Source organism: Somniosus microcephalus, chromosome 26 (assembly GCF_052327205.1).
Source record: "Somniosus microcephalus isolate GS21.2 chromosome 26, FLI_Smic_1.0, whole genome shotgun sequence".
NCBI lineage: Eukaryota > Metazoa > Chordata > Chondrichthyes > Squaliformes > Somniosidae > Somniosus > Somniosus microcephalus.
Window position 1 is genome coordinate 39,511,815 of NC_141012.1, and position 1,153,433 is coordinate 40,665,247.

Genomic DNA, 1,153,433 nt, shown 5'->3' on the forward strand with positions numbered 1-1,153,433 from the left:
AGCAACAGGGTTTGTTGCTTCACACGGAGCTTCTGAGCTCCGTATGTTTTAACATTAGCGCTGGTTTGTCCGGCAGTTTTGATGGGACGGCAACAGCTCGGTCCCGTCAGTGCCGGATACCAGAAAGTTTCCTGTATGCAGTTGGTGTGCGACCATAGGCAGCGCATCACGCAGGTCAATGCCTGGTATCCTGGCAGCCATCTTGTTTCCTTTATTCTGCGGCCGTCCTCTGTGCCAGTTGCACTTGACCCACCGTGTCAAGTCAAAGGCTGGCTACTGGGTGACAAGGGTTATCCGCTCATGACATGACTCATGACTCCGGTGTAGAACCCACGCACACATACACAGTAGGCATACAATGAGAACCCTGCTGCCACAAGGAACATTATAGAGCATACCATCGGTGACCTCAAGCAATGCTTCCGCTGCCTGGACCCCTCTGGAGGGGCCTTGCCATACTCAGCTGTGTGCATATCAAGATTTGTGGTAGTATGCTACACAAAAATAAAAAACACAAGAAAATGCACTTTCCAATCCAAATTTATGAATTCAATCATGACATAATGCAGACAAAAATAAATGAATCACCTTTGTGCATTCCCTTAGTGCCTGTCTTCCATATGCTTTTGCCTCTCGAAGTGCTCCTACAAGGAGCTTCCCCAGTGGCTGCAGCGTGGGTGGTAGAAGGCAGCTGACCTTCAATTGAGGAGACTGCAGATGGCCTCAGAGGATGACCTCGAGCAGCTCTGGCATCAGACTGCACATCTCGGCCTGGGCTGCAGCAGTCTGGGCTGGCTGATAAGCAACAGCAAGTGCGCTGGTGGAGTGGTAGGGGTGGAAACAGGAACGCTGTCATCCTGAGAGAGGACAGCAGGTTCGTGCTCCATGGAGCCAGTGCCGCTCTCTCAGGGCAACGCCTCAGCAATTGCACTGATCTGTTGGAGAACAGATTGATGGAGTGCTGTGAGGGTCTGGAAGCCCCATTGAACAGTGGTATCTAGAGCAATGATGGCAACAATCTGAGCTTCTACTGCAGTACTCAGACCTTTGATGGAAGCTGTTTGTGCTGCAATGGACATTGTGACATCGGTCATCAGACGCTGCATCATGGAGGGTTCCACAGTTGTGCTGATGGAGGTGCCTACCCGTTCCATGTTGGAAAGGATGGACTCCAAACTCTGCACAAAGCCCTGTACTAAGCTGATGCTGGACTCCTCCATGCTCCTTGACATTGAGCGCAGGGTTTCTGGCAGGCTTACCAGTGCGCCAAGCATTTGGGTATGGACACTCAATAGCCTTCTTCTGTAGCTTGGCCCATCGAAGTCCTCATCTGAGTCCTCTGCAGCAGAACTGGTGTGTGGCCTCACCCTCCGGCGAGCTGGCACCTGCGCTATCCTTCCGCCCCCACCCTGACTCCTGCAGACTTGTGTTCGATGTCTTACCACATGCAGATCCCTCCTCTATCCTAGCCTCTAAAATACGTGCAGTGTCAGTATCTGAGCTGGTGGCTGCAACTGTAAGATTGAGTGACGGTGAGGGAAGGCTCCAGTTTTTGGGTATCTGAAATGAAAAAGGGGTGAGGGGAGAGGAGAAAGTAAGAAATACGTGCACACACCATCTGCAGCTTCTAATTCTCAAGAGATTGAGGGAGAAATGAGATGAGAGACGGAGGATTAGGTATGCAGATACCGTCATCATCAATCGCTTCAGCCCCACCAGTGACCAAAGTCTCAGTGATGCCCCTTCCCATGATGGCCAGCACTGTCTCCTCCATGGGAGTTAAAAGATGCAGACGCGCTTGTTCTCCTCCCGTTCTTTTATGCTGCCTGCTGTTATATGCCACCTTCTCCTGCAAGAAAGAGGGAAGTGTGTCAGTGAGTGTCCTGCAATATGTTTGGGTGATGTGGCTGTCATGGTTGAATAGCTGCCAGTGTGTGCGAGCTGGGAGTTGCGAGTGTGAGGCTTGCAACAGTGTGTGAGGGTGAGGCAAAGCACATGAATTTTAGGATTGAGTACCAATTGATAGAGATTGTTGGTAGATGGGTGATGGGGGTATCGTGAACTGAGCAGTGGACCAGGCTAATGGTGCAGTTAGTAGGATATGCCATTTGAAAATGAACTCACTCACCTTGACAACTCGTGTGAGATCGTTAAACTTCTCCCTGCACTGCATCCAAGTTCTTGGAGCAACACTCCTGGCATTGACCTCCGCTGCTAATTGTTCCCAATGCCTCCTGAGCATCTGTTTGGAGGGCCTCCTGCCCCCCTGTGGATACAGGACATCTCTCCACCACTTCCACCAAGACCTCCAGTGCAGTGTCTGAAAACCTTGGTGCATGCTCGCTCGCATGTTCAGCCATTGCTCAAAATATCAGAGCACAGATTTAGTTTTGAAAAAAGTCCCACTACTTCTTGCAGCCACAATGCACCTCCCCTTTAAGAGGTGCAGGCTGCCTTTAAGTAGCGCGAACCACTCGCGACATCGGGCCCCTGTGATGCGTGCAGCTGATGAAGAGTGCGGGTAGTGCTGGCTGCACGCAGCAATCATTTAAAAGAGCAGACAACACCAATTTAACATGCTGCCTGTAACACAATGGACGGGCACAGGTTAATCATGTACGTCTTCGGGGGTTGGGATTTCCAGACAGTTAGCGTGTAACACTTGGGCCTATAGACAGGCAAGCTGTAATACTGGGATTTATAGACAGTCAGGGGTAACACTAGGAGTTATAGACAGTTTGGGGGTAATTTTAACCCCCAAAAACGGGTGGGTTGAGGTCGATTGAGACGTAAACATTTTCAAAATCTCAAACCCGACCCCAACCTGCCCACTTCTGGGTTTAATGGAGGTGGAACAGGGGGCAGGCAGCCAACCCAAGCTTACCTTCTTCCCTGCCATCGGAACCCCGCCCCCTGCCACCCAAAGACCCACACGCCCCCACTGGAATCGGACTCCCCCCCCACACCCCCCTCCCCACCTGGGATCAGGGATCAGACACACCCCCCCCTCACCCACGCTCCCACTTCCTACCTGCAGCCTCCTCCGGAGCATTCCCCGCCCGACAGGGAGCTAAGCCTGTCAATCAGGCTGACTTCCGGGCGGGGATCCTTGAAAGACGCACGCTGTGGAGTTAAAACTCTTCCCCCGCTTGCGAAACCGGCCCCAGTCAATATCGGTGCCTTAGGGTGTACCACTGGGATTTACGGACAGTGAGGGTGTAATGTGTTTTTCAGATGCTGGAGGACAAACATGAGCAATATGGCACCAAAGTTACTCGAGATAAATTTTGTAGTGCAGTAATAAAAATATTTTAGAATAGATTCATCTTTGATTGTATGATGACATATAAATAGTCTAGAATCTTTATCCTTGAACAGAGTGCTTGAATATGCTCTGGAAAATGGGGAGATTCTCGTCTATGGGTATTCAAATCGTACCCACTTTTTGCTTCACCTTTCTCCTATTTTATTCCCATTGCACAGTAGAGCGGTGAAACAGGAGGAGAACACTGGGTGGCAGTATTGGTGCTGAGTTGGCCCAGTCTAGCCTGCAGTAAGACAGCTTCAGGCTAAGCTCTGATAATTCCAACTTCTGATTTCCAAGCTTTCTTTTCCTCCTGGATTCTGTCCAAATATTTGAGTGAAATCAGCTCCGAGCAAACCCGTGCTTTTACAGGCCGAGAACGAAATCGAATGTCCCTTTAGGGGTTTAATCAGCAGAAGAATTTTGGAAGGAAAAATTAGAATACTTTAAGAGTGATAAACACAACTGTAGAAATAAAAATATTTAATAATAGATTTATCTTTAATTGTAAGGGAATTTCCCCAATTACCAGCTCATATTCAAGTACTCTGTTCAATGAAACAGATTCTAGACTATTTAAATGTTGTCTTACAATTAAAGTTAAATCTAATATTAAAGATTGAGATTGACAGGTCTTTATCAGGTAAGAATATCAAGGGATTGGGATCAAAGGCAGGTAAATGGAGTTGAGGTATCCACCGTCCAATTGAATGCTGGGATAGGCTTGAGGGGCTGAGTGGCCTCCTCCTGTTTCTACGTTCACAAAGCTGTGAAGGATTTGATCTGTGTCATTAGCTTTATCCTCAGTGCCTCTTTGCCCTCGGAACTTTGGCCAGCTGTCTATGTGATACAGGTGACTGAAGGCTGCCCTTTGCTTCGATATTCCGAGGCATACAGTAAAAAAATAAATGTCCCTTGTTCCAAGCAGAAAGAGTGCCTGTGTGCATCACACCAGAATTGCAGATGCCAATACTGACATGCATGGATTTTATTTGGTCAGACCCATTGCAGAGTTTGTCTTTCAGTGTAACTATTCAGAGTCAGCATTACTTATTGAGCGATAAAAACTGAAAATGCTGGAGACACTCAGCAGGTCAGGCAGCATCTGTGGAGAGAGAAACAGAGTTTCTATAAGCACATCAGAAAGCCATCATAAGTTGAGGATCAGTTTGACTTAATATAACAAGCTCCTCTTTTAAGCTGCAAAGCTAGACCAGCACAGAAAATAAAAACGTGCATTTCTATAGCGCCGTGCACGACCACCGGACTTCCAAAGGCACTTTACTGCGAATATAGTACTTTTTGAAGTGTAGTCACTGTTGTAATGTAGGAAATGTGGCAGCCAATTTGCGCACAGCAAGCTCCCACAAACAGCAATGTGATAATAACCAGAGAATCTGTTTTAGTGGTGTTGGTTGAGGAATAAATATTGGCCAGAACACCGGGGAGACCTCCCCTGCTCTTCAGTGCCATGGGATCTTTTACTTCTATCTGAGAGGGCAGACAGGGCCTCGGTTTAATGTCTCATCCAAAAGATGGTGTAATGATATCAGCAAATAGAGATGGTATTTGCCTGTTCGATTATGATGCCTTAACAGCATGTTTGCAGGTCACAGAAGTCACAGAAACCCCACAGTGCAGATAGAGGCCATTTCGGCCCATCGAGCCTGCACCGACACATATCCCACCCAATCCCCGTAACCCCTACATCAACACATATCCCACCCTATCCCTGTAACCCCATGTATTTAATCCCCCTAACACGAAGGGTCAATTTATCATAGCCAATCAACCTAACCCGCACATCTTTGGACTGTGGGAGGAAACCGGAGCACCCGGAGGAAACCCACGCAAACACAGGGAGAATGTGCAAACTCCACACAGACAGTCGCCCAAGGCCGGATTTGAACCCGGGTCCCTGGCGCTGTGAGGCAACAGTGCTAACCACTATGCCACCGTGCTGTATTGATTGCTTGTGCCTGACCAGCAGAGGGCATGTGACCGAGACAAGCAAGGCAGTTCAGTTTGGTTTCAGTTTCGTTCTAGATGCATCACTAGCATCGTGTCTCCTGTAAAGCTGTATAAAGAGTTGAACTGACTTTAGATTAAAAGTCATTCTCTTTCATAAATGTCTCGTCATTGAACCCACAAAGAAATCAATACAGATGGCACCTCCGACAGTGCAGCACTCCCTCACTACTGCATCAGCCTAGATTTTTGTGCTCAAATATCTGGAGAGGGACTTGAACCCACAACCTCCTAATTCTAGAGGTGAAGGTATTACCCACTGAACCACAGGACTGGAATACAGAACTGGTCAACAATCCACGCAGCCTGGTGATGCAGATAGTACTGCAGTGTGGTGTGACAAGCTTCAGCTGTGCTTTTCTAGCGTGCCATTGTGCTGTCAGTGGGTGTGTACAGGGCTGAATAGAACAGAGCTTCTTTCTAATGACACACTGGCCATTGTTTCACGAAAGAAAAACAACCAGAACTGGGTAAGCCAGGACCCGTATCCTGTGCCACAACAACTTCAACTTATTCTTTTGTCTTTCCCTGTCTTGTTTATCACTTTGTTTCTCAGGACATTGTTCTTTTGGAAAAGATAAAAAAGAAATTCTTGCATTTACATAGCGCCTTTCACAAACGTCTCGAAGTGCTTTACAGCCAGTGAAGTACTTTTGAAGCATAGTCACTGTTGTAATGTGGGAAATACGGCAGCTAATTTATGCACAGCAAGCTCCCACCAACAGCAATGTGTTAAATGACCAGATAATCTGTTTTTTTAGGTGTTGATTGAGGGATAAATATTGGCCAGGACACCTGGGAGAACTCCCCTGCTCTTCTTCGAATAGTGCCACGGGATCTTTTACATCCGCCTGAGAGGGCAGACGAGGCCTCTGTTCAACGTCTCATCTGACAGGCAGCACCTCCGACAGTGCAGCACTCCCTCAGTACAGCACTGGAGTGTCAGCCTGGATTTTGTGCTCAGGTTTCTGAACCCACAATTTTCTGAGTGAGGGGCAAGAGTGCTACCGACTGAGCCATGGCTGACACACAAGCTGCCTTATTGCTATGGCACTGTGTGTTGGTGCTCTTCCACCTTGGATTTTTTTTCTCTGCTCCTTGCTTGAAGGTGCTGTCTCTTACTGTGGCACAGTTTCATGGGTACCAATGTTTATCTGCTACCTGGCCCAAGCGACCATTTTTCACCTGTGAGTATCGGCAGGCTTTTCAACTGCAGAGGGGATCACATCCACATCTCGTGTGCAAACCCTTCAGTTCGTTTATCTTGTCAAATGCTAACAAGCTGACACGTCAAGTGGAGACAAGGTAGTTCCTAGCCCAGAGGCAAGAGAAAAGGAAATGAGTCCAAAGCAAAGTCATCTGTCTGCACTGAACACCAGCATCAAACACTTTTCTACCTACTCTTTCACCTCAGAGATCCACAGGTCTTAGCCTGGGTTCCTTCATCGTCGCGGGGTAAAAATCCTGGAACTCCCTCCCTAACAGCACTGTGGGAGTACCTTCACCACACGGACTGCAGCGGTTCAAGAAGGTGGCTCACCACCACCTTCTCAAGGGCAACTAGGGATGGGCAATAAATGCTGGCCTTGCCAACAACGCCCACATCCTGTGAATGAATTAAAAAAAAGTCAGGCAGGTAACTTGCGACCAAGCTCAGCCAACGATGCTGAGTCACTAGACACCAAGAGATGAGTGAGAATGGAATGGGTTGGTCTTCGGAGATCTTCTCCTTCAGAGAGGAACCTAGGCTCTGCTTTACCTAGGTGGAAGCAGATTCAATAATAACTTTTAAAAGGGAACTGGAACATGAAAAGGAACATTCTGCAGGGCTATGGGGAAAGAGCAGGGGAGTGCGACAAATCTTTCAAAGAGCTGGTACAGGCATGATGGGCCAAATGGCCTCCTTCTGTGCTATAAGATTTGCAGAATTGCAGGCAAATTGCAGAAAGATGGAAGAGCTTTAGAGAAATGATAAAAGAGGACTTAATTATCCTAATATAGACTTGGAAAATAACAGTGTAAAGGGCAAAGAGGGGGAGGAATTCCTGAAATGTGTACACGAGAGCTTTCCTGATCAGTATGTTCCCAGGTCAGTGAGGAAGGAAGCAGCGCTGGATCTAATTCTGGGAATAAAGTGGGGGAAGTAAAGCATGTTTCAGTGGGGGAGCATTTAGGAAACTGATCACAATATTAGGTTTAGAATAGTTATGGGAAAGGACAAGGAACAGTCAATCGTGAAATTACTCAACTGGATGAGAGTTAATTTTTACAGGAGGATCACTCAGATGATAGAGGTGTTCAAAATTTTGAAGGGTTTTGATAGATTAAATAAGGAAAAACTGTTTCCAGTGCCAGAAGGGACGGTAACGAGGACACAAATCTGATTAGACAGTGAGTTGTTATGATTTGGAACGCGCTGCCTGAAAGGCTGGTGGAAGCAGATTCAATAATAACTTTCAAAAGGGAATTGGATAAATACTTGAAGGGGAAAAATTTGCAGGGCTCTGGGGAAAGAGCAGGGGAGTGGGAATAATTGGATATCTCTTTCAAAGAGCTGGCACAGGCATGATGGGCCGAATGGCCTCCTTCTGTGCTGTATCATTCTATTATTCTGTTGCATCTCTTTTGGCTATGATTTTTTTTCTTAATAATGGATAAGTTGGTTAATAGCATGTGAAAATATTGTTATATTAAAAAAGATTTGTTGTTTCAAAGGATCTTTCATCAAAGTTTACTGTCAATTAGGAACACCTTTTAAAAATATATCTCCCCTTATCTCCTGAAGACACTGACATAATCCAGGGTTCCTAACCCAATTGGGCATTCACTGGAGATCCTTAAGCCGTCGCTCCTGCCATTCTGCAGCTAAATTCTCTGAGCTTAAGGGCTGTGTCACACCAGGGAGAACGTATCTCCTCCACATCATTCAAATGGTGATCAGGTGTCAGCCGTGGCTCAGTGGTAGCACTCTTGCCTCTGAGTCAGAAGGTTGTGGGTTCAAGTCCCACTCTTGAGATTTGAGCACAAATCCAGACTGACACTCCAATGCAGTTCTGAGGGAGTGCTACACTGTCAAAGGTGCTGTCTTTCAGAAGAGGCGTTAAACTGAGGCTGTCTACTCTCTCAGGTGGATGCAAAGATCTCCACAGTGTCATGGTCAATATTTATCCCTCAACCAACATCATTAAAAAAAAGATAATTTGGTCATTAGTACATAAATAGGCGCTGGAGTAGGCCATTTGGCCCTTTGAGCCTGCTCTGCCATTCAACAAGGCTCATGACTGATCTTCCACCTCCCACACTATCCCCATATCCCTTGGTTCCCAAAATTTATCAACCTCTGTCTTGAATAAACTCAACGACTGAGTATCCGCAGCTCTCTGGGGTAGAGAATTCCAAATATTCATAACCCTTTGAGTGAAGAAATTTCTCCTCATCTCAATCCTAAATGGTCGACCCTTTATTCTGAGACTGTGACCCCGTGTTCTAAACTCCCCAGCCATGGGAAATATTTTCTCAGCATTAACCCTGTCAAACCCCTTAAGAATTTTATATGTTTCAATTAGATCATTCTTCTAAACTCTAGGGAATATAGGCCTAGTCTACTCAATCTCTCCTCCTAGGGCAATCCCCTCATCCCAGGAACCAGTCTAGTGAACCTTCGTTGCACTCCCTCTAAGGCACATATGTCTTTCAGTAGGTAAGGAGACCAGAACTGTACACAGTACTCCAGGTGTGGCCTCACCAATGGCCTGTATAATTGTCGTAAGACTTCTTTACTCTTATACTCTAATCCCTTTGTAACAAAAGCTAACATACCATTTGCTTTCCTAATTGCTTGCTGTACCTACATGTTAACTTTCTGTGATTCATGTACAAGGACACCCAGGTCCCTCTGAATGTTAACATTTCCCAGTTTCTCATCATTCAAAAATGTTCTGCTTTTTTGTTTTTCCTACCAAAGTGGATAACTTCACACTTCCCCACATTGTATTCCATTTGCCACGTTCTTGCCCACTCAGTCAACCTGTCTATATCTCTCTGCAGCCTCTTTGTGTCCTCCTCACAGCTTACTTTTCCACCTAACTTTGTATCATCAGCAAACTTGGATACATTACATCAGTCCCTTCATCTAAGTCATTAATATAGATTGAAAATAGCTGAGGCCCGAGCACTGATCCTTGCGGTACCACACTAGTTACAGTCTGCCAACCCATAAAAGTTCTGTTTATTCCTACTCTCTTTTTTTTGTCTATTAACCAATGCTCAATCCATGCTAATATATCACCCCCAATCTCATGAGTCCTAATTTTGTGTAATAACCTCTTGTGTAGCACCTTATCGAATGATTTTTGAAAATCCAAATACACCACATCCACTGGTTCCCCCTATATAAAGGCGCTATATAAATGCAATCTTTCCTTTCCTTTCCTCCCTTTTCTTCCTTCCTTTCCTTCCTTCCTTTCTTTCCTTCCTTCCGTTCCTTCCCTATGTGCATTTCTCAGTAGTTTTTTTGGAGACTCTTAAGCATAGTGTTCATGGTCTATTCTCCCATGGTGGGGAAGGAATCACAGCAGAGTCTGACCCTGCCCTCACCTGGCATTCACCCCTGTGCACTTTCCAGCAACACTCACTAGATAGTGACCAGGAACTGAAATCCTAATTGATTTTATTCATCGTTAGCCCAGGGTCACTGAGGCCAAATGTGGCACTCCAACCAACAGGCCATCTCCGGTTTGAGAGATTGTGATTCGTGTACAATTCCTGCCTCTGATTAAAAAGATGTTAAGGCATTTTGCAGAGAGCAGCGGTAATATGAAGAGAAGGAAGATAAGGAATCAGATCAGGCAAGTTATCTGACTTCGAAAAGAAAATGGAGCTTGGCAGGTAAGCGTTAGATTAGATTAATTCCACAAATAAAATTACCACTGCAAACTTTCTACCTCCCTGACAGGTAATGGATCACTTATTAAAACTGTCAGTATCAAAAGTTTAAAATCCAGAATATATATTGTCATGTTTAATTCACAGCCTCCTGCACTAATGTGGTTGCTATGTCACATATGGTCCTTGCATTATCTGATATTCTGTGGAATAGTTCATATGGAAAGGGAGGTGGTTCATTTTATTATTAAAATTGAAAGAACAGATACAGGTTTTTAAGTTTTTATGCATAAATAGATGAGCAGAATATTAAAAGTTTTCCTCACCCACTCCCTCATTCCAATTTTCTTCCTTCCTGTACTAAAGGCACTGGATACAGTTCCATGGGTGCTATTCACCTTCCTGTATTTCAGCCATAGGGTTCTTCTGTGTCAGCGTAGACAGTGGGCTCGATTTTCATTGAGCCATGGAGTCGGACTTGGAGGCGTGTGGGGGGGGTTAAAATCGCAAAAACTGGTGGGCGGGCCCCCCCCCCCCCCGCCCCGCCTGATTCCTGACTCCGAGCAATTTTAACTCAGTCGTGTCTGATGGTCCCGACTCCGTCCCCCATCCAACAGGCGGGACTGGTCGTTAAGGCCCTTAACAACCACTAAATGGCCTCTATAATCCTATTTTGAAAGGCCCATGCGAATTTAACCCTTTTCCCACGTGAAACACGCCTGGTGGGAAACACGAATGTGAAACCTGGCGGGAGCACTATTGGATTGCTGACTATCAACTGCAGGTCAACCATTAAAGAGGAGATTTGATCAGCCATGATTTGCAGGTGGCAGGACTTAGTGGTCTCAGGTCTGGGGCAACTTTTAGAAGGCTTAACCACACCTGTGGAAGGTTGGAGCCTCACACCCATCTCCAGTGTGACCTCCTGGGAAACCCCTCTCGCCACCTTCACTCAGCACTTCCTCAATGGAGGCATATACCAGAAGCATGGGAACCACTTATTTCCTTCCCATCTGGGCATTAGAGGAGCTCGAGCACCAGCCGCGGCAGCAGCAGAACCAGGAACAACAGCAGCACCAACAACAGCAGCAGCAGCAGGAGCGCCAGGCTGCTGCTCACCCACCTGAAGCTGCACAGGCCAGATGGGGCCAGCGCCTGGAAGTGGCTGGAGAGCACCTTGCTGCACATCAGGGGGGCAATGGGGATCCGTATCTGCAATGTAGTCCTACACAGAAGGACTTCCATGAAGGTCTGGTTTCTCTGTGAAGAGATGTCATTCTATTCTGAACAATGACCATGTTTTCCATACCCTGGCGACTAAGCTCCTCCATGGCCGTAGCCATCCTCTCCTCTACGGTAGCAATCCTTTCCACGGATGTAGCCATCCTTTCCGTGGTGATGCGTTCATGCGCCAATGACTCCACAAAGGCTCTGTTCATGTTCGCTATGGACTCCTCCATTCGCTCCACACTCGCAGTGACCCTAGAGACAAAACCTGCCAGTGACTCCTGCATCTATGCCTGGAGTTCCATCACCTCTGATCTTATGGATGGACCCAGAGGCAGAGGGTCAACATGCTGCTGAGCCGAGCTAGCAGAGTCCTGCGCCCTCCGACTAGGACTCTCCACTGCTGTCCCTGTCTCTACAATCTGCTGATGCTCACTTGTGAGCTGTAATACACCAGGTGACAACACTACTCTATGTCCTGAAAGTCCCACCGAGGTGTGAGTGTCTGCGCTGGGTGCGCTGAATTCTGTTGACGCTGCGCCCTCAGAGGTTACAGCTTCCTCTGAGGAGTCTGGCTGCTCAGCCTCTTCTTCCTGGCTAGGGGGGACGGATGCTTGTGATGGTCCTGTGGGGGAGTAAAGGAAAGAGTCAGAGATGTGATGCAAAGGCTACATGCACAAAGCTTTTTGCAGATGCTCATAAGTCCATCTGTTACAGCTTCACAATCATTATCAGCGACTCATGCAATGTCAAAGAGAGAGATGGGAAACTTTTCTGTCACCAGCTTGCTGTGTTACACCCGTCTGTCCGTCCCCCACGTGCGAATCATCCTATATTCCCATAATTTCCAGGATGGCCTCCTCCCAGGGGTCAGGTGGGCTATTGAGGCTGTCCCTCCTCCTGTCCTGGCTCGCTTTCTTTTGTTGTGAGCTCCCTTTTCCTGCAATGAGGGAGACAAGTGGAGGTTGAGTGAAAATGAAGGAGTGAGTGTAGAGATTGCATAGCATAGATACTTAGAAGGAGACAAAGATGGAGTGAGGTTGCAGGACCAAGGGCCCTCCCTGTGCGTTGTCGCGAAATTGAGCGGACATTTAGCAGCGGCGCAAAACCGCAACGCCCGCTCAGCTGCGCGCGCAGATCCTGACGTCATTTCATGGTGCAACGCCCTTGGGGCTCCCTGAACCGGAACTTCAGTGGTGCCCCCCTCCTTGCCGCCTGGCGCTCCCAGCAACTGGTTGACTGGAACGGTTCCCAGTCGCTGTGGGGGCTCTATTTAAAGGGGGCTCTTCCTGGCTTCTTTGTGGTAGCATTTTTGGACCACTCCTTCTGTGAGAGTGGGAGAGATTTGCAGAGAGACAAAGGGAGAGAGCTTTCTGCATTGAGTCAGCACTCGCAGAGGTACTTCTGGCTTTGGCCCAGAATTTTGTAGTTGGTTTGATTTTTCACTGGCATAACCTTGAGTGGCCACATACTATGGGGGCTGCAATGGGTGGAAACGTTGGGTTTCTCCATTGCATTGTGAGGGCTCAGTGACGCCGAGAGAGAGTGCCAATCATGGCCAGACAGAGGAGGGCCAACAGGCGTCGGCACAGGAGGCCTTACCCTCCCAGGGTATTCCGCCAACAGTTCTCATACCTCAACATGTCTGAGGAGCAGTGTTTGCGGAGGCTTCAATTCAGCAGGGAGGTGGCCACTGAGCTCTGCCACCTGCTTCAGCCAGATCTGCAACCTCAACTGAGGAGCAGGATGTCTCTGTCGGTGGCAGTGAAGGTGACAGTGGCTCTCAACTTCTATGCCACCGGCTCCTTCCAATCCACTACTGGGGACATTGCCAATGTCTCCCAGTTCGTGGTGCATTGCTGCATCCGCCAAGTCACGAATGCCCTCTTTAAAAGGCGACGTCAGTACATTTCCTTCCCCATGACCCTGGACAAGCAGCAAGAGCGCGCAATGGGATTTGAAAAAATAGCGGGCTTCCCCATGGCGCAGGGCGCCATTGACTGCATGCATGTGGCTTTGCGGGCGCCGCAAGAGAATGCCGAGGATTACCGCAACCGGAAGGGGTTCCATTCGTTGAACGTCCAGTTGGTGTATGACCACAGACAGCTGATACTAGCTGTCAATGCCCGCTTTCCAGGCAGCAGCCACGACGCCTTCATCCTGCGCCAGACTTCTGTGGCAGACCTTTTCGAAGCCCCGGCTCACCCAGGAGGCTGGCTTCTCAGGGACAAGGGCTATCCTCTATGCACCTGGCTGATGACCCCGCTCCGTGCGCCCAGCACCCCTGCTGAAGAACGATACAATGAGAGCAATCAAGCGACCAGGAACATCATTGAGCACACAATCGGCGTGCTAAAGCAACGGTTCCGCTGTCTGGACCATTCTGGGGGAGCCCTTCAGTACTCACCTGAGCGAGTCTCCCATTTCGTTGTAGTGTGCTGCATGCTGCATAACCTGGCAATCCTCAGGACTCAGCCACTGCCAGCAGACATTGGAGCACCAGCAGAGGAGGAGGAGGAGGAGGAGCACCAAGACGGAAGGGAGGCACAAAGTGCAAGAGCCGTCTGTCAGTGGCTTATTGCAAGTCGGTTCTAGGCCCCCTCTGAGGGAATGGCTTGTGCCATTGAAAGAACATGAATGGAACTGTTCCGCAACCCCTGAGCCGGTCAAGACAACAAATAGTTCAAAGAGCAAACATGCACAATCTGAATAAAGACACTTCTTTATTTAATAAACTGTGTGCCCTTCCCGCATGACAAAGTAATAGAGAGAAACCCCCAAAAAAGCAGTCAGACACATAACTGGCTCTCACAACCTGGAGACAATGAACAAAAGAGTAAACACAAAATGACCACGATCCTCGGCCTTCACTAAAAAAATTAACAGCATTTTGCCACACCTCCTACTTTTTGCCCTTCGAGGGTGATCTGCTTCGCTTGCGAGATTGGCCCCTTCCCACCCTGCAGCTCCTCCGCAATGGGACCCCAGTGGCTGCAGCAAGGCTGGGGGAAGGCTGCTGAGTGTCAGAAACTGAGTCGGCAGATGCCCTTGAGGTACCGCCTGGACCAGCTCTGGGCCTGGAGGGCCCGGCTGCTGACTGCTCCAACTCTGCATGGGCGGCAGCAGTCTGTCCTACAGGTGGTGGCAGCTGCAGTGGAGAAGTGACAGTGTTGGCAGCAGGAATGCTGCCATCCTGACAGAGGACAGCCACTCCCTGGTCGGACGACACACTGGCACTCCCACGGGGCAGCACTGTAGCATGCGGAGCAATCTGCTGAAGCACAGACTGCTGGCCTGCTGCGGCGCGGCGAGAGTCCCGGCGATTCATGCCCGATCCAGCGAGGGTGGCGGCAATGAGTGCTCGTGTGGCCTCAATCTGCGTCTGTATCAGACCAGCCACTGACTGCATTGCACCACTAAGCACTTGCATGGAAGCCGACTGTGCTGCACCGAAGTCCTGCAGACTCCTTGCCTGTGCTGCACCGAAGTCCTGCAGACTTCTTGCCAGTGCTGCGCCGAAGTCCTGGACACTCCTTGCCAGTGACTCAGTGGATTCGGCCATCCTTGCCACTGCAGCCATGAGCTCAGTGTGCCTCTGCTTCGCCTGGGCGCCCATTTCAGCGAGGAGCCGCACTTCTTCTGTGCTCACTGTAGCAGGACTGGAGGCCAAACTCTCCCTCCGGGGAGAAGGCCGCCGAGCTTCCCTACGCCCCCCCCCCCCCCGTGCGTTGCTGCAGCCCGCTGGCCAGCCCCGGAGCTTCACCCTCCTCAGACCCTTCCCCCCTGCTCCCCTCCAGGGAAGACGTGTCCCCATTATGGCCATGGGCTGCCTCGGCTAAGGGTGGCAATGATGGTCCGGCTTCCTCTTCCTCCTCGCCTTCAGAATCACTCACAGTGGCAGCTTGAGGGCCCATCTCCTCACCTGGCGAATCAGCATCTGAAAGCAGGGAGGTACAAGAGTTGCTTTAGCGTGAGGACAGGGCGGCAGCGAGGGAGGCATTCGATAGTGGCAAAGGATGCTGGTGTGAGGCACAAGTGGAAGGAGAGAGGTCAAAAAGGTGATGACCTTACCATTGCTGTCCAGAATGGGGTCAGCATCTCCAGTGGCAATGGGGCCAATCATCCGGCCTGCCATAATCCGCTGGACTCGCTGCTCCAGATCGCTGAGGTCTTGAAGGTGAGGCCGGCCTCCCCCGGTCCGTTGCTGCTGCCTCCTGTTATGGGCCAGCTTGCCCTGCAAGAGAAAGGACGGGCTCTGAGTACAGTGTGAAGCCCTGATCTTGGCTGCAGTGCCTCCCATGGTCGAATAGCCATTACAGTGTGAAGCCTGATCTTGGCTGCACTGCCTCCCATGGTCGAATAGCCCTTACAGTGTGTAAAGTGCTGAATGTGCATGTGAGTTTCATGAAAGGCCCATAGGTGTTGGATGAGGGCTGGGCATTGGGGCTTTCAGGACCCTTTGGTCATAAAGTGAGGTGCACATGCAGGGATGAAGAGGATACTGAAAAGGGTACTCACCCTGACGACCCGAGTGAGGTCATTGAACTTCTTCCTGCATTGCACAGGGGTCCTAGGCACCATGCTGCTGGAGGTCACTCTGTGAGCCACCTCCCTCCAAGCTTTGCGATAGTCGTTGGGCAGCGGCCTCCTGCCACTGTCCGGAAACAGGATAGATCGCCTGCGCTCCACTGCGCCAACCAGAACCTGCAGGGCCCCCTCACTGAACCGCTGTGCTCACTCCCTGGCCCTCTCCATGGTCCTAGGCGTTAGAATGTGGCAGCAGGTCTGTCCAGGCCGAGAATCAGGGCTCCGATGCGCAGGGTGTGGCTGCAATCCAAGATCGACCCTCCCCTTTAAGAGCTGACCGGCGCCCGCCCTCGGTGGTAGCGCCTCGCTTCTCCGACTTAGCACCTTAGGACAGTCGTGCAGCGCCTGCTTTAGCGCTCCAATCATCTCCTGGGGCGAAGCAGGTCAATTTAGCGGTAGGTGGCGATAATTTGCGCCAGGCGCTAAATTTCGCGCCCGCTCGAGTATAACGCCCCAAACGTGGCGATACTGAATTTCTCCCCCAAAGTGTTTATTTTCATGCAAAATTTATAGGAGAAACAATGGGGAGTCTGCAAGGTGATGATGGAATACTCGATTTTAAAATTCTCACCCTTGTGTTCAAATCCGTCCATAGTCTCGCCACTCATTATCTCTATAACCTCTCCCAGCCCTACAATCCTCCGAGATTGCTGCGCTCCTCCAATTCTGGCCTCTTGCGCATCTACCATTGGCGGCTGTGCCTTCAGCTGCCTAGACCCTAAGCTCTGGTATTCCCTCCCTAAACCACTCCGCTTCTCCACCTCTCTCCTGCTTTAAGATGCTCCTTAAAATCTAACTTTAACAAAGCTTTTGGTCACCTGTCCAAATAGCTCCTTATATGGCTGTGTCATATTTTGTTTAATAATGCTCCTGTGAAGCACCTTGGGACATTTTACTATGTTAAAGGCACTATATAAATGCAAGTTGTTGTTGGTCATATACAGTAGCTTGCTTTTCATTGGATCTGATGTGTGTAACACTCCACCTGTGTTGCTTTGCAGCTCTCTTGATATCAGAGAGAGAGGTATGCAAAAACAGATAGCTTCTTTCATGCACCCATGTCGTAAGGAATTTTCTCCCTCAGTCTCTTCTGTCCCAGTTGTTGAGATGATCAAGTGCTCCATGATTCTATGTACAGGAATTCCAGTGTGAAGAAGCAAGCTGAGACTGTCCTTGTAAGCCATTACCACTGGCAGGAGGTGATTGTGCATGTAGGAACATAGGAACAGCAGTAGGCCATTCAACGCCTCGAGCCTGCTTCGCCATTCAATGAGATCATGGCTGATCTGCGACCTAACTCCATATTTTGCCTTTGCCCCATATCCCTGAATACCTTTCATTAACAGAAAGCTATCAATCTCCGATTTATAATTAACAATTTATCTAGTATCAATTACCGTTTGCGGAAGAGAGTTCCAAACTTCTACCACCCTTTGTGTGTAGAAGTGTTTCCTAATTTCACTCCTGAAAGGTCTGGCCCTAATTTTTAGACGATGCCCCCTAGTCCTAGAATCCCCAACCAGCGGAAATAGTTTCTCTCTATCTACCCTATCTGTTCCCCTTAATAACTTGAAAACTTAACCTTCTAAATTCCACGGAATACAACCCTAATTTGTGTAATCTCTCCTCGTAACTTAACCCTTGAAGTCTGGGTATCATTCTGGTAAATCTACGCTGCACTCCCTCCAAGGCCAATACATCCTTCCTAAGGTGTGGTGCCCAGAACTGCTCACAGTGCTCCAGGTGTGGTCTAACCAGGGTTTTGTACAGCTGCAGCATAACTTCTACCCTCTTGTATTCTAATCCTCTGGATATAAAGGCCAGCAACCCATTAGCTTTTTTGATTATTTTCTGTACATGTTCATGACATTTTAATGATCTGTGTACCTGAAACCCCCAAGTCTCTTTGGACCTCCGCTGTTTTTAGCTTTTCACCATTTAGAAAGTACCCTGTTCTATCCTTTTTAGGTCCAAAGTGGGTGACCTCACATTTGCCTACATTGAAATCCATTTGCCACAGTTTTGCCCATTCACTTAATCTGTCGATGTCCCTTTGTAATTTTATGCTTCCATCTACACTGCCCACAATTCCACCTATCTTTGTGTCCTCGGCAAATTTGGATATCTGACTTTCTATGCCATCATCCAAGTCATTAATACCGTGAATAGTTGAGCCCCCAACACAGATCCCTGCGGGACACCACGAGTCACCTCCTGCCAATTTGAGTACCTACCCATTAACCCTACTACCTGTCTCCTGCCGCTCAGCCAATTTTCTAACCAAGCCAATAATTTGCCCTCAATTCCGTGGGCTTCTACCTTAGTTAACAGTGTTATGTGGGACTTTATCAAATGCCTTCTGGAAGTCCATATAAATAACATCCATAGACATTCCCCTGTCCACTACTTTAGTCACCGCTTCAAAAAATTCAGTCAAGTTTGTCAGACATGACCTAGCTTTCAGAAATCCATGCTGGCTCTCTCTGATCAACTGAAAATTTTCAAGGTGTTCAGTAACCCTGTCCTTAATTATAGACTCCAGCAATTTCCCCACAACAGATGTTAGGCTAACTGGTCTATAATTCCCTGGTTTCCCTCTCTCACCATTTTTAAATAGCGGAGTGACGTGCAATTTTCCAATCTAAAGGAACGGTTCCTGAATCAAGAGAACTTTGGAATGTTATAGTTAGGGCATCTGCAATGTGCTCACCTACTTCCTTTAAAACCCTGGGATGGAAACCATCTGGTCCTGGGGATTTGTCACTCTTTAGTGTCATTATTTTTTTCATTACTGTTATTTTACTTACATTAATTTTATTGAGTCTCTGTCCCTAATTTAGTTCCCTTGGGATTTCTGGCATGCTATCTTTTTCCTCTACTGTAAATACTGATGCAAAGTGATTATTCAACATGTCTGCCATTTCCTTATCATTGATAATATCACCGCTTTTAGTTTTTAAGGGGCCAACATTGCTCCTGACTACCCTCTTTTTCCCAATATAATTGTAAGAAAATGTTGTGTTGATTTTGATATCCCTTGTAAGTTTCCTTTCATACTCCCTTTTTGTAGCTCTTGCTATCTGTTTTGTGACCATTGCTGTTTGTATCTTTTCCATTTGCCAGGATCTGTGCTTTTTTTGTATTTTTGTATGCTTTTTCTTTTAGATTTATGCTGTCCCTTAGACATCCATGGCTTTTTTTTGGCAAGTACAGCTCTTGCCCCTCAGATATAAACTTGTCCTGTATCACTTTAAATTCTTTTTTGAACATCTCCCACTGATCTTCTGTTGTTTTACCCATTAACAGATTTGCCCAGTTTACTGTGGACTGTCTCTGTCTCATCCCTTTGAATCATAGAATCATAGAATGGTTACAGCAGAACAGGAGGCCATTCAGCCCGTCGAGCCCGTGCTGGATCTCTGCAAGAGCACTTCAGCTAGTCCCACTCCCCCGCCCTTTCCCCGTAGCCCTGCAATTTTTTTCCTTTAGGTACTTATCCAACTCCCTTTTAAAAGCCGTGATTGAATCTGCCTCCACCATGCTTTCAGGCAGTGCATCCCAGGCCCTATCCACTCGCTACGTTAAAAAGGTTTTCCTCAAGTCGCCTTTAGTTCTTCTGTCAATCACCTGGAATCTTTGTCCGCTGGTTGTCGACACTTCCGCCAATGGGAACAGTTTCTCTCTATCTACTCTGTCTAGACCCCTCATGCTTTTGAATACCTCTATCAAATCTCCTCTCAACCTTCTCTGATCTAAGGAGAACAACCCCAGCTTCTCTAGTCTATCCACGTAACTGAAGTCCCTCATCCCTGGAATCATTCTCGTAAATCTTTTCTACACCCTCTCTAAGGCATTCACATCTTTCCTAAAGTGCGGTGCCCAGAATTGGGCAAACTACTCCAGTTGAGGCCGAACCAGTGTTTTTTAAAGGTTCATCATAATTTCCTTGCTTTTGTACTCTATGGGGGTGATTTTCATTCAGAAGTCGGGAAGGAGGCGGGACTACAACTTTCGGGGTTGTAGTCCTGCCTCCATCGCGATGCGGCCAATCCACGCGATTTTAACTTGATTGACCTTGTTGAGCCCGCCCAGCGGGCTTAGCAGGCTAATTAAGGGCCACCCGGCAACAGGTGATGTCACAGACTGAAATTTCATCTGTCAAAACGTTTTGACAGATGAAATATCAGTGTTTCATAGCTGTTTGAAGCTGTCAAACACTGACAGTCTTACTTCTAACCTGAGTCCTTCTACACAGACTCAGTTCAAAATCTCACCGGCACAGAAAGCTGCAGGCTGTCACTTTTGACAGATCGCAGCCATTCTGCTTTTGATGGACTCCCGAAACCTAAAGGAAGGAAGACTGTAAAGGTAAGTACAGGTAATTTAAACTTCTTTACACACTTTAGACACACCAAACACACTTATCTTTGCACTCATGCACACATTACTCACCTGAACACCGACATCTTGACCCCTCCAAGCCCTTCAACCCGACGGCCCGACTCCTCTAACTTGGCGTGGTTTGGAGCCGTCAGGAATCCCATACTTCAAGCTTTAAAATAGGGATTAGGCTAAAAACTGCCTGTTAACTACCTGTTAACAGGCAGTTAATTGGCACTAATCCCTTCCCGCCTCGGGTAGGCGGGTCCCAGTGCGGGGCGGGTACCCGCCTCCTTTGAAACTTACATGGAGGCGGGTTGGGGGCGGGATGGTGTCGGGACCCCCGAATTCGGGACTTTAACCCCCCGCACGCCTCCAATCCCGACTCCACGGGTCAATGAAAATCAACCCCCTTGCCTCTCTTTATGAAGCCCAGTATCCTGTAAGCTTTTTTTAACCACTTTTTCAACCTGCCCTGCCACTTTCAACAATTTGTGGACAAATACCTCCAGGTCTCTCTGTTCATGGACATCCTTTACGATTGTACCCTTTAGTTTATATTGCCTCTCCTCATTCTTCCTACCAAAATGTATCACTTCGCACTTTTCTGCGTTAAATTTCATCTGCCACGTGTCCGCCCATTTCACCAGCCTGTCTATGTCTTCTTAAAGTATATCACTATCCTCCTCACTGTTCACCATACTTCCAAGTTTGAAATTGTGCCCTGTGCACCCACATCATTAATATATACAGTATCAAGAAAAGCAGTGGTCCTTAACTAACCCCTGGGGAATACCACTGTATACCTTCCTCCATTCGAAAAACAACCGTTCACCACTACTCTGTTTCCTGTCACTCAGTCAATCTCGTGTCCATGCTGCTGTCCCTTTTATTCCATGGGCTTCAACTTTGCTGGCAAGCCTTGTTATGTGGTACTTTATCAAATGCCTTTTGGAAATCCACATACACCACATCAACCGCATTGCCCTCATCGACCCTCTCTGTTACCTCATCAAAAAATGTGATCAAGTTAGTTAAACACGATTTGCCTTTAACAAATCCATGCTGGCTTTCCTTAATTAATCCACACTTGTCCAAGTGACTGTTAACTCTGTCTCTGATTATCATTTCTAAAAGCTTCCACACAACCGAGGTTAACCTGACTGGTCTGTAGTTGCTGGGTTTATTCTTACACCCTTTTTTGAACAAGGGTGTAACATTTGTAAATTTCTCTGACATCACCCCTGTATCTAAGGAGGATTGGAAGATTATGACCAGTACCTCTGCGATTTCCTCCTTAACCTCCCTCAGCATCCTAGGATGCATCCCATCCGGTCCTGGTGACTAATTAAATTTAAGTACAGACGACCTTTCCAGTACCTCCTCTTTATCAATTTTTATCTCATCCAGTATCTCCACTACCTCCTCTTTCACTATGACTTTGGCAGCATCTTCTTCCTTAGTGAAGACAGATGCAAAGTACTCATTTAGTACCTCAGCTATGCCCTCTGCCTCCATGCGTAGGTCTCCTTTTTGGTCCCTAATCGGCCCCACCCCTCCTCTTACTACCCATTTATTATTTATGTGCCTATAGAAGACTTTTGAATTCCCTCTTAAGTCAGCTGCCAATCTATTCTCATACTCTCTCTTTGCCCCTCTTATTTTCTTTTTCACTTCCCCTCTGAGCTTTCTATATTCAGCCTGATTCTCACTTGTATTCTCAACCTGACATCTGTCATACGTGCTCTTTTTCTGCTTCCTCTTACTCTCTATCTCTTTCATCATCCAGAGAGCTCTAGCTTTAGTTGCCCTACCTTTTCCCCTTGTGGGAATGTACCTCGACTGTACCCGAACCCTCTCCTCTTTGAAGGAAGCTAATTTTTCAAATACAGTTTTGCCTGCCAATCTTTCATTCCAATTTACCTGAGCCAGATCCGTTCTCAACCCACTGAAATTTGCCTTCCTCCAATTAAGTAGTTTTTACTCTAGATTGCTCCTGTCCTTTTCCATAGCTAATCTAAATCTTATGATAATATGATCACTATTCCCTAAATGTTCCCCTACTGGCACTTGCTCCACTTAAAACCTAATCCTGCCCTTTTTTGAGCCAGGTCTCCGTTATTGTCACTTCACAGCTGCTACTAGGGGGCCTATACACAACTCCTACTACAGTCTTAAATCCTTTCCTGTTTCTCAATTCTACCCATATAGTCTCCACTGCCTGCTTACCATTCTCGCTATATCCTCTCTTATCAATTCTGCACAAGGGCAGATTTGGAACATAGGAACAGGAGAAGGCCATTCAGCCTCTCGAGCCTGTTCCGCCATTCAATGAGGTCATGGCTGATCTGCATCTTAACTCCATCCACCTGCCTCGGCTCCATATCCCTTTATACCCTTGTCTCGCAAAAATCTATCCCTCTTATATTTAAAATGAATCATTAAGCTGGCATCTACTGCTTTTTGTGGAAGAGAGTTCCACACTTCTACCACCCATTGCGTGAATAAATGTTTCCTAACTTCTCTCCTGAATGGCCTGGCTCTGATTTTAAGGTTATGTCCCCTTGTTCTAGACTCCGCCATCAGCGGGAAAAAAATCTCTATCTACCGTATCAATGGGCTTGGTTGTGATGCCCTTCACGGGTGAAGAACCCATTGAGAGTCACTGGCCTGGATATTAACGGGGCAGGTTACATACGCGGAGAGGCGGTGTTTCAGACGGGAAACCCGGAAGTCCAGGTTTCCCCGCATGCTGTGGAGTTTTAACTGTGTCTTTTGTCCTTGATAGGTTCCCCGCCTGGAAGTCAGCCTGATTGACAGGCTTGGCTTCCAGTTGAACGGGGAGCACTCTGGAGCAGGCTAGGTCCGATCCACAACCCCGGGAAGGGGTCCAATCCCCGATGCTGGCAGGGGTCCAAGCTCAGTGTGGTCCAATCTCCGACACTGGGGATCTTTGTATGGTGGAGGATTATGATGGGGGAGCTTGGGGGGTCGGGGTGAAGCACTCAGTGCCTCCTGGCCCACAAGCAGGCTGTTCCTCCTGGACAGTGGGGAGGGGGGCTGTCGATGGTCCTGTGGGGGAGTAAAGGAGAGTTAGACATGTGAGATAAACGTTGCATGCACATAGAATTGTGCAGATCATCATAAGTCAATCTGTTAGAGCATCAGAATCAATATCAGTCACTTTTTTTTAAATTCATGGATGGGATGTGGGTGTCGCTGGCTGGCTAGGCCTGCATATAGTACCCATCCCTAATTGCCCTTGAGAAGATGGTGGTGAGCTGCCTTCTTGAACTGCTGCAGTCCGTGTGGTGTAGGTACACCCACAATGCTGTTAGGAAGGGAGTTCCAGGATTTTGGCCCAGCAACAGTGAAGGAACGGCGATACAGGTCCAAGTCAGGATGGTGTGTCCTTCTAAGTGGTGGAGGTCGCGGGTTTGGAAGGTGCTGTTGAAGGAGCTTTGGCGAGTTGCTGCAGTGCATCTTGTAGATGGTACACACTGCAGCCACAGTGCACCGGTGGTGGAGGGAGTGAATGTTGAAGGTGGTGGATGGAGTGCCAATCAAGCGGGCTGCTTTATCCTGAATGGTGTCGAGCTTCTTGAGTGTTGTTGGAGCTGCACTCATCCAGGCAAGTGGAGAGTATTCCATCACACTCCTGACTTGTGCCTTGTAGATGGTGGAAAGGCTTTGGGGAGTCAGGAGGTGAGACACTCGCCGCAGAATTCCCAGCCTCTGGCCTGCTCTTGTAGCCACAGTATTTATATGGCTGATCCAGTTCAGTTTCTGATCAATAGTAACCCCCAGGATGTTGATAGTGGGGGATTCAGCGATGGTAATGCCATTGAATGTCAAGGGGAGATGGTTAGAGTCTCGCTTGTTGGAGATGGTCACTGCCTGGCACTTGTGTGGTGCGAATGTTACTTGCCACTTGTCAGCCCAAGCCTGAATGTTGTCCAGGTCTTGCTGCATATGGACACGGACTGCGCCAGTATCTGACGAGTCTCGAATGTTGCTGAACAGTGTGCAATCATCAGCGAACATCCCCACTTCTGACCTTATGATGGAGGGAAGGTCATTGATGAAACAGCTGAAGATGGTTGGGCCTAGGACACTGCCCTGAGGAACTCCTGCAGTGATGTCATGTGATTGAGATGAATGACCTCCAACAACCACAGCCAACTTCCTTTGTGCTAGGTATGATTCCAACCAATGGAGAGTTTTCCCCTTGATTCCCATTGACCTCAGTTTTGCTAGGGCTCCTTGATGCCACACTCGATCAAATGCTGCCTTGATGTCAAGGGCAGTCACTCTCACTCATGCAATGTAAATGAGAGAGATGCAAACTATTCTGTCACCAGCTTGCTCTGATGCACCCGTCTGTCCGTCCCCCATTTGCACATCCTCCTCAGCTCCCACAATCTCTAGGGCCCCCTCCTCTGCGCTGGTGAGCTGGGCTATTGAGGGTGGCCCTCCTCCTGTCTTCGCCCTTTCCCTCTTATTGTGGGCTCTCTTTTCCTGCAATGAGGGACACAAGTGGAGTTTGAGTGAGAATGATGGAGTGAGTACAGATAATCCATAGCATAGATGCTTAGAAGGACAGAAAGATGGAGTGAGATCCCAAGACCAAGGGCCCTCCCTGTGTGTTGTAAGTTGTTGTCATAGCATAACAGTGATAGGGAGAGAGAGGGAGGGGGGAGAGAGAGAGAGGGAGGGGGGGAGAGAGAGAGAGGGAGGGGGGGAGAGAGAGAGAGGGAGAGGGGGGAGAGAGAGAGAGGGGGGGGAAGAGAGAGAGAGAGGGGGGGGAGAGAGAGAGAGAGAGAGGGACAACCAGTAAACTAAGACAAGAGTATATATAAACAAGGCGAATGTATATTTATAAACTCAGGGATATACCTGTTTATACACGGTATGAATGGAACCGCGTTTATGTGTTCAACCATAAATGTATTTTGATGCTTTGGCAACATAAGATGTACCTTATCATGCCAATAAAGCGATTTGTATTGTATTGTATTGTATTGAGTGTGAGGGCAGCATAGTCGAATAGTTAAGTGAATGTGTACATAGAGAGAGGGAATGGTTAAGGGTGCAAGGGATGTAAGGGTCAAGTGGGATGTGGAGGAGGAGGTTGACAATGCAGAGTGCTGGTGATGAGAGGCGATGGGGAGCAGATTGAGGGTTATGGTGATATCCTCACTTTTCCTGTGTGGAGAAGGTCATTAAACCTCTTTCTGCGCTGCAGCCAGGTTCTGCTGCACATTGATCTTGCACTGACCTCCTGAGCCACTTGCAGCCACACAGCTTTGGTCTGCTGGGGAGGTTTTTTTCCTCCCAGAGGAAGGAAACAACACCTCCTTCTGAGCTCTGGCTCCCTCCACCAGAGCTTGGAGGGAGTTCTCATCAAAGCGGGGTGCGGCCTTGGACCTTGAGGTTGACACCTCTGCACCACAAATCCCTCAGAACAATCCACATAAAAGTTGTAAGGCAGAAAATGAACCAAGGCTGCTTGCAGGCCTTAAATGCAGCTGCATAAATGACGTCATCAGAGGCGAGTTTCAGGACCAAAGGCGGGAGCGGGAACCGCCGACCACCTGACCCGCCCCCAATGACAAAATCCAGCCCTTTGAGCGAGAAGGGCTGATTCCACAATGCTGGAAAAAACTGCCCTGGAATCACGACACACTCGAGTGCACTGGTACAATGTGAGTGGAGAGCTGACCTTGCCAGACTCAGTGAGGTCAGTGAACTTTGATCATTTACATCTGCTCCCTGCGCAGGTGGAAGATTTGGGCCCAAGTATTTGCTCCTTTAAAAATAAAAGTTCACCATTTTTTTCCCTTCGTTTGTATGTTCCGGGATATGGAGGCGTTAGGAATTGAGGTTATTAGAATTTCTGAGGAGTTTATCATCATCAGTAAAACAAACCTCTCAGAACTAAAGCCGTGATCTCTCCCTTTCCCTGTCCTTATGCAACTCCTGTTTAACGTTTCCGACTTGGTGAAAGGTGTTGAGCTGATTTCAAGTACTTGTGCTGTTGCAATCAAGTAACTAGAGCTCTCTGTCCCTAATATGCCAATCTCATAATTCTCAGGCCAGCCACTAGGTGCCACTCAGTAGAAAGTGACACTGCCAGTCTCACGCAGCGAGTAACATTGACAGCAGCGTTTATGGAAAAATCCACAGCCCCATCTGCCCTGCCCAGGGAGCCAAGAAGCCTTTGGAGAGAAATAAAAAGGACTGTAGCCCAGCAGTGCGGTGTCAGAAGCAGAGAGGAGCAGGCTTCCCCACCAGATGGTTACTAGTTCGGGTCTCAGTGCTGTCTCTCAAACCCAGCAGCCACAACTGGGATGAGTTCCATCAACTCTCAGCTGGTTAAACTGCCTTCTGGAACAGAAACATTCCATCTTGAGTTAGGAAGACATGAACATTTCTTGCTTAATTAGCTCAGCTTCCTATAGCCAGATGGCCCCAACAACCTGACCTAACCTGGGCCTTTCAGCTAGTTTAAAGTTGTGGGCGATTATACCCATTGCAGAGAGTGAATACAATGGTATGGATCTTTTCTTTTTAAAGGGATGTAAAATTGGTTACAGCACAGGTCTAGGACTAACTCGTACTTTGGGGCAAGAGTCTCTTTTTGTTTGTTTTTGATGTCTGTTATTATTTTGAATCATACAACTAAAAGCAGAGTGTGTCATGCGTGTTCCTGCTTTGTGCATGTATATACTTTGTGCGTTTGCATGCGGCATACGGGTGTATGCTTTGTGTCTGTGTATTCAACGTGCATGTGCATGCGACGTGCGTGTGCATGCAGCTGTGCATGTGCATGCTCAGTGTATGTTCATGCTTTGTGTGTGCATGCGGTGTGTGTGCATGCAGCACGCATGTGCACGTTTCATGCGTGTGCATGTGCCATGTGTGTGCTTGCTTCCTGTGTGTGCATGCTTCGTGCGTGTGCATGCTTCCTGTGTGTGCATGCTTCGTGCGTGTGCATGTTTCCTGTGTGTGCATGCTTCGTGCATGTATGCTTACTCGGAAACACATTTGGAGGATCTGAAAGCTGTAAATGTTCTGGTGCAGAGGCTGTGGGACCAGACAGCTGCAGGTTTTGCACTCACATAAGTTAGGAATGGCTGATTCCAGCAGATCTTCGGCCTAATTATAAATTCACGGAGAGCTGCCAGCCTGGACGAAGCCGGCTGCGGGGAATTTACTGAATGGGGGCCGCAGGAGATGTGGCGCAGCCGCAGCGCTTAAAGGGGCTGCTCTACCATCACAAGGGAAGCTCATTTTCCAGGCAGCAGGAGAGTCAAAGGCAGCAAGTGGGTCTCGGGCAGCAAGTGTGTGCATCATTGCAGAGCAATGGCACAGCGCCCACGAGGAGCGCAAGCATTCAACGATGCAACTGTGGAGCTGTGCCTTCGAGACCTGGGCCAAAGGAGGGTCGAACTGTTTGCCACTGAAAGCCACCTTTCCTACAGGAGAGCTAACTTGCCCTTCATGCAACCTGGCAGACGAGGAAGAGGAAGAGACCGCGCGCCAATAGATGGACAATGAAAGTGTGCCTCAGCATCCTCACAACCTGTTACACTTTGAAGCCGCCAGTAAAGCACTAAGGCAGCCTTACTGCTCTTCTCTAGTCTAGCATAAATGCTCATAGAAAGATATAACTTGCGCCTTTCACAACCTCAGGTCATCCCAAATCACTTCCTCGGAGCTGCTCCCACTCCACCGGCATTACTTCGGCAGGTGTGGCGGACACCGCGTTTACGCTGCACTTCCACCGTTGTAATGCCAGCGGAGCGGTAGCAGCTTCGAGGAATTTCCCGGCCAAAAACTTTAAGGTTGTTTGCTGTATGTTGCCTTTGGTGGAAAATTTCCCAAATCTATATTTCAGTAGATCCATCCTGGTCATTGATTAATGAAGGACTGTGTAAAGTCTGCTAAGCAGAAAGTGTGTGTGTATATATATATAATATATATAAATATGCATATACCCGTGTGTGATAGGAGGTGATAAAGAATTATTTCGGTGTCTGCTGCCTTTCTAGCACCTGATCATAGCACCTCTGGGGAGGCCAACTCAAGGTGAAGCACAGCCTCCTGAGATAGGCCTCAGCTGGGCCTAAACTAAATAAGAACCACAAAACCCAGATGTGGCATGACAGACACCAAACCAGACATCTGCACTTCACAGTGGTATTGAACCTGGAGAAATCAGTGGTCAATAATTCTGAGATACGCTGCCCCAAACCCAGAAAAGAGATGAAAAGCTGCTTTTCATTGCAGTCAGGAGCCCTGGGAGACTGCTGCAAAATCCTGGAGCCTCCAGGATTAAATGACAAGCTGAAGATCAGCACATACTTGTGAGCAGTGGCCGTTTATACTTCATTGAAAAAAATTCCTCTGAAGCACTGAGGATTCTCAAAGGCAGTCCTGACGCAGCAGCGAAGTAGGTGTCGTGAGGTAGCATCAAAATCCGAAGAATCCATCCACTTGCATGGGAGCTAAAAGACTAACCAGATGCCAAGACATAAAAATAGAAAGTGCTCAAAGCACACTGCAGAAAAGGTGGGTTAATGTTTCAGACGATCATCTTTATCAGACCCTTCTTCAGAGAGGGCCTACAGTGCCTCCTTTTCTCCTCGCAGGTTTGGCAGTTTGCTGCGTACCTCCAACAATTTGTGCTTAAGAACATAAGAAGTAGGAGCAGGAGAAGGCCATACGGCCCCTCGGGCCTGCTCCGCCATTCAATAGGATCATGGCTGATCCGAACCTAGACTCACGTCCACTTCCCTGCCCGCTCCCCGTAAAATTCCCTTATCAGCTAGGAAACTGTCTATCTCCGTTTTAAATGTATTTAATGTAGTTTTATTTAATCTTTTAGTTCAGATTTTCAGCGTTTGTGATTTTTTTCCCCCTTTATATTTGTAAGAGGATGTGGTCTGCTTGGGATCAGGTTTTGTGTTTATCCAGAATCTGCGGTACCCAGGAGAAACCTGCTGACAAGGGTGGTGCTGTTGTTGTTTGGCGCACCGACCTCTACCTAGTGGAGGCTGAACGTCAACTCTCTGACACCTCCTCCTATCTCCCCCTGGACCATGACCCCATGACCGAACATCAAGCCACCATTTCCAAGACTGTCACTGACCTCATCTCCTCTGGAGACCTTCCCTCCACGGCCATCAACCTCATAGTTCCCCAACCCCGCACAGCCCGCTTCTACCTCCTTCCCAAGATCCACAAACAGGATTACCCTGGTAGACCCATCGTTTCAGCCTGTTCTTGCCCCATGGAACTTATCCCTTCCTATCTCGACTCTATTATTTCTCCCCTTGTCCAGTCCCTGCCCACCTACATCCGCGACTCTTCCGACGCCCTCCGCTACTTTAGCAGTTTCCAGTTTCCTGGCCCCAACCGTCTCCTTTTCACTATGGATGTCCAATCCCTCTACACCTCCATCCCCCACATGGATGGCCTGAGGGCGCTCCACTTCTTCCTTGAACAGAGACCCAACCAGTCTCCTTCCACCACCACTCTCCTCTGCCTGGCTGAACTTGTTCTCAAATTGAACAACTTCTCCTTTGACTCCACTGACTTCCTCCAAATTAAAGGTGTTGCTATGGGAACCCACATGGGTCCTAGCTATGCCTGCCTTTTTGTGGGATATGTGGAACATTCTTTGTTCCAGTCCTACTCAGGTCCCCTCCCTCACCTCTTTTCCCGGTACATTGATGACTGTATCAGTGCCATCTCGCCCTGAACTAGAAAATTTCATTCACTTTGCTTCCAATTTCCACCCTTCCCTCACCTTCACATGGTCCATCTCCGACTCTTCCCTTCCCTTCCTCAACTTCTCTGTCTCCATCTCTGGGGATAGGCTATTGATAAACATTCACTACAAGCCCACCGACTCCCACAGCTACCTGGACTACACTTCCTCCCACCTCGCTTCCTGTAAGGACTCTATTCCATTCTCCCAGTTTCTTTGCCTCCGCCGCGTCTGTTCTGATGATACCACCTTCCATACCAGTGCTTCCGATATGTCTTCATTTTTCCCCAACCGAGGATTCTCCTCGACTGTGGTTGCCACGGCCCTTGACCGTGTCCGTTCAATTTCCTGCACTTCTGCTCTCACCCCTTCCCCTCCCTCCTGGAACCATGACGGTGTTCCCCTTGTCCTCACCTTTCACCCCACCAGTCTCCACATTCAACGGATCACCCTCCGCTATTTCTGCCACCTCCAGCGTGAGCCAACCACCAAACATATCTTCCCCTCACCTCCCCTTTCAGCATTACGAGGGGACCGCTCCCTCCCCTACACCCTGGTCCACTCCTCTATCATCCCCAACACCCCTTCCCCTTCACCCAGCACCTTCATGTGCAAGCGCAGGAGATGCAACACCTGCCCTTTTACCTCCTCCCTTCCCACTGTCCAGGGCCCCAAACACTCCTTCCAGGTGAAACAGCGATTTACTTGTACTTCATACAATCTAGTATATTGTATTCGCTGCTCACGATGTGGTCTCCTCTACATTGGGGAGACCAAACGCAGATTGGGTGACCGCTTTGCGGAACACCTCCATTCAGTCCGTAAAGGTGACCCCGAGCTTCCAGTCGCCTGTAACTTTAATTCTCCGCTCCACTCCCACTCTGACCTCTCCATCCTCGGCCTCTTACACTGTTCCAATGAAGCTCAACGTAAGCTCGAGGAACAGCACCTCATTTTTCGATTAGGCACTCTACAGCCTTCTGGACTCAACATCGAGTTCAACAATTTCAGACCATAACCTCGGCCCCTATCTTTTTTTTTCTCTCACGTGGCAGCTGTCGATCATTCTGCCATTGCCATTTACATTTCATCGAGAGTCATCTTTTATTTCTTAACTTGTCCCATTACCATCTCCTTTTACCTTGCACCATCATCCCTTTTGTCTCTTAGGGGGAAATATTCAGTTGCTTTGCGCCTCCCGTTAGCGCCCTCTTAGGCAACTAGCGCCCGGGCGCGGCACCGCCAACACCTCCTGCGAAATTCAGCGGGAGGTTAGCGGCGGCGGTAACCAGTAGCACCCCACAGCGCTGCACCACCGGCGATGACATCAACGCCGTGCGCAGCGTCCCGCTTGCGCCCCGGTCGCGATCTTTGGGAGCGACCCCTGACTTACCGCCAGACGCTATGTCCGACAGGGTGAGGGGGGCCTACCTGCGGCCAGGGAGACGCTATTTAAAGGCAAGGTGCGGGGCGGCCATTTTTATTGCTGGCCGCCTGCCAGCACCTACCTTCGTTCCCATCCCCGGCCTCCTTATCCGCCCCCGCCCACGCCCGCCCCCCCCGCCCCGCGGAGTGCTGGCTGCGCTCCATGAGCCCGGCACTTCTCTTGAGTGTCGAGCTCTTTTGCTGGCAATCCCCGGATCGTGCTGCGTGGGGCTACTCCCCTTTAAGGGGAAGAAGGCCTACAATATCGCGTGGCGCTGCGGCATGTAGTGCCACTATATTCCCTTGCAGCGCCCCAAGAGGGGTGCGGGGTTCTTCCAATAGTGCCCCGCTTCCCTCTTAGGGCGCTACTACTCCATTTCTGTCGTGGCGGCACTAATTTTTCCGGGGCACTAAATTAGAGCGCTACTACTCAATTTTTAGCCCTTAATCTCTCCTGCCTTCCATCCTATCACAGACCTTCCCTTTCCTCCCCACCCCCCTTTCCCTGCCCCTACACTTGCTTAAAAACCTGTTCCATCTCCAACTTTTTCCAGTTCTGACGAAGGGTCATCGACCTGAAATGCTAACCCTATTTCTCTCTCCACAGATGCTGCCTGACCTGCTGAGTATTTCCAGCATTTTCTGTTTTTATATCAAAGGAAAAAAAGGTTTGCCGGAGGCATATCTCACAATAGTTATCAAAAATCATAACTCAGGGTTTTAGGCTTGAAACTGATTCTGGTGCAGCATGGAGACTGGTACGGTTATCAACAGGTTGGAGACTGAATGCATTCAGACACCAATAAATGAGGTCTGTCATCTGGTGTGTGTGGAAGCAATGGCGATTAGGGCGAGCAGAAGCATCCGTTTGTTGTGCTGTTTTGTTAGAACAGCTGTCATTTTTCACACTTGGTGTGTGTGTCTATTTGTTTGTAGAGTGTTGGCAGTTGTCCTGATTTACTGTGGCTGTGTTTCTTCTCCCTTGTTTATGCTGCTTCAGTTAGCGATGATGAGTAATCAGAGATAAGTATGAGCTGCTGGCAAGGAACCTAGTCCACCTTCACCACTGTAACATTTGCATATACTGAATTATCATTGGCCCGCAGGCATCTGTAAGGAATACCTATTATATTCACGTGATCACATGCTGAGTTGTCATTGGCCTGCAGGCATCTGTAAGGGGTCCTAACTCCATCTTGTCCACACTGTGCTGTATGATTGAGATCACAGACCTGATGCTTCATAAAAGAGTTTAAACTGTAATACTCCGTTGTCCTGCAATTTATTATTTTTGTACAAAGTTTGCAAAACAAGACATGGTGTCAGAACAGGGATTTGAAATGGACATCAGTGGAGCTCCCTTACCTCGAATGAATTGGGAATCTTTGAACTTACATAGAGAATGGCGCAAGTTCAAGCAACACGTGGAGTTAATGTTCTCGGGTCCGTTGAAAAACAAAGGGGAGGAAGAAAGATGCAGCTACCTACTCCTGTGGATCGGAGAAAAAGGGAGAGACATTTTTAACACATGGTCTCTCACCGCGGATGAAGCAAAGGTACTGAAAAGTTATTTTGACCGTTTTGAAGCATATGTGATGCCCAAGACAAATACGATATTCACTAGGTACAAGTTTCAGAAGAAAGTACAAGGAGCTGGTTGAGTCGTTTGAACAGTTTGTGACTGAGTTAAAACTACTGGTAAAAGACTGAATATGCAGAAGATAAAGATGAAATGGTCAGAGACCACATCGTGTTTGGAATACATTCAGCTAAAGTGAGAGAGAAACTTTTGAATGTTGGGTCCGGGCTAACGCTGGACAAAGCTATGGACATAGCTAGATCGCACGAGATAGCCCAAGCACAGTTGAAAACCATAACCGGCGCCACGAGCAGCTCCGAGTGAACTGACAGTGCACGCAGTTAATAGACACACACCAAAGAACACCGCCCAGAGAGCGTGTTTCAGAGTTCTAAAAATGGGCGACACAGACATAAAATGCTTCAAAAACTGTGGATATTGTGGAAACAAGATGCATGGAGAAAAGGTGCAATGCCCCGCCAAAGGAAGGCAATGTGCTACATGTAGTAAACGGAACCACTTTGCTAAAGTTTGCAAGACTGTTTTTGGAAAAACAGTACACACAGTGAGTGACAGCCAAATGCCAGATAGAGAGCCAAATGCAGAGGAACTGTTTATTGATTCTGTGTCACAGAAAAAACAGATTTCAGAAACTGAGCAAGCCTTTGCCGATATTGAGATAGGAAAACAGGGCACAGAGCTTAGGTTTAAACTAGACACTGGAGCTCAGGTTAATGTAATTCCTCTGAGTGATTATCACAGCTTGAAGGATGAGTGTGAGCTACAGCCCACCTCATGCAGACTGACCAGCTATGGGGGTGAGCAGCTCATTGTAAAAGGCACATGCATGATGAAATGTAAGTACAAAGAAAGCGACATGCTGTTGGACTTTTACATTGTTGACACTCGAGCACCTGCAGTGCTAGGTCTAAAGGCATGTTTAGACATGGACCTCGTCAAGCTACTGCTATCATTGACAGCACCAGTTGAGAAGCAGACAGTCATGGAGGAGTTTGCTGATGTTTTCAAAGGAATCAGACTATTCCCAGGTGAATGCACTATTGACCTTGACCCAGCAGCAACCCCTGTGGTTTGCCCACCGAGAAGGAAACCCCTTGCTCTATGTAGTTGCCTGAAGGAGGAGCTGCAGAGCATGGAGAATACAGAAATCATCGTCCGGGAAACAGAACCGACAGAGTGGGTCAACGCATTAGTAGTGGTTGAGAAACCACGTACAGGCAAGCTCAGAGTCTGTCTCGACCCCAGAGAGTTGAACAAGGCTATCAAACGCCCTCACTACCCTCTACCAACGCTAGATGACATCACACCCAAGCTAGTAGGAGCACGTTATTTCAGTGTAATGGACGCACGATCAGGATACTGGACTATCAAGCTCACGGAAGAGTCATCTAAGCTAACAACGTTCAACACACCATTTGGACGCTACCGATTTCTGCATTTACCATTTGGTCTTATCTCAGCTCAGGATGAATTCCAGCGGAAGATTGACGAAACCTATGAAGGCCTCGACGGAGTAGTCGCAATCGTAGACGACATCCTCATCTATGGCAGGAATAGAGAGGAACATGACAGCAACCTCCGTGCGATGCTACAAAGATCACAGGAGAATGGTATCCGGCTCAACCCCGAGAAAAGCACAATCGGATCCACCGAGATCAGTTATTTCGGGCATCGCCTCTCAACTGATGGCATTAAGCCGGATCCAGAGAAAATCTCCGCCATCAAGAAGATGGAGCTGCCGAAGAACCGCGCAGAGCTAGAGACAGTACTAGGCATGGTTAACTACTTAGTCAAGTTTGCCCCGAGCCTCTCCGAAATCAACGCACCCATGCGTCAGTTGCTCAAACAATCGAATGAGTTCCTGTGGGACAAACAACATGACACAGCATTTCAGAAAATGAAAGACCTAATCACCAGAGAACCAGGACCAGTTCTTGCCTACTTCGACCCCAACAAAGAGCTCAGACTACAAGTGGACGCGTCAAAGTACGGACTAGGCGCAGTATTACTGCAAGAAGGAAAGCCCATCGGCTACGCTTCCAGATCTCTCTCAGACAGTGAAATCAACTATGCTCAAATCGAGAAAGAGCTATATGCAATTCTGTTTGGATGTAAGCGTTTCCACCAGTACGTCTATGGCCGACAAGTCATTGTGGAATCCGACCACAAGCCCCTCGAGTCAATCATGAGGAAACCACTAGCCGCAGCCCCACCAAGGCTACAGAGAATGATCCTTCAGCTACAGAAGTACGACTTCACAATCATTCACCGTCCAGGCAAAGACATTCCTGTTGCAGACACGCTCTCCAGAAAGTCTCTTAGCTACCAGGACAGCAGCCTCAGTGAAGGCATGGGTGTGCAGGTGCACATGGTGTACAACAGCTTACCTGTGAGTGACTCAAAACTGAAGGAGATCCGAGCAGGAACAGAGAAAGATGCACAACTCACACTGCTGAGCAAAGTCATACATGAAGGGTGGCCTGAGGAAAGGAGGAAATGCTCTCAGAGCATATCTGAATTCTGGAACCACAGAAACGAACTGTCACAAATCAACAGAATTGTCTTCAAAGGGGAGAAAATCATCATTCCTACCAGTCTCAGAGAAGAGATGTTGACAAAAATTCATGCTGGACATATGGGCATGGAAAAATGCAAACAAAGAGCACGTGACATTATGTTTTGGCCCGGAATGTGCAAACACATTGAGGACATTGTCGGAAAATGTTCCATTTGTCTAGAACGCCACCCATTAAATGTCAAAGAGCCCATGATACCTCACCGTATCCTAGACAGGCCCTGGCAGGTCGCAGCAACGGATGTGTTCACATGGAACAACGAGGACAACTTCAAGTCACCAGCACAGCTGTTGATGAGCTGCAGACTTCGCTGCAAGCAAGTGCATGCAAAACGTGTACAGAGACAGCAACACCAAAAGAGATACTATGACAGGTCAGCTAGACTACTGCCGCCGCTGCACAATGGAGAATCCGTCAGAATCCAGGAGCATGACTACTGGAAGTCAGCAGTCGTCATCCAGCCAGCTGACACTGAGCGATCGTATCACGTCCGCACCCCAGAAGGACAGGTGTACCGCCACAATCGCAGGCACCTCCTGAACACCAAGGAACAACACCGTCATTCCGACGAGAGGATCAGTTCAACAGAGTATGATGAACAGAGCAATACACAAAGCATATCATACTTACCTGAACCTAAACCTGAACCTAATTTGTTGACCAATTCAGGAGCATGCTCAGTTCCATACCACACAAGGTCAGGCCGAGAGGTCAAGCCTAGAGTTATCCTTGACTTGTGAACAGTCAAAGGGTGTAGGCGGATCGCTGCCCTAAAAAAAAATACTGTACATCGTTATTGAAACGTTGAGATGTTTTCAGCGCTAGTTAAATGCTGAGTTTACTTATATGTTTATGCTACCGAGAACATTATGTAGAAGAAAAGTTTAAAAGTAATGCATAACATTTTTCTTTTAAAAGAAAGGGGATGTAACATTTGCATACTGAATTATCATTGGCCCGCAGGCATCTGTAAGGAATACCTATTATATTCACATGTGATCACATGCTGAGTTGTCATTGGCCTGCAGGCATCTGTAAGGGGTCCTAACTCCATCTTGTCCACACTGTGCTGTATGATTGAGATCACAGACCTGATGCTTCATAAAAGAGTTTAAACTGTAATACTCTGTTGTCCTGCAATTTATTATTTTTGTACAAAGTGTGCAAAACAAGACAACCACATAGCGGAGAATTGTGGGCAATGTGCCCACCTTCACCTTCACACTCTCCAAACTCACTTCTTCCGTGAGACCCACTTCGTGCTCCCTTCCTCACTAAATTCACTCAACTACCACTCTTGGTACCCATGCGAGCTGATATTGTAAATGGTACTTTCTTCAGGCACTTTCCCTCGCCCCTTCCCAAACCTTAATCATCAACCCTCTCTCCTATGGTCCTCAAGCATGTTGTCACCTTCCCGCTCCGAAACATCCCTGTTCAAATTCCTCGGGCTCGATTTTGCCAGTGTGGGCGGGCTGGGGCATGTCAGGTGGCATTCGTGTCAGGACCCCGACTCCGAAGTGAAGTGGGAAGAAAGTGCGATTTTCCCCTAATTGGGCAATTCACTTCCAGCATGTGGGAGCCCCTGGCCCAATGAGTCTTTTCATACAGAAAGTTGCCTCCGGTGACGTCAACAATGCTGCTGGATTTAAGGCCTGCAAGCAGCCTTGCTTCTTCTGGAGACTGCAAACTTTATCGTGATTGTAGTAAGGAATTCATTGATCGACTATGTCCACCAGCAGGCAAAAGTGTGCTCCACGCTTCGATGAGCCCTCCCTCCAAGCTTTGGTGGAGAGAGCAAGATCCAATAAGGAGGTGCTCTTCCATTCCTCAGAGAGAAAAAAGCCACCCCAGCAGACTAAAGCTGTGTGGCTGCAAGTGGCCCAGGAGGTCAACTCCATATCGATGAGCCGCAGAACCTGGCTGCAATGCAGGAAGAGATTTCATGACCACCTCCGCACAGGAAAAGTGAGTATGACTTTCCCATCTCCCTCAATCTGATCCCCATCGCCTCTCCTCACCAGCACTCTGCTTTGCTAATCTCTTCCTCCACATCCCACTTGATACTTACATCCCTGCACCCTTACCTATTGCCTCTCTCTCTATGGTCACATTCACTTAACTATTCGACCATGTAGCTCTCACACTCCCTATCACTGTGATGCAACAACAACAACAACAACAACTCACAACACACGGAGGGCCCTTTGTCTTCCTTTAAGCATCTATGCTATGCACCCTCTACACTCACTCCTTCATTCTCACTCAAACTCCACTTGTGTCCCTCATTGCAGGAAAAGGGAGCCCACAATAAGCGAGAAAGAGCCATGACAGGACGAGGGCTACCCTCAGTAGCCCAGCTCACCGCCTGGGAGGAGGCAGCCCTGGAAATCGCTGGGATTGAGGAGGATTCCTAAGTGGGGGACGGACAGACGGGCGCATCACAGCAAACTGGTGACACAATAGTTTGGCATCTCTCTCATTGACATTGCATGAGCCACTGATAATGAATCTGATGCCCTAACAGATTGACTTATGATCATCTGCACTATTCAATGTGCCTGTAACCTTGACCTCACATCTCTAACTCTTTCCTTTACTCTCCCACAGGACCATCGAAAGCCCCCGTCCCCACTGTCCAGGAGGAAGAGCCTGAGCTTCCAGACTCTTCAGAGGAAGCTGCAACCTCTGAGGGTGCAGTGACAGCAGAATTCAGTGCACCCAGCACCAGCACAGACACTCACACCTCGGTGGGACCTTCGCGAGATAGAGTAATGTTGTCACCTGGTGTATCACAGCTTACTAGTGAGCATCAGCAGATGGTGGAGACAGGGACAGCAGTGGAGGGTCCTCATCGGAGGGCGCAGGACTCTACCAGCTCAGCTCCGCTGCATGTCGACCCTGTGCCTCCGGGTCCATCCAAAAGGAGAGCGGTGCTGGAACTCCAGGAACAGGTGCAGGAGTCTCTGGCAGGTTTTGTCTCCAGGGTCGCTGCGAGTGTGGAGTGGATGGAGGAGTCCATTGCAAACATGAGCAGAGCCTTTGTGGAGGCATTGGCGCATGAACGCATCACCGCGGAAAGGATGGCTAACTCCGTGGTAAGGCTGGCTACCGTAGAGGAGAGGATGGCTACGGTAGAGGAGAGGATGGCTATGGCCATGGAGGAGCTTAGTCACCAGGGTCTTGAAAACATGGCCATTGTTCAGAATAGAATGACATCTCTTGAGGAACGATGGTCAGCTACTGAGCCTAGAAACCAGACCTTCATGGAAGTCCTCTGGAGTAGGACTTCCAGTGCAGAAACGGGTCCTCATGGCCCCCCTGAAGCGCAGCAAAGTGCTGTCAAGCCACTTGCTCGCTCTGAAGTGGGGCTGATCCATGAGAGGGATGTTGGTAGCAGACAACAAGGAAGTGGGGGCTCCTCTCCAAGCGCTCACACGACCATGCCACTACAAAGCCCTCGGTCAGAGCCCCACCAGAGTCCTCAACCAACTGAGATGGGCCGCAGAGCCGCAGGAGCAGCAGACTGTTGCCGAGCCCTCACAGGTTCGCAACCCCAGAGGACACCCGCCAAAGGCGTCGAGACAGGAAAGTGAGCAAGGGGCCTTCACATCTGCTGAAGCCACAGGGGAAGCACGCGTAAGAGGAAGATAATGCACAAGTAGTCACAAGGGTAGTCACTTGGGTGCTGGGATGTATTGTAGTTGGACCAGCCATCCTTGTCATGGTATCATAAACAGATTTGATGACAAACTGTTGAAGTTGTGGCCTGTGTCATTTCGCAAATGGGATTTTCACATTGAGGCCTTAGAGCGACTTGCAAATGTCAGTATGGTGGTCACAGTGATAGGAATCCGCAGATTCTTGTCCATTGTCGATGCTCTGGTAAGAAGGTGCGAGACAAAGGTATTTGAATGTGCATGCTAAGAAAACCTGGCCAACATGAGTGCGTCCCTTGCACCCTGGGCAGCAATGTGGTCACACTCTGGTGCCTTCTGGCCTGTGCAGTTTCAGGTGGGTGAGCAGCAGCTTGGCGCTCCTGTTGTTGCTCCTGCTGTTGGTGCTGCTGTTGCTCAGGGTTCTGCTGCTGCTGCGGCTGGTCTTCGTCCGAATCTGATGTCCAGGAGCAAAGGAAATAAATGGTTTCCATGCTTCTGCTATATACCTCAGTTGAGAAAGCGCTCAATCAAGGTGGGGAGAGGGATTTCCCAGGAGGTCACACTGGAGATGGGTGTCAGGCTCCAAACTTCCACAACAATGAGTAGGCCTGCTAAAAGTTCTCCCAGACCAGCCCAGAGGAGGCGTGTAGGATGGGAGAAATGTCTAAAAATCAGAAAGGCCTCTCAAAATTGGATTATAGAGGCAATTAAGTGGTTGTTAAGGGCCTTAAGGGCCTATCCCACCTCTTGGAGGCAGGATGGAAACAGGGTCTGAAACCCCGATTCTGGGAAAATTGCTCGAAGGCGGGATCGGGCCCACATGCCAATTTTTGCGATTTTAACACCTCACATGCCTCCAATCCCACCTCCTCGGGCCTGGCAAAATCGAGCCCCTCCAGTCTGTCTCCTGCCCATGTCACAACACTGAGACTGCCATAGTCAAAATCACAAATGGCATCTCTGTGACTGTAAGTACGGTGCTTTATCCTGCCTTGCTCCACTTAACCTTTCTGCAGCACTTAACACAGTTGAGCATGCTGGTGTCCTCCACTGGTCTTCTCCTCCTCTGTTGTCCAGATCCCTGGGGCCACCCTTACTTAGTTCCATTCCCACATAACCGGACATAGCCCATGCATCTCCAGCTTCTTTTCACTTCCCTTCACTTTCACCTCCACCTCCACCTCCAGTGTTCCTCAAGGATCTATCCTTGTCCCTCTTTCCTCATCCAGATGCTGCCCCTCGGTGCCATCATCTAAGGACTTGGGAGGACTTTCACAAGCATGTTAATGACATCCAGGTCTACCTCCCCACCACTTCTCTCGACTCCAGGATCCCCTCTGTGCCATCGGACTGCCTGATTGACATCAAGCCTCGGATGGGTTTGATCCTCAGAGCAGCTGCAGGCAGGTAGGAGCAGGAGTGTCAATGAGGGGTGAATTGGGATCGACTGGTTCTGTGAACTGGGGAGAGGGAAGGAGGAAAGGAGGAGGCTGAAGAGTACCAGCATAAACTGGGGAGAGGAAGATGAGTGTCGGCTGTAACTGGGCAGGAAAGGGAGAGAAGAATGCTGGGAGAGAGGAGGGAGGCAGAAGAATGAAAAGTCCCCCAAACTTTTGCCACAACCTGGAATACACTGCCTGAAAGGTTGGTGGAAACAGATTAAATAGGAATTGGATACTTTAAAGGAAAAATTTGTAGGGCTATGGGGAAAGAACAGGGGAGTGGAACTAATTGGATAGTTCTTTCAAAGAGCCGGCACAGGCACAATGGGCCAAATGGCCTCCTTCTGTGCTGTAAGACTCTATGAACCTTATGTTATTTTCTAGTGGCCTTGATAACGAGCGAGGTGGCTAGTTTTTATTTTTTGCAGAAAAGGCAGGTGGAATCACAGAATGTGATCTTGAAAACACCCTGTAAAATTCCTGTAACCCCATGCAATAAAAGCCGAATTTGACTTATTCAATCACCATAAACCAGCGACCCCGATAATGACCTCTCACATTTCACAGCGAGAGAGATGATCAAACTAATAATAAAGATAAAGTAAAAGATTTTACGATGGTGGTGAAGACTGCGGGACAATTTATCCCTCACTTATTCACACAGAGGCCTGATTCATAAAAAGTGTGAATTGAAGCATAACCATCAGCCTGTGGCAAGGACCCTTTGCCCAACGCCACACGCAGTGGGTGCGCCGACTGCAATATTCCATATATTCCATATTTCCTGCTTGTGGCAGGTGAGCCTCCTCACATGAATGTAATCGGAAAAATTACTGCTAACTTGTATTGGTACATTTGTGCTGGATTAGGGCTCTGTGTGGTTTTTAGTGCTTAGCAATTCCTCCCCATTCATTGTTGCTGGTTGTGTCAGGTACTAAAGCCTGACTAACAGCAGTTGCTTTGCACGGTCCAGTTGGACACTGCGGGGGAGGAGGGAAGATTCGCTCTGGTTCACTGTGTCGTGGTATTCCCAACATAACAGGAAGATTCCCTGGATTCACTCGGGTAGATTGTGATTTTGTGCGATAGTGTAAAATGGCTGATAGCGAATTGACAGCCATCTTACGTCTCTCCCCATTCTTAATTCCATGGGCGTCAATCGACTGCCGGTTTGCTATCGCCCGTTGTACGTTATTGCACAAAGTTGAGATCTACCCCGCTGTCTCTAGAGAAGCTGCGAAGGTGGATAGAAGGCATTCCTTTGCGGGCGGATTTTCAGAGTTCACATTGCTGCTGGTGGAGCCTCGCCCACAAGTGGCACATGTTGGGAAACCAGCCATATGCTGCTAACAGTTGTCCGTCCAGTGCAGCACAGCGAATTCCGAAAATCGGCCCCTCAATAATTCACTGGACTTACTGAAAGAGAAAGAACTTGTATTTATACAGGTCCTTTCACCACCTCAGGACGTCCCAAAGCTCTTTACAGCCAATGAAGCACTTTTGAAGTGTAGTCACTGTTGTAATGTGGGAAACGCGTAGCCAATTTGCACACAGCAAGATCCCACAAAACAGCAATGTGATAATGACCAGATAATCTGTTTTAGTGATGTTGATTGAGGGATAAATATTGTCCGGACACAAGGAATAACTCCCCTGCTCTTCTTCGAAATAGTGCTATAGTGTAGGAATGTCTAGCTCCTATCCAAAGACTGAGGTCCACTCAGGCGATCAAACAAAACGAAGTTTAATGGAAACTAACAGGTTTAAACAAGTAACTACAGGAGAACATCGAGTGAAGGTCTGCTCAGTTCAGAGGCTCCACGAGGACTACCTAGGGCGGTCCCGTGGTTGACGTCATCACGTCATCACGTTCTTCCCGCCAGTGGGGGATCACGTGATGAACGGCGTGACGTCATCGCGTTTACCCGCGCTGTTAAAGTAATCACACTCTGTACAAGTAAACAGTATAAATAAAGATACAGACTCAGGCTGTAGCTAACATGTTGTTAAAGGGAATTATATACAAACGATCTGAGTCCTTTAGTGACTCCGCCACAATAGGATCTTTTACATCCACCTAAGAGAGAAGATGAGGCTTGGTTTAATGTCTCATCTGAAAGTCAGCGCCTCCAACACTGCAGCACTCCCTCAGTACTGCGCTGTAGTTTCAGCCTAGATTTTTGTGCTCAAGACTCTGGCGTGGGACTTGAACCCACAACCTTCTGAACCCGCTACCAACTGAGCTACAGTTGATACAGAGAGAGCTGGACCTGCTTCTGGCTAGGGTGGAGATCACCTCGTACAAGAGCCAGGTAACCAGTAATATAAATTAGGGTCGATGTGGTCTCCAAGATTAGTTTTAAAAACCTAAAGGGGTCAGAGAGGAATTTTCCAGATTTCTTTCCCCCCTAATTGGCCTGGGTTTTTAATCTGCTCTTTCGCCTCTCCCAGGAGATCACATGGCTTTCAGGTAGGTGGGGGAGTGTCTGTATCGCGAAGCTCAAGGTATCACCACTGTATGGGACAGGCTAGATGGACCAGTGGGTCTTTGCCTACCCGTCATTTTCTGTACGTATGTACGGCTGAATGCACTTTGCTGATGGTCCACACAGAGCGTGAACGCTCCAGGTGCGATCCTGGTCTGCTCTGAATTGGCTGACCTCAGCTGGGGGGAGCGATGGGGCAGGTACAACTGGAGCAAAGGAGAGGGAAGATCAGCTGAAGGACTAATCCTGGTCTCCGCTGTGATCTCCGCAGGAAACGTGCATCTGTGGGCAGGATCTGGCCCGGCTGTGATTTCACTCGGCTGTGGGAACACCACTACCTCCAAGTTCCACTTGGAAGTATATCGCCTTCCTTCATCGTCGCTGGGTCAAAACCCTGGGTCTCCCTCCCTAACAGCACTGTGGGAATACCTTCACCACACGGACTGCAGCGGTTCAAGAAGGCGGCTCACCACCACCTTTGCAAGGGCAATTAGGGATGGGCAATAAATGCTGGCCTTGCCAATGACGCCCACACCCTATGAATTATTTTTTTAAAACTCTTCCTCCACCCCCGAACCGTACACTCCCCATCAAGTTAGCCTGGTTATATTCCACCATGGCTGCAGCATAATCCTCTATCAGAGAGGAAGAGAGAATCAAGGGGGGGTGGAACCACCTTTTCAACCCTCCAGCTGTGTGAGAATTAAATCATTTAGTGTTAAAAATCCTAATCTAATGTTTATTTAGTTACATTTCTGTCATTGTCACACTTCTAATCTGCAAGAACTAACTTAATGTGTTGTTATTTTCCTGTGTCCTAATTCATTGCCTCTGATGAGAGCATTTTTAAACAGGTAACTTCAGTCATTGTTTTGCAGTAATGGGGGGTGAAATTGGATGCCTTTGCGCCTCCTGTTGGCGCCCCCGGGGGGCGCTAATGGGGCACAAATGGCTTTGCGACCTGGTGCGGCGCTGACATCGACTCCCGCCATATTCGCCAGGAGTTTTGCGGCAGCGCTACAGCATTGCACCCGATCTCCTTCACCCGGAGATTGTGACATCATTGCCGTGCGCATCGCCCCAGTAGCGCCCCAGTCCTGAAATTGACTTCCGCCCCCCTGCAGCAGCACCAGGCGAAAACACCGACAGCTGCAGGAGGCGTGCGTCGGGCGGCCGACCGCTTCGGGGGCGATGGTTAAAGGCGTTGTGGCCGAGGTAAGTGGAAAAAAAACTTACCTTTCCCGCTCTAGTTTTTTTTCGCGGGTTCCTGCCCGCGGTCGATCAGCCCGGCACTCTGCTTGTGTGCCGGGCTGATCGCGCAGGATCGCGGCTGCGTTGGTGGTCCAGGTAGGTACTTTTTAAATTGCAGAGCCTGCAGCGATGGCCCTTCCCTTTAAGGGCGGGAAGGAGCCTTTGAACGCGGCGGCGTTGTACGGTCCAGTGCGCAGCGCTGCTGGAGTCTCCGCCCGCTCTCCGTCGTTAGAGCCCTTAGAAACAAGTGGAGCGCTTGATTTAGTACTCCACTTCCCTCTTGGGGTGCTAAAACTCAATTTCATGGTCGCCGGCGCTAAAGCCTGCGCCCAGGCGATGATAGTGCCCCAAAATGGTCGATACCGAATTTTTCCCCTTATTGAAACTTGGATCTGCAATAACTTTTAACTGATAAGTATAAGTTTGTCTTTTGTTCTGTTGAAACCAGATTTTATGGCCCTGATATTTATGGGGAGGCGGGGAGGGTGCGGGTAAGGCTGAAAACAACTGAAGAACCCGGGCAAGAACGGCAGGACCTCATTAACATTTATTAGCTCTGTTTGCCACCGGCCCACCCACAATCAGGGCTGAGGGGAAGCACTCCTGCTACTCCTGGCCCACAAGGAGTGCTGAAACAGCCACTTGCCTTGCGGAGCCGACAACTCCCAGCTCCATTTCACTGCCGGGTTTCCCGACCCCTGGGAAATCCGTGCAGCAGCAGTAAATTTCCAATCGGGCTCCCAGTTGCACTGTGGAGTGCGATTTAAATATGTTAAGTGTCCTCCCCTCACCACGGCAGGACACTCAGTCGCCCTGATATCCACTGTTGTAAAAAAAAAGGCGGACACGTTCCCTGTATTTCTCTTTAATCCCGATCCCTGACCCTCTCCCTCCCACCGTGTGTGTGTGTATGTGTGTGTGTGTGTGAGGGGGGGGTTAATATCAAGGTCCATGTTTCAATTATTTTATTAGTTGTGCCTCCTAAAAACAAAGGGACACGTGCAAATTAGTTTCCCTGTTGATGACACTGGGGCAACCCGGTGTCACCCTTATGGATCAATTAAAAAGAGGAAACTAATTGAGTCTTCTCCTCTTAATTCAAAGTCATTCTTGCTCAATGAATTCAGTCATCTGAATTCAGCAATTTTAGTAAAAACAGCACGGGAAACATTTTATTTCTCAAAAACAATTGAGTTAACAGATACTTCGAATTATGCAACTTTGAATTACAGGGAGTAGACTGTACGCAGCGTTTCAATAATAGTGCTTCAGCACTGCGGCATTCATTTTCTCCTCATCTTATTTCCTTTGGTTAACTTAATCTTTGATTGAAATGCAAAATAATGTATTCTTGAGGCCAGCAGCGAGGTATCAACCCATCGGAAATATTTCATGATGTGCACGGAATAAATTTGACAGGCGACTATTGTATAGGTCTTCCCGGTGGTAGAAGTGGTTTGAGAATCACGCCGGGTCATTTTCACCCTCTCCGACTGGGTGGTCACCTGGTGGAGTGGATTGCCTGCCCGCTGTGGAACCCGCCGGATCTTCACCCCGTTGGTTTCAGTCAGGCGGCTTCTGCAATGGGCAGGCGATCTGGAGTGGGGCTTGATCTACTTCCAGGGAGCGGGGTGTTCAACCACCCCTGAAATTTCTATGATTTTTAAAAATTTATCGGGCCACTCCCTCGTTTGAAACAACGTGCCTCAGATCACTTGACACAACAAGGAAAACAACGAATGTTCTTCCAGAGCTGGTCAGTTCCACTATTCGACCAGTGAAAACCCTTTAGTTGTACTTGCTCTTCGAAGTGTTCACCGGTGTATTGCCGTGTATAGTGGTGAAGCAATACATACCCGACACTTTGGACTCCACGCTTTAGAGTTTTTGTTGTTTAGACTGCTTTTTAAAATTTGCCTTATTTGAATTAATGGAAATAATGTTTCTATTTAAAGCTTATTGTGAAATTCCTATTTGAAAAATAGACTTTTTGAAGTAGTTTTGTTTGGTCTGGCAAACTCATATTCAAAGACCCCTCTACCCCCAAAAAATCCTCCTGCCATCACTGTCCATTTCCCTTTTAAAAGCTATTCTGGATTCTGCTTCCACCACAGTTCTAGCAACCCTCTGAGTTAAAAATTAATCTAATCTTCCCGCGATTCTTTTGGTGACCTTAAATTTATGCTCCCTTGTTACCAAATCACTGACTGTTAGAAATAGTTTTTTTTCTTTATGAAAATCTCTGAGTTAGCCACTGGACCAAGAGGAAGTGTCAGAAAAGCCCTGTGTATTCGAGGCAAGCACTGTTTCCAGGGGCATTTAGTGTTAACACCACTGATCAGTGGGGATTGTCCCAGTGCTTAGAATGAAGCAAATAATCTGAGCTTGGTAAAAACGATTTGAATTGGAAGTTGTTTGGAACTCATTTAAGAGACAGTTTGATGCTATATTAGAGGAGACTGGGATGGGTCATATTCATATTTACCTTGTGACTTTATTTTTAATACAATTTGCTGAGAAAATATCACCTTACAACAGTTTTTTTTATCAACGTGTTTTTGGTTATTATTTTTTTTCTTCGAGCGAGACAGATGTCCAAAGTCGCCACAGTTCTAATTGATATTTGTAATGTCAAAACACTTTTGTTTTACAATCATGCTGAACTTCAATGGACCAATAAAGTAAAACAAACTTCAAACGTAGCTTTGCAGCAGCTGGCATTGTGTGGTACAGACAAGCTGTTTAGTGAAGGGTTAAAAATCATCTGCTGGACTGTTCATCTTGAAAGAAGGAATGTTGAGATCCCAGCTAGGATCTCTGTTCTTTGCTTTTCCTTGTCCATAGAAATTCATGGAGTGTCTCTCATTCCTCCTGTCAGTGACAGCAGAGAGAATTTACACACACTTTCATCTTCATTGGCCTCAGTCCAAAACCATTACCCTCTCAGGAGCAGTTAGAAGCACTTCGATTGGGTAAACAGTGTCTCATTTACTCCCTAGAGGCAGACAATTCCCAGCCTGGAAACTCGAGCAATGACCACAGCGATTGGCTTTTTACAGCGATCCATCTATCAGGGAGATGTCTGCTGCCAGGCTCTCTCCGTGGGCCTCCTTACCAAGTTCAGGCCCAGCTGAGGCCCATCCCAGAAGGCTGTGCTGGACCTTGAGTCGGCTTCCCCAGAGTCGCCGATGATCAGGTGCTGGAAAGGCAGGAGACACTGGAGTAATTCTCTATCACCTCGTATCACACACACACACGTACACATAGACTGCTTAACAGACTTTACATTACACAGTCCCTCATTAGTGTGATGTGTAATGGGTGCATCTTAATGAGAGAATGTGTAATACCAAAACAGCTGATCTTTTACTAACGACTAACAGAATGGCTGTCAGTTCAAGGGTGAGAAAAAGATGTCACTATATCTGACCAACTTTCAACCCTCAAGTAGACTCGGAGACCTTAGTAATTTTTCTAGCTTGTCACCAAGTGTTGTGAGGTCATCATTTAAGCATATTTGTGAGGCCAACACAATACATTTAAAAAGAGAATGGATAAATGATTGACATTTCTTTTTAAATGTATTTTATGTTTTATATATGTATATATATATATATATATTATATATATATATATATAAATTTTTATTGTGGTAATATTTTGTAACAACAAACATAATAGATAAAGCACCAGTTTTTTTATTTACTAATTCCTCCCACTGCGCTGAAGGCACTGACCCGTGCTGAAGTGCCCACAGCTTGGTACATAACTCATGCGGCTAGTCTTCATGTTGGAATCTAGACAATGAATGTCAGCGTCGAGTGTTAGCAGGCTACTTAACCATGGCAGGCATCATGGCCAGCCCCAGTCCTGTCCACACCCAACATCCACACACACACCTTTTCCAGCAGAATCAGGTGTGGGAATCCTTTGTCACTTTTATCAGTAAAGCTGCTATCTCCCCGGTGTCCTGGTCAATAGTTAGCTCTCAACCAACATCACTAAACCAGATGATCTGGTCATTATCACATTGCTGTTTGTGGGAGCTTGCTGTGTCATGTTTCCCACATTACAACGGTGACTCCACTTCAAAAGCACGTCATTGCCTGCAAAGCGCTTTGGGGCATCCTGAGGTCACTGTTTGAATACAATTTCTTTCTTTCACAATTTCAAAATTTGCAGATGACACTAAACTTGGAAGTATAGTGAACAGTGAGGAGGAAAGTGATAGACTTCAAGAAGACATCGACAGGCAGATGAAATTCAACGCAAAAAAGTGCGAAGTGATACATTTTGGTGGGAAGAACGAGGAGAGGCAATATAAACTAAAGGGTACAATTCTAAAGGGGGTGCATGAACAGAGACACCTGGGGTATATGTGCACAAATCGGTAAAAGTGGCAGGGCAGGTTGAGAAAGTAGTTAAAAAAATATAGATGATCCTGGGCTTCATGAATAGAGGCATAGGGCTCGAATTTCCAAACCCCGTGGAGGCAGGAGTGGTGGGAAAATTGCAGAATCGGGGGGCAGGAACCCAACCCGCCTCCGTGCCAATGTCCCAGGAGGCGGGTATCCGACCTGTGCTGGGAGCCGCCTCCCCAAGGCGGGAAGGGGATTACTGCCAATGAACTGCCTGTTAACAGGTAGTTAACAGGCAGTTTTTTGCTTAATCCCTATTTTTAGCCCTGAAGTGTGGGCTTCCCGACGGCTCCGAACCATGCCAAGTTAGCGAGGTGGACCGTCGGTCTGAAGGGGTTGAAGGGGTCGAGATGTCCGTTGTGCAGGTGAGTGATGGGTGCATGTGTGCAGAGGTAAGTGTGTGAGGTAAGTGTAAAGTGTTTTAATAAGTTTTACTTACCTTTACTTTCTCCTGCAGGCTTCCTTCCTTCAGTTCTCGGGAGTCCCTCAGTTCACCGGCACAGAAAGCAGAATGGCCGCTGAACTGTCAAAAGCTGCAGCCTCTGCTTTCTGGTCTGGAGAGATCTCTAACTGAGTCTGAGTAGAAGGACTCAAGTTAGAAGACAGATTGTCAGTGTTTGACAGCTTCACAGAGCTGTCAAATGCTGATTTTTCATCTGTCAAAAGCTCTTGACAGATGAAATGTCAATCACTGATGTCACCAGTAACCAGGTGTCCCTTAATTGGCCTGCTGAGCCCGCTAGGCAGGTTTAACAAGGTCAATCAAGGGAAAATAGCGTGGGTTGGCCACAAGTCGATGGAGGTGGGACTACAACCCAAAAAGTGGGAGTCCGGCCTCCATCATGTCACCATTGACAAAATCCAGCCCATCGAGTACAAAAGCGAGGAAGTTATAATGAACCTTATAAAACACTGGTTCGGCCTCAACTGGAGTATTGTGTCCAATTCTGGGCACTGCACTTTAGGAAGGATGTGAAGTCCTTGGAGAGGGTGCAGAAAAGATTTACGAGAATGGTTCCAGGGATGTGGGACTTTTACGTGGATAGACTAGAGAAGCTGGGGTTGTTCTCCTTAGAGCAGGGAAGGTTGAGAGGAGATTTAATAGAGGTATTCAAAATCATGATGGGTCCAGACAGAGTAGATAGAAACTGTTCCCATTGGCGGAAGGATCGAGAACCAGAGGACACAGATTTAAGGTGATTGGCAAAAGAACCAAAGGCGACACGAGAAAAAAACTTTTTACGCAGCGAGTGGTTAGGATCTGGAAGGCACTGCCTGAAAGGGTGGTGGAGGCAGACTCAATTGTGGCTTTCAAAAGGGAATTGGATAAGTACCTGAAGGAAAAGAAAATGCAAGACTACGGGGAAAGGGCGGGGGAGTGGGACTAGCTGAAGTGCTCTTGGGCTCGACAGGCCGAATGGCTTCCTTCTGTGCTGTAACCATTCTATCATTCTATGATTCCTTCCTTCCTTCCTCCCTCCCTCCTCAGGAGAGGAGGGTAAGAAAATTGAGGGGGGAAAAAAATCATGAAGAAAAGGAACGATCTGGATATGAAGTCAGCGAAGACAGGCAGAGCATTTCATACTGGGTTTGGCTGATAAATGTCCAGAAAATTACTGCAAATTATTTAATAGTTGCAGAAATGGATATGCAATATCCAGCGACATATTAATCCACCAAACCCAGTTCTCAACAGCTCTTGGCTAGTGCCCACTAAGAGGTTTGATTAGTTCTACATCAATCTTGTGGACAACGACCGCTGATTATGAACGAAACCTTTAATTAGGATGAATGGCTTGATTGCTCTGACCTTGCGCAATTCTTTGTCATTTACGTCTTTGAGAGGCTATTCGCTGCCTTGTGGGCACTGCATTAAAAAGTTGTTTGTTCTAATACACTTGACATGGGCTGCTTTGTGAACAGGGGCTGACCCCTCGCCAGGCAGCGTGAAACCCTCTGTACAAACCAGCCTCAGAGATTCATTTGAAGCGAAAGCATTCCCAATGTTGGACTGTTTCGGTTGCACGTCAAAATAGTCACTCAAGCTTCCTAGATGACTCCGCGTGTGGATTCACCAAGTGCTACTGAACCGTACAGACCAGAATATCCTGGGCTCAATTCTCAATCGGTGCAGAGGTAGTTGCGCAGCACTTGGGGAGCCTCTACATTCCCGGCTTAGGGACAGGGATCTTCGGCCAAGTGTTCTTGCTATTGAGGTGTCAAGTGAGGGCACAACTCGACTCGTCTGCGACGCCGTCCAGATTTGAATAGCTGAATGACTGGGAAAGTTGGCAGAGCAAAAGAAAAAAACTATTTTGCAAAGCAGATCGAGGTGTTTAAAATGTTAAATGGATTCGATAGGGTAGATACAGAGAAACAATTTCCTGTGGTGAGGGAATCAAGAAAGAGGGGATATCATCTTTAAGTTTGAGCTAAGCCATTTAGGATGGAAATCAGGAAGCAATTTTCCACACAAAGGGAAGTAGAAATCCCGCATACTCTCCCTCAAAAGGCGGTGGATGCTGGTGGATAATTGGAGTTTTCAAGACTGAGATAAATTTTTCTTGGGTAATTTTTGTTTTGATGGAAAGACTTGCATTTATATAGCACCTTTCATGACGACCATACATCCCAAAGCACTTTACAGCCAATGAAGTACTTTTTTTTTTGAAGTGCAGTCACTGTTGTAATGTAGAAAATGCAGCAGCCAATTTGCACACAGCAAGCTCCCACAAACAGCAATGTGATAATGACCAGTTCATCTGTTTTCATTATGTTGATTGAGGGTTAACTATTGGCCAGGACACCAAGGATAACCCCCCCCCCTGCTCTTCTTCGAAATAGTGCCATGGGATCTTTTACATCCACTTGAGAGAGCAGACAGGGCCCTCAGTTTAATGTCTCATCTGAAAAACAGCACCTCCAACAATGCAGCACTCCCTCAGCACTGCACTGGAGTGTCAGCCTAGATTTTTGTGCTCAAGTCCCTGGAGTGGGATTTAGAACCCACAACTTTCTGACTCAGTGGTGAGGTTGCTACCCACTGAGCCATGGCTGACACTGATATGGAGCTACGGTGGGTAAATGGAGTTGAGTTGCAGATCAGCCATGATCTAATTGAATGGCAGAGCAGGCTTAAGGGGCTGAATGGCCTACTACTAATGTTCCTACATCTGCACCTCTGTGAGCCTCTTATGTTGTTGTGTTACCCTTTCTGCCCTGGTAGATGTTAAGACTACTTTATACGCTAAGAGTGTGATTTTAATAGAGAAAGCTGGAGTGGGCCACTGGCATTCAAAGAAAGAAAAGCTTTCTGAAACAGTTCTTTACTATAGGGTGGCGATAGAAATATAACTGCACCGTATCTCAGTTTTATTCTGTACCTCGTCTCTCAATAGGTTGGCTCATACTGATAACATCAGAGGTTGAACCTGGGTCATGCATTTTTTTTGGTAGCTAATTTTCTCCCTGAATGGATTGACTCCTTGCTGGGTTAGAGTTTCATGGTTGGCAAGGAGTCTGTCTATACCTCATCCATGTGCCCACTCTTCATATTTGAGTTTTGACAGTGGGTGTTGCGAGGCAATTCAACGTTAAGGAATAAACTTGGGCCTCACCCTGACTATCCATATATAGTGTGTCAGCCATGGCCCAGTGGTAGCACTTTCACCTCTGAGTCAGAAAGTTGTAGGTTCAAGCCCCACTCCAGAGACTTGAGCACATAATCCAGGCTGACACTCCCAGTGCAGTGCTGAGGGAGGGCTGCACTGTCAGAGGTGCTGTTTTTCGGATGAAACATTAAACCGAGGCTCTGTCTGCCCTTTCAGGTGGCTGTAAAAGATCCTAGGGTACTATTTTGAAGAAGAGCAGTGAAGTTCTCCCTGGTGTCGTGGCCAATATTTATCCCTCAACCAACATCACTAAAAAAATGGATGATCTGGTCATTTATCTCATTACTGTTTGTGGGACCTTGCTGTGCGCAAATTGGCTGCCAGGTTTCCTACATTGCAACAGTGACTACACTTCAAAAGTACTTAATTGGCTGTAAAGTGCTTTGAGGCGTCCTGACGCTGTGAAAGGCGCTATATAAATGCAAGTCTTTCTTTTATCCAGCAGTGTTTACTAAATAGCAATCAAGGCACTAATATCCCTATCACTTATCAGACTGAGGTCAGCTAACTGAGCACAGAGAAGGGAATGAACCCAGAACATTCCTGATCCGTGTGGTTTAGTTCCTCACTGTCTAAATCCAAGCTGTCACTCATACTTGCCAGTTCTCTGCATGACAGAACTGCTCATTATTGTTACAGTTTTGTGCATGGAACGGTTTCTTTTTCAATAGTTTCACCGTAATTCCTGTAAGTGGACCTTGTTTCCGATGATCCAGAAGCTGTATTTTTTCAGGTGATCTGTTCTTGTAGAACTGAGTGACTCACGGGATTAACAATCGCCTGACCTGCAGTAATCTGCATATTGGACTAGCCATAATCTTGCACTATGGTACTTCTTTTACTTTGAACCTACTCTCTTTAATTTAGTGGAATGTTAAACTCATATTAGAATTTGTACAGGCTAAAGTAACTAAAGTACTTATATAGTTAATAAAAGATTATATTTTTAAATTACATTAAAAAAAATTAAACCTGCATAAATTTGGCAAAACTAAACAGTACAAAATAAAAATATGTAAACAGTGAGAAAGAGTCCAAAGTGGATTAGTTAACCCTTTCTAAGAAATGCCTTTGGAAAGTAATAGGAGGTCATTTTGACTTTGTACGATAGTGTAAAGCAGGCAATATCGGATCAGCCGCCCATTATACATCAATGCCCATTTCCACTTCCATTGACTTCAGATCAGGGAGATGTGAAACAGGCTGAATCGATATTGCCTGTTTTACACTTATTGCCCCAAATCAAAATGACCCCCGTTGAGTCTTTGGGCTGCCACATTCCAAGAGTCTTTGAATTCTTGTCCGCTTACAGTATTGCTATCGATTGCATGCTACAAAATTACAGGTCTGCTGATTCTGTCCAAATCTCAGAACCTCTGAAATCAAGGGAAGAAATGCAGTAAGCAATTCTTATTCTTATTCACATTCACACAATTTCCTTTCGTGCCACATTTCCAACCAAACTTAAAATTCATTTACAAAAAGCTTCATTTGACAATTGACATAATTGGTATAAAGTTGTTAGCTCGATAGCACTCCTCATGATTCAATCAGCAGGAACACATGCTGTTCTTTGTGAAAAATTGTTCCCAGACAGCACCAATTGTTCGCTAGAGGGGGAATGAATTTCATGATAGAAAACGGAATCATTTTTGATAGAGTACAGGAAATCAAAGCAATTTATATTCAGGCAGCCATTAGCACTTTACAATCAGTGATCCCACCTGGTCTGTGAACAAAGGAAAGACCTCTTTGGTAACTGGACCTGCAGGCACCGATTGCTTCTTTGCCATGAAATACTTAAGAATTTGGGATACATACTTGAAGAGAAAATCAAAGCAATTTTGACAATAACATGTGATGCGTAGATTCAAAATATTGATTCTTGGAGCACTCAGATATAGCAAGTGTCAGAAATGTAAAAGGATTGTGCATTCTTAGAACTGAGCTACACTGCACTACGGTTGGAAATATGCAACTTTCAGAATTGATTGCTTTTTGCATTTACTGGGTGGCTCAGTAGCGTTCTCATCTCTGAGTCAGAAGGTCGTGAGTTCCAGTTCCACTCTGGAGCACATAATCCAGGCTGACACTTCAGTGCAGTGCTGAGTGAGTGCTGCACCGTTGGAGGTGCCGTCTTTCGGATGAGACGTTAAACCGTGACCCTATTTGCCCTCTCAGGTGGACATAAAAAAATCCCATGCTACTATTCGAAGAAGAGCAGGGAAGTGCTTCTGGTTTCCTGGCCAAAATTTATCTCTCAACAAATGTCACTAAAGCAGAGTCATCTCATTATTGTTCGTGGTTTCTTGATGTGTGTAAAATTGGCTACCGCATTTCTTATATTATAATATAGTGACAACATTTGAAAAATATTTAGATTGCTGAGGCACTTTGGGATGTCCTGAGTTCGTGAAAGGCGCTATATGAATGCAAGTCTTTCCTTTTTATCTGTTCCTTGTCCCTATTCAGTTATCAGTAGTGCCATCAAGCAACACCTACTCACCTGTAACCTGCTGAACAATGCTTTGTTTGGGTTACGCCAGAACCACTTGACTTCAGACCTCATCACAACTTTGATCTGGAAGCTTATCTGAACCAGTCATATGATCACCATAGCTACAAGAGCAGGACAGATACTGGTACTCTGCGATGAGTGGCTCACCTGCAGATACCACCATCTACAAGGCTCAAGTCAGGTGTGTGATGGAATATTTACCATCCACACGGATGGGTGCAGCCGCAACAACTCTCAAGAAGCTCAACACTATCCAGGACAGAGCAGTTTTCTTGGCTGCCGACCCTACCACTGGACTCAACCTGATGCACGATACGATCTACAGGATGCATTGAAGCACCTCGCCAAGGTTACTTTGACAGCACTTCCCTCCCCTGTGACCTTTCCCATCAAGAAGAACAAGAGCAGCAACATTGTGGGAATATATTACCTACAAGTTCCCTTCCCAAGTCACACAGCACCCTGACTTGGACATATGTCGCTGTTCCTTCATCGTTGTTGGGTAAAAATCATGGAACTCCCTACCTCACATCTTTATAGGAGCAGCATCACCACAAGGGCTACAGGAGTTGACCTTCTCAAAGCAGCTAGGGATGGGCAATAAATACGGCCTTGCCAGTGTTGGTCACATCTAAGGAACAAATTTGAAAAATACAGTATGCCCTGCTGTAAAATTTACACAGTTAAGGACAAGGTTAAGCTCCATGTGTTGGATCCCATGAAAGATTAACAGTCATTGCCTTGGCTCCCACATGGAGAATGGTCACTTGGACAAGGTACCAGAGTATAGTCAGTGATCATAAAACTACGCCAGCATCAGACGGTGCCTTCAGGAGAGGAGTGAAGAAAATTGGGCAGTGGTGGGGGACTGGAAATAGGAAAAAAGGATGGCATTTGGCATTCCATATTTATTACTGAGCGGAATCACAATATTAAATAATTGAAGAATATGACTGGTAGAGAAATAGTTAAATACTTCCAACTGATCAAAAGGCACAAGAGGTGTAGTACAAGTGTGCAGTCTCACCTTGCAGTTCTTAATGAAGCCAGTGACATTTACCTTAGGCAGAATTTGCATGATGTCTATTGGAAATGGGTACTGACAAGAGCTGATCTAGTCTTTCCAGGCTGAAAGGGCAATGCACGAGGTCACGAGGCTCACGGATCACCAGAGGAGGTCCAGTACCGGATCGAACATAATCGTCTGCTTTATTAACCCTGTGTATTAAGCTGCTCTTATGTTAAATGCCGTGTTAGTGCTGTCGCCTTAGCTTTGTCCAGAGTATTGAACTTGAGTGTTGTGCCTGCACCATCCAGGTGAGTAGTGAGTATTCCATCACACTCCTGACGGGAGCCTTGTAAAGAAAGAAAGGAAGAACTTGCATTTATATAGCACCTTTCACCTTTGAACATCCCAAAGCACTTCACAGCCAATAAAGTACTTATGAATTGTTATCACTGTTGCAATGTAGGAAACGCGACTGCCAATTTGTGCACAGAAAGCAGTTGTGATAAATGACCAGATCATTTGTTTTAGTGACGTTGGGCAATGGATAAATGTTGGTCAGGATACCAAGAGAACGACCCTGCTCTTCTTCAAATAGTGCCATGGAATCTTTTAAGTCCAGCTGAGAGGGCAGACGGGAGCTCGGTTTAACGTTTCATCCAAAAGATGGCTCCTTTGACAGTGCAGCAATCCCTCAGTACCTCACTGATGTTGTCAGACTAGGTTATGTGTTCAAGTCTATGAAGTAGGGGATTGAACCCATGACCCATGAGTCTAGAATGCTACCACTGAGCTAAGGTTGACACCTTGTTGATGGTGAAAAGACTTTGAATGATCAGGAGGTGAGACATTCACACAGAGTACCCAGTCTCTGCCCTGCTCTTGTAGCCATAGTGCTGATATGACTGGTCCAGATAAGCTTCTGATCAATGGTAACCGCCGAGATTCTGATGGTGGGGGGATTCAGTGATGCTGGCTCTGTTGAACATTGGGGGAGGTGGTTAGGCTTCTTCTTGGTTGAGATGGTCATCACCCACTACTTGTGTAGCATAAATGTTACCTGCCACTTGTCAGCCCATGCTTGGATGTTGTCCGGGAACCTGTAGGCTGGCATGGGCTGCATCATTTGAGGAGCTGTGAGTGGAGCTGAACATTAAGGAATCAATAGGGAATAAGTTTCACTTCTGACCTTATCACAGAAGGAAGATTACTGAGGAAGCATTTGAGCATAGTTGGGCCGAGGACGCTTCCCAGGAGCGATAACCTAGGGCCGCAAAACTGGCCCCCGACAACCACAACCATCTTCCTTTGCGTCTGTTGAATGTTGCCTTGATGTCGAGAGCATCGACTCTCACTTCTCCTCATGTCGCAAAGTGTTTCTCTCAACCTGCTGAAATTTGACTGAGGCCAAGTACAAAGCACCCAGGCAACTTTTCAGCTCTTTCACATGTGCATGCATTACTGAAAGGCCAACTTTGTAGCTGGTACTGAAATATGCTACTATCATTGCACTTAAATCTTTACAGTTGTGCCCCCAAAGCAAGCTTCCAACTGACAGTAGGCACATGATGCATGTTGATTGATTCACACTCAATTAGGTGTGCAAGCTGGCCACTTGGGAGTCAATGGGCTGGATTTTCATTCAAGTGCGGGTTGGTGTCATGTAATCCACATTTCGTGTTATCCACACGAATCTAAATGGATGTGGGAGATTGATGCAATTTTAACTTAATTGTCCAATTGATTTCCAATGTGCGGGAACCCTTGGCAAATGAGTTTCTCCTGACTGAAAGTTGCCTCCGATGACGTCATCATTGCTGCTGCATTTAAGGTCTACAGCAAGCCTTGCTTCTTCTGCAGACTGCCAAGCTTTTTGACTGTGGAGTGAGAGGGAGCTGGAGGCACCATGAGCAGCGGGAGACCCAGATCAGCTCCTCGTTTTGATGAGGTGGCCTTGCAGGCTTTAGTAGATGGGGCTGCAGCCAACAGGGAGGTGCTCTTCCCTTCTACGGGGAGGAAGAGGCCTCCCAAGCAGACCAAGGCAGTGTGGATGCAGGTGGCTGAGGAGGTCAACTCCTTGGGAGCCACCTGCAGAACCTGGATTCAGTGCCGCAAGAGATTTCATGACCTTCTCCGCACTGGAAAAGTGAGTATGATTTTCCCATCACCCTCAATCTGATCCCCATTGCCTTTCCTCACCAGCACTCAGCTTCAGCAATCTCTTCCTCCATATCCCACTTGACACTGACATCCATGCGCCCTTACCCATTCACTTTCTCTCTATGGTCACATTCACATAACTATTCGACTATGCAACCCTCACACTCCCTATCACTCTGATGCTTTGCAAACAACTGACAACACACAGGGAGGGCCCTTGGTCTTGCCACCTCACTCCATCTTTGTCTCCTTCTAAGTATCGATGCTATGGAATCTCTAAACTCCTTCATTCTCACTTTGTTGCTGCACTGCGCAGATGTCACTCACTACCTCTCGCGAAAGTCGGAGTCGCCTTTGGCACAGCTGCTCAGATATGTTGAGGTAGCTGACCCTGTGTCTGTAGACCCTGTTTGGGGGGTATCTCCTGCGCTGACGGGCTTCCATGCGCTGGCCTCTTCTGGCCTGTGCAGCTTCAGGTGGCTGAGCAGCAGCCTCGCGCTCCTGTTGGTGCTGCTGTTGTTCCTGGTTCTGCTGGTGCCATGGCTGGTGCTCAAGCTCATCTAATGCCCAGAAGGGAAGGAAATAAATGGCTCCCATGCTTCTGGTATATGCCTCAGTTGAGGAAACATTCAGTGAGGGTGGCGAGAGGGGTTTCCCAGGAGGTCACACTGGAGATGGGTGTCAGGCTCCAAACTTCCACAGCTATGGTTAAGCCTTCTAAAAGTTCCCCCAGACCAGAGACAACAAAGTCCTGCCACCTGCAAATGATGGCTGATCAAATCTCCTCTTTAATGGTTGACCTGCAGCTGATAGTCAGCAATCCAATAGTGCTCCCGCCAGGTTTCCCTATCGTGTTTCCCAACAGGTGTGTTTCATGTGGGAAAAGGGTTAAATTCGCAAGGACCTTTCAAAGTAGGATTATAGAGGCTATTTAGTGCTTGTTAAGGGCCTTAATGACCTATCCCACCTGTTGGAGGCGGGTCAGAGTCAGGACCATTAGACACGACTGAGTTATAAAGTTGCTCGGAGTCAGGAACCAGGCGGGAGGGGGGTCCCGACCGCCAGTTTTCGCAATTTTAACCCCCCACACACCTCCAATCACGCCTCCACGGCCCAATGAAAATCCTGGCCAATGTCTGTGCTCTTTCACGCTTTCAATATCTCAACACTTTGTATCTGCTCGCAGCAAAAGACTACCCATAACTAGTGAGCACCATAAATGTACTGGAGGAGCCGCAGGCCCTTAAAAAGATACAAAACTTCACTCCAAGTCCTGGTCTAGGACACCATAGAGGGAGTGCGACGGGAGAGTTTGGAGCTTTTACCTAACAACAACTTGCATTTATGTAGCACCTTTAATGTAGTAAAACGTCCTAATACGCTTCACAAAATTTGACACCAAGCCACATAAGGAGATAGTAGGACAGGTGACCAAACGATTGGTCAAAGAGGTAGATTTTAAGGAGCAGCTTAAAGGAGGAGAGAGAGATGGAGAGATTTAGGGAGGGAATTCCAGAGCTTAGTGCTTAAGACGGCTGAAGGCATGGCTGCCAATGGTGGAGCAATGAATATCGGGGATGCACAAGAGGCCAGAATTAGAGGAACACAGAGATCTTGGAGGGTTGTAGTGCTGAAGGAGGTTACAGAGATAGGGAGGGGCGAGACCATGGAGGGATTTGAAAGCAAGGGTGATAATTTTAAAATCAAGGCGCTGCTGGACCATGAGTCCTAAACTGAGATGAGGAGAAACTTCTTCACTCAGAGGGTGGTAGGTTTGTGGCATTTGCTGCCCCAGAAAGCTGTGGAAGCTACATCATTAAATAAATTTAAAACAGAAATAGATAGTTTCCTAGAAGTAAAGGGAATTAAGGGTTACGGGGAGCGGGCAGGAAATTGGACATGAGTCTAGGTTCGGAATGGTCATGGCCCTGTGGGTAGTGGAGCGGGCCCAGGGGCCGTGTAGCCTAGTTCTGCTCCTACTTCTTGTGTTCTAATTCTGTGTTAGATTTCAGGAGATGGTTTTATTCCTGTTCCTGGCTGGGGTGGAGATCGCCTTTACAGAAGGTAAGTACTGTAGAAAATATAGGGACAGAGTGATCTCCTGGAAGAGTTTCGATCGCCTAGATGGGTCGGAGAGGAATTTCCCAGATTTTTTCTCCCAAATTGGCCATTGGGTTTTTTATCTGGTTTTTCGCCTCTCCTGGGAGATCACATGGGTTCGGGTGGGTTGGAGAACGATAGAAGATTTGAGGTTAGGATCAGATCAGCCATGATCTTATTGAATGGTGGAGCAGGCTCGAGGGGCCGATTGGCCTACTCCTGCTCCTATTCCTTATGTTCTTATGTTCTTATGTACTCCCGGGAGACTGGGAAAGCTAGTCTAGTGCCATTCTTTGTTTAATCTTCCGCCCACTCACTCATTGAGCAACATTCAGTAATATTAACGTGCTGGACGCACTTACCTCTGTCCCCGAATTCTCCATATTTGACACCATCACAGGATACTCTGGGCAGGAGCATAAATGTGTAAAATTTAATCCAATACTACATGTTGTCATGATAAACTAAAGGAGTTTCTTGCTGTCATCATTTCCAGTGTCCCAGCCAACATTCCTCTCTCAACCAACACCACCAAAAACAGATTGTATGCGCAAGATGGAGCTCTGCATTGGCCCACTGAGAGCCAGGGTGCAATTTTAACCTAACCCACCCAGCAGGAAACTGGCGGGATCGGTTTGCATGCCGTTTTGACAGCCCCCACCTCATTGTACTCTCCACTGAAGTCAATAAGGAGTAAAATGGGCGGACTATCAAACCGGCGTTCAACCTCGTCTCGTCAGTTTCCCGCCAGACGGGTTAGGTTAAAATGACCCCCCTTCCCCCTCCAGTTTTTTAAGTGTACAACTTGAACACTGTGCCCAGATTACAGCGCTGAGTTTCAGTGTAAACAAGATAATAACTACGAATGGTCCATTATAGAGCCATTTGGAATGACTAGTGCCGTAAATGAGGAATTCCCCGTGCCAAGAACCTTAGCGTGTGCCAAAACTGGTCGTTCATCGGATTGCCGTTTGTGGGGCATTGCTGGCACACAATGGCTGCTGTATTTACCCACACAACAGTCAAGGCAATTCACTGTGTGACGTGCTTTAAGACATTTGACAGTGTGATATATTTTCAGTTCATATATTTCTATTTCTGCTTATTGTGTCATGAGAAAATGGAATTGGGATTCTCACTTTCTGTTCATTTAGATGCCATGCACATTCCAAAGATCAGTCTTCATTTTTGAAGTTTCTTTTGATTTAAAAAAAGGTAATTTATACCCAATGCGACTCTATTGAAAAGCAGAAATAATGTTTTAGTATTAAAGGCAATATAGTGCAGTCTGGCTAGTTCTAAATCATAGTACGTGCATATTAGCCATGGCAAAACCACATGGACTTGTCAACTGGGCTCTTAAAAAGGGCAGAAGATATCTCTATCACTTTGACCAGGTTATGACCTCAGGCCACTGAGGTCACATGATGAGTTGAAGACAATGAGCTGGCTGTGTGTGTGTTTGCTTTGGCTTCCCACTGAGAGTATAATTAAAACAGACGGGAAACAGAGGTGATAATGTGCTTTCTCTGAGGCTGGTTGCTGTAGTAGTTTGATTAATGATGCTGAGTAATACAGAGACACAGATGTACTTGCAGGGTAGACACCACAATGGCCCACAGAGACCAAACTAAGGGTTACAGCCTTGATCGATGGGCCTACCCCAGGGGATTGTGGGATCAGCTGGGCAGCCGTCCACTCTAAGCATTCGGCTGGCTCCTGCCACACTTCAGGCATTCTTTTCCGTTTGACTTTAACCTTATGAATGCCACTGTGCCTTTGCCATCTCATGCACAATGCCAAGGCTCTTGACAGGGGCAATGTCTCATTTACAATAGTGAAGCCATTCCAAATGGCTCTATAATGCATCATTTATAGTTATTACCCTCTTTATACCAAAACTGTGCCATAATGTGGGCACACGGTCCAAATCAGTGCGGGTGGCACAAGTGAAGTCGTCACAATTAGCAACACTGACTCTCAATGGGCCAGTGTATGCATTTAGAACTCTTGCAAGCTTATACTTTATAAATGCTCCCATCAGATATTGTGGTAATAGTGTGGAAAAACAATACTGTAAAAGTATTTTTCATAAAATCACATAAGTGCCAACTCCTGGCTCAGTGATAGCACTCTTGCCTCTTAGTCAGAAGTCATTGGTTCAAGCCCTGTACCAAAACTTGAGCACAAAATCCAGGCTGACACTTCAGTGCAGCACTGAGGGTGAGCTACATCTTCCAAGGTGCCGTCTTTTGGATGAGACATAAAACCGAGGCCCCGTCTGCCCTCTCAGGTGGGCATAAAAGATCCCACAGCACTATTAGAAGAAGCGCAGTGGGTTCTCTCAGTGTCCTGACTGACATTTATTCCTCAGCCAACACCAGAAACAGATGATGTGGTTATTTATTCCATTGTTGTTTGTGGGATCTTGCTGTGTGCAATTGGCTGCCACATTTCCCTACATTACAACAGTCATTATTCATGAAATTTACTTCATTGGCTATAAAGTGCTTTGGGACATCCTGAGGCTGTGAAAGGCGCTATATCAATGCAAGTTTTTTTCTTTCAAAAAAGAATGGCTAGAGAAAAAAATAAGTTGAGTGAGAAAAGGCCATTCAGCCTGTCAAAGTTGACCCCTTTAATACATTATCACTGATGTTGTGTCCGTGTATAATAAGACACAGACTGCAGGAGAAACGGTACAACAGGTGTTTACTAAACGTGGCTCACACTGGAACTGATCTGTACAGATTACTACTCAGTGTTATATACAGGTGTGGTCACTGCCGGTACTGCAGTATACATGAGCTGTAAAAGATAGTTCCCCCCTTAAAGGTATATACATTACAATTCCTCCCCTTTTAGATTAACAGTACCATAACACTCATTTAACAATTAAATATCAAACTAATTACAATTAACACTTTTAACATGCAACATTAGCTGAAAATAGTCTATTTATATATTCAGTCTTTGGGGAGGCTTCCTGATCCTTTCTGGATAGCGCCTTTCCCGAGTGTCTTGCTCTTGGTGCGGAGGCGATTCTGGCCCCCTGTCGTCGGTTGGTTCATCAGCTTCCGATGCTACTGTTTCTGGGGTAAATGCGACCTGTACGTTGGGTTCATCACCAGGTACGTATGGGCGAGGCATGGGGTTGACTTGTTCCTGTGACTCTAGGATCTGGTCAGCATGGCGTCTCACGATGCTCTCCCCAACGTCCACTGTGTACATTAGTGGGCCCTGCCGTGTGCATATCGTTCCTGGCTGCCATTTTTCTGTTCGGTAGTCGCGGGCCAAGACTGGTTGCCCTACATTGAAGCTCCTTGTTGGCTTCTCATGGATGTGCTGGAATTGCTGACTCTCAACATCTCTTCGTACGTTTGGTCTGAGCAAATCCAGGCGAGATCTTAACCTTCGGTTAAAGAACATCATGGCTGGGGCCTGGTTGGTGACTGCATGTGTCGCATTCCGGTAGGCGAACAGGAAATTGTCCACCTTGTGCTGCAGCGGAATGTTGTCATTGTACATAGCCTTTATTGCCTTCTTAAAGGTTTGTACGAACCTCTCAGCCAATCCATTTGTGGCTGGATGATGCGGGGCGGATGTGTAATGCCTTACCCCATTCTTTTTCAAGAACCTCCGGAACTCTTCGGACACAAACTGTGGTCCGTTGTCGGAGCAAATCTGTTCTGGCAAGCCATTCCTGGCAAAAATGGTCTGTAGGACTGCAATAGTTTTCTCTGTGGTGGTGGAGGACATTTTGATGACCTCAGGCCATTTCGAGTGCGCATCCACGGCTATTAAAAACATTGAGTCCATGAATGGACCAGCAAAATCAATATGCACCCGTTGCCATGGAGATGAGGGCCACTCCCATGGGTGTAGAGGGGCCTGTGGTGGTGCATTTTGGACTTTCTGGCATCCTGAGCAGCTCTTGGTCAGGTCCTCGATTTGTTTATCGATTCCCAGCCACCACACATAAGCCCTAGCTAGGCTTTTCATTTTTACCCCTCCCAGATGACCCTCATGAAGCTCATTGAGCACTCTATCCCTTAACTTGGGTGGAATTACCACTCGGGATCCACACATCAAGGTCCCCCGGCACACTGACAGCTGTTCTCTCCTTGTCGAGAATGCTGGCAACAGTGAGTCGCCATGTGCTGGCCATCCCTTCACCATCAAATCATATACCCGAGACAGTGTCGGGTCATTTCGGGTTTCCTTTTCGATACAAGCGTTAGTTACCGGTAGGTATTCAACTATAGTCGAATGGAATATTTCGACAGGATCCACTGCTGGTGCTTCCTCCGTAGTAGGCAGTGGCAGGCGTGATAGCCCATCAGCATTTCCATGCTGTTTCGTGCCCTTATATTCAATCTCATAGTGGTGCACCCCTAGAAAAAGTGACCATCTTTGTAGTCGTTGCGCAGTCATCACCGGAACGCCCTTCTTCGGATTAAAAATGGAGACAAGAGGCTGGTGATCAGTCAGCAAGGTGAATTTCTGCCCGTGCAGATAGTGATTGAACTTTTTCACTCCCCACACTAGGCTGAGGGCCTCCCTGTCAATCTGGGCGTAGTTACGCTCGGCTGAGGTTAGTGATCGTGATGCAAAGGCTATTGGCCTCCCTGAGCCGTCTGAGAATTTGTGCGGCAGCACCGCTCCAATGCCGTAGGGTGACGCATCACATGCCAACCGAATTGGTAATGCCGGGTTGTAATGGGCCAATACCTCTTTCGATGTGATTAGTGTTTTGCTCTTCTGGAAAGCTTGTCTACATTCGTCACTCCACTTCCATGGCACCCCAGTTTGCAGTAGGGTGTTCAGTGGGTGTAGTATTGTAGACAAATTTGGCAAGAACTTATGGTAGTAGTTTACCAGCCCGAGGAACGACCTCAGTTGTGACACATTTTCCGGTGCTGGAGCCTTGACTACTGCCTCAATCTTCTCTGGGGACTTATGTAACCCCTCTTTATCGATAATGTGGCCACAATGCGAGATCTGTTTTCTAAAACACTCGCATTTGGGGCGGTTAGCTCGGAGCCCATATTCCTGCAATCTAGTGAGCACCTGCTCCAGGTTGGCAAGGTGATCACTGTCATTTTCGCCCGTGACCAGGATGTCGTCCAAATAACACTGGGTCCCTGGGATCCCTTGCAGGACTTGTTCCATTGCCCTCTGCCAAATAGCTGGAGCTGATGCTACCCCGAATACCAGCCGGTTGTATTGGTAGAGACCTTTATGGGTGTTGATTGTGAGGTATCTTTTTGATGCTTCTTCTACCTCCATTTGCAGATACACCTGGGCCAGATCAATCTTAGTGAAGCGTTTCCCTCCAGATAGTGAGGCGAAAATATCTTCAATCCGCGGAAGTGGATATTGTACGGTGTGAAGGACCGGGTTCACTGTTACCTTAAAGTCCCCACAGATGCGAACCTTCCTTGGTTCCCCAGGTGTGCTGCTCAACGACTTTTTCATCACAGGGACGATGGGTGTAGCCCACTCGCTCCAGTCTATCTTGGACAGTACACCTGAACGTTCCAGACTCTCCAGCTCTGCTTCGACGGCTGGGCGGATCGCATAAGGTACCGGTCTGGCCTTAAAAAATTTTGGGCTTGCGTTTTCTTCAATTTTAATCGTCGCTGTCATGCCTTTTAGTGTTCCAAGTCCTTGCTGGAACACTTCTTTCGCGTCAGTTAGGATCTTTGACAGTCGCCAAGGTGTGACGTCGTCATCCTTTTTGTCAGCCACAGTCAGTGCCTGTATGGAATGCCAATCCAGTTGTATTTTTTGGATCCATTCACGTCCCAGTAATGGTGATCCTCCATCTTGCAATACATACAGGTCTAGTTTTGGTGTTTCCTTACCATTATATATAACGGTCACCCTTATTTTTCCTTTGGGGTAGACTTTTTGCTCCGTGTACGCCTTCAAAGTAATTTTTGTGTCTCTCAAGGGTATGTGTGAGAATAGCCGCTCGTAGTCCCGCGGTTTATGACTGTTAGGGCTGATCCTGTGTCCAATTCCATCTTTACCTGGACTCCTGCTATCTTGAGAGTGACCCAAATGGTTCGGTGATCCTCCGTTGTGATCACATTATGCAGTTTCAGACAACTCAGTTCCCTGCTTTCGGAGTCGTTATCACTCTTTTGTTCGTCTGAACTATTCTCCGTCATCTTATGTACCTTCTTGTACTTTCCTTTGGTAGGTTTCTTATTGCTGGTTTTCTTTCCCGACCTGCAGACTCGTGCTGTGTGTCCTACTTTTCCACACTGTCTGCACACTTTGTCTTTGAACCAGCAATCATTCTGGTCGTGTGTTGTTCTGCCGCAGCGATAGCACTTCTCTGTTCCATATGACATTTCGTTTGTGCCATATTCTTGCGGTCTCTGTTGTATCTCTGCAGCGCCCCGTGCTGCTGCTTCATATGATACCGCAATGCTGAAAGCCTTTTCCAGCGTAAGGTACTTTTCAGATAAAAGCCGTTTCTGGGTTCCTTCACTTTGAAGCCCACACACAAACTTGTCCCTTAAGGTATCTTCCAGTCCCGCTCCAAACTGGCAGTGTTTCGATAGTTTGCGCAGTTCTGTTAAATAATCAGCATTGCTTTCATCCTTATGCTGGTTCCGTTTGTGAAACTTGAATCTTTCTGCTATCAGCAGCGGTGTGGGGTTTAAATGTTCCTGTAGTATCGTTACTATGTCTTCAAAACTCTTTTCCATTGGCTTCGTTGGGGTTACTAGATTTTGTAGTAAACCATACGTCTTTGCACCCATTAAATTTAACAATACTGACGCTTTCTTGTCATCTGACACCTCATTTGCCTTGCAGTACACCTCTATTCGTTCGACATATGTAGTCCAATCTTTGACTTCATTGTCAAATGCGGTGATACTGCCACTCTTCGGCATTTTGGGTGTGGTTTAAAATGGCGTCTCCCAATGACTTAAAATGGCGTCTCCCGTGCTTTCCTTCCTCCCCCGCTGCTGCCAACGGCGCTCCCGGCGGTTCTCGTGGCAATGGCGGCGCCCTGTAGGTTTCGCGTGCTTCTCCTGTGCTGCTGCCAACGCCGCTCTCGGCGGTCCTCGTGGCAATGGCGGCACCTCGCGGGTTTCTGCGCGTCTCTCTCTCCCTCTCTCCGACGCTGCTCGGCCCCTGAACACTGGCTGCACCCTGTGCACTCTGCCCTCTCTCTCTCTCTCTCTCTCTCCCCTGTCGACGCTGCTCGGCCTTTTGCTGTACCGCTCGGTCGGGCTCTAGCCCGCCGCTGTCCGGGAAGGGTCTGCGCACTACCTGTTGCCAGCCCGTTTCGCTGGACCACCTCGACTGGAATGCCAAGCCTGGCTCTCGACAGTCTCCCCCGCAATTCTCGAGTCTCTGCTGGATGACTGGGCGGTTGCCCGTAGTCGACGCCCGAGTCTCTGGCCTTGACCTCCAATCCACTGATCTCCAGGAACGAATCCCCGGGAGGTGATGCAGAGTTGCAGGTAGGTTCGAACTTGCCTTGTCGCCAATGTTGTGTCCGTGTATAATAAGACACAGACTGCAGGAGAACGGTACAACAGGTGTTTACTAAACATGGCTCACACTGGAACTGATCTGTACAGATTACTACTCAGTGTTATATACAGGTGTGGTCACTGCCGGTACTGCAGTATACATGAGCTGTAAAAGATAGTCCCCCCCCTTAAAGGTATATACATTACAACTGACATGTTCAATAACATTTATATTGTAACAATCGAGTAAAAAGTTTAGAAATTAGAGGACAGAATCTTGAGTCCACTGTTGGTTAGTATTGTACTGGCATGTGTCTACTCCTTGAGGGGTATGTGATTTAAGGCGATAGGCAGATGTAGATTAAATTGTTCAGTGGGGAAAGGGACTAGGGGAGCGCTATTTAAAGGCGACCGCTTCCTGCCTTTTTTTGTCGGTGACATTTTTGCACCACGCATTCTGAGAGAGAGAGAGAGACTCCTGGAGAGATTCAACGCTGTGTGAAGGAGTTTTGAGTACTGAGCAGCACTTTGCAGGTTTATTTGGATTTGCCCTTCCTTGCTTCGCCAGCGCTCTGAGGTAGCGCCTCGCTCCTTGGCCTTTGCGCCTTAAGACAGGTGTGAAGCGCCTGATTTAGTGCTCCAATCACCTCCAGGGGCGATAAAAGCCAAGTTTGCTGTCAGAGGCGATAATTAGCGCCAGACGCTAAACTTTGCGCACCGCCAATAATGGCGCCCCAAATGGGGCGATACCGAATTTTTCCCCCAATGTGTTTTAAGTAGTGAGAAGACCAAGTCAGTGTTTCTACTGGTAATATTTGAGTTTGCCACCTGCTAGCATTCTTGTCCCTGCATGGATAGCATCAAGGTTGAAAAATCTAGGAGAGTGGCAATCAGGGGCGTACTGGCCGCCTGGGAAATCAGGAGATATCCCAAGTGACCCCCCAGGAATGGTTCCAAAACGCTGTGTTATAGGCGCCATATTTTACCGTGAGCATCCCAAAGAATCCCGTGCCCTTTCGGGGCAGCCAGTCTGCCTCTGGAAGTAGTGACTATATGATGCCAAGCCTTGGTTTTAAAGACTAGTGATGGCAATTAACAGGTGCATGCATGTGTCTATTAGGCTGGGGAAAATCGGCAAGGGAAAAGGGTGGAATGCAGGAATCCGCTGAGTGTGAGCGAAATCAGCAGCTGCACGTAACTGAAAAGGGCAAGTGTGAATAAAGGGTCCAGAAAAGATAGATTTTTAAAAAAAAGTTTAGCAGCTTAAAATTGAACATACAAGTGGGAAGAGGGTTATCCCAAACCCGGAACTAGGATTATCAAACAGTGTATACACTGATACAAGTGTAAGGATATCTGTGAGTGTAAACTATACGGTAGTATGATGAGAGCTTTGTCTGTAAGTGATGATCCAGACCCATTTGAGGACCACCTGCTGATAACATTATTGATTAGCACTGCGTAAGTCTTGACCAGTAAGTATTTGAGAATATTCACCCTACAGGGAGCAGAAATGGCCCTGGTTATATAAGCCTTTCATCACATTTAAAAAGTACTTGGATATGCACTTGAAGTGCCGTAACCTACAGGGCTACAGACCAAGAGCTGGAAAGTGGGATTAGGCTGGATAGCTCTTTTTCAGCCAGCACACGCGATGGGCCGAACGGACTTCTGTGCCATAAATTTCTATGATTCTAAGATATCTTCAAAATGAGTATGTAGCCCAATTAGGGCGTAAAGAAAACCCATCTCTAGATCTTAGGGAAAATAAAGAAAACCTTGCATTTCTATAGTGCCTTTCAGGACCTCATGACTTCCTAAAGTCCTTTACAGCCAATGAAGTAGATTTTGAAGTATAGTCAATGTTGTAATGTAGGAATCATGGCAGTCAATTCGCGCACAGCAAATTCCCACAAACAACAATGAGATAAATTACCAGTTCAACTGTTGTAGGTGTTGGTTAAGGGATAAAGGTTGACCAAGACACTGGGAGAACTCCCCTGCTCTTCTTCAAATAATACCTTGGGAATTTTTGCATCCACCTGAGAGGGCAGATGGGGCCTCGATTTAACACCTCATCCGAAAGACGGCACCCCCAACAGTGCAGCACTCCCTCAGTACTGCAATGAAGTGTCAGCCTGGACTATGTGCTCAAGTGGTACTTGAATCCATAACCTTCTGACTCAAAGGTAAGAGTGCGATCACTATGCTACGGCTGACACCTTAGTCTCAGAATGACCCGAAGCCATGTAGTCTGGCAAAGGATGGTGTGCTGCTATAATCCCAGAGCACATCCTCTCCAACATTAGACAGATGTGGCAGGGCTGTCAATGCTTTACAAGAAGGAGGCCATTTGGCCCATCGAGTCTGCGCCGGCTCTTTCGAGGAGCAATCCAGTTAGTCCCACTCCCCCGCTCTTTCCCCATATCCTGCAATTCTTTTCTCCTTCAAGTATTTATCCAATTCCCCTTTTGAAGGCTACTACTGAATCTGCCTTCATCACCCAGGCAGGAACCCTCACGACATTCAAGAAGCATTTAGATGAGCACTTGAAATGCCATAACATACAAGGCTACGGACCAAGTGCTGGAAAATGGGATTAGAATAGACAGGGCTTGATAGCCGGCGCGGACACGATGGGCCGAAGGGCCTCTTTCTGTGCTGTATAACTCTATGACTCTATGACTGTATAACTGGAGCAGCACCACAGTCTCTGACTTCACGCCAGGGATACAAGAGCCGCTTACAGCTGCACCGTCATGCTTCCTATCAATCTGAGACACCAGCACAGAGTACCAGCAGCGCAGCTTCATGCATGGATTCTCCCTCAGACAGCACAGCCACCTGGAACTCGAGTCCTTGGTCACAGGAGCTGCAATGTGGAATTAACTTGTCACTCGAACCAGAGTTTCTGGAGCTCTGCATTAACCCTGAGACCACTGCAGCTGAAGGGCATTCCAGAGTTACTGAGGCAACCAGTTTGTTGGCATTTTCAGCCTGTGCACTGAATTTAACCCTAACATTACATTAATGGAGATACTCAGATGCCAGGAGCAGATTCCTCATTATAGGTATTTATTTTAACAATACATACTGTTGTAGGAATGTCTAGTTCCTATCAAAAGACTGAGGTCCACTCAGGTGATCAAATAAACGAGTTTTAATGAAAACTAACAGAGTTTAATGGATAATTACAGGAGAACATTGAATATAGGTCTAGTCAGTTCGGAGGCTCCACGAGGACTGCTTGGGCGGTCCCGTGGCTGACGTCATGACACCATCACGTTTTTCCCGCCGGTGGGGGATCACGTGATGAACGGCATGACGTCATCGCGTTTACCCGCGCTATTAAAGTGATCACGCTCTGTACATGTAAACAGTGAAAACAAAGATACAGACTCAGGCTGTAGCTAACATATTATTAAAGGGAATTATATACAATTGATCGGAGTCCCTTAGTGGCTCTGCCACACTGTCAATATTACAAAGAGTTTGAAATAAATCGAAGATGTCGTGAGCACTTAAATTCTACCTTAATTGTCTTTCTTTTCTCATTCCTTCTTTATTCTGTCTCTTCCTATTTTAACTTCATGTTTACACCATTTCTGAATAATCAAATCTGTTGGTCAAAGAGAATTCATCACCTTTTTCTTCATTTTTGAGTTGAAAAGATTTAAATTGATTCTTTTTTTCCAGGCCCACTTCAGTCCGACAGTTCATTCTAGAGGCAGGAACCATAATTCTCTCAAAATTGGCTTCTGATTGTCTGAGGACCAGCTCTAACAGACCCATTTCCCAGGCAATCAAGGCTGAAAGCATTAAAAATTGTCCAGGTCATGTCACTGGTTATTACCAGGTTGAGCTTTTGACATCTTTTTGAGCCTGGAATTGACCACTTCAGCTTCTCAGTGAGCTAGCTTGTCTGGAGTCTGGATGACTAGTCCCCACAGCAGCATCCTCGAGGTAATCCCACAGATAATCTGTCTGTTCGTACCCTTGTACAATGTACAATGTGTCCAAGTTCACCTGTGCCCACAGCAACACCAGGGTTAACTTTTGTTATCGCTAGCTACGCCACGAAGTCAACTGCCCACAGTATTTTAAAAGTCTTACGTATGTGTACTCTTCTTTTGTCATACTTACTTCCTGTTTCACGGTTTTGTCATACCTGTGTTGTTCCTTTGCCACGCATGGCCTCACAACAGAAATGCTTTTAAACTTTGTTTATGACTTCAAGAAGGAGCTGGAACAGTTCTTGACTGGGGCAGAGGTCACATCGTATAGAAAGTAAGTGGTTTCACAGATGGTCAATGTGATCTCCTCGACTGGATTTGATCACCTAAGGGGGCGCGAAGATCAATTTTGTACAATATTTTTTCCCTTATTCGCCCTGGTTTTTCTCTGTTTTTTGCCACTCCCAGGAGATTACTGTAATAGAGCCACCTGGTGGACTACTGATGTATATAATAATAAAGCCATGTGCAGTACAGGAATCCTGCCCCAACCGCGGTTTTGCCATACGCGGATTTCAAGTATACACGGTTTCCTCTCTACGACAAATTTTGCCAACCGCGGTAGTGAATTTTGCCTATATGCAGTTTTTAATTTTCAAGTTTCATGGGTTGCGCTTCCAAACACGAGACTCCATTCATCCACGCCGCTCTTTTGAGCATATTTACTACCACACGTGGTCTCGCTCCACTCGTGGATATACTGTGAATTACACCATCGCTGGCTGCATCACCAACATAAAAGAATCGATGGATGAACTGAAGACGACGACAATCAACGCCTGCTGGGGTAAACTTTGGAAGGAAGCAGTGAATGACTTCCGAGGCTTCCCTACAGTTGACGCTGAAGTTCAGCGCATTGTGAAGGTTGCGCGACGTTTGGGAGGCGAGGGGCTGGCCGACATACAGCCTGATGACGTCGAGGAGCTCCTTGAGTCGCACGGCGAGGAGTTGACGGAGGAGGACCTTGACGAGCTGATGCAGCATTCTAGTGAGGCAGAGGACAAGGACGAAGACGAGGATATGGTGGAGAAGTCGAAGATGAGAAGTGCCAACCTTAGCAAGGCAATGCTCCTTGCCACTAATCTCTCGGACCTCCTTTATGGAGATTGACCCATTCTCGGAGCGTAGTTTAAAATTCAAGTGAGGTTTGGAGGTTTTAATGAGACCATACAAGCAGGTCCAGAAAGATATTCAGAAAAAAAAGTCAACCATCCATCGCAAAATTCTTTAAGAAACCGCCCAGTTGATGACCCAGTTGCATCAACCAGCCACAGTGTCGCTTCTCCGCATTCACCCCCCTCGATTGATGATCTTTTTATTGTGTTATTTAAAATAAAGCCACTTACTTAGGCTCTGACGAGTGTAAATGCGGCCGCGTTCCCCCTAACCCCATTTTTCCCATAAGGTCTTATATTTGCCAACCGCGGTTTTACCAACCACGGGGGGTTTTCAGGGACGTTGGGGAGGGATTACTGTACAGTTCTTACTGGAAGCCATGTTGTGTATATATATGCTGTGTCCCAAGATATCGCAGAATTGGCAATGAGGATGCGATTGCGGATTCCCTAGCTGAAATTTTTGTTGGAGGATAATCCTGCCAACCGACAGAGGGACTGTTAGAGGTTCTTCGTTTTGCAGAAAAACTTAAAAGTCTGAGGTAAATTTTGAGCCCACGTGGCTGAACTGTTGATGTTGCCAGAGTCCAGATGGCTGTGCCTATGGGAATAATAGGGCGCTTGGGTGAGTTCCATCGAGACCGAGAGGCTTTTGGAGCGTATGTGGAGCGTCTAGAAATATTTTTCACCACGAATAGTATTGTCGAAGTCTCCGATGATGTAAACTGTAACCAGGCGGTTTTAGAAATGGAATGGGCAATTTCTTTTGACTGAAGCAGGCCCCGAGGTGTATGAAAACCTGAAAAATTTGCTTGTTCCCACCAAGCCAAAGGACACACCACTGAAGGAGATCCAAACAAAAGGGCAGCACGGTGGCATAGTGGTTAGCACTGTTGCCTCACAGCGCCAGGGACCCGGGTTCGAATCCGGCCTCGGGCGACTGTCTGTGTGGAGTTTGCACATTCTCCCCGTGTTTGCGTGGGTTTCCTCCGGGTGCTCCGGTTTCCTCCCACAGTCCAAAGATGTGCGGGTTAGGTTGATTGGCTATGATAAAAATTGACCCTTAGTGTTAGGGGGATTAAATACGTGGGGTTACGGGGATATGGTGGGATATGTGTCGGTGCAGGCTCGATGGGCCAAAATGGCCTCTATCTGCACTGAGGGGTTTCTGTGATTCTGTGATTCTGTGAAACCAAGTTAAAACAGCACGACAGTCCTGAGCCCCTGGAAATTGCTGAAAGTTATCGTTTTGGAACACGTGATCAATTAAATGACGAGGGCATCAGTGAGTACAATGTAGCCTTAAAATAAGCTATCCATTCATTTAGCTTGTCAGACAGCTAGGTCGACGGATATGGCTGACCAATACTCCCAAGAGCTCTGCGCCATTTCCAGTCGTCAGACAACTGAGGTGAATTGGCTATAAGGAAAAGGTAGTTGGGCCCCAAGGCCTCAGCAACTGGCCAAGGTAACAGTGCATTGAAGTCGTGCTGTCGGTGCCTGGTACAACACATCGCTCAAAGCTGTCCATATGTGAAGGCAGAGTGTTTCTACTGCAAGAAAACTGGGCATCTTGTGAAGGTGTGCCGACAGAAGAGTAAACCCACTGGCAATGCTAGAAGTAGAAATCGCCAGACACTACATACTGTTGAAGAGAAGCAGCAGGACGAGGAGTTTCTGGAGATTCTCGTCATCAGGAGCACAAAGGTATCTAACAGCAATTCGCGAGGTATCGTCATCCAAGTAGATGTCGCAGGAACCAGGATACCCATGGAAATCGACACTGGTGCATCTGTGAGCGTTGTACTGGAATCACTATATCGCGACAAGTTGTGTAATTATCGACTAGCGAAATCGAAGGTAGAGCTGCGAGGCTACTCAGGAGAGCAAATCCCTGTAGTAGGAAGTGTCACCCGACCAGTGAAATACAAGGATCAGTGTCAGAGCTTGCCTCTCATAGTAGTGGCAGGAGACAAGCCTGCCTTGATAGGTAGAAATTGGTTGGGATCACTGAAGCTGGATTGGAATGAGATTTTTCATGTGGAAGCGAAATTTGCATCAAAACATGATGTCATCAAGCAGTATCCAAAGATGTTCAGCGAAATGGGCAGTCCGATCCAAGAATTCAAGGCGAGTGTCAGAGTGCAGAAGGACGCAAGACCAGCTTACTGCAAGCCACGTCCCCTATCATATGCGCAAGTGTGAGTTGTTTCAAAACTCAGTGGGGTACTTAGGGCACAGAGTAGACAAAGATGGTTTACATCCAACCAAGGGAAAGCTGGATGCAATCAGAAATGCACCCACTCCCAAGAGTGTCTTTGAACTTCAATCATTTTTGAGTCTTTTGAATTATTATGGAAAGTTCCCCCCAAACTTGGCTACATTGCTACATCCACTGAATGAGCTGTTGAGAAAACAAGTCCCTTGGAAGTGGTCAAAAGAATGCGACACAGCATTCAAAGAGTGTAAAGCCAGTTAGTAGAGAGTACCATGTTAGTTCACTATGATGTATCTAAGGAGATCAAGCTAGCGTGTGATGCCTCTCCGTACGGAGCTGGGGCAATGAGCTCTCATGTACTAGATAGTGGGGAGGAGAGACCAATTGCTTTTGCTTCACGCACTCTCAGTGCCAGTGAGCAGAATTATGCGCAGATTGAAAGGGAAGTTTTGTCATTGATTTTTGGGGTCAAGAAGTTTCACAAATACTTGTTTGGTCGTAAGTTTACCATAGTTACTGACCATAAGCCCCTAACAGCAATTCCCCATCTAAAGTCCCCAGTTCCAACCTTAGCTGCAGCCCGAATGCAGAGATGAGCTTTGATTTTGTCAGCGTATATGTATGACATTGAGTACAGACGATCAGCTGATCACAGTAACGCTGATGCTATTGTCCAGGTTGCCACCCCCATCACAAGTTACACCCAATAAGGAAGAAGTGTTCTATTTCTCATACATTGATGAGCTGCCAGTCACAACTGAAGAGATTGGTAGGGCTACCAAAAGTGACCCAATTATGTCAAAGGTGTATGATTACATAGCAAATGGATGGCCAAATCAGTGGAAGATATCTATCCATACTTCATTCATAGGAATGAATTGTCAGTGGATAAAGATTGTATCATGTGGAGAGCAAGAGTGGTTATCCCAAATAGGTTCAGGTCTAAGGAGATCTTCATGACCAGCACCTGGGAATGTGCTTGACCAAGAGCTTTGCACACAGTTACTTATGGTAGCCAGGTTTAGATAAAGAGATAGCGTACATAGTGTACAACATGTCAATCGGTGAGCAAGAAACCACCATCAGTACTATTACAGCCATGGAAATGGCTTCACAGAGTGTGGCCAAGGGTACATGTAGATTTTGCTGAGCTAGAAGGAGAGCAATTGTTCATAGTGATAGATAGTCACTCGAAGTGGGTAAAGGGGTTTCCGATGCGGATAATAACAACAAGTAAAACACTGGACAATTTGCAAAGATTGTTTTCTTCATACGGTCTCCCAGAAGAAATTGTGTCTGATAATGGGCCGCTATTTTGTTCAGAAGAGTTCACACAGCAGAAACAGTGTGAAACATACCAAAGTTCCACCGTACTACCCTACTTCAAATAGTGCAGCAAAGCGCACACTACAAATTGTCATTAAGCAAATGCTGGATCCAAATCCAAAGAAATGTCAGTTGTCGTTGGACCACAAACTGGCAAATTTTCTGATAACCTATCGGAATACTCCGCATACCACTACTGGTAGAAAACCAGCAGAGTTGTTTCTCAAACGACAGCCACGAACCAGGTTCTCGTTGTTAAAGCCAAACTTGGCACAGTCCGTAGAAGAGAAACAATCAAGGCAGAAAGAGAGTCATGATAAAGGTAGAGTTAGAGAGAGAGGTGTGAAGTTGAACCAGAAGGTTAGAGTGAAGAACCATCACCATAAATGGTTAACGTGGTTACCAGGAAGAGTAGTGAAGATATGTGGCCCTCGCACATATTTGTTCAAGATATTTGATCATGGAAAGGTTAGGTTTGTTCACAATGATCATATCTTACCTACGATGTGGAAAGAATTGAAAGCTGGGATGATTCAATTTATTCTGATGAGTCTGATAGTCTTGTTACAAGTAGAGCACGAGTAGCAAATCCTACATCAGGCGTACCAGAAACAAGCCCAAGACAAAGTCAGAATTTAAGTCTGAGCCCGAGTCAGGCAGACAAACAGTCTGAAAGTGTAGAGTTCAATGTAGATCAAGGTCAGCCCTTGGAGAAAAATTCTCCGCAGGCTCAGCCTAGAATGAGTCAAAGTCCTACAACAAGATCTGAAAGTTCTGTTCAAGAAAGAAGGTACAGGAAACTCTTTTTTATCCGGCACCGACGGGACCGGCGTGGTGCCGGTTGCTCAAAAAGTCCGGATTACAGAGAGGTATACTTACCAAGGTACGAGAGCCCTGTACACGGCCACAGATCCAGGTGTCCCTGTTGCATGGCAACAGGTGCAGGAACCCCGGTTACACGGCCACAGATCCAGGAACCCCGGTTACACGGCCACTAATATGAAGTAAAACTTACCTGAACCTACTCCTGAATTTTGCCAGTTAAGAGCGATTTCCGGTTATTTAGGTGCCGGTAAAAAGAGAGTTTCCTGTATCCTCTTCGAAACAGAAAACCAGTGGCTAAGTTTAAGCTGTAAATATGGAAAATAAGTTCATATCTTTTGTTTGTGCTACAGAATTCTGTAGTAGAATTTGGAAACATAAAATGGGTCCATTTGAGAAATGTATACCAAGAGTTGTGTATACCATGCAAGTCATGTACAATGATTATTTACTATGATTAATTTCTTCAATAAGGAGGGAGAAGTGTAATAGAGCCACCTGGTGGACGACTGATGTATATAATAAATAGTGTATTAATAAGCTCGAGGAACAGCACCTCATCTTCCGATTAGGAACTTTACAGCCTTCCGGACTCGATATAGAGTTCAACAATTTCAGATCATAACCTCGGCCCGTATCATATTTTTATATATTTTTTATCCACACCTTTGGTTTGTACCTTTTCCTTTTTCTCTCTCCCACATGGCAGCTGTCTCTCACTCTGCCAGCGCATTTCACACTTCATCTCGAGCCATCCTTTGTCTCTTTACCTGTCCTATTACCATCCCGTCTCGCCTTGAATATCTCTTAATGTCTCTTCACCTCTCAGACCTTCCCTTTTGTTCTTTCATCCCCTCCCCCATTTCCCAGCCCCCAAACTGGCCTTTTAATCTGTTTCATTTCCTGCTTTTTTCTCAGTTCTGAAGAAGGGTTTCGACCTGAAAACTCTGTTTCTCTCTCCACGGATGTTGCCTGGCCTGCTGAGTTTTTCCAGCGTTTTCTGTTGCTATTTTGGATTTCCAGCATCTGCGGTATTTTGCTATCGTATATAATAATAGTCATGTGCAGTACAGTTCTTACCGGAAGCCATGTTGTGCTGTTGTGTATATATATGCTGTGCCCCAAGATATCACAATTACATTGAGGCTGGGGGTGGGGGGCGTGGGTAGGGAGTGTCTGGTCATGATTGATACTCCAGCCATCATGACTGGGGCAGGCTTGATGGACCAGCCGGGCTTTCCTGCCTGTCATTTTCGGATGCCCAGATGTTTTCTATACTTAGAGGCTTCCGAATGCTAGGTGATGCTACTGTTCCTTCTAGCTTCATCTCCCAGCTCCATTTCTGCAGATGATGCTGCAGGTAAATTTAACTTTCTTTAATTGTTATTTTCCTTAAATTTAAGTCGTTGGTCTAGTTTTTAGTTGCTTTAACTTTCACTTACAATTTATTTACTTTAAGGCCACAGCTTCTGCACTTCTCCCATTGCTTGCCCCCTCTGCACTGGCACCAGCGTCGAATCTGGTCCTGCTCATCCTCCTACCAATCCCATTCCGCATGGCCCTGCTTGGGCATCGGGTATCCGTCCCACCAGCAATGCCTCACTTGGGACTCCTGCTATTCCATTGTGCCCCAACCAGCCTTGCATATTACATCACCTGCTGCCTCTCGCTGGTGCTCAAAGTGCCTGGGCATCAGGTGAGGGCAAAATCGTGCTCAGCTGTGGCGCTCCTCGCTGCAAGAGACATACAGAGAGAGTGCGAGAGATACAGAAGAGAGAAGTAAGACCGAGAAGAGGAGACTGACAGAAAGAGTCAGAGAAGATGTGTGAGAACAAAAGAGACAGACCTAGAAATATAGAGGTGACAACATTAGAACATGTGTGAGAGGCATACAGACAGTGGAAGACCTGGGTCAGAGAGATATACAATTAGAGAGTGGAATACAAGCAGACAGACAAGGAAGAGAGAGCGATACAATTTTTGAAATTTTGTTTGTGAGCAGTTCCATGGCATTGATGAACAACTCATGGTTGAGCACAGCTCACATCTTCCTTTGCTGCTCCTTGACATGTTACTCACTGCCTCCACACAGCAGCATAGCAGAGTGTGTCATGTCAGTGTGTTGTGCCGGTGCCACCATACTAAACCCCAGTTAAAGGCATCATGCAATTCAGAGCTTCGTTTTTTTTTAAACCCCGTTAAAATCTATGATGTTGGACTCGAATGGGAACAGACTGTGTCAGCCGTGGCTCAGTTGGTTGCACCGTCGCCTCTGAGTCAGAAGGTTGCAGGTTCAAGTCCCACTCCAGAGACTTGAGCACAAAAATCCAGCCTGACGCTCCAGTGCAGTACTGAGGGAGTGCTGCACTATCAGAGGTGCCGTCTTTCAGATGATACATTAAACCGAGGCACTGCCTGCTCTCTCAGGTGGACGTAAAAGACCCGGTGGTCACTATTTCGAAGAAGAGCAGGGGAGTTATCCCCGGTGTCCCAGACAATCCATTACGAAGTTGGTACAGCTAGACTGCATATGTCGACTCAACCAAGACAAGACCAGAGATGAACCAATGTCCTGAAAATTGGCAGTCTCACTCGGAAAGGCTGCAGGAATCTTGGTGTGGGAAATGGAAAAACATAATGCTGGTGCAGGAGGCTTTAAAGTGGATAAATCCCCAGGCCCAGATGAGATGTATCCCAGGCTGCTCAGTGAGGCAATGGAGGAGATTGCAGGGGCTCTGACACAAATTTTCAGAACCTCTCTGGCCACAGGAGAGGTGCCAGAGGACTGGAGGACAGCTAATGTAGTACCATTATTCAAGAAGAGTAGTAGGGATAAACCAGGAAATTACAGGCCAGTGAGCCTAACATCAGTGGTAGGGAAATTATTGGAAAAAATTCTGAGGGACAGAATTAGTCTCCACTTGGAGAGGCAAGGATTAATCAAGGATAGTCAGCATGGCTTTGTCAGGGGGAGATCATGTTTAACCAATTTGATTGAATTTTTCGAGGGAGTGACTAGGTGTGTGGATGAGGGTAGTGCAGTTGATGTAGTCTACATGGACTTCAGTAAGGCTTTTGACAAAGTCCCGCATGGGAGACTGGTAAAGAAGGTAAGAGCCCATGGGATCCAAGGCAATTTGGCACATTGGATCCAAAATTGGCTTAGTGGCAGGAGGCAGAGGGTGATGGTCGAAGGTTGTTTTTGTGACTGGAAGCCTGTGTCCAGTGGTGTACCGCAGGGATCAGTGCTGGGTCCTTTGCTGTTTGTAGTGTACATTAATGATTTAGGTATGAATGTAGGAGGTATGATCAGTAAGTTCACAGGTGACACGAAAATTAGTGGAGTGGTAAATAGCGAGGAGGGAAGACTTAGGCTACAGGACAATATAGATGGGTTGGTTAGATGCTTGCGTCTGCGCTCACTTGGAGGTCGAACTCCAAACCATCGTAAACACCTTCACCGAAGCATACGAGAGCATGGGCCTTACACTAAACATCCGTAAGACAAAGGTCCTCTACCAACCTGCCCCCGCCACACAGTGCTGCCCCCCGATTATCAAAATCCATGACAAGGCCTTGGACAACGTGGATCACTTTCCATACCTCGGGAGCCTACTGTCAACAAGGGCAGACGTCCACGACGAAGTCCAACACCGCCTTCAGTGTGCCAGTGCAGCCTTCGGTCGCCTGAGGAAGAGAGTGTTTGAAGACCAGGACCTCAAACTCGGCACTAAGCTCATGGTCTACAGAGCAGCAGTGATACCTGCCCTGCTGTATGCCTCAGAGACATGGGCCATATACAACAGGCACCTCAAAGCACTGGCGAGGTACCACCAACGCTGCCTCCGCAAGATCCTGCAAATCCATTGGCAGGATAGACGCACCAACATCAGTGTTCTTGCTCAGGCCAACATCCCCAGCATCGAAGCTCTGACCACGCTCAAACAGCTCCGATGGACGGGTCACATTGTCCGCACGCCCGATACGAGACTCCCAAAACAAGCGCTCTACTCGGAGCTCCGGCACGGCAAGAGAGCCTGTAGGGTTTTTTTTCCTGCTCTCTTGCCCGTTCTGGCCCCCTGCCAGGCTTCGTGCAAGAATTACCCTTGAGTGGTTCGACCCACCCCCCCCTACGGTTCTAGACCTTGGACTTAGATGCAGAGAACAGTAGTGCAGAGAAGAGGACTCAATAGACCAGGCTGAATAGCACAAAATGGATGCTTTTATTTTTGAACAGTTTGAAGCATTACAAAATACATGTCATAGGCACAGATTAAAGTAACTACAATCATGCACAAATTTATGAACTTGACTCTATGGAAATGGGGAACACATGGCACATCGTAAAAGGGGAAACACATTATGATTTCCCTTAACTCCCTCCCCTATACCTAAACTAAGTTTCGACCTGGGGAACTTGGGATCATGCTCACCACTCTCGAAATCGCGAAAAGGGGTTCGCAGACCTTTTGACACCGCTTCCCGTCGTCACGTGGATTGGAAGCTTCTGGCGCAGTCGATATTCTCTCCTCCCTCGAGGCGGTGGGGTAGACCCAGCCTCGATGAGCGCTCGTCAAGGTTGAGATCCACAATCGTGGATTTGGGTTCATGGAGTAGACCTAGATGCAGGTTATGCACATGGGAGAATCTTGTGGCATCGATCGCCGGTTCTCCAGAGGGTTTCTTCTCCGTCGGCCTGGGTCGTCGATGATCTCTCGACCCCAGTACCCGGGCCACCCTTGTCGTCTTCTCGTCGTGGCCGAGCCTTGTTTGGCTGAACACCGGCCACGTTGTCCTTTTTCCGAAACCGTCCGTCTTTAAAAAGACGAAAACGTTTTCATCGATCTGCCAAAGTGGAAGAGGCGCCGATCCGGGCACCGTCCGCCCTTCGTTCGTTCCTCGTAGAAGAAAGTTCTTGAAGAAATGGAAGCCTGAAGTCGCCCAACAAGAAGCCGTAGCAGTGAAGAAGATCCCTTAGATGGACTTTCAATCCATAGTTATACTCTTTTGGGACAGTCTTATCTCCCGCCAAATCATAGTCCTGTCTTTGTATTAATTTTGGCGGGCAGAAATCTCTGCAGGGGCGCTTTGTCTTGTAACGGAGCCGGTGATAACTTAAACTGGCCTTCCTGGCCGATAATGTCTGTTAATGTCCTTTGCATTGTCACCGCGGCTCGGTTCGCATATTGATCGGTCCGGACATTTTCCTTGATGGCTGCTAAACGGTTTTTCCTTTGTACGATAAATGGGTATAAGTGTTTTTACATTGTCCGCCCATATCTTGATGGGCCCCATCCTGTACTTATAATCCATTGAATATGTATGCTGTTGCTCTGAGTTTCGGTTCCCAGATACTGGCTTTCGCGGGTTTACTGTCTTCAATCCACAAGCCTGTCTGGCTTGCAGTAACAGAAATAAAATGGTTCATAAACTGATCACGGGGCCTGGCGGCCATTTTGTATGCCCTTTTATCAAAGGTTTTTCTGTGCAAGCTTACTTTGGTCAATAAACAGTCTTATTTTATCCAGTTTTCTTGCGTGATTTTTGCTGAAAATTGCGAATCTTACAGGCCCCCCTGTGATACTGATAGCTTGCTTAAAGTATCAATAATCCTTGATGAGCAAATTTTCCCTGATTCCCCACATCCAAACATTCCTGGCACTTAGCTATCTATGACCCTCGCGACACATGCAGTTCCCATTTCCGCAGAAAACGAAAATTACCTTTTGTACATTTGGACAATCATAGACAGCGTATCTTAAACTATAACACCTTCACTTGTCAGATGGGCAGGGGTTGATACCCTTTTGCGCCATCTGCATACACCTTTTATTAATCAAAACTTAATAACGACTAATAACATAACAATACTTATTTCCTTATAACCCAAAACAATCACAAAAATTTTTTTTTTAAATGGAGGGACGCTTAATCTTATACTAGCAGCTTAGAGTGGGGTATCTGCTTCCCCCATTCGCACATAGCGTTCTCTCCATTCTCCTGTGTTCTCGTGCCTCTGGAGGCGTTTGCCTCTTTTGCAATGCACGAAGAGCAAAAATATCACAATCAAAACCTGAAATACTACTAGGATATGGGATGCTATTCTAATCCAGGCGGGGACCTCTATGTTGGTGAACAAGTCCCACCATGGTGGGATGGTTATGTCCAATATGTCTTTTCCTATCTCTAAAGTCTTCTGCTCCAGTGTGTAGAAATGTTTCTGCGAAATTATAACGGCTTTTAAAATCTTGGTGAGGTGTTCGGGAAGAGGGGGAATGACATAACCAAAATGCGCGACAAATCGTTGTAAGTCTGTGAAATTCTCTTTGATAGTGATGTGAACGGTGGAGGGCGCAGGAATGGGGACAATTCGTTGTTGTGCCACTTGAACCTCGGCCCTGGGTTTGAAACAGAAACTGCTATCACCGACCGAACACCACTCGTGTTGTCCATATCGGTACTGAGGCGCTGCAGTGGTGACGCAGTATGTCCCACCCCCGATATATGCTACCTGTGGGGGCACATGGTCCTCTGCCATTGCCTCCATGGTGCAATTCACCGGCTTTGCGCTAGCAGTCCTGAACCCGCACTGCGGTTTCAGAAAGGCGTTCAAGTGCTGGGGACACAGGATGATGTGTGCTCCCCGGCTCCGACATCCCGAGAGGTCAGTGCCTGTCATCGTACGCTCCCATCTGATGACGTAAGGCGGGACCACTGCGTAACGAATGTGTACGCCCCCCTGAATGACTCCAATGTTCTCTACTCTGTATACCGGGGCGGGCTTTGCTGCGGGACCCAACACCGGCATTCTTACTACTATTCCCATAATAGTGTGATTCGAATGTCCGCAGTCCACTGGAACTGGGTATGCTTCTGCGGCTAGCCTGAGCTGGCACGGGCTTAATGCATTCTCAAAAGGGTGGAGCGCTTGCAAGTGCTTGTTGCTGATCCAGGACGGGACCAAACCCTGTTTTAAATCCTCAAGATTACTGCGGCCCTCGCCCAATAACCACGCCCCGTACAGCACACAGGCCTCGTTTTGCGCAGCTTGATCGGACGCATTCCGATCCTCCTTAATGAGTGCATTTACCGTTCTCGCGTGTTTCTCCAGCTCAGCAATTATGTCCTTAAAGTGTAGTGTCATGGCCTGGTCCTCATGCAACTCAGAACCCACTACCTTGTTTTCGTCTGTCAATATGTTCCTCAACTGGGCTTTTAAACCGTTGATCTGTGTCTGCAGCTCCACGTTATCTAGAGCGTTGACAACAGATGTCCCGGTATTAAAAGCAGTGAATATGTCATTTACAGTACCCCTTCTTTGCCTCCCGACTCGATCCAAAACTTCTGGCGGTGTGGTGTATAATTTGTCTCTGTCGATGTCGGCAAAGTCAAATTCGTAAAATTGTCTAAACATACGGGTTAACAGGACCTGGTATAATTGTTCCGTTTCTTTGGGACACCACTCCGGCAATCTTACCTCAGTGAGATTTAAAATCACTGAGGCCACCGCGTAGTGTACCCCTTGGTACAGCACCTGACCGGTGGGTACCAATACTAAACCGTTCCCGGGTCACTTGGTGGTGGTTGGGCACCCTCCTTTCTGGGCTAGTGCTACCGGAAGCGTGGGCAGGGGCTTGCGTGGGCGGGTGATGAGTTCAGTGGCGTTCACCGGAATAGGGGAGTATGGGGCTCCGCACGCTCGAGTGCTAACATCCCATCTCATCCCCTTCCCTTCATCCTGCCACTGCCTCTGGAAGAAGATGGACACGCCCTTGGGGCAGACGTGTCTCGAACCCCACATACAGACATATATTCCCTCATCTGGTTCCCACCATTTGTCCCAACACACACGTAATTGTCCGTGAGTTCCCGTAATAGTCCGATGGGTATTATTACCCAGTCGCTCCCACTCGACCGTAGAGTTTCTCATGTCCTTTCCCAGCTTTCGTAGCCACCACCATCGCCTTGGTGGTACGTTCCCATTGCACACCAGACAAATCCTCTTTCCCACGGTAACGCTGACTCTGGGCGCTAGGATCCTCACTCGAGGGCACGTTAATGAAGTCTCTTGGTAGGCAAAACCGAAATTGCTGGAATATTCCGTAGAATTCGTTCCCAGCCAACCTGGCCATCTCCCTTGGTGGAAGTAGGTGGCGGTTTCCTCTACCTCTCGCTCCCCCGTCCCATCCGTTGCGATGGGGGCCGTGTCCCCGGAGCACCCGAAAATGATGACGTCCTTGGTGCGGCCTCGGTAGGCCCACCCGCACCCGATCGCCATGAACGCGACGACAATCCTTTCCATCGTATCCCAGGTTTCTGTAACCAACAAAATGATGTAGCCGGGCTCCCGATAGGTGCTGGCCTAAATTAATTGGACGCGCGGGTTCCTGGACCCCGCTCCCTAACAAACACACATACCGGGCAGACCTCAAAATTGTACTCTTAACACCATATACTTTACACTCCTTAAACTATGACCATAATTACCTAACTTAACTTATGTACAGCGCCGCCCTCCGTGGGGCGGCTTTCCGAATCCCTGTGAGGTCTGTCGTGTGCCACACCCTGCGGTGGGGCTGCATTGATCTTTGGCTTTGATCCCCCGCAGCCTGTCGCTGCTGAACGGGGATCATGTCTTCCTGGGGCTGCTTTAAACCGTGGTTGGGAAGGATGGGGAGAATCTGGCCAAAATTTTCTGGGCTGGGGCGCTCGAGCCGACCTACGAGGGGCTGCTTTGGGTTGGGCTCCCGGGGCCGATGGACCGGGGGTTGTGACTGTTACCGTTACAGCCTGTGGTTCCTCCACAGCTGCCGGCTCCAGCTCCCCTCCCTCAGGCTCCGCCCCCCCGGGGTCGGGATCTGTGGCTTCTGACTCCACCTCACCTGTCCCTACAGGTAACGAGTCTCCACCCCCACTCCCTACCTCCCCCAAGCTTGAGTCGAGGGCGGGACTGCCGTCCTCTGACTCTTCCTCCTCCGTGATTGGGTCTAAAGCGAGGTTGAGCTGTTCGGGCTCTCCCCTGCCTAAATCCCATTCAAAAGATGAGACCTCCCACTCCAATGGGATGGCCTCTCCCTTCACGCAGGTTACTGCTCCAGCCTGTGTGGTCTGTGACTCTGTTACAGGCTGAGGATCTTTGTTCTCAGACCTGGTCCCCTTTGGTGGCCCTTGTGTACCCGGTTTAAACAGTTTACACTGGTTGATGTGAAACCATTTGGTACGTCGGGGCGTCTTCACTGCATAAACCATGGGGCTGGCCTTGTCTACAATGCTGTATGGCCCCATGTACAGTGGTTCAAAACTCCCTACCCTGGCGTAGTTTCGGACCATGACCTGGTCTCCGACTACCCACTCTTGTTGTTTCCGAGGTTCCAACAACAGTTTATTTCCCTGGTGCTGTCTTCCCATGTTCCCAGCCGCCTGCCCATAAATCTGTCTCAGGCGCTCCAAGAGGGTTTGGGCGAATTTGTCCCGTTTCACCTCTCGGAGCTGGCCCTCAGTGAGCACCGGGGCTAGCACATGGGTGGGTGTTCGCATGATCCTTCCAGTCATTAACTCGTGCGGGGAATACCCCGTGCTTTTGGACTGGCTGGCTCGGATCCCCATGAGGACTAAAGGCAGGACCTCCGCCCATTTCTGGGGCGAGCCCATTGTCTCTTTCCTCAGCTTTTCCTTGAGGGTCCGATTCATACGCTCAACAATCCCGGATGACTGGGGATTGTATGCTACGTGCCACTTTCCCTCAATGCCCAAGAGCATGAGGGCGTTCTGCATTACTTGACCGGTGAACTGACTCCCTTGGTCGGACTCTACAAAACGGGGGAGTCCCCACCGTGAGAACACTTCCCGAATCAAGATCTTAGCAGTACCCAGTGCCGTAGCTGTTCTGCACGGGAAGGCTTCTACCCATTTGGTGAACACATCTACCAGGACAAGGCAGTACTTATAGCCTCCCTGGGCGGCGGGCAGGGGCCCTATGTAGTCGACCTGAATCGACTGCCATGGTCCCTCTACCCTCCTGATGTGCCCCATGGGCACCTTCCTTTTGTGGGGGTCTGGGTTGTTAGCAGCACACACAAGACAGCTTGCGCAGAACTCGCAGACATCGTCCCGAAGTCCCGGCCACCATCCCGCCTGCTCCACCCGTTGCCAGGTGACCTCAGGTCCGGGGTGTCCCGCTCCTGGACCCTCGTGGGCCAATTGCAGGAATTCCCTTCGGTGCTGCTGCGGCACAACCCACTGCTCCTCTCGGAACAGCATACCTTCTTTGACTGTGAGGGCTGCCGTACTGTACGGGCCTTCTACCTGTTTGCCCTCTGTGATGGCTTTTAGGACTGCTTTTAGGGCGGGATCCAGGGTTTGGACGGTCTTTAGGTCTGGGGGCGGTGTCACCACTGTGTTCCCGGGAATTCCCTCCCTGCCTTGGATCGCCGCCACGGGTCCGGGTTCGTATGGGTCCCAGAGAATGCCGTTGCGGGCACCCTCCCTGGCTAGCGCATCCGCCTGCTGGTTGCCCTGACTGCGGGGTTCTGTAGTGGAGTGAGCCTTCACCTTATGGATGAACACCTCTCCTTTCTCCCCCACAGCTGCTAGGATCTTCTCCAGCAAGGGCTTAACTGTTAAAGGCCGCCCGTCCGCGGAGGTGTACCCGCGTCGGGACCAGATGGCGAGGTACTCTGTACACGAATTGCACGTGAACATGCTGTCTGAGCAAATCGTGTATGGGGTTGGGAAAATCTCGGGGTGGGTAACCACGTACGCCACCGCGGACAGTTCAGCCTGCTGCGCGCTCATAGTGCTGGGGAGCTTAATTGCCAGGGCAATGTTTGCCGCAGGGTCATAAACTCCACACCCTGTGAGTCGCTTGCCGTCAGCTACAGTGCTAGAACCGTCTACGTAGATCTCGCGGCCTGTGGGATGTATCCCGGCCCGTAAACCTATGTTAACTTCCCATACCCCTTCTACGGAACATTGATGGGCTGTCCCGGGATATGCCATATTGGCTGCGAGCCTTGGCGCGCAGAGGCCTTTAACTTTGAGATCCATCTGGGAAAGGAGGAGGGTCCAGCGCGCAATCCGAGCGCTGCTTACGGTCCCATCCTAATCCTCCCGTCCAGAAGCATCTTCGTGGGGGTGTGATGGGTGAGGAGCGTAATGGGAGAGGTCCCTGTGAAGATCACTGATCTGTTCACAGCCCAATGCGTGGCCAGGAGATGCCGTTCGCAATTGGAGAAACTCCTCTCCACATCCGTGAGCACCCTGGAGGAATAAACTACTGGTCTTAGCTTGCCGTGCCGCTCTTGGAGCAGCACTGCGCTCAGGCTGTCCCCACTAGCGGCTACCTCCAGAAAGAACTCCTCTCCCCCATCTATGGCCCCTAGGGCTGGCGCGGTCTGCAGATCTCTTTTCAACTTCTCGAATGCTGCCTGGCGCCCCTCGTCCCAAGACCACTCGACTCCCTTGTGTAAGAGTCGAAGTAGCGGGGCCGCTGTGGCAGCATAGTCCTCGATGAAATCTCTGCAGTACCCGGTCAATCCCAAAAAGGACCTTACACCCGTTACTGTGTTGGGAATCGGCAGATCTTGTATAGATTCCCGTCTGGCCTTATCTATGGCTCTTTCCCCAGCGTGGATGGCCAGACCCAGGAATTTAACTTCCTGCTGGCCGATCTGGGCTTTCTTTGGGTTTACTTTGAAACCCTTCCTTTCTAACAGTTCCAACAATTCGGCTAACAGTGGGCCGTGCTGCTCCCTTGTATCTGTGAACAGGAGTAAGTCGTCCACATACTGCACTATCTGGTTGGGCTGGCTGAACTCTTTCAAACTCCCCGCCATGCACTGATGGAAAATGCTGGGGCTGTTGTGAAAACCCTGTGGTAAGCAGTTCCAAGTGTACTGTTGCCCTTTGAAAGTAAAGGCAAACTTGTACTGGTCCTCCCGCCGCAGCGGAATGGACCAAAAACCGTTCGAGATGTCCAGCACCGTGAATGTGGTCGCCGATGCTGGAATACTCCCTATTAAGTCTGCAACTGCTGCTACCGTGGGCGCGCAGGCTGGGATATTACTATTGAGGACTCTGTAGTCCACCGTGGCTCTCCACGAATTGTCCGGTTTCTTTACCGGCCATAATGGGGAGTTCACGTGGGTGGCTATCGTCCTCAACACGCCCTGCTGTACCAATGAAGATATTGCTGTCTCCATGTCGGGTTCTGCCTCCTTGGGGAAATTATACTGCTTTTGGGGTCGGATCATGGGGTCCCCGTCTACGCTGACTTCGAACCCAGTGACTCTCCCGCAGTCGTGCTTGTGGGTGGCGAACGCGGTCAGATTTTCTGACACACGTGCCTGCAAGTCCGTTGGGACGTTTGTTACCATGAGCTCGAGATCGTAACCTCCTGACGGCTTCATAGTGCACAGGGCCCCCTTTTCTTCCTTCCCCAGGATTACGACTACCTTACCTAAACCGTCCTCGGCTCCCCAGAGACAGTGATTTCTCAGGTCCACGAGGATCCCGTGTTCCACCAAGAAATCAGCCCCGAGGATGCCTTTCCCCCCCCCCTCATTCCACTTCAATAGGATGCACGTCCATGTGGTGTGGAGCACTCCCAACTGAATGGAGAGCGGGAGGGAGTACGCGCCAGCCTGTTCTCTACCTGTGAAACCCGCTACTAAATATGGAGCCTGGGCGGACAGAGGTGAGGCAAAAGGTTTGTCCGTGTGGATCACGGTACACGAAGCTCCCGTATCCAACAGGTAACTACCCCTTTGTTTCTCCACCTCCATCTCCACCACAGGTCTTCTCCAAGCGTCATAGCGGAGCGGACACAAGTAGATAGGCTGCGCGGGCGTCAGTCATTTAGGTGTTTCGGCTGGGGTCTCGGGGGCGATAGGGCTGTTAGCAACCGCTACCTTCCCCTGCCAGGTCATCAGAGACCGCATAGTCTCCAAGACTGACTCGATCGCAGCGGGGTCCACAACCGCACCACCCCCTTTATTCGGGGCAGAGGCTACGGTTGGGTTCTGGACTGGTGTTGGGGCAGCGGCCTGCACTTGTGGTTGTGCTGGTGTTGGGTAAACTCTCGGGCCGTTGGCGACTCGGGCTTGGGCTTGATCTTGGGCTGCGGCGAACGCTCTCTCCCTCTTATCCTTCCAAGGATTCCTACAGTCCTTGCGCCAATGACCCTCCTTCCCACACCCGTAACAACTGCTATTGGCTTGGGGATGGCGATTTCCCTCCTGACGCCATTCCTTTTTAGCAGAGGCTGCGGGTCTCACCTCATGCACCTTTCCTTTCACAACAGGCGTTTTCTTGCCCTTGTTGTTTCTATAACTGATCGTGAGCTGATCTAGTACTACTTCCTCCGTGGAGCGGGCGTTAGTGGGGTCAAACCATGCTTTGGCCTGTTCCTTCACTACTGGCAGGCAACCTGCTACCAGGCACCGAAGCCAGTGAGCCCTTTGTTCGCCATCCAGCCCGGCCCGGGCCGGCCCGCCCGGGCAGCTGCGCCGATACACTGGCCACAACCTGTCGGCGAAAACCCGTGGGGGTTCTCCCTCTAGCTGCACTGTCTTTTCTAAACGGAGGAACGGAGTTCCGTCCCCCTCTCCCATGATCTCCAGAATCTCATCCCGTAGCAACTCATAGTCCCTGTGCCCTCTCTTGCTCTCGTCAGGGAGACACTGGAGGAGCGAACTGTCCAGGGAGAACAGCAGCATTTTAGACTGTTCAACCCCGTCGCAGTCATTGACTGCTGCAGTCTGCTCCACGTCCCTGAAATGCACGGAGGGATCTCCTGACTCGGAGAGTTTTGGGATGTGACTTATCATCTCTCTTAGCTGTCGTGCGCTATGAGGCATTATGATCTGACTCTCAAGGGGTCCGTCATCGCCACTTTCTTCATTTGGACCGATCCTCCGGTGTCTCGTTGGACACATTGGCGCCGGCCCCGACTCTACTGTCTGGGGTTGCTCTACCTCAGGGCTCTCTTCCTCTACCGTCTCCGTCTCCTGTCCCGGAGTCCAAGACTCCTCATAGGCAGGAGGCGCAGAAGGTTTGGGGGTTGGTACCCCAACTGCCTCTTGTGGAATCGGTCTTTTGGATTCCTTGGCTAGCAACAGCTGACTCGCTGGTGGATTTATGAGACATACCAACCCGTTTGCCTTCGCTAGGGTCTTTCTCAGGTCCTCTAGCTCCCGGCGGCAAGCGCTGTGGTCGGTGTTCTCAGATCTATCCTCCATGGCCATCTTATATGCTGCCCTGGCTCCCAGGAGCTTTTCCTCTTGGGCATCTACTTGCTTGGCTAGACGGAAACACCTCTCTCTCATTCTACCTTCACTGGCCTTGGCCTCAATGACCTGACATTTTAAATATTCTACCCGGGTTTCGTGGCAGCGAATTACAGAGCGGCGTTCCTGATTCAGCGCGTCAAGCGATTCAATCAGTTTTTGACCTCCCGCAACCTTTTCCTCTACGTCTTTGAGCAAGCCGTTGATCTGGACTGTCTGTGCTGCAACTACCTGGTCCAAAAGCTGGACTTGCTTCTTGTAGCACATCAGCCAGACCGCCTTTTCTACAGATTTCTTATGCTCTCTACCCGCTGTCCACTTGATGGCTGCGTCTAGCGGGCGCCTATCCCTTAATAGATCAGATATCCATTGTTTTGTGAGGTTGACTTTTCCGAAAACATAATCTGCTATTCTTTCATCCATCACATTTCGTTTATTCAGATCTTGATCTAACACACTACTTTCCTGCTGCCAAGGTCCTGCTGCGGTCGCCATTTCTGTAGGGGTTTTTTTCCTGCTCTCTTGCCCGTTCTGGCCCCCTGCCAGGCTTCGTGCAAGAATTACCCTTGAGTGGTTCGACCCACCCCCCCCTACGGTTCTAGACCTTGGACTTAGATGCAGAGAACAGTAGTGCAGAGAAGAGGACTCAATAGACCAGGCTGAATAGCACGAAATGGATGCTTTTATTTTTGAACAGTTTGAAGCATTACAAAATACATGTCATAGGCACAGATTAAAGTAACTACAATCATGCACAAATTTATGAACTTGACTCTATGGAAATGGGGAACACATGGCACATCGTAAAAGGGGAAACACATTATGATTTCCCTTAACTCCCTCCCCTATACCTAAACTAAGTTTCGACCTGGGGAACTTGGGATCATGCTCACCACTCTCGAAATCGCGAAAAGGGGTTCGCAGACCTTTTGACACCGCTTCCCGTCGTCACGTGGATTGGAAGCTTCTGGCGTAGTCGATATTCTCTCCTCCCTCGAGGCGGTGGGGTAGACCCAGCCTCGATGAGCGCTCGTCAAGGTTGAGATCCACAATCGTGGATTTGGGTTCATGGAGTAGACCTAGATGCAGGTTATGCACATGGGAGAATCTTGTGGCATCGATCGCCGGTTCTCCAGAGGGTTTCTTCTCCGTCGGCCTGGGTCGTCGATGATCTCTCGACCCCAGTACCCGGGCCACCCTTGTCGTCTTCTCGTCGTGGCCGAGCCTTGTTTGGCTGAACACCGGCCACGTTGTCCTTTTTCCGAAACCGTCCGTCTTTAAAAAGACGAAAACGTTTTCATCGATCTGCCAAAGTGGAAGAGGCGCCGATCCGGGCACCGTCCGCCCTTCGTTCGTTCCTCGTAGAAGAAAGTTCTTGAAGAAATGGAAGCCTGAAGTCGCCCAACAAGAAGCCGTAGCAGTGAAGAAGATCCCTTAGATGGACTTTCAATCCATAGTTATACTCTTTTGGGACAGTCTTATCTCCCGCCAAATCATAGTCCTGTCTTTGTATTAATTTTGGCGGGCAGAAATCTCTGCAGGGGCGCTTTGTCTTGTAACGGAGCCGGTGATAACTTAAACTGGCCTTCCTGGCCGATAATGTCTGTTAATGTCCTTTGCATTGTCACCGCGGCTCGGTTCGCATATTGATCGGTCCGGACATTTTCCTTGATGGCTGCTAAACGGTTTTTCCTTTGTACGATAAATGGGTATAAGTGTTTTTACATTGTCCGCCCATATCTTGATGGGCCCCATCCTGTACTTATAATCCATTGAATATGTATGCTGTTGCTCTGAGTTTCGGTTCCCAGATACTGGCTTTCGCGGGTTTACTGTCTTCAATCCACAAGCCTGTCTGGCTTGCAGTAACAGAAATAAAATGGTTCATAAACTGATCACGGGGCCTGGCGGCCATTTTGTATGCCCTTTTATCAAAGGTTTTTCTGTGCAAGCTTACTTTGGTCAATAAACAGTCTTATTTTATCCAGTTTTCTTGCGTGATTTTTGCTGAAAATTGCGAATCTTACAAGCCCAAGGTGGGCAGAGGAAACGCTTCAAGGACACCCTCAAAGCCTCCTTGAAAAAGTGTAACATCCCCACCGGCACTTGGGAATCCCTGGCCCAAGACCGCACAAAGTGGAGGAGAAGCATTCGGGAAGGCGTCAAACACCTCGAGTCTCTTCGGCGGGAGCAAGCGGAAGCCAAGTGCAGGCAGCGCAAGGAGCGCACTTCAACCCAAGCACCCCACCCACCCGCCCCTTCAACCACCGTCTGTCCCACCTGTGACAGAGACTGTAGGTCCCGCATTGGACTCATCAGTCACCTCAGAACTCATTTTTAATGTGGAAGCAAGTCATCCTCGGTTCCGAGGAACTGCCTAAGAAGAGGAGATGGGCAGAACAGTGGCAAATGGAATTTAACCCTGAAAAGTGTGAGGTGATGCATTTTGGGAGGACTAACAAGGCAAGGGAATACACAATGGATGGTAGGACCCTAGGAAGGACAGAGGAACCTTGGTGTGCATGTACATAGATCCCTGAAGGCAGCAGGACAGGTAGATAAGGTGGTTAAAAAGGCATATGGGATACTTGCCTTCATTAGCCGAGGCATAGAATATAAGAGCAGGGAGGTTATGATGGAGCTGTACAAAATGCTAGTTAGGCCACAGCTGGAATACTGTGTGCAGTTCTGGTCGCTACACTATAGGAAGGATGTGATTGCATTGGAGAGGGTGCAGAGGAGATTCACCAAGATGTTACCTGGGCTGGAGCGCTTCAGCTATGAAGAGAGACTGGACAGGCTGGGGTTGTTTTCCTTAGAGCAGAGAAGGCTGAGTGGGGGGGGAACCTGATTGAGGTGTGCAAAATTATGAGGGGCATAGATAGGATAGATAGAAAGGAACTTTTCCCCTTAGTAGAGGGGTCAATAACCAGGGGCATAGTTTCAAGATAAGGGGCAGGACGTTTAAAGGGGATTTGAGAAGACAGTTGAGGCCAATTCATTAAATATATTCAAGAAGGAGTTAGATATATTTCTTAAGGCTAAGGGGATCAAGGGATATGGGGAGAAGGCAGGGACCGGGTACTGAATTTGGATGATCAGCCATGATCGCATTGAATGGCAGAGCAGGCTCGAGGGGCCGAATGGCCTACTCCTGCTCCTATCTTCTATCTTTCTATGTTGAGGAAAAACTTTTTCACCTAGAGGGTGGTTGGAATCTGGAACTCACTGCCTGAAAGGGTGGTAGAGGCAGGAACCCTCACAACATTCAAGAAGCATTTAGATGAGCACTTGAAATGCCTTAGCATACAAGGCTACGGACCAAATGCTGGAAAATGGGATTAGAATAGATAGGGCTTGATGGCCGGCGCGGACACAATGGGCCGAAGGGCTTCTTTCTGTGTTGTATAACTCTATGACGCTATGGGGGAAAAATTCAGTATCGCCCCGTTTGGGGCGCCATTATCGGCCGTGCGCAAAGTTTAGCGCCTGGCACTAATTATCACCTCAGACAGCAAACTTGGCTTTTATCGCCCCTGGAGGTGATTGGAGCGCTAAATCAGGCGCTTCATGCCTGTCTTAAGGCACAAAGGCCGAGGAGCGAGGCGCTACCTCAGAGCGCTGGCAAAGCAAGGAAGGGCAAATCAAAATAAACCTGCAAAGTGCTGCTCAGTACTCAAAACTCCTTCATGCAGTCTCTCTCTCTCTCTCTCTCTCTCAGAATGCGTGGTGCAAAAATGTCACGACAAAAAACAGCAGGAAGCGGTCGCCTTTAAATAGCGCTCCCCCAGTCCCTTTCTGACAGCAAAACACTCCCCTCAACCTGTCGTTGCTAGCGGCAGGCGGTAAGGCAGGGGGTGCCACTCAGTACCCGGTCCGGGGCGCTACCGGGGCGTTGCGCACTCGACTGACATCACAATCTGCCGGCGCAGGAGATCGTGGCAGTAGTGTTTAGCGCCGCCGCAAAATGTCTAGTTAATTTCGCGAGCAGCGCAAACATCGCCGCACCCGGGTGCTAGTTGCTTTGCACCCCATTAGCGCCCTCTTAAGGCGCTAACGGGAGGTGCAAACAACTGAATTTTCCCTATGACTCTAGGGGGTAGTCTTTGGAGGTTGGGCCCTGACCTGGTGGTGGAGACAAGTACAGGGAGCTGCACTCTCAGTCTAATTGAGCTGCACCCAGCCAAGGAGCACTTAATTCACGTGAAATGGTTCATTCCCCAACACTTGCACCACGATAAACACAAAATTGATTAAATAAATAAAAACTTGACGCAATATTAGCACAAAATGCAGGTCTGAACTAAGCGTATCTCCCTAATGTGGTCCATTTTCTTCAGGATGATTGCAGGATGAGGTGAAGTGAAAAGTGTTTAAAATAAAATATTAAACTGTTTCAAAAAAAGAGACTCCCTTTTGCAGGGAATGCTCCAGAAACTTATTTGCGAAATCCCAGTCGATATAAAATGAATCAGAAATCTACTTGAACTGCGCCGTGACTAATTGCCACGTCCTCTTTCTAATCAGTATTCATTTTCATACAGAATAAAATCTTTGGACCCTTACCTCCTCCTTTAGTATCTCACAGAAGTGACATTGATGCAGCCAGCTACATTTGGAACCCTGTCTTAACTCTACATCAACGCTAATCTATTCGGTTGCCTGCAGCACACTCAATTTGTAATGCCATGATCATGGTAATCCTTGTAATTAGAATTGTACAATTAGATATCTGATTGCTCTCTTTTTCATTCCTGTGATATGAAGAATTGTCAATGACATCTGGCCTTCTGCGCACTAAAGCTGCATTTCATTTTGTACCGTTACCCTTCAGGCTATAAGTAATTAAACTTTCATTGTACCAATAGTCAGCACAGTGTTGTCTCATGATCTGCCTGGTGTGTAAAGTAAAACGACTTCCCCTCTTTTCATCGTTTACCTGAATGTGTTTCTGCTTTTAAAAGAAAAGTATTTGAGCTCGGTCAGAATTTTGCTAACGGAATTATCTCATTTAAATTCCACCAGCGCCTTTTATTTTGGCGGTGGACACATCTATAAGGCTTTTTTTTTTGCACACTTGTCTTACTCTGGAGCGCAGTGGGAAAACAAAATGTACTTTTGGCACAGAGTAACATTGGCCCGTAATTTCCGATAGGAGGCTTCCTGCGTGCGAAGGCCTCCTATCGGGAAAAAAATCTATGCACTTACCTGAGGGTTCCCGAGGTCTGGACACTTCCGCTCCTGGGTCTCTCCACAGTCAAAATGCACAGGGCCCACGTACCCCAGGGGCGCAGGCGGTTCGCAAGCGTCCCTGGGCTCACGTGGGCCAGGCCCGCCAATAGCAAGAAGTGAATCTCCCTTCATACTTTTGAGAGATAGAACTGTCAAAAGTCTGAATGGGGATCACTGATAAAAGACACTAAAACATTAAATACATTTTTTAAAAACCGTCATGTTTTTAAAATGAGTTAAAATTACATTAAATTAAATATTTTAAACAAAAAGTTAATTTTTTGAAAAAAATAATTAAAGTTTTTTACGGGGCTAAAATTAAACTTACCTTTTTTTAAAGTATTTTTAAATTATAAATGAGTGAAATTTTTTTTAAAACTTTTTTAAACTCTTATGCCTTACGCTTTTACCAGGCATAAGGGCCTAGAAATTCACTATGGCCCCGCCAGCTGGCTAGCGCCCAAAAGTTAGCGCTGGGCGCGGAGCCAGTTGCGACTGTCAGATATTCAGTTTTTGCGCCCCAAGTCGGAACCGGGCGCTATTCCAGGGTGTGCCCGCCCCCGCTTGGGGTGCTGAAACTGAATTTCAGCGCTCTAGGTGCCGCTGCGACACCCGATGCGGTGCGGCAGGCTGCGGTACTGCAGGCCTCCTCCTTCTCTTAAGGTGGAGGTGCCTGCAACGGGGAGATCGCCGCTGGATTGTGCCGGCAAATGAGCCCGGCACCACGGAGAAGTGCCGGGCTCGCGGAAAGCAGCCGGCAATGCTGCAGGGGGGGTGGTGGAGGAGGCCGGGGAAGGAGGTGCGGGCATGCGGCCGCCGAAAAAGCGGCCGGCTGCACCTCCACCTTTATGCGCCCCACTAAGGCTGCAGTAAGGCCCTGGTCTCTGGATGTTAGTAGCGGCCGCCACGGAGGAGGCGGCGGCAACTGAATATGGGCGTCGGGCCGGCATCGGGGCGGAAACGGGGCACTGCGCACACCGATGACGTCATCGGTGCCGGCGCAGCGCTACCGGCTACTGCCGCCATTACCGCCGAGCTCAATATCAGTGCAACCTCCTCTATTGGCGCAGAAGCCCTCTTTGGGCGGTAACTGGCCGCAAAGCTGGCAGCGCCTTACTGAATTTCTAGGCCAAGATTTCTAAGGGTTTTCAGCGGGCGGAGGTTGTGCAGAAAGCGGAACTCTCCCCCCGCAGAGGCCCTTCTCCAGGGCAGGCGGAGGATCTGTCAAGAGGATTCTTGACAGATCGGAAATGCCGGTTTTCAGCACATGCGCTTCGCATGCCTGAAACCGGCATTTCCGATGTCCCTACGGGTGTGTACACAGCTCATACCCACCCGTAGGCATCGGAAAATACGGGCCATTGTCTCTGCACGCATGGCGACCCAGAACACTTAAAAAAACGATTCAACTAACAACCCAACGCCAAAAGTGCCTCGCTTGTCGGCGTTTGACCAGGGACACGACTTTAAAAAGTTTGAATTCTGTTTTATTATGTGAGATTGCAGGATTTTCATCAGTTTCTTGGGATTATGTTTCACAATTTGGAATTTCTCTTTAAAAAGGAACCTAAAGGCTGTCTCTATCCCATGTAACATCAAATATTGAGGCTGTGAATGCAGGAGTTGAGTTTGTTGTAACCTAATTTGCCGTTATACCGAAAAATGCAAACACACGGAAAATGACGGACAGACAAAGGCCCACTGGTCCATCCAGCCTGTCCCATAGAGTTGTGAATACATACACTCCCCACCCCACCCGGAAGACATGTAATCTCCTGGGAGAGGTGAAAAACCTCCAGGGATACAAACCCACGCCAATTAGGGGGAAAAAATCTGGAAAAATCCCCTCCAACCCCATTAGGCGACCAGAAGCTGGTCCAGGAGATCACCTCTGGCCCTGATTAACATTACCTTTAGTAGGAGGTGATCTCCGCCCCCCAGCCCTCGCTTGAAGGAATTCAGCGGATCAGCGTTTACAACAGGAGCCTGTTCCACAGGTCCACTATTCTCCGGGAAAAGAATAACCTTCTAACATCCAACCTGGTCACTGAAGTATGCAGAAATGCATTTTTCACAATGACGGATGTAGAAATTTGAGAACGGGGATGTGAAAAGTGTAGGTCTGTACCCCTGCTCTTAGAAAGTCCAAAATCTGCATGTCTTTTCTGTGCTTACAAGAGAAGGCTGAGCGTAACCTCCAGGAGAGAATCCGCACCGGGTATAGACAAACTGTTCATGGGTCATCTTCTTCGAGGAGACTTCCTGCCAAAGCTTTGGGCCAGAGGCCATAGAAGGAATGTGAGGGGAGATGAACTTGGTGGCTTGTGTGACAAAAATTAAGCATTTGTATCTGGGAATGAACATTTATTGGATTCTTTCTTGCTGGTTACAGCAGACACGTGCCCAGAAATTCCACGGGGGTTATCACAATCTCCCACCGTAACTCCAGAACAGCAGAGACTTGGGCCACAGCTAAAATTGCTTACTGTTAGCTATTTATAAGGCTGCAGAAAATACACATCCCAAACTGGCTGTGCCACGCACCTCAGAACAAGACCCTGATTTGCTTAGGTTGATTGCTGCCATTGTCCATGGATTGGGTCCTGTCTCACAGATCATTCATAGTGTTTGAAACTGAGCAAGGGATCAAGCCATTCCATTCAATTCCAGTATCCTATGTGATTGGCACCTTGGGATATTTATAACCAAATAGGTTTGATTCACAGCTGTATCTGTGTTGGACTCTTGAGTCAGGTGTGTGTGAGAATCTTTGTAGATCCTCTGACAGGCAGGAGCTGCAGGTTGTAGGATTATATTTGGCTGCCTGCGCTCAGTTCATTTGTTAATGTGAGTCTTTCAGGGGTACAATGCTAATCAGTGGGCTCCTTGATAGTGTATGGCCACATAAGAAGCAGTGACTACGTTTCAAGGGTGAATTGTATGTTGCTATTTAGTGCAGGAGAAACATATTTATTGTTTGGATTTGTTGAAAAGATTAGTAAAGTTTATAATTGCTGTACTGTTCGTTTACCTGTTTAATGTTACACAAATTTGCCTGTTTGTTTCTAACCTGAGCCAGGCTCTGACAGGGTGCATATTCCTCCATCTTCCCAAATTAAGGAGATCATTTGGCAGAATGCGATATCTTCCAGTAAGACGAATGCGATGATAAGACTTCTCTGTATGGTCTTTGGGTCTCGTTCAATTAACCTATGTATTGGACAGGTTAAAGGCACACTCTGGTTTGTAAGGGACATGAGGTCCACTTATGGGAGCAGTTAGTGACACTGAAACCAAAGAAGTAACCCGTGTAAAGACCCAAACATGTTACCACTGTTGGAAGTCACTCTTTGCTGGCCCCATTGTAACGTGCTCTTTTCCCCTTTCATGTCTGCCATGGGGTTGTATGAGGGACCCGGATGGCCACAAGGGTGTGTCTACAATGCCTTGTCACCCAATTAAAATGATATGCTCTATGCAGCTGTGCTGCCATTCTACAGGGAAAGTGATGAACACAGTTGGCCCTTGTATAAGAAAGACTTGCTTGATCCATTTGTAGACTGACTGATTTGACATGTTGCCAATAGTGGTTTGGTAACTAAATAGTGGTGTAAAATTTTAATGGAGTGGTGCCTTCATGGCCACAGGGAGAGCCATCCATACGGTAGAAGTTGTCTTCAGTTCAATCTTGAGGAGATGGCATAACTCTGTGACAGCCTCTCTTGTGAACCGGATGTACCAAAGACTGGTCTCCTTTGACATGCCCAGGTTGGACTGTCTGGATCTGTAAATGTGCATCTCGGGGTAAGGCTTGAGGTGTAATCATACCTGACTCACTTTCCTCCTCAGGAACCAACCTTTCTCCTCCAAATCTTGGAGCACTATTTGAACCCCCAAAGGGATTCCCATCACGCCCGTTTTGCAAGCTGAAAATGAAATAGGAGCTAGAAGGAAGGCTCCTATAAGAATCTTTTGCAGGTGTATATAACAACAGGAAGTAACGTACAAATAAAAATGCAGATAAAGCTCTTAATATAGTAAAGGAGGCAAACTCTCCAATTAACACTGAACAGTTCAACACAACAACAACAACAACTTGTATTTACATAGCACCTTTAACGTAGTAAAATGTCCCAAGGCGCTTCACAGGAGTATTATACGACAAAATATTTGACACTGAGCCACATAAGGAGAAATTGAGGCAGGTGACCAAAAACTTGGTCAAAGAGGTAGGTTTTAAGGAGCGCCTTAAAGGAGGAAAGAGAGGTAGAGAGGTGGCAAGGTTTAGGCAGGGAATTCCAGAACTTAGGGTCTAGGCAACAGAAGGCACGGCCTCCGATGGTTAAGTGATTATAATCAGGGATGCTCAAGAGGGCAGAATTAGAGGAGCGCAGGTATCTCGGGGGGGTTGTGGGGCTGAAGGAGATTAGAGAGATCGGGAGGGGCGAGGCCATGGAGGGATTTGAAAACAAGGCTGAGAATTTTTTAATTGAGGCATTGCTTAACAGGGAGCCAATGTCAGTCAGTGAGCACAGGGGTGATGGGTGAACGGGACTTGGTGCGAGTTAGGATACGGGCAGCCGAGTTTTGGATCACCTCAAGTTTATGTAGGGTAGGATGTGGGAGACCAGCCAGGAGTGCATTGGAATAGTCAAGTCTAGAGGTAACAAAGGCATGGATGAGGGTTTCAGCAGCGGATGAGCTGAGGCAAGGGCGGAGACGGGCAATGTTATGGAGGTGGAAATAGGCGGTCTTAGTTATGCTGTGGATATGTGGTCGGAAGCTCATTTCAGGGTCAAATATGACACCAAGGTTGCGAACAGTGTGGTTCAGCCTCAGGCAGATATTAAGGAGAGGAATGGAGTCAGTGGCTAGGGAACGGAGTTTGTGGCGGGGACTGAAAACAATGGCTTCGGTCTTTCCAATATTTAATTGGAGAAAATTTCTGCTCATCCAGAACTGGATGTCGGACAAGCAGTCTGACAATTTAGAGTCCGTGGAGGGGTCGAGAGAAGTGGTAGTGAGGTAGAGCTGGGTGTGGTCGGCATACATGTGGAAACTGACGCTGTGTTTTCGGATGATGTTGCCAAGGGGCAACATGTAGATGAGAAATAGGAGGCGGCCAAGGATAAATCCTTGGGGGAGATCGGAGAGAAACTGGAGAAAGATGTGAGTTCAGGGCTAGGGCAGGGGGGAACCTTAGAGGAAGTTTGGCCTCTGCGCCAGGAACCAGAGCCTCACAAAAATAAACCCTTAAAACATTTAACGAGGCTGTGGATGGTTTACAAGATTAAATTCCAATTGTTCTTTGGACATCGCTTTTGAAAGTGGCACTGATCTATTGACAACTTTTACACTGGCAACGTGCCATTATCAAGCACATAGCAATGCCGCATCTCTTTGTTTTACAGATTCCGATAGCTGTTGTCGAAAGATGATGTCCACCATATTGGATCTGCGATGGACCCAATAGGGATCAGTGCCACACTGCAAGCAACATCAGGGAGAGTGGTGCTCCTAGGTTGTGGGTCTCGGTTTCAGAGTACTAATCTCTTTATAAATTAATAACACCACTGTGGCTTGTTAGATTGGCAAAAGTGGCAGCCATTCTGTGCTAGACATGAGATGAAGCGCCACCAGTAAATTCTTTTATATGGTGCTGGGTGGAGGAGGGATGTTGGCCAGGACACCAGGAGAACTCTCTTGCTCTTCTTTGAAATGTCAGCCTGAACCACCGGAGCAGGAGACAGGATGCTCAGTTTAACATTTCATTCGCAAGGACAGAGATCCATCCAACTGTGAATAGAAGCCGCCCTTCATCATGTTTATTGTTGGGTAATTCAGCACCAATTTAAGGAACAGCTCCAACTTAGAGGTCAGTTAGCATACTGTGCAATCTTAATAAAAACAGAAAATGTATTTTGCTTTTGTATTAGTGCAATCTTAATAGTTTTAAGTGGATTTACTCAGTGTCGACTTGGCACCTTCAATAATGTAACAGGATGCAATAATTTAATATGGTTCCCTTGGCTTAGGAGCACAGAAAGGCTGCATATTACCGTCACTAATCCTCAGTATTTACTGGAAAGCCCTGAGTGCCCTGCGCTGGCTGCTGTGAGAAATTCTTTGAAGTTCGCTTGAATTTGCCGCAGGATGGATTTGATAAATAATTCTGTTCATAGCTTTGTGGGAATTCTTCTGACACCAAGTCTTCTTTGTATATAAACTGCCACTGAAGAGCTATTGTATTGATTGGACAAACAGCTGAACCTTGCCCATTCATAGTGTGCTTTCTTCTGGCCCGGCCAAGGACTATGCTGCACGTATCACAGTGAATTCATTCAGTCACGACGTTACTGACCCCTTTTTTTTTGGTAGTACCCACCTGTGTTCTGATAATGGTGAAGGAACATTGGAATAGGTTGAGTTGCTTTAGTTAATTAAACCTGCTACCTAGTATATGGTGTTAAATGGAAAAAATACTTGAACTGTATAGCACCCTTCACGGCCTCAGGGTGTCCCAAAGCACTTCACAGCCAATGAAATACTTTTGAAGTACAGATACTATTATTTTGTAGGTAACTGCAGCAGCCAAGTTGTGCACAGCAAGATCCCACAAACAGTAAATTAGACACATGACCAGTTAATCCATTTTTTGTCGTGTTGTTTGAGGGATACATTTTTGACCAGGGCACGGGGAAGAATTTTTGCCCTTCTTTGAATAGTATCACAGGATCTTTTCAGAACATAGGAAGAGGAGGAGGCCATTCAGCCCCTCCAGCCTGTTCCACCATTCAATTAGATCATGGCAGATCTGTATCTTCACTCCATTGATTCGCCTTGGTTCCATATCCCTTAATACCCTTGCCTAGCAAAAATCTACCAATCTCAGTTTTGAAATTTTCAATTGACCCCCAGCCACTACCCTTTGTGTGAAGAGGTGCTTCCTGACATCACCCCTGAATGGCCCAGCTCTAATTTTAAGGTTATGCCCCCTTGTACTGGAATCCCCCTTCCTTTAGTTTCATCGGTAAGATATGCCATGTCAATGTTTACCTCTGTACAACAGTATCGCTTCTCAAAGAGATCAGCGTTCCTGGGCTAAGGAGAGGAAACAGGTTCCTGCTCCTGAATGGAGTCCAGTGCCTGCGTGCAGACAGGATTTGAGTTTTGCTGTGATGCTGCATATGGTCAAATAGCCTTTCAACACTGTGTCCGGCCACACAGTTGGCTGAGGTACCAGCAGGCTCCTGGTGCCTTTGGAACCATAACCCAGCAAGAGTGGGCACTTCTAGGGGAGGAAATAGGGGAAAAGTATGGGATAACAGTGAGGACAGTAAAATTACTGCCACCAAATATCAGTCAATGGAGCAGTTGAAAACTACAACAGTTTCGGGAGGAACAGATTTGTCGAAATCCACTGTAAACTGGTTGGGGGTAATTATGACTTTGTGCGATAGTGTAAAACGGGGGATAGCAAATCGGCAGCCTGTTTTATATCTCATCCCATTGAAGTCCACAGAAATAAAAATGGGGAGAGGCGTAACAAGGACTGCAGAGTCGGTATCGCCTGCTTCACATGATTTCACAAAGTCAAAAATGACCCCCCGTTGAGTCTGTGTTTTTATGTAACAAATAATATTTTTTAAAAGGACAAAAATCACTCAAATAGAGCCGTGGTTTCATCTCCAGACAAAGTGCTGGGAGAGGATTAAACGTTAACTAAGCAGAAGACATCACGAACAGCTGGACTTACTTAAGGGATGAGCTTCATTAATGACAAAATACTCATTGGCAGATGTCCTGCATAATATTAAGTGATGGTAATGGAATAATTTTGAACTGGACTGGAATTCTGATCCAATTAATCAAACTGCAAACAAGCTATGTGCATATTCTCAGACAGTTGCCCCCCCCCCCCCCATATGCACTGTGGGTCTACTGACTACATTGTACAGGGCAACGTATGCTGTGCGTACATCTAGAGGTCGATATTACAAATGCGCATTACTGGATGGGAGTCTTGCCCACCAGCTTCCCATTTGTAAAAATCAGCCCTGCACTGTCCTCTGACTGCATCGGGTCTTCTGTGCCTATGCTGCAGAGCTGGCACGGGGCAGGCCTCTAGCCCTCTTTTTATTACTGAGTGTTGAATGGAGGTGGATACAAGCGTAAGAGGTTTTAGGGTGAGGAGAAGCTCTTTCGGCCTGCCGAGCGGTTTCCAGCTTGTCCGTCGGTGGGTTTAGCCAGTAGCTGAATCGCACAGGCCAGCAATGTCCCCAATACGGTCTCTAATCTGCGCTAAATCGACTGATTTCAGCACTAGGGGGTGATGCAATTTGCCTGGGTATCCCTGGGTCAGAAAGGGGAAAAATTAGCCAGGGTTCCTGCTCCCGATTGCTATCCAGCGATCCCCTTGCCGAAAGTGTGCAAGTATAGACATCGGGTGTGACAGGATTGTGCTTGGTTGTGATGCTTTCTACAGTTGAATAACCTGTCAAGACTCACACAATGAATAAACAGTGGATGATCAATGCCCTGGAAACTGTACCCCAGCAAAGAGTCAATGGGGTAGAATTTCAACTTGCCCCCAGGGCGTAAAACTGGCAATAAAAATCGGGCGGTTTCTATAATAGGTTCTATAGCGGGCAATGCCAGTTTTACATGCCGGGGGCAATTTGAAAATCTACCCCAACATCTTCAGGAAAGGAGGGCGGGGAGAAAATTAGAGCAAGCAGGTAAGGAAAGAGCACAAGCCCTTCGATTTGTTTACCCATCCCATCTGCCTTTTCATCAAATCGCTCAGTACTTCCTGAAAAAAGGCATCCATTTGCCCCTTTATATGGTCTCCTTCAGTGCACTTCCTAAACGTGGAGTCTGTGTTAACCTTTTGACTCCTAACTTCCTAGTTCTGAACTGATATCCCCAGTGTTTGAACAGAGCTGCCACACTGGACAAATCCATGGTGTGCGATATTCTGTGGAAAGCCTCACACACGGGGTGCCACCTCCTGATGGAAGCACAGATGCGCCCTTGTCACAGGGGCGGCCTGTTCCTGCTTTAACTGTTACTAGTGCCACTGCCGCTCCAAGTCACTGATTCCCTTCAGATACCCCTACAGGAAGTAACGCTTTCATCCAAACGCCAATGAGAAATGGTCAGGAGGAGGTGGTCCTCCAAGTTTGCAGACGAAACAAAGCTGGGTGGGCGTGTGTGCTGTGAGGAGAATGCCGAGAAACTCCAGTATGATTTGGACAGGTTGGGTGATTGGGCAGAAGCATGGCAGATGCAGTATAATGTGGATAAATGCGAGGTTATCCACTTTGGTGGCAAAAACAGGAAGGCAGATTATTATCTGAACGGCAATAGATTGGGAGATGGGAGAAGGGGAAGTGCAACGAGACCTAGGTGTCGTTGTGCACCAGTCGCTGAAGGTAAGCATGCAGGTGCAGCAGGCGGTTAAGAAGGCAACTGGTATGTTGGCCTTCGTAGCGAGAGGGTTTGAGTACAGGAACAAGGATGTCTTGCTGCAGTTGTACAGGGCCTTGGTGAGACCACACCTTGAGTATTGTGTGCAGTTTTGGCCACCTTATCTGAGGAAGGATGTTCTTGCCATGGAGGGAGTGCAACGAAGATTCACCAGACTGATACCTGGGATGGCAGGAATGACGTATGAGGAGAGATTGGGTCGATTGGGCTTATACTCGCTGGAGTTTAGAAGAATGAGAGGAGATCTCATTGAAACTTATAAAATTCTAACAGGACTAGACAGACTAGATGCAGGAAGGATGTTCCCGATAGCCGGGGAGTCCAGAACCAGGGGTCACAGTCTAAGGATAAGGGGTAAGCCATTTAGGACAGAGATGACGAGGAATTTCTTCACCCAGAGAGTGGTGAACCTGTGGAATTCTGTACCACAGAAGGCAGTGGAGGCCAATTCATTAAATATATTCAAGAAGGAGTTAGATATATTTCTTAAGGCTAAAGGGATCAAGGGATATGGGGAGAAGGCAGGGACAAGGTACTGAATTTGGATGATCAGCCATGATCTCATTGAATGGCGGAGCAGACTCGAGGGGCCCAATGGCCTACTCCTATCTTCTATGTTTCTATGTCCTGTGCCAGCAGAGAATGGGCATGGATTGCACTGTGGTGATTGTACTACTGTGATGAACCTTTCTAAAACACTGGTTAGGCCTCAACTGGAGTATTGTGTCCAATTCTGCGCACCGCACTTTAGGAAGGATGTGAAGGCCTTAGAGAGGGTGCAGAAAAGATTTACAAGAATGGTTCCAGGGATGTGGGACTTCAGTTACGTGGATAATCTGGAGAAGCTGGGATTGTTCTCCTTAGAGCAGAAGGTTGAGAGGAGATTTGATAGAGGTGTTCAAAATCATGAGTGGTCGAGACAGAATAGATAGAGAGAAACTGTTCCCATTGGTGGGAGGGTTGAGAACCAGAGGGCACAGATTTAAGGAGATTGGCAGAAGAACCAAAGGCGACATGATTAAAACTTTTTTACGCAGCGAGTGGTTATGATCTGGAATGCACTGCCTGAAAGGGTGGTGGAGGCAGATTCCAATCGTGGCTTTCAAAAGGGAATTTGATAAGTATCTGAAGGAAAAAGAATTGCAGGGCTACGGAGAAAGGGCGGGGGAGTGGGACTAGCTGAAGTGCTCTTGCAGAGAGCTGGCACGGGCTCGACGGGCCGAATGACCTCCTTCTGTGCTGTAACCATTCTATGATTCTATGATCCAATGAAATAAGCTGGTGTAGAGCCAGACCAAACTGGTCCTCTTTTTGAAGCTAAAACCACACTCTGCAGGTCTGATGTACCACCCGTTCCCACTTTAAATTAAGGGACCTAACTATCCATTGGACGGCCTCTATGGATAGATGTGCATTTCTATCTATATGTATGGAGCTTTACCTGCTGCAAGTTCATACTCACCAGTGAAAATATGACTGTGAAGATAGAGCTCTCAGTGCGTTGTTAAAGTTGAATCAACATGGGAACGAGAGTAGGCCATTCAGCCCCTCGAGACTATTCCGCCATTCAATTAGATCAGGGCTGAACTGTACCTCAACTTTATTTACTCCATTTTTAAATCATCTCCCCTTCTCTCTCATCTAAGTTACAGCAGGACAGTGCTGGTAATCCTGTGGAATTTCAGGGCCATGGTGGTCCGTCTTAGCTCAGTTGGTAGCACTCTCGCTTCTGAATCAGAAGGTTGTGGGTGCCAAGCCCCACTCTAGGGACTTGAGCACAAAATCTAGGCTGACACTTCACTGAGGGAGTGCTGAGTATTCGAAGAAGAGCAGGGGAGCTCTGCCCAGTGTCCCGGCCAACATATATCCCTCAACCAACAATCTAGTCATTTACCTCATTGTTGTTTATGGGTCCTTGATGCATGAAAATTGGTTGTGGTGTTACCCTACATTACAACACTTCAAAAGTATTTCATTTGCTTTAAAGTGCTTTGGGACGTTCTGCAGCTGTGAGAGGCACAGTAGAAATGAAAGAACTCTCTTTTATGCGGAGTGTTTTCTGAAACACTGTGCAGAAATGTTGGCCTGTGTGAGCAGCTGAGAGCTCGGCCCATCCCAGCCCTTCAACACAATGGCAGCCAGCAGTGTCTGCCGCCACCAGAGGCACCCAGCTATCTGTGCCTCTGCCCGAGCTTCCCGGGGCGAGGCCGCCGCCATGACCTCATCACTTCTGGTCCAACATGGTTGTCTTCCTCAAGTCTGGAGATAGAGAACGGGAGAGTTTCAAATCAGCGCGCTCCTGTTTTTAAACACAGATTCCAGAATGTGTTTGTGACATTCCCTATATGCTTAGATTCCTGTGTTAAGCCTCATGATGTATCACACTGTTTAACCCCGCTCACTCCAATCTGCATATAGATTAGAATTTGCATGTTGTATCCCCATTCCGGCGAGCTGGAATATCTGTGCTGTGTGCCTGGCTAAGTATAGCAGATGTCACCGGACACAATCTCATTAATCTTGTTGACATGCTCCCTTGTTTTGATAGACAAATCACTTTTCCACATCTGAAAGGGAAGAGACCGCGCCCTCCCTTCCCATTCGAAGGCTCTCAATTATAAGTTGATCCGCTAGACCCTGGCTCCCAATATTGACCAGGTTGTGTTTGATGCCAGTTCATGGGACTGGCAGCCCTGTCCACACCTGGCTCTTACATAGGCACCGAGGGTGTCATCCGACAACTAACTTTAGGAGGTGTCACTGCAGTCGAGGTCAGGGGGCATAATTGTACTTTGGTGAGCTTCAATATGTCTCTGTTCACGTCGGGTTTGAAATCAATACTGAGTCCCTGTTGGTTCCACATATTGGAGTGTTGGTGCTTCCACCGAAGTGGACTAAGGTGAAACTAAATAAAAGGAGAAAAATGAATATGTCTGAAAAGGGTTAACGTTTCGAGAGAGACCTTTCCTCAGATCCCCTCAAACTATTTTTATCTCCAACACTATTAGCTTACAAACATTAATATTTATTGTAAATGGGTTAACACATCACATAAAACAGGAATTTTACTCAAACACATTAAAGTACAAACGGGATGACTGGCAGATCCTTGCTGAGCTCCTCTGCTCTGGAACTGTCTCTCCTAATCTTTGCCTTGCCTATGTAACCTCAGCTTCACTGTGTGTCCATTCACGTGTGCATTTTGGCTACTGCCCCAGACCTGAGCCTATTACAGTACATCTATCTCCCTTTTTCTTTCCCTTCTCTGTACCCCTTCTTGGGTCCTCCCCTCCTGTCCCCTCACCTTCCACTTCTTAAAGCCCACCTCTTTGATGAAACTTTTAGTCGCGTGTCCTAATGTCTCCCTCTTACGTTAAAGATGCTATATGAATGCAAGTTATTGTTGTTGTTGGCCAAGAATTTCATGGGAACCTCCGTTAATATGGCGCAGCTACGGTGTATGCCTTTAAGCTAGTTTAGAATTTCCTGGAAATTATGGCTTACGTGGGTTACACCATTCATTATTGAAGCTCTCCAATACCCCTCGCCCAAACCCCGAAATGTCTTTAGCATGTCATTGCTCCGCCCACCAGTCAAGTTAATGGCGATCGTGAATTTCCTCGATTAACGCCAATTTTCTCTGGAGCCACGTAGAATTTTACATAATGGCACAGGATATTTCCAGCTCTGTTTCACAAAAGAAAATAAACAGCTGATCCAGACTGTTGTCAAGAATTATTTGCAGTTATTAATGATTTCAATTGCCGAGATTTCCAAATGAATTTACTTGCAATGGGCGGGGGTTACTGTAGCAATATTTTATATACTAATCTTAAATAGACACACCAAACAACGTTAGAAGGAAAAAATGAATGCAATCCCCTTCATTAGGGTTAAGAGAGACTCTGGGTCCTAGCAGTTCAGTTCTGTATTTGACACTACAGTTGCCTGGACCCTAAACTCTGGAATTCCCTCCCTAAACCTCTTCGCATCTCCACCTCTTTTTTTTCTCCTTTAAGACGCTCCTTAAAAAGACGCTCCTTAAAACTTATCTCTTTGACCAAGCGTTTGGTCACCTGTCCTAATGTCTCCTTCTTTGACTCGGTGCTACCCACCTGTGAAGCGCCTTGGGACGGTTTACTCCATTAAAGGCGCAGTATAAATGCAAGATGTTGTTGTTGCTTCTACCTCCGCACACAGTGATAGACGCGCCGTCGCTTATAATGGAAACTAAAGGCGACAAGTTAAATACACTTGCTGACTGACGAGCTCCAGTTTAATCCAAACGAGCCTTGGTCGGAGAACGGGATTGAGCTTTCTCAACATTTGTAACAACTTTGGTGTACGTTCTAAGTTTTGCCAGTGCTTAACATACTCCCTCAACTTTTTAAGATGTCTGATGCCACCGCCTCAATTAATAAATACAAAGTTATTCCCTGCAAATATGTTATAGGGAGATCCCTTGGAAGAGAAAATGCATAAAATGAAAAAGAAATCTAAATAAATGCACCAATCGTATCGTATGTCTGTCTGTATGTCTGTCTGTATGTCTGTCTTTCCGCTATACACTCAAAAGTTATAGAGCGCACCTACACATATGTTATATCAAAAGAAAGCTGATGATCAGGGGAGTGTCATAGGCATATTTACTTTTTGGTCAGACAAAAATTGTTCGGACAGTATACAAAAAACGTTCAAAAATCCGCTCATTAGCGGTTGACCAATCCTACCGCTCATTAGCGTTGAGTGACGTGATGGTTGACCAATCCTACAGTTCAGTGACCTGATGGTTGACCAATCGGTGCATCACAGGCAGAACCTAATCCTGCAGCCTCCCGAAACTTCGCCGCCATTTTTTCCCCTGCTTTTCCTCAACAGCGAGTGGGGCAGCTGCGTCGGCCCGCCGGAGCGGGAGGTGAGTTCGGGTCACTCGGGCCGGGCCTCACAACTGCTCGGCCCAAGACACAGAGTGGGGGAGTGGCAGCGGCCGGCCGTCAACCGCGCGGCCCTCTAAACTGCCCTGGTAATGCCGAGCCCCCCCAGCTAGTTTAAGATAAAGCAGCAGGGTGCATTGAAGACAGATTTAACTTGCAAGTACTGAAGGCCAATAAACATTGGCGATCGTCTGTGCTGCTCCCGATCTGTCGCTGTGCTCACTGCAGCGTATTCTAATCCGCTTTCCAGCAAATTTGGCATAAATTCACCATTGGATGCACAACGGTCTAACTCATCGCCAATATCACCATTGCAGGAAATTCCAGGCCACCGAGGGTCCGTACAACAATATTCCCACAGCGTCATTTCAAAGCCTCTATTGTTTTATTGAAGATGAAAATGAACAGTGGAAGATCGAGCCTAGAAATGTTTTACACACGCGGGTTGTGTCAGTGATGCCACATCTCAATTCCCGCAGTTCCTGTGCAGCGTATTCAAATAGAAAGAAGAAAGTACGAACTCACATCTATAAAGCCCCTTTCATGCTCTCAGGAAGTCCTGAAGGGCTTCACAGCCAATGAGGTACTTTTTTTTTGGAAGTGTAGATGCTGTGGTAATGTTGCCACAATGGGGTTAATTTCTGTGGATAGCATTAATCAGGCATTGGGGCGCCCAGTCCTCCCGCCTAAAGGATTCGGCGTGGGGTCTGTCTTGTTTTTGTGGCCAGGCCCAATTTAAATTGAATTGGTGAGCTGTCACTGTAAAACACGCTCCTTGTAGGCAACTCGCTGATTGAGAAGCTGGGAAATCCTATGGAGCGGCCACTAGTTAAAGGGAAGGTGCATTTTTCGATTGTGGATAATTCACAGCGATATTGTACAGGATGACCCTGACCAGGGCCCCCAGATACTTGGATGTGGCAGTGGAGGTGCTCATAGATGAAGTGAGCAGCAGGAAGGAGGTTCTTTCCCCCTCCAATGGTTGACACGTGTCAAGATGAATTAGTCAGCAGGCAAAGGGAGAAGTGGCAGAACATATAAATGCTACAAGCATTGTCCCTAGGACCTGGCTGCAGTGCAGGAAATAAATTAATGACCTGACCAGAACTGCCAAGGTAAGACTCATCTCAACATTTCTCATACTTACTGCTCAGCCCTGCAGGGCCCTACTTTAGCCCCAGAACCATTAATCCTTCCCACCCGCCGGCTTCCTATTGCTCTCCTACAGTTCACATGGAACACTTCACTGCATCTCTTTTCTGCTTCCACTCACACCCTCAAGATCTGCTACTGCCCTCACAACTGCTTCCCCCTCTTGGCTGCAGTTTCTGCTTCTTCCATTCATCATGTACACTATGTGAAGCTGCCTCGGGCCGATACCGGTACCCCCCTTGTGGAAGAAGTCAGAGTCCCAAGTAGTTCAGGACTGGATTATCCCTCACTGAAACAGGCAATGCAGTGCCAGCTGCGACGATTGGTTGCAACTCGTGTTGCTATTTGCTCTCCCTGTAGCTGCTCCCCCTGGTTGCTCCTTCCTCCTCCTGCTGCTGCTTCTCTTCCGTTTGCCAGAGTGGAATTACCAGAAGGACCTCATGACGAAAAAGCATCCAGAAACTCAAGACACATTCCCTCTTTGACCTTCTTATCACAAGAGAAATAAGGAGCTTCAACATGGTGCCTAACCCCTAAACTCTGGAATTCCCTCCTTAAACCTCTTCGCCTCGCTACCTCCAATAAAACGCTCCTTAAAACCTACCTGTCCTAACAGCTCCTTACATGGCTCGGTGTCAAAAGTTGCCCGATAACGCTCCTGTGAAGCACTTTGGGATGTTTTATTACGTTAAAGGTGCTGTATAAATGCAAGTTGTTTTTGTTGCCTCATTCCTGTTGGGATCGGGAGAGGGATGGAGTTAGTCAGATGGTCAAGTGGAGATTGGAGTACCAGCACACCGCACTCTGGAACGGCAGGAGACACGGCTGGTTTCCGATTTCTACAAAGTCTGGCTTAGGGTCAGGTGGTGAACATAGGGGAGGGACTTCCCCCAAGGGACAAAGACACACAGGAATCTTCAACTGATAATAAAAACCTAATAAAGTGATAGTAGAGAAGGAAACCACAAAAAAAACCTGGAAAGGAAGTTCCGTAGTTCCTGTGCGTTCTTTAGTAATATTTCACAGTAATCTCCCAGGCTGGAGTCAGTGGAGAGAAGGAGGGACGGTGGCGATTGAGGTGAGTGTGCAGACCCTCTCCCTCTTGACACTGCCCAAATCCATCCAGGGGTCACCTAAGGCTGTGTTTTGTCCCTGGCTCAGACTTCGGGATAACCGGAGACAGCAGTATCTGCTGCAATCTACAGCTAATCAGATTTGCGCACACAATGGATCTCTAATGAAGACCGTATATAATGGATATTGAATTACTAACAATCACTTCATCAATTTGGACACTTACTAGTTAGTGTCATTAATATTTAATTAGAGTAATGAATACCTACTTAATTCTCTCTAAATTACCAAAGAGTTATTAGATTTTAAACTTTAAGCAAGTTAAGTGCCCCCCCCCACTCTTGTGTGACAAAGCTTTGTTAGTCATCCCGCCTCCAGGGAGAGAACTACACAATGGGCCTGTTCTGTACAGCCTGGAATTTAACCTTCATCCTCAATGAGTTGCTTCAGCACTAAGTAAGTAACCTGCTTGTCATAAAATGGCATTCAGCTGAATTCTACATTTCAGCCTCTTGTTTCTGTGCCCATCCTAGATACTGGCAGCCATTAGATAGTTTCATTTTAGGATTTTAGGCCAGAGGTGAATAATTCATTTTCTTAATTTATTCCCCCTCCCTCCCTCCTCTCCTGACTATTATGGACATACTGTCCCAGGGATGCCAGCAGCCCTGCTCAACTTTGCCAACATGCACCATCTTAATGTGTGCATCTTGAAAATGGGGTAACATCACAGCCCAAGCTGATCCCATCTTCCCCAGACATCACGGGCTCACGAGAGATCCGGATCATCGGTTGATTCTTTGCCCCGCCCTAACCCGGGGCTCTGAGGCCAATTTTAGTGCCCAATTGCTTTGCTCAGCTAACTCAACACAGTCAATAGAGCATTTATACCCACATCTTCTGAGTTACATGCCCTAAGTCAATGGATTTTTCTAGCCTCTGTCAAGTTTAAAAAAAATTTTTTTTCGCCCCTTAATTAAGGGGGGGTTTTCTTTTACGCCGCCCCATAGCTGGGGGGGACCATCACCACCCCATTACTGGGGTGTGATACTACACTTCATCTTCGCCAAAAGGTTGTCAAGTTTTAAATATCCACTAGACTGTCTTTCTTGAAAGGACTGGAATGACTGCCTTCATCCACCTCTTATTCATCCATTTAATGCCTGGATAGTCTGTAACCAGAGACGATTCCTTTCTCCACCTCCTCCAATTACACAGACAGTCATACACACCACAAGTGTGTCAGTGTTTGCTGATCAAAGTGAGTGTCTTAGAAAGAACTTCCATTTATATTGTACCTTTCACAACCTCAGGAGATCCCAAAGCACTTCACAGCCAATGAAAGACTTTTTTGAAGTGTAGTAACTGTTGTAATGTAGGAAATCTCAGCAGTCAATTGGTGCACAGCAAGATCCCACAAACAGCAAGGAGATAAATGACCAGACACTTTTTTTTGGTTATGTTGTTTGAGGGATAAATATTGGCCAGGACACCAAGATAACTCCCAGCTCTTCTTCAAATCTTACTCAGGGATCTAAGGATCTTTTACATCGACCTGAGAGGGCAGACTGTGCCTTGGTTTAACATCTCATTCGAAAGACGGCACCTCCGACATGCAGTGCAGCACTCCCTCAGTACTGCGCTGGAGTGTCGGCCTAAGTTATTGTGCTCGAGTTTCTCGAGCGGGCCTTGACCCAAAACATTCAGAGGCAAGAGTGCTACCACTAAGCCATGGCTGACGCCTTTACAGCTTGTGGCATTTCACCTCAAAATACCCAGAATGTTTCTTGGGTGCGTGTGCAGAGTCTGGCAAGTTTGTGAAACTGCGGAGTTCCGCGAGTGAAATTTGTGCTTTACCAGGTAACTAGTTTTCGTAAAGTAGATGAATTATTATCCAATCTTTCCCAAATCACACGAGCTGTTCCAAGATAATTGACATTACAAAATTATGAAGTGTTTTGATAGAGTAAATAAGGAGAAACTGTTTCCAGTGGCAGGAGGGTCGGTAACCAGAGGGCTCAGATTTAAGATAATTGGCAAAAGAACCAGAGGGGAACCAAGGAGAATTTTTTAAAACAGCAAGTTGTTAGAACCTGCAATGCGCTGCCTGAAAGGGCGGTGGAAGCAGGTTCAATAGTAACTTTCAAAAGGGAATTGGATAAATATATGAGAAAGAAAATTTGCAGGGCAATGGGAAAGAGTAGGGAACTGGGGCTAATTGGATCTCTCTTACAAAGAGCCGACTTGGCATGATGGGCTGAATGGCCTCTTTCTGTGCTCTGTGATTCTATAATTCTATGACAAAGAAGGGACTAACATTTTCTTCAGTTTTGCATTTCCACGTTACGGCTAACCCTTAGGTCGCTGGGTCTCGGCAGAATAATGGCCCAGATTTTGGTGGAGCAGGGCATCTAATGGCGTCTGCCGTTCGTTAGACTTGTTCGTGCACATTTAGGTTTTTTTTAATGTTTGTGTTGCAAGTTGCTGAAAGTGCAAGCTGATAATGGCGCAGCGAGAGAAACCAGGTATCTGGGACCTGAGTGAACAGGGCAAGCAACTGTGTATCTCCTTAACCAATCAGATTGAAGGATTGGGAAATAAACAGCAGAAGGAATAAGAAGGAAGTGTAAGTTAGAGAGGGTGAATTCAATGCCAAATCAGGTACAGAAAGAGAAATAAGGAGGGAAAGAAAGATTGGATTAAGAGAGAGAAAAAAAGAAACAGAAAAGTAAAAATATTAAAAATTTTAAATTTGACACTTTTTAAATCTCCAACAACAATTAATACCTGAAGGCGTGAGACTCCACACTTGTACTAGTTAATTTTCAGTGCCAGAGAGGTTGATTGGCAGTAATTAATATCATATCATTAAAAAGGTGCTTATGTTTGAAATGACAAGACTGTGGTGAGTTTAGCTGGTATCTACCGCACAAATATAGCAACTACACAAGTTGCTATGTCGATGGTGATGGTGAGGCAGACAGCGAGATGCCGTTTTCATGAAGCTAACAGCAAAGTGGCACAACTCAGAAAGCAACTTTTGGATATTGGCATTTAACCGCGCATCTGCTCCTCGCCTGAAGTTGCTGTCCCATTAACGTCTAAATAACGGCGAGCACCATTCGCCTCACCGTTATTTTGACAGAAAAATCTGGCCCATGAACTCTTTCACACAACTTCCTCCCAGTTACAACCAACAGCAACCTAGCAGACCACCCTGTGCCCAGCAGCAGTGCGCACCTTCCGCCCGGCCCGGTTATAGCGAGCAGCTGTATACTGGTTGTGCTGCAGGCTAACTACTAAACAGCTTGTTCGCAGCATTTGGGATAACTGAATAGGGTTCATGCAAAGGTGAAGCCCTGCTTACAAGACAGAAACAACAGAGTGACTCTGACTCAGCCGGGACACCTTTTGTTCTCCCCTGTTCACATGATAAAGGGTTGGTTTGAGAGATGGCTTGATGGGTGGCACCGGGGTTTGATTTATCAAAGCATCGCAGGGGGACAGGAGCTAGGCTCAGGCCTGTGATTGCCCATGTGGTGAGCTCTGAATCCCAGTCAGGCCATTATGGGAAGGTATTGAACAGAGGTGAGCTGCCTTTGCACAGTGACAAGAGTGGTAAATGAGTTGTCCCAGACACTTAAGTGCACCGTTCACAGTCAGCGTTGGCAGAGGCCGAGGTGTACTTTGCCTGCCAGTAACTAGGTTCAGGCGGCCACAATTAATTTCATGTAGGGCCGTTACATCCAGCAGAGAGAGGATACTTTCATCCGATCACTGAGGGCTGGAATCCAGCCTACATCATAGAGATGGAAGTCGAGACTGTTAACCCCTTGTACCAGCCAGTCTACTTCCGAGGAACAGGAGTAAGCCATTCAGACAGACTCCCCACAAAGGCATAAACAAGTTGCCAAACACTTATTCCATCTGTAGAAATTTTGCAAGCCAGAGCCTGAGCTGGTTTAAAAGATGACGTCCGTAGATAGGTTCCGGCGCTTTGCTTGTGTCACTTTGATGCGCTTTAAACAAGAGCTTCGTCCACAAAAGCTGGATGCAATGCTGTAACATTTAATTGGTGAGCGGGTGGCGGGTAAATTGTTTGTAACAAATAAGGCAACTGTTCCGTACATGGCCTACAGGCTCATTTGTTTCTTCCTTGTTCTCCTTAAATGCAAGCGGGACACAGGCGCGACTTTCAGCCTCCTGCTGAGTTTTGCGCCAGAAAGAGCACGTTACACCACAAATTCTCCGCACCGCTGATGTAAGTTAGCAAAATATCGGTGCTGCCTGCGCTCTCTCTGCGGGTGGCTGTTAGCCTTGGCCGATGCTGTTACCCGCAGGTTTCCAGCCGACTCGAACTTCTAGGCTAATAGTCCAAAAGGCACGTGATATTCATTATTTGATTTCAAAACAAAGGATTAACTGGTCATTAATCTGATTATATACGAGATGTTATAGATGCAGAATGGCTGCTAGGTTTGCCTAAATAACAACACTCACTGCACTTCAAAGTAACTAAGTGTGAAATGTGATGAGATGTTTTAATGATGTGATAAGGTGCTATATAAATGTGCGTATTTCTACTTATTGGGTGATTTGATGGTTTTAAGGATAATGCAATCCTGCCCTCTGTTAATGCAACATCTGAGCTACAATGGTAAAAATCCTCATCGCCACCAGTGGAAACACCAGCAGTAGTGAAAGCACCACTGGCACCAGCTACATTAATGTAAAGATTAATATCACTGGTGCATCACTACCAGCACTAGTGCAAACATCATCAGCAGTGCCCAGCCAAACTGGTGCAGAACTGGGCACAGAGATTGATCCTTACGCCGGAACAGGTAGGCCTGAGGCCTGAGGCCCACCTGATATTGGGCCTCGGGCCTCATTCACATGAGAAGGGGAGGTGCAGACGCCTGCTGGGCGCCCCTGGGCAGTTCACCGGCCAAGACCATCTGAATTCCGGGGCCGCTGTGTTGCTGGCAGCAGCCCTCAGGTAGGTCTTGGGAGAGAGGTGAGCGACCGGGAGTGGGAGGGAGAGCGACCGGGAGTGGGAGAGGGAGCGACCGGGAGTGGGAGGGGGAGCGACCGGGAGTGGGAGGGGGAGTGACCGGGAGTGGGAGGGGGAGTGACCGGGAGTGGGAGGGGGAGTGACCGGGAGTGGGAGGGGGAGTGACCGGGAGTGGGAGGGGGAGTGACCGGGAGTGGGAGGGGGAGCGACCGGGAGTGGGAGGGGGAGCGACCGGGAGTGGGAGGGGAAGTGATCGGGAGAGGGAGTGGGAGCGACTGGGAGAGGGAGATAATGGGGAGGAGGTTCGAGACCGCGATCGGGATGCGGGGGTTGGGGGTGGCGAAAGCAATGGTCAGCAGTGGCCTGCGGTTTTAATGTGGAGCCAACATCACCAACACATAAATAATACAGCTTAATCTAACATGTAAGTTTGTGTAACCAGGGAAACAGATTAAATTGGCTAGGCCCATTTTGAGTGAGAGATGTCACAAATAAGCCTTGATGGTGCAGCAGTAAGTCTGTGTTAGCGACTTACAACATTCTGTAAATCTCCGATTGGAGAATATTAACCTATAGATGGCTGCCCAACTTACACTTCTTTCTCCCTGGGCTGACCTTGTTTGTTTTCAACTCACATATTATGGCACTGAAAATAATGCTAATATTATAATAAACCTATTGAAACACCAGGAATAGATTCATTGCCGTAATAAAAATGGAAAATACCAGAGACAGCCAGCAGATCAAGCAGCATCTGTGGAGAAGTTGATGTTTCAGGCATAAACCCTTGCTCAGAACTGAAATGCCAGCGATATGCTGATAGGGTGAGATGAAGTAGGGTGGGAGGAGGCTCATGTGGAGCATAAACACCAGCATGGACCAGTCAGGCCGAATGCCCTGTTTCTGTGCTGTAGGTTCGATGTAATTCTCTGTAAATGAAACACCTGGAACATAATCTGCACAAAAGTTAAAAAAGTAATTGGGCTAGATTTTCGGGGAGCCATCAGGTGGGGTTTCAGGCGTGTGGGGGGGGGCGGGGGGAAATCCCGACTTTGGGGGTCCCGACACCATCCCGCCCAAAATCCCGCCCCACGTAAGTTTCAGGGGCGGCGGGTACCCGCCCCGCACTGGGACCCGCCGAAACCAGGCAGGAAGGGATTAGTGCCAATTAACTGCCTGTTAACAGGTAGTTAACAGGCAGTTTTTAGCCTAATCCCCATTTTGAGGGGTTTCGTGTGGGATTCCCGACGGCACCAAACCACGCTAGGTTGGAGCGGCGGGCCGTCGGGTTGAAGGAGTTGGAGGGGTCGCAATGTCGGTGTTCAGGTGAGTGATGGGTGCATGAGTGCATGTGTTTGGTGTGTCTAAAGTGTGTAAAGAACTTTTAGTTACCTGTACTTACCTTCACAGCCTTTCTTCCTCTAGGCGTCGGGAGCGCATCACTCAGCCGGAACTTAAAGCTGAGCGGCTGCGATCTGTGAAAAGTGACAGCCTTCAGCTTTGAGTGCTGCTGAGAGTTCTAACTGAGTCTGTGTAGAAGGACTCAGCTTAGAAATTAGAGTGTCAGAGTTTGACAGCTTCAAACAGCTGTGAGACACTGATATTCCATCTGTCATAAATCTTGACAGATGAAATTTCAGTCTGTGACGTCACCTGTTGCCGGGTGGCCCTTAATTGGCCTGCTGAGCTCGCTGGGTGGGTTCAACAAGGTCAATCAAGGGAAAATCACGCGGATTGGCCGGACGTCGAAGTAGGCGGGTCAGAAACCCGAAAGTTGAAGTCCCGCCTTCTTCCTGACAGGTTCCACAAAACCGACCCCATTATATCACTTATATTCTCTTCCATATATTATTTTTGCTCTATCTCTAACTGATATACTCTATTCAACCTATTTTCTTCTCTGCAATTTTATCCCTTTTTGTCTCCTCCTCTCCAGATGGCACTGATTCTTGCTGAGGTGCTGGTCCACGGCCATTGCCATCTCTCCACAACAAGTTTTGTCCCACTCCAGAGATCTTTAAAAAAAAATCATTTATGGGATGTGGGCGTCGCTGGCAAGGCCAGTATTTATTGCCCATCCCTAATTGCCCCTGAGAAGGTGGTGGTGAGCCGCTGCCTTGAACCGCTGCAGTCCGTGTGCTGAAGGTACTCCCACAGTGCTGTTAGGGAGGGAGTTCCAGGATTTTGACCCAGCGACGATGAAGGATCGGCCGATATACTTCTAAGTTAGGATGGTGTGTGACTTGGAGGGGAACTTGGAGGCGGTAGTGTTCCCATGTGTCTGCTGGCCTTGTCCTTCTAGGTGGTAGATGCTGCCGAAGAACGTAACCCAGGCCGACACTTCAATGCAGTATTGAAGGAATGCTAAAATATCGGAAATGCCGTCTTTTGGATGAGACGTTAAACTGAGGCCCCATCTCCTGCTCAGGTGGACATAAAAGATTCGATGACACTATTCAAAAGAAGAGCAAGTGGGTTCTCCCTGGTGTCCTGGCCAATATTTATCCATTAACCAACATCACTAAAACAGATTATCTGGTCATTATCACATTGCTGTCTACGCACAAATTGGCTGTTGCATTTCCTACCTTACAACAGTGACTACACTTCAAAAGTAATTAATTGGCTGTGAAGCGCTTTGAGATGTCCTGAGATCGTGAAAGGCGCTATAAAAATGCAAGTTCCTTTTCTTTCAAGTGACCATCCCTCAAGTGTGGGGCCCAGACAGTGAGCAGCAGCACACTATTTAATCATGGAGAGAATGGTTGCAACCTTCCTTTGCCCACATCCACAGACAGTCAGGGGTCTTTGACTAGCAAGAATCTGGGCTGAAATTTCCTCTCCTAACCCAAGAAGTGCTGAGGCCGATTGTAGCACCTCCACCACAGCCCGAACTTGGCAGAGAACAGGGTTTGAAATAACAACAGGAAACGCTGGAAAAACTCAGCAGGCCAGGCAGTATCGGTGGAGAGAGAAACAGTGTCAACGTTTCAGGTCGATGACCTTTCGTCAGAACTGGGAACAAAGCAGGAAATGGAAAGCAAGTTTGGGGGCTGGGAAAAGGGGGAGGGGATGAAAGAACAAAAGGGAAGGTCAGTGATAGGATAGAAAGCAGGAGAGATTAAGAGACATTGAGAGACAATGGACCAGAAATTAGGATCAGGTGCTTGCCGCGCTTGCAAGCCCCCGATGTGCACTCACCCGGCGCGCCGACATCTGAAACCTGGGCCTGCTTGGAATTCCTGTCACTGGCCCGGTTCAGATGTCGGCGCGATGTGCTTGCCTGATCCAGTGGTGTAGTTAGTGCGATGTGCCGGCTGGGATCAGGTGAGCACTCTGCAGCCAATCAGGGGAGGGAAAACTTCATTCATGAGTTTGATAGTAAGAACTGTCAAACTCATGAAAAGTACGGGCACCAAAAAGACTAGTTTAACTTTAAATAAAATTTTAAAAAACATCCCAATAATTAAATAAACTATAAATAACTTTAAAAACTATTTTAAACAATTAATCAAATTTTTGAAAAAAATATTTTTTTAAGAAATCGGCTCTAAAAATAAACTTACCTTACTGTAAAGTCCTTAAAAACAATAAAGCTGTTCAAAAAATGTTATAATTTTAAATAATACACCACTTACCTTCAAGAATCACGTCCTTGCGCCTCCTTTTTATATGTCTAAAAAGTTCAGGCCCTTGCACACGGGCAAACCTGTCAAAAAGAAGGAAGTTCAACGCGTGCGCACAGAGTCCTGCACGCTCGCGTTGGACCTCTGAACCCCTTGGAGGAAATGCCGGTTTCCCGCGCATGCGCTGTGCATGCTGAAATCCGGCACTTCCAACCGGCCCACGCGCGAGTACACCGTCCGTACTCACGCGTTGGGACCAGAATTACTGGCCCATTAAGATCAAACACGAGAAGGGAAACTGAAAGCAATGAAGATGAACAAGGTTGAAGAAACAAACTGAAATCCCGTCGAAGAGAAGAGCAGAACTTCTTCAAGGTGGGTATTCCTAGAAGAGAGGTGGCAATGAACCAAACACTAATACGATGGCAAAATACTGCGGATGCTGGAAATCCGAAATAACAACAGGGAGCGCTGGAAAAACTCAGCAGGCCAGGCAACATCGGTGGAGAGAGAAACAGAGTTAATGTTTCAGGTCGATGACCTTTCGTCAGAACTGGGAAAAAAGCAGGAAATGGAAAGCAAGTTTGGGGGCTGGGAAAAGGGGGAGGGGATGAAAGAACAAAAGGTAACTTAGAATCTTCCTGGCCTGTATGCAGCCACCTTTTATTCACAGGTAGATTGTCTATTGAGCAGATAATGTTAAACAGCAAAGGTGCCAGACTGCAAACTGATCTGACTGAGGCTTAGCTGGCCTCCTTCTGTGCTGCAAGATTCTACGAGATTGTTTCAGAGTTGGGGTTAACTTTCAAGGCACTTTTGAGGGCAAGGCTGGCGAATGCTGGAAAATATGTCCTTTCAATATATTCTGCATACTGAAAGGAGCAGTATTAATGCCTGGAAAGGTAATTAAAATCACTCAATATTGAAAACAGCTTGCGTTTACATAGCATCCTTAGCATAGAAGGCGCTTTAAAAAATGGTGAGAAAAATAACAATAAGAATAGACAAGGGAAGGGAAACTGAGCCATGACTGAAGAGTTTAGGAGGGGGGTCACTGAAAGTTTGGATGAAAGGATGGGTTTTGAGATGGTTTTCAAAGGTAGAGAGGGAAGAGGAAAAGCAGAGGAGTTTAGGTGAGGAGTTCCAGAAAGTAACAGGAGGTGACTGAAGGCCCTGCTCTCATCAATGGTGGGAGGGAGGGTGCACAGACACTAGAGTCAGAGTACTGAGGGGTACGGGAGGGGATATAAGGCCAGAGGAGGCTGCAGAGATAGAGTAGGGTGAGATAAGGAGAAGGATTTTAAATTTAATGTGCTGTGAGAATGAGAGCCCATATAGGTCAGTGAGGACAGGGATGATGGGCAAGCGAAACTTAGGGGGGAAGTTTTTACTTTTAGACCCGCCAGAAGGTGGGACGGGGGCGAAGGGGCAGCGCTGTAGCACGCCGGCCTGCACGCTGTAGAGTCCTAACTCCACAGCATGTGTGTGACGTCACTGACAGGGTCCCCGTCCGGAAGTCAGCCTGATTGACGGGCTTGGCTTCCAGTCGGGCAGGGAACACTGGAGAAGAGGCCGCAGCCCCAAGTAGGTCCGAGCCCCAAACCCGGGGGGAGGGGTACAATCCCGAGCATGTCTGATCCCTGACCCCGGGGGGAGGGGCGTCCGATCACTAACCCTGGGAGGGAGTCCGATCCCCGCCCCGGTGGGGTACGATCCCAGTGGCGGGGGGGTTTGTATGGGGGGTTCCGATGGTGAGGGAGCTTGGGGTCCGGAGGGGGGGCAGAAGCACTCCTGCTCCTCCCCACCCACAAGGATTGCTCGCCGACATCTGAAACCTGGCCCGCAGTGGATTTCCTGTCAGTGGCCCGGTTCTGATGTCGGCGCGCTGTGCTAACCTGACCCAGCGGCGTAGTTAGTGCGATGTGCCGGCTGGGATCAGGCGAGCACTGTTCAGCCAATCAGGGGAGGGGAAACTTCATTCATAAGTTTGAGAGTAAGAACTGTCAAACTCATGAGAAGTACTGCACCCCAAAACACTACTTAAACTTTAAATAAAATTTTTAAAAACATCCCAATCATTAAATTAAGTATAAATAAGTTTTAAAAAATAATTTAAACAATAATTTTTTTTTGTTGAAAAAAATAAATTTTTAGTAAAAAGGGTCTAAAACTAAACTTACCTTATTGTAGATTCTTTAAAATAATAAACCTGTGGAAAAAGATTTTCTAAATTGCACTAAAACACCACTTACCTGTAAAAATAAATACTTACGTGTACTTTTTACAAGCGTAAAGACCAGAGGCCTTTACACATGCGCAAATCCCCCAAAACAGAGGAAGTCCAAGATGCACGCGCTGCCCCCTACAGCGCACGCGCTAGCCTCTTCAACTCTTGGGTTAGAGGAGAGGAAATGCCGGTTTTCAGCGCATGCGCTGTGCATGCTGAAAACCGGCATTTCCTCCGGCCAGACGCGTGAGTACCCCTTCCGTACTCACGCGTTTGGGGAGGAATTACTGCCCCAATATTAAATTAGCACTCGTGTTTTATTAAGCCCCCTCAAAGCTCGCCTTACATTTCTGCACTGGATAAGGAATAGTAGTGACACAGAATGGAACACTTTTTCCTACCCTGTGATGTGTGCAAATTGATTGCCAAGTTTCCTCACATTACATAGAAACATAGAAGATAGGAGCAGGAGTAGGCCATTCGGCCCTTCGAGCCTGCTCCGCCATTCAATGAGATCATGGCTGATCATCCAAATTCAGTACCCGGTCCCTGCCTTCTCCCCATATCCCTTGATCCCTTTAGCCTTAAGAAATACATCCAACTCTTTTTTGAAAATATTTAATGAACTGGCCTCCACCGCCCTCTGTGGCAGAGAATTCCACAGGTTCACCACTCTCTGGGTGAAGAAATTCCTCCTCATTTCAGTCCTAAATGGCTTACCCCTTATCCTTAGACTATGACCCCTGGTTCTGGACTCCCTGGCCATCATAAACATCCTTCCTGCATCTAGTCTGTCCAGGCCTGACAGAATTTTATAGGTTTCGATGAGATCCCCTCTCAATCTTCTAAACTCCAGTGAGTATAATCCCAATTGACACAATCTCTCCTCATACGTCATTCCTGCCATCCCAGGTATCAGCCTGGTGAATCTTCGCTGAACTCCTTCCATGGCAAGAACGTCCTTCCTCAGGTAAGGCGACCAAAACTGCACACAATACTCAAGGTGCGGTCTCACCAAGGCCCTGTACAACTGTAGCAAGACATCCTTGTTCCTGTACTCGAACCCTCTTGCTACGAAGGCCAACATACCATTTGCCTTCTTAACCGCCTGCTGCACCTGCATGCTTACTTTAAGCGACTGGTGCACAAGAACACCCAGGTCTCTTTGCACGTCCCCTTCTCCCAATCTATTGCCATTCAAATAATAATCTGCCTTCCTGTTTTTGCCACCAAAGTGGATAACCTCACATTTATCCACATTATAGTGCATTTGCCATGTTTCTGCCCAATCACCCAATCTGTCCAAATCGTACTGGAGTTTCACGACATCCTCCTCACAGCTTACCCTCCCACCCAGCTTTGTGTCGTCTGCAAATTTGGAGATATTACATCCAATTCCCTCGTCCAGATCATTAATATATATTGTGAACAGCTGGGGTCCTAGGACCGATCCTTGCGGTACCCCACTAGTCACTGCCTGCCACTCGGAAAACGACCCGTTTATTCCAACTCTTTGCTTTCTGTCCACCAACCAGTTCTCTATCCAAGTCAATACCTTGCCCCCAACCCCATGTGCCTTGATTTTGCACGCTAATCTCTTATGTGGGACCTTATCGAAAGCCTTTTGAAAGTCCAAATACACCACATCCACTGGTTCTCCCTTATCTATTTTACCAGTTACATCCTCAAAAAATTCCAGTAGATTAGTCAAGCATGATTTACCTTTCGTAAATCCATGTTGACTTTGTCCGATCCTGTCACTGCTTACCAAGTGCTCTGTTATTACATCTTTTATAATAGATTCTAGCATTTTCCCCACTACCGATGTCAGGCTTACCGGTCTTATAATTCCCCGCTTTTTCTCTACCACCTTTTTTGAATAGTGGGGTAACATTAGCTACCCTCCAATCCATGGGTACTGTTCCAGAGTCTATCGAGTTCTGGAAGATGACCAGCAATGCATCTACTATTTCTAGGGCCACTTCCTTAAGTACCCTGGGATATAGATTATCAGGCCCTGGGGATTTATCGGCCTTCAGTCCCATCAATTTTCCTAACACCATTTCCCTACAAATACTGATTTCTTTCAGTTCCACCCTTTCATCAGACCCTATGTTCCCCGGCATCTCTGGGAGGTTATTTGTGTCCTCCTTTGTGAAGACAGAACCAAAGTATGAATTTAGTTGGTCTGCCATTTCTTTGTTTCCCATTATAAATTCCCCTGATTCTGACTGTAAGGGACCTATGCTTGACTTCACCAATCTTTTTCTCTTCACATATCTATAAAAGCTTTTACAGTCAGTTTTTATGTTTCCTGATAGCTTACTCTCATATTCTATTTTCCCTTTCTTAATTAATCCCTTTGTCCTCCTTTGTTGAATCCTAAACTGCTCCCAATCCTCAGGATTATTGCTTTTTCTGGCCAATTTATATGTCGTCTCCTTGGATCTTATGCTATCCCTAATTTCCCTTGTTAGCCACGGTTGAGTCACCTTTTTTGTTTTATTTTTATGCCAAACTGGGATGAACAAATTCTGTAGCTCATCCATTCGGTCTTTGAATGTTTGCCATTGCCTATCCACCGTCAACCCTTTGAGTGCCATTCCCCAATCAACCCTACCCAACTCGCTCCTCAGGCCATCGTAGTTTCCTTTATTTAAATTACAACAGTGACTACACTTCAAAAAGTACTTCATTGGCCGTCAAGCGCTTTGGGACATCCTGAGATCGTAAAAGGCGCTATATAAATGCAAGTTCTTTCTTTCTTTGATTGCACCCGAACCTTTGCGTAGCGTTTGGAAGCCTTTTTGTTTTTATCAAAACTGTGACGTCAACGCTTTGCCACTCGCCTCAGTGCACTGATCTCCGCCTAGTAATGCAGTAAAGTGCAGTGCTCACCTGCAGAAATCTGCTGTCGGTGCTGCTACAGAGCCCAGAAATCAGCCTGGTCGTCATTTAATTACCAGAGCTCACCGTAATGGGAATGTGGAGAGCCCATGTGTAGATAAGTATACATTCATAAAACTGCCCTGTTAGCTTTGCTGTCGGGATGTTCAGCCACCCTTAGATTACAAAAGAAAGCCTTCACTCTCTCGCCATTACTCTCAGTGGCTGGCACTGGTATTTGTCCTTGTTTGTTGAATTGTTCATTGTTAATATTTTACCAGCAGGGTCTAGTTTGAAGTAGTTCGGTTCCCATGGGGTGACAGCAGCTGATGCTTCCTCTCCCTGCCCCAACATACCCTGTGGTATGGTCCCAGGTGCAGGACAGTGATCGATAGGCTACATGACAAACACTCTCTAATAAACTTGTCAGGGCTGGCCACACTCCTGTACTTTGTGCTTTTCTGTCCCTGTTTGCTATAAATCTTCACTAGTACCTGACCTACTTCTGACATCTCAAATAAATTCATACATCGTCCAAACAAAACAGAGTCCGAATTCATTAAAACTTTTTTGCTAATGCAATATGCGGCCTTTCCTTTTATGTCTGAAGAATTGCATCAGTGAGCACCATTTTAAAATGAGTTCCAATCCCAGATTTTCCTCTTTGTTCTGCTTTCCCGGAGCCATTGACCCCTTGCTTCCAAGAATAGACTGGATTGCTCCAATTCAGTCCCTGAGTACAGGATACACCCGGGCATGCAGGGATAGTACGGCAGATTCAGAATGAGAACTGTTTCTCTACTTGATGGGTTTCTGCTGTAGTTCAGAGGTAAAGCTGCCTTGTGATGCAGGCTTTATTTTCTGTGCCAGGTTTATTCCCTTCTATTCCCCCTTTTCCCCTTAAGGTGCTGACGCATGTTGGTGTACAGTTCCACAGATGCCGACAGTATCTGGATTAACAGGTAACACTTGGTCCATATGATCTCCAGGACTGGTTTTGATCGCCTGAGGGAGTCAGAGAGGAATTCTCCAGAGTAATTTTCCCTCTATTTGCCCTTGGTTTTTCTGGTTTTTTTTTGCCTCTCCCAGAAGATTACATGACTGTGGGGAAGAGGGTGGGAAGTGTCTGGTCATGATGCTCCAGCCATCATTGGTGTGTGGGTCAGGCTTGATGGGGCAGCTGGTCTTTTCCTGCTCGTCATTTTTTTTTGTGTTCGTAATGTCTTCCATTAGCAAATTCAGGTGGCTATTCTTGGTGTGTGAGTGCCAGCTGGCGAGTCAAACCTGGTGCGATCTAAGTCTAATGCAGCAGGCATCTTGGTTGATTTTACCTTCTCTTCGACCAAAGGCACTAGCGACAACTGGACTGCTCCAACAGTCCCGAGTGAGATCAGTGAATTTAGCTCAAATCAGGATGTTCTGGTCTGTATGGAGGAGCAATTGGCTAACCCCCAAAAAGGAACATGGGGATTGCGTTGCCGGCAGCATGTTAAATTTGGTGCTGCTTTAAATGATTGCTGCTGTTCATTGGCTGCACAAATCAGCAGGGGGCCCGATATCGCGAGTGGGTAGCGCTACTTAAAGGCAGCCTGCATCTCTTAAGAGGAGGAGGAGGAGGAGGAAGAGGATGTTCTGGTCCATATGAACTTAGCACAAATTAGGGTGTTCTAGTGTGTATGAGCACGGAAATCTAGGCTAATACTCCAGTGCAGTACTGAGGAAATGCTGCACTGTCAGCGGTGCTATCTTCCGGATGAGATGTTAAGCCGAGGCCCCGAGGTGGGTGTCAAAGATTTCACGGCACTATTTCGAAGAAGAACAGGGGAGTTCTCCCCAGTGTCCTGGCCAATATTTATCCCTCAATCAATAATACTAAAAAAAATTATCTGGTCATTATCACATTGCGGTTTATGGGAGCTTGCTGTGCACAAATTGGCTGCCGCATTTCCTACATTACAACAGTGATCACACTTCAAAAGTACTTCATTGGTTGTAAAGCGCTTTGGGATGTGCTGAGGTCGTAAAAGGCGCTAAATAAATGCAAGTCCTTTTTTTTCTTTCTAAATGTTATAGTTAAGGTGCCTCCTGAATATTACTTGAAGGTTATTCAATAAGTATCTCAAACTCTATTAACTACCTTGCACTTCATGTGTATAGTGCACTTAGAAGACATATTTAAAGTTGGCCCTGCAGCGATGACTGCGGTCAGCTTTATTTCATTGGCAACAGTGGACAACTGAATGACTGTGGAAGCAGCATGTTTTGGTGCAGGATACACTGGGTTATTAACCTACCATTTGGCTAAAGGGGGACCAGAAGCAACAGTAAAAGGGCCGCACATGAATTAAAATCTACCTCCAGGCCCCTCCAGTATTACATTCAGTAGGTGAACTACTATCTCATAGAAACATAGAAGATAGGAGCAGGAGTAGGCCATTCGGCCGCTCGAGCCTGCTCCGCCATTTAATGAGATCATGGCTGATCGCCGGAACTTAAAGGAGTGATGCCTCAGGAGGGAGTGACAAAGCAGGGCGGTAGGTTCCACCTGTTGCAGGACAATCTGCAGACACACTCCATTATCTGCACCGTACAATCAGTGGCGGTGATAATCACAATTATCTTGAACTTCTAAGCTACAAAGGTCTTTCCAATCAAAGGTATCGGCCAGTTTGCTGCCACTGATATATCACTGCCGTTGAGGCTGAACCAATAGCATCAGTGGGATAGGGCAATCATTTTTACATCACGTTGCCTTCCCAAGCACAGCTGCACAGTACAACTATAACAACACTCGTATAAGCACAAGGACTGTCAATATGCACCTGACCGGCAGCCTGAAGCACTGAGATGGCATTACAGTACAAGCTCCACAGAGTAATTGGTGTACGCGCCACAACTTTAAAGAGGCTTCACCCCAGAATATAATGGAAAATGTAGGTGAGCTGCATCTCCTACCTGTTGGCTGCCAAAACGATAAGGCTCATTTTCACTCACACAGCTCTCTCATGTTTTGTCACTAACTCGTTATATGGCTCCTAAAATTAATCTTTCGCCCGTGGTAGAATAAGCTGCTCTTGCTTTATCTCCTAAAGGTGCTCTTTGGTCTCTGTTCAAAGGAGACAACTGTGTGTAAACATCAGCACAGAACTCACTCTGGTGGGAGACCAGACAACCTGTGCTGCCCCATCCACCTTGAGGAGCAGGCTCTTCACCAAAGGACGAGGCAAGGCAGAACTCGGTGTTTTTTTGCCAGCCCAGCAAGGTAACCGTTCTCTTATACTTCACCTTCTTGCTGCTGTTTAAAAGTCACTGGCTAACAGGCAGCACATCTGCCCCTCTGCTGCAAGGCACTATAGTGGCCTTCCTACTCTCTGCACAGCCATTGGCTGTATACCCTACGTTAACACGTCATCTTTCTCCTTGAATCAGATAGGAGAATTCAGGAGGGAGCACCAGGTGAAGCACGAGGGGGGAGCAAGTGGAGGTGACTCTGAACTGCCTCCAATGCAAGTATATTCTTTCTTAAATAAGGAGACCAAAACTGTACGCAGTACTTGACAGTAGACGAGCCTCACACAGAGGATGGGAAGTCTAGGGTCAGATAGCCGGCTCCTGTGGGACCCCCATATTTGTATCTTACAGGGGCTGCATTCATTGATCAGAAAGCAATGTCCTGGCCAATATTTATCCCTCAACTCAATATCACTAATAAAACAGATTATCTGGTCATTTTCTCATTGCTGTTTGTGGGAGCTTGCTGTGCGCTCACTAGCTGCCGTGCTTCCTACATTACAACAGTGACTACACTTCAGAAGTACTTAATTGGCTGTAAAGCGCTTTGGAACGTCCTGAGGTAGTGAAAAGCACTATATAAATGCAAGTCTTCTTTAATGCGGTCCTTTGGGAATCTTCAGAGCTCACTGCATGGAACGGTGCAGAATATACAGCAGTGCTGCTCCAGTATCTGTGTGGGCATGTAAGAGGGTTACAGAGACCTATGGAGCACCATGGAGTGAATGGCAACTCCAAGGCTTCCTGTGGAGGAGCCCCCAAGGACAGAAGGACCAACCACTGATGCCATTTTTGTTACTGACACTGTATCAGCTCCTATTGAGATCCTGGGCTCCGACTCACAAGTAGCTCTCACTTCTGCTCCACAGAGGCTAGGGACTTGGTTTGAGAGCACCCAGATTCCTGGCCATCCAGAAGAATGGGGAATAGCAGGAAGAGACAGATGACCACCTGATTGGTCAGAATGATGGAGTACTGCATATAGTTTTTGTTAAGTCTGTGTGTTCCAGTTATGGTTAATATGAATCACTGCACACAGACCACAAGAATAACTTTAACAGGTCTTTACTAGTCGAAGGTCAGGGCTGAGCTACTCAGCAAATTACTACACAGCACTTATATACCGGTGTGGTCACCACCGGTATTACCGTGTACAGCAGCCAGAGAAAGTAGTACATCTCTTAAGGTGGAACAGGTTTAAGTTCTCTTAAGGTGGAACAAGTTACATACACCACAATCCTCCCTTATTAGCTTAACAGTTATATCCCCATTTAACATAACATAATAACATATATACATATACAACTTCATGTAGAAACAGTTCAAAGGTTCAGTCTCTCAGGAGGCCTCCTGATTCGAGTTGGATAACGCCTTTCAGGGGTCTCTGATTCTTGTTGCTGAGGTGACTCCTCTAGTTGGTCTCTTATGTCTTGGACATCATCATCAGGTACATTCACTGCCGAGGTAGATGCTTCAGGTTCATTAACTTCTTCCACGGTTGTCTCTGTCGTAACCATGGGTTCGACCCTTGTTCTCGATTCCACCAGTTGGTCAGCATGACGCCGTATTACATTTTTACCAACATCTACCGTGTACATCAGGGGTCCTTGTCTGGCCTGAATTGTTCCGGATTGCCATTTCTCGTTTCCATAGTCCCTGGCCAACACTGGTTGTCCTACCTCGAAACTCCGAGTGGTCTTGTTATTTATATGCTGGAACTGTTTGTTTTCAACTTCCCTCCGCACATTTGGTTTTAACAAGTCCAACCTGGACCGCAACCTCCTGTTATAAAACATCATGGCAGGACTTTGGTTTGTCACTGCATGAGCGGCGTTTCGATATGCCAGTAGAAACTTGTCCACCTTATGTTGTAGTGGAATCTGATCTTCGCTCATGGCCTTTATTGCCTTTTTGAATGTTTGTACAAATCTCTCGGCCAACCCATTTGTAGCCGGATGATATGGGGCAGAGGTATAATGTTTCACCCCATTCTTCTTTAAGAATTTTTGGAATTCTTCTGACACGAACTGTGGTCCGTTGTCGGAACATATTTGTTCTGGCAATCCGTTCCTTGCGAATATCGTTCTTAACACCGCAATTGTCTTTTCTGAAGTAGTGGTAGTCATCTTGATCACTTCTGGCCATTTAGAATGTGTGTCCACCGCAATTAGAAACATGGAGTCCATGAATGGACCAGCAAAGTCAATATGTACGCGTTGCCATGGGGCTGAAGGCCATTCCCATGGATGCAGCGGTGCAATCGGAGGTGCATTTTGCACTTTTTGGCACCTTGAGCAGCTTTTCGTCAGCTCCTCTATCTGTTGGTCGATACCCGGCCACCACACATAAGCCCTAGCAAGGCTTTTCATCTTGACTCCCCCCAGATGACCTTCATGCAGTTCCTTTAGAACTCTTTCCCTTAACTTAGGAGGAATAATCACTCTCGTTCCATACATCAATGTTCCTTGACAGACGGACAGCTGGTCTCGTCTTGCCGAGAATGCCGGTAACAGAGAATCACCATGTGCTGGCCATCCCTTCACTGTCACCTCGTAGACTCAGGACAGTGTCGGGTCATTCCTGGTTTCTCTTTCAATACTTGCATTGGTGACTGGTAAACACTCGATGATGGTCGAGTGAAATAACTCAACAGGGTCAACCTTCGTTGTCTCCTCTTCTTCAGGTAGTGGCAGGCGCGACAGCCCATCAGCATTACCATGCTGCTTTGTACCTTTGAATTCTATCTGATATTGATGTGCCCCTAAGAAAAGGGACCATCTCTGGAGCCTCTGTGCTGTCATCACCGACACACCCTTCTTAGGGTTAAAAATGGATACCAACGGCTGATGGTCTGTCAGAAGCGTAAACTTTTGGCCCTGCAGGTAATGATTAAACTTCTTTACTCCCCACACAAGGCTGAGAGCCTCCCTATCTATCTGAGCATAGTTGCGCTCAGCGGAGGTCAATGATCTGGATGCGAACGCGACTGGCCTTTCCGTGCCGTTTGGCAACTTGTGTGAGAGTACTGCCCCAATACCATATGGAGAAGCATCACAAGCCAAACGAATAGGCAGTGTTGGGTTGAAGTGAGCCAACACTTCCTCTGAGGTTATCAATTCCTTGCTTTTGCGAAAGGCCTTCTTACAGTCCTCGCTCCACTCCCATGGTACTCCCTTCTGCAAAAGAGCGTTCAGCGGGTGCAGTACCGTGGATAAATTTGGCAGAAACTTATGGTAATAGTTAATCAATCCTAGGAACGACCTCAACTGAGATACATTAACCGGCGCGGGAGCCTTCACAACCGCTTCGATCTTGTCAGGAGACTTATGAAGTCCCTCCTGGTCAATGACATGGCCACAGTACGAGATCCGCTTCTGAAAGAACTCACATTTCTGCCGATTAACTCGAAGTCCATATTCTTTCAATCTGATGAGCACCAGTTTCAAATTTGCGAGGTGTTCCTCGTCACCCTCTCCTGTAATCAGAATATCGTCCAGGTAACATTGTGTGCCTGGAATTCCCTGTAATACCTGCTCCATGGCCCTCTGCCACATTGCTGGAGCCGATGCCACTCCAAAAACCAGTCTATTATACCGGTACAAGCCTCTATGCGTGTTGATCGTGAGGTACTGGCGTGACTCTTCCTCAACTTCCATCTGTATGTACGCCTGCGCCAGGTCTATCTTGGTGAAGTGTTTCCCGCCCGACAATGAAGCGAAGATATCCTCAATCCGCGGAAGCGGATACTGCACCGTGTGAAGCACCGGATTAACAGTGATCTTGAAATCTCTACAGATGCGAACATTCCCTGGTTCTCCCGGCTTGTTGCTCGAAGGACGTTTCATCACGGGAACAATGGGCGTAGCCCACTCACTCCAGTCTACCTTAAAAAAGTTCTAGCGCTTCCAGCTCCGCTTCCACAGCAGGCCGTATCGCATAGGGTACCGGTCTGGCTTTGAAAAATTTTGGTTGTGCATGTTCTTCAATCTTGATGTTTGCCGTAATTCCTCTCAGTGTTCCCAGTCCCTGCTGGAACACCTCTTTAGCATCATCCAATATTCTGGACAATCGTTTAGGTTTGACATCTGTTTCCCTGGCATCTACCGTTAGTGCTTTTAAGGAATACCAGTCCATATTCATTTTTCTAATCCACTCCCATCTCAGTAGTGGTGGACCTCCTTCAGGTAGCACATATAAGTCCATTCCTCGGCTTTCTTTGCCCTTGTGGGCCACCTTTACCTCTATCTTTCCGATGGGGTATACTCTTTGCCCCGTGTATGTTTTTAATACAATCTCCATATCCCGTAGGGGTTGGAATAACCTTTTGTAATCTTTCTTATTCATGACCGTCAATGCCGATCCAGTGTCCAATTCCATCTTCACTTGGACTCCTGCTATCTGAAGTGTGACCCAAATTGTCTGGAGGTCTGCTTCCTTACCAACGTTGTATACTCTTAAGCTACCCAGTTCATTACTGCTGGCGTCTGAATCTGACTTCTGTTCATTCGAACTGTTCTCTGTCACCTTGTGTACCTTTCCGTACTTTCCCTGCGGTGACTTTTTGTTGCTGGTCTTCTCTCCTGACCGGCATACTTTAGCTATGTGACCAAGCCTGCCACATTTTCTGCATTCCTTATTTTTGAACCAGCACTGGTTCTGATCGTGCGTTGTCTTTCCACAACGATAACATTTTACTGTACCCAAGACCATTTGATTTGTGCTGAGTTCCGGTGACCGTAGCTGCATTACCGCCATGCCTCTCGCTGCGGCTTCGTGCGATGCTGCCATAGCGACAGCTTTATCAAGCGTCAGCTCATTCTCCTCAAGCAGTCGCTTTTGTGTCTCTTCTTTTAACAATCCACACACAAATTTATCTCTTAGCACATCTGTTAGTCCTGTTCCAAACTGACAGTACTTTGCTAGTTTACGCAATTCAATTAAAAATTCAGCATTGCTTTCATCTTTCAGCTGCTTTCTGCTGTAAAATTTAAATCGTTCCGCTAGCATCAGCGGCGTGGGGCTTAAATGATTTTTCAGGACGGTAACAATATCCGCGAAAGTCTTATCCGCCGGTTTCACTGGTGATAGAAGGTGTTTCAATTGCCCGTATGTCTTCGCACCCATTAAGTTTAATAAGGTTAGTGCTTTATCCTCATCTGATATCTTATTTGCTTTACAATAAACTTCTATGCGTTCTACATACGTGGCCCAATCTTCAACATCGGCATCGAAATCGTTGATGTTACCACGCTTAGGCATCCTTGCAATCTTCTTGAGAAACAAAAAAAAAAATTTCTTTTATTTTTTTTTCTCTTTTATTTTAAAATGGCGGTTTCCCGCACTTGTCTTCTCCCCCCCGCCTATGAAAATGGCGGCTTCCCGCGTTTGCCTTTCTCCCCTGCTGGCTGTAATGGCGATTGCCGTATTGCTGCCGTTCGCGCCTCCCCAGCGGTTCTCAATTCGTGCCTCCCAGCCCCTCTTGCAGTCTGGTCCTTTCCACCGGCTGCGGCTGAGTTCTCCGCGGTTTTTTTATTTTCTCCCGCGCCTTACGCTGTCCCGGTCGCTGCGCCTCGCGGCCTCGGTAGCTGCCCGGCCTTTTTCACCGGTCGCGGTCGAGCTCTCTCTCGACGCTGTTGCGTCTCCCAGCCCGCTTGCAGCCCGGTCTTTTACACCGGCTGCGTTTGCATTCACTGCAGCTCCCGTGCCTTACGCTGCCCCAGTCTCAGCACCTCTGGCCCCGACTTCTGTCCGGCTCTTTTCCCCGGCCGTGGTTGAGTTCTCCGCCCTTATATCCTCTGTTTTCCCTCCCCTACTCCACAGCCAACGTGGCCGACTTGCTGCTCGTCGCTGATCAGCTTACCCACCACCGTGGTAGAAGGGATGATCACTGCCTGTCGCTGATGGAAGGCTTCGTGTCAGGATTCTTCCTTTGCTCTTCAAACCCGAGTCTTTTCTCAGCAGGATGATGAGGGCGGATGCCTCTTCTCAACGCCCGTTAAACTGCCTTGGATGTATCTCTGCCGCAGGGTAAGATCGTACTCGTCGCCACTGTTAAGTCTGTGTGTTCCAGTTATGGTTAATATGAATCACTGCACACAGACCACAAGAATAACTTTAACAGATCTTTACTAGTCGAAGGTCAGGGCTGAACTACTCAGCAAATTACTACACAGCACTTATATACCGGTGTGGTCACCACCGGTATTACCGTATACAGCAGCCAGAGAAAGTAGTACATCTCTTAAGGTGGAACAGGTTTAAGTTCTCTTAAGGTGGAACAAGTTACATACACCACAGTTTTGGTCTCCTTATTTAAGGAAGGATATACTTGCATTGGAGGCAGTTCAGAGAAGCTTCACAAGGTTGATTCTGGAGATGAAGGGGGGTTGTCTTATGAAGAAAGGTTGAGCAGGTTGGGCCTATACTCACTGGAGTTTAGAAGAATGAGAGGGGATCTTATTGAAACATATAAGATTCTGAAGGGGCTTGACAGAGGATGTTTCCCCTCGTCGGGGAATCTAGAACTGGGGGCAAAATTTCAGAATAAGGGGGCACCCTTTTTAAATTGGAAATGAGGAGGAATTTCTTCTCAGAGGGTGGTGAATCTTTGGAATTCTCTTCCCCAGAGAGCTGTGGAGGCGGAGTCATTGAATATATTTAAGGTGGAGATAGACAGATTATTGAATGATAAGGGAGTCTAGGGTTATGGGAAACGGGCAGGGAAGTGGAGTTGAGGCCAAGATCAGATCAGCCATGATCTTATTGAATGGTGGAGCAGGCTCGAGGGGCCAAATGGCCTATTCCTGCTCCTACGTCTTATGTTCTTATGTTCTTATGAAGCATCTGCCGTTGTCAGCCAGCATGTTCTGAGGACGACTGAAGTGGCAGGTAAGAGAAATGAATGGCCAGCCAATGCAGACACCGTGGTCCTAGCAGAAATAGAGCATTTGCTGTAGTCATGAAGTCCCCATTGAGGAGCAGCTGCGTGTCACCACACTTGCTTCTTCCACTGCAGTGACACTGAGCAGGAGCAGGAGATTAGGAATCAAACAACACACACCCTATGCTATGACTGAGAACAAGCAAATATTGACGCAGGGACACACATGGAAAAGTAAAATAAACTTGTTGCGTGTTCGTTGGTAGGTCTGGTTATGATTTGTTGAGCAGAAAAGGACATATGGATGTCAGTGTTGAGAGCGAACGTGTAGGAAATGCAGTGTAGGAGGGGGTTTGGGATCTGGCCCAGCATGTTGGTATTGGGTGAGGGGAGTACAGAGAGGACCATAGAACTGTTCAAGGGCAGCTTTTAGTGAAAGGTTTTGCCAATCACAGCTTGGAACATCTGTCTGCCTGGCTGTGCATCAGTCTCTGCCTCTTCTCCGTCCTCCTCGTCCTTGCTCTTCTTCTTTCCCCTCTGTAATCCAAGCTGCAGGTTCGCATTCCAGATCTTCTGGCTGCATGGGTTCCCCTCTAAGAATGGTGAATTGTGCCTGGCTCGTGTTGTGTAATTCCTAGGCCCGCCTGCGGTGGGTGCCACCTGCCTGATCTGTCAGCACAACGGCCCTTCTTCCCCTCTCTGCCTCCTCCAAGTCCAGGGCTGCCATTGGCCGGACCGGTGGAAGGTGCATGCTGAGCGCTGTGCTAGCAGCCTCCAGGGGCAACTGGTGGCAGCAAGAAAGGTGTGCAGCGAAGGAGTGCTGAACCACACAAACAACAGCAGCAAACAATTGGGAAAAAAATACACCAACTCTAATGCATGAAGTTCTGCTTCTCAAGTCAAAATGCAATGCCCACAAATATACCAATCCGGATTTAAGTGATGCAGTTTCTGAGTGAACAGCTTGCAGGTCATTTTATATTGGCGCTTAGCAAATCAGGAGCTGTGCTGCAGTAAAGCGCTGGAAATATATCATAGGCAAGGTGGGCCAAATGGCCTCCTTTTCTGCTGTATGCCTCTATGAAATCTATGACAAACTTTGATATATTTTTGCAGGCACTAATGAGGCTTCTAAAAGTGAATGACATTGCCCCCTGAAAAATCAATAGTAGTGCACTGAGGCCTAACTGCCTCATTCGTCATGCACTGCCTGTGAGGGGCGGCTCCTGAATTGCAACACTGGGAGAGAAAGATAGACAGAGAGCAACATAGGAACAGGAGGAGGCCATTTAGCCCCTCGAGCCTATTCTGCCATTCAATTAGATCATGGTGTGGAGATGCCGGTGTTGGACTGGGGTGGACAAATGTAAGAAGTCACACAACACCAGGTTATAGTCCAACAGTTTTATTTGAAATCACAAGCTTTCGGAGCACTGCTCCTTCATCAGGTGAAGTGGAGAGATGCATAAAGACACAGCTTATATAGTCAGAGAATAATGCCAGATGATTACAGGTAATCTTTCTAACTGCCATTTATCACACCTCGGCAGAGAGATAATCACAGCAATCAAAGGTGTGAATGGTGTCCAAACAGGTCAGTCAGGAAAACATTACATCAAAGAACAATGAGGTGGGGTCACAAGGGGTCAAATGTTGCAGATGCTGGGGTCTGTATGAAAAACAAAAAACAGACAAAAAACTTTTTTTTTGCTGGAAATCACAGCAGGTCCGGCTGCATCTGTGTAGAGAGAACAAGCCAATGACGACTTGAGTCTGGGTGGCCCTACGTCAGGTGGGGTTACATGTAGCGTGACATGAACCCAAGATCCCGGTTGAGGCCGTCCTCATGAGTGCAGAACTTGGATATCAGTTTCTGCTCTACGATTTTGCGTTGTCGTGTGTCTCAAAGGCCGCCTTGGAGAATGCTTACCCGAAGATCGGAGGCTGAATGTCCTTGACTGCTGAAGTGTTCCCTGACTGGGAGGGAACACTCCTGCCTGGCGATTGTTGCGCGGTGTCCGTTCATCCGTTGTCGCAGTGTCTGCATGGTCTCGCCGATGTACCATGCTCCGGGGCATCCTTTCCTGCAACGTATGAGGTAGACAACGTTGGCCGAGTCACATGAGTATGTACCATGTACCTGGTGGGTGGTGTCCTCACGTGTGATGATGGTATCTGTGTTGATGATCTGGCATGTCTTGCAGAGGTTGCCGTGGCAGGGTTGTGTGGTGTCGTGGTCGCTGTTCTCCTGTTCACCCGAGCACAACGCAACGCCATCAACGGTCTCAAGACCAACCGCAACATCGTCATCAAACCAGCAGACAAAGGAGGAGCCATCGTCATACAGAACAGAACGGACTATTGCAAATAAGCATACCAACAACTGGACAACCAGGAACACTACAGACAGTTACCCGCAGATCCGACCAAAGAACACACCCGCCAACTCAACAGACTGATCAAGACCTTCGATCCAGACCTTCAAAGCATCCTACGCGCTCTCATCCCACGTACTCCCCGCGTGGGAGACATCTACTGCCTCCCAAAGATACACAAAGCCAACACACCCGGACATCCTATCGTATCAGGCAACAGAACCCTGTGTGAGAATCTCTCTGGATACGTCGAGGGCATCCTGAAATCCATCGTACAGGGAACCCCCAGCTTCTGTCGCAACACTACAGACTTCTTACAGAAACTCAGCACCCACGGACCAGTTGAACCAGGAACACTCCTCGCCACGATGGACATCTCGGCACTCTACACCAGTATCCCCCACGATGACGGCATCGCTGTGACAGCCTCAGTACTCAACACCGACAACAGCCAATCTCCAGATGCCATCCTACAACTCATCCGCTTCATCCTTGACCACAATGTCTTCACCTTCGACAACCAGTTCTTTTCCCAAACGCAAGGAACAGCCATGGGGACCAAATTTGCACCCCAATATGCCAACATCTTCATGCACAAGTTTGAGCAAGACTTCTTCGCTGCACAGGACCTCCAACCAACGCTATACACCAGATACATCGACGACATTTTCTTCCTATGGACCCATGGCGAAGAATCGCTGAAAAGACTACACGATAACATCAACAAGTTCCATCCCACCATCAAACTCACCATGGGCTACTCCTCAGAATCGGTGTCATTCTTAGACACACGAATCTCCATCAAAGACGGACACCTCAGCACTTCACTCTACCGCAAGCCCACGGACAACCTCAGGGTGCTCCACTTCTCCAGCTTCCACCCTAACCACGTTAAAGAAGCCATCCCCTATGGACAAGCCCTGCGAATACACAGGATCTGCTCAGACGAGGAGGAACGCGATGGACACCTACAGACGCTGAAAGACGCCCTCGTAAGAACGGGATATGATGCTCGACTCGTCGATTGACAGTTCTAACGGGCCACAGCAAAACATCGCATAGACCTCCTCAGAAGACAAACACGGGACACAACCAACAGAGTACCCTTCGTCGTCCAGTACTTCCCTGGAGCGGAGAAACTACGCCATGTTCTTCGCAGCCTTCAACATGTCATCGATGACAACGAACACCTCGCTAAGGCCATCCCCACGCCTCCACTACTCACCTTCAAACAGCCACCTAACCTCAAACAGACCATCGTTCACAGCAAATTACCCAGCTTTCAGGAGAACAGCGACCACGACACCACACAACCCTGCCACAGCAACCTCTGCAAGACATGCCAGATCATCAACACAGATACCATCATCACACGTGAGGACACCACCCACCAGGTACATGGTACATACTCATGTGACTCGGCCAACGTTGTCTACCTCATACGTTGCAGGAAAGGATGCCCTGGAGCACGGTATATCGGCGAGACCATGCAGACACTGCGACAATGGATGAACGGATACCGCGCAACAATCACCAGGCAGGAGTGTTCCCTCCCAGTTGGGGAACACTTCAGCAGTCAAGGACATTCAGCATCCGATCTTCAGGTAAGCATTCTCCAAGGCGGCCTTTGAGACACACGACAACGCAAAATCGTAGAGCAGAAACTGATAGCCAAGTTCCGCACTCATGAGGACGGCCTCATCCGGGATCTTGGGTTCATGTCACGCTACATGTAACCCCACCTGACGTAGGGTCACCCAGACTCAAGTCGTCGTTGGCTTGTTCTCTCTACACAGATGCGGCCGGACTTGCTGTGATTTCCAGCAAAAAAAATGTTTTTTTGTTTGTTTTTTGTTTTTCATACAGACCCCAGCATCTGCAACATTTGACCCCTTGTGACCCCACCTCATTGTTCTTTGATGTAATGTTTTCCTGACTGACCTATTTGGACACCATTTACACCTTTGATTGCTGTGATTATCTCTCTGCCGAGGTGTGATAAATGGCAGTTAGAAAGATTACCTGTAATCATCTGGCATTATTCTCTGACTATATAAGCTGTGTCTTTATGCATCTCTCCACTTCACCCGGCGAAGGAGCAGCGCTCCGAAAGCTTGTGATTTCAAATAAAACTGTTGGACTATAACCTGGTGTTGTGTGACTTCTTACAATTAGATCATGGCTGATCTGTACCTTAACTCCATCTACCTGCCTGGATGAGTGCAGCTCCAACAACACTCAAGAGGCTCAACACCATCCAGGACAAAGCAGCCCGCTTGATCGGCACCCCATCCACCACCTTAAACATTCACTCCCTCCACCACCGGCGCACCGTGGCTGCAGTGTGCATCAGCTACAAGATGCACTGCAGCAACTCGCCATGGCTTCTTCGGCAAAACCTCCCAAACTCGCAACCACCTAGAAGGACATGGGCAGCAGGCGCATGGGAACACCACCACCTCTAAGTTCCCCTGCAAGTCACACACACTTGGAAGTATATCACTGTTCCTTCACCATCACTGGGTCAAAATGCTAGAACTCCCTCCCGGGAACGGTAGCGTAGTGGTAGTGTCACTGGGCTAGTAATCCAGAGGCCTGGACTAATGATCCAGAGACGCGAGTTCAAATCCCACCACGCCAACTGGGGAATTTAAATTCAGTTAATTAAAATAAATCTGGAATAAAAAGCTAGTATCAGTAATGGTAACCATGAAACTATTGGATTGTCATAAAAACCCATCTGGTTCACTAATGTCCTTTAGGGAAGGAAATCTGCTGTCCTTTCCCAATCTGGACTCCAGACCCACAACAATGTGGTTGACTCTTAACTGCCCTCTGAAATGGCCTAACAAGACACTCAGTTGTAACTAACTGCTACGAAACAAAATAATAAGAATGAAGCCGGACGGACCACCCACCTCGGCACCGGCTACGGACACGGCAACAGCACAACCAGCCCAGTCAACCCAGCAAAGTCCTCCTCATCAACATCTGGGGACTTGTGCCAAAATTGGGAGAGCTGTCCCACAGATTAGTCAAGCAACAGCCTGATATAGTCATACTCACAGAATCATACCTTTCAGCCAATGTCCCAGAATCTTCCATCTTCCATCACCATCCCTGGGTATGCCCTGTCCCACTGGCAGGACAGACCCACCAGGGGTGGTGGCACAGTGGTATACAGTCAGGAAGGAGTGGCCCTGGGAGTCCTCAACATTAACTCCAGACCCCATGAAGTCTCATGGCTTCAGGTCAAGCACGGGCAAGGAAACCTCCTGCTGATTACCACCTACTGCCCTCCTTCAGCTGATGAATCAGTGCTCCTCCATGTTGAACACCACTTGGAAGAAGCACTGAGAGTAGCAAGGGCAATGTACTCTGGGTGGGGGACTTCAATGTCCATCACCAAGAGTGGCGCGGTAGCACCACTACTGGCCGAGTCCTGAAGGACACAACTGCCAGTCTGGGCCTGCGACAGGTGGTGAGTGAACCAACACAAGGGGAAAACCTACTTGACCTCGTCCGCACCAATCTACCTGTCGCAGATGCATCTGTCCATAACAGCATTGGCAACAGTGACCACCGCACAGTCATTGTGGAGACGAAGTCCCATCTTCTCACTGAGGACACCCTCCATCGTGTTGTGTGGCTCTACCACTGTGCTAAATGGGATAGATTCAGAACAGATCTAGCAGCTCAAAACTGGGCATCCAGGAGGCGCTGTGGGCCATCAGCAGCAGAATTGTATTCCACCACAATCTGTAACCTCATGGCCTGGCATATCCCTCACTCTACAATTACCACAAACCCTGGTTCAACGACGAGTGTAGAAGAGCATGCCAGGAGCAGCACCAGGCGTACCTAAAAATGAGGTGCCAACCTGGGGAAGCTGCACCACAGGACTACAGGCATGCTAAAAAGCAGAAGCAGCATGCTATAGACAGGGCTAAGCGATCCCACAATCAACGGGTCAGATCAAAGCTCTACAGTCCTGCCACATCCAGTCGTGAATGGTGGTGGACCATTAAACAACTAATGAGAGGAGGAGGCTCCAAGAATATCCCCATCCTCAATGATGGTAGAGCCCAGCACGTGAGTGCAAAAGACAAGGCTGAAGCGTTTGCAACCATCTTCAGCCAGAAGTGCCTACTCCCGAAGTCACCACCATCACAGAAGCCAGTCTTCAGCTAATTCGATTCACTCCACGTGATATCAAGAAACGGCTGAGCGCATTGGATACAGCAAAGGCTATGGGCCCCGACAACATCCCGGCTATTGTGCTGAAGACTTGTGCTCCAAAACTAGCCGCGCCTCTAGCTAAGCTGTTCCAGTACAGCTACAACACTGGCATCTATCCGACAATGTGGAAAACTGCCCAGGTATGTCCTGTCCACAAAAAGCAGGACAAATCCAACCCGGCCAATTACCGCCCCATCAGCCTACTCTCAATCATCAACAAAGTGATAGAAGGTGTCTTCGACAGTGCTATTAAGCGGCACTTTCTCACCAATAACCTGCTCACTGATGCCCAGTTTGTGTTCCGCCAAGACCACTCGGCTCCCGACCTCATTACAACCTTGGTCCAAACATGGACAAAGGAGCTGAATTCCAGAGGTGAGGTGACAGTGACTGCCCTTGACATCAAGGCAGCATTTGACCGAGTCTAGCACGAAGGAGCCCTAGTAAAACTAAAATCAATGGGAGTCAGGGAGAAAACGCTCCACTGGCTGGAGTCTTACCTAGCACAAAGGAAGATGATTGTGGTGGTTGAAGGTCAATCATCACAGCCCCAGGACATCGCTGCAGGAGTTCCTCAGGGCAGTGTCCTAGGCCCAACCCTCTTCAGCTGCTTCATCAATGACCTTCCCTCCAACATAAGGTCAGAAATGGGGATGTTTTCTGATGACTGCACAGTGTTCAGTGCCATTCACAACTTCTCAGATAATGAAGCAGTCCATGCCCGCATGCAACAAGACCTGGACAACATTCAGGTTTGGGCTGATAAGTGGCAGGTAACATTCGCGCCACAGAAGTGCCAGGCAATGACTATCTCCAACAAGCGAAAGTCTAACCACCTCCCCTTGACATTCAATGGCATTACCATCGCCGAATCCCCCACTATCAACATCCTGGGGGTCATCATTAAACATAAACTTAACTGGACCAACCACATAAATACTGTGGCAACAAGAGCAGGTCAGAGGCTAGGTATTCTGCGGCGAGTGTCTCACCTCCTGACTCCCCAAAGCCTTTCCACCATCTGCAAGGCACAAGTAAGGAGTGTGATGGAATACTCTCCACTTGCCTGGATGAGTGCAGCTCCAACAACACTCAAGAAGCTCGACACCATCCAGGACAAAGCAGCCCGCTTGATTGGCACCCCATCCACCATCTTAAACATTCACTCCCTCCACCACCGGCGTACTGTGGCTGCAGTGTGTACCATCTACAAGATGCACTGCAGCAACTCACCAAGGCTTCTTCGGCAGCACCTCCCAAACCCGCGACCTCTTCCACCTAGAAGGACAAGGGCAGCAGGCGCATGGGAGCACCATCACCTCCAAGTTCCCCTCCAAGTCACACACCATCCTGACTTAGAAGTATATCGCCGATCCTTCATCATCGCTGGGTCAAAATCCTGGAACTCCCTCCCTAACAGCACTGTGGGAGCACCTTCACCACACGGACTGCAGCAGTTCAAGAAGGCGGCTCACCACCACCTTCTCAAGGGCAACCAGGGATGGGCAATAAATGCTGGCCTTGCCAGTGGCACCCACATCCTGTGAATGAATTTTTAAAAAAACCTGAATACTCTTGTCTAATCACAATCTATCTATCTCAGTTCTGAAATTTTCAATTGACCACCAGCCTCAACAACTTTTGGGGGGAGACAGTTCCAGATTTTTACTACCCTTTGTGTGAAGAAGTGCTTCTCAACATCACCCTGAATGGCCTAGTTCTAATTTTAAGGTTATGCCCCCTTGTTCTGCACTTTCCCACCAAAGAGAGAAAGAGAACATGATAGAGGTAGAATGGGGAGAGAGGGAAAGAATATACAGTTAAAAAGAACAGATATAATAGACAGAGAGTGAATTAGCTAGCAAGGGATTGAGAAAGAAAATAAGTAAATCAACAGAAAATAACAACTGGAGTGTGGAGTGAGACTTAAGTATCAAATACTGAAGAAAGATGGACATCAAAATAGGTTAGCAACAATCAATGCTTGATATTTCACCCCTGTCTCTCATGAACAGGTGAAGGGGTTAAAGGACATGCATGTACTTTTTCACATGCATATTAATGGAGCCAGGTACACTGCCTCGCGCATACCGAGCAAACACAAAGGCCGACTTGGCATTATTCTCAGGTTTCACAGCTTCAAATTGCCTGCCTATGAGGAAATATAGACATGGAGTAAAATGCTAAAAGGAAATCAATTTCAGTTAGAATGGCATTGTTCAGGGCTGTGCAAAAATTTCAAGAGGACATCAAAAAAAAAATCTTTCTGATTAGCCCTGACACAAAGATGCCTGGTCCCCAGCACTGCCAGCCCCTCACCTTGATGAACAGACAAAAAAGAGAATGAGAGAGTAATTTCAATACATGATGAGACCCCCAAGAACTATGTAAATGGAAAAAAATCTCTTTTTTTTCCTAAATCAGTTTAGCAATTGGAGCTGTCAGTGAGTTATGTGTGGGGAATTCTAGATGGGGTCTGCAGAAGCTGACAGGGAATTAATAGACTGCATGATTATTAGGATTCACAGTTCTCTCTGCAAACATTATCGTTCTGCGGACCTGAACACCATCTGCTATTTCACATTGTAATTCTGGGACAATTTCAATCCATTTTATGAGTGAGCTACTTTCCTCCCGCCCTCTCCTGCAGTTTGCCGACGCCGCCCTCCTCCGCCAATCAGCTTCCGCTCCTACATCTCCACCAATGGCGCCCTACAATTAGCTCGGAGGCCAGCTTTGGGTTGAACAGGCTCACCTGTTTTCCCCTCCCTGTGGGGAAATGCCTGCCTCTCCCCCACTCCCCTCCCACAGGACAGCAATGCTGGAAATGGTATAGCTGCTGGCGCAGGCTCATCCCACCAATCTGAGACACAACCTATTGGAGCTCCAATATCTTGTGCCACCTCGCTCGGTGCCAGTTTCAGTCTCACTATTCTGGCGAGGCACGCATTGCAGCCTTTCTGCTTCTAACACAAAACGCAACTATTTACTTACAATGCATGCAGAGATTGGTATACTCTGTGAAATAAAAATGCCACAACCAAGCAATTGCTGGCATTAAGGCATTTCAGACAGCTACACCACAGTAAGTGCCTGCACTTACCATCTGCGTGCAAAGACTGCAAATTCCAAACAAGATCTTAGCGTTTTGCTGATGGTTACTGTGAACTCCAGTGAGAAATTTCAGGTGCTGATGACTGGCAGTAAAATTATTACTATATACTAATGAGTCTAATGCCCCATTATTTACCTCAGTAATGGGCTGTGTCTCAGCAATTAGTTGGAAAAATACACTGCTGACATCTCTTGTTCCTTCTTTGTTTGCCCCCATTTCTCTCCTCATCTCCTGAACGCAAAGGTTCTGTCAACATCCCTTCCACACTTTACCCAAATGATCCTTCGTCAGTGATGATTGACCATGAGGGGCATTGCCGATGAGCCTGATATTGTCCAAACACAAAATCCACACACATGTACTTTTCAACCCGAGGCCCCTGGATAGTGATCAGGACTGGGAAGCCCTTGTTGGCTTTTCCCCTCCTCAGCTCAGCAATTCTTGGGCTCCCTGTAGCAGCTCCCACTGCTACCCTGGCTGAGATTACCTAACATCGTAGACAAGTTTTCTAATGACTCCCCTAGTCTGTATGGCCCAGTTCTAAACCATCCAGTACATTTATGTAATGAACTATCCGTTGGAAGGGAAGAACAAGGGTGACCTTACAGTTGTTATTAGCTTCATTCCCATTCAACTATTGGGTGCACCTACCATAACATGTCTTACAAGAGTCATTTTAAGTTGGGCTTACATACTAAAGAGGCTGTTGTTCTAAGTTACACAGTGAATGGATTTTATGCTCCAGTCTGTGTGGCAGTTCTGCCCATGGAATTAAGGTACCCCGCAGAACTGATCAACGTTCAGTGCATTACTGGTTGTGAATGAAATCAGTATTTGTAGGGAAATGGTGTTAGGGAAATTGATAGGATTGAAGGCCGATAAATCCCCAGGGCCTGATAATCTACATCCTAGGGTACTTAAGGAAGTGGCCCTAGAAATAGTAGATGCATTGCCGGTCATCTTCCAAAATTCTATAGACTCTGGAACAGTTCCCATGGATTGGAGGGTAGCTAATGTAACCCCACTATTCAAAAAAGGTGGTAGAGAGAAAACGGGCAATTATAGACCGGTAAGCCTGACATCGATAGTGGGGAAAATGCTAGAGTCCATTATAAAAGATGTAATAGCACTTGGAAAACAGTGACAGGATCGGACAAAGTCAACATGGATTTACAAAAGGTAAATCATGCTTGACTAATCTACTGGAATTTTTTGAAGATGTAACTGGTAGAATAGATAAGGGAGAACCAGTGAGTGTGGTGTATTTGGACTTTCAGAAGGCTTTCGATAAGGTCCCGCATAAGAGATTAGCGTGCAAAGTTAAAGCACATGGGATTGGGGGTAAGGTACTGACTTAGATAGAGAACTGGTTAGCAGACAGGAAGCAAAGAGTTGGAACAAACGAGTCTTTTTCAGAGTGGCAGGCAGTGACTAGTGCGATACCGCAGGGATCGGTGCTAGGACCCCAGTTATTCACAATATATATTAATGATCTAGACGAGGGAACTAGATGTAATATCTCCAAGTCTGCAGACGACACAAAGCTGGGTGGGCGTGTGTGCTGTAAGGAGGATGCAGTGAAACTCCAGTATGATTTGGACAGGTTGGGTGATTATACTGCATCTGCCATGCACCTGCCCAATGTAAATAAATGCAAGGTTATCCACTTTGGTGGCAAAAACAGGAAGGCAGGTTATTATCTGAACGGCAATAGATTGGGAAAAGGGGAAGTGCAATGAGACCTGGGTGTCCTTGTGCACCAGTCGCTGAAGGTAAGCATGCAGGTGCAGCAGGCGGTTAAGAAGGCAAATGGTATGTTGGCCTTCATAACGAGAGGATTCGAGTACAGGAGCAAGGATGTCTTGCTGCAGTTGTACAGGGCCTTGGTGAGACCATACCTTGAGTATTGTGTGCAGTTTTGGTCGCCTTATCTGAGGAAGGATGTTCTTGCCATGGAGGGAGTGCAGCGAAGATTCACCAGACTCATACCTGGGATGGCAGGAATGATGTATGAAGAGAGATTGGGTCGATTGGGCTTGTATTTGCTAGAGTTTAGAAGAATGAGAGGGGATCTCATTGAAACTTATAAAATTCTAACAGGACTAGACAGACTAGATGCAGGAAGGATGTTCCCGATGGCGGGGGAGTCCATAACCAGGGGTCACAGTCTAAGGATAAGGGGTAAGCCATTTGGGACTGAGATGAGGAGGAATTTCTTCACCCAGAGAGTGGTGAACCTGTGGAATTCTCTACCACAGAAGGCAGTTGAGGCCAATTCATTAAATATATTCAAGAAGGAGTTAGATATTTCTTAAGGCTAAAGGGATCAAGGGATATGGGGAGAAAGCAGGGACAGGGTACTGAATTTAGATGATCAGCCATGATCTCATTAAATGGCGGAACAGGCTCAAGGGGCTGAATGGCCTACTCCTGCTCCTACCTTCTATGTTTCTATGTTTATGGATTACACCGGTGCTCTTGCTGGTGTTGCTCCACCAGCAATTTGAAGAGAAATGACCTGCTATAGCGAATATTAAAACAACTACAAGACCCTTTCCATCCTCCTTTCAGTCACATACCCATTATCAGGTACTTTGATGAACCATAGTTTTGTAATAACAGTTCCAGCGAATGATACACCATTCAATATTGAGGTGCGATATGTGAACTGGACTAATAGAAGCATTTGTTGCTTCTCTGCACTGGAAATCCAACTGGCTGCTGCCTAGACAAGTTCTACCAGGGAACCAATGACACGCAAAGATAGTGGTCATTAAAACTGTAGACCACCTAGTCAAATGGGGATTTGAGAAAAATGATTGTTATTGAAGTGGTGAACCGCAGATTTTGAAGCACTCTCTGCAGGAATGTAACTGTTGTTTCTTGCAGTGTCAAGGACTGGGTATCACTAGCCTCACTGCAGAAAATGGCTAGATTAAGTTGGCGACATGTGAGGAATGAAATCTGAAGAAGGCTACTGAGCAAAAAAGTCATTCAATCAGCACCAAGAATAGAACAAATTCAAAATGAGCTGGCAAGTGAACTTGAAATGGTCTTTTGGTTTCATATAAGTGTCAGTCAGTGACATTTGATCAATATGTTGTAGCAAAGAAGATTTCTCAATACAAGGTGCGTAGAAATATATAGATAGATGGAGCCCTGATATATCCAATAGTTTAAGGCACAGATTGTTGATAACTAGACTATCATGAATAAAACAGCTGTTGACTAAGAAAGGAGTAAAATTAGGAGTTAATACACTGTCTATACATCAGGGAATTGCTGCTAAATTGATTATGTTGGGTTTGTGCATTGGTGGAGTTATCTGCGCACACATATTTTGTACTAGCAGATCTCCCGTGGAATTGCTCACCTGAATCAGAGGCTATGTTAAAGAGTGATGACTTAAATGTGGCATTTGAAGTATGATAAAGTATGACAGGAAAGAAGTATGATGCTTACATGAAATGTGTGCTATACGCAAGAACTTTAATATATCGCGAGTCGATCTTCTGTGGCATTGCACACAGGGAATGAAGATGGAGTGTACTTTAACAGGTGAAATGGGATAATTGAACCAGCACCTGTCGATGTAATTCAGTCTCCATTATAAAGTTATAAATTCTGCGTGAGTTTTATATAATATTTTGATTTAGTATTATTATTTTGGATACAGAGAAATAGAGTTGGTTGGAGCATAGGAGTTACTCTATACTATAGGCCAAGGAGTTGGGAGGCACATAAATGAGGCACTACAGTACCACCACTGGTGGGAGGGTGCAACTACCGTACAACAATTTTACAAAGGCAGCTTTAATTTTGAATGTGGACATAGGAATTTATAGTGGCAAAAAGTTGACTCAAAAACGTGACAACCAGAAGTATAGTTTTGCAGATGGATTGCAGTGCATGCAGAGGTAAGTTTTTAAGAGCATAAGAAATAGGAGCAGGAGTAGGCCACTTGGCCCCTCGAGCCTGCTCCGCCATTCAATAAGATCATGGCTGATCTTCTACCTCAACTCCACCTTCCCGCACTATCCCCATATCCCTTAATTTCCTTCGTTCCTAAAGATTTACCGACCTCTGTCTTGAATATACTCCATGACTGAGCATCTACAGCTCTCTGGGGTAGAATATTCCAAAGATTCACCACCCTTTGAGTGAAGAAATTTCTCCTCATCTCAGTCCTAAATGGCCGACCCCTTATCCTGTGACTGTGACCCCGTGTTCTAGATTCCCCAGCCAGGGGAAACATTTTCCCAGCATTAACCCTGTCAAGCCCCTTAAGAATTTTATATGTTTCAATTAGATCACTTCTCATTCTTCTAAACTCTAGGGAATATAGGCCTAGTCTACTCAATCTCTCCTCATAGGGCAATCCCCTCATCCCAGGAATATATTTTTATATATTATAGATAAATAGATTTGCATAGTTTTTCCTTTTTCTCATGCATTGCTGCCTCACGTTATTTTGCCTTTCACTTCATCAACCAGAAGAGGCTGGAGATTCTTGACAAAGGGTTCACCTGAAACGTTGACTCTATTTTCTCTCCACGGATGTTGCCTGGCCTGCTGAGTTTTTCCAACATTTTCTGTTGTTATTTTGGAGATTCTTGATGTTCTTCTCACTTGCTATTAACTCCAATCCATGGGTTCTGACAGGAGGATATTTCCACAGTCCCCTCCATTCTGTACAGTGTTCTGTAGAATTGCACAATAGCCCATTTCAAGCCAATCGATTATTAATTGACAGATAATTTAAAGTTCCTTTTGTTTTAGTTTTATAACATACTTTGATTTAATATTATTATTTTGGATACAGAGAAATCGATATGCACTTGTCTGATATGTACTTAATCCTCGGCTTTCCTCTAGAGGAAAAAGATTTCCACGCATTGTCCAAAAAAGACATAAATAATATTCCAAAGCCAATCTTCAAAATTTATCAGCCAAGAGCCATTGGTTCTTAAAACTTACATTTCAGAGAGAATTTTTAAAAAGGTGATGAGTGCAGTGTGGAAAGCAGAAACAGTTTCACACTGGGTTGGAATGTGCACCTGCTATCTCCATAATGTAGTTTCAGTGTTTGGTTGAAATTTTTCTGATCATCATTTTAACCAGGTCATTTGCCTGTATTTTAAATGGATTAAAATAGTGTCTGAATGATTTTACCCAGGTGTATTAACCAATCAATTACAAATAGCCCATAAGGGGATTTCTACTGCAATCTCACCCAATGTTTCATTGGAACGGTGGGGTCTCCCAGTAGTTTTCCTGTCGGATTCATATTTCTCCTGTGATTTATTGCTGTATCATCACAAGAAATGTAGGGAAACTATCACATGACTCTGATATTTAGTAATTAGTAAAATAAATATAGCAGGTAGTGTCTGGCCTTGACTGTCCTACCTTGTTAACCCAGTGCCCAGTTCTGTACAATTATGTGGAATTATTCACTGAGAGGGCAGAGGCTATTCCTTGATGAGGTGATTAGGTACAGGCATGAAGAGTTAGACTAATTAGGCACTGGGTTCAGTCGGCATGTGGCCCCCATAACAATTTATTGGTGGGATCCGGCCATTCATCAGTTGGGCCTCAATTATCTTCAGCTGGGAGGGGGAGCTGTTCCAAGGGTAGGGCAGAAAAATTTGCCCACAGCAAGGGGTCCCACACATGCTGGTACTTTCTCAACTTCAGGCACAGCCTATGCAACAATTTTTCCAATTGAAAAATGTCCCAGGAATGTTTTGTTGAAATATTTGTTATGGGAGGTGTTGAATTGGCTGCACCACAAATGGGAGGCATACCTTCTTTAAAGAAAGAAAGACTTGCATTTATATAGCCTTTCACAACCTCAGGATGTCCCAAAGCACTTTGCAGCTAATTAAATACTTTTGAAGCATAGTCACTATTGTAATGTCAGAAGCGCAGTAGCCAATTTGTGCACAGCAAGCTCCCACAAATGGCAATGAAATAATGACATCATTTATTATCGTGATGTTGGTTGAGGGATAAAAATTGGCCAAGTACCAGAGAGAACTGCTCTTCTTCAAAATAGTGCCATGGGATCTTTTACAATGAGGCGTTGGTTTAGCGTCTCATCCGAAGGACAGCACCTCCAACAGTGCGGCACTCCCTTAGTACTGCACTGGAGTGTCAGCCTGGATTTTGTGCTCCTGTCGCTGGAGTGGGATTTCAGCCCATGACCTTCTGACGAAGAGAGCTACCCACTGCGCCATGGCTGACACTTTCTGCTTAGAGCAAGAACTGTGCAAGCCTGCGACTGACAGAGAGCCCTGTGCTGACTCAGCTAATGTGAACCAGAGTAGCAATAATGACACTACAATTGGGAGGGGAAAATCAGCCAAGATTGCTGTTCCTGATTGCTTGCTAGTCATTCCAGCTGGAAAGCACGCATGTACGGACATTGGGTAAGGACAGAACCTGGTTCAACTTTAATCCTGCTCCCCCACCATTGAACATCTGCCATCTAGACCTGCACATGAAGAATGGCCATTTTGGCAAGTTACAGAGATGATTGGCACTGGTGAAACTGAGCTCTGCATGAGTCAGTGCCTTCTGTATAAGAAGGGAGAAAATCAGAGAGGTTCAAAAGAAATGAATGAGAGGTTTAATATAAGGTAAGTTAAAAACATTTTCAAATGCCGAGTCACTTTAACAGTATTTTTCTCAGCTAAAAGCTAAATCTGTGTAAGCTGCATCTCGGAGAATGTGCATACTACGTGTGAAGTAATGGCAGAGAGAGAGCTGAAAGAGCCTGTCAGATCCTAAGGGTTTCTACTTCTTTTAATAAAAAGGAATGTCATCCCAAACTTTGATATGTGCACAAAAGAGAATAGCAAAGTAAATTTCAATATTTGAAAAGTTGGCGCATACCATGTTAATGTCAATTGTTCAAACAGAATAGTGAGTAGATGATTTAGTTTTATCAATACTGCACAAGAGAGAATAAAACTAACATTATGTATTCATTATTAACATATCAAAGATTTGGCAGCAATGCTTAATTTATTTGCAACGCACCTGAGAGCTGTGAGCTCTGATGTGCCGCGTGTGTGAAGGTTTAAAGCTATCCTCACTGAGGGAAAGGTATTTTTCACTTTGTACTAGGCGTCAACATCAAGCCCCATTGGTTTGAGAATGTCACAGGTCAATTGCAACCTCCGATGAGCACTTGCCTTAGGGCATCAGTGTTGTGAAGCTACTAACAGCTACATTTAATCTCCATGTTGTGCTCCACCCTGAGCTGAGCTTCAAGCTCCACATCCAATATGTTGTCCAGACCACCTACTTCTACTTCTGAAATATTGCTCATTTCTGTCATTACCCCCACTGCTACTGAACTCTCACTTGTGCCGTTGCCACCTCCAGATTGGACTGTTCCGTCACCCTCCTTCCCACAACTCATTCTACATCAGCTCCAAGTCATCCAGAGCGCTGCCACCGACATCCTCGCTTATCCACTCACCTATCATCCTTGTCCTTGCCGGCCTCCATTACTGCCCCATCCCTCAGTTGTAATTTAGTGTATGTGAGCGTTTGTATGACATTCCTCCATCTCTATTTAACAGTGGCATTACCACGTAAAATAAAGGGGTTAACACTTCCGTTAGCATCACAGACAGAGGAATGCCATACCAACACATTACCGGAAACAATAGTTTCTAGGCTTAGGATCTAGTTCCTGCAAATTGACATCCACAGTTCAATTATTGAGCATGATGCATAGCAGAAGTAAGCTTAGCTTAGATGATCAGGAATATGGGCACCTTGCCACCCACAGACCAACTAGGAAGTGGATGTGTTTCCTTACCACTATATCAGCAGGGAATTGGAGACATGCTGCCAGTGGTTAGCCAGGAGCTAGGCTATAGGGTACACTGAACAATTGAGGCTTGAATACAGACAAATTCTTCTCTCCCTTCCCATCAGGGACTCAGATTCATACCCCTACTAGATCCAAGCGACTCTGATTCATATAACAAACTAGATCACCAGGAATCCAACACATATGTACCACTGGATCACCAAGGATTAGGATGCATACTCACCCTGGTCGGTGCTGGACAGGAGCAGTGCATTCGAACTGCACAGTGTCTGTCCAGGACGGTAAGCGCCCAAACCTCCTGTCGCGGCTCATTAACATGGCTTGGGGGCTCCGTTGGCCCAGCCCTGCCCTCCAGCTGCGTCTTGCATGAGAAAGCAGTGCAGAAAAACAGGAGTGTAGTCGAGTGACCTAGAGCTGCACACCTGGCCAGCAGCACCGTGACAATGGGAGAGCGGCAGCCAGAAGGACCCAAGGCCAGAAGATTATTGCAATTCTGGAATGGGGTCAGCAAGAACTTACCATGGCATCTTCATTTCTCATTGGGTTGAATCATAGAATCATAGAATAACACAGCACAGAAGGAGGCCCTTCGGCCCATCATGCCTGTGCCGGCCCTTTGGTAGAGCTATCTAATTTGTCCCACTCCCCCATCCTTTCCCCATAGTCCTGTAAATTGTTTGCCTTCAAGTAGTTATCTAATTCTCTTTAGAAAGTTATTATTGAATCTGTTTCCACCGCCCTTTCAGTCATTGCATTTCAGAGCATAACTCGCGGTGTAACAAATTGTTTCCGTGTGTCACTTTCGGCTCTTCTGCCAATCACCTTAAATCTGTGTCCTCTGGCACCGACATTTCTACCTCTGGAAACAGTTTCTCCTTATTTACTCTGTCAAATCCTGGTGGTCTAGTTTGTATATGAATCAGAGTGGTTTGTGATCTAATAGCTGTCCATGGAGATCCCAGCACCAGCCCTACCACTTAGTTTCTTTGGGTGTCCCTAACAATTGGCGCCCAACTGGCAGAGGAACACAAAATAGAGGCGGATAGCTGGGAATGCTCCCTCCTGCCTCATTAACATCAGATCCTCGGACCTTGCCTCCTGCAGGCACAAGCTCAACAACACCCCTCAGGGAAGTCCCAGGGTGACGTAAAAGACCGGCAAAATGGATTTCACCCCTTTTCTGTGACCTTTGCTCCTGGGTAAATAGGTGTTCCCTGGTGGCAAGGGCCAGGAAAATCTGGGTAGCACCAGTACAAAGCTGTTAAGCTTCATACCAATGCTGCAGTCATAGTATGAACGCAGCCTGATTCTGGAGGCAGGGCCCAACTTGACACTGGAGTGAGAGAAGTGAGACTATCGTTTTAATCACCTGAATGAAAGTCCTGACTTTCCAAAAGTAGCCAAGCTAAAGTGTAGAACAATCCATCTGCTCATTATTTACCGATGGACGATGTTTGATTTTTATCCCTGGCGAGGACCGCAGGAAGCGTTGCTGCTGCCGTGTGTCTCTCCCACGATTCTCTCTTTGCTGGCAGACTGGCCCTTCTCTAGGTCAGTACAGGAACTGAGCGGAAGCTGCATCCCATGTCAATTAGTGACCAGTGGAGCCCCCAGAGATCACAGCAGGTGGAGACTGGCTTTACTGTCCTCCGCTTATAGATCACGTTAACACCAACGTGCCCGCTATAAGCGATGGGGACTGTGCCAGGAGGTCCTTCTTCGTACAAAGAGTGATCGACACATGGACTGGACTTAGAGTCAGAGTCATGGAGACAAAAACCCTGGAATCATTTAAGAAATGATTGAATGCTGCAAACGGAGGACTTTAGGATCTCGCTGGATGGATGAACTAAGGTAGACCAGATAGCCTTCTTTATCTGGAATTACCTTATGATGCTGTGATGGAGTTGACAGCAGAGGTGAGACAACCTGTGGCCTATCGTATCACTAGCAAGGTAAGTGAGATATATCCTGATAGAGCCCAATACCCTGAACATTTAAGGGCTTTCAAAAATACACAGTTTTTGCTTCAACCTTGTTCTTATATCAAATAAAATAGCATTAGGAATTTATTGTAAAAGGTTTCCTAATAACTTTACCTCAGGGGCACATGGCCTCCTTCGGAAGAGATAGAGGCAAATAAACTGACCCTGAACTTGACCCTAACGCCGACACTGCAAATAGACTAAGTACGATACTAATCCCAACCCCGGCCCTAACCTTTAGCACTGCTTAATACTGTTTACAAGGCAGTCAAGCCCAGCAGGCACCCCTGAGAGATGTGTACATGGGAGTAATGTGACGTTCAAGGGCACTAAAGAGACAAAGTACATCAGCAAACAGGGGCGAGGTGATTACATGGCACTAGATCATCATATCTCTATAACACACATCGGATCACTTGTACATGAACAAATAGCCATCTTTCTGGGCACTGAACACTACAATTTACCAGGATGCTGGGCCTGAGTTGACTTTTGACCTCCACGTATGGAAGTAGGCAAAAGCCTGGTACCTAGTTTTTCTTAATTATTCTTTTCCCGTATCTGTCTCAATGTAACATCCCACAAAATTCAGGTACAGTAGGGTGTGGTTCTGTTGCAAGGCTCAGATGGTCTCTGTAACTGGGTGACTTTTATAGGGTGCGTTACTGATGTTAAGGTGGTAGAAACATATTTTAAAATATTCATACAGTATTATTCTCAATCAGTTCGGAAGTCTGAATTATTATTGTCTTTGTATTGTGTATTGAACAATGTCGTGTGAGCTCCGCATGGTAAATAATTGGTTGAATTAGTCTTGAATCCGGACATTGTGCCAATTATGGACAATGTCATTAAGATCCGTTAGGAAGTTCAAGTCAAAAAGGAATTGCACTCAAAAGCCAACAATGGGCCATAGATCCTCAGTTTATCCCGAATTGTTTGCAGGCAGAGTAGCTCTGTAAAATAACCTGGCAGCGTTTAAACAATGACTGACGACCCCAGGAACTTGAAAGATATTGCCAGAGGAGTGTTTGTTGGGCAGTTTCCAAGTATTGCCTGGTAGAATTTGAAAAGTTTGCTGTCAGTGAATTAGACTGGGATGTATTTCAATGCTGTGCTTTGAGGCTAAAGAAAGAACTTGCATTTATATAGCGCCTCTCACGACCTCAGGACATCCCATAGCGTTTTACAGCTAGTGAAGTGCTTTTGAAGTGTAGTCACTGTTGTACTGAAGGAAACGCGGCAGCCAATTTGTGCACAGCAAGGTCCCACAAACCGTGATGAGATAATGACCAGATAATCTGTTTTAGGGATGTTGGTTGAGGGATAAAAATTGCCAGGACACCAGCAAGTGCAGGCAGCTTGCTGAAGTACCACATGCAGTAGGTTCCTCCATAGTGCACACTTTGATATCACAAAGAAACTCACCCAGTAGCTCTCAGGTTCACATTGATGCATCAATACACTGGTTGACAGCACAAAGAATGTTGAACCAGTGGTCTGCAATTTTGGGAGATGTTAGGGATCTCTTTGGGACAGACTTGTTTCTTTTTATTCTCCAGCAGAATCTACTGAATGTTACCTCTGTGGGGGAAAAAATACACAATTGTTATTTCTAATGAAATTTTAGTGAACTTTAAGGGAAGTGATAGGATAGGTGTTTGCAGCTGCAATTCCCCATTGCAGCGAGTTCCTGAATTGGCCAGGCCTTCAGGGGCCAGCTTTAGTGGAGCTTAGGGACTTCCCAACAGGAAGAAGTTAGCAAGATATTTGCCAGGACTACAGTTATGTTTACAATTACAGAATGACAATGGCAGAAGTCTGGGACCAGGTCTGTTCATTCCCTCAGTTGAGGAATGCGCAAGGCTCAGGAAGGAAGCAAGGAGAGGAAAATATCAAGCGCAGAGTAATGGAGTTTGAGTTTCAGCCTTGGTTACCTTGTATACTTGGTCATCATCAAAAAGTTTTAATGAAAAAATGGATACATTTTTTGTGATGATCAAGATAAAAGATATCATGGCAAGGAAGTGGAACCTTTCCCATTTCAAGTAACAACAGAAAATGCTGGAAAAACTCAGCAGGTCAGGCAACATCCGTGGAGAGAAATTTGAGTTGATGTTTCGGGTCGAAACCCTTCTTCAAAACTGGAAAGAAAAGAAAATAGATCGAAGGCAAGACTGCGATCAAACAAAAGAAGAAAAAGAGACAATAAAAGGTATTCGAAGCCAGACGAGATGGTAATTGGCCCGTGGAGACAAAAGGCAGCTGAGATTAGGTGTGAAGTGTACTGGCAGGTAAGAGACAGCTGCCAGGTGAGAGAGAGAAACAAAAGGAAAGGGGGGGGGGGAGGGAAAGGAGGACCTAAAACAAAGGGGTGGAAAAAATTATAAGTAAAAAAGTAATAGGGGCCGAGGTTATAATCTGAAATTGTTGAACTCGATATTGAGTCCGGAAGGCTGCAAAGTGCCTAATTGGAAGACGAGTTGCTGTTCCCATTTCAAGTACTCAGCATCAAGCAAATCTCAAGTGGGATGCAGCATTGGTAAATGGTCCCTCCACTTTGTCCCAGCACTGTACCCTAACGCCAATCTCAGAAGCATGTGTTACAGATCAGGCTTTCCCTCGATGCTTTTTCTTATGAACACGGCTGGACAGATGTCCATAAGCTGAGCGAGTTTCCTTGAATCGAAGGCTGTGCCCTTACCCAGCATCTTGTACAATTAACCCCTACTTCCAGTATATGGCCTTCTGGAGAGAGCACAGGATGCCCACCACATTCCCCCGGTACTCTGAAGGTGGAAAATAATGTTCACCAGACTGATGCATGCAGGTTAAAACTACTTGGTTAGTTATATTTGCAGCATAAATAGTACACAGAAGGAAAAAGAGACAGCAGAGTACAAAAATAAATACATACTGTAAAACATGAGATCGATACTCCCTAATCAGTGGTATCAGCCATGGTTCAGAAGTAGCACGCTCGCCTCGGAGTCAGAAGGTTGTGGGTTCAAGTCCCACTCCAGAGACACGAGCACAAAACCTAGGCCGACACTCCAGTGCAGTGCTGAGGGAGTGCTGCACTGTCGGAGGTGCCATCTTTCGGCTGAGACATTAAACTGAAGATCCGTCTGCTCTCTCAGGAGGAAGTAAAAGATCCCATGGCACTAATTTGAAGAAGAGCGGGGGAGTTCGCCCCAGTTGTCCTGGCCAATATTTATCCCTCAACCAACATCACTAAAAACAGATTATCTGGTCATTATCACACTGATGTTTGTGGGAGCTTGCTGTGTGCAAATTGGCTGCTGTGTTTCCTACATTACAAGAGTGACTGCACTTCAAAAGTACTTCATTGGTTGTAAAGTGCTTTGGGATTTCCTGAGGTTGTGAAAGGTGCTATATAAATGCAAGTCTTTCTTTTTTAATCACAGTTCATTTGAAGACTGGGCCCCTGAGATCTCAACCTTTAAGCTCCTCAGCAAGGGTGGTTGTTTCTCCACCCTTTGTGGAGGAATGGTAGTCTTCCTCTCTTCCACTGCTACGTCCTCATGCTCACTAGTGCTCGGTGCTTCACACAGTGAGAACTGTTCTGACTCATTAATTACTTCTTCCTGAGTGGATGTCTCTGGGCTGCTGCTGGAGTTGGTGAGGATGTGGCAGGAAATGTAGACCTGGAAGTGGCAGCGATTGTGGATCTAGAAGTGCCCAGGTAGTCATTGGAGTGGCCAGCCTCTTGCTCCAAGGCAACTTCCATGGTGTGAAATACAGAAGAGCTTGTTTAGTTGTGCACACAGAGACGTTTGGCCTTGGAGATATAGTGGCTGAGTTAAGGGCAATGCAGTACTTTGAGAAAGCACATGAAGCGGGCACTACATATGATGAGCCAAGCCCTGCCATTACCAACCATCTCACGCCACCTCACCTCCAACATATCGGTCTCCCACAGCTTCTCCTGCCTGTCTCCCTATTCTCCGCAAAGCTTCCCCTTCATTTGGACTCGGATTCTCAGTATTGCTGTTCCTCCCACGGTTGCAGTTCTCATATGGTAGTTGTGCAGGACCTATTGCTTTGCAAGAACAGATCACATAAAAACATAGAAACATAGAAGATAGGAGCAGGAGTAGGCCATTTTGCCCCTCGAGCCTGTTCCACCATTTAATGAGATCATGGCTGATCATCCAAATTCAGTACCCTGTCCCTGCTTTCTCCCCATATCCCTTGATCCCTTTAGCCTTAAGAAATATATCTAATTCCTTCTTGAATATATTTAATGAATTGGCCTCAACTGCCTTGTGTGGTAGAGAATTCTACAGGTTCACCACTCTCTGGGTGAAGAAATTTCTCCTCATCTCAGTCCTAAATGGCTTGCCCCTTATCCTTAGGCTGTGACCCCTGGTTCTGGACTCCCCAGCCATCAGGAACATCCTTCCTGCACCTAGTCTGTCTAGTCCTGTTAGAAATTTATAAGTTTCAATGAGATCCCCTCTCATTCTTCTAAACTCCAGCGAATATAAGCCTAATCGACCCAATCTCTCCTCATACGTCATTCCTGCCATCCCAGGTATCAGTCTGGTGAATCTTCGCTGCACTCTCTCCATGGCATGAACATCCTTCCTCAGATAACACAATATTCACAGAAATCACAGAAACCCCACAGTGCAGATAGAGGCCATTTCGGCCCATCGAGCCTGCACCGAAACATATCCCACCCGATCCCCGTAACACCTACACCAACACATATCCCACCCTATCCCCGTAACCCCACGTATTTAATCCCCCCTAACACTAAGGGTCAATTTATCATAGCCAAACAACCTAACCCGCACATCTTTGGACTGTGGGAGGAAACCGGAGCACCCGGAGGAAACCCACGCAAACACGGGGAGAATGTGCAAACTCCACACAGGCAGTCACCCGAGACCGATTCAAACCCGGGTCCCTGGCGCTGTGAGGCAACAGTGCTAACCACGACGCCACCGTGCGACTCATATTAAAGGATGTGAGTCGCATGTCCTCTTGTTTCCTGCCATATGAACGCATGCGTCCCATGATGATGAGAGGTGCCAGTGCGTTGTCCCTTTAAATCAACTGTCCTTCAACACAAGCCAAGCCCCTTGTGCCAGGCTATGTGAGTTCAGACAGCAACTGTGAGTTCAGATGGTGCGTGAGTATTTGCAGAGGTTTCCCTTTGCATAAGTGATTTTTTCAGACACCTAGGTGATGACAAAGAGTATGAGGTAAAAAGGTAATGAAGGCTCTACCACTGGTACGGAATGGAGATTGGCAACAGTGCCCTGACTTACCTTGGCCACCCTTGTGAGGTCATTGCAGCTCTTCCTGCACTTTGTAACAATTTTTAGGGTGGTGGGGGTTGCACTGACTGCTTCAGTAACCCCCCTCCTTATGGCTTGAACCATCAGATCCCCCTTTAACACTGAGTCTCACCATCAGCATCCCTTTTTACTCTCAGTGCCCAACTCACAATCTGTTCTTGCCCTTACTTCACCCAGCATCACCTCCATGGATGTATTAGAGAATCTGTGATGCACCCACTTCAGTAGCTTCAGCTTTTTAATGACTACTCCAGCGCTCTAATTCCCTCCCTCTCAGCGGTGGTAACCCAATGAGGAGCAATATTATCACTCCAAACACATACTGCATGAACAAGGAGAGCCTGGGAGGAAAATTCAGTGGGTCAGCAAGAGAGTTGCATGGGTAGGCGGAAGACTTACCCTGCTGCTATCCGCCAATGGGAGGAGAATCCAACTCTTAATGCTAAAGTTGGCCCTAATGGTTAAAGGGAGTCCTGAGGATGAGAATCTGTATTAAAAGGAGTTCTAATGGTGAGATTCAGTGTTAAACACTCTAATGGTGAGATTCAGTGTTAAACACTCTAATGGTGAGATTCAGTGTTAAACACTCTAATGGTGAGATTCAGTGTTAAACACTCTAATGGTGAGATTCAGTGTTAAACGTTCTAATGGTGAGATTCAGTGTTAAACATTCTAATGGTGAGATTCAGTGTTAAATGTTCTAATGGTGAGATTCAGTGTTAAATGTTCTAATGGTGAGATTCAGTGTTAAACATTCTAATGGTGAGATTCAATGTTAAACATTCTAATGGTGAGATTCAGTGTTAAACATTCTAATGGTGAGATTCAGTGTTAAACGTTCTAATGGTGAGATTCAGTATTAAACATTCTAATGGTGAGATTCAGTGTTAAATGTTCTAATGGTGAGATTCTGTGTTAAATGTTCTAATGGTGAGATTCAGTGTTAAAAGGAGTTCCGATGATGAAACGATTGTTAAAGAGGCACATCAAATCCGACTCTCCTTTTATTTTATATAATTGAGCCAAGATGTTCAAATAATTGTCAGGCAAACAGCAAGAGAACAAATAAAAACAACATTCAAAGAATTTCGTAACAATGGGGAGAAGCAGGAGTCCCTAATGATAACTGGCAGGTCAGCCAGGGTTACAATAACTCAAACATATGCTCTGATACAGCTGCCTGCTAACACAAACAGAGTGATTGCAACTTAAAGCCTGGTCAAAAGTGAAACCAAAAACATAAAAATGGCTTAAACAATGGAGAGGACACACATGCAAAAACAGATTAGCAGTTGGGGTATATTAAGATCCCATTGCACATCTTTAAAAGACTGTTTCCAAACAGCCTATATCACTTTGGCTCCCTCCGGGGCCTGCACTCAATGGCAGCTGGGTCCCCAGTGGGAGGCGAATGAGGAGCGAGGGGAGGACGGGTAACAGGTAGAAGCCCATGTGCGTGTGGCAGGTTTGGGGACAGAACCTCATTGAGAAGGAGACCATCAAAGCTGAGCTTAATTAAGTAGAAGGAGTGTTTGTGCCGCAGCTAATAGGGGATCAGAGCGACAGGGTGGCCGTGACCGGCTGAGATACAATGGAAACCAATTATAAGCCCCCAGCCCTCTCTTACATTATGTATTAAGCCATCTGGGTCCATGATATTGGAGGTAAAGGGAGACAATCAGTGGGAGTGTCACTGATCACACGCCAAATTACCGCGTCTGTCTCTTGCCATTGTTCGTAGGATGATACATTCACAAAGGAGGCGAAGGATCATACACAGAGGAAGAGAGGTCTTAAGGGACTTCCAGCTGAGGCCAGTCTGCAAAGCTGCCTGCTTTAAGATATGGCTGCCAAAGTACAGTGCAGTTTGTGACATCTGCAACTGTACACTACATAACTCCACTAAAGGAAAAGTGCCCCGCAAATGGGTGAATGCCTTTAAGGTTACTTCAGTCAGTAATATACATCAACATTACATTTTTTCTGAGGCCAAAACCCAACATGAGGCAGGATAGGGGTAAGATCATAATGGGATTGTTACTTTGCTGATAATGAAAATTAATTTTAAAATCTTAATAACAGATGCCTGTGCAATATGAGAGAGAGAGGTAGGTGGAGAAAAGTGGACTTTTAGTTTAGAAGAGGAGTTTTGAGGATACGTGTTCCGAGTACTTGCCCGTGATGAGGTGTTTGGCTCACTGTGATTATAGATCAGAAAATTGCTGCGATTTCCCGATCCCCATTTGTGACGGGCAGCAGCACGGGAAATCTACCTTTTGGTGTCTGCTTTATATTTTAACATTTCCAGACAGCCTAGTCCATAAGATACCAGCAGCCCCAGTAATATCTGGGTAGTACCATAGCAACAACAACTTATACTTATATAGTGCCTTTAACGTAGCAAAATATTCCAGGTGCTTCACAGGAGCAATTATCAAACAAAACTTGATGCCGAGCCGCATAAGGAGATATTAGGGCAGGTGACCAAAAGCTTGGTCAAAGAAGTAGGTTTTAAGGAGCGTCTTAAAGGAGTAGAGAAAGGTAGGGAGATGGAGAGATTTAGTGAGGGAATTCCAGAGCTTAGGGCCTAGGCAGCTGAAGGCACGGTCGTCAATAGTGGAGCGATTAAAATCGAGGATGCGCAAGAGGCCACAATTGGAGGAGTGCTGAGATCTTGGAGGGTTGGAGGGGGTTACAGACATAGGGAGATGCTTTCTGCTTTTGAACTGTAATGCAGTTATTACACCTGCCTAGGAATCAGGAGTTGGCCCAATACCGCTCTGATTGCTTCCCAATAGTTGAGGCGAATAACATAGATGTATTTCAGGGGAAGCTAGATAAGTACATGATGGGGAAAGGAATAGAAGGATATGCAGATAGGGTTAGAGAAAGTAGGGTGTGAGGAGACTCGTGTGCAGGCACAATCTGTAACCTCATGGCCTGGCATATCCCTCACTCGGTCATTACCATCAAGCCAGGGGACCAACCCTGGTTCAATAAGGAATGTAGAAGAGCATGCCAGGAGCAACACCAGGCGTACCTAAAAATGAGGTGCCAACCTGGGGAAGCTGCAACACAGGACTACATGCATGCTAAAAAGTGTGCTATAGTCAGGGTTATAGACAGGGCTAAGCGATCCCACAATCAACAGATCAGATCAAAGCTTTGCAGTCCTGCCACATCCAGTTGTGAATGATGGTGGACCATTAAACAACTAATGGGAGGAGGAGGCTCCATGAATATCCCCTCCTCAATGATGGTGAAACTCAGCACGTGAGTGCAAAAGACAAGGCTGAAGCGTTTGCAACCATCTTCAGCCGGCAGTGCCGAGTGGGTGATCCATATCAGCCTCCTCCTGAGGCCCCCACCTTCACAGAAGCCAGTCTTCAGCCAATTCGATTCACTCCACGTGATATCAAGAAAGAGCTGAGCACACTGGATACAGCAAAGGCTATGGGCCCCGACAACATCCTGGCTATCGTGCTGAAGGCTTGTGCTTCAGAACTAGATGTGCCTCTAGCCAAGCTGTTCCAGTACAGCTACAACACTGGCACCTATCCGACAATGTGGAAAACTGCCCAGGTATGTCCTGTCCACAAAAAGCAGGACAAATCTAATCCGACCAATTACCGCCCCATCAGTCTACTCGCAATCACCAGCAAAGTGATGGAAGATGTCATCGACAGTGCTATCAAGCGACCCTTACTCACCAATAACCTGCTCACTGATGCCCAATTACAGCCTGGTCCAAACATGGACAAAGGAGATGAATTCCAGAGGTAAGGTGAGAGTGACTGCCCTTGACATCAAGGCAGCATTTGACTGAGTGTGGCATCAAGGAACCCTAGTAAAACTGAAGTTAATGGGAATCAGGTGCATGGGAACACCACCACCTCCAAATTTCCCTCCAAGTCACACACCATCCTGACTTAGAGGTATATCGCCGATCCTTCATCGTTGCTGGATCAAAATCCTGGAACTCCATACCTAACAGCACTGTGGGAGTACCTTCACCACACGGACTGCAGCGTTTCAAGAAGGCGGCTCACTACCACCTTCTCAAGGGCAATTAGGGATGGGCAATAAATGCTTGCCTTGCCAGCAATGCCCACATCCCATAAACAAATTTTTTAAAGCATAAACACCGGCATGGACCAGTTGGGCTGAATGGCCTGTTTCTGTGCTGTGAATACAAACCAGGGTCGCAATCGAGGTTCTATAATTGGCTGCATGTGGGCCTCATAGGCTAAGGAAGGGCAAAAACCCATCTCCTCATCACTATGCAGTGATCCTTGCTGGGAACTGTGGATGGGTGGATGTCAGGTGAGAACTGTGATGCCTCTCATGGTTTGCTGTCTTGGCTCGCCCATGATGAGTAGCCACTTGGATGAGGTAGCAAAGGGTTGCTGGTGCCAGTGGAACTGCAACGAAAGAAAGAACTTGCATTTATATAGCGCCTTTCGCAACCTCAGGACGTCCCACAGCCAATGAAGTGCTTTTGAAGTGCTGTAATCTCGGAAACACGGCAGCTAATTTGCGCACAGCAAGCTCCCACAAATGGCAATGTGATAATGAACAGATAATCTGTTTTAGTGATGTTGGTTGAGGGATAAATCTATGGCCAGGACACCTGGGAGAACGCTCCTGTTTTTCTTCAAAATCATGCCGAGGGATCTTTTACATCCACCGGAGAGGGCAGACGGGGCCTCGGTTTAACATCTCATCCGAGGAGGAATCGGCACCTACAGGACAGAAGAGGAAAGTATAGAGGAGCGCACTGGCTTCGTCTCCCCTTACTATCTGCAGATCTCTCCAATTCGCTTTTTTAAAAATGAATCAACATTTCCTAGCTGATTGAAATGAAACCTCTCCTGAATAGTTCTCTTTAGAACTGGCCATGCCTATAACCAATGTGTCAGTCACCTGACCGACTCACAAAGGCCACCAATCTCAGGAGGCTCTGCGGAAATAAATGAACCTGTCCTGACTAATGCAATCAAACTCAGACCTTCGATATTAAACCAGAGTGAGAAAACGCCATCATGTGTGTTCAAAAGGGTATTATCATGTCGAAAACTTATGAGATAACCAGATATTTCTGCATGTAAATGGAGGTTGGGGGGATGGGGGGAGGAAATGGGGGGAGAGATTGGCAGTTCACGTTTATCAAAAATGATTGCGGCCACGTGAGACCACAGTAACAATGTTTCCAGAAATCTAAAAGGATTGATTTGGATCTCGCAAAAAGATTGTCAAAAAATAAGCTGCCAGCAGATTCGCACAGCGCTCTGTATTTCTGAACTGGCCTTGGCTTGCAAGCTGGAGTGTAATTTTTTATTTATTTTTTATTCATTAGATTCCTGCATGCTGTGCTCCAATCTTGCTCGCAGGCTACTCGCGTTACAGTTCTTGAAGCAGCCACTGGGCAGGGGCACAAGAGCTCATTGACTTCCCATCTGCGGAGCGTTCAGCTTCTGTTCACCATGCCTCTTCCCACAACCTACACCACTCCACACACCCCGTAACTCAGCCAAGAACAAGCACTTGCTGACTATGATAAAAATAGAAAACACTGGAAACACTCAGCAGGCCAGGCAGCATCTGTGGAGAGAGAAACAGAGTTAACGTTTCAGGTCGATGACCTTTTGTCAGAACTGGAAAAAGTTAGAGATGTAACATATTTTAAGCAAGTACAGAAGCAGGGAAAGGGGGGAAGTGAGGAAAGAACAAAAGGGAAGTTCTGTGATAGGGCAGAAGGCCGGAGAGATTAAATGACAAAAGCAAAAAGATTAAATGACAAAAGGAATGATGGTGCAAGGTGAAAGGAGATGGTAATGTGTGATATCCAAGTGGTAAGGTCTGACACTGAGAGAAGCGAGATATTAGGAACAAAACCCAACTGTTTATTTACACGGTGTAGCAGAGAGACATAGCTCTTACGAGCTGGAAACCAGGCACATAATTCTTACTGCACGAGCCAAGGTGGAGGCTGAACCTCTGAGTCATACCCATAATGCAATGCCACATTACCATATAAACTGGTGTACCAGGACATTGAATACATGACCCATTACCTTAAATACTGGTGAATGTGAACCCTTAATATTTGGCTCCATCTGGTGGATAACTTAAACATTACATCCCAGATTACTATATAATGAGACAAGTAAAGAAATAAAAGATGGGTCTAGAGGAGGTGTAAATGGGAATAGCAAAATCATCATCATCAACAGAGTCATCAACAGCTGCTCTTGTTTGACTAGTGCCTTGGGATCACCTGCTTTCTATCCTATCACTGGCCTTCCCTTTTGTTCTTTCGCCCCCTCCCCCTTTTTCCAGCCCCTAAACCTGCTTTCCATTTCCTGCTTTTTTCCAGTTCTGACGAAAGGTCATCGACCTGAAACGTTGACTCTGTTTCTCTCTCCATGGATGCTGCCCTGGCCTGCTGAGTTTTTCCAGTGTTTTCTGTTGTTATTGCCAGTATCTCTGGCTCTGTGTCAGTGTCTCAATAATAATTTCAACCTCACTTATTAACTTAAAAAAAATGAATTGAAAATAGCCCAAAATAGAAAATGGGAATCCCTCACTGTGAACTGGAGCTTGCGTAGTTTGTGTGTAGAGAAAGATAAAGTAAATAAGATTCCCCCAAACATGTCTCACTATTGGGCTGCTTTCTTAGAGAGAGTGTCAAAGGTAGTAAATGAGACACATAGAGATGCGTTTTGCTACAGTGTTAGTTTATTAGAGAGGCAGAATAAATGGGGCCTACAGAAATAGGCCTCACTATGGGATTATATTAGTTTCAGTATTCCCAATGGATTCCCATATTTGATGGCAATTCAATCCCTACAGGTTTGAGAGTAGTGAACTTCAACGCTCTACCAAGCTTTATGTTGCTGTTTTCTCTATCTGATTTGCCAAATAGCTACTGACAACATGCTTAAATCGACTAGGCTAGATGATCGGAAAATGGCGGTCGAGATATGCAAACAATCTCAGAATTTCAGAAGCTATTTTATTCATTTTTGGCCTGATTGAATCATCTATTTTCCCTCCGAGTCTGCAGAACTTTATTCAATCATCCTGTTAACACCTGTATAGATTTTGACTGAAGGGCAGCAGCATGGAGAAGTCAAAACAACAACAAAAACAGAGGCGAAAAGTAAGGACCCAAAGAGGGGATGCAGCTAAGGAAATGCCAAGATTCTTTTAGTAATCTGAGAGAAATGGGGCTTTGCATTTTGCAGTGAAGCCAGACATTAGTTAAAGAGATTTTGATTCAGATTGGCCAAAGTTGCATTCTATCAGGAAAAACAAAGACGTTAAAGAAAGAGATTTGTTCATTGAGTGAATGTCTTGTAGATCCAGGCTAACTGTTGGTTTATTCCTTGATTAATGCCTGTTTGTTTAGCTTTTCGCGGCACGGAGGCTATGTTTCCTGTCAGAAGATTTAGTCTCCCTATTGTCTCCTTTCCCCTCACTATACAGGAGGATCGGACTCAGTTGATGCAAAAACAATTGCCTCTCCCCACAGTTCACACTGCACCGCCTCATGTCAAACATTACATTGTCACGGGGAGAACTCTGGAAATCTGCAATAAAAAAACAAAAATAGGCAGGGTGAAGTTCTGATAAAAGGGTGCACCAAAAATACCTTTCCCTTTCAGATGCTGATTGACCTGCTATGCATTTGCAGCACTTTCTGCTTTTACGCCAGCGTCCAATTAGGTTGCGCTGTAATAAGATGTGCAAGTGGCTTTGAACAAGAGGCAGTTGGTTATCTAACGTGGTGGATTGGAGTGAAACCACATGTGGCGTTCTTATCAAACTGTTTATGGGATTAAAGTGAGATAGTCAGCTCCCCCACTAGTTTAGTGGGTAAATGCATCAACTGACGTGGAACTGAGCCATGATCAGGAAGGTCCCGGGTTCTAGCCCTAGTCCGTGCTGTGTTAGCTGATCTCAGTTGGGGTGGCAATAGGGTTGCTGCATAATTGGGCTCAGTACCCTGGGGATGGGAGTGGTGGGGTAGAGCGCTTGGAAATCAGCTAGGCCTTCTGCTGTTGATCGCCATCCAGTGACCAGTGCTGGAAAATGAGCGTGCATCATCGGGTGGGGACAGCATCGGGCTCAACTGTGTTGCTCTCATGATTAACTAGCCCGCCCACGATCATTGCCAAGAAGAATGTCCACTTGAATGGGGTACTGGATGGCTGCTTCCAATATCGGAACCATTCCTAAGCGTCAACCAGTGTCATGAGGATGGAATTAATCATTCTTTAAGAGGGCTTGTATTAAATCCGTGCATCTTGATGTTGTGTGTCCTTCAATAACTAGACAGAGACTGCAGGGGAACAATCAACAGGTGTTTACTGGATGAGGGTTACTCTAAAACTAACAGTACAGATCCCTACTCAGGGTTTATATACAGGTGTGGTCACTGCCGGTACTACAGTATACAGGAGCTGTAAAAAGTAGTTCTCCCCTTAAAGGTACATACACTACAGCTTGTATTCTTACAGAATTAAATTCCTTAAAAGCAGATACTAGTTGTAATTTTACAAATTTGTGCTCCTGGTCTAGAGTTTTACCCGCTGGAAGGGCTTGAAGGTCAGGCGATCTCACAGGATTTTTCACCCATAAAGGGCTTCCACACACAAATTTACAATCTGAGGCCCCGACTTATAAAATTCTAACAGGACTGGACAGACTAGATGCAGGAAGGATGTTCCCGATGGTCGGGGAGTCCAGAACCAGGGGTCACAGTCTAAGGATAAAGGGGTAAGCCATTTAGGACAGAGATGAGGAGGAATTTCTTCACCCAGAGAGTGGTGAACCTGTGGAATTCTCTACCACAGAAGGCAGTAGAGGCCAATTCATTAAATATATTCAAGAAGGAGTTAGATATATTTCTTAAGGCTAAAGGAATCAAGGGATATGGGGAGAAAGCAGGGACAGGGTAGTGAATTTGGATGATCAGCCATGATCTCATTGAATGGCGGAGCAGGCTCGAGGGGCCGAATGGCCTGCTCCTGCTCCTATCTTCTATGTTTCTATGAAGCAAAGCTCCGCACCAGGAGCATGAATTGTTACAGATTACCCCCTGTTCTCTTGCAGGAGAAGCACACGTTCCGCAGGAGGAGAAGGTACATTAGCCCGGGTGGGAAAGGTTTCCCACAAAACACTCAATACCAAGTATAAAAGGCCTATGAGTCAACTAGAGGAGAAAGAAACAATGATTATCTAAGAAGCTCCGGTTTAGAGGGAGGAGGGAATTTTGTTCATGAACGGATCACTCTGGAGTGAAATTGGAATAGTGTTTGCAATCAGTTGACTCACCATCCTCATTGTTGCTCACTCTCAGATGGAAGCACAACTTTGTGCCTTGTCCGTTCTGTACAATGATGTGGAGCTGGTTGACTTCACGAGGTTACTTTGCCCTTGTGATGTTGCGTGTTATTTCCCCTTGTACATTAGTGAGATTAGTGGTTATGATACTTGACTAGCAACCCAGTGGTCGTGAGTTTAAATTCTAAGTTGGTAAGTTGTGAAATTGAGTTCAATAATCTGGTAGTTTGTGGGCTGGCACCAGTAAAATGACAAGGAAAGCTTGTTGCAAAAACCCAACTGGTTCACTAATGTCCTTCACTGAGGAACCTGTCACATGTACTCCAGTCCATCACTATGTGGTTGACTATTAATGCCACTAGGCAACTAGGGATGGGCAATAAATACTGCGCTGTCACATCCCAATAACAAAATAAAACTCAGACTAGTTTAGTGGATTTGGTGTTTGCTCTGATGAAATCCTTACAACAACAATAACAACTTTCAGTTATATAGCGCTTTTAAGATAGAAAAACGTCCAAGGTGCTTCACAGGAGCGATTATCAAACAAAATTTGACACTGAGCCACATGAGGAGGTATTAGGACAGATGACCAAAAGCTTAGTCAAAGAGGTAGGTTTTAAGGAACGTCTTAAAGGAGGAGAGAGCGGTAAAGAGGCGGAGAGGTTTAGGGAGGGAATTCCAGAGCTTAGGCCCAAGGCAGCTGTAGGGTCAAATACAGAATTGAACCATTAGGAACTAAGAAATAACAACAGAAAATGCTGGAAATACTCAGCAGGCCAGGCAGCATCCGTGGAGAGAGAAACAGAGTTAACGTTTCAGGTCTGGGACCCTTCATCAGAACTGGAAAAAGCTGGAGATGTAACAGATATTAAGCAGGTGCAGAGACGCGGGGGGGGGGGGCGGCGGGGTGGGGGGGGGCGTTAGGAGGGGAGGAAGGAATAGAAAGAATAGAAAGAATACCCTGTACTTTTGTAAGAGGCAGGAAAGATAAAATGTTGCAAATGGGAATGGCAGAAATCATGCTGCATGAAAAATGGGGGCAGGGATAATTATCTGAAATTGTTGAACTCAATGTTGAGTCCGGCAGGCTGCAAAGTGCCCAATCGAAAGATGAGGTGCTGTTCCTTTTAACCCTAATGAAGGGGATTGCATTCATTTTTTCTTCTAATGTTATTTGGGGTATCTATTTAAGATTACTAGAGTGCAGAGATCTCGGACAATTGCTGGAGATACTCAGCAGGTCAGGCAGCATCTGTGAAGAGAGAAACAGAGTTAATGTTTCAGGTCGATGACCCTTCGTCAGAACTGGAAAAAAGAGACATTCTGCCAGCGCAATTTACACTTCATCTAGAGCCATCCTTTGTTTCTTAACCTGTCCCATTACCATCTCCTTTTGCCTTGAATATCTCTTAATGTCTCTTAACCTCTCCTGCCTTCTATCCTATCACAGACCTTCCCTTTGTTCTTTCACCCCCTCCCCCCTTTCCCAGCCCCTACACTTGCTTAAAAATCTGTTCCCTTTCCTGCTTTTTTCCGGTTCACAGCACATTCTGGAGCCAACCAGAGAGCAGGCTATACTAGACTTGGTATTGTGCAACAAGATAGGATTAATTAATGACCTCATAGTGAAGGCGCCCCTAGGTAGCAGCGATCATAATATGATTGAATTTTACATTCAGTTTGAGAGAGATAAGAGTGGATCCAAGACTAGTATTTTAAACTTAAATAAGGGCAATTATGAGGGCATGAAAGCAGAGCTAGCTAAAGTGAACTGGCAAATTAGGTTAAGGGATAGGTCAATAGAGTTGCAGTGGCAGACATTTAAGGGGATATTTCAAAATACACAATATATACATTCCAATAAGAAAGAAAAATTCCAAGGGGAGGACCCACCATCCGTGGTTAACTAAAAAAGTTAAAGTTAGTATTAAACTTAAAGAAAAAGCATACAATTGCGCAAAGATGGGTGGCAGGTCAGAGGATTGGACAGAATATAAAAAACAGCAAAGAATGACTAAAAGATTAATAAGGAGAGAAAAATTCGTGTACGAGAGAAAGCTAGCTAGAAATATAAAAACAGATAGAGTTTCTATAGATATTTTTTAAAGAGTTAACAAAGTGAGCGTTGTTCCTATAGAAAGTGAATCTGGGGGATTAATAATGGAAAATAAGGAGATGGCAGTTGAATTGAACAGGTATTTTGCATCGGTCTTCACTATAGAGGATACAAGTAACATCCCAGAAATAGCTGTAAATCAGGAAATGGAAGGGAGGGAGGAACTCAAGAAAATTATAATCACCAGGGAAGTGGTACTGAGCAAATTGTTGGAGCTGCGGGTTGACAAGTCCCCAGGTCCTGATGGACTTCATCCTAGGGTCTTAAAAGAAGTGGCTAGTGAGATAGTTGATGCGTTGGTTTTAATTTTCCAAATTTCCCTAGATTCGGGGAAGGTTCCATTAGATTGGAAAATGCGAATGTAACTCCTTTATTCAAAAGGGAGGGAGACAGAAAGCAGGAAACTACAGGCCAGTTAGCTTTACATCTGTCATAGGGAAGATGTTAGAAGCTATTATTAAAGACGTTATAGCAGGGCATTCTGAAAAGTTCAAAGTAATCAGGCAGAGTGAACATGGTTTTCTGCAAGGGAAATCATGTTTAACCAATTTATTGGAGTTCTTTGAGGAAGTAACATGTGCTGTGGATAAAGGAGAACCGGTGGATGTACTGTACTTAGATTTCCAGAAGGCATTTGATAAGGTGGCACATCAAAGGTTATTGCGGAAAATAAAAGCTCATGGTGTAGGGGGTAACATATTGGCATGGATAGAAGATTGGCTAGCTAACAGGAAACAGAGAGTAGGCATAAATGGGTCATTTTCTGATTGGCAAGATGTAACGAGTGGTGCGCCACAGGGATCAGTGCTGGGGCCTCAACTTTTTACAATTTATATAAATGACTTGGATGAAGGGACTGAAGGTATGGTTGCTAAATTTGCTGATGACACAAAGATAGGTAGGAAAGTAAATTGTGAAGAGGACATAAGGGGGCTACAAAGGGATATAGATAAGTTAAGTGAGTGGGCAAAGATCTGGAAAATGGAGTAAAATGTAGGAAAATGTGAAGTCCATTTTGGCAGGAAGAATAATAAAGAAGCATATTATCTAAATGGTGAGAGATTGCAGAGCTCTGAGATGCAGAGGGATCTGGGTGTCTTAGTGCATGAATCGCAAAAGGTTAGTATGCAGGTACAGCAAGTAATTAGGAAAGCTAATAGAATGTTATCATTTATTGCGAGGGGAATTGAATACAAAAGTAGGGAGGTTATGCTTCAATTATATAGGGCATTGGTGAGACCACATCTGGAGTACCGTGTACAGTATTGGTCTCCTTATTTCAGGAAGGATGTAAATGCATTGGAAGTAGTTTAGAGAAGGTTTACTAGACTAATACCTGGAATGGGTGGGTTGACTTACAAGGAAAGGTTGGACAGGCTAGGCTTGTATCCGCTGGAATTTAGAAGAATAAGAGGTGACTTGATTGAAACATATAGGCCTAGAAATTCAGTATAGCCACGTTTGGGGCGCTACAGCCGGGCGTTCGCTAAATTTAGCGCCCGGCGCAACTTAGCGCCACCTTCGCCGATATTCAGTTGCATTGCCCCAAGAGGTTGCTGCTGCGCTAAAGCAGGCGATGCACGACTATCATAAGGTGCTAAGCCGGCGAGCCGAGGCACTAACACCGAGGGCGGGTGCAGCACAGGTGCGGCGAGTTTCTGAATGAAGGCATACACGCTGGCGCCGGTCAGCTCTTAAAGGGGGAGGGTCGACTTGTTTGGCTGCCATGCCCTGCACACTGCAGCCCTGAAGCAAGGCCTGACCATTGCTGGTTCATCAGTTCTATGCCCTGGACCATGGGGAAGCCCGCTATTCTTCCAAATCCCATTGCACGCTCTTGCTGATTGTCCAGGGTCATGGGGAAGGAGATGTACTGACGTCTCCTTCTGAAAAGGGCATTGGTCACCTGGCGGATGCAGCAATGTACCGCGAACTGGGAGATGTTGACAATGTCCCCAGTAGCAGATTGGAAAGAGCCGGTGGCATAGAAGTTGAGAGCCACCGTCACCTTCACTGCCACCGACAGAGACGTCCTGCTCCTCAGCTGTGGTTGCAGATCTCTGCGAAGCAGGTGGCAGATCTCAGTGACCACCTCCCTTCTGAATCGCAGCCTCCGAACACACTGCTCCTCAGACATGTTCAGATATGAGAACTGCTGGCGGTATACCCTGGGTGGGTAAGGCCTCCTGTGCCAACGCCTGTTGGCCCTTCTCCGTCTGGCCATGACTGGCACTCTCTCACGGCATCTCTGAGCCCTTTGAATGCAATGCAGAAAGCCAACGTTTCCACCCATTGCAGCCCCCATTATATGTGGCGACTCAAGGCTATGGCACTGAAAGTTAAATCCAAGTGCAAAGCTCTGGCCTGAAGCCAGAAGTACCTGTGCGAGCGTTGAGTCAAAGCAGAAAACTCTCTACCTTTGTCTCCCTCCAAATATCCGTCTCTCACACAGAAGGATTGGCACAAAATGGCTGCCACTTATAATGCAGGAGGAGTCCCCTATAAATAGCGCCCCCCCGCACCCCGCAGCGACTGGGAACCATTCCCCTCTACCAGTCGCTGGGGGCGCCAGGCGCAAAGAAGGGCGGCGCCACTGAAGTTCCGGTTCGGGGCGCACCAAGGGCGTTGCACCATGAAATGACGTCAGGATCTGCGCGCGCAGCTGAGCGGGCGCTGCGGTTTAGCGCCGCCGCTAAATCTTGAGTGAAGTTCGCGAGAGGCGCAGATCGCGCCGCGCCCGGGCGCTAGCCGCTTAGTGCCCCACTTCTCCTCTTCCTAAGGCGCTAGCGGCTGGCGCTAACAACTGAATTTCTAGGCCATAAGATCCTGAGGGGTCTGGACAGGGTGGATGTGGAGAGGATCTTTCCTCTTGTGGGAGAATCTAGAACTAGGGGTCACTGTTTAAAAATAAGGGGTCACTCGTTTAAGACAGAGATGAGGAGAAATTTTTTCTCAGAGGGTCGTGAGTCTTTGGAACTCTCTTCCTCAGAGGGCGGTGGAAGCAGAGTCTTTGAATATTTTTAAGGCAGAGGTAGATAGATTCTTGGTAAGCAAGGGGGTGAAAAGTTATCGGGGGTAGGTGGGAATGTGGAGTAATCGAATCAGCCATGATCTTATTGAATGGCGGAGCAGGCTCGAAGGGCCGAGTGGCCTACTCCTGCTCCTAATGCGTATGTTCGTATTTGTTCTTCTGCCTATTTTTTTTGCTCTCCTTTCCCCAACTTGGTACCCTTTGATGTCTTACTACCATCATCTTCACCCAGAAGAGTAAAACAGTCTCAACTAAACACCTTTCCTCTCTCAGCTGCCTTCCAATCCATTCCACCATGCACAAAGAGTGAGGATGAGCCAGTCATTGTTTGCCTTCCCCTTGGGATGGAGCACTCTGTTTTGTCCATTTGCTCAGTCAGCCAAGCATTGACCAAACTTCCATGCCAATGAAATTAGGTGAGTTAAAAAGAAATCTTCAATGAAGAGTCTCAACCTGAAATGTTAACGTCTCTTTTCTGATGCTGATGGACCTGGTGTTTATTTCCCTCCATTTTTTAATTTTAATTTTTAGATTAGGTGAGCTAGCCTAATCTGTCCTTTCAGGTGGATGTTAAAGACTCCATGGCACTATTTGAAGAAGACCAGGACATCTCCCTGTTGTCCTAGCCAACATTTATTCCTCAACCAACACCTAAAACAGATGATCTGGCCATTTATTTCATTGCTGATTGTGGGACCTTGCTGTGTACAAATTGGCTGCCGTTTTTCCTACATTACGACAGTGACTACATTTCAAAAGTACTTCACTGGTTTTAAAGCGCTTTGGAATGTCCTGACATTGTGAAAGGTGCTGTATAAATACAAGTATTTCTTTAGCCGGGGGAAGGCTAAATTACAGAATCATTCAAGGCTAAGGTTTCAATTGGTTAAGATCCTCCAAGAAGGAATTGAGTGTTGTGCAATTGAACTTGCCTGGCTGTCTCTGAGTTTCTAATTCACTTTTATCATCTCCCTCTTCTTTTGTTCTCTCTCATTTAGTGTATGACAGTGTGTATTGGTGCTACAGTAGTGCTATCCATAGAACACTGGTAAATCTGTCCTAAACCCAATATCCAGCACAATCAGGGCATAATCAGGCAAACAGGGTGTAAAAGAGAGGTGTGTTGGTTTGTTTATTGAGTTAATGTCCTTCACAGAAAAGCTAATTGTTAGTTTATTCTCCAGTTAGTGCCTATTTGTTCAGGAGTTAGGGAGATGAGGATGTGTTTGATGTTGGCTGATTTACTCAGCTTCATGTTCAAATAGCGTTTGTGAAATCTATTGTTTGTGTTTGGTGTTTAATCTCCTTCATCCCTTGAGTTTTTGTCTGTTTTAACCAGCTAAGATCACACTTCACAACTGCTAATTCCACTTCATTAAAATTTGAAAGACAAACTGTTGACTTTAATCATATTATGTCTCTGTATGTGTAAGATTTACCTTACGATTACTACAGCCCTAGTCAGACAAGAGATGTATATGATAATTAGGATCAGGATTAATTTGCCCGTGCCTCGATTATAACATTCTCATCCTTGCTTTCAAATCCCTCTCTATAATCTCTTTTTAGCCCCACAACCCTCTGAGATCTTTGCGCTCCTCTAATTCTGGCCTCTTGAGCATCACCAATTTTAATCGCTCCATCATTGGTGGCCGTGCCTTCAGCTGACAAGACCCTCAGCTCTGGAATTCCCTCCCTAAACCTCTCCGCCTCTCCACCTCACTTTCCTCCTTTAAGACACTCCTTAAAGCCTACCTCTTTGACCAAGTCTGCCCTAATATCTCCTTATGTGGCTCGGTGTCAAATTCCGTTTTCTAATGCTCCTGTAAAGCACCTTGGACATTTTACTATGTTAAAGGCGCTATATAAACACAAGTTGGTGTTGTTGTGCTTGCAGTATGAATATCCTCATAACTTACGTGGGTCTAGCAAAAGAGACCCAAGCACATGTTGGAATAATCAGCGACCCCATTGTTGATATGGCTTGTTGTGTTTTAGGCGCCATTCTCTTTCCTAGACCCTGTGCCACTTGCTACTGCTGTTGCTGGGAATTCCTTTAATATAAAGTTAGGTCACAGGATTTGAAGAACGTTATCTGCTGGTCTTGTGCAATCAGTGTTTATTTTTCAATTTTTTTCCCCTCTTCTGAAGGCGCCGATCCGCCTGGGGTACAAATGCCACAAAGACCGGTTGGCTTCCGGCTCCTCATGAATTCTTCTTGTGTGAACAGGCTAGTTGAGGGCGTCATTGCTGAACCTAATACAAAAGCAAAATACTGCGGATGCTGGAAATCTGAAATAAAGACAGAAAATGCTGGAAATACTCAGCAGGTCAGGCAGCATCTGTGGAGAGAGAAACAGAGTTAACGTTTCAGGTCTGGGACCCTTCAAGGGTCATCGACCTGAAACGTTGTGGTAAACCACTGTTATTGTATCCTACTGTTATCGTTATTGCATATTGTTACCTCTGGTTGGCGCTGTGTACCAATGCATGCCTCAGCTGGCTCCGCCCACATGACCAGGTATAAAGGTGGGTGTTTCGGCAACCCACTTCCTTCTTGGAACCAGTTGGCCATGAGAGGCATGCTCTGTTCTTTAGTTAATAAAAACCTCTTCATTACTTTCCTAATTCATCGCCTTTTATGGAGTAATTGATAAGCGTATCAATTTTATTAACTAAAAGTAAAATGTCGACACCTGAACAGCAACAACAGCAGGCGTTGCTGCGAGCCCTCAGACCAGCATGCCTGGACCTCGACCCTCAAGCAGCGGGTTCATCGACCAATTTCGAACACTGGCTGAGCTGCTTTGCATCCTTCCTAGAAGCCTCCGCCGTGACATGGGAGGAGAACAAACTAAAAGTTTTGACCACCCAGGTGAGCCCTCAAGTATATACACTCATCCGGGACGCTACTACGTAGACGGCGGCCCTCGAACTACTAAAAGGGCAATACACGCGCCCAGTGAACACGATTTACGCCAGACACCTCTTGGGATCCCGCAGACAGCAACCGGGGGAATCGGTAGAGGCATTTTTACGGGCGTTACAGACACTCTGCAGGGACTGCGACTGTAAGGAGGTAACGGCTGCGGGGCACGCGGAGGGACTTACCTGTGATGCCTTCGTTAGGGGCCTCCAGTCCGACTACTCCCGGCAGAGACTGCTCGAAAGCAAGGAGCTCGACCTGAAGTCGGCCGTAGCCCTTGCACTCTCGTTAGATGCGGCCCACCGAAACCTCGAAGCATACTCGTGTAATGGCGCCGCACCATGGCCATCGCGACCTTGGGACATGGGACCGCCGCCCCCGGTACCAACTGCTGCAGCGATGTCCCGAAATCAACCGGGACCGCCGCCCCCGGTACCAACTGCAGTGATGCCCCGTAACCAGGCCCAAAAATGCTATTTCTGTGGCCAGTTAAAACACCCTAGAGCGCGCTGCCCGGCTAAGACCGCTACCTGCTCGGGCTGCGGGAAGAAAGGCCATTACGCCAATGCCTGCAGGGGGAAACCCGCGAACGCCAGCAGCGCCGCGTGCGAACCGTGGGGGCAGCCATCTTATCCGCCATTTTGTGCACCTCCGGCCGCGTGGGGACCTGAATCATGGCCGCCGCCATTTTGTCCGCCGCACTCAACCGCCATTTTGTCTCCAGACTCGACCACCGTCTCGTCGGACGACCATATCGACTCACTAAGCCATACACTGGCCTCCGTTACGCTGGATCAAGCCCTGCCTCATCATCTGTCCAGGTCCATGATGGACATCATGGTAAACGGCCGCGCCACCACTTGCCTATTTGACAGCGGGAGCACAGAGAGTTTTATTCACCCCGACACGGTACGTAGCCACTCCCTCACGGTCCTGCCAACGCGCCATCGGATTTCTATGGCGCCTAAGTCCCATTCAATGGACGTCGGCGGCTACTGTGTGGTGACCCTTTCGGTTAGGGGCACAGAATATAAAAATTTTAAACTTCTTGTCCTGCCCCGTCTTTGCGCTGCCGTGCTGCTAGGGTTGGATTTTCAGTGCCACCTTAAAAGTGTCACATTAGCATACGGTGGACCCCTCCCCCCCACTCACAGTCTGCAACCAACACCTTTTAAATCGCCCGCCGCACACCACTTGCAGCCTTTCCACACTCAAAGTCCCCCCCCTCCCTTGTTCGCTAACCTCACCCGCGACTGTAAACCCATCGCTACCAAGAGCAGGCGGTACAGCGCCGGGGACAGAGCTTTTATTAGCTCTGAGGTGGAGCGGCTCCTGAAGGAGGGCATTATCGAAGGGAGCACCAGCCCCTGGCGAGCCCAGGTTGTAGTCGTTAAAACCACCGATAAACGCCGCCTGGTCATTGACTACAGCCAAACCATAAACCGGTACACTCAGCTGGACGCATACCCCCTTCCTCGCATATCTGATATGGTCAATCAGATTGCGCAATACAGAGTATTCTCCACCATTGACCTTAAGTCAGCATACCACCAACTCCCCATCCGCCATGAAGACCGCCAGTATACTGTCTTCGAGGCGAACGGCCGCCTCTACCACTTCCTTAGGGTTCCCTTCGGCGTCACCAACGGGGTTTCGGTCTTCCAAAGGGAGATGGACCGGATGGTTGACCAGAACGCGCTGCAGGCCACCTTTCCCTACCTGGATAACGTCACCATCTGCGGCCACGACCAGCAGGACCATGACGTTAATCTAGAAAAATTCCTCCGTACGGCCCAGCGGCTGAACCTAACGTACAATAAGGAGAAATGTATGTTTCGCACCAAACGCCTTGCCATTCTCGGCTGCGTAGTGGAGAACGGAGTCATCGGGCCCAACCCCGACAGAATGCGCCCCCTTATGGAGCTCCCCCTCCCCCACTGCCAAAAAGCACTGAAGAGATGCCTGGGGTTTTTCTCTTACTATGCTCAGTGGGTGCCCCACTATGCGGACAAAGCCAGACCCCTCATCAAATCCACCTCCTTCCCCCTGAAACCAGAGGCGTGTGCAGCCTTCACTCTTATCAAGAGCAATATTGCGAAGGCCACAATGCATGCAGTGGATGAGTCCATCCCCTTCCAAGTGGAGAGCGATGCATCCGACTTCACCCTAGCTGCGACCCTTAACCAGGCGGGGAGACCCGTGGCCTTTTTCTCAAGGACCCTCCAGGGCCCCAAGATTCGACACTCCTCTGTCGAAAAGGAGGCCCAGGCTATTGTGGAAGCGGTGCGTCACTGGAGGCATTACCTGGCCGGAAAACGGTTTACCCTTCTCACTGACCAGCGTTCAGTTGCTTTTATGTTCAATAATAAGCAGAGGGGCAAAATCAAGAACGACAAGATCTTGAGGTGGAGAATTGTACCGGCCCGGGAAACTCAATGAGCCCCCAGATGCCCTATCACGTGGTACATGCGCCAACACGCTCGTTAATAGACTGCAGTCCCTCCACAATGACCTCTGCCACCCGGGGGTCACCAGGTTCTTCCATTTCATCAAATCCCGTAACCTGCCCTACTCCATCGAGGAGGTCAGGACCATGACCAGGAACTGCCAAATCTGTGCCGAGTGCAAACCGCATTTTTATAGGCCAGACAGAGCAAGCCTGGTCAAGGCCACTCGCCCCTTCGAGCGCCTGAGCGTCGATTTTAAAGGGCCCCTCCCCTCCTCTGACCGCAACGTGTACTTCCTCAACATAATTGATGAGTACTCCCGTTTCCCGTTCGCCATCCCTTGCCCAGACATGACCAGTACCACGGTCATCAAATGTCTGAATGACCTCTTCGCCCTGTTTGGGTTCCCTAGCTATATACATAGCGACAGGGGCTCATCTTTCATGAGCGATGAACTTCGTCAGTACCTGCTCGCGAGAGGTATTGCTACGAGCAGGACCACCAGCTACAACCCCCGGGGGAACGGCCAGGTGGAAAGAGAGAACGCGACGGTTTGGAAGGCCGTCCTCTTAGCCTTAAAATCTAAGGGCCTTCCGACCTCTCGCTGGGAGGAGGTCCTCCCTGCGGCGCGCCACTCCATCTGGTCACTGCTTTGTACTGCCACTAATGCCACCCCTCATGAGCAAATGTTCGTTTTCCCCAGGAAGTCCACATCGGGAACCTCGCTACCGACATGGCTGACTTCTCCTGGGCCTGTCCTACTGCGGAGGCACGTGAGGACCCATAAAATGGACCCCCTGGTCGAGAGGGTGAACCTCCTCCACGCCAACCCCCAGTATGCCTACGTGGCGTACCCAGACGGGCGGGAGGACACGGTCTCCATACGAGACCTCGCACCCTCGGGTGCCCCTGAATTACCACCATTATCCCCCACCACTTCTCCCAACCCAACCCCTGTAGACGGCATGCCGGAGCCCCAGGACCCTTCGTTGACCACCCAGACACCAGATTCGACGTTGGATACTGCACCACCGCCGCCGCCACCACGACGATCAGGACGTCATACAAGGCCTCCTGATAGACTTACCTACACAAACTTGTAGTACACTTCACCCCGCCGGACTAAATTTTAAACAAGGGGTGAATGTGGTAAACCACTGTTATTGTATCCTACTGTTATCATTATTGCATATTGTTACCTCTGGTTGGCGCTGTGTACCAATGCATGCCTCAGCTGGCTCCGCCCACATGACCAGGTATAAAGGTGGATGTTTCGGCAACCCACTTCCTTCTTGGAACCAGTTGGCCACGAGAGGCATGCTCTGTTCTTTAGTTAATAAAAACCTCTTCATTACTTTCCTAATTCATCGCCTTTTATGGAGTAATTGATAAGCGTATCAAACGTTAACTCTGTTTCTCTCTCCACAGATGCTGCCTGGCCCGCTGAGTATTTCCAGCATTTTCTGTTCTTACTGCTGAACCTAACCCTGCTTTCATCCCCGTGTCTGCAATTAGGCACGTTCTGGCAGGGGGGTTGTTTGGAGAGCAGTCAGGAGGAAGAAGCCTGCGCAGCAAGGCAGTGCTGCCGCCCAAATATCCGCAATACAGGTGGAGCCTCACTACACCACTGACTGGAATCTCGCCCTCGGTGTCCACGCTCCCAGGTGAAGAATGACCCCCCCAACAATGTGAAAACCTGGAGGGGGGGTGAGGGGTCTACTGGCATTGGTGGAACCGTACCCCAGAACGTGTCAGCGGGGTCACGTGAGGAGGTGGTTAAAGGAAAATGGAGTGAGCAGCACGTAATGCAATGAGAAGAGTTTCCTCTCTTGGCTTTAGCTCTGTGCACCTGCGTTCAATTATTTATGTCTTTTCAACCTTCTTATTGGAAACAATAGCAATGAAGTGTCTGTTCCTGCCTGTCATAAACCAATGCAAATTACATCAAGTCAATCAATATAATGTTTGCATTCTTCATCTCCGCGAAAGACTGCTGATTGGGAGAGAATCTTCATTCCTCAGTCAGCTGTCGTCAGGTAAATCACATCTGACAGATTGTGTTTAAAGCCTCTCTTTCAGTGAATAAACTGCAAATTAGATTGCGACTCAAGGTTCCAGTGCATGGGGCTCAGACTAGAGTGGTTGCACCATCACCACAAGGACCGCAGCGGTTCAAGAAGGTCCACCACCACCTTCTCAGGGCAACAAGGGTATGGGCAATAAATGTGACCCTGGCAGTGACACCCAGGTCCTGAGAAATATTTTAAAAAAGAAAGTGAGTCTCTAAAAGGGCGGTGGAAGCAGATTCAATAGTAACTTTCAAAAGGGAATTGGGTATAACTTGTAAAGGGAACATTTACAGGGCTATGAGGAAAGAGCAGGGGGAGTGGGACTAATTGGAGAGCTCATTCAAAGAGCCGGCACAGGCACGATGGGCCAAATGACCTCCTTCTGTGCCATTCTATGAAATTCAGGCAGAAACAGTTCTAATTCTCTGGACATGTACCGTTATAAATCTCATCATCATCAAGAAACTACTCATGAAATAACGCTGGACGGCCAGCTGGTGGCGCCGTCCAAGGAGTATAAATACTCGGGCGTGGGCCCAGCTCTCCAGGGACATTTTGTAAGACAGGAACTAGTGAAATACAACTAGACCGGCATGTTCTGAAACAAGTTGATTAAAGCCTTGCTTTATACTCAAACCAAGTGCGTAGTGAGTTTTATTACGTCATGTAGTTAGTTCATTCGCAACAGAATGCTCTTTGAAGCTTTGGGAATTCTTTCATATGATGCCCGTCAAAACAGGGTCAGTCCAAACTTAGGGCTGAATATTATACGATAAAGTAGAATTAGAGGATGTTTTCCCTGTGTCAGCTGTGGCTCAGCACACTCACCTCTGAGTCAGAAGGTTGTGGGTTCAAATCCCACTCCATGGGACTTGAGCACATAAAGCTAGGCTGACTTCCAGTACAGTGCTGAGGGAGTGCTATACGGTCGGAGGTGCCATCTTTCAGATGAGATGTTAAACCGAGGCCCCATCTGCTCTTTCAAGTGAACGTAAAAGATTCCATGGCACTATTTTGAAGAAGAGCAGGGGAATTATCCCCGGTATCCTGGCCAATATTTATCCCTAAACCAACATAACAAAAACAGATTATCTGGTTATTATCACATTGCTGTTTGTGGGAGCTTGCTGTGCGCAAATTGGCTGCTGCATTTCCCACATTACAACAGTGACTCCACTTCAAAAGTACTTCATTGGCTGTAAAGTGCTTTGAGATGATTGGTGGTCATGAAAGGCGCTATATAAATGCAAGTCTTTCTATTTTCCATTGCCTCTTGCCATTAGATGTCAGTGGCACTCTCAGTGCAACAGGCTTTAGTTTTAATCTGTGTGACTGTCCCCTCGTAAACTGCCTCTTCAGACACTGACGTGCTGAGCGCTGACATGAAAATGGCAGTATAGCTCTGGATGCTGGGCAGTAGGTGCGAGACCCTTTTCCCTTAACGAGACACCACTTGGGCCTAACACTGCATGCAGTGTAGCTCCTGTGTGGTTTAGGTTTAAAGCTGATTGGGCTTAATGGTACCACTGGCTTCTGATGCACAGCTGGTGGCAACCCCAGGGTACAACAGCCAAATTTTCTGAGGCCCGGTTAAAAATAGGCCTTCCCAGTAGCTGGCCTCCAATTAGGCAAGTTTAGCCCCCGGTTCTGTGGGACGCACCACTCACAAGCCAGTGCCCCACCAAAACTTGAGAAGCACTCAGATAATCTTTTGGACATCCTGGACACTTTTTTATAAAACTTTTAGCGTCATTTCTTAGTCTTTGGAGAAAGTAGCTACTCCAAGCTAATCGTGTACATGCAGGGCTCTGCACCTAGTGGGCAGAGTGTGAATTGCAGCCGGTCTTATGCTGTGTCAATTGCATTTTGTTAGACCAGTCTCAGACTGAAAGTGCAGTTTAACCACAGCCTTAAAGCCTTTAAATCGGTAACCACATTCTGCTTCTTTGCTGGTAATATGAGAATCTCGAGGGTGATGATGAGTTGAAATAGCCTGGACAGCTGAAGTGCTTCGCCTTTCCATATAAATTACTGGGCCAGTTCTTTCTTTGTGAAACCTGTTATTTATTCCAGCAATTCTGAGCTTGAATTTGCACTTGGTGACATCGGTGACAAATACATGATCGCATTCAGCCTTTGTCTGCTATTTTATAAACACCTTAACCCGTTTATTTTAAATGAATTAGCCCCTACTTTAAAAAAGCGGATGGTGCAATTTTACACAAATGGGTGCGCACACTCGTTACCACTATCACACGGCTCAATTTCAAAATCTGGCGAGGAGCCTCTGATGTCACGGCGAGGTCAGGGAGCGTGCCCGTAGTTTCACGATATGCGCACCTGACAAGCATAGGTCCCTGTGTGAAGCTCACATTTGTAAAAATTGTCTCCATACTGCATGTTGGGAATATCCTTCTCTACATAAAGTTAAGGAAACGTGGGTCAAAACATCAGTGCATTCCCAATTTCCTGCCATAACTTCACAGTGCTGTTAGGGAGGGAGTTCCAGGATTTTGACCCAGTGACGATGAAGGAACAGCGATATACTTCTAAGTCAGGATGGTGTGTGATTTGGAGGGGAACTTGGAGGTGGTGGTGTTCCCATGCGCCTGCTGCCCTTGTCCTTCTAGGTGGAAGAGGTTGCGAGTTTGGGAGGTGCTGCCGAAGAAGCCTTGGCGAGTTGCTGCAGTGCATCTTGTAGATGGTACACACTGTGGCCACGGTGCGCCGGTGGTGGAGGGAGTGAATGTTTAAGGTGGTGGATGGGGTGCCAATCAAGCGGACTGCTTTGTCCTGGATGGTGTCGAGCTTCTTGTGTGTTGGTAGTATATTAACTGGGCACCAATATGTACTATTATCATATTTATAGATTGGCAGTACTATTAGTTCAAGTAATGACAAAAGTTCTGAAATAAGTTGCCGGGTGTAATCCCTCCCTTTCTTTTGAAACACTTCTCCTGTAAACAATTCCAGTTCAGAATCTCCATTCTAGGACATCCTGAGTCATTGCTGGGTTGTGTTCTCGGGTCCAACACGTGAGTCTGGCCATTACTTATGCCACTTGAGTCATTTGCGCTCAATATTTAGCTATATCCTCTTTAAAATGCCCAATGAATTGAGCCAAGCCACATAGGTAATGCTGCGGTTTCCCTCAAGCCAGGTGATAAAATATGAAATACACATTGCCATACAGAAGTGTGCGCCATTCACTGGCACATCGAACAATAACAGGATTTAGCCCAGGTTTGTTACAGTCCCCGAAAACCATAGCAATTCATAGCACAGAAAGAGACCATTCAGCCCATCACATCTGTGCTGTCTCTTTGCTAGGGCAATCCATAACCAGTCCCACTGCTCTGCACTCTTCCTATAGCCCTGCATCTCCATCTGCTTCAAATATTTATCTCCTTTCTCTTAAAAGATGCACTGGTTTCAGCCTTAGCCACTTCCCGCTGTGAAGCATTCCACAACTCTGCGTTTCAATTCAATTCAATTCAATTTTATTTGTCATATATGCAGCAAACGTGTGTACTGCACAATGAAATGTTGATTTTTACGAGTCCTCCCAACATTGGAATAAATATGGCATAGCAATGATAAAAATACTAATAGAAATACAGTAATAATAAATAAAACAACAGTAATAAATAATAATAAATTATTCGTTCATGAGTCTTATGGCCTGGGGGTAGAAGCTGTTTTGAAACCTGCTGGTACGAGACCGTATGCTTCGATATCTCTTACCGGACGGGAGCAGGCCGAAGAGGTTGTGGCTGGGGTGGCTCGCGTCTTTGATGATTCTCAGGGCTTTCCCCCGGCACCTCTCGGGGTAGATATCCTGCACAGCAGGTAGTTTAATTCCTATAGTATGTTGTGCAGCTTTCACCACCATCTGTAGAGCCTTGCGGTCTATGGCGGTGCAGTTGCCATACCAGGTAGTGATGCAGCCGGACAGGATACTCTCGATGGTGCACCGGTAGAAGTTGGTGAGAATCTGGGGGGCCATTCCAAATTTCTTCAGTCTCCTGAGGAAGAACAGGCGTTGGCATGCCTTCTTGGTTACGACGTCAATGTGATTGGACCACGTTATGTCTTCCGTAATGAATACACCCAGGAATTTGAAGCTGCTGACTCTCTCCACCTCAGCCCCTGTACCCCCCTCAAGGCTGTATCATATATGACCTCTGTTGCGTTGGCCTAGGCGACTGCTCTTGATTTGGATATTGAATGTCAGCAGGCTATTCGACAGTGAGTCCGATTGTGTCCCCAACTGTTATCTACACACAGGACACTATGTGGCTCTCAGATATCTGGCTGACTTCTCCCTTTGCTAACCCAGGGCTGCGGAGGCCTTTTGCAGACTGTTTTAATGTAATGAAGTTTAGTAGCTGAAATTTCTAATATGTCTCTCCAAAATGGGAAAAAAAAGGCAAGATGTGGCGAATGTTCACAACTCATTCCAGGCACGTCTCCACAGCACACGGAGCGGGACCTAATCACAATTCTCCAAGAGCCAGATCCCGCCACCTTTCTCCAGGTGTAGCACAGGGCAAAGCGTAATGAGTCTCATATCTCATTCCAGATACAGTACACGACGTTCAGTGGGCAGCGTGTTAATTGAAATATTCATTCAGTAGGATCACCGGCTCAGCTGCAGGCCAGTTCCCCACATGCTGTGCAAAGTGTACAATCATACAGCACAGAAGGAGGACATTCGGCCCATCGTGCCTGCGCCAGCTGTCTGAATAAGCCATCCAATTAGTCCCACTCCTGCCTGCTCTTTCCCCACAGGCCTGCAAATTTTTCCTTTTCAAGTATATATCTCCCAATTCCCTTTTGAAAGTTACTATTGATTCTGCTTCCATCGCCCTTTCAGGCAGCGCATTCCAGTTCACAACAACTTTGTTTAACAGGGATGATCTGATTAATGAGCTGTGCCCTTGTCACACATCAACAAATTGCCTGATTCTCTGGTTTTCTGATTTTTTTCTTAAACACGACTGTAAACAAACTGCAGTAAAATATCTTTCCATCTGTAGAACAGAATGGAACTTGTCTCATTGTGCATTAGCTGACTGTATTTTTCCCAGTTTGCTTCCTTCATCTCTTGCCCCCTGGGGTATGCCTCTGCCAGCGCGAGCGGCCCTCCACACCTTGTCTAAATGTTCGATCCTCATGTGTGAGATTCGACAGTGAGAATCGGCACGCTGATCCACTGTGGAGGGCGTCACAGCTAAACCAAATCCCAGTCACACAGGCGCATTTTACAGCTCGGCGTCACTGGACAATGCCCAGGAATGGGGACCCGGCCTGATTTTCCCTCTCCCTCGCCAGATGGTGCCGAGGTTAACTGTAATGGTCCCTCCACCAACCCCTGCCCTTTTGGAACAGAGGACGTATTGGAGGCAGTTCAGAAAAGAGCCATGAGGCTGGTCCCCAGCGCCTGAGGTGTGAGGAAAGCCCGAAGAAAGGGACATTTCAGCCTGAAAAAGGAGTGGTTGCGAGGGAACCGCACAGAGGTATATAATCGTAAATAGTACGAGAAAGAGGAACCCGGAAAATGACTTCCAATTCTATTGTAAGGGTAGGACAAAAGGAAATAACAACAGAAAATGCTGGAAAAACTCAGCAGGCCAGGCAACATCCGTGGAGAGAAAATAGAGTCAACGTTTCGGGTCAAACCCTTTGTCAAGACTGAAGAAGCACAGGAAATGAAATAGATTAAGAGGCCAGGCTGGGAGAGAACAAAAGAGAAGTGAAGAGACATTACGAGGTATTCAAAACGAGACGAGATGGTGATAGGACTTTTGCTATCATAGGACAAAGGGACGCAGGTTCAAAGTAGTAAAAGGCAAAGTTAGGTCTAAAGTCAGGAAATCCTTTGCACAGGGAGTCATTAATACACGGAGTAGCATAGCAGAGAAGAAAACCCTGGAATTATTTAAGGAACAAATGGAAGTCATGATAGAGGGGCCTCTGGATGGATGAACTAAAATGGATCAAAGGAATTCCCTCTTGCAACCTTGTGATTCACCACAGATCTGAGACCGAGCTGGGGACCTTCATACAGCTCAGTGCTATACCATGCAGTGCATTTGTCTTCTGACCTACCTGTGACCCCAGCTCGCTTTGTGTAAAAAATAAGTGGGGCTGTGATTGTCCAATGGGCTAGGCAGTGTGGTGAAGTGGTGCATTGTGTGCCAACATGCTGATCCAGGAAGGTAGAAGCACGTGGGCCGATGCCTGTGATTTCCATGGGAACTTCCGATCTCAGCCACTTCCCTACAGAAATAATGGAGAATTGAAGGGGAGCTCATGGTAGGTGACGGTTTTCCATCCCACGGGGGCAGTTGAGGAGCATGTGGAGTAACCCCTGTGCCTCCCTTTGAATTGGGGGGGGGAATGACAATTGCTGGAGGTAAAACTACAGAGAGATCGCATCATACAGAAGGTAAGTGTCGGGACAGGAAAGAAGTGTTTAGTTATGATGGTCCAGCCATCACAGCGTGGGATGGGCTTGATGGACCGGCCCTATTCCTGCCCATCAATTTTATGTGTTTGTATGAGAGAGAGAGAAAGAGAGAGAGAGAGAGAGAGAGGAAAGGATATCTAGTGTGGAAAAAATAAGAAAAACTCAGACAAAAACACAGTCAACAACAACAACAATGTGTATTTATATAGCACTTTTAATGTAGTAAAACATCCCAAGGTGCTTCGCAGGAGCGTTATAAATCAAAATTTGACCCTGAGCCACATAAGGAGATATTAGGGCAGCTGACCAAAAGCTTGGTCAAAGAGGTAGATTTTAGGGAGCATCTTAAAGAAGGAAAGTGAGGTAGAGAGGTGGAGAGGTTTAGGGAGGGAATTCCAGAGGTTAATGTCTAGGCAGCTGAAGGCACGGCCGCCAATGATGGAGTGATTAAAATCAGGAATGCTCAAGGCCAGAATTAGAGGACCACAGATATCTCGGAGGGTTGTGGGGCTGGAGGAGGTTAGAGAGATAGGGAGGGGCGAGGCCGTGGAGGGATTTGAAAACAAGGATGAGAATTTTAAAAGTCAGAAAAAGTTTGATATTGATAAGAACCATCGGCACAAAGTACTTTTTCCAGCAATGAAAGGGTTAAGATCGATTAACCAGGTTTTACAGACTCGGGAGGTCCCAGTCTGTGCTGAGCTGGTGGATCTGAGCCAGGCCAGCAAAGGGAGCAATGCAGAGCCCCCCTGTGGTCGGGAGAGGAAATGCCAGGGCTCAGCTGGGATGCTCACCTTGGTGGAATAGCCTCCTGACACTCTCTGTTCTCAGGTGAAGGGTGGCCATGTGGCCGATGAAACAGGTGAGGTCTGGGACCTGTGGAAGTGTAATGCTGCAAGAGCCGCCCTCATCAGGAGGGACGGGAGGAGAAACCGGAGGAATGTTTAAAAAAATCCAGCAGCAGACAATTCATGATGCCCAAAGCCAACACCAACATTTTTGTGCAGCTGTTTAATGTTTTGCACTGAATATTTCCACAAATTTGGAATATCCAAACCAGGTGTTGGCATTATTTATTTGGGGTGGTCCAACGTGTTGAATGAAATGGACCAGATTTCAGGTGCTTTCAGTAAAATAATTCGATGGAAGGATTAATTCCAGATGGAACGACAGATTAGTTACTTCTGACACATTCATCTAAATCAGGCCATTGTCTAAATCTGTTTGAATCGTGACCCCTGGTGGACAAGCATCAGAACAGCAGTGGTAACAGCTTGAGGGCCGATGAACAGCAGTGAGCAAGGGGACAAGCTAAGGCAAAATGCAGAGAGGCAAAGAAGAACAAAAGTAAGTGAGACGAATTGAATGGGAAATGAATGAACGAAGCAGGAAATACGGGGTTGAATATTGACACACTCCAATGCAGTGCAGCAAAAGAGAAAGCTGTGCCCATCACTTCACCCCCGCCCTCAACACAAAATGAGTTACCGATCTCGGCCCTGCCACCAAAAGGAGGAGGGTATCAATGGAGGCATGGCATGTGCTTATGAAAGGAAGGCAGTAATCCGAGGCAAAGCTGCCCAGAGGCAAGGTATGAGGCGAGGGTGACAGCAGGTGCCAGGAAGCAACTACCTACCCATCAGAATGGTGCATAACATGGGGAGGGGCAGGTTAGAGGGGGGAATCTGAAAGGGAGGGGGATAAACACAAAAAATGTTTTAGCAAAAGATATATAAATATTGATAACGTAATCTTGTACCTGTTTTATTTCAACACAAAACAATATTAATGGGGTTCTGGAAAGGGTTAAGGTGGCAGCCCAGTAAATGGAGTGCTGGGTATGGAATGTAATTATGGAGATGTTCCGAGAGATGGGAATGGTGCATTGAAAAATATGCAAATATCAGGGGGAAAATACGCAATTACCGAGTATGAGAGGAGGCACGATTCGCTCTGCGCCTGTTGTGTTTTTTGTTTAATAAAAAGGCAAATATCCTTTAAGAATAAAGCAGAGTGTCGAATTGGGAAAAGGCACTGCAACAGCGCCAGGGCCGTCACTGTCTTAAAGAGAACAGTCAGACAATTGGATCTTTTTGCATGCCAATGGAGTGAAGACGAATTAAAGTTTTCAAGCGAAAAAAAAAACCCTCTCCAGTCTGCTCCCTTCCTCCCCGTCCTCTCATTAAACTGGAATTTGCGCCGAGATGGAGTGGATGGGAGTTTTCTTTACCCCCCCTCTCGGCTCAGCAGCCTGGGTTTCAGTGCAGTGTGCGTGACTCACTGCGCTCCCCTCTCTCCCCCAGGGAGCCTTATTAATCTCATAATTAAACATTTATTGGTGCAGGCACCTGGTTTCTGCTCCCCCCTCCCTCCCACCTCCCCAGGGACCCTCATCATACACTCACAGGAAGAGAGAGACACGGAGAAAGAGAGAGAGAGAGAGAGAGAGAAAGCAGAGAGAGAGCGAGAAGGGTGGAAAAAGCCCATCAGCCGAGCGCTAACCTCAGTGAGCTGAACGCCTGCCTATAGACAGCACAGACTGAAGTTATTTCAACAGCCACTGAAGATATTTCAGATCATCGCCTCTCCTGAGCGGCACCAGTTTAATCTCTCTTCTGACTTTATATACATATTTTTAAAAAAAACGAATGTATAATCATGATGTTGCGATACCTGCTGAAGACCCTGCTTCAGATGAATCTTTTTGCAGATTCAATCTCTGCTGATTCTGCTAACTCCACCGATCCGCTCTTCAGTTTCAACACCAGCCTGTCGAGCTTCGGTGAAAACATCACGGACAGTGGAAATCTGACTTATGTCAACGGTGAGTCGCCCCTGTAAGAGTTTGTGATTAAAACATTCCTGCAGAAACAGGCAGTTTCGTGGGGCGGGTGGGGGGGGGTGGGGGGGGGCGGGGGGAGAATATATTGTTTTAAATCAAAAATTTTGCATTGAGCACTCTGAAGTTAGAGCGAGGAGCCCCTGGCTTAGCAAACTTCAGATGACGGTGACACTTTAACAAGGACAGAATCTGGGCACTTGCAGTTTGGTCTCAGAGCTTGGGCATTTGTGAGTTCAAAACTTTAATCTATATCTTACAGTTCACCTGATTTCAATAGATTTGGTTGAAAGTCTGACTGAATTCAGAGACAGTCTATCTTTGCTGTGATTTTTTTGATTTTAGTGAAGAACTGATTTGACAAAAAATGCATTTCTCTTATATTTTATATTAAAAACGTGACCTGACGTTTGAATCCCTGTCACCTAGCTATTATTACTGCATTTATTGAAACATTTTATTGCCGTGAAATATTTATTAATGACATTTTTATTGAACTGTTTAATTTATCAGAATAAAAATTATCCCAGCTTCTCAGGATCCAACGCAGTAATAAAAATATAATTAAAAATCAATTTCCAGCCTTTATTTCACGAATAATTCTTAAAATAATGTTTTCATTTGGAAGATGTGATATTTAAAAATGCTACAATGGGGACTGTGTTTTAGTTATGGTTCATGAGCCTGCACTTGAGGAGTTAACTATATGATGTTAGACCACTGACTGGGTGGCTGTGACCTTTTTAGCACAAACACTCTGTCTTCAACCTGGTACCTTAACCAGAAGCCCCACTGCAAATCAGACTCTGTAGAGTCATACTAATCGACATGAGTGTATCTCACTTTAAACCCATATACCCTCGTATCGCAGTTGGGAGGTGAGGGGTGGGGGGTGGTGCTGTATGTTTTTACTGGACCCATAAGCTAAATCTTTCTTGTGAAAACAGATTTGTTCTGCCCGTCTTAAAGGGGCCACTGTGCTGGCAACGCGGCTTGCAAAAGCGTTCCCAGGTCAGGGCACAGCGCAGAGGTGTGGTGATCGAGGCACTAAATGTACGAGACGTTTATTTTCAGACTGCTGCAGTGAAAGATGATCAGGGAGACGTAACTGAGAAAAAAGTGTAAAAAAATATCTGGAACAAACGTAACATCTCCTGCAACACCAGCTTGGAATAGTGCTGACATTTTAAGGAACTCTACAAAACTTGACAAAACACCCTCCAAACATTTGAAGAGCATTCCTGAATTCTAGAAAAATATGTCTGTTGTAAAAAGGGCGGAACAACCCACCTGATTGTTGGGGTTTGTGAAATAGCTCCAGCTGGGGGGGGGGGGGGGGGAGGGGGATCGGGGTGGGGGGGAGTGGGGTTACAGTTTTTGCACATTGCATCATTTGCATCCGACGCTTGGTCCATTGACAATCTGATGGGAGCTGGAGACGAGGATGGAATCCTTCAGCTTCCTTCCTCCTCCCCCCCCCCCACCTGCTGTCAATCAAAACAGAGGAATCTTCATCTCAGTTCCAGCCAGCATTCCTCCCTCAGCCAGCATCACCAGAACATAATAGATTTAACTGGTCACCCTGCTCACGGCTGTAAGGCATTGCAGGTGCAGACCAGCTGCATTAGTTGCCTACATAACAAAGTCGCGCACTCCAAAAAGTGTATGAAGCACTAAGAAAGAAATGTGGAACTCGCTGGCACGTGGCATAGTTGAGGTGAATGAATAGCATAGAAGCTGGCTAAGTACATGAGGGAGAAAGGAATAGAAGGGTATGATGATAGGTGAGATGAAGTAAGGAGGGAGGAGGCTCGTGTGTATAAACACCGGCACAGACCTGTTTCTGTGCTGTAAAATCTGTGTTATTTTATGTAAAATGTGTTGAAAACACGATATAAATGCAACGATTACACTGTCAGAGGCTGTACTTCCATGGAGTGATCTGATGACCACGCTTACGCCCCCCCAAAAATGTCAAAATTCACCCCAATTTCCTTCAATAAACAAAATGTTGAACCCTCTGTCGGAATGAAAACAAACAAAAAAGCCAAGGAAGCATAAATTCCCTGAACATTAGAAATGCAAAGAGCAAATCTTTGCTAATTGTATTCTTTGAATAAATTGAGCGTCTAATCTCGTGATAATCATTATGATGAAGAGCTGCTTGCAGCTCTCAAAGGGTGAGTCCTCTTTTTGCCTCAGTGAGTGATCTTTAGGTGCGACCCACCAGGAGCCTCCGTTGCAGTATGTGTCATTAAAATTATACTTTTTAAAAAGATGTGATTAATATTTAATTTTTCCTAACTGTAGCCTGCTTTTGGTGTATTGGTGAGTTGTCTGTAATTCAATTAGCGACCTCTACACAATGTTTGCAGGAATGTAAAAAATCTGCAAGACTGGAGAAAAAAGCTTTCTCTCAAGGGCCTAGAAATTCGGTTGGTTGCGCCAGGGATTAGCGCCTAAAGAGGGCAATAACTGGGGCGATAGCCAAATTCCGGTGGGGCGCAAGGCGTTTAGCGCCTCGCCCCATATTGAGTATGCATTTAGCGCCGGCGCTAACGCTTAGCGCCCGCTCATGGGCGCAGGCTAATTATGATGTCATCTGAGTGTGCAACGCCTTTTCGGCGCCCCAGACGGGAAATTCAGTGGCGCCCCCCTCTGTAGCGCCTGGCGCTATTAGTGACAGTTTTCTCGGGCCTTACCAAGTCACTTTCGGGCTGGAGGAGCGTTATTTAAAGGGGACTGGTGTGGTTTAAAAACGGCACACATTTCTGGTGCACAACTTCCTCGAGAGCTACAAAGAGTTGCTGACCTGCACACTGAGAGCCATTTGACCACTGGGCCCACGCTGGCAGAGGAACAGCAGCCTTCTGACCATCGCCTTGCTGTTGGTGAGCCTTGACAATGGGGAACCTTCCTGTGGGCACTTATTATGGGGCCTGCATTGGAGGGGAACGTCCTGCTGCTGAATCATCTGGAAAGGGCACTGAGACGCTGGGAGAGGGGGGCGGGCATGGCCAGGCGGAGGAGGGCCAACAGACGTCGCCACAGCAGACCTTACGCTGGCAGGGCTTTCCGACAGCAGTTTCCTGACATGAACATGCCGGAGGAGCAGTGTGTCAGAAGGCTGCGATTTAGAAAGGAGGTGGTGACTGAGCTGTACCAGCTGCTTCAGCCAGATCTGCAGCCGGTCTGATACCCCCAAGCCTGTGAAGGGCAAGATGCATGTAAATAGCAGGCATGGCCATTGTAAATGAAGAAAGTGTTTCATTACACAAAATGTGGTTCCTTCAAACATGAGAAAGCTATGGCAACAGAAAGCAAAACTAATACATTGGCACATAACTGCCTCTCACACCCGGGAGACTGTCCAAAACATAAATCACATTCCGACCATCTTCCTTGGCCTTGATTCCACTGCGCCAACCAAAGCATCCAATGCCCCATCAGTGAGGCGTTCCACCCTCTGCCTCACCCTTTCCATTTCTTGCTAGGCTGGTGCGCCACAGGTAGGCTCCCACCGCTTTGAAGGCCTACAAGGCAGTGAGTGTGTCTGGTGATGCCAATTGACCTGCCCCTTTAAGAGCTGGCCGGCGCCAGTGTGTCTCAGGGAAAGTGATTATTGAAAGCACCTGCGCTGCGCCCCGCCGCAGCGATATTGGGTAGCGCCTCCGCGTTAGCGCCTTAAGAGTCGCGTGCAGCGCCTGATTTACCGCCGCAAACACCATCAGGGGCGCAACGACCCAATATCGTGCCAGGTGGCGCTAAGTCGCAGCTGGCGGTACTCTTAGCGCTTCACCAGATCTAACGCCCCAAACGGGGCTATACCGAATTTCTAGGCATTGGAGTGTTATCAATCTCTTAGAAAAGCGAGATTCATAGGAACATAGGAACAGGAGGAGGCCATTCATCCCCTTGAGCCTGTTCCGCCATTCAATGAGATCGTGGCTGATCTGTGACCTAACTCCACATACCCGCCTTTGCCCCATATCCCTTACTACCTTTGGTTAACAAAACTCAATCAATCTCTGATTTAAAATTAACAATTGACCTAGCATCAAAGTATCAATCGTTATTTGCGGAAGAGAGTTCCAAACTTCTCCCGCCCTTTGTGTGTAGGAGTGTTTCCTAATTTCACTCCTGTAAGGTCTGGCTCTAATTTTTAAACTATGCCCCCTAGTCCTAGAATCCCCAACCAACGGAAATAGTTTCTCTCTATCTACCCTATCTGTTCCCCTTAATATTTTGAAAACTTTGATTAAATCACCTTCTAAATTCCAGGGAATACAACCCCGGTTTGTGTAATCTCTCCTTGTAAATTAACCATTGGAGTCCGGGCATCATTCTGGTAAACCTAGGCTGCACTCCCTCCAAGGCCAATCTATCCTCCCTAAGGTGTGGTGCCCAGAACTGCTCACAGTGCTCCAGGATGTGGTCTAACCAGGGCTTTGCATAGCTGCAACATGACTTCTACCCCTTGTATTCTAATCCTCTAGATATAAAAGCCAGCATTCCATTAGCCTTTTTGATTATTTTCTGAAGGTCAGTAGACTAATGGATAGTGTGGTACTGAGCCTCACGGACCAGGGAGCTTCTATATTCAATCCCTGGTCTGTGCTAAATTGGTCGATCTGAGCCAAGAAGGGTGGTAGAGGTGCTACAACTCGCTAGACAACACCTGGACTAGTTGACCAGGGTTCCTGCTTCTGATTGCTAGCCAGTGACTCCTGCTGAACAGTCTGTGAGCAGCAGGTCAGGAAAGCATTCCACTCGGCATCCCCACAGTTGAATAGCCTAACTCGCAGTCTAGATTTGCACATGAAGGACGGTCATTCAGGTAAGGTACTGGAGGGGTTTCTGTCACCTGTGGAACTGTCAGTGACTTCAGGAGAGGAGGGGATAAAACTGGGGATAAAACAGAAGCCAGCAGAGCTGCCCTGGGATAATTCCTGCGCTGAGATTCTGACCTCAGCTCCCCACACCGATTACAGGGCAGCAATTGGCACAAATCTGGGGTGTTCGGCACCAGCCTGTGCCCTCTCATTTTGGCCATGGCACGGGAATGCCCTAAAATAAGCACACCTAATTAAAACAGAAAATTCTGGAAGTGCTGGTTCGAAATCCGTCGGATCTGCTGGAGGATTTCACCATAAACTACTTTTCTCTTCCAGAGGCTGATGGACCTACTGTGCACTTCCAGCATTTTCTCCCTGATTTAATTTCAGATGTCCCGCAGCATTTCCAACCGTTAATACATTGGATAGAACAGAAGGATGGGCTGTATAAAATAGTACGTTGGAGGCAGGCAACAAACTTGGCCCCTTTTCCATCTCTTTCCCAGTGTATTTTTTGTCCTCTCTGCCCTTTGATCGTTGTTGGCGACTTGCGACTAAATCGCATCAACGCAAAGACTCATGGGTCAGAGGTCAGCGCTTGTGTAACTGGAGAAAAAGCTGAGGAACATGGACATAGATTGTGGGCAAAAACGCAATTTCAAAAAGGCAGAAGTAAAGTTAAAAAAAGAGGGGGCTTAAAAAATGAGGAAATTTCTTTGGCGAAACAGAATTATGGACTTAGAATTTCTACATTGGGATCGCTTTGAGGGAATTTGCTCTCTGCACTGCATGAAGTGAAATCATGAACCTACTTATAATGAACACATTTGCAATTTCTTACACAGAGAAAATCTCCTTTAGTTTTAGAGAATAGAATCATAGAATGATTCAGTTCATAAGGAGGCCATTCGGCCCATCATGCCTGTGCCGTTTCTTTGAAAGATTTCTCCAATTTCATCCCACTCCTCCGCCCTTTCCCCACAGACCTGCAAATTTCTCCCCTTCAAGTATTTATCCAATTCCCTTTTGAAAATTATTATTGAATCTGCTTCCACCGCCCTTTCAGGCAGTACATTCCAGATCACAACAACTCACTGCGTTTTACAACATTAAAGGCACTATATAAATGCAAGTTGTTGTTGTTGCATAATTTTTTTTCTCATGTCCCCTCTGGTTCTTTTGCCAATTACCTCAAATCTGTGCCCTCTAGTTACCGACCCTTCTGCCACTGCAAACAGTTTCTCCTTATTTACTCTATCAAAACCATTCATGATTTTGACCACCTCTATTAAATCTCCCCTTAACCTTCTCTGCTCTAAGGAGAACAGCCCCAGCTTCTCCAGTCTCTCCACATAACTGAAGTTCCTTATCCCTGGTATCATTCTAGTAAATCTCCTCCGCACCCTCTCTAAAGCCTTGACCTCCTTCCTAAAGTGTGGTGCCCAGAATTGGCCACAATACTCCAGCTGGGGCCCGACCAGTATTCTGTAAAGGTTCGGTATAACTTCCTTGCTTTTGTACCCTCGGCCTCTCTTTATAAAGGATCCTTATTCATGTCAAAAGTGTAGCTTCAGCCCCGAACTGGAGAGGCTCCTTTTAGTTCTGAAAGAATAAAACCTGCAGGCTGGTAGAGATTATCAGTCTTTCAATGACCCCTTTAAATAAAGTTCATTCGGCTTTCCTAATGTCTGTGCATTGACACTGTGCTGGACTAGAGATTTGTGTATTGGTAAAAACGATTGCACATGGGGAAATAAATCAGTATCAGACAAAGTACATTGTTGTGTCAGCTTGCCTCAGTTGGGTAGTACTTGTCACTCTGGGTCAGAATGTTAGATTTATAACAGGAGTCTGATATCACGATCTAGGCTGATGCCCCGGTGTGGTACTGAGGTGGTGCTGCACTGTCTGTTCTTTGGCTCAGATCATCACTGAGACCCTGTCTACTTGAACCAGTGGTTCAGGCAAGTGTTAAAGATCCTGTGGCATTATTGTGAAGAGGTGCAGGGAATTATCCCACTGTCTTGGCCAACATTCTTCCCTCACCCAACACCACCAAAAAGCAGATTAACTACTCCCGAATTCATTTGCTGCTTTTTAGGACCTGCATTCAAATTGGCCTAAGCTTCAAAGTAATCCGTTGGGGTGTAAGGTGCTTTGAGATGTACTGAGGAGGTGAAAGGAACAGTATAAATACCAATTCTTTCCTACTGAGCCACCTTGGTTGATCCCAGTTGGCTGATCTCAGATGTGGTAGTGGGGGAAGGTGGGTGGTGGCCCTACAATTGGTTCAGTCTTTTTTGGGGTCAAGATAGGGAACAATGAGCCAGGGCTCTTGCTTCTGACTGCTAACTATTGCCCCCTGCTGGAAAGAATGCATATGTGCCTGCCAGGTAAGGACAGATTCAGTGTTGGCCACGATGCCCTCTCATGGTCAAATAACATGTCAACTTACGCCGTCTGGGCTCACAAATAAAGAAGTCATTTCAGATGAAGTGTGGGAGAGTGCTTGGCACCTGAACGGCTGAAGTCCTTGTTGAGCCTGTACCCTCAGGGAAGGAGGACAGAAAGAAAACGATGAAATGTTTCAAAATTAATCTGAAATAGAATTTGAAACAAGTGACTTTGGTGTCTTTTTTTGGAGGTGTGGGGGGAGGTATGAGCTGGATCTGAAGTTTTTGCTGCGAATTGCACATTCTGAAAGATTCCACTTGATCTAGTAATCCACTCCTCAGTTTGTGCCGGAGTTGTTTGATGGATCAGTAGATCTTGTATACATAGAACTTACAGCACAGAAACAGGCCATTCGGCCTATGCTGCACACAAACCTGCTCCCACCCCTCTTCATAGAAACATAGAAGATAGGAGTAGGAGTAGGCCATTCGGCCCTTTGAGCCTGCTCCGCCATTTAACAAGATCATGGCTGATCATCCAAACCCTAGCACCCGGTCCCTACACCGACAGCCATCCCACACAAGCCCTATCCCCGTAACCCCGTAACCCCACATATTTAATCCCCCCTAACACTAAGGGCCAATTTTTTTTTTATCATGGCCAATCAACCTAACCCACACATCTTTGGACTGTGGGAGGAAACCGGAGCACCCGGAGAAAACCCACGCAAACACGGAGAGAATGTGCAAACTCCACACAGACAGTCACCCGAGGCCGGATTTGAACCTGGGTTTCTGGCGCTGTGAGGTAACAGTGCTAACCACTATGCCACCGTGCTGCCTCATCTCACCCTATCAGCAGGTCCTTCTATTCCTTTCTCCCTCATGTAGATATCTAGCTTCCCCTTAAAAGCAGCTACATTATTCACCTCAACTACTCCATGTGGTAGCAAGTCCACATTCTAACCACTCTCTGGGTAAAGAAGTTTCTCCTGTATTCCTTATTGGATTTATTAGAGACTATCTTACATTTATGGCCCCTAGTTTTGGACTCCCTCACAAGTGGAAACATTTCCTCTAAGTCTGCTCTATCGAACCCCCTCATAATTTTAAAGACCTCTATTAGGCCTTCTCTTTTCTAGAGAAAAGAGCCCCAGCCTGTCCAGTCTTTCATATTATTTTTCTCCTGTACATGTCGGTCATCGGAGATCATTCTGTGTTTTGGAAGTTTGAGGCTGAGTTGTGAGTTTTTTTTGCCAACTATAATTCTCCCAGAAGCTGTGGTCATTGCCCAGTAATAGCTCAGCGAGTGCGCCTCTGCACTGACCGTTTCAAAGGTCAAGTTCTGAGCAGCAGAGGCCGATTCCTACTGTATCCTGCAGGCAGGCACCTCACTGCCACTGAAGTGCCACAGACAAGAGTTCAAAGCTGCCGGAGGAACCAGCAAGACAATCGGGTCCTTTACCGGACACAGCACCCGACTCCGTCCGTGGCACGGTTATCTGTCCTGGTCTCCCATTTGCATGTGCCGTCGATATTTTACAATCTGCTAATGGACGGGCTCTTTTTTGACAGACACGTCAGTGGCACACACATCGATGTCTGTCTGTGTCATGCAAATCGGCTGATTGTAATCTGAAAGCCTGTTACTATTCCGAAGGTTAGAAGTCAAGGCTGCTGGTTTGCCAGGATGAGTTCGCATTGTCATCCAAATGTCTGTCACTATGGAGACACCGGAGGTCGTACTCCAGACTGCTGGGGTACCAGAGTCAGCTTACACTGGCGTGTCAGCATCGGTCACAGCTCTCTAGGTGCCAGAGGTGGTACTTAAGTGCAAATGCCCTCTAATTCTCTAAAAATGGCTCTTCCCAATTTGAAGATTCCTACACTTTGCTTTTTAAACTAAAATGTTTTCAAAATTATTTCATGTTTCATCGTTAATAATAAGCAAAGCCTACAAAACCTCAAGCCTATTATTATTCTAAAAATTGAAATGTTTCGGTGGCTAGTGAAGAGTTAAATAAAAGTCCTGTTCTGTTCCTTGTGATCTGGATGCTGCTCGCCCCCTGAGAGAGGTGCCTGTTATTGTGGTTTGGACCAAACACGCTGCGGCTTTTTTTTTTGAGAGGGTTGTCTGAAAATTTCCAAACAGCAAAGCAGCTGCCTGAAGTCTACCTTTTAACATTTCTTTTCTCCACTTACTACGGTGCCCGATAACATACAGGTGGTAATTATTGAAGTTATTATGGTTTTGAATGAATTTTCAGCAGCAGCAAAATAAAGCCCTCAGCACACAAGCCCTGATCTCACCCCTCTGCCCCGGTCTTATCCTGCTCCCTGCCCAGTTTTGGACTTGCCAATGAATGGCAGCCTTATTTATAATCCCCCTCCCCCGCCCAAAAAAAGTCTGACAATTTGGATCAATTTGCTTTTCCATCTATGTTAAGGACAGTATTTACCTCACAGTCACTTTGAGTTGATTATTGACTGCACAAGAGTTTTGTCAGGCCATCATTGTACCGAGCTCCCAGTCCTGTCACACATCTTGGGAGGCACTTCGATGCTTGTCACTCAAGGAAGGTGCAGTAACACATCTGGTGCCATGGTAACACCATTGCATCAGTGATTGTACCTGGTACTCTGAATCCAGGTTTTAAATCGCAGTTTAACAAGGACGGGGGTAGAGAAGCAGAGGGAAAGGCAGCTGGCTGGTAACGTCTTTAATAAGGAACGGCAACTTATCGGGCAGATGGGTTTCAGTGAGGCTTTGGAAGGAAGGGAGGTAGACAGCAAATGAGGGAGTGTCAAAGAGCAGGATCATAATGACTGGAAGATTAACCTTCAGTGACGGAGCAGAGGGAATGAGGGACAAGCAGTGATCCGCAAGAAATGCGCAAACCTCTTTGTGCCAAAAAAAAATCAAACACGCATAAATTTTACATTTTTTTTAACACTGTGAGTTGTTGTGATCGGGAATGCACTGCCTAAAAGGGTGGTGGAAGCCGATTCAATAGTAACTTTTGAAAGAGAATTGGATAAATAATTGAAGGTGGGAAACGTTTACAGGGTTATGGGGAAAGAGCAGGGAGTGGGATTAATTGGATCACTCTACCAAAGAACCGATACAGGCACAATGGGCCAAATGGCCTCCTTCTGTGCTGTCTCATTCTATGATTCTATCAAATCAGTTTCTTTCCCTCCATTTGCTCTTGTTCCGCTCCCCCACCCCACAGGTGGCAACTCATGCTGAGGTATGGGTCCACAGTGCCAGGCACCCATCAATCTCTCACCCAAGTGCCCATTCTTCAAGGTGGTTAGTGTTGGCAAACTCTTTGGATGTGCGGAGGAGGGTGACATCTCAGCCCAGCCCAATCCTGTCCTTACCTCACATCCACTGTGCAGCACAGGCTATAGGCCACTAGCCCAGTGGGACCAAAACAGATTGCTGCATGCCTATCACAACCCCATTTGACACCTGCTATCTCAGTACGGACAAGGGATTGAAGCTGGGTCCTTCTTGGGACTGTATGGCTCCTCACTAAACCATACAGGGCATTTACCCATTAAGGCCCAGGGGGAACCTTAGCTTAAGCTGCAGTGTTCGTGTTACTTTACCAATGAATAGATTAGCTAAGCTTTAGCTTTTTGCCGTCTTGCGGGTGAGACATTAAACCAAGGCCTCGTCTGCCCTCTCAGGTGGATGTAAAAGATGCCCTGTCACTATTCGAAGAAGAGCAGGGGAATTCTCCCCAGTGTCCTGGCTAATATTTATCCCTCAACCTCCAACAATGCAGCTCAGTACTGCACTGGAGTGTCAGCTAGATTTTTGTGATCAAGTCTCTGGAGTGGGACGAACCCAGAACCTTCTGACTCTAGTAGATAAGAGGGCTACCCACTGAGCCACCGCTACCAGTCATGTCAAACAGAGTAGAAATAGGAGAATGGATAGGTAGCTGTAAAAGTTCCCACAAAATGAACAAAAGTGGCAGAAAATAAAATCTTTACAATACGACGCTAGCTATGGAATGGGAATCCCTGTCATTTTCCAGGGTACGATCTAGTAATACAAGTATAAAGCATTCACCTGCTTCCCTCTCCCCATGTCACCTTGGTTCCGTTGGTAGTTTTCTCCCTTCTGAGCAGACTAGCCATACAGGAGATTCCCAAGTGCTCCACGAATGTTTCCAGAGCGCTGTGTTATCAGTGCACCCCCCCCTTTTTCCAGGAGAATCCCGAAGAATCCCGTGCCCTTTTGGGGAGGCTCTCCACCCCTTCTTCTGAGTCGGAAAGTTGTGGGTCTTTTGGATGAGATGCCCCGCCCACCTGCTTAGCAATCCAAGGGCACTACTCTGCCCAACGTTGTTCCTTCAAGCAACACCTCCGACACAGATGAATCGGCCATTCATCTCACTGAGTCTGCTGGTCCGAGGCAATGTGTTTACCTACGGTCACTGCGCTTCAAAGTAGCTCACCTTATTCGAGGTGTTTTGGATGTTTGAGATATAATAAGGTGCAATATGAATCCAAATCTGCCCCCACCACCCCCGCTGACCAGTAGGTGGCAGATTCTATTCCTCAGACTGTCATAGAATCATAGAATGATATGACACTGAAGGAGGCCATTCAGCCCATCGTGCCTGTGCCAGCTCTTTGCAAGAGCTCTCCAATTAGTCCCACTCCCCCCTGCTCTTTCCCCATAGCCCTGTAAATTTTTCCCTTTCAAGTATTGATCCAATTCTCTTTTGAAAGTTATTTTTGAATCTGCTTCCACCACCTTTTCAGGCAGTGCATTCCGGATCACAGCAACTCGCTGCGTAAAACTTTTCCCTCATGTTGCCTCTGATTCCTTTGCCAATTACCTTAAACTTGTGTCCCCTGATTACCGACTCTTCTGATATCGGAAATAGTTTCTCCTTATTTACTCCCATCAAAACTCTTCAAGGTTTTGAATACCTCTATCATTTGAGTGATCTTCCTGTAAAAGAGACTCAATGTCACTCGAACTCATCGACCTTATCAGAAAGGCTTTGTATGTATTAGGGCCGGCTTGGTCATTAGATAACCTCACAAATCAGTGAGACGTTTCTCCCGAAAAAAGGGTAGGAGTGGCAGATGGAGGAGGGGATAGATGAACAGCAGCAGGACTCCATCTGGCTCCATAATGGAACGTCACTGAAAGCATTCATACCGGCCACACTGACCCACCCTCCTGTTGAGAGAGTGAGAGCCAAGCAGCATGGAAGAGGAAAACATAAGAATAAAATTCAAGGTATAAGTGGTTCTGCTGAACGAAAGAGGAAATTGTACAGTCCCACTTGCGGGGGGAGGGCAGGGGGAAGCGGCGGAAATGGATTCAAGAAACACACACAGCTCTATGGAATGTTTTCCATTCATCTCTTTTAATACTGAACTAGAAACAGAAAATGTTTCTTGACTTCTCATTTATTGAGCCGTCCAAAATTGTACAAGACAGGTATGTTAGAGGTTTCATGGTGTAAGATTTGGATCACAGGTCACACACAGATTACCCAAAGGGCCTTAGGAGTTGCAAGGCTCTTTATTAAAGAGTGGCAGTTTAAAGCATAATCAGATATTACATGTGGTTAAGATAAGTATAATAGACATACAACCCACAACAGTAGAGAGCGATCTATGACCCCGAAGCGGAATGTCACGACTGGACGGATGAACAGTTAGATGCCCGATGAGACAGCGTGGAGGTCTTGGGTCAGCGGATCTCTGCAGCCGGTAGCAGCAGTTACTTCTGTTAGTTCATCCCTCGAGCTGTTGGAGGTGTTAGGCCGTCAGCCAGCATTGATTTCCACCTCGGAAGCTAAACTTGATCAAGGTGTTAGGCATAAACCAGCATTGATTTCCACCTCGAGGAAGCCTTCGCCGCCCCTAGCTGTCTGTTTTCCTCTCTCGGTCGTCTGTTTTTACGTTATTTCGATGGGCTGGTGGATGCCTGGTGTCAATCATGGCTGACAAGGCCTTCCTCTGATCTTTCTGAGGAATGTCGTGTTATGTTTCTTTAAGGACATTTTATGACTTTCTGGCTCCATATTATCTAACAATCATTCTATCATCCTGTGTTGGTTTGCATTTTACGACTCCCTTATCACCTTCATGCCCTGGCCTCGGCCATTTGTCTTTTTGTGCTCGTCATTTGACCTTGTTGACATTTCTGCTATCCATTCCCGGCTGCATTTCAGTTTGTTGTTAGTCTCTGTTCTAAGAATTAAAACCCCATCTTTGAATCTAACAGCTATTCCTTACAATGATACTTGCAGATACGTGCACTTGTCTAAGCCAGAGAATCACCTGCAACGGCTTCTCTTCTCGCTCCCGCATCGTTACCTCTGATGTCCCCCAAGGATCTATCCTTGGCCCCCTCCTATTTCTCATCTACATGCTGCCCTTTGACGACATCATCCGAAAACACAGCGTCAGGTCCCACATGTTTGCTGACAACACCCAGCTCTCCCTCACCACCACCTCTCTCGACCCCTCCACAGTCTGTAAATTGTCAAACTGCTTGTCCAACATCCAGTACTTGATGAGCAGAAATATTGGGAAGACTGAAGCCATTGGGGTCGATTTTCAGTGTGCCGTGGAGTCGGGATTGGAGGCATGCGGGGGGTTAAATTCCCGAATTCGGGGGTCCCAACACCATCCCGCCCAAAACCCGCCTCCATGTAAGTTTCAAAGGAGGCGGGTACCCGCCCCGCACTGGGACCCGCCGACCCGAGGCGGGAAGGGATTAGTGCCAATTAACTGCCTGTTAACAGGTAGTTAACAGGCAGTTTTTAGCCTAATCCCTATTTTGAAGCTTGTGGTGTGGGATTCCCGACGGCTCCAAACCACGCCAAGTTAGAGGAGTCGGGCCGTCGGGTTGAAGGACTTGGAGGGGTCGAGATGTCGGTGTTCAGGTGAGTGATGGGTGCATGAGTGCAAAGGTAAGTGTGTTTGGTGTGTCTAAAGTGTGTAAAGAAGTTTAAATTACCTGTACTTACCTTTTCAGCCTTCCTTCCTCTAGGTTTCAGGAGTCCATCATTCAGCCGGCACAGAAAGCAGAATGGCTGCAATCTGTCAAAAGTGACAGCCTGCAGCTTTCAGTGCCGGTGAGATTTCTAACTGAGTCTGCGTAGAAGGACTCAGGCTAGAAGTAAGACTGTCAGTGTTTGACAGCTTCAAACAGCTGTGAATCACTGATATTTCATCTGTCAACACGTCTTGACAGATGAAATTTCAGTCTGTGACATCACCTGTTGCTGGGTGGCCCTTAATTGGCCTGCTGAGCCCGCTGGGCGGGCTCAACAAGGTCAATCAAGTTAAAATCGCATGAATTGGCTGCATCTCGATGGAGGCGAGACTACAACCCCGAAAGTTGTAGTCCCGCCTCCTTCCCGACTTCTGAATGAAAATCACCCCCATTGTCTTCGATCCCCACCACAAACTCCATTCCCTAGCCACCGACTCCATCTCTCTCCCTGGCATCTGTCTGAGGCTGAACCAGACTGTTCGTAACCTTGGTGTCATATTTGACCCCAAGATGAGCTGCCGACCACATATCCACGCCATCACTAAGACTGCCTATATCCATCTTCGTACCATCTGCTGCTGAAATCCTCATCCATGCCTTTGTTACCTCTAGACTTGACTATTCTAATGCAGCCCTGGCCGGCCTCCCACATTCTACCTTCTGTAAACTTGAGGTCATCCATAACTCGGCTGCCCATGTCCTAACTCCCGTTCACCCATCACCCCTGTGCTCGCTGAGTACACTGGCTCCTGGTTAAGCAATGCCTCGATTTTAAAATTCTCATCCGTGTTTTCAAACCCCTCCATGGCCTCCTCGTCCCTCTCTGTCTCCGTAATCGCCTTCAGCCCTATAACCCTCTGAGATTTCTGGGCTCCTCTAATTCTGGCCTCTTGTGCATCCCCAATTTTAATTGCTCCACCATTGGCAGCCGTGCCTTCGGCTGTCATGACCCTCTGCCTCTCCACCTCTTTTTCCTGCTTTAAGACGCTCCTTAAAACCCACCTCTTTGACCATCCACCCATATATCTCCTTATGTGGCTCGGTGTCAAATTTTGTTTGATAACGCTCCTGTGTAGTGCCTTGGGCCATTTTTCAACGTTAAAGGCGCTATATAAATGCAAGTTGTTGTTGTTGTAACAGAGTTTGTGTGGTCTTAGTCACAGGCAGTACAGAGTGCATTGATAAGCAAGAAAGTTCTCCCCGGTGTCCTGGCCAATATTTATCCGTCGAACCAACATCACTAAAACAGATTATCTGGTCATTATCTCATTGCCGTTTGTGGGAGCTTGCTGTGCGCAAATTGGCTGGCACATTTCCTACATTACAACAGGGACTACACTTCATTGGCTGTGAAGCGCTTTGGGACGTCCTGAGGTTGTGAAGGGCGCTATAGAAATGCAAGTTCTTTTAGCTAAAATGGGGCAGTAGGTTTATTGGGATTGAAGACCCTCTATGGGAGCTTACGAGGGCAGTGGGGTGCCTAGAACCAGCTGTATATCAGTGATGCAGACTCTGTTTGCTTGTGCAGTCTTGGGGAGGGGCTATTGTAGGGGGTGCTGGGGATTGCAGCAGGGAGTGCCTACAGAAAGCCACCCCCCATGTACAGCATCGGTCTTCTTATTTAAAGAAGGATGTAAATGCATTGGAAGCAGTTCAGAGAAGGTTTACTAGACTAATACCTGGATTGGGCGGGTTGTCTTATGAGGAAAGGTTGGACAGGCTAGGCTTGTATCCGCTGGAGTTTAGAAGAGTAAGAGGTGACTTGATTGAAACATATAAGATCCTGAGGGGTCTTGACAGGGTGGATGTGGAGAGGATGTTTCCTCTTGTGGGAGAATCTAGAACTAGGGGTCACTGTTTAAAAATAAGGGGTCGCCCATTTAAGACAGAGATGAGGAGAAATTTTTTCTCACAGAGGGTCGTGAGTCTTTGGAATTCTCTTCCTCAGAGGGCGGTAGCAGCAGAGTCTTTGAATATTTTTAAGGCAGAGGTAGATAGATTCTTGGTAAGCAAAGGGGTGAAAAGTTATCGGGGGTAGGCGGGAATGTGGAGTAATCAGATCAACCATGATTTTATTGAATGACGGAGCAGGCTCGAGGGGCCGAGTGGCCGACTCCTACTACTAGTTTGTATGTTTGTATGTGTCTCCCATCTCCCACATATCACATGCTCAGATTAAAAGTGTGTTAAAATAGCACAGAAGCAACTAAATTGAGTCTCACACCCACTGTATGAAACTTTGCAGCTCTGTTGACCAAAAATCATATATAACCAAAGTTATTTATACATCGTCCTGTGTGGTCTTTGAACATTAAGAATGCATTAACCTTTTGCCCAGTGGTTGTAGCCCTTTGCTTTAATAGCCTGCGTTATTTGCCAATAGTCATCTGAAGCTGTTTTGCGGTAATACCATATAATGAGAACCGAAAGAGTTAAGTTTCTAATGTACCAAACAAACCAACTATTCATTTAAAGGAAAGCTCAATAATGGGCCTGTCACCACTTAATTGTGGCAGACAATGAGATCCCCTGGGGAGGCAGGGATAAAATAGACAATGTGTTCGACAAGGAAAGTTGCACATGTCTAAGTAATGTGCTGGTTTATAATGAGATCTTATTTACACTAAAAAATATAAATAAAACTGAGTAGTTTATTGACAATTCTGAATTGACCATTTCTCTCAAGATTTCTGCCATTGACCAATAGGTTCTTGCTCAAAGCATAAGCTCTTGGAGAAGCAAATGGGTAAAAATAAAATCAGACTACACAGAGGAGAATTGTTCAAGTCAAACGTTTACCCCTTTTTTTCACCGGAGCTTTGTTCCATTCCCCATCCCTCAGTGTGAGGTAGCAGCTCGCTTCTGGAGTTTCCCACATTACAACAGCGACTACCATTCAAAAGTACTTCATTGGCTGTAAAGTGCTTTGGGACGTCCTGAGGTTGTGAACGGCGTTAAATAAATGCAAACTCTTTCTTTTTCTTTTGAGCCTCTCACTTTGGTGCTGCTGATTTTTTTTCTCCGCTTCTCTTTTAAAGGTTGTGACTCCGGCTGGGGGATGGATCCACGGGTACCGTTAGTCCTCTGGTACCTTACTCAAGTGGCATCACAGTGAGCCCAGGAAAGGACCTGAATTCATATAGCACCTTTCACAATCTCAGGACGTCGCAAAGCACCAATGAAGTACTTTTGAAGTGTAATCATTGTTGTAATGCAAAGAAACGTGGCAGCAAAACCCCGCAAACAGCAATGAGATACATGACCAGATAAACTGTTTTAGTGACGTTGCTTGAGGGATAAATATTGGGCAGAACACCGGGAGAACTCCCCTGCTCTTCTTCCAATAGGGTCATGGGATCTTTTACTTCCACCTCACAGGGCCTTGGTTTAATGTCTCAACCAAAAGACGGCACCTCCGACAATGCAGCATTCACATAGTACTGCAGTGAAGTGCTGGCCTGGATTATGTGCTCAAGTCTCTGGAGAGGGGCTTGAACCAACAACTCTTTGACTAATAACTGCACCTCCAGAAGGTCACTGGTTAGCAATTAAGAGCTAATCTACCCATGCCTAGCAAGGGGAATATGAGGCCAATTACAATATCCTCACTCCCACCCTGGCTGGGTCATGGGACCTTCCTGCTCTGAATGGTACAGTACCAATCCACTTGTCGGGAAGCCTTTGCTACTTTCGATATGGCTAACAAGAGCACACTGAGACGACTCACCCTTTCCCCCACTTAATACTTCCCTAGAGATCAGGAGGGAGCCAATGATGCTTCCTGTGTGCTCTGTCAGTTCTCCTTCTCCCTACATTTGCACTATACTGAAATTATGGCTCGCCGCTCCTTTTTTAAAATTTGTTCTTGGGATGTGGGCATTTATTGCCCATGTTTAGTTGCCCTGCGAAGGTGGTGGTGGGCCGCCTTCTTGAACTACTGGTAGCAGTCTGATACAACGGAGGGGCTTGCTCGGTCACTTCAGAGGGCAGTTAAGAGTCAACCACGTTGGTGTGGGACTGGAGTCACATATAGACGAAAGCAGGTGTGGATCGCAGGTATCTTTCCCCATTAGTGAACCAGTTGGGTTTTTATGACAATCTGACAGATTCATGGTCACTTCTACACCAGCTTTTTATCTCCAGATTTGTTAAACTGAATTCAAATTCTCAAACTGCCATGGTGGGGTATGAACTCACATTCTGCTGGATTATTAATACAGGTCTCAGGTTATCAGTCCAGTAACATAACCACTACACTACCATACCCTGGAAAACCTATCTTTCTCCAGGATCGCAAACCTCCTTACCTCTCTTGGCCCTTTCTTTCCTTTTACAATCTGCAGGCTTTAAACAGCCTAACTTGGCATCACTTGATCACTCCGAATTATCTCATCTTCTCTCCTTCGCTTTTCAACCTTGCTGGATTCCTGCACTATGCGCTTGGCTCCTTCTCGAGGTTCTATGCCACTTCATATTATAAACTTAGCAGCAGCTACAGCATATTTTTCCTCAGCGGCAGTTCATCATCTTGCGGTTACAGTTCCTCTGTGACTAGCGGAGCTGTGGGCTTTGTTCAGGACCCGGCATCATGTTAGCTGTATTGAGATGTTTTTTTGATGTGTTTCCTGTAATGAGCTTCCACTGCTATTTAGGTGCCCCAGAGCAGGCACAACCAAATATAAAGCTGTCTAGGGAATTCTTTTATTGGCTCAACAATGACATTTTAAAGGGTGTGTGTTCTGCATTTATGGCTTACAAACCAGAAGGTTTTTTCTTTAATTATCCCATGAAATGCCACCTTTAATGAGCGTTGCTGTAATCCCTCATTTTGTACGTGTAAAGTTGGTTGAGTTTGTGGAGGGGAGCTGGGCATGGAGCCGTTAGTGAGATCATAAGGACACTGGTGCCATAGAACAAGTCTCATCTGCTTCAGCCTGGTCCGCATATCACCCCATGGCTAATCGGGCGATCAATTATCACATTTGCTTTCATCCACAACACTCAGCTTCCACCCTGGAAATGGCCCAAGGCAAATCTAGTCATGTTCCTCACGAGTGAAACTTTTAGAGCGCGAGGGGTGGAGGGAGCCTTCTGCTCATCAAGCCGAGAGATGTCGGAAGCGTTACAGCCTTGCTATTTTTGGTCCCAGTGTCAGCATGAAGCACTCCCAGGCCACCATCTCCTCTTGCCTTGAATGTCTCTTAATGCCTCTTTACTTCTCCTGCCTTCCATCCTATCACAGGCCTTTCCTTTTGTTCTTTCATCCCCTCCCCCATTTCCCAGCCCCTAAACTTGCTTTAAAATCTGTTCCTTTTCCTGCTTGTTTCCAGTTCTGACGAAAGGTCTTCGACCTGAAACGTTAACTGTTTCTCTCTCCACGGATGCTGCCTGACCTGCTGAGTTTTTCCAGCGTTTTCTGTTGTTATTTCAGATTTCCAGCATCCACAGTATTTTGCTATTGTGCAGCTATAGCACTGATTGGGTTCAGATTAAAGAGCTCTCCACACTATCCCAGGTGAGTTAGATGCAAACCAAAGCTCCCTACACATTGCATTTCCAGTCCAGGCATAGCAGAGGTTAGATGCACTGTATTATAATGTTTGCTTTGCACTGCCCTTTCAAGCACTTCTATATAAGGATAGCAGAGTTAACTACAGGCTGAAGCTTCTTGTACTGGAGCATAACAATGCACCTTAACCCCAGCCCCAGAAGAGTTCTTCTGTACTAGTGCAGCATTTTCATTACAGCAACTATCGTTGTGGCCTTTTGAATTTATACTATTTGATCTCCCAGCATCAAAAAAATGTATGTGTCTTTCTTTTAATTAATTCTCGGGATGTGGGCATCGCTGGAAAGGCTGGGATTTGTTGCTCAGCCCTAGCTTCCCTTGAGAGAGTGGAGATGGAACTGAGTGGTTTGCTCGGCCACTTCACGGGGCAGTTAAGAGTCAACCACGTTGGTGTGAGACTGGAGTCACATATGGACCCAGACTGGGTAAGGACGGCAGGTTTCATTCCCTAAAGGACATTAGTGAATCAGTTGGGTTTTTACACCAATCTGACAGCTTTATGGTCACTTTTACTGATACCAGCTTTTTAATTTCCAGATTTTTATAAGAACTGAATTCAAATTCTCAAACTGCTATGGTGAGATTTAATCTCACATTCTACTGGATTATTGATCTGGGGCTCTGGATAACTAGTCCAGTTACATAACCACTGTATCCATCTCTGTTCTACTTTGCTTCCCTTTTTAATTCTTTCTTTCCCTCCTTTTGTCAGTAACTCTGACAAGATGGGCACATGGAGCAGGCAAGAAGAGGTGAGAAGCTCGGGAGAGTGAGGCAGGCAGGTTAGGAGTACAGAAGGTTGGGCCCTGAGTTGGTCCAGGAAGATAGGGCCTGTGTGTTATGCGGTGTCTAACACATTCTAGCCTGTGCACTTATCCCATGTGTTATCTTATTGGCCCAGAAATTCGGGTCTCCACTGGTGAGTACGCACGGGGTGCTCACCCGTAGGCCCAATGGAAGTGCCGGTTTCCTGCATGCACTGCGCATGCGCGGGAAACCGGCACTTCCGTTCCCCTGAATGCGTGTGCAGGAGAGGCTGCGCGTGCGCATCAAACTTACCTTTTTTTTGCAGGTTTTCCCGGGAGGGTAAGTCTCCAGCAGTTACACTTTTAAAAAGCAGTCGCTAGGCCTGCTTTTTACAAGGTAAGTGGTGAATTAATTAAAATTAAAACATTTTTTTCCACAGGTTTATTATTTTTAAATACTTTAAAGAACGGTAAGTTTATTTTTAGCCCCGTTAGAAAATAAAATAATTTTTTTCAAAAATTTAAATTATTGTTTAAAATAGTTATTTCATGTAATTTATAGTTTATTTAAAAATGTGATTTAAAAAAAAAATTATTTGAAGATTTAGTTATGTTTTGGGGTTTATAGTATTTATAAGTTTGACAGCCCTTCCTGTCAAACTTATGAATGAAGCATTCCCTGCTCCGATTGGCTCTCCATGGCCCACCTGATCCCAGGGGACGCATCAAACTAACTGCGCCCCTGGGATACGCAAGCACTGCGCGCCGGCAGTTGGAGGAGGCCCAGGATCGCAAATCCACGGGGGCCCACAGCACAACGGCCGGCGCACGAGGTATGTGCAGGTCGGGGACTTTCACCCGCGGGAAGCCCCCGACCCGAATTTCTGGGCCATTGTCTTCTGTGCCATACCCCTTTTGTTCCCCACCTCATTTGATTCCACTCCCCGTTAACCTCTTCTCCTGCAATTGCTCCAAGTTTGTATCCTTCCTGCCCACAGCTTCTCCCTGATTCTCCCGAGACACCCTCCACCACACCCACTGGGGCATCTGTCTCTATTTCTACCAGAGCGCCAACCCCAATTGCCTCAGCCCTGTTATCTGGTGAACATTCTACACAGTTGGTTCACCAGAGGTTAATCACTCTGACCTCCTCTCCATTGCCCATTCTACCCCCTCTCACTCCCCTCGGATCTTTCGATTATGCTGGGCTTTGCCCCCTCTGATGTTGCGATCATTGACAAGGCCGTTACCGATTACTACTGCACCTCCCTCTCCATCCACACCATCCTGCCAACCTCCCCTCCCACTAGCCTATGGGTATGGTAGCATAGTGGTTCGGTTACTAGGCTAATGATCCTTCGACTAATAATCCACAAAAGATGTGAGTTCAAATCCCACGGTGGCAGTTTGTAAATTTGAATTCAGTTAATTCAATAAACAAAAAAATCTGGAATAATAAAATGGTGAGGATGAAGCTTATTGGATTGTTGTAAAAACCCATCTGTTTCACTAATGTCCTTTAGGGAAGGAAACCTGCTGCCCTACATGTGACGCCGGTCCCGCACTAACATAGTTAACTCTTAACTGCTGTCTGAAATATAGCAAACCTGCTATAAAAAAGTCACCACACAGACTGCAGTGCTTCAAGAAGGCAGCTCACCACCACCTTCTCGAGGGTAATTAGGGATGGGCAATAAATGCTGGCCTTTCCAGTGGTGGCTGCATCCAATGAATGAAATAAATCTCACCCATTGCCCCATGAAAAATCTTCCATCCAGCTTTCTCACTAGTAGTCTCCCAAAACCATCTCCTCTGGCACTCCACCAATCATTTCAACCTACTCAATACCTCCCCTAGCTCTACCTTTGATGCCCTCATTCCTTCCAAGTCACTCACGGTCTGTTGTTTCTTTTAAAGTTGCCACCTTAAGTCTGTAGGCAGGAGACTTGTGATCACTCTGGCTGTCAACTACCAGATCCAACACGACCATCTCAACAACTTGCATTTATATAGCGTCTTTAATGTCGTAAAAAAGTTCCGAGGAGTTTCACAGGAGCGTCATCAGACAAAATTTGACACCGAGCCACATAAAGAGACATTAGGACAGGTGACCTGGTCAAAGAGGTAAGTTTTAAGGAGCAACTTAAAGGATGAGGTAGAGAGGCGGCGAGGTTTAAGGAGGGAAGGAATACCGCATCTCACTCTCCACAGCTAATTCCTCTTACTGCTTCAAAATAACCCTTGAGAGTAAGGACAATCCTGGACTATTCTCAATAACCAACTGCCTGTTCTGACACTCTATCCCTGAACCCTCCATCCTCGCTTCCAATGCCAGTGCGAGGAGCTAATAGACTTCTTTGTCGTAAAGATCAAGATCATACATGTGGCCACCTCAGTTGCCATCTCCTCCTACTCTCCCTCCTACACCTAATGTCTCCTTCGTCCGCCCTGTCACATCCTGCACTTTCTTCACCATCTCCCTACAGCCTTTGACCAGGCTCATCTCCTCATGGCAATGCATCTCCTGCTCTGTCAAGTCTCTCCCCACCTAACTCTTGAACATTCAACTAACTCTCCTTACTTCATTGCACACAAGAATCATGTCACTTCCTTTACTCCTGCCCGACTCCCCTCCGACTCAAAACTAGCGTCATCACCCTTAGCCCCTCTACCTTTTCCAATTACCGTCATATTTGTAATCTCTTGAGGTCATTCAAAACTCTGCTGCCCACGTCTTAACTCACACAAAATCCTGTTCGCCCAACACCCCTATACTCACTGACCTACATTGGCTCCCAGTTTAGCAACGCCTCGATTTTAAAATTCTCATCCTTATTTTCAAATCCCTCCATGGCCTCGCCCCTCCCTATCTCTGTAACCTCCTCCAGCTCCACAATCCCCCGAGATATCTGCACTCCTCTAATTCTGCCCTCTTGAGCATCCCTGATTTCAGTCACTCAACCATTGGTGGCCGTGCCTTCAGCTGCCAAGGCATAATGGTCTGACATTCCCTCTCTAAAACTCTCCGCCTCGCTACCTCTCTTTCCTCCTTTAAGACGCTCCTTAAAACCTACCTCTTTGACCAAGCATCTTTGACCTAATTTCTCCTTATGTGGCTCGGTGGCAAATTTTGTTTTATAACACTCCTTGGGTCGTTGTGCTACGTTAAAGACACCATATAAATACAAACTGTTGCTGTTGTTGTTCTTCCTCTTCTTCTTTCTCTCCACGATCCTCGAATGTGTTGCTTCCGTCCAGCTCTGTGTTCATCACTTTCAAATTTCCATCTTTTAATTCCTACAATTTGGTTTTGGTCCTTTCCACAGCATCGGGACCACTTTAGTCAAATCAGTAATGACATCTTCTGTGACTGCAACCACGGCATATTATCCTTCCTTGTCCTCCTTGACCTCCCCGAGGCATTTGATACAGTCGACTATTCCATCCTCCTTCACCATTCCCATTCTCATGTCCACCTCTCAGGGACCACACATGCTTGGCTCTACTGCTACTCGTTCCAACAGAGCCAGCATAACTCCAACAATGGTTTCTCCTCTCGCCCCTGCACAGGCACCTCCTCAGTACCCAATGTTCCATTTCTTTGCCCACTCCTCTTTGTTTACACGCTGCCTCTTGGAGACAAAAATCATAAGCATGGAGTCCGTTTCTAGGTGTATGGTGACGACATTCAGCTCCACTTTTCACCCACCACTTTTAATGCCACAACCACTTCTGTGTTGTCAAACCACCCTTCCAGCATCAAGTCGTGGATATGCCACATTGTAGCCTGTACGTAATCCTGTATGTACCACACTCCAGCCTGTGTGTTTTTCTATATATTTGCTGAGTTGGTATTAGTGATCTCTTAATTGAATTGCAGAACAAGCCTGACTGAAGGCCATAATTCAATCACATACTCATTGAACGATTTGAGAATTTAATGACAGAATGGAGCCAAACCATCAGAAACATTTACTCAGTTCAGTATCTCAGTGACATGAGCAGTTTAGATATCTGCCGTTCCTGTTCGATTTACTCCCACTGTGAATATTATTCCTTTTAAAAGGAAAATTGGACCTTGTTACAGGTTTATTTGTAGTAATTTCCCAACTTTGCTTCAGCAGAAAACCTCATCCACTGGCAGTGCACATTGGAAATTCAGGCACATGCGCTGCGTGTCACCACCATGATCAACGGCACACCAGCATCAACCATCTAAATATATTGGCTGATGTGTGATATCGACAGGATAATGTATGGGCTGCGGTGTGGTATATATAGGATAATATATAGGCTGCAATGTGGTGTATATATAGAATAATGCATATTCTGCAACACGGTATATATAGGATAATGTGTAGGCTGGAGTGCGGAATATACAGGATAATGTACAGGCTGGAGAGTGATATATAATGGATAATAGACAAGTTGCAGTATGATATCTAAAGGATAATGGTTGGAAAATCATGCAGGCAAGGTGCCTTGCCAGAAGTGCAAAATTGGAAAAATTATCCCTATAATATTTATTTAAATTATTTATTGTGTATCAGCCAACAGTTCTTTCATGCCATACTGTGCAGAATATCCTGATATATTCCAGGTCATTACCTAGTACTGAGGGGGTGATATTAGTCTTGGGTAGTAGCCTAAAACAGCGATATCGAATCGGCCGACCCTTGTTCGCCTGCCTGATTTTCTTTTCCATTGAAGTTAGTAGAAAAGAACATCCGGCGGCTGTAAAATGGGCGGCCAGTTTGTTATCGTTCATTTGGTGCAACAGCCCAAGATCAATTTCACCCCCAAAGTGTTTTCCATTCATGGTGAGCTGTCACCTGCACCCCCCTCTGCTGATGGCACAAAGGCAGCGAACTCCACACCTTCAACTGTATCCAGGACCCAATTTTCCCTCGGTATCAGAGTCAGTGGAACATGCAGGAGCCACGGCTGAGTGGTGCCAATCTCGCCTCTGGGTCCGACGGTTGTGATCTCGAGTCCTGCTCCAGAGGCTTGAGCATATAATCCAGGCTGGCACACCAATGCAGTGCTGAGGGAGTGCTGCACTCTCGGAGGCGCCATCTATCGGATGAGACGCTAAACCGAGGGCCTGTCTGCCCTCTCAGGTGGACGTAAGAGATCCCGTGGCACTATTTCGAAGAAGAGCAGGGGAGTTATCCCCGGTGTCCTGGTCAACATTTATCCCCCAACCAACATCACCAAAAAAAGAGTATATAGTCATTTATTTCATTGCTGGTGGTGGGATCTCGCTGTGCACAAATTGGCCGCGTTTCCCACATTACAACAGTGACTACACTTCAAAAAAAGTATTTCATTGGCTGTAAAGTGCTTTGGGACATCCTGAGGTCCTGAACAGCGCTATATAAATGCAAGTCTTTCATTTGTTTTACTTTAATTTTCCTTCAGGCCCTCCAGCAGGTCCATTAGGTACAGACGGCACACTGGTATACAACAAGGCAGAGTGCGGTGCTGGGAAGCCATGCCTCTGTGCTTCAGCTCTGCTCTCTCATTCCCAGCACCAGTGTAAAAGCGCCAGTCCGGATAACTCTACATAAACCTCCAGCTGTACACAGCTAGCCATTTGTACTTAATGGGTTAAAGTGCTGCCCTACCACCCGCACCAGTTTGTTTCAATTAATCATTCATAGCGCATTTAATTACTGCACAGATAGGGCGGACAATGCTAATTAATAGGCTTCTGGCTGTGTTGCAGCCATGGGAGGAATGCACACATGTAACTGTATATAAATAACAGAATGTGTGTGGGTACAGTCTATTTCCCTGAAGTGCATGTCTTAATTGCTGTGAATTTGATATTCTTCAACTGCAGTCTCCGTACCAGTTAAGCTGCATTTAAAGGCTCACTGTCTTCCTGAATAAAAGCATTAGGGAATGTGTTTCTTTTTGTCCCGGAGTGAGAGAAGGCGCAAAAGGGCATGTGCCATTTTTGTCATAGTTACCTCCCCTGCGGGTGGTGCGGGGATGAGTGTGATTGCGTTGTGTGTTTGTGGGGGGGGGGGAGGGGGGAAGGGGGGTGGTGCAGGAGAAAGTTTATTGATTCTGTTTTCACAGAGGCGCTGCCCCTTTAAAAATAATAGCTCTAATCCCTGCACAGATGCCTTATCTGAAGCTTGGTATCTGCCGTTTTAAATATTAATAAATACAAAATTCAATAACGCTTACCATAAATTAATACACTAGGGGGAAAGGGAAAAAAGGGATTTTTCTCTGCATAGCCATTAATATCTAAAGTCTGCTAAAGTGAAATTTCCCTCATTGTTGGAGGAATCTCTCCTGCCAATCATCTGTGATATCACAGATTCTCAAATTTTAGGTGGTCGATTGTCCGCTTCCTCTGGTTGGATGTGGAGGCTCACCTGGGAAGAGCACATGAAGGAATATCAGGTGGGGAAGGTCGCACAACTATTAGAACAGAAGAAACAGGAGCAGGAATAGTTCATACGGCCCCTCGAGCCTGTTCCGCCATTCAATAAGATTATGGCTGATCTTCGGCCTCAACTCCACTTTCCCGCCCGATCCCCATACATATCCCTTGATTCCCATAGAATCCAAAAATCTATCAATCTCTGTCTTGAATATACTCAATGACTGAACATCCACAGCCCTCTGGGGTAGAGAATTCCAAGGATTCACAACCCTCTGAGTGAAGAAATTTCTCCTCATCTCAATCCTAAATGGCCGAGCCCTTATGCTGAGACTATGCCCCCTAGATCTAGACTCTCCAGCCAGGGGAAGCAGCCTCTCAGCATCTACCCCATCAAGCCCTCAAGTATATCCTTCCTTAGGTACGGAGGCCAAAATTGTACACAGTGTAGGGGGTTTTGCTCTGCCCAATTACAGGGGTCTTTAGTGCCTGTTAATGTATTGGGCCTCTGTCTCCTTTATACCCTTGCAGCTTATGTTAGCCTGCAGGTCGGGTGTCACTAAACACCCTCTAAGGAGATAGAGAACAACAGCTTATAGAGGAGGACCAGAATACGGTGACGACCCGCACAGTTTATACCTAATCTGCGGGGTACTCCTGAGCCCAAGGGCTCCTATAGTCCTCTCTCTTTTTCCCTAGCCTGCTGTTCCCTTGTTTGGCGGGTTCGAAGCGCCCTAATGCCCCTATCTGGTTCTAACTCCAGAATTTGGATGGAGAACGATGCACTTTAAATAGACACTCGGAGACAAGTAGTCCTTGGAAAAAACAGGTGACAATCAATTTTATTTGGTTCTACCACAAACGTAATAAACACACACACTCTATAACTATAAATAAAATATGGGAGAGAACGGACATAACGAAAATGTTTTACACTGTTTTAACTTTACCAAGTCCAATCCCACCAACCCACTTTCCTACCTAGACTAGACTGACAGTTGCAGGCCCTTGGATTATACTCACAGCCTACTTTGAGTGCGGTTGTTGGGTAGTTGCTGTTGTTGGTTGGTTTGTGCTTGATGGAAAAGGCTCCCGAAATAGCAGGAGTGAATGCCGTCTTCCACAGCCACTTCGGTCGTTGGTGTCTTCTTGTTGATGTCCTCGGGACGGGAGTCGGTATACGGTGCGGTGATGTTGCGCCGTCTGGTAGCGGAGTAAACTTTCAGTATGCCGATTGAGTCTGGGGCCTGATGGTGGATCTTCTCATCAGCGTGGTTGGAGTTCTTTAGATGGTAGTTCGCCCCAGCTCGTCTCTCCCTCAGCTTCTTAACTCGCTCTCCTGCTCTTTCTTCTGGTCTTTTAATAATCTCTTGGTTCTGTATTTTATACCCAATTCCATTTCGGCCTCTTCGTGCCCAATTAAATTGGTGTTTACAAGTTCGAGGGCAGGGGTATTGTTTTGAGTGCACAGCGGCTCCTCCAAGTCTGCTGTCCCATTGTGTCAGTCCTGGGACTTGATTATTTTGGGCCGCCTCTTAACTGTAGTGATCCCAAAACTATTGTCCCTAGTCCGAGTTGATTAAGGTGATGATGGCCTGTAATCATAGCTCGATTAGGGGTGAGTCACATATTCAAACCTGGGCTGGGTAGTCCCCATTGGCCGGGGATTTCTTTGCTTCAGGCCCGACTCAGTCCCCTGATTGGCCTTTGAGAATGCACTTTGTTTCGATTGGCCGACATCTATGGCTCGCTTCTGAGCCACAGTCCCCTGTATTCAGATATCCCAGCCTGCTTTTCGGGACCACTGCATTGGCCGAAAATGTTGGTTTTAAACTGTATAGGGCAATCCAATTTTGGTCACCTTGCCCTTAGAGGGCTCCAATAAAACGTGGTTGTGGATTTTCAAACCCTACAACAGTATAACAGAGCCCTCCCAGTTTATGTTAATGGGTGGGCTCATTCACCTTGTGCTCTGTCCAGACAAACCTCTACAACCAAGTGCAAGAAGAGGAAAATTTGCTTCTAGAGCTCCAGGCCTTTACACTTTGTCCCGAGCCTATTACTTCTGTCTCCCTTTTCCTCTTGGGCCCTTCTCTCTTGTAAGACACTGCTTAAAACCTACTCCTTTGACCAAGCGTTTGATCACCTGTCCTAATATCTCCTTCTTTGACTCGGTGTGAATTGTTGTCTGAAAACTCTCCTGTGAAGTGCCTTGGGACGTTTTACTATGTTAAAGGCGCTATATAAATGCAAATTGTTGTTGCCATTGGTCATTTCCAACAACACTGTAAATTGCAGCATTCATCTCACTTCAGGCTATCTGAAGGAAAATGCAATACAGAGAAACTCTCGGCTCCTCATGTAGTTCAGGGTATGGAGTACCATAGAGAGAAAATCCCAATTCATGTCTCCATATAAACGTACGTGTGTGTGCGCAATTTTTACACAACATATAATAGATTAAGAAGAAGCCAGAAGTGCTTTAAAAATTACCTCCCATTTATTTTTCTGCGCTGCATTGATTATATCTTTGTCCTCAGAGGTTCAGGCAAGTGTTCTTCAGCTCTTTGTGAGAATCACAACATTGGGGAATGAGGTGAGTTAATAAGTTAGATATTAACTGGAGGGGCAACTTGAGAATAGTACTTGAGATCCCACTTCGAAATGCTCTTAGAAGTTCCAACACCTACACCAAACCCCTAGTATTTCATTTAGGGCTGGACTTCCCTACACGTCTCCTCAGCCAAAGGAAAACTTGCATTTATATAGCGCCTTTCATGTCCTTAGAGATGTTCTAATGTGCTTCACAGTAAATGAATTACATGTTGAAGTGTAACTATGGTTGTTATGAATCCAAAAGAGCTTGCAAGAGTCAGACAGGATAAGTGAGAAGATAAAGACAGTGAGGAAAAAGGAAGAAAAAGGATGATACATTTGGAAAGAGTATTACAGGAGACTTTGGTTTATCCGGAGGTTGTATGTCCGGAAACCTAGATCTACCGGCAGAAATCAGGAGCCGTTTTGTTAGGTTTTTTTTCTTCTCGTGGCTTTTTTTTCCAACAGTCAGGCTCTGCAAAGTCTCTCTGAAGCTGTTGCTAAGCTACAGAGATGCTTCTAAGGTACGGCCGACTATTTAGAAGCTGTTGCTAAGCAACAGTGTTTGTTGCCAGATACTGAGCTGCAAATCTCCGTATGCTTCAACATTAACGCTGGTATGTCCGGCAGTTTTGATAGATCGGCAACAGCTCGGTCCCGTCGGTGCCGGATATAACAAAGTTTCCTGTATAAGAAATGAGAGATAAGACTCTGTATGGAAGCTGTTAGGAGCTAGGAGAATTCTAGTGAGTTGTTTAGATAACTTATTGTGCTTGTCGGGGTGAGGGTTGTCACTGCTGGGGAATAAGATAACCAGTGTTAGCAACAAGCCCTCCTAGGGTCCCTAGTTAGATTTAACAGGCAATATGTTCAGGACGAAGCTCAAATGGCCCCTCTACTCTGCTTCAGTATAATGGGTGAAATTCTTCTGTGAGTTATTCTTAATGTTCAATAGCAAATTCCTGTCTGTACTATTTTAACAGAGTCATCAACCCAATTAGAGTCATCAATTAGCTAACGATTCCAATAAAATCGCCCACAGGGATATGAGGTGAGCTCATCAACCAGCGCACCTTAAATAGGACATTGACATCTGAATGTTCCTTAGCCCCAGCCTCAGAAGAACGCTCCCTTTTTCACCAGTGAAGGCTTTCCGTTTCCCACAGCAACCAAGTTTGTGATGTTAACAGAGATCTTGCCTGCCTGTCACTCATACCGGGAATTGTGGATATGATTTTCTGTCCATTGATTTCGATGGGTGGAAAACTGCAAGTAATGCACCCGAGATTTCCTGATACGCGCAGTTGGCCAGATGAATTTACCTGCCATAGTGTGTCATAGAATCATAGAATGATATAGCACAGAAGGAGGCCATTCGGCCTATTATGCCTGTGCCAGCTCTTTGAAAGAACTATCCAATTAGTCCCACTCCCCTGCCCTGTCCCATAGCCCTGTGCCTTCAGATTAATATGCTCATTAACAGGGGATGCAATTCCCTTTTAAAGCCCCAATGGTATATTGTTTGCAAGTAAGAAATTTACAGCAATGCCAAACACTCGGAATATCAGGGGAAATTCCCCAATCCCGGAAGGAAGCTGCATTCACAGAAGAGCGCAGGTTGAAGAATGAGAGCCCCAGTGTGGTAGTCTGATCTCTGACCCATGCTCCCTATGAGTGCGCCTCACCATTGGAAGCGTGCGATTGCTGAATTAAGATTTTAGGGTCCTGTTCTGTAATGGTGTTGAAATCTCACTGTTTTTCTGAGGTTGTGGCAAAGTGGGGGGAGCTTTACTATGCATCCAACTCATGCAATACCACCCGAATGTGCTCGATGGGACAGTGCTGACGCAGCTTCCCTCTGCAATTAAGCTGTGCTGTATCTTACTGGAGAGGACTTGCTGGGCCCAGGGTAGAGAGAGTTTCACTCTGCATTCAAAACCACTGTTCCTGACCTTAGAGTGCTGATGTAGCAATACAAGTTGACATGAACCTTGTCATTCATGTGGAAATGACTTATGAAATGATACTGGGCGGCCTGCTGGTGGCGCTGTCCAGGGAGAGTATAAATACTCAGGCATGGGCCCAGCTTGCTCAGGACATTCTTTAACAGGAACTAGTGAAGGACACAACTAGATCTCCATGTTGAAAAACAGTTGATTAAAGCCTTGTTTAATACTCAGGCCAAGTGCCTAGTAGTTTTCTTACAACACAAGTGAAGTTCTGTTTGCATTTACCCATGCCTTGGCAGTACATGTTGGAGTAAATATTCATCTTTAAGCCTCAGTGCTTTGTGTGCTGGGAATGCATATCGAGCATGTGCACACAGCACGGTGAACAGTTCTGGTCTCCATATTACAAAATGGTTATAAAGGCACTGGAAAAGGTGCAACAAACATTTACAAGAATGATACCAGAGGTTATAATTATCAGGAAAGCTGGGGATCTTTACTCCTATGGGTGGCCCAATAGAGGTCCTTAAAATTATGCAGGGGTTTGATAGAGTCAATGTAGAGAAAATGTTTATGCTTGTGAAGGAATCCAAAACTATGGGTCATAAATGTAAAATAATCACTAATTTAGGAGAAACTTCTTTGCCTGAGAGTAGTGAGAATGTGAAACTTGCTACCACAGGGAGCGGTTGAGGTGAATAGCATCGATGCATTTAAGGGAAGCTAGATAAGTACATGAGGGAGAAAGGAATAGAAGGTTATGCTGATAAGGTTAGATGAAGCAGGGTAGGAGGAGGCTCGTGTGGAGCATAAACACTGCATATGTCAGTTGGTTCAAATGGCCTGTTTTTGTGCTGTAAAATTCTATATAGTTCTCAGTAATGTGGGCACCTGCCCAATTAGTGATCCCAAAATTTTCCATCATTTACTCTTAACGGTTTGAAAAATCACACTTCCTAAATTGGGTGAGTGCCTTAATTCTGAATATGTGCTCCCTAGCCAATGACACTCTGCGTTGGGAAGAGTAAAGACAATAATTTATCTAATTATGGTAAATTTCTTACTTACGCTGATGCTATTTGGGATCGGGGGAGAAGGCCGGAGGCATCAGCTGGAGGCCAGACGCTTCCCCACCAAACCCTGAAGAACAAGACACCTCACTCTGCTGTCCCGCAACGTGCAGGAGCTGGTTACTGGAGTGGCCTTAGCAGAGGACTTGAAGCTCATCCTCTAGACACTTGGTTCTCGTGTGTGTGGGTCAGTGTGATTAAAAAGGGGAAAAAAACATAAAATAACTCCCCAAAAAATTGGAAATCTCAGCAAAGCCCCCTGCCCCCCGTATTATTCCAAGGTGAATTTTTTCCTTATCGTTATTGAACAGGACCTTGTATTTCAAATGTCTGGCATTGCTACACATTTTTCGCTTGCAAGCAAGATATTCCTGACATCATTAAGCCTTTCAAAGGTAAAAATAAGACGGTGCGCCACATTAATGAGTACATTATGCCCATAGGTCTGTCTGTTTAGGCAGAGCAAATGCATCCAGAGTGAAGTGAGTCTTCGCATAGGGCTAGTGGGGTGCTGGGGGGACATCAGTGATTGTACTGAGAGAGAAGAACAAATGGATAAAATGAAGAGAAACCTCAGAAAAGATTAAATTAATAACTGTCAGAAGATCAATGTTTTATAGTCCATAACCCTTTGTGAATGTGTTCTGTGCTCTACTGAAGGGTACATAATGAGTACATTAAGATTGACAAGCTGCTTGTAGTCTGACAGAAGCATTAACATAAACTGTTTCTGGGTGATTATGCACCAAACAATCCGAAGATAAATATTAAAATCGTATGCATATGTTTCTACAAAGCGCCTCCTGCACCAGAGATGTGTAGTTCTGTCAGTCATCTGAAGATTAAAATATTCCTGCCATGTCATCAGAAGCAAACAGGAAAAGGCAGCGTGTTTGGGAGCGCTGCAGTCTTTTTGTGCGTGTTGGCAAATTCATTCATTACTGAAGATTCTCCATTCACGCGGCATTGGGCTGATGCCGGGCGAGGGGCAGAGTTCATCGTTCTGGTAGTCTGTGCTGAGCAGATACAAGCTGTGGGGCATGGGGCGGTGCCACATTTGAACACTCAAACTTATTTTATTGTCCGCATATTTTTATTCAATTCACTTGGTTATTCGTGCCGTGTTCTAAGGGGTGAAGGGGGAAGGAGCTGTGCGAGATCTTTCAATATGTTCTCATATTGTCAAAAAAAACAGTGTAGGAGTGGATTCATCCTGAATTTCTGCCCTGTCCCCCCTCATCCCATTCCCCCACCCCCCTCCCCTTTCCTAAAGGCATGGGGGGAAAAATTCAGTATCGCCCCGTTTGGGGCGCCATTATCGGCCGTGCGCAAAGTTTAGCGCCTGGCGCTAATTATCGCCTCCGACAGCAAACTTGGCTTTTATCGCCCCTGGAGGTGATTGGAGCGCTAAATCAGGCGCTTCACACCTGTCTTAAGGCGCAAAGGCCCGAGGAGCGAGGCGTTACCTCAGAGCACTGGCGAAGCAAGGAAGGGCAAATCAAAATAAACCTGCAAAGTGCTGCTCAGTACCCAAAACTCCTTCACACAGCGTTGAATCTCTCCAGAAGTCTCTCTGTCTCTCTCTCAGAATGCGTGGTGCAAAAATGTCACCAACAAAAAAAGCAGGAAGCGGTCGCCTTTAAATAGCGCTCCCCCAGTCCCTTCCTGACAGCAAAACGCTCCCCTCAACCTGTCGTTGCTAGCGGCAGGCGGTAAGGCAGGGGGCGCCACTCAATATCCGGTCTGGGGCGCTAACGGGGTGTTGCGCACTCGACTGACGTCACAATATGCCGGCACAGGAGATCGTGGCGGTAGTGTTTAGCACCGCCACAAAATGTCTAGTTAATTTCGCGAGCGGCGCAAACATCGCCGCGCCTGGGCGCTAGTTGCTTTGCGCCCCATTAGTGCCCTCTTAAGGTGCTAACGGGAGGTGCAAACAACTGAATTTTTCCCCCATGGACTCTTCCTGGGATACAGTTTCACGTGTCGCACAGTTTCACTCTCAAGTAGCTTGCCAGGTTCATGTGAGTGTCAACGTAAGAGACGTGGTACTTACAGGTCAGCTGCACACTGGGTAGTGAATGTACAGATGAGCCATTGCAAGACCACGCTATATTCTTCAGTAACGCATTGATGCGAAGGAAGCTGTGAATGGTTTCCCTGTGTCACGGATTAGTGGGGAGGTGCACCGTGCTGTGTCAATTCTGAGCCATACAGATCAGGAGGTCTTGGGTTCGATCCCTGGTCTGTGCTGAGTCAGCCAGCACAGCAATTGGGTTGCTACAATTGCCCTCAGCGCCCTGGGATAGGGAGGCCAAGGTTCCTGCTTCTGAACACTATCCAGTCGCCCATGCTGGAAGGCGCACGTATGTGAATGTTGGATAAAGACAGGGCTTGGCTCATTTGTGATGCTCTCCATGGTCAAGTAGCCTACTGTTTAGGCCACTGCTCCTGTTGTTATTCAGTATGTTGCCTGATCACTTGATCAGCTGTGATGCCATGGTTGAGCTGTGATGTTCTCTGTGACGGTCACTTGCTGGCTAGGCTCCAATAACAATGGTCAATTGAGCAAGATTTGAGAAGCCTACTGGCAACCACAGAACTGTACCACAGCTGGAGGCAGCATCAAGCTTTGCATTCCCTTAAGTATAGAAGATTAAGAAGTGATCTAATTGAGGAGTTTAGCATGATTAAAGGAGTTGATAGAGAGAAACTATTTCCTCTGGTGAGGGAGTCCAGAACAAGAGCATATAACCTTAAAATTGGAGCCAGGCCATTCAGGGGTGATGTCAGGAAGCACTTCTTCACACAAAGGGTAGTGGAAAGCTGGAATTCTATTCCCCCAAAAAGCTGTTGAGGCTGGGTCAAACGAAAGTTTAAAAACTGAGATTGATAGATTTTTGTTAGGTAAGGGTTACAGAACAAAGGTGAGTTAATGAGTGAGAAAGTACACAAAGATACCCAAATATAAAAAGCAAATTACAGGAAACTTTCTGGTATCCGGCACAGACGGGACCGACGTGGTGCCGGTTCATCAACAACTCCGGATAACCGAACGCTATAGTAAAAGATACGGAGCTCAGAGCGCCGTATAAAGCAACAAACCCAACAGCTTCAAAACAATCGGCACAAGTTGCAAGCATCTCTGTAGCTTAGCAACAGCCGAAGCTACACCCTTGCACAGCAACAAATGGAGTAAAAAAAGTAATAAAAGTTATAAAAGTTACCTGAACCGACTCCTGAATTTTGCCGGTGGATAGAGCGTTCCGGTTATTTAGGGGCCGGTTAATCGAAAGTTTCCTGTACTCCCCTCTCACCATCTGAATAATGTGTCAGTCTTGGCTGTGGTAGCACTTGCACCTCTGAGTTAGGAGATTGTCGTGTCAAGTCACATTCCAGAGGCATGAGCACAGAATGGTGCTGTCTTTTGAATAAGACGTTAAACCGAGTCCCCGTCTGCCCTCTTAGGTTGATGTAAAAGATCTCATGGAACACTTTGATGAAGAGCAGGGAAGTTCTAACGCTCTGGCCAACTTTTATTCCTCAGATTATCTGGTTATTTATCGTATTGCTGTTTCTGGGACCTTGCTGTGTACAAATTAACTGCCACATTTGCCTGCATTACAACAGTGACACACTTCAAAAGTACTACATTGGCTGTGAATTGCTTTGAGAGGTCCTGAGAACATGAAAGGTGCTATATAAACTCAAGTTCATTCTTTATTTCAGTCTTCTGGATATGACAAATGTTGCTAATGGACTCAAGAGACTCTACAAGCAGCCCATGAAGAAGCTTAAGTGATGGGCGAAGGGCCACGTGTAGAATATCACCAAAGGTGAAAAGGGTCAGAGGGAAACTGAGGCAGATCTCAAAGTAGTGATCAGGTGATATGAAGCTTGAGTTTTGGAGTAGGAGACAGAGAAATGAGTCATGACTTCAACATAGTGAGAATGCAGTACGAAGGAAGAGCTTGTAGAATGGAGTATTTTGAGCTCAAGAAGTTCAACAATGATAACTAGGAATAAGGGGTGCAACAGAAAACACTTAACCAATATTTCACTCTGAGTTTGAAGCAGGTTTGGTGCCTGCACAGGTTACCCACTCTGTACAGTCTGAGAGATAGACTCCATATAGAAAAATCACCTGGTGGGGAGTCTTGGCCACCAAGAATGCATATCAGGAAATTATGAGCATACGAAACACGACGAACAGGAAAAGACCCATTGGTCCATCCAGCCTGTGTATCACAATACGTACACGCCAACCCCACCCGGAAGACATGTAATCAATTGGGAGATAAAAACCCAGCAATTAGGAAAGAAAATCTGGAAAATCCCTCTCCGACCCCTTCAGGCAATTGAAGCTAGTTCAGGAGATCACTCTGGCCTGGAAATAATGTTATATGGTCTTGCATGAGGAGATCTCCGCCCCGGCCAGAAACAGGTCCAGATCTTGCTTGAAGGAATTCAGCAAGTCAGCATCCACCGCATGAACCGGCGCCTGTTCTCTGGGAAAATTGCAGGCAGATTCAACAACAGCAACAACTTACATTCATATCGCGCCTTTAATGTAGTAGATCGTCCCAAGGTGCTTCACAGGAGTCAAACAAAGTTTGACACCGAGCCACATAAGGAGATATTAGGGCAGATGACTAAAAGCTCAGTCAAAGAGGTAGGTTTTAAGGGGCGTCTTAAAGGAGGAGAGAGAGAGGCGGAGAGGTTTAGGGAGGGAATTCCAGAGCTTATGGAGTAGCCAGCTGAAGGCACAGCCGCCAATGGTGTAGCGATGAAAATCGGGGATGCGCATTTCCCAGTATTTATTGTCCAGTGGTGGAGGTGCTGAGTGGAGTACTGAAGGGATCATCAGTGCTTGAGCTTATTAGGGTAAATTTTATGAATTCAGGCTCCCGCTGTGGAGCTTTGCCCACTAGGATTGCATACCGGGAACGCAGGTCAGAAGATCAGCTGGCCTTGCAGGATCTTCTGTCTGTTATTAATGATGGAACATCCTGCAGGGATCACTAACCTCTGGGCCCAAAGTTCCGATGTATATTCCCAGCAGGAAAAGCTCCACAGGAGGCGTACAAATTCATAAGGTTTCATTGATAGCTTATGCATCCAGATCATTTATTTAGATAAGAAACAATGTGTAGCTTATTAAATTTTCAGGTGACAGCGAAAGAGGGAGTGCAGCAAAGGAAGTCGTTGAACCTTTTACAGAAATATTTAGATCTCTTGCAGAACTGGGCAGACAAATAACAAATAATATTTAATACTGACATGCCAAGCTTTGGAAAAGGGAACAGCAATGAAGTGTACAATGCAGGGGGCAGAATTAATGCAGCGTGATTTGAAAGGGACTCAGGAATGAAGCTGGAATCACACTGTTAGTGTGAACAAGTAAATACAAAATGGAATAGAATTTTGGGATACCGAGCAAGAACAGTGGAGTCGTCAGAGGTTGTGCAGAGGTTTTATAATGCACTGGTCAGACCTCACTCTTGTGCAGTTCTGGTTGCAGCAGTTCAAAATGAGCATATGCACATTGGGAAGGCTAGAGGCAAGCAACAAGAGCAATACAAAGTGTAAAGGGGATGAGCTGTGAGGAAAAAATATACAAGTTTAAGCTCCACAATCTCGAGGGAAGGTAACAGGGCATCCTCTTTGAGATATATAACGGCTGGTTCCACACTCCAAGCGGGAACTGCACTCACAGGGATTGCATTATGGAGGATTATGGACTGCAAGCCCACAATTTCCCCTCATGTGCTCCCTGTAAGTGCAACTCTCTGCTGGAAGAATGGATTCTGCCATATAAAGTATTACATGGTATAGATAGGATGAAGTCACTATTTCTGTCCCATCACATTATAGCTTTAAACACCTCTATAAAATCAGCCCATAATCTACTCCCTTACAAAAAAAAGTCCCAATTTTTCAAGTCTTTGTGTTTGTATTTCCTAGTGATTCTGCACTGTACCCTCTCTATTGTCTCAACATCCTTCCTATAGTGTAGAGCCCAAAACTGCACAGGAACAGGAGTAGCCCATTCATCTCCTCGAACCTGTTCTGCCATTCAATGAGCTCATGGCTGATCTGCACCTCAACTCCACTTACCCGCCTTTGCCCCATATCCCATAATAGCCTCACCTAACAAAAATCGATCTATCTTCATTATTAATGTTTCAATTGCGCACAGTACAGCAGCTGTGGTCTTGCTAAGGTTTTCTATAGATTCACCATTACAACTCAAATATGACAGGGAAAAGCTCAACGGTCCCTTTCTCATTCTATTCTCTTCCTTATCTTCTAATTGGTAAATTGTGTAACTGAGCAATACAGAGCAAAAGGTCCCAGGTTTGATCCCTTTGTCAGTGCTGGACAGGCTGATGTCAGCTGGCATGGGGGGTGCGGTAATTGACTTCAGTGCCCCTGGGCTTAGGAAGAGGGAAAAAAGTCAGCCAGGGTTCCCAATCCTGATCAGACTCCTGATAGAAAGTGGACATCAGCTAACCACAGGATTGGGAGTGGCCACAATGTTGGATATCATATCAACAGTCTAAGCTCACACATAGAGAAGATGGACTGTAGCCAGTGTCTGTGGAACTGTACTCCAGCATGAGTCAGCACCCTCATGGGAGTCCTGTAGGGTAATTCACACCCATAAGTTCTCGCGCATGGTGACTCCACAATCTCATTCAGTTGGCCTGAGAGAAACATCTCACAGGGAAGGAAAGCGATGAGAAATTCAACCTTGAAAAGGAAAATTTTGCAGGGCTGTGGGGAAAGAGCAGGGGGGGAGTGTGGGACTAATTGGAGAGCTCTTTCAAAGAGCCGGCACAGGCACAATGGGCTGAATAGCCTCCTTCTGTGCTGTGTGCTTCTCTATGATTATATGATTGTGTGGCGCTCATGCACAGCTCTTAAGACCCACTTGCATGGCGCCAATGGCAACAGCCTGGGACAAGCTCTGTTAGAGGGTCAGTAGCCCTTGTGGAGGTAGGTGGGTCAAAAGTGATTTTTAAAAACCCACAGTCGGGAGAAGAAGTGGGAGAAAGGCAAGTAGATGTACTTTATTGAGCATAGATCTTCTTAGTCGTGAAAGGGTTACCAGAGAATAAAGAGGAAAGGGGAGGGGAAAATAACTGACTAAACAGTGGCATGGAAAGCTTCAATACCTGAGTGCGCTAAATAAATATTCCTGATAATTGGGTAACGTTTCAGGGGAAACATATCATTTTCCTAATGAGATCTGACAGCACCATTAACTGCTGTCCATAGAGGGACATTCACTGCAGTTGTCCATATGCAGCCCACATGAGCTCCAGCCAATGTTGACAGTGACAGTGCTGGCTTGAACCTTACAAGAAGGAGCATTAACTGTCGGCATTGTTAAGGAGCTAATTACACGGTGTAAAGAGCGGATATTATTTATTCTGTGTTATCCCACCAGCAAGCATTCGGGGTCACTTCTGTCGCCGTGGAAACAATTAGCTTCCCACTGGCCGACACTCTGCAGGAGCCAGCCAATCGCGGTAAACCCTGCTGTGAGGTCATGGCATCATCCCCTTTCTCTCCTCCTGCCTCTACCCCCACCCCCTGCCCCCCATAATACTATACACACACTCAATCCGCTAAGGAGAGTGAGGGGGGAGGGGGGGGTGGGTGGTAGGGGTGTCGCTGTGCTTCATGCTTCCACAGGCAAGGGTCAATCAGGCAGTTTGAGACAGAGCGAGAGCAAAAAAAAGCAAAGCCAATCAGGATGAAAGGGCAAAGATTAAACTGTGATTTTATTTGCATGCCAAGTCCTTCATCTGTGTGCATTTGAGTATTAATTTAACAGCGGGGAGCTTTGGGCCTGTGAACTGCAATCCACAGGAAGGAAGACATTTTGCTCTCTGTTTGTAATTATAAGAGCAATTGGAACTGACAGTCACTCCCACGGTGAATACGAAAGATAGAGGAGAAAAATCCAGAAAACGCAGAGGCAGAGAGATACAGATGGGAACAGATCTGAATGGCAGGTGGACAGAGTGACAGAAACAGAGGGGATGGGAGGTAGACCGAAAGAGAGGGAGACATAAGGGTAGATTCACTGATCCTGTGCTACCAGCAGGCAGCCACACTTGAATGGGGCACGGGTCAGAGATAAGGCTACAATACTGTAGTGCCGATTCACTGACCCGTGCTCTCTTTCGGCTGTCCACTGGGAGCAGAGGATCGGTCTATTTACTCTATAGAGAGATCAGGATAGACAGATACAAAGAAAGACAGACATAGAAACAGTTAAAGATACAGAAAGAGACAGAGAGAGAGGAACAGAGACACAAACAAAGATGGGAATAGAGAAGGGCAGGTACAGACAGGTATCAAAACAGACAGAGAGAATCAGGAACAGAGGCAAGCAGACAATAATGGAGAAAGGCTAGATCAGCTGAAAATGTTAAAACTGAGATTGATAGATTTTTGTTAGGTAAGGGTATTGAGGGATATGGAACCAATGCGGGTAAATGGAGTTGAGATACAGATTAGCCCTAATCTAATCAAATGGCAGAACAGGCTCGAGGGGCTGAATGGCCTACTTCTGCTCCGGAGACTGATAAGTAGGGTCATAGCAGTAGGTTTGGCACAGGATCACTAACACATTCCTGTACCAACATACTGTGCCACGGTGTCTTGGAGCGAGGGTTTTGTGCCTGCCGATCTCATCATAGTGAGTTGTCGTTCTGCGGACTGTGCCATCAGTGGATAAGTAACTGTGAGTCACTCTTGGGTACTTCTCATTGGGTTTGGTTCCATAATGGCTTTGGCAGAGGCCTAGTTGCCTCTATGCAACCAGTAAGCTGGTGAGTGGTGCCTGGCAAAGGGGCACCTGAAGTGAGGTGACAAGCAACGTTTAAAAAAAAAAGGCTCCTACAACAGTTTTCTTGCAGTATGTAAAACACTCTAAATAGCAGCAGGCTTGGCCTGACAGGAATAGCTAACTAGGTCTTTTTTTAAGGAGAAGGTTCCATAGAGCAGTGCTAGGTCTAGAATGAGACTTGTGGTGGAAGAATTGTTGATGGAAAGCTTCGAAAGTACATACATCCCATGGGCCGTGTTTAATCTCACTCCTACCTCCACGAGACTGCACTGCTGAGGAGGTCATCAGGTGCCAGGTGGCAGGATACCAATGCAGTGTGACTCCCTCAGAGTTAGTCAGTAGGGTATGGGCTACTCAAAATGGGAGTGGGATATGTTTCTTTGAAATGATTCACCCCACCTTCACTGCCTGAATCATATATCTGCCATTTGACTCCCCATTTCATGTTGGCCGAGTGTGCTCAGCTAAGCTCTGGAAACATCCCTTTGTGGCAGTGTGAAGGAGATACTGGGAGAGTGAACCCAACAATACAGTGGCCCGTCCGATATTCTTTTCTCCACCCCCCACCCGACCCGTCCGATATTCTTTTCTCCCCCCTCCCACCCGACCCGACCCCCCCCCCCGACCCGAACCGCGGCCCGTCCGATATTATTTTCTCACACCCCGACCCCCCGCCAACCCCCACCCCGACCCCCCGCCGACCCCCCTGCCGATGCCCCCGCCGACCCCCACCCCCGAACTTTATCCGAACTTCCGAAAGCCGAAAACCTCTAAAAACCGAAAGTTTTTTCGTTCAGCGTAAGTCGTGCGCACGACATGACCAGAGTGGCGCACGACTTACGCTGAGCAGGGCAGAGGGTCACAGAGTTCCCTCCTGGGTAGGAGATTGCAGGCCGAGCCAGGCAGTGTGAAGGAGATACTGGGAGAGTGAACCCAACAATACAGCGGCCCGTCTGATATTCTTTTCTCCACCCCCCACCCGACCCGACACGTCCGATATTCTTTTCTCCCCCCTCCCACCCGACCCGACCCCCCCCCCGACCCGAACTGCGGCCCGTCCGATATTCTTTTCTCCCCCCCGACCCCCCGCCGACCCCCACCCCTGACCCCCCACCGACCCCCCCGCCGACCCCCACCCCCGACAAATTTCCCAGTCTTATAAAATACCTTCTGAAATCCGAAAAATTCCGAAAACCGAAACTCAGCTGGTCCCAAGGCTTTCGGATAAGGGATAGTGTACCTGTATTTATATCTCCAAGGCAACATTGCCAGCTTTATTGCATCTGCCAGGCAGAAACATGGCACGGGTTTCAAAATACACCTGGACGCTCGGCTGGGAGTGTTGAGCTTCCATGGGCCACATTGCCTTTTCCTGCCCTTGACTGTTCCTCTTATCGCTACACCACAGAGGTCCTCTGACATAAAGGTATAGGATAAATCCATGAATTTTGCCCGGTGACGTTTCCATTAGATTTACCCTCCCCCCCCCCCACACCCACCAATGTCCAATTCTGTGTGTGAGAACTGCCCTTTATCCCACATTTTGACCAGAACATCATTCCGTTGCCATAGACTGGTTTGTAGGGTTAGTTCTGGGAGTGCTGGCATGCGCTGGTAGTCAGCTCAATCAGCCCCAGGTCCTCCTGGTCTCGAGTCAGCCATGGATCCTCCTATTCTGCTCCAGCCCTTTTCGTTATTGTTGAGGATGCTTAGCCCTCTCTAGTGTTTGACTTCCCAATCAACTTTTCTTCAGCTCGGCTAAGCAACCTCAATAATACCGAGGAGGACTGGAGCAGAATAGAAGGATCCATGGCTGACTCGAGACCAGGAGGACCTGGGACTGACTGGGCTGACTACCAGCGCATGCCAGCACTCCCAGAACTAGCCCTACAAACCAGCTTCCAATAGGAAATAGGAACAGGAGGAGGCCATTCAGCCCCTCAAGCCTGTTCCGCCATTCGAGGAGATCATGGCTGATCTGTGATCTAACTCCATATAACCGACTTTGGCCCATATGCCTTAATACCTTTGGTTAACAAAAAGCTATCAATCTCCGATTTAAGATTAACAATTGATCTAGCGTCAATTGCCATTTGCGGAAGAGAGTTCCAAACTTCTACCACCCTCTGTGTGTAGAAGTGTTTCCTAATTTCACTCCTGAAAGGTCTGGCTCTAATTTTTAGACTATGCCCCCTAGTCCTAGAATCCCTAGCCAGCGGAAATGGTTTCTCTCTACCTACCCTACCTGTTCCCCTTAATATCCTGAAAACTTCATCAGATCACTCCTTAACCATCTAAATTCTAGGGAATACAACCCTAATTTGTGTAATCGCTCCTCGTAACTTAACCCTTGAAGTCCGGGTATCATTCTAGTAAATCTACGCTGCACTCCCTCCAAGGCCAATATACCCTACCTAAGGTGTGGTGCCCAGAACTGCTCACAGTGCTCAGGTGTGGTCTAACCAGGGTTTTGTACAGCTGCAGAATAACTTCTACCCCCTTGTATTCTAGTCCTCTAGATATAAAGGCCAGCAGCCCATTAGCCTTTTTGATTATTTTCTGTACCTGTTCCTGACATTTTAATGATCTATGTACCTGAAACCCCAAGTCTCTTTGGACATCCACTGTTTTTAGCTTTTTACTATTTAGAAAGTACCCTGTTCTATCCTTTTTAGATCCAAAGTGGATAACCTCACATTTGCTTACATTGAAATCCATTTGCCACAGTTTTGCCCATTCACTTAATCTATCACTATCTCTTTGTAATTTTATGCTTTCATCTACAATACCGCCTATCTTTGTGTCATCGTTAAATTTGGATATATGACTTTCTATGCCATCATCTAAGTCGTTAATAAATATTACATTATAAGTACGTTAAGTGTCAGGCCGTAAATTAACTTCCAGGTTGTTTATTTAATTCTCCTCCTCCGTATCGACCATGGTTGCCTGACACAGTAAAGGTTTGGCCTTAGATTCCCAATCCCTGGCTTCAAGCAGCTCTCATTGCGATCAATATGCAAAACTTGTTTACATCAGAAAGTAATTATTTTCATACAGCTACATCATAATCAGTGCCGAAGCACTTTCCTGGAACCTGTGAGCTTGTCAAAATTATAATTGAAAAGTAAGCAAACTGGAAGTGTCGATTCTAGCTGCTAAAATTAATTTGCGCTGTTTGTGGAAAGCAGTGAAAATGACAGATGCTACTGTACGCAAAACCTGTACTGCTGCCTGTTTTATATTTGGTGCAGGTGATGGCAGCAGTCACTGTCATCATGAGGTCAGTGTCATTCTGAAAAGGAGGAGGCCATTCAGCCCCTCGAGCCTGTTCCGCCATTCAGTTAGATCACGGCTGATCTGTATCTTAACTTCATCTTGGTTCCGCAACCCTTTTCTGAACAGGGCTGAGTATAAATCCATAGATACCTTCTTCTCCTTCAGGCTCTATCTGTTTATCCATTTCAAGGAACCCCACGCACCGTGGCCTCAAACTGGGCGGCTTTGAAGTCGCCATGAGGAAGTGCACGAGATGAGCCCAGGAATGGTCTCTTTCTGGCTTTCTATCCCTGTGGTAGTGTGCCTGGCCTCGGCTTTGTGTTGAGTTTTAAGAATCCACTTTTCAGTAGGAGTTATGGTTGCCATTGCCAACCCTCCAGGAATGACTGATTAACCTCCAGGACACTGCTACAGGCAACCCAGGAGGAAGGTCATAGGAACATTAAAAAAATTGTGTGATTTTGTTTTTTTCATTTTCTTTTGTTTATTACTTATAAAAATATTAGAGCTGGGGTAAAAAGGTTATTTAACTGACAAGTCAAGCATTATCCAATTAGGTAATTAAGAGTCTGTTTGCTTTCCAATCTGTGTGGGAGGATGGTGCGCTGCGAGGATGGGCGTGTCGGGCGACCAATGGCGCGAGCGTGGGGGCGGGGCGGTTGGTGGCGGGAGGTCATGTGATGGAACATCCAAGAATGCGTCCAACCAGAGTTGGCAACCCTGGTCGGAGTCACTGGATAGCAATCAAGAGCCGATCTTTCCCTGCTCCAACGCAAGGGCACAGAAGCTAAATGTAATACTCCTAACAGCTGACTCAGCACAGACAGGGAATGGAACCTGGAGCTTGCTGGACCTGTGTGGGTCCATTCCCCTCCGGGCAGTGTCATTATCAGGGGCGATGGTGCTAGGACATTTATGGCGGACACAAAAAAACTCATGTGCAATTAAACGTCCGTTTTCAAAATAGTAAAGAGAGCTTTTGAAAATGGATATTTAATTGCTCGTTACTATGTTTAATCGTTCATTAATTAGTAATTGCTACAACAACAACTTACATTTATATAGCTCATTTCTGACACCGAGCCACAGAAGATGCCAGGACAGATGACCAAAAGCCTGATCAAAGAGGTAGGTTTTAAGGAGCATCTTAAAAGAGGAGAGAGAGGTAGAGAGGCGGGGAGGTTTAAGGAGGGAATTTCAGAGCTCAGCACCAAGGCAGCTGAAGGCACGGCCGCCAATGGTAGAGCGATTAAAATCGGGGATGGGCAAGAGGCCAGAATTGCAAGAGCACAGAGATCTCGAAGGCTTGTAGGGCTGTAGGAGTGGACAGATATAGGGAGGTGCGAGGCCATGGATTACTATTACTAATTAATAATGCCGATTAATGGTCTGATGCACAAGAAAGTGGATGAATCTTTAAAGGGATTTGAGTTGTTACCTCTTTACAGTGTTGGGACGGAATGGATTGAAGGTTGATGGGAAAGTCAATGGGGTAGAAATTGGACCTCGTTGCACTGAGGTCCAATTTTGGGTCATCCCTTTTACAGGCGTGCCCGGCGCCAGAAGGATTCATCAGCGACTGCTGCGGCCTAAGCAGTTTTTAGAGCAATTTAAAAAGAAAGACTGTACTGTGGCACCAGGAAGTGCAGGAATGCTCCTCGCGTCGCCACAGCATTCCGGACAGCTGTTGCCAGCCACGATCGGCTCTCTCCCCCTCCCCTGACGCACTTACCTGAGGAGGCCACTAGTGAGGCAGGTGGCCTAAAATTCATTTATATTGGGACGCTTTACTACGTTAAAGGCACTATAAAAAAGCGAGTGGTTGTTGTTACAAAAAGGGTGACCTTCCTTTAAACACTGCATGCTGACGCATTTCCACCCTACGTCTCAGTCACCCAGGGTGAATATGGAAATACTATTGATCACTTCCTGGGACACACTAGGACCGATTGACCTCATTTGCACTTCAGAGTTAAATAGTCAACTGGGCAGAGCACATAGAGGAAAATCAGGCAGGGAGGCTCGCAATCCTGTAACAGAATCGCCTGATCTTCCATACATTTAAATTAATGGATCGGATTCAGGTAGGCTCCTACAGGTGTGCGTTCCTCCCCATCTGATGGTCCTCTACTTGCTCTGCCCATGAAATTATTTAACACCCAAATATCAAAGCAGAAAATCTGCCCACAGCATCCTGTTTCCAGAGACCTTTTGAAAATGGATGTTTAATGGCTCATTGAGAGGGAGGAAGAGGTGATTCACCAAGAGAGAAGGACGCTAAAAGAAAGGTGGAACATTGTGGTAAACCACTGTTAACCCTGTACAAGTCCAGGCATGTCTCCACCCCTGGCTCCACCCCTAAGCCCGGGTATAAAGGTGACTCACCACCCTTCCCCCGGGAGCTCTTAGGATGGATTCACTAGCAGAGGCATGCTCCAGTTCTTAGTCAATAAAAGCCTACTTCATATAAGTCCATCTCGTAGTCTTTGGTGTTGTTGATAGCGCATCAAACATGTTAGCGGGGGACATAGTAGAGAAATAATTTTGGGACAGTTCCCTGGATGGTTCAGTGGCTAAATGCAGGCAGCACCCAGAATCATACTGAACCCTACAAGCTAGAAGGTCGCAGGTTAGGAACATAGGAACAGGAGTAGGCCATTCAGCCTCTCGAGCCTGTTCCGCCATTCAATTAGATCACGGCTTATCTGTATCTCAACTGCAAACTCAACCAGGTGGTGTTAGGCGCGCTACAATCGGCTTCAGTGCCCACAGTAAAATGGCCCAAGGAGTGTTTTGAGACAAAATGTGACACTGAGCCACATAAGGAGTTATTAGGACAGGTGACCAAAAGCTTGCTCAAAGAGGTATGTTTTAAGGAGCCTCTTAAAGGAGGAGCAAAGTAGAGAGGTTTAGGTAGGTAATTCCAGAGCTTAGGACCTAGGCAGCTGAAGGCACGGCCGCCAATAGTGGGGCGATGAAAATCGGGGATGCGCAAGGGGCCAGAATTGGAGGAGCGCAGAGATCTCGGAGGGTTGTAGGGCTGGAGGAGGTTACAGAGATGGGGAGGGGCGAGGCCATGGAGGGATTTGAATAGAAAGATGAGAAATTTAAATTTGAGGCGTTGCTGGATGGGGAGCCAATATAGGTCAGCAAACACAGGGGTGTCAGATGCCCTGATGGTCGACCGGGTTGTCAATACTCAGTGTTCAATAGTCAGAAATGATATTGGGTCAAAGGATCAGGATAGTGAAACAGTTTGGGTGGAGATAAGGAATAATAAGGGGGAAAAGTCACTAGTGGGCGTAGTCTATAGGCCTCCTAACAGTTGCAACTCTATTGGTCAGAGTATAAATCAAGAAATAGTTGGGGCTTGTAATAAGGGAACAGCTATAATCATGGGGGATTTTAACTTTCATACTGACTGGACTAATCAAATTGGGCATGGCAGCCTTGAGGAAGAGTTCATAGAGTGTATTAGGGATGAGTTCCTTGAGCAGTATGTAACTGAACTAACCAGGGGGCAGGCAATCTTAGATCTGGTCCTGTGTAATGAGACAGGATTAATAAAAAATGTCCTAGTAAAGGATCCCCTTGGAATGAGTGACCATAATATGGCTGAATTCCAAATTCAGTTTGAGGGTGAGAGAGTTGGATCTCAAACCAGCGTACTGAGCTTAAATAAAGGAGACTATGAAGGTATGAGAGTAGAACTGACTAAAGTGGACTGGGAAAACAGATTAAAGTGTAAGACGGTACAAGAGCAGTGGTCTACATTCAAGGAGATATTTCACATCTTTCAAGAAAAATATATTCCACTGAGGAAAAAGGGTAGTAAAAGAAAAGGCAGCCATCCGTGGCTTAGTAAAGTAATAAACGATAGTATCCGACTGAAAACAAGAGCATATAAAGTAGCCAAATCGAGTGGGAGGATAGAAGATTGGGAAGCATTTAAAAGCCAGCAAAGAATAACTAAAAGATTAATTAAGAAAGGGAAGATAGATTATGAAAGTAAACTAGCAAAAAATATAAAAACAGATAGCAAGAGTTTCTACAGCTATATAAAAAGAAAAAGGGTGGCTAAAGTGAACGTTGGTCCCTTAGAGGATGAGACCAGGAAACTAGTGGTGGGGAACATGGAGATGGCAAAGACGCTGAACAAATATTTTGTATCAGTCTTTACAGTAGAGGACACTAAAAATATCCCAACACTGGACAAACAGGGGGCAATGGGGGGGGGGGAGGAGCTAATCACAATTAAAATTGTCGGTGCAGGCTCGATGGGCCGAAATGGCCTCTATCTGCACTGTGGGGTTTCTGTGATTGTTCTGTGATCTGTGAAAATCACTAAGGAGGTGGTGCTCGGTAAAATAATGGGACTTAAGGTGGATAAATCCCCCGGACCTGATGGCCTATATCCTAGGGTCTTGAGAGAAGTAGCGGTAGGGATTATGGATGCATTGGTGATTATTTTCCAAAACTCCCTGGACTCAGGAAAGGTCCTGGCAGATTGGAAAACTGCTAATGTAACACCCTTATTTAAGAAGGGAAGTAGACAAAAAGCTGGAAACTATAGACCAGTTAACCTAACGTCTGTGGTTGGTAAAATGTTGGAGTCCATTATTAAGGAGACAGTAACAGAGTATTTGGATAAACATAATTTAATAGGACAGAGTCAGCATGGTTTTACGAAGGGGAAGTCATGTTTGACAAATTTGCTCGAATTCTTTGAGGACGTAACATACAGGGTGGATAAAGGGGAACCAGTGGATGTAGTGTATTTGGACTTCGAAAAGGCATTTGACAAGGTGCCACACAAAAGATTACTGATCAAGATAAAAAATCACGGGATTGGGGGTAATATACTGGTATGGGTGGAAGATTGGCTATCGAACAGAAAACAAAGAGTTGGGATAAATGGTTCGTTCTCGGGCTGGCAATCAGTAACTAGTGGTGTTCCGCAGGGGTCAGTGCTGGGACCCCAACTCTTTACAATCTATATTAATGATTTGGAGGAAGGGACCGAGTGCAACATATCCAAGTTTGCCAATGATACAAAGATGGGAGGGAAAGCAGTGAGTAAGGAGGACATAAAAAACCTGCAAAAGGACATAGACAGGCTAAGTGAGTGGGCAGAGATTTGGCAGATGCAATATAATGTTGGAAAGTGTGAGGTTATGCACTTTGGCAGAAAAAATCAAAGAGCAAGTTATTATCTAAATGGAGAGAAACTGCAAAGTGCTACAGTACAAAGGGATCTGGGGGTCCTGGTGCATGAAACACAAAAAGTTAGTATGCAGGTGCAGCAGGTGATCAGGAAGGCCAATGGAATCTTGGCTTTTATTGCAAGGGGGATGGAGTATAAAAACAGGGAAGTCTTGCTGCAGTTATACAGGGTATTGGTGAGGCCACACCTGGAATACTGCGTGCAGTTTTGGTTTCCATATTTAAGAAAAGATATACTTGCTCGAGGCGGTTCAGAGAAGGTTCACTCGGTTGATTCCGGAGATGAGGGGGTTGACGAATGAGGAAAGGTTGAGTAGGTTGGGCCTCTACTCATTGGAGTTCAGAAGAATGAGGGGCGATCTTATCGAAACATATAAGATTGTGAGGGGGATTGATCGGGTGGATGCGGTGAGGATGTTTCCACTGATGGGTGAGACTGGAACTAGGGGGCATAATCTTAGAATAAGGGGCTGCCCTTTCAAAACTGAGATGAGGAGAAACTTCGTCACTCAGAGGGTAGTAAATCTATGGAATTTGCTACCCCAGAGAGCTGTAGAAGCTGCAACATTAAATAGATTTAAAACGGAGATAGACAGTTTCCTAGCAGATAAGGGAATTAGGGGTTACGGGGTGAGGGCAGGGAAGTGGATGTGAGTCTAGGTTCGGATCAGCCATGATCCTATTGAATGGCGGAGCAGGCCCGAGCGGTCGTATGGCCTACTCCTGCTCCTACTTCTTATGTTCTTATGTTCTTATGTTCAGCCTTACTCATGGTGGATGCCCACTTGAGCGAGGTGTCAGAGTCCAGTCACTGCCCCCGGATCCACACCACAACCAAAGCCAGCACCTTTTGTGGGAGGTGAAAATTGGGGGAGAAGAAAGAAAATATTTTGTGAGTAAACAGAGCGGGAGATTCTGTGAGTAAACAGAGTGGGAGATTCTGTGAGTATAAAGAGCGGGAGATTCTGTGAGTATAAAGAGTGGGAGATTCTGTGAGTATAAAGAGTGGGAGATTCTGTGAGTAAACAGAGCGGGAGATTCTGTGAGTAAACAGAATGGGAGATTCTGTGAGTAAACAGGGCGGGAGATTCTGTGAGTATAAAGAGCGGGAGATTCTGTGAGTAAACAGAGCGGGAGATTCTGTGAGTAAACAGAGCGGGAGATTCTGTGAGTAAACAGAGCGGGAGATTCTGTGAGTATAAAGAGCGGGAGATTCTGTGAGTAAACAGAATGGGAGATTCTGTGAGTAAACAGGGCGGGAGATTCTGTGAGTAAACAGGGCGGGAGATTCTGTGAGTAAACAGAATGGGAGATTCTGTGAGTAAACAGGGCGGGAGATTCTGTGAGTAAACAGGGCGGGAGATTCTGTGAGTATAAAGAGCGGGAGATTCTGTGAGTATAAAGAGCGGGAGATTCTGTGAGTAAACAGAGCGGGAGATTCTGTGAGTAAACAGGGCGGGAGATTCTGTGAGTAAACAGAGCGGGAGATTCTGTGAGTAAACAGGGCGGGAGATTCTGTGAGTAAACAGGGCGGGAGATTCTGTGAGTAAACAGAGCGGGAGATTCTGTGAGTAAACAGAGCGGGAGATTCTGTGAGTATAAAGAGCGGGAGATTCTGTGAGTATAAAGAGTGGGAGATTCTGTGAGTAAACAGGGCGGGAGATTCTGTGAGTATAAAGAGCGGGAGATTCTGTGAGTAAACAGAGCGGGAGATTCTGTGAGTAAACAGAGCGGGAGATTCTGTGAGTAAACAGGGCGGGAGATTCTGTGAGTAAACAGAGCGGGAGATTCTGTGAGTAAACAGGGCGGGAGATTCTGTGAGTAAACAGGGCGGGAGATTCTGTGAGTAAACAGAGCGGGAGATTCTGTGAGTAAACAGAGCGGGAGATTCTGTGAGTATAAAGAGCAGGAGATTCTGTGAGTATAAAGAGCGGGAGATTCTGTGAGTAAACAGGGCGGGAGATTCTGTGAGTAAACAGGGCGGGAGATTCTGTGAGTATAAAGAGCGGGAGATTCTGTGAGTAAACAGGGCGGGAGATTCTGTGAGTATAAAGAGCGGGAGATTCTGAGAGTAAACAGAGCGGGAGATTCTGTGAGTATAAAGAGCGGGAGATTCGGAGAGTAAACAGGGCGGGAGATTCTGTGAGTAAACAGGGCGGGAGATTCTGTGAGTAAACAGAGTGGTGGCAGCAGTGGCAGAATTTGAGAGTGACGTCACAGTACAGAAAGTGATGCTGGCGCAGGGAAAGAAGCTGATTGGTGAGTAGTGGGTGAGTGTTTTTTTTTTCTTCAATTTTAAGTTTATTTATTTTAAGGTAGTTCATAGTTAAGGTAGTTCGGGAGAATGAGTATTCGAGAGTCTAAATTTGAGGTAAGAGTTTTTAAATTAAAAGTATGGCAGGGGACCTCAGTCCCGTGCGTTGCACAGCCTGCAGCATGTGGGAATTCCTAGACGCTTCTTGCAGTCAGGATGACCACATGTGCAGTAAGTGCCAACGGTTTGGCCTACTTGAGATCCGGTTTTTGGAGCTCGAGCATCAGCTGGAGGCACTGCGGTGTATCCGTGAGGATGAGAGTTATGTGGATAGCACGTTTTGAGACATGGTCACCCTGCAGCTTAAGAAAGTGCAGTCAGAGAGGGAATGGGAGACCACCAGTCTCAGGCAGGTAGTCAGGAAATCCCCGGAGTGCATCTCACTCAACAACCGTTTTTCTGTGTTGGAAAACGGCGAAAGTGACGGTTCCTCTGGGGAGTGCAGCCAGAGCCAAGTTCATGGCACTGTGGGTGGCTCAGCTGCACAAGGGGGGAGGAGTAAGAGTGGAAGGGCAATAGTGGTAGGAGACTCAATATTGAGGGGTGCAGACAGGCGTTTCTGTAGCCGCAGACATGACTCCAGGATGGTATGTTGTCTCCCTGGTGCCAGGGTCAAGGATGTCACTGAACGGCTGCAGGACATTCTGAAGGGGGAGGGCGAACAGTCAGAGGTCGTGGTTCACATTGGTACCAACGACATAGGTAGAAAGAGGGATGAGGTCCTGCAACAAGAATTTAGGGAGCTAGGTAGCAGATTAAAAAGCAGGACCTCAAAGGTTGTAATCTCTGGATTACTCCTGGTACCACGTGCTAGTGAGTATAGGAATAGGAGGATAGAGCAGATGAATGCGTGGCTAAAGAGTTGGTGCAGGAGGGAGGACTTTAGTTTCCTGGATCACTGGGTCTGTTTCTGGGGGAGGTGGGGCCTGTACAAGTCGGACGGGTTGCACCGGAACTGGAATGGGACCAACATCCTTGCGGGGAGGCTTGCTCGTACTGTTGGGGGGGGGGGGGGGTTTAAACTAACTTGGCAGGGGGATGGGATACGGAGTAGAGCTGTTGTAGGGGATGATGCACAGCCAAATATAGAGGAAAAAACAAGTCAGTCTGGAAGGCAGAGCAAATATGTAACGGCACAAGGGAGTATGGCAAGGCTGGATGGCATTTATTTTAATGCAAGGAGTCTTGTGAGTAAGGCAGATGAATTAAAGGTGTTGATGAACACATGGGAGTATGATATTGTTGCTATCACAGAGACATGGTTGAGGGAGGGGCAGGACTGGCAGCTCAATATTCCGGGGTATAGAATCTTCAAGCGAGACAGAGGGGGGTGTAAAAGAGGAGGGGGTGTCGCAATATTAATTAAGGAGTCAATTACTGCAGTAAGGAGGGATGATATCTTAGCAGGTTCCTCTAATGAGGCCATATGGGTAGAACTTAAAAACAAAAAGGGGGCAAGCACTTTGCTGGGAGTGTACTATAGGCTCCCAAACAGTCAGGGGGAGGTAGAGGAATAGATATGTAGACAAATCTCAGAGAAGTGTAGAAATAATAGGGTAATAATATTAGGGGATTTCAACTTCCCCAATATTAACAGGGATAGTCAGAGTGTGAAAGACTTAGAGGGTGCGGAATTCTTAAAGTGCATCTAGGAGAGCTTTTTGAGCCAACATGTAGAAAGTCCTACAAGAGAGGGGGTGGTACTGGACCTAATTCTAGGGAATGTAGCCGGGCAAGTGGTAGAAGTGTCAGTAGGAGAGCATTTTGGTGACAGTGACCATAATTCGGTGAGATTTAAGGTAGTCATGGAAAAGGACAAAGATGGACCGGAAATAAAGGTTCTAAACTGGGGGAAGGCTGATTTTAATATGATAAGGCAGGATCTGGCCAAAGTGGACTGGGATCAGCTACTTGTAGGAAAATCCACACCAGAGCAGTGGGAGTCTTTCAGAAAGGAAATAGAGGGAGTACAGTGCCAACATGTTCCCGTAAAGGTCAAGGGTGGGACCAACAAGTCCAGGGAACCCTGGATGTCAAGGAATATACAAGAATGGATTAGGAGAAAAAGGGAGGCTTTTGGCAGATACAAAGGACTAAAAACAGTGGAAGCCCTAGAGGAGTATAGAAAGTGCAGGGGGGTACTTAAAAAAGAAATTAGGAGAGTGAAAAGGGGGCATGAAAAAACACTGATGGGCAAAATAAAGGAAAATCCCAAGGTGTTTTATAAGTATATTAAGGGCAAAAGGATAACCAAGGAAAGAGTAGGGCCCATGAGGGACCAAAGTGGCAATCTGTGTGTAGAGCCAGAAGATGTAGGTGAGGTTTTAAATGAATATTTTGCATCTGTGTTTACTATGGAGAAGGATGATGTAGGCATAGAAATCAGGCAGGGGGATTGTGATATACTTGAACAAATTAGCATTGAGAGGGAGGAGGTACTAGCAGTTTTAGCGGGCTTAAAAGTAGATAAATCCCCAGGCCCAGATGAGATGTATCCCAGGCTGCTGTGTGAGGCAAGGGAGGAGATTGCAGGGGCTCTGACACAAATTTTCAGAACCTCTCTGGCCACAGGGGAGGTACCAGAGGACTGGAGAACAGCTAACGTAGCACCATTATTCAAGAAGGGTAGTAGGGATAAATCAGGGAATTACAGGCCAGTGAGCCTAACATCAGTGGTAGGGAAATTATTGGAAAAAGTTCTGAGGGACAGAATTAGTCTCCACTTGGAGAGGCAAGGATTAATCAAGGATAGTCAGCATGACTTTGTCAGGGGGAGATCATGTCTAACCAATTTGATTGAATTTTGAGAGGGGGTGACTAGGTGTGTGGATGAGGGTAGTGCAGTTGATGTAGTCTACATGGACTTCAGTAAGGCTTTTGACAAAGTCCCGCATGGGAGACTGGTCAAGAAGGTAAGAGCCCATGGGGTCCAGGGCAATTTGGCACATTGGATCCAAAATTGGCTTAGTGGCAGGAGGCAGAGGGTGATGGTCGAAGGTTGTTTTTGCGACTGGAAGCTTGTGTCCAGTGATGTACCGCAGGGATCGGTGCTGGGTCCCTTGCTGTTTGTAGTGTACATTAATGATTTAGATATGAATATAGGAGGTATGATCAATAAGTTCGCAGATGACACGAAAATTGGTGGAGTGGTAAATAGTGAGGAGGGAAGCCTCAGGCTACAGGACGATATAGATGGGTTGGTCAGATGGGCAGAACAGTGGCAAATGGAATTTAACCCTGAAAAGTGTGAGGTGATGCATTTTGGGAGGACTAACAAGACAAGGGAATACACAATGAATGGTAGGACCCTAGGAAGGACAGAGGATCAGAGGAACCTTGGTGTGCATGTACATAGATCCCTGAAGGCAGCAGGACAGGTAGATAAGGTGGTTAAGAAGGCATATGGGATACTTGCCTTCATTAGCCGAGGCATAGAATATAAGAGCAGGGAGGCTATGATGGAGCTGTACAAAATGCTAGTTAGGCCACAGCTGGAATACTGTGTGCAGTTCTGGTCACCACACTATAGGAAGGATGTGATTGCATTGGAGAGGGTGCAGAGGAGATTCACCAGGATGTTACCTGGGCTGGAGCGTTTCAGCTATGAGGAGAGACTGGACAGGCTGGGGTTGTTTTCCTTAGAGCAGAGAAGGCTGAGGGGGGACCTGATTGAGGTGTACAAAATGATGAGGGGCATAGATAGGGTAGATAGAAAGGAACTGTTCCCCTTAGTAGAGGGGTCAATAACCAGGGGGCATAGTTTCAAGGTAAGGGGCAGGATGTTTAGAGGGGATTTGAGGAAAAACTTTTTCACCCAGAGGGTGGTTGGAATCTGGAATTCACTGCCTGAAAGGGTGGTAGAGGCAGGAACCCTTACAACATTCAAGAAGCATTTAGATGAGCACTTGAAACGTCATAGCATACAAGGCTACGGACCAAGTGCTGGAAAATGGGATCACAATAGATAGGGCTTGATGGCCGGCACAGACACGATGGGCCGAAGGGCCTCTTTCTGTGCTGTATGACTCTAAATTTTAAAGAAAAGGAGGAAAAAGAGGTGGAGCACGTACACTGAAAAAATGTTGTTAAAGGGCAAGGGGGGGAAGGAGTAAAGGGGGAAATGAATAAAGACACACAGGAATTGAAAAGACTGAATGAGTATGGGTTTAGATAAGAGGAGATAGTAAATTTGTAAGTAAACGGTTTACACCTGAACCAGGGGGGAACCAATATCCTTGCGGGGAGGTTTGCTAGCACTGCTGGGGAGGGTTTAAACTAACTTGGCAGGGGGTTGGGGTACAGAGTGGAGCTATAGTAGGGGGTGATTTACGGCCAAATACAGAGGGAAAAACAAGTCAGCTGGGAAGGCAGAGCAAATATGTGAAGGCAAAAGAGAATATGGCAGGGCTGGAAGGCATTTATTTTAATGCAAGGAGTTTTGCAAATAAGGTGGATGAACTGAAGTTGTTGTTGAACACATGGGAGTACGATATTGTTGCTATCACGGAGACATGGTTGAGGGAGGGTCAGGACTGGCAGCTCAATATTCCGGGGTATAGAATCTTCAGGCGAGACAGAGGGGGGTGTAAAAGGGGAGGGGGTGTTGCAATATTAATTAAGGAGTCAATTACTGCTGTAAGGAGGGATGATATATTAGCGGGTTCCTCTAATGAGGCCATATGGGTAGAACTTAAAAACAAAAAGGGGGCAAGCACTTTGCTGGGAGTGTACTATAGGCCCCCAAACAGTCAGGGGGAGATAGAGGAACAGATATGTAGGCAAATCTCCGAGAAGTGCGAAAATAATAGGGTAATAATAGTGGGGGATTTCAACTTCCCCAATATAAATTGGGACAGTCAGAGTGTGAAAGGCTTAGAGGGTGCAGAATTCTTAAAGTGCATCCAGGAGAGCTTTTTGAGCCAACATGTAGAAAGTCCTACAAGAGAGGGGGCGGTACTGGACCTAATTCTGGGGAATGTAGCCGGGCAAGTGGTGGAAGTGTCAGTAGGAGAGCATTTTGGCGACAGTGACCATAATTCGGTGAGATTTAAGGTGGTCATGGAAAAAGACAAAGACGGCCCGGAAATAAGGGTTCTAAATTGGGGGAAGGCCGATTTTAATATGATAAGGCAGGATCTGGCCAAAGTGGACTGGGAGCAGCTGCTTATAGGAAAATCCACATCAAAACAGTAGGAGACTTTCAGAAGGGAAATAGAGAGAGTACAACACCAACATGTTCCTGTAAAGGTCAAGGGTGGGACCAACAAGCAAAGGGAACCTTGGATGACAAGGGATATACAAAAATGCATTAGAAATAAGAGGGGGGCTTTTGGCAGTTACAAAAGACTAAAGACAGAAGAAGCCCTAGAGGAGTATAAAAAGTGCAGGGGCATACTTAAAAAAGAAATTAGGAGGGCGAGGAGGGGCCATGAAATAACACTGGCGAGCAAAATAAAGGAAAATCCTAAGATGTTTTATAAGTATATTAAGGGCAAGAGGATAACCAGGGAAAGGGTAGGGCCCATTAGGGACCAAAGTGGCAATCTGTGTGTAGAGCCAGAGGATGTAGGCGGGGTTTTAAATGAATTTTTTGCATCTGTGTTCACTATGGAAAAAGACGATGCAGACATAGAAATCGGGCAAGGGGACTGTGACATACTTGAACATATTAGCATCGAGAGGGAGGAGGTGCTAGCGGTTTTAGCGGGCCAAAAAGTGGATAAATCCCCAGGCCCGGACGAGATGTATCCCAGGCTGCTGTGTGAGGCAAGGGAGGAGATTGCAGGGGCTCTGACACTAATTTTCAGAACCTCTCTGGCCACAGGGGATGTACCAGAGGACTGGAGAACAGCTAACATAGTACCATTATTCAAGAAGGGTAGCAGGGATAAACCAGGGAATTACAGGCCAGTGAGTCTAACATCTGTGGTGGGGAAATTATTGGAAAAAATTCTGAGGGAAAAAATTAATCTCCACTTGGAGAGGCAAGGATTAATCGGGGATAGTCAGCATGGCTTTGTCAAGGGTAAATCATGTCTAACAAATCTGATCGAATTTTTCGAGGGGGTGACTAGTGGGGTGGATGAGGGAAATGCTGTGGATGTGGTGTACATGGACTTCAGTAAAGCTTTTGACAAAGTCCCGCATAGGAGACTGGTCAAGAAGGTAAGAGCCCATGGGATCCAGGGTGCCTTGGCGCGTTGGATCCTAAACTGGCTGAGTGGCAGGAGGCAGAGGGTGATGGTCGAAGGTTGCTTTTGTGACTGGAAGCCTGTGTCCAGTGGGGTACCTCAGGGATCGGTGCTGGGTCCCTTATTGTTTGTGATCTACATAAATGATTTGGATGAAAATGTAAAAGGTATGATCAGTAAGTTCGCAGATGACACGAAAATTGGTGGGGTGGTAAATTGCGAGGAGGAAAGCCTCCGGCTACAGGACGATATAAACGGGTTGGTCAGATGGGCGGAAAAGTGGCAAATGGAATTTAACCCTGAAAAGTGCGAGGTGATGCATTTTGGACGGACAAATAAGGCAAGGGAATACACAATGAGTGGTAGGACCCTAGGAAGTACAGAGGGTCAGAGGGACCTTGGTGTACATGTACATAGATCCCTGAAGGCAGCGGAGCAGGTAGATAAGGTGGTTAAAAAGGCATATGGGATACTTGCCTTCATTAGCCGAGGCATAGAATATAAGAGCAGGGAGGTTATGATGGAGCTGTACAAAACGCTGGTGAGGCCACAGCTGGAGTACTGTGTGCAGTTCTGGTCGCCTCACTATAGGAAGGATGTGATTGCTTTGGAGAGGGTGCAGAGAAGATTCACCAGGATGTTACCTGGGATGGAGCGCCTCAGCTATGAAGAGAGGCTGGACAGGCTGGAGTTGTTTTCCTTGGAGCAGAGAAGGCTGAGGGGGGACCTGATTGAGGTGTACAAAATAATGAGGGGCATAGATAGGGTAGATAAAGAGGAACTTTTCCCCTTAGTGGGGGGGTCAATAACAAGGGGGCATAGATTCAGGGTAAGGGGCAGGAGATTTAGAGGGGATTTGAGGAGGAACTTTTTCACCCAGAGGGTGGTTGGAATGTGGAACTCAATGCCTGAAAGGGTGGTGGAGGCAGGAACCCTCAACATTCAAGAAGCATTTGGATGAGCACTTGAAATGCCATTGCATACAAGGCTATGGACCAAATGCTGGAAAATGGGATTAGACTGGACAGGGATGGATGGGCGGCGCAGACACGATGGGCCGAAGGGCCTCTTTCTGTGCTGTAAAACTCTATGACTCTATGACTATGATCTAGTACATAAATTAGCTTGCCTCAGCAACAAGGAATAGGCATATAGGATATAGAAAACCAAAAAGACAGACAGTTTGAGTTAGGTGGACAAATATAATGAAACAGAAATGATATAGATAAATGGGTTGCGAGATAAACAGGTAGGTATTACTGGACATAAAAGAAACAAATCGGTGGGTAGCTGCCTCCTGCGGTATCCCTCGCTTCGAGCTTTGGTTTCCATGGTTCTGGCATTAAGTGGATTACTAACCCTTGGCCGCCTGCTTGCAAGGCCCATCACGCCTGCTTATTCCGGCTCAGGCTGCCGAATGAGCTGAATTAATGCTCGATTCCGGCTGTGAGCAGCCCAAGAGCTTATTAATTAGCAGCCTCATCTCCAGCAGATCGAGATGCAAGGAGGTGCCACTCACTCACGGTGCGCTGCTGCGCGCATCGTCACACCGCGACCCACCGCTGCATCTGCCCTAATAGAGTCAACAGCTCTTCAGCTCCTAAACCTATTTCTTCTGGAATCCGAGGCACTTCACAAGAATAGCCACTTAGGAAAGCGGTTTCTTTTTTATACATTGGCCGGCGCCACGCACTATCATTTCAAAAATTAGTACGCAAGGTGTTATCAGGATCCGTCAGAATGCGATGCTCTTAAACTCAGCAGGCTCTCCCCGGGCTGCGATAAATCAATCCCTGTTAAGTGGATCTCCAAGACAGCAGCCGCTGAGTGTGATTTGCAAAAAAAAAAATTATTTACGTGTCTCAAAACTTTGAAAAAAATGACTGGGGAGTGTGCCCTCAACCTGCCCTGTGCTTCTGGCCTTCATTCTACCTCCAGGGTGACCACAGTGACCGGGCAACGCATCACCCTGCAAACGGGATGTGGATACATGGGGTGAAAGAAAGAAAGAAAGACTTGCATTTATATAGCGCCTTTCACAACCACCAGATGTCTCAAAGTGCTTTACAGTCAATGAAGTGCCTTTTGAAGCAGAGTCACTGTTGTAATGTAGGAAACACGGCAGCCAATTTGCGCACAGCAAGGTCCCACAAACAGCAATGTGAAAATGACCAGATAATCTGTTTTTGTTATGTTGGTTGAGGGAGAAATATTGGCCCCAGGACACCGGGGATAACTCCCCCGCTCTTCTTTGACATAGTGCCACGGGATCTTTTACGTCCACCTGAGAGAGCAGACGGGGCCTCGGTTTAACGTCGCATCCAAAAGACGGCACCTCTGACAGTGCAGTGCTCCCTCAGCACTGCACTGGGGTGTCAGCCTAGCTTTATGTGCACATAAATATGGCAGCGTCCTCAGTTCAAGTTGCTGCCTCAGACCGTGCTCCAAGAGCAGCTATAACAATGTACTTCATTTTGTTGTAATCCACAGTGGGTTTTTTTTGCAGATTTTTAGATTTAAAGTGGGATTTCTTTTTCTGTTTGCAGTAAATTAGCTTTTTGCCTTAGGTGCAACAACCTGTACATTACTGCCAGTGATATTCATAGAATCGTATTAGTGTAGGAATTCTTAACACATTCTCACAACATTTTGTGGTGTGTTTTAACAGAGATGTTTAAAAATAAATGAGTTAGGCTTCGTTAGAGCAGCAATTAACAAAGTCAATCCAATGCTAAACTACCAGAGCCAACAGGGTAAGTCAAGAGAAAGTCACGATTGGACTAGACAGTGCTCTGGTCAGCCCACACACGCCTTGAGCACTGCCAGCTCCGGTCACCGAGACACAAGAGAGATGTTCAAGCACTGGACGCAGTGCAGAAAAGAGCCACGAGGCCGATCCGTAGTGTTTAGAGGTCCAAGTTATGAGGAAAGACAGGAGCTATTCAACCTGGAAAGGAGGCATCTAAGCGACGACCGTATGGAGGCTTATAAGAGTAGGACAACTAGGTTCAAACTAGTAAAAGGTAAGCTTAGGACTGATATTGGGAAATACTTCACACAGAGAGCGATCAACAGATGGGATGAGTTTCCAGTTAGAGTAGTGGAGGCAAAAGCCCAGGAATCATTTAAGAAGCAATTGGATGCTGCAATGGGAGGACTTTAAAATCTTCTGGATGGATGAATTAAGATGGGCCAAATGGCCATCCTCAACCATAACTATCTTGTGATCTTAAGAGTAACAAACACATTTGTGTTCATCTGCTAATATTGTAAGTTGTAATTTATATGTCAGTATTGTGACATACCCCTGTGTTACAAGGACTATTGGCTGTGTAAAAACTGCAATGGTTTGCTTTACAGAAATCCATTCTTCCCTATCTCAGAGCTGAGGGATGGAATATATCCCCATTTCAGGCACCTTAGCGCCTCCCATTAGCGCCAGCAGATGGTGCTATGTATCATTGGTTGAAGCATTACTCACCCTGACCGTTAACTTTCTTCCTGCACTGTGTGTGGGTCCTGGGGACAGGGCGGGAGATTCTGTGAGTATAAAGAGCGGGAGATTCTGTGAGTATAAAGAGCGGGAGATTCTGTGAGTAAACAGAGCGGGAGATTCTGTGAGTAAACAGGGCGGGAGATTCTGTGAGTAAACAGAGCGGGAGATTCTGTGAGTAAACAGGGCGGGAGATTCTGTGAGTAAACAGAGCGGGAGATTCTGTGAGTATAAAGAGCGGGAGATTCTGTGAGTATAAAGAGCGGGAGATTCTGTGAGTAAACAGGGCGGGAGATTCTGTGAGTAAACAGGGCGGGAGATTCTGTGAGTATAAAGAGCGGGAGATTCTGTGAGTAAACAGGGCGGGAGATTCTGTGAGTATAAAGAGCGGGAGATTCTGAGAGTAAACAGAGCGGGAGATTCTGTGAGTAAACAGAGCGGGAGATTCTGAGAGTAAACAGGGCGGGAGATTCTGTGAGTATAAAGAGCGGGAGATTCTGTGAGTATAAAGAGTGGGAGATTCTGAGAGTATAAAGAGCGGGAGATCCTGTGAGTAAACAGAGCGGGAGATTCTGAGAGTATAAAGAGCGGGAGATTCTGTGAGTAAACAGGGCGGGAGATTCTGTGAGTAAACAGAGTGGTGGCAGCAGTGGCAGAATTTGAGAGTGACGTCACAGTACAGAAAGTGATGCTGGCGCAGGGAAAGAAGCTGATTGGTGAGTAGTGGGTGAGTGTTTTTTTTTTCTTCAATTTTAAGTTTATTTATTTTAAGGTAGTTCATAGTTAAGGTAGTTTGGGAGAATGAGTATTCGAGAGTCTAAATTTGAGGTAAGAGTTTTTAAATTAAAAGTATGGCAGGGGACCTCAGTCCCGTGCGTTGCACAGCCTGCAGCATGTGGGAATTCCTAGACGCTTCTTGCAGTCAGGATGACCACATGTGCAGTAAGTGCCAACGGTTTGGCCAACTTGAGATCCGGTTTTTGGAGCTCGAGCATCAGCTGGAGGCACTGCGGTGTATCCGTGAGGATGAGAGTTATGTGGATAGCACGTTTTGAGACGTGGTCACCCTGCAGCTTAAGAAAGTGCAGTCAGAGAGGGAATGGGAGACCACCAGTCTCAGGCAGGTAGTCAGGAAATCCCCGGAGTGCATCTCACTCAACAACCGTTTTTCTGTGTTGGAAAACGGCGAAAGTGACGGTTCCTCTGGGGAGTGCAGCCAGAGCCAAGTTCATGGCACTGTGGGTGGCTCAGCTGCACAAGGGGGGAGGAGTAAGAGTGGAAGGGCAATAGTGGTAGGAGACTCAATATTGAGGGGTGCAGACAGGCGTTTCTGTAGCCGCAGACATGACTCCAGGATGGTATGTTGTCTCCCTGGTGCCAGGGTCAAGGATGTCACTGAACGGCTGCAGGACATTCTGAAGGGAGAGGGCGAACAGTCAGAGGTCGTGGTTCACATTGGTACCAACGACATAGGTAGAAAGAGGGATGAGGTCCTGCAACAAGAATTTAGGGAGCTAGGTAGCAGATTAAAAAGCAGGACCTCAAAGGTTGTAATCTCTGGATTACTCCTGGTACCACGTGCTAGTGAGTATAGGAATAGGAGGATAGAGCAGATGAATGCGTGGCTAAAGAGTTGGTGCAGGAGGGAGGACTTTAGTTTCCTGGATCACTGGGTCTGTTTCTGGGGGAGGTGGGGCCTGTACAAGTCGGCCGGGTTGCACCGGAACTGGAATGGGACCAACATCCTTGCGGGGAGGCTTGCTAGTACTGTTGGGGGGGGGGGGGTTTAAACTAACTTGGCAGGGGGATGGGATACGGAGTAGAGCTGTTGTAGGGGATGATGCACAGCCAAATATAGAGGAAAAAACAAGTCAGTCTGGAAGGCAGAGCAAATATGTAACGGCACAAGGGAGTATGGCAAGGCTGGATGGCATTTATTTTAATGCAAGGAGTCTTGTGAGTAAGGCAGATGAATTAAAGGTGTTGATGAACACATGGGAGTATGATATTGTTGCTATCACAGAGACATGGTTGAGGGAGGGGCAGGACTGGCAGCTCAATATTCCGGGGTATAGAATCTTCAAGCGAGACAGAGGGGGGTGTAAAAGAGGAGGGGGTGTCGCAATATTAATTAAGGAGTCAATTACTGCAGTAAGGAGGGATGATATCTTAGCAGGTTCCTCTAATGAGGCCATATGGGTAGAACTTAAAAACAAAAAGGGGGCAAGCACTTTGCTGGGAGTGTACTATAGGCTCCCAAACAGTCAGGGGGAGGTAGAGGAATAGATATGTAGACAAATCTCAGAGAAGTGTAGAAATAATAGGGTAATAATATTAGGGGATTTCAACTTCCCCAATATTAACAGGGATAGTCAGAGTGTGAAAGACTTAGAGGGTGCGGAATTCTTAAAGTGCATCTAGGAGAGCTTTTTGAGCCAACATGTAGAAAGTCCTACAAGAGAGAGGGGGTGGTACTGGACCTAATTCTAGGGAATGTAGCCGGGCAAGTGGTAGAAGTGTCAGTAGGAGAGCATTTTGGTGACAGTGACCATAATTTGGTGAGATTTAAGGTAGTCATGGAAAAGGACAAAGATGGACCGGAAATAAAGGTTCTAAACTGGGGGAAGGCTGATTTTAATATGATAAGGCAGGATCTGGCCAAAGTGGACTGGGATCAGCTACTTGTAGGAAAATCCACACCAGAGCAGTGGGAGTCTTTCAGAAAGGAAATAGAGGGAGTACAGTGCCAACATGTTCCCGTAAAGGTCAAGGGTGGGACCAACAAGTCCAGGGAACCCTGGATGTCAAGGAATATACAAGAATGGATTAGGAGAAAAAGGGAGGCTTTTGGCAGATACAAAGGACTAAAAACAGTGGAAGCCCTAGAGGAGTATAGAAAGTGCAGGGGGGTACTTAAAAAAGAAATTAGGAGAGTGAAAAGGGGGCATGAAAAAACACTGATGGGCAAAATAAAGGAAAATCCCAAGGTGTTTTATAAGTATATTAAGGGCAAAAGGATAACCAAGGAAAGAGTAGGGCCCATGAGGGACCAAAGTGGCAATCTGTGTGTAGAGCCAGAAGATGTAGGTGAGGTTTTAAATTAATATTTTGCATCTGTGTTTACTATGGAGAAGGATGATGTAGGCATAGAAATCAGGCAGGGGGATTGTGATATACTTGAACAAATTAGCATTGAGAGGGAGGAGGTACTAGCAGTTTTAGCAGGCTTAAAAGTAGATAAATCCCCAGGCCCAGATGAGATGTATCCCAGGCTGCTGTGTGAGGCAAGGGAGGAGATTGCAGGGGCTCTGACACAAATTTTCAGAACCTCTCTGGCCACAGGGGAGGTACCAGAGGACTGGAGAACAGCTAACGTAGCACCATTATTCAAGAAGGGTAGTAGGGATAAATCAGGGAATTACAGGCCAGTGAGCCTAACATCAGTGGTAGGGAAATTATTGGAAAAAGTTCTGAGGGACAGAATTAGTCTCCACTTGGAGAGGCAAGGATTAATCAAGGATAGTCAGCATGACTTTGTCAGGGGGAGATCATGTCTAACCAATTTGATTGAATTTTGAGAGGGGGTGACTAGGTGTGTGGATGAGGGTAGTGCAGTTGATGTAGTCTACATGGACTTCAGTAAGGCTTTTGACAAAGTCCCGCATGGGAGACTGGTCAAGAAGGTAAGAGCCCATGGGGTCCAGGGCAATTTGGCACATTGGATCCAAAATTGGCTTAGTGGCAGGAGGCAGAGGGTGATGGTCGAAGGTTGTTTTTGTGACTGGAAGCTTGTGTCCAGTGATGTACTGCAGGGATCGGTGCTGGGTCCCTTGCTGTTTGTAGTGTACATTAATGATTTAGATATGAATATGAGGTATGATCAATAAGTTCGCAGATGACACGAAAATTGGTGGAGTGGTAAATAGTGAGGAGGGAAGCCTCAGGCTACAGGACGATATAGATGGGTTGGTCAGATGGGCAGAACAGTGGCAAATGGAATTTAACCCTGAAAAGTGTGAGGTGATGCATTTTGGGAGGACTAACAAGACAAGGGAATACACAATGAATGGTAGGACCCTAGGAAGGACAGAGGATCAGAGGAACCTTGGTGTGCATGTACATAGATCCCTGAAGGCAGCAGGACAGGTAGATAAGGTGGTTAAGAAGGCATATGGGATACTTGCCTTCATTAGCCGAGGCATAGAATATAAGAGCAGGGAGGCTATGATGGAGCTGTACAAAATGCTAGTTAGGCCACAGCTGGAATACTGTGTGCAGTTCTGGTCACCACACTATAGGAAGGATGTGATTGCATTGGAGAGGGCGCAGAGGAGATTCACCAGGATGTTACCTGGGCTGGAGCGTTTCAGCTATGAGGAGAGACTGGACAGGCTGGGGTTGTTTTCCTTAGAGCAGAGAAGGCTGAGGGGGGACCTGATTGAGGTGTACAAAATGATGAGGGGCATAGATAGGGTAGATAGAAAGGAACTGTTCCCCTTAGTAGAGGGGTCAATAACCAGGGGGCATAGTTTCAAGGTAAGGGGCAGGATGTTTAGAGGGGATTTGAGGAAAAACTTTTTCACCCAGAGGGTGGTTGGAATCTGGAATTCACTGCCTGAAAGGGTGGTAGAGGCAGGAACCCTCACAACATTCAAGAAGCATTTAGATGAGCACTTGAAACGCCATAGCATACAAGGCTACGGACCAAGTGCTGGAAAATGGGATCACAATAGATAGGGCTTGATGGCCGGCACAGACACGATGAGCCGAAGGGCCTCTTTCTGTGCTGTATGACTCTAAATTTTAAAGAAAAGGAGGAAAAAGAGGTGGAGCACGTACACTGAAAAAATGTTGTTAAAGGGCAAGGGGGGGGGGAAGGAGTAAAGGGGGAAATGAATAAAGACACACAGGAATTGAAAAGACTGAATGAGTATGGGTTTAGATAAGAGGAGATAGTAAATTTGTAAGTAAATGGTGCATCTAGTACATAAATTAGCTTGCCTCAGCAACAAGGAATAGGCATATAGGATATAGAAAACCAAAAAGACAGACAGTTTGAGTTAGGTGGACAAATATAATGAAACAGAAATGATATAGATAAATGGGTTGCGAGATAAACAGGTAGGTATTACTTGACATAAAAGAAACAAATCGGTGGGTAGCTGCCTCCTGCGGTATCCCTCGCTTCGAGCTTTGGTTTCCATGGTTCTGGCATTAAGTGGATTACTAACCCTTGGCCGCCTGCTTGCAAGGCCCATCACGCCTGCTTATTCCGGCTCAGGCTGCCGAATGAGCTGAATTAATGCTCGATTCTGGCTGTGAGCAGCCCAAGAGCTTATTAATTAGCAGCCTCATCTCCAGCAGATCGAGATGCAAGGAGGTGCCACTCACTCACGGTGCGCTGCTGCGCGCATCGCCACACCGCAACCCACCGCTGCATCGGCCCTAATAGAGTCAACAGCTCTTCAGCTCCTAAACCTATTTCTTCTGGAATCCGAGGCACTTCACAAGAATAGCCACTTAGGAAAGCGGTTTCTTTTTTATACATTGGCCGGCGCCACGCACTATCATTTCAAAAATTAGTACGCAAGGTGTTATCAGGATCCGTCAGAATGCGATGCTCTTAAACTCAGCAGGGTCTCCCCGGGCTGCGATAAATCAATCCCTGTTAAGTGGATCTCCAAGACAGCAGCCGCTGAGTGTGATTTGCAAAAAAAAAAATTATTTACGTGTCTCAAAACTTTGAAAAAAATGACTGGGGAGTGTGCCCTCAACCTGCCCTGTGCTTCTGGCCTTCATTCTACCTCCAGGGTGACCACAGTGACCGGGCAACGCATCACCCTGCAAACGGGATGTGGATACATGGGGTGAAAGAAAGAAAGAAAGACTTGCATTTATATAGCGCCTTTCACAACCACCAGATGTCTCAAAGTGCTTTACAGTCAATGAAGTGCCTTTTGAAGCAGAGTCACTGTTGTAATGTAGGAAACACGGCAGCCAATTTGCGCACAGCAAGGTCCCACAAACAGCAATGTGAAAATGACCAGATAATCTGTTTTTGTTATGTTGGTTGAGGGAGAAATATTGGCCCCAGGACACCGGGGATAACTCCCCTGCTCTTCTTTGACATAGTGCCACGGGATCTTTTACGTCCACCTGAGAGAGCAGACGGGGCCTCGGTTTAACGTCGCATCCGAAAGACGGCACCTCTGACAGTGCAGTGCTTCCTCAGCACTGCACTGGGGTGTCAGCCTAGCTTTATGTGCACATAAATATGGCAGCGTCCTCAGTTCAAGTTGCTGCCTCAGACCATGCTCCAAGAGCAGCTATAACAATGTACTTCATTTTGTTGTAATCCACAGTGGGTTTTTTTTGTAGATTTTTAGATTTAAAGTGGGATTTCTTTTTCTGTTTGCAGTAAATTAGCTTTTTGCCTTAGGTGCAACAACCTGTACATTACTGCCAGTGATATTCATAGAATCGTATTAGTGTAGGAATTCTTAACACATTCTCACAACATTTTGTGGTGTGTTTTAACAGAGATGTTTAAAAATAAATGAGTTAGGCTTCGTTAGAGCAGCAATTAACAAAGTCAATCCAATGCTAAACTACCAGAGCCAACAGGGTAAGTCAAGAGAAAGTCATGATTGGACTAGACAGTGCTCTGGTCAGCCCACACACGCCTTGAGCACTGCCAGTTCCGGTCACCGAGACACAAGAGAGATGTTCAAGCACTGGACGCAGTGCAGAAAAGAGCCACGAGGCCGATCCATAGTGTTTAGAGGTCCAAGTTATGAGGAAAGACAGGAGCTATTCAACCTGGAAAGGAGGCATCTAAGCGACGACCGTATGGAGGCTTATAAGAGTAGGACAACTAGGTTCAAACTAGTAAAAGGTAAGCTTAGGACTGATATTGGGAAATACTTCACACAGAGAGCGATCAACAGATGGGATGAGTTTCCAGTTAGAGTAGTGGAGGCAAAAGCCCAGGAATCATTTAAGAAGCAATTGGATGCTGCAATGGGAGGACTTTAAAATCTTCTGGATGGATGAATTAAGATGGGCCAAATGGCCATCCTCAACCATAACTATCTTGTGATCTTAAGAGTAACAAACACATTTGTGTTCATCTGCTAATATTGTAAGTTGTAATTTATATGTCAGTATTGTGACATACCCCTGTGTTACAAGGACTATTGGCTGTATAAAAACTGCAATGGTTTGCTTTACAGAAATCCATTCTTCCCTATCTCAGAGCTGAGGGATGGAATATATCCCCATTTCAGGCACCTTAGCGCCTCCCATTAGCGCCAGCAGATGGTGCTATGTATCATTGGTTGAAGCATTACTCACCCTGACCGTTAACTTTCTTCCTGCACTGTGTGTGGGTCCTGGGGACCACAGTGCTGCCCGAGATGTGCTGCGCTACCTCCCTCCACATGGTGCAGAAGACTTGCGGCGAGGGCCTCCTGCCACTTGCCGGGTAGAGCACCACCCTCCGTCTCTCCTCAGCGAAAACCAGCGCCTCCAATGCTTCATCGCAGAATCTGCGGGCTCTTTCCCTGGGGCGTGGGCCTGCTATGAGCACCCCTGGTTCAGTCCTCTGGCTCCTTCTCCTTGTCCTGCTTCTGTTTGCTGAGGCAGCTGCACAGCCAGCAATGCTGAGAATGAGGTTCTCCAGCATCAATGAACCTCCCCTTTAAGTACTGAAAAAAGCCTGTGGCAATCATGACTTGCGATTAGACTGCACCTGATATTGGTCCACCCTTTGAGTGTACCGCCAATGAGCTTGGGCTTTAAGACTTGAATTAGGACTCCAATCGTTTTTTTGAGCAGTGAGCATGAATTTTGTGTGCCGTTTAAAGCACTGGCGCCTGGTGCTAATTCTCCAACTTTTCTACTGACACCACCCATTCCTTGGCTATAATGAATTTCTAGTCCCTAGTCTCACCATCAAGCACTCTCGGCTCAGGTAAAGCACAGCCAGTTTCAGAATAAAGGGATCGCAGGGAGTCCTGGTCAAGAAGTTGTCGGTCCACACATCTTGATTTCCTGTCCTATTTAAGTTAATGAACGGAAAATCAGAGGTTATTGGGCCTGTGATCCGGCTGATCGTGGTGCGATTCTGAGGACCAAGGTGAGATAGTTTCAAGGGCACCGATGCTGAGGGAATAGATGGCAGGTGAAGTCGAGATGACAGAAGCGATCTGTCAGTGGTGAGAGAGGTTGTTCCAATGAAGTGACACTGGATAGAGAGTTTGTTCCAAACACTTGTAGGCTGTCTTCCAAATGCAGTAAGCAACTGATTTTAACCTTGGAAAGTGAAGACATATGAAATGGGAGCTTTTATAGACCATTTGCAGCTGTCAAGTTAAGAAATCATCCTATGCTGACGCAACTCCCGACCTCCTTACCTGATGTGATCCCCGAGCAGCGGGAAAGCCATTGGCGAACTCTTAAAAATTATTTTAAGCTCACCTTTAGATTTTAAGTGCCTGTTAACAAGCTCATAATAATCTAAATTGCCTCCCTCGCCGCTTGGTGTTGGGTCTGTTCAGCGCTGACAGACCCGACATCTGGGAGACTAGCATGGAGGTGGGTTAACAATGGGTTCCCTACCCGCTGTCAAAAAAAATTTTTCCCAGCCAACCCGCCACCAAACACGCCCCCTGACCCCCTGGAAAATTCCCCCCATAGCGTGGGCTCATGATTTCCCTGAAAGTGTCACTTCTCACGGAGAATGCTGGTCACGTGATCACTTCTACTATCACATGTTACAATGTTAGATCACCAGCGATCATTCTTCACTAATTTAGAACAATATACATATATGCCTTTCCTGACTCTTTTCTTAATAAAAATTGATAAAGAGGAGGTACGAGAAAGGCTGGCTCTACCTAAAGTAGATAAGTCACCAGGACTAGATAGGATGCATCCTAGGATGCTGAGGGAGGTAAATGTGGAAATTGTGGGGCTACTGGCCATAATCTTCCAATCCTCCTTAGAAACGGGGGTGGTGCCAGAGGACTGGAGAGTTGCAAATGTTACACCCTTGTTCAAAAAAGGGTGTAAGAATAAGCCCAGCAACTACAGACCAGTCAGTTTAACCTCGGCAGTGGAGAAGCTTTTAGAAATGATAATCTGGGACAAAATTAACAGTTACTTGGACAAGTGTGGACTAATTAAGGAAAGCCAGCATGGATTTGTTAAAGGCAAATCGTGTTTAACTAACTTGATCGAGTTTTTTGGTGAGGTAACAGCGAGGGTTGATGAGGGCAATATGGTTGAGGTGGTGTACATGGACTTCCAAAAGGCGTTTGATAAATTGCCACATAATAGACTTGCCAGCAAAGTTGAAGCCCATGGAATAAAAGGTACAGTGGCAGCGCAGATACAAAATTGGCTAAGCGACAGGAAACAGAGAGTAGTGGTGAATGGTTGTTTTTCAGACTGGAGGAAAGTATACATTGGTGTTCCCCAGGGGTCGGTACTAGGACTGCTACTTTTCTTGATATATATTAATGACTTGGGCTTGGGTGTACAGGGCACAATTTCAAAATTTGTGGATGAAACAAAACTTAGAAGTATAGTGAACAGTGAGGAGGACATAGACAGGCTGATGGGATGGGTGGACATGTGGCAGATGAAATTTAATGCAGAAAAATGCGAAGTGATACATTTTGGTAGGAAGAATGAGGAGAGGCAATGTAAACTAAAGGGCACAATTCTAAAGTGGGTGCATGAACAGAGAGACCTGGGGGTATATGTGCACAAATCGTTGAAGGTGGCAGGGCAGGTTGAGAAAGCGGTTAAAAAAGCATACGGGATCCTGGGCTTTATAAATAGAGGCATAGAGTACAAAAGCAAGGAAGTTATGATGAACCTTTATAAAACACTGGTTCAGCCTCAACTGGAGTATTGTGTCCAATTTGGGCACCACACTTTAGGAAGGATATGAAGGCCTTGGAGAGGGTGTAGAAATGATTTACGAGAATGATTCCAGGGATGAGGGACTTCAGTTACGTGGATAGACTGGAGAAGCTGGGATTGTTCTCCTTAGAGCAGAGGCGGTTGAGAGGAGATTTGATAGAGGTGTTCAAAACCATGAGGGGTCTAGACAGAGTAGATAAAGAGAAACTGTTCCCATTGGCAGAAGGGTCGAGAACCATGATTGACAAAAGAACCAAAGGCAACATGAGGAAAAACTTTTTTATGATCTGGAATGCACTGCCTGGAAGGGTGGTGGAGGCAGATTCAATCGTGGCTTTCAAAAGGGAATTGGATAAGTACCTGAAGGAAAAATATTTGCAGGGCTACGGGGAAAGTGTAGGGTGAGTGGGACTAGCTGAGGTGCTCTTGCAGAAAGCCAGCATGGGCTCGACAGGCCGAATGGCCTCCTTCTGTGCTGTAACCATTCTATGATTCTATGATTAATAATCATTTTAAAAGTTGCGAGCACAGCACCGGATCTAACAATCCCAGCACTGTAACCGGACGACACGAGCTTTGACATCAGTTGAATGTTTTGTTAAATTATTAAGACTTGTTATTGGTGCTGGAAACAAATCACTACATGGCCTCGCCACACCCGACTTCAACAACCTCCTCTAGTTGCAAGTTCCTGGCTGCACTCTCTTTTCTCAGCCTCTCATCATCTTCACATCAGCCGATGATTCTCCAGCCACAATGACTCCGCCCCCTGAAACCCTCGCTTAATGCCTCCACCTGGTCACCTCCCTCCCTTTTCCCTTGAAGACCCTCTGACTGTCTTCCCTTCCCTCCCCACCTTTTCTTGTTCAGTGTTAACTCACTTTGTGCGTCACTGTGTAAAGCATGCCCTGAGACAATGGCTTTGTGCATGAGGAGTGCTTTAGAAATACAAGTTGCTGTTCTGGGAGAAGATTTCCTCTGGTCATTACGGGTCAGTGACATCGTAAACCTAGCAGGAAGATTGTCAAATACTTCTTTGATGTCGATAATAAGGGATGATTTTGCAATCGAGTTCTCCCAGTGAGGAGCGTGCTTGAAGGAAACATAGGTCAGAATATTGATATTGAGGTGATATTGATGCTTTGGAAAGGGTGTAAGATTAATACCCAATTTAAAGCATCTTGGTTACCAAGATAGGCTCAAAGAAACTTTAGAGATGTGTTAACTTAAGGGTGATTTGATCGAGATGATGAAGGGAATAGATTGTGTTTGTGTAGACAGTTTGTTTCAACTGAATAGGTAAAGGGGTACCAGGGGTCACAATCTCTAGTTATGTAAGGCCAGAATTAGGTTAGATATTAAGAGGTGGTTCTTTTCCCCGAGAATAGTGGACCTGTGGAACAGGCTGCCGGCTCATGCAGTAAACGCTGATTTGCTGAATTCCTTCAAGTGAGAGCTAGACCGGTTTCTGGCTGGGGAGGAGATTACCGTCTACAAATGGTATAAAATGTATAAGATTAATCAGAGCCAGAGTGTTCTCCTGGAATAGTTTTAAATCACCTTTAGGGGATCGGAGAGGTAGTTCCAGGTTGTTTTCCCCTAATTGACCTGAGTTTTTCCTACATTACAACAGTGACTACACTTCAAAAGTGCTTCATTGGTTGTAACCAATGACATCCTGAGGTCATGAAAGGCTTTATATAAATGCAAGTCTTACTTTTTATCTGTTTTTTTGCCTCATGATTACATGGCTTTCGGGTGGGATGAGGTGTATAGATATTGTGACACTCAAGGCATCATAGTTGTGTGGGACAGCATGGATGGACCAGAGGGTCTTTTCCTATCTGTCAGTCATTGTCGTACATTCGTATCACGAGTTTCAGGCCTACAACTTCCTGACCAGCATCCTTGCAAACCCCAACCCTCGCTAGCGGTGCCCTGTTTCCAGAGGAAATCTTCCCCCATAATGGTTAACACTTCCGATATCTTTACTTGGGAACAAATTTCAGAATGTGGCTGCTTCACCACATTTACCTGTGGGTGAGATTCCAGTCGGCGAGCGATGCTGCCTTGACTGCAATCTCGATGTGCTGAGTCACAGAGGGGGAGGGAGGAGCTTTCAATTCCCCACATGGAAAGATCAGGAGATCCGAGGCAGGCAGGACAGGGGCAGATTGGAAGCCAACTTGTTTCCCTGAAGGGAGGAAGATAAATCTGAGAACAAAGTTACCCTAGGGCGACTTTCACTGAAATCCCTGACGGGCAACTATAGAGTAGGATTAGGCGGGGTCTGGGAGCAGCCTAGGATCATGTCTGAAGCCGAGAACCTCAAGAAAGTAGGTAAGAATGAAAAAACTAACCCCTTACCTTCCCACCAATGAAAGCTTATTTTGAACCAGATTACACAGCACTTTCACAATAAACAATTTTGCTTTGGTAGCTGAGGTGATTTAATCATTACTAATGAATGATAATGCAGCTCTCCAGAACCACTCTCTAATCAACTATCTTATTGATTACTGGAAGTGTTTCAGAATTAAATCATCCAATCATTCTAATAACAAGGAGTTATTTTCTGAGTCTCACCTTAGCTTAACCACAGCCAATCCAACAGACCCAGTTAATGCTAATGATGTCTTGGTGCTGCAGTCAGATTGAGACAATGCTATCCTTACACTGTAACATGCACTGGGCTCCAAGAAAGAAAGAAGAAAGAAAAAGTTTTGCATTTATATAGTGCCTTTTACATCCTCGAGATGTCCCAAAGCGCTTCACAGCCAATGAATTGCTTTTGAAGTGCAGTCACTGTTATATGGGCAAATGTGGCAGTCAATTTGATCATAGCAAGGTCCCACAAAGAGCAAATGAGATAAATGACCAGTCACTGTGTTTTGGTGGTGTTGGTTGAGAAATGAATGAATGCAGAGACACCAGGAGAGCTCCATGCTCTTCTTTGAGTGGTCCCATGGGATCTTTTAAGGCCAAATAAACAGGCTGATGGGGTTTTGGTTTAACATCTCATCTGAATGACGGCACCTCCGACAGTGTAGAACTCCCTCAATATTGCACTGAGGTGTCAGCTTATGTGCTCAACTAATACCACATGATGGGCAAACATTGTTTCCTGGGACTTTACCCACACAAAGGATGTTGGAGTGTTGTTTCCAAATGTTACGTTCACAGGACAGCTTCAAGTTAATTTTTGTGCTCATCAAGGTTAATTCTGGCAATGATACAATCTTCTACTTTTGACCCCCGTATCAGCATCAGCTCCCAGGTCAGGTACTGCATGTTTTAGATAGAGAGTAAAGTTCCCTCTACACTGCACCATCAAACACTCCCAGGGCAGGTATGGTATTTGTTAGAAACAGAGTAAAGCTCCCGCTACACTGCTCCATCAAACACTCCCAGGTCAGGTACTGCATGTTTTAGGTAGAGAGTAAAACTCCCTCTACACTGCTCCATCAAGCACTCCCAGGGCAGGTGCAGCATGGGTTAGATAGATAGTAAAGCTCCATCTGCACTGTTCTATCAAGTACTCCCACGTCAGGTATGGTATGAGTTAGATACAGAGTAAAACTCCCTCATGGGCGACAAATTAACAACAATTTTAGGTCGGGACTGGCATGGGCTTGATGTAGGGTGAAGTCCACTACAGTGTAACATTAGGCACTCCCAGGTCACGTATAATATGGTTTAGATGACATTCTCCACAAGGAGGTGAGGATAACAGGTGTGTTTCCAGGCCATTCTTGTGGTGTGTACCAGAAGGTAGAAAATCAAACGGCTACTACCTTTCGCATCATAGATACATCAGTATATTCAGCACAGCGATACGTGCTGGGAACTGGAATTGGAATGCTCTCCCTAACCCCATTTCCCTGCTCTTTCCCCAAACCTTCATAATTTTTCATCTTAATTGCAGTGATTGACTCGGTTTCAAAAGCTACCTGAGGTAATGTTTGCCATATTCAAATAACTTGTGGTGAAAAATGTCATCATTTTGCCTTCAGCCGTCTAGGCCCCCCGTTTTGGAAATCCCTCCCTGAACCTCTCCGCCACTCTTCCTCTCTCTCCTCCTGTAAGACCCTCCTTAAGACCTACCTCCTTGACCAAGCTTTTGGTCCTCCCTCCTAATATCTCCTTCTTTGGCTCAGCATCCATTATTTTCTGATTACGCCTCTGTGACGTGCCTCGGGATGTTTTTCTACATTGTAGGAGCTTTATAAATGCACGTTTTTGCGGTTTTTACTTTAAGTACCAATCCTAAATTTCTGCCACCACAGTTGAAACTCAACAACTATCGAAGGGATGAACCTGCTTGTGGTGATAATTTTACCGAAAAAGTCAATGTAAGTACAAAACAGATAACCTCATTTTGAACTCGTACCAATGTTTTTGCTAAAGTTATGGACAGGGGTCATTCCCTCCCTGCCCCCACCCCGCCTTCACCACAGCATCCCACCGCTGGTGTGTTTCCAGGATTTATTTATACCATAGAATCGATGCCAATCCAGAAGGGCACACAAAAATACAGATAAATAGACACACACATAGAAAGACACACAGAAATATAGGCAAATACTCTTTTTCTTCTTAGGCAATCCCTCGGAACCGAGGATGGCTTGCTTCCACATTAAAAATGAGTTCTCAGGTGACTGATGAGTCCAATGCGGGACCTACAGTCTCTGTCACAGGTGGGGCAGACGGTGGTTGAAGGGGCGGGAGGGTGGGGTGCTTGGGTTGACGTGTGCTCCTTGCGCTACTTGTGCTTGGCTTCCGTTTGCTCCCGGCGAAGAGACTCGAGGTATTTGGCACCTTCCCGGATGCTTCTCCTCCACTTTGTGCAGTCTTGGGCCAGGGATTCCCAGGAGCTCCGACACGGCAAGAGAACCCCAGGTGGGCAGAGGAAACGCTTCAAGGACACCCTCAAAGCCTTCTTGAAAAAGTGCAACATCCCAATACAATATTTCGACAATAGGCAAATACACACACACACACACACAAATACAAGCAAATAGACACACACACAGAAACACACCAAATACACAAACAAACACAAAAAGACACACAGAAATAAAGGCAAATACATACACACAAATACAAGCAAATAGACACACACACACACACACACACAGAAAGATAAGCAAATACACACGGAAAGACACAGAAATACAGACAAATGCAAACACACACACACACAGAAAGACACACAGAAATACAAGCAAATAGATGCAGGCACACAGATAGACTCAGAATATACAGTTAGGCGTACAGAAAAACGAATAAATAGAGGCACTCGTGGGCAGCTTGTGTTGTGGAAATGGTTCCAGCAGACGCTAAGGCATGTACAGTTATTTAAGAGGCGTGTAGGATTGTGTTTTAAATTTTCTGGCTATTCCCTGTGTAATGGTTGATATGGGCCAGCAAGGTAAAAAAAAATGAACGGAAACAAACACCCAGGAAAAATGGCAGCCTGTGGCTCGCACCGCTGATTGTTCGCTGCAGCTCGCACTGTGTGTCTTCATCGCTTCATTTATATTACAGCGCCGGCAGTGGAGTCAGGGCTGCCACGGGCAACGGTGCCGTGATATAAATACAGCAATAAATGAACAGGCACACACACACACGGGCGCACGTACGAGCAGAGCCACTGCAATAGCCAATTCTCTCAATCCTCATTTAAACAGGAGAGGTGAAAAGGAGAGGTGTATCTGATGAGATTTGAGCCAAAAGGCATTATCAGAAATCAAAAGTGCAATCAAAGGCCTGTTCTGCCCACCCAGCGAGAATAATTAAAGGCATAATACAAGAGAAAAAAATGGTTTTTTTTTAAAAAGCAGGAGATTGTCACCTTGCTCTCTGATTTCTATAAAAGATTCCAACCCAGGCCCTCGACTGAGCTGGAACGTGCCTCTCCTTCTAATTAGTTCTGCTGCAGTGGGGGGAGAAATAAACAATGTCACTGGGCCTTTCGGTTCAAAGAAGCCTGTGAGTATTTTGCATTTGAAAGTCGATGGCTGTGCTGAGGCGCATAAAAGGAAATGTCAGGGTAAAAGTTCACTCCTGAAAGAGTTTCATCAAAGGGTGGCTTGACATTTCAGCTTTCTGGATTTGGGATTTGTCTGCTCCTGTCGGAAGCATCAACCTGTTGGTTGGGGGCAGTGGGGTAACCCCCATCTCCTCCTCCACACCTTCCGCCCTGCCACCTGCGAAGCAAGTAATCGGATGAGACATCCTCGGACTCCTGTTGAGTGCATATTATGCTGGTGAGCCGTCAATTCCTCATTCACATTCAGCAGAGTCCCCGAGAGAAGAACCGCCCGTTAAACACCCACTCTCGGTCCAGGCACAGTGCTCGCCGTCATTTTAGTTTCCCCAGTCTTCTTGGCACGCAGTTTCCGCAGGCACCAGACACACCCTTGTCCAATCGGCTTTTCTTCGTTCATCAGCCTAGTCGAAGGGCTGTTCAGCCCTGGAGATCATCACAGCTGAGCCCCAATCGTGGTTCTCCCCCCCCCCCCCCATGTGCACATGTCCCAGCAAGAGCTCCTGGACACTGGTCAGCATGATTTCTCCCCGCCCGCCCCCTCCTGTTACCTAGGGCTTTCTGTCTTCATGGGCCACATTGATGGAACCTCAATGTTCACAAAGTTTAACTCACATAGAAGTTTCAACAAAGCAACAGGCCATTCGGCCCAACTAGTCCATGTCGGTGTTTACCCTCTATGCGAGCAAATAGTTCTAATCACATTTACCCGCCCTGTTTCCTTATCCCATCAACCTATTTACCTTCATCCACCTGCCCAATCTAATCCTGAATGTTGATATAGTTTCTGCCTCAACTACTAACCCCGCAGGTGAATTCCACCGCCTCACAACTGTGTGAAGAAGCCTCTCCCGCTCTCTGTTCTAAATCTCTTACATTTAATCTCATATCTATAACCTCTTACATACAGCTCAAACTGCTGAGGCTAGCAGATCTTGGTGTTATGATTTAGAATTTATTCACTAATAAGGCCACGTTACTAACAGCCCATTCCACACCTCCTAGCCCGCACGAGTTAAGCAGGATGAACCGGCAAAAAAGAAATGTAAGTGCCAATAGGAGCGGGTTGTCCGAGCTGCCAGGCTCGTATTGTTGGGGTTCTGAGGCTGTAGGGAACCTCGGTCCACAAGTGGGACAGCAACAACAACAACTTACATTTATATAGCACCTTTAAAACAGTAAAACATCCCAAGGCGCTTCACAGGGAACATTATCAGACAAAAATTGACACCAAGCCACATAAGGAGCTATTAGGACAGGTGAAAGTTGGATCAAAGAGGTAGGGTTTAAAAAAAGAAAGAAAGACTTGCATTTATATAGCGCCTTTCACGACCATCGGCCATCTCAAAGCGCCTTACAGCTAATGAAGTACTTTTGAAGTGTAGTCACTGTTGTAATGTGGGAAACGCAGCAGCAAGCAAGCTCCCACAAACAGCAATGTGAAAATGACCAGATAATGTTTTTTTGGTTGAGGGAGAAATATTGACCAGGACACTTGGGATAACTCCCCTACACTTCTTCGAAATAATGCCATGGGATCTTTTATGTCCACCTGAGAAAGCAGACGGGGCCTCGGTTTAACGTCTCATCCAAAAGACGGCACCACACTCCCTCAGTACTGTTCTGGAGTGTCAGCCTAGCTTTATGTGCGCAAGTCCCTGGAGTGGGACTTGAACCCACAACCTACTGACTCAGAGGCAAGGGTGCTACCCACTTAGCCACAGCCGAGGAGCGACTTAAAGGAGGAGAGAGAGGTAGAGAGACAGAGAGGTTTAGGAAGGGAATTCCAGAGCTTAAGGCCTGGACAGCTGAAGGCGGGAGGGGCAAAGGAAATCAGGAACACACAAGAGGCCCGAATTAGAGGAGGGTTGTAGGGCTGTAGGAGGTTACAGGGATAAGGAGGGGTGAGGCCATGGAGTGATTTGAACATCAGGATAAGAATTTTTAAATCGCGGAGTTGCTGGACTGGGAGCCAATATAGGTCAGCGAGCACAGGGACATGGAGACCACCCCTGGCTAAGGTCAGCCAACTCAACACATGGGTATAAAACCAGGACTGTCAGCTTGGCTCAGTTGGTAGCGCTCTCACTCTACTGAGTGAATCTTTGGTCAGTTTGACCACCAGTTAGGGGAACTATCCACTAGGTGTACTCATCAGTCAGCAGAACACATCAGTTATAGCGGTCATTAGTTAGTGTGGTCACAAGTTAGCAGAATTATCCTTTAGTGACTGTGGCTATTTGTTTGCAGTGCCCTGAGGTTAGCGCAGTCACTAGTTAGAAGAATCATTAAACAGCGATAATGAGTTTAATGACTGTGACTTGTCAACATTGTGCAAAATGAAAACCGCAATTTTGTGTCAGCAAATCTGATTAGCTACTCGTTCAAAGTCTTTCAAGGTTTGTTGACGTCTGATCTTGCGCACCAAACATCGCATAAATCACCCTGTGCCATTGTGTGTCATCCAGTGAGCTGGTTTCTGTTTGTAGTGTGGGATTGGCAGACAGCTAGGTGCAGGAAGCTCCCTTATCCTTTCTGCTAAACCTCCGGGCTGTGGCACACGGAAACCTGGAAGAGAAGGGGAGAAAATAGGAATAACGTGCAAAAAATTATAAGAAGCAATTTCTAGCTTGGCTGCTAGTGCATTTCCACCCAGAATACGAAATCGCTAACTCCCAAGGAAGTGCGAATTTGTGCTCCCAGCCTCGGGTTTTCGGTATGAGTGCAGTTTACACCCGGAAGGTTAGAAACAGGTTCTGCACTGACATGAGTGGAAGTGCGAGGGGAGATTTTCCTCTTCTTTGCGTTTGGGGAATGTTCAGTTCCCAGGTGCAGCGAAATGTAAATAGGGTTGGAGATCCTTTAGGTCATGTATCTGCCCCACAATACTGCCCTGGGATTCCATGACTTTCTCTAAATTCTTGTCACTGCAGCTGCGCCAGCATAAAAAAACCCAAAGAACTTTCATTTCTACAGCGCCTTTCGCAACCCCAGGACGTCCCAAAGTGCTTTACAGTCAATGAAGTACTTTTGAAGTGGAGTCACTGTTGTAATGTAGGAAATGCAGCAACAAAATTGCACTCAGCAAGCTGCCACATACAGCAATGTGATAATGACCAGATAATCTGTTTTAGTGATGTTGGCTGAGGGTTAAATATTGGCCAGGACACCGGGGAGAACTCCCCTGCTCTTCTTCGAAATAGCCCTGCGGGATCTTTTATGTCCACCTGAGCAGACGGGACCTTGGTTTAACATCTCACCTGAAAGACAGCACCTCCAACAGTGCAGCCCTCCCTCAGTGAAGTACCAGCCGAGATTATGTGCTCAGGTCTCCGGAGGGGGACGTGAACCCACAACCTTCCGACTCGGAAGCGAGGATGCTGCCACTGAGCCAAGGCTGACACCTAAAAGCAGGTAGGTGAGGCCTCCTGCCTCACTTTGCTACTCATTTGCCTTTTGGATGCCCAAGCAGAGGGGCGTTCAAAGAAACCTGGTGGTAGGGGCTTGCTTCAGGATGCTGTGCATACAATAGGGTCTGCAGGGGTCCCTGGGGGGCCTCTGCCTGCCGACGCGGGTCCGCATGCACTGGTGGGCGGACACAGAGCACTTCTCATGCAACCTGACCTACATGGAATTCTTTCACTCAACCTCCTCCAAACCCCCTTAAAATGGGAGAATTCTCATTGGAAAGCCCATTGGCGCATTAGTACTGGTACTTGGGGGGGGGGGGGGGGGGGGCAAAAAGAATTTGAACAATTGACACGAAGGCTGATGAGAACCTAAATTCCAGCAGAAAATCATACTGAAAATGGTTAAGAAATGCTGAACTACATTTACGGTAAGGGTGTCCTTTCCTTGACCTTCCATGTGCTCAGCATTGCTTAGCAACCCTGGATGCCCACTTCACATGGGTGTGATTGCAACTGGAGGTTCCTGTTTCCCAAACATCAAGAACTGGCGTGTAGGAAATCCACACCTCCTAACTAACATGTAAATGAAGATCTGCCTGTTTCAGAGGGCACTTTGTACATGCCCAACCCAAGCGAAGCTGCTGGTGACACAACCTGGGCAAGGATCTTGCAAAATGGCAAGTACAAATTGGTCATCCTGATCGGAAAATCCCAGTCTTATTACATTTAATGGCACTTCTGCGGGAGACTCCTAAAAAGAAGTGTTTGTTCCTCCAGTGCCCCCTAGTGTGCCATCAGCTCCGTTCGAATGGTAACACTCTCACCTCAAAGTTGGAAGATCATGGGTTAAAATCCCACTCCATGGCTTGAGCATTTATCCTAGCTGAGCCTCCATTTCTGTACTGAGGGGCTGCTGTATTTTTGAAGGTGCGGTTATACATGGTTCCGGTTCTGATGGACAGTAAAGATCTCTTGGAGCTATTTGAAGGGGACCATGGTGTTCTCCCGATCTCCTCATTCCTCCCTCAAGCAACACCACCAATAAAAAGATTAACTGGTCATTCATCCAATAGCTGCTTGAGGAATCTGGCTGGTGTGCACGAATTGGCTGCTGCGTTTTGTACTAATTCAAACTAACCTCAGCTGGCCTCAGCGTTTCTCGGCTAAAATGAACCGGGCTTCTGGCTCCTGGTTGTTATCCAATGACCCCTGGGGGATATGTACCTGTGTAGAAGTCCCAGGTCAGGGCAGGATTGAACTTTGATAGGCCCTATGATAGAATAGGCTCATTGTCTAGGTCACACAAGAAGATCTCCCAAAAGCTGATGGTACCCATGATAGTGTATCCCAAAATGAGTCAGCACCTTCAGGAAAGGAGGGGTAATGGGAGAAAATCAGGATAAAGGTAACAAATAAGAGCATTGAAGTTAATGAGGGAAAAGGTAACTGATAACTGTGGGTTATAGAGCAGAAAATGGCATTAATTCTAAAGTATTGTGTCTCTGGGGAGCTACCTATAGCTGGATTCCTTACTGGTTATGAAGACAATTCTGGCATCTAATGTGCTCCAGGATAGCAATGAGTGGGCATGGACTGTCTTTTGACAGTTCCAGAAAATATCTAGAAACTACAAAAAGAAAAATAAGTAAATAATGAATGAAGTATCTTAAAAATATTAAAACTAGCACAGCTCCCATGGTGGTACTCAGAGTTAGTAGGAGGATATCTGAAGTGTGATGTGTGAACAGGCATCCCAGGTGGGATGGGGGGATGGGAGGTGGTCAGCTTCTATGGTGACGGGGTGGGGATGAAGAATTCAAGGCTTTGGCTGTCTCTCAACTGGAATATCATTTCACAAAATAATTATAATTGGCTATTGGAAAGTCAATTGGACAGTTTACATGTTTCTCGGGGGGAGAGATTAGATGTAACGAAAATGATAACAATCGCCAAATTAAAATGCTTGAGTGGAATTTGTTCCCTCCAGTTGGGTTATTTGCAAATATAAAAAAAACATTGTCATCCAGGTTAACAAGAAATCTATGATATGCATTTCTCAAGAAATGAAGGATTTGTTTGTTTGGGTCTCCCACACCTAGATCGGTACTATAATTAGTTTATTAAAAAAAGGATTTACATTTTAAATAGTACCTTTCACGTACTCGAGGCGTCACAAAACATTTCACAGTGCTTTTGAAGTTTAGTCACTGTAGTAATACAGCAGTCAGTTTGTAGACAGCAAAATCTCACAAACAGCAATGAGATATTATGCGTGGCGGTGGAATGGGTGTGGGAGAACAATAAGCTGCCCTTATGGAGCTCCTGAGTGACTGAGCCCGAGATCAATTCAGAGTATTTAATAAGCAAACAAGCTTGCATTTATACAGCACCTTCCATGTCCTCAGGAAGTCCCAAAGCACATCACGGCCAACTTCTTCCTGAAGTGCGATAGCAAAACACTGCGGATGCTGGAAATCCGAAACAACAACAGAGAATGCTGGAAAAACTCAGCAGGCCAAGCAACATCCGTGGAGAGAGAAATAGAGTCAACGTTTCGAGTCAAACTCTTTGTCAAGACTGGAAAGGGACAGGAAATGAAATAGATTGAAAGGCCAGGCTGGGAGAGAACAAAAGAGAAATGAAGAGACATTAAGAGGTATTCAAAACGAGACGAGATGGTGATAGGACAAGTGGAGACAAAAGACACGGACGCTCAACGTAAACTCGAGGAACAGCACCTCATCTTCCGATTAGGCACTTTACAGCCTTCCGGACTCAATATCGAGCTCAACAATTTCAGATCATAACCTCGGCCCCCATTACATTTTTACTTATATTTTTTATCTACACCTTTGTTTTGGTTTTCCCCCAGCACCCCCACCCCCCCCCCCACTTTTCTCTTTTTTCTCTCTCTCTCCCACACGGCAGCTGTCTCCCATTCTGCCAGCACATTTCACACCTAATCTAGAGCCGTCTTTTGTCTCCACTTGTCCTATCACCATCTCCTCTCGTTTTGAATACCTCTTAATGTCTCTTCACTTCTCTTTTGTTCTCCCCCAGCCTGGCCTTTCAATCTATTTCATTTCCTGTGCCTTTCCAGTCTTGACAAAGAGTTTGACTCGAAACATTGACTCGATTTCTCTCTCCACGGATGTTGCTTTGTCTCCCTGAAGTGCAGTTGCTGTTGTGCAGGGGAAACACGGCAGCCAATTAGAGCAAAGCTCTCACAAACAACGAACCAGATAAATGACCTGTCGATCTGATTTGATGGTGTCGGTTTAGGGATAAACGTTGGCACTGGAAGAACTCCCAGTACTTCTTTGAATAGTTCCATGGGATCCATGGACTAACCCCTTGAACAAACAGCAAGGCCTCGCTTTAGCATCTCATCAGTTAGGGTTGCCAACTCTCCTGGAGTATCCAGGAATTAAAGATTAATCTCCTGGACACTTCTGCGAGCAAACCAGGAGAACAACTCACAGGGGCATTAAAAAAATTGAGTTCAAAAAAAATTTGCTTTGAACACTTTTGTTTATTGGTTATGAAAATATAGGGGATGTGAAAAAAGGCTGTTTTACTGGGCATGCAAGTAGGAGGCAAGAGGTCATGTGATAAAACCTCCAGGACACAACCAGAGTTGGTAACCCTGCTCTGAACAGGCAGCGAAGCCTCAATTTAGCATGTCATCAGTAGACAACACCACCAACACTGCAGCACCATCAGTACTTCACCAGAGAGTGTGTCTGGATTATTTGCTCAGGTCCCAAAGTGGAGCTTGAACCCACAACCTTCTGATTCAGAGATAAAAGCACAGCCAACTGAGCCAAGCTGACACAATTAAAACATGTGAGGTTGAGAAGGTAACCTGAGCTTATCACATGATGCATTGGGGAACCGCAGCATGTAACAGCCCGACTAGACCAGCAGGAAACTGTTCAACCTCCGTCGCCTCCAGTCCAGATCCAAGGTCGTCCCATCCTCTGTCATCGAATTACAGTATGCAGACGATGCTTGCGTCTGCGCTCACTCGGAGGTCGAACTCCAAACCATCGTAAACACCTTCACCGAAGCATACGAGAGCATGGGCCTTACACTAGACATCCGTAAGACAAAGGTCCTCTACCAACCTGTCCCCGCCACACAGTGCTGCCCCCCGATTATCAAAATCCACGACAAGGCCTTGGACAACGTGGACCACTTTCCATACCTCGGGCGCCTACTGTCAACAAGGGCAGACGTCGACGATGAAGTCCAACACCGCCTTCAGTGTGCCAGTGCAGCCTTCGGTTGCCTGAGGAAGACAGTGTTTGAAGACCAGGACCTCAAACCCAGCACTAAGCTCATGGTCTGCAGAGCAGTAGTGATACCCGCCCTCCTGTATGCCTCAGAGACATGGACCATGTACAGCAGGCACCTCAAAGCACTGGAGAGGTACCACCAACGCTGCCTCCACAAGATCCTGCAAATCCATTGGCAGGATAGGTGCACCAACGTCAGTGTTCTTGCTCAGGCCAACATCCCCAGCATCGAAGCTCTGACCACGCTCAATCAGCTCTGATGGATGGGTCACATTGTCCGCATGCCTGATACGAGACTCCCAAAACAAGCGCTCTACTCGGAGCTCCGGCATGGCAAGGGAGCCCCAGGTGGGCAGAGGAAACGCTTCAAGGACACCCTCAAAGCCTCCTTGAAAAAGTGTAACATCCCCACTGACACCTGGGAATCCCTGGCCCAAGCCCGCACAAAGTGGAGGAGAAGCATCCGGGAAGGCGCCGAACACCTCGAGTCTGTTCGCCGGGAGCAAGCGCAGGCAGCGCAAGGAGCGGAAGGAGCGCACATCAACCCAAGCACCCCACCCACCCACCCCTTCAACCACCGTCTGCCCCACCTGTGACAGAGACTGTAGGTCCCGCATTGGACTCATCGGTCACCTGAGAACTCATTTTTAATGTGGAAGCAAGTCATCCTCGGTTCCGAGGGACTGCCTAAGAAGAGAAGAGGTTGAAGCCTTTGTCTGTAGAGTTACCTTGTCTCAGCCAGGATAGCACCAGGAACACCACAATTGGCATCAGCACTCCTGGATTAGGGAAAAAGAAAAATTGACCAGGATTTCTGCTCCTGATCACTATCCAGTGACCCTTAATAGAACATTGTACATGTGTGGAGATGTCAGCTGAGGACAGAATTGGGCTTGGTTAAGATCATCCCATGTTCAGTTAGCTCCAGAGACTTGAGCACAGAAATCTAGGCTGACACACCAATGCAGTGCTGAGGGAGTGCTGCACTGTCGGAAGTGCCGTCTTTTGGATGAGACATTAAACCGAGGCCCCGACTGCCCTCTCAGGTGGACGTAAAAGATCCCACAGCACTATTTCGAAGAAGAGCAGGGGGAGTTCTCCCCAGGTGTCCTGGGGCCAATATTTATCCCTCAATCAGCATCACTAAAACAGATTATCTGGTCATTATCACGTTGCTGTTTGTGGGAGCTTGCTGTGCGCAAATTGGCTGCCACGTTAACTACATTACAACAGTGACTACACTTCAAAAGTACTTCATTGGCTGTAAAGCGCTTTGGGATGGCATGAGGTACTGAAAGGCGCTATAGAAATGCAAGTCTTTTTTGCTGATACTGCAGGGGCAATTTTAACTTTTAGTGACAGTGTAAAACAGGCAATATTGAATCATAGGTTTTAGACCACTCCCGATTATCCCTTCCATTGACTTGAATAAGAAGGGAAATCGGGAGACGTGTATAACGGGCGGCGAATCCGATATCATCACCACTTTGCACAATCACCAAAAGCTAAGATGACCCGCTCACTGTCTAAGCTCACTTGGCTGAGGCAGAGGAAGGCGGCGGCCACCTGTCGAATTGACCCTGAACATGAGCCAGAAAAGAGGGGAGAAAATTAAGGGAAGAAAGAGGCGATGGGTGAATCGGGGTGGTGGGAGGAACAGGAGGCTTACGTTGATGTTGACTTTTGTAAATGTTCTACAAATTCTGTACTTTAATACAGATCCCATTGTAATGAGATTTTGTGTGTTGTTTTGAAAATAAATGCTCTACATTTAAAAGAAAGGATCTTGCACCCTTCAGGCAGTAAAGAGTGAGGTTTATGTGTGGGCCCCAGTTTCCTTAGCGTTCAGGATAAAATAATTGGTGTTGCGAGAGATGGCGCTCCCTGGTGGACTCTCAATGTATCTGCAGCGATACTGATGTGAAGTGATGAAGTGACCACGCAAAACCTCCTGAGTGGTTATATTTCCTCTGATGGTGCACTAATGAACACATTTGTGTAAAATTCCTTTGGGTGCTCTTATCATGTTTAAAATTAATGTGTTAAAATAGCACATGGAGGATTTTTTTACACAAACAGGTTAATTTACTGCACAGATGAGGACGTTAAACCCAAAGCCTTGAGACGATGCATAACTACAGAAACAGCCAGCGTGAGGCTAAGGGATCCCAATTAACTTGGTGCACGTATATTCCGGTACTAGAATTTTTTTTCCGGAATACATGCATGATTAAACCCCGTAGGAGTTACAAAACCTGTTCTGCATCAGGGGTTCAGATCCTGAGATAAGGCACAGGAGTGAATTGAACCTCAAGATGTAGAACAGCTTGAAACATGAATGGATGTCCCCAAGGCTCCGCTCACAGCGGGGAGCCTTGCCCGACGGGAGCACGCCTCAGAGAATCGGGTGTCGAGGTCAGCAGGCTTGATTCGCTGTGCTTCCGACTCATTTTAGTGATCAGGACAAACAGCGACGTCCTGAGTCTGGTGTGGTGGCCTCCATGAGCTGTGTCTCTGAGCTGTGCTGGGAGCTTCACCCCCCTCCTCACAAAAATGACCTTGGATTTAATTATTCTTTAAGATGTGGCGTTCGATGGGGCAGGTTTATTCCATTTTTAGATAGTTTGAGCACAGCAAGCAATTCGAGGCAACAGGCTCCCCCAAACCAATCCTGAGATGTGACCTCAAATAGCAAGGGGTTTTATCTCACTTCATGTAAAGAAAGACTTGCATTTACATAGCACCTTTCACAACCACCAACGTCTCAAAGCACTTTACAGCCAATGAAGTACTTTTGAAGTTTGGTCACTGTTGGAATGTAGGAAACGCAGCAGCCAATTTGCGCACAGCAAGCTCCCACAAACAGCAATGTGATAATGACCGGATAATCTGTTTTTCAGTGATGTTGGTTGAGGGATAAATATTGGCCAGGAAACCGGGGATAACTCCCCTGCCCTTCTTCAAAATAGCACTGTGGGATCTTTTACATCCACTTGAGAGGGCAGATGGAGCCTCGGTTTAACTTCTCATCCAAAAGACGGCACCTCTGACAGTGCAGCACTCCCTCAGAAACATAGTAAAATAGGAGCAGGAGTAGGCCATTCAGCCCTTCGAGCCTGCTCCGCCATTCAATATGATCATGGCTGATCCTCTATCTCAATCCCATATTCCCACTCTCTCCCCATACCCCTTGATGCCTTTTGTGTCTAGAAATCTATTTCCTTCTTAAATATATTCAGTGACTTGGCCTCCACAGCCTTCTGTGGTAGAGAATTCCACAGGTTCACCACCCTCTGAGTGAAGAAATTTCTCCTCATCTCAGTCCTAAATGGCCTACCCTATATCCTGAGACTGTGACCCCTCGTTCTAGACCCCCCCAGCCAGGGGAAACATCCTCCCTGCATCCAGTCTGTCTAGCACTGTCAGAATTTTATACGTTTCAATGAGATCCCCTCTCATTCTTCTAAACTCTAGTGAATACAGGCCTAGTCGACCCAATCTCTCCTCATACGACAGTCCTGCCATCCCAGAAATTAGTCTGGTGAACCTTTGCTGCACTCCCTCTATGGCAGGTATATCCTTTCTTAGGTAAGGAGACCAAAACTGCACACAGTACTCCAGGTGTGGTCTCACCAAGACCCTGTATAACAACATCCTTGCTCCTGTACTCAAATCCTCTTGCAATGAAGGCCAACATTCCATTTGCCTTCCTAACTGCTTGCTGCACCTACATGTTTGCTTTCAGTGACTGGTGTACAAGGACACCCAGGTCCCTCTGTACATCAATATTTCCCAATCTATCACCATTTAAATAATACTCTGCCTTTCCTACCAAAGTGGATAACTTCACATTTATCCACATTATACTGCATCTGCCATGTATTTGCCCACTCACTCAACTTGTCTAAATCACCTTGCAGCCTCTTTGCATCCCCCTCACAACTCACAATCCCACCTAGTTTCGTGTCATCAGCAAACTTGGAAATATTACATCTGGTTCCCTCATCCAAATCATTGATATATATTGTGAATAGTACTGGCATTGGAGTGTCAGCCTAGATTTTTGTGCTCGGGTCTTTGGAGTGGGACTTCTGACTCTGAGGCGAGGGTGCTGCCCACTGAGCCACAGCGGACACACACCTCCTCTCTCTATTGTACATCAAGAGCGCAGACAATAGAGATAGGGAGAAACTGTTTCCACTGGCAGGAGGGTCAAAAAGCAGAGGACACAAATTTAAGATAAATAGTATAAGAACCCGAGGGGAGATGAGGAGAATTTTGTTACGATATAGAAACATAGAAGATAGGAGCAGGAGTAGGCCATTCGGCCCCTCGAGCCTGCTCCGCCATTCAATGAGATCATGGCTGATCATCCAAACTCAGTACCCTGTCCCTGCCTTCTCCCCATATCTCTTGATCCCTTTAGTCGAAAGAAATATATCCAACTCCTTCTTGAATATATTTAATGAATTAGCCTCCACTGCCTTCTGTGGTAGAGAATTCCACAGGTTCACCACTCTCTGGGTGAAGAAATTCCTCCTCATCTCTGTCCTAAATGGCCTACCCCTTATCCTTAGACTGTGACCCCTGGTTCTGGATTCCCCCGCCATCGGGAACATCCTTCCTGCATCTAGTCTGTCTAGTCCTGTTAGAATTTTATAAGTTTCAATGAGCTCCCCTCTCATTCTTCTAAACTCCAGCGAGTATAAGCCCAATCAACCCAATCTCTCCTCATACGTCATTCCTGTCATCCCAGGTATCAGTCTGGTGAATCTTCGCTGCACTCCCTCCATGGCAAGAACATCCTTCCTCAGATAAGGTGACCAAAACTGCACAAAATACTCAAGGTGTGGTCTCACCAAGGCCCTGTACAACTGCAGCAAGACATCTTTGTTCCTGTACTTGAACCCTCTCGCTACGAAGGGCAACACACCATTTGCTTTCTTAACCGCCTGCTGCACCTGCATGCTTACCTTCAGCGACTGGTGCACAAGGACACCCAGGTCTCGTTGCACTTCCCCTTCTCCCAATCTATTGCCATTCAGATAATAATCTGCCTTCCTGTTTTTGCCACCAAAGTGGATAACCTCGCATTTATCCACATTATACTGCATCTGCCATACATCTGCCCAATCACCCAACCTGTCCAAATCATACTGGAGTTTCTCGGCATCCTCCTCACAGCACACATGCCCACCCAGCTTTGTATCGTCTGCAAACTTGGAGATATTCCATCTAGTTCCCTTGTCTAGATCATTAATATATATTGTGAATAGCTGGAGTCCTAGGACCGATCCCTGCGGTACCCCACTAGTCACTGCCTGCCACTCGGAAAAAGACCCGTTTATTCCAACTCTTTGCTTCCTGTCTGCCAACCAATTCTCTATCCAAATCAGTACCTTGCCCCCAATCCCATGTGTCTTAACTTTATACACTAATTTCTTATGCGGGACCTTATAGAAAGCCTTCTGAAAGTGCAAATACACCACATCCACTGGTTCTCCCTTATCTATTCTACCAGTTACATCCTCAAAAGATTCCAGTAGATTAGTCAAGCACGATTTACCTTTTATAAATCCATGTTGACTTTGTCCGATCCTGTCACTGTTTTCCAAGTGCTCTGTTATTACATTTTATAATGGACTCTAGCATTTTCCCCACTACCGATGTCAGGCTATAATTCCCCGTTTTCTCTCTACCACCTTTTTTGAATACTGGGGTAACATTAGCTACCCTCCTCATGGAATGCATTGCCTGAAAGGATGGTGGAAGCAGATTCAATAGTAACTTTCAAAAGGGAATTGGAGATATATACTTGAAAGGGAACACTTTGCAGGGCTCTGGGGACAGAGCAGGGGAGTGGGACTAATTGGAGAGCTCTTTCAAAGAGCCGGCACAGGCATGATGGGCCGAATGGCCTCCTTCAGTGCTGTATGATTCTTGATTCTACGATTCTAACATTGTAAAGCTTAGGAACAAAAGTCAAGCTGTTTCCTGGCCACTGAGAGGTGTGACTGCCTTGGAACATGCTCCAGTGTGTCACTGCAGTGAGATACAACAGATTGGATTCAATCAGAGTGAGGGGGTTCAGGGAGTGCACTCAGTTTCAGGTTTAATTGCAGTGTGCGGTTTTCTGGCTGCACCGAGTTAGAGACAGATGTCAGAGCAAGGCTTGGTGAGTGAATTACATCAGGTATTGGGAAGTCTAGGCATGGAGTGGTGATTGGAGGTAATTGTGTGGAATAAGCAGGAAAGGTAATAGCCTCGGAGGAGGAAAAGAAACACAAAGAAGGAGAATCGAAGGACTGAGAAGAGAGAACCTACTCGTGAGTAAACATCAAGTTAGAACAATTCTAACATTTAAAAATGTCCTGTACAGGCACCCAAATGAAAGCAACTTTACTGACAGATAATTTTCTTTTGATGTAGTTGTGCAAATGTAGGAAGAATACAGGGAGGAAAGGTTTCCTATCAAAGGCTCCAGGAATGTGAAGGGTTACTGCTCTATGTCTGTGCTGGGCATCAATAAATTCATTGTGTTTGTGGGTCATGAGATGGAGAGCAGCTGATAGCAGACTGTGGTGCTTAAGAAGCTGGAACAACTTCTTATATGGTGTCCATATGACCTTTGATGTCATTGCCAATAAGGACACTGGCCTTCAGTTAATGGGGTCTGACTGTGATCTCTTCTCGTAGATCAGCAAGTCTGCCACTTTCCATTTAGATGGAAGAACATTAGTTGACTGGAATATTTAGAATGGATGGAGGGTGGCAGGGAGGGGGCAGCTAATAGGACTTTGAGAACTTGAACCCCTGTGAAAAGAAAAGAAAGACTTGCATTTATATAGCGCATTTCTAAGGATATCCCAAAGCTCTTTAAAGCCAATGAAGTACTTTTGAAGTGGAGTCACTGTTGTAATGTAGGAAACGCAGCAGCCAATTGAGCACAGCAAGCTCCCACAAACAGCAATAATGGCCAAATAATCTGTTTTAGTGATGTTGATTGAGGGATAAATATCGGCCAGGACACCGGGGATAACTCCCCTGCTCTTCTTCGAAATAGTGCCATGGAATCTTTTACATCCACCTGAGAGCAAACAGGGCCTCGGTTTAACATTTCATCCGAAAGACGGAATTTCTAACAGTGCGGCGTTCCCTCAGCACTGCACTGGAGCATCAGCCTAGATTGTTGTGCTCAAGTCTCTGGAGTGGGACTTGGAAACCACAACCTTCTGACTCAGAGACAAGAGTGCTGCCCACTGAGCCACGGCTGACACTGAAATTGGGTCAGTCGTTGTTCAAGTATCGAAGGGCCGAATGGCCTACTCCTGCTCCTATCTTCTATGTTTCTATAAGTATTGAGGTACTGCATCTGATCTTGATTTGGTTGATTTGAGATACAACTGTTTGCTGGGACTTTCAAACCCTGATATGGATGTCAGATGGTTTTTCAGCAAATATGCGTCTTACTTACAGAGGTGTTGGACATAAATCTGCTCTTCTGAGGAGGCGGGAGTAGAAGGAACCAAGAGGTGGGAGAGGGTGGAGCCGAAAGGTTGGGGGTGGGGGACGTCTATGCTAGTGTTGGAAGGCCAAAGTGTTCCTTAGCACTAATGGGTCAGTTTTGCTTCTTGTGCAATAGGAACACAAATTGGAGAATTGGTGTGGGAATCAACGCCCCCAATTCACAATACTCGAGCAGTGGAGCCTTGCAACATTTATCTTTAAGCGTGGTCAGAACCCAGATACAATCTAGATTTTTGGACTGGTGAATAGGATGCCAATCTGAGGGAGGCCAGGCCTCCTGCTTAACACCATCCAATTTCCTTGTCATACAACAACCAGAATTGCTTTAGTTATTGGGGTTATGGTTCTTCTATTTGGATGGCACAATATTGCCATGGACCTTGACCAAAAGGTGAGCCAGAGGAAGCCTAGAATAAAGGGCAGCGCCACCACCATCGGCATCATATTCCTACTGAGCTCCTAGAGGGATCGCAAGGAGATTCTAAGGGTTTCCTGAGATCATCACAGTTCTGTATTTGTTGAATATGTGGGAGCGTTGCTCAGGCTGCCTGCCTCTCTTCCGCGGTCTCGTCTGTGCCTGGGTGGCCCTGGAGAGGGACCGCGCGGTGCCCGCCGCTATGCTGGGGGCCATCTGCTACCGGTGGACACTCCAGGGGATAGAGGGGAGGGAATCTGAAGCTCCAAAAACGGGCGGGTTTGGGTTGGGTGGGATGTTTAAAATGTTAAAAATCTGAATCCCGACCCCAACCCGCCCACTTCTGGTTTTAAGGGAGACGGGACGGGGGGGGGGGTGGGCGGTGGGGCGAGCAACCAACCCACTCACAGGAGGCGGGTTGGCAATTTAAATGTTATAATAAGGCCGCCTGCCACCATTTAAAATTTAACCCTGGCTGGCCAAGTTTTCTGGGCCTTGGCAAACCCGGCAGCTAAAGGTAGGCGAGGACAACTGGATCCAGGAGGAAAGTGCCTTTCCACTTACCTGCTGGATCCAGTTTACCTGCTTCACCCACTCCTCACGATCGGACACCGCCCCCCCCCCTCGGCCTCCAATCTTCCCTATGACCTCCGATTTCCTCCGATCCCCCCCTCCCCCCCCGTTCTGGACCCTGATCTTTCCTCTGGTCTCCAATCTTCCCTCCCCGCCCCCCCTGGGCTTTCCGATCCCTCTCTCCTTCCTCTCCGCTCCCCAGCTATGGCCTGGTGCCAAAGGCCTACCCAACCGACAGCCAGCCAGACTCCCAATCCGGCTGGCTGTGGCCGGGAAACGAAGACAAAAAGTGCTAATCAGGTCCTGCATTAAATTTCTTCCGGGTTTCCCGACCTCAAAGCAGTGCGTCAATATTTGCAGGGGATGCCTGGGAATGTTTGCAGGGGTTCCATGGGAGAGTATCAATATTTACAGGGGGTGCCTGAGAATATGTCAGAGGTTATAGGGTTCCCTGGGAATGTGTCAGTGTTTTCATGGGTTGTCCGGGAGTGTGTCAATATTTGCAGGGGATTCTCAGAATTGTTTGATATTTGCAGGTGGTTCACTATACAAAAACTTATGAAGACCATTCCTCTAGCTTGGGCTGGATACAACTTTGTTAACTCCCTGCTCCATTACAAATGATTAACAAATGCCTAATATTTTCATATTATCAAATAAGATGAAAGTGTCATGACAAAAGTGCGATAAACAGGAACACAAGACTTTAATAAATTACGAGTAAATTGCCCGTGGCATTGCCCACAAACAGTTGATAAATGTAAGTTGTTTATGTATTTACATGCTGGTGATAAAGTTGGAAGACAAACTTCAGAAACTCACTTCATAGAGCCACCCAGAGGCCAGAGCTTGGAACTGTATTGTGACAGTTGACATAGCAAAATTGAATGGGAAATGTTGACACATAAGTGTGACCAAAAATCACGGCAACAGGAAATAAGGTTTGTGAACAGGAAGTGCATACCCTATCCAAAACTTTTAATATGTAGAGAGACAGATATATGTCTTTAAAGCCCACATCGGTGTATGGCATGAATATCGGGTGAGGCACTTCCCTCTCACTCCACACCACCTCATGAATGGAGCAAGAACGTGGGCTACGACCAATTTTCACCAAAGTCACAGCCCTGCCAGTTGCTGTGAAAGTCACTTCAGCCCTTATGCCTCGAGCTCCTTTCAGGCACTGTTGCCCTTCGGAGAGGGCACCGCGGACTATCAAACAGGGCAACCCACCTCGCACCCACCACAGGCATCATCATGCCCATTTTGCCTTCCCCAAAATGGGAAATGGGTTGCTGATCTGCTCCGATACTTGCGTGTAGAGTCTGTTTGGTGCCTCCACTTCAGGTCATTTTTGCCGAGCACTTCTGTCTGCCACCCCTCCCCCCGCCCACTTCAGTCTTTGTAAAAGCTGCCGTCAGTTTAAAGACCTTTTGATCTTATTCAAAGACGCAAAGAACTTTTGTCCTTCTACCCAGTCACTTACCTTTAAGTGGCCAATCCTTTTAAATATGTCCGACTTTTGGTTCCCTCCCCTCTCCCCATTAACCGAACTCCTCGCACAATGGACAAAACTGTGAGGGAGCTCGGAATAAGTTTGCAGATGAGCTGACCATGGACGATTGAATGCAGCCAGCTCACTTTTGGTCAACTGTGCACCTCCAGCCTGCTATTCTGGATTGACATTCACAGGGAGATGAAAATCTATGAGGTGCATTTCATGGTGTCGTGTGACAGCTGCGTGTGTCGGGAATTTTCAGGATGCGACATTGCCCAGACATTTGCTCCCTAAGTTTTACACTGAAGAGGAGAGTCGGCTACAGCTGCTGAGACAGAGGAAGGTGTGGCTATCGGATTCCGACAGGTCCCTGCGCGCCATCGCCTCAAGAGGCATCGCGTTCGTGCCTAGCAATGTATCTTAAACCTCAGCGGTTCATGACCATCAGAAGAGTCATGAGATTGAGTCAGCTGTGGCTCAGTGGGTAACCCCTCACCTCTGAGTCAGAAGGTTGTGGGTTCAAGTCCCACTCCAGCACAAAAATCTAGGCTGACACTCCAGTGCAGGGCTGAGGGAGAGCTGCACTGTCAGAGGTGCCGTCTTTTGGATGAGACGTTAAACCCGAGGCCCCGTCTGCACTATTTCGAAGAAGAACAGGGGAGTTATCCCCGGTGTCCTGGCCAAGATTTATCCCTCAATGAACATCACTAAAACAGATTATCTGGTCATTATCACATTGCTGTTTGTGGGAGCTTGCTGTGCGCAAATTGGCTGCTGAGTTTCCCACATTACAACAGTGACTGTACTTCAGAAGTATTTCATTGGCTGTAAAGTGCTTTGGGACATCCTGAGGTCATGAAAGGCGCTATATAAATGCAAGTCTTTCTTTCTTTTCACACTCATTGCCAGAAATTTGTTCATCTTTATATTGTTAACAAATGTCATTAATTTTCTTGAGATAATGTGGATTTTCAATCTTTTTAATCCATTGATTGGCAGAGTTGTTGAACATAGGAGAGGTGTTGGGGGCTGAGGTAAACGGCGATAATAATGGTGCTGACAGAGGACCCGAGGACATGCGGTAACACGGTGCTGGTACTAAAGTATAACAGATTACTTTCTGCTCCTTCATTAGCCCTTGGCTGCAGTTCTCTTTACATTCCCAGCTAAGGGCATGCTGGTTGATGCTGTCAGTTTGAACTTTGAACTGTTACTTAAGCAGTGCCAGAAGTCACACAGTGCCGAACCAATGTCCCCCGCAGTCCTCTGCAATGTCATGACGTCGCCGCAAAACCTATATTTGAAAGAAAGAAAAGAACGTATTGCATGTCCCAAAGTGCTTCACGACCCATTAATTACCGTTGAAGTGCTGTTTGTGGGATCTTGCTGTGTGCAAAATTGGCTGCTGTGTTTCCCACATTACAGCAGTGACAACACTCCAAAAGTACTTCAATGGCTGTAAAGCACTTTGAGACGTCTGGTGGTCGTGAAAGGCGCTATAGAAATGCAAGTCTTTCTTTTAGTCACTGTTGTATTGTGGCCAAATAAGGCAGCCAGTTTGCTCACAACAAGATTCCACAAACAGCAATGAGTTAAATGACCTGATAATCAATGTTCCCTCTAATTTTGTTTGGCCCTGTGTGGCCCCTTTAAGGGGCTGCTTGGGCCACTCAAAAGCATTTTTTGTATTGAAAAGCCGGCTTCGCGGGTTAGGGAACATTGCTGATAATCTGTTTTAGGTGATCATTGAGCGATAAATATTGGCCAAGACACTGGGGAACACTCCCCTGCTCTTCTTCGAAATAGTGTCATGGGATCTTTTATGTCTACCTGATAGGGCAGATGGGGCCTCGGTTTAATGTCTCATCTGAAAGACGGCACCTCTGACAGTGCGGCACTTTCATTTCATAAGAACATAAGATCATAAGAAATAGGAACAGGAGTCGGCCATACAGCCCCTCGAGCCTGCTTCGCCATTCAATAAGATCATGGCTGATCTTCTAACTCAACTCCACTTTCCCGCCCAATCTCCATATCCCTTGATTCCCCTAGAGTCCAAAAATCTATCGATCTCAGCCTTGAATATACTCAATGACTGAGCTTCCACAGCCCTCTGGGGTAGAGAATTCCAAAGCTTCACCACCCTCTGAGTGAAGAAATTTCTCCTCATCTCAGTCTGAAATGGCCGGCCCCTTATTCTGAGACTGTGACCCCTAGTTTTAGGCTCCCCAGCCAGGGGAACCAGCCTCTCAGTATCTACTCTGTCAAGCCTTCTAAGAATTCTGTATGTTTCAATGAGATCACCTCTCATTCTTCTAAACTCCAGAGAATATAGGCCTAGTCTACTCAATCTCTCCTCATAGGACAATCCCCCCATCCCAGGAATCAATCTAGTGAACCTTTGTTACACCGCCTCCAAGGCAAGTACAAGGAGACCAAAACTGTACACAGTACTCCAGGTGTGGTCTCACCAAAGCCCTATATAATTGCAGCAAGACTTCCTTACTCGTATACTCCAACCCCCTTGCAATAAAGGCTAACATACCATTTGCCTTCCTAATTGCTTGCTGGAGCTGCATTTCCATTTCTATAGCACATTTCACATCCTCAGGATGTCCCAAAGTACTTCACAGCCAATGAAGTTCTTTTGAAGTTAGTCACTGTTATAATGTGGGAAACATGGCAGCCAATTTGCGCACAGCAAGCTCCAACAAACAGCAATATGATAATGTCTGGGTAATCAGTTTTGATGTTCGTTGGTCAGGGCACCGAGAGAACTGCCCTGCTCTTCTTTGACTAGTGCCTTGGGATCACCTGAGTGGGCAGACAGGTCCTCGGTTTTACGTCTCATCAGAAAGACAGCGCAGTGCTCCCGCAGTACTGCACTGAAATTTGACAGTAAGTCAATTAATGATCCCACTGTCCACTTTCTATTATAAAAACAGAAAGTGCTGGAAATACTCAGCAGGTCAGGCAGCATCTGTAGAGAGAGAAACAGAGTTAACGTTTCAGGTTGGTGACCTTTTGTCAGAACTGGAACAAGTTAGAGATGTAACAGGTTTTAAATAAGTGCAGGGGCAGGGAAATGGGGGAGGGGAGGAAAGAACAAAAGGGAAGGTTTGTGATAGGATGGAAGGCAGGAGCGATTAAATGACAAAGGAAAAGGAGATGGTAATGGGACAAGTAAAGAAACAAAAGGTGAGTCTAGAAGAGGTGTAAATGGGAATGGCAGAAACATCAACAGCTGCCATGTGAAAAAATAGGGGCAGAGGTTATGGTCTGAAATTGTTGAACTCGATGTTAAGTCCAGAAGGCTGTAAAGTGCCTAATTGAAAGATGATGTAATGTTCCTCGAGCTTACGTTGAGCTTTGTTGGAACAGTGCAAGAGGACAGAGAGGGCAGAGTGGGAGTGGAGCGGAGAATTAAAGTGGAGACCACATCGTGAGCAGCGAATACGGTACACTAAATTGCAAGATGTACAAGTAAATCGCTGTTTCATCTGGAAGGAGTGTTTGGGGCCCTGGACAGTGGGAAGGGAGGAGGTAAAAGGGCAGGTGTTGCATCTCCTGCGCTTGCACAGGAAGGTGCCGTGGGGAGGGGAGAGGGTGTTGGGGGTGATTGAGGAGTAGACCAGGGTGTCTCTGAGGGAGCGGTCCCTTCGGAATGCTGAAAGGGGAGGTGAGGGGAAGATGTGTTTGGTGATGGGACCATGCTGGAGGTGGCGGAAATGGCGGAGGATGATCCGTTGAATGTGGAGGCTGGTGGGGTGAAAGGTGAGGACAAGGGGAGCCCAATCGTGGTTCTGGGAGGGAGGGGAAGGGGTGAGAGCAGAAGTGTGGGAAATGGAACAGACACAGTCGAGGGTCATGCCAACCACGGTAGAGGGGAATCCTCGGTTGAGGAGTAAGGCAGACGTATTTGAAGCACTTGTACGGAAGGTGGCATCGTCAGAACAGATGCGACGGAGATAGAGAAACTGGGAGAATGGAATAGAGTCCTTACAGGAAGCGGGGTGGGAGGAAGTGTAGTCCAGGTAGCTGTGGGAGTCAGTGGGCTTATAGTGGATATTTGTCAATAGCCTATCCCCAGAGATGGAGACAGAGAAGTTGAGGAAGGGAAGGGAAGAGTCAGATATGGACCATGCGAAGGTGAGGGAAGGGTAGAAATTGGAAGCAAAGTGAATTAATTTTTCTAGTTCATGGCAAAAGCAGGAAACGGCACCGATACAGTCATCAATGTAGCGAAAAAAGAGGTGAGGGAGGGGACCCGAGTAGGACTGGAACAAAGAGTGTTCCACATATCCCACAAAAAGGCAGGCATAGCTAGGACCCATGCGAGTTCCCATAGCAACACCTTTAATTTGGAGGAAGTGAGTGGAGTCAAAGGAGAAGTTGTTCAATGTGAGAACAAGTTCAGCCAGGCAGAGGAGGGTGGTGGTGGATGGGGACTGGTCGGGCCTCTGTTCAAGGAAGAAGCGGAGCGCCCTCAAGCCATCCTGGTGGGGGATGGAGGTGTAGAGGGATTGGACGTCCATGGTGAAAAGGAGGCGGTTGGGGCCAGGAAACTGGAAACTGTTAAAGTGGCGGAGGGCGTTAGAAGGGTCGCGGATATAGGTGGGAAGAGACTGGACAAGGGGAGAAAAAATAGAGTCGAGATAGGAAGAAATCAGTTCCATGGGGCAAGAACAGGCTGAAACAATGGGTCTACCAGGGCGGTCCTGTTTGTGGATCTTGGGAAGGAGGTAGAAGTGGGCTGTGCGAGGTTGGGTACTATGAGGTTGGCGGCCATGGAGGGAAGATCTCTAGAGGAGATGAGGTCAGTGACAGTCTTGGAAACGATGGCTTGATGTTTGGTAGGGGGGCCATGTTCCAGGGAGAGGTAGGAGGAGGTGTCAGAGAGTTGGTGTTCAGCCTCCGCAAGGTAGAGGTCGGTTCGCCAAACAACAACAGTACCACCCTTGTCAACAGGTTTAATGACAATGTTGGGGTTGGATCTGAGAGAACAGAATGCTGCAAGTTCAGAGGGAGGTAGGAGTGAGTGAGTGAAGCAGAGAAATTGAGACGACCAATGTCACGCCGGCAGATCGCAATTAAAAGATCTAGAGGCCAGAGGGAGGGGTCCAGGTGGAACGAGAATTTTGAAAAGAGGAGAAAGGGTCAGCCATGCGGGGGGAAGACTCCTGGCCAAAGAAGCGGGAACGGAGACGAAGGCGACGGAAAAAGAGCTCAGTGTCGTGCCGAGCTCAAAATTCATTGAGGTGGGGCCGTAAGGGGATGAAGCTCAGGCCTTTGCTGAGGACTGATTGTTGGGAGTCAGAGAGGGGAAGGTCAGAGGGGATAGTGGGCCCAAGGAGTCTCATGGGTCCAGGGGGTCTCATGGTGTGACACGGAGCCACGCAGACTTGGAAGGTCCCCAGGCTCAGTCCTCGATCTGGCCGGTTGGCTGACCTCAGCCGGCAGCAGTGAGGAAGCAACAACTGGACCACCCACCCAGCTGAGATGGGGAGAAATCAGCCAGAGTTATTAAACCCAACCTCATCCAGTGACTTCACCTGGAAGTTACTTGTTTGAGCTTCGGGTGACCTGACTCAGCAGTCACACCTTAGAATCATAGAGTCATACAGCACAGAAGGAGGCCATTTGGTCCATTGTGTCTGTGCCGGCTCTTTGAAAGAGCTCTCCAATTAGTCCCACTCCCCCGCTCTTTCCCCATAGTCCTGCAAATATTTCCTTTTGAAGTATTTATCCAATTCCCTTTGAAAAGTCACTGATGTAAGGAAACTACTAGGCACTTAGTCTGTGTATTAAACAAAGCTTTAATCAACTGTTTTTCAACACTGAGATCTAGTTGTGTCCTTCACTAGTTCCTGTTAAAGAATGTCCTGAGCAAGCTGGGCCCATGCCCGAGTATTTATACTCTCCCTGGACAGCGCCACCAGCAGGCCGCCCAGTATTATTTCATAAGTCATTTCCACATGAATGACAAGATTCATGTCAGTCATGATTGGATCGGCTTCCACTGCCCTTTCAGGCAGTGCGTTCCAGATCACAACAACTTCCTGGGTAACAAACATTCTCCTCATCTGCCTCTGTTTGCCAATGTCTGAGTCAAACGCTTAAAGACTGTCCCTCTCTGTCCAGGTTCACACAGGAAGAATGCTATTTAGATGAGGTGCGGAGGGCATCTTGAAACCATTGAAGGGCACCACATCAGGAAATTCCCTTGAGTTTCGAAGGTTGAGGGACAATCTGACCGAGGTGTTTCAAATGTGTAAAGGTTAGATACGGAGAAACCATTTCCTCTGGTGGGGGAATCAGGAACGAGGGAACATCATCTTAAAATTAGAGCTGGGCCATTCAGGAGGGGACTCAGGAAGCACTTTTTCACACAAAGGGTGGTAGAAATCTCCCCAAAATGCAGTGGATTCTAGAGGAAAATTGGAGCTTTAAGACTGAGGTTGCTAGAATTTTGTTGGGGAAGCGTATCGAGGGATATGGAACAAAGGCGGGTAAATGGAGCTGAGATACAGAGCAGCCATGATCCAACTGACTGACTGAGCTGGCCCGAGGGGCTGAAAGGCCTCCTCCTGTTCCTATGAAAGGCGATAAGAAAAAGAGGGGAAAGAATAGAACCTAGTGGAAATCAAGTGGAAGAAATACTGCAGTTCGATGCAGAAAAAGTTCGTTCGGATCACTGGCTGGGGGTTTTCCCTCTCCTGCACTGGCCAGCTCACCATTTTTCCACTCGCTTTAAGGAGCGGGAAATTGCGGGCTAGGGAGCAGAGGAGTGGAAAGCCCTGGCCACTGGCGATGCCGGAGTGTTAATGCAGTAATGTTCCAGCAGAGGGCACTGTGAGCGCCAGTGTGACATTTACACTCCTGTGGGGAAAGGTCGCTCACTCTCTCTCACTCTCATTCTCTCTCACATTCTCTCTCTCTCTGTACTGTCAGCCGGGGCTCAGTTGGTAGCACTCTCGCCTCTGAGCCAGAAGGTTGTGGGTTCATAATCCCACTACTAGAGGCTTGAGTGCAAAAATCTAGGCCGACACTCCAGTGTAGTGCTGAGGGAGTGCTGCACTGTTGGAGGTGCCGTCTTTCAGATGAGACATTAAACCGAGGCCCCGTCTGCTCTCTCAGGTGGATGTAAAAGATCCCATGGCCACTATTTCGAAGAAGAGCAGGGGAGTTATCCCCGGTGTCCTGGGGCCAATATTTATCCCTCAACCAACATCACAAAAACAGATTATCTGGTCATTATCACATTGCCGTTTGTGGGAGCTTGCTGTGCGCAATTTGGCTGCCGCGTTTCCTACATTACAACAGTGACTCCACTTCAAAAAGTACTTCATTGGCTGCAAAGCGCTTTGAAACATCCGGTGGTCGTGAAAGGCGCTATAGAAATGCAAGTCTTTCTTCCTCTGTCATTCTCTCTCTCTCTCTCTCTCTGTTGCTTCCAGTGCACGTGTTTCTGTTAAATTCCTGTCTGTAATATTTTAATGTAGTCATTAATAAGGTTAACAATAGACTTGCATTTATATAGCGCCTTTCGCGATCGCTGGACGTCCCAAAGCACTTTACAGCCAATGAAATGCTTTTGTGTGTAGTCACTGTGGTGATGTAGAAATATCTGTGCTAAAATAACTGCAGCCGCCAATGTAACATGAACCTGTTCATCACCGTGTTAGAAAGGAAATTATCCTACACTGGCAGAGGACATCCAAAATATTCCTGAAAAGTTCCACCTGCCCGTGGCCCGGTTACTGCTCTCCTGCAAAACCCTTCAATGTTTCTCTACCTCTCCAGCTTGCTGCATCTGGTCCTTTGTGTCCTTCTGGTCCCTTAGCTCCCCCACCACCCCCCCGACCCTCCCTCTCGCCAACCCCCACCGCCCCAATCTCTCTACCCTCCCCGCGCTGTTGGGAGTAGGCTCCTTTTTCAGTTTGATTTCCCGTGAAGAGTTGGGTGCCTTCAAACAGAAGGAGTTTGCGTGGGTTTCCTCCGGGTGCTCCGGTTTCCTCCCACAGTCCAAAGATGTGCGGGTTAGGTTGATTGGCTATGATAAAAAATTGACCCTTAGTGTTAGGGGGATTAAATACGTGGGGTTACAGGGATAGGGTGGGATATGTGTTGGTGTAGGGGTTACGGGGATCGGGTGGGATATGTGTCGGTGCAGGCTCGATGGGCCAAAATGGCCTCTATCTGCACTGTGGGGTTTCTGTGATTCTGTGATTTCTGTGTGAGTGAAGTGAGCTGGAAATGGTGAGAAAGGATTATGGCACTGGCCGGTAGTTATACAGCAGTAATCCAGCAGGTGGCGCTCAGACACAGGCAATCCGCCTCAGTCCAAACAATGGCGGAAGTTTCAATCGCTCTGAAAACCAAAAACTGTTCTTTTACAAATGTGCTTTACAATTTTGCGATACATTGTGCACAAGGGGAAATCTTCCTCCCAGTGTCGCAGATCAATACGTTTTCTTGGGTTTCTGAAGTTGAATCGGAAGATTCAAGGATTGGCCCAGGAATCTCGAGGCCGCGCCAGGCCCTTCGCTGGGGCCATCGGTAACACTGCAGTAAAACACGGCAAACCAGCATCGTCAGCAACTGTGGCCAAGGCAAAATACAATCGTTGATCGAAAGGTGGTTTCAAAAGACTGTTGAGTGTTGAATATAAGCAGAGTACTGTGCCCTAGTGGGTGAGTGCCCTGTGTGGAGTGGCACCGGTCTGGTCTGTGTAGATTTGGCTGGTCTTAGGAGTAACGCAACAGGCCTCAGAACCCACGGGCCAGGGAGCGGAAAACATTCAGAATATCTGCTCCTGCTCGGTAGCCAGTGACCCCCCTGCTCGAAGACATCGGTTACTAAAGGGAGTGAATTTAAAATTCTCATCCTTGTGTTCAAATCCCTCCATGGCCTCGCTATCTGTGTAACCTCCTCCAGCCCTACAACCCTCTGAGATCTCGGCGCTCCTCTAATTCTGGCCTCTTGAGCATCCCTGATTTTAATCGCTCCATCATTGGTGGCCGTGCCTTCAGCTGCCTAGGCCTTAAATTCTGGAATTCCCTCCCTAAACCTCTCCGCCTCTCTCACTCCTCCTTTAAGACGCTCCTTAAAACCTACCACCAACTGTCCTATTTATGTAGCTCAGTGTCAAATGTTGTTTGATAATCGCTCCTGTGAGCGCTTTGGGATGTTTTACTATGTTAAAGGCACAATATAAATTTGTTGTTGAATTTCCTTGAGGCTTCTCCCACTCCACTGCCATAACTGGGTTTGTGCCAATCTACTGTCAAAATTACGGCAGTGAAGTGGGAGAATCCCAGAGGCAGTTCACCCCAGAAGGGTTTCCAAGCCTCAAATTATAATCACCGACAGCGTTGGTGTATTGTCAGATTCTGGACACAGGGTGGCGCTGCAGTGCTGATCTCCTGCTGAGGCTACTCGATTCTTTCATTCCTGTTTCTTCAGCGCCAGGTGCAGAAAAAAAGTACAATGGCCCAGAAATTCGGGTCGGAGGCTTCCCGCGGGTGCAAGCCTCCGACCTGCACTTACCTACCACGCCGGCCGTTGAGCTGTGGGCCCGCGTGGGATTCCGATCCTGGGCCTCCTCCAGCTGCCGGCGCGCAGTGCTTGTGTATCCCAGGGGCGTAGTTAGTTCGAAGTGTCCCCTGGGATCACGTGGGCCATGGGGAGCCAGTCATAGCAGGGAATCTGTATTCATAGATTTGACAGGAAGAGCTGTCAAATCTATGAAATAGAGATCAGCCCCAAAACATCACTAAAACTTCAAATAAATTTTTTTTAATCACATTTTAAAAATAACTATAAATTACATAAAATAACTATTTTAAACAATAATTTAAATTTTTCAAAAAATTAATTACAGTTTCTAACAGGGCTAAAAATAAACATACCTTTCTTTAAAGTATTTAAAAATAATAAACCTGTGGAAAAAATGTTTTAATTTAACTTAATTCACCACTTACCTTGTTAGAAGCAGGCCTTGCGACTGGAGACTTACCCTCCCGGAGAAACCTGCAAAAAAAAACGGAAGTTCCAGGCGTACACGCTGCCTCTCCAGCGCACGCGTTCGACCTGTGAACCCCTTCCTTTAAGGGAACGAAAGTTTCGGTTTCCCGCACATGCGCAATGCATGCACGAAACCGGCACTTCCGTTGGGCCTACGCGTGAGTACCCCGTGCGTACTCACCCGTGGAGACCCGAAGTTCTGGCCCATTAATGGTTCTTTAGGCAGATGCTCCCACTTACCAGCACCGATTACCCGGGCAGGCATGTAGCTGGCGATTAGCTGGACCGGGTGCTCAAAGCTCGGGTGAAATGCTGTGATTCCAAGGGATTTTGGAAGGGGGTGCCTTGACTGAGCGATGAAGAATCTGTACACGCTGTAGTTAACATGGGCTTGTCCAGGTTTCCCAGGATGTTGTGCAAACCCAAACAGATTTACAGTTAACTTTTCCAAAACCCTGTGTGCATTGCCACTGGTGCAGACTTGCTGCCACTCTGGTACTTGTTTCTATTTGCAGTTTTTAGTGTTAGATATTCGCCTTGGAGGGCTGCACTGTCAGAGGTGCCACCATTTGAATGAGATGTTAAACTGCGATCCCCACCTGCTTGCTCAAGGTGGATGTAAACAACCCACGGCACTGTCGAAACAAGGGCAGGGGAGTCCTCCTGGTCTCCTGGCCAACATTTATCCCTCAACCAACTCCACTAAAAGAGATTAACTGGTCATTTATCTAATTGCTATTTATAGGACTTTACTGTGTGCACATTGGTTCCTGCATTTGCCTAAATTACAACAGCGACTGCACTCCAAAAAGAATTAATTGGCTTTGGACCTCCTGAGGATGTGAAAGGTGCTATATAAGTGCAAGTTCTTTCGTTCTTTAACCAGGCTGTCTATCAACACCTCAGCACCAAGGTCTCTCCTCTGCCAGCCCCCACAACCCATGGTCCCTCTTCCATTACGGTCTCACCATTTTAATTAAATAGAGGAAATAGGATCCAATATAATTTCAACAGTGAGTCACCCTTTGTTTTCCAGCTCCCGTCGACATTACAAGAGTAGTCTGAAATACAGAAGTTAAAAGACCCTCAAAATGTAATATCAGTAAACAAAGTGATTAGCATGCTGGGTTATAATGCAGAATTGGTTGAGTTCGAATCTGCAGAGGTCATGCTGAAGCTGAACAGTGTTCGCTGTACCTGGAGATGGTGCAGAGGAGAGTTACGTGGGATAGTTATCCTTAGAGCAGAGAATGTTAAGGGAAATTTAATAGAGGTGTTCAAAATTATATGAGGTTTTGATGAGAAATTGTTTCCACTGGCAGGAGGGTCGGTAACCAAAGGACACAGATTTAAGAGCCAGAGAGGAGATGAGGAGAATTACTTCTTACGCAGCAAGTTGTTGTGATCTGGAATGTGCTGCCTGAAAAGGTGGTGGAAGCAGATTCAATAGTAACTTCCCAAAGTGAATTGGATAAATACTTGAAAAGGAAATAATTACAGGGCTGTGGGGAAAGAGCAGGGGAGTGGGATTAATTGGAGAGCTCTATCAAAGAGCTGGCACATGCACGATGGGCCGAATGGCCTCCATCTTTGCTGTAAGAGTCGATGATTCTATGCACTTGGAGCAAAGCCTACAGTTCTAGTCATCGTGACATGGTGATTGGGGCGGGGGGGGGCACCACGCCTTAGAGACAACAACAGGAGAGTAACATGGCTGAATCCCTCCATGTCAGAGGAAAGAGCTTGATAACAGGACAGAGAAGGTAAACTCGAAACAATGGCTGGGAATGTCACAGGAGCTGCCCCCCTCTCCGCCACCATAACATCATCAGATGTGCGGCGGAAACCCTGTCTACAACAACTTGGATTGTACAACACCTTCAAATTAGTAAAGCATCCGAAGGCGCTTTACAAGAGTGTCATCAAAAAAATAATTGACACCGAGCCACAACAGGAGATATTAGCACAGAGGTAGGTTTTAAGGAGTGTTTTGAAGGAGGAGAGAGCGGTAGCGAGGCAGAGAGGTTAAGGGAGGGAATTCCAGAGCTTAGGGCCTGGCGCGGCCGCCAGTGGTGGGGTGAAGGAAGTGGGGGACGCACAAGAGGCCAGAGTTTGAGGAAGGCTGAGTTCTCAAAGGGTTGTAGGGCTGGAGCAGGCTACAGAGATAAGGTGTGGAAAGGCCATGGAGGAATTTGAACATGAGGATGAGAATTTTAAAATCAAGGTGCTGGTGGACCAGGATCCAATGTACGTCAGCGAGCACAGGGGTGACGGATGCAAGGACGTGGTGCGAGTTACGATAGGCGTAGCGTAGTTTTGGATGAGCTCAAGTTACTGGAGGGTAGAAGATGCTTATGTACATAAACAGGGCTTCCGCCGTACTTACGGTGAGGTTACGGTGGTGGAGCAGGAGGAGCTCTGAGGAAATTTGTCCCAAATACTTTGAGATATGTCAGGCCCACAGGACAAGATGGGGCAGGCTCAGGGTTGTAAAGGGAAAGTTTAGGAGAGGAGCCAGGAATTAATTCTGTACACGAAGGTTGAACAGCAGCTGGAACGCTTGTGATGCATAGAGAACTGGAGGCTGGAGCTGAGGTAGATAAAGAGAAGTCGGGGGGAGAGGTAATGACCTTCTAATCCAGCATGTGATCTGTCCAGCCAGCCCACAAAAGAAGATCAGATCAGGTATTCTTGCCCATGTATTAAGGGGGACAGTGGAAGGGGTATGACTCTAGATTGTATGTATTAAGCCATGGCCAATATCCAGCTCTGCTTTATCAGCAAGCAGGAAAAGATGCTTATCTCAGCTTAGCTTAAGCATATTGATTGCCATTGAGTCAAACCCCCTTGACTTAACCAGAACTGAGCACTTCCTGAACTGTCAGCACTTGAGAGCAACATTAAAGCAGTCATTAACCTCAGCAGAAGTACAAAGTGACTGTTCTGGTAGAGGGAGCAGGGATACATGCTCCGTGTAGAGTGATATTCACAAGTCAGGCTGTGCCCAGATCATTCTAAATCTGAGAACTAACTATGGCCAGTGAGCAAGTGAGGTCAGACCCCCCCCCACCCCATACAGGAGCAAGTGAGGTCAGACCCCCCCCCCCACACCAAACAGGAGGAAGTGAGGTCAGACCCCCCCCCAATACAGGAGGAAGTGAGGTCAGAACCCCCTCATACAGGAGGAAGTGAGGTCAGACCCCCCCATACAGGAGGAAGTGAGGTCAGACCCACCCCCCCATACAGGAGGAAGTGAGGTCAGACCCCCCCATACAGGAGGAAGTGAGGTCAGACCCAGTGGGGGAGAAATTGGGTGAGTAGTGCCACCTGTTAGTGCCTAAAGAGGCAGACAGTGGCTGTAGCGCCACTGGCTGCGCCTCCCGCGATATTCAGGAGGGGCGCTAATGGTGGCGTTAGCCTGTTGCGCTGCACCGCCACCGATGACGTCATCAGTGTGCGCAGCACCCCATTCGTGCCCCATTCGCGATATTTGGTAGCGAACGCCGCAGTTGCACCGTTCGCTACCCGCGCCCGGTTCATGGGGCCTTACTGTGCCAGCAGCGGCGCAAGTTAAGGTGGAGGTACGGGGCGGCTGCTTTTTCGGCGGCCGCCTGCCAGCACCTCCGTCCTCGGCCTCCTAACACCCCCCCCCCCCCCGCGGCATTGCCGGCTGTTTCCCGAGAGCCCGGCACTTCTCCTTGGTGCCGGGCTCACTTGCCGGCACTCGCGAGCGGGGATCGCGCTGTTGCAGGCACCTCCCCCTTAACAGTGGGAGGAAGGCCTGCAGTACCGCAGCGTGCCATGCCGCAGCGTGTGGCGCTGCGGCACGTTGCGCTGTGATAATCAGTTTCAGCGCCCTAAGAGGGACGCGGAGCGCCTCGAGCCTCGCCCCGTGTCCCTCGAGGGGCACTGAAACTGAATTTCTGGCGATCGGTATCACTCCGATCGCTGCGCTAAATCCTGCGCTCAGGCGACTTTTGCGCCACTTTGGCACCCCAACCCAATTTCTAGGCCAATGTTCCTTGTAAGTTGTGCTTTGTTCTGCGCGGCCTGTTTCTTTTAAAGCGTGGTCCCTTTAAATTTCTGCGGTATTTCCAATGTAGAAGCCGGTGAGCGGCCAGCACGGGGCCTTTTCCAGCACTGCGCGGCCACGCAGCTTAGAGTGAACATTGGTCAGTTCCCCAGTGCAGGAGGGAGTGAGATCAAACCCCCAATACAGATGGAAGTGAGCTCCAGACCTCCTGTACAAGTGAGGAAATGTCGATTCCAGGCCCTCCTCAGCATGGGAAGAATTAAGATCCAGGCCCTACTACACGGAAGTGAGCTCAGAACTCCAGAGAAGGGGATGTGAGGTTCTGCTCTTTGTGCAGAGGGGCAGAGTTGCCCATTACAAGGGGAAGTCAGGTGCCAGCCCCTCACACAGTCGGAGGGACAATTCGAGGTCCAGGCTGCTTTATTATGTGGGCAATGATTCGCTTCCCTCACTACAGCAGGGGGGGTTGCTGGGCAAAGTTATTGGGGGAGAAATTTATTACAACCCCGCTTGGGGCGGCAACTTTTAAAAGTTGAAAAACTTAGCACCCTAATGTCTTTCAACTTTTAAAAAATTTGGGGTTTGCGCCCCAGGAAGGAAGTGGAGCACTAAATCAAGCTTCACTTCCTCCCTGGAGCGCAGCAGGCAGCAGGCGGGGCGGTAGGTGAGCAGCATTGCCGTGTTGAAAGGCTCCTTCACTCCCTTAAAGGGCAGGGCCATCGCTGCAGGCTCTGCAAGAGGAAAAAACTTACCTGGTCCCCGACGGCAGCCGCGACCTGGCCCGATCAGCCCAATACACTGCAGCAAGAGTGCCGGGCTGATCGAGCGCTGGGGAAGAAAACTGAGAAAAAACCAGAAGCAGCATTTCAGATATTTTTTCACTTACCTCGGCCACCTCGCCTTTAAGTATCGCCCCCGAAGCGCCCGGCCTCCTGATCAACGCCTCCTGCAGCTGTCGGTGTTTTCGCCCGGTAATGCTGCAGGGGACAGAACCGAAGTTCGGGTCCAGGGCGCTACCGGGGCGATGCGCACAGCGATGACGTCACGATCTCCGGGCGAAGGCAATCGGGGTGCAACGCCATACCGCCGCCGCAAACCTCCCGCCGAATATCGCGGGAGTCGATCGTCTCGCCGCGCCCGGTCGGTAAGTGATTACCGCCCCGTTATCGTCCCCTGGAGGTGATAACGGGAGGCGCAAAGGTACCCAATTTCTCCCCCATTCTCGCTCAGGGCAGAAGGCAAAAGGAGGCTTTCACCCCGATGTGCCAAGAGCAACTGTACTGCCTCATTGTTGCCCTGGCAGAGATCAGTTCCTGGACTATCTTGGTGATATTGGTAAAGACAGAGAAGGAAACATTCTGAACAGCAATGAGGATTTGTTGTTCCACTTGCTTCTGGTCTCCCAGCTCCCACGATCCCCTTACACTTCCCAGGTTACTCTTCAGCCACTGGATGGCAGTATAAGCACATCAGCGGGGGTTGGGGGGGGAGGGTTCCAAGTGGTTCTGTAATTCATAACAACAACAACAACGTATATTTATATAGTGCCATTAATGTAATAAAACGTCCCAAGGCGCTTCACAGGAGTGTTATCAAAAACATTTTTTTGACACCGAACCATATAAGGAGATGTTAAGGCAGATGACCAAAAGCTTGGTTGAAGAGGACGGTTTTAAGGAGCGTCTTAAAGGAGGAAAGAGAGGCGGAGAGATTTAGGGAGTTGAATTCCAGAGCTTAGGATCTAGGCAGCTGAAGGCACAACCGCCAATGGTGGAGCGATTAAAATCGGGGATGTTCAAAAGGCCAGAATAGGTCGAGGGGGACTACAGGACTGGATTATATATAACCATGGAAATCGCCACCCAATGTCTTCCCGCCAGTTTATTCTGGGGGTGGGGAATCCCACGCTGTGGGTGCTGTGACTCACTTGCTAATTGTAGTTGCACTTTCGATGCTCCATCCATTTGCTGACCGTACTATCCCCACCACAGGTAGCACCAGCAGCAACAACCTGCATTTATATATCTCCTCCAACTTGCAAGACATCACAAGGTGCTTGACAAAGAGAAAATAATGGCAACAAACACCAAGCCACAGGAGGGAGGTTTAGCAGAGGTGACAGCTAGGTTGAAATAGGTCGGTTTAGAGGAGGTTTTTCTCGGAGGATGCTGAAGTAAAGACGCCGAGGGATTTAGGGAGGGGTTCTGCTTAGTTAGACCACAACGACTGAAAGCCCTGGCACCAATGGTCGGGCAAAGGGGAGGGGGTGCACAGGAGGCTCTCGTCTGACGGTCAAAAGGTGTGGGAGGCAAGGTACAGCTTGCGGAGGTCGGGGGTTGCAAGCTCGTGAAGAGATTTGAACATCAGGGCAACCGTTTTAAATTGGATGCAGACATCGAGGCCGGGGGGGGTGACAGGCAACCAGGGCTTAGTTTGGGACAGGGTGCAGGTGGCATTAGAGTGATCGAGTCTGGAAGGAACAAGAGAACAGAGAAGGGTTTCAGTGGCAGGAGGCTGGCAGCGTTATGGAGGTTGAAGCAAGTGGACTTGGTGATGGAGAGGATATGGTGCATTACGCTCAGCTCAAAGATTATGCTGTGGTTGTGATGGTTTTAGCGTAAGAGGGTTCCCAAGGAGGGAGGGAGGTGGGGGCAATGGAATCAGTAGCAAGGGTATTATACACTTGGCATTGTGGGTACATTTTGCGCGCGCACCGAGCAGGAACCGAGTACAGAGCAAGTCCCAGCCACAGCCCCTAATGAACTGACTAGCATCCACCCCCGTGGGCTGAACATCATGGAGATCACCTCCTGGTGAGGAATCCTCTTACAAGAGTGGGATTCAGCACCTGTGGCTGCAAGGTGTTGGGTTACAAGATGACTTTTGTGCTCCCTGCACCAGTCCCGGGCACCTAGGCTCAGTGTGGACCATCTCTGCATTGAGTATGGCGAGCGGTCACCACACTGACATCCAGACAACCAGGAACCCTCACGGTGCTGCCGCAGGTTCTACAGGTCTCGAAGTGCCGCTGAAGCCTCGAGGGGCTCTCCATATTAGTGCATTATGGTTTCCCCAGAGGGTAGGTGAAGGCTCCACTCGGTGTAATACTGAACCAGCCAGACCAGAAGATCCCAAGTTTGATCCCCAGTCTGTGCTAACAGGAGCCTTCCATCCCGTCAGCGTTGACCGAATTCAGGCCCAGTCCCCGGGGTGAGTCTACTCACGTGTTATTCACACTTCTACCTCTCCCTGTCTTTACAATCGCTCTTTCACAGCAGATCAGCTCATTTGCCAAGTGCAGATTTCCAGCTGCAGCATTAATGGAGGTTTCAGGTGACGCCGTAGTGAGGTGTTTTTAACTGAAAGTTCCTTCAGTTGCACTGTTTTCTTTGCGCTGGGGATTTCTAACCATTACAACGGAGCACTAAAGACGCGGTATCCGTCCGTCTCTGTTTCCACATGTTATACAATCTGTTCCTGTTAAATCATTAAAATGCCCGCTGCCAAAATGCCGTTTCTCTTGAGTTAACATCCCCGTGTGCTCTTAGACGCTGCAGCCCAATGGAGAACTGACAAAGCACTGAGAAAAGACAGGGCCAATCACAGACCGTGCCGCCTCACAAGCCTCGGTTAACCCCTTGGAACCCAGAAGTGCGTGTGACATAGCTTTCCGCTGTCAAAATCTAATCGCAGGTGTAACGGCAGTACGTGGTATCGTCGCTGTGCTGTCGGAAGTCACAGCCTTGCAGACAGTGCGCCGCGATTTTTCCGATGGGGCAGAGCTGGTGGGCGAGGCATCCCACTGACAGTGCAGCCTCAGAAAATCGACCCTTGCTTTCAACCAGCCTACTTAGAACACGCCCAGAATTGTGACATCATTTTGTTTAATTGAATCTTGCATATTCTTTTGACAGGAACTATTTTTTCCCCCCCATTTGCTCCCCTTCTCTCCCGGGGGTGCTGTGTTTTGCTGGACTGTGGCTCTTTGGGTGCCCGGGTGACTATCCTTCATGCGTGTACCTAGACTGTGAGCGTCATCAGGTCATTCAGTTGTGGTGGGGGGGCGTCACCGCTGAGCCTGAGTATTGTGTGCAGTTTTGGTCGCCTTATCTGAGGAAGGATGTTCTTGCCATGGAGAGAGTGCAGCGAAGACTCACCAGACTGATACCTGGGATGGCAGGAATGACGTATGAGGAGAGATTGGGTTGATTAGGCTTATACTCGCTGAAGTTTAGAAGAATGAGAGGGGATCTCATTGAAACTTATAAAATTCTAACAGGACTGGACAGACTAGATGCAGGAAGGATGTTCCTGATAATAATAATAATAATAATTCAACTTTATTGTCATTGCACAAGTACATGAACAACAAAATGTGATCTTGCAAGCTCCCATGACTGGGAGAAGCAAAGCCGCTGCGTCAATGCGCGCCGCCATTCCATTTCCACCATTCCTCCTGTCCGACAATCTTCAGCCCACCGCCCGGGCCTGCTCACCAGCCACTCCTCCCGTGGCTCCTTCCGTGACCTTCTCACCAACCGCCCCTCCTCAGGGCTCCTTCCATGACCTTCTGCACCTGGTCTTCCCTGATGGTCACCCCTCCAGGTACTAACCAGGCCTGGCTCTAGCTTAGCTTCACAAGCCTTGCCAGTGACCCTGTCCCTAGTCCCCAGGGGGAGTCCAGAACCAGGGGTCACAGGCTAAGGATAAGGGGTAAGCCATTTAGGACAGAGATGAGAAGGAATTTCTTCACCCAGAGAGTGATGAACCTGTGGAATTCTCTACCACAGAAGGCAGTTGAGGCCAATTCATTAAATATATTCAAGAAGGAGTTAGATATATTTCTTAAGGCTAAAGGGATCAAGGGATATGGGGAGAAGGCAGGGACAGGGTACTGAGTTTGGATGATCAGCCATGATCTCATTAAATGGCAGAACAGGCTCGAGGGGCCGAATGGCCTACTCCTGCTCCTATCTTCTATGTTTCTATGTGTCTGATCCTGACGGTCTCCGCGCCTGATATCCATACATTTTCTGGGGTTACCTTGTAGGATCGGGCTCAGTAATCCTGGCTGTTATTCCCCCTCCTTAAACCCAGGGGGCACTGAGAACAATGGTCGTCTCTCACTGCTGCCTCGATTGAGTCCAGCGAACGGCGCAGATCAGGACAGTGTCTCGTCTGTGTGACTCAGTACTATAGTGGGCAGAGCCCTCACCAAGTGAGCCACATAGAGGAATTAGTTGGAATTTCTTCATTTTTATTTTGCATGAACTTTTATTTTGGGTTCTGGGGGAACTTTTACACGGCGATGACAGGAGTGGAAGGCTGCATGTTGACATCACGTTAACATCAGGACGCCTTTACCATCCCCCATCTTGAGAACGCTTTAAAAAGAGAAACCAGCAGGAGTTTTTTTTTTAATTTCAATAAATGGTGCAAAATATTAGGAAAGAAAGAACTTGCATTTATATAGCGCCTTTCTCAAACCTCAAGTTTGAAATGTACTTTGAAGTGTAATCACTGTAACATAGGGAATTTGCGGCGGATTGGTGGCAAATCCCAATGGCGGCCGAGTGTTTAAAAATCTATTTTGTAATTTTATATATACCCAGCAGAGGGAGTATCTCAAGCAAGGCTGGAAAATCCCACTTCCATTCTAGCTTTGATGAGGCTGACGAACAAACATGAGCTCGCATATAGACACTAGTCTGTTCCTCCCAAGGCCACTGACTTGTGGTTTTCATGAAAAAATGAATGGAATGGTGTAACATGAGCCCCAGTTAAAAATCCAGGAAAATCCCATGTTAAAAAAAACACAGAATTTGACTTCCTCAGCCACCAGAACCTAATTATAAATCACAATACCCATAAAATAGCAAGCAATTCTGCAGTCCCTTGTAATATAAAGGAAACCGGGCCTATTCAGTCACTGTAAAAGAGTATCCCTGTCTGTCTTAAATCCTTCTGCATTTCTCCCTCGATCCCCAGTTTTTCCATGTATTCCTCTCCTCGTTCCGTGCTCCTTCATAGTTTCTTTCCCTGATAGCTGGTGTGCCTTATCCCAGCCCTTCTGACCAGCCTCTCGTTTAATTCAAAGTCCGGCTTTATTCTTTTTTAGGATTTATTTCTTCTTGTTAAAGTTCAAGTCGGCGAGTGAATAATTAATTTAGTCAAAAGTTCAGCAAGAGCCATTCTACACTGCAAGCTTCTGAAATGTTGCCAGCACCGACCTCGACACAGTGGAGACCTGCTTTCTGTCAGTGTTATCAATGGAGGTTGCAGGGAGCTCGGTGCCCAAGCCCTTCATGTCCTTCTGGCTGACACTGGATCGATGATACCTACTACCTTCCTACAAGGAGTTTAGGATGAAGTATGGTGGATTCATCAGAAGCCCTGCCACCAAGATCTGGTGCTCAGATCCATTTCTCTGCCCTTAAACCAGGAGTGTGGTTAACACGTTTTCACAGCGTTGCACCTAGTATTTGCTGACATGAATCAGTCATTCATGAAAGACTTATGAAATAATACCGAGCAGCCTACGGGTGGCGCTGTCCAGGGAGAGTATAAATACTCGGGCACGGGCCCACCTTGTGCAGGACATTCTTAACAGGAACTAGTGAAGGACACAACTAGACCTCCATGTTGTAAAACAGTTGATTAAAGCTTTGTTTAACGCTTAGACCAAGTGTCTAGTAGTTTTCTTACGTCATTTGCCATGTTGGTGGTGCCCATTACCTAACCCGCTGGGCTTTATTTTGCCTCGATTAGCTCCTCAGTCTCATTTCATGGTGAGATTGCTCACCCAGGTTCTGTCCCTTAGCTCAATAATGGGTTTTGGAAAATTAAACAATGCTGGAAAATGCATGTGAGAATGAGATGCTAAACAAGACGACGAGATTGGTTGGCCCACAATCGATGTTTCTGTGTGCACAGATCATCAAGCAATGGTGGAAAACAAACCTCAGAGTTAAGGATTGTGATTGGTGGCCATGTTAGATATCAGACTCTGGTGCTGGTCATTTTATACCTTGTTTCCTTTGAAGTCCTTACTTACCACAAAGAATAATCTCTATGATGTTTACAAGTGTTATATAAAAACAGGGCTCCAAGGGTTAGATTATGAGGAGAGATTATATAAACTAGGCTTGTATTCCCTGGAATAGAGAACGTTAAGGGATAATTTGATTGAGGCTTTTTAGGCTTTTTAGGAATTGATCGGGTAGATGGAGAGAAACCTTTTCCACTGGCGGGGGAGTCGAGGACAAGGGGACATAACCTGGAACTCAGAGCCAGGCCATTGAGAGAAGCCAGGAAACACTTCTTCACACAGAGTGATAGAAGTGTGGAACTCTCTTCCACAAAGAGCAGTAGATGCTAGCTCAGTTAATAAGTTTAAATTTGAGAGCGATAGATTTTTGCTAGCCAAGAGTATTAATGGATAGGGAGCCAAGACGGATAAATGGAGATAGGATGCAGATCAGCCATGATCTCATTGAATGGCGGAACAGGCTCGAGGGGCTGAACGGTCTTCTCCTGTTCTTATGTTCCTAACAAGGGCAGACCAGAGTACGTCACTCTTCATATTCCTCTCCTTCCCTGTGAGGAAACACCTGATTTCAATTCTGTGCCCATCCTTGATGCTATGGCTGTGCCATTCTACCATTCATTGACCTGTATCAATATTGGCTGTACCATCTTCATTTTGTGTTTAAACCATATGATTTCACAACCAAATGATAAGGATTCAACTTAATAAGAATGTTTAATGGAGCTGTTGAATGGAATCATTTAAGTATTGGGCATACATTGCATACAGAATCATATGGTGTGGCCTGGGGGCATAGGGTTTAGGACTGGAGCTCTCGGGAGTAAACAATAGGCGCCCCGAAAAAGTTAGCGCCCCGCGGCTGATTTTACCAGGTAGCGCCCCAAGAGGGAGGAGGGGCGCTACTGGAAGTACCCCGCGTCCCACTACGTGTCGCAGTACCACGATACTGTAGGCCTTCCTCCCCTTATTACAGGGGTGGGGCCTGGCGCAGTGCGTCCTGGCGCCCAGCTGGGCCACCAGGGATCGGGAGTGCCGGCAAACGAGCCCAGCACTCAAGAGGAGTGCCGGGCTCACGGAGAGCAGCCGGCACCCCGCGGGGGGACTTCATGAAGGCCAGGGACAGCAACGGGGGCAGGTGCTGGCAGGCGGCCAGCAACAAAAATGGCCGCTCGCCACTTCCCCTTTAACTAGCGCTGCCCCGGCCACAGGTAGGCCCCCCTGACCCTGGCGGACATAGTGTCCGGCGGTAAGTCGGGGGGGCGAGCGGGGCGCTGCGCATGGCGATTACGTCATCGGCGGCGGCGCAGCACCGCACAGCGCTAACTGTTAGTATTGCCACTAACCTCCCGCTGAATTTCATGGGAGGCGTTAGCGGCACCGCGCCCAGGCGCTAGTTGATTTGCGCCCCTCTTAGGGCGCTAACGGGGGGCGCAAATAAACTGAATTTAGCCCCCTTAGGATTTTGTGTTATTTTGGATTTAGGTACAGGTGCAATTATTAGCATATTAGCTGGGAACCTCGGCAACGCACGTAAAATAGACAGTTTAGTTAAAATCAGTTCAATAATTGGAAAGAGGCCCTCTAATCTTTTATTGAACAAATAAAGCCAAAGGCCTCAAGAGCAGGACAGGAACAAGGCTGGGAAGAACAGGAGATGCAGTGAGAGGAATCAAACAGCAATGCTTATGGGACTTAAAGCTTCAATTAGCTGAATGTGGCAGGAAGGGTAGGCTGAGAGAAAGAAGAAGTTGCACAGTTCAGAGGCCCTGAGCAAGAAGGAGTTTGAATAGTTGTCTCCAGGCGAGGCATTGTCAACTCCTTCATGTAATTGCCGCTATTACGTGTCCCGGTATATAACAATAATATAAGACTGAATGGCTAAAAATAACACGTCACTGGGGATTCTGCTCCTGCGATGACACCGTCCTGTAAGCAATGACTCACAACCCTGTTTTGTAACATTCTATATCAGGAAACCGAAAGGTACAGTTTCAGCTGGGTCTCATCTGACATTCAAGGTTTCTAACATCGGTGGGTGAAGCATCAGGGACATAAGCCTGACTGCCTCTTCCTGTGGCTTTCACACAGCAGCTAGGAGAAGGAAGGCAGAGAGCAGGAAACAGCAGCAGGCTTTGTAATTACCTCGAGCAAATAAATACAGTTATTTGGGCTTAAGTGCGTCTCCCTAATACATGTGCATTTTACATTAACTCCATAAAATGCTGAAACCCAAGTTACTTGTCATCGGCAGTCCCTGCATCCGGTCTTTGTAATTACTGAACTCTTAAAAGGGTATGTGGCTGGATTCTGATTAACCCTTTCAAGAGCCAATTCTGCTTCATGCCACACTCTCCAAACAGCAGCAGGCTATAACAGTGCTGACATGCTGAAGACTCCCGCTGAGTTGAATCCCCTTTCATTTGGCTGTGAAAATCACCTGGTTTAAACACAAAGTGAAGTTGTCAGTGCCAACGCTCATATACAGGTCACTGAACAGCGGGTTAGCCCCTCATGTTACCAGGGGTACTTGCTGAGTGGAACCTGGGTGCATCTCTAGCAGGGGGGAGGCTGAGGTACCCATGTCTGCTCTTACGCCTCCACTGGTGGCGTAGCACAATGGATGGCCACCTTCTGACCACCTCTTCAACTTGAGAACTGTGCAGGGACCTGAAATAAGGAACGCGGAGCAACTATCAAGTAGCTTAATTCCTTCCTCCCCCCCTCCACCATACAAAACAAACTTCTTCAGTCCTAAGTGCAGTCTGACCAACTCGCCCATGTTTGGCAGGAATCTCATGCATCAGATCAAGCTCTCCTTTTTCCACCTCAACATTGTGTTCTACTATGTCTTCTTCTGGTTTCTCTCACTTGGATAGTGAGAATACATGGGCGGCGACAGCACAGCCAGCAGGTGAATGGATCTTCCAGGGTTCCCTTGTATTGTTATGTCCTTGAGTAAGGCATTCATCCACACACACATTGTTGCTAATGGCCTTCCACTATCACCTGAGCTTCTTCCTGTAGTTACTAGGAGGTTCAACCAAGTTGCTTTAACGGTTGAAGGATACCAGAGGCTTAGAGAGGCTGCATCAGGGCTAATAGGGGACCAAAGTCATCTTAAAATAAGGACGGTCTGACCGCCACGCCCGTGTGATGGATGCAGCTCGTCTCATTTAACCATCTTTATGTTTTGGGTGTAAGAAGCTGCCTCAGAAATGTATTGGTCTTACATGAAATGAATATGGCAAAATGAATCCAGTTCCACAAGATCTCAGCACAAATATAAGTCATTAGTGGAGAAAAGTCAGACTTTCAAACTCACCAATTATTGCAGGAGCTGAACACAGCATTGATTGGTGACCACTGTTGAACATTAAGAGACCTCCAACGCTGCATTCAAGTGGGGGAGAAAAACCACACCAATAATGTTACAGCGACGGCTTAGACAAACACAGCCTTCAGCTTGATCTCTCCTTAATCAATTCTTGATTAAACAAGTTGCGTTGTAAACGTGTTCAAATGTTATAAACGAATGAGTTTCTCACAGGCTGATTTTGTAGGTCCCGCTCTAAGACCATAAGCCATTTTAATAATAGGAAACGGCCATTCGCATTAAGAAGCTCCTCCCTTTTACATGAATCAATCCCACCTACCCATCTTCTCATCATGTCCCTCAATCCCTCCAGAAACACATCCAATTTTCTCCTCAGCCCATTTCCCTGGTAACTTACTCAATAATTCGACCAACCTTTAGGTGAAAAAGTTTTGCCTGACTAGCCTTCTTATTCCTGACTTCCTAACTTTTGTCCTCTGGTGTCTGAATTCTTCACTATAGTGAACGGCTTGTCAATTGCCCATGTAATCTTCAGTTAGGTCTCCCCAAGGTATCCTCTTTTTTTCCAAAGAAAACAAACTGATATTCCTTACCTTTCCTCCCAACATAAATGCAGTTAGAATTTGACAAAGGAGTTCATCAGCAGCCAGCCACACCAAGGAGAACATGTGGGTAAACCATCAGCAACAGCAGCCACGTTCGACTGTGGTTGACAGAGTTCTGCAGTGGAAACAATGACAGCTTTGTCCATGTAACAATCACTACAGAGCGGGGCCCGGCCACCATTACCATAGAGTGAGGCAGATTGCAAAGCTATTTAAATGCGCGGGGCTCTGTTTATTTTCAGTCAGAGGCAGTTGCTGTTTTCTTGATATTGTTGCTGAAATGGGAGAGACTCGCGTTTGACCTATCCGTCGCAACGTGCGTAGCATGACGGCTGTTCGGTGCTCACTGTCCTCTGATTCTCACACCTGATGCCAAAGCACAAGTGTTTTTAAATGCCACTTGTGAATTGGGATTATGTACACACTCACCCATACACACACGCAAAAACATAGTCAATTTGTCAGCATAACCGATGACCCCACCCTTCTTAAAACAAAGGTGTGCAAAACATTAATTGGTAACTTTAATTTAAACAACCTTTACTTGAGGCAGCTGACCTTTGATCTTTGGGCCTTCTCTGTCAGGGCTGTGCTGCTTCAGTTAGTGGAGTGATAATCACAAGACAAATGACTAGAAGAATTACATCTGTATTAATGGATGCAGGGCAGAGGAATGCAGCAAGGATGGAATCCTCACTAATCCCCTCAATCAGACCCTACAAGCAGTGAGGAGGATTAAAGATCAGTGTGTGAATTCTGTTATATCCGTGTATCTTAATGTTGTGTCCTTCAATAATCAGACAACAGACTGCAGGGAATGATCAACAGGTGTTTACTGAATGAGGGTTACTCTAGAACTAACTGTACAGATCACTACTCAGGGTTTATATACAGGTGTGGTCACTGCCGGTACTACAGTATACAGGAGCTGTAAAAAGTAGTTCTCTCCCTTAAGGTATATATACATTACCTACATTACAATTCCTCCCCTTTTAGATTAACAGTTCCATAATACTCATTTAACAATTAACATTTTTAATATACAATGTTATATGAAAATAGTCCATTCATATATTCAGTCTCTGGGGAGGCTTCCTGATTCTTTCTGGATAACGCCTTTCCCGAGAGTCTCACTCTTGGTGCGGAGGCGATTCTAGCACCCTGTCGTCAGTTGATTCATCAGCTTCCAATGCTATTGTTTTTGAGGTAGATGCGACCTGTACGTCGGGTTCCTCACCAGGTACGTATGGCCGAGACATGGGGTTGACTCGTTCCTGTGACTCTAGGATCTGGTCAGCATGGCGCCTCACAATGTTCTCCCCAACATCCACTGTGTACATGAGTGGCCCCTGCCGTGTGCATATCGTTCCTGGTTGCCATTTCTCTGTTCGGTAGTCGCGGGCCAAGACTGGTTGCCCTACATTGAAGCTCCTTGTCGGCTTCTCATTGATGTGCTGGAATTGCTTACTCTCAACATCTCTTCGTACATTTGGTCTGAGCAAATCCAGACGAGATCTCAACCTTCGGTTAAAGAACATCATGGCCGGGGCCTGGTTGGTGACTGCATGTGTCGCATTTCTGTAGCCTAACAGGAAATTGTCCACCTTATGCTGCAGTGGAGTGTCGTCATCGCACATGGCCTTTACTGCTTTTTTAAAGGTTTGTACGAACCTCTCAGCCAACCCATTTGTGGCTGGATGATACGGGGTGGATGTGTAATGCCTTACCCCATTCCTTTTCATAAATCTTCGAAACTCTTCGGACACAAACTGTGGTCCGTTATCAGAGCAAATCTGCTCTGGCAAGCCGTTCCTGGCAAAAATGGTCCGTAGGACTGCAATAGTTTTCTCCGTGGTGGTGGAGGACATTTTGATCACCTCAGGCCATTTTGAGTGCACATCCACGGCTATTAAAAACATTGAGTCCATGAATGGACCAGCAAAATCAATATGCACCCGTTGCCATGGAGATGAGGGCCACTCCCATGGGTGTAGAGGGGCATGTGGTGGTGCATTTCGGACCTTCTGGCATCCTGAGCAGCTCTTTGTCAGGTCCTCGATTTGCTGATCGATACCCGGCCACCACACATAAGCCCTAGCAAGGCTTTTCATTTTCACCCCTCCCAGATGACCTTCGTGAAGCTCGTTGAGCACTCTCTCCCTTAACTTGGGTGGAATTACCACTCGGGATCCACACATCAAGGTCCCCTGGCATACTGACAGCTGTTCTCTTCTGGATGAGAATGCTGGCAACAGTGAGTCGCCATGTGCTGGCCATCCCTTCACCGTCAAATCATATACCCGAGACAGTGTCGGGTCATTTCGGGTCTCTTTCTCTATACCAGCGTTAGTTACTGGCAAGCATTCAATTATAGTCGAATGAAATATTTCGACAGGATCCACTGCTGGTGCTTCCTCCGCAGTAGGCAGTGGCAGGCGTGATAGCCCATCAGCGTTTCCATGCTGTTTCGTGCCCTTATACTCGATTTCATATTGGTGCGCCCCTAGAAAAAGGGACCATCTTTGTAGCCATTGCGCAGTCATCACCGGAACGCCCTTCTTTGGATTAAAGATGGAGACAAGTGGTTGGTGGTCAGTCAGCAAGGTGAACTTCTGCCCGTGCAGATAGTGATTGAACTTTTTCACTCCCCACACTAGGCTGAGGGCCTCCCTGTCAATCTGGGCGTAGTTACGCTCGGCTGAGGTTAGTGACCGAGACGCAAAGGCTACTGGCCTCTCCGAGCCGTCCGGGAATTTGTGCGACAGCACCGCTCCAATGCCATAGGGTGATGCATCACACGCCAACCGAATTGGTAGTGCTGGGTTGAAATGAGCCAACACCTCTTTTGATGTGATCAATGCTTTGCTCTTCTGGAAAGCTCGTTTACATTCGTCACTCCACTTCCATGGTACCCCCGTTTGCAGTAGGGTGTTCAGTGGGTGTAGTACAGTCGACAAATTCGGCAAGAACTGATGGTAGTCGTTCACCAGCCCGAGGAACGACCTCAGTTGTGACACATTTTCTGGTGCTGGAGCTTTGACTACTGCCTCAATCTTTCCAGGGGACTTATGTAACCCCTCTTTATCAATAATGTGGCCACAATACGAGATCTGCTTCTGGAAAAACTCACATTTGTGGCGATTAGCTCGGAGCCCATATTCCTTCAATCTAGTGAGCACCTGCTCCAGGTTGGCGAGGTGATCACTGTCATTTTCACCCGTGACCAGGATGTCGTCCAAATAACACTGGGTCCCTAGAATCCCTTGCAGGACTTGTTCCATTGCCCTTTGCCAAATAGCCGGAGCTGATGCTACCCCGAACACCAGCCGGTTGTATTGGTAGAGACCTTTATGAGTGTTGATCGTGAGGTACTGTTTCGAGGTTTCCTCTACCTCCATTTGCAGGTACGCCTGGGCCAGATCAATCTTAGTGAAGCGTTTCCCTCCAGATAGCGAGGCGAAAATATCTTCAATCCGCGGAAGCGGATATTGTACAGTGTGAAGGACTGGGTTCACTGTCACCTTAAAGTCCCCACAGATGCAAACCTTCTTTGGTTCCCCAGGCGTATTACTCAACGACCTCTTCATTACAGGAACGATGGGTGTAGCCCACTCGCTCCAGTCCACTTTGGACAGTACTCCTGAACGTTCCAAACCTTCCAGCTCTGCTTCGACGGCTGGGCAGATCGCATAAGGTACCGATCTGGCCTTAAAAACCTTTGGGCTTGCATTTTCCTCTATTTTGATCGTCGCTGTTATGCCTTTCAGTGTTCCGAGTCCCTGCTGGAACACTTCTTGTGCATCAGTTAGCATTTTTGACAGTCGTCCAGGTGTGACGTCATCATCCTTTTTGGCATCTACAGTCAGTGCTTGTATGGAATGCCAATCTAGCTGTATCTTCTGGATCCATTCACGTCCTAGTAGTGGTGGTCCTCCATCTGGCAATACATATAGGTCCATTTTTGGTGTTTCCTTGCCGTTATATATAACGTTCACCCTTATTTTTCCTTTGGGGTAGACTTTTTGCCCCGTGTACGTCTTCAAGACAATCTTTGTATCTCTCAAGGGTATATGTGAGAATAGCCGCTTGTAGTCCCTTCGGTTTATGACTGTTAGGGCTGATCCTGTGTCCAATTCCATTTTCACTTGGACTCCTGCTATCTTGAGCGTGACCCAGATAGTTTGGTGATCCTCTGTTTTGATCACATTATGTAGTTTCAGACAACCCAGCTCCTTGCTTCCGGAGTCTGTATCACTCTTCTGTTCGCCTGAACTACTCTCCGTCACCTTATGTACCTTCTTGTACTTCTCCTGTGGAGATTTCTTGCTGCTGGTTTTCTTTCCCGACCTGCAGACTCTTGCTATGTGTCCTACTTTTCCACACTGCCTGCACACTTTGTCCTTGAACCAGCAATCATTATGGTCGTGTGTTGTTCTGCCGCAGCGATAGCACTTCACTGTTCCGTATGACATTTCATTTGTGCCATATTCTTGCGGTCTCCGTTGTATCTCTGCAGTGCCCCGTGCTGCTGCTTCGTGTGATACTGCAATGCTGAAAGCCTTGTCCAGCGTAAGATCCTTTTCTGATAGAAGCTGTTTCTGGGTTCCTTCACTTTGAAGCCCACACACAAACTTGTCCCTTAAAGTATCTGCTAGTCCCGTTCCAAACTGGCAGTGTTTCGATAGCTTGCGCAGTTCCGTTAAATACTCAGCATTACTTTCATCTTTATGCTGGTTCCTTTTGTGAAACTTAAATCTTTCTGCTATCAGCAGTGGTGTGGGGTTTAAGTGGTCCTGTAGGATTGACACTATGTTTTCAAAATCCTTTTCTAGCCATACGTTTTTGCACCCATTGAATTCAACAATACCAGCGCTTTCTTGTCATCTGGCACTTCATTCGCCTTGCAGTATACTTCTATGCGTTCGACATATGTCATCCAATCTTCGACTTCATTGTCGAACGGTGTGATACTGCCACTCTTCGGCATTTTTGGGTGTGGTTAGACTGGCTTAAAATGGCGTCTCCCGCGCTTTCCTTTCTTCCCCGCTGTGGCTTAAAATGGCGTCTCCCGCGCTTTCCTTTCTTCCCCGCTGCGGCTTAAAATGGCGTCTCCCGTGCTGCTGCCAACGCCACTCTCGGCGGTCCTCGTGGCAAATGGCGATGCCCTGTGCGTTTCGTGTGCTGCTCCTGCGCTGCTGCCAATGCCGCTCTCTGCGGTCCTCGTGGCAATGGCAGCACCTCGCGTTTTCCTGCGCGCCTCTCTCCCCCGTTGACGCTGCTTGGCCCTTGAACACCGGCTGCGCTCTGCTCTCTCTCGTCTCTCTCCCCGTTGACGCCGCTCGGTCCTGTACACCGGCTGCGCCCTGTGCGCTCTGCCCTCTCTCTCTCCCCCGTCGACGCTGCTCGGCCTTTTTCTGTGCCGCTCGGTCGGCTCTAGCCGCCGCTGTCCAGGAAGGGCCTGCGCAGTACCTGTTGCCAGCCCGTTTCGCTGGACCACCATGACTGGAAAGCCAAGCCTGGCTCTCGACAGCCTCCCCTGCGATGCTCAAATCTCCGCTGGATGACTGGGCGGTTGCCCGTGGTCGACGCCCGTGCTTCTGGACTCGCCCTCCTTCCACTGTTCTCCAGGAGAGAATCCCTGGGAGGTGATGCAGAGTTGCAGGTAGGTTCGAATCTGCGTCATCGCCAATGTTATATCCGTGTATCTTAATGTTGTGTCCTTCAATAATCAGACAACAGACTGCAGGGAACGATCAACAGGTGTTTACTGAATGAGGGTTACTCTAGAACTAATTATACAGATCACTATTCAGGGTTTATATACAGGTGTGGTCACTGCCGGTACTACAGTATACAGGAGCTGTAAAAAGTAGTTCTCTCCCTTAAAGGTATATATACATTACATACATTACAAATTCCACTTTGAAACATTGCACATCAGCTTACAGGTGGTACCTGTTTCTCTCTCTTCCCGGCCACCCAAAAAAAAATTGCAGGTTATTTCAGACAAAAATAATTACAAAGAAAGTCTCCCCCAACGCCACTTTCTGTTCTAAAAACATTTCCGTAAAGGTCACTGTTACTTGGACTATCTGCAGGACACTAGTTTACAGTGATTGAATAAAATCACATTCTGTTTTTTTTACATGAGATTCCAGGGTTTTTACTGCTGTTTTGAGGATCACTTTCTGTGATTCCATCCATTCCCCCCTGAAAATCAAATGCCAGTGACCACTGTCAGAGTACAGAGGTGGGCAGCCATCACAGGTACCAGAAATTTATTTTAGGAAGAAAAGGTTCTTCTGGTTTTCTTTCGTAAAGTGGGGGCTTTTAGTTGACCTATTTGAAGATTTCAAGATTACTAGTAAGTTACCCATGATATTGCCAATGGTCAGTTGACGAATATCTACTAAATGGCGACAGAGTTGGGGGAGAGCCTTCAGAACCTTGATCGATAGAGCCATCTACTGGCCAGAGCCTTCCTGTAACAATGGTGTTACAGGCAACTGTTTACATACAAGATTTCCATTCTAAATATTAACAGACCCAGTTTCAATATGTTAAATATTAACATAAAAATGCGACCAATATTGTAACAACAGAAAATAGGATAGGAAAAAGCATGCATAAACAAGGCTTTTAATAATATATATAGACAGATGAAGATATTTTGGCCACATTGATCCAGGGGCATTGTTCACTGCGGTGAGGAGGGTGGGGGTGCGGTCAAATTCAAAGGGGACACAAGTCGAATGTTAAGGATGGAGGCCAGGTGGAACTTGTTCACTCAAAGGTAATAGATTTGTGCAATGGGTTAACAGGGAAAGCCATTGGGGTGAATGGTGGGAGAGAGTTCAAGAGGCAATTGGATGTGTTTCAGGAGAGAGAAGGGATTAAGGCATTTGGCGAGAAGTTGGGTAGATGGGATTGAGATCAAAATGGGACGGGCTGGTTGAACTTTATGACCTTTTTTACTGCTTCTAAAAATGATGTTCCGTTTTTAAAAATTACCCAGCTGAACATAGATAAATGTTTACAATAACCTGTGGGAGCTACAGGCCATTCTTTATCGGTGCTTATACTATTCCTTCGAAACTTAATTGTAGAAAGTGGACAGACTCTGGGAACCTTGATCATAGTTACAGAAGATTCTTATGCAGTGATCTTGTGTCATACTTATGTATTTTATTGGATGAAGCTCCTGGAGCTGTGGAGTCTGTCCCTGTGTGCACTAGGATGGGTTCCACAGCACCATGACAACAGAAAAGCAATACCTACGTGCGGTGATTTGAAAACAGAGATTTGCGACCATTTCTTAGGTGGGTCTTGACCTTGGGAGTCTATGCCATCCTGTTTAGCTCAGAGGGCTGCAGCTGAGACTGGGGCTGCCATTTCCAGCTGAGTCCCTGATATTTGAATGTATATAAGTGCCTTATCACATCAGTGAAATATCTCAATGCACTTCACACAATGCGTCAGTCTTTGGAGTACAGTGAGTGTTATTTTCTCGGCAAGCCTTTCGGCACCAGCCATGTCCCACAAAGAGCACGGAGATTAATTAATTTGCTTCTGGGTGTTTGGTTGAGCGGGAATGTCTCCCAGACTTAGGAACAGGAGTAGGCCATTCTGCCACTCGAGCCTGCTCCGCCATTCAGTTAGATCATGGCTGATCTGTACTTTAACTTCATTTACCCTCCTTTGACATAACAAAAATATATCGGTCTCAGTCTTGAAAATGTTAATTGACTCAGCATCGTTTTGGGGAAGAGAATTCCAGATTTCCACGACTAGGAGAAGCCCCTGCTTTTCTCGGATTAGTACCTTGAAATTTTCAACACTTACCTGAACCAATGGAACAGGCTCAGCTTACCATCTCATCCGAAGGATGGCTCCCTCAGTACTGCATTGATGTGTCAGCCTACATAATGAGCTCAAGCGCTATCAGGTACAATTCCTAATTTTGAATGTCCTCTCCTTAGCCCACAGGGGCTCAGGCCAGCATGCATGCCATAGTCCTGTCTGAGATCACCAGACTGTCCAGGTCTGTATAGCTCAGCACAACACCAGGTGGTGCAGTTACCAATTGAACCATTGGAGAGCCTAAAAACAATGGCCCAGAAATTCGGGTCGGGGGCTTCCCGCGGGTGCAAGCCCCCGACCTGCACTTACCTACCGCGCCGGCCGTTGAGCTGTGGGCCCACGTGGGATTCCGATCCTGGGCCTCTTCAACTGCCGGCGCGCAGTGCTTGCGTATCCCAGGGGCGCAGTTAGTTCGAGGCATCCCCTGGGATCACGTGGGCCATAGAGAGCCAATGGTAGCAGGGAATGCTTCATTCATAAGTTTGACAGGAAGAGCTGTCAAACCTATAAATACTATAAGCCCCAAAACATCACTAAATCTTCAAATAATTTTTTTTTTTAAATCACGTTTTTAAAATAACTATAAGTTACATGAAATAACTATTTTAAACAATAATTTAAATTTTTGAAAAAATTAATTACATTTTCTAACGGGGCTAAAAATAAACTTACCTTTCTTTAAAGTATTTAAAAATAATAAACCTGTGGAAAAAATGTTTTAATTTTAATTAATTCACCACTTACCTTGTAAAAAGCAGGCCTTGCGCCTGCTTTTTAAAAGTGTAACTCCTGGAGACTTACCCTCCCGGAAAAACCTGCAAAAAAAACGTAAGTTCGATGCGCACGTGCTGCCTCTCCGGCGCACGCGTTCAACCTCTCAACCCCTTCTTTCAGGGGAACGGAAGTTCCGGTTTCCCGCGCATGCGCAGTGCATGCACGAAACCGGCACTTCCATTGGGCCTACGGTTGAGTACCCCATGCGTACTCACCCGTGGAGACCCGAATTTCTGGGCCAAATTGACAGCAACACCCCAATGTATCTGTATGTAAAGTTCACCATATACCAAGCTCATTGTTAATATTAATTAAGCAGCCAATATAGTGCTGCTTAGAGGAGCCTGCTGTAGAACTGAGTCTGCTCCACCCCTTTGTGTTAGCCTTGGGTCAGTCGGTAGTACTCTCGCCTCTAAATCAGAAGGTCGTGGTTTGAAGCCCCAACTCCAGGACTTGAGTACATAATCTGGGTTGACACTCCAGTACAGTACGGAGAGCATCTTGCACTGTCGCAGGTGCCGTTTGTCGGATGAGATGTTAACCTGAGGCCCCACCTGTCCTCTCAGGTGGGTGTAAAAGATCCCACGGCACTATTCGAAGAGGAACAGAGCAGTTCTCCCGGTGTCCTGGCCAACATTTATCCTTCATTCAACACCATCAAAGCAGATTATCTGGCCATGTCTCTCATTACTGTTTCTGGGAGCTTGCTCTGGGCAAATTGGCTGCCACATTACAATAGTGACTACACTTCAAAAGTACTTCATTGGCTATGAAGTGCTTTGGGATGTCCTGAGGTTATGAAAGGTACTATATAAATGCAAGTTCTCTCTCTCTTCCTCTCTGTAATTAAGGTAACAACAAAACGTACACTTTTATGGTGCATTTAACATAATAACATGTACCAAGGTACTTCACAAAGTTGGAAGGTAACCAGAGACCGGCAAATGGAGGAAAAGTGATTAAGGGAGGTGGCTTAAGAGAGGATCGAACAGGTAGGTTTAGAAGGAAGGGAGAGAAGTAACAAGGCAGAGGGGCACAGGTAGAATGTTCCAAACTGTGGAGCCAGAATACACTTTTCCCCTCCAGAGAAACAGAAGTGTAATGGATTTTATCCTGCATCAGCATGTCTAGTACATGAAGAGGAAGGAGGCTTCACATTTGGGGGAGGGAAAGAGAAGGTACAAGAAGTAACTCAAGAGGAAGCCAGATGTGGGAGTGACACTGGGCACATTGTTTGAGAGCAGGAAGCCTGCAAGCTTTCTTGGTTAGAAAGACAGGAAAAGACTGGGGAGATGGGGATGCTGCACAGGAGGGGAGGGGAGTCTCTCGGTGAGTTACCATGTGCTACACTGGGGTCTTGCAGTGACCAGTGACCACCACCTCCTGCCCTGTCACTCACTGTGTTGAGATCAGAAAAAGAAAGTTTGTTTGCTCAGTATCTCGGGCAGCTTCTGGCTGTTTGAGAATTTCAATCTAATTTGAACCGTGGAAACCTCAGATAAATGGTGGCCGGAAAAGAAATAATTCCTTTGGATTGGACATTGATTGGATCTGAGGTTATTTCAAAATTCAACCTTTCTAGATTCTTGAAATTTCTGTCCGTCTCCCCCAACTCATTTATATCTGTCACTTTTTCGCTTCTTTCCAAGTTTTCCGCTTCTTTCTTGAAGGTGCTTGAAGGTAACTCGACCAAGTCTTCATCAGTCATCCTCGGCATTGAGTGTCGGCAGGCCATTCCGCCATGAAGGGTAATACAACTGCACCTGATCCCATCCTCACAGATGCTGTTTCCAGCGGGGAGGTCACTCGATCTTAGTCAGGAATGGGAATGCTGGTTGCCCTTTCCCCACAACCGACAGACACGGAGGCAGGCCAACATTTATCCTTCAACTAACACCATTAAAACCGATTATCTGGACATTATCACCTTGCTGTTTGTGGGAGCTCACAAATTGGCTACCGCGTTTCGCACATTACAATTGACTACACGTCAGAAAGTACCTCATTAGCCGTAAAGCGCTTAGGGACGTCCTGAGGTTGTGAAAGACGCGATATAAATACAAGTCTTTCTTCTTTTCAGTGTTTGTTGATATCACCTGCTGTCATTCCGAGGCTGTAATCTTTAATTAAATATTTTGAATTTGGCAACGTTATAGGGATTGAGATATGACATCTACTTTCTTTTGGTTTTTTTTTGTTTGCCCTCCAGTTTCTCCAGGCATTTCCTGACTGCCCTCGAACGCCCCCCCCCCCCCGCCCACACTGGCAGCCTTCCAGCACCTCATCCAAATCTGCGCCTCATTCACTGACCATGCACTGGCCCCGCATTTACAACTGGCTAAAGAATGTTTTTCATTCCCCTTTTCAAAGGTGTTGAAGCAAAAATAAAATCATTCTTTGGACAAACTACTGACTGGGGAGCACTGACAGTCATTTCCTAGCTGATATTTTTCTGAATCAGCTTGTTAGTTCCTGTGTGGGCAGCAGTTAAAGACCAGTCATTAAAATCTATTTCTGTTTCCTATTTCACTCTTAACTGCTGTTAAGCACAGACCCAAAGGGGAAAGGTAAAATAATGTCTGAGAGTAATTCAGAAGACATTTGGTACACTGATTGTGAACTATGATAAGCTCATACAATAGTAAAATACTGCGGATGCTGGAAATCTGAAATAATGACAGAAGATGCTGGAAACACTCAGCAGGCCAGGCAGCATCCGTGGAGCGAGAAACAGAGTTAACGTTTCAGGTCTGGGGCCCTTCATCAGAATTGGAGAAGGCTAGAGATGTAACAGACATTAAGCAGGTGCAGAGACAGGGGGGGAGAGGAGGAAGAAACTGAAGATACATTCTGTGCTAAGGGAGGAGGCAGGAGCGATTAACTGTTGCAAATGGGGATGGCAAAAACATAAATAAGCCCATGTTGCTCCCAACTTAAGTGGCACAGCCTGACCGCCACCCACCACCCCCCCCCCGCCCCGTCCCAAAAGCATCAGGAACCCAACTTTTTGTAGATCCAGAGAATAGAGTTCAAAGCATCGGAAAAACAATCATCTTCCATTGCCTGTCCAATGGGGGATGAGAGCATGTGGGTGCAAAGGGAGGGTGGGGAGAAAGGCTGCGGATATTTCCCAGCGCTCCGGGAGGCAATGGAAGAAAGGCGAAAGATTTATTACGAACATACGAATTAGGAGCAGGAGTAGGTCACTCGGCCCTTCGAGCCTGCTCCACCATTCAATAAGATCATGGTTGATCTGATTACTCCACATTCCCGCCTACCCCCGATAACCTTTCACCCCCTTGCTTATCAAGAATCTATCTACCTCTGCCTTAAAAATATTCAAAGACTCTACTTCCACCGCCCTCTGAGGAAGAGAGTTCCAAAGACTCACGACCCTCTGTGAGAAAAAATTTCTCCTCATCTCTGTCTTAAATGGGCGATCCCTTATTTTTAAACAGTGACCCCTAGTTCTAGATTCTCCCACAAGAGGAAACATCCTCTCCACATCCACCCTGTCCAGATCCCTCAGGATCTTATATGTTTCAATCAAGTCACCTCTTACTCTTTTAAACTCCAGCGGATACAAGCCTAGCCTGTCCAACCTTTCCTCATAAGACAACCCGCCCATTCCAGGTATTAGTCTAGTAAACCTTATTGCTTTCTATAAGTTGCTCCAGTTTGGGTAAAAGAAAACCACGGCAACTTGATGGGTGTTTTGGAAGGGTATGGAAAGGACTTGCATTTATATAGCGCCTTTCGTGTCCTCAGGACATCTGAAAGTGCGTCACAGCAAATTAAGTACTTTTGAAGTATTGTCACTGTTGTAATTTAGGGAAATGGGCAGCCAATTTACACCTGGAAAGGTCCCACCAACAGTAATGAGATAAATGACCGGATAATCTTTTTTAGTAATGTTGGTTGAGAGTGAAGTGTTGGCCAGGAGACCAGGATAACTCCCTGCTCTTGTTCGAAATACTGCCATGGGATTACGTCCACCTGAGAGAGCAGACGGGGCCTCAGTTTAACATTTCATCTGAGACAGCGGGCTAGATTTTCGGGGAGCCGTCAGGCAGGGTTTCAGGCGTGTGGGGGGGGAAATCCTGAATTTGGGGGTCCCGACACCATCCTGCCCAAAACCCCGCCCCACGTAAGTTTCAGGGGAGGCGGGTACCCGCCCCGCACTGGGACCCGTCGAAACCAGGCGGGAAGGGATTAGTGCCAATTAACTGCCTGTTAACAGGTAGTTAACAGGCAGTTTTTAGCCTAATCCCTATTTTGAGGGGTTTTGTGTGGGTTTCCCGATGGCTCCAAACCACGCCAGGTAGAGCAGGTGGGCCGTCGGGTTGAATGAGTTGGAGGGGTCGCGATGTCGGCGCTCAGGTGAGTGATGGGTGCATGAGTGTAAAGGTAAGTGTGTTTGGTGTGTCTAAAGTGTGTAAAGAACTTTTACTTACCTGTACTTACCTTAACAGCCTTTCTTCCTGTAGCCGTCAGGAGCGCATCACTCACCCGGAACTTAAAGCTGAACGGCTGCGATCTGTCAAAAGTGACAGCCTTCAGCTTTGAGTACCGGTGAGAGTTCTAACTGAGTCTGTGCAGAATGACTCAGCTTAGAACTCAGACTGTCAGTGTTTCACAGCTTCAAACAGCTGTGAAACACTGATATTTCATCTGTCAGGAAATCTTGACAGATGAAATTTCAGTCTGTGACATCACCTGTTGCCGGGTGGCCCTTAGTTGGCCTGCTGAGCCCACTGGGCGGGCTTAACAAGGTCAATCAAGGGAAAATCGCGCGGAATGGCCGGACGTCGAAGTAGGCGGGTCAAAAACCCGAAAAGGGAAGTCCCGCCTTCTTCCCGACAGGGTCGACAAAATCGACCCCAGTGTCTCTGACAGTGCAGCACTCCATCAGCACTAGACTGAAGCGTTAGCCTACATTATGTGCTTAAGTCTCAGGATTTGGGCTTGATCCTCGACCTTCTGTCGCAGAGACGAGAGTGCTACCACTGACCCAAGTCTGACACCAGGGTAGATGGTCTTCTCTTGCCCAAAACATTAATGATATTTACAGTGGGTTGGTGCCACCAGAAGGACTATAGTCTTGGCAACGATGACCTGATATTGCACAGAGACTGGCAGATATTCAATTGATAAATGTCATCATATTTCACCAGCTTCCACTCACTGGATATGATCTATCAGGGCTGTTCCAACGCCACTTAACTGTCATCACATATAATATTCAGTGTGAAAATGACACCGCATCATATTTGTCAGCTCTGTGATTGCAATGTGTGTGGAAAGCACTGGCGATAATTAAATGGTTGCTTACAGGCTGTATGGATTTTGCTAAATGACAAGGAATCTCCAGCAACCACAAAAACAATCACCTTCAGAAGAGACTGTTTCTCTTAATATTTGCCCATCAGTGAAATTGGATTTTACATCATCGTTTGCGGTCCCCTGAGAGAATTCATGAGCAAATATTTGAAAAGATCTCTGCATCCAATGATAGATTAAAGCTTCATCCCAATCAATGCCCTCTCTGCAATCAGAGACTATCCATCAATTCCATCCCTCACTGTGTTGAAATAAAAAATCCTCGTATTATCCCTCTGGAACCCTGGCAGATACAGAGCACCTGAGATATGCTGCCCTATATTGGGAGAGGTGTCCATGATTCTCCTGGTCCAGGCCATTTGCAGGTCCGTATCCTGGCAGGGTCTTGCCCTGAGATAAACATGAACGTAACTGCAGGCCTGAGAGGCTGCAGCAATGCTCCTGGCCACTGCCATTAGGGCCTTCTGGCTGCTGCTGGAAAGCCTGAGCCCAAACATCAACTGGGGGGTTGGGGTGAAGAATACACTAAAAGTGCACCACAAACCAGTTGCACCTTTATGACTCCTTGGTCATTGGGCTGCCCCTTTGCAATCCCCTCCCATTGGAGGGTCCTGGCGCAAGCCCCAGTGCCAAGTTTCTTTGGCCGCTTCTCTGCTTGGGCATGCAATGAGCTGATGAGGAAGAAAGTGAGGTGGGAGAGCTGGCAACACCCGTTGCTGCCTTACTACCATTCATTTGCTGGACCTGTGTCTACTGCAGGCATAGTTCCAGTACCACCCATGGAGGAACCCCCTGGTAATCCCAAGGCAAAATAGTGAGGCAGAGATCTGATGTAATATGTCTCCGCCCCCAGTTTCCTCTTTGCTGTCTGGGAACTGTACGTACCCCAGGAGCTACAAAGAGGAAAACCTCCCCTATGCTCTCCTAGGACTTTAGAACTGTAGATCTCCTTACCTCCCTTCTTCCAAGGTGTTTAAACCTAAGCTCGGTGTCCCTTAATCTCTTCATTTATCTCTTGTAAATTCAGGGGGCTGCAACTTCTGGCATGGAGCATACAGACGTACAAGTCTGTGGCACCTTGACATCTTACAACCTTGGGCTCCCCCACCCCCCACTTCCCCAATAGTCATGCAATCTCCTGTGAGAAGCCAAAGAAAAAGATCTTAGGCCAGTTTGAGGGGAAAAAATCTAGGAAATTATTGTTCCAAAATTCAGAGTTTCCTCATCCACTGTATGATGGGCATCTGCCTTCAGCATGGTGAAAGGTCCTCCCCAGGGCTGCTTGTGTCATGTCAGGCACTTTGATATTCTAGCCACCCAAGGTCAGCGCCATTTACCAGGCTTGCTCATCACCAACAGTTTAATACAGGTTTGCATGTGAAGGGGCTTTGGCAAAGATGTGGTCCTGCTGTGAGGCCAACTCCTCCCTCCCCCCGGGGTGCACAATGATTGGTCACCGTAAGCCAAAGCTCTCCCTCCCTTCATTCAGTTACTCTTTGTGCTAAAAATTCACCCCACAGCTTGGCCCTGGATCTCACATGTGGGCCAGAGGAAGTCCTTCAATTAGATGCGTAGGAGTTCTGAAACATGAAGGAGAACTATTTGGACATCTGTCTCACATAACATGTCCTGGGGAATGGTTCGTGACAGAGCTCACAGGCTGTGTAACTGAGCTGTGTACTGCAGATGTGACTGGTGTTTCCACGTGCTCAATGGCATACTGCAGTACAGGCAGTCATTGTTCTATGAGATGACTTATTGAGAGATGACAGTGTATATCTGGGTGTCCGACTCCTCCACATTAGACTATGTGGAAGGAGCATCTAACGTGATGCTACCTCTGTTTGGAAGCAAAGTTACTGAAGCTGTGACATCATACGCTATATAAATGGAAATTCTTTCTATTTCTTTACAACTTAGAGGCACTCAGGATTCTGCTCTGTACCAGCTGGTCCTGCATTGAGAACCGTCATTCGTAGCCCTTCCTCACCAGAGCTTGATGCATTCTCATTAACACTGACTATTTCCCAAAGCCTGTGTGTGTGCTGATCCCAGCTTCAGGTGGGGGTGGTGGTGGTTGTTGCTCAAGTACGCGGTGTACTTTGGCTGCAGCTGGTGCTCCCTGGATTCTCCTTGCTCTGTGAAGACAGCAGATGGGATGTTATGGGTACATCTCTAGTGTCAGACGACTGAGTGATGAGGAAAGGTTAGAATAGCTTCAGTTATGAGGAGAGGTTGGAAAAGTTAGGACAGATCTCCTTGGAACAGAGAAGGTTAAGAGGTGACCTAATAGAGGTTTTTAAGATGATGAGAACTTGTGATAGAGTAAATAGGGGAAAAATATTCCCTCTGGCACGTGGATTAATAACTAGAGGTCATCGATTCAAAATCATTGTAAAAAGATCGAGAGGGGAGACGAGGAGAAATGATTTCACTCAGAGAGTTGTCGGGACCTGGAACGCTCTACCTGAAAAGATGGTGGAAGCTGATTCCATAAATAATTTTAAAAGGGAGTTGGACAGGTACTTGAGGATGAGCAACTTACAGGGTTACGGACAAAAAGTGGGGCTGTGGGACTAAGCGTGACTGCTCTTTCAAAGAGCCAGCACAGGGGCCGAATGGCCTCCTTCTGTGCTGTAAGTTTATATGAATCTATGAATCTATGGCCTAGAAATTCGGTGACGCCCCGTTTGGGGCACCAGTCTTGCCAGGGCGCAGGAAGTACCGCCCCGGAAGGAGTCGCGAGCGCCCGCCGGAAATTCAGTTTGAGCGCCCCAAACGGAAGCGCGGCGCTACTCGAGGCGCCCCGCATCCGTCTTGGGGCGCTGCAACTGAAGTTCTCAGCGCAACGTGCCGCAGTGCCACACGCTGCGGCACGGCGCGCTGTGGTACTGCAGGCCTTCCTCCCCTTCTTAAAGGGGAGGGGCCTGCTGCAGCACGATCGGCGATCGCGAGTGCTGGCAAAAGAGCCCAGCACCGAGGAGAAGTGCCGGGCTCTTGGGAGACAGCCGGCACAATGTGGGGGGGTGGGGGCTCAGGAGGCCAGGGACGGCGGCGCGAGGAGGTGCTGGCAGGCGGCCAGCAAAAAAAATGGCCGCCCCGCACCTCAGCGCCTCTACCGCCGCAGGTAGGCCCCCCTGAACCGGTCGCAAATTGCGACCGGCGTTACAGCGGGGGGCGCTACCAAATTTCGCGATCGGGGCGGTAGCGGGGCGCTGCGCACACCGATGACGTCATCGGTGGCGGCGCAGCGCTACCGGCTAACGCCGCCATTAGCGCCCCGCTAAATTTCGCGGGAGGCGTGGCCAGTGGCACTAAACCCACTAAGTGCCCTCTTTGGGCGCTAACTGGTGGCGCAGCCCACCGAATTTCTAGGCCTATGACTTTTTAGCCTTGAAAGGAGACTAATCAGAAAGGTCTATCGGATATAAATAGAGCTGAAAAGGTTCATCTGAAGCAATGTTTCAAGTGAAACCTCAACTGCAGGACAAGAGGCATCACCACAAGCTGGTGAAAAGGACTGACATCAGGAAGCACTTCTTCACACAAAACTTGAGTAAGACTTGAAGAGGTCTTCTGGGTCGGGTAGTGGAGGTTGGAGTCATTGGAGAGATAGTCAGATGCTGGATTCATAGACTTCTATTGAAGGGTGAGCTAGATTGGCCAACTGAGCTCATTCACCTGTGCCGATCTTTGTGATGAGCACCTTATTGTTACAGGCATTATTATGTGCTAGTACATGATTTGTGTGTGGATATGTCGAATGAATCAAAGAATAGATCCTGGAACTTACACCTATTGTATGAATGCTTAGTAGGGGTTAAATCGTCATCACTAAAAACAGATTACCTGGTCTTTATCTCATTGCTGTTTGCGGGAGCTTGCTGTGTGCAAATTGGCTGCCACATTTCTTACATTACAACAGTGAATACACTTCAAAAGTACTTAATTGGCAGTAACGCACTTAGGGACGTCCTGAGCTCATGGAAGGTGCCATATAAATGCAAGTCATTTTGGGCTTCTAGAGGGGGTCGGAGATAGGGCTACAATGTTATAGCATCGAATCCCCAACCTCCACTCCCTGAGAGTCTGGATTCCTGCTGGGAGCAGGAATTCCCCTAACATTTGTTCATATTGAATTCCTTTGTTCACTATTTTAATGGAGTTATTAACCCATTTAAAAGGACTCTACTTTAAGTTACACAATTGCACCAAGCCCTCCATCCTAGTCCTCCTGTCAGTGAGACAGCAAGGCTGATTCCCCGGTCTGGCGAAGAGGGGACCACTGGTTGGGAAATCACGAGCGGATTTAATGGACAGAAAATCAGCCACATCGAGCTGCGATTTACTGACCAGCACTGCCTGGAAGTGTCCCTGCCTCGCTTGTCACCCGATTGGGGAGACAGCCCTTGTGTTCACACTATTGGCCAGAATTTTTCCAGGGGTCAGCGGGGGCGTTTGGTGGCAGGTTGGCTGGGAAAATGTTTTTTCTGACAGCGGGTAGGAAACCCGCTGTCAACCCACCTCCACGCTAGTCTCCCAGATATTGGGTCTGTCACCGCAGAACAGACCCAACACCAAGTGGCAGGGGAGGCAATTTACATCATTAGAGAGATTGTTAAGAGGCAATTAACTAGTATTTTAAACTTACCTTTAGATTTTTAGGGTTCGCCAATGGCTTCCCCGCTGCTCAGGGATCACGTCAGGTAAGGAGGTCGGGAGTTGTGTCAGCATGGGATGATTTCTTTACTTGACAGCTGCAAATGTGCTCTAAAAGCTCCCATCTGTTCACTTTCCAAGGTTAGAAGCTGTTGCTTACTGCAGTTGGAAGACAGATTGAGCTTTATGCAGTTTGTAAGTGTTTGGAGCAAACTCTCTATCCAGTGTCACCTCATTGGAACAACCTCACTCACCATTGACAGATCACTCTGTCATCTCAATCTCACCTGCCATCTATTCCATCAGCATCAGTGCCCTTGAAACTATCTCACCTTGGTCCTCAGAATCCCACCACAATCAGCCCCAACACCAGCAGCACCAGGCACACCAGCAGCACCAACAACAACACCAACCTTCTCCGCAATCACCTGATGCTGCACAGGACACAGGGCATCAGCACCCGAGCACATTGCTACCCAGGATGCCAGGGATGGCCTCACCATGGCCAGATTTACTTCACTTGACGCTGTACACCCTGGCTGCCACATGATGCGCCAGGTTGGCACCACTCCACACCAACACCATAAAGCATCCCTACAATGCCCAAGTCATTCCTTTAACACTCATCACCATTGCGGGGTGTACTGTTATGTCTCACCATTCACTGCAACTCACTAAGCCACTTCCAAAGGTGCACACAAATCTGTCCAAGAAAGCAAAGTGTTGAAAATAAAGGTTTCAATGTTTGACAGCACACTAACAGAAACTTCACATGAACATTGGCTAAAACACCCAAGTGCTCACCCTTGTGTGCCGTTAGCTGGTATGATTGGACCAGGATGAGGGTGAGGGTGAGGGGTGACTAGTGAGATGGGGAAGTGATAATGTAGATAGAGAGAGGGATGGGTGAAGGTGCAAGCTAAGTTGGTGTGAGTAAGGATGTGCAGGAGTAGGGTAGGGAAGGCAGAATGATGGGTATGTGATGAGTGGCACAGCAGGATGAGGTTGAGTGTGGCTTTGCAGTAACGTTTCGTGATCTACTGAGATCATTGAAAGGTTTGCATCACTGCACCTCCTCCTGACAACATCCCTGCGTGTGTCCTCCTGTGCAATGTGCAACCAGGCTGGGTTGGTCTCCTGGGGAAGTCTCTTCCACCCATGGGAAGGGAAGAGGACCTTCCTACATGCTGTGACTCCCTCCATAAGCATATGGAGGGTGTCATGGGAGAGCCTGGGTGCAGCTGTGAATCTCTATGCAGTGCTTGTCAGTGTTTGCAGCACCTCAATGCTGTAGAACACTGACAGCAGAACTGTCAAAAACAATTTGCGCATGGTCCCTTTAAGGAAACCAGTTGATGATGCGTCATCAAGTGACGTCATCAGACCCGCTTCCTTCAATTAGCCAGCAAACGCGTTGGGCGGGCTTAACAAGCCCAATCAGTGTAAAATTCTTCTCACAGAGCGGGATGGAGCCAGCAGCGGGGTCGCACCCTGCCATGGACCCTGGCAGCAACGGACCTGCCTCGGAAGGCGAAATTGCGGCCATTGTCACACTTGTAGCTCAGTAGCTCACTGCAACTCACTAAGCCACTTCCAAAGGTGCACACAAATCTGTCCAAGAAAGCAAAGTGTTGAAAATAAAGGTTTCAATGTTTGACAGCACATTAACAGAAACTTCACATGAACATTGGCTAAAACACCCAAGTGCTCACCCTTGTGTGCCATTAGCTGGTATGATTGGACCAGGATGAGGGTGAGGGTGAGGGGTGACTAGTGAGATGGGGAAGTGATAATGTAGATAGAGAGAGGGATGGGAAGTAGCTCATGGAAAAAAATCCAAATATTTTTACAATAATAAAAACAGAATGTGATAGGGGGGGTTGGTAGTGTAGTGGTTATGTTACTGGACTAGTAATCCAGAGAACAGGGAATTCAAATCCTACCATGGCATTTTGAGAATTTGAATTCTGGAAATAAAAAGCTGGTATCAGTAAAAGTGGCCTTTAGGTGTCCTAACCCGGTCTGGCCTATCCCTATGTGACTCCAATCCCACACCAGTGATCTGTGGTCTGAAGTGGCCTAGGAAGCCACTCAGTTGTATCAAAGCTCAGGGTAACTAGGGATGGGCAATAAATGCTGGCCCTGCCAGTGACACCCATATCCCGAGAATGAATTTATAAAAAACTTGGTGCCCTCCTTATGTTTGTGGGAGTTGCTGTATGTCACCAAAAGAGATATTTGTGTTGCTCCATCGCTAAACTTGCAGAATCGTGTCCTTAAAATCGACTCCTTCTCAGTTGCTCTTCAGCCATTTTCACCAAAAATTGAACACTCTCCATTGGGATTCGCAAACCTCTCGACATTTACACCCGTCAAAAGGCAGGTTAGCTGCTTGAGAAGCATTAAAAGGCTCATTATTACAGGCGGGCCTTCACAGAAATCACAAGAAATCACAGAAACCCCACAGTGCAGATAGAGGCCATTTCGGCCCATCGAGCCTGCACCGACACATATCCCACCCTATCCCCGTAACCCCACGTATTTAATCCCCCTAACACTAAGGGTCAATTTATCATAGCCAATTAACCTAACCCGCACATCTTTGGACTGTGGGAGGAAACCGGAGCACCCAGAGGAAACCCACGCAAACACGGGGAGAATGTGCAAACTCCACACAGACAGTCGCCCGAGGCCGGATTCGAACCCGGGTCCCTGGCGCTGTGAGGCAACAGTGCTAACCACTATGCCTCCACACCTATCATCTGGTTGCCACTAATGAAATAGCATTCCCGGAAATTGCACGGTTCCAAACCGCCCATTCCTTGCGATGCCGTTAGCAACCTGTCCGTGTGGGAGTGAAGCATTTCTCCCCTTTTTTTGTGAAGAGAGGAATGCGAAGGCAGGATCAGCTGAAGTGATGCCTTCTGCAGTCAAATATCATGTAATATTCACTGTCTAGGCTCATGGATGAGGATTAGCATTTTGGGTCAGATACCAGAGCACAGCTGGTGAATATCAGCAGGAGAGAAAAAAATGGAGAGGATTGGGGTGGGGGAGAGACAAAGTAATTGGACATCATTGTGATTCCCTCCATTCACTCTCAATATTATTGACAATTCTGAATATGTTAAATATAATTATCCCTCACTGCATACTATTTTACAGATGAATATTTAGATTTCATGCTTGACAGCAGCAAACATTTCCATAATTTTTCCCAATCGTAATATGGGGCAAACTCCCACACTCACAGTTCCATCTTTGTAATTCCTCCACACACATTTATTAAACAGTAATCACACTAATTCATCTCATTCCACACAGGACAGGGAGTCAGACAGCAAGATTTTAAATTACCAACACAAAGCACTTATCAATAAAAATGGCCTTTTTAGACAGTTTTTCTTCAAACAAGCTTACTATAATCCTGGGTGGATGTACTTAGTGATTTGTGATGCGTGAGTGTATGTATATAATCTGTGTTTGTGCCTATTTGTGTCTGTGAGTGTTTCTGTTTGTGTTTGTGTCTGCGTGTATGTGTGTGTGTGTCTCTGTGAGCATGTGTGTGTGTCTGTCTGTGTGTCTCTGTGAGTGTATGTGTATCTCTAAGTATGTCTCTGTGCGTGTGTGAGTGTGTGTGTGTGTGACTCTGTGTGAGTGTGTGTATGTGTCTGTGAGTGTGTTTGAGTGTTTGTGCCTGTGTGTATGTCTGTGTGTCGCTGTGTCTGTGTGCCTCTGTGTGTGTCTGTGTGTGTGTCTGTGTGTCTCTGAGTGTGTGTGTCTGTGTGAGCGTGTGTGTCTCTGTGAGTGTCTGTGTGTTTGTGTGTCTGTATGTGTGTGTCTATGTGAGCGTGTGTCTCTGTGAGTATGTGCCTTTGTGAATGTGTCTGAGTGTGTCTGTGTGTCTCTGTGTATCTGTGAATATGTGTCTGTGTGAGTCCCTGTGTATGTGTCTGTGTGTGTTTGAGTATTTATGTCTATGTGTATGCCTCTGTGTCTGTGCATCTCTGTGTGTGTCTGAGTGTCTCTGTGAATGTGTGTCTGTGTGAGTCCCTGTGAGTGTGTCTGTGTGTATGAGCTTGAATTTGGTAGGGTGTAAACCTTACAGATCTAACAAGAGAATTTTGGAATTTAAGACTTAGAAACAATTGGGGGGAATTTTAACCCCCAAACATGGGTGGATTTGGGATGGGTGGGAAGTAAAATTATTTAAAAATCGCAAACCCGAACCCAACCCGCCTCGAACCCGTCCACTTTTGGTTTTAACGGCACTGCTCCCAGGAGGTGGGTTCCTCATTTATATATTTTAATAATGAGGCTGCGGGCCTCAGTTTTTTCTCTGTTGCTGCTTTAATGCTGGCCGGCCGGGTTTCCCGGGCCTTGGGAAACCCGGCAGCTAAAAGGAGGTGAGAACTGCTGCATGGAACAGATAAGTGCTTTTCCAGCACTGCTTGTGGGCCGGGAGGAGCAGGTGTGCTTTCCCCTGGCCCACCAAACAAACCTGGTAACCTCCCCAGCGATCAGACCCCCACCCCGACCCCACGATCGGATGTCCCCCCACTGTCCTCCATGGCATGCGATCTTCTCCCGCCCCCGCCCATGTCGTCCATGGGCCCTCAGTGATCTTCTCACCTCCTTCCCGTTATCCCTCAGGCCCCCCCCATCTCTCCGGGCCCCCCCCAATTGATTCCCCACCAACTCCCGATCTTTCTCTCCCTCCTCTACACTCCCCGGCTGCGGCCTGGTGCCACAGGCCTACCCACCCGACAGTCAGCCAGCCTTTGAATCTGCCTGGCTGTGGCTGGGAAACGGATTTCAAAAATGGTAATCAGCTCCTGCCGTTAAATTTGGCAGGGCCTGAGGGAAACCCGTTCTTCCGGGTTTCCCGACTGCAAAGCTGTTCCTCCCCCCCTCCCCTTAAATATTGGAGCTGATCTGTCGGTTTTACATCGCCGTTACATTCCGCCCTGAATTCCGCGGGAAGTGAGGGAGGGTGAAAGATTAGCCCACCCTAGGAACGTTGCAGCCATTCAAATGATGGGTTCAGACCAAGATGACATTATCAGTCCGAAATCCCGTCATTTCCGCCCTCGGATCCATCCATTTGACTAATACTACTTTATAACATGGGTAACAGAACAACAGGTGAGAAAAGCTGGTAAAGGAGAATTCCTGTTTTCATTGTGATGATAGAGACCACTCTAGACTGGCCCTTTGTCAAAAATGTTTTTTCTCTTAGTTTCATTTGGAAATCTCCCTTGAGATTGTTTCTTATTTTGGGTATTCCCCTAAAATGAAGGTGAAAGCTGCAAAATGGCTTTTCCTAATGGGGATTCTCATCTTTAAGAACATAAGAAATAGGAGCAGGAGTAGGCCATTCGGCCCCTCGAGCCTGCTCCACCATTCAATGCGATCATGGCTGATCTGAGCTTGGCCTCAACTCCACTTTTCTGCCTGTTCCCCATAACCCTATAGTTCAAAAATCTGTCTTGAATATATTCAATGACTCAGCCTTCACATTTCTCTGGGGCAGAGAATTCCAAAGATTCACGTCCCTCTGAGAGAAGAAATTCCTCCTCATCTCCGTCTTAAATGGGCGACCCTTATTCTTTGTCATTTATTTGTTGGAGGAAGAGAAGGTGGGACTGCAGACAACTTGAGAGCTCAGGCTTACACGGTAGCACTGCAGGATATCCAGACCCTTCCGCGGATAGCCCAACCAGCCCCAGAAGATCAATCCTCAATATATCCATGAAGTTGTGTGTCAGCAGGCCTCTGTGCTGTGTGGGACCGTGTGCAAAAGTTCCTGGAGCTGCCACTTACTCCACGATGCCCTGTATTGTAGAGAAACCCTCTCTGGTAACCCCGCCAAGGATGGCATTGGACTTCACCGCCAACCATGCCATCTGCCGCACGTGTATACTGGTGAGTGTCTGAGTTCATCACAGGGAGGAACGCTTTCCATTTTGGATCCCCGGGGTCAGTATTAAGCTGCAGAGTAATGCTCCCTCTACACTAACACATCAGTATGCCTCATCCCCAAAACTACATCACTGTAACATTCCCATTTCCCGTATCGGCCATCCTTGTGACTCTGCTGGCAGTTCATTAATGCAGTGTCGACCAGTGCTGAATCACAGACAAAAACTCGGAATGTTGCTACCAGCCTTTGTACAGACCAGACGTTCAGACCTGGGCGATAAACTGGCAGAACAGATCACCGGCTTATTATAGAACCCGCCCGATTCAACGGGTTCTATAACGGGTGGGCAATCATCTCCCCCAGCTTACTGCCCAAGCTGTGAAGCTGATACATGCCCCTGTTATCTTTTTAATAAGTTAAAATATTTTGAATGTTTCTCCAACTTTCTACCCAACACCAAATATTTGACATTCCCAATTAAATCATTCCAACAGCTGCTTATTTGGTTCAGGTAAGTTTGTTACTTTCTCTGGCTAAACAGGTGTCCATAAATTACCCCACTCCGATGCTTAGTGCCTTTCTATGAAATATCTATTTTACCAGAAGAGTCCACTCATTTAAAATAAACTGGTTAATAGCTCCATTAAGGACATGCGCTTGAAGAGGACTCATTTCCAGAGTTATGGGAAAAAAGTGGGAGTGCAAGTCTAAATTGGAGAGCTCTTTCACAGGCACAGCAGGCCGAATGGCCTCCTTCTGCAAAGGTCTTGTGTGCTAATATTCACTTGGTATAATTTCAAGGCCAATCCAATCAACAGTAATATGATTGATAAAGGGTAAATACTTTATATTAAATGAGATGTTAAACCGAGGCCCTGACTGCCATCTCAGGTGAACGTAAAAAATCTGGTGGCCTGTTTAAAGAAGAGTGGGCGAGTTCTCCCTGGTGTCCTGGCCAACATTTATCGCTCGAACAAAATCACCGAAACAGATTATCTGGCCATTTATCTCTTTGCTGTCTGTGCACAAATTGGCTGCCATATTTCCCTACAATACAACAGTCACTACACTTAAAAAGTATTGCATTGATGGCTAATCACTTTGGGATGCCCTGAGGTCATGAAAGGCGCTGCATTAATGCAAGTTCATTTTTACAATCGTTCTTTACTCTGGCTAGTGTTGGCACCGAATCAGTTTTGAACCAGTCTGTTTTTTTTCAGTGGGGTGCCCGGAGATGTATAAAATGCAAACCAGATTCCTGACATTTTTGCACGGGTTCGATGGGCCGAATGGCCTCCTTCTGTGCTGTAACCATTCTATGATGCTATTTAAAATGGACGTTCATTCTTCTCGCTGACTTCTATGTCCCCTGATTTGGAGGTGTGCGTTACCATGGTAACTCAATGAATTTTCATGAGTTCAAATTCCCTCGGAACTTTCAAAAGGCAATTGGACATGTATTTGAAGAGGATTAATTTGCAGGCTTATGGGAAAAATGGTGGGGTATTGGACTAAATTGGAGAGCTCTTTCAAAGAGCCGGCACAGGCACGATGGGCCGAATGGCTTCTTTCTGTGCTGTAAGATTCTATTATTCTATGTTTCTAAATCACACCTTGGCAGTTTGAGGTATTAAATTCAGTTAAAAAATATCTGGAACCAGAAGAGCTCATACCAGTAAAAGTGACCATGGATTGTCACTGCTGCTCCAGAAGTCAGACCTGTAGTAGCTCTATAAAGGTAGCTGAGATATTACTAAAAGTTTTATGGATAGATGGTGCAGCAAAAGTGGGGTGAATTGTGTGCCCATAAGGGAGCCCACTCGATTTTCTGCCCCTTCATTTAAGCAGGCAGAAAATTGGGTGGGCTCCCTCTGGGGTGATACGATGCTCTCCACCCAAGCTTCTTCTGTTCACTGTACCCATGAGGCCCAGCATGCCCAGGTACAGCAACAGGAAAATCTACCCCTTAAGCTTTCCATTGAAATGTAGGTAAATGAAAGAAAGACTTGCATTTATATAGCACCTTTCACGACCTCAGGACGTCCCAAAGCGTTTTACAGCCAATTAAGTACTTTTTGAAGTGTAGTCACCATTGTAATGTAGACAACACAGCAGCCAATTTGTGCACAGCAAGCTCCCATAATGTGATAATGATCAGATAATCTATTTATTCGTGATAAAAACAGAAAATGCTGGAAACGCTCAGCAGGTCAGGTGCAGAGAGAAACAGAGTTAACGTTTCAGGTCGATGACCTTTCACCAGAACTGGATAAAGTTAAAGATGGAACAGGTTTTAAGCAAGTCTAGGGGCTGGGAAAAGAGGGAGGGGAGGAAAGAACAAAAGGGAAAGGTCTGTGATAGGGTGGAAGGCAGGAGAGATTAAATGACAAAAGGGAGGATGGTGCAAAGCAAAAGGAGATGGTAATGGGACAAGTAAAGAAACAAAAGATGGGGCTAGAGGGGGTGTAAATGTCAACAACAGAACTATTATCAGCAGCTGCTGTCCGAAAAAATGGGAGCAGTGGTTATGATTTGAAATTGTTGAACTCAATGTTGAGTCCGTATGTCTGTAAAGTGCGGAATCGAAAGATGAGGTGCTTTTGATCGAGCTTCCATTGAGCTTCATTAGAACAATCTAGGAGGCCGAGGGCAGAGAGTTCAGAGTGGGAATGGGGCGGAAAATTTAAATGACAAGCGACCGGAAGCTCAGGGTCACGTTTGCGGACTGAACTGAGGTGTTCCGCCAAGTGAGCATCGGGGAGAACTCCCCTGCTCTTCTTCGAAATAGTGCCATGGGATCTTTTACGTCCACCTGAGAGAGCAGACGGGGGCCTCGGTTTAATATCTCATCCGAAAGACGGCACCTCCGACAATGCATCACTCCCTCAGTACTGCACGGGAGTGTCAGCCTGGATTTTGTGCTCAAGTCCCTGCAGTGGGACATTAAACCCACGACTTGTGTATGGAAGCACTCAGTGCTGCTAGCAAGATACAGGAGGCAGTATTTCCCATGTTGTAGCCGCAGAGATCTCCTATTCAGTGATGACAATGGCAAAGTCACCCAAAACCCACACTGGCACCTGTGCTCATTCTCTCCGCAGGAAGGGGCACCACATAACCTCTTCGATATCACAGTCGCACTGCGTAACACATCAAACTACCCCCATAGAGAGTGTGAAATGCTATCTCAACTGAAGGGAGCCATAATTAACTTGGAATACAACGCCAGCCTTTGTGGGTCACACAGTGCCTGAGTTTATCATTTTCTAAACGCTGTTATAATTTTTCTTTTCTCCTTGAGCTCTTTTCAAATGCAAAACATGAAACAGATTACAGGCAGCGCTATAAATTTTAAAAAATTAATTTTCTGCAACGTTTTGGGAGCTTTAACAGCGAGCTCGCCTTTGATGTGAAGCGACTCTCCATTTCGAATTCTTACCATCTGCTTGGTCCAAAGACACACTGCTCGGGCAGTAAATTAGGTGTACTTCCTGCACTTAATAGGATTGGTGCAGATGTTGCAGAAACCATCACCTGTGGGGAACCTCATTAATAATTAATAACTCTGATTTTTTTTTAATGTTTAAAACCCTATCTTTCAACAGCGGTATCATTACAATAATTCTCGCAGACACTGGATTTGCAAATTCTACTTTTTTAATTAGTGTAAATGTTCTTTTGGCCGAGTGCCACCTAGGCTGGCCTTGCCCTTGTGTTCCTTCTGCGTTGCTACGGTAATAGTCATACTAAGGCGCACGCTGTTGCCAAGAGAGTGACGTCATAGAGGCTTCCTCTTTGAGTCCACAATGGTTGTTTAACTTGTGATGCCATATTGGACAGGGCAGGCTGGCGGTTTGGAGCCAGTGAACTCGAATTTAAACATTGCCATCCTCCACTACTTCTTGAGAGGGTTGTCCAGACTCGAGGATCTTTTAAGTTCTGATAAAAGATCAAAGAAGTTGGGAGTATTCTTGTTGGTAAAGAGGAGTCTGTGAGGTGATCTAATAGAAGTTTTCAAAGTTATGAAAGATATTGATTAATACTCACCAAGGCTTCTTCGATAGCACCTCCCAAACCCGCGATCTCTACCACCTAAAAAAAGGACAAGGGCAGCAGGCGCATGGGAACACCACCACCTCCAAGTCACACACCATCCTAACTTGGAAATATATCGTCATTCCTTCATCGTCACTGGGTCAAAATCCTGGAACTCCCTCCCTAACAGCACTGTGGGAGTACCTTCACCACATGGACTGCAGCGGTTCAAGAAGGCAGCTCAACATCACCTTCTCTAGGGCACTCAGGAATGGGCAATAAATGCTGGCCTTGCAAGTGATGCCCACATTCCGTGAATGAATGTAAAAAAAAATATAGAAGTTAGAAAAAGATTTTTCACATGTGACTGGTTAGAAGGTGGAATTGTTAATTTAGGGTTCATAAATTATTTTAAAAGGGGCATTAGTTGCTTGAGAAAAGATAATTATTAAATGGTATGGAGAATGAGCAGGGGCGTGGGATTAAACTTAATCACCGAGAAATTGGTTGATGCAACGCAATTTTTTGGGTGCTGCTCGGACGATTAAAGCCCCAGTATGGCCATATTGGTAACAGACGGTTCACCTTCCGCTTCGGCATCCCACGTCCCTAATTCAGGCCCCAGGTTTAACTTAGCCCATTCATGTTTCTTCCAATAGGAAACCTCTGCACCCAGCTGATGAGCCTCGGTATGAGCCATAGTCCAGAGCCAGACCTCTCCAGCCGGCGTGTGGAGTTTGCGGTCCAAAGAAGGCGCCATTTTGCGGCATCATCATCGCATACATTTGTGTTCACAAACAAGGCTTTTTGGGGGAAAAATTTGGTTGCTTTGCACCTCCCGTTAGCGCCCTCTTAGGGCGCTAATGGGGCACAAAGCAACTAGCACCCAGGCATGGCGCCGCCAACTCCTCCTGCGAAATTCAGCGGGAGGTTAGCGGCGGCGGTAACCATGAGCGCCCCGTGGTGCTGTGTCGCCGGCGATGAGGTCATCGCCGTGCGCAGCACCCCGCTCATGCCCCCACCCTGACTTACCACCAGACATCATGTCCGCCAGGGTCAGGGGGGGCTACCTGCAGCCGGGGCGACGCTAGTTAAAGGGGAGGTGGCGGGCGGCCATTTTTGTTGCTGGCCACCTGCCAGCACCTGCTCCTGTTGCTGTCCCCGGCCCCCGTGAAGTCCCCCTGCGGGCTGCCAGATGCTCTCCATGAGCCTGGCACTCCTCTTGAGTGCCGGGCTCGTTTGCTAACACTTCCAATCCCTGGTGGCCCAGCTGGGCGCCGGGTCGCGCTGCGCCAGGCACTTCCCCTTTAATAAGGGGAGGAAGGCCTGCAGTACCGCGGCACGTAGCGCCGCAATATTGGCTCGCAGCGCCCCAAGAGGGACATGGGGCGCTTCCAGTAGCACCCCTCCTCCCTCTCGGGAAGGTACCTGGGAAAATCGGCCATGGGGGCGCTAATTTTTTCAGGTTAGCGCCCCGGCGAAGTTAGCGTCCCAAAGGGGGCGCGACTCAATTTTTCCCCCTTTGTCTTGCCAAATATTTTTGGAAGATATCGAAGAGCTAGAATTGTGAACTTTTACTTCTGGCATGGAGTCTTATTAGGTATGAGCACCCATCAGGGATTGGGGTGGAACACCGTAGCTCCGACTCTCCAACCTGGTTTCGCATCTAGCCACGCTCTACACTGGCACGGAACTTAGCACAGCGGAGGTGCACATCGCAAATTCGGATACTGAGGCCGAATGGCCCTGCAGAACTTTCCATCACAATATATATTAATGATCTAGACAAGGGAACTAGATGTAATATCTCCAAGTTTGCAGACGACACAAAGCTGGGTGGGTGTGTGTGCTGTGAGGAGGATGCCGAGAAACTCCAGTATGATTTGGACAGGTTGGGTGATTGGGCAGAAGCATGGCAGATGCAGTATAATGTGGATAAATGCGAGGTTATCCACTTTGGTGGCAAAAACAGGAAGGCAGATTATTATCTGAACGGCAATAGATTGGGAGAAGGGGAAGTGCAACAAGACCTGGGTGTCCTTGTGCATCAGTCGCTGAAGGTAAGCATGCAGGTGCAGCAGGCGGTTAAGAAGGCAAATGGTATGTTGGCCTTCGTAGCGAGAGGGTTTGAGTACAGGAACAAGGATGTCTTGCTGCAGTTGTACAGGGCCTTGGTGAGACCACACCTTGAGTATTGTGTGCAGTTTTGGTCACCTTATCTGAGGAAGGATGTTCTTGCCATGGAGGGTGTGCAGCAAAGATTCACCAGGCTGATACCTGGGATGGCAGGAATGACGTATGAGGAGAGATTGGGTCGATTGGGCTTATACTCGCTGGAGTTTAGAAGAATGAGAGGGGATCTCAATGAAACTTATAAAATTCTAACAGGACTAGACAGACTAGATGCAGGAAGGATGTTCCCGATGGCGGGGGCGTCCAGAACCAGGGGTCACAGTCTAAGGATAAAGGGTAAGCCATTTAGGACTGAGATGAGGAGGAATTTCTTCACCCAGAGAGTGGTGAACCTGTGGAATTCTCTACCACAGAAGGCAGTTGAGGCCAATTCATTAAATATATTCAAGAAGGAGTTAGGTATATTTCTTAAGGCTAAAGGGATCAAGGGATATGGGGAGAAGGCTGGGACCGGGTACTGAATTTGGATGATCAGCCATGATCTCATTGAATGGTGGAGCAGGCTCGAAGGGCCGAATGGCCTACTCCTGCTCCTATCTTCTATGTTTCTATGTTTCTAACCTTTGCTTCTCCTTCTCCTGTGCCTCAAACTTGCATTGGCGCTCCGTTTCATCGGCCTCCAGTTTGCCCCATTCCTTTGCAGCCTTTGAGTTTCAAGTACTTGTAACATTCGAGGTGAAACTCTGTGCTGGGAGCACTAACTCATCGTATTTACCCTTACGAGCCATTGGCTTATAAAACAGACTGTCACCTAGAGTAGAAAATACCGACTAAAACTTTCAGCAGGGAATCGATCAATTCCGTATTCAGCAATGATGATGGAAATAACTTGCACTTTTATAGTTTTTCATGTCCTCAGGATGTCCCAAACTGCTTAACAGCCAATGGATCACGTTTTAAATTGTAGTAACTGTTGTTATGTAGACAAATCTGACAGCCAAGTTACACACAGCAAGATCCCACAAACGGCAGAGAGATAAATAACCAGTTAATCTGTTTTGGCGGTGTTGAAAGGTAACACCAGGAGCAAATGCTCTTCTTCAGATAGTGCCATGGGATCTTTAACATCCACCTAAATAAACAAGCAGAAGTTACCTCAGTCGAACACCTCATTCGAAAGACAGCAGCTCCGACAATGCAGCACTACCTCAGTAAAGTAAAATCAGGCAGCGTGTAAAACAGGAGGCTGATCTGAGCGCATCAGCTTCCCACTGGGTGGGTTAAGTTAAAATTACCGCCTCGTGTGTCGCTTTGGTTCACTGGTCACACTCTTGCCCGCGGCTTCGGAGATTGTGGGCTCAAGCCCGATTCGACGATTTACATATTGGCCCAGAAATTCGGGTCGGGGGCTTCCCGCGGGTGTAAGCCCCCGACCTGCACTTGCCTTGCGCACCGGCAGTTGAGCTGTAGGGCCCCCGTGGAATTCCGCTCCGGGGCCTGGGCCAGCTGCCGGCGCGCTGTGCTTGCGTGTCCCAGGGGCGCAGTTAGTGCGGTGCGTCCCCTGGGATCACGTGGGCTATGGGCAGCCAATTGGCGCAGGGAAAAGCCCATTCATAAGATTGACAGGTAGACCTGTCAAAACTTATAAATACTACGGCCCCAAAATAGTAGTAAACCTTCAAATAAATTTTTAAAAATCTTCACACTTTTTAAATAAACTATAAATTACATTAAATAACTATTTTAAAACAATAATTTAAATTTTTGAAAAAAATGTTTTTATATTCTAACGGGGCTAAAAATAAACTTACCTTGCTTTAAAGTATTTAAAAATAATAAACCTGTGGAAAAAATGTTTTAATTTTAATTAATTGACCACTTACCTTTTAAAATGCAGGCCTTACGCCTGTTTTTTACATTTCTAAAATCTAAAGACTTACCCTCACGGAAAAACCTGTAAAAAAAACGTAAGTTCAAAGCGCACGCGCAGACTCCCGCGCGCACGCGTTCGACCTCTGAACCCCTTCGTTCAGAGGAACGGAAGTGCCGGTTTCCCGCGCATGCACAGTGCATGCAAGAAACCGGCACTTCCATTGGGCCCATGCGTGAGTACCTCATGCGTACTCACCCGTGGAGACCCGAATTTCTGGGCCAATTAATTACTTCAAACTGACACTCCAGTGCAGGACTGAGGGAGTGCTGTATTGTTGGGAGATAGCCCCAATTTTAACTCCAGGTGGCTCCCCCGCTCAGGCCCAAGTTAAAATTACAGTCGGGTCTCAATGATGTCATCGGGCCACAACATGCACATGTAAAGAAGGACCCCGTTGGCTCCGGGCGGGTGTGTGTCCTTGCTGCCTGCTCAGGAGAGCAGGTTAAAATTGCAGATGTTGCGATCATGCCAGGGCGATTTTAACTACCCACCCGCCAGGTTTCGCCTCAGCGAGTTGTTCTTCGGATGAGGTATTAAACTGCCTGCCTGATCAGGTGGATGTAAAGGATCCCACGGCACTATTGGATAAAATAGGGAGTTCTCCTGGTGTAACTATCAATGGTACTCTCTCAAATAACACCCCGAGAATAATAAAAACATAAAATGCTGGAAATACTTAACAGGTCAGGCAGCATCTGTGGCGAGAGAGAGACAGAGTTAACGTTTCAGGTCGATGACCCTTCGTCAGAACTGGAAAAAGCTGGAGATGGAACAGGTTTTTAAGCAAGTGTAGGGGCAGGGAGAGGGGGGAGGGGAGGAAAGAACAAAAGGGAAGGTCTGTGATAGGATGGAAGGCAGGAGAGATTAAGAGACAAAAGGGATGATGGTGCGAGGCAAAAGGAGATGATAATGGGACAAGTTAAGAAACAAAAGATGGCTCTAGATGAAATGTAAATGGCAATGGCAGAAAGAAAGACAGCTGCCATGTGAGAGAGAGGGAAAAAAATGGAAAAAAGATAGGGGCCGAGGTTATGATCTGAAATTGTTGAACTCGATGTTGAGTCCAGAAGGCTGTAAAGTACCTAATCGAAAGACGAGGTGCTGTCCCTCGAGCTTACGTTGAGCTTCATTGGAACACGAGAGTAATAACAGATTAACGAGTCACGGGCGTCATTTGCTGTTTTGAGGATTTGCTGTGCGCTGTTGGCCACACTGCCGACATAGCAGCAGTGGCTGCCCTTCATACATAATTCATTGCTTGCGAAGGGCTTTGGGGGCAGGCCGGGGCCGAGATAAGGCTCTGTGCCGACAGTCTTTCTTCCATTTCAGTCTTGAGAGATTCTAACCAGTTGGCAGAGTCCCAGGAGTTGAATGAGTATGAGTATGTGCTGTGCGATTATGCAAGTTTGAAGAAAAGCCACGGGCCGTTAATGAGAGAATAACGGAGCATGGTGACAGCTGCTTCACAAATCATCAAGGCTTTGAAATTTTACATTCATCAGAAGCGCGGTTCCATTTGGAGAGGTGCCACCCCTGCGGGTCCCAGGAGACTAAGCCCTCTCCTGCAGTGAGAGGCTGGCACAGTCATTACTGTTGGAATATCCCCTTAGCGTGGGCTTTCTACAAGTGCACACACCAGTGAAATCTATTAGAGACTGTAACTATGTTATCCACCAAAACCCAGCCAACTCTGAAATGAAACTTCAGCTTGATTATGCCTGGCCTGCAGCGAGAGCTGGTCTGATTTGACTGACTGACTGGGGGCGGGGGGTGGGGGGGGGGCTGCTGTATTCACGATCGATTGACCAGTGATGCACGGTAAGTGGAGCAATCGATTGAGCGCTTAGTCCCAGAGTTTTAATCAGACTAAGGCGTTGCCACTGCAATACTTTTTCTGATGCACAAGTGGGACTCACTTTGGAGAGCTCAAAAATGATTCCACTAGTTTGACAACATGCCGATGACCTCACAAGTTCAGCCCCCCCTGATTCTTTTAGCCTACAATCACTTCAAAAATTGCACATATCTTTGACTGAAAATCCAAAACACAGTAAGACAGGTAAATAACAATAAAAGTTTGCATTTATATAGCGCCTTTAATATAGTAAAACATCCCAAGGCGCTTCACAGGAGTGTTATCAAACAAAATTTGACACTGAGCAACATAAGGAGGTTTAGGGCAGATGATCAAAAGCTTGGTCAGAGTGATAGGTTTTAAGGAGCCTCTTAAACGAGGAAAGAGAGGTAGAGAGGCGGAGAGGTTTAGGGAGGGAATTCCAGAGCTTGGAGCCTTGTCAGCTGAAGGCACGGCCACCAATGGTTGAGCAATTAAAAGTTTTAATCAGACTAAGGCGTTGTCACTGCAATATTTTTCTGATGCACACGTGGGACTCACATTGGAGAGCTCAAAAATAATCCCACTAGTTTGACAACATGCCGATGACCTCACAAGTTCAGGCCCCCTGATTCATCGTGGATGCTCAAGAGGTCAGAATTAGAGGAGCGCAGATTTCTCGGAGGGTTGTGGGGCTGGAGGAGGTTATAGAGCTAGGGAGACCATGAAGGGATTTGAAAACAAGGATGAGAATTTTAAAATAGAGGCACTGCTTAACTGGGAGCCAATGTAGGTCAGCGAGCACAGGGGTGATGGGTGAACGGGACTTGGTGCGCATTAGGACACGGGCAGCCGAGTTTTGAATGACCTCAAGTTTATGGAGGTTAGAACTGTTGTGTCCGTGTGTTGATAGAGACACTGAAGACAGGAGTTGGTTTCACAGGTGTTTACTAAACAAAGTCTGGAGGGGAACTAACTGATACAACACAATATACAGGCTTATATAGCCCGAGTGGCCATTACCGGCATTACAGTACACCTGGGGCTCTTAAAGGCACATACACTACAATTCCTCCCTTTTTAGCCAACCAGTACATAATATTTTAAGTAATCATTAATTACATGTTACAAGAAAAATAATTTACACATTGCTGCAGTTAATTAATTATAAGTCAGTCTCTCTGGAGGCTTCCTGACTCAGCCCGGATAACGCCTCGGTGGTGTAATAGTTTCTGGTGGTGTAGTAGGTTCTTTTGGCAAGGCTGATTCGGCTTGAATGCCAGTGTTGGGTTCATCGGGTTCCAGTATCACCGGATCGGAGGTAGATATGGGTATCTCTACTTCATCATTAGGCGTATAGAGTTGTGGTGTAGGTTGTCCCTTTTCGGATGACTCTATGATTTGGTCAGCATGGCGCCTTATTATGCTTTCTCCGATGTCCACGGTATACATCAGCGGTCCTAGTCGTGTGCAGATAGTTCCAGGCTGCCATTTCTCGGTACGGTAGTCCCGGGCCAAAACTTGTTGACCTATCTGGAAGGTTCTAGTTGGCCTTTCATTCATGCCTTGAAATTGCCGGTTCTCCACGTCCCTTCTGATGTTTGGCTTGATCAAATCCAGCCGGCATCTTAGGCTTCTATTGAAGAACATTATGGCGGGAGTTTGGTTTGTAACCATATGTGTTGCATTCCTGTATGCGAACAAGAAGTTATCCACCTTGTGCTGAAGTTTTATGTCTTCATTACCCATGGCCTTTATGGCCTTCCTGAAGGTCTGGACAAACCTTTCAGCCAATCCATTGGTGGCGGGATGGTATGGGGCGGACGTGTAGTGCTTAACCCCATTGGTTTTTTAAGAACTTCCTGAATTCTTCGGACACAAATTGCGGTCCATTATCAGAACAGATCTGTTCCGGCAGCCCATTCCTGGCAAATATGGTCCTTAATACTGTGATGGTTTTTTCCGTGGTGGTGGAGGACATCTTTATTACCTCCGGCCACTTGGAGTGTGCATCAACCGCGATTAAGAACATTGAGTCCATAAATGGACCAGCAAAGTCGATGTGTACCCTTTGTCAGGGAGATGAGGGCCACTCCCATGGATGTAGAGGGGCTTGTGGTGGAGCGTTTTGGACCTTCTGGCACCCTAGGCAGCTCTTGGTCATTTCTTCGATGTCTCCATCGATACCTGGCCACCATACAAACGCCCTGGCTAGGTTCTTCATTTTCACTCCACCCAGATGCCCCTCGTGAAGCTCCTTTAGAACTTTATCCTGGAGTTTGGGTGGAATCACCACTCTGGATCCACACATCAAGGTTCCTCGGCACACTGACAGCTGTTCTCTTCTTTGCGAGAATGCTGGCAACAGTGGTTCGCCATGTGCTGGCCATCCCTTCACTGTTAAATCGTAGACTCGTGAGAGAGTCGGGTCATTTCTAGTTTCCCTTTCAATGGCAGAATTTGTTACTGGTAGACATTCGACTATGGTGGAGTGGAAAATCTCCACTGGGTCTACGGTAGGTGCTTCTTCTACCGTTGGCAACGGTAGGCACGATAACCCGTCAGCATTCCCATGCTGTTTTGATCCTTTGTATTCTATGTTGTATTGGTGTGCCCCTAGAAAAAGGGACCACCTCTGTAGCCTTTGCGCTGTCATAATGGGAACACCCTTTTTAGGGTTGAATATGGAGATGAGGGGTTGATGGTCAGTCAACAAGGTAAATTTTTGTCCGTGTAGGTAATGGTTGAATTTCTTCACTCCCCATACCAGGCTGAGTACTTCCCTGTCGATTTGGGCATAGTTACGCTCAGCTGAGTTCAATGAGCGTGACGCAAAAGCTATCGGCCGTTCCGAGCCATCAGGGAATTTATGCGATAATACTGCTCCTACGCCGTAAGGAGATGCATCGCACGCCAGTCTGATTGGCAGTGATGGGTTGTAATGAGCCAAAACTTCTTTGGACGTGATTAAGTCTTTGCATTTATGGAAGGCACGTTTACAGTCTTTGCTCCATTTCCAAATTACTCCTGTTTGTAGCAGTTCATTAAGAGGGTGTAGAAGAGTTGATAAGTTCGGTAAAAATTTATGATAGTAATTTATCAATCCCAGGAACGATCTTAATTGTGAAACATTTTCAGGTGCTGGGGCTTTTATGACCGCTTCAATTTTTTCAGGTGACTTATGCAACCCTTCCTTATTAATTATGTGGCCACAATATGGTATTTGATTTTGGAAAAATTCGCACTTGGGGCGGTTTGCTCGTAGGCCCCGTTCTCTTAGCCTAGTGAGCACCTGCTCCAAATTGGCAAGGTGCTCGTTGTCGTTTTCTCCTGTTACAAGGATGTCGTCTAGGTAGCATTGAGTCCCCGGAATCCCTTGGAGGACTTGCTCCATAGCTCTTTGCCAGATAGCTGGAGCGGATGCTACTCCGAAAACCAGTCGATTGTACTGGTACAGACCTTTGTGTGTATTTATCGTGAGATATTTTTTTAGAGGCCTCTTCAACCTCCATCTGTAGATATGCCTGTGCCAAGTCAATTTTGGTGAAACGTTTCCCTCCGGATAGTGAGGCGAAAATATCTTCTATCCTCGGAAGAGGATACTGTACCGTGTGAAGGACCGGGTTTACAGTCACCTTGAAGTCTCCACAGATGCAAATTTTTCTCTGTTCTTCAGATTTATCATTATTCAATGCTTTCTTCATGACTGGGATGATGGGTGTTGCCCACTCGCTCCAATCTATTTTGGATAATGCGCCTGCTTTTTCCAAATTCTCCAGCTCTGCCTCGACTGCTGGACGAATTGCGTATGGCACCGGTCTTGCCTTAAAAAACTTGGGAATTGCTGCATCTTCCACTTTTATTGAGGCGGTGATGCCTTTCAAGGTTCCTAGTTTCTCTTGAAACACTTCTTTGGCGTTGGCCAAGATGTCTTTTAATCGTTCAGGTATGACGTCATCATCGTTTTTTTTCTTACTGGTTACCATCAGTGCCTGAATGGAGTGCCAGTCTAAACGTATTTTCCTGATCCATTCACGTCCCAACAGCGGTGGACCACCATCTTGTAGGATGTATAAATACAACTTTTGTATTTCCTTGCCGTTGTATACAACAGGCACCTTTATTTTTCCTTTGGGGTATACTTTCTGCCCCGTATATGTTTTCAAGATAATGGATGTGTCTTTTAAAGGTATATGCGGAAATAGCCGCTCGTAATCCCGTCGATTTATGACGGTCAGAGCTGATCCTGTATATAGCGCCATTTTAACTGGGGACCCTGCTATCGTGAGGGTAACCCAAATGGTCTGGTAATCATCTTTGGCAATTACATTATGTAATTTGAGACAGCTTAGTCTCTTGTTTTCGGAGTCGCTATCGCTCTTCTGGTCTTCGGAGCTACTGTCCGTCACCATTTGTACCTTTCTGTACTTTTCTTTATTGATTTTTTTTTCCTGTCCATGGATTTTTTTTGTCCAGATCGGCATACCCGTGCAATGTGTCCAATCTTTCCGCATTGCCTGCATGCTTTGTCCTTGAACCAGCAGTCCCTCTGGTCATGGGTGGATCTGCCGCAGCGATAACATCTCTCAAAACCCTGTGTCATTTCATGGGTGCCGAAGTCCTGTGTCTTTTGTTGTATCTCTGCAGCTCCTCTTGCGGACGCTTCGTATGGTACAGCCATACTGAAAGCCTTGTCCAGTGTTAAATCTTTTTCAGAAAGCAGCCTTTTCTGTGTTCCTTCACTTAGGAGACCGCAGATGAATTTGTCTCAAAGATAATCTGCTAGTCCTGCCCCGAATTGGCAGTGTTTTGATAGCTTTCTTAATTCAGTGAGGTAATCAGCGTTACTTTCATTCTTGTGTTGATTTCTCTTGAAGAATTTGAATCGTTCCGCTATCAGCAGCGGTGTTGGGTTTAAGTGCTCCTGTAGGGTATCAACAATTTCTTTAAAATTCTTGTCCTTTTGTTTGGCTGGAGTGATTAAATTTCGTAACAGCCCGTATGTCTTTGCGCCCATTAGATTTAGCAGTACTGAAGCTTTTTTTTCATCTTCTATTCCATTTGCGGTGCAATATACCTCCACTCTTTCCACACATGTGGTCCAATCCTCTATCTCGTTATCAAAAGCATCAATATTGCCAGACTTAGGCATTCTAGAAAAAAAATGGCGCTTCCCGCGCTTCTCTTTCTTTTCTGCAGAAAAGATATGGCGCTTCCCGCGCTTCCCCGCCGCTGCTGCCGATGACAACGCTGTTTCCCGCGGTTTCCGTTCTTTTTATTTATTTATTTACAGTTGGAGACTCGTTCCCGCCGGACTCTCTCTCTAGGTCTGAACGCCGACCTGCTTGCAGCGCCGGCCGTCTCCCGAGTGCTCCCTCCCCATCTATTACTGCTTGCCTCTGCTTTCGCTGCTTGGCCTAGCTGCAGAGCCAGCCACTGGAGCCCCAGCCCGACGCCCAGGAAGGATTATTGCAGTACCTGCCACCAGCTTGGCTAGCTGGTGAAACCACAGCTTTGTCTTTTTCTTGATTTTTCTTCACTTTGGACGCCAGAGGAATCGATGTCCTTGCGGTGCTGCCGAATTGCAGGTAAGTCCGTTTCCAATTCGTCGCCACTGTTGTGTCCGTGTGTTGATAGAGACACTGAAGACAGGAGTTGGTTTCACAGGTGTTTACTAAACAAAGTCTGGAGGGGAACTAACTGATACAACACAATATACAGGCTTATATAGCCCGAGTGGCCATTACCGGCATTACAGTGCACCTGGGGCTCTTAAAGGCACATACACTACAAGAACGTGGGAGGCCGGCCAGGGGTGCATTAGAATAGTCAAGTTTAGAGATAACAAAAGCATGGATGAGGGTTTCAGCAGCAGATGAGCTGAGGCAGGGCGGAGTCAGGCAATGTTTTGTAGGTGGAAATAGGCAGTCTTAGTAATGGTGCGGATATGTGGTTGGAAGCTCATCTCGGGGTCAGATATGACACCAAGGTTGTGAACAGTCTGGTTCAGCCTCAGACAGTTGCCAGGGGCAGGGATGAAGTCGGTGGCTAGTTTGTGGCGGGGACTGAGGACAATGGCTTCAGTCTTCCCAGTATTTAGTTGGAGGAAATTTATGCTCATCCAGTACTGGATGTCGGACAAGCAGTCTAACAATTTAGAGACAGTGAAGAGCACAACATATGTAGCAGTCTATGTTGGAACTATTGCCAAGATATGATAAATGGTTTCTTGTGAGTCAGATGCATGAATTCCCCCTGTGACTTGGTCACTTATGAGTTATTTGCAGATTCGTTGCTGCTCACAGTGTACTTGTTATGGTTCAGTCTTCTCCAGTTATCCTTTTCTCCTACTCAACAAAAACAGTCAGCTCCCACAGGGAAGCCTGTACTTCCTATCAACTGAAGCAAGACCTTGTGTGCAAAGTAATCGGCATAGTGTGCCTGGCTGAACATTGGGCCTGTTTATTGTCTCTGGACTATATGTAGGATTTTTACTCCACACCCATGTCACTTTGGAAGATGATTAATATCGGTCACGTCAGGTACTTTTGCAGCAGACTAACCTATCAAACAGGTCAACCCTGTTAATGACTAATTCACTCGAGCCAACATTGATAAGTACATGAGAGACAAAGTAATATAAGGATATAAGAACATAAGATAATAAGAAATAGGAGCAGGAGTAGGCCATTTGGCCCTTCGAGCCTGCTCTGTCATTATGATGATAGGCTGAGGTGAAGGAGGAGGCTCGTGCAGCACATAAATACCGGCATAGGCCTGTTGGGCTGAATGGCCTGTTTCTGTGCTGTAAATTCTATATAACAAACAGGAACAGTGAGTTGTTGAAGTCAGTCCACATAACACAGCTGTTTTGAACCAGTTTGTGAAATGGATGAAATAGTCACTTGAGTTACTTTGATTGGCTCTCTTAACAGATCTAACAATTGACAAGCACTTCTCATAAAGGAGCTGGTCGCCTCTTTCCTACCAGTCGCACTCTTTCTTGGAACAGTAAATCTAACTTACTATTATATCAAAGGTGGCTCAACCCAATACTGATAAAACCCTTTGAACTACAGTCTTGCTTTTGAGCAGTCAATCTGCAAAGCAGAGGCACGCCACTCCATAACGCTTACACAACTGCATGCAGAGGTGTTGTACATAAATCAGCGGATGGACAGAGAACAGAATAGATACAGTGGCTCTCTTCCAAAAACTTAGTGATTAACCCTGCTCTTCTGTAGCCCTCATGTAAACAGAGATCATTCGCCAAATAAAAATCGCTATTCCCTCAGTGCCAAGGTTCCAATAAAATACTGGCATCACAACATAGATTATTTCCCATTAAAGCCTTTTCCAGCTCTTTTTATTAAAAAGCACAAATACTGAAAATAGACTATTTTGTAAAGATCTATGACCTCACTCATAGAAAGAAAGAAAGACTTGCATTTATATAGCGCCTTTCATGACCACCGGACGTCTCAAAGCGCTTTACAGCCAATGAAGTACGTTTGAAGTTTAGTCACTGTTGTAATGTGGGAAACACGGCAGCTTACTTGTGCACAGCAAGCTCCCACAAACAGCAATGTGATAATGACCAGATAATCTGTTTTTTGTTATGTTGTGAAAATCATACCTCTCTCCCCTGTACCTTAGTCACGTGGTGTCTCACTCTGGTGATCCCTGTTCATGCAGTTGACATGCACAGAAGTTTGGGGTAAGAAGTCCTCTTGTTCCTATTTCTAAACAATCCTCTCCAGGAGTGCAGCCTTGCTGAATTTTCTCTTTGCAAATGTTGTTGCACATAGCGACCAATGTAATTCTTACCCCAATGGGAGCCATCTATCTATGTGTAATAACTCTCCTGTTTCTCATTAGGTAATAACAACTCTGAGTAATAACTGAATTGTTTCCACTGGGTAATAAATATGTGGTTTTCACTGAGCTGTATCTGTGCTGTTGTACTCTGGCTTTTAACTGTTTTTATTTGTTTTTCTGAGTGACATGGGTTAGGTTATATTTATTGCCCAGCCCTAGTTGCCTGGAGAAGGTGCTGGCGGGCTTTCTCCTTGAACCGCTGCAGTTCTGGTGCTATTGTATCGTGGCTGTTCTTGTATTCTGGGTTGTAATGGAGTTGTACTCTGGACTGTATGGTCCTGTTGTGTCACACATTCTAAGGCCACCTATTTCCACCTCCAGAACATCACTCGACTCCGCCCCTGCCTCAGCTCATCTGCTGTTGAAAACTGCATCCATGCCTTTGTTACCTCTAGACTTGACTATTCCAATGCACTCCTGGCTGGCCTCCCACATTCTACCCTCTATAAATTTGAGGTCAGTCAAAACTCTGCTGCCCGTGTCCTAATTTGGACCAACAATGCGGGAGCGGGAAGAGAAACCATTGCAGGTGATTCTCTAGCTCCAGCCCTACAACACTCTGAAATCTCTGCGCTCCTCCAATTCTGGCCTCTTGTGCATCCCTGATTCTAATCACTCCACCATTGGTGGCCGTGCCTTCAGCTGCCAAGGTTCTAAGCTCTGGAATTCCCTCCCTAAACCTCTCTGCCTCTCTACCTCTCTTTCCTCCTTTAAGATGCTCCTTAAAACCTACCTGTCATCTGTCCTAATATCTTATGTGGCTTGGTGTCAAAGTTTGTTTGATAACGCTCCTGTGAAGCACCCTGGCAAGTTTAACTAGGTTAAAGGCACTATATAAGTGCAAGTTGTTGTTGTTGTTGTACTCTGGGCTGTAATGGTGCTGTACTCTAGATTTAACAGTGTTGCAGTCAGGGCAGTAATGTTGCTGTCCTGTGGGATGTCACTGTGTTGTACTCTGGGCTGTCACTGTGGAGTTGCTGCTTGTTTTGTAAGGGAACAACTTTCACTATTCCTCTCTTTTCCACCTTGTCCCTCTGAAATATTCGCCTCCAGTATATAACATTTTTCTGATGTCACTAAATGTAGAATAGACAAATAAATTGTTTTTTTTACACTGGTCACCATGCTCAATTTACAAATATAAATTTCTAACATACATAGACTGCCAGATGCTGGGGGATAGAAAGCAAATGGCCTGTATCAGAGGGCGGGTAGGTTATTGAGGCGAATGCCACTTGGCATATGTTCTGTATCATGTTACCTCCCAATGTGTATCCTCTACATGTCTCCATGGCAATAAGATGCCAGAGCATTTACCCTGTGAGCACACTGGGCAGGGGAGTGGGTTAGGTGTTCATCCAGATGTTGTTCGGTTTCAATAGCAACAGACGACCTGTCAGTGTAAACATATTGTTCAGACTGATCCGAGTCATTCATCACGGCTGATGCTTGGCTTCTCCTCCTATTGGCTAAGCTTGAACTTCTGGTATAATTTACAATCAGCACCTCTCCTCTCAGTTTTGAGAACGGGCCAGACAGTATGTGGCTAACGTTGGCTTCATCACTCAGTCGCAGACCCAACAATCTCACCAGTCTGTGCACTCAGCATCCAGAATGATGAGGTTACTTTCTTACTATTCCCCTAACGCTCACAGTAGCAACCTGCCATCCTAAAGATAGCTTATTCCAATTCTCAAAAGAACCCTTCACACTTACCTTCTGCATATTTCCTCCTAACCCAAAGGATAGGAACCCCAAACCCAAGGACATCTCCTTCCATTCTAAAGATTCTCTTCCATCAATGGGATAGTTACCCTATGATCAGGATAGATGACGTCAAAGTATACCTTCAATCCTCAGCAAACGTCATTCCCACCTCCCCCCACCCCACTTCCCACTTATAGAACCTCAGCATAGATCTCCACCACTTCTCAAGATATCTGCTCTCCATCTCGCATGAAAGAGCCTCTGAACTCTCATGGCAAATTCCTCTAAACCTAAGAACAGAGGACCCTCCCCCCACCCACCCCCGCAACCCCCCCCCCCCCCCAACCACCCTCTACTGTCCCCAGCCTTCAGCGCAGACTTCCTGAACCTCAGCAAAGGTGAAAAATCCTGGGCGGTGTTTCAGCGATTTCTGGGTATGTGCAACTGTGGGCAAGAATCCCCGCTGGTAGCATGAATTCTAATTATACCCTATGTAGAAGCGCAGGCAGCGGATATTCTAGGAATGCCATTGGTCATAACATGCTTGGTATATATATATCTATTATACAGCAAATCAATCAGTCTAAATTATGTAATAACATGTTCATGCATATATTACAGAGTAACACAGTCATTGCATATTATAGAATGACACGCTCAGTATCCAATCTAATGCAGTTGGTGTGCATTATATAACATGTTCATTATATAAATTACAATGTATATATATATTATATAGGAACAGGTGCATTTTTAGATTATAGAATAACATGTTCAGTATATATATTATATAGTAACACAATTGGAGTATCTTATATTTTAACATAATCAATATGTTTATATTATATAATAATATATTATATTATATGGTTTACATTTGTCCGTATTTTCCGATCAGAGGCTTCCCGCGTGCGGAGGCCTCCGATCTGGAAAAAATCTACGCACTTACCCGAGGGCTCCCGAGGTGCGTATAGTTCCGATGCTGGGCCTCTCCAACTGCAAGTGCGCAGGGCCCACGTATCCCAGGGGCGCAGGCGGTTCGCAAGCCATGGGCCATGGGGAGCCAATCAAAGAAGGGAATCTCCCTTCATACACTTGACAGATAGACCTGTCAAATATATGAATGAAGATCAATGTAAAAACAGTAAAACTTTAAATAAATTTAATAAAAACCATCACCTTTTTAAAATTAGTTGAAATTACAATAAATTAAATATTTTAAACAAAAATTTAATTTTTTGAAAAAAATAATTAAAGTTTTTTACAGGGCTAAAAATAAACTTATCTTTTTAAAAGTATTTTTAAATGATAAATGACTGAAATTTTTTTAAAAACTTTTTTTCAACTCTTATCCTGGTAAAAGCATGCCTTACGCCTGCTTTTACCAGGTGTAAGAATTCTAAGGGTTTTCTGCGGGCGGAGGGTCTCCAGAAAACGGAACTCTCCGCCCGCAGAGGCCCTTCTCCAGGGCAGATCGGAAATGCCGGTTTTCAGCGCATGCACTTCGCATGCCTGAAACCGGCGTTTCCGATGTCCCTACGGGTGTGTACACAGCGCGTACCCACCCGTAGGGATCGGAATATCCGGGCCAATATATGGTAATATACACAGTGTACATATTATATAGTAACACAGTCGGTATATATTATAAAATAATATGCTCTGTGTGTACTGAAACAAGAAGTAGTTTTGAAATGAAGCAGCAGAATAGTTTGACCAAAGCAGCAATAACCTTGAGATTAAATGTACAGGACTGTAAATCTCCCCCAAAGATTATTTCTTACCTTATTGTCCTCCTGCCCTGGGACCTGTATGGTGACACTCACACTGTCTACATCTTTAATTTTTAAACCTTTATCCGTGTCAGTTTTGTCAATGTGGCTTTATTCTGCTGAATGTAGCAAAGGCGACGGTGCACCAGGGAAAGTTGAGGAGGGCAGCGCAGGGTTTGCTGGTCTGTGTGCATTCTCTTCACTCTCAGTTTGAGGCAAGGTAGTCAGAGAACTCCAAGGAATTGTATAAAAAGAGCTTTTAGCAAGAAACTGATCATTGCTGACAGCTAGCTGCCACAGAGAGGCCCATTCCCAAAACACTCGGGGTTATTTTGGCCAAAGGGTGAAAACTGGCACTAAATGGGTGCTGTGCTAATAAGACACGCCTGTTTGGAGGTCGGATTTAGCAAACAGTTTTGGTCCTAATTGCTGATTACCATAACTTGAATTTGCCTGGAGGTACTACACAAACACCGGCCAGTTTAGCACTCAAGTGCTGATTAGACGCAATTTTCGTGGAGCAGAATATGTGGGCTCCTCGCACCCGCTTCCACTGAAGGTGGGGAGCGCAATGGCTGACTCACAGTGGCACATTGCAGGATGGCTCAGGGACCGAGGGAGAGGGAACACAGGTTCTCGGATGTGGCACCGGAGGTCCTGGAGGAGGAGGTCCAGAGGAGGAGGGATGTCCTGTACCTGCAGGTGGGAAAGGGCACCACCTCGCCCTCCTCGCTCTCATGTCCCGCTCTCCTTCAGCAGCTGGTGCTGCTCTGCCTGGCCTCATGTCCTCCTCCCATTCCTCATCCAGACCAAGGGGGACCCCTAGCATGATGCTCATGACCAAGCGCTCCCTTTCTTCTGGTGACACCTATAAGGTGCCCAATAAGGTGGAGTAGCACAGCACACACTCTTTTTAAGTGAAGTCCTCAGAGAATTTGCAGAATAAATGTTGCACGAGTGTTGGTGAAGTCTTGACAAAGGGCTGGATTTTCCTCACTGAGACGAGTTGGGGCGGGACTGCTGCCTTCCGGGTTCTAGTCCCGCCCCCAGCGACGTCCGATGCACAGACGCTATTTCCCCGATTGGCCTTGTTAAGCCCGCCCTGCGGGCTTGCTGACCAATTAAGGGAAAGTCGTTGTCAGATGACGTCAGTTGATGAGGCTTCATCTGCCGGTTTTCTTAAAGGGACATGAACCATAAATATTTGACAGATGATTTGACAGTGCTTCACAGCATTGAGGTGCTGTCAAACACTGACAATCACTGTACACAGGTGAGCCCTTGCACCCAGGCTCTCCAGTGACACTCTCCTGAGGATGAAACAGATGGCAGCTGCAGGTGAGGTTCCAGAAGCGATCTGTCACTTCTCCCATTGAGGTGAGGCCACACAAACACTTCAAAGCTTTTCACCTACAGAAAAATCTAAACACATAAAAATGACTTTCCCAACATTTCCTTACCTCTGATACTCATCAGTGTCCCATTGCATCCTTCACACCACTTCTGCAGCTGTCATCTATACACCAACATTACAACAGACCCACAGCACGCCTCACTTACCCTGGCGGGGTTTCCCAACATTGGGAAGCCCGCAGCAGAAGTTGAAAAATTGGAAAAAGCCTCTTAACTGCCTGCAGTTAAGTGGCTATAATCCTCTTCCCACCGCTAGTGTCAGGGCAAGGCTGGTTCTGGACCCAAGTGCAGACAGACGAGGCGAGAAGCAGGTATGCAGTCTTAAATAAAAGTACTTTACTAGAATCACACAGGTAAACAGTTACAAACATAGGAGCTCAAGACAAGCTACCACTAGGCAAACGGCTTGTCAAGACTGAGCACAGAGGGAAGAAACCACAGAACTTAAATACAAGCAAAAACAGGTGAAACCAATAAACCTGATAAAAGGCAGTTAAGTAATAAACACAGGAGAAACTAGTAACAATTAGCAAAGGGAAAAAAATAAGTGAAGGTGCCATCTAGGGGTTACTGAGGGAACTAACCGGCACCCTCACAGCTAGGAGTTGGGTCCCTGCACAAATTGGGGACCCGACTCCCGGGAAGATTGGTTGGCGGCAGGTTGGGAGCGGGATCGGGACCCGCTCCCATTCTTTTTGACTTTCCCAGCAGTCCCGCCTCAAACCCGCCTCCTCAGGGCTGGTAAAATCCAGCCCATAGCATCCCAGAAAGTCTCCCAATGTCTTTCAGAGGTTCTCTTCACAGCTCCAGCAGCAATGAACATGAAATGGTGAGCATCCCTTTAAATAGCACTTGAAATTGATATTAACACCTTGTATACTCCCAAACAGATGGTTGCTGTTAGGAGAGGGCGTTAGGAAAAGCGCCAGCCATCAAAACGGCATGCAGTCTCCTTAATGAGTACTATGTGGCATTTTAAGTGGCAATTAGTCCCCAGGCAGCTTCAACACCTTTACCAAGATGGTGTCTTGCGCTAAACACAGGCTAAACCAGCTCAAGACCCCATCTTAGCTATCTCGGAGGATCTTTAGCACCTGAACACATTGCCAAAAATCGCCCGCAGAATCTTTGAAAGGTTCACTGGACATTGTGTGGGCATCACAGAATTTGCTTAATGTTAGTTAATTAGTTCCCCAATAGCCCAAGCCTTACAAGCCAGCGAGTGGCAGGTTCGATTCCAGATTTGTGCTGAGTTAGATGATCTCACTCGGGTAGCAGTTGAGGAACTAGGTTTTCCACTTAGTACTTCTGAGCTTGTGAGTGTAAAAAAACAGCCAGAGTTCCTCTTTATAATCACTATCCAATTAACCCTGCTGGACTCCTATGCTCAAATAGTTTGTGTGCACTCACTGCCTTGATTCCCATATGAAGAATACACATTTGGACAAAATACTGGATGGCTGCAGGTGTTCATGCAATTATATATCATCAAAAATGTTGGTGTAGTAATTGGGCAGCATTGCGGCCATCTTTTATTAGGCACTACATGGCCTACTAAAATGGCAGGCACGAAGTGCACACGCACTTCTGGCCAGAAATGTGTTGCCGCCATATTGGGTAAGGACAAGCAAGAGGCGTCCTTTACCCAGGCCTGAAGCAGGCGTTAGGCCCTTTACATACAAAAGAAAGACATTAAAAGAAGGACTTGCATTTATATAGCCCCTTTTACAAGCTCAGGACATCCTGAAGTAATTTTCAGCCAATGAAGTACTTTTTTTGAATAAAAATAAGAGGCTTAGCGGCTACTTGAGGTCTACGCACCAAAACATTGGTTTGCCCTGAGATAACCAGCACCATCGCGGGCTGCGCTCAGAAACCAGACCTAGGGATCGCCTGCAACAATGAAGGTAAGTAATTTACCTGAATGTGGAGCCGGGAGGAATAGGCATGCCTTCCAGACTCCACATTAAAGGACCCACCCGATCGCCACTGCTTCTCCTGCCCACCACCCCCGGTCCTTGAGCTCCCTCCCACGTTACTCCAGGCCCCCTAATGTGACACACAGGCCCGCATTCTCTCGCTGCCCCACCCCCACTTTCCTGAGGCCTGACTTTTCTTCAGTCCTCTCGTCTCTTCACCTGCGAGCTGTAGCACCATGCCGGATCTATGACGATCCCCACTCTGGACAAGATAAACGAGAGTAACATTTAACAGGGTAAATTTTCAACTTGCTGTCCGACTGTAAAACTGGCAGTGCAGATTGACTGCCTGTTATTGAACTTGCCCGACTTCCATCTCCATTGATTTTAAGAGGGGACAATTATTAAGAATCTTGTATATTTTATAGGCAGATACAATACACTCAATCCAATCTTGTATGAGAAACATAGAAACATAGAAACATAGAAGATAGGAGCAGGAGTAGGCCATTCGGCCCTTCGAGCCTGCTCCGCCATTCAACGAGATCATGGCTGATCATCCAAACCCTAGCACCCGGTCCCTACACCGACAGCCATCCCACCCAAGCCCTATCCCCGTAACCCCGTAACCCCACGTATTTAATCCCCCCTAACACTAAGGGCCAATTTTTATCATGGCCAATCAACCTAACCCGCATTCAAGGAAGGCCTGGGGATCATCATTTCCATCATGGCATGTGAGTGGCATTGGATAGGCTGAAAACTGAAAGGGTTTCTAGGCTTTGGTGCAGTTAGCAAGATACATCTGCATTGAGTGGTGTTCAGTATTTACAACCGTGAACTGCGAAGTTTCTAGGCTTTGGTGTGGTTGTCAATTCTCCACCTTGGATGGGTCAGGCTGACTCCAGGCAAGGGAATTGAGGAATGCAGGGAGAGGAGTCACTGGGCTGATGATGTTCAAGGCGCTGTGCTGCAGGCTCATTTTCTCCAGTGTCAGCTGTGGCTCAGTGGGTGGCACACTCGCCTCTGAGTCAGAAGGTTGTGGGTTCAAGTCCCACTCCAGAGACTTGAGCACAAAAAGCTAGCCTGACACTCCAGTGCAGTGCTGAGGGAGTGCTGCACTGTCGGAGGTGCCGTCTTTCGGATGAGATGTTAAACCGAGGCCCCATCTGCTCTCTCAGGTGGACGTAAAAGATCCCATGGCACTATTTCGAAGAAGAGCAGGGGGGTTATGCCCGGTGTCCTGGCCAATATTTATCCCTCAACCAACATAACAAAAACAGATTATCTGGTCATTACCACATTGGCTGTCGCATTTCCCACATTACAACAGTGACTACGCTGCAAAAATACTTCATTGGCTGTAAAGCCCTTTGAGACGTCCGGTGGTCGTGAAAGGCGCTATATAAATGCAAGTCTTTCTTTCTATCTAGCTATTCAGAAAAGTTTGATCCAAATAACCAGTTTCTTGTTGACCTCACTTTCTACATGGGTTGTCTCACTGTGACCCGCTCACCCCTCGCTCCGCAACAAACATAGGGGCAAAGTACCCGTGGCACATTTGATTGGGTATTGGCAGCACCTGGAGCTGGAGAAATGCCAGGGCGCTTGGACCTCTTTCCTTGCAGAGCCTTCCCTTTTACCCTGAGAGTCCCCTCACCCCCTTCTCTAGAGCCTGCCTGACCAACCCAAAGAGGAGATTGACAACCACACCAAACCCTGGAAAACCCCCTCCCCCTGAGCTTTCACACTTATAGAATGCAACTAACATGCCATGATACCAATGGTCCCCAAGGACCTGCTCGAATGACAACCTCTACAACCACAGCCCCACTGGCTGGTTGAGGTACCCTCACTAATGTGCAGTAGTGAAATATCCTTTATATAAGACGTAGGAGCAGGAGTAGGACAATTAGCCCCTCGAGCCTGCTCTGCCATTCAATAAGACCATGGCTGATCTGATCTTGACCTCAACTCCACTTCCCTGCCCGCTCCCCATAACCCTCGACTCCCTTACCAATCAAAAATCTGTCTATCTCCACCTTAAATATATTCAATGACCCAGCCTCCACAGCTCTCTAGGGAAGAGAATTCCAAAGATTCACGACCGTCTGAGAGAAAAAATTCCTCCTCATTTCCGTTTTAAATGGGTGCCCCCTTATTCTGAAATTATGCCCCCTAGTTCTAGATTCCCCACATGCAAGCAATGGTGTAAGTAAGAGAACTATGCCTCTACAAACCACTGTTAAAATCAGAACAAACCAAAAATGAATTGTCACAGCCTGCCTTTAAAGAAAGACTTGCATTTATATAGCACCTTTCACAACCTCAGGACGTTCCAAAGCTTCACAGCCAATGAAGTACCTTTTGAAGTGTCGTCACTGTTGTAATGTAGGAAACGCAGCAGCCGATTTGCGCACAGCAAGATCCCACAAACAGCAAGGAGATAGTGACCAGATTATTTTTTTTTAATGATGCTGGCTCAGGGATAAATATTGGCCAGAAAACCAAGGAGAACTCCTCTGCTCTTCTTTGAAACAGCGCCATGGGATCTTTTACGTCCACCTGAGCAGGCAGACAATGCTTCAGTTTAACGTCTCATCCAAAAGAGGACACCTCCGTCAGTGCAGCACTCCCTCAGTACTGCGCTGGAGTGGCAGCCTGGATTTTGTGCTCAAGTCTGTGGAGTAGGGACTTGAACCCACAGCCTTTTTTTAATTTTAAGAATAAACAGAGCTGTTTTGCTTTCAGTGCAGTTGAAAGGTGAGATAAATACGGAGAAAGTAATAAAGCTATAAAATCCTTCCCTCCCCCTGCACTGGCCAACATATGTGAGGAAGGTTGCTTTCTCAGCCATCATCGGAATTCAAACATGCGCCACAGAGGTTGCTCTGCAGCCTTTACCACTAGACTACCAGCTGCTTTTGTTTCACTTCAAACTAACTAAAACCTGATGCCAGCCCCAAGAGCCAAAAAAAAACAAGTGACCTATGACATTACCTCGCAGACATCATTAAACACATTCACTGCTGGGTTTTTTTTCCTCTCCTGACAGGCAAACTCTCTTTCACTAATTATGACCAAAGAAAACCTCACGCTCCTGAATCGATATGATCTAGAGAGTGTTCAGAAGCAGATAAATCCCCCACATAAAGCGTTGTGAATAAAATATTAATTCAGCATCCTTCAGAAGCCCCTCTCAAGGTCACAGAGCCTGAAGTTGCTACTGAAGCATTGAGTTTACAATACCGATGAGAACCATGTTACAGTTACATATTTTAAGCTTGCGGGCATTAGCTCATGTTTAGTTCTGGATGTTTTTTTTTTGCTTTCCTCATCTTTTTTATTTTTCCAATCGCCTGCGGGCTATCCAATAATTCGAAGCTGAAATCATACCTTTTACTTTGCTCTAGTAATGTTGTCAAAACATTGACTTTTTCTCTTGTGTAGGCTCCCAGCAAAAATAGGACGAGAATCAATATACTGATGAATATTACATGAGCTGTTGGACCGCAGTGCACTGTACGTTCAGTGGCTCAGACCTGCTGACACCGCACTTCAGGAGGAAAGCAGGATCTTTTTCGTTTTGTTCAGCTGGGCTTTCTAAGCAGATGCATGTTGGGGTGAGGAGGAAGGTGTGTGTGTGTGTGCGTGTGTGTATGTGTGTATGTGTGTTTGTGTGTGGGGAGGAGGCAAGGGTTTGAAGGCATTCGCAATAGCTGCATCTCAATGCATGTTGGAATGTGCATAAATTATAATATATGATGCTTTCTGGGTTCAGCCTTTTCAAAGGAAACTACCTGCACAGTAAGGGAGTTAAATTGGACACGGATGGGGAGCCACAACAAGCGAAATCGCATTTGCCACCCGTTATACAACGCGCTGATATCTATACCTAATGGCCTGTATTTTCCGATGCCTACGGGTGTGTACGAACCGTGTACACACCCGTAGGGACATCGGAAATGCCGGTTTCAGGCATGTGAAGCGCATGCGCTGAAAACCGGCATTTCCGATCTGTCAAGCATGCTCTTGACAGATCAGTCACCTGCCTTGGAGAAGGGCCTCTGCGGAGGGGGAGAGTTCCACTTTCTGCAGAACCTCCGCCCGCTGAAATCACTTAGAAATCTTACGCCTGGTAAAAGCAGCGTAAGGCCTGCTTTTACTAGCATAAGAGTTGAAATAAGTAAAAATTATATATATTTTTCACTCATTTATAATTTTAAAAATACTTTTAAAAAAGTAAGTTTATTTTTAGCCCCGTAAAAAACTTTAATTATTTTTTTCAAAAAATTAAATTTTTGTTTAAAATATTTAATTTAATGTAATTTTAACTCATTTTAAAAACATGATGGTTTAAAAAAAAATTATTTAATGTTTTAGTGTCTTTTTGGGGTGATCTCCATTCATATATTTGACAGGTCTATCTGTCAAGTGCATGAAGGGAGATTCCCTTCTTTGATTGGCTCCCCATGGCCCACGAGATCCCAGGGATGCTTGCGAACGGCCTGCGCCCCTGGGATACGTGGGCCCTGCGCAATTCGACTGTGGAGAGGCCCAGCATCGGAAGTGTCCGGACCTCGGGAGCCCTCAGGTAAGTGCATAGATTTTTTTCCGATAGGAGGCCTCCGCACGCAGGAAGCCTCCTATTGTAAATTTCAGGCCATTGAAATCAACAGAACTGAATATTGGGCAAGAGTATAACTGGTGACTGATGTGATTCTGCCTGTTTTGCCTTTCTGTCCGTGTCCAATTTCACCCCGTTAGTGTTCAGAATTGGACTACTGACTTGGAAAGTAAATAATCACCCAAATTGAATGAAATAAAGAATTGCCGAGCTCCATCGCACTTCTCACTTATTTCTTCCATTATATTCATTATGTACTTTATTTTCTTGAACTTCTCCCCCCCCCCTCCCCCTTTTCTCATCCTCTATCCTCAAAACAGTGGTCCGTGCAGGGTACAGTTCCATAGGAACTTCCCCCTGCTCTGCACACGCCGCTCTTCCCTCTGCATCACCATTGGCCGTACATCCTTCAAACAAGGGCAAGGAATTTGAAGTTAATGCAATGGGGGGTGCGGGGGCAGTAAGCCAATGTGAGACAAGTGTGGTAGGTGAACGGGCAGCAAAGATCTGGATGAGTTGGATTTAGTATATGGAGGAGCGTGGGAGGGCGTTGGAAAACCTAAGCCTGGGACCCTAGTTGCAATTTTTTCCCATCCTACTCCAGCAGGGCCGGGACCAGTTATTGCACCACCTACTGTAATTGGCCTCAGTGCCTCTAATCATGTGACTGAAACCAGACCAGGGATCGAACATTGGCATTAGGCATTTACCCACTGAGCCATGGAGGAAGTATTCTCTCCCCCTTAAATAGAAATTCTTCCCATCCACTTTCCTCGTCAGTTCCAGAAACACATGGTTTGCCCACATGGTCAACATGAGGTAAATACATGACAGATTCAGGTGGAATCCTGATGCAAAGCATGACTCAGTGCCCAGCACCAACCCTTGAGTGAGCACGGGTCATGGTATCTCCCGATATAGCAAATAAAAAAACCCTGTAAACTGAGAGAATGAGATAGAATCTGGAGACTAAAAGTACTTTGGCTCCCAAGCCAGTGTCTCAGTGGAGTGTTTTGCATTGATACAATTGAGATTCGGTTGCAGAGTAACTGATTCAACATGCTGAGCTATAGATGTTGCAGATGGTCAATTTGTTTCTCCGAGACTGTAGAAATTCAAATCCAACTATAACGAGAGTCAGGCAAAATACTTCTTGACAATGTAATGGAACATTTATCAAGATTCAGCTTGCGTGTAACTTGATCCAGTAAAGATTACCATGTTTGGCATGGTATGCCGTAATGATGTCATGAAAACCACAATGTAAAACAAAACCCTCAGTGTTGAATAATAGCTTGTGTTGAGTACGTGACAAGCCTGTCACATTCCCACTGACTTACAGCATGTCCCAATGCAATGATACTCTCATTACCTTAATGGGACTATTCCAGGGAATGCTTACCAAGATCATACCTGTGGGCTTCCCCCAGGGCCTCAATGGTACAATGCATTACCTGGTGTGGTACTGATCCTACAGACTAAGAAGCTCCCAGGACTGAGCTGTGGTCTGCGTTAAGTAATCTCAGCTGGAACAGTGGTGGGGGTGCTGCAATGTTCTGAAAGCATGAGCCAGCATCTCGAGGGGAGCAGGAGAAGTAGGGGAGAAACTTAAGGACCAAAAAGATACCTCCAATATTTTTCCATTTTTACAGCAGTTTATTTGTGTTCTCTAACATTTTTACAGTCATGCAACATGAGGTTAAAATAAAATCAAACTGGCTCCTCCTGCCATCTAACCCCACACGCATATATGTATACAGTGACAGTAACAGCAGAAGCAACAATGATAGCATCAACAACAGCAGCAATTTCCATTTATATAGCTTCTCCTCATATGGAAGGAAGTCTCAGAGCCCTTTACCAGAGGGAGGATAGACAGCAGCAGGAGATAGGATAGATAGTGTGAGAATAATCAAAGACATGGTTGATGCGACAGGTTTTGGGGAAATTTCTGAAAGAAGGGAAAGAGGAAGCAGGGAGAAGTGGCAAGAATCCGAAGAACATGGACACAGTTATCCACACACTCGATCGCTCCGGCTCACATTCACATGCATGCACATTTATTCACACCCTCACTCTCACATACTCGCATCCGTTCATACACTTGCACATTCACACACACTGATGCACATATTTTATGCTGTTATATATCGCACAGAACCTATACTATTGCCCTTGGCTTCCAATGTGTGGGTGTCCTACTACAAGTTGTGGCAACTATAAACTTGCATGATTCACTAAAGCTGCTTACTGCGAAGACCCAGTTAAAAACAATTCGTCAGCCTTAGCAAATCTGTCAAGTTTACTTCGCGGTTAGAAAGAAAGAACTTGCATTTATACGGTGCCTTTATGACCTCAGGACCTCCCAAAGCTCTTTGCAGCCAATTAAGTACTTTTGAAGTGTAGTCACAGTGGTAATGCAGGAAACGCGGCAGCCAATTTGCCCACAGCAAGGTCCCACAAACAGAAATGTGATAACGACCAGATAATCTGTTTTAATTATGTTGATTGAAGGGTAAATATTGGCCAGGTAGAACTCCCCTGCTCTTCTCCAAAATAATGCCATGGCACCTTTTACGTCCACCTGAGAGAGCAAAGGGGGCCCCGGTTTAACGTCCCACCCGAAAGACGGCACCTCAAAGTGCAGCACTCCCTCGGTACTCCACTGGATTATCAGCCTAGATATTGTGCTCACATCTCTGGACTTGAATCCACAACTATTTTTATGTAGAAAAAAACAGAACTGTTTTGCTTTCAGTGCCGTTGAAAGGTGAGAAATATGGAGAAAGTAAAATTACAATAACCTTCCTTCCCCCGCCGCACTGACCAACATATGTGAGGAAGGTTGCTTTCTCAGCCAACGTCGGAACTCAAACATGCGCCCACTTGAACCCACAACTTTCTGACTCGGAGGCAAGAGGGCTACCAGTGAGCCACGGGCTGCACCAGACCTGCGTCTCAGGAGCTGATGAAAGGGGCACGGCATTTAACCCAATATAAAAGCAGCATTACGATCACACAGACACACACAACAGCAACTTGCATTTATATAGCGCCTTTAACGTAGTAAAACGACCCAAGGTGCTTCACAGGAGCGTTATCAGTCAGAATGTGACACCGAGCCACATATGGAGATATTGGGACAGGTGACCAAAAGCTAGGTCGGTTTTAAGGAACTTCTTACAGGAGGAGAGTAAGGTAGAGAGTAGGAGAGGTTTAGGGAGGGAATTCCACAGCTTAAATGAAAAAAAAGGAAGACTTACATTTATATAGCACCTTTCACGACCACCGGATGTTTCAAAGCGCTTTACAGCCAATGAAGTACTTTTGAAGTGGAGTCACTGTTGGAATGCAGGGAAATGTGGCAGCCAATTTGCGCACAGCAAGCTCCCACAAACAGCAATGACCAGATAATCTGTTTTTTTTTTGTTATGTTGGTTGAGGGATAAATATTGGCCAGGACACCAGGGATAACTCCCCTGCTCTTCTTCGAAATAGTGGCGTGGGATCTTTTACATCCACCTGAGAGAGCACACAGGGCCTCAGTTTAACGTCTCAACCGAAAGACGGCACCTCCGACAATGCAGCGCTCCCTCAGCACTGCACTGGGAGTGTCAGCCTAAATTTTTGTGCTCAGGTCCCTGGAGTGGGACTATGAATCCACAACCTTCTGACTCAGAGGCGAGTGCATTATCAACTGAGCCACAGCTGACACTTAGGGCTTTGGCAGCTGAAGGCACGGCCACCAATGGTGGGGTGAAGGAAATCAGGGATTCGCAAGAGACCAGAATTGTAGGAGATCTCAGAGGGTTGTAGGACTGGAGGAGGTTACAAAAATGGGAGGGGTAAGGTCAAGGAGGGATTCGAAAACAACGATGAGAATTTTAAAATCAAGGTGTTGCCGGATCAGGAGCCAATATGGGCCAGCGAGCACAGGGGCGATGGGTGAACGGGACTTATTTACAATCACACACTTTCACTTATGTACACACAGAATAATTGCAAGCTGAATGTTCAGGTGATGGTTGCTGTGTGTGTGTAATGAATTTAATTGCATACGTGCACTTTACAAACCGTCCATTTGATTAAGTGTTCCTCACATCACAGAGTTTCAGAGGCTCTTGTGTACATTGCAGTACATCAATCTATAAAAAGTGCTGCCTTTAGACTGCAGAACAAGCAAATGATACCCGTCTGGCCCCAAGCCAGGAATATCTGCCCATTTTATCAAATAAATAGTTTCCATTTATTTCTGATGGGGTTTTTTTTTGTTCTGTGTTATAAAAAGATGCATCTGTCAGTGTCAGTGCCGCCTTCTGTACTGACTGATCTGCTATTCTGTGAGAAGACGGCTAATTCCTGTGGGTTTTTACACTAAATAAAGCTGCAGCCAGCGCCACAGACAGGCTCATTAAACTCAAAGGGTGTCTTTTCTTGTTTTATATACGCAGATTAAAGTAATACAGGAAAGACTCACGGTGTGAAGAAAGAGGTCAATCCCTGGGGATTAGTTTCCTGATTTTGAAAGAATTTTTTTTTGTAATTTTGAAAGAAAAGAAACAACCTGCATTTATTTAACACGTTATCACAGCTCTTAGCCATGTCCCAAAGTGCTTCACGTAGAACAAATTATATTGTGCAGCTACCGTTATCAACATGGGTAAAACAGCAGCCATGTTGTGCACAGCAAGGTCCCACAAGCAGCAATGAAAGAAAGAACTTCAATTTATATAGTGCCTTCCACACCCGTAGGGCATCCAGAGTGCTCCACAGCCAATGGATTACTTTGGAAGTGTAGTCACTGTTGTTATGAAGGCAAACAGGGTAACCAATTTGCGCACAGCAAGGTCCCATAAACAGCAAATTGGAAGAATGACCAATTAATCTGTTTTTGGTGGCTACACATTGGCCGGGATCCCTCCGTCTTCTTCGAACAGGACAATGGGATCTTTAAGATCCACCTGAATGTGTAGCTGGGGCCTCAGTTTAACGTCTCATTGCCCGGAGGAAGCCAACCTGCTGTCCATTGCTGCAGACGACTGAAGGACTTAGCAATCATTTTCTACCTTCTCACCCCCAAGCAGGCTCCTTGGTGCAACTAATATTTCCACTGGAAGTCTCCCAGGCTGACGCTGGAAGATTGAGATTGCAGACACACAGAATCGACCCTACTGACTCCTGGCCAGGTTTCGGCTGAGACGCAAAACCTTGGTTTAATGTCTTCAGCATCAGAGGGGAGAAAACAGAAAGAGCTGAATGAGTATTTGGTTGGGAATGAGATTAAGGTTTATAGGTCTGAGTGCAAACATACTGTGCTAAACATGGTGATCGACAACCTGCTGGGAGCATTAATGTACCAAGGATGAATCATGTAGTACATAAGAACATAAGAAATAAGAGCAGGAATTGGCCATACGGCTCCTCAAGCCTGCTCCGCCATTCAATAAGATCATGGCTGGTCATCGACCTCAACTCCACTTTCCTGCCTGATCTCCATATCCCTTGATTCCCCTAGAGTCCAAAAATCTATCTATCTCAGCCTTGAATATACTCAAAGACTCAGCATCCACAGCCCTCTGGGGCAGAGAATTCCAAAGATTCACAACCCTCTGAGTGAAGAAATTCCTCCTCATCTCAGTCTTAAATGGCCTACCCCTTATCCTGAGACTATGCCCCCTAGTTCTAGACATTCCAGCCAGAGGAAACAACCTCTCAGCATCTACCCAGTCAATCCCCTTCAGAATCTTGTATGTTTCAATGAGATCATCATTCTTCTAAACTCCAGAGAGTATAGGCCCATTCTACACAACCTCTCATCATAGGACAGTCCTCTCACCCCAGGAATCAATCTAGTGAACCTTCATTGCACCGCCTCCAAGGCAAGTATATCCTTCCTTAGATAAGGAGACCAAAACTGTGCACAGTACTCCAGGTGTGGTCTCACCAAGGCCCTGTACAATTGTAGCAAGACTTCCTTACTCTTATACTCCAACCCCCTTGCAATAAAGGCCAACATGTCATTTGCCTTCCTTATTGCTTGCTGTACCTGCATGCTAGCTTTTTGTGTTTCTTGCACGAGGACACCCAAATCTCTCTGAACACCAACATTTGAAAGTTTCTCACCATTTAAAAAATATTCTGTTTTTCTATTCTTCCTACCAAAGTGAATAACCTCACATTTCCCCACATTATACTCCGTCTGCCACCTTACTGCCCACTCACTCAGTCTATCTACATCCCTTTGCAGACTCTGTGTTCTCCTCACAGCTTACTGTCCCACCTAGCTTTGTATCATCAGCAAACTTGGATACATTACACTCGGTCCCTTCATTTAGGTCATTAATATAGATTGTAAGTAACTGAGGCCCCAACACTGATCCTTGTGGCACCCCACTAGTTACAGCCTGCCAACCTGAAAAAATCCATTTATCCCTACTCTCTGTTTTCTGTCTGCTAACCAATCCTCTATCCATGCTACTATATTACCCCCAACCCCATGAGCCCTAATCTTGTGTAATAACCTTTTATGTGGCACCTTATTGAATGCCTTTTGGAAATCCAAATATACTACATCCACTGGTTCCCCTTTATCTATGGAAGATTATATAGGCATGCTGTTTGTTTTGTTTGATTTCTGCTTGGGTCAGGAGGTATTTTTGTGGAACCTTCCCTCAGGAGATTGCAAGGGTTAAGTACAAAATCCACAGTGGCGTGGATTGCACAAGGTCTGCAGCTGGAATGGGTTTGATGGGCCGAATGGCCTTTTCTCATTCAATTCTTTCTTATGTCCTCATAGGTAATGTGTAGCCAAATGTGCAGCCATTGTGATCAGTCACAGCAGCAGAAATGTTGACTATTCCTGAACAGAAAACTCTGTGCATTTGCTGCCTGAGGAATGCAGTCTGACCCCATCAATGTATTCAAGTGAGATGCTTCCATTGTTGAGTGTAGTATAAGGAACGTTCAATATCTCTACCTTTACTTACTTATGGAGATAAAGATACATTACTGAGACACAGCACATTGAATTAAATTGGGCAGAAGCAAGCTCAGTGCAACGGAGGAACTGATCAGAATACACTAGGTATTGGACAAGTGCGTGGTCAATTATATGCACACTGCAAAGCCCTCATTGTTCAAACCCAGATCAGTGCCACTTACTCCAAGGATGACAGCTGATGGGATTAACTCTAAAGGCCGTTTAGGAGTGCACCGACTGCAGATATATTCTCTGATAGTTGGCTGAGCTCCTAAGTATAAACAGCTGAACCTACAACCCAATAACTGTGGTGTAGACCCATGGGCCTATGTGTCTACATCTGGGGTAAGGCTTTCTATTATGCAAAGTAAATGTGGGGAGCAGGTTCCACGTGCTTGCACTCTGTTTTACTCAGCAGAACCCAGCAGACCGACAAGAGATCAGTGATGTATGGAGGCTTTGCTCCCAAGACATCAACAAAAAACCCAGTAAAGTAAGAAGTGCCCTGGAGCAGAAACCTCCAAGTGTTTTGTTGTTAATGGGTGCCTCTGAGCCGCAGATAAAATTTACAATCCTGTTCTCCTTCCTTTGCATATAACTCAAGTTGCTGCTAACAGATCTTGGTGTTAGGATTTCTCCTCAATGAGACACAAAGCCCTAAAAGTCACCCTTTCCAAACCTCCAGGCTTGTGAAATTCAAACAGATCAAACGAGAAAAATCGGTATCAGTAGGACCAACTTAACTCGGATTCGGAGAGGTGGCATTCCCGCCTCCGAGTCAAAAGGTTCAGGGTTCGAACCCCGCTCCAGACAGTCCCAGCGCTCGGGGAGCAGGGCTCCGGTTTTGAAATCTGCGATGGCATCCAGCGGGATACTTGCGCTCAGTGGGTGACCCCCTCCCCCTCCCCCTCCACCCCCACCACCCCATCCTAGGGGTTGTGAGAGCCCATATAGGAGTAAGCACTGTATCAGCTGGTAGAAAGGTGGTTGGTCAGAGTATCAGCTGTGGCTCAGTGGGTAGCACATGAGCTTCTGAGTCAGAAGGTTGTGGGTTCACGTCCCACTCCAGGGACTTGAGCACATAAAGCTAGGCTGACACTCCAGTGCAGTACTGAGGGAGTGCTGCACTGTCGGAGGTGCTGTCTTTCAGATGAGACGTTAAACTGAGGCCCTGTCTGCTCTCTCAGGTGGATATAAAAGATCCCAAAGCGCTATTTTGAAGAAGAGCAAGGGAGTTATCCCTGGGGCCGATATTTATTCCTCAACCAACATAACAAAAATAGATGATCTGGTCATTATCACATTGCTGTTTGTGGGAGCTTGCTGAGCGCCAATTGGCTGCTGCGTTTCCTACATTACAACAGTGACTACACTTCAAAAATACATCATTGGCTGTAAAGCGCTTTGAGATGTCTGGTGGTCGTGAAAGGCGCTATATAAATGTAAGTCTTTCTTTCTTTACGGCCATGGAAGGAACATTCACATTGCGGCCTGTCGGACTGTTAATCAGCCTGCAAATCCTTCCACTATTTCACACTGTTCTCCGAGGGAGGAGTGTGAAGATCCAAAAACAACAACAAGCTCAGCTTCAGGGGCCGGATGTGGTTCACAATCTGCTGGTTGGCCCCCAATGCCTTAAAGTGAGTTGTGGGAGCTCAGTTGCATCTATTGTCATTGTGCCAAGCGCTATTGATATCTCTGGGTCTATATGGTGACTGCAAATCAGTGTGTGAAACACAGGGGCAGCCATTGCCAGTTGCCCAGCATCGTTCTGCAATGTTGGCAGACAATCCTTGTTCAGCAAGCAGCTTCTTTCATATGCAGATTAGCAGTCAGGGCTGCACACGTTATTTGATGTTAATAAGGACAGAAAATGCTGGAAACTCACCGCAAGTCAATCAGTGTCTGAAAGTGAAAGACAGGCTAACATTTCGGGCGAGACCCTTTGGCATAACTGGCGAGTTCTGATAAAGGGTCACAGCTGCAACATTGACCTGTATTTAGCTGTTATTATATTGCTGAGGGGCTCCTGCTGTCAAATTGTGCCGTCAGCAGCCACTCCGAACCAAACTTGCCAGGTTTGTGCCCAGGCAAACCCCATAAAAGATGTTCCTGGCCACCGGCATTAGCGAATCTCCTCTCCCCTGCCCCCTCCACCTTCAGCTCCAACAACAAGTGCGATGATCACATGGATCGAGACCATCTGTTCAGCTGTCTCTGCTGCATCCCTCCCTTCCCCTACCCACCAAGCCAAGCTTCTCCCAAGGTTCCCCTTTGCCCTAGCCCTAAACCCACATCTTCCTCCAGTTTCTCTCCTATCTCCCCTCATGCCCTCTCCGAGCTCATCATGTCCATGAGACCCACCTGCTGCTCTCTCAGCCTTATTTCCACTAAACTACTGACCACCCAACTTCCCTTCCTGGCCGCCCCCCCCATACTGTGAATGGTTTCCTCTTCTCAGACACTGTCCCCCTCCTTTTCAAATCTGCTATCATCACCCGCCTCCTCAAAAGATGCACTATTGGCCCCTCTGTCCTTGTAAACTGCTGCCCCATCTTTAACCTTCCTTTCCGCTCCGAAGTCCTTGAATGTTTTGTCATCTCCCAAATCCATGCCCATTGTTGTGTATTTCCAGCACTTTCTGTTTCTATTTCAGCAATTGAAGTTTTCTTTTAATCTTAGGCTCTTAATGCTAATCATGGATCATATGTTATGACTGCATCTGACAATGCCTATCGTGGATTGTTAGCTATCTGACTGTTGACTGCAATCAATTGCACTCCTTAAAGGGGCCCTTTTAAAATTTCAATCCTCTCCTGCACACCACAGGAACACTGGACACCAGTAACATGCTGCCGTTCCTTGCAACCAGCAGTGTGACGTCTGGTGTTACTCCATCCATCTTCACCACACTAACCAAATGCGCCTGCCCGTATCTGGGGAGACACATTCAATGGCCCCCACCATTCTAGCAGTCGGCAGGGAGCTAGTGGAATTGTTCTCTGGCCCATTTTCCACTCCGGTGTGTCCCAGATCCATACAAAACCAGGGGAGCAATCCCAGCGGAAAATCAGAACTTGTCTGTCCTACCTGAGACTCCAGTGCCCATTTCATCTATTAGTAAGCCTTTCCATTCAACTTGTATCAGTAAACTTTAAACAACAATCTGTTCAAATGGACTGGGAAACACTCGGGCTCTTGAAAAGAGAAATGAGTAAGAAGGAATCTCACAGAGGTACACAAGATAGTAAACGGCAGAGAAAAGGGACATTCAGAGCACTATTTGAAGTTGAGCCATATCTGTATGTCAGTTAAAAAGAAAAGAAAGACTTGCATTTATATAGTGCCTTTCATGACCTCAGGATGTCCCAAAATGCTTTACAGCCAATGAAGTAATTTTGAAGGGTAGTCACTGTTGTAATGTAGGAAACGTGGCAGTCAATTTGCGCACAGCAAGCTCCCACAAACAGCAATGTGATAATGACTAGGTAATCTGCTTTAGTGATGTTAGTTGAGGAATAAATATTGGCCAGGACACATAATCTATTCAAAGAAAATCACTTCCATTTATATCGCATTCTTTCACATCTCTCGGCAGCATCTCAAAACACTCCTCGTGAAATGAATTACATTGAAGTGCAGTGACTGTTGATATGTAGACACGAATTCAGTTATTATCTCTCAGCAGATCGGATTTCTCTTCCAGAAATTGACACCCCGAGACCTCTGGTAAATATTTGCGAAGCAGTATTTGCATTCTGCTAACAAAATCTAATTGCGCAATTATACTGTAGTGCTTTCTGCGTCTGAGGTGAGTCTCACTAATCCCTCTGTCTGCAAATGGCTATAGAATTACAAGCAGTTGCCTTTGTGATTTTCCTAATTTCCCTGAGGATTGTACCATGTTGTGGGGGGATGAAAACCAACCCTCAGTAACGACTGACTGAATTAAAAGCAATCAAATCTACGGCACCAATAGAATAGTTGATGAAGGTTGGTGATGAGTCTCATGTGCCATCCTTCTCTACCCATCCCTTAACATAGAAACATAGTAATTGCTAGACAAAAAAAAACACGGTCCATCTAATATGCCTTCTACCATCCTGGTAGTCGCATGATAGACAATAATGGAATTGTTGCCTAATCAAAGCAATCAATCTCGTGTTTTGGAGTCGTTTGCTGAACGGTTACATTTTCGATATCAGCTGTTTAGACCTGTGAGGTGATGATCAGATTCATGAAATCACAGCCCATGTGGAATATTCAGATGAAAGAGTCCTCAAGCAAAGAAATACAAAAAGGATCAGGATCCTCCAAATCAGTCTGATTTTATTCATTGTTACTAGCCAAGCTGGGCTAATTCTTGTATCTAAGTACTGTGTCAGAGTGGGTAGGATGTGAATTCCCAATCTCGGACATGCCATCTGGATGAGGAAACCCTGCCTTTCCTCATCATAAGTCAGGTAGCTTTTGCACAGATCAGGAGAAATCACTGTCTACTTGTGATACTCAGAGAGCTCGGTTTGTTTGTCTGATAGTTGATAGTCAAATAACCTGTATTTGACGAGGCCACAATTTAGATATAGATGAGAAGGACATCCAGCTCACCCCAATTCACCCATCCAGAAAAAACCTACAGTCAGCCCATCACAATATCCATCTGTTTCTTAAATGATTCCAGGGTCCCGGCCACCACCATTCTAATTGGAAATCAATTGATGTGTTGATCGCCCTTTGTATGAGGAAGAACGTCCGGGCATCAACCTGGAATTTGCTTATTGCCAGTTTGTATCAGTCTATTGCCACAGTTTAACTTGGAGTACTGCTTTGATTTGCCTTTTCTATATCACTTATTGGGGGTAATTTTAAGTTTGGGCGATGGTCTAAAATCGGCGATGTTGAATTAACCGCACATTGTACACCTTACCCGATTTTCCCTTCCATTGACTTCAATGGTACACTTCAAAAGTTACTTAATTGGCTGTGAAGCATTGGGGCATCCTGAAATGGTAAAAAACATTATATAATTGCAAGGTCTTTCTTTCCTAATGGTAACGCAGCACCCAAATGGTGCTTATGTACTTTATAATGCAACATTTGATCTCATCAGAGAAAGGAGAACCCAGTGACCACTAGTCACACCCGTAGAACGTCACCAACCTGAGCACCCAGATGCAGTACAGGAGAAGATCCTAGTGATATTACTGAGCACAGGGTGAGGCACTGAGCATTGGTGAGAGAGGAGTAGCAGTTGTGGTGGTTGATGATCGGCTGGTACAGGGCAGAGGCCAAGCATGTTGAGGGTCCTAAGCTGTATTGAGATATAGACTTTAATGAACTTGTGTATCCATCAGCGGCTGTTACTGCAACAGCAACACCAATGGCAGCTGTGGTGGTGATTACAACCACGTAGGCAATAGGCAAGCTAGGAGCATCGTTTATGTATATTCCCACCACTGCTCTGGAGGTTACGGACTTCAAACTCCAAGACGCAGTCATGCCTGGCTTCAACTTGGACAGAAATGACAGGAAACTATGACGGAGGGATTCTGAAGCCTCGTAGATGCCTACTGTTCTATCCTTACACAGAGCAGTTGGCATCGTGAGTGGTATGTGTGGAGCAGCACAGGTTGGCACTCCTGTCAGTGGGAGTTCTGTGCCATCTCATAGTTCCGCACAGGACAGTAGGCATTGTCTCTGAAAGCACCTTCACAGCCACTGGTGGTGCATTGCAGATGGTTAATGATCCCTGCAAAGTTTTGTTGACTAGGTGGCATCCTCCCTAGAGACACAGCCTCCTCATGCACTGCCCCTTCATTGTGTCTAGGCATCTGACTCATTTCCAGTAAACCCGCTGCCTGGGGTAGCACCTGCTGTGAGACATATGCCTCTGTGCTATCTGTGCTCTTGGATCACCCTCTCCTCCTCTTCCTGCTCCATTTCACTTCTGTCGCTGCTGTGGAAATGCTGTTCTCATCAATCTCACTAATGCCAGGTCTGACCTGGGGCAAGATACTGTATTCTCTTTTCGATGTGATTCTGCAGCTGTGGAATGCTGCACAGAGTGACTTTATACAAGGCCTTTAACACAAGTTAACTTGGCTATTATTCTCATTTTTTTGCTCGTCTTTTTAACTCCTTTTTTGGAGAGGGATGCAATTGCTCAGACTGGCACAAGTCGCAAATCCTCTGTTGGAGCTTTCCCCAAACACGTTTTACTCACCCCTACTTCTTTTGGCTGAACTCACTGAAGAGAGGAATGTCGGGTTCAATGTCAAAGTCGCAGCAGTTCCGCTCACGCCCGAACATCCATGCTGGCTATTGGACGGCAGAAGAGAAACAGTTTGTTTCTGGCGCAGGGCATGACAATGGGAAGGGGAATGATTGAGATAGCCCGTGCAAGAATGTGACAGGGTTCAACTGTAGTCATATGGGACCACAGAGGGAAAGAGACACACAGAATGAGAGACTGTGGGAGAGAAGGAAAACAACAGAGAGTGTAAATGGAACCTACTGCAGGAGGTCCAGTTCAATGGATCTGAGGCCAGAACTTTTATTATTGAAGTAGAATCTCCTTGCTGTCAGAAATGGCTAGAAATTTCCATTAAATACTGTAATTATCGATTAATGTTATTTAATGATGATTGCAGCCTGACTTTCTCTCTTCGCTCACTTTATTTCTCACTTTAGCCTCCTCGACTTTTCCCTCCCCATCTCTGTAACCTCCTTCAGCTCTGCAGCCCTTTGGGAAAATTGCGTTCCTCCAATTCTGACCTCTTGTGCATCCCCGATTTCCTTCGCTCCACCATTGGCAGCCGTGCGTTGAGCAGTCTAGGCCCTAAGCTCTGGAATTCCCTCCCAAAACCTCTCCACCTCTCTCCCCTCCTTTAAAACGCTCCTTAAAACCTTCCTCTTTAGCCAAATTTTTTGTCACCTGCCCTAATATCTCCTTATATGGCTTAGTGTCAAGTTTTGTATGGTAACGCTCGAGTGAAGTGCCTTGGGATGTTTTTTATGTGTCAGCGTGGCTCAGTGCATAACATTCTTACCTCTGAGTCAGAAGGTTGTGGGTTCAAGTCCCACTCCAGTGACTCGAGCACTGAAATCTAAGCCGACACTCCAGTGCAGTACTGAGGGAATGCTGCACTGTTGGAGGTGCCATCATTCGGATGAGACATTAAACCGAGGCTCAGACTGCTCTCTCAGGTGGATGTAAAAGATCCCACGGGCACTATTTCAAAGAAGAGCAGGGGAGTTATCCCTGGTGCCTTGGCCAATATTTATCCCTCAATCAACATCACAAAAACAGATTATCTGGTCATTATCACAATGCTGTTTGTGGGAGCTTGCTGTGTGCAAATTGGCTGCCGTGCTTCCTACATCACAACAGTGACCACATTTCAAAAGTACTTCATTGGCTGTAAAGCTCTTTGGGACGTCCTGAGGTTGGGAAAGGCGCTATATAAATGCAAGTCTTTCTTGCTACATTAAAGGTGCTATATAAATTCAAGTTGTTGTTGGCGATACCCATTTGATAGAGATTGGCAAGTTACTTGTGCCACCCTGTCGCTGCCAACTAGAAGCTGTTTAGGAGTGGCCCATTATGGCTCAATGTCTGGTTTTCTTCCATTCCCTATAGAGTAGCACATTATGTTCACTTGGATCTCTCCCCCTCCCCTCGCCAGGTGCCTTGGCAGGTAACAGGGACCTAATGCTATGGGTAATTGGAGTACAAACAAGTTTTCACTGCTACTGCTTTCAGCCACTCCCATATACAAAACGTTGGCCTATAAACAGGACACCACAAAAAACATTTCCACGATGAGGTGTACACTTGTTTCACGTAAAACGTCAGTGTCCCGTAGTCCTCAGAATGTTGGAGACGATATTCCTTAAGGGGCAGTATTCAGCCACTGTGTGCTTCCAGTTCAGTGCTAAAACTGGACTTCACTTTGGTATGAATTTAATAATGAGCTTCCTCCTGATATGAATTACTATCCTAATGCATGCAAGGGCTCCAGAAGGCAAATAGGATATCGGAAATAAGATAGTGTCTGTTACCCATCATTTCTTCCCCTCACCTGAATTTGTCACTTCTCTATCCTTTTTCAACACGAACAACTTGCATTCATATAGCGCCTCTAACATAGTAAATCGTCCCAAGACGCTTCACAAAACTTGACACCAACCCACATAAGGAGATAGTAGGACAAGTGATCGAAAGCTTGGTCAAAGAGGTAGGTTTTAAGGAGTTTTCAAATTTCAAATTTCCAGCCTCCACCTTATTTTGCTTCCATCCCATTATCGCCCTGTTCCAGGGAGCTAGACCAATCCCATCCTTCCCATTCCCTAACACTTCCAAATCTGTCTGCTGGGGAAAAAAAACCATGGGATTGTAAACTGGAATTTCTGGCTTGCAAGGCACATAGCCATGATGCCTGTTAGCTTTTACTACCACTTGACTAAGCAAGCAGAGGAAAATAGGGGACATGTCATTCTCCTGGTGTGGCGCGAATCCCAACTCGAGCAGTGTTAATGAAGAAGTTATTTTCTACTTGAGGTAACAATGGCACCGTGCGCTAATTACACGTGTATGTTTGTGTATGTGGGAGGGGAGGAGGGGGTTAGGCACTGATATTAATGGAATTGTGAACTCAAATGCCCTTGAGAAATCAATCAGCTTTGACCTGATTTGGAACTGGCAGACTGTTGTTTTTTTTCAGTTAGCCTCTGTAAACATTTTAACTCTTCCTGCTGTTTGGCTGTGTTCCTAATCCTTTACTACTGCATCAGGTAAAGATCAGCAATATGGAGAAACATCACTCGGGAAATGGAGTTTGTCCCCAAATTTCTCTTCCCTCTTTTCCATTCCCGGAACGCAGAACAGTTTTGAGGAGGTGTTGGACCGTATGGCTCTCACCGCCTTACCCACCCCCCCAGCCCCAGCCTCACCTCCAGCCCCACCCCACTCCCCAAACCAGCGACAGCTCTACGTGCTATCTGAGTTTGGAAAGGAAGGAACTGACTCGGCATACTCATGAGACATCAGAGATTAGTATGACAATGCGGATTGAAGTATGGAAATAGGTCTGGCATGGGCACAATCAATCGGTATGGTGTTTAAAATGATAAAAGGATTTGACAGGGCAGACACAGAGAAGGTACTTCCTCTGGCGGGGGAATCCAGAACAAGGGCACACAAACTTAAAAGTAAAGCTTCAGGAGTGGTCATTCAGGAGTGAATTCAGCATTTTTTCACACAAAGGTGGAATTCTCTCCCCCAAAAGACTGGGCCAAATGACATTTTCAAGACTGAGATTGATAGATTTTTGTTAGGTGAAGGTATTATTGGATATGGATCTAAGGCGGGTCAGTGGAGTTGAGGTACAGATCAGTCATGATCGAATTTAATGGCGGAAGAGGCTCGATGGGGCTGAATGGACTTCTCCTGTTCCTATGTTCCTGCTCAGCTTTGCCACAGTGCAAAGTAGTTTGACCTAGAGGCAGATCCAATTAAACCAAATTGCAAAAACAAGAAGCAAAACATTCAATGCACCAATATTGCAAGAGTCACTCTCTGCACAAGCGACTCCTCATGGGGTGAGGCCACTGGAGGATTCAGTTAAATTGCTGGGCGGCTACCAATGGCAACACCACAGCAACTGCAGGTACACAAGGTCACGCAAGTTGAAAAGGTCAACGTTGCAACCTCGTGCTTTTGGACCATTGCCTTTTACTGACACTGCAAGAAGGCCTGTGCTTGCAAAAACGATATTGCTGGCCTGTGGCCTGAAAACATGGTGGCTAGTGGCCCACAGTGTAATGCTTGCCCCCCAGAGGCCGAGAGGAGGAACTAGCATTTGGGATGTGATTCAACGCTTCCGAAAAAAAAAGCACCAGAAATGCACTGTGGGATTTCTGTGATTCTGTGATATGACGGTGTTCCTGGCAGAGCCGGGGCTACCTGCAGTGCGAAGTGCGTTGGGCTGTTGAAGGCGCTGTATCAACACAAACAGTTGTTTTTGTTGCTGTGGTGTTGGTGAAGTGTAAAAAAAGGAAACAGCTTTTGGTTTCCTCATCTTTTAAGTCAACACAGCACACTGTAGAGTCGAATTAAACCGATCATACTTTTTTAACAGATTTGTAAGACTCCTGCGTGTCAGCCTCTGCAGCACTCTATGCTTATCTGCTCTCAAAGGACGTGGGGCAGTTCAATGGGTCCCATGTTTTAACGAGTGCTCAATGGTTCGGGCGTTCATCTGTTGTTGCTCATGTGGCTCAAACATTGACATTTACCTCACCTCCAGCACTAAAATGATGGCGTTTAGAAAGTGGTGGCGTAGTGGTTATGTTACTGGGCTAGTAATCCAAAGGACATGAGTTCAAATCCCACCATGGTAATCTGAGAATTTGAATTCCATTTTAAAAATCTGGAAATAAGAAGCCGGTATCACTAAAAGTCACCTTGAAGCTGTCAGGATTGTCTTTAAAAACCCAACTGGTTCACAAATGTCCTTTAGGGAAGGAAATCTGCTGTCCTTACCCGGTCTGGCCTATATGTGGCTCCAGTCCCACACCAATGTGGTTGACTCTTAACTGCCCTCTGAAGTGGCCAAGCAAGTCACTCCGTTGCATCAAATGGCTACAAAAAATACGGACTACAGCAGTTCAAGAAGAAGGCCCACCTGCACCTTCTCAGGGCAACTAGGGATGGGCAATAAATGCCGGCCTTGCTTGGAAGGACCAAGCCAGGCGCCCCGTGACTGAAGCATCGGCTGCTTACTGTGCCTCACTGCAGTTCTGCACCGGTCTATCTAGATGAATTTAGCGTTCTCTGAATTAGTCTCACAATATGTGGCACATAAGTAATGCTACCTGAAAGCTAAATTAAGAGTTTGCTCCTGGAAACGCTAAGTGATTTCATTTAGCTTTTCAATGCAGATCAATACGCAATCTGTATCTCTGATGGTCTGACAGAGGCTCATTGAGTCCAAAATCAATAGCTTACCCAAGCTGATGCCACAATATTTTTTGAGAACAGGTTAAATCGTGATTTCAGCGTGACCATCGAGTACCTTGTAATGAAACTCAAATGGTCTTACTGTTGTGCACAATGGAATCCACATCTATGCAGTCTCAATCTGATCAGATCTCTAGCCCGGTCCTGGTACAGGAACTGCTCATTGTTACCTGGTTCCAGATTTGCTCCGTAGGTCACTGTTGAACTATTGAGATTTACCCCAATACAGGATCCTGAAAGTGATATTAATGTTTGGTTAAACAACAAAAATACATCTGAAGCTGTCAAGCTCCCTGCTTTCTGGAATAATGCATTGTGTGGGGTGTGTGTGTGTGGGTGGGTGGGCGAGAGAAAAAGAGAGCATGCGTGTGTGTTAGAGAGAGAGAGCATGCGTGTGTGTATGTGTGTGAAAATGTGTGTGTGTGTGTGTGTGTGTATCGGTGTGTGAGAGTGTGTGTACATTTACCCAATGAATATTTTCCCGTTGACCCATCACCCCTATACTTGCTGTCCTACATTGGCTCCAGGTCCAGCATCTCCTCGATTTTAAAATTCTCATCTACATGTTCAAAGTCCTCCATGCTCTTGCTCCTCGCCATCTCTGTCAGCTCCTCCAGCCCTACAGCCCTCCGAGAATTCTGTGTCCTTTTAATTCTGGCCTCTTGTGGATCCCCCACTTCCTTCACCCCACCATTGGCGGCCGTACCTTTGGCCGTCTAAGCACTAAGCTCTGGAATTCCCTCCCTAAACCCATCTACCTCCTTCTCCTCTCTTAAGACCCCCTTGAAAGCCTACATCTTTGATCAAGCTTTTATTCACCCCATCTAATATCTCTGTTGATTTTTGTCTCATTATGCTTCTGTGAAGACCCATGGGACATTTTTCTACATTAAAGGCGCTGTATAAATGCAAAGTGCTGTTGTTGTAATGGGAGACCTAGTGGCCACCAAGATGGGAGCTGAAGGAATGGGGGAGAAGGCGGTTTTTAGAAGCGGAGATGGGGTATCGAGATGTTATGGGTTTGGGCTTTGAATTCTGAGCTCTCTTTTGCTGAGGATGAAAATGCATGAAAGACCATAATAACCTTATTAATTAACATTATTACCTGGTGTGATACCGAGCCCCTCCACCTCCCCTTGCCTAACTCTCACACTAAGGCTCCGTGTCCCTTCCTTTCTTCCTCTTTGGGTCATTGATCTGCATTAACAGGACTGACAAATGCAAGCTGTTGTCATTCCTCCTCCTCCACACAGATCAGGAAATACCACCTTCGGTCCCCAATTCACGCTGACTGAGGGGATACTACAATTGGTCTGAATGCCCAAGCTACATGTGATTTTTTTCATCTTACCTGTGCTAATCCACCATGGAGGGCATCGTTGCTGATCGTGATCCTTTCCTCGCCCTCACACACACTTGGCCAGTAGCGTCATTGGACGGCGATCAGGAGTGGGATCTCTGGCTGCTTTTTTCCCCCCTCCCCAATACAGAGGTGCTGAGGCAAATTGCCCTGTCCTGAGATCAGCTAACTCAGATAAAGACTGGTGATCAAACCTGGCACCTTCCAGATGAAAGAATTTTTTTTGTAATTAAGATGCACCATTATGTTATTGCGCCCACTGTACACATATATTTAAATAATCAACTTTAATGCTAGTTAATCTATCTGGTGGGATCCTGTGGTTTTAATCCATGTATGTAGAGTAACATTTGAAGTGGTAACAAAGAAAGCCTCTGGTTTACTGTGAGCATTCCAGCCTCTGAGTCAGGTGCAGGGTTCGAGCCCCCTTCCAGACAGTCGCGGAGAGTGGAGACCGGAGATCCGGCTCGGAATTATGGGTTGACATCCAACTGGATACTCACGTCTGGTGAGTGTGGGTGCCCCTCCCCCTCGTTGAATGGATTGTGTATGCTCATAAAACCCTCCCGCCATAGAGGACTAGCCAACCTATCAGCCGGTATAAAGATGGTTATGGCCATGGAAGGTGTGGCCTGATTGGCACCCCATCCACCACCTTAAACATTCACTCCCTCCACCACCGGCGTACCGTGGCTGCAGTGTGTATCATCTACAAGATGCACTGCATCAACTCGCCAAGGCTTCTTCGGCAGCACCTCCCAAACCCGCAACCTCTTCCACCTAGAAGGACAAGGGCAGCAGACACATGGGAACACCACCACCTCCAAGTTCCCCTCCAAGTTACTCACCATTCTGACTCAGAGGTATTTCGCCGATCCTTCATCGTCACTGGGTCAAAATCCTGGAACTCCCTCCCTAACAGCACTATGGGAGTACCTTCACCACACGGACTGCAGTGGTTCAAGAAGGTGGCTCACCACCACCTTCTCAAGGGCAATTAGGGATGGGCAATAAATGTTGGCCTTGCCAGCAACACCCACATCCCATAAACGAATTAAAAAAAAGGACTGTTAATCCTTCCACTACTTCACGCTGTTCTCTGAGGGAAGCACGTGAAGATACAACTGTTACCAATGCCACCCAAACCTTGAAATGAGATTATTTGCAGCGTGTTCATATCTCCACTCGTTATACTACATACAGCAAATGGGCATCAAAGTCAAAGGATTCAATTTGTAATATAATTACTGCAAGATTACTGGGATTTAATCTGTGTATTACATAGAGAATTACTTAGACGAGAAAGAGTATCGGGAGGTAATCACGTTTAGGTTTGAATAGTTTGTAATTGGAATCTAAATTCAATATCATTTTTTAAATGTTTTAAAATTTTTACGCGACTTGAGGATATTGATTCTTGTTGCTAACCAACTCCATAGCAACCGACAGCCCTCCAGTACCTTGGTGAGATTAAAGCTTTTCAACATGTTGGCCGTGTTAGTGAACGGCGACTGGGTATTCAACCATGTAAGGCATCATCGCAGAGCCTGATCCTGCCCTCCTATTGTAGCAGGAATCATGGGATAGTAATCAGCAGCTTGGCTGGCTCTTCCTTCCCCTAGCCCACACACATCGAGACTAATTATAGTACCTCAAGCTGAACCATGGCTGACATCAGCTACCTTAGCGCAGACCAGGGATTGAACCTGGGACTTTCTGGTCTGTACGGCTCAGTGCCACCTGTTAAGGTGGAGGTGGGCAGTCGTACTCCATCTTGAACTTCAGTGCCAATGGCAGGTGCCATGACGGACATTAAAAACTAGTGCACTCCTCGGAGTTTGTGACAGCGGATAGATAACCTGACCGGCACTAGGACCCAGGGAACATGCTCGAGAACAATCACAGGACATCTGCCTCCTCTTATAGAACAAAACCCACCCCAACCCCCAACACTGCAGCTTCCTCTTCTGGGAGCCCTTGTGTGATCAATGTTAATCTAACAGCATTATAATAAGCACCCAGAAACTATAGGTTTCCTTTCGAATCAAGCCACTCCAATTTGGTAGCAGGCCCCCGCAGTTTGAATTTCTTAATTTATCCACTAAATTTCGGAATAAGATGGCAGTATCAGATTTCATTGTAAGGGAAAAAGTTAATTGCCAACAAAAATACAACGCTTCTTCGGTACAGCTGGGCTATTAGTGGCGATCCTGTTGACGTTTAATAATAAAGGCACTTATATTTCAGTTTTCTCCCCTCACCTCATGAAGGTGCTGGAATTACATTTTTTTATTAATTCTCGGGATGCGGGCATTGCTGGCAAGGCCGGCATTTATTGCCCATTCCCAGTTGCCCTGAGGTTTTATGCAACTGAGTGGCCACTTCAGAGGGCAGGTAAGAGTCAATCACCTTGGTGTGGGACTGGAGTCACATATAGGCCCAGCTCGGGTAACGACATAAATGAACCAGTTGGGATTTTAAGACAACAGAAAATGCTGGAAATACTCAGCAGGCCAGGCAGCATCTGTGGAGAGAGAAACAGAGTTAACGTTTCAGGTTTGGGACCCTTCATCAGAACTGGAAAAAGCTGGAGATGTAACAGATATTAAGCAGGTGCAGAGACAGGGGGGGAGTTTAGGAGGGGAGGAAGGAATTGAAAGAATATCCTGTACTTTTGTAAGAGGCAGCAAAGATAACATTTTGCAAATGGGAGTGGCAAAAATCATACAGCATGAAAAATGGGGGCAGGGATAATTATCTGAAATTATTGAAAAGTACAGGACGTTCACAGAAGTCACAGAAACCCCACAGTGCAGATAGAGGCCATTTCGGCCCATCAAGCCTGCACCGACACATATCCCACCCGATCCCTGTAACCCCTACACCAACACATATCCCACCCTAACCCCACGTATTTAATCCCCCTAACATTAAGGGTCAATTTATCATAGCCAATCATCCTAACCTGCACATCTTTGGACTGTGGGAGGAAACCGGAGCACCCGGAGGAAACCCACGCAAACACGGGGAGAATGTGCAAACTCCACACAGACAGTCACCCGAGGCTGGATTCGAACCTGGGTCCCTGGCGCTGTGCGGCAACAGTGCTAACCACTATGCCACCGTGCTTTCAATTCCTTCCTCCCCTCCTAAACGCCCCCCCCAGCCCCCCCGCCGTCTTTGCACCTGCTTAATATCTGTTACATTTCCAGCTTTTTCCAGTTCTGATGAAGGGTCCCAGACCGGAAACATTAACCCTGTTTCTCTCTCCACGGACGCTGCCTGGCCTGCTGAGTATTTCCAGCATTTTCTGTTGTTATTTCAGATTTCCAGCATCTGCAGTATTTTGCTATGGGATTTTAAGACAACCTGACAGCTTTATTTTCACTTTACTGATACTTGCTTCTTATTTCCAGATTTTAAAAAAAAACCTGAATTCAAATTCTCAATGGTGGGATGTGAACTCACGTTTTTTGGATTACCAGTCCAGTAACATAACTACCACACTACTATACCCCGGGCTAATAGGTTGGGTTCAGTTTCAAGTGTTCATTCTGGAACTTCACCCGATGGCCATTCTTCACGTGTGAGCCTAGAAGGTGTCACCAAGTTATTTGACATAAGAACATAAGAATTAGGAGCAGGAGATACGGCCCCTCGAGCCTGCTCCGTCATTCAATAAGATTATGGCTGATCTTCGACCTCAACTCCACTTTCCTGCACTATTCCCATATCCCTTGATTCCCCTCGAGTCCAAAAATCTATCTATCTCTGTCTTGAATACAGGAAACTTTCGATTTACCGGCACCTAAATAACCGGAAATCTCGGTTAACCGGCAAAATTCAGGAGTAGGTTCAGGTAACTTTTATTACTTGCCTTCCTCCATTTGTTGCTGTGCAAGGGTGTGGCTGCAGCTGTTGCTAAGCTACAGAGACGCTTGCAACTTGTGGCCATTGTTCTGAAGCAGCAACAGGGTTTGTTGCTTTATACGGAGCTCTCAGCTCCGTATCTTTTACTATAGCGTTCGGTTATCTGGAATTTTTGATGAACCGGCACCACGTCGGTCCCGTCCATGCCGGATAAAAAAAAGTTTCCTGTATACTCAATGACTGAGCATCCACAGCCCTTTGGGGTAGAGAATTCCAAAGATTCACAACCCTCTGGAGTGAAGAAATTCCTCCTCATCTCAGTCTTAAATGGCCGACCATGGGGGCTACTACAGCCCCACCCAATCCAATCCCCAGCCAACATCCCCACCCATGGACCATTCAGCAGGGGTGACTGGACTGTGATCTGCAGCAGGAACCCTGGGCTGATAGTTGCTCCTTTCTAGTCGAGCGGCACTAAAGCCAACTGTGAAGCCCCAGTGCCCTCCAGTTGACATTAGTTAACTCAAAGCAGACCATTGGTCCTGGGACCTTTTGAACCATGTACTCAGTACTCAGCCGTGGCTCAGTAGTAGCACTGAGACAGAAGGCCGTGGGTTCAAGTCCCACTCCAGAGGCCTGAGCACATAATCTAGGCTGACACTCCAGTGTAGTATTGAGGGAGTGTTGCAATGTCAGAGGTGCCTGTTATGTATTGTGTGTTCTCCTCCCACCTGTGGTGGTGCTGTCACAGGAGATAAATGGTTGGGTGTTCTCTGTTAAGTTTTAGCTCTCTTTGTTTGGAACTTTCCAGAACTTCCTTTCCTTCCAATAAAGCACTTCATGTTTGAATCTCTGAGTTCTGAGTCCTAAATTGTATCTAGGTAGAAAGGTACCGACACAACAGTGCCGTCTTTCGGATGGGACATTAAACCAAGGCTCTGTCTGCCCTCTCAGGTATATGTAAAAGATCCCGTGACACTATTTGAAGAAGAGCAGAGGAGTTCTCCCCGGTTTCTGGGCCAATATTTATCCCTCAACCAATATCACTAAAATGGATTATCTGGCTATTATCACGTTGCTGTTTATGGAAGCTTGCTGTGCACAAATTGGCTGTCGCATTTCCTACATTGCAACAATGACTACAATTCATTGGCTGTAAAGTGCTTTGGGACATCCTGAAGTTATGAAAGGCACTATATAAGTGCAAAGTCTCGGCTATCAGGAGAGCTCTTTCATTTTTTGCATTTTGAATCATTTTATTCCCTAATCATTGCTGGACAAGTCAGAGGCTTAACATTACTTGTTTAAACCAATGCCTAGTTAATGCAGCTTGTACGTATAATTTGGTTTTCCACACAATTTGCTCATTCGAGCACACTTTGTTCAACAGCGTAAATGCGTTTACACCAACACCGATACCAATACAGATACTCTTCAACTTGTAAAATGTTCTCCCCTGATATCTCTATCATGCTGAGGTACAGCTCTGTGGGGGCTGGTAGCAATCAGAACAGTGCCCCACCCTCCCTCTTTCTGTGTGACATTCTCCACTTGTCAAGCAGAGTACAAGGTCCCATCGCCATGTCGGCATATCACAGCTGAGCCCAGTCCTGCCCTTACCCAATATATTGTTATATAAACTCACCTGGCCGGGGGAGATGACCTTCTACTGGAATCTTCCTAATTGACCAGAAGGGGGAAATCAGATTTTACCCTGAAGTTGGGATGAGGGAGTAATATGGCTGCTGTCCACTTTTGAACTGGACATTCTGTTTGTTGAATACAATCCCCAAAAATTTTAAAAAGGTAAACTGACACCAAATCTGGCTGTTTTTCTCTGTGTTTCATCGTTTGGGCAAAATTTATTCCCTTTTTGTTTGTACAAATTATTTTATTTTATTAATGATTTATACAAGACATTTACATATGCTCAGGTCACGGTGGGCTATGGAATAACAGATGCATAGATTGAGGGCCCTGTGCACTTCTTCACACTTAGGTGGGGTTACTGATTATCAGGTTCAGGGCCTTTCCTTGTCTGAAGACTCAGGTCACGAAGCGGGAGAGGGAGTGAGAGGAGAGAGCGCATGGAATTGGAGGCAACCTTTTGACATGGGTAGGGAATTGGCTAGGAGGCAGGAGACAGCAAGTAGGGATAATGGGTATGTACTCCAATTGGCAGGATGTGACTAGTGGTGTCCTCCAGGGATCTGCACTGGTTCCTCAGCTTTTCACCATATATATTAATGACTTGAAGGAATAGAGAGCTGCATATCCAAGTTTACTGATGACACTAAGTTAGGTGGCACAGATAGATCTGTCCATTCAGTGGAAGGCCTAGGGATCCGCTCAGCTGTGGTCTGTGTAGAGGGGACATGTGTTAGAAGGGGCTCATACATCCTGATGTTTTCCTGGCCACCGGCTGCACCCCTTGCTCTGATTCAAGGATGTTCTATAGGTTCTTTGTCCATATTATTAAGGTTTTCAGCGCATTCCCATCAAGAATCTGTTCACTTTCCAATTGGAGTGGGAAGGCAGAGCAACATGAGGATGGATGTGTCGGGTGACCAATGACAGAAGCGTTGGGGCAGTTGGAGGTCATGTGATGAAACCTCTTGAACTATGGCCTACCAGAGTTAGTAAGCCCAGCAGGATCCCTGGCTGCTTCCCCCCCGCCCCACCCCTCCATAGCCCGCAAAGATTCAACCAAGCCCTGGTCCCACCTCTTCACCTAACCCCATGCCACCCTATGACCTGGTACAGACACGGCAGTAGGCTCTAGCCCTGTGCTCCAGCACTAGTTCCCTAGAGGTCTCACAACAGCAAGCAGAGGAGCCTGGTAGTTGCCCGTTATTAGCACAGCAGTCAGGCTGAAATCAGATCATTACTGGAGATAATACAATCTTCTGTCACTGTCAGCAGGTGAATCTCACCCTTTATTCCTCAGTCCGCTTGCTTGTCAAGGCACCCATTGTAAAGTTTCATTTTGTATTCGGACAAGGGATGTGCAGTCACGTACACATCAAGGTCAGATCAGTGAAAAAGGTGACGTTTTATGAAGAAAATGAATTCATTACAACAAACAGAGCGGTTCATTTTATGTGATGCGCACAATAAAATCAGTGAGATGCTGCGATCAATGGAACTTTGCGGGGTTATAGGCTGCGAGGGATGGGCTTTCAATTTGTGGACCCCCCCACCATCATGGAATCGTGACCAAGAAAATTCATTATCAGAAAGGTCTCCCACCTGAGGGGGGATTTTGGTTTGGTTTTACGTTTTATATTGTACTGCTTCTTATATTGTCCTTCAGTCGCAGTTTCTCGTCACCCGGCTCTTACACAGCCGGTGACCAGATGAAGGTAAAATTGCAGCCACAAGTTCCCTTATCTTTGCTGGGTCTTAGTGCCTGCTGCCAGCCTAACTGTGCCCAATAAAAGCTCTGCACTGGCAGCAGCACAGCAACAACTTGCATTTATGTAGCGCCTTTAACGTAGTAAAAAAATCCCCATGCGCGTCACACGAGCGTTATCAGACAAAAATTTGACACCGAGCCAAATAAGGAGATATTAAGACAGATGACCAAATGCTTGGTCAAACAGGTAGGTTTTAAGGAGCATCTTAATCGACGAGAGAGAGGTAGAGGGGCGGACAGGTTTACGGAGGGAATTCCAGAACTTAGGTTCTAGGCAGCTGAAGGCACGGCCACCAATGGTGGGGCGAAAGAAATCGAGGATGCTCAAGAAGCCAGAATTGGAGGAGCACAGAGTTCTCAGAGGGTTGAAAGGCTGGAGGAGGTTACAGAGATAGGGAGAGGTGAGGCATCTGAGCACAAGGCTGAGAATTTTAAATTTGAGACGTTGCTGCATCAGGAGCCAATGTAGGTCAGCGAACACAAGGACGAACGGGACTTGGTGCAAGTTAGGATACGGACAGCAGCGTTTTGGATGAGCTCAAGTTAATGGAAGGTGGAAGATGGTAGGCTAGCCACGAGATCATTGGAATAGTCAAGCCTGGAGGTAACAAATGCATCGATCCTGTCTGTGTGTAGATGTGCTCCTGCCAGGATGCCATCATAGATACACCACCATATGTAATAATGTTACAGATCAATGACGTTATGAAAGAAAGATTTTCCATTTAAATAGCACCTTTCACGTGCTCAGGAGATCCAAAAGTGCTTCACGGCAAGTCAAGTACTTTTGAAGCATTACTGTTGTTATATAGGCAAACAAGGCAGAAAAGTTTGCGCACAGCAAGTTCCCACAAACACCAGCGAGATGAATAACCAGGTAATATTTATTGGTGCAGGGATAAATGCTGGCCAGAAGAACATCCCTACTATTCTTCACATAGAGCATTGTTGCCCTCAGAGGGCTTCTGTTTAACGTCTTATCCTGTCTGTGCTGAGTTGGCTGATCTCAGTCCAGGGCGGCAGTAGTAATGCTGCAGTTGGCCTCAGTGTCCGTGTGCTACAGAGGGGGGAAAAGCAGCCAGGGATCCCGCTAGGGTTGCCAACTCAGGTTGGCCGCAGTCCAGGAGGTTTCAACACTGGACCTCCAACCACCCCGACGCTCCCGCCATTGGTCACCTGACGCATCCATCCTCACGGCGCTCCGCCTTCCCGTGCCAATTGGAAAGTCAACAGGTTCAGTGTTGCCTGCTGGAATGATCGCTGGCTGGCAGAAAAACAACCTTTTTTCCCATCTCCGATTTTTTTTTTAATGCCCCTCAGATTTTTTCTCGCGGATTGCTCTCAGCACGGCCTGGGATGATCCATCTTTAATTCCTGGAGACTCCAGGACAATCCAGGAAGGTTGGCAAACTGGATTCCTGCTCCTGCTCACTATCCAGTGAATTGGCGCTAGAACATACGCGCCTGTGACTGTCGGGTGAGGACATGTTCGGGCTCGACGGTGACGCCTGAGACGGATGAATAGCACACCGATACTCGCTGTCTAGACTCAAACATGAAGAATGGCCATTCGGGCGAAATTCTGGAAAGCTGCAGACGCCCATGGAGCCTTCCCCCAGCCTGAGACAGGAGAACGAATAAAATTAAATAATGGGGCATTCACTTCTATTAGAAAAAAAGTCACCGACTACTTGCCAAGTATTTTAAGCTTGTTTTCAAAGTAATTTCCAAAATGAAATATGAAGATCGCATGGTCACGCAGCTTTAAGCAACGTGCTTCGAAGTGAAATAACTTGTATGTTGAAACAAAATTAGGGCAAAGCTTCCGCTAGCCAGTCTCGGGGTAGGGGAGGCTGTGGGTCAGTGCTAGGTCCTGCTGCCTTGACAGTGATCTTTCATGACCAGATGCAAGACGGGGCAGTTGCTGTGGGATTGTTGGGCGGCTCAGGAACAGGTCAACATGAAGACAGCTGAACATATTTAAAATGTCTGTCTTCAAATGATAATATCCGCTCTGCTGTTTCCCTCTAGGCCGTCTGCTTGAACTATTAAAATGACAAATCCTTACATTATCCGCTTAGGAAATCTGATACTGATGGCTCAGTCACCAAGTGCAGTTCCAAATGTGGGACTGAGCCATAAGGAACAGCAAGGTTCCAGGTCCAAACCCTGCCTTGCACTGAGTTAGTTCATCTCAGCCCAGGTATCATTTGGGGAACCACTGTTAAAGAAAGATTTGCATTTCTATAGCACCTTTCATGACCTCAGGACGTCCCAAAGCGCTTTACAGCCAATGAAGTACTTTAAAGTGTAGTTACTGTCGCACTCAGGGTGGTGAATCATTGGAATTCTCTACCCAGAGGGTGTTGAAGGCTCAGTCTTTGAGTATATTCAAGACAGAGGTCGATAGATTTTTGAATATTAAGGGTATCAAGGGATATGGGGATAGTGCAGGAAAGTGGAGATAAGGTAGAAGATCAGCCATGATCTCATTGAATGGTTCAAGGGGCCAAATGGCCTACTCCTGCTCCTATTTCTTATGTTCTTATGTAATGTAGGAAACATGGCAGCCAATTTGTGCACAGCAAGCTCCCACAAATGGCAATGTGATAATGTCCAGATAATCTGTTAGCGATAAATATTGGTCAGGACACCATGGAAACCACCCCCCCCCTTCAAAATAGTGCCATGGGATCTTTTACATCCACCTGAGAGGCTAGACGGGGCCTCGGTTTAACAACTCATCTGAAAGACAGCACCTCCGACAGTGCAGCACTCCCTCAGTACCGCACTGGAGTGTCAGCCTGGAATGTGTGCTCAAGTCTCATGGAGTGGGACTTGAACCCACAGCCTTCAGACCCAGAGGCGAGTGTGCTACCACCAAGCCGCAGCTAACACTGTTGGACCTTGATGTTCCTGGGCTAGGTTTGCAGGGGAAGGGAAACATGGAAACAACGGTCATCATCCTGTACCTTTTGCTGGAAAGTGTGTATAGGAGGATGTCGGGTGGGGATGGGATTGGGCTCAGCGCCAATGGCCTCCATAGTCAAGCTGTCTGCCGACCGCCACTGTCCGAACTCACGCTCAGAGAATGGCCGCTTTGGGGGGGGGAGGGGGGGCGGAGGGTGAGCTATGAGAACACTTCTGGCATCTGTGGAGCTATGTCCCATCAAGATTCTACGCCCTCAGCAGAGGAGGGGAGTAAAAACTAGCAAAGAAAGTTAGAATTTAAGAGAAAATGCTATGTCTGATTAATTATAAACCAAATACCTGAAGAACCTGAAGAAGTGTGGGAAGAGGAGAGACTGAGTCTCCACGGTTTGTTTGTATCTCTGGTATAAGGGGGGGCTGATATATAACAGGTAACAAGCGACCACCACTGCCCACACTTCAGCCGCCATTCTCTTATCGCAAATCATCGAAACAAGAGCCAGAAAAATAGCAGAGGAAAGCTTACAATTCAACTCATTGGGATGTGGAGAGAACGAGACAGAATGATTCAGTATGGGAAACAACAGAGGGAACATAAGAGCAGGAGTTGGCCATTCAGCTCCTCGAGCCTGTTCCACCATTCAATCAGGACATGGCTGATCTGTATCTTAAGTCCATTTACCTGCCTTGGTTCCATATCCCTTACCTAACAAAAGCCCATCAATCTCCGTTTTGCCATTTTCAATTGTCCTAGTCTCAACATCACTTTGGAGGAGAAAGTTCCAGATTTCCACTATCCTTTGAAGAAGTACTTCCTGACATCACCGCTCAACAGCATAGCTCTAATTTTAATGTTATGCCCCCTTGTTCGGGAACAGAAGGAGGTACATGCATCCCTTAGCTTAAAGAGAATCTCACCGTCAAGACCCCTTTTGAAGAGGGTTTAATGCCCTCAGGTTGTCACCCTTCCTTTCCTAATGGTGATCATTTACGCTGGAACCAGCTACCTTCTACAGTAATACCTTGCCCCGAGTGTCATTCTTTAGTGTATCAGCAGGCAATTCAACCACTGCAGGCAACACAGTCACGCCTGATCCTGCCGCCATCCATGCGATTTCAGTAGGAGTTCCTGGATAACAATAAAACAGTGGGAACCCTGGCTGGATTTTTAGCCCAGGAGTGCTCAGGCCAATTGCAGCCCACCTGAGGTCAGTTAGCTCAGCACAAACCGGGGATCCGACCGAGGACCTCTTTGGCCTGTAATGTCCAGGATGGTGGCTCCACCCACTCCGAGGAGCAGGGCCCACCTTAAAGCAGTTTTTAAAAGCCTGCAGTTACAAAGAATAATGGCTAATTTTATAATTTTTCCTTTCTTCTTCAGAATATCACAGTTAAAAGATGAGGGCTGGTGATTCTCCTGAGAGAGCTAGTTTTGAGCAATTACCAAATGCCACTGTGTGAAGGGACTGAATTAACTTGTACTACAGGAGCTGAAGCAAGCCTGGGTTTAAGATTACATTTCTAATTGGAGAAAATTCCACCATGGGTCTTGATTGATGTTATTCCAGTTGTCCCTCACTGCCGGCTCAGTAACTCCTCCCAGCTAGCACATTGTGTTACTAACTTTATCTCTACTGATGCTAATTCATTTCCCTCATACTATTGGGCGCAGTAACTCATCCCAGCCAGCACCCCGTGTTAATGACTGCAAGGTATAAAATCTGCTTGATGCAAACAGTTGTCAATCATAACCAGAGAATCACCTGCAACAGCTTCTCTTCCCGCTCCCGCATCGTTACCTCTGGTGTTCCCCAAGGATCTATCCTTGGCCCCCCTCCTATTTCTTATCTACATGTTGCGCCTTGGTGACATCATCCGAAAACACAGTGTCAGTTTCCACGTGTACGCTGACTACACCCAGCTCTACCTCACCACCACCTCTCTCGACCCCTCCACGGTGTCCAAATTGTTCCGACTGTCTGACATACAGTTCTGGCTGAGCAAAAATTTTCTCCAATTAAATATTGAGAAGACTGAAGCCATTGTTTTCGGTCCCCGCCACAAACTCCGTTCCCGAGCCACTGACTCCATCCCTCTGCCGATCATCTGTCTGAGGCTGAACAACACTGTTCGCAACCTTGGTGTTTTGACCCTGAAATGAGCTTCCGACCACATATCCGCAGCATAACAAAGACTGCCTATTTCCACCTCTGTAACATCACTTGCCCTTGCCTCAGCTCATCCACTGCTGAAACCCTCATCCATGCCTTTGTTACCTCTAGACTTGACTATTCCAACACACTCCTGGCTGGCCTCCCACATTCCACCCTACGTAAACTTGAGGTCATCCAAATCTCGGCTGCCTGCGTCCTAACTCGCATCATGTCCTGTTCGCCCATTACCCCTGTGCTTGCTGACCTACATTGACTCCCGGTTAAGCAGCGCCTCGATTTCAAAATTCTCATCCTTGTTTTCAAATCCCTCCATGGCCTCGCCCCCTCCCTATCTCTGTAATCGCCTCCAGCCCCACAACCCACCGAGATATCTGCGCTCCTCTAATTCTGCCCTCTTGCGCATCCCTGATTATAATCGCTCAACCTTTGGTGGCCGTGCCTTCTGTTGCCTGGGCCCTAAGCTCCAGAATTCCCTGCTTAAACCTCTCCACCTCGCTACCTCTCTTTCCTCCTTTAAGACACTCCTAAAACCTACCTCTTTGACCAAGCTTTTGGTCACCTGCCCTAATTTCTCCTTATGTGGATCGGTGTCAAATTTTTTGTCTTAAAATACTCCTGAGCAGTGCCTTGGGACGTTTTACTACGTTAAAGGCGCTATATAAATACAAGTTGTTGTTTTCAATGGGTCAGTAAGCAGGACCAGAAAATTGGAACTTACTGACTGTACGGGGTCCCTACTCTTAATGAGCACTGTTTTATCTTCTGCTCCATGTTTCCCTTGGCCAGAATGAGGAAATTGAGACGCAACCTTGATTTTCTATGCTTCGGGTGGAAGTCCAACCCAGTGTTCGATTTGCCCATTGAAAGTGGACGTTAAAGTCAGCGACACCATTGCCTGTCAGTGAGGGAATTCTTAAATGCACACTGCCCTTATTTGAAACACTGTAAAGATTGGGTTCATTTTCTAAGTGCCCCTAGAACAGGTTTTCATGCTTGAGGACAAAGGAGATGTGCCAGAAAGATGTCTTGGCACCAGAGGCAGGGTGCCCACACCTGTCATTGTACCACAACTATATCTTCAGGACCTGGCAGACCTACCTGATAATGACCAAAGGGAATTGCCTCTGCTGGTTCTGGGTCAACAGAGAGGCAACTACAGAGCTATGCCATCTGCTTCAGTTAGATTTATAGCCAACTTCCACCATGGGGACAAAATGCCAAGGTCACCCCCTCCCTCAACTTACTGCCTCTGATTCCTTCCAGGCAAGCGCAGGCACCACCTGCAAAATCAGCCAGTTTTGTTCCCTCAGACATATCAAAACAATTGACTGGTGCATTGTTAAGCAGGGTCAATATGTTCATCTCTTTTCTGACTGAATAAATCAAATCAAATCAAATCAAATCAACTTTTATTGTCATTGTTAGTGCACAAGTGCAGTCCAACGAAATGTAGGCTTGCGGCTCCTGAGAGTGTACATTTAGATTAAGACATTTAAACATTCAACATACATTTGGCTTGTAATACATTAACATAACCATAATAAAGTGCATTGGCAGATGTGCAGGCTTTAGAGTTTATTTGTGGAGTTCAGTAGGATGACAGCCCTGGGAAAGAAGCTGTTTCTAAATCTGGTCCTACGGGTGCGAATGCATCTGTAGCGTCTCCCAGATGGCAGGAGGGCGAACAGACTGTGGCTGGGGTGGGTAGGGTCTTTGATGATGGACCGTGACCTCCGTAAACAGCGTTTCTGGTATATATGCTCTATGGTCGGTAGCCGGGTGCCGGTAATGCGTTGGGCAGTTTTGACTACCCGCTGCAGGGCTTTCCGGTCATAGTAGCTACAGCTGCCATGACAATGACAAGGCAGAAACATGACAAGGCTGCCCAATCTCACCACATTGTCCAATTTCACAAAGTGCAGGGGGTTACTGATAACATCCATGTGGCCATCCTGCAGCACATCCCACGTGTCAGTAACTGAACAGCAATTGTGGAGAAGTTACTGGACTCTATCATCTGAGACAGAGTGACAGAGCACTTGGACAATTATCAATTGATCAAAGAGAGTCAGCGTGTATTTTTTTTTATTCGCTTATGGGATCTGGGCGTCGCTGGTAAGGCCAGCATTTATTGCCCATCCCTAGTTGCCCATGAGAAGGTGGTGGTGAGCCGCCACCTTGAACCGCTGCAGTCCGTGTGGTGAAGGTGCTCCCACAGTGCTGTTAGGGAGGGAGTTCCAGGATTTTGACCCAGCAACGATGAAGGATCGGCGATATACTTCTAAGTCAGGATGGTGTGTGACTTGGAGGGGAACTTGGAGGTGGTGGTGTTCCCATGCACCTGCTGCCCTTGTCCTTCTAGGTGGAAGAGGTTGCCTTGGCGAGTTGCTGCAGTGCATCTTGTAGATGGTACACACTGCAGCCACGGTGTGCCGGTGGTGGAGGGAGTGAATGTTTAAGGTGGTGGATGGGGTGCCAATCAAACGGGCTGCTTTGTCCTGGATGGTGTTGAGCTTCTTAAGTGTTGTTGCAGCTGCACTCATCCAGGCAAGTGGAGAGTATTCCATCACACTCCTTACTTGTGTCTTGTAGATGGTGGAAGGGCTTTGGGGAGTCAGGAGGTGAGACACTCACTGCAGAATACCCAGCCTCTGACCTGCTCTTGTTGCCACAGTATTTATGTAGCTGGTCCAGTTAAGTTTCTGGTCAATGGTGAAGGGTAAGTGATGTCTGGCTAATCTAGCTGAATTTTGTGAGGAGGTCACTAGCATGGTGGACAGGAGCGAGTCTATGGATGTTGTCTATATGGACTTACAGGGTTCCACACAAGAGATTATTGGTGAAAATGAGAGCATATGGAGTTGGAGGTAACCTTGTGATATGGGTTGGTAATTGGTTGAGTGGTAGGAGTCAGAAAGTATGGATAAAGGGTTTGTTTTCTGATTGTGGGACGTGACAAGTGGTGTTCCTCAGGGATCTGCACTGGAGCCTCAGCTTTTCACCATATATATTAATGACTTGGATGAAGGAATAGAGAGCCATATATCCAAGTTTGCAGATGACAGTAAGTTAGGAGACACATTGGCCCAGAAATTCGGGTCGGGGGCTTCCCGCGGGTGCAAGCCCCCGACCTGCACTTATCTTGCGCGCCGGCAGTTGAGCTGTAGGGCCTGCGTGGAATTCCGATCCGGGGCCTTGCCCAACTGCCGGCGCGCTGTGCTTGCGTATCCCAGGGGCGTAGTTCGTGCGATGCGTCCCCTGGGATCACGTGGGCCATGGGCAGCCAATCGGCGCAGGGAAAAGCCCATTCATAAGTAGTGACAGGAAGGCCTGTCAAAACTTATAAATACTACGGCCCCAAAATAGTAGTAAGCCTTCAAATAAATTTTAAAAAATCATCACACTTTTTAAATAAACTATAAATTACATTAAATAACTATTTTAAACAATAATTTAAATTTTTGAAAAAAATAATTTTATATTCAAACGGGGCTAAAAATAAACTTACCTTGCTTTAAAGTATTTAAAAATAATAAACCTGTGGAAAAAGTTTTAATTTTAATTAATTGACCACTTGTAGGAATGTCTAGTTCCTATCAAGAGACTGAGGTCGACTCAGGCGATCAAACAAACTATGTTTAATGTGAAACTAATTGAGTTTAACAAACAGACGCAAGAAAACTACGAATACAGGTCTAGTCAGTTCGGAAGCTCCACGAGGACTGCTAGAACGGTCCCGTGGCTGGCGTCATGATGTCATCGCGTTTTTCCCGCCGATGGGGATCACGTGATGAACGGCGTGACGTCATCGCGTTTGCCCGTGCTGTTAAAGGGACCGCGCTCTGTACATGCAAACAGTATATACAAAGATACAGACTCAGGCTGTAGTTAACATATTGTTAAAGGGAATTATATACATTTGATCGGAGTCCCTTAGTGGCTCCGCCACACACTTACCTTTTAAAATGCAGGCCTTACACCTGGTTTTTACATTTCTAAAATCTAAAGACTTACCCTCACGGAAAAACCTGTAAAAAAAAACGTAAGTTCAAAGCGCACGTGCAGACTCCTGCGCGCACGCGTTCGACCTCTGAACCTCTTCGTTCAGAGGAACGGAAGTGCCGGTTTCCCACGCATGCGTAGTGCATGCAAGAAACCGGCACTTCCATCGGGCCCACGCGTGAGTACCCCGTGCGTACTCACCCGTGGAGACCCGAATTTCCGGGCCATTAAGTTGTGTGGATGGGAAAAGGAAGTTACAAAGGGACGTAGACCGACTATGTGAGTGGGCAGCTGGAATTCAGTGTGGGGAAGTGTGAGGTCATCCGCTTTGGATCGGAGAAAGACAAATTGGATTATTTTGTTAATGGGAAGAGGGTAGGAGCTGTGATGGAGCATAGGGATTTGGATGTCCATGTACACAATTCACTAAAAGCTACTGCACAGGTACTAGAAGTAATCAAAAAGGCTAATAGAATGTTGGCCTTTATTTTAAGGGGATTGGAATTCAAAGTGAGAAAGTGAGGCTTCAGTTGTAGAGTCTGGAGAACTGCGTTCAGTTTTGTGCACCGAACCTCAAGAAAGATACAGCGGAAGAGGTACAGCGCAGATTCACCAAAATAATACTAGGACTTAAAGGGTTAAATTATGAGGATAGGTTTATATGCTTGGCTTGTATTCCTTTGTGATTAGAAGGTTTAAAATCATTAAGGGATTCAATAGGTAGATATTATTTCTTCTGGTGGGGGAATCCAGACTAAGAGGGCACAATCTTAAAATTAGAGCTAGGCTATTTAGGGAGTGAAATTAGGAAACACTGCTTTGCACAAAGGGTAATGGAAATCTGTAACTCACTCCCATAAATGGCTGTGGATGAATCATAGAATCATAGAAATTTACGGCACAGAAGGAGGCCATTCGGTCCATCTTGTCCGTGCCAGCCGACAAAGAGCTATCCACCCTAATCCCACTTTAGGTTACGGCGCTTCAAGTGCATATCCAAGTATTTTTTTAATGTGATGAGGGTTTCTGCCTCTACCACCCTTTCAGGCAGTGAGTTCCAGGTCTCCACCACCATCTGGGTGAAAATATTTCTTCTCAAATCCCCTCTAAACCTCCGACCAATTACTTTAAATCTATGCCCCCTGGTTATTGACCCTTGTGCTAAGGGAAATAGGTCCTTCCTATCCACTCTATCTAGGCACCATATAACTTTATACACCTCAATTAGGTTCCCCCCGTAGCCTCCTCTGTTCCAAAGAAAACAATCCCAGCCTATCCAATCTTTTCTCATAGCTAAAATTCCCCAGCCCAGGCAACATCCTCGTAAATCTCCTCTGCACCCACTCTAGTGCAATCACATCCTTCCTGTAATGTGGTGACCAGAACTGCACGCAGTATTCTAGCTGTGGCCTAACTAGTGTTTTATACAATTCAAGCATAACCTCCCTGCTCTTATATTTTATTCCTCGGCTAATAAAGGCAAGTATCCCGTATGCCGCCTTAACTACCTTATCTACCTGTCCAGCTACCTTCAGAGATCTGTGGGCATGCACTTCAAGGTCCCTCTGATCTTCTGCACTTCTCAGTGTCCTACCATTTATTGTGTATTCCCTTACCCTGTTCGCCCTCCCCAAATGCATTACCTCACACTTATCCACATTGAATTCCATTTGCCACTGCCCACCTGACCAGTCCATTGATATCATCCTGCAGTCTACAGCTTTCTTCTTTATTATCAACCACACGGCCAATTTTTGTATCATCTGCAAACTTCTTAATCATACTTCCTACATTCAAGTCCAAATCATTGATATATGCCACAAACAGCAAAGGACCCAGTACTGAGCCCTGCGGAACCCCACTGGAAACAGCCTTCCAGTCACAAAAGCACCCGTCGACCATTACCCTTTGTTTCCTGTCTCTGAGCCAATTTTGGATCCAACCTGTCACTTTGCCTTGGATCCCACGGGCTTTTACTTTTGTGACCAGTCTGCCATGTGCGACCTTATCAAAAGCCTTGCTAAAATCCATATAGACTACATCAAATGCACTACCCTCATCGACCCTCCTTGTTACCTCCTCAAACCCTCATCGACCCTCCTTGTTACCTCCTCAAACCCTCATCAACGCTCCTTGTTACCTCCTCAAAAAATTCAATCAAGTTAGTCAGACACGACCTTCCCTTAACAAATCCATGCTGACTGTCCCTGATTAATCCGTGTCTTTCTAAATGAAGATTAATCCTGTCCCTCAGAATTTTTTCCAATAATTTTCCCACCACCGAGGTTAGGTAGACTGGCTTGTAATTACTCGGTCTATTGCTGTCTCCCTTTTTAAACAACGGTACCACGTTAACAGTCCTCCAGTCCTCTGGCACCACACCTGTAGCCAGAGAGGATTGGAAAATGATGGTCAGAGCCTCTGCTATTTCCTCTCTTACTTCTCTTAACAGTCTGGGATACATTTCATCCAGGCCTGGGGATTTATCCACTTTCAAAGATGCTAAACCCCTTAATACTTCCTCTCTCACTATGTTTATTTCATCTAATATTTCACACTCCTCCTCCGATTGCAATGTCTGCATCGTCCCTCTCTTTTGTGAAAACAGGCGCAAAGTTTTCATTAAGAACCATAGCCATGCCTTCCACTTCCACACGCAGGTTACCTTTATGGCCCCTAATCGCCCCTACTCTTACTTTAGTTATCCTCTTGCTCTTAATGTATTTATAAAACATCTTTGGGTTTTCCTTGATGCTGGGCCAATTGAAATTTTCAAGACTGAGATTGACAGATTTTTGATGGGCGAGGGTGTCAAGGGATATGGGTCAAAGGCAGGGAAATTAAGTTGGGGCACAGATTGTAAAGTCCGCGCCTCAATAATACACGGACTTCGGGAGAACAGTTTAACAGGTACTTTACTGAACAAGAGGCAGCTTGAAACTGAAACTACAGAAGCCTGCTAGGTCCTTTTATACAGGGGTGGTCACTGCCGGTACTGCAGTCTAAGACCAGTTATTCCCTTAAAGGTACATACACAACACAGATCAGTCATGATCTAATTGAATGGTGGAACAGGATCGAGGCATTGAATGCCCTACTGTTTCTGTGTTTCTATGTAACGTGCAACTAGGGTGTGTTGTAGGGATTGGCTGTGTGAAGCCACATTAACATTTCAGTGAGATAGTTTTTCTTTTATTCGTTTATGGGATGTGGGCATCACTGGCAAGGCCAGCATTTATTGCCCATCCCTAATTGCCCTCGAGAAAGTGGTGGTGAGTCACCTTCTTGAACCGCTGCAGTCCATGTGGTGAAGGTGCTCCCACAGTGCTGTTAGGGAGGGAGTTCCAGGACTCTGACCCAGCGACGATGAAGGAATGGCGATATACTTCTAAGTCAGGATGGTGTGTGCCTTGGAGGGGAACTTGGAGGTGGTTTAAGACAATCCGGTAGTGACACGGTCATCATTACTGAAACTAGCTTTAAATTCCAGGTTTATTTAATTAACTGAATTTAAATTCCCCAGCTGCTGTGGTAGGATTCAAACACACGTCTCTGGATCATTAGACCAGACCAATATTAGATCACTATTACCAATAACTTAACCACTAGCCTGCCATTCTCTTTAAATAATAAGTGTCGGTGACACTACTCAAGGAGCAGCCAGGGAGGGGCAACTGAACCAGATAGGCTGCAACTTACATCCAAAACAACTATGGCAACTGTGGCAACAAGAGCAGGTCAGAGGCTAGGTATTCTGTGGCGAATGACTCACCTCCTGTCTCCACAAAGCCTTTCCACCATCTAAAAGTCAGGAGTTTGATGGAATACTCCCCACTTGCCTGGATGAGTGCTGCTCCAACAACACTCAGGAAGCTAGACACCATCCAGGACAAAGCAGCCCGCTTGATTGGCACCCCATAGAAACATAGAAGATAGGAGCAGGAGTAGGCCATTCGGCCCCTCGAGCCTGCTCCGCCATTTAATGAGATCATGGCTGATCATCCAAATTCAGTACCCTGTCCCTGCCTTCTCCCCATATCCCTTGATCCCTTTAGCCTCAAGAAATATATCTAACTCCTTCTTGAATATATTTAATGAATTAGCCTCAACTGTCCTGTGTGGCAGAGAATTCCACAGGTTCACCACTCTCTGGTGGAAGAAATTCCTCCTCATCTCTGTCCTAAATGGCTTACCCCTTATCCTTAGACTGTGACCCCTGGTTATGGACTCCCCTGCCATCGGGAACATCCTTCTTGCATCTAGTCTGTCTAGTCCTGTTAGAATTTTATAAGTTTCACTGAGATCCCCTCTCATTCTTCTAAACTCCAACGAATATAAGCCTTATCGACCCAATCTCTACTCATACATCATTCCTGCCATCCCAGGTATCAGTCTGATGAATCTTCGCTGCACTCTCTCCATGGCAAGAACATCCCTCCTCAGATAAGGCGACCAAAACAGCACACAATACTCAAGGTGTGGTCTCACCAAGGCCCTGTACAACTGCAGCAAGACACTCTTGCTCTTGTACTCGAATCCTCTCGCTATGAAGGCCAACATACCATTTGCCTTCTTAACCGCCTGCTGCACCTGCATGCTTACCTTCAGCGATGGGTGCACAAGGACACCCAGGTCTCATTGCACTTCCCCTTTTCCCAATCTATTGCCGTTCAGATAATAATCTGTCTTCCTGTTTTTGCCACCAAAGTGGATAACCTCGCATTTATCCACATTATACTGCATCTGCCATGTTTCTGCCCAATCACCCAAACTGTCCAAATCGTACTGGAGTTTCTCTGCATCCTCCTCACAGCACACACGCCCACCCAGCTTTGTGTCATCTGCAAACTTGGAGATATTACATCTAGTTCCCATTTATATATATTGTGAATAGCTGGGGTCCTAGCAAGAGCCCTGCGGTACCCCACTAGTCACTGCCTGCCACTCGGAAAAAGTCCCGTTTATTCCAACTCTTTGCTTCCTGTCTGCCAACCAGTTCTCTATCCAAGACAACACCTTACCCCCAATCCCATGTGCTTTAACTTTACACGCTAACCTCTTATACGGGACCTTATCGAAAGCCTTCTGAAAGTCTAAATACACCACATCCACTGGTTCTCCCTTATCTATTCTACCAGTTACATCCTCAAAAAATTCCAGTAGACTAGTCAAGCATGATTTACCTTTTGTAAATCCATGTTGACTTTGTCCGATCCTGTCACTGTTTTCCAGGTGCTCTGCTATTACATCTTTTATAATGGACTCTAGCATTTTCCCCACTACCGATGTCAGGCTTACCGGTCTATCATTCCCCGTTTTTTCTCTACCACCTTTTTAAATAGTGGGGTTACATTAGCTATCCTCCAATCCATGGGAACTATTCCAGAGTCTATAGAATTTTGGAAGATGACCAGCAATGCATCTACTATTTCTAGGGCCACTTCCTTAAGTACCCTAGGATGTAGATTATCAGGCCCTGGGGATTTATTGGCCTTCAATCCCGTCAATTTCCCTAACACCATTTCCCTACAAATACTGATTTCATTCAATTCCTCCCTCTCATTAGACCCTATGTTCTCTGACATCTCTGGGAGGTTATTTGTGTCCTCCTTTGTGAAGACAGAACCAAAGTATGTATTTAATTGGTCTACCATTTCTTTGTTCCCCATTATAAATTCCACTGATTCTGACTGCAAGGGACCTACGCTTGACTTCACCAATCTTTTTCTCTTCACATATCTATAGAAGCTTTTACAGTCAGTTTTTATGTTCCCTGCAAGCTTACTCTCATAATCCACCACCTTAAACATTCACTCCCTCCACCACCAGCGTACCGTGGCTGCAGTGTGTACCAATCTACAAGATGCACTACAGCAACTCACCAAGGCTTCTTCGGCAGCACCTCCCAAACCCGCGACCTCTTCCACCTAGAAGGAAAAGGACAGCAGGCGCATGGGAACACCACCACCTCCAAGTTCCCCTCCAAGTCACACGCCATCCTGACTTGTAAATATATCAGCGTTCCTTCATAGTCGCTGGGTCAAAATCCTGGAACTCCCTACCTAACAGCACTATGGGATTACCTTCACCACGCGGACTGCAGCGGTTCAAGAAGGCAGCTCACCACCACCTTCTCGAGCGCAATTAGGGATGGGCAATAAATACTGGCCTTGCCAGCGACGCCCACATCCCAGGAATCTGACGGAAACAAAATGTTGTTAAAGATAATGAGAACTCTATAACTAATCTGTAAAGGTGATCCTGTTGGCAAGCCTTGATTTTTAAAGGGATATGTCATTTTCATTCCTGCAGTTTTATCTTAGAGGAAATACATTACTGTAAAATAATATTAATCCAATCCTCAGAACTATGTGGATACTGGTCTGAGACCCGTTGGTTTCTGGTGTGTTGTAGGAAATCTCAAGGACAGCAAAAAGGAACAATTAAGTTTGAAGAGTCAATATCGCTCCTGGTGGCTTGTTTGGTAACTGCACTGGCAGCTGCGATACTGAGCCGTACAGAGCAAAATGGTGCCAAATTTTACCTGGTCTTAGTCGGAGTGGTGCTAGGGGCACTACAATTGGCTTGATAGTCATTGGGGTTAGGGAGAGGGATGATAATCCAAGTTTTGTTCTCTTGGTTGGTATCTAGTGTTCCTGCTGGAATGTGTGAATGTCTGCACAGAACCAAGCTCGGCCTTAACCTCTCCCCATGGTCAAATAGCCTCCTCACACTTATTGACGCTGGAGCGAGCCATTGGCTTAGCAGTAGCATTCCTGCCTCTGAGCTAGATGGTTCAGGGTTCCCCGCTCGGGACAGTCCCGGTGAGCAGAGCACCGGCTCTGCATTGTGAGTTGACCTCCAGCGGGATACTCGCATCTGGTGGGTGTTGGTGGCCCCTCCTCTCATCCTATGGGTTGTGGGAGCCCATAAGCCCCTCTTGCCATGTAGGACTAACCACCCTATTGACTGGTATAAAGATGGTTACAGCCATGGAAGGAGTGTCCACGTTGCGGCCTGTCAGACTGTTAATCAGCTTGCGAATGCTTCACTACTTCACACTGTTATCCAAGCGAACAAGTGTGAACATACGAAAACAACAGCTCATAGACTCAGGCCTTGCTTAATAAATGAGCATTTAAGGCAAAGTGGGTGGGAAATAACAACAGAAAACGCTGGAAAAACTCAGCAGGTCAGACAACATCCGTGGAGAGAAACAAAGTCAACGTTTCAGGTCAAAGACCCTTCGTCAGAACTGAGAAAAAAGCAGGAAAGGAAACAGATTGAAAAGGCCAGTTTGGGGGCTGGGAAATGGGGGAGGGGATGAAAGAACAAAAGGGAAGGTCTGGGAGAGGTGAAGAGACATTAAGAGATATTCAAGGCGAGACGAGATGGTAATAGGACAGGTAAAGAGATAAAGGATGGCTCCAGATGAAGTGTGAAATGCGCTGGCAGAGTGAGAGACAGCTGCCATGTGGGAGAGAGAAAAGGGAAAAGGCACAAACCAAAGGTGTGGATAAAAAATATATAAAAATATAATAGGGGCCGAGGTTATGATCTGAAATTGTTGAACTCTATGTTGAGTCCAGAAGGCTGTAAAGTGCCTAATCGGAAGATGAGGTGCTGTTCCTTGAGCTTACGCTGAGCTTCCATGGAACAATGCAAGAGGCCGAGGATGGTGAGGTCTGAGTGGGAATGGGGCGGTGAATTAAAATGACAGGCGACCGGAAGCTCGGGGTCACCCTTACGGACTGAACGGAGGTGTTGCGCAAAGCGGTCACCCAATCTGCGTTTGGTCTCCCCAATGTAGAGGAGACCACATCGTGAGCAGCGAATACAGTATACTAATTTGCAAGAAGTACAAGTAAATCGCTGTTTCACCTGGAAGGGGTGTTTGGGGCCCTGGACAGTGGGAAGGGGGGAGGTATAAGGGCAGGTGTTGCATCTCCTGCGCTTGCACGGGAAGGTGCCAGGGGAAGGGGTGCTGGGGGTGATAGAGGAGTAGACTAGGGTGTCTCGGAGGGAGCGGTCCCTATGGGATGCTGAAAGGGGAGGGGAGAGGAACTTTGAACCCTACAGGAAAAGATGGGAGAAAATTGCAGGGGAAAATTTCACAAGGGGCAAATATCCTGCTCGTTATTGCAATATTCAACCCCTTTGGGGATGTTGTTGCTGAGTGTTCCGTGTTTAGCAGAGAGAGGGCGGTGTGGAGCTAGCTTTCTCGCCAGTCAATGTCAGTGGATATTCTGCAGGTATTAGTGAGTGCAGCTTGGTGTTTGTGTGTGTGTGTGACTGAAGGTGTTCTCATTGCAGTTCAGTGCTAGTTCACTTTGAGGGCATTTGATTTAGTTGAATCAAACAGCGCAGTAGAGAGAATACTTTATCTATCATCTTGTCAGCAAGGTTAAGGAAATTTTTGACATCTACTGACAGATTTCCTGGCTTATCTATTTAAGGATTTGGCCTGTTTACGCGGTGTCAACAAATCCTGGAACCTTGTCGCCAGACAATTTGAGGAATTTTTGTGGCAGACGCTAGTCACTAAGGGGTAGTTCCATGCACACTTTTGATGTGAGAAAAAATCATTTATCAGCTTCAAAAAAAAAAGCGGGTCGGATTGGCCAGCTGCCAGCCTTGGCTCAGTGGGAAGCGTTCTCGCCGACTGAGTCAGAAGATTGTGGATTCAAGTCTCACTCCAGGGACTTGAGCACATAATCCTAGCTGGCACTCCAGTGCAGTGCTGAGGGAGTGCTGCACTGTCGGAGGTGCCGCCTTTCGGATGAGACTTCAAACCGAGGCTCCATCTGCTCTCTCGGGCGGACGTTAAAGATCCCATGGCACTATCTCGAAGAAGAGCCTGTGGAAAGTTCTCCCCGGAGTCCTGGCCAATGTTTATCCCTCAACCAACATCGCTAAAACAGATGATCTGGTCATTATTTCATTGCTGTTTGTGGGACCTTGCTGTGCACAAATTGGCTGCCTGGATTTTGTGCTATAGCTCACCGGAGGGAGATTTGAACCCACAACCTTCTGACTCGGATGCAAAAGTGCTACCAACTGATCCACTGGGGAATTTTCCATATACGTGGAGCAAAAAAGCTGGATTGCTAGCCTGCACAGCTCGTCTGAGGACTCGGCACATCTGCAGCCAGAGAAAAGTGTAGCTTGCAGCAATGTGGCATCTCTGGTTTGTGTTCGGAAATAGCAGCCCCCGTGAGCAGCCCACTTGAAGTATCTCTCCATGCAGCCAGAAGCACCACGACTGGATCCTTTTACAGTACAGCTGAAGCCGGGGCTGGAAAGTAAACGCAGCATTAAAAAAAAAGCTCTCATTATGGACCCCATGTAAACAAGTCACTTGTAATCGGAATGCCTGCCACTGTGATGATAGCATTAGAGCTGACGTTCAGGGTTTGTGCTTCCTCGGGCTAGCTTCCACTGTGAATGAAATGTCGCTTAATATGCTAAAGATACTAGAGATGAAAGCCAAGCCTGCTGGCTTATCAAGTTTATATCCTATTAGGAAGATTATTTTTTTCCAGAAGGGAGGTGCAAGTTACGCGGCTCAGGGAGATGTCAGTGCCAGAGAAAGGAACTTGTCAGTTGTAGCAGTGGGTTTGATATTCCTACAGTTCGGTGCTTTAACGAGGGCAGCACTGAGACTCTCGTGCCCACCCATTCCCCCTGCCCACTGTCTGAGACGTCTCCCTCCTCACTTTTAAAGGCATCACCGCCACTATTTTTCTTGATGGCACATTACGCATAGCTACACAATGACATTGCAAACGACGCACTCCGCGCTGATTGAGATTGGTGTTTTATCAGGAGATAGGCGCATGCAGCCAGGCCTCTATGTCTCGTTGACAGGTAAAGGACAGGGCTCAGTTGGTAGCATCTTGCCTCTGAGTCAGAAGGTTGTGTGGTTCATAGTCTCACTCCAGGAACTTGAGTGCCTACTCCAGGCTGACAGTCCAGTGCAGCAGGTGCCTCGGAGCAGTGGAGAGGTACCACCAACGCTGCCTCCACAAGATCCTGCAAATCCATTGGCGGGATAGGCGCACCAACGTCGGTGTTCTTGCTCAGGCCAGCATCCCCAGCGTCAGGGCTTTGACCACGCTCAATCAGCTCCGATGGACGGGTCACATTGTCCGCATGCCCGATACGAGACTCCCAAAGCAAGCGCTCTACTCGGAGCTCCGGCGCGGCAGGAGAGCCCCAGGTGGGCAGAGGAAACGCTTCAAGGACACCCTCAAAGCCTCCTTGAAAAAGTGTAACATCCCCACCGACACCTGGGAATCCCTGGCCCAAGACCGCGCAAAGTGGAGGAGAAGCATCCGGGAAGGCGCCGAACACCTTGAGTCTCTTCGCCGGGAGCAAGCGGAAGCCAAGCGCAAACAGCGGAAGGAGCGCACGTCAACCCAAGCACCCCACCCACCCACCCCTTCAACCACCGTCTGCCCCACCTGTGACAGAGACTGTAGGTCCCGCATTGGACTAATCAGTCACCTGCGAATTCATTTTTAATGTGGAAGCAAGTCATCCTCGCTTCCGAGGGACTGCCTAAGAAGAAGAGGAAGAATGCTACACTGTTGGAGGTGCCATCTATCGGATGAGGTGTTAACCCAAGTTTGCCCTGTCAGCTGGATGTAAACGATCCCACAGTGCTATTTTGAATATGGGTAGAGAAGTTCTCCCTGGTGTTCTGGCCAATATTTATCCCTCAACCAACACCACCAAAACAAATTATCCACTCATTATCACATTGCTTTTTGTGGGAGCATGCTGTGTGCAAATCGACGGCCGCGTTTCCTGCGTTATAGCAGTGACTACACCTCAAAAAGTTCTTTATTGGCTGTAAAGCACTTTGGGACATCCTGAGGTTGTGAAAGGCACTGTATGAATGGAAGTCTTTCTTTTCCTTTAATGGCACTATACAGGTCAGTATAACACAGGTGCCTCGTGAGTAAAAATGGATTGGGCTAAATGGTCACAGCCAGGGCCGAAGTGCCTGAAATGGCCCCCATAGTTTTTCGCACCAAGATATTTTTAGTAAAAAGAAAAGCCTCTTCATTCATCGCAGAAACATTTTACAATAAATGACAAACAAAACTTTGAAGTAATATTACAATGCCATGCAGTTGCAGTATTGTCTCATTAGTTCAGGTCCATATGTCACAGATTACAACTGCTGGTCGAATGAAACACGACACTGAGGCTTTCCGTTCGTAACCTCATTTCCTGTATATTCTCACGCTCAGCAAAAGTGGCTGTTCTGTTTACCGCGCAAGGCATGCACCTTGATTCGCCATTGAAACAGATTATCGCTGGAGGAAATCACAGCCTAAAAAGAAGTGATCCTCAGAGAGGGTATTTGGTCAAACGGTCGAGATCGGAAAATAATAATATACATGCTCTGTATAAGTGCCTTATCGTGTCGAAATGCCTGAAAATACTTCACACAATAAATTATTCCTGTCACTCTGTCGGGGGAAGAAACTGCCATGCACATTTGTTTCTGATGAAATGATAGTGGTGGTCGCAAGGGGGCCAGATTAACAGGGGTCAAGGGCAAAGCAGAACAACTGCGCTTGACGTATTGAGGGTGCCTTAGATCAGAAGTATCTGCGTAGGATTTGATTTTTGGGTAAACACTCGGGGGTTATTTTGGCCAAATGGTGAAAACTGGCACTAAATGGGTGCAGTGCTAATAAGACACGCCTGTTTGAAAGTCAGAGTTAGCAGACAGTTTTGGTCCTAATTGCTGATGACCATAACTTGAACTTGCCTGGAGGCACTAAACAGAGACACCGGCAGGTTTAGCACTCAAGTGCTGATTAGATGTAGTTTTCATGGAGCAGAGTATGTGGGCTCCTCGCACCCACTTCCACTGAAGGTGGGGAGTGCACTGGCTGGCCCACAGCGACACATTGCAGGATGGCTCAGGGACTGAGGGAGAGGGAGCACAGGTTCTCGGATGCGGCACTGGAGGTCCTGGAGGAGGAGGTCCGGAGGAGGATGGATGTCTACCCGCAGGGGGGGAAGGAGTCCACCTCGCTCTCCTGTCCCGCTCTCCTGCAGCAGCTGGTGCGGCTCTGCCTGGCCTCATGTCCTCCTCCCTTTCCTCATCCAGACCGAGGGGGACCCCCTAGCAAGATGCTGATGACCAATCACTCCCTTTCTCCTGGTGACTCCTAGAAGGTGGAGTAGCACAGCACTCATTCTCTTTAGGTGAAGTCCTCAGAGAATTTGCGGAATAAATGTTGCTCGAGTGTTAGTGAAGTCTTGACAGAGTGTCCCAGAAAGTCTCCCGATGTCTTTCAGGGTTCCCCTTCACAGCTCCAGCAGCAATGAACATGAAATGGTAAGTATCGCTTTAAGTAGCGCTTGTAATCGACATCAATGCCATGTTTACTCCCAAACAGCTGGTCGCTGTTAGGAGAGGGCGTTAGTTGAAGCACCAGTCACCAAAATGATGTGCAGCCTCTTTAATAAGCACTAACAGGCAATTTAAGTGGCAATCAGCCCCTTAACAATCCTCCAGGCGGCCATTCCTAGCGCACGCTTCAACTCCTTTACCAAGATGACGTGTGCTAAACGCAGGCTAAACCAGCGTCGCACCTTAAGACCCAATCTTAGCTCCCTCTTTACCTCTTTAGCGCCTAAAGTATTCGGCCAAAATTGTCCCCTCAGTGTTAATTAGCTGGGGTCAGCATTCAGCCTCTGTAATTCAACTATATTACAAGGGAGGGCCGAGGAAGGTGGAGGCCTCTGTTGTTGTGACTGTTACTGGATTCTTTGTAGACCTCAGACTGGAATGACTTCTCAAACTGAGCAAGAGATAGGAAATGAGGAATTCTGGCCCTGGTATTCTGCAAACTACTTCCGCAACCATTTAACTCACTAACAAATGGGCCAGCCAAACAAAAGGAGGCACATGTGAGCATGGGGAAAATGTTAGGAGTGAAATTTATAATCCAAAAGAGTGAGACTGGTTGTCAACCCATTTAAAGAAAGAACTTGTGTTTATATACATGTAGGGAACGCTAGCATAGTAGTAATGTTAATGGACTAGTAATCCCGAGGCCTGGGCTAATAATCCCAGCAACAAGAGTTCAAATCCCACCATGACAGCTGGGGAATTTAAATTCAGTTAATTAATTAAATCTGGAATAAAAAGCTAGCATCAGTAATGGTGACTATGAAACTACTGGATTGTCATAAAAACCCATCTGGTTCACTAATGTCCTTTAGGGAAGGAAATCTGCTGTCCTTACCCGGTCTGGCCTATATGTGACTCCAGACCCAGCAATGTGGTTGACTCTTAACTGCCCTCTGAAGCCACTCAAGGGCAAATAGGGATGATGCCCACATGAATGAATTAAAAAAATCTAACACCTTAACCTCAGGACTGAAGTACTTTTTGTAAAGTAGTCACTGCTGTAATGTAGGAAACGCGGCACCAGGACCTCCAGTGCCGCGTCCGAGAACCTTTGCGCCCTCACCCTCGGTCCCTGAGCCATCCTGCAACAGAACTCCCCTCAGTACTGCACTGGAGTCTCGGCCTGGATTATGTGCTCAAGTCTCTGGAGTCCCCGGTTCACAGAACTCATCCCTGAATACCTAAACTTTTAATTTCTTGTGTTGGAATATGATGTACAACACTCTGTACCATTCACCCTAACTTGATTTCACGTTTCCTTCCCAGGCGCCCCCTGTCAATCACGCCAATTTGCTCACAGCAAGCTCCCACAAACAGCAATGAGATAATAACCAGATAATCTTTTTAGTGATGTTGGTTGAGAGATACATATTGGCCAGGACTCCCCTGCTCCTCTGCATAGTGCCATGGGATCTTTTATGTCCACCTGAGAGAGCAGACGGGGCCTCGGTTTAACATTTCCTCTGAAAGACGGCACCTCCGACAGTGCAGCACTCCCCTCAGTACCGCACTGGAGTGTCAGCCTGGATTATGTGCTCATGTCTCTGGAGTGAAGCCTGAACCCACAACTTTCTGAATCAGAGGTGAGAGTGCTACCAGCTGAGCCACAGCTGACGTGGTGATTTAAAGGTCATGGCTTTGTTTATTTTTAGGAGTTACATTAAAATCGGTTACATTTATAAATTAAAACGAGTGGGTCTCACTTCAAATGAGTGACGTCTGACTGGACTGGTAATTCCATTCTGCCTTAGTGATGTAGTTTGGCTCTTTAAGCCCATGTAGACTGTGGGACTGTAGAATGCAGCCCCTCAGTACTACCAGTGGTACTCGTGAGACAGCTTGAGCCCTGGTGAATTCTCTTCCCCTTCCTAGCCTATGGATGCTGATATCCATTGAATCTTACTGGAAGTTGTCCACACAGGAGCGTTGGATAAGGACAACTTTGGACTTGACTGTGAGTCCCTCATCCCCACACCCACTGTCAGAGGTCACACATGAAGCATGGCAGATTCTGACCCCTGGCGCCATGGTGCAGTGAGAGATGGTGCCTGCACGAGCGAAGCGAAGTGGAGCGGAGAAAACGAGCAAAACTTCCCCCCAAAAAATAATGAGGAGTCAGTTGTAATCCTGGGAGAGGAGGCGAGACAGACTGAAGAGTTGTTCCCAATCGCAATGCTCTCTTGTGGCAATCTTCAACAAACAGTGGTGTGCCAGACAGATGCTACCTTTCAGGTGGAGCTGCACATGCCCAGTCTGCACCGAGAAGCCATTGTGTGATTGTAACAGTGCTTCCCCAATAGCTCTGTCAGTAACTTCGGGTGACCATACGTCCCATTTTCCGGGGACAGTCCCCGGATGAGGTACGATGTCCCTGGGCAAATAATATCCCCAGAAGAGTCATCGGTTCACAGAACTCGTCCCTGAATACCCTAACTTTTAATTTCTCGTGTTGGAACATGACGTACAACACACATACACTGTACCGTTCGCCCTAACTTGATTGCACGTTTCCTTCCCTGTCAGTCAGGCCCACTGTGAGCGCTGATTGGTCGGGCGGCTAGTCCTGAGGCAGGCTCGGCAGTGTAAGGGGTTGGTTTATTGGTTAGCGCCCACGTCAATCGAGCGCTGAGGGGTGAGCATGCGGCGCCAACAGGTTCAGCTGCATTCCCAACCCAGCTCAACAACCAAAACCCCCACTTCCCTCCCCCGCCCCCACCCCCGCCTCACTTCCTTCGCTACGGGATGTACCGGTTTGAACCGCTTGCCGCCGCGAGCCGATTGGTTGGCGGGCTTCTGATTTCGCCATCTGCTCCCCCCCCCCACACCACCCCGCAATTCAAAATGGTCGCAATTTGGAAGCCGATTGACGGTTACGCCCAATGATTCTGTTAATATGACGGGTTTTTTTTTAAACGGTCAGCGATGCTCGAGCACAGCAGAAACAAAAGGACTGGCGTGCAGCAGTGTACAAAAAACTAATGTTCCTGAACAGTGTTATTGTATTATTTATAAACTGTCTGAATGCGCTTCAATAGTGTGACGTCACATCCGCGGTAATTATATGCACATTTGATTTTGTGTAGTGTATATGTGCAAATATAGGCTGCTAAAAATGTTTCCATTGCTACACTGCACAACCTACATTTTTCCTCCTGGCTACTTTGCTGTGCTCCCACCCTGTGTGTCTCCGGATTCGGTTTAGAAAATCTGGTCACCCTACTGTAACTGTACTAGCCATAGTGGACCTGGGCCACAGGTTCTGTTCCTACTCTGTGCAGAACTATCTGCTCTCAGGCAATAGGGGTGCTCCAATTGGGCTGAGCACTCTTGGGCTGAGGAGTGATAAACATTGCCTGGGATTCTCACTCCCTGTTGAAAAGTGTGTGGTGAGGGCACAATTGGATTCAACCGCTTAGGCGCCGCTCTCTAGAATTCCCTTCCAGCCCTCTTTTGTTAAGACCCACCTTCATGACCAAGCAACAGAAAATGCTGGAAAAACTCAGCAAGTCAGGCAACATCCGTGGAGAGAAATTTGAGTTGACGTTTCGGGCTTGACCCTTCTTGAAGAAGGGTCAAACCCGAAACGTCAACTCAAATTTCTCTCCACGGATGTTGCCTGACTTGCTGAGTTTTTCCAGCATTTTCTGTTGTTATTTCGGATTTCCAACATCTGCAGTATTTTGCTATCGTACTAGTTCATGACCAAGCATTTGGTTACCCTTCCCAGTAGTATCCTGGCCAATAGTTATCCCTCAACCAACATAACAAAAACAGATTATCTGGTCATTAGCACATTGCTGTTTGTGGGAGCTTGCTGTGCGCAAATTGGCTGCCGTGTTTTCCTAGATTACAACAGCGACTCCACTTCAAAAAAATGTAGAGCTGTAAAGCGCTTTGAGACGTCCAGTGGGTCGTGAAAGGTGCTATATAAAAGCAATTCTTTTTTTTCTTTCTTTTTCACACTCTCTCCTTCTTTGGATGACCATATGTTTTACCGCAAGCCTCTGTGATATGCTTTCGGATGTTTTTTCTGTATTAAAGGCGCTATATAAATGCAGGTTGATGTTAGTGCCTGCGCCGTGGTTGAACTGCCTGCCCATGTTCAGTGTCTGAGCCCACACCTAGGATGAGGTCTCGGAGGATGGCCCACGTGCAGGGACTGTATCCCAGCATGTGCCCAGCACAGTTAAGAGAGGTGCGGTGAAAACTGTATAAGCAAACCCAAAGTGCCACAGGCTGCCTACCCACCTCCCCTCCTCCATCCCTTCCCTACCCCCCTTCCCCGCTTCTGAATTAAAAATTATAGAAGAGAAATATAAAATATCTCTTCAAACAAGGGTCACAGGAGGCTTCAAATCCACTGCCATCTTGGATATGGCCAGGTGAGTGGTTTACTTATCATAGGAACCTGTAAATTATCCTATATACATCAAAAAGAAAGACTTGCATTTATATAGCACCTTTCACAGCCTCAGGACATTCCAAAGCACATTACAGCCAATGATGTGCTTTTGAAGTGGAGTCACTGTTGTGATGTAGGAAACACGGCAGCCAATTCGTGCACAGCAAGCTCCCACAAACAGCAGTTAAATAAACGACCAGGCAATCTGTTTTAGAGATGTTGGTTGAGGGATAAATATTGGCCGCCTGGTATACAGAACTCCCCTGCTCTACTTTGAATAATGCCATGGGATCTTTAACACCCACCTGAAAGGGCAAACAGGGCCTCGGTTTAACGCCTCATCCAAAAGCCAGCACCTCCAACGGCACAGCACTCCCTCAGTACTGCACTCAAGTGCCAGTATAAATTATTTGCTCAGGTCTCATGGAGCGAGACTTGAACCCACAACTTTCTGACTCAGAGGTGAAAGAGCTACCGACTGAGCCAAGACTGACACCTCTAAGTTCTTATTTCATGAGTCCTTCATTATTGGCTAAAGCTGCTAAACCTGGAAAGCAGTTTGAAAGCATCTTGATGTGGTGATGTAATTACCAATGATTAATATCCCAATACCTTCCTCCATGTGTGCAGAGGGCCCTGGGTTAGGATGTTCAATGTATATATTTAATATATATCCCCTTCAGCCTCCCCTGGACGGCAAATACTGCAGTATGGAAATTAAATCGAATGGTTTGTCTGTAAGGGTCTTGAACAAGCTTGTGTACCATGAACTTGGTTACGAGTGGGCTGGAATCCATGACATAAAACTGCCCATAATTCAACATTAATTGTCATTAACTTCACAATCTTAATCAAATATAGAGTTATACAGCACAGAAAGAGGCCCTTCGGTCCATCGCGTCCGCGCCGGCCATCAAGCCCTGTCTAATCTAATCCCATTTTCCAGCATTTGGTCTGTAGCCTTGTATGCTATGGCGTTTCAAGTGCTCATCTAAATGCTTCTTGAATGTTGTGAGGGTTCCTGCCTCTACCACCCTTTCAGGCAATGAGTTCCAGATTCCAACCACCCTCTGGGTGAAAAAGTTTTTCCTCAAATCCCCTCTAAACCTCCTGCCCCTTACCTTGAATCTATGCCCCCTGGTTATTGACCCCTCTGCGAAGGGGAAAAGTTCCTTTCTATCCACCCTATCTATGCCCCTCATAATTTTGTACACCTCAATCAGGTCCCCCCTCAGCCTTCTCTGCTCCAAGGAAAACAATCCCAGCCTGTCCAGTCTTTCTTCATAGCTGAAGCGCTCCAGCCCAGGTAACATCCTGGTAAATCTCCTCTGCACCCTCTCCAAAGCAATCACATCCTGATACAAAAGCAAAATACTGTGGATGCTGGAAATCTGAAATAAAAACAGAAAATGCTGGAAACACTCAGCAGGTCAGGCAGCATCCGTGGAGAGAGAAACAGAGTTAACGTTTCAGGTTGATGACCTTTCGTCAGAACTGGAAAAAGTTAGAGATGTAATGGGTTTTAAGTAAATACAGAGACAGGGAAAGTGGAGAGGAAAGAACAAAAGGGAATGTCTGTGATAGGGTGGAAGGCAGGAGAGATTAAATGACAAAAGGGTGATGGTGCAAAGCAAAAGGAGATGATAATGGGACAAGTAAAGAAACAAAAGATGGGTCTAAATGGGAATAGCAGAATCATCAGCAACAGCTGCCGTCCAAAAAAATGGGAGCAGTGGTTATGATCTGAAATTGTTGAACTCAAGGTTGAGTCGGAAGGTTGTAAAATGCCTCATCGAAAGATGAGGTGCTGTTCATCGAGCTTACATTGAGCTTCATTGGAAACGTGTAAGAGGTCGAGGGCAGAGATGTCAGAGTGGGAGAGGAGTGGAGAATTAAAATGACAGGCGACCATAAGCTCGGGATCATAATGATGTTAGACTAATTCCTCAACTATTTCAAAATAAATTTTAGAGGACAAATATCATGCAATATTTTATTACATCGTGTAGCATTTTGTTCAACCAGCTATTTCATATCAAACCTTTCCAGTTTTTTATTCTATTAAGAAAAACATTATTCAATCCTACTGATCCTCTTAGCACTAGTGGGCACTAGTGCAGAGTAAAAGGCACTTTCAAAGAACTAGCTGAATATCATAGTCAGTAGTTATGTTATAATTCATATACTGTCGGAATATTCTGCATCTTTTATTGTGCAATATATGACCACTGTGTGGGGGAGGGGCAGGAGCTAATGAAGTCCCGACAATAAATCGCCAGTGAGTTGTGTAGGCTCCTTTCACTCACAGAACAATTTTTTACATTCAGCAACTTGACACAGAGTGTATGACAGTGGGACTTCCAGGCCATGCCCCCATCTGCATGGATGGTGGAGGGTGAGGGGACAGAGAGGGCAATCTGCCCCTCTTTCACCAAGCTTTTGGTCAGCTCTCCTAATATCCTCTTAATGTGGCCTGGTGTCATATTTTGTCTGATATTGCTCCTGTGATATGCCTTGGGACGTTTTTACTACGCTAAAGGCGCTGTATAATTGCAAGTTATTGTTAGTGTTGTTGTAGACCTCCATGAATTCTGCTCCGACTGGGCATGTGACAGCAGTCTGGGAATTTTTCCTCCTCTGAATCTCCCTCTGACCATGTAAGGAACTGACTGTCTCCTGCTAATTGCCTCAGCAATGCAACATGCCCGAGGTGAGCAATTCAGCACCTGGCAGATCATGGGTTCAGATCTGCTGTCCCACCAGCCCACTGTTCAGCAGGCTATTGCTATTCCACAGCTACAGAATCATAGAATCATACAGCACAGAAGGAGGCCATTCCACCCATCATGCCTGTGCCGGCTCTTTGAAAGAGCTCTCCAATCAGTCCCACTCACCTGCTCCTTCCCATAGCCCTAAAAATGTCTCCTTTTCAGGTATTTATCCAATTCCCTTTTGACAGTTGCTAGTGAATCTGTTTCACCTCCCTTTCAGGCAGTGCATTCCAGATCACAGTAACTGTAAAAAAAACTCTCCTAATTTCCAGCAATTTATTGCCAATTATTTTTTAATTATTCGTTCCTGGGATGTGGGCATCGCTGGCAAGGCCGGCATTTATTGCCCATCTCTAATTGCCCTTGAGAAGGTGGTGGTGAGCCGCCTTCTTGAACCGCTGTAGTCCGTGTGGTGAAGGTGCTCCCACAGTGCTGTTAGGTTGGGAGTTCCAGGATTTTGACCCAGCGACGATGAAGGAATGGCCGATATATTTCCAGGTCCTGACGAAGGAGCAGCGCTCCGAAAGCTTGTGATTTCAAATAAAGCTGTTGGACTATAACCTGGTGTTGTGTGACTTCCCACACAAGTCAGGATGGTGTGTGATTTGGAGGTGGTGGTGTTCTCATGCGCCTGCTGCCCTTGTCCTTCTAGGTGGAAGAGGTCTCAGGTTTGGGAGGTGCTGCCGAAGAAGCCTTGGCAAGTTGCTGCAGTGCATCTTGTAGATGGTACACACTGCAGCCACGGTGCGCCGATGGTGGAAGGAGTGAATGTTTATGGTGGTGGATGGGGTGCCAATCAAGCGGGCTGCTTTGTCCTGGATGGTGTCGAGCTTCTTGAGTGTTGTTGGAGCTGCACTCATCCAGGCAAGAGGAGAGTATTCCATCACACTCCTGACTTGTGCCTTATAGATGGTGGAAAGGCTTTGGGGAGTCAGGAGGTGAGACACTCACTGAAGAATACCTAGCCTCTGACCTGCTCTTGTTGCCACAGTATTTATGTGGCTGGTCCAGTTAAGTTTCTGGTCAATGGTGACCCCCCAGGATGTTGATGGTGGGGGATTCAGCGATGGTAATGCTGATTATCTTTAATCTGTGTCCTCTAGTTACCGACCCTCCTGCCAGGAGGAGTATAAAATGTATAAAGGTGCATTTCCTTTTAACACATCTGGATTGATAGGATTTTTTTCACCTAAATGAAATGACATTCTCTCTGACATCATTATATCACTGAGCGCTGTATCACATTCTGCGAAATTGTTATATCATATTCTGTGGACTTAGTTTCCTTTTGTCAGAGAGTTTCGATATTTTAAATGCATAAATGATATATTAGTTCATAGCAGTATTATAATTAGGGAGCACATTCCAATCTCCCATTAGATCTGATAGTGGCTGAAAACAGGCCGCTGGTATGAGCTCCTTCTCAGGCTGTCCTTTAGCTGCTCCTTGGGGCTCTCTGATGCTGGGGGACATTTCTCTGCTCACCAGTTGTCCCCTGGTATCTGATCAAGTGCGATGGGTCAGGTGTGAACCGACCGAGGTCGTGAGCGTCAGGGTGCTATTCAACTCTGGAGGGAGGGAGCTTTGCTCAGGGGACAGACACATGCACACACTTTCCGGCAGGGGTCGTTGGATGGTGGCCAGGAGCAGGAATATTGACGGATTCTCTTTCCCAAGTATCTGCCTTAAATCAGCTCCCTCAGTGTGGAACTTGTGAACTTTCTGCCCTGCAGAGCCCAGCATCGCATTGGGCGGTGTGTGTAGCCGTGTCTTCACTGTGCCCCAGTGACTTTGTACTGACACTTGTGAAATAAATGTTAGTTTTACTGGGACGCTCCCGAATATCACCTCTTGTGTTCACACTGACTCGCAGCGGCGACCCGAGGCAAAGGTTTTTTTTTTCTCTCTCTCTTTTAATCCGAAGGGATCGTTCGCCAGATTAATTGATCAACCTGATCCCAGAGGACTTGTAATGGGGGGGTGGGGGGGGGGGGGGGGGGGGGGGGAGAGTGAGCGACTCCCGAGAGTGACAGGCAGAAGGTGCCGAGTGCTGGGCGGTGGAGGGAGGCGGGCTGGAGTGCGTGACGGAATCAGCTGCGAAGTTGGGACAAGTTAACAAGAGACACCTCTTCGCGGCCAAGAGAGGTGGAAGAGAGAGAGAGAGAGAGAGAGCAGTGAATGAATGAAAGCGGCCCTGGATACACTGAGAATGGAGGCAGGGAGAATCGAGAACCTCTCCTTGTGACTCTCCGGGATACATGTGGGGGCGACACCGGGGGAAAAGGCTGCCCAACGCCTGTTGTCAGTTTCAGCCGGAGTTTGAGTGAATTTCCCCCGAAGTAGCCGCGGGTTCCGAGCACTGAATGCGCCGCTTCTTTCCTCGCTCCTCCTGTGGGATCGGATCCAGAGAGGGGATTTTTTTCCTGAGGGAAGAACATTTTATTGCATTTTATTTCTTTTGCTGTTCTGTCACGGTTTGGGACGGGCGGTTACAGGAGATCCGCGATGCCGAGCGTCCCCGGGACACTTCACTTTCTCCTGCCTCTCCTCACCATCGGCTGGACTGCGGGTAAGGAGCAAATCCGAAATCACCGATTAGTATTATTTTTAAACGTGGATTAAAAATAGAGAGAAAAACGGGGAAATCAGTTAAAAACCAACCTTTCTGTGGATGTGTCACTTTCAGATTCTCCTTTGAACCGTGTCTGGTTTTATAAATGCAGCCGATCTGTGGACAGAGGCTCCTTTCCAAATATAAATTCCATCAGGACTGAACTAGGCAAATAATAATAATAATGATGCTGGGGAATTCGTTGCAAGAAAGAAAGCTTTTTTTTAAATTACTTTTCTGTGCGGGATTCCGTTTAGATTTCAGAGGGTGGGACGAGAAAAGGGGGGAATATTTCGATTTAATAGGAGGCAAGATCAAAAAAGTTGGTCAATGTGTATTACAGATGTGTTTGGTTTAGTGCTTTAAAGGCAGCTGCGGGGCTTTGAGATAAACTTTGCTTCAACAACCACACTGTGTGTGTGTGTGTGTGGGGGGGGGGGGTGGAGAGGTTCTGGCTGATTTAACCTCCACCCCCTCACACACACATACAAAGGGGATCACACACTTCATATTTTACACTGAAGATTGGTTGCGTAAAAATCCGTGCAAAGGAAATAACCCCCCACCCCACCGCCCCGTGTGAATCCGCCCAGTGTCCCCGACCCTCTCGCCGCGCCCTTTCAAACTCGGTGCCAACCCCCAAGCTGAGGCTGATCACGGGAGAGGGGGGAGTGATACTGTACACAGACCGCACTGTGCAAAGGGGGCTTGGAACGGACCCTGTAGAATATACAACACACTGCCAGAGGTCAGGGTGACAGAGGGAAATCGATTAGTGACTCCTGGACAAAGCCAAATATATTGTATAATAATTAAAAGTCCGCCAGCTCGAATGGCCTGGAGATGCCGAAAGGTTTTTTAAAAAAAACATGCGTTGCCAAAGAACAGCTAGCAACCACAGGAAGGACTTCAAGAAAGACTTGCTATTTCTATAGCGCCTTTCACGACCACCACCGGACGTCTCAGAGTGCTTTATCGCCAATGAAGTACTTTTTGGAGAGTAGTCACTGTTGTAATGTAGGAAATGTAGCAGCCAATGTGCGCACAGCAAGATCCCACAAACAGCAACGTAATAAATGACCAGATAATCTGTTTTTTGAGGGATAAATATTGGCCAGGACGCAGGGATAGCTCCCCTGCTCTTACTTCGAAATAGTGCCATGGGATCTTTTACGTCCACCTGAGAGAGCAGACGGGGCCTCGGTTTAACATCTCATCCGAAAGACGGCACCTCGGACAGTGCAGCACTCCTTCAGCACTGCAGTGTTAGCCTAGATTTGATGGGCTCCAAGTCCCTGGAGTGGGTTTATGAACCCACAATCTTCTGACTCAGAGACGAGTGTGCTACCCACTGAGCCGCTGCTGACACTTAACTGAAACGGATTCTGACGAAGGGTCATCGACCTGAAACGTTAACTCTGTTTCTCTCTCCACAGATGCTGCCTGGCCTGCTGAGTGCTTCCAGCATTGTCTGTTTTTATTTAGGACTTAACAGTGTTGCAGCGACTGGGGACTCGCCGTTGAACGTGTACTGTAATGTTCCTCAGTGCCGCTGCATTGTCCATTTCTTAAAGAGAGAGCGAGCTCTGGGATCCCAGCAGTGTGTGCAATGCGCGGTGCCTTTTATAACCTCTTTGATATGGAGCTGCCGGGGGTGTAATGTAGAGGATTGTGAATGAGGCAGACTGTGAGCGCACGCACGTGGTGTGGCTGGGCAAACACTAAAATCAAACTGAGAAGTGTGTGTGTAAAAAAAAGAGAGGCTCCTTTCCAAACAGGAATCACAAAGGACGTGGTGCTATCATGAATCGCCAGGGAATGAAGCAAGTCATTTCATTTGCAAGAGTAAATTTGAGACAAAACACACACACACACAGCCTGCAGTGCACGCAGAGAGCCTGCGGAACGTATTTCCGTGTGTTTTGGGTAAAATTTCTAAATGTGAGTGCTTCCATCACTTGCTGGCCAAGTTAATTGTGTTTATTTAAGTTATTTTTTGTCGAGAGTCCTTGCGAGAGTCACACTCCTGCTCGGTATTTCTCTCCTCAGTTGGGTTCCTCTGTGTCAACACAGGAGGAGGTGGGTACAATCCAAGTCTCCATCCATGCTGATCTATAACCATTAATGTGAGATGCTGCAGTCCCCGGGCTGACTCTGGATCTGATCCCCCCCCACCCCCACCCCCACCCCTCCATATTGGCTGACCACCCGTTCAGTCTTACGGTCTGCTTTTGGAGGTGTCTGCTCAGTAACTTTGAGACATGTAAATATTGGATTTTTCTATAAAGGAAAAGGTCCACTCATGTGTATGGGAGCGAAAATGCGGTGACCACACCTGTACAGACACGGATCGGAGCCGCTTTCGGTCTATGTGTCAGCAGTCTCGGGGTTTGTGTTTGGGTCCACCACATGTCTGCATTTAGCCTTTTTTTTAAAAAAATGCCCCGTCCCTATCCGGAGTTTGAATTGGTCTGCTCGCCCTCTTGCTACAGGAACTCTTTTGTGACAAGTCGCACTATCACAGCTGAGATCGAGATTCTGCTCAGTTCAAGCTCGGGCAGAAAATCCACAAACTCACCCAGTGTTGGTGCAGGGTTAATCCTCCGAACTGTCTGCACCGCCTCGATCTTTCAGTAAAACCTTTAGGAGCGTTGTGTTTCGGAGTGCCACGGTTGGTTCATTAGCGGCTGCATCATTTTTGTGCCGTTGGTCCTGTTTCCTTGTTTACATGTTCTTGTGTTTTTGTTTATTTGTTCAGGGGCTTAGTGAGCAGAATTGGAAAGACGCGCGATAATAGCGCTGAGCATTACTGGCTGTGAATTAAACACACAGCGATTAACATTTACATTCACATATTCAACACAGGAACGGGCATTAACGTTTTAGCAAACCAATTATTTCACCAAAAATAGGATTATAAATTTAACCCTTTCAGAACTAGAGTTGATTGAGCACCGCCCTCATTGTCAGTCTCTCAGATCCAACACTCTTACACACCCACCATCATTATCAGCCCCTTGGTAATAACACTCTCTATTACACCCCACCATCATTATAAGACTCTCAATTATAACGTTTCCTCTCTTACACACCCCTCACTCATTAACAGACCTTGGTAATAACACTCTCTCTGTTACAGGCCAGACCCTCATTACAAAGCTCCCTGTTACAACACTCTGCGACACACGCTCATTCTGTTACAACCAGGATCCCCAGTGCTAAACCCTCAGCCACACACACACACAAAAAAATGCTGGAATTTGCCCATTGCCTTGGAGTCGGGAGCAGGGAGAGAGGAGACCAGAGAATCGCCAGCCGGGGAATCAAGAGGGACACAATCGACTTTACAGTAACCCCTTTAGTTAATACGACAGTCCTGGGCTCTGGACCCGACTGTTGTACTAACTCGGAGATTTACTGTCAAAGCTGACTGTGTATCCGGCGTTTCTCCCATTCCCGGTGCTTGCTTGGGAGTGTCTGGCTTCAGGGCCAGGCGACCCGTTCTGTTGCTGCTCTCTCACAATCCCTCCTCCTCAGGCACTAAACGTTTCTGCTTCCAAAGCCAGTCTCTAAATGTGTGCCTTTTTAACCTAATTTTTTTTTAGCTGCTGTTACTTTTTATTAAACAAAGAAGAAGGAAAGATTTGCATTTATATAGCGCCTTTCGCCACCTCGGGACGTCCGGAAACGCGTTGTAGCCAATGAAGTACTTTATGAAGCTGTTGTAAACAGGGCAGCCGATTTGCGCACAGCAAGCTCCCACAAACAGCAGTGTGATAATGACCAGGTAATCTGTTTTAGTGATGTTGATTGAGGAATAAATATTGGCCCAGGACACCAGGGAGAACTCCCCTGCATTAGGACAAATATATTTGTGGGACACTTAGGCCTAGAAATTCACTATGGCCCCGCCAGCTGGCTAGCGCCCAAAAGTTAGCGCTGGGCGCAGAGCCAGTTGCGACTGTCAGATATTCAGTTTTTGCGCCCCAAGTCGGAACCGGGCGCTATTCCAGGGTGTGCCCGCCCCCGCTTGGGGCGCTGAAACTGAATTTCAGCACTCTAGGTGCCGCTGCGACACCCGATGCGGTGCGGCAGACTGCGGTACTGCAGGCCTCCTCCTTCTCTTAAGGTGGAGGTGCCTGCAACGGGGAGATCGCCGCTGGATTGTGCCAGTGGCACCACGGAGAAGTGCCGGGCTCGCGGAAAGCAGCCGGCAATGCCGCGGGGGGGGTGGTGGTGGAGGAGGCCGGGGAAGGAGGTGTGGGCATGCGGCTGCCGAAAAAGCGGCCAGCCGCACCTCCACCTTTATGCGCCCCACTAAGGCTGCAGTAAGGCCCTGGTCTCCGGATGTTAGTAGCGGCTGCCACGGAGGAGGCGGCGGCAACTGAATATGGGCGTCGGGCCGGCATCGGGGCGGAAACGGGGCACTGCGCACACCGATGACATCATCGGTGCCGGCGCAGCGCTACCGGCTACCGCCGCCATTACCGCCGAGCTCAATATCAGCGCAACCTCCTCTATTGGCGCAGAAGCCCTCTTTGGGCGGTAACTGGCCGCAAAGCTGGCAGCGCCTTACTGAATTTCTAGGCCTTAATGTATTACAGAAATCACATTCTCTTGCCACAGAGTTTTGTTGGGCTTGGTGTAAAAATACCTTTGAAGTGCAGCAGAATTCTAGGACTGCTGGTTGGAGCACTCTGTTAGATACCCACCTTCGCTCTCTCCATTATAGTACTTTGTCTGATACAAGCTCTACTATCATTATAAGGTTTTCAGTTAGAACCTGGCTCTCTAACACATCACTCAATCATCCTAAATTTAAGTTCGAACACGTAGGCCATGGATCAGTTGGTAGCACTCTTGCCTCGAAGTGAGAAGGTTGTGGGCTCAAGTCCCCCCCCCTCCCGTCCCCCCCCCCCCAAAGACTAAGCACAAAATCTAGGCTGATACTCCAGGGCAGTACTGAGGGAATGCTGCACTGTCAGCGATGCTGTCTTTTGGCCATGGCCCTGTCTGCTCTCTCAGGTAGACATAAAAGATCCCGTGGCATAAATACAAAGAAGAGCAGGGGAGTTCTCCCTGGTGCCCTGGGGCCAATATTTATCCCTCAATCAACATCACTAAAAACAGAATATCTGGTCATTAGCACATTGCTGTTTGTGGGAGCTTGCTATGCGCAAATCAGCTGCTGTGTCTCCCTGCATTACTACAGTGACTACACTTCAAAAGTACTTCATTGGCTGTAAAACGCTTTGGGATGTCCTGAGGTCATGAAGGGCGCTATATGAATGCAAATCTTGCTTTTTCTTTCTGTTTTCTATACACACAGACTTCCATTGTAATGTTCCCAGTCTGTCATAATACAACTGGACGCAGCTCCCGTACTTTTGATCCTGCATTGTGTGCTATAACATGGGATGTTGATAGTAGCGTTCATCTTCATTTACTTGGTTCCAATAGACAATATCCCAATGATGACCGGCTGCAGATTGGCTCGGCAAGATCCAAGCGATTACCCTTTCCCACCTGAACTGCACTTGGCGGAACAGGCTCGAAGGGCCGAGTGGCCTACTCCTGGTCCTATTTTTCTATGTTTCTATAAACCCCTGCAAATAACTGGAAATCAAACAGCTGAGTCTGGTTGTTAAGGTGCGGTGTCTTTTTGCAGATCTCTCCATCACCTCCCCCCACCCCCCCCCCCCCGTCCTCCACCCACTGACTGCTGGCTGATGCCCAGAGCTTGACCGTTCATGCCCCACCAGGCTTTCTGTGTCCTCCCTGACCGTCTAGTGTGTCCTTATACAATAGCAAAATACTGCGGATGCTGGAAATCCGAAATAACAACAGAAAACGCTGGAAAAACACAGCAGGCCAGGCAACATCCGTGGAGAGAAAACAGAGTTAACGTTTCAGGTCGAAGACCCTTCGTCAGAACTGGGAAAAAGCAGTTGCTTTTTGCCAGTTCTGACGAAAGGTCTTCGACCTGAAACATTAACTCTGTTTCTCTTTCCACGGATGCTGCCTGGCCTAGTGTGTCCTTCTGTTTTGTTGAGCTGGCTGCCTGTCAGCAGAATACTGGCGATCAATAGCCAAAATGCCAAAAACCATCAGTCACTGCTGGGGAGCGGTTGATGTTTTCTGACACCTATACAGAGGAAACAGTGACCCAGCAGAACTCGGTAATGTGTTAGGTAATATTTTAAGGCAAAGTGGTTGTCACAGAAAGTAACAATGTCAATTATTGAAATGTTTGGGTAGGAAAGCTGAAGTGGAGTGCGGGGGGAGGAGAAAAATTTTAATTCTTTCCACGAACCAGGCAGACTGATTCTTGGCATTTGCTCCTGGCAGCTGCTGTGTGCCTTGTCAGGGTCGGTACAACCTGAATTTGCTTTTTTTAATCGGATGTCAGCTCAAAGCTGGAGACGGCCCCTTTCCTGATGTTGGTTTGACACGGCTCTCAATCTGGAGAGTGCTGAAAGGGCGGCGGGAGTGCGGCTTTCTCTGCAAGCACGAGGTCAGCTGGTTTAGTTGGTTTGGGAGCCTGGCTTGCTTGCTCCTGCTTTGTTTTCCCAGCAGGACTGCGCACCGCCTCCGAGATCCCGAGTGAAACGGGGCAGCCGAGAGGCAAAGTGAACCTGATTCGATTGCATTGCAATCAGGCTGGACTAACGCAGCTTCCTGCTCACTGCCTTGACATGGAATCATAAAAAAAGAAACACTTGCATTTATATAGCGCCTTTCACGACCACCAGACATCTCAAAACACTTTACAGCCAATGAAGTACTTTTGAAGTGTAGTCACTGTTGTAAGGTGGGAAACGCGGCAGCCAATTTGCGCACAGCAAGCTTCCACAACCAGCAATGTGATAATGACCAGATAATCTGTTTTTGTTATGTGGATTGAAGGATAAATATTGACCAGAACACCGGGGATAACTCCCCTGCTCGTCTTCGAAATAGTGCCATGGGATCTTTTACGTCCACCCGAGAGAGCAGATAGGGCCTCGGTTTAACATCTCATCTGGAAGACGACACCTCCGACAGTGCAGCACTCCCTCAGCACTGCACTGGAGTGTCAGCCTAGCTTTATGAGCTCAAGCCCTTGGAGTGGGACTTGAACCCACAATCTTCTGACTCAGAGGCGAGTGTGCTACCCACTGAGCCACAGCTGACACCAACTGATACAGCACAGAAGGAGGCCACTCAGCCCGTCGTGCCTGTGCCGGCTCTTTGACAGAGCGATCCAATTAGTCCCACTCCTCTTCTCTTTCCCCATAGCCCTGCAAATTTCTATTTTTCAAGTATTTATCCAATTCGCTTTTGAAAGTTACTGACCAGGCCTGGCTAGCTGCATGGAGTGTCAGCCTGGCTGCCACTTAAAGGGGCTTTTACAGTCCGATAAAGTGACTTTCAGTCTGGATGTGATGATGGCATCAAGTCCCTCACCTGCAAGGTTAAATAAGTGAAAGTAAATGAAATGTCTCCACAGTAGTGACATGGTTGGTCAGACTGCTGGACCTTCACCACTGGGACCTGGGTTCAAATACAGACCTGATTGATTAGATGAAAGTTTCCTCTCTGTCACTTGCAAGGATTCTAAGCAAATGACTATGGACAGTCTCAACCCAGTCTCTGTCTACAATTGAATACAAATCAGGCCACTTGGATGCCGAGTGTGGGGAAGGGAAATACCACACAGGAGCAGTAGGAGCTCTCCTCTGGGGCTGGGATTAAGGCAGTTTGCTGGGCGTAGTATAGAGGGAACTTTACTTGTGCTTCTCGCTTGTACCAGACCTGACCTGGAAGTGCTTGATAGGAGATTGTCGAGGGAGCTTCACTCTGCACCTAATCCATACTGTACTTGATGAAACCATTGGCCCATGAAATCAATCCAGTAGGTGGTTATTATGGTCTGGCTAAGCTGTAAACTAATAAATCCAATAAGGAGAAACTTATTTACTCCGAGAGTGGTGAGAATGTGGAACACGCTCCCACCTGCAGTGGTTGAAGCAATTAGCATAGAAGCATTTAAGGGGAAGCTAGATAAGCACATGAGGGAGAAAGGAATAGAAGGATATGTTGATAGGGTGAGATGAAGTAAGGTAGGTGGAGGCTCGTGTGGAGCATAAACACTGACATCGACCAGTTGGGCTGAATGGCCTGTTTCTGTGCTGTGAATTCTATGTAATTCTATATAAGACCTGTTGTTATATGGTCCCAAAAATCTTGTCTAAAGAGTTGGTCCAAGAACGATTGTGGGGTATAGATACCAGGGATTGAATATACCTGCTGCAGTCAGCCTTTTCATGATTTGTTTTCTTTATATTGAAGCCGTACATTTACATGCAACCCTCTGCACCATTCCTAACTTGTTGAGTGGCTGTGATTTACAGCATTGAAAGCCATTGTGATTGCTAATGAATATTATTGGGATTGCCCTGTTCCGCCTTTTGCACAGTCTCTGCACAGGCTCAACATCCTTTGTCCATTCCAAAATATCGAATTTGTTACTAATGAACGACGGGACTCACTTCTCACAAGCTCCAGCTGAGGCGTGGTTCCACATGTGAAGAAAGTTCCAATGTTAGGGCGCAGAGCATAAGTTCAGGGTTATGAAGAACGTGTTTAAGACTGACGTTAGGGAGTATCTCTTTACATAGAGCTGGAGCAGATTACCAAAGAGGGTGGTGAGAGCAGGGCACTGTACTTATTTAAGAAGAATGTTCTCATAGGAGGGCAGTAGAGCCTTCTTCGTGCAAACCTACCGTGTAAACTTCGCTGTATAGAATGAAACTCCTCTTATGGTGAAACTACTGCCCACTTATAGTGAAAATAATATATGTACATTCAATGTCATGGGGTACTTAATTTAAAAAGCTAAGAGGCAATGATTTGCTTTAAAATTGCCATCAGATTTAGCAAAAGACGCAATAAACCTTGATGAAGCACTCCCTTGTGACTTAGTTGATAAATGTCATGGCTGTGTATGGAATCCGTGTGCTTCTTTGACACAGCAGACAAAAAGAAAGATCTGCTCCATATTAAAGGAAAATTGAAGCCTCCGTGAATTGACCTAATTCTACCTAACACAACGAGTTTCCCTGGTCCAAACCTTGGTCTGTGCTTCGTTAGCTGATCTCCCCTTCAGAGCAACTCGGGCACTACAATGCCCCCAGCACCCCTGGCCTAGGGAGTGGGACAAACTGGTCCAGGAAGCCTCTTTCTAATCACTATCTAGTGCTAGAAAGTGTGCACGGCGAATGAGAACAGGATTGGCTTGGCTTTGATGCCTCCATTGTTGAATAGTTCTTGGAAGATTATTCGACCATGGACGGATCAAAGCCAAGCCTGATCCTGCTCATTGTATCGGCTCAGACACAAATGGAGCAATTGTAATCTAACCTGCTGGTGGGGAAACTGACGGGATCGGGTGCAACACTCTTTTTAAACGCCGCCCGATAATACTCTTCTTTGAAGTCTGTGAAGGGTAATATTGGGCGGGGTGTAAAACCGGCGTTCCAACCGCTCCCGTGAGTTTCCCGTCCGACGAGTACGGTTAAAATTACACCTCAAAGTCTCTCTTGGGGCTTGGTGCTTGGTAGATAGATCTCCGCTTCCTTTTAAAACGCTGGTCCCCTTGTCTCTACAGAGGAACCTCTCCTCTAGGGGGGGTCAATCCACAACTTACGAGGCTCATTTAAACTGAAAGCTTCTCGGATACTTTTCACGTTGGCAGAGCTGACCCCCCACCCCTATTGGGTCGCTCTGCCGCCAGTAGAATTGAGTGTGCTTCTGCTCAGTCACTGTAAGAAGCTGAGGCAGAGAAGTCATACTTGTGACAATTGCCCAGGGTCTAGTAAAGAGACAATGGAGAGGGGGCGATGCTTTCTCAGCCATGCATAAACTCCTTATGGACGCTGCTTCTTTTTTGTGTGTTTTTGTCAGGGATTCACACTCGTTGCCTGTATTGTAAAGCTGTCCTCCCCAGCCTCCAGTGAGGGATATTTGCAATTGAATTCCCATGCCGTGCTGTAAAGGGGTAGTCGAGGGGGAAGGGAGGAAGAATGCCCATATAAACCAAAGGTATTATTCAAGCGCTCCTCCATTAGAAAAGGAATTGGGATCAAGACTGATTAGCGTCTTAGGTGTTCTTTGACACAAGAACTATAGCAACAGACACGGGCAGGAACAGAATGCGAAAGGTCCATGGGCAGGGTGAAAATAACTGTGCCAAACAAATTGAAATTTACATGGGGCTGTGCCTGGGTCGAGTAATGAGTAAACCGGGCTTTTTGTTGGGGGCCTGTGGAGTTTTATTGAAGTTCTTTTTAAAGATTGTCCCAGGACTCTCCTTTTTACTGATCTCTGCTCCATGTCACAACCTTCAGCTGGTGTAGCGGGGACTGTTGGTAAACTATTTAACTGTAGTGTAATTAGTGGGATTGATTGATTTAATTTAAACTCAATTAATTAAAGGGTAAGTCATGGCAGGACAGCCCGGCCCTGTGATCTGCTCCTCCTGCGATATGTGGGAAATCAGGGACACTTCCTGTGTCCCTGACAACTACGTGTGCAGGAAGTGCACCCAGCTGCAGCTACTGACAGACCGCATTGCAGCGCTGGAGCTGCGATTGGGTGCATACTGGAGCATTCACGATGCTCGGGACATCGTGAATAGCACGTTTAGGGAGTTGGACACACCACAGGTAGAGGTTGGACAGGAAGAAAGGGAACGGGTGACCAACAGGCAGAGTACTAGGCGCAGGCAGGTAGTGCAGGGGTCCCCTGTGGCCATCCCCCTCTCCAACAGATATACCACTTTGAGTACTGTTGGGGGGGATGGCTTATCAGAGGAAGGCAGCAGCAGCCAACTTCCTGGCACCAGGGGTGGCTCTACTGCACAGAATGGGAGGAAAAAGAGTGGTAGAGCTATAGTAATAGGGGATTCAATTGTAAGGGGAATAGATAGGCATTTTTGTGGCCGCAAATGAGACTCCAGGATGGCGTGTTGCCTCCCTGGTGCAAGGGTCAAGGATGTCTCCGAGCAGCTGCAGAACATCTTGGAAGGGGAGGGTGAACAGCCAGTTGTCGTGGTGCATATAGGCACCAACGATATAGGTAAAAAGCAGGATGAGGTCCTAAAAGCAGAATATAGGGAGTTAGGAGGTAAATTAAAAAACAGGACCTCAAAGGTAGTAATCTCAGGATTGCTACCAGTGCCACGTGCTAGTCAGAGTAGAAATAGAAGGATACTTCAGATGAATACGTGGCTAGAGGAATGGTGCCAGGGGGAGGGATTCAAGCTCCTGGGACATTGGAACCGGTTCTGGGGGAGGTGGGACCAGTTCAAACCGGACGGTCTGCACCTGGGCAGGACTGGAACCGATGTCCTAGGGGGAGTGTTTGCTAGTGCTGTGGGGGAGGGTTTAAACTAAAATGGCAGGGGGTTGGGAACCTGAGCAGGGAGACAAAGGAAAGGGAAACCAGGATAAAAGCAAAAGATAGGAAGGAGAAAAACAAAAGTGGCAGTCAGAGAAATCAACGGTTTAAATCAAACGTGGCCACAGTAAATAATAATTCTAATAGGTCTAAGAGCATTAAAAAAACAAGCCTGAAGGCTTTGTGTCTTAATGCGAGGTATATTTGTAATAAGGTGGATGAATTAGCTGCGCAAATAGAGGTAAACGAATATGATTTTGTTGGGATTACGGAAACGTGGCTCAAGGATGTCCAAGACTGGGAACTCAACATCCAGGGGTATTCGATATTCAGGAAAGATAGGCAAAAAGGAAAGGGAGGAGGGGTAATAAAGGAAACTACGATGGTCTGAGGAGTGAGTTGGGTAGGATTGATTGGGGAATGGCACTCAAAGGGTTGACGGTGGATAGGCAATGGCAAACATTCAAAGACCGAATGGATGAACTACAGAAGTTGTTCATCCCAGTTTGGCATAAAAATAAAACAAAAAAGGTGACTCAACCGTGGGTAACAAGGGAAATTAGGGATAGCATAAGATCCAAGGAGAGGACATACAAATTGGCCAGAAAAAGCAATAATCCTGAGGATTGGTAGCAGTTTAGGATTCAACAAAGGAGGACAAAGGGATTAATTAAGAAAGGGAAAATAGAATATGAGAGTAAGCTTGCAGGGAACATAAAAACTGACTGTAAAAGCTTTTATAGATATGTGAAGAGAAAAAGATTGGTGAAGTCAAGCGTAGGTCCCTTGCAGTCAGAATCGGGGGAATTTATAATGGGGAACAAAGAAATGGCAGACCAAATAAATACATATTTTGGTTCTGTCTTCACAAAGGAGGACACTAATAACCTCCCAGAAATACCGGGGAACATAGGGTCTGATGAAAGGGTGGAACTGAAAGAAATCAGTATTTGTAGGGAAATGGTGTTAGGAAAATTGATGGGACTGAAGGCCGATAAATCCCCAGGGCCTGATAATCTACATCCCAGGGTACTTAAGGAAGTGGCCCTAGAAATAGTAGATGCATTGCTGGTCATCTTCCAGAACTCAATAGACTCTGGAACAGTACCCATGGATTGGAGGGTAGCTAATGTTACCCCACTATTCAAAAAAGGTGGCAGAGAAAAAGCGGGGAATTATAGACCGGTAAGCCTGACATCGGTAGTGGGGAAAATGCTAGAGTCCATTATAAAAGATGTAATAGCAGAGCACTTGGAAAGCAGTGTCTTCCTCGTACAGAGTCTTTGTGCAGGCTTGGGGGCGGGCGGGGGGTGGGGCGAGTTCCAGGGAGTACAGCCAAACTTTCACCATTTGGTTTTGCATAAATTGTACAAGAGAGATTGACAGACACTCGGCCAGTTATTGAGCTTTTCCCTGTATCAGTGCATTGACTGGACAGTTGGCAGCAGTGATTTACCTGTTATTACAGTGGCTTATTTATTGACTGAGTTTAAATTAGCCTAAGCACGCTGCTTGGTTACATTTCAGTTTTGTGAAATTGACTTGCAATTAGCAAACTGATTGTTGAGAAAGGGAGTTCAGGGGATTCTCTTTTATGTGACATGCTTGCTTTATTTTTTCCATCATTGATGGTATCTCAGACCCTGCACCCTGCAACTACAACAGCAAAATTTTGCATAATACAGGAAACTCTTTGGTATCCGGCACCGACGGGACCAGCGTGTTGCCGGTTGATCAAATATTCCGAATGATGGAGAGGGTTATCTACCGAGGTTATTTTTAACAAAGAAAAATTTAAAAAATCAAGAAATGTGCAGTATACAGTAATTGGGTACTCACCTACAGAATGTTGTGTTAAATGGATGGTGGAAGATGCTTGATTAAGTACAGTACTGCCAGTTGAGGGTAATGCAATGCAATGACTACCAGCAGCGTGGGAAACACACAGTACCCCTGTAAAATGGCGGATCAGAAGAGACTACCGTCAGCGCGGGAGAGTCAGACTCCTGTTACAGGGGTATTGAGGTGTTCCGACTTCCGACAGCGCCAAGAAGCCGAGTAGTGGCAGTTTGGAGAACTTCCCCCACTGACTAAATCGGCCACTGCGGGAGACTCGGACTCGGCAACATTGCCGGTTATTGAGGTGTTGTTTTTCGGAGTGGGAATTTTGCTGGTTAATAGAGAATCCCGGATATTTAGGTGCCATTTAAATGAGTTTCCTGTATATAGCGCCTTTAACATAGTAAAATGTCCCAAGGCGCTTTGCAGGAACGCTATCAAATAAAATTTGACACTGAGCCAAATACGGAAATAGAAGGGCAGATGAGGTAGGTTTTAAGGAGTGTCTTAAAGGAAGATAGAGAGGCAGAGAAATGGCGAGGTTTAGGGAGGGAATTCCAGAGATTAGAGCCTTGGCAACTGAAGGCACGGCCGCCAATGGTGGAGCAATTAAAATCGAGGATGCTCAGGAGGCCCGAATTGGAAGAGCGCAGATATCTCAGAGATTTGTAGGGCTGTAGGGAGGTTACAGAAATAGGGAGGGGCGAGGCCATGAGAGGTTTCTTCAAGAGGATGATGAGTGACCGTAGATGTCGCTGCAGCCTTTGTCTGGCGTTGCCATCTTCTCTCCCCTTGACACAGAGAAGATGTTTCCAATTGTTGGGGAAACCAAAACTAGGGGCCATAAATATAAGATTGTTACCAATAAACCCAATAGGGAATTCAGGAGAAACTTCTTTACCCAAAGAGTGGCTAGAATGTGGAACTCGCTACCACAAGGAGTGGTTGAGGCGAATAGTATAGATGCCTTTAAGGGGAAGCTAGATAAGCACATGAGGGATAAAGGAATCAAAGCGTACGCTGTCGGGTTAGATGAAGAGGGGTATGGGAGAAGGCGCGTGTACAACATAAATGCCGGTATAGACCATTTGGCCTGTTTCTGTGCTGTAAATCCTATATACAGGAAACTTTCGTTTAACCGGATGTCCGGAAAGCTCTATCCACCGGCAAAATTCAGGAATCGGTGCAGATAAGTTTTTTTACTTTTCGTCGCTTTTTTTCTCCAGTCAGGCTCTGCAAGCGTCTAGCTAAAGCTGTTGCTTAGCTACAGAGACGCTTGCAAGCTGCACCGACTGTTTTGAAGCTGTTGCTAAGCAACAGGGTTTGTTGCTTCAGACGGAGCTCAGAAGCTCCGTATGTTTTAACATTGGCGCTGGTTTCTACGGCAGTTTTGATGGGACGGCACCAGCTCGGTCCCGTCAGTGCCGGATACCAGAAAGTTTCCTGTATTTCTATGTCTCCTGATGGTGCTGATTCATGCCCAGCCTACAGTTGATGTCATTCTCACGTGCGCACTATCTGACAGGGGGTCACGGATTGTCTAAACCCTAGCTGCCTTTTTCCCTCTCCCCTAGCTCAGGGATATTTGAAGCCATTTCTAATGCTCCAGCTATTACCACATTGAGACTAGCTAACTCTGGCCAGACCGGGATTGAACCTGTGACCTTCCTCGATTAAATAGCTCAACATTGCACTGGGTGGCGCATTTACTAAGAAAGAAGAAAGAGTGAACTTGCATTTATATAGCACCTTATAACATCCCCAGGAGTCTCAAAGTGCTTCACAGCCAATTAATTACTTTTCAAGTGCAGTCACTCGTGTTATGTAGAAACACGTTGCAGCCAATTTGCGCACAGCAACATCCCACAAACAACGAATGAGATGAACGATCAGTTCATCTGCTTCTGATGGTGTCTGAGGGGCAAATGTTGGCCAGGTCACCGGGAGAACTCCCTGCTCTTCTTCAAATAGCGGCATAAGATCTGAACAGGCAGACGGGGCCTCGGTTTAATGCCTTATGCTAACGGAGGCACTTCCAGCAATGCAGCGCTCCCTCAGTACTGTACTGGAGTGTCAGCCTAGATCATTTGTTCAAGTCCTGGAGTGGGGCTTGATCCCATAACCTTCTGACTTAGAGAATAAAATGCAACCCCTGAGCCAAGCTAACGCATAGCCACTGGTGGAACTGTGACCACTTGGAGTCTCTTTTCAACAATCGTTGGAAGTTGATACAAGACTTGAAGAAGAGCCCCCTCAATCATGTTCATTTGTACCACCTCCTCCACCGCCACTCCCCCTTGCTTCGTCTTGGCATTGTGCAAGGGAACAACCAAAATTGGCATCAATGTGTGTGTGTGGCGGGGGGGGGGGTGGCGGGTGATGTGTGGAGCAGGAAAGCAGTAAATGGGAAAGAGCTTTTAAGTGCACTTTCCATTAACATTCCCAGCTGTCCCTGTTGGATTCCCACTCGTTTCATTACGGGCGTAATGCAACTTCTTATTGTCAGCTCTCACCTATTGTCCTTTTTCAAACAGCCTCTTCCACATCTACTTTATCATCATTGCCCTGTCAGAGCCATCAGGTACAACTGCTCTCAGCTGCTCCTTGTCAAGGGTCAGTGCAATCCGAATCGCCATAAAACTGGGGCAAGGAGTGACAGGACTCATTTCACACAGATACTATTTCAAAAAGTTTAATCTACCTTCCCACAGAGAAATGCATCAGTCTGCTTGAGTGAAAACCTGGTTTTGTCCCTTCCTTATCTCATAAGGTTTTTTCATCTGTAATTTTCCTTAATCTCCTCTTCTCCATGTTGGCCCATATCTTTTTACCAGCGGTGTGATTTTCTTGCTTGTCTACAGTTGGTCTCAGTTCAGTCTTACGGTATAACTCCATCCCCAATAAACTAAGGAAGCTTAAGAACCACAAGAACGGGGCCTTAATTTAACTTTATTATTTACTGTTTTCTGTTCCACTATCCTGAAGAAAGAAAGAACTTGCATTTCTATAGCACCTTTCACAACCTCAGTATGTCCCAAAGTGCTTTGCAGCCAATGAAGCACTTTTGAAGTATAGTTACTGTTGTAATGTAGGAAACGCGGCAGCCAATTTGCACACAGCAAGATCCCACAAACAGCAATGTGACAATGACCAGATAATCTGTCTTAGTGATGTTGGTTGAGGGATAATTATTGGCCAGGACACCGGGGAGAACTCCCCTGCTCTCCTTCGAAATTGTGCCATGGGATCTTTTACATCCACCTGAGAGGGCAGACAGATCCTCGGTTTAACGTCTCATCTCCGGCAGTGCAGCACTCCCTCAGTACTGCACTGAAGTGTCAGCCCAGATTTTGTGCTCAAGTCTCTGGAGGGGGTCTTTAACCCTCAGCCTTCAGACTAGGGGGGCGGTGGCGTAGGCGAGTGTGCTACTACAGAGCCACATCTAACACTGTAGGCAAGGATTTTGTGGTGGGATGTGTTTCTGCAGGCGATCTCAGAGCAATGGCACCTCACCTAAGTGGCTATTTGACTAGCCGGTGAGTATCACTGAATGTGGCAGTCAATCCTAATATCCCATATATTCACTTTCCAGTAAAGGTTGCTGGATCGTATTCCGGAGTGGGAACAATGACAATTTTTTTTCTCCTCCTCTATTCGGGACAGTAAAGTTCATTGAAGTGCTTCTGCCCCTTCCCCTTCTTGAGATCAGCCAACTGGAGAATGGGGTCCTACCTGGTCTGTACAATTTTGTACTACCCATGAAAGGAAGAACTTGCATTTATATAGCACCTTTCACGACCACCGGACGTCCCAAAGCGCTTTACAGCCAATAAAGTACTTTTTGAAGTGTAGTCACTGATGTAATGTGGGAAACGCGGCAGCCAATGAGGAACGTCCTCACTCATTGCGCAATCAGCCGACAGCGTTCTTAGCTTCCCTTATACCATTTGTATGAAACCAGCAGTCTGCTCCCTCCCCGATGTCAGTCGAGACTGGGGCGAGAGCTCAGTATGGCAGTATTGACCACTTATTGAATGACCTGCTGTCACTTCACCCTTAGGCTCACTGCTGCGGCCAACAGATTGAGAACAGCAAGGACTGTAATACACAGTGAAGCTATTTTGAAAGAGCTTTGAATATTTTCTAACAGCCTCCCCCCCCATTGATATCATGCTCCAATTATGCAGAAGAGTCCTCATATACAGTACGTAGTGCAGATGCACTGTATACTTGAGCAGTTTTATCCATCTTTTACATTGCAAATTTTAGCTTGTGCCAGACTCTTAGCATAAGATACAACTGCGACTTGAAGCAGGAACTAGCAAACACAGTGGCAGGCTGGTGGTGCAAATATCGGGTGCCATTTTTCATGAGCTTCCCAATGTGGAGAAGGTCGGCATTGTCAAGCAATGTTTTGCTTAATGCAGTACAATCGATAACACAATGCGCACATTTAGTCATTTATTCAAAGTGCGCAGTGGGACAGAACATGTGCCTTCACCCCTGAGGCCTGGGTTCAACTTAAACCAGACAGATGGGGTGAAAGCTGTTACTTTTTTGCATTTAAATACTTTATTTATTCAGTCTCAGTCTAGTTTGTGTTGATACAAATCTACGGTACAAATTGCATTCCCCTCCCCCTCCTCCCCCCACCACCCATTGGCTATTTACAATAGAGAAGAGAAACAACTGAACAATTCAGATTGCAACAAAGAGTTTTAAGCATTAAAGTGTCAACCGTGGCCCTGTGGTCACACTCTTGCCTCTGAGTCAGAAGGTTGCGGGATTAAGCCCCCACTCCAGAGACTTGAGCACAAAATCTAGAGTAGATTTGACACTTCGGAGGTGCCATCTTTCGGGTGAGACGTTAAACCAAGGCTCTGTCTGCCCTCTGGGGTGGAAGCAAAAGATCCCACGCCACTATTTTGAAGAAGAGCAGGGGAGTTCTCCCTGGTGTTCTGGTCAGTATTTATCCCTCAACCAGCATATAAAAAAACAGATGATCTGGTCATTTATCACATTGATGTTTGTGGGAGTTTGCTGTGCGCAAATTGGCTGTTTCCATACCTTACAACAATGACTACACTTCAAAAGTACTTCATTGGCTGTAAAGTGCTTTGGAACATCCTGGAGTTGTGAAAGGCGCTATATAAATGCAAGTCTTTCTTTTCTTTGAAATGAATATTGGAGGATGAGGCCTCACAAAGGATGTACCCTCAAGTATTTGGTGCAACTCTACAAGGGTCATTTTTTGACCTTGTACCGCCAGCGGGAAGACCTGCCCGCTAGGAGCTTGTATCCGAATTTCGAGCACGCAATTTTCCAACCAGCTGGTTGAAGCGTCATTCACAGCCTCTCCTTACGAAATACACTCCCAGTGCCCGAGGCGACTTGCCACCAGCACAAAGTCAGAAAGTTAGCTCTGCAATGTTGATGCTCTTGACAATAGACGGCACCACAGTGGGCGGCAGCCATTCTTCATTCTTCTTCGGTGGACTATTTAGGCATGAGGGCCATTAGTACCAAGCCTGATCTTGGCACGTACATACACACCAGATAGTAATCAGGAGCAGTAGTCTTGGCTGAGTGTCTCACAGACACTGAGGCCAGTTATAGCAAACTCATCACCACCTCCACTGAAATCAGCTAATACAGCAGAAATCAGAGCTGCTACTTTGCTGGTCGTTATGACTGCGTACCAGAGTCAGGAGAGTGGGGAGGGGGCACGCTGTCCACAATTTTCTGACTTCAGATGTCTACGCCCTAAGCTCTGGAATTCCCGCCCTAAACCTCGCTGTAATGACATCAGCAAATAGAGATGGTATTTGCCTGTTTGATTATGATGCCTTACCAGCATGTTTGCATGTATTGATTGCTTGTGCCTGACCAGCAGAGGGCATGTGACAGAGACAAGCAAGGCAGTTTAGTTTGGTTTCAGTTTCGCTTTAGATGCATCACCAGCATGATGTCTCCTGTAAATGCTGTATAAAGAGTTGAACAGACTTTAGATTAAAAGACATTGGCCTAGAAATTGGGTTTTGGCGCAGCCAGGGCTTTAGCGCCGGAAGATAGTGCCGACGCTAAGTCCCCCTGTGCGCGCCAAAAATTCAGTAGCGCCGCGCCCAAACGGCTGCCGGCGCTACTGGAGGGTTTCAGCGCCTCCCAATGGGCGCTACCTGCCCCATTGCGGCGCTGTTCCGGCGCTGCGGCGCCCGATGCGGTGCGGCAGGCTGGGGAAGTGCAGGCCTCCTCCTTCCGTTAAGGAGGAGCTGCCTGCACCCGACCGCTGGCCGTTGACGGCTGAATAAAAATGAGCCCGGCACCTTGGAGAAGTGCCGGGCTCGCGGCCCACACGCATCTGTGCCGTGGGGGGGTCTTGGAGGAGTCCGGGGAGGGAGGTGCGGGCAGGCGGCCGCCGGGGAAGCGGCCGGCCGCCGCGCGACCTTAATGCGCCGGCGCTAACTTCAGCAAGGCACCTTTTACAGAACGTTGCTTGCGGCTGCCACGGGCGAGGCGGCCGCAACTCAATTTCGGAGTTCGGGCGGGTTACCACGGCAACCGGGACGCTGCGCACACCGATGACGTCATCGGTGCCGGCGCAGCGCTACCGGTGCAACGCCGCTTTAGGGCCCCACTCAATTTTTCAAATGGCCATAACTCTGGCGCTAGTCCCTCTAGCGCCTCAAAAGCGGCGCTAAGGCTAGTGAATTTCTAGGCCATTCTCTTTCATAAATGTCTCGTCATTGAACCCACAAAGAAATCAATACACTCGCTACCTCTCTCTCCTCCTTTAAGACGCTCCTTAAAACCTACCTCGTTTTTCTAAACGAAGCTTTTGGTCACCTGTCCTAATGTCTCCTTCTTCGGCTCTGTGTCAGTTATTTTGTCTGATTGCTCTCCTGTGAAGCGCCTTGGGACGATTTATGATGTTGAAAAGAAAGAAAGACTTGCATTTCTACAGCGCCTTCCACGACCACCGGACGTCTCAAAAAGCGCTTTACAGCCAATGAAGTACTTTTTTGGAGTGTAGTCACTGTTGTAATGTGGGAAACGCGGCAGCCAATTTGCGCACAGCAAGCTCCCACAAACAGTGATGATGTGATAATGACCAGATAATCTGTTTTTGTTATGTTGGTTGAGGGATAAATATTGGCCAGCACACCAGGGATAACTCCCCTGCTCTTCTTCAAAATAGTGCCATGGGATCTTTTATGTCCACCTGAGAGAGCAGACGGGGCCTCGGTTTAACATTTCATCCGATAGACGGCACCTCCAACAGTGCAGCACTCCACTGGAGTGTCAGCCTAGATTGTTGTGCTCAAGTCCCTGGAGTGGGACTCGAACCCACAATCTTCTGACTCAGAGGTGAGTACGCTACCAAGTGAGCCACAGCTGACACCTAAGGTGCTACATAAATGCAAGTTGTTGTTGCTGCTGTATTTTTTTGGAAAATGGTGGGCGCTTTGCACCTGAGTTTCTGAAATACGCCCATGCTGCCAAGGGTCCCCACTGGCAGCACAAGATCACGGCATCGCCTCGAAGGCCGCCCGCCCCTCATACTAGCTTACAGTATCTAAAGAGGCCTGGGAGACCAAGCGCAAGACATGTAATATCCTTGTTGGCATGAGGCTGGCTGAGCCGCATTGCCTTGCTCCCCCGCGTGCTGGCGTTTCTCACTTTAAAAATAAATGCCTACGCGAGTTGAGACACGAGTCCTGGGATGGCAGGACTGTCGTATGAGGAGAGATTGGGTCGACTAGGCCTGTATTCACTAGAGTTTAGGAGAATGAGAGGGGATCTCATTGAAACGTATAAAATTCTGACAGGGCTAGACAGACTGGATGCAGGGAGGATGTTTCCCCTGGCTGGGGGGGTCGAGAATGAGAGGTCACAGTCTCAGGATACGGGGTAGGACATTTAGGACTGAAATGAGGAGAAATTTCTTCACTCAGAGGGTGGCGAACCTGTGGAATTCTCTACCACAGAAGGCTGCGGAGGCCAAGTCACTGAATATATTTAAGAAGGAGATAGATAGATTTCTAGACACAAAAGGCATCAAGGGGTATGGGGCGAGAGCGGGATTATGGTATTGCGATCGAGGATCAGCCATGATCATGTTGAATGGCGGAGCAGGCTCGAAGGGCCAAATGGCCTACTCCTGCTCCTATTTTTTCTATGTTTCTATGTTTCTATGAGAAGACTATCAATCTGCAGAACCCGCACTCCGAGTGCTAGCGACCAGCCAACTCCAACCAGACCATTCTTTGCTGGCGCCAGTGCGAGGCCTATGGTCAGCTGATCGATGGATTTAACAGCAGAGCGGAGACATTTTTAATAAGCTAGTCATCCAAAATATGAAGGGCAAACCACGTATGCACCGCAGCATGGAGCATCACACATTCTAACACTGCAGTCAAATTACTGAGCAAGGCAGGATCCCTTACAGCAGGGAGACTGACAGCACTCAAGGAGATGAACAGCAACGAGCGCCAATAATTGGGAGCATTTTATGTTCGGATCAGGAATGCCTGTAATTGGGAATGCTGAGACACGTGCGCCTTTCAGTCAGGGGTTGTGCTGGGACGTGGCACACACTGATCTGGATCAATAGCAGCTGAAACATGGGCCGTTCGCTCGTAGCTGTTTGCGATTTGCCTTTAAAACAAAACCCCAAATCATTACAGTTGTGAGGGGCAATTGCCAAGCAGCCACTGTATAAGACAAGGAGTCCATAAATATTCTCCGAGTGTAGCTCCTTGTGCTGTGTGTGGTTTTTCTTGGGGAGGTATTATTCAATGCATATGTATTGTACTACACAGCTGGTGTTCCTTGGGGAGTGGTTGTAGTGTTGAGGTCAGCTGCAAGCCTACGATTTCCATTGAGATAATGAAGAGACTACAATGCTCCAAAATTTAATTTAGAGACAGAAAATCCGCTGAATCTGGAATATGTGTGTGGATCTTTTATGTGGATGGGATTTAACCCCTTCACTTGTCATTTTTACAGCTCTGAGTCTGATTAACAGCAACAACTTGCATTTATATAGCGCCTTTAAAACATCCCAAGGTGCTTCACAGGAGTGTCAGCAGACAAAATTAGATACCGAGCTACAGGAAACTTTCTGGTATCCGGCACCGACGGGACCGACGTGGTGCCGGTTCATCAACAATTCCGGATAACCGAACGTTATAGTAAAAGATACGGAGCTCAGAGCTCCGTATAAAGCAACAAACCCTGTTGCTTAGCTTCAAAACAATGGGCACAAGTTGCAAGCGCCTCTGTAGCTTAGCAACAGCTTCAGCTACACCCTTGCACAGCAACAAATGGAGTAAAAAAAGTAATAAAAGTATAAAAAGTTACCTGAACCGACTCCTGAATTTTGCCGGTGGATAGAGCGTTCTGGTTATTTAGGGGCCGGTTAATCGAAAGTTTCCTGTACATAAGGAGATATTAGGCCAGGTGACCAAAAGCCTGGCCAAAGAGGTAGGTTTTAAGGAGCGTCTTTAAAGGAGGAGAGAGAGGTGGAGAGGCAACTCCAGGGAGGGAATTCCAGAGCTTAGGGCCTAGGCAGCTGAAGGCATGGCGCCAATGCTGGGGCGAAGGGAATCGAGGATGCATAAGAGGCCAGAATTGGAGGAATGCAGAGCTTTCAGAGGGTTGTAGGGCTGGAGGAGATTACACAGATAGAGAGGGGCAAGGCCGTGGTAGGATTTGAACAACAGGATGAGAGTTTTAAATTTGAGGCATTGCTGGACGGGAAGCCAATGCAGATGGGAGGACGAGACTCGGTGCGAGTTAGGATATGGGCAGCAGTTTTGGATAAATTGAAGTTTACAGAGGATGGAAAATGGGAGGCCAGGCAGCAGAGCATTGGAATAGTTGTCTGGAGGTAACAAAAGCATGGATGAGGGTTTCAACGGCAGATGGGCTGAGGCTATTCTTCATGCCTCTGTGAAGTGCCTCTGTGAAGTTGGGATATTTTTCTGTGTTAAAGGTGCTGTATCAATGCGAGTTGTTACAATATTCCTACAGGCATGTCTCTAGTCAGGCTCCTTCCACTGTAGCCCACAGTCAGCGGTTCAGTGGCAGTTTCTTTACAGGGACGCGTTGCTGTCTTTATTGTTAAACCTCTCGTCCTAGAAATTAAACAGTTTCTCAATGCCAGAAGCAGAATTGATTTGGAATACTGTAATCATGAACAAAGCAAAGCAGGGCCCAGAGGGATGTTGAGCAGGCTGAGGTGCTTTTACTGATGAAATCTCCATGGATTAAAGAAATAAAGGGGTTATTAGACAGCAGCCGAGAATAGGTGTAACCGACTCATTAGTATGTGTTGGGCAATGCTACTTTTTCCCATTATTTTGAGCTGTTCCATCACTTTCCCTTTGTTCTTTTTTTTCTGAGTTTTTGTGCTCACCGACATGAAGAATATTAATGCTGGGGAATTAAACACTTTCCTACTTTAGGCCCCTAGCACCAGTATCGAACACTGCCAGGTCAGGGAGAGAATGGTTCAACGTAATGCTTTGTACAGACGAGTCATTGTATTTCCACCAGGTCTATCTACGAGTGCCTCCCTCCCCCCTGCAGAGAGATCATTAAGAATTTAGTAACTGACGATCTGTCCAACTTGAGCCAACCCCAGCCAGTAACATAACAAACCATAATAGCATTAACATAGAATTACATCGAATTTCACAGCACAGAAACAGGCCATTCGGCCCAACGGGCCTGTGCTGGTGTTTATGCTCCACACAAGCCTCCTCCCACCTTATTTCATCCCAGCCTATCAACATATCCTTCTACAGTATTCCTTTCTCCTTCATTTCCTTATCTAGCTTCCCCTTGAATGCTTCTGTGCTATTTGCCTCAACCATTCCATGTGGTAGCGAGTTCCACATCCTCGCCACATAAAACAAAATGGTGAGATCCATTCCAGTCAATCTCCTGCGTTGCACATGGAGAGTGGGACCTAAGGCACCACCAGTGGTAGGTTGAAGGCGGGAGGAGTGCCCAAGAGGCCCGAGCCAGGAGAACTGAGAGTTAAAAGGGGGGCCAGGGAGGCGGGAGTTGTAGGGCTGTAGCAGGTTACAAGAGATAGGGAGGGATTTAAACACATGGATGAGAAGTTTTTAATTGAGGTGTTGGGGGTCCTGAGCACGGTTGGTTAGACGTTACGCTCCCTTTACTCTGGCCCACTGGGGGTAATGTTGACTTTGTGCGCTAGTGTAAAACAGGTGGCTTCAGTGGAAATAAAAGTCAGGAGAGATGAAAAACCCATTTTACACTATGACGCAACAAAATCTACCCCACTAAGCGCTTCAGCCCCGGTTATAGAAGAGCATCTCCTAGCAGCTTTATGCATCACACCAGCCAACCAGTGGTCTCTCTGAAGCGGTCTTTTGTGTTGTCAATGAGATATTGGTGCATTCAGTGCCAACCATGAGCCTTGCCCAGCTGATGACAACCCTGAAGTAAAGGTGGCGGACTCACCCACATCCAGAAGAGCCTATTTTTCACCTTTGCTTTATTAAATTAAATAAAATTCATCAGCAAAACACTCCATTTTAGAGACAAAAGCAAAATGGATCTACATTTTGTTTATGTTCAATTGCTTATGTTTTTCTAGTACTCTTGACACAGCAATAATTGGGAGGATGCAGATGAAATGTTTGTACTGTTGAGCTCCACAGCTTTCAGTGAGCTCATCCTCCTTGTTTAGTTCTGTCTGAGTGTGTGATTAGAGGCTGCTGGTAATCTTTGAAAGTTGGATTGCCGGCTGTTGCAGCTGCTGATTAATTATTTCTGCTAATTCGTTTGTGTGTGAGCCAATCCCTAATGGCACTCTTGACGAGTATTTTATTCTCTGCTGTGGTTTTAGTGCCATTTCCTTTCCTTCCCTCATTTTCAGGGCCTCAGCAAAGGCATTGACCCAGCAAGCTGGCTCAAGTAGCCTGAGTCGTCAGCTTCTTGCTTCCGGTTGGAAGGCCCAGTCCCCTTGTCTACGGCTCTTGAAAGAGCTTTTGCACCAGTGTCAGCCATGGTTCAGTGGGTAGCGCTCTCGCCTCGGAAACAGAAGGTTGTGGCTTCAATTCCCACTCCAGAGACTTGAGCACAAGATCCAGACTGACACTGAGGGAGTTCTGCACCATCGGAGGTGCCATCTTTCAGATGAGATGTTAAACCAAAGTCCTGTTTGCCCCCTCAGGTGGATGTAAAATATTTCATGGCACTATTTGAAGCAGAGCAGGGGAGTTCACCCTGATGTCCTGATCAATATCTATCTCTACATTCCTACATTATAACAGTGACTATACTTCAAAAGTACTTCATTGGCTGTAAAGCTCTCTGGCACGTCCTGAGGTCATGAACGGTGCTATATAAATGCAAGTCTTTCTTTCTCTGTCATTCTCTCTCAAAGCTGGGTGGGCGTGTGTGCTGTGAGGAGGATGCCGAGAAACTCCAGTATGATTTGGACAGGTTGGGTGATTGGGCAGATGCAGTATAATGTGGATAAATGCAAGGTTATCCACTTTGGTGGCAAAAACAGGAAGGCAGATTATTTAGAGATTAGAAAGAACAAGAGGAAACATCACAGAAGCAATAATCGCCCCTCTAGAGGGATAGTTACAATATCCGTTCAGCGAAACAAAACAGAAACACGATGTAACCTTCCCTTAATGAGCTGCTCTGGAATTGTAGCATTTATTGTGGCCTTGTAAGCTGCAGGAGCGAGTAATAGACGCTACTGCAGGTTAAATAAAGTGTTGAGCAGTGCGTTGTGCTGTGCAATATTCTGCAAGGCTGGCCCAGGCACCTCATGTAGCACCTAACTCTGTAGCCTTCGGTTAGCAGTGCACGGCTCACTGCCTCTCTCCCCATTAGAACTGTCATCACCTAGAAATTCTGATAAATTTTCACATTTGCGCTTTGCTGCCAATTAGTAACTTTTCCTGTTCTGCTCTGGTGATAGAGGGAGAAAGATGCTGCCTCCGCACCTCCCCACCCCCTCCATCCAAAACACCACATTGCTCTAAAGTCTGGCGGGGAGGGAGTTTTTTAACTGCATTTTAATCGTGTATTTTGTGGCTGTAGTTGTAATATCTGACTGTAGATTTTAACAAAGCACATAAAGATGATTGATGGTCTCTTTCTTTGTTGAAACTCCCTTTGAAATGCCACTCCTGTGCTCCCAACATGTTTTACGAAGGTTGTGGTTATAAACCGAGAGGGATTAAAATTTGACAGATATCATTAAGTGCAAAGCACTGTCCTTGGAGGCTTCACAGAAAGGGTTTTACAGTGAGGGGTGTGTTGATAGCATGCTCCTTTCAGAGAGGAAGCCATAAGCATTGTGTGCTATATCAGTGTAACAGACAGGGACGTCACTAATAGAGTGCGTTACAGTACATGGCTTTTCTCTTGCGGAGAGGGAGTACAAGTTATGTGTTGGGTGAGATGCCACAGTGGAGTGGCACAGTGATCCTTTTTAAGTGGGACGGGGAATATTAGGGAGTGTAAGCGGTGTATATTACACCTCATGGGAGTTCAGGAGGCAGTATGGGATCTCACCAGCCTAGAACACTTAGATCTAAGGAAGTGCCCCTTGCTGTACGAGACAAACGTGTTAGGTAAATAGGGGCATTACATCCAGATAGAAAGAGGCAGGAGACACAGCGAAGCTGTAAGGCATTGGAGCTTGTCAAACGAGTTTGCTTCAGGTTTTTCCCTATTGGATAATGCTCAGGACTGGTCATCAACAACTTGCATTTCTGTAGCACCTTTAACATAGTAAAACATCCTGCTAAGCTTCACAGGAGCATTGTCGGACAAAAATTGACACCGAGTCAAAGAAGAAGACAGTAGGAGAAGGTGACCAAATGCTTGGTCAAAGAGGTAGAGTTCAGGGTTGAATGGTAGATATGAATGGTGTCCTGAATCGCCTCTGGCCTCGTCCCAGCACATGTAACACCTCGAAGTCCAGTCCCATTAACAGGCTCAGTAAATGAGCAACTCCCTGCTATATTTTGTATAATTTATTACTGAATGAAACTGTGTGAAGCTGAACCGCACAGACTGTGAAGGCCCTAGGACTGTGCTGAGTTCGCCGATTTCACTGCAGTGCCCCAAGCTAGGGAAGGGAAAGATCAGCCTGGGCTCTTGGTCCTGAGCAATGACTGAAAAGACCCACATTTGAATAGCCGCTGACACCCATTGTGTTGGCACATATTTGTGGAATGACTACATAAGTGAGCACTGAACAGGTGCTGGTACCTGCAAAGCTGGACTGATCTGTGCTATCGTGTGACATTCAGGAAGCAGCTTTTTGTACAGTACCTACAGTGTGAGCAGTTTGAAGTGTGCCAACTGATGCCAGGCACATGCCACTGCTTTGACTTACGTGCCTGTTTTTCACAGTGTATGTGTAACACTGTATCATCAATGAATAGAAGTCCTCAAAACCTTGCTTGAGGAGATAGGCTTTTTTTTTTAAGAACTTACCTGTACTGGCTTTTCATTAACCAACAGCTAACCAACCAGAGAGAACAAATCCTAAACACAAACAGATTTCCTCCTGCTCCATCGACGACTCTGTTGTGGAGTGTGTTACTGAGCGTACTGACCAGTAGGGTCCTAAGTTTGATAGTTGGTTCGTTTGGTTAGTTAGTTGATGTCAGCCAGGGCAGTGGTAGGTGAGTTGCAGATGGACCGGGGCGAAGAAATAAAAAAATATCAGCCAGGTTTCCCACTCCTGATCACTGCCCCGCCCCACCACCCTCGGAAAGTGGGCGCGTTTGGACAACAACAGCAACTCGCATTTATTTAGCGCCATTAATGTAGTAAAACATCCCAAGGTGCTTCACATGTGCGTTATCAGACAAGATTTGACATCGAGCCACATAAGGAGACATTGAGACAGGTGACCGAAAGCTTGGTCAAAGAGATACGTTTTAAGGATTGTGTTAAAGGAAGAGAGACAGGCGGAGAGGTTTAGGGAGGGAATTCCAGAGCTTAGGGCCTTGGCAGCTGAAGGCCCGGCTGCCAATGGTGGGGTGAAGGAAATCGGGGATGCGCAAAAGGCCAGAATGGGAGAAACGGAGGGCAATTGGGTGAGGCAGAATTAGGCTTGACTGTGATGCCCCCCCCCTCCATGTTTGAATAGCCGGCTCACACTCATTGTCGAGGTTCAACATAGAGAAGTAAGTGTTAAATCCGTGAATCTTGGTGTATGGTGTCCTTCAATAAATAGACAGAGACTGCAGATAACAAACAACAGGTGTTTACTGGATGAGGGTTACTCTAAAACTAACAGTACAGATCCCTACTCAGGGTTTATATACAGGTGTGGTCACTGCCGGTACTACAGTATACAGGAGCTGTAAAAAGTAGTTCTCCCCTTAAAGGTACATACACTACAGTAAGGGAATGGAGGGGGCTGTTGGACCCCGTGAAACCAAACCCTAGCGTGAGTCGGTGTTGCAGCAGAGGAGGGGAGAAAAGAGGAAAAAGACAGGAACTGGTCGGAGGGCTCAGGAGGAGCTGCGCGATGGCAGATGGAGCCGGGGCACAGAGAAGGAAGTGACAGCTGGAGACCGGCATCTGGCACATCTCTGTGTGCTTACCAGCCTCACCAGAGCTAGACATGGAACATCCCAGTCCAATGCTGCATCAGGACAGCGCATGCGCACATTATCAAAACTGTGCTCATGCGTGGCAATCTCTTGATGCTTCAACCAGAGTCTTGTTAATTTCCAAACTACAGAGTACTTTGTTAAAGGAAACAGCATTGCCTAGTCAATATTTAATTACATTGTGCTTCGTAGTGGGTGGTTGAGTGACCAGAGATAGCTCAGTGCACACTGGTGAGTGTTTAATCAGGGCAGCTGATTTATGGTAATGCACTGAAAGGATGACAGTAGCAATTTAAAAAACACAGGTTGCTTCAGGCTTTAAAGAGCGAATGTCACCACCGGGACCCCTCGTAAAAAAGTCAAACAGTTGCGAAGAATTATTAACATTCAGATCCTTTTAGTTTAGTTCTGTTTTTTAAAGAAAAATTCTTAATAGTTTTAACAGTGTGTGCTGATGGCATAACTGTGTGCGATTGGTTTGTTGGAGTTACACAGTCTTGACATTGAGATGGAGCCAGATTAACACCATTAGAAATCTAGTTATTAACGTTGGTTGGAGGTTTGGTGGAGTTACTGATTCTGATGACATGAGTGAGTTGGAATCACTTCAGTAGAGATGTAAGAATATGGGGGAAAAATTCAGTTGTTTGCGCTTCCCGTTAGCGCCTTAAGAGGGCGCCAATTGGGGCGCAAAGCAACTAGCGCCCGTGCGCAGCGATGTTTGTGCCGCTCGCGAAATTAACTAGACATTTTGCGGCGGTGCTAAATACTTCCGCCACGATCTCCTGCACCGGCAGATTGTGACGTCATTCGAGTGCGCAACGCCCCGGACTGGATAATGAGTGGCGCCCCCTGCCTTACCGCCTGCCGCTAGCAACGACAGGTTGAGGGGAGCGTTATGCTGTCAGAAAGGGACTGGGGGAGCGCTATTTAAAGGCAACCGCTTTCTGCCTTTTTTTGTCATTGACATTTTTGCACCACGCAGTCTGAGAGAGAGAGAGAGAGAGACAGACTTCTGGAGAGATTCAACGCTGTGTGAAGGAGTTTTGGGTACTGAGCAGCACTTTGCAGGTTCATTTTGATTTGCCCTTCCTTGCTTCGCCAGCACTCTGAGGTAGCGCCTCGCTCCTCGGCCTTTGCGCCTTAAGACAGGTGTGAAGCGCCTGATTTAGCGCTCCAATCACCTCCAGGGGCGATAAAAGCCAAGTTTGCTGTCGGAGGCGATAATTTGCGCCAGGCGCTGAACTCTGCGCACAGCTGATAACGGCGCCCCAAACGGGGCGATACTGAATTTTTCCCCCTATATCTTACAAATCTGAGCTCCCAATGGGCAAAGGTCTACATAGGAAGGTGGGAACAAGAGTAGGCCATTCAGCCTGTTCAACCAATCAATTAGATCATGGTTGATCTGTACCTCAACTCCATTTACCCGCCTTTGTTCCATATCCCTGGATACCCTTACCTAGCAATCTCAGTCTTGAAATTTTCAATTGATCAAGCATCCACAGCCTATTGGGGTAATGAGGGCTGTTGGTCCCCATTGGGAGCACAAATTCATAAAATATACCCTTCAGTCAGTAACACAGGCTGCTTGCTGTCTGATGGAAGTTACTGATAATGTGAGTGAGTTGGATTAACATTAGTAGTTGATTCCTGAGTTTAAGGGGTTGTCTTATGAAGAAAGGTTGAGCAGGTTGGGCCTATACTCATTGGAGTTTAGAAGAATGAGAGGTGATCTTATTGAAACATGTAAGATTCTGAGGGGGCTCGACAGGGTAGATGCAGAGAGGATGTTTCCCCTCGTGGGGGAATCTAGAACTAGGGGGAATAGTTTCAGAATAAGGAGTCGCCCATTTAAAATAGAGATGAGGAGGAATTTCTTCTCTCAGAGGGTCGTGAACCTTTGGAATTCTCTACCCCAGAGAGCTGTGGAGGCTGGGCCATTGAATATATTCAAGGCGGCGATAGACAGATTTTGAACGATAAGGGAGTCGAGGGTTCTGGGGAACGGGCAGGGAAGTGGAGTTGAGGCCAAGATCAGATCAGCCATGATCTTACTGAATGGCGGAGCAGGCTCGAGGGGCCGAATGGCCTTCTCCTGCTCCTATTTCTTATGTTTTTATGTAGATGTGCGCGGTGAATATAGATTCCCTGCAGTTCTTCAGAAGAGCGTTGTCAAGGTCTTGAGAGAAAAGAGTAATCAAGCGGTAGAGGGTAATTCGCATGTTGGCCTGGATGAGTGAGATTCCTGATTTACCGCGATCTCTTCGACCTTGCCTGACCACTTTAGGGGGTCGGAGCGGAACCTCCCAATGCTTTTCCTAAATTGGTCTCAAGTTGTTTTTTTGTCTTAATGCCTTTCCCACAAGATTAAAGGACTGGGGGAGGGTCAATGGGGGCACGAGTGACTCTGGCATGTCTGAATGGGGTAGACTGAACTGACCAGAATGTCTTTTCCCATCCTTCTGTTCATTTGTATTGTTAACCCGGTGTTTCAGCTCCTCTACTTCACTTAGCTGAGTAACTCCGCCAATTTACAGCAGACAGCACTGACCAGTGGAACCCCAGCACGCTCCAGTTCCGACTACCACCCACCTTGCAGAGTTCTACCTGGTAAATTGTAATGATTTAGTGTTCCCGGGAGCGCAAATTGGGAATTTGGCTGTGGAGGGCAGCACACCTGATTCTCGGCTCATGCCGACCTTATAGCCAAATTCCAACCACATGAGGCTCTGCCCAGGAACGCTAAATCATAAAATTACATTTTAATAGACGGAAAATCATGCCTGTCTGCAAATTGAACAGACTGACCTCCATGCCTGAATCCCCAATATGTGATCCCGTCAGGCATAGCTCTGCCCCGGGTGCACTACGTCGTATAATTTTTAAAAAAATCATTTATGGGACGTGGGCGTCGCTGACAAGGCCAGCATTTATTGCCCATCCCTAATTGCCCTTGAGAAGGTGGCAGTGAGCTGCCTTTTTACCACGAGGTAAGCTTGAAAGCTGAAAAGTCTAGTGACCCCTGCTGTCAAGTGTGTTGGGCAGTAGCTTGGTGCATCCCCATAGGGAAAACAAGCATTTTACCCAGCCAGCTTTTGTGCATCTCCTTTCAATTTGCTGAAAGTGGTATTGGCAGAAGCCTGGCTATAACTTATCTACTCTCCCTCTTGGCCACGGCGACAAACAGAGAATGGGAGGAAACTACCCATATATTAAAAAGTATGTTAAAAATCTTAAGTCTGCATGCACGTCCTGTCTACAAAACCTTATTTCCTGTTGGCACGATTTTGTGGCACTTTTGTGTCAATTTTCCCATTATAATTTCCTATAATGGAAACTTCCTATGTAAACTTGTTACACTGTAATGAGACTCTCCCACCATCGGTGGCACTGTGTTGTCTCAGTTTTGCGTCTCTCAGCTCCTCAGTCTGTACAGCAGAGAGAGACATATCTAACTTCACAAATTGCTGCAACATTTGCTATTTGCATTATAAGTAATGATATAAAATAAAAGGATTATATAAAAATAAGGACAATATGGCCTAGAAATTCAGTTGGCTGCGCCAGCCGTTAGCGCCTTAGGAGGAGTAGATCTCAAGCGTAAGGCGCTTAGCGCCCGGGCGCAGCGCGATCTGCGCCTCGCCCCAACTTCAGTAAACATTTAGCGCCGGCGCAAAGTCATTGCGCGTGCTCATCTGCGCGCGCAGATCATTACGTCATTTCGTCGTGCAACGCCCTTTGTGCGCCCGGAACCGGAACTTCACTCGCGCCGGCCCATTGTGCGCCTGGCGGCCCTAGCGACTGTTGAGTCGAACGGTGCTCAGCCGATGCGGGCCGCGGGGAGCGCAAATTAAAGGGCACTCCTGCAGTAGAAAAGGCAGCCGTTTTGCAACACTGGAGGAGGAGACATAACAAACTGATGGAGAGAAGCCCTCCCCAAAAACACAAATACACTAGTCTCGGCCTTTCAAAAAAACAAATCCACCCTCCCCCTTTAAGAGCTCACCGGAGCCAGAGTGTCTGCCGGCAATCAGCAGCTCGCCGCACCTGCCCTGCGCCCAACTTCCGGTGTTAGCGCCCCGGGCTGCCGGCTTAGCGCCTAATGATAGTCGTGCATCGCCTGTTTTAGCGCAGCAGCAACCTCTTAGGGCGATGCAACTGAATATCGGCGAAGGGGGCTCGACTTTGCGCCGGGCGCAAACTTTAGCGGCCGCCCGACTTTACCGCCCCAAAAGTGGCTATACTGAATTTCTAGGCCTATGTCTTTAAAATGCCGGCTAACCGCGCTTCACCAGAAGATTGCATTTGTCTTAACTCCCAGATGGCAGATGATTGACTAGTATTAAATAATAAAGTTTTGGTCTGAAAATGATTCTTTATTCTAATAGCAACCCTCATCATTCCTTTAGGTATGTCTAATGAATTAGTTATATATTCCTCAAAGATCTTGGCTGTAAAAATTGCTAGTGTATACCATAAAGCTTAGTATAGGGGCAAGGAGGGTCAAGTTTAATTGTTTGGACCTAGTAGTGGGTGGTCACTTGCACAGCTGTTAAGTTAGCGGTGGAATATGTCTGTAAAACGAGCCTCTCTCAGTGGATGTTTCAATATGCCGCAGTTTAGTCACACTCCAAGCTCTCCGGGTTGAAAGAATGATGTTGGAGGATCTGCTTTCTGATGTACTTTCTTTCCCCTCTGTTTATACTATTCCCCCAGCCAAGGTGCATCACCACCGAGCCTTACAAACCAGGAAAGTCTCCGGTTCGATCCCTAGCTTGTACAATTAGTTCATCTCAGCTGGGTGGGCAGTGAGGGGTGCCACAATTGGTTTCAGTGACTCTCGGCTAGGGAGGGGATGAATCAGCCAATGACTCTTGCTGGAAAGTGAAGGTCAGGTAAAGACAGTATCAGGCTTCACTGCAGTTACCTCTGCCACCAGGGTCAAATAGCTTGGCACTCACCGTCAAACCTCACCCATGAAGACTGGCGTGTTCCAGCAGCACTCGCTGGGTAGTGATCAGGACTATTCGCCTTCATTAACTCAAGGGAAGCTAAACCTAGCACCCTCTGTCCCTGCAGCCACCCCCCCACCCCCACCCCACTTCAGACACATCCTGAAGCTCTTGATACAAGCTACTTACTTTTGAAATTGCAGTGACTGTTGTTACATTGGTTAAACCTAGCAGCTATTTTGTACAAAGCAAGATCCCACAAACAGCAATGAGATGAATGACCACTTTGGTGATATTGGTTTAAGGGAAGAATTTTGGCCAGGTTCCCGGGACAAGCACCTGGACAAGCAAGGTCGGGAGGTTACAGAAGAGCTCGAGAGTGAGCAGTCCGAGGGGGACAGAGACATGGAAGTGGGGGGTGAGGTGGCATCGTGTGGAAAGGGAGAGGTTAGTGAGGGGCAGAAGGAGGGAGAAGGGGCAGCTTCTCGGCCCAAACCTAATGTAAGGAGGAGGCTGAAACTGCAGGGAAGGTTCAAACAGGAGGTGAAAAAGAGCCGGAGGCTCCAGGAGAAAACAACAGCTGCCCGAAAAGTTGGGAAGGAGCATGAGAGGAGGGAAGGGACGGAGATTGAATGATGGGGGGGATTATCAGGCACTCTCCCTTTATTCGGAGCCATGATTACTGATCAATTTTTAAAGTACAATAGATTAGTATATGTTATGGGAGATAAACTTCATGTTTTGATGTTAATATGTGTTGGAGGAATGGCTGTGCAGAGCAGCGGAATGGATTTGTATGATACAATGGAATGATCACCATGTTGTAAATGTTTTTAATGTTCAATAAATAATATATTAAAAAAAAGTGTGTAGCACCCTTCCGTCTAAGTCAGAAGGTCATCGGTTCAAGTCCCAGCCCAGAAACTTGTAGTACAAAACCTAGACTGATGCTCCAGTGCAGTACTGAGAGGGTGCTGCACTGTCGGAGGTACTGCCTTTCGGATGAGATGTTAAACCGAGGCCCCGTCTGCAATGTTCCTTCTAATATTTTTATGGAGCGCGGTCCCTTTATCCGGCTGCGCTTTCCATGCAAATTTTCGCACATGCGCGGCTTCTTCCGTTGAAAAGCCAGTGAGCAGCCGGCACGGAACCTCCAGACCGCTGCCTGCCGCATGGCCACGTGGCTTAGTGGGAACGTTGACCGTCTGCCCTCTCAGGTGGATCCCATGGCGCTATTTCAAAGTAGCTAGGGGAGTTCTCCCCCTTGTCTCCTGGCCAATATCAACCCTCAACCATCAACACTAAAATAAGATTATCTGGTCATTATCACATTGCTGTTTGTGGGAGCTTGCTGTGCGCAAATTGGCTGCCGCGTTTCCTACATTATAACAGTGGCTCCACTTCAAAAGTACTTCATCGGCTCTGAAGCCCTTTGGGGCGTTCTGAGATGGGGAAAGGCGCTATATAAATGCAAGTCTTTCTTTTAAAATTTGTCAGATTTTTTTTGTCTTGTAACACTCCTGTGATGCGTCTGGGGACGTTTCACTACGTTAAAGGCGCTATATAAATACAAACTGTTGTTGTTTTAGATCTTCGCTGTCCATTTGATCTGGCAAAAGAGGCAGACAGTTTAACATCTCATTAAAGGATGGCACCTCAGACAGTGCAGCACTCTCCCAGTGTCACTCTAGATTAAGTATTCAAGTCATGTAGTGGGGCTTTGAACCCTCAACTTTCTGACTCAGAGATGATCAGCTAACTCAGTACAGACTGGGGAATAGAATCTGCCTCCTCACTCCATAAAACCACTGAGCCGACAGTTTAAACACGATAATAGTGACCATTCTTAATTCCCGTTGAAATACAAACTCGGAAGTTTTATCCAGATACAATACTATAGGACCGATTTTTCTGATTGCAGGTGACTTGCCCCACCTCCCCCAGGAGCGCATATCGGGGATATCATGGGTGTGCTTCCCAGAATGTTCCATCCATTTGGATGGAAAATCATGGGAAGCATGCTGGCGAGCTCCCGGGCTGAGGGTTTGTACCAGTATTCCGAAAGTCAGCCCTGACATCTCAATCTACTCGACACTGATAGGAGATCAATAACAGGAGAATCTGTCAATTTCAGATCAGTTTCATCAATTTTTAAATCAATCAGCTGGATTGAAATTCACTGGAAACCTGGGAAAGTGTCTGTGTGTCAGACAGAAAGCTGATTAAAATGTGACACCAGCTGTTTGTGTCCAGTGGTGATGCACCTGGACAATCGACCAGTGCAGTGTGCACACGCACACCTATATATGCAGACACACATGCACACGTACGCACACACATGCACACGTACGTACACACATGCACACATATGCACATTGATAATTGTAATTCAGAGCCTTTTTTGATTGTGACCAAGAACAGACAAGTAAGAGCTTTCCCCCCGCCCCCCATCCACCGTCCACCATCACCCCCTACCTCCCATGGTTAAGTGAGCAAAATCAGCACTCGGTTTGGTGTTGACCCTTGCAGCTAGAAAAGAAAAAGGAAGTTCCAAGTTTGATCTATGCTGGATTAGTTGGGTGGGGGGGTGGGGGGGTTGAAATTGTTCCAGTTAGTGGCAGAATCACAGAATCACAGAAACCCCACAGTGCAGATAGAGGCCATTTTGGCCCATCGAGCCTGCACCGACACATATCCCACCCGATCCCCGTAACCCCTACACCAACACATATCCCACCCTATCCCCGTAACCCCACGTATATAATCCCCCTAACACTAAGGGTCAATTTATCATAGCCAATCAACCTAACCCGCACATCTTTGGACTGTGGGAGGAAACCGGAGCACCCAGAGGAAACCCACGCAAACACGGGGAGAATGTGCAAACTCCACACAGACAGTCACCCGAGGTCGGATTCGAACCCGGGTCTCTGGCGCTGTGAGGCAACAGTGCTAACCACTATGCCACCGTGCTGGGCTGGGGAAGATCAGCGTCAACTCAGGCTCCTCCCCCTGATTGTCACGCAGCGTGAATATGTGGACTCTGGGATCAAGCTGAGCTGTGATGCCCCCCATGGTCCAATTGCCTGCTAACACTCTCTCGGCTCACAAATGGCCACTTTGATGAGGAGTTGGAGGGCAGTTAGCACCCATGTGACCAAATGTGATTCACAAAGGGGACAGGAAGAAGAATACCTTTTTAAAGAACAAGTCATATATAAAAAAACAAGCACTTCAGGCTGAATTGGTGAGTAAAAGTTGACATTCAGTAATAAAAGGTGCCGAGAGATCGGTGCTGTGGAGCACTGATGCAGCCTGTGACTGCGGGAGGTGCAGAGAGTTCTGTACCATCTGGATGATGCATTACAACACTTGGGTCTTGTGCTCCCGACTGCCAGCACCGTAGCAGAATCCATCAGCTGAGGTGATCAGTGTTGGTGGGGGAAGGGGGGAAGGAATGAAAGGGTAGTAGAAATCTGACATTCTCTCCCCCTAAAGACTGCGGATGCCGGGACAATTGGAGCTTTCGAGACTGAGGTCGCTAGATCTTTGTTATGTTAGGGTATCCAGGCATATGGAGCTAAGGCGTGCAAATAGAGTTGAGGACAAGGGCAGCAGACGCAAGGGAACACCACCACCTCCAAGTTCGCCTCCAAGTCACACATCATCCTGACTTGGAAGTATATCGCCGTTCCTTCATCGTCACTGGGTCAAAATCCCTACCTAACAGCACCGTGGGAGTACCTTCACCACACGGACTGCAGCGGTTCAAGAAGGCGGCTCACCACCACCTTCTCAAGGGCAACTAGGGATGGGCAATAAATGCTGGCCTTGCCAGCGACGCCCACATCCCATAAAAACGAATTTTAAAAAAAGGTGCAGATCAGCCATGATCTAATTAAATGGCGGAGCGGGTTTGAGAGGCTGAATGGCCTCCTCCTGTCCCTTTGTTCCTATGCGCACGTGACGTGCATGGAATGATCAATGTGTGTGGTGTATCAGGGCAGACATAGCTGCCCTGTCTAAGGTGCTGAAAGTACACTGAGCAATCAGCTGGAACTGCAGTTTGAATGTGAGGCACAGAATCATTCACCACACTCAGTTAGCACGTACTTAAGAAGTTGATTAGGGAGTTGATGCTTTTTCATTAGTTGTATTTTGAGAGGTGGTTGTAAATGTCAGTCACTGATGTGCTCCTTAAAGCGCACTGCAATGTGATTGTTGCTTTGTAATGCTACACCAGTCTGTGAGAGAGCCAAATTCCGAGATATTTGGCATTCCTGGAATTTTCTGAGCCAGCCAAATTCAATTGAAAGTTATGTGAAGGAGCCGTGCCAAACCAACATGGGACAATGGGTGAGACACCGTCCAACTACACAAGATCTGCTCCTGCGCCTCAATCTTCTACATCAATCCTGAAATGTCTGATGCAAAAAAACAGGCAGCAAAGTACAGCTGTTGTTTCTGCTGCCTGTGGAGCATTTCCCCCGCTCGCCAGGAACGGCATCCCCTCGCACTCACCACAAAGAGGCCGAGTCGCCGCTCGTTTCCATCAGTCACATCAGCGCAACCTGGGCGGATTGGGCCGAGGCAGTGTGAAAGATCGGGGAATTTTAAACGTAAGTGAGTGACGGCCAAGATAACTTACGCTCGTGTTTTCCGCAATCTTCGACGCTGATTCAATTCGTCCGGATCAGGCCCCGCCCACAAAAGTGACCACAACCCCCTCCCCAGGTCAAAATGACAAAATTCCGTCGATTGCGCTGGTTCGGGAAGGCGCTTCAAATTGCGCTCGTTTTCTTAGGTGCGCAGGCCCTAGTTGGCACATTTTTTCATCTCAAAAACTATTTAATGCACGAAAAAATGGACAAGTGTACACCAAAGAAACTGTTAAATGGTTCAGTATCGCTTTTTTAAGTCAATTTCAGTGATTTTATATCAGGTTACTCACAGGGGGAGGACCGGACACCCTTATTAAATATACTTATTCATTCTGAAAAACCCATTTTCCGCTGCATTAATGAAGCTGCTCCAGGTTACCACTCTCAGATATATCAGCGAATGCTTTTTAATAGAAAGTGGAATAAAAGAAACAGTTCCGTTCTATTACGCTGCCCGATTGTGCTAGGTCATGAAAGAATTTGCATTTGTGATTATGCAAATGAATTTTTGGCAGAAACGTGAAGCCTCACCAAACCGGCGGCATTTCAAGCGCATTTTGGGCGCAATTTCCCGATTGCGCCCAAAGCGGCAACTTTCCCCCAGACTCTCAGCCATCGTTTATTGAGTCAGAGCGCAGCTGGTGCGCTGTGTCTTCGGGAACCTGTGTCTTGTGAAGGACAGCGGCTCCCACTCTTCCTGAACTTCACGCTTGTGAGAATCCCAGCTTCGCCCTGTTGTTACTCAGCTTAATATAAAGCGGGAAAAATTGGCGTAAAAAAAATGTTCCACTCCCAACGCAGACAATCTTTTCCAGGAGGTTAATACTTGTCTTTAGTGCTCCAAGTCAAAGCACGGCGTCGTGACGCCACATGTCAGGAATGTGGGTGTTGTGCCGCCCCCAGTTATCCATGCAATTATTTTAAATCACGGGGTGTGCACGCATAACGTTATCCATTACACGAAGTTCTGCAGCGCGACCACTAAACTGATAATGAGGATGGGTGTGTAACAGAGCGAATCTTATTACTAAGAGTCTGATAATGAGGGGTGCGGTTTGCAACAGAGAGAGTGTTATAACCGAGAGTCTGAGGTTGAGGGCGAGGTGCGACAGAGAAAGTGTTATAACTGAGAGCTTTTATAATGAAGGTGCAGTGGGTAGCATAGAATTTCAACTGCAAGCCTGATAATGAGGCTGGGTTGTGTTAGAGAGTGTAACTGTGAGCACCACTCATCGTCCATCATATCCTGGACCATACAGCCTAGGCCGTCCATTCCACCAGTGCTGATTCTTCAGTGGAAGTTGGGCAGACAAGTATTCCGCGCTGCAATCTGCTGTGCCCCTGCCATTTTCTATGGTCAGGTCCCATCAGGATGGTGTGCACACCCACCGAGATCTGTTAATCTGACGCAGGTGAGGTAAACACAGCCTCTGCATTTGCCAAGTTCAGTTCCTGGTTACGCCCCAGCCTCCAGGTTGTGGCGTCTCAGAGCGTGAATGTACACAGGCCTCATCACCAACATTTAACATTTTCAGTCCAAAATAGATGTTCTCTGAAGTTGGAAGTTGGAAGTTAACTCTTCCACCCAGCAGAGTGGATCACCAAGGCCTGCCCTAGCAAGTCTCCAACCCCCCAGACTGGTACGAATACCGGAGTCCTGCCTGTAAATTACTCCGGAGCCCAGAGATACAGCCAGGGTCAGGGGGCATCTCCAAGATCCCCCGCCCCCAATCGACAGGCCTTGGCTTACTTCCAATGGCTGTTATTTTCTAACATACATTTCAAAAGGGAATTGGTAAAATACTTGAAAGGGAGAAATTTTCAGGGCTATGAGGAAAGGGACAGACTCTCCACCGCCGGCGCACCGTGGCTGCAGTGTGGACCATCTACAAGCTGCACTGCAGCAACTCGCCAAGGCTGCTTCGGCAGCACCTCCCAAACCCGCGACCTCTTCCACCTAGAAGGACAAGGGCAGCAGTCGCATGAGAACACCACCACCTCCAAGTTCCCCTCCAAGTTACACACCACCCTGACTTGGAAGTATATCGCCGTTCCTTCATCGTCGCTGGGTCAAAATCCTGGAACTTCCTCCCTAACAGCACTGTGGGAGTACCTTCACCGCATGGACTGCAGCGGTTCAAGAAGGCGGCTCACCACCACCTTCTCAAGGGCAACTAGGGATGGGCAATAAATGCTGGCCTTGCCAGTGACGCCCACATCCCATGACTGAATATAAAAAAGCATTGTACTTTCAAAGAGCTGGCACAGGCACGATGGACTAAATGGCCTCCTTCTGTGCTGTAAGGTTCTATGAATCTCGACCTAAATCCCCCTGGTAAGAACACACAGGCCCAGTTTGCCAGGCTGCGGATAAAGTACAGCTCGTGCCCCTACACTCACTGTACAGCAAAGCCGCGCAGGCCAGGGTCGCCAACTCTGGTCGGATGTATTCCTGGAGGTGCCAACCATCCCGTCCCCACCCCCCGCTCCCGCCATTGGTCTCCCGGCACGCCCATCCTCGCACCACCTTCCCACACAGATTGGAAAGTGAACAGACTCTTAATTATCCGATTGGATGATGCTCGACTGTCAGTCAAACAGCCTTTTTGCCCCATCGCTAATATTTTTATAATTAATTAACAAAAGAACCTAAAAAAAAACACGCACAATTTTTTTTAAATGGCGCTCGGATTTCTCACGGAGTTGCTCGCAGCAGTGTGCTGGAGATTAATCTTTAATTCCTGGAGACTCCAGGGCAATCCTGGAGAGTTGGCAACCCTAACGCAGACCAGTGGTCTTTAAAGACTGCCCTCATTGTAACAGAGGTCAAGTTATAATGAGAATAGGGTGCATTAAATGGATAGTGTTACAACAAGGGTGCAATGTGCAGTCTAACTCTTCACTTTCACAGTAATTGACTTTATGTGCCACTTGTAAAGGGCACATTGTGAGTGAATATGCCGTGTTACGATATGATTAAATGGATGATATTAGCATAAAAATGTATTTGTGTGAAGGAGCCAGGCTTGGGGAGATAAGGAGAATATTCCTCAGAACAGAATCCCCAGTTTCCCACTGGTGTACCTGTAAAACCCTTTCAGTGTCGGGAGAGATAAGTGCAGCTGATTGTGAGGTGCTTAATCTGTTTGTCCCCCAAAAATGAGATTCGCATTAAGTGGAATACACACTGAAATTGCAGTGGGACTCGCACAAACCGAGATAAACACACGGCAGCCAGTCCCAGTTATAACACGGGAAATGTGGCCACTTGCCACAGCCACGCATACAGTCAGGACTGTTGTGTCTGTCCTTCTTGATTTAAGGTGATGATGTAGCATAATTAAAGGGGTGCTGCCTTGTGCTGAGGTGTTTGGCAAATTATTATTTTTTTATTTATTCGTATATGGGATGTGGGCATCGCTGGCAAAGCCAGCATTTATTGCCCATCCCTAATTGCCCTTGAGAAGGTGGTGGTGAGCCACCTTCTTGAACCGCTGCAGTCCGTGTGGTGAAGGTACTCCCACAGTGCTGTTAGGGAGGGAGTTCCAGGATTTTGACCCAGCGACGATGAATGAGCGGCCGATATACTTCTAAGTCAGGATGGTGTGTGACTTGGAGGGGAACTTGGAGGTGGTGGTGTTCCCATGCGCCTGCTGCCCTTGTCCTTCTAGGTGGTAGAGGTCGCGGGTTCGGGAGGTGCTGCCGTAGAAGTCTTGGCGAGTTGCTGCAGTGCATCTTGTAGATGATACACACTGCAGCGACGGTGCGCCGGTGGTGGAGGGAGTGAATGTTTAAGGTGGTAGATGGGGTGCCAATCAAGCGGGCTGCTTTGTCCTGGATGGTGTCGAGCTTCTTGAGTGTTGTTGGAGCTGCACTCATCAGACAAGTGGAGAGTATTCCATCACACTCCTGACTTGTGCCTTGTAGATGGTGGAAAGGCTTTGGGGAGTCAGGAGGTGAGACACTCGCCGCTGAACAGCTAGCCTCTGACCTGCTCTTGTAGTTACAGTATTTATGTGGCTGGTCCAGTTAAGTTTCTGGTCAATGGTGACCCCCCAGGATGTTGATGGTGGGGGATTCAGCGATGGTAATGCCATTGAATGTCGTGGGGCGGTGGTTTGGGGAAACAGTAAAACTGCTAGTCGATTCCATTGATTATCATGGTGCTCTTTGTTTGGCAAACCTCTTCTATTATTTTTACGTAAACTTTCTATGACAACGGTGCCCCTTTAAAGGATGCTGATGGGATTACGCTAATGAAAAGGAATTGTCCTGTAGCTCCCCTGCGGTCTCTGTCGGTAAATGCACTGCCGGTGTGGTACTGAACAATGCAGACCAGTGAGGCTCTCAGTTTGATTAGGGAGCTGTGCGAAGCTAACTGATCTCAGTCGGACTGCCACTTAGCTCCTGGCCGACCTCCCATCTTCCACTCTCCGTAAACTCGAGCTCATCTAAAACTCTGCTGCCCGTGTCCTAACTCGCACCAAGTCCCGTTCGCCCATCTCCCCTGTGCTCGCTGACCTACATTGGCTCGCGGTTAAGCAACGCCTCGATTTCAAAATTCTCATCCCTGTTTTCAAATCCCTCCATGGCCTCACCCCTCCCTATCTCTGTAATCTCCTCAAGCCCTACAACCCCCCCGAGATATCTGCGCTCCTCTAATTCTGCCCTCTTGAGGATCCCTGATTATAATCGCTCAACCTTTGGTGTCCATGCCTTCTGTTGCCTAGGCCCTAAGCTCTGGAATTCCCTGCCTAAACCTCTCCGCCTCGCTACCGCTCTTTCCTCCTTTAAGACGTTCCTTAAAACCTCCCTCTTTGACCAAGCTTTTGGTCACCTGCCCTAATTTCTCCTTATGTGGCTCGCTGTCAATTTTTCTTGTCTTATAATACTCTTGTGAAGCACCGTGGGACATTTTACTACTTTAAAGGCGCTATATAAATACAAGTTGTTGTTGTTGTAAATCTCTCCTGTGTCTCTCTGCTCCTTTAAGGCACTCCTTAAAAGCTACCTCTTTGACCAAGCACTCAACCTGGATAATTTTCCCCTTCTCCAGCATAGGGGTACTGAGGCCCATTGTAATGCCCTTTCTGAGGTCAGCTGATTGAGCCTGAGGCCTCCTTGGTCTGTGTTCCTGTAATACCGTCAAAGCCGCATTTCGAGCTGACTCCTAGGTGGCCTGAGAAGGTGATGGTGGGGCCTCTCCTTGAACCATTGCAGGTCTTGCGGTGATGGCACTCCAGGATGGTGTTGGGTAGGGAAGTCCAGCACTACCACCACATGATACATTACCCACTGAGCCAAGACAGAGCTCAGAATCTATTACAATGAGGTGATTGTTCACAAATCTTCGAACAACTTTCCAGTGACACCATCGGCTTAGCAACAGGGCTCACCAGACTGGGTAACCGCAATGGCAAATCTAATTTTTAAAATATATATATCACGTTTTTTTCAGGTTCTAGACTGCGTCTGGAAGACTCCGCGCCCCGGGTCATTGAGCACCCCTCAGACCTGATCGTGTCGAAGGGGGAGCCGGCCACGCTGAACTGCAAAGCAGAGGGGCGGCCCACTCCCATCATCGAATGGTACAAGGACGGAGAGCGAGTGGAGACAGACAAGGATGACCCTCGCTCCCACCGCATGCTGCTCCCCAGTGGGTCACTCTTCTTCCTGCGCATCGTGCACGGGCGGAGGAGCAAGCCGGACGAAGGCGTCTACGTGTGTCTCGCCAGGAATTACCTCGGGGAGGCAGTCAGCAGGAACGCATCACTGGAAGTAGCGAGTAAGTGACCGAGTGAAAAGAGCCCCTCCTCGGAGATGAGCTGATCAGCCCTACCCTCGTGGTCCAATTGGCCTGAGGGTAAACGCATGCCGTAGTGAGCTGCCATTCCGAATTTGGACAGCGCTGTTTTAAACATGTGGAGAAGCTGGGGCTGTTCTCCGTAGAGCAGAGAAGGTTAAGGGGAGATTTAAGAGAGGTATTCAAAATTATGAGGGGATTTGATAGAGTGGATAGGGAGAAACTGTTTCCACTGGCAGGAGAGGGTCAGTAACCAGGGGGCACAGATTTAAGATAATTGGCAAAAGAACCAGAGGGGGAGATAGGGAGAAATTTGTTTACGCAGTGAGTTATGATCTGGAATGCGCTGCCTGAAAGGGTGGTGGAAGCAGATTCGCTAGTGACTTTCAAAAGGGAATTGGATAAATGCTTGAAAGGGAAAGATTTGCAGGGCTGTGGGGAAAGAGCGGGGAAGTGGGACTAATTGGAGAGCTTTTTCAAAGAGCCGGTACAGGCACGGTGGGACAAATGACCTCCTTCTCTGGTACAAGATTATATGATTCTGTGAATTCAATGTTATTTCTTTGCTCTGATCCCAGGGACTGTTGCTGGTCCCATTGATTTGTTTAGAAGTGGCTAGGGCGTGCACTTCAATCCCTCCATGTACAAGAGGAATGGCTTTCCTGAAGGAAGCGATGCTCAATTTCCAATCCATTACAGCTGGCAGTTATGAGCGATACAATTGGAGCCATCCTCTTGTCCCGAGCATCCTCGAAATCCTCTTCACAGCGAGTGTTTATCAAATGTCGTTTGGCTGAGTTAAGCCATTGATCAGCCGATCAATACTGCCTGGCTGAGCGTTGCAGCTTCCAGCTAGCAGAGGCCAAAGTTCAACGCTCACAGAACATTAACACCCGAGTGCAGTGTCAGTGTTTGCGAGGTGTTTCAGGCCTGCAGGCTGCGATTGACAGGCCCGATGCTAATGGACAACCTCAAGCTGCAGTTTCCTGTTTTGCTGACAGCTCGTGTCAAAATATTAACCCTTCGGGGACTGCGGTCGGTTTCCCTCAAAATGACGAGACTTTTGTCACGTTTATATTTGCCGTATAAGCTGGTTGGAGCTGGATTTTCCTCGATGCGGTGATGTACTGGGGTGGGGGTGGGGGGGGGGGCCTTTGATAACAGCGCACCCCTCCCCCCCACCCATTCTCCAGCATTGGGGGTCATTACCCAACCACCATGTGCTCCCGATCGCCGAGAGGAAATCCGCCAGCACAATTGAGGAGACTGCGGTGGTGCTGCAACAGGGACAGCACTGCAGCACCCCGAGAGGCGGTGAGGAGCTGCTGTCTTGTAGGCCCCGGCAGAGTCCATGGCCTAAACAGCTAAGTGAATGGGAGTCGATTTGAAAGAAGCTTCTCCGCGGCCCTGTCCCTTCATTGCTGAACTTCAGGGGTACTAATGCTGCTACACCACACCTACCGTTGCCTTCAGCCCCGGAGGGTGCCGGTAACCAGGGCAGGCCAAAGGGAAATGGGACAGGAGGCTGGTCTGGGCCTCCCTGTTGGTATTTAGATGCCGGTGGACAGGGCAGGGGCATCCAGTGGTGGTCGCAGCAGCGACAGGGTAGGAAAACTTAGGTCAGGATGGGGAGTTGGCAGTAGGCCTCAACGCTCTATTTTCCCGCCATTTCCGCCACCCCCCGCCTGATTTTGAGCGTGATAGCGGAGAAAAACTCAGCCCTCAGTGTCACAGAGAGTCGGTAATTCTCATTCTGCATTTCATGGGAATGTTAGCGTAAACTCTTTGGCCTAGAAATTGGGTTGGTAGCGCCGGCGCTGAGCGCCTAAAGAGACCTAGAATTGGGGTGAAGCCCTATGTTGGGGCGGACGCTATGAAGATAGCGCCGACTCAGAAATTGACTATACATTTAGCGCCTGCGCTAAGTGTTTGCGCGCGCCCGCGAGCGCAAGCAGCTCATGACGTCATTTCACTGTGCAACGCCTTTTAGGAGCGCCTGAGCGCATATTGGGTGGCGCCCGGAGCCTTAGCGCCCAGCGCTATTAGTGACAGTTCGAGGGAGGGTTAACAGGCCCTTCTCGGAGTAGGGCGGCGCTATTTAAAGGGGACAGCTCTAGTGCAGAATCTTCTGCCACTTGGCCTGCTCATTGCGATCGCTGCTAGAGAGAGTTGGCGAGCTAATGTGGAGCGGAGTTCTGGGATTTGAGCTTCACAGTACTTGGGACCCTCAACCGTGTCCGAAGCACTTGCAGCACTACACCTAAAAGCCTTTTGACCAACTGGCATCGGAATGGGAGCTTGTTCGGAGGGTGACGGCCTCATCGCCCAACACTGTGAAGGGGCAGAGAGACGGCAGGAGAGAGGGCAGGGATTGGCCAGAAGGAGGAGGGGCAATCGAGGTCGGCCAATCCGACGGGATGCTGCGAGGGTCTTTAGGCAGCAGGTGACAAGCCTTGACATTTCGGAGGAGCAGTGTTAGCGAAGGCTCCGAATCTGGAGGGACATTGTTACTGATCTGTGCCACCTGCTTGGTCAGGATCTGCAACCGCGTGAATGCTGCAGAACCTCTCTGTCCGTGATGGCTACACTGACTGATGGCCTCCATTTTTATGCCAACGGATCCTTTCAGTCAGCCATTGGGGACAATGCGACTGACGCTCAGGCTGCAGTCCGCTGTTGCATCCGGCAAGTGACAGATGCCCTTTATAGGCGAACGCGTCCATTCATTACCTTCCCTCGGACCCTGCACAAGCAGGCGGAGGAGGAGGAGGAGGAGGAGGAGGAAGAGCAGGCGGAGGAGGAGGAGGAGGAGGAGGAAGATGGAAGGGCTGCTGAAAGTGGAAGGTCCATACGTCAGAGGCTCCTCTGGACTCGTCTCGACACCACTGTGGCGGAATGATGAGAGTCTTACCTCATGCGCACTTTGGATGTTTGAGGGCCTCTGCATGCCAGCATCACTGAAAGTAGTCACATGCACCAAGCAACATTGAAACTTCTGTTTATTGACACAAAAGTCTTTCATTACAGCTAAACAACGTAAAGTGAGCAGAAACCATAACATCCAAAATAAATGTGACCTGTTCGGCCAAGCCGCAAAACTCAACAAAAATCTGCAACTATAACAGCAGCTGAGGGTGTCCTTGAATTTGGACAAACAAACGTCTCAGCACCTCCCTCTACAACTGGCCCCTTGAGGGAGAACGACTTCTCTTTCGCGCCCGGCCCCTTCCCTCCCTGTTGCTCCTACGTAATTGCACCCCAGTGGCAGGCTCAAGGCTGGGGGACGCTTGCTGACTGTCTGGACGCGCAGAAGCCCCTGAGGTACGGCCTGGCCGACCTCTGGGCTTGGAGGGTGCGGACGCAGGATGCTTGCTTTGAGCATGGCTGGAAGCAGTGTGGGCTGCAGGTGGTGGCAGCTGCAATGCAGGCGTCCCAGCGCTGGCATGTGCAATGGTCTCCTGACGAGAGAGGACACCTGCACCATGGTCGGACGACACACTGGCTATCTGAGGGGAGCGGCTCGGCTCATCCGCCACAATCGCAGGCTCCACAGATTCCTGGCCTTGTACGGGAGTGGAAGGGCCCGGGGTGATCCTATCTGATGCAGAGAGGGTGGCTGCAGTGAGACATCGCGTTGCGTCAATCTGGCTGTGGAGGAGCCCAGCAAGTGACTGCGTGGCAACAGTGAGGACCTGTGTGCCAGGTGCCAGTGCTTCGGAGAACGCCTGGACAGTTCTTCCCATGGCTTCGGACAAGGCAGGAGCCGACCGCTCCACTGCCTCGGACAAGCCCTGCACAGACCTTTCCAGGGATTGTCCGAAGCCCTGAACAGTCCTTTCCATTGCCGACTCAAAGCCGTGGACAGTCCTCTCCATTGTTGGGCCGAAGCCCTGGATAGTCCTGTCCATTGTGGCCCCGAAGCCCTGGATAGACCTGTCCATTGTTTCCCCGAACACCTGGAGAGTCCTCTCCATTGTTGCGCCAAAGCCCTGCAGAGTTCTCTCCATTGTTGCCCCAAAGTCCAGCATACTCCTAGCCAATGAATCTATTGACTCAGGCATCTTCTCCACTGCAGCCATCAGCTCCGTGTGTCTGACCCGGGCCTGTTTGCTCATCTCTGCCAGGCGACGGACCTCATCTGCACTCTGTGCAGCAGTCATGACGACCTGCCTTGCCCTGCGGGGAGACGGTGGCCGAACTTGCCTATCCCCCCTCCGTTGCTCCATGCCGCTTGGTCCGGCAACTGGTTCATCCTCAGAGCCACCCCCCCTCCCCTCCAGGGGACTACTATCCCCAGTCTGCAGATGTCTCAGCTCCCCGGATTCTGCAACGGCTGGTCTGGATTCCTCCTGGTCCTCGCCTCCGGTGGCACTGGCACTGGCAGCTTCAGCGCGTTGAGCCCGAGTTGGTGCTGCTTCATCTGAAAGTGGGAGGTGGAAGAGTGGCTTTAGCAGAAGGACAGGTTTGCTGAAAGGCATGCCAAATTGCGGCAAGGCTCTGACATGGCTGCACACTGAGGATGCATGCTGGCGGGGGGACCAAGTGGAAGGTAACAGGTGGAAAAGGTGAGAGTCTTACCCTCGCTGTCGGTAATGGGGTCGGCAGATGCAGTGGTGACTGGACCAGACAGACGTCCTCCAAGTATCTGGTGCACTCTCTCCTCCAGATCCGTTAGAGTGACCACTTGTGCAGGTCCGCCACCGGTTTGACGCTGCTCCTTTCGAATCTGCGCCATCTTGGACTGCAGGGGAAAGAAGGGGAGGTTCTGTTACATGAGGCCTTGAGACCTCCTCGCATGCCCCCCATTGTGCAAGAGCCCTTACATGAGGCCTTGAGACCTCCGCGCATCCCCCCATTGTGCAAGAGCCCTTACATGAGGCCTTGAGACATCTGTCCATGTGTGTGCCCAGAAAGGGCCATGGGTGCATACTGACAGATGGCCATTGGCGCATCATTGCAGCAGGGTGCCCGAAGTCAGCTGCAGATGGAGGGAAGCACAAGTTTGGTAAACCATCACTCACCCTAACGATCCGTGTGAGGTCGTTGAATTTCTTCCTGCACTGAACAGGGGTCCTGGTTGCCATGCTGCTGGAGTTCACCCTCACAGCAAAATCCCTCCAAGATCGTCGGTAAGCCTTCTGATTTGGCCTCTTGCCATTATCCGGGTACAGGACCTCCCGACGGTGTTCAACTGCAGCCACCAAGTGGTCCAGAGCCTCAGTGCTGAAGCGCTCTGCTCTCTGCCTAACCTTCTCCATAATGATCAACCTTGTACCACCAGACAAGGGCGAGCGCCGAATCTGAGGCCTGCAGGGCATTGGGTGTTGAAGCTCAGTCTGACTGACCCACCCCTTTAAGAGCCGGCCGGCGCCTGTAGGTCTCGTGCTTTCCCGTAATTGAGTTCACCTGCGCTGCGCCCGTCTGCGTCGATATTGAGTAGCGCCTGACCTTTTGCGCCTTAACAGCACCGTGCAACGGCTGATTTAGCGCCTCAGTCCCCTTTGGGGGCGATGCAACCCAATATCGCGCCAGGCGCCGATAAGTCTCGTCTGGCTATAAACTTTGCGCATCGCCAGTTCTAACACCTCAAGCGGGGCTATACCCAATTTCTAGGCCACTGAATCCTACGGCATACCAAAAGGTGCCTGTGCCTGCTCCGTGCAAGAGCTAATCAAAAAGCTGCCATTTTCTTGTCCTTTCCCCAAGAACTTCCCATGATTTGAGATGTGGATGAGTGGAAGCTCTGCGGTGTTGTGAACGTGTAATTCATGCGTTGCAGTTCTACTGCAAGGTTGTTGCCCAGTATTATACTGGTCCCCATACTATAGACAGTTCTGGTCTCCATATTATTAAAAGGATCTAGAGGCACTGGAGAAAGTGCAAAAAACATTCACAAGGATGATACCAGAACTGAGAGGATATACTTACCAGGAAAGGCTGAACAGGCTGGGGCTCTTTTCTCCAGAAAAGAGAAGGCTGAGGGGTGACCCGATAAAGGTCTTTAAAATCATGAAAGGGTTTGATAGGGTAGACTTAGAGAAGATGTTTCCACTTGTGGGAGATCAAAACTAGGGGCCATAAATATAAGATAGTCACGAATAAATCCAATAAAAAATTCAGGAGAAACTTCTTTACATAAAGAGTGGTGAGAATGTGAAACTCGCTACCACATAGAGTGGTTGAGGCGAATAACATAGATGCATTTAAGGGGAAGCTAGATAGGTACATGAGAGAGAAAGGAATTGTAGGATATGCTGATAGTTAGTTGAAGAGGGGTGTGAGGAGGCTCGTGTGGAGCATAAACCTCGTCATAGACCAGTTGGGCCGAATGGCCTGTTTCAGTGCTGTACAGGCGATGTCATTCTATGTATACAGAGAACAATGGCTCTGCGTAAGTGATTACTAATGGGCGGAGCTGGTTGTGGCTGGGGCAGGCTGGTTGCAATGTGGAGTCTGAAGCTGCTGACTGTACATATTCAGACTGTGCTATAAATACAGGATCCTCCCCTGTGCCTGTATCTCGTGTTTAGAATGTTCTCAGGAGTCAGCATTTGCTATTTTTTTCACTGAATATCATTTTTAAGCTCAGTTTAGGAAGAGTTTCGCCTGAAAATGTGCTATATTAATAACACACTTGTTAATCCGTTCGTGTGAAATTCTTCTGTCTGCCATTTTAATTTAAACCAAACAGGATAACGCCTTTAATATAAAGAAAGAAAGAACTTTTGAACTGTAGTCGCTGTTGTAATGTAGCAGCTGATTTGAACACAGTAAGATCCCAATGAGGTAATAACCAGAAAATCTGTTTTCAGTGATGTTGGTTAAGGGATAAATGTTGGCCAAGACACTGGGAAGAATTCCCCTGCTCTTCTTCGAAGTACTGCCATGGCATCTTTTACATCCACCTGAGAGGGCAGGCAGGGCCTCAGTTTAACGCCTCATCCAAAAGACGGCACCGCCGACAGTGCAGCACTCCCCCAGTGCTAGCACTGGAGTGTCAGACGGGCTTATGTACTTTAGTCCCTGGAGTGAGACTTGAACCCACAACCTTCTGACCCAGAGGCAAGAGTGCTACCCACTGAGCTACAGCTGACACTGAATAAGTGGGTTGATTCTAGACACAAAAGGCATCAAGGGGTATGGGGAGTGAGCGGGAATATGGTATTGAGATAGAGGATCAGCCATGATCATATTGAATGGCGGAGCAGGCTCGAAGGGCCAAATGGCTGACTCCTGCTCCTATTTTTCTATGTTTCTATAAACCCTCTATGGAGTAACATATACAGTAGTAGCAAAGGACTTCATACAAATGCAATCATTTATTTGTTACTAATAATTGCACAGCAAAATTACAGGACAGTTGAGTCTCTTTCCAAGCTGTTCAATGTGTACAATGTGCGGATTTACCTTGGTGTAAGGAACCGCCTTTTTTTTTAACAGATTTTGCAGGTTAGTCACAGACTGCAATGTTGCTGCTAGTTTACATTTACAGCAGAGAGGTACAGGAAACTTTGGTTTATCCGGAGGTTAACTGTCCGGAATGCTCGATCCACCGGCAAAATTCAGGCGTCGGTTCAGTAAGTTTTTTTTCTTTTCGTTGCTTTTTTTCACCAGTCAGGCTCTGCAAGGTCTAGCTAAAGCTGTTGCTTAGCTACAGAGACACTTGCAAGCTACGGCCGGCTGTTTAGAAGCTGTTGCTAACAAACAGGGTTTGTTGCTAGATACGGAGCTCAAAAGCTCCGTATATTTTAACATTAGCGCTGGTTTGTCCGGCAGTTTTGATGGGACGGCAACAGCTCGGTCCCGTCGATGCCGGATAGCACAAAGTTTCCTGTAGTCATCCTGGGCTGGATGCTAGACAAGAAGCTGTAGTCTTGGTAGCGAACCATTTGCCTTTTCTTCCACAGGGTTGTGGGGAGGCAGCGCAGAGTCCCAGTGGAAGCAGCTGATGGTGTGTTAACAAACTCTGCCACAAAAAGGATCTGGATATATATCTGTCTGAGAATGGGATTGAAAGTTACTGTGATCAGTGTAGGCGGAGGTGGTCAAATGCTTCCTGGCTCCTGGGCTGTTGGGACAATTGAAATCGCGTGTGTGTAAAGGTAACTGGGCAGAGTTGAATAGTGGAGGTGTGGGGCTGGATGAATGTCCTGACCTTTCATGCGATTGCTTTTGGTGATCAGGGAGCATTGATACAGAACTCTCCCTTAGGGGATTAAATGGTTAAACTCCACAAAAGGAGTTCTGTGGAAGGAGCAGCCTTGATGAGTGAACTGGTCTTTCACCATCCAAGCTTTATTATTTTTGAAAGTCCCTTAATTAGGATAGTACTGGCCCCTGTGAGTCCCTTTACCTGGATAGTACTGGCCCCAGTGAGTCCCTTTACCTGGACAGTACTGGCCTAGTGAGTCCCTGGATAGTATTGGCCCCAATGAGTCTCTTTACCTGGATAGTACTGGCCCCAGTGAGTCCCTTTACCTGGATAGTACTGGCCCCAGTGAGTCCCTTTACCTGGATAGTACTGGCCCCAGTGAGTCCCTTTACCTGGACAGTACTGGCCCCAGTGAGTCCCTTTACCTGGACAGTACTGGCCCCAGTGAGTCCCTTTACCTGGATAGTACTGGCCCCAGTGAGTCCCTTTACCTGGGAAGTACTGGCCCCAGTGAGTCCCTTTACCTGGACAGTACTGGCCCCAGTGAGTCCCTTTACCTGGGAAGTACTGGCCCCAGTGAGTCCCTTTACCTGGATAGTACTGGCCCCAGTGAGTCCCTTTACCTGGGAAGTACTGGCCCCAGTGAGTCCCTTTACCTGGACAGTACTGGCCCCAGTGAGTCCCTTTACCTGGGAAGTACTGGCCCCAGTGAGTCCCTTTACCTGGATAGTGCTGGCCCCAGTGAGTCCCTTTACCTGGATAGTACTGGCCCCAGTGAGTCCCTTTACCTGGATAGTACTGGCCCCAGTGAGTCCCTTTACCTGGATAGTACTGGCCCCAGTGAGTCCCTTTACCTGGATAATACTGGCCCCAGTGAGTCCCTTTACCTGGATAGTACTGGCCCCAGTGAGTCCCTTTACCTGGATAGTACTGGCCCCAGTGAGTCCCTTTACCTGGATAGTACTGGCCCCAGTGAGTCCCTTTACCTGGATAGTACTGGCCCCAGTGAGTCCCTTTGCCTGGATTGTATTTACCTATGTATGATCTGTGGTTCTATAGTTCTTCCTGCTGAAGTCGAGGCCTCTTGATTGAACCCACCAGTTGATGTGAAATTTGTTTGGTTGATGAAGACTCTGGGATCCCGTGTATTATGTGGACCAGTTCTTTGCAGCACTTGTCCTTGCAGCAACAGGTTGAGAAGCACCATTTACCTTTTGGACCTGTCTCTGTTGACTCTGAATGATAGGTATGTGTGAGCAAGAGAGCAAAAGCACACACAAATACAAAGCAAGAGGCAGACTCCACGCGGGGGAAGAGGAAAGAATGCATGCACAGACTGACAGGATACAGTCACAACTGAGGGAAGGAAATAGTTATGGTCAGGGCCTGCAACCAAGTTAGGAACAAGGCAGGCTTCATTTGGTTGAATGGTGCTGCAATTTCCATACTACTCACTTGAGAAAGTCCAGTGGAAATGCCTCAGGGGTCACAGTGGGCGGCCCGAGGTCAGAGGTCGGGAGTTGTTTAAACCAAGAGGTTTGCTATTTCCTTGACCCATCACTGTCTGACAGCTAAAGTGTCCCTTCTGCGGTGACACATGTCACGGCTCCTTCAGAAAGGAGAGGGCCAGTGATGGATAGGAACTGACGGGCCTGTTACAAAAACACTCAGGGCAGGTATAAAGTGAACACGCTTCAGAGCACAGCTCTAGAGAGAAGCCATTCAAGCAAACAAAGAGCATTGGCGTTCAATGTAAAAGGAAAATAAACAGAATAGTTCCCAGATTTAGTTTTACCGTTGCCAAAAGCGCAAGCACTAAATCGAGTTTCACTGTGACGAAACAGTTCTGGTGGCTCAGTGGGGCCAAGGGTGGAACTGAGCCTCACAGACCAAGGCCCCAGGCTCAAATCCTAGTCTGTGCACAGTCAGCTGATCTCATCCAGTTGGGGGTACCTCAGTTAGCCTCAGTTGGGTTAAAGAGCGGAAGATGTGGCCAGGGTTCCCGCGCCAGACCAACCTGCAGTTAAACCCTGCTGGAAAGTGCGTCACGTGGGCGTTGATGAGGGAAAGTATGCGGCTCAGCTGTGATTTCCCCCTGTCCCCGCCACAGTTTAGTAACACACACTGTCTAGGCTCACACAGGAAGAACAGACATTTGGGCAAGTTACCAGAGGGCAGTCAGCACTTTCAGGGGAGGAGGGCTGTGCTGGCTCGTCATGTTGCCTGAATGTGCATCCGTGTGTAATTTTGGGGGGCCGGGGGGTGGGGGGGGGGCGGCGGTGGTGGGGGTGGGAGTGGTAAATTTTTATACATAGACCTTAAAATCGTACGGGGCATGAATCGGGCGGGCTGAATTCTCGCTGTGCCTTTCCACATGGCAAACCTCTGCAATGGGAACATGAAATCGTAAAACTTACCCCGATACTCATATCTCTCGCATTTGGGGGAAAAAGAGAATTGATTGGAATTCATTAGAACTGTAGAGTTTAAAAGCTCCATAGATCTGGGCCTAACTGCAGGATGCCTGATAAATACCAGCTATTGTGGAAGCCTTATTAAAGCTCTCCTTGCATGGTCGATGCCTTGCATTCCCAAGGTTACTCAGCCGCTCCTTATCAGTCCTGCCTGAGCTCTGATTGCCCTTCCAGATTTGAATGAAGCCGTTAAGCCATTGTATCTGCTAATGGTTTTATGGAGGCTCGGCCTTAGTAAACACAGGAAAATTGGCCCTTATCACCTTTTCAGATAAATTATTGTACACCTGCGACCTACCTCGGTGGTCAAGACAGCAGTGCAGTGCTGAATGGTACTAGCACAGCACAGTGGCACACACTGTTTCAGCTATTTCTTTGCACAGTAGATAATACTGGGGATTCTTCTCTAGAAAAGAGAAGACTGAGAGGCGACCTCACAGAGATCCTTAAAATTATAAAGGGGTTAGATAGGGTAGAAGTAGAGAAAATATTTCCACTTGCGGAGGAGTCCAACACTATGGGCCGTAAATATAAGATAGTCACTAATAAATCCAATAAGCATTTGAGGAGAAGCCTCTTTACTCAGAGAGTGGTGAGAATGTGGAACTCGCCACCACATGGAGTGGTTGAGGTGTACAGCATAGATGCATTTAAGGGGAAGCTAGATAACTACATGAGGGAGAAAGGAATAGAAGGATATGTTGATAGGGTGAGGTGAAGTAAATAGAGTGGGAGGAGGCGCGTGTAAACACCGGCTTAGACCATCGGGCTGCAAGGCCTGCTTCTGTGCTGTAAATTCTATGTAATTCTAATAGATGGGGAAATCAAGTGCCAAATGTACACAGGGTGGGGGACGAGGTATCCTGGTGCTGCCTGCACTATAGGTGGAGGTGTGGCAGAGCCACTAAGGGACTCTGAACAACTGTACATAATTCCCTTTAACAATCTGTTAGCTACAGCCTGAATCTGTATCTTTGTATATACTGTTTGCATGTACAGAGCGCGGTCCCTTTAAGAGCGTGGGCAAACGCAATGACGTCATGCCGTTAATCACGTGATCCTCCAACGGCGGGAAAAACATGATGACGTCATGACGCCATCCACGGGACCACCCGGGCAGTCCTTGTGGAGCCTTTGAACTGTAAAGACCTGTATCCGTAGTTCTCTTGCATTTGTCTGTTAAACTCAGTTAGTTTTACATTAAACTTATTTTGATTGATCGCCTGAGTCGACCTCAGTCTCTTGATAGGAATTAGACCATTCCTACAGAGGGAAGAATTGATATGATGATACCCTGAGCAAGGTAGATGTCAGGTGTGGACTCCGGGTGAGGGGAATCGGGTGTGGATGGCACTGCAGGTGAGGAGGGTATCAGAATCTAGAAGAACGAGGGCAGCAGCCGCACGGGAACACCGTCACCAGGTTTCCATCCAAGTCGCACCCATCCTGATTTGGACATTTATCGCCGTTCCCTCATCATCGCTGGGTCAGAATTCTGGAACTCCCTCCCTAACAGCACTGTGGGAGTACCTTCGCCACACGGACTGCAGCAGTTCAAGAAGGTGGCTCACCACCACCTTCTCAAGGGCAACTAGGCATGGGGAATAAATGCTGGCCTTGCCAGCGACACCCACACCCCAAAAATGGATTTTGAAAAAAGGAAAGGACAGCATTACGGGTTGGGTGATGGGAAATGGATGCAGTCTAGGGGGGTTAATAAAGGGAACAGGGTGCAGTGCACACTCCAGAAGGAATTATCTGTGGGCAACATTTCTACAGAGCCACAGTGAAGACTGAGAAGCTTTGAGGTGTAAATAGCACACAATCGGTGTCAGCAATGAGTAATTACTCTGCGCAGTCAGTAATCACTGATTGGCAAGTGCTCCGTGAGCATTGTGAGAGAAACTGTATCCTTTAGTATTGATCCCCTTAAATAGTTTAAAACTGCTTGAGTGCATTCTGTTTAGTTAAACCACACAGGAGCGATAGTGCTAATTGATAGTTAGTCAGCATTTTATGCAGATCCATAAAATATTCAAACCGAGCATTTTTAAAAGAGTGCTCGGGACTGTTGCTTTAAGCTGTGGGGTGGGGCTCCGATGCTCCTATCTGGGCTCCAGTGTGCTGCAATGCTAGGCCATAGGCTCACATTCCACAATCCCTCACACCACCAGCTGCCAATCTCAGCCACTTTTACCGGGATGTAACGAGAGGATGTTCGACACTGCTTGAGCTAACAAAGGCAGAAAGCAGGCCCTGCCAGCATCTGTATAGAGGAAAGAAGGGTTTAAGGTGTCATCCGTGGCTCAGTGGGCAGCACTCTTGCCTCTGGGCCAGAGCATTGTGGGTTCACAGCCGCACTCCAGACACTTGAGCACACAATCAAGGCGGACACTTCAATGCAGCACTGAAGGAGTGCTGCACTGTAGGAGGTTCTGTCTTTCTGATGAAATGTTAAACCGAGACCACCACCTGCCCTCTCAGACGGATGTAAAAGATCCTACGGCACTCTTTGAGCGAGACTAGGGGAGACCTCCCTGGTGTCCTGGCCAAATTTTATCCCTCAACCAAGACTCTGAAACAGATTACCTGGTCATTATCACATTGCTGTTTGTGGGACCTTGCTGTGCGCAAACTGGCTGCATGTTTCCTACATTACAACAGTGACTACACTTCAAAAGTACGAGTGGTTGTAAAGCGCTTTGGGACATCCTGAGGTCGTGAAAGGCGCTATATAAATGCAAGTTAACGTTAATGGGGTGTGGTGGGGGGGAAATATATTTAAAGTTATCAGCACTTGAGATCCTGAGGATGTAAAAGATGCTGTATAAATGCACGTTCTCTCTTTGTGAGCATGAACTTGCCCATCGCTACCAAAAATAACAAAAACCGGGCATGTTAAGCAGCATGAACATGAGTTCGGGTGAGCTCGGCAATTTCTTAGGAAAGTAGCAAGCGAAAGAGAAATGGGAGCTTGAATCCACCCACGGCAGCTTTGTATTCAACCTCCAGTTTCAGAGCAGTCACCCGTGAGCAGGCTGTCATTATCCAACCCGTCAGTTGGGGTCAGGGGGCAGAGAGATGAAATTTAACATGGGGGGCACCTGAAAAGGCAAGAGAGAATACGTACGGAATGATATAACAAAATGGGGAAGGAATAATTAAAATAATAGATGATGTGCTGGTTGGAATGGGAACATGACAGAGGTGATGGGCTTGAAATTCAATAGCCCAATCTCTCTGTTTCTAGCGGTTCAATAGGAAAAGGTTTAAATTGTGACTTGTTTTTTTTCTTCTGATGCTCTTTGGTTTGATAATTATTATTGATTGGAAGAATACTTCTGAGCAAATGTACTTTTAATAAGTGTCGTCAGCTCTGCTTACACTCCGCACTCTGGAGAGCTGCCTCCTTCTGTCCGCAGTCTGATGAATAAGGAAAGCTCAGAATCTATAGCTATTGATTCTGAGCTTTAAAAAGTGCTTCAGACCCTGCACTATGGGCTCGGTGTGACTGTGAGTCTTTTTGTCCTTACTCAAGTGATTGAGGATGAACAGGTGTGTCGGGTTTCTCTTTAATCTCTTCATATCATTCCAGGACAAATGTTTGCTTTGACCTATTCTGCTGACTGTAACGACCTCCCGAGTGAATCGAGGCCACAATAAACAAGAGACATTTTACTGGGCGGGTTTTGTTCCCAGGACCATTGTGTACACACATTCAGTGTATAAAACCGCCCAGGAATGTGGCACAAGGAATGTTGTTTCCGGATTAACACCTGGTTTAATCGTACTTCAGATGAGACATTGGCCCACGGGTGCAAGCCTCCGACCTGCACTTATCTAGCGCGCCGGCCGTTGAGCTGTGGGCCCACGTGGGATTCCGATCCTGGGCCTGCTCCAACAGCCGGCGCGCAGTGCTTGCGTATCCCAGGGGCGCAGTTAGTTCGAAGCGTCCCCTGGGATCACGTGGGCCAATGGTAGCAGGGAATGCCCATTCATAAATTTGACAGGAAGACTTGTCAAAACGATGAATACAATTCAGCCACAAAACATAACTAAAACTTCAAATAATTTTTTTTTTAAATCACATTTTTAAAATAACTATAAATTACATAAAATAACTATTTTAAACAATAATTTAAATTTTTGAAAAAATTAATTAAATTTTCTAACGGGGCTAAAAATAAACGTACCTTTCTTTAAAGTATTTAAAAATAATAAACCTGTGGAAAAAATGTTTTAATTTTACTTAATTCACCACTTACCTTGTTAAAAGCAGGCCTTGCGACTGCTTTTTATAAGTGTAACTGCTGGAGACTTGCCCTCTCGGAGAAAGTTGCCAAAAAAACGTAAGTTCCAGGCGTACGCGCTGCCTCTCCGGCGCACGCGTTCGACCTGTGAACCCCTTCCTTTAAGGGAACGGAAGTTCCGGTTTCCCGCGCATGCGCAGTGCATGCACAAAACCGGCACTTCCGTTGGGCCTACATGTGAGTACCCAGCGCGTACTCGCCCGTGGGAACCCGACGTTCTGGCCCATTAGATCAAGACCAACCCTCTACTTGTTCTAGAGATTCATGAGGGGTGTTCAAGGCCCCTGTGGCAGTACTCGAAGAACAGGAGGGATTCCTCCCCATATACTGGCCAACAATCCTCTTGGAATCAATGCCACCAACATCTATACAAAAGCAAAATACTACGGATGCTGGAAATCTGAAATAAAAACAGAAAATGCTGGAAATACTCAGCAGGTCAGGCAGCATCTGTGGTGAGAGAGAGAAAAACAGAGTTAACGTTTCAGATCGATGACCCTATAAGGAGTTTATTTTTCCTTATAGAGATATAACGATAATTAAATAATCCACAATGGTTCACATGCTGCTAGAATGTTGTCTTTGAAATGTAACAGACCAGGGCTGAATAGTGGAGAAGTGAGACTGGGTGAATATATAAAGGGGGAGAAATTTGGTTGTTAGCGCCACCGATTAACGCCTAAAGAGGCCGGGGAGTGGGGCGCTAGCCAATTTCCGGGCGGACGCAAGGCGCCTAGCGCCTCGCCCCATATTGAGCATGCATTTAGCGCCGGCGCTAAATCTTAGCGCCTGCTTACGGGCGCAGGCTGATTATGATGTCATTTGAGTGTGCAACGCCTTTTGGGTGCCCCGGACCGGAAATTCAGTGCCGCCCCCCTCCGTAGCGCCTGGCGCTAATAGTGACAGCTTACCTGGGCCTTACCAAGTCGCTCTCGGGCTGGAGGAGCGTTATTTAAAGGGGACTGGTGTGGTTTAAAAGCGGCAGCCATTTTTGGAGCACAACTTCCTCGAGAGCTACAAAGAGTTGCTGAGCTGCACACTGAGAGCCATTTGACCACTGAGCCAGCGCAGGCAGACGATCTTCAGCCTTCTGACCATCACCTTGCTGTTGGTGAGCCTTGACAACAGGGAACCTTCCTGTGGGCACTAATTATGAGGGCTGCATTGGAGGGGAACGTCCTGCTGCTGAATCATCTGGAAAGGGCACTGAGACGCTGGGAGAGGGGGGCGGACATGGCCAGACGGAGGAGGGCCAACAGACGTCGCCACAGCAGACCTTACGCTGGCAGGGTTTTCCGACAGCAGTTTTCCTACATGAACATGCCGGAGGAGCAGTGTGTCAGAAGGCTGCGATTTAGAAAGGAGGTGGTGACTGAGCTGTGCCAGCTGCTTCAGCCAGATCTGCAGCCTCAGATAAGGTGCAGGACATCTCTGTCGGTGGCTGAGAAGATGCCTGCTGGCCTGAACTTCTACGCGAGCGGCTCTTCTCAGGCTGCGCGTCAGAGGCTGATCAGAAGTAGCTTCTAGGCCCCTCTCACAGAATGCTTGCTGCCATTCCAAGAACAGGAATGGAACCGGTCTGATACCCCCAAGCCTGTGAAGGGCAAGATGCATGTAAATAGAAGGCATGGCCATTGTAAATGAAGAAAGTGTTTCATTACACAAAATGTGGTTCCTTCAAACATGAGAAAGCTATGGCAACAGAAAGCAAAACTAATACACTGACACATAACTGCCTCTCACACCCGGGAGACTGTCCAAAACATAAATCACATTCCGACCATCTTCCTTGGCCTTGATTCCACTGCGCCAACCAAAGTATCCAATGCCCCATCAGTGAGGCGTTCCGCCCTCTGCCTCACCCTTTCCATGTCTTGCTAGGCTGGTGCGCCACAGGTAGGCTCCCACCGCTTTGAAGGCCTACAAGGCAATGAGCGTGTCATAGAAACATAGAAGATAGGAGCAGGAGTAGGCCATTCGGCCCTTCGAGCCTGCTCCGCCATTCAACGAGATCATGGCTGATCATCCAAACCCTAGCACCCGGTCCCTACACCGACAGCCATCCCACCCAAGCCGTAACCCCGTAACCCCACGTATTTAATCCCACCTAACACCAAGGGTCAATTTAAAAAAAAAATTTTTTTTATCATGGCCAATCAACCTAACCTGCACATCTTTGGACTGGTATGTCTGGTGATGCCAATCGACCTGCCCCTTTAAGAGCTGGCCGGCGCCAGTGTGTCTGAGGGAAAGTGATTATTGACAGCACCCTCGCTGCGCCCCGCCGCCGCGAAATTGGGTAGCGCCTTAAGAGTAGCGTGCAGCGCCTGATTTAGCGCCGCAATCACCTTTAGGGGCGCTGCAACCCAATTTCGCGCTAGGTGGCGCTAAATTGCGCCTGGCGCTAAACTTTGCGCATCGCCAGGACTAGCGCCCCAAACGCGGCTATACCGAATTTCTAGGCCAAAGGGTTTTACTTGATGGTCTTTGGGATCAGGGCGTATTTATGCAGGTTTTTCTCAGGAGAATAAAGGTATTGGGAAGAGGCCATGTTAGACTGAATTGTGTATGATCTACAGAAGGAGTATGCTTGAAAGGAGCTAAATGACCTTATTCTGGAATTTCTTGCATGTCTGTTGCATAGGGGTAAATGGACTTTGGTTCAGGATTCAGGGCAGTTATTTAGACTGCAGCAGTGAGCAGCAGAACTGCTTCTTTAAGTATGTTTTCCCTTCCTTACATAGATAAGAAGTCAAATGGATGCCTAAACCCCTCTTCAGTAGGATAGCAGATACTTACCCTTTCCCCAATAGACTCCTGGGGGGAAAATTCAGTTGTTTGCGCCTCCCGTTAGCACCTTAAGAGGGCGCTAATTGGGGCGCAAAGCAACTAGCGCCCGGGCACGGCGATGTTTGCACCGCTCGCAAAATTAACTAGACATTTTGCGACAGCGCTAAATACTACCGCCACGATCTCCTGCGCCGGCAGATCATGACGTCAGTCGAGTGCGTAACGCCCTGTTAGCGCCCCGGACCGGGTACTGAGTGGCACCCCCTGCCTTACCGCCTGCCGCTAGCAACGACAGGTTGAGGGGAGCGTTTTGCTGTCAGAAAGGGACTGGGGGAGCGCTATTTAAAGGCGACCGCTTCCTGCCTTTTTTTGTCGGTGACATTTTTGCACCACGCATTCTGAGAGAGAGAGAGAGAGACTTCTGGAGAGATTCAAGGCTGTGTGAAGGAGTTTTGAGTACTGAGCAGCACTTTGCAGGTTCATTTTGATTTGCCCTTCCTTGCTTCGCCAGCGCTCTGAGGTAGCGCCTCGCTCCTCGGCTTTTGCGCCTTAGGACAGGTGTGAAGCGCCTGATTTAGCGCTCCAGTCACCTCCAGGGGCGATAAAAGCCAGGTTTGCCGTCGGAGGCGATAATTAACGCCAGGCGCTAAACTTTGCGCGCGGCCGATAATGGCGCCCCAAACGGGGGCGATACTGAATTTTTCCCCCCTGAAGTCCTCATCATCAAAATCCCCCATCTCAGGATTGCTATCAGGGATTGGACTCACGGCCCCCCACAGTGAGGTTAGATACCCTCCACCACAGTGCAAAGCTGGGGTTTTTTGATTTAAATTTGAAAATAAAACAAAGCCCTGCCCTGCCTCTGTTGCTGGTTATGATTCGAACATGTCACATGCAGGTGACACTTTCTCTCAGCATATGCCCGTGTGGCAAGCTGTCAGCAAGACACTGAAACGATCAGAATCATAAGGGTAGATTTTCAACTTGCCACCCAGGTGTAAAACTAGAGTTGAGAATAGGCTGCCCATTATAGAAACCGCTCACCTCTCCATACAATGCAGCTGCCGTTTCCATGGTGCTGAAGTCTCGTGTTACACACCATTTTAGCAGTAAGCAAGGAAGTAAAGCAAAAAAAAAAAGTTGCACAAACAACAACAGAAAACGCTGGAAAAACTCAGCAGGCCAGGCAGCATCCGTGGAGAGAGAAACAGAGTCAACGAAGGCCTGAAACGTTAACTCTGTTTCTCTCTCCACGGATGTTGCCTGGCCTGCTGAGTTTTTCAGCGTTTTCTGTTGTTATTTCGGATTTCCAGCATCCGCAGTATTTTGCTATCGAAAAAGTTGCACACTTTGACTTCATCAGAGTAATTGCTGAGAATGTTGGCTCACACAACGAGACTGGCCCTGCTCTCCATCCAGAATGCGGTTTGGATGCTGCTTGCCCTTTGCCATGACGCGCCCCGTTGGAGCTGCTCATTATTAGATGGGCTTACTTTCTTCTGCTGGCCCAAAGCAGTTATTCTGATTGGTCAAGCCAACCATGACAGCTCACCTCTCCATACAAGGACCGCCAGTTAAGCCGCAGGTAGACGTGGTCATCCTCAACGCAGCAGGCCCTGCACCGTCAGCATTCAGGGCAGCCCAATTTTGGGAAGGAGTTCTGAAGCAGGCGTCAGGCCCTCTATTTGCATATGCAAAGGGTCTAATGCCTGTTTCAGGCATGGGCCCTAGACGCCTATACTTCAGCCTTTACCAATATGGCGGGTGACGTGCTTCTAGTGCGGAATGTGTACACATGCGTCACTTGCCATATTGAATGCTTAGGTGCCCATTTCCCTGTAAAATGGGCGCAGCATCAATGAATTTCCAAGCCCATGTGTCTTGGCAGTTCTTGGCATTGAATCTACTCTTTGCCCACGGATGTTACAGGCATTGATCTCTCATTCTAGCATCCCAGTTCATTTTAACTTAGCTAACCAACCTCTATCCAATCCCTTCATCATTGTAAAAACTTTAATTATATCCCTTCTATGCCTGTGTTTCTCTAAAGTATGCTGGCTGCTAATTCCTTTATTGGTAGTTCTGAGTGTGTCGGAGTGGACAGGGTTTGGAGGGGTTTGCATGGAATCACAGTCTGACCACATCAATGGTTGAGAGTTGGAGATAGCCGCCATGGAACTTTCATTGCTTTCCTTCACCTGGGGAAATCAGAGTGAATTCACGCACGGAGAGGCCAGACATTGATTGTGAGGGATAGATGTTAAAAAGAACATCTGCCTTGATAACAGTTGGCAGTGAGAGACATTGCGGGAAGTAATTGCGATGTCCTGACTGACATGGAAGAATGTCTTTGATATGAAAGAATGGATTCTGTATCGATTGCCACCACTGCAATTAGCAACTGTCAAGCCAGGGAAACATTAGTGCCATTTAAGGGCAATGTACTGACTGAAAAATTTCAACAAATATTTGATTATTCTTTTCTATTATTTTGTTATTCCCACCAATGGTGAGCTTGATTACTGACGAGCGTGTTCAGCAAAGTGACCTGTTACCAGGTTACTTACTAATGTCTGTTGAGTTGGTGAACAAGTGACAGGGAGGGTCCAGAAAAATTCTGGACTCACCCCCTACCCAGCTTGTATGCAATATAGCGCAGAAAAGGGCACAGATGTGAAGTCATTTTGTGCCATCATGGCACAGAAATGTGAAAGGTTTAAGAGTTTAGACATATTTTGTTCCTTTATTCTCTCCTTTTCTCCCTCATGCCGGGGAGGGCTCCGCAGTTTCTGGGTGTGCTCTGCTAACCTTTCCCAAGTGCCCATACTTCATGCATGGGCCTAGACAGTGATTGTCACCAGCTGTTCCTTCTGGAAGGTATTACAGCCAAGCCTGCTCCTGAGCTCACTCGCCATGCACACTAGAATGTCATCAAAACCTCTGGCGGATTTTTTCCCCACTTGTTCCCCCTTGTTCACAGTCTCAGAATAAGGGGTCGGCCATTTGGGACTGAGAGGAGGAGGAATCTCTTCACTCAAAGGGCTGTGAATCTTTGGAATTCTCTACCCCAGAGAGAACATAAGAACATAAGAAATAGGAGCAGGAGTTGGCCTTTTGGCCCCTCGAGCCTGCTCTGCCATTCAATAAGATCATGGCTGATCTGATCTTGGCCTCAACTCCACTTCCCTGCCCGCTCCCCATAACCCTCGACTCCCCTATTGTTCAAAAATCTGTCTATCTCCACCTTAAATATATTCAGTGACCCAGCCTTCACAGCTCATTCCCAGAGAGTTGAGTATATTCAAGACAGAGATCGATAGATTTTTGGATACTAAGGAAATCAAGGGATATGGGGATAGTGCGGGAAGTTGGAGATGAGGTGGAGGATCAGCCGTGATCTTATTGAATGGCGGAGCAGGGGGCTCGGAGGGCTCAATGGCCTACTCCTGCTCCTATTTCTTATGTTCTTATGTTCCCTGGCCCAGAGATCCTGAGGCCGATTGCAGTGAACCAAATGCAACCCTAGCTGAGATCAGCTGACTCAACACAGACTAGGGTCTGAACCTCGGGTCTGCCTGTCCAGTGCAGTTCAGTACCACACGCAGCAGACGCATGGGAACACCACCACCTCCAAGTTCCCCTCCAAGTCACACACCATTCTGACTTGGAAATATATCGGCCGATCCTTCATCACCGCTGGGTCAAAATCCTGGAACTCCCTCCCTAACAGCACTGTGGGAGCACCTTCACCACACGGACTGCAGCGGTTCAAGAAGGCGGCTCACCGCCACCTTCTCCAGGGCAACTAGTGATGGGCAATAAATGCTGGCCTTGCCAGCGACGCCCAGATCCCATCAAAACGAATAAAAAAAACACTGAGCAGTGCATTTGCTAACTGAGCCGCCAGAGAGTTTTTAACAAATGAGCGAAGACCGAACACAATTAGATCTCGAGATAATTTTGTGCCTTACTTTCTTTGTCAACTGCTTTGTGTTTTCTTTTCTTTTTGAAGCAAATAAAAAAAACAGAAAATGCCAGGTCCTGGTTCAATAGATTTTACACAAATAAGTGAACTATTGAGGGTTTGTTGGCCTCAATGGTCTCACTTTGTGTGGACAAATGATGAATGACTTTGTGGCGAGCTGCAGCAGGCTTGTGATCCCTAATTGTAATGTTTTAGCTCTAATGAAATCCCAGGTTGAATTGGACTAATCATATTTGCCCTCCAGGTTCCTGTCAAGAATTTAATAATCCTCGAGTTGTATTAGATATAGATTGTTCCATTAAATTTTGAGCAGATTGAGATGAATACCCTGTGAGGGAAATTTATTGAGTGAGAAGTGAAGGAAAGTGAATGAAATTTCCTTTTCTAAAGGGGATTTGCTGGTGTTGAATATCAGGGGCCTACATTCAGGTGAGTGGGATTAGGTGTTACTGCCTGTGAGAAGTAAATCATATACTCTGCCCAATTTATTTCCTGGCCAGGGAAATACTGCCTATATTTACATTTTTTAAGTTGCTGTTGGCTGTGTTCAGGTGTTTAACTCCTAAGAAAATGCATACTGTCAGATAGCATCTTTGTTTAGATATCTGGCCCAGTTTGGGAGCATACTTTTATTTTTAGAAAGCGTCTCAAGGTTTTCACATTCCTTTGTCTGACCCTGGCTGGAGCCTGGCAGACCTGTTGGCAATTCTGTTGCTGTTTATATGAAATGTTTCATCTTATTAATGCCAGAGTAATAATAAAAGAAGTGTTTTCTTCATCAAATTCCCTTCCCTTCTCTGCATAGGAACAGGAGTAGGCCATTTAGCCCCTCGGGCCTGTTCCACCATTCATTATCATCATTGCTGATCTGCGACATAACTCCATATACCTGCCTTTGCCCCATATCCCTTAATGCCTTGGTTAACAAAAAGCTATCAATCTCAAATTTAAAATTAACAATTGACCCAGCATCAATTGCCATTTGTGGAAGACAGTTCCAAACTTCTACCGCCCTATATAACTACGTAACAGCTTCCTCATACCTCAAACAAACAGCCATTCCTCACATGTGAGCCTAAACAGTGACCATCTCCAGGCTGAGCGACTGGTACAGGCAGCACGGCCGAGCTCAGTACTGTCCGCAATGTCGAGCTAGGGGTCCTTAGTCCAGTTGTAGTTCCCCTGATGCCATCCAGGCTGAAGATCAGCTGACCCACCACAAAACTGAGGATCAAACCCGGGACCCGTCTGCTCCGTATGACTCAGTCACACAGTCGGCATGGGCTTTGCCAACTGAGCCAGTAGGGGGCTTGAGCCGTTTCAGGTCAACTCAATGGTGCTTCTCATTTCAGGCTGGAAAATCAGAAGCGGGTGGCCAGTGCTGCTGACCTGTTGACAGCTGTGAAGAACCATTACTGCCCCTTTGGGGGAAATGGCACGTAAACTGGTGCAGCTGCCCAAAAACAGGGCAGCTATTAAACCATTCACCTGGAAATGCCCCTGCATGCCACACTTATGGTGGCAGCCGTGACTCAGTGGGTAGCACTCTCGTCTCTGAGTCAGAAGGTTGTGAGTTGACGTCCAACTCCAGAGACTTGAGCACATAATCCTGTCTGACACTCCAGTGCTGCACTGTTGGGGAGGTACCGTCTTTTGGATGGGATGTTAAACCAATCTGTCCTCTCAGGTGACAACACTGACTTTTTGAAGAGTAAAGCACAATTGGGACTCGCTGCTGTAAAAAGTCTACTGATCACTTGGTCTGAGTATAAAACAAGGCTTTAATCAACTGTTTCACAACCATGAGATTCTAGTTACATCACTAGTTCCTGGTTACAGAAACATCCTGAGCAAGCTGGGCCCACACCCGAGTATTTATACTCCTTGGACAGCACCACCAGCTGGCCGCCCAGTGTTATTTCATGAGTCATTTCTCCATGAATTATAAGATTCACGACACTCGCGAGAACCAACGTGGATTAAAAGTAACAAGTTTTAAAATAATAGAATGTAAATTTTGTTCAGAGTACTGTCTTGATGGTTCATTGTCCCTTTTGAAAGAGGCCCCCCCGATGGTGATAATTCCTCTTCAAATTATACTACAATTCCTATACAATAATGAGTCTTGTTTCCCCGGTATAATGTTCTAGGACAAGTGAAATACAACAGCTCAGTGGTAGCCTTATTGCTTCTGAGTTCGAAGGTTGTGGGTTTAATTCCCACACCAGAGACTTGGGCACGTAATTTAGGCTGACACTCCAGTGCAGTACTGAGGGAGTGCTGGCCTGTCGGAGGTGCTGGCTTTTAGATGAGATGTTAAACCGAGGGCCCGTCTACCCTCTCAGGAGGGTGTAAAAGATCCATCCCGTGGCAAAATTTGAAGAAGAAGAGCAGGCGAAAATCTTCCAGTCAACATTTATTCCTCAACCAGCACCTAAAACAGATGAACCGGTCATTTATTGACCTGGTTATTTCTTACATTGCAACAGTGACCAGACTTCAGAAGTATTTAATTGGCTTTAGATGCCCTGGGGCTGTGAAAGGCACTATATAAATGCAAGTCTTTCTTTTTCCTATTTTATTGAGGGGGCTGGAAATGGTAGAGTGGGTAACCATTTACTTTAGCAGTAGTAGTGGCACTCACAGCTTTACAGAGGCACGGACACCACTGTCCAGATGCTTGTGGAATGACATTTGAAGCTGTGCAGGAGAGTGGTAAAAAATTTGAAATCCGCCTGCGCTAACATTGGAAGTTTGTTCCTGGTGTTCCTGCTCCCCTCACAAAGCACCAGAGGAAACTGCAGTCTTGCTCTTCGCAATCTACTGGATGAATCTTCCCGAAGGCTTCTTTCTCAGGCAATGCAGCACATTTCTCACCTCGAACCTCCGGGTATTGTTTGTGTTTTTTTCCATGTGCGCAAAAAAAGAGGCCACAGACAGACAGACAGGCAGGCAGAGTTCATCAAGTGCCTTGAAGGTCACTTGATCCATTCATTGCAACTTTGAGCAGGGGTCAGTGGGTGAGGCTTTTGGGAGGAGGTGAAAGGCTGGACAGTGAATGAGATTAGTAAAAACTGTCAGTAAAATTCGAGGAGGAGGGGGACATTAGTCACTGTAGGATGGCAGTCAGGAGTGCATGGTGGTTACACCATTCCAACATGTCTGCTTTACTGTTAGGAAGCTGAAATAGAGGGAACTATTATTCAAAATAAACTATTTAGGTGCAACTACTTACCCCTCCAACCCATATTTCCCTCAACCCTACTGGCCCCATGATTTATCCTCAATTTAAATTCAAAAGGCTTTTGAATACAAGCTCTCAGAACTGATCTGTTTTCTTTAAACCCGATAACCCGACAGGCAAATCAGGCTGGCAAGGGTGCGCTGTGACAAATCCTTTCCCATTTGCTGCCTTTTGTTAATGCCCAGTGTACCCATCAGTCTGATCCCCAAGCAGGTTGGCAGGGATGAAAAAGTGTGAAGGAACAGAGTAAGTTCATGTTCCTTGGTTAGAAACAGTGACGTTCCCAAACACAAAACCCCGTGTGGGTGAACTCTTAACTTTAGATGTTTACTCTACCCATTCAGATGTTCCCAAATAAACTGGAACTGCAACTCAGGAAATTATTAAACTATGATTCTGTAATTATTTTATATATATGTAAAGGTCTAGCACATAGTGTGCATTTCTTGTAAGTGTCACATTTACTTCCTGTCACACATTTCTATTCACACTTTGCTGATTGCACTCCTATAGTTGTGACTCACCATAAGCAACATCAACGACGAGCTAGTGTATTTATATACCTCAACTTGTCTTTATACAGTTGGGTTGAACATAGAAAAACATCCCAAAGCACTTCACCGAGACCTGAGACCTATAATCGGATAATTCAACTTCAGAGAAAGGAGAACTGAAATATCTGGCACAACGAAGGTTCACTGGGATGAGAGGGCTGTCCTATGAGGAGAGATTGACTAGAATGGGTCTATATTCTCTGGCATTTAGAAAAATGAGAGGTGATCTCATTGAAACCTATAACATTTTTAGAGAGCTTGACAGGGTAGATGCTGAGAGGCAGTTTCACCTGGTTGGAGAGTCTAGAATTCGGGGGCATAGGCTCAGGATAAGGGGTCGGCCATTTAAGACTGAAACGAGGAGAAATTTCTTCACTCAGAGGGTTGTAAATCTTTGGAATTCTCTGCCCCAGAGGGCTGTGGAGGCTCAGTCGTTGAGCAAATTCAAGACTGAGATCGATAGATTTTTGGGCACTAAGGGAATCAAGGAATATGGGGATCGGGCGGGAAAGTGGAGTTGATGTAGAAGCTCAGCCATGATCTTATTGAATGGCGGAGCAGGCTCGATGGGCTGTATGGTCTACTCCTGCTCCTAATTCTTATGATCTTAGAAACAATAAAAAATATATATTTAATTAACAGTCACCGAGAAGAATATAAGAGGGCACTCAGTCTGTCAGCCACATCCAATTTCAGGATCTTATCTGAAATTGTTTCATCTTCATTCCTACCCCAAAACCCATACCCACCACTCCCTGCTCAATCTTCAGTGGGATCAGTATTTCCCAAGTAGACGATTTTAAGTCAGGTAAAGTTATTATGACCAATGATTATGAATTCTGTTGCTCTGTTCCCATTACTGACATCACAGCACCTGATGGCCACGCTCTTCTGAAGTTGCCCCTTGTTTGGATGGGGCAATGTGAGCACCTGACTGGATAAAATGGAGGTGATCGCTGCGCGAAAGGGTTTGACTATCAGTTGCTGTGTAGCAAGGTACAGGGTGGGATGGAAGCAAATCCACCCAGAACATCAGCAGACACCCACATTAGCACCAATATTATCCCTGAATACAAAGCAGAGTTTCTGCACATATTACAGGCATGGCCTAGGGTGGAATATGGACGTGCAGGAAATTGGAGGAATTTGCAAGGCTCTTAGTCGCAGCACTCATTCGGCATGAAGAGGTCAGACAGAACTGGGTTTAGATTAATCACTTCCTGTGCTTGTTTGTTGCAGTTATTCATGGCATCGACTCACTGATCTCCCACAAGATAGCGTACTGTTTATAATAAAGGTTCCACCAGGCGGGATCTCACGCGGGAGTCTTTCATATCAAATGTAATTGTCACCTTACCCAGTCCGCAATGCGAGGTTCTATAGGATTAATAGACCACATGTGATAAATGATTGTTTATCCTCATTGACCTCATATACCTGCAGTCACAATGAATGTACTGTTGATGAGTTTGGGAATTTTAACCCCTTGTCCACTGGATTATTTAACGCTACTGAGTGACTTGAGATCAAAAAAATTCATCAACCGAAAGTGGCTGGTTTTTGGTTTTTCTCTCCAATACTCCCCCTTTTCCTGAAGTTATTGGTTCTTGCTGGGAGATAGTTCCACAGACTCTATCCATACTCCATTAACTCAACTAAGTGGCCACATGTCTTATGTGAGCAGACTGTATGATCGTGGGGCGGGTGCATCACAGCCAAGTCTACACCAGCATGCTGGACAGTGGTCATGCAGAAGAATCCTGTCTGATTCCTGTGCTTTACCTAGTATCTAAGTATTGAGGTTTAAGTATTGATCACCTTACTGCCGTATCTCTTTCTCCGCATAGACCAGCGACTGAACCTGGGACCTTTTTCTACAGATGGCTCAGTACCACACCAGGTGGTGCACTTACTCACTAAGCCATCGTCAGCGCTGGCTGTTTCCGCTCATCAATACGTCAGGTCTATTTGTGGTTAAGCCTGCCGTTGGATTTAGTTTGTATAGAAACAAACTGAGTCTACTGCCTTCAAATCTAGCTGCTGGGTAGATTCCAGAATGACTCGATATTTCAGGATTTGTTGTCAAAATTAACTGAGGAGAGATCAAACGCCTGTGAACAGATTGGACATGTGCGTTGATGAAGAGTCTGACGTTGTCAGTTCCATTTAGTCGCCAGAGTCTTTGTGTCGAATGGTTCACTGACATGCCAAGTGTCCAAACCACGTTCAGGAGTGAAAGCAAAATATGAAACTGATCATCGGCAAACACAGAGAGGAGGAATGCAGGTTTTTGTGAATTTGGATGGGGAGAATCCATTCGTAGCAATGGTCCCAATCACTTCCATTACCTGTGAGACTCCGGTTAGAGTGAAGACTCTTCCCACTTGCTGGGTCTGCCTCACGATTCCCTCAGACTGAAGCCAAGGCTCGAGCAAACTGTAAGATTTGGATCACAGGCCACACACAGGTTACCCAAAGGGTCTTAGGAGCTGTAAGGCACTTTATTAAGGAGCGGCAGTTTAAGTTAAGTACAACACGCCATCAAGATAGACATAGTAGACACACGCCCGTGACCAGCAGCCGGTACCGGTCCCGATCAGACAGACGGCTGGCGTGCGTGAACAGCTCTTCCCTTCCCTTCACTGTCTGTGCTAAAAGCTCTTTAGATATCTCGTCTACTCTCTTTTTAGGGGTGGGCCTAGGCTAGATTAAGAAAGATACAGTCAACAACCTTTCTAGCACACAAACAGCAGACAGCGAGTCTGGAAACAAGGTCACCGCCACGGTGCAGAATGTTAGAACATCCGCGGGAAACCAAGAACATCAGCAGATTCTAAGCGTCTATCCAGTTATTCTAACACCAGTCTGAAGAGACCTTTTTGTCTCACGTTATTTCTTACAATTCACGATTTCTTACAAAGCCAACTCCTGATATAACGAAATGATTGAAACAAAATGTTGCAACAAGTAGATGTCCGAGTGAGGTGCTTGGGTTTACTGGGAGGGAGAACAAAGACTAAAGGATTACATCACAGACAAAGTTGAGTTAACTCACGGTGAAGCCAAAAGAAAGATCGTTTTTTCCATCACAGGATCAGAATTAGAGGGGGCGTTCTGTATACAGTGGATCTTTGATTATCACACTCCCATTATCCATACTCCAGATTTTCTTCAAAAAATCTTCTGGGAGTCGGGTTAGCATAAACCAGCTGACATGTAATTCAGCATTTTTTAATTGGTTTTTCACAGAATCTGGGTTCTTGATCCAGCACGATAGAGGCCATACCTGCTAACAATTACTCTCCATGCAGCTCTGATATTTCACTGTGGTCTGGGAGATCAGCAGTGGTCAGACTGCCAACATTTTTCCAAGGTTACCAATTCTCATGCTTAAAATGGAAAAATGTGACCCTTATCTGCTAACTTGGGGAGTTTGATTAAATAAAGAAAGAAAAAAAGACTTACATTTATAAGACTTGCCTTTCATGACCTGAGGACATCCCAATGCACTTTGCAGCCCCTGAAGTATTTTTGAAACGTAGTCAGTGTTGTAATGTAGGAAACGCAGCAGCCCCTTGACACACAGCAGCCACTTGAGGCACAGCAAGCTCCCACAAATAGCAATGAAATAAATGGCCAGACTATTTTAGGTGTTGGGTGAAGGAAAAATATTGTCCAGGACACCGGGGAGAACTGCTTTACTCTTCTTTGAAATAGAGACATGGGACCTCTTACATCCACCTGAGAGGACAGACGGGGGCCTCGGTTTAATGTCTCATCCGAAAGACGGCACCTCCGACAGTGCAGCGCTCCCTCAGCACTGCACTGGAGTGCCAGCCTGGATTATGTGCTCAAGTCCTTGGAGTGGAACTTGAACCCATGACCTTCTGACCCAGAGTAAATGAACCAATCAGATACTAAAAGCTGACTGCGTCAGATGAAGTATACAGGTACTGCCAATTACCCGCCAGCTTCCATTTTCTGGCCCCCTCTGTTATGGTGGACAATCCAGATTTCTTTGTAATAGAACTCAACAGAAATGGTTTACAGGAAACTTTGTGCTATCCGGCACCGACGGGACCGAGCTGCTGCCGTTCCCTCAAAACTGCCGGACACTCCAGAGTTAATGTTGAAAGATATGGAGATTCTTATCTCCGTATCTGACAACAAACACTGTTGCTTAGCAACAGCTTCTAAACACTCGGGTGTGGCTGCAAGCGTCTGTAGCTAAAGCTGTTGCTATAGCTACAGACCTTGCACTGCTTGACTGTGGAAAAAAAAGCTAAGAAAACAAACAAAAAGAATAAAAAACAGCTCCTGATTTTTGCCGGTGGCTCCAGTTTGTCAGATGGTTCACCTCCAGTTAACACAAGGTTTCCTGTATTGGGATTGTACGAGAATGTTAATGCAGCACCGAAATGAAAACTTCAACCTGATGTCTGTGGATCAAGGTTCAGTTTCCAATGCACTTTTGTTTCTCGAGTTATTTGCAACAACAACGGAATTAATATAAGCAAATAAGCAATGGGGATGCCTTTCCAATAGGCATTCAGCTGGAGGTGCTGCTTAGCCCACGTGAGGGGAAGGTCTTACTGTGTCTGAATCACAAAGTCTGCTGTCAGAATTGAGACAAGTCTCCAGAGAGTAACTGTCAGAAAGACATCTGAAGTGGAGCAGTTAAAAATGTAACATATATTTATCTAGAACATCTTTGTTTAATCGAGGAACCTAAGGGAAGGGTCAGAGTGCAGGACACCACCAAGATTAACAAGAATTGGAGAGAGATAGTAAATCCAGAAAAATGTATTAAGAGACGCCAAGCTTGGATTTTAACAGTCTGTGGTCTGTCGGAGGATAGGGAGGCCGAGGAGTTCCACAATTTTAGAAGTCCTGGGAAAGAATGAGTTAGAATACAAGATGATGCAATGAGTTGTAGTGTCAACACAGTGAAAACGCAGGGAGAAGGATAAGCATCTAGGGTGATGCGCTTTGAGCTTAGGAGGAGAGAGAGAGAGAGAGGAAAGGTCAGGGCAGCAATTACTATAGTGGTGTTGATGAAATAGAGAGACACACAAGAAAGGTTGCAACAACATGAGAGGGGTTAAGAGGAAAATCACCAATCAGATAAGACTATTAATTGCATCTTATCTAAGACTTTACATTATAATGATGGAGTCTCACGTCGATGGATGAGCCTCAGTTGCAGTGGGTGCACTGATGGAAGAGGAGGCCAATCCTGGAAGCACGTATGTGGCAGCACATATCACATTTGGTTCTGAATGGGTGTAAATGCAGGAAACTCGCATTGTCTTGTCTCTTGGATGCGGGGGGTGGGGGCATGGACCTATCTATGTTAATAAAGTAAGTGGAGTTTTGGCTGGCGTAGGTCGGGAGTGGCACAAATGATTGAGAAAATTCGCTGGTAGCAATGTTTTGCCGTAAAACAGTTAAGCGCAAATTTCCTCGGGAAAAGAAAGGCACAATTCTGCTGTTACACTGCAGTTACACTGACATTTTCCAGGAAATTCCGGGCCACTGATTCTGTTTGCACTCCAGCCTGCAGATGAGCAATTTACCAGCTCAGTGTAGAGAATGAAATGTGCACAGGAAACTTGGGAACGTGAAGGGAATTAAGTGCTTGTTCATGGGTCAGCTCTGTGTGTCCATTTTGAATTAACACCTGTTTAAAGGGGAAGTCAGTGCTGTTTTGTGAAAGCAAGTTAAATCACCAACTTTGCAATTGTGCATAGTATCCACATGATGATGTTACTGTGACATTAATATTGATGGTTTGCTTGATTGATTGACTGTTCTATGATTCTATGATAAGTGGTATCACTGCATTATGTGTCGACAGCTCCATATCCCTGCCTGTCAAGGTTATAGGGCTGGGTGCACTGTGCCTTTAAAACATAGATATTACAGGGCTCCTAAGCGGGATCTGTGCACTACCCGTTTCAGCAGACGGAGCAGCCAGCGTCAAACGAGAAAATGCCTTGAAGTGTGTCCATTAATAACACTGTCAGTGGAGTTAGTCTCTGTGAAGACCCGTCGCCACCTCTTACATATTTGTTTTTTTCTTCCCAACCTCTGTCGGTTATTTTCTGGAAGGTACTTAACCATCAACATGTGAAGGAAGGCGAGGGAGTGGGGTGCTTTGCAGTTTGTGAGAGGGGCTTTGCCTGAGGCTGGGGGGGCGGGGGGGGGGGGCGGTCACCTTAAATACTGTAGGGATACAGGACTCGACACAGGCATGCTGTCAATATGAATTTTTTTTTGAAAGTAATTAAAATGAACACGCGAGGAAGAATTTTCCTTTGCGCTAGGTAAGGGCAAAGTCACAGGACGTTAAAGAAAGAATTCATTTATACTACACACAGAGGAACCCTTCCCCTATGGAGACTGGTTCCTATTAACGATACTGATTCCATGAGTTATCATCTCATTTAAAACGCATCATCCTTGCTATAAACAGGCTCTTGTGGAAATGACAGGGAAATATTATGGATTATTTAAGAACCATCATCACTTTTTTGCGGGTAACACTCAGCTGGGTTTTGGGCTCATTTTAATGTAAAATCATGTACATTATATACGAAGGCTTACAGTATCCATTTACAAGTGTCCAGTGAATTGTTGCGGACATTTTACACGTTTGCACTCCTAGCATAGAGCTTCAACCGCCGAGAGAACCTATTGGGATTTCAGGTACCTGCCCCCCATGATTTCCGTCCATTTATCGCCTGACTTTTAATACGCCTGTGAAGCGCCTTGGGATGTTTTACTACGTTAAAGGCACTATATAAATACAAGTTGTTGTTGTTGTTGTTGAATTCCCAATATTGGTTCTTACTTCCAAGTCCCGCGCCCTCTGAATGGACTTACACAGAGATGAGATCAAGGTAGCAAACTAAACATAGGAGATTGCCGCACAGAGGTAGGGGTTAAGCTGCCTTTAATGTGTTTTCCCAAAGCTCTTGTTTAAATGAAATTATTTGTAGGCAGTGGGCACATTAACTCTCTCAGGAACGCCTTCAGGCACTGCTGGCAGAGGTCAGAGGTCAAGGGGCTACCTCGGATTCTCTCAAAAACCAAACGGGAATGTTGGGAAACAGGTGACTCATCCTGGTCTGCCCAAGACAGCTGGCCATTGACAAATTCTGCTTGTAGACAGGTGCTGACGTGAAGAGAGCTCCCGGCTGTTGGACGGAAGATGAACGATCACTCTCCCGAGCTGGGGTTCCCTGCAGGGAGCAGATGATGGGGCCATTTGTAGGGTCCAAAGATTCATTTTGCAGCTGTGAGAGACCGGATTAGAGTTTAAATGTGGAAAGATTAACCCCAGCATTTCACAGCAGAAAAAAAAACACAGGGAAAACAAATCCTTCGCTGATGCACAAAGGTCAGACTGAAAGCAGCTTTGGACCTAATTGAACTTTAGTTTCTTGTGCAGATTATGGTGGGATTGTAATAAACTTACCCATTCCTGGTGCCAAGTGCTGTTCAAGATTTAGTTGAGGAAACTGGATCCTTTCCCTGCAGCCATAATGATCCTCGGACGCCCCTTTGGTTTTGCGCAGGCATTAAGCCGTTTATTTTAAATGGGACAACATCTCTGCTAAAATAGTGGACAGAGGAATGTCGTATGAAAGTGTTAAACATTTGTCCACAACTGTCAGCAACAGCATCTCCTAGGCTCAAAAGTCTGTAATTTATGATGTTGGTGACATTAGTGATTAAAAGGCTTTCAACTGATTTATCATCAGCACTAAAACAAGCATCAGAACTCAAGCTGTGATCCCAGCCTTTGACCTGCCCCTTATGTTGTCTTCTGTTCAGTTTTGAACTTGGCAAGAGCTGGCAATTCTGGTCATACCAACTGGATGAGGGGATGTGCCAGCTGTCTGGCGTATTGTTTCCAGACTGTGGAATGTTATTGTAAAGTAGGGAAGATAACTCAGGGGGTTAACTTCTCATGCAGATATAGGAGGTTACTATTTGGGCTTGGTACTTGGGGTATTTCCTGTGGGGAGAATAGAGGAACAGATTTATATTCCAGTAGGACCTCTTAGAAAGAAACAACTTACATATATATAAGAACATAAGAAATAGGAGCAGGAGTAGGCCAATCGGCCCCTCGAGCCTGCTCCACCACTCAATAAGATCATGGCTGATCTGATCCTAACCTCAAATCTTCTATCACTGTGCATCCACCCGAACCCATGTGATCTCCCGGGAGGCGAAAAACCAGATAAAGACCCAATGGCCAATTTGGGAGAAAAAAATCTGGGAAATTCCTCTCCGACCCATCTAGGCGATCGAAATTCTTCCAGGAGATCACTCTGTCCCTATATTTTCTACAGTGATGCCTTTCATGTCCTCAAGACCCCAGGATGTCCCAAAGTGCTTCACAGCCAATGAATTGTTTTTGAAGCACAGTCGCTGCTGTGATGTAGGCAAGTGCAGCAGCCAGATTGCACACACCAGGTCCCACAAACAGCAATAGGATAAATGACCAGTTCATACACTTTGGCGGCATTGGTTGATAGATAGACGTCGGCCAGGACACCAGGGGATCTCCCTGGCTCTTATTCAAATAGTGCCGTAGGAATTTTTACCTCCACCTGAACAGGCAGATGGGACTTGGTTTGATGTCTTATCTGTCTGAATCACCAGAGAGCAGAGCAGAGCAGAATTATTACTATCCATGGTTGATAGCTCCGGGTTCTATTGCCAAGATATCAGTCTTTAGGATGGATTTAACAATGGAATTGCCGTGCCCGGGAGGAAGTTTCCTCTGTTGACTATTAGTAGTAAAGTTTTAAATGTAAGGACATAGGGCATCTTTTCAGTTTTACTGCAAATAGCAAACACAGAAATCTTCCTTTGAGATTTGCTATTGGATGTCATGTTTCAGTGATCATAATTATAGTACATCAGTCTTAAAGGTACACAACCCCACAGTTTTTCTCAAAAGAGCATTGAGGCAAGATTGCTCACTGTCTCCCATACTATTCAATATCTTCATCAGTGACAGTATTGGATAATATTGTAAGGGATGGCTTTGGGGCATCTGTTCCAGACATTTCTGGAAGTGTTGCAGTGCTTATTTTTGCAGATGATGCCATGATCTTGGCAGACTCATTTGGGGATCTAGAACATTCTACTCACCATCTTCAACAATGGGTTAACTGGTTGAGGGTATCCCCATGTGCAGTATTATGGCTTTACACATTTCAAGAGGGAATCATGAATGCATTGATTGGAAGATACAAGGGGCATCTGTCCCAATTATTGACTTTTATCAGTACTTTGTGGATGCTAACCTCAGCCTGGACATGTTCCTTTGGGACACGTTTTGGTCTTTCTCAAATTTCTTCAACAGCTACAGATTCCTGCTGCAGGTTAGTTTTGTGTATAAGACATTCTCCTTCATGATTTAGAATTCCTAAGCATGCAATGGAAGATCTTCTTTCATCCCATGTTTGAGAAAGGGGGCCAAGCTGGGAGATGAATTTTGGCCAAAAGCGGAATGGTTACAGAGAAGGCAGGTTCTGACTTACACCATTTTGCAAAGCTCCTCACATGAAGACCTGGATTAAGCAGTTACTGAGGACTAAGCCTGGAAGATGCATTGGATTTGGATGTGTAGAACATCAAGGTGACTGGTGACGTAATAAAACTCACTACGCACTTGGTTTGAGTATAAAGCAAGACTTTAATCAACTTGTTTCAGAACATGGAGGTCTAGTTGTACTTCACTAGTTCCTGTCTTACAAAATGTCCCTGAGCAAGCTGGGCCCACGCCCAAGTATTTATACTCCTTGGACGGCGCCACCAGCTGGCCATCCAGTGTTATTTCATGAGTAGTTTCTTTATAATGATGAGATATATAACAACTGGCTTGTCATAAGTTGCCCTGCATAGATTCTTCTACCATGCTAAAGGTGGTTGCCAGAGTCAACAGGTTAAGAACTCTGTCTTGCTCCCTAGCTTTAGATTATGGGCTATTTACCTAACTTCTATCCTCTCAACAATTTTTCCCCCGTTCTCTGAGAAGACTTGGACCCCAACTAGGGTACATTTCCATTAGTACTTTGAAGTGACTATTCTTCATGTGAGCTTAGACAGAAACTTTGAACAGGCTGCTCGAAATGGGAGGGCACCAGAGCCGAACCTGATCTTGTCCTCACACAACGAGTATGTGTATATTTTCTACCAGGATTCTGTAGTGTAAACCCAGAATGATTTTTTTAAAACTCCCCTCTCTATCTTAGGAGTTCTGAGGCCAATTTTAGAGCCCACCACTATCCTAGCAGAGACCAGCTAACACATGCAGACTGGGTATTTAGACCTGTGACTTTACAGGTCTTTGTGGCTTAGTACCACATTGGCTGGTGCATTAAATCACTGAGTCACATTTTCATGGGGTGCACATTTCCAAGTTCTATGTGCACGTTATTTATATGGCACTGTTTGCTCAGTGATGGCAACAGTGATCTCATAAAGGATCACAAAGTCTTCATAAGATCACAAACTAGATACAGATGAGGAAGACCATTCAGCTCGTCCTATCTCATCCATACAAAAACCCCTACAGTCTGCCCATCACAGCATCCAATTACTTCTTAAATTCTAGGCTTTCGTCTCCACTGCTCCACTCAGAAGGCCATTTTAAGTGTTGATCACTCTTTGTGTGAAGAAGAATTTCATGATATCATTGTTAAATTTGATTTTTCCGAGTGTGAACTTATGCTCCTTGTCTTACCCTCATGGTTTAAAGTAGAATTCCAGATTTACCTTTTCTATACTACTTACTATCTTTTCCACCTCTTGATTTTCCCTTCAGTCACCTTTTCAGGGCTGTAAAGCCCGAGTTTCTCCAGTGTTTCCTCACAGCTCAGTCTGCGGATACCAGGGATAAGTCACATGGCTCTTCTCCGCACCAGAGCTTCAATGTCTTCCTTGGTTTCTTGGTGTCCAAAACTGGAGGATTTACACCTGCTCCTTGTAATTGAAGGATAGCTGCAGGACAAACACAGTGTCGGCACAGTGAGTGAGAACATGATCGGTCTTCATTGTAATGCCTCTCCTATTAACCCTGCCCACACTCAATGTCTAGGCTCACACATGAAGGACGACCATTTTGAGATGCTATTAAAAAAATATATATTCATTCACAGGATGTGGCTGTCTCTGGCAAGGCCAGCATTTATTGCCCATCCCCAGTTGCCCTTGAGAAGGTGGTGGTGAGCCGCCTTCTTGAACCGATGCAGTCCGTGTGGTGAAGGTACTCCCACAGTGCTGTTAAGGAGGGAGTTCCAGGATTTTGACCCAGCGATGATGAAGGAACGACGATGTATTTCCAAGTCAGGATGGTGTGTGACTTGGAGGGGAGCTTGGGGGTGGTGGTGTTCCCATGCGCCTGCTGCCTTTGTCCTTCTAGGTAGATGAGGTCGCGGGTTTGGGAGGTGCTGCCGAAGAAGCCTTGGCGAGTTGCTGCAGTGCATCTTGTAGATGGTACACACTGCAGCCATGGTACACCGATGGTGGAGGGAGTGAAGGGCTTTGCGTGCCAATGGAACCATACCTCAGCATGTCGCCGCCTGCAGTAGAGGAATGGCAGGGGTAAATCAGAGGGGGTGGAAAAGTCTCTGCGTGGTTTGCACCTGGTGGACAAGGTTATTAAATTTAATATAAGTGGTGGGTTTCAGCTGTGGTCGAGAATTTCAGGCCTGCACTTTGCTGTCAGGAGGAGGCTGGGGGGAAGGGACATCTCAGCCTCAGAGAAGACAAGATGTACGTTGCCACCATTTGGCAGTGACAAATGAATTAATTGTGTTTCCAGCTAATGAGCTCTCGACCCACTATGAACAGCCTTGCTGTGCCCTATGTCAGCAGCACTGTGTTTTGGTGTGAGTGAAAGGTATTTGTGTGGGGGTAAAGGTCGGCGATGAGTCCGCTACAACAGGTGGGAAGGATGGATTGGGGCTCAGGGATTCCAAGCAGGCCGCGGGTGTAATTACCCGGCACTTTTCTGTTGGTGGCACGCCGTTGGCAGGAGGGGGTTTGGTACTGTGCAGCTGACGACACACGATAGTGTAAACCAAGTGATCTTTGCACCTCCAATATTAAACAAGAGTCTCTTTGGCTCTTCAGTGAGGAATCTGACGCACACAAGAGCAGTAAAAAGTTAAAGCGCCACGTGGAGGTCGCGGGTCTCTGAGCGCTGATCTCCCTCTGCTGCAGTAGGAGCTGGCTTCGCAGAGAGAGTTGTCCATCAGTACCCATTCGAAAAACTAGGATTATCATAGAATCATCAAATCATAGAACCATAAAATCGTGACGGCAATTTATACTTTTGCCGATAGTGTAAAGCAGGTGATATCAAATCGGCTGCCTGTTAATACACCTCTCTTGATTTTCCTTTCCATTGAAGTTAATGGAAAGGAAGGTTGGGAGATGTGTATAATGGGCGGCCGATCCGATTTTGCCCGTTTTACACTATCGCCAGAACTTAAAATGACCTCTACAGAATCTTATAGCACAGAAGCAGGCCATTCAGCACCTTGAACCTCTCTGTACCCCAGAGTGAGTCGGTGCCTTTGGAGAGGAGGAGCGACAGGGGGAAAGGGACAAACCGCAGATTTCCTCGTGAGGTCATCAGCGATCATTCTTTGTGCAAAAAATACTTTTAAAATACAGAAAGAGATATGACAAAGCATTGTGATTAGCTTCAAGATCTTTGCCCTCTTCTCTTACCAAATTGATTCTACTGTGCCGGCAAATCATGGGAATTTATTTGGCAACAGGGCAGTGCCAGGTTTTTGACCTTGCTGCACACTGCATGGTCTCGGGTGCTTTGTGCACAGAACCAAACTGAATTTCTACCTTCAGTTTGCATTAAGCGGGCAGCTTGCGTATTGTATATGTTGGCTAAAAATGTCATTATTGACCCAGAAATTCGGGTCGGAGGCTTCCCGCGGGTGCAAGCCTCCGACCTGCACTTACCTAGTGCGCCGGCCGTTGTGCTGTGGGCCCGCGTGGGATTCCGATCCTGGGCCTCCTCCAACTGCCGGCGCGCAGTGCTTGCGTGTCCCGGGGCGCAGTTAGTTCGAAGCGTCCCCTGGGATCACGGGGCCATGGAGAGCCAATGGTAGCAGGGAATCTGTATTCATAGATTTGACAGGAAGACCTGTCAAATCTATGAATACAATTCTGCCCCAAAACATCACTAAAACTTCAAATAAATTACATAAAATAACAATTTTAAACAATAATTAAAATTTTTGAAAACATTAATTACAGTTTCTAATGGGGCTAAAAATAAACTTACCTTTCTTTAAAGTATTTAAAAATAACAAACCTGTGGAAAAAATGTTTTAATTTAACTTAATTCACCACTTACCTTGTTAAAAGCAGGCCTTGCGACTGCTTTTTACAAGTGTAGCTCCTGGAGACTTACCCTCCCGGAGAAACCTGCAAAAAAAACGGACGTCCCAGGCGTACGCGCTGCCTCTCCGGCGCACGCGTTCAACCTGTGAACCCCTTCCTTTAAGGGAACGGAAGTTCCGGTTTCCCGCGCATGCGCAGTGCATGCACGAAACCGGCACTTTCGTTGGGTCTACGCGTGAGTACCCAGCACGTACTCACCCGTGGGGACCTGAAGATCTGGCCCAATAATTAGGTGTCAGTTCTGGCTCAGTCGGCAGCACGCCCACCTCTGCGTCAGAAGGCTTGTGGGTTCAAGCCCCACTCCAGATACTTGTCCTTTCAGGTGGACATAAAAGATCCCATGGCCTTATCTTGAAGAAGAGCAAGGGTGTCCTCCCCTGCTGTTCTGGCCAATATTTATCCCTCAACCAACATCACTAACAGATGACCTGGTCATTATCATATTGCTGTATGTGGGAGCTTGCTGTGCGCAAATTGGCTGCCCTGTTTCCCTACAGGACAACAGTGACTACTCATCAAAAAGTACTTCATTAGCTGTGAAGTGCTTTGGGACGTCCTGATGCCATGAAAGGGGCGATATAAATACAATTTTTTTCTTTTATGTGAATGATCTGGGGCATTTGATTCGATGCTAATGGCTCACTGTGTAGAGCGCTGACTGGATGTAAACCAGAGATGATGGGATGGAACACCTGTCGGCTTGTCTAATATCCCTCAATATTTGTCGAATTGCTTCAACGCTCGGTACCTCATTTGGTTACCAAAAAGTTGTCAATCGACAGAGGCTTAGGAATAAACGAGTTCACTGAGCGCAGATTGTAGCAGCAGCGGTTATAACTAGACCCGGACATCTGTCTATCATCAGCTTAATTGACCAGTGCTTGTTATTGTTTGAGTGAAAGAAGCTGTTTGAACAGCTCGTTCTTACTCCGTCACTAACGACGACAACGGGCTCTGTGCACACTGTGAAAGGGCAGATGTTCAGACGTTTAAAGAAGCTTTGTTACCCTGACAAAGTTGTAGGGAAAACCTCGGAGGGGCTGTTTGTAAACACAAATCATAATGGGGAGTTTTCTTCCACACCCCCGTCGCCACCCCCCACCCTCCACCCTCCCCCAACATTTTTCCCTGTATTCTCCTAAAAGCACTGACTGTTGCCGGGTTACGGTTCCACCGGGGCCACGGACCCTTTGCCACCTGGCCCAAGTGACCATTTGTCACGTGTGGCACCTAGGCGATGAGCATTATAGAATAGAATCACAGAATCATAGAATGGTTACAGCACAGAAGAAGGTCATTTGGCCCGTCGAGCCCGCGCCAGCTCTCTGCAAGAGCATCTCAGCCAGCCCTACTCCCCCGCCCTTTCCCCGTAGCCCTGCAAATTTTTACCCCTCAGGTACTTATCCAACTCCCTTTTGAAAGCCGTGATTGAGTCGGCCTCCACAACCCTTCCAGGCAGTGCATTCCAGGTCCTAACCACTCGCTGCGTAAAAAAGTTTTTCCTCATGTCGCCTTTGGACCTTCTGACAATCACCTTAAATCTGTGTCCTCTGGTTCTCAACCCCTCTGCCAATGCGTACAGTTTCTCTCTATCTACTCTGTCTAGACCCCTCATGATTTTGAACACCTTCATCAAATCTCCTCTCAATCTTCTCTGCTCTAAGGAGAACAACCCCAGCTGCTCCAGTCTATCCACGTAACTGAAGTCCCACATCCCTGGAACCATTCTCGTAAATCTTTTCTGCACCCTCTCTAAGGCCTTCACATCCTTCCTAAAGTGTGGTGGCCAGAATTGGACACAGTTGAGGCCAAACCAGTGTTTTATAAAGGTTCATCATAATTTCCACACTTTTGTACTCTATGGGGTAGATTTTCCCGAACCTGTCGGGAAGAAGGCGGGACTTCCCCTTTGGGGTTTTTGACCCGCCTACTTCGACATCTGGCCAATCCGCGTGATTTTCCCTTGATTGACCTTGTTGAGCCCGCCCAGCAGGCTCAGCAGGCCAATTAAGGGCCACCTGGCAACAGGTGATGTCACAGACTGAAATTTCATCTGTCAAGAGTTCTTGACAGATGAAATATCAGTGTTTGACAGCTGTTTGAAGCTGTGAAACACTGACAGTCTGAGTTCTGACATGAGTCATTCTGCACAGACTCAGTTAGAACTCTTACCGGCACTCAAAGCTGAAGGCTGTCACCTTTGACAGATCGCAGCCGTTCAGCTTTAAGTGCCGGGTGAGTGATGGGCTCCCGACGGCTACAGGAAGAAAGGCTGTGAAGGTAAGTACAGGTAAGTAAAAGTTCTTTACACACTTTACACACACCAAACACACTTACCTTTACACTCATGCACCCATCACTCACCTGAGTGCCAACATCGCGACCCCTCCAACTCCTTCAACCCGACGGCCCGCCTGCTCTAACCTGGCGTGGTTTGGAGCCGTCGGGAAACCCACACGAAACCCCTCAAAATAGGGATTAGGCTAAAAACTGCCTGTTAACTACCTGTTAACATGCAGTTAATTGGCACTAATCCCTTCCCGCCTGGTTTCGGCGGGTCCCAGTGCGGGGCGGGTACCCGCCGCCTCTGAAACTTACGTGGGGCGGGGTTTTGGGCGGGATGGTGTCGGGACTCCCAAATTCAGGATTTTCAGCCCCCGGCCACCTGAAACCCCGCCTGACGGCTGGGGAAAAATCGGGGCCTATACCTCTGTTCATGGAGCCCAGGATCCTGTAAGCTTTTTTAACTGTTTTCTCAACCTGCCCTGCCATCTTCAACGATTTGTGCACATATACCCCTAGGTCTCTCTATTCATGCACCCCCTTTAGGATTGTACCCTTTAGTTTATATTTCCTCTCCTCATTCTTTCTACCAAAATGTATCGCTGCATTTTTCTGCGTTAAATTTCATCTACCACGTTTCCGCCCATTCCGCCAGCCTGAGGATTGGAAGATTATGGCCAGTACCTCCACAATTTCTTCCTTCACTTCCTTCAGCGTCCTAGGATGCATCCCATCCAGTCCTGATGACTTTGGCAGTGCTGTTCAACTACAAACGGCATCACAACTGAACACAATCCTGCCCTTGCCCTAAAATCCACAACACCTGCTTTCCAAGACAATCAATAGGATAGTTATACAGGATTTCCTTCCCCCCTTTCCTTAGCCCAGGAGGCCTGAAGCCAATAGCCCTGAAGCCAATGGTAGCCCCCCAATTGCTGCATGGACTGAGATCAGCGAACGACACAGAATGGGAGTTGAATTTAGGACGTTCTTGGACTACGTGGCTGGGCACTGGAATTGATGTCTTTATCCACTAGGCTACATGGGAAGCTGCGAGGATTTGCAACCACACGTCGCAATGGCACTTTTCATATTGCAATGCCATTGTCTGCATTGAAAATACCACTTTCACATAATATTGTTGTAACCATACTGGCGACCAGTGCTTTTGAGCTGATTTAAATGCTCGGTGCTTCAAGATATGCGCTTATATCCTCAGTAGATGCTTTCTGCGGTTAATGATGACTATTTGTGCGCATTACTTTTATGCAGATGGAACCTGCAGAGCCTGAGAATTATTTTCAAAAACGCACGTTCGGAATGGCGCAGACATTATTTCTTGCAATGGGACTATTTATTCTGACAGCGTGGCACACTGCAGGTCTCGGGCACTGCCCTGCTCTGTGCCAAGAGCCATGCCGCGCAGAAAGCTCGCAGAAGGAAGGCTTGGCTTTTTTGAATGATTCGACCAGAGTTGCCTGCACATCAGGGTCCAACAGTTTAAAAATAGCAGATTCCCTTCCAAGTGAACAGATTGAGGGTTGGTGCTGTGAGACTGTGCTGCCTTCAGTCTGACCTGCAGGATGGGAGGGGGGGAGTGGATACTGCTGACTGCAACACTGCACATGTCACCAGGTTGTTCATTTTGTGCTCACAGATCGTAGTTACTGTACCCCTTAGATACATTTAGTTACCCACTGCTGACTCAGAATCGCACCTAGGTTGTTGAAGCACGCCAGAAGTTTGACGTTAGTCTCTACAAAATCACCATCAAGTGTCTACAGAATGAGAAGCTGCTTTGGGAGTTAGGCAGAGATGAATAGAGAGGATCAGATTGTGCCATTTTGATGATTGTATTTTGATTTTTTAAGATTGTGTTGGACTTTCCCCACCTATATTAGTGCATGTATTGCAACCTATTATTAGCATGATGTCACTTTAAACACTGCTCCTTGGCTTACCTTATCTTTACTCCTACTCTTTTGAATCACGATGCCCTGGACTATGGGCTTTCATCCTTTATTAAGGTTTCTTCAGTTCACTGTGAAGGATTCTTTGGGAGATGTGCAGGGGGCAGTGGGTGGGCAGGGTGGTATCTTATAGCAGAGGTCATTCTACAAAATTCCACTTCAGTCAGGTAGCCAATGTGGCTATAGCCTTAGAAGCCTATTGGCAAGACATTGGGGGTAATTTTATCGTAACTCGCTGGGTGGGGGGGAAATCCCACGGGTTCGGGCGGAACACTCGTCCAATATTACTCTCCACTGACCTCAATGGAGAGTAAAAGTGGGCGGGGTTCAAAACCAGCGTTGCTCCCAATTGCGTCAGTTTCCGACAGGCGGGTTAGGTCAAAATTGCTCTCGCTATTTCAATCTGACAAAGTCACTTCACATGTTAAGGACTTTAAACACGTGGGACAAGAATTCAGCCCCCTGCTTCCACAGACCATGGCCAATCTGCCCTAATCATGGGTTCTATTTAATCACCTGAGGGAATCTTTCTGTCTGATCCTTAAGACAGTAAACACTAAAATGGACCAAATCAAGTCCCATTGGTGGCTGTGTTATAGGGGGACTTTTCTTTCTCTGACACACGCAGAAACCCATCACCGTGCCTCAGTGTCCCCAAACCAAGCAACTGAGAAATTCACACAGCTAGAGTTTTGCGTTTGGCTGATATAAAGTGCGCACTGTCCTTGTACACCAGTCACTGAAAGTGAACATGCAGGTGCAGCAAGCAGTTAGGAAGGCAAATGGTATGTTGGCTTTCATTGCAAGAGGATTTGAGTACAGGAGCAAGGATGTCTTACTACAGTTATACAGGGTCTTGGTAAGACCAAACCTGGAGTATTGTGTGCAATTTTGGTCTCCTTACCTAAGAAAGGATATACTTGCCATAGAGGGAGTGCAGCGAAGGTTCACCAGACTGATTCCTGGGATGGCAGGACTGTCGTATGAGGAGAGATTGGGTCGACTAGGTCTGTATTCATAAGAACATAAGAACATAAGAAATAGGAGCAAGAGTAGGCCAATCGGCCCCTCGAGCCTGCTCCGCCATTCAATAAGATCATGGCTGATCTGATCCTAACCGCCAATCTACTATCACAGAACCATCTCCTGAATCTAACAGAATTAAACACACAAAATAGGAGCAGGATCAGGCTACACGGCCCCTGGGCCCGCTCCGCTACCCACAGGGCCATGACCGATCCGAACCTAGACTCATGTCCAAATTCCTGCCCGCTCCCCATAACCCTTTATTCCCTTTACTTCTAGGAAACTGTCTATTTCTGTTTTAAATTTATGTAATGATGTAGCTTCTACAGCTTTTTGGGGCAGCATATTCCATGGACCTACCACCCTCTGAGTGAAGTAGTTCCTCCTCATCTCAGTTTTGAAAGAGCAGCCCATTATTCTAAGACTATGCCCCCTAGTTCTAGTTTCACCCATCATCGGGAACATCCTCCCCGCATCCACCCGATCCAACCCCTTCACAATCTTATATGTTTCAATAAGATCGCCTCTCATTCTTCTGAACTCCAATGAGTAGAGTCCCAATCTACTCAACCTCTCCTCATATGTCCATCCCCTCATCCCCGGGATTAATCGAGTGAACCTTCTTTGTACTGACTCGAGAGCAAGTATGTCTTTTCTTAAGTATGGACACCAAAACTGTATGCAGTATTCCAGGTGCGGTCTCACCAATACCTTGTACAACTGAAGCAATACCACCCTATTTGTATATTCTATCCCCCTAGCAATGAAAGCCAACATTCCATTGGCCTTCTTAATCACTTGCTGAACCTGCATACTAACCTTTTGAGTTTCGTGCACCAGGACCCCCAGATCCCTTTGTACTTCAGTACTTTCCAGTTTCTTGCCATTAAGATAATAACTTGCTCTACGATTTTTCCTGCCAAAGTGCATAACCTCACACTTTCCAGTATTGTATTCCATCTGCCAAATCTCTGCCCACTTACTTAGCCTGTCTATGGCCCCTTGCAGGTTTTTTATGTCCTCCTCACTCACCACTTTCCCTCCCATCTTAGTATCATCTGCAAACTTTGATATGTTACACTCGGTCCCCTCCTCCAAATCGTTAATATAGATTGTAAAGAGTTGGGGACCCAGCACTGACCCCTGTGGAACACCACTAGTTACTGATTGCCAGTCCGAGAATGAACCATTTATCCCAACTCTCTGCTTTCTGTTAGATAGCCAATCCTCTATCCATGCCAGAATATTACCCCCAATCCCGTGATTTTTTATCTTAAGCAATAATCTTTTGTGTGGCACCTTTTCAAATGCCTTTTGGAAGTCTAAATACACTACGTCCACTGGTTCCCCTTTATCCACCCTATATGTTACTTCCTCAAAGAACTCCAGCAAATTTGTCAAACATGACTTCCCCTTCATAAAACCATGCTGACTTTGTCCTATTAAATTATGATTATCCAAATGTCCTGTTACTGCCTCCTTAATAATGGACTCCAATATTTTACCTACCACAGATGTTAGGCTAACCGGTCTATAGTTTCCAGCCTTCTGTCTACTGCCCTTTTTAAATAAGGGCGTTACATTAGCAATTTTCCAGTCTGCCGGGACCTTTGCTGATTCGAGGGAGTTTTGGAAAATTATTACCAATGCATCCACAATCCCTACCGCCACTTCCCTCAAGACCCTAGGATGTAAGCCATCAGCTCCAGGTGATTTATCTGCCTTGAGTCTCATTATTTTACCGAGTACCACTTCCTTAGTGATTTTGATCGTGTTTAGCTCCTCCCCCCCTATAGCCCCCTGTTTGTCCAGTGTTGGGATATTCTTAGTGTCTTCTACTGTAAAGACTGATACAAAATATTCATTCAGTGTTTTTGCCATCTCCATATTTCCCACCATTAATTTCCCGGTCTCATCCTCTAAGGGACCAACATTTACTTTAGCCACCCTTTTTCTTTTTATATAACTATAAAAACTCTTACTATCTGTTTTTATATTTTTTGCTAATTTACTTTCATAATCTATCTTCCCTTTCTTAATCAATCTTTTTGTTATTTTTTGCTGTCTTTTAAAGTTTCCCCAATCCTCTTTCCTCCCACTAGATTTGGCTACCTTATATGCCCTTGTTTTTAGTCGAATACTATCCTTAATTTGTTTACTTAGCCACGGATGGCTGTCTTTTCTTTTACACCCTTTTCTTCTCAGTGGAATATATATTTTTTGGAAGTTGTAAAATAACTCCTTAAATGTACACCACTGATCATGTATCGTCTTACCCTTTAATCTATTTTCCCAATCCACTCTACTCAATTCTGCTCTCATACCTTCATAGTCTCCTTTATTCAAGCTTAGCACGCTTGTTTGAGATCCAACCTTCTCACCCTCTAATTGAATATGGAATTCAACCATGTTATGGTCACTCATTCCAAGGGGATCCTTTACTAGGACATTTTTAATTAATCCTGTCTCGTTACACAGGACCAGATCTAAGGTTGCTTGCCCCCTGGTCGGTTCAGCTACATATTGCTCAAGAAACCCATCCCTAATACACTCAATGAACTCATCCTCAAGGCAGCCCTGCCCAATTTGATTTGTCCAATTAATATGATAGTTAAAATCCCCCATAATTATAGATGCTCCCTTATTACAAGCCTCAATTATTTCCTGATTGATACTCCATCCAACAGAGTTGCAACTGTTCGGAGGCCTATAGACTACGCCCACTAGTGTTTTTTTCCCCTTATTATTCCTTACCTCTACCCAAACTGTTTCATTATCCTGATCTTTTGACCCAATATCATTTCTCTGTATTACAGTGATTCCTTCCTTTATTAACATAGCCACCCCACCTCCCCTTCCTTCCTGCCTGTCCTTCCTGATCATTAAATAACCTGGTATGTTTAATTCCCAGGCATTGTCACCCTGCAGCCATGTTTCTGTAATGGCCACAAGATCATACCCATATGTAGTTATTTGTGCCATTAACTCGTCTATTTTGTTACGAATGCTACGTGCATTCAGATAGAGAACTTTCAAATATGTTTTGTGACACTTAGTTCCTGCTTTTGCCCTTTTTATTACTTTACCTTTTACTCCATACCTTCTGCCCCTTCCTGACACGCTCTGGTTTTTAATTTCCCCACTGCTACCTTAGTCTATGACCTTCTCTGTTGTCATTTTTATTATTTGCTCTCTCGGAACCTCCCCCCCACTAGATAGTTTAAAGCCCTCTCTACAGCCCTAGTTATATGATCCGCCAGGACTCTAGTCCCAGCACTGGCCAAGTGAAGCCCGTCCCAACGGAACAGCTCCCTCCTGCCCCAGTACTGGTGCCAGTGTCCCAGGAAGCAAAACCCATTTCTCCCACACCAGTCTTTGAGCCACGCATTTAACTCTCTAATTTTATTTGTCCTAGCCAAATTCGCTCGTGGCTCAGGTAATAATCCAGAGATTATTACCCTTGAGGTTCTGTTTTTTAATTTGACCCCTAGCTGCTCATGCTCCTTTAACAGAACCGGCTTCCTAGTCCTATCAACGTCGTTTGTACCAACATGGACCACGACAACTGGATCCACCCCCTCCCACTGCAAGTTTCTTTCCAGCCCAGAGGAGATGTCCTTAACCCTGGCACCGGGTAGGCAACACAGCCTTCGGGACTCTTGCTCTCGGCTGCAGAGAACTCTATCTATCCCCCTAATAATACTATCCCCTACCACTACAACATTTCTATTTACTCCCCCCTCTTGAATGGCCCCCCGTTCCACGGTGCTGTGGCCAGGTTGCTCATCCTCCCTGCAGTCCCTGCTCCTGTCCCCACAGGGAGTAAGAACCTCGAACCTGTTGGTCAAGAGCAAGGGCTGCGGCTCCTCCAGCTCTACCTCCTGGATCCCCGTACCTGCCTCACTCGTAGTCACACCGTCCTGTCCCTGACCATGAGCTACATCTGAATTACTTAACTTCATAGGTGTGACCGCCTCCTGATACACAGAGTCCAGGTACTTCTCCCCCTCCCTGATGTGTCGCAGTGTCTGAAGCTCAGACTCCAGCTCATCAACACGGAGCTGGAGTTCCTGTAGCAGCAGACACTTGTCACAGACGTAATCACCGTGAGCCTCAATGGGGTTCACCGGCTCCCACATCTCGCAACAGTAACACATCACCTGCTCCATTCTATGTAATTAATTAAATTTTTTATTGTTAGTTATGGACACCCTCTGCCCGATTTTAGATGCTAGTATCCCCTTTAATTAATTGGATTTAAATTAAATCAATCCCTCTAGTTACACCAGTTAAATGATTTACCAACAGTCACTCTGCACCAGAAAGGCCTTGGTACACCACAGCAACCTTAAAAACTATAAACCACAGACTTAAAGTTTTAAAACGAGAGAAATACTCCAACCAATCACCTACCTGTTTTGTGGTGACGTCACACCTTGAGTACTTTTTACCTCTCTCCTTGCCTGAGATTGGAGATTGGTACGCCTACCTGCGCCTCTGGGGCCTCTTGTAGTCGCTCTGCTGCGCTGCTCCACCTCCACCCGCTGCCGATGCCGCACTGAGGCCTACCTGAGCCTCTGGGGCCTCTTGTAGTCGCTCTGCCACGTTGCTCCACCTCCACCCGCTGCCGATGCCGCACTGAGGCCTACCTGAGCCTCTGGGGCCTCTTGTAGTCGCTCTGCCGCGCTGCTCCGCCTCCACCCGCTGCCGATGCCGCACTGAGGCCTACCTGAGCCTCTGGGGCCTCCTGTAGTCGCTCTGCCGCGCTGCTCTGCCTCCACCCGCTGCCGATGCCGCACTGAGGCCTACCTGAGCCTCTGGGGCCTCTTGTAGTCGCTCTGCCGCGCTGCTCCGCCTCCACCCGCTGCCAATGCCGCACTGAGGCCTACCTGAGCCTCTGGGGCCTCTTGTAGTCGCTCTGCCGTGCTGCTCCACCTCCACCCGCTGCCGATGCCGCACTGGAGTTTAGAAGAATGAGAGGGGATCTCATTGAAACGTATCAAATTATGACACGGCTAGACAGACTGGATGCAGGGAGGATGGTTCCCCTGGCTGGCGGGGTCTAGAACAAGGGGTCACAGTCTCAGGATACGGGGTAGGACATTTAGGACTGAGATGAGGAGAAATTTCTTCACTCAGAGGGTGGTGAACCTGTGGAATTCTCTACCACAGAAGGCTGGGGAGGCCAAGTCACTGAATATATTTAAAGAAAGAGATAGATAGATTTCTAGACACAAAAGGCATCAAGGGGTATGGGGAGAGAGCGGGAATATGGTATTGAGATAGAGGATCAGCCATGATCATATTGAATGGCGGAGTAGGCTCGAAGGGCCGAATGGCCGACTCCTGCTCCTATTTTTCTATGTTTCCTGTAGGGACATCCCTCACTTCACTAAGTCCATTGAAATTCGACACAGGTTGTCAAGAGCTGAGGCTTAGGGAGCCCAAGTGTTTGCTGGGCTGCTGCTGGAGCTTAACCAGTAGAATTTGCGCAGTCTACCAGCACAGAGCGCCACTGAGATTCCATTCCTTGTCCAGCCCATTAGGGCGCGTGTTTCCAGTGTTATCTGGAGCCGAGTGGGATGAATCCCAGCCCATAGTCGCAGGCCTAACCCTCCAGGTCTTATTCATGAGCCACACTGACTTGCCTATCATCAAAAGTGCCCTGGCATAATGCACAGAGAAGGTGCTGGATGAAAAGAATCCTCTAGAAAAGGCCAGCAGAGAGAGGTGCTACGACGTATAGTCTGAGGTAAACTTTCCCTTTCCGATGATATATTTTGTTTCTGTAGTAGTACAATGGCCATTTCACGCACTCCATAGTCCGCTCTCAGTCTCCGCGCAGTGCAGGAACGCCAAAGTGACATGGGGGATGTGGCCGTGCTCGACTCCAGATCCTCTTGTGATATTAATCGACAAACGATATGCTGGGATTGCACCTGCAACTTCCAAACACTGCTAATAATTACCGTGGTTTTTGCAACCCGAAAAGTGAAATGGCCTCTGTCAATAAGCAGAGTGGAATGTCATAGAAATTCGCTGTGTTCGTCCATTAATATCACAGTCAACGCTCGGCTCAAATTAGTCAAGAAACGTGGAAATTGCATTGATCTCACTCGTCTTTGCATGTTTTATTAATTTCAGTCGACACATGCAAGCTGCCTTGGAAAGTGCACATTCTCCTTTTTTTTGATTAATTACGCTTTTTCCTTTCGTTCCCTCTCTTCCAATGGTGCTGCCTCAGGCTGGGGGAGAGTTCCAGCGGTCTAGACAGTGAGCTTTGGTAGGGTATCCCACCATAGGCCCCTGCTGCTGCCCCAGCTGAAATGAACCAAATCAGCATAGATCAGACCTTCATGGTCCGTCTGACTGAGCTCCACACGGCGCATCGCATTTACCCAATGAGTCTAATTGCATGCTTTTGATCCCTTGTGTATAATGCCCTTGTGCACGTTCTTTTCCCCACATGACCAGGTAAGAACCTTACTAAGTGGCGCACAGACTGAGGAGATAAAACGCTCCCCTATTTCTGTCAGCTCTAAGACTCCTACATAAAATACATTTCTAAGATATCTCAACCCATTTCCTAGTACACACTGCTCGCAAGTTGTCAATAATGGCACTAAATTGGCAGTGCCATTCAGAGCGGCCGATCTAATTACTCAGTGACTGTGTGGGAAGTACAAATATCATAGGATTACATACATAGGATTACATAGGACATACAGCACAGAAACAGGCCATTCGGCCCAACCTGTCCATGCCGGCGTTTATGCGCCACTCGAGCCTCCTCCGGTCTTTCCTCATCTAAATCTATCAGCGTAACCCTCTATTCCCTTCTCCCTCATATGCTTGTCCAGCCTCCCCTTAAATACATCTATACTATTCGCCTCAACCACTCCCTGTGGTAGCGAGTTCCACATTCTCACCACTCTCTGGGTAAAGAAGTTTCTTCTGAATTCCCTATTGGTGACTATCTTATATTGATGGCCTCTAGTTTTGCTCTTCCCCAGAAGTGGAAACATTCTCTCTCTATCCACTTTTTCATAATTTTAAAGACCTCTATTAGGTCACCCCCAGCCTTTTTTCAAGAGAAAAGAGACCCAGCCTGTTCATCCTTTCCTGATATGTATACCCTCGCATTTCTGGTATCATCCTTGTAAATGTTCTCTGCACCCCCTCCAGTGCCTCTACATCCTTTTTATAATATGGCGACCAGAACTGTACGCAGTACTCCAAGAGTGGTCTAACCGAGGTTCGATACAGGTTTAACATAACTCCCCTACTTTTCAATTCTATCCCTTTAGAGATAAACCCTAGTGCTTGGTTTGCTTTTTTTATGGCCTTGCTAACCTGTGCCACAACTTTTAGTGATCAGACTGGCACAGTGGAGCTGGGGTGTTTGTCTGAGGCTAAGGTTGCGGCAAACCGAGGGAATTTTTGCTTGAATCTAACCCACGCCATATCTTACCTGGGAGTAGTAATGAGACAGCGCAGAGGGAGCTTTACCCTGCATCTAACCAGGATATGCTTGAGCTGTGCCTACTTGCTGCTGACACACTGGGGCAGATTTTCAACTCGCCTCCGCCCGAATGTAAAACTGGCGATTCAGCCACCCGGTATAGAAACCGCCCGATTTTCATTGATCTCAACGGAAATGATTGGAAATGGTTACAATAACGGGCGGACGATCCACAACGCCAGGTTTACGCACAGAGAGGCAGGTTGAAAATCTATCTGCAGTGTCCCAAAATAGGGAAGGAATGTTCTGTTTCCCAGCGCTGACATCCCTCACCATGAGGAGGAGAAGAATAAGAAAGAAGCAAGAAACTTATCGAAGGACTACCCGTACATTCTTCACTCCACTGAGTGGCAGATGTCTTTCAGGCTGTTTCTGTTTACTTGAGTTCAGCAGCTTCTATTAGCCCCTTACCCTCCTTCCCAATAAAAGGCCGATTGGAAGATTAGCTTAATCCTCTTATTCCCGAGCAATTACACAGTTAGTGCTGATACTGGAGAGGGGCACGCTCAAACTTCCGAAAGCAGCAATAATAGGCTTAATGCTGCTTACACTCTGCGCACAGCGACGGGATACAGAAGTGAGGCAGGAGGTTGCTCACAGCTAAGATGCTGATCCAGAGCTGTCGGTCAGGATTACGTGAGGAATTTGCTTTTTAATCTGAAATAAACCAGGAGCAGGCCCGCTACTTCGAATTCTTCTCCCCTCCCGTCTAAACGAGATGTATCAGCTTTATCATTCCCGTCCCATAATTAGAGCCCAATCCTATTTATCGCAGGTGCTCCAGGAGTCTATGTTAGTAAAAGTGAAAGCCTTTAGAAGGTAAAATATCTGATGAACCAGTTTTAAAACCTCCTCCAATGCTCTATTTCTCAATTTAAAGTCAATTTTGCCATTTCATGGATCAAACAAATCAAAGGGTAGTGGAAATCTGAAACTCTCTCCCCAAAAAGCTGTGGATGCCAGGTCAATTGGAATTTTCAAGACTGAAAACGATAGATTTTTGTTAGTTAAGGGTATCAAGGGATTATGGAGCAATGGTGAATAAATGGAGTTGAGATACAAATCAGCCATAATCTAATAGAATGACAGAACAGGCTTGAGGGGCTAAATGGCTTCCTCCTGTTCCTGTGTTCCTAACCAAGTCGGGATGTTTTCCCACTTTGGTTTGATTTAAAAGCCAGAAGGTTAGTCCAAGGCAGTAAAGTCAAAACATCTTTTTAAAAGGAAGACTGGGGCTCGGTCTCAATAGCTCAGCTGGCTGTGGAAAATAGGAGCTCAGCCTTGCAAAGAGGAAAGGGGCAAGTCTGTGCTGAGTGAGCTGATTTCAGCTGGGGGTGGTGGTCGGAGTGGGATAATTGGCCTCAGCACCCATGGTTTAGGGAGGGGGAAATTGATCAGGGTTCCTGCTCCTGTTTACTATCTATTGACCCCCCCTGCTGGGACTGCTTGCGCATGGACATCAGGTGAGGTCAGGATTGGTTTTGATGACCGTTCTGGTGCAGTACATGCTGGTAGTCACTGTCCCAGTTCATACGTTAGTAATGACCCACTTAGAGAAGGTACTGAAATGAGATGGAATGATATCCCAGCATGGAGTCAATGACTTCAGTAAAGGAAAATGATTAAATAGGGTGTGTCAGTAACTCAAGCACTTGAACTTAATGGCCCAGATATTCCGATCGCGGAAGACTGGGATCTGGAAAAATCTGCGCCCTTACCTGAGGGCTCCCGGGATGCGCACACTTCCGATCCTGGGCCTCCCCAAACTCCAAGTGTGCAGGGCCCACTTATCCCAGAGGCGCAGGTAGTTCACAGCGTCCCTGGGATCATGTGGGCCATGGGGAGCCAATCACAGAAGGGAATCTCCCTTCATACACTTGACAGGAAGACCTGTCAAATATATAAATGGAGAGCAATGAAAAAACATAGTAAAACTTTAAATAAATTATTTTTAAAAAATCACATTTTTAAAATGACTTGAAATTACAATAAATTAACTATTTTAAACAAAAATTTAAATTTTGAAAAAATAATTAAAGATTTTTACAGGGATAAAAATAAACTTACCTTTTTTTGAAGTATTTTTAAATGATAACTCAGTGAAAACATTTTTTTTTACTTTTTTCAACTCTTATCCTGGTAAAAGCAGGCCTTACACCTGCAAGAATTGTAAGGGTTTTCTTCGGGTGGAGGGTCTCCAAAAAGCAGAACTCTCCCCCCGCAGAGGCCCTTCTCCAGGGCAGCCAGAGGATCTGTCAAGACCATTCTTGATAGATCAGAAATGACGGTTTCCAGCACATGCGTTGTGCATGCCTGAAACCGACATTTCCAATGTCCCTATGGGTGAGTACACAGCGCGTACCCACCCGTAGGGGTCGGAATATCCAGCCCATTGACTGTATGTTTGAGCAGATGCTGGCTGTCAGTCTAGAAGACACATGTCCGCAATACAAATCTATGGGTAGATTTGTATTATAATCCATCACTCAATTTCTTGCAGGCCAGGTACAGCACAGGTTAGAAACAGAGTTAAGCTCCCTCTACACTGTCCCATCAAACACGAGGCAGAGCAAAACTCCCTTTACACTGTCCCATCAAACACTCCCAGATCAGGTACAGCACAGGTTAGAGGCAGAGCCAAGGTCCCTCTACACTGTCCCATCAAACTCGCCCAGATCAGGTACAGCACAGGTTAGAGGCAGAACCAAGCTCCCTCTACACTGTCCCATTAAACACTCCCAGATCAGGTACAGCACAGGTTAGAGGCAGAACCAAGCTCCCTCTACCCTGTCCCATTAAACACCCCCAGATCAGGTACAGCAGAGGTTAGAGGCAGAGCAAAACTCCCTTTACACTGTCCCATCAAACACTCCCAGATCAGGTACAGCAGAGGTTAAAGGCAGAGCCAAACTTCTTCTATGATGCTCCATGAAGCACTTTCATTGTTTCTGGTTCTGAGTTTATTGGAACTTGACTGTAATGCTAATTAAGTAAGTGATTTTGATTTTAATTAGGTTGAAATAAAGAGCAAACATTGATCTGCAGTGATACCTTGGTGTTACAGACTATTGGTACAAACCTCTCTCTATAACAAACATGCCCCTTCATTCCAGTTCTAGCAAAGGAGTCCAAAGATTATCTTAACAGGAAGAGCTTTCATTGTTGATCCTCAAGTGATGAAGAATAGTTTTCTTTTGTCAAAAATTAGGCTTGTGTGAGGATTGAAGGAAAATATCAGACTGGTTTGAATGGAAGACAGGAAGTCATCAGAATTAACCGTGTCACTCCCCTTAAACAGTACTGTGTGCCGGCTTGGCTCAGTTAGTAGAACTCCAGGCTCTGGGTGAGAAGCTTGTGGCTTTGAGCCCCATAATAAGGTTTGAGCTCCTAATATAATGTGACACTCCTGTGCAGTATTGAGTTAGTGCTGCACTTTTACAGGTCTCATCTGCCTGTTCCAGTCAATGCCAAAAATCCCTTGGCACTAGTCAAAGAAGGTCAGGGAGTTCTCTTTGTGGCCTGGCTAGCATCCGTCCTTCAACCGAAACCACCAAAATAAACAGATGAACTGGTCATGCATCCTACTGATGTTTGTGGGATGTTGTTGATGCAAAATGGCTGCTGCTTTTGTTTATGTAACAATGAAATATAGTGAACAGTGAGGAGGATAGTGATAGACTTCAAGAGGACATAGACAGGCTGGTGGAATGGGCGGACACAAGGCAGATGCAATTTAACGCAGAAAAGTGCAAAGTGATACATTTTGGTAGAAAGAATGAAGAGAGGACATATAAACTGAAGGGTATAATCCTAAAGGGAGTGCATGAACAGAGAGACCTTGGGGTATATGTGCACAAATCATTGAAGGTGGCAGGGCAAGTTGAGAAAGGAGTTAAAAAAGCTTACGGGATCCTGGGCTTCATGAACAGAGGCATTGGGCTGGATTTTGATATTGGAGGCGTGTAGGAGGCGAGACTACAACTTTTGGGGTTGTAGTCCCGCTTCCATTGAGTTGTGGCCAATCCACGCGATTTTCACTTGATTGACCTTGTTGAGCCTGCCCAGCGGGTCAGCAGGCCAATTAAGGGCCACCGGCAACAGGTGATGTCACAGATTGACATTTCATCTGTCAAGAGCTTTTGACAGATGAAATATCAGCATTTGACAGCTCTTTGAAGCTGTCAAACACTGACAGTCTGTACACTAAGTTAATTCCTTCCTCTCAGGCTGATTTAGAGATCTCTCCAGAACAGAAAGCTGAATGCTGCAACTTTTGACAGATCGCGGCCATTCTGCTTTCTGTGCCGGTGAGATGAGGGACTCCCAAGACCTGAAGGAAGGAAGGCTGTAAAGGTAAGTAAAACTTATTTAAACACTTTACACACACCAAACACACTTACCGCTGCACTCATGCACCCATCACTCACCTGAACACCGGACATCTCGAACCTTCCAAGCCCTTCAGCCCGACAGTCCGCCTCGTTAACTTGGCGTGGTTTGGAGCCGTCGGGAATCCCACACTTCAGGGATAAAAATAGGGATTAGGCTAAAAACTACCTGTTAACAGGCAGTTAATTGGCACTAATCCCCTTCCCACCTCGGGGAGGCGGGTCCCAGCACAGGTCGGGTATCCGCCTCCTTTGAAACTGGCATGGAGGCGGGTTGGGGCGGGATGGGTTCGTGCCCCCCGATTTCGCGATTTTAACCCCCCACACACCTCCAATCCCGCCTCAACGGCCCAGTGAAAATCGAGCCCATCGAGTACAAAAGCGTGGAAATTATGATGAACCTTTGTAAAACACTGGTTCGGCCTCAAATGGAATATTGTGTCCAATTCTGGGCACCACACTTTAGGAAGGATGTGAAGGCCTTAGAGAGGGTGCAGAAAAGATTTACGAGACTGGTTCCAGGGATGAGGGACTTCAGTTACGTGGATAGACTGGAGAAGCTGGGGTTGTTCTCCTTAGAGCAGAGAAGATTGAGAGATTTGATAGAGGTGTTCAAAATCATGAGGGGTCACTCCCCAGTAGGCTGTACAATCGTCTGACTCAGAGGTGAGGGTGCTACCAACTGAGCCACAGCTGACACTTCAGCAGCAGGCATTCACTACCTGAGGGGTTAATGATGTGACGATTTTCTCTTTTTGATTTTATACAGTTAAAGGGTTCGCCCTCTGGCTTTACAGCTGCAGGAATCAGTTTTCCAGCCTTTACTCTCTCCCCCAGTAGGCTGTAGATGCTGGGTCAATTGGAGCTTTCAACACTGAGATAGATAGCTTTAACTCTATAACAATCTGCCTTTTTGACTCTGGGAGCACGGAGAGCTTCATCCACCCCGACATGGTGCGGCGTTGCTCTCTCCCAGCCCTGCCTGCGCACCAGCGGATTTCTATGGCCTCTGAGTCCCAGTCGGCGGACATTGGCGGCTACTGCGTGGTGACACTCGTAGCAAACGGGACTGTGCACGATAATTTTAAACTTCTGGTCCTGCCCCACCTCTGCGCTGCCGTTCTACTGGGGTTAGATTTTCAGTGCCACCTTAAAAGTGTTACGATGGCGTACGGTGGACCCCCCCCCCCCACTCACAGTCTGCAGCCAGCAGCTTCCAAATTGCCCACCGCACACCAGGTGCAACCTCTCCACACTCAGAGTCACCCCCCCCCCCACTGTTTGCTAACCTCACCCCCGACTGTAAGCCCATCGCCACAAAGAGCAGGCGATATAGTGCCGGGGACAGGGTTTTCATTAAAACCGAAGTGGAGCGGCTCCTGAAGGAGGGGATTATTGAGGGCAGCACCAGCCCCTGGCGAGCCCAGGTTGTGGTCGTTAAGACCGGCGAGAAGCAGCGCCTGGTCATCGACTACAGCCAGACAATAAATCGCTACACCCTGCTGGACGCTTACCCACTCCCCCGTATAGCTGATATGGTCAACCAGATCGCGCAGTACCGCGTCTTCTCGACCATTGACCTGAAATCAGTGTACCACCAGCTCCCTATCCGCCCTGAGGACCGCCAGTATACTGCCTTTGAGGCAAACGGCCGCCTCTATCACTTCCTTAGGGTTCCCTTTGGCGTCACCAACAGGGTCTCCGTCTTCCAAAGGGAGATGGACCGGATGGTCGATCAAAATGCGTTGCAGGCCACCTTCCCATATCTGGACAATGTGACCATCTGCGGCCATGACTTGCAGGACCATGACGCAAACCTCGAAAAATTCCCCTGCACCGCCAATCTCCTCAACCTGACGTATAACAAGGAGAAGTGCATATTCCGCACAACCCGCCTCGCCATCCTTGGCTGTGTTGTGGAACACGGAGTCATCGGTCCCGACCCCGACCGGATGCGTCCCCTTATGGAACTCCCACTGCCCCACTGCCTCAAGGCCCTGAAGAGGTGCCTAGGGTTTTTCTCTTATTACGCCCAGTGGATCCCCTACTATGCGGACAAGGCCCGTCCACTGATCAAGTCCATCTCTTTTCCAGTGACGGCAGAGGCCCGCTTAGCCTTCCACTGTATCAAGGAAGACATTGCCAAAGCCACCATGCACGCAGTGGACGAATCCATCCCCTTCCAGGTGGAAAGCGACGCGTCCGACTTTGCCCTGGCCGCTACCCTCAATCAGGCGGGGAGACCCGTGGCCTTCTTTTCACGAACCCTCCAGGGCCCGGAGACCAGACACTCCGCCGTTGAGAAGGAGGCCCAGGCTATTGTGGAGGCTGTGCGTCATTGGAGGCACTACCTGGCCGGAAAACGATTTACCCTGCTCACTGACCAGCGTTCAGTTGCGTTTATGTTTAACAACAAGCAGAGGGGCAAAATCAAAAACGACAAGATCTTGAGGTGGAGAATCGAACTTTCCACCTACAATTACGAGATCTTGTACCGGCCCGGGAAGCTCAATGAACCCCCGGATGCTCTATCGCGTGGCACCTGCGCCAGCGCGCAGATCGATAGACTGCGGGCCCTCCACAATGACCTCTGCCACCCGGGGGTCACCAGGTTCTTCCACTTCATCAAGGCCCGCAACCTGCCTTACTCCATTGAAGAGGTCAGGACCATGACCAGGAACTGCCAAGTCTGCGCTGAGTGCAAACCGCACTTTTATAGACCAGACAGGGCTCACCTGATAAAAGCCACTCGCCCCTTCGAGCGCCTGAGCGTTGATTTTAAAGGGCCTCTCCCCTCCTCCGACCGCAATGTGTACTTCCTCAACATTATTGATGAGTACTCCCGTTTCCCGTTCGCCATCCCCTGCCCGGACATGACCAGTGCCACGGTCATTAAATGTCTGAACGACCTCTTCACCCTGTTCGGTTTCCCCAGCTATATCCATAGCGACCGGGGCTCATCGTTTATGAGCGATGAACTCCGTCAGTACCTGCTCGCTAGGGGTATTGCCACAAGCAGGACCACCAGTTACAACCCCCGGGGGAACGGACAGGTGGAAAGAGAGAATGCGACAGTTTGGAAGGCCGCCCTGCTAGCCTTAAAGTCTAGGGGCCTTCCGACCTCCCGCTGGCAGGATGTGCTCCCCGATGCGCTCCACTCTATTCGGTCACTGCTCTGCACTGCCACTAACGCCACCCCTCATGAGAAAATGTTTGTCTTCCCAAGGAAGTCCACATCGGGGACATCGCTACCGCCATGGCTGACGTCCCCAGGGCTGGTCCTACTGAGAAGACACGTGAGGACCCATAAAACGGACCCCCTGGTCGAAAGGGTCGACCTCCTCCACGCCAACCCCCAGTATGCTTACATTGCGTACCCGGACGGGCGGGAGGACACAGTCTCCATACGAGACCTCGCACCCTCGGGGGCCGCAGTAACCCACTACCCACTACCAACCCCCCCCACGACCCGATATCCAGCCCCAGCAGACGGCGGGCCTGGGCCCTGCGACCCGCTCGACACCTACGAGGACTATACACCAGTGCCCCAGCCTACGCGGGACTCGACGCCGGAAGCTTCACTACCCCTGCCATCACCACGTCGATCACAGCGGCAGACAAGACCTCTGGAGAGACTCCAATACACTAACTTTTAATACACTTCACCCCGCCGGACTCATTTTAAACAAGGGGTGAATGTGGTAAACCACTGTTTGTATTCCACTGTGTACATGCCTGTACATGTCTCGGCTGACTCCTCCCACGAGTCCAGGTATAAAGGTGACTGCTCCACAGTCCCTCTGTATTCTGGACCGGTCGACCACTCGAGGCACACCTTCATTCTCTTGTTAATAAAAGCCTGTTAATTACTCGCTTAATCTCAGTCTTTTGAGTTATTGATAGCGCATCAGTACTAAAGAAAGAAAGAAAGACTTGCATTTATATAGCACCTTTCACGACCACCGGATGTCTTAAAGCGCTTTACAGCCATGAAGTATTTTTGAAGTGGAGCCACTGTTGTAATGTGGGAAACGCGGCAGCCAATTTGCACACAGCAAGCTCCCACAAACAGCAATGTGATAATAACCGGATAATCTGTTTTTTTTTTGTTATGTTGGTTGAGAGATAAATATTGGCTAGGACACCGGGGATAACTCCCCTGCTCTTTCTCGAAATAGTGCCATGGGATCTTATACGTCCACCAGATTTAGGAACAGCTTCTTTCCCAGGGCTGTCATCCTACTGAACTCCACAAATAAACTCTAAAGCCTGCACATCTGTGATGCGCTATCAATTACTCATAAAAGACGGAGAGTTAGGAGAGTAACCAAAAGGCTTTTATTAACAAAGAACAGAGCATGCCTCTCGTGGTTGACTGGTTTCCAAGAAGGCAGGGGGCTGCAGAGCAGTCACCTTTATACCTGGGCCTGTGGGTGGAGCCAGGGGCGGAGCCAGCTGAGGCATGCACGGTGTGCAACAACAACAACGGTGAACAACAATAACAGTGGTTTACCACATTCACTCCTTGTTTAAAATTGAGTCTGGCGGGGTGAAGTGTACTAAAGGTTCATGTAAGTAAGTCTATCAGGTGGCCTTGTATGCCGGCCTGATCGTCGTGGTGGCGGCGGTGATGGTGCAGCATCCAACGTTGAATCTGGCGTCTCATTGAGTGGTTGGGTGGTCAATGACGGGTCCTGGGGCTGCGGCATGCCGTCTACAGGGGTTGGGTTGTGGGTAGTGGTGGATGGCAATGGTAGTGTTTCAGGGGCACCCGAAGGTGCGAGGTCTCGTATGGAGACTGTGTCCTCCCGCAATGGTAGTGTTTCAGGGGCACCCGAACGTGCGAGGTCTCGTATGGAGACTGTGTCCTCCCGCCCGTCCGGGTATGCCACGTAAGCATACTGGGGGTTGGCATGGAGGAGGCTCACCCTCTCGACCAGGGGGTCCATTTTATGGGACCTCACGTGCTTCCGCAGTAGGACGGGTCCTGGAGACATCAGCCATGTCGGTAGCGAGGTCCCCGATGTGGACTTCCTGGGGAAAGTGAACATTTTTTCATGGGGGGTGGCATTGGTGGCCGTACAAAGCAGTGACCGAATGGAGTGGAGCGCCGCAGGGAGGACCTCCTGCCAGCGAGAGGTCGGAAGGCCCTTAGATTTTAAGTTTAAGAGGACGGCCTTCCAAACCGTCGCGTTCTCTCTTTCCACCTGGCCGTTCCCCCGGGGGTTGTAGCTGGTGGTTCTGCTTGTAGCAATACCTCTCGTGAGCAGGTACTGACGGAGTTCGTCGCTCATAAAGGATGAGCCCCGGTCGCTATATAGCTAGGGAAGCCGAACAAGGCGAAAAGGTCATTCAGACATTTAATGACCGTGGTACTGGTCATGTCTGGGCAAGGGATGGCAAACGGGAAACGGGAGTACTCATCAATTATGTTGAGGAAGTACACGTTGCGGTCAGAGGAGGGGAGGGGCCCTTTAAAATCGACGCTCAGGCGCTCGAAGGGGCGAGTGGCCTTTATCAGGCTTGCTCTGTCTGGCCTATAAAAATGCGGTTTGCACTCGGCACAGATTTGGCAGTTCCTGGTCATGGTCCTGACCTCCTCGATGGAGTAGGGCAGGTTACGGGATTTGATGAAATGGAAGAACCTGGTGACCCCCGGGTGGCAGAGATCATTGTGGAGGGTCTGCAGTCTATCAACCTGCGCGTTGGCGCATGTACCACGTGATAGGGCATCTGGGGGCTCATTGAGTTTCCCGGGCCGGTACAAGATATCGTAATTGTAGGTGTAGAATTCAATTCTCCACCTCAAGATCTTGTCGTTCTTGATTTTGCCCCTCTGCTTATTATTAAACATAAAAGCTACTGAACGCTGGTCAGTGAGCAGGGTAAATCGTTTTCCGGCCAGGTAATGCCTCCAATGTCGCACCGCTTCCACAATGGCCTGGGCCTCCTTTTCGACAGAGGAGTGTCGAATCTCGGGGCCCTGGAGGGTCCTTGAGAAAAAGGCCACGGGTCTCCCCGCCTGGTTAAGGGTTGCAGCTAGGGCGAAGTCGGATGTGTCGCTCTCCACTTGGAAAGGGATGGACTCATCCACTGCGTGCATTGTGGCCTTCGCAATATCTCTTTTTATGAGAGTGAAGGCTGCACATGCCTCTGCTGTCAGGGGGAAGGAGGTGGACTTGATGAGGGGTCTGGCTTTGTCCGCATAGTTGGGCACCCACTGAGCATAGTAAGAGAAAAACCCTAGGCATCTCTTCAGTGCTTTTTGGCAGTGGGGGAGGGGGAGCTCCATAAGGGGGCGCATTCTGTCGGGGTCGGGGCCAATGACTCCGTTCTCCACTACGCAGCCAAGGATGGCGAGGCGCGTGGTGCGAAATATACATTTGTCCTTGTTGTATGTTAGATTCAGCCGCTGGGCCGTACGGAGGAATTTCTCTAGGTTAACGTCATGGTCCTGCTGGTTGTGGCCGCAGATGGTGACGTTGTCTAGATAGGGGAAGGTGGCCTGCAGCGCGTTCTGGTCAACCATTCGGTCCATCTCCCTTTGGAAGACCGAAACCCCGTTGGTGACGCCGAAGGGGACTCGGAGGAAGTGGTAGAGACGACCGTCAGCTTCGAAAGCTGTGTACTGGTGGTCCTCAGCCCTGATGGGGAGCTGGTGGTATGCCGACTTCAGATCAATCGTCGAGAACACCCGGTATTGTGCTATCTGATTGACCATGTCAGATATGCGGGGGAGTGGGTATGCATCTAACTGGGTGTAGCGATTGATCGTCTGGCTGTAGTCAATAACTAGGCGCTGTTTTTCGCCAGTCTTCACTACCACCACTTGTGCTCGCCATGGGCTAGTGCTACCCTCAATAATCCCTTCCTTCAGGAGTCTTGCTACTTCGGATTTAATGAAGCTCCTATCCCCGGCACTGTACCGCCTGCTTTTGGTAGCGATGGGCTTACAGTCGCGGGTGAGGTTAGCGAACAAGGGGGGGGGGGGGAATTTAAGCATGGAGAGGCTGCAAATGGTGCGCGGCGGGCGATTTAAAAGCTGCTGGCTGCAGACTGTGAGTGGGGGGAGGGGTCCGCCGTACGCTAATGTGACACTTTTAAGGTGGCACTGAAAATCCACCCCAGTAGGACGGCAGCGCAGAGATGGGGCAGGACAAGAAGTTTAAAATTTTTGTATTCTGTGCCCCTTACTGAAAGGGTCACTACACAGTAGCCACCGACGTCTGCTGAATGGGATTTGGAAGCCATAGTGATCCGATGGCGCGTTGGCAGGACCGGGAGAGAGTAACTGCGCACCGTGTCGGGGTGGATAAAGCTCTCCGTGCTCCCGCTGTCGAAAAGGCAGGTAGTGGCGCGGCCGTTTACCGTAATGTCCATCATGGACCTGGACAGTTGGTGAGGGAGAGATTGGTCCAGCGTCACGGAGGCCAGCGTATGGTCGAGCGAGTCGCTGTGGTCGTCAGACGAGGTGGTGGTTGAGTCCGGGTCACCCGCGATTGGAGTTGGAGGCATCCAAGATGGCGGACAAAATGGCTGCGCCCATGATCCCGATCCCCACGCGGCTGGAGGTGTCCAAGATGGCGGACAAGATGGCTGCCCCCATGGTTCACACGCGGCGCTGCTGGCGTTAGCGGTTTTACCTTTGCAGGCGCTGACGTAGTGTCCTTTCTTCCCGCAGCCAGAGCAGGTAGCGTTTTTCGCCGGGCAGCGTGCTCTGGGGTGTTTTGCCTGGCCACAAAAGTAACATTTCGGGCCCTTGGACATCGCTGCAGCAGTTGGTGCTGGGGGTGGCAGTCCCATGACCCAAGGTTGCGGCGTCCACGGTGTGGAGCGGTTAGGGGAGAATGCGTCCATATTCCGGTGGGCCGCGTCTAGCGAGAGCGCGAGGGACACTGCCTTCTTCAGGTCGATTTCGCCCTTCTCCAACAGTCTCTGCCGGGAGTAGTCGGATTTGGGGCCCACAACGAAAGCATCTCGGATAAGTCCCTCCGTGTGTGTCGCGGCCGATACCTCTTTACAATCGCAGGCTCGGCCGAGTATCTGTAGTGCCCATAGGAATGCCTCCACCGATTCCCCGGACTGCTGTTTGCGGGATCTCAGGAGGTGTCTGGCATAAACCGTATTTACCGGGCGTGTGTATTGACCTTTTTGCAGATTGATAGCCGCCGCGTAGGTAGTCGCGTCCTGGATGAGCGTGTAGACTTGGTGGCCCACCTTGGAGGCCAGGATTTTTAGTTTGTTTCCATCTAGTGTCACGGCTGAGGCTTCCAGGTAAGCTTCGAAGCAACGCAGCCATTGTGCGAACTTGGTAGATGAACCCGCCTCTTGAGGGTCTAGGTCCAGTCATGTTGGTCTGAGGGCATGCAGCAGCGCCTGCTGCTCAGCGTTTGGTGCCGTCCTTTGCTGCAGCGCCTGCTGCTCAACGTTTGGTGCCGACATTTTGTTTTTGTTAATAAAATTGATGCGCTATCAATTACTCATAAAAGACAGAGAGTTAGGAGAGTAACCAAAAGGCTTTTATTAACAAAGAACAGAACATGCCTCTCGTGGTTGACTGGTTTCCAAGAAGGCAGGGGGCTGCAGAGCAGTCACCTTTATACCTGGGCCTGTGGGTGGAGCCAGGGGCGGAGCCAGCTGAGGCATGCATAGATACAACGGTGTGCAACAACAACAACAACGGTGAACAACAATAACAGTGGTTTACCACAATCTGCCAATGCACTTTATTATGGTTGTGTTTATGTTAATATACTACAAGCCAAATGTATGTTGAATGTTTAAATGTCTTAATCCAAATGTACACTCTCGGGAGCCACAAGCCTACATTTCGTTGTACTGCACTTGTGCACTAACAATGACAATAAAAGTTGATTTGATTTTGAAAGCAGACAAGACCTGGGTTTAACATTTCATCCGAAGGACGGCACCTCCGACAGTGCAGCACTCCCTCAGTGCTGCACTGGAGTGTCAGCCTAGCTTTATACGCTCAAGTCCCTGGAGTGGGACTATGAACCCACAACCTTCTGTCTCAGCGGTGAGTGTGTTACCCACTGAGTCACAGCTGATACTAGGGATGAAGGAGTGTTAAAAAATGGCAACTGTCCCAACAAAAGCAGTTGGCAACTGTCAGATTAAAGTCAGGCAGCTTGGCTAATGTTATTAGTGAAGCTGGGGCCTCTTCTTTCAGATAAAGAAAGTGTTTCCAATTCTCACCCAGCCTAATAATACATGTAGCAGCATTTCATCCATTCCAAATTATTCAATTATGCTTGGATGTCTCTCATCGCTGCTAATCAGTCCTACAAGTGTCCTTGTTTTTGAATGGCTGTAGACATATATCCAATAAACAGTAATAGCTGTCCCATCTGAATATTGTGAACTGATCTATTCCTAGACCTCCATTAATTGATTAGTTTGGTAGTCAATTACAGGAAACTTTCGATTTACCGGCACCTAAATAACTGGAAATCTCGGTTAACCGGCAAAATTCAGGAGTAGGTTCAGGTAACTTTTATTACTTGCCTTCCTCCATGTGGCTGCAGCTGTTGCTAAGCTACAGAGATGCTTGCAACTTGTGGCCATTGTTTTGAACCTGTTGCAACAGGGTTTGTTGCTTTATACGGAGCTCTCAGCTCCGTATCTTTTACTATAGCTTTCGGTTATCCGGAATTTTTGATGAACTGGCACCACGCCGGTCCCATCCGTGCCGGATAAAAAAAAGTTTCCTGTATTGTGTACATTATTGATCAATTCGTCACCTATTCAGATGTAGGATTCTCCCTAGTATTTCCTGAGTGGTCAGACAGTAAAGTGGAAAGGTAGAGGGATATGAGGGAGCAGATCGAGTGAGAGAGAGTTGGGTGGGGTCAGATGAAGAGATGAGAAAGAGGAGAGGAGGGTATCTGGAATCCAAAGTCAGGAGAGAGAAGAAGACAGGAAAAGAGAGAGATGGGTATGGACAGCCAAAGAGATGAGAGTCAGAAGGAGGGAGAGAAAAAAGTATAAATGTGGATAATGGCTCTGCCTCCTATGATACTAAGTCGTATATATCAAAAGGTCTCACTTTGGTCGCCTGGTCTGTGCTGAGTTAACTGATCTTAGCCAGGTTGGTGTACGGGTGCTCCAATTAGTCTTAGCAACTTTGCGATAGGGAGAGGTCAAACAGGCAGGGTTTTCACTTCTGTTGCAGGTAGAAAAGGCCGTAAAAAAGGCAAATGGGATTCTGGGATTTATATATGGGACATTGAACACAAAAGCAAAGAAGCGATGTTGAATTTGTACAAGACATTGGTTAGACCAATGTCCACCGTTGGACTAGTGCGTGCAGTTTTGGGAAGCCCATTATAGGAAGTATATTAAAACCATGGAAAGGGGTCTGCAAAGATTCACTAGAATGATACAGGAAATGAGAGGTTATAGTTATGAAGAAAAGTTTGAAAAAAATGGGACTGCGACAGAGAAGGTTAAGAGGCTATCTAAAAGAGGTTCTTAAAATTAGGAAAGAAGTTGAGAAGAAAAATAATTAAAGCTTTTTCCCACCGTCTGGTGAATCAGTAACCAGAGGTATAATTCTCACGAGAAGAACAATTAATTTGTCCACTTTGAGGGTTACTGGAAAATGGGAGGTCTTACCACCAGAGACCATTAAATCATATAAAAGGGAATTGGATAAGCGTTTGAAAAGGAAGAATATAAAAGGATACTGGGAAAGGGCAGGGAAGTGGGATTAGAGCAGAGGGTTGCAGCTAATGAATTAATACTGGCACGGGCATGATAGACCAAATGGCCTCGTTCTGTGCTGTAATTGCTATGATTATGATTCCTGTTGAAAATTGCCAGGTCATATGTGGAACATCAGGCAAGGACAGGTTCAGGCCCTGCTGTGATTGTTCCCATGGAGGCATGGTCTGCTGACACTCGCTTAAATGGCCACTTAGGTGAGGTACTGAAGGGCCGCTGCCACCTGTGGAGTCATAACCCCAGTGTGAGTTGGTGCATTCAGGAGACAAAAACTGGAAACAAATGTTCAGATACAATGAAAACTATCCGTCAGCGCTTCGCCGCCTCCAACTCTGGTCCTAACTGTTGCACCCACACCTTGCTCCCACCCTGACTGTACCCCAAAACCCACCCTGACTGTACCCCATCCCCCACCCTGACTGTACCCCAAAACCCACCCTGACTGTACCCCATCTCCCACCCTGACTGTACCCCATCTCCCACCCTGACTGTACCCCATCTCCCACCCTGACTGTACCCCAAAACCCACCCTGACTGTGCTCCATCTCCCACCCTGACTGTACCCCAAAACCCACCCTGACTGTACCCCATCTCCCACCCTGACTGTACCCCATCTCCCACCCTGACTGTACCCCATCTCCCACCCTGACTGTGCTCCATCTCCCACCCTGACTATACCCCATCTCCCACCCTGACTATACCCCATCTCCCACCCTGACTATACCCCATCTCCCACCCTGACTGTACCCCATCTCCCACCCTGACTGTACCCCATCTCCCACCCTGACTGTACCCCAACTCCCACCCTGACTGTACCCCATCTCCCACCCTGACTGTACCCCAAAACCCACCCTGACTGTGCTCCATCTCCCACCCTGACTGTACCCCAAAACCCACCCTGACTGTACCCCATCTCCCACCCTGACTGTGCTCCATCTCCCACCCTGACTGTACCCCATCTCCCACCCTGACTGTACCCCATCTCCCACCCTGACTGTACCCCATCTCCCACCCTGACTGTGCTCCATCTCCCACCCTGACTGTACCCCATCTCCCACCCTGACTGTGCTCCATCTCCCACCCTGACTGTACCCCATCTCCCACCCTGACTGTACCCCATCTCCCACCCTGACTGTACCCCATCTCCCACCCTGACTATACCCCATCTCCCACCCTGACTGTACCCCATCTCCCACCCTGACTGTGCTCCATCTCCCACCCTGACTGTAGCCCAAAACCCACCCTGACTATACCCCATCTCCCACCCTGACTATACCCCATCTCCCACCCTGACTGTACCCCATCTCCCACCCTGACTATACCCCATCTCCCACCCTGACTGTACCCCATCTCCCACCCTGACTGTACCCCATCTCCCACCCTGACTGTACCCCATCTCCCACCCTGACTGTACCCCATCTCCCACCCTGACTGTACCCCATCTCCCACCCTGACTGTACCCCACCTCCCACCCTGACTATACCCCATCTCCCACCCTGACTGTACCCCACCTCCCACCCTGACTATACCCCATCTCCCACCCTGACTGTACCCCACCTCCCACCCTGACTGTGCCCCATCACCCACCCTGACTGTAGCCCAAAACCCACCCTGACTGTACCCCATCTCCCACCCTGACTGTACCCCATCTCCCACCCTGACAATACCCCATCTCCCACCCTGACTGTGCTCCACCTCCCACCCTGACTATACCCCATCTCCCACCCTGACTGTACCCCATCTCCCACCCTGACTGTACCCCATCCCCCACCCTGACTGTACCCCATCTCCCACCCTGACTATACCCCATCTCCCACCCTGACTGTACCCCATCTCCCACCCTGACTGTACCCCATCCCCCACCCTGACTGTACCCCATCCCCCACCCTGACTGTACCCCATCTCCCACCCTGACTATACCCCATCTCCCACCCTGACTGTGCTCCATCTCCCACCCTGACTGTACCCCATCTCCCACCCTGACTATACCCCATCTCCCACCCTGACTGTACCCCATCTCCCACCCTGACTGTACCCCATCTCCCACCCTGACTGTACCCCATCTCCCACCCTGACTGTACCCCATCTCCCACCCTGACTGTACCCCATCTCCCACCCTGACTGTACCCCATCTCCTACCCTGACTGTACCCCATCTCCCACCCTGACTGTACCCCATCCCCCACCCTGACTGTACTCCATCTCCCACCCTGACTATACCCCATCTCCCACCCTGACTGTACCCCATCTCCCACCCTGACTGTACCCCATCTCCCACCCTGACTGTACCCCATCTCCCACCCTGACTGTACCCCATCTCCCACCCTGACTGTCCCCCATCTCCCACCCTGACTTTAAAGGAGTGTAGTGCCACAACAGAGATGCCAGAATGGATTTGGCATTGACATCAGCAATTGGAAGTGCCAGAGTGTGAGAAATGTGTGCCGGGAGCAGCAGAAACCCTAATGCTGTGAGACAGTGGCTCTAACCCTCTCAGGCCTGTTCTGAAACCATGTTCACGTGAGGCGTGTCAGAGAGAGGCTGCGCGCCCCAGTTTATCTTTTAGTCAGGGATTCACAAACCGTGCAGCTTGTGTAAGAGGCTCACCACAGAGTTTTATAATGAAGGGCACTGAATTTTTAAGTAATTTTCTTTTACACCTTATCACACTTGGGGGGTTAATTTTGACTTGGGTGATAGTGTAAAACGGGCGAAATCAGATCAGCCCCACATTTTACATCCCTTCCCATTGAAGTCAATGGCAATGATAATCAGGAGAGATGTATAAAAAGAAAGTCTTGCATTTATATAACACCTTTCACAACCTCAGGACAACAACAACAACTTGTATTTATATAGCGCCTTTAACATAGTAAAATGTCCCAAGGCGCTTCACAGGAGTATTATAAGACAAAAAATTTGACACCGAGCCACATAAGGAGATATTAGGGCAGGCGACCAAAGGCTTGGTCAAAGAGGTAGGTTTTAAGGAGCGTCTTAAAGGAGGAAAGAGAGGTAGTGAGGCAGAGAGGTTTAGGCAGGGAATTCCAGAGCTTAGGGCCCAGGCAACAGAAGGCACGGCCACCAAATGTTGAGCGATTATAATCAGGGATACTCAAGAGGGCAGAATTAGAGGAGCGCAGATACCTTGGGGGGGGGGGGGGTTGCGGGCAGGGTGTTGTGGGGCTGGAAGAGATTACAGAGATAGGAAGGGATGAGGCCATGGAGGGATTTGAAAACAAGGATGAGAATTTTGAAATCGAGGCATTGCTTAACCAGGAGCCAATGTAGGTCAGCGAGCACAGGGGCGATGGGTGAATGGGATTTGGTGCAAGTTAGAACACGGGCAGCCAAGTTTTGGATGACCTCAAGTTTACGTAGGGTAGAATGTGGGATCCCAAAGCACTTTACAGCCAATGAAGTATTTTTGAATGGAGTCACTGTTGTAATGTAGGAAACGTGGCAGCCAATTTGTGCACAGCAAGCTCCTGCAATGTGATAATGGCCAGATAATCTGTTTTAGTGATGTTGATTGAGGATAAACATTGGCCAGGACACCGGGGATAACTCCCCTGCTCTTCTTCAAAATAGTGCCATGGGATCTTTTACGTCCACCTGAGAGAGCAGACGGGGCCTCAGTTTAACATCTCATCCAAAAGACACCGCCTCTGACAGTGCAGCACTCCCTCAGCACTGCACTGGAGTGATGGCCTAGATTTTTGTGCTCAAGTCTCTGGAGTGGGGACTTGAACCCACAATCTTCTGGCAGCTGTTCCAATATCGTTCATTTTACTCTATCGGCCAAAGTCAAAATTACCCCCTTGATGCGATGATTAAGTCAAGTTATCTGGTATGGCAAATCCCACGAATTGCCACGTTTACTGGATGGCACGTAGTTTCTACCCTAGTACCTCAACTCTACTTAGAAATTCTCAGCGGCAGTGACAGTGCGGGTATCTGAGTGATAACAAAGCACTTGTCCTAATGATGAGAATCAACTCTGTTAAATGAATGGGATCTGGGAAGGTATCTGCAGTTAACAACATATAGTGTGTACACTCACAGATAGGGCTGCAAATGTAAGTTACTTTTTAGGGTTAAAACCAAGGGGTGGGCCTTTTATACACAAGCTACTGGAGGATGGGAGTGTATCTCGCGCTCTGTGGAGTGCACTCACCGACTCCTGTCCCAGCCTTGCTCGTCTGTCAATTCCAAACTCTCCAGTGCCACCCGTCTCTCTCTCCAGGTCCCGCTCACCTCTCTCTGGCTCCTGCTCCTTGCCTGTTCACAGCTGTGGGAAGCACATGAAACAATCCGTGCACATTAAAATCAATGTTCAGCTGCTCTGGAAACCGCAAAGAATGAGGGGGAGGGGGTCTTGTACATAGGTCATAGTTTCGCTTCAGGATTTTAAGCTGGAGAGCAGAGTGGTTGTCTTACACGAGAATCTATATGGTGCCAGGACCATCCACTCACATTTGGGTTGTGTTTGTGGAGTGCATCACCGATGTTTTCAGGAAACTTAAAAAAATCACCTATTCTTTAAAAAACTGGATAGAAAATCTCAAGCTATCTTTCATTCACTCCAGTTATATTCTTGCCTGTTAATCTTAATTGCTTTTAATTTTATTCGCTCCACCATTGGCAGCCGTGTCTTCAGCTGCCTGCGTCCTAAGCTCTGGAATTCCCTCCCTAAACCTCTCCACCTCCCCACTTCTCTCTCCTCCTTTAAGATGCTCCTTAAAACCTACCTCTTTGACCACGTGTCCAAATATCTCCTTATATGGCTCGGTTTCAAATTTTGCTTTTTTTTTGATAACGCTCCTGTGAAGCGCTTTGGAACTTTATTTTACGTTGAAGGCGCTATATAAATGCAAGCTGTTATTGTTTGTTATTATCGTTAATAATCTGAGCTGTTTGTCTCTGTTAGGTGAATATTGGCTTGTTCACTATATGGAAGAAGTTTTCTAATGCCATAGTGAAGTTGTAAGTGTGCCTTTTGTTCATTTGTGTAACTGCAAACAAAGGGAATCTTGTACGTTTTACCTTGTGTGCAATCCAATTTACTCTCTGCTATTTCAATTATCTACTAAACTATCAGTGACCTCTGTGTTAGAATTAAAAGTGTACAGGAAATTGTGCAGCAGATAATTTCCCCTGATGTTTTCGCGGTGTAAAGTATTGTGGTCGCTGGGTTATTTATTGAACAGGAGAGAATGAAGACACCAGAGCAGACAGCGCCGTGTAGAATGTGCGCCCTTGTTCTGAGGAGATTTGTGGCTCTGGATCTATGGACTGTGTCTCAGTGCAAAGCCCTCAGGCAGTCTGAGGCGTTCTCTCAAGTCAGCCCCTCATAGACTCGATCCTCATTATTGATAATGCCTTTGATGTTCAGGGGCAGGGGAGTTCAGTACAAGGAGTGAGCGAGTCTGCAGTGTTGGGCGGAAGGGAATGGACAGATGCAGGGACTCACATACAGCGTGTGCCTTTTGTTTGGACGTGCTGTGCGATGCCTCAAATTCTGTTTGTTGTACTCTGTTGGAATGCCACTGTTTGTCCGAGCCTTTATTGACGTCTGTCCTGTTAATTAAGGATTCCTTCCCCTTGGGGATGGGGGAGGGGTTGGTGGGGTCGTTGGCTAGAGCTTAGCTTCTATCTCGTAATGTGAAGCATGCCAGGTCCCAGGAGGCCGAGGGGCCATCTGCCGCTGTGTCCCCACTAATGAAGCCCTGTTGCTGGGACAAAGGCACATATTGATCCGTGCCTAATATTCACACATAGAACGACCTTTCTTTCAAACTGCCTCACGCCCGCCTGCCTTAGGGCCTCAATGTCGTATCAGTGCTGCTTTATTTTAGCTCCTTGCTTAGCTCCTAAGCTACAGCTGCCCGGTGACAGCAGTTGGAACCTCCAAGGCTGATGATTTATCAAACCAGCACGCCACAAAATATCCCCTCTTCAATATTCACTTCGTGCATCCTCCTGATCTGCTGAACCCTAAATGTTTTAAATTTATGCTGATTGGATGATTCGGTGATGGGATCAACGTGGTTGCTAGGACTTTGTAGTTGTCAGCAAGAACAGGACGCTGGGGACTCTTCAGGGGTCAGGGGTCGCAGTCATAATCTGCCAATAACCAGAGGGTATTGTGGGTAATTGTAGGTATCTAATCGGGAGTTAGCCTAATATATTTTTGATTAGTACTCGCTCAATGGAAAATCTGGAGAACATATGGTCGACATATTGTATGTGACAAGCACAGGAGACATGACCTTCAACCTAGTGTTCTGACTATAAGATTTGATTAAGATAATTTTTATTGGAAGCGTGCATAGTTGGATTGATGGCTTCGGGCATCTCAGTCTCAACAATATGCAGACAACAGAGTCAACGAGTTTCTGACAAACAGGATGTAGCTAAAAGCCTTTTGCTTCAATGCCTCCCCCCACACCCCACTCCCACCCCCCCACTCCCCCCGCCACTCCCCCCTCCCCCACTCCCCCCCACTCCCCGCTCCCCCCTCCCCCACTACCCCCTCCACCCCACTCCCGCACTCCCCCCATCCACCCCCACTCCCCCCTCCCACCTTCATTCCCCCTCCCCCCCACTCCCCCCTCCCCTCACCCCACTCCCCCTCCCCCCATTCCCCCTCCCCCCCACTCCCCCTCCCCCTACCCCACTCCCCCCACTCCCACTCCCCACTCCCCCTTCCCCCTCCCTCCCCATCCCTCTCCCCCCCTCCCCCCCACTCCCCCCTCCCCCCCACTCCCCCCCCCACTCACCACTCCCCCTTCCTCCCCCATCCCACTCCCCCCATTCCCCCCTCCCCCCCTCCCTCCCACTCTCTCCCCCTCCCCCCCACTCCCCCCACTCCCCCCTCCCCCCCACCATCTCACTAACACTTTCTGCCAATGTGTGATGATGACTAGTTGTTAAGGAGATGACCTCCCCATCAGCATTACCGATTAAAAATCAAACTGTTACAAAGAATTCACATCCTGGTAATTTTTTTCCCTCTTTTTGTTTCTCTTTAAGTTATTTTATTTAAACAGTAAGTACTGAATGAAATCATAAGGGCAACCAGTTATCTGAGTTATTGAGCTGAGCATGCCAGTGTGAAGGAGCTAGTTTAACATCAGTAGAGACACAGTTAGTAGCATGGAGTGTATCAGTTTGAATAGTTCATGCTCATTCAGGAAAGTTATGGAAGGAGTCATCAGTAGTGCCATCAAATGACATCTACTCACCAATAACTTTATCACTGACGTTCAGTTTAAGATCTGCCAGAACCACCAATTCCAGACCTCAATACAACTTTTACAGACAAGGACACAAGAGCTGAACGCCAGAGGAGAGGAAAAGGAACGACATCAAGGCAGCATTTGACTGAGTATAGTAGCTAGGAGCCCCAGCAAAACTGAGGTTAATCAGGGTCAAAAAGAAAGCTCTCCCATGGTTGGCGTCGTACCTAATACAAAGGAAGATGGTTGTGGTTATCGAAGGCCAATCATCCCAGCTCTAGGACTTTGCTGCAGGAGTTCCTCAGAGAAGAGTCCTTGGCCCAGCTATCTTCAGCTGCTTCATCAATGACCTTCCTTCCATTCTAAGATCAGGAATGAGGCTGTTTACTGAGGATTCCACAGTTTTCAGCTCCATTCACAACTCCTGCAATAATGAAGCGGCCCTTGCCAGCCTACAGTCCATGGCTGGGTACACTGCAACAAGTGGCTCACCGCCTTATCTCTCGGTTCAAGGACAAGGCCCACCAGCACCTTCTCAGGGCCAGTTGGTTAGGTAATAAATGTGGCCTTGACCGCATGGCCCATCCTAAGAACTATTTTTTTTAAGTTCCATCTCACAGTCAGGCTGAGTAATTCCCCAGGAGCCAGTTCCCTGAATTGTATTTATCAAATCTCTCAAAAAAAATATTTAGTTTAAAGCTGAAATAAACAAAAAGAAGTAAACGTTAATCAGAATTTTTTGGCACAATTTGATGTCAGGATGTCCTGAGTTTAATAGTTTTATTGGATGTCTAAGTATTTCCATTACTTGTTATTTATGAGATTGTGAAGGACACATTTGCATATTCCAGGGTTTTCTTTCCCTCAGCCGGCTGTGTTTAGTTAATTTCCCCGTCAGTTTACTGGATGGAGCACCACATGGAAATGAGGCATTTCACCTTGGGCTGGGAGAGGAAAGGGAAGCCGAACCTTTCAACTCGCCTCATCCACTGATCAATCAATTGTGGCACTGCGCTGGTCACGGAGCGACACTGAGTCGTCTGTTTCCAGGAATGAATGCACGCCAAGGAATTCTCAGTCTCGTCCTCCAACATGGAGAAATGTGGCGTGATTGTCGACATAATAGGCTGTGGCATTGTCTATTACAGGATTGCTCGCACATTGGAAAGTGATGTTGCTATGTGTGCTTCGTGTTCACCCATCACCCCTGTGCTCACTGGCCTACATTGGTTCCCGGTCCAGCAACGCATTGAATTTAAAATTCTCATCCTTGTGTTCAAACCCCTCTGTAGTGTATGTACCTTTAAGAGGAACTATGTTTTTGAAGCCCCTGTATACTGTAGTACCAGTAGTGACCACTCGGGTATATAAGCCTGTGTAGCGTCTTGTGTAGTTTAGTTCACCTCCAGACTTTGTTCAGTAAACACTTGTTAAATCAACTCCTGCATTCCGTGTCTCCATTAACACACGGATCTAACAGTGGCGACGAGTTAGAAACGAACTTACCTGCAATTCGGCAGCACCTCAAGGGGATCGATTCCTCAGACGAAGGTCGAAGCCAGAAGCAAGAAAAAAAAAACTGTGGTTTCACCAGCTAAACGGGCTGGTGGCAGGTAGTGCACTGATCCTTCCTGGGCTGCGGCGGGCTAGAGCTCGATCGGGTGGCTCTGCAACGGGGCCGGGCAGCGAGTTGGGAAGCAGAAGCAAAGAGAGACAGAGGGTGGAGCACTCAGGGGGCGGCCGGTGCTGCAAAGCAGGTCGGCGTTCGGACCGAGCAGAGGGAGGGGAAAGTCCCAGAGGGCCCGCACCACGACGGGAACGGTTTTCCAAGTAACGGAGAAACTATTTAAGAGATATATATTTAAAAAAAAAATTTTTTTTAATAGAAATACCGCGAAAAGCTGCAGGTCGCAACGGGAACCGCGGAGAACAGCGTTGGCAGCAGTGGCAGCAGCGGGAAAGTGTGGGAGGCGCCATCTTAACTCGGCGGGGAAGAAAGAAAAGCACGGGAGGCGCCATTTTGATCCATCAGGGACGGAGGAAAAGCGCGGGAAGCGCCATTTTAGATTTTCAAGATGCCGAAGACTGGCAATATTACTGCTTTCGATAGTGATATAGAAGATTGGACCACATATGTGGAAAGAGCGGAGGTATATTGCAAGGCGAATGAAGTAGCGGATGATAAAAAGGCATCGGTACTTCTAAATCTGATGGGCGCAAGGACATACGGGCTGTTACGAAACTTGATCACTCCAGCCAAACCGATGGACAAGAATTTTAAGGAGATTGTTGATACCTTACAGGAGCACTTAAACCCAACACCGCTGCTGATAGCGGAACAATTCAAATTCTTCAGGAGGAATCAGCACAAGAATGAAAGTAACGCTGATTACCTTACCGAATTACGAAAGCTGTCAAAGCACTGCCAATTCGGGGCAGGACTGGCAGATTCTCTACGAGACAAATTCGTCTGCGGTCTCCTAAGCGAAGGAACACAGAAAAGACTACTTTCTGAGAAAGATTTGACACTGGACAAGGCTTTCAGTGTGGCTGTATCATACGAAGCAGCAGCAAGAGGAGCTGCAGAGATACAGCAAAAGCCACAGGACTTCGGCACCCATGAAATGACACGGGGTTTCGAGAGATGTTATCGCTGCGGCAGATCCACCCATGACCAGAAGGACTGCTGGTTCAAGGACAAAGCATGCAGGCAATGCGGAAAGATGGGACACATTGCACGTGTATGCAGATCTGGAAAAAAATCCGCTGACAGTAAAAAGGTCAATAAGGAAAAGTACAGAAAGGTACAAATGATGACGGACAGTAGCTCCGAAGACCAGAAGAGCGATAGCGACTCCGGAAACAAGAGACTAAGCTGTCTCAAATTACATAATGTAATTGCCAAAGAAGATTACCAGACCATTTGGGTTACCCTCACGATAGCGGGGTCCCCAGTCAAAATGGAGCTAGATACAGGATCAGCTCTGACCGTCATGAGTCGACGGGATTACGAGTGGCTATTTCCGCATATACCTTTGAAAGACACATCCATTATCTTGAAGACATATACGGGGCAGAAAGTATACCCCAGAGGGAAAATAAGAGTGCCTGTTGTATACAACGGCAAGGAAATACAGAAGTTGTATTTATACGTTCTGCAAGATGGTGGTCCACCGTTGTTGGGACGTGAATGGATCAGAAAGATACATTTAGACTGGCACTCCATTCAGGCACTGGCGGTGACCAGTAAGAAAAAAAATGATGATGACGTCATACCTGGACGATTAAAAGAAATCTTGGCTAACGCCAAAGAAGCGTTTCAACAGGAACTAGGAACCCTGAAAGGCGCCACCGCCTCAATAAAAGTGGAAGATGCGGCAATTCCCAAGTTTTTTAAGGCAAGGCCGGTGCCATGCGCAATTCGTCCAGCCGTCGAGGCAGAGCTGGAGAATTTGGAAAAAGCAGGCGTGTTATCCAAGGTAGATTGGAGCGAGTGGGCAACACCCATCGTCCCGGTCATGAAGAAAACGTTGAATAATGATAAATCTGAAGAACAGAGAAAAATTTGCATCTGTGGGGCCTTCAAGGTGACTGTAAACCCGGTTCTTCACACGGTACAGTATCCTCTTCCGAGGATAGAAGATATTTTCGCCTCACTATCTGGAGGGAAACGTTTCACCAAAATTGACTTAGCACAGGCATATCTACAGATGGAGGTTGAGGAGGCCTCTAAAAAGTATCTCACGATAAACACACACAAAGGCCTGTACCAGTACAATCGACTGGTTTTCGGAGTGGCATCAGCTCCGGCTATCTGGCAAAGAGCTATGGAGCAAGTCCTGCAAGGGATTCCGGGGACTCAATGCTACCTAGACGACATCCTTGTAACAGGAGAAAACGACAACGAGCACCTTGCCAACTTGGAGCAGGTGCTCACGAGGCTGAGAGAACGGGACCTACGAGCAAATCGCCCCAAGTGCGAATTTTTCCAGAAACAAATATCATATTGTGGCCATGTCATTAACGAAGAAGGGTTGCATAAGTCACCTGAAAAAATTGAAGTGGTCGTAAAGGCCCCAGCGCCTGAAAATGTCTCACAATTAAGGTCGTTCCTGGGATTAATAAATTACTATCATAAATTTTTACCGAACTTGTCAACGGTTCTGCACCCTCTTAACGCACTGCTACAAACGGGAGTAGTTTGGAAATGGAGCGAAGACTGTAAACGTGCCTTCCATAAATGCAAAGGCTTGATCACGTCCAGGGAAGTGTTGGCTCATTACAACCCATCACTGCCAATCAGACTGGCGTGCGATGCATCCCCTTATGGCGTGGGAGCGGTATTATCGCATAGATTCCCTGATGGCTCGGAGCGGCCGATAGCTTTTGCGTCATGCTCATTGAACTCAGCTGAGCGTAACTATGCCCAGATCGACAGGGAGGCACTCAGCCTGGTGTGGGGGGTGAAGAAATTCGACCATTACCTACACGGACAAAAATTTACCTTGCTGACTGACCATCAACCCCTCGTCTCCATATTCAACCCTAAAAAGGGTGTTCCCATTATGACAGCGCAAAGGCTACAGAGGTGGTCCCTTTTCCTAGGGGCACACCAATATGACATAGAATACAAAGGAACAAAATAGCATGGGAATGCTGACGGGTTATCGCGCCTACCGTTGCCAACGGTAGAAGAGTTGCCTACAGTGGACCCAGTGGAGATGTTCCACTCGACCATAGTGGAATGACTTCCGGTGACAAATTCTACCATTGAAAAGGAAACGAGAAATGACCCGACTCTCTCACGAGTCTATGATTTAACGGTGAAGGGATGGCCAGCACATGGCGAACCACTGTTGCCAGCATTCTCGCAAAGAAGAGAACAGCTGTCAGTGTGCCGAGGAACCTTGCTGTGTGGATCCAGAGTGGTGATTCCACCCAAACTCAAGGATAAAGTGCTAAAGGAGCTTCACGAGGGGCATCTGGGTGGAGTGAAAATGAAGAACTTAGCCAGAGCGTTTGTGTGGTGGCCAGGTATCGATGGAGACATCGAAGAAATGACCAAGAGCTGTCTAGGATGCCAGAAGGTCCAAAACGCCCCACCACAAGCCCCTCTACATCCATGGGAGTGGCCCTCATCTCCATGGCAAAGGGTACATATCGACTTTGCTGGTCCATTTATGGACTCAATGTTCTTAATCGCGGTGGATGCACACTCCAAGTGGCCGGAGGTAATAAAGATGTCCTCCACCACCACGGAAAAAACCATCACAGTATTAAGGACCATATTCACCAGGAATGGGCTGCCTGAACAGATCTGTTCTGATAATGGACCGCAATTTGTATCCGAAGAATTCAGGAAGTTCTTAAAAAACAATGGGGTTAAGCACTACACGTCCGCCCCATACCATCCCGCCACCAATGGATTGGCTGAAAGGTTTGTCCAGACCTTCAAGAAGGCCATAAAGGCCATGGGTAATGAAGACATAAATCTACAACATAAGGTAGATAACTTCTTGTTTGCGTACAGGAATGCAACACATGTGGTTACAAACCAAACCCCCGCCATGATGTTTTTCAATAGAAGACTGAGATGCCGGCTGGATTTGGTCAAGCCAAACGTCAGAAGGGACGTAGAGAACCAGCAATTTCAAAGCATGAATGAAAGGCCAACTAGAACCTTCCAGATAGGTCAACCAGTTTTGGCCCGGAACTACCGTACCGAGAAATGGCAGCCTGGAACTATTTGCACACGACTAGGACCGCTGATGTAGACCGTGGACATTGGAGAAAGCATAATAAGGCGCCATGCTGACCAGATCATAGAGTCATCCGAAAAAGGACAACCTACACCACAACTCTATACGCCTAGTGATGAAGCAGAGATACCCATAGTATCTACCTCCGATCCGGTGATACTGGAACCAGATGAACCCGACACTGGCATTGAAGCCGAATCGACCTTGCCAAAAGAACCTACTACACCACCGAAACCTACTACACCACCGAGGCGTTATCCGGACCGAGTCAGGAAGCCTCCAGAGAGACTGAATTTGTAATTGATTAACTTCAGCAAATGTGTAGATTATTGTTCTTGTAAAAATGTTATTTAATGATTACTTAAAATGTTATGTACTATTTATCTAAAAGGGGAGGAATTGTAGTGTATGTACCTTTAAGAGGAACTATGTTTTTGAAGCCCCTGTATACTGTAGTACCAGTAGTGACCACTCGGGTATATAAGCCTGTGTCGCGTCTTGTGTAGTTTAGTTCACCTCCAGACTTTGTTCAGTAAACACTTGTTAAATCAACTCCTGCATTCCGTGTCTCCATTAACACACGGATCTAACACCCTCCATGCACTTACCCCTCCCTATCTCTATAACCTCCTCCACCCCTACAACCCTCCAAAATCTCGACATTCCTCCAATTCTACTCTCTTGTGAATCCCCGATTTCCTTCACCCTAACAATGACGGCTGTGCCTTCGGCTGCCAAGGCACTAAGCTCTGTAATTCCCTCCCTAAACCTCTCCACCTCTATACCTCCCTTTCCTCCTCATTGAAACATACAAGATTCTGAAGGGGATTGACAGGGTAGATGCTGAGAGGTTGTTTCCCCTGGCTGGAGTATCTAGAACTAGGGGACATAGTCTCAGGAGAAGGGGTCAGCCATTTAAGACCGAGATGAGGAGGAATTTCTTCACTCAGCGGGTTGTGAATCTTTGGAATTCTCTGCCTCAGAGGGTTGTGAATGCTGAGCCTTTGAGTGTATTCAAGGCTGAGATAGATAGATTTTTGGACTCTAGGGGAATCAAGGGATATGGAGATCGGGCGGGGAAGTGGAGTTGAGGTAGATGATCAGCCATGATCTGATTGAATGGCGGAGCAGGCTCGAGGGGCCGTACAGCCTACTCCTGCTCCTATTTCTTATGTTCTTATGTTTAAGGCGCTCCTTAAAACCTACGTCATTGTCCAAGCTTTTGGTCACCTGTCCTAATATCTCCTTATGTGGCTCGGTGTCAAATTTTGTCTGATGAAGCTCCTGTGAAGCACCTTGGGATGTTTTACAGCATTAAAGTCAGCTGTCAGCTTGTCAGCTGTAGCTCAGTTGGTGCAGGAAACTCTCTTTTAATCGGCACCTAAATAACCGGAAATCTCTTTTAACCGGCAAAATTCAGGAGTAGGTTCAGGTAAGTTTTACTTCATATTAGTGGCAGTTCCTGGATCTGTGGCTGTGTAACTGGGGTTCCTGCACTTGTTGCTAAGCAACAGGGATGCTTGGTCTGTGGCCGGAGTTCCTGCACATGTTGCTAAGCAACAGGGAAGCCTGGATTTGTTGCTGTGTACGGAGCTCTCGTACCTTTTAACCAAACCACTCTGTAATCCAGACTTTTTGATAAACCAGCACCACGCCGGTCCCGTTGGTGCCGGATAATAAAGAGTTTCCTGTAGCACACTCACCTCTGAGTCAGAAGGTTGTGGGTTCAAGTCCCACTCCAGAGATTTGAGCACATAAATCTAGGCTGACACTCCAGTGCAGTACTGAGGGAGTGCTGCACTGTCGGAGGTGCCATCTTTCAGATGAGGCATTAAACCGAGGCCCCGTCTGCTCTCTCAGGTGGACGTAAAAGATCCCATGGCACGTTTTCGAAGAAGAGCAGGGGAGTTATCCCTGGTGTCCTGGCCAATACTTATCCCTCAGCCAACATAACAAAAACAGATTATCTGGTCATTATCACATTGCTGTTTGGAGCTTGCTGTGTGCAAATTGGCTGTCGCGTTTCCCATATTCCAACAGTTACTACACTTCAAAAGTACTTCATTGGCTGTAACGTGCTTTGAGACGTCCGATGGTCGTGAAAGGCACTATATAAATGCAAGTCTTTCTTTCTAAAGGTGCTATATAAATGCAGGTTGTTGTTGATGCAGTTGGGCAGAATTTTAAATAGTGTTACCCCTACAGTTGAGTCAGAAGCATCACCCAGAGGCTGACAACAGTCCAAAACTGAGACATGAATATAATCAGAGGGATTTGGTGTTGAGGTAATTCCATCAACGAGGATGTGCTGATCTCCTCGTTCCAGTACAATGTGTGGGAGTCAGTCTAAGGAAAGCAGATGAAGTGCAAAGGAGGATCAATCTTTGAGAGATGGAATGGACGGAGAAACTTCAAATCACTTCACACAATTGAATGTGCGATGAAGGGAAAAGTTCACCAAAGGTCAAATAATCGCTACGAGGAATTTTAAAATTCAATTAAATAATTGAGCCAGACACAAGACTGAGAGCTGACATGATGTCAGACACTGTTCCAATTGGGCCGGAATCATCGTGCTGCAGGCCTCATAACCCTTGTAGGCTCCGTAAGACATGGTTAAAAAAAGAAAGTCGGGCAGTAGGGGCCCCCTGAGAACAAATCACTTCACAAGACCCCCAGGCAGGTCCTAGCAGATTAAAAGGAAATGAACTGATTTGTTCAGAATGGTGGGGGGGTTCAATGGATGTGGCGAAGGAATCCCCAATGGGGTATGTTTTAATTTGAGTATGTTTGCTTCGCTCCTGACTCTTGAGCCACAACAGTGAGTGACCCTTAGAAGCGCTGACAACGTTCTTGATTAAAGTGTGCGCCTTGCTGCTCATTGTCCTGCACAACTATTAGATCGACATACTCTGATACCGCTCAGTGAGACGGCACCCTTTAGCTCCCGCATATGCCTGTTTATTTTTGACTGAGTACCTGTTATCCATTACCGTTGTGAAAACAGAGGATTATCCATGCACAATACCATAAGCGGCTATTAATGTTGACTGCGTAACAGCAAATATGAACATTCTTGGTTCAATATTTGTTTCCTGCCCTCTTTCAAAAAATTTTAAAATTAATTTTGTACTTGCCAAGATGATGGGTGATCAGTGCCGAGAATTGAACTATTTTTGCAGTCTGTGTTGGTTACATTTTCATGGAGATTCAAGAGACAGTCACTGTGTGCTTCCATTGTCACGACGTTTACTGAGACAAAGCTTCAACATACCGCTCAAGCGCACACATGGGGTCTTGCTCAGTGGCCTCCTTTTGCCCATGTGCTTGTCCCAGCAGGTGTGAATCGGCCACTCTTAACGAGACGGTGTCAGCTATGGCTCAGTGGGCAGCACTCTGAGTCAGAAGGCCGTGGGTTCAAGTCCCACTCCAGAGAGACCTGAGCACAAAATCTAGGCTGACACTCCAGTGCGGTGCTGAGGGAGTGCTGCACTGTCGGAGGTGTCGTCTTTCGGATGAGATGTTAAACCCAGGACCTGCCCGCCCTTTCAGGTGAATATAAAAGATCGCACAGCCTTATTCAAAGAAGAGCAGGAGCGTTCTCCCCTGTGTCCTGGCCAATATTGATCCCTCAACTAAAAAGCAGATTATTTGGTCATTATCACAGTGCTGTTTGTGGGAGCTTGCTGTGTGCAAACTGGCTGTCGCATTTCCTACATTACAACAGTGACCCCACTTCAAAGAACGTACTTAATTGGCTGTAAGGTGCTTTGGGACGTCCTGAGGTTGTGAAAGGCGCTGTATAAATGCTAGTTCTTTTTGAATAAAGTCAGTTACTCAGAAGCGGCCAAATCAGTGACAGGACAGAAAACTCGGATTAAAGCGCAGAGAGGCCATCCCGTGGGGCCCACATGATGGGCAGCGCTTGGCACGTTCAACCACGTTCATGCTTTTGGTGCGAGGCAGTGTTTCAGGTGTACAGCTGACTCATGACTGAAAATCTCACCCCAGTGTTGACAGCTCTGGGTAATACACACCTACAAACAGTAATAGTCGGGCTTTATTTTAGTATTATTTGCCCATAGGCTATATATGTATGTCTCAGACTGATAGTCACCTGTGGGTCGATTCCAACTGGGAAGCCTTATTAATTTGATGAGATCACATCAGGAGTCGACATCATTAATCCAATTTGGGTTTCATCTGAATCAACAGCCCCAGACAACAAGTAACAGAACTGAGAGGCTGAATCTGTAATCGTGTCTCAGCTCGACTTTCATACTTACCTGCTGTCTGACTCTTCAGGACGAAAACACTTGCTGATTATACATTCCATGTTCATCGCTGCAACACTGACAGGAAACAACATTACAGTGACACCAGACCATTAAAAATTAAAATCATATTTGCCTGTCAGGTTATTTAAGCCCTGTCGGAAGCCTCTCACTCGTTAAGAGTGGGAAGATTAATCAGAGTGGAGTGGATTTCTTCTCGACACCGCACAAGCATTTGCTCAAGTTACTGTCTGTAATTCTTTGTAATGAACAATTAATTGCTGGTCGCAGCCATTTAATTGTCGACAGCTCCCGCTTTCATTACACGCACAGCGACTGTTCACAATTGGATCACCGGCTCGTGCAACGTTATTTAATGCACGGTGTGTGTGCACTGTTCCACTGCAGAACCAGAACTATCAAAATACTTCCAGCATCTTTATCTCATTCTTTCAGACTCCAGTCAAGGCGAACCTTTCCCATTTCTAAACCAACCTGGTTGCTCCCTCCCCAACCCCCACCCCACTCCCTTCACTGCAACAGATACCTGACCATCTAAATGAGTGTGGGTGCCTATTTGCTGCTGTAAAATGCACATCCATGGACATTAGGTGAGAACGGGATTGGGCCTGGTTGTGATTCTCATCACACTTGATGCTCACTGTTGAGACTCACACATAAATGCGGGCCACTTAGGAGGGTGGTCAGCATTTATTGAACCATATCCCAATTTTTTTTCTGTCACTCTTCCCTCCCGCCCTTCCCATTGCTTCCCATCCTCTCCTGAAGGTGAAGACTCATGTTGTGAGCCTCGGCTGTTGTCAACAGTGGGGAAATCGCAGCTGAGCATAAACTCAGTCTCCCCTAACGTGCACATTTTTAAAAAATTCATTCATGGGATGTGGGCATCGCTGGCAAGGCCAGCATTTATTGCCCATCCCTAGTTGCCCTTGAGAAGGTGGTGGTGAACCGTCTTCTTGAACCGCTGCAGTCCGTGTGGTGAAGGTACTCCCACAGTGCTGTTAGGGAGGGAGTTCCAGGATTTTGACCCAGTGATGATGAAGAAACGGCCGATATATTTCCAAGTCAGGATGGTGCGTGACTTGGAGGGGATCTTGGAGGTGGTGGTGTTCCCATCGCCTGCAGCCCTTGTCCTTCTAGGTGGTAAAGGTCGTGGGTTTGGGAGGTGCTGCTGAAGAAGCCTTGGCGAGTTGCTGCAGTGCATATTGTAGATGGTACACACTGCAGCCACGGTACACCGGTGGTGGAGGGAGTGAATGTTTAAGGTGGTGGATGGGGTGCCAATCAAGCGGGCTGCTTTGTCCTGGATGGTGTCGAGCTTCTTGAGTGTTGTTGGAGCTGCACTCATCCCGGCAAGTGGAGAGTATTCCATCACATTCCTGACTTGTGCCTTATAGATGGTGGAAAGGCTTTGGGAAGTAAGGAGGTGAGACACTCACCGCAGAATATCTAGCCTCTGACCTGCTCCTGTTGCCACAATATTTATATGGCTGGTCCAGTTAAGTCTCTGGTCAATGGTGACCCCCAGGATGTTGATGGTGGAGGATTCGGCGATGGTAATGACGTTGAATGTCAAGAGGCGGTGGTTAGACGCTCGCTTGTTGGAGATAGTCATTGCCTGGCACTTGTGTGGCGCGAATGTTTCCTGCCACTTATCAGCCCAAGCCTGAATGTCGTCCAGGTCTTGTTGCATGTGGGCATAGATTGCTTCATTATCTGAATAGTTGTGAATGGCACTGAGCACTGTGCAGTTATCAGCAAACATCTACATTTCTGACCTTATGTTGGAGGGAAGGTATTGATGAAGCAGCTAAAGATGGTTGGGCCAAGGACACTGCCCTGAGGAACTCCTTCAGCGATGTCTTGGGGCTGAGATGATTGACCTCCAACCACCACAACCATCTTCCTTTGTGCTAGGTATGACTCCAGCCAGTGGAGAGTTCCCCCCACCCCCCTCCCCCCTATTCTCATTGACTTCAGTTTTACTAGGGCTCCTTGATGCCACACTCGGTCAAATGCTGCCTTGATGTCAAGGGCAGTCACTCTCACCTCACCTGGGCACTTTCCAGCAGGGGTTACTAGACTGCAGTCCAGAGCTGCTGATTGTTCTCTCTCCTTTCTAGCCTCGGGACACTGTCAGCAATTGCAGTGGCATAACCAGCCTGCTGAAATCAAAACTCAGCAAAGTGCAGGAATCAGAGCTGAGACCTTCCTGCTGTGTCAGCTTTATCTCAGTGGGTAGCACTCCCGCCACTGAGTCAGAAGGTTGTGGGTACAAGTCCAACTCTAGAGACTAGAGCTCAAAATCTAGGCTGACACTCCAGTGCAGTGCTGAGGGAGTTCTGCTTTGTTGGAGTTGCTGTCTTTCGGATGAGACATTAAACCAATGCCACTTGGTCTACCCTCTCAGTTGGACGTAAAAGATCCCACAGCACTCTTTGAAGGAGAGCCAGGGCATTTTTCCCAGTGTCCTGGCCAACATTCATCCCTCAAGGAACACCTAAAACAGATTGGCCTAGAAATTCAATGGGCTGCGCCACCAATTAGCGCCTAAAGAGGGCACTCAGTGGCTTTAGCGCCACTGGCCACGCCTCCCGCGATATTTAGCGGGGCGCTAATGGCGGCGTTAGCTTGCAGCGCTGCGCCACCACCGATGACGTCATTGGTGTGCGCAGCGCCCCGCTACCGCCCCGATCGCGATATTTGGTCGCGCCCGCCTCTGTAACGCCGGTCGCAAATCGCGACCGGTTCACAGGGCCTACCTGTGGCGGTAGTGGCGCAAATTAAGGTGGAGGTGCGGGGCGGCCATTTTTTCTGGTGGCCGCCTGCCAGCACCTCCTCGCGCCGCCCTCCCCGGCCTCCTGATCCACCCCCCGGGCAGTGCCGGCTGTGTCCCAAAAGCCCGGCACTTCTCCTCGGTGTCGGGCTCTTTTGCCGGCACTTGCGATCGGTGATCGCGCTGGTGCAGGCCCCTCCCCCTTAAGAAGGGGAGAAAGACCTGCAGTACCGCAGCGTGCCGTGCCGCAGCATATGGCGCTGTGGCACGTAGCACTGCGATATTCAGTTTGAGCGCCCCAAGCGGGACGCGGGGAGCCTCGACCAGCGCCCCAAGTCCCTCTTGGGGCGCTCCAACTGAATATCGGGAGGGCGCAAGCGGCTCTGGCCGGAGCGCAAATTCCGGCGCCCAGGCGAGCTTGGCGCCCCAAACGCGGCGCCACTGAATTTTTAGCCCATTATCTGGTCATTTATTTCATTGTGGGAGCTTGCTGTGCACAAAGTGGCTACCATGCTTCCTACATTACAACTGTGACTGCACTTCAAAAGTACTTAATTGCCTATAAAGCACCTTGGGACGTCCTGAGGTCATAAAAGGTGCTATGTAAATGCAAAACTTTCTTCCTGTATGTCTCAGATCCATATTAACCAATGACCTCATCAACTGAACATCAGGAGCGTTCTCTCCTTCACTAATGATGGTAATATGGAAGATTCCTTGACCACCATCAGTATCACTCAATTAAGCTTAAAAAAAGCATGGCGGCAGGTGATGACTTTGCCACTTTGCCTGGGAACAGCTTGTGCTATAAAAGGAACTTGCTTTCTAACCCAGGAGTTGACTATTCCCAAAAGGCTCCTTATGATCAGCTAGACTAGTCCATGTTCACATCTCTGCTTCTGAATTTCCTGGCCAGCACCACAGGATGCAAAGTGGGTGGTGACTGTTAACAGATGGAGTTCATTTATGGCCTGCAAACCCTATTTGTTTACTGCAATCAGCTTCTTGTTTACTGTACGCACTGGAGTGTGTCCAGTTTCCCTCTAAGCTCGGTCAGAGCAACGGCAGATGTTACGAAAGCTTCAGATTCCCCTACTTTTTGTCACCTGACCTTGGTTGCTAACTTTTGGTGACACTCCCTCCCCTCTCCCAGATTTCCTGACCCTCGCCCCAGTCTCCTTATTTACAGCTGTATCCTCACATATTTCTATGTGGAGACTTTAATTTCCGGAATTTCCAGCTTGCATTTAAGGACCAATACTATCAGGAATCTAAACAAGTATCTGCTGCAGGGACAGGGTGGGATGCGAAATGGAACAAAGCTGTGAACAGCCACACAGTGGAATAGTGTTTTGGAGCAGGGTCAATGATTTAACTCACTCCCCCGAGTCACACTATTTGAGATGAAAATCACACCCAGGAACCCGAGGAAGAACCAACAGACTCCTAGAGGCAGGGCAGAATTGTTCTGCTTCCACTTTGAACTCCAAACATATTAAAATGGCCCAGAAATTCGGATCGGGGGCTTCCCGCGGGTGCAAGCCCCCGACCTGCACTTACCTTGTGCGCCGGCCGTTGAGCTGTGGGCCCCCGTGGATTTCCGATCCTGGGCCTGCTCCAACTGCCGGCGCGCAGTGCTTGCGTATCCCAGGGGCGCAGTTAGTTCAATGCGTCCCCTGGTATCACGTGGGCCATGGGGAGCCAATCGGAGCAGGGAATGCTCCATTCGTAAGTCTGACAGGAAAACCTGTCAAAAGTTAGAGATACTACGGCCCCATAACATCACTAAATCTTCAAATAATTTTTTTTAAAAACATCACATTTTTTAAATAAACTATAAATTACATGAAATAACTATTTTAAACAATAATTTAAATTTTTGAAAAAAGTAATTTTATTTTCTAAAAATAAACTTACCTTTCTTTAAAGTATTTAAAAATAATAAACCTGTGGAAAAAATGTTTTAATTTTAATTAATTCACCACTTACCTTGTTAGAAGCAGGCCTTACGCCTGCTTTTTATATGTCTAACTTCTGCAGACTTACCCTCCCGGGAAAACCTATATAAAAAAAACAAAGTTCAATGCACACGCGCAGCCTCTCCTGCGCACGCGTTCGACCTCTGAACCCCTGCTTTCAGGGGCACGGAAGTGCCGGTTTCCCGCGCATGCGCAGTGCATGCAGGAAACCGGCAGTGCATGCAGGAAACCGGCACTTCCATTGGGCTTACGGGTGAGTACCCCGTGCGTACTCACACGTGGAGACCCAAATTTCTGGGCCATTCTTATTGAATGCACTTATGATTTTTCCTCCCCACACACTACAGGTATAGGAACTCTCTTGCCTGAGAGTAATAGTTTAACTCATTTATTGAGTCAGATTACTGTAATGCTAACAACAGCAACTTGCATTTATATAGCACCCTTAAATTGATTAGTGTTGTGGGCTCTGCAGCGTAATATAAATAGACAGAACCCACAGCACCAGCTAGAATTAGTACTTTGTATTTTTTCCCCCCAATTTCCTCTTTCCTCCACTTCTCCTCCCCTGAAGATGCACATTCCTTGCTAGATTTCAGATCCAAAAGCATCAAGTATACACCAGCACCTCACCCAACAGGACACTATCCATGTGTATATGTTTTTTTTAATCGTTTTTATGGGATGTGGGTGTCGCTGGCAAGGCCAGCATTTATTGCCCATCCCAAATTGCCCTTGAGAAGGTGGTGGTGAGCCGCCTTCTTGAACCGCTGCAGTCGTGTGGTGAAGGTGCTCCCACAGTGCTGTTAGGGAGGGAGTTCCAGGATTTTGACCCAGCGACGATGAAGGATCGGCGATATACTTCTAAGTCAGGATGGCGTGTGACTTGGAGGGGAACTTGGAGGTGGTGTTCTCATGCGCCTGCTGCCCTTGTCCTTCTAGGTGGAAGAGGTCTCGGGTTTGGGAGGTGCTGCCGAAGAAGCCTCGGCGAGTTGCTGCAGTGCATCTTGTAGATGGTACACACTGCAGCCACGGTGCGCCGGTGGTGGAGGGAGTGAATGTTTAAGATGCTAGAGGGGGTGCCAATCAGACGGGCTGCTTTGCCCTGGATGGTGTCGAGCTTCTTGAGTGTTGTTGGAGCTGCACTCATCCAGGCAATGTAGACAGTGAGTGTTGTCAACCCTGATACTTACATGTCTGTTTCCTCCAAAACTCTCTCCAGATAATGGTCCAAGTTTTGCCCTCACTGTATCAGGTTGTTGAGAATGCATCATAAGACAGAAGAGACTGACTGTGCCTCAACTCAACCAGTAGAAGCCCAAGGATCTTTAACTGTGTTCCATTAACTGTGAAGTGGCTATCAAAAATTGAGCTTGCTGTAACATGTACTTGAATCTAAGCATGGTGAGACATGAGGGTACATTTTCTGAGCCCGAATTTCAGTAAATTTAGGCTGTGATCAGCATCCATGTTCCGCACATGATAAGCTCTCAACCTCAAATGTGCCGCCCTGGGCATGTACTGAACGGAGGCTTAGCACCACCCCCTCTAGATGGGGGAGGGAGCCTTGAAACTACAGCAGCAACGAATGTAATAGTTGTGATAGAAACTTTCTCTTAGAGTATGGATACTGGGAGAGCTCAGTATGCTAACATCATTTCCTTGCATTCTCCCACTGAGCAACACTGCCCTATTGACATCATATAACCGATGGGGCAGGGCGTGGGCATGAATAAAGGCACACAGATGCACAATTAAGCCTGCAGAAGGCTCAGCCCATGTTATGATTACCAATAGTTAGGGTGAATGCCAAACTGTGAAAGCATCATCATATCAAGAGGGAACTGTTTAGAGTTTTGAAAAAAATCTTCTATTGAGGAAAATATTTTCGCAGACCCCTAGTTCACCATTTGGTTGGAAACTGGAGCGAGCTGTTTGGTTACGTTCAGAATTTTGGGGCCAATTCTAACCTAACCCGCCCATCAGGAAACAGACGGGACTGGGTGCAATGCTGGTTTTACAGCCCACCGGATTTTACCTTCCATTGATCCCGTGGGTTTCCCGTCGGGCGGGTGAGGTTAAAATTACCCCAATAATTCTAAATGTAACAGAACGTTGGAAAATTGGATAAATTCTTGAAGGGAAAAAAAATTTCAGGGCTGTGGGAAAAGAGCAGGGAAGTGGGATTAATTGGCTAGCTCTACCAAATATTTGGGCTGCCTGGTCTCTGTGGCTCAGTGGGTAGCACTCTTACCTCTGGGTCAAAAGGTTGTGGGTTCAAATCCCACTCCAGGGACTTGAGCACAAAAATCTAGGCTGACACTCCAGTGTAGGCAGGTAGCAGGGATAAACCAGGGAATTACAGGCCAGTGAGCCTAACATCTGTGGTAGGGAAATTATTGGAAAAAATTCTGAGGGACAAAATTAGTCTCCACTTGGAGAGGCAAGGATTAATCGGGGATAGTCAGCATGGCTTTGTCAAGGGTAAATCATGTCTGACCAATCTGATTGAATTTTTCGAGGGGGTGACTAGGTGTGTGGATGAGGGAAATGCTGTGGATGTGGTTTACATGGATTTCAGTAAAGCTTTTGACAAAGTTCCGCATAGGAGACTGGTCAAGAAGGTAAGAGCCCATGGGATCCAGGGTGCCTTGGCGCGTTGGATCCTAAGCTGGCTGAGTGGCAGGAGGCAGAGGGTGATGGTCGAAGGTTGCTTTTGTGACTGGAAGCCTGTGTCCAGTGGGGTACCTCAGGGATCGGTGCTGGGACCCTTGCTGTTTGTGATCTACATAAATGATTTGGATGAGAATGTAAAAGGTATGATCAGTAAGTTTGCAGATGACACGAAAATTGGTGGGGTGGTAAATTGCGAGGAGGAAAGCCTCAGGCTACAGGACGATATAAACGGGTTGGTCAGATGGGCGGAAAAGTGGCAAATGGAATTTAACCCTGAAAAGTGCGAGGTGATGCATTTTGGACGGACAAATAAGGCAAGGGAATACACAATGAGTGGTAGGACCCTAGGAAGTACAGAGGGTCAGAGGGACCTTGGTGTACATGTACATAGATCCCTGAAGGCAGCGGAACAGGTAGATAAGGTGGTTAAAAAGGCATATGGGATACTTGCCTTCATTAGCCGAGGCATAGAATATAAGAGCAGGGAGGTTATGATGGAGCTGTACAAAACGCTGGTGAGGCCACAGCTGGAGTACTGTGTGCAGTTCTGGTCGCCTCACTATAGGAAGGATGTGATTGCTTTGGAGAGGGTGCAGAGAAGATTCACCAGGATGTTACCTGGGATGGAACGCCTCAGCTATGAAGAAAGACTAAACAGGCTGGGGTTGTTTTCCTTGGAGCAAAGAAGGCTGAGGGGGGACCTGATTGAGGTGTACAAAATGATGAGGGGCATAGATAGGGTAGATAAAGAGGAACTTTTCCCCTTAGTAGGGGGGTCAATAACAAGGGGGCATAGATTCAAGGTAAGGGGCAGGAGGTTTGGAGGGGATTTGAGGAGGAACTTTTTCACCCAGAGGGTGGTTGGAATCTGGAACTCACTGCCTGAAAGGGCGGTAGAGGCAGGAACCCTCATAACATTCAAGAAGCATTTGGACGAGCACTTGAAATGCCATTGCATACAAGGCTATGGACCAAATGCTGGAAAATGGGATTAGACTGGACAGGGATTGATGGTCGGCGCAGACACGATGGGCCGAAGGGCCTCTTTCTGTGCTGTGTCACTCTATGACTCTATGTAGTGCTGAGGGAGTGCCGCACTGTCCGAGGTGCCGTCTTTTGGATAAGACGTTAAACCGAGGCCCCGTCTGCTCTCTCGGGTGGACGTAAACGATCCCATGGCACTATTTCGAAGAAGAGCAGGGGGAGTTCTCCCCAGTGTCCTGGGCCAATATTTATCCCCCAACCAACATCACTAAAACAGATTATCTGGTCATTATCACGTTGCTGTTTGTGGGAGCTTGCTGTGTGCAAGTGAGCTGCCGCGTTTCCCACATTACAACAGCGACTCCACTTCAAAAGTGCTTCATTGGCTGTAAAGCACTTTGGGAGATCCTGTGGTCGTGAAAGGCGCTATATAAATGCAAGTCTTTCTTTCCTTCTGTGCGGTATCATTCTCTGATTCTATGATAATCACATAAATTGATAAATACAGACCCTGTTGTAAAGGGAAGGTAAGCTCCTGCCCTCATGCAGTGCAGCTGGGCACCATCCAGCACTGCCTGCTGTTGATTTAGATGCCAGTGTGCTTAATTGGCTGTCGCCTTCTCTCTGTAAAAGGGGTTAATGGGTTCACAGACACAAATGTCCCATACCACTGGTGCTCTTCTCCAGCTAATAGCACCTAGTTTCACCCAGCTAGGACAGGTACACAAAGAGGCAGCACTGGGGAGTTAGGGAGTGTGTGCGAATCTCCTGCCAGTATTTCTCAGCCCAAAGGATCCATTCCTTTGTATTGTTTTCCCTTAAAAAAAACAGGCGGGATAATTGTCTTTTGCATCCCCTGCCAGTGACGTGTATTAACTGCTTCACCTCCCCATTAAAAAGTGTGTTCTTTTTTTCCTTTAAAATGTTTCTGTGTCCCTGTTCTGTGGTTTACTGAAGTGATTTGCACTGGTGATTTGCTTCGTCCGACATCTGCTTTACAATGTTCCTAAAGGAGGCGTCTGAGCGTGATATTAGAGAGGAGTTTCAGGTTGTTGGGGAATAGAAAAGGTAAATCTCTAAATCAAATTGTGAGTGTAGGACAGGATCTAACTAGTAGAAGGCAAGTTAGGACAGATATTCAGAAATGTTTCTTCACACAGAGAATGATCAGTGGATTTCCAGATAGAATATAGTGGAAGCATTTAAGAAACAATATGATGCTGCAATAGGGGGACTAAGGACCTTGCTGGATGGATGGATTTAGATGGGCCGCATGGCCCCCCTCATCTGTAACTATCTTGTGATCTTGCTACCATTGGTGGCAGCTTTTGGCTCTGTTATGTAAATGAGATGGCGCTGGTGCCTGTGTCACGGAGTAGTAGCTGAAAATTAGCTGATTGTCGTATGAGGAGAGATTGGGTCGACTAGGCCTGTATTCACTAGAGTTTAGAAGAATGAGAGGGGATCTCATTGAAACGTATAAAATTCTGACAAGGCTAGACAGACTGGATGCAGGGAGGATATTTCCCCTGGCTGGGCGGGCGGGGGGGGGTGCTCTAGAACGAGGGGTCACAGTCTCAGGATAAGGGGTAGGACATTTAGGACTGAGATGAGGAGAAATTTCTTCACACAGAGGGTGGTGAACCTGTGGAATTCTCTACCACAGAAGGCTGTGGAGGCCAAGTCACTGAATATATTTAAAAGGGGGATAGATAGATTTCTAGACACAAAAGGCATCAAGGGGTATGGGGAGAGAGCAGGAATATGGTATTGAGATAGAGGATCAGCCGTGATCATATTGAATGGCGTAGCAGGCTCGAAGGACCGAATGGCCTGCTCCTGCTCCTATTTTTCTCTGTTTCTATGTGCTCCCTACGCCACTGGAGGCACAACACCAGGAGCCGACACATAGAATCATTTGACGCTTCTGTAGGATATTAATGAGGTACAGGAAACTTTGGTTTATCCGGAGGTTGTATGTCCGGAATACTCGATCTAACAGCAAAAATCAGGAGCCGTTTTCTATAAGTTTTTTTAGTTCTCGTTCTTTTTTTTTCCCAGTCAGGCACTGCACGGTCTGTAGCTATAGCAACAGCTTCAGCTAGAGACGCTTGCAGCTGCAGCCGACTCTTTAGAAGCTGTTGCTAAGCAACAGTGTTTGTTGTCAGATACGGAGATGAAAACCTCCGTATGCTTCAACATTAACTTTGTATGTCCGGCAGTTTTGATAGATCGGCAACACGCCGGTCCCGTTGGTGCCGGATATCACAAAGTTTCCTGTACTATGGACCATAGTGCGTGCTTGTATATGGCAGAGAGTGCAGTGACACAACGATACTTCACGGTAAGCATTTTTTACTGTAGTTTTATTAAAACTGATGATAGTTCCCCACCCCCCCCCCCCGATGGTTCGGTGATAAAGTCTCTGTCTCTGCTCTGAGTTAGTTGAGTGTAACTAGAGCAGCCGTCAGGCTGACAAATGGGCCGCAGAACCCCCTGAGCTAGTTAAAGGAAAGTTAGCTAGGCCTCCTGCTCCTGGCTGCTGCCCAGACACCCTCGTGTGCCTGTGTGGATCTTGGGTGAGCGCAGGATCAGGCTCGGCTTGTGATGGCCTTCCCCAGTCGAACAGCCACCGGTACTCACTGTCCAGGCTCAAACGCGAGAAAGGGCCACTTTGCGAGGTACTGGAGGGTGAGCAGTTGCCGTGAAGCTGTGAGGGAGTCAGAAGGGGAGGGGAGAGTGTTGGTGAAAAAAAATTAAGACAATTGGAAGACCACATCACAAATGTTTTCCATACAGCAGCCATAGTGACACTGTGCCTTTCAGCCGAATTGTTAGAATGGGCTCCTCCAGGAGCTGACAATATGCACCAATACTGTGAAATTGCCGCTTTAAGGGACCCCCTTTTAATCCTTATTTAATTTAATCTGAAATTCCTTCCCTAAACCTCTTCGTCTCTCTACCTCTCTCTTCTCCTTTAAGATGCTGCTTAAAACCTACCTCTTTCACCTGTCCTAATATCTCCTTATGTGCCTCGGTGTCAAATTTTCTTTTGATGACGCTCCTGTGAAGCGCCTTGGGACATTTTACTGCATTAAAAGCGCTATATAAATACAAGTTGTTGTTGGTGTTAATTAAAGCATTTCAGTTCTCTGACCAATTTTTAGTTGGAATTTAATTATACTGAAGATTATCTGCACATAAACACAAAGAACTTGTGCAAAATATGGGACAGAACCATTTTGTCTTTCCTTTCAACTTATAAAGATGTTGAGCTGGTTTGAGACTGCCCACAGCCCAATTCCCACGGGATCTTACAGCTGGCAAAGAGTGTTTCATCCCATCAGTCTGGGTTCGTTTCAAACCTAGATCTTCGAAATTAAAAGACTGTGTTAGCCCACTGCACCGCCTTCTTAATTGCATAGCCTGCTTAAAGGAATGGTGCGCCTTTAAAGAATGCATATACCTTTAACACAGGAGCATATTGCGCAAACCCGTGATCCAGCCAGATCTGCCTGTCTGCAGCTTAGTTGGAGTGTCAAGTATGATAGCGAGCTAATCGTGAGTAATCATCGCCATGCACCCCCTGAGGAATAGGGGACCAGGCTGCAGCCTGCTCTGGCCAGCAGTTTCAACCCTGGTGAGATAGCAGGAGAAACAAACCTGTTAGAGATTAACTGGTGGAGTGAGCTGGTGTTGCAATGTTGGTCGTTCTACAAGAACCTCAGTTAAGGTGCATGGATTCTTTAACAGGCTCAACATCCCTGTATATATATAAATAATAATCCACTTAATTGATTGCATTCCAGCTATTTGAGCACTATGTTATCTTCATATAAACCTAATTTTCAGATTAACTTCCGCCTGATTGTTTCACCTCAGTTCAGTCTCTGAATCTTGTCAGCATCAATCAAAAAACCTTACTGATTGATCACCCCCTTTCCCCCCATGATTCAGTCAATAAATTTGCTGCAGTGAGCCACATAGCTCAGGAAAGTTGAGAGTTTAACCCACGGTCTATGCTGAGTTAATTGATCCTAGTCAGGGCATCAAAAGAATGCTACAGTTGGCATCAACTCCTTTAGAGCAGGGAGGGGAAACTCAACCAAACTTCCTGCATCTGATTGCTATCCATGACTCTGGTTGGATAGTGCATGTGTGTGGACAAGGGACGAAGCCAGGCCTGAGGTTGATTGTGATGCCTCTGTGGTTGAATACTCTACTGACACTCACTGTCTATGCCTGTCACATGAAGAATGACCACTTAGGTGCAGCAACAGAGGAGGCAACCAGCATCCCAGAGTGAGAGGACACCTTCAGGAAAGGAGGGCAGTAAATCAGGAGGTAAAGGTTGTGGGTGCAAGAGGAGACCAGTGTGGCAAGCTGAAGAATTTTAACAAGATGGTATTTACCTGATGTTCTGCTGGTTTGGACCAGAGGTACTTGCCAGTGAAGGTGGTGTCCCCATTACTCTTCAGGTCCTTTGAAAAATATTTTTCTGTTCAGTTTAATTTTGCCAGAATGGTCCCAAGTCCATAGTGGGTGGCGCCAAGCCCATAGTGAGTGGGTGGCGCCAAGCTCACAGTGGGTGGTCCCAAGTTCGCAGTGGGTAGTCCCAAGTTCACAGTGGGTGGTCCCAAGCCCACAGTGGGTGGTTCCAAGCCTGCATTTATTTTTAAATTACCTGTAACCAGTAATGACTCCTCTCTCAACCAAGATGGTGGCAGGAGATCAGTCACAGGTTTACCCGCCAGTACTTTTATAATATCTCAAATAACCCTGGATCACATGTCTCCCTGTATGTGTGAAGAAACAAACCTCCCAGTTTTAATAAGCACAGCTGCAGGGGTGCTTGCTGAAGGCATACCTGACTGTTTATGAAGATGGTACAGTATATGGCATTGTGCACTGCGGAACAGCAATGAAAAAGTTAAATGGGAATTCAGCGTGTTGTACTACAACTGGAGGCAGTAAAAAGCTGTTGTGGACAAGTGGGAAGTGGGAATCATTAACGCACACTGGTGCCAGACAAATAAACCTGAGCTGAGTGTGTCAGGAATCACAACTAATTAGTACTGGAGGGAAAATGTCCTTTGTAAAAAATAGGGTCTAATGAAATCAGTCATTGATACACTACAGTGTAGATTTGTTTAAGGATATTAGGACCATTTGAAGGGAAAGTTACTTAGTGAGAGGGTGGCTAGATTTTGTGTATTCCCTTTGTTACGTCCGTGTAATAATAAGAAAAGGACTGCAGAGAACGGTACAACAGGTGTTTACTCAACGTGGTTCAAACTGCAACTGGCTGTACAGATCACTACTCAGGATTTATATACAGGTGTGGTCACTGCCGGTACTACAGGATACAGGAGCTGTAAAAAGTAGTTCTCCCCCTTAAAGGTACATACATTACAATTCCTCCCCTTTTAGATTAACAGTACCATAACACTCATTTAACAATTAAATATCAAACTAATTACAATTAACACTTTTAACATGCAACATTAACTGAAAATAGTCTATTTATAAATTCAGTCTTTGGGGAGACTTCCTGATTCTTTCTGGATAACGCCTTTCCCGAGTGTCTCGCTCTTGGTGCGGAGGCGATTCTAACACCCTGTCGTCAGTTGATTCATCAGCTTCCAATGCTATTGTTTCTGAGGTAGATGCGACCTGTACATCAGGTTCCTCACCAGGTACGTATGGCCGAGACATGGGGTTGACTCGTTCCTGTGACTCTAGGATCTGGTCAGCATGGCGTCTCACAATGTTCACCCCAATATCCACTGTGTACATTAGTGGCCCCTGCCGTGTGCATATCGTTCCTGGTTGCCATTTCTCTGTTCGGTAGTCGCGGGCCAAGACTGGTTGCCCTACATTGAAGCTCCTTGTCGGCTTCTCATTGATGTGCTGGAATTGCTTACTCTCAACATCTCTTCGTACATTTGGTCTGAGCAAATCCAGACGAGATCTCAACCTTCGTTTAAAGAACATCATGGCCAGGGCCTGGTTGGTGACTGCATGTGTCGCATTTCTGTAGCCTAACAGGAAATTGTCCACCTTATGCTGCAGTGGAATGTCGTCATCGCACATGGCCTTTACTGCTTTTTTAAAGGTTTGTACGAACCTCTCAGCCAATCCATTTGTGGCTGGATGATACGGGGCGGATGTGTAATGCCTTACCCCATTCCTTTTCATAAATCTTCGAAACTCTTCGGACACAAACTGTGGTCCGTTATCAGAGCAAATCTGCTCTGGCAAGCCGTTCCTGGCAAAAATGGTCCGTAGGACTGCAATAGTTTTCTCTGTGGTGGTGGAGGACATTTTGATCACCTCAGGCCATTTCGAGTGCGCATCCACGGCTATTAAAAACATTGAGTCCATGAATGGACCAGCAAAATCAATATGCACCCGTTGCCATGGAGATGAGGGCCACTCCCATGGGTGTAGAGGGGCATGTGGTGGTGCATTTTGGACCTTCTGGCATCCTGAGCAGCTCTTTGTCAGGTCCTCGATTTGCTGATCGATCCCCGGCCACCACACATAAGCCCTAGCAAGGCTTTTCATTTTGACCCCTCCCAGATGACCTTCGTGAAGCTCATTGAGCACTCTCTCCCTTAACTTGGGTGGAATTACCACTCAGGATCCACACATCAAGGTCCCCTGGCATACTGACAGCTGTTCTCTTCTGGATGAGAATGCTGGCAACAGTGAGTCGCCATGTGCTGGCCATCCCTTCACCGTCAAATCATATACCCGAGACAGTGTCGGGTCATTTCGGGTCTCCTTCTCTATACCAGCGTTAGTTACTGGCAAGCATTCAATTATAGTCGAATGAAATATTTCGACAGGATCCACTGCTGGTGCTTCCTCCGCAGTAGGCAGTGGCAGGCGTGATAGCCCATCAGCGTTTTCACGCTGTTTCGTGCCCTTATACTCGATTTCATATTGGTGCGCCCCTAGAAAAAGGGACCATCTTTGTAGCCGTTGCGCAGTCATCACCGGAACGCCCTTCTTTGGATTAAAGATGGAGACAAGTGGTTGGTGGTCAGTCAGCAAGGTGAACTTCTGCCCGTGCAGATAGTGATTGAACTTTTTCACTCCCCACACTAGGCTGAGGGCCTCCCTGTCAATCTGGGCATAGTTACGCTCGGCTGAGGTTAGTGACCGAGACGCAAAGGCTACTGGCCTCTCCGAGCCGTCCGGGAATTTGTGCGACAGCACCGCTCCAATGCCATAGGGTGATGCATCACACGCCAACCGAATTGGTAGTGCTGGGTTGAAATGAGCCAACACCTCTTTTGATGTGATCAATGCTTTGCTCTTCTGGAAAGCTCGTTTACATTCGTCACTCCACTTCCATGGTGCCCCCGTTTGCAGTAGGGTGTTCAGTGGGTGTAGTACGGTAGACAAATTCGGCAAGAACTTATGGTAGTAGTTCACCAGCCCGAGGAACGACCTCAGTTGTGACACATTTTCCGGTGCTGGAGCCTTGACTACTGCCTCAATCTTTTCAGGGGACTTATGTAACCCCTCTTTATCAATAACGTGGCCACAATACGAGATCTGCTTCTGGAAAAACTCGCATTTGTGACGATTAGCTCGGAGCCCATATTCCTTCAATCTCGTGAGCACCTGCTCCAGGTTGGCGAGGTGATCACTGTCATTTTCGCCCGTGACCAGGATGTCGTCCAAATAACACTGGGTCCCTGGAATCCCTTGCAGGACTTGTTCCTTTGACCTTTGCCAAATAGCCGGAGCTGATGCTACCCCGAACACCAGCCGGTTGTATTGGTAGAGACCTTTATGAGTGTTGATCGTGAGGTACTGTTTCGAGGCTTCTTCTACCTCCATTTGCAGGTATGCCTGGGCCAGATCAATCTTAGTGAAGCCTTTCCCTCCAGATAGCGAGACGAAAATATCTTCAATCCGCGGAAGTGGATATTGTACAGTGTGAAGGACTGGGTTCACTGTCACCTTAAAGTCCCCACAGATGCGAACCTTCTTTGGTTCCCCAGGCGTATTACTCAACGACCTCTTCATTACAGGAACGATGGGTGTAGCCCACTCGCTCCAGTCCACTTTGGACAGTACTCCTGAACGTTCCAAACCTTCCAGCTCTGCTTCGACGGCTGGGCGGATCGCATAAGGTACCGGTCTGGCCTTAAAAAACTTTGGGCTTGCATTTTCCTCTATTTTGATCGTCGCTGTTATGCCTTTTAGTGTTCCGAGTCCCTGCTGGAACACTTCTTGTGCATCAGTTATCATTTTTGACAGCTGTCCAGGTGTGACGTCGTCATCCTTTTTGGCATCTACAGTCAGTGCCTGTATGGAATGCCAATCTAGCTGTATCTTCCGGATCCATTCACGTCCTAGTAGTGGTGGTCCTCCATCTGGCAATACATATAGGTCCATTTTTGGTGTTTCCTTGCCATTATATATAACGTTCACCCTTATTTTTCCTTTGGGGTAGACCTTTTGCCCCGTGTACGTCTTCAAGACAATGTTTGTATCTCTCAAGGGTATATGTGAGAATAGCCACTTGTAGTCCCTTCGATTTATGACTGTTAGGGCTGATCCTGTGTCCAATTCCATTTTCACTTGGACTCCTGCTATCTTGAGCGTGACCCAGATAGTTTGGTGATCCTCCGTTTTGATCACATTATGTAGTTTCAGACAACCCAGCCCCTTGCTTCCGGAGTCTGTATCACTCTTCTGTTCGTCTGAACTAATCTCCGTCACCTTATGTACCTTCTTGTACTTCTCCTGTGGAGATTTCTTGCTGCTGGTTTTCTTTCCCGACCTGCAGACTCTTGCTATGTGTCCTACTTTTCCACACTGTCTGCACACTTTGTCCTTGAACCAGCAATCATTATGGTCATGTGTTGTTCTGCCGCAGCGATAGCACTTCACTGTTCCGTATGACATTTCATTTGTGCCATATTCTTGCGGTCTCCGTTGTATCTCTGCAGCACCCCGTGCTGCTGCTTCGTGTGATACTGCAATGCTGAAAGCCTTGTCCAGCATAAGATCCTTTTCTGATAGAAGCCGTTTCTGGGTTCCTTCACTTTGAAGCCCACACACAAACTTGTCCCTTAAAGTATCTGCTAGTCCCGTTCCAAACTGGCAGTGTTTCGATAACTTGCGCAGTTCCGTTAAATACTCAGCATTACTTTCATCTTTATGCTGGTTCCTTTTGTGAAACTTAAATCTTTCTGCTATCAGCAGCGGTGTGGGGTTTAAGTGGTCCTGTAGGATTGACACTATGTTTTCAAAATCCTTTTCTACTGGCTTCTCTGGGGTTACTAGGTTTCGTAGTAAGCCATACGTTTTTGCACCCATTGAATTCAACAATACCAGCGCTTTCTTGTCATCTGGCACTTCATTCGCCTTGCCGTATACTCCTATGCGTTTGACATATGTCGTCCAATCTTCGACTTCATTGTCGAATGCTGTGATACTGCCACTCTTCGGCATTTTTGGGTGTGGTTAGAGTGGCTTAAAATGGCGTCTCCCGCGCTTTCCTTTCTTCCCCGCTGCGGCTTAAAATGGCGTCTCCCGTGCTGCTGCCAACGCCGCTCTCGGCGGTACTTGTGGCAAATGGCGACGCCCTGTGGGTTTCGTGCGCTGCTCCTGCGCTGGTGCCAATGCCGCTCTCTGCGGTCCTCGTGGCAATGGCAGCGCCTCGCGTTTTCCTGCGCGCCTCTCTCCCCCGTTGACGCTGCTCGGCCCTTGACCACCGGCTGCGCTCTGCACTCTCTCGTCTCTCTCCCCCATTGACGCCGCTCGGTCCTGAACACCGGCTGCACCCTGTGCGCTCTGCCCTCTCTCCCCCGTCGATGCTGCTCGGCCTTTTTCTGTGCCGCTCGGTCAGGCTCTAGCCCGTCGCTGTCCGGGAAGGGTCTGCGCAGTACCTGTTGCCAGCCCGTTTCGCTGGACCACCGTGACTGGAAAGCCAAGCCTGGCTCTCGACAGCCTCCCCTGCGATGCTCAAATCTCCGCTGGATGACTGGGCGGTTGCCCATGGTCGATGCCCGTGCTTCTGGACTCGACCTTCTTCCACTGTTCTCCAGGAACGAATCCCTGGGAGGTGATGCAGAGTTGCAGATAGGTTCGAATCTGCTCGTCGCCACTGTTACGTCCGTGTAATAATAAGAAAAGGACTGCAGAGAACGGTACAACAGGTGTTTACTCAACGTGGTTCAAACTGCAACTGACTGTATAGATCACTACTCAGGGTTTATATACAGGTGTGGTCACTGCCGGTACTACAGGATACAGGAGCTGTAAAAAGTAGTTCTCCCCCTTAAAGGTACATACATTACACCCTTCATTAAGCTGGTTAGAATAGTTTGCCCAATGCACAGTACCTCCACTCTGAAAAGGAGGTATTTGTGTTGCTGTAGGTATGAAGTAGCTAAATGGTGGCCACTATTTCAGACGTCCTAACTGGAGGAGACCTACGTAAATGGCTCATTCAACGGGTCTCTCTCCAGGCAGCTGCTGCTGAAAAGTCCTGTAAGATGGCCAGTACTGAGCCTGTATTGTGCACCATGTAAAGGCAGGGCATCAGTTCATGGGGCGTTCTGGAGTGGATGGTCTGTAATTATCCTGTGATCTAGTGGTTGGAGAACGAGCTCTAGCGTAGAGCAACATCACTGGATCAATAATCCGGGTGAACCTGGTCGTATTTTTTGTGCTGGAAACGCGAGTGTCATGACTGTTACTTTATGGTTGTATTAACTACAGCCTTATTTCTGTTGATCCATGAGGACTAGGTCTTGGTTACTGTTGATCTGTTGTCCCTGACCTGCCATGCACAGCATTGAAGCACGACACACTGTGAAGTGTGATCGGACACAATAATAGGCTCAGGGGAGTGATTGCAGGCCAGTAATCTAATCGAGGGGTTCATTGGCCATTTATAACTGTCATCGGAACCCCAAAACGACATTACAGTCTTGAAATTACTTCAAGGCTTGAGTTATTATTTGGGAATTCACACTGTGAAGCCCATTGGGTGATTTGTATTCATTACGGGACCTGCTTCTTTGTATATTTCTTGAATATCAATGCAATGCTCGCTGCCAACGCACAATATAACCACACCAAGAGATTAACAACTCCACTAGAATTTCTACAAGAAATAATTTGCAGTAAATAACCAGCAATGCACCGTACCTCTACTGGGAAACGTTACGTCTAATAGATGGAAGAGGATATTGACTGAACAAGGAAATAGAGAACTGAAGAAAAGATTAGTGAGGAGTTTGGTATGGAGTGTGGTGCTGTACGGTGCTGAAACATGGACACTGAGGAGAGAGGTGGTCAGGCTTCTGGAGAACCTTGAGATGTGGAGTGACCGAAGGCTAGTTTGAAGAGATGGGTTTTAAAGATATTTGTAGGAGTGGAGAGAGAGAGGGCAGAGGTGAAGAATTTTAGGGAGGGAGTTCAAAGTGTATGACCCGAGTTGGCTGTCACAAACATGGGCTGGAGGGAGGGGAGATGCACAGAAACTCGGAGTCACAGGAATGGGGCGTTCAGGAGGGGATGTAGGGCTGGATGAGAGTGCCTGAGATAGGGTGAGGTGATGCTATGGCGTGATTTATAGATGGGGGCAAGGATTTTATATTGAATGGACAGAGGGATGGGAAGTTAGTGTAGGTCAGCGAGGATAGGGATGAGGGGCGAGGACTCAGTGTGGGACAGGATACATGTGGCAGGGCTTTGGATGAGTTGGAGTGGACTTATTGGTGGATTGGTTTGTGTCATAAAAGGCACAATAGGGCAGACACCGTGAAGCTCCAATGCCAGCGCAGGCACGGGGAGATAAACCTAAACCATCGTAGCCCCAATTCTACGCCCCATGCTCCTGACTAGGGATGCTCCACTCCCACAGTGGGCCCTCGCAATTTTTGTCCTAATGTGTTGACTTCCGCCTACAGGACTGTGTGTGGTGGCCTTCCTCCTCACTTTGTAAGTAGCGCTTTAAAACTTCTAACTGCAGCCTCAATCTTGCCCGGCTGTGGCATTGAAAAGAACGCGGGATAAATGCTATGTGAGAAAGCTCATGTGGACGTGCAGTCGCCGGCATAAAGCTCCATCAGAGCGGGGACCATTCTAGATGATGCAGCATCCCCGACATTGAATATGTTGCTTTTTTCCATCAAGGCCACTGAGAATTGATAATCCTGCTGTCCCCAGTGTATTTGTAGAGCTCCCAGGGGAGATATTCAGAATACATCCTATGGATCTAATTAATTGCCACGCTCTTCTGTTCCTGTAATATATGCTGGTTGGGAGCCATGAGTCCACTTTAGCTCCCTGAATAGTTTTTTGACTGACTGCAGGGTTAGATGTTACTTTGGGTAATGGACATATCTCCTATCCATCTGACTGGGAATATTCATTAATTCAGATCAGTAGAAACCAAATTGAATTACTAAAGGAGGGAAAAATGAGCTGGTGTAATTTGGCACAGTTTGCAGGCAGGAACTAATGCACACATAGATCAAGGGTGATGTGGGCCATTACAAGCATTAATGGAACTGCTTGGGACTGAATAAATAAAGGAATTACTTAGTAGATGCTGATTAGGCTGTTTTTAGTCAGATCATGTTGATAAAATGCAGTCTTTACATTTTATATATTGTAGCTGTGTCATTTCTGCTAAAGTCCGCAGTAGGCTCTATGATACAACAGATTATTGTGCAGAAGATGCCAGTAGTAAGACACTGGATGATCATAGTGATGTCTAGGTGACACTTAGTGTGGTTGGGTTTGTGTATCCCATTGGCTCTGCATGAAGCATGAGAAGACAAGAATTTTGAAAAACTTGGCAAGAACATTAGGTCCAGTGAGACCACCACTTGTTCATGCATCAGTGGCACCTGCCTGCCTTCTTGCTGCTCCCTTCTGTCCCCAGGAACGCATTCATTGCTACTTGAAACTGCTTGTTCTGTCTGCTTCAGTGACCTTCCACCCACCTATCCTGCCCCTCCATCTCCAACCAGCTTTCACCACAGCTTTATTCTTCATCACCTTATTAGGTGATAAACTTCTACCCGAGTGCCCTTCTTAATCACTCATTTTAACTTGTGCCCCCTGGGATGAGAAGCCTTGGCTGTAGTGAATTATTTGCCTGGGTTAATCGTGAGCAGTGTCAGTCGGGTTAATGCGCGCGTGTGCCACAAGTTTAATTGAGACTCCTGTGACTCCTGGTGACTTTTGTCAAAACCACCAGTACGGTCAGTTAACGAAAACGATGGCTTGCTCTTGGCCGATGAAGATTTTCTCCCTTGGTCTCTTCACAGTCCTGCGCGACGATTTTCGCCAAACGCCCAGCGATGTGGTGGTTGCAGCCGGCGAGCCCGCCGTGATGGAGTGCCTCCCGCCGAGAGGGCATCCGGAACCAACCATCTCCTGGAAGAAAAACAATGTCCGCATTAACGACAAGGATGAGCGGATCACGGTAAGCAGGGGCTGGTGGCAGGGAACGATCACCATGGTAGGGAATGGACAGATGCTGCCGGGTTTTTGAAATGCCGGTGATCAGCACAGAGACTCCGGCCCTTGCACACTTTCAACGTTTAGCCGTCAGGAGCAAGTCATTCTCTTTAAGTGAAACATGTCACAGACTGTTAATAAACTGACTGAAACTTGTGGGATGTATTCTCCAGATCCCACCGGAGCAATAGGTATTAAACGATTCATGTTTAAGATGAACCCATCCTGCTTTTTGTGTTTCATTTCCTGCAATTGTTTATAATCCGGCTCATCTTTTATTGCCTTACTCAAACCAGCACTGCAAATTAACATTTCAACAAAGGCAATATTCTGTATCCCTTAGCGTAGAACACTCTGATATACCCTACCCTAACCATAGTGCAACATACTAACACACTCCAATATACCCAGCCCTTAGCATAATCACACTCCAATATACCCTGTCCCTCACTGTAACACACTCCAATATACCCCGTCCCTCAGTATAACCACACTCCAATATACCCTGTCCCTCACTGTAACACACTCCAATATACCCTGTCCCTCACTGTAACACACTCCAATATACCCTGTCCCTCAGTATAACCACACTCCAATATACCCTGTCCCTCACTGTAACACACTCCAATATATCCTGACCCTCACTGTAACACACTCCAATATACCCTGTCCCCTCACTGTAACACACTCCAATATACCCTGTCCCTCACTGTAACACACTCCAATATACCCTGTCCCTCACTGTAACACACTCCAATATATCCTGTCCCTCACTGTAACACACTCCAATATACCCTGTCCCCTCACTGTAACACACTCCAATATACCCTGTCCCTCACTGTAACACACTCCAATATACCCTGTCCCTCACTGTAACACACTCCAATATATCCTGTCCCTCACTGTAACACACTCCAATATACCCTGTCCCCTCACTGTAACACACTCCAATATACCCTGTCCCTCACTGTAACACACTCCAATATACCCTGTCCCTCACTGTAACACACTCCAATATACCCTGTCCCCTCACTGTAACACACTCCAATATACCCTGTCCCTCACTGTAACACACTCCAATACACCCTGTCCCTCAGTATAACCACACTCCAATATACCCTGTCCCCTCACTGTAACACATTCCAATATACCCTGTCCCTCACTGTAACACACTCCAATATACCCTGTCCCTCACTGTAACACACTCCAATATACCCTGTCCCTCACTGTAACACACTCCAATATACCCTGTCCCTCACTGTAACACACTCCAATATACCCTGTCCCTCACTGAAACATACTCCAATATACCCTGTCCCTCACTGTAACACACTCCAATATACCCTGTCCCTCACTGTAACACACTCCAATATACCCTGTCCCTCACTGTAACACACTCCAATATACCCTGTCCCTCACTGTAACACACTCCAATATATCCTGTCCCTCACTGTAACACACTCCAATATACCCTGTCCCCTCACTGTAACACACTCCAATATACCCTGTCCCTCACTGTAACACACTCCAATATACCCTGTCCCTCAGTATAACCACACTCCAATATACCCTGTCCCTCACTGTAACACACTCCAATATACCCTGTCCCTCACTGTAACACACTCCAATATACCCTGTCCCCTCACTGTAACACACTCCAATATACCCTGTCCCTCACTGTAACACACTCCAATATACCCTGTCCCTCAGTATAACCACACTCCAATATACCCTGTCCCTCACTGTAACACACTCCAATATACCCTGTCCCTCACTGTAACACACTCCAATATACCCTGTCCCTCACTGTAACACACTCCAATATACCCTGTCCCCTCACTGTAACACACTCCAATATACCCTGTCCCTCACTGTAACACACTCCAATATACCCTGTCCCTCACTGTAACACACTCCAATATACCCTGTCCCCTCACTGTAACACACTCCAATATACCCTGTCCCTCACTGTAACACACTCCAATATACCCTGTCCCTCAGTATAACCACACTCCAATATACCCTGTCCCCTCACTGTAACACATTCCAATATACCCTGTCCCTCACTGTAACACACTCCAATATACCCTGTCCCTCACTGTAACACACTCCAATATACCCTGTCCCTCACTGTAACACACTCCAATATACCCTGTCCCTCACTGTAACACACTCCAATATACCCTGTCCCTCACTGAAACACACTCCAATATACCCTGTCCCTCACTGTAACACACTCCAATATACCCTGTCCCTCACTGTAACACACTCCAATATATCCTGTCCCTCACTGTAACACACTCCAATATACCCTGTCCCCTCACTGTAACACACTCCAATATACCCTGTCCCTCACTGTAACACACTCCAATATACCCTGTCCCTCAGTATAACCACACTCCAATATACCCTGTCCCTCACTGTAACACACTCCAATATACCCTGTCCCTCACTGTAACACACTCCAATATACCCTGTCCCCTCACTGTAACACACTCCAATATACCCTGTCCCTCACTGTAACACACTCCAATATACCCTGTCCCTCAGTATAACCACACTCCAATATACCCTGTCCCTCACTGTAACACACTCCAATATACCCTGTCCCTCACTGTAACACACTCCAATATACCCTGTCCCCTCACTGTAACACACTCCAATATACCCTGTCCCTCACTGTAACACACTCCAATATACCCTGTCCCTCACTGTAACACACTCCAATATACCCTGTCCCTCACTGTAACGCACTCCAATATACCCTGTCCCTCACTGTAACACACTCCAATATACCCTGTCCCTCACTGTAACACACTCCAATATACCCTGTCCCTCAATGTAACACACTCCAATATACCCTGTCCCTCACTGTAACACACTCCAATATACCCTGTCCCTCACTGTAACACTCCAATATACCCTGTCCCTCACTGTAACACACTACAATATACCCTGTCCCTCACTGTAACACACTCCAATATACCCTGTCCCTCACTGTAACACACTCCAATATACCCTGTCCCTCACTGTAACACATTCCAATATACCCTGTCCCTCACTGTAACACATTCCAATATACCCTGTCCCTCACTGTAACACACTCCAATATACCCTGCCCCCTCAGTGTAGCAGGCTGGGTACTTGGGGTTTATAACTGGCAGCATCTGGTGTTGCGTGATGTATTGATGGCGTTTGCTCTTCTAGATCCGAGGAGGAAAGCTGATGATCTCCAACACGAGGAAGACTGATGCTGGCATGTACGTCTGTGTGGCCACCAATATGGTGGGTGAAAGGGACAGCGAGCCGGCAGATTTGGTCGTATTTGGTAAGAGCCATTTTTGTGACCTTTTTTTTTGCCTTGTCACCACGTTGCAGAGTCTGACCTGCCGAGGACAAGCCCCTGTCAACGCTTCTTTCTCTCCCCCCGCCCCACCCCAGTGTTTTCCCTTCCTCCTCCGGAAGGCTGTTGATTTTTTTGTACAGTCCCAAAGGTACCAGTCATCACTTGATGCCTTGTCCAAGTGGCCACTTTTCATGTGTGAGCCTCGGTGGCGGTTGGCTATTCAACCATGAGGAGAACTGCTATGTTGAGCTGGGAACCCTGGCTGTCCCTAGTCCAGGCTACTGAGGCCAATTGTAGCTGCACAACTGCTACCACAGCTCAGGCTGAAGACTTCTTGTCTGTATGGCTCAATGCTACACTGGGCAGTGCCCTTTACGGGGAGCCCATTGACATTTTCGAACCCACCACAAGGTTAGCGGCCTGGTTTGCTCACTCGCTAAATTTTCTTTTTTTATATTATAGTTTATGTTTTCTCCGCCAGTTTTCTCCCTGTCTGTTCATGCTTAATAGCTATGATTCCCGGCTGGAGTGAACACTCTTCAATATCTTGCCCACTTATGCATGAGTTTTGACAGTAAGTGTTGACTGGCGGGGAGGGGGCAATTAGGACTGATGCTGTCCTCACCGACTCCCACTCAACTCGCCTTTTCTAACAAGGGTCAGTGGGTAGTAATCAGGGAGAAGGAACCTGGCTAATTTTCCTCTCCCCAGAGCACTGAAGCTAAATGGAGCATCCCTACTTCTACCTCTCGCTAGATAAACCTATTCACCCATTGGGCTAGACAGTTTCCTTTTTGAAAAAAAATCTTCTCTTCCTGTCAAGTAACGATGATGACCTGGAAAATGAGAGTCCCTGGACAGGATCGGGAGTGGGTGTGATGGCTCGAGTGGTTGAATAGTTTGCCAATGCTCACCATCTACGCTTGCAGGACATTAGTGCAGAGTACCTTAACCCATGGAATTGGATCCCATCAAGGGTTCAACACCTTCACCACTGGCGGAGGGTGGGGTTGAGGGGGGGCGCGGGTACTGGGAGAATATCTGCAGTGAGTATTTAAAAAAAAAATTATTCACAGAATGTGGGCATCACTGGCAAGGCCAGCATTTATTGCCCATCCCTAGTTACCCTTAAGAAGGTGTTGGTGAGCCGCCTTCTTGAATCGCTGCAGTCCGTGTGGGGAAGGTGCTCCCATAGTGCTGTTCGGGAGGGAGTTCCAGGATTTTGACCCAGTGATTATGAAGGAACGCGATATATTTCCAAGTCAAGATGACATGTGGCTTGGAGGGGAACTTGCAGGTGGTGGTGTTCCCAGGCGCCTGCTGCCCTTGTCCTTCTAGGCGGTAGAGGTCACGGGTTTGGGAGTATGATGGTCGAAAAAATAATTCAGGGGTTTTGTTTCCATTGTCCACCCCAGAACTTCTGCATTATTATGTGGCATAGAATCGTACAAAATGGCTTTGCACCTATAAGAAACCAAATGAGTCAGAAAAGGTTCTACCTTGTCAATGTTATAACTGCTCCTGTTCAATGAGGCTGAGGGCGGGCACTTGTTTTACAGTTGCAGACAGTGACGACTCCTCAGCAATCTCTACCTGTCCCAACGGCTGGAGAAGGACTGCAAGGGCCAACGAAAGGCACCTCAGCCATTCAGCCTAATGGTGGCCATATGGCTGCTTAATGTTTATTTGTCTGAGGAGTGTTTATGGGTCAGAATCACCAACGTTGCACACTGTATCTAATGGCTGGAGCTTTGTTTATCTTAACAGTTTGGTGGCAACCTTGGTGTTGCCATTGATCGTGCCACGTTGGCAGCAGAAATGCTGTTCATCTGCCGCTGGCGGGCATGAGTTCTGTGCCTCCGACTCCACCCAGCTTTTCCTGGGTTCTGAGAGCAGAGATGAGGAGTGTGGAAATGGCACTTTCAGTTGCCACTTAACACAGAGCAACAGCACACAGGGAAGGTAAAAGGGGAGAGTGATGCTCTGAGGTTGAAGGTCTGAGGGAGCGCGCTCTCTGAGAGCCTGAGCTTCTGTGCAGAAGCGTCATAAATGGGCTGTCGGAAGATCCCCGAGACAAGTTGAGAAAGCCCACAGTCTGACCTTCTGCGCTGTGGATGGGATGTTACCTGTGCGTTTGTTGCCTTTTTCTGTGTACCCTCTGCTACTTGTGTATAGGTTCTCATTCTTCCCCTCGCTAATCTCGCAGAACGGCCCACCTTCATCAAACGTCCTGTAAATCAGGTGGTCCTGGCAGACGACACTGTGGATTTTCACTGCGAGGTGCATGGAGACCCCGTGCCGACCACCCGTTGGCGCAAGGAGGAGGGCGAGCTGCCACGCGGAAGGTACCAAAATCCAAGTATTTTAATGCCTGTTATATATTAAAGAAAGAAAGACTTGCATTTATATAGCGTCTTTCACGTCCACTGGATGTCTCAAAGCACTTTACAGCCAATGATGTACTTTTGGAGTGTAGGCACTGTTGTAATGTGGGAAACGTGGCAGCCAATTTGCGCACAGCAAGCTCCCACAAACAGCAATGTGATAATGACCAGATAAACTGTTTTTTTGTTATGTTGATTGAGGGATAAATATGGGCCAGGACACCGGGGATAACTCCCCCTACTCTTCCTTGAAATAGTGCCATGGGATCTTTTACGTCCATCTGAGAGGGCAGACAGGGCCTTGGTTTAATGTCTCATCCGAAAGACAGCACCTCCAACAGTGCAGCGCTCCCTCGGTACTGCACTGGAGTGTCAGCCTAGATTTATATTATATTGGCCCTGAAATTAGGATCGGGAGCTTGTCGCGCGTGTAAGCCCCCGATGTTCACTTACCCAGCGCGCTGACATTTTAATTCTGGCCCGCATTGCATTTCCTCTGACTGGCCCGCTTGTGGTCCTGCCGCGCTGTGCTGGGATCACGTGAGCACAGGGCAACCAATGGGAGGTTGCAAAAGTTCATTAATGAGTTTGACAGTAAGAGCTGTCAAACTCATTAAAACTCCTGGCCCCAAAGCACTACTTAAACCTGAAAGAAAATTTAAAAAAACATTGCACTACTTAAATGAACCATAAAGAACTCTGAAAAACTATTTTAAACAATAATTTTAAAAATTGAAAAAAAAAATTATATTAAAAATCGGGGCTAAAACTAAACTTGCCTTACTGTAAATTCTTTAAAAATAACAAACCTGTGGAAAACAAATTTCTCAATTGCATTAATAGACCACTTACCTGAAAAACTAAGTACTTACGTGTGGTTTTTCAATGCGTAAAGACCGGAGGCCTTTACACACGCGCAACTCTGGAAAAAAAAGGAATTTCACTGCGCACGCGCTGCCTGTGCAGTCGCGCGCGCTCTGCCTCTTAACCCCTTGGGTCAGAGGACAGGAAATGCCGGTTTTCAGCGCATGCGCTGTGCATGCTGAAAACCGGCAATTCCTCCGGGCACACGCGTGAGTACCCCGTCCGTACTCACACGTTGGGCCCGGAATTACTGGGCCATTATTATATTATATTCCCAATCAGGGTACTGTTCAGTCCCCAAGGAGCTGCCATTGAAGCTGTTGCTAATCGCTGTGAAATACCAGCTTGGCTCATGGTAGTTTCATGCCATGTTCTTCACTGGAACTGGCTGCAGTGGGAACCATTCTAGTATTTAACTGACTTATCACATAACTCTTACAGAGCACTGGGAGGGGCTTTAAGCCTTGAGTGCAACTCTGATGGTTCCATTGGTAGATGTCCATTGTGATAGTGAGTCATACAGTATTGGAAGGCTTCAGATTCCACCTCCTGTCTGTGCTGACCTCCCCCAGTAGAAGGGGTGCTACAATTGCCTCTGCACCCCAGGGAGACGGAGAGGAAACAAATCGACGAACATTCCCATTCCCGATCACTATACAGTGATCCGCACTGAAAGTGCAGGTGTTGGGTTCAGGATCTGCCTCTGTTGTGATGCCTTCTGTGGTCAAACCCATTGACGCCCATTGTCCGAGCTGGACACCTGAAGAGCGGCCAGTTGGGTGAGGTACCAGAGGTGGCTGGCACCTGAGAATCTGTACCCCCAACATAAGTGAGCACCTGCTGGGCAGAAGGGGGAGAAGACAAACAAATTGGGGGAATGGAGAAACAATGAGATCATTTGGACGTTGTACGATAGTGTAAAATGGGGTGACAGCAAATCGGGAGCCCATTTACATCTCCCGATTCAATGGAAATAAGAATGGTGAGAGATGTCAAACGGACTGCCGATTTGCTATCGTCCGCTTTACCCTACCGCACAAAATCAAAATTGCCCCCAATGAGTGACCCAGTTCAGTGAATTGTATGGTTAGTTTTTGTTTTACACCAAGATGTACAGCAAGAGGCCAAGAAAATTCTTTCTGTCTCCTCCTCCAGATTTGAGATTCAGGCTGACAACAGCCTGCGGCTGGCGCGGGTTGGCAGCGAGGATGAAGGAACGTACACCTGTATTGCAGAAAACAGTGTGGGTAAAGTTGAGTTCTCAGGCACTCTGACTGTACACGGTAAGGAACTCTGGGTTGATGTTTTTGAACTGAAGGCTGGTGTATTTAGAGAATGTGTTTCCTTAGCGAAATGAGTTGCAGTGGTCTGAGGTGTGATTGGTGGGGTGATTTCATGATCCGGCATTCCCAGCAGATAGCGCAATCACCTCACAGGTGCAGGGAAAGGTTTTGTGGGAATGCACCGAATATTTGATCCAGGTTTGACTTGAGAGTGCTAACTTAATGAATGTTGTGTGACATTTCTGTATCTGGAGAGTTTGGCTCTTGATTTATGAGCCTCGACAGTGAGTGTCAGCTCCCGTTTTGACCTTTTGGTAGGACAGCTCGGTGGAGTCTATCGCTCCCCTCGCCAAACCTTCACACATCCAGCACGAGTCACCAGACTGCCCTCAGCACCCCTGGGGCCGGGGAGCAGAAACGTCGAAGAGAAAACTTGCCCCTCTTTTCTCGGGCAGTGCTGGAGAATGTGCTGGTGAGGAGGTTGGAGGAGGACAGGATGGGGTTTGGCTGTGATGTCACTAGCGTCAAATAGGCTCCCCGCACTTTCAGCCTGGTAAAGAAGGCAAGGAACTCCAAGTGAGCTGGGCAGGGTACCTGAGGGCTACTGATGGAATCATATCCCAGCAAAAAATCAACACCACCAGGAGAGACAAGGGGTTGGGGTTAGATCTTGGCTTTGTGCAATCGTGTAAAATGGGTGACAGTGAATCTGCAGCCCATTTTACATCTCTCCCGGTCTTTACTTCCATTGAATTCAATTTTTTAAATCATCCTGCTCCAATTTTGTTTTGTACAGGGATGGAATGGTGAACACATTTGAATAATTATGATAATGAAATGCCATCCTCTATGTCCCCTGAGATTGAACAGGTTTTTCCCAGTCCTGGGGAGGATCTGAAAGTTGCTTTCTGTTCAATGACATTCGTGATTGTAACTGTAAATGGAAAAGTTTTTCTGGTGTATACAGGAAACTTTCTGACATCCGGCACTGACGGGACCGAGCTGGTGCCATAACATCAAAACTGCCGGACATACCAGAGTCAATGTTTAAACATACAGAACTGAGAAGGTCCGTGTGAATCAACAAACCCTGTTGCTTAGCAACAGCTTCAAAACAATCGGCTGCAGCTGCAAGCGTCTGTAGCTGAAGCTGTTGCTATAGCTACAGACCTTGCAGTGCTTGATTGGGGGAAAAAAAAGCAACGAGAACTAAAAAAAATATAGAAAATGGCTCCTGATTTTTGCCGTTAGATCGAGTATTCCGGACATATAACCTCCGGATAAACCAAAGTTTCCTGTAGTAGGAGGCTGAATCTCTAAACAGCTCGGTTTGATTCACTTATCGGGTCAGTTCTAAATGTCCCTCTTGTTTAATGGCCCTGTGCTAGGAAGCATTCCTCTGAGAGCTTGATCTCTTTCATTGCTGTCCGCTGGAGAGTGAAATTCAGCTCCCACTCAAATCAAACCTTAAAATTACTGGTGAACCTTTCTCTGCTAAAGTGCGCAATTGTCAGGGATAAAGGGATGCTTCAGTGGTTTTTGTCTCATCTGATTGTCACTCGCTGACCAGCTCCTGTTACAGTGTTCTTGAAATGAAATATGGAGACAAAAAATGGAAATACTAAACTATGGAGCCGGGTATTCATTTTTATTATCTAGCTTGGTTCACAGTTTGCACTGGATCACTTTTAAAAATTAATTCTTGGGATGTGGGCGTCGCTGGCGAGGCCAGCATTTATTGACCATCCCTAGTTCCCCTTGAGAAGGTGGTGGTGAGCCGCCTTCTTGAACCGCTGCAGTCCGTGTGGTGAAGGTGCTCCCATAGTGCTGTTAGGTAAGGAGTTCCAGGATTTTGACCCAACGATGATGAAGGAACGGCGATATATGTCCAAGTCAGGATGATGTGTGATTTGGAGGGGAACTTTGAGGTGGTGGTGTTCCCATGCACCTGCTGCCCTTGTCCTTCTAGGTGGTAGAGGTCACGGGTTTGGGAGGTGCTGCTCACTATGGGAGGAGGAGAAGGAGCTTGATTCCTGTTTAACCTGGAGCAATTCTGATATTTTCTGCTAATTACTTCCAAAATGGCCACTGTTATTGAGGGCACGGTGGTGTACTAGAATGGTAACCCAGAGGTTGTGAGTTCAAATCCTGCCACGATAAATTAGGAAATTGAATTCAGTAAATCTGGTTATTTGTAGAATAATACCAGAAATAAATGACCTGGTTTGTTAAGGTCCTTCAGGGAAGGAAACCTTTCACCTCTACGCAAACCCACGTTGACTCATAATGCCAGCTAAAGTGGCCTAGCAAGGCCCACCAACTAGCGTCATCTTGTCCTGAGAACCAATAATAAACAAATAGGACTACCTGGTGATTTGGCTGGCCAATGTATTGCTCCATGTGTAACTGAGTCATGCAGACCATCCTCAATCCTTAGTCTGTGCTGAGCTGCCTAATCCCAGTAAGAGGTGCTACAGGTGGTGTTAAATTCCCCAGACTGAAGTGAGTATAAACTAGCCAGGGTTCCTGCTCCTGTTATGGTGCTCCAGTTCAGAGTGTACCAGGTGAGAGCCTGGGATCAGGAAAAATGGGGAGAAATATAGAGCCAGCCAAACCGTCAAAAAGAAGCAAATTGTACCAGTGTTAAACTCGCACTGCGATATCAGTGTGGTTGAATCTTGATAAATGCAGAAACAATCAGGCAAGAAATAATCCATGGGGTCAGGATTGCTATAAACTACAGATAAAACCAGCCAATTCATAAACCTCTGTAGCACAAGACGGCTGGTAGTTAAGACAATGCCACTCACCTGAGTGACTTTGTGCTCGGGAGAGGAACACATTAGTCAGGGTTACCCTTGCTCCTGATCGCTGACCTGCAATCCCTGGTGGAGGGCGACCATGGGCAGACATTGGGTGGGGGGGCAAGTTCAGGCTGAGCTATAACGCCCACCCACTGTCAAATAACTATTAGCTCCAGGTTAAAATTGAAAGCATTGGGCCTACAACGGCTGTCTGCACCAAGTACAGGAAATTCTTTTTTATCCGGCACCGACGGGACCGGTGTGGTGCCGGTTTATCAAAAAGTCCGGATTACAGAGAGGTATAGTTAAAAGGTACGAGAGCTCCATTCACAGCAACAAATCCAGGCTTCCCTGTTGCTTAGCAACAGGTGCAGGAACTCCGGCCACAGACCAAGCATCCCTGTTGCTTAGCAACAAGTGCAGGAACCCCAGTTACACAGCCACAGATCCAGGAACTGCCACTAATATGAAGTAAAACCTACTCCTGAATTTTGCCGGTTAACAGAGATTTCCGGTTATTTTAGGTGCCGGTAAATCGAGAGTTTCCTGTATGGTATATTTGCCTAAATTAAAGCTCGTTTGTGAAACTGTGAAATAAGTAACCGCCAATGCCTATAAATGGATGCAGCAGCCAAAGATTTCAATACGTTTACTAGGTGTACAATTCAAGACAATTCACCACAGGAAGATCAAAAACCAAAAACCAAATCTTTTGTTGACAGTATTTTGAAAACTGAATTCAACCCTCCAGTAACTTTTCAAGTTCTTCACATGAGATGCCCCTCACTAAGATGTTCTTAGGCTTCAGCAGAGAAAGGTTCTAATAACTTGGATTTCATTGTCAAAAGTTCCCAGTGTTCCCGCTGGCTCCTCGGCTGAGGAACTCTGGGAGCTGGGCATGGTTCAGTCAAACGTCTAAATTCAGCTCCCCCCTGCCTCCCCCCCCCCCCCCCCCCATTACTCACTTGTCAAGGGCAGGATGCAGACAAGCCTTACAGAGCAACAGGTGCTGTGTTCAATTCTCCCAGCCTATAGGAGTGCTGAAATTATGGTTAGTGCCCCTGGCCTACGGAGGGGCAAGTCGGTCAGAGGACCTCCCTCCCGATCACTACCGAGTAACACCAACCCCACTCCCCCTCCCACCCCCCATCCACCTCGGACAGAATCAGATTCAGCCATGAAGCCCTCCAAGGTTAAACAGCCTGCCGCACTCACTGTCTAAGCTCACGGATCAAAAAGGGCTGCTTGGCCAGGCACCGGTGGAACCATACCCCAGCAAGAGTCAGCGCCTTCAGGTGAGGCGGGGACAAAACTGACAAAAGAAATCTAAATTCAAACACCTGTGTGTTTCCCCTGTTCAAAATAGGACTGATGGCAGGATGGGGGTGGGTGGTGTTGAGGGGGATCAAACTTCAGCTGGCGGATGTGCAGCTTCCTGTTTCATACTACGTGTACAATCTGGGAATGATGGAGATCTTATTTTTATCATTGCTCCACACTTGTGACGTTCTAAAAGCATAAATTTGTTCAATTATTATTTTAAGCGGCGAGCTATGAATAGAATGTGTCACAGGCAGCAGTGAGGATATGATAAATGTCTTCACACGATGAGGCCGACTCAATTACTCATGAGCGCAGAAGACACGAGTGAATTAAACTCAGCCTGACTTGAGGAGATATTCATCACATCTCACCGCTGCCCCTGACATATCCTTTATGTATTTATAAAAAGGAAATGATGACATGTTTAAATGCAATAGGAATGTGGCAGTGAGTAGCTGCATAACAATGAAATCCTAACGATGACTTTGCATTTCGCTTCATGCTCAATTTCTGGGTCAAGTGATTTGACGCAGCGTTTCCGCACTTATCGCGCGTAAAGTGATCTGCTGCCAAATTATCATATTATCCTATAAAACGTCCCGGAAGCGGCGATCTGACCAGTTTCTTGCGGAGTGGATCGAAGTGCTAACTAACCAGTTGCTGTAGCAAATCACTTGCCCCTTATCAATAGCTAAAGTTAACATTCCCTGCCGTTTTCCATATTTAAACCAACATTAATGCTGCCATTGTGTATGTGTTCATTCATGAATTTTCCTTAACATCTCATGCGTGTTTTTAAATTTTTTTTTTCTTTGTTTCAGTTGGTCCATTCAGTAAGTATCCATTTCACCTCATTTACTTACTGGTGCATGCTGGGTTAGGTGGAGGTTATTAACGAATCGTTTTATAATCAGAGGCATGTCCTAACCTTTTGGCTGAGCCTTCATCTATTAAAACAGCCATAGTTGGGTGAAAGGCCCATACAGCCGGTATTTGATATACAGAATGATCAAGATCCAATTCTTGGGACAAAATGTCATTTTCCCATCATTTCATCCACACACTGAGAACAAGTGATGATTCCTGTTTACTTGAAAGCAGCCATTAACTCAATCTGGAGTCTCTTGTGTCACTTGTTGATGATGTCACGGTGCTTGTTGCTGTGTACATGGGAGACCAGAATTGGCAACATTGCTGCCTTTTTATTTAGGTTTCATTGCAAGGGAATTTTAAAAAAGTGTTTCTCTAGTGATCAAAACGAGAGAGTTAATGGCAGATGCATACAACTCCAGGATTTCCACGTGCTTCACACAGCAAGAGGGATTATGACATCATCATCTCGGGACAGCTGCCCGTGTATGACCTCTTGTTAGGCAGCTGCAATCATGTGACTGGAAAACACCCACTTTAAGATTTGAATGAAGTGTCAGTTCAGGCAATGAAGTAATAACAGGAGCTACTTTGTGTGGAAGTGTTGCTGTGCCTTGTGTAGAAATAGATGGCATCCTGGCATTTTTCTTCAAGGAAATGTATTTTAAAGAAAAACATTTTTACATAAGGTCTACAACGGGCCTGCGGTCAATGTTTTATGGCCCTTGTTTTCTATTTTGGACCGTTGAAGAGTTGAGGGTTACCTATGCGTAGTCCTGGTAGGACAGGATTGGGCTTGGATGTGATGTCACCACCCCTCCTGCCACTGCCACGCACTCCTTGTGGTCAAACAAACATCTGACATACACTTTATCATCCGTTCCGTGACCGGTGGGCACCGCAGGGGCTGAAGTGCATCATCACCCCCGGCAACCAAATGTTAATTTAAGTTGTTAAGTTTTCTTTAATGTTTTTTTTTTAGTTACAGTTTAATTGTTTTTGTGTGCACCAAAAAGAGTACACTTTATCATCTCAGGCATGAAGAATGGATCTTTTGTTGAGATGCAGCAGCATTGTCGGTGGCTGGGGAACTGTACCTCAGCAAGAATCAGTGCCTTCAGAAGAGAGAAAATTGGGAGGGGGTGGGGGGGAATCAAGGAATGGATGGTTCCTATAAAGGCCAGCAGGAGTACTTCATTACTAGATTATTAGCTTACTCTGAACAACTCTAAAATCCCCCTTAAATCATGGACATCTTACTGCTGCTACAGAGGAGTGTCTTCACACAGTACGGTGCCAACAGAGCATGCTCAGAACATTAATGAGATAGTCCCTGTTGGAAACAGTCTGGGATGGGTCCAAAAATAAACTCGCCTGTTATCAGTCTAGCATCTAAAGTCAGGCAGGAAATGTACTCAGCTGGGGGGAAACTGGATTAAATGCTTAAAGGGGCCACGTCATTAGAAAACCACATATAAGGGATTCCTGTTAACAAAAGACCCTTGAACTACAAACCGGCCTGTTTAAAAGTAAGAAATCTGATGGTGAATGGATCAAGGCTACAGATAAAAGCTTGCAAATGCTGGAAATCCAAAACAAAATGAAAAATGCTAGAAATACACATCAGCGCTGTCAGGGTCTGTAAAGAGAAGACAGGTTTAATGTTTTGGGTGTAATTCTTTGCCAGAACTGTCCTTTCTCTTCACAGGCCATGACAGACCTGCCGATGTGTTTACAGCATCTTCTATTTTTGTTTCAAGACCACAACTGTTTTTCCAACAATATATCTCCTTCTTACAATCGACATTATACGTTCAATCTCGAGCAACATCTTCAGACGTGCTTAGATATATTTAACCTGACAGAGCAGCATCAATGCAATAAGTTCAGTGCATCTAGTTAATATCTCTGACTTTAATAAGGCCTGTTAGCGATTTTAGTAGCGTGTTGAACTCTAGACTGGGACAGCAGAGTCAAGTTCCAGTCGTCACACACATACATTCTTACTCAGGCTTCTGAAGCACGGGGGATGGAGGGGGGAGGATAAACTCTACTGCGAAAAGGGGAAAATTATTGACTTGGGTCGGAGTGATCATAATATGATCGAATTCTTCATTAAGATGGAGAATGAAATTGTTGACTCAGAGACTAGGGTCCTGAATTTAAATAAAGGAAACTATGATGGTCTGAGGCGCGAGTTGGGTAGGATTGATTGGGGAATATCACTCAAAGGGTTGACGGTGGATAGGCAATGGCAAACATTCAAAGACCGCATGGATGAACTACAGAATTTGTTCATCCCAGTTTGGCATAAAAATAAAACAAAAAAGGTGACTCAACCGTGGCTAACAGGGGAAATTAGGGATAGCATAAGATCCAAGGAGAGGACATATAAATTGGACAGAAAAAGCAGTAAACCTGAGGATTGGGAGCAGTTTAGGATTCAACAAAGGAGGACAAAGGGATTAATTAAGAAGGGGAAAATAGAATATGAGAGTAAGTTTGCACGGAACATAAAAACTGACTGTAAAAGCTTTTATAGATATGTGAAGAGAAAAAGATTGTTGAAGTCAAGCGTAGGTCCCTTGCAGTCAGAATCAGGGGAATTTATAATGGGGAACAAAGAAATGGGAAACCAATTAAATACATATTTTGGTTCTGTCTTCACAAGGGAGGACACAAATAACCTCCCAGAGATGTCGGGGAACATAGGGTCTGATGAAAGGGAGGAACTGAAAGAAATTAGTATTTGTAGGGAAATGGTGTTAGGGAAATTGATGGGATTGAAGGCCGATAAATCCCCAGGGCCTGATAATCTACATCCTAGGGTACTTAAGGAAGTGGCCCTAGAAATAGTAGATGCATTGCTGGTCATCTTCCAAAATTCGATACTCTGGAACAGTTCCCATGGATTACCCCACTATTCAAAAAAGGTGGTAGAGAAAAAGCGGGGAATTATAAGCCTGACATCGGTAGTGGGGAAAATGCTAGAGTCCATTACAAAAGATGTAATAGCAGAGCACTTGGAAAACAGTGACAGGATTGGACAAAGTCAACATAGATTTACAAAAGGTAAATCGTGCTTGACTAATCTACTGGAATTTTTTGAGGAGCTTTTTCCCTTAGTAGAGGGGTCGATAACTAGGGGGCATAGATTCAAGGTAAAGGGCGGGAGGTTTAGAGGGGATTTGAGAAAGAACTTTTTCACCCAGAGGGTGGTTGGAGTCTGGAACTCACTGCCTGAAAGGGTTGTGGAGGCAGAAACCCTCACAACATTTAAGAAGCATTTGGATGTGCACTTGAAATGCCATAGCATACAAGGCTACGGGCCAAATGCTGGAATATGGGATTAGATTAGACAGGGCTTGATGGCCGGCGCGGACACGATGGGCCGAAGGGCCTCTATCCGTGCTGTATTACTCTATGACTCTATGACTCTATGTAACTGGTAGAATAGATAAGGGTGAACCAGTGGATGTGGTGTATTTGGACTTTCAGAAGGCTTTCGATAAGGTCCTGCATAAGAGATTAGCGTGTAAAGTTAAGGCACATGGGATTGGGGGCAAGGTATTGACTTGGATAGAGAACTGGTTGGCAGACAGAAAGCAAAGAATCGGAATAAACGAGTCTTTTTCTGAGTGGCAGGCAGTGACTAGTGGGGTACCGCAGGGATCGGTCCTTGGACCCCAGCTATTCACAATATATATTAATGATCTAGACAAGGGAACTAGATGTAATATCTCCAAATTTGCAGATGACACAAAGCTGGGTGGGCGTGTGTGCGGTGAGGAGGATGCCGAGAAACTCCAGGATGATTTGGACAGGTTGGGTGATTGGGCAGAAGCATGGCAGATGCAATATAATGTGGATAAATGTGAGGTTATCCACTTTGGTGGCAAAAACAGGAAGGCAGATTATTATCTGAATGGCAATAGATTGGGAGAAGGGGAAGTGCAACGAGACCTGGGCATCCTTGTGCACCAGTCGCTGAAGGTAAGCATGCAGGTGCAGCAGGCGGTTAAGAAGGCAAATGGTATGTTGCCCTTCGTAGCAAGAGGGTTTGTGTACAGGAACAAGGATGTCTTGCTGCAGTTGTACAGGGCCTTGGTGAGACCACACCTTGAGTATTGTGTGCAGTTTTGGTCGCCTTATCTGAGGAAGGATGTTCTTGCCATGGAAGGAGTTCAGTGAAGATTCACCAGGCTGATACCTGGGATGGCAGGAATGACATATGAGGAGAGATTGGGTCGATTGGGCTTGTCCTTGCTGGAGTTTAGAAGAATGAGAGGGATCTCATTGAAACTTACAAAATTCTGACAGGACTGGACAGACTAGATGCAGGAAGGATGTTCCCGATGGTCGGGGAGTCCAGAACCAGGGGTCACAGTCTAAGGATAAGGGGTAGGCCATTTAGGACAGAAATGAGGAGGAATTTCTTCACCCAGAGAGTGGTGAACCTGTGGAATTCTCTACCACAGAAGGCAGTAGAGGCCAATTCATTAAATATATTCAAGAAGGAGTTGGATATATTTCTTAAGGCTAAAGGGATCAAGGGATATGGGGAGAAGGCAGGAACAGGGTACTGAATTTAGCTGATCAGCCATGATCGCATTGAATGGCGGAGCAGGCTCGAGGGGCCGAATGGCCTACTCCTGCTCCTATCGTCTATGTTTCTATGTTTCTATGACTGGGTGAAGAGTCTTTAGCTGCCTCTTTGAAACACGCTTTCTGATGACATGACTGAGGAGCAATAGCAACCTCTTCATTGGGGAATCATTGCTCCTTGACTGCCTCACTCTTTCAACCAATGAACACATTGTGGAGGGAGACAAGGCCACCCAAAACAGTGTTCTCATTCTCTTTTTAGCACTTACTTTTTAATTTGATGTCAGGAAACGATACTCCTGGAGCAGAGCAGTGACCAATGAGCTGATTTAGAGCCAAATCATTCAATTGTATTTCATTCTAGTCTGGTTCTAGTGCTTAATAGGAACATTGAGGGAACATCTACAAATTCTTTTACCCAGATTACAACAGTGACACTTACTGATCTTTAGAGCATATCTCTAAATTCTCGTACGCATATATCACTACAACTGACTTCTATATTGTTTGCAAAGGGGTTTTAGGTTCTCATTAAAAGTGGCAGTATAACTCCAGCTTCAGGACCTGATCTGTAGTCGTGGCAGGCTCAATGTGGAAAATTGCTCCTTTAGTGTCAAATTATCAAGGCATAGGGTACAAAAGCAAAGAGATTATGCTAACCCTTTATAAATCACTGATAAATAACCCTTTATAAGCTTCAGCTGGAGTATTGTGACCAATTCTGGGCACCATGCTATAAGAAGGATGTGAAGGCCTTGGAGAGGGTGCAGAGGACATTTACTTGAATGGTAACCAGGGTATGGGGGACTTCAATTACATGGAGAGACTAGGGGAGCTGGGATTATTCTCCTTAGAGCAGAGAAGGTTAAGGGGAGATTTAAGAGAGGTGTTCAGAATTATGAAGGGTTTTGATAGAGTGGATAGGGAGAAACTGTTTCCACTGGCAGGAGATTCAATACCCAGAGGACAGAGATTTAAGATAATTGGCAAAAGAACTGAGGGGAGATGAGAATAATTTTTTTTAAGCGGCAAGTTGTTATGATTTGGAATGCGCTGCCTGAAAGGGCGGTGGAAGCAGATTTAATAGTAACTTTCGCAAGGGAATTGGAGAAATACTTGAAAAGGAAAAATGTGCAGGGCTGTGAGGATAGAGCAGGGGAGTGGAACCAATTGGAGAGCCCTTTCAAAGCGCCGGTACTGGCCAAAAGATAGGAAGGAAAAAAACAAAAGTGGCAGTCAGAGAAATCAACGGTTTAAATCAAACATGGCCACAGTAAATAATCATTCTAATAGATCTAAGAGCGTTAAAAAAACAAGCCTGAAGGCTTTGTGTCTTAATGCGAGGAGCATTTGTAATAAGGTGGATGAATTGGCTGCGCAAATAGAGGTAAACGAATATGATTTGTTTGGGATTACGGAAACGTGGCTCAAGGATGGCCAAGACTGGGAACTCAACATCCAGGGGTATTCGATATTCAGGAAAGATAGGCAAAAAGGAAAGGGAGGTGGGGTAGCATTACTGGTTAAAGAAGGGATTAACACAATTGTAATGAAGGATATTAGCTCTGATGATGTGGAATCTGTATGGGTAGAATTGAGAAATACTAAGGGGAAAAAAACGTTAGTGGGAGTGGTATATAGACCTCCAAACAGTAAGGCAGAGGTTGGGGATGGCATTAAAAGGGAAATTAAAGAAGCATGCAATAAGGGCACAGCAGTCATCATGGGTGACTTTAATCTACATATAGATTGGGCTAACCAAATTGGTAACAATACTGTGGAGGAGGAATTCCTGGAGTGTTTACGGGATGGTTTCCTGGACCAATATGTCGAGGAACCAACCAGAGATCAGGCCATCTTAGACTGGGTATTATGTAACGAGAAAGGATTAATTAGCAATCTTATTGTACGAGGCCCCTTGGGTCGGCGCGATCATAATATGATCAAATTCTTCATTAAGATGGAGAATGAAGTAGTTGACTCAGAAACAAGGGTCCTCAATTTAAATAAAGGAAACTACGATGGTCTGAGGAGCGAGTTGGGTAGGATTGATTGGGGAATGGCACTCAAAGGGTTGACGGTGGATAGGCAATGGCAAACATTCAAAGACCGAATGGATGAACTACAGAAGTTGTTCATCCCAGTTTGGCATAAAAATAAAACAAAAAAGGTGACTCAACCGTGGGTAACAAGGGAAATTAGGGATAGCATAAGATCCAAGGAGAGGACATACAAATTGGCCAGAAAAAGCAATAATCCTGAGGATTGGGAGCAGTTCAGATTCAAACAAAGGAGGACAAAGGGATTAATTAAGAAAGGGAAAATAGAATATGAGAGTAAGCTTGCAGGGAACATAAAAACTGACTGTAAAAGCTTTTATAGATATGTGCAGAGAAAAAGATTGGTGAAGTCAAGCGTAGGTCCCTTGCAGTCAGAATCGGGGGAATTTATAATGGGGAACAAAGAAATGGCAGACCAACTAAATACATATTTTGGTTCTGTCTTCACAAAGGAGGATACAAATAACCTCCCAGAAATACCGGGGAACATAGGGTCTGACGAAAGGGTGGAACTGAAAGAAATCAGTATTTGTAGGGAAATGGTGTTAGGAAAATTGATGGGACTTGTGATAAAAATGATAACATCCGGGAAGTTATGTCATCACTTCCTGTGAACTATGAACTATGAACTATGAACTGTGTACATACCTCACTTCCTGTCATATGTCACTTCCTGTTGGACTGGTATAAATACTGGTCTGTTCAGTATTGTAAGAGGCTTCTACCAGAGGCATGGTAAAGACCTCTCTTGTGTATATAGTGTGTTTATAAGTTACTTAAAGCTTACTTTAAAGTTACTTGATGGTAAGTCTCCTTTTTCTTACATCAATTTAAGTAACTTAGTATTTACACTGACAAATACTAGACCTTCAGACAAACTCGGAAGTTAAGGATCCAGGGAACCACCCATCATGGAGAAAATCCTTAGACCTATTCGTCTGGACTTGGACCCGAATACACCAGCAGCTGGCAGGGTATGGAAGCATTGGTATCGTACTTTTGAGAATTTTCTGGATGAATGTAAAGCGGATGCTCCTGCTAAATTGAAGATACTTGTCAATTATGTGACCCCAAAAGTGTTCGAATATGTTGATGACTGGGATAGTTACGAAGAGGTGATTCGGGCACTTAAGAAACTGTATGCGAAGACCCCAAATGAGGTCTATGCTAGACATCTACTGGCCACAGCCCGACAAGGGCCAGGGGAATCAATTGACGAATTCCTGCAAGAACTTCGCAGGCTCAGCGTAGATTGTAACTTTCAGGCAGCCTCAGCTGAGCTGTACCGCCAAGAAATGATTCGTGATGCTTTCATCTGCGGGATTGCCTCTCCATTTATACGCCAGCGTCTACTAGAAAGTAAAACACTTGAGCTACAAAAAGCTTTTGACCTAGCTTGTTCACTGGATTTGGCAAAGAGAAATGCAGACCTCTATCAGCTGCCCAGATCTCGATCTGCTGCTGTAGCTGCAACCAGACAATTCAAGCGGTCTCAGGTGAACCCTATCATGGGGGAATCTAATTCTGATAATTCTGATGAAGAAGAGGAGGACGACCCCACTTTAGCAGCCTCTTGGCAATCTAGGAAGGAATGCTTCTTTTGTGGAGATGCTTTTCACCCTAGGAAAACCTGCCCTGCTCGCAATGCAATCTGCAGTTATTGCGGGAAAAAAGGACACTTTGCTAAAGTTTGCCTATCAAGGGCCTCTACAAGGGCCAATCCAGTTAAGGCCTACCGAACTGCCCCAATTAGGGCCTATCAAGATGCTCCAGCTAGGACCTATCAAGCTTCCTCTCGAGCTCTCTCCCGAAGAAGCACACCGAGAGTTTTAGCCACTCTCTGTGCAACGACACCAATTACAGCTGCTTGCCCACAGAACCTGTCTCAGGCAGCCACAAAAATTTCAATTAAAGGGCATACCTTAGATGCCTTAATTGACTCAGGAAGTACTGATAGTTTCATTAAGGAACAGATTGTTGCGAAATTGAAACTACATGTCTTCCCATCGGACCAGGCAATTGCGATGGCCCAGTCATCACTTAATACCAGAATCTCCGGCTTTTGTGTTGTTGATATGACACTTCATGGTCGTATGTATCCCTCCACCCGACTTTCGGTGCTCAAAGACTTATGTAGTGATCTCCTCTTAGGGCTGGACTTCCAAAAACAGCATAAGAAACTCACCATTGAGTTTGGTGGATCCAAACCCGGACTTACTATTTCTAATATACCATCTAAATTACCATTTTGTGCATTATCAGCAGCTTCACTTGATGAACCCTCATTATTTGCCAGTATTCCGCCTCAATGCCAACCGATAATAACGAAATCGCGGCGCTTTAATCAGGAAGACCAATCTTTTATTGCGGCTGAAATCTCTCGACTTCTAGCAGAGGATATCATTGAACCATGTTCGTCGCCCTGGCGGGCTCAAGTCGTCATTGTCAAGAACCCTCTAAAACCTCACAAACAGCGACTATGCATCGATTATTCGCAAACCATCAATCAATATACCGACTTGGACGCCTACCCATTGCCACGCATTGATGATATGGTTAATAAACTGGCCGAATACAAAGTGTTCTCAACTTACGATTTAAAAAGTGCCTATCATCAGTTACCCTTGAAGGTCTCAGATAAGCAGTACACAGCCTTTGAGGCTAATGGACGGCTGTACCAATTTCGTCGCCTCCCATTCGGGGTTACTAATGGAGTGGCTGTCTTTCAACGGGCAATGGATGGCCTGGTTAAGCAGGAAAACCTAAGGGACACTTTTCCCTATCTTGATAACATTACCATTGCAGGTCACGATCAACAGGAACACGACTCCAACCTCCAAAAATTTCGGGATGCCCTCCATCGCCGTAATTTGACCCTGAATGAATCCAAATCTGTTGAGTCGCAACCGACCATCAACATCCTTGGCTACTGCGTAGGCAATGGTATCATTAAGCCAGACCCAGAAAGACTTCGCCCGCTCCAAGAGCTCCCGTCACCTAAGAATCCGGCTTCTTTACGTCGGGCTCTCGGTCTGTTTGCATACTACGCTAAATGGATTCCTCATTTTTCGGACAAAATCCAACCCTTGCTGCATGCTAGATCATTTCCACTGGGAACAGCGGCTGTTGCAGCCTTTAACCTTCTCAAAAAACAGTTGGAGAAAGCGGCTCTTCACTCCATTGATGAGAATCTCCCTTTCGTGGTTGAATGTGATGCCTCGGAGGTGGCGATCTCGGCTACTCTGAATCAGGAAGGTCGTCCTGTAGCATTTATGTCCAGGACCTTACAAGGTGCCGAGCTACATTATCCTCCGGTTGAGAAAGAAGCCACAGCCATCATAGAGGCAGTACGGAAGTGGAACCATTTTCTAGCTCGCCAGCACTTTACATTGATCACGGACCAACGATCAGTTGCCTTCATGCTCGATAATCGAAAACGAACCAAAATTAAGAATAATAAAATACAGCTTTGGAGGATGGAACTGGCCTCTTTTGGTTATACCATTCTCTATCGGCCTGGCAAGGAGAATGTGGCCCCGGACACCCTCACACGGGCATTCTGCTCCACTATGTCATCCTCCACTCTCATGGATGTCCACAATGGTTTGTGTCATCCTGGCGTTACGCGCATGCTACATTTCGTACGATCACGGAATCTCCCTTTTTCCACTGGAGATGTAAAGAAAATATGCTCAGAATGCCGGCTTTGTGCGGAATTAAAACCTCAGTTCTTCCGCCCCTCAGATGGTATACTCATACATGCAACCCAACCGATGCAACGACTTAGCATCGATTTTAAGGGCCCAGTGCCCTCTTCAACTCGGAACACATATTTGCTCACCATGATCGACGAATATTCACGTTTTCCGTTTGCCTTCCCCTGCTCCAATATGCTGGCGTCCACAGTAATCTGCTGCCTTGAGCAGGTATTTTCTCTCTGTGGCATGCTGGCTTATATTCACTCAGATCGGGGTCCATCCTTTATGTCAAGGGAACTCAAGGACTACCTCTCAGAACGGGGAATTGCTACAAGCAAAACAACACCATACCATCCCATCGGAAATGGGCAGGTAGAGAGGTATAACGGTATCATCTGGAATTCCGTACGTCTCGCTTTAAGATCTCGGGGCCTACCAGACCAGCAATGGGAAACAGTGCTTCCGGATGCATTGCACTCTATACGGTCCCTGCTTTCTACAGCCACAAATACTACACCTCATGAGCGGTTCTTTGGATTCCAGCGTCGCTCATCTCATGGGACATCACTCCCGTCATGGCTAACTACTCCTGGACCTGTATTACTCCGAAGATACGTTCGGACGTCTAAAAATGACCCTCTTGTAGACGAGGTCGAACTAACCGATGCCAACCTCACCTATGCAAACATACGATATTCCGACGGCCGAGAATCTACCGTATCATTACGGGATCTGGCTCCCTCCCCACCAGGACCTAGTGGGACATCGGGTGATGGCATTTCACCAGGAAACTCTTGGGACCTATCGGGTACCCCTCTCCAGGATCCTGATCGGACACCAACTAGCTTGGTGCCGGTAGAACCCCGTGCTCAAGGTTGCGACCCTCCCAGTACCGCGCATGAAAGTACTGATCCACCACAGACCAGCTCTGCACCTCCCTCTGAACAGAGGCAGTCCGACTTTGAACCTATTGGGGCTCGTACTCGAAGCCATGATCTCCCCGACCCTTCACAGGGCAATCCAGGCCACACAGACTCTGACCAATGGCCAACTGCATGTAAGCGGACCAGCGACCCTCTACGACGGGAATCCAAACGGGTGCGACTCTTCCTTGTTCGGCGGCTGCGGACCAAAAGGTAGACCACAGCCTCCTAATCCTGCAGGAGGGAAGAATGTGATAAAAATAATAACATCCGGGAAGTTATGTCATCACTTCCTGTGAACTATGAACTATGAACTGTGTACATACCTCACTTCCTGTCATATGTCACTTCCTGTTGGACTGGTATAAATACTGGTCTGTTCAGTATTGTAAGAGGCTTCTACCAGAGGCATGGTAAAGACCTCTCTTGTGTATATAGTGTGTTTATAAGTTACTTAAAGCTTACTTTAAAGTTACTTGATGGTAAGTCTCCTTTTTCTTACATCAGGACTGAAGGCCGATAAATCCCCAGGGCCTGATAATCTACATCCCAGGGTACTTAAGGAAGTGGCCCTAGAAATAGTAGATGCATTGCTGGTCATCTTCCAGAACTCGATAGAATCTGGAACAGTACCCATGGATTGGAGGGTAGCTAATGTTACCCCACTATTCATAAAAGGTGGCAGAGAAAAAGCGGGGAATTATAGACCGGTAAGCCTGACATCGGTAGTGGGGAAAATGCTAGAGTCCATTATAAAAGATGTAATAGCAGAGCACTAGGAAAGCAGTGACAGGATCGGACAAACTCAACATGGATTTACAAAAGGTAAATCATGCTTGACTAATCTACTGGAATTTTTTGAGGATGTAACTGGTAAAATAGATAAGGGAGAACCAGTGGATGTGGTGTATTTGGACTTTCAGAAGGCTTTCGATAAGGTCCCGCATAAGTGATTAGCGTGCAAAATTAAGGCACATGGGATTGGGGGCAAGGTATTGACTTGGATAGAGAACTGGTTGGCGGACAGAAAGCAAAGAGTTGGAATAAACGGGTCGTTTTCCGAGTGGCAGGCAGTGACTAGTGGGGTACCGCAAGGATCGGTCCTAGGACCCCAGCTGTTCACAATATATATTAATGATCTGGACGAGGGAATTGGATGTAATATCTCCAAATTTGCAGACGGCACAAAGCTGGGTGGGAGGGTATGCTGCGAGGAGGATGTCATGAAACTCCAGTACGATTTGGACAGGTTAGGTGATTGGGCAGAAACATGGCAAATGCACTATAATGTGGATAAATGTGAGGTTATCCACTTTGGTGGCAAAAACAGGAAGGCACATTATTATTTGAATGGCAATAGATTGGGAGAGGGGGAAGTGCAAAGAGACCTGGGTGTTCTTGTGCACCAGTCGCTGAAGGTAAGCATGCAGGTGCAGCAGGCAGTTAAGCAAGAGGGTTCAAGTACAGGAACAAGGATGTCTTGCTACAGTTGTACAGGGCCTTGGTGAGACCGCACCTTGAGTATTGTGTGCAGTTTTGGTCGCCTTATCTGAGGAAGGACGTTCTTGCCATGGAAGAAGTGCAGCGAAGATTCACCAGGCTGACACCTGGGATGGCAGGAATGACGTATGAGGAGAGATTGTGTCGATTGGGCTTATACTCACTGGAGTTTAGAAGATTGAGAGGGGATCTCATCGAAACCTATAAAATTCTGTCAGGCCTGGACAGACTAGATGCTGGAAGGATGTTCCCGATGGTCGGGGTGTCCAGAACCAGGGGTCATAGTCTAAGGATAAGGGGTAGGACATTTAGGACTGAAATGAGGAGGAATTTCTTCACCCAGAGAGTGGTGAACCTGTGGAACTCTCTGCCACAGAGGGCGGTGGAGGCCAGTTCATTAAATATATTCAAGAAAGAGTTGGATATATTTCTTGAGGCTAAAGGGATCAAGGGATATGGGGAGAAGGCAGGGACAGGGTACTGAATTTGAATGATCAGCCATGATCTCATTGAATGGCGGAGCAGGCTCGAAGGGCCGACTGGCCTACTCCTACTCCTGCTCCTATCTTCTATGTTTCTGTGCTGTATCATTCTATGATTCCCTGGGGTTAAGTAATGTCATCTTTTGGGGACATCTGTCAGATTTTTTACTCTGGATATTCATTGCTATTCCCATGGATGTGCAGTATGTTTGGATGGCCACTACATGTCAATAGTGAACTTGTTTCTAAAGAATCTTGGGAAAAGATGGCTTTCGTGTGCCCTGGCTTGACTTGTGCCTTGCATTCAGTAATCCCAATGCTTAGAATTATTTGCAGCTAGCTATTTATTAGCCTCTGTGTGTCCACCCTAGATTTGGTGCATCGCAGTTACAACCCATACCTCTCATGATGCCCGTTGGCTCCAATAGTAGAGAGTTAAACTGTGGACTCGCAGAGTACATCCAAGTCCCAGTCACCACATACCCTCTCACTCAGGTTTATTATTGACATTCGAAGATTAACATCTGGAGTAACTTTCTGGGAAGCAGCTGTGCAGCCTTCTGGAAGATTCTCAATCAGGCTTTTCCTGAGTGAACCGAGGCAGAAAAGCACACAGGACAAATGCATCCTATCTCAGAGAGAGGAAAAGTGAGTTCATCCTGCTAGAATCTTATCCATTTCAACCGCAAAGATGGATTGAAGTTCCCAAATTTCCTTACCTTTGGAAAAACTCCATTTCAGGGATTCTATCTCAGTTGCCTTTCCTTCTGCCATCATTGTCTCAAGTGCTTCATTCATTTAATTGATTTGGTCTGGGGATGTGGGTAGTGCTGGCCAAGTATCATTTGTTGCGCATCCCTAGTTGAGGAAAGAAAGAACAAACTTGCATTTATGTAGCCCCTCACATGACCTCAGGACATCCCAAAGCGCTTCACAGTTGATGGGCTGCTTTTGAAGCATAGTCCCTGTTGTAATGCAGGGAAATGCAGAAGCTAATTTGTGCGTAGCAAGGTACCACAAACAGTGATGAGATAAAGGACCAGATAATCTGTTTTGGTGATGTTGGTTGAAGGATAAGTGTTGGCCAGAACACTTTCACTGCTTTTCTTCAAACAGTGCCATGGGATCCTTTATGTCTACCTGAGCGAGGAGATAGAGCCTGGTGTAATATCTCATCCGAAAGACAGAATCTCTGTCAGTGCAATACTCTCCTCGTACTGTACTGAAGTGTCAGGCTAGATTATGTGCTCAAGTCTTTGGAGTGGAGCTTGAACCCAGAACGCCTGGACTCAGATATGAGCATGTTACCACTGAGCCAAGGCTGACACCCTAAAGTTGCCCTAAGAAGGTGGGCTTTCTTCTGTGCTTCATAGCAATTTACAGCTGAGTGGCTTGCTATGCCACTTCAGGAGGCAATGAGAGTCAACTCCATAGAGATGGACTGGAGTCACATGTAGTTCAGACCATGTCGGGGTGGCGGACTCCCTTTCCTGAAGGACATTAGTGAACCAATTGGGTTTGTACAATAAACCAGCAGCTGTTGTGGTCATTTTTTCCAGTGCAAAGTACCTGATTTATTGAATTCAACATCACAACTTGCAGTGTTGGGATTGGAACTAATGACCGTTGGGTTGTAAGTCCAGTATCAAGCATATGTTGGAGATGCACACCCAAGCTGCGAGGAGCATTTCCCTTAGATGTTGACTTCACTCGGAGCAAAAAACCTTGCTTTTGGGCAGGGTGCAGTCGGGTGTTGCTGTCTGGCAAAACTAGAGACAAAACTGGAGTGGCCCAGGGCACCAGGCGGTGAGGGGGATTCCGGAAATTCATGGGCGGTTGGACCCCTGTGCCCAGGCTCTGTCCTTTAAGCTGAAAGAGGATGCGTAACAACAACGGGCACAGGACAGGAAAAAAATTAGAAGAGGACTGCAAGGAGAAATAGGACTAAACAGCGTTATTTGTAAACAGTGAAATCCTGACCTTTCGAAGCTCACTCATCTGCTCAAGGTCTGCGAGAGTATTTATCCTGAACGATTCAATCTGATCTGACAGCGCTGTCTGAATTCAAAGGGCACCCCTCCATGTGTCACCTTAATTTCCTGTGCACCATATTCTAATCTTCCTTATCGTACTGTATCCATCTTTGACCAGAAATTGGAGTTTTTTTGTCATACACCGAGGCCATTCTTGTTCAGTTTTTTTCTGGTTACTTTTGAAGTGAAGATGGCTGCGAGACAGATGGGAATATTGATAATCGGTGAGTCTGACCTCCCGTGCTGGCTTCTGATTCGCACTTTATCAGATTGGGAGGGGTTCTTAACACAACATTTGAGAAAGAAAGAAAGACTTGCATTTATACAGGCAGACTATCCTTTATCCGAAAACCTCGGGACCAGCCGTGTTTCGGTTTTTGGAAAATTTCGGATTTTGGAAGGTATTTTATAAGACTGGGAAATTTGTCGGGGGTGGGGGTCGGCGGGGGCTCGGGGTCGGCGGGGGGGTCGGGGGTGGGGGTCGGCGGGGGGTCGGGGTCGGCGGGGGGGCGGGGGTCGGGGTCGGCGGGGGGTTGGCGGGGGGTCGGGGGTGGGGGTCGGCGGGGGTCGGGGTCGTGCGCACGACTTACGCTGAACGAAAGCACTTTCGGTTTTCAGAGGATTTCGGTTTTCGGAAGTGCGGAAAAAGGATACACTATCCCTTATCCGAAAGGGTGGGGGGGGTCGGGGGTCGGGGGGGGATAAAAGAATATCGGACAGGCCGCTGCAGCTATCGGACGGGCCGCTGTATTGTTGGGTTCACTCTCCCGGTATACCTCCTTCACACTGCCCGGCTCGGCCTGCAATCTCCTACCCAGGAGGGAACTCAGTGACCCTCTGCCCTGCTCAGCGTAAGTCGTGCGCCACTCTGGTCATGTCGTGCGCACAACTTACGCTGAACGAAAAAACCTTCGGTTTTTAGAGGGTTTCGGTTTTCGGAAGTTCGGATAAAGGGTAGTCTACCTGTATAGCGTCTTTCACGACCACCGGACGTCTCAAAGCGCTTTACAGCCAATGAAGTATTTTTGAAGTGGAGCCACTGTTGTAATGTGGGAAACGCGGCAGCCAATTTGCGCACAGCAAGGTCCCACAAACGGCAAGCCAGGTGGAATTGGTGTCATGAAGCCCAGACCCCTGACCCCTCTTTGCAGTGACCGTGCGACATTATTATTTTAAGGTGTGTTTCGTGCTCCTGTTTTATATTATGGGACAGTCTTCCCTGGATTGTAGTTTTAAAGCAAGGCATGTAGCTTCACGACTTTGTCATTCTGCTTGCAGCCCTTCCCCGATATCTGGTGTATCGCTGGCCCGGACTGATGGGTTCAGAGCTCAGTTTTTACCAGCAACCAAAATAATGTGGCAGGCAATTGCTGCTGCAACCATTTTGCTTTTGGAGCCAGGCAGTGAAACACCGTTCTAAAGAGGGCCTCAGTGCCCTCAAAGGCACGTACACCACCTGATTTATATTGCGTGTGACTATATATTTGTATCACAGAGGTGGTTCACAAGCGCCCCTGGGATCACGTGGGCCAGCCCAACGAATGAGATAAGAGGGATCCCCATTCATTCTTATCGGGATTCCGTATGTACAGAAACCGCATAAGTATGAATGGGAATACCCCCAAAAATACACCTACACTTTAAATAAATAAAAATAAAAAATCACAGATTTAAAATTAATTAAAATTGCATTTAATTAAATATTTAAAACAAAAATTACATTTTTTGAAAAATAAATTTACATGTTTTATAGGGGTTTTAAAATAAACTTACCTTATTTCACAGGTTTTTAAATGTATAAATTATTGATAACATTTTATTTCTGTTTTTTAAAATTCTTACGCTGGTAAAAGCCGGCCGTACACTTGCTTTTACCAGGCGTAAGAATTTCACGGGCATTCGCTGGGCAGAACTCTCTGCCCGCGGATGCCCTTTTCCCGGGGATGCGGAGGATCTGTCAAGAGGATTCTTGACAGATCGCAAGTTCCGGGTTTTAGCGGATGCGTAGCGCACGCCTAAACCCGGAACATGCGAGGCCCTTAAGGGCACGTACACACCTCGTACGCACCCATAGGGGCCACAAATTACGGCCCATAGATGGAAACCTGCCAACAAACTCTACTGAAGTAAGGATTCTCTTCGGCCTCACCATCTACTTCCATCGACTCAAGATGTCGTCATTGAAACCAGCAAGATCTTTGGTTGATTAGTGGCTGCAGCTCTGCACCAATATATCCCAGAAGGATTGAAAGAGAACTCCTGCCTACCTAAAAGGATATAGGGCAAATTCCACACAGTTGCAATCCCAGAGCGGAGCTGCACTTGGCAGAACTGTGGGTCGGAGAATCAGGGCTATGTAATGGCCCTATTTCTGCTGAGTGAACTCAGTGACTGTAAAGGTAAATAAAGCACCAGTTCAGTGATGGCACTCTCCAGTTTGAGTCAGAAGGTAATGAGTCCAAGTCCCTCCAAAGGTTTGAGCATATAGTCTAGGCTGACACACCAGTGCAGTGCTGAGGGAGCGCTGCACTGTCGGAGGTGCTGTCTTTTGGATAAAATATTAAACCGAGGCCCCGTCTCCCCTCTCAGGTGGACATAAAAGATCCCATGGCACTATATGAAGAAGTGCAGAGGAGTTCTCCCCAGTGTCCTGGCCAATATTTATCCCTCAACCAACATCACTGAAACAGATTATCTGGTCATTTATCTCATTGCTCTTTGTGGGAGCTTGCTGTGCACAATTTGCCTGCCGCACTTCCTACATTACAACACTGACTATACTTCAAAAAGTACTTCATTGGCTGTAAAGTACGTTGGGACATCCTGAGGTTGTGAAGGGCGCTATTTAAAGACAACTCTTTTACCGCATGTCTCCATAGCTCTTAACAGACAAGTTGAAGAAAAACAACTGATGTTCTGTGCTACTTAAGTCTATTTATGAAAGAGATAAAATGAGGAGATCTTAATTTAAGCTGACGAAGGAGCAGCGCTCCGAAAGCTTGTGATTTCAAATAAAACTGTTGGACGATAACCTGGTGTTGTGTGACTTCCTACATTTGTGCACCCCAGTCTAACACCGGCATCTCCACACCTTAATTTAAGCTGGTTTAAAGCTTACGGTGTGATATTAGCAGTGAATGTTCAAATGAAATGTCTTTGGCTTCTATGTTAAAGGATCATTGTTAAAATATGGAAATTTCATATTTCAACTTTTGAAAAAAAAAGAGAAAGCAAGGGGATAATGTAGGGGTAAATTTTCCATCTTCAGCACATCTGGTGCAGAGTTTTGCTCGGGAATGCAGGCTCGTGAATTGGGCTGTGAATAAATTCAGGACATGCTGAAGACCGATTAATGTCTGGAATATCGTTACAGCCACTTTAAGAATGCTTCAAACTCTTCTCCCTGTTCGGGCAGGTATAGTTGCTTTGGGAGAGTGAGGCTAAATCAGTACAGATGCATGAAGGAAACGGTGCAATTAATGAAGTATGCATCTCTGTGTTATAAAATATCAGCCCGGAGAAACTCCACACCACGCTGCCATCTCACGCACCAAACCTGACTCACCAAACCTGACTCTCAGATTGCGGGTTGAGAGGTTTGACTGCTCCTGTGCTACTTGCTCCTCTGCATCTTAACAACATGAGATGCTTGGGATTAAAAAGTGAACTGATGTATGTTAAATCCGTGTATCTTGATGTTGTGTGTCCTTCAATAACTAGACAGAGACTGCAGGGGAACAATCAACAGGTGTTTACTGAATGAGGGTTACTCTAAAACTAACAGTACAGATCCCTACTCAGGGTTTATATACAGGTGTGGTCACTGCCGGTACTACAGTATACAGGAGCTGTAAAAAGTAGTTCTCCCCTTAAAGGTACATACACTACAATTCCTCCCCTTTTAGATTAACAGTACCATAACATTCATTTAACAATTAACACTTTTAACATGCAACATTAACTGAAAATAGTCCATTTATAAATTCAGTCTTTGGGGCGGCTTCCTGATCCTTCCTGGATAGCGCCTTTCCTGAGTGTCTTGCTCTTGGTGCGGAGGCAATTCTGGCCCCCTGTCGTCGGTTGGTTCATCAGCTTCCGATGCTACTGTTTCTGGGGTAGATGCTACCTGTACGTCGGGTTCATTACCAGGTACGCGAGACATGGGGTTGACTCGTTCCTGTGACTCTAGGATCTGGTCAACATGGCGTCTCACAATGTTCTCCCCAACATCCACTGTGTACATTAGTGGCCCCTGCCGTGTGCATATCGTTCCTGGTTGCCATTTCTCTGTTCGGTAGTCACGGGCCAAAACTGGTTGCCCTACATTGAAGCTCCTTGTCGGCTTCTCATTGATGTGCTGGAATTGCTTATTCTCAACATCTCTTCGTACATTTGGTCTGAGCAAATCCAGATGAGATCTCAACCTTCGGTTAAAGAACATCATGGCCGGGGTCTGGTTGGTGACTGCATGTGTCGCATTTCTGTAGGCTAACAGGAAATTGTCCACCTTATGCTGCAGTGGAATGTCGTCATCGCACATGGCCCTTACTGCCTTTTTAAAGGTTTGTACGAACCTCTCAGCCAATCCATTTGTGGCTGGATGATACGGGGCAGATGTGTAATGCCTTACCCCATTCCTTTTCATAAATTTCCGAAACTCTTCGGACACAAACTGTGGTCCGTTATCAGAGCAAATCTGCTCTGGCAAGCCGTTCCTGGCAAATATGGTCCGTAGGACTGCAATTGTTTTCTCCGTGGTGGTGGAGGACATTTTGATCACCTCAGGCCATTTCGAGTGCGCATCCACGGCTATTAAAAACATTGGCCTAGAAATTCAGTGGCCTGCGCCACCAGTTTGCGCCCAAAGAGGGCTTTTGCGCCACTGTGCAAACCTACCGCGATATTTAGCGGGGCGCTAATGGCGGCGTTAGCCAGTAGCGCTGCGCCGCCACCGATGACGTCATCGGTGTGCGCAGCGCCCCGCTATTGCCCCGCTGGACATATTTGGTCGCTGCCGCCTCCCCCGCGCCGGCCGCAAACAGCGACCGGTACACGGGGCCTACCTGTGCCGGTAGTGGGGCGAGTTAAGGTGGAGGTGCGGCCGGCCGCTTTTTCGGCGGCCGCCTGCCCGCACCTCCGTCCCCGGCCTCCTACACCCCCCCCCCCATGGCATTGCCGGCTGTTTCCAGAGAGCCCGGCACTTCTCCTTGGTGCCGGGCTCATTTGCCGGCACTCGCGAGCGGGGATCGCGCTGTTGCAGGCACCTCCCCCTTAAGAGTGAGAGGAAGGCCTGCAGTACCGCAGGCTGCCGTGCCGCAGCGGGTGGTGCTGCGGCACTTTGCACGCTGATATTCAGTTTCAGCGCCCCAAGCGGGGCGCCGAAACCCTTGTTTAGCGGCCGGCTTCCACGTGGGGCGCTGAAACTGAATATCCCGCTGGCGCAAGTGGCTCCGCGTGCAGCGGTAATTCCGGCGCCCAGGCGAGCTGGGCGCCCCTAACTGAATTTCTAGGCCATTGAGTCCATGAATGGACCAGCAAAATCAATATGCACCCGTTGCCATGGAGAGGAGGGCCACTCCCATGGGTGTAGAGGGGCATGTGGTGGTGCATTTTGGACCTTCTGGCATCCTGAGCAGCTCTTTGTCAGGTCCTCGATTTGCTGATCGATCCTGGCCACCACACATAAGCCCTAGCAAGGCTTTTCATTTTCACCCCTCCCAGATGGCCTTCGTGAAGCTCATTGAGCACTCTCTCCCTTAACTTGGGTGGAATTACCACTCGGGATCCACACATCAAGGTCCCCTGGCATACTGACAGCTGTTCTCTTCTGGATGAGAATGCTGGCAACAGTGAGTCGCCATGTGTTGGCCATCCCTTCACCGTCAAGTCATATACCCGAGACAGTGTCGGGTCATTTCGGGTCTCCTTCTCTATATCCACGTTAGTTACTGGCAAGCGTTCAATTATAGTCGAATAAAATATTTCGACAGGGTCCACTGCTGGTGCTTCCTCCGCAGTAGGCAGTGGCAGGCGTGATAGCCCATCAGCGTTTCCATGCTGTTTCGTGCCCTTATACTCAATTTCATATTGGTTCGCCCCTAGAAAAAGGGACCATCTTTGTAGCCGTTGCGCAGTCATCACCGGAACGCCCTTCTTTGGATTAAAAATGGAGACAAGTGGTTGGTGGTCAGTCAGCAAGGTGAACTTCTGCCCGTGCAGATAGTGGTTGAACTTTTTCACTCCCCGCACTAGGCTGAGGGCCTCCCTGTCAATCTGGGCGTAGTTACGCTCGGCTGAGGTTAGTGACCGAGACGCAAAGGCTACTGGCCTCTCTGAGCCGTCCGGGAATTTGTGCAACAGCACCGTTCCAATACCATAGGGTGATGCATCACACGCCAACCGAATTGGTAGTGCTGGGTTGAAATGAGCCAACACCTCTTTTGATGTGATCAATTCTTTGCACTTCTGGAAAGCTCGTTTACATTCATCATTCCACTTCCATGGTACCCCCGTTTGCAGTAGGGTGTTCAGTGGGTGTAGTACTGTAGACAAATTCGGCAAGAACTTATGGTAGTAGTTCACCAGCCTGAGGAACGACCTCAGTTGTGACACATTTTCCGGTGCTGGAGCCTTGACTACTGCCTCAATCTTTTCAGGGGACTTATGTAACCCCTCTTCATCAATAACGTGGCCACAATACGAGATCTGCTTCTGGAAAAACTCGCATTTGTGGCGATTAGCTCGGAGCCCATATTCCTTCAATCTAGTGGGCACCTGCTCCAGGTTGGCAAGGTGATCACTGTCATTTTCGCCCGTGACCAGGATGTCGTCCAAATAACACTGGGTCCCTGGAATCCCTTGCAGGACTTGATCCATAGAGACCTTTATGAGTGTTGATCGTGAGGTACTGTTTCGAGGCTTCTTCTACCTCCATTTGCAGGTACGCCTGGGCCAGATCAATCATAGTGAAGCGTTTTCCTCCAGATAGCGAGGCAAAAATATCTTCAATCCGCGGAAGCGGATATTGTACCATGTGAAGGACTGGGTTCACTGTCACCTTAAAGTCCCCACAGATGCGAACCTTCTTTGGTTCCCCAGGCGTATTACTCAATGACCTCTTCATTACAGGAACGATAGGTGTAGCCCACTCGCTCCAGTCCACTTTGGACAGTACTCCAGAACGTTCCAAACCTTCCAGCTCTGCTTCGACGGCTGGGCAGATCGCATAAGGCACCGGCCTGGCCTTAAAAAACTTTGGGCTTGCATTTTCCTCTATTTTGATCATCGCTGTTATGCCTTTTAGTGTTCCGAGTCCCTCCTGGAACACTTCTTGTGCGTCAGTTAGCATTTTTGACAGTCGTCCAGGTGTGACGTCGTCATCCTTTTTGGCATCTACAGTCGGTGCTTGTATGGAATGCCAATCTAACTGTATCTTCCGGATCCATTCACTTCCTAGCAGTGGTGGTCCTCCATCTGGCAATACATATAGGTCCATTTTTGGTGTTTCCTTGCCGTTATATATAACGTTCACCCTTATTTTTCCTTTGGGGTAGACTTTTTGCCCCGTGTACGTCTTCAAGACAATCTCTGTATCTCTCAAGGGTATATGTGAGAATAGCCGCTTGTAGTCCCTTCGGTTTATGACTGTTAGGGCTGATCCTGTGTCCAATTCCATTTTCACTTGGACTCCGTCTATCTTGAGCGTGACCCAGATAGTTTGGTGATCCTCCATTTTGATTACATTATGTAGTTTCAGACAACCCAGCTCCTTGCTTCCGGAGTCTGTATCACTTTTCTGTTCGTCTGAAGTACTCTCCGTCACCTTATGTACCTTCTTGTACTTCTCCTGTGGAGATTTCTTGCTGCTGGTTTTCTTTCCCGACCTGCAGACTCTTGCTATGTGTCCTACTTTTCCACACTGTCTGCACACTTGGTCCTTGAACCAACAATCCTTATGGTCGTGTGTTGTTCTGCCGCAGCGATAGCACTTCACTGCTCCGTATGACATTTCATTTGTGCCATATTCTTGCGGCCTCCGTTGTATCTCTGCAGCGCCCCGTGCGGCTGCTTCATGTGATACTGCCATTCTGAAAGCCTTGTCCAGCGTAAGATCCTTTTCTGAAAGAAGCCGTTTCTTGATTCCTTCACTTTGAAGCCCACACACAAACTTGTCCCTTAAAGTATCTGCTAGTCCCGTTCCAAACTGGCAGTGTTTCGATAGCTTGCGCAGTTCCGTTAAATACTCAGCATTACTTTCATCTTTATGCTGGTTCCTTTTGTGAAACTTAAATCTTTCTGCTATCAGCAGCGGTGTGGGGTTTAAGTGGTCCTGTAGGATTGACACTATGCTTTCAAAATCCTTTTCCACTGGCTTCTCTGGGGTTACTAGCTTTCGCAGTAAGCCATACGTTTTTGCACCCATGGAATTCAACAATACCAGTGCTTTCCTGTCATCTGGCGCTTCATTCGCCTTGCAGCACACGTCTATGCGTTCGACATATGTCGCCCAATCTTCGACTTAATTGTCGAACGCTGTGACATTGCCACTCTTCGGCATCCCTGGGTGTGGTTAGACTGGCTAAAACTGGCGTCTCCCGCGCTCTCTCTTCTCCGCTGTGGCTCAAAATGGCGTCTACCGCGCTTTCCTTTCTTCCCGCGCTCTCCCTTCTTCTCCGCTGTGGCTCAAAATGGCGTCTCCCACGCTCTCCCTTCTTCTTCGCTGCAGCTCAAAAAAAGTGGCGTCTCCCGCGCTCTCCCTTCTTCTCCGCTGCGGCTCAAATGGCATCTCCCGCGCTTCCTTTCTTCCCCGCGGACGCTGCTTAGCCCTTGAACACCGGCTGCGCTCTGCGCATTTTCCTGCGCGCTTCCCTCGTTGACGCCGCTCGGTCCTGAACAGCGGCTGCGCCCTGTGCGCTCTACGCTCTCTCTTCTCGCGTCGACGCCGCTCAGTCCTGAACAGCGGCTGCGCCCTGTGCGCTCTACCCTCTCTCTTTTCCCGTCGACGCCGCTCAGTCCTGAACACCGGCTGCGCCCTTTGCACTCTACCCTCTCTCTGCTCCCGTCGACGCCGCTCGGTCCTGAACACCGGCTGCGCCCTGTGCGCTCTACCCTCTCTCTGCTCCCGTCGACGCTGCTCGGCCTTTTCTTGTGCCGTCGGTCAGCTCTAGCCGCTGCTGTGCGGGAAGGGCCTGCGCCGTACCTGTTGCCAGCCCGTTTCGCTGGAGTCTCCGTTGGATGGTCGACGCCCGTGCTTCTGGAATCGGCCTTCTTCTGCAGAGCTTCAGGTAGGTTCAAATCTGCTCATCGCCAATGTTAAATCCGTGTATCTTGATGTTGTGTGTCCTTCAATAACTAGACAGAGGCTGCAGGGGAACAATCAACAGGTGTTTACTGAATGAGGGTTACTCTAAAACTAACAGTACAGATCCCTACTCAGGGTTTATATACAGGTGTGGTCACTGCCGGTACTACAGTATACAGGAGCTGTAAAAGGTAGTTCTCCCCTTAAAGGTACATACACTGCAATGTAGGTTTTCAGTCACTCAGGATGTAGTTGGCCATGTCTTCCCGGCTACCTCAGCACAACAGAGGGGACAATTTGCCTGACAGGAGGGCAATAGCTGCCAAAGTAACGAGTCACTTTTGAAAACAATGCCATTAGAAATTACAGAAGTAAAATACTGCGGATGCTGGAAATCTGAAATAAAAACCCAGAGAATGCTAGAAACGCTCAGCAGGCCAGGCAGCATCCGTGGAGAGAGAAACAGAGTTAACGTTTCAGGTCTGGGACCCTTCATCAGAACTGGAAAACGTTAGAGAAGTAACAGGTTTTTAAGCAAGTGCAGGGGCAGGGAAAGTGGGGAGGGGAGGAAAGAACAAAAAGGAAGGTCTGTGATAGGATGGAAGGCAGGAGAGATTAAGAGACAAAAGGGATGATGGTGCAAGGCATAAGGAGATGTTAATGGGACACGTTAAGAAACAAAAGATGACTCTAGATGAGGTGTAAATGGGAATGGCAGAATCATCAGGCTCTGACGACCTGAAACATTAACTCTGTTTCTCTCTCCACAGATGCTGCCTGACCCGTTGAGTATTTCCAGCATTTTCTGCAATTAGAAATTGTATGCCAATGTGCCACTTCTTTTATCCACTGATTTACAGAGCAGGGCGAGGCTGCGCTTCGTCTATATTGATATTCATGTCCTGAGCTTGGGGCTTATGACTCAGCACAGACCAGGAACTGAATCTGGGGCCTGGTCATTAAGAGCCACTACACACCGTGCAGTGAATATAGCCACAGTCATCTGGAGGGCTCCCAAGCCACGTTTCTTGTTAACAGATATAATCAGAGTGGACTCCCATCTGTCTGCCACCATCTTTGATATAATTAATCTGCCTACACAACTATCAGCAATGTCCTCAGGTACTAATTTAGGTATCAGGCAGCAAGTAACACAGGGACGTTAATTGTACTTTGTAACCACACACAGCAACTCAATACCATCATTCACAGAGAGGGATTTGTTTTCTATTGTGGGAGCAGCATTTCTGAATGCCCAGAGGGTCCTGACTCAAAGAGGGACTATCTTCAAATCTATAGCTTCATTAACCCAAGGCCTTGGCTGATCAGCATCACAGTCTAACACCTGACACTGCTGCATATCCTCTCCCCTCTTGCTGCCTCTCAGCTCTCACACACAGATGCTTATTGTTTGCCTTGCTCTTTAAGCGGCTGTGGGTGGGGCAGTGTCTGATAATCCGCTCGATTGGCATCTGTGAGACCTTCCATTTTTACACCAACCAGCTCCAATTTTTGACCGAGCAAAATTAATTGCAGAGGGAATGAGGGTACGGGCCCACCTCTGGAACAGGTATCAGCAGAGGAAAGCTTGGCAAGATCTCAAAGTAAATCCATTTTGAACCTCAAAGGGGATGGATGGTCTTTCTGTCATTCTTTTCATCAGTGCGGGCATGTCTGGGGATTCTGCCAATAACGTGGAGGGTCCTTGGCCAGAATGAGATGTGACTTGGTGCTAAATGCAGCCTGCTTTAAAGTCGCGTTTGTGCATTCTTGTAGAATTTACCCTGAGGTATAAACGCCGCAGATTTGTAAGGAAACCGTTCCAGACGATAAATGGGTTGTTGGATTCTCGCTCCAGTCATTCCAGACCAACCCCAAACTCGAAAGTGAGCTACTGCAGAAGTGTGACATTTCCATTTCCTGCGCCCAGCTGCTCTTGTGCCCACTCTTGAGTAAGTTTGCAATTCAGTGCCACACCCACGAGGAACAGAGTTGGCACTGAGCCCAAATCATTTCACTTAGGACCCTTATAGCTGTCAGAGACAGGAGCCTTCCATTGCCTCAGACTGGACTGGATTCAGACCCAGGCCCCGGGTGTGAAAGGACAGTGTGCTAACCCACTCTCTCGCGCTGCTTGCGGAATAACTCTTTTAAAAAGGCACTGGCACTCTGTCGCTTGCCATATGATGCCTTTATACAAACATGTGATGGAACTAAAATGACAACAGAAAATGCTGGAAAAACTCAGCAGGTCAGGCAACATCCGTAGAGAGAAATTTGAGTTGATGTTTCGGGTCGAGCCCTTCTTCAAAACTGGAAAGAAAAGAAAATAGATCGAAGGCAGGGCTGCGATCAGACAAAAGAAGTGAAAGAAACAAAAGAGCTAGACGAGATGGTAATTGTTAGATCCGTGATTCTGAGAGTATGATGTTTTTCAATAACCACACGGATGCTGTAACTTAACAATCAACAGGTGTTTACTGGAGGAGGGTAGTCTCAAGACTGGGGGTACAGAGGCATGCGCACGGCTTATATACAGGTGTGGTCACTGCCGGTACTACAGTATACAGGAGCTGTAAAAGTAGTTCTCTCTTAAAGGGACATACACTACAGTAATAGGCTGAGATTAGGTGTAAAGTGTACTGGCAGGGCAAGAGATAGCTGCCAGGTGTGAGAGAGAAACAAAAGGAAAGGGGCGGGGGGAAAGGAGTGGAAAAATTACAAGAAATAATGTGTAATAGGGGCCGAGGTTATGATCTGAAATTGTTGAACTCGATATTGAGTCCGGAAGGCTGCAGAGTGCCTAATCGGAAGATGAGGTGCTGTTCCTCGAGTTTACGTTGAGCTTCCGTGGAACAATACAAGAGGCCAAGGATGGTGAGGTCCGAGTGGGAATGGAGCGGTGAATTAAAATGACAGGCGACCAGAAGCTCGGGGTCACCCTTACGGACTGAATGGAGGTGTTCCGCAAAGCGGTCACCCAATCTGCGTTTGGTCTCCCCAATGTAGAGGAGACCGCATCGTGAGCAGCGAATACAGTATACTAGATTGCGAGAAGTACAAGTAAATCGCTGTTTCACCTGTAACTACCAACATTAAAAGTGGGAATTTTATCACACTCTGCCCAGTGGATATTGGGTGGAACGGGAGTTAAGATCCAAACGCTCTTTCCCACCAGCGTAGCATTTCAACGCCATTGTTAAATGCCTCAGTTAAATGCCAACTGTCCACTTACTGTCAGGAACAGGCAGGAAGAGGGCACAGAGAGGCTACTGACTGCCTAAGATCAGGTGGCAAAATGTTGCCCGCCAGCTTGAAGGTATGTGACTGGGAGGGGTCGGTTTTCAGGATGATTTCGCGGGAGGGAAGGGGGTTGGGGGAAGTCCAGGGCAGGGGACGCTCCGTCTGGTCCCAACAAACTTATCTTCTGAGCTTCTTCGTCCTTACCGACAGCAGCCGACCTGCTTTCACCTGGCGGGAAAGGTGCGATGATGTCCCCACTCTGGCCCGGGTTAAAATGCAATCAGGATGTAATAAGACCACGGTTTTCATAAACTCATTAGGCCCCCATCTGCTTTAGGTGGGTGCTTCAGTCGCCTGTAGAACCCGGCAGGTCACGATCAGAGGCGGCGGGAGAGGGGCACATTCCAAGTAGGCAACCGACCCGCTCGGTTTTATTGCCCACCTGGTTTCTGCAGGGCACTTCAAAATTACTTCATTGACTGTAAAGGGCTTTGGGACATCCTGAGGTTGTGAAAGGCGCTACATAAATGGAAGTCTGGCCTAGAAATTCAGTTGCGTTCGCCAGCCGTTAGCGCCATAAGAGGGGTAGATTTCGAGCGCTAGGCACTTAGCGCCCGGGCGCAGACCGATCTGCGCCTACGCCCAACTTCAGTTGACATTTAGCGCTGGCGCAAAGTGTTTGCGCCCGCTCAGCTGCGCGCGCAGCTTATGACGTCATTTCGTCGTGCAACGCTGTTTGTGCGCCCCAAACCGGAACTTCAGTGGTGCCCGCCCAATGTGGGCGTGGCGCTGTTAAGAACTGTGAAGTGGAACGCAGCAGAGGCCCTGCGGGCCTCGGGGAGCGCTAATTAAAGGGCACTTAGACTGAACTATAAAGGCCAGCCATTTTGCTGCAATGACTTTAGTGCTTTGGATTTCTGGACAGAGACCAAGGAACAGACCTTACTGATTTGGGACAACATAGGAGAGGTATTTTTGGCTTCTGGCCAGAGCTTGGAAATTTGACTCATTGTGATTTCACTGTATGCAAGTTTATTATGGGGGCTGCATGGGGTTCCAACCCTCAGTTCCAGCATTATGTGCGAAGGGCTCGCAGACGCTGTGTGAGAGGGGCAGCCATGCCTAGACGCAGAGGGGCCATCAGGCGTCGGCAACGTAGGCCTTACCCACTCAGGGAATACCGGCAGCAGGTGTCCTATCTCACCATGACTGCCGCGCATTGTGTTAAGAGGCTGCGCTTCAGAAGGGAGGTGGTTGCAGAGATCTGCCAGCTGCTTCACAGAGATCTGCGTCCACAGCTGATGTGCAGGATGTCTCTGTCGGTGGAAGTGAAGGTCACGGTGGCTCTGAACTTTTATGCAAGCGGCTCCTTCCAAGCCGCTGCTGGGGACATAGCGAACATCTGCCAGTTCGCCGTGCATCGCTGCATCCGGCAGGTCACCGATGCCCTTTTCGCAAGGAGACACCAATTCATCTCCTTCCCCATGACCCTAGAGAGGCAGGAGCAGCGTGCAGTCAGATTTGCCAGGATCGCCGACTTCCCCATGGTGCAGGGCGCCTTTGACTGCACGCATGTGGCTATGCGGGCACCTATCGACAATGCCGAGGATTACCGCAACCGGAAGGGCTACCATTCCCTCAATGTACAGCTGGTGTGTGACCACAGGCAGCGCATCCTAGCTGTCAATGCCCGCTTTCCAGGAAGCAGCCACGATGCATTTATCCTGCGCCAGACTACTGTGGCTGACATGTTCCAGGCACAGCCTCCCCCAAGGGGATGGCTTATCGGGGACAAGGGCTACCCTTTGTGTACATGGCTCATGACCCCGCTCCGCGCGCCCAGGACCCCTGCTGAGGAGGCATACAACGAAAGCCATCAAGCCACAAGGAACATCATAGAGCAAACGATTGGCGTCCTCAAGCAACGGTTCCGCTGCCTGGATCGATCCGGCGGATCTCTACAGTATTCGCCGGATAGAGTCTCCCAGTTCGTCGTCGTTTGCTGCATGCTGCACAACCTGGCTATCCGCAGGACTCAGGCACTTCCACCTCACGTTGGACCACCACCTCAGGAGGACGAGCAGGAGGACCATGAGGAGGAGGAGGAGGAGGAGGAGGAGTACCAGCCCAGGAGGGAGCCACAAGGTCCAAGGGCCGTCCGCCGGCGGCTTATTGAACGGCACTTCTAGGCCCCCTGTCAGGGAATGGCCTGTGGCAATGAACGCACCTGAATGCAGCCGCTCCGCAAGCCCTCAGCCGGTTAACGCAACAACCACTTGAAACATGACACCTGGACAAGCTGAATAAATAAAAAGTTTTATTTAACAAACTCAGGGCCCTTCCCACATGAAACAGAAAAACAGACAAGACCCCCAAAAAACAGTCAAAAACATATCTCACTCCCACAACCTGGGGAGGAATAACAAAACTTGTCCATCCAATTGGCCTTCATCCTCGGTCTAACCAAGACAAACCCCCCCATACAGAACACAAACACCCCCATATAAAAAAACATTTGCCTTCATCTTCGGCCTTACCAAAATAAACCCCCCCCCATACAGAACACAAACACCCCCATATAAAAACACATTTGCCAACACACTCTACTTGGTGTGCCGAGAGGGCGAGTCCTTGTGCAGGCTTCTCCGGCCCCTGCCCGACCTGCTGCTCCACCTCAACCTGGGCCCTGCGGGTGTTGCAAGGCTGGGGGAAGGCTCCTGAGGGGCACAATGGGTGATGGCAGATGCCCTTGGGGGTCGGCCTAGACGAGGTCCGGCCCTGGAGGGGCCGGCTGCTGACTGCTGCAGCTGTGGCTGGGCAGCATCAGTCTCTCCAGCAGCTCGTCGCAACTTTGCTGGGGGAGTGGCAGTGGCGGCTGCAGCAATGGGGGCAAGCTGGCTGATGCCAGGCACTCGCTGGTCGCCAGAGACAATGGCACTTGGCCGGGCTGGCACTGCAGCAAGCGCAGCAATCTGGTGAAGGCCAGACCGCTGTGCTGCAGCAGCGCGGCGGGTGCCCTGGCGATGCATGCGTGACACAGCGAGTGTGGCAGCAGTGAGTGCCCGTACTGCCCTGGTCTGTGCCCGCATCAGATCAGCCAGTGTCTGCACGGCACCACTCATGAACTGTCGACTCGCGTCCTGTGCTGCCGCGAGTTGGTCGACACCCCTGGCCTGTGAGTCCCTGAAATCGGCCACACTATGAGCCAGGGACTCAATGGCCTGAGGCAACTGTCCCACAACCCCCATGAACTCGGTGTGGCGCCGCTCCGAGTCCACGGACATTTCATCAAGGAGGCGCACCTCCTGGGCGAGGACCGTCTCCGGACTGGAGGCCGGACTCTCCCTCTGGGGAGAAGGCCGCCGAGCTGCCCGACCCTTCCCGCGTGGCTGGACGCCACTGGGCCCAGCAACTGCCCTCCCCTGCAACACTTCCCCCCTCTGGGGAGAAGGCCGCCGTGCTGGCCGACCCTTCCCGCGTGGCTCGACGCCACTGGGCCCAGCAACTGCCCTCCCCTGCAACACTTCCCCCCTCTGGGGAGAAGGCCGCCGTGCTGGCCGACCCTTCCCGCGTGGCTCGACGCCACTGGGCCCAGCAACTGCCCTCCCCTGCAACACTTCCCCCCTCTGGGGAGAAGGCAGCCGTGCTGGCCGACCCTTCCCGCGTGGCTCAACGCCACTGGGCCCAGGAGCTACACCCCCCTGCAACACCTCCCCCTGGCTCTCCTCCAGGCAAGACGTGTCCCCTCCATTGCCATCCCCTGGCGCGGATGAGGGTTCCCCCGATGTGCCGCCTTCCTCTTGGTCCTCGTCGTCCTCCTCTTCCGAGGGACTGACACTCGCAGCTTCAGGGACCTCCTCCTCACCAGCTGAAAGCAGGAAGGCACAAGAGTAGCTTTAGAGTGAGGACAGGGCGTCAGCGAGGGAGGCATGAGTGGTGCCATTATGCGCATTGGTGGGACAGTGGCAAAGGATGTAGATCTGAAGCGCAAGGGGAACCAGAGAGGTCCAAACGGTCATGTCCTTACCATTGGGGCCCAGCACAGGGTTGGCATCTCCAATAGCAACGGGGCCAGTCACCCGGCCACGCATGAGTCGAGCCACGCGCTCCTCCAGCTCACTGAGCTCCTGGAACTGGGCACGGCCTCCCCGGTGACAGTCCGGCTCTTCAGATTCTGCGCCAGCTTGGCCTGCAAGAGAAAGGACGGCCTCTAAGTACAGTGTGGTGCCCTGTTGTTGTGTGCACTGCCTCCCATGGTGGAATAGCTTGGCCAGTGTGGTGCCCTGTTGTTGTGTGCACTGCCTCCCATGGTCGAATAGCTTGGCCAGTGTGGTGCCCTGTTGTTGTGTGCACTGCCTCCCATGGTGGAATAGCTTGGCCAGTGTGGTGCCCTGTTGTTGTGTGCACTGCCTCCCATGGTCGAATAGCTTGGCCAGTGTGGTGCCCTGTTGTTGTGTGCACTGCCTCCCATGGTCGAATAGCTTGGCCAGTGTGGTGCCCTGTTGTTGTGTGCACTGCCTCCCATGGTCGAATAGCTTGGCCAGTGTGGTGCCCTGTTGTTGTGTGCACTGCCTCCCATGGTCGAATAGCTTGGCCAGTGTGTAAAGTGCAGAAAGTGCTATTGATGATCATGCCAGTGCCATAGCTGCTGGAGGAGGGCTGGCCATTAGGCCTTTGAGGTCCCTTTGCCCATAATGTGAGGTGCACATGCAAGGATGAGGAGGACACTGGAAAGGGTACTCACCCTGACCAACCGAGTGAGGTCGTTGAACTTCTTGCGGCATTGGTCACCAGCCCTGGGGACATCGCTGTTGGCTGTGACCCTCTGGGCGATTTCCCTCCAGGCTCTCCTGTACAGCCTCTTGGGAGCCTTCTTGCCACTGTCCGGGCACAAGATATCTCTGTTCTTCTCCAAACCCCTAAGCAGCACCCTCAAAGCATGCTCTGAGAAGCGCTGCGCTCGTTCACGGGCCTTCTGCATGGCTTCAGGCGCTATTTGGGTCCAGCAGCAGTGTTCAGGCCTATCTGGAGGGCTCCACTATCCAGGGCGTGGCAGCAGAGTAAGTCGACCCTTCCCCCTTTAAGAGCTGGCCGGCGTCAGGGTGTCTGCTGTCAATCAAAACATGACCGCACCTGCGCTGCGCCCGGCCTCGGCGTTATCAGTCTGCACCGCCGGCTTAGCGCCTAAAGATAGGGGTGCAACGTCAGTTTTAGCGCTCGCCCAAACTCCTTGGCCAAAGCTACTGAATATCGGCGAAGTGGCCTCCACTTTCCGGCGGGCGCAAACTTTAGCGAACGCCCGACTTTAACGCCCCAAAAGTGGCTATACTGAATTTCTAGGCCTCTTTCTTTATATTTGCACTTTACCCTTTCGCAAGGTGAAGTTCGCAAAAACGACGGGTCATGTTCCGAATCCCTGTTGGTGAAAATCTGCCCTAATCGTCTGCATCTAAACATCTGGCTTTCATTTTGTTGTAATTGTTCCTTGTTGGGTGTGAACATCGTAATGTTAAATACTTTGAAAAGACTTTCCTCTGTAAGCCTGTGGTGCTGAGTTGATGGATTGAAGCCTGTTCATTCAAGGACGTCTCTCAGGAGCAGGCTCCTGACCACGGGGCTGCAGGCCCTGTCATTTCCTTTCACCAGACATTTATATCCAGCTCTAAACTTATAAGCTCAGGGTAGGCCAGACGTCAATATCTTTCAGCACCTTTTACTCAGGGAAGCTTTGCTCACTCAAAGGTATATTGAGCTGCTTTGTGCGAGTGTTGTATTCAGTATGACAGGCTAATAAAGAGATCTCCCTCATATCTTCCTTATTTATACCTTTCCCTTCACGTTCTGTTATGGTTCTCGCTCTTTATTAAGTACTGCTCTCCGAACAAGAGGGCTGGTTGGAAGCTGGGTGCTTTTGAATTAGCTCTGGGGATATGTGTGAGGAAGCGCTCTGCTGGGTTCATACCCTCTGATTTTTATTTCCTTAATTTTATCTCCTTAACTCCACCCTACTGCCCCCTGCCCTCCCCGGAATATGGCATTGCCTCTTCTGACTGTTGCCTGGAGAATGGTTCACAGATGCTGAAAGGTCTCTGGGTCCCTGCCCAAGTGACCATACTTCTTGTCAGAGCCTGGACGTTGAATGCTGACAGGCTATCTGGCCTGTCCGCACCTGACCTCCACATAGCACAAACACACACACTAACACCATCCAAACACACACACTGACACCATCCAAACACACACACTGACACCATCCAAACACACACACTAACACCATCCAAACACACACACTGACACTATCCAAACACACACACTGACACCATCCAAACACACACACTAACACCATCCAAACACACACACTGACACCATCCAAACACACACACTGACACCATACAAACACACACACACACACACTATACACATACACATACCATGGACACACACACATACTTTCCATCAGGAGTGGGAACCTTGACTATTTTCCCCTCCCTACCCTAGGACAATGATGCCTATTGTAGCCCCAGCTAAGATCAGCTAACCCAGGGTGGATCTGGGCTTAATCTGGTACCTCCTTCACTCTATAGATCAGAGCAATACACTTTATTTCTAACCATCATGACTGTGTTTGGTGCAAAAAGCTCACTGACGCTGGCTAAGATCAGGAATCTCACTGTGTGGTGAATCGGGGGCTCGGCCCTTCATTTAACCTGCCTGCGCTGATACATGTTAGAACACAAAGGCATCACGTGCTAAGGCCTCAATGCTCATCCCCATTTTATTATATTAAGCACTCCAAGCTGTGGTTGTCTGCCCTCTCAGGTGGACATAAAAGATCCCATGGCACCATTCAAAGAAGAGCAGGGGAGTTCTCCCCGGTGTCCTGGGCCAATATTTATCCCTCAACTAACATCACTAAAACAGCTTATCTGGTCATTATTTCATTGACAGTGAAGCACTTTGTGACGTCCTGTGGTCGTGAAAGGTGCTACATAAATACAAGTTATTTCTCGTCTTTCTTTTTGTGTCTCAGATCTGTAGCTCTTGACTTAGTAGAAGTTATGTTTGTTGCCGGGGCTTTTAATCTTCAAGCGCTGCAAATTTGAGGGAAAAACAGAAAATGCTGCAATACACAGCAGGACAGTCAACACCTGAGAAGAGAAAAAACAAGTTAACGTGATGAAGAGATGAACTAATTCTGATGAAGGGTTCTCAAGACCGAATCAAGAGATTGGAAGGAGGGGATATAAGGCTGGAGGAGGTTACAGAGATAGATAGTAACTCAATAAAAACACACAGAAGAATAACATAACAAAATACCTTTCTCTATGTTTCTATTGAGTTACTAAGCTCAATATTCAAACTAGTTCCACGTCCTGAATTGTAAAATGATGAGTTTGTGGGTAATCTGATAACTCGTGAAAGATGCAGACACGTGAGCTTTAAATCATTCATCGTCCTTCAATAAAAACAGCAACTCAAATTATCATCATCTCACATCAGTCGCTACACCAAGTAATCACTGTATTGAGCTGCATATGTTTCTGATGTATAAACGTGTGGGCCAGATTTTTCTTTTATACAATCGGGTGTCAAGTTATCACCTGGGCAGACGGCATAGAGGAAAATCGGGTGGGGAGAACCACGACAGTAACAAAACCCACCCAATCTTCTGCTCAGTAATTTCAATGGATGAAATCTCAGGCAGTCTCTGTTGCAGACATGCACTCTCCCACTCTCCCCCGCCTGATTCGTTCCTATACACTGCTCAGCTGGTTATTTAATCCAAGAGGAAAACCGGCCCTTTGTATTTTGTATTAAATGCTGGAGTCCAAATTAGTCGTGGTTACATTGTGGGTGAATTTGGTCCACCAATAATGACACGTCAAAGGAGATGTGTACTCGATCTTGCAGATATACTCACACACACACACACACACACACATGTACACATGTACACACACACACACACACATGTACACATGTACACACACACACACACACACATGTACACACACACACACACACACGTACACACACACACACATGTACACACACATATGCATGCACACACACATGCACTCACACACACATTCCTCTGGACAGAAGTCACAGGTGAATTTCCGTGGGGGTTCTCCCACTCATCCATCGTAACTTTGGAGGATCGGCAGAATCCCCGGAAGTTCACCCCCACAGTCGCAATGCTAAGGGTCTGCCTGTAGAGGAGGTCAGCGCAGGTCACTGCATCGCTGGCCTGTACAAGCAGGCTGAAAACCTGTGTAGGCCAAGCGGTTGTGTAAACGCCACGTTAGTAAAGTCACGGTGAAGTGATCCGGAGGGAACCCTGAGCCCCTCGGTGGAAAGATGTCTTTTCCCCATCAGTGCTGCAAGGCTGCGTCACATTTTCAGCAGAATAAAATTTAGCCTCAAAGACAGGTAGTCATTAAATGTTCATTAAAACTAACTCTTTATGACATAAACCTGCTGAAGGTGCATTGGGACATTGATGCCAAGGTAAACGTGAGTCAATATTGATGCCATTGTTAAAAAGGAAAGACTTGAAGGTCAAGAGAAGATTCAATGGTGAATTAAGCCTCATCTCTGCATTTTTAATCTGTGAAAAGCCTGAAGCTCTTTAATCTCGTGGAGTTTTTCAGTACCCTGGGAATGATCTGACTAAAATCTGTACTGGTTGCATGAGCCAGGCTTTGTGGCTAGAGCTACGTCTTTTATTTTTTTAAAGTAATGCTCTTTTCTTTTTGTGCTTTCTGCAGTGCCTCCACAGATTGTCGTGCGGCCTCGGGATCAGATTGTAGCTCAGGGCCGCTCCGTGACCTTCCTCTGTGAGACAAAGGGAAACCCTCCGCCCGCTGTCTTTTGGCAAAAAGAGGGAAGCCAGGTAGGATATGTCCTGGTTACACAACAACAGCAACAGAAACTCCAACTTATGTATTGTCCCTCGCCAAAAAAGGAATCCAAGGGGAGGGTCAGGGGTCGTGAAGGTGGACACTGAACAGCTATAATTCAGACCTTTCACCTGGTTGTGCTTGGTGGTCCAGTCGTATCAGTGTATATTAAACCATAATTGCCTCAATCCAGTTCCTAGCGGGCATGGGGCCTGAGCACGACGCTATCCATAACCGGATGCTAAATTGATACTCTCATTTGAATAGGCCCCAGGCTTGTTGGGAAATAGAAAATGTCAGGCTGGTGCAGCAGAGGGCACTCTCCTGAGGTTGGGGGTGAGGCACACAGTCAGAACAGATTGGGGGGTGGCAGGTGGTAGTTTTCCTCTGCATCTAACCATCCTACACCTGAGCTGGGTGTAATTGATGTTGGTAATGGCTACCTGAATGAGAGAGGGTTCCTTTCCCCAGCACTTTGATGAGCATAAAAAAATGGCATACTTACAAACAGGGCGACTCGTCCTGCAAGTTTCTTTGCTTGCAGACGATAAAGACCCTTTTAAGAGATCCTAAGCTTTAGCGTGCAGAGACTGGTTTCCTGGGCTTTCAAGTGCCGTTCAGGAGCCGTTGGACTTCCACATGAGTGATCCTGTTAAGAATTTGAGTACAGAAAGTGCATCAGCAAATACTGTTCTGTCGAGCAGTTACTGTAACTACAAGGGCCTAGGCCCCTGGGAGATGGTCTCCGGGGTTAACTGTTACATTTAGACGATAAAGATATTATTATGTAAAGCCAGCCCAGCTGTTAGAAGTATCCTGTTGCTGGTAATAGGATCATTCCCAGTGATTCAACAAAGCATCCTTTAAAGAATGAAACCCAGGGTCTTTTACCCAGTTTACTTCTGGGACCCGTCGGCTAATTTACTCTCCTTTGATGACCTTGGAATTTTGACCTTTCACCCTGCTTTTATCTTACAAGACAAGCACTCCACTCTTGTGTATGATTATTTGAAACATTAATCATTCTAGAAGCTCGTTACTTCTGATCTTTCTAGACATAAATGTCAACAGAAAGCTATGATCAAAATATCTGCGTGTAGAGTTCCCAATCTCGGCCATGCTTTGGAGCTTTGGAAGAGAGGGCGGAATTACTTCCAGCTCACTCTCCTGCACCCAGAACCATTTAGTTACCCAGAAACCCTGGAGGATACCCAAAGTTGCATCATCTCATGGTGATGGGGGAAACACCAAAGAGCAGATGGAAGAGAAAATGTACATGAACCCTTAAGAAGTGATGAAAATAATCAAAACAACAATGTAATAAATTAAAATATTAGCATAAAATATTGGGCATCAGCTTGGGCAAAACCCTGTGTCACGCCTTTTCTTTGTGTCTGCCTCATATCTGATTCACATTCCTACTCTCCTAAAGATGTTGGCACCTTGCTGGGACATAGTTCCAGAGGCACCAAATGCACTCCCACACCTCAGCCAAGTGGCTATTGTTCATGCGTGAGTCTAGTCATTGAGTATCGGAAAGAAAGAAAGGAAGGAAGGAAGGAAGGAAGAAGTCATTTTTGGGATGGTAGGGTGTAACTAGTGGAGTGCTGCAAGGATCAGTTTTTGGGCTATTTATAATCTATATCAATGGCTCAGATGAGGGGACCAAGTGTAATATATCCAATTTTGCTGCTGATACAAAGTTAGGTGGGAAAGTAAGCTATGAGGAGGATGCAAAGAGGCTGCTGCAAAGGGATATAGATCAGTTAGGTGAGTGAGCAATAAGGTGGCAGATGGAATATAATGTGGGGAAGTGTGAAATTATCCACTTTGGTAGGAAGAATGGAAAAGCAGAATATTTTTTAAAAGGTGCGAGACTAGTAAATGTTGGTATTCAGAGAGATTTGGATGTTCTTGTACACAAATCACAGAAAGTAAACATGTAGGTACAGCAAACATTTAGGAAAGCAAATGGTATGTTAGGCTTTATTGCAAGGGGGCTGGAGTATAAGATTAAGGAAGTCTTGCTGCAATTATATCGGGCTTTGGTGAGACCACACCCGCAGTACTGTGCACAGTTTTGGTCTCCTTACCTAAGGAAGGATATACTTGCCTTAGAGGGACTGCAGCAAAGGTTCACCAGACTGGTTCCTGGGATGAGAGGGCTGTCGCATGAGGAGAGATTGAGTAGAATGGGCCTATATCCTCTGGAGTTTAGAAGAATGAGAGGTGATCTCATTGAAAAGTGTAAGATTCTTAGAAGGTTTGACAGGGTAGATGCTGAGAGGCTGTTTCCCCTTGTTGGGGAGTCTAGAACTAGGAGTCATAGTCTCAGGATAAGGGGTCAGCCATTTAGGACTGAGATGAGAAATTTCTTCACTCAGATGGTTGTAAATCTTTGGAATTCTCTACCCCAAAGGGCTGCGGAGGCTCAGTCATTGAGTAAATTCAAGACGGAGATCGCTAGATTTTTGGGCACTAAGGGACTCAAGGGATATGGGGATAGGCGGGAAAGTGGAGTTGATGTAAAAGTTCAGCCATGATCTTATTGAATGGCAGAACTGACTCGATGGGCCCTATTTCTTATACTTATACCTGAGGATATCCCAAAGCTCTTTGCAGTCAGTGAAATACTTTTGAACTGTAGTCATTATTGCAGTGTAAGAAATGCGACAGCCAATATTCACACAGCATGGTCCTACAAACAGCAATGGGATCATCTGTTTTAGGGATGTTGATTGAGCAATAACTATTGGCCAGATCTCCCCTGCTCTTCTTTGAAATAGTTCCATGGAATCTTTTATGTCTACCTGAGAGGACAGACGGGGCCTCGGTTTAACATCTCACCTGAAAGACGGCACCTCCACCAGTGCAGCACTCCCTCAGTACTGCACTAGAGTGTCACCTAGATTATGTGCTCAAGCCTCTGGAGCGGGGCTATTTGCTAGTTGGAGATGGACTGGGGTGGAGGTGATCTGATCCCGAACTCAAGTGTCGTCCGCACATGCTCTTTCCACCAAATAAAAATTAGGAGCAGCAACTCTGGCTGATTTCAGCCCCCCCCCCACCCCCCCTCCCTCGCCCCTCTCTTTGTGGGCAATTACAGTGCCCCTGCTTCAACCTGACTGAGACCAGCCGAAGCAGAGATCGAAACTGGGACCTACTTGGTCTGGGTGGCTCCTAGTAAAGCCATCTGGGGAGCTTGCAGCAGCATTGTCCTATAGCGTGCAGTTCCACCTCAACAAGGTTAAATCTGTTGACAAACCTGACTATAATGCATGTTGCAATTTGTTTTCCACTGAGACATTGGACAGGGGCCTGGTTAAAGAATTAGGGATAGCAGAGTGTTTCAATCAGCTGGAGGGACCTTGTAATCCGGAATAAGACAGGCGACTGTCACAAGAGCAGATATCTGACGACTTTGACCTTGATAGTTGCCGGGAGCTCAGCTGCGACTGTTGAGCTTGTTTTGCCATGCGCTGGTGCCCATTCTGAATCAGATTAAGTGCCGTTGTGCATTTATAAATCTGATAGTCATCAGTTTTATTTTCATGGCCTCTGGCCTCTCTCTGTGCTAACATCCAGCTGAACCAATTTGGTTGCTGCCGATTATGACCAAATTAACTTGAGGGTGAGGAAAACAGAAGGTTAGATAATGAAAACAGTATTGGAACATAGGATTGCATAGGGCTGGAAGTCCTTCTTCCAAAGTTTAACAGGCAAATACCCTACCCCATTCTGACTCTCATACGCTCAATCTTTAATATTGGGCGGATTGTGTTTTTTTTAAGGTAATTGGAAAAAAAGTCAGCGGTGAGATGAGAATTTTTTTTACGCAGCGAGTTATGACCTGGAATGCACTGCCTGAAAGGGTGGTGGAAGGAAATTCAGTAGTAACTTTCAAAAGGGAATTTGATAAACACTTGAAGGGGAGTAAATTTGCAGGACTATGGGGAAGAGCAGGGGGAGTGGGACTAATTGGATAGTTCTTACAAAGAGCCGGCACAGGCACGATGGAACGAATGGCCTTCTTCTGTGCTGTAACATTCTATGATTCTCGCTAGGATGTCAGTAAGTGTGAAATTAGGAGATTGTCATATTGCATTGGGTAAAAAGAACACTCAGCAATACAATTCTAATTTGTCATCGTTCCGTGCTTGGGGTGTGTCTGAAGGAAGAGGATTTCCATTTCTGCGTTCACCAGATCCTGATTTTAATTCTGGTGAAGTGAATGGCTGGGAAACTGCGGCCAGCGTATTCAGCTGTATAATATCAGGATGAAGTACCCATGTTTCTAGGTCCTTGGTGATGTTGTGGTAGAGGCAGTATTAAAATATATCGGTTTCAGTGAGTTTTCCTGTTGTATATTGCTGCCGATGCACACAATAAGCATGGTGACAACACTGAGCTAGTTTGTGGATCGAGCGCTTGATTTGTTTAGTGTTGCTAAGACTGGAATGGGACAGATTGTGAGTGCGTGTGTGTGTTCAATAATAAATTCAGTTTGTATTGCCAGGGTGCAGTTTTGACTGCAATAAATTCTACTTGTGTTTCTTTGCTGCAGATCCTGCTTTTTCCAAGCCAACCTCAGCCTTTGGGGCGTTTCTCTGTCTCTCCGAAAGGCGAACTGACAATTACTGACGTCCAGTCAGGCGATTCTGGATATTACATGTGTCAGGCAATCAGTGTGGCCGGCAGCATCCTGTCCAAGGCACTCCTGGAGGTGGAAGATGGTAAGCCCAAGAGGAGCATGCGTTTGATATCCACTACCCTGCTGTCTCTGTGTGTTGGAAGAAAAGGATTGATTTCTAGCAAAGATTTACTGAATGAAGGACTATAATAGTGCATTTATACCACGCTAGGAGAATAGAACCTAGAAAGTATTCCAAATATTTGAATTGAGAATGCCCTGTGAGTTCACAGACCTCAGTAATTCTACTTATTGGTCCATCTACTCCGCAATTACGCTTTCCTTAAAATTAAAAAAATAATTCAACACTTAATGGCTGAATCTCAGCGGTAACTCCGTAACAATCGTTCTGCAGTGGAATGGAGCGCCTGGCTCCTGATCATTGTGGAGTGTGATTTAGCGCAGACTGGATTCCTGATCATTGTGGAGTGTGATTTAGCGCAGGCTGGATTCCTGATCATTGTGGAGTGTGATTTAGCGCAGACTGGATTCCTGATCATTGTGGAGTGTGATTTAGCGCAGACTGGATTCCTGATCATTGTGGAGTGTGATTTAGCGCAGACTGGATTCCTGATCATTGTGGAGTGTGATTTAGCGCAGACTGGATTCCTGATCATTGTGGAGTGTGATTTAGCGCAGACTGGATTCCTGATCATTGTGGAGTGTGATTTAGCGCAGACTGGATTCCTGATCATTGTGGAGGGGGAAAAGCCTAGATTAGACTCCTGATTATCATAAAACCGATTTAAATGAAGATAACTTGAAGACATCTTTTTACAAAGCTGAAGAGCCTAGCCTACCTATCTTTCCGCCTAGCCCATCCCTCTAACCCTGGCATCAGTCCGTGGGATGGAGCTGAGATGTAAATGGGCTGAGGAAGATGAGACACAAATTGTTAATGGCATTCAAAGTCTGCTTTAAAACTCCCACAATGGCTCAGTGGGCAGTGAGGTGTTGCACTGGGCCATACAGACCAGAAAATTTCCCTGTCCAATCCCTTGGCTGTGCTGAGTAAGGACGGCAGGTGGGACACCAAGCACTCCTCCTGGTTCAGGCATAGCACAGGTTAAATCCCTCTACTGTGCTGTACCGACGTACCTTGGCTCTGAGTTCTTTCAGATGAGACGTTAAACTGAGGCCCCGTCTGCTCTCTCAGGTGTAAGTATAAGATCCCATGGCACTATTTCGAAGAAGAGCAGGGTGAGTTCTCCCCGGTGTCCCGGACAATATTTCTCCCTCAACCAACGTAAAAAAAAACAGATTATCTGGCCATTATCACATTGCTGTTTGTGGGAGCTTGCTGTGCGCAAATTGGCTGCCGCGTTTCCCACATTACAACAGTGACTCCACTTCAAAAAAAAAAGTACTTAATTGGCTGTAAAGCGCTTTGAGACGTCCAGTGGTCGTGAAAGGCGCTATATAAATGCAAGTCTTTTTTTTTCTTTGAGCTTGGAGGAACACCCACTGTAGGAGTGTGAAATTTCTACTGCTCGCACCACCCATCCCTGCCCTCTGTCTGAATGAGATTGTGGAGTGGCACCAAGCTAGCGGCAGTTTTGTGCTAAGGGCCCACGGTCACTAAGAATGGCCAGAGTATTTTGCGTTCAGCAGGCCGGTTGGCTTGGTTTCAAACCCAGGTTCCAGAAGATGATGGGCGGTTCCTTGACCCACTGTGGCATTCTGTCTCTCTCCAGGGTGCCTGCTCGCTTCTTATTCCCTCATTGGCCATCCAATTAGTTGGCACCAGGGCACATTATGCTACCAGGAAACTCAGGTCCCAGAGAGGACGGCTTATCTACACGGTGAGCCACATCGAAAGATTTAGCTCACAAAAATGAAGTTTAAAATGGATTTTCTCCACCTGAATATCCATCACAATCAACAAAAACAACTTGCATTAATTTAGCACCTTTAACGTAGTAAAACATCCCAAGGTGCTTCACAGGAGTGTTAGCAAACAAAATTTGACACCGAGCCACAGAAGGAGATATCAGGCCAGATGACGAAAAGCTTGGTTAAAGAGGTGGGTTTTAAGGAGCGTCTTAAAGGAGAAAAGAGAGAAGTAGAGTGGCGGGGAGATTTAGGGAGGGAATTCCAGAGCTGAGGGCCTAGGCAGCTGAAGGCACGGCCGCCAATGGTGGAGTGATTAAAATTGATTTTCTTTTCCAAAACAAATGAGTTAAAAGCGGACACAGCAATGTGTTATCTGACAGCGCTGCTCCCACAGATATACCGGGCCTCAGCACCGACCGTGTCAGCTTCAGAAGCTGGAATTGATGATGTCGAAAGGGATTACCGCACCATTAAAGAAATGCAACTGGGGGGTAACAAACAGGATGCACCGTTCAGAGGAATCACTCGGGTTCCCACAGCCCCCGTTTTAAAACGTGTTGTCAGCCCGAACAATCCGGGGCTGACTTCTCCTGGCTCTGATAGAGTATTGAAGCCCCTCTGGCATTCTGAATGATGAGCACAGCCTGTGATAGCTGACAGGATGACAGGCCTCCCCGAGACTACCTCTGTCCAGAGCGAGCCGCTTACGTTGATTGATTTTTTTTTTTAAATTCTCCCCTTCTTGCAGATTGTTGCGGGAAATTCAATTGAGTGTGAGCTGTCATCTGCCCTGTCGCTGCTCCCAAATCGATGGGGAATAATTAGTGCCATAAATGAATGCAGGAAATGAAATGCGGGGAGAGTGCTTCTGTACTGTGCCCTCTTTCATTTTTTTACCTCATTTGGTTTGTGCGATTGGAAGCATGATTGCTGGTACATAGCTACTTTATTGCCCACATAACAGCAGTCTCGGGACATCCCAGTATGGCGCTATATAAATACAAGTCATTTCTTTATAATTAGCTTAAAGGTTACTGCTCGGTTGAACACTTTACCACATTTGTGTGGAAATCCTCTGTTTGATATTTTATCTGAAGCAGTTCAAGTTGAAGCCCCACCACCACCTTCTCGGGCTAGTAGGAATGGGCAATAAATGCAAGCCTTGCTAGTTTTACCTGCAAATCATTTTTTAATATAAATAAACAGCTCAAGCCTTTCACTGTTTAGACTCCCATGTGAAGAACAGTTGACTGGGCAGGATTCCGAGGGGCTGCGAAATGAGCTGCGAGTCGCTATTGTTAGGGAGAGCTGAAAAGGAAAGAAAATTTGAAGAAAAAAAACCCATCAGTGTCCCATCATGAACAGTAAAGGTTACATTCACTGAAACGTAACAATCCCGCTGAATAACAAAACGTGCGAATCTTCTGAGCAGTCGAAACACAGGTTTGAGAACTGGGCGGGCCTATTTTTGGTTCCTGGGCCGAGATATTCATCTCGAGTGGTGGCACAAAATGGCCGGTATCGGATCAGCTGCCCGTTATAAGCAGTGCCTGATATTCGGTTCCATTGCAGTCAGGTGCTACATATAATGGGAGGCCGAGCCGATATCGCCCATATGCACCACCACTTGAGATGAATTTCTCTTTGAAAGTTGTATGAGATACAGAGCTGGTATAGACCCGGCCTGCACTTCAAACTTAGCATTTATTACACTTCATTCATGCTGGCTCTTTTTAACTAACAAAGATAACCTCGGTTTCACTCTGCCTCTTACATTAAAAAAAAATCAACAGATCGTATCATTCTAATGTTGGGTTGGGTTGCCATGGTGATTTAGGTATTCAAATGAAAGCGTCCTAATTTCAAATGTGAGCTTTAGCTACCTGAGCAAACTCTCTCTGTCAGACTGTGCACGGCCTTGTTTTACGAGCATCACAAGTCACGATTGTGACACGATTGGGGAGGAGCGACAGCACACAGACCCAATGAATGGATGGTCATGGCGCCAAGTTCAAGGCCGGGACAGGAACCAGGCCTCTCTCAATTGAAAGCTGACATATCCGTATTGGCACAGGGGGCTGAGTGCCATTGCCACTGAGTTACTGGCTGTGCCTGTCTGATATTCATCTTATTGTTATGATTATCAAGTGTCAACATTTAAGCTGCAAATATCCTCTCTCTTTTAAAAAAAAATAATTCTTGGGATGTGGGCATCTCTGGCAAAGCCAGCATTTATTGCCCGTCCCTAATTGCCCTGGAGAAGGTGGTGGTGAGCCGCCTTCTTGAACCGCTGCAGTCCGCCTGGTGAAGGTACTCTTAGGTCGGGAATTCCAGGAATTTGACCCAGCGACGATGAAGGAACGGTGATATATGCCCAAGTCAGAATGGTGTGTGACTTGGAGGGGAACTTGGAGGTGGTGGTGTTCCCAGGCGCCTGCTGCCCTTGTCCTTCTAGGTGGTGGAGATCATGGGTTTGGGAGCTGCTGCCGAAGAAGCCTTGGCAAGTTGCTGCAGTGCATCTTGTAGGTCATGGTGCACCAATGGTGGAGTGAGTGGATATTCATACATGCTCTTTCTCTTTCCTTCATTCTTACTTTGTTGAAATCGGTACACATTGCACAGTCTCATTCCCTAATTCATTCTCTCTTAGGGTTTCCAAATTACAGAATGCCTCACCTCCCTCAGCCTTTCCTTCGTCTTTCAATATTCAGGTTTATGAAACCCAAGCTTGGCATCGCTCACTCACTAACTTCTTTCCTACTCTTTTCGACTTTAACTGTTTCCTGCATTTTGATTCCTGACCTTCATCCTTTCACCTTAGATTCTCAATTTGTTTTAAAAAGGACTAAAATAAAATGCTAACAAGCCTAAGTTGTGCAGGTTGTGAAGAGCTTGTGGAAAAACCTATTCTTCCAGTGACAGTGGAGGGCAGAGACTAGAATTCATGTGCTGGGATATGTTGGCAGTTCCCTTGGTCCAGTCATGCTTGTAATATCGCTGGTCTATTGCTAAATCTACTCAGCCAAGCAGTCCAATCTCTATTAAGTGCAATGTTCAAAATATAGCTTGTCCCGATGAGGGCCTTTTGAGGTCATTGAGTGCATATTGACTATATATTGACCTCTGCAATATCAACAACGACGTCTGACCTCTAGGGGTTTGGTCCGACATCTCCCTCTGCCTTGCCCCACCCTCTCACACATAGCTAATAATTAAGGTTTATCTTAGTCTAGTAATAAGTAATAATTCATTTTTCAAAAGGCCTATTTATCAAGTACAGTGGCGTGAAGCATAACTGTTACTGGAGACCATTAAGGATTGAGTTAATCTTGTTATTTCTTGACTACCCTGCAGTTTAATACCTGGTCGTTTGCAGTTTCACTGGCCTGAAATCAATTTGACAATTACTCCATCTCATTTCTCACAGTGTCACTGCTCACCGCTGTACAATCAATTTTCATTGATCGCAACAAAATCTCTCCCAGAAGGATCCCACTGTAGGGCTCTTGCAGGCGTTGAGGCCTTTTAGTTTTCAAACAAACCAGAGCCTTGAATTTCTCAGGTAATCCCTGTCAAGTAGCACATGCAGCAGTTTAAGTTGTTATTGGCTTTCTGTCTTTGACCGGGGCCTTCTGAGTAATGTATACCCTTGTGGGACTCGCTTGTAAAGTACTGGCCTTCCATCGGAGATCTTCAAAGGAACCGTTCCCTGTCAAAAGAGAAAAATGGGAATGGCAGACAACAAAGCGCTTCTTAAAGAGCAGCTACCTGACTGCAGGTGGCCCCTGGTGTCTCAAAAGATCACAAACTGGAAATTTACTCACTGAAAGGCCAATATTTATGCCGTGTGAAAATCGAAGATCGGTCAGCTCTCTGAAGGAACATAAAAGCGACTTATTTCTTTTGGTAAAGAAAGAAAGAACTTGCATTTAATATTGTGCCTTTCACGACCTCAGGACGTCCCGAAGTGCTTTAGAGCCAGCGAAGTGCTTTTGAAGTGTGGTGACTGTTGTAATGCAGGGCATTGAACAACCCGTGGTGCTGAGGCAGACAGACCAGGAGGGTCTGACCCTGGGCTGTGCTGAGATGGCTGATCACAGCAGGGGAGCTGTTGGGGGTGCTATATGTGACTTTATTAACCCATGGGCTTGGGAGGGGGGAGAATCTGTCAGGGTTGCCGCACCAGATTGCACACTTCTCAATCACAGGGGTTATTGCATTTGGTTTAAGGGGTAAAGTACCTGGCAAGAAGTACTATAAGGTGTTAATACCCCCAATGAAAAGTATGGGGGACACACAGTTTAAGCGCATTCTAGATTTCCTTTATCTCCCCCTAACTCCTGTAGCTCTAGAAAGAAGAATGACAGGAATAGTACACAACGAAACAGCTTGGAGGATATACGGATTGCATAAAACACAGCAGTGACCACAATGACTTGGCTCAGTTGCCAGCACTCTTGCCTTTGGGTCAGAAGGTGTAAATTTGAATCCCGCATTCAGGGCATAATCTCGGGTGACACTCCAGCACAGTACCGAGGGAGCGCTGCACAGTTACAGGCTGAGACAACGATTCGCGGTCCCATCGGCCAGTTCAGGTGGACATTGAAGATCCGGTGGCACTTTCTGAAGAAGAGCAAAATGTTGTCCCCGATCTCCTGGGCTGCCTTCCTCCTTCAGCCAACACTACCACAGAAACAGATTAACTGGGCAATGCTGTTGGTGGGAGGATGTTGAGGCAAAATGGCTGCCGTGTGTGCCTACATAACAACCGTCACTGCTCTTCAAACCGCAGTTCATTGTGTGAAGCAATTTACAATGTTTAGATGAGGCTCACACTCTATGTAAATTCAGGAATTTCTTACTGCTTTGTTTCTCCTAAGTTTTAGTCATGTCCTCATGTGGGAACAAAAGGCATGTCGGTAGCCTATTTTTATCTGGTGTTCCTATTTCATTGAGAAAAAATAACTGTAAGGGAGTGGCCATTAATTGCCATTATTTCTGTTCGAATCACTGTAAATGAATTGCTCAGCATAGTATAACTGTAGCCAAGGCAACCATTGTGAATGTGGTTGGAGTTCAGTTGACTGGGCCTGTCTGATGCTGGTCGACCTTTCAACCGGCCTACATCCTAAACAGCCTGTGGATAGTGACATAACAGGTTATACCCACCACTTGAACATAAGAACATAAGAACTAGGAGCAGGAGTAGGCAATACGGCCTGTCAAACCTGCTCCGCCATTCAATAAGATCATGGCTGATCATCGACATCATCTCCACTTTCCTGCCCGATCCCCATATCCCTTGATTCCCTTACAGTCCAAACATCTATCGCTCTCAGCCTTGGATATACTCAACGACTGAGCATCCACAGCCCTCTGGGGTAGGGCATTCCAAAGATTCACAATCCTCTAAGTGAAGAAATTTCTCCTCATCTCAGTCCTAAATGGCCAACCCCTTGGAACTGATCTGGATCGAGGCAGCTTCAGCAGGATAAGGGATGCAGTCGGGCCATCCCACTGAAAGTAATTCCAGATTGAAGTAACTTGGGATGAGGGTTGATGATACAATTTATTCTCACTTAGTAAAAAAAAACAGTTTAATTTTCTTTTTTTGAGCACATCAGAATGAGGGGTGTTAGCACTGGTGAATTGAACACGTTCCCATTTCTGACATGCAAGGGTCGATTTTTAACCCTACCTGCCTGGCAGAAACTGGGCAGGTAGGAAGTCAAAGCGAGCAGCTTATTTAGCTGCGCCGATACTGTTCTCTACAGTCGCGACTGGGAGTTGCGAAGGTTGTGTTGCCTGCCTGGTTCCAGGGTAAAGGATGTCTCCTCGTGGCTGGAGAAGAACTTGGAGTGGGAGGGATGGATCCAGTTGTCGTGGTCCTTGTAGGAACCAACGTCATAGGTAGAACTAGGAATGAGGTTCTGCTGAGAGAGTTTGAGGAGCTAGGGTCGAAATTAAAATGCAAAACCTCACAGGTAATAATCTCTGGATTGTTACCTGAGCCACGTGCAAATTGGCATAGGGACAAACAGATTAGAAGGTTAAATGCGTGGCTCAAAGAATGGTGTGGGAGGAAGGAGTTTCAATTCATGAGGTACTGGCACCAGTGCTGGGGAAAAAGGGAGCTGTTCCGTGGGGACGGGCTCCACTTAAATCGGGCTGGGACCAGTGTCCTGGTGAATCGAATAACTAGGGCGGTAGATAGGGCTTTAAACTAATGAAGCGGGGGTGGGAGGATTCAGGAAAGGGTAAATTCAAAAGCAGTAAGAGAAATGTCAAGGCTGTAGAGCAGAGTAGTGACCTGGGTAAAGATAAGCAGAGTGGGTCAGGAAAGGACAGTAAGATTAATAAAGGTAATAGGGCATTAGTGGGTAAAGTGACATCAGGGAAAAATAGAAAAAAGTTAAATCTAAAGGTACTTTATCTGAATGCACAAAGCATTCGCAACAAAATAGATGAATTAATAGTGCAGATAGAAATAAATGGGTTTGATTTAATAGCCATAACGGAGACGTGGTTGCAGAGTGTCCAAGGTTGGGAACTAAATATTCCAGGATCTTTGACTTTTAGAAGAGACGGGCAGAATGGAAATGGAGGAGGGGTAGCCCTGATAATAAAGGAGGGAATAATGACAGTAGAGAGAAAGGATCTTGTCTCAGAAAAACAAAACGTAGAATCAATTTGGGTGGAGCTAAGAAACAACAAGGGACAGAAAACAATAGTGGGAGTAGTCTATAAGCCCCCTAACAGTGTCGGGCAGAGGATAAATCAGGAAATTAGAGATGCATGTAACAAGGGTAATACAGTAATCATGGGGGACTTTAACTTTCATATAGACTGGGCAAATCAAACTTGCAGAAATAGTGCAGAGGAAGAGTTCATGGAACGCATTCAAGATAGTTTTCTAGATCAATATGTCAAGGAACCTACGAGGGAATTGGCTATTTTAGATCCAGTACTGTGCAATGAGACAGGGTTAATTGATAACCTTGTAGTAAAGGAGCCTCTGGGGAGCAGTGATCATAATATGATAGAATTTTATGTTGAGATTGAGAGTGACTCAGTTAAGTCTAAAACTAGGGTCCTAAACCTGAACAAAGCAAACTACGTAGGTATGAGAAGCGAGTTGGCTAAAGTAGGTTGGGAAACTAGATTAAAAGATATGACAGTAGAAAAGCAATGGCAAACATTTAAAGAAATAATTCATAATTCACAACGAATATACGTTCCCTTAAGGAATAAAAACACCATGGGAAAAATGGTCCCACCGTAGCTAACAAGAGAAATTAAAGATAGTATTAGATTTTAGGAAGAGGCTTATAATGCTGCAAAAACAATGGTAAGCCTGAGGATTGGGAGGATTTTAGAATTCAGCAAAGCAGGACCAAGAAATTTATAAAGAAAGGGAAAATAGAATATGAGAGTAAACAAGCGAGAGACATAAAAACAGACTGTAAAAGCTTCTATAGGTATGTAAAAAGGAAAAGATTAGCGAAAGTAAGCGTGGGTCCCTTACAGGCTGAGACAGGAGAAATTATAATGGGGAATAAGGAAATGGCAGGGAAATTAAACAAATACATTGGGCTCGAATTTCGCAGGGCCGTGGAGGCGGGAATGGAGGCGTGTGGGGTGCTAAAATTGCAAAAAGTGGCAGGCGGGCCCAACCCCACCTCCAAGCAATTTTGAATAAACCGTGTTTACTGCTCCCGTCTCCGTTCCGCCTCCAAGAGGCGGGATAGGCCCTTAAGGCCCTTAACAAACACTAAATTGCCTCCATTATCCCATTTTGAAAGGCCTTGGTGATTTTAACCCTTTTCTGACATGAAGCACGCCTGCTCTGAAACACGACGGTGAAACCTGGCGGGAGCACAATTGAATTGCTGACTATTAGCTGCAGGTCAACCATTAAATAGGATATTTGATCAGCCATCATTTGCAGGTGGCAGGACTTTGTTGTCTCAGGTCTGGGGAAACTTTTAGAAGGCATAACCACAGCTGTGGAAGTTTGGTGCCTGACACCCATCTCCAGTGTGACCTCCTGGGAAACCCCTCTCGCCACCTTCACTGGGCGCTTCCTCAACTGAGACATATACAAAGTAACCCTAAGCCCTCAATGTGGAAGTCCCATTAGCAAAATGACACACGCCACAACTGCAGCAGTAGCCATCAGATTTTTTATTTACAGTAACCATCTGACGGCTTTTTAACATTAAACATCAAATTTCACCCAAGTGACTACCCTTGTGACTATTTGTGCAGTATCTTTCTCTTACGCATGCTCCTACGTGGTGCTTCCCCTGTGGCTTCAGCAGATGTGGAGGCCCCTTGCTCACTTTCTTGCTGCTCCTGTCTCGACACCTTTGGCGGGCGTCCTCTGGGGTTGCGAACCTGTGAGGGCTCGCCAACAGTCTGCTGCTCCTGCGGCTGTGCAGGGGTTGAGACGCCGATCTCAGTTGGGTGTGGACTCTGGTGGGGCTCTGACCGAGGGCTCTGCAGTAACATGGAAGCGTGAGCGCTTGGAGAGAAGCCCCCACTTCCTTGATGTCTGCCACCAACTTCCCTCTCATGGGTCAGGTCCCCCTCAGCACTTGCAAGTGGCTTGAGAGCTCCTTGCTGCACATCAGGGGGGCCATGGGGACCCGTTTCTGCACTGGCAGTCCTACTCAGAAGGACTTCCATGAAGGTCTGGTTTCTCTGTTCAATAGATGACCATCGCTCCTCCAGAGATGTCATTCTATTCAGAACACTCACCATGTTTTCTGCACTCTGGCGACTTATCACCTCCATGGAGGTTGCCATCCTTTCCATGGTGATGCGTTCATGCGCCAGTGACTCCACAAAGGCTCTGCTCATGTTCGCAATGGACTTCTCCATTCGCTCCACACTCGCAGCAACCCTGGAGACAAAACCTGCCAGAGACTCCTGCATCTGTTCCTGGAGTTCCAGTACCGCTGATCTTGTGGATGGACCCAGAGGCAGAGGGTCGACATGCAGCTGAGCCGAGCTGGCAGAGTCCTGCGCCCTCCGACGAGGACTCTCCACTGCTGTCCCTGTCTCCACCATCTGCTGATGCTCACTTGTGAGCTGTGATACACCAGGTGACAACACTACTCTATCTCGCGAAGGTCCCACCGAGGTGTGAGTGCCTGCGCTGGTGCTGGGTGCGCTGAATTCTGCTGACGCTGCGCCCTCAGAAGTTGCAGCTTCCTCTGAGGAGTCTGGATGCTCAGGCTCTTCCTCCTGGCTAGTGGGGACGGGTGCTTGCGATGGTCCTGTGGGGAAGTAAAAGAAAGAGTCAGCGATGTGATGCCAAGGTTACATGCACATTGTATATTGCAGATAATCATAAGTCCATTTGTTAGAGCTTCAGAATCATTATCAGCGACTCATGCAATGTCAATGAGAGAGATGGAAAGCTATTCTGTCACCAGCTTGCTGTGATGCACCCATCTGTCCATCCCCCACTTGCGCATCGCCCTCCACTCCCACGATCTCCAGGGCTGCCTCCTCCCAGGGGGTGTGCTGGGCTACTGAGCGTGGCCCTCCTCCTGTCCTCGCTCTTTCCCTCTTATTGTGGGCTCTCTTTTCCTGCAATGAGGGAGATAAGTGGAGTTTGAGTGAGAATGAAGGAGTGAGTGTCGAGAATCCATAGCATAGATACTTAGAAGGAGACAAAGATGGAGTGAGGTGGCAAGACCAAGGGCCCTCCTTGGTTGTTTTCATAGCATCACAGTGATAGGGAGTGTGAGGGCTGCATAGTCGAATAGTTAGGTGAATGTGACCATAGAGAGAGAGGGAATGGGTAAGGGTGCTGTCCCTGTCTCCACCATCTGCTGATGCTCACTTGTGAGCTGTGATACACCAGGTGACAACACTACTCTATCTCGCGAAGGTGCCACCGAGGTGTGAGTGCCTGCGCTGGTGCTGGGTGCGCTGAATTCTGCTGACGCTGCGCCCTCAGAGGTTGCAGCTTCCTCTGAGGAATCTGGATGCTCAGGCTCTTCCTCCTGGCTAGGGATGTTAAGTGGGATGTGGAGGAAGATATTGCTAAAGCTGTGTGCTGGTGAGGAGAGGCAATGGGGATCAGATTGAGAGTGATGGGAAAGTCATACTCACTTTTCCAGTGCACAGAAGGTCATGAAACCTCTTCCTGCACTGAAGCCAGGTTCTGTGGGTTATCGACAAAGAGTTGACCTCCTGGGCCACCTGGATCCACACAGCCTTGGTCTGCTGGGGAGGCTTCTTCCTCCCTGAAGAAGGGAAGAGCACCTCTTTATTGGCTCTTGCTCCCTTCACTAAAGCTTGCAGGGCAACGTCATCAAACCTGGGAGCAGACCTAGGTCTCTCGCTGGTCGTTCTGCCTCCGGGTCCCTCTAACATGAAAGGCCATAAGTTTGGCAGTCTGCAGAAAAAGCAAAGCTTGTTGCAGACCTTAAATGCAGCAGCAATGATGATGTCATCGGAGGCGATTTTCAGACTGGAAAAACTAATTGGGCCATGGGTTCCCACACGCTGGAACTCAATTGCCCACTTAAGTTAAAATCGCATCATTGTCCCACATCGATTTAGAATTGGGTGGCTAACACGAAAAGCGGATTACACGACCCCAGCCCACCCCAGTAACAAAATCAAGCCCATTGTGTCTGTCTTCACGGAAGAAGACACAAAAAAACTCCCGGAAATAGTGGAGAACCATGGGTCTAGTGAGAATGAGGAACTAAAAGAAATTAGTATTAGTAAAAAAAAATAGTACTGGAGAAATTAATGGGACCGAAAGCCAATAAATTCCCTGGACCTGATGGCCTACATCCTAGGGTTTTGAAAGAGGTGGCTATAGAGATAGTGGATGCATTGGTTGTCATCTTGCAAAATTCCATAGATTCTAGAACAGTTCCTGCAGATTGGAAGCTGGCAAATGTAACCCCACTATTTACCAAAGGAGGGAGAGAGAAAACGGGGAACTACAGACCAGTTCGCCTGACATCAGTAGTAGGGAAAATGCTAGAATCTTATTAAGGACGTGGTAACAGGGCACTTAGAAAATAATAATAGAATTGGGCCGAGTCAACACGGATTTATGAAAGGGAAATCATGTTTGTCGAATAGAGTTTTTTGAGGTTGTAACCAGCAGAATTGATAAGGGGGAACCAGTGGATGTGTATTTGGATTTTCAGAATTCAATAAGATGCCACACAAGAGGTTATTAAACAAAATTAGGGCTCATGGGATTGGGGGTAATATACTAGCATGGATTGAGGATTGGTTAACAGACAGAAAACAGAGAGTAGGAATAAACAGGTCTATATCGATGATTTGGATGAGGGGACCAAATATAATACAGGTAGACTACCCTTTATCCGAAAACCTGGGGACTAGCCGTGTTTCGGTTTTCGGAAAATTTCGGATTTCGGAAGGTGAGCGAAAACACTCCGGTTTTCAGAGTAATTCGGTTTGCGGGAGTGCGGATAAAGGATACACTATCCCTTATCCGAAAGGGTGGGGGTCGGCGGGGGGGTCGGGGGTGGGGTTCGGTGGGGGGGTCGGGGGTCGGTGGGGGTCGGGGTCAGCGGGGGTCGGGTTCGGCGGGGGGGTCGGCGGGGGTCAGGGTCGTGCGCACGACTTACGCTGAGCGATTTCGGTTTTCAGAAGTCATGCTTTGCGCCACTTTCAGCTTTCAGAGGTTTTCTGGTTTCGGATGTGCGGATAAAGGATGGTACACTTACGCTGAGCGATTTCGGTTTTCAGAAGTGCAGAAAAATGCTACACTATCCCTTATCCGGCTAGGCCTGTAAGTCGTGCGCCACTCTGGTCATGTCGTGCGCACGACTTACGCTGACCGAAAAAACCTTCGGTTTTTAGAGGGTTTCGGTTTTCGGAAGTTCGGATAAAGGGTAGTCTACCTGTATATCCAAATTTGCTGATGATACAAAGTTAGGTGGGAATATAAGTTGTGAGGAGGATGCAAGGAGGCTTCAAGGGGATATAGACAGGCTAAGTGAGTGGGCAAGAACATGGCAAATGGAATATAATGTGGAGAAATGTGAAGTTATCCACTTTGGTAGGAAAAATAGAAAAGCAGAGTATTTTTTAAGTGGTGAGAGATTGGGAAATGTTGGTGTTCAGAGGGACCTGGGTGTCCTTGTACACGAATCACTGAAAGTTAACATGCAGGTACAGCAAGCAATTAAGAAAGCAAATGGTATTTTGGCCTTTATTACAAGAAGATTTGAGTATAAGAGTAAAGACGTCTTACTGCAATTATATAGGGCCCTGGTGAGACCACACCTGGAGTATTGCGTACAGTTTTGGTCTCCTTACCTAAGGAGGGACTGCAATGAAGGTTCACCAGACTGGTTCCTGGGATGAGGGGATTGTCCTATGAGGAGAGATTGAGTAGACTAGGCCCATATTCTCTAGAGTTTAGAAGAATGAGGGGTGATCTCATTAAAACATACAGAATTGTTGGAGGGCTTGATAGGGTAGATGCAGGGAGGATGGGGAGTCTATAACCGGGGTCACAGTCTCAGGATAAGGGATCAGCCATTTAGGACTGAGATGAGGAGAAATTTCTTCACTCAGAATTCTCTACCCCAGAGGGCTGTGGAGGCTCAGTCGTTGAGTATATTCAAGATAGAGATCGATAGATTTTTGGATATTAAGAGAACTAAGGGATACGGGGATCGGGCGGGATTGTGGAATTGAGGTAGAAGATAAGCCATGACCTTATTGATTGGTGGAGCAGGCTCGAGAGGCCTACTCCTGCTCCTATTTTTTATGTTCTTATGTTCTGATCATGATCCATTTGCGCCATTTTAACCTGCAAGGTTCTGCAGGCAGATGAGGTGCCCACCTAAAGCAGGCGGGGAGGGGCCTCATGAATTTATATAAATTCTGTTCCTATTACATCATAGGGACCCCGATTGGAATTTAACCCGGACCATTGTGGGCAAACCGCTGCACAGTTCTGGCCTCCTTATTACAAAAGTATAGAGAGGTACTGGAGCAGGTGCAGAAAAAAATTGCGAGAATGAGATCAGAACTGAGAGGTTGTAACTATCAGGAAAGACTGAACAGGCTGGGGCTCTTTCCTCTAGAATAGAGAAGGCTGAGGAGGGACCTAATAGAGGTCTTTAAAATTATGAAGGGGTTTGATAGAGTAGATGTGGAGAAGATGTTTCCACTTGTGAGGGAATCCAAAGTTACGGGCCATAAATATAAGATAGTCACTAATAAATCCAGTAGGGAATTCAGGAGAAACTTCTTTCCTCAGAGAGTGGTGAGAATGTGAAATTTGCTACCACCAGGAGCAGTTGAGGTGAACAGCACCAATGCATTTAAGGGGAGGCTAGATAAACATGAGTGAGAAAGGAACAGAAGGATATGCTGATAAGGTGAGATGAAGAGGAGTGGGAGGAGGCTCGTGTGGAGGATAAACACCGGCACGGACCAGTTGGGCCTAATGGCCTGTTTCTCTAATTCTATGTAAGAAAGGAGAGGCCCCTCTGAGGTCAGTGTGGAACTCTCCTTTGTGGGACCAGGAGGAGCAGGATTGCTCACGAAGGGCCCTGCAAGGAAATCTTCCGCCCATCTCTGCCCATGACCCACCAACCCCCCCCCCCCACCTGTCCCTCCCACGAGACCGTGCAGGATACCCCGCCCTGCGACTTACCCTTGAGTGCCAGCAACACCCACGCTCCCCCCCCCACCTGTCCCTCCCGCGAGACCGTGCAGGATACCCCACCCTGCGACTTACCCTTGAGTGCCAGCAACCGCCAGCCACACGGACGTCCTCTCCCGTCTGCCGGCCGGCTGCCGCGTACTGCCCGTTTCGGGAGCGTGCAGGCGAGGCCCGGGAGTTAAAATTCTCCGGGCCCTGAAATTTAGGCCAGTGAGTGGTTTCATACTCGCTCCAGCCCCCACCCGCCCACCGACCCGAAACCCACTCAGGATTAAAAATCAACCCCACCCCAACATCAACATTAAGCTCTCCCAGGTCAGGTATATCATGGCTAGATACAGAGTAAAGCTTCCCTTACACTGTCACAACAATATCCCTCGGACCCCGACTACGCCAGTGCGACAGTTCTGCTTCTTGCGCTTTGCTGCATGTGATTGCGGGTTTAGCGGCAGTTTAGGCCGAGGCTTTGTGCCCTGGGCCTACCCCGACTACAAAAGAGCCTGAACCAAACTCATTTCACTTGCACCAGTCACCTCGCCAGTCTGGGCTGGATTTGAAGCCAGGTCTCCAAGATAAAAGGTCAATGCCTAACCCAGGCTCCATCTTTAAATCCCTTTAAAGAGGCCCACCACTCCCCACCGAGACAGTGATCCTGTATTTTTGCTCTGTGACTGGGGAGGGATCAAAAAAGAGAGAAGTGTTTTTCTCCTTCATTGGAGTACAAGCAACAGCAGCGCAAGTTCCCATCTACAACCATCAGCCCTGACGCTAAGCACTGGTAGGTTATTCAACCAGCGGGGGCATCACAGCTGAGCCTGATCCTGTCATCATTCAGGATCCGCAGTTCCCAGCAAAATTCACTAGGTGAGGCCGGAACCTGGGTGACATTTTAACCCTGCCTATCCCAGGGGCCAGTTGTAACACGCCAACCCCAAATCCAGCCAGAGTCAACTAACTCAGCACAGAATAGGGCCTGAACATGCAAACTAATTGGCCAGCACCACCAGCGACAATTGTGCTGAAGGAGCCATCAAGGCCCTCAGGTAAAATAATTTAATAACTGGAATATAACGAGGAGCAAATGGAGCCTCCTATTAAACCTTAAATAAAATGACCTGCTGCAAAGCCTCAATGTATTTGACATTTAGGCTTGTACTGAAGAACTTTAATTAAAACTGGAACAAGGAACTTAAAACATTTTACATAAAACAGAATGAAGGCGCGATTAAATTAAAACATATGTATCAGACCCATAACCCGCTTGTAAAATGAGTAACTTATTAAAGTGGTTATGCCTAAAATTTAAATGCGATTGATGTCGGTCTAATTGGAGACATTTACTGACACTTTGACTGCTTGCAGAAACAAGTCATATATTGTGCGAGCAGTCAATTAATGTTCACCGTTAATTGACTTTTTAATTAGTGCATGGGGGTCAAACTACCCTGCGGTGTAAAAGGGAGCAAGTCTCGGTGCCTGTGGCTGTGTGGCGGGGATAGGGAAAGACAGCAATCCATCTCCCTGGCCGTTCAGCTGATAGTGGAAAGTCGATTCGAAGAGTCAACACTCGGCACAGCATAGCTGAGAACATTCAGTCAGCTTCAGTGCGATCTTGTCAGACTCCATCCCGTCTGTTTACTGTTGCCTTGGGCTGACAGGATGAAGCTACAGGCTGTACTGTTAGTTTGTTGAGCAGGCTTTCCCTTGATCATGTAATGCACGGTTCAAACAGCCCTGCTGCTCCTCTGTGACACACCACTCACTCTATACTGCGCGTCTGTATAATATGGAATAGTCTGTAGTAGCTCATCCGTGTTACCCACCACTCAGTGCCTGCAGCTCCCCTGTCTAATGCATTGTTCTATCCCTTATATCTCTGTGTAACACACTGTTCAGTCCGTATAGCTCCCTGTGTAACACACTGTTCAGTCTATACAGCTCCCTGTGTAACACACTGTTCAGACTATACAGCTCTCTGTGTAACACACTGTTCAGTCTATACAGCTCACTGTGTAACACACTGTTCAGTCTATACAGCTCCCTGTGTAACACACTGTTCAGTCTATACAGCTCTCTGTGTAACACATTGTTCAGTCTATACAGCTCACTGTGTAACACACTGTTCAGTCTATACAGCTCTCTGTGTAACACACTGTTCAGTCTATACAGCTCTCTGTGTAACACACTGTTCAGTCTAAACAGCTCGCTGTGTAACACACTGTTCAGTCTATACAGCTCTCTGTGTAACACACTGTTCAGTCTATACAGCTCTCTGTGTAACACACTGTTCAGTCTATACAGCTCGCTGTGTAACACACTGTTCAGTCTATACAGCTCGCTGTGTAACACATTGTTCAGTCTATACAGCTCTCTGTGTAACACACTGTTCAGTCTATACAGCTCTCTGTGTAACACACTGTTCAGTCTATACAGCTCGCTGTGTAACACACTGTTCAGTCTATACAGCTCTCTGTGTAACACACTGTTCAGTCTATACAGCTCCCTCTGTAACACACTGTTCAGTCTATACAGCTCTCTGTGTAACACATTGTTCAGTCTATACAGCTCGCTGTGTAACACACTGTTCAGTCTATACAGCTCACAATGTAACACACTGTTCATTCTATACAGCTCGCTGTGTAACACACTGTTCAGTCTATACAGCTCGCTGTGTAACACACTGTTCAGTCTATACAGCTCGCTGTGTAACACACTGTTCAGTCTATACAGCTCTCTGTGTAACACACTGTTCAGTCTGTACAGCTCTCTGTGTAACACACTGTTCAGTCCGTACAGCTCTCTGTGTAACACACTGTTCAGTCCGTACAGCTCACAATGTAACACACTGTTCAGTCTATACAGCTCACTGTGTAACACACTGTTCAGTCTATACAGCTCTCTGTGTAACACACTGTTCAGTCTATACAGCTCTCTGTGTAACACATTGTTCAGTCTATACAGCTCTCTGTGTAACACACTGTTCAGTCTATACAGCTCTCTGTGTAACACACTGTTCAGTCTATACAGCTCTCTGTGTAACACATTGTTCAGTCTATACAGCTCTCTGTGTAACACACTGTTCAGTTTATACAGCTCACTGTGTAACACACTGTTCAGTCTATACAGCTCTCTGTGTAACACACTGTTCAGTCTATACAGCTCTCTGTGTAACACACTGTTCAGTCTATACAGCTTTCTGTGTAACACATTGTTCAGTCTATACAGCTCTCTGTGTAACACACTGTTCAGTTTATACAGCTCACTGTGTAACACACTGTTCAGTCTATACAGCTCTCTGTGTAACACACTGTTCAGTCTATACAGCTCCCTGTGTAACACACTGTTCAGTCCGTACAGCTCTCTGTGTAACACACTGTTCAGTCTATACAGCTCTCTGTGTAACACACTGTTCAGTCCGTACAGCTCTCTGTGTAACACACTGTTCAACCTATACAGCTCACTGTGTAACACACTGTTCAGTCCGTACAGCTCTCTGTGTAACACACTGTTCAGTCCGTACAGCTCTCTGTGTAACACACTGTTCAGTCTATACAGCTCACAATGTAACACACTGTTCAGTCTATACAGCTCACAATGTAACACACTGTTCAGTCTATACAGCTCGCTGTGTAACACACTGTACATTTCGTTTAGCCCTTTGTGTAATGCACTGCTCAATTCGAGCAAGTCACTGCTGCTGATTAACACCAGCTTTACAAGTGCCTTGTTTGTCTTCACTTGCCCCCTTCTTCTGTTTCAGTCTCTTCAGATCGAATACCGCCCATCATCCGCCAGGGCCCCGCCAACCAGACACTTGCTGTTGATTCCACGGCGCAGCTTCAGTGTCATGTGATCGGGAACCCTCTTCCCAGCGTGCACTGGCTGAAAGACGGGCAGAGGATCCTGGGTAATGACCCTCGCATTAGCATGCTGGATAACGGGACGCTCCAAATTACCAATATACAGGTAGGACCAGGACATTGTGCGCACTGAACATTGCGTCAGCTTTTGGAGAACATCGCCGGATGTGGCTCTTTTTTCATTATTCACAGTTCCTGGAAAATTGTCAGTGTAATTTTTTCTCTGTTGTGCACTTTCCATTCTTAATGCAAATACTCCAAGGACACAAAACGGCTGATTTTATGGAATGCCACCTCGGCTGATCAGAACCTCATAATCTGCACATTAAAACGAAAAAATGGAAAGTTGCAGGAAGCTTGCCTGTGATTTCATGATGTGCACTCCCAGCACTTGAAGCTCCGCTCCAGGAGCACACATTCATAAAATTGGCCCTTAGATGTCAAGACTTGGAGGTGACAGCAGTCATTGATATATCAAGGTGTGAAGAACTAAAACTGTAATCAACTGTATGGTTGCCTGTCATGAGAAACTTCTAGCATGTTCTTTGGTGTCAAAATGGCACCGAGCCTCTCCACACTCCTGCAGCCCTGTTCACACCCAAGTTCATTCAACCATTTTTGGCTATTTTCATTTAAAATATTTTTCTCTTTACCCATATTTCCACAAATGTATTTCTCGCCCCCTGTGCTGATGTTATACACAGTTGAGGGTGCTAGGGCATTACAGGGCTCTGCTAGTACCACATCTGGGCAGTGGGCAGCAGGAGCAGTATGGCAGCTCTCCAAATATTGCAACGCCTCAGCTAAGAATCGGCAAAGCTTAGTTGCCCCTGGTAACCACTTTACTGCTGTACAAGCCCTCTCATGGTTGCACACACTGAGCTGCCCATAATGGCCTTCTGAGGAGAGTAGGAGCACTGGATGTGGAGAGCCTGGGCACTGGATGTGGAGAGTCTGGGCACTGGATGTGAAGAGTAGGGGCACTGGATACGTAGAGTATGGGCACTGGTTATGGAGAGTAGGGGCACTGGATGTGGAGAGTCTGGGCACTGGATATGTAGAGTAAGGGCACTGGTTGTGGAGAGTAGGGGCACTGGATGTGGAGAGTAGGGGCACTGGATGTGGAGAGTAGGGGCACTGGATCTGGAGAGTAGGGGCACTGGATGTGGAGAGTATTGGCACTGGATATAGAGAGTCTGGGCACTGGATGTGGAGAGTATTGGCACTGGTTATGGATAGTAGGGGCACTGGATGTGGAGAGTAGGGGCACTGGATGTGGAGAGTATTGGCACTGGATGTAGAGAGTCTGGGCACTGGATGTGGAGAGAATTGTCACTGGATGTGGAGAGTAGGGGCACTGGATGTGGAGAGTAGGGGCACTGGATGTGGAGCGTATTGGCACTGTTTGTGGAGAGTAGGGGCACTGTTTGTGGAGAGTATGGTCACTGGATGTGGAGAGTAGGGGCACTGGATGTGGAGAGTAGGGGCACTGGTTGTGGAGAGTAGGGGCACTGGTTGTGGAGAGTAGGGGCACTGGATGTGGAGAGTAGGGGCACTGGTTGTGGAGAGTAGGGGCACTGGATGTGGAGAGTAGGGGCACTGGATGTGGAGAGTAGGGACACTGGATGTGGAGAGTAGGGGCACTGGATGTGGAGAGTATTGGCACTGGATGTAGAGAGTCTGGGCACTGGATGTGGAGAGTATTGGCACTGGTTATGGAGAGTAGGGGCACTGGATGTGGAGAGTAGGGGCACTGGATGTGGAGTGTATTGGCACTGGTTGTGGAGAGTAGGGGCACTGGACGTAGAATGTATTGGCACTGGTTGTGGAGAGTAGGGGCACTGGTTGTGGAGAGTAAGGGCACTGGATGTGGAGAGTAGGGGCACTGGTTGTGGAGAGTAGGGGCACTGGATGTGGAATGTATTGGCACTGGTTGTGGAGAGTAGGTGCACTGGTTGTGGAGAGTAGGGGCACTGGATGTGGAGAGTAGGGGCACTGGTTGTGGAGAGTAGGGGCACTGGATGTGGAGAGTAGGGGCACTGGATCTGGAGAGTAGGGGCACTGGATGTGGAGAGTATTGGCACTGGTTATGGAGAGTATGGTCACTGGATGTGGAGAGTAGGGGCACTGGATGTGGAGAGTATTGGCACTGGATGTAGAGAGTCTGGGCACTGGATGTGGAGAGTATTGGCACTGGTTATGCAGAGTAGGGGCACTGGACATGGAGAGTAGGGGCACTGGATGTGGAGAGTAGGGGCACTGGATGTGGAGTGTATTGGCACTGGTTGTGGAGAGTAGGGGCACTGGACATGGAGAGTAGGGGCACTGGATGTGGAGAGTAGGGGCACTGGTTGTGGAGAGTAGCGGCACTGGATGTGGAGAGTAGGGGCACTGGATGTGGAGAGTAGGGGCACTGGATGTGGAGAGTAGAGGCACTGGTTGTGGAGAGTAGGGGCACTGGATGTGGAGAGTATTGGCACTGGTTATGGAGAGTAGGGGCACTGGATGTGGAGAGTAGGGGCACCTGTTATGGAGAGTAGGGGCACTGGATGTGGAGAGTAGGGGAACTGGATGTGGAGAGTAGGGGAACTGGATGTGGAGAGTAGGGGCACTGGATATGTAGATTAAGGGCACTGGATGTGGAGAGTAGGGGCACTGGATGTGGAGAGTAGGGGTACTGGATGTGGAGAGTAGGGGCACTGGATGTGGAGAGTAGGGGCACTGGATGTGGAGAGTAGGGGCACTGGATGTGGAGAGTAGGGACACTGGATGTGGAGAGTAGGGGCACTGGATGTGGAGAGTAGGGGCACTGGATGTGGAGAGTATTGACATTGGATGTAGAGAGTCTGGGCACTGGATGTGGAGAGTATTGGCACTGGTTATGGATAGTATGGTCACTGGATGTGGAGTGTAGGGGCACTGGATGTGGAGAGTATTGGCACTGGATGTAGAGAGTCTGGGCACTGGATGTGGAGAGTATTGGCACTGGTTATGGAGAGTAGGGGCACTGGATGTGGAGAGTAGGGGCACTGGATGTGGAGTGTATTGGCACTGGTTGTGGAGAGTAGGGGCACTGGTTGTGGAGAGTAGGGGCACTGGATGTGGAGTAGGGGCACTGGATGTCGAGAGTATTGGCACTGGTTATGGAGAGTAGGGGCACTGGATGTGGAGAGTAGGGGCACTGGTTGTGGAGAGTCTGGGCACTGGATGTGGAGAGTAGCGACACTGGACATGGAGAGTAGGGGCACTGGATGTGGAGAGTAGGGGCACTGGATGTGGAGAGTAGGGGCACTGGATGTGGAGAGTAGGGGCACTGGTTATGGAGAGTAGGGGCACTGGATGTGGAGAGTAGGGGCACTGGATGTGGAGAGTAGGGGCACTGGTTATGGAGAGTAGGGGCACTGGATGTGGAGAGTAGGGGCACTGGTTGTGGAGAGTCTGGGCACTGGATGTGGAGAGTAGTGACACTGGATGTGGAGAGTAGGGGCACTGGTTATGGAGAGTCGGGGCACTGGATGTGGAGAGTAGTGACACTGGATGTGGAGTGTATTGGCACTGGTTATGGAGAGTCGGGGCACTGGATGTGGAGAGTAGGGGCACTGGATGTGGAGAATAGGGGCACTGAATGTAGAGAGTAGGGGCACTGGATGTGGAGAGTCTGGGCACTGGATGTGGAGAGTAGGGGCACTGGATGTGGAGAGTAGGGGCACTGGTTATGGCGAGTAGGGGCACTGGATGTGGAGAGTAGGGGCACTGGATGTGGAGAGTAGGGGCACTGGATGTGGAGAGTAGGGACACTGGTTGTGGAGAGTAGGGGCACTGGATGTGGAGTAGGGGCACTGGATGTCGAGAGTATTGGCACTGGTTATGGAGAGTAGGGGCACTGGATGTGGAGAGTAGGGGCACTGGTTGTGGAGAGTCTGGGCACTGGATGTGGAGAGTAGCGACACTGGACATGGAGAGTAGGGGCACTGGATGTGGAGAGTAGGGGCACTGGATGTGGAGAGTAGGGGCACTGGTTATGGAGAGTAGGGGCACTGGATGTGGAGAGTAGGGGCACTGGATGTGGAGAGTAGGGGCACTGGTTATGGAGAGTAGGGGCACTGGATGTGGAGAGTAGGGGCACTGGTTGTGGAGAGTCTGGGCACTGGATGTGGAGAGTAGTGACACTGGATGTGGAGAGTAGGGGCACTGGTTATGGAGAGTCGGGGCACTGGATGTGGAGAGTAGTGACACTGGATGTGGAGTGTATTGGCACTGGTTATGGAGAGTCGTGGCACTGGATGTGGAGAGTAGGGGCACTGGATGTGGAGAATAGGGGCACTGGATGTAGAGAGTAGGGGCACTGGATGTGGAGAGTCTGGGCACTGGATGTGGAGAGTAGGGGCACTGGATGTGGAGAGTAGGGGCACTGGATGTGGAGAGTAGGGACACTGGATGTAGAGAGTAGGGGCACTGGATGTGGAGAGTAGGGGCACTGGATGTGGAGAGTAGGGGCACTGGATGTGGAGAGCAGGGACACTGGATGTGGCGAGTAGGGGCACTGGATGTGGAGAGTAGGGGCACTGGATGTGGAGAGTAGGGGCACTGGATGTGGAGAGTAGGGGCACTGGATGTGGAGAGTAGGGGCACTGGATGTGGAGAGTAGGGACACTGGATGTGGAGAGTAGGGGCACTGGATGTGGAGAGTAGGGGCACTGGATGTGGAGAGTAGGGGCACTGGATGTGGAGAGTAGTGCTAATTTTGGAACATAAACAGCTTGCATTCATATAGCATCTATCACATCTTCAGGATATTGCAAAGTGCCTCACAGCCAATTAATTACTTTTGAAGTGTAGTCTTTGGTGTTATGTAGGCAAGCATGATAGTCAATTTGCTAACACCAGTATCACACAAAGAGGAAAAATGCCCAGTTACTCTGCTTTGTTGGTGTGGTTGCGGAATATTAAATAATACCCTGGGATCTTTTATGTGCAACAGATGGGACTTTCATTTAACATATTGAGCATCTCCAACAATGCAGCACACCCTCTGTACTGAAGAGAAGTGTCAGCCTAGTTCAAGTCTTAGAGTAGGGCATGAATCCGTGACCCTCTCACTCAGATGTGACAGTTCTACCACATGAGCCAAGCCAGCGTCTGGGTCACAAACTCAATGAAGTATTCAGTCGATAGAAAGCGGTGATATTCCAGCATTGGTGAAGAGATTGAGGACTGCGAGGCTGCTCACATGAACTTGCAATGTTATTTAACCATTTACTAGTTGTGTTTTAACCTGTGGATGAGATTTGTTTGATACCCAAGTCTCCAATATAACTGTTAACTCCCAATTATTGTCCTAAATATTTTTGCTGTGATGGTTGGCAGTGTTATGATCAAATGGATATAGATATTTTTCAACATGTGTTACTGATACAGGCTTTGCATCATTTACATACATCTAAGAAGGCTGAATTCTGGAGCCTTAAGCAATTCCATACTAGTTAACCACAGAGACTGTTTTAGAGCCAAGGGTGGCGGAGGAGAGGTAAAGCTGTGTGATATCAACCTACATATAGAAGCTGGCCCCATGCTTTTGGAAAATGTCACTGAGAAGCTTTATGCAGAAAAGGAATGAGAGGGCCACAGATGGGGTAGGAGGAGAATTCTTTTCAGAGATACCTGGTCTGGAGTCTGTTCTGACTGGTGTGTGCAATAACCAGAAGGATCAGGTGGAGGAGATGTCCATGCGGTACTTCATCTCTGCCATTAGATGTCGCTGGTATGCCTTAAATACAGGACTAATACAGTGGTCAATTCGCCAAGGCTTCTTCGGCAGCACCTCCCAAACCTGCGACTTCTTCCAACTAGAAGGACAAGGGCAGCAGATGCATGGGAACACCACCGCCTCCACGTTCCCCTCCAAGTCAAACACCATCCTGACTTAGAAGTATATCGCCGTTCCTTCATCATCGCTGGGTCAAAATCCTGGAACTCCCTCCCTAACAGCGCTGTGGGAGTACCTTCACCACACAGACTGCAGCGGGTCAAGAAGGCGGCTCACCACCACCTTCTCAAGGGCAATTAGGGATGGGCAATAAATATTGGCCTTGCCAGCAACGCCCACATCCCATAAACAATTTTTTTTAAATGACACCTAGTGGTAGAAAGTATCAACGCATCTATGATGTATTCATCTGTACGACACACCCTGAAATAATATTATCTTTTTTAAATTCTGTGGACGATGCTGCCAAGACCACATTTATCTTCTATCCCAAGTTGCCCTGAGAAGGTGGTGGTGGACCTTCACCTTGAACCACTGTTGTGTTTGTGGTGAAGGGGCTCCCACAATGCTGCTGGGTAGAGAATTCCAGGACATTGTAAGAGTGAAGAAATGGCAATATATGTCCCACTTAAAATGGTGTGTGACTTGAAGGGTTAGTTGGAGGTTATGATGTCCCCATGATATTATCCAAGTCCTGATGTAGGCTGGCATGGGATGATTAATTATTGAAGGAATTATAGATGCCAATAAATCCCTGGAGTATCCATAATTTGTTGGGCGCATGTCTGGATCACACATTGCTTATTCCCAGTGATAGTCTACTTGTCAGCCGTGTCGGTGGGTAGCACTCTTGCCTCTGAGTTAGAAGGTTGTGGGTTCAAATCCCACTCCAGAGATTAAAGCACAAAATCTAGGCTGCCATTCCACTGCAGTACTGAGGGAGTGCTGCACTGACGAAGGAGCCGTGTTTTGGATGAGACGTTAAACTGAGGCCCCATCTGTCCTCGCAGGTGGGCGTAAAAGATCCCACGGCACTATTTTGAACACGCGCAGGGGAGTTCTCCCCGGTGTCCTGAACAATATTTATCCATCAACCAACACTTAAAAATTGGCTATAACAACAGAAAATGCTGGAAAAACTCAGCAGGTCAGGCGACATCCGTGGAGAGAAATTTGAGTTGACGTTTCGGGTCAACTCAAATTTCTCTCCACGGATGTTGCCTGACCTGCTGAGTTTTTCCAGCATTTTCTGTTGTTATTTCGGATTTCCAACATCTGCAGTATTTTGCTATCTTAAAAATTGGCTGCCGTGTTTCCTACATTACAACAGACTATACTTCAAAATAAAAGCAATTCATCGCCTGTAAAGTGCTTTGGGATGTCCTGAGGTCGTGAATGACACTATTTAAATACAAGACTTTCTTTTTTAGACCAATTTGTCCTCCCTGGGCAAGTGTTGCCAATTCTCCTGCTTAGACCACCCAGTGCACTCTAGAAGAGGGAAGGGGACATGATAAATTGTGGTGTTGTACATTTCTTTTAAATAGACTCTGACTTGCTGTAATAGGGAGAGTTTAAGGTCTTTTTGGACAGATGTTCCAAAATAGGCTGATTGTCCTTCTTCATCTGTAATTACCTTGTGATGTGGAGTAATGCACAAATTAATTTTAATTAAGTGACATTCGGTAACCATGTGAGCTTCACACATATTATCGGAGCCTGTCTTGCCAAGTGTGTCGAACACCTTCATGTACCTGTCATTCTCTAGATATTTTACAGTTGGTTAACATTACAGGGTAGATCTTCTCATTGATGAGGTTCATGTATGAGTGATTAACCTACTCATGCTGTGTGTGCTATTTCTATGCAAGCATTAACTGTGGCTTAATACCTGTGTAAAAATAGCACACAAAGGAATGCATTACAAGTGTGATAAGTGATGACCTTTGCAGATCAGAAGATCTACCCTTACATTTTATGTTTTACTCATTAAGGTCACCATCCCAGTTTTATGCGATATATTCTACTCAAGTTCAGTAACACTGACCACTCCCATAAGTGGATCTTATGTCCCCTATGAACCAGAGTGGGTCTTTACTTGCCCAATATCTAGATGAATGAAAGCGAGACACAGGGATCAAAAAGACAATCCTTGGTATTGTATTCATTTGGAATGTGTCAGATGCTTCTCCTCGTCTCCGCTGGGCAGATGAAACATACACATTATCAAACTGAAACCCAGGCTACAAACCAATAGATTAGTTACTTGAGACAGAGCAATAATCAGCACAAACAGTGTATTTGCAGTAATCTATACATTTTGCCCTCCTTTGCGATAATAAAGGTGCCTCTCCCTGAGCTAACTTTCAACATACTTGCTTGAAAACGAATGTTCACTTCTTACACGGTGAACGACTGTCACGGAGTCAAACTAGCTCAGTTTCTTTGTTGGCTACAAACTGTAAATTGACTCACTGGGGGGTCACAGATAAACCCACGATTGGAGGCTCCTGGCCACAGAACTGTCCATCAAAGGAACTGTAAGGAACCATTGGCTTTCTCCAAAGATGCCCAAGTCACAGCTGTCAATCAAATCCACTATCCCCAGCACCTCAAATGTTTTAGAATTGAATGGGATGTCCTACCTGTGTCAAGTACAGGAAACTTTGGTTTATCTGGAGGTTGTATGTCCGGAAACCTCGATCTACCGGCAGAAATCAGGAGCCGTTTTGTTAGGTTTTTTTTCTTCTCGTGCCTTTTTTTTCAACAGTCAGGCTCTGCAAAGTCTCTCTGAAGCTGTTGCTAAGCTACAGAGATGCTTCTAAGGTACGGGCCGACTGTTTAGAAGCTGTTGCTAAGCAACAGTGTTTGTTGTCAGATACGGAGATGAAAACCTCCGTATGCTTCAACATTAACGCTGGTATGTCCGGCAGTTTTGTTAGATCGGCAACAGCTCGGTCCCGTTGGTGCCGGATATAACAAAGTCTCCTGTACTTTGAATTATCTGTGTAATTAACAGTCAGCTATCAAAGACGCTGTTTACCCAATAGTCCCCTTATGTTCTGCATTCAATCTATGTTAGCATATTAAACTACCTTCTGTTTTGATAAGAATCAGACACAGCCTCAACGACACTATACATTTTTACATTGTTTGATCGAAACCGAGACTCAGATGCCTATAAATCGGCCTTCGCGGAAGTGTGTCTCACTGTACCGAGACAGCTCACAGGACCGTGATTAACACTGTGAACTAATAATAAGGAGCTCATGTCAACAATCTTTCAGGAATGCTGCAACAAGTCACACATTGAAAGGAAGAGCTTGCATTTATATAGCGCCTTTCACGACCTCAGGATGTCCCAAAGCACTTCACAGCCAATAAAGTGTAGTCACTGTTGTAATGTAGGAAATGCAGCACCAGTTTGCACACAGCAAGCTCCCACAAAAAGCAATGAGATAAATAACCAAATAATGTTTTTGGTGGTGTTGGTTGAAGAATAAGTGTTGGGCAGGACAACTTCCCTGGTCTTTTTTTCAATAGTACCATGAAGTCATTTACATACACCTAACAGGGCAGATAGAGCCTCGGTTTAACTTTTCATCTGAAAGACAGCACCTTCAATAGTGCAGCAATCCCTCATGTGCTTAAGTCTCTGGAGAAAGATATAGAGAAACTATTTCCTCTGGTGGGGGGAGACCAGAAAAAGGGGGCATAACCTTAAAGTTAAAGCTAGTCCATTCAGGGGGTGATGTCGGGAAGCACTTCTTCACACAAAGGATAGTGGAAATCTGGAACTCTCTCCCTCAAAAAGCTGTGGATGCTGGGTCATTTGGAGTTGTCAGAAATGAGATTGACAGCTTTTTATTAGGTAAGGGTATTATGGTACCAAGACGGGTAAATGGTGTCGATCAGCCATGAGCTAATTGAATGGCGGAACAGGCTTGAGAGGCTGAATGGCCTCTCTATGTTCCACAGTCCATCTGCTAGTTTTGTAATAGCAAAATACTGCGGATGCTGGAAATCTGGAAAAAAAACAACAGAAGATGCTGGAAACACTCAGCAGGTCAGGCAGCATTGTGGAGAGAGAAACAGAGTTAACGTTTCAGTTCTGACGAAGGGTCATTGACCTGAAATGTTAACTCTGTTTCTCTCTCTATGATGCGGCCTGACCTGCTCAATGTTTCCAGCAATTTCTGGTGTTGTACTAGTTTTGTAAATTATCTTTATTTGGTATGAAATTTTTTTCCAAAATCAAATGATTTACGTTTTTGCTGAATATTTTCTAAGTTGCAAAGCAGTAAAAGGTCATAACACGACAGCTTTAAAAAAAACATGGAAACAGCTTGAAATTCCTCTCGTAATAAAAATGGGAGAATGTCTTGTTTTACTCCATAATGAATGACCTACTAATGAAACCGCAAGTACAGTGGGCTCTCAACTATGATTTCTGAGAAGAGTCGTCAGTTAGCGTCGCTCTCATGCCTTCCATTAACCCCCTCCCTTGTGTTGAATTTGATCCAGCCTCAGATCAGTTTAAACTGAAATAAGCTTTATGAACAAGGCGGTTGCATTAAAACAAGACACCCTTCGTGAAATGTTCTCACTAAAAGCCACAGTGACTTCCAAGAGGGGACATGTTTGCGGATTATAAACTACTGAAGTTAATTTTTTTCACAAGGTGAGTGCGGCCAGGTGTAGAGGTGTGCTATTCGCTCAGTCTAATCAGCACCGCTATAAGCTGAGGTTCCAGTAATGACAGCATCGTAGTCCCAAGAAGGCCGCAGTTTCGGTGAAGTGAACGAGGGGGAGGGGGGTCGTTCCCCATTGTCTTGCCTTCTGACTCTCTATGTATCTGGAGATAGATATAGAGAAACTATTTCTTCTGGTGGGGGGAGTCCAGAAAAAGGGGGCATGACCTTAAAGTTAGATCTAGGCCATTCAGGGGGTAATGTCTGGAAGCACTTCTTCACACAAAGGGTAGTGGAAATCTGGAACTCTCGCCCTCAAAAAGCTGTGGTTGCTGGGTCAGGTGGAGCTGTCAAAAAATGAGATTGATAGCTTTTTGCTAGGTAAGGGTACTAAAGGTTATGGAACCAAGATTGGTAAATGGTGTTGAGGTACAGATCAGCCATGATCTAATTGAATTGCTGGAGCCTTATGCATACGAAGACAGTGGCACCCAGCGGACGTTGTAACATGGAAGGTCTCTCCCCTGAAGCGAGATCCCAGAACCTAGTGCCTAGGTGCAAAAGTGAAAAAAATCAACTAAAAAGTGTGAGCAATGTCATTTTGCTCTGTACTTGATTTTTGATTGGAAAAAAAAACTTGATCGTTTTTGCACCCAACAGAAATACAGTGTAAGAACTTCTGGCCTTTCTCAGGGGTGGGGAGAGGGTGACACCTTTCCACCACACTGCCCCCCACCCCAACTTTTAGAGCTGTTCCTTTCCATTGATGCAGGTGGCAATCCTTACTCCAAGATCTCTGCACTCCTCCAATTCTGGCCTTTTGTGCATCCCTGAAATTCATCGCTCCGCCATTGGCCGTGCCTTCAGCTACCTAGGCCCTAAGCTCTCCACCTCTCTACCGCTCTTTCCTCCTTTAAGATGCTCCTTAAAACCTACCTCTTTGACCAAGCTTTTGAACACACGTCCTAATATCTCCTAATATAGTTTGGTGTCAAATTTGGTTTGATAACGCTCCTGTGAAGCGCCTTGGGACATTTTACTATGTTAAAGCTATATAAATAACAACAACTTGTATTTATATAGCAGCACCTTTAACATAGTAAAATGTCCCAAGCTGCTACACAGGAGTGTTATAAAACAAAGTTTGACACCGAGCCACATAAGGATAAATTAGGGCACCTGACCGAAAGTTCAGTCAAAGAGGTAGGTTTTAAGAAGCGTCTTAAAGGAGGAAAGCGAACTAGCGAGGCGGAGAGGTTTAGGGAGGGAATTCCAGAGCTTAGGGCCCAGGCAGCTGAAGGCACAGCCGCCAATGGTGGAGCGATTATAATCAGGGATGCTCAAGAGGCCAGAAATAAATGCTAGTTGTTTTTGTTATTATTGTACAATAACAGCTCCTGTCCACCCTTCCTTATTTAAACTGATAGTGTACATCAGGAGGTAAGAGATCGAGGCCTCCCAGCCTGGATAAAACTCGGGGGTTGGGGGGGGGGTTAATGACACAATATTAGACGTATGGCTAAATAGCTAAATCCTTCTAAACAATTAACACAGCACCAAAATGAGATACTGTGTTGTTTTAAATCCTTTCTCACTGATGGTGCTCAAAATGGCTGCCCCCCCCCCTTGCTATTCCAGCTGCATAGTTACAACTAGCATTCGTGCAATGGAATCACATTCGCCATCGAGGTAAAACAGAGGCCAGGCATGCATTAGTCATAAAAGCTTGTGGTCATGCTGAACATTTATTTAAAAATTGATGCTGAAATCTGTTGGGAGTGAAATATTTAACGTTTCTGTGCTTTCATTGTCCCGGAGTCATGGGGTTAATGCATCTTCCTTGTCCCTGTGCGGGTAATAGCATCATTTTATTGCTGCTGTGGCTGTTTGCCCAGAAAAAATTAGAGCTGTCAGGCAGTTTCTGAGATGACTATGAATTAATGGTCCTCTGGGAGACAGCCTCATCAGGTCAGAGTGATTCAGGGGGTACTAGGGGGAGGTCATGTGACTGAGCTCGGAGAAAGAGACAATCTGCCACTGAAGCACACTCGGAATTGGAAATACAGAGTCGCTGAGTGGCGAGTGCTTTTCTGCCTCAGTGTTTTATGCACAGTTCCCAGGTAAATGAGCAGGCTCAGTAACATCACCCATACTGAGGCCTGTCGCTAACTGGTGAGGTCCTAAAGGCTCCTGTTCCGATTCATCACCTGGGAAGCCCGCGTATATCTGATAACGTTTTCTTTTTAATTAGCATTTTATTTCAAGAGCCCAAACAATAGAAAGAAACAGGTTGAAACAGGAAAATGTTTAAACAATTAAGGGCTCAGGTTTAAAGAATTTTTAACTTAACATTTGTTTTACAAAAAGAATAAATTGTACATAGACTTTCACACTTAAATAGGGGTAGTTTATAATCACACTGACTTTGGGGTGGTATATTCCATTGACATAAAGGTGGCATAGATTCACACTGATATCGAAGTGGTATATATTCCCACTGATTTAGGAGTGATATATATTTTCAGTGATATAAGATCGATATATATTCTCACTGATACAGGAGCAGCCTATATTCTCACATGTAGGAGTGGTATATATTCTCACTGATTTAATGTAGACTCTTGTTTAATTAATGACTATGATCTGTGCTATTGGATTCCATGGACAGTTTTCTTTCTACTTCAGTTCAGTGCTGAGCGAGCACTGCATTGTCAAAGGTGCTAGGTGGATGTAAAAGATTCTTTGAAGAAGAGTATGGAGCTCTTCCGATATCCTAGCCAATATTCATCAACCAACTACCAATAAAAATTGGCTGTGCGCAAATTGCCTGCTGCGTTTGCCTCTGTGACAACAGTAACTGTTCTTTTCAATAGAGATGCATTCACTGTGAAGAGCTTTGGAACATCCTCCCCTTTTCCTTTACCAAATTTCCTCCCTTCCTTTACTAAAGATGGTGACAGATGCTGGGGTTTGGTTCCTCAGGCATTGATAGTCCTCCCGCTAGGTATCCAAACAGTAAGTGTCAGCAGGCTATTTGACCTGATGTGTATACGTGCACACACACACACACACACACACACACACACACACACACACACACACACACATTCAAGCAAAAGTCATTCAAAAGTGATCTGGAGTGAGGACTCAGGCTGATTTCCCCATCTCCCTCTTCCTAGACTAGGAGCACTGAAACCATTGGGAACACTGCTACCACTGCCATGAGTGTGAGCAGCTAGTTCAGCGCACACTGGGGATTGAGTCTAGGACTTGCTGATCGATAGGCCCTGATTTTCCCCCAGCCGTCAGGCGGGGTTTCAGGCGTGTAGGGGGGGGGAAATCCCGAATTTGGGGGTCCCAACACCATCCCGCCCAAAACCCCGCCCCACGTAAGTTTCAGGGGCGGCGGGTACCCGCCCCGCACTGGGACCTGCCGAAACCAGGCGGGAAGGGATTAGTGCCAATTAACTGCATGTTAGTTAACAAGCAGTTTTTAGCCTAATCCCTATTTTGAGGGGTTTCGTGTGGGTTTCCCGACGGCTCCAAACCACGCCAGGTTAGAGCAGGCGGGCCGTCGGGTTGAAGGAGTTGGAGGGGTCGCGATGTCGGCACTCAGGTGAGTGATGGGTGCATGAGTGCAAAGGTAAGTGTGTTTGGTGTGTCTAAAGTGTGTAAAGAACTTTTACTTACCTGTACTTACCTTCACAGCCTTTCTTCCTGTAGCCGTCGGGAGCCCATCACTCACCCGGCACTTAAAGTTGAACGGCTGAGATCTGTCAAAAGTGACAGCCTTCAGCTTTGAGTGTCGGTGAGAGTTCTAACTGAGTCTGTGCAGAATGACTCATGGTAGAACTCAGACTGTCAGTGTTTCACAGCTTCAAACAGCTGTGAGACACTGATATTTCATCTGTCAAAAACTCTTGACAGATGAAATTGCAGTCTGTGACGTCACCTGTTGCTGGGTGGCTCTTAATTGGCCTGCTGAGCCCGCTGGGCGGGCTCAACAAGGTCAATCAAGGGAAAATCGCGCGGATTGGCCGCATCTCGATGGAGGCGGGTCAAAAACCCGAAAGGGGAAGTCCCGCCTTCTTCCCGACAGGTTCGGGAAAATCTACCCCATAGAGTCCAGTGAAAGCCAGCAGGGTAAATTTCAGTATTCAACCTTCCTGGGAGCTCACAAGCAAGAACTAATTGAGCTGAGGCTGTCCCTTTAGCTCAGAGCTTGGATAATTTGTGCTGCTGTTGGTTTGGAGCACAGAATTTCAGAGTTTAAGATTTAATTTCACTCCGATCCCCAGTTACCAGCGGAAACAAGCAATTTTAAAATGTGATATTTTGGTGCGGATGTTTCTTTGGTGCTTGTTAAGATCAAGGGTATCACTGCTAGGGAATAGCTATGCATAGTCTGTCAGGATCAAGTACTTCCAGGTCAGACATAACACATGTTGGTACAGAATAAAGGTCCCTCTACTCTGTCCCATCAGGCACTCCCAGGGCAGATAAAGCACGGGTTAGGTGCAGAATAGGTGCCTACCCACAGCCTCAGGATAAAGGGTAGGCCATTCAGGACTGAGATGAGGAGGAATTTCTTCACAGAGAGGGTGGTGAATCTTTGAAATTCTCTACCCCAGAGGGCTGTGGAGGCTCAGTCATTGGGTATATTCAAAACAGAAGTCGATAGATTTCTGACGAGTAAGGGTATCAAGGGATATGGCGATAGGGCCGGTGAATGGAGTTGAGGCAGAAGATCAGCCATGATCTCAATGAATGGCGGAGCAGGCTCGAAAGGCCAAATGGCCTACTCCTGCTCCTATTTCTTATGTTCTGATAAGGGTCCCTCTACACTGTCCATCAAGAATGTGTAGGTCAGATACAGCAAGAAATATATGCAGAATAAATATCCTTCTGCACAGTCTCGTCAAACACTCACAGGTCACATACAGCACAGGCTTGATGCAGAATAAAGCTCCCTCTATACTTTTCTGTCAAGCCGTCGATGGCCAGCTACAACCCAGTTTAGATGCAGAGTAAAACCATCTCTACAGTCTCAGCAAACACTCAAAGGCCAGGGATAGCCCTGGTTAGAAGCAGGAAAATCTCCCCCTAGACTGCCTCATGCGTTAGACACAGGACAGTGCTTGCTCTACACTACCTCTTCAAGCAATCCCAGGTCTCGCTGTCAAACGGTATAGGAGAACAACAGAAAGGAAGAGGAAAAGGTGCATAACATAAACCCTATAATTGTTGCCCGATTTTCTTCCCTTGTTTCCGGATTGTGTATCTTTATCTCCTGTTGACTGGGTGGATGGAGTATTGTTTTAAATGGTTGTTTTTCACTTAACGTAACATTAATCATTGGGCCAATCTTTAGCATTTTGCCTTCTCTGTACCACTGACTGAGATCATATGAATCTCTATTTACAACAATCACAAGGAATTATCCACATTATCATGGGATGTCTCTGCGATTTACAGTAGATGAGATGAAAGGGTTGTTTAGTGTGTGTTCAGTAACTTGTGCTATTATACTGAATGAGAGACCTCCACACTTTGAATCAATCACTGTTTGGACTTGACATAGTTCAAGTCTTTATAAAATGATTCAATTTGATGTCCTTGGAGAGAGTGTTTGCACAAACTTTGACCTTTTCTGGCATTAAGGGCTGGCAGAATGGTGCCACTGTCTTCGACTTTTAATCAGGCTGTGTAGCGAATGACAGTTCCTTATGACAGATGCTAATTTGTAATGGGGGCTGGGAGCCTGCCTGTTTGGTGACCCCTTACACTAAATAACAAAGAATGTTAGCCCGCCCTGTGGAGTGACAATCCCAGGATCCTGATGCAGAAATATGAGCATTCTTGGGTGGCGCGGATATAAGCAGATGCAATCTGGTTCTTGGAGTATCACTGATGACAGTGATTATCTCTACATATGACGTGGTACGTCATTTGGGCCGACTCCAGCCCGACTGCATAATTTGTTAAATGTGACTTTGTGTTTTTGTATTATACTTACTTCACAGGAAATCCAATTGAATTATTAGATAGAAAGACTTGCATTTATATAGCGCCTTTCCTGAACTTAGGAGTCCCAAAGCACTTTACAGCCGAGGAGGTATTTGTGAAGTGCAGTCACTGTTGTAATGTAGGAAACACAGCAGACAATTTGCGCACAGCAAGCTCCCACAAACAGCAATGTGATCATGTTTTTAGGTGTTGGTTGAGGGATAAATATTAGCCAGGACACAGGAGAATTCCTCTGCTCTTTTTTATATTTGTTCATGGGATGTGGGCGTCGCTGGCAAGGCCAGCATTTATTGCCCATCCCTAATTGCCCTGGAGAAGGTGGTGGTGAGCCGCCTTCTTGAACCGCTGCAGTCCGTGTGGTGAAGGTGCTCCCACAGTGCTGTTAGGGAGGGAGTTCCAGGATTTTGACCCAGCGACGATGAAGGATCGGCGATATACTTCCAAGTCAGGATGGTGTGTGACTTGGAGGGGAACTTGGAGGTGGTGGTGTTCCCATGCGCCTGCTGCCCTTGGCCTTCTAGGTGGTAGAAGTCGCGGGTTTCGGAGGTGCTGCCGAAGAAGCCTTGGCTAGATGCTGCAGTGCATCTTGTAGATGGTACACACTGCAGCCACGGTGCGCCGGTGGTGGAGGGAGTGAATGTTTAAGATGGTGGATGGGGTGCCAATCAAGCGGGCTGCTTTGTCCTGGATGGTGTCGAGCTTCTTGAGTGTTGTTGGAGCTGCACTCATCCAGGCAAGTGGAGAGTATTCCATCACACTACTTACTTGTGCCTTGTAGATGGTGGGAAGGCTTTGGGGAGTCAGGAGGTGAGACACTCGCCGCAGAATACCTAGCCTCTGACCTGCTCTTGTCGCCACAGTATTTATGTGGCTGGTCTGGTTAAGTTTCTGGTCAATGGTGACCCCCAGGATGTTGATAGTGGGGGATTCGGCGATGGTAATGCCATTGAATGTCAAGGGGAGGTGGTTAGACTCTCGCTTGTTGGAGATAGTCATTGGCTGGCACTTGTGTGACTCAAATATTACTTGCCACTTATCAGCCCAAGCCTGAATGTCATCCAGGTCTTGTTGCATGCGGGCATGGACTGCTTCATTATCTGAGGAGTTGTGAATGGGACTGACCACTGTGCAGTCATCAGCGAACATCCCCATTTCTGACCTTATGTTGGAGGGAAGGTCATTGATGAAGCAGCTGAAGATGGTTGGGCCTAGAACACTGCCCTGAGGAACTCCTGTAGCGATGTCGTGGGGCTGTGAGGATTGACCTCCAACCACCACAACCATCTTCCTTTGTGCTACATATGACTCCAGCCAGTGGAGAGTTTTCCCCCCGATTCCCACTGACTTTAGTTTTACTAGGGCTCCTTGATGCCACACTCAGTCAAATGCTGCCTTCTTCAAAATAGTACCATGGGATCTTTTACATCCACCTGAGAGGGAAGACAATCTAGGCTGATCTTTCAGAATAGATGTTAAACTGTCTGCCCTCTTCTGGAAGATCAGCCTCGATTATGTGCTCTGTTTTCTAGAGTGGGTCTTGAACCCACATCCTAATTACTCAGAGGCAAGTGTGCTACTACTGAGCCACAGATAACACCTGCATTGATGGATAGACACAGTGGGCTCGATTTTCCAAGCCCCGAGGAGGCGGGCATGGCGGCGGGGCAGCCGGTAAAATCGGAGAAATTGGGGGCGGGTGGCAAACACGCCTCCGTGCCCTTTTGCCAGGAGGCGGGAGGATGTGCAGCTTCGTGTCCCGTCTCCTGGAGGCAAGAAAGGCTTTTAATTATTTTAACTGCCTGTTAACAGGTAGTTAACAGGCAGAAAAAGGGATTAGTGCCATTTTACCTTCACAGGTGAAGGCTTCCCGACCTTGGGAACCCCGCCGGGTTGGAGGAGACGTGGAGGAGGTCTGCGGCGGTCGGAGGCATCTGGAAGTAAGGTGTAGAGGTGAGTGATGGGTGCAAGTGTGGAGTGGTAAGTATGCAAGGTGAGTGATAAGTTTAAAAAAGTGTTCACTTACCTTTATTTACTTCTGTAGCCTTTAGCCGTGCTGGATCAGGAGAGTGGACATCCGCCTTGTCAATTTCAGGTAATGGCTGATGGACCCTCCGATCCATCAGACATCTGAAATTTACTTTTTTACAATGTTTTTTCAGTCCTCAACACAAAAACGAATCAAACTCAAGAGAATGTCAGTGTTTGACAGCTTCACAGAGCTGTCAAACGCTGTCATTTCTTCTTTCAAGAAGCCTTGACAGATAGCACATCTGACATTGATGTGATCTGTCAGTGACTTCTTCCCTAATTGGCTTGCTGAGCCCGCCAGGCGCCAAGCTCAATCAGGGGAAAATCCCTCCGAATGGTCAGGCGAGAATGGAGGTGGGACATTGACACGACAAGCAGCAGTCCCGCCTCCAACTCGCCTCCATTGACAAAACCCAGCCCTGAGATTCTGAAACCTCGGCGACTAAAATAATCGTCGAACTATTGGGCACTGATAAGGAATCTGAGTTCAAATCACAGGGAATGAAATATGATTTAAACTCAGTGTCACAGTAAATGGTTCAACCCTGAACCACTTGTTTGTACAGGAAACACAACAAGAATCATAGAAAATGGCAGCAGGACTGAGAGGTGCAGGGAGTTAACAATTGGATCTGAGGTCAAATCCAGGCCACGCTGATGGGATAAAACTCTCCATTTGCAGTGTTTTACATTCCATCGATGGCAATGGAAAGGGAATTTGGGCGGGGTGTATAACGGGGGATGTACAACGGGTGGGTGTGTAACGGGCGGGTGTGTAACGTGAGGGTCTATAATGGGCGGGTGTATAACGGGCGGGTGTATAACAGGCAAGTGTATAACGGGCAGGGTGTGTAATGGGCGGGGTGTATAACGGGCAAGTGTATAACGGGCAGGGTGTGTAATGGGCGGGTGTATAACGGGTGGGGTGTATAACGGGCGGGTGTATAACAGGCGGGGTTTATAACAGGCAGGATGTATAACGGGCGGGGTGTATAACAGGCAGGATGTATAACGGGCGGGTGTGTAACGGGCAGGGTGTGTAACAGGCGGGTGTAAAACGCGCGGGTGTATTTCGGGCGGGTGTATAACGGGCAGTGTGCATAACGGGTGGGTGTGTATCGGGCGGGTGTATAATGGGCGGGGTGTATAACTAGCGGGTGTACAACGGGCGGGTGTACGACGGGCAGTGTGTATGACGGGCGGGTGTATAACGGGCAGGGTGTGTAACGGGCGGGTGTATAACGGGCAGGTATAATGGGCGGATGTATAACGGGCAGCAATAACGGGCGGGTGTGTAACGGGCTGGGTGTGTAACAGGCGGGTGTAAAACGCGCGGGTGTATTTCGGGCGGGTGTATAACGGGCAGTGTGCATAACGGGCGGGTGTATAATGGGCGGGGTGTATAACTAGCGGGTGTACAACGGGCGGGTGTACTACGGGCAGTGTGTATGACGGGCGGGTGTATAACGGGCGGGGTGTATAACGGGCGGGTGTGTAACGTGAGGGTCTATAACGTGCGGGGTGTATAACGGGGGGGTGTACAATGGGTGGGTGTGTAACGGGCGGGTGTATAACGGGCGGGTCTATAATGGGCGGGTGTGTAACGGGCGGGTGTATAACGGGCGGGGTGTAAAACGGGCAGGTGTGTAACGTGAGGGTCTATAACGGGCGGGGTGTATAACGGGCAGGGTGTATAACAGGCGGGTGTGTAACGGGCGGGTATAACGGGCGGATGTATAACGGGCGGGAATAATGGGCAGGTGTGTAACGGGCGGGTGTATAACGGGCGGGGTGTATAACGGGCGGGTGTATAATGGGCGGCGTGTATAACGGGCGGGTATATAAATGGCGGGGTGTATAACGGGCGGGTGTATAACGGGCAGGTATAACGGGCGGATGTATAACGGGCAGCAATAACGGGCGGGTGTGTAACGGGCTGGGTGTATAATGGGCGGGTGTAAAACGCGCGGGTGTATTTCGGGCGGGTGTATAACGGGCAGTGTGCATAACGGGTGGGTGTATAACGGGTGGGTGTATAACGGGCGGGGTGTATAACTGGCGGGTGTACAACGGGCGGGTGTGTATCGGGCGGGTGTATAATGGGCGGGGTGTATAACTGGCGGGTGTATAACGGGCGGGTGTACAACGGGCGGGTGTGTATCGGGCGGGTGTATAATGGGCGGGTGTATAACGGGCAGTGTGTATAACGGGCGGGTGTATAACGGGCGGGGTGTATAACGGGCGGGTGTATGACGGGCGGGTGTATGACGGGCGGGTGTATGACGGGCAGTGTGTATGACGGGCGGGTGTATGACGGGCGGGTGTATAACGGGCGGGGTGTATAACGGGCGGGGTGTATAACGGGCGGGTGTATAACGGGCGGGTGTATAACGGGCGGGTGTGTAACGTGAGGGTCTATAACGTGAGGGTCTATAACGTGCGGGGTGTATAACGGGGGGGTCTATAATGGGCGGGTGTGTAACGGGCGGGTGTATAACGGGCAGGTGTGTAACGTGAGGGTGTATAACGGGCGGGGTGTATAACGGGCGGGTGTATAACGGGCGGGTGTATAACGGGCGGGGTGTGTAACGGGCGGGGTGTATAACAGGCGGGTGTGTAACGGGCGGGAATAATGGGCAGGTGTGTAACGGGCGGGTGTGTAACGGGCGGGTGTGTAACGGGCGGGTGTATAACGGGCGGGGTGTATAACGGGCGGGTGTATAACGGGCGGCATGTATAACGGGCGGGTATATAAATGGCGGGGTGTATAACGGGCAGGTGTATAACGGGCGGGTGTATAACGGGCGGGTGTGTAACGGGCGGGTGTGTAACGGGCGGGTGTATAACGGGCGGGTGTGTAACGTGAGGGTCTATAACGGGCGGGGTGTATAACGGGCGGGTGTATAACGGGCGGGTTGTAACGGGCGGGGTGTATAAAAGGCAGGGTGTATAACAGGCGGGTGTGTAACAGGCGGGTATAACGGGCGGATGTATAACGGGCGGGAATAATGGGCGGGTGTGTAACGGGCGGGTGTGTAACGGGCGGGTGTATAACGGGCGGGTGTATAACGGGCAGTGTGTATAACGGGCGGGTGTACAACAGGTGGATGTATAACGGGCGGGTGTATAACGGGCGGGTGTATAACGGGCGGGTGTACAACGGGTGGGGTGTGTAACGGGCGGTTGTGTAACGGGCGGGATGTATAACGGGCTGGTGTATAACGGGCGGGTGTATAACGGGCGGGTTTATAACGGGCGGGTGTAACGGGCGGGGTGTATAACGGGCGGGTGTATAACGGGCGGGTTTGTAACGGGCTGGGTGTATAACGGGCGGGTGTATAACAGGCGGATGTACAACGGGCGGGTGTATAACGGGCGGGTGTATAACGGGCGGGTGTGTTACGGGCGGAGTGTATAACGGACAGGTGTATAACGGGCGGGTTTATAACAGGCGGGTGTATAACGGGCGGGGTGTATAACGGGCGGGTGTGTAACGGGCGGGTGTATAACGGGCGGGGTGTATAACGGGCGGGGTGTATAACGGGCGGGGTGTGTAACGGGCGGGTGTATAACGGGCGGGGTGTGTAACGGGCGGGGTGTGTAACGGGCGGGTGTGTAACGGGCGGGTGTGTAACGGGCGGGTGTATAACAGGCGGGGGGTGTATAACGGGCGGGTGTGTAACGTGAGGATCTATAATGGGCGGGTGTATAACAGGCGGGGTGTATAATGGGGGGTGTGTAACGGGCGGGTGTGTAACGGGCGGCTGTATAACGGGCGGGGTGTGCAACAGGCGGGTGTATAACGGGCGGGTGTATAACGTGCGGGGTGTATAACGGGCGGGTGTATAACGTGAGGGGTGTATAACGGGTGGGTGTGTAACGGGCGGGTGTATAATGGGCGGTGTGTGTAATGGGCGGGGTCTGTAACGGGCGGGTGTGTAACGGGCGGTTGTATAACGGGCGGTTGTATAACGGACGGGTGTATAACGGTCGGGGTGTATAGCGGGCGGGTGTATAACGGGCGGGGTGTATAATGGGCGGGATGCATTACGGGCGGGTGTGTAACGGGCGGGGTGTATAACAGGCGGGTGTATAACGGGTGCGTGTATAACGGGCGGGTTTATAACGGGCGCGTGTATAACGGGCAGTGTGTGTAACAGGTGGCTGTATAACGGGCGGGTGTGTAAAACAGGCGGGCGTATAACGGGCGGGGTGTGTAACGGGCGGGGTGTATAACGGACGGGTGTATAACGGACGGGTGTATAACGGGCGGGGTGTGTAACGGGCGGGTGTGTAACGGGCGGGTGTATAACAGGCAGGTTGTAATGGGCGGGTGTATAACGGGCGGGTTGTTAATGGGCAGGGTATACAACGGTGGGTGTGTAATGGGGGTGTATAACGGGCGGGTGTATAATGGGCTGGTGAGTGACGGGCGGGGTGTATAATGGGCGGGTGTATAACGAGCGGGTGTGTAACAGGCGGCTGTATAACGGGCGTGTGTATAACGTGAGGGTTGTATAATGGGTGGGTGTGTAATGGGCGGGTGTATAATGGGCGGGTGTATAATGGGCGGTGTGTGTAATTGGCGGGGTCTGTAATGGGCGGGTGTGTAACGGGCGGTTGTATAACGGACGGGTGTGTAACGGGCAGGATGTATAGCGGGCGGGGTATATAACGGGCGGGGTGTATAACGTGCGGGTGTATAACGGGCGGGGTGTATAACGGGCGGGTGTATAACGGGCGGGGTGTATAACGTGCGGGTGTATAACGGGCGGGGTGTATAACGGGCGGGGTGTATAACGGGCGGGGTGTATAACGGGCGTGTGTATAACGGGCGTGTGTATAACGGGCGGGTGTATAACGGGCGGGTGTATAACGGGCGGGTGTATAACGGGCGGGTGTGTATAACGGGTGGGTGTATAACGGGCGGCTGTATAACGGGCGGGTGTATAACGGGCGGGTGTATAACGGGCATGGTGTATAACGGGCGGGGTGTATAACGGGCAGGTGTATAACGGGCGGGGTGTGTTACGTGTGGGTGTATGACGGGCGGGTGTACGACGGGCGGGGTGTATGACGGGCGGGTGTATAATGGGCGGGGTGTATAATGGGCAGTGTGTATAACGGGCGGGTGTATAACGGGCAGTGTGTATAACGGGCGGGTGTATAACGGGCGGGTGTGTAACGGGCGGGTGTGTAACGGGCGGGTGTGTAACGGGCGGGTGTGTATCGGGCGGGTGTATAATGGGCGGGTGCATAACGGGTGAGTGTATAACGGGCAGATGTATAATGGCGGGGTGTGTAACGGGTGAGTGTATAATGGACGGGGTGTGTAACAGGCGGGTGTATAACAGGCAAGTGTATAACGGGCAGGGTGTGTAATGGGCGGGTGTATAACGGGCGGGTGTATAACGGGCAGGTGTGTGACGGGCGGGTGTATGACGGGCGGGTGTGTAACGCGCGGGTGTGTAACGGGCGGGGTGTATAACGGGCGGGTGTACAACGGGCGGGTGTACAACGGGCGGGGTGTATAACGGGCGGGTGTATAACGGGGGGGTGTGTAACGGGCGGCTGTGTAACGGGCGGGGTGTATAACGGGCGGGTGTGTAACGGGCGGGGTGTATAACGGGCGGGGTGTATAACGGGCGTGTGTATAACGGGCAGGGTGTGTAACGGGCGGGTGTGTAACGGGCGGGGTGTGTAACGGGCGGCTGTGTAACGGGCGGGGTGTATAACGGGCGTGGTATAACGGGCGGGGTGTGTAATGGGCGGGGTGTGTAACGGGCGGGGTGTATAACGGGCGGGTGTATAACGGGCGGGGTGTATAACGGGCGGGTGTGTAACAGGCGGGGTGTGTAACAGGCGGGGTGTGTAACAGGCAGGATGTGTAACGGGCGGGTGTGTAACGGGCGGGTGTGTAACGGGTGGGGTGTGTAACGTGCAGGTGTATAACGGGCAGGTATAACGGGCGGATGTATAACGGGCAGGAATAACGGGCGGGTGTGTAACGGGCTGGGTGTGTAACAGGCGGGTGTATAATGGGCGGTTGTAAAACGCGCGGGTGTATAACGGGGGGTGTACAAAGGTGGATGTGTAACGGGCGGGTGTACAACGGGCGGGTGTACAACGGGAGGGTTGTAACGGGCGGGTGTGTGATGGGTGGATGTGTGACGGGTGGGTGTATGACGGGTGGGTGTATGACGGGTGGGTGTATGACGGGCGGGTGTATAACGGACGGGTGTATAACGGGTGGGGTGTGTAACGTGCGGGTGTGTAACGGGCGGGGTGTATAGCGGGCGGGGTGTATAATGGGCGGGATGCATTACGGGCAGGGTGTGTAACGGGCGGGGTGCATAACGGGCGGGTGTATAACGGGCGGGTTTATAGCAGGCGGGTGTATAACGGGCGGGGTGTGTAACGGGCGGGGTGTGTAACGGGCGGGTGTGTAACGGGCGGGTGTGTAACGGGCGGGTGTGTAACGGGCGGGTGTGTAACGGGCGGGTGTGTAACGGGCGGGTGTGTAACGGGCGGGTGTATAACGGGCGGGTGTATAAAGGGCGGGTGTGTAACGGGTGGGTGTGTAACGGGCGGGTTTATAACAGGCGGGTGTATAACGGGCGGTGTGTATAACGGGCGGGGTGTATAACGGGCGGGTGTGTAACGGGCGGGGTGTGTAACGGGCGGGGTGTATAACGGGCGGGTGTATAACGAGCGGGTGTATAACAGGCAGTGTGTATAACGGGCGGGTGTATAACGGGCGGGTGTATAACAGGCGGGTGTATAACGTGAGGATCTATAACGGGCGGGTGTATAACGGGCGGGTGTATAACGGGCGGGTGTGTAACGTGAGGATCTATAATGGGCGGGTGTATAACGGGCGGGGTGTATAATGGGGGGTGTACAACGGGTGGGTGTGTAACGGGCGGGGTGTGTAACAGGCGGGGTGTATAACAGGCAGGATGTATAACGGGCGGGTGTGTAACGGGCGGGTGTATAACGGGCAGGTATAACGGGCGGATGTATAACGGGCAGGAATAACGGGCGGGTGTGTAACGGGCTGGGTGTGTAACAGGCGGGTGTATAATGGGCGGTTGTAAAACGCGCGGGTGTATTTCGGGCAGGTGTATAACGGGGGGTGTACAAAGGTGGATGTGTAACGGGCGGGTGTACAACGGGCGGGTGTACAACGGGAGGGTTGTAACGGGCGGGTGTGTGATGGGTGGATGTGTGACGGGTGGGTGTATGACGGGCGGGTGTATAACGGACGGGTGTATAACGGGTGGGGTGTGTAACGTGCGGGTGTGTAACGGGCGGGGTGTATAGCGGGCGGGGTGTATAATGGGCGGGATGCATTACGGGCAGGGTGTGAAACGGGCGGGGTGCATAACGGGCGGGTGTATAACGGGCGGGTTTATAGCAGGCGGGTGTATAACGGGCGGGGTGTATAACGGGCAGATGTATAACGGGCGGGTGTGTAACGGGCGGGTGTATAACGGGCGGGTGTATAACGGGCGGGTGTGTAACGGGCGGGTGTGTAACGGGTGGGTGTGTAACGGGCGGGTTTATAACAGGCAGGTGTATAACGGGCGGTGTGTATAACGGGCGGGGTGTATAATGGGCGGGTGTGTAACAGGCGGGTGTGTAACGGGCGGGTGTGTAACGTGAGGATCTATAATGGGCGGGTGTGTAACGGGCGGGTGTATAATGGGCGGGTGTAAAACGCGCGGGTGTATTTCGGGCGGGTGTATAACGGGCAGTGTGCATAACGGGCGGGTGTGTAACGTGAGGGTCTATAATGGGCGGGTGTATTACGGGGGGTGTACAAAGGTGGATGTGTAACGGGCGGGTGTACAACGGGCGGGTGTACAACGGGCGGGTGTGTAACGGGCGGGTGTGTAACAGGCGGGTTGTAATGAGCGGGTGTGTAACGGGCGGGTTGTATAATGGGCGGGGTATATAACGGTGGGTGTGTAAAGTGCGGGTGTATAACGGGCGGGTGTATAACGGGCGGGGTGTATAACGGGCGGGTGTATGACAGGCGGGTTGTAACGGGCGGGTGTGTGACGGGCGGGTGTGTGACGGGCGGGTGTGTGACGGGCGGGTGTGTGACGGGCGGGTGTGTGACGGGCGCGTGTATGACGGGCGGGTGTATAACGGGCGGGTGCATAACAGGCGGGTGAATAACGGGCGGGTGCATAACGGGCGGGTGAATCACGGGCAGGGTGTATAACGGGTGAGGTGTATAACGAGCGGGTGTGTAACAGGCGGCTGTATAACGGGCGGGGTGTGTAACAGGCGGGTGTATAACGGGCGGGTGTATAACGGGCGGGTGTATAACGTGCGGGTTGTATAACGGGCGGGTGTATAACGGGCGGGTGTATAACGTGCGGGTTGTGTAACGGGCGTGTGTATAATGGGCGGTGTGTGTAATTGGCGGGGTCTGTAATGGGCGGGTGTGTAACGGGCGGTTGTATAACGGGCGGTTGTATAACGGGCGGGTGTGTAACGGGCGGGGTGTATAACGGGCGGGTGTATAACGGGCGGGTGTATAACGGGCGGGTGTATAAAGGGCGGGTGTGTAACGGGCGGGTGTGTAACGGGCGGGTGTATAAAGGGCGGGTGTGTAACGGGCGGGTGTGTAACGGGCGGGTGTGTAACGGGCGGGTTTATAACAGGCAGGTGTATAACGGGCGGTGTGTATAACGGGCGGGGTGTATAATGGGCGGGTGTGTAACAGGCGGGTGTGTAACGGGCGGGTGTGTAACGTGAGGATCTATAATGGGCGGGTGTGTAACGGGCGGGTGTATAATGGGCGGGTGTATTTCGGGCGGGTGTATAACGGGCAGTGTGCATAACGGGCGGGTGTGTAACGTGAGGGTCTATAATGGGCGGGTGTATTACGGGGGGTGTACAAAGGTGGATGTGTAACGGGCGGGTGTACAACGGGCGGGTGTACAACGGGCGGGTGTGTAACGGGCGGGTGTGTAACAGGCGGGTTGTAATGAGCGGGTGTGTAACGGGCGGGTTGTATAATGGGCGGGGTATATAACGGTGGGTGTGTAAAGTGCGGGTGTATAACGGGCGGGTGTATAACGGGCGGGTGTATAACGGGCGGGTGTATGACAGGCGGGTTGTAACGGGCGGGTGTGTGACGGGCGGGTGTGTGACGGGCGCGTGTATGACGGGCGGGTGTATAACGGGCGGGTGCATAACAGGCGGGTGAATAACGGGCGGGTGCATAACGGGCGGGTGAATCACGGGCAGGGTGTATAACGGGTGAGGTGTATAACGAGCGGGTGTGTAACGGGCGGGTGTATAACGGGCGGGTGTATAACGTGCGGGTTGTATAACAGGCGGGTGTATAACGGGCGGGTGTATAACGTGCGGGTTGTGTAACGGGCGTGTGTATAATGGGCGGTGTGTGTAATTGGCGGGGTCTGTAATGGGCGGGTGTGTAACGGGCGGTTGTATAACGGGCGGGTGTGTAACGGGCGGGGTGTATAACGGGCGGGTGTATAACGGGCGGGGTGTATAACGTGCGTGTGTATAACAGGTGGCTGTATAACGGGCGGGTGTATAAAGGACGGGTGTATAACGGGCGGGTGTGTAATGGGCTGCGTGTATAACGGGCGGGTGTATAACGGGCGGGTGTACAACGGGCGGGTGTATAACGGGCGGGTTGTATAACGGGCGGGTGTATAACGGGCGGGTTGTATAACGGGCGGGTGTGTTACGTGTGGGTGTATAACGGGCGGGTATAACGGCCGGGGTGTATTACGGGCGGGGTGTATAACGGGCGGGGTGTATAACGGGCGGGGTGTATAACGGACGGGTGTATAACGGGCGGGTGTATAACGGGCGGGTGTATAACGGGCAGTGTGTATAACGGGCGGGTGTATAACGGGCGGGTGTGTAACGTGAGGGTCTATAATGGGCGGGTGTATAACGGGCGGGTGTATAACGGGAGGGGTGTATAACGGGCGGGTGTGTAACGGGCGGGTGTATGACGGGCGGGTTGTAACGAGCGGGTGTGTGACGGGCGGGTGTGTGACGGGCGGGTGTGTGACGGGCGGGTGTGTGACGGGCGGGTGTATAACAGGCGGGTGTATAACGGGCGGGTGCATAACGGGCCGGTGAATCACGGGCGGGGTGTATAACGGGCGAGGTGTATAACGTGCGGGTGTGTAACGGGCAGGTGTATAACGGGCGGGGTGTGTAACGGGCGGGGTGTATAACGGGCGGGTGTATAACGGGCGGGGTGTATAACGGGCGGGGTGTATAACGGGCAGGTGTGTAACGGGCAGGGTGTGTAACGGGCGGGGTTGTATAACGGGCGGGTGTATAACGGGCGGGTTGTATAACGGGCGGGTGTGTAACGGGCGGGGTTCATAACGGACGGGTATATAACGGGCGGGGTGTATAACGGGCGGGTATAACGGGCGGGTGTATAACGGGCGGGTGTGTAACAGGTGGGGTGTGTTACGTGTGGGTGTATAACGGGCGGGTATAACGGCCGGGGTGTATTACGGGCGGGGTGTATAACGGGCGGGGTGTATAACGGGCGGGGTGTATAACGGGCGGGGTGTATAACGGACGGGTGTGTAACGTGAGGGTCTATAATGGGCGGGTGTATAACGGGCGGGTGTATAACGGGAGGGGTGTATAACGGGCAGGTGTGTAACGGGCGGGTGTATGAAGGGCGGGTTGTAACGAGCGGGTGTGTGACGGGCGGGTGTGTGACGGGCGGGTGTGTGACGGGCGGGTGTATAACAGGCGGGTGTATAACGGGCGGGTGCATAACGGGCCGGTGAATCACGGGCGGGGTGTATAACGGGCGAGGTGTATAACGTGCGGGTGTGTAACGGGCAGGTGTATAACGGGCGGGGTGTGTAACGGGCGGGGTGTATAACGGGCGGGTGTATAACGGGCGGGGTGTATAACGGGCGGGTGTATAACGGGCGGGGTGTATAACGGGCAGGTGTGTAACGGGCAGGGTGTGTAACGGGCGGGGTGTATAACGGGCGGGTGTATAACGGGCGGGTGTATAACGGGCGGGGTGTATAACGGGCGGGTGTATAACGGGCAGGTGTATAACGGGCAGGGTGTATAACGGGCGGGTGTATAACGGGCGGGTGTATAACGGGCGGGGTGTATAACGGGCGGGTGTATAACGGGCGGGTGTATAACGGGCGGGGTGTATAACGGGCGGGTGTATAACGGGCGGGTGTATAACGGGCGGGTGTATAACGGGCGGGTGTATAACGGGCGGGGTGTATAACGGGCGGGTGTATAACGGGCGGGTGTGTAACGGGCGGGGTGTGTAACGGGCGGGGTGTGTAACGGGCGGGGTGTATAACGGGCGGGGTGCATAACGGGCGGGTGTATAACGGGCAGGTGTATAACGGGCGGGGTGTATAACGGGCGGGGTGTATAACGGGCGGGGTGTATAACGGGCGGGGTGTGTAACGGGCGGGGTGTATAACGGGCGGGTGTATAACGGGCGGGTGTATAACGGGCGGGTGTATAACGGGCGGGGTGTGTAACGGGCGGGGTGTGTAACGGGCGGGGTGTGTAACGGGCGGGGTGTGTAACGGGCGGGGTGTATAACGGGCGGGTGTGTAACGGACGGGTGTATAAAGGACGGGTGTGTAACGGGCGGGTGTATAACAGGTGGGTGTATAACGGGCGGATGCATAACGGGTGGGTGCATAACGGGCAGATGTATAACGGGCAGGGTGTGTAACGGGCGGGGTGTATAACGGGCGGGGTGTATAACGGGCGGGTGTATAACGGGCAGGTGTATAACGGGCAGGGTGTGTAACGGGCGGGTGTATAACGGTGGGTGTGTAAAGTGCGGGTGTATAACGGACGGTGTATAACGGGCGGGTGTGTATAAGGGGCGGGTGTATAACGGGCGGGTGTATAACGGGCAGGTGTATAGCGGGCGGAGTGTGTAACAGGCGGGTGTATAACGGGCAGGTTCTGTAACGGGCGTGTGTATAACGGGCGTGTGTATAACGGGCGTGTGTATAACGGGCGGGTGTATAACGGGCGGGTGTATAAAGGGCGGGTGTATAACGGACGGGTGTATAACGGACGGGTGTATAACGGGCGGTTGTATAACGGGCGGGTGTCTAATGGGCGGGTGTGTAACAGGCGGGTGTGTAACGGGCAAGTGTATAATGGGCGGGTCTATAACGGGCGGGTGTGTAACGGACGGGTGTATAACGGCCGGGGTGTGTAACGGGCGGGTGCATAACGGGCGAGGTGTTTCATGGGCGGGTGTATATGGGGCGGGTGTCTAACAGGCGGGGTATATAACGGGCGGGTGTATAACGGGCGGGTATATATGGGGCGGGGTGTATAAGCGGCGGGGTGTGTAATGGGCGGGTGTATAACGGGCGGGTGTATAACGGGCGGGTGTATAATGGGCGGGGTGTATAACGGGCGGGGTGTATAACGGGCGGGGTGTATAACGAGCAGTTATATAACAGGCGGTTGCATAACGGTCGGGTGTATAACGGGCGGGATGTATAACGGTCAGGTGTGTAACGAGCGGGTGCATAACAGGTGGGGTGGGTAACGGGCAGGTGTATAACGGGCGGGTGTGTAATGGGTGGGTGTGTAACGGGTGGGTGTATAACGGGTGGTGTGTGTAACGGGCGTGGTGTATAAGGGGCGGGTGTATAATGGGCGGGTTGTATAACGGGCGGGTATAACGGGCAGGTGTATAACGGGCGGAGTGTGTAACAGGCGGAGTGTGTACCAGGCGGGTGTATAACGGGCGGGTTCTGTAACGGGCGTGGTGTGTAACAGGCGGGGTCTGTAACGGGCGGGTATATAACGGGCGGTGTGTATAACGGGCGGGGTCTGTAATGGGCGGTGTGTAACGGGCGGGGTCTGTAACAGGCGGGGTCTGTAATGGGCGGTGTGTATAACGGGCGGGGTCTGTAACGGGCGGTGTGTAACGGGCGGGGTCTGTAACAGGCGGGGTCTGTAATGGGCGGTGTGTAACGGGTGGGGTCTAACAGGCGGGGTCTGTAACGGGCGGTGTGTATAACGGGCGGGGTCTGTAACAGGCGGGCTGTATAACGGGCGGGGTCTGTAACAGGCGGGGTGTATAACGGGCAGGGTATGTAACGGGCGGTGTGTAACGGGCGGGGTGTGTAACGGGCGGGTGTGTAACATGCGGGGGGTGTTTAGCGGGGTGTGTAATGCAGCGTGTAATGGGTGGCCAATCCACTGCTACCTTGTCTATGCCCCCATCAAAAACATTTTCACTCCCATAGTGTCACTAATTCACACTCGAGAATGTCAGCTTGGCTTAGTCGGTAGATCGTGGGTTCCAAACTTTCTTCAGGACTTGAGCCCATAATTTAGGACTACATTTGAGTGCAAGTGTCAAAGTTGCTGTCCTTTGGATGAGATGTGACATGGCCCTTCTGCCTGTTCAGTTAGCTCAGGTTGACTTTGAGAATCTCCCGACACTATTTGAAGAGCAGGGATTTCTCCTGGTGCTGTGGCCAATATTCCTCCCTCGACCTACACCACGAGAATCAGATTAACTGTTCCATTGCTGTTTGTGAGATCTTGCTGTGTGCAAAATCGATGCCGCATTTGCTTATTAACAACGGTGACCCCACTTCAAATAATTCACTGTGTGTGGAGCACTTTGCAATAGATGTAGGGAGGTGTGAGATAAATCTATACCTTCTTTCTTGGGACATACTCTTGTGGATGAGTGTCTGATCTTTCCTAACTGTAAACATTACACTATAAGCTGAAGCCCCGCAAACTTTCGAAGCTTTAAGTATTGTTCAAGTGTGTGAATGAATATCACATATCGGGGGTCATTTTGACTTTGTGGGACAACGTATAACGGATGATAGTAAATCGGCAGCCTGTTTTACATCACTCCCCATTGAAGTTAATTGATGCAAAGCGGTCTGCCGACTCGCTATCTATCACCTGTTACACACGATCGCACAAAGTCAAAATAGCCTGCATCAGTTGATGGGATAATTTCAAGGAATCATAGAATCTTACAGCACACAAGGAGGCCATTGTGCCTGTGTTGGCTCTTTGAAAGATTATTAATATCTAATTATTTGTAATACACTGGCACAGGCTGCGAAGGACTGTGTGTCTGTATACAGCAGTTGATTTTTCCCCTTTTTAAAATGATATTAACTAGCTGCCGCTTGCTGCTCAAGGGATCAGCTCTGCACTGTTGAGCTGCATTAAAAATGCAGAATGTAGGTCTTTGCTTCCAGCCATGGTCTCCCAAGTAGCAACAGCAAATTACTTTTAAACCTGCGCCCACGCTCCGTGCGAGTGCACAGCTCCTGAAGTGCCAGCCGGCGTTTCCAGGGAATGCCTTCTTCTCGGTGTAGAGGGCTGGGAAGATAAGGGTTCACCCTCGGACTTCTCCTTGCGGACATCGCTTCACTAGCGGGAGGGGAAGCGCTGGCCAGATCACCCTGGGCTGACCGTGATGCCCATCTGTAGAATTTCAAGAGGCCCTGGCATTAAAGCAAGCCGCCCCTTTGACTGAGAAACAGACATAGCATGGACAGGAGAAAGATTCAAATTAAGTAGTTGAAGGAGAATCAATTGCAGGGATATGGGGAAAGAGCCGGGGAGTGGGACTAACTGGATTGCTCTTCGAAAGAGCCGGTGCGGACTCGATGGGCCGAATGGCCTCCTTCTGTGCTGTACTGTTCTATAGTGAACTCTGCTGACCATTCATTGTTTAGCTGGTGAGTAGCTGAGACACGCAGACCCGGGTAGCCTCAGGTTCGATCCATTGTCTTGTGCTGAATTTGTTGATCTCAGGCAGGATGGCAGTAGAGACTGGACACTTAACCTTAGTGTCCCAGGTTAGGAAGGAGAAAATCCACTAGCGTTCACACTGCCGATTGCTCGCCAGCGACTCCTACTGGAGGTGGATGTGAGGCCAGGATCAGGCTTGGCTGTGATAACCCCCGTGGTTGAATGGCCTGCTGACACTCATGTCAAGGATCCCATGCCAACGATGGTGATTTAGGCGAGGAACTTGAGGGCAAGGAATCAGGAGAGGAGGAGAAGGCAGAGAATTGGCAGAGAGGGCGGCAGGGAAAAGAACTAAACAATGTTCAAAAATTACAGACATACTGAAGATCAAACTCCGCTTTTGTTATAGAGACTATTTGATGGTTTGCAGACGGAGTACATTTGATAGTATGATCTGATGGTTCTCCCATATGTCGATGGTTTGTGTGCTTGTAACAACGCAAGCTCGAGGAACAGCACCTCATCTTTCTACGTGGCACTTTACTGCCTTCCGGCCTTAACACTGAGTTTAACAACTTCAGACCTTAAGCACCACTCCCATTTTCTCTCGGACAGCAGGTGCTGGTCATGAAAGGTGCTGCACTAGAGCCACTGGGCGTGGAGGAGTTGTGGGCTGGTGCCTGGGGTGGGGATCCCCTATCAGTACACAGCCGAGTGGTGGTCTGCACCCCGGGGGTCTAAGCACCTTTCTTCTGCCACATTCCCGATTGACATGAGCCTTCTGCTCTTGGCCAGATTTTTAATGCTTCCCTCCCTTTCTGCTATTCTGCTGTAACCATTTATGTTAAGTCTGTGAATTATTTAGTTAATTCAAACAGACTAATGAGTAACAATAAAAACAGGTCTTTACTGGTTGGAGGTAGGGACTATACTGAATACAAGATTACTGCACAGTGCTTATATACCGGTGTGTTCACCCCCGGTATTACGTCTACAGCAGCCTGAGAAAGTAGTACATCTCTTAAGGTGGAACAGGCTTAAGCTCTCTTAAGGTGGAACAGGTTACATACACAACACTCCTCCCTTCTTAGCTTTATAGTCATCCCCCCCATTTAACATAACGTAATAACATATATACATATATAACTTCATGTTTAACGTAACATATCACAGATTCAGTCTCTGCGGGAAAACAGTTCACAGATTCAATCTCTGGTGTAGTCGGTTCACGTTACTCATTCAATAGTCCTTTCATGGATTTAACAGCTTGAACTTCCGAACTGATTTGGCTCCGTTCGGAGGGACCACGTGTGTGATCTGGTAGAGGTGATAATGGTTCAGATGGGTCATCTTCTGTTTTTACTTTTCCTTTTCTGCTTCTTGGAGACTCTCTGGGCTCCATTGTCAGCTGCCAGCTGCATGCGCAGTTCCTCCTTCTCGTCCTCCTGTTTCCGTCGTAGAGCCAGCTTCTCCCGATGTTCCGTAGACTTTTGGTGCTCCTCCATGATTTCTGCACTTTGGGAGTCGAAGTTACAAGCTGGGCAGGACAGGACATCGTAATATTCGGTGTCGTCCACCAGGTCATGGTAATATTCGGTGTCGTCCTGAGCTAGACCAGTGAGAGGGTCGTCTATTTCCTCCATACCCAGCTGGACGTTAGCCAGCTCTTGTTCCAAATCCAGACATCTTTCCTGAAGAGACTTCTTCATGTGTACCTCTGCATCCAGCTTTTTCTGGGCTTTCAGCAAGTCGTTTACTAGTGACCTCATTTGTGATTTTAATACTTCAACTTCCTTTGGAGATTGATTGATCGGACTATGCAATCCCTCTACCGGAGCAGCTGTTTCAGCGGTCTGTTGTTCTACGTTGACGTGAGTCAGCGTACTTTTGGCATCCAAGGGCTGCTCTGTTGCAGTCATCTCAGTCTGTGTTGCCACCTCAGCTCTTCCAATAACCTTTGAGAGCTCCGAACCCCTTTTGTTTGAATATTGAAGTTCGTGTTCAAGTTTTTTCCATTTCAGAGTCCTGTCCTTCAGCATATGCAGGAGTTGGCTGACCGTTAACTCCTCTGACATCAGACGTTTTGTGTGCTCCTGCTCCATTTTCTCCATCAGCTGCTTCTGTTGTCTTTCCAGATTCTCCAACTCTATATCAAAGAACTCTTTCGTTGTATTCAACTCTTGCTCAAAACGGCGAAGCATTTGTTCTAATTGCTGTTGTAGTTTGAAATGGAGTTGAGTTCGAGCCCGGTGTCCCTCAGAAATGGGCACATCAGTAGACTTGCCAGACTCAGAATCCACAGTTAAACTATGTTGTTGTTGCTCAGTGGAATTCTGTGCTGAAACTTTGTCTTTTGCACCTGAGTTGGGCTTACCATCATCCGTTCCAGAGTCTGGGCCGACTATCTTCACTGAGTTCTCACTCGTTATTGTTTGTAGGAAATGCCAGTCCATATTCATTTTCCTAATCCACTCCCGTCCTAGTAGTGGAGGACCTCCTTCAGATATCACATATAAGTCCATTATTTGACTGTCTTCGCCCTTGTGGACCACTGCAACCTCTATTTTCCCGATGGGGTACACTCTTTGCCCCGTGTATGTTTTCAATATAATCCCCGTATCCTGTAGGGGAATATGTTGGAATAACTTTCCGTAATCTTTCTTATTTATGACCGTCAATGCCGATCCAGTGTCCAATTCCAGTTTTACTTGGACTCCTTCTATCTGAAGAGTGACCCAAATTGTCTGGAGGTCTGCACCCTTACCAGCGTTGAGTACTCTTAAGCTAGCCAGTTCATTACATCTTAAGCTAGCCAGTTCATTACAGCTTAAGCTAGCCAGTTCATTACTGCTAGCGTCTGAATCGGACTCCTGTTCGGTCACCTTGTGTACCTTTACGTATTTTCCTTGCGGTGACTTCTTGTTGCTGGTCTTCTTCCCTGACCTGCATACTCTAGCTATATGTCCAAGCCTACCACAAGTTCTACATTCTTGGTTTTTAAACCAACACTGGTTCTGATCATGCGTTGTCTTTCCACAACGATAACATTTGCCAGAACTCACACCCAATTTGTGTGCAGTGAGCTCCGGTGACCGTAGCTGCATTACTGCCGTGCCTCTCGCTGCGGCTTCGTGTGCTGCTGCCATAGTGACCGCCTTCTCAAGCGTCAGCTCATTCTCCTCGAGCAGTCGCTTTTGTGTATCCTGTTTAAATAAACCACACACAAATTTGTCTCGAAGTGCCTCTGTCAGTCCCGTTCCAAACTGGCAATATTTCGCTAATTTACGCAATTCCAGCAAATATTCAGCATTGCTTTCATGCTGTAGCTGCCTTCTGTCGTAAAATTTAAATCGTTCCGCTAGCATCAGCGGCGTGGGGTTTAGATGATCTTTCAGGACAGTAACAATCTCATCGAACGTCTTATCCGCCGGTTCATCTGGTGATAACAGGTGTTTCAATTGCCCGTGTGTCTTCGCACCCATTAAATTTAATAATGTTAGAGCTTTATCTTGGTCACAAATTTTATTGGCCTTACAATAATTTTTTACTCTTTCAACATATATGGCCCAATCTTCGAGGTCACTATCAAAGGTGCTAATATTCCCGTGTTTAGGCATTGTAGATTTGCAATTTCTCAGATTTTATTTTCTTTACTTGTTATCAAAGATGGCGGCTTGCCGTCGTCCTCCGCCCACAAAATGGCGGTTTTCCCGCGCTTGGCGGTCTTCACCCGTCCCCCGACGCCGTCTCCCTTCAGCCCCCGAGTGCGGCCCTTATCAGCGGATGCGATCGATGGCCCGGCTGCGCCTCGCACTTGAAAGCGGCCCGGCCCTTATCTGCCGATCGCTATCGCCCTATACCTCTCTCTTCCCCAGTCCTGTCTTCTACTCCGGTTCACAAGCTGATGGAGGCTTCAGGGTCCTAATGCCTGTCGCTTCCAGTGGGGTGGTGAGGTTTGAAACCTCTCTTCAACTGCCGTGGAATAACTGCCGCAGGGTAAGAACGTGACTCGTCGCCAGTGTTAAGTCTGTGAATTATTTAGTTAATTAAAACAGACTAATGAGTAACAATAAAAACAGGTCTTTACTGGTTGGAGGTAGGGACTATACTGAATACAAGATTACTGCACAGTGCTTATATACCGGTGTGTTCACCCCCGGTATTACATCTACAGCAGCCTGAGAAAGTAGTACATCTCTTAAGGTGGAACAGGCTTAAGCTCTCTTAAGGTGGAACAGGTTACATACACAACAATTTACACCGGCTCTGGACCCATCTTTAGTTTCTATAATAAAAACAGAAAATGCTGGATACACTCAGTAGGTCAGGCAGGATCTGTGGCGAGAGAAACAGTGTTAGCATTTCAGGTTGCTGACCTACATAGAAACATAGAAGATAGGAGCAGGAGTAGGCCATTCGGCCCCTCGAGCCTGCTCCGCCATTCAATGCGATCATGGCTGATCATCCAAACTCAGTACCCTGTCCCTGCTTTCTCCCCATATCCCTTGATCCCCTTAGCCTTAAGAAATATATCCAACTCCTTCTTGAATATATTTAATGAATTGACCTTACATCAGAACTGGAAAATGATGTTTTTTTACTTGTCTCATTATCATCTCCTTTTGCCTTGCACCATCGTCACTTTTGTCATTTAATCCCTCCTGCCCTCCACTCTATCACAGACCTTCGCTTTTGTTCTATTGCTGACCCCTTTTCCCTGGCTCTGTATTTGCTTAAAAGCTGCTCATCTCTAACATCTTCCAGTTCTGATGATAGGTCATCGACCTAAAAACATTGGCCTAGAAATTCGGTTGGTAGCGCCAGCGATTAGCGCCTAAAGAGCCCGAGAATTGGGGCGTTACCCAATTTTCGGGCGGGCGCAGTGAATATAGCGCCACCTCCCATATTGAGTATCCTTTTAGCGCCGGCGCTAACTCTTTTCGCTCGCCTGCGGGCGCAGGCAGATCATGACGTCATTTCAGTGTGCAACGCCTTTTTGGTGCCCCGGACCGGATATTCGGTGGCACCCGCAACCTTTTCGCCTGGCGCTATTAGTGACAGTTGGATGGAGCGTTCCCAGGCCCTTCTCGGACTCGGGGGGTGCTATTTAAAGGGGACAGCACTAGTATAAAAGCTGCAGCCATTTAGGCTGGCCATTCTGATCGTTGCTGGAGAGAGTTGCTGACCTGCTGTTGGACAGTAATTTTCTCATTGAGCCTTCAGAGGCACTGGCACTGGCAGCTTGAGGGCCCGGCTCCCGAGCTGGTGATGCAGCATCTGAAAGCAGGAAGGTGGAAAAGTGGCTTTAGCAAAAGGACAGCTTGGCAGCAAGGGATGCCAGATTGCGGCAAGGCTATGACATGGGTCCACAGTGAGAAAGCATGCTGGCGGGGGAACAAGTGGAAGGAGACAGTTGTAAAAGGTGAGAACCTTACTATCGCTGTCGACAATGGGGTCGGCAGCTGCAGTGGTCACAGGACCACTCAGACGTCCTCCAAGAATCTGGTGGACTCTCTCCTCGAGATCCGTGAGAGTGACCACTTGTGGAGGTCCTCCACCGGTGCGAAGCTGGTCTTTGCCAATCCTCGTCAGCTTGGACTGCAGGGGAAAGGAGGGGAAGTTATGTTACATGATGCCCTGAGTGATCATCTCATGCCCCCCATGGTGGAAGAGCCCTTACATGATGCCTTGAGTCAAATGTGCATGTGTGTGCCCAGAAAGGGCCATGGGTGCTTGCTGGCAGATGGCCAATGGGGCACAGCCCACCCTGTAGCCATAAAGTCAGGTGCAAATGAAGAGATGCAGAAGTTTGCAGAAACAACACTCACCCTCACGACCCGAGTGAGGTCGTTGAATTTCTTTCTGCATTGGACAGGGCTCCTGGTCACCATGCTGCTGGAGTTGACCCTCTGGCATACATCCCTCCAAGCTCGTTGGTAGTCCTTATGATTCGGCCTCGTGCCATTGTTTGGGTAGAGAACATCTCGCCGGCGCTCCACTGCGGCCACCAATTGCTCCAGAGCCTCATTGGTGAAGCGCTCTGCTCTCTGTCTCACCTTCTCCATCTGGTCCAAGTTTTTAGCGCCAGAGAAGGGCCTGCGCCGATTCTGAGGCCTGCAAGGCGCAGAGTGTGGATGCTGAAGCTGACTGACCCACCCCTTTAAGAGCTGGCCGGCACCTGGAAGTCTCGTGGTCATCAGTAATTGAGAGCACCTGCGCTGCGCCCGTCCACTCCGATATTGGGTTGCGCCGGAAGTTTAGCGCCTTAGGAGTCCCGTGTGACGCCTGAATTTGCGCCTCAATCCCCTTTAGGGGCGATGCAACCCAATATCGCGCCAGGCGGCGATAAGTTTCGTCTGGCTATAAACTTTGCGCAGCGCCAGTTCTAACGCCTCAAGCGGGGCTATACCCAATTTCTAGGCCATTAACTCTAGGAACATAGAAACATTGGAGGAGGCCATTCAGCCCCTCGAGCCTGTTCCGCCATTCAATTAGGTCATGGCTGATCTGTATCTTAACTCCATCTACCCGCCTTGGTTCCATACCCCTTAACTTTGTTTCTCTCTCCACAGATTCTGCCTGACCTGCTGAGTGTTTCCAGCATTTTCTGTTTTATGACCCTCCTTACCGTGTTTCTTTTCGCACTTCAAGGAGTTAAAGGCTTCTGAACAGAATATTAATTGCACATTAGTCTTAAGGATGCCTTGAGTGGTGCCCACTGTGTAATCTGTAGTGGCGGGGACAAGCGAGAACAACATCCAACTGACTCTGCTTCTCGTTGCTAGGTAACCGATACTGGTATGTACATCTGTGTCGCCACAGGATCGAGTGGGGAGACCACCTGGAGCGGTTACCTGGAGGTGCAAGGTACGGTGTAGTTAAGTCACATCATATGTCAGGTAGTAAGCAAACAGGAGCCAGGGCAGGTCACCAGCGTGGTCTGTTTAATCAAAATTAAATGGAGAGATGGAACCACAGGTACATTTGGCCTAAATTCAAAGTAGGAAAGATTGCTCACCGTGACGGTTACGAAATAAGCACGAGGACATGGTTCTGCTACTGGATTAATAACCTCAGGGAACGTGAGTTTGAATCCCACCATGGGAGTTTGAGAATTTGAATTCAGTTAGAAAACCTGGAAATAAAAAGTTGGTATCGGTAAAAGTGACCGTGAAGCTGTTGCATTGTCATTAAAAACCCAACGTGTTCACTAAATGTCCTTTAGGGAAGGTAACTTTACATCCTTACCCGGCCTGGGCCTATATGTGACTCCAGTCCCACACCAACGTGGTTGGCTTTTAACTGTTCTCTGAAGTGGCCCAGCAAGCCATATCAAACCACCAACACCAATTAATGTTGGCCTTGCCAGTGATGCCCATATCCTGAGAACACATTTTTTAAAACTTGTAGCTGGAACTTGAAGGTAAAATGCACCCACTAAAAAGGAGAGGGGATCCTAAGCAGTGGAGGAGAGGAGGCTGTGCAGTGTGAGGGGGGGAGGGGGGGACGCGGAGAGGGCAGGGGTAAAGAACAAAGGGTGGTCCTGGACAGTAGGGAGCTGCCAGCTCGGGGGCCATCCCTGGCTGAAATATTAATAGAGCGCCTGATAAATAGCTGGCCTTTCCTTATAATTGCTCTTAAATGAGCTCACCTTCCCATACATCACTGACTGCTTGGATTTCAGTGCCGCAACCTGACCTAGAATGGGGGCGGGTCAGAGGTTAAACAAACGTGTTTGATTGTGCAGTGCATTACGGAAATTGATGGCCTCTGAAGCAAAGGCTGAAGAGGACAAGGCAGGGCAGGCCCATGGTGCACTTGAACCTTGAAGAGATGGCCTGCAGCACTTGTGACGACAGGGGCTGCTGGTATAGACTTGAGCTCCTGCCGGTTAGTGGGTACGAGTTGATGCCTGCGGTAGGCAGCTATTGCCTTCGAGGCTTTGTGAGTAACTTCAAAAAAAAGCAAACCAGGCACTAGGGTTTATTTCTAGAGGGATAGAATTGAAAAGTAGGGAAGTTATGCTAAACCTGTATCGGACCTCGGTTAGACCACACTTGGAGAACAGCGTACAATTCTGGCCACCATATTATAAAAAGGATATAGAGGCACTGGAGAGGGTGCAGAGAAGATTTACAAGGATGATACCAGAAATGCGAGGGTATACATATCAGGAGAGGATGAACAGGCTGGGTCTCTTTTCTCTTGAAAAAAGAAGGCTGAGGGGTGACCTAATAGAGGTCTTTAAAATTATAAAAGGTTTTGATAGAGTGGATACAGAGAGAATGTTTCCACATGTGGGGAAGAGCAAAACTAGAGGCCACCAATATAAGATAGTCACCAAGAAATCCAATAGGGAATTCAGAAGAAACTTCTTTACCCAGAGTGGTGAGAATGTGGAACTCGCTACCACAGGGAGTGGTTAAAGCGAATAGTATAGATGCATTTAAGGGGAGGCTAGACAAGCATATGAGGGAGAAGGGAATAGAGGGTTATGCTGATAGATTTAGATGAGGAAAGACGGGAGAGGCTCGAGTGGAGCATAAACGTCAGCACGAACTGGTTGGGCCGAATGGCCTGTTTCTGTGCCGTATATCCGATCTAAGCCTATGTAATACATGACACAGTCTGACAAGACTCACATCCCAGCAATCCCAAGGTGATCAAGCAGGTTCTCAGCCATAAGTATTTAAACTGGGGTCATCCCCTTTATTAAAGTGTGGACAGATGCTGGGGTACAGTAAAAAGGGCACTGGCTGCCCTCAGTCACCTCAGCTATGCAACCCTTCTGCCTGTGCGAGCCAGAACAGCAAGGCCTCAAATTTGCACTGGCTAATTGGCCACAGGGTGCGTCACAGTTGAGTTTGATTGCTGTCACCATCTGATTGGATATTTTGAAGTTTAAATGTCCAATCAAGGAGCCAGGAGTCAAGCCCTACCATCTCATTGGGTGTTTCATGTTCTCCTCCCTCCACTGCCAACTAAAGATTGAATTGCATGACTACATTTAAGCGCCATGTTTTCAGTTACAGAGCGCGATCACATCTTGGGCTGTGAGATCTGTTTGCCTGTAATTAGATAAATAATGAAGACGTTAGGTGAAAAATGCTTCTTTCTTTCTTTCAGAAAATGGCAGCCCTACTCGCATCCTCTCAGCTGAACCGGACCTTCTGCCTGGCCCACCCTCAAAGCCACTGATCACCGATGTCACCCGTAATAGTGTCACCTTGACATGGCAGCCGAGCCAGCACAGCGGAGGCTCGGCAGTCACATCGTACATCATCGAAGCGTTTAGGTAGGAGGAAGAAGGAAAGCAGCTGGGAGAACCGGGAATTAATATCGTTGCACAGAGGCTTCATGTCCCCGCAGACAGGGGCAGGGTGTTATTTAGCGAGTGGCAGCTCTTGGTGCCAATCGCTAGCAGATTTATGAGGCTCGCTCAGGTGGGGAATGTGTTTGTTCAGAGAGAAAGATTTGCCTGTCACAGACATGACAGGAATAGCCTTGAATTACTGTCGGACATGTGCTGCACTAACAGGGAAAGGCTATGAGGCAGAACCAACATTGCTTTCCTGGGAAGCAATTGATGGCTGCATTAAAGGAGTCTTGAAATCCATCAGCAACATCGCTGAAGGAACAGCCAGTCTCTGCTTTATGGCTTGAGGTATTAATTCAGAGGAAAAGATAGTAGAACATCTTTACTGTTTTGGTAATTTGCTTATTTGATTTTGTTTCCGCTCTCCGAGCTCTTTCTATGCCATGCACCTTTTCAGGTCCTGATGTCTGCTCCCAGATTAAGGCCTAGATTTTCAGTGTGCTGTGAGGCGGGCTTTTAGGCATGCCGGGGGCTAAAATCCTGAATTCGGGGGTCCCGACACCATCCCGCCCAAAACCCGCCTCCACGTAGGTTTCAGAGGAGGCCGGTACCCGCCCCGCACTGGGACCCGAGGCGGGAAGGGATTAGTGCCAATTAACTGCCTGTTAACAGGTAGTTAACAGGCAGTTTTTAGCCTAATCCCTATTTTGAGGGGTGTCGTGTGGGATTCCCGATGGCGCCAAACCATGCCAGGTTAGAGCAGGCGGGCCGTCGGGTTGAAGGAGTTGGAGGGGTCGCGATGTCGGTGTTCAGGTGAGTGATGGGTGAATGAGTGCAAAGGTAAGTGTGTTTGGTGTGTCTAAAGTGTGAAAAGAAGTTTAAATACCTGTACTTACCTTAACAGCCTTTCTTCCTGTGGGCGTCGGGAGTCCATCATTCAGCCGGCACTGAAAGCTGAATGGCTGCGATCTGTCAAAAGTGACAGCCTTCAGCTTTTAGTGTCGGTGAGAGTTCTAACTGAGTCTGCGTAGAAGGACTCAGGTTAGAAGTCAGACTGTCAGTGTTTGACAGCTTCAAACAGCTGTGAAACACTGATATTTCATCTGTCAAGACCTCTTGACAGATGAAATTTCAGTCTGTGACATCACCTGTTGCCGGGTGGCCCTTAATTGGCCTGCTGAGCCCGCTGGGCGGGCTCAACAAGGTCAATCAAGGGAAAATCGTGTGGATTGGCCGGACGTCGATGTAGGCGGGACTAAAACCCGAAAGTTGTAGTCCCGCCTCCTTCCCGACAGCTTAATGAAAATCGACCCCTAAGTCTCTGACATTGGCCCAGGATAACTCTCCACGTCCAGCCTTTGCTAAGCACCCAGGCTAAGATCATGGAATCACCACGTGAGGTAGAGATCATTGTCATAGCACTGGAGTGCCAAAGAACTGCGCCCTCATTCACTTGTATTTTCTTTTTATTAACCCTCCATGTCCCACCTCTCCTGAAGGTGTTGGCTCCTGCTGGAGTACAATCCAAGGGTGTTGGCACATCCCGGTATCTCAACTGGGCACAGTCGTCAACTAACGTCAACAGACCTTTTCCAGCGGGGGTCTCTGGATAGCGACACGGCCGAGGTTGTGTGTTTTCCCTGTCCCTGTCTTAGATTGAGAACAGAAACTGTTTAGTGGGCACGGGCTCAACAGGACGAATGGCCTTCTTCTGTGCTGTAACCATTCTATAACTCATTTGCTTAATTTTTTTTCAAAGAATAACATAGTTGAGAGAAATCTTGTTTCCTGAGAGCACTGTTTTTAGCAACACTCAAAGGTATGCATTTGGATTGAGAATGTCTCCTCGTGAACATGCACTCCCTCAGGTTCCGAGAATATAGGAGGCTATCAAAAGAAGGCACTTAGTGTGCAGTAAGTGTCCTTACAGCGGGGGAAGATTGGCTCTGCTGACTGTCACTAGAAATTATAACCAAACAAAATCTTCATGAACAAATTGACAATATTGATACTCTCAAGCAATTCTTTCCTAAAATTTTATAAACAGCATTAAAAAAGTTAGAAGCAGAAGGAGAAAAATTGTTAGTTTAAGAAGTAGAATATCACCTTAAAATAATTTCTAATTGTAGCCAGGGTTAAAACATAAAGGGAGTTGCCATGGAAATGGAGCAAACTTAATTTGCATGTGGACGATTCATGCACCTCTCTGCTCATCCCCATAGAATCAACAACAACAACTTGCATTTATATAGATAGCGCCTTTAACGTAGGAAAACATCCCAAGGTGCTTCACGGGAGTCTAATCAGACAAAAAATTGACACGAACCAAAGGAAGAGATCTTAGGACCGGCGACTAAAAGCTTGGCCGAAGAGATAGATTTTAAGGAGGCTCTTTAAGGAGGAGAGGGAGGTGGAGAGATTGAGAGGTTTAAGGAGGGAATTTCAGACTTTAGAGCCTAGCTGGCTGAAGGCACGGCCGCCAAGGGTGATGTGAAGGGAGTGGGGGAGGCACAAGTTGCAGAATTGGAGGAACGCAGAGCTCTTGGAGGGTTGGAGGGCTGGAGGAGGGTACAGAGATAGGGAAGGGTAGGCCATGAAGGGATTTGGACACGAGAATGAGAATTTTAAAATTGAGGTGTTGGTGGGCCGTGAGCCAATGTTGGTCAGCGAGCACAGAGGTGCTGGGTTAGAATACAGGCAGAGAGCTTTGGATGACCTCAAGTTTATGGAAGGTGGAAGATAGAAGACCAGTCAGGAAAGTCTGCAGGTAACAAAAGCATGGAATGTACATTCCAGACACGCCTATGTTTGTTGTCATGGGAACACGGCGGTCTCTATATCCCAGGATCTCCATCATTGTTGTCAGCTGTGTTTTCTGAAGTCTGGTAAACAGTAATGCTAATGCCAAGCTGGAGTGATGATTTATGTTTTGAGCATGTAAATGATTTTAACTGGATATTGATGATATACTGCTGGCCGCCCAGGGATTTCAGGTCAAACTTTCAGGGTCGTTAATGCTCATCAGTGTTTGATAGGCCGAGGAAAAACCAGCAACAGTAAACTACAGAATGGAGACTGATGGGTTGGATCTCGCCTTTCACCTTTCTAATCTATGTTCAAATCCAACCAAACAGATAATGGGTGTAAGAAATGAGGTTGGGTGTAAGGGTCCTACAAGAAATGCGGTTGGACAATCTCGATCCAGTTCCTTTTTAGTTTCGGCCCACTGCACCAACTGCCCCAGTCTAGCCTTAATTGACAAGCAGATGGCTGGTTTGAGAAATAGAGAAGCACCAGAGAGAGATGCTGGGAAAATTGAAGTATGAGGTCGAGTTAGCTTTACACTGCATCTAGCTGATGTCATATCTGACCTAGAGGTGTTTGGGGTTGACTCTAGGTGAGAAAAATTCCACTTTGCCCACTTCTGCCGTGAGGCAGGAGAGAAAATCAGGAAATTGCACATTCCCAGCCTGTGATCTTCCACCCGTTTATTTCAATCAATGCTGAATCATGGGCTGGGAGGACATAATTGAGAGAGTGGTTAGCAAAGCATATGGGCTTCATAAATAGAGGTATTGAGTACAAAAGTAGAGAAGTTATGCTGAACCTTTATAAAGTGCTGGTTAGGCCACAACTGGAGTATTGCGTCCAGTTCTGGTCACCACACTTTAGGAAGGATGTGAAGGTCCTTGAGAGGGTGCAGAGGAGATTTACCAGAATGGTTCTGGGAATGGGGGATCTCAGCTACAAGGACAGGTTGGAGAAGCTGGATTTGTTTTCATTAGAGCAAAGGAGGTTGAGGGGTGATTTGATAGAGGTGTACAAGGTTATGACGGGTTTGGATAGGCTAGACGGGGAAAGCTCGTTCCCACTAGTTGATGGTACAAGGACTAAGGGACACAGATTTAAGGTTTTGGGCAAGAGATTTGATGTGAGGAAGGGGGGATGTGAGGAAAAACTTTTTTACGCAGTGAGTGGTGAGGACCTGGAACTCGCTGCCGACGGAAGTGGTGGAAGCGGAGACACTCAGGCCTAGAAATTGGGTTTTGGCTTAGCCAGGGCTTTAGCGCCGGAAGTTAGTGCTGGCGCTAAGTCCCCCTGCGGGCGGCAAAAATTCAGTAGCGCCGCGCCCAAACGGCTGCCGGCGCTACTGAAGGGTCTTAGCGCCTGGAAAAGGGCGCTAACTGCCGTTTAGCGCCGCAATTCCGGCGCTGCGGCACCCGATGCGGTGCGGCAGGCTGGGGAAGTGCAGGCCTCCTCCTTCCGTTAAGGAGGAGCTGCCTGCACCCGGCCGCGGCCCGCGCAAATCTGTTTAAAAATGAGCCCGGCACCTCGGACAAGTGCCGGGCTTGCATCTGTTCCGGGGGGGGGGGGGAGAAGTCCGGGGAGGGAGCTGCGGGCAGGCGGCCGGCGGGAAAGCGGCCGGCCGCCGTGGGGCCTTTAATGCGCCGGCGCAAACACATGTTGGACTCTGTTGCCAGAGTCTTAGTTGCGGCTGCCACGGGCGAGGCGGCCGCAACTGAATTTCGGCGCTGGGGCCCGTCGGCATGGCAACCGGGACGCTGCGCACACCGATGACGTCATCGGTGCCGGCGCAGCGCTACCGGTGCAACGCCGCTTTAGGGCCCCAGGGAATTTTTCAACTGGCCATAACTCTGGCGCTAGTCCCTCTAGCGCCTCAAAAGCGGCGCTAAGGCTAGTGAATTTCTAGGCCTCAATGTTTTCAAGGGGAGACTGGATAGGCACTTGAGGGAAATAAACTTGCAGGGCTACGGGGATAGAGCGGGGGAATGGGATTGACTGGATTGCACTACAGAGAGCCGGCACGGACTCGATGGGCCGAATGGCCTCCTTCTGTGCCAATATGACTCTATAGGCTAAAAATGGAGTACACGGGGTGCTAACTTCGGAAAAATTAGCGCCCCCCACACCAGAAATTGAGTGGTTGCGCCCCAAGAGGGAAGCGAGGCGCTACTGGAAGCACCGCGCATCCCTCTTGGGGTGCTGCGAGTCAATATTGCAGCGCTACGTGCCGCGGTATTGCAGGCCTTCCTCCCCTTCTTAAAGGGAAGGGGCCTTGCGCAGCGCGACTTGGGGCCCGGCTGGGCCCCCGGGGATCGGGAGTGCCGGCAAAAGAGCCCAGCACCTCGCCTTTAAATAGCGCCTCCCCGGCCACAGGTAGGGCCCCCTGACCCCGTCGGACATAGCGTCCGGCGATAAGTCAGGGGGCGCTCCCGAAGATCGCGGCCAGGGCGCAAGCGGGGGGCTGCGCACAGCGATGAATTTCATGGACGGCGCCGCGCCCTCTTAGGGCGCTAATAGGAGGCGCAAAGCAACCCAATATTTCCCCCATGACTCTGAATTTCTCAATGTATACTCCCAGCATGCACCAAGAATGGGCAGAATGGAGTTTTTACCCTTAGGTGCCCAGAACAGAAGATGAAATGGGAAAGTATTTCACTCCCCGACACTAAAATCCCTTGCCTTAGTGAGAACAAAGTGAAAGGTAAAATTTACAGATTCCTCTGTATAAGTGGGCCCTTCAATCATGTTTAACTGGCCTGTTAGAGGCCCATAGATTTTGTCTCTAAGCCTAGTACCCAGAACTGTAGGTGTATTGTGTAAAACTGATGCCTGGTTTATGGACACAAGGACAATATGCCGTCAGTAGACAAATAAGAAAAAAGTGCAGAACCTGAGCTCTTGTTGACTTTCAGGGGGATAATGGAATGCCCCCTTAAACATCCATTAGCATGTAATGTAATGTGCAGAAAAATGAACCCAATTGTTCAGTCGCTGGTTAGTTACAGGTTTTTTAACGTAATTCAGTTCCCACCCAAGGTTAATGTCTACCATAAAGGTTTGATCTAAACCTCTGAATACTAACTGATTTGGAAGTTACAATGAAGCAACTTCACACAACGTTACAGTTTTAAAAGCTCTATAAATGCAGAGCCTTGAGGTCTAAGGGACTCTCATTTTCTCTTCAGGCACCCCAGGGCACCCTTCATCTTGATCATAGAACAAACGTGTAACAGAGGAACATCCATCAGCTTTAACCACTAAAGGAACCTTGTGTGATGGATTATGTGGCCTAGGTTCTGACTGGCCATAAGAATATCAGATAAAAATATCATCGAGTGGCAGAATGAATTTATTTCCAATTAAAATACTATTTAACAATCTGTATATCTGCAGAAAGAAGGCTGACAAATATACGTTGACAGCATCCCTTCTAGGGTTTGACACGTTAAAATGCATCAGATATTCAAATGATAACATCCATGTTTATATTCTGGGCTTTCATTTGGCTGGAAAACTGGCCGTCAAAGGTGATTTTCAGCCAATTAAGTCTCTTTTTAGAACTGTGCCATTATATAGCCATGTGCAAATAAGCTCATTGTTAAGAAATGGGGGAGAAATTTGGTGGGCTGCGCCACCAGTTAGTGCCTAAAGAGGGCACTCAGTGGCTTTAGTGCCACTGGCCGCGCCTCCCGCGATATTTAGCTGGGGCGCTAATGGCGGCATTAGCCTGTTGCACTGCGCCGCCACCGATGACGTCATCAGTGTGCGCAGCGCCCTGCTACCACCCCGATCGCGATATTTGGCAGCGACCGCCTCTGTAGCGCTGCTCGCTAATCGCGCCCGGTTCACGGGGCCTACCTGTGGCGGCAGTGACGCAAATTAAGGTGGAGGTGCGGGGCGGCTGTTTTTTTCGTCGGCCGCCTGCCAGCACCTCCGTCCCCGGCCTCCTGTTCTCCCCCCGCGGCATTGCCGGCTGCTTTCCGAGAGCCCGGCACTTCTCCTCGGTGCCGGGCTCTTTTGCCGGCACTCGCGATCGCTCATCGCGCTGGTGCAGGCCCCTCCCCCCTAAGAATGGGAGGAAGGCCTGCAGTACCGCAGCGCGCCATGCTGCTGCGTGTGGCGCTGCGGCACGTTGCGCTGCGATATTCAGTTTCAGCGCCCTAAGAGGGACGCGGAGCGCCTCGAGCCTCGCCCCGTGTCCCTCTTGGGGCGCTCAAGCTGAATTTCCGGCGATCGCTGCTGCTCCGGTCGCTGCGCTAATTCCGGCGCCCAGGCAAGCTTGGCGCCCCGTTTGCGGCTCCACCCAATTTCTCCAATTAGTCAATAATTAATTGTTGGAAATAACAACAGAAAATGCTGGAAATACTCAGCAGGCCAGGCAGCATCTGTGGAGAGAGAAACAGAGTTAACGTTTCAGGTCTGGGACCCTTCATCAGACCTGAAACATTAACTCTGTTTCTCTCTCCACGGATGTTGCCTGGCCTGCTGAGTATTTCCAGCATTTTCTGTTGTTATTTCAAATTTCCAGCATCCGCAGTATTTTGCTATTGATTTAATTGTTGGATCTTGTTTGAAGAAAATGGTACTTTTGTGTATGTCCCAAATTCACAGAAAATTCTGGAGTAGTTAATTTTAGATCGATCAACATTTTTCAGAAGAAGCCTTGACAGCGCAGAACCAGTGCGCAAAACAGCTCCTAAAACTGGGCTGCATAACGATTTGCCTCTTTTAATCAATGCACTCAAGCTACCATTTGTTTTGGAAAAGAGGACATTATTTAAAAATTCTAGCATTCTACCCACAAGGGATCACCATCTGTTCTTGCTTTCTCAGTCAATCTGCAGGTAGCACTTGGCAGACGGTGGCTGAGTACGTGAAAGTGGAAAAACACACGGTGACCAGTCTCAACCTCAACACAATCTATCTGTTCATCGTACGTGCAGTCAACATGTACGGCCTGGGAGACCCCAGCCCCATCTCTGAGCCCGTCCGCACTCAAGGTAGGCTGCGCTTAACGCACGTTCAATTCTGAATTTGCTTTTTTTTAAATGGCGGTGAGGTATCACCCCCTCCTTTTCGAGTTTTGCTGTGCCATTCACCATTTCATGGCTGGCTTGTCGGGTGGCTTTGCCCAATTCTGCTCTGTAACCAGCTGGCTGAAGAGAGAACACAAGAGTTACTTCGACTGACTGGCACTCCCTTTGATAATAGCATTGCGAGGGTGAGCCTCAGCTCAGTGGTAGCATTCCCGCCTCAGAGTCGGAAGTTTACAAATTCGAGCCCCTCACCCCAACCAGTCCCGTTGATCGGAGACGAGAGCTCCGGTTTCGTAATACTGGGTTGACATTGAGCTCAGTTGTACCTGCACCAGCTTTCTCCATCTATTGAAATCCCAACATGCACGCTGAAGCTCTGCACCAAGAAATCCAATTTATAAAGTCTGCCCCATAGTCATCAGGGCACTGGCTGGGAGGAGTTACTAAGACCAACAGTGTAAGGGAGCTGGATTAACACCAGTAGGAAAAGACTTGTTGACACAGGGTACTCGGGGATCCAGCTCAGGACCTGTAATCTTATCTCTCAAATTGGACCCTCGGCAGTTTCGTTTACAGCCAGTTACTCCATTATTCCATTTGTAATATACCTTGTATTAACTGTAAGAATGAATGATCATGAAAATGTTAATGGATTTACAGTTATTTAGGTTGTTGTTGAGCATGTGACTGATGCACGCACCATTAATTTGAACTCCTAGACAGGGTCTGCATTGCTGCAGTTGTTCCTATTGATTAATTAATCCTGTAATGGACCATTAAAGTACTTAGCATAACTGTTAGTAGATACCAAGGCACTTGAATGTGTTAGCGCAAATTTATTGCACTACCTTTCCTTATTGTCCACAGATGTGAGTCCCACAGGGCAGGGGGTGGACCATCGGCAAGTACAGCGTGAGCTCGGGGAGGTGGTAGTCCAGCTGCAGACTCCTGTCACCCTGACGTCCACTACCATCCAGGTCACCTGGACAGTAAGTAGTGAATACTACAGCGACCCACAGCTATGGCATGTAAGAGAAAGAGAGAGCGTATTAAGGGCAAAAATGAGTACGAGTCGCCAATGAAGCCCTTGCCTAACATCATTGGCTAGGTTACGACATGGGTGTATGGTCAAAGAGGCATTTCATAAGCACAGGTAACTTCAATCGCAAGTGCTGTCCATACCTCTTGTATGCAAACCACCAACTCACATTTGGCAATGCCCAACTTGATGCTGTTTATGCTATGCGTCACTTCTTCATGTGCATGTAAGGCTGGCCCAGTGACTAGCTCTACGCTCAATGTACCCTAGCTGCAGAAGGCATCGTAATGTCTACATAGTGATAGAAAGAACTGTAAATGTCCCCCACTCTGTTGTATGTATCACACTGGACTAACTATGCCAGGGAGATGGCATTAAATCTGTGTAGTCTATTACTGTTGGAACAAATCAAACTTCCCAGCAAGATCAGGTAACATGTCACTCTTCTGAAGGTTTTACCAATGATAGTGAAAGTGGTTTGCACACAAACCATTGAGAATGCCGTCTGGTGACCATGAAGAGCATAAATATGAACATAGGGAGAAAGGTAAAGGGGAAATAGCATTGATTGATGGCACTTGTTTTCTAGAATCCATATAGCAGCCACTGCCTACACCAAACACCAGCACCTACAGTCACCACTTTTCTGGATGGCTCAGAATCCTGGACATAGAGAGAGGTGCGGGGAATGGATTCGACAGTAAATACCTGTTTATTTAGCCTTGGCCCCAACCAAGAGATCCAATAAAAGACTAACCTGCTGTGAACATTGCGTGTAGAAGGAGGCTGTATGAGTAGGCTGCAGGAAGCAGAGGGGCAGCATCTGTCTACCTAATTCATTGGAAACCAATAGGGAAACAAGGTTAAGGTGCATGATGCAGGACACGCTAGGACACACTGGAGTCACAGGCATTCAATGCCAAGAACATGGATGAGTGCAGTACATGGCAGGGGCATTCTGCTCCAGGGGCAGTGAGGATTAAGAACAAGACTGGCCTGTATTCTTTGGGAATGTTTCCAGAACTGAAGGATTATAGATAGGAACACAGGAACAGGAGTAGGCCATTCAGCCCCTCGAGCCTGTTCCGCCATTCAATTAGAGCATGGCTGAATTGTATCCTAACTCCATCCACCCTATCCCTTAATACCCTTGGCTAGCAAAAATCTATCAATCTCGGATTTAACATTATTAATTGAGCTAGATTCTATTGCTTTTTTGTGGGAGAGAGTTGCACACTTCTACCACATTTTGTGTGAAGAAGTGTTTCCTAACTTCTCTCCTGAATGACCTGGTTATGATTTTAAGGTTATGTCCTCTTGTCCTAGGCTCTCCCACTAACAGAAAAGGTTTCTCTCTATCTCCCTTATCAATTACTTCCAAAAACCTAAAAGCCTCAATCAAAACACCCCTTAACCTTCTATATGTCAGGGAGTACAAGCCTAGCTTATGTCATCTCTCCTCATAACTTAAGCTTAGAGCCTTGGTAATATTCTGATGATTCTCTGCTGCACTCTTTCCAAGGTCAGTATATCCTTTCTTTGGTGTGGTGCTCGGAACTGAACACAATAGTCCAGGGGAGAAAAATTCAGTTGGTTCACGCCTCCCGTTAGCACCTTAAGAGGGCGCTAATGGGGCGCAAAGCAACTAGCGCCCGGGCGCGGCGATGTTTGCACCACTCACAAAATTAACTAGACATTTTGTGGCGGCGCTAAACACTACCGCCACGATCTCCTGCGCCGGCAGATCGTGACGTCAGTCGAGTGCGCAACACCCCGGTAGCACCCCAGACTGGATATTGAGTGGCGCCCCCTGCCTTACCGCCTGCCGCTAGCAACGACAGGTTATGGGGAGCGTTTTGCAGTCAGGAAGGGACTGGAGGAGCACTATTTAAAGGTGACCGCTTCCTGCCTTTTTTTGTTGGTGACATTTTTGCACCACGCATTCTGAGAGAGAGAGAGGGAGACTTCTGGAGAGATTCAACGCTGTGTGAAGGAGTTTTGGGTACTGAGCAGCACTTTGCAGGTTCATTTTGATTTGCCCTTCTTTGTATCGATTTAGAAGAGACTGTGGGGGCTGCACTCTGAGCTCTTTCCCTGGGCCTCTCCATTGTTCTTTCCAGCAGACTTGATGTACAGGTCTCTCCAGACCGAGATTCAAGGCTGCAATGAGCAGGATGTGGATGGAGAGCAAGATCAACCCTCCCCTTTAAGAACTGGCCAGCGCCAGTGTGTCTGTGTTCCATTGCTGACTGACATCACATGAGCTTCGCCAGCGCTCTGAGGTAGCGCCTCGCTCCTCGGCCTTTGCGCCTTAAGACAGGTGTGAAGTGCCTGATTTAGCGCTCCAATCACCTCCAGGGGCGATAAAAGCCAAGTTTGCAGTTGGAGGCAATAATTAGCGCCAGGCGCTAATCTTTGCACCCGGCTGATAATTGTGCCCTAAATGGGGCGATACTGAATTTCCCCCCCCCAGATGTGGTCTAAGCAGGGGTTTGTATAGTTATAGCAAAATTTCCTCCCCTTTATATTCTAGTCTTCTAGATATAAAGGCTAACATTCCATTAGCCTTTTTGATTACTTTTTGTACCTGACCACTATATTTTAGTGATCTGTGTACAGGGACCCCTAAATCTCTTTGAACCTCTACTGTTCCAAGCTTTACGCCATCTAAAAAATACTTAGATCTATCTTTTCTTGGTCCAGAAAGGATGGCCTCACACTTGCCTGCTTTTGAATCCATCTGCCACAGTCTTGCCCACTCACTTAATCTATCAAAGTCTCTTTGTAATTTTATGCTCCTGTCTGCACTATTTACTATGCCTCCAATCTTTGTGTCATCGGCAAACTTGGATATATGGCTCTCTATTGTGTTATCGAAGTCATTAATAAATGCGGCCCATTCTGTCCTGATGCTTTTCTTGCAGGTTGATCGCCAGGCCCAATTCATTCAGGGTTACCGGGTGATGTACCGGACCAAGACGAGTGCCTGGCTGGTTCAGGACGTGAAATCTCCGGCCGAACGCACTACCATTCTTGTAGACTTGAAGAAAGGCACAGAGTACGAGATTAAGATCCGGCCGTATTTTGATGAGTTTCAAGGGATGGACAGCGAATCTGTCATCGTGCGGACACCAGAGGAAGGTAGGATTCCGGGCACAACCTGAGAACTCAAAGCTCTAGCTTATAGACACTTTGGGGGTGAAATTGGTCTACGCAGATATCGTGGAACAAGCTCATAGCGCATCAGCAGCCCGTTTCATACCATGCTCAATTTTGTTCTCCATTGACCAATGGAATATAAAACCATGCATGGTATAAAATGTGCCGCCGATTCACTATGAGCCTATTACATGTTGCTGGCACAGACCATTTTCACCGCCTTTAACTTATTCAAATGAAAGTCTTTGATTGACACCATGACGGCATCATGACACGACAGGCCGAGACTTTAAAATGGAAGCAGTTCTTTAAATTGAAGTTAAACCCTTGACTGATATAACACACCAAGAGCCTCCGACTGAAGCAGTGTCATTGCGTCAACAGATCTCAGGCTGCTGCCTGTCAGGTTGGTTTCTGACCTACAGAAACAAAGGATTGATAGGACTGTGGAGTAAAATCAGATCATGTAAAGTATGGCCTATTTACCTAGAAAATGTCCTTTTATAGCCATATTTTCTTCCATTCAATGACCCGAGATTAAGATAGTTGGAGGGGAGGGATACCCACAGCAGCTGAAGGCCATATCACAATGTAGGGATGATCACAGGCACTGCTGCCATCAATCTGCCGCTCAATCTCCTGTTTTTTTAAATTTTTCTCCGCTTCCTCCTCCTCACATCTCCTCACATCTGTTTTCAGTGTTTGTAGTGGCTCTGGGAGAGAAAGTGGTCTGTCCAGCCTCCCAGCTGTGGAGTGCCACATAGCACGAGAGGACGAAAAGAGAGAGCGAGAGGAGGGAATTTAATTAAATGGCGACTGAGTAAATACCCCTTTTCATGGAAAGTACCCGTTAACAAAACTCTGATGTCAGGCATTCACTAGTAGTCCAGATGCAGGCTCTGCCCCAGTGTAAGTGGAGCTTGTCTCATAGCTGGAGTGCAGAGAGATGCTACAACTTAAGATTTGGCAAGCTGACTTTATTTAACACTTGCAACAAACACTGTAGATTGACTTGAAATAACAGTGAGAGGGGACTCGGATCCTGTCTGTCAATGATGTATTGGGCCTGAGCATTTCCTCGAAGATTAAATGGGCTGGGTAAAGTGAGATACAGTGGATTGCACATGGTCTGTGGAAGGAATGGGCTTGATGGGCCATTAAGTTTCCCCGCCTGAAGTGAACTGTCCACGTGTGATGAGCAGCGTCACGTAATGCCTGCCCTCTGTCTCTGACAAGAAACAATGGGGGAATCAGCGCTGTTGCACCCAGGGTCATTAATAACCACTGCAAGCCTTTCATCACCTGTTTTTTTTGGGAGGAGATGCTCTGATCTTATTTGCTCGCCATGACCGAGAGTTGCTCCGAGGGGAATAGCTGTTTTTTCAACCCAGAAATTCTTCATATGGACAAACTGGTCACTTGCCAATACATGGAGGCTTCTCAGTAATACTGGTCTTGAATGTTGCATGAAGTTGCTTCTAAGTGAAATACTGTTTTATCTCATTTTTAAAAAAACGTAATGAACCAAAATACTTTATTCAGGAACATAATGGCCCAGAAATTCGGGTCGGGGGCTTCCCGCAGGTGCAAGCCCCCGACCTGCACTTACCTAGCGCGCCGGCCGTTGAGCTGTGGGATTCCTATCCTGGGCCTCCTCCAACTGCTGACGCGCAGTGCTTGCGTATCCCAGGGGCGCAGTTAGTTCGAGGCACCCCCTGGAATCACGTGGGCCATGGAGAGCCAATCGGAGCAGGGAATGCTCCATTCATAAGTTTGACAGGAAGAGCTGTCAAAACTATAAATACTATAAGCCCCAAAACATCACTAAAACTTCAAATAAATTTTTTTTTTAAATCACATTTTTAAAATAACTATAAATTACATGAAGTAACTATTTTAAACAATAATTTAAATTTTTGAAAAAATTAATTACATTTTCTAACAGGGCTAAAAATAAACTTACCTTTCTTTAAAGTATTTAAAAATAATAAACCTGTGGAAAAAATGTTTTAATTTTAATTAATTCACCACTTACCTTGTTAAAAGCTGGCCTTGCGCCTGCTTTTTAAAAGTGTAACTGCTGGAGACTTACCCTCCCGGAGAAAGCTGGAAAAAAAACGGAAGTTCAATGCGCACGCGCTGCCACTCCGGCGCACGCGTTCGACCTGTGAACCCCTTCATTCAGGGAAACGGAAGTGCCGGTTTCCCACGCATGCGCCGTGCATGCAGGAAACCGGCACTTCCGTTGGGCCTACGCGTGAGTACCCCGTGCGTACTCACCCGTGGGGACCCGAATTTCTGGGCCAATATTATATTGCTGTAAACTGTTGCCAGAGTCACTCCTCCACCACCAGCGCTAACCCAGCTTAACCCCACCCTCTGCAGGACCACAGCACATCCTTGAACTCACTTTATCTCAAATATGTTCGGCACTAACTGCAACAGGAGATGTTTCAGAATCCCGCGGAGTGCTTTCTCTTTGCCTAAACATTATTTTTTTCTTTGCACAAAACAAAAAAACCAGCCCCTGCTGCTGCGCCACAAGCTGTTACCGTGGCGACAATTGGCTTGAGCAACAGCACCAGTATCAGCGTGTCCTGGGAGCCGCCTCCCGCTGAGGAGCAGAATGGAATCATCCAGGAGTACAGGGTAAGCTGGGACACAGGAGGGATAAATCAAATGAACAGTGGGACAGGGGGAAGCTAATGACCTGGGTCTGAAAATATATTAGCCTAATTTCTCAACAGTTGGGACACGTTAATTAAAGAATTTAATCATAATTGTTCTGAGGTGAAGAATGAAAACAAAAGACGCCTCATAAATCCATGGGGACTTGGCATTTTTACAATGAGCCTTTAATCGTGATAAGGTTACTGTTTACCATATGTTCATTACTTTAATTGATCTTTATTCCCTGTACAGCTGGCCTGTTTTAAGGGGGGTCCCGTCATTCATATTCGCCTCAAAAGCTTAAACAGTAAAGAAGTGTGGGATATATTTTGCACTTTCCGGTAGAAGTGTTTTCCTACAGTATCTTTTTCTAGGTTTAAACATTAGCCAAGCAGATTGGTAGCTGGCGGCAATTTTGCCGCTCTCAAATTGGTGAGATGTGAATTCGACAGCAGGCGTGACAGAAAACTAGCCAAATCTCAACACACGTGTGATAATGCAGGCTTTAACCCTCCACAATCAGCCAACGCGAGTTACGCAGGTTTTGTTCAGGCATCTGCAGTGTGGACAGTAAAGAATGAAACTTGTGTCTAACTTCGAAAAGACAGATTGACAGAGCGGAACATGGAGGCAATCATTGACGGTGTTCTTCAAAAAGGAAACAGCCTTTTTGGTTCCGCTGGGAGCTCAACCGCCACACAGCGGAGACAAAGAGGATGGCGACTCATCTGTCAGTGTAAACTTACTGACCGGTAGAACAATCACTCGTGTCTACTGGATTCAGTTCAGCTCCCTCACACTGTCAGACTCAGTAACGCAATCCACTCACACCCAGTGGGGTAGATTATCATCATCACTGGCTGGGTGAGCATTCTGGCCGGACGCATCGCGTGTCCTTTATAGAACCCGTTGGACTTTCATTTCATTGATCTCAATGGAATGACAATCGAACGGGTTCTATACAGGGTGGTGATTCCTCCTCCCCCCTCCCTTCCCCAACCACCCCCCTCCTCCCACCAGATTACCACCCAGTTGAGGAAAAGAAAGACTTGCATTTATATAGCACCTTTCATGGCCACCTCAAAGCGCTTTACAGCCAATGAAGTACTTTTTAAGTGGAGTCACTGTTGTAATGTGGGAAACACAGCAGCCAATTTGCACAGAGCAAGGTCCCACAAACAGCAATGTGATAATGACCAGATAATCTGTTTTTGTTATGTTGGTTGAGGGATAAATATTGTGCCAGAACACTGGGGATAACTCCCCTGCTCTTCTTCGAAATAGTCCCATGGGATCTTTTACATCCACTTGAGAGAGCAGACGGGACCTCGGTTTAATGTCTCATCCGAAAGACGGCATCTCCGATAGTGCAGCACTCCCTCAGCACTGCACTGGAGTGTCAACCTAACTTTATGCACGCAAGTCCCTGGAGTGGGACTTGAACCCACAGCCTTCTGACTCTGAGGCAAGTGAGATACCCAATGAGCCACAGCTAGATGCAGATGTACCTCTGTGTTACTGCCTGTACCTCTACTGATGTTAATCCAGCCCCCTCACACTCTCACTCAGTAACCCCTCTCCCCAGCGCCCTGTGTTACTGACTGTATCTCTACTGATGTTAATCCAGCCCCCTCACACTCTCACTCAGTAACCCCTCTCCCCCAGCGCCCTGTGTTACTGACTGTATCTCTACTGATGTTAATCCAGCTCCCTCACACAGTCACTCAGTAACCCCTCTCCCCCAGCACCCTGTGTTACTGACTGTATCTCTACTGATGTTAATCCAGCCCCCTCACACTCTCACTCAGTAACCCCTCTCCCCCAGCGCCCTGTGTTACTGACTGTATCTCTACTGATGTTAATCCAGCTCCCTCACACTCTCACTCAGTACCCCTCTCCCCCAAGCTCCCTGTGTCCCTGACTGTATCTCTACTGATGTTAATCCAGCTCCCTCACACTCTCACTCAGTAACTCCCTTGCACCGTTGGGCCCAGTAACACCCATCACCCAATTCGCTCAGTTAGCACTCAGCATTTATGCAAAAATATTCAATTGTACAAGTGGGATCACAGAAGAGCGATTACGTTTCAATCTCTGCTGTTTGTTAAGAATAAATTCTGGGTAGACCATTAACCCCAAAAGCATTTTTTTTCCAATTTTAAACTGAGAGGTATATTGGGCCTGATGTTGCTATGGACAGGCAGCAACGGCAAATACAGCCTACCATTTGATGCATCTTGCACTGGCACTAACTAACAGGTTAACAGATAAGTAGGGGTAGGATTATTACAAGTAAAATCTCCTTGGTGCCAATGCTCCCTCTGAATGGTGCACATATGGCCTTGGCTTGAACAAGTAAGGAGTCCATCCACATCCGATATAACCAATATATTGAGGGGTACTCCCACTAGCTGAGAAAATCACTAAAAAAATTGGTATATTTACCACCAACGGGGTAACTTAAACCAATGGAGCTGCTTCTCACTGATAGGCGGGCACCAGGCAGGAAGTGGGCGGAGTGAAGGGACCACCCACCTGATGGCCCCGCTGGGAGGCCTGAGCCATTGTGATGGTCAGGCCTCATTTACATCTGATTGGCAAACTGCAGATCCAGCACTCACGGGCAGCTTGTCAGTCAGAAGAGGGGGCAGGAAATCTGTTGGCTTCTCCACGGAGTAAAGCCAGAAGTTGGAGCTTCAAGCACGGAAGCAATCTTGGGGAGGGGGTGGGGGGGGGATCACGGGACAAGGGTAATTGGGGCGACTAATAAGCGGGTGCCACCCCACAAACTCATTCAAAAAAGATGGCACATTACCGATTTTGTGAGTGGCCTGCAAAGGTCCCTCTAAGAACCTAGTACCAATGGGTGAAGCATGTGCGATGAATGCTCTGCCCATCAGTATCCGGACAAGTGCAGCAGAGTCCTATGTAGGTCCTAGGATCCTGATCTGCATACTTTGATGAGGCGCTACCTGAAACAGGCGGGTGCTCTGGCCTTTCATTTCCAGGACCAGTTAGAAATGGCGCAGGGTGAAATGGGAGCAGGAACAGGGCTGTAGGTTTAAGGCCACAATAACCGCAGCATTCTCACCCAATGGAGGCAATCGAAATTGGCCACGCTGAGTCCTACACTGTTTCTTTTATCAATGCCGTCTGTATTTCACCAAGATCACAAAGACAAATACAGATTAGGCAGCTTTTCAGCATATCTAGCTCCTCTTCCAGTTTTGTTGAATCATTCGGAACTGATCATCATTTGAAGCTTTTAACACTTGACTGTTTTTGGTCGCGTTTGTATGGAAAGAGACTCTACGGTAAGGAAAGAGCTGCAGTGCCTTGGGAAGACCAACACCTTCGAGTTGCCGTCCAAGTCACACAACATTCCTGGCTTGGACTTACATCGCCGTTCCTTCATCGTCACTGGGTCAATATCCTGGAATTCCCTCCCGAACACCATAGTGGGAGCACCGTCAACACATGGACTGCAGCAGTTCAAGAAGGCCCACCACCAGGGCAACTAGGGATGCGCAATAAATGGAACTTTGTCAGTGTCACCCGCATCCTGAGAAAAAAGAATCAGTGTGTTTTCCACCTCCAGGAAAGATTAGAGAAACTGAAGCTTTTCAGTCTAGGAAGAGGGATATGGAGGGACCTCACTGACGTACATAAAAATTTTAATGCTCAAGATAACATAAGGCCAGAATACTGCTTCAGAGTAAGCAAGACTAAATTAGTGAAAAGTCAATCGAAAACAGATATATGTACTCAAAGCTGCTATTCAAAGGTATCTTTTAGGAATGCACACTCCCAGTGGAGAGCGTCACCTGCTGGGAGCACGAACCCAGAAATCGCGGTCATGCTCCCCGTCACAATTAACGGGCCAGAAAAATGAATTGATGGGAAATTGTGGAGGGCCGCCCATAATTAAGGAGTCAATTACTGCTGTAAGGAGGGATGATATATTAGCGGGTTCCTCAAATGAGGCCATATGGGTAGAACTTAAAAACAAAAGGGGGGGCAAGCACTTTGCTGGGAGTGTACTATAGGCCCCCAAACAGTCAGGGGGAGATAGAGGAACAGATATGTAGGCAAATCTCAGAGAAGTGTGATAATAATAGGGTAATAATAGTGGGGGATTTCAACTTCCCCAATATAAATTGGGATAGTCAGAGTGTGAAAGGCTTAGAGGGTGCAGAATTCTTAAAGTGCATCCAGGAGAGCTTTTTGAGCCAACATGTAGAAAGTCCTACAAGAGAGGGGGCGGTACTGGACCTAATTCTGGGGAATGTAGCCGGGCAAGTGGTGGAAGTATCAGTAGGAGAGCATTTTGGCGACAGTGACCATAATTCGGTGAAATTTAAGGTGGTCATGGAAAAAGACAAGGACGGCCCGGAAATAAGGGTTCTAAATTGGGGGAAGGCCGATTTTAATATGATAAGGCAGGATCTGGCCAAAGTGGACTGGGAGCAGCTACTTATAGGAAAATCCACATCAAAACAGTGGGAGACTTTCAGAAGGGAAATCGAGAGAGTACAGCGCCAACAAGTTCCTGTAAAGGTCAAGGGTGGGACCAACAAGCAAAGGGAACCTTGGATGACAAGGGAGATACAAAAATGCATTAGAAATAAAAGGGGGGCTTTTGGCAGCTACAAAAGACTAAAGACAGAAGAAGCCCTAGAGGAGTATAAAAAGTGCAGGGGCATACTTAAAAAAGAAATTAGGAGGGCGAGGAGGGGCCATGAAATAACACTGGCGAGCAAAATAAAGGAAAATCCTAAGATGTTTTATAAGTATATTAAGGGCAAGAGGATAACCAGGGAAAGGGTAGGGCCCATTAGGGACCAAAGTGGCAATCTGTGTGTAGAGCCAGATGATGTAGGCGGGGTTTTAAATGAATTTTTTGCATCTGTGTTCACTATGGAGAAAGACGATGCAGACATAGAAATCAGGCAAGGGGACTGTGACATTCTTGAACATATTAGCATCGAGAGGGAGGAGGTGCTAGCGGTTTTAGCAGGCCAAAAAGTGGATAAATCCCCAGGCCCGGACGAGATGTATCCCAGGCTGCTGTGGGAGGCAAAGGAGGAGATTGCAGGGGCTCTGACACAAATTTTCAGAACCTCTCTGGCCACAGGGATGTACCAGAGGACTGGAGAACAGCTAATGTAGTACCATTATTCAAGAAGGGTAGCAGGGATAAACCAGGGAATTACAGGCCAGTGAGCCTAACATCTGTGGTAGGGAAATTATTGGAAAAAATTCTGAGGGACAAAATTAGTCTCCACTTGGAGAGGCAAGGATTAATCGGGGATAGTCAGCATGGCTTTGTCAAGGGTAAATCATGTCTGACAAATCTGATTGAATTTTTCGAGGGGGTGACTAGGGAGGTGGATGAGGGAAATGCTGTGGATGTGGTTTACATGGACTTCAGTAAAGCTTTTGACAAAGTCCCGCATAGGAGACTGGTCAAGAAGGTAAGAGCCCATGGGATCCAGGGTGCCTTGGCGCGTTGGATCCTAAACTGGCTGAGTGGCAGGAGGCAGAGGGTGATGGTCGAAGGTTGCTTTTGTGACTGGAAGCCTGTGTCCAGTGGGGTACCTCAGGGATCGGTGCTGGGTCCCTTGTTGTTTGTGATCTACATAAATGATTTGGATGAGAATGTAAAAGGTATGATCAGTAAGTTTGCAGATGACACGAAAATTGGTGGGGTGGTAAATTGCAAGGAGGAAAGCCTCAGGCTACAGGACGATATAGACGGGTTGGTCAGTTGGGCGCAAAAGTGGCAAATGGAATTTAACCCTGAAAAGTGCGAGGTGATGCATTTTGGACGGACAAATAAGGCAAGGGAATACACAATGAGTGGTAGGACCCTAGGAAGTACAGAGGGTCAGAGGGACCTTGGTGTACATGTACATAGATCTCTGAAGGCAGCGGAACAGGTAGATAAGGTGGTTAAAAAGGCATATGGGATACTTGCCTTCATTAGCCGAGGCATAGAATATAAGAGCAGGGAGGTTATGATGGAGCTGTACAAAACGCTGGTGAGGCCACAGCTGGAGTACTGTGTGCAGTTCTGGTCGCCTCACTATAGGAAGGATGTGATTGCTTTGGAGAGGGTGCAGAGAAGATTCACCAGGATGTTACCTGGGATGGAGCGCCTCAGCTATGAAGAAAGACTAAACAGGCTGGGGTTGTTTTCCTTGGAGCAAAGAAGGCTGAGGGGGGACCTGATTGAGGTGTACAAAATGATGAGGGGCATAGATAGGGTAGACAAAGAGGAACTTTTCCCCTTAGTAGGGGGGTCAATAACAAGGGGGCATAGATTCAGGGTAAGGGGCAGGAGATTTAGAGGGGATTTGAGGAGGAACTTTTTCACCCAGAGGGTGGTTGGAATGTGGAACTCAATGCCTAAAAGGGTGGTAGAGGCAGGAACCCTCACAACATTCAAGAAGCATTTGGATGAGCACTTGAAATGCCATTGCATACAGGGCTATGGACCAAATGCTGGAAAATGGGATTAGACTGGACAGGGATGGATGGGCGGCGCAGACACGATGGGCCATAGAGTCATAGAGTCATAGAGTAATACAGCACGGATAGAGGCCCTTCGGCCCATCGTGTCCGCGCCGGCCATCAAGCCCTGTCTAATCTAATCCCATATTCCAGCATTTGGCCCGTAGCCTTGTATGCTATGGCATTTCAAGTGCACATCCAAATGCTTCTTAAATGTTGTGAGGGTTTCTGCCTCCACAACCCTTTCAGGCAGTGAGTTCCAGACTCCAACCACCCTCTGGGTGAAAAAGTTCTTTCTCAAATCCCCTCTAAACCTCCCGCCCTTTACCTTGAATCTATGCCCCCTAGTTATCGACCCCTCTACTAAGGGAAAAAGCTCCTCAGCATCCATCCTATCTATGCCCCTCATAATTTTGTACACCTCAATCATGTCCCCCCTCAGCCTCCTCAGCTCCAAGGAAAACAAACCCAACCTGCCCAGTCTCTCTTCATAGCTGAAGCGCTCCAGCCCTGGTAACATCCTGGTGACCTCCTCTGCACCCTCTCTAACGCGATCACATCCTTCCTGTAGTGTGGCGACCAGAACTGCACACAATATTCCAGCTGTGGCCTAACCAGTGTTTTATACAGCTCCATCATAACCTCCTTGCTCTTATATTCAATGCCTCGGCTAATGAAGGCAAGTATCCCATATGCCTTTTTTACCACCTTATCCACCTGTTCCGCCGCCTTCAGGGATCTGTGTACTTGCACACCCAGATCCCTCTGACCCTCCGTCTTGCCTAGGGTCTTTCCATTCATTGTGTATTCCTTTGCCTTGTTAGTCCCCCCAAAGTGCATCACCTCGCACTTTTCCGGGTTAAATTCCATTTGCCACTGTTCCGCCCATCTGACCAACCCATCTATATCGTCCTGCAGACTGAGGCTACCCTGCTCGCTATTTACCACCCTACCAATTTTTGTATCATCCGCGAACTTACTGATCATACCCTTTACATTCATATCCAAGTCATTAATGTAGACCACAAACAGCAAGGGACCCAGCACCGATCCCTGTGGTACCCCACTGGCCACAGGCTTCCAGTCACAAAAACAACCTTCGACCATCACCCTCTGCCTTCTGCCACTAAGCCAGTTTTGTATCCAATGTGCCAAGGCACCCTGGATTCCATGGGCTCTTACCTTCTTGACCAGTCTCCTGTGCGGGACTTTATCGAAGGCCTTACTGAAATCCATGTATACCACATCCACTGCGTTACCCTCATCCACACACCTAGTCACCCCCTCAAAAAATTCAATCAAATTAGTCAGACATGATCTTCCCTTGACAAAGCCATGTTGACTATCCCTGATTAATCCTTGCCTCTCCAAGTGGAGACACATTTTGTCCCTCAGGATTTTTTCCAATAATTTTCCTACCACTGGCTCACTGGCCTGTAGTTCCCCGGTTTTTCCCTACTACCCTTCTTGAATAATGGTACTACATTAGCGGTTCTCCAGTCCTCTGGCACATCCCCTGTGGCCAGAGAGGTCCTGAATATATGTGTTAGAGCCCCCGCAATCTCCTCCTTTGCCTCACACAGCAGCCTGGGATACATTTCATCCGGGCCTGGGGATTTATCCATTTTTAGGCCAGCTAAAACCGCCAATACCTCCCCCCGCTCGATGTTAATATGTTCGAGCATATCACAGTCCCCCCGCCCTATTTCTATGTCTACATCGTCCTTCTCCATAGTGAAAACAGACGCAAAAAATTCATTCAGAACCCCTCCTACATCTTCCGGCTCCACACACAGATTGCCACTTTTGTCCCTAATGGGCCCTATTTTTTCCCTAGTTATCCTCTTACCCTTAATATACTTATAAAACATCTTCGGATTTTCCTTTATTTTGCTTGCCAGTGTTATTTCATGGCCCCTCCTTGATCTCCTAATTTCTTTTTTAAGTATCCCCCTGCACTTTTTGTACTCCTCTAGGGCTTCCTCCGTCTTTAGCCTTTTGTATCTACCAAAAGCCCTCCTTTTTTTCCTAATCCATTCCCGTATATCCCCTGACATCCAAGGTTCCCTGTGGTTTTTGGAACCACCCTTGACCTTTACGGGAACATGTTGCCATTGTATGTTCTCAATCTCCCTTCTGAAAGCCTCCCATTGCTCCGATGCGGATTTTCCTACAAGTAGCTGATCCCAGTCCATTTTGGCCAGATCCTGCCTTATCCTATTAAAATCGGCCTTCCCCCAATTTAGAAGGGCCTCTTTCTGTGCTGTAAAACTCTATGACTATTTCTCAACGCGGCTTCCGCAGCTAAGGCTCCCTGCCAGGAATGCGCAGTCAGAAAATTTCCTCTTATATTGACACAGAGAGTGAGGAATGTTTGGAATAATTGGTCAGGCAGACTAGTAAAGACAAAAACCAACAGAGTTCAGATCACAGTTTTTTGCTGGCTGGATGAGTTCGGGTATTAGAAAGATGAGCTCCAATGGGCAAAATGGCCTTTTCCTCATCCTTTAATTGTTCTTATGTTGTTAAAAAGAATCATCACGTTAAACCTGCTGGAATATTGAATGCTCAGCATCAAGTGTCCAGTCGGATCAGCCATCAGAGCTAATCCCGATGCTGTCATCCCTTGGTTTCTACAGATTAAGATAAGTTAGGTCTGGACTTCCTAATAAACCCTAATCTTCAGGTATTAAGACGGTTGGGGAAAAATATCTGGCAATGTATTACTTTTGTTTCCATAAATAACTCTGTAATTATAAAGTAATAGGTATGCGAATGTACGGCATTAATATTGACTCACAGTAATAACATTCATATCACAATGTTCTCTTGTTCATTACGAATTAATAACCTATTGATTACATTGTACTGGGAGCTCTGGTAATCCCTTGGTTAGTGCAGACGGCAGTCACACAGTCGCTTACTGCCTAATCACTTAATCCCACATTCATAACTTTATAATTAAATTGTTGTTCCTAAGACTTAAAACAGGGCATTATCACAAAGCCTTGTCTCAGTTCACTGCCCACGGCTACATAGCAGCCCATGTGGCCGGATGCTGAGTGAAAAGTAATTGAGATTTTCTAGATACTATGTCATTTCCAAAACAAACTAAATTTACAGAAAAGATTCCACTGATTGTGCCTGATGTAAAAACAGATTTGTATGTTGCTGAACTGCTTTTATTTATTTATTTCAATCTTCATTCGTGTTTTGCTCGCATGAATGATGCTGTTCTGGATTCGATGTGTTTGCTCTGGTAGATTTGGTGCTTGGGGAACGATACCCGTTTCCATGTCAACAAGTCCATTGATGGAACCGTCCATTCAACGGTTGTCCGAGGACTGATAGCTGGCGTGCTGTACCGTGTGGAAGTGGCAGCAGCTACAAGCGCTGGAGTTGGGGTACGAAGCCAACCAGCAACTGTCCTTATAAGTAAGTGAGGGAGACTTGAAAGGTAACTGCAGAAATGGAGGGGTGGCTATTATACCTCCAAAACAGTTAAAAGCTTTGGATCAAGCATACACTTCCTGTCACACTTACTTCCTGTAACGCTCTCCTATCACATTCCAGTGCATCTATATAAAAGGATAGTGGTGTCTGTCTGTCTGTCTGTCCGGACATCACTCAAAAGTTATAGAGCGTACATACACATATGTTATATCAAAAGAAAGGTTATGATTAGGAGGGTGTCCTAGGTGTATTTACTTTTTGGTCAGACAAAAATTGTTCGGACAGCAGACAAAAAACGGGAAAAAATCAGCTCATTAGCGGTTGACCAATCCTACCGCTCATTAGCGTTGAGTGATGTGATGGTTGACCAATCCTACAGTTCAGTGACCTGATGGTTGACCAATTGGTGCATCATGGGCAGGACCTAATCCTGCAGCCTCCCGAAACTTCGCCACCATTTTTTCCCCTGCTTTTCCTCAACAGCAAGCGGGGCAGCTGCGTCGGCCCGCCGGAGCGGGAGGTGAGTTGGGACCACTCGGGCCGGGCCTCACAACCGCTCGGCCCGAGACACAGAGCGGGGGAGCGGCAGCGGCTGGCCGTCAACCACGCAGCCCGAGACACAGAGCGGGGGAGCGGCAGCGGCCGGCCGTCAGCCGTGCAGCCCTCTAAACTGCCCTGGCAATGCCGGGCCCCCCCAGCTAGTTTGCTATAAAACAGTGTATTATTTTTACTCACCGCAAGTAGCACCATGGGACAGCAATTACACTCTAGATGACCTTGGGATGTGCTATTTACAACAATTGAACCTAGAAAGAAAAAAGACTTGCATCTATATAGTGCCTTTCATGACCACAGGATGTCCCAAAGCACTTTACAGCCAATGAAGTAGTTTTTGAAGTGTAGCCACTGTTGTGATGTAGGAAATGCAGCAGCCAATTAGTGCACAGCAAGGTCCCACAAGCAGCAATGTGATAATGACCAGATGATCTGTTTTTTGGCGTTGGTTGAGGGATACATGTTGGTCGAGATGCCGGGGAGAAATCCCCTGCTCTTCTTCAAATAGTGCAATGAGATCATTTGTGTCCACCAGAGTGGGCAGACGGGGCCTCGTTTTGACCTCTCATCCGAAAGGCAGCGCTCCCTCAATACTGCACTGGAGTGTCAGCCTGGATTGTGTGCTCAAGTCTCTGGAGTGGGGTGCGGTCTTGGTGAGACCACATCTTGAGTATTGTGTGCAGTTTTGGTCGCCTTATCTGAGGAAGGATGGTCTTGCCATGGAAGGAGTTCAGCGAAGATTCACCAGGCTGATACCTGGGATGGCAGGAATGACGTATGAGGAGAGATTGGGTCGATTGGGCTTATACTCGTTGGAGTTTAGAAGAATGAGAGGGGATCTCGTTGAAACTTATAAAATTCTGACAGGACTGGACAGACTAGATGCAGGAAGGATGTTCCCGATGGTCGGGGAGTCCAGAACCAGGGGTCACAGTCTAAGGATAAGGGGTAAGCCATTTAGGACTGAGATGAGGAGGTATTTCTTCACCCAGAGAGTGGTGAACCTGTGCAATTCTCTACCACAGAAGGCAGTTGAGGCCAATTCATTAAATATATTCAAGAAGGAGTTGGATATATTTCTTAAGGCTAAAGGGATCAAGGGATATGGGCCTAGAAATTCAGTGGGCTGCGCCACCTGTGGCGCCTAAAGAGGGCACTTAGTGGTTTTAGCGCCACTGGCCATGCCTCCCGCGAAATTTAGCGGGGCGCTAATGGCGGCGTTAGCCTGTAGCGCTGCGCCGCCACCGATGACGTCATCGGTGTGCGCAACGTCCCGCTACCGCCCCGAACGCGATATTTGGTCGTGCCCCCCCCCCCCGTAGCGCCGGTCGCAATTCGCGACCGGTTCAGGGGGCCTACCTGTGGCGGTAGTAGCGCTAATTAAAGGGGAGGTGCGGGGCGGCCATTTTTTTCGTTGGCCGCCTGCCAGCTCCTCCTCGCGCCGCCGTCCCTGGCCTCCTGATCCCCCTCCCCCCCCCCCCGGGCAGTGCCGGCTGTGTCCCAAGAGCCCGGCACTTCTCCTCGGTGCCGGGCTCTTTTGCCAGCACTCGCGATCGGAGATTGCGCTGGTGCAGGCCCCTCCCCTTTAAGAAGGGGAGGAAGGCCTGCAGTACCGCAGTGCGCCGTGCCGCAGCGTGTGGCGCTGCGGCACGTTGCGCTGCGATATTCATTTGCAGCTCCCCAAGAGGGACGCGGGGCACCTCGAGCAGCGCCCGCTTCCGTTTGGGGCGCTGAAACTGAATATCGCGCTGGCGCAAGCAGCTCCGTCTGGAGCGGAAATTCCGGCGGTTTGTGGCGCCACCGAATTTCTAGGCCATGGGGAGAAAGCAGGTACAGGGTACTGAATTTGGATGATCAGCCATGATCTCATTGAATGGCGGAGCAGGCTCAAGGGGCCAAATGGCCTACTCCTGCTCCTATCTTCTATGTTTCTATGTTTCTATGTTAAGGGACAGACCAAGTTATGCAAAGCTCCACTTTTGCAGCAGAATAATACACTGTGTATTTCATGGGATAACACTCCTGGGCGTATAAAACAGCATGTCATCTGCCTTACTGTGAGCAACACTTGGGAGATCTGATGGTATGTATCATTAGAGCATACAGAAACTGCAGATCACCAGCACTAATGGAGTGCATCTAGACAATGCAATATAAGGGATTATATAGTGTAGATACAAAGCTCTTTCAGCTCATTCCATCCTCCAAGGTCGTACTCCGGGTCCCGATTGGGCCATTTGTCATCTTCTTTCCTACTGCTGGCCCTAATCCCCTATTCCCTGCTGAATCATGAATTGTTCCAATTGCTTCTTGAATGCTTCGGTTTGTACTTATTCATCTGGCGACTTGACATGTGAAGAAGTTACGGGCCATTCGGTGAGCTCCTGCTTCCTGCTGGGAATGCTGGATTGCCAATCATCCATGTTATTCCTTGACGGGAAGTGCCTGATCCCCTCCCAGGTGGCGAGCTGTACAGTTCAGAACAGAAACTAGAATTCTTTAAAAACTTCTCTTTAAAGCAGAGATGGTTGAGGGGAGATTTAATAAAGTTGTTCAAAATTCTGAGGGGTTTTGATAGAGTAGATGGGGAGAAACTGATTCCACTGGCTGGGGAGTCGATAACCAGAGGACACAGATTTAAGATAATTGGCAAAAGAATCAAGGGGAAGAGATGAGGAGAATTTATTTTACGCAGCGAGTTCTTATGATCTGGAATTCACTTACTGAAAGGGTAGTGGAAGCAGATTCAGTAGTAACTTTCAAAAGGGAAATGTATATATTCTTAAAAAGGAAGAATTTGCAGGGCAATGGGGAAATAGCAGGGGGGAGTGGGACTAATTGGAGCGCTCTTTCAAAGAGCCGGCACAGGCACGATGGGCCGAATAGCCTCCTTCTGTGCTGTATGATTCTATGATTCTAGAAGACCGGCTGTGTTTTCTTTATCATTCTTCAAAGTCTCAGGACTGCCACGGTTCAAACGATTGGTCAGATTGTAGCTGAGCCACACCGTAGACACCCACGGCTATTTGGAGACCAGTGATGCCCTAGCAACATCAAACACCAGCAAACATTGAAATGTATTTTTAATGGTTGGTAAATTAGCTTAAAAAACACTATGCAGTGTGAATCAGTGTTCAGCAGGAGGGCCCTGCATGGCCCAGCTTGAAGCAAACCTTTACAGAGAATTATTTATCAAAGACATATTAAACTATCATTTCATCTCATTTCATCATGGTGCAGTGTACTGGGGCATGGCTCAATGTTCACCACATCACTCCCTGCCTGCAGCAGCATTGCTGTAGGAAGCAGTGAGCGAAGGTCGAATGCTTCCTCACTGGGGCGGGGAACATAGGAACAGGAGTTGGCCCCTCGAGCCTGTTCCGCCATTCAATTAGATCATGGCTGATCTGTATCTTAACTCCATCTACCCGTCTTGTTTCCATAATTCTTAATAGCCTTGCCTAACAAAAATCTATCAATTTCAGTTTTGAAATTTTCTATTTTTGGGGGAGAGAGTTCCAGATTTCCACTACCCTTTGTGTAGGGCAGTGCTTCCTGACATCACTCCTGAATGGCCGAGCTCTAATTTTAAGGCTATGCCCCCTTGTTCTGGACTGCCCACTGAAGGAACTAGTCTCTCTATCTACCTTACTGAATCCTTTAATCATCTTAAACACCTCAATTAGGTCATCCCTCAATCTTCTACACTCGAGTGGTGGCAGGAGGCTCCTCACTCGGGACATTTTTATGCACCTTCTAGCAAGCAGTTCAGAGCAGTAGAGGAATATGCCTGGGATCAGATCATTCAGTCTCCCGGCCACAATTGGTGTGTGACAAGGTGGGAGCTTGGGGAAGGTGTGAAAATACAATGAGAAAGACGGCTTCATACCTCGCAGCAAGGTGTCCTTGAGTAAGATAAGCAGAGCCCCTGTGTGCGACATATTTATTTTCTAAACGTTGACTAATTATTTTGCATATCATTACCAGCACTCAGAGAAACTCCCAATGCAGACTCCACGATTCTCGACGCAGAGCTGAAAGGAGTTCTCCAAAGCTTCCGTGTGCTGGCCTTCTGTTTATCAGGCGCTGCTGCTCCAGGCACTCCTCACTGGGAGCTGGAGTCTTGCGATTCCCTTTGCCAGAGGAATTCCGGCTCCACAGTTTCCATTGGCATGTGCCGGGGGTCTGACGGGACCTGCGGAACTACGGCTCTCTGATTCTGTCGGGCCGCCGCTCTACATTACGGAGTGACAGCAACTGCAGGAGTGCTACAGGTTTGCTGGCCGTCTCGGAGCAACGAGTGGCGGGCATTAAATGTAGTCTTGCCAGTGCCACCCACATCCTGGGGCAAATAAGAAAAAAAAGTCACTCCGCTAATGTAAACGCACCATTAGACCATCAAGCTCTCATGGGAGGCAAAGAAAACTATATCTATTCTCATTGTAAAAACATTACAGAGGGAACATGAACCAGGTTTTTTCAATATTGAAAGGAATGTGGATGAACCTAAGAACATAAGAAATAGGAGCAGGAGTAGGCCAAACAGCCCCTCAAGCCCACTCCGCCATTCAATAAGATCATTGCTGATCTTCAACCTCATTTCCACTTTCCCACCCGATCCCCATATCCCTTGATTACTCTAGAGTCCAAAAATCTGTGGATCTCAGCCTTGAATATACTCAAAGACTCAGCACCCTTTGGGGCAGAGAGTTCCAAAGATTCACAATCCTCTGAGTGAAGAAATTCCTCCTCATCTCAGTCTTAAATGGCCGACCCCTTATCCTAAGACTATGCCCTCTAGTTCTAGACTCCCCAGCCAGGGGGAAACAATCTCTCAGCATCTACCCTGTCAATCCCCCTCAGAATCTTATATGTTTCAATGAGATCACCTCTCATTCTTCTAAACTCCAGAGAGTATAGGCCCAATCTACTCAATCTCTCCTGATAGGACAACCCTCTCATCTCAGGAATCAATTTAGTGAACCTTTATTGCACCGCCTCTAAGGCAAGTATATCCTTCTTCGGATAAGGAGACCAAAACAGTGCTCCAGGTGTGGTCTCACCAAAGCGCTGTACAATTATAGCAAGACTTCCTTACTCTTATACTCCAACCCCCTTTCAGTAAAGGCCAACATGCCATTTGCCTTCCTAATTGCTTGCTGTACCTGTGTGCTAACTCTCTGTGTTTCCTGTACAAGGACAGCTAAATCTCTCTGAACACCAATATTTAATAGTTTTCGCCATTTAAAAAATATTAGGCCCAGAAATTCGGGTCGGGGGCTTCCCGCGGGTGTAAGCCCCCGACCTGCACTTATCTACCGCGCCGGCCGTTGAGCTGTGGGCCCCCGTGGAATTGCGATCCTGGGCTTCCTCCAACTGCCGGCGCGCAGTGCTTGCGTATCCCAGGGGCGCAGTTAGTTCGATGCATCCCCTGGGATCACGTGGGCCATGGAGAGCCAATTGGAGCAGGGAATGCTTCATTCATAAGTTTGACAGCCTGTCAAACCTATAAATACTATAAGCCCCAAAACATCACTAAATCTTCAAATAAATTTTTTTTTAAATCACATTTTTAAAATAAACTATAAATTACATGAAATAACTATTTTAAACAATAATTTAAATTTTTGAAAAAAGTAATTTTATTTTCTAAGGGCTAAAAATAAACTTACCTTTCTTTAAAGTACAAAGAAGGTTCACTCGGTTAATCCCGGGGATGAGGGGGTGGTCATATGAGGAGAGGTTGAGTAGATTGGGACTCAACTCATTGGAGTTCAGAAGAATGAGAGGCGATCTTATTGAAACATATAAGAAAGTGAAGGGGCTTGATCGGGTGGATGCGGTGTGGATGTTCCCAATGATGGGTGAAACTAAAACTAGGGGGCATAATCTTAAAATAAGGGGCTGCTCTTTCAAAACTGAGATGAGGAGAAACTTCTTCACTCAGAGGGTGGTAGGTTTGTGGAATTTGCTGCCCCAGAAAGCTGTGGAAGCTACATCATTAAATAAATTTAAAACAGAAATAGATAGTTTCCTAGAAGTAAAGGGAATTAAGGGTTACGGGGAGCGGGCAGGAAATTGGACATGAGTCTATGTTCGGAATGGTCATGGCCCTGTGGGTAACGGAGCGGGCCCAGGGGCCGTGTAGCCTGGTTCTGCTCCTACTGTGTTCTAATTCTGTGTTAGATTTCAGAAGATGGTTTTATTCCCGTTCCTGGCTGGGGTGGAGATCGCCTTTACAGAAGGTAAGTACTGTAGAAAATATAGGGACAGAGTGATCTCCTGGAAGAGTTTCGATCGCCTAGATGGGTCGGAGAGGAATTTCCCAGATTTTTTCTCCCGTATTGGCCATTGGGTTTTTTATCTGGTTTTTCGCCTCTCCCGGGAGATCACATGGGTTCGGGTGGGATGGAGAGTGATAGAAGATTTGAGGTTAGGATCAGATCAGCCATGATCTTATTGAATGGTGGAGCAGGCTCGAGGGGCCGATTGGCCTACTCCTGCTCCTATTTCTTATGTTCTTATTTAAAAATAATAAACCCGTGGAAAAAATGTTTTAATTTTAATTAATTCACAACTTACCTTGTAAAAAGCAGGCCTTGCGACTGCTTTTTACATGTCTAACTTCTGGAGACTTACCTTCCCGGGAAAACCTGGAAAAAAACGTTAAGTTCGATGCGCACGCGCAGCCTCTCCTGCGCACGCGTTCCACCTCTGAACCCCTTCTTTCAGGGGAACGGAAGTGCCGGTTTCCCGCGCATGCGCAGTGCATGCAGGAAACCGGCACTTCCATTGGGCTTACGGGTGAGCACAGAAGGAGGCCATTTGGCCCATCGTGTCTGTGCCGGAAAGGTATTAAGGCATATGGGGCAAAGGTAGGGATGGAGTTAGGTCACAGACCAGCCAATGATCTCATTGAATGGTAGAACAGGTTTGAGGAGCTAACTGGCTTACTTCTGTTCCTATGTTCATTATAATGCGCGTGTTTTATGATACTGCATGAATGTGGAAATGAGAATCACCATTTAAAAGCAACACCCGAACAGGGCCTTGAACTCTGGATTTTCAGATTAGAAGTCTGGTGCTCTACCGATTGAGCTATCCAGGCCCTATTTGCCAGTTAATTAGATCATGGCTGTTCTGTACCTCAACTCCATTTACTCACCTTTGCTCCATGTTCCTTGATAGCCTTAAATAATAAAAAAATCTATCTCAGTCTTAAAAATTTCAATTGATTCAGAATCCACAGCCTTTTGAGGGAGAAAATTACAGAATTCCACTACCCTTTGTGTGAAAAAGTGATTCCTGATTTCACCCCTGAATGACTCAGTTCTAATTTTAAGATTGTGTCACCTTGTTTCGGACTTCCCCACCAGAGGAAATAGTTTCTCTGTATCTACCCTACCGAATCCTTTTGTCATCTTAAAGAGCTCGATTAGATCATCCCTCAATCAAGGGAATACAAGCCAAGTTTATGCACCCTGTCCTCATAATTTAACCCTTTAAACCCTGTATTGTTATGGGTGGCGGTGGGAGATTTTAATCGATTCAAATGCTCAGCGCCATGACTGAAATTTTTGTTTTATTATTTCTCTCCCTTCTTTGGCTGCCCAGGGCCACACTAGGCCTCTGAGAGGTGCCTTAACTACCCACCATCCATCTGAACAATCCAAATAACCTGAGACCGAAAAATCCGCAGGGCTCAGGGGCATAATTCCCGCTTCAGTTAAGATGTGTCAGGATTCCACAAGAGTGGAATCTCCATTCCATTGCACGGAGTGCTGCATTCTAACCAAACTGATTGACAGATGACGGGAGCCATTCATTCCCCTCACCTGTGAGTGCCCGATCTCCCTGTGTTGGTAGAGGTGCCGAGTGGAGATCAGAGGCTCCTCCACAAGCTGGCAGGGGAGAATCCGAGGATCAATCAGCCCTGGGCCCTTGTTGAAAGTTTCCTCTCTTCTGGCTACATTAGGAACGACCTGGGAGCAGGGAATATGGTAAATGGGAGTATTGGACTGGGGAATTCCAAGACAACAGGAGAAGGATAACATTTCAAGACAGAGGATTGGGAAGAAATCTTGGGCAATAACTAACAGGTGGTAGCGAGTCGGGGGGCGTGCGAATCGGGGGGCGTGCGAATCGGGGGGAGTGCGAATCGGGGGGAGTGCGAATCGGGGGGAGTGCGAATCGGGCGGAGTGCGAATCGGGCGGAGTGCGAGTCGGGCGAGTCGGGGGGAGTGCGAGTCGGGCGAGTCGGGGGGAGTGCGAGTCGGGGAGAGTGCGAATCGGGGGGAGTGCGAATCGGGCGGATGATTCCTTACCAATCATTTCACAATACCACCCAAGATGAATTTCTACCCTGATTTTTTTTTTAAATTAAAGTCACTTTATTTTTGTTCACTTTTGGAGCCTCTTCTAATCTGTTCAACTCTTCCCAGATCCAGCTTCAGACCAGGAACCGGTTCCCATGGAGAACAATGAAAACGTCAGCCTGGCAGAGCAGATAACGGATGTGGTGAAGCAGCCGGCATTCATCGCTGGCATCGGAGGGGCGTGCTGGGTGATCCTGATGGGGTTCAGCGTGTGGCTGTACTGCCGAAGAAAGAAAAGGAAGGAACTCAGTCACTTCACTGGTGAGGAGGGTAACTACAACAACAACTTGCATTTATATAGCATCTTTAACATAGTAAAATGTCCCAAGGTGCTTCACAGGAGCGTTACCAAACAAAATTTAACACCGAGCCACATAAGGATATCTTAGGACAGATGTTCAAAGAGGTAGGTTTGAAGCAGTGTCTTAAAGGAGCAGAGAGAGGTGGAGAGATTTAAGGAGGGAATCCCAGATTAAGGCCTAGGCAGCTGAAGGCATGGCCGCCAATGGTGGAGCAATGAAAATTGGGAATGCACAATAGGCCAGAATTGGAGGAACATAGAGATTGTTGTAGGGCTGGAGGAGGTCGCAGAAATAGGGAGGGGTGAGGTCATGGAGGGATTGAACACAATGGCCCAGAAATTCGGGTCTCCGCGGGTGAGTACGCACGGGGTACTCACGCGTTGCCCCGATGGAAGTGCCGGTTTCTTGCATGCACTGCGCATGCGCGGGAAACCGGCACTTCCGATCCTCTGAACGAAGGGGTTCAGAGGTCGAACGCGTGCGCGCGGGAGTCTGTGTGTGCGCTTTGAACTTACGTTTTTTTTACAGGTTTTTCCGTGAGGGTAAGTCTTTAGATTTTAGAAATGTAAAAACCAGGCATAAGGACTGCATTTTAAAAGGTAAGTGGTCAATTAATTAAAATTAAAACATTTTTTCCACAGGTTTATTATTTTTAAATACTTTAAAGCAAGGTAAGTTTATTTTTAGCCCCGTTTTTTTATAAAATTATTTTTTTCAAAAATTTTAATTATTGTTTAAAATAGTTATTTAATGTAATTTATAGTTTATTTAAAAAGTGTGATTTAAAAAAAAATTTATTTGAAGGTTAACTACTGTTTTGGGCCCTCAGCAGTCGTATGTTTTGACAGGTCTTTCTGTCAATCTTATGAATGGGCTTTTCCCTCCTCCGATTGGCTGCCCATGGCTCACGTGATCCCAGGGGACGCATCGCACTAACTACGCCCCTGGGACACGCAAGCACAGCGCGCCGGCCTCTGGGCCAGGCCCCGGAGAGGAATTCCACGCAGGCCCAGAGCTCAACTGCCGGTGCACTAGGTAAGTGTAGGTCGGGGGCTTGCACCCGCGGGAAGCCCCCGACCCGAATTTCTGGGCCATTGTAAAATCGAGGCATTGCTGGACTGGGAGCCAATGTAGGTCAGCAAGCACAGGAGGTGTAATATTTCCTCCACACCTCCACTACAGGGTCCAGGCATAATACCCTCACCGCACCTCACCACAGTGGGCAGGTGCAATATTCCCACCAACCTGCCTCTACCACAGGGAGCAGGTGAGTACACCCACTGGCCCCCTTTTACATTGGGGTTCCTTGGCCACTTTCAGTAGCAGCAGGCCCTTCGTACAGTGCGTTGTTTGGTCTTGTGATTTCCTCCGGTTTCTCCCTCCTCTCCTGAAGGAGCTGACTCATGATGAGGTACTTTCCCGTGGGCTCCTTCCAGCCTCCACAAAGTAGTCATTCTGCATGTGTCAGTCTAAGCAGCGGCAATGAGTAAGTAACAGGCCCTTCAACTGGAGAGGGTTGGGGGGAGTGGGGGAGCGGGGGTTATCCTGGCTGAGCCCAAGCTTGTCCTCAATTGGCTGAGGCCAACTGTAGCACCCACTGCCTCTCCGACTACGATCTATTAAATAAGCAAAGACCACGGAACAATCCTGGGATCTTCCTGATCTGTGTGGCTCAGTACCACACTGAGATGAGTGGGTTGCTGCTGTGGGAACGTGTCTAAAGGTGTTTTGTAACTAGGGCACAATGCTGACCATGATCAGTGACTCCCAGTGGCGGTGGATAGAGAATCTGTCTGATCTGGTGTCATAACCTCACTGGAAGCACGAAGCAAATCCCGTTTTACGCTCGTAACTTGGGCTACTGGTGCCCTGTGGGTACAAAGCGAGACACGGGGTTAACCCAGCAGCTCTTGTCACTCAGAGCGCTGCGGGTATGGAGCTAGCACCAGCGTCACCCACTCTAGTTCCTGCAGTCGATGACAGGAAGCTGATACCACATGGGAGCCTTTCTACATACCCCAGCAGCATTCATCTAACAACGGTAACGCTTGCACAATATCTGTTCTTCCTCCTCCATTACAGCACAAACTAAACTCATCACCTTGCAGATAGGTGGACCTGTCCTTAAGACACCGGCTGTGGGCTGTGCAGCTGATCTTTGCTCCGACATAGTGAAGCACTGCAGTGATTTACTCCAGGTCACTGAGTAACTCAGGCCGTGAAATCAGGTGACAGTTCCACGTACTCCATACCTCTGCCTGTTAAAATTCACCCACACCTTCCTTGGTTTTTTAAAAATTCTTTGGGGGAAAAATTGGGTGAGTAGCGCCACCTGTTAGCGCCTAAAGAGGCAGTCAGTGGCTGTAGCGCCACTGGCTGCGCCTCCCGCGATATTCAGCAGGGGCGCTAATGGTGGCGTTAGCCATTTGCGCTGCGCCGCCACCGATGACGTCATTGGTGTGCGCAGTGCCCCAGTCGCGATATTTGGTAGCGAACGCCGCAGTTGCGCCATTCACTACCCGCGCCCGGTTCACGGGGCCTTGCTGTGCCGGCAGCGGCGCAAGTTAAGGTGGAGGGGCAGCCGCCTGCCAGCACCTCCGTCCCCGGCCTCCTGACGCCACCCCCCCCCCCCCCCCCGCCGCGGCATTGCCGGCTGTTTCCCGAGAGCCCGGCACTTCTCCACGGTGCCGGGCTCGTTTGCCAGCACTCGCAAGCGGGGATCGCGCTGTTGCAGGCCCCTCCCCCTTAACAATGGGAGGAAGGCCTGCAGTACCGCAGCGTGCCGTGCCGCAGCGTGTGGCGCTGTGGCACGTTGCGCTGCGATATTCAGTTTCAGCGCCCTAAGAGGGACGCAGAGCGCCTCGAGCCTCGCCCCGTCTCCCTCTAGGGGCAATGAAACTGAATATCTGACGATCGCTAAAGCCTCGAATGCTACGCTAAATCCTGCGCTCAGGCGACTTTGGCGCCACTTTGGCGCCCCAACCCAATTTCTAGGCCTTTTTGTTTCCCTCGGCATGGGGCCTTCCAGAGCACAGCTGAATTGCGAATCTTGATATGTGGGGAATCTCAGGCACTGACCCATGCACTAGTCATCTGTGGCACAGTGTACTACACAGCTAGTGTCGCGATTTCTTTTTTAAGTTTAAAAAAAAATTGGATGTCAGCAATTTTGTTTTTCCAATTTTCACTCTCCTTTAGCCCTACCTTTGCTCAAACAAGATAAGTTCAATTTTTTTTTTCAAATTCGTGTGTCTTCACTCAATCTACGGCACAACAGTTTTATAACAATTAAGACCTTATCCTGACACTATAGAGGTCAGCGGTCATATTTGAGGACGACTATGATGCCCCCCTTGTGAATATGGCCAATTAACTACATGGCCCGGGTAACACGGAGACCTCTGTCTTATGTTCATTAATAAATAGACATTCTTATTATGAACACAGCTAGCTTTTGCTAGTTACTTTATTGAGCACATGTGGACTGGTACAGTATCTGTAGAGGCTTCCATCTTGACTGTTGCCTTGTGGGTAGCCTAGTGCCTCATGGGTAATGTAGTCTTAATATACATACAGCTGGGTAGTGTAGTCTTATACATACAGCTATATACAGCTCTACACAGCTCTACGGCTCCACCTAGTGTCCACTATAGAATGACATGTTATTGATCATTACACTCTGCAGTGTCCATTCCATCTGCTGACCATCCTCTTTCCTCTTTTCTTTACAGCTTCCTTTGCGTACACTCCAGCAGGTATGTTATGCAGCCATTTTATATTCTCTCATATTTTGAACCATTGCCTTGTAGTCTAAGGTACAAAGTCTACAATTGTGAAGGAAAGCGACAAAGCTCCAAATCCCATAGCCATTCCCTGGAGTAATACGTGCATTCCGCAGCCCAGCTTTTACACAGCAACATCCAGATGAGTTTTTTTAACAAATATGAGAAAATTACCTCCACTATTGTGGTTTAGTGCACTCCCATTAAAAGAGCTGCAAACTAATTCCTGCTGTCTTTTCAAATTAAATGATTTCTCTAGCATGCTAGCCCTCAGTCAGATCAATTTTATTCAGTGTATTGTGAACCTTGTGATGCTGCATTAAGTGCATGCTGGGAGAGCTGAGCTGTTTGGAAACCTGATGACAAAATGGCTGCCTGTCAACGTTGAGGAGAGAACTGGTCAATAAAATGGATTTTCTTTTCAAAGAACTGCTGTAAGCTTAAAAAAAAGAGAAATAAATTAACATAGATCAATCAGGCTGCTGGGTCTAGACACCAAAAAGACAGAAATGTAATGATTTTCATTACGTAAGATAACACTTCTAAAAGACAGTGGAGTCCAAAATGTAGGCCACATCCAACTCACAAGCCCTGACAATTCAGCCCTCAAAGCACATTTTTCTAATCAGTTATAAATACTGAATAGAAATTAAACACAAATTATGCTACAATATGGAAAAAGCGGTCTGCGTAGTGTCGCAACACAAGCCCCAGGCCGCCAGCTTTTTGGGATGCCCCTTTATGTGGGTGCCCCACAGTTATACACAGAGAAAGCCAAGGTGAGAGAGGCATAGTAATCCCCAGCTTGTACCTAGTGCAGGGGCCAGTTCCAGAAACCCCGAGAGATCCCGTGGCAGCGTTATGGGGGGCTTGGGCCAGATGTCACAGGTCTCCAACCCCGTTCCTCTTCGCTGGGCCTGAGAATTGGGCATTCCCCAGCGGTAATGAAGCGGGAAATCTATTGGAATAAGTGCAGACACAAAAACAAAAGGTTTTCCGAGATTATTGTTCAACCTTGTGCTCCCGGTGCGGAGCCACACCCAGCACATACCAGAAGATTGGGAGCGCACCGAGCCCAATTTTCCAACCAAAATGGCTGGCACGCAATGCGTGGCATGCGCCCAAATATCCGGCATGTGCTCGCGTGGGCGAGGCTCCCTGCTGTCAACGTGAAGTCAGGATATGTGGCCCCTTTGACTTCACTTTCCAATTTAGAAATGTCCAGTTTGCCCAAGAGCGGGACTGGACCTGTTGCAACCCTCGCCCGAGAACAGGTCACCCGGCAACTGTAGCTAATTAAAGTGTCTGGTGCCGAAAGACACAGGAAGGCAGAAGGGGCAAAAAAGAATCGCTTTACCATTGTAATGTTTTACAGACCGTTCCATGAAACATGGAATAGAGACTTGCATTTATATAGCACCTTTACAACTTCAGGACGTCCCAAAGCAGTTTACAGCCAATGAAGTACTTTTAAAGTGTAGTCACTGTTGTAATGTAGGAAATCTGACAGCCAATTTGCGCACAGCAAGATCCAACAAGCAGCAATGCAATAATGACCAGAAAATCGGTCTTAGTGATATTAGTGGGGGGATAAATATTGGCCAGGACACCGGGGAGAACCCCTGCTCTTATTTGAATAGCGCCATGGGATCTTTTATGTCCATCTGAGAGGACAGGTGGGGCCTCGCTTTAACGGCTCATCTGAAAGACGGCACCTCCGACAGTGCAGTGCTCCCTCAGTACTGCACTGGAGTCTCCGCCTAGGTTTTGCGATCAAGTCTCTGGAGTGGGTCTTGAACCCACAACCTTGTAACCCAGAAGCAAGAGTGCCTACCACATGTTATTAATATGAATTAGTCTAAGTTTTGATGTACCAGGGGTTAACACGACCTCCCTGACTTTGCTTGATTACTCTAGGGAAAATTCCCAGAGTTTTTCCTGAATTGGCTCCAGGTTTTTCTTTCTTCCTCTTTATCCTCTCCTAGAAAACAGCGCCACTGGAGGGTGGGAGGTCAGTGTGCAAGGTTGCATTCTGCACTGGAATGGGGCGAGCTTGATATACTTGATGGTCATCTTTCCACCCTACTTGTCATATGTGTTCATTATGGTTTAAGAATACAGTTTGTCGTAGAGGTTTAACTGGTATTTGCTTTCATGCAGTAGCTTTTCCACATGCGGAGGGCTCAGGCATCACGAGCAGCAGGTAAGTTACAATCAGCTGAATTAAAAAGAAATTCTACCTGCTGTTGGTTTTTAAGTAGCGACAATGAGCTGCGGTATTCACCTCCTGATGTCTCCTCGCAGGCCGGGAATCCTGAACGCAAACGTCACCAACTACCCCTGGCTGGCGGGCTCGTGGCCGGCCTCCAACCTGATGCGGAATGGCAACGGAAAAGAAGCCGCTGCCAGCTCCTGCATGGCAAAGCACGACGCGACGGAGAGGTTCTACAACGGTGAGTGAGGCACTGGGTTTGTACCGAGTGCCCACGATGGCAGACGAGGCACCCGTCACCACCCGGGTGCTTGTGTGTATGTAGGTTTTGAAGACGATATCTCTCCGGCACTATCCAGTGCTTCGGCGCTGTGCGAATGATCCCGGGTGGGGAGTGGGAGAAGCCACGTTCGCAGGGGCCGCTGGCCACCCCCTTGCGATGACAGCTTTTTGATTTTTCCCACCCGTGCTCCCTATGGGCACGGCTTCCCGCTGGGAGCGCAGCTTCAAGCAATCACGTCTTTACATTCCTTCCTCAAACGACTAATGAAATGGCACACGTGCGTGTCAGGTTGCCGGTCAGGAATTTCACAAACGGAGGCGGTAGTGCCACATGTTGGCGCGCATTGCTGTACCAAGCCTTTTAAAAAAAAGTGTATTTTTGGGATATGGGTGTTGTTGGCAAGGCCGGCATTTATTGCCCATCTCTAGTTGACCTGAGAAGGTGGTGGGGAGCTGCCTGCTTCAGCAGTTTGATTCAACGAAGTGACTAGCTAGGCCAGTTCAGTTGTTGTGGGACTGCAATCACATACCCTCCCTAAAGGACATTAGTGAACTGGTTGGGCTTTTTATTTACAGCAATCTAACAGCTTCATGGTCATTTTTACTGATACCAGTGTTTTGTTTCCAGATTTTTTAAACAGAATTCAAATTCTCAAACTGTTATGGTGGGATTTGAACTCCCATTTTACTAGATTATTAGTTCAAGGCCTAGTGGATTACTAGCCCAGTAACATAACCACTACACCACTGCACCCAAGCGTTTGTCGTACCTGCGGTCCCTACTGTGCTGAATTCCTGTTCTTGTGTGTGATGCTGTGGGGAGCTGCCAAGCAGATGCCATGGGCCTGCTATTTACGGGGAGGCGGGGAGTGCGTAAGCGTGGGGAAAACCCGGCTAGGCCGGGGGACGAGGAGGCACTTGCCTTCTGGAGCCGGCAGCTCCCGCCTCCATTCCGCTGCCGGGTTTCCCGAGCCCTGGAAAACACGGCCGGCAACTGTTACATATAACTCAGGCTACCAATTGCACTGTGGGAGCCCGATTTAAATATGTTAATGAAGTGTGCCACCTCTCGAGGGCGGGTTGGGCACATGTTCCCAATTTTTAAATTTTTAACCCCCCCGACCTTCTTCTGCCCATCTGGGACTGAGGGGAGGTGACCTTGGCTGGATTCCATGTATCTTTCTCCAAGGAGAGAGGTAAAATGAAAGGAAGAATCCGCCCCTCTACGTTGTATGTCAACATGTTCATCATATCTTTGGGGCCCAGAGCCAGTTAACAGCAGATCCTGCCAATGACTCAAGACGCTGTAGCGTGAAAAATCTGCATTTATATAATGTCATAACACCTCTTTGAGACACCTTAAAGTGCTTCTTATATGCCGAATTTCTTTAAAGTGCAGTTACTGTTGTTATGTGAGTAAACACAACAGACATTTTGCACACAAGAACATTCCACAGTTAGTGAGATGGATGACCAGTGAATTTATCTTTTTGATGGCATTACTCAAGAGAGCAATGCTGGCCAGAACATGCATGAACTGTCCGGTCTTTTTCAAACAATGCCGTGAGATCTTTAATATGCTACAGGAAGTGTTGGAATGGGCAGGTTGGATAGATCTTGATTAACGTCTCATGCATTTTCAACAATGCAGCGCTCCCTCAGTACTGCACTGTATGTTTTGTTAAACTTATATAGAATCTTGGTTAGACCACACTTATAGAGCACTGTGCACACTTCTGGTCTCCATATTATATAGAGGCACTGGAGAAGGTGCAAAAAAGATTTACAAGGATGATACCAGAACTAAGATTATACCTACCACGAAAGACTGAACAGGTTGGGGCTCTTTTCCCTAGAGAAGAGAAGACTGAGGGGTGACCTGATAGAGGTCTTTAAGATTATGAAAGGTTTTGATAGGGTAGACGTAGAGAAGTTGTTTCTATTTGTGGGGGAGTCCAAAACTAGGGACCATAAATATAATACAAAAGCAAAATACTGCGGGATGCTGGAAATCTGGAATAAAAACAGAAAATGCTGGAAATACTCAGCAGGTCAGGCAGGATCTGTGGAGAGAGAAACAGAGTTAACGTTTCAGGTCGATGACCCTTCGACCATAAATATAAGATGGTCACTAATAAATCCTATAGGGAATTCAGGAGAAACTTCCTGCGACAGTACTGAAACAACCCTTATGAAACAACCCTATATGACTGACCGTGGTAAACTATCCCTCCTCATCCTTTTCAACCTGTCTGCAGCCTTTGACACGGTTGACCACACCATCCTCCTCCAACGCCTCTCCTCCATCGTTCAGCTGTGCGGGACTGCCCTCGCCTGGTTCCATTCTTATCTACCCAGTCAAAGCCAGAGAATCACCTGCAATTGCTTCTCTTCCCGCTCCCGCACCGTTACTTCAGGCCCCTTTAATGGGCGTGCGGCCCATTCAAAATTCTGCGCATGCACGGTTTTTCTATTGAAAAGCCGATGAGCCAGCTGCGCGGGACATTAAAGGGAACATTGTTCAGGAGCCCCCCAAGGATCTATCCCTGGACCCCTCCTATTTCTCATTTACATGCTGCCCCTCGGTGACATCATCTGAAAACATCGTGTCAGGCTCCCCATGATGACACCCAGCTCTACCTCACCACCATCTCTCTCGACCCCTCCACTGTCTTTAAGTTGACATCGAGCCACATAAGGAGATAGTAGGACAGGTGGACAAAGAGATAAGTTTTAAGAAAAGTCTTAAAAGAAGGGCGAGAGGTAGAGAGGCGGAGAGGTTTAGGGAGGGACCATGGGACTGGAAGGTGGGAGAAATCACAATGGACCCCAATTGGGTGCATTTCAACAAGGGGTCATTAGACAGCAACCAGGAGTGGGAACTGTGGCGGACTTTAACCCCCACATCCAACCCAGAGTGTTGAGACCAACTGTAGCCCATTTTACTGCCACCCTGGGACCTTCATGCTATGTATGGCCCCATGCCATATCAGATGGTGCACTTACCAACTGAGTCATTGGCAGAGCTCCCGGTGAAAGGTTTACTAGGCTGTCCTTTGCTGAAAGATAGTCTTCGCAGCAGTGGGAAGCAGGTGTATTAGGCTCTGTTGGATCTTCTGTAATACATTTTTATTCCACTTGCCTCCTGTTGAGGCTCACCTGCAACATGCAGGGCCCAGGTGTGTGAGTGCAGTAGCCCAGTGTAACTCGCTCTCTGATTTCCTTATAGCCTTCCCCATCTGGAGATGAGCTTAGACTCCATTCAGCGCCAACACTGATGGAATGTCAGAGACTTGGGCCTCAATTCCGGGGGGAGGAGGTTGGGGGCGGGCGGCGGGAAGGGGACGCGTAAGCAGGCTTGATGTTCGATTTTTACGGCAAGGCCTCATTTAAATAAAACTTCCCGGACTGCCGTCCGACACACGGTCAGATTCACTAGCTGGCCGACGGGTGGGAGGCGGGATTTCCCATTTCAAGATATTAACCCCTTGATGACCCTTTCCTGCCCATCAGGGTGGTGGAGGTGGGTGGGGGGAGGGTTAAAACCGAGGCCGTGATGTGTGGGGAATGGCGGGCACTAACCTGCATCGCCACTGCACGATGCACGCCCTCTTTGTCACCTTCCCAGCACTAGACCCACCGTGGGCCTGGAGCTTTCCACAAATAACTCATGAGGCCCCACCACAAGACATCAGCCCCGCATGAAATCCTGTGCCATCAAAGTACCGACCTCTACTGATCTGGTGGGTCCCACCAATAGTCTCGAACAGTTTTAGGTCATTCACGTTAAGAAAAGCTGAGTGAATTATTGATGAGCACTTTCCGCTCTGTTGACCCGCGCTTCCTACGTGCTTTATTGACAAACATCATTGTGTTTGAATGTATTATATCCTTTGTGCCTCGACCCAGATGCTGGCATTTCCAACTATATTGCTCAGACAGAGAAGTTTGGAACGATGGTGTCGGACGGGCCCATCTACAGCACCATCGACTCCGCCAGCGACGAGATGCGCACGTTCAACGGGGCCTTCCCGCCTCAGCAGACCACGCTGTACGCCAGCACACCAGTGGTACCAATCGGAGTCCAGAACCAATACACGGTGGACCCTGTCAATGGGCACTGGGCCGCCCAGCCTGGACCCTCCAACACCCAGTACTCACAGCCCGAGCGCAGCAGGCAAGAAGCTGGTAAGATGTTTGAAAACTGGCATTATTTTATCAAATTGATGTTGAACCATGATAAAAACTTGTTGGAAATAGACAGCAGGTTCGTCAGCATCTGAAAGAGAAAGGGCGTTAATGTTTTGGGTTCGAGATCCTGGGGTTTGCTGCTGCTGCCCTGGTCTGCCCATGATTTGCTGCCGGTTCATTTTCACGGACAAGCAAATCAGGGCCTGGCGAGTGCTGAAGTAGGAAATCCTGTTCAGGATGTTTTACTATTTATTTTCCCTCACATGATTTCTCTTCCCCCTTGAGACTTCCCAAGCGGCAGGATCCTATCACTGGCTTCTGCCGATGCAGCTTCGTAGTCAGGCTCCAGGAACATAGGAGCAGGAGGAGGCCATTCAGCCCCTCGAGCCTGTTCCTCCATTCAGTGAGATCATGGCTGATCTGCATCTTAACTCCATCCACCCGCTGTGGCTCCAGATCTCTTTATACCCTTGGCTAGCAAAAATCTATCAATCTAAGCAGGAAATTCGGAGAAACAGTGGGAGGCAGGCAGAACCCCAGGGAATTTTTCAGGGGGCAATGTGTGTATATTTTTTTTTAATTTGTTCATGGGATGCTGGCATGGCCTGCATTTATTGCCCATCCCTAGTTGCCCTTGAGAAGATGGTGGTGAACTGCCTTCTTGAACTGCTGCAGTCCGTGTGGTGAAGGTACTCCCACAGTGCTGTTAGGGAGGGAGTTCCAGGATTTTGACCCAGTGACGATGAAGGATCGGCCGATACACTTCCAAGTCAGAATGATGTGTAACTTGGAGGGGAACTTGGAGGTGGTGGTGTTCCCATGCACCTGCTGCCCTTGTCCTTCTAGGTGGTAGAGGTCGCGGGTTTGGGAGGTGCTGCCGAAGAAGCCTTGGCGAGTTGCTGCAGTGCATCTTGTAGATGGTACACACTGCAGCCACGGTACGCTGGTGGTGGAGGGAGTGAATGTTTAAGATGGTGGAAGGGGTGCCAATCAAGTGGGCTGCTTTGTCTTGGATGGTGTCGAGCTTCTGGAGTGTTGTTGGAGCTGCACTCATCCAAGCAATCCTGACTTGTGCCTTGTAGATGGTGGAAAGGCTTTGGGGAGTCAGGAGGTGAGACACTCGCCGCAGAATACACAGCCTCTGACCTGCTCTTGTTGCCACAGTATTTATGTGGCTGGTCCAGTTAATTTTCTGGTCAATGGTGACCCCCAGGATATTGATGGTGGGGGATTCAGCGATGGTAATGCTGTTGAATGTTATGGGGCGGTGATTAGACGCTCGCATTTTGGAGATAGTCATTGCCTGGCACTTGTGTGGCGTGAATCGTACCTGCCACCTATCAGCCCAAACCTGAATATCATCCAGGTCTTGTATTATGTATATGTGTGTGTGCATGCGCGTTGTGGGTGTTTGTATGTATGTTGTGTCTGTGAGTTGTGTGTGTATGTTATGTGTGTGCATGTTTGTTGTGCATGTGTTCTTTATGTTACATGTACATATTGTGTGTGCGTTTGTGTTTTTGTGTTGAGTGAGTGTGTGTAGACATTGGATGAGGACATCAGACTCTCGATAGTCGAATAATCTGTTGCCACATGAGGAATGGCTACTCGGGTAGGGTGGCTGCCAGTGCCCAGGGTACCGTACTCAAGCATGATTCAGCACTCACAGGAGAGGAGGGGAGAAAATTGGCCTTCATCTTCTAGCATGTAAAAGATGACAGGTCTTACTAAATAATATTACTTTAATGTAGATAATGCCTTGTCGTGTCACTGAAATATCTCAACATGATTAACACTTAATTATTGCAGTGACTGTTGTTATGTAGTTAAACACAGCCACCATTCTGCACCAGCGACATCCCAGAAACAGTAATGAGATGACTGGCTGGTCAATCTATAGTGTTGGTTGATGAGTGTTGGTCAGTCACCAGGATACACTTGCTCTTCCAAAGGTCTTTAACATCCACCTGAACAGGGAGATGGACCTTTAAATGTCTCACCTGAAGGACACTTGAAGGGGCAGAGGAATAACATGTAGCAATCAGTCCAATCCAAGCCAGAAACAGATCGGGCAATCACTAGTGAAAGCGACAGCCTGGATACACTAACCAACCTTCTCCCTCCCACAGGTGGGAAAACTGGGAAGCAGAAATTAAATGCCAAACTGGTGAAAGCCCCACCCCTGAACTGGACGGATTTGCTGCCACCCCCTCCGCCCACTGTGGATGTCGACTCCTACGAGGATGAAGAGGAACTGGAGTATGGGTATGTGGCATGACGTGTGAGTGTTCGCTGTCAGTGCACTCGAGTGTAGGGCACAGAAACCTAGAAACATGTCTGGGCCTCTCACCCCGAGGCCTCGGTCTGAGGATCTTGGGGATTTTGGTGCTGGTTTGAACAAGTTTCCTGTGGGGTGCAGACCTAAAGCTGGCCAGAATTTGGCACCGATTGCCGCTACCTTGGCAACCTTGTTCAGAGAGGCCATGAGGGTGTGGGAAATCACGAGCACAAGAAATATGAAAAAGAAAGTAATTACTAAATAGAGTGAACAATGGGGTCAAATTTCCATGGGCTGTGATCCCAGCACTAACACTGGAATCAGGCCGCAGCTTTTCCATCTTAAGTAGGCATTACGACAATGACTACACTTCAAAAAGTCCTTCATTGGCTGTAAAGTGCTTTGGGACATCCTGAAGTCATGAAAGCCACTGTATAAATGCAGGTCTTTCCTTTTATTTTTAGGCCCCTGCATGCCTTTAGCGGGAATCTCGGTGATGACCGGTATCGCCGCTGTTAATATCACAATGGCGGGTTGGAGACAAGATCTCGCTTTTCGAGATTTTAACCCCTTGATCGACCCTTTCCTGCCTGTCGGGAGGTGGGGTGGGAGGGGGTTGGGTACAGCTGAGTAATCAGGTGTGGGCAAAGGTCTGCAACTCCAACCACTCTGAGATCCCTGACATACTACTGCCCTTAATGGGGTCTATTCAGCAACGGCAAGGCTCATGTGATTCCAGTATAATAGTGAATGAGTGAGAAATGCTTCCCCTTTAGTTTTTGTTCCTGAGAGTAAGTTTTGCTCCCATTTTTTTTTGAAGCCCTGGCATTGACGAGTGGTGCCCCCCACTCCCTGAGAGAACCTACTTAGTGGAAGGCGCCCACGAGGAGGAAGGCCCACCCCCACCACCTCGCGGAGAGGCATCATCTCCTGCTACTTCATACGGGCAGCAATCCACAGCGACACTGACGCCATCACCTCGGGAAGAAGCACGGTCAACAGGGCATGGGGCGACCGAGGACATTCCAAGACTGCATCAGTTTGAGATTCCACATCTACCCCGGTGAGCATGTTTACAAGCTGGTCACTATAAGCATAGTGTGCGATCTTGAAGGCTTTACTCTGCAACGATTGAAAGAGCTAACTAAAGAATAAGATTGAGAAGCGAAGGTTTGATTATTACACCAAGTGGTTTAATGGATTAAATGCAATTATTTTACTGTTTAAATCTTGCCAGGGCCTCGCCCATCTAGATCTCTGCGTTCCTTCAATTCTGGCCTCATGCGCATCCCTGATTTTCATCACTCCACCATTGGCTTTCAGTTGCCTAGGCCCTAAGCTCTGGAATTCCCTCCCTGAACCTCGCTGCCTCTCTACCTCTTTCTCCTCCTTGAAGTCACTCCTTAAAACCTACCTCTTTGGCCAAGCTTTTGGGCACTTGTCCTAATATCTCTTTATGTGGCTCAGTGTCAAATTTTGTCTGAAAAATGCTCCTGTGAAGCCCCTTGGGACGTTTTACTAAGCTTGTCGTCAATGCTGGCAAAGCCACATTTATTGCCCATCCCTAGTTGTTCTGATAAGGTGGTGGTGGGCCTTCTACATAAACTAAAAAGAACGAAAGACTTGCATTTATATAGAGCCTTTCACGATCACCGGACGTCTCAAAGCGCTTTACAGCCAATGAAGTACATTTTGAAGTGGAGTCATTGTTGTAATGTGGGAAACGCAGCAGCCAATTTGCGCACAGCAAGCTCCCACAAACAGCAACATGATAATAACCAGATAATCTGTTTTTGTTATGTTGGTTGAGGGATAAATATTGGGCAGGACACCGGGGAGAACTCCCCTGCTCTTCTTCAAAATAGTGCCATGGAATCGTTTGCGTTCACCTGAGAGCGCAGACGGGGCCTCGGTTTAACGTCTCAGCTGAAAGACGGTACCTCTAACAGTGCACTACCCCCCCAGTACTGCACTGGGAATGTTAGCCTCGCTTTATGTGCTCATGTCCCTGGAGTGGGACTTGAACCCACAACCTTCTGACTCAGAGGTAAGTGTGCTACCCACTTTTTTTTTTATAATACTTTATTGAAAATTAAGAACATTTACAACATCGTGATCATTACATTGTATGATACAAATCAATTCCACCGCCCTGCACAGCCATTCCGCCACCACATTTTAACATCAAAACCTGAAGTTTAATTTGTCACCTGTAACATATATTAATCGATTGTACTTTAAAAATTGGTTGTAAAATACTGTCCTTAAATTCCTTTCTGAATAAAACATCCACAGAGCCTTATAATGGTCTTTTAGCTTATATTTAAAATACTCTTTTAGATTGATTCTCCTCCCCTTAAAAAACAGAGCATTCCTTCTTTGCACAATCACGAATCTAGCCAAACTGAACATTAAATTAATTGCCGCTCCGCTAGACTCTGGCAGACTCTCCTGCAATCCCCATCTCAAAATTGAGTCCCACGGGATTCCCATTCTCGCTGTTCGGTCCCCACCCAGCAAAAAAGCTTCACACAACTGTCGAACGTAGTACTTAAAGTCATTTAACTGCGGACATAACACCAGTAAATGGGACAGAGTCTCATCCTGTGTCCCACTCGTCCAATCTTGCACAAGACCGTCATGGTAAAAATCCGGTTATGAGCCAATTTGAAATCCAGTTCAATCCATTCTGGGCATTTAAAATTCGCCCACACTCCCTTCAAAATCCTGTTGAAGTCCAGCTGCGGGTATATACTCTGCCAAAACTCCTGACCAGCAGGTGTCTTGAATCTCCATTCTCTGAATACCTCATAGAAATCTCGAGTATTACAGTTGTCAAATTGGACTAACTCTCCCCCTTTCTCCAGTACAAAGCTTGGAAAAGCAGGTCGCATTTTACTTCCTTTGGAGATTTCCGCATTTATTTCTTCCATCCAATCCTGTGGCATTGCCCTCACAATCTTCTCATACACGATTCCTATTGCTTTTCCTTCTACCTCCTGATCCTCCTCCCACACCATGTCCCTCACTATCGCTTCCGGCAACCAACCTGGAATCACCTCGTATAATACATCTTTCACCGATATAATCCCAGCTTTTATAAAAGCTTGATTAAATAAAACCTCTCCTTCGATGTTGACCCACCTATTCAAAAATAAGGGCTGTTCTAAAAATTCCTCAGCCCCCTTGGGCGTAAACTGCACACTTTTTAAAAATTGAGCCCAAGTCTCTACAACCCCCTTATAAAACCTAGGGAGAAGCTTAATCGATTTCAAAAACATATTATTGTATTCCATATACAATATCCCCTGCCCTCCTATCCCACTTCGTTTTTAAAAAATGCTCAAAACAACTCTTCCAAAAACTTGAATTTGACTTCTGAAGAAATCTCTTCACCCATTTGATTCTAAAGGATTTTTTCTTCAAATCAATATCTGGGAAATTGAGTCCTCCCAGATTTCTCCATCCAATGATGGTATTGTAAGCCACCAAGGCTGGTTTCCCTTCCCATAAAAACCTCACACAAGCCTCTCGGATGGACTTTTCTGCCCACTCGGGAATATCCTCCACCGTCAATAAGTACCATAGCTTAGATAGCAGGAGAGCAGACACCACTGTCGCTCTTCCTTGCACTTTCAACCACCTTCTTTCCCATCTTCCCAAAATCTTTTTAATTTTCATAACCTTTGGTTCCCAATTTAATCGATCCACTTCTTCCCTGTCTTTCTTGCACCCCATATGCACCCCCAGAACTTCCAAAACCTCCACCACCTTAAAGGGACATACCCCCAACCATTCCCCCTGAACCCTCCCTGCAACCAGGCATTGGGACTTACTATAATTCACTCTGGCACCTGAAGCTCTACAATATTCCTCCACTATCTCCATAGCTTTCCTCACTGACTCCCCATTTCTCAATGTTAAGGTTGTGTCATCTGCATATTGGTGTATCACTGACACCAGCCCGGAACTGGGTACCACAATCCCAACTACACCTTGTTTCTTTCGCATCATGTAACCTAATGGTTCTGCTACCAATGTGTACAGCAGTGGGGACAGGGGACAACCCTGTCTCACTGATCTCTGTATCGGAAAATACTTAGATAAAAAACCATTACATTTAACACAGCTAAATATGTTTGAATAAAAAATCCTTATCCACTGAATGAAATTTTCCTTGAAACCAAATGCTTCCAAAACCTTCAATAAAAACTCATGAGAGACCCTATCAAAGGCTTTCTCTTGATCTATCTTTAATACATAAGCCTCCCTCCCACTCTCTTCCATGAGCTCTATCGCATCTCGGATTGAGACCACAGAGTCTGCGATGTCCCGGCCTATGACTCCATAGGACTGAGAGGGCCAAACTATCTCCGGTAACACCTCCTTCAAATGATTTGCCATAACCCTCGCCAAGATCTTATAATCCACATTTAATAGTGTGATGGGCCTCCAATTCTTCAGATCCCGTCTATCCCCTTTATTTTTATAAGCTAAGCTTATGATATCTCTCCTCATAGATGGGGCCAGGCTTCCCTCAATTTTAATTTCCTTAAAAACTTTTAAGAGCAATGGACTTAAAATCTCGAAAAATTCCTTATAAAATTCTGCACTTAGTCCATCGGACCCTGGGCTTTTCCCCCCCTTCATTCCACTTATTGCTATTTTTATTTCCGCTAATCCTACTTCTTTATCACACATGCTTCTCTCATCCTCCTTTAAACCCTTTTCAATAAAAGCAGTAACCTTCTCCATCTCCAAATTGGAAATGTCTTCTTTTGTATATAGCTCTTGATAAAAGCTGCTAGCCACCTCCAAAATCTCCTCACTTTCATGAATGATCTTCTCCCCAACCTTCAACTCCTCAATTAACGATAATCTCTGTCGCAGCTTCTCTTGCTCTAGAAAATATCTAGTGCATCTTTCGCCCTCCAATGCATCTCTAGCCTTTGCACGGAGAATGGCCCCCTTGCATTTTTCAGCTTGCAATAATTCCCACTCTTCCTTTAGCACCCGGAACTTAGTCTCAGCTCCCTCATCCCCTCCGTCAACTGCTTTACAGACATCCGTAAACCTTTTGTTTATATTCTCTTCTCGATGCCGGTTAGCTGCCGCCCTCTTTTTCCCATAACGTACCGAAAAAACTTTTACCTCATATTTGAAATTGTCCCACCAAACTCTTCTTTCTTTCAAGAACAAAAGTTCCTTCCGAGCATTCTTTATTATATTTATAATCCCTTCTTTATAAGCACTTTCCTTCAGGTATTGATTGTTTAAAATCCACACCCCTGAACCGGTCTTAACTCTGCTGTTCCTAATTCTAAGAACCAAAGCCAAGTGATCACTAAAAAATACTTTTTTATAATAAATCTCCATCACCTCCGAACTTAACCCTTCCCGCATTAACACAAAATCTATTCGGCTCTGTTTTAAAACATCACCCACCCAACCTGCTCTGGAGAACTCCCTTTTTATGGGGTTCCGGTCCCTCCATAAGTCTCTCAAATTTAAATTTGCCATCATTTTTATAATCATCCCTCTGGAGTTATCCTATTTAAAGGTCATCTGGGCTGAAATGTCCATCCAAGATAAAAATACATGAAAATCCCCCACTATACAAGGATTTTCCACCTCTGCCACTTCAGTGAATAACCCCCGAAAAAACTCGCGACACTTGCAATGGTCGTTCGGTGCATAGATATTAAAAAGATCACAATTAAATCCCTCCAATTTTACCCTTAGCCATAAAAATCTCCCCTCAGTGTCCTTGTCCACCAAGGCAACGTTCTCTTCTATGGACGGACTCACCAAAACAGCCACCCCTCTACGGTTATTGTTTGCACAACTTGCAAACACCTCTCCCTTCCAAACCTTCTGAACTCTTTCTAGAATATCCTCATCCCAAAAGGTTTCTTGCAGACACAACAAGTCCGTGCCTTTAAAACCCTGCAACAACTGCTGCAATTTCTTCTCACCCCTCAGTCCGTTCACATTGATCGAGACCAATGTAATCATGGCTCCAAAGGGAAGCATGCCCAATAATCTCCCCATCATTTAATCTCTGGCTCTTCCCTCCTCTTATGCTCCTTCTCAACTTTTCGGGCAGCTGTTGCTTTTTCCTGCAGCCTCCGGCTCTTTTTCCCCTCCTGTTTGGACCCAGGAGCTGCCCTTTCTCCCTCCTTCTGCCCCTCACTAACCTTTCCCTTTCCACATGATGCCACCCCATCCCCGACTTCCATGTCTCTGTCCCCCTCTAATTCCTCACTCTCAAGCTCTTCTGCAACCCCCTGTGCCTGCTCCCCGTCAGATACATAATCCTGCTCCCCGTCAGATACTTCATCTCCCATAGAGAGTCTTCCTGCTATCGCAGTTTCTCCCACTGTGCCGCCCCCTTCGACCACGTCTCTACCTCTGACCCTTGCACCTTGTTCCCTCACTCCATGGGACAATGGCGCACCTAAATTGTTCCCTTCTGACGTCGCTATCTCGCCGATCCCATTCTGCTGTCCCTTTAAGGCTCCTGCCTCTTGCACCCTCTACACGCCCTGCACCCTCCCGCTCATCAAAATATCCGACTCCCCGCCTTTCCCCGGAGCACTCACTTCCACCACACACCCCGCTCCGGTCTCCTCTCCCCCCGCAGACACCAGACTCCCCAGGGGAAGCCGAACTGCACTGAGGCTCGAGTCTGCACTCGACCCTTGCTGCCCGCTGCTGTCTTTGTTCCCCTCCATAGCACTCGCCGTGTTTTCCGCCATCTCCATCTCGATCTCCGCTCCGCCAACCTCTGCCTCTTCCTGTGCTCCTTTTTCCTTCATTTTACCGGCTGTGTCCTCTGACTGCACTGCACCTCCGGCCATTCCACACTCCTCTCCTGCTCCTTCTCCCATCTCATCACTCATTTCGCTCCCTTCTGCCACACACTCACAGCGGGTGGGGCCTTTACGACACACCCCACAGCTCTCCGCCTTGCAGCTCCGCGCGATATGTCCCGACTCACCACAATTGTAACAAAACAAATCAGGACAGTTTCTTAGGAGATGGTCATGTCCCAGACAATAGTAACACACCTTTACTTGGTTATCGTGCAGCACACGAAAGTACTGTACTCTTTCCATTGTCTCGAACTTCATACTGTAAGGCAAAGACCTCACCCCCTCTGGGAACCGCACCTTTACATACCGGGTTCCGTCTGCTACCCGTGTTCCCGGATAGTACCTCCTCTTTATTTCGGAACAGATTTTAATGTCCCACGACTCCAACTTTTTGCTCCGCACTTCGTCCTCGATGTACACAGGCAAGTTCAAAAATGAAACCACCACCCCCTCTGAATATAGCAGAGTCACCTCCAAAAATTTCTCCCCAACTTTCAGACTGAGCAACAGTTTTTCCACCTCCTCACAGCCACTGACCGTCACCTCAAATCCCACATTTGGTTTTGGTCGGCAGGCAAAACAGCTTCCCTCATCACAGTCCTCATGAACCGCCTGGATTATATCCCAGGCTCGAATCTTCTTATCTTCACATTGCACCACCACCGTATTTTCTTTACCAAACCTCCTGAGGTCCCGGCCCACATCTTTGGGCCTTTTTTTTCCCCTTCCCACCACAGTTTCTTCCCTAATAAAATTCCTCTCGGGAATATTGTCCTCTAAGGGGCCCGGCACTCCGGACCCCTCAGCAGCCATCTGGCTGTTTTTTGTGGGCCAAAAAGACCCTAAAACCTGAAAACAACACCCCAAAACCCTCCACCAACTTTTTACAAAACTTCCTCCAACACCCAGCTGCAATTAGGCAACCAGCAACACCTGGCTCACTCCTAGCCCCTCCCACCTAGAGAGTGCTGCCCACTGAGTCACAGCTGACTCTACTGCAGTCCATCTGTTCCCACAAAGAAAGTGTCTAAAATGTCAAAGTATAAAAAGTAGAAAGCTGTTTTATTCCCAGTGCTGATGTTTCACCTTGAAAACTGCAAAACATCACATTTTTTAGCGCTGTTACTGACGTAACGGAGGAACATGAAAAGGCGGCTGTGCAGCAGTGTTCCATCATTATTGTGATTCCTCGCATATGAGCCGGATCTCAGCCGGATCATTTATGGGGAGCCTGTTCAGCTCAGCCACCTTCCTTATGGGAGGGACACTAAGGCCTAGAAATTCAGTATAGCCACGTTCGGGGCGCTACAGTTGGGCGGCCGCTAAAGTTTGCGCCCGGCGCAAGTTCGCGCCACCTTCGCCGATATTCAGTCGCATCGCCCCAAGAGGTTGCTGCTGCGCTAAAACAGGCGATGCACGACTATCATTAAGCGCTAAGCCGGCGGTCTGGGGCGATACCCCCGAGGGCGGGCGCAGCGCAGGTGCGGCGAGTTGCTGATTGACGGCAGACACTCTGGCGCCGGTCAGCTCTTAAAGGGGGAGGGTGGATTTGTTTGCCTGCCACGCCCTGCACACTGCAGCCCTGAAGCTAGGCCTGACCACTTCTGCTTCATCTGTGCAACGCCCAGGGCTATGGAGAAGGCCAGCGTTTGCACCCATTGCAGCCCCCATTATATGTTTGCAAACAATGATATGACACTGAAGGTGAAGACAAGTGGAAAGCTGTGGCCTGAAGCCACAAGTACCGGTCCGAGTGTTGAGCCAAAGCAGAAAGCTCTCTACCTTTGTCTCTCTGCAAAGATCCGTCTCTCAAAAAGAAGGAGTGCTGCAAAATGGCAGCCTTTTCTACTGCAGGAGGTGTGCCCTTTAATTTGCGCCCCCCGCGCGCCGCATCGACTGAGAACCGTTCCCCTCTACCAGTCGCTAGGGGCGCCACAATAGGGCGTCGCCACTGAATTTCCGGTTTGGGGCGCACAAAGGGCGTTGCACGAGGAAATGATGTCAGGATCTGCGCGCGCAGCTGAGCGCGCGCAAAGACTTTGCGCCGCCGCTAAATCTTGAGTGAAGTTGGGGAGAGGCGCAGATCACGCTGCGCCCGGCCGCTAGCCGCCTAGCGCCCAACATCTCCTCCTCCTAAGGCGCTACCGGCTGGCGCAAGCAACTGAATTTCTAGGCCTAAATGTGTGGTTGAGTCAGAAACTCATGCTTCTCTGCTCCAGAACCAACTGTTGATGTTAATACACTATAACCTGGGTAGTTGGGTGGTTAGTCCTTTTAAGTAACCGATACAGGTCCCTTTAAGAATTCCTGCACTGCTGCTTCTGATATTTGAATAGTGGTCTTCAACTCATTCCATTGGCTATTGGTACTCAATCATGAACCAATCAAACCGTTTTATTTGAATAAATTCTGCACATATAGAGCAGAGAAGATTAAAGAGGAGAACTAATAGAGATGTTCAAAGTTATGAGGGGTTTTGATAGAGTAAATAAGGAGAAATTGTTTCCAGTGGTAGAAAGGCCGGTAACCAGAGGGCACAGATTTAAGATAATTGGCAAAAGAACCAGGGGATGAGCAGAATTTTTTTACACAGCGACTTGTTATGATCTGGAATGCGCTGCCTGAAAGGGCAATGGAAGCAGATTCAACAGTAACTTTCAGAAGGAAATTGGATAAATACTTGAAGGGCATGGAATTGCAGGACTACGAGAAAGAGCAGGGGGAGTGGGAGTAATTGGGTAGCTCTTCCAAAGCCAACACAAGCACAATGGGCTGAATGGACTCCGGTGCTGTATGATTTTATGATTCTATAGGCCTCAATAATCTATGGGGGAGGCAGGGCGGATGGCGTTATTCTGTCAGTCTCTTGTCGTAACTGCGGCAGGAGACCACCGCAAAATGGCAGGGGCAGGTTGAGCCAGACCTGTTTGCACTTCTGGTGCATTTACCCATTGAGCCACATTTCTTTTTTTGGGGGGAGGCGGTGGTGGCTGGGACCTCCTGGTTTGTAAGATTGCCTTTTCTTAATACAAGCTATGCTCCTGTTTCAGGCGACTCCCAGTGGGACCAGTCCCCCTGCCCAGACCCCCGACCCCTCCACTGTCACAGAGCAACCCAAACGTGAACGGGAATGAGGATGCCATCGCGGAATCCGCCGGCCCGCACCGGCACGGGCACAAACGCAACCTGAGCCAGACACCGGCAATTAGCACCGAGAACGTCAATGTACCTGGAGCAGGTGAGGCACGAGACTCGCCCATGGATGGGGGAAAGGGAGGAAGTTTACCCCAGTAAAAGTCAGCAAAAATGGGCAAGTGCATCAGTGCAATGAAAGCATCTGTTTAACAGATGTTTCACAGATGTGTGTTTAACAGTTGTTTAGCAGATGTTTGTTTAACAGATGTTTGTTTAACATGTTTAACACTAGTTGTGCTCTACTATGTTAAGTAACACAGACTTTGTCTTGGGCAATCACTGTTGGAGAATACCTGAGATGAGATCCTATTTTATAACTAAGCTTTAAAATGTAGTGTTCCACCTGACTCAATGTGACCACACGTGGAAGATGCTCTAAGTATTGTATAGACATGGGCCTAGAAATTCAGTGGGCTGCGCCACCCGTTAGCGCCCAAAGAGGGCACTTAGTGGGTTTTACGCCACTGGCCACGCCTCCCGCTAAATTTAGCGGGACGCTAATGGCGGCGCTAGCCGTTAGCGCTGCGCCGCTATCGATGACGTCATCGGTGTGCGCAGCGCCCCACTACCGCCCCGATCGCGAAATTTAGTAGTGGCCCCTGCTTTAACGCTGGTCGCAATTTGCGACCGGTTCAGGGGGGCCTACCTGCGGCAGTAGAGGCGCTGAGGTGCGGGGCGGCCATTTTTTTTGCTGGCTGCCTGCCAGCACCTCTCTGCGCCGCCGTCCCCGGCCTCCTGAGCCGCCCCCCCCCACCCCCCCCCTGCGGAGTGCCGGCTGTGTCCCAAGAGCCCGGCACTTCTCCTCGGTGCCGGGCTCTATTGCCGGCACTCGCGCTCTTCGAGCGCGCTGCAGCAGGCCCCTCCCCTTTAAGAAAGGGAGGAAGGCCTGCAGTACCGCAGTGTGCTGTGCCGCAGCATGTGGCGCTGCAGCACGTTGCGCTGCGATTTTCAGTTGCAGCGCCCCAAGACGGATGCGGGGCGCCTCGAGTAGCACCGCGCTTCCCTCTGGGGCGCTGAAACTGAATTTGCGGCGGGCGGCCGCGGCTACTTCCGGGGCGGTACTTCCGGCGCCCTGGCGAGGCTGGCGCCCCAAACGGGGCACCACTGAATTTCTAGGCCATGGTGACTAATGCTCAATGTGACTCTCATTCTGCCAGGGGAGATCCTGAGTTCTATCAGTTGAAAAACTGAATCCCCCCTCCCCAAATGCTCAATTGTAGGCTGGTACTTTATGGACAAAGCTGAAGTAAATCTTCTTTCTATTTTCCATTTCTGGCCCCCTCTTCTCCTGAAGATGATGTGCCTCACCCTGGAGTATGGTCCCATGGTCAACAGCCTTCCTCCAGTACCTTACTCCAATGGTCATTCTTCATGTGTGAGCCTAGACCGTGATAGTTGGCAGACTATTCTGCAATGGAAGGCACCACAGTTAAGCCAGATTCAATCCTCACTTAGTGCCCACACTTTCCTGTAGGGGTGTGGGGGGGTGGGGAGGTGTTAGCTGATAGCAGGCATTCTGCTTGATATTTTGCTCTCTCTATAGTTTAGGTTCCTGAAACTAATTTTTTTTTAAAATTGTTTCATGGGATGTGGGCATCTCTGGCAAGGCTGGCATTTATTGCTCATCCCTAATTGCCCTTGAGAAGGTGGTGAGCCGCCTTGAACCGCAGAGGGCAGTTAAGAGTCAACCGCATTGCTGTGGGTCTGGTGTCACATATAGGCCAGACCGGGTAAGGACGGCAGATTTCCTTCCCTAAAGGACATTAGTGAACCAGATGGGTTTTTATAACAATCTGGTAGTTTCACGGTCATTGATAAGTTAGGGGACCTTAACCACAGCAGCAGGTGGGATGCTATAATTGGCCTTAAGACTCCATGGCATCGGGAAGGGGGAGAATCAGCCAGGGATCCTGCTCCTGATGCATATGCATTTTCTGCATGCATGCGGGCATTGGCTGGGGACAGGAAAAGGCTTGAATACGATGCCCTCCATGGTTGAATGCCCCGCTGGCACTCAGCGGCACGGTTGACAAGTGGAGAACGTCCAGTGATCGAGGTACCAGAGGGTTGCGGCCCACGGAAGCATAATCCAGCAAGAGTCCACGGCGTCAGCTGGGGAGGGGAGGGGGCTGGACAGAAAGGGGAAAGGATCCTCAAGGAGCTGGGCTTCTGGGATTATACTCAGCACGGCACAGCACGACTTAATGCACCTTTGGGGATAAAATGCTTGCAGAATCCAGCCTACAACTTCCAGTGAAGCAGTTTTAATCTGCCATGTTCTAGATATCCTGAAAATCTGACTCTCCATTCCAATTTCCCCTCGACTCCTGTGGTTGGACTTTCCTGCCCTTAATCATTTCCTATATCTGATTCCCAGGGAAGACGAGACACACCCCGGTGATGGGGAGCAGCAGCGTGAACACCCCTCCCAGCCAGAAAGCCCGGGCGAAAAAGAAAGCCAAGCCGAACCAGTACCGCCGTGACCTCTCTCAGGGAGGTGAGTTCCATGCCAAGCTTTGAGTTTGGAATGTCAAAAAATCCTCTCCGGACTAACTAAAATAACAGGGCAAATTTTCTCCTTCCACATTCCAAATGGACTTTTATCCTCACACACCAGAGTGACTTACTGGAATGAAGGAACCCTCCCGTTCACTAATAACCATCTTTCATCACTCCCGAAGCAACCTGATTTAACATTTTCCTGTCACGTTGCACATGGGAGTCAAGACCAAGTGGGGTGTTCAGATGAAACGGGATTAGAGGGCAGGGGTCAACTGGACCAGGGCTCACTGACGTAATTCAGCCTCCATTTTAAAGTCATAGGGTGGAACCTTCAACTTCAGTGCGGTGTAAATCGGGTGAAGATGGGTCAGCCGCCCGTTTATATACCCTGCCCAATTGCCTTTCCATTTACTTCGGATGGGGTTTATAATGGGCAGCCAATCTGCTACCATTTATTTTACACTCATGCCGAAGTTGAAAGTTTGACCCGTAGATTCTGTCCTTACTTTTATATTATTACATAGAATTTACAACACAGAAACAGGCCATTCGGCCCAGCTGGTCTGTGCCGGTGTTTATGCTCCACACGAGCCTCCTCCCACCCCTCTTCATCTCACCCTATCAGCATATCCCTCTAATCCTTTCTCCCTCATGTGCTTATCCAGCTTCCCCTTAAATGCATCTATACTATTCGCTTCAACTGCTCCTTGTGGTAGCGAGTTCCACATTCTAACCACTCTCTGGGTAAGGAAGACTCTCCTGAATTTCCTATTGAATTTATTGGTGACTATCTTATATTTATGGCCCAGAGTTTAGGACTCCCCCACAAGTGGCAACATCTTCTCTACATCTACCCTTTCAAACCCTTTCATAATTTTAAAGACCTCTATCAGGTCACCCCTCAGCCTTCTCTTTTCAAGAGAAAAGAACCCCAGCCTGTTCCTGATAGTTATAACCTCTTAGTTCTGGTCTCATCCTTGTAAATCTTTTTTGCACCTTCTCCAGTGCCTCTATATCCTTTTTATAATATGTAGATCACAATTGTGCATGGTACTCTAAGTGTGGTCTAAACAAGGTTCTATACAGTATTAACATAACTTTTCAATTCTAACCCGTTAAAAAGAACCCAAGTGCTTTGTTTGCTGTTTTATGGCCTTATTAACTAACCTGTGGTGCTACTTTTAGTGATTTGTGTATCTCTATCCCTAGATCCTTCTGCTCCTCTACCCCATTTAGACTCTTGTTTTCCAAGGAGCATGTGGCCTCCTTATTCCTCCTACCAAAATGCAGCACCTCACACTTACCTATATTGAGATTCATTTAACAATTACACACCCATTCTGCAAGCTTATTAATGTATTTATTGATGTCTGGCAAATTTTGAGATTGTACTTCTGATTCCTGAGCCCACATCTATTATGTAAACAGTGAACAACAGTGGCCCCAGCACCAATCTCTGTGGAACACCACTTCCCACCTATCGCCAGTCTGAGCAGCTACCCTTAACCCCTACTCTCTGTTTTCTGTTTTGTAATCAGCTTGCTATCCATTCTGCTACTTGCCTCCTGACTCCACATGCTCTGACCTTAGTCAAGATATTATTTAACGTTAAGTAGTAAATTTGGGAAGCAAAGAAGTATAATTAGTTGGAGCATAGAAGTTTCCTTGCAGTACAGGCTAATGAGCTGGCAGATGCAAACAAGCACTCCAGTGCCACTGCTGGTGAGAGAGTGTAATTACAACATGACATGTTTACATAGGAAATTTCCATTATAACTGTGGACATAGTAATTTATAATGGAAAGCTTGACAGATTCTCCAGGTAGTTTAGCCATAGCCATAGGGGAAGAGAAAATCAGAAGCAGTCAATTTGTGTCCTGGAGTGCAGCCCAATACTAATATTTTGGCCCAATTTGGACTGGAATGGTTCAGCCAGTTTTCTTTTTTTTGGCCCTTCTAGTTTCTCCCCTCCTCTCCCAAAGGCACTGGCTCCTTTGGGAGTGTGGTTTCACAGGCACTAGCAGAGGGGGGTAGAAATTAGTCCTCATTGCGTCTGTTTTCCCGGCAGAAAAAGGGGGCAAAAAGGACCAATTTCGGGGGGGAGCATCTCTGCCCGATGTGTGCCTGCATTACGGGCGCCGCCATGTTGGTAATGACAGGTTTACAGGCATCCAGGGTGGCCGCCTAAAACAGGCGGTAGGTCCCCTACCTATGAGGGTCCCAGCACCTGTTTCAGGCCCCCTTTGCTGAAATTGGTTTGGATTGAGCGGAGCAGAAGCTGGGCCTGCATCGCTTGGGATTCTTAAAATGTCGCTGTGGCACCAAAAAAGTAAGTTTATAGAAAAAACTGTCTTTAAAACGTTCCTGCGACACCAGGAGGAGCAGGCATGCTCCCTCAACTCCACAGTGTGCCAATCGCCACCCACCCCCCCCCACCCCACCACCCTGTTGCCGCTTCAACCCTGTTGCCCCACCCCCCACCCCGGAATTTACCTGTGAGACGTTGCCAACGAGGCAAGCAGCCCAATACTCATTTTCTGCACACGGACAGCTGCGTGACATGCAGAGGCTGCTCGCCCCATTAACATTAATGAGGCTCCATTTTTTGGCCGGCCTTGGGCCTCCTGGTTGGGGCGTGGCACGCATTTCAGGCCCGAAAACAGGCCTGAAGGAATTACAACCTCCAACTCTGGCACCTTGCCCAAGCGCCATTCTTCACTCGTGGCCCTAGATAGTGAGTGAGAGCAAGCTATTCACCGATAAGGTGGCATCAGGCGTGATCCTGATCCTCACTCGATGTGTAACTTGGATGCCAGGCTGGTGAGTTAGACAACTGAAGGGATGGGGCATCCATAGGCCGAATGACCTTTTCTCATCTTGACTCTTCTTATGATGGTCACACATGCGCACTCTCCAACTAGCGATCAGGAACCCTGCCTGACTTATCACCTCTCTCTAACCCAGGGGTGCTGTAAGGACGCTGACTTAGCCAGCTTTTGTTGACTCACTCTATCTCTGCCTTGGACAGACCTGCCACCACCGCCTGAACCGCCCCCAGCTGATGGAGTTGTGGAGACACCTTACTTACAGCCCATTGGATTGGAGAACAGCCTGACCTCGCTCGACCAAGACGGAAGTGGTTCGTCCATAGAGAGGAGGCCATCAGCCGATCAGCGAACAGAGAGTGCGCATTCTCACAATAGAGCAGCATCGTCACGGCACAAAACTGGTGAGAGGAAGAAACTCTTGGACAGTGGAGGACGTCAATTTGACTGTAGCAGACGTGTAACAGAGCTGAATTCTTATCTGTAGTTTTTTTCGATTTGGTGAAGCTCTCCAGGGCTGAAGTCTGCTTTACTTCAAAAATATCGGATAGGGAAAGACCAACTGGTCCATCTAGACTGTCCCATATGGTTGCGATGCCTCCCAGAGCCCTTAGGTCTCATGTAGTCCCCTGGGAGAAGCACAAATCCCGATCGAAAACCCAAGTCCAGGGGGCTGGGGGGAGGGGTTGGGAATTTGGAAAATTCCTCTCCGATCCCTCTAGGCGATCGAAACTAGTCCAGGAGACCACACTGACCATGACTTGTATTCGTTGGTACCTACCTCTTGTGTGCTGCGATCTCCACCCCAGCCAGGAACTAGTCGAGCTCTCTCTTAGGTGCAGTTTGGATGGTCACTGTCAAATAGTTTTGTGCTTTGGAAAACCCAAGCCCTGTGGTACCAATTCTCTGCCTGGCAACAAATCAAATCATCTGAGCAACATGTGGGATTTCTCACCAGCTACCCATTCCATCCAAAATTTCTCTTATTTTTATTTAAACCCCTGTTCCGATCTCCCCTATAGCTCAGCTAGGAAAGATGATGCCTGGTGAGCCAGTTTTGATCCAAGGTCTGCAGATCTGAACCCAGGCAGCAGGTTCTCAAATTGGCCTCAGCACTTCTGGGCTCAGAAGGGAAAAATTCAGCCAGACTTCCCACTCCTGATCGTTATCCAGTGATCCCGGCTAGAAAGGGCACATCTCTGGACATCTGGTCAGGATAGGACCAGGCTTGACTGTGACACCCTTTCCCGCCGTCCACTCAAATAGCCTACTGACACTCACTTAAAGAATGGCCACTTAGAGGAGACACCTGAGGGTGGCCAGTACCTGTAATATCATAGCCCAGCAATCAGCAGCTTCAGGAGCACAATGGAGGGGGACAAAATGTTTGTTCCTTTAAAGCCATTCGGCAGACATCAGGATAACACGTCCCGCTGCCACTTTTTGGCACATCTGCTCTTTGTAACTAGAACAACAAAAGACAGATTTAAAAAAAAAATGATCATTGTTTGTAGAAATACTTTTGAGCCCTCCTGTTGTGTGGATTTCCATGTCTGAGGTGAGGCCTGGTGGCCCCTGTGAGTTGTACCTGTGGTCTGAGAGTTGGGCAGTCACTCGCTGTATTAGTGCGGGTGAGGATGTGTCCCTATTAGGTGTCAGCTGTCACTCAGTAGTAGCACACTTGCCTCTGAGTTAGAAGGTTGTGGGTTCAAGTCCCACTCAAGAGACTTGAGCACATAATTTAGGCTGACACTTCAGTGCGGTGCTGAGGGAGGGCTGCACTGCATCTTTCGGATGAGACATGAAACCGAAGCCCCTTATGCCCTCTGTAAAAGATCCCACGGCACTATTCCGAAGATGAGCTGGGAAGATCTCCCCAGTGTCCTGGCCAATATTTATCCCTCAACCACTACAAAAGAAATCTGGTCATTATCTCGTTGCTGTTTGTGGGACCTTGTGTTCCCTACATTACAACAGTGACGACACTTCAAAAGCACTTCATTGGTTGTAAACCACTTTGGGACGTCCTGAGGTCGTGAAACGCACTGTATAATTGCAAGTCTTTCTTTATATTTTATATTCCTTGGTGATCCACTGAAATAGACCTTTTCGGGATTGGGCTTTGTGTATAGTTGAACATGAAGAACATGTACTAAAAAAAAACATGGAATGCCTATCAAGCCCATTCCTTCCACAGACCCTGTGTAATCTACCCTCTCATGGTCTCTACCTCACCCATTCAATCTCCTGAGGGAAATTGCTACATTAATACTTATGATCCCTGAAGATAAGTGAGCAAAACTTTATTCATCCATCCCCACTATTCAATCCTGGCCTGCTGCTCTCTGCAGACAGCACTCCCCCACACCAACCCCTGCAAGTTGGGCACCATCATGTTTGGTGAAACGTTTTGATATCCAGAAGAGGAGATGAGGTAGAAGATCAGCCATGATCTTATTGAATGGTGGAGCAGGCTCGAAGGGTCAAATGGCCTACTCCTGCTCCTATTTCTTAAGTTCTTATGTAGGATGATACCGGGGCTTAGTGGGTTAAAATATTGAGTACGGGTTGCATAAACTTGGCTTGTATTCCCTTGCGTCTAGAAGATTTGATCAAGGTGTTTAAAATTATTCATATGAATCAATAGGGTAGATACAGAGAAACTGTTTCCTCTGGTGTGGGGATCAAAAACAAGAGGACATAATCTTAAAATTAGAGCCAGGTCATTCAGGAGGGAAATCAGGAAGCATTTTTTCACACAGTGGGGTAGAAATCTGGAATTCTCTCCCCAGAAAAGCTGTGGATGCTGGGACAATTGGAACTTTCCAGACCAAAATCGATAGATTTCTATTAAGAGTGTCAAGGGATGAGGAACTAAGGAGGGTCGATGGAGCTGACGGCCATGATCGAACTGAATGACAAAGCAGGCCTGAGAGGCTGAATGGCCTCCTCCTGCTCCGATGTTCCTACATTTCATTCATAGGGCCAGCCCCCCAGTCCCGAGCCTGTTGGATTAAACTCTGGCCGTGATGGTCTTTGACTCTGCAGTTCGGTTTATTGCCAGACTGTTGAGGCTCATCCTAACCAGTGGGGCCCCTATGGCAGCACTGGCCTCTTTGGAGTGGCTGAAACCTATCATGCTGTGCAGGAGATGCCTGTCCCTTTAAAGTTATTTATGGTGGAAGAAAACCAATTGTTATAAAATTGCAGAATTCATCATCTTTTATCCTTGATGGAAGAATAAATCATAAGGGAAATGGCAACAAAATTCTTTTAACAAGGTTGAGATCCAATTAGTTCCTTTCCAACAATTTCCCAATACTTGGCACAGTAGGTCTGCGGTACTTATAGCAAATTGATTGGGTCAGCACTAAACTTCAACGCAAACCTTAAATTAGCTGCTACACGGAAAGTGCAGAAACCGTGGTGTGACATTCCATTGGAGCTGGAGCTAATTGATTGCATTAACTCTAACCCTGTGCTGATGGTTATTGAAGTGCTTTATGTACATGAAAGTTCTGCGAAATTATTAAGAGCGCTGAGACAGCGAGGCAATGGGATGTTAGGGACAGGCAAATCTAGTATTCAAATACCTTGTTAATGAAACGGAGACAAACAGGCACAGCGAGTGCTCCTGAATCCCATTTCACTCTTACTGGCGCGTCAATTATTTGTTCTTTCGATCTGCGCCACTGACAGGCACGTGCTGTTCTGCCCTCCAGGCAGCTTTCTGACATTCCAGCACACGGCACCTTTTTAAACAGAAAAGTTTTCAATAGTAAATGCTGACAGTCGCATCATGGGTACAGTTTCTGAGTCTGACAGTGCGGATGTAGTCAGTAACACAGTGCTGGCTGGGAGAGTTACCAAGCTCAACATTGTTTGTGAGCTGGTCTGTAAGTAGAGATACAGTCAGTGACACAGGGTGCTGGCTGGGTGGGGTTACTGAGTGAGAGTGTGAGGGAGCTGGATTAACATCAGTAGAGATACAGTCAGTAACACAGGGTGCTGGGGGAGAGGTTACTGAGTGACTGTGAGGGAGCTGGATTAACATCGGTAGAGATAGTCAGTAACACAGGGTGTTGGCTAGGAGGAGTTACTGAGTGACAGTGTGAGGGAGCTAAATTAACATCAGTAGAGATACAGTCAGGGACACAGGGTGCTGGGGGGAGTGGGGTTACTGAGTGACAGTGTGAGGGAGCTGGATTAACATCAGTGGAGATACAGTCAGTAACACAGGGTGCTGGGTGTAGTTACTGAGTGACAGTGTGAGGGAGCTGGATTAACATCAGTAGAGATACAGTCAGTAACACAGGATGCTGGGGGAGAGGGGTTACTGAGTGACAGTGTGAGGGAGCTGGATTAACATCAGTAGAGATACAGTCAGTAACACAGAGCACTGGGTGGAGTTACTGAGTGACAGTGTGAGGGAGCTGGATTAACATAAGGAGAAACGTACCTCAGGCACTTTAGTTTCTTCAACTCCAGCTGTTAGTTCAGCTGTCTCACTCCCTGCCCCCTCATTCAGGTACTTCTATGACACTTGCTATTTCCCAGAACCGGATGTCAACCCAACATACACCCTTCTGCCAATGTGAAATTGTCACCACCATGCCACAGGGTGGCAAGGATTTCTCCTCCTTCGCACCAGTTGATTTTGTGGATGAGATAGCCCACCTTTCCCTCATCTCCTGCAGCAGTTGCTCCAGTGCAGCCCCAGTAAACCTGCTGTTGATTGGTTAAGGAGCCTGCATTATCCAGAATTTTTTAGGCGCAAACCCCCTCCCTTTTAAATCATCCTCAACAGATGACCTTGGGTGAACGTTATATTAGGCAACCCACTGTGCAGGGCAGGAGCCTGGTGTCTGGGTGGAAGGTTGCCCAGAGTGCATATGATAAGCAAATCCCAAAAATTGAAAGTAAGTGGCCATGCAAGTGAGGTCACAGAAATCACACACAACTTACCTTTTATCCCCTTTTTCCATGGGAACAGGAATTTCCACGTTATAATATTTGTTTAAGAGACGGAAAAAGACCATTTATCCAGCAAGTGTTCCTTTTTCAGAGAGCAGCCCCACCTACCGACCTTCTCACTGTAAAGTCACCGATCCCACACTCCGAACGTGCAGCCACGTCCAATGGGAACACGTGCCAGAGAATCGGCACTGCAGTGTTGTAGCCCTACCTCTGACCTGTGCTTTTTTTTTACAATCGCAGCTCCCCAATCCCCCTCAATCTCTTCGCTCGCTAGAACCTTGAGGGGTTATCTTCAACTTGGCGCCCTGGTATATAAATGGTGTTGTGCATCGGCCGCACATTATAGAAACCGCCCGATTTTCAGTTCCATAATGGAAATTGGGCAGTTTCTAGAGCAGGTGGCCAATCTGCAATGCCAGTTTTATGCCCATGCGACAAGCTGAAACTCTACCCCATGGTGCCAGTCTATTAACAATGCTCCTTGGCTCCACTTGCCTTACTACCAAACCACCCCATCATTGTAAATGGTAGCACTATCGGCTTTTATCAGCTGAAGAGCAACTTCAATTTGCTAAGTAAAGCTCATCTATGATCAGTTGGCAGATCTTTGATGGTCGGATGCCATGGTTGGCCTCAGTGTCCCTGGACTCAGGAAAAGAAGAGATGGTCAAGTTCCATACTGTTGGTCACTATCCTGTGTCCCACGGTCTTGCTGCATAGACATTGGCTGAGGGCAGGATCATGCAGGGTACCAGTATCTGCGGAGCTGTACCTCAATATTAGCTTCTGCCATCAGGAGAATGGCGCCTAGCACAATAACTGCAGTAACGCCCTTTGGAGAGTCAGCAGCTCAATCTCACTCAATGGACTCAGACTTCCTTATCTGTTCTCAGGATGTGGGCGATGCTGGAAAGGCTGCATTTATGGCCCATCCCTAGTGGCCTTATCCTCATGGTCTGTATGCGGAACTAAGACAAATGAGTTTCTGAAAGGACACCCCAAGTACCTTACCCATTCATTATGAGTGAGCTTAGATGTAAGCGTCGGCAAGCTATTTGGATGTGAGAGGAATATCAATGCCGAGCCCAATCTAGAACTCACCTGATCTCCAGGTAGGAGGGAGATGGATGTTACTCAATGGAGCTAAGTTGTTGTCTTCCTGGAAATTCTCCAACACCAAGCAGACTCTTCGTTTTGAAGTGCCAGCTTGGATCAGCTGGAAGCACTCTTGTCTCTGAGTCAAAAAGTTGTGGATTTCAGCCCTACTCCAGAAGTTGAGCATTTAAACTAGACTGAAACTTCAATTCAGTACCGGTAAAGTGATGCATTGCTGGAGGTGCTGACTTTCAGATAAGGCATTAAACCTAGAGATTCTCTGCTTGCTCAGGTAGACATAAAAGATCCCATGGCACTATTTGAATATCAGGAAATTCTTCTGGTATCCCCCTTCAATCATTGCACCTGAAATTAAATTAAGTGGTCATTCAATTAATTTGCTGTTTGTGGGATCTTGCTTTGTGTAACTTGGTTGCTGCATTTGCCTACGTAACAAAGTGACTGCACATTCATTTATTTGATCTTGAGAGGTAGGTAACATTGACAAAGCACAATCCCCAAGTGCCCTGAGGGCATCAAGAGTCAAATACGTAATCTGGAACTGGATCCATATGTAGGCCCGACTATGTAAGGATGTCAGATTCCTTTCCCTGAAGGACATTAATAAACTAGTTTTGTTTTTACAACAAGCCAGCAGCTTTCATGGCCATTTTTTTCTGGTGTTAGCAACTCACAACCAGATGTTTTTAAATTCAGTTTCACAACTTGCCATAGTGGGATCTGAACTCATAGCCTCGGGGTTGTTAGTCCAGTACCATGATCACGAAGTGCTGTAGGCCTTTATTGGCCGTGAAGTGTTTTGAGGTGTGGAAGATGACATACAAATTAAAATTCTTTCTGATTGTTAGCTTTAGGCTGTTAGATTAACTCTTCATTTTTTTAAATTGCTCTTGCAGAAGATGACTTGATACCGTACAGTAAACCCACCTTCCTGCAACGGGGTCAAATATCAAGTAATTGCTCCACAACAGGAAGTTCATCATCCAGAGGTTCAACAGGGTCACGGGGTCATGCAGCAGGTCGAAGCAGAGGAGCTGGAGTAGACCGCAGTGAGGTAAGAGGCAGTGCTCGACATCCACAGTACGAAGATCCGAAGGCATGAGGCAACGTAACACTCAGGGTGCTGAAGGAGGTCTGTTCCCATTGTTGAGCCTGTTAAATCTCCTGAAGAAATGTGCCTGTAGTAAACCTTTCTGCCCCTTCCCCAGTTTAAATTTATTTTTCTCTCCCCCTGAGATTGCCATCACCCTGCACCATTTGTCATCCAAGGGCAGGCAGATAACCTGCTTGTCGGAATTTATTCTTACCCCATTTAACCAGTCACCAGAAGGTGTGCAACAGGGGTCTCGAGTGACTGGCACTGTGCCCCATGGCATGGGTAAGCCATATGACGATTTGCAGACCTGAGTCATCAGTTTACTGACCAGTAGTGCATTGTGTCCAGTGAACACCTCTCAGAACATCCCCACCAGTTTTATCTTCAGTAAACAGCAAAGTCGGTGCTAAGGATACAGCACCGTGACCCTTGATGTCCAGTCCTATATACACACATGGCACTCAAATTCCACAGGACTGTCTCAGTGTCTCTCTGTAACTCTGGCGGAAATCCAGAGAAATGGCATAAATAGCTGTTGTCAGAATTACATAGAATGTACAGCACAGAAACATGCCATTCAGCCCAACTGGTCCATGTTATACTCCACAGGAACCTCCTCCCACCACTCTCCATCTCACTCTATCAGCATATCTTTCTATTCCTTTCTCCCTCATGTGCTTATCTAGCTTCCCTTTAAATGCATCTATGCTATTCACCTCAACTACTCCTTGTATATCTACATATAACTTTTACAGTGACGATGCTTCAAAAGTGACTCATTGCCTGTAAAGTGATTTGAGGCATCCTATGGATGTGAAAGGTGCTATATAAATGCAAGTTCTTTCTTTACTTGTACTGGGCCACACTTTCAACCTGCTGAAAGAACTTCACTCATCTCCCTGGGAGGATGGAGGCAGCAGGAGGATTGTCGGACTACATGTTGCAAACCAACTAAAATATGTTTAAGGTAAGTGAATTATAGGTGCTTGTTTCCTTGTTAAGATGAGGCAGGTTTTTGTGCTGATCGAGATGAGAGATGTTAGTGTTGGGGAATGCTACCCAAGGATCAGCATCAAACACTCCCAGCTCGGGTGAAGCACAGCTAGACACAGAGCAAAGCTCCTTCCACTGGGTGTACCGCATGTACCAGGTCCTGTATCAGTATAGGTATGAGTACAGCATATATTGGTCCTGGTAGTGCATCAGTACAGGTACTGTAATTACTGACTGATTATGTACCAATGCAGGATTAGTATTACTATGAACATCAGCGTACCTGTACCAATACAGATTGGGATCAGCATCTGTACCTGGACAGGACTGGGTCGGTACAGCAATACCTATATCTGTACTGGACTGGGTCGGTAAATCAATACCTGTATCTGTACAGGACTGGGTCGGTACATCAATACCTGTATCTGTACTGGACTGGGTTGGTAAATCAATACCTGTATCTGTACAGGACTGGGTCGGTACATCAATACCTGTATCTGTACAGGACTGGGTCGGTACATCAATACCTGTATCTGTACAGGACTGGGGACTGGGTTCGTTCAACAATACCTGTATCTGTACAGGACTGGGGACTGGGTCGGTACAGCAATAACTGTATCTGTACAGGACTGGGTCAGTTCAGCAATACCTGTACCTGTACAGAACTGGGCCAGTTCAGCAATACCGGTACCTATACAGGACTGGGCCAGTTCAGTAATACCTGTACCTGTACAGGACTGGGCCAGTTCAGCAATACCTGTACCTGTACAGGACTGGGTCAGTTCAGCAATACCTGTACCTGTACAGGACTGGGTCAGTTCAGCAATACCTCTATCTGTACAGGACTGGGCCAGTTCAGCAATACCTGTACCTGTACAGGACTTTGTCAGTTCAGCAATACTTCTATCTGTATAGGACTGGGTCGATACAGAAGTTACTGTGCCTGTACAAGCCTGGGTCGGTACAGCACTTACTGTACCTGTACAACTCTGATAGTAGCATTAATCTATTGTGAAGTTCTGTACACGTCTGCAGAAAAATATTGGAAAATAGAAACCCGACCTTTAGATTCACAAATCTTCCAATCCATGGGAACAAAGGTACGTAGACAGTGCATCTCTGAAGGAGGTGTTGAAAAATAGCTTTACAAGCCGTTGTATTTTAAGAATTAAATTATCATTTGTTGCGATGAAAACTCCCTCCAGAGAGCTCCATGTGCTCCCGCTGGAGGGCAAGGATTTACAGATAACCGTGTCAGGAGTCCTTTAAAGGTCTATTATGTGTCTTAGATTACAAAGCTAATCACTGTATTAACATCCACTGAGCCCTCCTGCACCTTATCTACCTGATACTCCCTTAATGTGACTGCCACGGGAATGAAAAGAACAGCTTGTGAGATGGCTCTTGGCTCTGAGGCCTGCACAGACCTGTCAAGCCTTAGCTTGTGCAAAGGGCCAGCTTCAGCCTCAATTCCTTTCAATATTTTTTTCTTTTGTTGCGTCTCTTGGCTTCTCCACAAAGGCTCTTTCATCTCGTCTGAAGATTCCAGTGGTGTATCTGTCACAGGAATGCTGTCAGTCGAGATGTGATGGGACTGCGCTTTGTTCAAATGGGAACCCTCCAGACTGCTTCCACAAGCCGTTATGGGGGAAATAAAATGGAAAGTCTTCAATTTAAGATTTAATCTATGTCCTGTCTCAATCAGATCTACAATTAGTCTGAGGTATCACTTGTTGAATGATGCTCCTCATCAATGGAATTTGCTCTCAGAGTCAACCTCCTGGCTTGCAAGGTCACCAGGTGGAGTCTCTGCTCATTTTTGAATGACTTTTTTGTAGATGGAGTGCAACAGCTGCTGTACGTAATGATCCCTGTCCTGTGCTGGTATTGGTAGCAAGTTATTCCTAAATCAAATATAGCACAGCCAATTAGAGAGTGAGGTTCCTTCTGCTTTATGCGTCAGCCTTGGCTTGTTGGTAGCATGGTTGCCTCTGAGTTAAATGGCCGTGATTTCACGCCCCACGCCACAGACTTGGGCACGTAATCCAGGCTGACACTCCAGTGCAGTACTGGGGGAGTGCTGCACTGTCGGAGGTGCCCTCTGTCAGATGAGATGTTAAACTGAGACCCAGTCTGCTCACTCGGGTGGACGTAAAAGTTCCCATGGCACTATTGGAAGAGCAGGGGAGTTCCCGGGTGTCCTGGCCAATGTTTTACCCCTCAACTAATAGCGCTAAAACAGATTAGATTGTAATTTATTTCATTACTGTTTATGAGACTTTTCTGTGAGCAGATTGGCTGCTGTGTTTCCCTACATTACATGAGTGACTACATTTCAAGTCTTTCATTGGCTGTAAAGCGCTTTGGAACATCCTGAAGTCGGGAAAGCCACTATATAAATGCAAGTTCTTTTTTACATTACCCTTGGCCCAGCTCAGAATAAGACGCCCTGCTTTACAACTGTGGCATTTCCATTTCACACACCAGCTATTCTTACAGTCGCTCTGAGTGAGAGTGCCGAACTAGCGGCAGTTCTGTAGCCCCCTAGCCACTCGAAACTAGATCAGGCCTGCCCAAACATATGCCACCTGCAGCCAGCAGACAGAAGGGACTGTCACCCCAATAGTCTTGGCTGGATTTGAATCCAGGCTCCAAAGCATGGTGACTCATAGCATTGGATTAGCATAACTCTTCAGGGGCATTGTTGAACATGACTCCCCTCTGTACTTTGTAACAAAGCCTTCCCACTTATTGCTCAACCTCTAGCAACAGTGAACATGAATGCAACTGGCAGGCTCAATAAATCGCATGGCCTAATGAGATGCACCGGGGGCAAAATTCCCCTCGTTTGTGCCTCCGGTGGGAGGTGCTAATGGGGCGCAAATAGCTTTTCGCGCCCACCCCCACCCCCCCAAGGCGATAACCGCGCCTCCTGCAAAATTCCGCGGGAGGTTAGCGGCGGCGCTACCGGGTATCACCCTGATCTTCTGCGCCCGGAGATCATGACGTCATCTCTGGGCGCAGTGCCTCGGGAAAAAAATTCGCACTTGTGCCCCGCGGCAGCACCGGGCGATGTTACCGACCGCTGCAGGGGTCGCGAACTGTGAGGCCGGACGCTCGCGGGGCGCAACTTAAAGGCACTAACTTTCCAAACATTTTTCACTTAGTGCCCCAAACGGTCCTCTAGGGGAATTTCTCCCCCACTGCTTCATTTGCCTGGGAGCATCTTTGTTGTGTATATGATCAACAAAATAAATAAAGACACTTAAGAATAAAATTAAGCAACATGAACTCCAATGCAATTTCATCAGAGGATCTGGGGAATAAAACCTCTCTCTCCAAGCAACTTCAATTCTTTCGAAAGAGTACTGAGGGTACAACTAATACAAGGTATTTGCAGCACAGAAACAGGCCATTCGGCCCAACAGGCCCTTGCTGGGGTTCATGCTCCACACAAGCCTCCTCCCACCCGATGTGACGCCACTCGCTAATGGAAACTGTCTCGGCTGTTCCAGGTGTTGTACACTGACCCAGGATGACTTTGGGCCTTTGCGAGGTGTTGTACTTTTCGAGTGTCCTGGAGGCAGCCTTCAACTCAGATACCTGGCAGAGACGCTAAGCTGAGATGGACTGGGCTTCAGGCATCAGGCTTTATCTCAGTAATCTGAAATGGTTTTTTGCTTTCCATCAGAGGGCGAAGGGTGGTGTTTTGGTGCCTATGGCCGTCGTTTCATGTTACACATTTCGTGTCATTGTTTCAAGCTGCACTCTGTCACACGCGACATTGATAAATCTGTCAGCTTGGCTCAGCTGGTGGCATTCTGAGTCAGGCGGTGGTGAACTCCAGGGCCCGAGCACGTAATCTAGGCTAACTCTTCAGTTGCAGTGCTACGGGAGTGCTGCATTGTCAGAGTTGTCCTCCAGGTGAGGCATTAAATCAAATCCCGCCCCCTCCCTGCCCCCCACCCATCTGTTTGTTCAGGTAGTTGGTACTTGCTAGGGTCAGATCGATTGGTGGTGCACCTTCAGCAAGGCTGACCTCCTCTTCCTGCAGTTTGTCATGCAGCGTGTGTATGGTGAGCTAACAGTAAGGAGGGTAAAAGAGGCTGCGGTATGAAGAAGCCCTGTGCGACGTCTCATCCACTCACTACGGCCGTGCCTCTCCCCTGCCTGTGATGGCCAGCATGCTTTCTTCCATGGAGGTGGGGATGTGCAGGCAGGCTCGTCCTCCTCCGGCGGCAGCTTTCTGTCTCAGGTTGTGCGCGACCTTTTTCCTGCAAAAAAGCAGGGAATATATTAGTGACGGCCCCATGAGGTGCTTAGAGAATGTTTGTTATGGTTGAATAGCTGGTATGCAGAGTGCAAGACGTGAGATGTGACGAAGTGAGGGTTGCAGTCGTGGTGTGTATGTCAGTATGAGGAGTGGGAGATGTAGTGAAGTGTGGTGCAGTGATTGCAGGAGAGTGACGGGAAGTGGGGGAGGGGAGTATTGTGAATAGTGAGGCTGGAGGTGGTGGAGGTGCAAGCAGAGAGTAAGAGAGCACTATTCTTACCTTGACAACACTGGTGAGGTCATTAAACTTTTTGTGGAGTTGCAGCCACATCCTGGGAGCTAAGCTCCTGGCATTGACCTCCTCGGCGACCTCTTCCCTGCCACCTCTGGTGACGAAGGTGTTTCCTGGTGGTGTTTTTGCCCCCTGGGGGTGAGGGGGGATGGGCGGTGGGGAACAGGATCTCCCTCCTCCCATCCACCACCTAGCCCCGGACCTCCAGCGTGGCATCGGAGGATCTGAGTACCCTATCAGGAGCTCTTGCAGCCATTTTAGCCCTTTGACAAGGTTTCCTCCTAACTGCAGCTAGAATGCACCTCCCCTTTAAAGCTTTAAGTGGCATCAGAGACCCCCAATTTCTGGCCCACCTAACAGGGGTGCAGCCAGTGAATAGCGCAGGTAGTGTTGGCTGCATTCCTGACTCGTTATACTGAGGTCCCTGCACCAAGTTAACATGCTGCCTGGGATCACGTGAACAGGCGGGTGTACCATGCACCCTGCCCAATGAGCACCCATTTACCGGTGCAATGGAATTTCTAGGCCACAATGTGTCTGCAGCTAGTTAATATTTAAACCTCTAACGTCACCTTCTGATGTTGGGCTACCTGGAGGTCTGATGTCACCTCATAAGAACATAAGAAATAGGAGCAGGAGTAGGCCATTCGGCCCTTCGAGCCTGCTCCGCCATTCAATAAGATCATGGCTGATCTTCTACCTACATTTTGGTAGAAAGAATGAGGAGAGGACATATAAACTAAAGGGTACAATCCTGAAGGGGGTGCAGAAACAGAGAGACCTGGGGGTATGTGTGCACAAACCGTTGAAGGTGGCAGGGCAGGTTGAGAAAGCAATTAAAAAGGCTTACGGGATCCTGGGCTTCATGAATAAAGGTATAGAGTACAAAAGTGTGGAAATTATGATGATCGTGTCTAAAATACTGGTTCGGCCCCAGCTGGAGTACTGAATTCTGGGCACCGCACTTTAGGAAGTATGTGAAGGCCTTAGAGAGGGTGCAGAATAGACTTACGAGAATGATTCCAGGAATGAGGGACTTCAGTTATGTTGATAGACTGGAGAAGCCGGGGTTGTTCTCCTTGGAGCAGAGAAGAGTGAAAGGAGATTTGATAGAGGTGTTCAAAATCATGAGCAGTCTGGACAGAGTAGATAGAGAGACACTGTTCCCATTGGCGGAAGGGTCGAGAACCAGAGGACACAGATTTAAGGTGATTGGCAAAAGAACCAAAGGCGACGTAAGAAAAAACTTTTTATGCAGCGAGTGGTTAGGATCTGGAATGCCCTGCCTGAAAGGGTGGTGGATTCAATCACGACTTTCAAAAGGGAGTTGGCTAAGTATCTGAAGGAAAGGAATTTGCAGGGCTACGGGGAAAGGGCGGGGGAGTGGGACTAGCTGAAGTGCTCTTGCAGCGAGCCGGCACGAGCTCAACAGACCAAATGGCCTTCTTCCGTGCTGTAACCACTGTATGATTCTAACTCCACTTTCCCGCCCGATTCCCATATCCCTTGGTTACCTTAGACTCCAACAATCTATCGATCTCGGCTTTGAATATACTCAATAACTGAGCATCCACAGCCCTCTGGGGTAGGGAAGTCCAAAGATTCACAACTCGTTGCCTGAATTATCCACAATTTTCAAATTGTAACATATGCCTTGTTCTTACAAAGACATGGGGACCATCAAAGTGAGGTGTCTTACCCCAGACAGAACCAGGGAACGGGTCAAATATCACATCAGTTCTGAGTATCTCATCAATATCCGAGGCAAATCAAACAACCCAACTGGAGTTCGTTGGACGCTAGCATCCCAGGCAGTGCACTGGTTGTTCAAGATTAGAATGACATCTGTGGTTGAATTCATTGCCTATAACCCAGTGCTGCCCATCAGTTATTGTACCAAAGCACGTCTTTATACATCCAGGCCGGTGTGGGGGAGGGGTGTGCAAACCACTGGCAGCATTCATCAGGAACCTGGGTTTATTGAGTTGTGACTGAAATCACGCTTTTACAAGTGACTGTTTGGGGCTGAGGTAACGTCAGTGAGGGAGATTTCCACAGGTGGCGTTAAAGAAAAAAAGGGCTTGCATTCATATAGCACCTTTCACGACCACTGGGTGTCCCAAAGTGTTTTACAGCCAATGAAGTACTCCTTGAAGTGTAGTCACTGTTGTTATGTAGGAAATGCGGCAGCTAACTTGCGCACAGCAAGCTCCCACAAACAGCAATGTGATAATGAGCAGATTATTTGTTTTAGTGACATTGGTTGAGGGATAAATATTGGCCAGGGCATCAGGGAGAACTCCTCTGCTCTTCTTCGAAATAGTGCCAAGGGATCTTTTACGTCCACCTAAGAAAGACACTGGGTTCCATAGGCTCAATATCCACCCCTTCCATCACCAGCGCACTGTGGCTGCAGTATGTTCAATCTACAGGATGCACTGCAGTGACTCACCAAGGTTAGTTTGACAGCACCTCCCTCCCCTGCGGCTTCTACACCCAAGAAGGACAAGAGCCTCAAAGTCGACGGAACGCCATCACTTCCAAGTTCCCCTCCAAGTCATATATCATCCTGACTTAGACATATATCTCTGTTCTTCATCGTCACTAAGTCAATATCCTGAAATTCCCTCCCTATCACTATCATGGGAGCACCATCACCACAAGGACTATAGCGGATCGAGAAGAAGGCCCAGCACCGCCTTGTCAGGGCAATAAAAGTGGTCATTCCCACATTGCCCACATCCTGAGAACAATTTTTTAAAATCTCATCTTGAAGAGAGAGGGTGACAGATCACAATCACAGGCAGAATGTAGGAGCATTGCTAGCCTGATCACCAGCAAAGGAATTTAGTCCGATTTTCCCCTGGGCTAAGCAACTAATCCTAATCCTGCTGTCTGTGCATCTACTAGAATGTTCTCACAGGCTTTCTAAAGACTTCACGTCATTAGGAGTTTCTTGATTGCCTGCAAGAAATTCATCGCTAAATTTTCACCATGTGCCGACAGAAAATAGCCCTTTCAGGAACATAGAATGCTGCAGGAAACAGACCAAATTGGCCACAATTCTTGTAATAAACTTTTTTGGACAGGGTTGCTTGGCATTGCTGGGGCCACTGTGAGGGCATGTGTAGACACTGTCACAGGACATAGAAACATAGAAGATAGGAGCAGGAGTAGGCCATTCAGCCCCTCGAGCCTGCTTCGCCATTCAATGCGATCATGGCTGATCATCCAAATTCAGTACCCGGCCCCTGCTTTCTCCCCATACCCCTGGATCCCTTTAGCCTTAAGAAATATATCCAACTCCTTCTTGAATATATTTAATGAATTGGCCTCTACTGCCTTCTGTGGTAGAGACTTCCACAGGTTCACCACTCTCTGGGTGAAGAAATTCCTCCTCATTTCTGTCCTAAATGGCCTACCCCTTATCCTTAGACTGTGACCCCTGGTTCTGGACTCCCCGACCATCGGGAACATCCTTCCTGCATCTAGTCTGTCCAGTCCTGTCAGAATTTTATAAGTACACCGAGATAAATTTAATGCATATTGCTCACTTATAAGGTTCCTGAAACCCCTGGCAATGCGTTTATGTTCAGATCTGCTCAAATGTTAATGATTTCCGTCATTGTTAGTAGCTAGGCTTTTGTGGCCTTCTCGGCCTCAGTTATAAATAGCAGGAATTAATCTGTCAAAAATATTATTTTTCTGCAGCTAAAAGCTTGCCAAACCCAACAGCCAATCATAATCATTTGAGAAATTATTGTATATTAATTTATTCACTTTCTCTAAAAACATCCAGTCCGTTATATTCCGTTCAGTCTGCACCCTGCAGCGTCTGTGTGTATGATAAATGTCTCCTATTTCTTTGCAGACAGATCATACCCTAAAGGGGAAAAGATTGTATTAAGCTATCTTGAAGTCTAATGAATTGAACATGCTTTTAATATATGAATTACATACATAAGGATAGACTTCAAAGTGTGTGCTGTGGCTGCATTTTTCCTTCACTGCCTAAGGTCAGAATATTAGAAAAATGTGAAACGGAATCAAATATCAGAGGTGATGCAACTCGATCGCCTAATGCATCCAAGGAAACCTGTTCTTATTTTTTGGGTCTCCCGTGGGAAACTGTTGCTGTAACAAAATTTTATTTTTTCAATGCATAACAGACATCTTTAAAGGATTTATTTAAGCCTGTAATCACACCCCCTCCCTCTGCCCCCCCCCCACCCCACCCCACTGAGAACCAGGGTTCCTGGTTTGTGAGCAGGTGTCGTGGGGATCCAATGACAGTAGCCGCCTCCCAGAAGCTGTATGCCAAGTTCTTGTATGTTTGCGGGGGTGGCGAAGGGGCCATGGAGGAGGTACAGTGTTGCAAGTTTAAGAGCGCTGGGCTGCAAATCCCCCTGACAAATTGCCGTTCTGTTTTACTCAATGTAATAAACGTTCAGTGGGGGAGTGACAGCCACAAAATTGATTGACTCAAAAGTTCAGGAGTTGAAGTCCGTTCTTTCACAGCGAGACAAATGTTCAATCAACTGTTACACTTCAAATAAGAAAACTCGCTGATATTATACCCCTTTCACCACTGCCCCGTGGATCAGCTGCATAAAGCCTCTCCTACTGAGTATGAATGGAGAAGATTGGGGGAGTCCTGGAATATAGTTTACAGGAAACTTTCTTTTATCCGGCACGGACGGGACCGACGTGGTGTCAGTTCATCAAAAATTCCGGATAACCGAACGCTATAGTAAAAGATACGGAGCTGAGAGCTCCGTATAAAGCAACAAACCCTGTTGCTTCAGAACAATGGGCACAAGTTGCAAGCGTCTCTGTAGCTTAGCAACAGCTGCAGCCACACCCTTGCACAGCAACAAATGGAGTAAAAAAAGTAATAAAAGTTACCTGAACCTACTCCTGAATTTTGCCGGTTAACCGAGATTTCCGGTTATTTAGGTGCCGGTAAATCGAAAGTTTCCTGTATAAGCAATGACACGTTATCATAAAACTTGCCCTCTGTAGCTGCCAACACCTCTCTCGCTGTCGCAGCCCTTCTTCGCTCTGTCTCAATGATACTGTGGTCAGTTGTCCTCTGACCTCTCCTGGATTGTTGCTCCTAAGCTCCATATACAACACGCTGCATGTTTTCATCCTGCATCTTCACTGTGTTGAAATCAAGAGTCTTCAATACCGTCTGCTATTGTAACTCATTCTCTACCAGGACCCCAACACTCCCTACCTCCCTTAGTTATTACTTCTTCCTACATTCTACAAGATTCTAAAGGCCAAGCTTGGTGTCTCCCGCTCACTGGCTCTTGATTTAGCGCATCGTCTCTCCAGTTCTTTTCAACCTTGCTGGTGTTCTCCATCTGGTTTTTTACAATTTAACAAAAAATAGACTGGCCACATTACATAAGTGGTTACATTCTCATATAATCCACTCTCTTTTTCTCTCTCCCCCTCTCTCTCTTTACACTCCCAGAAATTGGCAGAGAGGTGGGAAACAGCGGAATGCATCCCTGAAGAGCATTCCATCTCTGCCCAACCCAGATCTGCCAGAAAAATCAGTGGGATTAAGGGAAGCTGGGAGGCCTAGGTGGCTGGCTGTTGACAAGTTATTCAGACAGCGGCAACATCACACCTGAACCTAATCCTTACATCCACACATGTGCACTCTCGTTAGATAGCGATCAGAGGCAGGAATTCTGACGCATTTTATGTTCCCTTCCCTATTCATGAATACTGAGACCAACTGCAAGATAGAAAGTACTTGCATTTATATAGACCCCAGGACATCCCAAAGTACAGTGAATTACTGTTGAATTGTAGTCATTGTTGTTATGTAGGCAAGCACAGCAACAACTTTGCGCACAGCAAGTTTCCACAAACAGCAATGAGATAATAACCAGTTAATCTGTTTTTAGTGGTGTTGGTTGAGGGATACTTGAGGAGAACTCCCCGGCTCTTCCTCAATGCTACCATAGGATCTTTTACACCCACCAGAAGAGGCAGATGGGTCCTCAGTTTAACATCTCATTCAAAAGATGGCCCCTCTGACAACACGGCTCTTCTTCAGTACTGCACTGAAGTGCGAGCCTAGATTATGTGCTCAAGTTCCTGGAACAGGGCTTGAACCCACGACCTTCAGCCTCAAGAGGCCAGAATGCTATTCATTGAGCCAAACTTGACAGTATAGTACTGTTGTCCAGATTGAAATGATGGTGCTCTTTAAATATTTTACTGAATCGCACACCAATTCATTCACTGCCAGAACCCCACACATGCTCAAAAGCAAGTTTCAAACTTGTAGATCTCATCAAATGCCAGACCCAGAGATTTCTATATTAATTCTTCCCTCAGGTTTATTGGGACTCTGGTCATACAATAGGAATGAACAGTGTTGCTGTGTACAGTTGCTAAGAAGTACTATAGGCAAAGCCAAAGAAAGAAGTTGCAGATCTATCCTTCCATTCACTCCCATCCTTCCATTCACACCATCCTTCCATTCACACCATCCTTCCATTCACTCCCATCCTTCCATTCACACCATCCTTCCCTTCACTCCCATCCTTCCCTTCACTCCCATCCTTCCATTCACTCCCATCCTTCCATTCACACCATCCTTCCATTCACTCCCATCCTTCCATTCCCTCCCATCCTTCCATTCACTCCCATCCTTCCATTCACTCCCATCCTTCCATTCACTCCCATCCTTCCATTCACACCATCCTTCCATTCACACCATCCTTCCATTCACACCATCCTTCCATTCACACCATCCTTCCATTCACACCATCCTTCCATTCACACCATCCTTCCATTCACACCATCCTTCCATTCACTCCCATCCTTCCCTTCACTCCCATCCTTCCATTCACTCCCATCCTTCCATTCCCTCCCATCCTTCCATTCACTCCCATCCTTCCATTCACTCCCATCCTTCCATTCACTCTCATCCTTCCATTCACTCTCATCCTTCCATTCACACCATCCTTCCATTCACACCATCCTTCCATTCACACCACCCTTCCATTCACACCATCCTTCCATTCACTCCCATCCTTCCATTCACACCATCCTTCCATTCACTCCCATCCTTCCATTCACACCATCCTTCCATTCACTCCCATCCTTCCCTTCACTCCCATCCTTCCATTCACACCATCCTTCCATTCACACCATCCTTCCATTCACACCATCCTTCCATTCACACCATCCTTCCATTCACACCATCCTTCCATTCACTCCATCCTTCCATTCACTCCCACCCTTCCATTCACTCCCACCCTTCCATTCACTCCCACCCTTCCATTCACTCCCATCCTTCCATTCACTCCCATCCTTCCATTCACTCCCATCCTTCCATTCACTCCCACCCTTCCATTCACTCCCACCCTTCCATTCACTCCCACCCTTCCATTCACTCCCATCCTTCCATTCACTCCCATCCTTCCATTCACTCCCATCCTTCCATTCACTCCCATCCTTCCATTCACACCATCCTTCCATTCACTCCCATCCTTCCATTCACTCCCATCCTTCCATTCACTCCCATCCTTCCATTCACACCATCCTTCCATTCACACCATCCTGCCATTCACACCCATCCTTCCATTCACACCATCCTTCCATTCACACCCATCCTTCCATTCACACCATCCTTCCATTCACTCCCATCCTTCCATTCACTCCCATCCTTCCATTCACTCCCATCCTTCCATTCACTCCCATCCTTCCATTCACACCATCCTTCCATTCAGAGCCATCCTTCCGTCCACACTGCTTATTATGCCATCTACCTTTGTGTCATCGGCAAATTTAGATATATAGCTCTCTATAGTGTTATCTTAGTAATTAATAAATACAGTGATCAGTTGAGTCCCCAGCACAGATCTTTGTGGGGCACCACTAGTCACTTCTTCCAATTTTAGTACATACCCATTATCCCTACTCTGTCTTCTACCGCCTAACCAGTCTCCAAACCAGGCCAATAATTTGCCTTCAATTGCACGGGCTTTAATTTTAGTTAACAGTCTCTTATGTGGAACCTTGTCAAATGCCTTCTGGAAGTCCATATAAACTACATCCATAGACATTCCCCCATCTACTACTTTAGTTACTTCCTCAAAAAGTTCAATTAGGTTTGTTAGATACACCATCTGTTACAAACCCATGTTGGCTCTCTCTAATCAGCTCAAATTTCTCTAAGTGCGCCGTCACTCTGTTCTTAATATACATTCCCTGACAGATTTCAACACAGGTAAGTGTAATGTCATCCATTTTGAACCAAAAATGGATAGATCTGAATATTGTTTAAATAGTGAAATGCTAGGCACAGTGGCGGTCCAAAGAGATTTAGAGATCGATGTACACAGATCACTAAAATGTAGTGGTACAAAAAATAATCAAAAAGGCTAATGGAATGTTAGCCTTTATATCTAGAGGGCTCGAATATAAAGGGAAAGACATTTTTCTACAACTATACAAAGCCCTGATTAGACCACATCTGGAGCACTGTGAGCAGTTCTGGGCACTGCACCTTAGCAAGGATATATTGGCCTTGGAAGGAGGGCAGCACAGATTCACCAGAATGTCGAGTTCAACAATTTCAGATCATAACCTCGGCCCCTATTACATTTTTTCTTGTAATTTTTCCACTCCTTTCCCCCCCACCCTTTTCCTTTTGTTTCTCTCTCACACCTGGCAGCTATCTCTTGCCCTGCCAGTACACTTTACACCTAATCTCAGCCTATTACCATCTTGTCTGGCTTCTAATACCTTTTATTGTCTCTTTCACTTCTTTTGTTTCTTTCACTTCTTTTGTCTGATCGCAGCCCTGCCTTCGATCTATTTTCTTTTCTTTCCAGTTTTGAAGAAGGGTTCGACCCGAAACGTCAACTCGAATTTCTCTCCATGGATGTTGCCTGACCTGCTGAGTTTATCCAGCATTTTCTGTTGTTATTTCGGATTTCCAACATCTGCAGTATTTTGCTATCATTCACCAGAATGTTACCAGGGCTCCAAGGGTTATATTATGGGAATAGATTACATAAACTCGGCTTGTATTCCCTGGAATATAGACGGTTAAGGGATGATTAGATTGCAGTTTTTAGGATTTTGAAAGGAATTGATCGGGTAGATGGAGAGAAACTTTTTCCGCTGGTGGGGGAGTCTAGGACAAGGGGACATAACCTGGAAATCAGAGCCAGGCCATTGAGAGAAGCCAGGAAACACTTCTTCACACAAAAAGTGATAGAAGTGTGGAACTCTCTCCCACAAAAAGCAATTAATAACTTTAAATCTGAGATTGATAGATTTTTGCCAACCAAGGGTATTAAGGGACATGGGCCTAGAAATTCACTATGGCCCCGCCAGCTGGCTAACGGCCAAAAGTTAGCGCTGGGCGCGGAGCCATGTGCGACCGTCAGATATTCACTTTTTCCGCCCCAAGTCGGAACCGGGCGCTATTCCAGGGTGTGCCCGCCCCCGCTTGGGGCGCTGAAACTGAATTTCAGCGCTCTAGGTGCCGCTGCGCCACCCGATGTGGTGCGGCAGGCTGCGGTACTGCAGGCCTCCTCCTTCTCTTAAGGTGGAGGTGCCTGCAACGGGGAGATCGCCGCTGGATTGTGCCGGCAAATGAGCCCGGCACCACGGAGAAGTGCCGGGCTCGCGGAAAGCAACCGGCAATGCCGCGGGGGGGGTGGTGGAGGAGGCCGGGGAAGGAGGTGTGGGCAGGCGGCCGCCGAAAAAGCGGCCGGCTGCACCTCCACCTTTATGCACCCCACTAAGGCTGCAGTAAGGCCCTGGTCTCCGGATGTTAGTAGCGGCTGCCACGGAGGAGGCGGCGGCAACTGAATATGGGGGTCGGGCCGGCATCGGGGCGGAAACGGGGCACTGCGCACACCGATGACGTCATTGGTGCCGGCGCAGTGCTACCGGCTACCGCCGCCATTACCGCCGAGCTCAATATCAGCGCAACCTCCTCTACTGGCGCAGAAGCCCTCTTTAGGCGGTAACTGGGCGCAAAGCTTGCAGCGCATTACTGAATTTCTAGGCCATGGAGTCAAGCTGGGTATATGGAGTTAGGATACAGATCAGCCATGATCTCATTGAGTACCAGAACAGGCTTAAGGTGCTGAATGGCCTGCTCCTGTTACTATGTTCTTAGGCTCATTCACGCTCACTCTGCCATTAACATCCTTCCATTCACTCCAATCCTTCCATTCATTCCCATCCTTCCATTCACACCATCCTTCCATTCACACCATCCTTCCATTCACACCCATCCTTCCATTCATTCCCATCCTTCCATTCACTCCCATCCTTCCATTCATTCCCATCCTTCCATTCATTCCCATCCTTCCATTCACTCCCATCCTTCCATTCACTCCCATCCTTCCATTCACTCCCATCCTTCCATTCACTCCCATCCTTCCATTCACTCCCATCCTTCCATTCACTCCCATCCTTCCATTCACTCCCATCCTTCCATTCACTCCCATCCTTCCATTCACTCCCATCCTTCCATTCACTCCCATCCTTCCATTCACTCCCATCCTTCCATTCACTCCCATCCTTCCATTCACTCCCATCCTTCCATTCATTCCCATCCTTCCATTCACTCCCACCCTTCCATTCACTCCCACCCTTCCATTCACTCCCACCCTTCCATTCACTCCCACCCTTCCATTCACTCCCACCCTTCCATTCACTCCCACCCTTCCATTCACTCCCATCCTTCCATTCATTCCCATCCTTCCATTCACTCCCACCCTTCCATTCACTCCCATCCTTCCATTCACTCCCACCCTTCCATTCACTCCCATCCTTCCAATCACACCCACCCTTCACTCAGACACATACTTCCACTCAGCCTGCAGCACACAGACAAAAGATGATCTTTGTGTCATAATTGTGGTTAGCAGACAGAGGCTGCGAAATTTGGCTCTTTTGCGCCTGCCATTAGCGACTCCGGGGGGCGCTAATGGGGCGCAAAGGGCTTATCGCCTGGGCGGGCTCCCGAGAAATTCGGCGGAGCGCTGCTGGGGCGGTACTTCCGCACCAGATGCTAAATCCCCGGCGATAATTCGGTTACCGCCCCCAAACGGGGTGTAACCGAATTTGGCCCCCCGAAGCACTCTGCCCCAGGGGACAAATATAAGTCTGTTGGATAAAATTCACAAGCTTTGCATGCTAGTGCTATCTCAGCCCTTTGACCCATGTGTCAGATACAGAACTTTCAATTGTCTGATAAAATGTATTGCTATTCATTTGCTAAATGCTCTCCAATTTAGTTCCAGTTAAACGTACACTTCATAATCTTACAATAGGTTATAACATAGGTGGAAAAAATTAAAAGGTATTAAAATCCACCTATTTACTAATTGAGAGAAACAGAGTTAACGTTAACTCTGTTTCTCTTCCAACGGATGTTGCCTGGCCTGCTGAGTATTTCCAGCATTTTCTGTTGTTATTTCAGATTTCCAGCATCTGCAGTATTTTGCTATTGTATTTATTAATAGGTTTGATTCCTTGTTGTAAGACTCCCTTGAAAGGGCTTGTTGCAAGAATTAAGAGACCTTTTGGGGGAAAAATTCGGTTGGTTGCGCCACCCATTAGCGCCTAAAGAGGTCGAGAAGTGGGGCGCTAACCAACTAGCACCCGGGCGCAGCGAACCCTGCGCCTCTTCCCAAATTGAGCGGACATTTAGCGCCGGCGCTAAACCGCAGCGCCCGCTCACCGGCGCATGCAGATCATGACGTCATTTCAGTGTGCAACGCCCTTGGGGCGCCCCGGACCAGAAATTCAGTGGCGCCCCCCTCTGTTCCGCCTGGCACTAACAAGGGCAGGTTACCTTGAACGTTTCCCAGTCGCTGTCGGGCTGGGGGGGCACTATTTAAAGGGGACTCGTCCTGGATTATCAGTGGTAGCCATTTTTGGACCACACCTTCTGTGAGAGAGAGAGAGAGAGAGAGTTGCTCAGAGACAAATGGAGAGCCATTTCTGCAGTGAGCCAGCGCTGGCTGAGGAACTTTAGCCTTCTGAACATAACTTTGCAGTTGGTAAGCTTCTCAACTGGCATAACTTTCAGTGCGCACTTACTATGGGGGCTGCATTGGATGGGAACGTCGTCCTTCTCAATCATATTGACAGGGCACAGAGATGCAGGGATAGAATGGCAGGCATGGCCAGACAGAGGAGGGCCAACAGACGTCGGCACACGAGACCTTACGCTGCCAGGTTATTCCGCCAACAGTTTTCATATATCAACATGTCGGAGGAGCAGTGTTTCCGAAGGCTGTGCTTCAGTAAGGAGGTGGTCACTGAGCTTTGCCACCTGCTTCAGCCAGATCTGCAGCCTCAACTAAGGTGCAGGACATCTCTGTCGGTGGCTGTGAAGATCACTGTGGCTCTAAACTTCTGTGCCAGCGGCTCCTTTCAGGCCGCTGCTGGGGACATTGCCAACATCTCACAGTTCGTGGTGCATTGCTGCATCCGTCAAGTGACTAATGCCCTCTTTAAAAGGAGACAGCAGTACATCTCCTTCCCAATGACCCCGGACAAGCAGCGAGAGCGCGCAGAGGGCTTCGCAAGGATAGCGGGCTTCCCCATGGTGCAGGGCGCATTGACTGCACGCATGTGGCTTTGCGGGCGCCTCTAGAGAATTCGGAGGATTTCCACAACCGAAAAGGGTTCCATTCTTTGAATGTGCAGCTGGTCTGTGACCACCGACAGCTGATACTCGCTGTCAATGCCCACTTTCCAGGCAGCAGCCTCGACGCCTTCATCCTGCGCCAGACTTCTGTGGCAGACATTTTCGAGGCCCCGGCTCACCCAGGAGGCTGGCTTCTCGGGGACAAGGGCTATCCTCTGTGCCCCTGGCTGCTGACCCCGCTCCGTTCGCCCAGCACCCCTGCTGAAGAACGCTACAATGCAAGCCATCAAGCGACCAGGAACATTATTGAGCACACAATCGGCGTGCTGAAGCAACGGTTCTGCTGTCTGGACCATTCCGGAGGAGCCCTTCACTACTCACCTGAGCGAGTCTCCCACTTCGTGGTTGTGTGTTGCATGCTGCATAACCTGGCAATCCTCAGGACCCAGCCAATGCCACCAGACATTGAAGCACCAGCAGAGGAGGAGGAGGAGGAGGAGGAGCAGCAGCACCAAGACGGGAGGGAGGCACAAACTGCAAGGGCCGTCCGTCAGAGGCTTATAGCAAGTCGCTTCTAGGCCCCTCTCAGGGAATGCTTGCTGCCATTCCAAGAACATGAATGGAACCGTTCTGCTACCCCTAAGCCGGTCAAGGCAACAATTTGTGCAAAGAACAGACATGGACATTGTGAATAAATAAACTTCTTTATTTAACAAACTGTGTATCCTTCCCGCATGACAAAGCAATGGAAACAAACACCAAAACAAACAGACTGCCACATAACTGGCTCTCACACCCTGGAGACAATGTCCAAAACATAACTGGCTCTCACACCCTGGAGACAATGTCCAAAACATAACCAACATTCAGACCAGCATCCTCGGCCTTGAATGAAAGAAATAACATAATTTAGCAGCACCTCCTACTTTTTGCCCCTCGATGGTGATCTGCTTCCCTTGCGGAATTGCCCCCTTCCCGCCCTGCAGCTCCTCCGTAATGGGACCCCAGTGGCTGCAGCAAGGCTGGGGGAGGCCTGCTGACTGTCCGAAACTGAGACCGCAGATGCCCTTGAGGTACGGCCTGGACCAGCTCTGGGCCTGGAGGGCCCGGCTGCTGATGCTCCAACTCCGCATGGGCGGAAGCAGTCTGTCCTACAGGTGGTAGCAGCTGCAGTGGAGAAGTGACAGTGGTGGCATCAGGAATGCTGTCATCCTGAGAGCGGACAGCAGCTCCCTGGTCGGCCGACACACTGGCACTCTGACGGGGCAGCACCGCAGCATGCGCAGCAATCGGCTGGTGCACAGATTGCTGGCCTGCTGTGGCGCGGCAAGGGCCCCGGGGAATCCTGCCCGATCCAGCGAGGGTGGCAGCAGTCAGTGTTCGCGTGGCCTCAATCTACGTCTGCATGAGACCAGCCACTGACTGCGTGGCAGCACTCAGCACTTGCGTGGCAGGTGCCAGTGCTTCGCCGAAGTCCTGGAGAATCCTTGCCAGTGTTGCGCCGAAGTCCTGCACACTCCTTGCCTGTGCTGCGCCGAAGTCCTGGACACTCCTTGCCAGTGTCTCAATGGAATCGGGCATCCTTGCCACTGCAGCCATGAGCTCAGTGTGCCTCAGCCCAGCCTGGGCGCTCATTTCTGCGAGGGCACGCACCTCTTCTGCGCTCTGTGCAGCAGCACTCGCGGCCCGACTCGCCCTCCAGGGAGACGGCCCCCGAGCTTCCCTACCCCCCTCGCGTTGCTGCAGGCCGCTGGGTCCTGGAGCTGCATCCTCCTCAGACCATTCCCCCCCGCTCCCCTCCAGGCATCTCCCCAGTCTGGACATGGGCTGGCTCGCCTGAGGGTGGTATGGATGGTCCGGCTTCTTCCTCCTCGTCGCCTCCAGAGTCACTCGCACTGGCAGCTTGAGGGCCCGCCTCCTGAGCTGGTGATGCAGCATCTGAAAGCAGGGAGGTTCAAGAGTGGCTTTAGCGAAAGGACAGGGTGGCAGCAAGGGATGCATGAGTGCTGCAATGCTCTGAATTGGCTCGAGAGTGAAAAAGCATGCTGGTGTGGGGAACAAGTGGAAGGAGAGAGGTCAAAAAGGTGATGACCTTACCATTGCTGTCCACAATGGGGTTGGCATCTCCCGAGGCGACGGGGCCAATCATCCGGCTTGCCACAATCCGATGGACTCGCTCCTCCAGGTCTGTAAGGATCTGCAGGTGAGGCCGGCCTCCTCCGGTCCGATGCTGTTGCCTTCTATTATGGGCCAGCTTGGCCTGCAAGAGAAAGGACGGGGTGTGATGAAACCTGCAGCCCTGATCTGGGATGACATGCCTCCCATGGTCGATTAACCCTTACATTATGCTGCCCTGATCTGGGATGACATGCCTCCCATGGTCGATTAGCCCTTACATTATGCTGCCCTGATCTGGGATGACACGCCTCCCATAGTCGATTAGCCCTTACATTATGCTGCCCTGATCTGGGATGACATGCCTCCCATAGTCGATTAGCCCTTACATTATGCTGCCCTGATCTGGGATGACATGCCTCCCATGGTCCAGGAGCCCTTACATTATGCACAGAGCTGAATGTGCATGTGTGTTTCCAGAAAGGGCCATGGGTGCTGGATGACAGCTGGCCATTGGGGCTTTGCACACCCTCTGGCCATAAAGTGAGGTCCAGATGGAGGGATGAAGATGATTCTGAAAAAGGCACTCACCCTGACGACCCGAGTGAGGTCGTTGAACTTCTTCCTGCATTGCACAGGAGTCCTGGGAACCATGCTGCTGGAGGTGACTCCGTTGGAAACCTCCCTCCAAGCTCTGCGATAGTCGCTGTGTTGAGGCCTCCTGCCATTCTCTGGGTAGAGTACAGATCGCCTGCGCTCCACCGCGTCAACCAGAGCATCCAATGCCCCCTCGCTGAAGCGCTGCGCTCTCTCCCTGGCCCTCTGGGAAGTGTGAGGTTATGCACTTTGGCAGGAAAAATCATAGAGCAAGTTATTATCTTAATGGCAAGAAACTGGAAAGTACTGTAGTACAAAGGGATCTGGGGGTCCTGGTGCACGAAACTCAAAAAGTTAGTATGCAGGTGCAGCAAGTGATTAAGAAGGCCAATGGAATGTTGGCTTTTATTGCTAGGGGGTTGGAATATAAAAACAGGGAGGTATTGCTGCAGTTGTACAAGGTATTGGTGAGGCCGCACCTGGAATACTGCATACAGTTTTGGTGTCCATACTTAAGAAAAGACATACTTGCTCTCGAGTCAGTACAAAGAAGGTTCACTCGGTTAATCCCGGGGATGAGGGGGTGGTCATATGAGGAGAGGTTGAGTAGATTGGGACTCTACTCATTGGAGTTCAGAAGAATGAGAGGCAATCTTATTGAAACATATAAGATTGTGAAGGGGCTTGATCGGGTGGATGCGGTGAGGATGTTCCCAATGATGGGTGAAACTAGAACTAGGGGGCATAATCTTAAAATAAGGGGCTGCTCATTCAAAACTGAGATGAGGAGAAACTTCTTCACTCAGAGGGTGGTAGGTTTGTGGAATTTGCTGCCCCAGAAAGCTGTGGAAGCTACATCATTAAATAAATTTAAAACAGAAATAGATAGTTTCCTAGAAGTAAAGGGAATTAAGGGTTACGGGGAGCGGGCAGGAAATTGGACATGAGTCTAGGTTCGGAATGGTCATGGCCCTGTGGGTAGTGGAGTGGGCCCAGGGGCCGTGTAGCCTGGTTCTGCTCCTACTGTGTTCTAATTCTGTTAGATTTCAGGAGATGGTTTTATTCCTGTTCCTGGCTGGGGTGGAGATCGCCTTTACAGAAGGTAAGTACTGTAGAAAATATAGGGACAGAGTGATCTCCTGGAAGAATTTCGATCGCCTAGATGGGTCGGAGAGGAATTTCCCAGATTTTTTTCTCCCAAATTGGCCATTGGGTCTTTATCTGGTTTTTCGCCTCTCCCGGGAGATCACATGGGTTCGGGTGGATGCAGAGTGATAGAAGATTTGAGGTTAGGATCAGATCAGCCATGATCTTATTGAATGGTGGAGCAGGCTCGAGGGGCCGATTGGCCTACTCCTGCTCCTATTTCTTATGTTCTTATGTTCTTATGTTCTCTCCATGTTCAGGCAGTTTTCGACGCCACAGGTAGGTTACCGCCGAGTTTGAGGCCTATGATGCGCAGGGTGCGGCTGGAGATGATGATCGAACCGCCCTTTAAGAGCTGGCCAGCGCCAGCATGTCTGGCTGAACTCGATAATTGACAGCACCTACGCTACGCCCGCCCGCGGAGATATTGCATCGCGCCGCCGCGTTAGCGCCTTAAGACTGTCGTGCAGCGCCTGATTTAGCGCCGCAATCACCTTCAGGGACGCAGCTACCCAATATCGCTCGAGGTGGCGATAATTTGCGCCTGGTGCTAAACTTTGCGCACCGCCAATACTAGCGCCCCAGGCGGGGCGATACCGAATTTCTCCCCCCTTCTCTTTATTGCAAAGCTGAGGGGAAGGCCAAGACCAGTAATGCACCAAGATTGAAAAGGGTGGGAGAAAAGATGAGATAAATCAGGAAGAAGCGAGTAGGTGACCCCTAGCTTGGGTTTTAGAAGCCTGTAGTTTGTTGGAGGAAGGGAAGAGTGAGGGAGGTGAGGAGTTCAACAAATTAGAGGTCCTGAGAAAGAATGAGTCAGAATAGAAAATAGTGCAACATCATGATTTCAACGCAGTGAAGATGCAGGGGAGAGGAAGCGGGCAGAAGATGGCATATTGGAAACTTAGGTCAAGCAGGAGATGAGCTTTCAGAGGAGCACTGACCATAGGGGCATTGATGAAATGGAAACTTTGGAGCAGCTGAGCTACCTGCGATCATTTAATCTGTGTACATTGGAACAGGAGGAGGCCATTCAGCTGCTCCAGCCTATTCCGCCATTCAGTTAGATCATGGCTGATCTGTGTCTCACTCAATTTACCCGCCTTGGTTCCATGGGGGAAAAATTCAGTTGGTTGCGCCTCCCGTTAGCGCCTTAAGAGGGCGCTAACGGGACGCAAAGCAACTAGTGCCCGGGCGCGGCACTGCCCACGCCTCCCGCAAAATTCAGCGGGAGGTTAGTGGTGACGCTAACCGGTAGCGCGCTGCGCCGCTGGCGATGACGTCATTGGCGTGCGCAGCGTCTCGCTCACGCCCCGGCCACGATCTTCGGGAGCGCCCCCTGACTTACCGCCGGACGCTATGTCTGACGGGGTATGGGGGGCCTACCTGTGGCCGGGGAGGCGCAATTTAAAGGTGAGGTGCGGGACGGCCATTTTTGTTGCTGGCCGCCTGCCAGCACCTGCCTGCGCTCCCGTCCCAGACCTCCTGAAATGCGCCCCCCCCCCCCCCCCCATGGAGAGCTGGCTGCGCTCCAAGAGCCCGGCACTTCTCTTGAGTGCCGGGTTCTTTTGCCTGCACTCCCGATCCCTGGGGCCCAGCTGGGCCCCAGGTCGCGTTGCACAAGGCCCCTCCCCTTTAAGAAGGGGAGGAAGGCCTGCAATACCGCGGCGCGATGTGCCGCAGCGTGTGGCGCTGCGGCACATAACGCCGCAATATTGACTCACCGCGCCCCAAGAGGGATGCGGGGCATTTCCAGTAACGCCCCGCTTCCCTCTTGGGGCGCAACCACTCAATTTTCGGCGCGGGGACGCTAATTTTTCCTTAGGGAGAGAGTTCCAGATTTCCACTACCCTTGGTGTGAAGAAGTGCTTCCTGGCTCTAATTTTAAGGTTATGCCCCTTTATTCTGGACTCTCCCATTAGAGGAAATAGTATTTCTCTATCTACCCTATCAAATCCTTTAATCGTCTTAAACACCTCAATAAGATTACACCTTAATCTTCTACACTCGAGGGAGTACAAGCCTCGTCTATGCAACCTGTCCTCATAATTTAACCCCTTTAGCCCCGGTATCATCCTGTAGTGCTAGATTCTGTTGGTGTTTAATAATGTGTTTTTTTGGGGTTTGCAGGACAAGAGATGAGCTGAAGACAGGAATGTACAGAAGAACCAGGCAGTCGGTGAGGTCTCTGGCAGAGGCATCTCCCACTCTCCTCTCCCTCGACCTCGACAGAATGATTTGCCTTGTATGAAAAAATTCAAATTTTGAAATCTGAGAAAAAAAGTTTTACACTTAATTTATGACATGTCGCTGGACATCAGGAAAATCCATGTTAACTTTGTAAATAATTGGGGAATTTTTTTTGTTTTCATTTGTTTCTAAGCATTTCCTGGCCTTCTGGTGAACGTATTTATAAATGAAAAAAAAAAGATAATGTTGGATATTATAAGGTTATTGTCTGAATGTGCCAATCTTTTTCAATAGCAAGTACCCGTCTAACAGACTGAACTAAAAAAAATATATATATTTGCACTCTGTAAAATACAAGCACAACGCGTTCTGGATCCGCCCATCAGATCCCGTAGGCCGCAGGGCAGCTACTTTGAAAAACACCGCTGCCCATCCACTGCTTGGACAGGGTAACCGCTGCCTGCACGTCCTTCGAATGTTCCCGTCTGTGCGCCGAGATGATGCTTCGATAGCGGACCGCAATACTGAAGTGAATATGCGTTGGAACAAGCCGTTAGTTAGTGCCCACTTTGTGAGACCATCCTGTTTGAAGAGAAGTCGGAGATGGAAGGGCAATGGCTGCTGGTATAAAGTTTTAATGAGAATGAATGTAGCCTGATATTTTGTTGTATTAAAAACATTTCGTACAAATGTTCATTAGATTAAATATGAGTGGTTATTTATCTAGAGTTATATAGATATACATAAGGTTTGATCCTCAAGGAAGGAAACTGACCGTTGCCTGAACATAAAATAAAAAGGAGACGTCTCTCGGTTGGAGGTTTGTCCATTCTAAATTGGATTTTCTCACATATTGAATGAAAGGTGGTGATGGCTGGATTGCAGAGGTAGGTTTTGCAGTTTAACACTCCCACTAGAGTGTCTCATGATGGGAGCGTTAATTGGAATATCGGACACTGAGGTAAAGGCCGCCATTTTGTGGCCAACCCAATCTACTGCCCATTATTGAGCAGAAAGCTGGCTGGGCTTGCCATGCCCAGTATTCCAATCAGAGCTCCTGGTGCTTGGATCTCTACGTCGAGTGCACTAACTTGTAAAATTAGTTTGAAGTATCACTCGAGTATTTAAGCCCCTCCTCCCCCCCACCCCCCCCCCCCGCCCCCAGCAAGTTTTTACACATCTCTGAATTGGCTCCTTGCCGCCATCACGTCCTTTGGGTTTTCTGACTCTAAGTTAAAAATTGGCCGACATTGTATCAACTAACGTGGGCGCACATTTGAGGAGGTGCAGGGATGTAACTGTAGGTGAACTCTCAGGCTCCTCCTGTGGACTGTGTAGGGTTGAACTGAGCCATACAGAACACAGGAGTCTCAGGACTGATCCCTGGTTGATCGCAGCCCGCAAGGCAATGATGGTGCTACAGCTAACCCCATCACCCTAGGGAGGAGAAAAATCCGCCACTGCTAAATGCTATCAGCTAACTCCTGCTCTAAGTTGTGTGACTGTCAGGTTGGGTTTAGCTTGTCTTGACGCCTCTCACCTCCCCTCCCCCCTCTCGCAATGTGCGAAAAGCCTTCTGATGCCCGTGGAACAGTATCCCAGCATGTCAAAGCTTCGGGCGAGGAAGGGAGAAAATTTGAGGATAAAAGACACTCACTGGGTGGACTCTTGAATCAAATATCTGGAGAGAGCTACTAAGTTCAAAAATAACCTGCACCTTCAGATAAAAGGCAGACAGACTGCAAAGCCCTCACATCCAGCTGGGCGCCACACTCACATTGGGGCTATAATGTTGTAGCCCAATCTCTGGCCCATGCAACCTTGCAAGTGCTGATTCCCTGATGGAAGCGCAGGATTTCAGAATCATACTGCCTTCCACAGAATGCAAGGAAAAGCCCCCTGAAAAAGAGGGCAACAATTTTAGTAGAGCCTTCTCTACTGCTAGGAATGCTGGGATAGCCCCTCCTCCATTGTGCCTGTTGCTTTTACTCAGTCTCCATGAGAGAAAGTAGTAGCAGCACGGTGGCATAGTGGTTAGCACTGTTGCCTCACAGCGCCAGGGACCCGGGTTCGAATCTGGCCTCGGGCGACTGTCTGTGTGGAGTTTGCACATTCTCCCCGTGTTTGCGTGGGTTTACTCCGGGTGCTCCGGTTTCCTCCCACAGTCCAAAGATGTGCAGGTTAGGTTGATTGGCTATGATAAATTGACCCTTAGTGTTAGGGGGATTAAATACGTGGGGTTACGGGGATAGGGTGGGATAACTGTTGGTGTAGGGGTTACGGGGATCGGGTGGGATATGTGTCGGTGCAGGCTCGATGGGCCGAAATGGCCTCTATCTGCACTGTGGGGTTTCTGTGATTCTGTGATTCTGTGAATCCCATGACACATACAGGTGCGTGATCGCCATCCTGATATAGTGCAGGAGTATTGGTAGTCCCCAAGAGCGTCAAAATCGCCTCTACTCCAACGCCACTGTTACTATGTACAATATAAAGTGGCTGTGCGAGATTTTTGTTGGGGCAGGGTTGCATTATCTGTCCATCATGGTGATATTTTGATCATGTTACAGGAAGAGGGACTAGTGACACAAAGACCTGCGGTGCTTTGCAAACACACGGTGGGGATGGCGCGAACATTTGTTTGTACGGCATGAACAGCCACTATGCAGCGTGCTAGCTGCTTTATCGAGGTAAAAACAAAATGAATGGGCCTGGGAAATGACATCCCATGGAGCCTTGGGCCTCACTGAGCCACGAATAAGAAAGCCCAAAATCCCAGTGATAGGATTGGCCAACACTCAAGTATTTCTTAAGCAATCACACAGTCAGCAGCAGTTGTTGCACTCTCTCTGAAACAATTGAAAGCGTTGTCGTGCTTTCTGTTATTCATTTACGGTGTAAAGTCAAACTGTACCAAAAATAATGTTATTGTTAGACCTGACCAAAAATATTCTGGTTTTCTCTAACCCGAAGACTATAATTTTTTTAATGAATTAAACATTTTAAAGAAGCAAAACAAAAATGCCGTTTTTTCTTTTCAGTGTCTCCGATATGTGTCAGTCTAAGAGTGTAAGTGTGTGTCAGTGTAAGTGTGTGTCAGTGTAAGTGTGAGTGTGTGTCAGTGTAAGTGTGTGTAAGTGTGAGTCAGTGTGAGTGTGTCAGTGTGAGTGTGCGTCAGTGTCAGTGTGAGTGTGTGCCAGTGTAAGTGTGTGTCAGTGTAAGTGTGAGTCAGTGTGAGTGTGAGTCAGTGTAAGTGTGTGTCAGTGTAAGTGTGTGTCAGTGTAAGTGTGAGTGTGTGTCAGTGTAAGTGTGAGTCAGTGTAAGTGTGAGTCAATGTGAGTCAGTGTAAGTGTGAGTCAGTGTAAGTGTGAGTGTGTCAGTGTGAGTGTGTCAGTGTGAGTCAATGTAAGTGTGTAAGTGAGTCAATGTAAGTGTGAGTCAGTGTAAGTGTGTCAATGTGTGAGTCAGTGTAAGTGTGAGTCAGTGTAAGTGAGTGTGAGTCAGTGTAGGTGTGAGTCAGCGTAAGTGTGAGTCAGTGTAAGTGTGAGTGTGAGTCAGTGTAAGTGTGTGTCAGTGTAAGTGTGTCAATGTAAGTGTGAGTCAGTGTAAGTGTGTGTCAATGTAAGTGTGAGTCAGTGAAAGTGTGTGTCAATGTGTGAGTCAGTGTAAGTGTGAGTCAATGTAAGTGTGTGAGTCAGTGTACGTGTGAGTCAGTGTAAGTGTGAGTCAATGTAAGTGTGTGTGTCAGTGTAAGTGTGAGTCAGTGTAAGTGTGAGTCAGTGTAAGTGTAAGTGTGAGTCAATGTGTGAGTCAGTGTAAGTGTGTGTCAATGTGTGAGTCAGTGTAAGTGTGAGTCAGTGTAAGTGTGTGTCAATGTAAGTGTGAGTCTGTAAGTGTGAGTCAGTGTAAGTGTGAGTCAGTGTAAGTGTGAGTCTGTAAGTCAGTGTAAGTGTGAGTCAGTGTAAGTGTGAGTCAGTGTAAGTGTAAGTGTGAGTCAGTGTAAGTGTGAGTCAGTGTAAGTGTGAGTCAGTGTCAGTGTAAGTGAGTCAGTGTAAGTGTGAGTCAGTGTAAGTGTGAGTCAGTGTAAGTGTAAGTGTGAGTCAGTGTAAGTGAGTCAGTGTAAGTGTGAGTGTGAGTCAGTGTAAGTGTGAGTCAGTGTAAGTGTGTGTCAATGTAAGTGTAAGTGTGAGTCATTGTAAGTGTGAGTCAGTGAAAGTGTGTGTCAATGTGTGAGTCAGTGTAAGTGTGAGTCAATGTAAGTGTGTGAGTCAGTGTACGTGTGAGTCAGTGTAAGTGTGAGTCAACGTAAGTGTGTGTGTCAGTGTAAGTGTGAGTCGGTGTAAGTGTGTCGATGTGTGTCAGTGTAAGTGTGTGAGTCATTGTAAGTGTGAGTCGGTGTAAGTGTGAGTCATTGTAAGTGTGTGAGTCATTGTAAGTGAGTCAGTGTAAGTGTGTGTCAATGTAAGTGTGAGTCATTGTAAGTGTGAGTCCGTGTAAGTGTGTGTCAATGTAAGTGTGAATCAGTGAAAGTGTGTGTGTCAATGTAAGTGTGAGTCAGTGTAAGTGTAAATGTGAGTCAGTGTAACTATGTGTCAATGTAAGTGTGAGTCAGTGTACGTGTGTCAGTGTAAGTGTGAGTCTGTGTAAGTGTGAGTCCGTGTAACTATGTCAATGTAAGTGTGAGTCAGTGTACGTGTGTCAATGTAAGTGTGAGACCGTGAACATATGTGTCAGTGTAAGTGAGTGTGTCAGTGTAAGTGCGGGTCAGTGTACGTGTGTGTCAATGTAAGTGTGAGTCAGTGTCAGTGTAAATGTGAGTCAGTGTAACTATGTCAATGTAAGTGTGAGTCAGTGTACGTGTGAGTCAGTGTAAGTGTGAGTCAGTGTAAGTCAGTGTAAGTGTGAGTCAGTGTAAGTGTGAGTCAGTGTAAGTGTAAGTGTGAGTCAGTGTAAGTGTGAGTCAGTGTAAGTGTGAGTCAGTGTCAGTGTAAGTGAGTCAGTGTAAGTGTGAGTCAGTGTAAGTGTGAGTCAGTGTAAGTGAGTCAGTGTAAGTGTGAGTGTGAGTCAGTGTAAGTGTGAGTCAGTGTAAGTGTGAGTCAGTGTAAGTGTGAGTCGGTGTAAGTGTGTGAGTCAGTGTAAGTGTGTGAGTCAGTGTAAGTGTGTCGATGTGTGTCAGTGTAAGTGTGTGAGTCATTGTAAGTGTGAGTCGGTGTAAGTGTGAGTCATTGTAAGTGTGTGAGTCATTGTAAGTGTGAGTCAGTGTAAGTGTGTGTCATTGTAAGTGTGAGTCAGTGTAAGTGTGAGTCCGTGTAAGTGTGTGTCAGTGTAAGTGTGAGTCAGTGTGTGTCAATGTGTGAGTCAGTGTAAGTGTGCGTCGATGTAAGTGTGAGTCAGTGTAAGTGTGAGTCAGTAAGTGTGTCAGTGTAAGTGTGTATCAATGTAAGTGTGTGAGTCAGTGTAAGTGTGATTCAATGTAAGTGTTGAGTCAATGTAAGTGTGAGTCAGTGTAAGTGTGAGTCATTGTAAGTGTGAGTCCGTGTAAGTGTGTGTCATTGTAAGTGTGAGTCCGTGTAAGTGTGTGTCAGTGTAAGTGTGAGTCGGTGTAAGTGTGTCGATGTGTGTCAGTGTAAGTGTGTGAGTCATTGTAAGTGTGAGTCGGTGTAAGTGTGAGTCATTGTAAGTGTGTGAGTCATTGTAAGTGAGTCTGTAAGTGTGTGTCAATGTAAGTGTGAGTCATTGTAAGTGTGAGTCCGTGTAAGTGTGTGTCAATGTAAGTGTGAATCAGTGAAAGTGTGTGTGTCAATGTAAGTGTGAGTCAGTGTAAGTGTAAATGTGAGTCAGTGTAACTATGTGTCAATGTAAGTGTGAGTCAGTGTACGTGTGTCAGTGTAAGTGTGAGTCTGTGTAAGTGTGAGTCCGTGTAACTATGTCAATGTAAGTGTGAGTCAGTGTACGTGTGTCAATGTAAGTGTGAGACCGTGAACATATGTGTCAGTGTAAGTGAGTGTGTCAGTGTAAGTGTGAGTCTGTGTAAGTGTGAGTCAGTGTAAGTGCGGGTCAGTGTACGTGTGTGTCAATGTAAGTGTGAGTCAGTGTCAGTGTAAATGTGAGTCAGTGTAACTATGTCAATGTAAGTGTGAGTCAGTGTACGTGTGTCAATGTAAGTGTGAGACCGTGAACATATGTGTCAGTGTAAGTGAGTCAGTGTAAGTGAGCGTGTCAGTGTGAGTCTGTGTAAGTGTGAGTCAGTGTAAATGTGAGTCAGTGTAACTATGTGTCAATGTAAGTGTGAGTCAGTGTACATGTGTCAATGTAAGTGTGAGACAGTGAACATGTGTGTGTCAGTGTAAGTGAGTCAGTGTAAGTGTGTGTGTCAGTGTAAGTGAATGTGTCAGTGTAAGAGTGTCAGTGTGTGAGTCAGTGTACATGTGTGTCAGAGTAAATGAGTCAGTGTAAGTGTCAATGTAAGTGTGAGTCAGTGTAAGTGTGTGTCAGTGTAAGTGTGTGATTCAATGTAAGTGTGAGTCAGTGTAAGTGTGTGTCAGTGTGTGTGTGTCAGTGTAAGTGTGTGTCAATGTAAGTGTGAGTCAGTTTACGTGTGTGTGTCAGTGTGAGTCAGTGTGAGTAAGTCGGTGTAAGTGCGAGTCAGTGTAAATGTGTGTGTCAGTGTAAGTGTGAGTTGATGTAAGTGTGTAAGTCAGTGTAAGTGTAAGTCAATGTAAGTGTGTAAGTCAGTGTAAGTGTGAGTAGGTATGTGTGTGTCAGTGTAAGTGTGTAAGTAAGTGTAAGTCAGTGTAAGTGTGTAAGTCAGTGTAAGTGTGAGTCAATGTAAGTGTGTAAGTCAGTGTAAGTGTGAGTCAGTGTTAGTGTGTAAGTCAGTGTAAGTATGTGTAAGTGTGTAAGTCGGTGTACGTGTGAGTCAGTGTTAGTGTGTAAGTCAGTGTAAGTGTGAGTCAATGTAAGTGTGTGAGTCAGTGTAAGTGTGAGTCTGTGTAAGTGTGTGTCAGTGTAAGTGTGTGAGTCAGTGTAAGAGTCAGCATGAAGGTGTCAGAATAAACGTGTGTGTCCGTCTAAATTTATGGGTGAGTATGAGTGTGTGTTACCACACCAAGTCCCGTTCACCCATCACCCCTGTGCTCGCTGACCTACATTGGCTCCCGGTTGAGCAGCACCTCGATTTTAAAATTCTCATCCTTGCTTTCAAATCCCTCCATGGCCTCGCCCTCTCCTCTCTCTGTAATATCCTGCAGCCCTACAACACCTCCCCCCCCTTCCCCCCACCCGCTACCGCGATCTCTGCGCTCCGCCAATTCTGGCCTCTTGAACATCCCTGATTTTAATCGCTCCACCATTGGTGGCTGTGCCTTTAGTTGTCAAGGCAATAAGCTCTGGAATTCCCTTCATAAACCTCTCCACCTCTCTTTCCTCATTTAAGACGTTCCTTAAAACCTACCTATTTGGCCAAGCATTTTCCCTAATACAGGAAACTTTGTGTTATCCAGAGGCTAAATGTCTGGCGAGCTCGAGCCACCGGCAAAAATCAGGAACCATTTCGTTAGGTTTTTTTTCTTTTCGTTGTTTTTTTTTCTTTTCGTTGCTTTTTTCTCAACAGTCAAGCTCTGCAAGGTCTCGCTGAAGCTGTTGCTAAGCTACAGAGACACTACAGAGACGCTTGCAAGGTACGGCCGACTGTTTAGAAGCTGTTGGGTTTGTTGCCAGATACGGAGCTCAAAATCTCCGTATGTTTCAACATTAGCGCTGGTTTGTCTGGCAGTTTTGATCTAACGGCAACAGCTCGGTCCCGTCGGTGCCGGATAGCACAAAGTTTCCTGTATCTCCTTATGTGGCTCAGTGTCAAATTTTGTTTGATAACACTCCTGTGAAGCGCCTTACGATATTTTACTACTTTAAAGGCACTATATAAATGCAACTTCTTTTTGTTGTTACCGTGAGTGCATTTGTATCAGTGTATATATGTCAATATATGTTCCATCTCAGTGAGTGTTAGTATATGTATGTCAGTGTAAGTGTGTGCACGTGTCAATGTGAATGTGTTAGAATGAGCGTGTGTAACACTGTCAATGTGAGTGTGCCTGTTTGCACATCAGTGTGAGTCTGCATGTGTGTGTGTGCATGTGAATGTGTTAATGTGAGTCTGCATGGATGTCAGTCAGTGTGTGTGTGTCAGATTGAGTGTGTGCATCAATGTGAAAATGTTTGTGTGAATGTGAATGTGTGTGTCAGTGTGACTGCATCACTGTGAGTGATTGAGTGCAGCTAAATGTGTGCAAAAGTATAAGTGTGCACCAGTGGGTATGTGTGCATCAGTGTGAATGTACATCAATGGGAAAGTGCATCTGTGTGTGTGTGTGCATCGATGCAAATGTATGCATCAGCATGTGTGAGTACCAGGGGGAAGTATGCATCAGTGCGAGTGTGTTTCAGCATGCATTTCCTATGTGTATGAGTGTGTAAGTGTCTGTGAGTGTGTCAGTGCAAGGTGTAAGTGTGCCTACATGTCAGTGTGAGTAAGCAGGTGGCACTATATGTGTATATGAATGCAGTGTGTCAGTAAAATTTGTACATGTTATAACTGAGATTAGACTGGCCAGTAAGTTTACAGTAACCTATGGGGACAGTAGCATAGTAGTTATGTTGCTGGGCTAGTAATCCAGAGGCATAAACTAATGATTTGATACCTCAGTTCAATCTCCACCACAGCAGCTGGGAAATTTAAAATCAGTTAATTAAATAAATCTGGAATAAAACGTTTGTAAAAGTAATGGTGACTATGAAACTACTGGATTGTTGTAAAAACCCATCTGATGTCCTTCAGGGAAGGAAATCTGCTGTCCTTGCCTGGTCTGTCCTATATGTGACTTCAGACCCACAGCAATGCAGTTGACTCTTAACTCACCTCTGTTGTATCAAAGGGCAATAAATGCTGCCATTGGCAGCGATGCCCACATCCTGTGAATGAAAATAACCTGCACTTTGAGAAAAGTATGACAAAACAGGATTTTCTACAGATACCTACATCTGGATATCTGCCCTTTAAATCTATCATTAAGCCCTCTCCAAAATTTATACTGAATTTCCCATACTGAGTACAGTTACTGCCATTGATTTGCTTATACTGGAGTACTTACATTGAGTGAATATTACCGAGTTACTTAGCCTTTCAGGATGTCACAGTCTCAGAATAACGGGGCGGCCATTTAGGACTGAGATGAGGAGAAATTTCTTCACTCCGAAGGTTGTGAGTCTTTGGAATTCTCTACTTCAGAAGTTCTGACGAAGGGTCATCGACCTGAAACGTTAACTCTGTTTCTCTCTCCACAATGCTGCCTGACCCGCTGAATGTTTCCAGCATTTTCTGTTGTTGTTTGGAAGGTTGTGAAAGGAGCGCTATAAATGCAAGACTTTCTTTTTTACACTAGATTATTTATATTGACAGCTGACATTGAGTTACTGATTCTGAGCTACTTCTACTGAAAATCATATTGTGTTACTTACACCGAGTTATTTGTACTGAGTTAGTGACACTAAGTTCCGTTTACCATGTTACTGACACCCAGTTAGTGAGAGCGAGTTTCTTTTACTTAGTATCGATGCTGAGTTACACTATGTTACTGATAACAAGTTACTTATACTGGCTGACATATACCGAGTACTAACACTGAACACCTGTACTGATTTACCCATACTGATTTATTTATAGGAGTAACTTATACTGTGGTTTAATTAATCAGGTTATTCATTACACCCAGATATGGTAACCAAGAGTGGCGCAGTCACCGGGCGATGATGATACTGAATTCACACAATGTTCTTTGACACTGTAAAATGAAATATCTGTGGGAGGTGAATGTTGGTCTTTTCAACTCTTCAGTTCCACAAAAAGAACTGTTCAGCTGAGTTGCTGGAGGAGCAGGGTGTAGGTTTGAACCAATTGCCCACAGATTGTGTCTCCAGTATCCACTGGGTGAATCCCCAGGAAAATCAAACGGTGATACCGCTGTCCACAGGACCGTCCCAGCTGGTGACTTTCGAGGGAGAAACCACTTGCATTTTGTCAAACAGGAAGAGCGCAGAAGCCGGTACAACGTGAAGAGAAGGAAGAAGAGCTGAGAGGTTAGTTCCGAATTGGTCGGAATGAGTCGCTGCCGTTAAGGTTGGCATATTGGCCCAGAATTTGCGGTGGGTGATAACGGCAAACTCACAGCATTCGCTGTTATTATCTCTTTGAAACTGACCGCAACCTCAGGATGTAGCGCATGCGCATCTAAACGCAGAAATCCTGAAGTTGCGGTCAGTTTCAAAGAGATAATAACAGCGAACGCCCCACCCCGCCAAAGCCGGCAATCAGTGTAATCAGTGAAACTGATGAAAACTTGCGCTTTCCCACGGTAATATGGCTGTTAAATGTTAAACCTTGTTGGATTCGATGTAGCTGGGGTTTTAACAGCTTTTTGACTACTAAACAAACATTATGGCCCTGAAAAACTAATTTAATTACTGTGTCAAATTTCTCCATTATGATAAAAATTACAAATTTTAAGAAGCTGTAAACAAATTTTTTTTAAAGTTTGTTCATGATATTTCACGTTCAACCTCATCCCCATGTGAGAGCCCCAATCATTGTTTTGCTCTCTGTAACATTTTTTAAAAAGTCCGGATAAAAGCAGGTTCTCATTTCCTGGTTCCCTGTCTGGGAGAATTCTGCAACGTGATTGGCTGCTTAGACAACCTGTTGACATCACAGCAGCATCGCATTAGGGATTCCCCATTGTATTGTACTGAAATCACTTGTACGGCGGAAAAGGCAAACTTCTCACCACGCGGGATCTCTGCGGGCGGCTTTCTTCAGGGCCAGCGGCGACCGCCTTTGCTTCGCCATCTTCCGTAAATTACGGGCCGGTGTATTTACCCATATACAAGTGCGATAAAACCACTCCCTCAGTCAGCCCATAGCATCTTTAGTTTATACTGTCACAGCAGTGTTACAGGGATTATTTTTCAGATAGGCACAGTAACGTGGGCATCTTTTAGGTAACCGAGTGTCACAACAACTCGGAAAGAACCAATCCAATTGAACTATGGAAGCTCAGAGCATTCAAATCTACAGTGGAAGAATGTCCGACCATTGAGAGGCTGAGTTGAGCTGGAGTGGGACATGTTGCTGCAGCAAATTTAGATTCACAGTTTCAGTTTCATGCTATGATGTTTTTTTTCACATGAGAATAAGCTTGACTGGGCTTGACTGGGATCGGATTTCCTGCATCTTTAGGGAAGTTCCGGATACCCTTAAGCCCTGGAAGCCACGGAACTGATTCGGGCACAGGCGGCCTCACCTCGGGTTAGTTGAGTGAACCGAAGCACTAATAAAGTTTGATATCTACTGTCTGTGAATAGGATCATGTCATTCCACAACCTCAGAGCATGGAGGATAAAGCCTTCACACCCATGGCAAGATGACATCATCAATACAGTGGGAACAATTTCTCTGACCGTTGTCCTGGGAAACACCCGCTCACAAGGCACAAAGACCAGATAAAATGGGGCAGAGACCTGTTGGCTCGGGATCTCCAGGGCTTCCCAGGGCTTCCCAGGAGGAGAGGGGGCAGAGGGCAAAGCCTGCAGAAGAGGCAGGAGGGACGTTCCCAGTCCTTCCCTCCTCAATTTCCTTTTCCCTTGTTGGCTAAGCAACCATATTCAGGGAGGTCTTTCCTCACTGACTCCTCAAATCGCAAGGTGCAGGGTTGGAGGTGGGGGGGGGAGCGGCGTTGGTGGTAGAGGCTCTGAGGTGGTTCAACAGCAAGGCCACAAAGGCAGGCAGGCAACTTTATTTTTTGCAGGCCACTCTCATTTTCAGGCCTGAAGGCCACTGGCTGCTGCTGTCCCAGAGGCTGGCAGTGGGGGCAAGTGGTGGGCCTACACTGGGGTTGGGTTACACTGGGTTATTTATACTGAGTCATTTATACTGGATTATTTATATTGACGGCTAACATTGAGTTACTGATTCTGAGCGATTTATACTTATGTTACTTACACGGAGTTACTTGTACTGAGTTACTAACACTAAGTTGCGTTTACCATGTTATTGGCACCGAGTTAGTTGTCGTGAGTTTTGATGCTATGTTCCTGACACTGAGCCACTGATACCGAGTGACTTATACTGATGTACCTAAACGGAGTTATTTATACTGATTCACTGGAATATACCACCAACTCTCCAGGATTGTCCTGGAGCCTTCAAGAATTAAAGATTTATTTCCCGGACGATGCCCGGGAGAACAATCGCTGGGAATTTTCACTCTTCATTAAATCCCTCGTACAACAAAGCGAAGATCGAGCAAAATGGATGACATTTGCCTCCCTCCATAGTGAACTTGCTTCGGAGTAAGTCATTCCTTAACGCTTTTATGTCACCTGATGAAGCCTCCGGGAATACGTCCAATCAGGCTTGACAACCCCAGGTTGGGTGTAACTGGCCCAGTAAATTCAGGCAGACACTGGACCCAAATAATGCCATGGGTTCAGCACACTTTGGGTGTACTGCATGGGGAGTTACTTTAACTTTCATTGCAGGGCTGTACACCATGTGGCTGTATGAGATGTAATTCTGTCACCAGGTTGCTGGGAGGTCCCCCTCTCTCCGTCTCCCACCGCCAGCAGCCCTGCAACTCCAGAGATTTCTAGGGCCCCCTCCTCTGCTGGAGTCAAATTTGTGAATATTGGAGGGCCACTTCCGGTTCTCTGCCTCTCCCTGTTGTTGTGGGCTCTCTTCTCCTGCAAGGAGGGAAAGAAGAGAACTTTGAGTGATTGAATGAGAGTGTAAGGGGCGGTTGAGCTACATCGGTAGAGGGTGACTATGAGGGTGTGGTATGACATTGGCCTCCTTCTGTGGTGCTACTTGCTATGATTGCATTAGGATGAGGGTGAGTGTCAGTGGTGGTTAGTCAGATGGGGATGTGAGTAGGAATATAGACAGAGAGGGATGGGTGGACCTGGAAGGTATGTTGGTGTGAGGAATGATGTGCAGGATTGGGCTTGGGAAGGCAGAGTGATGGGGATGTGATGACAGGCACATCAGGATGTCGGTGAGTGTGGCGTTGCACTCACCTTTCCTGACCTCATCAGATCATTGAATCTTTTGCGGCACTGGATCCACGTCTTCCTCACCACATCCCTGCTGCTGACCTCCTCTGTGATCTCTAGCCATGCCCTCTTAATGTCTCTGGCTGGTCCTTTTCGGCCTGCGTGCTCTGAATCCCTGGACCAGCGCTTCCAGCGAGGCATCTGGGAATATTGGCGCAGCCTTCTGTCTGTGTGTCTCCATGACCCACAGAAATCTGAGTCTTATGCAGCAATTTGTAGCTCTTCAAAACACTTTGCTCTCTCCTACAGGAACCTTCAAATGAGATGTGTGCGCGGCTGAGAATGAGTCATCAGTGACGTCATCAGACTCCATCCATTTAACTGGGTCAGGAAACCCGGATGACTCTTAGTTAAATGCGCAGTGCAGAACGCGCTGTTGAAAGGCTGGGGATGGCGACCTGCTACGCAGCCCTCATGCACCCACCCCAATGCTCAGGTAAAGATTCCGGCCCAAGCGTCTTAATGGGGTAGAGGAGCAGAGGGATCTGGGGGTACAGATACACCAATTACTAAAAGTAGCGATGCAGGTTAATAAGGCCATAAAACAGCCAACAAAGTGCTGGGGTTCATTTCTGGAGGGCTAGAATTGAAAAGCAGAGTTGTTATGTTAAGCTTGTATAGAACCTTGGTTAGACCACACTTAGAGTACAGTGAACAGTTCTGGTCTCCATATTATAAAAGGGATATAGAGGCACTGGAAAAAGTGCAAAAAGGATTTATTGGAATGATATCAGAACTGAGAGGTTATACCTATCAGGAAAGATTGAATAGGCTGGGGCTCTCTTCTCTAGGAAAGAAAAGAGTAAGGGGTGACCTAATAGATATCTTTAAGATTATGAAAGGGTTTGATAGGGTAGATGTAGGGAAGATGTTTCCATTGTGGGCGACACCAGAATGAGGGACCATAAATATAAGATAGTCACCAATAAATCCATTAGGGAGTTCAAGAGAAACGTCATTACCCAGAGAGTGGTAAGTACCAGGAAACTCTTTATTATCCAGCACCAACGGGACCGGCGTGGTGCTGGTTTAACAAAAAGTCCGGATTACAGAGTGGTTTGGTTAAAAGGTACGAGAGCTCCGTACACAGCAACAAATCCAGGCTTCCCTGTTGCTTAGCAACATGTGCAGGAACTCCGGCCACAGACCAAGTGTCCCTGTTGCTTAGCAACAAGTGCACGAACCCCAGTTACACAGCCACAGATCCAGGAACTGCCACTAATATGAAGTAAAACTTACCTGAACCTACTCCTGAATTTTGCCGGTTAACAGAGATTTCCGGTTATTTAGGTGCCGGTAAATCGAGAGTTTCCTTAGTGGAATGTGGAGTAGTTGAGGTGAGTAACATAGATGCATTTAAGGGGAAACTAGATAAGCACAAAGGGAGAAAGGAATAGAAGGATATTTTGATGGGGTTAGATGAAGAAGGATGGGAGGAGAAATGTGTGGAGCATAAACACTGGCATGGACCTTTTGAGCTCAATGGCCTGTTTCGGTGCAGTAAGACTATGTAGGTGCCGTCTTTCAGATGCGTCATTAAGCCAAGGCCCAGTCTGCCCTCTCAGGTGGACATAAAAGATCTTGTGGCATTATTCAAAGTTGAGCAGGGGAGTTCTCTCTGGCCATGGCCAATATTTATCCCCCAACCAACATTACAGTAAAACAGATTACCTGGTCATTATCACTTTGCTGTTTGCAGGACCTTGCTGTGTGCAAATTGGCTGCCGCGTTTCCCTACTTTGACTACAATTCAAAAGTACTTCACTGGCTGTAAAGCACTTTGGGACATCCTGAGGTCATGAAAGGCGCTATATAAATACAAGTCTTTCTTTCTTTCTTTGGTGTCTGTAAAGCACATCCCTGAAAGCCCTCAACGCCCTCCCTGTACTATTGTTGCTCCACGTGGCCTGAGGGAGGCCATGCGGATCGAGGTTAGAAAGTGTTCCCTATAAATGGCAAACAAGAGGACAGACTTCACAAGTAAAGGAATTTACTAGACATACAAGGGGACTGGAACCTGTGAGAACTGGAAAGATAAGACTGCCAGCTGCTCCATCCCATTTCCTATCGGCACAGGAATGGATCCAGTGACTGAGCAGGAATTTGCTCAATTTCCTCCTTTTTGCTGAGGGACAGGAAACCGGTTTCTGCTATTGAAGTCAGAAGAATAATTTTACAGAAAGCGCTTCTGGACTGATCCGGACCCTACCACTGGGAAATGAGAGCTGCAAAGGGCCCCTCCCCCTTTTATCTACTGCCTCTTTGGTCTCTGGGCTGTGACTAATCTCCACTGCCTTCACAATTACTCCCAAGCCTTCCAGTCACAGTCACACTGGCAAGTAAGGCTGTTAACATGAAAAGGAGTTACGAATATAAGGCCCGGACTGTCCCTCTGTGGGTTTACAGTTTCTATTTGTCTTTGATAGAAGTAGTGGCAGATGACGTCTTCAGAGGGTGTTGGTACCGGCAACACGCTGAGTGCATTCTATAGTATCTGCTTGATGCAGGCACTGCCCGATGACATCATGTACAGTGTGGGCACAATGGAGTGGCATATTTCACATTTACACCCGGTGCTTTGAGAGCTTTACTGTTGTCTTGGGCTGACTGACCTTCTAATATCCGGATTGAACACCATTCCTAATTTGGTTTAAAATTAACTGGAGATTTCCCCATGCAATGCATGTCATAGTGTCCTCAGGATATTTGGCAAGGCTTGCACCATATGCACTGTGGCAGATTGCTACATGCCAGGGTTTGCCAACACGAGTGATTGAGTGTGTGTGTGTGTGAATGTGGCACCAGAAATCCACCAGTACTTTAAATACCTGGCAATTTTTCACCAATTAGCCTATAAAGTGAGCGTCAGCCGGTCATTGGACCATGTTACCAGCCTTGGTTCGGTGATTGCATTCTTTCTCTGAACCTAAAGGTTGTGGCTTGAAGCCCCACTCCAGAGGCTCGAGCACCGATCCTAGGCTCGTGCTTTGCTGCAGTGCTGAGGGAGTGTTGTGTTGTCAGAGGTGCCATCTTTCAGATTAAATATTAAACTGAAGTCCCATCTGCCCACTCTGGTGGACGTAAAAGATCCCATGGCACTTTTTGAAGAAGAGCAGGAGAGTACATCTGGACAACATTTACCCTTCCACTCATGCCCTCATTAAACAGATTAAGCGGTCAATAAACTTGCTGTTGTTTGTGGGATCTTGCTGTGTACAAATTGACTGCAATTTCTGCCTAAAAAACAACAGTGACTACACTTCAAAGCACTTTGGGATGTCCTGTGGATGTGAAAGGCGCTATATAAGTGCATGTTCTTTTGATGGAGCAGGGCCATCAAAGTTTATCCTGAGCTAGTCCTCAGCAAGGCTTTTTCTTCTTCAGTCTGGCTCGGTCTTTGTACATGGGTTTAAATCATCGTTACCTGGGCCATAGGTACTTGATGGGAGAATGCTGATTCTCTTACTGCATCAGGGTCAATGTTACTTTTATTGAGTCTCACAGAAACCATTACTTTTTGAGGCTGATGAAATATGTTTTTCTTTTGGAAAATCTAACTCTTTTTACTCTGTTTTCCTCTTATCCAGAGGTGGGGCGACCAACCTCTAGATGAGAGGCTGGGTCAGCAAGTAGATAACTTTCTCTTGGGCCTCTGCCAATGATGCGCTAAAACCGGCCCTTAAGAGGTGCACAAGACTGAACCTGTTGTGTATGTAACCGTTCTACCTTTAAGAGAACTATTGTATGTAACCGTCCACCTTTAAGAGAACTATTTTAGGTGTTGCACTACTTTATTTTGGCTGCTCTATACTGTAATACCGGTGGTGACCACACCGGTATATAAGTGCTGTGTAATGAGTGATTGGGCAGATTCGCCCTGACCTTCGAATAGTAAAGTCCTGTTAAAGTTTACTCTTGTAGTCTGTGTATTAATTCGCTATACAACACACAGACCTTACAGTGGCAACGAGTTCGATCTTACCCTGCGGCAGCGATACATCCGAAGCAGTTAACAAGCGTCGAGAAGAGGCATCCGCCCTCGTCGTTCTGCTGAGAGAAGACTCGAGTCTGCAGAGCAAGGAAGAAGGAAGAATTCTGACACGAGGCCTTCCATCAGCAACAGGCAGTGATCGTCCCTTCTGTCACGGCAGTGAGTGAGCCGATCAGCCACGAGAAGCAAGTCGGCCACGTTGACTGTGAGTAGGGGGAAAAATAAAAAAGAAACGGAGGATAAGGGCGGTGAACTCGACCACGGCCAGGGGAAAGGAGCCGGACAGAAGTCGGGGCCAGAGGCGCTGAGACTGGGGCAGCGTAGGGCACGGCAGCCGCGGTGCAGGGAACGCAGCCGGTGTGAGAGACCGGACTACAAGCGGGAACGCAGCGGGTAAAAGGCCGGGCACCTACCGAGGCCGCGAGACGCTGTGACCGGGATCATAAGGCGCGGAGGCAATAAATAAATAAATAAACCGCGAGGGACTCGGCCGCAGCCGGGGGAGGAAAGGACCGGACTGCGGGAGGTCTGGGAGAGCCGAGCGAGCGGGAGAGACGGAGCCCGAGAGAGAGAGCGAGCGAGACCGTGCCGGCGAGCGGGAGAGACAGAGCCCGAGCGAGGGGGGAGCGGGGCCGAGCGAGGTTCCGGCCAGCGGCTTACAGTGGCTGCCGTGAAGGACCGGGAGCTGGAGCTGTCCGACGCCAACTGGTTGTCCCCAGTGCCGGTTGCCCCTGCCGAAAAAGGGAACGCGATCGGCTGTTCTCGCGCGCGCTTCAGAATAAACTGAAGCCAGCGCGCAGGCTGCAAACCCCGTAAACCAGCGGTCGTCGCCCGAGGGCAAAGCTTACCCCTCCCACCAGAGGAAGAAACGCGGGAAGCCGCCAGTTAGGCGGGGAAGAAGACAAGCGCGAAACCGCCATCTTGAAAGTGGGCGGGGAAGAAGATCAGCGCGGGAAACCGCCATTTTAGAAAAAAAAGTTAAAGGAAAACTTCGTTGTTGTTTCTTAGAAAGATTGTGAAGATGCCTAAGCGTGGTAACATCAACGATTTCGATTCCGAGGTAGAAGATTGGGCCACGTATGTAGAACGCATCGAGATATATTGTGAGGCCAATAAAATAGAAGATGATGATAAAGCTATAACCTTACTAAACTCAATGGGGGCGAAGACATACGGGCTATTGAAGCATCTTCTATCACCGGCTAAACCGACGGATCAGACGTTCGCTAATATTGTTGCTGTCCTGAAGGATCATTTGAACCCCACACCACTGATGTTGGCGGAACGATTCAAATTTTATGCGAGAACGCAACGGAAAGAGGAAAGCAACGCGGAATATTTGGTTGAACTACGTAGACTAGCGAAATACTGTCAGTTTGGGGAAAATCTGACAGAGGCATTGAGAGACAAGTTCGTGTGCGGGCTGTCGAAGGAAGGAACACAAAAGCGACTGCTTGAAGAGAACGATCTTACACTTGATAAGGCTGTCCTTATTGCAGCATCGCACGAAGCCACAGCGAGAGGCACGGCGGAAATGCAGCTGAAGGCAGCGGTACTCAGCGTGGATCAAATGACTTCAGGTACAACGAAATGTTATCGTTGTGGGAAGACAACACACGACCAGAACCAATGCTGGTTTAAAAACCAGGAATGTAGAAAATGTGGCAAGATTGGTCACATAGCTAAAGTATGCCGGTCAGGAAAGAAGACCAGCAACAACAAAAAGTCACCGCAGGAAAAGCACAGCAAGGTACACAAGGTGACTGAGAAGAGTTCAGATGAACAGAATTCGGATTCAGACTCCAACAGCCAAGAACTGGATAGTCTGAGAATTCACAATGCGAGTAAGGAAGTTGACCTACAAATTATCTGGGTCACACTCAAAATAGCCGGAGTCCAAGTGAAAATGGAATTGGACACAGGATCAGCCCTAACAGTCATAAACCGAAAGGACTACAAGAGGCTATTCTCACATATTCCCTTGAGAGATACCAAGATTGTATTGCAGACATACACGGGGCGAAGAGTATACCCCATCGGAAAGATAAAAGTCAAGGTGAGAGACAAGGGCAAAGAACACCAAGGAATGGACTTATATGTACTGCCTGAGGGGGGTCCACCACTTCTGGGACGGGAGTGGATCAGGAAAATAAATATGGACTGGCACTTCCTAAAAACCATAAAGAGTGAGAACTCGGTGAAGATAATCAGCCCAGACTCTGGAACTGATGATGGTAAGACCAACCCATGTGCAAAAGACAAGGCTAAAATGGACTTGCAGACTAATGTTGGAAAAACGAAGGAGTGCATAAATGTTAATGCTTTAGAGGAGAACAAAGTTTCAGAACAGAATTCCACTGAGCAACAACAACATAGTTTGACAGAGAATTCTGAGTCTGTCCAGCCTACAGACATGTACACTTCTGAGGGACACCGGGCTCGAACTCAACTCCAATTCAAACTACAACAACAATTAGAACAAATGATTCGCCGTCTTGAGCAAGAGATGAATGCAACGAAAAAGTTCTTTGATGCAGAGTGGGAGAATCTGGAAAGACAACAGAAGCAGCTGATGGAGAAAATGGAGCAGGAGCACACAAACCGTCTGTGCGAGGAGGCCAAACGAATCAAAGCTGATTCGGGTTCTGAAGGGGCGTGCCCTAATCTGGTGGAGCAAGATGTTCAGCAACTGAAGGCGCTTGTTAGCAGGTTGCAGGCAGAAAAGGCTGATTTGGTTGCCATGAATTCCGAGCTCCTACTGAAGTTGGGTGCAGCACCACCGAACGATTCATTTGTTGAAATTCGAATGGTGGAGGCTGCAGATGATGGAGAATTAGAAGCAGCAAAGGGACCCCAGTGCAAGGTTACCAACAGCCCTGTAGCCTATCCGTCAAAAACACAGGATGATGATACTGGGAAACGTCTGATGTCAGAAGGGTTAACGGTCAGTCAACTCCTTCATATGCTGAGGGACAAGACTCTGAAATGGGAAAAACTTGAACACGAGCTTCAATCTTCAAAGGAAAGGGTTTCGGAGCTCTCAAAAGTTATTGAAATAGCTGAGGTGACAACACAGACTGAGAAGACTGCAGCAGAGCAGCCCGTGGATGCCAAAAGTACGCTGACTCACGTCAATGTAGAACAACAGAAGGCTGAAACAGCTGCTCCAGTAGAGGGATTGAATAGTCCGATCAATCAATCTCCGAATGAAGTTGAAGTATTGAAAACTCCCAAAGTGCAGAAACCATGAAGAATCACAAAAAGTCTAAGGAACACCGGGAGATGGTGGCGCTACTACGGAAAAAGGAGGAAGAGAAGGAGGAAATGTGCATGCAGCTGGCAGCTGACAGTGGAGCCCAGAGAGTCTCCAAGAAGCAGAAAAGGAAAAGTCGAAGCAGAAGATGACCATCTGAACCATTATCACCTGCCAGATCACACACGTGGTCCCTCCGAACGGAGCCAAATCAGTTCGGAAGTAGAAAAACTTTCCAAGGTACTCAAGCTTTTAGAAGTCAGCAATGCTGGTTCAGAAGTGATGGAAGTTCAAGCTGTTAAGTCCATTGAAGGGCTATTGGATGAGTCACTCCAGCAACGTGAACCGACTACACCACAGGGAACTGTTACAACACCGAGGCGTTGTCCGGACCAAGTCAGGAAGCACAGGAGACGCCTCCACAGAGACTGAATCTGTGAACTGTTTCTGCAGAGACTGAATCTGTGAACTGTTTTCCCGCAGACTGAATCTGTGAACTGTTTTCCGCAGAGACTACATCTGTGAACTGTTTTACATGAAGTTGGATATATGTTATGTTTAATGGGGAATAAGTATGTTGTAAGCTAAAAAGGGAGGATTGTTGTGTATGTAACCGTTCTACCTTTAAGAGAACTATTGTATGTAACCGTCCACCTTTAAGAGAACTATTTTAGGTGTTGCACTACTTTATTTTGGCTGCTGTATACTGTAATACCGGTGGTGACCACACCGGTATATAAGTGCTGTGTAATGAGTGATTGGGCAGATTCGCCCTGACCTTCGAATAGTAAAGTCCTGTTAAAGTTTACTCTTGTAGTCTGTGTATTAATTCGCTATACAACACACAGACCTTACAGAGCCCAACAGATTGAGTGAACGATGAACATACACACAGGTGAAGTGAAAGCATCCTGGGTTAAATGATGGATTAATTAACATCCTTCTGCTGTCAGAATCAATAAATCCAGTCTTCCCACTGCTGGCATCAGAATTCACTGTCTAAATAACATTCAAAAAGTACTGCTTAATAGTTTAAAGGGTAAATGCAGCCCATGGGGATGGTGCTGCACTGAGTCATTCAGATCAAGAAAGCTGCAGATTCAATCCCTGTTTCATATTGAGCTGGTAGAGAAGAAAGAAAGATGTGCATTTACATAGCACCTCAGGATGTCCCAAAGTGCTTTACAGCCAATGAAGTACTTTTGAAATGTTGTCACTGTTGGACTGTAGGAAACGCGGCAGCCAATATGCACACAGCAAGGTCCCACAAACATAATGACCAGATAATGGCCCAGAAATTCGTGTCGGGGGCTTCCCGCAGGTGCAAGCCCCCGACCTACACTTACCTAGCGCGCCGGCAGTTGAGGCCTGGGCCTGCGTGGATTTCCTCTCTGTGGCCCGGTCCAGCTCCCGGCGCGCTGTGCTTGCCTGTCCCAGGGGTGTAGTTAGTGCGATGCGTCCGCTGGGATCACGTGAGCCATGGGCAACCAATCGGAGGAGGGAAAAGTCCATTCATGAGATTGAGAGAAAGAACTGTCAAACTAATGTAAACTCCGGGCGCCCAAAACAGTACTTAACCTTAAAACAAATATTTTAAAAAATCACACTTTTTAAATAAACTGTAAATAACATTAAATAACTATTTTAAACAATAATTTAAATTTTTGAAAAAAATAATTTTATAAAAAAACGGGGCTAAAAATACACTTACCTTACTTTAAAGTATTTAAAAATAATAAACCTGTGGAAAAAATGTTCTAATTTTAATTAATTGACCACTTACCTTTTAAAATGAAGTCCTTACGCCTGGTTTTTAAATGTGTAAAATGTAGAGGCCTTCACGCACGGAAAAACCTGTTAAAAAAAAAAGGAAGTTCAACGCGCACACGCAGACTCCCGCGCGCACGCGTTCGACCTCTGAACCCCTTCGTTCAGAGGATCGGAAATGCCGGTTTCCCGCGCATGCGTAGTGCATGCAAGAAACCGGCACTTCCATCGGGTCCACGCGTGAGCACTCCATGCATACTCACGCATTGGGACCCGAATTTCTGGGCCAATAGGCCAAGCTTTGCTGTCATAATAATAGTGAGGCGAATGGCGCTCAAAGTTATTTATGCGCAAATGCTACATCAACTTCAGGCGAGGGCAGATGCGCAGTTAAATGCGGGAATCCGGGAGTTGCTGTCTGAGATGCGCCGCTCCGCGATTGGTTTTGCGCAAACGGCATTTCACTGCCTGCCTCACTGTTGAAATACATTGAATGGCGTGAATTTGATGTATTTGGGCGGTAGAAAGTTAAGTATTGTCCATTTCAATCTAAGTACCCTTTCAACGATGTGATAAGTGTTAAATACTGCCAGTCAACCTCTCTGGCACTGAATATTAGCTTTTACAAGTGTGGAGTCTCATTCCTTCAGGTTTTAGTTGTTGGAGATTTTATAAAATGTAAAATATTATTATTTTTTTCACTTTTCCTGCCTGTCTCTTTTCTCTCTCCCTTAATCTAATCTTTCTTTCCCTCTCTATATTTCTCTTTCTGTACCTGATTTGACATTGAATTCACCCATTCTAATTTACACTTCCTTTTCAGTTGTTAATTTCACAATCCTTCAATCTGATTGGTTAAGGAGAGACACAATTGCTTCCCCTGTTCACTCAGATCCCAGATGCACAGTTTCCCTCACTGCGCCATTATCAACTCACACTTTCAGCAACTTGCACACCAAAAATGTAAATACCTAAACGTGCAAGGGCGAGTCTAACTAGTGGCAGGCGGCCCTGCCACAGCAAATTATAGCCCAAACTGTTTTAAGTGTTGGTTGAGGGATAAATATTGGCCAGGACACCAGGGAGAACTCCCCTGCTTTTCTTCAAACTAGTCCCACAGAATCTTCTGCATCCATCTGAGAGGTTTAATGTCTCATCCGAAAGACGGCACCTCCAACAGTGTAGCACACCCTCAGCACTGCACTGGCGTGTCAGCTTAGATTTTGAACTCAAGTCCCTGGAAGTGGGACTTGAACCCACAGCTTTCCTGACTCAAAGGTGAGAGTGCAACCACAGAGCCACAGCTGATGCTGAATACAGGAAACTTTGGTTTATCCGGAGGCTGTATATCCGGAATACTCGATCTGACAGCAAAAATCAGGAGCCGTTTTCTGTAAGTTTTTTTAGATCTCGTTCTTTTTTTTTCCCAGTCAGCCACTGCAAGGTCTGTAGCTATAGCAACAGCTTCAGCTACAGATGCTTGCAGCTGCAGCCGACTCTTTAGAAGCTGTTGCTAAGCAACAGTGTTTGTTGTCAGATACGGAGATGAAAACCTCCGTATGCTTCAACATTAACTTTGTATGTCCGGCAGTTTTGATAGATCAGCAACACGCCGGTCCCGTCGGTGCCGGATATCACAAAGTTTCCTGTAGTGGGGGATATCACCCAGGCAACGGAGGGGGAAAAAATCAATCAGGGGCATATTTCTGATCACTTTTCAGTGATCGCTGCATGATGTGGATGTTGAGGAAGGACATTATTGGACTTGGCTGTGATTCGTTTCTGGTCCAATGAATGTTGGCACTAAGCTATTCTCTAGGCTCACACTTGGGCAGTGAGTACCCATGGAATCCCCCTCCAGCATGAATCACCACCTTCAGAAAGGAGAAGCATAGGAGAATTTTATCAGCAAAAATAGAAAAATAAATGTAAGTGTCTACGTTAATAACAGTTTGGGAGAGTTCGGATAATAAAAGTCTCTGTTTAACGTGCAGCTGTGTGTCTGGGGCAGAGGGCAGCCACATTACTATGTTCAGTTATTACTCAATAGCAAGTCATCAAATATGAAATGTAACCATCGTGAGCTGTGTAAGCCCCCCTCCCGATTGTGATATATACTGTGCTCAGCAATGACTTCACCACTCAGCACGGAAACCCACTGCTCACTTCAGACTTCCACAATGCCAATGAGGGGCCGAGTTTGAAACCTAATCAGCACTGACTCCAAGAAAATGTGCAATAACTGAGGCAGTCCTGGGGTTTAATAGAACGCAAGAGAATATTTTGCAAACACCAAAACAAATTGTGAAAAGGCAGACCATAACGCAATCATGGGTGAAACTGTCTTTGTTCTGAAGGAGGGTATAAACTGCGCGGGAATAACTGGCCAATCGTAAATGTACATATGTTTTCTATCAAACGAGAGCTTCAGACGCAACTGGTTAAAGCTATTGTTCCGCAAGAATTATATTTCATGCTCTTCAGTTTAATTGTTGTACGCTGCACTAAACTTGATGAAAAATATTCCTCAGGAGTTACGTTTCAGGGTTTGATTTCATCAATTAAACCACCAAAGCTAACATTTCATGAAAATAAAGTGTTATGTGCTAGCACTTCAAAGGTTTAAGGTCCCCTGCGTGCTGATTTTAGTGCACTGGTTAAGGTGTTTGCTTAAGAAGATTGGTTTAAGAAATGGGCTAAAATAGCACTGACAGGAATGTAATGCAAATGTGTTAACAGATGTGCTGAAAACTGTACACTCGGGAAATTAAACCATTACATTGTAAAGTAGAATTGGAGAAACATGAACTTGGAAATAATTTTACGATATTAGCATATGAAATTTAACTTAGAAAATTGCTTTTAATGGAGGGGTTAATCAATGGGCTAATGTTTCCTTTGATACAGTGAAAGAGGATTGAGTGAACACACTAACCATTCATACTAGCAATGTCACAGACTAATTCCTAAGCCATACTGAATTAAATGAATGTGTTTAGGCTTAGCATTTTCTAAGAAATAAAGGAAGATTATATAGCACCTTTCATGACCTCAGATCCTCCCAAAGTGCTTCCCAGCCTAATAAAATTCTTATGAAATGTAGTTCATTGTTGTAATGTACGCAAATGCGGCAATTTGATTTGCACACAGCAAGGTCCCACAAACAGCAATGAGATGAATGACCAGTTAATCTGTTTTGGTAATGTTGGTTGAGGAATAAATATTGGTCAGGACACTGGGGAGAACTCCCCTGCTTTTCCTCAAATAGTCCAATGGGATCTTTTAAATCTACCTAAGAGAGCAGGCCAGACCTCGGTTTAACGTCCCATCCGAAAGACGGCACCTCCGACAGTGCAGCACTCCCTCAGCACTGCACAGGAAGTGTCGAGCTAGATTACATGCTCAACTCCTGAAGTAGGACTTGAACCTATAACCTTCTGACTCAGAAGGTAAGTGAATCAATCTGTGAATGTAGTCTTGAGAATTCAATAATAATTTTTTTTTAAAGGATATCCTGAGAATGTAGTCAATGCACTTGGGAATTTTCTGCTGCTTTAGGGTTAAGCCCTGAATTTCCTCCTCAGTCATTCTTCGGAAGTGACTGAGATGGCTTGGTGAGTAAATGGCATGGTATTGAGTCATATAGACCAGAAGGTCCTACATTTATATCCCAATCAAAGCCGAATTAGCTCATCTCAGGAGCAGTGCCCGATATTTTTTAGGTGCGGTGTCCATCAATTCTGATAATATTGTAAATCATGAACCTTTGTTTCAAATATAAATACATGTCTTACAGCGGAGTTGGGCCAACTAAATGCTGGGAGAATCCAGCTGCCTAGAGTTCTGGATCCATTTGGTTGCCCTGGTGATGTCAGGTAGAGAGTGGCTTAATAAATAGAGTATGTGGTAGAGAAGGCAATTTACTTCCACGACGGAGGCAGTGCCTGGCTCACAAGGGGCAATGAATGTCTAATCCGATAGCCTCTTGTCATTTGTTTTATTTTTTAGCTCTGTGCACGTGTGCTGCTTTGCATAGGTTTTTTTTTAACATTTTATCTGGATTCGGTATGGAGTAAGATTTTTTAACACAGATTTGTGACTAAATACTGACTCATGACGTGTTACAGCATTTTTAACGTTACATTGGCTTGTGAGGAACATGCGTCTACGTTGCCCATGCAGTGCCACAGAGTTATCAACGTGTTCACTGATATTTTGTTCCCTTTTGAATCCTGGGCTGCATTTCCAGCAGGTTAGAGGTTTAATTCTAGGACTGACTCCAGTAACTGCTTAGCTTCATGACAGTGAGCATGAAACAGAACCATCTGTTGTCTGAGTCAACTATATATTAACGACAAATTGATAAGCCTCCAAGAGGTGCATTTTTACTGGTAAAACTGTGAACTGCTCCATCTGATGGCTTGTCGAGCATATGTACTACACGACATGACAGTGTCCGACAAACCAGAAGGTCCTAATTTGACTGTCAATCAGTGCTGAGTTACCTGATCTTAGCCGGTCTACAATTGACCTCAGTATACCTGGGGTATGAGGGGGGGAGGGGGGTGTGGGGAGGAGGGGTGGGGAAGGACAGCCATGGCCCCTACTTCTCATCGTTATTCAATGACCCTTGCTAAAAAAAAGCATGCGTATGTGGACAACGGGTGAGGGCATAGGAACATAGGAATGGGAGTAGGCCATTTAGCCCCTCAAACCTGTTCCGCCATTCAATGGGATCATGGCTGATCTGCGACCTAACTCCATATACCCGCTATTTCCCCATATCCCTTAATACCTTTGGTTGACAAAAATCTATCAATCTCAAATTTATAATTAACAATTGATCCAGCATGAATTGTCATTTGCAGAAGAGAGTTCCAAACTTCTACCATCCTTTGCATGTAGACGTGTTTCCTAACTTCACTCCTGAAATGCCTGGCTTTAATTTTGAGACTCTGTCCCCTAGTCCTAGACTCCTCAACTGGTGGAAATAGTTTCTCTCTATCTACCCTATCTGTTCCCCTTAATAGATTGAAAACTTCAAGCAAATCACCCCTTAACCGTCTAAATTCTGGGGAATACAACCATAGTTTGTGTAATCTCTCCTTGTACAGGTGCACTATCCCTTATCCGAAACCCTTGGGACCAGACGTGTTTCGGAATTCGGAATTTTTCGGATTTCAGAACGGTATTACGGGTAACACCCTAGCGGGGGTCTGGGCAGCACCCCGTAAGCAAACACATTAATATTTCTGCAGCGAACTTTATGAATATTCACACTGAGTGGGATAAATAAAGACTATAAATAGTATTACAGTTTATTTGTACAGTAATAATTTGGTAAATTAAATAGTGGGATAAATATAGACCATAAATACTCTAGTACAGTTTATTTGTAAGGAAAACATTCAGTAAAACTTCAAACATATACAGGTACAAACTAAGCTAAATACCTGTACATATACATGCAGTAAAGGTACATTACATCTGGCTTGAGGATCTTGGAGAAGAGGATACATCAGTGTTATCATCGTCGTCATCAGGTTGGAGTCGGATATCTGAAGATGGGCCAGGAACAGGATTCTCAAGTGATGAAGCAGCACTACGACAGATGGCCTTTTTAAAGACTTCTTCCAGTGTCATCTGTCTCATTAACATTGGTTTCTGTCTAAGCAGTCTCTCTTTAAGTGAGTAAACTTCCATAATCTCTTGCTCACTGATAAATGCACGTTGTTCAAGGCCAGCAATTAACTGATCACACATTGTCACCATATCGTCTATGGGGATTTTTTCACCTGTGTTCACAATGTCATCATCATCATCACTACTGTCCTCATGCTTGTCTTTATTTAACACCATTTCAGCAATTTCCCCATCACTCAACGAATGCACAACAGGTGCATCATTGTCAATGTTCAGCACTTCTTCGATGTCAGCTTCCTCTAACTTATTTACATTTTGGATGATAAACCTTTGGCGTAAGTAAGGAGGTTTGATATCATCATCTTCTACTTAGTGACAGGAAATCCTTCAAAATCTTCATCTGCAGGTCCATCTTCATCAAACATCATTGTAGGCCAAAGTCTGTGCCAAGCATTTGTTAATGTTGGTTTATCAACATCGTTCCAAGCATTAGCAACTGCGTAAATGGCATCCTTAACATTGAACTCTTTCAGGAAGCTTTGGATTCCTATGCCTCTGTTGACTGCATCAAGCATACAGTTCAAAAAAACGTCTTTATACTTGCTCTTCATGGAGCGTAAAATTCCTTGGTCACAAGGCTGTATTAAAGATGTCACATTAGGGGGAAAGTTAATGCCGAAAACATTACTTTTCACAAGAAGTTCAGGAGGGGGATGTGTGGAGCAGTTGTCCAGGAACAATAAAATTTTGCAGTTTTCTTCCAGTCCACCTTTCCTGCAATGAGCTCGTATCACTGGTACGAAGTGGTTATTGAACCAGTCAGAAAATATTTCTCTGGTTACCCATGCTCTCTTGCTCGCATAATAATGCACAGGTAAATTGCATACACCTTTCAAACATCTCGGATGTTGGCTTTTTCCAATCACTACCAACTTTAACTGCCTGCAGCATTGGCACACCCAAGAACAGTCAACCTGTCCTTAGCATCCTTAAAACCTGCTGGTGCACTCTCATCAGCCGTTGCTAATGTTTTTCTAGGAACGTAGCGCCAGAACAGAGCTGTTTCATCAGCATTGTAAATTTGTTCAGGAGTGAGGTTTGCATCAGATATTATTTTGGCAAATTCGTCAATGTAATTTTCAGCTGCTTCATGATCAGCAGAAGCTTTTTCACCACAAATTTTCAGATATTTTATACCATGACGCTTCTTAAATTTATGCAGCCAACCTTCTGAATATTCACACTCAACTTCAATGTTCAGTTCTTCATGGTATATTCTAGCTTGTTTCATGACCATCAAACCAGTCAGTGGCACACGTTCACCTCTGCGTTGTCGAATCCACTCAATCAGCACACGGTCAAGATCTTCATTTTTTGCCCTATGCAATGTTTTCCTATTTTTCATTAGTTTATGGTCATCACTGTCAGTGTAAAACTTCAACAACTTGTCTTTCTGTTTCTTTAAGTCATATATGGTTGTAGTTCCCACACCATATTCTTCAGTAAGACGCCGCACAGACACACCACAATCAAGCTTCTGCAATAACTCCACTTTCTGCGATATCGATAATGAGAGATGCTTCCTTTTCTTCTTCTCACTGTTACCCATAGGGGTATCTGCAGCTCTTTTTGACATTTTCACAAATCACAAAATAATAAAAAAAAGCAGCATACACACGTGTGACAGCGCTGAGACACAACTGACGCCTCACACCTGCGTGGGTCAAGCATCGGCCGCGTCGGGTCATGTTTGGCGCCACTCGGGTCAAATTTCGGTTTTCAGAGCTTTTCGAATTTCGGAATTGCGGATAAGGGATAGTTGACCTGTAATTTAACCTTGGAGTCTGGGTATCATTCTGGTAAACCTACGCTGCACTCCCTCCAAGGCCAATATATCCTTCCTACGGTGTGGTGCCTCGAACTGCTCCCAGTACTCCAGGTGTGGTCTAACCAGAGCTTTGTATAACTGTAGCATAACTTCTGCCCCCTTGTATTCTAGTCCTCTAGATATAAAGGCCAGCATTCCATTAGCCTTTTTGATTATTTTCTGTAGCTGCCCATGACATTTTAATGATCTATGCACACTTTGGACCTCCACTGTTTCTTGCTTTTCATCATTTAGAATGTACTTTGTATTTAGGTCCAACGTGGATGTCTTCACATTTGCCTACATTGAAATACATTTGCCACAGTTTTGCCTCTACGGTTAATCTATTAATATCTCTCAGGGGAGGGTCGGGCTCAGCTGTGATGTTCTCCACAGCTGACTAGCTTACTGAGCAGCTCTCCGAAACTTACTGCTGAAGTTGACACTTGAAATCACTGGGCTACCCATGCACACTGACATGAGGACAGAAGACAATCAGGAATAAAATAAAGCAGGAATTATGTCTACTGCAGGTCTTGATCCTTTGAAAGTTAGAGGCTTATGTGAGGATCTGACTTGTTGCCTTTTCTAGTCTGTGAGACACCTGGATGTGTCCTCCTTTGGTGGGGGGTGGGGTGGCCAGTGTTTAGAAATTTACAGTGGTAAATATTTGCCTCCTGCATCCTGAGCAACCTCCACACAGACATTAGAGTTTCTTCGGTCTGTGCTATAGCTCCCGGTGGGAAGGACATAAACACTGCCATCTTCAGCGGCTGCCGGAGACTGATTGAGGAAGAAGTGAAGGATTCAACCCTGAGGAAGCAGAAATTTTCCAAACCCACTGGAACTGCAGTGACTGCTTTGTCAGGATCCCTTTTGTTAAATTATTATTTAACTCTCAAAAATGAAGCTTCACATTTATATTCTCTGAGGCCATTGTACATTTTGATGGCACAATGTTGGCTGGTGGCGTGAATTGAATTAAGAAGGCAAGAGCATTAGAAATAGGAGCAGGAGTAGGTCATTCGGCCCCTCGAGCCTGCGCCGCCATTCAATAATATCATGGCTGATCTTCTACCTCATCTCCACTTTCCCGCCTGATCCCCATATCCCTTGGTTCCCTTAATATCCAAAAATCTATCGATCTCTGTCTTGAATATACTCAACGACTGAGCCTCCACAGCCCTCTGGGGTAGAGAATTCCAAAGACTCACCACCCTCTGAGTGAAGAAATTTCTCCTCATTTCAGTCCTAAATGGCCGTCCCCTTATTCTGAGACTGTGACCCCTGGTTCTAGACTCTCCAGCGAGGGGAAACATCCTCCCTGCATCTACCCTGTCAAGCTAAGAATTTTGTATGTGTCAATGTGATCACCTCTCATTCTTCTAAACTCTAGAGAATATAGGCCTAATCTACTCAATCTCTCCTCTTAGGACAATCCCCCCATCCCAGGAATCAGTCTGGTGAGCCTTCGTTGCACTCCCTCTATGGCAAGTATATCCTTCCTTAGGTAAGGAGACCAAAACTGTACACAATACTCCAGGCGTGGTGTCAACAGGGCCCTGGGGTGACCTAATAGAGGTCTTTAAAATTATGAAGAGGTTTAATAGGGTAGATGTAGAGAAGATGTTTCCACTTGTGGGGTATCCAAAATTAGAGGTCATGAGTATAAGATAGTCACCAATAAATCCATTAGGGAATTCAGGAGAAACATCTTTACCTAAAGAGTGGTTAGAATGTGGATCTCGCTATCACAAGTGTAGGATTCGCAAAATTGGACTTTATATTAATAAGGGTCAAATGGCAGAAGAGGCCATGATTTTAAAGACTGTTTTAAAAAAGAAGCCCAGAAAAAGGGGCATACAAAATGGCCACCATACCATGTGACCAGCTTATTGGGACACTTTAAAATGGTTCCTGCACAACCTCAGACAGATTTGTGGATTCAACCCACAGTAAGTTCTGGAAGCCGTTTCTGAGAGAATAATAATAATAATAATAATCAACTTTATTGTCATTGTTAGTGCACAAGTGCAGTACAACAAAATGTAGGCTTGCGGCTCCCGAGAGTGTACATTTAGATTAAGACATTTAAACATTCAACATTCATTTGGCTTGTAATACATTAACATAAACATGACCATAATAAAGTGCATTGGCAGATGTGCAGGCTTTAGAGTTTATTTGTGGAGTTCAGTAGGATGACAGCCCTGGGAAAGAAGCTGTTCCTAAATCTGGTCTAATGGGTGCGAATGCATCTGTAGCGTCTCCCAGATGGCAGGAGGGCGAACAGACTGTGGCTGGGGTGGGTAGGGTCTTTGATTATGGTCCGTGACCTCCGTAAACAGCGTTTCTGGTATATGTGCTCTATGGTCGGTAGCCGGGTGCCGGTAATACGTTGGGCAGTTTTGACTACCCGCTGCAGGGCTTTCCGGTCATAGTAGCTACAGCTGCCATACCATACTGTGATACAGTTCGTCAGGATGCTCTCTATTGTGCAGCGGTAAAAGTTAGAGAGGATCAGAGGTGACAGGTTACATCCCTTCAGCCTCCTTAGGAAATATAGGCGCTGCTGGGCCTTCTTCACCAGAGAGGAGGTATTGAGGGACCAGGAGAGGTCTTCCGTGATGTGGACTCCGAGGAACTTAAAGCTGTCCACCCTTTCCACCACAGCCCCATGGATGTGGATGGGGGTGTGACTTCCGCCTTTGGAAACCAGACCCACACATATGCATATGGATTAGATGCAGATCTAGTCAAGATCGGCCTGGAGACAGAGGCCATCTAAATGTTGCCCCAGACAAAAGGGGACAATTTCATATTCATGAGAACAGCACCCAGGATTAGATAACGAGATCAGCAGGCCATTAAAAACAATGAAGGTAATTCCAAACCAGAGATGGGCCTCTTACCAGCCGTTTAAGACATTTTAAAATATAATGACTACCCCACTGTGCTCCCAGCCCGCCAAAAATTAAACAAAGACTAACCTGATTTTGGGCGGGAGACGGAGGCTTCTGGAAGAAAGTATATCTGGAAGACTTTTCGGCAGTTGGGGCAAGCGAGTTGTACACGCAGGCACACAGGCAGACAAGCAGGCTTGGAGAGCTGGAAGCACACAGCTTTAATCCAGACACGCAGAAGAAGAAGCAGGCACTCGCAGGAGGAAGAAGAAAGCCAACATCAAGAAGGCCGTCTCGAAACCGGCGTTCCGCCCCGGGGAAGCACATCGGGAGATGATCGACCATCCCCGGGCCGTTGCCGGAACGAGAGGCCATCGACCCAACTTGGGAGAAGAGGCAAAAAAATAAAAACCCCAAGAGAAGAAACCTTCCAGCCACCCCGGCCCGGGAGAAGAGAAAAGAAACTGAAGAAGCGATGGGAACCAGCCCAAGGCTCCTCTAACCAGGGTCGAGCCGACGATCCTCGACCCCGCCGACATCCAGGCCCGCCGGTGTCCAGCCGCCCCCGGCCCCCACCTCAGGAGAGAGGTGTGGTGCAGCTCGCAGGGGCTCCACGATCCACATGGAGACGAAACGCCTGAAAGGGCCAAACACAGACTCGATTTCAAAACCTTGCACTTCCTAGTGGGATTGGTGAGCATGTTTCTGGCCCTTCACAATCAGATCTAGATAGGTTTAATAAGGGGGTGGATTTTAAGGGTACAATTAACATGAGTTGTTGTCCCTCAATGTTCCGTGTGTTTCCTTATTTCATGATGATCTTTGTAGAGTATAAGATGCCTATATTTGCCTTAGTTAGTACTGTGTCGTTATGATTTGTTTGTGTGTTTTTCCCTTCCATGTACTCCCTCATCTGCTTGCATTTGATTTGATATTTTTCCTTATGCAATAAAATTTCATTTTGTTTCATCAAACTTGGTCTACAAGAGTTTTCTCTACATTGTAGTTCCTGCGCCTAAGTCCAGAGTATAGAATCTAAGGGGCGAGTGGGTCGAACCACTCAAGGTTTTACTGTGCAAGAGAGAGAGGCCTCTAGAGAGAACAACCTCAGGGAAGTCTCTCGAGGAAAACCCCTTACACAAGGAGTAGTTGAGGTGAATAGCATAGATGCATTTAAGGGGAAGCTAGATAAGCACATGAGCGAGAAAGGAATAGAAGGATGTACTGATAGGGTGAGATGAAGAGGGGTCGGAGGAGATTCATGTAGAGCATAAAGACCGGCATGGACCAGTTGGGCCGAATGACCTGTTTCTGAGCTGTAGACTCGATGTAATTCTATGCAATATGTACTAAACAGGAATTGTAGCATGACTGTCCTTGTGCTAAGAGCAGTGTGGGTCAGGGTGTTAAGACAAGTAGTTTGGTCTGGGTCTCTGGCTATTAGTTAGGCTGGAAATGAGAGAGGGGTAAGCCCCTGAATGCTAGCGGCCATATCACTTGGGGTTGTTGCCCATCGCGATCTGGGGGTTGGGTCCACAGCTGGGCGGGGAGCAGTTTGTGCTGACTGAGCCTCCAAGAGCCGGTCCCAGACTGCCTGGTGTTTCTCCAGTTCGAGGCAGAGCCCGAACAAAACTCCTTCTGATTGGGATTTTATTTGTCCCACATGTGTTTCAGCCACGTGTTTGTTGTGGGTGGAGTATCACCTTCCCATGGGCGGGAGTATGGGGGAATCCTCCTTGGTTTAATTGCTGCATTAAACTTGATGAGAAATATGCCTCAGGAGTTATGTTTCAAAGTTTGATTTTATCAATAAAAGTACCAAAGCTAGCATTTCATCATGAAAATAAAGCGTGATGTGTTAGCACTTCAAAGATTTAAGTTCCTCTGCATACTGTTTTTTAGTGCACTGGTTATGGTGTTTGCTTAAGAAGAAGATTGGATTAAGAAATGGGTTAAAGACGCACTGACAGGAATGTAATTCGAATGTGTTAGCAGATGTGTTAAAAACTGTACACAGAGGAAATGAAACCATGTGGCGACACGCCACCACTGGACATAATCCGCTCACGGCGGCACAGACAGTCTAAGCAGAAGCCCCCAGCCAGGGGCCCTTTCCTCCAGCAACTTGTTTCCCGCAGGGACAGGCTGCCGGGAGCACTTCCTGTCTGGGAAGTATTTAAGTGGATGCGCGGGCTTTTCTAGTTCCTGTTTGCCATGTGGTCAGAATAAAGAAGCTGTGTTTTCAATAGCTCTGTCTCGACTCCCACGTTTGCCGCGGTATCTCAATACTGGTGACCCCGACGCTCAGGACGAATCCTAAGCTAGCATGGCGGATACAAACGTAGTCACGGTTAAATTACCTGACTTTTGGGAGAACCTCGCCGAAGCCTGGTTCGTTCAAGCTGAGTCCAGATTCCGGCTGAAAGGCATTACAGTCGACGCCACAAAGTACGACTACCTCGTCACCTCGCTCACCTACGCTACAGTCCCCAAGGTTTGGGCAGCGCTGCAGAATCCACCAACGGAGGGCAAGTACGAGCATCTGAAGGCTGCGCTACTTAAAAAATTTCAAACGTCCTCTTACCAGCGCCACTGCCAACTCCTGGACCTCCCCAGCCTTGGTGACGCTTCACCATCAGACCTGCTTTCCCACATGCTGTCCCTCTCAGACGACAAAAATCCCGGCGCCCTTTTTCGCACGCTTTTCATTCGGCAGCTCCCCGCCAGCATCCGCCCGCTCCTTGTGGAGTCTGACTCCACGGACCTGAATGAGATAGCCGAAAAGGCCGACCGGCTGCTCTCTGCACAGGCCGCTCGCGACGTCGCGCCCGACCTCACGGCAACGACCACGCGGTCTTCCCGGGCCGCTAGGCCCGACCGCCCTACCACTCCGGGTCACTGCTACTACCACACCCGTTTTGGCGCTAGGGCTCAACGCTGCACGCCACCGTGTTCCTTCAAACCCCCCCCCCGCACCGGCCCCCGCGATGGCCACGGGGCAGAAGGAGCCCCTACTGTACGTCACTGACGACAGAACCAACCGCCGATTTCTGTGCGACACAGGGGCCCAGCACAGCATCACCCCCGCCTCCGCCCTCGAGATCCAACGCGGCACACGGGGTATCACACTGGCTGCAGCCAACGGCTCTGAAATCCGCACATATGGCACCCGCATGGTCACGCTCGACCTCGCGGGCCGCCGCTACCGCTGGGAGTTCCTGACAGCCAAGGTCCTCTGCCCACTCATCGGCGCCGACTTCCTACGCGCCCACGGCCTCCTCGTCGACATTCCGAGGCACCGCCTCGTCGACATCAACACTATGGCCCCCATCCCCGGCGCCTTTACCCCGGCCCGTTCGGCCGGCCCGACGACCTACTGCCTCGCCAGAGCCACGGACGACTACTCGGCACTCCTAGCTGAGTTTCCCGCCCTCACTAACCCGACCTTTTCAGCCAAAGCCGCCAAGCACGGTGTGGAACACTATATCCCCACCACCGGCCCCCCAGTTTCTGCCCACGCCCGCAGACTCAACCCGGCCAAGCTGGAAATCGCGCGGGCCGAGTTTACCAACATGGAACAACTCGGCATCATCCGCCGCTCCAGCAGCCCTTGGGCCTCGCCCCTCCACATCGCCCCCAAGCCCGGCGGAGGCTGGCGCCCTTGCGGGGACTACCGCCGCCTCAACGACGCCACCACCCCCGATCGGTACCCGGTGCCACACATCCAGGACTTCTCGGCCCGACTGGCCAGACGAACCGTCTTTTCCAAAGTCGACCTGGTGCGCGGTTACCACCAAGTCCCCGTACACCCCGCGGACATCCCCAAAACGGCCGTCATCACCCCATTCGGCCTGTTCGAGTTCCTGAGGATGCCCTTCGGCCTCAAGAATGCAGCACAGGCTTTCCAGCGCCTTATGGACTCAGTCCTCCGGGACCTGAACTTCCTATTCGTCTATCTAGACGACATTCTCGTGGCCAGCTCCTCCAAACAGGAACACCTCGAACACCTTCGCATCCTGTTCGGGCGCCTAGCCCAACACGGGCTCATCCTCAGCCCGGCGAAGTGCCAATTCGGCCTAACCGAGATCGATTTTCTCGGTCACCACATCACCCCTGCCGGGGCCGTCCCCCTGCCCAACAAGGTGCAGGCCGTCCAGCAATTCCCCCGCCCCACAACCATCAAGGGCCTCCAGGAGTTCCTCGGGATGGTGAACTTCTACAACAGGTTCATCCCCAGAGCCGCAGCCCTTATGAAGCCCCTATACGACTCCCTCCGAGGGAAATCCGGCAAGATGGACGTAGCCTGGACCACTGACACGGCAGCCGCCTTCGACGCCACCAAAAACGCGCTCGCCGGCGCCACTCTGCTCGCGCACCCGAGGGCCGATGCCCGGGTTGCGCTCACCACCGACGCCTCCGACCACGCGGTCGGGGCCGTGTTCGAGCAGTGGGTCAATGGCGCGTGGCAGCCACTTGCCTTCTACAGCCGCCAACTGCGCCCCTCGGAGGTCAAATACTCCACTTTCGACCGCGAGCTTCTCGCACTCCACCTGTCGGTCCGCCATTTCAGGTTCCTCCTGGAAGGCCGCCCCTTCACCGCGTATGTGGACCACAAGCCACTCACATACGCGATGGCCAAGCACACCGAACCCTGGTCCGCTAGGCAGCAACGCCAGCTCGCGGCCGTCTCCGAGTTTACTACGGACATTCAGCACGTCTCCGGTAGAGACAACGTGGTCGCCGACTGCCTTTCCCGTCCCGCCGTCTGTGCGAATCACCTCGCGGTCGACTATGCACAACTAGCAGCGGCCCAGCTCACGGACCCAGACCTCCTCTCGGCGGCTACCAGCCTGCCAGGGCTACGCCTAGCCAAGGTCGCGCACGGGCCCGAAGCCACGGCAGTCACGTGCGACGTCTCACTCGGCCAACCCAGGCCGGTCGTCCCTGAGACCTGGCGCCGCCGCGTCTTCGACGCACTCCACGGGCTCTCTCACCCGGGTTCCCGCGCATCCGTCAAACTCCTCTCCAAGCGCTTCGTCTGGCGCGGCCTTAGCAGAGATGTTCGGACTTGGGCCACCTCCTGCCTCGCCTGCCAACGGGCTAAGGTACAGCTGCACACCAAAGCACCCCTGGGAGACTTCGAGGTACCCAGCCGCCGCTTCGACCACGTACACGTCGACATCGTCAGTCCCCTGCCGCCATCGCAAGGCCAAACTTATCTCCTCACGATGGTCGACCGCTACACACGCTGGCCTGAGGCAGTGCCGCTGACCACCACCACAGCCGACATCGCCAGGGCGTTCGTTAACACCTGGGTTGCGAGGTTCGGCGTACCGGCCGACATAACCTCCGACAGAGGCGCCCAGTTCACCTCCGAACTCTGGACGGCCACAGCACGCAACCTCGGGGTGACGCTCCACCGCACCACGGCGTACCACCCGCAGGCCAACGGACTTTGTGAACGCTTCCACAGGTCACTCAAGGCCTCACTCCGCGCCGGCCTGCAGGACAGTACCTGGACTGACCACCTACCGTGGGTGCTACTCGGCCTACGCACCGCGGTCAAGGAAGACCTCCAGTCCTCGGCAGCGGAGTTAGTCTACGGACAACCGCTGCGCGTCCCAGGCGAATTCCTTCCGGAGCCTACCAAGCCTTGGTCGGCCGAACAGCAGCGGCTCGACTCTTTCTCTTCCGCTCAGCAGTTCGCCCCACTTCCGGTCAACCGACACGGCGAACTCTCACCTCACGTCCCGCCAAATTTACAGCAGGCGCGCTTCGTCTTCGTGTGACACGACGCGCACTGCGGGCCCCTGCGACCCCCGTACGACGGTCCGTACGAGGTACTACAAACCGGGGACAAGGTATTCAAGCTGCGACTCGGCGACAGGGTCGAGACAGTCTCCATCGACCGGCTCAAACCAGCACACACAGAACCAGGGGAACAGGTCCCCTTGGCCCAGCCTCCAGCCAGAGGCCGTCCCCCCGGCAAGCCAGCACAGCCGGCGGCGAACCGCCCGACCCAACCAACCAGACCGGCGACCACTCAGAGCCGCTGCGGCAGAACCATTAGACCACCGTCACGACTCGTCCACTCCTCCTAAGCGGATTCTGGGGGGAGCTCTGTGGCGACACGCCACCACTGGACATTATCCGCTCACGGCGGCACAGACAGTCTAAGCAGAAGCCCCCAGCCGGGGACCCTTTCCTCCAGCAACTTGTTTCCCGCAGGGACAGGCTGCCGGGAGCACTTCCTGTCTGGGAAGTATTTAAGTGGATGCGCGGGCTTTTCTAGTTCCTGTTTGCCATGTGGTCAGAATAAAGAAGCTGTGTTTTCAATAGCTCTGTCTCGACTCCCACGTTTGCCGCGGTATCTCAACAACCATTACATTGTAAAGAGAAACCTGAGCTTGGAAGTGACTTTACGATATTAGCTCCTGAAATTTAGCTTATAAAATTGCTTTTAATGGAAGGGAATGCGCCTCCTTGCAATTGGTGGCAAGAGTTGTGCGAGCAGGATTCTGATGGTACGTTGGGAACCAAATAAACCATCGTGTATCCCCTGGGGTGGTGTCACGACCACCTCACAAATAGTCCCATAACACTGGCACGTTGAGGTGTGCTTGCCAGATCCTACTTTCACTACATCTTCCTATTCAGTTTTATAATCAATCTCTTGAATTTCCATCTCCCCGCAGTTTGGTTTCTCAGGTTCTCATCTAGTTTAATTTCCTGCTCTTCTTCCATCTCTGTTCCCATCGGGTAATCAGAGGCCTGTACGTATTAGCGTATATCATGATCAAACACTGCCCCGTAATGCGCCCCTCTGATTGATTTCGACCTCGCTGGTGTCCTACATGGTGGGCCTCGGCCTTTCAGCTTGGTGTCGTAATTAGAATAAACACAGAACTCATTTGCTGAGCAATGTTCTGCCCGGATCCCAGTCTCTATCGGCTGCAACTGATCAATGACGATGCAGCTCAGCCCATTTAATCATTCATTCCGCAACTTAAAGGGCCTTGACTTCTTGAAGAGGTCTTTGGAAAATTAGTATTCTTTGGTTACAAGCATGTGACCACAGGGGTAAACTATATCAGTTAGCCCTGGAATTTCACTTAACGGGCAGGCAGATCGCACAGTCGGACACAGGGGTCAGCGCATCCGAGTTGTGCCCCAAGGGAGGGCTGTGAGTTGAGCGTGCTTATTAAGATTGGAGTGTGTCATTTAGATAGGTGTGTGCTATTTGGATTGGACTGTGTATTTAGGAATGAAATGTGCCATTAAGATTGGAATGTTCCATTTCGATTGGCCTGTGTCCTTTGGATTGGAATACGCCATTAGGAATGGAATGTTCCAATAGTATTGGAATGTGCCAATAGGAATGGAATGTTCCAATAGGATTGGAATGTGCCATTAGGATTGGGAATGTGCCAATAGGATTAGAATGTGCCAATAGGATTGGAAAGTGCCAATAGGATTGGAGTGTGCTATTAGGATTGGAATGTGCCATTAGGACTGGAATGTGCCATTATGATTGGAGTGTGCCAATAGGATTGGAATGTGCAATTAGGATTAGACTGTGCCAATAGGACTGGAAGGTGCCATTAGGATTGGAATGTTCAATAGAAACATAGAAACATAGAAGATAGGAGCAGGAGTAGGCCATTCGGCCCCTCGAGCCTGCTCCGCCATTCAATGCGATCATGGCTGATCATCCAAATTCAGTACCCTGTCCCTGCTTTCTCCCCATATCCCTTGATCCCCTTAGCCTTAAGAAATATATCTAACTCCTTCTTGAATATATTTAATGAATTGGCCTCAACTGCCTTCTGTGGTAGAGAATTCCACAGGTTCACCATTCTCTGGGTGAAGAAATTCCTCCTCATCTCTGTCCTAAATGGCTTACCCCTTATCCTTAGACTGTGACCCCTGGTTCTGGACTCCCCCGCCATCGGGAACAGCCTTCCTGCATCTAGTCTGTCTAGTCCTGTTAGAATTTTATAGGTTTCAATGAGATCCCCTCTCATTCTTCTAAACTCTAGCGAATATAAGCCTAATCGACCCAATTTCTCTTCATACATCATTCCTGCCATCCCAGGTATCAGTCTGGTGAATCTTCGCTGCACTCCCTCCATGGCAAGAACATCCTTCCTCAGATAAGGCGACCAAAACTGCACACAGTACTCAAGGTGTGGGCTCACCAAGGCCCTGTACAACTTCAGCAAGACATCCTTGCTCCTGTACTCAAATCCTCTCGCTATGAAGGCCAGCATACCATTTGCCTTCGTAACCGCCTGCTGCACCTGCATGCTTACCTTCAGCGACTGGTGCACAAGGACACCCAGGTCTCGTTGCACTTCCCCTTTTCCCAATCTATTGCCATTCAGATAATAATCTGCCTTCCTGTTTTTGCCATCAAAGTGGATAACCTCGCATTTATCCACATTATACTGCATCTGCCATGCATTTGCCCAATCGCTCAACCTGTCCAAATCGTACTGGAGTTTCTCTGCATCCTCCTCACAACACACACGCCCACCCAGCTTTGTGTCGTCTGCAAACTTGGAGATACTACATCTAGTTCCCTCGTCTAGATCATGAATGTATATTGCTAATAAATGGGGTCCTAGCACCGATTCCTGTGGTACCCCACTCGTCACTGCCTTCCACTCGGAAAAAGACCCGTTTGTTCCAACTCTTTGCTTCCTGTCTGCCAACCAGCTTTCTATCCAAGTCAGTACCTTACCCCCAATCCCATGTGCTTTAACTTTGCACGCTAGTCTCTTATGCGGGACCTTATCGAAAGCCTTCTGAAAGTCCAAATACACCACATCCACTGGTTCTCCCTTATCTATTCTACCAGTTACATCCTCAAAAAATTCCAGTTAGATTAGTCAAGCATGATTTCCCTTTTGTAAATCCATGTTGACTTTGTCCGATCCTGTCACTGCTTTCCAAGTGCTCTGCTATTACATCTTTTATAATGGACTCTAGCATTTTCCCCACTACTGATGTCAGGCTTACCAGTCTATAATTCCCCATTTTTTCTCTACCACCTTTTTTAAATAGTGGGGTTACATTAGCTACCCTCCAATCCATGGGAACTGTTCCAGAGTCTATAGAATTTTGGAAGATGACCAGCAATGCATCTCCTATTTCTAGGGCCACTTCCTTAAGTACCCTAGGATGTAGATTATCAGGCCCTGGGGATTTATCAGCCTTCAATCCCGTCAATTTCCCTAGCACCATTTCCCTACAAAAACTGATTTCATTCAGTTCCAGTCTCTCATTGGACCCTATGTTCCCCGACATCTCTGGGAGTTTATCTCTGTCCTCCTTTGTGAAGACAGAACCAAAGTATGTATTTAATTGGTCTACCATGTCTTTGTTCCCTATTATAAATTCCCCTGATTCTGACTGCAAGGGACCTACGCTTGACTTCACCAATCTTTTTCTCTTCACATATCTATAGAAGTTTTTACAGTCAGTTTTTATGTTCCCTGCAAGCTTACTCTCATAATTAATCCCTTTGTCCTCCTTTGCTGAATCCTAAACTGCTCCCAATCCTCAGGTTTGCTGCTTTTTCTGGCCAATTTATATGTCCTCTCTTTGGATCTTATGCTATCCCTAATTTCCCTTGTTAGCCAATGTTGAGTCACCCTTTTTGTTTTGTTTTTATGCCAAACAGGGATGAACAAATTCTGTAGTTCATCCATGTGATCTTTAAATGTTTGCCATTGCCTATTCACCATCAATCCTTTCAGAAACATTCCCCAATCCATCCTAGCCAACTCGCGCCTCATACCATCGTAGTTTCCTTTATTTAAATTCAGTACCCATGTCTCTGAATCAACTACTTCACTCTCCATCTTAATGAAGAATTCTATCATATTATGATCGTTCCTTCCCAAGGGGCCTCGCACAACAAGATTGCTAATCCTTTCTCATTATATAATAGCCAGGCTAAGATGGCCTGATCTCTAGTTGGTTCCTCGACATATTGGTCCAGGAAACCATCCAGTATACACTCTAGGAATTCCTCTTCCACAATATTGTTACTAATTTGGTTAGACTAATCTATATGTAGTTTAAAGTCACCCATGATAACTGCTGTGCCCTTATTGCACGCTTCTCTAATTTCCCGTTTAATGCCATCCCCAACCTCAGCATTACTGTTTGGGGGTCTGTATACAACTCCCACTAACGTTTTCTGCCCCTTGGTATTTCTCAGCTCTACCCATACAGATTCCACATCATCAGAGCTAATATCCTTCCTTACTATTGTGTTAATCTCCTCTTTAACCAGCAATGCTACTCCACCGCCTTTTCCTTTTTGCCTGTCCTTCCTGAATATTGAATACCCCTGGATGTTGAATTCCCAGCCTTTGTCACTCTGGAGTCATGTCTCCGTAATCCCAATTATATCATATCCGTTTACATCTATTTGCGCAGCTAATTCATCCACCTTATTACGAATGCTACTCGCATTAAGACACAAAGCCTTCAGGCTTGTTTTTTTAACACTCTTAGACCTTTTAGAATTATTGTTTACTGCGGCCATGTTTGATTTACACCCTTGATTTCTCTGACTTCCACTTTTGCTTTTCTCCTTCCTGTCTTTTGCTTCTATCCTTGCTTCCCTTTCCTCTATCTCCCTGCACAGGTTCCCAACCCCCTGCCATTTTAGTCTAAACCCTCCCCAACAGCACTAGCAAACAATCCCCCTAGGACATCGGCCCCGGTCCTGCCCAGGTGCAAACCGTCCAGTTTGTACTGGTCCCACCTCCCCCAGAACCGGTTCCAATGTCCCAGGAATTTGAATCCCTCCCCCTTGCACCATTCTTCTAGCCACGTATTCATCTGAAATATCCTTCTATTTCTACTCTGACTAGCACGTGGCACTGGTAGAAATCCTGAGATTACTACCTTTGAGGTCCTATTTTTTAATTTACCTCCTAACTCCTTATATTCAGCTCTTAGGACCTCATCCCATTTTTTACCTATATCGTTGGTACCTATATGTACCACGACAACTGGCTGTTCACCCTCCCCCTCCAGAATGCCCTGCAGCTGCTCTGAGACATCCTTGACCCTTGCACCAGGGAGGCAACATACCATCCTGGAGTCTCATTTGTGGCCGCAGAAATGCCTATCTATTCCCCTTACAATAGAATCCCCTATCACTATAGCTCTCTCGCTCTTTTTCCTCCCATCCCATGCAGCAGAACTACCCATGGTGCCAGGAAGTTGGCTGCTGCTGCCTTCCTCCCCAACAATATCCAAAGCGGTATATCTGTTTGAGAGGAGGATGGCCACAGGGGACCCCTGCAGTACCTGCCTGCGCCTACTACTCTGCCTGGTGGTCACCCATTCCCTTCCTGCCTGTGCAGCCTTTACCTGCAGTGTGACCAACTGATTAAACGTGATATCCATGATGTCCTCAGCATTGCAAATGCTCCAGTATGTATCCATTCACAGCTCCAGTGCTGCAATGCGGTCTGTCAGTAACTGCAGCTGGATACACTTCCTGCACACGTGGTCATCAGGGACACAGGAAGTGTCCCTGATTTCCCACATGGTGCAGGAGGAGCATGCCACAGGGCCGAACTGTGCTGCCATGACTTACCCTTTAATTAATTTAAATTAAATCAATACCACCAATTATACTACAATTAAATGATATGCTCAATGGCCCTTGTTTCCTAGCACTCCCCGCTACACAACAGAGACTTAGAAACTATAACCACAAAATTAAGATCTTCTAAACTTTATAAACTATGAACCTTAACTGTCAAACTATAGAGTAGTATAAGTACTCACCCAATCAGCTGCGTCCTCCTGCCCGCAACGCGTTTTGAATCGTGACGTGGCTCTGGAACGCCACCGCCGGTCTGTGAGATTGGTAAGCCTCTGTAAAAAAGCCCGCTAAAGTGAGTTTAAATACCCACTGAACCTCCGCTCTCACCGCTCCCGACAATGGCCTTTGTAAAAAATGCCCGCAAAAGTGAGTTTAAATACTCACTGAACCTCCGCTCTCACCGCTCCCGACAATGGCCTCTGTAAAAAAGCCCGCGAAAGTGAGTTTAAATACTCACTGAACCTCCGCTCTCACCGCTCCCGACAATGGCCTGTTCCATTAGGATTGGAGTGTGCCATTAGGATTGGAGTGTGCCAATAGGATTGGAGTGTGCCATTAGGATTGGAATGTGCCATTCGGATTGGAGTGTGCCAATAGGATTGGAGTGTGCCAATAGTATTGGAGTGTGCCAATAGGATTGGAGTGTGCCAATAGTATTGGAGTGTGCCATTAGGATTGGAGTGTGCCATTAGGATTGGAGTGTGCCATTAGGATTGGAATGTGCCATTAGGACTGGAATGTGCCAGTAGGATTGGAGTGTGCCATTAGGATTAGAGTGTGCCAATATGATTAGAGTGTGCCATTAGGACTGGAATGTGCCAGTAGGATTGGAGTGTGCCATTAGGATTAGAGTGTGCCAATAGGATTAGAGTGTACCAGTAACATGTCACACAATGTATGAAACATCGGCCGCAATTTTGCTGACCTTGGCGGGTCCGTGGCAGGCGATGCCGGTAGCAGGTCCCGACCCCACTGCTGGCTCAATCCCACTCTGTGAAATTAATTTTCCTTGATGGTGCTTGTTAAGATCACCCAGCGCATTTCCCGGCCAATTAGAGGAATTGATGTCATTTGATGACACTTCATCAGCCAGTTTCCTTAAAATGGCCAAATTTATTTTGACAATTCTGCTGTCAGTGTTCTACAGCATCGAGGTGCTGCAAACACTGACAATGACTGCACAGATGCAGAGGGCTGCACCCAGGCTCTCCCATGACTACCTCCATATGCTTATGGAGGGAGTCACAGCACGTAGGGAGGTCCTCTTCCCTTCACATGGGCGGAAGAGACCTCCCCAGGAGATCAACACAGCCTAGATGCACATTGCACAGGAGGGCACAAGCAGGGATGTGGTCAGGAGGACCTGGGTGCAGTGCCGCAAACCTTTCAATGATCTCAGCAGATGACGAAATGTTAGTACAAAACCACACTCAACCTCAACCTGCTGTGCCTCTCATCATATTCCCATCACTCTGCCTTCCCTACCCTACTCCTGCACATCCTTACTCACACCAACTTACCTTGCACCACCACCCATCCCTCTCTATCTATATTATTACATCCGCATCTCACTCGCCACCCCTCACACTCACCCTCATCCTAGTCCAATCATATCAACTAACAACATGCAAGGGTAGGCGCTTGTGTGTTTTAGCCAATGTCCATGTAAAGTTTCTGTTAATGTGGTGTCAAACATTGAAACCTTTATTTTCAACACTTTGCATTCTTGGACAGATTTGTGTGCAGCTTTGGAAGTGGCTTAGTGAGTTGCAGTGAATGGTGAGACATAACGGTACCTTCCGCATGGCAATGAGTGTGAAAGGAATGGCTTGGGCATTGTAGGGATGCTTTATGGTGCTGGAGTGGGGTGGTGCCAACCTAGCGCATCATGTGGCAGCCAGGGTGTACATCATCAAGTGAAGTAGATCTGACCATGGTGAGGCCATCCCTGGCCTCCCGGGCAGCAATGTGGTCAGGCGCTGATGCCCTCTGTCCTGTGCAGCATCAGTTGATTGTGGAGAAGGTTGGTGTTGTTGGTGCTGCTGGTGTGCCTGGTGCTGCTGGTCATGGTGGGATTCTGAGGACCAAGGTGAGAGACTATAAAGGGCACCCATGCTGATGGAATAGATGGCAGGTGAAGTAGAGATGACAGAAGCGATCTGTCAATGGCGAGAGAGGTAATGAGGTCAGACTGGATGGAGACTTGTGTAAAGACTTGCAGCATGGTGAATCTGTTGTGGAAATGCAGTGAGGAAGAGCTTCTGGCTGAGGGAAGATATCTCTGTAAGGTGGGAGCTTTTACTTTACATTTGAAACTGTCAACGCATCAGCTGATTCAATGGCCACTGATCTCCTGCCTCAGCTTGACAGATGTGGTCCAGAGCCAGCGTGAATAATGTGGGCAAGCTATCAAATGCAAAAGGTAAGCTGAAAAAAATTCTTCAGTGGCTCTAAACAAGCCACTAATGACCTGAATTGTGTCGCCCGCTGCTGCGTGTCAGATCTGCTCAGCGCTGACAGACCCGACATTGGGAAAGGCGCGTAGCGACGGGTTAACTGCAAGGTTCCCGACCCGCTGTGAAAAAAAAACAGCTTCCCACCCGACCCACCGATCGTGCCCACTGACCCCCTGCAAAATTCCAGCTCTGGTTTTTCTGGAACTGTCTTGTATGTTTGTTGACACAGTGACTGACCCAACAAACTGTGATTAAATTCAGGAGTTACAGTAAATCTACAGCACGAAGCACCCCGAGCTCTGCCCGGTCAAGAATCCCTGGAGGTTATATAGAGTTAGGATAAAATAATTACAAATAGCCTTCAGGTCATCAGTAGGACATTCGCAGTCAGTCACACAAACACTTGACGATTCAATGATAGTGTAATCACTATATAGCATAAAACTGTCACCACTCCTGACATCTCAGTATAGTTAACCCTAAGATCTCATCAAAGATTGTAATTCTCCATAAGCTCCAAGGTGACTATACCTCCCGGGGCTTGCCCTGTTTCCTTAAAGGACTTTGCTACTGTTGTGTTGATTCCTTGCCACCTACAATGGGCTTCCAGTAACAGGGAACGGGCACAGGGAGGGGGGGCAGGGTAGAGGAAAATATTTGGAAAATACCATACAGGACTTGTTTAGAGGAACAAGTCTCTTTCATCTTGTTCTTTGAATAGTTAATTTTTCTGAGGTCAAAAGTGTCAGAAGTTGAATCCATTTGCAATTACAATTTATCTTCAAACAGAATTGTTTACTCTCTCAGACGTTTATAGTTTCCATGTTAGGTTAGGAAGGAGGGGTTAAAGCTTGGGGGCAAGATGGCCATAATTCATTTGGTGACTTATGGTCAATCAAGAAACACAATAAGGGGCTCGATTTTAGCTCAGAGGCAGGGAATGAGCTGGGAAGGAGCGGGTGGGGTGGGGGGTGAATGGTGTTTTGAGGTCGGGAAATGCGGACGTATGGGTTTCCCATCTTTACATTTTTTTCTGTAGGTTTCCCGCCTGATTGACAGGCTGGCTGCTTATTGGGTGGGAAATCCTACAGCACATGAAGGAGCAGAGAGACTTAGGGAGTTTAGAAACACAGATCTTCAAAGGTGCGAGTATAAGTTGATAAAACTATAAACAATCATATGGGCTCCTAGGTTTAATAAATAATGGCATGAAGCACAAAGACAACAAAATATTGCTAAATCTTTACAAATCATTGGTTAGGCTGCAGTTCCAATATTGTGTCCAGTTTTGCAAATCTTACATTGGGAAGCATGATAAGGCCATAGAGAAGGTGCAGGAGAGATTCAAAAAGAAACTACCATGGATGTACCATCTACAAGATGCACTGCAGCAACTTGCCGAGGCTTCTTCGGCAGCACCTTCCAAAACCGCGACCTCTTCCACCTAGACGAGGGCAGCAGGTGCATGGGAACACCACCACCTCCAAGTCCCCTCCAAGTCACACACCATCCTGACTTAGAAGTATATCGGCCGTTCCTTCATCGTCGCTGGGTCAAAATCCTGGAACTCCCTCCCTAACAGCACTGTGGGAGCACCTTCACCCCACGGACTGCAGCGGTTCAAGAAGGCAGCTCACCCCCACCTTCTCAAGGGCAACTAGGGATGGGCAATAAATGCTGGCCTTGCCAGCGATGCCCACATCCCTGAAACAATTTTTTTTTAAATGAGAAGCTTCAGTTATGAGGAGACTAGAGAAAGTGGGGTTCTTTTCATTAAAAGTTTAAAAGGAGACCTGAGAGATGTGTCAAAATTAAGTGGGAATTTGAAAAGGCAAAGAGAAAAAAACAATTTCGGCGGGTCAGTGAGTTGGTAATGAGAGCATGTAACTTTAAGAATGTTTTTATGCAGATAGAATGCCCCACTAGAAACAGTGTGGAAGCAGAATCCAGGATAGTTTTTAAAAGGGAGGTGGATCAATGTTTGATAAAGAAAGGTTTAAAATGGTATGGGGAAAGAGCTGAAAAATGGGACTAAGTGGATAACTTTTTTCTGAGGGCCGAATGGCCTCCTTCAGTGCTGTAAGATTTTACGATTCTATGGCAACTGACCAAGGACTGGATGAATCAGAACAATCACAGTGAAGAAAGAACTTGAATTTATATTTCGCTCACAACCTCAGGATGCCGCAAAGTGCTTCACAGCCAAGGAATTACATTTGAGTGTAGTCGTTGTTATGTAGGCAAGCACAGTTTTCACACGGCAAGGTCCCACAACCAGCAAATGAGACAAATGACCAGTTAATTTGTTTTTGCTGGTGATGGTTGAGCGAGGAATGTTGATCAGGAGAGCTCTCTGTTCTTCAAACAGTCCCATGAACTAGCCTCAGTTTGATATCTCATGTAAAAGCAGACCTTTGGCCACGCTGGGTTCCCTGCGGACTGCACTGAAGTATCAGCCCGGGTTACATGGCCAAGTCTTGGAGTGGGACACAACTCGCAAACTTCTGACTCAGAAGTGAGAATGGTACCAAATGAGCCAAGCTGGCACTGTAGAATAGAGAGGGAGTGAAGGGCAGAGAGCATTGAAAGTCATTTCAGAACTTGAAGGTAAGGTGTCTTTGAGTTGCGGCTGTGCCTAGATTGAATGCACTGGAAAGAGGATTGCAGTTAGTCAGTAGGTCAGATGAACTCTGGCTGATACGATGAAAGCCTCCGCTATGATGGTTGTACAGGATCTTAAAGTTAATTAAGTGTGGATGGATTTTATCCAATGACTGGCAGACATTGGTAAAATGTAGCGCTGATCATTGCTTACAGTCATGCTCAGAGACACAGTATGGATAGATGAAGTGTAAAATGGAAATATCACACTAATGTAGTAAGGGATGTTATTCTAAAATAGGGGGAAGGCTGGTTCATTGTAGCTGTGTAGGGAACACTGCATTCCATCTGGCCCATGTTATACCTGTCTTGGGAGACCTTGGTGCTGACACTGATATCCTTCACCATGATGAGCACAAAGAAACTAATAAATAAAATATTGGGAGCGGGAGCAAGGGTGGGGGGTGCGGGTGAAGAAATGCTTAAGAAAAATGACAGGGATCTTCAATCTTTCACAGTCAGTCATGGTGCCCATGCAATGTAAAGAGGCTGGAGAGGAAGTTAGCCACACAGCCGCAAGTCATTTTTTGTGTCACAGTAATGCCACAAGCAAGCATCCCAGTTATGTCTTTTTGCAGAGTAATGAAGTGTTAGGCTATGAACTGTGCTACTGTCGCTGAGAGTCGAGAGGGGGAAGAAAATTGCCAAACATTTTTCATAAGAGACCTGACTCAGGACGGGCCTCCAGGAGCTCTCGCCGTACGTGCGACTGGCAGATTGACCACCTAATAGGACCTTTTTAAATGATTTCATCCAACTTCTTGCAACCTCCGGGGATGTAAGCAGAGAAGAACCGCGATCAATTTTTCACAGTGACGTGTAATTGCTGTGGTACTGAATCTGAACCTATTTCTGCAGGTGCTGTTCTGGCTGTTTGATTGACTGGCTGACTCAACAGGTCATTAACCCTTTGCCCTCGCCAGGATAAGATCTTTATTGGTGTTTGTGACTCATGGCCACAGCATCTCTTTTTGTAATATCCTCCAATGGTCAATTCTTAATGGAATCATAGGAACAGTTGATGGTTGTTTGGGAGCTTTGACTGGGTCTCCCTTTAATGATCTTCACCGTCAGGTTCAAGGACTCTGCTAACAGCCTCAGAAGAATCTGATGTAGCCTGCACCCTAAATTCTGACCACTCATAGGAACAGGAGGAGGCCATTTAGCCCCTCGAGTCTGTCCCACCATTCAGTATGATCATGGCTGATATGTGACCTAACTACATATACCCGCCTTTGCCCCATATCCAGTTCCATGTCCGCATGCAACAAGACCTGGACGACATTCAGGCTGATAAGTGGCAGGTAACATTCGCGCCACACAAGTTCCAGGCAATGACTATCTCCAACAAGCGAGTGTCTAACCACCTCCCCTTGACATTCAACGGCATTACCATCGCCGAATCCCCCACCATCAATATCCTGGGGGGTCACCATTGACCAGAAGCTTAACTGGACCAGCCACATAAATATGGTGGCACCAAGAACAGGTCAGAGGTTAGTTATTCTACGATGAGTGTCTCACCGCCTGACTCCCCAAAGCCTTTCCACCATCTACAAGGCACAAGTAAGGGGTGTGATGGAATACTCTCCACTTGCCTGGATGAGTGCAGCTCCAACAACAATCAAGCAGCTCGACACCATCCAGGACAAAGCAGCCCGCTTGATTGGCACCCCATCCACCACCTTAAACATTCACTCCCTCCACCACCGGCGTACCGTGGCTGCAGTGTGTACCATCTACAAGATGCACTGCAGCAACTCACCAAGGCTTCTTCGGCAGCAGCTCCCAAACCCGCGACCTCTTCCACCTAGGACAAGGGCAGCAGGCGCATGGGAAAATCATCACCTCCAAGTTCCCCTCCAAGTCACACACCATTCTGACTTAGAAGTATATCACCGATCCTTCATCGTCGCTGGGTCAAAATCTTGGAACTCCCTCCCTAACAGCACTGTGGGAGTACTTTCACCACACGGACTGCAGCAGTTCAAGAAGGCGGCTCACCACCACCTTCTCAAGGGCAATTAGGGATGGGTAACAAATGCTGGTCTTGTCAGCGACGCCCACATCCCAGGAACGAATTAAAAAAATCTCCAGCAGACACAATCAGCTGGCTCCATTACATGCTTGTCCCACTTTCCCTACAGTACTTCATAAGACAAGCCAAAGGAGAAGAAAAGACCATGCTACCCATTGAAGCTCATCCTTTTGGTATTCTAGGTGTGGTTTCGTATTTGGTGAATTTCCCGTGTGAGGATTCAATTTATACTGAAGAAAATCAAATGTCTTTCTTTCTCTATTGACTATGTTCTGATTTGTTGATACTCTACGTCCCAGCCAAATGAATTGACAGCATCACTTCCAGGGCCTGGTGCCCTCTGTTGAATGCAAACGTAATTGCATAATATACACTATACTCATCAAGGTGAGGAATGTTGGTGCTGTGAAATCATAGAATCATAGAATTGCCCAGCACAGAAGGAGGCCATTTGGCCCATCGTGTCTATGCCAGCTCTTTGGTAGAGCTATCCAATTAGTTCCACTCCCCCGCTCTTTCCCCATAGCCCTGCAAGTTTGTCCCCTTCAAGTATTTATCCAATTTCCTTTTGAATGTTACTATTGAATCTGCTTTCATCACTCTTTCAGGCAGTGCGTTCCAGATCATAACAACTCGCTGTGTAAAACATTTTTTCCTCATGTTGCCTCTGGTTCTTTTGCCAATTAACTTAAATTTGTGCCCTCTGGTTACTGACCCTTCTGCCAGTGGAAACAGTTTCTCCTTATTTACTCTATCAAAACCCTTTTTGATTTTGAACACCTCTATCAAATCTCCCCTTAATCTCTCTGCCCTGAGAACAATCCCAGCTTCTCTAGTGTCGCCACAGAACTGAAGTACCATTCTAGCAATTCCCCTCTGCACCCTCTTCAAGGCCTTGATCGGGCCTAACCAGTGTTTTATAAAGGTTTAGCATAACTTCCTTGATTTTGTACTCTATGCCTCTATTTATAAAGCCATGGATCCCATATACATTTTATGAGCCTTCTCAACTTGTCTTGCCACCAACAGAACACTTTCCCATCTCAGGCACCCAGTGTAAGTGCAGTATGTGTTAAATGCAGAACAAAGTTCCCTCCTCCTGGCCCCAGTGATTTTTTGGGGGGGACATTGTGTTGTGTATGTAACCTGTTCCACCTTAAGAGAGCTTAAGCCTGTTCCACCTTAAGAGATGTACTACTTTCTCAGGCTGCTGTAGACGTAATACCGGGGGTGAACACACCGGTATATAAGCACTGTGCAGTAATCTTGTATTCAGTGTAGTCCCTACCTCCAACCAGTAAAGACCTGTTTTATTGTTACTGATTAAGTCTGAGTATTAATTACTTGAACAACTCACAGACTTAACACTGGCGACGAGTCAGGTTCTTACCCTGCGGCAGTTATTCCACGGCGGCTTCGTCCACAGACAGGACGTTGAAGAGAGGTTTCAAATCTCACCACCCCACTGGAAGCGACAGGCATTAGGACCCTGAAGCCTCCATCAGCGACTGAAAACTGGAGGACAGAAGACATCCTGCAGCTTGTTTTTCAACCTCGGTGGTGGGTAAGCCAAGCAGCGTTGGCTGCAAAGACAGGGCTGGGGGAAGTCGGAGGTAGAAGGGCCATCGATCGAAATCCCTGATAAGGGCCGCACTCGGGCTGAAAGGCGCAGCGTCGGCAGACACTGAAGGCGCGAGAGCCGCGGTGAAAAGCGCGGGCCATCGATCGCGGCGGAGATAAGGGCCGCACTCGGGGCTGAAGGGAGACGGCGTCGGGGGACGGGTGAAGACCGCCAAGCGCGGGAAAACCGCCATTTTGTGGGCGGAGGACGACGGCAAGAGCGGGAAGCCGCCATCTTGGATAGCAGTAAAATAAAAAATCTGAGAAATTGCAAATCTGATAAAGTACTACAATGCCTAAACACGGGAATATTAGCAACTTTGATAGTGACATCGAAGATTGGGCCATATATGTTGAACGAGTTAAAAATTATTGTAAGGCCAATAAAATTCGTGAGGCTGATAAAACACTAACATTATTAAATTTAATGGGTGCGAAGACATACGGGCAATTGAAACACCTGTTATCACCAGATGAACCGGCGGATAAGACGTTCGATGAGATTGTTACTGTCCTGAAAGATCGTCTAAACCCCACGCCGCTGATGCTAGCGGAACGATTTAAATTTTACGACAGAAGGCAGCTACAGCATGAAAGCAATGCTGAATATTTGCTGGAATTGCGTAAATTAGCGAAATATTGCCAGTTTGGAACGGGACTGACAGATGCACTACGAGACAAATTTGTGTGTGGTTTATTTAAACAGGATACACAAAAGCGACTGCTCGAGGAGAATGAGCTGACGCTTGAGAAGGCGGTCACTATGGCAGCAGCACACGAAGCCGCAGTGAGAGGCACGGCAGTAATGCAGCTACGGTCACCGGAGCTCAGTGCACACAAATTGGGTGTGAGTTCTGGCAAATGTTATCGTTGTGGAAAGACAACGCATGATCAGAACCAGTGTTGGTTTAAAAACCAAGAATGTAGAACTTGTGGTAGGCTTGGACATATAGCTAGAGTATGCAGGTCAGGGAAGAAGACCAGCAACAAGAAGTCACCGCAAGGAAAATACGCAAAAGTACACAAGGTGGCCGAACAGGAGTCCGATTCAGACGCTAGCAGTAATGAACTGGCTGGCTTAAGCAGTATTGAACTGGCTAGCTTAAGGGTACTCAACGTTGGTAAGGGTGCAGACCTCCAGACAATTTGGGTTACTCTTCAGATAGAAGGAGTCCAAGTAAAAATGGAATTGGACACTGGATCGGCATTGTCGGTCATGAATAAGAAAGATTACAGAAGGTTATTCCAACATATTCCCCTACAGGATACGGAGATTATATTGACAACCTACACGGGGCAGAGAGTGTACCCCATCGGGACAATAAAGGTTGCAGTGGCCAACAAGGGCGAAGGAAGTCAAATAATGGACTTATATGTGCTACCGGAGGGAGGTCCACCACTACTAGGCCGGGAGTGGTTTAGAAACATAAATATGGACTGGCATTCGCTAAAAGCCATAAAGAGTGAGAACTCGGTGCAGATAATCAGCCCAGACTCTAGAACTGATGATGGTAAGACCAACCCATGTGCAAAAGACAAAGTTTCAGCACAGAATTCCACTGAGCAACAACAACATAGTTTAACAGAGAATTCTGAGTCTGTCAAGTCTACTGATATGCACATTCTTGAGGAACACTGGGCTCGAACTCAACTCCATTTCAAACTACAACAGCAATTAGAACAAATGATTCGCCGTTTTGAGCAAGAGATGAATGAAATAAAAAAGTTCTTTGTTACAGAGTGGGAGAATCTGGAAAGGCAACAGAGGCAACTGATGGAGAAAATGGAGCAGGAGCACACCAACCATCTGCGCGAGGAGGCCGAACGAATCAAAGCTGATTCAGGTTCTGAAGGTGCGTGCCATAATCTGGTGTCAGAAGAGTTAACGGTCAGCCAACTCCTTCATATGCTGAGGGACAAGACTCTGAAATGGGAAAAACTTGAACACGAGCTGCGATCTTCAAAGGAAAAGGGTTCGGAGCTCTCAAAAGTCATTGAGATGGCTGATGTGACGACACAGACTGAAACGACTGCAACAGAGCAGCCATTGGATGCCAAAAGTACGCTGACTCATGTCAATGTAGAACAACAGACCGCTGAAACAGCTGCTCCGGTAGAGGGATTGCATAGTCCGATCAATCAATCTCCAAAGGAAGTTGAAGTATTAAAATCACAAATGAGGTCACTAGTAAACGACTTGCTGAAAGCCCAGAAAAAGCTGGATGCAGAGGTACACATGAAGAAGTCTCTTCAGGAAAGATGTCTGGATTTGGAACAAGAGCTGGCTAACGTCCAGCTGGGTATGGAGGAAATAGACGACCCTCTCGCTGACTTGTCGGACGACTCCGAATATTACTATGTCCTGTCCTGCCCAACTTGTAACTTCGACTCCCACCATACAGAAATCATGGAGGAGCACCGAAAGTCTACGGAACATCGGGAGAAGGTGGCTCTACTACGAAAAAAGGAGGAAGAGAAGGAGGAACTGCGCATGCAGCTGGCAGCTGTGGCAGCTGACAATGGAGCCCAGAGAGTCTCCAAGAAGCAGAAAAGGAAAAGTAAAAACAGAAGATGACCCATCTGAACCATTATCACCTCTACCAGATCACACACGTGGTCCCTCCGAACGGAGCCAAATCAGTTCGGAAGTTCAAGCTGTTAAATCCATGAAAGGACTATTGAATGAGTAACGTGAACCGACTACACCACAGAGATTGAATCTGTGAACTGTTTTCCGCAGAGACTGAATCTGTGATATGTTACGTTAAACATGAAGTTATATATGTATATATGTTATTACGTTATGTTAAATGGGGGGGTGACTATAAAGCTAAGAAGGGAGGAGTGTTGTGTATGTAACCTGTTCCACCTTAAGAGAGCTTAAGCCTGTTCCACCTTAAGAGATGTACTACTTTCTCAGGCTGCTGTAGACGTAATACCGGGGGTGAACACACCGGTATATAAGCACTGTGCAGTAATCTTGTATTCAGTGTAGTCCCTACCTCCAACCAGTAAAGACCTGTTTTATTGTTACTGATTAAGTCTGAGTATTAATTACTTGAACAACTCACAGACTTAACACATTGGATGTTAATGACATCGTAAACATAGTGGCAAGATTTCCCACCATTGTTTCTTCTAGAAAAATCGTAAAAGTGTTCTAAACTAAATAACGTTTAGATTAGTTATTGAGAAGGACAAGGAGAAATCTAGAATAAATATACTTAGCTGGAGGAGGGCTAATTTCAGTGAAGTGAGGAGGGATCTGGCCAGGTAAATTGGAGTCAAAGACTGGGAGACAGAAATGTAATGGAGCAATGGGCAGCCTTTAAAGGGGAGATGGTTTGGGTACAGTCGAGGTACATTCCCACAAGGGAGAAAGGGAGGGCAACCAAAGCCAGAGCTTCCTGGATGATGAAAAAGTTAGAGAGTAGGATGAAGCAGAAAAAGGGGGCGTATGACCATCAGCTTGATAATACAAGGAAGAATCTGGCTGAATATAAAAACAGAGGAAAAGTGAAAAAAGAAATATAGTAAGAGGGGCAAAGAGACAGTACGAGAATGGATTGGTGGCTAACATAAAAGGGAATCCAAAGGTCTTCTATAGGTATATTAATAGTAAAAGGGTTGTCAGAGGAGGGGTGGGGCCGATCCGGGACCAAAATGGAGATCTATTGGTGGAGGCAGAAGGCATGGCTGAGGTACTAAATGAGTACCTTGCATTGGTGCTTATCAAGGAAGAGGACTTTGCCAACGCTACGGCAAACAAGGAGATTGCCAGAATACTGGATAAGATAAAAATAAAGAGGAGGTACTAGAAAGGCTGGCAGTACTTAAGGTGGATAAGTCACCCGGTCCAGATGGGATACATCCTAGGTTGCTGAGGGAAGTAAGGGTAGAAATTACAGAGGTATTGGCCACAATCTTCCAATCCTCCTCAGATATGGGGGTGGTGCCAGAGGACTGGAGGATTGCAAATGTTACACCCTTGTTCAAAAAAGGGGAGAAGGATAAATCCAGCAACTACAGGCCAATCAGTTTAACGTTGGTGGTGGGGAAACTTTTAGAAACAATAATCCGGGAGAAAATTAACAACCACTTGGATAAGCATAGACTAATAAAGGAGAACCAGCATGGATTTGTTAAGGGCAAATCATGTTTGACTAAATAGATTTGAGTTTTTTTGATGAGGTAACAGAGAGGATGGATGAGGGCAGTGTGGTTGATGTTGTGTATCTGGACTTTCAAAAGGCGTTTGATAAAGTACCACATATTAGCCTTATTAGCAAAATTGAAGCCCATGGGATAAAAGGGCCAGTAGAATTCGGGGGTCCCAACACCATCCCGCACCCAAACCCGCCTCCATGTAAGTTTCAAAGGAGGCGGGTACCCGCCCTGCACTGGGACCCGCCTACCCGAGGCGGGAAGGGATTAGTGCCAATTAACTGCCTAACAGGTAGTTAACAGGCAGTTTTTAGCCGAATCCCTATTTTTAATCTTGAACTGTGGGATTCCCGACGGCTCCAAACCACGCCAAGTTAGAGTCGTCGGGCCGTCGGGTTGAAGGACTTGGAAGGGTCGAGATGTCGGTGTTCAGGTGAGTGATGGGTGCGTGAGTGCAAAGGTAAGTGTGTTTGGTGTGTCTAAAGTGCGTAAAGAAGTTTAAATTACCTGTACTTACCTTTACAGCCTTCCTTCCTCTAGGTTTCGGGAGTCCATCACTCAGCCGGCACTGAAAGCAGAATGGCTGCGAACTGTCAAAAGTGACAGCCTGCAGCTTTCTGTGCCGGTGAGATTTCTAACTGAGTCTGTGTAGAAGGTCTCATGTTAGAAGTAAGACTGTCAGTGTTTGACAGCTTCAAACAGCTGTGAAACACTGATATTTCATCTGTCAAAACGTCTTGACAGATGAAATTTCAGTCTGTGACGTCACCTGTTGCCGGGTGGCCCTTAATTGGCCTGCTGAGCTCGCTGGGCGGGCTCAGCAAGGTCAATCAAGTTAAAATCGCGTGGATTGGCCACATCTCGGTGGAGGCGGGACTACAACCCCAAAAGTTGTAGTCCCGCCTCCTTCCCGACTTCTGAATGAAAATCACCCCCATAGAGTACAAAAGCCAGGAAGTTATGATGAACCTTTAAAAAACACTGGTTCAGCCCCAGCTGGAGTATTGTGTCCAATTCTGGGCACCACACTTTAGGAAGGACGTGAAGGCTTTGGAGAGGGTACAGAAGAGATTTACTAGATTGGTTCCAGAGATGAGGGATTACAGTTACTTGGATAGACTGGAGGAGCTGGGGTTGTTCTCCTTAGAGCAGAGAAGGCTAAGAAGAGATTTGATAGAGGTGGTTCAAATCATGAAGGGCTTAGACAGAGTAAATAAAGAGAAACTGTTTCCAATGGCTGATGGGCACAGATTTAAGGTGATTGGCAAAAGAACCAGAGGTGACATGAGGGAAAACTTTTTCATGCAATGATTGGTTAGGATTTCAAATGGTGGTGGATACAGATTCAATAGTAGCTTTCAGAAGGGAATTGGATAAATACTTGAAGGAGAAAGAATTGCAGGGATATGGGGAAAGAGCGGGGGAGTGGGACTAACTAGATTGCTCTTTGAGAAAGCCAGCGCAGACTCGATGGGCCGAATGGCCTCCTTCTGTGGCAACGATTTGGCAACCGATAGCGACCAGAAGAAATCTTTCCCCAGTGTGCCTTACCCAACCTCAGAAGAATATCCTCTAATATAATATTTGTGTTCTACGCCATTAATTTTGTGGGCTCTCAGAGGCAGATTGTCAATTTAACGCCAATATACATTTCTACCAGTGTAGCTCACACAGTCAAGAACCTAAACAAAAAGCCAGTCTGTTTTAAAAGAACTATCAGTAATCTTAAACATCATTTGTTTCCCTGAAACTTTGAAGTTACGCTGTGAGACAGAAATGTACAAATGCATTCCTCGTGACTACATTAACTGACATTGTAACCCATTTATTTTAATCAGGTTAGTGTTTCTGTTAAAATATAGAGGAAATTCATACATATTAAGCATTCATCCCAGCATCTCAATTCAAGACCTATCAACTGTTGTTGATTTCATTACATTTTTTAAGGGATGTGGCTGTCATTGGAAACCCTTTATTTTCTTTCATCTGCCAGACACAGAATAATATAATCAACATCGAAACAGATTGCTGTGTTGCGAAACATTATCTGGTTGTTTCCTCGTGATGTTACTGTGACAGGAGTGATACATGGCTCTATTCTTTCCCCTAATTGCCCTTTAGATAGGGAGCGATGAAACCTGGGAGCTTCCTGGGATCTGGTTCAGCTTCACAATGGACAGCAGCTGCCTTTACCAAGTGAGCCATCAGGGTGGTTAAAGTTTTATGAATACAAAATGGTGATATTATCACAGGAAGGTGTGGTAGATACTTGATAAACTACAGTCCCAATCCATTGGGCAATCAGGCTGCTGAATAAAAAAACAACCTGCATTTATATAGTGCATTTAACGCAGTAAAACGTTGCACGGTGGCATAGTGGTTAGCACTGTTGCCTCACAGCGCCAGGGACCCGGGTTCGAATCCGGCCTCGGGTGACTGTCTGTGTGGAGTTTGCACATTCTCCCCGTGTTTGCGTGGGTTTCCTCCGGGTGCTCCGGTTTCCTCCCACAGTCCAAAGATGTGCAGGTTAGGTTGATTGGCTATGATAAATTGACCCTTAGTGTTAGGGGGATTAAAATGTGTGGGGTTACGGAGATAGGGTGGGATATGTGTTGGTGTAGGGGTTACGGGGATCGGGTGGGATATGTGTCGGTGCAGGCTCGATGGGCCGAAATGGCCTCTATCTGCACTGTGGGGTTTTCTGTGATTTCTGTGAATTTGACACCGAGCCAAATAAGGAGCTATTAGGACAGGTGACCAAAAGCTTGGTCAAAGAGGTAGGTTTCAAGGAGCATCTTAAAGGAGGAGAGAGAAGTGGAGAGGCGGAGAGGTTTTAGGGAGGAAATGTCACAGCTTAGGGTCTGGACAGCTGAAGGCATGGCTGCCAATGGAGGTGGGGGTTAAACAAGAGGCCAGAATTGGAGGAACTCAGATTTCAGAGGGTTGTAGGGCTGGAGGAGGTTACAGAGATGGAAGGGGCGAGGCCATGGAGTGATTTGAGCACGAGGATTTTAAAATGGAAGCATTGCTGGACCAGGAGCCAGAGTAGGTCGGCGAGCATAGGGGTGATGGATGACCAGGATTTTGTGAGAGTTAGGATAGAATCATAAAATGGTTACAGCACAGAATGAGGCCATTCAGCCCATCGAGCCCATACTGGCTCTCTGCAAGAGCACTTCAGCTAGTCCCACTCCCCCGAGCCTTTCCCCACACCCCTGCAATTTTTTTTCCTTCAGGTACTTATCCAATTCCCTTTTGAAAGCCACGATTGAATTTGTCGCCCCCCCCCCACCCTTTCAGGCAGTGCGTTCCAGAAAGGATTTTCCTCATGTCGCCTTTGGTTCTTCTGCCAATCACCTTAAAGGTGAGGGCACCTTAAAGATAAGGGCAACAGAGTTTTGTATGAGGGGGTGCTTGATAGGGCAGTGTAGAAGGGACCTTAAGCTGCATCTAACTTATGCTGTACCATACCTGGGAGTGATGGTATGGCTGTGCAGAAGATACATTGCTATGCATTTGACCTGTACTGTATCTGACCTGGGAGTGGTTGAGACGTCGACGGTTGAAAGTGGCAACTCTCTCACCCAATGAGAATTAAACTCAACAAAAAAATTAAAACATTTAAACAAGATTAAAAAGAAAGTGACTAAGTGTTAGCAACTGTCTAGCGAAAGACCTACTCACTGCACTGTTACCAGCTTGGTGTTTGTTATTTAGGAATAAGCCCAAATGAGCTCATTTTCACTTAAGACCATTAGCACTTCCTGAAGCACAAAGCAGCAATTCGCCCTCACTGAATCTGTGAAGTTGCACCGGGGGGAGCCGTTTTACCATTTTCATGCTGTGCACTCATCATTAAACCACTTCACCAGAAAATATCGGCTCCTGTTATGTGGGGTTTGATTGGGTGCTGCTGCTGCTGGCTCCTGGCCGTGTTTTATCCAGCTCTTGCCGGTGGCCCCCCTGAGCAAATCCAGCAGCTTCACTTTGGAGTTGCTGGCAGTCGTGTGAGACTGAAGCATTGAGAGCCAACAGCACCACCAAACCCTTCCAACCCAATTTAAGAGCAGCTCATGTTATTCGAAAGAAATAATGAGACCCTCCATGGGCAGGAGGGTCGATAACCAGCGGACACGGATTTGAGATCATTGACAAAAGAACCAGAGACAAGATGAGGAGAATTTTATTTTACGCAGCGAGTTGTTAGGATCTGGAACGCGCTGCCTGCAAGGGTGGTGGAAGCACATTCAATAGTAACTTTCAGAAGGGAATTGGAGAGACTTGAAAAGGCAAAATTTGCAAGGCTATGGGGAAAGAGCAGGGGTGTGGGAATAATTGGAGAGCTCCAACAAAGAGCTGGCACAGGCGCGATGGACTGACTGGCCTCCTTCTGTGCTGTAAGATTCTACGGGGGCGAAATTCCCATCGTTAGTGCCTCCGGTGGGAATTTTCATGCCCCCACCACACACCCCCACCCCCCCGAGGCGCTATCACACCTCCTGCGAAATTCCGCAGGAGGTTAGCGGCGGCGCTACCGGGAATCACCCTGATCTTCTGCGCCCGGTAGATTACGACGTCATCTCCGGGCGCAACGCCCCGGTAGCGACTCGGGAGAAAATTCACCCTCGTGCCCCGCAGCAGTGCTGAGTGATGTTACCGACTGCTGCAGGGATCACGAGCAGTGAGGCCGGTCGCTCGCGGGGCGCTATTTAAAGGCGCGGTGGCCGGCCGACATGAAAAAAATCGCCGATTTAAAAAAAAATCTGAGCACCGGACGCGGGCTGAGTGCCGCGGTCAGTCATCCGGCTCTCAGCTGATCGCGCGGCACTCCCGCACCCCGGTGCTCCAGCAGATGCCCCCAAAAAATGCAGCTCCCTTTAATTGAGGGAAGAGCCCCTGCAACGCGGCAGAACCATGCGTGGCCACACGTGGCGCTGCTGAGCATATCGCCCCGGATCGGGACATTCCCCACCTCTTACACTCCAAGTGGCTAGTGGAACGCTTGATTTAGCTCCACATCCCTCTTGGAGCAACAAATGGGAATTTCTCAAATGTTTGAAAAGGTTACCACCTGGCGCTAACTTTTCAAACATTTTTGACTTAGTGCCCCAAATGGCCCTCTCGGGAAATTTCTCCCCCTATGCCTTCCTTATCAGGTTGGCATTGCTCCACGTTAGCTGAGGTTACCTTGTGTGGAATGTAAGGGCTACCTCCAGTGACACAGTACCAGGTCATACCAACCTGAGGTAGACTCTGTGCAGGGTTTGTAAAGATTCTATTATCTGTAAATATGGAAAACATGAATAGTTTTGATGAAGATTTGTTTTCAGAATATTATCAGTTACTTACCTTAAAATTACACAGAATTGCATGGAAGGTTCAGCACAGAATCAGACCATTCAGCCCAACTGGTCAATGCCGGTGTTTATGCTCCACTTAGCATATCCTTCGATTCCTTCCTCCCTCGTGTGTTTATCTAGCTTCCCCTTAAATGCATCTAAGCTATTCGCCTCAGCTATTCCTTGTGGAATTAAGTGTTTACTACATTCAGATTTTCCTGTTTACCATTTTGCAAATTTAGATATTGCCTGGATAGACATAGACACGTTAAAAAAAAGGGTGCACTGAATGCAGCTTCATTTCAATTTTACTTAGTCTGTAGTACAGAAATATTTTAACTCGATATAAAAATGTTGGAGTAAGAGGTTCTATTCATCACTTCTATACCCAGTGCCTTTTTTCTTCAGGATTGTGAGAAACACGGCCAAAAAATCATTTTAAACCAAGCAATCTGGGAAGTTGGAACAAAAGACTCTTCCATACAACAGTTTCAATTAATGACAGGAGCTGGTAGACTGACATGGCCACAAGCCTCTGTTACATTGTCCGGGTTTGAGACCAGGGCGTGACCAAAAAAGAAATGCCAATTTTATCTGGTGCTGTTTGCTGTCATTTAAGGCTGGGAAGTAAAAGGTAATTACTAATTAATAAGCAACCCCGTTTTTTGTCAAATAATTAAAATGTACTCATTATAAGTCGCTGAAGTGTCTGAATAAGGACAAAAGAACCAGAGGTGAGGTAAGGAGTTTTTTTTTACGCAGCGAGATATTGTGATCTGGATTGCGTTGCCTGAATGGGCAGTGGAAGCAGATTCAATAGGGAATTGGGCAGACACAATTGACAAGGCAAAATTTGCAGGGCTATCGGGAAAGCGTAAGGGAGTGGGGCTAATTGGATAGCTCTTTCAAAGAGCCGACCCAAGCACGATAGGCCGAATGGCCTCCTTCTGTGCTGTATGATTCTATGGGCTAGAAATTCAGTAGGCATTGCGCCCAGTTTTCGCCCAAAGAGGGCTTTTGCACCACTTGCTGAGCTTTCGCCGATATTCAGCGCTGCGGTAATGGCGACGTTAGCCAGTAGCGCTGCGCCGCCACCGATGACGTCATCGGTGTGCGCAGTGCCCCGCTACCGCCCCGCTACCGGCCCGACCGCCATATTTAGTTGCGGCCGCCTCTTCCGCAGCGGCCGCAAACAGCGATCAGAAAACGGGGCCATCCTGTAGCGTTAGTGGGGCGAGTTAAGGCGGAGGTGCGGTCGGCCGCTTTTTCAGCGGCCGCCTGCCCGCACCTCCTTCCCCAGCCTCCTCCACCACCCCCCCCCGCGGCATTGCCGGCTGTTTTCTGGGAGCCCGGCCCTTCTCCATGGTGCCGGGCTCATTTGCCGGCACTAGCGAGCGGCGATCTCGCTGTTGCAGGCACCTCCCCCTTAAGAGAGGGAGGAAGGCCTGCAGTACCGCAGCCTGCCGCTCCACAGCGGGTGGCGCTGCGGCACCTAGCGCGCCGATATTCAGTCTCAGCGCCCCAAGCGGGGGCGCCGAAACCCTTGAATAGCGGCCGCCTTCGAGTTGGGGCGCTGAAACTGAATTTCCGGCGGGCGCAAGTGGCTCCGCGCGCAGCGGTACTTTCTGGGCGCGAGCGAGCTGGCCGCCCCAAACTGAATTTCTAGGCCTATGACTCTATGATAAGGTAACTGGCACCTACAGCTGAATCCTTGCAATAAAATGAGCAAGCCAGCACAGATTTGTTAAAGGCAGAACCAAAAACTGAAAAAAGCTGGAAATAATGGTCAGTTCGTATCTGTGGAGAGAACAGACAGGTTATATGTCGGGTAGAATCCTTTATCAGAACTGGAAGAAATTACAGGTAAACAGCATTTAGGAAGGAACAGAACAAAAGCAAAGGGAGGGGAAAAGCCCATGGGAAAAGTAGAAAGACCGATAATGTGCCTAGATGGAAAACAGGAGATGGTTAAATGGCTGAAGTGCTATTACTATAAGACAATACCAGGCATAATGAACAAAATTAAAGATATTTATGAGACACAGAGAATGAGTGAATAGCTGAGGCCACTGAGGCAGTGTGGAGTCAAGGCAGGTAGGAATGGACGCAGGAAACACTGGCAAAGTGGAACAAACTTCAGCAGCCCAGGAGACTGGGAGAAGAAAACAGTAGGTTGACACCAAGGAAGCAAACTGTCTCGCCAACATACTGTTTTGATGGAGGGTCCCTAATCCAAGCACCAACCTGTTCCCACCCCCCGCCGAAATGCCATCACACCTATCTCATACCACCAGCACTTCCTGCTGAAGAGAAAGTGAGAACTATAGCTTACGTCTGAAGCTTCATTGGAACAGTGCAGAAGGCCAGCAACAGAAACGTCAGAGTCAGAGTGGGATGTTGGAGTGCCATGCACCAGGGAGCTCTGGTCACCCTGTGGACAGAATGGAGGTGTGTGGCAAAGTGGACACCTAACCTGCGTTTGATCTCCCCAATGTGGAGGAGACCGAGCCATGAGCAGCAGAGCAAGGTTGGAAGGAGTACATGTAAATTGCTGTCTCACCCAGAAGGAGTGTCTGGAACCCTGGACAGTGGTGCAGAAGGAGGTGAATGGACAGGTGTTGCATCATCTGCGCTGGTACGGGTAGGTGCCAGTGGAAGGAGAGTGGCTGGTAAGGGTGGTGGAAGAGTGCAGGGTGCCACAGCGGGGACACTCCCTTTGGAAAGCAGAAAGCGGAGAGAAGTGGAAGATGTGTTTGGTGGTGGGGTCATGTTGGCAGTGGCAGAAATAGCAGAAGATGATCTGTTGAATGTGAAGGCTGCTGTGAGTGTAAGGCAAGGACAAGGGGTTGTGAAAGGGGGAAAGAGGTCTGTGGGTGCAATGTAGGAAGAGGTTTAATGATCTTCTGCATTCAGGAAAAGTGAGTATAAAAGCACTTACCTACATTCTGCTGTGCCTGTCATCACATCCCCATCACTCTGCATTGCCATTCCTACTCCTGCACATCCTAACTCACCCCAACATCCCTTGCACCATCACCCATCCCCCTCTCCCTATGTACAGAATCACATCCCCATCTTACTATGCACCCCTCACACTCGCCCTCATCATTATGCAATGACAAGAACTAACAACTCAAAAGGAGGCAACTTGGTATTGGCACTCCACTCCTTCATAGTCTCCCTCTAAACATCTATCACTTCCATTCTTTACACTCATTCCATCACTCTCACTAAAACTTCTCTTTTTTCCCACATTGCAGGAAAAGCGAGCCCACCATAAGAGGGAGAGGGAGGGAACAGGAGGAGGACCGCCATCATTGACTGAGCTCACCAGCGCTGAGGAGGCAACTCTGGACAATACAGGAGTCGTTGACCAGCCGTCCGTGGGGGACGGAGAGAGGGGTTCATTAGAACAGCCTGGTGACAGAATTATTTGTCATACATCTTATTTGGCATTCATGAATGACTTATATGGGGTCTGATGTCAAGAGTTATTGAATGCTCATCATGTGCACAATGGGATGTGTCTGCAATCTACATATCACATGTCTATCTCATGTCTTTACTCTCTCACAGCACTATCAAGAGCCCTCCCCACTCTCCAGGAGGAAGAGCAGGAGAACTCCTCAGAGGATCCTCCAGCCTCGGACGGAGCAGCGTCAGCAGAAATGAGCGCACCCAGCACCAGGGCAGAGACGCACACCTCGGTGGGTCATTCGCGAGATAGAGTAGTGTTGTCACCTGGTGAGCAAGATCAGGTGGTGGAGACAGGGACAGCAGTGGAGAGTCCTCGTCGGAGGCCGCAGCACGCTCTGAGCTCTGCTCAGCTGCATGTAGAAGCTGAGCCTCGGGGACCATCCAGTAAGAGGACGATCCTGGAGCTGCAGGAAGAAGTGCAGGAGGCTCTGACTGGGTTAGCAACCACGGTGACTGTGAGTGTGCAGAGAATGGAGGGGTCCATCTCAAATATGAGCACCACCATGGCGCACGCACTGGCAACTGTAGGTTCTGCCATGGAAAGGATGGCAACCTCCATGGAGGGCATAAACCATCAGACTCAGGAAAACATGGTAACACTTCTAAAAAGATGGTCAGCTATGGAGGATAGATGGGCATCTATTGAGGAGAGAAACCAAAGGTTCATGGATTTCCTTGTTATGAGGAATGTCAGGAAAGACATGGGTCCTCATGGCCCCACGGATGTGCAGCAAGGTGCTCTCCAGCTACTTGCTAGTGGAGAAGTGCGGATGGCCCATGACAGGGATGATGGTGGGCGGGGACATGGAAGTGGGGGCTCCTCCCCAAGCACTCAAACTTCCACCCCCTTGCCAACCCCTTGGTCAGAGCCCCAGATGGACAGTGATGGCTGAGTCTGCCCCTGCACAGCCGCAGGAGGAGCAGGCTTTGGCGGGGCCCTCACAGGCTCCAAAACCAGAAGACAACTGCCAAAGGCTTCTAAGCAGGCGCAACAGGGAAGTGAGCAGGCTGCCTCCATCTCTGCTGAAGCCACAGGGGTAGCATCATGTAGAAGCACGCGTAAAAGAAAGATCACACATAAATAGTCACAAGGGTAGTCACTTGGGTGATTTGCTATAAATGAATGTTAAGTTTCTGTTCTTTTACTTTGTTGTAATAAATTACATTTTTTTAATTGTTTGCATTCAATGCAATATTTGTGCTCACAATTAGAAGTGGCAGAGTGAAGGGTAAGGGCACCTTTTATGTCCAGCAATGATGGTGGCAGTGCAAGGAATGTACAATTCATTGTAGAGATGCTCTATAGTGATGAAGTGGGGTGATGCCAACCTTCATGTGGATGTGGCAGCCACATGTCTGTGCTGCATAAAGTTAGGTGAATCTGGCATTGATTAGGCCGTCCCTGGCATCACGGGCAGCAATGTGCTCGCGTGCTGGTCGCATTGGGTCAGCCACCTCCTCCAGGTCTTCCTCATGCTGAACCTCATTCTGCTCGTCCTCCTCCTCCTCCAAAGAGGCTGTACACTCTGCGCCTTCTTCCTCAGGCAGCGCTAATCCTCGCTGCAGTGTGATGTTGTTCAGGGCACAGCAGACAACGATGATTCTCGAGACCTTGGCTATTGTAGGGCTCCATCAGATCTATCTAGGCATCTGAAGCGCATTTTGAGCAACCCTATTGTTTGCTCTATGACACTTCTGGTGGAAATATGTCTTTGATTATAACGCTCCTCAGACTCATTTGATGGCCTCCTCAACGGTATCATTAGCCACATCTTCAAGGGATAGCCCTTATCTCCAAGAAGCCAGGGAAAGTTCGTTGGCTGAGGGGCAGTGGGCTGGCGCAGGATGTAAGAGTCATGGCAGCTGCCAGGGAACTTGGCACACACATGCATGATGCTCTTCCTATGGTTGCATACCAGCTGCTTGTTAAGGAAGTGGAAGCCCTTGCGGTTGACAAATACTGCTGGGTTCTGATGGGGTGTCCTGATGGCCACATGTGTGCAGTCAATGATGCCCTGCACCCATGGGAAGACAAAGCCGAGCGCACACTCGGTAACACTGGCTTCATCAGTGGAAAAGATGTAATTGGCAGACTTGACAAAGAGGGCATCGGAGACCTGCGTGATGCATCTGTGGGCGGCCGACTGGGAGATGCCGCTAATGTTTGCAACAGATCCCTGGAAGGAGCCTGACACAAAGAAGTTGAGGGCGGTGGTGACTTTCACAGCCTCTGGTAAGGGGTGTCCACCCACTCCTCTGGGCTGCAGGTCTTGATCCAGCATTGTGCAAATGTCAGCGACTACCTCTTGCGAAAATCTCAGCCTCCTTTAGCACTGCTGCTCAGTCATGTTGAGGAAGCTCATCCTCTGCCTGTAAACCCTGTGTTGGGGGTATCTCCTGCGGCGCGGTGCAGCCCTGCGCTGATAGCCTTTGCCCTGTGCAGCAGCAGGTGGTTGAGGAGAAGATTGTCGCTCTGGTTGTTGGTGCTGCTGGTGTGCCTGGTTCTGCTGCTGCTGTGGATGATCGTGGTCAGATTCCGAGGACCAGGGTGAGAGTGTATAAATCATTCCCCTGCTGCTGTTATATATGGCAGGTGAGGATGAGATGTTAGAAGCAATCAGTCAATGGGGAGAGAGATTGTTCCAAGGAGGTGAAAGTGGGTATAAAATTTACAGCACACACTTACAGCCTCAATAAACATCAAATGTGTCTTCCAAATCCTGAAATCAGCAACTTCTTACATTGGAAAGCACACAGATGTGAAAGGTTAGCTTTTATACTGCAGTTGCGAACTATTCAGCTCGATGGTACTCCCGACATAATTACCTGACGTGATCTCCGAACGACGTGAACCCCAATAAAAATGTGGTAAAATAAAAATAGGCTGCCAAAATAGTCGTTAACAAGCATTTAACTATCTCAAATGCCTCCCCTGCCACTTGGCATCGGGTCTGTTCTGAAATCGCAGACCCGACACTTTCGAAATTTGCATGGAGGTGCGTTCGGTGCAGGCTCCCAAACCACTGTCAATCATTTCGATTTTGACAGCGGGCCCGCCTCCGAACCCACCCTCTGAGCGCTGGCAAAATCGCGGCCTAAAGGTGTAGAGGGACAAAGAGACCTAGAGATTGGAATATCTAATTCTCTGAAAGTGCAAGTGCAGGTAGACAAAGCCAGGAAAGAGGTCAAAAGCATTTGGGGTTTTATAAATAGGGGCATAGAGTACAAGAGTAAAGACACAATAATAAATTGTAACATCATTGGTTGGGCCACAGTTAAGTACTGTGTGCAGTATTGGGCACCCCATTATAGAAATGATATCAAAGCCATAGAGTACGTACACTATAGATTCACTAGGAGTTCCACAATGTTGAGGTCCTGGGAAATAATGAGGTAGAGCAGGAGACAGTACAATGTGTCTTGATTGAAATATAGTGAGGATGGATGGAAGAGGAAAAGTATCTATGTAAGAAAGAAAGGGGGATAAATTCAGTTGGTTAGCACCTCCAGGCGTTAACGGGGCACTGATGCAGTAGCACTGTGCCGAGGCAAATCCAGCGCCACACAGCAAATCCGGCTCCCCCATAGCGCCGCTGGTAATAGTTACCGCCGGGAACTTCAACGGTAGACAGATCATGACGTCAGTGAGTGCACAACGCTCACTGGGCGCCCGATCTGCAAAATTCATTGTCGCCTCGCCCCGACAATGACAGAAAGAAGAGGCGTCAAGCAGGCGGATGCCGGCTCCAGGGGCACTACTTAAAGGGATCATGAGTAATGAGTCGCAGCTGCTACGTTAGTGATGTTTCACTGCTTCCTTGTCAGTTTGAGATTGTGCAACAGTTTAATTCAGCCATTTAAAGGTTGATTAGTATCAGGAGTGTTGTGGCTACTAACAATTAGTTACATTTATTCTCACAACATATCAAAGTGCTACACTTGGTTACATTAATCGGGGCTCAATCTCACCTTCCAGGATCTACGTTAGAGTGAGTGGAAGCAGCGAGAAAGGTTGGAACATGTGGCCAGAGGGAGGTGAAGGGCCATGAGGGCTGCTTGAGTCATCCGACTCTTTCTCCTTGACTTGCTGCTGCTGGCCGAGATGGCTGCTCGGCAAGCAATGATGAGAATGAGGTTCTGCAGCATCAATGAACCTCCCGTTTAAGAACTGGAAAGAGCCTGTGGCAATAATGACTAGCGATTAGACTGCACTTGATATTGGTCAGCGCTTTGAGTTTAACGCCACTGAGCTAGGCCATTAGCGCTTGATTTAGCACTCCAATCCTTTGTGCTATGAAACTTAATTCTCAAACTTTTCAAAAGTTAACGCCCATTCCTGGGCTATAATGAATGTCTCCCCCATAGTCTATCTCAAATGTTTCAGAGCATTTTGCATACAATGAGCATCCTTGGGTTAGGCAAACACAGTAGCCTTTTACATACACAAGATCCCGTGCACAACAGTGCGAGGAATGACTGGTTGGAATGAGGGAGGAACACGGACTCCCTGTTCTTCTTCAAAGGCTGCCATCTTTTACATCCACTTGAACAAGTTCTCAGTTTAATGTTTCATCTAAAGGACAGTACGTGTGACAGTGCAAGATTCTGTCTGTACTGCATTGGAGTGCCAGCCTAAATTATATACTGGAGCACGACTTAAATCCAAAACCTTCTAATTTAGAGGTGAGTGGGTTACCAACTGAGCCATGCAATTACAGCACTGTTTCTAGGCGCTTTTTGCACTTGGGTTGCAGAATTGTACAATTAGTAACTTCTCCCAGCCAATCTCATGTGTTACTGATATTGGACACACTATAATTGAGGTAATAAAGGCCTTTGTGATGGTTTTGAGCTACATCGCTTCCTGGAGCAGCCTAATACAGAATCTGCTCCACACTTCACAAGATGAGAATGCCACATGCCCGTGTTGCTTTGTCTCCATCAGTAGACTCCATATACCATGAAGGAGAATGTTTTTAGTGAGACAGTGACCACTTGAGCACAAGGGGGTGGTTCAATCCTTTGGCATGTGCATGCTGAACTTGCAAAACATTCCAGATTTTGCCCCCCAAAAAATGGCTTCTGAACAATACTGCTTCACGAAAACGGTACCTCCTCGTGATTGTCATGAAGTTGCTGCATTTGCACATTAATTGCCCATTAAACTCACCACAGAACGTTACATCTAGTAATTAACAGTGTAAGTACCCTTTTAACGTGATAATTGTTAATGGCTGCCAATCAACTTCTCTTGTCCAGAAAGTGAACAATTAAAAGTATGGTGTTTCATTCACAGAAACCCCACAGTGCAGATAGAGACCATTTCGGCCCATCGAGCCTGCACCGACACATATCCCACCCGATCCCCGTAACCCCTACACCAACACATATCCCACCCTATCCCCGTAACCCAACGTATTTAATCCCCCTAACACTAAGGTTCAATTTATCATAGCCAATCAACCTAACCCGCACATCTTTTGGACTGTGGGAGGAAACCGGAGCACCCGGAGGAAACCCACGCAAACACGGGGAGAATATGCAAACTCCACACAGACAGTCACCCGAGCCGGATTCGAACCCGGGTCCCTGGCGCTGTGAGGCAACAGTGCTAACCACTATGCCACCATGCTGCCTTCAGGTAGTGAATTGTTATTGGAGATTTAGAAAATGCCAAATATGAAAATTCACATTTTTTTCTTACTTTTCCTTTCTATCTCTTTTTTCTCGCTCTCTTAATCCAATATTCCGTTCCCTTGCTGTAATTTTCTTTCTGCACCTGATTTGACAATGAATTCACCCACTTTAACTCACCCTCCTTCTCAGTCCTTGCTCTGTTTATTTCTCAATCCTTTAATCCCATTGGTTAAGGAGATACACTGTTTGTCCCATTGTTCACCATGGTAACAGATGGCCCGGTGCCCTCAGTGCGTCGCTATCAGCTCGCACTTCCAGCAACTTGGTCAGCAAGGAATTTTAAATTCTAAATGTGCGCGAACAAGTCTAACTAACGGGGCACACTGCGAGATGTCCCGCTCCAACACAATCTGGCCATTGAAGCTGCCATTACAGCATGTGCAGCGGGACAATTAGAAAGGAAGAACAAACTTGTGTTTCTTTGGCACCTTGACATGCAGGGGGGCCTTGGTTTAACAGTTCATTTTGAGAGGTAGCACCTCTGACAGTGCAGCAGTCCCTCAGCACTGCACTGAGCTGGAGTGTCAGATTATGTTCTGGAGCTGGGTTTGAACCTACAAACTTCGAACTCAGAGGCAAGAGTGCTACAATCTGCACCAAATACTTGCCGTACTTTTGGTTTTTAAGTGATTTTGCATTTGGCGTTTCTCTCATTTGGATCACAGAATTTTAGCCATTCAGTCTCAGGATCAGGGAACTGGTTTTAGCAATACAAACCTGGGGAACCAGCACATGAGATCTGAACTGCAGAAGCATTAAACGTAAAAGCTCTTTTTAGTTCTGATTTACGCAGTTTATCTTTTAGGGATAATTATTAATGGCTTAATGCATCACTCTAGTCATTAACAACAAGCACTTATACTCCAGGCTTAATCTGAAAACATCCTAAACAACTCTATTTCCTGTTCTCTCACAGTCTAGCAGTTGATGGTGATTAACAACAGCCTCTCAGATTACCTTTAATGATTGTCGTACATGACCAGTTAGCTGCAGACATATCCAGCAGAATATCCTTCACAGTTAGAGGTACTCTCTTTCGGGAGAGACTTTAAACCGTCTGCGCTCTCAGGTGGATGTAAAAGATGCCACAGTACTGTAATGATCAATAACATGTCATTCTATAGTGGACACTAGGTGGAGCCGTAGAGCTGTATATAGCTGTATGTATAAGACTACACTGCCCAGCGGTATGATATTAAGACTACATTACCCATGAGGCACTAGGCTACCCACAAGGCAGCAGTCAAGATAGAAGCCTCCACAGATACAGTACCTAGTCCACATGTGCTCAATAAAAGGTCTAGCAAAAGCTAGCTGTGTTCATAATAAGAATGTCTAGTAATTAATGAACATAACATGGTACCAGGGTGGTGAAGATCTGCTGAAAATTGTGAAAAGCGATATGGAGAATCTGAAGCCACCAGAGCGTTTGAATCTCGAGGGAAATGTCGACTACAATTGGCAGATTTTTAAACAACAATTCGAACTCTACATTGCAGCCATCGGATTCGGTACGAAGCTAGACGCAAGGAAGATAGCATTGCTGCTTACGGTTGCAGGCCCACAGGTGATAGAGGTATTTAATACATTTGTATTTAATCCAGTGGAGAACAGAGAAAAATTAGAAGATGTGCTAAAAAAAATTGATGCACATTGCTCTCCCAAAAAGAATGAGACCTATGAAAGATACATCTTCCGTTCTCGGACACAGCAACAAAATGAGACTTTTGATAGCTTTATAACTGATCTGAAACTGAAAGCACAGACATGTAATTTCTCTGAGCTCAAAGCATCCATGATTCGTGACCAGATTGTGTTTGGTATTCATGATAAAAAAGTCAGGGAACGTCTGTTGAGAGAAACCGAACTAAATTTGGAAAATGCGGTGAAAATATGCCAAGCCAGTGAGCTAGCTCGAAAGCACGCGAAGACTTTCAGTGAAATCAATAATGATGCGAATGTAATGAGTGATAATGCTGCTGTCGGTGCTGTGTCCTACAAGGGGAAGAAACGTGGGCAGAACAGAAATGAAAAGCAATCGGAGGATGAAATTTTTAATTGTAAACGCTGTGGTTACAAACACCAGTTAAGACAATGCCCAGCGTTTGGAAAAATGTGCACAAAGTGTAATGGAAAGAATCACTTTGCCAAACAATGCTTTTCAAAAGTAAAAATGACGAAAGGGCAACGAGTTAATGTGATTGAGGACACTGATTTAACTGAGACATTTTTTGTAGGAATGGTGTCATGTGACAATATCAAAAAGGATACAGAAAATGCGCAACCCTCAGAAATGGACAATGCTGAACATAAAGTTAATGCAGTAAAAGAGGACAAATGGATGATCCCACTGCAGGTAAATGGAGCATTAGTTACTTTGAAACTAGACACTGGGGCAAAAGCAAACTTAATCAGTATGAGTGACATTAACAATATGAAAGAAAAGCCCAAAATACAGAAAAAGTCAGTACTACTGAAGGACTATAATGGACAGAAAATAGATAGCTTAGGTGTATGCAGACTTAAAGTGACAGTCAAAGACAAAGTGCATCATCTCATATTTTCTGTTGTGGCTGAAAGACTTGATTCGATACTAGGTGACAAAGCTTGTGAAGACTTAGAACTGGTCAAGAGAGTCTCCCGTATAAACTGTGCCATAAGCAGACCAGATGACTCAGGTGATGAAGCAGAGAGCCCATCAAGGATGAAAAGGCCAAAGAGTATCCATGTTTTCAAAAAGCCTAGTTTCTCCAAGAAGAAAGAAAAAGACTTTAAGGTCAAAGAGAAGCCAAAGGAAGAAAAGCACAAAGAGGAAAAACACAAGGAGAAAAAGTCCAAAGATATAACCGCAGCAGATGTTGTTAAGCAGTGGAAAGAGAAAAAGAAAAAGAAGAAGCCTGCACCAGAGCAGGAAGCAGTTCCGGTGGATACTCCTTCTTCCCTCAGGCCAATCTTTGGTGTTCCATTAGCCGAGGCTGCTGAGAGGACTATGCTGTATGATGGGATCCAGCTGCCAGCAGTTTTTCAAGAGTGCATTGACTACATTGAGAGTTATGGCATGAAGAGTGAAGGAAACACTGAAACCCTCTCCAAGCAAAGATCGCAAGGAGACCTCGATCTATACAAGAGCAAATTGATGACAATGCCGCAACTGCATCTTGTCATTCACCGCCAGAACAATCTCATGAAGACACATCAGACTTACCCGTGTTGAGAAGATCCACACGTGAAGTAAAAGAGCCTGATAGACTTAATCTTTGAGTAAAATGTAAAGCTTTGAAAGTGTGTTGACTGTTTTGAAAATGTTTATGTTTATAGAGCACGAACAAAAGTGTTGCTGATATTATCTTTATTGTTTTCTTGAAAGTTGATTGAAATTGATTTTGTTAAACCTCAAAGAAAGGGGGATGTAACGATCAATAACATGTCATTCTATAGTGGACACTAGGTGGAGCCGTAGAGCTGTATATAGCTGTATGTATAAGACTACACTACCCAGCTGTATGATATGAAGACTACATTACCCATGAGGCACTAGGCTACCCACAAGGCAGCAGTCAAGATGGAAGCCTCCACAGATACAGTACCTAATCCACATGTGCTCAATAAAAGGTCTAGCAAAAGCTAGCTGTGTTCATAATAAGAATGTCTAGTAAATAATGAACATAACAAGTACTATTTCAGAGAAGAGCAGGGGAGTTCCCCCCAGTGTCCTGTCCAATACTTATCCCTTAGCTAACATCACAAAAAAAACAGACTGTCTGGTCATTATCACGTTGCTATTTGTGGGAGCTTGCTGTGCACAAATTGGCTGCTATGTTTCCTGCATTACAACAGTGACTACACTTCAAAAGTAATCCATTGGTTGTAAGATAGCAAAATACTGCAGATGTTGGAAATCCGAAATAACAACAGAAAATGCTGGAAAAACTCAGCAGGTCAGGCAACATCCGTGGAGAGAAATTTGAGTTGACGTTTCGGGTTGGACCCTTCTTCAAAACTGGAAAGAAAAGAAACTAGATCGAAGGCAGGGCTGCGATCGGACAAAAGAATAAAAGAAACAAAAGAAGTAAAAGAGATTAGAAGCTAGACGAGATGGTAATAGGCTGGGATTAGGTGTAAAGTGTACTGGCAGGGCAAAAGATAGCTGCCAGGTGTGAGAGGGGGGGGCGGAAGGAGTGGAACAATTACAAGAGAAAATGAAATGGGGGCCGAGCTTATGATCTGAAATTGTTGAACTCGATATTGAGTCCGGAAGGCTGCAGAGTGCCTAATCGGAAGATGAGGTGCTGTTCCTCGAGTTTACGTTGAGCTTCCGTCGAACAATACAAGAGGCCAAGGACGGTGAGGTCCGAGTGGGAATGGAGCGGTGAATTAAAATGACAGGCGACCGGAAGCTCGGGGTCACCCTTACGGACTGAACGGAGGTGTTCCGCAAAGTGGTCACCCAATCTGCTTTTGGTCTCCCCAATGTAGAGGAGACCGCATCGTGAGCAGCGAATACAGTATACTAGATTGCGAGAAGTACAAGTAAATCGCTGTTTCACCTGGAAGGGGTGTTTGGGGCCCTGGACAGTGGGAAGGGGGAAGGTATAGGGGCAGGTGTTACATCTCCTCCGCTTGCACGGGAAGGTGCCAGGCGAAGGGGAAGGGCTGTTTGGGGTGATAGAGGAGTGGACTAGGGTGTCTCGGAGGGAGCGGTCCCTGCGGAATGCTGAAAGGGGAGGGGAGGGGAAGATACGTTTGGTGGTGGGATCACTTTGGAGGTGGCGGAAATGGCGGAGGATGATCCGTTGAATGTGGAGGCTGGTGGGGTGAAAGGTGAGGACAAGGGGAACCCTATCGTGGTTCCGGGAGGGAGGGACAGGGGTGAGGGCAGAAGTGCGGGAGATAGAACGGACACGGTCGAGGGCCGTGTCAACCACGGTAGAGGGGAATCCTCGGTTGCGGAAAAAGGAAGACATGTCTGAAGCACTGGTGTGGAAGGTGGCGTCGTCGGAGCAGATACGGCGGAGGCGGAGAAACTGGGAGAATGGAATAGAGTCCTTACAGGAAGCAGGGTGGGAGGAAGTGTAGTCCAGGTAGCTGTGGGAGTCAGTGGGCTTGTAGTGAATATTGGTCGATAACCTATCCCCAGAGATGGAGACGGAGAAGTCGAGGAAGGGAAGGGAAGAGTCAGAGATGGACCATGTGAAGGTGAGGGAAGGGTGGAAATTGGAGGCAAAGTGAATGAAATTGTCAAGTTCGGGGCGAGAGCAGGAAACGGCACCGATACAGTCATCAATGTGTCGGAAAAAGAGGTGAGGGAGGGGACCCGAGTAGGACTGGAACAAAGATTGTTCCACATAGCCCACGAAAAGGCAGGCATAGCTAGGACCCATGTGGGTACCCATGGGTTGTAAAGCGGTTTGGGACATCCTAAGGCCATGAAAGGCACTATATATATGCAAGTCTTTCTATCTTTTATTGATCTATAGAAATAGAAAAAAATAGCTGATCCTGGAAAGACGAAATGGAAATTATAATCTGGTATTGGCAGTTTAATCCAGCACCGGGCTGGATGTACTGTAACTTTACACCCTGCACCGGGCTGGATATACTGTAACTCTACACCCTGCACCGGGGCTGGATATACTGTAACTCTACACCCTGCACCAGGGGCTGGATATACTGTAACACTACACCCTGCACCGGGCTGGATATACTGTAAATCTACACGCTGCACTGGGCTGGATATACTGTAAATCTACACCCTGCACCGGGGCAGGATATACTGTAACTCTACACCCTGCACTGGGGCTCGATATACTGTAACTCTACACCCTGCACTGGGGCTGGATATACTGTAACTCTACACCCTGCACTGGGGCAGGATATACTGTAACTCTACACCCTGCACTGGGGCAGGATGTACTGTAACTCTACACCCTGCACCGGGCTGGATATATTGTAACTCTACACCCTGCACCGGGGCTGGATATACTGTAAATCTACACGCTGCACTGGGGCTGGATATACTGTAACTCTACACCCTGCACTGGGGCTGGATATACTGTAACTCTACACCCTGCACTGGTGCTGAATATACTTTAACTCTACACCCTGCACCGGGGCTGGATATACTGTAACTCTACACCCTGCACCGAGGCTGGATATACTGTAACTCTACATCCTGCACCGGGGCAGGATATACTGTAACTCTACACCCTGCACCGAGGCTGGATATACTGTAACTCTACACCCTGCACTGGGGCTGGATATACTGTAACTCTACACCCTGCACCGGGGCTGGATATACTGTAACTCTACACCCTGCACTGGGGCTGGATATACTGTAACTCTACACCCTGCACCGGGGCAGGATATACTGTAACTCTACACCCTGCACTGGGGCTGGATATACTGTAACTCTACACCCTGCACCGGGGCTGGATATACTGTAACTCTACACCCTGCACCGAGGCTGGATATACTGTAACTCTACACCCTGCACTGGGCTGGATATACTGTAACCCTACACCCTGCACCGGGGCAGGATATACTGTAACTCTACACCCTGCACTGAGGCTGGATATACTGTAACTCTACACCCTGCACCGGGGCAGGATATACTGTCACTCTACACCCTGCACTGGGGCTGGATATACTGTAACTCTACACCCTGCACCGGGCTGGATATACTGTCACTCTACACCCTGCACTGGGGCTGGATATACTGTAACTCTACACCCTGCACCGGGGCAGGATATACTGTCACTCTACACCCTGCACCGGGGCTGGATATACTGTAACTCTACACCCTGCACCGAGGCAGGATATACTGTAACTCTACACCCTGCACTGGGCTGGATATACTGTAACTCTACACCCTGCACCAAGGCAGGATATACTGTAACTCTACACCCTGCACCGGGGCTGGATATACTGTAACTCTACACCCTGCACCAAGGCAGGATATACTGTAACACTACACCCTGCACCGGGGCTGGATATACTGTAACTCTACACCTTGCACCGAGGCAGGATATACTGTAACTCTACACCCTGCACTGGGGCTGGATATACTGTAACTCTACACCCTGCACTGGGCTGGATATACTGTAACTCTACACCCTGCACCGGGGGCTGGATATACTGTAACTCTACACCCTGCACCGGGGCTGGATATACTGTAAATCTACACCCTTCACCGGGGCTGGATATACTGTAACTCTACACCCTGCACTGGGCTGGATATACTGTAAATCTACACCCTGCACCGAGGCAGGATATACTGTAACTCTACACCCTGCACTGGGCTGGATATACTGTAACTCTACACCCTGCACTGGGCTGGATATACTGTAACTCTACACCCAGCACCGGGGCTGGATATACTGTAACTCTACACCCTGCACTGGGGCAGGATATACTGTAACTCTACACCCTGTACCGGGGCTGGATATACTGTAACTCTACACCCTGCACTGGGCTGGATATACTGTAACTCTACACCCTGCACTGGGCTGGATATACTGTAACTCTACACCCTGCACCGGGGGCTGGATATACTGTAACTCTACACCGTGCACCGGGCTGGATATACTGTAACTCTACACCCTGCACTGGGCAGGATATACTGTAACTCTACACCCTGCACTGGGCTGGATATACTGTAACTCTACACCCTGCACCAGGGCTGGATATACTGTAACCCTACACCCTGCACCGGGGCTGGATATACTGTAACTCTACACCCTGCACTGGGCTGGATATACTGTAACTCTACACCCTGCACCGGGCTGGATATACTGTAACTCTACACCCTGCACTGGGCTGGATATACTGTAACTCTACACCCTGCACTGGGCTGGATATACTGTAACTCTACACCCTGCACCGAGGCAGGATATACTGTAACTCTACACCCTGCACTGGGCTGGATATACTGTAACTCTACACCCTGCACCAAGGCAGGATATACTGTAACTCTACACCCTGCACTGGGCTGGATATACTGTAACTCTACACCCTGCACCGGGGCAGGATATACTGTAACTCTACACCCTGCACCGAGGCAGGATATACTGTAACTCTACACCCTGCACCGGGGCTGGATATACTGTAACTCTACACCCTGCACTGGGCTGGATATACTGTAACTCTACACCCTGCACTGGGCTGGATATACTGTAACTCTACACCCTGCACTGGGGCTGGATATACTGTAACTCTACACCCTGCACTGGGGCAGGATATACTGTAACTCTACACCCTGCGCTGGGCTGGATATACTGTAACTCTACACCCTGCACTGGGGCTGGATATACTGTAACTCTACACCCTGCACCGGGGCAGGATATACTGTCACTCTACACCCTGCACTGGGGGCTGGATATACTGTAACTCTACACACTGCACCAAGGCTGGATATACTGTAACTCTACACCCTGCACTGGGCTGGATGTACTGTAACTCTACACCCTGCACCAAGGCAGGATATACTGTAACTCTACACCCTGCACCGGGGCTGGATATACTGTAACTCTACACACTGCACCGGGGCTGGATATACTGTAACTCTACACCCTGCACCGGGGCAGGGTATACTGTAACTCTACACCCTGCATTGGGGCTGGATATACTGTAACTCTACACCCTGCACCGAGGCAGGAGATACTGTAACTCTACACCCTGCACCGGGGCTGGATATACTGTAACTCTACACCCTGCACTGGGCTGGATATACTGTAACTCTACACCCTGCACTGGGGCTGGATATACTGTAACTCTACACCCTGCACTAAGGCTGGATATACTGTAACTCTACACCCTGCACTGGGCTGGATATACTGTAACTCTACACCCTGCACCGGGCAGGATATACTGTAACTCTACACCGTGCACTGGGGCTGGATATACTGTAACTCTACACCCTGCACTGGGGCTGGATATACTGTAACTCTACACCCTGCACCGGGGCTGGATATACTGTAACTCTACACCCTGCACTGGGGCTGGATATACTGTAACACTATACCCTGCACTGGGGCTGGATATACTGTAACTCTACACCCTGCACTGGGCTGGATATACTGTAACTCTACACCCTGCACTGGGGCTGGATATACTGTAACTCTACACCCTGCACTGGGCTGGATATACTGTAACTCTACACCCTGCACCGGGGCTGGATATACTGTAACTCTACACCCTGCACCGGGGCTGGATATACTGTAACTCTACACCCTGCACCAAGGCTGGTTATACTGTCACTCTACACCCTGCACTGGGCTGGATATACTGTAACTCTACACCCTGCACTGGGCTGGATATACTGTAACTCTACATCCTGCACTGGGGCTGGATATACTGTAACTCTACACCCTGCACCGGGGCAGGAGATACTGTAACTCTACACCCTGCACCGGGGCTGGATATACTGTAACTCTACACCCTGCACCAAGGCTGGATATACTGTAACTCTACACCCTGCACTGGGCTGGATATACTGTAACTCTACACCCTGCACTGGGCTGGATATACTGTAACTCTACACCCTGCACTGGGGCTGGATATACTGTAACTCTACACCCTGCACTGGGGCTGGATATACTGTAACTCTACACCCTGCACTGGGCTGGATATACTGTAACTCTACACCGTGCACCGAGGCAGGAGATACTGTAACTCTACACCCTGCACTGGGCTGGATATACTGTAACTCTACACCCTGCACCGAGGCAGGATATACTGTAACTCTACACCCTGCACTGGGCTGGATATACTGTAACTCTACACCCTGCACCGGGGCTGGATATACTGTAACTCTACACCCTGCACTGGGGCTGGATATACTGTAACTCTACACCCTGCACCGGGGCTGGATATACTGTAACTCTACACTCTGCACCGGGGCAGGATATACTATAACTCTACACCCTGCACCAAGGCTGGATATACTGTAACTCTACACCCTGCACCGGGGCTGGATATACTGTAACTCTACACCCTGCACCAAGGCTGGATATACTGTAACTCTACACCCTGCACTGGGCTGGATATACTGTAACTCTACACCCTGCACTGGGCTGGATACACTGTAACTCTACACCCTGCACTGGGGCTGGATATACTGTAACTCTACACCCTGCACCAAGGCTGGATATACTGTAACTCTACACCCTGCACCGGGGCTGGATATACTGTAACTCTACACCCTGCACTGGGCTGGATATACTGTAACTCTACACCCTGCACTGGGCTGGATATACTGTAACTCTACACCCTGCACTGGGCTGGATATACTGTAACTCTACACCCTGCACCGGGGCTGGATATACTGTAACTCTACACACTGCACTGGGCTGGATATACTGTAACTCTACACCCTGCACCGGGGCTGGATATACTGTAACTCTACACCCTGCACTGGGGCTGGATATACTGTAACTCTACACCCTGCACTGGGCTGGATATACTGTAACTCTACACCCTGCACTGGGGCTGGATATACTGTAACTCTACACCCTGCACCGGGGCTGGATATACTGTAACTCTACACCCTGCACTGGGGCTGGATATACTGTAACTCTACACCCTGCACTGGGGCTGGATATACTGTAACTCTACACCCTGCACCGAGGCAGGAGATACTGTAACTCTACACCCTGCACTGGGCTGGATATACTGTAACTCTACACCCTGCACCGAGGCAGGATATACTGTAACTCTACACCCTGCACTGGGCTGGATATACTGTAACTCTACACCCTGCACCGAGGCAGGATATACTGTAACTCTACACCCTGCACCGGGGCAGGATATACTGTAACTCTACACCCTGCACCGGGGCTGGATATACTGTAACTCTACACCCAGCACCGGGGCTGGATATACTGTAACTCTACACCCTGCACTGGGGCTGGATATACTGTAACTCTACACCCTGCACCGGGCTGGATATACTGTAACTCTACACCCTGCACCGGGCTGGATATACTGTAACTCTACACCCTGCACCGGGCTGGATATACTGTAACTCTACACCCTGCACCGGGGCTGGATATACTGTAACTCTACACCCTGCACAGGGGCTGGATATACTGTAACTCTACACCCTGCACCGGGCTGGATATACTGTAACTCTACACCCTGCACTGGGGCTGGATATACTGTAACTCTACACCCTGCACCGGGCTGGATATACTGTAACTCTACACCCTGCACCGGGGCTGGATATACTGTAACTCTACACCCTGCACCGGGGCTGGATATACTGTAACTCTACACCCTGCACCGGGCTGGATATACTGTAACTCTACACCCTGCACTGGGCTGGATATACTGTAACTCTACACCCTGCACCGAGGCAGGATATACTGTAACTCTACACCCTGCACTGGGGGCTGGATATACTGTAACTCTACACCCTGCACTGGGGGCTGGATATACTGTAACTCTACACCCTGCACTGGGCTGGATATACTGTAACTCTACACCCTGCACTGGGCTGGATATACTGTAACTCTACACCCTGCACCGAGGCAGGATATACTGTAACTCTACACCCTGCACCGAGGCAGGATATACTGTAACTCTATACCCTGCACTGGGGGCAGGATATACTGTAACTCTACACCCTGCACCGAGGCAGGATATACTGTAACTCTACACCCAGCACCGTGGCTGGATATACTGTAACACTACACCCTGCACCGGGGCTGGATATACTGTAACTCTACACCCTGCACTGGGCTGGATATACTGTAACTCTACACCCTGCACTGGGCTGGATATACTGTAACTCTACACCCTGCACCAGGGCTGGATATACTGTAACTCTACACCCTGCACCGGGGCTGGATATACTGTAACTCTACACCCTGCACCAGGGCTGGATATACTGTAACTCTACACCCTGCACCGGGGCTGGATATACTGTAACTCTACACCCTGCACTGGGGGCTGGATATACTGTAACTCTACACCCTGCACTGGGCTGGATATACTGTAACTCTACACCCTGCACCGGGGCTGGATATACTGTAACTCTACACCCTGCACTGGGCTGGATATACTGTAACTCTACACCCTGCACCGAGGCATGATATACTGTAACTCTACACCCTGCACCGGGGCAGGATATACTGTAACTCTACACCCTGCACCGGGGCAGGATATACTGTAACTCTACACCCTGCACTGGGGCTGGATATACTGTAACTCTACACCCTGCACCGAGGCAGGATATACTGTATCTCTACACCCAGCACTGGGGCTGGATATACTGTAACTCTACACCCTGCGCTGGGCTGGATATACTGTAACTCTACACCCTGCACCGGGGCTGGATATACTGTAACTCTACACCCTGCACCGGGGCAGGATATACTGTAACTCTACACCCTGCACCGGGGCTGGATATACTGTAACTCTACACCCTGCACCGGGGGCTGGATATACTGTAACTCTACACCCTGCACTGCGGGCTGGATATACTGTAACTCTACACCCTGCACTGGGGTAGGATATACTGTAACTCTACACCCTGCACCGGGGGCTGGGTATACTGTAACTCTACACCCTGCACCGAGGCAGGATATACTGTAACTCTACACCCTGCACCGGGGGCTGGATATACTGTAACTCTACACCCTGCACTGGGGCTGGATATACTGTAACTCTACACCCTGCACTGGGCTGGATATACTGTAACTCTACATCCTGCACTGGGGCTGGATATACTGTAACTCTACACCCTGCACCGGGGCAGGAGATACTGTAACTCTACACCCTGCACCGGGGCTGGATATACTGTAACTCTACACCCTGCACTGGGCTGGATATACTGTAACTCTACACCCTGCACTGGGGCTGGATATACTGTAACTCTACACCCTGCACTGGGGCTGGATATACTGTAACTCTACACCCTGCACTGGGCTGGATATACTATAACTCTACACCGTGCACCGAGGCAGGAGATACTGTAACTCTACACCCTGCACTGGGCTGGATATACTGTAACTCTACACCCTGCACCGAGGCAGGATATACTGTAACTCTACACCCTGCACTGGGCTGGATATACTGTAACTCTACACCCTGCACCGGGGCTGGATATACTGTAACTCTACACCCTGCACTGGGGCTGGATATACTGTAACTCTACACCCTGCACCGGGGCTGGATATACTGTAACTCTACACTCTGCACCGGGGCAGGATATACTATAACTCTACACCCTGCACCAAGGCTGGATATACTGTAACTCTACACCCTGCACCGGGGCTGGATATACTGTAACTCTACACCCTGCACTGGGCTGGATATACTGTAACTCTACACCTTGCACTGGGCTGGATATACTGTAACTCTACACCCTGCACTGGGCTGGATATACTGTAACTCTACACCCTGCACTGGGCTGGATACACTGTAACTCTACACCCTGCACTGGGGCTGGATATACTGTAACTCTACACCCTGCACCAAGGCTGGATATACTGTAACTCTACACCCTGCACCGGGGCTGGATATACTGTAACTCTACACCCTGCACTGGGCTGGATATACTGTAACTCTACACCCTGCACTGGGCTGGATATACTGTAACTCTACACACTGCACTGGGCTGGATATACTGTAACTCTACACCCTGCACCGGGGCTGGATATACTGTAACTCTACACCCTGCACTGGGGCTGGATATACTGTAACTCTACACCCTGCACTGGGCTGGATATACTGTAACTCTACACCCTGCACTGGGGCTGGATATACTGTAACTCTACACCCTGCACCGAGGCAGGAGATACTGTAACTCTACACCCTGCACTGGGCTGGATATACTGTAACTCTACACCCTGCACCGAGGCAGGATATACTATAACTCTACACCCTGCACTGGGCTGGATATACTGTAACTCTACACCCTGCACCGAGGCAGGATATACTGTAACTCTACACCCTGCACCGGGGCAGGATATACTGTAACTCTACACCCTGCACTGGGCTGGATATACTGTAACTCTACACCCTGCACCGGGGCTGGATATACTGTAACTCTACACCCTGCACTGGGCTGGATATACTGTAACTCTACACCCTGCACCGGGGCTGGATATACTGTAACTCTACACCCTGCACCGGGGCAGGATATACTGTAACTCTACACCCTGCACCGGGGCTGGATATACTGTAACTCTACACCCAGCACCGGGGCTGGATATACTGTAACTCTACACCCTGCACAGGGGCTGGATATACTGTAACTCTACACCCTGCACCGGGCTGGATATACTGTAACTCTACACCCTGCACTGGGGCTGGATATACTGTAACTCTACACCCTGCACTGGGCTGGATATACTGTAACACTACACCCTGCACTGGGCTGGATATACTGTAACTCTACACCCTGCACCGAGGCAGGATATACTGTAACTCTACACCCTGCACTGGGGGCTGGATATACTGTAACTCTACACCCTGCACTGGGGGCTGGATATACTGTAACTCTACACCCTGCACTGGGCTGGATATACTGTAACTCTACACCCTGCACTGGGCTGGATATACTGTAACTCTACACCCTGCACCGAGGCAGGATATACTGTAACTCTACACCCTGCACTGGGGGCAGGATATACTGTAACTCTACACCCTGCACCGAGGCAGGATATACTGTAACTCTACACCCAGCACCGTGGCTGGATATACTGTAACACTACACCCTGCACCGGGGCTGGATATACTGTAACTCTACACCCTGCACTGGGCTGGATATACTGTAACTCTACACCCTGCACTGGGCTGGATATACTGTAACTCTACACCCTGCACCAGGGCTGGATATACTGTAACTCTACACCCTGCACCGGGGCTGGATATACTGTAACTCTACACCCTGCACCAGGGCTGGATATACTGTAACTCTACACCCTGCACCGGGGCTGGATATACTGTAACTCTACACCCTGCACTGGGGGCTGGATATACTGTAACTCTACACCCTGCACTGGGCTGGATATACTGTAACTCTACACCCTGCACCGGGGCTGGATATACTGTAACTCTACACCCTGCACTGGGCTGGATATACTGTAACTCTACACCCTGCACCGAGGCATGATATACTGTAACTCTACACCCTGCACCGGGGCAGGATATACTGTAACTCTACACCCTGCACCGGGGCAGGATATACTGTAACTCTACACCCTGCACTGGGGCTGGATATACTGTAACTCTACACCCTGCACCGAGGCAGGATATACTGTATCTCTACACCCAGCACTGGGGCTGGATATACTGTAACTCTACACCCTGCGCTGGGCTGGATATACTGTAACTCTACACCCTGCGCTGGGCTGGATATACTGTAACTCTACACCCTGCACCAGGCTGGATATACTGTAACTCTACACCCTGCACCGGGGCAGGATATACTGTAACTCTACACCCTGCACCGGGGCAGGATATACTGTAACTCTACACCCTGCACCGGGGCAGGATATACTGTAACTCTACACCCTGCACTGGGGCTGGATATACTGTAACTGTACACCCTGCACCGGGGCAGGATATACTGTAACTCTACACCCTGCACCGGGGCTGGATATACTGTAACTCTACACCCTGCACCGGGGGCTGGATATACTGTAACTCTACACCCTGCACTGCGGGCTGGATATACTGTAACTCTACACCCTGCACTGGGGTAGGATATACTGTAACTCTACACCCTGCACCGGGGGCTGGGTATACTGTAACTCTACACCCTGCACCGAGGCAGGATATACTGTAACTCTACACCCTGCACCAGGGCAGGATATACTGTAACTCTACACCCTGCACCGGGGCTGGATATACTGTAACTCTACACCCTGCACCGGGGGCTGGATATACTGTAACTCTACACCCTGCACTGGGGCTGGATATACTGTAACTCTACACCCTGCACCGGGGCAGGATATACTGTAACTCTACACCCTGCACCGGGGGCTGGATATACTGTAACTCTACACCCTGCACTGGGCTGGATATACTGTAACTCTACACCCTGCACTGGGGCTGGATATACTGTAACTCTACACCCTGCACCGGGGCAGGATATACTGTAACTCTACACCCTGCACCGGGCTGGATATACTGTAACTCTACACCCTGCATTGGGGCAGTATATACTGTAACTCTACACCCTGCACTGGGGCTGGATATACTGTAACTCTACACCCTGCACCGGGGCTGGATATACTGTAACTCTACACCCTGCACCGGGGCAGGATATACTGTAACTCTACACCCTGCACCGGGCTGGATATACTGTAACTCTACACCCTGCACCGGGGCTGGATATACTGTAACTCTACACCCTGCATTGGGGCTGGATATACTGTAACTCTACACCCTGCACTGGGGCTGGATATACTGTAACTCTACACCCTGCACCGGGGCTGGATATACTGTAACTCTACACCCTGCACCGGGGCTGGATATACTGTAACTCTACACCCTGCACCGGGGCTGGATATACTGTAACTCTACACCCTGCACTGGGCTGGATATACTGTAACTCTACACCCTGCACTGGGGCTGGATATACTGTAACTCTACACCCTGCACCGGGGCTGGATATACTGTAACTCTACACCCTGCACCGGGGCAGGATATACTGTAACTCTACACCCTGCACTGGGGCTGGATATACTGTAACTCTACACCCTGCACCGGGGCTGGATATACTGTAACTCTACACCCTGCACCGGGGCTGGATATACTGTAACTCTACACCCTGCACCGGGCAGGATATACTGTAACTCTACACCCTGCACCGGGGCTGGATATACTGTAACTCTACACCCTGCACCGGGGCTGGATATACTGTAACTCTACACCGTGCACCTGGCTGGATATACTGTAACTCTACACCCTGCACCGGGCTGGATATACTGTAACTCTACACCCTGCACCGGGGCTGGATATACTGTAACTCTACACCCTGCACTGGGCTGGATATACTGTAACTCTACACCCTGCACCAAGGCAGGATATACTGTAACTCTACACCCTGCACCGGGGCTGGATATACTGCAACTCTACACCCTGCACCGGGGGCTGGATATACTGTAACTCTACACCCTGCACTGGGCTGGATATACTGTAACTCTACACCCTGCACTGGGGCTGGATATACTGTAACTCTACACCCTGCACCGGGGCTGGATATACTGTAACTCTATACCCTGCACTGGGCTGGATATACTGTAACTCTACACCCTGCACTGGGCTGGATATACTGTAACTCTACACCCTGCACCGAGGCAGGATATACTGTAACTCTACACCCTGCACTGGGCTGGATATACTGTAACTCTACACCCTGCACCGGGGCTGGATATACTGTAACTCTACACCCTGCACTGGGGCTGGATATACTGTAACTCTACACCCTGCACCGAGGCTGGATATACTGTAACTCTACACTCTGCACCGGGGCAGGATATACTGTAACTCTACACCCTGCACCGAGGCTGGATATACTGTAACTCTACACCCTGCACCGGGGCTGGATATACTGTAACTCTACACTCTGCACCGGGGCAGGATATACTGTAACTCTACACCCTGCACCAGGCTGGATATACCGTAACTCTACACCCTGCACCGGGGCAAGATATACTGTAACTCTACACCCTGCACTGGGCTGGATATACTGTAACTCTACACCCTGCACCGGGGCTGGATATACTGAAACTCTACACCCTGCACCAGGGCTGGATATACTGTAACTCTACACCCTGCACCGGGGCTGGATATACTGTAACTCTACACCCTGCACTGGGCTGGATATACTGTAACTCTACACCCTGCACTGGGCTGGATATACTGTAACTCTACACCCTGCACTGGGCTGGATATACTGTAACTCTACACCCTGCACTGGGGCAGGATATACTGTAACTCTACACCCTGCACTGGGCTGGATATACCGTAACTCTACACCCTGCACCGGGGCAAGATATACTGTAACTCTACACCCTGCACTGGGCTGGATATACTGTAACTCTACACCCTGCACCGGGGCTGGATATACTGTAACTCTACACCCTGCACCAGGGCTGGATATACTGTAACTCTACACCCTGCACTGGGCTGGATATACTGTAACTCTACACCCTGCACCGGGGCTGGATATACTGTAACTCTACACCCTGCACTGGGGCTGGATATACTGTAAATCTACACCCTGCACTGGGGCAGAATATACTGTAACTCTACACCCTGCACCGGGGCTGGATATACTGTAACTCTACACCCTGCACTGGGGCAGAATATACTGTAACTCTACACCCTGCACCGGGGCAGGATATACTGTAACTCTACACCCTGCACCGGGGCTGGATATACTGTAACTCTACACCCTGCACCGGGGCTGGATATACTGTAACTCTACACCCTGCACCGGGGCTGGATATACTGTAACTCTACACCCTGCACCGGGGCTGGATATACTGTAACTCTACACCCTGCACTGGGCTGGATATACTGTAACTCTACACCCTGCACTAGGGCTGGATATACTGTAACTCTACACCCTGCACCGGGGCAGGATATACTGTAACTCTACACCCTGCACCGGGCTGGATATACTGTAACTCTACACCCTGCACTGGGCTGGATATAATGTAACTCTACACCCTGCACTGGGCTGGATATACTGTAACTCTACACCCTGCACTGGGCTGGATATACTGTAACTCTACACCCTGCACTGGGCTGGATATACTGTAACTCTACACCCTGCACCGGGGCTGGATATACTGTAACTCTACACCCTGCACTGGGGCTGGATATACTGTAACTCTACACCCTGCACCGGGGCTGGATATACTGTAACTCTACACCCTGCACCGAGGCAGGATATACTGTAACTCTACACCCTGCACTGGGGCTGGATATACTGTAACTCTACACCCTGCACCGGGGCTGGATATACTGTAACTCTACACCCTGCACCGAGGCAGGATATACTGTAACTCTACACCCTGCACCGGGGGCTGGATATACTGTAACTCTACACCCTGCACCGAGGCAGGATATACTGTAACTCTACACCCTGCACCGGGCAGGATATACTGTAACTCTACACCCTGCACTGGGCTGGATATACTATAACTCTACACCCTGCACCGGGCTGGATATACTGTAACTCTACACCCTGCACCGGGGCTGGATATACTGTAACTCTACACCGTGCACCGGGCTGGATATACAGTAACTCTACACCCTGCACCGGGGCTGGATATACTGTAACTCTACACCCTGCACTGGGCTGGATATACAGTAACTCTACACCCTGCACCGGGGCTGGATATACTGTAACTCTACACCCTGCACTGGGCTGGATATACTGTAACTCTACACCCTGCACCGGGGCTGGATATACTGTAACTCTACACCGTGCACCGGGCTGGATATACTGTAATTCTACACCCTGCACTGGGGCTGGATATACTATAACTCTACACCCTGCACCGGGGCTGGATATACTGTAACTCTACACCCTGCACCGGGCTGGATATACTGTAACTCTACACCCTGCACTGGGCTGGATATACTATAACTCTACACCCTGCACCGGGGCTGGATGTACTGTAACTCTACACCGTGCACCGGGCTGGATATACTGTAACTCTACACCCTGCACTGGGGCTGGATATACTGTAATTCTACACCCTGCACTGGGGCTGGATATATTGTAACTCTACACCCTGCACTGGGGCTGGATATACTGTAATTCTACACCCTGCACTGGGGCTGGATATACTGTAACTCTACACCCTGCACCGGGGCAGGATATACTGTAACTCTACACCCTGCACTGGGCTGGATATACTTTAACTCTACACCCTGCACCGGGGGCTGGATATACTGTAACTCTACACCCTGCACCGGGCTGGATATACTGTAACTCTACACCCTGCACCGGGCTGGATATACTGTAACTCTACACCCTGCACCGGGGCTGGATATACTGTAACTCTACACCCTGCACCGGGCTGGATATACTGTAACTCTACACCCTGCACCGGGGCTGGATATACTGTAACTCTACACCCTGCACCGGGCTGGATATACTGTAACTCTACACCCTGCACCGAGGCAGGATATACTGTAACTCTACACCCTGCACTGGGGCTGGATATACTGTAACTCTACACCCTGCACCGGGCTGGATATACTGTAACTCTACACCCTGCACCGGGCTGGATATACTGTAACTCTACACCCTGCACTGGGGCTGGATATACTGTAACTCTACACACTGCACCGGGGCTGGATATACTGTAACTCTACACCCTGCACCGGGGCTGGATATACTGTAACTCTACCCCCTGCACTGGGCTGGATATACTGTAACTCTACACCCTGCACTGGGCTGGATATACTGTATCTCTGCACCCTGCACCGGGGCTGGATATACTGTAACTCTACACCCTGCACCGGGCTGGATATACTGTAACTCTACACCCTGCACCGGGCTGGATATACTGTAACTCTACACCCTGCACTGGGGCTGGATATACTGTAACTCTACACACTGCACCGGGGCTGGATATACTGTAACTCTACACCCTGCACCGGGGCTGGATATACTGTAACTCTACCCCCTGCACTGGGCTGGATATACTGTAACTCTACACCCTGCACTGGGCTGGATATACTGTATCTCTGCATCCTGCACCGAGGCAGGATATACTGTAACTCTACACCCTGCACTGGGCTGGATATACTGTAACTCTACACCCTGCACTGGGCTGGATATACTGTAACTCTACACCCTGCACCGAGGCAGGATATACTGTAACTCTACACCCTGCACTGGGGCTGGATATACTGTAACTCTACACCCTGCACTGGGGCTGGATATACTGTAACTCTACACCCTGCACTGGGGCTGGATATACTGTAACTCTACACCCTGCACCGGGGCAGGGTATACTGTAACTCTACACCCTGCACCGGGGCAGGATATACTGTAACTCTACACCCTGCACCGGGGCAGGATATACTGTAACTCTACAGCCTGCACTGGGCTGGATATACTGTAACTCTACACCCTGCACCGGGGCAGGATATACTGTAACTCTACACCCTGCACTGGGCTGGATATACTGTAACTCTACACCCTGCACCGGGGCTGGATATACTGTAACTCTACACCCTGCACCGGGGCTGGATATACTGTAACTCTACACCCTGCACCGGGGCTGGATATACTGTAACTCTACACCCTGCACCGGGCTGGATATACTGTAACTCTACACCGGGGCAGGATATACTGTAACTCTACACCCTGCACTGGGGCTGGATATACTGTAACTCTACACCCTGCACCGGGCTGGATATACTGTAACTCTACACCGGGGCAGGATATACTGTAACTCTACACCCTGCACTGGGCTGGATATACTGTAACTCTACACCCTGCACCGGGCTGGATATACTGTAACTCTACACCCTGCACTGGGGCAGGATATACTGTAACTCTGCACCCTGCACCGGGGCAGGATATACTGTAACTCTACACCCTGCACTGGGGCTGGATATAGTGTAACTCTACACCCTCCACCGGGGCTGGATATACTGTAACTCTACACCCTGCACTGGGCTGGATATACTGTAACTCTACACCCTGCACTGGGCTGGATATACTGTAACTCTACACCCTGCACCAGGCTGGATATACCGTAACTCTACACCCTGCACCGGGGCAAGATATACTGTAACTCTACACCCTGCACTGGGCTGGATTTCCTGTAACTCTACACCCTGCACCGGGGCTGGATATACTGTAACTCTACAAGGATGTGATTGCTTTGGAGAGGGTGCAGAGAAGATTCACCAGGATGTTACCTGGGATGGAGCGCCTCAGCTATGAAGAGAGGCTGGACAGGCTGGGGTTGTTTTCCTTGGAGCAAAGAAGGCTGAGGGGGGACCTGATTGAGGTGTACAAAATGATGAGGGGCATAGTTAGGGTAGACAAAGAGGAACTTTTCCCCTTAGTAGGGGGGTCAATAACAAGGGGGCATAGATTCAGGGTAAGGGGCAGGAGATTTAGAGGGGATTTGAGGAGGAACTTTTTCACCCAGAGGGTGGTTGGAATGTGGAACTCAATGCCTGAAAGGGTGGTAGAGGCAGGAACCCTCACAACATTCAAGAAGCATTTGGATGAGCACTTGAAATGCCATTGCATACAAGGCTATGGACCAAATGCTGGAAAATGGGATTAGACTGGACAGGGATGGATGGGCGGCGCAGACACGATGGGCCGAAGGGCCTCTTTCTGTGCTGTAAAACTCTATGACTCTATGACCCTGCACCAGGGCTGGATATACTGTAACTCTACACCCTGCACCGGGCTGGATATACTGTAACTCTACACCCTGCACCGGGCAGGATATACTGTAACTCTACACCCTGCACTGGGGCTGGATATACTGTAAATCTACACCCTGCACTGGGGCAGAATATACTGTAACTCTACACCCTGCACCGGGGCAGGATATAATGTAACTCTACACCCTGCACCGGGGCTGGATATACTGTAACTCTACACCCTGCACCGGGGCTGGATATACTGTAACTCTACACCCTGCACTGGGCTGGATATACTGTAACTCTACACCCTGCACTGGGGCTGGATATACTGTAACTCTACACCCTGCACCGGGGCAGGATATACTGTAACTCTACACCCTGCACCGGGCTGGATATACTGTAACTCTACACCCTGCACTGGGCTGGATATAATGTAACTCTACACCCTGCACTGGGCTGGATATACTGTAACTCTACACCCTGCACTGGGCTGGATATACTGTAACTCTACACCCTGCCCTGGGCTGGATATACTGTAACTCTACACCCTGCACTGGGCTGGATATACTGTAACTCTACACCCTGCACCGGGGCTGGATATACTGTAACTCTACACCCTGCACTGGGGCTGGATATACTGTAACTCTACACCCTGCACCGAGGCAGGATATACTGTAACTCTACACCCTGCACCGGGCAGGATATACTGTAACTCTACACCCTGCACCGGGCAGGATATACTGTAACTCTACACCCTGCACTGGGCTGGATATACTGTAACTCTACACCCTGCACTGGGCTGGATATACTGTAACTCTACACCGTGCACTGGGCTGGATATACTGTAACTCTACACCCTGCACTGGGGCTGGATATACTGTAACTCTACACCCTGCACTGGGGCTGGATATACTGTAACTCTACACCCTGCACTGGGGCTGGATATACTGTAACTCTACACCCTGCACCAGGGGCTGGATATACTGTAACTCTACACCCTGCACCGAGGCAGGATATACTGTAACTCTACACCCTGCACCGGGGCTGGATATACTGTAACTCTACACCCTGCACCGAGGCAGGATATACTGTAACTCTACACCCTGCACCGGGGGCTGGATATACTGTAACTCTACACCCTGCACCGAGGCAGGATATACTGTAACTCTACACCCTGCACCGGGCAGGATATACTGTAACTCTACACCCTGCACTGGGCTGGATATACTGTAACTCTACACCCTGCACTGGGCTGGATATACTGTAACTCTACACACTGCACTGGGCTGGATATACTGTAACTCTACACCCTGCACTGGGGCTGGATATACTGTAACTCTACACCCTGCACCGGGCTGGATATACTGTAACTCTACACCCTGCACCGGGGCAGGATATACTGTAACTCTACACCCTGCACTGGGCTGGATATACTGTAACTCTACACCCTGCACTGGGCAGGATATACTGTAACTCTACACCCTGCACTGGGCTGGATATACTGTAACTCTACACCCTGCACCGGGGGCTGGATATACTGTAACTCTACACCCTGCACCGGGGCTGGATATACTGTAACTCTACACCCTGCACCGGGCTGGATATACTGTAACTCTACACCCTGCACCGGGGCTGGATATACTGTAACTCTACACCCTGCACCGGGCTGGATATACTGTAACTCTACACCCTGCACCGGGGCTGGATATACTGTAACTCTACACCCTGCACTGGGGCTGGATATACTGTAACTCTACCCCCTGCACTGGGCTGGATATACTGTAACTCTACACACTGCACCGGGGCTGGATATACTGTAACTCTACACCCTGCACTGGGGCTGGATATACTGTAACTCTACCCCCTGCACTGGGCTGGATATACTGTAACTCTACACCCTGCACCGGGCTGGATATACTGTAACTCTACCCCCTGCACTGGGCTGGATATACTGTAACTCTACACCCTGCACTGGGCTGGATATACTGTAACTCTCCACCCTGCACCAGGGCTGGATATACTGTAACTCTACACCCTGCACCGGGGCAGGATATACTGTAACTCTACCCCCTGCACTGGGCTGGATATACTGTAACTCTACACCCTGCACTGGGGGCTGGATATACTGTAACTCTACACCCTGCACCGGGCTGGATATACTGTAACTCTACACCCTGCACTGGGCTGGATATACTGTAACTCTACACCCTGCACCGGGGCTGGATATACTGTAACTCTACACCCTGCACCGAGGCAGGATATACTGTAACTCTACACCCTGCACCGGGGCTGGATATACTGTAACTCTACACCCTGCACCGGGGCAGAATATACTGTAACTCTACACCCTGCACCGGGGCTGGATATACTGTAACTCTACACCCTGCACCGGGGCTGGATATACTGTAACTCTACACCCTGCACCGGGCTGGATATACTGTAACTCTACACCCTGCACTGGGGCAGAATATACTGTAACTCTACACCCTGCACTGGGGCAGAATATACTGTAACTCTACACCCTGCACCAGGCTGGATATACTGTAACTCTACACCCTGCACCGGTGCTGGATATACTGTAACTCTACACCCTGCACCGGGGCTGGATATACAGTAACTCTACACCCTGCACTGGGCTGGATATACCGTAACTCTACGCCCTGCACAGAAGAAAGAAGTAGAAGAACGTGAAGTTATTTCGTGAGTTTCAAATCTTCAGGGTGTCCCAAAGAACGTCACAGTCAATAGATTACTTTTGATATGTTCCATTTTAAATTTCAGATATGTGTTCAATTTCTGTAGCTCATTAAGTTATGTCTTAATCGTATTGAAAATGTAATAAACACCCTCATATTTGGCTCATTTCACCTGTTAAAAAAAATAGCAGATTGAAAGATTAATCTTCTGTAAATATACCATTTAATGAGAGTGAGCATGATTTATTGAAAGAGTAGGAATGGTACCAAATTCCAAGTTATAAAGAGGGGAAACAACATTTCAAAATGGGAGTGGGGGAGGGGGGACATTTCTAAAGTGTCGCACAGAAGGAAGAGCGACATTCAGAGCTATATAATCGACACTCACAGAGATTCATTGAAGAGCACCGTCAGCCACAAACCCAGAGGGATACATCAGCACGATATAACACACTCTCTGCCAATGTTATTGTTGAGTTGGTTGCTAGGAGGTTCATAACTCACTCTCTTTTTATATTTAGCCTGACAACCACTGTGAGATTAGTAGCTTGCCATCTGAAAACTGCAATGTTAGTGGCTCAACACATTCACATGTCACCATGCTGCATCAAGGGACCACTCCACAGAGCATTTTTAGTGGATACCCTTCCACCAGTGACTCATAAATGTAATAAACCTCTGAAAATAAGCAAGTGCAGTAACTAGTTTGCAATATGTTTTTCCTCAGGTCTTTGTTCAAGTTCCCGACACTGCTGTGCCCTGCTGACACACTCAGTCAAAAAGATGGTTTAGGTCTTAGAAACAGGAGGAGGCCGTTCAGCACCTCGAGCCTGTTCCGCCATTCAATTGGACGTGGCCGATCTGTACCTCAACTCCATTCACCCGCCTTCGCTCCATATTTCTTACCCAACTAAAAAGCTACTGGCCTCAGCCTTCAAAGCTCCAATTGTCCCCCAGCATCTGTAGCCTTTTGAGGGGAGAGAATTCCAGATTTCTACTACCCTTTGTGTGAGCCTTGGGATTTTCCATTGTCAACGTCAGTGCCGCTGGTTCATTGGTGAATGACGAAGATGCCTTTTGGTGGGATGAGGGTGGTTCTTCCCATCGGCACGGACTATTCCACTACCACTCTAAAATGGCAAGACTTGCACAACGGGCGGGATTTTGCCAATGGGCAGCTTTTGGAGGCGGGACTCCCACTTGTCGGGTTTTAGTCCCGCCTCCATCAACTTCTGGCCAATCCACGCTATTTTCCCTTGATTGACCTTGTTAAGCCCGCCCAGCGGGCTCAGCAGGCCAATTAAGGCAAAGCCGGTTACAGAAAACGCCAACGTATGACGTTTCATCTGTCAAAAATTTTTGACAGATGAATTGTCATCATTTGGCAGCTCTGTGAAGCTGTCAAACACTGACAATCTCTGTAGTTTGATGAGTTCTTGAATTCAAGTTCTCATCAAACCTCTTTCTTTTGTAAAAATTAGATGGTTGCTGCATTGGAAAATGCAACGGCCATCTGTCATCTCTACCACGGAGGTGCGAGACTCTCCTCTGACTGAAGCCTGCAGGAAGAAACAAAGGTAAGTACACTTTTTCTAACACTTTTCCCTTACCTCAGATACTCACCTCTCCACACTTGCACCCATCACTCACCTCCATAGCACACTTTTGGACCCCTCCAACCCCCGCAGACCCACTACTCGCCTCAGTGACCCTGGCGGGTTTCGGAGCCTTCGGGAAGCCCACACTTGTGTGGGAAAAATCCTATTTTCTGCCTGTTAACTACCTGTTAACAGGCAGTTAAGTGGTTGTAATCACTGCCCGCCTCCAAGGAGATGGGACCCGGCGCGGGACGGCTACCCGCCTCCTGGCAAGATGGCACGGAGGTGGGTTGGGCGCCCGCCCCCAAATTCTGCCATTTTCCCAGCGCTCCCGGTGCTCCCGGCGCTCCTGCCTCCAAGCCCGCTTCCCCAGGAGTGCCATTGGAGGTGAGGATTCAAACCTGCGTCTCTGTGGGCGGAAGCTGACACACTGCTTCTAATGCTCCAGAGGTACTGAACGGTAGCGTTAACAGTCTTTTATAAAAAAAAAGTGAACTGTTTCATTTTACTTCGATGTAGACTCAGTTGCAGAAGGAAAGATTTCGCTTAAACATTTCAAATGGGCCATTTTTATTTACAGTCTACATCGATGTCAAAATAAGCCTCAAATGTAGGTCACCCCATTCAGTACACAGTCTATTTTAATGAAAAAGAATGAGAACAGCTGCCCACCACAACTGGGTTTTAATGTTAACCGTGGGTCACGCACATGATTTGTAGGACAGTTGGTTTTCTTTGGGTCTTTAGAGATCCAGGTGCAGTCATAACATTCACTGGAAGAGCAGCTCTGTGTTAATCAGGATTCAACTGCACTTGTTTATCATTGAGAATATCCAGGTCAGGAGAGGATTACAGAGAAAAAAATAACAGGACAAGTGTTTTCAATTCTTAGAGACATCCGTCATTGTATTTCTCCTGGCAAAAAAGAAAATAAAAACTGCAAGTGTAGGAAATTTGAAATAGAAACAAAAACCGCTGGAAATGCACAGCATCTGAAAAGAGAAAGGGCCAATGTTTCATCACACGTGGAAGATAAAAGAGCTCCTTAATAGTACTGAACAAAACAAAGAGGGGAGGGGAGGGGAGGGGAGTACAGCAGATAAAGGTTATGAGTCCAGGTACGGGAACTGCTATCATAGTTAATGGGTTAAGAGTTTAATAACCTGGGAACTGGCGTTTTTCAAAAGCTGGTAAGAGGTGGCAAAGTGTTGATTGATGGGAAAAGATGGGAGGCAGTGCACAGCTTAATTTGGTCATTTTAAGTAGCCGAGATAACGTACAGGAAGTGGATGTTATGGTACACCTGGGATAAGATGGTGACTGCGGAATGATCAAGTTTTAACACAATGTGGGATTCAGAAATGCCAAAGACAGGAATCAGGTATATCATTTTACACACACTAATATGAAGGAAATGTGAGAGGAGTTTAAGAAAATTGGAGGTACTTGTTCAACAGCACTTCAATAGAGAACAAGTGGAACACCTTTAAAGGCATAACGCTGAGCATGTAGGATCAGTACATACCTGGGATCAAGAAGCTTAATAAGAGTAATTCTAAATGGGTTAATAAATTAATCAGAAATGAAATAAGGAGGAAAGAATAAATCTTACAGGAAGAAAGAAAGACTTGCATTTATATAGTACCTTTCACAACCACCGAACGTCTCAAAGCCCTTTACTGCCAATGATGTACTTTTGGAGTGTAGTCACTATTGTAATGTGACAGCCATATTGCTTACAGCAAACTCCCACAAGCAGCAACGTGACAATGACCAGATAATCTGGGGGGGTTTTGTTATGTGGATTGAGTATTAAATATTGGTCAGGACACCGGGGAAAGCTCTCCTGCTCTTCTTTGAAATAGTGCCATGGGATCTTTTACATCCACCTGAGAGAGCATACAGGGCCTCAGTTTAACATCTCATCCAAAAGACAGCACCTCCAACAGTGCAGCACTCCCTCAGCACTCGCACTAGAGTGTCAGCCTAGATTTATGTCCCTGGAGTGGAACATGAACCCACAACCTTCGGACTCAGAGGCAAGTATGCTACCCACTGAACCACAGCTGACACAAGAACAGGCAGAAACATGTTAAAAGGGAGTTCAAACAGGCAAAGAGTAATGGAAAATAGCACAGCATCAGACACAGAATATAACATGAAATTCTTTCAGTACTATAACAGTAAGAGGGTCATCAGATAAAAGAAAAAACCCTAAAAGCAGTTAACAAGAGTATAAATTGTTAATATACTAAATGATACTTCTTCCAACTATTCACTAGGGAAGTACGAGTGACAATGTTCTCCATAAATCATGATAATCCCAGTAAAATTAATAGCTTCTACATAAATGAGATGAAAGTCATATAGATTAAAATAGCTGAAAACAAATAAATCTCCAGGGATGGATGATATTTATCCCCAAGTACTAAGAGAGGCAAGGGATGAGATTTGCAAGGTATTGATAGTGATTATGGAGGAGTCAATGAACACTGGAGGAGTCCTCAGAAACAGGCTAATATGGTGTCTATTTTCAAAAAAGGTGTCAAAACAAACACAGACATATAGTCACCAAACCTGTAGTTTTACATCAAAATAATGGAATCAATTTTCAGGAATAACCTTTAGGATTACCTGTATGATATAGCCTACCAAACATGAATTCAGAAGGAGATGATCCTGTCTGACCAACCTATTGACATTTTTGAAGAGTGACGTCAGTAACTTCCATAAAGCACAAGGGCTTCTATCGGCAGCCCATCCACCACCTTGAACATCCACTCCCAACTCCGTGTCTACTGTCTACAGTGTATCTACAAGATGCACTGCAGCAACTTACCAAGGCTTCTTCAACAGCACCTCCTAAATCCACGACCACCACCACCTAGAAGGACAAGGGTAGCAGGTGCGTGGGAACACTATCACCTCCAAGTTCCCCACCAAGTCACAAACCATCGCGACTTGGACATATATCACCTTTGCTTCATCATCACTGGGTAAAAATCCTGGAACTCCCTCCCTAACAGCACTGTGGGAGTACCTTCACCAAATGGACTGCAGCGGTTCAAGAAGGCAGCTCACCACCACCTTCTCAAGGGCAACTAGGGATGGGCAATAAATGCTGACCTTGCCAATGACGCCGAGATCCAGAGAATGAATAAAAATTAAAATAAACTTAAAGCAATAAGGATTCAGCAATAAAACCTGGGAATAGATAAGAAATTAACTGAAGGAATGAAAGCAGCAGGTGCTTGTTAGAAGAATTTTATCAGGATGGGGCATCAGTCCTCAGATGATAGCTGTGGCTCAGTGCATAGCACTCATCATCACTGAGTCAGAAGGTTGTGGATTCAAGTCCCACTCCGGAGACTTAAGCACAAAAATTTAGGCTGACGCTCCAGTGCAGTGCTGAGGGAGTGCTGCACTGTCAGAGGTGTCGTCATTCAGATGAGACATTAAACTGAGGCCCCATCTGCTCTCTCAGGTGGATGTAAAAGATCCCATGGTACTATTTCGAAGAGGAGTAGGGGTGTTATCCCTGGTGTCCTGGCCAATATCTATCCCTCAATCCACATAACATAAACAGATTATCTGATCATTATCACATTGCTGTTTGTGGGAGCTTGCTGTGTGCAAATTGGCTGCTGCGTTTCCCACATTACATCAGTGACTACACTTCAAAAGTGTTTCATTGGTTGTAAAGCGCTTTGGGATGTCCTGAGGTCGTGAAAGGCACTATATAAATGCAAGTCTTTCTTTCTTTCAAACCATTGTAGAGCACCGACAGATTATATAGTTCAGGCTAAACTACTAAATCAAACTTAATTTTTATTTTTTGAAATCAAGGATAAATTGGGAGATTAGATATTACTTAACTTCGGCAGGACCTCCACGTTCCCGGCATTTCCGGGTTTACCCCCGGAAACACGATGCCCCCGCTCCTTCCCAGCCTCTCTCTAAATATCAGGGCCATTGTTCCAACACTAGCATTTCTTGGGTATCACAATGCTTGGTGCCATTGTTGATTAACATGCTATGTTAACATTACGCCTTTTGTTCTGCTTTTGATTGACAGTTCTATGACCAGAAGCTGCCTGAACTTGGGAATAAATATGACAAGCTTTGACTAGTTCTTTAGATCAGTTCCTGCTGTTCACTCAGTTGCACTGTATGCCTGAGTCCCTCTGGTAAGGCAGGACTGTATGCAACCTGAAGTGTGTGATTATATATTTCAACTGATATGGGCTCTGGGAAAGGACTAGAGGGGAAGGAAAGAAATATACAATACAATCTTGGAATTCAACTGGCTAGGTTAGGGAGGACCAGGGTAACAACTACAAGTCACATAAGGGCAGACTTGGTTGGATGTTAGGCTGTTCTTCCCAGTGAATAGTGGACCTGTAGAATGCTGATTTATTGTATACCTTCAAGAGAGAGCGGGACCTGTTTCTGTCTGGGGAGGAAATCATGTTGTACAAGGGGTAGGTCCCCTCTAATATAAGTCAGGGTTAATGTGGTCCCCTGGACTATTTTGGTCGTCTAAAGAGGTCGTAGAGGAATTTTTCATATATTTGTTCTCTAATTGTCCTGAGTTTTTCTCTGGCATTTTGACCCTGGGTGGGTAGAGAGTGTCTGAATCGTGATGGGACAGGCTAGATGGACCAGTTGGTCTTTTCCTGTCTGACATTTTCATATGTTTGGATGGGCTTTAGTTTGTCACAATAAGTATTCCATAAGTGATGTCCAATTAGGTAAGAATGAAGTTGAAAAAGATCTCAGCGCTTTAGTAGACTTGATACTCAATGTGGTCAGACTCTGCAGAGCAATAATTAACAAAATCGACAGAATGCTGAGGTATATAATCAAAACAGTGGAGTACAAATCAAAGGGATGCTTGAACCATATAGTGCTCCAGTAGTACTTGAGTACTGTGTCTAGTTATGGTCACTGAGATACAAGAGTGACTTTGAAGTCTTGGAGCTGATTCTGCAATGAGACAGATCTCTAGTGTCAGGGAACTGAGCACAAACTGCGGAAATGTGGAACTTTTTGGCCTTGAAAGGAGGAAACGGATACGTGATCTTGTAAAGATATATAAGATAATAAATGATATAGGGAAAGTAGATCTGGAAGACTACTTGAAACTCGCACAAGTGTAGGACACACATGGGCTTGACTCCTGGGTGGAGTAGAGGAGGTGAAAACCCTGGTACCATTGAAGAAATAGTTGGGAGAACTATCAGGACTTTATGGTGGTGAGGTATGATTGAATGGATAATTACTAGTCCTAGCCCTTTTCGGGCTACCCCAGAGACGAAATGGTGATAGGACTAGTGGAGATAAAAGACAGCCCTAGATTAGGTGTGAAATGTGCTGGTAGAATGGGAGACAGCTGCCATGTGGGAGAGAAAAAGGGGGGAAGGGCACAAAACAAAGATGTGGATAAAAAATAAGTAAAAATGAAATGGGGGCCGAGGTTATGATCTGAAATTGTTGAACTCGATATTGAATCCGGGAGGCTGTAAAGTGCCTAATCGGAAGATGAGGTGCTGTTCCTCGAGCTTACGCTGGGTTTCCGTGGAACAATGCAAGAGCCCGAGTACAGTGAGGTCTGAGTGGGAATGGGGCGGTGAATTAAAATGGCAGGCGACCAGAAGCTCGGGGTCATCCTTACGGACTGAACGGAGGTGTTCCGCAAAGCGGTCACCCAATCTGCATTTGGTCTCCCCAATGTAGAGGAGACCACATCGTGAGCAGCAAATACAGTATACTAGGTTGCAAGAAGTACAAGTAAATCGCTGTTTCACCTGGAAGGGGTGTTTGGGGCCCTGGACAATGGGAAGGGGGGAAGTATAAGGGCAGGTATTGCATCTCCTGCGCTTGCACGGGAAGGTGCCAGGCGAAGGGGAAGGGGTGCTGGGGGTTATAGAGGAGTGGACTAAGGTGTCTCGGAGGGAGTGGTCCCTACGGGAATGCTGAAAGGGGAGGGGAGGGGAAGATGCGTTTGGTGGTGGGATTACTTTGGAGGTGGCGGAAATGGCGGAGGATGATCCGTTGAATGTGGAGGCTGGTGGGGTGAAAGGTGAGGACAAGGGGAACCCTATCGTGGTTCCGGGAGGGAGGGACAGGGGTGAGGGCAGAAGTGCGGGAGATAGAACGGACACGGTCAAGGGCCGTGTCAACCACGGTAGAGGGGAATCCTCAGTTGAGGAAAAAGGAAGACATGTCGGAAGCACTGGTGTGGAAGGTGGCATCGTCGGAGCAGATGCAGCGGAGACGGAGAAACTGGGAGAATGGAATAGAGTCCTTACAGGAAGCGGGGTGGGAGGAAGTGTAGTCCAGGTAGCTGTGGGAGTCAGTGGGCTTGTAGTGAATGTTGGTCAATAACCTATCCCTAGAGATGGAGACGGAGAAGTCAAGGAAGGGAAGGGAAGAGTCAGAGATGGACCATGTGAAGGTGAGGGAAGGGTGGAAATTGGAGGCAAAGTGAATAAAATTGTCTAGTTCAGGGCGAGAGCAGGAAACGGCACCAATACAGCCATCAATGGACTGGAAAAAGAGGTGAGGGAGGGGACCCGAGTAAGACTGGAACAAAGAGTGTTCCACATATCCCGCGAAAAGGCAGGCATAGCTAGGACCCATGCGGGTACCCATAGCAACACCTTTGATTTGGGGAAATGAGTGGAGTCAAAGGAGAAGTTGTTCAATGTGAGAACAAGTTCAGCGAGGCGGACGAGGGTAGTGATGGATGGGGACTGGTCGGGCCTCTGTTCAAGGAAGAAGCGGAGCGCCCTCAGGCCATCCTGGTGGGGGAAGAGGTGTAGAGGGATTGTACGTCCACGGTGAAAAGGAGGTGGTTGGGGCCAGGAAACTGGAAACTGTTAAAGTGGCGGAGGGTGTCCAAAGAGTCGTGGATGTAGGTGGGAAGAGACTGGACAAGGGGAGAAAAGAGAGTCGAGATAGGAAGAAATAAGTTTGGTGGGGCAAGAACAGGCTGAAATGATGGGTCTACCAGGCAGTCCTGTTTGTGGATCTTGGGAAGGAGGTAGAAGCGGGCTGTGCGGGGTTGGGGAACTATGAGGTTGGTGGCTGCGGGGGGAAGATCTCCAGAGGAGATGAGGTCAGTGAAAGTCTTGGAAACAGTGGTTTGATGTTCGGTAGTGGGGTCATGGTCCAGGTGGAGGTAGGAGGAGGTGTCGGAGAGTTGCCGTTCAGCTTCCGCTAGGCAGAGGTCGGTGCGCCAAACAACAACAGCACCACCCTTGTCAGCAGGTTTAATGACAATGTCAGGGTTGGATCTAAGAGAATGGAGTGCTGCAAGTTCAGAGGGAGGTAGGTTGGAGTGAGTGAGGGGAGCAGAGAAATGGAGACAGCCGATGTCACGGCGGCAGTTAGAGATGAAAAGATCTAGAGAGGGTAAGAGGCCAGGGGGAGGGGTCCAGGTAGAACGGGAATTCTGAAAGGGGGAGAAAGGGTCAGCCATGCGGGGGGACGACTCCTGGCCAGAGAAGTGGGCACGGAGACGAAGGCGGCGGAAAAAGAGCTCAACATTGTGCCGAGCTCAAAATTCATTGAGGTGGGGCCGTAAGGGGATGAAGCTCAGGTCTTTGCTGAGGACTGATCGTTCGGGGTCAGAGAGTGGAAGGTCAGAGGGGATAGTGAAAACGTGGCAAGGGAAGTTGTTCAATGTGAGAACAAGTTCAGCGAGGCGGACGAGGGTAGTGATGGATGGGGACTGGGGGGTCAGAGGAAAGTGAAGGGGAAGAAGGTTCCGGAGGGGTGTTGGTGTTCAAGAGTTGATGAAGCTTGTGATCCTTGACATCGGAAAGGAAGAAAAAAAGTTTTTTGTTGAAGCGTCGGATGAGTCGAAGGATGAAATGGAACTGTGGACCCGGACAACTTTGAGATAGAGTGCATCGGTGCTGCTGAAGAGAGAGGTCGAGAGTGTTCATGTGGCACCGCATGGCGTTGAGTGTGGATCTCAAGATGTGGCGAGAGCAGTAGTTCGAGGAATGATGAATATCTTGGAGATATTTGTAATCCTGGGTGGATCCGAAACATGAAGGGTGGAAGTTTAGTTGGAATCCACGTGGAATAAGTCGGAACTGGAGACAGTTGCTGAGGAAAATGATGTGGCTGTGAAACCGAGTCTTGGCAGATACCTGATCAAACACGAGAAGGGAAACTGAAAGTAATGAAGATGAACAAGGTTGAAGAGCCAAACAGAGATCCCGTCGAAGAGAAGAGCAGAACTTCTTCAAGGTAGGCATTCCTGGAAGAGGTGTGGCAGTGAACCAAACACTAGTACGATAGCAAAATACTGCAGATGCTGGAAATCCGAAATAAAAACAGAAAATGCTGGAAAAACTCAGCAGGCCAGGCAACATCCGTGGAGAGAAAATAGAGTCAACGTTTCGGGTCAAACCTTTTGTCAAGACTGGAAAAGCACAGGAAATGAAATAGATTAAGAGGCCAGGCTGGGAGAGAACAAAAGAGAAATGAAGAGACATTAAGAGGTATTCAAAATGAGACGAGATGGTGATAGGACTAGTGGAGACAAAAAGGATACTGACTGTACCCCAGTGAGAGAATCATTGACACAGGGTACTGACTGTACCCCAGTGAGAGAATCATTGACACAGGGTACTGAATGTACCCCAGTGAGAAAATCAATGATACAGGATACTGACTGTACCCAAGTGAGAGAATCATTGACACAGGGCACTGACTGTACCCCAGTGAGAAAATCAATGACACAGGATACTGACTGTACCCAAGTGAGAGAATCATTGACACAGGGTACTGACTGTACCACAGTGAGAGAATCATTGACACAGGATACTGACTGTACCCCAGTGAGAGAATCATTAACACAGGATACTGACTGTACCCCAGTGAGCAAATCATTAACACAGGGTACTGACTGTACCCCAGTGAGAGAATCATTAACACAGGGTACTGACTGTACCCCAGTGAGAGAATAATTAACACAGGATACCGACTGTACCCAGTGAGTGAATCATTAACACAGGATACTGACTGTACCCAGTGAGTGAATCATTAACACAGGATACTGACTGTGCCCCAGTGAGAGAATCGTTAACACAGGATACTGACTGTACCCCAGTGAGAGAATCATTAACACAGGGTACTGACTGTACCCCAGTGAGATGTCAGTGTCTTGAGGAGACAAAGTGCGAAGAGTGAAGTTAAAAACAAACACACAAAAAATGTTTCTGAACAGTATAGTACATGGTGACTGATTATCACATTGCTGTTTTTGGAACCTTGCTGTGTGTAACGTGGCTGCCGCATTTACCTGCATAACAGCAGTGACTACACTTAAATAATAATTCACTGGTTCTAAAGTGTTTGGAACATCTTGAGGATATGCATGTCACTATGTAAACACAAGTTTGTTCGTTGTTGACTTCACTAGCACATGGGGACTAGGTGGTGCAGTGGGTTTGGCACTGGCCTTTTACTTCATGGACCTGGATTGAAACCCAACCCAAACTGATGGGATGGCAGCCTGCTGTGTCTGCTGGCCTTAAATGTCCTGTTTAAATGAAGTCGGGCAGTCCTAAATTCAGTTCCTGGTGGGCTCGGGCCCGCAGCGCAAACTGCTAATTGATGCTAAATTGACAATCTCGCTTAGATTGCCAAAGTTACACCAGCCACCCTGTGGCCTCTTACAATTAGTGCAGTTGGGATACCCTTGCGAGCAATGCACATCGGCGGGGCAGAATACAAGGAGCTTTTCTGTGCCTGATTGGAGGGCGCTTGATGTTGAAGGTAGGTGCCTCACCATTCCTCACCTTCAGCACAAAATTCACACACAAAAAATGTAGTACAGGCACCCTAGTCCACTCCTCTATCACCCCAAACAGCCCTTCCCCTTCGCCTGGCACCTTCCCGTGCAAGCGGAGGAGATGTAACACCTGCCCCTATACCTCCCCCCTCCCCACTGTCCAGGGCCCCAAACACCCCTTCCAGGTGAAACAGCGATTTACTTGTACTTCTCGCAATCTAGTATACTGTATTCGCTGCTCACGATGCGGTCTCCTCTACATTGGGGAGACCAAACGCAGATTGGGTGACCGCTTTGCGGAACACCTCCGTTCAGTCCGTAAGGGTGACCCCGAGCTTCCGGTCGCCTGTCATTTCAATTCACCGCTCCATTCCCACTCGGACCTCACCGTCCTTGGCCTCTTGTACTGTTCCACGGAAGCTCAACGTAAACTCGAGGAACAGCACCTCATCTTCCGATTAGGCACTCTGCAGCCTTCCGGTCTCAATATTGAGTTCAACAATTTCAGATCATAACCTCGGCCCCTATTTCATTTTCACTTATATTTTTCCACTCCTTTCCTTCCCCCCCCCCTTTCCTTTTGTTTCTCTCTCACACCTGGCAGCTATCTTTTACCCTGCCAGTACACTTTACACCTAATCACAGCCTATTACCATCTCGTCTAGCTTCTAATCTCTTTTACTTCTTTTGGTTCTTTTATTCTTTTGTCCGATCGCAGCCCTGCCTTCGATCTAGTTCCTTTTCTCTCCAGTTTTGAAGAAGGGCCAAACCCGAAACGTCAACTCAAATTTCTCTCCACGGATGTTGCCTGACTTGCTGAGTTTTTCCAGCATTTTCTGTTGTTATTATGGCAAAAGTGGAGCTGTATGTTTAAGCAGATTCTGTACAGTAGAATTATTTGACTGGATATCTTGTCTGGGATAATGTTACTGCAAATTTACTGTGGGATGTGAACAGTGACGGTAATCTGACACTAACTGTAATTACTTCAGCACCATCCTATATACCATTGAACACAGTGGAGCTTGATCACACCAATTAAAACAATGTTAATCAGACCGAGGTTGTCCTGCATTTTTTGCAGGGGGGGGGGTGGTTGGCGGGGGTGGGGCGGTGGTGCTTCAGAGAACGTGCTAGCTGTCAAATCCGAAGGAAGGTGACTATTTCTCGTTGACTTTCACCCAATGCTCCTACACAGACACCTCATTATTTTTTTTGCATAAATAGAATTCTGCTGTGCGTCATTACAAGTGCAACGATTCATTAGCACTTGCTGTGAGGCAATCATTGAAGGTTTCCAGGACTGTGGCGAAATATAAGATAGCTTAAGAAAAATTGCCTTGTATAATCGTATATAATGTGTTGCCTTAAAGGGGCCTCTCCGGTCATGATTTTTAACAGAAACTGCACTGTGAACTACCTCTTCTGTATGTGTTCGTGAAAGGAATCAAAGCCAAGACGTTGAAAACACAGAGCATGTGCTGGAACACCACACAAACTGAGAAGGCCTGACACAGCACAGGATCTCCTCACAGCATGACATCTGAATGCATGTTTCTCCAAATTTAGTAACATAGGAACAAGAGTAGGCCATTCAACCCCTCGGGCCTGCTCCACCATTCAATTAGATCATGGCTGATCTGTGCCTAAACCCCATTTTCCCGCCTTTGCTCCATATCCCTTACCTAACAAAAATCTATCAATCTCAGTTTTAAAAGCTCCAAATGTCCCCCAGCATCCACTGCCTTTTGAGGCAGAGAATTTCAGATTTCTACTACCCTTTGTGTGGAAAAGCGCTTCTGATTTCCCTACTAAATGGCCTGGTTCTAATTTTCAGACTACGTCCCCTTGTTCTTGATTCCTTCATCAGAGGAAATAGTTGCTCTGTATCTACCCTATTGAATCCTTTCAACATTTTAAATATCTTGATCAGATCATACCTCAATCTTCTATACTCAATGTAAGAAGTCACACAACACCAGGTTATAGTCCAACAGTTTTATTTGAAATCACAAGCTTTCGGAGTGCTGCTCCTTCGTCAGGTGAAGTGGAGAGATGCATAAAGACACAGCTTATATAGTCAGAGAATAATGCCAGGTGATTACAGGTAATCTTTCTAACTGCCATTTGTCGCAGCTCGGCAGAGAGATAATCACAGCGATCAAAGGTGTGAATGGTGTCCAAACAGGTTAGTCAGGAAAACATTACATTAAAGAACAATGAGCTGGGGTCACAAGGGGTCAAATGTTGCAGATGCTGGGGTCTGTATGAAAAACAAAAACAGACCGAAAAACATTTTTTTTTTTTGCTGGAAAACACAGCAGGTCCGGCCACATCTGTGCAGAGAGAACAAGCCAACAACGACTCGAGTCTGGGTGACCCTACATCAGGTGGGGTTACATGTAGTGTGACATGAACCCAAGATCGCGATTGAGGCCTCCCAGCCGGGGAACACTTCAGCAGTCAAGGACATTCAGCCTCCGATCTTCGGGTAAGCATTCTCCAAGGCGGTCTTCGAGACACACGACAACGCAAAATCGTTGAGCAGAAACTGATAGCCAAGTTCCGCACTCATGAGGATGGCCTCAATCGCGATCTTGGGTTCATGTCACGCTACATGTAACCCCACCTGACATAGGGTCATCCAGACTCGAGTTGTCATTGGCTTGTTCTCTCTACACAGATGCGGCCGGACCTGCTGTGATTTCCAGCAAAAAAAATGTTTTTTCGTCTGTTTTTTGTTTTTCATACAGACCCCAGCATCTGCAACATTTGACCCCTTGTAACCCCACCTCATTGTTCTTTGATGTAATGTTTTCCTGACCAACCTGTTTGGACACCATTCACACCTTTGATCGCTGTGATTATCTCTCTGCCGAGGTGTGATAAATGGCAGTTAGAAAGATTACCTGTAATCATCTGGCATTATTCTCTGACTATATAAGCTGTGTCTTTATGCATCTCTCCACTTCACCTGATGAAGGAGCAGCGCTCCGAAAGCTTGTGATTTCAAATAAAACTGTTGGACTATAACCTGGTGTTGTGTGACTTCTTACATTTGTCCACCCCAGTCCAACTCCGGCATCTCCACACCATTCTATACTCAATGGAATACAAGTCAAGTTTTTGCAACCTGACTCATAATATAACCCTCTGCGCGCCGGTAGCATTCTGAATTTGGTCCCCTTCTCCTGCAGACGCAGCGCTGTAGTTCCACGGATACCAAGGGCTAAGAGTATTAAAAAATCAAGCCTGAAGGCTTTGTGTCTTAATGCGAGGGGCATTCATAATAAGGTGGATGAATTAGCTGTGCAAATAGATGTAAACGGATATTATATAATTGGGATTACGGAGACACGGCTCCAGGATGACCAAGTCTGGAAATTCAACATCCAGGGGTATTCAATATTCAGGAAGGACAGGAAAAAGGAAAAGGAGGTGGGGTAGCATTGCTGGTTAAAGAGGAGATTAACACAATAGTAAGGAAGGATATTAGCTCTGATGATGTGGAATCTGTATGGGCAGAGCTGAGAAATACCAAGGGGCAGAAAACGTTAGTGGGAGTTGTATACAGACCCCCAAACAGTAATGCTGAGGTTGGGGATGGCATTAAACGGGAAATTAGAGACGTATGCAATAAGGGCACAGCAGTTATCATGGATGACTTTAATCTACATATAGATTGGGCTAACCAAATTAGTAACAATACTGTGGAGGAGGAATTCCTAGAATGTATACAGGATGACTTCCTGGACCAATATGTTGAGGAACCAACTAGAGATCAGGCCATCTTAGACTGGGCGTTATGTAATGAGAAAGGATAAATTAGCAATCTTGTTGTGTGAGGCCCCTTGGGGAGGAGCGATCATAATATGATAGAATTCTTCATTAAAATGGAGAGTGAAGTAGTTGACCCAGAGACTAGGGTCCTGAATTTAAATAAAGGAAACTATGATGGTATGAGGCACGAGTTGGCTAGGATGGATTGGGGAACGTTACTTAAAGGGTTGACGGTGGATAGGCAATGGCAAACATTTAAAGATCGCATGGATGAACTACAGAATTTGTTCATCGCTGTTTGGCATAAAAATAAAACAGAAAAGGTGACTCAACCGTGGCTAACAAGGGAAATTAGGGATAGCATAAGATCCAAGGAGAGGACATATAATTTGGCCAGAAAAAGCAGCAAACCTGAGGATTGGGAGCAGTTTAGGATTCAGCAAAGGAGGACAAAGGGATTAATTAAGAGGGGGAAGATAGATTATGAGAGTAAGTTTGCAGGGAACATAAAATCTGACTGTAAAAGCTACTGTAGATATGTGAAGAGAAGAAGATTGGTGAAGTCAAGCATAGGTCCCTTGCAGTCAGAATCAGGGGAATTTATAATGGGGAACAAAGAAATGGCTGACCAATTAAATACATACTTTGGTTCTGTCTTCACAAAGGAGGACACAAATAACCTCCCAGAGATGTTGGGGAACATAGGGCTGGATTTTCATTGAGGAGTCGGGTTGGAGGCGAGGCTACAACTTTTGGGGTTGTAATCCCGCCTCCATCAAGTTCTAGCCAACCCGCACGATTTTGACTTGATTGACCTTGTTGAGCCCGTCCAGCGGGCTCAGCAGGCCAATTAAGGGCCACCCGGCAACAGGTGACATCACAGATTGATATTTCATCTGTCAAGACCTTTTGACAGATGAAAGATCAGCGTTCAACAGCTGTTTGAAGCTGTCAAACACTGACTGATGTAAGAAAAGGAGACTGACCATCAAGTAACTTTAAAGTAAGCTTTAAGTAACTTATAAACACACTATATACAAGAGAGGTCTTTACCATGCCTCTGGTAGAAGCCTCTTACAATACTGAACAGACCAGTATTTATACCAGTCCAACAGGAAGTGACATTTACAGGAAGTGAGGTATGTACACAGTTCATAGTTCATAGTTCATAGTTCACAGGAAGTGATGACATAACTTCCCGGAAGTTAGCATTTTTATCACATTCTTCCCTCCTGCAGGATTAGGAGGCTGTGGTCTACCTTTTGGTCCGCAGCCGCCGAACAAGGAAGAGTCGTACCCGTTTGGATTCCCGTCGTAGAGGGTCGCTGGTCCGCTTACATGCGGTTGGCCATTGGTCAGAGTCTGTGTGGCCTGGATTGCCCTGTGAAGGGTCGGGGAGATCATGGCTTCGAGTGCGAGCCCCAATAGGTTCAAAGTCGGACTGCCTCTGTTCAGAGGGAGGTGCAGAGCTGGTCTGTGGCGGATCAGTACTTTCATGCACGGTACTGGGAGGGTCGCAACCTTGAGCACGGGGTTCTGCCGGCACCAAGCTAGTTGGTGTCCGATCAGGATCCTGGAGAGGGGTACCCGATAGGTCCCAAGAGTTTCCTGGTGAAATGCCATCACCCGATGTCCCACTAGGTCCTGGTGGGCAGGGAGCCAGATCCCGTAATGATACGGTAGATTCTCGGCCGTCGGAATATCGTATGTTTGCATAGGTGGGGTTGGCATCGGTTAGTTCGACCTCGTCTACAAGAGGGTCATTTTTAGACGTCCGAACGTATCTTCGGAGTAATACAGGTCCAGGAGTAGTTAGCCATGACGGGAGTGATGTTCCATGAGATGAGCGACGCTGGAATCCAAAGAACCGCTCATGAGGTGTAGTATTTGTGGCTGTAGAAAGCAGGGACCGTATAGAGTGCAATGCATCCGGAAGCACTGTTTCCCATTGCTGGTCTGGTAGGCCCCGAGATCTTAAAGCGAGACGTACGGAATTCCAGATGATACCGTTATACCTCTCTACCTGCCCATTTCCGATGGGATGGTATGGTGTTGTTTTGCTTGCAGCAATTCCCCGTTCTGAGAGGTAGTCCTTGAGTTCCCTTGACATAAAGGATGGACCCCGGTCTGAGTGAATATAAGCCGGCATGCCACAGAGAGAAAATACCTGCTCAAGGCAGCAGATTACTGTGGACGCCAGCATATTGGAGCAGGGGAAGGCAAACGGAAAACGTGAATATTCGTCGATCATGGTGAGCAAATATGTGTTCCGAGTTGAAGAGGGCACTGGGCCCTTAAAATCGATGCTAAGTCGTTGCATCGGTTGGGTTGCATGTATGAGTATACCATCTGAGGGGCGGAAGAACTGAGGTTTTAATTCCGCACAAAGCCGGCATTCTGAGCATATTTTCTTTACATCTCCAGTGGAAAAAGGGAGATTCCGTGATCGTACGAAATGTAGCATGCGCGTAACGCCAGGATGACACAAACCATTGTGGACATCCATGAGAGTGGAGGATGACATAGTGGAGCAGAATGCCCGTGTGAGGGTGTCCGGGGCCACATTCTCCTTGCCAGGCCGATAGAGAATGGTATAACCAAAAGAGGCCAGTTCCATCCTCCAAAGTTGTATTTTATTATTCTTAATTTTGGTTCGTTTTCGATTATCGAGCATGAAGGCGACTGATCGTTGGTCCGTGATCAATGTAAAGTGCTGGCGAGCTAGAAAATGGTTCCACTTCCGTACTGCCTCTATGATGGCTGTGGCTTCTTTCTCAACCGGAGGATAATGTAGCTCGGCACCTTGTAAGGTCCTGGACATAAATGCTACAGGACGACCTTCCTGATTCAGAGTAGCCGAGATCGCCACCTCCGAGGCATCACATTCAACCACGAAAGGGAGATTCTCATCGATGGAGTGAAGAGCCGCTTTCTCCAACTGTTTTTTGAGAAGGTTAAAGGCTGCAACAGCCGCTGTTCCCAGTGGAAATGATCTAGCATGCAGCAAGGGTTGGATTTTGTCCGAAAAATGAGGAATCCATTTAGCGTAGTATGCAAACAGACCGAGAGCCCGACGTAAAGAAGCCGGATTCTTAGGTGACGGGAGCTCTTGGAGCGGGCGAAGTCTTTCTGGGTCTGGCTTAATGATACTATTGCCTACGCAGTAGCCAAGGATGTTGATGGTCGGTTGCGACTCAACAGATTTGGATTCATTCAGGGTCAAATTACGGCGATGGAGGGCATCCCGAAATTTTTGGAGGTTGGAGTCGTGTTCCTGTTGATCGTGACCTGCAATGGTAATGTTATCAAGATAGGGAAAAGTGTCCCTTAGGTTTTCCTGCTTAACCAGGCCATCCATTGCCCGTTGAAAGACAGCCACTCCATTAGTAACCCCGAATGGGAGGCGACGAAATTGGTACAGCCGTCCATTAGCCTCAAAGGCTGTGTACTGCTTATCTGAGACCTTCAAGGGTAACTGATGATAGGCACTTTTTAAATCGTAAGTTGAGAACACTTTGTATTCGGCCAGTTTATTAACCATATCATCAATGCGTGGCAATGGGTAGGCGTCCAAGTCGGTATATTGATTGATGGTTTGCGAATAATCGATGCATAGTCGCTGTTTGTGAGGTTTTAGAGGGTTCTTGACAATGACGACTTGAGCCCGCCAGGGCGACGAACATGGTTCAATGATATCCTCTGCTAGAAGTCGAGAGATTTCAGCCGCAATAAAAGATTGGTCTCCCTGATTAAAGCGCCGCGATTTCGTTATTATCGGTTGGCATTGAGGCGGAATACTGGCAAATAATGAGGGTTCATCAAGTGAAGCTGCTGATAATGCACAAAATGGTAATTTAGATGGTATATTAGAAATAGTAAGTCCGGGTTTGGATCCACCAAACTCAATGGTGAGTTTCTTATGCTGTTTTTGGAAGTCCAGCCCTAAGAGGAGATCACTACATAAGTCTTTGAGCACTGAAAGTCGGGTGGAGGGATACATACGACCATGAAGTGTCATATCAACAACACAAAAGCCGGAGATTCTGGTATTAAGTGATGACTGGGCCATCGCAATTGCCTGGTCCGATGGGAAGACATGTAGTTTCAATTTCGCAACAATCTGTTCCTTAATGAAACTATCAGTACTTCCTGAGTCAATTAAGGCATCTAAGGTATGCCCTTTAATTGAAATTTTTGTGGCTGCCTGAGACAGGTTCTGTGGGCAAGCAGCTGTAATTGGTGTCGTTGCACAGAGAGTGGCTAAAACTCTCGGTGTGCTTCTTCGGGAGAGAGCTCGAGAGGAAGCTTGATAGGTCCTAGCTGGAGCATCTTGATAGGCCCTAATTGGGGCAGCTCGGTAGGCCTTAGCTGGATTGGCCCTCGTAGAGGCCCTTGATAGGCAAACTTTAGCAAAGTGTCCTTTTTTCCCGCAATAACTGCAGATTGCATTGCGAGCAGGGCAGGTTTTCCTAGGGTGAAAAGCATCTCCACAAAAGAAGCATTCCTTCCTAGATTGCCAAGAGGCTGCTAAAGTGGGGTCGTCCTCCTCTTCTTCATCAGAATTATCAGAATTAGATTCCCCCATGATAGGGTTCACCTGAGACCGCTTGAATTGTCTGGTTGCAGCTACAGCAGCAGATCGAGATCTGGGCAGCTGATAGAGGTCTGCATTTCTCTTTGCCAAATCCAGTGAACAAGCTAGGTCAAAAGCTTTTTGTAGCTCAAGTGTTTTACTTTCTAGTAGACGCTGGCGTATAAATGGAGAGGCAATCCCGCAGATGAAAGCATCACGAATCATTTCTTGGCGGTACAGCTCAGCTGAGGCTGCCTGAAAGTTACAATCTACGCTGAGCCTGCGAAGTTCTTGCAGGAATTCGTCAATTGATTCCCCTGGCCCTTGTCGGGCTGTGGCCAGTAGATGTCTAGCATAGACCTCATTTGGGGTCTTCGCATACAGTTTCTTAAGTGCCCGAATCACCTCTTCGTAATTATCCCATTCATCAACATATTCGAACACTTTTGGGGTCACATAATTGACAAGTATCTTCAATTTAGCAGGAGCATCCACTTTACATTCATCCAGAAAATTCTCAAAAGTACGATACCAATGCTTCCATACCCTGCCAGCTGCTGGTGTATTCGGGTCCAAGTCCAGACGAATAGGTCTAAGGATTTTATCCATGATGGGTGGTTCCCTGGATCCTTAACTTCCGAGTTTGTCTGAAGGTCTAGTATTTGTCAGTGTAAATACTAAGTTACTTAAATTGATGTAAGAAAAGGAGACTGACCATCAAGTAACTTTAAAGTAAGCTTTAAGTAACTTATAAACACACTATATACAAGAGAGGTCTTTACCATGCCTCTGGTAGAAGCCTCTTACAATACTGAACAGACCAGTATTTATACCAGTCCAACAGGAAGTGACATTTACAGGAAGTGAGGTATGTACACAGTTCATAGTTCATAGTTCATAGTTCACAGGAAGTGATGACATAACTTCCCGGAAGTTAGCATTTTTATCACACTGACAATCTGTATTCTAAGTTAATTTCTTCCTGTCAGGATGATTTAGAGATCTCCCCAAAACAGAAAGCTGAATGCTGGAACTTTTGACAGATCGCGGCCATTCTGCTTTCTATGCTGGTGAGATGAGGGACTCCCGAGACCTGAAGGAAGGAAGGCTGTAAAGGTATGTAAATGTAAGTACAACTTCTTTAAACACTTTACACACACCAAACACACTTACCTCTGCACTCATGTACCCATCACTCACCTGAACACCGGACATCTCGACCCCTCCAAGCCCTTCATCCCGACGGCCCGCCTCACTAACTTGGCGTGGTTTGGAGCCATCGGGAATCCCACATTTCAACAATGAAAATAGGGATTAGGCTAAAAAACTGCCTATTAACTACCTGTTAACAGGCAGTTAATTTGCACTAATCCCCTTCCCGCCTCGGGGAGGCGGGTCCCAGTGCGGATCGGGTACCCGCCTCCTTTGAAACTGGCATGGAGGTGGGATGGGTTCATGCCCCCCCGATTTCAGGATTTTAACCCCCCACATGCCTCCAATCCCGCCTCCACGGCCCAATGAAAATCCTACCCATAGGGTCTAATGAGAGGGAGGAATTGAATGAAATCAGTATTTGTAGGGAAATGGTGTTAGGGAAATTGACGGAATTGAAGGCCGATAAATCCCCAGGGCCTGGTAATCTACATCCTAGGGTACTTAAGGAAGTGGCCCTAGAAATAGTAGATGCATTGCTGGTCATCTTCCAAAATTCTATAGACTCTGGAGCTGTTCCCATGGATTGGAGGGTAGCTAATGTAACCCCACTATTCAAAAAAGGTGGTAGAGAGAAAATGGGGAATTATAAGTCTGACATCGGCAGTGGGGGAAATGCTAGAGTCCATTATAAAAGATGTCCTAGCAGAGCACTTGGAAAACTGACAGGATCGGACAAAGTCAACATGGATTTACAAAAGGTAAATCATGCTTGACTAATCTACTGGAATTTTTGAGGATGTAACTGGTAGAATAGATAAGGGAGAACCAGTGGATGTGGTGTATTTGGACTTTCAGAAGGCTTTCGATAAGGTCCCGCATAAGAGATTAGCGTGCAAATTTAAAGCACACGGGATTGGGGGTAAGGTACTGTCTTGGATAGAGAACTGGTTGGCAGACAGGAAGCAAAGAGTTGGAATAAACGGGTCTTTTTCCGAGTGGCAGGCAGTGACTAGTGGGGTACCGCAGGGATCGGTCCTTGGACCCCAGCTATTCACAATATATATTAATGATCTAGATGAGGGAATTAGATGTAATATCTCCAAGTTTGCAGATGACACAAAGCTAGGTGGGCGTGTGTGCTGTGAGGAGGATGTAGAGAATCTCCAGTATGATTTGGACAGGTTAGGTGATTGGGCAGATGCATGGTAAATGCAGTATTATGTGGATAAATGCAAGGATATCCACTTCAGTGGCAAAACAGGAAGACAGATTATTATCTGAATGGCAATAGATTGGGAGAAGGGGAAGTGCAACGAGACCTGGGCGTCCTTGTGCACCAGTCGCTGAAAGTAAGCATGCAGGTGCAGCAGGCGGTTAAGAAGGCAAATGGTATGTTGGCCTTCGTAGCGAGAGGGTTTGAGTACAGGAACAAGGATGTCTTGCTGTAGTTGTACAGGGCCTTGGTGAGACCACACCTTGAGTATTGTGTGCAGTTTTGGTCACCTCATCTGAGGAAGGATATTCTCGCCATGGAGAGAGTGCAGCAACGATTCACCAGGCTGATACCTGGGATGGCGGAAATGACGTATGAGGAGAGATTGGGTCGTCTGGGCTTATACTCGCTAGAGTTTAGAAGAATGAGAGGGGATCTCATTGAAACTTATAAAATTCTAACAGGACTAGACAGACTAGATGCAGGAAGGCTGTTCCCGATGGTGGGGGAGTCCAGAACCAGGGGTCACAGTCTAAGGATAAGGGGTAAGCCATTTAGGACTGAGATGAAGAGGAATTTCTTCACCCAGAGAGTGGTGAACCTGTGGAATTCTCTACCACAGAAGGCAGTTGAGGCCGATTCATTAAATATATTCAAGAAGGAGTTAGATATATTTCTTAAGGCTAAAGGGATCAAGGGATATGGGGAGAAGGCAGGGACAGGGTACTGAATTTGGATGATCAGCCATGATCTCATTGAATGGCGGAGCAGGCTCGAGGGGCCGAATGGCCTACTCCTGCTCCTATCTTCTATGTTTCTATGTTTCTAAATTGCTGTCTCATTGCAAGGAATAGTTGAGATGCAAAGGTGTGGTAAGAGGCAAATGGATAGTTGTTGAATCAAAATGGGAATAGAGGGAAAGAGAGGGGAGGGAATGATGTGCTTGGTGGTGAAATCATGTTGTAGATGGCAAAAATGATGGAACGTGATCTCTCGGATACAGAGACTAATGGGTTGAAAGGTGAGGACATGAGCAACCTGGACATAGTTGTAAGACAAGGGGGCGTTTGTGAACAAAATGGGGTGAGTATAGTCAAGAGCTCTGCCAGTCACAGATCAAGGGAATCCTTAACTAAGGAAAAAGACCATTTCAGACATTCTATTGCTGGATCAGGGCAGATACAATGAAGAAACTGGGATAAAGGAATAGTTTTTGTAGGAATGGGATGGAAAAAATATATAATCCAAGTGATTGTGGGAGTCTGTAGGCTGGTAACAGATAGTTGTAGAAAGCCCAGAGTCAGAGATGGGGGTGGGGGGGGAATCAAGAAACACTCAGAAATGGACCATGTGAAAGTGAAAGATTGATGAAATGGAAAGCATAGTCAATGAAGTCTTCCAGATTGGAGCAAGAGCCAGAAGCATCATCGGCAAAACTGACAATGTAGTGAGAAATGATGAGGGAAGGAAGCCAAGTAGGATTGGAACAAGGAGTGTTTCATATAGCCCACAAAAAAATAGGCCTATCTGGGACCCATACATGTTCCCACAGTGACACCTGGAGAAAGTGCTTGGTGCTGAAAGGTGAGAGCAGATTCAGCCAAGCAAAGGAGGGCAGACTGCAGTGCTCTTTATATGTGACGGGTCAACACTATTGTTTTCGTCCTCTCTGATTAGAACAGGAAGCTTTCTGGTGTTTGTTCTAATCCAGCGGGGCAAATTTGTGGCAAACAACTTGGGCTCAAATTGGACGATGATGGAAAACATGTCTGCTGCGTCGCCCAATCAGCATCCAACTGAAAGCTAATGGATGCCATGAACTAATGAGTACTTCCTGTCGGGAGGGTCTCCACTTCCTGCTTCTATTGTGTCTGCTTGACCGGACAAACACATTTTAGCTCGTTCTTATTTTCTAATATGACGTGCGATTGTATTGACAAAACATTCTTTGCAATTTGTTACTTCCTCTTGCTTGGGCCCATTTGTATGAAAGGTGAAGGGCACAGAAGCCAGCTCTTGTATCAGATATTTAGTCACACTTTAATTGTGTAAGTTAGTTAAATTTGATCTTTTCTTCAAAATGCGTGACTTTGCAAATGCCTGAGATCAACGAGAGGGCAATTGGAGCTGCTTGTAAGTTTCAGGCTCCAGATAGAGATAACCGAGCAAGAAATGGTTAACTTTTGCTTTTTCTTTTTATTTGAAATATTGACTTGCATCTGCAACAAAGCATGATCAATATGCACGAGATGAAAGCTTTTTTTACATATACTATTGGATGTCCTGTGACACTGCTTATGGTAAGTTAGGCAGTTTTATAAGGATAGGCATGTTATAAAAAGAAATACTAGATGGGACCATTAGAAGATAAAGAATGGCATCATTTACAATCTTAGGACGTCCCAAAGCGCTTTACAGTCAATGAAGTACTTCTGAAGTGTAGTCACTGTTGTAATGTAAGTAATGCAAGATTTGATAGAGGTGTTCAAAATCATGAGGGGTCTAGACAGAGTAGATAGAGAGAAACTGTTCCCATTGGCAGAAGGGTCGAGAACCAGAGGACACAGCTTTAAGGTGATTGGCAGCAGAACCAAAGGCGACGTGAGGAAAAACTTTTTTATGCAGCGAGTGGTTAGAATCTGGAATTCACTGCCTATGTGGGTGGAGGAGGCAGATTCAATCATGGCTTTCAAAAGATAAGTACCTGAAGGAAAACATTTGCTGGGCTACGGGGAAAGGGCAGGGGAGTGGAACTAGCTGAAGTGCTCTTGCAGAGAGCCGGCACTGGCTCGAATGGCCTCCTTCTGTGCTGTAACCATTCTATGATTCTATGTGCCAACCTATTTATACACAGCAAAATCCCACCAACAGCAATGTGACAACGACCAGATAATCTTTTTTTTTAGTGATGTTGGTTGAGGTATAAATATTGGCCAGGACACCAGAAGAACTCACTTGCTCTTCTTCAAATAGTGCCATGGGGTCTTTTACGTCCACCTGGGAGAGTTGACGGGGCCTCGGTTTAACGTTGCATCCGAAAGACGGCAGCTCCGACAGTGCAGCACTCCCTCAGCACTGCACTGGGAGTGTCAGCCGAGATTTTATGCTCAAGTCTCTGGAGTGGGACTTGAACCCACAACCTTCTGACAGTGCTAACACTGAGCCAAGGCGGTCACATATGAAATGCGGCCTAGAAATTCGGTGGGCTGCGCCACCAGTTAGCGCCTAAAGAGGGCACTCAGTGGCTTTAGCGCCACTGGCCACGCCTCCCACGATATTTAGCGGGGTGCTAATGGCGGCATTAGCCTGTTGTGCTGCGCCGCCACCGTTGACGTCATCGGTGTGCGCAGCGCTACCGCCCCGATCGAGATATTTGTTAGCGCCCACCTCTGTAACACCGGTCGCAAATCGCGCCCGGTTCACGGGGCCTACCTGTGGCGGCAGTGGCGCAAATTAAGGTGGAGGTGCGGGGCGGCCTTTTTTTTCAGTGGCCACCTGCCAGCACCTCCGTCCCCGGCCTCCTCATCACCCGCCCCGGGCAGTGCTGGCTGTGTCCCGAGGGCCCGGCACTTCTCCTCGGTGCCGGGCTCTTTTGCCGGCACTCGCGATCGCTCATCGCGCTGGTGCAGGCCCCTCCCCCTTAAAAAGGGCAGGAAGGCCTGCAGTACCGCAGCGCGCCGTGCCGCTGCGTGTGGCGCTGCGGCACTTTGCGCTGCGATATTCAGTTTCAGCGCCCTAAGACGGACGCGGGGTGCCTCAAGCAGCGCCCCGAGTCCCTCTTGGGGCGTTCAAGATGAATTTCCGGTGGGCGCAACTGCTCCGATCGCAGCGGTAATTCCGGCGCCCAGGCGAGCTGGGCGCCCCATTTGCGGCTCCACCGAATTTCTCCCCCGCAATGTCTTATTTTCTGAACTGCAGCTGAGTGTAACCCAACTCATCCCTATACTGTTAACTTGACTCAGTTGGTAGCCCTCTTAGTCCCGAGTCAGGCGATGTGGGTTCAGGCACCACTTAAGACTTGAGTAATCTGGGATGAGATGGCAGTGCAGCGAGTGCTGCATTGTTAGAGGTGAAATCTCTCAGATGAGAAGTTACACCTGTCTGTCTGTTTAGGTGGCGATAAAATATTTGCTTTCTGGAGAAGAGCAGGGCGTTCTCTGGAATTATGGTCAACATTCCTCCCTTAATCAGCAACAGCCACCAGGAGCAGACAAACTGGCCATCCATCTCAATTGCTGCTTGTGGGATCGCGGGCAAACTGTCATTAGAGAACAACAGTGACCAAAATTAGTTCATTGGTTGTGAAGTGCTTTGGCACATCCCAAGGATACAATAAGTTGTGAAATAATTGCCAGTTCGGTCTTTCTGCTGCCAGGGGCCATTTCTGTGCCTTTTGGAGGTCTCAGGTCAATTAGAGGACAGACTGATTTTGTTTTCTTCATTTTGGTTTAAACTCCTGAATGTGAAACTAGTTTTGGTTGCTGGGAATTGAGGACTTGTCTGTGGGTTGGAAATACCTAATTTCTGGGGGGTTTTTAAATAAAAATTTACATCCAAAACTAAGCATACCACTTTAAAGCGTGTACACAAGGTTTATTTGGAATAATTACAGTCGCCACCACCTTACACCATCCACACTTATCATGGGCAACCGTTTAAACAGGGCAAATGGCGCTTACCATTTGCCATTTCTACTGAATCAATAGTAAAGGTGCTGCTTCTAACACATTACGTGTAGCAGCTATTTCGGGCAATTAAAAGCGCGATTAAGTACTCTTGGCTCTTCACCGGAGGAGCTGAGCTGCCTCAGTGCTGCAGTGACACGGTTTGTATCTGGGTTCAATTGCCATTCTGTCGGAGACTTTTGAGAAGTGCACAGCGCCAACGATCGACAATCGCCATTGTCTCCATGGTGGTCAATGCAGGGAACAGAGGGTTGCTGTCGGAGCTATACTGGATGTTAGATCGCGCCTGTTTCAGTCAAACAGCCAGCATCTTAACAGCTGCATCCTTTAAAACGTTGGGGCTGGTAATGCAAGGACCCCTAGGTCAGATTTAGGTACAGGAACTAAATATCTCTTGAAAGTTTAGAGAGATAAAGGGGTCAATACTAACCCCCCACGTGACAGGAGGGAGAGGGTCAGGGGCAGGGGGGTTAAAAATTAAAAAACAGGGAACATGTCCCCAACCAGCCGAGTACGCGCCTGCCGCCATTCTTATGGCGACGGGTTGTGTGCCGTGAGTGTCCTGTCTTGGCGAGGCAGAACGCTTCATTGTATTTAAATCAGGCTCCACAAGGCGATTGATTGTAGAGCACACCTGGTGGGCCAGGAGGAGCAGGAGTGCCCACCCACCCGTCCCTCAGCTTCCCTTCTGCCGATCACGGCCTCTCCTCGCTGCCACGATTGGCCTACCGCCCTCCCCCCCATCCCCACCAACCGCCCCCCCACCTTTCCCTCCCTCCCGATTGGTGCGCTCAGACACACACCACCCCCCCCCCCCCCTCAACCCAACGACCAAGACCCAATCTTTCCCGATTGCCGGGCACCATTCCCCCAACAATCCCGGGATGTGGCCTTCTACCGCTGGCCTTCCCCGGCCGGCAGCTTGTCAATCTGGCCGGCTGCCGGGCAGGAAACGGAAGAAGAAAATGATAATGAGGTCCTGCCGTTAAATTCGGCAGGACATCCGCATCCCCGGGATTTCCAGGCCCACCCCACCCCACTCTCTGTAAATATCGGGGCCAAAGTTTTGATTTGCCGCTTTGACACTTTTACCATCCACCGTATAGCGGGCAAATCACGTTCACACCAACGCCCCCGATATAAGCGGTGGCGACTGCACCACACTTTGCCATCACACCCTGATTTTGTGGCACGATATTGGCATGGCGACTAAAGTTATCCTGAACATATGAACACACTGTGCTGTGCCAAGGAACTCAGAACAATTAAACAGAGAAAAGTGAACAATGTAATGTTTGTGTGACCGCTTTGCGGAACACCTCCGTTCAGTCCATAAGGATGACCCCGAGCTTCCGGTCGTCTGTCACTTTAATTCACCGCTCCACTCCCACTCAGACCTCACCGTCCTCGGCCTCTTGCATTGTTCCACTGAAGCTCAGCGTAAGCTCGAGGAACAGCACCTCATCTTTCGATTAGGCACTTTACAGCCCTCTGGACTCAACATAGCGTTCAACAATTTCAGATCATAACCTCGGCCCCTATCATATATATATATTTTATCCACACTCTTCGTCTGTCTTTTTTTCTTCTCTCCCACAGGGCAGCTGTCTTTCATTCTGCCAGTGCAATTTACACTTCATCTAGAGCCATCCTTTGTTTCTTAACCTGTCCCATTACCATCTCCTTTTGCCTTGAATATCTCTCACTGTCTCGTAACCTCTTCACCTTCTATCCTATCACAGACCTTCCCTTTTGTTCTTTCATCCCCTGCCCCCTTTCCCAGCCCCTACACTTGCTTAAAAATCTGTTCCATTTCCTGCTTTTTTCCAGTTCTGACGAAAGGTCATCGACCTGAAATGTTAACTCTGTTTCTCTCTCCACGGATGCTGCCTGACCTGCTGAGTATCTCCAGCATTTTCTGTTTTTATTTCAGATTTCCAGCCTCTGCAGTATTTTCTTGATGTAATGTTTGTGTTCAGTTATTTTTCACTGGCTTCTTTCCTTGAACTGGTACAGCTGGTGCCTGATTTGCTTGCAGCCCCAAGATTTCAAATTGGAATCAAGCCTTTATGCGATCCACAACTCACACAGGATACATTGGGCTGGATTTTGTCAATGGGGACGTGATGGAGGCGGGACTCCCACTTTTTGGGTTGTAGTCCCGCCTCCATCGACTTGTGGCCAACCCACGCGATTTTCCCTTGATTGACCTTGTTGAGCCCACCCAGCGGGCTCAGCAGGCCAATTAAGGGACACCCAGTTACAGGTGACGTCAGGGATTGACATTTCATCTGTCAAGAGCTTTTGACAGATTAAATATCAGCATTTGACAGCTCTGTGAAGCTGTCAAACACTGACAATATGACTTCTAACTTGAGTCCTTCTCCACAGACTCAGTTAGAAATCTCTCCAGAACAGAAAGCTGAATGCTGCAACTTTTGACAGCTCGCGGCCATTCTGCTTTCTGTGCCGGTGAGATGAGGGACTCACGAGACCTGAAGGAAGGAAGCCTGCATTAGTAAAGGTAAGTAAAACTTATTTAAACACTTTACACACACCAAACACACTTACCTCTGCACTCATGCACCCATCACTCACCTGAACACCGGACATCTCGAACCCTCCAAGCCCTTCAGCCCGACGGCCCGCCTCGCTAACTTGGCGTGGTTTGGAGCCGTCGGGAATCCCACACTTCAGGGCTAAAAATAGGAATTAGGCCAAAAACTGCCTGTTAACTACCTGTTAACAGGCAGTTAATTGGCATTAATCTCCTTCCCACCTCGGGGAGGTGGCTCCCAGCACAGGTCGGGTACCCGCCTCCGGAAACGGGCATGGAGGTGGGTTGGGGGCGGGAAGGGTTCGTGCCCCCCCCGCCCGATTCTGCAATTTTCCCCCCACTCCCGCCTCCAAGGGGCTTGGAAATTCGAGCCCATTGTATCTCCAAACAATGATCTACACACTATGGAAGCTCAGTGTAAACTCGAGGAACAGCACCTCATCTTCCGATTAGGCACTTTACAGCCTTCCGGACTCAATATCGAGTTCAACAATTTCAGATCATAACCTCGGCCCCCATTACATTTTTTACTTATTTTTTATCCACACCTTTGTTTTGGCCCTCCACCCTTTTTTTTCTCCCACATGGCAGCTGTCTCCCATTCTGCCAGGGCATTTCACACTTAATCTGAGCCGTCTTTTGTCTCCACTAGTCCGATCACCATCTCGTCTGGTTTTGAATACCTCTTAATGTCTCTTCACTTCTCTTTTGTTCTCTCCCTGCCCCCAAACTGACCTTTTAATCTGTTTAATTTCCTGTGCTTTTTCAGTCTTGACAAAGGGTTTTGACCCAAAACGTTGACTCTATTTTCTCTCCACGGATGTTGCCTGGCCTGCTGAGTTTTTCCAGCATTTTCTGTTGTTATTTAATGATCTACACACGTTGTTTGTTTATTTTCTTTTAATGCCATTTGTTTACAGTGAAATGAATAAGTACGGTTAGATTTACACTCAGGGGATGAAGTAACTTATTGCCAATACTAGGTCTTCAGAGAAAATGGCCCCTTAAGTATGCCAAGTGATGATTCTTTTTAGCCAATCTATTTATGTGCTTTGATCTCTTTCCATGTCTGACCAGTAATAGGCAATGGACATTGGTGAGCTGTCATCCAACTCCATCGTCTCAACTGATCTTGAAGTCATTGATGTTTTGGGCTTCCTTGGTGTATATTGTGAGTTTTTAATGTCACTCCAGACCGGCTTTCAGAGTCAGTTTTATTTAAATACATCTGTTAGATTAATTAGTAATGAGATAAGTTAAAAGCTGATGTGCGCTGGCGGGGCTTCTATATCCACATACTCAGACGCCCCAAGAACAACAGCCTTGCTTTTGAATTTAATCCCATCTTCCCCATTCAGGCCTCAGGTGCCTATCTACACGATCTACAAGCCAATGTCTATGTTCAGTCATTCTTCACATAACCGGCCATCGCTGGTTGCTAACATCTGGCTGTACACATGTTGTCTGTCTTGTTTGCAGCCCCGGATTTCAAATAGATTGCAAGTTTAGAAATAGCTTTCCGACCCAAACTACCGAGTTTCCTATCAAAGCTACACAGACTACACGCAGAACCATCCTCCATTTTGGCAAGCGCAGCACTGTCCAAGTTGAACTGAAGATGACTAAATACCCATGCGGCCCATCAATAACCACTGGAACATCTGCACTCTCAAAACATCCTTCTCTCCCTTTCTCATGGATCTGGCTCCTTGGTGTCCGTAGATTTCTGTATATACAGGGATGGGTCAGATCCGCGGGATGCTCCAAGCCGCTCATGTTCTTACACCTTAACCATGGTGAGACCACTGGTGTCCACAGGAAAGTTCATTAGTCCAACTTTGTCCACCTTCCTCCTAACTGCGAAACTCTTGTGTACCGGGGCTCCAACCGTCGCGAAGGACACATGTACCGCATTGAGGGCAGGGTTCACCTGGATGTCCGATTCGGAATTGTACACATCTGTCAAACAAAAGTTGAAATGGATTTAACTCCACTAGTGTATAGCTCCGCCAATCCCAATTACAATGCATCCTCCTACAGGAAGTTAAATCACTAGCAGTCCTTTATTTGGCCTCCATTTTCTCCCCTCTTCCCCTGAAGAAGGTGCTGACGGTCCCATCGATAGCCGCAGTCTCCCATTACCTTGGCCCTGTGTAACCCTAAATAGTGAGTGCAGGCAGGCCGACAGTTCAGTGCATTCTGAGGGAGTGCTGTACTGTGTTTTTGGATGAGACATTAAACCACGGCCCCATCTGTGCAAGTTAGATGCTCCAGTGGCTACAATTCAAAGGTATTAAACTGGCCGTGACACATTTTGGGACATCCTGAGGCCATGAAAGGTGCTATGTAAATGCAACTTCTTTCTTTTTTGCTTATTATTGCACTCATGTCAAGGGCCGACATAACTCACTGTGGCTACAGCCGTTAGCATTTCTGAAGCAAAAATCAATATCACATTTGCCATAATCTTTTACCCGCCTCATAACCCATTTAATCCTAGTGAAGGGTCTTCTCCAAGTGCAGCAGAAATCAATAAATCCCATTTCAGATGAGTTATCTGAACCAAAGCTTCTATTGCGAAATCTGTACTGGGGCCAATGCAACTAGGGGAGAACAAGCTCCACTTATAGTAGCCAGTCTATATTGTATTATGACTTCATCAAGTCACACTTACGACTCCCTCTTCGACAGAAAAACCAAATGCAATCTCTATAAACTGTCATAAGAATTGTGTGTGCCTTCCCGAAGAAAGTATTATAGGCAGAGTCAACTATCGCAACAGCCAGCTTAGCGAGCTTAAACACACAACTTTGTCCTGTCTAACATCTTATAGCAGCCCCTTTTTGAGAAGCGCCAAGCTTACAATGGCTGACTCCTGCACACTGGCAGGGCAAAGAGGGGGATGTAGTGTCCGTGTGTAGATAAAGACACTGAAGACAGGAGTTGGTTCATAGGTATTTACTAAGCAAGTCTGGGGGGGGGTTTCTAAAGGATATACACAATACACAGGCTTATATAGCCCAAGTGGCAATTACCGGCATTACGCACACCTGGGGCTCTTAAAGGCACATACACCACAATTCCTCCCCTTCTAGCTAACTAGTACATCATATTTTAAGTAATTATTAATTACATGTTATATGCAAAATAATATACATTGCTGTATTAATTAATTATAAGTTAGTCTCTCAGGAGGCTTCCTGACTCGGTCCGGATAACGCCTCGGGGGTGTAGTAGTTTCTGGTGGTGTAGTAGGTTCTTCTGGCAAGGCTGATTCGGCTTGAAGGCCAGTGTCGGGTTCATCGGGCTCCAGTATCACCGGATCGGAGGTAGATATGGGTATCTCTACTTCATCGTTAGATGTATAGAGTGGTGGTGTAGGTTGCCCCTTTTCGGATGACTTGATGATTTGGTCAGCATGGCGCCTTATTATGCTGTCTCCGATGTCCACGGTATACATCAGTGGTCCTAATCGTGTGCAGATAGTTCCAGGCTGCCATTTCTCGGTACGGTAGTCCCGGGCCAAAACCGGTTGGCCTATCTGGAAGGCCCTAGTTGGCCTTTCATTCATGCCCTGAAACTGCCGGTTCTCCATGTCCCTTCGGATGTTGGGCTTGACCAAATCCAGCCGGCATCTTAGGTTTCTATTGTAGAACATCATGGCGGGAGTTTGGTTAGTAACCATATGCGTTGCATTCCTATATGCAAATAAGAAGTTATCCACCTTGTGCTGAAGTTTTATGTCTTCATTACCCATGGCCTTGATGGCCTTCTTGAAGGTCTGGACAAACCTTTCAGCCAATCCATTGGTGGCGGGATGGTATGGGGCGGACGTGTAGTGCTTTACCCCATTGTTCTTTAAGAACTTTCTGAATTCTTCAGACACAAATTGCGGTCCATTATCAGAACATATCTGCTCCGGCAGCCCATTCCTGGCAAATATGGTCCTTAATACTGTGATGGTTTTTTCCGTGGTGGTGGAGGACATCTTTATTACCTCCGGCCACTTGGAGTGTGCATCAACTGCGATTAAGAACATTGAGTCCATAAATGGACCAGCAAAGTCGATGTGCACCCTTTGCCAGGGAGATGAGGGCCACTCCCATGGATGTAGAGGGGCCTGTGGCGGAGCATTTTGGACCTTCTGGCATCCTAGGCAGCTCTTGGTCATGTCTTCGATGTCTCCATCGATACCTGGCCACCATACAAACGCCCTAGCTAGGTTCTTCATTTTTACTCCACCCAGATGCCCCTCGTGAAGCTCCTTTAGCACTTTATCCTGGAGTTTGGGTGGAATCACCACTCTGGATCCACACATCAAGGTTCCTCGGCACACTGACAGCTGTTCTCTTCTTTGCGAGAATGCTGGCAACAGTGGTTCGCCATGTGCTGGCCATCCCTTCACTGTTAAATCGTAGACCTGTGAGAGAGTAGGGTCATTTCTTGTCTCCCTTTCAATGGCAGAATTTGTCACCGGTAGACATTCCACTATGGTAGAGTGGAATATCTCTACTGGGTCTACTGTAGGTGCCTCTTCTATCGTTGACAACGGTAGGCATGATAAACCGTCAGCATTCCCATGCTGTTTTCACCCTTTGTATTCAATGTTGTATTGGTGTGCCCCTAGAAAAAGGGACCACCTCTGTAGTCTTCGTGCCGTCATAATGGGGACACCTTTTTCAGGGTTGAATATGGAGATGAGGGGTTGATGGTCAGTCAGCAAGGTAAATTTTTGTCCGTGTAGGTAATGGTTGAATTTCTTCACTCCCCATACCAGGCTGAGTGCTTCCCTGTCTATCTGGGCATAGTTACGCTCAGCTGAGTTCAATGAGCGTGACGCAAAAGCTATCGGCCGTTCCGAGCCATCAGGGAATCTATGGGACAATACCGCTCCTATGCCGTAAAGGGATGCATCGCACGCCAGTCTGATTGGTAGTGATGGGTTGTAATGAGCCAAAATTTTCTCGGGTGTGATTAAGTCTTTACATTTATGGAAGGCACGTTTACAGTCTTCGCTCCATTTCCAAATCACTCCTGTCTGTAGAAGATCATTAAGAGGGTGTAGAATAGTTGATAAGTTCGGCAAAAATTTATGATAGTAATTTATTAATCCCAGGAATGACCTTAATTGTGAAACATTTTCAGGTGCTGGGGCTTTTATAACTGCTTCAATTTTTTCAGGTGACTTATGCAACCCTTCCTTATTAATTATGTGGCCACAATATGATATCTGATTTTGGAAAAATTCGCACTTGGGGCGATTTGCTCGTAGGCCCCGTTCTTTCAGCCTAGTGAGCACCTGCTCCAAATTGGCAAGGTGCTCGTTGTCGTTTTCTCCTGTTATAAGGATGTCGTCTAGGTAGCATTGAGTCCCCGGAATCCCTTGCAGGACTTGCTCCATAGCTCTTTGCCAGATAGCTGGAGCTGATGCTATTCCAAAAACCAGTCGATTGTACTGGTACAGGCCTTTGTGTGTGTTTATTGTGAGATACTTTTTAGAGGTCTCCTCAACCTCCATCTGTAGATATGCCTGTGCCAAGTCAATTTTTGTGAAACGTTTCCCTCCGGATAGTGAGGCGAAAATATCTTCTATCCTCGGAAGAGGATACTGTACCATGTGAAGGACCGGGTTTACAGTCACCTTAAAGTCCCCACAGATGCGAATTTTTTTCTGTTCCTCAGTTATTTTTCAATGTTTTTTTCATGACTGGAACGATGGGTGTTGCCCATTCGCTCCAATCTATTTTGGATAATACGCCTGCCTTTTCCAAATTCTTCAGCTCTGCCTCGACTGCCGGACGTATTGCGTATGGCACCAGTCTTGCCTTAAAAAATTTTGGAATTGCTGTATCTTCCACTTTTATTGAGGCGGTGATGCCTTTCAAGGTTCCTAGTTTCTCTTGAAACACTTCTTTGGCGTTGGCCAAGATGTCTTTTAATCGTTCAGGTATGATGTCATCATTGTTTTTTTCCTTACTGGTCACCGTCAGTGCCTGAATGGAGTGCCAGTCTAAATGTATCTTCCTTATCCATTCACGTCCCAACAACGGTGGACCACCATCTTGTAGAATGTATAAATACAACTTTTGTATTTCTTTGCCGTTGTATACCACAGGCACCCTTATTTTTCCTTTGGGGTAGACTTTCTGCCCCGTATATGTTTTTAAGATAATGGATGTGTCTTTTAGAGGTATATGCGAAAATAGCCTCTCGTAATCTCGTCGATTTATTACGGTTAGAGCTGATCCTGTATCTAGCTCCATTTTAACTGGGGACCCTGCTATTGTGAGGGTAACCCAAATGGTTTGGTAATCCTCTTTGGCAAGTACATTATGTAATTTGAGACAGCTTAGTCTCTTGTTTCCGGAGTCGCTATCGCTATTCTGGTCTTCGGAGCTATTGTCCGTCATCATTTGTACCTTCCTGTACTTTTCTTTATTGATTTTTTGTTTTCTGTCAGTGGATTTATTTTGTCCAGATTGGCATACCCATGCAATGTGTCCAATCTTACCACATTGCCTGCATGCTTTGCCCTTGAACCAGCAGTCCCTCTGGTTATGGGTGGATCTGCCGCAGCGATAACAGCTTCCGAACTCCTGTGTCATTTTATGGGTGCCGAAGTCCTGTGTCTCTTGTTGTATCTCTGCAGCTCCTTTTGCTGCTGCTTCGTATGATACAGCCATACTGAAAGCTTTGTCCAATGTTAAATCTTTTTCAGAAAGCAGTCTTTTTTGTGTTCCTTCACTTAAGAGACCGCAAACAAATTTGTCTCGAAGATAATCCGATAGTCCTGCTCCGAATTGGCAGTACTTTGATAGCTTTCTTAATTCGTTTAGGTAATCAGCGTTACTTTCATTCTTGTGTTGATTTCTCTTGAAGAACTTGAATCGTTCCGCTATCAGCAGCGGTGTTGGGTTTAAATGCTCCTGCAGGGTATCAACAATTTCTTTAAAAGTCTTGTCCTTTGGTTTGGCTGGAGTGATTAAATTTCGTAACAGCCCGTATGTCTTCGCGCCCATTAAGTTCAGAAGTACTGAAGCTTTTTTTTCATCTGTTATTCCATTTGCAGTGCAATAAACCTCTACTCTTTCCACGTATGTGGTCCAATCTTCTATTTCGCCATCAAAAGCCTCAATATTACCAGATTTAGGCATTTCAGAAAAGATATGGCGCTTCCCGCGCTTTTTTTTTCTCTGTAGCAACGATATGGCGCTTCCCGCGCTTTCCCGCCGCTGCTACCGATAACAACGCTGTTTTACTGTGGTTTCCGTTTATTCACTGTTGGAGACTCGTTCCCGACGGAGGTCTAAACGCTGACCTGCTTGCCGCGCCGGCCGTCTCTCGAGTGCACCCTCCCAGTCCGTTATTGCTTGCCTCCGATTTCGCTGCCTGTCTCAGCTGTAGAGCCCGCCGCTGGAGCTCCAGCCTGACGCCCAGGAAGGATTAGCGCAGTACCTGTCACCAGCTTGGCCAGCTGGTGAAACCACAGTTTCTCTTACTTCCTTGAGTCTTCTGGACGCTGGAGGAATCGATGTCCTTGAGGTGCTGCCGAATTGCAGGTAAGTCCGTTTCCACTTCGTCGCCACTGTAGTGTCCGTGTGTAGATAAAGACACTGAAGACAGGAGTTGGTTCATAGGTATTTACTAAGCAAGTCTGGGGGGGGGGTTTCTAAAGGATATACACAATACACAGGCTTATATAGCCCAAGTGGCAATTACCGGCATTACGCACACCTGGGGCTCTTAAAGGCACATACACCACAGGGGAGGGAGGAGAAATCGGACAGGTCAGGGGGGTGGAAAATTACTGTTGCACCACAATATTATTCATAAACCTCAGCCTATTTCACAACTATAACACATGCTGCTAAGAGAATTATGGGCGGCAGTGCCTTTGCTCTAAAGAACTCTCCTCCAGACTGATAGGAGAAACTAGCCAGAGGATATGGTGCAACATTTCATCGTGGAAGAGCAGCTTGCCTGAGACCCACCCTATGTTGGGCTTCCATGTCAGACAGGACCTGCTTGGGTGCAGAAAAGATTTACGAGAATGATTCCAGGGGTGTGGGACTTCAGTTACGTGCGTAGACTGGAGAAGCTGGGGTTTTTCTCCTTAGAGCAGAGAAGGTTGAGAGGAGATTTGATGGAGGTGTTCAAAATCATGAGGGGTCTAGACAGAGTAGATAGAGAGAAACTGTTCCCATTGGCTGAAGGGTCGAGAACCAGAGGACACAGATTTAAGACGATTGGCAAAAGAACCAAAGGCGACATGAGGAAAAACTTTTTTACGCAGCGAGTGGTTAGGATCTGGAATGAACTGCCTGAGAGGGTGGTGGAGGAGGCAGATTCAATCGTGGCTTTCAAAAGGGAATTGGATAAGTACCTATAGGAAAAAAAATTGCAGGGCTTCAGGGAAAGGGCGGGGGAGTGGGACTAGCTGTTCTGCTGTTGCAGAGAGCCGGCATGGGCTTGATGGGCCAAATGGCCTCCTCCTGTGCTGTAACCATTCTGTGATTCTATGGGTAGCTCCCAGTAGGTCAAGGAGATTGATGTTCTTCGTGGTCTTGGATGGTAACCAATCAATTTTTTTTAATTGCACAGGATTTGTTTTCTCCCTCCAAATGCAGGTGAGAAGGTCGTGATTGGGAGTTCCTAAAAATGCACTTAAAGCCATAATAAATCTCTAATCTCAATGTCACCTACCACTACTTCTCGCTTTACCTCGGCTTCTATCATTCTCTTTTCGACCTTGATGGTGTCCAGCACTTTGGGTCTTGGCCTTCACCTAAGTTTCTCAGTTATCCAATCCTCACTACTGTCACTTTTAAATCAAAAAGGGGTCATTTTATATCTGTGGTGTGATGATGCTGAACAGGCAGCTAGAGTTAGATGTCTACTTCCAGGCCCCTGTCACCCAGGAGTGTGAACCCTAAGATAGTGCTGCTCTAAGACCCAACCAAGATCCCACCCTTCTGTGTCATGCTTTTTTTTTAAAAACATTAGGGGGGAAAAATTTGGTTGCTTTGTGCATAGCCCCTAGCGCCCGGGCACGGCACCGCTAACGCCTCCCACGAAATTCAGCGTGAGGCTAGCGGCGGCGGTAGCCGGTAGCGCCCCAGGCGATTACGGCATCACCGTGCGCAGCGCCCCGGCCATAAAATTGGCTCGCGCCCCTTGACCAACCGCCGGACGCCATGTCCGATAGGCTCAGGGGGGCGTTTTTGCGGCCAGGGTGGCGCAAATTAAAGGGCAGATGCCGGGCGGCCATTTTTTTTGGGCCGCCTGCCAGAACCTACCCCCTCTCGCCTCCTCCCGCGGGTGCCGGGCTCTTTTGCCGTCACCCGGCGGTCCAGCAGGGCCCCGGTGCGTGCTGCGCTAGGCCCCTCCCCTTTAATCAAGGGAGGGAGGCTGCAGTACCGCAATGCTACGTGCCCGACGCGCGCGCCATTGCTGCACGTAGCGCCGTGATATTTAATGGGAGCTCCCCAAGAGGGACGGGGAGCGCTTCCAGTAGCCCCGCCTCCTGCTTGGGGTGCTACCACTCAATTTCGGGCGCGGGGGTGCTAACTGCGCTAAAAGTAGTGCCCCGGGGAAGTTAGCGCCACAAAGGGGCCACAAGCCAATTTTTCCCCCTAGATGTATTGGTAAGCTGGGCACAGGGTGGCAGAGTGGGTCAGCATATCACTCGTTCTACTCTAGTCATGACAGGGCCCTCGCCACCAATGCTAAGATGGAGCAGTCTGCTGGCACAAGGCTTTCTGCTGATTAATGCAATCCTGAGAATTGGTCGAACTCACCAGTGAGAGTCAGCAAGATCAAATCTGAGCCAAGGCTTGATTTAAACTCTTGACCCTCCCCCCACCGGATGAGAGTCCAGAAGCTTGCAGTCTGGGTTCTCTATCCATGCCCAACTAAAAGTAATGAATTAGGGTTTAACGTTACTTAGCCCATTGTACCGGTGATGCATTTGGCCTGTGTTTGCTGGTCTGAAAACTCCCTGAAGGGTCCACTGGGCTCTCTTCCCGCAGCCGTCAGGTTCCTCGCTGCAAATCCCACCTTCTGGGCGATTTTGTCTTCTATTTCATCTGCCCAAGACATATTCCAATCCCAAATCTGACCAGGTTCAGATTCTGGGCAGCTACTCGTGACCTCTGATCCTTCAGAGGGATTGTGGGATACAGCAGCATCGGGGAAGGCAGAATGCAGAAAGGAGGCTGTTGGGAGAGCTGGAATTAGAGGAAAAAAGTGGGTTGTAATCATGCAATTAATCTCATTTTACATCGTGGAACAACTCCGTATGTATTCAAAACTAAAGCAAAAAACTTAAGAAGCAATAAATTAAGAGCAGACTGACAGGTGCGGCTAAGGATTCAAATATCAGGGAAAATTTAAAAATCAGGTGAGGTGGAATGCAACCTGGGAAAGCTAATGATGCACAGTATAAATGGCTCAAAAGACAATGAGATGTATTTCTGAAGACAGCAGGGGCCGGTGCTGTGTGTTAGATCTATCATCAAGAGATTTGTTGTGCCTTCCAGCCATCTCTTATTCCTAAAAATACTTATTGTGTGCACGTGTGTGTGAGATACACAGACAGCAAGAAGAGAGACAGGGAACTAGGCAGACATAGAGGGAGAGAGAAAATAAGACAGCGAGAGGGACGTATACAAGTTTGTAAACCTATTTGGTGTAAAGTTTTTCAGTTTGCCAGACTATATATGACTAGTGACACAACAACAACAACTTGTATTTATATAGCACTTTTAACATAGTAAAATGTCCCAAGGTGCTGCACAGGAGTATTATAAGACAAAAAATTTGACACTGAGCCACATAAGAAGAAATTAGGGCAGGTGACCAAAAGCTTGGTCAAAGAGGTAGGTTTTAAGGAGCGTCTTAAAGGAGGAAAGAGAGGTAGAGAGGCGGAGAGGTTTAGGCAGGGAATTCCAGAGCTTAGGGCCTAGGCAACAGAAGGCACGGTCACCAATGGTTGAGCGATTATAATCAGGGATGCTCAAGAGGGCAGAATTAGAGGAGTGCAGATATCTCGGGGGTTGTGGGGCTGGAGGAGATTACAGAGATAGGGAGGGGCGAGGCCATGGAGGAATTTGAAAACAAGGATGAGAATTTTGAAATCGAGGTGTTGCTTAACCGGGGGCCAATGTAGGTCAGCGAGCACAGGGGTGATGGGCGAACGGGACTTGGTGCGAGTTAGGACACGGGCAGTCGAGTTTTGGATCACCTCAGGTTAACGTAGGGTGGAATGTGGGAGGCCAGCCAGGAGTGTGTTGGAACAGTCAAGTCTAGAGGTAACAAAGGCATGGATGAGGGCTTCAGCAGCGGATGAGCTGAGGCAAGGGTGGAGACGGGCGATGTTACGGAGGTGGAAGTAGGCGGTCTTAGTTATGCTGCGGATATGTGGTCGGAAGCACATTTCAGGGTCAAATATGACACCAAGGTTGCGAACAGTGTGGTTCAGCCTCAGACAGATGTTAGGGAGAGGGATGGAGTCAGTGGCTCGGGAACGGAGTTTGTGGCGGGGACCGAAAACAATGGCTTCGGTCTTTCCAATATTTAATTGGAGAAAATTTCTGCTCATCCAGAACTGGATGTCAGACAAGCAGTCTGACAATTTAGAGACTGTGGCGGGGTCGAGAGAAGAGGTAGTGAGGTAGAGCTGGGTGTCGTCAGCGTACATGTGGAAACTGACGCTGTGTTTTCGGATGATGTCACCAAAGGGCAACATGTAGATGAGAAATAGGAGAGAACCAAGGATAGATCCTTGGGGGACTCCAGAGGTAACGATGCGGGAGCGGGAAGAGAAGCTGTTGCAGGTGATTCTCTGGCTATGATTAGATAGACAAGAATGGAACCAGGCGAGTGCAGTCCCACCCAGCTGGACGACGGTGGTGAGGACTGGAGAAGGAGAAGGAGAAGGTGACATCCTCGTGTGTATCTCATTGTGTATCACAGTGATAAACCCGTACACGTCACTCACAAGGTTGGTTTTTTTTCTCCTCCCAATTATTCCCCCCTCCTATCCTCTCCTCTCCTTGTCCTCACATATTAGTGCAGCAGGGGGCAGCGACCTACTGGCAGGCCATTCAAGTGACCATTCTTCAATGGGAGCCTGGGCAGTGTCAGCAGACTAACACTCCATGAAGAACATCACAGCTAAGCCCAAGCCCGTTCTCACCTGACATTGACAACTGGACCCCTCTATTGGAGGGCGATCGGGAGCGGGGACTCCGGAGGGCGATCGATCGGGAGCGGGGACTCCGGAGGGCGATCGATCGGGAGCGGGGACTCCGGAGGGCGATCGATCGGGAGCGGGGACTCTGGAGGGCGATCGATCGGGAGCGGGGACTCTGGAGGGCGATCGATCGGGAGCGGGGACTCTGGAGGGCGATCAATCGGGAGCGGGGACTCTGACTGGCTTTATCACCTAATTCAGGAGTATCGAGGCCAATCGCAGCGTCTAAACTGCTGACTCAGCTAAGATCAGCCAACAACAAAAGAGGGGAATCTCGGCCTCTCCACTCTATGTGGCCTAGTATTGCTTAGGGAAGAGCCTTTGCCCAGTAGGCCATGGGGGAACGAAGGAATCCTCTCTCCAATCAATGCCATTTTAATTGTAAAACAATTCCTGTAAACTAGACACAGCAGCTTGAAGCACACATAACTCCTGTGAGAATTGCATCATCACTTTGCTCAACTATGAAGTTGAACGAGACCAGGACAGATTTAGGATACAGAAGCAGATTAATTAATCGAAGTACTGTCTGCTGCTCAATCAGCATTTCTATAGCCAGAGACTCTGGATCAAACCTTAATGTAGGCCGTAAATATCGTAGCCTCAGTGATATAAAAAACCCAATAAACACTGACACCAATTTAAATGCATTTTACAATTACCCAGTAAATGAGCAGACAGCAATCCAATAAAACAGGACTTTTACGTTTCATTTATTTCGTGTAGTGAACCGCTCGAAAAACAGGCCTGTTGCAAAGGTCAGGGGAATAGATGTTTATCATCATGACATGTGTACCATACAGTCCATTTAGAAAGACCTTCAAAGCAGATTTGTGTGGTCCGATACCAATGGTGTAGTGCCTTCATCCAGGCACTAGAGGGGGAACTGTGAGTATTCTGATAGAACAAAGACCATTCTGGCCTGAATCACTTGTAGCAATCGAGGACTCTTCCTGTCAATAAATAATCAGAGCTTGTAATTCCACTGGGGTTCCGTCGGTCTCTGACCACAACTCCAGCGGGCAACCAGCCCGATCCACCCTACCGCCCCTGGGAAACGGTGTAGACCCAGTTACTCCAGAACTCCGCCGTTCGAGAGTTTCCTCGCTGGCTTGAAAGGGGCGGAACTTCCAACCGTCCCTTGCAAGGCAAATGCCGGGCAGGGAGCGGGAGCGGGGACTCCCGAAGCTGCGAGTTCCTGCTCCTGATCCACAGCCGGGACCCAGCGTGTCACGCGCGTCACACACAGGATGGGGAGCGTCACACACGGAACACACGGGATGGGGAGCGTGACACACAGAACACACGGGATGGGGAGCATCACACACAGAACACATGGGATGGGGAGCGTGACACACAAAACACACGGGATGGGAGCGTGACACACGGAACACACGGGATGGGGAGCGTGACACACAGAACACGCGGGATGGGGAGCGTGACACACAAAACACACAGGATGGGAGCGTGACAGAACACAGGATGGGGAGCGTGACACATGGAACACATGGGATGGGAGCGTGACACACGGAACACATGGGATGGGAGCGTGACACATGGAACACACGGGATGGGGAGCGTCACACACGGGAAGGGGAGTGTGACACACAGAACACACAGGATGGGGAGCGTCACATACAGAACACACGGGATGGGGAGCGTCACACACGGGAAGGGGAGCGTGACACACAGAACACACAGGATGGGGAGCGTCACATACAGAACACACGGGATGGGGAGCGTCACATACAGAACACACGGGATGGGGAGCATCACATACAGAACACACGGGATGGGGCGCGTCACACACGGGAAGGGGAGCGTGACACACAGAACACACAGGATGGGGAGCGTCACATACAGAACACACGGGATGGGAGCGTCACACATAAAACACACGGGATGGGAGCGTCACACAGGGAACACGGGATGGGAGCGCCACACAGGGAACACATGGGATGGTGTGGTGTATGTAACCTGTTCCACCTTAAGAGAACTACCTTAAGAGATGTACTACTTTCTCTTGGCTGCTGTATACTGTAATACCGGTGGTGACAACACCGGTATATAAGTGTTGTGTAGGGATTTGCTGGGCAGTTCAGCCCTGACCTCCGAATAGTAAAGACCTGTTAAAAGTTATTCTTCTTGTCTGTGTCCAGTGATTGATCCTAAGCATAACTGGGACACACAGACTCAACAGTGGCGACGAGTCCGATCTTACCCTGCGGCAGTTTTACATCCAAGGCAGCTTCGTCCTCAGAACGGGCGTCGAGAAGAGGCATCCGCCCTCATCATCCTGCTGAGCACCATCGCACGGGAGGCATCGAGAACCCGGGTTAAAAAGAAAAATTCTGACCACGAAGCCCTCCATCAGCGACAGGCAGTGATCATCCCTTCTACCACGGTGGTGCGTAAGCCGATCAGCGACACGAGCAGAAAGTCGGCCGCGTTGGCTGTGGAGTAGGGGAGGGAAAACGGAGGAATAAGGGCGGAGAACTCGACCACGGCCGGTAAAAAGGGCCGGGCTGCAATCGAGGCCGAGAGGCGCAGCGACTGGGGCAGCTTAAGGCACGAGAGCCGCGGAGAACTCAAACGCAGCCGGTGTAAAGGACCGGGCTGCAAGCGGGGCTGCGAGGCAAAGCAGCGTCGGGGAATTGAGAACCGCTGGGGAGGCGAGAACGGCAGCAGCACGGCAATCGCCATTGCAGCCAGCGGGGGAAGAAGGCAAACGCGGGAATCCGCCATTGTAGTCGGCGGGGGAAGAAGACGAGCGTGGGAAAGACCGCCAAGCGCGGGAAGCCGCCATTTTAGTAGGCGGGGGAAGAAGACAAGCGCGGGAAGCCGCCATTTTGAGAAAAAGAAAAATTTAAAAACTTGCAAGGATGCCTAAACATGGGAACATTAATACCTTTGATAGCGATATCGAAGATTGGACCACGTATGTAGAATGCATGGAAGTTTATTGTAAAGCAAATAAGGTACCAGATGATGAGAAAGCACTAACCTTATTAAGCTCAATGGGTGCGAAGACATACGGGCTATTGAAGCACCTTCTATCACCAAATAAACCGGCGGATCACCAGCCGTTGGTATCCATTTTTAACCCTAAGAAGGGTGTTTCGGTGATGACAGCACAGAGACTCCAGAGATGGTCCCTTTTCCTAGGGGCACATCAATATCAGATTGAATTCAAAGGTACAAAGCAGCATGGTAATGCTGATGAGCTGTCGCGCCTGCCACTACCTACAGAGGAGGAGGCACCGACGGTTGACCCTGTTGAGTTATTTCACTCGACCATCATCGAATGTTTACCAGTCACCAATGCAAGTATTGAAAGAGAAACCAGGAACGACCCGACACTGTCCCGGGTCTACGAAGTGACAGTGAAGGGATGGCCAGCACATGGTGATCCACTGTTACCGGCATTCTCAGCAAGACGAGAACAGCTGTCCGTCTGTCAAGGAACATTGATGTATGGAACAAGGGTGATTATTCCTCCTAAGTTAAGAGAGAGAGTTCTAAAGGAACTGCATGAAGGTCATCTGGGGGGAGTCAAGATGAAAAGCCTTGCTAGGGCTTATGTGTGGTGGCCGGGTATCGACCAACAGATAGAGGATCTGACGAAAAGCTGCTCAGGGTGCCAAAAAGTGCAAAATATTGCACCGCTGCATCCATGGGAATGGCCTTCAACCCCATGGCAACGTGTACATATTGACTTTGCTGGTCCATTCATGGACTCCATGTTTTTAATTGCGGTGGACGCACATTCTAAATGGCCAGAAGTGATTAAGATGACTACCACTACCTCGGAAAAGACGATCGCAGTGCTAAGAACGATATTTGCAAGAAATGGATTGCCAGAACAAATATGTTCAGACAACGGACCGCAGTTCGTGTCAGAAGAATTCCAGAAATTCATGAAGAAGAATGGGGTGAAACATTATACCTCTGCCCCATATCATCCGGCTACAAACGGGTTGGCCGAGAGATTTGTACAAACATTCAAAAAAGCAATAAAGGCCATGAGCGAAGATCAGATTCCACTACAACACAAGGTGGACAAATTCCTACTGGCATATCGAAACGCCACTCATGCAGTGACAAACCAAAGTCCTGCCATGATGTTCTATAACAGGAGGTTGCGGTCCAGGTTGGACTTGTTAAAACCAAATGTGCGGAGGGAAGTTGAAAACAAACAGTTCCAGCATATAAATAACAAGACCACTCGGAGTTTCGAAATAGGACAACCAGTGTTAGCCCGGGACTATAAAAATGAGAAATGGCAATCTGGAACAATTCGGGCCAGACAAGGACCCCTGATGTACACGGTAGATATTGGTGAAAATGTAATACGGCATCATGCTGACCAACTGGTAGAATCGAGAACAAGGGTCGAACCCATGGTTACGGCAGAGACAACCGTGGAAGAAGTTAGTGAACCTGAAGCATCTACCTCAGAAGTGAATGTACCTGATGATGATGTCCAATCCATAAGAGACCAACTAGATGAGTCACCCCAGCAACGAGAATCAGAGACCCCTGAAAGGCGTTATCCAACTCGAATCAGGAGGCCTCCTCAGAGACTGAGTCTTTGAACTGTTTTGCATGAAGTTGTATATATATATATGTTATTGGCCCAGAAATTCCAGAACGGGGCTTGCAGCGCATGCAAGCCCCGTATTTGCACTTACCCCGCGCTCCTGCCGATCAGCTTCTGGGACGCCTGAACTTGGAGAAAAAGAAAGCACATTCCCGGGCAGCGTATGACGTCACGCCGCCCAGGAGTGCAGCCAGCGCGGACCCAGGAGCGTGCAGTGTAAGTGAGACACGCCCCTTGAGGTCTCAGTTTCACTGGACACGCCCCCAATGTTTCTGTCAAGCTGCTTTGCTTTTTTACATGCAAAGCAGCAGTTTAAATAGGTTTTTGGAAGTTTTTTGAAGATTTTGGTAACTTTTATAAACTTTTTAAAATGTTTACATTATTTTGAGTAATCTGAAGTAGTTTTAAAGAGAATTAAAGCAATTTAAAGACTTTTAAAAGCCCTAAAAGAATTTTTTTAATTCCATTTATTTATTTAGCAATGTCGTTGTCATACGTGTCTTCACACTGTTCCCTTTGGGGAACTGTATGAAGTGGTGGAAGGATTTATGGCCATGATTAACGCTCATTCCGTGACCGTAACCATCTTTGAACCAGCCATTAGGGCGGTTAGTCCTATGGCGGGAGGGTTTTACGGGCTCCCACAAGCTATACAAGGAGGGGGGGCCACCCACACCCACGGACGCAAATATCCCACTGGATGTCAACCCAGAATTTAGAGCCGGAGCTCCGACTCCACTTGCCGGGACTGTCTGGAGCGGGGTTCGAAACCCTACCCTGATCTGGCCCAGCGGCGGGGATCCTACCGCTATGACAAAGGCCCAATCCGATTAGCAACGTGAAATGGCAGCATAGGGCTCCAGTCACGGGGAGGTAAAAGGCGCAGGAAACGTATGGGTGTCACCTTTTGTGCGGAGTGGGCCTTTTGCGTAGCAGTAAGCATCCCCGCCGCTGGGCCAGAAGGAGTAGGGTTTTGAACCCCACTCCAGACAGTCCCGGCAAGTGGAGTCGGAGTTCCAACTTTAAATTCTGGGTGGACATCCAGCGGGATACTTGCGTCCGTGGGTGTTGGTGGCCCCCCCCCCCTCAGATGGGTTGTGGGAGCCCGTAAAACCCTCCCGCCATAGGACTAACCACCCTAATGGCTGGTTCAAAGATGGTTACGGTCACGGAATGAGCGTTAATCACGGCCATAAATCCTTCCACCACTTCATACAGTTCCCCAAAGGGAACAGTGTGAGGATACGTTCGATGATGACCTCTTGCGCAATGCACCTCCTTGGACCCTCAGTCGCAGATGCGAGGGGGCAAGTCGTGCAAGTGTTAAATTTTTTATTTTATTGACATGTAAAATGTTGGCCCAATAATTCCCTTCCAAATGCGCTAGTACGGTCGGGGTACTTACGCATCTGGCCGGATGAAATGCCGGTTTTCAGCATGCACAGTGCATGTGGGGAAAACCGGCATTTCCTGTCCTCTGAACGAAGGGGTTCAGAGGCAGAACGCGTGCGACTGCACATGCAGCGCGTGCGCAGTATAATTCGCCACTTTCATTAATGCTTTCAGTGAGGTCCAGTCATTACAACTTACACATGAAAAAAGCATGGGTACAGTTGCTACAGAGGCTGCGGAGGAAGATATTTCTTATCGTGGAGCTTCTGAAAGTATGTATGTCTGTATATATTCCTTTGCGTGTTATGTATATATTCCTTTACTTATGTGTATGAATGTATTTAATTATGACTTTCAGAGAAAGTAACTTATTGGAAAATCATAATTAAAAACATACATTCATAGTAAAGGAATATAAAACATACATACATATACGTAAAGGAATATATGTGGACATACATACATAACTCATTCTCACATTCCATTCACACGGCCACAATTGCTCCTTCTACCTACCGTTCTTAAAACACTTTAAAAAAAAAAAAAAATTTTAACTTTAAAACTTACTTAAAATTTCTTAAAATAACTTCCCTCCCTTTCCCAAACAAAAATATTGCATTTCAAAAGCTCCACGATAAAATATATCTTCCTCCGCAGCCAATGAACCACTTTACACTTGCTTTTTTTCAGTGTAACTTCTAAGGACTTAACCTCACGGATTTCATGAATGAAATCCACGAAGTTCACTGCGCAAGCGCTGCCTGTGCAGTCGCACGCGCTCGAGGTCTGGAAATGCCGGCGTTCCCCGCATGCGCTGTTCATGCTGAACGCCGGCATTTCCAATGGCCAGAAGCGTGAGTAAGCCGACCGTACTCACGCTTCTGGCCTGGAATTTCTGGCCCATTATGTTATGTTAAATGGGGATATAACTGTTAAGCTAAAAAGGGAGGATTGTGGTGTATGTAACCTGTTCCACCTTAAGAGAACTACCTTAAGAGATGTACTACTTTCTCTTGGCTGCTGTATACTGTAATACCGGTGGTGACCACACCGGTATATAAGTGTTGTGTAGGGATTTGCTGGGCAGTTCAGCCCTGACCTCCAAATAGTAAAGACCTGTTAAAAGTTATTTTTGTTGTCTGTGTCCAGTGATTGATCCTAAGCATAACTGGGACACACAGACTCAACAGATGGGAGCGTCACACACAGAACACACGGGATGGGAGCATCACACACAGAACACATGGGAAGGGGTGTCACACAGAACACACGGGAAGGGGTGTCACACACAGAACACACGGGAAGGGGTGTCACACATGGGATGGGAGCGTCACACACAGAACACATGGGAAGGGGAGCATCACACATAGGATGGGTGCGTCACACACAGAATACACAAGGTGGACTATGTGACATTATTTAGTAGGAGAGCCAATCACTCATATGGCAATAAAGTTTTAAAATATCATCTATTTTGCTGCATGGCACTCTGAATAGCTCCATATTGTGAAATGGGCTTGCAGTCTGTCACTTTTGCTGATCATAAAGGTCACTTCTAACACTTCTCAGATTTTGACAGCCATGTACAAGAGAATGCACCAGCTTGCAGTGTGTTGTACACAAGGCAATACCCAGGCTTGGCCTATATCTAGCCCTCACAAGGCCCCAGGGATTCAGCACTGACCTACCTGAATATACAGGGGCTCAAGTGCACTTCCTGCCTCAAACTGATACCAGGGACTCGGGTACAGACACTCACCTCAGGCACAGACACTCACCTCAGGCACCAGGAACTCCACCACATACCCAGCAGTGAGTTAGCGGCCAAGTGGGCAGGACTGTGGATGTGCAGCTATGCCATCTTAGGATATGGAGTTAGAAGCTTTGCTCCCGGTTGAGGAGGACACGGAGGTTGCGCGTGGTCTGGTTCAACCTCAGTGAGCAGCCTGTGAGCGGGATGGAGTCGGGAGAAAGGTGCAGCATTTTTGGCGGGAGCCCATTAAGATGACCTCAGTTTACCCAGTGTTCAACTGGAGAAAGTTTTGGCTCATCCAGAACATTCAACTGAACAGATAGACGGGGCTTCTCATCTGAAGGATGCCACCTCCGTTCCAACCCTCTGTCAGTACTGCACTAGAGTGTCACCTTGGGTTATGAGCTCAAACTCCTGGTATTGGATTAAAGGCACAATTGTCTAATCCAGAGGCAAGTGTGCTGGCAACTCAGCCAAGCTGAGACACTTCAGTAACCGTGGAACACATCCCGCCTGCCTTTTATCAGAAAGAGCTTCACCCCAATTATATAAGCTAAATGAAAGTGAGAACTATAGGCAAAAAGTGCAACATTAGTTGGACACTCTAGCCACTTCACCACACTCTGCAGCTTCTAGAATCTTCTGCAAGTAAGGTTACTGGGATTACAGATGGCTGGCTTACATTGTCAGCCTTGGCTCAGTGGGGTAACACTTTAACCTCTGAGTCAGAAGGTTGTGGGTTCCAATCGCATCCCAGAGCCTTGAGCACATAATCTAGGCTGACACTCCAGTGCAGTGCCGAGGGAGCGCCGCACAGTTGGAGGTAGGTGAGACATTAATCTCAGGCCCCCTCATAAAAACATAAGAAATAGGAGCAGGAGTAGGTCATTCGGCCCTTCGAGCCTGCTCCGCCATTCAATGAGATCATGGCTGATCTTCTACCTCAACTCCATTCACCAGCCCTATCGCCATATCCCTTGATGCCCTTACTAGTCAGAAATCTATTGACTTCTGTGTTGAATACACCCAATGACTGAGCCTCCACAGCCCTCTGGGGTAGAGAATTCCAAAGATTCACCACCCTCTGTGTGAAGAAATTTCTTCTCATCTCAGTCTTGAATGGCCTACCATTTATCCTGAGGCTGTGGCCCTTGGTTTTAGACTCCCCAGCCAAGGGAAACATTCTCCCAGCATCCACCCTATCAAGCCCTGTAATAATTTTGTATGCTTCAATGAGATCCCCTCTCATTCTTCTGTATTCAAGAGAATACAGGCCTAGTTTACTCAATCTCTTCTCATACGACAGTCCAGCCATCCCAGGAATCAATCTCATGAACCTTCGTTGCACTCCCTCTATGGCAAGTATATCCTTCCTTAGGTAAGGAGACCAAAATTGTACACAGTACTCCAGGTGTGGTCTCACCAAGGCCCTATATAATTGGAGTAAGACTTCTTTACTCCTGTACTCAAATCATCTTGTAATGAAGGCCAGCATACCATTTGCCTTCCTAATGGCTTGCAGCACCTGCACATTCACTTTCAGTGACTCATGTGCAAGGACACCCAGGTCCCTTTGAGCATCTGCATTCCCCAATCTTTCACCATTTAGGAAATACTCTGGGGGAAAAATTCAGTATTGCCCCGTTTGGGGCACCATTATCGGCCATGCGCAAAGTTTAGTGCCTGGCGCTAATTATCACCTCCGACAGCAAACTTGGCTTTTATTGTCCCTGGAGGTGATTGGAGTGCTAAATCAGGCGCTTCACACCTGTCTTAAGGCACAAAGGCCGAGGAGCGAGGCACTACCTCAGAGCGCTGGCGAAGCAAGGAAGGGCAAATCTAAATAAACCTGCAAAGTGCTGCTCAGTACCCAAAACTCCTTCACACAGCGTTGAATCTCTCCAGAAGTCTCTCTCTCTCTCTCTCTCTCAGACTGCGTGGTGCAAAAATTTCACCGACAAAAAAAGGCAGGAAGCGGTCGCCTTTAAATAGTGCTCCCCTAGTCCCTTTCTGACAGCATAACGCTCCCCTCAGCCTGTCGTTGCTAGCGGCAGGCGGTAAGGCAGGGGGCGCCACTCAATATCCGGTCCGGGGCGCTAACGGGGCGTTGCACACTCGACTGACGTCACAATCTGCCGGCGCAGGAGATCGTGGCGGTCGTGTTTAGCGCTGCCGCAAAATGTCTAGTTAATTTCGCGAGCGGCGCAAACATCACCGTGCCCGGGCACTAGTTGCTTTGCGCCCCATTAAGGTGCTAACGGGAGGCGCAAACAACTGAATTTTTCCCCCTCTGTCTTTCTGTTTTTTCTACCAAAGTGGATAACTTCACATTTATCCACATTATATTCCATCTGCTATGTTGTCGCCCACTCACTGAGCCTGTCGAGATCCCCTTGAAGTCTCTTCACACCCTCTTCATGCGGATGTATAAGGCCTCATCGTATTATTCAAAGAGCAGGGGAGTTTTCCCCGAGTGTCCTGGTCAATATTTTCCCCTCAACCAACAGCGCTAAAACAGATTATCTGATCATTTACCTCAATGCTGTTTGTGGGAGCTTTCTGTGCAAAATGGTTGTAAAGAGCTTGGCAGACATTCTGAGGTAGTGAAAGGCGCTGTATAAATGCAAGATCTCTCTTTCTTTCCTGCACAAAAATAACTTTATGGCACAGTACATAAATAAAAGCAGAGAGATGCTGTGCCAGAGACAAGGATTTGTGATGAAGTGTTCCATCCAGACTTAGTCTCTTTTCCCAGGCACTAATGCATTTATGAGGGTTTGATGTTTAATGCCGGGTCAGACACTGGTTTATTAAATTGCCTCAAAGTAGGGTATTAAAACTCACTGGAGATTGTTTGTGCGTCGGTTTGAAGCTTCTTAGGGCTATTTATAGCAACTGAAATGCTTGGATTATTCAGAGCGTTTGATAGCGGAAATTACAATGTGGGAAAGTAAGAATAGCAGCATCAGCAGAACGCTACGACATCCTATTTGCAACCAGAATGTAAATGCACTTTTTATCAGACAATGTAGCTGATGCAAAAGAAACTTCCTCTGTAAATAGTGCTGATTGCACAAGTTCTGATATTATATTATATTCTCCCCCTGCCCTTTTCATCCAGGAATAATTCCAGACTCGCTGTCTGGGCGCAATGGGCTCAAGCTGCACAGAAAGTGTTTGGCAAAACTTTCCAATTACAAGAAAATCTTTTTTATCCGGCACCGACGGGACCAGCGTGGTGCCAGTTTATCAAAACGTCCGGATTACAGAGAGGTATAGTAAAAGGTACGAGTGCCCCGTACACAGCAACAAATCCAGGCTTCCCTGTTGCTTAGCAACAGGTGCAGGAACCCTGGCCACAGACCAAGCGTCCCTGTTGCTTAGCAACAAGTGCAGGAACCCCAGTTACATGGCCACAGATCCAGGAACGACCACTAATATGAAGTAAAACTTACCTGAACCTACTCCTGAATTTTGCCGGTTAACAGAGATTTCCGGTTATTTAGGTGCCAGTAAATCGAGAGTTTCCTGTATTGCAAACATGCAATGTTGTCATAAATCACACTGAAATGTGCCCGGTACCAGAACATAAAGGACACTCTGTTCTTCTAGCTTCGGTGCTACACTTGACCTGGGGGAGTTTGATGGGACAGTGCAGAGAGAGCTTTACTCTCTATCTAACCAATGCTGGGAGTGTTTGATGGGAGAGGAAAGGGTGGGGGTGTCAAATGCGCTGGTTCCGGCTCATGGAACAGCTTCATCTGAGATTTACCTGAGTAAGGGGTCTCCGTCTCCGCTTGCGTCAGACCAAAACAGAAACTGTCAACCGCCACAGCGAGCGCCTGGGCAAAGTTGGCGTCCATGAGGAAGGAGCCGTCGGAGGAGCTGACCATGCTGCAGCGGGCGCTGGTGAAATTGTCCTCGGAGACAGAGCCCCAGCCGTTGGCCAGCGACCCGGCCAGGGAGCTCTCGCACTCACTGAGGCTGGAGGTCGGAGTGTGGCAGAGTCTGCGCAAGAACCTGTGCGAGTTCACACGGGCCACCTCCACGTCCAGGTCATCGTCCTCGTCGTCATAGTCCGCAGCATCCGTTTCCAGGTCAGAGGGCAGCGGCCCGCAGATGTACCCGTAGGTATGGGGAGGCGAGAACGGTCTTTGAAAAGAGGACAGGCTGTCTGTAAAGTGCCTGTAAAGAAATTTTTTTTTTTAATTAATTCCCATCACCTGGAGCTTCCTTTACTAACAACAACTTACATTTACATAATGTCTTTAATGTATTAAAACACCCCAAGGCACCTCACAGCAGTGTTATCAGACAAAAATTGACACCAAGCCACCTTAGGAAAGGTGACCAAAAGCTTGGTCGAAGAGGTAGGTTTTAACGAGCGTCTTGAAGGAGGAGAGGTGGAGAGGCGGTGAGGTTACATAATTACATAATTTACAGCACAGAAACAGGCCATTCGACCCAACATGTCCATGTTGTTGTTTATGCTCCACACGAGCCTCCGCCCACCCCTCTTCATCCAACCACATTAACATAACCTTCTATTCCGTTCTCCCTCATGTAGTTCCCCTTAAATGCATCTATGTTATTTGCCTCAACTACTCCCTGTGGTAGCGAGTTCCACATTCTCACCACTCTCTGGGTAAAGAAGTTTCTCCTGAATTCCCTGTTGGATTTATTAGTGACTATCTTATATTGATGGCCTCTAGTTATGGACTCCCCCACAACAACAACAACTTGTATTTATATAGGTTTAGGGAGGGAGTGCCAGAGCTTAGGGCCGAGTCAGCTGAAGGCCGCCAATTGTGGGGCGAAGGAAATCGGGGGCTGCACAAGAGGCCAGAATTGGAGGAGTGCAGAGGTCTCGGGGGGTTGTAGAGCTGGAGCAGGTTACAGAGATAGGGAGGGGCGAGGCCATGGAGAGGGTTGAACACAAGGATGAGAATGTTAAAATCGAGACGTTGCCGGACCGGGAGCCAATGTAGGTCAGCGACAACAGGGGTGATGGGTGAACGGGACTTGGTGAGAGTTAGGATACGGGCAGTAGAGTTTTGGATGAGCTTAAGTTTATGGAAGATGGGAGATCCGCCAGTAGAGAATTGGAACTGTTGTGAATGGATGAGGGTTTCAGCAGCTGAGATGATCAGGGGCGGAGGTGAGCGAGGTAGAAGTAGGCGATCTTTAGCAAAGGAATCACAGGAATTCCTCACACCTCAAGTTGTCTCCTTTCTTCTGCTGCAAATGCTGGGATATGGCTCCGCGATACCAGCCACCCACCAGTGCCTCACCTCAAGCGGCCATTATTCAAGAGCGAGTCTCAACACTGGAATGTCAACAGGCTACTTGTATACAAGGGGGCATTGCAGCCCATCCGAACTGTGTCCCCTTCCGACGTCCAAACACGTTCCAGCAGGGTTCTGGAGAATGGAAACCCAGCTCATTCTTCCCCACCCTTACCCCGGAGGCCCTTATGTCAATTGTAGCCTAAAAACGTAGGAACAGGAGTAGGCCATTCAACCCCTCAACCCTGTCCCGCCATTCAATTAGATCATGGCATCAGCACCACAATCTGAAAGAACACAACAGAACTTGCATTTATACAGCACTTTTCACAACTTCAGGACGTCCCAAAACACTTTAAAGCCAATGAAGTACTTTTTGAAGTGTAGTCACTGTTGTAATGTAGGAAAGGCAGCAGTCAATTTGCGCACAGCAAGGTTCCGCAAACAGCATTGAGATAATGACCATATAATATATTTCTTTTTAGTGATGTTGGTTGAGGGATAAATATTGGCCAGGACACCGGGGATAACTCTCCTGCTGTTCTTCAAGATAGTGCCGTGGGGGCGTTTACATCCACCTGAGAGAGCAGACGGTGCCTCGGTTTAACGTCTCATCCGAAAGACGGCACCTCCGTCAGTGCAGCACCTCCCTCAGTAACTGCACTCAGATATCTGAACACTGTCCAAACCGGGCAGTGCATTTACCAACTGACTTATAAGTGCAGCCCTTTCATTTTAAATTAAAATATTAAACATACAGGTTACTGTGGTGACAAACCAAAGGCATGCTGGGATAGCCTGGCTGCTGGATGACCTAATTCCAAAATGGCTCCCTTGGGTAAGAGCAGCTTAAGAAAATAACTTTTTCTACCGCCAAAAGCAACTGTAAGTGGGATTATTGAGGGCTGGACGCGCCCATCAATCTCTGTGATTGAGAGTGTACCCATCAAACACAATCCTTCTGTCTCTCCGTTCCATTTTCTCCCTCCTCCCCCGCCCATTCGATTTGTTCTATTTGTGCTTAAAGTTCTTTATCGTTAAACTTATAATTCAGTCTAAGCTCGTTTGTCCCGTTTAAGATACCTTGCTTCTGAAAAAAAAAGTTTTCACTTAAAATCTACAGCTTTACTTTTTGTAACAAAGAATTCAGGCATGACGCAGAATTTCAAATGTTGGCAGCATTTGTAACAATTTTAAATTGCTGAATTGATCTCTTAAGTTTCAGCCACAGGCACTGGATCCGTATGTGAGCGGGGCACTGGATCCGTATGTGAGCGGGGCACTGGATCGGTACGGGAGCGGGGCACTGGCTCCGTACGGGAGCAGGGCACTGGATCTCTATGGGAGCAGGGCACTGGATCTCTATGGGAGCAGGGCACTGGATCTCTATGGGAGCAGGGCACTGGATCTCTATGGGAGCAGGGCACTGGATCTCTATGGGAGCAGGGCACTGGATCTCTATGGGAGCAGGGCACTGGATCTCTATGGGAGCAGGGCACTGGATCCGTATGGGAGCAGGGCACTGGATCCGTACGGGAGCAGGGCACTGGATCCGTACGGGAGCAGGGCACTGGATCCGTACGGGAGCAGGGCACTGGATCCATACGGGAGTAGGGCACTGGATCCGTATGGGAGCAGGACACTGGATCTCTATGGGAGCAGGACACTGGATCCGTATGCGAGCAGGACACTGGATCTGTATGGGAGCTGGGCACTGGATCCGTATGGGAGCAGGGCACTGGATCCGTATGGGAGCGGGGCACTGGATCCGTATGGGAGCAGGGCACTGGATCCGTATGGGAGCAGGACACTGGATCCGTATGGGAGCAGGGCACTGGATCCGTATGGGAGCAGGGCACTGGATCCGTATGGGAGCGGGGCACTGGATCCGTATGGGAGCAGGACACTGGAACCGTATGGGAGCGGGGCACCGGATCCGTATGGGAGCGGGGCACTGGATCCGTATGGGAGCGGGGCACTGGATCCATACGGGAGCAGGACACTGGATCCGTATGGGAGCAGGGCACTGGATCCGTATGGGAGCAGGACACTGGATCCATATGGGAGCGGGGCACCGGATCCGTACGGGAGCGGGGCACCGGATCCGTACGGGAGCAGGACACTGGATCCGTACGGGAGCAGGGCACTGGATCCGTACGGGAGCAGGACACTGGGTCCGTATGGGAGCAGGACACTGGATCCGTACGGGAGCAGGACACTGGATCCGTACGGGAGCAGGACACTGGGTCCGTATGGGAGCAGGACACTGGGTCCGTATGGGAGCAGGACACTGGGTCCGTATGGGAGCAGGGCACTGGATCCGTATGGGAGCTGGGAGCAGGGCACTGGATCCGTATGGGAGCAGGGCACTGGGTCCGTATGGGAGCAGGGCACTGGGTCCGTATGGGAGCAGGGCACTGGGTCCGTATGGGAGCAGGGCACTGGGTCCGTATGGGAGCAGGACACTGGGTCCGTATGGGAGCGGGGCACTGGGTCCGTATGGGAGCAGGACACTGGGTCCGTATGGGAGCAGGACACTGGGTCCGTATGGGAGCAGGACATTGGTCCAGTCCACATACTCATGCAGAGTGAGTGAGTTTAGTGCACCAAAATCAGAAGGTCCCAATTTTCCATGCTCCAGGGACAATGACAAATGAGTTGTCTCCCTGCGGTGTCACTGGGGTCAGAAGGTTGTGGGTTCAAGTCCCACTCCAGCGACTTGAGAACAAAATCTAAGCTGATACTCCAGTGCAGTACTGAGGGAGTGCTGCACTGTCGGAGGTGCCGTCTTTCGGATGAGACGTTAAACCTCTCAGTTGAATGTAAAAGATCCCATGGCACAATTTGAAAAAGAGCAGGAGAGTTCTCCCTGGTGTCCTGGTCAATATTTATCCCTCAACCAACATCACTAAAAACAGATAATCTGGTCATTATCACATTACTGTTTGTGGGAGCTTGCTGTGAGCAACTTAACTGCTGCATTTCCCTACATTACAAAAGTGGCTACAATTCAAAAAGTACTTTGTTGGCTGTAAATTGCTTTGGGACATCCTGGGACGAGGTTGTGGAAGGCGCTATATAAATACTTCTTGTTGGAGAACAAGAAATTTTAATTCTCTGATTTAACTGTAAACACAAGAGAGGCAGGCCTGCTAATTTCAGCAACCAGTCCACCCGAGTGAGGTGAAGGTAATCATTGCGTTGTTAGTGACAAAACATGGAATGTACAGCACAGAAACAGGTCATTCAGTCCAGCTGGTCCATCCCAGTGTTTATGCTCCACACGAGCCTCCTCCCACCGTACTTCATCTAACTCTATCAGCATATCCTTCTGTACTTTTCTCCCTCATGTGTTTATCTAGCTTTCCCTTAAAAGCATCTATGCTATTTGTCTCAACCACTCCATGTGGTAGCGAGTTCCACATTCTAACCACACTCTGGGTAAATAAGTTTCTCCTGAATTCCCTACTGAATTTATTGGTGACTATCTTATATTCATGACCCCCAAGTTTCGGTCTCCCCCCACAAGTGGGACCATCTTTTCTGCGTCTACCCTATCAAGCCCCTTCATAATATTAAAGACTTCTGGTAGGTCGCCCCTCAGACTTCTCTTTTCCAGACATGTTCTAGTGGAAAGTAACAGAACTTAGGAAACTCGTGAAGGCTCCGGCTCAAACCTTTGGTTATACTTGTCTGGCAGCTCCAGGTACTGAGCTACTTGCTCTGGCCGGAGGCCATTTTCAGAGTCATCGTTTGTTGACAGCGAGGGGGTGGCAGTGGAGAGACGGCTGTAGCACGTGTTCGGATAAGACAACTCGTCGTCTCCCGGAGGAGACCAGCTTTCCACCCTCGTTGTTCCTGGCGAGACCGTGCTTGATTCTGAAATCTTTGAAGATTTGCTCGGCCTGAAAGAAAACACCAATGCAAGTGAGCCTTTCCCTTCAATCTTCCCACAACTGCCCTTCCTGAAGAGCCTCATGCTGAGGAATGGATGCCTATTGCCCTCATAGGAAGATAGAAACAGGAGTAGACCTCCCTCAACTTCTCCGTCTCTCTACCTCTCTTTCTTTGAGATGCTTCTTAAAACCTACCTCTTTGGCCAAGCTTTTGGCCATTAGGCGGGTCTGATGACATCATTTGATGACGCATCATCAGCCACCTAATATCTCCTTATGTGGCTCGGTGTCGAAGTTTGTTTGATAACATTCCTGTGAAGCGCCTCGGGTCGTTTCACTACGTTAACGGCACTATATAAATGCAAGGTGTTGTTGTTCAGCCCCTTGATCCTCTTCGGCCATACAGTTAGATCGTGGCTGAGCTGCACCTCAAACCCATTTACCGGTCTTTGATCCATATCCCTTGATCGTCTTATCTTACAAAAATCTATCAATCTCAGCCTTGAAAATTTCAATTGTTCCTCAGCATCCACAGCCTTTTGGGGAGAGAGTTCCAGATTTCCACTACCTTTTGTGTGATAAAGGGCTTCCTGATTTCACTCCTGAACGGCCTGGCTCTAATTTTAAGATGATGCCCCCTTGTTCTGGATCCCCTACCGGAGGAAAGGTATCCTGTACCTTGCCAGATTTCCTTCCACATGTAAACCAAGGTAGTGAGTGTCAGCGGAATGTTTGAATGGGGAGCGTACACTCAGCAGGCAAGTCCATTCCTATTCTCACCCAACACCCACAGACATACAACTTCCAGTAATGGTCATTGGATAGACATCAGGCTGATCTTTCCCCTCTCTAGCTTAGGCAAATTATAGCACCATCACTACCCTTCCCCCTCTAATCTGGTGACAGAGTTGGGGTTGTGAGTGGTATGGTCAGTTGTATCAGTCTTATTTTTAAACTGTAGTGTTTCCTGAGGCTAAGTAAATGTGGTTCCCCTTCTTCTATCCGCCCCCATTTTTCTCAGTACTATGGAACAGTCCTTACCTTTCCTCTGTGCCCTGGACTTGCCCAGGTTCCTCTACAGGGAGAGGTGGAGGAGGTGGGAGAGCATCCACCAGTTTTAGCCCAAAACTGTGATGCTGGATCTTTGGAGAACAGAAAGTCTTCATCACCTTCTTCCCATCACCTGCCAACGAGACAGAGAGGTTAGGAACACAGGACAGGAGTAGACAATGGCATTTGGATACCCAATCCAGGCATAACTATCCAGCTTGGTCCTCCCATTATAATGTACAGACCCAGCTGACATGATGTCACTTCCTTAGCGATGTTGTTCTCCGCCATATAAGGTGTCAACACAATGTTACATCGTTAATGCCAACTTAAATACTGAAGAGCAATCTCATTTTCAAATCGCACAAAGTTGAGGCAAAAACCAGTTAGTATAAATACACTATAATATCCTAGCGTAATGGTGAACAGTACTGACCACTCCAAAAGAAAGAACTTCCATTTCTACAGCGACTTTCACGACCTCATGACGTCCAAAACCGCTTTACAGCCAATGAAGTACGTTTGAAGTGGAGTCACTGTTGTAGGAAATACAGCAGCCAATTTGTGCAAAGCAAGGTCCCACAAACAGCAACATGATAATGGCCAGATCGTCTGTTTTGGTGGTGTTGGTTGAAGGATAAATATCAGCCAGGACTCCCCAGCTCTTTTCCGGATAGTGCCATGGGATCTTTTACGCCCACGAGAGGGCAAACGGGGCCTTGGTTAAACGCCTCAATTGAAAGACAGCACCTCCGACAGAGCAGCACGCCCTCACTACTGCACTAGAGTGTCAGCTAGATTTTGCACTCAAGCCTCTGGGGTGGGACTTAAGCCCACAACCTTCTGACTCAGAGGTGAGAGGGCGACCCACTGAGCCAAAGTTGACACTCCAGAGATCTTATTGCGTCTTTAGCAGGAAGAGTAAGTGATGGTGTAGGTCTCTCTCTCTCTCTCCTGAACTGGCTTGGAAATATATCACTGTTCCTTCATCGTCACTGGGTCAAAATCCTGAAACTCCCTCCCTAACAGCACTGTGGGAGCACCTTCACCACACGGACTGCGGCGGTTCAAGAGGGCGGCTCACCAACACCTTCTTGAAGGCAATTAGGGATGGGCAATAAATGACCTTGTCAGCAATGCCCACATCCCAGGAATGGCTGAAAAAACTACTGTTGCACAGAGCCAATCAAAACTGATGATGTTACATCGATTCTTCTTGTTGATTGGGAGGTTTTATCCAAAGGTCAATTCTTTTCATTCCCCTTTTTCCCAGATATATAAATACAACACACTTCTTTGTGCCAATTTTTCGCTACTGCTATTCATCACCTTAACCTGAGCTTGTAAATAGCTACCACTATATTCCTGAATGGCTTCAAGAAATGGCTTGAGGCTGCTGGCTACGGTCAACTCCAGTCCACAGCACCATAGCAACCAAGGAACGATCGGGAAGGTCCATCCAGGCCAGCACACACCAGACAAACTGTTGGCCAGAACAGATGGCGGCCCCACTCTCCGGTGGACGTGTTTATACTCGCCGCCGTTCTGCCCGTGGAGACCACATCTCACCATGGCACTCGGCAGTGCCAGAGGGAGCCCAGTGCCACCTCATAAATCTTACAGCACCGACTCCAGAATTGGGGTTGGTGCCAATAATGGGGAGGAGCATAAGAGGAGAGTTAATAGCTCCATCTGTCTGTCTGGAACGATTAATTCCCTGTTTGTGTGCAGATTAAAATAAATCACTTGTTTTATGGAGCTTTTGAATTAATCCAATCACAGTATAATGATATGTTAACCTATGCAACTATATTGGTCTATATATTGCACAAAGTACCTACATACTCTAAGCATTATATCCCACCCTATATGCTTCGTATATAATTAAATACTGCACTTTATGTATACTATCCTTAAAGCTACCCTTTGTAACTATATACTGCCCTACGTGCTGTCTATATATGCTGCCTTAAAAAAAACAAATTATACTATGTCCTTTTTTATGCAGCAAGTGGTGATGACCTGGAACTCGCTGCCGACGGAAGTGGTGGAAGCGGAAACACTCGATGTTTTCAAGGGGAGACTGGATAGGCACTTGAGGGAACTAACCTTGCAGGGCTACGGGGATAGAGCGGGGGAATGGGACTGACTGGATTGCTCTACAGAGAGCCGGCACGGACTCGATGGGCCGAATGGCCTCCTTCTGTGCCGTTATGACTCAATGACTTTCTATATATTGCCCATTTACTCTAGATGTTGCCATATGTATCACAGAATCACAGAATCACAGAAACCCCACAGTGCAGATAGAGGCCATTTCGGCCCATCGAGCCTGCACCGACACATATACCACCCGATCCCTGTAACCCCTACACCAACACATGGTTTATTTTTAAGATAAACATAATGAATGAGATACATTCAAATAGGTTAAATATTTAAACCAACATGAGCGAGACGTGGCAGATCTGAGCTAAGGAGAGGAACGAATGACCAGAATTCAAACTCCTGTTCATTATTCAGTGATTCAAGCTGGATGCTGGCTGAGATCAGGACTAGGCTTAGCTGTGATATCCCCATGGTCAAATACCGTGCTGGCACTCACTGTCTAGACATCCACGTGACTGGAGAGCGGCTCGTACCTGTGGAACTCTACTCCAGTCACATTAGGAGACGAGCAGAGAAAGGAAATTAAATATCGGGTTAACAGAGCAACCGTGTGATGGTGCTGCGCTCTAGAGGCAGAAGGTAGCAACTGCATGGGGCGAAGAATTTTGAAAGACTGTTACCTTATCACATCTCAGAAACATCCCATAAACAGCAGCGATTAATATCTTTGGTGCTATTAATTGAGGACAAATCCCTACATACAGAACTAGCATACACAGCTCAGGGTAATGCCTCATCCGAAAGACAGCACCTCAGACACTGCAGCACTGCTTCAGAACTGCACTGGAGTGGCAGCCTCGATTAGGTGCTCGAATCCTGGAGTGGGGGGCTTGAACAAATCACCTACGCTGACTCCGAGGTGACAACGCAACCAACTGACTTGGAAAGAAGACGTGGCGGTTCTGATTATGGGGATCTGACAGGATTGTGGCTCAGGGAGCACCAGTGTGTAAATGATGTACATCCCTCACACAGACCAATGATGGCCCAGGGTCAGAGACTCCCTGAACTGCTTGTTCCTGCTCCTTGGTCAGGACCCGGGGCCAGTCGGCATGTCGAGTGAGGGGAGACGCACCGGCTGCCACAAGGGCGTGGGCAGATCCCACCAGCGGGGTCTCGGCCAGGTGGCCTGAGCAACCTCCCCCGCCCCCTCCCCCCCCAGTCACCCTCCGGGTGGATGACTGCAGCCGTTTCTGAGAGCAAGGGGCAACTGGGCACAAATGAGAGGCCAGTGATCCTGCAAACTCAGGCGGGTTCAATGCTGGAGAGCACGATCTGACATCATCACAGCGTAACCATCGGGATTGTGAGTCGATTCATTTTTGGGGCCACTAATTCGGACTTTGGTCGCTGCGCGGTGGGACCGAGCGCCGCTCCCTATTAAGTGGCAGCACTTTTAGTTTGGATGGTCCAGTCATTTCAGTGGTGATCTTCTTGAAAGAGGGGGGCACTTGTTAATGATTGTTCAGGTAATATTGGGGCTTACGCCTGGAACTGGTCTATCAGCCCAGGCGAGAGGGGTTTTGATGTAGCTAGAGGGAAAAATCTCGCTCGCAATCCAACTCCTGATCACTATCCAGTGACCCCATTGGAAAAGAACATGAGTTTTATTTTATTCGTTTATGGGATATGGGCATCGCTGGCAAGGCCAGCATTTATTGCCCATCCCTAATTGCCCTGGAGAAGGTGGTGGTGAGCCGCCATCTTGAACAGCTGCAGTCCGTGTGGTGAAGGTACTCCCACAGTGCTGTTAGGGAGGGAGTTCCAGGATTTTGACCCAGCAACAATGAAGGAACAGCGATATACTTCCAAGTCAGGGTGGTGTGTAACTTGGAGGGGAACTTGGAGGTGGTGATGTTCCCATGCGCCTGCTGCCCTTGTCCTTCTAGGTGGTAGAGGTCGCCTGTTTGGGAGGTGCTGCCGAAGAAGTCTTGGCGAGTTGCTGCGGTGCATCTTGTAGATGGTACACACTGCAGCCCCGGTACGCCGTTGGTGGAGGGAGTATGTGTTTTAAGGGCGTGTTTGGGGTGCCAATCAAGTGGACTGTTTTGTCCTAGATGGTGTCGAGCTTCTTGAGTGTTGTTGGAGCTGCACTCATCCAGGCAAGTGGAGAGTATTCCATCACACTCCTGACTTGTGCCTTGTAGATGGTGGAAAGGCTTTGGGAGTCAGGAGGCGAGACACTCACCGCAGAATACCCAGCCTCTGACACAGTATTTATGTGGCTGGTCCAGTTAAGTTTCTGGTCAATGGTGGCCCCCAGGATATTGATGGTGGGGGATTCGGCGATGGTAATGTCGTTGAATGTCAAGGGGAGGTGGTTAGACTCTCGCTTGTTGGAGATAATCACTGCCTGGCACTTGTGTGGCACAAAAGTTACTTGCCACTTATCATCCCAAGCCTAAATGTCATCCAGGTCTTGCTATATGCGGGCATGGACTGCTTCATTGTCTGAGGAGTTGCGAATGGAACTGAACACTGTGCAATCATCAGTGAACACCACCACTTTTGACCTTAGGATGGAGGGAAGGTCATTGAAGAAGCATCTGAAGATAGTTGGGCCTAGGACACTGCCCTGAGGAATTCCAGCAGGGATGTCCTGGGGCTGTGATGATTGATCTCCAACAACTACAACCATCTTCCTTTGTGCTCAGTATGACTCCAGCCAGTGTAGACTTTTCCCCCTGATTCCCATTGAATTTAATTTTACTAGAGCTCCTTGATGCCAGACTCGGTCAAATGCTGCCTTGATGTCAAGGGCAGTCACTCTCACCTCACCTCTGGAATTCAGCTCTTTTGTCCATGTTTGGACCAAGGCTGTAATGAAGTCTGGAGCTGAGTGGTCCTAGCGGAACCCAAACTGAGCATCGGTGAGCAGGTTATTGGTGAGTAAGTGTCACTTGTAGCACTGTCGACGAGACCTTCCATCACTTTGCTGATGATTGAGAGTAGACTGATGGGACGGTAATTGGCCGGATTGGATTCGTCCTGCTTTTTGTGGACAGGACATACCTGGGCAGTTTTCCACATTGTCGGATAGATGCCAGTGTTGTAGCTGTACTGGAACAGCTTGGCTAGAGGCACGGCTAGTTCTGGAGCACAAGTCTTCAGCATGACAGCCGGGATGTAGTTGGGGCCCACAGCCTTTGCTGTATCCAGTGCACTCAGCCATTTCTTGATATCACGTGGAGTGAATCAAATTGGCTGAAGACTGGCTTCTGTGATGGTGGGGACCTCAGGAGGAGGCCAATATGAATCATCCACTTGGCACTTCTGGCTGAAGATGGTTGCAAACGCTTCAGCCTTGAGTGGCTCAGGTTGCAAGTCAAATAACTCACACATGAAGAATGGCTACCTTGGGTGAAGTATGGAGGACTGGGCGTGGTAACATCCATGACTCAATGGGCCAGTAATTCCGGTCCCAATGCGTGAGTACGGACGGGATTTCAGCATGCACAGCGCATGCGCGGGAAACCGGCATTTCCTCCAAGGGGTTCAGAGGTCCAACGCGTGTGCGCAGGGCTCTGCGCGCACGCGTTGAACTTCCTTCTTTTTGACAGGTTTGCCCGTGTGTAAGGGCCTGAACCTTTTAGAAATGTAAAAAGGAGGCGTAAGGACTTGATTCTTTAAGGTAAGTGGTCTATTATTTAAAATGATAACATTTTTCCACAGCTTTATTGTTTTTAAGGACTTTACAGTAAGGTAAGTTTATTTTTAGACCCGATTTCTTAAAAAATTATTTTTTTCAAAAATGTGATTAATTGTTTAAAATAGTTTTTAAAGTTATTTATAGTTCATTTAATTAGTGGCATGTTTTTTAAAATTTTATTTAAAGTTTAAGTAGTGTTTTGGGCGCCCGTAGTTTTCATGAGTTTGACAGTTCTTACTATCAAACTCATGAATGAAGTTTCCCCTCCCCTGATTGGCTGCCCAGTGCTCACCTGATCCCAGCCGGCACATCGCACTAACTACGCCGCTGGATCAGGCAAGCACAGCGCGCCGGGAGCTGAACCGGGCCAGTGACAGGAATTCCAAGCAGTCCCAGGCTTCAGCTGTCGGCGCGCTGGGTAAGTGCACATCGGGGGCTTGCACGCGCGGCAAGCCCCCGATCCTAATTTCTGGGCCAATGTCTTCAGGAGATGGAAAAGCAGGAGAAAATATTGAAATGATAATAAGATTTGAAATTCTGTGTCATGTTAAATAAGAATCAGAGCAGAATATGGGTCAGTGCTGTGGACACTGCAGGATGGACATTTCACTTTTGTTCTAAGGCCTTTACTTTGACATTGGACGGATTAGGAGAGAGTTTCAGTTGTTGGCAGGTGGTAAATGTACTTTTGTTACTTCTCAGGGTGAGGAACATCAGTGCTATCAGTGTAACACACCTCTCTGAACATGCCAGGTCAAATATATTGTAGGTTGGATACAGAATAAATCTCTCTCTACATTGCCCACTCGAAACTCAAATGACACCGATTGCCCCTAACTCGTTTCCTGCAGGGTCCTTACGGTCAGCAGGGAGAGAGAGAGAGAGAGAGAGAGAAGTCCGTCCTCAGGCCATGTGAGCTTCGAATGGAAAGGGCCACATTCTAACTGATGCTACCCACTTCCTGTTTTATTCACTTTTGGTTTAGCCAATGTTATTGGAACAGCTCAGCTAACTGTCCCTCCCTTCCCATTCAGTAAGTAGTGCCTACCCTGGCCCCCTAACCACCAATTGAGAGCGAGAAATTGCAGCTATGAACCCATATCCTACATGAATGTGGCGCAATGCTCTCTGGACACCGCCACCTCTAGAGTAGTGCCTCAATCTACACCCTTCCCAGATATATTCTGGCCTCATTGGGCAAGTTCCCTAACATGAAAGTCATTTCCATCATTAGAAAGATAGTGTTGGTGGCTTTACCTTTGCGGTTGCATCCTGGGCTGGTGATGGGGCCAGACACGTTCCCTGTGGTTGGGTTCCGACTGACAGTAATTACAGATCCATTATTTCCTAGAGGTGGAAGCAAAAGAACTCAGTGAAAGGCTATAAATGATAAGCGTGTCAGTCCCCCTGCTTCCACAGAGCAGGTACAAACCAGTCGATCGTAGACTTTACCTCAACACACTTAACTTTCTGAAGATAGGGGGCAGGATTTTCATTGGGCCGTGGAGTCGGGATTAGAGGCATGGGGTGGGTGGGGGTTTAAAATCCCGAAATCAGTGGTCCCGATCCCTTCCCGCACCCAAACCCACCTCCATGCCAGTTTCAAAGGAGGCGGGTACCCGTCCCGCACTGGGACCCGCCTACCCGAGGCGGGAAGGGATTAGTGCCAATTAACTGCCTGTTAACAGGTAGTTAACAGGCAGTTTTTAGCCTAATCTCTATTTTTGATGTTGAAGTGTGGGATTCCCGACGGCTCCAAACCACGCCAAGTTAGAGGAGGCGGGCCGTCGGGTTGAAGGACTTGGAGGGGTCGAGATGTCGGTGTTCAGGTGAATGATGTGTGCATGAGTGCAAAGGTAAGTGTGTTTGGTGTGTCTAAAGTGTGTAAATAAGTTTTACATACCTTTTCTTACCTTTTCAGCCTTCCTTTAGGTTCCGGGAGTCCCTCATCTCACCGGCACAGAAAGCAGAATGGCTGCGAACTGTCAAAAGTGACAGCCTGCAGCTTTCTGTGCAAGAGCGATTTCTAACTGAGTCTGTGGAGAAGGACTCAGGTTAGAAGACTGTCAGTGTTTGACAGCTTCAAACAGCTGTGAAACACTGATATTTCATCTGTCAAAAGCTCTTGACAGATGAAATTTCAGTCTGTGACGTCACCTGTTGCCGGGTGGCCCTTAATTGGACTGCTGAGCCCGCTGGGCGGGCTCAACAAGGTCAATCAAGTTAAAATCGCGTGGATTGGCTGCATCTCGATGGAGGCGGGACTACAACCCCGAAAGTTGTAGTCCCGCCTCCTGAGTTAAATTCCTGCCCAGGGTGTTTAAAGGTTTTCTTGCACACCAAGGGTCTACGATGTCCCTTCATCCACCTCACCAAGGGTCTACGATGTCCCTTCATCCAGCTCACCAAGGGTCTATGATGTCCCTTCATCCACCTCACTAAGGGTCTATGATGTCCCTTCATCCAGCTCACCAAGGGTCTACGATGTCCCTTCATCCACCTCACTAAGGGTCTACGAGCTTCCTTCCCTCGCCCCAAGGTACAAGGTAACACTTACAAGGTAAAATCAAGCAAAACTCCAGAGTAACTGGCTTTACATCCTACATTATAAATTCTGTTGTGTAAGGCCAGATTGGCCATTTGGGAAATCAGGCCACTTCCCGAGTGTCCAAAGGAATGGTTCCATAACATTGTTTTATCGGCGCCCCCCCCCCCCCACTTTTTCTGTAAGAATACCAAAGAATCTCGTGCCCTTCAGGGAGCCAGTCGCCCTGTACAAAATGTGAAAATGTTCCATGAATTGCAACACAGGCTAAGACTTCAAAAAGAAATTCACAGCTCAGAAACTGAGCACATAGAACAAACCTTCAGTGACTAGGAGAAGGCTTTGCAAAGCTTATAGTTTTTGGATTGGTTAATGTGTTCACGTGAAACTTCTCCGTCCAATCTCAACAAAGGCAGTTAAAATAACCGAATAAACAAACGGGTTAAAGTAAACAGGTTAAAATAAAGAGGTTTAACAGTTTAAATAAACAGGTCAAAATAAACAAGTTAAACAAACGGGTTAAACAAAATTGGTTGAACAGGTTAAAATAAAGAGATTAAATAAATGGATCAACATAAATAGCTTAACATAATGGGTTAAGATGAACGAGTAAAACAAGCTAAAATTAATGGGTTAAAATAGTTATAATAAACAGGTTAAAATAATTGATTGTCTAATTTAACTGCAGTTTGTACTCTAATGTCACACAGCGTGATCCCAGCTGTCTCCATTAATAACCTAATCTTCACAGTTCAGGGTAATTATCAATAATAGTTACTGTGGAAACACGGGCAAACAAATCAGGGGCTTTTTTTGGAAGAGAGAAGGGTTTGAAACAAAGGCACTGATTCCACCAGCTCTCAGTGCTGCACTCTGAGGATAGGGGAGGCAGGGGACGGTCTCCTCCTTTGTACAGAGTGCTGTGGGTTAAAACAAAGGACATGCATAAACAGGAACTGTCTCGTCCTCTCTGCGTCCATTTGTTCCCACCTTCCTCTCCATCAGTTTTTTTTTACTCATTTTCCTTTTCTGAAACTGTTGACTCCTTGTTGGGGAAAGGATTCACGGGCCATTCGCAATCCTCCAGTACTGGGCCCAAGCGAGGGGAAATTTGAGAGCCGAGCCAATGAGTGGGGGCAGGCTTCTCAACCATTACAGGCGCCATGGCCGATCCCCAACCCTGTCCCCACCTGACATCTGAACACAGGCACTCGCAGCAGGAATTGTTGAGGACAGTGATCAGGAGCAGGAACCCGAGCCGATTCTCCACCCGGCCAAAATATAAAGCCGCTGCTGGAACACGCTGCGATTGTTAGATCCATGATTCTGAGAGTATGATGTTTTTCAATAACCACACGGATGCTGTAACTTAACAATCAACAGGTATTTACTGGAGTAGGGTAGTCTCAAGACTGGGGGTACAGAGGCATGCGCAAGGCTTATATACAGGTGTGGTCACTGCCGGTACTACAGTATACAGGAGCTGTAAAAGTAGTTCTCTCTTAAAGGTACATACACTACAATTCCTCCCCTTTTAGATTAGTACCCATAATATTCAAATAACAATTAACACTTTAACATGTACATTAAACAACAATAGTCCATTTATAGATTCAGTCTTTGAGGCGGCTTCCTGATCCTTTCGGGATAGCGCCTTTCCTGAGGTTCTTGTTCTTGGCGCGGAGGCGATTCTGACCCCTTTTCATCGGTTAGTTCATTGGGTTCCACTGCTACTGGTTCAGAGGTAGATGCTACCGGTGTGTCGGGTTCATTCCCAGGTACGCAAGACATGGGGTTGACTCGTTCCTGTGACGCTAAGATCTGATCAACGTGGCATCTCACAATGTTCTCCCTGACATCCACTGTGTACATTAATGGCCCCTGCCGTGTGCATATCGTTCCGGGTTGCCATTTCTCTGTTCGGTAGTCACGGGTCAAGACTGGTTGTCCTACATTGAAGCTCCTTGTCGGCTTCTCATTGATGTGCTGGAATTGTTTATCCTCAACATTTCTTCGCACATTTGGTCTAAGCAAGTCCAGACGAGATTGCAACCTTCGGTTAAAGAACATCATGGCCGGGGTCTGGTTGGTAACTGCATGTGTCGCGTTTCGGTAGGCTAATAAGAAATTGTCCACCTTATGCTGTAGTGGAATTTCATCGTCGCACATGGCCTTTATCGCCTTCTTAAAGGTTTGTACGAACCTCTCAGCCAATCCATTTGTGGCTGGATGATACGGGGCGGATGTGTAATGCCTTACCCCATTCCTTCTCATAAATTTTCAAAACTCTTCGGACACAAACTGTGGTCCATTATCAGAGCAAATCTGCTCTGGCAAGTCGTTTCTGGCAAATATGGTCCGTAGGACTGCAATCGTTTTCTCTGTAGTGGTTGAGGACATTTTTATCACCTCAGGCCACTTCGAATGAGCATCCACTGCTATTAAGAACATTGAGTCCATGAATGGACCAACGAAATCAATATGCACCTGTTGCCATGGAGAGAAGGGCCACTTCCATGGGTGTAGAGGGGCATGTGGTGGTGCATTTTGGACCTTCTGGCATCCTGAGCAGCTCTTGGTTAGGTCTTCGATTTGTTGATCGATTCCCGGCCACCATACATAAGCCCTAGCAAGGCTTTTCATTTTCACTCCCCCCAGATGACCTTCATGTAGCTCATTTAGCACTCTCTCCCTTAACGTGGGTGGAATCACCACTCGGGATCCACACATCACTGTCCCCTGGCATACTGACAGCTGTTCTCTTCTGGATGAGAATGCTGGCAACAGTGAGTCACCATGTGTTGGCCATCCCCTCACCGTCAAATCATATACCCGAGACAGCGTCGGATCATTGCGGGTCTCCTTCTCTATATCCGCGTTCGTTACAGGCAATCGTTCAATTATTGACGAATAAAATATCTCGATAGGGTCCACTGCTGGTGCTTCCTCCACCATAGGCAGTGGCAGGCGCGATAGCCCATCAGCGTTTCCATGCTGTTTCGTGCCTTTATATTCTATTTCATATTGATTCGCCCCTAGAAACAGGGACCATCTTTGTAACCGTTGTGCAGTCATCACTGGAACGCCCTTCTTAGGATTAAAGATGGAGACAAGTGGTTGGTGGTCAGTCAGCAAGGTGAACTTCTGCCCATGCAGATAGTGGTTGAATTTTTTTACTCCCCATACTAGGCTGAGGGCCTCCCTGTCAATCTGGGCGTAGTTGCGCTCGGCTGAGGTTAGTGACCGAGACGCAAAGGCTACTGGCCTCTCCAACCCGTCTGGGAATTTGTGCGACAGCACCGCTCCAATACCATTGGGTGATGCATCACATGCCAAACGAATTGGTAGTGCTGGGCTGAAATGGGCCAACACCTCTTTTGATGTGATCAATTCTTTACACTTCTGGAAAGCTCGTCTACGTTCGCCATTCCATTTCCATGGTACCCCTGTTTGCAGTAGGGTGTTCAGTGGGTGTAATACCGTGGACGTAATACCGTGGACAAATTTGGTAAGAACTTATGGTAGTAGTTTACCAGCCCGAGGAACGACCTCAGTTGTGACACATTTTCCGGTGCTGGAGCCTTGACTACTGCCTCAATCTTTTCAGGGGACTTATGTAACCCCTCTTCATCGATGACGTGGCCACAAAACGAGATCGGTTTCTGGAAAAACTCGCACTTGTGGCGATTAGCTCGTAGCCCAAACTCCTTTAATCTGGTGAGCACCTTCTCCAAGTTGACGAGGTGATCACTGTCATTTTCGCCCATGACCAGGATGTCGTCCAAATAACACTGGGTCCCTGGAATCCCTTGCAGGACTTGATCCATTGCCCTTTGCCAAATAGCCGGAGCCGATGCTACCCCGAACACCAGCCGGTTGTATTGATAGAGACCTTTATGAGTGTTAATCGTAAGGTATTGTTTTGAGGCTTCTTCTACCTCCATTTGCAAGTACGCCTGGGCTAGATCAATTTTGGTGAAGTGTTTACCTCCAGATAGCGAGGCGAAAATATCCTCAATTCGTGGAAGCGGATATTGTACCGTGTGAAGGACTGGGTTCACTGTCACCTTAAAATCCCCACAGATGCGGACCTTCTTTGGTTCCCCAGGCGTATTACTCAACGACCTCTTCATTACAGGAACGATGGGTGTAGCCCACCCGCTCCAGTCTACTTTGGACAGTACTCCTGAACGTTCCAACCCTTCCAGCTCTGCTTCGACAGCTGGTCTGATCGCATGAGGCACTGGTCTGGCCTTAAGAAACTTTGGGCTTGCATTTTCCTCTATTTTAATCATTGCTGTTATGCCTTTTAGTGTTCCGAGTCCCTCCTGGAACACTTCTTTTGCATCAGTTAGCATCTTTGACAGTCGTCCAGGTGTGACGTCATCATCCTTTTTGGCCTCAACCTTCAGTGCCTGTATGGAATGCCAATCTAATTGTATCTTCCGGATCCATTCACGTCCTAGCGGTGGTGGTCCTCCATCTGGCAATACATATATCCATTTTAGGTATTTCCTGGCCTTTATATATCACTTTCACCCTTATTTTTCCTTTGGGGTAGACTTTTTGCCCTGTGTACGTCTTCAAGACAATCTCTGTAGCTTTCAAGGGTATATGTGAAAATAGCCGCTTGTAGTCCCTTTGGTTTATGACTGTTAGGGCTGATCCTGTGTCCAATTCCATTTTCACTTGGACTCTGTCTATCTTGAGTGTAACCCAGATAGTCTGGTGATCCTCCATTTTGGTTACCTTATGTAGTTTCAGACAACCCAGCTCCTTGCTTCCGGAGTCTGTGTCACTTTTCTGTTCGTCTGAACTACTGTCCATCACCTGGTGTACCTTTTTGTACTTCTCCTGTGGAGATTTCTTACTGTTGGTTTTCTTCCCAGACCTGCAGACGCTTGCTATGTGTCCTGCTTTTCCACACTGTCTGCACACTTGGTCCTTGAACCAACAATCCTTCTGGTCATGTGTTGTTCTGCCGCAGCGATAGCACTTCCCTGTTCCATAGGACATTTCATTGGTGCCATATTCTTGCGGTCTCCGTTGTATCTCTGCAGCGCCCCTTGCGGCTGCTTCGTGTGATACTGCCATACTGAAAGCCTTGTCCAGCGTAAGATCCTTTTCTGATAGAAGCCGTTTCTGGGTTCCTTCACTTTGCAGCCCACACACAAACTTGTCCCTTAACGTATCTGCTAGTCCCGCTCCAAACTGGCAGTGTTTCGATAACTTGCGCAGTTCCGTTAGGTACTCAGCATTGCTTTCGTCTTTGTTTTGGTTCCTTTTATGGAACTTAAATCATTCTGCTATCAGCAGTGGTGTGGGGTTTAAGTGGTCCTGTAGGATTTCTACTATGTTTTCGAAATTCTTGTCCACAGGCTTCTCTGGGGTTATTAGGTTTCGCAGTAACCCATAAGTTTTTGCACCCATGGAATTTAACAAAACCAGTGCTTTCCTAGCATCTGGCACTTCATTTGCCCTGCAGTACACCTCAATACGTTCCACATATGTCGCCCAATCTTCGACTTCATTGTCGAACGTAGAGATACTGCCACTCTTCGGCATCCCTGGGTGTGATTTAACAGTCAAAAATGGCGTCTCCCGCGCTTCCCCTTCTTCTCCACTGGCACAAAATGGCATCTCCTGCGCTTTCCTTCCTTCCCGCGCTCTCCCTTCTTCTCCGCTGCGGCTTCTAAAAGTGGCGTCTCCCGCGCTCTTCCTTCTTCTCCGTGGCTCAATGGCGTCTCCCGCGCTCGCCCTGCGGACACTGTTCAGCCCTTGAGCCCAGGCTGTGCTCTGCGCGTTTTTTTTTTGTGCGCCTTTCCCGTTTCCGCTGCTCGGTCCTGAACCCGGCTGTTGCTTTACCCTCTCTCTCTCCGTTTTGTTTTTCCTCGACGCCGCTCGGTTTCCAACCCCCGGCTGCGCCCTGTGCACTTCACCCTCTGTCTTACCCCGTCGACGCTGCTCGGCTTTCTCTCCGCCGTCGGTCGGCTCCAGCCGCCGCTGTCCGGGAAGGGTCTGCGCTGTACCTGTCGTCAGTCTATTGCTGATCGTCGTGCCTGGGGAACCAAGCTCGGCTCTCCACAGCCTCCCCTGCAATGTTCACTCTCTGCCGGACGACTGGGCAGTTGCTCGTGGTCGACGCCCGTGTTTCTGGCCTCGACTTTCTTCCACCGCCCTTCCGGAGCGAATCCTCGAAGGGAAATGCAGAGTTGCAGGTAGATTCGAATCGACACTCGTCGCCACTGTTAGATCCGTGATTCTGAGAGTATGATGTTTTTCACGGATGCTGTAACTTAACAATCAACAGGTATTTACTGGAGTAGGGTAGTCTCAAGACTGGGGGTACAGAGGCATGCGCAAGGCTTATATACAGGTGTGGTCACTGCCGGTACTACAGTATACAGGAGCTGTAAAAGTCGTTCTCTCTTAAAGGTACATACACTACAGCGATCAGCTCCCTCCACGCAGACCAATGATCAGAATTTGGACCTTTCCTGTACTGTACGGCTCACTAACTCTCTGGTTTAAGCATTTTGTCTCCTTTCTTTTCCCTGCACCAGCTCAACGTGGCGCATTGACAAGTGCACTGAAGCTAGGCCTCAGGCTCCTCAGTTAGGCCATGTGTACAGTTACACAACAAGGAAACTGTCTGCAGAATTCCAAATGGCACACCCTGTAACAAAAGTGAGAGTCAGTTGCTAGGCACCGCCGCCCAATGAACTACTTTGGGCCCACCATGCTGTGCCTCCGATGCCAGCTGATCAGAACCTGCCAAGTATCAGCCATTGGGAATGGTGATCACCCTTTCTGATTTTAAAATGTGGCCCAGTATGCAGCTCCATAGCCTGGGTACGGTAGTGTAGTGGTTGTGTTACTGGGCTAGTAATCCAGTAGCCTGAACTAATAATCTGGTGAATTTGAGTTTAAATCCCATCATGGCTCTTCGCGAAGTTGAATTCATTTTTTTTTTAATCTGCAAATTAAAAAGTTGGCATCAGTAAACTTGACCATGAAGCTGTCGGATTGTCGTAAAAAAAAAAAGCTGTTTTACTAATATCCTTTAGGGAAGGAAATCTGTTGTCCTTACCCGGTCTGGCCTATGTGTGACTTCAGACCCGCACCAACATGGTTGACCCTGAAGTGGCCTTGCAAACCACTCGGTTGTGAGGGATGGGCAATAAATGCTGGACTTGCCACAACCCCAGAATTAATTTTTTTAAATATGTATTCTTTCCTGTTTATTTTCCAGCTTTCTCTTTTTTCCCCTCTCTTTCCCTGAAGGAATTACATCCCTCGTTTAACAGGCACCAGCCATCCTTCTTTCCCAGGGCTGTCATCCTACTGAACTCCACAAATAAACTCTAAAGCCTGCACATCTGCCAATGCACTTTATTATGGTTATGTTTATGTTAATGTATTACAAGCCAAATGTATGTTGAATGTTTAAATGTCTTAATCTAAATGTACACTCTCGGGAGCCGCAAGCCTACATTTCGTTGTACTGCACTTGTGCACTAACAATGACAATAAAGTTGATTATTATTATGATGATGATATAAATGGCCATTCTTTGTGACTGAACCCAGATAGTGAGAATCAGCAGGATGTGAGACTGTGGAGGGCAGCAGAGCGGAGCCTGAGCTTGTCTTCATCCACAAACCAGGGTCATTAGGTAGCAACCGGGAATCCCTTGCTTATGCTATCTATTTACAGGAAACTTTCGTTTATCCGAAGGTTAAATGTCCGGAAAGCTCTATCTACCGGCAAAATCCAAGAGTCGGTTCAGATAATTTTTTTTCTTTTCGTTGCTTCTTTTCTCCAGTCCTGGCTCTGCAAGCGTCTCTGTAGCTAAGCAACAGCTTCAGCTAGACGCTTGCAAGCTGCGCCGACTGTTTTGAAGCTGTTGCTAAGCAACAGGGTTTGTTGCTTCACACAGAGCGCTGAGCTCCGTATGTTTTAACATTAGCGTTGGTTTCTACGGCAGTTTTGATCTAACGGCACCAGCTCGATCCCGTCGGTGCCGGATACCAGAAAGTTTCCTGTAAATCGGTCTTGCTCATCATCGACGTGACTCTTGCTGCCTCTAGTGGCTCAGTGTGTAAAAGCATGGTACGGAAGTTCCCAGATTCCATCCCCAGCCCGTGCCGAGTTAAATAAGCTCAGTTGTTGGGACACAATTGACTATGCAGGAAGCCTGGGTTAGGGAAGAGGAGGGGAAATCAGCCAAGATTCCTGCTTCTCATCTGTAAAGGGATCTTTGCTGCAACATGTCGCTGTGTGGATGCGGGGGAGGGAAATGTGATTGGACTCGGTGGTGAGGTCCCCCTTAGTTGAATAGCCTGCCGACATTCACCAGCAAGGCTCAAAACACGGAAATGGTCAAAAGGGTAAAGTGACAGAAGATGACGACCACCTGTGGAACCATACCACAGTGATGATGCCAACCCCTTCAGCAAAGAGAGGGAAAGGAAGCACTATTGAGAGATCATTTCTTTTATAGCGTGTCGGCTGTGGCTCAGTGGGTAGCACACTCGCCTCTGAGTCAGAAGGTTGTGGGTTCTAAGTCCCACTCCAGGAATTTGAACACATAAATCTAGGCTGACACTCCAGTGCAGTGCTGAGGGAGTGCTGCACTGTTGGAGGTGCTGGCTTTAAGATGAGACGTTAAACCGCAGCCCCATCTGCTCTCTCAGGCGGACGTAAAAGATCCCATGGCACTATTTCGAAGAAGAGCAAGGGAGTTGTTCCTGGTATGCTGGCCAATATTTATCAGCATAACAAAAACAGATTATCTGGTCATCATCTCATTGCTGTTTGTGGGAGCTTGCTGTGCACAAATTGGCTGCTATGTTTCCCACATTACAACAGTGACTACGCTTCAAAAATACTTCATTGGCTGTGAAGTGCTTTGAGACGTCCGGTGGTCGTGAAATGCAAGTCTTTCTTTCTTTTGAAACTAAATTTTTCCAGGCCTAATGGTGATTTAAACTCTCACCTTTATTGCAGTTTTTATCCCACAATTCTGGATTGGGCTGTAGGTAGAGTGTCGGTTTCCGCGGTAACTTTGTAACTTCCTGGCCAAAGCTGTTGACGTTGTTTCTATTGATGTTGTTTTTCAACAGTGGCAAAGGGCTGTGGTCCGGAGTCACCTGGACAGTGTAGCTGGAAGCCGTGGACCTCTGCAAAAGCGGAGTGCTGAACGTCTTCAGAGCGTTTCCTTTAATGTCGAGGCTGAACGTCCCGTACAGGCTGTTGTCGGGCACGATAGAGAGGCCCTGGTCCCTCAAACCCCGGGCCTGCTCAACTGATGATCCTATAAACAAAAGAGGGGGATTCATAGACGTGGGGCCTCGACTTCCTGTCAATCCATCGGGTTTCATGAGAGGAACTTAACTATTTCAGGCCAGCATTCTAGTTGGCTTGGGCCTAGTCATTTGGTGACGAGAGCTAGGTGTCACTGTTTTTGGCAGAGCGAACAGTGTATTACTGAATCTTCAGCAAGAATCTACACTCAAGAACATTGCCTGCACCCATTACTCCATTTAGATGGTGTTTACTGGTTAACCAATGAGGAAGCAATCTAAGTAGAGGTAAACAACAAAAACAACCTGTATTTATATGGCGCCTTTAAACGTAGTAAAACGTCCCAAGGCGCTTCACAGGAGTATTATACGACAAAAAAATTGACACCAATCCACATAAGGAGAAATTAGGGCAGGTGACCAAAAGCTTGGTCAAAGAGATAGGTTTTAAGGAGCATCTTAAAGGAGGAAAGAGAGGTAGAGAGACAGAGAGGTTTAGGCAGGGAATTCCAGAGCTTAGGGCCGAGGCAACAGAAGGCACGGCCACCGATGGTTGAGTGATTATACTCAGGGATGCTCAAGTGGGCAGGTTTAGAGGAGCGCAGATATCTCGGGGGGGTTGTGGGGCTGAAGGAGATTACAGAGATAGGAAGGGGCAATGTCATTGCAGCATCCTCCATAAAGAACGTCCTTTCACATGTAAAATACATCTGATCAGATATCCATCAAGAAAAACAATAACACGTTGTGAGTTACATAGGTTCTGTTTTCTAACTCTGATATTTATCGAATACTTGCACTCATCAGGGTGAGGGAACATCAGTGCTGGAGAATAGAGCCCTTGCCACTTCTTGTACCCAGTCTAAAGACAAAGCACTCAAGTCTGATAGGTTGAATGTGTAGTAAAGACCCAACAATGTGCTGTACCCCCACCCTCAGGACTCCCTAGTGCTCGAGTGGAACTTTCACTTCCATTTCCTGTAGCCGCCAACCTCTGACAATACGTTAGGTCATCACCGCCATCGGGTTGAACCATTTAACTTCACAAATGCAATTGATAGCAGGGATGCCAGGATTCACTGCTGATTTCTGATTTGGCTGAGAGAAAGATAGATAGTAGAGAGAGAAATAGTAGAGAGAGAGAGAGAGAGAGAGAGAGAGATAGTAGAGAGAGAGAGAGATAGTAGAGAGAGAGAGATAGTAGCGAGAGAGAGATAGTAGAGAGAGAGAGAGATAGTAGCGAGAGAGAGATAGTAGCGAGAGACTTTCATCGAATCAACCTGCAACTGATTCAAAGCCAGGTGTCAGAGGTGGGAGGACAGAATGGTCCATCACACAAATCCTGAACTTCAGCTCTTCGGTGTAGTCTGGATCTCACCAACACCATTGTGGGAGCACCATCACTGCAGTGGTTCATAGAATGTTACATCACAGAAGGAGGCCATTCGGCCCATCGTGCCTGTGCCGGCTCTTTAAAGAGCTATCCAATTAGTCCCACTCCCCCTGCTCTCTCCCCAAAGCACTATACATTTTTCTTTTTCAACTCTATATCCAATTCCCTTTTGAAAGTTACTATTGAATCTGTTTCCTCCACCCTTTCAGGCAGCACATTCCAGATCATAGCAACTCGCTGCATCAAAAAAAAATTCTCATCGCCCCCTCTGGTTCTTTTGCCAATTATCTTAAATCTGTGTCCTCTGCCAGTAGAAACAGTTTCTCCCTCTCTACTCTACTAAAATCCCTCATAAGTTTGATCACCTCTATTAAATCTCCACTTAACCTTCGCTGCTCTAAGGAGCACAGGAGAACATCTTCTCGAGTCAACCAGATAATAAATGTGGCTTTGTTGGTAACACGTTTCAGTCATTAGCTTTGTGTGGCTCCCGGCTCACCTGCTTTCCGGTACGTCTGTTTCTCCTGGCTGTGCAGCCAGAGTGGCTGAGCGCTCCCGGGACTGAAGTTCTTGGAGCAGCTGCTGGATTTCCAGGAGTTTGACAGCCAGGGCGAATCAGTCAGGTTCATCCTGGAACAGAGCGAAAAGGTTGTGAGGCCAGCTGTCCGGTGATTAGCCAGTGCAAATGCTCACCTCATTCCGGCTCAGCTTACCTGTGTTTGATTATAATGTCTTCATTAGCCAGTCTGTACAAGCCTGCAGTGCATAAAATAACAGGAATTAATAAGACAGAAATGGGGCCCTCTGCACTCAGGAGTGTGTGGGGTGGTCTAGTCAAGAAGGTTTGTGCCTTGTGTGGTTTCTTCAGTTCGCATATATCAGCATGTATCAGCTCAAGGTTAGGTGGCTGATGCGTCAACTGAAGGTCGGATAAATTGCACACTGACACGTTCTGGGTGCAGAGCCTCACTACCAGGAGTGCAAATCGACCAATCGTGGTGAGTGCTTTGTGGCGCGAGGCTCCCAGCACTTGACGGGCTCTGCACCAGGAGTAGGACGTCCTACAATTTACCTTGTTGGCCCATCTTGAATTGGTGGCCGACTCTTAAACTTGCAATATCCACTATGCAGGTGAAACATGGTGCGATTCACTGAAAAGCAAAGACTCAACCCACCATCTGAAGCCTCCGCTGTATCCATGGTTTCTTATATCATGTAAACATAACTAGTCTTGTTCCCCACGGGGTAACTAATATGTAGAACAGACTCCTAACAAAGGCAGTTAATGCTGTGATAATTAACTCCTTTAAAAGCAGTTGGATGCATATCTGGTTAGGATCAGTAATGAGGCTCATAAGGATAATAATGAACATAGATCAGTGAGTCTCAGATTTTATTGGGTCGAGCCTCTCAAAAATTCAGTTAACTTCTTCTGTTCTGTCAGCTATGGTACTGGTGAAGCGTTCAAAAAATGCAAGGCTTCTATTCTCTTCATCTCTCTTTCATTTCTCTCCACCTTCTCCTCTGCTTCTGTCTCTCTCCCTCCTCCTCCTCTGCTTCCATGTCTCCCTCCTTTCATTTCTGTCCATCTCCCTCACCTTCCACTACTATCTCCCTCCCTTGCCTTCCACTCCCTCTGTCCGTTCTGCTGCCTTTACACCTCTCTCCCTCCTCCACTTCTCTGTCTCTCTGCTTCCTCCACCACTTCCATTTCTCTCCCTTCTCCTTCACTTCAATCTCTCTCCCTCCTCCAAACCATCTCTCGCCCTGCTCTGTGACTAACCACTAGGTGGAGTATGAGAGCAACTGACCTTATGTAGGCCCCAACACTGAGGGAGCCTCTTGGTCCTCCTTCATACCCATTCTGAGAGCATGTCTGAGACAGACAATTCCCTGTGTCATGGCCCAACTCCCCACATCAAGCTAACTAGTGCAGGTATCAAACATTGGGATTCGAGGGCTTGTTCTCTTCAACAAGATGCTCCGTGGGTGAGTAGCGTTAACCTGCTTGTCCTCAGCTCGATGTGACTGCTTTGCCAAGTCTCCAACCCTTTTACAAGTGTCCGGTGATGATGATAACTTGTCACCAGGTCTCTCTCACCTTTGTTTAGCCTGTGCTTCTTCTGAATATTACAGCGTTTGGTGCGGCGACAGTACAAGCACACACTGAGCACCATCAGGACGACCCAAATCACGCTCCCAGCACTCGCAATGAAAACTGGCTGCCTCACGAACTCCAACACCAGTCCAAGGATCGAAGAGGCTGCTGACGTCTGAGCAGAGGGGTCTGAGATTTAAAGATTACAATTTAAAGATTCATAGCAAATGGTTCATTAACATCCCGAACTATTAAATGAATTACATGTAGTGGAGACATTTACTGTCCCTTACAGACACATCATGCGACATAGGAAAATGACAGGCAGGAAAAGACCTACCGGTCCATCCAGCCCGTCCCACCCAGTTGTGGTGTCTTACGCGTCGCAGTGCAGGCACTCCCCACCCACCCAGAGCCATGGAATAAGAACATAAGAAATAGGAGCAGGAATAGGCCACTTGGCCCCTCGAGCCTGCTCTGCCATTCAATAAAATCATGGCTGACCTTGGGCTCAAAGCCACTTCCCCGCCCGCTCCCCATAACCCTTCACTCCCTTATCTTGCAGAAATCTGGCTATCTCCACCTTAAACGTATTTAATGACCCAGCCTCCACGGCTCTCTGGGGCAGAGAATTCCACAGATTTACGACCCTCAGAAGAAATTCCTCCTCATCTCAGTTCTAAAAGGCCGACCCTTTATTCAGAAACTGTGCCCCCGAGTTCTAGATTTCCCCACGAGGGGAAACATCCTCTCTGCATCTACCTTGTCGTATCTTATATGTTTCAATAAGATCACCTCTCATTCTTCTAAACTCCAATGAGAGAATCTGCTGGGAGAGCCGAGAGCAATCTTCCCTTTAAGCTGCCCGGCCACGCAGCGCTCTGCAGCTCCCGCGCCGCCGGCTCGCCGGCTTTAAAGTAGAAAAAGCCCTGCGCGGCTCATTCAAAATACCGCGCAGGCTCTGAAAGGGAAGAAATTAAAGGGAAGACTGGGTGAGAGACCCCATAAAGGGCTCCTCGTTAAAAGTTAAACCGCGGAAGCTGCAGGTTTTCCGAGGAGGTGTTTCTGGGCCACTGCATAATAAGAACCTGTCGGACCGTTAGTCTACGGACCCCACCTGAGCTTGGTGGAGTCAGCTTCGTCTTACATAGTCAGAGCGAATCCCTGACCTATATCGGGGCTTGTTGTTGGGAACTTGTGTGTGTGGGGGTGGGGGGGGTGGAAAATCGGGTGGAAAAGGTGATGGGTACATTTAAAGGGATGTGGCCATTTAAAAAAGTAGGTGGCTGCATATGTGGGGAACAAAATGTTCATAACAAAGACAGTTAACATTTTCAAAATGTATTTCAGGTTCTCAGGGCAACAAAAAATGGCTGAGAGCACCCATTGCTGATTATGATAAATGCGGGCTGCAGCACTCGATCTTCCTGCTTCAAGCTGCAAGTGGTGCAAAATAAGGTGGTAGCATGAAGGGCGTCCATGCTCTCCCCACCGGACAGCAATGCAGCATTCCGAGGAGGAGGCCGAGGAACAGGGACTTGATGCCGCAGCTGACCGTTACCGGCAGTGCCAGCCCTGCGCTGCCCGTCAGCGGCAGGTATTCTTGCAGTAGATGGATACAGTCCTGTACCTGGCTGCCTGCCGACCCAGAGCCTGCGTGGCCAGTTCTGTACGGTCACCAGACGGATAGATGTACCTCGGAGTGGGTCGGAAGCTCACGATAGGAATGCAGAGTCTTTCCCTGGCGCAGCCTGAGCATCCTAGCGTCTCACCATTGGCTCATCCTCTTCTTCCTTCCAAAATCGTAACTATGGGGGAATTCCCGTTGGGAGACCCAATGCCCCAATATCCTGCAGGCACCAAAAAACAGCAGTGCCAGAACAGTCGGCACAATGCTCCCTAATGAACTAAGTGCCAACAGGAAAGAAACAAAAAAAGGAGCAAAAAGATTTGTAAATACTCTTAAAAAAAAAGCTTATAAATCTGATGTAAGAAGTCACACAACACCAGGTTATAGTCCAACAGCTTTATTTGAAATCACAAGCTTTCGGAGCGCTGCTCCTTCGTCAGCTCCGAAAGCTTGTGATTTCAAATAAAGCTGTTGGACTATAACCTGGTGTTGTGTGACTTCTTACATTTGTCCACCCCAGTCCAACACCGGCATCTCCACACCATGGCTATTATAAATCTGACTACTACAAAAGTGTTGTGTATGTAATAGGTATGTTACTTTAAACCTATGGCCAGGGCAGCACTACTTTGTAGGGCGTAGTGATACCGTAGTACCACTCCTGGCCATAGGGGTATAAACAGTACTGTGGGTACTGATCTCCCCTCAGTTCCCGCCTGTTGGTATTAAGTAAAGACCTACGTTGAATCTTCCAAGCTGTCTCTTCATTATTGGATTAAGTATAGACACATACTTTACACTGGCGACAAGTAAGGTTCGAACTCACCAGTACACGGTGCAACAAAGGAACGGCAGCAGTACGGAGAGAGAAGGAGAGATGCTTCTTACCAGCCAGCTTGCAGAGTTCAGCGTCGACCGAAGGAGGCCGCCCAGCACTCCGGGTTCGGGAGGAGCGGCAGCAACGGAGCGAGAGAGAGGGTTCCAGCGAGGCTGCAGCAGCTGAGAGAAGAGGCTGAACGGGCGCTCCAGCCACGGGGCAAAAGTCCACCCAGGGCCATATAAACTGAAATCCTTCCCGGGGAACGGGTGCTGCAAGGGCCAGAACGGGCAGGCGATCTGGGGAACAAACGGAGCCACGAGGACTAGCAAGCCACGAGAGGGGAAGGTCCTTGTTAATAGCGGCGGTGGCAATAACGGGAGCTGCAAGGGCCAAAAATAACGAAGCTGGAGAGAGGTCGTTAGCCGCAGCAGGAGAAAAGGCGGGAAAAACGCCATCTAGTGGACAAAGGGGAAAAGTTTTTTTTTTCTCTTCAGCAGTTTAAAATTTAAAAAAAACAAAAACGCCATCTAGTGGAGAAAGGCGGGAAAAGCTCTTCAGCAGTTTAAAATGTCTAAAGAAGGCTGGTTGTCAGAATTTGTTGAGGACACAGAAGAGTGGGATGCCTATGTCGAAAGGCATGAACTTTATTGCATAGTACACAAGGTGAAAGATGACGAAAAGGCAGCAACCTTATTAAATTGTATGGGGGCAAAAACATACGGTCTGCTGAGGAATCTTCTTACTCCAGAAAAGCCAGCAGACAAAACGTATGCCCAAATTGTTGATACGTTAAAGGGACATTTAAACCCTAAGCCACCATTTATAGCGGAAAGGTACCGCTTCTACAGACGCGACCAAAGGAATGATGAGTCGCAGGCAGCCTATTTAGCTGAGCTCAGAAGGCTGTCCAAACATTGCCAGTTTGGAGCCTTTTTGGCGGACGCAATCAGAGACAGATTTGTCTGTGGCATGTTAAATGAGAGTACACGAAAACGGTTGCTAGCCAAGAAACAGCTCAGCCTAGATCAGGCGATTGAAATAGCATCGGCCCAAGAAGCAGCAGCTCAAATGCGACAACACACAACCTGCTATGACACCCATGAGGTGACATTTCACAAAGGTAAATGCTACCGTTGTGGCAAAACCACCCACGACCAAAGTAATTGTTGGTTTCGTGATAAAATATGCCGGCAGTGTGGAAAAAAGGGGCATATAGCGAAAGTTTGTCGGTCGCGTACGAAACCCAATAGTGGGGGCAGTCCGAGCAGTACCAAGGCAAGGACAAAAATACATAAGATGTCTGACAGTAGCTCAGACGAGTCACAGGAAGGCACAAAAGCAGAGCCTAAAGGTCTGGGATGTCTCAAGTTATATGGCGTAGACAAAACGGAGGACCACAGCACAATGTGGGTTAAAATGAAGGTAGCAGGCGTCGAAGTTAATATGGAGCTGGACACGGGTTCGGCCCTATCAGTAATTAATGAACAAGATTATAACAGGCTGTTCAAACGCATTCCCTTAAAGGATACGGAAATTCAATTAAAAACATATACGGGACAAAAAGTTTACCCGAAGGGAAAAATGCAAGTAACAGTTAAATACAACGGCAGGAAAGTGCCAGGACTTTATTTATACGTCCTACCAAATGGTGGACCACCACTTTTGGGTAGGGAATGGATAAGAAAAATCCATTTCGACTGGAAGTCGATACACGAGTTAAAAGTAGAGACCACCAAGGATCATACAACCATTACAAGCAGGCTGTCAAAAATATTGGCAAAAACGCCAGAGGTGTTCCAACAAGGGCTGGGGACCTTAAAGGACATTAGAGCAAAAATAACTATTGCTCAAGACGCAAACCCCAAGTTTTGTAAGGCCAGACCGGTGCCTTACGCCATTTGGCCAGCTGTGGAAGCAGAACTGGATGCCTTAGAGAGTGCAGGTGTCCTTACAAAGATTGAGTGGAGTGAGTGGGCCATGCCCATCGTCCCAGTTATAAAGAAATCTGCAAATAACACACCGGGGGAACCAAAGAAGGTTCGCATTTGCGGGTATTTTAAGATAACTATTAACCCAGTCCTGCACACGGTACAGTATCCGCTGCCGCGGATAGAGGACATATTCGCATCGTTAGCTGGGGGTAGACACTTTACGAAGATTGACCTTTGTCAAGCTTATTTACAGATGGAGGTGGAACAGGACTCGAAAAAGCTCCTAACGATTAACACACACAAGGGATTGTACCAGTGCAATCGCCTGGTATTTGGTGTGGCGTCCGCCCCGGCAATATGGCAGAGGACCATGGAACAGGTCCTACAGGGCATTCCAGGAACGCAGTGCTACCTGGATGACATCCTGGTGACAGGACAAACGGATAACGACCACCTCGCTAATCTGGAGCGAGTACTTCTGTGGTTGCAACAATACGGACTCAGGGCGAACAAGCAGAAATGTGAGTTTTTCCAGGAACGTATCTCATACTGTGGTCACATTATAGATAAGGAAGGCCTGCATAAGTCCCCGGAAAAGATCGAGGCAGTAGTGAAGGCCCCGCCCCCTGAGAATGTATCTCAGTTACGATCATTCTTAGGCCTTATAAACTATTACCATAAGTTCCTCCCGAACTTATCGTCCATTTTACATCCACTAAATTCCTTGCTGCAAAAGGGAGTCTCCTGGAATTGGGACGAAGCGTGTGAGGCTGCTTTTAAAAAGGGTAAACAACTCATTACATCAAAGGAAGTGCTCGCACACTTTGACCCAAAAATGCCAATGAGGTTGGCATGTGACGCCTCCCCGTATGGTATAGGGGCAGTGTTGTCACACAAATTTCCCAACGGGACGGAGAGGCCAATAGCATTTGCCTCAAGGTCGTTAACTACAGCCGAAAGAAACTATGCGCAAATCGACAGGGAGGCCCTCAGTCTGGTGTGGGGTGTAAAAAAATTCCACCACTACCTGCATGGGCAACGTTTCACACTACTGACGGATCATCAACCGTTGGTGTCGATATTTAATCCAACAAAAGGGGTGCCCCTGATGACGGCCCAAAGGCTACAGAGATGGTCACTGTTCTTAGGAGCACACCAGTACCTTATCGAATATAAGGGTACCAAACAGCATGGCAATGCGGATGGCCTGTCGCGGCTACCCTTGCCTGCTGAGATCGAAGAGATAGTACAGGACCCCGTGGAAATATATCATACGGCTGTTATGGAACACTTGCCCATCACCAGCCAATGTATCGAGCAGGAAACATGGAACGACCCGACATTGGCAAGGGTTTACGAGTTAACCGTGAAAGGCTGGCCGGCGCAGGGTGACGCATCATTGCCGGCGTTTTCGGCAAGGAAGGACCAGTTGTCCGTCTGCCGGGGCACATTGATGTGCGGAGCCAGGGTGGTGGTCCCTCAAAAATTACAACATAAAGTGCTGCAGGACTTACACGAAGGTCATCTGGGGGGTGTCAAAATGAAAAGCCTCACCAGAGCCTACGTCTGGTGGCCCGGCATTGACAGGGACATTGAGGAAGTAGCAAAAGCGTGCCAAGGGTGCCAGATGGTACAGAACGTACCACCACAAGCCCCACTACATCCGTGGGAGTGGCCCTCAACGCCGTGGCAAAGGATCCACGTGGACTTCGCTGGCCCCTTCCTGGATGCGATGTTCCTTATTGTAATGGACGCCCATTCAAAATGGCCGGAGGTCATAAAGATGTCATCAACGACAGCCGAAAAGACGGTCGCAGTCTTAAGGACCATTTTTGCCCGAAACGGGGTGCCCGAGCAAGTCTGTTCGGACAATGGGCCACAATTTGTGGCAGAAGAATTTCAAGCATTCCTAAAAAGGAATGGAGTGCGACATTATACGTCCGCACCATATCATCCGGCTACAAATGGGCTGGCAGAGCGCTTTGTACAGACTTTTAAAAAGGCCATCAAGGCGATGGGGGAGGAAAGGTTGCCACTACAACACAAGGTGGATAACTTCCTATTCGCATACCGTAATGCTGCACATACGGTGACCAACCAGGCCCCCGCCGTCATGTTCTTTAATAGAAGGTTAAGGTCTCGCCTTGAATTGCTCAGACCAAACATTCGGAGAGATGTGGAAAACCGAGTATTTCGTAGGGCTCCTGACAGACAGACATGGAGCTTCGAGGTGGGGCAGCAAGTGTTGGCCCGTGATTATCGGAATGAAAAGTGGCGGTCTGGTACGATAAAGGCCCGCCAGGGACCCTTGATGTACACAGTTGAGACAGGGGAAGGCATAATCAGACGACATGCTGATCAACTTGTGGAGTCCAGAAACCCAACTGATTCGCTACCTCAAACGTCTCAGCACATTGTTACAGCGGAATCACGGCCCAGCTCGTCGTTACAGAGGTCTCAGGATTGCGAGGAGTTCAGCACTCCAGTGATCTCCACGGCACAGGATGTGCCATCAGACACCGACGAGTCCAGCGATGAAGGGGTGACGGAAGTACCGCCGCCTACACCGAGACCGACTAGAGAAAGACGTTATCCTAGTCGAGATAGGAGGCCTCCTCAGAGACTGAATCTATAACATGTTTCTGTTTATATATATATAAGTAGACAACTCTTGATGTAAATATGTTATGTATATTGTGTTACCAAATGTTATTAGCCCTAGTTATGGGGCATCTATTGACTTAATTGCACGGGTACATTTTAATTAAAAGGGGAGGAATGTTGTGTATGTAATAGGTATGTTACTTTAAACCTATGGCCAGGGCAGCACTACTTTGTAGGGCGTAGTGATACCGTAGTACCACTCCTGGCCATAGGGGTATAAATAGTACTGTGGGTACTGATCTCCCCTCAGTTCCCACCTGTTGGTATTAAGTAAAGACCTACGTTGAATCTTCCAAGCTGTCTCTTCATTATTGGATTAAGTATAGACACATACTTTACAAAAAGCACTTCATCTCGAGCCATCTGTTGTTTCTTAACTTGTCCCATTACCATCTCCTTTTGCCTTGCACCATCTCTTAATCTCTCAATGTCTCTTAATCTCTCCTGCCTTCCATCACAGACCTTCCCTTTTGTTCTTTCCTCCCCTCCCCCCTTCCCCCCCCCCGCCCCGCACTTGCTTAAAAACCTGTTCCATCTCCAGCTTTTTCCAGTTCTGACGAAGGGTCATCGACCTGAGACGTTAACTCTGTTTCTCTCTCCACAGACACTGCCTGACCTGCTGAGTATTTCCAGCATTTTCTGTTTTTATTATAAATCGGACTATTGGGCTCTTTCTGTTCCCAGTACAGAAACTGACCAGAAAATCAGATGAGGTGCTAAATAGGCAGAAATCTAGCCTAATGGATCTTTGCCCATTTTTCCCAAACAGTTACGTCAAAGTTACACACTAATCAGGTACACAATGAGAAAGTCTATTCCAGTAACTCCTCCTAGACAGAGCCCTGTGTTACTGACTGTGGTCCCAGACCGGGAAGCACAATCCCAGCTGTTGCACCAGGAAGTCTGCCGCTGACCCCACCCCCCCCACCCCAGGGTTCATGGGGTCGCGGGGAGTAGCCTGCACAAGAGGGCCTTCAGCAGTGTAGGGGTGTAGCTTCCCCTGACAGAGACCTGGAAAAGCCAACAGGGCAGCACGGTGGCATAGTGGTTAGCACTGTTGCCTCACAGCGCCGGGTTCGAATCCGGCCTCGGGTGACTGTCTGTGTGGAGTTTGCACATTCTCCCCGTGTTTGCGTGGGTTTCCTCCGGGTGCTCCGGTTTCCTCCCACAGTCCAAAGATGTGCGGGTTAGGTTGATTGGCTATGATAAATTGACCCTTAGTGTTAGGGGGATTAAATACGCGGGGATAGGGTGGGATATGTGTTGGTGTAGGGGTTACAGGGATAGGGTGGGATATGTGTTGGTGTAGGGGTTACAGGGATAGGGTGGGATATGTGTTGGTGTAGGGGTTACGGGGATCGGGTGGGATATGTGTCAGTGCAGGCTCGATGGGCCGAAATGGCCTCTATCTGCACTGTGGGGTTTCTGTGTTCTGTGTGTGAACAGTTCCAGGCCCAAAGGGGGAACGCTTGGTCCTTCCCCTTTCCCCACAAAAAGGAATCTGGGTACCCCGAATGTCCCCATGTCAGAGGTTCGCTTAAAAAGTGTCAAAAATAAAATTCCCTGCTATCTTTGGGGGTTCAAGACCCAGATCCCAGCCTGGACCCCCTTGATGGGGTCATTTTGTGCCCTTCTCTATCTCTCGCTGTGCCCCTTTCATCTCAGTTCCAGCAACGTCCCAGAGCTGGCAAAGGAATGGAGGCCTAATGATAAATGGAGCAGTAAGTGAGGGGGTAAATAGGCTGCACAATATATTACAATAACCACTGCAGCTAGAAGCTCCTGCCATGCAGTGTCAACCAGGGCTCAGTTGATGCTGCTCTTGCTTCTGAGTCAGAAGGTTGTGGGTTTAAATCCCACTCCAGGGACCTGAGCACAAAAACCTAGGCTGACACTCCAGTGCAGTGCTGAGGGAGTGCTGCACTGTCGGAGGTGCCGTCTTTTGGATTAGAAGTTAAAATGAGGCCCCATCAGGTGGACGTGGGGAAATCTAGAACTCGGGGGCACAGTTTCTGAATAAAGGGTTGTCCTTTTAGAACTGAGATAAGGAGGAATTTCTTCTCAGAGGGTCGTAAATCTGTGGAATTCTCTGCCCCAGAGAGCCGTGGAGGCTGGGTCATTAAATACATTTAAAGGGGAGATAGACAGATTTTTGCAAGATAAGGGAGTGAAGGGTTATGGGGAGCGGGCAGGGAAGTGGCTTTGAGCCCAAGATCAGCCATGATCTTATTGAGGGGCCAAGTGGCCTATTCCTGCTCCGATTTCTTATGTAAAAGATCCCACGGCACTATTTCGAAGAAGAGCAGGGGAGTTCTCCCCGGTGTCCTGGCCAACATTTATCCCTCAATCAACATCACTGAAACAGATTATCTGGTCATTATCACATTGCTGTTTGCGGGAACTTGCTGTGTGTAAATTGGCTGCTGTGTTTCCCACATTACAACAGTGACTACACTTCAAAAGTACTTCATTGGCTGTAAAGCGCTTTGGGACATCTGGAGGTCGTGAAAGGCGCTACAGAAATGCAAGTCTTTCTTTTTTCTTTTTAAAGTAACCTGGGCTCTCTTGGATGGCAAAGCGATTTGGCTGTCCTACTTATGTACAATAATTTTTCTTGACTGGTTCCATAAAATGATTTTACTGCTCCAGCTCCATAAAAATCTCCCATCTCTGAAATTATTCTGTTCTCCTGTTTGTTGATTGCAGTGTCTGTAACTGGGCTGCATGTGTAAAAAGGGATTGGGTCTATTGGCCTCTGATCCCGGGAGATTGATGGGGATGAATGAGGGAGCTGAGCGTGTAATGTACACAATTCCTGTTTTCCCGTTTCCAATCGAGTACCCGACATGATGTGAAATAACTCTCTCTCAATCCTACAGCGCGGAGCGAATGATAAATGATTGTTTTCTGTTCAACTTATTACAAAGCTACAGAACGGCGCAGAAAGAATCAACAATGGATAAATGAATAGATTTATCATTATTAAAAAAAATGAGATTGTTGCATTTCGTAATCACACAAGATAACCTTTGCATGACTTGTGCAGGCTCCAATCTATCCCATGTGAGATTAGAATTACTTACTTAGGAAGCTTCATAGATGTATGTTGTGCACGTGGTATTTAATAGCCAGGGTAAGGGGCCACACAGATCAGAGACAAAGAAATCCTTGTATTTTCGTACTGCATCTCTTAAAAGCACCTCAAGATACTTCACATACAATGAATTGATTTGCCTGTTGTTATGTGGCAAACATGGCAGCTATTCCGCTGCACAGCAAGATCCCATAAATGGTCATGAATGAACTATAAATTTGTTTCTGGTGTTGTTTGCCGAGGGAGGGGTGCGGGTCAAGGGAGGGGGCGTGGGTCAAAGCAGGGCGCACGGATCAAGGGAGGCGCGGGTCGAGGGAGAGGGGGGTGCGGGTCAGGATACCGTGAGAACAACCTGCTCCTCTTCCAATAGTGCCATGGGATCTTTTACATCCACCTGAACCACTGAAACAGGCAGATGTACCTCGGTATAACGCCTCACTCAAAGAACGGCATCTCTGATAATGCAGTGTGCGCTCAGTACTGCAGTGAAGCGTTAGCCTAGATTATGGGCTCAAAATCCTGATTCAAGGGTTCGAACTCGTGACTTCCTAACCAATCCCAGAGAGTGGTCCTAACAGAGACTAGCGGGGCACAATCCACGGACAACTCAGACAACTGAATGGCAGAATTCCAAAACAGATGAAGAGTCCCACACGAAACCTCAACCCATCGTTCTCTTTCAGAAGCTAATCTCCGTGGATTGTTCCAATTCAGAGAACGTCGGGTTCATGTGCTGTGCTGGGGTTTTTTCTCCCCAGTTTTCCTCAAAGACACTGACTCCATTCTCCCCCTGTAAACTTTGACAGCAAGTGTCAGCAGGCCATTCCATCATGGGGGCCATCATCGCTGAGCCTGACTCTGTCCTCACCCAATGTGCATACTGCCCCGGAGCGATCACTGGATAACAATCGGCTGTAGGAATGCTGGCTGATTGTTTCTTCCCCCTTCCCTAGTGCGGGGATCTGAAGCCCTAGCTGATTTCTGCTAATTCAGAAAAGACTGGGCTTTGAGTGTGGGTTTTCCCTGGTCTGTTTGGTTCACTGCTAAACCAGGCAATGCAACCATTCTCAAAATCATTGGGACCATGGTCGGGGGCGGGGGGCTTTGTCCATGTACGTTAAAAACAATGCCAGTGGGAAGATGAAATGTTATAGACCAGCCGTGGCTCAGTGGGCAGCACTCTCGCCTCTGAGTCAGAAGATCGTGGATTCAAGTCCCACTCCAGAGACTTGAGCACAAAATCTAGGCTGACACTCCAGTGCAGTGCTGAGGGAGTGCTGCACTGTCAGAGGTGCTGTCTTTTGGGTGAGACGTTAAACCGAGCCCCCTTTGCCAGCCAAGGAATCAAAGAAACGCAAGTTTGTCCTTCCTGTCTAATTGTCCCTCTGCGCATGCTGTAATGGCAGCTTCGATGTGTTCAGCACACACATGCCAAGGGATTGAACCACCCGATCATGGGGTATGGAGTCAGCTGATGGAGACAAAGCAACGCAGGCACGTGGCATTCTCACCTTGTGCCCAGTAGGGTAAGTGTGGAGCAGATTCTGTATCAGGCATCTCCAGGATACAAAGCGGCTCAACACCATCATAAGGAACTTTATTACCTCAATTATAGCGTGTCCAACATCAGTAACGCGTGGGATTGGCTGGGAGAAGTTACCGATCAACAGTAAGTTACTGACCTACAGATAAACATTAGGGGAAGCTGAAAATCTGCCGAGCAATATTTTTAATGCACTCATATAATGTTCCTGTGCGCACTGTTTTAATGAGGCCATTAATCTGTTTATTTTCAGTTAAATAGTGCAGCGGGGAATTGTACACAGATTCTTTAACCAGTACAGTAAAGATGGCACTTGGTAGAATTTTAATCACAGGGCACTGATTAGGAGGAGTTACTGAGCCCAAAAGAGTGAAGGAGCTGGATTATCAGTAGAGATACCGTCAGGAAGGCAGGGTGCTGGGGGGAGGAGTTAGGGCCCCACAGTGTGAGGGAGAATGCAGCTGGTAACACATGTTTGTGAGTTTTCTGTGGGTCTACAATTCCACCCCCCCGCCCCGCCACTCAGAAAATGGAGCTGGCTCACTGACCTCAGTTTGACCTAAACAAGTCGCAATAGTAAAGAGGCTTCTGAGAACCTGCAGAACCAGGAAGCACGACTGGACGCAGTGAACCTGTGGCCTTTCCCGCCCCTCTTTTTTCCCGTGCGTCCCCCTACTGACCTAAGTAGACGTATTGCGGTTTGGTGTGTACTCCGACTCCGGCACCATTGATTGCTGCGATCTGGACGCGGTACTCAATCCCAGAATTCAGTGCGGGTATCTCCAGCCGGTGTGTGCTGCCGTCCACTGTCCAATTCCTGTGATGTTGTGTCTCATTCGCCAAACACCAAACCTGTCAGACAACAGGCAGAAAAGGAAAGGAAGCACTTTATATGATTTAGATACACATTTTGACCCTGCAGGGGGCCCATAATGCGATGCCGGGCAAACCGGTCCATGTATTATCAAGTATGGAGGCCTGAGGCCTACAACTTGATCAAGGCAGCCATCTTGCCCGAGCGCAGGTGGCCAGCGCACAGGGGGGCTGTGAGCCTGCCCACAAGCTGTCCATTATTCTCTGTAACCACCCCCCCCCACAACTTTAATTCATATTCAGCTACATAATGTGACTGGAAAGTCTAAACATTGCTCCAATCGCCTGTTTTGGAACAGGTTCTGAGGGGCAGCCCCCCATTGACAAGCACAAAAAAAATACCTGGTATCCCTAGCTCGGTGAATCCCTCCTCACGTGCACAGCACCCAACGTGGGAGAATTGCCCAGTATAGACTGGGCAGCCAACACCCCTTCACTGGCTGCCGGCACCTGACACTCCCGCCCCGGAGCATTCCCAGTGCATCATGTATAGGAATCAGCACAGCAACATACCTAAGGCATACAACATCAGGCAGGAGCAAACTGACCACTTTTTAAACACAAATATTCGTATTTTTATTATAAATAACATTATGATCCTCATTTTCTTCATATTTGCACCAAATACGTGTCCAAAAGCTGAAGTCTAATTTTTTTTTGCCTGTTTTCCTCCTCTTGGGCTTGTGATTTACAAATTCTTTTAATGTACCTGGCAGAAAGTGGCCAATCATTGTGTCATTAACCGGCGTCGTACTTCTCAAACTGAACAAGCTGCATGCAGGCAACAAACTGGGAGAGAGAAAAAAAATCAGGCCCGAGTTCAGCCCTGTTACCAGGCCCGAGTTCAGCCTTGTTACCAGGCCCGTGTTCAGCCTGGATACCAGGCCCGTGTTCAGCCCTGTTACCAGGCCCAAGTTCAGCCCTGTTACCAGGCCCATGTTCAGCCTGGATACCAGGCCCGTGTTCAGCCCTGTTACCAGGCCCGAGTTCAGCCTTGTTACCAGGCCCGTGTTCAGCCTGGATACCAGCCCTAACCCAATGCCCGTTGTGATCACGGACAGAAACCAGAAGCTCAGGCACATAGAGGAGGATAACATCAGGTGCAATTCTGGGATTTAGAGAGAGCGGTGTGAGGTGGGATGGGGGGGGGGGGGGCGGGGGGAGGGTGAAGGGGAGGGAGGAAATCCCTCCTACAAAAATTTTGTAAGAGACATGTGCTCCTTCTCTCACCCAGGGATTGCAACTCACGTCTACCGCACCTCGGTTCAACCTATCAGCGCTCTGACTGCTTCTCCCCAGGCCCAAATTACAAAATCCAGCACGTACAAAAAGGCACAGTTGCCCTTCTACGTTTGGAATCTGCGCTCATTGATTGAGTTTTGTGTACAAAATCCAGCTTTGAAGGCTTGGCACTCAAGGTAGAAATGGACCACAATAGGAGGAATCTTGGGAACTTACACAGCCGGCGGGGAGCCAAGCCAACCAGAGATTGGGGTGCAAGCTGTCAGGACCACGGGCTCAGACGCCAAGAGTTTTCTCAGAGCCGCTTCCTGCTCAGCCACAGTCACTTTGCTGGAAGTGGGGCAGGAGGCCCCAGTTATGTGCTTCAATGGGGTTTCCCACCGCACTTGTGTCGAAGGCACGGTGGTGAAGCGGGAGCAGCTCCGAGGAAATTCCTGGCCATAAAGCTACCCTTAATGGGTAAGCGCTCGGATACTGGGGACCTTGACTTGAGACTTAAGGTGGGGGGGGGGGCTAATTTTCCGAGTTCGCACTATTGATGGAGCCTCACCTGCTGATCACACAGGTCAGAAATCCCGGGCTCGCTGCCCACGATTCTCTATTCGATTGATGGGCAAAAGTTCGTGGACGTTGTGCCCACGATGCACAGGCAGCGGGCAAGGGAAATTGTCCCTATGAAGTCCTTCCAGTGAAATACAAACGCAGCGAATCACTACACTAGAACCAAAAAGGAAAAGCTGGGAATGCTGGAGACTGGAAATCGAAGCAGGAACTGCAGGAAGCACAGGATGGGTTAACACTTTGGGAGGAGCCCTAACATGGTCATTAGCTTTGATGAAGACCCAAATCGCTAGCCTATCTCGCTCGGACTCCTGCAGGGGCTTTGAGCAAGTTTATCCAGTGCCTAGTGGAACCGCACAGACTAGGAAGGTCCCAATCTGAGCTGAGTTATCTGAGTGGTGGTAGAGGTGCTACAATTGCGTTCAGTGGCCCTAGAAGAGGAAAAAAGAAAATCAGTCATGGTTCCTGATCGTTATTAAGCAGTGTCGGGAATGGTGGCATAGTGCTTATGTTGCTGGACCAATAACCCAGAAGCCTGGACTAATGAGCTAGTTAGATGTGAGTTCAAATGCCACCATGGCAGCTGGGGAATTTAAATTCAGTTGATTAAATAAATCTGGCATATGCATCAGCAGCAGGATCCCTGGCTGATTCTCCCCCTTCCCGATGCCATGGAGTCTTAAGGCCAATTATGGTGCTGTGGTTAAGGTCCCCTAACTTATCAATGACCATGAAACTACCGGATTGTCGTAAAAACCCATCTGGTTCACTAATGTCCTTTAGGGAAGGAAATCTGCTATCGTTACCTGGTCTGGCCTATATGTGACTCCAGACCCACAGCAATGTGGTTGACTCTTAATTGTCCTCTGAAATGGCCTAGCAAGCCACTCAGTTGTAACAAACCACTACGAGAAACAATACTAAGCACGGACGGACCACACGGCATCAACCTAGGCACCGGCTTAGGACACAACAATGGCACACCCAGCCCAGTCAACTCTGCAAAGTCCTCCTCACTGACATCTGGGGATGTGTGCCAAAATTGGGAGAGCTGTCCTACAGACAGTTATATTCACAGAATCATACCTTTCTGCCAAAGTCCCAGATTCCTCCATCACCATCCCAAAGGTGGTGGCACAGTGGTATACAGTCGGGAGGGAGTGGCCCAGTGACTCTGGACCCCATGAAGTCACATTGCTTCAGGTCAAGCATGGGCAAGCAAACCTCCTGCTGATTACCACCTACCGCCCTCTCTCAGCTGATGAATCAGTACTCCTCCATGTTGAACACCACTTGGAAGAAGCACTGAGGGAAGCAAGGGCACAGAATGTACTCTGGGTGGGGGACTTCAGTGTCCATCACCAGGAGTGGCTCGGAGCACTGACCGAGCTGGCCGTGTCCCGAAGGACATAGTTGCCAGACTGAGCCTGCGACAGGTGGTGAGAGAACCAACACGAGGGACAAACCTACTTGACCTCATCTTCACCAATCTACCTGTCGCAGATGCATCTGTCCATGATAGCATTGGTAGCAGTGACCACCGCACAGTCATTGTGGAGACGAAGTCCCGTCTTCTCACTGAGGACACCCTCCATCGTGTTGTGAGGCACGACCGCTGTGATAAATGGGATAGATTCAGAACAGGTGCAGCAGCTCAAAACTGGGCATCCATGAGATGCTGTGGGCCATCAGCAGCAGTAGAATTGTATTCCACCACAATCTGTAACCTAATGGCCTGGCATATCCCTCACTCTACCATTACCGTCAAGCCAGGGGACAATCCCTGGTTCAATAAGGAGTGTAGAAGAGTATGCCAGGAGCAGCACCAGGCATACCTAAAAATGAGATGTCAACCTGGGGAAGCTGCAACACAGGACTACATGCATCCTAAACAGTGGAAGCAGCATGCTATAGACAGAGCTAAGCGATCCCACAATCAACAGATCAGATCAAAGCTCTGCAGTCCTGCCACATCCAGTCGTGAATGGCGGTGGACCATTAAACAACTAACGGGAGGAGGAGGCTTCATGAATATCCCCATCCTCAATGATGGCGGAGCCCAGCACGCGAGTGCAAAAGACAATGCTGAAGCGTTTGCAACCATCTTCAGCCAGAAGTGCCGAGTGGATCATCCACATCGGCCACCTCCTGAGGTCTCCACCATCACAGAAGCCAGTATTCAGCCCACTCACTCCACAATTCACTCCACGTGATATCAAGAAACAGCTGAGCGCACTGGATACAGCAAAGGCTTTGGGCCCCGACAACATCCCGGCTGGCGTGCTGAAGACCCGTGCTCCAGAACTAGCTGCGCCTCTAACCTAGATATTCCAGTACAGCTACAATACTGGCATCTTTCCGACAATGTGGAAAACTGCCCAGGTATGTCCTATCCACAGAAAGCAGGACAATCCAATCCTGCCAATTACCGCCCCATCAGTCTACTCTCAATCATCAGCAAAGTGTTAGAAGGTGTCGTTGACAGTGCTATCAAGCGGCACTTACTCACTAATAACCTGCTCACTGATGCTCAGTTTGGGTTCTGCCAGGACCTTTCAGCTCCTGACCTCATTACAGTCTTGGTCCAAACATGGACAAAAGAGCTGAATTCCAGAGGTGAGGTGAGAGTGACTGCCCTTGACATCAAGGCAGCATTTGACCTAGTGTGGCATCAAGGAGCCCTAGTAAAATTGAAGTCAATGGGGATCAGGGGGGAAACTCTCCACTGGCTGGAATCATACTGAGCACAAAGGAAGATGGTTGTAGTTGTTGGAGATCAATCATCTCAGCCCCAGGATATCACTGCAGGAGTTCCTCAGGGCAGTGTCCTATGCCCAACTATCTTCAGCTGCTTCATCAATGACCTTCTCTCCATCATAAGGCGGGGACGTTCGCTGATGACTGCACAGTGTTCAGTGCCATTCGCAACTCCTCAGATAATGAAGCAGTCCATGCCCGCATACAAGAAGACCTGGATGACATTCAGGCTTGGGCTGCTAAGTGGCAAGTAACATTTGTACCACACAAGTGCCAGGCAATGACTATCTCCAACAAGTGAGAGTCTAACCACTGCCCTTGCCATTCAACGGCATTACCACCACCAATATCTTGGGAGTCACCATTGACCAGATAATTAACTGGACCAGCCACATAAATACTGTGGCAACAAGAGCAGGTCAGAGGCTGGGAATTCTGTGGCGAGTGTCTCACCTTCTGACTCCCCAAAGCCTTTCCACCATCTACAAGGCACAAGTCAGGAGTGTTGCCTGGATGAGTGCAGCTCCAACAACACTCAAGAAGCTCGACACCATCCAGGACAAAGCAGCCCGCTTGATTGGCACCCCATCCACCACCTTAAACATTCACTCCCTCCACCATCAGCGTACCGTGGCTGCAGTGTGTATCATCTACAAGATGCACTGCAGCAACTCGCCAAGGCTTCTTCGGCAGCACCTCCCAAACCCGTGACCTTTACCACGTAGAAGGGAACACCATCACCTTCAAGTTCCCCTCCAAGTTACACATCATCCTGACTTGGAAATATATCACCATTCCTTCATCGTCGCTGGTTCAAAATCATGCAATCCCACCCTAACAGCACTGTGGGAGTACCTTCACCACACGGACTGCAGTGGTTCAAGAAGGCGGACTCACCACCACCTTCTCAAGGGCAATTAATGATGGGCAATGCCTTACCAGCGACGCCCACATCCCAGAAACAAATAAAACAAAACGCTTGTCAATTCAACGCCCATCCTATTCTCCTCAGATGATGATCGGACTTCTCTGCAGTTCCAGCATTTTCTGTTTACTTGACTTCACTAAAACATAAGCTAGGTATCACTCATTTCTCATTAATCACATTATCGCATCTTCTTCATTATGCTTTTCAGCCCTGGTGATGTTCTGCAATATGGGCTTTGGCGCTTATTTATTTATTGGCCCGTATTATTGTATTTCTTACTTTGGTTTCCTGGAATGTTGTCTTCCAAGGACACACGCCAACATTCAACGAGGTTCAAAACAAGTCATCAGGCATGTTGTTCACACAGTCCTGAAGGCATTGCCACAGATTGCTGGTTGGCAAACGCCCAACATTGTATAGTGTTCAAGTTCAAGGAGGATGCCGTTCCAGCACCTTGAACCATATGGGAATCCTTCACAAGCAACTTATGCTTCACAGGAGATCACATGGCTTTCTGGTGGGGTGGGGTGGGATGTATTTCTATTGTGATCCACAAAGCATCACAGCTGTGTGGGACAGGTTGGATGGACCAGTGGGCCTGTTCCTGTCCATCAGACGACCTACCATTTCCCAAACAGACATGTTGCTAAAGTGCTTCTGGAGAATGTCCTGTGAGAGCATTGATCCAAAGCGCCATCAGTGAAGTGAAGGTGCAGTGTACAACGCCAGAAGATGAACTCCCTCTCATAAGATATGAGCAGCAGGTTACAAATTACACAGCCAAAGACCAGTTGTCTTCTGCTGAAGTACTCTGACCAGATGGGGGTGTATCCACTGTTCGATGTATTTTCTGTCAAAACATAGTGGTTTGTTCTTGTGGATTCTGGTGTGAGCAACGTCTAGCAGGTCAACTCTGCGGCAATTGGGTGAGCTATTGGGGAAGGAACTGAGAACCCCACACTTCTTGAGTAAGCAACATTTTTCAATCTGAGCTCACAGAAAACCTTCTGAATCGCCCCCAAAACCGGCCCAGAATTGCAACGACATCTGCGCTTCTTATACTGCTGGATGATGCAATCCACTTTAGATCAAGTCGCCTTCATGCAAAACCGATCTGATCTCGTCCTGTTGCAGTAATACTAAAGTAGGATTTACTTGGGAGACTCTACTGTACAGTGTAGACATTCTGCAGATTTGTGAATGAATGAATTTACTTCTCAGATGTCCTGAAAGTCTCGCCAAACTGCAGTGAGTGGTCACAAACAGTGATTTAAAAAAAAAAAATTTTTAAGTTGAATATTTAAATCTGCTGTAGATGAATTTTCAATGATTAGCAAAATGGCCTCCAACCGGGTTCTGCGGGCTAACTTCTCCTCATTGTTACCATCTCAGGGACACATACTTCAGCCACTCCTATACCACGACTTTTTTGTTTTACCTCAGTTTCTCTTCTACTCTATTCAATTCTGCACTGCGGCCCTCGGTCCTTAACGCAGGTAAATCACATTGGAAAACCTGAATGGCAAAGTAAATACCTGGATACCCTTCCCTGTCAAACATTCGGTGAAAGTCGCACACCTGAACTGTTCAATGAGTCCACTGCACGAATGCTGCGACGCTGTTATAGGACCGGGTATAGTCTTCATATCAACTTTAACTGGGACTGTAGTACACGCAACTCAGTGCAGTAGGTTTTCTTGGAAGCTCACAGGTTAAATTCCACGTTGCGCAATTTGACCTTAATTTTCAGGTTTCCGTGACGCTTCCCAAATACACAGTACACATACCATGCTTATCAGTTATGTAATCGTACCTTGTAACCTTTAATGATGCCGTTGTGGGACTCGGGAGGAGGAGGCTCCCAGCTGACCACAATGCTGTCATTCCTACTTTCTGTCGTTGCAATGATAACACTGTGAGGAGGAGCATCCGGTACTAAACATGAAACACAAGAGATGGCAGATTAACAGCAAATACCAAGCACCCACATCTAAGCTCCAGCATTAAAGATCTCACTTCTATCCATAAAATATTGTAATGGTTTAGGAAAGGAGCTGTACCAGATGTGAGAGGGATGTACTGCCGGCCCCATTTGAAAGGATACGGTTCTACTCCAGTGTTTCACTAGCATTTACTCAAGGGCCTCAATACTGAACAAAGACAGCTCACCACCACCTTCTCAAGGGCAACATGGGATGGGCAACATTGTCAGCGATGGCCACATCCCGAGAATAAATAATGTTTAAAAATGTAATGCTTGAGGGTCATTCTCAGGAAGGCTCCAAAACACTAACATTGAATGTTGTCCATACCCACATCTCCACACGTGGTGACTAATGTTCCTAATTTTATTTTGTACTGAGCGGGGCACGAACTCCTTTGAGCGCAACCGTTTCGTCCGTGGGCAAACTTTACACCAACAACAACAAAGTTTACACCAACAACAACCACTTAAAAGCATTTATATACAGTAATGCCATATTGCCAGCCCACCATCTCAAATCATGAGACAATCAGACAAGGTTCTGACGTAAGAAAACTACTAGGCTCTTTATCTAAGCGTTAAACAAAGCTTTAATCAACAGCTTTACAACATGGAGGTCTAGTTGTGTCCTTCACTAGTTCCCGTTAAGAATGTCCTGCGCAAGCTGGGCCCGTGCCCGAGTATTTATACTCTCCCTGGACAGTGCCACCCGTAGGCCGCTCAGTATTATTTCATAAGTCTTTCTTTCATGAATGACTGATTCAGGTCAGGTTCTATACAAGTTTAACATAACTTCTCTGCTTTTGAATTCTATTCCTCTAGAAATGAGCCCCCAGTGCTTTATTTGCACTTTTATGACTTTTTTAACCTGCGTTGCTACTTTTAATAATTTGTGAATCTATAACCCTGGATCCCTTTGCACCTCTATTCCATCTAGACTCTTATTTCCTAAGGAGTAGGTGGCCTCCTTATTCCTCCTACCAAAAATACACCACCTCACACTTATCTATATGGAAATTAATTTGTCATTTACACGCCCATTCTGCAACTTTGTTTACGGTAAAATTAACATCACTTTCCCGTATTTTTTTCTCGCTTTTAACAATTTTCCGAAATTTAAAAAAAAATCATATTTTTGTTTCTGACAAAGGCAGCCTTTGTTGCCCCCCCAGGCTGTTTGAATTCTTCAGCAGACAGATGTGCTAATTGGGTTGGCCTGTTGAAAGTGAGGTGCCTCAACATTTCGAGAAATATAAACCGGACGCCAGAATTCTGATTTTCAAAAGCAAGCTCCAGTTTTCCCCACTTTTTATGTTATTAGGGTTTTTATGAACTTTCATCGGCAACAAGACTAAGTGGGAAAAATTCGGTATCGGCCATTTTGTGGGGCACTAATATTGTCCGGGTACAAGGTTTAGCACCCGCCGCTAATTATCGCCTCCGACTGCAAAATTCACCTCTGGAGGTGATTTGAACGCTAAATCAGGCGCTACTCACCTCTCTTAAGGCGCAAACGTCTGCGAGCGAGGCGCTACCTCAGAACGCTACCGAAGCTCAGGCGATGTCCGTTACCATGGAAGCCAGACTGGCGCCGTCCAGTTCTTAAAGGGGAGGGGCCATCTTGCTGGCCAGCCATTCCCTGCTCATTGCAGCCTTGAATCTCGGCCTGGAGGGACCTCAAAAGCAATTGTGTTGGAAGCACTAATGAATAGGCCCAGGGAAAGAGCTCGGCACTTAGGAACCACAAAAGTGGTGCTGAGGGCCAAAACTCCTTAGGACAGCATTAAAACCAAAAATGTTGCTGACAAGAAAAGGCAGGAAGCACCCGCCTTTAAATAGCGCTCCCCCAGCCCCTTCCCAACTTGAAAACGTTCCCATCTACCTGTCATTCCTAGCGGCAGTGGGCGTGACTCAATATCCGGTCTGGAGCGCTACCGGGGCGTTGCACACTTGACTGACGTCACGATCTATGGGCGCAGGAGATCGTGGCGGTATTGTTTAGCGCTGCCACAAAACGACTGGTCAATTTCGCGAGCGGCACTAAAATCGTCACATTCGGGCGCTCAGTTCCTAGCGCCCCATTAGCGCCCTCTGGAGGTGCTAATGGGAGGCACTAACCAACCGAATTTTTCCCCCTAAAATCATAAATCCACCCCCGGTGCAATATTGGATTTAGTAAAAAGTAGCAAATAAAAGTAAGTTAAACTTGTGTTAATCGTTCTTCTTCCTTCTGCTAAAATGCTTCCTTGCTTCACCTAATGATTGAAAGCCTGATCTTACAAACCCATCTGCAGCAGGATCGTTTTATTTTAAAAATCGGATTCACGTACAACTCAAAATTCACACAAACTCGTTTCTCATTTCCTCTCCTAAAACACGTCACTACCATCTGACAGCAACAAAATCCCTTCTTACTCACCTGTTGCGGGTAAAACTCGGCGACTCACTCACCTGTAACAGGTTTAAGATGATGAGCTGCACGCGGTTATCTACCGCTCTCTCCCACCGATTTTTAAAGCTTCGCCCAGCCCCTATAGCGGTGGCCGGCTGCACTGAGCTGGCCCCGCTCCGAAAGGACCCGCTCTGGAATGACCCCGTGGGGAGCGCAGAGTATGTGTAACACAAGCCCCTGGAACCGTGGCGCCAAAGGAGAAGGAAGGAGACATAAGAACATAAGAAATAGGAACAGAAGTCGGCCATACGGCCCCTCGAGCCTGCTCCACCTTTCAATAAGATCATGGCTGATCATCGACCTCAACTCCACTTTCCCGCCCGATCTACATATCCCTTGATTCCCCTCATCACCATGGCAACCGGCTGAGCGCGGCTCCTCTACAGCTTCTGCCTGCAGCACGTGGAACCTCTCAGAGGCCGACACAACCAACCCCACACCCACTCTCTTATCATGTGGCCGCTGCCCCAACTCTTGCAACTTTCCAATTGGGATCGGCTCCGAGGTCGCAAGACTTGCAAACGACTCTGTCTGCGTTCCGGGCCATTGTGTATTGGGCCCCCTCCCCCTGCTCCAGTTGTCCGGCAGTCCAGTTCTCTGCGCGGCATTTAATTTGAAGTGCGCACGAGCTCTGGGACGTATGCGCGGCCGCTCAGCTTAGAGGGAGCAGTGGTGGTGAGCTCCTGATATCAGTGGCTGAGTGCATGCCAACAATCTGCCCACAGGAATGGGGAACAAACCCTATCGGACTGATATTTCTGCTAAAATTATGGGTCCTGTAGCTTTAATCTTCACTTGCTCTGTAGATACTGGGATAACCCCACTTTCTTACAGAACTGTCTTGCTTTCTCTGCACGAGAAGTCAAATGGACAGCTCGAGTGATATACCACAACCATGCTTAGAAAGCCAGACACATGGAAAGAAAGAACTTGCATCAATTTGCACGGCGAAAATTCAAATGCAATGTGATGATGACCAGATAATCTGTTTTTGCGATGTTGGTTGAGGGAGAACTCCCCTGCTCTTCTTTGAATAGTGCCATGGGATCTTTTAAGTCCACCTGAGAGGGGAGACGGGGCCTCAGTTTAACTTCTCAGCCAAAAAAGGCACCTCTGACAGTACTGCATTGAAGAGTCAGCCTAGATGTTGTGCTCAAGTGTCTGGAGTGGGACTAGAACACACAACCTTCTGACGCAGAATCGAGAGTGCTACCCACTGGGCCACGGCTGACACCTTATAGCAATGGGAGCTGCGGGGGACCACAGGAGATAGTCCACAAATAGCCCTGGCCCATATTACAAGTACCACTGTTCTAGCCCTCACACCACCTAGCCTTATCCCTTCGACCAGGTGCCTTTAGAACTCCAGTGAAACCCGTTGTAGGGAGTGTATTTGGATTTTCACAAGGCATTCGATAAGGTGCCACAGAAGAGGTTATTACACAAAATTAGGGCTCATGGGATTGGAGGTAATATATTAGCATGGATTGAGCATTGATTAATGGACAGAAAACAGAGAGTAGGAACAAACGGGTCATTTTGGGTTGGCAGGCTGTAACAAGTGGGGTACCGCAAGGATCAGTGCTCGGGCCTCAGCTATTTACAACCTATATCAATGACTTAGATGAGAGGACTGATGTAATGTATCCAAGTATGCTGATGATACAAAGTAAGGTGGGAAAGTAAGCTGTGAGGAGGACGCAAAGAGGCTGCAAAGGGATATAGACTGGTTAAGTGAGTGGGCAAGAACATGGCAGATGGAATATAATGTGGAGAAGTGTGAAGTTATCCACTTTGGTAGGAAAAATAGAAAAGCAGAATTCTTTTTAAATGATGAGAGACTGGGAAATGTTGGTATTCGGAGGGACCTGGGTGTCCTTGTACACAAATCACAGAAAGTTAACATGCATCTAGAAGATGCACGGCAGGAACTTGCCAAGGCTTCTTCAGCAGCACCTCCCAAACCCGCAATCTCTACCACCTAGAAGGACAATGGCAGCAGGCGCAAGGGAACACCACCACCTCCAAGTTCCCCTCCAAGTCACACACCATCCTGACTTGGAAGTTTATCGCCGTTCTTTCATCGTTGCTGGGTCAAAAATCCTGGAACTCCGCCCCCAACCCTAACAGCACTGTGGGAGTACCTTCACCACATGGACTGCAACGTTTCAAGAAGGCGGCTCACCACCACCTTCTCAAGGGCAACTAGGGATGGGCAATAAATGCTGGCCTTGCCAGCGACGCCCACATCCCATGAACGAATTAAAAAAAAAGATACAGCAAGCAATTAGGAAAGCAAATGGTATGTTAGCCTTTATTACAAAGGGATTGGAGTATAAGAGTAAAGAGTTTTACTACAATTATATAGGGCCTTGATTGGCTACACTTGGAGTAAAGTTTTGGTCCCCTTACCTAAGGAAGGATATACTTGCCTTAGAGGGAGTGCAACGAAGGTTCACTAGACTGATTCCTGGGATGAGGGGATTGTCCCACGAGGAAAGATTGAGTAGACTAGGCCTATATTCCCTAGAGTTTAGAAGAATGAGAGGTGATATCATCGAAACGTATAAAATTCTTAAAGGGCTTGACAGGGTAGATGCAGGGAGGATGTTTCCCCTGGCTGGGGAGTCTAGAACCAGGGGTCACAGACTCAGAATAAGGGGTCGGCCATTTATGAGCTGAGATGAGGAGAAATTTCTTCACTCAAACGGTTGTGAATCTTTGGAATTCTCTACCCCAGAGGGCTGTGGATGCTCAATCGTTGAGTATATTCATAGAAACATAGAGATAGGAACAGGAGTAGGCCATTCGGCCCTTCGAGCCTGCTCCGCCATTCAATGAGATCATGGCTGATCTTCGTCTGAGATCATAGCTGATCTTACCAGTTCAGTACCCCGTCCCCGCCTTTTCTCCGTAACCCTTAATCCCCTTAGCCTTCAGAAATATATCCAATTCTCTCTTGAAAATATTTATTGAATTAGCCTTCACAGCCCTCTGTGGCAGGGAATTCCACAGGCTCACCACTCTTTGAGTGAAGAAATTCTTCCTCATCTCTGTTTTAAATGATTTGCCCGCTATTTTTAGACTGTGGCCCCTGGTTCTGTGCTCCCCGGCCATTGGAAACATTCTCTCTGAATTCAGCCTGTCCAGGCCTGCCATAATTTTATATGTTTCGATGAGATCCCCTCTCAATCTTCTAAACTCCAGTGAGTACAAGCCCAAACTATTTAATCTCTCTTCGTAGGTCATTCCAGGTATCAGCCTGGTGAATCGCCGTTGCACTCTTTCCATGGCAAGAACATCCTTCCGCAGATGGGGCGACCAAAACTGTACACAATACTCCAGATGCGGTCTCACCAGCACCTTGTACAGCTGTAGTAAGGTATCCCTATTCCTATACTCGAACCCCCTTGATATGAAGGCCAACATACCATTTGCCTTCTTAATCGCCTGTTGCACCTGCATGCTCTCCTTCAGTGACTGGTGCACAAGAACACCCAGGTCCCTCTGCACTTCCCCATCTCCCAATCTATTGCCATTTAGATAATAATCTACCCTCCTGTTTTTACCCCCAAAGTGGATAACCTCGCATTTATCCACATTATAGTGCATCTGCCACGTATCCGCCCATTCCCCCAATTCAAGACCGAGATCGATTGATTTTTGGATACTAAGGGAATCAAGGGATATGGGGATAGTGTGGGAAGGTGGACTTGAGGTAGAAGATCAGCCATGATCTTATTGAATGGTGGAGCAGGCTCGATGGGCCAAGTGGCCGACTCCTGCTCCTATTTCTTATGTTCTTAATCTACTGGCATCATCTCTCACCTTCTTCGGGAACCCTTCCATGCTTTGTGTTGCTGTCTGGACTGTAGAACCTTCCGCTGTACGCCTGAACCTTGAACTCATACTTGTAGCCCCTTTTTAGAGTGATCAGCACTGCGTTCCGCTCGACGGGGCTGGCAACCTGCTGCTCCATCCATTCCATGCTCGGGGGCATCAGAGCACGAAAGAAAACATTAAATCCCTCGATGTGTTGAGACAGCGAAATAACCTGAAGAAGCCAGAAATAGGAGACAACAGTGAGTTTTGTGCAGATAAGTGAGCTCACACTCGGTCCCCTTTGACCACTGGCTTAAATGCATTACATCAAAGGGGAAAATTCAAGTGGAATGGCTGTGATTAGCAAGACTGAGTTGATCTTGCTCGGGGCAGCAGTAGGGGTCATCAATATCCCACAACTTCCAAGTCCTGATCCCTATCCTGCAACTCCGACTGGAAGCTGTCCATGTGTGGACATCATCTGATGTTACTTTAGCGTCCAACTGGTGAAATGGAATTGTATGTCACAGGGTGACCGGTTTAAGCAAGTATAGCTTCAGGCCTGAGTGCTAAAGCTCTCTGAAGCTGTTTGAGAAAGATGACCTGAACAACTGTTGGGAGAATACAAGGCCTTTCAGAAGATCCATGGTCAGTATTCTCAAGGCGGTGGCTGCCATTGTTGGGCAAGGGAACGCCTTTTCACTGTTGGCATCTAAGGGTGAATTTTACGATCGGGGCTCTTCGTGCAGATCGCAGCTCACGGGCATCGAATATCAAGAAATTGTAGACGGGCCTCCCACGATTTCCCAATACGCTCTCCCGGGTACAACTTGAGGCTCCATGCCAGGAATATGTTTATTAATATCAATGTTGAACATCAGGTTTGATGTGGATTAAAGCTCCCAAGTTAGCTACAGTAGGGTTGTAGGGATGATGGTGCAAGGCAAAACGGACCTTCCCTTTTGTTCTTTCCTCCCCATCCCCCTTTTTTTGTCTTTCAATTTCTCTTGCCTTCCCTCCTATCACAGACTTTCCCTTTTGTTCTTTCCTCTCCTCCCCCATTTCCCTGACCTGCTGAGTGTTTCCAGCATTTTCTGTTTTTATTTCAGGTTTGGTGAGCTGCAGGCGCAAATAGCCATTTGATAAATGTAGGGTTAAGATCCTGATACACTGTCTTAACAATCAACGTTCTAAGAGACTCCCTCAGAGGTCCCTCAAAGGCTCGATGGGTCAATAGACAATGTGGTACTGTATTAATCCACACAGATCAGGAAGGATGTGCTCAATCCACACTCTCAATTGGTTGATCCCACTGATGATGTTATTGAGAAATCAGCCAGGATTCTTGTTCCTGATGACTAGCCAGTGACCTGACTATGCTGGAGGATATTTGCATGCACATCTCTAGTAAGCAGGGCTGGGCTTGATAGGATGTTCTCCATGGATGAATAATCTACCACTGTCTAGGCTCACAGATGAAGAATGGCCACTTGGTTGAGGTACCAGATGGCTGCTGGCACTGAGTCAGAAGAGGAGAATGACATATTCATCGGCCACACTAATCATCCCGGTTACATCTGAGTTGAGAGTCAATTAATGCCAAATAATAATTGGGAGGCAGATCTTGACTTTGTGCGATAGTGTAAAACGGTTGATAGCAAGTCGGCAGCCCGTTTTATATCTCTCCCTATATTTATTTCCGTTGACTTGAATGGAAATAAAAAGCAGGAGTGATGTAAAACAGGCCTTTCCACCATCTACAAGGCACAAGTAAGGAGTGTGATGGAATACTCTCCACTTGCCTGGATGAGTGCAGCTCCAACAGCACTCAAGAAGCTCGACACCATCCAGGACAAAGCAGCCCGCTTGATTGGCACCCCATCCACCACCTTAAACATTCACTCCCTCCACCACCGGCATACCGTGGCTGCAGTGTGTACCATCCCCTTCCCTTTTGTTCTTTCCTCCCCTCCTCCCTTTCCCTGCCCCTACAGTTGCTTAAAAATCTGTTACATCTCTAACTTTTTCCAGTTCTGACGAAAGGCCATCGACCTGAAACGTTAACTCTGTTTCTCTCTCCACAGATGCTACCTGACCTGCTAAGTTGTTCCAGCATTTTCTGTTTTTATTTCAGATTTGGTGAGCTGCAGGCGCAAATAGCCACTTAAGAATATGATGTTGTGGCAATAACGGAGACCTGGCTCAAAAAAGGGGCAGGATTGGGTATTAAATATTCCTGGATATAAGGTGTTCAGGAAAGATAGGGAAGGAAAGGTAGGAGGTAGTGTGGCAGTATTGGTTAAGGAGAATGTTACAGTGCTGGAGAGGATGTCCTGGAGGGGTCAAGGACAGAATCTATATGGCTCGAGTTAAGAAATAATAGAGGTGTCATTGCACTACTAGGTGTATTTTATAGGCCCCCAACTAGTGGGAAAAATATGGAGGAGCAAATTCACAGAGAAATTACAGAGAGAAGCAAGAACTATAGAGTAGTGATAATGGGGGACTTCAACTATCCTAATATAAATACAAGTTGTTGTTGTTGTAGACTGGGATAGTAATAGTGTAAAGGGGAGAGACGCGGAAGAATTTCTGAAGTGTGTTCAGGACATTTTTCTTGATCAGTATGTTTCGGGCCCAATGAGGAAGGAGGCATTGCTGGATCTGGTTCTGGGGAATGAGGTAGGTCAAGTGGAGCAAGTGTCAGTAGGTGAACATTTAGGGAATAGTGATCATAGTATCATAAGGTTTAGATTAGCTGTGGAAAAGGCCAGGCAGCAATCTAGAGTAAAAATACTTAATAGGAGGAAGGCCAATTTCAGTTGGATGAGAACGGATCTGGCCCAGGTAAACTGGAATCAAAGATTGGCAGGCAAAACTGTAATGGAACAATGGGCTGCCTTTAAAGAGGAAATAGTTTGGGTATAGTCGAGGTACATTCCCACTAGGGGGAAAGGCAGGGCAAGTAAAGTCAGAGTTCCCTGAATGATGAAAGAGATAGAGAGTAAGATGAAGCAGACAAAGGGCGCGTATGACAGATGTCAGGTCGAGAATACATCTGAGAATCAGACTAAATATCGAAAGTTCAGAGAAGTGAAAAAGAAAATAAGAGGGGCAAAGAGAGGGTACGAGAATAGAATGGCAGCTAGCATAAAAGGTAATCCAAAAGTCCTCTATAGGCATATAAATAGTAAACGGGTAGTAAGAGGAGGGATGGGGCCGGTTCGGGACTAAAAAGGAGACCCAACATGGAGGCAGAGGGTATGGCTGAGGTGCTAATTGAGTTCTTTGCATCTGTCTTCAACAAGGATGCTGCCATAGACATAGTGAAGGAGGAGGTAGAGGAGACACTGGATGGGCTAAAAATTGATAAAGACGAGGTATGAGAAAGGCAGGCTGTACTTAAAGTAGATAAGTCACCAGGACCAGATGGGATGCACCCTAGGACGCTGAGGGAAGTGAAGGAAGAAATCACGGAGGTACTGGCCATAATCTTCCAATCCTCCTTGGAAATGGGGGTGGTGCCAGAGGATTGGAGAATTGCAAATGTTACACCCTTGTTCAAAAAAGGGTGTAAAGATAAACCCAGCAACTATAGGCCAGTCAGTTTAACCTTGCTGGTGGGGAAGCTTTTGGAGGCAATAGTCAAGGGCAAAATTAACAAGTCACTTGGACAAGTGTGGAATAATTAAGGAAAGCCAGCAAGGATTTGTTAAAGGCAAATCGTGTTTAACCAACTTGATCGAGTTTTTTGATGAGGTAACAGAGAGGGTTGATGAGGGCAATGCAGTTGACGTAGTGTAGATGGATTTCCAAAAGGCGTTCAACAAAGTGCCACACTATGGGCCAGAAATTCGCGGCCAAAGGCGTGAGTGCGCTCGGGGTACTCACGCATCTGGCCGTTGGAAATGCCGGCGTTCAGCATGAACAGCGCATGCGGGGAACGCCGGCATTTCCAGACCTCGAGCACGTGCGACTGCACAGGCAGCGCTTGCGCAGTGAACTTCGTAGATTTCATTCATGAAATCCGTGAGGGTAAGTCCTCAGAATTTACACTTGAAAAAAGCAAGTGTAAAGTGGTTCATTGGCTGCGGAGGAAGAAACATTTTATCGTGGAGCTTCTGAAATGCAATATTTTTGTTTGGGAAAGGGAGGGAAGTTATTTTAAGAAATTTTAAGTAAGTTTTAAAGTTAAAATTTTTTTTTTTTTAAAAGGGTTTTCAGAACGGTAGGTAGAAGGAGCAATTGTGGCTGTGTGAATGGAATGTGAGAATGAGTTATGTATGTATGTCCACATATATTCCTTTACGTATATGTATGTATGTTTTATATTCCTTTACTAATGTGTATGAATGTATGTTTTTAATTATGATTTTCCAATAAGTTACTTTCTCTGAAAGTCATAATTAAATAATACATTCATACACATAAGTAAAGGAATATATACATAACACGCAAAGGAATATATACAGACATACATACTTTCAGAAGCTCCACGATAATAAATATCTTCCTCCGCAGCCTCTGGAGCAACTGTACCCATGCTTTTTTCATGTGTAAGTTGTAATGACTTGACCTCACTGAAAGCATTAATGAAAGCGGCGAATTATACTGCGCACGCGCTGCCTGTGCAGTCGCACGCGTTCTGCCTCTGAACCCCTTCGTTCAGAGGACAGGAAATGCCGGTTTTCCCCACATGCACTGTGCATGCTGAAAACCGGCATTTCATCCAGCCAGATGCGTAAGTACCCCAACCGTACTCGCGCATTTGGAAGGGAATTACTGGGCCAACATTTTACATGTCAATAAAATGAAAAATTTAACAATTGCACGACTTGCCCCCTCGCATCTGCGACTGAGGGTCCAAGGAGGTGCATTGCGCAAGAGGTCATCATCGTACGTATCCTCACACTGTTCCCTTTGGGGAACTGTATGAAGTGGTGGAAGGATTTATGGCCGTGATTAACGCTCATTCCGTGACCGTAACCATCTTTGAACCAGCCATTAGGGTGGTTAGTCCTATGGCGGGAGGGTTTTACGGGCTCCCACAACCCATCTGAGGGGGGGGGCCACCAACACCCACGGACGCAAGTATCCCGCTGGATGTCCACCCAGAATTTAAAGTTGGAACTCCGACTCCACTTGCCGGGACTGTCTGGAGTGGGGTTCAAAACCCTACTCCTTCTGGCCCAGCGGCGGGGATGCTTACTGCTACGCAAAAGGCCCACTCCGCACAAAAGGTGACACCCATACGTTTCCTGCGCCTTTTCCCTCCCCGTGACTGGAGCCCTATGCTGCCATTTCACGTTGCTAATCGGATTGGGCCTTTGTCATAGCGGTAGGATCCCCGCCGCTGGGCCAGATCAGGGTAGGGTTTCGAACCCCGCTCCAGACAGTCCCGGCAAGTGGAGTCGGAGCTCCGGCTCTAAATTCTGGGTTGACATCCAGTGGGATATTTGCGTCCGTGGGTGTGGGTGGCCCCCCCTCCTTGTATAGCTTGTGGGAGCCCGTAAAACCCTCCCGCCATAGGACTAACCGCCCTAATGGCTGGTTCAAAGATGGTTACGGTCACGGAATGAGCATTAATCACGGCCATAAATCCTTCCACCACTTCATACAGTTCCCCAAAGGGAACAGTGTGAAGACACGTATGACGACGACATTGCTAAATAAATAAATGGAATTTAAAAAATTCTTTTAGGGCTTTTAAAAGTCTTTAAATTGCTTTAATTGTTTAAAACTACTTCAGATTACTCAAAATAATGTAAACATTTTAAAAAGTTTGTAAAAGTTACCAAAATCTTCAAAAAACTTCCAAAAACCTATTTAAACTGCTGCTTTGCATGTAAAAATGGTTAGCAGCTTGACAGAAACATTGGGGGCGTGTCCAGTGAAACTGAGACCTCAAGGGGCGTGTCTCACTTGCACTGCACGCTCCTGGCTTCGCGCTGGCTGCACTCCTGGGCGGCGTGACGTCATACGCTGCCCGGGATTCTTCTTCTGGAAACACCAATTCCAGGCGTCCCTGGAGCTGATCGGCAGTAGCGCGGGGTAAGTGTAAATACGGGGCTTGCACGCGCTGCAAGCCCCGTTCTGGAATTTCTGGCCCTATAGGTTACCAGCAAAGCTGAAGCCCATGGAATAAAAGGGACAGTGGCAGCATGGGTACGAAATTGGCTAAGTGACAGGAAACAGAGAGTAGTGGTGAACGGTTGTTTTTCGGACTGGAGGAAGGTATACAGTGGTGTTCCCCAGGGGACAGTTCTAGGACTGCTGCTTTTCTTGATATATATTAATGACTTGAATGTGGGTGTACAGGGCACAATTTCAAAATTTGCAGATGACACAAAACTTGGAAGTATAGTGAACAGTGAGGAGGATAGTGATCGACTTCAAGAAGACAATCGACAAGCTGCTGGAATGGGCGGACACGTGGCGGATGAAATTTAACGCAGAAAAGTGCAAAGTGATACATTTTGGTAGAAAGAATGTGGAGAGGAAATATAAACTAAAGGGTACAATCCTAAAGGGGGTGCATGAACAGAGAGACCTGGGGGTATATGTGCACAAATCGTTGAAGGTGGCGGGGCAGGTTGAGAAATCAGTTAAAAAAGCTTACCGGATACTGGGCTTCATAAATAGAGGCTAAATATAGGGTACAAATGCATGGAAATTATGATGAACCTGTATAAAACACTGGTTCGGCCTCAACTGGAGTCTTGTGTCCAATTCTGGGCACCGCTCTTTAGGAAGGATATGAAGGCCTTAGTGCAGAAAAGATTTACGAGAATGATTCCAGGGATGAGGGACATCAGTTACATGAATAGACTGGAGAAGCTGGGGTTTTTCTCCTTAGAGCAGAGAAGATTGAGAGGAGATTTGATAGAGGTGTTCAAAATCATGAGGGGTCTGGACAGAGTAGATAGAGAGAAACTGTTCCCATTGGCAGAAGGGTCAAGAACTGGAGGACACAAATTTAAGGTGATTGGCAGAAGAACCAAAGGCGACATGAGGAAAAACTTTTTTACTCAGCGAGTGGTTAGGATCTGGAAATGCACTGCCTGAAAGGGTGGTGGAGGCAGACTCAATCACGGCTTTCAAAAGGGAGTTCGATAAGTACCTGAAGGAAAAAAATTTGCAGGACTACGGGGATAGGGCAGGGCAGTGGGACTGGCTGAAGTGCTCTCGCAGAGAGCCGGCACAGGCTCGACGGGCCGAATGGCCTTCTTCCGTGCTGTAACCATTCTATGATTCTAATTCCAGCATCAGCAGTATTTTGCTTTTGTATCAGATATGGAGTGAGCCTAGTGGTAATCATGTATAGAGTAAGATAGTAACCGTTTGAAAGGTAGGGAGAAAGTGTGGATGCCCACCTTCCAGCGGAGATGAACATGTGAAGATGATGGAAGGACAGTAACGTTGTCGAGGTAAATCCGGACATCCAGCAGCTCCCGATGAGTATCTTTCTGCCTGTCTCTCTGACCAGTATCAAGAGCATCTGAAGGTAATAAAAGCAACACTTGAACTAGTAACAGCAGTGGAATCCATTGCAGACACGATAATCTATCTTTCTTTTTCAAATGCTGACCATTCTTGCTGCGTGTTTTCAGCACAACCAGTTTCGATTTCATACTCCTTTATTGCCTGTTGAATGAGGGATCATCGATTTTCAACATACAAAAATGGAGGACAGGGAAAGACCAGCCTATCCCATGCTGCCATAGCACAACTTATGCACACCATGAACCCATCCGTCCTTCTCCCCCCTCCCCTCCAAACAACCAGCCTTGCAATCTCCTGGGAGAGACAAAAAGAGGAAAATAACCCTAAGCTAATTTAGGGAAAAAGGAATTCTGAGGAATTCCTCTCTGATCCCTGAAAGCGGTCAAGCAAGTTCCAGGAGACCACAGTCACTGGAAGACAAATCCCCCAATACTCCACTTAACTTCTATATGCAGTCATGTCGGCCACAGTCAGGAACCTGTCCAGCTCCCTTTTTAAGGTTTATAGCAAATCTGAACTCGTTGCACGAGCCAGCAACTTGTTCCAAAGGTTGACACCTTTTGTGAAATGAAAAATCTGACATCTAACCTCTTTCTATGCTTACATAACTTACAGGTTCTCCCAGTCCTCCCTAATCTATCTAACTCAACCAGCCTATCCACATGGACTGAATCAAACTGTTTCATTATTTTAAAGACCTTAATCAAATCTCCTCAAAGTCTATGCTTTTCTAGAAATAAAAAAGCAGCAATTTAAGACTATCATGGTAACGACAACAACAACACTTGTATTTATATAGCGACTTTAATGTAGTAAAACGTCCCAAGGCGTTGCACAGGACTATTATAAGACAAAAAATTTGACACTAAGCCACATAAGGATAAATTAGGGCAGGTGACCAAAAGCTTGGTCAAAGAGGTAGGTTTTAAGGAGTGTCTTAAAGGAGGAAAGAGAGGTAGCGAGGCGGAGAGGTTTAGGCAGGGAATTCCAGAGCTTAGGGCCCAGGCAACAGAAGGCTCGGCCACCAATGGTTGAGCGATTATAATCAGGGATGCTCAAGAGGGCAGAATTAGAGGAGCGCAGATATCTCGGGGGGGTTGTGGGGCTGAAGGAGATTACAGAGATAGGGAAGGGCGAGGCCATGAAGGGATTTGAAAACAAGGATGAGAATTTTGAAATCGAGGCGCTGCTTAACCGGGAGCCAATGTAGGTCAGCGAGCACAGGGATGATGGGTGAACGGGACTTGGTGCGAGTTAGGACACGGGCAGCCGAGTTTTGGATCACCTCAAGTTTATGTAGGGTAGAATGTGGGAGGCCAGCCAGGAGTGCGTTGGAATAGTTAAGTCTAGAGGTAACAAAGGCATGGATGAGGGTTTCAGCAGCGGATGAGCTGAGGCAAGGGCGGAGACGGGTGATGTTACGGAGGTGGAAATAAGCGGTCTTAGTTATGCTGTGGATTTGTGGTCGGAAGCTCATTTCGGGGTCAAATATGACACCAAGGTTGCGAACAGTGTGGTTCAGCCTCAGACAGATGTTAGGGAGAGGGATGGAGTCAGTGGCTAGGGAACGGAGTTTGTGGCGTGGACCGAAAACAATGGCGTTGGCCTTCCCAATATTTAAATGGAGAAAATTTTTGCTCATCCAGAACTGGATGTTAGACAAGCAGTCTGACAATTTAGAGACCATGGAGGGGTTGAGAGAAGTGGTGGTGAGGTAGAGCTGGGTGTCATCAGCGTACATGTGGAAACTGACGCTGTGTTTTTGAATGATGTCACCAAGGGGCAACATGTAGATGAGAAATAGGAGGGGGTCAAGGACAGATCATTGGGGGACACCAGAGGTAACAATGCGGGAGCGGGAAGAGAAGCCGTTGCAGGTGATTCTCTGGTTACGATTAGATAGATAAGAATGGAACCAGGCGAGTGCAGTCCCACCCAGCTGGACAACAGTGGAGAGGCGTTGGAGAAGGATGGAGTGGTCAACCATGTCAAAGGCTGCAGACTAGTCAAGAAGGATGAGGAGGGATAGTTTACCTTTGTCACAATCACAAAGGATGTCATTTGTGACTTTGATGAGAGCCGTTTCGATACTGTGGCTAGGGTGGAAACCTGATTGGAGGGATTCAAACATGGAATTGCGGGAAAGATGGGCACGGATTTGGGAGGCGACAACACATTCAAGGACTTTGGAGAGGAAAGGGAGGTTGGAGATGGGGTGGTAGTTTGCAAGGACGGAGGGATCAGGGGTTGTTTTTTTTGAGGAGAGGGGTGATGATGGCAAATTTGAGGGAGAGGGGGACAGTACCCGAGGAGATAGAACCATTAACAAGGTCAGCTAACATGGGAGCCAGAAAAGGAAGTTGGGTGGTCAGCAGTTTTGTGGGAATAGGGTCTCATGGACAAGATGAGCGTGGAGAGGCCATATGGGGAGATCGGAGGGAAACTGGAGAAAGATGTGAGTTCAGGGCTAGGGCAGGGGGGACTTAGAGGAAGTTTGGCCCGGTGGGCTAGGGGAAGGAAGGGAAGTGGCAGAGGCAGCTGAACGGATGGTCTCAATTTTAGAGACAAAGAAGTCCATGAGCTCCTCACACTTGTTGTCGGAGGTGAGGGTGCAGGAGACGGGGGAGAGGGGTTTAAGAAGATGGTTAGCAGTAGAGAATAGGAACTGGGGTCTATCTTTGCATTCCAGAATTTTGGCAGACGAGAGCAGGACCAGATAATGCTTTATGTGGTCCAGCCAGATCTGGCGGTGAATGGCTAAACCAATTGTCCACCATATCCGTTCAAGTCTGCATCCCTTGGACTTAAGGGAGCGAAGATGAGGGCCGTACCAGGGGGATCGGCCAGGGTGAGAGAGAGTAATTGTTTTAATAGGGAATAGGGCATCAAAGTTGGTGGTGAGGGTGTGGTTGAACAGATCGGTAGCTGCAGAAATGTCGTGGTGAATGGAAGGCCAAAGACTGGACAGTTGGCATTTCATAAGTGCAGTCGTAAGAGAGTTGGGAGAGAGTTTTTTTCCAGGGATGGACACAGAAGGAAGTAGGGTTGTGGGGTTGGACAGGGGGTGGGGGTGGAGAGCGATACGAGGAAGTGGTCAGAGATGGCCTTATCGGCGATTGACCCGATGGGAGTAGCGAGGCCACGAGAGATGGCAAGGTCGAGGGGGTGGCCGTGAATATGGTTTGGGGAGTTCACATGGAGTGAGAGATTAAAGGAGGATAGGAGGCTAGTGAACTCAGAGGAGAGAGAGCATGATGAATTGAGGTGGAGGTTGAAATCACCAAGGATGAGAAGTCATTTGGTGCAGCGGCTGAGGGAGAACAGTGAAGATATCTCAGTAATAACATTTTTATGGTACTTGGGTGGGCGGTAGAGAACGAGAATTTTAAATGAGAGGCGAGAGGGGTGGAATAAGGTGAGATGCTCAAAGGAGGAGAAAGTGCCGGAGGATTAGAGGGACAGACCAAGGTGTGATTTGGTGATGAGAGCTACACCGCCACCACAGCGGTCTGAGCGGGGCAAGTGGCGGAAGGTATAGCCAAGCGGGGAGGCTTCATTTAAGGGTAAGGTGTCATCGCCCCTCAACCAAGTTTCCGTCAGGGCCATGATATCGATGCAGTCATCCACGATAAGCTCATGGATGGCAAGGGCCTTGTTCGCAAGTGAACGGACATTCTGGAGGGAGGTGCGGAGAGGGTCGGTGATGGCTGCCCCACTGCCAGCGTCCACAGGGTCAGTGCTGGGGTTGGGGGGGGGGGGATGAGTTGAATGGGGAGGAGATTGGCAAGATTTTCCCCCAGTGGGCGCGCTGGGCGGGAAGGTCGGCGAGAGAGCAGGATGGGAGAGTTGGGGTTGCTGCTCGTAAGGTGGCAGCAACGAGTGCCTCGATGGGCCCTTCGCAAGATGCCAAGAGAGGCACAGAGGGAAGCTGTGGGCTTATCTAAGAGGGAGTCAAGCCTGCGATGGCGGCAGGAGAGTTGGAAGGTCGAAGTGTAATGAAGGATTGGGGTAGGGATTTGGGAGGGCAGAGTATCCGAGAGAAGAGAGATGAAAGGAGGCATGACGACAGGACAGAGCAGTCAGGGAGGGAGATAGAGAGAAAAGGAAAAGAGGGGGAAAAAGTGGAAAAGTATTGAATGGCTCAGGTCCGGAGTGGCAGCCATGTGTGCACACGAATGGACATGGGAAAAGCTCAGGTTACATAGGCCTGATTAAATGTAGTAATGAATGGAATACATATTTCCTGGCTGCAGGGAATAGGTTCGAGACAATAGTTGGGAGACCAGAGTCAAAGTCAGGGGTCCCATGGAGGGACAAAGCCGACGTAAGCAGGATGGGGCCAGTATGGAGCATCGACGAACCGCTGTCCAAAGCAGGCGAGTGAAGTCCAGAAGCTATTTGAAGGGTAGAGAGTTCGAGGATGGTGGTTGTTGCCGTAGGAATGAGAGTCGGTAGCGATGCAGAAAGATGATGGTGAAATTGATGCAAGTTGGAGGTCACCGTAGGTCACAGCGGCGGAGAAAAAGTAAAACCACAGGCCAGCGACCAGCAAAGCTGAAAAGCGGTAGAACGAGTCCCCGACAGCAAGTGGGGCAGCAGCTGGTGCCTAGAAGCCAGCAGAGCTGAAAAACCAGTAGAACCAGTTCAGCAGAGCCGCAGTTTAAAGGTAAAAATCTTTTAGCAGCAAGAGACGGAGACGCAGCAGGTAAGTCTTACAGTGTAATCCAGTGCAGAAACGTAATGTAATCCAGTGTAGTTCAAAGCAGAAACGTAGTCTAGATGTCCAGAGAAATCCAGGAGATCGGAAACCAATTTGACAAAAGAATTCCGCAGTATAAGGCTTGAAGTGACTGCAAAACAGAGCAGTGCCACAGCTGCTGAGTCAAGCCGTGTTGTCTACGAAGTCCTGTCCGCGAGGAATCCAGGTGATGGAGGTCAAGTTTCAGCAGAGTTCCGGCAGCTGAAGGAGCTCGGTGAGAACAAAGACACGCCGGGCGATGGGCAGTGGGCTCTGCAGGGGGAGCTTTAAACTTGTAGTTTGAACTTGTAGTTTGGGCTGGAGTGTCTTCACTCTCACAGGCAGGGTATCTTAAGCAATGGAAGAAAGGAGGTTGGGGGAAGAAAGGGCAAAAGATGGCAATGGATGACCACGGATAGAGCCGAAGAGAAGGGCAGCTAAGGACCTTTAAACAGGGATCGTGGACTACAGGAAGCGGCAGGGGGAGGGACACACCCCAATCTACATCAAAGGGGCTGAGGTGGAGAGGGTTAGCAGCTTCAAATTCCTGGGTGTATTCATTACAGAGGACTTAACGTGGTCCAATCACATCGACGTCGTAACCAAGAAGGCATGCTAACGCCTGTTCTTCCTCAGGAGACTGAAGAAATTTGGAATGGCCCCTCAGATTCTCACCAACTTCTACCGGTGCACCATCGCGAGTATCCTGTCCGGCTGCATCACTACCTGGTATGGCAACTGCACCGCCACAGACCACAAGGCTCTACAGATGGTGGTGAAAGCAGCACAACATACTATAGGAATTAAACTACCTGCTGTGCAGGATATCTACCCCGAGAGGTGCCGGGGGAAGGCCCTGAGAATCATCAAAGACGCGAGCCACCCCAGCCACAACCTCTTCACCCTGCTCCCGTCCGGTAAGAGATATCGAAGCATACGGTCTCGTACCAGCAGGTTCGAAACAGCTTCTACCCCCAGGCCATAAGACTCATGAACGAATAATTTATTATTATTTATTACTGTTGTTTTATTTATTATTACTGTATTCCTATTAGTATTTTTATCATTGTTATGCCATGTTTATTCCAATGTTGGGAGGACTCGTAAAAATCAACATTTCATTGTGCAGTACACACATTTGCTGCATATATGACAAATAAAATTGAATTGAATTGAATTGAATTGAATTGAATCTAGTGGCCCACCTCTGAACCTTTTCCAGGGCCTCTAAGTCACCCAACATGTGAGGGGACCAAAACTGGACACAGTATTCTAAATGAGGCCTAGCCAAGGTCTTATACAAGGAAAGTATGGTATTTAATCGTACTGGCCAAATACTCTAGCACTGTATTTATTTTTGCAATAACCTCAGCACTGGTTGTGAACCTTCAGAGATTGATATACTATAACATCTAGGTCTTTCTCCCGCTCAACAGCCTTAAGCTCACACGTTGTATGGTGCACACATGCTTGGCATTGGCTATACCAATGTGCATAACACTGTTTTTATCTGTGTTAAATGGCAGCTGCCAAACACAGACCCATTCCCTCATCACATCTAGATCCATCTGTTACCTGTTTTTCTCATCTAATGTCCTAACACTCGCCCAAGTCTCTGTATCGTCCGCAAACTCATGGACAGTTCCCCCAATGCATTCATCTAATCATCGATAAGAATGCTGAAGAACAATGGGCCGGACATTGACCCCTGTGGGACTCCACTGATAACCGGTCCCCACACAAAACCACTGCTACAGGTAGACTATCCTTTATCCGAAAACCTCGGGACCAGCCGTGTTTCGGTTTTCGGAGAATTTCGGATTTCGGAAGGTGGGTCGGCGGGGGTCCGCGGGGGGGTCGGCGGGGGGTCGTGCGCACGACCCCCCGCCGACCCCCCCGCGGACCCCCGCCGGCGCCGACCCCCCCGCAGACCCCCGCCAACCCCGACCCCCGCCGACTTACGGTCGGGGTCAGCGGGGGTCCGCGGGGGGGTCGGCGGGGGGTCGTGCGCACGACTTACGCTGACGCTCAGCGTAAGTCGGCGGGGGTCGGGGTCGGCGGGGGTCCGCGGGGGGGTCCGCGGGGGTCGGGGTCGGCGGGGGTCGGGGCCAGCGGGGGTCCGCGGGGGTCGGGGCCGGCGGGGGTCCGCGGGGGGGTCGGCGGGGGGGTCGGCGGGGGTCGGGGCAGGCGGGGGTCCGCGGGGGGTCGTGCGCACGACTTACGCTGGACTTACGCTGAACGAAAAAACCTTCGGTTTTTAGAGGGTTTCGGTTTTCGGAAGTTCGGATAAAGGGTAGTCTACCTGTATTAATAACATAGCCTTCTAGCTATGAGAATACAATTAATTCCTTAACCAGCCTAATATCTGTCTGCTGATCTCACAGGACTCTCATGTAGTCTATTGTGTTGCACCTTATCAAAAGTTATTCTAAATCAATTTACACAATGTCAATCAAGCTAGCTACATCAAAGAACCTAGTAACTTCCTCAAAAAAATGCAACCAGTTTGGTGAGACATGACCATTTCCAAAAGCCTGTGAGAGTCTCTAATAAACCATTCCATCAAGGTCATCAAAAGTTTGGCTCAGTGGTAGCACTCTCGCCTCTAAGTCAGAAGGTTGTGGGTTCAAGTCTCACTCTAAGGACGAGCACAAAATCTAGACTGATGCTGATGGAGTGCTGCAGTGCTAGAGGTACCCTCTTTTGGCTGAGGTGTTAAACTGTCTTCCCTCTCAGGTGGGCATATAAGATCCCATGACACTATTTCAAAGAAGTTGGTTACTGTCATTTTTTGTTTTGCTTCTGTGCAATTTCCTGAGTCAATAAATTAAATTCTTAATTTTAGCCTGAATAATATGGTTGGACAGTATGATACGTTACCACCTTCCAAAGTGGACAGGAGAACGTGGTGGGCACAGCAAGTAATCTCCCGTGTATCATTACCGTGATAAAAGAATCATGGTTATTCTGTGGAAGGGTACCCCATTCAGATCATGTAAAAAAAAAGCAAGTTCCAGTTTACAGATATGGGTCTAATTAGTGCTAGTATATGAGCATAGAAACATAGAAGCAGGAGTAGGCCATTCGGCCCTTCGAGCCTGCTCTGCCATTCAATATGATCATGGCTGATCCTCTATCTCAATACCAAATTCCCGCTCTCTCCCCATACCCCTTGATGCCTTTTGTGTCTAGAAATCTATCTATCTCCTTCTTAAATATATTCAGTGACTTGGCCTCCACAGCCTTCTGTGGTAAAGAATTCCACAGGTTCACCACCCTCTGAGTGAAGAAATTTCTCCTCATCTCAGTCCTAAATGTCCTACCCCGTATCCTGAGACTATGACCCCCTCATTCTAAACCCCGCCCCCCCAGCCAAGGAAAACATCCTCCCTGCATCCAGTCTGTCCAGTAAAGAACCATAACAGCAACGATCCAAAAGTTACAGTCACCGATACAACTTAAAGCACCAAATCTCTCTCTCCGCTATTTTAACAGATAACGGCCCAGAAATTCGGGTCTCCACGGGTGAGTACGCACGGGGTACTCACCCGTAGGCCCAATGGAAGTGTCGGTTTCCTGCATGCACTGCGCATGCGTGGGAAACCGGCACTTCCGTTCCCCTGAAAGAAGGGGTTCAGAGGTCGAACGCGTGCGCGGGAGAGGCTGCGCGTGCACATCGAACTTCTGGTTTTTTTGTTTTTTCTTTTTTTTAAACAGGTTTTCCCGGGAGGGTAAGTCTCCAGAATTTACACATTTAAAAAGCAGGCGTAAGGCCTGCTTTTTACAAGGTAAGTGGTGAATTAATTAAAATTAAAACATTTTTTCCACAGGTTTATTATTTTTAAATACTTTAAAGAAAGGTAAGTTTATTTTTAGCCCCATTAGAAAATAAAATTATTTTTTTCAAAAATTTAAATTATTGTTTAAAATAGTTATTTCATTTAATTTATAGTTTATTTTTAAAATGTTATTTTTTTTTTTAATTATTTGAAGATTTAGTGATGTTTTGGGGCCCGTAGTATTTCTAAGTTTTGACAACACTTCCTGTCAAACTTATGAATGGGCATTTCCTGTTCCGATTGGCTCCCCATGGCCCACGTGATCCCAGGGGACGCATCGAACTAACTGCGCCCCCGGGATACGCAAGCACTGCGTGCCGGCAGTTGGAGCAGGCCCCGGATCAGAATTCCACGGGGGCCCACAGCTCAACGGCCGGCACGCAAGGTAAGTGCAGGTTGGAGGCTTGCACCCACCAGGAAGCCCCCGACCCGAATTTCTGGGCCGTTTGACATTACCGACTCTCACTTTTACCCTCATAATTCAGTCCATTACTTTTTAGTATTTTAAACTTTAAAAGATTTCTGTCACCATTCCCCCCACTACCTCTGGTTGAATGTGGTTTCAGGTTACTCCACCAGCAGGCTTTCCCATTTATCAAACTTACTCAATGTCCTTAGTCAACCATTTCAAACTCAAGTCGCCCACACTTACCCCGTACAATGAGGGAGACAGAGGCAGCAGCTGAACCCACCACATTCTCAGCCAGGCAGGTGTAGCGACCTGCATCATTGAGAGTTGTGTAATGAATCCTTATCGTGTTATCAGAGTTCACCTCGTACCTGTTGAGTCAAAGCTGCAGTTAGAGCACAGAGTAGAATCAGTTTTCTTCCCTCCTCGCCTGTAGGCACCAAATCATGCTGTGGTGTCAGACCTTGGGTCCGAGCAGCCTTCCAGTACCTCCCCGCTCTTTGTGAACTAAAGCAGAGGTTAGAAAATAAATGAAGGAAACTATACATTTAAAAACCCAACGTTAAAAGTCACATAGAAACATAGAAGATAGGAGCAGGAGTAGGCCATTCGGCCCCTCGAGCCCGCTCCGCCATTTAATGAGATCATGGCTGATCATCCAAATTCAGTACCCTGTCCCTGCTTTCTCCCCATACGCCTTGATCCCTTTAGCCTCAAGAAATATATCCAACTCCTTCTTGAATATATTTAATGAATTGGCCTCAACTGCCCTGTGTGGCAGAGAATTCCACAGGTTCACCACTCTCTGGGTGAAGAAATTCCTCCTCATCTCAGTCCTAAATGGCTTACCCCTTATCCTTAGACTATGACCCCTGGTTCTGGACTCCCCCGCCATCGGGAACATCCTTCCTGCATCTAGTCTGTCTAGTCCTGTTAGAATTTTATAAGTTTCAATGAAATCCCCTCTCATTCTTCTAAACTCCAGCGAGTATAAGCCCAATCAACCCAATCTCTCCTCATACGTCATTCCTGCCATCCCAGGTATCAGCCTGGTGAATCTTCGCTGCATTCCCTCCATGGCAAGAACATCCTTCCTCAGGTAAGGCGACCAAAACTGCACACAATACTCAAGGTGCGGTCTCACCAAGGCCCTGTACAACTGCAGCAAGACATCCTTGCTCCTGTACTCAAATCCTCGGTCACGGTTTTTATTTCAGTGCAGTACTGAGACGGAGCTGCACTGTCGGATGAGACGTTAAACCACGTCTGCCCTCTCAGGTGGGCGTAAAAGATCCCATGGCACGATTTGGAAGAAGAGTAGGGGAGTTCTCCCCTGGCCAATACGTATCCCTTGGCAAATTGCCTGCCGTGTTTTCCTACGTTACATAAGTGACTACACTTCAAAAATACTTCATTGGCTGTAAAGCGATTGGGGATATCCTGAGTTTGTGAAAGGTGCTATATAAATGCAACCGCTTTCTTTTCCAAATGCTTTCTCTGGAAAAAATGGTCAAAAAAATGTTTTAGTTCCAGGAGTATGTGCCAGTTGGTGAATTTACTGTACAGATTATTCAGCAGCCCTTTGAAGCCACTTCTTGCTCACCTCCCTGTGGGAAGCTCTCCGTTTTCCTTCTTCCACCGCAGACGAGGCATCGGATCACCACGGGCCTCACAGGAGAACTGCACGGTATCCCCGGCCGTCACTGTTGCGTCACTCGGCCTCTGGACAAAGGTTGGCTTTTCTGGAATAAGATAGAAACTCTTAGGGCTGCGTTATCACCAGCAGTAGAAAGTGGATCATCGTCGGAAGCAGGACCTTGTGCCTTCCACCACCCCCCACCCCCCTGCTATTTCCCCACCCAAGACTGGCTGACTGAGGAAGTAATTCAAATTCCTGAAATCTGAGCTAGAGCAAGATTGAAGAGGCAACGCCAAATCCAGACACTGGATGATTTCGAAGCTGCACTGGAATCTTACATACATTCGCAAGAGTAGAACTTGGGTTTGTCCCATTGGATTATAGTGCAGCACTCAAAAGGTAGTACAGTAAACTCTTGTTTAAACGGCACTTAATCATCCGGAATTCTTTAATAACCGGCAAAATAGATAACCGGTAATCTTGCCGAATCCATCCATTTTTCGTTTTTCCGAGTCAGAGTTTCCCGCGGTGGCCGAGTTAGTCAGTGGTTTTTATTTTTTTTGTGTTAAAAATTGCCTACCTCTGTTATCCTGAATTTTTCATCAACCGGCACCATCCCGGTCCCGTAGGTGCCGGATATGAAAGAGTTTATTATAATGAGAGGGCGCTGCATTTTCTGAGATGTAAGGTCAGATTGAGGCTGCATCCAACTGCTCAGATGGATATAATGGATCTCACGGCATTTTTGAAAGATGAGCAGGGAGTTCTCCTGGTGTTCTGGCCAACATTCCACATACCCGCAGCATAACAAAGACCGCCTACTTCCACCTCCGTAACATCGCCTGTCTCCGCCCTTGCCTCAGCTCATCTGCTGCTGAAACCCTCATCCATGCCTTTGTTACCTCTAGACTTGACTGTTCCAACGCACTCCTGGCTGGCCTCCCACATTCCATCCTACGTAAACTTGAGGTCATCCAAAACTCAGCTGCCCGTGTCCTAACTCGCACCAAGTCCTGTTCGCCCATCACCCCTGTGCTCGCTGACCTACACTGGCTCCCGGTTAAGTAGCACCTCGATTTCAAAATTCTCATCCTTGTTTTCAAATCCCTCCGTGGCCTCGTCCCTTCCTATCTCTGTAATCTCCTCCAGCCCCACAACCCCCTGAGATATCTGCGCTCCTCTAATTCTGCCCTCTTGAGCATCCCTGATTATAATCGCTCAACCATTGATGGCCGTGCCTTCTGTTGCCTAGGCCCTAGGCTCTGGAATTCCCTGCCTAAACCTCTCCGCCTCTCTACCTCTCTTTCATCCTTTAAGACGCTCCTTAAAACCTACCTCTTTGACCAAGCTTTTGGTCACCTGCCCTAATTTATCCTTATTTGGATCGGTGTCAAATTTTTTGTCTTAAAATACTATTGTGCAGCGCCTTGGGATGTTTTACTATGTTAAAGGCGCTATATAAATACAAGTTGTTGTTGTTTCATCAACACCACCAAAAACAAACGAACTGGAGATTGATCTCATGGTCCACATGGAGTATTTGATCATCTCAGTCTATACCTATCCTTGTAACCTCCAATAATATTCTCAACCTTTAGGGAAGAAGCTTTGCGCTCTGTTAACAATTGTAAGGTCTCTCTCACCTAGTACGGACATTTGGGCGGCCTTACTCTCCCGCTGTCCCACTTTGTTCATCGCTACGCAGACGTACACTCCCGAGTCACTCCAGTGAGTGTAGGAAATGGTGAGTTTGCCAACAGCGATCTGCAGAAAAAAGACAAAAACATGCAGCTGAAACAAAGCCCAAACTGGGCAAAGGGGTTTCAGACTTGCTAAGCAGACAGAGCACAAGTCACAGAAAGATTTGTTTAAAAGACAGAGCTTCACTATATAACGGGTCGCACAATAGTGGAACAGTCAACTTATTCAGCAGTTCAAATTTGCATTTGCTGGGATTCCCAGAACGTTAGTCATTTCATTGATAGAAGCCTAGTTGTCTACTCCCTATTTTCAATATGATAATCTTCATTGTGACAAATCTTTCCCACAGTCTCAATACGAGTTTAAAAACAGGACAAAAAATTAAATAAATCGCAATTTTACCCAATAAGGGGGAAAGTGGCTGTTTGTTGTATGAGGACAGATATTCACACAGTGCAAGTATCCTGACAAGAGATTTCGAAATCAACAAACAGGTCTTACACCAACCTGATCGCTGCCTCTTGTATCCCAGGTGCTGTCATAAAAGTATTTCACCCGTGACAAGAGAAAACAAACATGTCTATAGGTTATATTACTGCTTATGTTACAGACTATGCTGCTTGGGCAAGTGGAGCATTTTCATGGGTGAAATGCCACACCAGATGATGCTCTGTGACAGACTCGGTAATCTGGTACTCGCAGTACCCCTGTTGATCAACCAGCTGGCCGGCCTCTGTGATGGAACCTGGAATGGGGGGCCTGTCACTGGAGGCTAGGATTCTACCCGCTTGGCTCCGAGATAATCCTGCAAGCCACTGCCCTAAAGGGCACAGTGGTCCCAAGATAGACAAGCAGTCGGAAGCTTACTAGTAGCATGTGCTGGTGAGCAGTAGTGTGTGCACTTGGGTGGGGGAGGTTTTCCTGAGCTTTAGTTCCTGCCAACCTGTGTAAATTTGTCTGGTATAGGCAAGTGAGGATGTCTCACTGTAGAAACAGAAAAATAGGAGCAGGAGTCGGCCATTCGGCCCTTCGAGCCTGCTCCGCCATTCAATATGATCATGGCTGATCCTCTATCTCAATATCATATTCCCGCTCTCTCCCCATACCCCTTGATGCCTTTCGCGTCTAGAAATCTATCTATCTCCTTCTTAAATATATTCAGTGACATGGCCTCCACAGCCTTCTGTGGTAGAGAATTCCACAGGTTCACCACCCTCTGAGTGAAGAAATTTCTCCTCATCTCAGTCCTAACTGTTCTACCCCGTACCCTATAGGGAGAGTGTGTGAGTTCCATGTAAGGCAAAGGAAACTCTGCTCATCTGGGTTCCTCAGTAGTTTGGTTCAGAGGCTCTTGAGCATTGTGTTGGGTTTCCCACCACACCAGGCAACCAATTGACCAAATGTATCTTAGAAAAATATCACTGTCCTCTACAGCCAGAACAGGCCAGGTGTGAAGCAAGTGATGGACTCACTCTGTAACGCTCGTCCTTTTCGTTTAGAGGAGCCCCGTCCTTCTTCCACGTCACAGTTGGCTCTGGATGGCCTCGGGGTGGCAGGCATTCCATTTCTGCCTGCTCGCCCAATGCCGCCAACACGTTGCTGGGCTGCAGTCTGAACTCCTCCCGCAAGGCTGAAATGAAACAAGGTCATTAGCACAAGTGCACTTAATCTCCAGATGTGCTGGGTGAAATACTTTTAATGAGAGACACAGCGTACAAGATACTAGAGAAGACCCTGTGCTAAACAATGGCCTCTAGCGACCACCAGTCTTCCAATGTCAGGACATCTAAACTAACCATTAAAATGGTTCTTCCGGTCGTAGTCACGACAACAAAAGACCAATGATATTTTTCAGTGCTTCAGTCCTTGGACAACACAACACACTCATGAGGCATGATTTTAAACCACCCCGCCCGCCAATATCCCCCCAGACTTGGCTGGAAAACAGATTCGACGGGCGGCGGGGGAGGTGGTTAAAATGGCAGGGGGTGATTCACGCCACATTCCCGATGTGTTTATGCCCCCCTCCCCCCCATCTTAATTTGCCCGATTTCAGGCATGGGAAGGCCGTCCGTCCAGAGGAGCAGAGATCCTAATTTAAATGGTGAATTTGTGTCCCATGACATCATCATGATGCACACGCCATTTTAACCGTGGGCCGACTAAGGGCCACTCAGTCTCGTGCACAACAGCGAAAGCTGCCAGCAGGCATGCATCCTGGCCACAGGAATCCCAGGTTAGTTCATTTTTGTTTAATAGGTTCCTTGTGGGGCAGAAGGAGAAGAGTGCTCCTCATGGCCCCACAAGGATACCTTGGGCCTCCTTGTCTGGGGCTTCCCTCCCTCCGTCCCTCCCGCCCTCCCTCCACCCCATCCCCTTTCCCTCAACCATAAGAACATTTCAAATGATTCACAACCCTCTAAGTGAAGAAAGTTCTCCTCATCTGAGTCCTAAATGGCCGACCCCTTATCCTAAGACTATGCTCCCTAGTTCTAGACTCTCCAGCCAGGTGAAAGAGTCTCTCAGCATCTACCCTGTCAAACCATCTAAGAATTTTATACGTTTCATTGAGATCACCTCTCATTCTTCTACATTCCAGCGAGCATAGGCCCATTCTACTCAATCTCTCATGAACCTTGCCGATCTCCCACCCCACTTCCTCACTCACCTTGCCGGGAACCGTTTCCATGGCCCCCACCTCCCCCACTCTGTGAATTTCAACTCTCACTCACCGCCGGTAATGTGATTCCCGCCAGCTTCAGCTGGGAGTCAGCATCCTGACATGCAAAATGAGGCCTGAGCATTAAAAAGTTCCAGGCCTCTCTCTGAACGGTTCACGGGGGTTTCCCTCCCGCCCTGCACCCCGTCCGCCCTGAATGCAGCCCAGTGTTAAAATCGGGGCTATGAAGTCTCGATAGAATAACTATGTCACTACAGGAGGGTCTTTGTGTGTCAGCTGGTCTCAGACTTGCCTCTGGGTCAGAAGTATGTGGATTTGACTTCCCTACCGAAAGTGTTTGGGCTTAAAATCTAGATTGGCTCTCCAGTTCTAAGTTCCATTGAGAAGACCTCACGCTTCCCTCTAGATAGACCTTCAATGTTGAGTTGATAAATGTGGCATGCTGGGCCAATTATCTTCGTTGGTTGGTGACATAAGAAAACTACTAGGCACTTGGTCTGTGTATTAAACAAAGCTTTAATCAACAGTTTTTCAACATGGAGATCTAGTTGTGTCCTTCACTAGTTCCTGTTAAAGAATGTCCTGAGCAAGCTGGGCCCATGTCCGAGAATTTATACTCTCTCTGGACAGCGCCACCAGCAGGCTGCCCAGTATTATTAGCGCTCCGAAAGCTTGTGATTTCAAATAAAGCTGTTGGACTATAACCTGGTGTTGTGTGACTTCTTACAGTATTATTTCATAAGTCATTTCCACATGAATGACAAGATTTATGTCAGCTGGTCCTGAAGCGGACCTTTGGGTGACATTGTTAGATCCGTGGTTCAGTGGATAAATAATTACAGGGATGCTGTACATAAACAAACAACAGGTCTTTACTGGAGGAGGGTCATCTCTAGACTGGGGTACAGAGGCATGCGCACAGCTTATATACCGGTGTGGTTACTGCCGGTACTACAGTATACAGGAGCTGTAAAAAGTAGTTCTGACTTAAAGCACATACACTACAGACATATTCGATGCTTTCATGCTTTTCAGACCGGGAGGCCGCTTTCGGGCATTCGGTCGTCTTCTTGATGATATCAGCTGGCAGGTTCTCGGTGAGCTAGCACACACAGGGGGAACCACGTGTAGGTTGTCATCAGTACTGTGTTGCAGAATACTGCTCTGCCTCATGGTCCTGCAGCCGCTGCACAAAGGTCGTTGACGTGAAGCTAAACGCCGCCATGAGGATGATGTCAGGGGCGCTCAAGTCCACTCCAACTGAGTGGCTCCCGGTGCTGTCCCACATTGCCCCCCCCCCCCGTTTCATTCACCACGATATCACCATGCTCCGTGAGATGGAAAAAAACTATGAGCAACGACGACGTTCCCATTCACAAAGACTTAAAAAACCCGCCAAGAAAGCACTTAAAATCGCGCCGGCCATTCTGGGGAGCAGCAGCCAATATTCACGCAGCTGGTATCGACCCGCTATCCAGATGGACGAAATCGTGGGACGCATGCAACATAAAGAACCAACACCTCATCGCTGACCCAACAGCTGAGGTCCCTGGTTTCAACCTCCCTCGAAGACAGTGGACGGCGCTCAACCCAATCCGCACAGGGTATGGAGGGTGCGGCCATCTGCTCCACAAGTGGAAGATAAGGGACGACCTGGAGTGCGACTGTGGCCATGAGTCCCAGACCATGGAATACATCGCATCGACCTGCCCACTGAGATCTGTTGCGGGAGGCACCTCATTTCTCCACTCAGCATCTCAGGAGGCCATCGAATGGACAGCCAAACTAGACATCCCATTATAGGCTTTTCCCGTCATACGAAACAACAGCAACTCTCCAGGGCAGTGCTGAGAGAATGCTGACTTGTTGGAGGTACTGTTCCTCAGATGTTGAGCCGAGGTCCTCCACCTGTGCTGGGGGTTCAGGGTCAGGATAGTTTCACATCGTACCGTACTGTTTGAAGATGAACAGGAAATTCCTCTGGTGTTCTGTCCAACATTCCTCATCTGTCCTCTCAGGTGGATGTAAAAGATCCCATGGCACTATTTTAAAGAAGAGTAAGGCAGTTCTCCCCAGTGTCCTGACCAACATTTATCCCTCAACCAACATCACTAAAAACAGATTATCTGGTCATTATCACATTGCTGTCGGTGAGGCCTTGCTGTGCGCAGATTAATTGCTGTATTTCCTACATTACAACAGTGACTACACTTCAAAAGTACTTCCTTGGCTGTAAAGCACTTCGGGATGTCCTGAGGTCATGAAAGGCGTTATATAAATGCAAGTCTTTCTTTCTTTCAGCCCAAACGATCAAAAACTGGTCACTCATCTCATTTGTGGGAGCTTACTGGACCAAAATGGCTGCCATCTTTGACTACATAACAGTGACTGCTCTCCAAAAATTAATTCAGTGGTTAATACTTCAAAATGTTTCAACATGATAAGCTGTTATATAAATGCACATCTTTTGGATAAAATGTTAAATCAAAGCCCAATCTACTTGCTCAGGTGGATGTAAAAAATCCCATAGCACTATTTGAAAATTAAAAGGCAGTTCTCCCGGTGTCCTGGCCAATCCTTATCCCTCAACCAACACCACAAAAACATCTCATTGTGGGAACTGGTTGCGTGCAAATTGGCTGCTCCACCTGCCTTCATATTAACAGTGACAACACTTCAAAATGGAATTAATTGGCTGTGAAGCGAATTAGGGCTCCCCGAGTTTATGTAAGATGCTATATCAATACAAGTTTATTTTTCTTTCTTTAATAATAATTTCACAGAACATTGCATCTCCTCCCACAGATTTTAAATTCGTTCATGGGATGTGGGCGTCGCTGGCAAGGCCAGCATTTATTGCCCATCCCTAATTGCCCTGGAGAAGGTGGTGGTGAGCCACCTTATTGAACTGCTGCAGTCCGTGTGGTGAAGGTACTTCCACAGTGCTGTTAGGGAGGGAGATCCAGGATTTTGACCCAGCGATGATGAAGGAACAGCGATGTACTTCCAAGTCAGGCTGGTGTGTGTGCAGGGGAACTTGGAGGTGGTGGTGTTCCCATGCGCCTGCTACCCTTGTCCTTGTCCTTCTAGGTGGTAGAGCTCGCAGGTTTGGGAGGTGCTGCTGAAGAAGCCTTGGCGAGATTGCCTCTGAACAGCAGTTTTAAAATATAAAACTCAGCAAACAGCTATCAAGAAACCAGGAAGTATCTCACTCTATAGCATTTACGATTATATTTCACTTCAGTAGAATGCCAACACAGTGACAATTTTTAAGTGTGCAGTGTTATTTAAATCCAAAGATTTCCCCTTTCATTTCTGTGTTGAATCTGCAATGAGTACTATGAGCCAGCAGAGGGATTCGCAGGACTGAGAAATGGTTAAACAATTCTCAAGGCTCGAAAAACCATTGCGACAAGTCAATCTATTCTCCAGAATAGAGGATATCTCACAGCCAGCTGTGATACACAATAAATACCTCCACTGCTGATTAGACTGCAATACACTGGAATTTCTATCCCATTTAAATTTTCAAACAGGAAGTAATTCTGCTATGTGATCCCGTTTCATGTGTTCGCAGGGCAGGTTCGGAGATTGGTGGCAACATGCAAATCACTGCATGCATACAGGACCAGATGGCAGCCCCTGCAGTAAGGAGCACTAATCAGGGATCTCTCGCTGTGTGCTCGCCAACAGTGCTCCCTCAACCAACCACCAAATTGGTCATTTATTGTTTGTGGGACCTTGTGAGCACAAATTGGCCCCAAGTTCACCTACAAAAAACAGTTAACTACCGTTCAAAAGTAATTCATTGGTTGTGAAGCATTGTGGGATATCCCGAAGTCACAAAAGGATGCTTTCGCTAGCCTGAGTCTGCACCATTTTAATGTAAGGTTGGACTAGTGGGAGGGATTCAAATAGGACATTACATTTTATTGGGGTATGAGGAGAACATGGAACCAAAGAGAACTGTTTGTTTAATTCCTGTGCTTAATAAAGTAGTGAAAGCCAATTAAATGGGGAGACAATTATAACTTTAAATTTAGCACATAAAATGGGATTGGCAGAGAGTCCAATATTGATTCTGTATTCTTTTTATCAACTGCATCTGCTGATGAGGGGTTAAAGGCAGAATGATATTGACGTTGAATGAATGATATGCGACACGTGCTAGCACGCTCCTACAGGCAACTGTGAACTGTAACCCCTCAACCTGGTGGTGGACCGGAGTCAGATGCTGTGCATCTCCAAGAATGAATGACTTTGCTTGAAGACCTGTTCCTGGTTTTAGAATTCTCTCGTCAGTAAGATTTCAGGCAGTGAGATGATGGTCTTTAGTTGGACTAATGGAGAATTTGGATGTGTTGTGTTGCTTGCAGTTCACAGGGGACAGATGAAGCCAAGTATTTATATATGGACTTTATCACATCGAGAATTGAAGCAGTTTCTTCTTCTTTCTCTTCTCTTCCTCCTCTACTTCACCAATGCCCTGGATCACGGCATATTTCTTTACCACTTCACACAATGATTTATTTATTGAAACCTGGTGACTGTTATGTAGGCAAGCACAACAGCCATTCTGCACCAGCGACATCACACAAGCAGCCACAAGATGAATGACAATTAAGTATTTTTGGTGGTGTTGCTTGAAGGAGGAATAGTGGCCAGGGCACCAGGAGAACGCCCCACTGTTGTTCAAGTTACTGCCATGGGGGGGGTTTAAGCAAGACTTTAGTTTAATGTCTCATCGGAAGGACAGCGCCTGACGATGCTACACTGAAACCTAGTTTATGTACACGAGTCCTTGGAGATGTGTAACATCAGAGTCCGTTCCACCACCAGGTTGATGGGTTACAGTTCACAGTTGCCTGTACGAGAGTAGTAGCACGCGGCGGATATCATTCGTTCAACGTCAATATCTTTCGGCCTTTAATGTGTATCGAAGCGCCACTACAGCACTGTTGGGTTTTCCTGAAGCCTACATTCCTATCACTTGTCCACTGCCCCATCCATGTTTGGATTTGGATTTGACAAGCTTGTCCTCTTCACCTGTGGCCGGCTGGGCTTCATCCCCCCTGGCGGCCACAGGTGAAGAGGACAAGCTTGCCAAATCCAAATCCAAACATGGATGGTGTAGTGTATGTACTTTGCAGAAGGAGCTATATTCTGCAGCCCCTGTATACTGCAGTACCAGTAGTGACCACCCCTGTATATAAGCCTGTGTAGTAACTTTTGCATAGTAGTTCCAGTTTGTCTCCACTCAGTAAAGACCCGTTGTAACCAACTCCTGCAGTCCGTGTCTCAATTACACATGGACATAATACTGGCGACGAGCAGATCCGAACTTACCTACAGTTCTGCACCACCTCATGGGGATCCATCCCTGAAGCGAAGTTGTTAGTAGTTCCGAAGACCAGAAGAGCGATAGTGAATCCGGGAACAAGAGACTAAGCTGTCTCAAACTTCACAACGTAATCGCAAAAGAGGATCACCGAACCATGTGGGTCACCCTCACGATAGCAGGGTCCCAAGTCAAAATGGAATTGGATACAGGATCAGCCCTGACCGTCATGAATCGACGAGACTACGAGCGGCTATTCTCTCACATACCCTTGAAAGACACATCCATTGTCTTGAAGACGTATACGGGGCAGAAAGTATACCCCAGAGGGAAAATAAGGGTGCCTGTCGAATACAACGGCAAGGAAATACAGAAATTGTATCTGTACATACTGCAAGATGGTGGACCACCGTTATTGGGACGTGAATGGATCAGAAAGATAAGTTTAGACTGGCACTCCATTCAGGCACTGACGGTGGCTGGTAAAAAGGATGACGACGTCACACCTGGACGATTGTCAAAAATCTTAGCTAACGCCAAAGAGGTATTTCAACAAGAACTGGGAACTCTTAAAGGCGTAACCGCCTCGATAAAAATAGAAGAGAATGCAATTCCCAAGTTTTTCAAAGCAAGACCGGTACCGTATGCAATTCGCCCAGCCGTCGAGGCAGAGCTGGAGAATCTGGAGAATGCATGCGTGTTATCTAAGGTAGACTGGAGCGAGTGGGCGACACCCATCGTTCCTGTCATGAAGAAAACGTTAAATAATAAGTCTGAGGAGCCAAGGAAGGTTCGCATCTGTGGGGACTTCAAGGTGATGGTGAACCCAGTCCTTCACACAGTACAATATCCTCTCCCGAGGATAGAAGATATTTTCGCCTCACTATCTGGAGGGAAGCGTTTTACAAAAATTGACCTAGCACAAGCATATTTGCAGATGGAGGTTGAAGAATCCTCTAGGAAGTATCTCACGATAAACACTCAAAGGTCTTTACCAGTATAATCGACTGGTATTCGGAGTAGCATCAGCTCCGGCGATATGGCAAAGAGCGATGGAACAAGTCCTGCAAGGGATTCCGGGGACGACATCCTAGTGACAGGTGAAGGTGACAGTGAACACCTTGCCAACCTAGAGCAGGTGCTCACTAGACTACGTGAACATGGGCTACGAGCCAATCGCCCCAAGTGCGAGTTTTTTAAGAAACAGATATCGTATTGTGGCCACGTGATTGATGAAGAAGGGTTACATAAGTCCCCTGACAAAATTGAAGCGGTGGTTAAGGCTCCAGCGCCTGAAAATGTGTCGCAACTGAGGTCATTCCTCGGATTGGTGAATTACTACCATAAGTTTTTGCCGAATTTGTCCACAATTCTGCACCCACTGAACGCCCTACTACAAACTGGAGTAGCATGGAAATGGAGTGATGAATGTAAGCGGGCCTTTCAGAAGAGTAAAGACCTAATCACTTCAAGAGAAGTATTGGCTCACTACAACCCATCACTACCGATAAGACTAGCATGTGATGCGTCTCCCTACGGCATTGGAGCGGTACTGTCACATAAATTCCTTGATGGTTCAGAGAGGCCGATAGCTTTTGCGTCACGCTCGTTGACTTCGGCCGAGCGTAACTATGCCCAGATTGACAGAGAGGCCCTCAGCCTGGTGTGGGGGGTGAAGAAGTTCAATCACTACCTGCACGGTCAGAAATTTACTCTACTAACTGATCATCAACCTCTCGTCTCCATTTTCAACCCTCAGAAAGGCGTCCCGATAATGACAGCACAACGGCTACAGAGGTGGTCCCTTTTCCTAGGGGCACACCAATATGACATTGAGTACAAAGGAACTAAACAGCATGGGAATGCTGATGGATTGTCGCGCCTACCGTTGCCGACGGTGGAAGAAGCACCTGCAGTGGATCCTGTGGAGATATTCCACTCGACCATAGTCGAATGTCTACCTGTGACGAATGCAAACATAGAAAAGGAAACACGAAATGACCCGACACCCTCCTGGGTCTATGATTTAACGGTAAAGGGATGGCCAGCACATGGCGAACCACTGTTGCCAGCATTCTCGCCGAGAAGAGAACAGCTGTCAGTGTGCAGAGGAACCTTGATGTGTGGATCCAGAGTAGTAATTCCACCCAAATTGAAGGATAGAGTGCTCAATGAGCTTCATAGGGTCATCTGGGAGGGGTAAAAATGAAGAACTTAGCCAGAGCGTTTGTGTGGTGGACGGGAATCGATAGAGAAATCGAAGAGATGACCAAGAGCTGTACAGGATGCCAGAACGTCCAAAACGCCCCACCACAAGCCCCTCTACATCCATGGGAGTGGCCCGCATCTCCATGGCAAAGGGTGCACATTGATTTTGCTGGTCCATTTATGGACTCGATGTTTTTAATTGCGGTGGATGCACATTCAAAGTGGCCAGAGGTAATAAAAATGTCCTCAACCACCACAGAAAAACTATCACAGTCTTACGAACCATATTCGCCAGAAATGGGCTGCCTGAACAGGTTTGCTCCGACAATGGACCACAGTTTCTGTCTGAAGAGTTCCGGAGGTTCTTAAAGAACAATGGTGTTAAGCATTACACATCCGCCCCATATCATCCAGCCACCAATGGATTGGCTGAGAGGTTCGTTCAAACATTCAAGAAGGCTATCAAGGCAATGTGTAATGAAGACATACCCCTACAACACAAGGTGGATAACTTCTTGTTTGCCTACCGGAATGCGACACATGCGGTTACCAACCAAACTCCAGCCATGATGTTCTTCAATCGAAGACTACGATGCCACTTGGATTTGGTTAAGCCAAACATCAGAAGAGATGTGGAGAACAGGCAGTTTCAGAATATGAATGAAAGGCCGACCAGGAGTTTTAAGATAGGTCAACCAGTTTTGGCCCGGGACTACCGCACAGAGAAATGGCAGCCAGGAACGATCTGCACACGGCAAGGACCCCTAATGTATACCGTGGATGTTGGAGAGAGCATTGTAAGACGCCATGCTGACCAGATTCTAGAGTAACTGGAAAACGTCAATTCCACACCACGATCCGATACACCTGGTGATGAAACCGAAGTACCAATTGCATCTACCTCAGAATCGGTGATATTGGAAGCAGACGAACCAAACAACGACGTTGATCCCAAATCAACTTTGCCAGAAGAACCTGATACCCCAAAGAGGCGTTATCCAGACAGAATCAGGAAGCCTCCTCAAAGACTGAACTTATAATTGCTTAACTTCAGCTAATGTATCTAGCAACTGTAATTGTAAATGTTATTTAATTATTAATCGAATGTTATGTACTGTTTAGCTAAAAGGGGAGGAATTGTAGTGTATGTACTTTGCAGAAGGAACTATATTCTGCAGCCCCTGTATACTGCAGTACCAGTAGTGACCACCCCGGTATATAAGCCTGTGTAGTAACTTTTGCATAGTAGTTCCAGTTTGTCTCCACTCAGTAAAGACCTGCTTTAACCAACTCCTGCAGTCCATGTCTCAATTACACACGGACATAATAGATGGGGCAGTGGACAAGTGATGGGTTTTCCTGAAGCCTACATTCCTAACAGTGCACAATTATTTGGGGTTCTGCTGACCTTTAAATCATGCCGCAGTTTGCAATTCGCCTCCCCCGCCCCTCCCCACAATGGGCAAGCTTCATGCATGGAGTACACCTCACTGGGAGCTTGTCCAGTTTGGGGGGAGTGAGGTGGTGAACGGGAATTTCATGGCGCTACACAACTTAAAAGCGAACGGCAACTTAAAGGGGCGGGCACCTGCTATTTTTCCAAACGGCAACGCCGCGAGCTTGCTTGCCCAAAAACGTCTGTAAGGAGTGGTGTGGGCTTCAGAGCATCCTGGTCCTCTGATGGGGCAATGGAAACACCACAGCAGGAAGTGAAGCAGATGAGGGGGGCTCTGTTCAGCACTAATTGCCACTAGCCACCCCCCCCAAAGGGGAATGAGAGGAAGTAATCACAAATGTCAATGCCTCCAGGCACTCACAGAAGCAAGACAATAAAGAGTGCAATGACCTTCCACTACAGAGTGTGCTAAGCATGCATTCCATTTAGGATTGCCTCCCTTTCACACTGACGTGAAGTACTTTCACACCGTACCATGCATGCCCATTACTCAGAGGCATGTGCTCTGCATCCCCAGCTTTCATCTGGAAATGTTCCCTCATTCACATCCTTACATGTATTCAGCCCAAAACATTCTCCCCGTCAAATGTGGCTCCACAATAGAACATGTGACAAGTCCACAGAAGTTCTTCAGCAGAGCCTCCTCGTGCCATAGCCCGCAAGGGCATTCAGGGATTCTCCAACAGATGCTCCAATTGCATCCATAGAGTTCTGAGGTCAGAGGTAGAACAAGCAACCTCTTCTAAATTCAACAGGTTTGGAGTTTCAGTTAGAGAGAACCATGAGACAGAGTTTCAGTGAACTCGTTCTTCTACCACGCTGATCAGTGGCCATGATGAAGCAGTAACTGGGGCTTGTCTAGAATGGGCACCGATGGTGGTGTTGTCTCCCAGGATGCCAACATATCCGAGCCCTCCTGTGATGGTGGCAGAGGCTGGCCACACAGTCGCAAAAGTGGCACAACCTGCAGCAGATCAGTTTCAGGATTCAGCTACCAGGAGCTTAAGGCCACCTCAGCCCCGAGGTGCCACTATGAGTATAAAGCAACCACGCATTTCACGTACTAGAAGAAAACTCTGGCACTCACACAGGACATGGCTGGTAATAACAAATTTGGTAGCACGGGGAATTGATGTGTATGGGAAGTGTTATGTCCGTGTATAATCAGACACAGACTGCGGAGAACGATACAACGTGGCTCAGACTGCAATTGAACTGTACAGATTACTACTCAATGTTATATACAGGTGTGGTCACTGCCGGTACTACAGTATACATGAGCTGTAAAAAGTAGTTCTCCCCCTTAAAAAGGTACATACATTACAATTCCTCCCCTTTTAGAGTAACAGTACCATAACACTCATTTAACAATTAAATATCAAACTAATTACAATTAACACTTTTAACATGCAACATTAGCTGAAAATAGTCTATTTATAAATTCAGTCTTTGGGGAGGCTTCCTGATCCTTTCTGGACAGTGCCTTTCCCGAGTGTCTTGCTCTTGGTGCGGAGGCGATTCTGGCCCCCTGTCATCGGTTGGTTCATCAGCTTCCGATGCTACTGTTTCTGGGGTAGATGCTACCTGTACGTCGGGTTCATCACCAGGTACGTATGGGCGAGGCATGGGGTTGACTTGTTCCTGTGACTCTAGGATCTGGCCAGCATGGCGTCTCACGATGCTCTCCCCAACGTCCACTGTGTACATTAGTGGGCCCTGCCGTCTGCATATCGTTCCTGGCTGCCATTTTTCTGTTCAGTAGTCGCGGGCCAAGACTGGTTGCCCTACATTGAAGCTCTTGTTGGCTTCTCATGGATGTGCTGGAATTGCTTACTCTCAACATCTCTTCGTACGTTTGGTCTGAGCAAATCCAGGCGAGATCTTAACCTTCGGTTAAAGAACATCATGGCTGGGGCCTGGTTGGTGACTGCATGTGTCGCATTCCGGTAGGCGCACAGGAAATTGTCCACCTTGTGCTGCAGCGGAATGTTGTCATTGTACATAGCCTTTATTGCCTTCTTAAAGGTTTGTACGAACCTCTCAGCCAATCCATTTGTGGCTGGATGATACGGGGCGGATGTGTAATGCCTTACCCCATTCTTTTTCAAGAACCTCTGGAACTCTTCGGACACAAACTGTGGTCCGTTGTTGGAGCAAATCTGTTCTGGCAAGCCATTCCTGGCAAAAATGGTCCGTAGGACTGCAATAGTTTACTCCGTGGTGGTGGAGGACATTTTGATGACCTCAGGCCATTTCGAGTGCGCATCCACGGCTATTAAAAACATTGAGTCCATGAATGGACCAGCAAAATCAATATGCACCCGTTGCCATGGAGATGAGGGCCACTCCCATGGGTGTAGAGGGGCCTGTGGTGGTGCATTTTGGACTTTCTGGCATCCTGAGCAGCTCTTGGTCAGGTCCTCGATTTGTTTATCGATTCCCGGCCACCACACATAAGCCCTGGCTAGGCTTTTCATTTTTACCCCTCCCAGATGACCCTCATGAAGCTCATTGAGCACTCTATCCCTTAACTTGGGTGGAATTACCACTCGGGATCCACACATCAAGGTCCCCCGGCACACTGACAGCTGTTCTCTCCTTGTCGAAAATGCTGGCAACAGTGAGTCGCCATGTGCTGGCCATCCCTTCACTGTCAAATCATATACCCGAGACAGTGTCGGGTCATTTCGGGTTTCCTTTTCAATACAAGCGTTAGTTACCGGTAGGTATTCAGCTATAGTCGAATGGAATATTTCGACAGGATCCACTGCTGGTGCTTCCTCCGCAGTAGGCAGTGGCAGGCGTGATAGCCCATCAGCATTTCCATGCTGTTTCGTGCCCTTATATTCAATCTCATAGTGGTGCGCCGCTAGAAAAAGTGACCATCTTTGTAGTCGTTGTGCAGTCATCACCGGAACGCCCTTCTTTGGATTAAAAATGGAGACAAGAGGCTGGTGATCAGTCAGCAAGGTGAATTTCTGTCCGTGCAGATAGTGATTGAACTTTTTCACTCCCCACACTAGGCTGAGGGCCTCCCTGTCAATCTGGGCGTAGTTATGCTCGGCTGAGGTTAGTGATCGTGACGCAAAGGCTATTGGCCTCTCTGAGCCGTCCGAGAATTTGTGCGACAGCACTGCTCCAATGCCGTAGGGTGACGCATCACATGCCAACCGAATTGGTAATGCTGGGTTGTAATGGGCCAATACCTCTTTCGATGTGATTAGTGTTTTGCTCTTCTGGAAAGCTCGTCTACATTCGTCACTCCACTTCCATGGCACCCAGTTTGCAGTAGGGTGTTCAGTGGGCGTAGTATTGTAGACAAATTTGGCAAGAACTTATGGTAGTAGTTTACCAGCCCGAGGAACGACCGCAGTTGTGACACATTTTCCGGTGCTGGAGCCTTGGCTACAGCCTCAATCTTCTCTGGGGACTTATGTAACCCCTCTTTATCGATAACGTGGCCACAATACGAGATCTGTTTTCTAAAAAACTCGCATTTGGGGCGGTTAGCTCGGAGCCCATATTCCTGCAATCTAGTGAGCACCTGCTCCAGGTTGGCAAGGTGATCACTGTCATTTTTGCCCGTGACCAGGATGTCGTCCAAATAACACTGGGTCCCTGGGACCCCTTGCAGGACTTGTTCCATTGCCCTCTGCCAAATAGCCGGAGCTGATGCTACCCCGAATACCAGCCGGTTGTATTGGTAGAGACCTTTATGGGTGTTAATTGTGAGGTATTTTTTTGATGCTTCTTCTACCTCCATTTGCAGATACGCCTGGGCCAGATCAATCTTAGTGAAGCGTTTCCCTCCAGATAGTGAGGCGAAAATATCTTCAATCCGCGGAAGTGGATATTGTACGGTGTGACGGACCGGGTTCACTGTTACCTTAAAGGCACCACAGATGCGAACCTTCCTTGGTTCCCCAGGCGTGCTGCTCAACGACTTTTTCATCACAGGGACGATGGGTGTAGCCCACTCACTCCAGTCTACCTTGGACAGTACACCTGAACGTTCCAGACTCTCCAGCTCTGCTTCGACGGCTGGGCGGATCGCATAAGGTCTGGCCTTAAAAAATTTTGGACTTGCGTTTTCTTCAATTTTAATCGTCGCTGTCATGCCTTTTAGTGTTCCGAGTCCTTGCTGGAACACTTCTTTCGCGTCAGTTAGGATCTTTGACAGTCGCCCAGGTGTGACGTCGTCATCCTTTTTGTCAGCCACAGTCAGTGCCTGCATGGAATGCCAATCCAGTTGTATTTTCCGGATCCATTCACGTCCCAGTAATGGTGGTCCTCCATCTTGTAATACATACAGGTCTAGTTTTGGTGTTTCCTTACCGTTATATATAACGGTCACCCTTATTTTTCCTTTGGGGTAGACTTTTTGCCCTGTGTACCTCTTCAAAATAATTTTTGTGTCTCTCAAGGGTATGTGCGAGAATAGCCGCTCGTAGTCCCGTTGGTTTATGACTGTTAGGGCTGATCCTGTGTCCAATTCCATCTTTACCTGGACTCCTGCTATCTTGAGAGTGACCCAAATGGTTCGGTGATCCTCTGTTGTGATCATATTATGTAGTTTCAGACAACTCAGTTCCCTGCTTTCGGAGTCGTTATCACTCTTTTGTTCGTCTGAACTATTCTCCGTTATCTTATGTACCTTCTTGTACTTTCCTTTGGTCGGTTTCTTATTGCTGGTTTTCTTTCCCGACCTGCAGACTCGTGCTATGTGTCCTACTTTTCCACACTGTCTGCACACTTTGTCTTTGAACCAGCAATCATTCTGGTCGTGTGTTGTTCTGCCGCAGCGATAGCACTTCTCTGTTCCATATGACATTTCGTTTGTGCCATATTCTTGCGGTCTCTGTTGTATCTCTGCAGCGCCCCGTGCTGCTGCTTCATATGATACCGCAATGCTGAAAGCCTTTTCCAGCGTAAGGTCCTTTTCAGATAGAAGCCGTTTCTGGGTTCCTTCACTTTGAAGCCCACACACAAACTTGTCCCTTAAAGTATCTGCTAGTCCCGTTCCAAACTGGCAGTGTTTCGATAGCTTGCACAATTCCGTTAAATACTCAGCATTACTTTCATCTTTATGCTGGTTCCTTTTGTGACACTTAAATCTTTCTGCTATCAGCAGCGGTGTGGGGTTTAAGTGGTCCTGTAGGATTGACACTGTGTTTTCAAAATCCTTTTCTACTGGCTTCTCTGGGGTTACTAGGTTTCGTAGTAAGCCATACGTTTTTGCACCCATTGAATTCAACAATACCAGCGCTTTCTTGTCATCTGGCACTTCATTTGCCTTGCAGTATACTTCTATGCGTTCGACATATGTTGTCCAATCTTCGACTTCATTGTCGAACACTGTGATACTGCCACTCTTCGGCATTTTTGGGTGTGGTTAGACTGGCTTAAAATGGCGTCTCCCGTGCTTTCCTTTCTTCCCCGCTACGGCTTAAAATGGCGTCTCCCATGCTGCTGCCAACGCCGCTCTCGGCGGTCCTCGTGGCAAATGGCGATGCCCTGTGGGTTTCGTGCGCTGCTCCTGCGCTGCTGCCAACGCCGCTCTCTGCGGTCCTCATGGCAATGGCAGTGCCTCGCGTTTTCCTGCGCGCCTCTCTCCCCCGTTGACGCTGCTCGGCCCTTGAACACCGGCTGCGCTCTGCTCTCTCTCGTCTCTCTCCCCCGTTGACACCGCTCGGTCCTGAACACCGGCTGTGCCCTGTGCGCTCTGCCTTCTCTCGCTCCCCTGTTGACGCTGCTCGGCCTTTTTCTGTGCCGCTCGGTCGGGCTCTAGCCCGTCGCTGTCCGGGAAGGGTCTGCGCAGTACCTGTTGCCAGCCCGTTTTGCTGGACCACAGTGACTGGAAAGCCAAGCCTGGCTCTCGACAGCCTCCCCTGCGATGCTCAAATCTCCGCTGGATGACTGGGCGGTTGCCCGTGGTCGACGCCCTTGCTTCTGGACTCAACCTTCTTCCACTGTTCTCCAGGAGCGAATCCCTGGGAGTTGATGCAGAGTTGCAGGTAGGTTCGAATCTGCCTCGTCGCCACTGTTATGTCCGTGTATAATCAGACACAGGCTGCGGAGAACGATACAAACGGTGTTTACTCAACGTGGCTCAGGCTGCAATTGAACTGTACAGATTACTACTCAACGTTATATACAGGTGTGGTCACTGCCGGTACTACAGTATACATGAGCTGTAAAAAGTAGTTCTCCCCCTTAAAGGTACATACATTACAGGAAGGGAGCTGTGGTGTGACTGTATGTTTCATCAAGGGCCACAACCAGTAGATTTGAGAGTTGTATGGGAAACATAAAGCATTGGCAACCGAAGGCATATTTGTGGCGGGCAATGGGAAAGTTAAGAGGTGTCCTGTGTGAGAGTTTCCCGAATGGCTCTTGCTGCCGATATTAGCTTCTGCTTTGCCCCCTCTTCATGCTCCGTTTGACGATTGCTTTGGTGAGGCGGGGCCCTTCCCCCACTGGGGCCTCCAGAACAATACCTCTTTGCAGGGCAAAATTAAACAGCATACAGCAACAACCCTTGAAACCCTTGCCGGGCTGTATTGGAGGACAACTCCAGATCAATCCAGCCATAACATGCCAAAGAGGTGCTCAGTGGTGGATGCAGGACGGTATACTGGTGTCTTTAAATACCACGTATGCACCATGACCACTGGCTCCAGGCGATAGCCTTAATTGACCAGGAGCCACTCAGATATGCCTTTGGTTGGACAGTGGACTAACTTAAAATAAGGACACAGTGTTAGCTGCCGGGGAGGTGAGCATTGTCTTGCATAATTCAGTGTTGATTCAGGGCACAAATAAGCTGCACATTTGGAGAGCAGAATATATTCCCTATTCGTGTAGGTAGTGGCACTGTGTAATGAAACACAAAGGGCCCAGGGGTACAATCTATAACCCGAGACTGTCGGAAATTCTGCCACTCTATAAAATGATATAAACCCTCTAATTCTGCTGACAGTTGTCCATGGGGAAGGCAATAAAGTTGTTTGCTCAAGCAAACAAGGCATTGATCATTTGTTTTATACATCTGCGACAGCTGATTCACTCACATTGTTGACGCCTTATATTGTTTATGCCCCCATCAGAAGCTTGAAACAATCCTGAGGGGTAATTTTGACTTGACGACAGTGTAAAATATACAATATCAAAAATCTGAAGAGTGCGGAGCGGGTGGATGAGCCGATATCGTAGGTTTTACACCGTCCAAAGTCAAAATTACCCCCCTGCAGTGTAAAAGTTTAAGGTAGTTGTGGTGTATGTAACCTGTTCCACCTTAAGAGAACTTAAGCCTGTTCCACCTTAAGAGATGTACTACTTTCTCTGGCTGCTGTATACGTAATACCGGTGGTGACCACCGGTATATAAGCACTGTGTAGTAAGATTGTATTTCATATAGTCCTGACCTCCAACCAGTAAAGACCTGTTGAACTTTAATCTTGTAGTCTGTGTGTTATTAATTACAACTAGAACACACAGACTTTACAGTGGCGACGAGTCAGATTCTTACCCTGCGGCAGTTATATCCACGGCGGCTTCGTCCACAGAACGGACGTCGAAGAGAGGCTTCCACCCTCATCACCCTGCTGGAAGACACGTCGCGCGGCAGACATCGAGAAACCAGAGTGCAGAAGACATCCTGAACTCGAAGCCTCCATCAGCGGCTGTCAGCTATCTTCTTTCTACCTCGGTAGTGGGTAAGCCGGGCAGCAACGCGACCAGAAAATCGGCCGCGTTGGCTGTACAGACGGGGAGGGAAGATGGAGGAATAAGGGCGGTGAGATCGATCGCGACCGGAGATAAGGGCCGGGCCGCATTCGGGCCGAAAGGCGCAGCGCGGGGACATCGATCGCGGCTGGTGATAAGGGCCGGGCCGCATTCGGGCTAAAAAGGCGCAGCGTCTGGGGGCAACTGAAGGCGCGAGAGCCACGGTGAAGCGGAGACAGCGTCGGGGGGAAGGGTGAAGACCGCCAAGCGCGGGAAAACCGCCATTTTGTAGGCGGAGGACGAAGACAAGAGCGCGGAAGCCGCCATCTTGGATGAAAATAAAAAGAAATTAAATTGCAATGATGCCTAAACATGGGAACATTAATACCTTTGATAGCGACATCGAAGATTGGGCTATGTATGTAGAACGCATACAAAATTATTGTAAAGCAAATAAAATCCCAGATGAAGAGAAAGCACTAACATTATTAAACTTAATGGGTGCGAAGACATACGGGCAATTGAAACACCTTTTATCACCAGATGAACCGGCGGATAAGACGTTCGAGGAGATTGTTACTGTCCTGAAAAATCACCTAAACCCCACGCCGCTGATGCTAGCGGAACGATTTAAATTTTACAGCAGAAGGCAGCTGAAGGATGAAAGCAATGCTGAATATTTAATAGAATTGCGTAAGCTAGCAAAGTACTGTCAATTCGGAACGAGATTGACAGAGGCGCTACGAGATAAATTTGTGTGTGGTTTATTAAAAGAAGATACACAAAAGCGATTGCTCGAGGAGAATGAGCTGACGCTTGAGAAAGCGGTCACTATGGCAGCAGCACACGAAGCCACAGCGAGAGGCACGGCAGTAATGCAGCTACGGTCACCGGAACTCAGTACAAATAAATTGGGTTTGAGTACTGTAAAATGTTATCGTTGCGGAAAGACAACGCACGATCAGAACCAGTGTTGGTTTAAAAACCAAGAATGCAGAACGTGTGGCAGGCTTGGCCACATAGCTAAAGTATGCCGGTCAGGAAAGAAGACCAGCAACAAAAAGTCACCGCAAGGAAAATACATAAAGGTACACAAGGTGACAAAGAACAGTTCGACCGAACAGAAGTCAGATTCAGACGCTAGCAGTAATGAACTGGGTAGCTTAAGAGTACACAACGTTGGTAAGGATGCAGATCTCCAGACAATTTGGGTCACCCTTCAGATAGCAGGAGTCCAAGTAAAGATGGAATTGGACACTGGATCGGCATTGACGGTCATGAATAAGAAAGATTACAAAAGGTTATTCCAACATATTCCCCTACGGGATACGGAGATTATATTGAAAACATACACGGGGCAAAGAGTGTACCCCATCGGAAAGATAGAGGTAAAAGTGGTCCACAAGGGCGAAGAAAGCCAAGTAATGGACTTATATGTGCTACCTGAAGGAGGTCCACCACTACTGGGACGGGAGTGGATTAGGAAAATGAATATGGACTGGCACTCCTTGAAGGCACTAACGGTAGATTCCGGGGAAACAGATGTCAAACTTAAACGATTGTCCAGAATATTGGATGATGCTAAAGAGGTGTTCCAGCAGGGACTGGGAACACTGAGAGGAATTACGGCAAACATCAAGATTGATGAACATGCACAACCAAAATTTTTTAAAGCCAGACCGGTACCCTATGCAATACGACCTACTGTAGAAGCGGAACTGGAAGCGCTAGAACGTTCAGGTGTACTGTCTAAGGTAGATTGGAGTGAGTGGGCTACGCCCATTGTTCCCGTTATGAAACGTCCTTTGAGCAACAAGCCAGGAGAACCAGGGAAGGTTCGCATCTGTGAAGATTTCAAAATCACCGTTAATCCGGTGCTTCACACGGTGCAGTATCCGCTTCCGCGGATTGAGGATATTTTTGCTTTGTTGTCTGGCGGGAAACACTTCACCAAGATAGACCTGGCGCAGGCGTACTTGCAGATGGAGGTTGAAGAAGGGTCACGCCAATACCTCACGATCAACACGCATCGAGGTTTGTACCGGTACAATAGGCTGGTTTTTGGAGTGGCATCGGCTCCAGCAATTTGGCAGAGGGCCATGGAGCAGGTATTACAGGGAATTCCAGGCACACAATGTTACCTGGACGATATTCTGATTACAGGTGATGGTGATGAAGAACACCTCGCAAACTTGGAACTGGTGCTCAACAGACTGAAAGAGTATGGACTTAGAGTGAATCAGCAGAAATGTGAGTTCTTCCAGAAGCGGATCTCGTACTGTGGTCATGTCATTGACCGGGAGGGGCTTCATAAGTCTCCTGACAAGACAGAGGCAGTTGTAAAGGCTCCCGCTCCGGATAATGTCTCTCAGTTGAGGTCGTTTCTAGGATTGATTAACTATTACCATAAATTTCTACCAAATCTATCCACGGTACTGCACCCGCTAAACGCTCTTTTACAGAAGGGGGTACCATGGGAATGGAGCGAAAACTGTAAGAAGGCATTTCGCAAAAGCAAAGAATTGATCACCTCAGAGGAAGTGTTGGCTCACTTCAACCCGACACTGCCTATTCGGTTGGCTTGTGATGCTTCTCCATATGGTATTGGGGCAGTACTCTCACACAAGTTGCCAAATGGCACGGAAAGGTCAGTCGCGTTTGCATCCAGATCATTGACCTCCGCTGAGCGCAACTATGCGCAGATCGATAGGGAGGCTCTCAGCCTTGTATGGGGAGTGAAGAAGTTTAATCATTACCTGCAGGGCCAAAAATTCACACTTCTGACAGACCATCAGCCGTTGGTATCCATTTTTAACCCTAAGAAGGGTGTTTCAGTGATGACAGCACAGCGTCTCCAGAGATGGTCCCTTTTCCTAGGGGCACATCAATATCAAATAGAATTCAAAGGTACGAAGCAGCATGGCAATGCTGATGGGCTGTCGCGCCTGCCACTACCTGAAGAAGAAGAAACGATGAAAGTTGACCCTGTTGAGTTATTTCATTCGACCATCATCGAGTGTTTACCAGTCACCAATGCAAGTATTGAAAGAGAAACCAGGAATGACCCGACACTGTCCAGAGTCTACAAGGTGACAGTGAAAGGATGGCCAATACGTGGTGATCCTCTGTTACCGGCATTCTCGGCAAGGCGAGACCAGCTGTCTGTCTGCCATGGTACTTTGATGTACGGGACAAGAGTGATTATTCCTCCCAAGTTAAGGGAAAGAGTTCTAAAAGAAGTGCATGAAGGTCATCTGGGGGGAGTTAAGATGAAAAGTCTTGCTAGGGCTTATGTATGGTGGCCGGGTATTGACCAACAGATAGAGGAGTTGACAAAAAGCTGCGCTGGGTGCCAAAAAGTGCAAAATGCACCTCCGATCGCACCACTACACCCATGGGAATGGCCTTCAGCCCCATGGCAACGCGTACATATTGACTTTGCTGGTCCATTCATGGACTCCATGTTCCTAATTGCGGTGGACGCACATTCCAAATGGCCAGAAGTGATCAAGATGAATACCACTACTTCAGAAAAGACAATTGCGGTGTTAAGAACAATATTCGCAAGGAACAGATTGCCAGAACAGATCTGTTCGGACAACGGACCACAGTTCGTGTCGGAAGAATTCCAAAAATTCTTGAAGAAGAATGGGGTGAAACACCTCTGCCCCATATCATCCGGCGACAAACGGGTTGGCCGAGAGATTTGTCCAAACATTCAAAAAGGCAATAAAGGCCATGAACGATGACCAGATTCCGCTACAGCACAAGGTGGACAATTTCCTAATGGCGTATCGAAACACCGCTCATGCAGTGACTAACCAAAGTCCTGCCATGATGTTTTATAACAGGAGGTTGCAGTCCAGGTTGGACTTGTTAAAACCAAATGTGTGGAGGGAAGTGGAAAACAAACAGTTCCGGCATATTAATAACAAGTCCACTCGAAGTTTCGAAGTAGGACAACCAGTGTTGGCAAGGGGCTATGGAAACGAAAAATGGCAGTCCGGAACAATTCGGGCCAGACAAGGACCTCTGATGTACACAGTAGATATTGGTAACAATGTGATAAGGCGTCATGCGGATCAACTGGTAGAATCAAGAGCAAGGGTCGAACCCATGGTTGCGACAGAGACAACTGTGGAAGACGTTAATGAACCTGAAGCATGTACCTCGGCAGGGACTGTACCTGATGATGACGTCCAATACATAGGAAACCAACAAGAAGAGTCACCTCAGCAACAAGAATCAGAGACCACTGAAAGGCGTTATCCAGACTGAATCAGAAGGCCTCCTGAGAGACTGAACCTTTCAACTGTTTATACCTGAAGTTATATATGTATATATGTTATGATGTTATGTTAAATGGGGATATGACTATTAAGCTAAAAAGGGAGGATTGTGGTGTATGTAACCTGTTCCACCTTAAGAGAACTTAAGCCTGTTCCACCTTAAGAGATGTACTACTTTCTCTGGCTGCTGTATACGTAATACCGGTGGTGACCACCGGTATATAAGCACTGTGTAGTAAGATTGTATTTAGTATAGTCCTGACCTCCAACCAGTAAAGACCTGTTGAACTTTAATCTTGTAGTCTGTGTGTTATTAATTACAACTAGAACACACAGACTTTACAGTAGTTGTGACCTTGACAGACCCCAGTCGCACTGTACTTGTGGGGAGGTTGGTTGTCTGTCTGGTTGGAGCATGCTCAGCATGGCATCCCTTGCAAATTACAGCCTCCACGTGCATTGCTCTTCTGACGAGCACAGATATGTCCAGGGCCCCAAACACCCCTTCCAGGTGAAACAGCGATTTACTTGTACTTCTTGCAATCTAGTATACTGTATTCACTGCTCACGATGCGATCTCCTCTACATTGGGGAGACCAAACGTAGATTGGGCAACCGCTTTGCGGAACACCTCCGTTCAGTCCGAAAGGGTGACGCTGAGCTTCCGGTTGCCTGTCACTTTAATTCTCCGCTTCACTCCCACTCTGACCTCTCTGCGCTCGGCCGCTTACACTGTTCCAATGAAGCTCAACGTAAGCTCGAGGAACAGCACCTCATCTTTCGATTAGGCACTTTACAGCCTTCTGGACTCAACATTGAGTTCAACAATTTCAGACCATACAGCCTGAAAATTGGGGGCAGGGGTTCTGATTTTGCCATCCCCATTTGCAACATTTTACCTATCCTGCCCCCTACCTTAGCACAGACTGTTCCTTCAGATCCTCCCCCTCCCACCACCCCGCCCCCCCCCCCCAAACCCCGCGCTGTCTCTGCACCTGCTTAATATGTTACACCTCCAGCTTTTTCCAATTCTGATGAAGGGTCCCAGACCTGAAACGTTAACTCTGTTTCTCTCTCCACGGATGCTGCCTGGCCTGCTGAGTGCTTCTGTTTGTTTTCTGTTGTTATTTCAGATTTCTAGCATCCGCAGTATTTTGCTATTGCACCTCTGCCTGTGGATTCTGGAGTGGGAGTGCCAGGGGGCGGATGTAGAGTGCCTGATGCCCTCCTTTTCCACCAAAAGGCGGAGATACAAGAATTCCCATGGGGAAGCCCAATGTGACTCTGTTGGAGCAGGTGCAGAAGAAAGCAACAGTGCATCAATCGCCACAAAAGCTCTTTAAAACCTAAGTGACAGCCTGGAAGAAACATACAAAAACAGAGTGATGGCCTTACAAAGTAATCACCTTTGTACTGGGCTCTTTAAACGTAATCCTGTACACAACACAGCACCTAGCAACCATGGACGCCCAGTTTAGATGGACGGGTACTGAAAGGGGGCTGGCATTAATAAGCCAGAAATTATGGGAAGTTGAGTATAATGTCATTGCATCATGTTAGCCTCATTTTCATGCATCCACCCCACAAACTGGTGGGTGCTTCAACCATGTGTTTGGAGCACAAAATCAGACTTGGCCAAAAGTTGGCAGAGATTCGGCACAATTCTTACCCAAAATTTCCAATCGGAGCCATCCAATTCATGCCTGGGAGAGAGGGAGGGAGGGGGGAGGAGAGGGAGGGAAAGATAGACTGATAAACAGAGCCAGAGAGATGGAGATATTTTGGTAAATGACAAAAAGTTAGTGGGGCAGGTTTTCCTGTACCTTACGGGTGTGCGCTCCGCCCCATCCAAGTTCCTGTTCATTGTGTCCAGGCAATCTAATCCACCCAGATGGGCGACAGGACAATCTGCCCGAATGAGCTTCACTGGTCGGAGCTAAATCACCATCATATTATACAAGAATACAACAGAAACTGTGAAGCTTTCTGCAGAACTGCTTAACCCATCTATGTCTGCTACCCCCATTTCTGGATTGCGAGATTTTCCACCATGTATAATTGTTCAAAAATATTTCAATGGCTCCCTGGTACAGTATTGAAGAGAAGTTACAGCACAGAAACAGGCCACTCGGCCGGTGTTTATGCTCCTCACGAGCCTCCTCCCGCTCGACTTACTTCATCTAACTCTATTAGCATATCCTCCTATTCCTTTCTCCCTCATGTGTTTATCTAGCTTCCCCTTAAATGCATCTGTGCTATTACATAGAAGATAGGAGCAGGAGTAGGCCATTCGGCCCTTCGAGCCTGCTCCGCCATTCAACGAGACCATGGCTGACCATCCAAACCCCAGCACCCGGTCCCCACACCGACAGCCATCCCACACAAGCCCTATCCCCGTAACCCCGTAACCCCACGTATTTAATCCCCCCCTAACACTAAGGGCCAATTTTTGTCATGGCCAATCAACCTAACCCACACATCTTTGGACCTCAACCACTGAATGTGGTAGCGAGTTCCACATTCTAACCACTCTCTGAGTAAAGAAGTTTCTCTTGAATTCCTTATTGGATTTATTGGTGACTATCTTACATTTATGGCCCCTCCACAAGTGGAAACATCATCTCTACGTCTACCCTATCGAAAGGAGAGAGCCGGGGGCCTGTTCAGTCTTTCCTGATAGTTGCAGATCAGTGGAAGTTTAGAGGTAAACTTTCTTCTACATACAGTTTAAGATCTTCAAAAACTACTTGATTGAAATGAGCATCAGTGGGTTCGTAGTCGACCACACTGCTGGATGGGGCCTGTGCAGTTTGAGCCATCACCGTGACTCGCACCTCCCGCCCTCTCAGTGGGTCGACAGCGGCTGCTTTATTTAATTAAAGTCCTGACTGACGATTACACCTTCCAGGCCTCCTGCACCGCGCTCTCAAGTGACACCGTGGTAAGATTTGTCGCCTCACTTAACAGACAGGGCCTCTCTCTGTCCCACAATTCATCTGGACAATCTGGCTGACACAGTAAATGACTAACAAGGCCTCTGGGAAGCTGTAATGTTAATGAGGGCCTTGTAGCCTCTTCAGAGCTGCGATCACGAACATATTGTTCATTTGATGGCTTGCTCATGCATATCGGATGCTGTTTAATTGCAGCACAAATTAAGTGTGAATTATTTTTCTTAATGAGCACTGTTGGCAGGAACACTGTCACCGTGCACCTCAGGGGAAAAGAAAATGCAAGCACAGAGTGTTCGGAAGAGGGTGAAAGGACAATGCTGGTCAGGCAGTAAATTTTCAGCATTAAGAACGTTTAAAAAGCAGCTAAATTAGGGCCTTTGGAACAAGCCTCTCTATACAATCACTAACATGGTCTTCACTCCCCTTTACGGACTGTACTGCTCTTGGTAAATATTAATTCACCTGAATTATTAAAAGAATGTGCATTCAAATACACTCACATTTGCAATATTAAAACCTTAACCTTGTGGGTGGGGTCAGTGGACGTGAAGCTTTCTGGGGATCACCGAGAATTAATAACTCACGGTCTCCTCCCCATCTCGGATGTGAAAACAGAACCATAATCTGATCTCTGGAGAAATCAATTCTGAATTACCCCCTTCCCAAACCAACAAGGGACCGGAGATAGAACCCCCACCACCAGGGAGACAGAATATCTAAACCTCCCCCCCAGCTAACTGCCTAGAGAAAAAGACCACTGTCAAAACCAGTCAGTAGAGAAGCAGGCAAACCGTTCCTTTCTGAATGCTATGGAAATGGACTCATAAACCCAACCCGCGCCATTCATCCTGCTCTTCCCCCTCCCGCCCCCCAGCCATCCCTTCCTCTGAGAAACGGACGCAGATCACCCCAGAGTAGAGACTCCTTGGACGGACATAGAGCTTGAGTGTTGGATCAATGTGAAGTGTGAGTTTTGCCAGTGACCCTTGTATCCAATGGACTTGGCCACAACTGTGGTCAAAAACATCTGCATAACTACAATGTGGCTCCTGCACTTTTCAAATGGTCCTGTGTGCAGCCCCCACCCCTCCCCCACCATGAAGAAGTTGGGAGCTGCAGGAGTAACGACTGAATCTTGGATTTTACCTGGCATGTTTACTCCCACCTCGAGTATCCCAGTTGAAAGGCATGAACAAGCAAATCTTTCCATTGATTTTTACATTTTCTTTATACGACCGTTTGTCCTAACAGCAAATAATTCACGAAACAAATGTAGTCAATCAATCTGATGCCAATTTCATGATATTCCAACACATTCCTGGCTGGCCTCCCACATTCCACCCTACGTAAACTTGAGGACATCCAAAACTCGGTTGCCCGTGTCCTAACTCACCCCAAGTCCCGTTCACCCATCACCCCTGTGCTCGCTGACCTACATTGACTCCCAGTTAAGCAACGCCTCAATTTCAAAATTCGCATCCTTGTTTTCAAATCCCTCCATGGCCTCGCCCCTTCCTATCTCTGTAATCTCCTCCAGCCCCACAACCCCCCCAAGATATCTGCGCTCCTCTAATTCTGCCCTCTTGAGCATCGCTGATTATAATCGCTCAACCATTGATGGCCGTGCCTTCTGTTGCCTCGGCCCTAAGCTCTGGAATTCCCTCCCTAAACTTCTCCGCCTCGCTACCTCTCTTTCCTCCTTTAAGATGCTCCTTAAAACCTACCTCACCTGCCCTAATTTCTCCTTATGTGGCTCAGTGTCAAATTTTTTGTCTTATAATAGTCCTGTGAAGCGCCTTGGGACATTTTACTACGTTAAAGGCACTATATAAATACAAGTTGTTGTTTATTAATTTTGTGAAAGGGGAAATAGTATTAAAGATTATCACTGATTATCAGAACTGGTAGCCTAGTCCCTAAAACAATAAAAGATGTGCGTCTTTTGTTGTTGAGCATAACTAGGATTCAATCTGAATGATATGGATCTTTAAAAGACTAATTCCGTGCTTCCAGCCCCCGCTCAATATTACCACTGGCCAGAGGTAGAACAACAGCACTGCAACCCCAAATCTCAGACCCGTGCTGCCTGTTAGCTAAGGAGAATGGAACTCGCCCTTAGTGTCAGCTGTGGCTCAGTTGGTAGCACCCTCACCTTTGAGTCAGAAGTTTGTGAGTTCAAAATCCCACTCCAGAGACTTGAGCACAAAGCTAGGCTGACTCTCCAGTGCAGTGCTGAGGGAGTGCTGCACTGTCGGAGGTGCCGTTTTTCAGATGAGACGTTAAACTGAGGCCCTTGTCTGTTCTCTGAGGTGGCTGTAAAAGATCCCATGGCACTATTTCGAAGAAGGGCAGGGGAGTTATCCCCGATGTCCTGGCCAATATTTATCCCTCAACCAACATAACAAAAACTGATTATCTGGTCATTATCACATTGCTGTTTGTGGGACCTTGCTGTGTACAAATAGGCTGCCGTGTTTCCCAAATTACAACAGTGACTCCACTTCAAAAGTACTTCATTGGCTGTAAAGCGCTTTGAGACGTCCGGTGGTCGTGAAAAGTGCTTTAAAAATGCAAGTCTTTCTTTTTTTTCCTTTTTTAAATTATTCCTTTCCTGCTTATTTATTTTCTACCCTCCTTTCCTAAGACTCGAACTCATCTGATATGTACGGTACTTGCATGTTGTTAACGGAACACTAGGTGGCCCCCTTACTCGGAGTAAGCACACTGTAACAATTACACTCCAAGGTCTCTCTTGCGTTGTCTTTGATGGGACGGTTTCAGAGGGCCTGGAGATAAAAACAGCTAGTTACTACAACCCACAACCCCAGTAAGAGTGTTTATACAGACTGAACACCGCCCGCCCTGCTGAATGAGGCAAGAAAGGAGAAAGTGGCTGAAGAAATCAAGATATGAGTAAAGCTGCCCCCAATCCCGACACTCGTTGCAGCTTCTCGGGCAGCGATACAATGGGCTCAGGGCTCACCGGCAATGTCGAAACTGAAAATAAAAACATAACAACCAGGGCCACAGATGAATTACGCAGGTGGCCAAGGGAGAGTAGAGTTCATTCTAGAACATTCCACCGAGGGTGCCCAGTACAAAGGATTGTGGGATCGGATCAGTCAGCATGACCTCCAAGCACCAGCAGTTGTTTGTCAGAGATTTATGAGCACTACCTGGGCACGCGTTTAAAAAGGACAAGGGCTTGCTTTATACAGAAACACTAAACAATGGAACAAGAAAAAGATTAGAATCAAACCCGACAGGGAGAAAAAAAAACAAAAAAAAAGCAATCTTTTGATGTGATTAATGGATTGTTTAACATATGGTGAACAAACAGTGGACCAATGTAAAAACTAAAGCAGATCAAAAGGGTTATTAACTGCTTCAAGCTGCTGGTGATCAGATTTCCTGATGGCCTGTATTGTAGTTTACGTGAATTTTAGTCAACCGCCGCTTGAGTTTGGATTTTCCTTCACTAAATCTGGGTAGTTTTGTGCACGTGGGGCATCTGCAAATTGGGCATCTAGGCTGCCTGTGCTCAGTCAACACTGGCCAGCTACTACACACTGAGTTTACAGCACAGAAACAGGCCATTCAGCCCTATGCCAGTGTTTATGCTCCACATGAGCCTGTACGCTGTAAGCCCGAGGCATTGCCCTGTGCCAAACATGGCTAAAAGCTTTGAACTGCGTGAGGCGACCAAGTGAGAGAACGTTAACCCTTCTCATCTCTTCATCTTGTCTCCCCCGGGGTGGGCGGGGGAGGTTGCAAGAGGTTTGCTCTCTCCAGCCGCAAAGCAAAAGATCTACAAACTTATAAGGCCGGGGCGGGGGGGGGGGTGGGGGCGGGGGGGGAGGGGGAAATTGGCTCGCGTCCCCTTTGGGGCAATAAGTAGCGTCCCGAAAAAGTTAGCGCCCCCACTCCCGAAATTCAATGGTAGCACCCCAAGCAGGAAGTGGGGCGCTACTGGATGCGCTCCCCCTCCCACTTGGGGCGCTCCCATTGAATATCACGGCGCTACGTGCAGCAGCGCCACGCATGTCGGCACATAGCACCGCGGTACTGTAGGCCTCCCTCCCCTGATTAAAGGAGGGGCCTGGCGCAGTGCGCACCGGGGCCCTGCTGGGCCGCCAGGGAGCGGGGTGCCCGCGGGAGGAGGGCAGAGGGGGCAGGTGCTGGCAGGCAGCCCCAAAAAAAGGCCGCCCAGCACCTGCCCTTTAAATATCACCGCCCCGGCCGCAAGTACGCCCCCCTGACCCTGTCGGACATAATGTCCGGTGGTAGGTCAGGGAAGAGACCCAAGTTTGCGGCCAGGGCGCGAGCAGGGTGCTGCGCACGGCAATGACATCATCGCCGGAGGCACAGTACCGCGGGGCACTATCGGCTACCGCCGCCACTAATTTCACGGGAGGCGTTAGCAGTGCCGCACCCAGGCGCTGGTTGCTTTACGCCCCGTTAGCGCTAACAGGAGGGGCAAAGTAACCGAATTTTGCCCCCATAGTTTTGATAGAGGACTTTCACTAGGAGGATGATGAATGCTGGGATAGCCCCACCTCCAACCTGACCGGCTTTCTCTCACTCTTCAGCTAAGGAAAGGAGGACAAATACTGAGAGTCACCACAGTGCACGCGTGAGAAATCATGATCTTGGAGGGGGGGAGACATCCTTTTCTCCCACTCATGACTCCTGGTGAATATTGAACAGTTGGTTGGCCTGCTGAGAGCATTTCAAGGGGAAGGTATTGGTCACGGAAAACACTTTCAGTCCAAAATACACGGCCGCAGTCAGTGTTCCAGGCTTCTTTTCAAAACTTTTATTTTTAAACCCCAAGCTGAGCCTTAATAGAAAGCCCCCTCCACAGAATTCAAAAGACCAACACTTCAAATCACCTGGGAGGGGAACCACAGTGGCCCCTGCTGATGTTGTCCACCTTATACAACACTAAAAACTGGAGGAAAAATAGATGGAAAGGTAGGTACTGCATAGAATTATCAGGGCCAGCATGATCTCCGGGACTAGTTTTGATCATCTGGTTGGGAGGTGGGGTGGGGTGGGGAGAAAAGTTTCCCAGATATTTTTTCCCAAATTGGCCTGGGTTTTTTATCTGGTTATCCTCATCTCTCGGGAGATCTCAAGGTTTTGGGTGCAGTGGGGAATGTAGATATTGTGATACACAAGGGATCACAATTGTGTGGGACAAGTTAGATGGACCAGAGGGTCTTTTCCCTTTCTGTCATTGTTTGTATTTTGAAAAAGGACCTAAGAGTGAGCTTCTTACATCTCCAGAGCCACTGCAGAGAATGTGATTGGCTGCAAATTGCATAAAATTACATAGAATTTACACCACAGAAATCAGCCATTCGGCCCAACTGGTCTATGCCGGTGTTTATGCTTCACACGAGCCTCCTCACCTTACTTCAGCTAACCCCATCAATATATCATTCTATTCCTTTCCATCCTCTTTACTTCTCGATTTGATTCTATTTGCAATGGCAGATAGGTTCAGCATTTACAGAAGTTCAGGGTCAGTTGGATCCTCGGGATAATGGTTTGTAAATCCCCCTTCACTCACCGTGACACAACCCTTGATGTGACTGCAGATACAATCTCTTCAGACTCACAGAACTGTGACCAACTCTGGCACTGCTTCAGTCCACCTGTTAATCCTCCAGCTGCATGAATCCTTCCGGAACACAGTATCTGTACTGCAGCTGTAGAAAGGTCGGGAGCTGGGAGCTACCGAACTAGAGTATTGTGAAGTGCAGTGAATATTCAGCATCAAACATGAGCACTCAAGTCCCCTGGGAGTAGTGAGTGCCGCCAATGGCGTGTGACTAAAGTACAAGCTCCACCTGATTCCCTTCATATTTTGACTCATTCCATTTGGACATAATTAAGATTTTTCAAATGGTACTTTGACTAAGAACAAAAGAAAAAAGAAAGACTTGCGTCTATATATCACCTTTCACAATCTCAGGACATCCCAAAGCACTTTACAACCAATTAAAATACTCTTGAAGTGTAGTCACTGTTGTAATGTGGAAAATGAGGCAGCCAATTTGCACACAGCAAGCTCCCACAAACAGCAATATGATAATGACCAGGTAATCTGTTTTTTTAGTGATGTTGGTTAAGGGATAAATATTGGCCAGGACACCGGGAAGAACTCCCCTGCTCTTCTCTGAAATAGTGCCAAGGGATCTTTGACGTCCACCTGAGAGGGCAGACGGGGCCTCGGTTTAACGTCCCATCTGAAAGACAGAATTTCCGACAGTGCAGCGCTCCCTCGGTACTGCACTGGAATCTCAGCCTGGATTCTGTGCGGTAAAGTTGGAGACTGTAAGGATGAGAGAGGAAAGACAAGACAACTTGGGAGAGGAGCTGGATGGAGAGAGAGAGATTGAGAAAGAGAGAGAGGGAGACAGAGATAGATAAACTGATAAAATGACAGGGAGAGGGAGAGACACAAATACAGAGACAGAGACAAACGTAGAGAGAGAGAGCACAATTGAGAAATCAGAAAATAAAACACTGCGGGAGAATTTCGGGTTGGGCACCGAATGGGCATGATACACCAACAGTGCCCAACCAGCACGGGAGTCAGGAGGCCCAAACCACTTTCAGGTTTTGGGGCTCATTAGCATTTGTCAACGAGCTGCAGATGCCAAACAGGCAACCCACAGCAGTTCAGCGGTGATGGGGAGGAGGCAAATCGGCCGGCTTATGAACGCAGCCAGCCTGGGCCTGTGGCGGGAGGGGGGGAGACGCTGGGAGAAAGTGGGACTGGTGCACGCCCTGTATCCTTTACCCAACTTGAAAGTTGAAATCGGTGTCCTACATCATGCGTCGGACCCTATTTGCATATTTAAACAGCCCCCTGCCTGTTTTGGGTGGGTGCGCGCGGAGTCCCAATAAAAAGCCAGCCTGATAATTGCTTCGAGGGGCCACAAGGTCTCCACCAGATTTTCAACTCTCGGGTGCGAATCGAGCGGCCAGCAGGCGAAAGTCTCCCCGACTGATTCTTCACGAATAGAAGCCGTCCTGGCTTTCTTGTCTGCTGCTGCTGTGAAATGTCCCCGTTTACACCTCAGGGGAGAACCCAGCACCACATGCAGGCTGATAAAGCAACGGCCCGTGTGGGAGTTTGTGCGGGCACACAGTTACTTCCAAGTTCCGATTGTGACGTTTGCTTTCTGGCTGCTGATTGGCTGGGCACTGCCCACCGTCGTTCACCTGGGCAGGTGGGCTCAGCGCATGGGCCTCGGCGCTCAGGGGAGGGGGGAATAATGGCCGCCTGCACCTATTGGCACTGACGCCAGCTCTTTAGGTTTGCCACTCACAACACTGCGCTGTTGGCAACCAGCGGTATGAGAGTGGGGACCACCAGCGCCGCCTTATTTACAGTACAGCATCGTCCCTGAAGTCAAGGCTACCAGTGAAGAGACAGCAACATAGAGCAGTGAGTTAACTCACTCACTGCCAACTCAGGGCCAAGGATACAGATCGAGCTTTACATTTATTGATTTAAAAAGAAAACCAGCGAACATTTTTTCGTAGTGTGTTTATATCGTACTTTAAGAAAGTGCATTTCCTTGACCTTGGACTTATTAAAGATTACTATCTCACGCTGCAGAGCTCACTGACATTTTGAAATGTTTGCCAAATAAGCTACACGTCATGGGCACAGCTCACTCCAATCACACCCCTCCCCTCGGCTCTCCCTGCCCCCAACCCCCGAGCCTGGCACGGATTGAATAGCTTAAAAACCACAGATCTTGCCATGAGTTTTCCAGCTCCCATGAATGGATTTAAATTTGTTTGTGTTCAAAGTTCTGAAAGCTTTAAACTATGAACAAGAGAGCCCAGCCACCTCCCCTCGACATTCAATGGAATTACCATCGCGGAGTCCCAACCCATCAACACCCTGGGTCGGTGGGGGGTGGAACGCCATTGACCAGAAACTCAGCTGGACCCGCCACCTAAATGCCATGACTACGAGATCAGTTCAGAGGCTGGGCATTCGGCGGTGAGTGGCTCACATCCTGACTCCCCGAAGCCTCTCCACCACCCACAAGGCGCAAGTTATGAGGTTTTTTTATTCGTTCATGGGATGTGGGCATCGCTGGCAAGGCCAGCATTTATTGCCCATCCCTAGTTGCCCTCGAGAAGGTGATGGAATAATCGCCACTTGCCTGGATGGGTGGAGCTCCAACAAAACTCAAAAGTCAGTCTACTTGATTGGCACCCCATCCACTGACTTAAACATCTGCTCCCTCCACCACCGGCGCACCGTGGCTGCAGTGTGTACCATCCACAAGATGCACTGCAGCAACTCGCCAAGGCTTCTTCAGCAGCATCTCCCAAACCCGCGACCTCTACCGCCTACGAGGACAAGGGCAGCAGGCGCATGGGAACACCACCACCCCCAAGTTCCCCTCCAGGTCACACACCATCCTGACTTGGAAATATACCGCCGATCCTTCATCGTCGCTGGGTCAAAATCCTGGAACTCCCTCCCTAACAGCACTGTGGGAGTACCTTCACCACACGGACTGCAGCGGTTCAAGAAGGCGGTTCACCACCACCTTCTCAAGGGCAATTAGGGATGGGCAATAAATGCTGGCCTTGCCAGCGATGCCCAGGTCCCAGGAACAAATGGAATTTTTTTAAAGAAGAAAAAATTGAACTCCTGAGAGATCCTGGCGCTGCTTTGGCACTGCCCGAGACCCACACTAGCGCCAGCTTGCCCCAGAGCGCGGGTTTCATGCAGTCGCCCGCAAGCTGATGGTGAAACAGCCAGGACGACAATTAAAACCAACTGCTGAGAAGACAGGATTCTAGACGGATCTTCTAGGCGGCCAGTCCTTGGTGAGCGCCAGCAGTTTGCCGTTTGTTCCGCTGCCGACCGTGGGTTACCCGCCATTCCGCGCAACGGCACCACTGGCACCAGTCTCCCGCAATGTGAAAGCGACAGTGTGCAGACCTTCCTCTACAGTGCATCCCTCCCAGGCGAACTCTTTGCAACGTTGTTTCTCACCTCTCGACAAAACTACTGCCTAAAAACGACTCGAAATCGGCACATTTTGCAGAGCCCAGGTCCAAAATGGGCAAAAAAAAAGAAAGAGAAATTGTATAAAGCAAACACCATGCCCAAACAAGCTGCCTCAAACCCCCCGACCTACCTCAATCGCAACACAAGCACAGACCTGCCAGATGGCCTGGTTGGATCAATATACTCCTTGTAGATGCTTTACGAACAGTACAGGAATCCCACCCCAACCGCGGTTTAGCCATACGCGGATTTCAAGTATACACGGTATCCACTCTGCGACAACTTTTGCCAACTGCGGCAGTGAATTTTGCGTATACGCAGTTTTTAATTTAGGATTCAGGTAAATAACAAGAATTTATATTTTTTATTGTGTTATTTGAACATTTATACTGTATTTGCCAACCGCCGTTTTACTAACCACGGGGGTTTTCCGGGACGTATCCCCCGTGGTTGGGGAGGGATTACTGTATAGGGTCACCAACCCTCCAGGGTTGCCCTGGAGTCTCCAGGAATTAAAGGTTAATCTCCTGCTGCGAGCAACCCAGGAGAGAAAAAATCAGAGAGGCGTTAAAAAAAGTGTTCTTTTGTTTCCATTTTCTTTGAACGTCTTTGTTTATTAATTATAACAATATTGGGATGGGTAAAAGAAGGCTGGTTGACTGACAGTTAAGAATTATACAATCGAGTATTGAAGTCTGTTCGCTTTCCAATTGGCGCAGGAATGCGGTGCGGTGAGGGTGGACGTGTCGGCTGCCCAACAACGGGGGTGGGAGGTCATGTGAGGAGACTTCCAGGAATACGGCCAACCAGTGTTGGCAACTCTAGATCAGTATGTACAATGGATTCATAGGGCAGGATTTTCATTGGGCCATGGAGGCGGGATTGGAGGCATGTGGGGGGTTAAAATCCCGAAATTGGGGGTCCCGACCCCATCCCACCCCAACCCGTCTCCATAGCAGTTTCAAAGGAGGCTGGGACCCGCCTCCCCGAGGCAGGAAGGGGACTAGTGCCAATTAACTGCCTGTTAACAGGTAGTTAACAGGCAGTTTTTAGCCTAATCCCTATTTTGACTGCTGAAGTGTGGGATTCCCGACGGCTCCAAACCACGCCAAGTTAGTGAGGCGGACCGTCGGGATGAAGGGCTTGGAGGGGTCGAGATGTCCGGTGTTCAGGTGAGTGATGGGTGCATGAGTGCAAAGGTAAGTGTGTTTGGTGTGTGTAAAGTGTTTAAAGAAGTTCTACTTACCTTTACAGCCTTCCTTCCTTCAGGTCTCGGGAGTCCCTCATCTCACCGGCACAGAAAGCAGAATGGCTGCGAGCTATCAAAAATTGCAGCATTCAGCTTTCTGCTCTGGGGAGATCTCTAAATCATCCTGAGAGGAAGGAATTAACTTAGAATACAAATTGTCAATGTTTGACAGCTTCAAACAGCTGTGAAACGCTGATATTTCATCTGTCAAAAGGTCTTAACAAATGAAATAACAATCTGTGACGTCACCTGTTGCCGGGTGGCCCTTAATTGGCCTGCTGAGCCCGCTGGGCAGGCTCAACAAGGTCAATCAAGTCTAAATCGCGTGGGTTGGCTAGAACTTGATGGAGGCGGGACTACAACCCCGAACGTTGTCGTCCCGCCTCCTACCCGACTCCTCAATGAAAATCCAACCCATAAAATATACATCAGTGCACAGTTAATTGTGCAATGGTTTCATAATAGAGTGACTTCAAAAATAGATGTGTGAATGTACTTTAAGAATCCAATTTAAAATGTAAAGGAGAATGCCAGAGTGTGTCAGTAACAGTTACTGTACCAGCTGGTAACCTCCTGCCAGATTAGAGAGATGGTGCAAGGCTGCCCAACCCCCTCCCTCCGCTCCACCTTAGGTGGCAGAACCTTGAGCTGCCTCGTCCCTCGTCCTCGTCGAAAACCATCCCTAAACTTGCTGCCTTTTAAAGTCTTCTCAAATCCTATTGCTTTGACCCAGCCTTCAGCCATCTCCCCAATCTCCCCCACAAATCACAGCATCCACTCTCGCGAGATACACCTTGGGATGTCTTTCTAAGCACTGTGTAAGGACAACTCTGTTAAAAAGACCCGATTGAGTTCTTTAAAATTATAAAAAGGGTAGACGTAGAGAAGATGTTTCCACTTGTGGGGGAATCTAAAACTAGGGTACACAAATATAAGATAGTCACTAATAAATCCAATTGGGAATTCAGAAGAAACTTCTTTACCCAGAGAGAGAGTGGTTAGAATGTGGAACTCGCTACCACAGGGAGTGGTTGAGGTGAATCGCACGGATGCCTTTAAGGGGAAGCTAGGTAAAAACAGGCTAATGGAATGTTAGCCTTGCTAACTAGAGCGCTAGAATATTAAAGGGAGGACGTTTTGCTGCAACTATACAAAGCCCTGGTTAGACCACATCTGGAGCACTGTGTACAGTTCTGGGCACCGCACCTTAGAAAGGATATATTGACCTTGGAAGGAGGGCAGTGCAGTTTGACCAGGATATTACCAGGGCTCCAAGGGTTAGATTATGAGGACAGATTACTTAGCCTTCTATATTCCAGGGAATATAAACCTAGATTAAGGGGTGATTTGATTGAGGTCTTTAGGATTTTGAAAGGAATTGATCGGGTAGATAGAGAGGAACTTTTTTCCGCTGGTGGGGAGTCGAGGACAAGGGGACATAACCTGGAAATCAGAGCCAGGCCGTACAGACGTTTTTCGCGCAAAGGGTGATAGAAGTGTGGAATTCCCTCCCACAAAAAGCAGTACGTTAGCTCAATTAATCATTTTAAATCGGAGATTGATAGATTTTTGAGGAACAGGCTCGAGGGGCTGAATGGCCTACTGCTGTTCCTAAACAAATGAGGGAGAAGGAATAGAGGGTTATGCTGATAGGGTTAGAGAGAGGGCTGGGAAGAGGCTCGTTTGGATTATAAACACCGGCATAGACCAGTTGGGCCGAATGGTCTGTATCTGTGCTGTACATCCTATGTAATTCTATATGCAATTAAAAGGAAAGTGCTGGTGAGGGGGAGCCCTATCCACCAGCACAGTGAACCAGCAACTATATACCATTGGCGATATAACAACAGTTGTCCTGATGACTCAATCTGTAAATGCACCGCCCATTGTAGAAGTAAGCCGTACAGATCAGGAGCATCCCAGCTTTGATCCCACTCCGTGCTGAGCCAGTTGATCTCAACCATGGCTGCTTTAGCATTGTACGATTGTCCTAAATAACCCTGGGTTTGGCGGGGTGCAATATAGTGATCACGCCTGATCACTTTTCAGTGCTCAAGGGTGGACATCAGGCTAAGCTGTGATGTCTCCCTCCGTCGAATAGACGGCCAAAGCTCATTCACGAAGAACAGACACTTGGCTGAGATATCAGAGAGCAGTCAGCACCTGTGGAACTATAATCCCAGTGTGAGCCTGTCCGTCCCTTGGGAAGAAGAGAGAAAATGGCACAGGGAAAGTAGGAACAGAATTAAGGAAAGTGGAAGCTTTAGAAATGAATGGTGGTGTTCAAACGGAGCTGTGACAGGAGCGGCAAAGACACAAGTTATGTAAAGGCCAGGACTAGGTTAGATATCAGGATGTGGTTCTTTTCCCAGAAAATAGTGGCCCTGTGGAACAGGCTGTTGGCTCATGTGATGAACGCTGATTCGCTGAATTCCTTCAAGCAAGAGGTGAACCTGTTTCTGGCTGGGGAAAAGATCACCTCGTATAAAAGATAGGTACTGTACTGTAATCAGGGCCACAGTGGTCCCCTGGTCTAGTTACAGTCACCTAAAGGGAGAGGAATTTTCCAGATGTTTGTTTTGCCAATTGTCCGTGGTTGTTCGCTTCTCCCAGGAGATGACATGGCTGGTTGGGGTGGTGAGGGTCTGTATTGTGATGCGCAATGCATTGAGGTTGTGTGGCATCGGCTGGATGGACCAGTGGGTCATTTCCTGTCCATCATTGTTGTATGTTCATACTTTTATCAAAGCCCGGCATGTTTTAATAGGAGGAAAGCTGATGGCTTGACCCAGGAGGCCAGGAAGTAAAATGGCAAGTCTAAGTCCTTACGGTTTGCTGCAGAGGAGGTGATCACTGGCTACACGCATTTCCTTTTCCCGGAATTTGATCACACACACTTTCCAGTCCAGGTCACTGGACATGATCAGGAATAGAAGCCCTGGCTGATTTACCACTTCCTAGCCCCAGGACAGTGGGGGCAATCGTAGCACCTCAGTGCATCAGTTGCATCAGTCAGCAGACTCAAACTAGTGATTAAACCTGGAACTTTCCTGGTCTGTACTTTTACAATCTTACAGTACAGAAGGCGACCATTCGGCCCATTGTGCCTGTGCCGGCTCTTTGAAAGAACTATCCAATTAGTTCCACTCCCCTGCTCTTTCCCCATAGCCCTACAAATGATCCAATTCCCTTTTGAAAGTTACTATTGAATCTGCTTCCACCGCTCTTTCAGGCAGCGCATTCCAGGTCATAACCGCAAGAAAAATTCTCCTCACCCACCCCGGTTCTTTTGCCAATTATCTTTAATCTGTGTCCTCTGTTTATCGACCCTCCTGCCAGTTGAAACAGTTTCTCCTTATTTATTCCATCAAAACACCTCATAATTTTGAACACCCATATTAACTCTCCCCTTAACCTTCTCTGTTCTAAGGAGAACAATCCCAGTTTTTCTAGTCTCTCCAAATAAATCCCTCAGCCCTGCTACCATTCTAGGTGAATCTCCACTGCACCCTCTCCAAGATCTTGACATCCTTCCTAAATCGTGGTGCCCAGAATCCAAAGAATCATACGGCACAGAAAGAATCATTCGGTCCACTGTGCCTGAGCAGATTCTTTGGTAGAGCTCTCCAATTAGTCCCACTCCCCTGCTCTCTCCCCACAGCCCCGTAATTTTTTTCCTTTCAAGTGTTAATACAATTCCCTTTCGAAAGTTAATATACTGGATAGCTCTTTTTTGGCCATCACAGACACGATGGCCCGAATGGCCTCCATCTGTGCTGTTAACTTCTATGAATCTGCTCACCACCCTTTCAGGCAGTGCATTCCAGATCAGAACTCGCTGTGTAAAAATGTTTTCCCTCATGTCATCTCTGGTTCTTTGGCAAATCACCTTAAATCTGTGTCCTCTGGTTACCGACCCTTCTGCCACTGGAAAAAGTTTCTCCTTACGTATTCTATCAAAACCATTCATGATTTTGAACACCTCTATCAAGTCTCCTCTTAACCTTCTCTGCTCTAAAGGAGAAAAACAGCTTCTGTAATCTCTCCACATAACTGAAGTCCCTCATCCCTGGTACCATTCTAGTAAATCTCTTCTACACCCTCTCTAGGGCCTTGACATCCTTCCTAAAATGTGGTGCCCAGAATTGAACACAATAGTCCAGCTGGGGTCTAACCAGTTGTTTGTAAAGGTTTAGCATAACCTCCTTGCTTTTGTACTCTATTCCTCGATTAATAAAGTCAGGGATTTCATATGCTTTTTTAAACAACTTTCTCAGCTTGTCCTGCCACCATCAAAGATTGTGTACGTACACCCCAGGTCCCTCTGTTCCTGAACCCCCTTTAAAATTGCACCACTTTCTTTATATTGCTCAGTATCGCACTGGAAACTGCCTTTACCAACTGAGTCATAGCGAAAAGTAAAGTGATCAAAAAAACAAAAAGCAGACTACTTACATGCCACATACAGCGATGCATTCTTGCTCAAGGCGTATCCCAGGTGGTTGCGTGCCACACACGTGTATATACCCTCGTCAGACTTCCCTTTGCGTCCCTGGTTCAGCTGATAGAAGAAGAGGGAGCCATGCGGCAGAAGAGTGCGCTGGGATTGAGGGTCGTCCTTGCTGGTCTCCACACGCTCGCCATTCCTGTACCACTCGATGACCGGCTGGGGCCTACCCTCTGCCCGACAGTTCAAGGTAGCCGGATCTCCCCTGGAAACGGCCAGGTCAGTCGGGTGTTCAATTATCTCAGGGGGAGATTCGTCCAGGCGTAGTCTGGAACCTGAGACACAAATTCCAATTAGTACCAACTGATTACCAGTATGATTGCGATACAACCGCTGGGAAGCTGGGTTGCTTCATCAATTGAATCTGAAAATTGCAGAAGGAGCAGGTTGACATGTAGGGTAGTGTAGTGGTTATGTTACTGGACTAGTAATCCAGAGAAGGCGAGTTCAACTCCTACATGTCAGTTTGAGAAATGAGCAAATTTAAATTCAATTGTTAAAAATATCTGGAAATAAAAAGTTGGTATCAGTAAAAATGACCATGAACCTGTTGGAAAAGCCCAGCTGGTTCATTAATGTCCTTCAGGGAAAGAAACCTGGCCTATATGTAACTCCAGTCCTGCACCAACATAAGAATTAGGAGCAGGAGTAGGCCATATGGCCCCTCGAGCCTGCCCCGCCATTCAATAAGATCATGGCTGATCTTCAACCTCATCTCCACTTTCCTGCACTATTCCTGTATCCCTTAATTGAGTCCAAAAATCCACCAATCTCAGCCTCGAATATACTCAACCACTCAGCATCCACAGCCCTCTGGGGTGGAGAATTCCAAAGATTCACAACCCTCTGAGTGAGGAAATTCCTCCTCATCTCAGTCTTAAATGGCCGACCCCTTATCCTGAGACTATGCCCCCTGGTTCTAGACACTCCAGCCAGGGGAAACAACCTCTCGGCATCTACCCTGTTAATTCACCTCAGAATCTTATATGTTTCAATGAGATCACCTCTCATTCTTCTAAACTCCAGAGAGTATAGGCCCATTCTACACAATCTCTCACCATAGGACAGCCCTCTCATCCCAGGAATCAATCTAGTGAACCTTCATTGCACCGCCTCCAAGGCAAGTATATCCTTCCTTAGATAAGGAGACCAAAACTGTGCACAGTACTCCAGGTGTGGTCTCACCAAAACCTGTACAATTGTAGCAAGACTTCCTTACTCTCGTACTCCAACCCTTTAGCAATAAAGGCCAACATGCAATTTCCCTTCTGAATTGCTTGCTGTACCTCATGCTAACTGAGTTTCTTGTACTAGGACACCCAAATCTCTCTGAACACCAACATTTTAATAGTTACACCATTTAAAAAATATTCTGTTTTTCTATTCTTCCGACCAAAGTGAATAACCTCACATTTCCCCACATTATACTCCATCTACCACCTCATTGCTCACTCAATTAACCTGTCTAAATCCCTCTCCATGCTCTTTGTGTCCTCCTCACAGCTTACTCTTCCACCTATCTTTGCATCGTCAGCAAACTTGGATACATTGCACTCGGTCCCTTCATCCAAGTCATTAATATAGATTGTAAATAGCTGAGGCCCTAGCACTGATCCTAGTTACAGCCTGCCAATCTGAAAATGACCCATTTATCCCTACTCTCTGTTTTCTGTCCGTTAACCAATCCTCTATCCATGCTAATACCTTACCCCCAACCCCATGTGCTCTTATCTTACTTAACAACTTTTTATGTGGCACCTTATCTAATGCCTTTTGGAATTCCAAATATACTACATCCACTAGTTCCCCTTTATCTACCCTGCTAGTTACAGCCTCAAAAAACTATAATAAATTTGTCAAACACTATTTACCTTTCATAAAACGATGTTGACTTTATTATGATTTTCTAAGTGCCCTGTTACCACTTCCTTAATAATGGATTTCAGCATTTTCTCAATGGAATGTATATTAATTGAGAATTTTGGAATATTTCTTTAAATGATTGCCACTGCTTATCTACTGTCATACCTTTTAATCTAATTTTCCAATCTACCTTAGCCAACTCGCCCCTCATACCTATGCAATTGGCTTTGTTTAAGTTTAAGACTTTAGTGTCGGACTTAAGAATGTCACTTTCAAACTCAATGTGAAATTCTATCATATTATGATCACTCTTTCCTAGAGGATCCTTTACTATAAGTTTACTAATTGACCCTGTCTCTACACAAAACAAGATCTAAAATAGCCTGTTCCTTGGTTGGTTCCATGATGTATTGTTCTAGGAAACTGTCTCGAATACATTCCACGAACTCGTCTTCCAGGCTACCTTTGCCAATTTGATTTGCCCAATCTATATGCAGATTAAAGTCCCCCACAATTATTGTATTATCTTTGTTTCAAGCTGCTATTATTTCTTGATTAATACTCTGTCCAATGTTATAGCTACTGTTAGGGGGCCTATAAACTGCTCCCACCACTGTTTTCTGCCCCTTGCTATTTCTTATCTCCACCCATAGTGATTCTACTTCTTGATCCTCTGAGCCAAGATCATTTCTCACTACTGTCCTTATGTCACCCTTAATTATCAGGGCTAGCCCCCCCACCCCTCCTGTTCCAGTCTGCCTGTCTTTTCGAAAAGTCAAGTACCCTGGAATATTTAGTTCCCAGCCCTGGTCACCTTGCAAACATTTCTCTGTAATGGCTATTAGATCATACCCATTTATCACTATTTGTGCCACTAATTAGTCTACCTTGTTACAAATGCTTCATGCATTCAGGTAAAGAGCCTTTAGCTTTAACCTTTTACCACTATTCCCTGCTTTTATCTTATTCACTGATGCACGATTCCCGTTAAAATCTCTGTCCCCTCCGGTCACACACTGCTTATCTTTACCCAAATCGCTACTCTGCTCCATTGCCTTGACTTTTCTCTCTAAATTTCCCCTCACCATGGTCGACTCTTCACTCTCCTCTGATCATAATCATAATCATAATCAACTTTATTGTCATTGTTAGTGCACAAGTGCAGTACAACGAAATGTAGGCTTGCGGCTCCCGAGAGTGTACATTTTGATTAAGACATTTAACATTCAACATTCATTTGGCTTGTAATACATAAACATAAACATAATAAAGTGCATTGGCAGATGTGCAGGCTTTAGAGTTTATTTGTAGAGTTCAGTAGGATGACAGCCCTGGGAAAGAAGCTGTTCCTAAATCTGGTCGTTCGGGTGCGAATGCATCTGTAGCGTCTCCCAGATGGCAGGGGGGTGAACAGACTGTGGCTGGGGTGGGTAGGGTCTTTGATGATGGTCAGTGACCTCCGTAAACAGCGTTTCTGGTATATGTGCTCTATGGTCGGTAGCCACTCAGTTTAGGGATGGGCAATAAATACCAGCCTGCTCACGAATCCCACAAATTAATTTTTAAAAAATATGTCCTGACTTGTGCTGGCGTACGGTTTCAAGGCCTCTAGGATCCCTCCAGTATCTCAGCGAAATGGCGGTTCTTTGTGGCTGTCTCTGCACAGCGAGTGGCAGCAGGGTTTGGAGGGATCACAGCAGAGTACGGTTCTTTTCTCACCAAATGTCCACCACTCGTGCACACTTTCAAGGAGGTGTCAATTGATAGCGATCAGGAATGGGAACACTGGCCAATTTCCCGCTCTCTAACCCAGGGGCACTGAGGTCAATTATAACATCCCCCCCTCCCCCAACTGCTGCCCAGGCCAAGATCAACCAACTCACCTCAGATCTTCTACTCTGTGCGGCTTCACATTAAGTCAACTCCATTGGGACAGCCAATCAATCTTCTAGTTTCACTGACCACTAATTCCTGTTATAGGCTTCAAATTAATGTTTCTTACTTTTGATATTTTTGATGAATTGCTTTTCCGTTTTTGCCCCAGCATCTAACCTGCACTCTATCCGACCAGAGAGTGCCTGATGTGGCAGAGCAGAACAAGTTTTATTTTGCATCTAACCTGTGCCGTACCCAATTTGGAGTGTGAAGATTAGAGGTTGATTTGCTCTGCATTTAATCTAGGAGTACTCACGAAGGAGATTATCCACCAAAAGCAGAAAGTGCTGCAGTCCACAGATTGATGTCCCTCGTCCAGATGGGCACCAAAGTCGCCCAAATATACCAGAGCTGAACTTCCACGTCCTGAAGTTACGGTGGTATAACCCCCGCAGAAATTATACCCCGATATTTACCATACTTCAGTAATTTGTCACTGTCAATATAAATCTAGCTATCTCATTGAGTTTCATTTGTTACCCAATTGTCCCAAATCCCCACGTTTTAGCCTGTCTGTAGCTGATGATGGTCCAAAGTACAAGAACAGAATGGCTTTGGGGAATATGGTTGATTTCTTTCGCATGGCCTGTGAGCGTGCGTGCGAGCAAGCGCGGCCTGTGCGCGAGAGCAGGGCCTGTGTTGCTGCCCAATAATTTTCCTGTGCAGGGCTGCGCTCAGACAGATCAGATGAAAAACATCCACACTGCTTCCCTCCCACAGCTAACAAAACAGGAAACCTTTCCAAATCATACACCACATACCCGGAGATCTTGTTGTTCCGATCACCTCTGCCCCAAGCCCGGACATCATGCCGGACTGTGCAGACCTCCAGTATGACTCACTGGAATGCCATGCAGGAAAGGATTCCATTGCACTCCTTACATCAACAAAACTCTAGATACATCTGTTCCAGAGCAGAGTTTATTTTAAACTGGGAGCAAGAAATAAGAGGTAATTCCGAGTTTCTGCATTATCCGACGGGAAGTTGCACCAGTTTATAAAGAAATCAAACTAGTGTTGACTTCCTCACAAGATAATTAAGGTTTTAGAGTTTGTACAGTTAACCATGAAAACTGGGACATATCACCAGAACAGTACGGTGCAAGTCTCTATAGCTGGGGGTTCTCAATGCACTGGTCATACCCCACTTGGTGTAGTGGCCTGTTTAGGTCATTAAGCCACAGAAAGTGGACACTATGGGGGGAATTTTTCGGTGGGGGGGTGGTCAGCTGGCGGTGGGTCGGGTGGGGAAAAAAAAAAATTTTGACAGCGGGTCGGAACCCCGCTCTCAGCCCGCTACCTTTCCCAGATGTCGGGTCTGTCAGCGCTGAGCAGACCTGACACGCAGCGGCGGGGGAGGCAATTCAGGTCATTATGAACTTGTTAGCAGCCCATTAAGAAGTATTTTGAGCTCACCTTTACATTTTACGAGGTCGCCCACAGGGTCCGCGCTGCTCGGGGATCATGTCAGGTAAGCAGGTCGGGAGTTGTATGACCATGGAGTCATCTCATTACTTGACAGCTGCAAATGTGCTATAAAAGCTCCCGTCTCACAGTTGTTCACTTTCAAAGCGCAAAAGCTGTTGCTTACTGCATTTGGAACTCAGATTGAGCTTTATACAGGTTGCAAGTGTTTAGAGTAAAATCTCTATCCGGTGTCACCTCATTGGAACAACCTCTCTCACCATTGACAGATCGCTTCTGTCATCTCAAGTTCACCTGCCATCTATTACATCAGCATCTGTGCCCTTGAAAATATCTCACCTTGGTCCTCAGAATCCCACCATGATCAGCCCCAACACCAGCAGCACCAACAACAACACCAACCTTCTCTGCAATCAACTGATACTGCACAGGACAGAGGGCATCAGCACCCGACCACATTGCTGCCCGGGAGGCCAGGGATGGCCTCACCATGACCAAATTTACTTCACTTGATGCTGTACATCCTGGCTGCCACATGATGCGCCAGGTTGGCACCACCCCACACCAACACCATAAAGCATCCCTACAATGCCCAAGTCATTCCTTTCACACACATGACCATTGCAAGGGGTACAGGTATGTCTCACCATTCACTGCAACTCACTAAGCCACTTCCAAAGGTTCACACAAGTTTGTCCAAGAACGCAAAGTGTTGAAAATAAAGATTTCAATGTTTAAAAGGATTAACAGAAACTTCACATGAACATTGGCTAAAATACACAAGTGGCTACCCTTGTGTGTTGTTAGTTGGTATGCTTGCAGCAGGATGAGGGGGAGTGTGAGGGGTGGCTAGTGAGATGGGGAAGTGATAATGTAGATGGAAACATAGAAGATAGGAGCAGGAGTAGGCCATTCGGCCCTTCGAGCCTGCTCCACCATTCAATGAGATCATGGCTGATCATCCAAATTCAGTACCCTGTCCCTGCCTTCTCCCCATATCCCTTGATCCCTTTAGCCTTAAGAAATATATCCAACTCTTTCTTGAATATATTTAATGAACTGGCCTCCACCACCCTCTGTGGTAGAGAATTCCACAGGTTCACCACTCTCTGGGTGAAGAAATTCCTCCTCATTTCAGTCCTAAATGGCTTACCCCTTATCCTTAGACTATGACCCCTGGTTCTGGACTCCCCGGCCATCAGAAACATCCTTCCTGCATCTAGTCTGTCCAGGCCTGACAGAATTTTATAGGTTTCGATGAGATCCCCTCTCAATCTTCTAAACTCCAGTGAGTATAAGCCCAATCAACACAACCTCTCCTCATACATCATTCCTGCCATCCCAGATAGAGAGAGAGGGATGGGTGGAGGTGCAAGGTAAGTTGGTGTGAGTAAGGATGTGCAGGAGTAGGGTACGAAAGGCAGATTGATGGAGATGTGATGAGTGGCACAGCAGGATGAGGTTGAGTGTGGCTTTGTACTGACGTTTCGTGATCAACTGAGATCATTGAAAGGTTTGCGCCACTACAGCCTGGTCTGCCTGACCACATCCCTGCTTGCGTCCTCCTGTGCAATGTGCAACCAGGCTGCTTTGATCTCCTGGGGAGGTCTCTTCCGCCGCATATGGAAGGAGTCATGGGAGGGCCTGGGTGCAGCCATGTATCTTTGTGCAGTGCTCGTCAGTATGTGCGGCACCTCAATTGTGTAGAACACTGACAGCACAAATGTCAAAATCAATTTGCGCACGGTCCCTTTAAGGAAACCGGCTGATGACGCGTCACCGAATGATGTCATCGGACCCGCTTCCTTCAATTGGCCAGCAAACGTGCTGGGCGGGCTTGACAAGCCCAATCAGGGGAAAATCATTTTGGACAGTGGGCTGGAGCCAGCAGCGGGGTCGGGCCCCGCCACAGACATCGCCCACCACGGACCCGCCGAGTAGGGGAAATCGCGGCCCATGTTTTGGTGATGGTGCAGAGGAACCTGCAGCTTCCTAAACCCCACACAGGTGCCAAACTGCAACACCGAGTGGGTGAGACCTCATTCACAGAAGCACAGCAACATTCAAGAAAGCCGATCTGAACCTCAGGACATCCCAAAACGCTCTACAACCAATGAAATACTTTTGAAGTGGAGTCACTGTTGTAACGTAGGAAACGCGGCAGCCATTTTGTGCACAGCAAGCTCCCACAAACAGCAATGAGACAAATGACCAGATAATCTGTCTTTTAGTGATGTTGGTTGAGGGATAAAAAAAAATATTGGCCAGGACACCAGGGAGAATGCCCCTGCTTCTCTTTGAAATAGTGCCGTGGGATCTTTTATGTCCGCCTGAAAGGGAAAACGGGACCTCAATTTCACATCTCATTTGAGAGATGGCACCTCTGACAGTGGTGCTGGCAGTGGGGGGCGGGTGGCAGCGGCTACTCTCGACCAATGTTTCCTCTAAGCTGCGCGGGTCGCGTGGGGCTTTCTGCTGGTCCCATGCAGCCCGGGACCACCTTTTCTAATTTTAAATTTCGCGCATGCACGAAACTGTAAAGGGGCCGCGCATCCCCAAAAATTTTTTGCGGAACATTGCTCTCGACTCCACATTCAGGTACGTATTTTTTATAGCCTTACATTTTCAGTGGCAGCCTCCAGTGGTCCTTTTAAGGATCACCGCCAGTTAGGCCACGTACAGACCTGATTTTCCTGAATGCAGTCGGCCCGGCGCGGACTCCATTCAGGACAACCCAATTTTGCACAGGGGGCCTCAAACAGGCACTCGGCCCCTTGATTTGCATATGCAAAGGGCTTAATGCCCGTTTCAGGCGCAGACCCTGGATGCCTATTTCTTTGCCTATACCAATATGGTGGGCATCGCGCTCCTGCTCGTAATGAACGCAAGTGCTTCATTCCCACCACATTGGAAGCTCAGGTGCCCATTTAGCGCCCGAGAAACAGGCGTGGCACCATCGATTTTCTAGACCAATCTTTCTTGGGCTGCGAGGCTGATTTAAGCACAGTCTCCCATAAGCTTTTCTGTCATGAAAATTCTGGCAGATTATGCAGCAGACGAACCGTGGATAAAAGAGTTTCCATTCTGTTCACTTATCAGGTGCCGACTTTGTTGGAATTTCCTGTACTTTGACTTAACCCCAGCCTCAGATATCCGGCACAAGGATGACAGTTCCTCAGAAACCACTTCCCTGTTTATCAAGGACTCTGATGTGAAAGCTGTTTCTATGTCCAGTCGCTGCAATGGAGGGCGGGGGGCAGCAGGATAATACGAAAACTGAGCTATTTCTACCACAGACCGGAAGTCGGTGGGTGTAAGCATGGAGCCAGCGCCTGGCTATGGAAACAGAGCCAGTCCATTCTCAACAACAACAATTGAGTTCTGATGTCAGGATGTCCGCCTTTTATTCTGCAGGGGCTCTGAAAGAGTGATGTTTATGATAGGGTATTGTCGTTGGTGCCTTTGTACGTGAGGCTACAGGGACCATTTAGTCTGGTTTATGCAGGCACTTGATGCCTGACTTTGCTCCTGTAAGTGGGTGCATCTCTCACCAGGACCTCCAGGCGAAAGGAGGCTTAAAGTAGGTGTTCGACAGGTTAACAGAATCACTAGCGAAAGGCTGGTGGTAATGCAGATTTTCTAACTCATTACAGTGCCGAGACTGAGGCATGTTTCTGTGTCACGTTCTCATGAACAGTGTCGGCAACATGTGGACTGTTGCTGCTCTTGGAATGGTGGGCAGGGCAGTATTTATTGCCTTTCCCTTGTTGCCCTGAGGGAACCAAGAGTCAACTAAGTAATGTGGGAATTGAGCCATGTGTAGACCAGACCAGCTTGGGATGGCAGGTTCTCTTCCTTAAAAGGCATTAGTGAACCAGTTGGATTTTCCACAGTCACTTCCATTGTCATTTTCCTTTCCTGGTACCAGATCACTGAATTCAGTTTCAACAACTTGTTGCAGTGGGATTTGAACTCGCAACCTCTCGGTTTGCGAAGCTAGTTAACATCTTTACCACACTACCATCTAACTCCTCTCCTGTTTGATTGGTTTGCCTGTATTAATACCAGCCTTGCTAAAGCGGAGACGGATTCCTGTCCTCACTAGGTGCCCGTTCATGGGCTTCCCAAAATGGATCATAGGAGCGCAGGCGACAGGAAAACAATCAGGAGCAGGAATCTAGGCCGACATTTCCCTTCCCAGCCCTGGGCACAGAGACCAACCGTAGTGACTGCAGCCGCCCTGGCTAGGATCAGACAACTCAGCTCAGACTAAGTATCATTATTTGGATTAAACTTGTTGCTTTTCCGGAGCAAGCCCCTCACACACCGTGGTCCATTGTTCATATCTGTGTGCCCGTTTGTTTATTTTTGTGCATTTTCAGTCCGGCGATTAGACTTTACATTACTTTTTTCCACCTTTTGTTTTCGTATGATGGTGAAAGTGGCCAGAGTGACACGGGAACAGGAGGCGGCCATTCAGCCCCTCGAGATTTGTCCGCCATTCAATTAGCTTATGGCAGACCTGTACCTCACCTTCATTTATCCACCTTGGTCCCGTATCCCTTTGGGGACAAGCCTTCAGGTCCTCACTAGAAACAAGGAGATGCTGCCTAGAATTCAGAGGCACCATTTTATGTTTGAAGATGTAGGGAGGCAGAGGCTACAAGGTACCATTTGTTCTATTTTAGGTTGTGAGGTTTTTTTGAAAACTTATTTTCTCATGTGGCTCTCAGTCTTTTCTTAATTATTTTGATGACCATTAGTGGATGGGGGGGGAGTTGGTGGCCGGGGTGGAAGAAGAGAGCCAGCATGAGCTAGGGTGTGAAAGGAGAGAAGCTAGCCTCCATGATATCGTGATACCCATACCCTGTGTGAACAATTTAACACTCAGATTAAACAGAGAGTGCCAATGCACACCCAAAATTTTTCAATGAGAAATGTGGGAACCCCCCGCACCCCACTACAATCCTTCCCCATTATCTTCCGGTACACAAGAGATCCGTCATCTTTTTAGCGGCCGGGGAGGGGGCGGATCTGACAGCTTTCACTAAATTCTAGGTTGGTGTGTATAGAGACACGGGGTAGATTTGCATCTTCACTGGCAGGATGGTAACCTGATGGAGTGGATCGCCCGCCCATCGTACTGTGCTGGCCACTTCTCACTCTCCTAAGTGATTTTTGTACTAGCTTCCTCTATGCGGGCTCTTCCCGAGCCAATGGAGCCAAAGATTTATCATCTTCACGGCTTTCTACCCCATTTAAAATGGCCCTACAACACATGGACAACCCCACGTACATTTTCCTGGGTGGCGCTGCTATCTTCAGAAGCTCGCCATGCAGCCAGAGCCAGGAAGACCGGTCTGGGTCACAGCGAGGTCAGGGCAGTGGGCAGAAGTCCCACTCCGACCTCCCTTCAGTGGTGAAACTGCTCTGGATGGCATGTACGGAGATGTTGGGAGTTAATTTTTGTCTTTACAGCCAGGACAGTACCTGGCAGATCAGATCACCTGAACCTTTACAGAACCCGCCTGATTTTCATTCCAGTAATTTCAATAAAAACCAGGCGGGTTCTGTAAAGGGCAGGAAATCCACTCTGTCAGATTACCACCAAGGTGGTGAAGATGAAAATTTACCAGAGAGAGAGTGACAGAGGAAGACCAAAGCCATTGTCCGGTCCCCGCCACCAACTCCATCCCTATCCCTGGCAACTGTCTGAGGCGGAACCAGACTGTTCCCAATCTGTGTGTCATACAGTATTTGATGCCGAGATGAACTTCCAATCACATATCCGTGCCATCACTAAGACCGCCTATTTCCACCTCTAACATTGCCCGTCTCCGCCCTTGCCTCAGCTCATCTGCTGCTGAAACCCTCATCCATGCCTTTGTTACCCCTAGACTTGACTACTCCAACGCACTCCTGGCTGGCCTCCCATATTCCACCCTACGTAAACTGGAGTTCGTCAAAAACCTTGGCTGCCCGTGTCCTAACTCGCACCAAGTCCCGTTCACCCATCATCCCTGTGCTCGCTGACCTACATTGGCTCCCGGTAAGGCAACACCTCAATTTTAAAATTCTCATCCTTGTTTTCAAATCCCTCCATGGCCTCGCCCCTCCCTATCACTGTAATCTCCTCCAGCCCCACAACCCTCCGAGATATCTGTGCTCCTCTAATTCTGGCCATTTGAGCATTCCTGAGCTTCATCATTGGTGGCCGTGCCAGCAGCTGCCAAGGCCCCAAGCTCTGGAATTCCCTGCCTAAACCTCTCCGCCTCTCCAACTGCCTCTCCTTCTTTAAGACGCTCCTTAAAATCTACCTCTTTGACCAAGCTTTTGGTCAGCTGCCCTAATATCTCCTTATGTGGCTCGGTGTCAAATTTTGTTTGATAACGGTCCTGTGAAGCACCTTGGGATATTTTACTACGTTAAAGGCGCTGTATAAATGCAAGTTGTTGTTGAGAGTAGCAGAGGCCCAGAGAAAGAAAATGGCAGAAGAGTGAAAATAAAGGCCGTGACTCCTGTAACAGGGGACAACTTTACTGTCTGGTACTTTGTCCAAATTGGCGCTTCCTGATCTGCGAGCCTGGGCAACGATTGCCCATTGATCGCATCAGCTCTTGTTCTCGTCAGACATCCATGCACATGCACGTTCCAGCGAGCACCATTGGCCCAGTGTTCAGGAATGGAAACCCTGGCTAATTCTTTCCCCTTTCTAGCCCCAGTGTGTCAAAGCCAATGCAAAGCTTTGCTACTGCTGCCTGGCCGTCCAGGTAACCGAGCACCAATGGGAAACGAGAATTTGTCGAGGGACCAGAGGGACTCCCGCATCCACAGTTCCCAGGTGACGATCAGGAGTGTGAAACCTGGATGATTGTTTTTTATTCTCTCCCAAGGTGCAGTGTGCAGTTTTGGTCTCCTTACCCAAGAAAGGATATACTTGCCATAGAGGGAGTGCTGAGAAGGTTCACCAGGCTGATTTCAAGGATGGCAGGACTGTCATATGAGGAGAGATTGGGTCGACTAGGCCTGTGTTCACTAGAGTTTAGAAGAATGAGAGGAGATCTCATTGAAACGTATAAAATTCTGACAGGGCTAGACAGACTGGACGCAGGGAGGATGTTTCCCCTGGCTGGGGGGTCTAGAACGAGGGGTCACAGTCTCAGGATATGGGGTAGGACATTTAGGACTGAGATGAGGAGAAATTTCTTCACTCAAGAGGGTGGTGAACCTGTGGAATTCTCTACCACAGAGGGCTGTGGAGGCCAAGTCACTGAATATATTTAAGAAGGAGATAGATAGATTTCTAGACACAAAAGGCATCAAGGGGTATGGGGAGAGAGCGGGAATATGGTATTGAGATAGAGGATCGGCCATGATCATATTGAATGGCGGAGCAGGCTCGAAGGGCCGAATGGCCGACTCCTGCTCCTATGTTTCTATGTTTCTAAGGTCTGTGATCCCCAGGCCAATTGAGTTGAACTAACTCAGCACAGGCCAGGAATCAAACCTGGGACCGTCCCGAACTGTACGACTCGACCACGTGCCAGCTGATGTTACATTTTAAAATATACTTTTTTTAAGAAGTTGTCTATCTCAGGCCTATACAGAACGGTCTCCCGGATAATGTGAGGGTAACTTCACCCACCTCACGCTCCCTGTCCACTCGAAGGGAGTCCGGGTCAGAGATAGGGTAACGTAGCCCCAATGCCCCGACCTGTGCGCCCTTCCCTGCCGGCAGGGCGAGACGGGTGAAGTTACCATGATGTCCGAGTAATGCATAAAGCTCCCCGTGCGAAATGGTCCAGAATTCAGTGGCGTCAAGGCAGCCGTGCCTGCAAGATCACGCTGCCCATTCATAAGCAGTAAGGCACTCATTAGAAAGTAAAATCGATAACAGTACTAAGCTTACGTTCTGTGTGAAACTGGCCTTATTTCAGCCCAGGGGATTTTGAACACAATTGATTGTTGTACTAGAGGTTCATGCACTGCATCCAACACAAGGAAGGCAGGTCAATTCTTCCCACAGGACAGCTGAATACTCTGATAGTGTGAAATACCGGAGGCCATTAAAGCCGACTTTGTTTTAACAAAATCAAGTAGCGATGTCAACGGCGTAAATGTCGCTCCTGGCTCGGAACCTCATGGGACGCGAGCACTGGTCAGAGGCAGGGCTGTGATACGAAGGCCCAATTCTTCATTCCGTGCTCCCGTCTAGTGAGGTTCTGTGCCTGGAAAAACGATACGCACTGCTTTTGACCGGTGGCTAATACATGATTTTCCCCAAAATTTACCAGAACAAAATGACAGCTGTAAATACGAGTCACCATTTTCAGGAGGAGGAGGAGAAAGGAGAAAGAGAGAGAGAATCGGAGGGAATTTTTCAGGAGAAAGGAGAGAGAATCGGAGGGAATTTTTCAGGAGAAAGTAGAGAGAATAGGAGGGAATTTTTCAGGAGAAAGTAGAGAGAATCGGAGGGAATTTTTCAGGAGAAAGGAGAGAGAATCGGAGGGAATTTTTCAGGAGAAAGGAGAGAGAATGAGTCAATTTTGGCGGGGCACAAAAGAAACTTTTGGATTTTATTAATGGTGCCCTACTTTGCTCCTCACGTCACTGAATTAACCTGATCATTTTTCTTATTCCATTTTTTCACCTCCTCTGGCAACTCATGCCAAGATACAGGTCAGCTGTGGCTCAGTGGGCAGCACTCTCGCCTCTGAGTCAGAAGGTTGTGGGTTCAAGTCCCACTCCAGAGTCCTGAGCACACATTCTCGGCTGACACTTCAGTGCAGTGCTGAAGGAGTGCTGCACTGTCGGAGGTGCCGTCTTTCCAATGAGACATTAAACCGAGGCCTCGTCTGCCCTCTCAGGTGGACATAAAAGATCCCGTGGCACTATTCGAAGAGGAGCTGGGGAGTTCTCCCTGGTGTGCTGGCCAAGATTTATCCCTCAACCAACATCACTAAAAACAGATTATCTGGTCATTATCACATTGCTCTTTGTGGGAGCTTACTATGCGCAAATTAGCTGCCGCATTTCCCACATTACAACAGTGACTACACTTCAAAAAAGTACATAATTCGCTTCGATATGTCCTGAGATGCTATTTTTCTTTTTTTCTTTACCTCACCAAAGAGCCAAACCCAGACAATGACCATCAGTGGGGCTATTTGACTGCGTGGGGAATCACAGAAGGGTCACGTGATACCAATCAAGAGCAGGCACCCTGCCACCCAAGCTGATATCAGCTAACCTATTAGGGATGAGCAATAAATGCTGGCCTCGTCAGCGACACCCAGATCCCAGGAACGAATAAAAAAAAACAGCACGACCAAGAGATTGAATCTGGGATCTTCCTTGCCTGTGTGGCTCAGTACCACATGTGATAGCGTAGTTACATGCCTAACCATCGGGGTTGCCTTGTAATCTTAGCTTGGTTCATCTCCTGGCTCGTACAGTAATAACTGCTAACTAGCACAGGAGACAGATTGCTCTCCAGGTGTACACATGATCACTGCATTCCAAAAGAGAACAGAAATAACAAGACAGCATTAAAATAACAATTACTCTAGAACTGAGAAAGCCATAATTATAATAAATGCTGTTAGTAATTGTGGTTAAAATTGGATGAGAGGGGAACGTAGGTGCAAAGAGGTCTAATCTGGGAGGCCGACACCCACATCCGAACAGCATCAGAAACACGTTTGACGCCATATTGGTTTGGTCGCCGTAGAGGAGTCCCTGACGGTCACCTAAAACAAGCGTTAGATCCCTTGAATATACTGAGAAGGGGCTTGACGTCTCTTTTAGGATACTGGTTTGCGCTGAATGCAGTAGGCATCTGGCCTGCTGCGTTAGGATTATCTGGTCTATATGCGGCCTAACCAGCTGTCCTTAAAGGACCCTCAAAATTTGCCTCCGGTTGGAAGATCTTCTGCAGACAAAACCTCCAGGATAAATCGCTGCAATTTCTCCTTGACCCGTGAGGCTACTTGAAGGAAACCACCAGAATGTTAACCTGTAGACACCTCGCCCCCAGATCCCACCCCTGCGCCCCCACCCTGGCCCCTGCGTATCCATCCAACACTCACATCCCGCCCCCCACGCCCCCACCCTGGCCCCTGCATATCCATCCCACACTCACATCCCGCCCCCCACCCTGGCCCCTGCGTATCCATCCCACACTCACATCCCGCCCCCCGCGCCCCCACCCTGGCCCCTCCGCATCCATCCCACACTCACATCCCGCCCCTCCCCCGACCCTGGCCCCTCCGCATCCATCCCACACTCACATCCCGCCCCACCCCCTGCGTCCACATCCTGCCCAAATGAGCAGCTGCATTGCATCAGCCTTTAATTAGCATCTACCAGATCATTTGATCATCAGGGTCTATCCTTATACTTAGAACATTTAACAAACAGATAATTAGCCAGCTCTTTGCTACCTGTGGTGTCAATCAACACGATGTTAATTTTTTTTTTCTGACAGTCGTTCCATAAATCTATGGGAAAAAAAAATTTTTGAATCTCCCATCTCAATTCAGGTTTCTATCTTCACATTTACATCTTTCAGCTCTGCAATCAAGTTAAATAGCTTGCTTCATCTACATTACTCACTCCTCTAATCATTGCAAGGGACTAGGTCACGCTCCCTCAATGACTCAGTTGTAAACAGCACTGAGCCATATAGACCTAGAGGTTCTAAGGTACAACCCGTGGGCTAGGCTGAGTCACCTGATCTTGGCCAAGGCTGCAGAAGGGGTCACATGCTATGGGGGAGGCTATAACATTAACCAGGGATCCTACACTTGATTGTTAACCATTGACCCCTGCTGCAAAGTTAGCAAGTGTAGGTATCAAGTATGGACAGCAATCCCCGAGCCCACCCATTACTGGTTGTATCCCATGGAGTGGTATTGGCAATACGGTTACTAATGATACTACAGCAAAAGATCGGCTACAAGGACCAGGACCATTCTCTGATGAAGAAGCGCTCTTTCTAAAGTACTTCAGAGTTCCCTGCACCCATTGGGGAGTAGTAAGAGCGTAACCCCCTCAAAGCCTCTACAATCCCTTACCCCCAGGGCCTGATAATCTACATCCTAGGGTACTTAAGGAAGTGGCCCTAGAAATAGTAGATGCATTGCTGGTCATCTTCCAACATTTGATGGAATCTGGAACAGTACCCATGGATTGGAGGGTAGCGAATGTTACCCCACTATTCAAAAAAGGTGGTAGAGAGAAAACGGGGAATTACAGACCGGTAAGCCTGACATTGGTAGTGGGGAAAATGCTAGAGTCCATTATAAAAGATGTAATAGCAGAGCACTTGGAAAACAGTGACAGGATCGGAAAAAGTCAACATGGATTTACAAAGGGTAAATCGTGCTTGACTAATCTACTGGAATGTTTTGAGGATGTAACTGGTAGAATAGATAAGGGAGAACCAGTGGATGTGGTGTATTTGGACTTTCAGAAGGCTTTCGATAAGGTCCCGCATAAGAGATTAGCATGTAAAGTTAAGGCACATGGGATTGGGGGCAAGGTACTGACTTGGATAGAGAACTGGTTGGCAGACAGAAAGCAAAGAGTTGGAATAAACGGGTCTTTTTCCGAGTGGCAGGCAGTGACTAGTGGGGTACCGCAGGGAGCGGTCCTTGGACCCCAGTTATTCACAATATATATTAATGATCTAGACAAGGGAACTAGATGTAATATCTCCAAATTTGCAGACGACACAAAGCTGGGTGGGCGTGTGTGCTGTGAGGAGGATGCCGAGAAACTCCAGGATGATTTGGACAGGTTGGGTGATTGGGCAGAAGCATGGCAGATGCAATATAACGTGGATAAATGTGAGGTTATCCACTTTGGTAGCAAAAACAGGAAGGCAGATTATTATCTGAATGGCAATAGATTGGGAGAAGGGGAAGTGCAATGAGACCTGGGTGTCCTTGTGCACCAGTCGCTGAAGGTAAGCATGCAGGTGCAGCAGGCGGTTAAGAAGGCAAATGGTATGTTGGCCTTCATAGCGAGAGGGTTTGAGTACAGGAACAAGGATGTCTTGCTGCAGTTGTACAGGGCCTTGGTGAGACCACATATTGAGTATTGTGTGCAGTTTTGGTCGCCTTATCTGAGGAAGGATGTTCTTGCCATGGAAGGAGTTCAGCGAAGATTCACCAGGCTGATACCTGGGATGGCAGGAATGACGTATGAGGAGAGATTGGATCGATTGGGCTTGTACTCGCTGGAGTTTAGAAGAATGAGAGGGGATCTCATTGAAACTTATAAAATTCTAACAGGACTAGACAGACTAGATGCTGGAAGGATGTTCCCGATGGTCAGGGAGTCCAGAACCAGGGGTCACAGTCTAAGCATAAGGGGTAGGCCATTTAGGACAGAAATGAGGAGGAATTTCTTCACCCAGAGAGTGGTGAACCTGTGGAATTCTCTACCACAGAAGGCAGTGGAGGCCAATTCATTAAATATATTCAAGGAGGAGTTGGATATATTTCTTAAGGCTAAAGGGATCAAGGGTTATGGGGAGAAAGCAGGGACCGGGTACTCAATTTGGATGATCAGCCATGATCGCATTGAATGGCGGAGCAGGCTCGAGGGGCCGAATGGCCTACTCCTGCTCCTATCTTCTATATCTCTATGTTTCTCTCCTTTCCCCATATGTGGTGTCCACCGTATCCCTTCCCTCTTTAGTGTAAAGTGCTCAGACACGTCCTTCTGCGGGTAAGGAGTGTATATAATTGCGAGTTGTTATTGTGACAGGCTCGCAAACCTCTTTGGATGACACCAAAGTTCTAGGCATTACAGTATATGCCACTTATTATCCACAGTGCAAACGTGAGCAAGAGTCTGAATCCCTCCCCACTGCTGTGGAGACAACACTCTGTGTATGCAATTGCGCATCACACATGTGTCTTCCGGTGGCCATGCTTCCCTTCATCCCTGCAGGAACAGGCCTGGCCTCTACACTGAATCGCTCTCTGGCACTGAATGAAGACTCGTCATTTCTGTCACCCTGACACTTAATGCAAGTCTGAGATGAGACAAAGCAAGGTGTCTCCGAACTGATCCTGCCATCTTTGATTTGCACCAGGAATGCTGGTGCTACCTGTGTAGCCTGACTGTGTCACCTATGACAGTGCTGTGTACACCCAACCGGCAGCAGAGTGAGCTGCATGGTGAACATAACCAATAAGGCCCAGACTGCATCTCACGCTACGCCTGACCTCAGCAGTTGGTAGCACCAATCATTTGAGTCTGCCCAAACCCACCAATCATAATTGAGAAATATACTAACAAACATTTTCTAGCATTCTGGGGTAAAATCCTACATACATAAACGAGACACATACGCCAGGAAGAGCTGCATTGTCAGAGGTCAATGTCTGAGGTGCCAACCTTCAATTAAGATGTTAAACTAAGGTTCCATCTGCTGTTCGGTAGATGTCAAAGATCCTGTGGCACACTTAGAAGAGGAGCAGGGAGTTCTCCCAGTGTCCTGGGCAATAATCCTCACTCAACAACAACAACAACTTGTATTTATATAGTGCTTTTAACATAATAAAATGTCCCAAGGCGCTGCACAGGACTATTATAAGACAAAAAATGTGACACCAAGCCACATAAGGATAAATTAGGGCAGGTAACCAAAAGCTTGGTCAAAGAGGTAGGTTTTAAGGAGCGTCTTAAAAGGAGGAAAGAGAGGTAGCGAGGTGGAGAGGTTTAGACAGGGAATTCCAGAGCTTAGGGCCTAGGCAACAGAAGGCACGGCCACCAATGGTTGAGCGATTATAATCAGGGATGCTCAAGAGGGCAGAATTAGAGGAGCGCAGATATCTCTGGGGGTTGTGGGGCTTGAGGAGATTACAGAGATAGGGAGGGGCGAGGCCATGGAGGGATTTGAAAACAAGGATGAGAATTTTGAAATCGAGGCTTTGCTTAACCGGGAGTCAATGTAGGTCAGCGAGCACATGGGGTGAACAGGACTTGGTGCGAGTTAGGACACGGGCAGCCAAGTTTTGGATGACCTCAAGTTTACGTAGGGTGGAATGTGGGAGGCCAGTCAGGAATGTGTTGGAATAGTCAAGTCTAGAGGTAACAAAGGCATGGATGAGGGTTTCAGCAGCGGATGAGCTGAGGCAGGAGCGGAGACGGGCAATGTTACGGAGGTGGAAGTAGGCGGTCTTAGTTATGCCGTGGATATGTGGTCGGAAGCTCATTTCAGGGTCAAATATGACACCAAGGTTGCGAACAGTGTGGTTCAGCCTCAGACAGATGTTAGGGAGAGGGATGGAGTCAGTGGCTAGGGAACGGAGTTTGTGGCGGGGACTGAAAACAATGGCTTCGGTCTTTCCAATATTTAATTGGAGAAAATTTCTGCTCATCCAGAACTGGATGTCGGACAAGCAATCTGACAATTTAGAGACTGTGGAGGGGTCGAGAGAAGTGGTGGTGAGGTAGAGCTGGGTGTCGTCAGCGTACATGTGGAAACTGACGCTGTGTTTTCGGATGATGTCGACAAAGGGCAACATGTAGATGAGAAATAGGAGGGGGCCAAGGATAGATTCTTGGGGGACTCCAGAGGTAACGATGCGGGAGCGAGAAGAGAAGCCATTGCAGGTGATTCTCTGGCTATGATTAGATGGATAAGAATGGAACCAGGTGAGTGCAGTCCCACCCCGATGGTGGAGAGGCATTGGAGAAGGATGGGGTGGTCAACAGTGTCAAAGGCTGCAGACTGGTCAAGAAGGACGAGGAGGGATAGTTTACATTTATTACAGCCACAAAGGATGTCATTTGTGACTTTGATGAAAGCCGTTTCGGTACTGTGGCAGGGGCGGAAACCTGATTGGAAGGATTCAAACATGGAGTTGCGGGAAAGATGGGCATGAATTTGGGAAGTGACAACACGTTCAAGGACTTGGGAGAGGAAAGGGAGGTTGGAGATGGGGTGGTAGTTTGCAAGTACGGAGGGGTCAAGGGTTTTTTGAGGAAAGGGGTAATGACAGCAGATTTGAGGGAGAGGGGGACAGTACCTGAGGAGGGAGAACCATTAACAATGTCAGCTAACATGGGAGCCAGAAAAGGAAGTTGGATGGTCAGCAGTTTGGTGGGAATAGTGTTGAGGGAGCAGGAAGTGGGTCTCAAGGACAAGATGAGCACAGAGAGGTCATGAGGTGTGATCGGAGAGAAACTGGAAAAAGATATGAGTTGAGGGCTAGGGCAGGGGGGAACCTTAGAGGAAATTTGGCCCGGTGGGCTAGGGGAAGAAAGAAAAGTGTCAGAGGCAGTTGAATGGATGGTCTCAATCTTAAGAGACAAAGAGGTCCATGAGCTCCAACATATTACCTGGTCATTCATCTCATTGTTGCTGGTGCCATGTTGCTGATACAGAATGGCCATTTCATTTGCCTATATTGCACTCCCAAAAAGCGAATACATTGCATGTATTACTGAGATAATTTGACAATATGATAAGGAGCTATATAACCTCATAGAATCATATCGCACAAATGGAGGCCATCTGCCCTTTGTGCCTGTGCCAGCTCTTTGAAAGAGCTATCCAATTAGTCCCACTCCCCATTATTTCCCATCGCCCTCTACTTTCTTCCTTTTCAATTATATATTGAATTTCCTTCTGAAAGTTACTATTGAATCTGATTCCAACACCGTTACAGGCAGTGCATTCCAGATCATAACTCGCTGCGTAAAAACAATCTCTGAAATGACTAGCACGATACAGCGTTTTATGTCATTGAAATGTTTCTAATGACCTACTTTTGAAGTATAGTCACTATTGGTAAGTAGGTTATGTGCCATTCCCCATCAACACCAATGAGATGAATGACCAGATAATCAGATTTTTGAGATCTCTGCGCTCCTCAAACTCCGGCTTCTTGTACATCCCCGATTTCCTTCACCCCATTATTGGGTCTGTGTCTTCAGCTGCCTTGGCCCTAAGCTCTGGAATTTCCTCCCTAAGCCTCTCTATCCTCCTTTAATACACTCTTTAAAACCTATTTCTTTGACCAAGCTTTTGGTCACCTGTCCTAATATCTCACGTGGCTCAGTATCAACGCTCCTGTGAAGCACCTTGTTACATTTTCCTACATTAAAGGTGCTATATAAATTCAAATTGTTGTTATTCATTGAGCAAAGCAACAGGCCCAGTGTCTGGGAGCACTTTCCGACAGGATTGAAGAGTGGGGAACCTGGCAGATTTCTCTTCTTTCCAGCTGGTACTGAGGCCAATTCTAGTGGCCCACGACCAGCCCAGGCAGAGATCAGCACACACTGAGGACGGAATCCAAGTCCTTCTTGTGCAGTTACCAACCGAGCCATTGGGAGAGGCTAACGACAAAGCATTGAAGTGCCAGCCGTGGCTCATTGGGCAGCACTCTCAATTCTGAGTCAGAAGGTTGTGGGTTCAAGTCCCACTCCAGAGACTTGAACACAAAAATCTAGGCTGGCACTCCCAGTGCAGTGCTGAGGGAATGCTGCACTGTCGGAGGTGCCGTCTTTCAGATGAGACATTAAACCGAGGCCCCGTCTGCTCTCAGGCGGATGTAAAAGATCCCATGGTACTATTTCGAAGAAGAGCAGGGGAGTTCTCCCGGGTGTCCTGGCCAATATTTATCCTCAATCAACATATCACAAACAGATGATCTGGTCATTATCACATTGCTGTTTGTGGGAGCTTGCTGTGTGCAAATTGGTTGCTGCGTTTCCTACATTACAACAGTGACAACACCTCAAAAGTACTTTATTGGCTGTAAAGTTCTTTGAGACTTTTTAGGTCATGAAAGGCGCTATAGAAATGCAAGTCTTTCTTTTCTTTCTATTAATATAAAATAATAAAACAGATTACAATTTTACAAAAATTACATTGCATGAATCATCAGAGAATCGTGTGTAAGGTTTGAATTCATAGTTTGGGCAAAAAATAATATGGGGGGGTGGAAATTAAAGAGGCGTTGTAAATAAATTCTGACTAAATGTGTAACTTGTTTCCAAAAGTGCAAAGGAAGTCAAATAAAATAAGATGTTCTTTTTAAAATGTAAATTGATTTAATTACAGGTTTGTTCCGGCTCCTGTCAGTGCCTGTATTTGTGTGTGGGTGGAATTTGTTGTGTCTGGATGAAGCACCTTAAACAGGAGCCATTTCAAATGGACCTGGTGAGTTTGCCGTATCCCTTATAAAAGTTCTCTGGCTGGACGCGATTATATTTATAATAAATCAAAACCACACAATACATACTTCTTAAACTATCCCACCCTCGTTACAATGATTCACAGCTTTGCACCAAAAGCACACAAAGGCTTCAAAGCAATATTTAGGGAACCGGAGATCTGTTTACACGAACTAGTTTTTGTTCTGTACAACTTTATCTCGTTACATCAACAATCTCAAAAACAGACTGCACGCAATTTAAGAGTGGTGGACCTACAGCAGACTGCAAATTATTTAAAGGACAGATTCTTCAATAAACAAAGCTTAGATGGTTTCAGAAATCCAAATATTGACACTGAAGGATTTTATTTTTCCCGTTCCCAATAAAACTGAAGAGGAAGTTGAAACCAAAAATGAATGGGATTTCGCCTGTGTAAATATTAAATAGAAAATAACATGCCTGGCTCGCTAGTTGGGGAGAGAGGGTGAATTTATAAAGTACAATTAATTAATTTCATCTGAACCACAACACGAATGAGATTCATTTTCTAAATAATTCACAGTAACTTTAAATGGGTTTCATCTGACAATTTACCAAAATAGCGAGTTAGACCTTAAAATAGTTGCATGTAGTGTCTTAAAATTAATCAGAGTTTTTCTACATAATTTAAATACAGCAGAAAACTTTATTCTGTGATTTCTAGACTTGTATTTAAAGTTCTAAACAACTCTAAAATAGCAACAGATGTCACTCACGGTGCAAAAATTAGAATAAAGTTTCCAAACTTTCCGCTCACCTTCTAAAGAAAGGAAAAGTTTCCCGAGGAGCAGGACCCGGAGGACCAGCGGTACCCCGAGCTCCATCCGCTCTTCTCACCGAGCATCCGAGAAAGCAGCTCCGCCGCCAGCCCGCTTTCAGCAAAAGTCCCACTAGCTGAACTATAGACTCCCAGCAAACTTTCACAAACTCCCAGCAAACTTTCTCAAACTCCCAGCAAACTTTCTCAAACTCCCAGCAAACTGTCTCAAACTCCCAGCAAACTTTCACAAACTCCCAGCAAACTTTCTCAAACTCCCAGCAAACTTTATCAAACTCTTAGAAAATGTTAAACTTTCAGCGCTGCTCCGACCCCTCAAATTTCTGGCATCCTTTCTTCTTCGCCGAGTCTGTTTAAATCCCAACTCCTGCTTTGCTGCGGTTTGTTTGAAGTTTCTTGGCGCGCCGACCTATCATCTAGCTGTGTTTTGCTTTCTCTCCTCCCCTTTACATTTCTTGAACTGCCCGATGCCACCCTCACCCTGGGTGCAGATGATGGGACCCGCATCCACAGCCCCCACCCCATCACACTGGCTCTCTCAGCACCATGGCCCCGCCCTGACATTTAACTCTTTCAAGGCTGCAGATGGCTGTATTAATACAACCTGATAACGTTCAGGCCAAACGGATGCAGTTAGCTCCCCTTAAAGATGAAGGCCTAGAAATTGGGTTCTGGTCTTGCCAGGGCTGTAGCGCCAGAAAGTTTGCGCCAGCGGTAATGTGGCAGCGCCCGACGAAAATTCGGGTGCGCCGGGCCCAGACGGCGGCGGGCGCTAAAACCCTCCTTTAGCGCCTCAAAACGGGCGTCAACTTGGGTTTCCCGGCGCTAATCCCCCGCTGCGGCACCCGATGCGGTGCGGCAGGCGGGGGAACTGCAGGCCTCCTCCTCCTGTTAAGGAGGAGCTGCCTGCAGCCGACAACTGTCCGGCGGATTGACCCGACATCTGAGCCCGGCACCTCGGGGAAGTGCCGGGCTCGCATGAGACACTGATCAGGGCCGCGGGGGGGGAATGCAGGAGTCCGGGAAGGGAGGTGCGGGCAGGCGGCCGCCGGGAACGCGGCCGGCCGCCGCTCCACCTTTATGCGCCGGCGCACACTGGGGGAAGACTCTGTTGCCAGAGTCTTAGTTGCGCCTGCCACGGGCGAGGCGGGCGCAACTGAATATCGGCTTGGGGCCGGGTTACCACGGCAACCGGGACGCTGCGCACACCGATGACGTCATCGGTGCCGGCGCAGCGCTACCGGTCTACCGCCGCGGAAGAGCCCCAGGCAATTTAGGAACCGGCGCCAATTGCAGCGCTAGGCCCTCTAGCGCCGCAAAATCGGTGCTAAGGGCACTGAATTTCTAGGCCGAAGTCTCCACATCCATAGCAATGTGGTTGACTCTTAACTGTCACCTGAAATGGCCTCGGAAGCCACTCAATTGTATTCAAGAAGGCGGCTTACTACCACCAAGGGCAATTAGGGATGGGCAATAAATGCTGGTCTTACCATGAATGAATGAATAAAAAAATCTGTTCCCCTCTGTGAGGAAGTCCAGACTCTAGGACCGAGCAAATAATCCAGGCTAACACTTCAGTGCAGTACTAAGGGAGTGCTGCATTGTCAGAAGTGTAGAATACGGATGAGGGACTAAAAGGAGGCCTATCTGTTCAGGTGGGTATTAAGAACTCAGGTCACTGTTTGAAGGACAGCAGTGAATTCTCTGCCCTGGCCAACATTTCTCCCTCAACGAGCACCATCAAAAATAGATGGCGTAATTATTCATCTGTTTGTGGGACCTTGCTGTGCACAAATTAACTGCCACATTTGCTACATAGCAACAGTGACTGCACTTCGAAAGTAATTTATTGGTTGTGAAGCACTTTCGGACTATAGAAAAGATGACAAGGTGCTAAGTGAATGAACGTTCTTTCTATCAGTACCCTTAAAGAGGACAACTCACCAAGAGAGTCCTCCCAATAGTATTGCTTCAGGAGCAGATATCACCATCAGCATCTTCTGCTTGCTATCTGTAGCCCTAAACAGGTAGTCTTGCCAGTGTCAGCACATTAAAGGCACTTTTAGATTTGACAAGTGCAGCCAAAGACAGATAGTCCAGTTACAGAAATATAAATGGCCCAACCAGGAGAAACCAACCACATTGTAAAATCATGAAAAGGTGCGTCTGTCAAACTGATGTTGGATGAAGCACCTTCTGTCTGATAACGCTCCTGTGAAGCACCTTGGGACAATTTTTACTATGTTAAAAGCGCTATATAAATGCATGTTGTTGTTGCACTGGGCTATACCTGAAGCCGCCATCCCCTGTGTTCACACTCCTCTACGATTCAATCTCGGCATTTCACACCAAAGCCCAGCAAACCTGCAGAGACTGGATTCTGCTGACAAATATAAATGGGGCGGGCAGTGCGCAGAGGTCACTCAACCCGGCAGGGTCACATTCATGAGTCATCGTCCGTCTTACAGTTGCCCCCAGCTGCACCCTGCTCCTGTAATATCGCTCAATATTTGATGGAAAAAGTGCATCTTACCATCAGTAACCTATTTAAACATTAGTTCCAAAGAGGGGAGATATAAGCCAGGTCAAAATAAGTTGGCAAGGGCGCAATCCCGCTCTATCCACCTCCACCCCACCGCACCCGCCCACTATGGTTGCAGTTATTAGTAGGAGCCTAATGAATCTGCTTTACATTCTGTCATCCCGCAAAGCTTTACTATTGGTCAACCTTGGCTGAGTGGTAGCACTCATGTCTCTCACTCAGAAGTTTGTGAGTTCAATCCTGTTCCAGAGATTTGAGCACATATTCTAGGGGAGCACTTCAATGCAGTACTGCGGGAGTGCTGCACTGTTGGAGGTGCCGTCTTTTGGATTAGATGTTAAACTGAGGCTCAATCTACCCTCTCAGGTAGAAGTAAAAGGTCCCATGGCACTATTCTCCCAGAGTTCTCCCAGTGTCCTGGCCAATATCTATCACTCAACCAGCAGCTAAAGAAACAGATTATCTGGTCATTTATCTCATTGCAGTTTGAGGGAGCTTGCTGTGTGAAGATTGGCTGCCGCGTTTCCTATATTACCGCAGTGACTACACTTCGCAAGTACTTTATTGACTGTAAAGCACTTTGGGACGACCTGAAGTGGTGAAAGGGCATGGGTATTGTTGGAGGCAAAGAGGAGTTAAAAAATTGCTTAAGGGCATATCTCTAGTGTCCAGTATATCTGGCAAACTCAAAATCCTGCGTGGTGCATTTCAGACCTCAGGAAACCAGAGTTAAAATATTTCAGATTTCCAGCACCCGCAGTATTTTGCTAAAGTTAAAATATTGGTGGAATCGAGACCACTGCAGATGTAGCTCAGGTAGATTTCCAAGAAAGCACAATGTCATGGCCCAGGAATGGCTCAGGGTTGGTATTTTTTACATAGAATTACATAGAATGTACAGCGCAGAAACAGACCATTCGGCCCAACCAGTCCATATCAGTGTTTATGCCCCACTTAAGCCTCTTCCTATCATTTCTCATCTAACTCTATCAGCATAACCCTCTATTCCCTTCTCCCGCATATGCTTGTCCAGCCTCCCCTTAAATGCATCTATACTATTCGCTTCAACCACTCCCTGTGGTAGCGAGTTCCACATTCTCACCACTCTCTGGGTAAAGAAATTTCTTCTGAATTCCCTATTTGATTTCTTGGTGACTATCTTATATTGATGGCCTCTAGTTTTGCTCTTCCCCACAAGTGGAAACATTCTCTCTGTATCTACTCTATCAAAACCTTTCATAATTTTAAAGGCCTCTATTAGGTCACCCCTCAGCCACAGAGAAAAGAGACTCAGCCTGTTCATCCTTTTCTGATAAATATAACCTCACAGTTCTGGCATTATCCTTGTAAATCTTTTTTGCACCCTCTCCAGTGCCTTTATATCCTTTTTATAATATGGCGACCAGAACTGTACGCAGTACTCCAAGTGTGGAATAGCCAGGGTTCAATACAAGTTTAGCATAACCTCTCTACTTTTCAATTCTATTCCTCCAGAAATAAACCTTAGTACTTGGTTTGCTTTTTTTATTGACCTGCATCGCTCCTTTTACTGATTTGTGTATTTGTACTCCCAGATCCCTTTGCTCTTCTACCCCATTTAGATTCTTATTTTCCAAGTAATATGTGACTTTCCTAATTTTCTTACCAAAATGCAATACCTCACACTTATCTATGTTGAAATTCATTTGCCAATTGTATGCCCATTCTACAAGTTTATTAATGTCTTCTTCTAATTTGTTGCTGTCCTCCTCAGTGTTGACTATCCCCCCCTAAATTTGATGTCGTCCGCAAATTTAGAAATTGTGTTTTTGATTCCAAAGTCTAAATCGTTAATATAAATTGTGACCAACAGTGATCCCAGCATTGATCCTTGTGGGACCTCACTTCCCACCTTGTATTGTTCAAAAACAAAGTATGTGTCCATCTGAGAGGGCAGGTGGGGCCTTAGATTACGATCTCATTTGAAAAATCTGACAAAGTAATAATCACACAGTCCTTTACTGAAGTATCAGCCGACCTTAGGTACTCAAGTCCCGGAGTAGGGCTTGAACAGATGACTATCTGACTCAGAGGTGAAAGTGCTACCACTGAGCCAAGGCGACAGTACATTATGAAATGTTTTTTCTGTATCTCATGGTATACTTACCTGACATTGCTGTTGCTGAGGGTAGCTCCTGACTATGGCAGCCCTGATTTGGTGGCTGGAGATACCGACACCCATCTGAAGAGGTGTTTTTCCCCAGAGCCCCTGGAGGCAGCCATGTCACAGCAGCGATGTAAACACTGTTACTTACGGTCTCTTTTCTGTTCTGACTCTGAGCAGCCCGCCCCTCCAGGTCAGAGATGCAGTTTTTCCATCATTGGCCTGCACTGACCTTCCTCGGGTGTCAGTGGAACACCAGCAGCAAGAAATACCATTCAGCAATCATAACTTTTCAACCAACTGTGCAGGCTTGAACTTCTTCTGGCAAAGCATTTTGTCTGTCGCACTGGCACCGTGGAATCTATTCAACAAAGGAGACACATTCGTAGCACTGGGAGCAAGGCCAGGAGAACCAGTTCAAGGCTAAAAGAGAACTAGTTCAGAATAAAACAGAACTAGTTCAAAGGCCTATAGGGATCCAGTTCAAGGCCTATAGGGAACCAGTTCAAGGTCAATAGCGAACCAGTTCAAGGCCTATAGAAAACCAGTTCAAGGCCAATAGGGAATGTTCAAGGCCAATAGGGAATCAGTTCAAGGTCAATAGGGAATGTTCAAAGCCTATAGGGAACCAGTTCAAGGCCAATAGGGAATCAGTTCAAGGTCAATAGGGAATCAGTTCAAGGCCTATAGGGAATCAGTTCAAGGCCTATAGGGAATCAGTTCAAGGCCAATAGCGAACCAGTTCAAGGCCAATAGCGAACCAGTTCAAGGCCTATAGGGAATGTTCAAGGCCTATAGGGAATCAGTTCAAGGCCAATAGCGAACCAGTTCAAGGCCAATAGCGAACCAGTTCAAGGCCTATAGGGAATGTTCAAGGCCTATAGGGAATCAGTTCAAGGCCAATAGAGAACCAGTTCAAGGCCTATAGGGAATCAGTTCAAGGCCAATAGAGAACCAGTTCAAGGCCTATAGGGAATCAGTTCAAGGCCTATAGCGAACCAGTTCAAGGCCTATAGGGAATGTTCAAGGCCTATAGGGAATCAGTTCAAGGCCAATAGAGAACCAGTTCAAGGCCAATAGCGAACCAGTTCAAGGTGTAAGATTCCCTAGTCGTGTATATCCTATGAGGATTTTAAACAAGAGAATAAGCAGGAACAGTTAGAAGTAGAAGCACAGGAGAAGAACATTCAGACAGTGAAAGATAAGATTGTTGGCCAACAAGCAGCTGTGGCTTGTTTAGGAGCATTTACAGTTTCTGTAAAAAGGAACTGTCTCTAAACTGAGAGTGAAAAGGGACAATTAGCCCTTTTGCGGCAAAGGCTGTAAAGCAGTTTGGTAGAAATTCCTTTATTAGATATGAGAAGAGTAAGAACAGATTTAGGAAGATAAAGAAATTGAAAGCCCACAGCAAGTATCAGAGATTGAAATTGTGAGTTAACAGAATTGACGTAACAGACTAAGAGACTTTCTCTTGTGTTGCGAGTACTTTAAATGTACTGTCTCTTTACATGTGTGTTCTTTCTGTTGTTAAATGTTGTAGTGTTTTACAGAACTGAAATCAGTTTAACCCTTTGTAATCCCTGTTGTTGCTATTACTGTAACGGAAATGTTGGGATTTTGATCAGTGTCTTTTCTATGCGCATATGCAGACTTATGTTTGTTAATTGCTTTCTCTGTATATATATACAAATATGTTGCGATATTGAGTTCTTCTGGTATTGGGTTTGAAAACTGAAATTAACAGACCGTGTGTCTGATCAAATGATCAAATTATGAATACTGGTTTTCTGTGGCTGGCCACTACAGACAGCTAGTTATTTAAACTGTGTTGATATTCCTTGTGCGTACGACTTGGGATTCTTGCATAAAATTTGGCACTTTTGAGTTAGTCAATCCATAACAAGGAATCAATATTTGAAGGTGGACGAGAGCAAATAAGACTTTAATGATTGCGTGTGATTAAGGTACCTGGATCATTTTAATTTAAGATTGTGCCCACAAAGAAATGGGAGATTTAAGGAAGCCTTTGTGCTTTCATAACAAGTGTTTGGTTGTATACTTTCTGGGTTAAAGACGTGTGGTATGGACTTATTTTGCCTGTAATTTACATTATACCACTGTTCAAATGCACAGAGTTTTTTGGGGGTGAAAAGGTAAAAACAGCTTTGGGGAATTACAAAGTCTGAACATTTACAAAGTTTTTTTAAAATTGACTTAGCAGCACATTGAAACTGCTACTGTGCTGGATGACTCATCCCCCAAACCCAATGGTTTTCTTCGCAGTGAAGGAGTAATTAACCCCTTCCTTCTATTTGCCACATTGCATTGCTGAATGCAAAGGCAAAACTAAATTGGACCAGGATGAATCAATGAAATATCCGAGACAAGAAGGATCAAATAATGGACGGATAGTAATTTGCGACATCAGGAATTTTACTACTCTGCTAAATTATCCTTTTTTGTATCTTTGCCTTCCAATTTATATAATTTCCATGTAAGTTAAATTTAATCATTCACTGCTAAGAGAAATGGTACATAATTTTACTAAGAGCAATTTAGAAAGAAAATCAGGTGAATAGACATAAAAGAATGTTGGCAAATGATAAATCAATGCACAAGTAGTCAAAGGGATTGTTTAAAGGAATAGGCAGGCAGGGAATGTTATATCAGAACAATAAACACTATTAAGAACTGATCTCAAAGGCAATTATTATGGAGGGTTTTTCGACTTAAATTAGATTCAAAAACGGGGTTAAATGGTACTATAAACAATTGGATTTCAAATTTTATATTAGGAGAATAAATGAAAATATGGAAATCAGCCAGGAACATGGTTTGGTGTAAGATGAAGGATTTGATTGGTGTTTTATGTTAAGAAGTCTTGGAAGTGAAGTGAGGTTGTTTTGCGATTGTTCCAGTGAAAATGGCAATACTATTACTACCTGCTAATGACAAACTGATGGAGTATTTAAAGTGGAATCAATATGTTTGTTGGTGGATGAACTACACAAGGAATTTGTGAACTATCCGTGAGGGGAAAAGACGTGCTCTGGATTGCACCAGGGACACTTCATGCACAGTTCTTGGCAAAGTCGTGCCTGGCTATGCTGCTGTGATGTGTTGCAGAGTTCAGTATGTGCTTTCATCCTGGATGAAGAATCCCTAACTGCACTATACAGTTTGACTGATGGAACTTGAAGAAAATTAATGTTCGGAGTGAGGAAGATATTGCATTACACACCATTTGCATGGCTTGGTGGTTAACGTTTTGCCTTATACCAAAAAAATCAAAAACAAAAATGACCTTTTCCTGCCGCTGAACTTGCTTGAAATCTGTTACTTCTCTAACTTTTTCCAGTTCTGACGAAGGGTCATCGATCTGAAATGTTAACTCAAGGCAGAGATTGATAGATTTTTGAATATTAAGGGAATCAAGGGATATGGGAATAGTGCAGGAAAGTGGAGATGAGGTAGAAGATCAGCCATGATCTTATTGAATGGCAGAGCAGGCTCAAAGGGCCGAATGGCCTCCTCCTGCTCCTATTTCTTATGTTCTTTCACTCTCCACAGATGCTGCCTGACCTGCTGAGTATTTCCAGCATTTTCTGTTTTTATTTCAGATTTCCAGCATCTGCAGTATTTTGCTTTTGTACAAGAATGACTAAATTTGGGGATAAAATATTGGTGTCTGAAAGGTCTCACAGTTTTACAGAAATTCAAGTAAAGTTTATGCTCTAGACAGAAGCCTTACGGGCGGTTGTACATTTTGGCCGTAAAAGAATTATATGTACTTAATGGTTAATTCAGGAAGTAAGAAGAAAACAGATTATTTAGAACTTGCTAAATTCATTACAAATGATACAGAGAGGGGATATGAGTGTTAGGAGCTCGTTCCTGGTGGTAAAATGTGTACAATGCAGGAGAAACACCTTGGGTGAGGTTGTTGTTTCATGTGTTCTGCATTGTCTAGATGGTAGCAATTGAGCATTGTTGAATAGTGTTTGGTGAGTGTGAAGGTTAGTGAAAAGCTTAAAACTCCAGTGTGAACCTGGTGGGGTTGTTGAATCATCAGTGATGGATCAAAGAGCGAATTCTGCACCCTCAAAAAGCAGATTTTAAGATGCCTTAGTCATCATGCATACATATAAACGTAGGGTTAGGTGTAGGTTTAATCTCATGTGATTAAGGTTTTTGCTTTCTTTTTACTTATAACTGGCTTGTGGATTTGTACTGTAGCTAGAAATAATGAAGTGGTTAAAGTTGTTCATTCCCGGGATGCTTTTGGGATTAATGTGGCAGGGTACAATTTAGCTGACTGTGCTGTTTAGCTTCTACTGGAAGCGCAGGATGTGTGATTCGTGCCTGCCAGCTTCTTTTTGTTGCCTCATTGTGAAACAAGATAGCCAAGATAGTCTTGAGATAAGGAAATTGGACAATGAGCTTGGGATGATTAGTTACATGCCTAGATAATAAACGGATTGGCTATCTAGAAGTTTGTAGGAATTATCTCATTTATGGGGGTCTTGTTCACAACAGCACTTGTCATGTCATAATGAATCAGCAAGGAGAGTTTGCATGACTAGAGGCCTATAAAGATCTTGAGCTTTCCTTAACAATTTGTAGAGTCAGGATCGAAAGGATTGATGAAGGTTACGTCTCTACCAAGAGGAAAAATATAATTTATTTCTCTGCATGTCTACTGCATAAAGACATTGCATGTGTCTAGACTTGGTCGAACACAATAAAAGGATTATGTTACAACCATATTGGGTTTGTCAGATTCAAATGTTCTTAAAAAGGCCTATAGGGAACCAGTTCAAGGCCCATAGGGTACCCGTTCAAGACTAATAGCATACTAGTTTAAAGCCAATAGTGAACCAGTTTTAAACACAGGTCATGGGATTGGGGAAGGGTCTAAATAATACAGTGACACAGTGACTTACAGTAACTGGGAGACTCCATATGGCTTGAAATCACTGATTAGTTCTGTATATTTTTATAAAATGATCCAATGACAATTTTTGCAATTTTCTGACTCTTTTCCTGAGGGCACATTGTGTTTTGAGAGATGGTATAGAACCAGCTTATGGAGGAGATAATTCATTGCTTCAGCTTAATTTCCTGTGCAGGTGGAAGGTTTTTTTTCAAGATCACTTTCAAACGTATTCACGCTGGTAAAAAGAAGATTGCTCAACGTCTGTTTGCTAATATTAAAAACGTAACCAGCATTTGGGTGAAGAATGGAACTTCCCCGCTTGGCCAACGCTCTGCTTGCCTGGTCAGGGAGCAATGCAGAGCGAGCACTTTACCCAGCACTTGTTGACGAGACATTGCTCTAAACGGGCACAGTTTCAAATTACTACCTGGAGTCTAGCAACATCATGAGTTAGAGATGGGGGGTAACCTGTAGAATTTGTGCACGTCATAACCTAGGAGAGACTTCGTCTCAACATCTTTCCATTCAAAACACTTCAAAGTGATTTGTTACAAAGGGGACGGAATCCAGCACCACTGCCCCATCTCCGAAGTCTATGTGGCCCTGAAAATTCATGACCCGTGATGACCTCATTGGTTAGGCCAGTATCACGGCCTCCGGTGAACTCCAGCTGACCCTGTTAGAATTTGCAGGACCAGTGGGAGGGCACCTAATTTCCATGGGGATGGCTGGTGCCCTTTCCATTTAGAGCCATCTCTGGTGCCCACCTGCCCCATACAGCCAAAAATCTAGCACCTGCCTGCCTTTGGTGGTGGAGGGGTGATGGGGGGGGGTGATTTTCCCAAGCCCCTGTTCAACACCCCTTCAGTCCTCTAGCAAATCCATTGTGTTTTTTTTCTAAAGTGACAGACTTCAGGAGTCTATGCTGGTTCCTTTGACTGGACTTCCCCCTCGGTGGGGTCCAACTCTGCCCATCTGGATGCTTGCGCATCTCACCTCGTCAGTGTACTGACTTCTAGTCCTACATCAGATCCCGACTGAGCTGAGGAGGTGGGAATTGCCAGTGTAGGGAATCCCTCCTCCAATTCTGCCCCCGGGGCTAGGGGTTGCCAACCCTCCAAGATTGCCCTGGTGTCTTCAGGAAGTAAAGATTAATCCCCAGGTCATTGTTGCGAGCAACCCAGGAGAAAAAAAAATCATAGTGGCATTAAAAAAATGTGCTTTTTAAAAAAAAATCTTTGTCCTCTTTTGTTTACTAGTTACAAAAATATTGGACATGGGGAAAAGGGTTGCTTGACTGACAGTCAAGAATCATCCAATCAGGTAATGAGGAATCTATTTGCGTTCCAATTGGCGTAAGAAGGCGGAGCACCGCGAGGATGGATGTGTTGGGCGACCAAAGGGAGGAGTGTGGGGGCGGGGCGGTTGGATGCAGGAGGTCACGCGATGACACCTCCAGGAATATGTCCAGCCAGAGTTGGCAACCCTACCCAGGGCTACCCCTGATGTCATCAGCCTTGCAAGGGACAGACGGAGGTTCCTCTCCTTACAAAGCCATCTGGCAAATCCAGGAAAGAGCAGGGACCTAGCACAACCGGTTCCCCTGCTGCTTTCCAGTGGGTTCCGGTGTTATGCCGTGAGTCCTGAACATAGGAACAGAGGAATTTCTAGACAATAAAAGACCAAGGTTCATCTAGTTCACCTTCTACCATCCTGGTAGTCACTTGATATAAGGACAATGGAATTGTTGACTAATCATGGCAATCAAGCTCCATCAATTATTCTACAACAGACCCAGAACTGAGGCGAGGAAATCCCCAGTGGTGGAAAGGTTTAGGAGCCATAGGTCCAAAGTCAGCCTGTTTTTCTCGAGCCTGCTACACTGAAGAATTCCTGAAGAAATTTGGAGCCGATATATATCTAAAATAGCTCAATTGATGACTTTGTTCAGAAACACAGATGATTCCCATAGGCGTTCTCAAGTGGGAGACTGACAGGACTCCCTGAGAAACAACCTTAAAAATGGTTTATACCATTCTCCTTGGGTTCTAACGATCCCATGCCAAGCACTTGTTTATTCACAAGCTGGGATGAAGGCTCAGGGCCCCCCAGTTCAGGACATCACCAAGGTTAAAATGAGTATGAGAGAAGACGAGGTAAATCAAGAAGTGGTGGTTAAGTGATGCCGAAGGGAAGGAAGGGAAAACAGAGAGAGGAAAGGAGTTTAAGTGGCAGATTTTCCTGTTCTTGTGCCTGGAATCATTAGATTGTCAGAGTGCAGCAAATACAGGAAAATCGAGCAGGGAGGAGAGCTACTCTAATGGAGCCCATCCAATGTTCCTGTACGCTCTGTGCCTAGGAAATCCTAAAGCCCCAGGTGCAGGAACAGGAAAATCTATCCATGGGGATTCTACATAATACAGAGGAAGAAATAACCAGGCCTCCAGAGTGTAGCAACGAGCCTTAGAATATCTATAGGCTATATCGGATAGGACCATAGGATATCCATATTTAACTACATAATGTGGCCCTGAAAATTCATGACCCGTGACCTCATGCATGTCAGCCGTGGTTCAGTTGGTAGCACACTCGCCTCTGAGTCAGAAGGCAGTGGGTTCAAGTCCCACTCCAGGGACTTGGGCACATAAAGCTAGGCTGACACTCCAGTGCAGTGCTGAGGGAGTGCTGCACTTTCAGATGAGATGTTAAACCGAGGCCCTGTCTGCCCTCTCAGGTGGACGTAAAAGATCCCATGGCACAATTTCGAAAAAGAGAAGGGGAGTTACCCCGGTGTCCTGGGCCAATATATTTCCCTCAACCAACATAACAAAAGCAGATTATCTAGTTATTATCACATTGCTGTTTGTGGGAGCTTGCTGTGCGCAAATTGGCTGCTACGTTTCCCACATTACAACAGTAACTCCACTCCAAAAATACTTAGTTGGCTGTAAAGCACTTTGAGACATCCGGTGGTCGTGAAAGGTGCTATATAAATGCAAGTCTTTCTTTTCTTTTCTCAGTGGTCATTAATGTATTATAATGTACACTGTACATTAAAACCCCCTGGTTATCATTGGTAGCTTACTTTTGATAAGCCTGCAGCAAAGAACAATAATAACTTGTATTTATATCTCGCCTTTAATGTAGTAAAATGTCCCAAGGCGCTTCACAGGACTATTATAAGACAAAAAATTTGACACTGAGCCACATAAGAAGAAATTAGGGCAGGTGACCAAAGGCTTGGTCAAAGAGGTAGGTTTTAAGGAGCATCTTAAAAGAGGAAAGAGAAGTAGCGAGGCAGAGAGGTTTAGGCAGGGAATTCCAGAGCTTAGGGCCGAGGCAACAGAAGGCACGGCCACCAAAGATTGAGAGATTATAATCAGGAATGCTCAAGAGGGCAGAATTAGAGGAGCGCTGATACCTTGGGGAGGGTTGTGAGGCTGAAGGAGATTAGAGAGATAGCGGGGGGCGAGGCCCTGGAGGGATTTGAAAACAAGGATGAGAATTTTGAAATCGAGGCGTTGCAATTAGTGACATTTCAGTAAAGGTTTTTCTCCAAAGTAATGCGTGAAAGTTGTCAATTTGGAACGGCTGCTGATTGCTCAGTGGCTATATGCACCACCCACAGTTGCAATGATTCTTAGAGACCATGAAGGTCCTAGATTCCATCCCCAATTGTCGCCAATATATCTCCTATAGGGAAGTGGGGAGACATGGGATTTGGCCTCAGTTTTCCCAGGGTTTCTGATTGGCATCTGATTACTCCCGACTGGAAGTGCATGTGTGGACATCAGGTGCAGACTAGGATCAGGTTGTACAGGAAGCTTTTTTTTATCCGACACAGACGGGACCGACGTGGTGCTGGTTCATCAAAAATTCCGGATAACCGAACGCTATAGTAAAAGATAGGGAGAGCTGACAGCTCCGTATAAAGCAACAAACCCTGTTGCTTAGCAACAACTGTAGAACAATGAACACAAGTTTCAAGCGTCTCTGTAGCTTAGCAACAGCTGCAGCCACACCCTTGCACAGCACAGATGGAAGAAGGCAAATAAATATGAAGTAAAACCTACTCCTGAATTTTGCCGGTTAACTGACATTTCTGGTTATTTAGGTGCCGGTAAATCGAAAGTTTCCTGTATTGTGATGCCCCCTATGGTCGAATACCCGCTGGCAATCACACTCTATGAAGAATGGCCATGGTACCAGAGGGCTGGTAGCACCTGCGGAATGGAACCCCAGCACTTTCAAGAGCGGGAGAAAGAAAATTGGACAAATATTTGGGATTGGGCTGCAAGTATCTGACACTGAGGTAGAAACATAAAAACATAGATGATAGGAGCAGGAGTAGGCCATTTGGCCCTTCGAGCCTGCTCCGCCATTCAATGAGATCATGGCTGATCATTCAAATTCAGTACCCTGTCCCTGCCTTCTCCCCATATCCCTTGATCCCTTTAGCCTTAAGAAATATATCCAACTCTTTCTTGAATATATTTAATGAACTGGCCTCCACCGCCCTCTGTGGCAGAGAATTCCACAGGTTCACCACTCTCTGGGTGAAGAAATTCCTCCTCATTTCAGTCCTAAATGTCCTACCCCTTATCCTTAGACTATGACCCCTGGTTCTGGACTCCCCAACCATCGGGAACATCCTTCCAGCATCTAGTCTGTCCAGGCCTGACAGAATTTTATAGGTTTCGATGAGATCCCCTCTCAATCTTCTAAACTCCAGCGAGTACAAGCCCAATTGACACAATCTCTCCTCATACGTCATTCCTGCCATCCCAGGTATCAGCCTGGGATCGCACTGAGTAACGGGACAGTACAGAATGGGATCGCACTGTATAACGGGACAGTACAGAATGGGATTGCAGTGTGTAACGGGACAGAACAGAATGGGATCGCACGCTGAAACAGGACAGAACAGAATGGGATCGCACTCTGTAACAGGACAGTACAAAATAGGAACGCACTGCGTAACGAGATGGAACTGAATGGGATCGCACTGTGTAATGGTACAGAACACAATGGGATCGCACTGTTTAGCGGGACAAAACAGAATGGGATCACACTCTGTAACGGGACAGTACAGAATGGGATCGCACTGTGTAGCGGGACAAAACAGAATGTTTGTATCTTTCGGTCTTTGTTAATTTTAAAAACTCACAAAAAAAAACCAGGAAAACACGACTTTCCCAAAACACTCTCTTGCCGCATGTTTTAAATATTTTAGATGTTCTGAAAGGATTTTGTTGAGCAGCTGGAACTTCAAACATCAAAATCAAAAATGGCAGCTGTGCTTCTTATCTGGGACTGTATTTCGTTCATTGATAAAAAGTTAGATTCATTCCGGGATGAAGACAAAGAAAAAAGACTCCTTCAGAAAGTTGGAAAGAAGGACCTGCATTTATATAGCACCTTTCACGACCTCAAGACGTCCCAACGTGCTTTACAGCCAATGAAGTATTTTGAAGTCATTTTTCCCCAATTAAAATTTAATGGATAAAAAATCATGGGATGAGGCCTGTGATATTCCAAGATACACTGTTGTAATGGGGGAAACACAGCAGCCAATTTGTGCTCAGCAAGGTTCCACAAACAGCAATGTGATAACGACCAGAAAATTTGTTTTAGTGATGCTAATTGAGGAATTAATTGGCCAGGACCCCGCGGAGATCTCCCCTGCTCTTCTTCAAATTAGTGCCATGGGATCTTTTACAAGCACTTGAGAGGGGCAGACGGTGCCTCGGTTTAATGTCTTGTCCAAAAGATGGCACCTCTGACAATGCAGCGCTCCCTCAGTGCTGGACTGGAGTGTCAGCCTGAATTATGTGCTCAAGTGCCTGGAGTGGGGATTAAATCCACGAGAGGTGAGACTGCTTCCACTGAACCACGGCTGACACCCGAACATGGGCCTGCATTGATCACAGTGCCTCATTATGCTGCAAACTCAGTTGCACTGCACACACTCTCCTACAAGCGTGTTTGTCAAGTTGAATTAGACTTTTTTTAGAAAGAAAATAATGAATTAAATTAATTTTTAATGACTGTAGCCCTTGAGTGGTTAATTAGCCAATTAAGGGAAATGAGGGGCTGATTGGTGAATAATAATTGTTTAGACTCAAAGGAATTACTGCACTTGTTTGAATGCACAAGTTGTTGTTTGTCTTTTATGGAAATATCAATGAATTATGGTCAAATGATATTTTTCACCTCATTTTACTTTCATTAATTTCTTCCACATGGTGAGTTGGGGGAGGGGGATTTGCCGCCAGGCATCTGGCACTGCCTCACAATCCATGTGGGAGAGAGGCCTGGGTTTTGACTCTGATTGTCCCTCCTGCCATCCCTGCGATCAGTGCTCGCCCCTTTGCAGTACGCAGGTGAATGTTTGTAGGCGGGGATCCACAGCAGTAAACGCATGTGGCGCACATTCACCGACAGTATACGTGTCAATTGAAACCGCCACCTTGAAGTACCTTAAGAAATATAAGATGGTGGACTGGTAGCTGCAGTGGGTTTGGTGGGGCGAGGAGCGAATCTGCGACTCCGTGATTTCTCCCCCAGTTAAAATTTGATGGCTAGAAAATTATGGCCTGTGCCTGCCTGCTGGGAGCACCAGAACCCCAAAGTCCTTTCATTATGGGTTCGATTTCGCGGATCAGAAAAAGGTCCCTCTCCACTGGCTGTTGGGGTCTTATCTGAAATGAGATTGGTGCAGCCTCAGCCCAGGGTACAGGATCTCGGCACAGAACTATCTGTAACTCAGCACTAATTAGCAATAGGTTGATAATCTCACCAGAGACCACAGGACTGCCATAGAGGGAGTGCAGCAAAGGTTCACCAGACTGATTCCTGTGATGGCAGGACTGTCGTATGAGGAGAGATTGGGTCGACTAGGCCTGTATTCACTAGAGTTTAGAAGAATGAGAGGGGATCTCATTGAAACGTATAAAATTCTGACAGGGCTAGACAGACTAGATGCAGGGAGGATGTTTCCCCTGGCTGGGGGGTCTAGAACGAGGGGTCACTGTCTCAGGATACGGGGTAGGACATTTAGGACTGAGATGAGGAGAAATTTCTTCACTCGGAGGGTGGTGAACCTGTGGAATTCTTTACCACAGAAGGCTGTGGAGGCCAAGTCACTGAATATATTTAAGAAGGAGACAGATAGATTTCTAGACACAAAAGGCATCAAGGGGTATGGGGAGAGAGCGGGAATATGGTATTGAGATGGAGGATCAGCCATGATCATATTGAATGGCGGAGCAGGCTCGAAAGGCTGAATGGCCTACTGCTGCACCTATTTTTCTATATTTCTATGTTTCTATGACTGGCTAGAGTGGGAAATTGAATTAAGGGGGACTGTTCTGAATTTGGGGTTAAATTATATTTGTAGAGACAGAGCAAAGGGAGCTTATATTGGTCTTCTTTTACATTGGATTCAGGAGTCTTGTATCCACTAGTTTTCTCTCAGCTTTCATACAACAACAACAACTTATATTTATGTAGCGCCTTTAATGTAATAAAACGTCCCAAGGCGCTTCACAGGAGTGTTATCAAAAAAAAATTGACACCAAGCCATATAAGGAGATGTTAGGGCAGATGACAAAAGCTTGGTCAAAGAGATAGGTTTTAAAGAGCGTCTTAAAGGAGGAAAGAGAAGTGGAGAGGCGGAGAGGTTTAGGGAGGGAATTCCAGAGCTTAGGACCTAGGCAGCTGAAGGCACGGCCGCCAATGGTGGAGCATTTAAAATCAGGGATGTTCAAAAGGCCAGAATAGGCGGAGCGCAGTCTAGGGGGGTTATAGGGCTGGAGGAGATTACAGAGATAAGATGGGGACGAGGCCATGGAGGGATTTGAAAACAAGGATGAGAATTTTAAATTCGAGGCGTTGCTTAATTGGGAGCCAATGTAGGTCAACAAGCACAGGTGAGCGGGACTTGGTGCGAGTTAGCATACTGTTAAATCTGATTTCCAAAAACCAGCGGCAGACTTATAGACCCAGGCAGATGCCAAGCTCCTGCAATCTGACTGCAAACACTGATATAAAAGGCCTGCAACTGAACTATAACCAACTCAGGAGCATTTGCTGCTGATACTCGTGCCTGAGATTAGAAAGTTCCATTTTCAAGTGCTGACATTCCTTACCTCGAGCAGCAGAAAATCAAAAAGACACAAATGCTTTTATTGAGGTACCACCAGGCATCTGAGCACTGCGGCTTACAACTAACAACCAGATACAACCACACCTGATGCATGTTATTTTCTTCCCTCTTCTGCCTCAAAATTAAAATTCTCATCCTTGTGTTCAAATCCCCCCATGGCCTCTCCCCTCCCCATCTCCCCAACCTCCTCCAGCCCGACAACCCTCTGGGAACTCTGCACTCCTCCAACTCTGGTCTCTTGTGCATCCCCGATTTCCTTCACCCTATTTTTGGCGGCTGTGTCTTCAGCTGTTAAGGCCCCGAAACTCTGGAATTCCTCCCTACACCTCTCCACCTCTCTCTCCTCCTTTAAGTTGCTCCTTAAAACCTACCTCTTTTTGGTCACCCGTCCTAATATCTCCTTATGAGGCTCCTCCTTCCCACCCTTTTCCTTTCCACCCTCCTACTTGGTGTTCACTCATTGTCCATTCTGAAATGTCTCTCCGCCCATGAGGTGCGTTATAGAAATATAAGTAGCCGTATAACTGCATATAAACATAGAAGATAGGAGCAGGAGTAGGCCATTCGGCCCCTCGAGTCTGCTCCGCCATTCAATGAGATCATGGCTGATCATCCAAATTCAGTACCCTGTCCCTGCCTTCTCCCCATATCCCTTGATCCCTTTAGCCTTAAGAAATATATCTAACTCCTTCTTGAATATATTTAATGAATTGGCCTCCACTGCCTTCTGTGGTAGAGAATGCCACAGGTTCACCACTCTCTGGGTGAAGAAATTCCTCCTCATCTCTGTCCTAAATGACTTACCCCTTATCCTTAGACTGTGACACCTGGTTCTGGACTCCCCGGCCATCGGGAACATCCTTCCTGCATCCAGTCTGTTCAGTCCTATTAGAATTTTATAATTTTCAATGAGATCCCCTCTCATTCTTCTAAACTCCAGCGAGTATAAGCCCAATCGACCCAATCTCTCCTCATACGTCATTCCTGCCATCCCAGGTATCAGTCTGGTGAATCTTCGCTGCTCTCCCTCCATGGCAAGAACATCCTTCCTCAGATAAGGCGACCAAAACTGCACACAATATTCAAGGTGTGCTCCACCAAGGCCCTGTACAACTGCAGCAAGATATCCTTGTTCTTGTACTCGAACCTTCTCGCTACGAAGGCCAACATACCATTTGCCTTCTTAACCGGTGCTAACAGAAATCTTCTATCATTCTAGGTACACATCACAGTTTTGATAAACAACATGTGCAATCCCAAAGTTCCAGTCTCCTAATCCTGTGTTAGGTGTTTGTTATCCCAGTGTTATCCCGTCACAAACAATTTTAGTAAACACTTCCTTCAAGTCTCCAATACAGCCTACGCCTGAAAATTCAAAATCATTTTCCGCACTAAAACAAATTCTGAATTATGCAACAATATGAATTAGGAGGCATGTAAACGACATACAATTATCTGAGTAGATTGATTTTCCCGCATTAAACTGAGTGGACTGATTCATGAACTGCAGCATCTATTATTTTATGGTGTTTCTAGGTAGTCAATCAAACAGTAACAAGACTAAAATGCATGTCAAAAGAATTGAAAGCCCCCCAGATCCAGCGATAAAGCACTGAGACAATGCTATAAAAGAGTCACACAAAATTCATCGCAGTCGACATAAATTCACTTGCTTTTAGCTCTCACAACATGCAGGTTTCTTTTCCTCTGGTAGCACACTGATAATTCCTTTACGCCCTATTTTAAGGCAATTGTTTGTCTCGTTTATTAATGGATTAACGACTGTGTTAAAATATAATGTATGAGGATGCATTAACCAGTAAACTAGCAGAGGAATGTATAAAACACAATTATTCTCTGGCTGAGGGCGTTGCTGGCAAGGCTGGCATTTATTGCCCATCCCTGATTGCCCTGTTTGATACAACTGAGTTGCTTGCTAGGCCATTTCAGAGGGCAATTAAGTGTCAACCACGTCGATGTGGGACTGGAGTCACATAGGTAAGGCAGGCAGGGTAAGGACGGCAGGTTTCCTTCCCTAAAGGACATTGATGAAAACCCTAGATTGCTGGTCTGAGGATAAAACACACACAAAATAGATGGAATCCAGTGCATGTTATACATGGAACAAGCACAATCTAATATGGATTTAACACAAAACAAATCCAGTGGAAATTTGACATGAAACAAGGGTAATCCAGTGGGAATACCCATGAAATGAACATGAGCCAGTGGGAATTTAATACAAAACAAACACATTCCAAAGGAATTCGCATGAGCCAAGCATTGGTCATTGATAAAACAACTTCAATAATTACAGATAAAATTAATATTGAAAGGCAATTTCAAACCCAGCTAAGACAGGCACTCGGCACAGTGAGCTCACTGATCTTAGGGAGGGTTCATCCCGTTCTTTAACCGAGAATTTGGGCCTTCAACTATTTGTAGCTATTACGCTACATTTCCCTGTTGGTGGTAGTTATACAGTTTAGTGTTTTTTAAATTAAAAAATCAACTAAAACTGCCTGGAAAATGGAGCTGAAATCAACTGAAGAAGAATTAGGTCAACATTTTAAGAAAGATTTTTCTGGAATTCAACTGGTGAAGCGCAGTTTTTTAGTGAAAGAATATAAAACGTTGAAAGATTTTAGGAGACAGTTTCTGGAAGAAAGCTTCCCGATGATGGGTGATTGTTACTTTATTTGGTGGGCTGGGCGCAAGCCTTATTTTCAAAGCTAGAGCAGCTGGTTTGATGGTGGGATCATGGATCACTGTGCCGGCCTGCAGGAAATAGGCATTTCATCCATTGGTTAAGCTGTCTTTTTTGTGGAAATATTCATTCAGCTTTGGATCTCCATGTCTCACTGCTTTACACAGGAGATTCAGAGTCTGATCTGGACCATTCTCCTCCAACCTTTAATTCTTCAAATACTTTTAGAGGGAAAATTAAGAATATACCTTTACATACAAACATACACACATATAGATACATACACTATATACACACACACATACATATTTAATAACCACACATACTGTATTTAATATTTAATCCAGACACATATATATAACATATATACGTGCACTCTTGTGTGTATATATATATATATGTTATATATATGTGTTGCTGTTTTATTATGCAGTAAATTAATAACGGCGCATAATCCATGTATGTTTTTTAATATTTCTTAAATGTTGCTGTCTGTTTTGCACACCTTGTTCCCTATGTGCTTGTTAAAAAATATGAACCAATTAAAGAGCGGGTATAAACCTGTCCCCTGGGATCGAGAAACAGCACATTTAAACTGACCGACGTTAAACTTGCCGCGGACAGAAACTCGCCCAGTATTTTATTTCTGACCGCTGCAGTTTGTGTTAACATTTATGGGTTTTTGAAAAATGTATATTTTTTATTTGCTCCAGGTCTTTAATAAAGCTGCTTTCACCCCTTTTCCCGGTGATGCAGAATGACTCGATCCGGCGTCTGGTCGTTATTAAAGAAAAAATAACAATTACTTTGCTAAAAACTTCCAGGGAGTCACATTGGTTTCATTTATGCAGTGTGATAGCGGTTTGTAATATTAATTGAAAAGAAAGACACTTTAAAGTTAGTTCCCAGGAAATCTAGCGCGATTACATTTAGTTTGTTTAAGTTTGTGTAGGTGAGATGGCCAAATACTTGGGTGAGTTTCACCATGTACCTTACATTTACTGGCAACTTAAAAACAAATCGAGAAAACTTTTTTGGGGAAAAATATCTTGTTTTTAATAGCGGGATGTTTGACTTTTTTCTGATCGAAGGCACTATGATAACTTCAAAGTTGAGGGCATTCGGTGAACAAAATATATATTTAAAAGAAAACAGTATTCATGTTTTTTCTCACTCCCTATTTTATTTCAAGAAATTAAATTCACCAGTAATGATTTACAATTTATAGAGACTAATTTAGTTTAGATAAAACTTAATTGGAATTCTATTTGTTTTTCGGTTTGAGAGACTGGAGTCTGGGATTTGACCCGTGCCCACATTTCAATAGTAAATCGATAGAAAGGGACTTGCCCAAGTGCTATCTCTATACAGGATGCTCCAGTGGTTCAACAAAGAGACACTTAACTAGTTTTACATATTTCTTTTAACGGGGGGAAAGAGAGGCGCAGTTAACTCAAGTCAAGAGAGAAAAGGCGGAATTGCATATCAAAAAGGTCATTAAAATTTGTAATCAGCTCCATTGTATCGAAGCTAAAAGTGTTTATTTGAGGACAGGCAGAGAGGGAGAGATGCTTGGAGTTTGCATCTTGTTATCCCAATCTTGATTGTTGCAGAGAAGCAATACAAAAAAGGGATGTTTGAAGAAGATGTTTGGTACTTACTTCGAGATCTGTAGCTGGGCTTGAAGGAGTGCAGATGTCTTGTCCCTCTCAGAGGCCTGTCCAGTGGACAGGTACATTGACACTGGCAGACTTTAGAACTCTCTGCCCCGGCAAAAAGGGATAGATAAAGCAAAAGCGAAGCAAGGGAAGGCATCATATAGGAAATGGACTTGGGGGTGAAGTTTCTCCCGTGGCCAATAACAACGCCAACATCAGCAGCAACCGACTTAGTCTGTGTGGCTGCCTGGTGCCTGCCTGATTCAAGCCCCTTGGTAAATTATTGGAATTTGTTATCATGCATGTTTGCAACTGCTTTTGTGCTTTTCCTCTTCTTTTTCTAAGTTGTTGAACAATGGGGGAGAAAAGCTTGATGGCACCATGCTGAGACGAGGGCTGAGCAGGGGGACCAGGGCTGACTGCAACATCTGTGACAGCCAGAGAGAGGGGGAAAGAGGGAGAAAAAAGGCAGATTTTTTTTTAACATAACTTATAGCAACACTGTCAGAAAAGAAACATTCCCAACAAAAGGACATCCTCTGCATCTTTTTACTTGTGGAATTTCTCAGGAGAAAATATGTTTTATGCCCTGGTTATTTTTTTTTCGCTCTCTAGGATCAGGGAGGTATAAGTTTGCCATCCTTGAAAGATTGTCACATAAAGGATGTCAGCCCTTTAGAAATTCTGTTTTCAAACAGTATTGACTATCCTGTGATAGATTTTACCGCCTGTCTGCGCTGCCTTTGTGAGGCTTCTGTTGAATTCGGAGAGCTGGAAAGCAAGTGAAACATATTCTGTTTGTTGAGATTGACAAAAAAAATTCTAAAACAGTAACAATTATTACAGGGGCTCCCGGCTATCCTGACAAGCCCAGGCTTCACATAAAATTGTCAGCCTTTAACTTTTTTATTAATTTGAATTATATTTTATTTCCAGGAGTTTCGCCATCCTGCCCTAAGAACCACTTTGAACTCAGACTCAATCTGAATCAATTCTGCAGGTTTCAGTTTGGTTGCAGACTGTGAACCATGTCCAACCGGCCGGAGTTGGATTGTGATTTCAAATTGTGCTCATTATTCCTCAGTTTTAATTTTGGGAGAAAAGCCAGTTTTCATTTGCATTTAACTAGGTAGAAATTAATCTCTGAAGGCAGCGCAAAAACAGGCAGTACTGAATTGGCCAACTGCTTAATATCGGTCTTTCGGATGAGACGTTAAACCGAGGCTCCGTCTACTCTCTCTCTGGTGGGTATCAAAGATCCCATGGCACTACTTTGAAGAAGAGCAGGGGAGTTACCCCCGGTGTCCTGGCCAATATTTATCCCTCAACCAACATTAGTAAAACAGGTTATCTGGTCATTATCACATTGCCGTTTGTGGGAGCTTGCTGTGTGCAAATTGGCTGCTGCGTTTCCCACATTACAACAGTGACTCCACTTCAAAAGTACTTCATTGGCTGTAAAGTGTTTTGGGACGTCTGGTGGTTGTGAAAGGCGCTATAGAAATGCAAGTCTTTCTTTTCTTTCTTATTTAGTTCTATTGAAGTCGATGTGGTCAATGGAACTGAATATCGGGCGGGGTGTATGACGGGCGGCCGATTCGATGCTGCCCGCTTTGTGCCACCTCCCGAGACGAATTTCTACCCCAATGTCCTAAGCTCCTCACTGAAGCACACACTTAACACTGGCATTCTGAAGTTGGGCAAGACCCAAAATATGCCAAGGATCCAATCTCCAAGCTCCAAGTGCAAATCCTGCATTTTCAATGGATCTCACCACTTGTGCTGCCAGGGTCATTTCGGGGTTGGCACTGTTTGCCAGGATCCCTGCTCCTGATCGCTACCCAGTGACCCCTATTGGAAAGTGTATGTGTGATCGATTGTCGGCTCCAATCTGAACCCACTTCGATGTCTGTCACAACAGTTCTCTGGAATTTAAGGTCAAACTCAGCGAACCTGTGCTCCCAGAGCAGACTCTCGTTAAGAGTGGGGGGAGGAGGGGGAGAGGGTGGGGGGGCGGTGGAGTGTCAGGTCTACTGTTGTACCGCTATCCTTGAGCTCACATCTAATGAGGGGTCACTTGAGAGAGCAGCCTTATTGAATTTGCCATTTAATATGAAACAGTATCAAGGATTTTTTTGTTGAACAATCATTTGTGCATTCCAACTGTAATCTATATTTTGTTATAAAATGGCAATTGCTTTTCAACCCTCCAATTTTCTTCCATTCCCTGCTAAGGCTTTTAACCCATGCATTCTGGTACCTTGCACAGGTGACCATTCTTATACAAAGATGACGGGCAGGAAAAGGCCAGCTGGTCTATCAAACCTGCCCCATACCTCATGATGGCTGGAGCATCATGTCTAGACAAATTCCCGCCCCTTCCTCCCCCACCCCCAGCAACCATGTAATCTCCTGAGAAAGGCAAAAAAAATAGACAAAATCCCAATCAATAAGGGGAAAAAACTCTGGAAAATTCCTCTCCAACCTCCTCAGGCAATTGAAACCAGGAGATCACATTAACCATGCGTACGTTATTGTATGAGTCCATATAGCGAGTGAAGACAGGCCATTCTACCATGAGACGCTTCACAGCTGAGTCTGATCCTGTCCTCACAGACGCATTTTCTTTTTAGGAGCTAGAATCCTGGCTGATGTTTTCCTGTTCCTAGCGGAGTTCACCAGGGCAGCCTCAACACCGGCCCGGTTAAGATTGTTTGGCTAAACCCCTCCAGGAGGTGAACTCGGGACCATGCTGGTTGCTTTACTTCCGCACTGCTGTCCTTTTGGAGTGCGGAGATTGCAGCAGTGCGGAAATGGGCTGCGCACCTGATTAAACAAGTAAAGCACTCAGTTGGACATATATCGCCCATTCCACCATTGTCGCTGGGTCAGAATCCTGGAACTCCTGACCTAACAGCACCGTGGGAGTACCTTCACCACACGGACAGCAGCGGTTCAAGAAGGTGGGGCATCACCACCAACAGGGGCAACTAGGAATAGGCAATCAATGCCAGCATTGCCAGCGATGCCCATATCCCAAGAATGAATTAAAAAAAGTTAACAAGTTTTCAATTGGTATTAACTGAATACAAATCGTCACTAATCAGGGAATTATTTTATGTACTGATGATATGGGTCTTGTTAAATCCCTGGCGTCAATTCCTCACAGAGAACTAATAGTGATGGTCAGGCCCTTGTCTAATATCCTGGTTATGTTGGCTCCAGCTGCCTGGGATCTCAACTGGTTCCAGTTGCCTCATTGGTGGCACCGGATGGGGAAGATTTTGTAATTCGTGACTAAAAGTGTTTCAATGTTTTAAAATTTCAGGGCCTATGCTCTGAGAAAGAAACAGGAAAAATTCGCAGGGCTATGGGAAATTAGATGGGGCGTGGGACTAATTGAATAGCTGTTTCAAAGAGCTGGTACAGGCATGATGGGCTGAATGGCCTCCTTCTGTGCTGTCTGATTCTTTGATTCTATGTGCTAATTAGCAATGGTCACAACATGTAACACTGCAGGGGCATCATCCTCACCAGATGCATTCTCAAGTATTCAGTTTGATTTACAGTTAGATTCCTTGTAAGCCACACTTGTGTAAGGGCAGGACTAGGTTGGATGTTAGAAAGTGGTTCTTTCCCCAGAGAATATTGGACATGTGGAACAAGCTGCTGGCTCATACGATGAACGCTGATTCGCTGAATTCCTTCAAGCGAGAACTGGACCTGTTTCTGGCTGGGGCAGAGATCACCTTGTATAAAGGTAGATATCCTGTAAGGTAAATCAAAGCCAATGTGATCTCCTGGGCTACTTTCAATCACCTAAGGAGCCTGGAGAGGAATTTTCCCATTTTCTTTCCCCAATTGGCCTGGGTTTTTATCTGTTTTTTTCACCTCTCCCAGGAGATTACATGGCTCCATGTGGTTGGTGTATATGTTGTGATGCACAAGACGTCACAACTATATGGGACAGGCCGGATGGAAAAGTAGGTCTTTTGCTAAGAAGGATGTAAATGCGTTGGAAGCAGTTCAGAGAAGGTTTACTAAACTAATACCTGGAATGGGCGGGTTGTCTTATGAGGAAAGGTTGGACAGGCTAGGCTTGTATCCGCTGGAGTTTAGAAGAGTAAGAGGTGACTTGATTGAAACATACAAGATCCTGAGGGGTCTGGACAGGGTGGATGTGGAGAGGATGTTTCCTCTTGTGGGAGAATCTAGAACTAGGGGTCACTGTTTAAAAATAAGGGGTCGCCCATTTAAGACAGAGATGAGGAGAAATGTTTTCTCACAAAGGGTCGTGAGTCTTTGGAACTCTCTTCCGCAGAGTATTTGAATATTTTTAAGGCAGAGGTAGATAGATAGATTCTTGATAAGCAAGGGGGTGAAAGGTTATCGGAGGTAGGCGGGAATGTGGAGTAATCAGATCAGCCATGATCTTATTGAATGGCGGAGCAGGCTCGAGGGGCCGAGTGGCCTACTCCTGCTCCTAATTCGTATGTTCGTATGTTCCTATGTCTTTTCCTGTCCATCTTTTTCGTATGTTCCTGCCCAATATCCAAAGCTGAGCCAAGCAAGCTCATGATGCTGGTTTTTGTTTTTCTTTGCACAATTGGGAAAGGTTGTACTGCACATCAGAGACTGTAGTTCAAATAAACTCAGCTATTCCCATTCTTGCTGTACCGTATAACTCGGGAGTTAATCAACACAACTAAACAGAAACCAAGTCTGTGCTTCAAGTCATTCCGGACCGAGCCAAGGACACATTCTACTCTGCCCCAGAAGTCCTGCATTGTATCCAATTCAGTCCAGGATCAATCTGGTACTTCATGCCAGAGTTAACCTGCTAATATATCCTGTACTGAATCTGGGAGGGAGTGCAGTAACTCTACTGTCAATCAGTGACTCATTCTGTGTAAGTCTGGTAGAGTTTATGTGCACTGAATCAGGCATGTAGCCCAGTAAACATGCAGCAGTCTAGAACGCCATCAATCACAATCACTAGAATTTCAGTGAAGTGTAACAGTGCCTGTGTGAAATTTCCATACTAAGTCCAATTGAACTGTATAATTACCTCACAGTGCAATTGTGCATTTTGGGCTCCCAGACTTAGGTTGTGTCTGGAGAAAGTGGGCATCTGGCTGAGGACAGGACTGAGGGTTATAAGGGTAAGTACAGATTGAATACTGTGTGGAATACGAACAGACCCTGAGCTACTTGGACCATGGAAATGTCACGGCAAAGAAGATCTATGATGTGTGATGCAACAAACCTACCAGCACGCCCTCATTCCAAAGTTGACATTCTCATTGCTGAATAACCACTCACATTATTTAATATACGGACTCTGATCTTAGTACACTGGCATTTTATGCATCAAACAGGTTAAACTAAGCACTTGTGACATCCCGAAGCTTTCTGAGGGCCTAAAGCAGGCCCTGAAACCTCAGTAAATTTAGCTACTCCCCCTGCCTATCACATTCGACTGAGCCTACACCTGTCCTCGGTTTTCCTCAGGTTGGAAGGCCTGAAGCAGGACCTAAGGTTAGGAAGATATTCTGATGTTTTAGTTGATTTATCTTTGGGAACAAGAAACAGCTTTGCAGAAACTTTCTCAATAAATTAAATGAGTTGGCCTAATAGTGCAGGTTGAAATAGGTTTCTGAAAAGAAATGGCCTGATTGGCCTTTCGTGGTTTCTTATGGCCTCCATTATTTTTCCTCTTTCTCCCTCTCTTGTGCATTGATGTACATACTCTGCTCTGTGACCATTCCTGTCTTATCTCCTTTGTATGAACACATGAAAAAGGGGACAGGGAAGGACCATCTGCTCCATCGCACCCATCCCACAGTGAGAAAGAATTGTCACAGGTGTCGCTGGTTACAATGGGCAAATCGGTGAGAGGTGTAGATGTGTAAGAGATGGCCGAGACAGTACATTTATTTCAGAGTGTCAGCTGTGGCTCAGCTGGTAGCACCCTTGTTTCTAGAGTCAGAAGGTTGTGGGTTCAAGTCCCTACTCCAGGGGCTTGAGCACATAAATCTAGGCTGACACTCCACTCAGATGAGATGTTAACCTGTCTGCTCTCTCAGTAAAAGATCCCATGGCACTATTTTGAAGACGAGCAGCGCAGAGGAGTTGTTCCTGGTGTCCTGGCCAACATTCAACCCTCAATCAAAGAAACAGATTATCACATTGCTGGTTGTGGGAGCTTGCTGTGCACAAATTGGCTGCTGTGTTTCCCACATTACAGCAGTGACTACACTTCATTGGCTGTAAAACGCTTTGAGATGTCTGATGGTCGTGAAAGTTGCTATAGAAATGCAAGTCTTTCTTCCTTTGTTGAAGATTTAGTTCTCATTTCTGCAGGAGATGAGAGGTACTTAGTACCATCCACATCTGTGTACCACCCTGTGGTGTATTGCAATTGGTGATTTTATTTGGCACCACCCCTGTGACACATGCATTCGTGTTGTTTTTTTATTCACGGGATGTGGGCGTCACTGACAAGGCCAACATTTATTGCCCATCCCTAATTGCCCTTAGAAGCCGCCTTCTTGAACCGCTGCAGTCCTTATTTGTTTCTTGTAGCGGTTTTGATACAACTGATTGGCTCGCTAGGCCATTTCAGAGTCAACCATATTGATGTGAGTCTGGAGTCACATGACTTGGTGAGGACGGGCGCGTTCCTTCCCTAAAAGGATATAAGTGAACCAGATGGGATTTTACAACAAACCAGTAGTTTTATCATCACCATTACTGACACTCGTTTTTCAGTCTAGATTTATTTAATTAACTGAATTTATATTTCCCCAGCTGCCATGGTGGGATTGGAACTATGTATGATCTGAAATCACTATTCCAGGGCTCTAGACTACTAGCCCAGTAACATTGCCACTATGCTACCGTACCACTTTGTGGTGTTACTGGGGTTATGTAAAATCGTTCATGTTGATGATTCAAACCATGGATGTGTTTTGAACCATAAAACTGATCCCTGGCATCTGAAGACTGAGCTGTGGAGGAAGACTGGGGAAACTTGGGTTGTGCAGCCTGGAAAGAGAGCAAATTCAAACAGACCTCATAGAGATATATAAAATAGTAAATGGTATAGAAAAAAGTAACTTTCTACAAACTAAACCATGAGAAGGAGTCTTAGGTACACACTGACAAACGGCAAATTATAAGAGTGCTTTTAATGTAGAAAAACCTCGCAAAGCATTTCACACAGAACAAAATGGACACCGAGTCTAGGAAGGAGATATCCAGGCTGATACCTGGGATGGCAGGAATGATGTATGAGGAGAGATTGGGTCGATTGGGCTTATACTTGCTGGAGTTTAGAAGATTGAGAGGGGATCTCATTGAAACTTATAAAATTCTGACAGGACTGGACAGACTAGATGCAGGAAGGATGTTCCCGATGGTCGGGGAGTCCAGAACCAGGGGTCACAGTCTAAGGATAAGGGGTAAGCCATTTAGGACAAAAATGAGGAGGAATTTCTTCACCCAGAGAGTGGTGAACCTGTGGAATTCTCTACCACAGAAGGCAGTAGAGGCCAATTCATTAAATATATTCAAGAAGGAGTTGGATATATTTCTTAAGGCTAAAGGGATCAAGGGATATGGGGAGAAAGCAGGGACAGGGTACTGAATTTGAATAATCAGCCATGATCTCATTAAATGGCAGAGCAGGCTCGAGGGGCCGAATGGCCTACTCCTGCTCCTATCTTCTATGTTTCTATTAGGGTGGATGACCAAATGCTCGGTTAAAGAGGTGCGTTTTAAGGAAGGCGTTAAAGGAGGAAAGGGACGTGCAGAGGTGGATGGCTTTAGGGAAGGAATTCCAGAGCTTTGGACCTAGGCAGCTAAAAGCATTGTTGCCAATAGTTGGGCGAAGGACAATTTGTATGTATGTCTCTCACGCTCAGGCACACTATCCCAGTTCCTCTCACCAACTCTGATATGTGTGTCTTTGTCTCGTACACATGTATCAGCCACTGTTTCATTCTCTTCCTCTCTCTCACTGTCAGACAGATTGGGCAGATCTTCTCTCTCATGCATCATCATTCTTCTCTGTCTAACACATTTGCCAGTTCCTCCTTCTGGGTTGACACTTCCTCTAGTCAATATGTATTGCAACATCGAACATGCATTTGCAAACATTTCCTCTTGAATATTTTTCACAAACTCATCATATTCTTTTAGAACAAGTTTACAATTCCACTAGAAATTGTGAACAAAGGAATCCTTATCCCCTCCCTCTCTATCTCTCTCTCCCCAACTCGCTCTAGCTTTCTCTATCTTTCTGACTGTCTTTCTCTCCCCATCTGTCTCTCTCTCACCCTATCTCCCTATCTCTATCTCTCTCTTTCTCTCCCCATTGCTTTTTCTCTCTGTCTCTCTCTCCCCTATCTATCTCTTGCCCTCTGTCTCTGTCTCTCTTTCCGCACTCTCTATTTCTCTCTCCCCTAGCACTCTCCCCAACTCTCTTTCTCTGTGTCTCTCCCCTATCTGTCTCTCTACCCATCTCTGTCTCTCTGTCTCTCTTCCCACTCTCTCCTCTATCTCTCTCTCTCCCTTAACTCTTTCACCTTCTCTCTCCCTCTGTCTCTCTCCCTTTTTACCCCTCCCGCAGACAGTCACCAGTCTCTTGCTCTCTCCCTTGAGGTTCCATGTTCACGCCAGCTCTCTCCTCCTTGCTTTCTCACTTTCATTCCCACGCTCTCACATAGACTTGCCAATTGCTCTCTCTCGCACACACACACAGCCCCTCTTTCTTTTCCTGATCCAAGTAGAATTAATTCCAAATTATTAATGAGCACCTTGCTCAGCACATGGAATATTGTCAGTTTAGCGCCTGTCAATCATTTTCCCATAATGCCAGCAGAGTTTAATTCTGATTCAGCTGCAGTCAACGATTAAAAGAGCTGAGGTATAAATATTGCAAATACCATTTATATTTATTTATAAGCAGTCGCTTAAAACCCTGATTCAAGCATAAATGCTCGAGTTAAGTAGATTATTAAAATTCAGCTGCACAGCAACTATTCTAAGAAACACAGTGAGCTGATTTTTCCAATTGTTTATGAGATGGGAGGCAACACCAGCACTTTTTCCCCAGTTTTCTTACTTCCTCACTCTCCTCTGTCTGTGCACTGACTGTCACTAAAGAAAGAACTTGCATTTCTATAGCGCCTTTCACAACCTCGGGACATCCCAAAGCACTTTACAGCCAATGAAGTACTTATTGAAGTGTAGTCACTGTTGTAATGTAGGAAACGCGGCAGCCAATTTGTGCACTGCCAAGTTGCACAAACAGCAATGCGCTAACGATCAGATAATCTGTTTTAGTGATGTTGGTTGAGGGATAAATATTGGCCAGGACACCACGAGAACTCCCCTGCTCTTCTTCAAAATAGTACCATGGGCTCTTTTACTCCATCTGAGAGAGAAGACAGGGCCTCGGTTTAACGCCTCATCTGAAAGGTGGCACCTCCAACAGGTGCAGAACTCCCTCAGTACTGCACTGAAGTGTCAGCTGGGATTATGTGCTCAAATCTCTGGAGTGGGACTGTGAACCCACGACCTTCTGATTCCAAGATGAGAGTGCTACCTTGTCACTGAGCCACACTTGCCACCTAAGGCACCTCGCCACACATGAAGCCCTGACATCTCACCTAAGGGTCATTCATCATGTGTGAGCCCAGATAAGGAGTGTCAGCAGGCTATGTAATAGTGTCACATCTGAGCCCAATTGTGTTGCCATCTGACATCTCAAACTGTACAGTGCTCTGGTCCGACAATATCTTGAGTACTGTGCTCGGTTCTGGTCACTGAGTGACTAGGGAGACATTCAAACCCTGCAGTTGGTTCAGAGAGGAGCCATGAGGCTGATCCCGAGTGCCAGAGAACTGCATCCTGAGGAAAGACTGGAGAAACTTGGGATTTTCAGGAAGTGATCTCACAGAGGTAATTGCTCTATGCCTTCAGCTGCCAGGTCCCACCTTTGGAATTCCCATCCTAAGCATTTCAGCCTTCCTTCTTCCCTCTCTTCCTAAAAGACCTTCCTTAAAACCCACTTCTTTGACCAAGTTTTTGGTCACCCTCCTAATACCTCCTTGTTTGGCTTGGCATCTTTTCTTTATGCCTATGTGAAGTACCTTAGGATATGCTTTCCAATTAAAAATGCTCTATAATTGCTGTAGTAGTCATTGTAATAGTACTAAATAATAGCAGTAGTACTAGTAATAGCAGCAGTACTTGTAGAACATAAGAACATAAGAAATAGGAGCAGGAGTAGGCCATTCGGCCCTTCGAGCCTGCTCCGCCATTCAATGAGGTCATGGCTGATCTTCTGCCTCAAACTCCATTCACCGGCCCTATCGCCATATCCCTTGATGCCCTTACTAGTCAGAAATCTATTGACTTCTGTGTTAAATATACCCAATGACTGAGCCTCCACAGCCCTCTGGGATACAGAATTCCAAAGATTCACCACCCTCTTTGTGAAGAGATTTCTTCTCATCTCAGTCCTGAATGGCCTACCCTTTATCCTGAGGCTGTGGCCCTTGGTTCTAGACTCCCCAGCCAAGGGAAACATTCTCCCAGCATCCACCCTATCAAGCCCTGTAATAATTTTGTATGCTTCAATGAGATCCCCTCTCATTCTTCTGAATTCAAGAGAATACAGACCTAGTTTACTCAATCTCTTCTCATATGACAGTCCTGCCATCCCAGGAATCAATCTCGTGAACCTTCGTTGCACTCCCTCCATGGCAAGTATATTCTTCCTTAGGTAAGGAGACCAAAATTGTACACAGTACTCCAGGTGTGGTCTCACCAAGGCCCTATATAATTGGAGTAAGACGCCTTTACTCTTATACTCAAATCCTAGTGTAGTAAATGTATGGAATGATCAACCTGAACCACTACGTCAGACTAAACTGTGACTAGGATGAGAGGGCACAGGCTCAAATAAATAAAGGGCAAATTTAGGATTAATATCAGGAAGTTTCTTCATACAAAGAATCATTCATTTATGAACTGGACTTCTGGGTATAGTAGTAGAGGGGGAAACCCTGCAATCATATAAGAAGCAATGAAATGCTGCAAGTGCGGGGTGGGGTGGATCTATAGGGTCTTTCTCAGCCCAGCACCTTCTCCGCTCATTCCAATCAATTTCTCACAGGGGTCTTAAAAGAGGTGTTCAGCCCTTCCTTAACATATGCAAGGGGCCTAATTAATGCCTGTTTTAGACACCCGCCCGAGACACCTAAAATAAAGGGCCCGACAGTTTTATCAGTGGCCCAAATGCACGCGCAGATCGGGCACAAGCCATCCCATTACTTAATTTGTCATCGTTACACCTTTATACGCCCAAAAACGGATGCAACGAATACTAATTTCCACCCCAGTGCCTCTGACTGTACAGCCCTCCCTCAGTACTGCACTGAAGTGACAGCCTAGATTTTGAGACAAAATACCTGGAATGGGGTTTGAATACGATTTTCTGACTCAGAGGCAAGAGTGGTACCAACGAGCCAAGCGGACACCTACTTTGGTCACCACAACTCTCACAGTGGGCTCTGACTAAGCATAAATGTTGGCGTGTGTTGAAGTTGCAGTCTTCCCACAGGTGCTGCTCTCTTTGTTGCAGCATCAACCCAACATGGAGGATAGCGCAAGGTCGGACAACAGATTATTCATTTTCCGTGTGTCCTGTGAGGCCCACACAAGAAGTTCCATCCCTTCCACCTCCCTACTACATGGAGCTCTGAGGAGGAGACCAACAATGGCATTCCATCTGTAGACTGGCCAACAATCACGCTCTTAGTATTTAGCCCCCTCAACTCCATTCCTAACCCAACTGAGCCCTCGAGATCAAGAGCAATCAAATGCTTCAAAACTTAAACTTCTGTCACTCCCAGTGCTAACACGGCCAAGGCAAAAAAAACTTAAGCCACTTTTACACTGCCACTGTTTAGCTTGAATGCCAGGAGACCATTGTCCATGAACCAAGTTTACAATACTAAATCCAGCATTCTTATCCCAGCCTACTTGATCATGGCTCTATGATTCTGCTGCCTGAGTTAAAGGGTCTGGCAGTGTCCGAACAAACCAATGGGAGCATAAAGGTATATCAACTGTATATCAATATACCGAGGACACAGGTAATGCGTAATCAAATTGTACATAAAAAATACACGTGACTGGGACTGAGCACTAAAAATGATGTGATGAAAAATAAAATTCTCGAGGAGCATATGCAGAGAATGTCAATACATATTTATATAGCGCCTTTTACAACCTCAAGATGTCCAAAATACTTTACAGCCAATGAAATAGTTTTTGAAGTGTAGTAACTGTTGTAGTCTAGGAAACTACAGCAGCCAATTACACACAGCAAGATCCCACAAACAGCAATGAGATAATAATCTGTTTTAGTGATGTTGGTTGAGGGATACATATTGGCCCAGAACTCCCCTGGTCTTCTTTGCGTAGTGCCAGGGGATCTTTTACATCCACCCAAGAGGACAGACAGGGCCTCGGATTACCATCTCATCTGAAAAATAGCACCTCTGACAGTGCAGCACTATCTCAGTCGTGTCAGCCTAGATTTTGTACTCAAGTCTCTGGAGTGGGACTATGAACCCACAATCTCCTGACCCAGAGTCAAGAGTGGTACTACTGAGCCAAGCTTAACACTTAGTAGTGGACACGTTAGTCTGCATAACGTATGTTAGATACAGGCAGAGTAAGGGAGGACTTTGTCCTGCATTGTGTAGGTTAGATATAATAGCTGGGATAATAAGCATTGACGGCAGCAATAGTGAGGTGCACTGCACTAACCTCTTCCCACCCACGTTATTCCTGATGTTTTGCCTGTCTCTACCTGCCTACCTACCCAACTCCTGAAGCTCCAACCTGCTCTATCTGCCCACCCACCCACCTTCCTGATTCCCGATGCTCTGATTGTTTCTTCCTGCAGCCTAATTCCCATTGGCTTGCCTTTCTCTTCCTGTCTTGCTGACTCCCAGTGATCAGACTCACTATAACTGTGAAGTCTCCCATTGTGCATTTCCAGTATCGAGCTCATCCCAATTGTCCTTGCCTGGGTTAGGACAGACTTCTTGTGGGAACGTGGCTGCAGATGAAAGTGGTAGGCCGAAAGTAGCCCCATGGCCATACTACATGTACCATTACTGTACACCATCTCTTCAAGCAAATCAAGGTTTAGGCACCAATGCTGGGGTGCAGGAGGAGCAGCTGGTACCCTAGTGTTAATATGTTAACTAAGTCATATTTACCACATTCCAAGGAGTCATCCCATCAGTCACTATGACTCCCTGAAGCCCAGGAAATTTGAATCCACTGATTATTTGACTGCAAAGGGCAAGCGGTCCACCAGCTGGCAAGTCCCAGCGGGAATATCGAAGGCTTCATTCATTCTTGGGATGTGGGGGTCGCTGGCAGGGCTGGCATTTATTGCCCATCCCAAGTTTCCCTGAAAAGATGGCGATGGGCCTTCTTGAATCGCTGCTGTGGTTTTGGTACAACAGAGGGCAGTTAAGAGTCAACCACGTTGGTGCGGGACTGGAGTCACATATAGGCCAGACCGGGTAAGGACGGTAGATTTCCTTCCCTAAAGGCCATTAGTGAACCAGTGGGTTTTTAATGACAATCCAACAGCTTCATGGTCACTTTTACTGATGCCACCTTCTTATTTTCAGATTTTAAAAATTATTTCAAATTTGCAAACTGCTGTTGTGGGATTTGAACTCTCAGGGCTGAATTTTGCCAGCGCTCAGAGGGCGGGTTCGGAGGCAGGTCTGCTGTCAAGATCCAAATGATTGACAGCGGGGCGGTATCCTGCTCTAAACCCGCCTCCTTGTGAGTTTCCCCAGTGCCGGCTCGGCCTGCGCTTTGCAGACACGGCACTGAGCGGCGGGTCATGCAATTGTGCTTGTTAGGAGGGTGTTTAAAGTAATTAAATCCCCATTTTAGCAGGCACAAAGTATTCCACGGGGTTCCTGACATTAGAAAACTACTAGGCACTTGGTCAGAGTATTAAACAAGGCTTTAATCAACTGTTTCACAACATGGACGTCTAGTTATCCTTCACTAGTTCCTGTTTACAAAATGTCCCTGAGCAAGCTGGGCCCGTGCCCGAGTATTTATACTCTCCCTGGACAGCACCACCAGCAGGCCAGCCAGTATATTTCATAAGTCCTTTCTACATAAATGGCACGATTTATGTCAGTTCCCGTCGCTCGGGGATCACGCCAGGTAAGTATGTCGGGTTCTGAACAACTCTCCATTTCTTTCAATAGGTCACAGCTGCAAAAGTGGTTTAAAACCTGCCATTTTACAGCTGGACAGTTCCCAATCTCAGAAGCTTCAGGCTTGAGTATTTGCAACAGGTTTTTAAGCTTTATGCATTTGGGAAGTGGTTGCAGTAAACTATCTATTCACTGTCACCTCCTTGCAACATCATATCTAACCCTTGATAGATTGGTTCTGTCTTCTGAACTTCACCTGCCACATGAATCATCAAAATGGACACAATTTATGTTCTGTCACCTTGGTCCTCAGAATCTGATGATGATCAGTCGCAGCAGCAGCAGAACCAGCCACACCAGCAGCAGCAACAACGAGAGCACCAACCTTCTCCTCAACCACCTGATGCTGCACAAGGCAAAGGACATCAGTGCAGGGCTGCTCCGCGCCAGAGGCCATACCCCCAAAACCGGGTATACAGGCAGAGGATGAGCTTCCTCAGCATGACGGAGCAGCAGTGCCAAAGGAGGCTCAGGCTATTGCGTCAGGTCATCGCCGACATTTGTGCTTTACTGGAGCAAGACCTGCAGCCCAGAGGAAGGGCTGGACACCCCTTACCAGTGGCTGCCAGAGTCCAGTGCCCTCAACTTCTTTGCCTCAGGCTCCTTCCAGGGACCTGCAGCAGACCTTTGCGGCATCTCGCAGTTGGCCGCACACAGATGAATCGCACAGGTAACCGATGCCCTTTTTAACAAATTATATCCATTTGGCCACTGATGAAGCCACTGTCAATGAGCGTGCGCTTGGCTTTGCTGCTCTAGCTGGCTTCCCACGGGTGCAGGGAGTCATCGACTGTACACATGTGGCCATCAGGGCACCCCATCACAACCCAGTATCATTTGTTAACCGTAAGGGCTTCCACTCCCTCAATGTTCAGCTGGTCTGCAATCATAGGAAGATTATCATCCATGTGTGCACCAAGTTCCCTGGCAGCTGCCGTGACTCGTACATCCTGCGTCATTCCACCGTCCCTCAGCTCTTAGCACCACCAAACAGTCTTGGTGGCTGGCTGCTTGGAGACAAGGGCTATCCTCTGAAGACATAGCTCATGACACATTTGAGGAGGCCAACAAATGAGCCTGAGGGACGTTATCATCAAAGCCACATCTCCACGAGAAGTGTCATTGAGCAGACAATAGGCTTGCTCAAAATGTGCTTCAGATGCCTCGACAGATCTGGAGGAGCCCTTCAGTGCGCACCAGCTAGGGTCTCGCGAATAGTCGTCGTCTGCTGCGCCCTGTACAACATAACGCAGCAGCGAGGATTAGTACTGGATGAGGAAGACACCGCTGAGTGCAGAGCCTCATTGGAGAACGAGGAGGATGAGGACGAGGAGGATGAGGACGAGGAGGATGAGGATGAGGAGGCTCACCATGAGGCTGGTTATGAGGATGAGGAACACCTGGACAAGCCGGCGGTCCCGTTGCGACCAGTACGTGAGCACGTTGCTGCCTGTCACGCCAGGGATACCCTTATCAACGGCAGATTACAATAACTTCATGCAGCTCATACATATGGCTGCCACCTGCGTACACAGGTTTGCATCACCCAACACCAACACCATGCAGCAGTCAAACAATGATTCGTCCCTTGTTTTGACTCTCACCACCATTGCTGGGTGTGAAATGAGCCCTGACCCTTCACTCTACCACTTCTATTTCATCACGAAAATTTGCCAACGACCTCCAAGTGTGACAATTAGATGATTTATTAACAGCACTTCATAGAATACTAACAGGACATTGATAAAGAAAGACACACCCAAGTGACTACCCTTGTGACTCTTTTCCAAGTGCTTCTGCGTCATGCTACCCCAACGGCTTCAGCAGAGATAAAGGCAGCCTCCTCATCTCCATGCTGCACCTGCTTAGACACCTTTGGCGGTCGTCCTCTGGGTTTTGGAGTCACTGATGGCTCCGCCAAAGTCTGCTCCTCCTGCGACTGTGCAAGCACTGACTCAGCCATCACTGACCGGCGAGGCAACTGGGGCTCTGCCCGAGGGGTTGGCAAGGGGTTGGAAGTCAAAATGCTTGGAGCGGAGCCCCTATTTCCAAGTCCCCTTCCACCATCATCCCTCTCATGGGCCACCCGCGCTTTCCTGCTAGCAAGTAGCTGAAGAGCACCTTGCTGCACTTCAGTGGGGCCGTGAGGGCCCGCCTCTATACTGACATCCCTCCTACAAAGGACGTCTATGAGCCTCTGGTTTCTCTCCTCCATAGAAGCCCATCTCTCCTCCATTTTTCCCTCCCAGAAACAAGCTGCCATGAGAGCTGGGCCACCTCAGTCCCATGAGCCTTTTGTAGCATAGCAGCAGCCAACTGCCTCTAGCGATACTGGCCCTCAGGGTGCACCGAGACAGAGCAGTGGAATAGGAGAAAGAAAAACATGTTTAGACACTTAGGTGAAACGCAGTGTGAAGAGAGAGTAAGTTGTCTTATGATCACTTTTGAGTTCCTTGTATTAAAGGAGACTATGCCCTTATTTTATACTCAGTTGTTCATGGAGATTATTCTTATACTGGAAAGGGTGCACCTATTCCAATCAGATGATTAAGACTTGCATGGTTATGTAGCGCCAAGGAAGTCAGATGTGATACGATGTGACGTTTTAGGACGGGGACCGGACTGAAGGATTTGCTATTTATTTGAAGTGGGAGAGAAGGGGTTGTGGTGAAGGTTAAACAGATGAGAACATTTCATTGATAAGTTGAGTTCTGATGCCCCTTGCAGCTGTCGCTGAGGAGTCTTTCCAACTGCTTTAAAAGCTCTTCTGTAACTCCAGCAATCTCTCTGAAAGGTTCTTCAGACTCCAAAGTATTGCACTTCCACCAGTATCAGCCGATATTAGCAACAGGTCTGCCTCTTTTAGTTCATTCTGTTCCGTATAATGGATATAATGTGCTGGCAAGTAATATTCACGCCACATAAGTGCCAGGCAGTAACCATCTCCAACAAGCGAGAGTCTAACCATTGACATTCAACGGCATTACCATGACCTAATCCCTCACCATCAACATGCTGGGGGTCGCCATTGACCTGAAACTCAACTGGACCAGCCACATTTATGCCGTGGCTACTAGAGCGGGTCAGAGGCTGGGTATTGTGTGGCGAGTGTCTCACCTCCTGACTCCCCAAAGCCTCTCCACCATCTACAAGGCACAAATCAGGAGCATAATGGAATACTCTCTACTTGCCTGGCTGAATACAGCTGCAACAACACTCAAGAAGTTTGACCCCATCCCGGACAAAGCAGCCCGCTCCATTGGCAATCCATCCACCACCTTACACATCAACTTTCTGCACCACCATTGAAGGGGAAGGGCAGCAGGTGCATGAGAACACCAATATCTCCAAGTCCCCCTCCAAGTCACACACCATCCTGACTTGGACGTATATCGCCGTTCCTTCATCGTCACTGGGTCAAAATCCTGGAACTCCCTACCTAACAGCACCTTTACAACATGGACTGCGGCAGTCCAAGAACAAGGCTCACCACCACCTTCTCAAGGGTAACTAGGAATAGGCAATAAATCCAGCCTTGCCAGCGATTCCCATATCCAGAGAAAGAATTTCAAAAAAACTTTGGTTCCATTGGAGCACAAGTCCTGGGGTATGGGGGTTCCAATTCTGTTCTGCCTCATTATAATTTATGGTAATACGTTCCCAGCAGCATCAGTGAGCGCACGAATGGGGGAGCCTTAGATCGAGCCACAGGTTACAGCGCAGCCATTACAGGACATTAAACTCAGCAGTATTGGGCCTTGCCCTAGAACCCACCTCCGAGAAAGCCTGTACACTCAGAAGCTCAGCAAAAGCAGCACATAAATTCGAGGCCCATATCTTTTGATAGTTGTTCAAGTGTGCATGTCTGGAGGTGTAAATAAAGCTTATTCATTGGACAGTTTCCTCAATCAACATGTAGCCTGCTACTGAGCCACGCAGGCAACAAGGGACCCAGATTCAGTCCTTGGTCTGTGCTGAATTAGCTCTAATCGCACCCAGCGCCCCTGAAGGAAAATTAGGAGTTGTTCCTGCTCACAATCACTATCCGAAGTTTGGGGGGGGGGGGTCAAGTCCCACTCCAGGGGCTTGAGCATAAAATCCAGGCTGATGCTTCAGTGCAGTACTGAGGGAGTGCTGCACTGTCGGAGGTGCGATAATTCAGATGAGACATTAAACCGAAGCCCCGTCTGCCCTCTCAGGTGGATGTAAAAGATCCCATTGCACTATTTCGAAGAAGAGCAGGGGAGTTCTCCCTTATGTCTTGGCCAATGTTCATCTCTCAACCAACTCCTAAAAACAGATTATCTGGTCATTATCACATTGTTGTTTGTGGGAGCTTGCTGTGCGCAAGCCGGCTGCCGCGTTTCCTACATTGCAACAGTGACTCCGCTTCAAAAAAGTATTTCATTGGCTGTAAAGCGCGTTGGGAGTGTCCTGAGGTCATAAAAGGTGCTATATAAATGCAATTCCTTCTTTCTTTCAATGTGCCTTGTGGATTTAAGGATCAGGCAGGACTTGGGATTCAACCCCACAGGCAGAGAGGATTAAGATGACGTAAACAGCCACTAACAAACGACTGCGGAATGAATATAAATACTTCCCCGAAGAAGCTGGTATCTCGGCAATAGTGAACTGTTTCGGGCTAGGAGCTGAAGCGGGGACTGCAGGCTGCCAATTGTCTGGTATGATCCTTCACCTGCGGATTCACGCACAGCAGGAGCAGCATTGACACGTTCTGGTCTGTCTGTCAGGTAGTGCAGGAGCAGGCCTGAGCAGCGGGGGTTCATTTTCTCTCAATTTGACCTTTAAATTGGACCCTAATCATCCCCGTAGGGGGAACAGCACTTTGTAATCCCCCCCGTTTATGGGATACCATTTTCCTGAACCACGGGATTCCGCCAATCCAACACGGAGCCTGACAAGCCGGGCGCTGACAATGTGTGAAATGGAGTGAGTCAGGGGCCTCAGTAGGAAAAAAAACCTTTGTGCTGCCTCTCGGCAGGTGAGCGCTCAGAGCTCCGGACCACACACGGCCTTCCCTTAGAAATCCAAGGTACAGGCATCCTACCCCCAGACCTCGCCGTTTTTACGGCTGAATCGGGGATGGAGTCCCTGGATGTTCTCGCCAGTTAGTTAATTTCAAAGTACATCCTACTCCAGCGGGCTGCAAAGAAAAGGGAGGCGCGTTGGAAATGTGAGGGCCTGAAAGTGTTTTTTGTGCTCGGACAAAGGGCTGCTGGGCTATGATGGACTTCTGCTTGACTGGAGCTCAATGGAAGTGGCCCCAGCCATGGGCTGTGCGCTCACTGAGGCAGGGTCCAGCTGTTGCCAACAAAGAGGCCGCTCTCGATCGGAAAATGGCACGCCACTAAAGCCCTGCTTTGTTTCAAGTATTTTCCCACTATGGGAGAAAGTGGCTGCTCAGAAGGAAGGGAAGCCTTGATTAGCCGAGATCCCTCAGAAGTGTGTGATGCGCGAAGAAGAAAATAAAAAAAAGGGTAGTGGGGGTGGTTTGATCCTGAGCATGCGCCAGCTCCGATAGTTTCAGCACAGACTGGCCTGGCCTGATGGACAGCCTCCCTTTCACGCTCCAACACAGGAATCGTTTCGCCAAATTAGCACAAGTCAATGCCACTTAAACAAATCCCTAATGAAATATTACTGCAACTGAAACAAACCAAAACGAAGCAGTCCTCTCCCCTGCCGATCCCAAGTCAATCTCACTCATTAAAAGGAACTTTAGCTGTAAGTTCTAGTTCAATACTTTGCATGGGCCAGGACACATGCCAACGTATAATTCAACACTTCGCTGAAATCTCTCACAGGAAACTCTCAGATGCCCAGTTTATATACAATTCATTAAAATAAAATTCAATATAATTAAAAGCAAAGAATAAATTGTGGGAAATAATAATTACTGAGGGGTTTTTTTTGTGAATGAGTTTTGGTCATGTAATCAATGTCTGTCATGTGCCATGTTTCACACAAAGGGCAGTGGAAATCCGGAACTCTCTCCGCCAAAAAGCTGTTGAGGCTGGGGGGGGTTGGGGGTCAATTGAAAATTTAAAAACTGAGATGGACAGATTTTTGTTAGGTCGAGGGTATTGAGGGTTACGGAACCAAGGCGGGTAAATGGAGTTAAGATACAGATCAGCCATGATCTAATTGAATGGTGGAACAGGTTCGAGGGGCTGAATGGCCTGTTCCTGTTCCTATTAACGCCGCAGGGTAAATCTAGCCAGGGCCCACACTGCGGTCAAGGCCTCGCCTGCAGCCAGTGTGTGCTGGAAAAGCTGAGGGGTGCTGGTTGCATGCAAGGCCCAGCTGACTGGACAGGGCCTAGTAAAATTTACCCACATTTGTCAGCTCCTTGGCTCAGTTTATAAAAGCCTATAATGAACTGTACAGACCTGGAAGGTCCCATGTTTGATTCCTGGTCTATGTTGAGTTTGCCGATCTTACCCAGGATGATAGTAAGGATGCTACGAGTGCAGGAGGGGGAGCTGAGAAAATAAGGCAGCCTGCCCACACCTGATTATTAACCAGTTGCCTGCTGGAAAGTGAGCACGTACAGACTTTGGGTGAATTTTGCCCCGAAGGGACCTCCGTTTCTTTTTCGATCCTGAAATCACATTGCCCTCGCAACGCCACTATCAGCTTGCACTTCCAGCAAGTTACGGAGCAAAAAAATTCTCGCGCTGAAGGGTGTCTCAAAAAGTCTAACTAACGGCGCCCCATTCCGGCAAGATCCAGTCCAAAATAAGCAATACATGCTCGGAACTTCTGCTACGAGGCAAATTCCTCTCAGAGTATAAGTATATTAGTTCCGTCTGTACAGCTGTCTCTTACAAGCTGGAAGACATAGTTTTGTGTCACTTTGCGTAAGGGAAGTGTCTGTAGCAGATGGAATTAAATGCAAAAGAAAAAGGATGCTTCAAATGGTTCCTGACAAAAACATCCTTTGTGAAAGGCATGTACTGAGAGGTTTAGGTAGTTGTGCCTTTGCCTCACAGTTTGATTAACCTGTTGCATTCCAAGTGAATCAGTTACATGGTAGATTTCCCTTCTTATTCAACCCCTCCAATTCTATCCTCTTGAAGGCACGGACTATTGCTGAGGTATGGTTCCACTGGTACTGGTCAGTCTCTGATACCTCATCCAAGTGACCATTCGAGCCGAGACTGAAACCGGGCGATGGGGGCAGTTAAAATGGTGCGGGGGACCTACCCAATCTGCTCCTGCCGTTAATCATGTCAGCTGTGGCTCAGTGGGTAACAGTCCCATTTCTGAGTCAGAAGGTTCAAGTCCCACTCCAGAGACTTCGAGCACATAATCCAGGCTAACACTTCAGTGCAGTGCTGAGGGAGTGCTGCACTGCCAGAGTGCGCCATCTTTCAGATGAGATGTTAAACAGAGGCCCTGTGTGCCCTCTCACGTGGGTGTAAAAGATCCCATGGCATTATTTTGAAGAAGATCAGGGGAGTTCTCCCCAGTGTCCAGGCCAATATTTATTCCTCAACCACCATCACTAAAAAATAGATTATCTGGTCATTATCACATCGCTGTGTGTGGGACCTTTCTGTGTACAAATTTGCTGAAGCATTTCCTATATTATAACATTGACTATACTTCAAGAAGTGCTTCATTGGCTGTAAATCGCTTTGGGACGTCCTGAGGTCCTGAAAGGCGCTATATAAATGCAAGTGCTTTCTTTCTTTGCTGAAACGTGCAGATCGGGCTCCAGTGATATCGCTGGGACTGATCTACTATTTTAACCTGATGGGGAAGTGGCATGCTAACGAGGCACGACCATTAAAACCGGCCCAGCCACCCTGCTGCCGCTCACGGACGGGCACTGCGGCTGGCCTGGGAGTGAAAGTTGACCCCTGAAGGTGGGCAGACTATCCACTCATCACAGCTGAGCCCGTTTCTGGCCTCATCGGAGAGCCTTATTTATACCCGGACCTTCCTTCAGCAGCCACTGGAACCCATGGGAGCCCTGGCTGAATCTGACCTGCTCTGTGCCAGAGTTGTTGAGGCACTGACTTACCAACTGAGCATCACAGAAGCTAGGATTGTCCCTCGAAAGCGGAAGGTAATGAGATAAACCTTCTCTGAATTGTGCCTACCCCTGCACGTGCTATTGTTTATGTGCTATGCACTTCTTTCATAGCGACTGTTACAGCAGTCCAATAGTAATTAATTTTGTTATGTGCTTTAAGAATTTTGATATATAAATACAATTTTTTAAAATTTTAAATGCTTACTTTATTTTCATGGGCATCCATATTTGAAGGGGTCTTCCACAGACTGCAGAACGTAGTTACTAAGTCAGTCCCCAAGTCAGCTTTTCAGCTTTCTTAATGACTTACCAGCACATTATATCCGTTATATTTTTTAAAAAAAACATTTTCTGCCATGATTGGAGTGATCGCCTTTGGCTAACTGACAGTCTCTTTAAGAAGTTAGGACCGAGGATCTCTGGGAATGTGTCGATATTTACAGAAGCCTAATATTTGGGGGTCCCCAAATAGAAGAGTTTGAAAACTGCCACTCCTCAAGATATCCTCTAAAGAAGAGGATATCCTGGAGTGACTGGAGCCAGGAGGATCCCACAGGAGATGTTTACATATGCCCTGGTCCATTAATTAGACTGATTGTCCTTTTGTCTTGTATCTCCAATTTACCTCTGTCCTGAGATGCTGTAGGCCTCGTTCCAGTCCATGGGCTCTTTCTCTGTTTGTCTGTTATACACCAAAAGTTTCATTGATATTCATCGAATCCAACAAAACTCAAAGATTTTTTTCTCTCTCCAATTCCCTGCCTGCCTCCTCCTCAGTAACACGTGAGTTAGGGTGCTGTTCCTCTGACACAAGCCCTCATTCTGGTGTCCGCATCTGAGCTCAGACTGTCAGCTGACGTGCAATATGACCATCGAAAGCCCTCAAAGATCTGCCCCATTCTGTCTACAAGTGACACCCACACACACACATGCCCTTGGATAGTGATCGGGCGCAGGAACAGCACCCGATTTTTCTTCAGGGGTGCTGGCTGCACTTATAGCTAATTCAGGAGAGACCAGGGACTGAACCTGGGTCCCTTGTTGCCTGCATGGCTCAGTATCAGGCTACATGTTCACTGAGGAAACCGTCCAAACTGCGTTTTGAATAAGATTATTCATGTCTATGAAAAGCAAGAGTTAGCTATATCTGCAGATGTGCACACACTTGAATATCGAACGGAATTTAACTGCTGCTTTTGATGAGTTTCTGAGCGCGTGGGCATTTCTAGAGCAGGACCCATTACTGATGAGGTTCCACCCTGTAATGGCTGCGTTGTAACTTGCCTGTTAACACCAGGCCTCACAAGGAAACCTTGGGCCTCCCCTTGCCCTGGGTTTCCCCCTCCCCCTATCGCCTCCTCCCACCCCCTTCACCCAACCCTACCCCCGCCCCCAATGCCACTTTCCTGACTGCTGGGGACCACTGCCGCTGTTCCCTGGGTGTGGCCTCCTGCCCGAGAGCTTCCGCTCCCGCCCACCGGCCTGGTGGTGCATCTGGCTGGGTTCGGGCGGGACCGCAATGAATGTTAGGATAATGAGGCCCGGCCATTAAGATCGGTGGAGCTTCCACATCCCCGGACTCACCGGGACTGGGCTCGCTTGCACATTACCCCCCCCCCTTTAAAATCGGGGCCATGGTGACTGACGGGATGACTCCCTGGAACGTGGGAAATTTGAATCAGTTGATGTAACTGGTTATGGGGGACAAGCTGGCCACTGGCAACAAGCAGCCTCAAATGAGGCCAAAGTTATCATCTCAGATTGATGGAGCATGGCACCCCCATTAACACTAGAGTACCAGTTGCTCCTCCTGCACCCCCTACATTAGTGCCTCAACCTTGATTTGCTAGGCCCTAAGCTCTGGAATTCCCTCCCTAAGCCTCTCCGCCTCTCTACCTCTCTCTCTTCCTTTAAGACGCTCCTTAAAGCCTACCTCCTTGACCAACCTGTCCTAATATCAGCCTGCTCTGAACCTCTCCCTGCTAACAGAGGCGATGTTATGCTCATTTGTTGATGTAGCTGAATTTCAAAAGGGAGCATATAATCGGTTTATGTTTTTAAACCTCGCTTAAAATTAATGCTCTTCCAAAAAATATATATAAAGATGCCTAGCTTGACTATTGGAATTGCCAGCTGTTTTAAAGCCTCGTTTAATTTAATAATTGCCCTCTCTGAGGCAGGCTTAGTTGTGGCGTCGATTAGTCGAGTGTCTGCAGTTGTGAAGAACGGACATTGTTACTCTGCAGCCAGAGAAACAGCGCGTCAATGTGTTCAGTCTCTGAGACTCAATGTCCTGTCAACACAACAGAGCAGCTGACCTTCCGTCGTGACTGGCAACTCTCTGAAGGTGCATTGTTGTCAGCAATTTCTGGTTTGCAAGTGACGTGCAAATCTGTCACAATGTTTACAATAAACAGCCCCTTTGTGCGGTGTCAGCGAGGAGAATCTTCATAGAAGAGATCGCCACGTTTTAAACTGTTCAAAAATACCTGAATAGGGTTAAAATAAGGTCTTTTTACTCCTGGGATCAGATGCTCACCACGGTGGACACTTTTTAATCTCCCTCATACCTTCCCTCTGAACCCTACGCAGTGCGTCGATATACCATTAGAGGCAGGGTATGGAATTCCATTTGTTAAAATTCACATCGCCCACACTTGTCCACATATCAACAGCAAGCTGGGGTTGTTCTCCTTGGAGCAGAGAAGGTTGAGAGAACATTTGATAGAGGTGTTCAAAAATTATGAGGGGTCTAGACAGATTAGATAGAGGGCAACTGTTCCCATTGGCAGAAGGGTCGAGAACCAGAGGACACTGATTTAAGGTGATTGGCAAAAGAAAAACCTTATTTACGCAGCGAGTGGTTAGGATCTGGAATGCACTGCGTGAAAGGGTGGTGGAGGCAGACTCAATCGTGGCTTTCAAAAGGGAGTTGGATAAGTACCTGAAGGAAAGAAATTTGCTGGGCTACGGGGAAAGGGCGGGGGAGTGGGACTGGCTGAGGTGCTCTCGCAGAGAGCCGGCACGGGCCAAATGGCCTCCTTCTGTGCTGTAATCATTCTATGATTCTATGAACTGCACATTCATTCTATGCGAAGACCCTTGGGCCATTTCTGAGAGCTGCGATAAGGTGCAAGTTCCTTCTAAAAATGTAAGTCCTTCAAAGCATTTCCCATCTCAATGTTGCTTTCATTGTGTTCCTGATACTGTGCAGATTGCTCTGATGCTGTAGGAGATGGTCCCTCCTGGTTTGGGATTAAGGCACACAGCGGAGGCAGTGTAGAAGGGAGAGACGGGATGGGGTAGTGAGCTGTCCTTTTAGTTCTGCAGTCTTGCATCTTGCCCACATAGATGGGGTGAAAGTCTTCTCTCACTGATGGATGTTAGAGTCCAAAGACAAAATAGGATGGATTTTTATGTCAATCCAACAACTTCATGGTCACTTTTACTGATACCAGCTTTTTATTTCCAGATTTTCCTCAGACTGCCATGGTGGGATTTGAACTCCTGGTCTCTGGATTATCTGTCCAGTAACATAATCACGACACTACTTTACTCCTAACTAGCCCCTACTGCCAACTCAACTGAAATCATCTAACCCTGAACAGATTAAGAGACAAACCAGATCTGTAAAGCTCAGCTACGCACTATTTAAGTTCCCTGAGGCATCGGCAAAGCCTATGATAATCCGACAACAACAATATTATACACCCTACCTTCAACGGGATGTCTGTACACTGGAGACAGTTCAGGTAATGACAAGAATAATTCTGGGACTTACTTACAATGCTAAATTATCCAGACTCTCAGGGCTAGAAATTGGCCTCCTTAGCCCCTCCCATTATCACCTCCAGGGGGCGATAACGGGGCGGCACTCACTTACTGACCGGGCGCGGTGAGAAGATCGACTCCCGCGATATTTGGCGGGAGGTTTGTGGCGACGGTATGGCATTGCGCCCCGATCGCCTTCGCTCGGAGATTGTGACATCATTGCCATGCGCATCGCCCCGGTAGCGCCCCGGACCCGAACTTGGGTTCCGCTCCCTGCAGCATAGCCGGGCGCAAACACCGGCAGCTGCAGGAAGCGTTGATCAGGAGGCCGGGCGCTTCGGGGCGATACTTAAAGGCGAGGCGGCCGAGGTAAGTGGAAAAAATTCTGAAATGCTCTTTATCTTTTTTTTTCATTTCTGTTCTCCAGTGATTGATCAGCCCAGCCTCTGCTGCAGTGTATCGGGCTGATCGGGCCAGATTGCAGCTGCCATCGTGGACCAGGTAAGTTTTCCTCTTGCAGAGCCTGCAGCGATGGCCCTGCCCTATAAGGGAGGGAAGGAGCCCTCCAACACGGCAATGCTGCTCACCTACCGCCCCGCCTGCTGCCTGCTGCGCTCCGGGGAGGAAGTGAAGCTTGATTTAGTGCTCCACTTCCTTCCTGGAGTGCAAACCCCAAATTTTTTAAAAGTTGAAAAGCATTTAGCGCCTGGCGCTAATTTTTTCAACTTTTAAAAGTTAGCGTCCCAAACGGGGCGATACCGAATTTCTCCCCCTTAGAACCAGATTTGGTTTCAATGGAGACATTGAAATGTGAAAAGCACAGATAATGGATGCCTCTTCTCAAAATGCACTGAATTCAAAATCCTTGGCCTAGTTTATAAATCCCTCCACAGCCTCACCTCTTCCCATCCCTACGACTTCTCCAGCCCTATTGACCAGCATGCCGCCTTCACTCCGGCCACCTTTGTTTCCCCCCCACCCCCCCGAACTCTCCATCAGTGGGAGAGACTTCAGCCATTTGGTCTCCATATTGTGAAACCCGCTCCCGGCACCCTCTCCGCGGTATCTTGCTACATCTTTCCACTGCTTCAAAAGCTTCCTTGAAACCACCTCTTTGACCATGTGTTGGTCACCCCACCTAAACCTTCTACTGTCGCACAGCCTCTTTTACTATATTATTAAAGGTGCTACATCATTCTTTTTCTTAGGCAGTCCCTTGGAACCGAGGATTATTTGCTTCCACATTAAAAATGAGTTCTCAGGTGACTGATGAGTCCAATGCGGGATCTACAGTCTCTGTCACAGGTGGGGCAGACGGTGGTTGAAGGGGCGGGTGGGTGGGGTGCTTGGGTTGACGTGCGCTCCTTCCGCTGTTTGCGCTTGACTTCCGCTTGCTCCCGGCGAAGAGACTCAAGGTGTTTGGCAGCTTCCCAGATGCTTCTCCTCCACTTTGTGCGGTCTTGGGCCAGGGATTCCCAGGTGTCGGTGGGGATGTTGCACTTTTTCAAGGAGGCTTTGAGGGTGTCCTTGAAGCATTTCCTCTGCCCATCTGGGGCTCTCTTGCCGTGTCGGAGCTCCGAGTAGAGCGCTTGTTTTGGGAGTCTTGTATCGGGCATGCGGACGATGTGACCCGTCCATCGGAGCTGATCGAGCGTGGTCAAAGCTTCGATGCTGGGGATGTTGGCCTGAGCGAGAACACTGACGTTGGTGCGCCTATCCTGCCAATGCATTTGCAAGACCTTGCGGAGGCAGCACCTCTCCAGCGCTTTGAGGTGCCTGCTGTACATGGTCCATGTCTCTGAAGCATACAGGAGGGTGGGTACTATTACTGCTCTGTAGACCATGAGCTTAGTGCCGAATTTGAGGTCCTGGTCTTCAAACACTCTCTTCCTCAGGCGACCGAAGGCTGCACTGGCACACTGAAGGCGGTGTTGGACTTCGTCATCGACATCTGCCCTTGTTGACAGTAGGCTCCCGAGGTATGGAAAGTGGTCCATGTTGTCCAAGGCCTTGTCATGGATTTCGATAATCGGGGGGGGCGGGGGGCAGTACTGTTTGGCGGGGGCAGGTTGGTAAACATAGAAACATAGAAGATAGGAGCAGGAGTAGGCCATTCGAGCCTGCTCCGCCATTCAACGAGATCATGGCTGATCATCCAAACCCTAGCACCCGGTCCCTACACCGACAGCCATCCCACCCAAGCCGTAACCCCGTAACCCCATGTATTTAATCCCCCCTAACACTAAGGGCCAATTTTTATCATGGCCAATCAACCTAACCCGCACATCTTTGGACTGTGGGAGAAAACCGGAGCACCCGGAGGAAACCCACGCAAACACGGGGAGAATGTGCAAACTCCACACAGACAGTTACCCGAGGCCGGATTTGAACCCGGGTCCCTGGCGCTGTGAGGCAACAGTGCTAACCACTATGCCACCGTGTTTTACGGATGTTTAGTGTAAGGCCCATGCTCTCGTATGCTTCGGTGAAGGTGTTAACGATGGCTTGGAGTTCAATCTATATCAATGCAAGGTGTTGTTGTGGTGGTGTGGATGCAAGCAGAATGCGGCGTCACGCCTACAATGTTAACAAGATTCTAAATGCTAGAAGGTAGATTTTGTTCCCATACAGTAGCGGATATATGGAACAGACTCCTACTTAAAGCAGTTCATTTTTTTTCTCCCCATCTCTTCTGAAAGTGATGACTCATCCTTTCATACTGGGGTACAGCTCTCTGGATCCTGGCATCCCCCAGTATCTCACCCAAGTGGCTAATCCTCATACATAAAAAGAAAGACTTGCATTTATATAGTGCCTTTCACGACCTCAGGATATCCCGAAGTGCTTTACAGTGAAGCAGTCTTATGAAGTGGAGTCACTGTTATAATGCAGGAAATGTGGCAGCCAATTTGCGCACAGCAAGCTCCCACAAACAGCAATGTGATAATGACCGGATAATCTCTTTTTAGGTGTTGGTTCGGAGATAAATATTGTCAGGTCTCCGGGGAGAAATCCCCTGCTTTTCTTTGAAATAGTGCGATGGGATCTTTTATGCCCACCTGAGAGGGCATCTCATCCGAAAGACGGCACCTCCGACAGTGCAGCACTCCCTCAGTACTGCACTGGGAGTGTCAGCCTGGACTGACACCCTTCTGACTCAGAGACGAGAGTGCAATCACTGAGCCACAGCTGATGAGTTCAGACAGTGCGGCCTTGATTTTCCAACCAGTCTTATCTTAACCACAGCTTGCTGGTGTCAATAAGATATTTGACAACAGAGAGCATCACAGCTGATCACAATCCCGTTTCCATCCGGCATCCAAACACATGTTTTTCCAGCAGGATGCCTGTGATACTAATCACAACCAGGCTGAACTTCCCCTTCTAGCTTGGTGGCACTAGGGCTACTCGTGACCCCCAGCTCACCTGAGATCATCTAACTCACCACAAATCAGGGATTGAAACCTGGGTTTGGGTTGGCCTACTTGGCTAAGCACCACACTAGATGGTGTACATAACCACAGAGACATTGGAGGAGCTTGGGCCTCAATGGTTTATTTCCATTGGTTTCCCAATTCACGGCCTATATGTCTGCCTTCTAACCCTAACCAGCTCACTTAACCCCGGGGAATGAACACCACACTCTTTCAGTGCGTTCACAATCGAGGGGGGAGAAAACAACACCAAAAACTCATGGAAACTGGAAAAAGCCAATGACAAATTTAGATGTCAGGGAACGGCCAGGAAAAGCAGTAAGAATGTAGGCACAATGTCACCATGGCAACACTCAGATCACTAACGATGCTCATGCGATTTTTTTTTTCTCTAACCATGTTTCCCACCTCCCCCACTTCGAAATCTCCCACATTCCAATTCAATGCGTTGTACAGTGAAACTTTTTACCAGGGATTTGTGGGGGGTGCGGGGTGGAGGGGGCGGGGGGAGCGGGAAGTCTAAAGCTTTTTTTTACCTCCCAGTACGGTTTGGTGGAATTCCCCTGCTGAGTATTCTTGTTCGCCTTGAGACAGCGTCTTGCGGCAACAAGAACCAAAATCTTCTGTTGTACCCCAGGATGTTGGTTAAAAAAAAAACCTCTGTAACGCGAACAGGCCTTTCATTTTGTAAACGCGATCCGCTTCGATTAATGAGACATTGTCCCTCCTGCTCGTCAAGATAATTAAGACCCATGCAAAAATGAAACAGAGTCGATGGCTAGGCACATTGTCCTTCCGTGAAAGCTCTTTTTGTGGAGTGGAGTTTTAGTTGTGTTGGGCTAGTGTGTTGTTATGGTGGGGGGGGGGGGGTTTGCCTTTATTTAGTATGGGACTGATCACTTTCCGATCTTTTTGTGGAAGTTTTAATTGATTTGTGTGCCTAGACATGGTGGGTTCAAGTCCCACTCCAGGGACTTGAGTACATAAAGCTAGGCTGACACTCCCAGTGCAGTGCTGAGGGAGTGCTGCACTGTCGGAGGTGCCGTCTTTCGGATGAGACATTAAACCGAGGCCCCGTCTGCCCTCTCAGGTGGACGTATTTCGAAGAAGAACAGGGGAGTTATCCCTGGTGTCCTGGGGCCAATACTTATCCCTCAACCAACATAACAAAAACAGATTATCTGGTCATTATCACATTGCTGTTTGTGGGAGCTTGCTGTGTGCAAATTGGCTGCCGCGTTTCCTACATTACAACAGTGACTCCACTTCAAAGGTACTTCATTGGCTGTAAAGTGCTTTGGGATGTCTGGTGGTCGTGAAAGGCGCTATAGAAATGCAAGTCTTTCTTATATGAAGTTCAATTTGTCGCACCTGACGAAGCGGGTCGCGTAACCAGCCGTGCTTACGTTGCGCTCAGACCTGTGATCGTGGGGCCAGCTCCCCAACGCCCCATGCCTGGCTCTTGTGAACTAAACTTGCAAGGATTTGCTCAGGTTGGTTTCTGGGAAGGTCCGGCGAAAACATCGTGAAAGCAGCTTTAGTGAGATTAGCGAATTAGCAAATTGCAAAATAGCAAAAAGAATGGCACCTTTAAACTGATCTGGAGAGGGGAGGGAATGGGGGATGGACAGGGACAGTACAACGGTTGGACAGAGGATGGGATCGCAGGTGGGCTGGGGAGTATATGACCGCGGGCAGGATCGGGGATGGACAGGGTGTAGGATAGGAGTTGAGCCGGGGGTAGGATAACAACAACAACAACTTGTATTTATATAGCGCCTTTAACGTAGTAAAATGTCCCAAGGCGCTGCACAGGAGTATTTTAAGACAAAAAATTTGACACCGATCCACATAAGGAGAAATTAGGGCAGGTGACCAAAAGCTTGGTCAAAGAGGTAGGTTTTAAGGAGCGCCTTAAAGGAGGAAAGAGAGGTAGTGAGGCGGAGAGGTTTAGGCAGGGAATTCCAGAGCTTAGGGCCTCGGCAACAGGTGGCACGGCCACCAAAGGTTGAGCGATTATAATCAGGGATGCTCAAGAGGGCAGAATTAGAGGAGCGCTGATATCTTGGGGGGTTGATAGAGGTTGGGCAGGGCCGAAATAAGGACTGAGTTTTGATATTTGCTTGGCTGCTGATGAATTTAACTGAAAACCTTAATAACTAACATCTGGACATCATGGCCCTGATATTTACGGGGAGGCAGGGAGGGAGCGGGGTGGGGGGGGGGGGCGGGTGGGTGGAGGGGTGGTGGAGCTGGTGGGGGGCAGTTTTGCAGTCGGGAAATCCGGAAGAACGGGTGTCCTTCAGGTCCTGCTGAATCTAACGGTAGGACCTGATCACTATTTTTGAAATCCATTTCCCAGCCGCAGCCAGCCAGATTGAGAGACTGGCTGGCTGTCGGGCAGGTAGGCCTGTGGCACCAGGCTGCAGCCAGGGAGCGTACAGGAAGGAGGAAGAGATCGGGGGGGTTGGGGGGACATCAATGGGGGGCCCGGAGAGATCGGGGTTTGGGGGGACATTGATGGGGAGGGCCCGGAGAGACCATGGAGGAGGGGATAAGATCGCAGAGGGCCCTTAGAGGACATGGGCTGGGGGGGGAGGGCGGGAGGAGATCGCTGGCCGTGGAAGACAGTGGGAGGGCATCTGATCTTGGGTGGGGGGGGGCAGGGTGTACCATCGTTGGGGAGGTTAATATGTTTGCTTGGAGGAAGCACTCCTGCTCCTCCTGGCCCACAAGCAGTGCTGGAAAAGCGCTTACCTCTTCCACCCAGCAGCCCTCACCTCCCTTTAGCTGCCGGGTTTCCCAAGGCCTGGGAAACCTGGCCGGCCAGCATTAAAACCGGACCAGAGAAAAAATCTGAGGCACGCAGCCTCATTAAAATATTAAATGAGGGACCCACCTCCTGGAAGCAGGTTGGTGAGGTAGTGGTAAGAATTACATAGTAGTGCTAACTTATCTTTCACTAATACTTTCTGTTTTTAAATCAGATTTTTATTATTCACATTTGATATTTCGTTTGAGGGGACTACGTGCTGTTTACAACATATCATCCCTAAGGGTAGAAGTTCTGATCAGTGAATACTGAACATGCCTGTACTAGATTATTTTTGTGTGTTATATTTTTACAGAGGTTAACCCATGTACTCTGAAAAGGAGCTCACTCAGGAATGCAGAGCAAGCCCGTTAAATGTCCTCACTTAAAATACACCGGTCAGTATGTCAACCCTACAGCGTTTTAATTATTTTGTGATCTCTGAACCTGGATAGTCAGGTTTCCATTGATCACGCTGTGTAACTGACAGCGTAAACACTGCAGGAACATTCCCTCCGTTTGTTACTTTTCCTGAGACCATAGGAGTGTTTTATTTTTTAAGGAACAGGTTTACAATTTCGACAGAAAAGGTGACCAGAGGAATATTTCCCCCTCCGTGTCTGTTACAGATAGCTTGCCGGCTGGCCCCTTTAAGAGCTCTTCCTTTGTTTCTGCGATGGTTTCAGAATGTGGAACTTGAACACGCCTTTGTGCAGCCAATCAGATTACAGATTTCGATAATCTATTGGGTTCATGACCCCCCGCCCCCCCCTTCAGAGGTGTTTTGTTGAATGTTGCTGCAGCTCTCTCCTGGTCAACCAGTTTGGTGAGAAAACAATTTTGGGGGAAATAGTGGCCCGTGTTTCGCCAGGTTTCTGGGCGCTGAATGAGTGCACAATCCCGTGCCCAATGCCCCCCCGGAGGTGCAGCGGCTGTCAAATCGGAAGGCGCCCACTGCTGAGTGCCCGCTTGAATATGCTAATTCGGGGCCTAATGCTTGCTTTAGGACCCCGCGGCCAAATTTGGCAGAAACGAGCAGTTATTCCGGGCCTACTGCAGCCTAACCAGCGGTACTTAAAGGGACCACAGGAGGCCGTCGACATAACGGTGAGTACAGTTGCCTTAATGGGCTCCTGCTGGTTCCACAACAGTACTGTGGGGCCACTGCCGGCCTAAAGTCGCCACCCTCCCACCCCTCCCCGCACATCCCGTTAATATCCCACCCTCCCTGGGCCACTGCCGGCTTAGAGTCGCCACCCCCCTCACCACACATCCCGTTAATATCCCACCCTCCCTGGGCCACTGCCGGCCTAGAGTCGCCACCCTCCCCCCGCATCCCGTTAATATCCCACCCTCCCTGGGCCACTGCCGGCCTAGAGTCGCCACCCTCCCCTCCCTCCCCCCCACACACCCCGTTAATATCCCACCCTCCCTGGGCCACTGCCGGCCTAGAGTCGCCACCCTCCCCCCCACCCACCCCGTTAATATCCCACCCTCCCTGGGCCACTGCCGGCCTAGAGTCGCCACCCTCTCCCCACATCCCGTTAATATCCCACCCTCCCCGGGCCACTGCCGGCCTAAAGTCGCCATCCTCCCACCCCCCCCATCCCGTTAATATCCCACCCTCCCTGGGCCACTGCCGGCCTAAAGTCGCCAACCTCCCAGCCCCCCCATCCCGTTAATATCCCACTCTCCCTGGGCCGCTGCCGGCCTAGAGTCGCCACCCTCCCCCTCCCCCATCCCTGGGCCACTGCCAGCCTAGACTCGCCACCACCCCCCCCATCGCGTTAATATCCCACCCTCCCTGGGCCACTGCCGGCCTAGAGTCGCCACCCTCCCTCCCCCCCCATCCCATAATTTCCCAGCCTCCCTGGGCCACTGCCAGCCTAGACTTGCCACCCTCCCCTTCCCCCCCCATCCCGTTAATATCCCACCCTCCCTGGGCCACTGCTGGTCTAGACTCGCCACCCTCCCCCCCCACCCCATCCCGTTAATTTCCCACCCTCCCTGGGCCACTGCCAGCCTAGACTTGCCACCCTCCCCCACCCCCCATCCCGTTAATATCCCACCCTCCCTGGGCCACTGCCAGCCTTGACTTGCCATCCTCCCCCCCCCCACATCCCGTTAATTTCCCACCCTCCCTGGGCCAACCTGCAGGCCAGCCCAGCGTCTAACCTGGCTGATTGATGCTAAGGCCCCAACTGGGGCTGATTGGTGGCCACAATTTGCCGGTTTAATGTAGGTGAGGCCGGAGGCCCACTTGTCAGCAAGCTTCGGGTGGGGATTGGTGGTCGAAGCGCATTCTTGAAGTAGATTAGAAGAAGCTTTATCTTCGACATCTGTGCTGTATTTAGTCCAAGAGTCCTTGATGGGGCAATACGGAAGAAATTACTTTACATCCAAGTTGTGGTTTGCCTGAGCTGGAAATGTTTGAAGAAAGAAAGGAAGAAAGACCTGCCTTTATATAGCGCCTTTCATGACCTCAGGATGTCCCAAAGTGCTTTACAATGACGTGCTTCATAAAGGGCAATCACTGTTGTAATGTAGGAAACGCGGCAGCCAAACTGCACACAGCAAGATCCCATAAACAGCAATGTGATAATAACCAGTTAATCTGTTTTATGATGGTGGTTGAGGGATAAACATGATGTTGGCATTGAGTACAAAAAATACAAAAGTGTTCCAGCCCCTGGAATTGATATTGATTGCCTTGATAAGCACAAGTATCCCAAAATAAGCTGAGGTGTGAGAGGATCAGAGGGAAAAACCAAGGCAAGTGCAGCAGGTTGAGAGGATTAAAAATAGGATATCACAATATGCTTTCTGGTTGTAAAATGAAGCAATGCCTGGGTAAGAGCAAGCAAGGAACTGCAGGTAAGAGGAAGGGGACAGAGACATGCAGTGAGTAACAAAAGATAAGTGAGAAAGATATAAAATTGGGGCGAGGGAGAGGGAAAGAGAGAAGATGAGGTAAATCGAGAGGTAGTTGTTAGGTTTGTGTTCTAACAACCTGTAGAATATAAGAGGAAGGGAAGACTAATGTTGCTCCAAGTGAGTCTAACCACTTTCTAAGACATAAGAGTAAATTCACCAATTGTGCGTTCTCAGTAAGGAGCCTGCAGTCCAAGGGAGCCTAGTTTGGAGACAGGATGCCAACACTCTAATGCCAATTCACTGACCCATGTCCGACTCCCACTGGGGATGCAGGATTGATGAAATTACCTTATACTAAATCGCCAGCCCTATTCTGTCAATGTTTATTGGCATCCTCCAAACAGAACCTCAATGCAGCGTGCTTAGCAGGGGAGAGTAATGTAGGTGCATCAGTGAACAGCTTAATGCATCTCTGAATTACAGATTGACTAAGGGAGCTTGGAATGGGTTTGAGGCAAAAATATTCAGACCTGTAGATATAGCTGTGTGAGTAAGAGGCAGTGTGGGCAGTCTGTTTCTGGTACGAGCAAACCTCTTTTCATCCCTTTGTATCCTCCTCGAAAAAACACATAAAAACAGAATATCTGAAAGATTTCCCATGTCCAGATTTCTAACTGTAGCAATCAAAAACCTTGCTACTCAAATCCAGCTAAGCAAATGAAACAAAAAGTGCAGCAAACAAAAATGACTCTCATAACTTTAGTTCTCAAAATCCAAAGTTAAAGTCCAGAATTAAAAATGCTCCTGTGAAAAAAAAAACAAGTCTCCCTTTAAGAACGAACTTGCCACAACATGGCTGATCTTCTTTGCCTCTTTATATGGGTGAGCTGAGTGCACTGCGCATTTCCGGTGAGACAAGCAGCTCGTCGCGCTCATCATCATTCAACTACCATTTACTTTACGAGTAAAATTAAGCTTGCACACATTTCATTCGAGAGTGTTTTTGGGCAGGCCGGAGTATGGCACTCTGCGCTAATGGGGCGTGGGCCCTGATTTCCCAGCCACTGTTCACATGGTGCATGCCAAGGAGACCAACGCTGCCAGCTGGAAACCGTGCCCTCCTTGTTACCACCATGAAGGGGGAGAGACCTCACAATAAAATCAGCAGTAATGTGGCAGTGCCATGCTAGGCAGGCAGGCACCCTGAGCGAGTGGGATTCCCCATCGAGGGAGCAGGAGGAGTGGGGGGGGGGCAACCTCACCAAAGGAGAGGTTCAGAGACAGGAAACAACCTATGCCGCCCATCATAAACCCTCTGTACACCTAATCGAAGTCTAGGAGACAGGGAATGGTTGGTGAAGACATGAGGACCTAGAAGGTTAGGAACTAAAAGTGGGAAAAGGGAGAATGAGGCCCCATAGGCCATGCCCCTCACCCCAGCATCACTCGATGAATGAAATTACCAGCAATCTGTTGCCCCGTGGGAATAGAGGGATGGGAGAAATGGACACAGGCTGTTTCGCCCAATTTGACTTGTGCCTGATCTGGCCAATCACAATGCATCATTGATGGGATTCGCTTGTTCCTCCTCCTTATCCTCCCTGCATTTCCGCTGCATTGTAGTCAAGCACCATCTCCTACTGAAGATCATACTTTCCCAGGACCTCAGGGCCACGGAACTCTTTACCTGCCTCAGGTGATCCCGCGTTCTACAATCCGGATCCTGGTTTCTAAAACCCAAGTTTGGTGCCACCTCATGGCATCTAAATTTGCCTTGTCTTGCCTTCTATTTTCATACTCGGGCGGCATCCTGGGCCATGACCTTTGGCCCTTCACCCTAGGTTACTCAATAATAGTAATGTCCCAGAGGCAGATTGTCCCAATCCTCAGGCTAGAGCAAGGAGGGGGAATGAGCGAGAGGCCTGCTGAAGGAAAGTGCAAGGCGGGGGGGGGGGGGATCAGTATAAAAAGAGAACGTTTTTTTCTTCAAAACGTGAGGAAGTCAACAAATAAATTGATTGGAGTTACACGGTACAGCTGAGTGCGTCTCAGCTCCCTGCCTGCTTCCTAGGCCCTGTCATTCAAACTGCTCTTTTAAAAAACACGGTTACATTCCTATCCAGACACACAGGCCGGAACTAATAGGATTGGCTCTGACTCATTAAGTTCTTTTTACCCAAACTGGTTGTCCTTTCACCACACGTACAGGCATTTTTCCCAACATTTATCACAGATTAAGGAATGCTATGAGCTAATGCTTCTGCAGAAGCCTCTCAGGGAGGAATGACTATGAGGCAGACGGACGGAGAGGGAGGCGAATTTACACAGAATAATTGAAAGATTCTTCTTCCCCACCCCCTCCGACCAGCAGCCATTATTGCTGTTTTGATCCTGCTCATTGATTCAGCCATACACCTCCCTCCACTCTTTCCCACCACCCCCTCCAAAATGATCGCCTTGTCTACCATCTGTGATTACATTCAGCACGCCCTGATAAAACCAAATCGACTCGAGCAGATGCTGCTGTAATCTGCTGGAGCGGCAGAAGGACAATCAAGCTCTGCTCAGTACTAATACATGTTGTTTTTTGTATCTTCACGCTCTTGAGGAAGGACTCGCAGGCTGATTAACTGTCTGACAGACCACGACGCGAACACTCCTTCAATGGCGGTTACCATCTTAGTACCGGTCGATAGGGTTGGTTAGTCCTATACGGCAGGAGGGTTTTATGAGCTCCCACAACCCATGGGATGAGGGGGGAGGAGGGCACCCACCGGAGGCCAAGATCCCGTTGGATGTCAACCCAGAGTTCCAAGCCGGAGCTCCGGTCTTCGCTCACAGGGACTGCCCGGAGTGGAGCTCGAACCCTGACCCCTTCTGACTTAGACATGAAAAACATCAAAAGGCAGCAAGTGTTCAGGCAGTGAGCACAGGGACAGTTCGAGTGTACGCGTAGCACAGAAATTACTATCGTCCCCTCTTGCCCCTCGATACTAAAGGTGGATGGAACAGTGGGAATGCCCCCAGTACTGTGGCCAAGTGGCTATTCTCCCTGTGTGTGTGTGTCTGGACAGTGAATGCTGGGAGCCTGCGGAGGGCCTGCACAATCAAGCCTGATCCTGTTTTACCAACACGGGTCACAGGAGCAGGTAGACTGGCCAGTTTTTTACCACTCCCTTCACTAGCCCAGGAACACTGATGCCAGTGGTGGCATCTTATATCTACTCCTGTGCCAATCATCTAACTCAAGACACACTGGGAACGTATGTGGCACCTTCCTGGTCAATATGACTCAGTACTAAACTAACAGTGCATTTACTAATAGAATCATCGTGGCAAGGAGCGCTTGCTTTAAAGGGTCAGCATTGACCACAATGATTGTTAAAATGGTTTTAACTTCTGTTTATCAATACACAACACAATCATAGCATCGTACAAATTCTAACACAGAAATGAGGCCATTCGTTCCATCAGGCCTATGCTGATACTAGCTCCTTAACTGGAACAACCTACTTTAGTCCCAATCAACTGCCTTTACCCGTATTCTTCAATCTTCTTTTTTAACAACTTAGCAACTTGCCTTTTGAATTATGCTATAGTCTTTGCTACAACCATTAACATCCTGGGAGTCACCATTGACCAGCCACATAAATACTGTGGCAACGAGAGCAGGTCAGAGGCTAGGTATTCTGCAGCAAGTGTCTCACCTCCTCACTTCCCAAAGTCTTTCCACCATCTACAAGGCAGAAGTAAGGAGTGTGATGGAATACTCTCCACTTGCCTGGACGAGTGCAGCTCCAACAACGCTCAAGAAGCTCGACACCCTCCAAGGCAAAGCAGCCCGCTTGATTGGCACCCCATCCACCACCTTAAACATCCACTCTCTCCACCACCAGCGTACTGTGGCTGCAGTGTGTACCATCTACAAGATGCACTGCAGCAACTCGTCAAGGCTTCTTCAGCAGCACCTCCCAAACCCATGACCTCTTGCACAAGGGCAGCAGGCGCATGGGAACACCACCACCCCCAAGTTCCCCTCCAAGTCACACACCATCCTGACTTAGAAGTATATCGCCGATCCTTCATCGTCACTGGGTCAAAGTCCTGGAACTCCCTCCCTAACAGCACTGTGGGAGTACCATCACCACATGGACTGCAGCGGTTCAAGAAGGCAGCTCACCATCACTTTCTCAAGGGCAACTAGAGATGGGCAATAAATGCTGGCCTTGCCAGCAACGCCCAGATCCCATAAGCAAATAAAAAAAAATAGTCACATGTGGTAAAGCATCGCATAGTCTAACAACCCTCTCAAATTCCTCCTTTGTTCTTTCAATGCAAGTCACCGATCTATGCCCCCTTGTTATTAATTCACCAATCAGTGGGGACAACCTATCGCACTGCATCCATTACAACCTATCAGAATTTTGAAACTCTCCATCTGATCCTGCCTTAACCTTCTCCGTTCCAATGTAAAGCCCCAATTCTTCAAGCCTTTCTTTGTAACTATATCTTCTTATTTCCTGGTATCACTCCAGTGAGTCTGCACTGAACCCTTTCCATGGCTCTAACATCCTTCCTACAGTTGGTGTGTCCAGAACTGAACTTAATACTCCAACTGTGGCCTAGCCAATGTCTTGTACAAGTTCAACGTCACTTCCTTGTTTTTTGTATTCCGTGGCCCCTATAACCCATTGGCCTTTATGTGCCACAATGTCATGTGGCTCTTCTGCCAGGCTTTTGCTCCACAAAACAGTGCAGGTCTGTCTTTAATATAAAGTAAATGGTACAATTTTAAATGGGACCGAGAGACCTGGGGTGTATGTACACAACTCTTTGAAGGTGGCAGGACAAGTTGAGAAGGCTGTTAAAAAGCATACGGGACCCTTGGCTTTATAAATGGAGGCATAGAGTACAAAAGCAAGGAAGTTATACTGAACCTTTACAAATCACTGGTCAGACCTCAGCTGGAGTATTGTGGCCAATTCTGGACACCACACTTTGGGAAGGATGTCAAGGCCTCGGAAACGGTGCAGAGGGGATTTACTAGAATGGTACCAGGGATGAGGGAGTTCAGTTATGTGGAGAGACTGGAGAAGCTGGGATTGTTCTCCTTAGAGCAGAGAAGGTTCAGAGGAGATTTAGTAGAAGTGTTCAAAATGATGAGGGGTTTTGATAGAGTAAATAAGGCTGGCCGGATGGTTGGTAACCAGAGGACACAGATTTAAAATAATCAGCAAAAGAACCAGAGCGAAGATGAGGAGAATGTTTTTTATGCAGCGAGTTGTTATGATCTGGAATGCACTGCCTGAAAGGGCGGTGGAAGCAGATTCAATAGCAACTTTCAAAAGGGAATTGGATAAATACTTGAAGGGGAAAAAATTGCAGGGCTATGGGAAAAGGGGAATGGGAAATGGGACTTATTGGATAGCTTTTTCAAAGAGCCAGCACAGACACAACAGGCCGAAAGGCCTTCTTCTGTGCTGTACAATTCTATGATTCTACGATGTGACAGTGCCGGTTACATTTCCCCCTTATCCCCACCCAATTTATCTGCCTTCAGGGGGAGCATGAACAAAGGTTCCAAAATTTCCCAGTATGCACAGGATAACCCTGCACTGAGAGAGTGAGGGGGCAGATAGTGTTGGTGAAATATTTTGGGTTGTTCCAACCCCCACCCCATTGCTAATCACTTGACTTTGATTTTACCTGAATGACTAGCCCGAGTGTATTGTTTTCTGGTAAATCACAGAATGGTGAGGCGGCGGTGGTGGGAGGAAAGGGTCGGTGCACCATTCCCAGTGAGGGCTCCAATTACAATGACTCATAAATAAATATAAATCAAAAAGTAATTTCAGAGTAAAGCATCAGAGTGACAGCAGCAATAAGCACCGCAATGACGAGGTGGTCAGTGGGGAGTTTGCAATCTGTTAGAATGTAATCTCAGGTCAATGAGGCTCATTTCATTGTGATAAGATCATCATTGTAAGAGGTTCAAGATCAAGGACCTGTTGGATGTGAGATTTATAGCCGTAAAGAGTGAGACAGATTACAAACCCATTTAAACACACGTTTATTTCTAAGAGTGACAGATATCCAAACAGTTTAAATATTTAAAGCAAACTACTAAAGCAGATTGATTTAGGAACAGATAGGCTACAACGGGCAAGATCACAGACACTAGCTGTTAGTACAAGCTGTTTTACTACTGCAGTACGGCCTGTACTAGTGGCGCCTCCCTGTGTGCCGTTCTCATGCAGCCGAAAGTAAACTTGCCACTAAGTGCCAGAGGCCTCTAAGACCAGGGGGTAAATTTTTGTCTTCTCCACGTGGGCAGTAATCCGGCGGAGTGGATTGGCCGCCCGTTATAGAATCTGCCCGATTTTTATTCCATTGAAATTGTTGCAGGTGCTTTAATAGGCGTGTGATCCACTCTGCCAGACTCCCACTCATGGTGAAGATGAAAATTTAACCCTATTTCTTCTCAGATGCCAACCATGGCGAATCTCGCCACCAGCACGGGCCTTAGCGCAACACATACAAGCAACTTGAGAGGACGCATTGAAGTTGATTTAAACTAAACATGGGGGAGAGGGGAGCAGAAAATAAAATAAAGGACCAATGGAACCCAGACAAAGTAAACAAGCACAAAATGACTGAAAAATACAACAGGAAAGAATCATTGAAGTGCCTAAACCTGAATGTTAGAAGCATTAGGAAGAAGATACCGGAGTTTAAGGCAGGTAAGTGCGACAGGATTCCAGAAACATGAGCTAGCAGTAAATTCAATATGTGACTGACATGAATCAGTCATTCATGAAAGAAAGACTTATGAAATGATACTGAATGGCCTACGGGTGGCGCTGTCCAGGGAGAGTATAAATACTCGGGCACGGGCCCAGCTTGCGCAGGACATTCTTAACAGGAACTAGTGAAGGACACAGCTAGACCTCCATGTTGTGAAACAGTTGATTAAAGCTTTGTTTAACGCTTAGACCAAGTGCCTAGTAGTTTTCTTATGTCAGTGACCGTACAGGATGACCAGGTGCATTGAACATACAGTAAAGGACACGGAGCCTTAGGCACTCAGAATAGCTTATAAATAAAGGAAGCTGGTTTGATATCCCAAGGAAACATAAAAACAGAATAGTCTGGCCCGATTTAACAAGAGTACAGAGCGTACGGCAGACTACCTGGGTAGGATAAGAACATTGACAACATGAGCAGACAGGAGGGAAACATATGGATAACAATACTATTCAAATGAGTGGCTTCAATCAACCCAGATGAAACCGGATGGAAGTGAGGGAGCAGAATCAGAATATGGCACGGGATTGCTTTCTGAGCCCAGGTGTGTACCCAGGGGGAGCTTACATCTAGACCTGGTTCTCCCAGGAAAGCAACACATTATAGAGAACAGGAGACGCTGGGTCAAGTGTCCACAACACGATTAGATGTCAGATGATCTAGCAATCAGCACCAAAAGGGATCAGGATGGAAGTATGTTTAATAACTCTTGGGATGACAAACATCCTGTGCCAACAACTAGCAGCAGTGAGACGAAGAGCAGTTAATTTGGTGTTGGGAGAAGGAGGAATTTGGGACAAGATATTGAGCAACTTGACACCCTTTCATCAAAAAGTGCCGTGTGTTGTTTAATAGCCGCCTGATATGTGGGATACCAATCCTCACTCGCTGAGTATCCATCCTCAATCACTCGATCCTCCGTCACTGAGTATCCATCCTCAATCACTCGATCCTCCCTCACTGAGTATCCATCCTCAATCACTCAATCCTCCGTCACTGAGTATCCATCCTCAATCACTCGATCCTCCCTCACTGAGTATCCCTCTTCAATCACTCGATCCTCACTCACTGAGTATCCCTCTTCAATCACTCGATCCTCACTCACTGAGTATCCCTCCTCAATCACTCGATCCTCACTCACTGAGTATCCATCCTCAATCACTCGATCCTCCGTCACTGAGTATCCATCCTCAATCACTCGATCCTCCCTCACTGAGTATCCATCCTCAATCACTTGATCCTCCGTCACTGAGTATCCATCCTCAATCACTTGATCCTCCGCCACTGAGTATCCATCCTCAATCACTCGATCCTCACTCACTGAGTATCCCTCCTCAATCACTCGATCCTCACTCACTGAGTATCCATCCTCAATCACTCGATCCTCCCTCACTGAGTATCCATCCTCAATCACTCGATCCTCACTCACTGAGTATCCATCCTCAATCACTCGATCCTCCCTCACTGAGTATCCATCCTCAATCACTCGATCCTCACTCACTGAGTATCCATCCTCAATCACTCGATCCTCCGTCACTGAGTAGCCATCCTCAATCACTCGATCCTCCGTCACTGAGTATCCATCCTCAATCACTCGATCCTCCCTCACTGATTATCCCTCCTCAATCACTCGATCCTCACTCACTGAGTATCCATCCTCAATCACTCGATCCTCCCTCACTGAGTATCCATCCTCAATCACTCGATCCTCCCTCAGTGAGTATCCATCCTCAATCACTCGATCCTCCCTCAGTGAGTATCCATCCTCAATCACTCGATCCTCACTCACTGAGTATCCATCCTCACTCAATCGATCCTCACTCACTGAGTATCCATCCTCACTCACTCGATCCTCACTCACTGAGTATCCATCCTCAATCACTCGATCCTCACTCCCTGAGTATCCATCCTCACTCACTCCATCCTCACTCACTGAGTATCCATCCTCAATCACTCGATCCTCCCTCACTGAGTATCCATCCTCAATCACTCGATCCTCACTAACTGAGTATCCATCCTCAATCACTCGATCCTCACTCCCTGAGTATCCATCCTCAATCACTCGATCCTCACTCACTGAGTACCAATCCTGAATCACTCGATCCTCACTCACTGAGTATCCACCCTCAATCACTCGATCCTCACTCACTGAGTATCCATCCTCAATCACTCAATCCTCACTCACTGAGTATCCATCCTCAATCACTCGCTCCTCACTCACTGAGTATCCATCCTCAATCACTCAATCATCCCTCACTGAGTATCCACCCTCAATCACTCGATCCTCACTCACTGAGTATCCATCCTCAATCACTCGATCCTCACTCACTGAGTATCCATCCTCAATCACTCGAACTTCACTCACTGAGTATCCATCCTCAATCACTCGATCCTCCCTCACTGAGTATCCCTCCTCAATCACTCGATCCTCACTCACTGAGTATCCCTCCTCAATCACTCGATCCTCACTCACTGAGTACCCATCCTCAATCACTCGATCCTCCCTCACTGATTATCCCTCCTCAATCACTCGATCCTCACTCACTGAGTATCCATCCTCAATCACTCGATCCTCCCTCACTGAGTATCCATCCTCAATCACTCGATCCTCCCTCAGTGAGGATCCATCCTCAATCACTCGATCCTCCCTCAGTGAGTATCCATCCTCAATCACTCGATCCTCACTCACTGAGTATCCATCCTCACTCACTCGATCCTCACTCACTGAGTATCCATCCTCACTCACTCGATCCTCACTCACTGAGTATCCATCCTCAATCACTCGATCCTCACTCCCTGAGTATCCATCCTCACTCACTCCATCCTCATTCACTGAGTATCCATCCTCAATCACTCGATCCTCCCTCACTGAGTATCCATCCTCAATCACTCGATCCTCACTAACTGAGTATCCATCCTCAATCACTCGATCCTCACTGTCTGAGTATCCATCCTCAATCCCTCGATCCTCACTCACTGAGTACCCATCCTGAATCACTCGATCCTCACTCACTGAGTATCCACCCTCAATCACTCGATCCTCACTCACTGAGTATCCATCCTCAATCACTCGATCCTCACTCACTGAGTATCCATCCTCAATCACTCGCTCCTCACTCACTGAGTATCCATCCTCAATCACTCAATCATCCCTCACTGAGTATCCACCCTCAATCACTCGATCCTCACTCACTGAGTATCCATCCTCAATCACTCGATCCTCACTCACTGAGTATCCATCCTCAATCACTCGAACTTCACTCACTGAGTATCCATCCTCAATCACTCGATCCTCCCTCACTGAGTATCCCTCCTCAATCACTCGATCCTCACTCACTGAGTATCCCTCCTCAATCACTCGATCCTCACTCACTGAGTATCCATCCTCAATCATTCGATCCTCACTCCCTGAGTATCCATCCTCAATCACTCGATCCTCACTCACTGAGAATCCATCCTCAATCACTCGATCCTCACTCACTGAGTATCCATCCTCAATCACTCGATCCTCACTCACTGAGTATGCATCCTCAATCACTCGATCCTCACTCACTGAGTTTCCCTCCTCAATCACTCGATCCTCACTCACTGAGTATCCCTCCTCAATCACTCGATCCTCACTCACTGAGTATCCATCCTCAATCACTCGATCCTCACTCACTGAGTATCCATCCTCAATCACTCGATCCTCACTCCCTGAGTATCCCTCCTCAATCACTTGATCCTCACTCACTGAGTATCCATCCTCAATCACTCGATCCTCACTCACTGGGTATCCATCCTCAATCACTCGATCCTCACTCCCTGAGTATCATCCTCATTCACTCGATCCTCACTCCCTGAGTATCCCTCCTCAATCACTCGATCCTCACTCACTGAGTATCCATCCTCAATCACTCGATACTCACTCCCTGAGTATCCACCCTCAATCACTCGATCCTCACTCACTGAGTATCCCTCCTCAGTCACTCGATCCTCACTCAGTGAGTATCCATCCTCAATCACTCGATCCTCACTCACTGAGTATCCCTCCTCAATCACTCGAACTTCACTCACTGAGTATCCATCCTCAATCACTCGATCCTCCCTCACTGAGTATCCCTCCTCAATCACTCGAACCACACTCCCTGAGTATCCATCCTCAATCACTCGATCCTCACTCACTGAGTATCCACCCTCAATCACTCGATCCTCCCTCCCTGAGTATCCATCCTCAATCACTCGATTCTAACTCACTGAGTATCCATCCTCAATCACTCAATCTTCACTCACTGAGTATCCATCCTCAATCACTCGATCCTCCCTCACTGAGTATCCCTCCTCAATCACTCGATCCTCACTCACTGACTATCCATCCTCAATCACTCGATCCTCACTCACTGAGTATCCATCCTCAATCACTCGATCCTCACTCACTGAGTCTCCATCCTCAATCACTCGATCCTCCCTTACTGAGTATCCATCCTCAATCACTCGATCCTCACTCACTGAGTATCCATCCTCAATCACTCGATCCTCCCTCACTGAGTCTCCATCCTCAATCACTCGATCCTCCCTCACTGAGTATCCATCCTCAATCACTCGATCCTCCCTCACTGAGTATCCGCCCTCAATCACTCGTTCCTCCCTCACTGAGTATCCATCCTCAATCACTCGATCCTCACTCACTGAGTATCCACCCTCAATCACACGATCCTCCCTCTCTGAGTATCCATCCTCAATCACTCGATCCTCCCTCACTGAGTATCCATCCTCAATCACTCGATCCTCCCTCACTGAGTATCCATCCTCAATCACTCGATCCTCACTCACTGAGTATCCATCCTCAATCACTCGATCCTCCCTCACTGAGTATCCATCATCAATCACATGATCCTCCCTCACTGAGTATCCATCCTCAATCACTCGATCCTCACTCCCTGAGTATCATCCTCAATCACTTGATCCTCACTCACTGAGTATCATCCTCGATCACTCGATCCTCACTCCCTGAGTATCCATCCTCAATCACTCGATCCTCCTTCACTGAGTATCCATCCTCAATCACTCGATCCTCACTCACTGAGTATCCCTCCTCAATCACTTGATCCTCACTCCCTGAGTATCCATCCTCAATCATTCGATCCTCCCTCACTGAATATCCATCCTCAATCACTCGATCCTCACTCCCTGAGAATCCATCCTCAATCACTCGATCCTCACTCACTGAGTATCCATCCTCAGTCACTCGATCCTCCCTCACTGAGTATCCATCCTCAATCACTCGATCCTCACTCACTGAGTATCCATTCTCAAACCCTCGATCCTCACACACTGAGTATCCATCCTCAATCACTCGATCCTCACTCCCTGAGTATCCATCCTCAATCACTCGATCCTCCCTCACTGAGTATCCATCCTCAATCACTCGATCCTCACTCCCTGAGTATCCATCCTCAATCACTCGATCCTCACTCACTGAGTATCCATCCTCAATCACTCGATCCTCACTCACTGAGTATCCACCCTCAATCATTCGATCCTCACTCACTGAGTATCCATCCTCAATCACTCGATCCTCCCTCACTGAGTATCCACCCTCAATCACTCGATCCTCCCTCACTGAGTATCCATCCTCAATCACTCGATCCTCATTCTGAGTATCCACCCTCAATCATTCGATCCTCACTCCGAGTATCCATCCTCAATCACTCGATCCTCACTCACTGAGTATCCATCCCCAATCACTCGATCCTCCCTCACTGGGTATCCATCCTCAATCACTCGATCCTCACTCACTGAGTATCCCTCCTCAATCACTCGATCGTCCCTCACTGATTATCCCTCCTCAATCACTCGATCCTGACACACTGAGTATCCCTCCTCAATCACTCGATCCTCTCTCACTGAGTATCCATCCTCAATCACTCAATCCTCCCTCACTGAGTATCCATCCTCAATCACTCGATCCTCACTCACTGAGTATCCACCCTCAATCACTCGATCCTCCCTCACTGAGCATCCATCCTCAATCACTCGATCCTCACTCACTGCGTATCCATCCTCAATCACTCGATCCTCCCTCACTGTGTATCCATCCTCAATCACTCGATCCTCACACACTGATTATCCCTCCTCAATCACTCAATCCTCACTCACTGATTATCTATCCTCAATCACCCGATCCTCACTCACTGAGTATCCCTCCTCAATCACTCGATCCTCCCTCACTGAGTATCCATCCTCAATCACTCGATCCTCACTCACTGAGTATCCCTCCTCAATCACTCGATCCTCACTCCCTGAGTATCCATCCTCAATCACTCGATCCTCATTCACTGATTATCCATCCTCAATCACTCGATCCTCACTCCCTGAGTATCCCTCCTCAATCACGCGATCCTCACTCACTGAGTATCCATCCTCAATCACTCGATCCTCACTCCCTGAGTATCCCTCCTCAATCACTCGATCCTCACTCCCTGAGTATCCATCCTCAATCACTCGATCCTCACTCACTGAGTATCCATCCTCAATCACTCGATCCTCACTCACGGAGTGTCCATCCTCAATCACTCGATCCTCACTCACTGATAATCCACCCTCAATCACTTGATCCTCACTCACTGAGTATCCATCCTCAATCACTCGATCCTCACTCACTGAGTATCCATCCTCAATCACTCGATCCTCACTCCCTGAGTATCCATCCTCAGTCACTCGATCCTCACTCACTGAGTATCCATTCTCAATCACTCGATCCTCACTCACTGAGTATCCATCCTCAATCACTCGATCCTCACTCACTGAGTATCCCTCCTCAATCACTCGATCCTCACTCACTGAGTATCCCTCCTCAATCACTCGATCCTCACTCACTGAGTATCCATCCTCAATCACTCGATCCTGACTCACTGAGTATCCCTCCTCAATCACTCGATTCTCACTCACTGAGTATCCCTCCTCAATCACTCGATCCTCACTCACTGAGTATCCATCCTCAATCACTCGATGCTCACTCACTGAGTATCCATCCTCAATCACTCGATCCTCACTCCCTGAGTATCCCTCCTCAATCACTCGATCCTCACTCACTGAGTATCCATCCTCAATCACTCGATCCTCACTCACTGAGTATCCATCCTCAATCACTCGATCCTCACTCCCTGAGTAACATCCTCATTCACTCGACCCTCACTCCCTGAGTATCCCTCCTCAATCACTCGATCCTCACTCACTGATATCCATCCTCAATCACTCGATTCTCCCTCACTGAGTATCCACCCTCAATCACTCGATCCTCCCTCACTGAGTATCCATCCTCAATCACTCGATTCTCACTCACTGAGCCTCCATCCTCAATCACTCGATCCTCCCTCACTGAGTATCCACCCTCAATCACTCGATCCTCCCTCACTGAGTATCCATCCTCAATCACTCAATCCTCCCTCACTGAGTATCCATCCTCAATCACACGAACCGCCCTCACTGAGCATCCATCCTCAATCACTCGATCCTCACTCACTGCGTATCCATCCTCAATCACTCGATCCTCCCTCACTGTGTATCCATCCTCAATCACTCGATCCTCACACACTGATTATCCCTCCTCAATCACTCAATCCTCACTCACTGATTATCTATCCTCAATCACCCGATCCTCACTCACTGAGTATCCCTCCTCAATCACTCGATCCTCCCTCACTGAGTATCCATCCTCAATCACTCGATCCTCACTCACTGAGTATCCCTCCTCAATCACTCGATCCTCACTCCCTGAGTATCCATCCTCAATCACTCGATCCTCATTCACTGATTATCCATCCTCAATCACTCGATCCTCACTCCCTGAGTATCCCTCCTCAATCACGCGATCCTCACTCACTGAGTATCCATCCTCAATCACTCGATCCTCACTCCCTGAGTATCCCTCCTCAATCACTCGATCCTCACTCCCTGAGTATCCATCCTCAATCACTCGATCCTCACTCACTGAGTATCCATCCTCAATCACTCGATCCTCACTCACGGAGTGTCCATCCTCAATCACTCGATCCTCACTCACTGATAATCCACCCTCAATCACTTGATCCTCACTCACTGAGTATCCATCCTCAATCACTCGATCCTCACTCACTGAGTATCCATCCTCAATCACTCGATCCTCACTCCCTGAGTATCCATCCTCAGTCACTCGATCCTCACTCACTGAGTATCCATTCTCAATCACTCGATCCTCACTCACTGAGTATCCATCCTCAATCACTCGATCCTCACTCACTGAGTATCCCTCCTCAATCACTCGATCCTCACTCACTGAGTATCCCTCCTCAATCACTCGATCCTCACTCACTGAGTATCCATCCTCAATCACTCGATCCTGACTCACTGAGTATCCCTCCTCAATCACTCGATTCTCACTCACTGAGTATCCCTCCTCAATCACTCGATCCTCACTCACTGAGTATCCATCCTCAATCACTCGATGCTCACTCACTGAGTATCCATCCTCAATCACTCGATCCTCACTCCCTGAGTATCCCTCCTCAATCACTCGATCCTCACTCACTGAGTATCCATCCTCAATCACTCGATCCTCACTCACTGAGTATCCATCCTCAATCACTCGATCCTCACTCCCTGAGTAACATCCTCATTCACTCGACCCTCACTCCCTGAGTATCCCTCCTCAATCACTCGATCCTCACTCACTGATATCCATCCTCAATCACTCGATTCTCCCTCACTGAGTATCCACCCTCAATCACTCGATCCTCCCTCACTGAGTATCCATCCTCAATCACTCGATTCTCACTCACTGAGCCTCCATCCTCAATCACTCGATCCTCCCTCACTGAGTATCCACCCTCAATCACTCGATCCTCCCTCACTGAGTATCCATCCTCAATCACTCAATCCTCCCTCACTGAGTATCCATCCTCAATCACACGAACCGCCCTCACTGAGCATCCATCCTCAATCACTCGATCCTCACTCACTGCGTATCCATCCTCAATCACTCGATCCTCCCTCACTGTGTATCCATCCTCAATCACTCGATCCTCACACACTGATTATCCCTCCTCAATCACTCAATCCTCACTCACTGATTATCTATCCTCAATCACCCGATCCTCACTCACTGAGTATCCCTCCTCAATCACTCGATCCTCCCTCACTGAGTATCCATCCTCAATCACTCGATCCTCACTCACTGAGTATCCCTCCTCAATCACTCGATCCTCACTCCCTGAGTATCCATCCTCAATCACTCGATCCTCATTCACTGATTATCCATCCTCAATCACTCGATCCTCACTCCCTGAGTATCCCTCCTCAATCACGCGATCCTCACTCACTGAGTATCCATCCTCAATCACTCGATCCTCACTCCCTGAGTATCCCTCCTCAATCACTCGATCCTCACTCCCTGAGTATCCATCCTCAATCACTCGATCCTCACTCACTGAGTATCCATCCTCAATCACTCGATCCTCACTCACGGAGTTTCCATCCTCAATCACTCGATCCTCACTCACTGATAATCCACCCTCAATCACTTGATCCTCACTCACTGAGTATCCATCCTCAATCACTCGATCCTCACTCACTGAGTATCCATCCTCAATCACTCGATCCTCACTCCCTGAGTATCCATCCTCAGTCACTCGATCCTCACTCACTGAGTATCCATTCTCAATCACTCGATCCTCACTCACTGAGTATCCATCCTCAATCACTCGATCCTCACTCACTGAGTATCCCTCCTCAATCACTCGATCCTCACTCACTGAGTATCCCTCCTCAATCACTCGATCCTCACTCACTGAGTATCCATCCTCAATCACTCGATCCTGACTCACTGAGTATCCCTCCTCAATCACTCGATTCTCACTCACTGAGTATCCCTCCTCAATCACTCGATCCTCACTCACTGAGTATCCATCCTCAATCACTCGATGCTCACTCACTGAGTATCCATCCTCAATCACTCGATCCTCACTCCCTGAAGTATCCCTCCTCAATCACTCGATCCTCACTCACTGAGTATCCATCCTCAATCACTCGATCCTCACTCACTGAGTATCCATCCTCAATCACTCGATCCTCACTCCCTGAGTAACATCCTCATTCACTCGACCCTCACTCCCTGAGTATCCCTCCTCAATCACTCGATCCTCACTCACTGATATCCATCCTCAATCACTCGATTCTCCCTCACTGAGTATCCACCCTCAATCACTCGATCCTCCCTCACTGAGTATCCATCCTCAATCACTCGATTCTCACTCACTGAGCCTCCATCCTCAATCACTCGATCCTCCCTCACTGAGTATCCACCCTCAATCACTCGATCCTCCCTCACTGAGTATCCATCCTCAATCACTCGATCCTCACTCACTGAGTATCCACCCTCAATCACTCGATCCTCCCTCTCTGAGTATCCATCCTCAATCACTCGATCCTCCCTCACTGAGTGTCCATCCTCAATCACTCGATCCTCCCTCCCTGAGTATTCATCCTCAATCACACGATCCTCACTCACTGAGTATCCATCCTCAATCACTCAATCCTCCCTCACTGAGTATCCATCCTCAATCACACGAACCGCCCTCACTGAGTATCCATCCTCAATCACTCGATCCTCACTCCCTGAGTATCATCCTCAATCAGTCGATCCTCACTCGCTGAGTATCATCCTCGATCACTCGATCCTCACTCCCTGAGTATCCGTCCTCAATCACTCGATCCTCACTCACTGAGTATCCATCCTCAATCACTCGATCCTCCCTCACTGAGTATCCATCCTCAATAACTCGATCCTCCCTCACTGAGTATCCGTCCTCAATCACTCGATCCTCCCTCACTGAGTATCCATCCTCAATCACTCGATCCTCACTCACTGAGTATCCGTCCTCAATCACTCGATCCTCACTCACTGAGTATCCATCCTCAATCACTCGATCCTCACTCACTGAGTATCCCTCCTCCATCACTCAATCCTCCCTTACTGAGTATCCCTCCTCAATCACTCGATCCTCCCTCACTGTGTATCCATCCTCAATCACTCGATCCTCACTCACTGAGTATCCATCCTCAATCACTCGATCCTCACACACTGAGTATCCCTCCTCAATCACTCGATCCTCACTCACTGAGTATCCTTCCTCAATCATTCGATCCTCTCTCACTGAGTATCCCTCCTCAATCACTCGATCCTCCCTCACTGAGTATCCATCCTCAATCACTCGATCCTCACTCACTGAGTATCCCTGCTCAATCACTCGATCCTCACTCCCTCAGTATCCACCCTCAATTATTCGATCCTCCCTCACTGAGTATCCATCCTCAATCACTCGATCCTCACTCACTGAGTATCCATCCTCAATCACTCAATCTTCACTCACTGAGTATCCCTGCTCAATCACTCGATCCTCCCTCACTGAGTATCCTTCCTCAATCACTCGATCCTCACTCACTGACTATCCATCCTCAATCACTCGATCCTCACTCACTGAGTATCCATCCTCAATCACTCGATCCTCACTCACTGAGTATCCATCCTCAATCACTCGATCCTCACTCACTGAGTATCCATCCTCAATCACTCAATCCTCACTCACTGAGTATCCCTCCTCAATCACTCGATCCTCTCTCCTTGAGTATCCATCCTCAAACACTCGATCCTCACTCACTGAGTCTCCATCCTCAATCACTCGATGCTCCCTCACTGAGTATCCATCCTCAATCACACGATCCTCCCTCACTGAGTATCCATCCTCAATCACTCGATCCTCACTCCCTGAGTATCATCCTCAATCACTCGATCCTCACTCGCTGAGTATCCATCCTCAATCACTCGATCCTCCCTCACTGAGTATCCATCCTCAATAACTCGATCCTCCCTCACTGAGTATCCGTCCTCAATCACTCGATCCTCCCTCACTGAGTATCCATCCTCAATCACTCGATCCTCACTCACTGAGTATCCATCCTCAATCACTCGATCCTCACTCACTGAGTATCCCTCCTCCATCACTCAATCCCCCCTTACTGAGTATCCCTCCTCAATCACTCGATCCTCCCTCACTGTGTATCCATCCTCAATCACTCGATCCTCACTCACTGAGTATCCATCCTCAATCACTCGATCCTCACACACTGAGTATCCCTCCTCAATCACTCGATCGTCACTCACTGAGGATCCTTCCTCAATCACTCGATCCTCTCTCACTGAGTATCCCTCCTCAATCACTCGATCCTCCCTCACTGAGTATCCATCCTCAATCACTCGATCCTCACTCACTGAGTATCCCTGCTCAATCACTCGATCCTCACTCCATCAGTATCCACCCTCAATTATTCGATCCTCACTCACTGAGTATCCATCCTCAATCACTACATCCTCACTCACTGAGTATCCATCCTCAATCACTCAATCTTCACTCACTGAGTATCCCTGCTCAATCACTCGATCCTCCCTCACTGAGTATCCCTCCTCAATCACTCGATCCTCACTCACTGACTATCCATCCTCAATCACTCGATCCTCACTCACTGAATATCCATCCTCAATCACTCGATCCTCACTCACTGAGTATCCATCCTCAATCACTCGATCCTCACTCACTGAGTATCCATCCTCAATCACTCAATCCTCACTCACTGAGTATCCCTCCTCAATCACTCGATCCTCTCTCCCTGAGTATCCATCCTCAAACACTCGATCCTCAATCACTGAGTCTCCATCCTCAATCACTCGATCCTCCCTCACTGAGTATCCATCCTCAATCACTCGATCCTCACTCACTGAGTATCCCTCCTCAATCACTCGATCATCCCTCACTGAGTATCCATCCTCAATCACTCGATCCTCACTCACTGAGTATCCCTCCTCAATCACTCGATCCTCACTCCCTGAGTATCCATCCTCAATCACTCGATCCTCACTCACTGATTATCCATCCTCAATCACTCGATCCTCACTTACTGAGTATCCATCCTCAATCACTCGATCCACACTCCCTGAGTATCCATCCTCAATCACTCGATCCTCACTCCCTGAGTATCCATCCTCAATCACTCGATCCTCACTCACTGAGTATCCATCCTCAATCACTCGATCCTCCCTCACTGAGTATCCATCCTCAATCACTCGATCCTCCCTCACTGAGTATCCATCCTCAATCACTCAATCCTCCCGCACTGAGAATCCATCCTCAATCACTCGATCCTCCCTCACTGAGTAGCCATCCTCAATCACTCGATCCTCACTCACGGAGTATCCATCCTCAATCACTCGATCCTCACTCACTGAGTATCCATCCTCAATCACTCGATCCTCACTCCCTGAGTATCCACCCTCAATCATTCGATCCTCATTCACTGAGCATCCATCCTCAATCACTCGATCCTCCCTCACTGAGTATCCATCCTCAATCACTCGATCCTCACTCCCTGAGTATCCACCCTCAATCATTCGATCCTCACTCACTGAGTATCCATCCTCAATCATTCGATCCTCACTCACTGAGTATCCATCCTCAATCACTCGATCCTCACTCACTGAGTATCCATCCTCAATCACTCGATTCTCACTCCCTGAGGATCCATCCTCAATCACTCGATCCTCAGTCACTGAGTACCCACCCTCAATCACTCGACCCTCACTCACTGAGTATCCATCCTCAATCACTCGATCCTCACTCACTGAGTATCCATCCTCAATCACTCGATCCTCACTCACTGAGTATCCATCCTCAATCACTCAATCCTCACTCACTGAGTATCAATCCTCAATCACTCAATCCTCCCTCACTGACAATCCATCCTCAATCACTCGATCCTCACTCACTGAGTACCCATCCTCAATCACTCGATCCTCACTCACTGAGTATCCATCCTCAATCACTCGATCCTCACTCCGAGTATCCATCCTCAATCACTCGCTCCTCCCTCCCTGAGTATCCATCCTCAATCACTCGATCCTCACTTTCTGAGTATCCATCCTCAATCATTCGATCCTCACTCACTGAGTATCCATCCTCAATCACTCGATCCTCCCTCACTGAGTATCCCTCCTCAATCACTCGATCCTCACTCACTGTGTATCCATCCTCAATCACTCGATCCTCACTCACTGTGTATCCATCCTCAATCACTCAATCCTCACTCACTGAGTATCCATCCTCAATCACTCGATCCTCCCTCACTGAGTATCCCTGCTCAATCACTCGATCCTCCCTCACGGAGTATCCATCCTCAATCACTCGATCCTCCCTCACTGAGTATCCCTCCTCAATCACTCGATCCTCACTCCCTCAGTATCCATCCTCAATCACTCGATCCTCACTCCCTGAGTATCCATCCTCAATCGCTCGATCCTCCCTCACTGAGTATCCATCCTCAATCACTCGATCCTCACTCACTGTGTATCCATCCTCAATCACTC

At 47.4% G+C, this 1,153,433-nt stretch overlaps 2 protein-coding genes across 8 annotated transcripts; one reads left to right on the forward strand and one right to left on the reverse strand.

Annotated features, from left to right (window-relative positions):
• Positions 1-192,823: 192,823 nt before the first annotated feature.
• Positions 192,824-787,139, forward strand: robo3 (roundabout, axon guidance receptor, homolog 3 (Drosophila)). 6 transcript variants are annotated; one of them, XM_085968069.1, is made up of 28 exons: positions 192,837-193,709; positions 470,198-470,524; positions 576,461-576,618; positions 579,861-579,981; positions 582,206-582,344; positions 584,403-584,530; positions 626,144-626,268; positions 630,840-631,008; positions 650,246-650,451; positions 690,416-690,497; positions 692,757-692,925; positions 700,585-700,751; positions 701,655-701,776; positions 704,751-704,967; positions 707,510-707,634; positions 717,432-717,603; positions 726,618-726,821; positions 730,585-730,608; positions 732,796-732,838; positions 732,940-733,088; positions 737,039-737,317; positions 739,450-739,585; positions 740,419-740,661; positions 749,524-749,711; positions 752,046-752,165; positions 755,199-755,399; positions 761,985-762,142; positions 786,386-787,139. In XM_085968069.1, the coding sequence occupies exons 1-28, from the start codon at positions 193,544-193,546 to the stop codon at positions 786,395-786,397; spliced, it is 4,350 nt and encodes a 1,449-aa protein (XP_085824195.1). In that variant the 5' UTR covers positions 192,837-193,543; the 3' UTR covers positions 786,398-787,139. The 6 variants fall into 6 exon arrangements, with proteins under 6 accessions (XP_085824200.1, XP_085824195.1, XP_085824196.1 ...); XM_085968070.1 differs by having other exon boundaries at positions 732,799-732,838; XM_085968072.1 differs by having other exon boundaries at positions 192,838-193,709; positions 726,618-726,812; positions 732,799-732,838.
• Positions 787,140-913,435: 126,296 nt separating this feature from the next.
• Positions 913,436-1,097,175, reverse strand: robo4 (roundabout, axon guidance receptor, homolog 4 (Drosophila)). Of its 2 annotated transcripts, none has more exons than XM_085968075.1 (20): positions 1,074,736-1,075,291; positions 1,051,481-1,051,807; positions 1,011,544-1,011,701; positions 1,010,014-1,010,134; positions 1,008,335-1,008,473; positions 1,006,975-1,007,102; positions 997,616-997,740; positions 990,249-990,474; positions 983,798-983,919; positions 976,304-976,475; positions 963,945-964,130; positions 962,557-962,599; positions 962,343-962,473; positions 960,144-960,461; positions 949,858-949,947; positions 942,774-942,915; positions 941,514-941,741; positions 936,324-936,736; positions 922,510-922,779; positions 913,436-914,512 (listed from the first exon to the last, which is right to left on the reverse strand). In XM_085968075.1, the coding sequence occupies exons 1-20, from the start codon at positions 1,074,800-1,074,802 to the stop codon at positions 914,334-914,336; spliced, it is 3,585 nt and encodes a 1,194-aa protein (XP_085824201.1). In that variant the 5' UTR covers positions 1,074,803-1,075,291; the 3' UTR covers positions 913,436-914,333. The 2 variants fall into 2 exon arrangements, with proteins under 2 accessions (XP_085824201.1, XP_085824202.1); XM_085968076.1 differs by lacking the exon at positions 1,074,736-1,075,291 and adding an exon at positions 1,096,913-1,097,175 and having other exon boundaries at positions 914,426-914,512; positions 922,496-922,779.
• Positions 1,097,176-1,153,433: the final 56,258 nt, after the last annotated feature.

What these genes read in the sequence shown, in the direction of transcription:
- robo4 (XM_085968075.1), bottom strand. Translation starts at nt 1,074,802, where the DNA reads ATGGAGCTCGGGGTACCGCTGGTCCTCCGGGTCCTGCTCCTCGGGAAA. An exon ending in GGAGAGCTTCCCACAGGGAG is followed by an intron (nt 1,007,103 to 1,008,334) that starts GTGAGCAAGAAG and finishes TTGACTCAACAG; the next exon opens with GTACGAGGTGAACTCTGATA. An exon ending in ATGTTCATCTCCGCTGGAAG is followed by an intron (nt 990,475 to 997,615) that starts GTGGGCATCCAC and finishes TGGCTTCTTCAG; the next exon opens with GTTATTTCGCTGTCTCAACA.
- robo3 (XM_085968069.1), top strand. Translation starts at nt 193,544, where the DNA reads ATGATGTTGCGATACCTGCTGAAGACCCTGCTTCAGATGAATCTTTTT. An exon ending in GGCGAGCTGCCACGCGGAAG is followed by an intron (nt 582,345 to 584,402) that starts GTACCAAAATCC and finishes CTCCTCCTCCAG; the next exon opens with ATTTGAGATTCAGGCTGACA. An exon ending in GGCAAAAAGAGGGAAGCCAG is followed by an intron (nt 626,269 to 630,839) that starts GTAGGATATGTC and finishes TCTTTGCTGCAG; the next exon opens with ATCCTGCTTTTTCCAAGCCA.